At 37.6% G+C, this 1076225-nt stretch overlaps 10 protein-coding genes, 8 long non-coding RNA genes and 1 other non-coding gene across 51 annotated transcripts; 10 read left to right on the top strand and 9 right to left on the bottom strand.

Moving 5' to 3' along the window:
* Window positions 1–22243: 22243 nt before the first annotated feature.
* On the bottom strand, window positions 22244–27561 carry LOC119716891 (uncharacterized). The gene is made up of 3 exons (XR_005265695.2): window positions 26919–27561; window positions 25012–25086; window positions 22244–23410 (listed from the first exon to the last, which is right to left on the bottom strand). It is a non-coding gene; the product is annotated as an uncharacterized lncRNA (long non-coding RNA).
* Window positions 27562–43206: 15645 nt separating this feature from the next.
* On the bottom strand, window positions 43207–46732 carry LOC101803223 (uncharacterized). 2 transcript variants are annotated; one of them, XR_011808704.1, is made up of 4 exons: window positions 46336–46732; window positions 45846–45962; window positions 44754–44806; window positions 43207–43407 (listed from the first exon to the last, which is right to left on the bottom strand). It is a non-coding gene; the product is annotated as an uncharacterized lncRNA (long non-coding RNA). The 2 variants fall into 2 exon arrangements; XR_011808703.1 differs by having other exon boundaries at window positions 46565–46732.
* A 74840-nt stretch (window positions 46733–121572) lies between these two features.
* On the bottom strand, window positions 121573–140201 carry NAF1 (nuclear assembly factor 1 ribonucleoprotein). Its single transcript, XM_027456505.3, has 9 exons — window positions 139883–140201; window positions 138109–138247; window positions 136911–137004; window positions 133241–133323; window positions 132097–132257; window positions 128888–128939; window positions 125088–125193; window positions 123830–123907; window positions 121573–122240 (listed from the first exon to the last, which is right to left on the bottom strand). The coding sequence occupies exons 1-9, from the start codon at window positions 140071–140073 to the stop codon at window positions 121855–121857; spliced, it is 1290 nt and encodes a 429-aa protein (XP_027312306.3). The 5' UTR covers window positions 140074–140201; the 3' UTR covers window positions 121573–121854.
* Window positions 140202–143119: 2918 nt separating this feature from the next.
* LOC106016052 (uncharacterized) lies at window positions 143120–157657 on the bottom strand. Its single transcript, XR_001188473.5, has 3 exons — window positions 157351–157657; window positions 145249–145324; window positions 143120–144140 (listed from the first exon to the last, which is right to left on the bottom strand). It is a non-coding gene; the product is annotated as an uncharacterized lncRNA (long non-coding RNA).
* Window positions 157658–172962: 15305 nt separating this feature from the next.
* Window positions 172963–225035, bottom strand: NPY1R (neuropeptide Y receptor Y1). 7 transcript variants are annotated; one of them, XM_027456496.3, is made up of 11 exons: window positions 224908–225035; window positions 208729–208833; window positions 207696–207886; window positions 206401–206550; window positions 205877–206036; window positions 196222–196288; window positions 195168–195287; window positions 189542–189770; window positions 182889–186035; window positions 179566–180389; window positions 172963–179444 (listed from the first exon to the last, which is right to left on the bottom strand). In XM_027456496.3, the coding sequence occupies exons 10-11, from the start codon at window positions 180310–180312 to the stop codon at window positions 178986–178988; spliced, it is 1206 nt and encodes a 401-aa protein (XP_027312297.1). In that variant the 5' UTR covers window positions 180313–180389; window positions 182889–186035; window positions 189542–189770; window positions 195168–195287; window positions 196222–196288; window positions 205877–206036; window positions 206401–206550; window positions 207696–207886; window positions 208729–208833; window positions 224908–225035; the 3' UTR covers window positions 172963–178985. The 7 variants fall into 7 exon arrangements, with proteins under 7 accessions (XP_027312297.1, XP_038033991.1, XP_038033989.1 ...); XM_038178063.2 differs by having other exon boundaries at window positions 206401–206500; XM_038178061.2 differs by having other exon boundaries at window positions 207696–207883.
* Window positions 189824–198198, top strand: NPY5R (neuropeptide Y receptor Y5). 2 transcript variants are annotated; one of them, XM_027456494.3, is made up of 2 exons: window positions 189824–190172; window positions 196485–198198. In XM_027456494.3, exon 2 carries the CDS (start codon window positions 196497–196499, stop codon window positions 197829–197831), a length of 1335 nt encoding a protein of 444 aa, XP_027312295.1. In that variant the 5' UTR covers window positions 189824–190172; window positions 196485–196496; the 3' UTR covers window positions 197832–198198. The 2 variants fall into 2 exon arrangements, with proteins under 2 accessions (XP_027312295.1, XP_027312294.1); XM_027456493.3 differs by having other exon boundaries at window positions 189825–190172; window positions 196488–198198.
* TMA16 (translation machinery associated 16 homolog) lies at window positions 222088–239550 on the top strand. Of its 2 annotated transcripts, none has more exons than XM_021270262.4 (7): window positions 222088–222314; window positions 223308–223420; window positions 229939–229976; window positions 230763–230847; window positions 231783–231931; window positions 237537–237579; window positions 239317–239550. In XM_021270262.4, the coding sequence occupies exons 1-7, from the start codon at window positions 222312–222314 to the stop codon at window positions 239456–239458; spliced, it is 573 nt and encodes a 190-aa protein (XP_021125937.3). In that variant the 5' UTR covers window positions 222088–222311; the 3' UTR covers window positions 239459–239550. The 2 variants fall into 2 exon arrangements, with proteins under 2 accessions (XP_021125937.3, XP_012952128.3); XM_013096674.5 differs by lacking the exon at window positions 222088–222314 and adding an exon at window positions 226661–226737.
* Window positions 239551–241990: 2440 nt separating this feature from the next.
* On the top strand, window positions 241991–251174 carry LOC140002444 (uncharacterized). The gene is made up of 2 exons (XR_011809037.1): window positions 241991–246693; window positions 247943–251174. It is a non-coding gene; the product is annotated as an uncharacterized lncRNA (long non-coding RNA).
* On the bottom strand, window positions 244103–539791 carry MARCHF1 (membrane associated ring-CH-type finger 1). 14 transcript variants are annotated; one of them, XM_072037339.1, is made up of 12 exons: window positions 539722–539791; window positions 503542–503637; window positions 484811–484865; window positions 448048–448141; window positions 403146–403224; window positions 338811–338950; window positions 294481–294531; window positions 281985–282064; window positions 280966–281700; window positions 267273–267453; window positions 251494–251641; window positions 244103–248304 (listed from the first exon to the last, which is right to left on the bottom strand). In XM_072037339.1, exons 6-12 carry the CDS (start codon window positions 338910–338912, stop codon window positions 248003–248005), a joined length of 1599 nt encoding a protein of 532 aa, XP_071893440.1. In that variant the 5' UTR covers window positions 338913–338950; window positions 403146–403224; window positions 448048–448141; window positions 484811–484865; window positions 503542–503637; window positions 539722–539791; the 3' UTR covers window positions 244103–248002. The 14 variants fall into 14 exon arrangements, with proteins under 14 accessions (XP_071893440.1, XP_071893445.1, XP_071893441.1 ...); XM_072037344.1 differs by lacking the exon at window positions 448048–448141 and adding an exon at window positions 379091–379299; XM_072037340.1 differs by lacking the exon at window positions 448048–448141.
* A 7502-nt stretch (window positions 539792–547293) lies between these two features.
* Window positions 547294–615593, bottom strand: LOC106016071 (uncharacterized). Its single transcript, XR_003496968.3, has 4 exons — window positions 615458–615593; window positions 586835–586962; window positions 584890–585033; window positions 547294–549414 (listed from the first exon to the last, which is right to left on the bottom strand). It is a non-coding gene; the product is annotated as an uncharacterized lncRNA (long non-coding RNA).
* On the top strand, window positions 561860–580616 carry LOC113843546 (uncharacterized). The gene is made up of 4 exons (XR_003496964.3): window positions 561860–562288; window positions 565603–565723; window positions 566955–567084; window positions 580459–580616. It is a non-coding gene; the product is annotated as an uncharacterized protein (transcript).
* Window positions 615594–627811: 12218 nt separating the features above from the next.
* Window positions 627812–645067, bottom strand: TMEM192 (transmembrane protein 192). 3 transcript variants are annotated; one of them, XM_027456461.3, is made up of 6 exons: window positions 644940–645066; window positions 641507–641653; window positions 637422–637686; window positions 635435–635569; window positions 631150–631252; window positions 627812–629418 (listed from the first exon to the last, which is right to left on the bottom strand). In XM_027456461.3, the coding sequence occupies exons 1-6, from the start codon at window positions 644970–644972 to the stop codon at window positions 629295–629297; spliced, it is 807 nt and encodes a 268-aa protein (XP_027312262.1). In that variant the 5' UTR covers window positions 644973–645066; the 3' UTR covers window positions 627812–629294. The 3 variants fall into 3 exon arrangements, with proteins under 3 accessions (XP_027312262.1, XP_027312263.1, XP_027312264.1); XM_027456462.3 differs by lacking the exon at window positions 644940–645066 and adding an exon at window positions 639984–640107; XM_027456463.3 differs by lacking the exon at window positions 635435–635569 and having other exon boundaries at window positions 644940–645067.
* Window positions 645068–654924: 9857 nt separating this feature from the next.
* On the top strand, window positions 654925–711605 carry KLHL2 (kelch like family member 2). 3 transcript variants are annotated; one of them, XM_027456457.3, is made up of 15 exons: window positions 654926–655160; window positions 657357–657482; window positions 661938–662044; window positions 666508–666629; window positions 689071–689233; window positions 699065–699174; window positions 700609–700725; window positions 701683–701832; window positions 702575–702692; window positions 703304–703501; window positions 704283–704384; window positions 705303–705431; window positions 709352–709492; window positions 709663–709806; window positions 710479–711605. In XM_027456457.3, exons 1-15 carry the CDS (start codon window positions 655138–655140, stop codon window positions 710505–710507), a joined length of 1779 nt encoding a protein of 592 aa, XP_027312258.1. In that variant the 5' UTR covers window positions 654926–655137; the 3' UTR covers window positions 710508–711605. The 3 variants fall into 3 exon arrangements, with proteins under 3 accessions (XP_027312259.1, XP_027312258.1, XP_005016632.1); XM_027456458.3 differs by lacking the exon at window positions 700609–700725 and having other exon boundaries at window positions 654925–655160; XM_005016575.6 differs by lacking the exons at window positions 654926–655160; window positions 661938–662044.
* Window positions 689242–696532, top strand: LOC140002443 (uncharacterized). The gene is made up of 2 exons (XR_011809036.1): window positions 689242–690374; window positions 691241–696532. It is a non-coding gene; the product is annotated as an uncharacterized lncRNA (long non-coding RNA).
* Window positions 711606–712162: 557 nt separating the features above from the next.
* MSMO1 (methylsterol monooxygenase 1) lies at window positions 712163–719390 on the top strand. Of its 2 annotated transcripts, none has more exons than XM_027456460.3 (6): window positions 712163–712318; window positions 712538–712845; window positions 713893–714041; window positions 714872–714998; window positions 716766–716920; window positions 718434–719390. In XM_027456460.3, the coding sequence occupies exons 2-6, from the start codon at window positions 712591–712593 to the stop codon at window positions 718636–718638; spliced, it is 891 nt and encodes a 296-aa protein (XP_027312261.1). In that variant the 5' UTR covers window positions 712163–712318; window positions 712538–712590; the 3' UTR covers window positions 718639–719390. The 2 variants fall into 2 exon arrangements, with proteins under 2 accessions (XP_027312261.1, XP_027312260.1); XM_027456459.3 differs by having other exon boundaries at window positions 712216–712372.
* A 7482-nt stretch (window positions 719391–726872) lies between these two features.
* On the top strand, window positions 726873–783518 carry CPE (carboxypeptidase E). The gene is made up of 9 exons (XM_027456456.3): window positions 726873–727221; window positions 765986–766182; window positions 768038–768205; window positions 769083–769200; window positions 770127–770309; window positions 775793–775932; window positions 778669–778768; window positions 781047–781165; window positions 782317–783518. The coding sequence occupies exons 1-9, from the start codon at window positions 726945–726947 to the stop codon at window positions 782413–782415; spliced, it is 1401 nt and encodes a 466-aa protein (XP_027312257.1). The 5' UTR covers window positions 726873–726944; the 3' UTR covers window positions 782416–783518.
* Window positions 783519–796947: 13429 nt separating this feature from the next.
* Window positions 796948–802180, top strand: LOC106020080 (uncharacterized). Of its 2 annotated transcripts, XR_003497280.3 has the most exons (4): window positions 796948–797201; window positions 797654–798072; window positions 800772–800920; window positions 801634–802180. It is a non-coding gene; the product is annotated as an uncharacterized lncRNA (long non-coding RNA). The 2 variants fall into 2 exon arrangements; XR_003497281.3 differs by lacking the exon at window positions 800772–800920.
* A 133092-nt stretch (window positions 802181–935272) lies between these two features.
* On the bottom strand, window positions 935273–948251 carry LOC101795168 (uncharacterized). 2 transcript variants are annotated; one of them, XR_011809035.1, is made up of 5 exons: window positions 948113–948251; window positions 946345–947232; window positions 944546–944818; window positions 942450–942619; window positions 935273–939592 (listed from the first exon to the last, which is right to left on the bottom strand). It is a non-coding gene; the product is annotated as an uncharacterized lncRNA (long non-coding RNA). The 2 variants fall into 2 exon arrangements; XR_005265428.2 differs by having other exon boundaries at window positions 942450–944818.
* Window positions 948198–1075831, top strand: TLL1 (tolloid like 1). Of its 4 annotated transcripts, none has more exons than XM_013108632.5 (21): window positions 948198–948354; window positions 1004087–1004197; window positions 1008214–1008294; window positions 1010459–1010611; window positions 1012245–1012362; window positions 1021265–1021443; window positions 1023313–1023418; window positions 1026516–1026640; window positions 1032555–1032670; window positions 1039403–1039505; window positions 1040803–1040919; window positions 1041956–1042101; window positions 1047742–1047937; window positions 1048851–1048976; window positions 1051500–1051660; window positions 1054527–1054707; window positions 1061495–1061620; window positions 1063043–1063170; window positions 1068062–1068275; window positions 1071339–1071589; window positions 1073802–1075831. In XM_013108632.5, the coding sequence occupies exons 1-21, from the start codon at window positions 948198–948200 to the stop codon at window positions 1073934–1073936; spliced, it is 3030 nt and encodes a 1009-aa protein (XP_012964086.3). In that variant the 3' UTR covers window positions 1073937–1075831. The 4 variants fall into 4 exon arrangements, with proteins under 4 accessions (XP_012964086.3, XP_038034387.1, XP_071893436.1 ...); XM_072037335.1 differs by having other exon boundaries at window positions 948215–948354; window positions 1004148–1004197; XM_072037334.1 differs by lacking the exon at window positions 948198–948354 and adding an exon at window positions 990761–990902.
* Window positions 1075832–1076225: the final 394 nt, after the last annotated feature.

The following is a 1076225-nucleotide window of genomic DNA, read 5'->3' as shown; positions in this document are numbered from 1 at the left end:
TAAATTAAAAAAAAAAAAAAATATATAGGATTTGCTATCACTTTAAGACTTTCAGATGAAAATTTAATTTCATTACAATAAAATTCAATTTTTCAGATTAGAAGGCTAATAAACTTTAATGAGTGTTCTTTTAACTATTTGTGCCTGAATGTGTATGTAACATGTATTAAAAAATAATAATAATAAAAAATAAAAAAATAAAGCCATACTATTCAAAATGACCTTTTTTTTTCAGTTATCTACCTGTAAGATAAATAATAATAATAATAATTACTTAATATAGATTGTTATTCTTCAAGTACAGTGAAATTACTCATTCTCCCAAATAAAATGGCCTGTCTGGAGAGAATCGCAACCTGTAGCTACAGCTGTGCGAGTATCTCTTGATCATCTTTCTTGATATATCACTGATGTATTGAATACCAAATGAAGTGAGATTCTATAATGAGAACAAAGTTTATGTTCACATCCACCTTAAATCTTTTATTCCATAATAGGCACAACATTTTAGAATATCCCTTAGCATAAGTGCTCTGCACAGGCAGTATCTTCTTCAGACTTTTCCAAATAAAACAGTTATTTGTTTAAAGCAACTAAATATTTAAGGTTTGCAAGAATTTCTATTAACATTAACCTTCTGTTAGGAAAACAACAACAACACATCTAATTAACTTTATAATCTAATTTACTTTACTTTTAGCCTTTGTTTTTTCTACTTTTGGACTGTGTTTTCAGTACATAAAAGTTGGAAGTATTAAGGAAGGCTATATCATTACGCAGTAACTGTTAGTTTATCCTTTTCCTTTTAATTGAACAATTCTCAAATAATTCTTTAGAATCACAGAATATGCTGATTTGGAAGGGATCCACAAAGATACTTGTGTCCAAGCATATAGTGCTAACCAAAATAAAAGTTTTTAAATGGTTTGAGTATTTCTATTCTCTAATCTCCTGTGCTCTTAGTATGACTCAAAATGTGGATATTATTAAGTCATTTGACTTCACCCAAATCATTCACTAGATGACACTCTCGTATCATATTAGGTTCTCTTGGCATGCAAGACATCTGATTGGCTCCCTAAAATGAGAACACATTTTAGTGAAAATAATTAAAGACAGTGTTTTATTTTGTTATGAAGTGCCATGTAAAAAACAGTTCTTATGTTTATGCTAATAGCAAACTAAAGTTAAATTTATTCAGTACAGCAATTAATGGTAGAAAGCTGCCTTATGTCTGTCATAAGGGTCAGTAGCCGTATATTCTCCTTAATTTCAGCTATCATGTTCAACACAAGAAAAAAGAACAAGAGTTTTACTCATTTTTTTCCTAATAAGTTATTGCAAGTCTTGTCCATTGCAGATATTCCAGATACAGTAATAGATTCTGTAAGAGAGAGTTATTATTTTTGTATATGTCCTGAAGTAAAAAGCAAAGAACAAATTACAAAATGCAAGTAACTGCTTTCAATTAAAGATAATTCTCGCACCTAATTTAATTGGGAAACTGAAATAATGCTTCTCTTTTTCAGGGCTTACCTGCGAGGTTATGATTCAAAGAATGTGTCCAGTTATTTATGACAGCTTCTTCTGTACTAATGGAGATAATCTTGAGTTAAGAACCGTCCAGATTTATTTCTGTTGTTAGAACATTTCCAGGTTTATTTCCCCAGCCACTTTGCCAGTCCCCCTCCAGGTTAGGAGACTTGACTCCACCTGATGTGATGGCTGCAGGACAAATTCAGCATGTTTTGTTTCCTCGGATGAAGGTCTATGAAAACAGGAACACAACTGTTCATTGCACCACACTAGAAGTAAAAGTTGTGATAATACACAGAGTGGGCCTCTAAATCTGGCACGTATATAACCAGGAAAAAAAAAAAAAAAAAAAAAAAAAAAAACGCTTCATTTAAGTAATCTACTGTCCCAGAGTTGACCCAAGAGCACTGTGAAGATGAGATCACTCTTTCTCAGCAAAGGACGCTAGCAGTTATGGATGACTGTAGCAACATCACATCTGTATAGTCCCCTTAACCTTGGAATTTAGGAGCTAAGTATATTTTACTCTTTTTGAGAAATCTGTTGCAGAATTCCACTTCTGCAGAAGCAGAACAGTTTATACCCTTGTTTCCTTTGTATAATGTTTGGATTTGTAAGAATTACATGGGCATATCTTTTTGGAAAGTATTTTGTATATTATGAATACTTGTAAGTATTCATTCTTTGTAAGAATTATGTGCAATACCTGCAATACCATTTTATTCTCAGAATGAAATAATTATTTCAAAAAAAAGTAATTTAAGTTTATGCTTCATGAAGATTTAAGTTTTGTTTTGCACTGGGAAAGGTTTTTAAGCCAGTTTGCCAAAACAGTCATATTTTAGAGATAAAATGTGTTTTAGAGTATACATCCAGGTTTCAAACAGAAAAAGATATACTTGGAGTATACTTGAAAGTTGCATCTACACTGTGGCTTTTGTTATCACAGTTTTGTCAGTCAAAAGAAAAATTTATACATATATTTTTAGTTACCTAGTAGCAGTTATTATGACTAGCACACTCTAGTGTTTCATATATTTAGAAGAAGTAAATTAAAAATCCTCATTGCTTATGTAATACTACTGTAAATCTACATTATGGATTATGGTTTGTGCTTTTTTTGAGAATTATATAGATGACATACATGTACATGGTTGCAAAGGACATGTGGGTCTGTTGTCCAAATTCAAAGAGGTGCATGGGTATTTGAGTGCTTAGGAAGTGGCAGCTGCTAGAAGGAACCTGACGGGCATTCATGCCTGAAGAGCTGAAAAGGTCATGACAGATTAGAAGTTTTTTAGCAGCTGAGTTTACACCAGAAGATGCCACTGAATGCTATGAACTTCATTATGTACAGTGACAGATTTTAAGAGTTTAAATTTAAAGTCCTGGTGGGCCTTCCTTAGAGGCAGTGAATCACAATTTTTTAAATAATTTTCAATCAATTTTAGACCAAAGCCAAATTTTTAAAATAGTTTCCTGTGGACTGTAAATAACGTGTTTTGTTTTTTTACTTATTTTGATGTCATCTTTGTACTATTAAATGTGATTCACAAAGATGGAAAGCACAGTTTACACATAATATTTTCAATACTTTCTACTGAATCTATTTCTATTGAATACACAGTTTCAAAGAGGCCACTTTTTAACTTTAAGACCAGATCTGCAAAGGGATTTTATGGCATAAATTTATCTATGTCCAGGATAATAACCCTCCAAAACCTTGCTCATAATTTTTCATCTTTTGACAAATACCAAAGAGTTTCAGACCTAATCTGGTACCTAGTTTTAATTGGGTTCGTCAGAAGTGGCAGCTACTATTGCCCAGTACTAATATGCTCAGTGCACGCCCAGGTCACTAACAATAATGAGACACAGAACACAGAAAGATATTTATGAAAGTCATTTTATGAATTCTAATAAAGGAGTACATTTTGAATTTAAGATGGCATTGACCAAAAACAAATGAAAAAATGTATTCACTGTTAGACATTTCAAATACTTATGTTTTCTATAGCATTCTTGACTTGTTTTTTACTTTCATCATCATACTGATCTCTTAGTTAAAACTTTCATAAGAAATAACATGAAGATAAATACCCCATCTTATTCTTTGTAAGTTTTTATATTTTTATATAAAAATATTACTTTTTATAATATATTTTATAAGTAAAGGCAGGCATGAAAAGAACCAAAATGTGTCTTATTAAGATCATAAATAAATGTCCAAGTTGTTTGCTTAAGTAGCTAGAAAATAATGGCAGTTTTTGGAAAGTGTGATGAATCATGATATTTTCAGCTGTTGAAACCCTTCAACCCATTTTCCACCTCATGAAAGTTGTTCCTCTTGGCTTTCATTGCTGGTGGACAATTATATACCACAAGTTATAAGCAGAGGTCATCTGTGGTCATCTTCTACAGAAAGGTATCCAATGCCTCGTGTGGGAAAACTGAACACATTAAACAGCAGAAGGCAAGACACTGAAGGATAAATGATTCAAAGCATCATTAATTCCTCCAGGTCAATTAGGCCATATGAATGTGCCAAGCAATGGGCTTTTTTTTTTTTCCTGACCCTGTACAGCTGTCAGTCAACTGTCTTACTCTGAGCTAGTTAATTATATATGTCAGTGATGTGTTATTTTAAAGACAGCTCTCAGGTTGACAGTGCAAGCAGATGTCTCTAATAATGATTCAGAAACCAGTAAAAATGTTGCTGATAACTAGGCATTAGAAATAACCTGCTCTAAATCTGCTATTAAAATAAAAGTCTATAGTAGCAAACTGTGAGGAAGAAATGCTGATATATATCTGCATTTGTTCAAAATAGGAGGGGAAAAATAGGAATAGCTTAAACTATTAAAAACAAGCAGAGAATATGCATTAGAACAGTCTTTAGACTCCATTGTCGGCAGCAAGTGTCAATTGTGTGAGACAACATCTCCACTGACAGTTATCCCCTTGAATTTTAGTTTTCTGTGTTAAATTACTCTGCTCTATAAAGTATTGATTGCTTAAGAAATATAGTGAATTTGTAATTCCCTAATTACACTGATCCCACCCTGGCGAACACTTAAACAGCAGGAGAGCGAGCAGCCAAACACACACAAATAATCATAAACGTTTTCATGATGAAAACATACATCAGTAATTTGTTACATCTACAAATGTGAAATATCATCTATTTTAATGATGCCTGTAGTCAAGGCTTTGAAATTTAGATGCTACGTGGTGATAAATATCAGAAAATACTTAGCATTAAATTCACTACTGGGTCATTCCTGGGAATGCAGACACAACGTATATAAATGGCTCTTCTCTCCTTAGATACGTTACATCTTGCTTCTTTGGGTCTGTTTTCTTGGAGTAATTTACTTCTACTAGGTCTGAGTTTTGCCTGATCTTTTTCAGCATGCAAGATTTGGCATGTTGAGATGCTTCTTTTCTTTGAAATCAAGTATTGGTTGAGAATAAATTAGATAGTTCTATTGTAACACCTGCTGGCCCCCCAAATATCAGTTAGTATGTGTTTTAGAAACTCACAGATACCCAAATGATTTGAAAGTACCCTTCTGTCTCAAGCATTAGTATTGCTAAATCTGGGTTGGTTAGTGTTTTCTTTGCCAGACTTACTTTTCACTGGGGGGATTGACCACTGAAATAATGTGATTTCATCTGAAACCATGTACTGCAAGATGCTGAGATGGGGTTTGGAATGAATATTTCCTAACGCATGTAGGCCAAGCAGTTTTCTGTTCAGTCTTGCCTTTGGAATGGAGGAGCTAAGTAGAAGTTTATTATCTTATTTTAAGATAACCTCACTTGATTTCCGGTGTGACAAACATAAAAGATGAAGCAATCAGATTTAGAAAGCTAATTACACCGGGTTGTAATGGACAGAGTGGGAAGAATTAGTATGTAGGAGCAAGACGGTCATCTCATGTTCTTTCATACTGCTTAGTACAACAGGGACCTGATATGCATAGAGACCTGGCAACCCTTCTTTTTAAAACTGAAGTTTCATATTTATACAGATACTTCAGAAGACGGGAGCCATATAGCCATGTGGCATCACAATTCAGAATTCCCTTGATCCAGAGAGTCATATCTAACCAGAACACTACCAGGCGAAGCAAGCATTATTCCTACCATACCTCCTTCAGGCAAACCTCGTTTGATTTATTGACAATAACTTTTATAAAAAATGATGTCTTGGTATTAAAATACCAAATCAAGTCTTTCTTTATTTGCTGACAACATGTTTTTAAGTACCAACATCTACAGCAGGCTGAATTAGCTGAAATGCTATGTAGCCACAGTTTTAGAAAAATAATTTAGAATCTGCAGAATGCCTCAGTCTGAATAGCTTTTGCTATCTTTCATCAATTGCACTATTAATTACTATTTCAATGTCTGAGAATGATCAACAGGGAAATAATCCAGGCAGTGGATGTTACTTTTCATTGTTGTTTAGTGTCTTTATGTTACAACATTAAGTTTCAGTTTAACGCATTCTTTTCCTTTTTTTTTTTCCCCTGTTGTACCAAGGAAGGTATACAGCATAATCTGCAAATATTTCTAGACTTTGCAATTTAAAGAAGCTAGGAATAGGGGAAATAGGAAATGAATATTTTATTAACATACTTAGACCTGTTACCTCTTCTAAAGAGGGTGAAATGGTGTGGGGAGAAAGACAAGAAAACTAAAAACTTTCACGTAAGTGACTCTTCAGGCAGTCAAGTATCAAAATAATAATAAAATAATAATAATAATAATAATATGCAATTATTGTGCAAAACAAGCTTGTGTACATCCAAAAAAAAAAAGTTGAATGATAACCAAGTAGAACAGAATCCATAATGTTCTAATTCTACAAGAGCGTTGCATGGATAGCTCTGTATGCATTCAGAACCACATTTATTTCACTTTTCTCTGCATAGTCAGCTGGGGAACACCCATATAGTGCATTTCTAGAGTGGTTTATTCTGAGCAATTCTGCCAACCTTGAAGTTAGCCACACCTTATGATTAGCATTAAAAAAAAAAAAAAAAAAAAAAAAAAAAAAAAAAAAATCACACTGTGAATTCTTAGAGATACTAAAAAGTTGACAAAGCTGTTGATTACCTTATGTGCAAGTTCTGCTCTTTTCCCCTCATGTTTTATCTTGAATATATGTACTTTTCTCCTGAATACATGTACTTTTCTCCCACTGCCTTCACCCAGCTCAAGAGGAGAGAAGCAGCAGGACACTACGTACCAAGATACAGCTTACTGACCTTGCAGACAGGAGATCACAGCACTAGGGAGCTGCAGTCCTCTCCCACTTGCATTTCTCTTCACAGCTTCCCAGAGGAGTTTTGCAGAATCCAGACCCAGGGGTACGAAGTGTTGCAGAGTTTGGACTTCATCACAATGTGCACCCAGTGGCTGGGTTTGAATCACTACTACTTGAACAAATAAACAAAACCCAAAACACATCACAAGAACAACAAAACAAGTAGGAAAGCATTTTCTACCTAAAATTCTTAATGGAAACTGCACAGTAATCAGTGATCAGAAGTATTTTTCTTTACTGTGTTTGTGTAAGGTTTAATGAAAAAGAGCAAAAGTAAACTTTGTACTATGAGAAACTGCAAATATCAAGCACCAGCGCTCTAGAGAGCTAAGATTAATTAAGCTGCTTTATGATTTTTTTATTTTATTTTTTTCCTGGAAGGGGGAGAGCTGTCTAGAGGACAACTACCTGCTGGAATATGTTTTTATTTTCTCTAACATTATGTCTCACCAAGTAAAGTTCTGTGATATTTTTCTTGCCGAAAGATTAGGAAAGGAATGACCTGGAAAAACAATTAAACAGTTATAGTTTTTTTCCTTTTTTGTGTTGTTTTTGAAATGTCAGTTGAGACTTCTCCATTTTTGTCTGAGATGCCAGCAGGTGTCTGATGAAACCACGGTCACTCCCAAGATGCTGTGAAACAATCACACCAACTGGTGACTGGGGCACATGTTGTTAAATTTATGTAGTTATAGGGTCACTTTAACACTGAATTGAAGGTGAAACTTTTCAAAATCACAATCCTATCAATTGCTGAAAGGTTAGCATTTCATCACCAATGTTGTCAAAAAGCTCCCAGTAGTTTTTTGCAGTCTGAGCATTATTTAAATTATAAACCCAAAAGAAAAAAAATCACAAAACGTAAGTCAAATCACATCAGTACCTAGGAAATATTAACAATTCACCTCACATCCTAGCACTACCTCTTAGTTCATGCCTTGATGACTTTAATTGTGAAAACTCAGTGAAACAGATGGAGCCTGCAGCATGCCTTGAATGCCAAGAGGAACAGGTCAGATTTCTTACAGACAGGGAAGGTGCACCTGGTGAGCAGCATCCTGGGCTGAAGCTCCAAACAAAAGTTTGTCCCTCCTGTGCAAATGAGATCAGTGGAACACCTTACTCCAGCCCCATCTTTCAGCAGACAATACTTGAGGAGTTGTCTCATTGGATTAAAAATGTATGAATTACAGAAATGTCTAACATACTTTTTTTTCAGCCACTTTAATGACAGGTATGTTCCTTTTGCTGGTGACTAAAAAAAAGGTATTATATTATTTTTGCATACTTTGATTAATTTATTTTTTTAAGAAGAGTTTTCATACACAAAGTAAGAATCAAAAAACGAATTATAGAATGAGGAAAAATATAAAATGAGACACCCAATATTGTTGAACGCCTGGGCATATTAGTTCTGAAATCATACTATCTTACAATTAACAAATTCTTAGCTTGCTCGTTCTTTGTCATAGTACCTGTAAAATGCCTACAGTAAAGGATATGCATTAGCTTTCAGTTTAGCAGAATATTTACTGTTATTTGTGGAAGGTCATAGAAGTGAGAGTAACAAAACATAAAGCATTTTGTAGAACTGACTCTTCCAAGGGTAATTTAGTCTTCAGACTATTTATATAGAAATATTAATAAAATCTTAAAGATCATAATTTAATCAGTTTTCCAAATCGTCACTTTTCTTTGCATCTCTTTTGCAACAAATGAGTTCTCTAGGATTGTCCTTTACCTTTTCCTCCTTTTATTTATGAGCTAAAAACTATAGAGATTATTTGTCAGCAAACCATGGAGAACAACTCAAAAGGCATTATTATCTTTAATTTTCCAAAAGACATTTAAATGATATGTAACCCATACCAAAATCACCAGCTGATCAATATGAGTGATCTCTCATCACTCATGAAAAATAGCATCTCTTTCTACTATTTTCATTCTCAGATAATCAGTAAGATAAAGAAAGCCATTTGAAGTTCTGTTTGACTGAAATACAGACATTCTAGCAAGTGACATAGATTACCACAACAACAAGGAAAATCTTTTCTGAAAGTGAAGTTCAATAGAGTAATGCTGATCCAAGAAATCATAGAATCATGTCAACAGGCTCTGCTGCTATTTTTAACTTTTCAGAAATACAAAGAGAGAAGTTTCAGGATGAAGAATTTTGATTGACACAAGCCTGTTGATTACAGAATACTATTTTTACTCAGAAGAAACCGTAGTTAATTGGTAAATACAGAATGTGATGCTTGTTTGGCTGGAATATCTAGACTCAGTCCCAGCACTGATTTAGTGCCCAATATTTCAATAAGTCATTTGCAAGGTTAAATTGTAATTATGTAACCATGGTAACATTGTTGATGTAGGATTTATGTAAATATAAAAGATCGGTCTGTAAAGCCAATAAGAATTGGGCACCTAATGTACTAATTATTGTGATTAGGAAACATTTGAAAAATTTACATGCAAATTAAGATAAAAGGTTTATTTAAGGGAATGAACTTTTGGATCTTTTTTTGGCCAGGAAATGGTTCATCAGACCTTCTCTTTCTGCAGTGTGAACTTGTGAGTTCTAAACAGATGAAAACACAACTAGTTAAATCACAAGTGCTTAATTAACCCAATTTAAATCTAAAACTTATCTGGCCTATTGGGTGTTTTGTAACCTGTTTGGGGGGAGGGGGGGGGAGTAGGAATAAATATGGGAAAGAGAAAAACGGCAATTATTTTTTTCCCTGAAACATCTTACAGATAGATGGGCCTCTGTGCCTTACGTGAAGAACAACGCTTGGCCCTGCAGAGAATGCACTTAGCCAATATTGCATTGTTTTGGTTTGGAGTTCCAGGGGGAACTAAGCAGGTAAACAGGAAAACCAACCAAAAAAAAAAAAAAAACACCAAAAATTGTGATATTTATTTATTTATTTATTTACCCCCTATTTTGGGGGTACACAGAAGCAGCAAACTTAGCTGTTCCTAATGAAAAGATTCCAGATTTAACATACTAGTGTAAGACATTTACTTACTTACTAGTTTGTAGTCTGACTAAAAATATCAGTTAAGAGTTCATTGGAATGAGGTTTATATTTTCATATTGAAAAAAGGTTTGCTGTAATTAGAACAAACATGTACATTTGTGATATGGAACAGTTTTAATAATTTCTAGTACTCTCAATCCAGGATAGATTTAACCTAAGGTGGAGAGAAAGAAATAAACAAACAGAAAAACAAAAACAAACTAACAAAAACAGCTTGTATCAAAGCAGTTCCATTACTTGCCTGGTATGATATGTATAGAACTACTTTATTGAAATCAAAAATATTGAATACAATCATACGATACAACATTTAATTGCTTCACAAAGAAAAGCAACTAAACATTATAAGTTTAGGTATAAGATTTAGTTATAAGATTTTTGGGTGGCCCTGTGTGGAGACAGGAGCTGGACTCGATGATCCTTATGGTTCCCTTCCAACTCAGGATTTTCTATGATTCTAAGAAATAGAAAAGCTTCATTATGAATTACTGCAGTAATAACTCTAGCGTTGTTACTACTACCATAAGAACTACTGATTAGTGAAAAATATCTTGGCAACTAAAAGTGAGTATTTTAGACTGTTTTGGTAGCTATCTTAAACATACAAAACCAGTATGTTTAACAGACATAAAGATATCTTGGAAAAGCCATAAAAATATGGAACATAACATGGTTTTTCAGAAGCGCACAAAACTATGCTTTCTGAAGCTACACAGATCATGTCTGAATATCTGCTCCACTTCAGAGAATGTGGGCAAACAAGACTTTTTAGGCCCTGTTCCTGTCACCACTTAAGAGTCAGAAAAAAATATATAACAGATTCTGTCTTTTAAATAGAAAGACCACGGTTAAGCAACAAGAAAGCCTGAAAATGACAAAAGGAATAATTCACCCAAATACATCATCAGAATTTGAGTCATGTGTCTTCAACAGCTGTATGTCTGCTGTTTTGAAATAGGCCTTCACAACTTAGACCTGACTGGATATAATGCAGATGAGGTATAAATAGTTATAAACTAGGCAAAGGACTTTGCAAAACACTTAGTAAATGGCCTAGTAAATCTCTTATGTGTAATGGTGTGGAACAGCCAGCCTGAATGGAAGCATACAGTTGCCAACCACTTCCAAAATAAGTATGCTAAAATCTCTTTAGGTTCTTCTGTATTCTCTCACTCCATCATTGTATGCACTTGCCAATCAATTCTCAAAGATATTTAATGTATTAAGCATTAAACCTTTTATTTTTTTTTAAATATACTACAGAAACATTACAAATTTAAGAAGCTGCAAAACAACTCAAGATGAAAGATTCTGATATAACTAAATGAACTGAATATAATTTCATATTTTTTTTTTTTAATTTCTGTGTGGATTTGGAAGCCATTCCTTCCACAGTTTCCAAATTTTGGTCTTCTTTCACTATGGTCAGTTTTACAGTTTCTCTGTTCATACAAAACACAGAACAGAGTAAAATATGTCACTCTAAACAACATCCTAAATTATTTTATTTGGTGTGTGATACATATAAAAAGTTCAATCTTCAAGTATACATAGAGCAGATGTAATATATAGAATAGAAACAAAATGGAGAAAATATTGACTGATTTTGGACTGAAACATGTGTTGACTGAACCACCCAGGGAGTACAGTCTTGTAAAACTAGGCCCACGATTAATATAAAAAAAAAAATGTTCTTTATAAAAAATATATTTGGCTACAGCCAAATGTCTGGCATGGATTTTCAATGCTGAAAGGACTACAAAGGAAGAAGTTTGTCTCTTAAAACCCACTTGTTAATTCACAGAGAATAAAAAGGTAGAACTACATTCTGCAGTGCTCCAAGCAACCACTTGAGAAACATTCCAAGAGCTTTTAACACTTCACTCCTTAAATGGTAAAAAGTTCTTTCTGCTTTGTGGAAAAGAAATTTCAGAAAACTACAATGCACATGAACTAACAAACATGAAAACAGGTGGCTCAGTGTTTATGGATGTCCTAAAATCTGCTTTTCAAATCTGGTGTAGAATACATGATTTAGTATAAAATAAGGTCTGATACTCTGTAAGAGTGTTGAAAATATAAATGATGGATGGTTCTGAGTAACTCTTCTTTGGCTATGATCACAGGGTTTCCAAGTATCATAAGGTTCAACTTACCATTAAATCCTACCTGGATTTAATGTTACCTGTATGTTTGTTCTTTTTCTAGTGTTAACTTTAAGCTGGATTGTTTCCCTGACTCATTTCAACACACAACTGCACTAAAGCTTGTGCTAACAAAGGAAAGCACTGGTACAGAAGTGGGACTAAGCTAGTAACCACTTCTTTTAGCTGTGGTACAAACTTAGGCTGCCTTAGATGTTTCCTCGAAGCCCAGCCAAACTAACTCCCTCCTTTCTGAAGGCAGAACAAACAAACAAACCACAACAACAACAACAACAAAAAATCTGTTTTCTTGAGCAACAGTTCCATTATATCCAGAATTAAGACAGAACAGAAGCTTCACCTGGACACTCTTTCATAGTTTGCTGTACAGATTTCTGGTCAACACAGCAAGCAAGAGGACAGACAGCAGGCAGTATGGAAGCAGTAGACATCACCACCCTCATGGGAAACAGCAAGGGTCCTCCAAGAACACACTGCTGAGTATGTAAATGCATTGGAAGTGCTGAGACAAATTTGGAGTAACCTGTTTGAAATGTAAATTAGCTTCAGCTTTTTGATCAGGCTCTGCTGTGGTCTGAAAGTAAGGGTAGCTGTGTGGTTATTTTAAAAGGAAAGGAAAAATATCTTGCTGTGCTTTATTACAGTTAAACACGAATATGTGCTTGATGTGTCTATTGCTTTCAAGAATATTCTTTAGTTGAGACAGCAAGTGAAGTGTTGAAGTTAGATCATAGGTGTTTGGAATTTAGTAAACATTATTTGGGATAGGGTGACAACAGATCTTCAAAGTTAGTAATTTCTAATAAATAAGATCTTTTGATTTAGAAAAAAAAAAAAAAATGAATGGAGTGTACCATAACTAATATCAAACCATAGATCATAGTTTAAGAGTACTAGCCAGCAACCAGTATCGTCAACTCTAAAAAAATGCAGCATAAACTCTCTGAGATAGGAAAAGATAAACATACCACCAGAATGACATTATTTATAAGTCCTGTCATGGAAGTGTTGACTAAACAGAAATCTTGCAAATATTACTTGCAAGCTACTGTATAAATCCTCGAAATTTTTTCCAACCTTATCATATGGATTACAATGCAAATTCCACACATAACATGATTTAGGATATTCCTCGTATGTGAAAACACTGGAGAATCCTAAGGGATTCAGTCTCCAATATCGTTTGGCTATTAAACAAAAAAAGTATTTCAGAGTAGCAACTATAACACATCAAAGAAAGTCAGTAATTTTATAGTTCTATTTTAGTATTAGGCTATCTGAAAAATTGAATGTTCAGAGTGACATTTCTGCTAGAAGAGAAAGCTTGTGGTAAAATAAAATAAAATAAAAAGAAAAAAAACACCACTGAGTATCAGTATAACAAAATGCAAACACCAGTGACACAGAAATACTACTGAATTGTGATGACACAAAGCAGGAAGAACTCTATCTTTTCTGTGCCATGCTGTCTTACCATGTAGCAGGTGGAGAATGAGCTACTTTGTCCAAAAAAAGCCAGCCAAATGGTGATTTGCATGATTACACAGAATTTGTCTCATTAAAGCTTCAGTGCCCAGATTATCAAGTCTCCTTTCCCTCCTTTGCATATTTGGCAGAGAATACATATGTGACTTGCATCATTAAAAGTCTAAAGAATCCAATTGTGAGCAGTTGATGGAGAATAATTTGAGACAAGCACAGTGTGAAAATATACCTTATCTCCTGGTTTTAAAACAGTAAAGCTCTCAAGTTCAGAAGGCAGAGGTAGAGACTGACAAAAGGACGTCCCAAAAGGTTTCAGGTTGACAGAACTGATGAAGGAAGGTTACTCAGTAAAAGCCAATACCAGACTTGTTCTGTTGTGTAACTGTCTTGCATACTCTGAATAATACAATTTTACCTATATTAACTGATATACTACATTGGCATACATTGAGTTTTTAGTAAAAGTTGTATGTTGACCTATTCTCTTTAGATTGGCTATTTATATCATTAACAATTTATAACAAACTGATCTAGGGAAAAAAAATAAATAAATAAAAAGACAAGACATAGAGGACTAAGACCTATATACATCTTCCAAAATAAAGAAAAATAAATATAGCACAAGTTGTTAAAGCAAAACAGTATAAAATGTGTATCTAAACACAATAGCATAAAATATGTAAAATTGTATTTTCTCCCTTTACCCTAGCAAGTTTGCTTGTGTTTTTTATTATTATTGTTTTTTGTTTGTTTGACAAATAGTCCAAATACTTGTTAATAAAATATACCTGATCAAAGCTACCTGCATGTACTATTACATTTTCTAGACATGACAGTATGAAAATAACTGTAGGCTTCTTAAAGTTGATCATGGACACTGTGCAAATGCAAAAAAAAAAAAAAAAAAATCTTAAGCAGTAAGATTATCAATACTAAGTATTATTACCTGAGTAAAGAATTATCCTCCATGTTTATCTGCTTTTCATCTAAAATTAATACTTCTATTTTTTAAAAACTATGAAGGACATCTTTCTAGTATAACATACAATTAAAAGTTGGTCAAGCATTTAAGACACTTACTTTTGCATATGTATTGAAATTTTGTCTGTTATCATTTTCCCAGCTACTTTATGAAACTTTTTTATACCTTACAGATCTGACCTTTTGTACTTCTTGCATCAGTCCTCCTCTGACATCACATGAAAATCCCTTTTCATAGTAAGTCAGCCACAGGAGAAATGCAATTGGGAACTGTGTCCTTTCCATCTCCATTTAAATAGATATAATTCTGCTAAGGGATTTCATAATGAAGATCTGAAACCAGGACATAATTAAAGAGAAGAAAGGAAGAGCACCTCTCTCATTATCAGCAAGCTAGTGATATAACAATAATATCATTGTATTTTAAAGACTTCCTAAATTTCCACAGAGGGGAGCTTTGAAAATTCAGTTTCTTTAACTCCCTACCTTTTGTTCTGAAAATATACTGACTTCATGTCTATCTGCTCTGTAAATCCTTGACAAGTGTCTCATCCTTTGCCTATACACAACTGCCTTTCTTCCCATTACCCAGCTCTCCTCACGTCTTCTGCCTTTTCCTTCCCATATTCCTAACATAAGCTCACAGCCAAAGGTAGGATGGGTTGTTAGATTATAAAATATACATAACAGAAATAAATATAGATATATAATGAAGCCATAGGGTACTGCAGGGTATACCCTCTTAGAAACAATTATGTCAAACTTCACTCTCTCTGTTCCTGGTGTGAAACACATTTTGCTTGTACTTCTCTCCTTAAAATTAACAGAAATGGCTCCAAGCATTGTGTGTGTGTAAGTAACAACAAAGAATGATAATCTGTTGTGCACATTTCTCTGCAGGGGAGAAGACACAAGAACACAGAACTTGAGACATATTTCACTCACTTCATTGAGTGAACACCATAGATGGTGCTCAGATAATGAAGCGCTAAACTGTAATTTATAAAAATTTTAAGTAGAAAGCATTAAAAGGTCTCTTCTTCTTTTGATTACTACCTGGGATGAAGCTTCCCCCAGTCCTAATTATTTTATCTACAAATGCATTTTTGTGAATAATATTCATTATTTTGTGATTAACAGTTATTTTATGAATAACAGGTGAGAAAATTTAAATTAAGTCACTTTGCACAATGTAATAGGAATCTTGAAAAGACATGTCATAATGGCTGCTTATGAATAAATCTAAAATACAGAACTACCATGACCTACTTCTGCTTTTTCATGATTTCTACTTACTTTTTATCCAAGCTGTCAAATATCAGAATCATTCTCAACTGTAGATCACTACACTGATTTCAAATATTGTACTTCAGATGAATACACAGTTAGTTACTGGTTGAAACTGGCAGCTTGACAGTTTAAGAAACTAAGGGCAGAAGAGTCATATTTTCTTGCATTAATCAACTGTTGAATATACAGCTGTTAACAATGTCTAAATATCTCAGGATTCTCTGTTTTGCAGGTTGACTTACTAACAGACTTTCTTGCAGACAAACTTTCTAACAGTTAACTTGGCTGTGGTCAGTAACACGAGTTTAAGCTTTTATAAACTATAACACTGTTTTCAAGAGTGCAGCCAAGAATAATAATTCAGTGCTTTGGCTCCGAGATGATTCCACATACATAAACGCAACTTTAAATCAAGAACTACATGCCATGCTTTTGCCAGCACTAATCTTGGGCCTCACCTTTCTTTCTGGATTTGAGGATGCTAAATACTAACTTTAATTAAAATAATAATAATTCAAATACAATAGTTTCCTAGGTAGAAGAAAGCTATCTCTGAGAAGATCAAACAGCAAATGAGATGCAAATAAAAAAATAAATTTATAACATATGCATTCCATTTTACTACACTTTCAGTATCATATTGATAGATTTAGCTTCAGAAATTTTGCATATGACTTAAATAGTAAAGTTATTGTTTAGCTCCATTAAAGAATGTTTAATGTGGCATTATTGTTCATTGCTTGTAAAAAGGAGATATTCCTTCAGTAATTAAAACTTTTAAAGCAATAATTCAATAGAAACCATCAAATTATGCTAAGCTACTGCAATAATAGGTCATTCAAAACCCAGTAAGTTGTGAAATATTTACAAGTATTAAAAATAAAAGATGCATGAATCAAAATTAAGGAAGAGTGCATTTATTTAATAAAAAAAACAGTTTCTTCACATAATCTGTGAAGGTCTATCAACCTTCATAATGAAAACAAGAGCCTTATTCCAAGTACTCACCACCATGTATTGTTACATTCTGAAATTTCTCTTTTGTTTGAATCTGGGTTTGGAATATGGAATATGAAGTAAGACATGAAACATTTTGAATCACATTAGACACAATGGTAATTAAAATAGCAAGACTGGTTTCCCTGTTAGTGATCTCCATGTCTAGTTTTCATAATCTATAAGAACAATCAATTGCTTTACACAGGAAATAAGAAATAAAGTGCTTACCAAGAGTTTTATTCACAGTCAAGTTAACCTAATATCCCTACCAAAAGTATGTCCCACTATCAAATTCTCATTCTAACCTCTTTCTAATTCTCTTCTGATACCTTCACTCCCTTGAGTGCTGATCTGGGAGCATATATCGTAAATATATTTGAGACTGGGTTACTGCAGATCTCCCAGAGTGCCAGTACAAGGGAGCTAACTCTGAGATAAGTTCAAATTTAACCAAATTGGCACTTCATTGTTTTCTAGAATCAGTCCAGGTGTTTTGTACAAAGAATATATTCCTGTTATAAACCTTTTCAGTATAACACTAACAAATATTGCTTAAGAAAAAGGGAGAACAAGACTGGAACACAGCACAATAGACCATGCAAGACTCCTCACACTTAACAGATTTCTCCATATACAGTAGTCCTTAAACAGTCCTCTCTTTCTAAACTATTGAGTGAATTGCTTCCAGCTTCTCATAACAGAGTTGAAATATCTTCTTTCTCTTATCATCTATAGAGAATAGAAAATGATTGAGTATTTTCTTAATTAAGAACAGTATTTCCTAAAAAAGCTTTCTAATCACAGATGGAAGGACACCTGTTTGGTAAGGACATGTTCCAGAAACTGATAAAACCCCTATTTTTGGAACTCTTTTAGCGAATGGATAAGATGTGAAAACTTTTGAACAAATGATTACTTCCTCGAAGCACAAATCACCCTATTAATTACTGCATGAGCTGTATGTAAGAATTTTCCATTTTTTATTTTAAATATTAATTTATTGATGGATCCCCAAATGTAAGTTTTCTTATTAGACTCAAATAATTATGCATTATCAAAGCTAAAACATTTGACTGGAGGATTTTTTCATATATTCCTAGTGCACTGTGCGTGCATTGCTTGAAAATTAATCAAACAATGCATTTTTCCATTTTGACTCAACAAAAAGAACTATTAGAAACACTTGGACAGTTTCATGATCTGAGGTTATGTAGGCATAGAGGAAAACAGACTTTTTTTTTTCCCTCTGAAAGAGAGCCTATTATATACTTGGCAATACACAAGTCTGTCCTGCAACAATAGACAGACTTACAGCTAAAATGGTGCAACTTTCTGCTGTAAAGGAAATGAAGATGTTTTATTTCCTTAGAAGTTATGTGAAGGTTGTTTTTCTGAGGCACTCTTATTGAATGCTGCTTCACTTTTGGTACTTGAAGAATAGAAAGCTTCTTCATGAGGTACAGTCTGGAATATTAGTATCTTTCCTTATCTGTACAAAATCTTCACTCATTACAGAAAATGCAAAATCACTTCTTTTCAGGTATGGTGATTTTACCTGGACCAGCAGCTAAGCACCCCTATAGCCGTTCACTCACCCACTCACTTCACACCCCAGTAGGACAGAAGAAAAGGAAGAACAGAAGTGAGAAAACTCATGAGTTAAAGTTAAAGATATATTAATAGGTGAAGGAAACAACAACAACAAAGCACTACCAAAACACACAAACAAGCAAAACAATGGGAATTAATCACTCCTTACCTCCTGCACGTATACCTGCAGACCAGCCAGTCTCTGCACACTCATCTTGGAAGTAAAATTTATTGCCACATTCTTCCTCTACACCATTTTTCTTTGCTGAACATAATATTATATGGTATGCAATATCCCTTTAGCCAATTCTGGACAGCTGTCAAAACTGTGTCCTGTCCCAAGACGTGATCAGCAAGATTCATTCACCATTTTATAGTCCCCAGACCTCTAATCATTCACTTTACTGACACAAAAACAAGGGGATGAAGGGGCAGAACACCCTCATCCCCAGGCTACTTGCTGGGGGTGGAGGGGGCTGAGAGGCATAGTAGGTTTAAAAAAAAAAAAAAAAAAAAAAAATGATTGCTGTGGAAGCAATTGCTGTGGAAGCACTGTTCAGCAATAGCTAAAACTTGGTGTGTTAGCACTGCTTTAGCCACAAACCACTGCATTAGCACAGCACCATAGAGGTTGCATTTAAAATATATATATATACCCCAGGCAGACCCATTATATCAGCAGTTTAAGTGGACTTCTATTATCTTATTCACCAGCATATTATTAAACGCTCCTGTTCTATAGAGAAGATGTAAGACAAATGACTGAAAAAAAAAAATGTTAATAAAACAAAATGCTTCAGCTCAAGCATTGTTCATCATCATTATGTAGGGTGGTGGTGACAACATCATCATCACAACATAATCTATTAATTTTGTGTTTGTTATTTCATTCCAGGTTCTTCAGTTTTCAAGCTGTGGTCGTGATGTACCATGTAAGTATGCAATCCTTACCTTAGGCAAAAAGAGAATCCATTTTTTTTTAATCAGTTCCATCATAAGTGTATAAAACCTTCCTTCTATATTTCCTTCTGCAATACCACAACTTATCAACTGCATACTGTGGGTAAGTCCCATAAGCACTTGAGTCTTCCTGAATCCCGCTGAACCTGCACCAAAATTTCTACAGACCTTGGAAAAGGCCTTTCTCCACATGCCACCAAAACAAGTGGACTTACCACTATATGCTTCTGCTCATACTGAACTTCTGTTAAACGATTCTGTTTATGCTCTATGTTGTGCCTGACTGATTCATCCTTCTTCTGGTTTATTTCAAAAAGAAAATGAAGTAAGAGATGTCCTTTAAAATAAAGAAGGGATCATCATGCTATCAAACTAAACAAATAACTGCTCTTTTAAATATTATGTGGGTGGTTATGATTCTCTGAAAATCCACCCAACTATGTGAATTTCTAACTTAACTTCCTTGAAAATTAGTCAATTTTCTGTGAAGTAAACATTTCCACTAAGGATGTCTTAACCATGGACATCTCTGATAACACTAACATGTATAAAAATAAATGAAAAAATACTTTTAAGAAAGCCTTTGTGAAAAATCTCTATAAGGAAATTAACTTCCTGCATATTTTCTTCCAGGTTTGTGTAACAATAGTGTATATCAATCAGTATGCAGAGCAGATTTATTTTCTCTTTAAAGAAATGGATGATAGGGTAAAGTCATTTGTCTTCTAATCTCAAGACTTCTATCTCAGAAACTTCTACGTGAATGATTTTCTTTTGGAAGATTAAATAAATTAGATAATATCAAAGGTATTTGTCATGATAATTTTCAGAGTTCAGCAAAGTGAATTCTATTTATTCTGTAAATATTATGCACACCAGATTCCAGACTTAGCCCGTACCCCGAAGCATGTGTGGTGAAAACATGAGTTAAGCCTATTGCATGCACACTAAGACACAAAAAAAAAAAGACCAACATGTGTCCTGGAAAAAATATCTTGTCTGAGATAGCCAAACGATTACTTTATTTCCTAAGAGCATCTGCTGGAAGTCATTTCACAATGTTCTTTCCTCACCCACCAACAAAAAAAGTGGGAGACATCAGTGACTGAAAACTGTAAGAGCAAATAGTAAACAATGAACTAGCAGACAAGCATTGCAAAACGAGGCAAAACTTTGACCCAGCCCAGTAACAAAAGATGTCTTAAAACCATAAATGATAGTAAACTAAGGTAATAGTGTATAAATAGTGTTAAATATAAAAGATGCACACAAAGTGGTCAATATGGCACACAAAGTGGTCAATATGGACTTCTAGATGTGTAAGTAAATGAAAGCTTTTGTTAATTACTGGAAAGAAACCAAACTATGGAAGGAGAGTATGACTGCAGGCTGATTACACTTTATAGCACCCACAGTTTTACTGTCAGGAACATATTTCCTCTGCTTTTAATGCACTACTTAAATTTCATATATTCATATATTTCAGGTATTTTCACAGTAACATATTACATCGTATACCAAATAAATAGTATTACTACTTCATTTCCCACCACTTTTCACCAGTTTACGGTAGAGTGTTGCTCTTGTCCATTAAAATAAAATATGTCTGGATACCTCCTTGACATTAATAAGGTTGAATATTTCTCAAGCTTCAGATGATATACCTTATTTTCTCATCTCTGAGGTGTTATTCCACACACTGGCCTAATGTGAATAAAAACACCACAATCTAAGACCTCCTACATACTCCAAAACATTTTTAGGTACTATCTACTAGTCACTTTCTGTCTACATCCACAAATATTGTCTTCTGTGCCCACAGAATGTGACATAATTTTTAAAGTAAGTCATCAGTAGCACAAACTGGCCACACATTCTACCTCTACAGAAAGAATTATTTGGTGAATCACAGGACTGCAGTCGTTTTACCCTGCTGGGAAGCTGAACTCCACCACAACCACTCTCTCTATCCTCCTCCTCAAAGGAAAAGAGGAAGAAAAAAAAAAAAAAAAAAGCTGCCCAAAACCACACCCATGTGATGATGCATTTGATGCATTAAAAAATAACCATTACAAAGTCCTATCAGATGCCTTAAGAACCCACCTTTTAAAAAGAACTCTGAGGTGTACAAAGTCTATACTCCCTCTAGAGACATAAAACCTTGAATTCTCTGGAGAAATTCAGATAAACAACATCTTAAATATTCACCAGAATAGGAAATTGAAAAACTTCAAGCCCCCTTGCCCACATGAGTATCCTAATAGGTACGTTCTTGTTCTTGATAATTCTTGGACTGACTTATTCTGTGCAGAAGGAAATAGGTTTTCATGAAGGACAGAAAAATTCCCACCCCTACCCCATAATGTTATGTAACTTCACATTAGAGGTCTTTCGTGTAAATGGGAGCTAGGGGGGTTCAAAATACAGATGAAGAAGAAAAGTAAGCCTGCATGTCTCAAGAGTGGCATAAGTAATAACAGAACATTGCAGGGAACTATTATACATATATATATTCTGGCAACAGGTCCATCATGTATCATTTTCTTGTCTATTTTCCTTTTCTAACCTATTATAAGACTTTACATTTTAGATATATTTCCTGTTACAAGGCTTCAGATTTATGCTGTATTTTATGAAAATAACAGCATCAAAACACTCTTGAATTTAAAAGTTACAGAGGCCTAGATGAAACAAATTCTTGGAGGACCAGAATTCTTTTGCCCTTCCATCTTTCATACAGTCCAAATAAAACACATTTTCCCCTGATTTAGTCTTTACCTCTTTGTAAAACATATTCACATATTCTCAGTAGTATTATAATTTCTATAATGTAACCCAAGACATTTTAATCTGCATTTTAACAGCAAAAAATAAAAAATAAAAAAAAAAACAATTTAAACAATTTAACAAAAAAAGCAATTAACAAACTCTCTTCGCTTTAGTACTTCAGGCCTACCTTGCAAAAAAGTATGCAGCCATGCAATTTGTTCTATTTACCAATTTCTATTCAGAACAGCACCATCACCTGTGAAAGCCTTGAGACTGTCAAATACATATAAATTAGATTGAATCTTTTTTTCTTTTTTTTTTTTTTGTTTTTCTCCCAAAGTGAATACACTCTGTGTGTCACTAACAGCTGTGTATCATCAACCACATCAGAAATTTGTAACTATTCCCTCATATAAAGTAAAAAGCACAGAGGTACTTTACATCATCTGTGTATCTGTAATTGTCAGCTATGTCATCTCAGGTTTTGAATAAAGACTCAGCTATAATTAAATGACTTTCTAGGCTGAATTCAGAATTTTAGTCAATATTGCTTAAGTTTAAACAATAGCTCTTAAATTCAATGTAACATTTGCTACTGTTCCTTCACTGAAACACTTAACAAAGGTGCTCAGTCTCTTTCAACATCTATTACCATGAAAAGCCAATGTAGGTGGTAGCCTATATTATCACATTGCAGTTAATTGCCTTTCTGCATGTAGTTTTCCTCTTAGCTGTTTAGCATGCAATTATTATTATTAAAACATTGCATTCTGGTAACACCAGATGCTCAAACTGAAATCATGGTCCCTTTTGTTAGGAGACTCTGCTGTCTCTTAAACTATTCTTAAATAATTCTTAAACTAATTTCTGTCCTCAAGAAGTTGGACTCTAAACACACAAAACAGACAAACAAGCTCATATGAATGGAAAACTATTCTCCCATGGAAGAGAAGGATATTACAAATGTGTTTATTAATAAGCACAATGCTGACCTTAATTCTGATCTTACTAATGAGAATATTTTAACATCAGCTAATGAGAATTTTGTAACTGACTTCAAAGAGGTTTTTAACTTCTGAATCCAGATCTTGTAGAAATCTCATGTGTTCAAATGATTGTATTTCAAATGCAGGCTGCAATTGACCTGAAGCATCATTTCATGGATTTTGTAGAATAAATTCCCCATAGGTGGCTATAGTCCCATATTGATATCTTGTTTTCTTCTTCCACTCTTATTTTATTCTGTAGTATGGCTTGAGAAGAAATATAACACTGAATGAAATACAATACTTTAAAAGTCATCCCTACAAGTAAAACTGTTTTCTGATTCTGTCATCATTGACACACAAAACACGATACACAATGATCATTATATACACACACACACACACACACACATTAGTGATACTCTGATATATTCAGTATCTGTAAGTAAAGAACTTTACGAGACTGATATCAGTTGATGGCTCATCCTTGCACAGAAGCTAAGTAAGAAAAAAAACAGGATCTTAAAAGCTACTTAAAAAAAATCGCTTTAGGTAACTCACAGTTATCACTATTCCTTTCCCATAAACCTGGCTAAAGCAACTGAAAATTGACACACTCCTATATTCTAATAATTATTGTCATCTAAATTACATTTTATCCAGTATTAAGAAAATTAACTTTTTTTTTTCAGTCCACTCACTTAAAGATGTAGGTCAACCCCAGTTAGCATCTAGAAAAATCAACTGTTAAAGAGTATGTGCTTTTAAACAAAGTGAGTCTTCTACATGACAGGTCTTGGAAAAAAAAAGAAAAAGTTCTTAATAGTAGATATGTTTTATATCCAAAACAAAGAAAGAAAGAAAAAATATGCTCCATTGTGCATCATCATTGTGTAGAGATAATGAATTGCCCTTTGTCAGATCCACTCAGTTATGTTCATTTGTAGCAGTAAGAATTAATCCAAAGACAGTTTGCCAAATAGAATTCAATGACTGATACGAGAAATAAAGCAACTATCAAATGAGACATTATTATTTGGTGAACTGCAGAAGGCATCTTTTTTAAAAAGGTGCTTTTTGTAAATCAGAACTATTGTTTATTTGTCAGTCTACTGACTAAAGCTAAAAACACTTTAGGTGATTAATCATGCTGAAAGTACAATTCCTTGAAAAAATGTTCCTGTCAGACTTTCTCTTCTAATTCATCAGGCATTTCTTTGCTTTCAGTTTTGGTGTGTACTTATGCTCATGCTAGTCTTACTGAAGTGCTAAGTGCCTTACTGAACAGAGCCATGTTTATCATGATTTATTGATATGGCATCTTTAATAGAAGGGACAAGGAATTTATACAACAGAAATGCATGCAAAGGCAATTAAACATGCTTTGAAGTGTGTCATCATCATATTTTATACCCTAAAGGGCTATTGGAAAAAGATGGAAATCAACTTCACAAAACAATATAAAATAGCTTTTATTTGTCATTAGCAAGCTGCCAGAACTGTTTTCTGAAGGACCATTTTAATCTTCTTTGTCTTTTAGTGTCAAACATGTGATGACACCTAGATTTTATGTAAATTGATGTCAACAGTATTTCTTTGTATTTATGATAAACCAATTGAAAAAGAATAGTTTAGCTTTCTCAGATGTTACTACAGAAGACCATCAACACATATTATGTTAACAAGTTAAAATGCTTTATTTTGTTGATTTCATCTTGCTTCATGCACTCCTTTAGTCTCTGTTAAAATGTCAAACTGCTTCACTCTTCATCTGCAATACAGAATCATTTACTTCCTGCTCATGAGGACAGTTTATCCTTGATAGTGATTAAATTAACCGATAACCCCCCATCAGCGAAGCATCATACCTGTTAGAGTCATGAACAGCAAATAGTGAACAGCTCTCCAAGGGATTTTCCTTGTGCCAGATTTTCATTGTGGAGCTATTTCAAAACAAATTTAATGTTATGGCCTGATGTTCAGTGGTAAAGCTGTTACCAGTACCCTCATTTACATGCTTTGCACAACTATACTAAATTAATGTGACGATGGTGGCATGAAATGTATTAACCTCTAAACCACTTTTTACCATTCTGTTGGAATCTTTAATTTAGCCCCCTTGCAAAGAGCAAGCTGTGCCAAAAAGTTACAGAAGCAGAACAATGTAGTAGTAAAACTATCCAGAAAACCTGTTCCTTATTCATTAGTTCTCAAATATTCTCAAATGTTTCAGTCCCACATATTTACAAGCTTCAAGACCTATTAGTTATCTATTATTTTAAGTATGAAAACTTAGTAATGGATAAAATCTTGTACGTGCAATAGTAGGTAGGTTTACTTTCTAACACTGTCAATATACACAGGCTTAGCAATATTAGAAAACCACAGCTACAGAAAAACATTTCAAGAGTTCCTTATCATACACCAAAAAACTGCCCAAAAATGCAAAATGAGGGAGCAAAGTTGAACCTCAAACACAGAAACACGTTAAGAACAACAGCAATTCTAAAACTGTTTTAGAATAGTAGACAGCTTTAAAAGGATGAGAAAAACAAGTTCACCCTCAGTACACTTACATTGCCGTACCAGATTTCAGTACTCTGCCTGAAGTTTGTGGATTTGCAAATCCAAAGACAAAAACAAAACAAAACACACATTGGTCTAGCTTGTCACACTCCATATCACAGGCCATTATAACTCCATCATGTATTCCTATGTTCAACTGCAGTAATTGCTGTTTAATTAAGTGTAAATTTTGAGAAAACAATTTGATTTGGCTTTGGTAAAACATTTACTGCAAGAAGGGAGACAGTAAACCCACCACTACCTCTACCTGCAGCCTGAAAGAGTGCTGAGCATCCTACCTTGCGATACACAAGTACTTTAAAGGTGGTGAATTTAGCACTCTGATAGTAATTTATTCTGGCACTTAATTATCATCATTGTTAAAAAGCTGTCCCAAATTCCAAATGTGAATTACTGTGGTTCAGTTGCTAGACATTAATTATATCTCTCTCTGCTGGATTTAAGTGCTTTTTATCAACCACTATAAACTATATGTTGTAATCAAGTGACATCTCAATTTTATTTTAGATAAAGTAAACTGATTGAGCACAGCTTCTCACAGCAAGGCACTTTCTAATCTTAGGAATATATCAATGGTTCTCTTCATCTGCTCCAGTTTTTCAGCACTTTTAAAAATATGGATTTTGTAGAGCAATATCTCAATGTCATATACAAAGATCTACAACTTCAATTTCTTCTGTTTTGTTTCAAAAAATAAAAAGTCCATTAGTCCTTTTGAATTGAATCACACTGAACTGTAGGGAAGAATTTGCAACAAGCTCTTTTCTGAAAACAAAATATTCAGAGTGAGGATACGTGGAAAAAAACCTTTATCAATTCAGCAAGGTGATAACTAATTAGATATCTCAAGAGGCAGGCAATCAGCAGAATAAGCCAATAAACTGTCATTAAACGTCATGCAGCATCCATTCTTGATTGAAAACCATATGTTTACAGAGTATATTTTTCACCAACAATTCAAAAATGTGTTGCAAAAGAAATGCTTTAAGTAATTTCCAATGTTAGAGCACAGTTCGCATTAGCATCACATAATTTTTGGCATCCAATTTAGATTGGGAAGCACACCCGTCCTTTTTAGCTACTCATAGAATTTATGTTAGACTATCAGAACAACACCTGTTATGTGTAGGGCTCATACCCAAGAGCCACACAGAGAGATGCAGAAATGTAACTGATTTGGAGAAATTACCTTAAATGGTGCCTTGACTGATTCCATTTGGAATCTCTATGGTTGAGATCTGCAGAAGAGCAAGGATTAAGACATAAATTCCCAATGAGACATATATAGAGATCATGATATTCATAAACATTGTCTTATTTGACAGAAAGTAAAATACATGGATGTCCAGGCATACATAAGGCATACATAAATATATATACATAATATACATAAACATGTATGCCTTATAGGGTTCCTTTAAAAGAGTTGTTGGTAAAACAGGCTTTCTGGGGATCCCCATAATCTGGAAGATTACCCAATTACAATTATCAGGAAGCAATTTATCAGTCAAGCCCACTTATTCTCCTTTACTGCTAACAGCTCCCACCTGACTCACCTTTAGGCACAGCTGCGTAAACCTTACTGTTTAACCTTACTGTTTAAGTTTCAGAGTGGACCTTCTCCTCCGGTCAGCTTGTTTGTCCATCCATGGGCACATGCTGGGAACTCCATGTTACACACCTGAAATTTGTATTAGTATTAAACAGTATTGTAATATGTTTCCTTCCTGAATAACTAAAATAAAATATACAAAAATAAATGAATGGCTGCAACATAACAACATCAAGTAACAAGTTCTGGATGGTCAGTTTAAAGGTCAAGCTCCACCAGACACTCACAAAAGTTCCCCTGAGGTGTGAACATGTTTAGAGGTTTTAAAAACTCCTGCAGGGTGTGACAATGACCACTAGCTAATAGTTATTTGTGCATTAAGTAAAAAAACTTAGGGTTTTTTTAGACTAGCAATAGTCTATTGGGATTCGTTAAACCAAAAATGCCAGATATGCATTCCTCAGGCAGTATCATTCAATAGCACAAAATAAACTGAGCTGTATTATTAAAAATGTAAAAAACAGTTTTAAAGCAGCTAATATTTAAAATGTATTACCTGATTTCTAATTCATCTGTTTCCAGACAAATATAAAAGTTCCCAAACTTTTGATTTTGTTTTCAGATATTACTACACCAAAGAATTTTATTTATTTATTTATTTATTTATTTATTTATTTATTTATTTATTTTTACTAACATCTACCTTTTATATTAATGATTTCTCCTTGGTATAGCATTAAATGCATTCTCCAAATGAATCTTTAAAGCTTTTGACAACTTAAGGAACTTTAAAAATAAGCGTTAGAAAATATTAATATTTCCCATTCCCTTTCATATGTTTGCAATAAATAAACTCTCATGCTCACAGAAAATAAGTTTACCATACAAAAAATTCTACATAAGTGATCTAACATTATTCAAACTCCAAAACACCTCTAACCCCCTAAAGCAGTTCTCTGCTCCCTCTCCTATTTATACTCATCACATTCCCTCTTACCTTTTGTTCATGAAGGAAAACAGTTCAAGTTTATCCAATTTCATTTTATAAGATAAATTATCTTTTGCCATGATTATCTCAGTAGCCTTATCTGCACCTCTTCCAGTTTTAATTCCTCTTCACTGACAAATTATAAGAATTATGACTGAAAGAATTTAATATCTTTTAATATCTCTAAAATACTTCTGTACTTTACTTAAATAAGTGTGTGGATGTTGTACTGAGTACTTCTGATTTCCTATCCAAGATATAGTATATAAAAGCTTTTGCTTAGGTTCCTCTTTTTATATTTTTATATCTATTTATTTATTTATTTATTTAAACTGAATATTGTGAAGTTTCAAGTGTCAGGATGTTGTTACTGTACCTTATCAATCACAAAATCATGGATCTGGAAAGGACATCAACTAACTGCCCACCATAGCAACCCCTGAAAAGCACAGGCAATATTTTTATTTAACCGATTTTTTTCACAAATGACAAGGATTGAACAAATTTGCTGGAAAATCTTACCTTTTTGGGTTTTGTTGTTCATATTTATTTTGGCAATTCATTACTGACTTTAGCACCATATATTAAGCCTACTGAGAACTAATTCTCCCTTTCATCATCTCAGTAGCTTTCTATACATCTGTTGTAATGCCCCTATCTCTCCCTGCATTTATTTTGCCTGTCAATACCCAAAATGAAAATGCCAGGAGCTCAACTATTGCAAATGCATGGTTAGAGCTGGCTAGAGTCACTTCAGCATCCATGTGAACCCAGCACAGATGAGTGTTACAAAGCATTCAGCAACATCAAAATATCTGTCCATGCATATTACACCTACAACAACCTTTCCTTGACTTTTCCCTGAAATAGACTGACAGAGATTTCTTTTCAGAAACAGATATATTGTACCATTTGCCTGCACCTCATAAAATCAGGTTATAACTTAAAGCTGTTCTCTGAAACCTGTGTAAACAGGAATATCCCAACCAAGAAAAAAAGAAAGAAAAACAAACAAATAAAAACCCTTCAGAGACAGCTTGAAGACAAGCTAGTTCTGGTGATTTTGTTTGATTGTTTTGAAAATTTCCATTGTTGGATCAAACTTCAGAGATGATTCAGAAGCTATACAGCATATGAGACCAATTTTGACTAGTCCTTTCCTATTGATCCTTCCCTTCTCAAGACAGACTACTGATACTGTCAGTATTAGTTTTGAGGTGTTAATCTTTGTTCAAGAATAATGTTTTCCTTCAGCTCTGATTTGGCTAGCACTTAGGAGGGCAAATCTAGCACATATTTAGGATTTGTAACTGAACAATCAGAGATCTTACAAGGTTTTCTACATTTGCAATTTGAAGAAATTCATATTTACATAGCTTACATATTAGCTGTGGCATTTTTGCATGTTCTTTTTAAAATTTAACTTGAGATATTTCACTGCATTAATCTAAAAAATGTGAAATAATGATCTTTTCCAGAGCATATAACAATGTTTGTTAGAGTTATGAAATATCTTGCAAATACATACCAAGCTGTCTTCTCAAGTGGCCTGGCTCAAATAAGCCTCATGAATCAAAACTGCATTTAATCTCAAATTAAACTTGCTAGAAGATGAACAATAATACTTTGAATACAAGGTCTTACATAAAATGTTTCATTTTTCATTTGCTACTCATTATGACATTTTAAAACAACTTTCAAGCATTCCAAAAGTACTGTAGGACCAATGTTTTCACTTGATTAATTTTTGTCATCACACTTACATTAATACAGCTGTAGCAGAAGGCATCTGCATAATGTTCCTGTAAGAACTAAGGATGTGAGATAGAAGGTTTGCAAGCATAGAATCAACATTGATATTAATAGTTCTTGCAAACTGAATTATTACATAATTGAACATAATGTGTTAGGTCACATTTCAAAATACTTTGATTTTGTAAATAATTGGTAAATAAGTTTTAGTTCTGCATAAATATGAATGCACTAGTTCAGGAATCTCTGAATTTACACGTAACTGTTTAAAACAAAACTAATGTGTATATATATATATATATATATGTGTGTGTGTACATCTAGCCTAAGTCTTATTTGTAATATAAACATTAAGTAAAAAAGAAGCAATATAGCGACACTATACTTTTGTATCTTCCAAGGCATTTTCTTTGGCTTAGACACATGTAAGTGTGAAAGTTGTACCATATTCAGAAGGAATAATTTACCGTCACTCAACAAGGTGTGTGCTTAGCTACAGACAAAGTCAGAATGTTAATTTCTGCATGGTGAAAAGTTGTCTGGATTTGCTGATCTGAAAAGCTGAGTGACACTGCTTTACTTGTGTGGGGTGAGAACAATGTTATGAAGCCAAAAAAAATAAAAACAATCTATGATAGGTTATATAATATTATTAATATTTCTCACAGATATTATTCTCCTACTCCTTGCATGCAGCAGAGTGTACACACTTGCACAGGGCACATAGAAAAGGGGTGAACAGAGACATAATGATGAATAATACAGAATCCTTTAGCCTCACAAGCAAAGTTGAGGTTAGACAAAAACGTGTTAGAGATAAAAATTAGGTTAAGCAAGGAGTCAATCACCAAAACAAGATTTCTTGAAAGCAGATTCCTTGCCATAAGTCTTGAAACTGGGACTGGATAGCTTACTAAAAGATAATTTTCAGTTTCATTACCTTTATGGTATGAACATTTTACTGGAAATCAAGATTTTGATATCAGAAATCAGAAATGATTATAGTGATAACTTGTGACCTAAAATTCGACAGGCCTGTGGTATGCCTCTAAAAGAGCAGAAACGGTAGCAGTAAGTCTAGCTACAAAAGTTTATTTTCCAAGAGGAAAGGGTTGTGCAAAAAAAAAAAAAAGCACAGAATATATATGAAAGCATATATTCATGTACAAACAGGCACATATATATGTATATCCACATGCAAAGAAAATTATACAATAGAGGATTCATGGATATGTTTTCTTCCAGAATTATTGTTACAGCCTGAAAGAGAAAAAAAATATTTTAGAAGTCACCCTCATAAAGTAAGGAAGAAGACAAGGAGCCTATGGAAAATATTGAAGATCAATATAAAGTTCATGAATTAAAAGGGTAAATGTGTGTTACTTTGCTTTCAAATTTCTTTACTTCAAAAGCACACTTACATTTTTATGGGGCTTTGATCCTGAATATCTCACAGCCCATCATGAATTCTGAATTTAAACATATTTTGTAAAGACATTTCAGATAGAATTTGTCAATGGGTAAAACTTGCTTCCGACACATTCTTTGTAATACTTATTTGCTGACTTTTGATAAGTACTAGTTTAACAGAGAACTTTTTGTTTCTGAAATATATACAAATGAAGATATATGCGACCTTATTCTAGAACAGCTAAATGCTCTTCTGTATGTTTTTCTCCTTTTACCCTTTTTAAATGCAAATAACCGCTCAGCTACACCAGTGCCATTAAGCACATATTTTTGGTTTGGGTACAAAAGCTATTGACTTACTGATTTATTATCAGTAGCTGAGTGTTGTATATGTTATATATAGTCTATATACATCAACACAGAAATAGGAATAAATGATTAATGATTGGAATTCCTCTTTGCATGGCAGATAGGACCATCTTTTTTCAAGCACATTTGTTTTTTTATCAAAACTGAGGTTTGGGTGTTGAGTTGGGCCCAATAATCCCAAGTGACACAGAGACAGAAACAAGGGTGGATTTTCACGATGTGGATAATTGAGGACAACCAAGCTCCTGAGCACTTATGATGCAATTGCCATCTGTCAAACAGTCCTGAAATCAAGGAAATTCTGATAGCCACTGATGTAATCAAGAGTCAGAGACCAGAAATGGAAAACAATGAGAAAAAACTATTGCTAGTCACACAAGAGCAACAGCAACAAACCCAGATAAACTCTGAAATCATTAAGGATAACTATATGTTTCTGTAATGATCCAAAATGAGATAGCACACAACAGGGAGGCTCACTTTCACCTTGATCTCCATAAGAGCTTTTCTATAATAAACGAGTACAACAAACTGTAGTAAGTCATCCCCCAAGCAGCTTTGCTCCAGGCACACACTCAGCAAGGAAATAAAAGATCTTTCAACTAATTTCATTTTTAAAACCTGACTGCTGTTCAGTTAAGTTTTGGTTATTGGCATTTTAATTCATGCAAGTTCTTTGAAGGTTTTATTTCTCTTTTTGATACACGCTTCAGCTATTTCTCAAAAAAAGCTCTCTGGGAGCTCATGTCATGTTAACTGCAAATTAAAAGAAGTGAATTGGCAGTGCCAAAGCAGACCAATTTTATTACATTATTTTTTAAACACTGGGGAAACTTTAAAACAAGGGAAACAGACTAAAAACTAAGTAAAATCTTAATCCTTAAAGTGGCTGTTATTAAAATTGCCACAATAAATTTCCAGTGTTCCTTGATTCATTAAGTATGTGCATTCCTTTTTCCTGTGTGGTCTATAACATTTATGGGACCAAGCATCCTTTGAAACTGTACCTGTTACTCTAAATATGTTAATGGTATTTTCTTTATTTTCTACTTTAGGATTTGTTAGTGTTCATCACTGTTGTATTACAGTGATGGATACTTACAATCAAGACAGTAAAACCTTATGACGTGATTCATCTTACCTAAGTCACTCATCTTACCTAGCACGTATTTTGTGTCTAAGCTTACTAACCTGAACATATCCAGGACATCCCAGTCAATTAAGATGCCTAATCTGCATGAAAGTCCTGTGATGATTCACATTCATAACTTAGTCATCTAAATTCTGCATATCTTATCCATAACGCCTTGCTTCATTCTGCTTAGCTCATCAGTTGAGCAAGCAGCTAGTCAGTAAAGCCATTTCAAAACCAACACCATTAAAAAGCAATGAGACCTGCTGACCTCTATAAAAGCCAGAAATCCTTGCACATTTCTCTGCCTCTTGAAGTTATCAAAGCAGTAATGGTGTATGAGAGATTTGCACTGCTGGAGAAGTCACATCATTGTATTCTGCTGGTTTGAGCTGCACAAGCAGACCTGGGGGGAAGAAAAAAAAAAAAAGAGGCACAGGAAAACGTAAGATTTTCTCACCCTACTTCCAGCTTCCCCAGCCCACAGACAAGAGAAACAGAACAAAACAGTTTCACATGCTTTCTCTGTGTCTGTCTTTAAATTAAGTCATCACTGGGGAATGTTACCATTCTCCATACTGCATTTCTGTGAGCACTCACCTCAGACTCCTGACTCTGTGATAGGTCTTCACTGGTAGTCACTGCTGCAAAGCTTCAGAGACACTAAGAAAATCCTTGGATGTTCTCAATGCGGGGAGTTTGACTAAACTCTCCAAACCCTATTTCCCACCTGGGCCTACTATAAGATGCAACCCATCAGGCCACTCTACAATCTTTGGTCAATCATGGCAACTGGGAGAAGTGTGCAAACACTGAAGGAAAGCAAATGTCATTCATATCTTCAAGAAGGGCGAGAAGAAGGATCCAGGAAACTACATGCTAGTCAGACTCACCTTGATCTCTGGGAAGGAGGGACTGACCAGAGGTTCATGCTGCCATACAGAGGGGGCCTCAACAGGCTGGAGAAGTGCATTGACGACATGGATCTCATGAAGTTCAACATGCAGAATTATAAAGTCATGCACCTGTGGAGGAACAACCCCAGGTACCAGCACAAGGTGGGTGCCACACAGCTAGAAAGCAGCTCTGCAGAAAAGGACCTAGGAATTGTGGTGTACACCTAGTTGAACACGAGTCAGCAATGTGCCTTCAACGCTAAGAAGGCTAACAGTATTCTTGGCTGCATTAAGCAAGTTATCACCAGCACGCCAGTCAGGAGAGCTGATCATTCCCCTCTACTCAGCATTGGTGAGGCCATGCCTGGAGTTCTGTGTCCAGTTCTGGGCCCCCCCACTAACAGAGAGTCGTGGACATACTGAAAGGCATCCAACACAGGGCCATCAAAATGATCTTCTGTGAGGAGGGGCTGAGAGGATTGGGACAGTTCAGACTAGAGAAGGGGATTCTCAGAAGGGATATTATCAGTATCTATAAATACCTGAAGAGAGAGTGCAAAGAAAGTATAGCCAGACCCTTTTCAGTGGTGCCCAGTGACAGAACAAGAGACAACAGGCACAAACTTAAACACAAGATGTTCCACCTAAACGTCAGGCAGCATTTCTGTACTGTGCAGGTAGGTGACAGAACACTGGCACAGGCTGCCCATAGAGGCTGTGGCATCTCCCTCCTTGGAGATATTCAAAAGCCTTCTGGATGTAGTCCTGGGCAACCCCTGCTTGAGCTGGGGTTGGACCAGATGGACCCAGAGGTCCCAGCTAACCGTTCTGTGATTCTGTGAAGAAAAGCGATCCTTTCACAGAAAGTTACATTTCATGAAGTACAAGGGAGACTTAAAGGAGACTCCTTAAGCTTCAGGCACCAATAGGTATATAAAAAAGGTGTCAGAAGTTTTCAACCTCTCTGGCAGAGTTTACCAGCACACTGTAGAGTTTATCAGCATGCACTTCCTGCTAATTGAGTTTTGTTAACCTTTTCTCCTGCAACAACCATTTCTTCCAGGAGTCAAGACAGCCCCTCAGGAATTGTGCCTGCCCTCATCTTCTTTTTCTAACTCCATGCATCCCTGTTTGCCCCAGTGTCTCAACCCCATTCAATTTCTTGTACACCATACAAAGGTATGCCACAAACACACATATTGTCATCCCAGCAGTGAAAACAAGCTGTAATCCATGCATTTAGGTCAGCAGGAAAAAGACAGAGGAATGGAGACAGCATACATTCACATAAAACACTGCAAGAAATGTTTTTGAGGAAAAAACAATGATCCCTTACTGCTCCCAAAGTGGTGATCATGTCTGAAACTCCTGAGATCTCAAATCTCCTTTACAGCAAAACACAGCTTTCATCCACTGCTGCGTGAAGGGCATCCATTACTGCTACTGAGTTTGGGACCATGATGTGTATAAATGTGGAGCCTGACTGCAAAGTACCTGATGAAGTACAATACCTGGCACTGTTAAGATGCAAAACGTGGGGAGTTTTCATTCAAAGGGCTCAGATCCAATAAAAGGATTGCAACCCTGCCCTTCTGACGTATGTGTGATTCCCATTAAGATAAATGTGATGTTGTTATTGTTTTGTTTTAAATTTGAGGAAAGTTATAAGCGTGGTTACGAGAAGAATGTTTGTACTATGCAAGTTCTGTTTCCAATAATAATTTTGAATTTAGTGGCCAATTTTCTTCAAATTTTAAAAGCTATTTAACACTTTGCAAATTTTGCTGCTATTAAGAGACCTCTTCCCTTAAAGAAATAATAGCAATCTTGGCACTCGCTTTCCTTTCATTTACTTTGGAACAAATTTATAGTAAATCAAATTACACTATTATCAAATTATAATAATTAAGTTACACTGTATAAGCCCGCAAGCTGATTATTTATAAAAGTTTTACATGTTTCTTTCTGGGACAGATATTTTTTCCCTGATTTACATTCCTGCAGCTTTCATCTAGAGAAGAACTTATATTCTACAAACATATCAAAGTTCCAAGTATCAAATTTTTTCTTTGTTCCTCTTTTCATTGTAAGAACACTTTGGCATGGCCTTTTTTGTCTTTGCTTTCAAACTTAACAACTGTAACTGTTTTATAAATGAACCCATTTGACTGTTGGAGATTAGTATTTTTTTAACATATTAACATCCTTAGTTCATGCCAGCAGCTAGTGGCTGGTAATGAGGAAATAAAGTAAAGCTGTTAAAAGGGAGAGAAGTGGCATCTTTCCTCATCAGACAGACAAAGAATCCTGCAAATACAATGACATATACCTAAAATGGTCACATTTAAAATGCTGCTCCACTTGCAACATGAATTTTGAAGTAATTCAAAGTACTATTTTCAGTGCTACAAAATCTTCTGGTCTAATTGATCCAACCAGTGATAATCACTACCCAGCTGATTCCTTCAGACTCCCTTTTAAGGGTACCAGCACATCAGCACACTGCACTACGCTGCAGTTACTAAGGCAACCAGTGTGTGAAGCAAGCAGAAACTGTGTTTGTTCACCTTATACATTCTGCTTCCAAAGCAACCCTATAAAATGATGCATCTAAAAACCTAAATTTTTACACATGAGCAACATATAAAAGACCTTTCTTTATCTTTTTCTTTTTTCCTCTCTTTTTTTTAATTATTTGTGGAATAAGGGAATGTAGGTTCATAACAACCATGAGAGAAGCATGATGCAAGGTAAAGAGTAAGCATTCCTGGCAAGTTATCAGCATGCCCAAGCCTACAGTAGACAAAGTTAGTCCTTCAACATACCAGCTATTCACAGGGGGTTGAAACAACACAGATCTTCGTTCTGTATATGAAGTTTCTGCCATACTCACCAGCTGATGCCTGCCTGAACTCCCACGTAACTGTAAGGTTACTCCACAGTGCATGACCTAGGAGGATTTACCCAAACCACAGGCTTCAATGTGCCCTGTCCTACATGATTTTAAGTTTGGAAGAAACCAAACCCCATCCCCTTCCTCATGCTTACTTTTCTTCAAGAAAGCAGGTCAAGTAATTTTTATTAAAATATTTCAGTTTAGCATATGCTATACTGTTCAAAAGATAAACGCTTCTGATATAACAAAAAAAAATATGAAGGTTTTGCAAGGCTTGAGGGGGTTACAGGATGGAATTAGAAGAGATCTGCCTGGCACAAAACCTATCTATGTCATCCAGCAACATTTGCAAAGTGTTCTGCCCTGATCTCTAATTCACTTTGACATTAGAAACGTAAAATCTCCTCCTCTCTTACTGCTTTCACCAAGTGCAAAACCAATTAGACCTCAGTGGAGGAATCCAGCCTCCGAGGTTAGCGCAGGTGAATGTTCTGATGAATTAGCTGAAATATTAATGTAGCAGAAATAATCACGTTACACACTGAGGGCTGAGACACTAATTGTATCTTGCACCTTTATGTGCATCAAATGGTATTTAAAAGGATGCAGAGCAGCATCCCCTTTGGAGAAAATAGGCTATCCGTCCCAGTTTGAGTCGAACTGCCAAGAGAGCTCTTCTTTGGAAGGATTCCTTCTGCAGTAGATGTTAGTAGCTTTGTTTAGAGCTACTCAGAAATTTTCTCATGAAATAAATTCCATCAAAAGTGCTAGTTTGTTGAGCTTCAAATTATTTGTTTGATCAGCTGTATTTGTTCTTCTGTGTCCAACTCAGAAGACTTAAAGATCTATTTTAAACACCAAGGAGAGGATTTGCACGTCTACTTCCAAACTGTTCATCCAAACCTCCTTTTATGGTCATCAGAGACACTGGACTTTATAGAAAATGATTTACTCGCACAGTTTTAGCCCTGCAGGAAGAGTGGAGTTACGTACTATGCTCCCCTGATTTTCTCCTCTGATGGTAATGGAAACATGGACAACTGGTTCATGTGCAGGCATCTAAGTTTCATCAGACTATTTGTGCCCTTAAAGACTGATCAACTGTCTCTTCTCAGTATATTTCTGTCCTCAGAATCCTCAGACAAGGATTAGTGTGTGAAATTCCTGTATGAGTTATAGGAAACTTCTGTAACTGAGCACTAGACTTGAGAGAAACCCTGCAGGAAAAGACAAACATACAGTGTTTCTGTCAGCCTATCAATGTAGCAGAGAGACTGCAAAAGTGGCTGTCAGAGAGCTATATTTACTATCTGAAACCTTAGCTGGCAGCAAGCTGCAATTCTGAGTTGCATGGCAAGATGGAAGAACCTCATGATCCTGTTAACTCACTAACTGTACACATCCAGCTGTGTTTCACCTCACTTTTTCCCTTGCAAAGTCAACCTGATCCAGCCTTGAGAACAAGGATCCAAGTAATTCAGGCTATCCAGAATCAGAAATTAATTTAACATAAAAGAAAGAGGAGAATCACATATTTCCAGACAGATCTTAGGGAACCTGTGCACATACAATGTCAAGGGAGAAACAGTTTGATTAGATTTTAACAGCTTTCTAATTTTATCATTCATTTTATACATGTATGCTACCGTTGATACAAGCAATACAAATTCCTTTAAAAAACAGACGTTGATATAACATTTGATAATTTAAACAGTTTACATGCATGGGTTGTTTTTGACCCTGTCTTCCTCAAATAAGAATAATACTAACCTACAACTACTCTGATGTTCATCTATTTGAATTAATTGAAGGTTGAAAAGAACAGGTAACTGCAACAAAACCTAAACTGATGTCTTATAAAAGGTAACTTACAGAAAAAAATATTTAAAGCTTTAAAGACATGATCTTGTGATATGCTCTTTCTACGATTATACTTTTTGTAATAAGTTCTGCATTTTCTCAATGGTCACAATTTTTCCAAGTCTTAACCTGGTAAAAAGAAACGCAGTTAATTTGATGACAGCTTTGTTAGGAAACTGTTGGGACTATAGTTCAGGCAGGTCAAAAGAAAAAAGATGGAACCCAATATTTCCCATCTGAGTAAAAAGATGAGGGAGTGACTGGATGCAGATAATTCTCTAAGCCTTTACATGTATGTTGATTTCATATGCCTGCAAATAATAAAATAAAACATCTTTATCACTGCAACACTGTTGGGAAACATGTCTGAGACTCCTGGGATTTCTACAACTTCTCCAGCACACTTCAGTTCATACACAGTCTACTGGTCATGATTTTGCCCAACAGCAGAATCGTCTGTACATATACATTCTTTTCATGGTTGTGGTTCTTAAGGAGCAATTCTTTTGTGTATACATAGACTTTTCTTTTGTGTATACATAGACTTGAATAATTCTCCCAGAGTAGTTCTTATTCAAGGTGATACAGGGAACAACAGATTTCATTTTTCCCATCAACCCATCTCTGGTAGGCTATATGTGAGATACATTTTGAGATCTTTGTTTTTGATGAAACTTTCTAATCTGAGGTTCTTCTGTCTTGCTGACAGTCAATCAAACAATCCACTTACTAGTGAAGTCCTGTTATATTATAGTGAAAAATTGATTTTGCTATTTAATCCTATCTTTTGAAAATGTGACTCGACAAAGTATGGTAATATGTACATTGTGCCCATTCTTTTCTTGGCAGCAAATCATCTCAAAATGACATATATTATTAATTAGCATGTGTTTTAATATTTCCTAAGCTTGGAGATGTAACTCAGTGTAGAAACAACTGAAGTCTAACACCTAGCAACACTCTCTTACCATCTGTACCTTGCTGACTTGTAAGACATTCACTGAGAACAGGTTTTTATTCTCTGCCACATAAGAGGTTTGCATGCCCCGTCCTTTCAGGGCCTCTTCTCACATAAATTCTGGCCTGATCAATCAGATACCACTGGAAAAAGTATGCACAGATTGCACCTTACCATTCCAGGCTTTTTGAAAGTGAGTTAGGATGAGAGTAGGTGAACCTGTACATATTTCAAGACACAAAGTTTTATAAATGCATTTTTCTTATCATTAGATTGTAGACTGACCTACAGTCTTGATGAACACAGCCACAAGAAATCAAGAGAGTTGTATATTAGCACTTAGGACACTGATAAATTATGGCCTTACCTAATTGAACTCTGCTGGATCATCAGATTTCTGTCACAGACTAATGAAAACAAAGAAGATTAATGAGATCACCACTGAACTAATGGTATTTGATTCTACATGGCTAGCTGTGGAACAGCTGTCCCAGCACTACAGAAGGTTAATAAAGAGCAGAATAGTCCCAAGCACGGTTACATTAACAGTGACAAGCTCAGAAGGGCAGAAAGATATCAGAAATCCTTCTCTTTCTTTGTCTCAAGTTTAATTCTGATTTGGAAAGGTTTCTAGTCCACAATAATTTCTATACATCTGAATTTTCACATATGGAGGTTCAAGCATCCAAAACCAAAGAGTATTTTATAGCTTTATAGAACATTTTTTCCTGTATGAATTAGGATGAAAACATTCAGAGCTCCAAAATTTCTGCTGGTGTTGCACTATAGCATTACCTTACAACTGCAAATGACAAAACCAAAAATGTGTATACTGCAACTGCACTTCAGTTTTACTGGTGTGTCTAATTTGTTGCTAGTAATAGTAAAGTATATATACTAGGATGACAGTGCTTCTTCCTGTGCCAGTGGTTCCATCTGAGGCCCATAGCTCAGATGACCCTGAGTTACTTTCCAGATCCTTAGCTTGCATAAACTGGAGAAAATACCACATCTGATCTAGCATGAGAGTACAACAATGGTAGCCATAACAAGGCAAAAGAAACCAGTGAAAACAGTGCAAGCAGTGATACCTTGGGAGATTATTATCCTTCCAAGTAGTTTGCAAACATAGAAGAGAATTATTTTCCATGGGATACATATGTTGGAGTTTAATTTGTATTTTTGTGCCAGTATTATAATTGTTATTACAGAGTACACACAAACTTGGAGGATATTGAATGATTATCTCCTTAAAATGTAAACAAATATCTGCCTAATCTGCATGTGCAACCCTTTCAGTTGTTATAAATACCCTACTGAGAGCAGAAGTTCATTTAAGCAAATATAGCTGGCTATCTGCAGTTACTGTTATTCCAAAGCTTTCATTGTGGAAACCCAGTTCTAAAATTTACACCCATTTGTGCCAAAAACGCAGCCGTTATATACAATAAGAATAGATTTGATTTTGAATGTTCTCAGGGAATCTTGAGTAAACAAAACATTGAATATTACTTAATAAAGCCAAACTCAGCCAGCGCTTTAAGCTTTATGTCAGACTGACTACTTGCTACACTTAGACACAAAGCTCCAAGAAATGCCTTTGATTCAGAGAGTCATTCTTCACAGCCCCTTTCTTGTTTCTAGGGTGATATACTTCCACAGGTACAAAATAATTTCCCTTTTACCGTTTAATTCTCTACTGAAGTGCATTGTTTATGTGGATCTATCCTCTTCTCCTGTTTTCTCTAAAACATTTTACGTGATGTCTGAGGACTCCAAGATTAAGAAGTTATTGCAGGAGTGCTTTAGGAAGGATTGTTCCTTTGTGCAGTGGTTCACATTACAGGGTAATCATCAGTCAGATCCTGGCACTGGAAGAACCATATTTACTTTACAGCTTGGTCCAACCAGTTACTGAGTAACACTGCTGCATTGTGCAGGGAGCAGTAGCATGGCTGAATGAGATGCATACCTGAAAATAAATTTAAGGAAATGGCAATCCTTTGATAGCTTAGAAAAACGAACAAGTGGCTCCATATCACCTCACGTAGGTATCCAGTGGCAGTAGTTGAAGAACTACATAGTGGTTTTGATTGTGAATTCTGTGCACACCATATGGTTTGCTGCTAATCTTTCTGCATCTTTTCAAATTGAAGTTCTACCTACTCATCTTGGAAAAAATGCTCAGCACATGTACATACAATCTTGTGCACCTCTATATAATAAAAGAAAAATATAGTAAAGTCATCAGTATTCACACATTATTTTCCCTCAGATTTTCTTTGCCTGCATCCATGAAAATAACCATACTTATTTGCTCTTTAATTCGTAGCTTTGCAGAGTGAGTCTGATGACTCACTGCTCCTACACAGTAAATTCAATGTTATTTGTCTGATCTACCACACTTGCACACATCAGCTGTCTAATATAGACAGTGTAGATTAGAAATGCATCAGTCTAACTCTTTGCCTGCATCAAAAACTGCTCAGCACACATCAAGTAGCCATTTGTCCAGCAGCTCAATCTTCTCTCGTTCAAGAGCTCAAGGAAATCCTAGGTAAATAGCTGAAGTTTTCCTAGACAGAATTTCTGACTGAAACAGAAAGGAAGCATAAATGACGTTCATGGGTTGAGACAGAAGCCACACAAAATTCAGGAGTCTCATTTTACTATATAGTTCTCTTTAAAGGTGACTCACAGTAGTGATTCTAGAAAAAAAAAAAAAAAAAAAAAAAAAAAGTCCAGTATAGAGCCTATACAAAGAGATGCTTGTGACAAAACCAGGTTAAAAATTAAGTCTTCCCTCTTCAATAACGCAGGAAACACTAATTGCTAGTAAATTTGAAAGAAAAGAAAAAAAAATATCTGGAAGTACGTATTCTTAGAAATTTATCTTTGTCACATATCCAAGAAAAACACAATAATGAAACACAATAATGAAACAATAATGAAACAAGATCCTTTAGCTCTTCCAAACTATAGAAAATTTTTAACATATATTGTCTCTCCATAAGCATAGCATCTCATCAAACATCAGCTTTTTCATGAAGGATCTCATCTGACCAGTGTTAGACAAAAAAGGTCTAATATTTCCTTTAGCTAACTGGACAATTGTAAATTTAACTCTTAAATATATCTTGTAGTAACTTAAATAAATAAATAAATAAATAAATAAATAAAATGAAACCTTAAAAACAGTCTTTCATACACAAGATTATCAGCTGAATTAAAGGCATTTTGGGTAAGAATATACCTACACAGTGTGCAGAAATTACTTAGTCCAGACCTAATACGTAGGTTTCCAGAGAAAAGACTGTTGTAAAATGGACAAAAAAAGAGACTAAAGATAAACCCAATGAAAAGGACACAATAAAGAAGCCTCATCATTCAAAACCAAAACTGGACAAACAATATGGTTTTGGGGTTTGGCAGTGTTCTGAAGGAAAAAAATAAAAGGAAAAAACAGAACTAATATGGATGGTTTGGCCTTTTAGAAGCATATTAAAAAAAAATCAAGATAACTAAGCTGACATTTAGTCTCAAAACAATATTTTAATGGTGATATGAATTCACTAAATGTTTTGCTGGACACAAAACTTTCATTTGACACAATTTGTGCTTTTGAATAAAAAAATGCTTGACCTCCATGAAACAGTCTGTAACGTGTTGAAGACAATGTAAGATTTATTGTCAGTAATGTATTGAGACATCATCCTCCTTGAATTCATGGGAACTGTAGGTCACAGACATAACTGACTTATTGACTTCATCATTGTCATTTTGCTATAAAACAAAAACAAAGTGATGAGCCTAGAGTATGTCCCAGAAGACACTTCAGGGCTGGCAGTCAAGCCTCCTCATTAATCTGGAAACAAAAAATAGTTTTGAGATTTTGAATCAAACAAGAAAAAAAAAAAAAGTACTGATAAAATACATTCTAACTTGAAGAAGAGGTTCAGTTTGGCAGCATATCATTGTAGAATAACTAAAATATTCACAAATAATGGAGAATGCTTTCAGAAGAAAACATTGCCAAGAAGCAATCTGTACTTCACATGCACAATTATCTGGGAAATAAATTGCAAGAAAAAAAAAATAAAGATAAGAATAATTACAAATATTTTTGTAATATAAAATTTTTGTAATACAAAATTTTTCTCCCTAGGAGAAAAAAATGATAGATAGATGATAGCAAAGAGAAAATAACTCAGAAAACAAAAAAATATGAAAACTGTGAATATCCTGGTCTTAGCCAGCAAGTGCTCTTTTGGTTCAGTTTCTTACAGTCGTGACTATACTTTCATTTCAAAGGTTAGAAAAAACTGTTCTTTACAACAGATATCACTGAATATTTTGCTGTCACTACCGCACACCTTAACAACATGTTTGTGAGCTTTTGCTCCCTTGTCACAGTTAGGATCTGAAATGCCATGAAATACGTTTTCTCCCTTGGTGCTACACCATACACTATTACAACTTTTCAAGTATAGATTGGTAAAACACATATAACAATGAACAAGAGGTTTGCAATTTGGGTTTGGAAGGGACCTTAAAGATCATCTAATTTCAATCCCCTTGCCTTGGGTAGGGACACCTCCCACTAGACCAGGTTGCCAGGGTCCCATTCAACTAGACCTTGAACACCTCCAGAGATGTGGCATCCACAGCTTCTTTGGGCAACTTGTTTCAGTGCCTTGCCACCCTCTGAGTGAAGAATTTCCTCCTAACATCTAATCTAAATCTCTCTTTTTGTTTCAAGTCACTAGTCCTTGTCCTATCACTGCAATCCCTGACAAAGAGTCCCTCCACAGCTTTTTTATAAACCCCTTTTAAGTAATGGAAAACCACTATAAGGTCTTCCCAAAGCCTTCCCTTCTCTAGGCTGAACAACCCCAAATCCTTCAGCCTGCCTTTGTAGGAGAGGCACTCCAGCCCTCAGATTGTTGTGTGTCTTTTTCCTTCATGCCAACGTTCCCTCACTACTGCTGAAACATGAGGCAGTGCCTCTACAGCAATTTATTCTAAGAACCACACCTTTCAAAAGAAACTGAATCAACACTAAATTCCATACGCATGTGCCATACAGCTCATCAAAAGTACATCACTCTCTAGCTCTTCTCTGAACAATTACTTTATTTTACAGTGTCTATATGGAGTTTTAAAATTTACATGATCAACTTTTCAAAATAAAATTGAAAAAATCCAACTAACCTGAGAGGAATTAAAGCAATGTCTTCTCAGATTTGTCTCTAAGTCCATGGGATCTACAAGTAGAAAAAATAAGAAACACCTTTAACAATAAAGTAAGCACAATCAACTTTTTTTTTTTTTTTTTTCTGATTTGGTTCTTTCAGCACAATCAGTTGACTTTCATGAAAAAATACAAAACAAAAAGCAGATCAAAACAAACAGCTTTGTATAAACTATTTCAGCTATTTCTTTTGCAAGATTAGAGGGGATAGAGATTCTTATGTTATATCTATTTTAAGTACATATGAGTTGCATAGAAACCAAATGTCCCTATATCCATATCTTTATACGTTCCATATATGTGAGCAACTCCTGCTCACATTCTGCACAGTTTTCATCTGGCTGTCAAATGGTTAACTGTTTTGCTTAATTGTAACACATGTTCACAAGCCAGTTTGATTAAGATCAGCTGATACACATTTGCTTTCCTATGTGCTTTTTAAATACTTTTTGGAATATTCAAGCAGGCAAGTGAAAGTGAAGGAAATGGGGAAGAAAAAAAAAGTGCTGGTAAACCTTGTGCAATTCTCACAGCTAATCAGAGTAAATTAGCAAAATTGCCAACACGCTCTTGTCACACTATATGTGAAGAGACAGGAGTATTAATGACAAACAGCAGCAGCTTCTCCAGAAAAATTGCACATAAACACTATTGCTAATCCCATCTCTAAGAAAAATAAGCCACGATGTCATTTGTGCTGTAAACAACAGTGGGCTTGTTTAACAGCAGTATGTTTGCAGTGCTATTCAGAGTCTCTGCAATGACTTTTTGTATGGCACCTTACACAATATTGACTGTCATTGTTGATCCTTAAGCATGTCGGGAATCAATATGGTTAGTAATAGTAATTATAATAAATGAGCATTATGAGTAATATTTTACTGCCAACAGAATCAACAATCACGATTTTTGTCTGTGCTAATTATATTTCCACTCTGGCTGGTAGATAACCAGGACTGCAACCTATGTTTAATGAACCAAACCAATTTATAGTCTTTTATTCTGTACAGAACACAAAGGAGAGATTATGGTGGGAGCATCCTTTGACACACATTTTCGTGCTAGATTCCAGCAAGAGGAAAGATGCCAGTGTTTTGAATGAGCCTGAGGATGCTTGGAAGTGCTTCAGGCAAGAATGCTCAAAGGAAAGCAGCTCTGTCAGGAACGTCCTGCAAATACAGTTTTGAAAAAGACTGTCAAAAACAGCACACATACAACCACAAAGAAATACATTCCTAAGGCTTCACTTGCCCTGTGTGCATCTGTGGTGGTTTCACCCAGCTGGGCAGCTGAACTCCACCACAATCACTCTCTCATTCCCCCTCCTCAAAGGGAAAGGGGGAGAAAATATGATGGAAAGGGTTCAAGGGCTGAGATAAGGACAGGGAGATCACACAACAATTATCATCATGGGCAAAACAGACTCAGTGTATGGAGATTAATGTAATTTATTAACTATTACTAACAAGCTAGAGCAGTGACAAACGAAAAACAAACTAAAAACAAACTAAAAACACCTTCCCCCCATCCACCCTCTTTCACCTCCTTCTCCCAAGCAGCGCAGGGGAATAGGGCTTTGGTCAGTCCCTGAGGCTTCGTCTCTGCCCTGCTCCAGCTGGGGCTCCTCCACGGGCTGCTGCATGGAGATCTGCTCCCTGTGGGACCCATGGGCCGCAGTGGGACAACCTGCTCCACCAGGGACCCCTCTACGGACCGCAGGGGAACTACTGCTGCCTGCCTGAAGCACCTCCTGCCCTCCTGCTGCACTGACCTGGGGGCCTGCAGGGCTGGTTCTCAGCCCTCTCTCCCAGCTGCTGTTGTACAGCAGTTGTTTTCACTTCCTTAACTGTGCTCTCCCAGAGGCCCAACCAGTGTTGCTCACTGTCTCAGGCCAGCTGGAGCTAGCTCTGATCTGATAGGGGCAGCTGCCTCACGGAGTCCACCCCTGCAGCCCCCCTGCTACCAAAACCATGTAAATCCAATATATCATCAACTTGATGGCAGTTAATCACCCAAAAGAGCTACTGGAAAACATACAGGAGTAGAAACTAGGGATATGAAATTGAAAAAAAAAAATCAATGTTTAGTTTCCAATTTTTAGGGACAGTTGTGTGCCATGTGCATATCTGTATCAAGCTATGTATTTGGTCTCATCTTTCTATCTACAAATTACGAAAATAACCTTGTATGTTTGCCTGTGTTCAAATGTGATACATATGCATATTCCTTGGGAGTTAATAATGCACACAGACAAAAGGTTCAGGTATAAATGAAATTCCTTGGAAAAGTAGTTAGGTTCACCTGCTCTCCTATGCTTCAGTCAGAACAAGTTCTTTTAACTTAAACATTAGTTCAGCTCAACAGCAAGTTGAACAGGAAGTTCAGTTCAATAGCTAAGCACAATAATCTTGCCTACTGAATAATACTTGGGCAACGCAAAGATGCTAGAACACGTCAGTGATGACTTCCTAATGCCTCCACCCTTCCCATCTCACTGCTGCACAACCAGAGCCCAATGGCAGGGAGCATAGTTCAGTAAGAAACAAACCTTGCAAGTCAGTGAAGCAAATGTGTTGAACAAAGCTGCTGCTCAAGATGAACATGTCTGGATAGTGATCTGGTCAAGGACTACTTATATGAAGCCTATCATCCTTTTCTTATCAGGTTTATTAAGGTTTATTTTCCCTAAGGAGTCATAAGGAGTGATAATATATAAAAATATATATAATATATAAAAAAGAGCAGAAAGCACAGGACGCCTACCTGGGCAACCTGCTCAAAGGAACCTGCTTTGGCAGGGGGTTGGACCTGATGATCTCTTGAGGTCCCTTCCAACCCCTACAACTCTGTGATTGTGTGTGTGTGTGAGCAAATCACAAAAGAATTCTATGAGGATGTCTCAGCAATATTTCCAAAATGCAAAAGAAGACTAGAATTATAGAATGAGTTTTTTCAACCTTTTTTTTTTTTTTTTGCATAAATAACAAGACACAACTGTAAAAAAGCACAACATTTTTTTTTTGTCTGCTTCTATGTTAACAGAATGCTTTGTTTCTCTTTTTAGTGATAGGCTTCTTGAAAAGTAAATTCCACCTCCTATTAAACCCCTTATAAGAAAGTATATATCATAAAGTGGGAAACAAAAACAAGAAAAAAAACTTCATTTCATTTTAAGGATCCTGAAAAAAAAATAGCAGCAAGGGAACAACAACAACAACAAAAAGGCAGACAATACTTTGCATATTCCTTAAGAGAATGCATGTTCGTAAACTAAACATATGTAAACATATGTATACCAACTCACAAAGGAATAAGCCACTGAGAAAGTGGCAGCAACTAATTTATTTTTCATTCAGCAAACCCTGACAGATATGTACTTTCTTTCTTACGAAGAAATGATGAAAATAAAGGAGTAGAAACACTGAAGTGAGAATCCAGCAGTGCTTTCTGGTTCCATTTTTCAATTTTGAGACTTTTTCACAGAACATCCATGTAATAGCTACCTAACACCTCTCAGCGGAGAAGAAAAAAGAACAAAAAGGATAAATCTTTAAGGCTAGATGTTGTCACTGGCAACTCAATCTGGACTTGATGCAGTGATGGAAAATGCCATAAGTCATGTAATTAGCTTGTCCTTAGTAAACACTTTGCTTCATTGTCTTTCAGTTTCTCAAGGTTAACAATACCTTGAAATAATATATTTACCCACTCTGAAAGTAGGATTAAAAATGCATCTGTGGAAGAGTGCTTGGGAGAAAACAGTGACAAGCTCTGTGTGCCATTTCACATCTTCTTCCTCCTTTCAGTTCACCTTGAAACTCATCCGCTGAAAAATACAGTTCTCTTAACTCTCCTTTTAGAAATGATAAAAAGGCAGTACCCATCTTGAAAGGATACTAAAAAACATCGGAACACAAAAACTTTGTTGTGTTCCCTTTGATGCAGCAGTTTCTCTTTGCAATCTCTGTGCTTGTTCAATCCCTAACATATGCATTATGCAGTATTCTGTGATATACATCCCAGTATAATAGGTCTCTGCAAATGCACTGTGTATCTGCATCTGTTATATGTAAAGCCAGATATAGGCAAATATTTCAATTTAACCTTTTTGTTTTTCCATTAGCATAAGAACAAATAAATTGATTAATTATTCAAATTCTCCCATAACACCTAAAAGTAAAGTTTTAATCTATTCACATTAGGTTCTGGAATGTTTTCCTCCTTTACAGCTACAGAGAGTATTTGTTTTATAATGAATTCTCTTAGGTACATACAAACATAAGAAAAACGTGGTTCAACAAAGATAAAATCAACCTCCTACCACCTATACATTGAGATAATTATTGAAAGAATGTAAAGCATCACTGAGCTACTCATAGGGATCCAAGTAACAATAACAATAATGTGCTTTTCTAAGTCCCTCTATTGTTCCTCAGCCCACACTACCTTTGCCAAGAGAAGTCATCTGTATAACTTTGCATGTACACCACACGTTGTCTTTCAATTGATTCAAATATAATAGCAGATGGTCATAAATTGCATTCTCTAAATCACTCCCTTTAAATGACTGGCTTCTGATTTCTGTAGCTTTTGAACAGTGTCCCTTCAACAGCCTAGTAACCAAAGTAGAAGCCATGTGAAATTTTAAAAGCTGAAGGTCCATACCCCATAGAAGCCTTGGCCACCAGTGCAAGTACTGTGAGATACAAGAAACTGGTAACATTTTCATGAAGCAGCTACTATGAACATGAGGAGCACATCTGATTTAAAATGGTATGAAAGAAAATAGAAAAAGTGAATGAAAGAATTCAGAAATATTTGTTCTGAGCATGGAAAACATGCTTTAAAATAACTTTAAATAGTAGTGTCTCCCCTAAAGCTGAATATCCGAAAATTGGTCAAATTGTATTCAGCAGCTGCATATGAGAGCTGATAAGAAACAGCAGAGACAGAAAAGCACCTGCAAGCTGCTTCCCTCTCCTGTTCAGGGATGGAACTGGTTCAAACAGAGTTTATTGAAACTTGGTGGGACAGATTACAACATGAGCTGAAGGAAATACAAGGAAAATCACTTACTGCTTTAAGCCAGGTATCCTGCTCTATAATTCTTCAATTTTTTACTCCATCCCCAAAATAGAGAACATCATTGCTTTGATAAATCATTGTTAAGCAGAAGTATAAATAGGGGTATTTATTTATTCTTTTTTTTTTTAAATTGCATCTGTGAGAGACATATGTTTGGCTTATGAAGTTTATTTGTGGGTCAATACTGCATGTTATAACATGAAAAACTGCTTTCACACAAAGGTTAAGGAAAAAAGCTAGGATGTTATTAATTTCCTCCAGAAAGAGAAATAGAAATTGGGGATGCAGACAGCAGGAAAACTGTAGTTTCACTGCAGTTTCACTGTAGTTTTCTCGAACAGGATGGGACAACTGCTCTTCTGTGCTGGAGACTACTTCTTGCCCCCAGCTCTGTGAAAATCAGTCAGTTTTCGGCAGCTGCAGAGCACCAGCTTGATCACCACGTCTGTTTCATAGAGCCCCAAGGAGCTGAGCCCAGCTGCCAGGGCTGCTCAGCAGCAGAGGTTCTGCTGCTTCCAGTGCCCTCAGCACCCCCTCTAAGACACAAGCATATCCAGAAAGCAGAATTCCCAAATTTCTAAGCTTCTAGCTCTGCAAGAGAAAACCACAGGCAACACACCACAGATAGCTTGGCCTGAACCAGCTGAGCTGCCTGGTGAAAACTGCCACCAAGAAATTCTATTTTGTTATTTATGCTGTAGGGGATGGGGATGCATCGCTTATTTACTGCTCAGCAGACACCTCCTTTCCCCTTTCCAACCCCCTTCTCTGCCTTGCATGCAGAAGGCACATTCCCAGTCTTTCTTGAAACTTTCTCAGACTCATTCCCCAAACAGCTTATCAAGTACATGCTATAATGTAGGAACATAAGGAAGTCTACAGAGAAATTTGCATATGCAGATTGTTCCAGGAATCACAACTCAGAGCAACAGAAGAAATAAACTTCTATACAGTAGGAAAAAGTATCATTTTTGTACATAATTAAGTAATTCTCTAAAATAAAGCTATTTCCCATAGTTAAAAAATAATAACAAGGAAAACTTATTGGCTAATTGTCTTCTATCAGGGAACAGGTAAGGGTACAGACAAGATGAAAATACAGAGGATGTCCAGGTATGCACAACTGCAATTTTCCCTGTATTTGCGTGTATCGTTTTGCTGTCAAGTAGTTCACAAGAAACATACTTTTTTTTCCTCTCTTTTCTTTTTTTCCCCATCTCTAGTTGTACAATACTATGTTGTTCAAAAATAATGACTGTGGAAGATGATCATGGTCAAAGACCCTCAAGCAGCCCTAAAAAAAATGAAAATGGTGATGAGCAAAAAAAAAATAATAAAAAAAATCAGTTCCTTTTTGATGAAAATATCAGACCTATAAAAAAAGTTAACAGACTTTGTACAGTTATAGCACAGTAATAATGAAATCATTATTAACTTGATTGACTCTAGACACTGGGAGAAGGTATAAATGTACCTCAGAGGAACCATACAGTAAAAAAGATATGTAATGATACTGTCTGTATAAGGAAATGTATAAACCAATGTACAGAAATATGTCCCAGGGACATGGAATAGTAACCTTAGAAAAGAAATAGAAGGAATAATGAAACATTACTATCTGCACTGAGGGAAGGGAAGGGAAGGGAAGGGAAGGGAAGGGAAGGGAAGGGAAGGGAAGGGAAGGGAAGGGAAGGGAAGGGAAGGGAAGGGAAGGGAAGGGAAGGGAAGGGAAGGGAAGGGAAGGGAAGGGAAGGGAAGGGAAGGGAAGGGAAGGGAAGGGAAGGGAAGGGAAGGGAAGGGAAGGGAAGGGAAGGGAAGGGAAGGGAAGGGAAGGGCACATTTTGGGTAGCAGCTGGCCACTGTAACAGTGGTTATATCAGCAGAAGCGCTCGCCCTGGAGCTGCGATCTCAGTCCCTCAGAGGTGCCTAGGAACAGGCAGCAGCAGGATAGTTTTAAAGCAGAGACTTTACAGAGGTGCCTGGAAAGATCTGTCTGAACAGCTACAGCAGCCTAAAGCAACTGAGACTGGGGACATAACGTTCCCAGAACAAAAAGATATAGTGACAACAGTCATCCTAGTATTTCAGGAGACATGCTCAGCCCATGCAGCAAAGCTACCCACTTGAAGGACTCTTGTGCAGTTCTCCGAGAGAAGAAGAAAAAAAGAAAAAAAAGTGAAAGGGTGAAAGCACTAAACAAGAAAAACAAAAATCCTCAAAAGACAGCAGACAGATTGTCCTCAGAATTGAATACCTTTATAAACAAAACAAAACAAAACTATTTTGTCAAACCAAAAATACTTCTGTAAACCATGTCAGCCTTAGTGAACCAGCATTTACACATTTGTTCGTATCCACTACTAAAGTTTTGACTTGCAGAAAAAAAAAAAAAAAGAAGAAACAAACAAACAAACACTTATGCTTATGTGCTTAACCTTACCCTGTAAGGAAAAGCAGCTGTTGAAGGGTATTTTTACAGCTTCAAACAAAACAAAACAAAACAAAAAAGACAAAAGTTCACACAATACCTACCACTTGTAAACAGTGCAAGAGAGGATAAGGCAGGTGACCTTAAAAATTTCTGCCCCAGTAATAATGCAGGCACACTTCTTCACATGTACAATCTGTGCTTGCCCCCAGAGCCCCAGTGCCACAGCCATCCTGGCTCAGAGCCATAGATACGTAGGTACATAGAGCAAGTGCATCTCCAAATTCTTTGGCCTTTAAGTAAGTTTAGCTTTAGTTGAAGTGCTGCCAGAAGGAACTGGGTCAGCAGCGTGGGAGCACGCTGTCATATTGCAAACATACGTCTAATTCCTGTCCTCTGTGTCTCTCAAGACTCCAGCCACATCACAGAGCACCACGCAGAATTTAATCGCTTTCTGCTCTAGTAATTTTGGCTGTTTGGAAATAGAGATTGATTTTGCTCATTTTGGACTGCAAAGATCCAGCATGAGCCTGCTGTCAGACAGTATGAGGTGGCATCAAGTGCAAAGGAATTTGATGTATTGTAGCAGCTGCTGAGAGCCACAGCGCTGGCAGCATTGGGAGCAATAGCATGAGCACAGTGCTCAGGTACATGAGCCGCCTTCTCCTCTGCATAACCAAAATATTCTTGATAGGTCCCTCTGCCTGTTGCAATGAGCATTTTAGCTTTTAGTGCCTTATGTTGGAACTGCTGATGGCTTGATTAGAATGGTTTTAGTGTCTGCACCTACCATATCTTTGGTACTTGCAGAGACAGACAAAAAGAGAAATACTTGGTCTGGCAGTTCCAGCTTGTTTGTAAGACAGATGGGATGGAAGGACAACAAATGCACCATTGCATCAAGAAGACATCGGTAGAACAGTTTACATTTTTCTCCTATGACAATAAGAGGGGAAAAAAAAGTCATAATCCAATTGTTGTGAATTTCAGTTAAGTACCAGTGAAAATTCTAGATGGGGTACAGTAAACATTATAATTTTACCTTCCTTTTGTTAAGGTTCATCTTCGCACCATCTGCTATAAAGCATTTGGTTAATGTTTTATATTAGTGACCTCTTGGGAAACCACAGTTCTGAGATTTTGGGAGATAGCCACTAAACAAGACCATCATTCTCACCTTCTCAATGGTGGTAAATTTGACAAATTAAGAAGTTGTTTCCCCTTCACAATTAAGAGAGAATAGGCTAATTCTTACTTCATATCCTTGTAAATCTGGAGGAATTCAGTTAACTCCATTTCTGAGAGCTCTGCTTGGGCCTGAAATTTTTCTATATAAAACAGTTAGAAAAAAGGAACAATTATGTATACTGAGAGAGATGTAAAAAAAAATATTAAATAAATAACTGTGAACTCTGTTTGAAGAGCCTCTATAAAATGCTTAGTATAGTATACTTTATCTGAATATTGATGAGCTAAATTAAATAAACATGAAATTATCACTAGTTTGCTTTTAAAATCTGCTCATCAAATTATATTGTTTATTTAAGAAATCCAAAGCTACTGTATTAAATTTAGCAGCTTGTCAACTCCAGGAAAGAATCATCCATCTTATGCTTTACTGTTACTATATAATCACTGTTAAGCCAAGGATATTTTATAAAAAGTAAGAAAAAGCTTGCTTAGCTAGCTAGTTCTTTTATAGTATTGATTATTGGTATATATTTTAAATTTACTGTTTACATGGAAATGTTGCTATTTATATTTTGAAATTCTCCAGATACTATTTCAATGGCTATGTTTGGATGACACGTACATATGATTGTTCTAAGATATGAGATCAAACTGAATTATAAAGAGAAATGGAGACAATATCCTTGTAACTGGGAAATAAAAGAATCTACCAGAAGTATAAAAATACAGTTTTAAAGCACATCAATAATCATACACGAGTGGCTTAGATAATTTAGAATTCCATGGTTGTGTTCTTGAAGAAATAATTGTATAGATTTTTCATTGACATTAAATGAGAACTCTTCATCCTTATCCAATACGTACATCAGCCAGGTCTTTCAGAAGATTTTGGTACCAAAAAATCACAGAGCATTTCTCACAAAGCATGAATGTTTTGAACTCTGGAGAGAAAACTTCAGCCCATTCATTCATTTAAGGTGATAGTTAAGCAGAAGTACTCTTGTACATAAAATGAGTATTAAAAATATATTAGAGAAATTCATGCTGGTATTGGTGATTTTCAAAGGAAATTATCATATGTGGCTATTTTACTAATAATTAGAATATGAATATTTAAACTTCAAAATGTTTAAATTATGACTGCAAAAGTCTGATATCTCCCACTGATAACTTCTATCAACAGGATTTACCAGGAATTACAGGTTGGTCCTATGTGCAGCATTTGAGGAAAACCTCTTTTTAGTACTGTTCCCATTTTGAAATATTTCACATCTGTCTGGTGTTAGCAAGACTGGAATGATGCTTAAAATACATCTTATTTTTATTTGCAGAATGAATATATAAGCTTGGTACCAGAGAGATGCATAAACTTCTCTGATATTATTTCAGAACAAGGAGCTTAATAAACAAGGTTTCACACAAAATAATCAACACCAGAAAGAGAAGAAAACTTTGAAAAGATTATTTCAAACTGTGAACTTGCTGGCCACACTCCTGCATAAAGCAAGAATGACTTAGACAGATATCAGGGTTAGCAGAATTCTCCAAATTCTCAAATTTCCCAAAAGCAATATGCTGCTGCATGCCCTCTGTAAATGACAGTGGTTGTTCTGAAAGTTGAACCATGGCAGCCAACAACCACCAGGACAAAGCTAAGCAGGCAGGACAAGGATGCGGATAAAGTCTAAACTTTTGCTTTCAACTTAGCAGGGTCCTTTTTTTAGTACTGAAGAGACAAAATATTTATGTCAGATTCTCTTCTTATACTACATTTGGAAGGTTTCAAATCTGCTAACTTCAGCCGCTCTGATTTACGTCAGGATAAGGGGCAGGAGAATTCTCCTTTATTATCACAACACACATCTGCTGCTTCTACCTCCATCTTGTCTTCAAGGCTAGTTAGGTAGGTGCATTAGCTTTCCTTCTGACATGGCTGATTTTCATTATGCCAAGGATGTAGCACATCCCCCATCCACCTGGACCCATACCCATCCCGTTCTCTTAAACTGACCTGTGCTCCCATGTTCTCCAGTTGCAGAAACATGCCTTGCTTTCTTTGTACTTTTCTTATTAGAAGGCTTAATGGTTTTTATATATCATCCCTGAGACAAGCCTTTCTTTAATTATTTGTTCCCAGATGGTAGCTTAGTGTAAGGAACTATGTTGATTCCCTATAAAAATTGCATTAGCAAAATAAATCAGGGAGAATTTATTTAGATAAGAGTCAATGGGTATAACCTCACATTGGATTAGCAGATAATGCTACATCTGTGTGCCATTAAATGTGTGCCAAAAATGTTCTGATTTGAGTATTATACAAATATTGCATTAATATCTCATGCAACTATTTCCAAACAATACCAGTTGGGGGGCAATGTGATAAACAAAGTCTAAATACTATTCTTTTTGGCAATTACATATAGTATGTCCTCAGAGTACGCAGAGGCAGTTTGAGAATGTGGAAATTTAATTCAGAAAGTTGTATTGTATTTAGAATGCAGATTATCATATCGATTAGTAAACGGAAGACATCTAATCTGGATGGAACCATTAATTGAGAAAGCAAAAGCCAGAACTTAGATTCAGACTAAGCTGTCTCTTCCTTACTATGTCCTCTATAAATAAAAACTCTAATTATTAGCATTTAGGAATCGGTGATGTCTGATACACAGCATCCCATGTGTTATAAACCTAATTAAAAATGAATGGTCCCTTAACACATTAACACTTAGCCTTTAAATGCTTTCAAGAGGCATTTTTTCCTCTTAGTGCTTTGAGAGGCAATCAAGAGCTTATTTTTCCCTTTAATTACAATCTTTTCATCCTTTCCAGGAACATGTAATTGGCAAAATGTTTACATCCTGTTGCAGCAATGAGACAGATTATTTTCCATATGCTTAGGTGTTTTGACCTTAAATATGATGACAAGGTCTCCAAGGAAACACTGAGTTCAAATCTATACTGCAAGTAAAATTATACTTGAACGTATTTTTTGATAGCCACAAAATCTAATTTGCTTTATCACCAATCATTGCTCTTTCAAGACTTTAGAGTTACTGTGACCAGTGACCTCAGTCAAAACCTAGTTGGGTAATTGCCTGGCTTTGTAGCCCTTGTTGGATGGATAGGCTTCATTTCTTGTTATATATTGTGTTTAGTTTCTCTGCTGTAGCTTATGCTGTCAGAGGGCACTTCACCCCTAAAGTAAGCATATTTCAACATACTTCTGATTGCAAACTAAGGTCCTTTGGGAATCCCATGCACAGGGAAGCTTTACATGAATGTCACACTATTTTCATTATTTTCTGCAGTATAAGAAAAGGAAATATTTATTTTAACATGGAATACTAAATACTAGTCTTTTATACTCAATAGGACACATGTTATCCTTTAATATTTTTCTATGATTAATAAAAGGTACAGAATAAAAACAAGCAGTACTTCCTAGGATATCTAGTATTTGATGTTCAGACCTACCAAGTGGTAATGCTTACACCTGGTAACAGAAGTAACTACATTTACAAAGCAGACTCATACATTAGTCTGGACTGATGGAAGCGGTCATTTATATTTCATAATTAAGTAACTGATGATGAAGCTACCAGCTTGTCAAGTAATAATGATTACTTATGACTCAACAATCAAAAAAGATTTGCAATGTGTGCTTTATTTACTCCAGTCATCAGCTTAAAGTTTAAGTTATGGCGCCTTTTAGCCTTTATGTCTCCTAAGAAATCTGTGCTGCTGAACAAATTATATCTACAAGACAAGCCATTAGCTATTCCAACACCATTGTTACAACACATTTGTTAAGGAGCATCTGACCCAAGGAGCAATGACTGGATTTGAGGGCAAGTGGATAAAAAGCCTAGGTGACCTCTGAGCTGCATGTGATGCTACTTTGGCCCTAAGAGGCAGCTGTTCGTGTGATGGGATATGTGATAGGAAGTCTCATGAAGCGAGCCACATTGCAACTCTTAATGGTCTTTATATGGCAAGGAAGTTGTAGTATTTATGAGCTGTATGCCCAGGAATTTGACATAAAAGTAGATAGAAGAGGTTTAAGAGAACAATGCATGAATGGACAAGAGAGAGGGACTGTAGAAGACAAAACAGGAATCTGGTGGAGTCTTATTTTTGAGGTGCTAGCAGGAATACCCCAAAGCTGAGCAGGGCCAAAACAATCACTTTGTTTTGCACTCAGGATCCGGTGCTTGTGTTCTCTCTCAAACAGAATTATTGGGAGTTTAATAGGATGCTGAAAATATTAGAGTACATGCTGTATTCTGAAGTAGAAAAGCACTCTCAGATGAGATTGAGATAGATATTAATACTTTCCAATTTTCCAAGTTTTTACTGAGTCATTACCATGTCCTTGTTCCTTCTCTTTCTCATCATCATCTGCCTAGGGTTTCCAAACACCAAACTGTTCTTAAACATACACTATTCAATGAATGCTGTAGTCTTCCTGCTATTGCTCATTAATAAATGACTTCTCAGAAATAACCCCTTAGGCTAGTCAACAGAGTAAAAGTTCTTCCATGAACAACCTTTCTGATAGCCAAGTATTAGGTAGGAATGTAGGGAGATGCAGTAATTTTAGAGAGCCACTGGGGAGGAAAAAAAAAAAATAATAATATTAAAAAAGACCATAAAAGCCCCTTACAGAAAAAAAAAGTTTACAAAACATAAGAATATCACTGGAAAGCAATGTTGTTAATATGGGAATATCCCTCTAGTGATATAGCTAGGTTGTTTATTTGAACAGTTTGTCCCCTATGAATTTACTGTGAAGCTCCCTTTCCTTTATGGCTATATTACATCACTACCAATACTGGTGGAGGTGCTACATTCTAGAGAAATGTTCAAGCTGAGATGCCATATGAGAACTATATTATCAAATAAGAGAAAACATTGACTAAGAAATCCAGTTGTACAGCTAGCTGCATTTGCTGAGCTTAACTAGAGAGAAATCTTGAGCCTGATTTGCTTGTAGAGTATGTTGCCCTGTTGGCAACTGCTGGCTAGGGAATAGACAGATCTGCTGCACTTTGTAAGTACTATTTTCCAGCTGGAAACAAAAAAAGCTTTTTTCCTTCAGGGAGTTCTCATAGGAAGCATTCCTCTGAGACTCTTTTCAAAAGTAAAGTGATTTATGCATGATTTATTACTCTGAAGACTTTTAAACGAAATATTATCTTTTTATAGTTTGGGCATTTTTATATTTTATATTTTTTTTAGCTTGAAAGTATTTCTTTAGCAGAGAAAGAGCTTCATGCCTCTTTTTTCATGGCTTCAATACTGCTGACAACACCATAACAAACATCTGTAGCTACTACAAGCCACTTTTCAAACAGGAGTAGAGGCAACACAGAGTGATATGACACCTCTTAGACGTCATATGCATAGAGTGACACATGCAGAACAGGTTCATAGATAGAAGCTGATTTCTACCTCAGTCACTAAAAATATTCCAGATAATAAAGCAAAGATTTTTAAGTACTTTCCCTAAACGGTCGCTATGCTCCATTAGGTAGTTAGATTATATCAACCCTGAGAAGGCTGCCTCTTGGTTGTCTGCAAAATAATTTGCACGCAACATTAGTATATTTTGTTAACCAAATGCTAACTACTATAAATCATTGTCTACATTAGAAATATCACAGGAAAAAATGTCTACAATATCTTGTTAAATATCTCAAAGAAAAGTCTTGCATTTCTTCAAATTTAACATCAGCTAAATTCACCTGTTTGGTTAAACAAAAATGATTGCCTCTCCAATATCTCAATCCAGCAAATTAAAAAAAAAAAAATCTTGGCAAAAAAATGCAATTGGAAAAGAAATAAAAATAATTACATTAGAACAGCTTCACCCTAACAATGTGATATTTAGTCATCTTCAGTCCACTAGAGCTATACCTAATATATACATATATTATAAATATGTACATATATATTTAATACTTATATAATATATATATTTATATATTATAAAATTATATGTAATTATATATCATATTATTTGTATATATAAATATATACATGTAAATATATTTTATCTATTATCAATTACCTCACTCTCGTACATAGCTACTTAAAGTAACTGTCTTTAACCACTGTCCAGACTTAGTCCATCAAGCCATTTTGACATATTAAAATAAAGGATAGTATTAGCATAGCTGCATTTCTTCAACAGAAAAAAAAAAAAAAAAAGACAAAGACATTTAGTTTTTAAGTTACAGTAAGAAAAACAGCATGTTCTTTGTAATATTATAAGCTAATAAATTATCATCAATAACAAAGAGGATTTTCCAGATTACAACCACAAAGTTCTCTAATTCTGTCAAGGACTGAAAAATTTCAATGTTTTTTTGTTTGTTTGTTTGTTTTGTTTTGTTTTTCCCTAAAAACCACATGTGCAAATCACATGTCCAGTTCCCATCCTTTTTAGTTGATGGGGTGTCTTTAAGTAATTAGTGATATTAGTCCCAAGCAGAAATGTTTTCAGGTGTGTATGATTTCTGCTGTGACAAGTTTTGCTTTAAATTGTTTGTGTTTGTAGTACAAAGTATCACCAGCAAAACCAAAAGGCTAAAAAACAGAAAACAACTTCATAAGAAAATAAATACATCTCTCTCATATAGTCTTCACAAACACGAGCAGTTAGATTACTCTCTCATTCGCTATTGCTGTAAAGAACCACCAGAAAAATACACATACATGGATTTCACACAAGACAGCCTGCCTTGCAGTCACCCTCTACTCCCATCTCGCCTTCCCTTGCAAAGCAGGCTGTGCCTGCAGCTCCCTGACACATGAAGAAGTGGCTACTCAAGGCTACAAACAGCTGGAGGAATTATTTTAGAAACTGCTTATTAAAATGCAGGATCCCTCCCTCCCCAGCACATGCTTCTCTCTCTATTCTTTGCTCTGTGCTCTAGTTCCAGCTGGACTATGAAGCTGTTATTGACTCAAACGTACCTTAAAAAGCCAAATACAGAGAGTAATGCTTGTCTTTCATGATGGCGCAGTATAGCACAAGAACTTCAAGTACAGCTGTTATGCAGCCACAGTGACCTTCTGTTACACAATGAAATACAAGCTTTGAAAAAAAAAGGGGGGGAAAAAAAAAAAAAAAAAGCTTTTACAGTGACCTCTTAGCTGGAAATCACAAAATATTAAGAAAAAAATTGCTAAGAGATTAAGTGATGGGAATATAAATCAAACCCTTCTTGAGATACTGCCCATGCTCCAGAATAGTATTCTGCAACAAGGAGAGGTTATTCTGTAATTTATGTAAGATCCAGCAAATACATTTGGTTGTGTGGAGATAAAAAAAAAAAAAATACTGTGACCAGTTTACAGAATATACACACATATATGAGTGTGTCAGACAACAAAATCTTGCATACAAAAAGTGACACTTCAAAGAAAGTTTCAAATCTACCTGTGAAAGCTATAATGCTATTTTCTACTATAGTCATTTAATAATGTTTTAATAATTTAACACCTAAAGTTTTCAAGCAGCAATCAAACACCATCATATCTTAGCAAATAAAGGTGGCTCACTAAGGAAAAATAACAAAATAAGTAAAATGTCAGGAAAAAGCAAAGGAAAGCCAAAATTATGAAGGAAACAGCTGTAATGATGGACATGAGACTAGAACATGGACTGATTTTTTCTTGTCACCACATAGCCTGCATTATTATGTAATGCAATCCATTGACCCTACTGAGCTGGGTTCCAGGAAACTGCTCCGGTGTAAGTACTGCAGATTAATTCTGCGTATGTTTCACCCATAAACTTCTAACTGGAAAAGTGGTCTCTAAAATCACTTTAAACATGTTAAATGCATAAACAAAAGATCCTTCCATACTTCATACCCTTTAGCAGATATTGCTTTTAATAACTACTTTTGGTTTTAAATCAGACAGCAAATGTTGGACTGCCTTGGAAAGCATTAGCAATCCTTAACATATAATCCTTTATTTCTATACATCACTGCTTACATGGGTGGCTGAGAAGTGTACCCCTCCTTTTGAACTGGAGGAAAGATTCTCATTCATCAGTTTTATGAAGACCAGAGGCACCTTCCGGCAGCTCGAGTTGGGAACCCTGAGCCAGGCTCCACCTGGAATTCTTGGGGAATCAAGCAGAAGACCAAGCTTCAATATGGTTCTTTTCTAACATCAGCCATAGGACCAGAATCAGATGCCATTAAATCTTTGTTCACCCAGATGTTTTTTCCTCACATGGGAACACATATCTGCTATGGTAAATTCAACTTACATAACCACTGTCATTATTCATAGTAGAGTATGTACAAGAAGGTATGCATATTTACAGGTATGCATATGTACTATTCCTAGCTTTTATTATGAAGAATGAATGGCTGGTAACTACTGTATTATTTACCAGTTAACTTTTTTTTTTAAATCTTAACAATACCTTTTAGTTTTCCAGCAGTACATGAGATGGTCATTTCACTGAAACCTACAGAGTATCAAGCTGTGACATACAGGTATTCTCAACATACAAGACATGTTTACCTTTGGATATGCCTCAAGTATTTGGCATTGTTGAAATAATTGGTGAATGTTTTTGCCAGTGTCAATATGTGGCTATTACTTTTGGAAGGCATTTGTATTTGCTTGAGCTCCTTCTGCTGGCCCAGAGGATAAAATAGGGCTTGGGTTCAACTTACAGGTTCAGCATGGCAAAGACAGGGAAGAAGAAAGAACAAGCATATACAGACTTCTTTCATTTACCTCTTACATGTATTTGTTGTCTATGCACTATATACAAAACCCTCTCAGCACCATTCCTGTGCAAACAAACGAGATATAATTTTATCACTACTCCCTGGTATATGTATGTGCTGATTAAAGTCCATATATACAGATATTCTGTTTTTAATCACAGCAAAGTGCTAATAGATCAGTTGACTGTAAAAATCCTGTTTGATTAGTTGAGCTATGTAGACTTTCCCCTGCATGTAGCTATATGGAAGCCCTCAGACATCTTAGAACAGCCTGCCTGCCAAACAAGAGGCTGGGATGCTGCACAAGCTGGGAATGCCCTTTGGTCCTTCAGCAGAGACGCAAGTTCCCAGCTCTCGTGAAATAAGCCCAGGCTGCAGCTTGTCTTCTCACTCTGAAGAGCCACTTTTGCATTTTAATACCTCTCTCCTCCTCTGCTCTGCAACAAACAGGCCATATTTAGTAACTAACTTCCTCCGTAAACAGGATGACTGCAGTATCAGCCCCACAGCACAACGTGATGAGCCTGCATAGTCTTCTTTCTAGAAAATCTAAATGAAGAAGTATAATGAAGAAACATTGGTGGGAAAAGGCTTTTAATTAGCTGAATCTTTAACATAAGTAATTTGTGCAATGACAGTATATTCTCTGATTGCACCTGGTAAGCTCTGCTGAGAAAAGCACCTGCATAGCCATATCCCCAGCCTGGCACAAGGTCTTGAGGAAATCTGCTAATCACTGCTACCATCCTTGTTATAGCTCCAGCACACACTTTTGCTCTCATGAACTTAAGCTTCCTGGTGTCAGCATCTTGAATATAAGCAAAAACTGCCATAGTGTCTCAGAGCTTAGAAGGAGATACTGAGTGCCTGGAAAGCACAGCTGGAAAGCTGATGTACTCAGGAGCCCCGGACACTAAGGTGACTGCTTCCCTGGATCAGCTGCTCCACTTCTTTTTTTAACTGAGAGTGCAGAGATGGCAAAATCCTACACAATTCAGTTCAAAAATGCTTCTGCGATAATATATTGCATTAGGAATTAATTATAATCATAAAAGAACTTAATGACCTGGGAAATTTTAATTTATTTTTGAGACCTATATGAGAACAAATGTACAAAAAATTGAGATTGAAATTTACTGTTTTATAATTTGTTCATGCACTTACTTAGAAGTTTAATAGCCTAAATAATTACCAGTCACAGAATCTCATTCTCATTAATGGCATAACATTATAAGTTATGATTGTTATAGATATATATATATATATGCATACACATACATAATTTATGGAAATTTAAATTATATACTCATGGGTTACCATTAATTTTTTGAAGTAACTAATATTCTTTGATTCTAGTTCAAAAGACTTTCATGCTAAAAAAAAAAAAAAAAAACGCTCACTTAGATTAAACTGTTTGGTTATTCTTTTTTTTAACTACAGTTGTAGAAATATATAAGAACTTTTACATCAAAACATTAAAAATGAAATTGCAAGTGCTAGGTATTTTAATTAAGAGTAGTTACATATTTTTGTTCAGATACATTGTGTTTTTTTAGAATGCTGAACTATCCCATTTGTGGCATAAATCATACAATGAGATACTGCCAAGAGTTCAGCTTGTAAAAACGACCCTTTCACAGTCAGAAAAACATAGTGTACCTCTGATTCTACTGTCTCAAGCAAACAAAGTCTTTCTGAACTCAAAGCAGGTGATAAACTTTGGTCGAGTTGCAGAGATTTAAAACAAAAGCCTCAAATGCTTTTCCTTCATTTAAGGTGTGTTAATGTAGAGCACTCACGGCTCTGCCTGGAAGGGAGTCGATATGGGTATTGCACATGGTTTAGCTTCAAAGGTTTTTTCTTATTCAGCTATAAATATGAAAAAAAATGAGTGTAAATGATTGCTGTTGTGTCTTTTTTCCAGAAAAAAAAAAAAAAGTTTTTGTTTTTGTAAATCTTTTTGCTACATATTTTCTTGTTCAATGCTATTATGGTAATCTAGCAACCGTGAAAACATAGCAATCAAATATTTGCTTAGTTAACTTCTGTCAGGCTATTTATGATGGCAGACATAAGATAAATTGGTGTGCTATTATGATGATCTATCTTTTCATGTGATTAATGAACTTTGGTATCAATATCTAATTGAGCAGCTATTACTTCTCGCCTGTAAGTAGCTGAAATAAGTAATATCTGTTTGATATTTAAAGTTATAAAATTCCTTTTTTTTTTGCATCACAAGAGTGATAAATTGCAGTTAGAAAATAGAAAGCCTGTTAGAAAATAGACATGCCTGTGTTTCAGGAGACCTTGCATGATAAAGATATAGTAAATCATAAATTTGTTATTTTAAGAAAAATATTTGTGCTTCATGCCTCCTTAAAGAGAAAGTTACGATTCCCTAACCAATAAAAAAGTCTTCTGCTCAATAGTGATAAATAGCCACAGATATGAATGGTTGTTTTTGCATTTAGCGCACTCATCTGGAAAAGAACTACTCATTGCAAAATACAGTCCACTTTCTAAAATGAATAAAGGACAAAGAATGAATAAAGGACAAAAAATCCCCAAACCAACCAGCAGCCAGCTCCTCCAGAGAGCTGGAGAAAAGAGCTCTTTCCAGCTGGAGAAAAGCAGACCTGAGGAAAAATTCAAAGTGAAATTTTAAAATCTGGCCCTAGATATTCACAGGTCTGACCTCATCAGACTAATAATGCTCTGAAATATCCAGTCTAGTTCTAAGTTCTTTTTTTTTCCCTTTTAATTTCCTAATAATGGCTACTGCCAAGTAGTCATTATTAGGAAAATAATAATAACTGCCAAGTGCTGATTTAGTTTCAGGAGTGGCTATTTAAAAGATATATTATAATAAAAAGGAAAGGAGAAATCTACAAACCAGGACTTTTAATCTCTTATTGAAATTGTTATGAAAACTAGGCAGGGAGAAAAAAAAAAAAAAAAAGAGTATTGACAAAACCTATAAAACAGGAACATTTCTGACTATGAAAGTTTATAGTTCCTATATCACAATGCTATCAACCAATAATAGTTTTGTTAGACTACACCTGCTAAAATGTCTGAAAATTGTTACAGCAGTAGAGCATTTAATTTTGAACTGAATGATTCGACTAAAAGTAGAATTTAATGATGCAGAGACCTCATTTGTTTCCTCATACTTTAAATGTGAAGCTACTCAACTGTGCCAACACTTCTAATTCCTTTAAGTAACATTTATTCTTCTCTGAGCATTGAAAGGACTAGGAATAAAATTGTGGAATACTAAATAATGATGATATTAAAGAATGCATTTCTGATATTAAATCTGTACAAACATTAGTTCTGCATATGATATTTGAACTCAATAATGGAAGGTCAAATAGAATGTTTTTCTACAGTCCAACACTTGGAATAAATAGGATTCTGTATAGTCTGTAGGTCACTGTATCTCTCTTTTTAAATTCAAACACAAGTATTCCAACTGGGTAGCAAGCATTGAAGTAAGACAGCAGTAGAACATTAAATAAATAAATAAATTGGGGGCATAGAGACTGGATCTGATTTAAGAAGGGGCTTAAAATGAACAACAGCAAAAGTCACCAGTGCATTTGTTCTAAGAACTAGAGTTAAAAGAAGCAGCACCAGGCTTGCTAATACAGCATAGTTCTGCAACCTTGAGCCTGTCACACAGTATTTAATGCATTCTGTTCCTTGTCTCAAAAATGAGTGGTTGTTCACATTTATACTAACAGCATGTATAAAAATCTAATTATGCACAACTGAGACAGCTGCCCCATCCATGTTTTCTTCTTAATCTACAACTGTAATCATTATATTTATGAAGATGTTAAAATACTGCGTAAGAGCAATCTATCTGGTTATAAATGGCTTGCATGTTCTGAAAGAACACAAGCAGCAACATTACTGACATAAATGAGAAAAGGGACACAGCTGGGTCCCACTGTTTCTGACGTTTTCCACTTATGGATCAAACAGTAGAAATAACGTTAGCTTAGATTGAAACTGACATTTTCAATCAAGAAGTGAGTGGACTTGCATTCAACCACATCTTTATATAACATTGCAAGTAACTTTGCAACCCTGAGTATGGAAGAGGACAAATCTCGAGTCCCGTCCCACAACTTTAGCATGTGCTTGAACTGTCATGTAACCTAGATGTACTGGGAATGGCCAGAGATATCCTATGTTGAACATCTGAAGAACAGAAATGGAAAGAACGACAAATTTTGAAAGTACAACAAATAACAGACAGAAAACAAAACAAAACAAAACTCAAATACCATGAGAGAGTAGACATCTTAGATGTAAAATAAAGGTAATGGAATTCTATAACTCAGATCTCTGGTCAAGCTTTGCAGATGGCCTCAGCGCTAGCAATACCAGGTAAGCTTCATAACTTACATTATGATAATATTCAATTGTGACAACTGCAATCAAGAAAGAAGTTACAGGACAGTAAGAGGGGGGGGGGGAAAGAGAGTTAATTATAAGCTCTTCTTTTGGCTTGTTTTCTCAGCAAGTCTGTCTGATCAGCGTTAAATTTGATAATGCAAAAGTCCCTCTTTCTAGACAAACCAGAGTTCTTGCAAATAAAATACTTGGTTTTCAAGATATTTTTTTTCTCCAAAAATTTTTAAAAATTCTTGTTGGTCTGGATGGCCAAATAGGAGCAAAAAGGCATAAAGAAAACAACTAGTCCCAGCCCATGTTCTCTTAGTCTACAACTGCAACCACTACACTTATAAAAATGCCAAAATACGCATTTGTTGTGGTCTGTAGAAAGCTTGCCCAGAAGGGCCATTATGAACCACAACAAAAAGAGACCATGGTAGTCAGAGATATATATATACGTATTAAATATGTATATATCAATGTATACATGTATAAACATACACAGGAGAGAGAGAGGGATGTCTGTTCTTAGGTGAGGGATTGTTTTATTTTGTTTTACTGCATGTTGGTTTCTGTGAACTTGGTATTCTACTGCATGGTAAAATAATGTAAAAACAACAGTAAAAAAAAAATGATGGGGAAAAAAAAAAAAAGAATGTGAAGACTCATGGATAATTTAGAAGTAGAGAAAAATGATTGCTCTAGACAATGGTTAACAGAAAAGGTCAATAACTGCTGGAAGTTGACAGGCTGGATTTTTCCATACCTAAACAGAAGCTTCTAAGTTCCCTTATTGTTTTTTTAAAATCATTGCAAACTACAGCACCAGCCTTTGGATCCCCAGATTTGTTCTGTAAATATAGCTGGCTTTCATGCATGCTATCATTTGTTCTTTTATCACCAAGAAAGGACAAATATCAAGAGGGACATAAAGCCAAAGCATATCTGTCTTGACCGCAGCAAGCCAACAGGCAATGCTTGGGGATTAGTTTTAGACACCTAAGCCATAAATATTTCACTTTGGTGCATTTATTATTTTAAAATAAAAGACCGTAAGAGACTATGCTGTTAGAGAGACTGGTTTTGTTTTTCTTTGCTTTACAGAGCTTGATTTTATTACATAGTCTATTGATTTATTTTACATCTGAATGTTTTTTCAATAAAACATCTGGAAAATGTTATTTTACTTCATTAAAATGTATATACGTATTGTTTCAACAGTCCTTGTAAATCAAATCTCAAGAAATCTATCATGCTTTTCTGTTGAGCATGCACTCCAGGTTCTTCTATATTAGTCTAACAGATTCTGTTAGAACGTGGTAATAAACAGAGGTAATAAAAAGATAACATGATAATAAATAATCAAAGAACATTAAGGCTTTTTTGGACTTCTCTGTCTCTTGTTAACTTCTGAGTTCTTTTAATTTTAATCTAGTTTATAAACATGTAAATTACTGATATGTACATTTTTTAATCTAAATTTAATTCAATTTGGTATTTAGCATGCACTTCGTATTCTTAATTTTATTTAGTCATCAGTTTTTGTTCTACTATCTTTAGCTCTTGTTTCCTGTTTCCTCACAGGAGACACTGCTCAGGTACAGTGCAATGCAGCACAAACTTCTGAGGCATGGCAGCAACAAGTCCTCATGATTGTCAGCAGCTATGACATTTCTTTTTCTTCTGGGGCTTTATTGTAGCACACTGCATGCAATAATGCACCACTGTACCCTAGGCTTCTCAGAAACCATAGAAAGAGGATGTCAGAGCTAGAAAAAGGCAACAATGATCTTTGAACTTAGGATTTCAGGAGAAATGAAATAAAATATTTTTTCAGTCTTCAGTCTGAAAGTCTTTCAGTCTTTTCAGTCTTCTATTTGAGTCTTCATTATATAGCAGAACCAAAATAAAATAAAATAAAATAAAATAAAATAAATAAAATAAAATAAAATAAAATAAAATACACTTTAAAGTACTGAATACCTTCAATAACTATAGAAGGATAAAATTTCAAGTGCTACTGATACCTAAAATAGTTCAAGTGTATTCCAGTATAGCTTTAGCCTATCTAATGGACTTCTAAGTCCTATAAAAACAGCTGCTATATTGCTACCCAAGGAACATTTAACCCATAAAATATCTTAAGTTAAACACCAGCTTCCAGAGGCTCTATACAAACAACTGTGATGCAAACTGAAACTAAGTCTTGCTTACAAACATATGCAGTAACATCACTTCTGTCCCTCTACTGAACAAACACATGACAATAACAATCACATCAGCCTCCCGTCAACACTGCCTTCTAAAAGAGAAGGGACTTTGTCTCCTCTAGAAACGCTGCAAGAAATGCCCATGCACGACTTAAATAGATATCATTAATTATCAGAAAATTTAACATACCTTATGCAGAAAACTCTCAGTCACTGCTAGTCAATTACCAGATGTACAACTGCAGCATACAAGCTTATTTTCTGATAAATGGTCTTTCCATTGGACACTGTTAAACAGAATTTAAAATGTAAAACAGATAGTTGACAAATATGCCCTTAAAATGGGCTTGAGACTTTTTCAAATCCAAAATTCTAGTTCTTGTGGAGGTTTGTACTAACTAGAGTTTGCATCAGTTTTTAGTAGCGACCTGCAACTTTGCTATCCCATTTTTCCCTCCTCAGTTTATTCCAGTAATAAACTGGATTTCTCTTTAAAATTAGTGAACTGATTCCTTTTATACTACAGCAGCACAGCTGTTTTCTCAGAACCAATACACTCTTATCATCTTTCTCAACCCTTTTAGTACTACAAATGACAATAGGAAAACATTATTTTGAAGTATTTTTCATTCGTAACAATCTCCTTATGAAGAAGAGGAGCAGGTATCTTCTACTATTAAAAATTAAAAAAATCCTTTATTACTGTCTCTACATGCATAACATGCATTCCTGGATGTGTCTCAGAATTTCTAAGGACTGTTTGTGTCCACGTATATGCACGTATATATGTACGCGTATACACTATGTACATGTGTATACACGCACATTTACAGCACCTTCGCGTCCAAAAAAACTGATTTGGCCAACAACCCAACTTATGTAAAAGGAATCAACAACATATACCCCATGTCCCAGAGTAGAATTTTATGGAGACATCATTCTTTGAAAGACATGTAATTGTTCTACTGTTTGTACATTTCATTATGTACAGAAGGAAAAAAAGAAAAGAAAGGAAGAGAGAAAGGAAGAGAGAAAGAGAAAAGCAACTACAGTTCTGCAGTTTTTTCCTTCTTTTTACCATCTTTCCTTTCAAAATATAAAACAAAATTAGTTCAGTGCAATATCTGTGAGTTTTCTGATCCTTAGAATTGCTGACAGGAAAACAAACCTCTAATATCAGTAGAAACCATGACCTAAAATATGACTAGAGATTGTGGCAAAATAGAAACTAAAATATGACTAGAGATTGTGGCAAAATAGAAACCTTTTTCTCTACACTCTTATAATGTATAGGAAAACAACTAAAGCCATTGGCATGTGTCTAAACAAACAAGATGCAAGTCAAGCTGTCCTGCTTCTGAAAATTTGTGATGGCTCAAAGCAACACCTAAAAATCAGCTCTGCTTCAGCAGTGCACATTTAGTACTTGGTACATCAGAGAAGAACTGGCATGCTTTCAAATACTTACTTGTCCCTGCACGGCCTCCTTGTTTCTCATGTTTTCAAAGGCTGTGGCCGCTCATCTGCATGCAGCTGCTATTGTCTGATTTGTTCCAGCTTTAAGCTTCCATTTTTGTACTTCTGCTCACAGTCCGTACTCTTGGTGGAAGGCACTTCTCTCAAAACGGTGAAGATTACTCATGAGCGCATAAGTAGAGCTGGTGGAAGAACTGTGAGCTGGGAAAAAAAATTAAAAAAAAAAAAAGGAAAAAAAAACTAAATTGCACGAAGGAGAAAACATCATCTTTTAAAATGTTCCTGTGGCTTCAAAAATATGTCAGCTGTAAACACATTGGAATAAAATTAACTTTGAAGCTTCAGCACAAATAAATATGAACCATGCTCACCACTGACCTCAGCAAGCCCAGACACACAAACTGTGGGTTCAGCTTACCTAGGAGAATAGAGAATTGTTTTAGAAGATACAGTGATATTCTTTAAGGAACCGAGCATTATTCAGTCACTGACTCAGAAATAACAACACAGTTTAAGGCAAAAAGCTGCCAAGATTACATAAAATTATCACTGCCCATTTTAACTGTCCATCATGACTGTGTCTTAAATTAAAGGTCTAGTATATCAAGAGCTGCTGTGCTACAAAAACTCATTCCTGTTAAAAAGGGTCTTTAAGGGAGTCCTCAGTTTCTGTTTTTCTAAAGCAGTATGTGCACACAATCTGGTCACTGTTGGTGCAAACATCTCTTCCTCCGCAGCTTCTGCCATGTGAATCTGTATGTCTGTATCTCATCCAAGCCAGGCATTTATGCATAATTTTAAAATTTAATTCCTTTGTTTTTTTCTTTCTTCTAAACACTTTATCAGTTACCTTGGTAGTCTATTTTAATTGACTTATTTACAGTTTAAAATATTAACTTCAAATAAAGTAGTGCAGGACAGGTTGTGTTTTTTTTTTTTTTTGCTAATGAAGTTTACCAGAGATTACCAAAATCAGTAGATGATAATCTTGACTTAAATTAATTCTGCATTAAGTTTTCTGCCCTGTAAAAGCCATAATTCATTTAGGATCCTCTTGAAGCCCTTATACAGCTTCTAAGTGATCTGGTCTTTTACGTATGTAAACAGAGGGCACTCATCAGTTTTCAGCTACCATGACTGGGAGTAAAACCCATCAATCAGCTATTTCATTTTTGGTACCCTTGAGAGCACAGTTGTGAAAAATCATAGAACGTTTTCAGGCTTTTCATAAAGCGAGTTAGTAAGAGACATGAAATCATCAAACGTACTTCCATCAGTGGATGGATTCCATCAGTGACTCCTGCTGACATCAAACCAGATTCTAAGTATGAAAACTCTTGGTTGACAGCTTTCAAGAACAACATTTAAAGGTGCCAAGTGTCAAACTAAAGATATATTAGCTCCTGCTTAAATCTTTTACACAATCACACTCTTTTTCCTTACTAGCAGAATGCAGGGCAAAAATAGCCTTGGCTGAAACACGAAGCTGCTAATCTCTGAGAAAAGCCAGCACCTCCTCTTCAGGACTAAGACTGTTGCTGGGATGATAAAGGAAGCTTCCCCTACCCACACACTGCAGATAGAGCACAGGCTTCCCTTATCACAGTGACGCAACCCTTTCTGCAGCAATATATCCACTCATTTTTTGAAGTTAATTTCCATATAATCAAAAATAGATTTGGTATCACAAAATTAACTTTTTTAATAATACATATAAAAGATCAAGAAAAATAGATCAAAACTTGGTAGGCATGATTTTTTTTTTTTTAAATGGATTCAAGTTACAAAGATTTTGTTGGAAGAAATGTATGCTTGCAGACTGAAAACTTAATAGCAACAAATCAGCATACTGGTTGGTATTAAAGAGAAACCCCGTAACATAATTCCAGACAAACATGCAGTGTGTTTTCTCTAGATTTTTCCCAAAATACTCAAACTGGAATTTAAAGAGTTCCGAAGAATGATGAGAAAGTAATAATAATATTTTGTACTAGAGGTGGAGAATTAGCTAGTATGGTTCAAGTTTTTTCAGACAGATATAAGAGAGTCTAAATTTAAAGATGCACATTGTTAGTTGAATAGGTAGGGAAAACAACACCCTGCATTGTTAAACATTAAAAAAAAGAAAAAAAAAATGTATTTGACAACATGAAAATGGGTGACACAATGATAAATTGAATTTAATTTAGAAAAGAAATATCTATAATATGTCAAAGATTATTTTTTTCCAGTGAAACTAGATGAAGCACCACAGACTGTCAAATAGACAATTCAAAGATATGTTGGAACTAGAGCAATATTTTTTATACTGGAGCATCAAAGTTGCTTTAGTATCAAGGGCACCAAAAATATCATCTTTCATTATGCCATTTGTTAAGAAAATTTCTTCAGAAGCAGCACATGAATGAGAAGGAGTCTTTAAAATCCACCATATTAACAAAGCTGAGAGTTCAAATTTAAAATTCTTGTTAGTCCATGTAAATTCTCTCTCTTTTTGTCAGGGTGGTAGTCTCAGGTCTCAGATTTATTCTATGTTAACTATGTTATGTATGTACACAACCTTGGAAAACTATTTTGAAAGACTGTGGTGGTTTTACTCAGGTGGGCAGCCGAGCTCCACCACAACCACTCTCTCACTCCCCCTCTCCTCAGAAGGAAGGGGGAGAAAATACAACACAGAGAACTCGAGGTTTGAGATGAGAAAGGTTTAATTAAAAGGAAAGGGAATGGGAAGGAAAAACAGATACAAAAGAAACAATCAGTCCACGCGGAAGCACAGAGAGAGAAAAATTATTCTCTATTTCCCATCAGTGAGCGGTGTTCGGCCACGTCCTGGGAAGCACGGCCTCAAAACGCGTAGTGGTTGTTCAGGAGGAACAGCCCCCTCCCCCACGAGAGCCCCCCCTTTTATTGCTGAGTGTGACATCGGCTGTTATGGAATATCCCTTTGGTTGGTTTAGGTCAGCTGCCCCAGCAATGTCCCCTCCCCATCACTTGCCCACCCCCAGCCTGCTGGCTCTTGGGGGCTTGGAAGGAGTCCTGATGCTGTGCCAGCACTATGCAGCAATAGACACAACACTGGAGTGATATCAGTGCTGTTCTAGCTACGAGTGCAGAGTACAGCACCATGTGGGCTGCTGCAGGGAAAAGGTGACTCCAGCTCAGACAGACCCAACACAAAGACGAATGGTACAGATTAAAATAAGAAATAGGATAACCCACTGTGTATCCAAACACTTGTGGATTTGTGTCTTCACCCATTTTTTCTTCTCATCTTCACCATCCCCTAAAACAAAGAAGGAAACAAAAACTATGTGAAAACAGGGTGAGGCTACATAATGACAGCTGGAAACAACAGTTCCTACAGGATTGTAATTCAAAGTCCTCTGTCCAGGCCTGCTTCCCTCTTAATGTCCCTTGACTACAATGGGTTTAAGGAGAAAATAAGAAACTCAGCTAATGGATTTCTTGGCACACCACATTTGTTTTTCCAGAGTAGCATAATTTTACATTTACATTTCATTAATAAGTTTTACCCTCAGGGTTCAATTCTAATTAATTAAATGTGAAAAAAGGCCAGGTGACTTTCACCCCTACAACTGCAGCTTGAATTTAATCCTTTAAAAGCAAGCATAAACACCAGGCCTAGAATATAATTTTCCTATCAGAAAAAGCTAAACTCAACACAATAGCCCACAGCTGAAATAACCCTGGAAGTACAGAGTGACATTTGAATCTTAGTTCAACTACATGTATGTGTAAGCAGTCTTAAATTTTTCTGCTTTTTAATTTATGTATATTTAAAAAAAAAAATCTTTGCCTTTAGAAGCACAGCAAGTCTCCAGGACAACAAGCTTTGAACATTTGGTTTTCTGTGAAGATTTTCATCCATGACAAAAGCATTCATAAAGTACAATGATAATTCATAGTTAAACAGTTGCAGTTCTCTCCAGTCTTCAACTATAAAATAGTAATATGAAAGTTTTCCACTACATACTCCTAGGCATGTATACAACCTTTTCAAAAGGATGCATTTGTGCAATTGCAAAATTACAATTGTTTCTTCTCATGAGACTGTGCTATGGCAGCAACCTTAGCAGGTACTCAAACTTACTGTAGGAGCTACTGACAGCAATTATTGATATGTGAAACAATAACTGCAAAATAGAGCTTGCCAAGAAACTCCACTCTACAGAAGGCTTTGATGTTTGCAATGCTTGTGTTCGCAAATTAGGTTGCACAGCAGCTGCAGAGATCTTTCAAAAAATAGTAAATTGTGGCCTTCTGTGGGAATCTTTGGCAAATGACAGATTGTGAAGAACAACATAATCATTAAACAAACCTCTGGATCTGTGAACAGCTATATATGAACTATTTCAACTCCTGGATTTAAGAACTGTGGGAGAATGGTGGGGAAACAGTTGTAACCAATCAGCTACAACTGATTTATTAACCTCTAACCGTATGGACATGAAGGTCTCACTTTCCTCTGTTTTTGATGGAAAAGCTGTGAATTACCTCGACATGCTCACTTTCCCATCAGGACCCATCTACCGAAATATAGGAAATATATTTCAGGAAATATACAAAAGGAGATCTCTAATCTCGTAGCCTGAGGCCCTGACTGGAACCAGTACCTGGTCAAAGTGAAACCAGGGGCAGACAGGCAGCTGCTTCAGAATCGAAATGCAGCAGTGAGTGAAGAAGAAGAAATTTTAGTATCACTGTATAAAACGATCTCAAATAATGTTTGCTTAGGAGTTGTTGCCCTTGCCTCTGTAAGCACGTCTGTGTATCTACCTTAATTTATGTCTGTTATGTTCCACTGAACAGGGGTCAGCTGAGCAGTTTGGTTTCCTGCTTGCTAGGTGACTAATCTTTCTTCAGTGGCTTTGGGAAAAAAGACTGGCAAACATTTTAAATTTAAAAACAGATTGTAGCAGATTAGGAGAGACTCGAACCTGGTGGATAACAGACAGAAAGACAGCTGAGGAAGGTGAATGGACAACCATCAGAAGCAACAATCATCAGAAAGGCAATGGAATTAGCAAAAGACCTCAGTCTGGAGTACACAAGGAACTTGATGTGGTTCCACAAGAAGCAAACAAGTATTTCCATTTCTAGGAAGACTCACATGGAAGTGGAACATGTTCAGCTGTTGCACACTATGTAATGAGATCCTACAGGAATCATAAGAACATAACATAGTAATAGAGAGCATAGGAACTGATTGTTCTGTAAAGGTAGGCATTAACATAAACATAATAAAACAGTAACATGTTAGTGAGATTTTATATTTTTTTATCACTCCCTTCTGGTCTCTTAAACACAGGTCTCTAAAGCACTAGCAAGTTACTTCATTCCATAAACTGCTGAACTTAACTGCAGCTGTGAGCTCTGCTAGCAAGACCATCTGGTCATAAAAATACCCACAGCATTTCAATTCAGTACATCTTTACACAGAGACCAACATTTTGTCACCAGCTGTGGTGGTTTTACCCAGCTGGGCATCTGAACTCCACCACAACCACTCTCTCACTCCCCCTCCTCAAAGGAAAAGGGGGAGAAAATAGAATGGATATGGAGATCACTCGCCAATGGCCATGGGCAAAACAAACTCAGCACAGGAAGATTAATATAATTCATTGACTATTAACAAGCTAGAGCAGTGACAAACTAAAAACAAACTAAAGACACCTTCCCTCCATCCATCCCCTTCTACCTCCTCACCCTGAGCAGCGCAGGGGAACGGGAAATGGGGGCTGCGGTCAGTCCCTGAGGCTTCATCTCCACCACTCCTTCACAATCACTCTGCTCCTGCTCCATGTGGGGTCCCTGTCCCTTATCTAACATGGGGTAGGCGATGAGCTCTTCTCACAGAGGCCACCCCTGCAGCCTCCCTGCTACCAAAACCTTGCCATGTAAACCAAATACACCAGCATATATTAGAGAAGCTCAGCTGCAAATTCAGAAACTTACATTTCAGTTATCAGAGAGGAAAAAAAAAAAGCGTGTTTTTTACAGTATTTTTATACAGCTTGCCTTTCATGCTTACATGTTCCATACACTTCTGTTTCATCTGGCAGAATCTGGTCCCCTTCATGCTGTTTCTGGGGCATCAAAGCATATTTAATTCTCCAAAGAAGCATGCAATCTCTCATGTGCTCGGGGGAAGGAGGAGATGTTGTACTGTACAAGTATACTCATCTGCTTCCAGGGTATTTTTGCTAGAGCATGCCACCTTTGAAATGTCACTAAGCTGTTTACCTTTAAAGAGAGAAAGATGTGCTATGACTCAAAATTGGGGGTCTTAAAAATACAGCTAACTAGTTTATAACATAATTGTGTGCAGCAGAGAAAGGAACAGGATTCTGTGACCTACGAGGGCCTATCCAGTCATGTATTTCTCATTTCTGTTGTTCAAAGAAGTCAATAATGCAGCAAACATTTTATTCCTGATACAACTCTAAACATTTATCAGCAGGAAACGTTTCTTTTGGTGTCACATACCTTCAGCATTTATGCATAATGGACCTGAGAAAGATTTCTACTTACCTTCAGTTTACTTTTGCTCTTGCTGAAGGTCACAAATGCAGAAGATGTACTTTCATTCACATTTTCAGATCTGTGAATCTGACAGGAGCAGTCTAGGTACCTAACCCTGCTTAAATGCAAAACCATTTTTCAATAAATAGTGCTTTATATCTCCTTTAAACTAGATGTTGCTTTTTATTGATAGAGCCCATAAGAGAAGATAATCCCCAGTTGATGAGATTATCCAGAAATAGCAAAATGGAAAAATGTTGGGTGGAAAGGACCTTCTGGCTTTCATAAAGTATATTTATAAATTCATTGTGAAAATGGTATTTTTCCATGTTTTCTTAACTGTAAAACTCTGAAATTTCTAAGAAACAAATATAACCCCTATTACTTGAAATGTAATTTAACCACACGTGTGAAGTTTCCATTATACAATACTTAGAGAGAAAAAAAAATACCAGGACATGATGCATGCATAACACATGCAATTTCACAACTAATTCATCTGTCATATACACAGACAGAAATGCAAATAGAGAACTAGGAAATACATATCTGTGGGGACAACGCCATTTGACCTTAGGAATACTCTCCAAGTAAATTTACACCAACTTTTTTGAATGTGTTCCAAAATACTCCACACAACTATTAGTTCAACTTATTTCTCAAGTTAAGATGATTCACTGGAAAAAAAAGTTCAATTCACATTTTTCCATTCTCCATTTCAAAATGCAGATTACATATAAACCAAAAACTACTACTGAAGGTTTACTTTGTCATAATCCTTAACAGAATGAGAAAAAATAAATATGCTAAAAAATCGCATGAGCCTATGACTAACAACTCCACACTTCAGACACAATTGTTATTTCAATCAGAAAACTGTTTTCAGCATGGAAAATGCATCAGTTTCCTAAGACTAGGACCAAGGCAACAGAAGGAATTCCTTTCTTACAGATGAGATAGTACAAACCATATTCCAACTGCAAGGCTCATTCCCTTGAATTGCCACCACCTACGCATTACAGACCACAGACACATAAATCACAATGTCTGCCAGAAAAAGCCAGCAAATCAAAAAGTGCTAACAAAACAAGCCTCTTCACTCTAATTTCCCCTTCCAATAAAGGCAAAAAAAGTAACGATAAAAAGCAATGTCAGATATTACCCCTATTACTGAATGGCTACTCAAATACTCCATTTTGTTATAGCATATGGATGTTTACAGAATGCAACAAGAAATGAAATAGGAATAGGAAAAATAAAAACAGAAGATGGATGAATGCTGTCTCTATGATTCCCACACAGTTTCTAGACCTCAGAGAAACAATTAAAAAACATCACTGTTTTCACCGTTTGCCTTCAAGCCATTTAGGAGTAATAGAAAAAAAAAATCAGTTCAGAGGCTAAGGCTTTCAATGTAATTAACATTTCATACATAACTGGAGTGCTCTTCATTACCACTGAGCTTCTCTCGAAGTCAGAGGAATCACACAGCATGTGCTAAATACCCTATCAAATACTTCTATAATTGTGAGCCCAAAATACATTCCTGTAATCTGTGTGCATTTTCTACTGTGTCAGACCCAAGTTGCAAAACTTTTGTCAGGGTCCTTTTGTTAGTATTTAACACATAGGCTAAAATAGCTGAGTCAAAAAACAATGTGAACAAATAATATTAATTTTTCAAATACTTCAGTACATTAAATATGCGGTTTTGCCATGAAAAAAATAAAGATCAGAGAGACTCATTTGGGCAAAACTGGTGTAAAACCAAACCACACTCAAGAATGAAAACACTCGACAGAATAGGTAACTCTTAGGCAAAAGATTTCTCATTTCAGTTCAGGTTTGTAAGGGAAAAGTTTTATTTGAAATGTGTCTATTTTAAAGTAACTTATGTAACTGCAACATACTGAGGACTAACCTTTCTTTCTTTGTTAATGTTTATCAATTTCAAAAGCGGAATATCCTGAAGGCTTTTTAAGAGATGAAATATTGCCCTTTTTGTTAACAATTTGAGTTTAAATTTATTTAGCATTCTGTGGATTTTGGTTTTGAAGTGTAATAAAATGAAACTGAAAATAAGTTTGGGGCATAACAACTCTGACTTGTTCCTAAAATTAATTATAATCCTCTTCCCCACATAGGAGCTACAACTTCTCAAAAAATTAATTAGCCAAAGGTCTCCCCAATAGATCAATGGCAGATGATGGTAGAAATGGCAAGCAATACATTTTGCTTATGCCGTAAGTCCTATTTTATTTCTGTCACTCAAGAACACAACCTCACAGCAAGCCTACTTCTAAAATCACCAAACTTCATTTGGACTAGTCCACATGGAGAGCTGATTGCTAATCACAGCATGCATTCTCTGAAGCAGGTGGCCAAAGTCATAGTGCCCGCTTTTCTTGACGCTGCCCTTCAGAAAGTTCACAGACTTGTACCAATGACTACCCCATAAATCAATTATTCATCTGTCACTTCTGAGTTCACAGTGTACTTCATCCTTAAAACCTCATCATTTTCAAAGACCTCCAAGGGATTACTATATTTATAGCATAATGAAAAAAGAGTTTTTTGTTTTGTTTTCTTTTTGTTTTGTTTGTTTGTTTGTTTTTGCTGCTGCTGTTGTTTTTTGTTTGTTTGCTTTGCATATAAAAACAGAAAGATGTTTTTAAAAAGACAGCTTGGCAATTAGGCACTCACCTCTCTGGAATTAGACTGAAAGGTTACTCGGGAGTTTTTGGACCAAATTGCCTGTCTCTTGAGCAAGGAGTAACAAAAAATAAATAGTAGTGTATAAATCACATTGTGCAAATATGAAAGACAAAATTTTTCATCTGCCTACAACCACCACTATATACTTCATACGTGCAAAAACATCACAATGTCTACTTGGTTAAGGAAAAGCTACTCTGTCATCTACCTAAGCATCCGTTCAAAGGTAACTTGTGTGAAACAGTGGCCCAGGAATTGCCTGAAGAACTAGGGCAAGAGATTCAGATAAAACAGATAACAGGGGAAATTAGTACAAATTACATACATACATACAAATTATATCTATATACTTATATATGTGTAGTTAATTTCTATCTATAACATATACATTGATAGAGAGAAATAGACAAATGATAAATAGAAATCACATGTACCTTACAAAGAAACCATACAGAGAAATCATAAAAATATATGACTGAAATTACAAAATAATGCAGAACTAAAATCTGACAGAGACATCATCAGATCATGGGGTAGAATATAAAAAAAAAATAAAAACAAACAAAAAAACACAAAGCACTGCTTGAGTATCTCAGATGAAAGTTAGTTATCTGTAAAGCTGGAGAGGTTCCAGGAAGGAACAAGGTGCCTTTGACTTGGTTTGTTATTTCTATCATTTATCATCAATCCGGTTTTATGATTCTCTTCCTTTCCTTTTTCATTTCTGCTGCAGCAAATAATATCATTTTCTTTACTTTATTTTTTCATATTTTTAAAATATAATAGACTTTAATACAATCTTCACACTTCATTTTTTTTAAAGCCTTGTACCTAGCCCTTTGGGTAAAAAAAAGTTATCATTTTTACGTTTTGAGAGAAGTCTGAAGCTGAACAGATATAATAGTTTGCCTCTCATTAAGCAGCCAAACGTCAGCCTTAACCAATTTAATGTCCCTCAGAGCACTTCTGGGTCATAAAAAACCTATCAGGTTCATTGACAGTTACCTGACCTCTGACTCTCTTTTCTGTTTTGTACAGCACAGCTATTTTTGTAATAAATATGAATGGTCAAGTTCCTCTTTTCTTGATCTGTATTTTCTTTTTCTTATGTATTCTTTTTCCAGAATCTATAACCTCTGTGCAGAAATGAACTAAAAATTTCTATAATCTTTATCTCCACAAGCGGTATGTTGTTACTTCTTATCATTGTTGCCCTACTTCAGTGGAGTTTGTAGGTATTTTAGTAGCCTGACAGCACTGTTCAGTCATATCTTTTTCTTTTAAGAGCATCATACAATATAAGAACATCATATAACGCTGTTGTTTTTTGCATGGATTTTTTTTTCTTTTTAATTACAGTAAATCATCAAGATGCTACTGCTTCAAAGAGATGGTGCCTGAAATACTCCAGTGCTTTGTAATCATAAGCACCTGGCACCATTTGTGCTTCAGAATCAAAATATTGAAGCATTTATTATAAGTAGTTAATAGAGGCTGCTGGTATTTTGTAGATACAACTGTTTTACCCTGACTTTGAATGATTTTTTTTTTCTTTTAGCTTAGCTGGAAAATCAAGGGAATATAAAGAAAAAAACCTGACTCACTCAACTTTATGGAAATCTGTGCTTTTTCTCAGTATTCTCTTTCTTCCAATAGCTCACTGCTCAGAAGAGTCAGATAAACTCTTTCACTCCTTCCCCAGCCTGTTTTTCCATGATGTCTGCTGCAGAAATGCCATTGGTAACAGACCGTAAGCTTCTGAAAAAAATAAGTGAAACTGGGCAGGGAACGTTACTCTTGGCAAGGTGGAGGCAGGAGGGCAAAGGGTGACCATTTGAAAGGGAAGAGAAGTGGAGAAGGCAGTGGGACTACCATGCCATGCACAGATGTATGCTGTGAGGCTGGAAAGTGAGGGAGGTGAAAGCAGGATGCTGGAGGAAGGAAAGGTTGAAACCTTTGAAAAGAAAAGGTTGAAAGAAAGCTTGAAACTATGCTACCAAAAAAAAAGAGAAAGAGAAGAAAGGCACATGTGATGGAGCAGAACCAACTCCTTATCATTGATATTGTCAATTCTGAGCAAAGACATCTGAAAAAAAAATCACAGAACAATGAAACTTGACATCATCTGAATTAAAGATTACTATGGTTCAATTTTCCTCATTTTCCTCACCACGTCAACATTTTCTCCTAGTCACGAAATATACTTAAGGATGTAAAAACGTACAGCATCAGACACCTGTGAGCTTAGGGTGCTCCAGCACATTTATAGCACAAACAGGTCTTGTTCAGAACATTAAGGGAAAAAAAAAAAAAAAAAAAGAAAACAAAACAAAATAAAAATAAACAAACAACACACTAACACACACACACACACACAAAAAAAAAAAAAAAAAAAAAAACTTTTTTGCATCAAAATAAAAAAAAAAATCAGGCTCTAAGACAAACTCTCATTTTTGGTCAGCACTGCTAGCCACCAGTTTTATACACAGTTGTTGTACAGGCCATCTAGGCAAGACTTAGAGTGCTTGTGAAGCCAGAGCACAGTTATATGGCTTCAATGGAATTGCAGTGGACCTGTATTTAACTCTTATTTAAAGTATAATTAAAGTCTAAGTCTCAGTAATTACTTGTTTAAAGTGGGAAGGCATAGGAAAAAGTATAAGTTTTGCTTTCATTTAGGCTGTAAAAATAATACTTACACCCAGTCCCTTGAGAATCATTCAATCCCTTTAAATGCCAAGAGCATAAAAACTAGATATCTTTCTTCTATGATGGCGTAACTTTGAAATTCAGTGTTGTTAGTTGTTGTTTTTTAATGCAGAAATATTACACCCCTGATTGTAGTAAATTTGTCATTGACAGACTGCTCTTAGTCTCATTTAATGGTAGCTATGGAAACAGAGTTCTGCAATTATCGGTTGTGGGTGCATGTTCTAACTAAATAAATAGAGATACCATCTGAGTTATGTCTTTAATTACATCTGCATAATTAAGAGCTAATCACAACAATTTTAAAAGGATCTCTGCATTATTGAAATTTTAATCTGCTATTGATATTTAGGTATGTGTTTAACTGCAGTCTGAAAATGTGTTGCTAGCAGATAATTTTGTTGCCTTGGTTTGAATAAGCACTGTAGACGCTTCACTGGGAGGAAGATGATCCTTTGACAACAACTTTTGGTTGGGAGTCCATTCAGTTGCACTGCATAAAAGTTACTTTGGGGTTAGAGTCCGTTCCTGCTTAAGGGAGGCAAAGATAGCCACTTACTGTGGTGGGAGAACCCTTCTGTATTTATAAGTTTTTGTTTGTTTGTTTGTTTTTAATAATAGACATAGAAATGAACGAGCCTTGGGTTGCATCCAACATGTTTCTTTAGACATTTTAATGGTAAGTCTCATCTGGTTCTTTTCAGATAAATTGCAATAAATTTGTTCATGCATTTTTTCCCTTTGGCATCACACAGGCCAGATTTATTCCAACATGCAGACAAAAGAGAATAGTTATGAATAAGCTTCTTGTTGATATTTTTGCAGAGATTACACTGGTCAGGGAGTAATGCACTAACTAAAGATTATAAATAGCACAAAAGATGTTTAAATTATTATCAGATTATTTAATTTACCCTTCTGATATGCCCAGTTATTGGAGTAAGTCTGTGTAATGAATCCAGGAAGAAAAATAATACGGGTTACTTTATTATGCAAAATCAAAGACTTATGAAATAACTGTAATAGATGTAGCATTCATTAATAAGCTATTGTTGATGCGACCATGACATTTTCCTCATAAAATACTTTACTATGTAAGTTATGTTATTACTAATAAGGTAATAAAGTAAGGTAATATTATCAAGTACTGGTGTTGCATGTCATTTTCTATTACCTTGCAAAATATAGCCCCTGTGTCCAAACTCACTCTGACATTTTCTTACAGCTTCTGTTTGTCACTGCATGACCATGCTCATTTAAAGCATGGTAGCCTATAACAAGCTCCATAGGGTGAAAAACCCAATCTTCTTTTTAAGCTTCCAAAGATATCTTTCTACATGTGATATGCAGAAGTAAGTTTCTTCAATCTTTGTATTTTTTCAATTCATCACTTCTAGCCATCTAATCATTTTTAATACCTAGCAGGATAAATGTCAGCACTGAAAAATATTAAAGCCTTGTTCCTGAAGTGGAAAAAACATTACTGCAGATAAACTTTAGATCAGCTCTTAATCGAATTTTTAAAAATACAAAATAGCAAAATATTAAATATAGTATATAAAATAGAGCATTTTATTTGAATATTTTAAATTCTTCATTATATCTTGCCTAGAGAAAAAAAACAAAATTTCTATGTTGTCTCCCTTTCTCTCTGATAATTAAAATGTTATACACTGAAAATGGCTTAACAATACTCAAAGTTAATATCTGTGGTGTGTTTCAAAGATGCCATTACAGGTTGCATACAACCTCAAACCATCCTAGCTTGGACACAAAAAGCATGTACCACCAAGGAGTTCAAAGCATCCTCCACAAACATGTCAGGTAAAGTGCTCAGCATCTATACTAATCCTGAAATTAAGCTATAATTTTAACACTGATTCACTTTTAGACCAGAGATTTCTGTTTTAAGTATGCTGCATTCCTATCTGCCTGTTGCAACAGAATACTGCATATTAAGAGAGAAAACTACATTAAGGGAGAACGGTGCTATTAAATCATCCTTGAACATTTTAGCTTCAAGTAAAAAACATTGATTTGTTTTCTTGCTGTGTGACATATTGTGAAAGTTGGGATAGCACAGAGAGGATAAGCACAGTTATTAGCAGTACTTTTTATCTATACATGCTGTTACAGAAATAACAGGGCTTTTGATTGATTTAGATACATTTGGTTGCAGATAAACACTTGGCTTAGGTTGCTGCTAGGAAGCAATGACTGTGGCACCAATGGAGAACACAGTTGAGCTCAAGACAACTAATACCTACTGGCTTTTGCCACAGCTTTTGCTTTCAGAAAGATGCACAGTTGTAAGAAAATAGTCTTGTGTTACATGGTAAATTCACTCTGCAATTTTATTGTTGTTATTACCCTTTTCTAGTTGCAATTCAACCTTACAAGTGACTATGAGTGATAGCTAAGGAAGCAATGAGCTTTGTTTTCTGTCAGTTAAGCTTAGTCAAACACAGAAAACATGAAATCTTGACACAAGGATGAAAAGAAACCTTGCCAGAATGAAAATACTAGAATGTCTTTGATAAAATAATGATCTAAAGAAAACCTGTCCAGGTGACCCAACAGCACCTATTCATTCAATTCAGCACCTCAATTCATTCAATCAGTTTCTATCTCACCAATACAGCTGATACTGAACCATCACTGTCATACTGAACATAATGGCTGCTGTGCCACTAACATTTTAGTTGGCATCTTTCAATGTAAATACTTAATCACAATTAAAACACAAGAGTATCAAACCAATTCGCCCACATAAATATTGCTTTAAAACTAACTGGTGGCCATAATGCCCTTCACATCCGCAGATTCTTGCTATAGTGCCCCAGTAGTAGTTGAAAACCTTTCTACTAGTTTTGATTACTAGCTTAATTCTCCATGAATGAAAACACAGAAGCATGTAGCAGTTATGATTTTTTCATTATTTTCCACCAATTTCCAGTTCCTTGAAGTTCTAGTTGATATCAAAATTATGCATTCAGCACATCTCAAGAGAAGAGAAAGACAAGAAAGAAAAGAAGAGAAAAAAAGAAAACCAGAATCACCTGGGCTTTTTCTTGCACATGTATTTATTCTTTTCTTGGGTTTTGCTATACCTGTTTTAGAATAAATTGACCTACATGTACATCTCATGTGCATGTGGTTCAGCTTCAGTAAAATATTGCAGCTAGAAGAGTGATGATCCCATGGTCTATCTAGTCTGCTACCCTGACAAACTAAATTAACTTTCAATTTTATACATTTTTACTCGTATTTACTCGTATATATGAACACTCAAAACATTCATGTCTTCTGTGATCAGTGCTGCAGATCCCTGGGAATCCCAAACATGGAACAAGAGTAGAATATGTAATAGAAATCTGCAATGCAGATAAGACGTACGCAGTGCACGTCACAGAAGTTTGCCTCAGGGAAATAATGGAAGCCAAGTGATAACATCTATATTCATTTCTACTAGCTTCATTATTCATTCTAATAAAAGTACTAATTATTTCTTCTGCTAAACTAATGTAATTGTCTTATAGGTAAATCTTTATTTTTTAATATTTTCAAATTAATATATAATTGTATTCTAACTTTATAAATCTGTCTTTTCAGTATTGCATGGAAGTCTCAGAACATCTTTCACTGAAATTAGATTGCCTATTTCTGTGATGCAAATTAACTTATGAAAAGGAAAAAAAAAATCAATTTAAACATTGTGTTGCACACATAAGCAGGAGAATAGAGGTAGCATTCAGACAGTCAAATTTGAAAGTTATGGAATGAGAACATTAATCCTTACTGTGATTTCACTACTTTAAAATTCTACTCCAACAAAGCTTTTATAAGTTGAAATCTAGTATCTTCTTCAGATTTTGTTATTCATCGGAAGTTCATATCATTTTGGGATCATCCATTCACAATATTATCCTTTTCAGCCACATGGTTCATGGTATTAAAATCTTTTTCTCTTCTCCCCTCCTGCTCATCACATTGACATATTGAATGTCATCTTAAAAAAGCTCTAATACTGCCATAAATGTTACTAAAACAGACTTTTTACATGTATATTGAAATAGTTTTTTTCTGTGCAGATGGGTGTACACACACAGGAAAAAAATACTGGATAATCACAGCCTTTTTAACTAAGACAGAGGCAGCATGAACATTTGTACAGTTTACATACTGGATTTGTAAAAACTAAAAATATGACACTACTGAAAAGGAAATGTCAAATACCTTTTAAATCATAATAATACTGTGCAACATTTCTAGTTGAGGCAAATAGAGCAGAACTCCTTCTTGGTGTCACCAATACTTTGTTGAGCTTTATATTTTGAGCCAGAAAATAAGAATCTTATCATAAAAATAAACATCACGGCTTTACTTCAAATGCAAAATTCACTTCCAATCATTTTATCCAAGAGATATAGCATATCTTATAAAAGGTTTCAGAATTAAGCTATATTGGGAATTAAAAAAGCAGCAGCACAAACAAAAGTAGAAAAAAATGGATAGTACATGAGTCAATAAAAGGGGAAAAATAATCAGATACAAAATTACTGGTATCCAGAAGTTGATTCTGACACTTTTTCTTTTCCTATACGAAAGAATAAGAGGACTTCTAATGAGAACAAATTCTTGGGCCTTTCCAATTATTCCTTTCATTTCTTACATTTTACAGAAAGACTTGTCAACAAGCTCAATGAAACCTGATTAACCTGCAATGATAAGACAGTTTTTGGTCCAAATCTAAGATAAACCACAGGCTTATCCTGTGACTTTCAAACATTATGTGCACTGTTCATGTGCATATTCAAGTAAATGGTTTGAACTCTGTTTTGTTTTTTTATTATTCGTTTGTTTGGGGAGAGGGAGGGAAGAAATTTCTTGAATTATATCATGTTTATACTAAAATAGTTGACCGAGTCTTTAGTTATGGAAGATAACCAGGTAAGTCTGAGCATGTCAAAGACAAATTTAAGAAATGCTGCACCATCTGCAAGCCATACCACAAGAACACTCTACATGCTCTTTTGATCTAGCTTCTGAGCTCTTCCTTCACAACTTCCCAGACATCATGATAATTGGTGCACATTTCTGTCAGGATTTTGGCAAGCTAATTTACTGCTAGTGGTGCGTAGGAGGATGAGCACATATACAGCCAATGTGAGTAGGTCAAACACCACCCAAGGGAAGAAATCAAAGATCAGTGGTGAGAGCTTGCATAATAGTTCCACAGGGGCTAAATACCCCATGAAGTGGGCCAATATTTCCAGCTCAAGATTTCCACAGTGGAAAAAGAACTTCCAGAGAATGCCAGAAAAAGCACTTAATTCCCAAGATAAGTCCTGCTCCTCAGGGAAGGCAGCAAAAGCACCATTGCTAGCCTTGTGGTGCTACATGGGTGCCCTTAAATTGTCAGCATCTGAAGTTCACTCCTACTGGAATTTAAGTGGTGGAAGGGAAACTTGGGAATTGTGTTTCCCTATGCCAGAATGCTGTTAAAAATCCGCCTACCCAACCCTTTAAAAAAAAAAAAAAGTTTTTGTATAACTCTTGCAAAGCTGCAGGATGAGGCATCCAAGTGGTGGGAGATTTATAGAGTTTGTTATCTGTTTATAAGTCACATATATATGGTGTGTTAACAATAAAAAAAGGATAATTGCAGCTCTTCAGTACTGAAAGAAAATGTTTGCCCAAGTAGTAAAAACCCAATTAGGAGCTCTGATTTTCCCTCCGACATTGCCTGTAGTGGATAAATTCAGAACGTTTGGCTGTAGCATTATCTCAGTCCTCTGAGGAAGCATTAATAATTTTCTCCTATTAATTAACCATCATTTAATTAAGCACCAATTAATTAAACAGCATACATTTTCATGGAGAATTTGCATCCTTAGAATTCTCCAAGGGTTGTCTAAACCTTACAAACTTATTGAACCAAACAGCCTGGCAAGTGAGGTAAACAAGCTTCGCATTTAAAGTAGACAATTAAGTTTTAAACTCATTTAAATTTTAGTCATTCAGAAAGTTCAAGTTTTCCTGAACAGTGCTGCTAGGTGAAGAATTAAAGACTATGCTGCATTAATAAAACAAGATAAAACTGAGAAAGTTGTACAGACCTTCTACAGATGGTGGCAAGGACATGCATCCTGAAATATTATCTGACTAAAATACAAAAACAGCATTCATATGACATTTTGTATAATCACACTTTGATATTTCATCAGAGTGAGAATTCAGGTAATTGTCTACGTTTCCACAGATCCACATCTGTGTTTACATTTGCATTAGTAATTTACAAAAGGTACTTCTAAGTAATTTACATAAACACCAAAGTCAAATACAAACTCCTACTGAATACAGACCATCTAAAGGGACCTGCAATAGTAAATAAGTTGTATTAACAGACAAAAAAAAAAATCCCATCACATCCTTAAAATCCCTTTCTTTGAATGTTCAGAATATCATTTTGTCATCTCAGCTGGAAGGTAACATTTATTTTTAAATAAATACAACTCAGTCACATTTTGTAATTGTTCCTCTTATCTGGAATGTTTGCAAATAATTCAAAAACTACTTTTAAAAAGAATTGTTCTGTGTGCTTCCAAGAAATTGTTTACCTCAAAGTGACATTTTCACATCATTTTTTACACAGAGGATTCTCATCCTTCCCATAAAATAAATTTACATCTATTAATTACATTACTAAGTAAATTGATGACTACTGTGTATTAAATGCCTTACCAAAGCAAATTTCCCCACAGATCTGTCAATGGTTATTTTTAAATTCAGGAAATTATGTTCTAATGTTAGGAAATACATGACACCTGAATATGCCAGATATTTTGTAGTCCTGTGGCTCTTCAGGAACCAAGTTATTAAGGTAAATATCACAGTGAATAAACTATAATAAATATCCTGTAATATATTATAATAAATATCAAAGTGAATATACTATACAACACCTTAAATCTCCATCCCTTGACTTACTTTCTTTAGCCTTATTTTATGACATTGTTTTTATGACTGATGCTGAAATTAGAACACAGCCTTCAGTGGACTTTCCCATCAATAGAAATTATTGCATGTTAACTGGGAGACCATTACAGTAGTCTAAATATTAAATCATTAGTATGATTAAATAATACTAATTACACTAAAACTATCTATTACCAGCAAAAATATTAGAACAGGATGAAAAAAATGATTTCAGTGAAACATGAAGATATGAGTCACCTCCAATTGTTTCTTAATTTGTAAAAAATGTATTACCTTCAGGAAAAAAAAAAAAAAAAGTGGGAATGTACAAGAAGAATGCAAAGATCAAACTCCTAAGGCTTTCTTTTACTGTTTTTGTTGTTTGTTTTGTTTTTTACTTTTGATTTTTTTAATCTTCTTCAGGGTGAAAACTGGTTTTAACAAGATATACTAACAAATGCTAGATTCCATTTTTGTTGCAATCTGTTTGGTTGTGATGCATGAATTGTGCATTAATGATGATATGCAGAGAAGGTTAGTAAAAATAAATGTTGCTTTGTTTACTTTGGTATCTGAAATTAACTGCTGTATTTGAGGAAATATCACCTGCTAAATAGGGTTATGTGCATGCTTAGAAATTTAAGCCTTGTTCTCTACTCTTGTTTTGCTTCGGTTCATGTCTATGCACAACACCTGCGTTACTCTTATTCCAGGATTCAGTTGAATTGCTGTCTGTTGGGTTTCTTACAGTGTTGAACAAAATAGTGATGCCCTGCTGAGAAGCAGCATGACATTACAGTTCCATATCAACTTTCACCCATTCTGCAGAAACTATGGCAAACCCATAGAACAAAACAAGATATGACTGACAGTACTTAAGAGCTGTACAAGATCAATTGCTTTTGCCCCAAAGCAGGGTGTTTTCAGTCAAAGATGAATTGATCACATGTACTTCAATTGTATAGCTGTAGTCAGATTTTAAAAAGCTTGGTACGGAAAACACATTTTTGTTTCATGATTCTTGCTTTCAAATCAACAGTCCAAAAACTTAACATACCCATTTCTTTGCATCATATAGCAGTAATTCTGCTTAGCAATTGAAGACCCCGACTAAGAAATTCAGTCAGTGTAACAGAAACAAAAATCTCACAGATGTAATTGATATTACACCAAAAAAAAAAAAAAAAAAAAAAAAAAAAAAAAAAATTATTTACACAGGCATATTTTTTCCATTAAAAAAGAAACTTCCAAGGAAAACCAGCATTTCATTCCAAAAACACTTCTCTACCGTTGTTTCAAAATACTCCGTGTAATTCGTCCTTGTGGGGTAAGATTTACTCCATAACTTCATATTTATTCTATAAATAATGCACAAAATTCCCCTCTCCCTACTCCTTAAAATTTACAAGCAGTCACAATGCCATCTCAATTTATCTTCTAGCCTTTCCTCTATGAGAAATACAGGTACTTTAAATGCATTTGCACCACATTTAATGCCTGCAGTATTCAACAGGTAATTTCAAATTCCAAGTCCTCATGTATATTAGACAGCTTTAGACAATTCAAATGCCCCCTTTTGTGTTATTTTTATTCATTTTATCACTCATTGCAAAGCATTAGGAGAAATAACAGCAGTTTCCAAATGTCAGGGACTGTACCTAAGGGGTACTGCCATAACTGCTTTGATGTGATAAATAATGATAAAATAAATGTTGGGCCTAGTTTAAGTGTTTACTATACCTAAACGCTACAGAGAAACACATTCATAGAATTTAGGGCCGGGAACTAATTTCTTGTGCATGATACAATTAGGAGTCAAGCCAAGTGAACAAACATATTCTAGGCAGAACAAACTTACAGAAGTCTTCCTAAAGATGCATAGGAATAGGTAACTAAGTCTATGAACTAAGCAAAATGTTCATTAAATTTCATGCATAAAGAATTCTGGGTAGGAACAGTGATTATGGATGTGAGAGAAAGAGGTATTAACAGACTAAAGATGCTGATGAGAATTCAGAAGGTTCTCTTACATGCCTCAGTATCTCACAGCAGTCAAAATCATCAGAAAGTTCATGTGACTGATTTCCAGTTTTCTGCTTTTCTACTGGCTATAAAATGGAAAGGAAACTTTTACAAATGCAGAGGCTGGTAAAGAATTTTTGATATTTTTTTTGACATCTTCCAATTTCTATGTTATGTATTTTAATGTGAGGAGTAACTAAAGATTACACCTGTTAATGTCATTTATTTTCACAGATGGAAGTTCAGTGGCCCAGTACTTTCAGCTTCAATTATCCTAAGATTTCTTACATTTTTCTTTCATTCCTACATGCATTTCATTCTGCTATGAAACCTATCAGTCCAAATACAGTTTACATTATGCAAATCAAAAATACAAACCTAAAATACAGAACCCTTTATTTTTCTATTCAGCTTCAGCAGATTGCTTTCAGGTGATAATCCAGAGTAAATTTACCTCATAGTTTTGCTCTTTGCTTAGGCAAGGTGTGAACATACAGAAACAGAAGAACATAGTGGAAATCAGTAAGAGTACTTCTCACAGTTAGCCAAATGTGCACTAGAGACTATCTTGTTTTGTTCAAGAGAATAGTAAGATGGAATTAGTGACATTTGTTGCAATTTGTTCATTATGGGTAGACCATTTAAGTACAAAAAAATGTGCTGCTTCTTTCACCTAATAGAATTGTTAAAACTGTTTGCCTGTTAGAAGGCAAAGATGAACTTTCCTCTCTGTAAGCCATCTCCTTGTTACACTGAAAAAAAAACACTCTATGGCAACTTGAAAGTTGGTTATTACAGATGGCTTTCTGACCTGTTTATTATAGGCTTTCACTAGCTGTTACTCTGTTATTTTTCTGTTCTCAGAGATTCCCAAAAGAACAGAAGTTCACAACAAAACAGTATGTTAAGTCAGCAGTGAATAGGTTTCAGCATCACCTATTTCCAGACGACCAAGATGAATTTAACTAGTTTTATGTATTTTTTTTAAATTATTGTTCTTTTGAGAAAATACATGACTGCAATTTTATTCTCATGTTAAAAATACAATAGATGATGAAGTGAATTGAACACTAAAATGAAATTCAATCTTTTATATTTATACACCTGTACCAGCTGCTGTCATCCTCCCATAAAAATATTAAATGTGTGTGAATATCGCTCTGTAGCTGAAAAAAACTGTGCCAAGGAGTTAGAGTTTTCTGGATGAAAGAGGAAGCTGGGACAAAATTTGTTTACTTCTGAATTGTTTATTCAGAAGCATATTAAAGCATAAGAAAATATTAGTCTTCTGGGTCCTAAAGACTGTGTACAATTAAAAGAAAGGATACCTTCCAAAGAAGGTTCTAGGAAAAAAGAACAAGGAAAAAGAAGGGTAATTGAATTGAAGATTGTCCATATTCTCTTGGTTATTTTATATTGGTGTCTAACACAAAATTTTAGCAAAAACTAGATATATAAAGTTTGTAACTCTGTGAAATGGGGCTTAAGTGCCTTTTTTTTTTTTTTTTTTTTTTAATTGCCTCTCCTTTTAGAAAATTTAGTTGACTGGGTTGAGGTTGGGGATACATGTCACTTTCAGGATGAGCTATGCTATACACCATGAGAGAGCATCAGTAGTGTCCACTGCCTTAAGAAAGGATTGTACAGATCTTCTGCTTCTTGTAACCACTCATTCCACAGAAGATGAAATTTAGTCTTCCTTTTTTTAACTAACAAGTACTCTTATTACGTGCTTAACAACTGCATTTTTATAAAGGTATTCTCTCCTAATATGCCCTTTCCCCTAGAGCTGTTCACTCCACACTTTGGATAAATTCTAGTATTACAGGTTACTGAAAAGCCATAATTTTAAGATTCAGTGATTCACCTGTTGTGCTCTTTATTATTCCTAGACCAGTGGATCTGATGTATAAAAAACTAAAACAGTTCATTACTTAAATATTTTGAAAACCTTATTTGAAGTAGCCTATTAAGGAATTTGTAGCTTTCTAAGGAAGCAATGTTTTTGTTTTTTTTTTATGCAAAGCCAATTGTAAAGTTTTTGCTCTAAGTAAAGCCTTGCCTCTTTGAGTCTCATTGATTTCATGGCTCCTTGCAATTTCACATGCACTTCACTCAGTTATAGAAAATAAGCAAACTAGAATGTGCTTGGCTGAATGTATCTATCTGAAGGAAACACATGGGACATCATCAACACAAATACATTACCTGCTTCCCCTAGTAACATGTGCGAAAAAATACAAACAGCAGGAAGACATCTTTTTCTTAGTAAAGAACAGCATGTGCTCCAAACAGCCATTGCACACAATCCAATTTAACAGCCTTGTAGTAAAAAGAATCAGCGCTGAAGGGAAAATTAAAAACAAACAAATAAAAAGAAACCTGACCATTTTTGCTTCCTGACTAGAAGTCAAAGCCCAAACTATTTGAACTCATGTCACTGCTTACAATTCACAGAGCAAAATTACTTGGAAGTCACAGGAAGAGGAGTACAGGATTCAGTTTTCTCAGTGCTCAGGCTTGAACAAGCCATATGAGTTAACAGAAGGGTCTGTTGTGATCAACAGAAAAATGGAAGTTTGTCAAATCATAGCAAAACATTTGAGCAGCAGGTTCTAGTCAAGGTTAATTTTAAAACTGCCTGTACTGCTCTCAGTGTAGCTTCATTTTTGTTACATTCAAGATTTCAATCTTGGCTCAGATTTTGCTAGTTCTTGAAGTACGTGGATTTTATAAATAGCTGTTCTTTCTCTGGTAATGAGCTCCCTATGTTTAATCATCTGCACTGTACCAGAACTTATGTATGAAAACTGACAAATTACGCCTGGTCAATTTGCTGAGTTCTTCCCTCAGCTGTTGCCATCCTGGTACACAATATTTCTGTAAATACATTGAAATATGATAGATATTGAAACAAAATTACTCAGTGATCATAAAAATACAGTTTGTGAAAATGTGGCATTTTAATTATGTACTTATGATACTTCTGTCCTAGCTAAGCCTGGCACGAAAAATATTTTATTGAACCATATATCAACACTGGGCAAGTGAATTTTTATTCCAGTTTCAAATTCTTTGGGGCCACATTTTATTTTTATAATATATTAAACAACAACAATTTATCATGCCTATTTCATACGTAAGCCCAGACCCAACCTGCAGGATGCTTAAACTGTTTACTAGTACCTCAACCTAGAGGATTCACTTCCAGAATGAATCTACAGAGTGAAGCTACTACACTTCCAAAATTGTAGTAGCTTGTTCGTACCAACACAACCTCAAATAAGGAAAAAAGAGACATGCAGTTTTCATATCCTCTCCTAATTATTGACACCTACTTGCTTTTTGTGGAAGCTGAAACTAATATAATTAAACTTATTTAAATTAATTTTAAAGTTACTTGATTAATCAAGAATCTCATAGGTGATACCTTATTTCAAAGAAGAGATCTAACACCCTTCTAGATGTTCTAGAAAAAGTATAAGACATCCATGTACTTCTTGAATTTAAGTATGGATTCTTCTTCGAAATGAAGCATGGCTGGAGCTGCTCCTTTGACTAAGAATAAACTGAAAAATTTCTGGCCCACTAACATTTCTTCTCATAGCAAGAGTTTAATTCCTTGCTTCTGTCTTGAGATTGCCTAACATGGATTACCTAACATGGATTCAGATGCACTATTACCTCTTCTGAGCCCTACAAATTTGTAGAGAATTGCATGTATCCAACTTTGCCAAACAGCCATCTCTTGGAAAAAGTGTTAAGGTTTTTGTAATTATTCTTTTCTTTCCAGATTTTCCCTTGAGAAGACAGGTATACTACAACAGTGGCAAATATGGGAAGCTTTTCTTTTGCATCACTTTTCTTTAGAGAAAGTCCACTAAATCTTGCTAACAAATCCCATCAAAATTCCATCAACAACTACATTACACCTTAAGGACAAGCAATCCTTCCTATGCTCCTTATTCAGGAACCTGATCCATTATCCCAGCCTCTCTATTACATCATAAACTCAATTCAGCTAATGCAATGACTTCTTCCAGTAAAGAAAGAGTTGTTCTCAAGGCCACTTGAAAACAGAGATTTTTATTTTTTTTTTAAAGCTACCTTTCTCTATTTTAAGTCCACTGGGAAAGTTAGGAGCACTTGCATTACCATGAAATTTCAATCCTGTAAAGAAAAACTTCACTGCTTCTCTATTAATCCCTTTAATTTTTCACACCTGACCAGCTCTAAGCCTGGATTTATAAATAGCACAACATTCTATGATTCTATTACATAAAAAATACACCTTTTTCCTTATATGTTTTAAGATGAAATTGTAATCATGGTTTTGCATTTTCTAGGTAATTTTTGTGCGTGTTTCTTTTTTTTTTTTTTTTTTTTTTTTTTTTTGTACATTTGTCAAATGCCAAACTGGCACAATTCAGAAGAATTAGACCAGCAGAAGAACATATCTGGAACCTCCTCCTTCATTAGCATCATCACTTCACACCGTGTTTTATTTATATACTTGTAAACTACAACATTTGGATCTGCATGGTCACAGATTTCCACAGTTTGCTCCCATTACTACCCTCTGTAGACCCTTCAAGCACATTATTTTATTTTGTTCTGCCCCCAAAACACTTTAAGCCGTGGTTCCTATCTATTCATAGTCACTGGCTACAGCTACCATCCTGCCCACATCGGAGCAGGAGCCTGCTCTGGGATGTGCTGGAGTAAGCAAGGACTAAATTGAGACAGGTTTGGAGAGCGGACACTCTGGATTTTTCAGAGGAATTCTGTACTACATAAGCTAGGGAAGGTTGCATTTAAAAATATCCTAGAAGACAGTGTTCCTGGAAAGACTATTCTGTTATATTAAATAAATTTGGAAAAAAATACTTTCCTTCACCTCTTGAGATAGAAGTGAGACCTTGATGTGAAATTGCATGAATTTATATACCTACTTACATTCAAGCCTTCCTTTAAATAATTGCTCTTTTCAATGGTACAATTCTTGCTTCCATCATTTAACTTACCAAGAAAGATCTCATCAAAACCAATGCTAAACTTCTTCATCAAAATTGCAATGAAGAAGTTCATCATGTTCCAGGGACACACTTTGCACTACCACTTATCCTCATTTACTTTCTGCTTCTGCTATTGGTGAAAGAACAGGGTCAAAATTTATGATCCTGAATACAGAGCAGCAATGAAAGTATCCCACTACGGAAAATAGATCACTGGTGGTTATCCCTGAAAAGAAACAAAATGTAATAAAATCTGCATTTCAACTAGTATAGACAAATTAAATGCTACAACTACATAAAAGACTATTTCAAATGAAGGTAGGACACTTGGCACAGCCTTAACTCATAGCTCTTTTTCAGAAAATTTAATTCACTGAGCTGAGATTGTGAATACACATCCCTTTTAGGATAAGCTATGGTACACACCATGAGAGAGCATCAATAGTCTCCACTGCTTTAAGAAGGGGGTTGTACAGATCTGCCTCTCATAGGCAGGCTATCGGCCTGCCCACATGGGAGTAGGAGCCGACTCCAGGATGTGCTGGAATGAGCAAGGACCGTCCTTGCTTTGCAGTTTGAAAGAGATTGAAGAAAAACCTGCAGAATTATCTAGAATTCTCCACATGACTTTCCTATCCTTCTTATCCCTCCCCTCTAATAAACATAGCCCTGTGGTGTAATTTGGATGTTCTAAAACATTCTACATCAGGCTTTCCTTCTCTTTCTTTAAAATCAGGTTCTATAATGTTTTCCTCAGTATTTTTGACGAAACTATGACTATAGAGTTCAAAAAGAGACATTAAGAAACTCAAGCAAATAAACAGATACATTATCCCTGAAATGCATAGTTCATGCAGTACTTTTGACTGTGACATGTTTTTCAGTTTCACAGACCTTGATTATACCTATAGTCACCATCAGTTAAATAAGAAACTCTAAGACTACTGCTGCTAAAACTGAGCTATATGGACATTCCAACTAGAAAACATTCTGTAGGAAGGCAAGATAAAAAGATAAAAAGATTCTGTACATACCAGTATCAGATAAACTGAACAGAGATTTATTAAGCTAAGTCTTGCAAGTTTTCCACAAGATTTCTGAACTTATCAGACCATTCCACTTATTCTGCAAGTGTACAGTTTTATGAAAATGTTGCTCCAAAAAGCAAAATTCATATTACACTGCTACCACTCCATCTTCACCCCCCACACAAACACACACACACACACAAAAAAAAAATCTATAGCATTACTATTCATTTAAAGCCTTAGGGTTTAAACAGTCTAACCAAGAGGGTTGTCTTGCCATGGGAAGCAAGCATTGTCACATTGTGTTGTGTTGCCAAACAAAAATAATCTGTGTGCCTCTAACTCATCAATAATTTTACCTTACTACTCTATGCAGTATAGTATAGTATAAAGTATTTAGTACGGACGATAAACTTCAGATATGCTTGTGCCACTACACTCACTCCAATATCCAATTCCTTGTCCAAACTCTTGAAAAATATATCATCTGCCCAATAAAACAAGGCTATTTGAAGGACTAACATACAACCCCAGTTGCCAGTCACTAGTAAAAGAGCTCTGGGCATTAACGCGTGCCTCCTGTTCCAGTAGCTAAAACACATCCATGTGAAGAGCAGTGTGAGAACATTGCTGAATAACACTGTGTGGAATCATGCAATTTCCTTCATGTATTTGTGGTAAACTTTATAATAATAATAATAATACATTCATGGAAATAAGCAAAGTGTTGTTTTAAGCTGAAAATAATAAGGTGCTAAACTATATAAAATATTATATAGATGCATATTCACAGTTAACTGCAATAAAAAATACATTTTCTGTTTTTTCATCCAAGACTTCAATAAACAGGCATTTTCGGTACTGAAAATGTACATTACACACAATCTTCCAAGGCTACAAGTTCTACAATGAAATTTCTGACAAAATAGGTCATGGTACATTATAAAAGTAGGATCATAAAGGCTTTAGCAGACAATAATTATCAGAGCTATCAGGTGTTGCCATTCTACAATATTTCAATTTTCCCAGACTGATATTTTAACAGTAGCTTGAAAGATGAAAAGAAGAAATTACTAAGATGACAGCTCAATTGTGCAGCGAAACTAAGTCATATGAAATACAGACATCCAATGAAGAACCTCTTCTTATTGCCGAGTTTTTGCCTTTGTAATCTTAACATATGGTCTTCCCTGGTGCCAAGAAACTGTCAATAAAAAGCTTTCATTCTTGAAACGCACCGTTGCTCTTCCCAAACCTTAGCAACTGTCCATCCGTTCATGGATGAAGTGAAGATGAGGAAAGACTGAGTATGGAAGAACTCATTATTGCCTGAGTCCAGGCAATAACAAAAAAGTCTGATGCTAACTTGTAACATGTAGATAGGGGAGTACATTGGAAGTAAGTCTGCATTATCAACCTGCGGTTAAAAATCAACTACAATTTCAGGAAACTCTGTTAATATTAGTTCAAAACTGCTGAACTCTATCCCTAATGACAAAACCACCAGAAATTGTAAAAAAACATCTCCCCTTTTCTACTGTTTATTTCAGATCATATCCCTTGAATTAAGTACCAGCTGATGCAGCAGTTTTCTGCAACAGTAAAAGATAGAAATTTTTTAAAATTGGATTTATTGGGATGAGCAAGTTCTATTAAGTAGCTAGATTACATACAGGATATAAAATTTTCTTGCCAGATTTTGCTGAGAAATTCAGAATCAGACCAGAGAGCTGTACTAGTACTGCCACATGCAAAGCTGAAGAAGAGCCACACAACATTTCTCAGTTCTCCATAATTAAATTAAAGAAGGTAAGCCATATATTTGATTAAAAAAAAGACCCATAACAATCTTTTATCATCTGCATAGGAAGAGAATAGTGAGAATAGTCTAATCAGGATATCCATGGCAAGATCACAATTTTAACTTCTGTTCTCTCCGATTAAAAAATCAACTTGAGAAGACCCAGATCACAACTAATATATAAAATACCTTTTAAGCAAGCTTTTATTACTTACATATACAGTACCCTTGCCTGGATTCAGCTGACACACGGAGTTCTGAGTTTACCCATTCTTCTGGTTTCAACCAGCCCATAGAGTTTACCAGATCTCTGGAGAGTCCTTTTTGTGCTTCTTTTCTGCACACACATTTTTGTCTCTTCAACCTTCTGCTTCATGTTAATTATTTCTTCCTTCATACATATAGATAATTGTGACAGCAGGCCTGTTTATGTGGAGATGATAATCTGCAGGCCAAAAAAAAATGGGAAAAAAATATTGGACTACAAAGAGGAGATACAAGTTCAAGGTAATTTGACACAGATAAGCGTTGACAGTACTGAGTTCTTTATTACTTGACATTTTTGTAACAAAATCAGATATTTTTAATAGCTGAATCATAGCTCAGTCAAAAGTGTGAAAATTCTTTGAAAAATTGTTCTTTTTGTGATAGCATAAATCATAGCAGAAGATAAGAATAAGCATTCTAAGTTTTAAAGCACCTTAATTTAATCATGCAACCTGCAACCTTAATTCTCTCTTCAAAAAATGGATGATTTACACAATTCTAAAAACAAACAAACAAACAAAAACCCACAGACTTTATAGCTACAGATGCGTATTTATATTATTTTAAAATGTAACTGTCAGGACTCCAATGGAGTGGTCTCAAGAAACTGCTCTGTTTGCTTCCCATAGACTAATTATTTCTGCATCCCTTTCTTACTGGTGAGGTTATAGTGATTTTCTTCTGTGGGTACAAGGTAAGCACCCCCAGTAATGGATGTGTTTTAATTATGACTAGGAACATTAAGTTCAAATTTAAGACAATCCACTTAGCTTGCTATAATAAATTCCTTGATTACTACAAATACTGAGGGTGCCTGATACTTTCTTTTATTATTATTTAAAACAGCTAGATAACGCTAAAATAAATACTGTTTTGTTATCTAAAATCTCAGGTGACATGGCTATAGCCACACTAATGTTTTTCTGTACATAATAGAAGTTAGTATTTAAATCAACCTGTTTCTTCGGTTTGGGAATTTCTATATGATGATAGCCCAGCTGTGAGATGGTAAATGCCTGAAAGCTTCAGACTTAGTTTTGATGATTCCAATAGTTATTTCAATTTACACCAAAGAAATTAAGAAGCCAATTGAAAATCTTCAAAGAGAAAAAACTACATATATTAATCTTAAATGGCTTTATACCAGGCCTGTAATTTAGCTATGTGCTGAGGCTCTCAGGAGCGCGCCCTTTTAAAGAAGCTTCTCATTTTAGTTTCATACGGATCAGAGTCCTCACAAATGCATGACACTGTGAATCACTTCAGCTTTGGTTAACCACTTTAAATAACCACAGTTTTTCTTTCATGAGAATTCAGGCTAAAGATATGGTCATCTCTATTGCTGATCATAACTGCAAGTTCCTAAAAGACAAAATCTCCAGCAGCTGAAATTATTTCACTATGAATTTAGCTTTAGCTATTTTTTGTGTGGATGCATGTATGTATGCAGTTAAGATTCTTCCTGAAAACACTTTGTATTTGTAAGTAACTAATTTATGTTCAGACTACAGTTCAGAAAGGGCTTACAAAGAACAAGGCGTTCTCTGGTGAGCACCATGGATAATCTTCAAGGGAACACCTCTGGGGATGGACTCACTCTCTCACAAACCTTTATTTTACTATCAAAATATCTTTCAAGAGCACATGATAACCCTGCACCATTCCTGGTCACACTGCCAATGTAGCTGCTGATATGCACTGATTTTGAAAACCTGGATCAGGACAGGAGAGAATGCCCTTCCATGGAAAACAACCATATGTGCAATCATCCTGCAGAGGATCATTTCTCTTCTGCTTCAAGGCTCTGGACAATGAAAAAAGAAATAGCTAGAGTTGTAATCCAAAACAAACTCAGTATGCATACAAACAAGGTTTTATGTTGGATGCACTAGCCAGAGAAATAAATATAAATAAATATAAATATAAATATAAATATAAATATAAATATAAATATAAATATAAATATAATACAGCCTGTCAGTAAGATGTTCTCATCTGTCAGGGATGACAGAGACATGCAGAATCCCATAGGTCATTGTAACTAGATTCTAACACCTCACATGCTATGACTTTCCCGACAGCCTTGAAGAAGAACTACTGAGGCTTTAGGTTGCATATTATCAGAAGAGGAAAGCCTGAAAACCAGAGAAATCACTCAATGTAAATCCAACACATGATCAGATCTGCCCTTCGTACCCATACTACAGAACTTTGCTCTAGCAGCCAACCTAGCGAGGATAGCAAGATACCATCACTGTGTTCTCTATCACAACTAAGCCAATAAAAAAGAAACATGATGCAGACCAGATCTGCTGAGGAGTCAAGGGCTGGGTGGTTCATCTTCATCCTTGCTTTTTCCCAACCAAGCAAATCTCACAGTCTGTCAAGTTTGGGGAGATCTACTTTAGGAAGAAGGGCTGCAGTAATTGTGAGCCTTTCTAGCAATTTTAGGTGGATCACCCATGTAGCGTATACGATGTTGTGGTGGTTTTACCCAGCTGAGCAGCTGAACTTCACCACAAACTCTCTCTCATGGGCTGCAGCTCCAGCCCAGGGTTTGCTCCTGTGGGGGCTCACCATGGGCTGCAGCCTCCTCCAAGCCACATCCACCTGCTCCACCGGGGGCTCCTCCAGGGGCTGCAGTGTGGAGATCTGCTCCATGTGGGATCCATGGGCTGCAGGGGGACAGCCTGCTCCACCAGGGGCCTCTCCACAGGCTGCAGCAGAACTGCTGCTGCCTGCGTGGAGCACCTCCTGCCCTCCTGCTGCACTGACCTCGTTCAGGGGGGGCTGCAGGGCTGCTTCTAACTCCTCTCTCCCAGCTGCTGTGGTGCAGCAGGGCTTTTTGTTTGTTTGTTGTTGTTTGCTTTTTTGTTTGTTTGTTTGTTTTACCCTTTCTTAAATCTTTTCTCCGAGACGTCTAAACAACTTTACTCATTGGTTTGGCTCTGGGCAGTGGCAGGTCCTTTTTGAAGCTGGCTGAAACTAGCACTTAACATGGGGCAGTTTCTGGACTCTTCTCACAGAGGCCACCCCTGCAGCCTCCGGCCACCACAACCTTGTGATGTAAACCCAACAGAAATGAATAAATTGTCACTGATCACAAATCTTCACCATTCTTGTTTGTGCACATTGTGCACAATGTGAAATGAATAGCACCTAAACAGCATGTGTAAACATTTTACATATACATATATTACAGAATTCGTCCTCACTATTGTCACCATTATTAGCTGTTTCACCACAATAATCAAGGATTTAAATTTAAATGCAGAGATAAGGAGAAGCTAAAGTCTCTTATTGGCATTACCAAAGTAATTTGGTTCACACAGGTTACCATCAAGGGACAGTAAGTCTATAGGTAAATACATGTATTTTGTAAGACATTTATTGTTTTAAAATATCTTTACCCCTCAAAAAATGTTGACTTTTTTCTGCTAAAATAAAATGATTATTTTTTTCAGTTTCTTTCTCTACCCAGTCTGAATATCCAATGAGAGAAATACAGCTATGCAAACCCAGCTGTACGTTCACAGTTATGAATTGTCCAGCTTAAATCCATTTCTAGTCTCAGGCTGGAGACAGTACAAAATTCTTATCCTCTCCAGTAAAGAACAAGGCTTCATAGCACGTAGTAAAATCAGAATGCGCAGCTCATTCAGTTTCTAGGACATAATTCTCAGGTGAGTGATCAACAGTGAAATAACTAAGATGTTTCTTTTATATCATGTTGAGGGCATGCAGACCTACTCATTTGAGAAAACAGAGGAAGTTTTGCTGGTATTTTTAAGTCTCTCATAGTGATTGTCTTCAATCTTGCTGCTTCTCTGTGTTCTTGTCCTTGCCTCAGAATGCAAAACGGATCCTTAGGAAAGGCAATCTATGGAATAGCCTATAAAATTTACATTTCTTACATATTTTCTCTGTGGAAAGTATTTTAGCTTCTACAGTATTGCTCCAATTGCTCTGAAATTATAGACAGTTTACCTTTTAATTCTTCTTCTTCTTTTTTTTTTTTTTTTTAATAGTCTTGAACTACCCTCTGTAGCTGAATCAGAGATAAAAGCCTATTTCTAACTGCTCATGAAATCATTTTCACTCGTGTTAGATCTCAAAATGTCCAAAATAACCCTGTGGGAGTTTTATGGGCAGCAGGGTTTGAATATTGAACAATGTTTATAGAGGGGTTAAAATCTTTTTGCAGAACTCGCAATGGCTTTGCCATTTCAGAAATAAAAAGGAAATTGTCTGGGGACCAAATTTTTTTTTTTCATTATTTACTTTCTGGTCCTGTGAGATCACTGTGCCATGAAAAGAATAAGAACAACCCGTACAAACATGTTTGCCTACAAATATAAGGACAATAATTGAAGTCCAGCTTACACCTTCAAAGAGTAATCCTGAGATTCAGGACCTGAGAGCCTGAATCCACATGGTGTTTAAGTTTATGGTGTAAATAAATGAAAAAAATGTCTCCAGTTGAAGTATCTTTCTTTTTCTTATGGTTCAGCGTAAAATAGTACATTAGAATTATTGTTCCTACTCACTTGGATTTAGTGGCATTCGGGACGTCACATAAGTTATGATCCATTGTTCTGTATGTTGAATAGATATCAAATGACAGTTCCTGTGAAGAAAAATATACAATTTACACAGGTAGTAAAAGCTGATACAGGATTAAGCAGTTGGGCACAATGAATAAATTGCTCTAAGACAATCACATCTGCTTTGATCAGTATAAATGACTAGTTAAGAAATCAAACACGCTCCTTCATGAAAAAGGGCAAATTTTAATAACGTACACTTCAAACAAAACACTGCCATATTTGCCAAAGATGAACAAGCAGTAATCAATGATGCATCCGCCCTTAAGAAAGTATATGTAAAAATCTATGTGAACTTTTCAGTTCCCAGTCTTGTCTTGAATTTATGCTTCAGTGCTATATCTTTCAAACACTAATCTCTAACTGTGCTGAATCAACACCTCCACAAGAACAGCAGGAAAGGGAAATACTAGTACTTGAGGCTCCAGTCAGCAAATGCAGAAGAGCTAGGTAGCTTGGCAACAGGGGCACAAGTAATCTTTAAAATTTCATCCATTTAATTCCTCGGGGAGAAAACTCTTAGTGAGCTGAGGTTGCTACTAAAGTGATTGTACAGCACCTACAGTAACTGATCAATTTAAAAATGCAATAAAAAAATAGAATGATTGAAAGAAGTACAGGGCAACTGATTATTTTTTTTTTCCTCTTAGGATTACTTAGATTTGCAGGTTAGCAATGAATAGCTGTTACCTAGAGGACACCTGGAGAGATTAATTCTTACAGTATTGTATAGTCTTAATTCAGGTAGGCTTCAATTCCTTATTATTTCCTTGAAACACTGCCATCTCAGTAGAACTATAAAAATAAAAAATAAAACCAGAAGAAAGAAAAAAAAAAACACGTACGCTCAAAGAACCTGTGAGGTAAACAGCTTGTTTTTAAAAGCCAGTTTCCAATCCTGTTTACGTTTATTGTCCCTAATATTCAAAAGAATTCAGAAGGCTGAACAAAAACACTTACAAATTTGAAACAAATAAGATGGTTTATAGAGAATTAGCTATAATGTATAATGTATCATTCTTTATAAATATAGCCAACTATATCAACAGTTCTCTGGTTCTCTGGTGTTATTCGTGAGCTCTTCTAAGTGGTCAGGAAAATGTTGATAGCCTAGAGGCCACATTTACCTTAAAAAAAATAAAAAAATATACAAGGAATTTTATCACAGAATGTTCAGTGACACTAATACTACCTTGCAACATGCAACAAGGTAGAATTATGCACTTCCATGCACAGAGAGGCTATGTTCAGAAGTCCTTACATTTAACATGACTACCACTACCATTTGTACTTGCTTACATTACACCTATTTTAACAATATTTTTTCAGTCTAGATTCCTAACAATACCATTTTGGACATTTATGCTGAGAGCTTTTTACCTGAGCAACAGATATGAGAAGATATCCAAATTATACCACTGTTGTTGCTGTTCACAGCCCAGAAGATCTACTCCTCAGTCCCCAGACAAGGAATTAACCCCTAAAGATGACCGTTTTGTACAATTTATAGGCTGGGTCTTGTGATTCTTGAATTCTGTAAAGGCTTGTGCATAAGGCTTTCTATCCGAAAGGTGTTAATTAGAATTTTTGTTTGTTTAAAGCAGAGCTCCTTTTCCAGATCGGCAGGGAAACAGAAGAGAGAATAGTGGAAGGGACCCTTCCAACCTTTCTGTGCTCTCTTCATCAACTCCTCCTATTCATAAGCAAAACCCTTCACTTTTTCTCCACAGCTACCCTCTCGCCGCTCCCTTCCAGAGGATGAAGAAGGGAGGGGAGGGGGGAAGGGCAGATCTTCTGTTTCGGAAGTGCTGAGACCCTTGATAGAACTGGAACTTCTGGTGCCATTGAGAAAAAGCTTCCAGCACTTGCTGGAGTAACTGAACTCTCAAGTACTTTGAAAGTTGGCAGCTGCAACTCTTGTCAGTACCACTTAAAGAAGTGTCCTTGGTAAATTTAGAGCTTGTGAACAAATAGAATATGATTAATTTTGTTGCCACTCCTAACAAAGACCAAATCCCAGTGAATCAACTATGTGGGAACCAAAATACCACAGTAACAGGCACTTCAGAAATACATCATAAAGCCTGTTCTGTAAACATGATGGGTTAAATCTTAGCCCTACTGAAGCGAAAGCTCACTCGAAATCAAAGAATACTACTTAGTGTTCCTCTAGGGAAATTGTTCAAAGGCTTATCCTGCCAACAGCACCAGGCTGCTTCTCATACCTTGCTCTAGTACTAGCTCTGCCTGCCGGCAGGTTGCATCTACTGTGCAATCTTGAATAATTCACTCACCTCTCACCTCTGTGCCCTGAACCTGTCTCTGACACTAAAGCTTTGCTTTAACAGGAGATGGGAGGCTTCCTGCAACATAATGCAAGCAGCTGCTACTCGGTACCCAAATGCTGCTATTATATTACCTCTGGCAACAACTGCAAGCGTACTATATCTAGTCTATCTTCAGAGAACTGGGGATTTTGTTTTGTTGCTGCCATCCTATAAACACCATCTTCTTTCCACTCATGAATCTGGGCAATATAAAAGAGAAATTGCCTAACAGAAAAAGAAGCCATGAAAGGACTCACAAATCTATCACAGACAGGCCCCTATGTGGTAAGCAGGATGACGGCATGTTCCAAAATGAGATAATGCATTCTGAATTGTGAAAGAGAAAAGATAATTTAAGGAAAAAGTCATTGAGGTTTGCTGCTAAAAGCTGTTCAGAATCATGTTAACCTCCAAATAGGTAACAAATTAATCTCTATAAAATCAGGCAAGGTCATCCAAAGCTAACAGTTTCAGCTCAGCACTGAACACACAGTCTGGATGCTCTTTGAACAATGCTGAGTTCATATAAACAACCAAGCAATAAGCACCCTAACACACAGGCTGTTCAACAAGTACTGAAAAATGCAATTTGAGCAATGTGATAAAAAAACATGGCTATAGCACCATGTGGAATAGAGCAGACATACTCAAAAAGCATCTAGGTAATTGACCCTCCACTACTACAGCTATACCTTGAGGCCATTCAAACCTGTGGAAGAATTTCACCTGAAATACCCAGACACAGTACCAAGTTTTATTTCTGCATTGGCATCCTCATGAAGTCAAAGTGGGCTCCTGATGAGAAAATACACAGTATTTACCTTCTTTTGCTGCCTATGCAGCAGTCGTTATGGAGTATTTGTCATGCCTACATTTATTATCTTCTGTATGGTAAAGACACTCAGAATGGAAATGGAACTACTTATTTTGGAAAATAACCAGAACAATACAGTCTGAAGGGGCACAAAAGCAGCTGCATATTTGGCCAAAGTTAGATGACTAGTGATTCTCTTGGCATGGGCCATAGGAAGAATTAGGTTCTGGAATAATGCACATCTATGGATGTCTGCAGCTTGCTCTTCACAAGTGCTTCATTGCCTCTCTCTTGCTTTTTCACAGCAGTGATGTAGTCATCCTGTGTCCTGTCTATAATTCAGTGCTTATAATTTCTTAGTGACCACAAAAAGTCTTTCTGCTTTCTGTTACCCTCTTTTCAGGCATAATAGTTTCCTGGAATAAAAGAGAGGTATATTTCACTCAGTTCTAAATGAAGCTAGTACCTAGTGCATATTTTTAAAGTTTAAACCTAGCACTAAAAAGCAAACAAGGCTTCACATCTTCCTTAAAATTATGTCAAAATACAAGGACAGAGGGAAATTATTTTCAGACAGGGCATCAGTCTAAAAACTGTTGACCTCTCTGTGATGTTACATTCAAATATATAGCAATAGTCTTGATCACTTTAATGAGAGCCATTTTACGGGTATCATAAACCATAAATATCTATAGTATTAAAAATGATTTCTCTAATTTAAATTTATTTAAAATGATTTCTCTAATAATGCCTCTAAGTATCATCATCCTCTGGAAAGTAGATGAGACTATTATGAACAGGAATATATGCAGCTGTTAGCCATACAGCTTCATAGAATATTTACATGTTAGGCAGCTCCTCTTCTGCAGATGCCCTGAAGCAGCTTATTTAGTGTTTGCAAGCTTCTCTTTAACTATTTTTATTATTCTAATATCTGTTTGTACCAGCCAGGTGTTAAATTTATATTCCTTACTTTTTGCTCTTCCTCTGTTGACTACAGCACATTACAATACTTCTCTGTTTTTCAGATATATTCTTATCTTCCCAGGTAAGGCCTCAATAAATTTCAATAAATTTATTGAAGCTAACTAAAATTGGTAGTTTATCCTTTCCTTTTATTCCTTTAGATGTCAATATCCACCTCCCAGTCTGATGGTTAGGTTCTCCTTCAAAGATGCTTGCTTTTGTACTTAATCACTGAATACAACTGAAACATTAGATAAAAATACATTTTTAAAGACCTATTTTTCCTTTATTCTATTTTGGTTTTTCTTCCTATCACTTAGAAGTACATAACTCCCAGACTTTTCTGTAGGGAGCAGTAGAGTTACCATGTTTTACACTATGCCTAGTACATTTTCTTCTATATTGCTCCCTGTGGTTCAAGCAGAGACCTAATACGCAAACCCAGTTCCTTTGTGGTAAAAAGCAAAATTACGTATTGAGTCAGGCTTATTACTTAGTATAATATTATATCTAAACAAGATAATAATAAAAATAACAACATAATATTTCTTTCACACTGAGGAATAATAGTAATAACAAAGCATGCTAACTGATTTCCCAAAAGGCCATAAAAATGAACAAAGATCTAGTTTCTGTGTTTAGAAATTTCCAAAGCTGTCACCCCAGAGAACCATATGTCAAGACAACAAATTTGGTCTTTTTTTTTTTTTTTAACTTCTTAAATCATGACGGTCATGATTCTTTGTGGTTTCTCCACCTCAAACGCTACATGCATTAATGCCTTCCTGCTTTACTCCTTCCTCTGCGTTAGGCCAGCATGAGCAATCAGGGAAGCTGGAAAAAAAAATCATCTAGCAAAATAGACAGTTAGGCTGCCCAAGTTGTTATTGCTCCTAAGAAGCTATTGACCATATTTCATCTTTGAAAAGTGCTCAGATTTTGTACTAGGTCCATATTTTTCTGTAGTCCAAAGACTTGTCTACAGGCATTTTTCAAGTGCAGCTACATTTGCATAGAGGCTGCTTCAGCTGCTGGCACTGTAACCCTCTTCCTCTTGGGTCACTTTGCTCAGCAACTTCTCCCAGGTGCAAAGAGACTCCACAAAGCAAGATACACAAAGTTGAAGAATACATAGCAATTATTTACTTGTGAATGCAGATCAGAGCTGCCTAGGACTACAGAGCAGGATGACACATAGACATTAACATGCTTACTACTTGTGGCAAGCAATGACTTGTCAGTGATCTCTGTTGCTCCTCAGAATGGGCTAATCCTCAGCCTTGCTGAGTTGTCAACTTCTAATTCACTTTTTTTTTTTTTTTCTCTTATGATTTAATACCTTTTCATGTCTGCATTCTTCCTTTTGAATCCTTCAGAATTAAACATAATTGGCATCTTCATTTTCAGAGTAAAGCTAAGCTGTCACACTGCTGTGCATCACCAAATTAGACTTCAATCACAAACTGCTGGAACCCCAGCTGGGAGTTAGGGTACCCTTGTAGCATAGCACTATTTATTAACCTATAGAAATAAGAACAGCATTTGAAACAACCCTAACTACAGCAGCATTTTTATAAATGCTCAGATCTTCAATATACTTATCTCCCTATGTAACAAGATTGTTCTTTGAGTTCACACACCTACCTGCACAAAACTATTTCTCTAACTAAATTTCTCTAATTCTTCTAACCAAAATGTTTACAAATAAATATAGGAGCAATGTTTGGAAGTCATTTTCTGCTCTCATTAGCCATACAAAGCCATATAGATTACAGGTCATTGAGGAATACATTATGGGATTTATTTCTCCAGAAAATAAAACTGTTTATCAGACAAATGAAGCACTGAAGTAAAACAAAACCTTGTTATTTTTGTAAATACCTAGATGAAAACATGCAATCAGAAAGGTTTAGGACTTTTAGTTTGAAACCTAGGTTAAGATAAAGAGTCCTTCACCAGGTGAGCGTTTACATGCTTGTTCCCATAAAAATTTGCAGTCATCCCACATTTTTGTCATACCTACTGTTTTTTTTTATCACTTTCATCATAGCTCTTGTAAGTGTAGACATTCTTATTCTTTCATAACATTAAGCACAGACAAAGCCCCGTGCATTCAACAGATTCTGTTGATAAGAATCTAAGGGGAAAAAAAGGAAAAAGACACTAAGAAGCCTCTGCTGTGAAAACTCACACTAGAAATGTAACGAACATAATACCAGTTAAGAGACCCGTCCACTCATTTTTTATTTTTTTTTTGTAATGGACTAAACAAATAAAGCTTTCCATAATTGTCACTACTGGTGAACTGCAAAAACATGTTTTAACTGGTTTCAGTGAGCAGCTCTTGTGAAAGCCATGTCATGTTATGCACTTCTGACATTCTTGTTGCTAGCACCTCTATTTTCACACTGCTGAAATTTGCCTGCTTCCTCCCTTTACAATTATTTTTCATTTTGAAAGGAGAAGAAAACAGAATCATTGGATCTTTGCCAAGAGGCATGTATTCCTAACAGAGCACACACAGTTGTTTTTACCAAAGCAAATAAGGTGAATGAAGGACGGAAGAAAAATAGTTTTTCATCAAACGCAACCATAGTAACATATAGTCACGTAAAAGCTTTTTAAGAAGCTTCTGTATCAAAGACAGAACCACTAGAGACTCAAGTTATTTGAAGCACAGCAAGTTCCAATATCCTAACCAACATAAGTATTTAATTGAAAAAAAAATAATCAATTTAGAGCCAGAGACTCATAATTTTCTTTTGACAAAAATTTGAAAGACAGATAAGAGCTTGAAACATAGTGTGAGAAAAAGAAGTGAATTGGGTTTACATGGGAAGGGTTAGATAGCAGGGGGGGCTCTTGTTATGAAGACATCTGTCCTCCCAACCAACCACTACATGAGGCCCTGCTTTCCAGGACATGGCTAAGCACTGCTCGTGGATGGGATGTAGAAAACATATTTTTTCATCCTCCTCTTTGCTTCTGCAGAGCCTTTGCATGTTTATTTTTTTTTTCTCTTTTTTTTTTTTTCTCCTTTTTTCCCTTTAATTAAATTACTCTCATGTCAACACATGAGCCTTTTTCTTTCCATCATATTTTCTTCTCCCTCTTTCTTTTGAAGTGGGGGAGCTAAAGAGTGATTGTGGTGGAGTTCAGCTGCCTAGCAAGGGAAAAGCACTAAAACAAGAAAAAGAGCTTAGAGTTTGATACAAAGTCTATTAAGTTAAATAAATTTTAATGTAGATGGACACTGAGTGCTGAATACTAATGTGAATGCATACTGAATCTTCCTTCATTCAGACTGTAATGAATTTCTAACTTTTTCTGTGTATGTAATCACTTGTAATAAAATAATATCCAGAAAATAAAAGAATTCAGGAGGTACTACCAAATGAATATTACTACAGATGTGTTTTGTGGGTTGCATTTGTTCTGATGGCTTCAAAACGTTATAAATGAAGTCTCAACTCAATCTGAATTTAGTAATATTTATACTTATAAAAGGTATAAAAGGCAAGTAAACAGCGCTGGGTGTGTGGGAAGTCTACGCTCCACCAACACGCACACACGATCATCAAGCATTCTAAATATACAGAACATTGCTTTACATACTAAACCCGAGTATGCCTATACACACGTACAATCAGGACAGGTAACCAACAATCCTTTAAGTTCCATGACTTAACAGTCTCCATTTTCCATTCCTTTTGAACAATATGTCTCGCTTTAAGTTGTCAAGCAACTCGGTCTTCAGGCCTTATGTATCCCATTCTTCCCGGATCGAAGAAAAGCATATCCATCTCCTTTTCAAGGCCAGTAAGGCCTGGGTCAAAAGGCACGTCCAGGTCAGCAGGGGGCGGAACAGCAAAAGCCTTCGACGGCTGAGGCAGCAGAGGGGCCCATGGCATAGCAGTCGGATCAGTAAAGGAGCCCGCAGCTCCCTCACTGTCTGGCAAACCACACGTTTCTGACTGTGGTCCCACATGGCTCTTTAAGGCCTCAGAGACTGCTCGCCAGGTGCCAAGCAATCCCACTGCAACCTTGTCATTTTTAGTTGCAGAGTCCCACACCTTGACATCAATTTGGTCCCATGTCTCAGGCTCATAAACTGTCCGATTGTTAATAAGGAGAATAAGCTGTAAGGTTACCAGGACAGTCTTTGTTCCAAGGACGTATGATTCCCCATAATGCGCAACTGCTTATCAGTGAGAGGCAGTTGTGTGCGCGGGTCCGCCTCTCTCAGCTTCAGCTTCTTCCCAGCTCCGGTGCGCCCATTTCCAGTGACTTTCTGTACGAGCTTCTCTGAGCAATTTGCTTAGTGTGGCCGCACCTATCTTCATGAGGCAATCAAAGTGCCTGTTCCCGTCCTGGTCTCCATTCTGCCAGCCTGTTCCTCTTCACTTCTTTTTCCTGCTTCTTTATTGATGTAACTTCATCGTGTTGCCTATCTTTTTTTTTTTTTTTTTTTTTTTTTTTTTTTTTTTTCTTGAGGGCAGGCTCCCCTCTTACACCCTTCGTCCCACAGCAGTTCTTTTCAAGACAACTTTTAATTGGTCAAACAACGTTGAATATTAACAACAACAGCAAACACCCAGAAACTTCCATGCCTTAATGTCTGAAGAACAAGCAACCTGAAAGTTAATGAAGTCTCCTGAATCACCCTTCTTTGTTCCCTCTAAACTCTTTCACATTCCTGATGGCCTCATCGTTAAGAGTCTGATGTTATTAACCACGGGGCTTTCCGACCCCCATGGCCACACTCTCAAATCTCCCCCTTCTTTATTAATATCAACCATTTTCTCGACACGAATTACCACTCCATATATAACATTTCCATGTTAAATTTTTTAAGTGTACCTATTTATATACTATAACGTATACCTGATTTATTTGCTGTCTCTGGCTTCTGCATGATGCTGTAAGTAAAAATGTGAAAATAATAAAATTCTTGTCAAGTGGTGTTTTTGATCATCAAGATTTCTTGATCTTCAAGAGGTACCATAATTACATCTGGAACATATCAAATTGCTTCTTGAGTTCAGAAACCTACTCTATTATAATCACAACTTTAATGGAATTTGAAATGCAATAATACATGCCAGCAGAGTTGCGTATAGGAAACAAACTAAGTTAATAATTTTAAAACAGTAGCATTAAAGCTGAAGCTCAAGGTTGTTTTATGTTTAATTGTTTACACTGACAGTGCTGATAAACTGAAGATAGATATATACACACATGCACTCTACAATGAAATTGCAGTTTCAAAGACTTACAGATGTTAAGAACTGTGTTGTTCCCAAAAAATACAGATGAGCATCCATTTTCAAGACAGTATGTTTAGCTTCACTGTGATTCAGCTCTTCTTGAGATCTTCTTTCTTAATAGTAGGTTTGCTCTTTATCTGAATCAGAAAGCTGATCACACTAGAAAAAAATAAATGAACACTTATCATCAGAAAAAAACAGGCAGGAACATATAGAGGCAATGGCCCCCTTTTCACAGCATTTTTACACCCACTTAACTTGTGAAACCACACCCTGAATACTGGAAAAAACTACAACAAACAGGCAGCAGACACAGATCCCATACATTCTAGAGCAAGGCCCTGATGTGCAGGCACATCACATCATATAGCAGATGGAAGCACCCTAGGAAGTGACTCAGATGAGAGGAGCATGGATCCTTCCATTCAGTCACTTGCACAGGGAAAACATACGGCACAGCTGTCCCAGCAGACAAGGAGAAAGCAGGGAATGCTAGCTGATTCTCCCAAAAGCAGAATTTTCCCTGTATCATGGGGAATAATTTAAGATTGTACTCTACACAGCACAAAGAAATAAGGGCAAGTACACGCTCAGTGAGCTGACTCGGCAGCCTTGCAGTACCTGGTTAAGCAGTGCTAATTCAGTGATTCACAATTTTCTGTCTGCTGCTGAATAATAGCCTAAAACAGGCTAATTTATATTAGTTCACAAAAACTAACAAATCTTGGTACGTGTACACGTACCGTTTATAATAGTATATTTATCTTTTAAAGTGGATATATTATAGATGTGAGAAACACTCCGTAGCCAATAACTTAGGCTCAGGCGAGGATCTCAGTGAAGTAGTAATTTATTCGCGATTGCAATGGCGGGCGCCCCACAAGCAGGAGAGAGCGCATCTACTAGTTCCAAAACACAGTTTATATACCTGTTGATGGCAGGACCCTCCCCTGTTTCCCCACTGAGTGGGTAATCCAGGTTCACAATCTATCTGATGTTTCACAAACAATGCAAGGCCTTCAGTTGCCGGCCTGTTAAATTTCAAATTTCTTTTGACATTTTTACTGCTTGAAGTGGTAATGTTTCTTCACTTATCTGACTTGACTTGACACCGTGATTTTCACCTAATTGTCCTAAGGAGTCTGGTTGTCTGCATTTTACTAGGTCGCCTGCTAAACTTTCTTATCACTGTAAGCATATCTCAGTACCACATTCCCTCCTTCTAAACAATGTAACTCTGCAAAAACAACATTTCTATTCCCACATAGATAATTGTTATATATACCTATCCACATTTCTTCAAATTGATACTAAAATTGTTTACCAGAAACAAAACATGAAATGATACTTAAGACCAAGCCTATCAAAAAAAAAAAAAAATCTTCATTGATAAAAAGGCAATGTGCTTCCCAAGGTTACTTCTAAGGATTAGAAGCTACGCAAGACATAAAGCATAGCTTCAACGATTTTCTTTGTCTCCTCTTTTATTACATTATAGCTGGCTCAGAGTCAGTCATTAGTCTTTGTTTACTCACTCACATTCTCTACGCAGTGACTGAAGCAGAACATCACAAATTAACTGGATTAGTGATTAGCCACCTGTAGGAACTCAGCCCCTTTGCAGGTTTTTGTCTTTAAAGATTAAAATAAAAAAAAAAAAAATGTGAATAGACCTAAAAATCTGACAGATAATTGAAGCATGTTTTCCAGCTATGGCTGCTAAATTGAACAGTCTGAAACTAAGGCACCAGCATCTCTATAAGTAAGCATTTAACACTGAAGTTTCCAAAACTACCATGTTCCAAAGTTCAGTAACCCACATCAGTGCTACAAAATTTCACTCAAAACTCCTTAGATGTCTGATGAAAGAGAATTTTCTTAAGCTCCAGGAACAGGTTAGAGTTCTTACTGACAAGTCTCTCTGTGCCTCAGGAGATGTAATAGATTTACTTTTAGGTTTACTTGGTTTTAAGCACAATTTATGAAAAAAAAAAAAATCTACCTTTAAGAATATCATCACTGGACATTGAAACATCCAAAATTCAGGAATGCCAAGATTAAGCATATATTTATAGACAGACGATTGTACATATATAGAATGAAAAAGAAAGAAACTGGTGTTTAAATAGCTTTTCAGTTAAAGACCCAGAAGTCTTCCACATGTCATTAAAAGCAAGACTTTTTAAAGCAAGACTATGCACTGGCAATATAGAATCTATACGTAAACTACATCATGCAAAGATCTGAGTTATCACCAGTACATCTGGCACCTGAATGATGAAAGAAGGCAAGATAGATTAGTCTGTAATTTTCAAAATGGAATTCCCTGAAAAGTCAAATCAATATTCTGTATGTCAAAAAAATCCTATATTTTCAAGTCTCACTTGCACCAGGATTCAAAGCAAATAATATTTTATCCATATGATAAAAATAAATAGAAAAACATTTGATTCTTCTAGTATTTAAAATTATTATGACAATCTTTTCTCTCAAAGGAATTTTAGGTTAACATTTCCATAGAGGACTATGGAAAAATAAAAAAAAAACAGGGGATTTTGAACACATATCCCATTAACCTTTAAAGAAGATATCTATCTAAATCCCTTATACTTTAAAAACGCTGAGTTATTTTGCTTTTTCTCAGGTCTGAGATAAAGTGAGTGTCAATGAGGTATCTACACTAACCCAGTTTCTACTCTAGTCTTTTGCCTCACACACCTTTCATGTTCAACAGCTTTCTTAACACAATAGGATAAATGACAAGTAAATGTCAAGGAATGCCCTGTTAGAACAGTGAATTAGCCTCATCAAAATAATGCACTCTTAAAAAAGGTATTAAAAATACTTAAATCTCTGAAGAGAGTTTTTTTCTTATTGAATCCACAAGGATGTTATTTGTACCCAATACACGACAAAACATATTTTTTGCAGCAGTTAAACGTTATTTTCTCATTGACATTGCACAGTTCTAATTTACGTGTATTCTCCTGTAAGTTGAAGTCAAAGTATACCTTTAAGATTACATTTTACTAACCACGCTATCTGCAGAAATAATAGAAAATATATATATTAAGTAGAACAGATGCACAAAGATGAGTCTGTAAAAGTTTCTACTTGGTTTATATTCATCAGCATGGGAAAAGAACCTAGTATCTCATCCAGAGTTCTGCCTGAAATAACAAATTTAATTCCTCTCAAGATCCAATATTTAATGTCTTCCAGACATCTATTCTGTCTGAAATCACAGTTTGAACAGAATCTCAAAACCAGTAACAGGGCACAAGAGACACGGACCTAGTTTGTGACAAATAAAATAACCTTCTCTGTAAAAGCACAGTTTTTATGTTAGCTCACCTTCCACCAAAGCAAAGCCTGGAAACCTCGAATTTGACAAAATACCATAGCTTTCCACTGTTTTTTTTTTGTTTGTTTGTTTTTTTTTCCCTTCTGATTGTTTATTGGAATGAATGATTGATTTGCCTAAGAGATGAGGGTGATAAATCAATGATTTGAATGTTCTACTCTGTCACGCCCACCTCAATTTTGGGGACTATGCTAATCCCTTTCTTGCTAAGGTCAATAAACTCTCCTCTTGCCAGACTGGAGTAGTAAGTAGTTTGACCTACATAACTTACCCAATGCTGCATTTTTCTCTACAGTACAGAAGTTATTTCCATATCAAACTAATATCACCACTTTATCACCTTATGCTGGATAGATGAAAATCTTTCACTGCCAGAGCAATTCCAGGTCCAGAATAGTAAGGATAGCAAAAAAGTAGCATACTGTGAAGAGAAAACAACCTAGGTATAGTGGAATTGAATGTGTGACCATCCAATGGATAGTTAAACAAGTCTTTAAGGCACATAGCCTACCTATATTTTTCATTTGGAAACTGAATACTGTAGAAAGTCTATTTTTAGTCAAACATTCAATCACTGTCTTCATCAGGAACTCCAAAATGTACTCTTTTCTTTGGTTCTGTCTTGAAGAAAATATTAGTTATTTCAGACCTGAAGTCCATTGAATCCTTACAAAACAGTCCTAAGGTTACCTATTTTGCATATAAAAATGAGTAAAGATGATTAAATGAATATGGGAAGTGACATTTTTTCTTTAAAGGAAATCTTATCTGCATCACTTCTTCCAAAAGACTAGACCTCAGAAATTTCTAAATTTTCACAGCACCTACCAGATGAAGTCTTCCAGTTCAAAACAATGCAAGTAATATACTTGGAGACTAACTATATGCAAATTTAGATCCTTAATAACCATCCTCACTGCCGCATTAGTTTCAGTGCTTGGTAGAGCCATGTTATTTTATATCTGTGAAAGGTGTACTTGGATTACTCCTCAGGTGGGCAGAGAAGAGCCAAAGAGAGGAAATTCTATTTCCAAGGTGAAAGGTAAAGTATGTGACAGCTCCCTGCCGCTGGCTCTGTGCTAATAAAAGGCAGGCATTACACATGATTAACATGCATTTCAGACCCCACAAATCATAGAGAAAAATCTAATAAAGCCTTTTGGCAAATCATTACCTACAAAAATTTCGTCAGATTCACAGGAAAACAGCAATAATACTTTTTCATACTTAAAGACTTCATTTACCAGCAAATGAACGTTACTCTGTGTTGTCATTCAATAATGTCAAATAAACTTTTAAGTGACTAGGAGAGAGCATTATTAAGTCTTTCCAAAATTATACATCCTCCCTGAATATTAAGCCGTACTATAAGTGCCTGGTGCTATGCCTATAGTAATGCTTTCATTTGCTATGTCATCCCTGCCAGTCTGCTATATTTTACTCGACTCTATAGCAGATTCTGTTACTAAGTGTTCTGTGCAGATTCAGGAACTCTTCATTACTTTTAAGTCTGACTGTGTATGTCACTAAATTTACTAGACAAAAATAACTGACGATACCTTTAAACTGCAAAGAAATAGAAACCAACCTGGAAATTGCTAAATACAGCATATAAAAAAAAAAAGCTTATTTCTAGTTTTCATCTGCGTGGCACCAATGTTTGTGATGCCATGAGTGCCCAGCATGATTCAAAAGGTCTCCCCTCTGGCAAATATCCATCTGTTAGAGGACATGAAACATAATTGTCGTTTTTTATTTGTTTGTTTGTTTAAAGTAAATAAAGCAGTTTCTAGGTACTGTTATTTGTTATACCATTCTCAAAATAAGTTGCACGACACAAAATGCCTTACCCCTTCAGAGAAAATGACAGGAACTAAGACTTTCATCAGCATTAGTTCCCAAACACCTAATAAAGGAACAATTCTTTAAATCAGCTTACATCCAAGTGAAATGGTAAGTTATTACCTTCCACAGCAAGTCCAACTTCTAGCACAGCATGGATGCTTTAGATACAAATATCTGTATGATAATGAAACGGCATAAGGGCACAAATAAAAAGCCAGGCTTCCTAAACACTGCTAACTGGCTGGATTGTCCATGCTTTTTGGTGTTGATAGGCAAAGGCTGTAGTGGGAGTAGAGAACTCCAAAAGAATGACAGCATCAAGAAGATTAATTTAGGTTGGTCTGTCTCAAGATCCTCTGGTCCAACTCTCTGCTCAGTGTGAGGCTACCACAGACTCTTGACCAATGTCAACTTCTGAATCCATCCAAGAGCGTTGACTCCACCACTTCCCTGAGCAGCCTGCAGCAGTGTGAACTTCCCCCCTACCCCACAGTATTTGTCAGCGTTTTTCTTCAAGGAACTTACCTTTTTCCCTTGGCTGTTCGCCTCCAGGAAAACTCCGATCCCTTTCCACTGACTCTTGTTCAAACTGGACTTAAAAGCCATCAAAATACCAATGATGATTATTTATGAGTTTAAGAGAAATGGTGTCAGGTATGTAATTCCAATTTCCATTTTCCCATGTTACCATAGTTACAGTCATTTATATAATACAGTAGTTTATCACCTCCATACTTGTATCTAATAAACGTCAACCTTTGAGTAACTGCAGTCAATCTCCTCCCTTAACCTCTGCTTCTCCTCTAGTTTCTCTCTCCTCCCCATCTCTTCATTCCTCCCACGCCCTAAGCCTTCACTGTAAGGTGAAGCCCACAAAGAAATGTCAAATCATATGGAGGAATAACCAAAAATGTTTTAAAGATGTAGCAGGACTCTTGCAGCTCTCCGGGCTGAATCTGAAAACAGACATGAGTCACAGAGAATATAAACACTGGTCTAGTAGAAACCATTCCTTAAGACTTGCCTCTGACCTGTCACAGCCCCAAAACCTAACAATCACTGAGCTACTCACTACTTTTGGCACCTGTGAAAACTGTGTTCTGGACTTTAAACTTTCCTGATGTTAACATTGCTTTAATCCCCTCTGCAAGTAAAGAATAGCTACAAAACAAAAAATGTTCTCTTCTGCAGGGATTAAGCTTCTCAACTATCTTATTGAATGAATGCTATTATAAGGTTCTAACCTAACAATTTAATAAAACCTAAACCCTCCTAAATCCTAATACTCAGATGAAAAAGTGAGAAAACATTGAATATTATATAAACATATTTGGCATTCACAGAACAAATACCCTTATTTGAAAAAAATCAGTATTCCACCCTAAATAGTGGATTACATTGGCTAGTTGAACGAACGTAAATGAATTTGCAGGTTAAGTTATTCCACATGGAAGATAAGGCACAGTTGCATTTTTCTTCCACTCCTATTCATATTGAACCCCTGAACAGCCTAGGTCACAACGCATTCACTATGAATTATGAAATACATTTTCTGTATTCAAAACATGGTGACTACCCAGACTTGCAAAGCCCCAGTGCAGGGGCTCTCCATAGGCTGCAGCCTCCTCCAGGCCACATCCACCTGCTCCACCGGCAGCTCCCCCAGGGGCTGCAGTGTGGAGATCTGCTCCATGTGGGACCCATGGGCTGCAGGGGGACAGCCTGCTCCACCAGGGGCCTCTCCACAGGCCGCAGGGGAACTGCTGCTGCCTGCCTGCAGCACCTCCTGCCCTCCTGCTATGCTTACCTCGGGGACTGCAGGGCTGCTTCTCGCTTTCTCCCAGCTGCTGTTGTGCAGCAGGTTCCCCCCTCCCCCCCCCCTTTCTTAAATCTGCTCTCACAGAGGCAAACACAACATCACTTACTAAGTCAGCTCTGTGGCCAGTGGCTGGTCCTTTTGGAAGCATCTGACCACCTCCCCCCCCCACCACAGGGCAGCTTCTGGACTCTCCTCACAGAGGCCCTCCCTGAAGTCCCCCACTACCAAAACCTTGCCATGTAAACCCAATACAAATTAATCTTAATACTAAGCAACACCTGGCAAGCTTAATTAGTCTTTCAATAGATATCCAAAGAAACTAATGAGGCCAGTGAGTTTGAGAATAGCAATACTGAGCACACAACTCTGTAAATTAGATCAATGGTGTGACTATACTTTAATGTCTGTCCTGCTTCTACTGTAGCCAACCAGCCAGAGAGACTCCATTGGAGGCTACGAAAGTGTAATTGTTGGATGGACCCTTCGGCCAGGAAGTTGTTCCAGGCTGTCTTCAGTTGACTGATCTGCTCCCTCCCAGAAGCGAGCTGGCAAAGTTGATGAACCTCATTGTTTTAGAGGAGACAGTTTTGACTGTAAAGACAGTCAAACAGCATCCAGTGCTACCTGCATTTTGTACCAAAAAAAACAGGCTAGAGAGATTGACTGCTTTTCTTTTCCCCAGTCCATGCAATTACATCCTAAAACTAATTTCAAAACATCTGTTCAATAGGTTTCGCTGTTGTCCTTCTATAGCTACTGTAGGATACTAAATCCAGAGTAATTTAGCTGTTGGTCCAGTCTGATCTAGCTAGTGCAGCAATTATTCTAACCGACAATCCAGCTCTAGTCTGCCAATTAACATGAAATTAATGAAATGTTAGAAGTTGGATCACAGTTTATACCTTACATAAACAGGGGTAAGCTTGGATTAAAAATTAGGTATCAAATTTTATTTTCCATGTAAGGAGATTTCAAAACTTGCACAAATCCAAACAAGTGACAGTTCAGCATAGCAGTATCCAATTCATCTAAGAACTACTGAAAAACATCTATGCCGAATATCCCCTATCACCATGAAAGAGTAGTTATTAAGCTTCAATTTAGTACAAAACACTTCAAACACTATACACTGATCTCTGAAAAGTTTTTATTATCACCCCAAGCTGGTAGTTATTACAAAAATAAACCATTATATAATAATGTAATTTTAATCATACATTTTTTGAAACAGAAAAGAAATAGAAAAAGTTTTCTGTGGATATCCCACAAAGCATTGAACTCTGCATTGCATTGAACTCTGCATTTGTTCTATTCTTGCAGAAAAAAAATAAAGCATCTCCAAAATAAGGGAATGCAGTCTTGGCAGCCACACGTTTATGGAAACTTAGCAAGGCTTGAAGTGAGATCGATGGCTATCTTGGAGGAGGTGGAGGTGGCGGTAGCATATATAGGTACGATGAGTTGTACACATTTGGGCCCATCCAAGCCATGTTTAGATTTGAAGGTGGATGGTGACATTGATGCATCTGATTACCGGAACCAAAAACTGGAGGAGGAAAGGGATACTGCTGCATCATTGGATTTTCACTTCTGTAAGGCTGCCGGAACACTGGAGACTCATAACGTATTCTGTTGTCTGAATAGCATGCCTGTGGTGGTCTCATTTGAGGTCTTGAAAATCCTCGAGGTCCTGATGGTGGAGGAAATGGAGCACCAGAGAACTGTCTGTCATGGTACCCGCCCCTTGAGTAACTTTGAGCAGGCTGTTGCACTGGCTGATGAGCTCCTTTGTACTCATCTTTAAAACAAAAAAAAAGTTTTAGTATTTTGGAAAGTTTAAGTTTAGTCCTCACAAACCTTTCAAGAATCACTTCTGTCTTCAAATACAAACAAATACCTAGCCTGTATTGAGAGAGCTTACTACAGTATACAGTCAAGTCTGTTTTAAGATCGTACATCAGAAGTTGAAGTCAATGAAATTGGAAGTGTAACCTTTTCTACAATACTGGCAAGTAGAACGAAGTAGTACTGGCAAATCTACTGTTTAGCAACTAACCTTGACTTATTGGAGTAATATAGAAAATGATCCCGAGTGCTGCAAATTCAATCATTAAGAAGGAAACTTCACGTTCTTCCCCTCTAGGCATTTTCACTCGCATTAACAAACCATGCAAACACTCAAACTAAGTATTTTAGAAGTTTCAACGTAAGACCAGATTTAGGAACACACTACAAAGATCAGCACTCCTTATTCCATCTTTAGTTTTTCACATTTTCATTATGCTGCAAACTACTACTGGAATTACTCAACATTAAGCATGTAAGGGTATTTCCTCACGTCTTCCAAAGTTTGTGGTGTTAAAATTCATTTGCTTATAGGTATGACAGAACACAAGTTATTTTACTTAGCTAATTGCTACTCAAATAACTACTGCAAATGTGGTGTCAACAGTTATCTTAGTAACAACTTACTATTCAAGACATATCTAGGCAGATATATGACAGATATTTATCATGTTTTAAGCCAATGTACTAGACACTGCATTGATTGCACTAAAGTGATACACATCTTTCAGACACATCTTTGGTATTATAGCAGATACAGGACAAATTGTTTCAACTTCAATTTAATGAAGTTAATCAACTCTATCGGGGGAAAAGGCAGACCTAAACTTTTAACCAATTAACTTCCAGCATTCATCTTTCAAAGATTTTTTTCCTGTACAGGTCACAGTGTAAGCATACGTTTAAGGTTCATGATAAATGTGCAGCCAGTTTATATGAATACTGTAAGGGTATTCATGACATCCATTCTGTAGAATTGCATAAGGACTACATGAAGAACATTACAACATTACAAAAATTTCCAGGAAGTTGCTAAGATATTCAAAAGGCTACAGAATTTACACAGAAACATGATCTCTTAAAGATTGTAGTGTTAAAAACACAAGTAGTAAGTACATAACACCACAACAAAGTCATTGAATTTGAGTTATATGGACCTAATCCTTGGTGCTAGATTGCAAAACAATTTCATCTGTAAAAAGCCCGATCTGTGAAAACAGTTAATACTAAGATTCCTAACTGTTTTCATGGGGGATTAGGACCTTTGATTCCTTTGCTGCATCCAGCCCTTTGGGAAGCACTAGTGAAATTACTTCATGTTCTTTTAGTTCTTATTAAAGACTATAACAAGGAGCAATTTTTAATGTACCTGGAGTTTTATGAAAATGCAACCATATAAAACTCCAGCTGAGACTGAGTTTGTGCTCCAACTTAACAGCCATCCTTGCTGCTGAATTCCATAGCCAAAAGTAAACTGCAAGTAACATCAACTTTAAAACATGTTATTTATGAATAACAAGCTCAGTAAATCATAACTCATACTTCCTTGAAACACTGAGAAAGCTCGTCCTGTTCTGTCCTCAGTTATGTACAGTAGTTCAGTAACAGCCTCAGCAAGCCCTAGGAAAGACACGTCCGCAGTAAGCTGGCAGAATAAGGACATGCTGGAAAATATGCCTTATGCAGTGCAGATAAGCAGAAACCAGGAGAGAAAATAACAATCAGCTATGAAAGAAGGGATCAACTTTACATAGAGGAAAACAGTTAAAAGGACAGCTGCTGACTTACAAGCTAAAGAAAAAAGAGGTTCAGTGGGTGGGGGTGCCATGCCTAGCAACTGTACTAAAAGGCAGCAAACTCATGGCAGGAGTCAGTCCAAGAAAGATTTGTCCAATGGTATGACTAATAATGATTTTTTCAATGCAAAAGCAACAGCAAAAATGGAGCAGACAGAAGCAGCAAACTGATATGCAAGCAGTAGCAGAAAAAGAGCAGAGGTGAGGTGGGTCAACAGTATTTAAAAGAAGTACAAAAAGCATGTAACAGAAGCATATCAGTAATATCAAAGTAAGACTGAATTTAAAATTTTCAGCCAAAATGTCAATAAAAACGTTTTTATCACTAGAGACACAAGTGAAGACATAGGAAAATTCAGTTACTGCAAACAGCACAGCTGCAAACATACACATGCGAATGATCTGTCAACAGCAGGAAAAAGAAGCGAAGAACAGTGCGTATGTTATGAAAAACTACACAGTTCACTAATCTACTCCAAGTTTATCTAATGACTATGACAGGTGAGCAGGGGTTCTCAGAGAGCTAAGACAGGTAGTTAATTAAGGAGAGGTATTAATATGCCTTAGGTGAAAAAGAGCTTCCGCATTGAAGACTCAGTCTCAAAAAAACGGTTTTCCAGAAATCATACATGGCTTTATCTTCTCCCTACATTCAATGGCATAGGTTGAACTTAGGCCACAATGACCTCTGCAATAAGCAAGCTCCAAATTCTGAAAGGTGGCATGTGCTCTCTATCCTTGCTGTGTATTAGCTCACATCATCTACCTTAGAGGCTTTGAGTCTCCTCTGACAACTATCCTGCTCTATACTATTTCTTTCTCAGCTTAATGGAAAGAAATACGCTGATTTTCCTTAGAAGTAAGGAACAGTCACAGATTCAAACACTCAGCTTTGGAAAGTACACAAACATTTATCAACTGTATGAAAACAATTTTTAAGATCTGCTGTATGAAAAGCACAATGATATCTGACAGATGAAAGCATTATCCCAGTGCTCACTCACCTGATGTATTTGTTTCTGATCTGAATTTCTTCCTTCCTTGATTTTGAGCCTTCTTTTTCCTTTGTTTTGCTTCTCTCTCCTTTTCATCATCACTGTAGTCCAAGGCCTGGTTAAAAAAAGAGGACAAAAAAGCCATTAAAATATTAAAAAAAATGTACAAAGAACTTCAGTTCTAGCAATAAATAAAAGTATTTAGAAAACATTGCATCCTGCAGTCAGCTTTGAAAAATACTGAAGCTGCACTTTCCTGTTTTGATTTTCTAAGAGCCATCATATGTTCAGCTGGCTTCTCAACAATCAGAACCTTAACACTCCACAAATTTCTCAGAAAACAATTGGACAATTCTCAGTTATTCTTTCCAATTTTCCTAAAAACAGCAACATTCAAGCACTGAACATATTTTTGCCTTGAAGTTAGTAAGAAAAAAAAACTACTGTATGACACGCAACAGATTTAAGCACACATCCTTTTTCATGAATACCTTTCACAGCTTACTGCTAAAAACTGCAGTGAAGATTTTCAGAACTTGCATGCAATTCAACACAAGTCTACCAAGGATTCTATCTCACTCTTCCCAATCCAACCCAATACAGACAATTCACCTAGTTCTCACCAAAATTAAGAGGAAAAGAGTAATATAGCAGTAGCTGAGTGAAACTGAGGAAGCTGGCTAGTAATTACCAACAAAAATCTTGCAAGGGGTTACATGTTATTTAAAGTACAGACTAGGTAAATTAATATATGGGTTATTTTAATAATCTAAGATTTTCATGACCAACACTGAACCGAGCAGTTAAATTTAACTACATTAAACATACTACAGAAAATTAAAATGTACTGACAATTTTAGACTAGTGAGATTCTAATAATATTGTTCTTATCTGTTAAGCTTTCAATAGCAATGTTATTTCAAAGGAATTTTCAGTTTTGAAGAATGTTGCAATTTACAATGGACTCGATGCCACTGCAACATTTTGTTCCTATTAGGCAAGGTTTTGCTACCTTTAGAACCCTAGCTTACACGCAGAACAAGGACGGGTTATTAACAGCAACAAAGAAATCTGTTAGCATAACTAGTTCCTCAAAAGACCGCTCCCTTGTGTGACTAAGGGGGTAGGTAGGGGTTGTGCCCCTCACCCCCAGTTCCAAAAGGAAGGTTTTTGCTGTTCCCTGATGTATTGCTTCAGAGCACACATCTAAAAAACCCAGCACTGATACACTGCTAGGAAAAAAAGCAACCTAAATGTTAATTCTGAATACAATTACTTCTTCTGCATAACTGGATTATATTCTTACACTCCAAAAAGCCACAAGGAATACAACAGTACTACATACTATGAAGTAAAATCTCTTGCTAGCTTCTGCATTTTTCTGAGGACTAAATACATCATCCTCAAGCAGAACAGAAGTAACAAACAACAGGTACCTTCTGCTGCCACCTCATTTTCATGTGACACTCCACAAAAGCTACCTCAGAGAAGTCGCAGTTATCTCCTCCTGCTGGCCTTGCACCAAAACACCATGCATTGTCATCCTATGACCCCAAAGACAAGGCCTAGAGAAATTGTACTGCTGAGTCTACAGCTAAAGTAGGCTAATTACAAGCCTGTGGCAAAAGTAACACTTATCCCATACCTTAAAAAAGGTAAGAAGCATGAAAGACCTAGCCAGGATCAAGTTAAGGTTCATGGAAAAATAGAACTTCATAGCATCAGAAGAACTGACTCCAAAACTCCACGCAGTTCACTGGGGGAGCTTGCCAGACAAGCTATGGAATCAACTGCCAGCTGAGGGCTCTGAAGGAGCCTGGCTCTATGAGACAATTTCAAGCATAAGTAGCATAAAATTAAATCTGCACCCCTGTCAACAGTTATTGCCTTCAAAGTAGAAGATACTTTCTACCAGCTCATCAGCTGTCACAGCCTGGTTATCCCAGGGTAACATGTAACTACAGAACTATCCAAAGATGAGCCTAATTAAGGATTACAAGCTGTTGTGTATTGTTTTCTACAAAACAGTAAGCATGCACATCGCTAAGTCAGAAAGGTGTCACAAAACCCAACTAGGTTGCCCATCCTTGCCAGCAATGATTTCTTTCAAATCTCCTTCCTTTCTTCCTATCATGAAGTACAGCAAAGTTCCCTCGGTACTTTCAGGTTCTAATACTCCAAAACACCAGATCATCTTTGAAAAAAATCTTTTCGTAAATAATCATCAACTTTGGAAAAAGCAGTGAACCTGTATCTGCTAAAGACTTGACTGCTTCACTATACACAGCCAGACTTTAAAGTTACTTAGTCACAAATTCAAATTAAGCATTTACATGCTTAACTCCTGAATAGCTTTAAAATACAGCTATGAAATTAAGAACTTACCATTAACCTATGAGCACATTTTATATCACCACCAAAAAGCTAGGCTTAGCCAAAAGCATACAGTCTTTCAATGCTCTGTCAGTCACATATCTACAGTCTTAATCTGTGCAACACTTCTAATTCTCAAATGATAATTCTTGGTGAGATGTCTTCCCAAGAAAGGAAGGAAACCTACATTCAGAAGTGTTAAATGAGCATTCTTTGAGAGAAGTTCACACTACTCAACTTAATTCAGTTTGTGGGAAGAGAAAGTATTTTGAAATCCACCATACCCCATACTAAATAAAGCAACATTCTGGATTGACAAAATGATACATCATTACAGGACCTATCTTCAAACCTTACAAAAGCTCACATTACATTTCTCCTTCAAGCCAGAACAATGAACCAGGATAAGACATGTTAATGCAGTATTGCTTAGAACAACAAAACACAGAAACCCACTCAAACAACTAAAAGCCCTTTCCTACCTGCAGTTTATATTTGGAATCATGTTCTGTGAAACTACGCTAGCCTGTCAAACTTTCATAAAATTCAGAAAAAGCAGTTAATTTTAGATCATTTTAGGACACTATTCGAGGCTTCTAAGACTTTGAGCTATTTTGTGTAAGTTACGCTTAAAGTAGAAATTGCATGGAAAAGTGGGAGCTTTAAGCCAGAAAAATCAGTCTCATGATGTCACATCAATAAAACCACCATTTGTGGCTGTTAATAAAGAGGCAAATAGTCATGAAAAATAACAAAAAGTCAGTTAAATTGGTGTTAAAGAGCACTAGAAAGAAAGGCTGGTCACTGAAGAAGTCATTAGAGATCCTACAATACAACTGATGGTTGTGAAGAGCTCTTGTTTCTGTATCATCATATATGACTGCTTCTGTATGGAAAAAGCTCATCTCCCCTTGTTACACTGGCATTTTAATAGGAAACAGTAGGGAAACCTTAACAAGGAGCCATTCAAAGAATGCAACAGAACAGGTGTCATTAACAGACTAACATCCAATCTTGTAGAATACTAGGAGACCTTTAAATACAAAGGATTGGTTATGGTATGGTAAAAGGCAAAGCTACTGTGAAAGCACACCAAAGACAAGAACACCCTAGCAGAAGCAAAACTATCTGGCAAGGTAATAGTTTTTGCTACTGAAAGTTGATCATTCAGGTTTCCAAACATGTTCTTGAAGAGCTGGAAAAACTGAAAATAAAGTTACATACATTCCGAACTGCAAAAAGCAAGTAAAAAAAGTAACTTAATCTCTCTCCTACTGACTGGTAGGCCTCTCCAAGAAAAGCAGATGCTCTTTACAACAAAAGTTGTATCAAACTCTTGTCTGCATAAAAACAAATAAATTGCTAATTAATCACACTGCACAGAATGTTTTCTATGTACATTTTCAAAAACAATAGAACAAACTATATATACTTACTTCAGGTGGTGGTTCTTGGTCATTCTTCCAAGATGCATCTGATCCCTTCTCCCTAAAAGGAAAAAACATAGAAAGTTAAACAATCAAGAAGTAAGAAGTTATAAGGAGGCTATGAAACATCTCATGTTTCAGTCATGGTGTAGTAACATATTTCAGGTTAAAAAATAATTTGTATGAGAACTGTAGTGTAGCAACTAGGGTAATACTTTCTTCCAGACTTATCTTGTATACCAGGAGTAGCCTGTTTTTAAAGAAGCATTTGTTTTTTCCACGTTATTTCTAAACAAACAGTAATGTATGTGTCAACTTAGGGCTTGACCAGACAGGACACTTGAAAACACTTTCCTCCTTTGAGTAGACAAAACACTTCAGACAGCTAATATTAAGCTGTGACCAGTATCCTCCCAACACATCCTTTTAAACCTAAATTGCTTGAAATAATTGGGATAGGTCACCAGAAATTTCTTATGATAACTACAGTCATAGAATTTCTTATTCTTCCCTTATACCCTTCTTCTGTTTTCAGAACACATCTCCAGTTGAAAAGAGCAAAGAATTTGTCTAGGAGGACATGGGCTTCAAGTCCATCTATCGCAAAGCAACTTCAGAATCGAAACCCTAGGCTTGGCTTACAATTCTATTAAGATAGCATTAACTAGATAATCAGTTAATAGATGGTTGTAAATATAAAATTAAAATTTAAGAGAAAAGACATGTGAAAACAACTCACAAAAAATGTTCTTGCCCCAAAAGAATTCTGAATTGGTGCCATTTATTTCTCTCACCACTTCAAGAACTCCATTAAAAAAATCAAGCAATTTCATTGATCAGTAGCAACTCTGGAACAAGTTTAAATTAGAAGTCTGTCAAATATGCTTCTTGAAAATTTAATATGTTTTGGTCTGTAATTTCAAGACAATCTTTACTTATGCAAACTAAACAAAATGTTAACATGCATACTTGTAAAATGGAGCCATATAAGTTTAGAAAAGTGTTCTATATGAAATATCTACAAACAATGCTCTAATAACTGAGTGTTATGTAGTCAGCAAGTCAACAAAAATCAAGCTACAACAGCAACATTGATGTACATGACCAACTCCATGCTGCCTGGACTTAAACAGACCTGAAAGACATCCCAAGAGAATACAGGCAACTCATCTCGAAGTGCTTTGTGCCTCAATCCCTACCCATAAAACTGAAGATCAATCTTTATGTATGGTTAGAAAACCTTAAAGACAACACCACCGTGATTATCAGGAAAACACTTCAGAATGCAACCCATTAATTTCTAGGCTACAGAAAACACTCCAACAAGGCAATGAAGAAAGGAAGAATATTTATTATGAACAAAGTTCATTGTTTCTTCCTCTCACCTTCTTGTTTCAGGGTAATAAACTCCCTCCAGAAATACCAGAGCATAAACAAACCTGTGGTCACTAGGCAATACGTAGTACTACTAACTGCAAAATTCATCTTAAGTTTTCCTAATCTTAAAGCAGTTTATCTCACTCTGCCAAGGCAACCTTCACCATTCCAGCACAACAGAACATTTTCCATGCTTTGAGATACTTAATCTTCTGCAAAGAGCAAGACACTAATTCTTAGATTTCTGAATTCAGGTACTGTAAAACATAGAAGTCTAACAAAAAGGTGACTCATAGGAACAATGAAGATACATGAGCTTCTTTAGAATTATTGTGTTTCAGTCAATGCAGGCAAAAATCCACACATTACTTTTATTAAGTCATTTTGCATTCAAGAAACTTGGCATTATCTACTAAATACTGATACTTCCATTATCTTCTCCTTTAACGCATAAGGCCTGTTCACACCACTGCAATTTTGCACAATGCAAGCAGATTTTTAAAAAGCTTCAAACTTAAGTTTTTTTAGATCTTAATTCTGATTGCTTTCCATTTCAAAGCACCACTACAGTTCTGAGTAGCTTTTTTTTTTTTTTTACAACTTTTAAGCTGACAACACTTCACAGACCAATCTGCAGAGCGAAGTAATCTAATCAAGAGCAGGGAACAAAATCACTCGTCATCAAATCTGTAATCCACAGTCCAAAAGCCCTACCATAAACCACAGAATGAAGATGAATTCTTCTATTGTCCATGCCATCTTGGTTTCTTTATACAGATGTTACAGCAGAGATAAGACATGGAAGTTGTTCATCCGTTTCCACTGGCAGGACCTATCTATCCTACCTGCTTTGTGAGAAGGTAGCTTCAACAGACAGTACCAACGGTGTCACAAAAACTTATGAACCTTCACTGACAAAGTACCTCAAAAATAAAAGTTCCAGTGAAATAAAACTGAAACAGGACCACCATTCTCAAATTCTGGTTACTTTGGACTAGACTTGTTCACATGCATCATTTTAATGCAAGGCAAGGAGCAAGGTCTGACATGCTGCTCAACTGCGGTGATAAGACGTGGAAGTGTTGAACATCTTACCTAGCGTTCAATTTCATACCACAGTAGTTAAGTATTACTGAAATAAAACAAGTAGCTCCCAAAACTACTTGCATAGCATGCAACAAATTATAAAACATTTCACATCTCAGATGCTGAGTTTGGCCTACAGTTATTGGTGCAGTAAGCAGATTATTAAGTCTGTGCAATTACTGCGCTAAGCAACGAAGTTCACTTGCAAATTATCGAAGACCAGCTGGATGCAGAAAAACAGCTTTCTCACCCTACTGCTTCTTCCATCTATTTTAAAGGTCTCTGCTGAAAGTGGTGTATATATTTTTTTAAAAATACCTGCTGCTTTCAAAGAAAAAAACTTGCAGGCCTTGCTATATCGTTGGTCAATAAAAAAAAAAATCAGTAAGAATACTGACTGAAGTTGTAATTTATACAGACACCAAACGTTACCATTTTTCTCTGTGATAGTGAGTCAAATGAGAACTAATCCTAACAAATAGGGACTTAGTCACATGTGACGGAACTTCTTTAAACCTACAGTTATCTCAGACATTATTAGAAAATTAATGTTTAGCCAACAGTTACCATGCCCTGTTTCTTAGTCCTTAGCTTTGAGCACTCATCTTTGAGATGGCAACAAACCCTATTCATACATCATACTTTCCTCAGGCAGGCTGATACTGTGAAGAAGTACTCAAGGCTAAATTTCGATTCAGCATTTTCAGCTACATTAAAAAAAGTTATAACCAGACTACAGAAGATGTGCTACTTACTGTCTCAGTTTCTCTGCAAATATATACTGGGTGAAGTCTTGCACCGATGGAGCAAAATACATGTTATCTTGCACATTAATACTTTTCTCTTTGATATGCTCTGGGCTGTTAAATCGTAACACATAGAAGGGATGCATAACAGGACCAAATATCTCAAATATCTGAAACAGACAATCATTTTAAAATACACCATCAAGATTAGTTAACTAATTTAATCACAAACAGCTGTGAAGCTTTAACATAACCTGCATTATGTTAATCAACTTGAATTGATGTGTTTTCAAATTGCAGCATCAAATCAAGTGATTCTCATGTTTTACCTTTATTACTACATTCATTTGACAATGTATTTTCACATGCTAATACTGCCTTCACCCACCCAACTGCACTGCTTTCACTGTTTCCTTCACTTCAGTAATCTTTCCTTTTGTCAGACTTCTGTTCCTCTCTTGATTATGCTTTCAAATCTGAGTAAATCAACACCTGAACAATCTCCTGACTGCTTACTCCTGAAGTCCATCTCTACGAGATGCCTTTATGTTAGTTTCCATGTCTTTTCAATGGAGAACAGAGAATTCTGAGATGTATGGTACACCTGCAATTTGATGTTTTCCAGTGTTCCACTCACATCTAGTACAGATAAATATTCTGGTAGTGACACCTCTAGGTGATGGCTTTCTTTCTCCATAGCATATACAGAATTCAATGTAATACCCCTATCAGGAAACATTCTTCTTAAAGCACACACTAGCCTAAACCTGTACCACCGGAGTACACATACTATTCCTGTATTTTCCTGGAAAGCCAATTTTAATTTCTCTAATTTTTGCCACAAATCCTGGCAATAAAAGAGCAAATATTATTATTAAAGTAACCTCTATTTCCATAAGTGGTCATATCAAATGACAGAACCAGGTAACAGACCACACATTGTCATTCTATGTGGATGCAATGAGTTCCAGGCTTGAAATTTTTAAGACTAAAAAAATCAGATCACTAAAAAAAATAATAAATCAAAAGTTCAAAGAAAAACTATGCATAAAGCAAATGCTGTCTTTCAGTTGACTCAAATACTATTTGATGCAAAATAAAATACTTTGAATTTAATATTAGAATAACAGGTTTTTACGCTTTACACACACACCTTTCCTGCAGCTTCCCGATCTTCTTTAAAAATTACACTTTCCTCATTTATTGGAGGTAGGCCTCTCACAGATTCAATTATTACTACAATGGAAAAAAAAAAAGCAATTAGAATTTTACATTTCAGGAGCAGTATGTACTTAATTGCAGGGAAATACAAGAAAAATATCTCAATTATTAATAAACTAAACATCAGCTTCACCCCAAAATTATTGTGCACATACAAAATTTCTTACAATGATTTAAAACCTTCTCCAGTGATCTGAGTGAGAAGATTTACACTGGTTTATAGAACTAGTTTTCTCCAGAGCTAGAGAAAGAAAGACGATCACATTAGATGCAAAACAGAAGTCTCAGATACATATATGTGAATTACCTATTGCATTTCCTCAGGCTGTTTCTTAACAGCAACAATAATTTGTGGGGGAGGTTGCAATTTTTTGGCATGTGAGTATAGATGCATGTGCATGTTCTGCCTTAGTATTCCAAAAAAATAATCCACCAGAAAAAAAAAAAGAATAGAAATAGCTATTAATTTCCCCTAGTAAGTTAAAAATGATGCCAAGCAGTGCAATCACAGCAGTAACCAGGAGCGTCATTTATCAGTTCTGTATACAGATACGCAATTTGAAATATTTTTGCACTTCAGTGTCATACAGTAGTCTCATCCTACATTTGGGCCTAATTCATGATTAACGATGGTATGAGTGGTCAAACTGATCAAGTCATTCTAGCACCTTAAAAGATGAAATGCTTAGGAGACTTACGTACTTAGAAAGGGACAGAGAAGTATGCTTTTCCTGTGTTAAATACACAATTTGATGATATACAGCCTATGAATCAACTTTATTTTTAGGTTTTCCAGATTCAAGGAAAAATAGCTTACTCTTTACTGGAGTCTTTAGAATGCTTCACTCTCATTTTTTTTCTTTTTTGCTTAAGAAAACAGAAATATTGTCTTCCTTTACATTCAGTAGTAACTACACTTAAAGCTATCAGCGGTCTAGGAGCATCATACTCAAAACTTCTGATTCTGAAGGTGATCTTCTCCACCTTTAAAAAATAATGCTAAATTAACTATTTTCAATTCCTCAATCATCTAATATTCAAGCACTTAACATCACTTTCAGACTCCTCCAAAAACTAACAAAAATCTTCTAAACTTATGTAACAGAACTTAAAGCAAACACCTCCTCAAGCAAAACCTCCTAAGGCTCTGCTGCTATTTCGATCTGCAAGCGTGATATGCCAAACAAGCCTGTGACAATGCTACAGACTTAACAGTTTACTGAATTTTGTGACATAAGGAAATCACTGTTTTGTGTCTACCTATATGATAAAATGTAGGGTGAAAGAAGCCCAGTATGTTGTTTAATCCTCATGAGAAATATATCCTATATAAAAAAAAAAAAAGGCCAACACACACTCACAAAGTTCTCAACTCAAATTGACCACTTACAGATCCCAGTCTTCAAGTATGCCAAGGAAGGCATTCTAGCAACCATAAGCTCCAAAAAAAGCAGGGAGAAACATTATGAGATTTCAACCTACAACTGATTTGACCTGTAGCCCCCCCCTACCCTAGCCCACCAAAATCCTTAAGCTTCAACTCTTCCAGGACCACAGAATGCAATCCTAAGGCAGGTTTGCTATATATACACACCAAAACTGTTTAACTCTCCAGGCTATAACCCAGAGATGAATTTTTCTGTTAAGCACCTTGAAGCAAAACACAGCTGAAGTTCTGTTAAACGTTGACACACTTAACAGAAGTTTACGTTCACTACAATAACTACCATTCCCCTTACTACTGTGAAGCATGCATTAATCTATGTTTTTCTACCCCTAACTTGACCTCACAGCATGCCTACTTACAGACATCTGCATACAGACATTGCAGATTTTATCAGAAATCTCTACCGTTTTCTGTAGAAATTTTTCAAGTATAATGAAAGGGGCAGAAGAAGTTCAGGATACTGATTACTGTGTTAATAGTTTTGCAATTTCCAAGTCTTCAACACATGTGTACCTGATACAAATTTGGTATACACGGGTTTCTATTTAGCTCAAAAATCAAAAACAATCCGAAGTTAATTGACAAAACCCCTGATACAGCCATAAATCAATTGAAATTGAGGCCTCTCAGACACCTGTTTCCAGAAGAACTGAAAAGAAAACATGCAGATGGAGGAAGCCACAAAGCAAGGCAGAAAAAGCAGGAATTAACATATATTGGGGTTTTACTACACACTTTGATCTTTACTTCATACTTGTTTACTGTTGTGTTTTCTAATTTTCACCAACCAGCGTAAAATCAGCAGCACACGTTTCAGTTACACAAAGCAGAATGCAGATTCAAGTTGTCACCTGTCAGTATACAGACAGGATGTCTAGAGGTTCTATTCACCAGTAACAATTGAAAAACGAGGACAATTTTCAAAACCGAAGTCTTTAAAAGTAACTTCATTTAAGCATTCACACTCTAAACCTAAGGTAGGAATAGCTGTAATCTCTCTCTTGAATATTTAACTTTCAACTTCTTTTCAAACTATTGTTTCAGCTGATAACAGCCCTCATCATTATAAGTACGTGAGAAAAGATGAGTAAAATAGGCCAGACAACTACCTTCAATGGCCAGACAACTACCTTCAATTCTTTCAAGACAGCTTCTGGTCAAAGATTGAGATGAACTCTAAAGCAACAGCAACAACAAAATTGTGGATGAATAGCTTGTATCCCCTGGAGGTTTTTTTGTTTGTTTTTACAATATAAAAATTTTAATAGCAAAAGCTATATGCTTCATTCTTTTTTTTTTCCCCATTCAACATAAATATACTAATTTCAAATCTCCAATTCTCCTAGGAAAATTGCTTTAAAAGCAGTTCAAGCAGCATGGAGCACTTCAAATATGCTTAAATACAAATGCACTATGGAAGTTTCATTAATACCAGCTTCTGCAAAACTTATTTCACATACCAAAAACTGACGTGCCAGGTAGAGCTGAAAAGATCCCTAAACGCATACTGCCTACAGCCAAGCCTACATCTATTATGAGTCTCAATCTTATTAAGCTTACCCTCCAGCATCTATAAATCACATTAGTCATGCTGTCCTATGACTGCTGACGATGGCAGCCTGCATTTGGTCAAGGTGCCAGAAATGGGATGAACTGTGGGGGGCCAAAATGATGAACTTACTCAAAATACCAATTATCCAACAGATGCTGCGTTGCAAACAAGCACTTGGAACTGCATTGTACAGCGTGCTTTCACTTACACACCTCCTGTATCTTCAGATGTAATTCATATGTAGCATTTAAAATCTTTGGATATCAAAAAACTGCACATGCTCAATCTTATTGTTGCCAGGATTAATGCAAAGGCCATAACACAAGGTGAGAAAAGGCTTCTTACAAAAGTTAGAACATTGAAGTCCCACGAAAGCATATGCAAACAATACTCATTTAGTAGTAGTTTGTCTATTAGATCAGTTCTCACGTGGTAACCTACTGCCCCCTTCTCTGAACAAGTGCAATGGAATCAACAGAAATGTTTAACAGCACTATGGAACAGAATGCTGCAGTACTGAAACTTTGGAGGAACAATTAAATACACAACTAATGTGAAGATCAACACATAATTTTAAGTAAAAAGTAAATGCATCTTGCCTACCTAGCTGCTCAATGATACTGGAAACTGTCCCAAAGAGCTTCAGTTCAATATTATCAGGTAGAATTAAAGATAAGTCTTCAACTGGAGGCAGTTCCTGAAAACACAAAATCAACGTTCAGAATATAATCGTCATACATTCACCAATTTGTTGCTACATAAACTTGACAGTCAGAAAAACCTCCTAGCATTTTGAAGATTTCATTAGAAATCTAGTTTGATTCATCTTTCAGAATAATTCTAAATGAACTCATCCTGGGGGAATGTCACTTTTTAAGACATCTTTTCAATTAAGACAGTACTCTGTGTATTTCCATTGCAACTGAAGTAGACACTAATTTTATTCAAGTGAATAAAGCCAGCAACTGATAGATGTTTTCATTTCTTCATATTTGTCTCCCTAACTAAATAATAAATCACTTTCAACATACAATTAGATAATCAGTAACCACAAAACAGACCATTTATTGCCTTGACTTCAGACCAATATGAAGGATGTCAAGGTATTATCTTTAAATGAAAGTTCTATTTGGTGGAGGATAATCAGAGAGGAGCTTTGACAGAAGCGCAAAATTTCAGCTACATAAATGAGTACCACACAGAGAATACACAGAATTTTAAACTTTGCCTTTGATAGCAGATTTTATCGCTTGTATTTGAACTTGAACAAACTCATTAGTCACGTCCAATGTACTCCAACTAGTATTTCTCCATAAGTTACAGTGCTGTTATTTTGACTATATGGAATGAAACCTATGTGCAACTAGTGTAAGTTACCTTCAACATCATCTGAATTCGGAAAAAGTGTCCAAACTTCAGCAGTTAAATGTATTTCTACAAATTCATCTCCAGAAACAGAACAGCTACCAGCAGAAGACTCACTCCAACATAAGAATCTTATTCTGTCTCTCATCAAAACTTCACCTTCCCTTCATTTCTCAACAGAGGCCAAATCTTTTCCAGATTACATAACATAGGATCAGAGCCAATATACACAAATTTAGAAACACTGCAAGCTCGTGTAAAGCTCGTGTAAAGCTCGTGTAAAGCTCGTGTAAAGCTCGTGTAAAGCTCGTGTAAAGCTCGTGTAAAGGTCACTTGGTTGGGTTTATTTTTTTTTGCAACTTGAAAGCATATCAAATTCAATTATTTAAAGACAGGCTACTTGAAGAGATTTTGAAAGATACCACTTTTTACTTACATCCAGTGGCAACTCGTCTTTTGTTTTAACACAATGTCTTCTGTTATCCTTCTCATTTGGATGATCATCTTCATCAGACACTGTTGATGAAGAACACGAAGAGGAAGAGGATGTAGTTGAACTGTCTGAATCTGTGTCACTAAATGAAACAAGTATGGGAGTTAAAATATGGACTCATACATGAAAGTTAAAAAAAGACACCGAAATCATGCATTACTCAACTACCTTTGGACAGAAGGCATTTTTCTGAGATGTTTAATAATAACGTCAATCCTTCCTGATCCAACAACTCACTGGACAAGATCACTAAAACCTGAGAAAAGCAATGCTTCAGCATTTCAGAACAAATGCTAACTGTAACAGCTCACCTGGGTGCCCGCAAGATGTTTTGAAAGGTAACATATTAAGCTGCCTACTATAGTTCTGTCACTCTTGATACACAATCCCAACATTAGCACAATGCTAAGTAGAAAATATATGTACTTATTCCAACTGATATATCTTGCACTATTAAAAAAACATATATAAAGTTTTTGCAAATAAAAGGCTTTTTTTTTTTTTTTTTTTTTTTTTTTTTTAAGTTTTCACTGGCGTAAGTATTTATTGCCCAGGACACTTAATGTTTTAAGTAAAAGGTAAAGTAAAAAAGCAGTCATTACTCATGTTCACGTTTCACTTAGAAAAAAGTTTCCTTCCTCGAGAGTCGGAGAAGAGAAACAAATATACAGAACACTCTATTCTGTTGACTGAAAACGCTACTTATAAACCTTTAACAAACACACACTGAAACAGTTGTAGGATTGAATGTATGTTTTAGTACCCCATCTGACAGTTAATAGTGCAGGATTTAGAAGCAGGAATAAATAAAACAAAAAACGCTCCCTTCTACCTATTTTAATATTAAATCACCTTCTTAAGAAGCACATTGATGGCTTTCACTTATCTGTCGTTGTAGTTTTTCTAATAATTGCTAATAAAGACAACTAAAAGTAACACTTTCCTGAACAGATCCTTTGAAAAAGGACTTCTTGGAACAAAATCAACATAGTAAAAAGACTACTGAAAATGAAGTAGTGAGAGGAAAAATAAAAGAATGAAGTGTAAGAGGAACAGTGAGCTATGTGGTGTAGTTTAAAGCTTTCAGATAAACGTTTATAGTGACAATCACTGCAACAGATTTTGGAAGCAATAAAGAAGTCCCTACAGACATAAAGATCAAGTCAGGAAACTCGCTGCTGTACTTTATGATGTTCTAGGACTACTTGAACTGAGCAAACCAACTACTTCCACAATCTAGCTTTACACTATTAAACCATTAGTGAAGCTCAAGGGGAGAACCTCAGACTTCTTATGCATCAACTTCTGACGGTCAGAAGAGGCACGTGGCAATCTCGTATGAGGGAACTGCAACAAAAAGTAGCCACGAAACTCACTGAAGCTGATTAAAAGCGTGCAGGCTTCAGAAGCTGAAAGGTAGCTTATACCTAAGCAGAGTTATCCTTCATTATGAAGAATCCCACGTTCAGACTTTTTCAGGTGCCTCGTCACAGAAAGGAGCTCAGAGGCACCCTGGGGGCACCAGGTCCAGCACCACACTCAACACGATGGCGGCCCAACGCACCACGATGCTCTACAAGCCCAAACTCCCGTGTTCCCGTTAATTTCTGCGCCCCGCAGACGCTGTTTTGGAGCTGTACTAACGGCCTGGGGCCGGCTCCCGCCCCTCGAAGCGCCACAGGTCAGCGCCGCGCGGCTCCCCCGCTCCCCAACCCACCTCTCCGAGTCCGCCGCCGCGGCCGGCCGGGAGCTGCACGCCGCCTCGCCCAGCGGCAGCACGGCCTCATCTCCCCCCTCGCTCTCCCGGGGGCCAGGAGGGCCCGGGGCCGCCGCTCCGGGGCCGAAGGTGAGCGCCTCCAGCTGCGCCGCCACCTCCTGCTGCGCCGCCATCTCGCCCGGCGCCGCCATCTCGCCCCGCCGGCCGCGCGCCCGCCGCCCCCCCTGCCCGCGTGGTCGCCGCCGCCGCCTCGGCCTGGCTGGGCGAGCCCGAGGAGGAGCAGCGCGCGTGCGCGAGGGGCGGGCGGCCGTGGGCGCCATTTGGGGAGGAGCGGCGGCGGGCTCGGGTAGTCAAGGCCCTGGGCGGGGGGACCTGGGGCGCACCGCGGTTGGACGCCGCTTTTTGGGAGGGGAAGGGGCTGCTCTTATAAAGTGGGGGCAGCTGCCACGTGTTGTGTCGTGATGTGTGAAGTCCTCTCCGGCCGAATAAATCTTATGATTAAATCGATATTTACCACGTGTATTTTGTTTGTATTAGGCTTGCCCACGAAGGAAAGTTGGAGTTTGGGGGTTTCTCTTGCATGGGTGTGCTTTGGGGACCTAGGGGTATGTGAGTCTTGGTAATTTGAATATGCTGACAACACACAGCAGATTTATTTAATTTAAACTTAAAAAAGTTAAAAAGCTCTCCATTATCAACTTTTTATAATAATATCTGAAGTTAAAACAGTAACCCTATAGTAATACCTAGCTCTACAACACTGAACCACATCCTCCAGATCACCAAACTATTCACCACATCATAAATGAGCATTTCTGTAGGTGGTTTGCCATAAATACGTGCTGTTCTGGAGCCAGAGGGTTTTTTCAGTGCATATCCAGTGCCTTGCACAACTCCGCAAGGTAGCCTGCTGGTGTACTAGGAGTCATTCCTCTCAGTGCCCAGGGATCTGACGCACAGTGGTGTCCACCCATGTAGGAGAGGAAAGAGGAATTCCTTCTGCTCTTCCCCATGTTCATACTTAAAGTTCTGCCGTATGACAGTGACTTGAGAGGCAAAATGCATGCCTTTTATTGAACGCAATCCATCCATGGCAAAACCCAAACGGTGTGGAAAAGACAAGCAACATCTAGAGGTCGCTTGGACTGTGAACCTGCAGAAAAGCCCCTTAAACCAGACTCCAGACCAGAATTTGACAACGTTTTGCCAACACTATTTGTTCCCAACCATGACAGAGCCTCATAATGCTGTCCTGTGGACTGGCTTCCAAATCAAGAGCAAAACCTGTTTTCACTCTCAGGCAACAGGTGAGCGGCAGAGTGCAATATAATTCTGAAGAGGAACACCATGAATAAAAATGTAAGAGAATTACGTGTGAGGAAGGCAGAGTGCAAAGAAGACTGGGATTTGAAAGTATGATGAGAGCAGAGGAGAGTGAGACTCATTTCCCCGTGCATATTTTCCATGTGATAGACGTCCCCTCCAGCTCTGAGAGAACTCTGTGTTCAGGGCTCAAAGGGTGATCAAAACAATTCCTTGTCCTCCAGACTGCCTGGGCAATGCTGATTAAAATGCCATAAGAGAGCTACACAAATATCCCAAACAGGCTCAAGTGAGCATCTGCCAGGAAGTAGATGTCTTCCTCTGGTAGTTCTGCTAGTTAATCACAACACGACACAGCATACACAACCTGAATTTAGTAGGAAAATTAAGCATATACAAATATGTGCATAAAGTAATAACGGTTTGTTGTTGCTGTTGTTTACATTTATCTAGAATAAGCCAAGCAGAATAGACACTTTAATGTATGTTTCCACAAAAGGCTTAACGTCATTGGCAACTGGTATTTTTTGTACTGTCCTAAGTGAGGAGTCTTATATAAACAATACACAGAAGTAAACTCTCTCATTGCACACTCACACCACCTTGCTCCCATGCTGACATCTCACATCTCATCCCACGCCAAAGGAAAAAAAAAAAAAAAGGAATCTGCTTTTCTCCAGGGACTACATTGAGTTTCTGAGGTTAGGGTATGTAAGGCACATGGTCTAAATATTACTGCCTTATGCTGTAAGCCCTTTAACAAACAGGAATTTGGGGAATTTGTACAATTCATAAAACATTTAGATGTGAGTTGCACAGGGATTAAATATTGAAAATTCATAAAATTGGTTTATATTGAATCTCAGTGACAAATACGTTTTCATCCCTAATAAAGCAACTAAAATTATGTATATATATGCAATTGAAGTATATCTGGTAAATATTTAATTTTAAACTTAAGCAAGGAGGGGTTATTATTAAAGTGGTCTTTGTTGTTACTTTATTAGCTTTTCAGATTTGGGACTTGAGATTTACCTGAAATAGATCATAATACAAGGTTTGTGAGTTTCTGTGAAGAAGTTGATCCGTGTGGTCAAATCACTTCCTAGCAAAAGGTAAAATAATTGATGTCAATATCAGATTGAACTAGTTGAATAACAAGGAAATGAAAATTAATTTTATTTGCTAAATATAAACCTCTTATCAATGCAAAAGTACATTCAAGTCTATCTTGCACTTATGTAAGTAGAATCATTTGACTGTCTCACAAATCACATCTTTCCTGCTTTCTAAAGTATTTTAGTTAAGTGTTTTGTAGTTGTACTCTGGCAAGTAGATTGTGTTTTGACAGTTCCCTTCATATTTGTGCAGAACTCCCAGCATCTTCCAAACAAGAAGAGACTTTATTTCATCTGAACACTGCAACTTAGCCTCCAGCATATAAGATAGCACTTCTCTTAGAATGAGGGTAGTGAAAAGCATGATGCATAATAAACATCATCATCCATTCAACCAAGGCATTTCAAATAATTTGAAAAGCAGAAACACCAACATGAAGATGTTCTACGAAAAGAATCATTTCATAGATGAACACTCTAATTGCAGTAGCTGTAACTGTGAAAGCACTTGTTTTCAAGACTTAAACACTTAAGAAACATTACTGCTAGGATTGGAACCCAATGTCATCTGTTGAAAGAGGGCTGCAAGTGATTGCTGGCCTGTTTTCTGCCTGCAGTTTCTTTGATGAAGCTCTCTGGAGGTGTTGTGTTCTGCATTTATTTTATCTATTCCTGCTACTAAGACACATGTGTAATTGTTTCATCATACTTTTAAAGCTAAAATGACACCATTGAAATTATTATTAAAATGTTTTATTAAATTTCCTTGAGGAATCTGTTACAAAATGTTGCTTAATCCTGTTATCTCTCCTGAACTTGAAGATTGAAAGTTGCTTGGAGATTTCTTACAGTGCTTATTGTATCTTAAGTGGAGAAAAAAAAAAAAAAGAATAAGAAAGGAAGACAAGTTTCCTAGTATATTTGAAATATGAAACCCAATACTGTTGTGACATTTAGCATTTATATTTTTTATGCTTTTTTATTCTAGTTGACAATACACAGTGATATGATAGATTATATGTAGAATAAGAAGAGTATTTTAATTAACAGAAAGAGCACAATAAATTTGAAAATATACTTCTGAAGACATTTCTTAACTTTTAGGTTAGTCTATTTAGGTAGTTTGGCAGCATTTTGTGTGTAACCAATTTCAGCGCTTCATCGCCATAATCAGCTACTTAGATCTTCCTTGAGATTTTTGTGTAACTTAAGAATTTTTGACAACATACAAAGCAAGAAAAAAGAATGCCCTGGAAATACTGTTTTTGAAGGTGTATGAAAACAGAATGGTAAAGTGACTGGTTTCAGCTGCCATATACTCTTCCATTTCTTCTCACTGCCCAATTTACCTCTCAGCAACTGTAGCATTGTTATCTGAAACTGCAGTCAGTTCACAGTGACAAATTGCTCCTCACAGCTCTAAATAAGGTCTCCAAGAAGCATGAAATGATACCAGTTCTAGGAAACCTGTTTACACATTCAGAGGTATCGTATGAATAGATTAATAAAAAAGCTTTTGTCTTCTAATATCCTGTGGTGGATCAGAGAAACCCTTCAGAAGATCTGAAGATGTCTCTTCTCTGATTTGGGTCAAGTGATGTCTAGAATTCTGCTAGTGTTGATTCAGGACAAAAACTTACACTGAAGAACCAAATCACATCACAGAAAATGCTTTGGTTCACAAGTAATTAACTGAAGAACTAAAACGACTTGAGCCTTTCATTAGAACTGTTCAGAACAGCATTTACTGCTCTTTCACATGATGTGGGTATAGTTATGAAGCTTGTCAAGTCCTCAGGTCAGCACCAGTCCTTCTCCTATAAATAAAAGGAGAAAAGATAGAGTGAGCATTTATGAATTTGATGAGTACTGGAACGATACTGGAAAAAGCACTTGAAACACACAAAGCTGAAGTTACAGTAGGGCTTTTTGCCAGCACAGTGACATCAAAAACCCACATCCCTATGTGTCTTTGCCATGCTTCTAGTTTCTACTTAGACTTTCCCCAAGTGGTCCAGAGTAAAAGGATGGCACTTCACACCACTCCTCATAATACTTCAGTTTTTAAATTGATAAAGGAAAGACTTTTTTTTTCCTTGTAGTCCCTCAAATTGCTTTCATTTAGACCTACAAAAATAGATAAGTACATGAGCTGAATGTCTTGTAAAATGACCAGCACTTTAGAGTGCTAACATCTGAATTGTCACTCTGACATCTGAGAATAATTACTCAAGGGAAGTGAAAAAGTCATTTTAAAACTTTGAGTTCTGTTTGCAGACTCTTAGAAAAAAAAAAAAAAAAAAAAAAAAAGTGAAGAAAGAAAACTCAGAAAACTAATCTTTGCTGTTACAAAAGGTACCCTTAAGCAGCACATGAACTCCACCTATTTCAGAGCGAACAATAGGAAGACTGACTTACTAAATCTCTTACTAGAGAAGGTCAGAAAGATGTAACAGTTGCTGGCACTTCCCTTGTATTAGACGATCTTGGTAATACATCTATATTAGTACGCTTGTACACCAATTTGCAGGGAGGATTTTGTCCAAGGCTGCTTGAAGGCTCATACGTTAAGTGGGATATTCATTGTCTCTGGTGGCAAAGACTGATGCCTCCATAGCATTAAGAATTCATGTTGTTCCTTATATAGTCCAGTTTTAAGGGGAAAATACAGGCTTATAATTTCAACAATTTTGAAAATATTGTTGCTATTTCAGAGCCTTTTTTCCACTTATCAGCTAAACTGCAAGGGAGATGAAAGTATTCCTGATCAGGAGCAGAAATCAGATCATCAACAGAACTTTCTGTATCATTGTTGCTAGTCACATTTCATTGCAACCAGATGAATCAATATTGTAGCTTACACAGGTGAGATATCTTGTTCTGAAACAAGATTAAAATAGTTACAGTACAGAATGTTTTACTCACTTCAAAGCTTCAAATTATGTACAGTTGGTACACACTCCTTTTTCATTCTGTGTATAAAGAGTTGGGCAGGCTATAACTAGATGAAAAGAAACAATATGTAAGTATATATATAAGTATATGCTTAGTATAGAAGACTTTCCCCCCAAAAATATATTTTAAATATGGAAAAATACACAACTTCATCTTACAGTCCCATTTTCCTCTTAATTTCTCCTTCCAAATGTAGCCAGTATTTCTCTGATAATTGAGCTGCCCAGTCAATTTCATCAATAACAATTCAAAACCGTTCACTGATGGGCTGACTAGTTCACCTCCAGTTACTCTAAGAGTTTGTGCAATTCATTTATCAACTTTTATTAGAACATATTAGATTGTTTTTCTAGTTACGATTTCAGCCCAATATTTGAAATTATATCAACATAAGCATAGTTTCATTAGTTGCCAACCAACTGCATCCAAGCTACATCTATAAATGTGATTTATTCTGTTATGTATAAATAGCTCAGATATTTAAAACATCTGCATAGCTGAAATCTTCATAGGGAGTCATATTTGGAGAGAGTAGTATGCTTTGTAAAATTGAACATGGCTCACCTCAGAGAATCACCTCAGAGAAAGAAAATGTTTCAGTAACCTGCTTGTTTATCTGACTATTGTAGTTTCCTGTGGTTCCGGCATGTCTCCCACAGTCTTCTGTGAAGACTCTGTGGTTATCAGAGCATTTTACTGACTGTCTCTGGAACCTGGAAGACCTTTTTTTTCTGTCCTGATGCATGTTCTCAATCAATCCATCACATTTTGGCTGCACAGCCTAGTATTCTTTCAGTGCTTGCAACAGTGTTTTGGGTAGACAGGCACTCATTAAAGTGTCAATATATGACAGACATTAGGCATGAAATCCGTGAAGAAATTAAAGAATGTAATTTTTAATCCACTTATGTAATCACTGAATCTAAAAGATGTTTCTCTCTGTGTTCAGATGATTTGAGGTAGATTTCTGCACACTTGACATCTCAGGTAGTGTTTCTTACATTGCAGTTTCATAATTTTAATTCAGCATAAACTGGCACTGCCAACAAAATAGATGGTTTTGCTCTTCCCCCAGTTTTCATTTTCTGTCCTATTCCTTGTGCCAGCACTGATGTTCACACAGACATGAGTGAGTGGGGGTAGGGAAGTGATCCAGTAAAAATTAAAACAGGCACCCCCAGGTTAGTTTCAGCCACTACAGTCCCAGATGCCACATTTCACTGTAGCTCTACAAATGCTAGGGCCAGTGTAAAGGGGCCGCAGGATGCGCAGTGAGCAGGTAAGAAGGAGCCAAAGGCAAGATTGTGACATTAGTTGCCAGTACCACTCTGTGCTGGATTTAGTTTGTTCTGAAATTGTGGGTCGCCACCTGAGTGACAGAGGCTTTAGTAACCAGTCCTCCTACTTGGCTTCTTCCAGTAAGGAAAAATCACGGTCAGCCTTTTCCTCAGAGTATATTGATGCAGGATGTGGATTTAGTAGATAGTTTTTTTCTCCTGTCAAAGTTATATGTAAATAAACACAATCAAATAAGCATTTAAATGTGTTTGCTCATACCTCAATACTGACTTCTGTGGAGGCATAGTACAATAGTAATCATAATGATGGTCATTGTAGAAGTACCAACACTCCGATAATCCTGCTATAATATTGTATCTTAGATTTATTCCAGCTTTGGCAAAGCAATCTCAGCATGTTTTTCTCATGTTTCTGTAAATTGCCATGTCACAAAGGAAACTAGAAGAAAAGCACACATCCCTACAAGATACTTGCTTGTTCATTGACCGGTGACTGAAATGTATTTCCTGCTTTAATTAATCTGAAAGACATGCTATTATGGGGATATATTATGGGGATGTTATATATCTGTTTACAGATTTTGATTACTGTTATGGTGCTTGGCTGCCTGCTGGGTTACACCATACAGCTTTGTGCTCGTTCCCCCTGACCCAGATGGATAGGGAAAAGAGTTAGAAAAAGGTAAAAGTGCAAGAACTTTTGGGTTGAAATAAGGACAGTTTAGTAAGAAAGGGAAAAGGAATAATAAAAGAATAAAAGAAACAAGTGGTACACAATGCAATTGCTCACCACCAGCCAACTGATGACCAGCCAGTCCCCAAACATCGGCAGCCACCCTGGCCAAATGCCCCATTTTTATTGCTGAGTGTGAGGCCAGGCAGTGTGGGATATCCCTTTGGGCAGCCTGGGCCAGCTGTCCAGGCTGGGTCCCCTCCAGCTCCTGGGGCACCCCCAACCCCTCGCTGGCAGGGCAGGGCAGCACAAGGAGCTAGGAAGGCCTCGCTTCTGGGCCAGCACTGCTCTGCAACAGCTCAAACATCAGTGTGCTATCAATATTATTTTCATCCTAAATCCAAAACAGCACCATACCAGCCACTATTAAGAACATTAACTCTATCCCAGCTAAAACCAAGACAATTACATAGCTAATAATCTTCTGTCAAGACCCAGGGTATTTAAGAGTTAAGGAACCATATCCAAGTTCCTAGCACTGAAATTTGTACTTCCTCCTATTTATGAAGGACTAGCCTGTTTCTTTCCTTTTTTTTTTTTTTTTTTTTTCCTCTCCAATGGACCACTGTTAAAAAACAGAAGAACAAAAGGACTATAACAAATTCTAAAAATTCCCTTTGAGACAAAACCTGTTTTGTAAGGAAAAGCATAAAAGACACATCTTTGAAATATCTGAAGAAAGCAGTATAATGTAAGATAACAAGAAAGTCCAGGAAACCTGCAGGTGAGAAAGTTGCCAATTTAGACTTACTGTTGAATGCTTTTTGAGAAAGCATTACATCCTTATAAATTATATTTCCATTTGTTCTTCACATTTCTTTTGGTACTTAGGTACTCCTTCCACAAAATATACTGATTTCTCTATCTGTTTGGCTGGAACATGATTGTGTTTCCATTGCATTCAGAATTAACTACAGAGAACCAGTGTACTTTTGACCTTCGGCCCTCCTATTGTAATTCTCTGTAGCTACAAAACAAACAAAACTTTAGAGGAAAAAAAAAATCTCAGAAAACAAAAATCCTTCTGCCTAGCAAAAAATAAAAAAAAAGCTGAAAGCACATTGCCTTAATGCTCAAATCTCATCACTGACTTCTCAGTGATAGGTAAGATCTGCATAATGCTCTTCCAAATAAAAGAGCTACAAGTGAAGTCAGCCTCCCCAATAGGCCTTGTGTCTGCTAAAAGCAGTCTGTTTGGAAAGCCACCTGAAGAAATATGGAATTCATTCATTCATATTTGATGCCTCTGAGCTCAATGTTTTCAGATAAAACTGAAAATCTTGTAGACAGAGTTGCCTTCCGATAACACCACCAGTAAAACATACTGGAAACAATCACAATTCAGAGCACTTACTCAATGACTTTTCAGACATAATAGAGTCAGAGAGCAAGCAAGCACATTTCACATTAGATACACAAGTTGTACTCAATGTACCACAGCAATCTAAAGAAAGCAGAAAGAAAAATTAGATGAGCATATTACACAGGTTATTCATTCTACTGGATGAAATAATATTCCATATCAGTCATTTAAAAGTAGCTAGAGGGAAGTCTGTGTACACATTGTGATTTTGAATGTTTGTGTCACTTTTAATTAAGGGTCCATATAGTTTGTTTCCCCATGAAATTTGCAACAGTGAGTTACACATCTCCATTTCTTTCCAGAAACACATCTAAATAATTTAGCTACCTTCATGACATACTTGCACCTTCATTAGCCTCTAGGGATGTCATAAAATTTCTCCCTCTGCTTTGCCTCCTTATTCTTGGTTACCTATCTAGGGAATTTGTTTTTCATTCTGTCCCCCTGTCTGCAGTGCCAGGAATTTTATATACCCTCTGCTCTCCTGTCATACTATGTTCCTGTCTTTTCTTGTTCATTTGATCTAATCCCATCTCCTTTTGATAGTAGTAATTTGTTGTTGTAGATACAAAGCTCTTTGGGAACCAAGGAGCACAGACCCAGAAGAGACCTGGCTCATCAATTCCAGGTCTCCTGCAATCTCAGACAATCATGTGACTCGTGTTTGGTCCAGATGGACTGAAAAAACATCCACTTTGTGCATCACAAAAGAGAAAATTTATTTTTGTTTTATGAACTGTGCAGTAAGATAAAAAGTAATACCACTGCACTGCCTCCAGAAGAAAGTAAAACAGACTATGTGAAAGGATAAAAGTCATTCATGTAGCACTAAGCGGCCATTGTTTACATAAATTACCTCAGTTTTGACCAGGTGAAGGGAGAGGTACAGTGCAAATAGGATCAACAGTGTCAATATCCAGTCTCCCTTTGGAGGGGAGGGGATGAAACAGGGAACAAAACAGAAGGAATATTGTGCCACAGAAAAAATCCACTCTGCCTGTACATCTGGAATACTCAATGCAATCCCTCATCTCAGAGAGGATCAAGTAGAGCTGGAACAAATGTGGAAAAGGTTCTGTACAAAAAAGACAGCTTTCTCCAGCCTGCAAAAAAGACAACCAAAATGTACTGTCAGGGAAGCTTATGAGTGATATGAATAAGAAACAACACTTTACAATGACAAGACGCATTAAAATAATGACATTAAAATATTAAAACCTGCTTGAGGCAAGTCAAAATGGAAAAAAAGACAGATATATTTTATTTTTTTTTTACACAACACACATAAGTGCGCTTTGGAGCTCCTTTCCACATTTTTTTTCCCTGGATACCAGATTTTATTAATTGGAAAAATAATATCATTGCTTCAGAAATTTCCTGAGCTACAGATTGCTGCAAGCTAAAAACACCTATGCTAGCTTTGTTAATTATGTTTTTCCTTTAGACAGTCACCATCATCCATTCCTGCAGACAGGATATTCATCTATATGAGTCTTAGGTCTAAACAAATACAGATGTTTTTGTGTTCTTTCTCAGAGTGGCAGTTCTGAGTGCCCAGTTCCACTGAGACTTCCTAACAACCAGAAGTCCTGAAGCAATGGCTACTTCACAGGAAGTCTCTGCCCGATATGCTTATATATACATGGTAAGTCAGATATGGTAGCAATGCTCTGACTCTCAGAGCAATTTATTAACATAGACATGATTGGCTTGGCATTGCCTAAGAGTCAGATATACTAGATGTGTGCTGCATAGTGTGTTTAGCTTTATTTCTGTGCATAATTTCCCTGAGAGACATATATGCATCTTAGCCAACAATAAAAATCAATTCAATTTCAGAAATGGCTTTCTATTCCTACTCAGAAGGTTAATTTCCATCACAATCTGGCTCTCTAAAGCACAAAGCATTTTTCTTGAAATAAATAAAAAAAAAAAGTACTATATCTTCATGTTGTATTTTAGTGATAATTAGTGGATGCCTCTCACAAAAAAAAAATCATTCAGTTTAATTCAGGAAAAGTTGTGTCTTAATAAACTTATTTCTCTTATTGTTTAGATTAATTAAACCAAAGAAGTCAAAAATTCAATTTGTTAGTATTTAATATCTGTTTTTTTTGCATTTTTGAGGTATGCAATAGACTTATTTTGCTTTTGCTGTTCAAGATCAATTCAGAAAAAAATAGAAAAGTATTGATTGATTTATGGATAAAGCAAAAAAGAAAAAAAAAGAGGAAAGTCATATGCTAGCAAAAGTTACAATTGAATGGATTTATCCTCATGTAGCAAGTCTCTACAGTCAGGATGTTGTTTGTGCTTTTGGGCCTTCTCTTTTATCTTCAGATTCTGTTTGCTATAATCTGGTGTACTTCGTGTACTTCCATCAGAAACAATTGAGACAGTATGGGAAAAGTACCATAACTTCACTAGAAGCTTCCACTCAGAAGCAACGTGTACTTTGCTGTCCAATGTGTGCTGCCCCTATTCAAGATCATAGTTTGTTAGATATTAGAAACTAGTCTGCTTTTTTTTCAAGAAAGCTTTTTTTCTTTTTTCTTCAAGAAAGTGAGGAAGAAGGAAGAGCAGAGTTTTATAGTTAAAAAAAAAATGAGTAGAGAAACACAGTTCAACAAGATTATTAGAAGACTTGTCATCTGATTTCACACCTGTGATGAGCTCCTTGATAAGTAATTATTGCTTAATCCCATCAGTGAGAAAGATATCCTTCATCTTGTGGCCAGAGAGTGGCACTTGAACTTTAAAAAATCATGGCTGTCTTTTGTAAAAGTAAGAGATGCCTATAATTTCTTTAACTGAATTTTCTTTCTCAAGTAACTCAATATATTCAAAGGAAATACAATCCAGAGATGCTCGTTCGTTTTTCTGTTCATCTGGGAATTCTGCCTATTGGAAATGATTTCCTTATTTCCACAAAGCTGAAATCACGCATACACAAAACGGCTACGTGCATACACATACAAAAGTAAGACAGCTTTGTGTCCCTGCTCTTTAGGCTTCTTAGGTAACTTTTTTGTGTGCGTGCGCCAAAATAGAGGACAGTTTCAGCTGCAGATGAATTGATGAGGAAAATAAAGAGAAATTTTGGACAGCATATTCTGCAAGTTTGTAAGTTTCGTCAGACTTGCTTCCTTGTTCTTCAACCTATGTCTTCCTCACTGAGACAGCTGGGGCTTCTGATCAAATTTCTCATCTATCCATTCTCTAGAAATCAAAAGAGTACCTTAACTTAGCAATACTGATGTTTATATCTTTTCTCTCCAGCAATGAGATAGAAATGTCATTGTGCTTGGATGAGCTCACTACAAGAGTGAAAACTGGGTCTGGCTGGGATGGAGTTACCTTTCCCAGCAGCAGCCCATACAGTGCACTGTAGCTAGAAGGGCCCTGATATCACACCAATGTTATGGCTATTGCTGCACAGAGCTGGCACAGCACCAAGACTCCCTCCAAACTCCCCAAAGCCAGCAGGCTGGGGGTGGGCAAGAGGTGTGGAGAGGACATCCCCAGGGCAGCTGACCCAAACCCACCAAAAGGATGTCCCATCAACAAAGCTGGAAAATTGTTGTCCGCAGCAACAAAAGCTGGAAAATGGGAAGGAGAGGACTTCTTACTATGAATACATCTGTCCTCCTAAATAACTGCTACATATACTGATACCCTGCTGCCCAGGGTGCACACAAACATGGCTTGTTGACGGGAAGTAGAGAATAACTGTGTTCCCCCCCCCCTTCAGTTTGTCACAGCCCCTGCTTGCTTCCCCCCCCAGGGAAAGCAGATATTTTTGCAACTATATTGAATGTTTCTCTCTTATTTTTTTTTAAAAACCCAGTGCTATTGTACTTACTCTTAGTAACTTACCAAGGTTACAGCAAGATAACCTACAATAGTTAAAGAAACAGGAAAATATAAAGGTCCTTGAAAGACAATTACTCACGCAAATAAACAGCATGTTCTTCATTTTAATTACTTCTTTGTCACATGCATGTAATCTTTTCTGCACTCAATTTCTTCTTTGTCATCTGTTATTATGCCATATAGTAAAATCACTCTGTGATTTGTATTTAAGATCAATGAAACTTGTTTTAGGGGGCTGGTGTCCTTCATGAAGCTAACCAGTATTGGATGAAGGAATAGTATTAACAGAACTTTTATCATATTGCAATGGGTTTGTTTAGATAATGCAGTGATTACTCAGCTAGGTATTCTTAGATGCCTCCTAATTATAAATTGTGATAAAAAAATAGGAATAGCTAGGTGCTTTTGTCAGGCAAAATTTTATTTTTGTTCCATAAAAAGTAGATTGTGATGTTAGTCATGAATTCAAAATAAATAACAGAACAGATTCCAGTAATATCAGTGAATTCAAAACTAAAAATTTGGCATTTAATCAAATTGTTAATAATTCCAGATGGTACAACCCTGTCTGAAGCATGTTCAGAACACAAGTTCACCAATTACAGTTCTTGTTCTGATTTAAATTTTTTTCACAGACAGAACATTTCATTTTCTGATCTCCATTTAGTGAACATGTCTAAATTTTGCACCAGCTGATACCCTCCTGAAGAAAGGCAGTATTTATATATTGATGTATTCTCCATATTGTTCTAATACGGTGTTTCATGGACATTTCAGTTTGAGAGATATAAAAGCTAGCTGACATGCAATTGTATTGATGTGGAAAGTTAATGAGGAACAAGTTACTGAAAGTTAATAAGAAGCTCAACACCTTGCTGGCTTCTCCAGTCCCTTTTCCCTCCACCTAACTGGGCTGAGAAGGTCCATGTGTAGCTGAGGTGCTTGCAGGCACCATGGTGGACCTTACCAAGCTTGAATTTCTACAAATTCATAAAGGGGCAATGACTGTAGAAAAATCCAGTCATGGGCTGTAACATCTGTTGAAGAGACTGTAAAATTTCCTTTGACCACAGCACACTGGGATAAAAATGCTACTTGTTTATTTCACAAATCAATCTCAAAGTTAATTTTACTAGCAGTTATTCTGAACTAGCAAATAAAAAGACTTAATTCCTGTCACATAAAAGTAATCCAAATTCAGAGAAAATATGGAGCTTCTCTTAGGTTTATGAGAGAAAATGTAAACATCTGTAAACCTTACAATGAAAATGAAATGAAAATTATCTTGTATTTTTTCTTATGCTGTTTCTCACTGTATCAGTGAACCTTCCTATCACTGCTGCAGGAATCTTTAACACAAAGTTTCAACACACAGATTGAAAAAGAAAGTTTGATCCTTAGACTTTGATTAGAAGTGATCATAACCATAATGCTCTGCTAGAAAACATAAGGAAGCACTTTATTGCACAAAAGTAAGTGTTCTTTCTCATGAGCATCAATTCAAAGTTTGCAGCATTAAAAAAAAAAAAAACATACACAAACAGTCCACACTGAGGTATGTCTTTATTAATTCAAGCATTAAATGCCAATCATTCAGTTTCCAGGTTCAAACCAGGGCTTTTGTTCCTGCAAGTGTCTTTTTTTTTTTTTTTTTTTTTAAGTGAAAGATAAGCACACATACACACAAGTGTGACTTCCAAACAGATTCATTCATAATATTGGCATATTATTTGCTCCACTGTATCTTGTTCCTTTTCAGAGAAAACAGTGCTTAGCAGAAGCTGTTCTTGCTCAAAACTCTGGTTTTTAGAGTCTTACATAGATCTAATCTCATCATTTTCTCCTATACTGTCCACAGAAGGCTATTTGAAGAGTGAGCACAGAGCAGTCAACAGCACATTAAAAACAGCAGCAACCTGTATATCTCACTGTCCATGGATGATCAGTGGCATCCCATAGAGATCTTTATGCAAGATTGAAGTGGTAGTGCTTCAAAAGCATTTTGAAGGATTAATGCAGAGAAATGTTCCCCTTCCCAGAAATACTTAAGCTGCATAGCTTTACTATTTTCTATTATACAGATGACGTATCTCATTTAAAGTAATATCAGTACTAATTAAGCAGAATTTGAACATTGATGACTATCTTTGAAGAAAACATAATAAGGATTATTCATTTCTAAGTTTGAGGAACCCCAAAAGATAAATGCAAAAATATTTTTTAATTGTTAAAGATGAATACTGCATTGCAGATGCTTTAGGGACTGGTATGACATACTGTCCACAATTTGAAATGGTACAGTTCACAGCAGACTTCTTTGACAATGCAATATTGCTCAGATGTAAGATCTTGAAGCTTGTAACAATTTCCCCAGAGAGGCTTTTGGAGAAGCTACATGATATGCAACACTTGCTTTTTGTTAGAAAAACACATCCCATTGCTTGACACTTGAGATTTATATGACCAAAACTCTCTGGATATATTTTAGAGACACCATCACTGTAAAATAATGAGCTGTAAAAACAAACAAAACAACAACAACAACAAAAAACAAACAAACAAAAAAAAACACAGGGGTCTATTGGTCATACTTAGCAATACAGAGAGACTAATGCATTCAAATGTTACATCAATATCCATGTAATTTGGGGAAAATCTACAGGTTGCATAAAGGCAGGAAGTAGAAAGAGGAACTTTTCTAAACAGGCAATCATGTTATGTTGCTTCCTTAAAGCTGTGTATATAGGATTCTTTGCAACCCTCAGTGCCATGTTTTTGATGTATTTTCTATTGATAATGCTATGATTTGTTGTTCTGTTGTATACATTGTGTTTTTGACTCTATGCTTTGTACTGTGAGCATAAGAAAGAGGAAAGGAATTTCTAGGTAAACATTGTGACAGATTTACTGTTTTTTTATTACATTTACTGTTTTTTTATACAATTACTCCCATTTGTGAAATTTCTGCTTTGGCAGAAATACAATTGAGGATACCCTAATCTCAGTGCTAGCACTAAGGAAATGATCAGATAAGGGCAAGAAATTGAATAAGCACAGCTTGGAAAGTTCTTCTCAATATGGATATTACTATTATCATGCCAAAACCTGATACTTTGACCATATGCACTGTCCTAGTCTGTTGTAGCATGAAATTCAGCACATTTTTGTAGGCTGACTCTAAGAGGCATATTCCCTTTGACTATGCTACTGCATGGTTGGTGTAAGAGATTCCATAGTCTCAAAAATTCTTATTTGCTGTATTCATAAATCAGGACACCAAAACAATTTAGACAATGCCAGACACTTAAAATCGCGTAAGTAAAATGAAATGGGTCATCAGTCAAATTACTGGTTTCATGGAGACATACGTTGTACATAATATTTCAAAATCTTCAACTTCTTACCAGTTAGAAGTTCCCATCGCATCACATTAAAGACATTTTGGAAAGTTTTCTAAGGGGATACACTTTTCCACATTTAACAGGAACCTCATACTTCCAGAAACTCTGTGAGGCTTAACTATATGTTAAAAACAATACCTGGTTCACAGAGACAAAAGAAAAAAAAAGTCCCCTTACAGTCTCCCTCGTTTCTGTTGGAAAAGGGGTATAGAACAGCAAAACAGAAGAAAGTTTTTTTTTTCTTTTGTACAAAGGAAAACTGTATTATTCTAATTTATTGTAATTATTCAAGAAGGTGAAAGTAGATAAAAATGGATATACATTCAATGCAGTAAATACTCAATAAATAAGAATCTCTATTTGTATTAGTTTTACCAGTATCCTGGCAAAAAAGACTCTCCAAAGATATTCCCTAATCATTCCTGACCTCAGAGAACAAGCTGTGATAGTACTTATTTCGTATGGAAAAATGTTTTTGCAGTAGTGGATCATCATCATTTGAGGCATTAGATATACTTGCTTCTGTGGTAAACTGTAACAACTATCTCAGTCAAACTCCAAGGTTAAAAATCTACAGTAGTTTGGCAATATTAAAACCAGATTGATTCAGGGAATTTATTGAAGATACAGGCAGTAACTTCTATTAAATGTTATGTTAAATAATCACATTAAACAATAATTAATTACTTTAAACAATAATGAGTGACAATGATTGCATAAATGAAAATATTCCCAATAAAATACTTTTTGATTAAATCTAAAATTCTCAATATGTATTATTTAAAATTATGAAGCTTTAAATAATTAGAATTCCACAAAGAACTTACATGCTAGCAATTTAATTCTAGCATATTTTTTCCCAATACACTAGAAAACCTTTCCTTCTGCCAACAATCCTGTCTCAGTTTTGTCACTGTAGGAATCACCACCTATCACATACTTTGCTTTATTATACTGCATTTTTATTTTACTCAACGCTGGTAAAATTGACCATGGCTCATCACATCTTCATTCATGTATGAATTACAAAATCTAGTTTACTTCATCCATGGTCTATTTCTCATTAGAAATAAATCCAATTTGCTTTTTCTGTTCTGCAAGTACAGCTGCAGAATTGGAGTACAACTCCAATTTCCAGTTTCCCCCACCACTGAAAATTGCTGAGGTCTATTTGCCTAATGTGACTTACCTCATTTTAGTTAATAGCATTGAAGCATCCTAAAGCTAAAAGGATGAGATGAAATTGAGATCCAAAGTGGTTTTTGTACAGGAAAATATTAATTACAGTATTTCAAACTACCCTCATTTATTAAACCTAGGAATAAAACAGTTTAAGTCCCTATTTATTATACATTATGTGTGGTCTAGAATAGTAATGTCAAAGTAAGACAGCATTTTTCTTACCTGTTTTGTTATTTGGCGTGTAGTATAGCTTCTTCAGTGAAAGAAATGCAGGTATTGATGCTGCCTCAATCCATGCTAGGCTTTACAATATATACAGTACAACAAATAACATAGCACATAGCACCTTGCTGCCTGAAAAATGCCATTTGAACAAGCACATGCCTCCTGTGTCTTCTGTACTGGTGACAAGCATTGGCAGTACACGTTGGTACAACATGGCTATTTACACCAGATTGGTAATTTTTCAGCAACCCAGGCTGAACTATCAATGCAGGCCACAAAGATCTTTGAACCCAGTTGCTGAAGATCTTGAAATCCTCCCCCCAAAAGAAAGTAATTACCCCAGGTGGGACTAATATAAGGTTAGCCCCATGTCCTGGCTAGTTAGCTTAACCATTAGCACTTGGTTAAAATTTCATTAAGGCTACACTGGGAGGGGGAGGAGATAAATCAAGACAAATCAATAACAATAAATGCAGCTGTTTCCCCTTATATCCATTGTGTGTTAAGTGATTCTGGCATCAAAACTAATTATTTTCAGAAAAAAAAAAATAAATGTCAGAGATGTAGCCAATGTTACACTGTAATCTGTGAGAGTATCATAACCTTGAGAATTTCTTGGACCTGGTTTATTTTGGTTCTGGGTTCTATACAGATATCTGGAAGGGCTTATCTCAACACACTGACTGTGCTAGCTTTTGGATGTATCTAATTATACACCTAAAAGTAAAATGAGGATCATTGCCAATGCATAGTTACCAACACAATCACTGATGAAATAGAGGAAAACTCATGCTGTGGATGGTTTGGCTTGAAGCCCTGGATGTCTTATAAAAATTTAGATGTCATTAAGAAAAATCCATTGTTTTCAGAGTTATTATTTCCCTGCTGAGAAAACATTCTCCAGTCTGCAAAACCAGCATATTAGCTTAGCATGAAAAAACAATCTTATGGCATTTATTTCCACTAGGATGCTAGAAACTCTAATGAGAAATTGAATGTGAAAATATGTTTATTGATGGGAAGAGAACAGGCTTAGAGAACATAAACTTTTCCATTTTTTTTCAGTTATCAGGGGTTTCATCTAGTTCCACAAACACATACTGTTTAATAAGCTACACTGGAGTAAGAGAGAACCTGTAGTGTCCCTTGCAGTCATCACTGGATTTATTTTATTTTATTTTATTTTATTTTATTTTATTTTATTTTATTTTATTTTATTTTATTTTATTTTATTTTATTTTATTTTATTTTATTTTATTTTTGTATTACACAAGGTTGAAATCTGAACTACATACATATGGAAGAAAATAAGAAAATATAACAACCTCATCTATCTGTGTCAAGTCTGCTTGCTCCTTTCCTGAGATACACTCGCTTACCCAGGCTAAACATCCATTGCTCCAATCCACTTTCCTTTGCAATTTTCCATACATGAAAACATGATAAAAAATTGACTCAGGGGCATGAATATCCTGCATTTAGCTCCATTTCTGGGCTGATGTGTGTTACACTTTAACCCTCCCTTGTGTTGGCCTTCAGACACAGCAGAGAAGGCTGCATGTACTGCATCTTTTAATTTTGCTCTGGTGGTATAACCATTTATTCTGAACAGCAAAGGAATCAGACTGTATTGTGCTGCTTACTTTATACGGCAAGTGGTTTGTTTTTAAGAAGGGGAGGAACAGTGGAAGTAGTTAAATGAACTAAATGCCTGAAAAATATTTTAGTCCAGCAGTGTTGAACCTGAACTCTTGTTTTCATTCACAGCACAGGAACACACAAAGGATAACCCTTCTCACATAGGCTGTACTGAGACTGCCTAAGGACGTGGTCTAATGCTCTCCTTAACTGCATTTACTTACAGTCCCAGCTAAGATGATAGGCAAAACCCGATCTCTGAGCACATAACACTCTTACCCTTTATTCTGAAGTATCTAGAACTTACTTTCAATCCTTAGTTTATCGTACAGGATCAAGAAGACATTTAAAAGTGTTCAGAGATTCCTTTTCTGTAGTCTACTGATCAGGTACCACATACTTACCTTGTACTGCGTACTAAAAAAATAGTCAAGATGTTTTCTTACATATGAAGCAATCTGGATGCAGAAAGCACACGTTTTTCAAGCAAAACCTTCCAGTATAAAAGGCAATTAGGCACCTCCATAAGATGCATGGCTGTCAGGCTGATTTGAAAATCTATACTTCAAACAGGAAATAATTTAGGATAATAATCATTTCAAATATGAAATGTAATCAAGGAGAGGGCAGCTAAGATGAATGCAATCTATTTATGGTGGAGGCAGGTGAGAGAGTTATATTATCTCCATAAATTCAGCTTTGCTCTTTTCTATGAGTTATTCAATCTTTCATAAAAGTTGCAACTGAATGTAGGAAGATATACCTATGGAAGTTCTGTTTTTGTGGGAGTTTTTTGATATTAAGTTATTGGGAGCATGTTTTCCTACCTGAATGCTAATACATTGATGAATTTAAAAATTTAAGATTTTGAACTTACCACTTGTGTAGTCTAACCAATGGGAATTTATGTCAAATTAAAATTAACTAGGGAAAGCAGAAAGGGTGTACATTTTTACAATAAAAATATTAACATCTCTTTAAATCCTGACAACATTTATTGCTATCATTCCTGTTATGATCAAGTACCAGTTTGCTGCTTTCCACATACTAGCCAAGAGTTACTACTCCCAAAACAATATCACAAAAGGATTCCTTGTTACTCAGTCTGTAATAAACCTATGCTTGCCTTCAATTCAAAGGTGTTTGTGGGTGGTTGTATATCTTTAAATAGCATCAGATTTGTGATTAAATTATGTAGATAATTATGCTACACAATAATAAACAGGAATTGTAACCTTGAAAGTAAAGCAATGGCTATTTTATTTAGACTTCACAAAACAGTGCATTATTTTGACAAAACCAATGCATAATATGGATTTAGAGTGTTTAACTTCAGGGAAGTTCCTGGTGTTCATAATTGGTTCAATCATTGCTTCTCTATAAAAAAAAAAAATAGAGAGTCTGAATATTGGTCATCTGAATTCTACACTGTTAAACAGAGATGGTAATAATTACCCCAATGGACTCATAATTATTTTCACCACACTTAGCAATCAACCTCCTTATTGCCTAATGGCATCTGTCAATATACTGAAAACTGCAGTTTGATGGAGAAAAGGAGAAGATGACTTGTGGGTCCACAAATAACAGAGATAAGGGGAAGAAAAGTAGTAGATTGGACATACAGATATTAGCTGTCCTTACTAACATACCACATGCACATGAGCCAGGGAAACAAAGGACACAAAGAACTAGTAAGTTACATTGATTTACTTTATTATCTGATAGCTCTGTCTATGTAAGCACTATTTTACATAGTGCTTAATCTAATACTTTTTTTTTTTTTTAGCTAACAAAGAGAAATTAAATTATTGGTATTACAAAAGCAATTTGTTCTCTTAGCTACTTTTGATTACTTCTAACGCTTTCATCTAATTTATAATAGAAAATGTACAGAAATGTATTTCTAAATCAAAAGGGAAGGTCTACATCTAGACCAAAGAACAACTCCGCCGTTGCAGTGGACCCAAGTCATCAATATCCCATGCCATCTCTTCTAGTATTGTATGCTCGAAAATGAGGGAGGAATTTCCTTTTCCCAGAGGAAAGCAAAAAGCTTTGGAAGCTGCATTTTTATAAATCTCATACTGCTTTTTTTTTGGTTGCGATTGTTGTTTTTCCCACTCTAATTAAACAAATCTAAATTATAGTAATGGATATGGTCAAAATTAAATGAGACACGGTACACTAACCCAGGGTCTGAAGATCCAAAACCAGTGAATCATTACAGATTGAAAATTGTTCTTCAGAAGTTTTTATGATGGCAACATGATCAATGAGCAGGTATTTTAAGTACTACCTCTGCTGCTGGTCTTTCATTACAAGGTTATGCAGACATAGATATTACACTGAAAGAGCCAAAAAAAAACCCTCTTCTGTAAGTTTTTTTTAACGTGTGTTTGTTTGTTGTTTTTTTTTTTTTTTTTTTATATATACATATAGATGTATGTTTAAGGATGTATAAAATCATATATTAATCTTTATTTTTCTGATTAAAGATTGAAAGTGTTGTTCCACCAACACTTCTTTACTGGTATGGCTCGCCTTTAAAGGCAGAACATACATTTTTCTACATCCTGTCAGCAGCTTGCTTATTACTAAATATTAAATAGTTGGAAGCTGACAAATAGTCCTGTGAATAGTCCCAGTAGGAATAGTAGCTATCAGCGAGGGAATTACAACATTCGATCACATCCCTGAAACTAAGCAGAGTAGAAAAACGTGTTTCATTTCTACATGCCAAACTTCTAAGCAAAGTTAGGTTTTAACTATCTGCTGAACAGAAGTAACAAAAGCTTATAAAGCTGAAGCTAACAAAACTATTTCCAAGAAAGACTGATGAAGTATTATGTAGGTATTCTATCTCATTTTGCCTCTTTTTTTATTTTTCTTGCCTTTTCTGTCTCAATTTTGATTCATTTTCCAGCACCACAGTATGTACAGACATGAAGTTTGGTATGGTTTGCAGAACTGGGCAGTAAACCAACACTTTTCCTTCCTTGTTTGTATGTTACATTTGTTACATTAAAAAAAAAAAAAAAAAAAAAAAAGGAAAATAAAATTTGAATTTTCAAAACCTTACAAATGTAAGTTCATTGCCATAGTGACTAGAGCTTGTTTCTCAAGCTTAGTCTTTCTACAATAACAAAGCTATCACCCACACATCTCTGAGCTTATTCTTCCTGGTATAAACATTTTAATACATAGTACCACAGAATAAGTACAGTACATATGGGTTTGTTTTTTTTTTTTCTTTTTCTTTTTCTTTTTTTTTTTTTAAATAACAGAAAAGAGTGTGAACTGCACATGTGTTCAGAATAATTGTGGAAACATATGAAGACAGGAGTTTGCAAGGGATTTGTGTGGCTCTAGTTTTCATCTTATATTTTTAAAGATCATCTAAGGACTCAACTGAAAAAGTGAAGATATATCTTTTTTTTTTTTTTTTTTTTTCTGAAGTCATATTCACCTTAGGCAATTTGCAAACTGATTTTCTAAAGCAACAAACATTGTTACAGATTCTAAGATGAATGTGATCTGAAGGTCATGCTCCCAAGCTTCTTTTCTATTTCTCCTTCAACGTTCCTTTGGTTATGCTGTTTTTTTTTTTTTGTTTTTTGTTGTTTTTTTTTTTTCCTTGAGTTAAAGCCCCCTTTAGGAAAAAGAGATGAAAAGTTATAGCACAGACATTCAGTATCCTTTTGCGAATCTCCCACCTGGTTCTCCACAGAATATTCCTGATGGGGCTTCATAGTCCCATGCCATTATTTCTGAGATAATGAATAGGATACCTGCCTTTTCATATTTCATGATCACTTTCTCTAACAATAAAATAATATTTCAGCACACACAAACATGGAATGCAACAATATTTCATGCAGAAGAATTAGGAAAGAAGATAAATGATTTTAATTTACATGAAAAAGGGTGGAATTTATTATGAGATTGCATTTAACATCAGTGATTCAGTAATATTATGATAGTGGGTAAGGACTATCAATGCATCTTTATAAAGTAAGAAAGCCACCAAAAATGTTTATTTTGAACAAAGCTGGGCTTTATGCCACCAATAATTTTTTGCTTGTTTGTTTCTTTGTCTGTTTGTTTGGGGGGAAGGGATTTTAAAAGCATTTTAGTGCTTAATTTCATGATGTTATGCAAATGTAACATTTTATTTGAAAAAAGATGAAAATTCATTTTGAAGATTTAAAAAATGCCGTTTTCTTGTTTCACAACAGCATTTTTCACTAAAGTGTTATCCAGATTAAGAGACAGGCATGTCTTAAAAGGTTAAATAACCCTGAAGAGTACAGATGTTTGTGTTTGTTTGTTTGTTTTCTGAATGAAACACAAACCTGGAACTCTCACATAATCCAAAACATATTTTTCCCTGATTTTTTCACTTTGATCATGAAACAGAATGATCTGTAATTATTTCAACTCCTATTTCACTGTCCAATGAAGCTACTGCATGTTCTCCTCATATATTCACCATGCTGGGTATTTGCCAAAGGATTTCCATGCTCTTTTTTCTCTATTGGCAACCTACTGCCTGTAGGGAGATAGCTGCAAATACTGTTTCTCTCTCTGATCCTAGTCATCATCTTCTCTCTGATTCTTAACTGTGATCCCTAGTCATAAAGGACATTGGCAGTAATTTTTGTTGGCAGTAATTTTTGTTACCAAAACTATTTCTGTTCTTATCTTCACCATTCTAGCAGTTCCTTATTGATGGCCACTTTCCTGACTTCTGATTTTCTTGCCTTGTTTTGCATAAAATCTGCATAACAGGACTTCATGGGTTCAGTACTCATTGTGACAGACTGCCCTCACCCATCTTACTTGGGTATGAAACTACTCCTTCCAGCTACAAAACTTCATGAGTTCCAGGATGAAGAAGAAAGCTTTTCTAAAAAAGCTATCTAAAGGCAACATAAATCACATACATATAAAGACAACTCCATTCTTGATACTTCCAATTGTCACCTGTTACCCCCACAACATTTTGAAGGCTTGCCTCTCAAATCGTGCCACAACTTCAAGAACTAGCAGACAGACTTGCCAGGTTTTAGAGCTATAATTCCATTAACTTGCTGAGCTGTAAGAAAACTGATTGTATTATCCAATACCCACTATAGTGGTTTCTTCAGTCTCCCCAGTATTAAAAATACTAGTTTATGCATTATGATATGGATTGTTTGGAATTGTGCACAGTAACATTAAGACATCTACTGTGGGTGTTGTTAGTCCTGCAACACAGAAACATACGTATAAATATCACAGTGCATTTGTGCAGACAAACCTGAACTGTTCCTAACCAAGTTGAGGTGATTAACTCAAGAATAGCATCATGCCAACTTGGCTCCTAGCAGTGCTTAAGGAATGTATTGTGTATTCAATTATAATGAAGGCCAAGCCTCTCATAAAACAAAACAAAACAAACAAACAAACAAACAAAAACACTTTGAGAAACAATAAAAAAGTGTCTCTTCAAGCAGTCTGTACAGAAGAAGGACTTACCTCTTATCATTCCTTGAAGATTTATCTTATCCTTTTCAGCTTTTGTCTAGAAGAGGGCAGCAAAAGGCAGCATCCAGCACCCAGTACCCTCCATGTCTGCTGAGCCATCCATTAGGCCGTGCTCCAATTGTCTTTGAGAGGAAGTCAAAAACATTTTGAGCATGTTTTCTATCTCAAATGTGGGAAATTAAAAATGTGGGATGCATCATGGAGCTCACCTCGTATGCAGTGAAGACGTTGTTCAACAAGGTAGTGAAGAATTCAATCTCATGTTGCAATGAAATCTACTTCCCTACAGACTTTAGTACACTCCACAGCAGGGCATTGGTATTTAATACCGAGTCAATCAAATGTAAGCTAGTACTACATTTAAAACTGCCAATATTGCAAATTACAAATTAAAATCAATTCTAAAATGTTGCTAGAGGGGATGAGCAGAGAATAAAAAATAAGACTTTTATATAAATGGTTAATGATAAGAATTGTGCTGATCCTACGCAAAGTTATATCTGAAATGTAAAGGAAGTTTTCTTTCTACTTGAAAAGTTTGTGGGAGAGAGCATATAGAAGACAGCATGGGGATAGAAATGGGTCAGATGTTGTGTGTATTGACACAGTTCATAGCCTGGTTATCTTAATCCTCCAGGTTGCAGGGGACAAATGTAGCAGCTGTCACCTAAATTATCTGAAACATTCACAGCACATGTGGCAATGTCCCAAAGACAGACAAGGTACATAGCAGGAGGTAACACCACCACATCTCTTTTTAGACAAGCTATACCATTTTGAGTTCTCAAAAAGTTCTGTGCTTCTACAGTCACAGATGGCACCTAAACAATGTTTTTAGGTATTAACAGTTAGGTGTAAATGTTGAAATGCTGACCATGGTATAGATCTTAAATTGACCCTGTAGATACTGTAAATACTGTAAAATGTGTTTAAAAGACAATGAAAATAAATAACCCAAAGGCTGCATACTGCAAAATGCTAAATTCCTTCTAGAAAATACTGATCCATTTCTTCTCTATTTAAGTGATGTGAATACTGTGCTGGTTTATGTCATACACTGTATAAATCAGGCAGTTATCTTCCATGACCATCATAAAATCTATTTTAAATTTTAGACAAATAGGCAGCAAATTCTTTGCATGTTGCAAGTGAGAGAGCAAGTAACATCATTTGAAGGACTGAGAAGAAAAAGGAAAGCATTTTAAAATGAAAAATGGAACAGAAGTAAAACAGTGGAAGAAACTCCACCAAAATTAATTAATTAATTAAAAAATAAAATATAGCACTTCAGAGTATGGTAGTGTTGGCACACAATAGACACAGGACATGAAGCAAAACCAGCAACTCCTGCTATTCTTTCCTTTGGCAAAATCCATACTGAAACCGGAGTGGAACTCCATCTTGATCATGCATATTTTATGAGCAAGAACAATTTACTGAGAAAAAGGACATAAGTCCAAATACCAGGCTATCCCCTGTTCTCGTTAGAGATGTGTTTTCAAATACTTGACAGGATACTCTGTGTCAAAATCAAGTTCTGTTTTTCTGTGAAACTTCTGAAAACTCAGAAAGTAACGTTTTTCTAAAAATCTCTTCATTTTGATTTCAGTGACTCTCCCATCCAAAATTATCTTTCCAACCCATCTAATTCTATTCTTAGTATGTATATATTACACACTTACATGCAAAAGTAGTAATGTGTAATCCAGATAAATGTCCCCTTATTGGATGCAGTCCTGCAGGAATCAGTTTCTTCCAGGTAGTTTCCAATGAAGGAAAAAAAAACAAAACAAACAAAAAAAAAAAACACACAAAAAATCATAGAAATACCAGTCTTTGCAATCCAACAATCAATACCATGAATCTCCGCACATGGCTGTGGAGTTCACTAGAAGATGCATACTTCCATGACTATTGTGTTTCTTGGAAATGAGTTTACAGCTTCTACTGCATAGCGTACGTGAAAGGTGATTTTATATGGAAAGGCCATAATGATTGTCATCACATAAGGCTTAAGTAAAAAGATGAGCACTTAAAACAGTAAGCACACCAGGTGCTAGACAAAGGCCAACGCAGACATTTGGTCCTTCACAAACAGCTGCTCACAAGATGGAGGCCACTCAAAACAACAGCAGGTCACGGCTAACCCTGATGGATTAGCATTTATTTTCTTTATTACAAGTTCAGGGCACAGTTTGACTGACATCTTTATGTGGCCATGCCAGCCTGAGCACAATGCATACCCATCCGTAGTGAGTTGCTCCATCCTCCCCTTAACCTCTGCACTTCACAGCAGAGTAAGCATTTGTGTATCCAGGTGGTAAATTGGACCAGTTCCCTCATTCGAATCTCTTCTTTGTTGTTAGGTTATTATCAATCTGGATCAATGTTGCAGCTTAGTGTACTGTTCAGTGTGACAAGTCATTGTGATGCGTAGGCGTGGGAAGAGAGGAAAGTGGAGAGAGGGATTGCTTAATCCTGAATCGTACCTAAAAGAGGTCTGTGTGACCATCGTTTCAGTGATTGCAATACCATCTACATGCAATGAGAATATAGATGGTCAGTGCAAAGGGCTGCAAAAACAACACAGAGACAGAGATTCTGACACCCAGGTTCACTGGGAACTTGTTGTCCAAGAAGTCTTCCATTGTTGCTTGTTTATACCATGTATAAACAGTACCTTGTGTAAGATGGTTCTGAATGTGTTGCAAAAGAATATATTCCTCACAGTTTCTGTCTAATGAAAACAGTCCTATCTGCTCTTGAATTCTGGCTACTAGGACAAAGTGGCAGAATAGTCTGAGGTCTAATTAAATACTCCTGCTAGCAGGTATCCACACTGAAAAAGCAGCATAGCTTTCTGATTGGGTATAAGATTTTCATGAGCTTGCTGAAAGTCATCAGAAATCTCTCTGCTACTCTGAACTAAAAACACAAGTTGGAAAGGTGTTTGATGAAAAGGGGAGAGGGTTTAAGAAATCATGTAAAAATATATCTTCTGAGCAGAGAGATTTTGTTTGGTGCTTTTTTTTTTTTCCTTTTTTTTTCTTTCTTTTTTTTTCCCTCCTAGTTGCAATCAGTCATTGTATAAACAGTACTGATTTTCTAAGAAACCATGTAAGAAATCAAATGGCAATACCCAGTGCGACAGGGCTAACACTAGTTTTTAATAACATTTGTTTTTTTATTATGCAGCTAGTAGTATTGTATATATATTCATCAGAAACACTGATTTGTCTGTAGCTTTTTTCAAAAAATACGTTATACCATGTAAGCAAAGTACATTAGAGCAATCAGAACTCTTTCAAATTCAGCTGGCTTTAGAGTTGCAAAAGAATAATTTGTACTGTCAGCACCTTCCCCGACAAGTTCCTCTCTAACATGGGAACCATGCTAAACTGGATTTTACTATGCAAATAATCGCAAGCTTTATTTTTTATTTTTAAATGGCCAAAACAAAACCTGTGACGTACTACAGCTTGGCCTAGAAACTGATGACTATCCTAGATTTCCTACCATAGGTTACTGTAAATAACAGAATTAAAATTTGGATTCCATGTCTCTGTGCCCTATAACTGCTCCTCAGTGCACCAGATCTGCCTCAGCTCTCCCCTTGTATACCCATGCAAACCATTTCTGCAATACCACTGCACTTCCATGTAAATTCCACCATTATACTCTTCCCGCGTTGCCCTGCCTGGGTCAGACATGCAATTGTACTCACTGCCCACATAATGCTGGCCAGCTGCTTGCTGTCCAATATAGCAGACAAGAGTGAGTTTTCTATTCTTTTCCTTGTTTAGAAATTGATAGAAATGCTTTTATCAGCATAGCTCCCAATCTTCCCCAAGCTTGTTAGAGTACAGCTACACCAAGTTACTCTGACAGTCAGTGCGTCTGTAATGGTGAGTATATAAATCAAATAAAGTGTTAACAGGTCCATCCAGAAGTTTATTATAGCAAATTTGTACATCAGGGTGAAGTAAGCGGCAATACTTCAATACAAAAGGGTTACTTGGATCTTACTTAATGGATTACTAAAAGCAATACATCACATCATGTGTTAGCATTGAAACGTCTACAAAGTAAGTAAAAATTCTTTTTCCAGTGTGTAGTGTCTTTTAAGAGATTAGCGAAATCAGATTGTATTTTTCAATATCCTTAAAGAATTGACATTTGAGAACATTTTCTCAGGTGTTGTATAACCAGAGTAAACTAAATGGAAAGCTAACACTAACTACAGCACAATAAATACAATTGCCAATAGATACAATTTAGAAACACACAGTAATTCATAGCTTGGAGATAAAAAACAGCTTCTCAGAGAGCTTTACTTAAAGAGAGAAGCAGCTCTATTCTGTGAAGAAATTTCTGAAATTGCTGTAAGTTCACAGACACAGAATGGCTGAGGTTGGAAAAGAGGCCCATCTGGTCCAAACCTCCTGCTCAGTCAGGGCCACCTAGAGCAGATTGCCCTGTGGCTTTTGAATATCTCCAAGGATGGAAACTCTGGTCAACCTGTGCTCACTCACCATCACAGAAAAAAGAATTTCTTATGTTGACAAAATCTCCTGTGTTTCAGGTTGTGCCCTTTGCTTCTTATCCTGACACTGAGCACCACTGGGAACAGCCTGGCTCCAACCTTTTCGCATGTTCCTTTCAGGTATTTGTACACTTTGATGAGATCCCCCCAAGCCTCCTCTTCTTCAGGCTGAACAGTCCCAATTCTCTCAGCATCTCCTCACAGGAAAGGTGCTCCAGTCCCTTCATCCCTTCAGTGACCCTTTGCTACACTTTCCACATTGTGGGGAGCATGGGCACTATTCTATTTGTGGCTTCACCAGTATTGAACAGAGTGGAAGGAACACCTTCATTCACCAGCTGGCAATACTTTGCCCTATGCAACCCTGGATACCATTAGCTTTCTTTGCAGCAAGGGCACATTGCTTGCTCATGTACAACTTGGAGTCCAACAGGACCCACAGGTTCTTTTCCACAAAACTGCTTTCAAGACAGTTAGCCCCAGTATGTATTGGTACATATTGTTGTTCCTGCCCAAGTGCAGGACTTCTCAGTTCCCTTTGCTGAAATTCAGGAGGTTCCTGTCAGCCCGTTTCTACATCCTGTCCAGGGACCTCTGGATGGCAGCACAGCCTCCTGGCATATAAACCACTCCTCCCAATTTTGTGTCATCTGCAAACTTCCTAAGGGTGTACTCTGCCACATCATGCAGATCATTAATGAAGGAGTTAAACACGGTTGGATCCAGTATTGAAACCTATGGTAAACCACTAGTTTATGACCTGCAACTAGGCTTTGTACCACTGATCTCTTTGTACCACTGACCTTCTGGGCCCAGCTGTTCAGCCAATTTTCAACCCAACTCACTGTCTGCTTATGCAGCCCATTCTCCATCAGCAGTGCTGCAAGTCTTGCTGAAGTCTAGGTAGCCAATATCCACTGCAGGCCTCCTGGCATCTTTGCTTGACTTCCTACTTCATGGGATGCACTGTTCTCGAGCCTGGAAGACATGATCCTTGAATATTAACTAGCATTCTTGGCTCACTCTTTGCTCTAAGGCCTCATCATCTGGGACTCTTTCAAGCAGATAAATGAGCAGGAAAAGGTCTGCTCTCCTCAAGTCTAGGCTTGTGATCTTTCTTTTTGCCCTTTTCCCCACTTTTAGGATTCTTCAAGGATGTCTTTGACCTCCCCATCCCCAACAAGCTCTTTCTTGTTTGTAAGTATGAGGTCCAGTAGAGAACCTCTCCTGCTTGGCTCCTCTATCACTTGTGACAGGAATTCACCATGAATGCTCTGCAGTAACCTCCTGGATTGCTTATGCCCTGTTGTGTTGTCCCTCCAGCAGATATTGAGGTGGTTAAAGTCCACCGCAAGGATCAGGGCCTGTGAACATGAGGCTGCTCCTAGCTGTCTGTAGAAGACCTCATGTACTGTTTACCTGATCAAGTAGCCTATAGCTGACACTCTGCTTTGCTCTTTAATCCTCACCCATACGCTCTCATTTGGCTCATCATCCATCCCCAGGCAGAGCTCCATGCACTCCAGCTGCTATCTTATATAAAAGATATATATATATATATATATATATATATATTTTTTTTTTTTCCCCCACCTCATCTTCCCAACCTGTTCTTCCTAAAGAGACCACATCCCTCCACTGCAGCTCTCTGGTCATAAAAACCAACTCACCATATCTAAATGACAGCAACAAGTGCATGCAGACCTCTGCTTACCCACATTTATTCCCCAAGCTGCACACATCAGTGTGTGGGCACAGTTTCTTGAGATTCTCTCCATCCCACATCATTCCTAACTGAAAGCCCTAATTACCAGGTAAGCCATCCTGATAGCAGAGAGACTTTTGCTCCACTTAATCCCATCTCTCCTGAGCAGATATTGGTGATCAGCCAGGGTCCCATGGCCATCGGAGACAAAATACTGCTGCTGACACCAGCTGTGCAACCAACACAACTTGGTTTCTTCTTTCCAAACCACAGAAATATGCCCTGAATATAAGAAATGCTAATGGCTTAGGACTTTTTAAAGAATATCTACAAATTGCCTAAAGTCAGCTTTTTAAAATTCTATTTTAAGTGATACTATATATACACATATTTTACTGTGTAGTATGTAATGCTTCCCACAATAACAGAAATAATATGCTTGTCCTGCTTAAAAGAACAAATTTCTTAAAAGAACAGGTACTCACCTTATGCAATACCATTTCAGACTCAGACAGTTTGTTACCTTTGACAAATTTGTCAGATCTGAGTCAAAGTTGCCAGGGAATTCACAAGCTATTGAAAGTAAGTGAGTACAGGCCCACAATGTATATTGTTCTATTAATAAAAAACAGGGTTAAATATTCATGATCCTATCCTTACCCTAGGTAATATAAAATTTATGGACCCAAAAATATCTGACAACCTTTACAGACTGATCTCATCTACACCATAATCTTAATCTTCTCAACACTGTCAGAGGTGGTACTGCACCACTGGACTAATATGTGTGAGACTAGGCTTGGGCTCTGTATTTTCATGAAGTCACTGAGCTATTTGAATGCATTATTTCCACTACAAAAACATTAGTACTTGAATTCAAGTTTCTCTATGATGTTTTAAAGGTGTCCTTACCTAAGTCTGAAGATAACCTCCTGTAAGTAACATTTTGCAGTGCTTTTGTTCATGATGTTTTTGCCGTGGGAACACCATGACCAGTTGCATCCTCAGCCCGTGCTGCAGGCTAAGATGCTTTACCACCTGGAGTGAATTTTAAGTGTCAGCTATGTTGTACAGGTGGTAGTGATATTTTTTGCCAAAGTGAAAAAAGCAGCTGTAATAATAATAATAATAATAATAATAATAATAATAAAACAATTGTAGCAGTGACAATCTATTAAGTATGCATGCTTGCTGAGAACCAAAACTACATTCAGAATTGCTAGTGCCCTCTTCAATTTTCGGAGAAGGAAATAGTTGTAAATTAGCAAGCCAGACAGCTTAACAGAGACATTCAACTTGTAACTATGTAAAGCAAATGCACCACAGCAAAACTCACAGAATCTAAGGGGATAACCTTACCATAAGTACCAGCTAAAGGTGACTTTTTGGTGTATCCCTTGGAATTATATGGAAGCCCATGGCATCGTGTCTCTGCTTAGTCCACTTTTTTATGGCCTGCTGCCCTCTCTAGGAAATAGATGTTCAGACATTTTCTGCTCCTCAGTGTCACTTGAAACAAGGACTTTACCTGAAGCTTGCTTGCTGAAGTCAACGGGAGGCTTTCCATTAACCTTGCAGTGCTACAAGGCAGGCTTTAAGGCTCTTATTTTAGCACCTGCCTAATTATAAGCACATGAACATTGTAACTGTGCCAACATGACCACCCCTGTGCCCAAAATCATAATAAATCAAGACCCAAGCGAAGAGCCTCAAACATTGCAGTCATAATAATAATGGGGCAAAAAAATCAGAAAAGATATTCCAGTCTAATCTATTAAATCTATTAAATGTACAGCATTTACTAGTCTTAAAGAAAAAGAAGTGAACACTCTTGCTTATATATCCAAATACATTACAGACAATGAGAAGCTTGCAGGCAATCGTGAAGGCCATAAGTAAGGAGACAAGTTACGTTACCCGGTGTTTCCTAGTAACTAGCTGTCTCTAGAGGCTGGTCACCAACAGGGAACACTAGATACATGGACTCAGCTGACATTTAAATTATGTGAATTAAAACTGCAGCCCCCTCCCCTCCCTTAAAAAAAAAAAGGGTGAATAACAGCATGCAACAAATTCATTTTCTACTTTTCCACCCCCTGAAACATCATCACATTGCCAGTCACATTCCTGCAAATCCTGCATAGCCTTTCACCCATATGCTCAAGCACACATAGAATAAGATCTTGCAAGAACATCTTTTCACAGAGGGCTTTTATTAAGAAACAATATAAATAGCATAATAAAAATGACATAGCTTGTGGGGAAAAGAGAAAAAAAAAAAAAAAAAAGATTGCAGAGTGAAAAACAGCAGCACAATATCAGTATGAACATAAACCAAGAAAGACAAGGAGAGCTTTGATCAGGTTACTTCTCCTGCCATAAACAAATGTTCTCCATTTTGTGCAGAAGTGAAGGAAAATGGACCCATGTGCTGTGGGTGGGTGCGATGAAAAGCTGTTCTTTTTTGATTGTGCCAAAAACATTTTGTTTCCTTCATTTAAAAAAAAAGATCTAGATTAATCTAAGATGAAGAAATTTAAAATACATTTTCAGAGTCATTTGTAAAGCTCCATATCCCTTTTTTTTTGTAGACAGAGGCGGAGAACCTAGTAATCTTACATGATCTTTTGACCACTATTTTGCCTTAAAAACATTTACATATCCATCTATTAACTCTGAATATAAATATATGTTTGAGTCTACCTTTGAATCTTTTTTGTATATATCTGAGAGAATGCATCAAGGCTTCATCTAGACCTGTTGATTTTTTACTCTTTTCTAAACTATTTCCTTGTATATCTGAAAGTTAGTGTAATTTTTTGCAACTGTGGGAGCCTCCTCAGTGCAGTTTTCTCAAAAACCTCTGCTTCTGGTGCAAGTTTCTCGTGACAAAGCCTAATCTATGTTGGGAAACCAGATCACCAACCCAGATCTTTGGGAACCATGAGACAGAACTCAGTGCCGTCAGCTTTGCTGTAATGAGCAGGATATCCTATATGGACATAATTCCAACCTACACAGGCTTTGCAAATTATGGAATTATATGGAGTACAAATTATGAGAAATTTGCCTACAAGAAACTTGCTAAAATAATTTTAGTGGAAGAAAATGTTTTAAACTTAGTTTATGCTTGAAGCAAGGTCCTTCACCGTTTGCTTGGCACTTCATGTATGCTTGGGCACTTTATGAAACCAGAGCACAAATTCCTGGGACTTCCTCAGAAAGCACCTTCTAAGGGTGTGAGGTATAAGCTGGCATGAGGAATACCATGGAGCGTGGAGGAAGGGAGGCAATATTCACTAGTCTCATGTTGGTCCTGGAAGCTGTCTGTCCCTCAGCTGTCTGTATGGGTAACAGAGAGAGACATTTTGGTAGCGGCATAGCACCGGTTAGAGCAGATGTGTCTGCCCTTGAGTTGCCACTGAAGGAGGTTAGGAAAACTACCATCCTCCAGCTAAAGCTAGTCTTTGTGAATGCTCTCCTTAATCTTAAAAATATCATCTTCAATGAGACCATTAGCACGGTTTAGCATGGGCAGAAATACTGTATAAGAGTTATTTTGCGCCACAGGCAAATTCAAGTATAAGAGACTAAAGCTGGTCATATGTTTTCACTCTCTTAGGTGTAATCCACAAACATTTGATATTCTCCAAAACATGAATAGAAGAAAATAATTTATTTTCACATCAACAGTAGTAACAACTCAGGGAGGCAAATACCACATTTTAAATAACATAGGAATTAAGACAACATGGTAGAGCCTGGATACGTATACATCCTTCAGCTGAAGTTTGTCAGCAAATCTTATTGTTTAGTTATAGTTATTATTTCTCCACTCTTTCTCCGCAACTGAACCAGTTAAACCTGTTGCAGACAGAAGCGTTATTTAAGTTCACTCTTACTACTGTAATTTATGCTTTAAAAATAAAAACAGAAAAATACAATTTCCTTAATGTCTTCCTTCTCTATGTATTGATTAAATCCCTTAATGAAGAATCTAGGAAGAGTTGAACCAAAGCCTTAAATTGAAGTATTGACAGGCACTGGACTACAGAAAGAAAAAAAAAAAGGAATAAAAAAAAAAGAGAGAGAGAAAAATTGCCAAGAAAAACCATATGCCACTAATTTATTTCTGTAATAATCTGAAATCCAAAAAAGAATGTGAATGCCAACAGTTCACTGTTATTCAGTAGAGTGCTTAGGCAAATGATTACCTTTAAGCGAATTCTCCAGTTTCACTGATCTCAGTACATTCACCTAAAGTCAGAATCAGAATTAGATGAACAGGGCTGGATTTAAACGTATGCTGATTTGCAGTCTGAGTATAAATCAGTATCAAATTTTGCCTTAAAGAGACATTAATAATAGCTGGTACAGTATTGCAAGACAGCAGAGTCAGGAAAAATGAACCCTTAGCCCTCCACACCTTCATCAGACATGAAATGCAGTCAGAATCAGCTCAAGTGACCTGAGGGTCCAGTCACATTAATTCCTTTTCTTGGTTTAGAACTGATTTTTAAAAGAGGTGGGAGGAAAAAAAAATAGGGACAGGGACTGATTTTTCACATCCATCTTTTTCCTAGCCCACCAAAAGCAGATATTAATGTCAATTACTCACCTCTTCCTATTGCTTTTTTTTTAATTAAAAAAAAAATGAACATATGAAAGCTGTGGATTACTGTACATAGTGACAATGACATGCACAAGAGATATATTGGAAAAAAGGGAATATGGGAATACAGCAGTGTTTATTAGGAATGACATACACAATGCTGGTGTGTTATGATTATGCAGAAGACTCAAATGTCTGTGGCAGACAAAAGGGAAGTGTAAGATGATAAAATAACAGGCAAATGAAGCAGATATTAATGTTTATTAAACAGTTACATTTGTCATTTAAGGCTGTAGATTTGCCATGAAATGTATTGCACAAAAATAGTGAGATACATTATAGATCCCTCACCATTATGTTTTTCTGTCAGTAAAATTTTTCTACCAGTCTGAAAGAAAAAGAGAGATCTTCAGGTTTTGGGGACAGGACTCAGTATGTGCTGAAGTGTGGAGAGCTGGACAAAACAGCACATGAAAGGAAAAAATACCAAACTGTAATGACTGAGAAACGTGAAGCCCAACAGCTCACCCTATAACGAAATTTAATAGAGGATGAGAAGCCATGCTGGAGATCTGAAAGTGAGAAAGAGGATTTGTGTTGTAGCCAGGTGTCAGTAGGAGAAAGTCTCCAGTGGCTTTTGAGGACTCTGGTGTCGTCATACAACCAAAGACAAAAATACTGCTCTCAGTAGATGTCATCTACACCCTGCAGATGTCAGGTCAGCACCTCAGAGAGACTACTTTTATCTTTGTCCTCATAAAAACTTCTTCTGAATAGTGATGACTTTGCTTCTGAAATTCTGCAAATGCCTTTTCCTGCTGAGACTGTCTGCACAGTGCCCACGGCCTGTGCTATTCGGGTGACCATGCATGGACTGCATCTTTCGCAACGCCTCAGGAAGGCAGAGTGCTTCTTGCAGGGCCGTGAGGAAGCACGGAAAAGAGGCCTGATCCTAGGACAGCAGTGCAGCTGAAAAATGGCTTCTGAGCTGAGCACGGACCAGCCAAAGGCATGCTTGAACTTGCACATGCTGACACAGCCTCAGCTTGTTTATCGGGCACGGGAAAGTTACAAAAAAATTAAAACTAAACACACTCTCAGGAGATATAAAATGAGATGGCATCAGATGGGCGCTATGATTTGAGACCATACCTCAAGCAGGAGGAAAGTTGACACAGGGGAAATTGTGCTGCTATCCCACTGCAGGCCTGTAAATCTCAGGACACACCACTTCTAGGTCTCTGTACACCAGCACTCTGAAGTCATGCCAATACCCACCCCGTGCAAACATCTTCTTCAGCCCAATCAAACGTTTCCAACCAACTAGCTGATAACTTTCTCAAATTATTCTGTTGTCTTCTCCCACTGGTTTGGAAGAAAGCGATACCCACCCCCCACCCCGATAGGTATAACAATAATAAAAAAAATGCACGGTGATTTTTTTTTTCCCCAATAAGGAAAACCTACTGTGACGTTCTTAATAGAAACACATAGCTGGTTTTCTGAATTGTATCTCTTTGTGAAAATACACACCCCTTTGCATAAGAAAATGACTATAAAATGACAGGGGAATAATTTCAGGAGCCTCTTGTCAAATTATCAGCAACACACTCCACAGAAAACCACATAGAAAAGGGAAATCTCATAAAATACAAAAGGGCAAAGCTCTGAAAGAAAGTTCTGTCTTATAATTCATTTTATACATTCCCTCTCTGTTTTCAACTACAGAAGCCTCCTTTTTTAATTAAATTATCTGTCAGTAAAGAAATACATGGAATTATAATACACAAGAACACATTGCTACTTCAATATTCTACACTATTTATAAGACTGCACAAGGCACAGTTTTTGACTTTTAAATACTGGCAAACCAAATAATTTTCATTTCTTAGGCATTTATCCATGTCAAATTTAGAACATATTAAATTCACCATCACATCCTGGGATCTTTTTGTTCAGAGACATATCAGATCTGAGTCCCATTTATGCTACATTTACATTTATATCCATTTTAAAGACCCTCTTCTCTGCCAGAATGGTTTAAAATGACCTTGCTAAATAAAAATAGGGACTAAATTGTATTTTAAAAAGCTGATTACTCAAAAAGGCATTGATTATATTGCAAAGTGCACTGTATGATGCAGAACCTCAGCTGACTGAAATTGTTATAGTTTCATGTACAGCAGTCAAGTTATGCAGGTTTCCCTCAGCTGGGGATCTAGTCACATATATTTTGTGTAATTAGAGGTTATATATTTTAAGCAATAACACACAGAGCTCTATTGTGTACATCTGGCAAATATTTCTGCACTTCAGTCAACTGTGGAAACTGAGTTCAGAAGCTAAACATACCGATTGCAACCATACTATGTCCTCCTTTTAAATTTTGCAGATTTTGATTAAGCCATCCATCATCTTGGAGAAAATCCAGGCTTATAACGTTGCATCTGAACACAGAACATTATGAGGCTATACATAATTTATATAGATCAGCACTAATTATTATGAAAAGATTCAGGTAGCTAGAGCCATATATATATATATATATATATATATATATATATTTAATCCTGGATTTTTAATATCACCTGCGAGGATGGAATTGCACCTTGTACAGAAAGCAAACATTCCCATCTCCCTTCAGATTTCTGACATATACAGGACAGAAGGAGACTTTCAGGGTTCATAAGCTTGGGACTGACAGGAAATTTCATCCCAGCCTTCTGGAGACAGCAGATGAAAATGCAGTTGGCTTTTTTGTTGTGTTGTTTTTTTTTATTTTTATTTTTATTTTTTACTTTTTTAATTAAAAAGCCCACATTATTAAAGTCAGCCATAATCATTTGGGATTAAAGACTCATTTGTGCTTTCATTTGCTGTGGTGAAAATCAGAATTATCCCATTGTGCTCTGTAGAGTTACTCTAGGTTTTTATTCTTGTAAATGAGAACAGAATTTCTCTCCTAATCCTGTCTTTGAACCTCGGTGATTACAGCCCAAATTGCCCCCGTGAATGAAACAAATGCATGTCCCCATTTACCATATTCTACAGGTTTCTCAGAATCATTTTCTGCATGCCTCTACTGATTTTATAGGATTTTAGCATTGATCAAAAGCCAGATTAAAAAAAAAATTAAATAAATGAACAACTCTTCAGATCAAAAAGTCCTAATTTCAAGCTGGGATGGGTGTCCTCTGTAGTGACAGTCTCCCTGTGGCCCATGTAATTTTATAATTTCTAATGATCTTAGATGGACACTCCCAAAAACTACTTCCTTAAATAAAAATCAATAAATATATCTTTGAGCTAAAGTGCGTAACTGTACAAAGAAAACAGAACAAAAGACAGCTGATGAAAACCACAGGTAGTAGCAGGTTCAACTACATCATATAATAAGATTCAGATATAACTGCTGTGAACATTAAAGCAGCAAAAGGGGCAAAAATGCACAGCGTATAATTTCAGAGCGACAACAATCCCAGTTCCTTGGAAAAAGAAGAAAAGCATTACCCATTTTGCACTTGTTACATAGTTGTGCTTGTCCTTGGACATATTTCACCTGTGATCACGCTTTCAGAGGTTTGGTGTAGAATTATGACTTTTTTTTATATTTTGTCATCATCATCACTATTTATTTTTTTAAATGCGACTGGGCTTGCCTGCTTTAGAGAGGTTTTTGAAACATCTGTGTGCATGGTGGACATGGCTATGGTCTCATAATCCTCCTCACGGGAGCGGAAGTGGCAGAAGTGGAATAAAAACTGCAGGTCCCTCTGGAAGTTCTTGTTGAGAAACCCATAGAAGATGGGGTTCACACAGGTGGAGATCATGGCGGTGAGGTGGCAGATGAGGAACAAGAGGTTGTGGCTGCAGGTAGCAACGGGCAGAATTTCATGGTTCCAATCAAACACGATATTGAAGATGGTCAGAGGCAGCCAGCAAACGGCAAAGGCAACCACTATTGAGATCAGCATAATGTTGATCCTTTTGGTTTCAGAGGATCTGTATTTATTGTCTCTCATCTTGTCCATCATGTTGTTCCTTTTTTTTAATCGTATGTATATCTGCAGGAAATTCAACAAAGAGAAACATATGGGATAATTTAACCTACAGCTGTAATCTTTGTAAGGATAAACAAACATCAGACAAAAAGAAGGACATATCACAGAGGGGGGTCTCTCTTACCTTTAAGTAGCAAATAAATATAAAACAAAGTGGTCCAAAGTACTGAATCACCAATAGAGTCGTGGTGTAAGAAAGCCGGGCAGTGTCCAAGGGGAAGAGGTCCAAACACACATATTTGTCCTTATATTCATCAAACGTTATGTTTCTGAAGGGTTCGTCTGTTAGCACATGGTAGATCAGGAAAGGCAAGGAGGAAGCCGTGGCTAAAATCCATATGGCAGCAATCCCCATATAGGCATGCCTGTTGTTCGGCCTCCAGCCTCGGGGGTTGATGATCAGCTGGTGGCGCTCAATGGCAATGAGGACTAGAGAAAAGACCGAGACGGTGATTGAGGCACATTGCACGAAGGGGTTCAATTTGCACATGGCCTCCCCAAAAATCCAGTGGTCCATTAAGGTATACACAAAGGTAAAGGGAAGACACATGATGGTCACTAGAAGATCAGAAAAGGACAGGTTGACAATGAGGATGTTAGTAACATTGCGCATTTCCTTTTGTTTTAAAATAATGACAATCAGGGCCAGATTCCCAGAGACTCCCAGAATTATCACAGTCCCATAAGCCAAGGCCAAGGTGAAGACCATGGCCAAAGGCACGTGGCAATCTTCATCCTCAAACTGTAAGATCTGCGAGTTCTTCTCCGAAAAATTCAGGTAGCTGGAACTATTTCCCAGGGAGCCGAGAACTGAAGCATTCATGTTGTTCCCAACTTGCTGTATAATATTCCCAGCTGCCACAGGTCTCATCCAAACCTCTCACGGTGTTTGAAAAGTGCCCATCAGCCTGCAAGGAGACCCTTGGTGCCACATCTCTCTCGCAGGACCTGGGGGGAAAAAGGAGGACCAGTCACCCCCCCGGCATATAGGCTGCCCCAGCATCCGAAAACCCCAGGGTGACCCCCACCCCCCAGCTGCCACCATCCTGAGCCCCATAGCACCGCTTCTCCGTGGGGCCATGGAGAGGAACAGGGAGGTCCCTGAGGTGGGCGGTAGTCACAGCCTCCTGTCCTAAGCAGGATCGGGGCAGAGGGCCAGGGAAAGAAAGGAGGCAAGTCAAAATGTGAGTCTGCCATCCGGGAACACAGCCCTTCCCAATACTGCCTCGCTAGCACAAGTTACATGAAATAAGAAGGTGAGAATCAACTTCAGTCTTACAGCAGCATAACCTGTGTTTGATGTTTTAGGTCTCCTTCTTACAAGTTTTATTTGTGAAGACCTGCTTCCTCAGGCTGCTTTAAGTGCAATTATACCCAGCCACAGCATAACAGGGGGGAAAACCACACCTGAGGGGTGGAAAAATCATGACACAAACTGCTGCATTCTTTTTCACCTAATGCATACAGTGGATGCTGAGTGGACAGGCGCCCACAGCAGCATTGGTGCTGAGTCAAAGGCAAATCAGGAGCTCTGAACACCTTAATCTCAGCTAGCAGGATTGCACAGTGAAGGAAGAACAATACAAAATGAAACAAAAAAAAAAGAAAAGCCAGCAAAAAATAAGCACTGCAGAGCACACATCCGTGCAATATAAATAGGCATGGATAAATAAGCACTGCTTTGCAAGGCCTCCAATATTAAAATCAGAGAAACTTGGGTGTATGTGTTCAGGAGGAAAAAAAAAAAAAAAAAAAAAAGAAATAACCTTACACACCTCTACTCCAACTCACTGTTAACAGCAACCACCCTGAATCTGGAAGTTTGCCTCTGCCCCCTTCCCCATAAGCTAAATTTGTTGCTCATGCAACCCTAGGTTATGGTAACGAAAAGAAAGTGATGCCACTTAAAATTCACGCAAGTGGGTTCTAAACCCAGCTCCATATGGCACTTGTCACAAAAGCTGCAAAAACATAACACACTGAACTGTACTTCATTAAAAGTTACCCAGAATGGGTGTGTTTGGGTCCTAAATAATATCTGGTATAAATCCTGGTGCCATCTAAGTCCCCTCTACCTGTTCCGAGTGGCAGACACCCTTTCAGCCAGCCCTGTGCTGGGCTTGCAGCTCTAGCTTCTCCTGAGGGTCAGCAAAAAGATGACCCTGCCATCATGATGTCTTGTCACCGGTGCCCCAGGCTTACTACCTCAGACGGCTTTGCAGGCTGTCTCTAATCACCACATGGCTTTGTGGAACCCTGACAGGCAACGCAGCCTGCCTCCGAGTGACATCTTACTGACAGAGTTAACATCAGTGGCTTCAGAGGAACGGCATCTCTGCCTGAGGTTTGGTTACTCTGATTTGCAAGCTACCTAGGCATGCACCTGAGCATTATTTCTCAGACCTGATGCCTCTGCTAACTAAATTTACCAGGTCTCCCCGTCCCACATAGTCTGCTTGAGGGCCCAATAAAGAAAAAGCCTCCCACAGGGCTTCCTGAAGCGTTGCTTCAGCCAGAGCCTGAGGTAGGTGCTCTAACCAAAGGACAAGCATGCAGGTGATGTGGAGTCAGAACTCCTTGATTTCCAACAGGTATGATTTTACCCCAGCCTGAAAATCAACATCTGGATTTAATTATTCCCCTGCCACCTGTACTGTGCAAGGTGGACGGTCCAGCCTGGGACACAATGGGACAAACGGCAGAAGCAGGACAGGTGAGGGAACAAGTAGAGAACTGGCCAGATTTTCTCACCAGCTCATTGCACTCAGCACAGGGGCAGGCCTTGGTTCCAGGCTCTTGTTTCTAATTCTTCTTAGCCAATCTTTGCTCTCACTTATTTATTAAATAACAAATTCAAACCCAGAAAATGCCACTGCTCCTCACCTTGCCGCTCCCCACAGCTGAGACCCAGCCTAGGACCACGGCTGGGAAACAGCTCACAAACACAGCCCTGGCAGCAAGGAGTCCTCCATCCCTCCCTGTCCACCTCTCCCAAAGGGACCAGACAGCAGGAAGGGTGAAGTTGCCTCTCCTGGCCCACTGTGCTGTCCCCTGTCTCCCACTCCGCTGGCTCCCCGACTAGCAGGGACTTTCCTCCCCATCCCAGCAGCTGACATGGGCCGGGGGCAGCCCACAGCTCTGCAGATCCCTCTGGGTGGCTGCACAGTCTCCCCCACTCCACACACCCCTCCAACTCTCCCGAAGGATTTTAGTCAAAAGTTTAGCACCAATGGATGGAAAGGGTGAAATAAGGTGGTGTGAGTTGACCAGCAGCAGGCTGCAAAAACTCCTGGAGCTCTTTGAAAGAAAGGACTAAATGCTGTCAGCCCAAGCCCATGGTCCACCCGGCCAGGTCCCACCTGGCACATGGGGCTTTGTCACCTGCACCTAGCAGAGCCAGCACCACCAGCCCAAGCAGCATCGGGAGCAACCCCAGGGGAAACTCACCTTGCAGCTCTCTGCCTGCCTTTGGTCTTCTCTAGGGCTGTCTGAGGAGCAGGGAGAGGGGAAGGATCCTGTGGTATTCCTCCAGCTGAGATCCCAAAGCTGGGTGAGGAAGACTGGAGACTCCCCCTTAAAGCCGAACTCCACCTTATCCCAGCATCACATGATGGATGGTGCTCTGCTGAGCGGATCCTGGAAATCTCACTGCAAGCACATCACCTTTAAATTACACATCTGGGGGTGGGTTGCCTAGTAATTCCGAAATAAATGCAATTAAATATTGAAACAAAAGAGGAGGGGAAAGAGCTCAGCGAAAAGCTCAGGGAGGGAGACAGTTTCCAGTCGCTGCCTGGCAGTTTCAGCGTTTTGTTTGCAAGTTATTGCCACCTCGTGGCCAAAGCTAGGACGGAACGGGAAGCTTTTTGGGGAAAGGGAGCTAGGAGCCGGCTTCAGGTACGAAGAGCAACTTCACAAAGTTTGTAAACCAGCACAGCCAGCTCCTGGTCTTCATTTTGCACGAAGGGAGATGGATGGATTGAGAAGAACTGTCAAGTTGCCACCGTTGCTATTTTTTTTTTCCAGTTAGATGCAATATAAAACTCTTCTAAAACCCAAATGTCAACGTTTCAAACCGCATGAAAATTCAGCTGTTGCTCTGGCCCTCTTGCAGGGCCATTCATCCCAGCCATGGGGTTCATATGCAGCAGGGGGATATCCAAAGGGGCTGGAAGGAAAATGGGACCCAGGCAGCAGAGAGCAAAGCTCCTTGGTGGATGCAGGGCTGGAAAGTCAGAGGCTACAGCTTTGGCCAGCTCTGCTGCTGCTTTTACAAACTGCAGTTTCCATCAACCAGACTTTTATACGCAGCTGGCTTGAATAGCTCTGCAAACTATCAGCAGCTGTAGGAGTCTAGTTTACTGCTTATGGGGCAACTTCATAAAAAGAAAATAATGATTTTATTCGCCATTCACTCTTTTGATGATCGTGAAATACATGGCTCTCACGCACAAGAGGCACTTCTGCAGAAGATCTATTTTAATATGCATTAAAAAATAAAAAGCAAAAAAGTCAACCAACCACCATCAACAACAAACAAGAACAACAGGGTGTTTGGAAGCTAGTACAGAAGTTGGAGAAAAGGTACCCAGATCGACTCAGGTTTATTGAACAGCACCTGAAAAATGTCTCCCTGCAGGCTGTATTAGGATTTTGCAACTCATGTAAAACAGAAGTGCCCTAACTCTTCCAAGGATCCAGATTAATTTTTCAAGTGCAAGGAGTTACAGTTACAATACCTCTGTTATAGGACAATGCTCTGTTATGTTGTGGATAGCTCTCAAGCAAGTATCTGTGTTAATTATTGCTAAGAAAAAATAGTTACATGCAATAAATGATTGTAACATGTTTTGCAGAATAAGCCTCATGGGAAGGTTTGTTCGTGTTCTTCCTGTATTTACAGGCATTCAGCTCAGCTGCATCTAACCTGCAGCCCTCAACGTGAGGAAGGAAAGTGCAGGCATACCTCAGGGCTGCTCTGAACGTAGCTGTAAATTAGCTTTGCTTCACTCTGCTGACATTTACCACCAGCACCCAGGAGATAAGTGCAGGCCTCTTGAGAACTTCGGTTATGTGTGGATCGTTAGCATGCACCAGAATCCGTCTGAGCAGAGCAAAGGTGGATGTGCTTAGGCAGAAAACCCAAAAAAAAACTAAGCTAGTGATGAGGATCCCATAAAAAACATATTTAATCCTAAACTGGTAACAGTTTAGGACATGTACAAACGAGGACACTCATTGTTATGGGTGTGGAACAATCCAAGGTATTACTGATTGCCCTGCAGTCTCCTGCTTGGGGAGGAGCAGGTAGAAGAGTTGAGTGAATGAATGAAATTAAGTCTGGGAGGAAGGGAGAATGGGGAAGGTTTCTGTAGTTTTGGCTTTATTTCCCAGTATATTACTCTACTTCTAATTGGTAATAAATTAAATTAATCTTCACCAAGCCAAGTCTGTCCAAGTCTGTTTTGCCCATGATGGTAATTGATAAGTGATGTCCCCATCTTTATCTCAGCCCATGACCTTTTCCATCTTGCTTTTTCTCCTTCTGTCCTATGGAGAAAAAGGAGTAAGAGAATGGTGTGGTGGGGCCTGGTAAGGTAAACCCACCACACAGGCATTACATTTGGTGTCCTAGCAAAACCCAAACAGAGAAATGACATTGTGCCCACCAGAGAAAAGTTTCTGGCAGGTACGATCTTTTTTCCTCCATTTCGTCATTAATCATGAGAATCTCCATTTCGTCAGTAAATGAAGTGATTCATAATGTTTTGTCATAGTGGTCAGTCTACACAAGAATTTCATACATCATATAAACATAGGAAGCAAGCCTTACAATACTTTTTTATACCATATAAAAATAATTATTACCTAAAAGACACAGAAGATAGACCTTACACGTCACAAACTCAGTGACCTGAACTCACAGTTATAGCAACAATCATTCATGGAGTTATTCATGCTGCAGGTGGGTGCTTGAAACAGAGCAGGGAAGCAATAGAAAGGGCTATGTGAGTCTTCCAAACGTATATAGTATATGTGTATATATCTATCTATATATATACGTACATGCTATAACAGTCTTACAACAGACCTCCTGCTCTGCCATACTTGCTTTCTGTGCTGTGTGCTCACCTCAGAAGACTGAATCTGTAGGAACTATGCCAATCTTCTCCAAAGAATTTCACATATATGGGAACAATAAAACACACTAATACATAATCACTCTAAAACACAGAAACATGCTCTTTTTCATTAGATAGATATATAAAATGCATGTTGTGCACTAAAAGCTGCATAGCATCAGGTAAGTTCTGAAGGAAACTCTGGTTTTAGCAGTTCTCAGCCATTCTGTGCATCTTGTCTCAGCATGCAGCTGACTGTCTCCAACTGGAGCACCAAATTCACAAAGATGTCAAATAATTCCTCAGTAACTCTTATTCTATTGCCAATTGTTGTCAGGATGTGAGAACACTGGAGTAGCAAGATAGGCACCATGTAGGAGATTATCCTCTTCCTTGGAGCACATTATTTCAGTGCATCACAGGCACCCCAGGCTGGAGGACTGATGGTGCGTGTTTGTGTGAAGACGTGACACTGCAAAAAGAGAAGTACAATGAAAAGAAGACAATCATCTTAACTAAGGAAATAGAACAGCATGAGTAAAAGAACACAGAATTTCTTTGAAGTAATAGGACAAAGAAAGGAACAAGACGTTTTGCAGAAACACATGGAAAAAACATGCCAAGAGATCAACCCATTAAAATGCTTTCTCACTGTAACTCTCAAATCCATAAAAAACATCATAAAACGAGGCTGTCACTTTCACTACAATGCATTGTCATGCGTTAAGCTAACACAATCCCTCTCTAAAACTTAATATCCGCAGAGTAAAAGAACACCTTGAGAGTTGTTTGTGTTTTTTACTGTATATAAAACAAACTGAAGTTGTTACTATTTTGAGTGGAAAAACTGATGGTTGGTGGTTGTTGCTTTTTGTATTATTTATTTATTTTTATTGCTTCCATTTCCTAGTAAGGAACTGCAGTACCACTGAAAAGCTTTCATTTCATGTTACACGATTCACAGATAAGGGACTTGTGGTCCTTGGGGCAAAAGCCTGTCATCAGTAGACTAAATAGACATTTTACTGTTGAATACAATAAGAACAGCAACAAATTCTCTGGCTAAGAGCATGTTTATTCTGCAATGACTGCAACTGACACCAAACATAACAACACTTCACTTGAAGGCTGGTGTCACAAATGCAAAGAAGCTGTGTGAATAATTATGTGGTTAATCTCAACTGAGTGTCTTGCTGCTGCAGCTCCACTTCCAATAATAAGCTCAAACTAACTAGTATAAAGCTACCCCAAAAATATGCAATGCTACTGAAAGACAGCTTGAGATGTTACCTGGCTAAAATTCTAAGTCATGTTTTTTGCTATGGCCATCCCACTTTCTCTGCATTCAGGGACTGAACTCACGTACACTCAAACACAAGCTCCCACCTGCCTTCAAATGAAGCGGAAATAGGCCCTTGCATGATGATCCAGAAGTGGCATCAATAGTCAATGCATACAACACCAGCCAACAAACGTGACAATGCCTGTTAGGCAACAAAAATGCTTGTCCTTAGAAGTATTTTACTAGCTAACCATCAGATGTCTTGTCTCATTACAAAGACATCTCAAGCATTTTCAGCAGTCCATGGCTCACTGCCTTCACACCCAGCTGCTTTACACAAGGTAATAACCTGTGAAAGGGACAGGCCAAACATGTATCCCCAGAAGCAAAACACAGCCAGTATTTTTAATTGCATTTTTTACATGTGTGGGATGATCAGCTGTGTGGACATGTGAGGAAAATATTAACCAACAAGAATGCATTATATGCATCTCACAAAATACCTCAAATTCTGCAGTAGTTACATCCTACTATTTTGGGTTGTCTTGTTGATGGATAGGGGCTCTATCAGTAGCAAACTTTAAAATAACATCAGACTGTGACTCATGGCGAGCTTCGATTGAGGGCGACAACTGCATGCTGTGGAATTTGGTTGTTCAGTGGCTTACAACTTGCTATTTCAGTGGCATTCATCGGTTCTCGCTGACTTCAGATAGAGCTTAGATTCTTCATTCTTTCACAGTTAGCCTTTAGAAGCTAAATTCTCAAATATATTGGGATAATACTCCCAAAAGAAAGATATCTTTGGGAATGAGGTTAGAAACATGCCACAGTTCATTTGTATTTCTATAACAGCAGAGTTCTGTCCTGCATTTTCTTTTGTGTCCTTCTGAATCAGAAATCTCATTTTTCTTCCCCAGCTCCTCCAGAGCAGCTATCTTTCATCGTCACTATCTCTCACTTCCTCAAGGACTCCTCCATGGTTTCAACAACCCCATGAAGGCTGGTTTCTAGGGAACTTGTGCTATTATCTGTTGCCAGTCCTCTAATGTCAGTACGTTTCCTATCTGTAGATCACCTATTTTATTATTCAGTAGTATTACTGGCAATTCAGAGGTTCACAACCACTGAAAAGGAAAAATATGCAAATGGTCTGAATAGTAATTGTCTCTCATGGACACAAATATTAGCAGTGAATTGTCCAAATACAGCTGAGAGGAAGAATCTGGTGTTATTTACAGGTCCAGGGCTAAAGGAGAAAAAATAAAATAAAAAAATAATAATAAAAAAAAAAAACACCTGCCAGTACATTATTGGTTGATGAACTCTCCTGAAATAAGATGGGTAGGATGCTTCGTTCTTATAGAAAATTGCTTTGAGGAACAAACCCTTTTCTTACTGACTGCTTTTACTAAGGAGCATGTAATTTCTAGAGGCTGCTTGGGAAACTATAAGAGGTGAATGCCCACCTTATGGTCAGCACGAAGGTAGGCTGTACCTTCACAAAGGTACAATAGCATCCCACATAAATCATAGCTGGGGGATGCAAGATCCCATCACTTCCCATTTGTGGGCTTTTCCAGCAAATTCAGGTTGTTTTTTTTTGTTTGTTTGTTTTTGTTTTTTTGTTTTTTTTTTTTTGTTTTTTAAAGGCTACCTCAGCTTGCTGTAGTCAGAAAGACACGGTGTCTCTAAAGACTCCCTCTTTCTAGGAGGGAACTCCTACTTCAAGCAGAAGGGTCAGCAATGTGGGAAACTCCCCTGGAACAAGGGGCACCCAGTTAAATCTGTGCCCTGGGAGATGGTCTTAAATCCCTGCATAGGAGGTGAGAACTAGGGTGGGTTTCTATCTTCAGGTCAAATATGTGCATGAAAAGCTTCCAAGGCACCAGTGTTAGGTGGGAAGATGGTCAAAATCATTAAGAACTGCTGCTCAGCCCTAACAAGGATTAATTTAGGTCTCCTTTGTGACTAACAGGAGAGCTGTCTTAAAATGATGAGATGGATTGGCACGTCACTTCCACCTGGCAGCTCCCTGTGCTCCGCTTGCACATGCAGTGATTCACCAGCAGTGGGTGGTGAATAATGCAGGAGCGGATGAAAGAATATGGGACGCAATCTTCCCTGCCATACTGAGCTCAGCCGATGAAGACTGAGGTTAATTGTTCCTTTAGCACATACCCTAAAATGAATGGTTTTTTCCACATAAATTAAATAAGGAACCTAACTGGACTTTCAGAGCTATTTCACAAGATGGTTGATCCAGCTGGTTTGTCTTTGTGCGGTACAGTTTGTCACTGGCTAATTATACTGACAGCTTTTCTGCAGTACCGTGTTAATATCAACTGTCTAAGGAGTGCCTTGGCAAATGGAAAAGTCATTACATCCTCGTGTCACATTCTGCCACCTGTGCTCCCAGAGACCTGCACATCACTCAGGTCTCCGCTAGTCCTGTAATTGGGCTATGATCAATGGCACTGCTCGTGCTAGAAGGCAGCGGCTGGTGCGAACGGCAGAATTTGTCTTTTCATGTTTTGTGCTATGAAATGCCCCACAATTTTTAAAATATTGCTTGCTTAAAAAAGAAAAAAAAAAAAAGAAAAAAAAAAGAAAAGGCTTGACTTCCTGCTGATGGCCCAGAAAAAAAGTAAAACCACCCTTCAGATATTTGCTGCTGTAAGAACTGAGTTACTCACCTCAGAAAGGAGAACTGTCTGGGGGAATCCATCACCTCCCACCTGTTCTAAAATAACGGCAAAACCTAAAGGCTGTTCGAGCAGTATGGATGGATGCCTCCAAGGCTCCGCTCCAGCCAAAGTGGGGGGAACCGGAGAGTGCTTGGGGCAGCCCCCTGTGAGTGCCGGGCTCTGTTCAGACTTCCCGATGTCCCACAACATGTAGAGAATTTCACCCTTGCAAAACGTCCTGAAATCAGACAGGGAAGAAAGAAAAAATAAATAAATAAATAAGAGAAAGCATCCCTTAAATACAGGCGAGCGCGGGATTTGTTTACAGTCTCACTGCATTTCCATGGAAACTCTAATTGTCAGAGCATGCAGCAGGGAAATAATAGGCTCCAGACCCCGCACGGAGCGCTCTCCCGAAATGCACCCGCGCGGCGGCCGGCTGAGCACCCAGCACCGAGCACCCAGCACCGCAGCAGCAGCAGCTGCCGGGTGCCTGGCCCTGGCGCCTCCGCAGCACCCGCATAAGATGCGCTGCCGGGCATCCTCGCCCTGCTCCCGCAGAGCCGTGCCGGGGCTATGAGCGGTGCCTGGGGGCTGCGCACTCGCGGCCCCTTCTGCAGCGGGCTCCCCGTGGCTGCAGGTGAGCAGGGGGCAGCGGGGTGGGCAGGGGGCAGAGGTGTAAATTTGCATGTAAGTGCCGAGGCCGCGCAGCGGGTGCAGAAAGCCCAGGTTTCACTTCAGTGCGGGTGGCCGAGAGGGCTGTGGAAGGGCAAAAGGATGCCAGGGTGGGTGGGTGACTGTCCCACCTGGTTTTGTGACTCCATCCTTTGCTGACCCCGCGCCACAGGATGCAGGAGCGCATCCCAAGTTTGCTGCTTCTGGCCAGCAAAGGCCCCGCTAAGTTGCCTCGCACTTCCTTGGAGCTGGGGAAATAATCTCATTAGATGGCTTTTGGTTGTTTTGGGAAGCCATGTTCTTTTGTTCCGGGATAATGTTGCAATTCTTCTTTGAGTTAGGCATGTCAAGAGACCTATCACTAGCTCGCACGAAAATCAATATTTCTGGGCTTGTGAAGTGAGCTGAATCTTTTGAACTCTCCCGGCTCCATGGACAAGCTTTTGCTGTTGCACGTAAAGAGCAGCTGCGTTTGCAGCAGCAGCATTTGATCTTCAGACCGTGCTGTGAACACAGCTCATCGGTGGTTTTGGTGTGGGGCTCGGACCCTGTCTGTCTGCTGAGATGGGGCACAGTTGCTCAGGTAGTAACGACACAGCTCAGTGCTTCCCTTAAGCTTAGGTGGTCAGGCAGCGCAGCCCAGCTCATTAGCAGAATTTTACAACACAGAAGTTATAAAAGACTCTGACATTTTTTTTCCTATACACTCCAGTAATACAGGGTTGGGGGGCTGTGTTTCAAAGGGATTTTTTGTGTTTTGCTTTCTCCCTGTATATCCTCTCCTGCTGTTAAGGTAGAGGAAGGACTTCCAAGACTAAGATGCTCTCAGCAGTGAAGATAAATTGTCCTGGACAGGCTCTCTGACATAGACTGAACAGACTGTACAGGCACCAGCTAGTTAGTTATTTTAATAGGTATTAATATCGTAGGATACATGATCTTATCCACGATTAAGCCTTAATATGAGCATCTCATCTAGCAGAAGGAAGATCTCCTGACAGAGCAAATGCCTTCAGTGGAGGATGGCTGCCTGCCTAACTTGCGTATTCCTGACAATTTCCATTTAAATATGTAAAGAAACAGAAATAGCTGGTGTATTCACTCTACTAAATTCTGTTTTATAGATATTGTATTTTAAGCAACAGCTTTAAGTGGAATAAGGAGATGAATTTCAAGATGTTAAGTATTAAACTAGCATATTCTATGTTATCTGATATCTTTAATCCAGCTAAACCTGAAAAATATTCTAAGTTCCATCTGTTACTCAGACCTTACATCAACTACAATTGAAAACATCTCTGAAGCACGATTCTGGTGAAAACAAGAGCAACATCATTCTAAGGGTAACATTAAGATGCATCACAGATGAATGTGACTTAAGGAGGTATAGCCTAAGATCTTTTGAGATTGTAGTATATCAGCCATCATAAAATACACTATACTGTAAAAGCTAACTGCAAATAGTCCTTGCATTTAATGTTTACTGAGTTAATCTGATTCTTGCAGTAAATGTTTATATCCAGCCTTGGTCAGTAGTCCCTCCTGTCTCGTGTGGCTGAGCCTTCTGCCTCCCGCATTCTATTGAAATGAAAGGAGACCGGAGCAAATCTGGCTGATGCTCCCACTGTGGGAGCTACAGGTGTAGCTGAGCTCAGTCCCAGGGGATGTATGCAGACCAGCAATGCAGAAGGGGGATCTCAGATGCCCTCAGGAAATGCTACTGACTGATTGATGTAGGAGATGAAAATAATCCAAATTTTGGAACTACCAGCTAAAAACAAATCAGGTACCTTCAGACTGATCAAATTTGAACTTGAATATAGGTACAAGAACACCTTGGCACCGTGGTGCATTGAGTTTAGAAATACACTTCAATTTTGAGGACAATGTTTTCAAAAGCAGCTATATCATTTAATTCTATTCCCCACAGTGGAACTTTCAGGAATCCTCATTTCTCTGAAAGCTACATTACACGTGCTACCTTGGAGCTGCCCAACTTCAATGATCAAGGGAGAGTAAGTGAGTCCTTAAAAATAAATAAATAAAGAAAGAAAAGCAACTGTTAAACAAAATAAGCAGAAATAAAAATGCCAGTAAGTGCATAGATCCCTGTGTAGTCATTGGTATGCTAAGACGAGCTTGGGGACAGCGGATCACTGATATGGGAGGCACACATTGTTCCTTTTGCATCGTTACTGCCAGTGGCACTCAGGCTGAGTGAGCAAGTGTTTCCTCTGAGCAGGAGAGGAAGCTTGGAGAGCAACAGATCCACTTTGCAATTTTTGGAGAAAAGCCTGCTTTCATTTCACACAACCAAAAATGAAAATAAAACCTGTTTGGGCATTTTGCAAAGGAAACTTCTGTCAGCACAACAGTTTTCCGTGGAAATCAGAAGACTGTGGTTTTATGCCTGTCCTTCCCTTTCTTTCTGTCAGTCTGAAACAAACTGTGTCTACAGGTCAAGGGTGCAGGCAGTGGCTGCAGTGCTCTGGTGTACAGTGTCCAATCAGTACCTGACCAGTGCACGTGGTGCCTTCTTCCCATGCTCCTTCCTCATGAAAAGCAGGACATTATATGGGAGATGGTGCCTTCCCAGCTCTCTCCCAGGACAGAGGGCAGCCCCAGCACTGGTAGGACGCAGCTGCTGAGCCCTGGTTGGACTTCAGAGGCACTCCTGCTAAGCATTTTCAGTATTGATGTGTCTTGGCAAAATATTTCTTCTTCAACAAAAACAACATGTTCACTTTCTGTTTTTCAAGAATTACATTAAAAACATGATGAACAACTTTGCTAAAGCCATACTGCAGTCTTTAAGTGAAGGCAGGAATCCACAGAACCTGCCAACAATCATCTAATTAAGCCTTTAAGAAGCCAGTAAACATTCATTTAATAAACATGTTCCAGTGTAGCAACACACACAAAACATTGCTCCTTGACCCTAGTCTTAGGATTACATCTATTGAATATAAATTCTTGGGAGAGAAAATAATTGTGGTGTGTCTTGAGAGACTCTTCCTTTTTATTTTAAGTCACCCAAAAGTGAAAATGGCAGTAGGAAATAACAGCAATGCCACCAGATTGTTTAAATTTTCTTCAGAGTTCCTTAATAAGAATTAAACACAGCTAAACACAAGTGAATGAAATTATACAGATTTCTCTTTAGACACATAGCTAGAATGAAATGAACTAATTAGAGAGTCTTTTCTACTAACTAGGATGCTTGCCCTTTCTCCTTGCACCGATGAACCCTGTCAATGACAGCCGAAACCACCAAAAAGTCTAGTGAGAAAACTTCAGTTTGGGTACAGGGATCAACAAAACTCTCACAGTACATACATAACTGTCCTCAGAGGCCTACTATTTAACTTAGCTCACTACTTTAACTTAAGCGTCACTGTCACCACCTGGCATGACCGCTGGGCAGATTCAACTACATGAGAGTTTAACCATTACTGAAAATACCTGTAGGTACTTTAAAAGCAATCTTAATCTTCCTAAGAGAGGGAAATATCTGCAGTTTGTTTCTGCTTTACGGAGTAGTCCTTCAGTCTAGTATCAGTTAAAATAGAAGAAAATGCATAATGATTTTTTTTTTGGCAAAGGTTAACATATGCAGGCAAACAAAAGAAGTGAAGAGCTCCTTCCTTCAGAGTCTTCATCACTTCAAGAGCAGTTTAAGAATTTGAGAATTATTTTATTTATTTTTTTTTAGTATCGAGATGTTACTGGATTTACTTCTCTCTTTCTTATTAGTCTTCCTATTCTCAGGCAATGACTGGTTTGTTAGTAACCAAGGCTTGAACAGATCTAGCTCTTGAGTAGAGTTTCATTTCCATTTCTTAAATAACTCCTGCTTAGTTTCAAACTGACAAGTTGGCAATGGGATGCTCAACTCATAATGCCCTCTTGGTCTGTGCAAAATATAAACTGGAAAAAGAAGGCAAAAGGAAGGCAAACAAAAAGAAAATTGTCTAGAATTACACCAATGGCTTTTTCATTATTAACTCCTCAGTTATATGCAAGGGTTTTTCCTACACACTTCTTAGCCAAGGTGAATGGTTTTATGCAAAGATAATGGATTGTTCACCCTGAAAATGTCAGGCAGGCAGTATTTCATGTGGAAATGCAATGTACAGTTGAAATGACTTTCATGAATCAAAAAAAGTCTGCAGGTTACAGCTGCACGCACACTCCGAAATCTGCAAAAGCATCAGTCATTAGTCAACCTCGTGCTTCCTCCATGCTGAATAAAGGAAAAAAATAAAAATAAAAATAAAAAAAAGATAGACATATGACATGTGAGGGATGTAATTCCATGCGACTGAGGTAGGGGTATGTATTTCATCCAAGGCAGAAACCTGCTCTGGTCTTCTCAGACAGAAATTATGTTGACTCACATTTAGAGAACAGAAAGAAATTTCAGCTGATGGTGGAAGTCACTGTGGTCTGCAGATAATACTGTTTTCAGATGATTGCTAGCAACTCAGATACATTGACCCAGGAAAATTAAGTAAAAAAAAAAAAATTTACTTTTTAAGCTAATAGTTGTATAAGGAGAATCCAACCAAAATGTACATTTCCGGTATTATCAGTATCGAATAAAGAGAGACTGGGTGATTTACAGAATCTCTAGTCTGCTCCTTTAAAGTTAGTCTCAAGATGAGCATAGTCTCAGATGATGTTTTTTTGTCTCTTACATGGATTTTCCCTATTTCATGAAAGACTGGGAAAAATTAAATAGCAGTGATTTGCATTAGTGCCACCCAGCTCATACAAGAAAAACTGTAATATTTAGATTACCTACATTCACATATCCAATCCTTATCTCTATTTTATACGTTCTTAAAAAACACTTTAGCTCAATATTGTGAGAAGTTGTCAAGGCTAAGTTCCCCCCGACACATTAGTGAAGACCTAAAAACTTGAAATGTATTTAAAAAATAAGTAATTCTAATCTTACCTGAGATTACCTCACAACACATTGCCAGTGAATCTTCTGAGGGTGTTATATGGTTCAAGATCCCCTATGGCACCTCTCTGGTAGGAATGTACATGTGGTGATGTGAAGGAAGGAGCACATCTGCAAGCGTAGAGGAAATCAATAATATTATCATTCTATGAAGAAGTCTGCATGACACAGGCCTCTAAGAATAGCTGCATTCCTGAGGAGATCTGCCAGTTTTGGTTGCCAAATTTAGTCTTCTGCTCAACTTATGTATGTTTTGGTTTTGTTTAGATCTTATTGCTTTGTCTTGCCTAAGATTTCTAAATGCAAAGCAATTTGGGGAATTTTGACTTTGAAACTTTAATACATGTGGGTTTTAAAGTTAAACCGGAATTTTAAATAGATTTTTTTTGTCTTTATCTTTCCTCTAAAATGAGGATGAATCACATGGAGATTCTGTACACAGAAAAACTTCGTGTAGAGCTAGATTTCAATGGTAGATGTTTCTGTGATGAATACTTTGAAAATTTCTTGAATTTTCAAATGATTGGTGGGGTTTGCATACAGTTAACACTGCCCTCTTTGTATTATGTAAAATTGCTTTGTTCAGCTGTTTTGGAGGCAGTTTTCCCTTCTGCCTGAGCAACAGTTAAAACATGTTCAACACTTATTAGAAGATGGTTGGTATACACATGACGTTAGGAGCTCCATCTTGGAGCACTGACAGTAGATCTCTGTAGAAACTGATTATTTCTGAAATCTTTTACCTATTTTGTGTCACTTTTCTAGTAGCAAGGTAAGAAATACTATAGCAGTTGTTAACATATGTCAAAACTTCATATGTTTTCAGGTGCGCTCATTATAGTTTGCTGTCATGTAATGACTAGGCACATGCCCAAATGGTGGTTGTAATTTCCTTACTCATATGAATGAGCTGTTATTCACATGAGTAATCTCCCTGGCTCTAAATGGATTGCTTTTGTAGCTAACTGCTCCCTCATGGGAAGGCTGACAATACAATCTATAGCAAAGCACAGCTAAAAGCCAGCTTCATAATGTGTATCCTTACATTGTTATTGTCCAGTCTCAGCAGCCAGCTACCTGGCCCAGGTGTGCTGAACGCCACATGACAAAACCTACAAAATGAATTTGTGTTAACGTGAAGTTATGCAGGATTTGCTTCACTACTATTAATTCATTTGCATTAAGGTAATACAAGGTAAAATTATGTTTTTGTTGTTGTTGTTGATTTATTTTTTTTTTTTTTACAGTCTGTTTAACGCCAGTATCATCTTTACTTCAGTTGGTAATTAATGCCTTTCTTGTTCTAAGCAGGACTGTAAAATGGATTTAGGATTCAAAGACCATAACAACAGGACACCCACCAAGAACACTTCTGCTGCTACAAATAATTTTTCTGCCTGGAAAGACTACAGGAGCAGTGTCGATGACATACAGTACTTTCTCATTGGGCTATACACACTTATAAGCTTAGCTGGCTTTGTGGGAAACCTGCTTGTACTAATGGCTCTAACAAAACGCAAGCAGAAGACAATAATAAACATCCTCATTGGCAACTTGGCCTTCTCTGACATCTTAGTTGTGCTGTTTTGTTCTCCTTTCACGCTGACATCTGTCCTGCTTGACCAGTGGATGTTTGGCACTGTCATGTGCCACATAATGCCCTTCCTCCAATGTGCATCCGTTCTAGTTTCAACTTTAATGCTAATATCCATCGCCGCAGTCAGATACCGTATGATAAAATATCCCCTCGCCAGCAATCTAACAGCAAAACAAGGCTATTTCTTAATAGTAATCATTTGGGCCTTCGGTTGTGCCATTTGCTCCCCTCTGCCAGTTTTCCACAAAATTGTGGACCTCAGCAAAACTCTGAATTTAGAGGCACTGGAAAACAGGCTCTTGTGTATTGAGTCATGGCCTTCTGACTCATACAGAATTGCCTTTACCATATCCTTACTGTTCATGCAGTATATACTCCCCCTCGTGTGTTTAACTGCAAGTCACACCAGCGTCTGCAGGAGTGTAGGTGCCAGGCTGTCCAACAAGGAAGACAAGTTCCAAGAAAACGAGATGATAAACCTCACACTTCACCCATCTAAGAGTACGGGCACTCAGACACAGCCCTCCAGCCACACCCGGTGGAGCTGCGCCTTGGTCAGAAAGCACCACAGGAGATACAGCAAAAAGACTTCCAGTGTGATGCCTGCTATTTTAAGGCACCATCAGGATAATACTAATTTCAGAGACCTCCCAGAAACCTCTGGCACAGAAAAAAGCCAGCTCTCTTCCTCCAGTAAATTCATCCCAGGGGTACCTATCTGTTTTGAGATGAAACCAGAAGAAAACACAGAGATCCAGGACATGATTACAGTATCCCAATCCATCGTCAGAATTAAAACTAGATCTAGGAGAGTTTTTTGCAGACTGACAGTGCTAATCCTTGTTTTTGGTTTCAGTTGGATGCCGCTTCACCTTTTCCATGTTGTGACGGATTTTAATGCCACTCTCATTTCTAACAGACATTTTAAATTAGTATATTGCATATGTCATTTGCTGGGCATGATGTCCTGCTGCTTGAATCCCATCCTCTACGGGTTCCTTAACAATAGCATAAAAGCTGATTTAATGTCCCTTATTCCATGCTGCCAAATACCATGATTTTATGAGCCTCAAGATAAAATAAAATGAAATAGAACAAAGAAGTTTGTCTTTCAAGCATACTAATGTGAATAGCTGTACAAACTAAATTAGCGAAGTTTAATTAGTCTGACTTGGTTGTGATTAGTAGCATCTCATGTGAACAGGTAGTTCTAAGGCTGCATGTATTTCTTACATTGGCCAGAAATATGTAACTGTATTATAATATTCTGTTACTCACAGGAAATCATACTCAGTGTACAGAAACAGAACACAGTTTTCATTACCTGAAATATTGTCAATCTGTACTTTTGAAATATACAGAATGAGTCATAAATGTAAGACTAATTAGACTTATCAGTATTAACTATCATCTATCAAACTACAATAAAATACATATCTTTTACTAAATTACTTGTTGAGACTACTTCAGTGCCAACTTTGACTGTTCTCTCAATTAATAGAAAGTCAATTTCTGGATGGGATCAGAAAAGTATTTTTCCTTCACTCTTTAACTCATATTTTGCAATACCTTTGCATAATCTTCTGCTTCTGGTTCCCATGTTGTCTTGTTCCCAGGAATGGGTTTGTGAGTAGTTGTTATTGTCAAGATTCTTTCCATCTGTACTGTTTACCCAGTACAACCTACTTCTCATTTCCTTAACCGATTTTTACTCTGGCTTCTCATTTTATGGAATTTTCAGCCAGGCCTGAATTTATCTATAGCTTTGCCTCTGTTCTTGCACTGATGGCTCTCCTGAACATACAGCACATTTCCAATCAGGATAAGCCTGCATTATCTAAGAAACAAATAGCAGAAAGAAAAAGAAAACAGAAAGACAGCTGGATGTTTTTCTTTTGCCACAAAACAAAAACCGTACTTCACCATAGATGAACCACTTAATTTGGGTCAACAGCTTTAAGATACTCCTGCCCATGTGCACATACCTACGTATGCTTTCAGCCCTTCCCTCACTTTATTTATTTTTTAACCAGACAGGTACTTTTTCTTCCACATTTAAATCACATGTATCTTCCCTATGAAAGTCACATTCCATTTCATAGCACAAATAGATGTAGATATAGATTAGATAGCTATACATATATCTACAGCTACAGATAGGTAAAGATATTTTTTCCCCCTGGGTTACTCTAATTTAATAACCCACCTCTACCCTCAGGGTTCAGTGAATGTACAAAACCTCTACTCTGAATTTTATGCTGTAGAACTTCTCCCCAAGTGATTCTTTCTTTTTCTCCATTAAGATTCCCAGTCTGATAGGCTCTTTACATAGCCTTTCCAGTCTGAGAAATAAAGTTATTATTTTTATAAATGGGTGGATGGGAATGCTCATTGTGCATTTTTTGCCTTGGGATACTTCCCTTCCAGTTAGTCTTTAAAAGTGGAAGCAGTTTTTTTATTTGAAGGAACTGTCAAATTAGTTTTATTATAATGTTACAATTCTGAGACCTTTTCTCCCCAAGCTACTATCTGGTAAGGAGTTTATTACATACTAGTTGGTAATATCATGGTTTCTATCATTAAGGTATTTCCCTGATGTCTAGTTCCCAGTAACCCATTGTTCTTTGTTTTCACTTGTGATATACTTTAATAGTTTCTTCCTGGACACTGACTATTTCATTTTGCAGATTATTATCTCCTAAAAACCTACAGCATGGCATTTTATAGAGTACAAACAGTACAGAGTAGAGGATATTGGAACAATATATTTTAAAATAGCTTTTAAAAAGTTTTAATTAGTTTAATTTGAAGATATTTATGGCTAGTCTTGGTGGATAAGCTTAGGAAAAAAAGAAACTAAATCCTCACCCAAAAAAACACAAGAATGTTTAAGGAGTTACAGCAATTTATGGCCACTTTACATCTACACATTTTCATGTCATTGCAATATATTGTTTAACATTATTTTTACCATGTGATGTAACCAAACATTGTAAAAGAATAGGAAACCAGTCACATTATTTTAGCTTCCAATATTTCTTCCAGCTTTATTTTATTTACTGTTAACCTTCCTTCCTACATGCTGTTTATATTCTATTTCTTCCTTTCTTTATCTACTTCTACAATTTCAGCAATTTCTACCTCCTACACTTCGGACTGTTACTAAAATACAAAATAGTGGTTTATTCAGTAATGAATCTTTTCAGATCAAATTCAACTTCTACTGTGTATGACACATAGAAACATGCTAGCACATGAATAAGTCCTTTGTCTAGTTTCTGAGGCTCACAAAGATTAGGCTGCACACTTGTGATTTTATTGAGAGCATTGTCCATTTTTTTCCTGTATGGAATTAATAACTATGCTCCCTACTATTTATACTGATCAAAGGACAACAAATTGTAGTTTGGTGATAGTGAGTTAAATCAAGACAGCCAATGAACTTCTTCAGTCCTGTGCTATTTAAAAATCCATCTTCTCATTCTTAAGATGATCAGGGGTGGGAGAATGTGTTTTCTTTTTATTTACAGAACAATCATCATCATTATATTTTTACATCTCCAAAATGTCACCATCTTTCCTCTGAAAAGTTATTTTTAACTATCTTCTCCATCTTTCTTCAGCAGCCAGAATACCTCAGTCCCAGTATCAGCAAGGAATACTTAGGAACCATAGGAAGCAGAGAGTAGCAGGAGCAAGTGAAATCATGCAGAAGGTAGTACCTGAAAGAGTAACTTCCACGAGTGGGAGTGAAACAACCAAAACCATCAATTTAATGCTTTTCCAGTCTGGAATCTAAAGACAAAGAAAAAATTCAGAACACAAGGATACCCCAGCCCCACATTTGTTGAGTGGCCCTGATCAAGTTGAGCTGTAGCTCCTACATGCTTCATGTTCAACAGTGACTAGCAGTGTGATGTCTCCCTCACATACATCAAAATACTTTGGAAAGTTGTATCTCATCATAAATGCCATCTAATGGCATTGTATCATTCTGATACATAGGCAGGTACACATACAGATATGTACAACTGCTAGAAAACAAAGCACATTAAAATGGTTCTTCAGATAGCATGTGTAATCCTCAGGCTTTAAGCCAGTTAAACTACAACAGAGTTACTACTAAGTTTAACTACTGTTACTTCTGTAACCAAAAATCTAAATAATGGTGATGGTAGGAGTTTATATGTTAGCATCTGCTATATGCAGTCAGGAAATGCCAGTTGCAGAACCATCTATCTATTGGACTTAGAATAACAAAGGAATGTAACAATACAGGGATCCTTCCCTGCTAATAAAAAAAGAGGGGTAGGAACCCTCAGAGACAGCTGATGATTACATATGATGGATGCTAAAACTCTTATGGCTTGACACACATGGGGAATTTTTTTTCAGTTCTACAAAATAATATCATTGACACAGCTGACATTTTGCAAATGTCAAAGAGTAAATGTTGTTAACCATTGGCCTTTGCCCCTGTGTCAGTGATGAGGAAACAGGAGCCCATTAGGATGTGCCCCTTGGCCAGGTCACTCCCAAGCCAGCAGTGCTAAGCACGCCAGGAGTGTATTTATTTAGGTTATGGGGAAGAGGCTGGAGCCTCTGTGGTCCTCCACAGTGCCATGGCAACAGTGGCAGAGACAAATGTACGCCTTCCATACATCTGCATGAGCTGTAATCACAGCAGGCAGTGCCGAATTCCTGCTCTCAGTCTGGCAGTTAGGAGCACCAGCCCTGGGCAGGGTGGTGACCACTGGGGAAGCAGCAGGAGAGCAAAAACACATTGCTGCTGTATTCCCTGGGGGCTACAGCCTTTGCAGGCGCACAGCCCTGCTCCTGGGGCCTGGAAGCTCTCATCACAAGATGTTTTTTTCTCAGCACTATGAACGCTTGAGGAATTAAAAATAAATATATCACTCGCATGAAGGTGTGGGAGAACCAAGAAGAGGAGTACAGTCTGGAAGAAAAGTCTCTGCTACCAGTCATGCTGAGGCATGCACCAGATCTCCTTCTGAGAAATACAGGAGAGGTGGCATGGAACACTTTCCTCAGCCCTACTGTTTGTTATAATTAATGCTACCTAAAGATTACTAATGGATTGCAAATCCCTTCTGTAGTCCATAGGGGTAAATCATCTATCCTTGCACTTTGGAAAAAGCAAAAACAAAAACCAAAACAACAACAAACGTTGTTTTCCTCACTGTAGTCCCAATATCTGTCTGTGCAGCATACAAATTAAGTATCTGTTAACATCACAGACTCCAGAAAGACATCCATCATCAATGCTGCTGGGTCCAGGAATTTTCCCCTTGATTTTGCTGAAAGCCAAATTATGCCTATACAATTAATAATAAAAACTCCTAGTCAGAAGATATATCAATTGGTCTGGAAGCCAAGAACTTTTAAGCTTGAAAACTGCTGTGACAGGATTCTGGTCTGAAACAAACCTCCACTTTCTCCACCCACATGATTGAAATAGTTGTTTAAAATCATGATTCGCATGGATAAGCTTCATAAGGAGTAATAGACAGATTTTGGAATAATTACTTGTGATATATGGTTCACATCTGATCTGAGATCAGATTTCTTGTTCTTCCATTTAATCTTTTTACATACTTCTAAATCAAAAGTAAGAGCTGAATAATGAGTATGTGTACACGTCCTTACTCCTCTCAGAACATTTCTTTAAAGCAGAAGCATTTTTTTCCAACCATTTGATAAGGATATTTTTGCCTGTGATCACTCATGAAGCACCATTCTGTGCTATTAAGACACAATTTGTGTCATCATACTGTGGTTCGATGTTATCCACATGAGTAAATCTTACCACATCACCTGATTTTAAAACTCTGAAAGCTCAGAGAAAATAGCAACATCTGCTGCAGTCCAGAGGTTACCACGATCTGGCCTCGTCACCAAGCTTTGTTGCATGACATATACTAAGAATAGCCTAATACAGTATGTTCTTGGAAGAAACAGGCATTGATTTTGACACAAACTTGGTAAAAAAATATTACCTCCCCCAGAAAGAATATTACTACAGAAAGGAAGATGTGGTCACAGTGCTTTCTGAACAGTTGAGATGAGCATCAGTGGTACAACTAGCATCACTGATGTAAATATTGTATAACTGAACAAGAATCTTATTAATCTTCTTTGCTTTTGAAGAGAAAATATTCCAAACTATTTGAAAGTTAGGATTTTTTTTTCATTACATACTAATATAAGGAAATAGGGGGGAAAAAAGAGATAACATTGTCACAATTCAAATTCAGTTCTTTTGAACAAATATGAACACTTCATTTTGCCCTTGTAGTCACATTCTTAAAATGATCCGTTTAATAATGGGACTTAAAAATACTCCTCTGGGAAATTAGCAGAATGGTGATTTGACATTCAAGACTGAAGTCAGCTGGCTCTGCTCATACATGCAGTTAAACAAATGTTTGCTTTGTCTTAGCAGGAGAATGATCATGTCTATATTATTTGAAAGCCACAATAGCTGGACACTTTTAAGCAGAAAAAAGTTATTCCTATCCCTGCGAACAAAGCAACGTACAAAAGGATTTTTAAGGCCACTTCTGGTGCAAAATTTCAGAGGAGTAACTTGGTGATGGACTAACAATTTTATAGTTGTTTCTCTCTTCAGACTCCCTATGAGCCAAAAAGACACAAACCTTATTTGATGGCAGACCAAAACAGACCATAATTATAATTTTAGTTTTACCTACATATCTGCATTTCTTTTGGTATGGAGAGAAAAAATAGCTAAGCAAGGAGATGATAAAAACATCCCTGCAACAAGTAACCTTGGTAGTTTATATCCAGATTTACCTGTAAGTGAGATGATAGCATTACTGTTTTAACTGCTAGTAATTCCCCTGGCTTTATGATGACCTCCACCAAATAAGGGTTCATTTAGTATTCATAAGGATTTTGGCCTCTTGGCCTGAGGATTAAAAAAGCTGCATAACAGATCAGCACACAATCTAAATCTTTACTTTCTGCTGATTTTGTTTTTTTGTGGTGTTAGCACAACTGTGAAAAGTGCAAGCTGTTCGCTGCAGGAAAATTAAACTCATTTTTATGTAACTACTGGGACCCAATACAGGAGAAACAATTATGTATTTTTTTTAAGACTCCGTTAGTTCCAACACACATCCCATACAGGTAATTGTTTCAAGCTTTGATGATACATTCTCTCAATTAATATCCTTAGGTGTTAAAGTATATTTCAGGTAGCACAGCCTCATCTTGTCCTCACTGCAAATCGTGGCAGGTGAAGTTATGAGATCTATTCCTACTGCAGAACTGAAGTGCAATATGCTCTACTTGAGACCACTTTGTAAGCCTATTTGGTGAGTGAAGACCATTCAGGATGCAGTTGATCTCTACTGGTTTTGTGGGAGTCCATTATGCAGTAAACCTGCTCTGAGGCCATTTGTCACACAAATTATTATTAGTTCCCACGGGCTCTCTGGGCACAGAACTCACACCTTCCCCTTGCACATCATCACACCTGCAGTCTGCAGGGGCCCTTAAGTGCTACTCTTTGCACAGAAGAGAGGAGATGGCTGGAAAAGCAGTGAAAACTGTGAACCCTCCGGTACTTGTTTTCCCTCTTCAGCTGGGAAACGGAGATGTACTAAGATGTTGTAGAAGACGTCTGTGTGAGACTTTTTGGAAGGGAAATGGGAATCATATCCCATAGAAGAAATCTACTAGTGCAGGACTAGATGATTAATCCAATACATCCAGGACCCTATGGCCTTCCTAATACTAAGTCCAAAAAATGTAGAAAGTTGGGTATGCAGTTTTGCTGATTTTCTTTTATTACGGTAAATCCATTTCAACTATTAAAGGTAGAGTTTGCTATGCCCTCTGACCCAAGTAACTTCACATTGCAATACAGCTCCAACACCAAACTACTCTTTGATATAAAAATATTCCCTCCATTTTTGTTGGCTTAGTACATAATACTATGATAACACAATAGGCCTGGTCCCGATTAAAGAGTTTGTTGAATTACTAATACAGAATAAGTGAGAGTCAAACTAGAAGAAAAAGCAGCACATCTGTCAAAATGAAAGGAATTAAATCAAGCTACACCTTACAAGCTATGATACTGTAGCATATTTAAAAGACACTTGATCAACTGCATGAAAAGTAAACGTGTTTTTCCATAGCTTTGCAACTGTTTTTGCTGAACTAGAACTTCTGACTTGTCCCTTTAATTATGAATGTCTATGAAAGACATGACTATATTAATAATTTTATTATCAACAGCAACAACAACAACAACAAAAAAAAAAAAACAGGGTAGAAAAAGCTTTTGTTTAAAGATCAAACCATAAATTAATTATGGCTTACTTCCTTTGCTTATATTACTGACTGCATGCACTACAATAAACTGATTTATACTTTCCATATGTGAAGTTCACAGGATAACGCTCACAGTAGACAGCAAGCAGAACTAAACCTGTAATTTACAATGATAAACAAGAACTAAAAGGCAAAGTTATTTTAATTATCATTAGAAACACAAATAACCTTGCTCTCTTTTGTTAAAAGCAGAAATGAACGCAGCATCTGTTACACAATTTATGCAATAACATTCATAAGAAATATTTTACTGTATTTATTTTAAAGAAATTAGAGGCGTAATAAGAAATGGTATAGCCTAGCTGATTCTGTTTGTATCCTAACATAAATTTATCTTTGGGATACATGAGGGAGAGCAAAAAGGGATAAACAGTATGCAAAAAAATCGCTTTCTTATCTGAACTGTGAATTTCTGTTCATGTTCCTATACTCCCTTAACAGTGATTAAAGCATAATAAGCACCCCGAAATGAAGTACATCATAAGTCTTAGGAATTTCCTTGGCAAAATCAAGCACTGTAGCGTTATTCTGCATGTTGGTGATCACGCTGTTTACAGAGATGATTTCTGTAATACTATTCAAATGTTGTTCAGCAATATTTAACAGGAAAAAAATCGAGCCAAGTTGCAACAGCGTTCTTAATGTTTCCTTTTTTTTTTTTTTTAAAAAAAAAAAAAAAAAAAAAAAAAAGCTTCCATTTGTGCTAAGGATAGAACGTTACCTGATTTCCAGATATTGTATAGATTTTTCCCTCGCTATGTCTTCAGAGCGCCAAGCTGCCAGCTTCAGTAACAGCAGCAGGCTGTGGGAGACCTCTGCTGGTGAATGCAATTTATCGCCCTGCAGCTGCTGCTTATGGACCAGATCTGGATGGTTCCCAGCTGTGAGAAAAGATAGTGTTTGGAGCTTTTAATATTATTTCCCCTACGAATGTACTCGTGGTTTTTATTTATTAATACTTTTTTAAGTTAAGGAAGAAAAAAAAAAAAAAAAAGAAGAAAGTTCAATTTTTCACATATCACCTTACAAAGTAAAACAGAAAGTCAAGAAAACTATCTCTTGAAAAATTACCAGTAAATACAACCTTCAAAATACAGTCATGCCTGTGTAAATTTTGCACAGCTAAAATCAGAAAATATTTCTCCTGGAAATATTGCAGTATTTTAGATGAAACTGCTTTACAGATTTGTTTGTTTGAGATAGGTACTGACAACGCAGTACCCACGCAGATATTCACCTACTCACCAGGCAGGGGATGAGTGGCCTGGAAATCTTGCCATATCCAAGTAGTGCCCTGGGACAGCCTACGCATAGAAGCAGAGTGGAAGGGCTTCCCCAGGAGCATCTGGTAAAAGATTTATTCTTTGGAGCAGATCAGTGGAAGCACCAGCTTGTCTAAATTGCAGGTTAAAATAAATAAATAAATGAATAAAATCTGACTCCAATCCTTAGCTACTCTACTTCAATAAGCTGGTGACTGCTGAGGAGTGTCATTTTGATTATTCTTAATCAGTTAAGGTGTGGCAAATACAGTCAAGAAAGTGCCATGCAGTCCTTTAAATTAAGGGTATGCTTTCATCTACAGCTGCATGAATCATTCTGATCGTCTGTACTTAAATAGAGTGGAACAGAATATATTAAAAGAATCAGATGATCTCCAGCTGATAAATACATTACTTGCAAAAAGATAAGTTGGTAAACTTCATAAAAAGATGGCTTTAATGAAAAAGTAATAGAAATCCCTATCAATCTTTTTGAATGGCTACTGAAGAAATGGGCTCTCAAATGAACTAAAACAGCAGATTGTAAAAGGACATTATTAACACAAGACATAACTAATCCATAAATTTGTTGTCAAAGGTATTGCAAAGGCTGAAGTTTACATGATTAACAACAGCATAATCAGCAATGATACAACAACACCTTCCTACACCTGCTAAGTGATAAAAGAAACATCATGAGACCATGAGTAAATTAGTTTAAAAAACAGATTTTGGAATGAAATAGTCTCAGATTGCCACTGGCAAGGCTGTGAACCACACCAGTTGGCGGTCAGATCCATCTAGAAATGCCTACAAATTTCCATATCAAAAGTTGACCTTTTAAACCAATGAATCTTTAAACAAAATAACATTGCTGGTTCTTTTTAATATAATGCTTACAGAAGGCTAACAACAAATAATTAAAAGAAAAACTTTTATATAAGAAAATCACCATTTAAAATCTTTAATTGTAATTCGGTTAGTATAAATGAATTCCCCATGCTTTTAGCAGTTCAGATTCTCCAAACAATTATGACGACACTGCCATAAACAAACAGCTATGCTGCTCATGATACCTGCTTAGCAAGTTTAGCTAGTGATTTAAAACTGAACACACTAGAACTAAAATACTTGCAGTTCTAGAGTAACATGGGGTACATGTGTTTGCAAGGAAGGGTAGGTACATCATTAACAGTTCCTTTATCTTGTACAAACAGTATAATTTGATATCAATACAATTGTCTAAAAGAACTTTTAGTAAAAGATTTTTGTGCTTACCATATAGGCAGTTCTGAATTAAACTGAGATTATTGTCAATAGGTAAACATCAAGCATTTGAAGTCTGCTGTCCACTAATCCTGTTCTAGTAGTAGTTAGGCACTGTGATCCACTGACTTTCAAACAGCAGTAATATGAAGAGGTCCCTTGGATAGTTTTAGATCTGTCTAGTTCTAGATCCGTCACTACTGCTAAAAAAAAATATAAATACATTGCTGCTACATAACAGTAGAAAGGGAAAAAAAACAACAAACACCTTATCAAAGATCCAGGTAAAAACCTATTTGTGAAAGTTCACACAGCAGCAATCAAGTGTGAATGAGAAAAGACAGCTCAATCTTCCTATAAAAATTGTGTCATTACAGAAGAACAATAGCACAAACAAAACGAAACAGTTTCCCGAAGAGCGAGCCTCATGCAGCAGGTAACATTTTTCTTCATATCAATATTTCCATTTCTTAGAGGACAAGTGTTTCACATCAGCTCTTCCAATTATAGTACCCCAGTGAGAATCGTCAAGTAATTTCAGAGTGCCTTCCCACTCCCCTGACTAAAATGCACCCACCCAGCTGGCAAAGCTTCTGTGGAGCTCACTAAATTGCTCAGCGGAGTGTGAGGACCAAGCTGAGGCAAGTCATATTGGGCGTGAAAAAGCCTTTTACTTTAAAAAGTTATCATGGTGGTTTTTCCTTAGGGATGCAAAGAAACAATACAGTTCTCCTAGCTCCTTGTGCTTATTAGCATGTTGTAGTGCTAATTGTAACCCAGCCCACTCTCTCTTTCTTTTACTTCCATGAGTATTCAGATTGCATACAGCCCTGCTACCCCCCTCTCACCTTGCTACTTACACTAGCATTCATTTTAAAACTCTGTTTTATTTTGGAGTTGTAGTTTTCCACTATACCCACTGTGAGAAGAATTTTTGCCAAATTCTGAAGTTCCTCAAAGCCTGTAGTTATTAGTTCCTGAAAATTTCATCCTGAAAGGTAATTCTCTGCTCATAGCATTCATTAAAGCATTGCTTTTAAAATACCTTCTCTTGCTGGGTTCTTAGGAAGCACTTCTTTAGTTCTGCTGTTGCAATAGTGGATAGCATTATCTCTTGATAAATGGGTTACTATTTGAAGTGGCAGATGAACTGAAAAAAAGAAACAATGTTAACAGTGAAAGTGGCAAATACCCATCAAGTATAAAACCACTCTTCAAGACATTAGACTTTTATAAAAAGGAAACCAATTCCTCTGATAGAAATTGTCACATTTAAGAGTAGATTTTTTCTGAAAAGTCTGAAAAGGAACACTTATCTGTCAAAGATGGTAAAGCCAAACCTTTCCCAAATAATATTTTTGTACTATAAGATTTAAACAGTTAGTAAAAACTGCAAAACCAATAAATTACTAGGGAATTATGAAGCCTGCATGAAATTATGTGAAACATTATGGAAAATACCATATAAGAAGATAATTGTACATCTTCTCTCTGTTTGAACCAAAACACCTGCAATGGCTTTATGCAGATTTTACTACCAGCAGGAATTACTGATTACAAATTACTGATTACAAATCAACCGATACGTTGTCCCCACAGGACTTCAACAGACAAAACAAAAGCCGAACAACTTCCCCCTCTTGCTCCCCACACCAAAAATTAAAAAATAAGTAAAATAAAATGAGGCAACCTCCTTTTCTTTCAAGTCAAGCATTAGCCTGGTGTTTATAAAGGGTACTCTTCAAAAAAAAAATAAAAAATAATCCTGTCTGCACTGGTCTCCTTCCAACAGCCTGCCTGCAAAATGAGATGGCATCATTGTTTCCTAAGAAGTCTCCATGTCCATTACCTATAAAATACTCCCCTCAGTGTATGCACAGTTCCTCCTGTAATATAGGTGAAATCCAGCTATCACTATGAGCCTGTGAACAAACCACAGAGAAGGCCTCTCTGCAGGCTTTTTTGCTGGGATGTTGTCACACTTCAAAAAGAGCAGCCACAGAAAAATCACCAAATCAAGAAGTCATTCTGCTTACATGTGTACAGCGTGCAGTAACAACCTCCACACTTAATCGTGTGTCTTCTGTATTAATTAGTCATGGGATAAACACAAATTTATATTTAACAGGTGGTAAGTTAGGAGCAGCAGACTACAGGTAAAAATAAGATTGAGTGGAACATCTGAAAAAGAAAACTATTTGTAAAGAATCTGTGGCTAATAGTTCTGCAGTATTGTCCACAATTTCCTGATAGCAGTAAAATAAACTCTGATACCTCTTCTCTGCACTCCGTTCACTTAAGAAGCATCTCCAGCCCAATGCTAATAAGTATTTGCTCTGACTCTTTCCAGTAGTGAGCCATCAGTGGATGGACCACATAACACATGTACCCACAATGTAATGCCAGGAAAAGTTCTGCATTCCACCACTGTGCTGGTCCTGAGCAGGAGATTGCTGTAGTGAAGTCTACTGTAGTAAAGACTAGACAAACAGAGGTAGTCCATCCAGCAGCTTCACCAGGCAAAGGCCAGCATAGCCTTCAGGTTGTGGTGTGCTGCAAGAAACCCTCAGCCACAGGATGAACTCAGCTAACTCCTTGTAACAGAGGAGCCTGCAGGAGCTCCCACTGGCTACTGGTGATTAGGCCACCTGCCTGGCCTTGCCTTGTGGAGCCCCACTCCTGGCTCCACACAGGACCACACAAAAATCAGACCCTTTGTCTGAGAGCATTGTCCAAATGTTTTCTGAACTCCAGCAGGCTCTCTGTGCAGAACCTTTCCCTAACACCCAGCCTGACCCTCCCCATTCAGCCTCTGGGCTGAACAAAGGTACCCCAGCCACACCTCATACATCTTCTTCTCTAGACCCTCCTCCATCTTTATAGTCTTCCTTTGGACACTCTCTAATAGTTTTATGTCCTTCTTGTACTGTGGTGCCCAAACCTGCACACAGTGCTCAAGGTGAGGCTGGACCAACTCAGAGCAGAGCAGGACAATCCTTTTTCTCAACCAGCTAGCAGTGCTGAGCTTGATGCACCCCAGGGTACACTTGGCCCTTTTGGCTGCCAGGGCACACTGCTGGCTCATATTCAGCATGCCATTGACCAAAATCCCCAGACCACTTTACAATAGGCTGCTCTCCAGACTCTCATCCCCCAACCTGTACATTAGATTGCTCCATCCCAGGTGCAGAATTTTAAATTGTTTAATTTCATGCATTTGGTAATTGCCCAGCCCCCTGATTTGTCAAGATCTCTCTGGAAGGCCTCTCTACCCTTGAGGGAGTCGACAGCTCCTCCTAAATTAGTGTCATCTGCAAATTTACTTAGTATGCATTTGAGTTCTGTATCCAGATCATTTATAAAAACATTGAAGAGAACTGGCCCTAAACTGGCCCCAAAAGTTTATCTGAAAGTGCAGCAAGACACTACCATGTGAACACAGTTCACATGGAATACAGTTATTGTCCTGTGGGAAAATTTTACGTTAGCTCAAATGACCAAAAGGGAGAGCTTCTCACCATAGACAGGATCTACTCTGCACAGCATGCCATGAGAAAATCTATTCAGGTCCTATCCCATGCTGGACAAATGCAGAGTGTCCAGCATCTGAAGGGATGTGAAATTTATTCACTATCTGAATTTCTCTTCTTATTCTGCCAAAAACCAGCAGTTACCTTATGAAGCCATTTGTTGCAATTACCCAGCAGAAAGTAGATATAAAGAAAAAAAACCTGCTGAGATGAACTGGTGGCCAGCAGCTGAAAAAGAAAGGAGATTAACTTCTAAATGCATGCAGCAGGGCATAACATTGAAGCATAAGAAAGCAAAGGAATGTTCTTCTGAACACACTCAAATTCTATTGTGCTGTAATTTTTTATTATTATTATTTTTTAAGAGCATTAGAGGTTAATTTAGCTCCTTAATTCCACGTGATGCCATGCAGTAAAGCTGTATCTCCCTGCTCTGGCACTGTTTCACTATAAACTAATTGAGACTGCAGTATGGCACATGTCTTTTTGATATCCTTCCAATTTCCTCTGGGAAATTAAAGAAAAATACATTTAAAAGAAAATCAGGAGGAGATGAACTGCCTTTTCTTCTCATTTTTGCGGCACCAAACTTCCAGTCTGACTAATTGATCTGTTTTGCTTCTTCACTTATAAAAGTGAAATTGTTTCCAGAAGGTTGCTCCAGAGGAATAGCTGCCTGTAAACCAAAGGAGGGAAGTCAGCCAAAGTGACAGTCTTTACCTATCAGGAAAAAGATAACTGAGAAATTCAAATTCATCTATTTGCATCTACATTTTCCCACACATTTCATAATAACACCAAGTAATTCATGTCAGTCGAATAGTTTATACACTTATACCTAAGTAGACAAAGAACAGTGTGTTGTCAAACTGCTAGTTGTGGTTGTTTTTATGAAATATATATGATATATATATGTTTATATGAAATACCAAGAGCAGTACAGTTAATGTGTTTCATGACAAACTTCATGTTTGGAAGACCTTTTGACACACAGGTTCCTTTCAATCAGATTTCACAATAAATGATTCTCATTTTCAGGAGCTCTGAATTTTATTCTGAATATATAACTGACTGTGTGAATACTTGATCTAAGACCCCTGTGTCTGATTCATTCTCAGTAAAGCCAAGAAAACAATGCCCAACATCATGACGTACTTCAAGGACAACAGGAGAATGAGGTGGTTAAACAGCTCAGTTGTTGAACAGTGGACAGAACACCATGAACAGAGACAACACCATGCTGAATTTTAAGGCCAACAAAGTTTCCAGACAGACTTGTGCTCCAGCTTGAACCTAGGCAATTTTGATGCATAATACTTCAGTTAGATTTATGGGAGTCAGGGATACATTTGTTTGCAATGTAGGGAAAATACACTACCATTTGGTTTATCATTTAATAAAGCTGATACAAAAGTTTGGAGTTCTGTGTTTTTCAGTGCTCTTGGTGCATTAGGAACCAGATAGACAATGTGCTTTCAAATAAGTGTTTACTGTAAACAAGTAACACATTTCAGTTACCTACATAATCCACTCTTCAGATTTAAAATAGACTACAGTACATCATCTTCTGGGGAAGTAAGATTTCCTAATGGGATGAACTTAACCCTTTCAGTTTTCCCCAGGACTCTTGCTATAAGGCAGCTCTTCATTAGCCATACTAAACAATTCTCTGTGATCTGAATACCAAGAAGCTGCTGTGCTTGAGCAGGTCTTAAATGATAGGAGATAAATATGGAAGGGAGTGGGATGTTTGCATGGAAAGGTATATGAATTATGCCCAAGATTCAGTGCTACCTAACAGCTTGTAGCCTCCAGTTGTATCACACCTCAATATAATGCAGCAATTGTTAGTAACATTTTACATAGCCCCAAAGGATACCATTAAATTCTACGCTTTTACATTTACAGCTGGAAACAACGACTTGCAAAAGTTGTTTTGTATTTCTAGACACATATGCACCTGTTGTATTGTTTCAGTTAATGCCACTGTGGTTTTAGTTGTTTCTTCCCCTTGATTATCTTTCTCTCTCCTACCATCCAAGAACAAAAGACAAGGTAGAGAAACTAGTAAAATGAAATTTGAATTATATTCCCCATGGGAAATACTGTTGCTAGTAGCTGTCTTTTAGGTTTAAGTTCCCAAGACATTCTGACTACTACAAAACACAAATATTTGGTTATTTCTGTACAGCTTTATGTAGCAATACTTAATTTTTAAAATAATGGGGCTTTTCCCTTTGCTCTAGCCAAAGCAGTAGAATTATGTTTTTTATGCATGTCATATTACAAGATAAGTAACAAAGACCTGAATCCTCAGGAGTTATAACTTGACATACTGGCTTCAATGACTGTTTTCCCTAAAGAAAGAAATGTACTATTAAATCATATTCCAGCTTCACAGCGGTGCCAGTTTTTAGAAGCTCAGGATCTGGCTGGGAAGTTTTTAGGAACAGAGACTTTCTGTTGCAATGTTTTACCTTTTTGACACCAATGTCAAACCAAGAACTTTCAGGTTCCTGGCTTAGTCATGCAGATGACAATCAGGATAATGAAAAAGTCAATACTGATGTAAAAGTTTGTGCCTCAGCTTTCAACCTTGTGGGCCATTTAGCCAGAAAATGTACATTATGCAACCATTTGCTTGGCATGGAAGGAAATGAATTCTAGAAGCAAGACTACTCATAGACACTATAAGAAATACTCTAGGGCAGGGGCCACAGTTTTGCCAGAGGCCCTGGAAAATAGTTTCCAAGAGTCTGCAGCAGTGAGCAAGGGGACTCAGAGTCCTGATCTGAGCAATAAGCATCAGAGCCTGATTTTCTAGAATTGATTATTATGGCAGTTAAAGTTATTTTAAGAACCGGTTTGCAAGTGATGTACTTTATTTGGGCAAGAGGTTTGTTTCCAGTTTTTATTGCAGAAAGTTTTTTAGTTTGAAATTCAGAGTTTCACAGGGAAGAGAACTATTGAAGTGATAAATAGCAACATCATGGATCAGAGTTATAACACATCAGGCATATCAGTTTATACTGCTATCTTGTAATATTGTGGAAATGTTTTTACTTAAATTTTCCTGATTTAAAAACCATTGGTTACACAACAGATTTAACTTCAGTGAGCTTTCTTCTTCAAAGTCCTTCTTGCCATATGAAAAGTATAGTAGCAATGGCACAGAGGATGTCAGCAAATTTGCTCTAAGTGTCAGGTCATAGCTGAGGAGGAAATTGCCTTTGGTTGATGGGTGCAGTTATACCACTGCAGAGCTGCTTTGGAACAGCTCTGAACATGGAGGCAGAGTTTTCCCAGAATTTCATTAACTTCACTTGGTGTTGTTAACCTACCCAGAGCTCAGTGAAGAACTTGCCTTTGGGCAGTTTTAGTTTCATATAACAGAAGTGCATTACACGGCAGTCATTATGTTACACAATGATCCCTCTTAAACTAATTGCATCCAGTAATGATTTAGATCACAGTAACTGTTAAGTTTGTGCTCCCAGTGTTTCTACAATTGGTGGGAAAGTGCATTTAATTGACAGACTGATATACACCTATATGTTTATTTATCCAGGGTAAAATTAGCAAGTTTTTCATGATGACTAATACAGTCACTATACGCTTAAAAGAAGCATAACTTGCCTCCTCTAATATCGATGCCACAATTTCCTAATTTATCTTGTGTAGTTCAGAACATAGCATCCTACCCTTTGGAACTCCCATCTATATTTTCTTCCACACAGGGTAATGTGCATTGCATGTTCCTCATGCTGAGCATATACACAAAAATGAGCCCAACAAAATTATGTTTGCTGAACCATGTCACTTTTTTGGGGGGGTGGGGAGAGGTTATCTTATTAATAAGGGTTGATAAAACTAGTCACCCATTTTCCTGAGTGAAGATCTGCCATCAAGACAAGTATTGCCATTAAGTAGGGTAAGGCTTTATTAAAGAATAAACATGCTGATGGATATGGTACCCATGGGTCTTGCTACATCTCAATCTAAGTGATTTTAGAGAATAGGTTTTGACAATTTGCAGAGGGTGAAATGATTCGGTCTCTGGAAATTTGAGATTCCAAAGTCTTAAAACAATTCAAGCTCTTCATTACCTTCCTCTTCTCTTCTTTTACAAGGTTAATTCCTTTAAACAGACACTAATGAAATCACAGAAAAAATAGAGCACATAAAAGGACTAGAGATAATCAGAGGAATTATTAGAAAGGTGGAAGGTTTACAAGGAAAACTGATGTCTAATAAGGTAAGCAAGGAACTCAGCTAAATCAGTCAAACTATTTTAAAGGATCTAGCTTGCAATATATGCATATAGCAATGAGCCTGAACATGGTTATCTAGACTATTCCAAGATCACTCCTGCAGTTTGAAACTCAAAAGTAAGCTGAATATCTAATGAAAAAGGAACACTGTAGGACAGGTGCACACTTACTGTAATATGGCATAATGATGTAGAAGTCATTGGAATTATGTGACTTTAAACTGGAAATATTAGAGATTTCCATGTATGTACATTTTAGCTATGCAAAATGCTGTGCCAACCTTTGACTGCAGCAATGAGAGTCTATTCTAAGCTTAAAAAAAAATGGAAAAATATATTAGCATGAACAACAAAATCAGAAATTTCTTATAGCTTCACAGTTACCTGGCACCCCAAGAAGCACACTCAAGGAGCTGGTGAGAGCCTCCTAGAACCTGAGAAATTGCACTTGTTTCCATGAATCTCAGACAAAATAGAATTGCCAGAGTCACCTCATCTAAAATATTATACAGTATGTTCATATAATAGCCTCAATTGCTGCAGCTATAGTACCTGAAGTGAAGGGGATTGAAAGGGACAGGAAGGAAAGAGACCACTCAAAACCAACAACAGATATGACTAAGTAATTACTGCCACTCAAACTTTAATGGCACACAGAACATTGAGATCTCAAACATTTCAGGGTTTTTCTGTCTCCCACAGAAATACAAAATTACTAGGCTAACTTGGTAACCATTGCCAAAGATTTTTTTCTTATGTTTCCATCCCTATTGCATGTACAGTGAAAATATCCTAATATATCCAGAAAAGGCCTGACAAGTTAATTGGACTGTAGATTCAATTCACTATGGAAGAAGAAAAAATTACAGTATCTTAAATGTGTCTTCATTATCTTAATAAGATTAAGTCATTACATTGTGATTTTGGGTTGCAACCTCACAAAAAGGTACATTTTAATAGTGGTAAGGAGCAATTCATCAGATCAGTGCCCAGACAGGCTGGAGAGTAGCTAGAGGGAGTGAGAAGTTGTCCATGCTTTAAACTACAGGCAAGTTGCCCAGATATATCTGCCCAAATATTTACCTACCATTTGAATTGAGCACTAAGTCATTGGGCATACCAAGGGGCCACTGGGAACTGAGTTTCGATAATTGAATATTTATGAATATGGATATTTAAATATGCAGTTGCAGTGTGACGGGAACTTGGTCCTGAAGGGAGTCTGCAAAACTACGTATCCAAAGGATCTACTATATGTGATTTGATTTTCTTTGCTGAAGATGCCCTGTTATATGGTGGCAGCATGTTATACAAATACTCTATAGTCTTATTTCAGATTTTTTCCGCTAGAAAAGTTTTAAACTTCAGTGCCTCTATGCCCAACATCTTGAAATTTTAAACCTTCAGATTATGCTACATGGCAGCCGCATTACTAGAGACTTTCCCAATACATGGAAGAACTTGTCAATTTGAAACATTTGTTTTACCGTGTGTGATTTTTTTTTTTTTTTGGTTGTGGTGGAAGTATGGAGGAAGGGAAAGGAAAAGAGGAAATAGATGAGATAGAAGAGGATGGTTTTACAAGACACTGTAGGTTACTTGCTAAAAAAAATCGTATGATTTTTGCTTTTTTCTTATTATTTTTAATATCCTAAATCCTATTTAGAATTTTAAAATATCTTTAAGCATATAGCGCACCAGACAGCCTCTTTGTTTGTTAAGCAAACAAAGTTGCAAGAGCCCTAATTTTAAAGGTTAAAGGGACTGATAAAATGATTGACTATGCCAGGTAATTACATTAGCCTAGGAGGCTCTGTCTAAATGAATAAGCAGTCTTCTGCTTCTCTGATTAGTGACAGGAATCCGTTAGGAAGAGCTTGAGTATAATTAGGATGGAGAGAGGGGAAAAAAAAAAAAAAAAAAAAAAAAAAGTAACAGCATTTAGGTAAAGCAGGAAATGCAGAAATAGCTATCATGAAACATAATTAAAGGAGCATATTAGGTGTTCTTAATAGTTTCTTGTGCAGTATAGTTTAGAAATAGTTGTAAGCCAGGAAGGAAAGAGTAAGTCATATGAATTGGTACTCCTTTGTTACCTTTTCTCAATTTATCAGCATAGAAATTAAGATATCAGTGGAAAATCCATCAGAATCAATAGCAGAAGTAAAATTAAATCTGCTAAATATAAACACACAATTTAAAGAAATGAAGAAACCAAGTTTCAAAACGCAGCCCTCTTGCCTTCATCTAAAGCTCTGTTGAGCCTTAAAGTCAAATTTCTAGAAATACTGCTTCAGCTATGACGACAAACATTCACAGTCAGTGAAATGCAGACTTAAAAATGACATGGGATTAATAAATATTTAATTTAGAAGCATTAACCTGGCTAAATTAAAAGAAAATAGCATTATATTTATGAAATCAGGATACAGCAAATATTAGGGTATGTCTTTCAACCAGAGAATGCATCCTCAGATTTGCTTCAGCTCAGTCATTGAACTGTGACAATGGTGAGTTCAGTGATAGCTAATTTATTCTCTAAAGAGCAGATTTAAGGATAAACTAGGTTATGTGTCATTTTCAGTGTCTTCCTCATTGTTACTTGATTAATTTAAATGATTTACTTAAACAATACCATACCAGTTTCATTCATACCTGCACTGCTGCAAACAGAGCTGAGCTCTCCATATGTAGAAGGAAACTGGCATTTCTAAGAGCATATCATTTGGCAGGGACTTTCCAGTAAATAAGTGTTAAATGAAACAACAGAAGCAGCAACAACAAAAACCCAAAGTCTAAAGTTAGTGGCGTATTGACTATTATGTTTACCATTATGAGACCATGCCTTTCATTCATTGAGGGGTAACAGCATATATGAAAATCAAAAATGTAAGACAGATTAGCAAAACAAACAAACAAACAAACAAAAAAGCAACCTACAAAATAACTGTAATCATAATTTTGTAATTGTTTTATTGCTTAGTCTTACAATTATATACTTACACTACATTATATACTATACTTATACTAATATACTATATTACATTATATAACATGGCATATAATCAAGAAACTCTACATGTGCCTTGTCACCAAAAATCTACTACAGATACATTTCAGATGAAGAGGGATGCTGTCGATCTATTTCTGACTGCTAGGTCTTCCCTCACAATGTAGTTCCCCCTGCACATTACTTTTTCCTCTCTTCCAAACCCAGCTGTTAATTACTTTAACCTTTAGTTGATTCCCTTGAACTCATGAAGTTTGCATTTTATTAACACTAAGCTAAGTGCAGCTTTAACTTTCCTCCATTCTAATTAATGTAGTTGTAACACTCAATTTTCTTGAAAAACTCATTTACAGAAATTGGTTTAACTTGTATATGTCAATTGGCCCATTTCTTGCGTGACAGCATTTCTGAAAATGTTATGCATTGTATTATCATTATAACAGGGTCTCCTTCTCAGAACCATAAGGATAATTTCTTGCAAGTACCGTATTTTAGTTACTGTTTTATAATATTTAACATCATATTGCATGGTAAGCTAAATTTTACAGCAAACCTGTTCTTGAATATAAGAATATTTAACCTGTACTTAACTAAACCAATTTTATTTTGCCTCACTGACACAGAACACTGTAGTAAAAATTGCCCCAGCCAGGTATTTCTCTATTTTAATGTATGCACTTACAATGTTATCAGTAAAATTAATGCAAAAAAATGCAAATTAATAACTGGATACCAACATGACACATTGGAATTCTAGTGTTACCCCCTCACTGCCACCAACAAACACAGTAGAAATATGACTTAGGAGAAATTACACAGCAATTCTACACAGCGTCAAGACATTTTTACAAAAAAATCCTTTGTGGATAGGGTGAATGAAGTATTAAAGGGGAACATTTTTTTCCCCAGATTACAAACTATTTAAAGAACAAGATTGGACTAGAAATTGGTGCACATTTACATGGAATAGTTTTAGGTCTGTAAGTAGGTCATCAAATTAGAAGCATCATCACCCAAGGGTCTCATTATAGTCAGTGGCAAAAGACCAGCTGAATAACCCCTTGGAGCTGCCCATTAAGTATAATAAGTATCTACAGAGCCTATGTTTTTTTCTTAATGCCCCAATTAACAATTCAAGTTTAGGTACGATGAGTCTCAGTAATCTTGCACCGTGGAAACCTTTCAGCTCCCAACCTCATCCTCCAGGTCAGAAGCAATGCTGGTTACACACCTCCCTCTGCTTCCCAAATGGCACATCACTGTGAAACAGAATATAGATAGAGACCACATTAGTCTCTACGTGCTACTCTGCCAAGAACAGCAAAGCTGTTGACATTTCCAGATGTGCCCACTCTAAAGTCTCCAAGGTAAGGACATTAATGTGTGTGAGTGAGGCTGTGACACCTGTGTGGAGCCAACAGGAAAGTAGCTGCCAGCATTCACATTTGAGAGCCTGATGGAAATAAGGGCTGCAATTACAGCGTGGCCATGGTGCAAGTTTGGGAACTGCTCATCTAAAAAGAAAAGGCTCAGCTCAATGCTGTTTCTTTATAAGCATTTTTAGTGAATTTCTGAGCACACAGACAAAAAAAAAAAAAAAAAAAAAAAAAAAAAAAAAAAAAAAAGCCCATATTGTTGTTCATTCAAATGAATAAAGAATTTAAAACTTACTTTCTTCAACTTTAATTTGTATTCATGAGGTGGGACCCCACAGTATAACTGTTTTCACTGTCAGTTTACCATATTGTCTCACTTATATTTGATTTCACTATTAACTCCTTTTCAAAACATACTTCCTTCTGCATTTCCAAGTTAAATATAATTTGCTGGCCCCATCTGGATTTGAACAGTATTAAAACTGAGCTACTATGATTCCTGTGCTACTTGACAGCATGTCTGAATTTATTTACTTGGATGAATGATTTAAAATCCAGTGCTCAGTTTCCTGTCTATGACTGGTATATAATAAATTATATATATGAGACTGCCACTGGATGGGCACTTGAGCTTCAGACAGAATGTGAAACAAAGGTGTAGTATGAGAATACTCCTTAATACCTCAGTATTAAGTATTATTATGCAAAAATAATGGCATATGCAGGTGTCATTGAATTTAAATTTAAATAATCATTTAGCAGAAGTAGCTCTTCTGTTCTGTAGGTAGAGGTTTGGTAGGTCAGCACAGTAAAGGAAAACATTCTGTCTTGAGCCTGGAAAATCATTTTTATTGTATTTAAACCCATGTAACAAGGATACACACAGAACCAGGGCTCGAACAAAACCATGCAGTATGCATTCTGCTCATCGATGTCAGGACATCACCTGAAGCTAACTAGTGAACAAATAAGTCTGTCTGTACATTCCTACTCATTAGTGTCATTCTGTGAAATGAGTAAATATTAAATGAGAACTAAGAGAGATCAATCTTTTCATTGGGGTTTTTGATGCTTCTTGTCAGGTATAACACAGGACTTCATGCCCATAATCTCTCCTGTCTTTCTCAAGCTTCATCGGGTAAACTAACAGACTTTACTTCTCTGTGTAATGCTTAAGCAAGACGCAGTAAGCCCTATGACAGTGTCTCTATTTAGTCTACTATCAACGACTGTCTGTCGAACCATCATAATTTCTTTTCTATAAGCACATGGCTACTAGGCCTCGATGGTAACTTCTTGACTTGCTTGGAAAAAGAAATCTGAAAGTTGTCTTAGGTTCTTAGGAAGGGCAGTGCTGTATAAGATACACGTGCAGTTGGCGCACAGTGCCTCTGGAGGCTCCCCTGGGTTTCCAGGGCCGTTCATCTCACCCTCCGCGATCCCAAACACCCAGTAAGCAATGCACTGAGATCTCCGTTCACTCCTTGCTGCTGCTTGCATTGCATTCGCCCTTCATGCTTACGGGTTTGGTTTTAAATCCGTAGCATTAAGTTTGGATGTGTTGGCAGGTATGTTAGTTAACAAAGTAGCCAAGCTAATTTGATTATTTGTTCCCAAGGGATAAAGCTGATGGATTTCAACCCTTCCAGCTTCCTCTGCGTGCCACTTGGAGGGCCATCTTTCCTCCACTACTCACCTTGATACCTCTGCTTCAGAAGTGACTATATCTGGGTTTACTGCCCAAAAAGAATGAGTGGCAGTGTAAAAATTGACAGGCAAAAGTGTTCTCATTTGGGTCCAAAAAATCACCCCAAAAAACTGTTTCTGTAGCTGAGAAGGGTTCATTGTGCTGCCCAGTTAATGAAGGGTTTGAGAAGCGCTTCCTCAGTAGTTTTCTACCTGGATCATGGTGTTTTCCTGATTTCTTGCCTGCTTTTTCACTTACTCTCATTTCTCCTTTTGTAATTGCTGATGTAGGTTGTAAAATAACAACTTTTACAGTAAACCACAGAATGGCTCAGGTTGGAAGGGACCTTAGAGATCATTCAACTCCAACCCCCCTGCCATAAGTAGGGATGAAAGCACAGCTGTGTCACGAAGCACAACAGAGGTTGGTTCCTGACATATTTTACTTGGACTCTTTGAAAAAGATAGAAGCCTGTTCTGATGGCGTAGTTTTATTTTTTATTCTATTTTTACGGTCAGCGGAGCTAGAGACAACCAGGCCCTTCCCCTGCTCCCACCCCGCAGCGCCTACAGCGAGGCCGCCACCCTCAGACCCCTCAGCTCCGAGACGTGCCGGGGACGAGGAGGAAGAGGAGGAGGAGAAGGAGGAAGAGGAGGAGGAAGAGGCGGCCCAGCCCGGAACCCTGTGCTCGCTGCCGGCGCCGCACCCGGAGCTGTGCGGCTGGTGCACGGCGGCGGCTGAGGGCAGCGATCGCCATGGTGCGTGCGGGCGGGGCGGCTCTCCTTGCCTTGCCTTTCATTTCTTTGCCTTTCCTTCCCTTCCCTTCCCGTCGGGGGAAGCCCGGGAGAAGCCGTAAGAGGCCGGGCTCCCTATGTACTCATGCGGGCCTCTCCCGAGGGGCTGGCAGTGTGCCCCCGGCTGCTGCTTTCAGCCCCGACTGCAGGAGGCGAGGAGCAAAACGCGTGCAGCTGGCGCACGGTGCCTATGGAGGCTCCCCTGCGTGTCCAGGGCGATTCATCTCCCCCCCGCGATCCCAAACACCCATAAAGCGATGCACTGAGGTCTCCGTTCACTCCTCGGTGCTTCCTGCATTGCATTTGCCCTGCGTGCTTACGGGTCTGCTTTTAAACGCACGGCTTAAGGCTTCTCATTAAAGTTGCATGTTAATCGATAAAGCCTTTCAGTTTCGTTCAAATATGCTTTTCCACCGAAAAGCAAGATAGCTTAAAACCGTGGCCCAGGACTCTTAAATTTGTGGGCAGGATTCCCTTCTTGCGCAGAGTGCCTCGTACCAGGCAGCAGCCAGAGGCACTCCCAAGGTCTGCTGGAAAAGACAAAGAAAACCCTTCTGTTTTGTTGCATAAGGTATATCTGGCCTTTTCCAGAAATCAAAGCAATCAGAAACTTGAATCAGAAACTTGCTGAGGAGCACAGCAGTAATCTTAGTTTTCTAGCCATAGTTTTACAAAGTATGCATTTTGAGGGAAGGCCTTATGCAAAACGTGTTGCAGCATTCCCTACATTCCTGTAGTTACATTACAGCGGAGTGTTCAAATAATTTTGTTATTGTGTACGTTATTGAGAGGGGTAAGATCCACCTGTTGGAACTGGTAAAGCTCTACTATGCATTAAGGGCTTTGTGGGATAAGGATTCATGAGCTTTCAAGTCCCTAGCATGACACATGCCCCTATCTTCCCTTTAACGTTTTATTTAACTTTAGTAGCATACACTATCTTTGATTTCTTTTCAGCCAAAGTTACCGAAAAGCAAAGGAGCGAAGCAAGAGAAAAAAGTTATCCATCCTTACAGCAGAAAAGCTGCACAACTTGCAAGGGAAGCACACAAACAAGATAAGAAAGAAAAGTAAGTTTACTGTACAACCTTGTGTACAGACTCAAGGATATTACAGTAGATATTTTTGTTTGTGAGCCCTGGTGAAGGGGGACCTTTATGCTGATACAACCTTAACATCTATTTTAATAAATTAGCTTATATAGCATGGTACTGGCAGGCCATGTGAACTGACATGATTATATTCACACACACAGAATAAATCAGCCTAATTGTAGATCAACTACTTCTAAGATTTCTTGGAGGTCTTTTCCTGCCTTAATGATTCAGATTCTTCTTATCACAGCAGTTTGCTTTTTAATAATCTGAATGGCATCATGCTAGTGACTTCTCATGAAACTTAGGCACCTTGTTTAACTTGACTCCAAGATTTAGTAAGAAACCCGCTTAGGGTCTAGCATCTTTTACTGAAGTACTGAGTTCGTAGTGAAGAGACGTAAACCTCCTTTGGTATCCTTCCTACGAGAGAGACTTCTGAATAAGACTAAATAGTTAACTCCTTTTGGTGATTTCCTGCTGTCCTATCTTTTGGTTTTCTTTCCCCTATTGCGGAGGGGAAAGATGCTGGAGAGGACAGGCCTTTGATTTCCATTCTGTCTCAGCTTGCTTTCTCTAAAACATATACCAACCAACTCCTTGAATGCTGATATAGCATGACTGTTCTTTAGAAATCTATTAAACTGTATTGCAAGCGTTCTCTGTCAAAGTATACTGATACTTTGATAGAGTCACACAAACTGAACCAAAGTATTCACATACCTGAAGGTGTTGCGTTGGGAACTAGTGGTGCAGTTAAAGGGTTCCTCAGAGGTTGTGCAGATTTTATGGTTGCGCAACCCTATCCAGGGCAAACTTGTAAGGTGTCTCTGCCTAGGAAGGCAGAGACACCTTACAAGTTTCTCTTCACTAGGGAGAATAGGACACAGCTGTGTCCTGTAGCTTCAGGAGAGCTGCTGTAAGAAGTTACAAACAGCATGTGTTGAGGATCGTGCAGATTCCTAGCATGCAAGAAGGTTTCCCTGCTGCTTTGTGTTGTCTGTGCTTTTCTGTTTGTAAATTATTTTTTGGTGATTGTTTTCCTAGTACTAAATTGTCATCCCTTAATTATCTCATTTTGCCTCGTAACTGCCACTCAGGGAGCTTAATCACAAAAGGTAACTGATTCATACTTGATTCTTTGTGCTTACATCTGTAATTTTCCAATAAAGAAAAACATGCACAAGAAGACTTAGCGTGTAAAGGAGTAAGGTAGTGGTTATTCATTGTGACAGGGCACACTTAATCTCCAGTCTTTCAGTGATTGGTCAGCTTCTTGGAGTGCAATTTTTGTTTCCTCTTACAATAGCAAAGAATGAAAGTAAGAAACTCCTGCTGTGGAATAGTCTTCTTCCACATGACTTGCCATTTAATTACTTTTTTTCCTCACAAAAAAGTAACTTCATAAAATTAATAGCTTTTTAAAAAGGAAGCTTACGTAAAAGAAATGAAGAGTTTCCTACCTGTGTAGGAGACAACAGGCTGTATAGCAGCGTGGTTAGTCTTTGTGTTATTTCCTTCTGAAGCATAGCAAACAGAGCTAGCTATAACAGTAAAACTCTTCTAACAAAGGAAGCGGGCCACATTTTGGTGTGAGTTCCACCTTATAGGAGGAGAAAGCACCATTTTATAGGAAGCTATTAAGTGTTAGCTGCCCAGCAGGCTAATTAAAGGTGTGCTTCAAGCAACCCAATGAAGGAGCAGTTGCATGATGTTTTGTTTTGTTTTGTTTTGATCCCTAATTCTTGTGGGGATCAAATGAAGCCTAATGTCTTAACAGAGAAACTCAGATTACGATTAGAAGATGTAGATTACTATCATTTTCTTTAGGTTCTGTTACTTTATATTTAACTTTTCTTTCTCAAGCTCTCTTACTCTTTCAGGTATGAGTCTTTTAGGCTGATGGTTACTGGTGTAACCCTTTGTTTCTCACAGGGAAACTGTTCTGCCAAAAGTGTTGTGTCAACCTGGACCATCCAAAGTTTATTGTGAGAGAAAAATATTCTACCCATACATAAGATCTCTACATCTTGCAGTCCTATCTGATTAATTATCATTGTTCACTTTGTAGGTCTGTTTTGTTGTGATGTTCTCTAAATACAATTTGCATTAGAATATAGATAATTGGAGGAAATCATTTAACTCAAAAGACATGGCTAATGTTTCTTTATGTTCTTCCCTTTTTTTCTTTAAAAGTCTTATTCTAGTGTCTTATGGATTTGTATTATCTGTATTAATCAGCTTGTTAAATCTTAACTTTTAAATGTTTTTATTTTTTAATAATGGGAGTTATGCAGATGTTAAAAACAGTTAGTTTAGCCACTAGTCAGTCTTACCAGTGCAATTACTTAGCTGTGAGTTTCTTTAGTATGCGATAGGGGTGGGGTTTGGGTTCAGTTTGCAGAGCTCCGAAAATGACTAAATACATTTCGGATGCTGTAGGCTGAGGAAGACTTTCTGTTCTGTTGAGGGAAAAGCAGTAGCCCACACCAGTCACGTGAACACATGTACACCTTATCTATTGATAAATGTTCAATACAAACGTATCATTTGGGTGTAGGTAGCCCTTGAACAACATGTTACTGGAAGCTCAATGTCTTTTGTGGAAGTATTGGTAAATTTTTTCCTTGATTTTTGTGTTGTTTTTCTTTGGTACTTGGCTTGAGACAGGATTCAGGACTAGAGACAATTCAGGCTTCTATTTACTTCTTTACTTTTCTATACGAAGAAGTTACAGAAATAGCTATTAACATGCCTGCTCATGTTAAATAGGAAAGGAATTTGCATTTAGCTATAAAATGCAGATTCAAGTATCTTTTCTCCAAACAAGCTAAATAAAAAAAGGAAAGACATTACCCACCAGGAATTTCAGTAAGACCGTGCAACCCCAGGAAAAAGGCAGGAGAGATTCTATAAGCTGCAGAAATCTGTCATCCAAGTAATCTTCCATGCAAGCATTCTCAATGAAATATGACAGTAATAACAAGCTTGTTGTCCAGAAACTGCCTGTATTACAAAGGACCAATCTTGACCGTAATAAGGGGAGACAGGCCAATTGGCTTTAGAAAATTGACTACAATCTTCTGTCACTCTTCACTTGAAACACACCTTTCTGGGTCCATCTTCACAGCTCTCCTCAAGGTCTAATCAGCACCAAATTCCACTATATTTCTGCCAATTTATTCTTAATCTACATGTGAATCCTTATTCCTATAGGCAAGTTGTTTGGTCTGTTAAATCATTACAAAGATGTCGTTAAGAGCCAGCAGAACATTGCTTTTTCTACACTTCAGGTAAGTAGAACACACTGAAATAGCCCTGGAACTCCTGTTAGTAATGATGCACCAGCACCACCCATATTTTGTTTGTAATTAGTGAAATCTCTGTCATAGTTTTTGGTAGCCAAGGCTGATTTATTGCAGGTTTTTTTCCTTCATTCCTGATGCAGGACATATGCTTTCTGTTTTAAATTATTCAGGAGTCTGTGCGTTTTTCTTACAGAGATACCAGTCTAAACACTACCATGCTCTGAAAGCTAAGAAATTTTTACAGTATTTCTTGATCTGGCATGAAGTACTGTTTCCCCTTAGGAATAAGCAGGAGTCTTATATCTGCTTGTGGAACTCTATTGTTTGTTTCTCCTTAGCTTTTCTGTTGCCTAACCTCTTAATCTCTCTTGAGCTCGTATGATCCCAGTTGTGCTGTTCACAGCAGTGATACTTTGAGGTGTATTCTTGCACATTCTTTACGTAAAACTGAGAAACGTTAGCTCTTAAAACTACTTCATTTTTGGCTACAGAAATAAAAAATGAACTGCAAATATTTCAATTTTTAGTTTTTATAAAGGTAGTTTCATATGGAAGTGTCCTAGATTGCCTAGCCAAGCTACTAATTGGTGGGTCAGCTAATAAAAATTGGCATGCGTAGGGAGAACTACAAAAGGTATTTAGCAACCCAAAACAAGAAACAAAAGGAGATTTGTTCTGTCAGCCATGACATTTCTTAATGACGGAGTCTGTCTTCATTCTCAGAGCTGTAAGTGGCATTGTATAGGTGGGTATGACAGGGAAAAAAATACCAAATTAATAAACTAATTTAGCAAAATAGTATTTATTCAATTTTAATATTTAGAGCAGTTGAATACAGTATCTGCGATAAGAAGTGCTAATGGAGCATGAAAGTTTGAACTTTTAAAGTACCTAGTAAATCTCAAGAAAGCTGCTTATCACCCTTATCAATAATCAATGGCTAAGCATGATTTGATTATTTTTTTTTCCTTTTGGTAGAAAATTATTAAGAAGTAACAGCCTCCCTACCACACGATTATATCCCTGACATTATCCTCTTTCCCTTGAGTAAAAGATGTTACTCACTGTGTGGAAGGAGATGAGAGGAACTGTCTTTGCCTTAGCTCATTTGATTAGCTCCCTGCTAATATTATTGTCTTCTAGCAGTCATTGAGGTCAGGCTTTTATGAGAAGTACAGTGAGGCAATATCTGATCCTATCATCCAGTATTTCTCATACTGAAATAAGTTGTGCACACCTAAAGACTAAAGGAGGTTTTTCCTCCAGAAGATAAGCCTGGTTATGTGCATCATTGCTTAGATAAATAAATGAGCCAGCGACCATCACAGGCCCAAATGGCAGCTCTTAGTGTTTTAAAGCATAGATAGATGACAATTTATGATCCTAATCAGGAAGCTTTTATCAGACGGCATTGTAGTTTTCTCTATGGCAATACTTTGCAGATGTGCTTGGCTTGCTTTGTTGCCATGCAAGGTTCGTAGCAGGGACTGTGGCTGTGAGGCCCCACTGCATGGTAAGAGGAATCCTTGCTGTGGATGCTCTCACCTGTCACAAGTCCACAATCTGTGCTGTGAGGGCTACCTACCACAATTTTTATTGACAGTGTCTTCTATAGCAGAGTCTTAAAGCTGACTTCTACTCTAAATACTTTTTTTTTAAAAAAAAAAAAAACAAAACAACAACAAAAAAAACTTGTTCTCATCCAGATCTGTCCTTTCATCCACACAAACTGGTATGGTTTTCATTTAAACACTAGAGTCTTTTAATTAATCAACCAGCTTTATTTGTGGTTGCTTTGGTAAAACTCATCACCCTCACATGACTTCTATGGATTTTTACATTAAAAATCTTCATTTTAAAAACAATTACTTTTTTTTCATATTAAACATGTAAAGAACCCAGATGCTGCTGAGGTACCTATAAAAAGTAAAAAGCCTTTTCGTTACCGTGTGTTCTTAGTACCTTAGACACGCAGTTGTTTTTATACGTACTTCAGGACAGTCTTCAGAGTGTGAAATACTACATGAAAAAGCTAATCATTATTTAATAATGTAGGTTTATGGCCAAGTGACCCAAGTATGTTTGTCTCTAGAAAGTAGAGCTTTCTCTTTTTATGTGAACTTTTGTGACAGGTGATACCTTCTGTCCTCGAGTTAATTCAGTTAAAACTGTGAAATGCTCATTAAATCCTATAGAGTGCAAGGAATCAATTTAAGTAGCTTTGAACTGAGTTGATTTATTGACAGCATTTTCTCTTTTAAATGATATCCTTTATCATTTTCTTTATCAGTTTTCTTATTAAATAAGAGAACCTCCTCTTAATTATATCCCAAGTCTTTGGATATATCCAGCGAACATGCATGGCTAAGATATTTTTCCAGTGACAAACATTATACTCATCTCAATCTATTCCTTTCTGCAAAGGAAATGACATTAAAAAACATCCATTGCTGCAGACTGAATCTGAGAGCTCCAGAGCATGAGGCAACAGGAAAACTTGTGTTCTCTAAGAATTTTTTGATATGACTGGAATAATTAATCCCAAACTGAATCGTGTACACACATCTCACAGAATACAGAAGGCTTCAGTATCCCAGCAGAAATTGAGGTGGAGTGGAAAACACACTGAGATTAATTTTCTTAATATTTTTAATTTTAAAAGTTTAATTTCAGTTTCTTAACACATTAAGTTTTACTGTTGACTAAGCACTCACTTTAATAATTAGTTTATTAAATACTAATCATATTTTTCCTATTGATTTGTGAGGATGCACTACAGTGAAGCCTTCTGTTTTGGATTTTCAAGCTCATGAAATATACCAGCAGAATATTACAAATACTTAATGATACTAATGCAATGCAGATCTTTCATGAATTCCCTTTACTGTGCTCTAAGAAATGTGTTATGTCCTGTTTTCATGCTGTTTTTCTATTTCTTTTCTTCCAAGACACTATTTTAACTTAATAGGTAGAGTGGATGAAAGAGCAAAAAGCAGAGATTTTCAGTGAAGCAGAATATGTTGTATGTTGTTCTGAATTTGGCAGATAACTTCCATTTGAAATATTACCTTGACTTTCATCTTGACTCCAAAATTATTTCTGGAGAAGAAAAGTGAAGATAATTGTTCCATGGTATAATTGACATGGTATTCATTCTTTGCTAACATGTGTGTTTTACTTTGTTAGGTTGAAGATTGAAAAAGCTTTGCGTTTGAATATTATTGGTGAGCAGAAATGTCTATTACTGAATACACTAGTCAACTTTTTATCATAAAATTTCAGTTTTACCAACTTTATAGGTTCTCTATTTGAAATTGCTTTATGTATAATCTGACTCTGTAATTTTAAAATAGACTTTGAAGAAGTGCTGAAATACCTGAGGTTCACTTAAGTATTACTTACTGGGTTGAATTCAGGGATTAGAGCCTAATCCTTAGTCAGTGTACATGACAACAGGTCAATATAGAACAAATATCTCTTTTTATACATCTGTACCTGCATTTATTTTACTCGTCTCCATACTTTCCTGAAAGATTTCTAAAATAAGATGATATATGTAGATTAACAAACACTGTAATAATGTCTGCCAAGTAGATACAAGACTTCAAGACACAACATCAAATATTTTTCTTTCAAATGATTGACATTCACCTTTCCAATTAAATTATTGGAAAATTGTGATAACTGGAAGTCTTGTTCAGCCACTCTATTGTCGTTATTTTCTTTGGGCATTCATAACTTGGCATCTTAGGCAATCAGTCTATTGATATTTTAGATACTAGTTTCCAGTAATTCACAGTGAGGTATTAAAACTTCCTTTCTGTAAGGAAGATAATGTTTCTATTATAGCTACCTGGTACAAACAAAATCAGTGAGCCAAATTTCTGCGATGCCATTCTGAATCTTGAATAATGGGGGTTTATTTAAGAAACGTTGAAGATACCTAATCTGTGCTGGTGCTACCATGATAATAAAATCATTAATGTTCCTTTTTTTTTTTTTTTTTTAAGGAGAAAAGTTGCAATGGTTTCAAAGTCACCTTGACCCCAATAAAACTAGCTACACAAAGAAGGAAGCTTGTGAACTACTTGAAGAGTAAGTCTGCAATTAAGACAGGACTGAAAACCTTGATTTGTCTTTTAAAATAGTGTTCTTAAATGTAAATATATATATATATATATTTACAATAGAATTATTAAAGTAACACTTGCATTTTTATTTAAGTGTCTCTTCTATTGTGTGGAGGATTAAATAAATGTAATTGCCTGAATTTTTGTTCAGGCAATTTTGGGCTGTTCAGTGAAACAATGCACAAAGTTTGTTCTATTCCTTACACCTTTTTCTTTAATTTTCTTTGGTAAGAAGATTAAATGATATTCAGGTGGACAGATTTTTAGGGCACGAAATATCAAAAGTGGATTTGGGTAAGAAAGAACTTAGTTCTGTGCTGCTGGATATATGTACCTGTGGCCTGTCCTGAGTTTTTACCTTCAAGCATAAGGATGTAATATTTACGTATTCTTAAAAATTTGCATTATGTCCATTTTCTTTCAGAAGCTCTGAAATACTTTTCACAGTTTATGAAATCTGTAAGCTGCTAGCCAACACTAGTGATACTGCAAAGGCAGTAACAACTTACTCTGTGGATCCAGTTTGGATGATTACACAATGATTATACAACATGGATGATGTCACAGTTATGTATAAGAAAAGAACTACAAAACTCATTAATGAGATAGTGAAATTCAGCTCTTAAAGTTTAGCAAAACTTAAATCTAACACTGAGAACTCATGATAGCATCGAAGTTTTATCTAAAGTAGTTTGAACAAAAAACCAAAAATGTTTTGTAAGAAGCAGATGATTCAAATTATATTTCCAAATGGGGCTTTTACTTTGACAATGGAAGTGATGTTTCTTAGATTTGAACTGTATCTCTGACTAATTTAGAAAATATAATTTTTAAAATAATTCTGTTGTACAAGTATTTTGCACGAATACCTGTAGCTTAAGTTCATCTTCTTTCTTTCAGATACATGTGTCGATTCAGTGATGAACTGGAGCAGATTGAATTACGAAACAGTATTAGAGGTAGACAGGGAAGACAGCATGGGTCACGGGAAGCTGTCATCAAGCAGACCATGGAACGAGAAAGACAGCTCTATGAAGGCTATGGGATAGGTATGTAAAAAGCATTAGAATTAACCATGCGGTCATACCCTCTCCTTCTGCTCACGAGGCTGGAACTTAAGTGAAATTTTTAGGCATGATGTTTATTATTAATTTCTCAAAGGAATTCACAACAGCTAGTTTTTGTTTTTTGTTTTTTTTTTTAATTGAATTTGTTGCAGATAAAAATATTCAAACTTTAGAAGTACTTAAGTCTTTCTATTAAAATTGAGGGAATCCAGGAAGAAATGCTGGACTATTATGACACATCTGCTCTACAGGCACAAATGATAATCCACAAGGAGGAAAAACACATTTTTCCTTTTGCTCTCAGGCAGAGGAGTTTTGCTTCCTTTGACTCATGGGAGGTGTCGGAGGGCATATATGTGAAGGCCCTAAGACTTAGCCCCTCTTAATAATCAAACTCACAAAAACTCTGAAGATTTCAAACTAAGTGTTAAAGGTGAGAGCTCAGCTGAAAGCACTTTGAGTTTTTCAAATATTTACCTTGGCCATCATCACAAGTTTGAATAAAATCATTATGCCAGTTATTCTCATTGGCTTTTTTATTACCATTTATCTTTCTGTGGCAGTGGAGTGTCTAGTGAAATCTTCCAAGATTAACTGAGAAGCAGTCATGAAAATCATAACAAGTATTAGAGCTGAAGATTTCCTCTTAAAGTGCATAGAGTCTCCCATAAGAAGAAAAACTCTTTATGAAAGTATTTTGTTTTCTGGGAGGTAGCACACAGAAGCAAGCTACTTGTGAGAGAGACATAAGTGTGAGAGTGAGATAGCTGGAAGGGAAGCATCAGTAAGCTGGTGAAATAAGAAAAGGAGGACAATAATTGTACAAAAAACGAAGACTTGAAAAAAGTTAAGTACAAAATAGTACTGAAATTTATGATTTACATTTTTCTTTCACAAATAAGCATGTTGGAGTCAAATGATGGACTTGTCTTTAATGCTAAAGTATTATTCAAAGGCAGTCAGTCTGGCTAATAGTCAAAGCAAGTCATGGAAGAAGTGAAAAATCAATATTGATCAACAAGGGAGAGCAAGGTTTGGGCTGCATATCATATTCCCCTTGATTGTATTTTACCAGTTCAAAAGAAGTTGTAAAAATTTTGCAGCTGCTACTTGTTACTTTCACATCTTGCAATCGCAGAGGAATTCAGAAGTGTCTGTATGACTTCACATGTAACAGTAATGCACTTTTGTTCACTTAGAACGGAGGAAAAAAGTCATAGGAAGGTAGATACTTTGAATGTCATCAAATGGCACAATTGTAGAAAATTTCCTTTCTGGTATTGCTTTAAGTTTGTTTTTTTTTTTTTTTTTCCTGTATTGCTTTGTGGAAAGCTGACAAAAAAATCAGTAGGACTAGATAGAAAGATGTCAAATGCACAAGCACAACATAAAAATAAAGAAGAATCCAGAAATATTGTAAGCAAAATTGGAGGTTATTATAGCATTAGTAAGTAAAGCATTCAGAGATCATGGTGCAACTTCACATATTAAATACACTCTCAAATCATTCATTATTTGTTATCACAGCTGCTGCAGGTTTTGCTCTCTGCCTAGGACAGTATTCATTCACAGAAAATAGTTGCTGCTAAATACTGTAATTAGAGATTGGAGATAAATGGAAATCAGCTGGAAACTGCTTTTATGCTCTACATCATTATCACTGGAAGCTGTAGTGAAGCTTTTGTAACTGACATAGTAACTGTTCCTCCTTCCCCCCCATTCCTGAATTCAGTTATTTCTCGTAGGCATATGCATTTGCTGTGAACAAACTACATGATATGTATTGCTTAGAATTAAGAAATTAGAAGAAATTCTCTTATAATTCAATGCTGTATATATCAGGTATATGCAAATGAAAAAAATATTTTTAGTGTGTTGACAGAAGTGGTAGATATCCAAAAGCACAAATTTTAGTCTTAAAATAGTACCTATACAGGGAACATTCAGTCAGACTGTTGAGTTCTGTTAGCAGTTACTCGTCACCCCCTTACCCCTTAAATATATCTCAGTTAATTTTACTGTTCTTTTATACCTGACATATCGTTATTTGTGTGAGTGTATTTTAATCTGGTCTTTTGTGTTTATAGGAAGGCTATTGAAAGATAATCCTAGATTTTGACAGGATATTTTGACAGAATTTGGAGTTAGTGTGCTTTTAGTTGAAAAACAATTATTTTATCTGAACATCATACATTTTTGATAATTTGCCTTTATTTGCTTAGCACGTTCTTACAGAAGTAGAAGGTAAATTTTGGGGAAGAAGAGCCTTTAAAGCTAAATGCACCACTTACTAGTTAGTTTTTGAAATTTCAGATAAAGTTGATTTTAATTTAAAGTTTTATCACTTGCATGTATTTGCTGGCATAACTATGGCACTGATAGGTGTTGCCTTCTGTAATAGTCATGACTGTGTACCTGAATGGTTATTAATTTAAAGAACATGTGCATCTACAAAACATCTACATGTACAGTTTCTGACATCCTTTTCCCTTTGTAACTTCAGACTGCAGTAGCACCTTTTCACCCAACTTGGGTGTTATCTCCTTATGATAGTTCTAATGAATATAACATGAATGCTGCTTAAGTTGTGCCAAGAGCAATGCAATTTCAGTTCTTGGGAGATTTAGATAAATTTCTTCTGCAAGTCTTTGCTTTGGGAGAGAGAAATGGTTACTGCTGTGAAGAATGATGATGTTTTTAAGATGTTTTTAAGAAATACATACTTCTGAAAAGAAACAATGTCAAAAACCATGACCCTGGTGCATGCTATGGAGATGCATCAGTAAAACAAGTGTTGTTAATCTGACAATACGGTGCTACTGCAGCTTTCCACCATAATGAATAAAGTCAGGTACTGTGCAGTAACTCATTATTTCTACACACAAAACAGTGGGACAAGAGTTCCTAGTTCAGTTCCTAACCTGGCAGTTCTGTGGTTTGCCTTGTATAACATACTGCAAACACGTGTAAGCACAACCTAAAAGTTGCTGCTGCCAGAGCAGTAAAGATGAATTCAGTGCAGCAAGTATTTCCCTTGGGAATACTTGCTTTGTCCTGACACTGCAGTGAGCCCTGGATGATAGGCAAGATAAAACTCGCAGAGTATTATGTTCGGAAAAAGTCTTACATAACTTCACAGAAGCTATTAGCTTTCCAAAATGGTTTTTCAACAACAACAAGCAATTGAAAGGGCTTTGAGAGTCCTGTCATGTAGCCTTGGTTTGTCTGAGAATAGCACAGACCAGCATGTCAGTGCTCTGACAGAGGGAACAAATACAAGCCTCAGCACATCTCCGAGGCACTTGGCCCAAACTGGCTCAGTGCTGCTCCTGCCACACTCAGTGCTCACATCACCAAGATCCTAGGAGAAAGCTGAGTAGGCACAGCTCCACATGAAACAGCTGAAAGAAGGGGTAATTTTCTCTCAGGTGGAGGCCTGGGCATTTCAGCATTTGGCATTTTGCTGCTGAAAGTGCAATTCAAGGGACTGCAGGGGAAGCATGAGGAACTGTGGGTTTGTTTCAGTGCTTGGTTAGGACAGAAGGACCTCAGGCAGCATTAGTGCCTATCAGAACCAAGGAATCGGCAGACTAAAAAAAGGATTAGGTAAATGTTCCTTGCCTTGTTCAGCTATGAGCAGTTGTACAGCACTTGTTTACCAAAAAGCAGGCTGCAAAAGTCCAATTGGTATCAAGATCAAGTGCATTTATTGTCAGTCCTCAACTGGTACCTTCGTAATCCAATGTAAAGGGAAGAAATATTTTTCTGCATTGTAAAGACTATCTGGCCACTAAGAGAAGTGATAGGTGTTATCAACCTACTTTCTACAATAGCAAAATTATCTATAATCCTGCATTGTTAGCATCATCTGATTTATTACTGAAAGACTCAAGAAAATTGATAGATGAACAAAGGCAGAACTGTGTGTTCCAGGCTTGCTCAAGGACAGCATAAGAAGTACCTGAAATGTTATAGTTCTAAGAGCTGAAATAATAAAGCGGATTTAATGTTAAAGAGGGAGCAAGCAGCCTTTCTTCTTGACATACCGGCTGGCTGTGAAGTCTGTACAGAATAAAATACTGTCAATGAACAGTATTTTATGCTCTGTGATGTATTTTATAACATGGAAGAACTTCAAGGCTCCAAAGGCAGGGGTCTCTATAAATTAGTGACAATGTTAAGCACAGGTCACATGCAGTATTTTGGGATTGACCAAGAAAAGAATGGCACTGAATCCAGTCAAAGCAGCTTAACTATCATAGGTAAGATTCTGCATGAGGTTAGGAACTACAACTCTAGTAAGAACACTTTGGTTACTCCAGCAAAGAAAAATGTCTGTCCCATATGCCACTGTACAAGCTGTTTGCCTTCCTTTTTCACTACCAGAGATAAAGATCTGTAGTGAGCATATGTCAGTTATTTCTGTCAAGCTAGGTCTGGGGAAGACATTATGTCATTATGAAGTCTTTCAGTCTTGAAGAGAAATTAATAGTTCTAGAGGAACATCAGTGCATGAGAGGAGACAGGTACCAATGTTCTCTATAAATACTACATTGCATTTACTGCAGTGTTTATCGATCATTTCAGCAACCACAGCAAGTGTCCCAGTAGCAAGAGTGGCTTTTGGAACAGTTATTTAACAATGCAAACAATAATTGCATTGCAGTGAGGTTAATTGCCATAAAATAGTCATTCTTTGCTTTCAGACTCTTATTCCAGGTGGAAGTAGTAGTATATCCCAAAATCCAAAAACATGTTCTCTTCAAACACCCGAGAACTTGACTGTACTCTTCGCAGTGTTTGTATTTTATGTACACATACGTATTCTTGTACATGGTAAATTTTCAAAAGTGTGTCGAAGTGTTTCTTAGATTCTCCATGCTCAAGTTTACTTTCCTAACTCTGCTACTGATCCATCTTGCGTGCAGTGGTGACTTAAGTGCTTTGAAATTGTTTTTCTTAAACATTTCACTTACTAAGCACTTAATACTCACTAATTAATAGTGTTCTTTGTATATTTGGGTCAGTTATGAAGGTAAGCTTTTCTATTGTGTCTTTTATCTGTGGTGCATCTTCACAGTAAGTTAACGCAAAGTAGAATTTTTATTATACTGATGAGGGAACACCTCTTAAAAAAAAAAAAACTGTCATAAGCAGACCTTGATATACTGGTTGAGGAGGCTAGTTATGCTTGTAAAATATATTAATTGTTTTGATTTCTTCACTGGACTGTTTTTTTTAAAGGGAATCTTTTAAGTACTTACTTTTCTTGCTATTTTTCAGATGTATCAATTTAGAGAAGGTAAAGCACCTTTTTATTATTTGTCAGGACTGGGTTCTCAATAGCTGTTGTGTGAATTCTGGAACAGTTCATAAGTATAATTTTACTTCTTTTACTTCAGCAGTGAGAGGTCTTAGTTTTTAATGTATTGTTCTAGTAACTTTCTGGCATGAGTCCTTATTATCATTTTCTTGGTTTTACTATCTGAAATATGTTCAGCCCTTTAGTTCACATTTCTTTTCTTTGAAATGAGACTCACTTGAATAATGTAACACATCTAATAGTATTTAATTTAATTCCTATTAGAAATCCCAGACATTGTGAACGGCAAGCACCTTAAATTTTTCAGGTAAGATCCTTTTATTCTTACTACTAATTAATCTGTTTATCCAAAACACTGTTTCTGAATTTGACATTATGTTGTCTTTTCTTAAAAAAGAATTTATGCCAAATTGCTAAAGATTTGTCTTGTTTGAAAAAGACTAGGTATGGCATTACTAACTCAGCACTCGTAGCTGCTACAAGTGATGGTTAATCAGTAAGACACTGGGAGTGTTACAAACTTTCAACAGAGTTCTATTTCTGCATCTTAAGTGTTTTTTGTTGATATTCTTAGAGAATGTTTTTTTCATTGCCTGAGCTGTTCATCAATTTACACTAAAAGAATTAACATTCACTGTTAGTTTCTGAGGATCAAGACACAGATTTATAGATAAATGGAAATAGAGTGAAATAGTTTTCTTACCTGAACTGAGATTTCAGATGGTAATTGCAGTCATGTAGTGTCATGACCTAAATTATTTGTAGTCAGAGCTTAACCATTAAGTAACTAAAACAGCACAAAGCTCTTAGTCTTGTTTTCTAAGATACAAGATGCACATGTAGGTGAACTAAGGTCTGCAGTAGTGTTTGTGTGTATGTACTAGTTGAAAGTCACGAGAGAATTGATGATATCCACTTAAGGCTCTGGGAGCTGTAGAGCTTGCTGCTAGCTCATCTGGGCTAGCAAACCAATATGCCTTGGAAAGAGGTTGAAGAAACACTTCGGTGTTTCTTGCTCTTGCTGATGGCTCTACCAAACAAGATACTTGGGGGGAAACCCCCCAAAACTTAGGAATGCTAAATGTTGCAAGGAATGATACAGCACCATCTCCTAGGGGTGGTATGCAGCCAGAAGTCATAGTCCCAGGATGGTGGAATATTGCTGGAGATTTCAAAGGGACCTCTGGTTGCCATGTTTTTATATGCACAATTGATTTCATGCACTGGGATGTTTGATGAAGGTGTTACTGTTCTATTGCCTTGGTAGAACCCAAAGTAGCATGTGCTAATTGTAAGCTAGACATACTATCTTTGCAGTTGAGAAGTTATCCGTGAAGTACGCTATCATCAAGCAGCCATTTTATCAGTTGGATACAGGATTCAACATGGGATATTTAAATGAATCCTTCCTTCTTTATGCAGCCTTTTGAAGTAATGTGCTTATCATGTGAATTATTGTTTAATAACATTTTGTGTCTCCTTGAAGCCAGTTACAGCATCACAGAATGGTTTGGGTTGGAAGAGACCTTAAAGATGATGTAGGTCCAACCCCCCTGCCATGGGCAGGGACACCTCCCACTAGACCAAATTGCCCAAAGTCATACAAGATGTTAATAGTTACCATAAATTGTATGGAAGTACTTGATGAACATGTGATATTAGCTCACATTAGCCAGATGAAAGAAAGTCTTCTGAACTGCTTTTGCAGAGAAGCTCGCGAGTTTAGCGTGCCTAACCTAGAAGCAGTTAGCCTAAAGTAACTGAGAATACAAGTAGTCTGTGGGGATAAAGTAAAACAGGTTTGTTGGTTGTTTTCAGACTATTAAACGTGAAAGTACTTAATTCTTCACAGACAAATTGCAGCCACTGTAGTGTCCAAGATCAGGTGAAAACATGGATACTTATTCACACTGTAGTTGGACTGATAGCATACATTAATAAAACAGCATCACTTGAGTTAGCATCTCCTGAGAAAAGGTGAACTAAGTCTGCTACTCTTTCCTGATATTCTTATCTATAAGTGATTTTTGTCACTTTCTTTTAGGGAATGGAATGGTGATCTGAAGAAGCTGCCAAACATTAAAATGAGAAAGCTGTCAGTAAGGGATGCTATCTGTAGTCACACTGAGGTGGCAGATGTGGAAAACAAAGAAGAATCAAGTAAAGCAGAAGATGTGGCCTCATGACCTCCAGCTGACTCAAGCAGCTGAAGGGAACTGTAAGAAGCCTATTTTGATGAGCACTGGAAACAAGAATAAAACTAGTGTTTCTTATTATATTTTCATAGTCTTTGCTAATTGCATTTTTGATAAGCTCACTGTGTACTTAAGCTAGAAAGCAAACATTTAGCAGCAAATTACTATTTAGTTACAATTTTCTTAGCTAAATAAAACTTAGTATTTTGTGTCCTTACCTCTCATACTGTACCTGCTCTTTAGGACACAGGCTTCTAAGTTGACAAATTGCCCATCCTGACTAGTGCAGCACATCTTCATTGGTCATAGAGCAGACAAGACTCAGGCACCTATTAGAAATACTTTGTGGGGGGGGAACCCTTACCTTTTGCTGGTAGCAGCAAGCATAGATGCAAAAAAAACAGGAGGTTTCCAGTTAAACAGCAGACCCCCAGTTACAGCTTTTATATACCCCTTGTGGTGGTGGGTGGGGTCCTTAGGAGCACACAGGTTTGTGGAAAGTCGTGATAGGCAGCAAATGGGGGTGTTGCACGGCACAAATCATTCAGCTCAGGTGTAAGGAATACACCTGCTTGGTGAAAATGTATACACAGATAATGAGATAATCAGTTAAGTGTGAAGAACTTTCACCCTATACCCTCTGAGAATCTGTCAGGAACAGAGACAGCTGGTAAGACGTCAACAAAGCAGTGAGTATTTTATGTTTTGTCAAGAGAATGAGAGAATTACACTGTTCTCTCCACCCTGTATTGAAGAAGTCAGGCCAGAAGCCAATTAAAATTCATATAGTCTGTTTTTAAATGACTCTTTAGTTTAGTTTTTTTTTTTCTGTCCCCTCTTTTGAGAAAAAAAGGCAAAGGTAATGACAGGGTGAATTTCACACCAGGACATTTCTGATTGATAGGCCAGGTTAGTTTGCCTTGTAGTCACAGTTCAGATGTACAGTCTGTAGAAATTGTAGCACTCATAGCTCAGTAATCACGAGGAAATATATATTCTTGATGGATGAGCTTTCTAGTGCTCAATCCCTAATGCAGTTCTGTGTGTTAAACAGGGCTCTCTGTCTTGGTAAATAGTTAACAGTTCTCTGAAATTTGACAGATACTTCAGGGTGTATATTTTTTTACTGTGTAGCTGTGCAGCAAGTTTTACTGCTAAGTTTTATTCTGTTAACAGCTGTATTAAATTTTTCCCTTTTTACAAAATAGGTCTGTGCTATCATTTCAAGTTTTAGGAAACCAAATTCCATAGTAATAGGAAATTAATCACAGTCCTTCTTACATGAATATATAGAGAAAGCTGAGTAAATGTAACAGGCCTGAAGCAGGAACAAGTGATCCAGTGCATCGTCATGTGGACTGCAAGTCTTGAGCCTGGCTGGAGGCCTTAATGCTCTGACACCAGCTATAGCTGTAGGCCATCACATCACGGTTTTGTGTTTTAGAAATGAGTGTGCTGAAGTTCAGAGCATGTCTTTGACATTTTTCTCTTTTTTTCTCTTGTTAAAAAACTGTAGTGGAATTTATTGATTGATTCCGCTTGTTTTGATTTATAAATCCTGCAGTGCTAAACTCCAGTAGAAGCTGAACCACAGTAGGCAGTAAGTCTGAACTAAAGCTGTGTACATGTTTGTTCAGTGGTCTGACAGATTTTGCCTTTCAGAAAGCTATACCTTCAAGTTTGTCTTTTAGACACCACCAGATGTACTTTGAAGTTGGAAAAATTGCTGTCCTACCACACTTGGTAAAATACTGAAGTAAAATGAGCACTAAGATAACTACAAGTTTTAACATGTCACTGTGATAACAGTCTGTTAGGCTGGCATTCGGGTGAATGCTTTAAAAAAAGATTATCACACAAAGTTATGGAGTACGAGACATTTTATATTCCTTGAAACAATTCACTAATAAGGTATTATAAAAAAAAATAGTTGTTACTTTTGTGGTTGATGTAGTCAAAGATTTTATTTTTTTTAATATTGCTCACACTTGAAGAACATTTGCGATTTGGACTTCATTGAGCTTTGTGGGTTTTCTCTCTTGAAGTCCACGTGTTCACTGCTTGTTTAGCTGTCTTTTAAACTATCTTGTTGACCTGCTGCATAAATAATGAAAAAGAACTGTGTTCATCTTTAACTTTTTATATTGAATTATCAGAAGAAAAAAAATGCATTTTTAATTTCTGCACTCGGAATGTTTGTGCCTTAGGTGAGGGGGTTAGAGGGAGTATTTTGCCTTATGCTACAGAGACAAGATAGTGGAATTTCATACATCAGTTTCATAATCCTATCAGTCCTGCACTTTAGGGTTTTGCATAGTGATGAGTTTGTTCTTTGTGCTAGAAAAAAAAAGGATGAATGCTCTCAGGAGTTCTGAATTTTGTTCTCTGCTTCTTAGAAATCCAGAAGGCAGTTGGCTGTAATGGCTGGAATAGCAAATATGGCTGTGATGGTCCCTGTTCTTACAAATTTGCTGTGGGGGATACCTTGAAATCCTGCTTACTTGTAAGGGTTATAAACTTTAACGTTAAAATCCTCTATTATAATTCTCTGTAAATGACTGTGGTGTGGTTTTTTGTTTGTTTGTTTGTTTTGTTTTTCTGGTATACTTTATTCTAGCTAGCCTTGGAGAGCTGAGACCTCTCTGAGGAGCTGGCTGAATTATATTCAGACTTTCTCAGCAGCAGCTGAGCTGTGCTCTGATTCTAGAGCTTAACATACTGACGGTCTCAGCTGGAATGAAGCAGCTGTCTTTGATTCCAGCAGTAATCTGATGTTGTTTCATGTACACTAAGCAAATAGCTGTCAGTTGTTGATTTAAGAAACAAAACAAAAACCTGTCCTTCTCAGGGATGGCTTTATGCACTGGATTAATTAATTTACCATCCTTTAGTGTCAGAAACAAACGTGGCTGAATTAAAGGAATGGTTCACTGTGGCTTTCTGGTCTGCTTCACAAAGCCGTTTCTAAAGGGATGCGACTACAGCCATTCCTGATGAGGAAAGGCTATCATGCAGTTAGGCATTTACCCTGGCTCATTATTGTACTTTTTTCCACTACCAAAGCACATGCTGATCCTTTATGGAATGTTGCTGTGTGCAACAGGATGCAACAAAGCAAAAAGGCAACATATACGAACCATTTTATGGGCCATTCCTGAGTAGTTCAAGAAATAGAGAGTACAGTACGTGGGTTTTCGGTCTTTATTGGAGTAGCACTCATATGCATCTCTGTAATGACTGTGTATGAAGACAGAGTCTAGAATCCAAAAATGTTGGATTCCAACTGGAAAAAAAAGCCATTGCTAATTTAGCTAACAGACTTACTTAAAAATTACTTTGATCTTCCATCATCTTTGCTTTTTGTTTGTAATAGTGCTGATTGTTGTATTTTTGTGAGTGTGGTTTTGGCTTTTAGGTCAAGATCTATTTGAGGTTCAGAACGACCTCAGTATTTTATTTGGAGTTGGTGGGGGAGCATGTGCGTAAGTGCTGTGTAGTGTGGTTCTTTGTGTGAATGTGGAAAACAAACTGAACAGAAATGTGTTCTGCGATCTAATGGTACCCTCTGATCAAGGGATTGTAACTACCTCGTGTGCAAAGCAGAAAAGCATAGTGGACAGAAAAGCATAGTGGACAGAAAAGCATAGTGGACCAATGTTCCCTGAATTCTAAAAATTAATGTGGCTTTATTTTTGTATATGGTAACAAAAATGCATTTTTTTATTACTAGAATTTCTTTAGTTGTGCTGTTTCTTCTGTGTTGAATCTTGTAGAGATTCATGAATCTGTATTTGATTTAAATGGTAAGCTAGTTAGGGCAGATTTAACAAAATGAACAGTCTGTTGGATGTAGGGAATATAATCTGTTGGAACACTCTTCCTGTGGTTTGACCATATTCTTAGCAGGCTCCAGTCATTTGATGATCTATTACAGCTAGAACAGTGAAGACTTGAAACTCAGCCCACTTTCTCCCCAGCTGAGAATCTAGGACAGCTTTAGGGGTAGGTGGATACAGTCCTCTTCAGAAAACTAATTACGTAGTTTGGCTGGAAGTTGTATTTACCAAGACAGATAGGATACTTTCTTTGGTTTTATTCTGTAGGATTTTTATGAGAAAATCTCACAAAGTAGAATTGTAAAATAATAAAAAGGACGCCTGATCCATTCTGACAATCTGAAGTAGGATCCTTTAAATCATTTAGCTCTGTGATGTTTGTCTAGCCCATCTTTAAGGATTTCTAGTGTAGGACGTTACAGTCACATTTAACTGTTCAGTCCAAGGCACTCTGCTCCTTAGACGTTTCTTCCTCCTGGCCTTGCTGCAGCTGAAACCTCGTTGTCTGTTCTGCTATGGATGGAAAAAGTTGTTTTTGGCATTAACGCCTGTTCCTACATATCCCTTCCCTTCTGCAATTTAAACAACCATAGCTCTTCTCAAGTGTTTTTGTACTCTGAGGTGTTTTCTGCCAAGGCGCGGTACCCAGAGCTCGGCCTGCCAATCCAGCAGGTTTGTCAATATTGAGTGTGCCGCTGAGTGCATTGTTCACATTGTGTGCAAGAGCATGGTGTCGCCAATTCATGTTCAGCATGCGATACTCTATAAACAGACTGACAAATGTAGAATACTACAGAAATTTGGGTCATTTGTTTAATACAAATACATTTTTTTCACAACAATAAGCAGATATATTACTCTTGTTTCCCTTACCTTCTGTCTTTCAGTACACATTCAGCCACAAAAACATACAGTTTTTCTTTTGCAAAAGAGAGGGAATTAAACAAGTAACACAAACTTGTAGTTCCAAATATTATACACAGTAAAATATTTTCATCATAGAGTAAGTGTCATTGCTTTATTAGAAATTATAAATAGTTTGTTCTGGTGATGGGGAACTTACTATTTTTTTCTACACAAAAAAAAAAAAAAAAGCACTGCTTTCAGATAAAGCAGTGTGTGAATGGCACAATTGGACTAGTTGAGAATCTTCATAATGCTAATGATAGTCAGAAGTGGTATATTTACGCCAGTTTGAAGTTAATTTTGTAATGCTTATATCTTAAATCAGGAGAAGAAACGTGCATACCCACAGATTAGATAGAAGTATCTTGCTTAAAATTCAAGATCTGATCTCACACCAACTTACTTCCACCTACCTTTATTAAAACTTTGCTTAAACAGGAATGCAGATTAAATTCTTCTCAGTAATGGCAGCTTGGAGCAAGGCTCTGCCGTTGTTGGGTTTAGCCAAGCTAAACTCCACTGTCAGTGTGTTTGCCTGAGATGCACTGTGGCTACACAGGTAGCTTGATACTGATCTTTATTCAATATCTTGTACCTAATTTCATTTAAAAAATCTTAGGATGTATCTTAAAACTTTCAGTAAGCTAGTTTTGCAGCACAGAATCCTGTTAATACAGAAAATTACCCTTTTTGTGGGAACAAAGAATCATTGTTTTATAAGCAGCTGCCCAGGGTCTGTGTTCACGCATCATCATTACTCGTGCAGACCTGCATCTAAGGCATGTTGGTGTGAATAGATCCTTGCTGTCCTGAAGAGGTCCCGCCCTGCTACAGAAACAAATTCCAACCCAGCATGAAATCCCTGAAAGCTTTAGCATATCCACTGCACCTAAAATGAGAAAGGGTGCATTGGCTAATACTGTAATCCTTAAAGAGTTTAAAGACTGCTTCCAACCTGCTGTAATCTCTTTTGCTGCCGACTTTAGCAGACAGTGTCTCATTTTGCTTCTTTTTCTGCTGTCTGAATAAATATTTCCAAGGGAGAGGACGAATTTCAGCTGAAGTCTTTTTCCGATTCTTACATTTAACTTTAAGCTCAGTTGCACATGAACTTGAGTGCCACAACAGTGTTTGGAAGTTGAAACTTTCAGTATAAAATGACTGCAAGTTGTTCTGCTGCTTTCTCTTCAGTGTGTTTTAAAAATGTGCAGTAATCTTGCTGGATGCCATACATCTGTTTTCAGAAGCCTCAAGTACTTTTTTTCCTTTATTTGAATTCTATGCTTGTTCAAGAAAAGAACAGCGTGAATTAGTCTCCAGTAAACTGTCAAAATAGGGGATAAAGTACTTTCAATGGGGTCATGATATTACAGCAGGCTAAAGAACAAGCTGGCTAAAGAAGCAGGGTTACTGTCACTTAGATGACAGCAAGAAACTTTCTGATCATTTCAGAAAGACCTTAGTTGTCTTCCACAATTTTTTTTTGTCAGTCAACTATGCTGTGATTCATCAGGTTTTATTGTAAACAAAATTCCGAAGAGAATGGAGATGCAGCTAGTAATTTTAAGTGTCTAACTTGCTTCCACTATAATGAGATTTACTTGTTAATGAACAGGATTACACTTTTAGAAATGATGTCTTTGCAGATTATTTTAAACACATGCAGTTATGAGGCATTCCTTAGTACTGGCATGGTTTTCTGAAGACCTTGTAAAGTCTCCTCCACAATTATAAACAGAGAAATGATTTGGTTACTCACATACCTGTTTTCAAATAAGAAGCTGTTACATTTCCAATTCTGCAAATGGATAACTGGAAAATTATTTTATATGAAGAGCAAGTGGCATCATTTGAAATGGCTTGAACATCAATCCAACTCACCTGGAGTAACTTACAATATTAATACGTATTTCAGGTGTATTCAAGCACCAAGATTTTGTGTCTGGTCTGGCCAGATGACAGTCACTCACCACCAAATTACACGAGCAATTTCAAAACAGGAATAAAATGCTCTGAAAAAGACACTTTTTTTTTCCTTCTAATACTGCTACTTCCAGTAGTCCCTGAGCCTTTAAACCATTAAACACATTCACAAAGAAATATCTAATAGATAAAATCCACTACATCTTAGGCCCAGCACCCTTCATATTTGGAAGGATGTGATGACTCACTTAACTGGAGATGTTTGAATATGTGAGGAGGAGATTCACCATTAGAAATTGCAAGACTGTAGAAGGCTAGTCTGCTGGCGATTATGGCAGATTCCCCCTCTGAATGAACCTGTGCTCTCTACTCTCTTTACTCTGGTTCTTTACTTGCTTGTTTGCTTTTCCTTGTTTACCTAAATACAAGACCAAAAAAGAACTTTAAACTTTTTTTTGTTTCTTTTTTAATATATATTATGTTCAGGCCCTGGACTTGTCCAAGCCAGCATGTAACTCCAAGTCAATACCTGCTGTCGTGCCCTGATGGTAAACATCACAGGTATGAGTAGCTAATCACAAAATGTGTTCTTCATGTAATTCAGCCTGTTGGACACAGTATTATATCTACATTCATTCATCTATTGCACCCTTTAATGCTATTCACACCTCATTTTTATATGAGAATGCTCAAAACATGAAATTAACAACTCAACTGTTGAATCTCTAATACCTCAAGTTTACCTGTACAGAGGGAATCCACTGATGTACTTTTCTTAGTCAGGAAGATAAAAACTAACTTTTCAGAGCAGGGAGACAAAAACTACCATCCTTTCAAGATATCTAAGTATATTCTCTTCTCTCTACCTGTCTACATCATGAATTGTAAAAAATAAAACCCAAAATACCTTTCATTGTCCCTGTGTCATCTTTTCAGAATTTGATAATATGCAATTTACTTTTGTGTGATTTTGCAGTAAACAGCATTTTTTCATTTATAGTTTTGCCTCAAAACTTTATATATCCAATTTATGAAAAAAAAACTAATTCACTCTTACAGAATAAAATAAACAGCTGAGCTGCTGTTCTAAATGCATTATCTACAATTTTTCTCCTCCCCATACTTGTTTTGCTGACAGCTATAGTTAAAAGTATCTACATCCTATGGAGATGTGAGTTTATACTGGTTGGAATTGCTTATTTAAAAAAAATAAAAATCAGGCATATTCAAAAACAGTGCTACCCTTCAAATGTTTCAAATATTCTTAGTTGACACAGCTGCCCAAACATTCAGGCTCCCCTGGAGTCACACGGACATACATCTGTCACTTCACGAGGCTCAGAGTGGGTGCTGTGACACAGCTCTTTATACCTTGGTTCAGTTAATGCGCGTCACTTGAACAGTTCTTTCAAGTGTGTCTTTAAGAGCATAAATAGGAAATACAACTTTTAGTAGTAAATAGATGAACGGTTTGGTTTTGTTTGTTTCCTGTAAACAAAATGGTTCTAGCAGGTCTGTGTCTACTTGCCCAGCCATCCTTTTTTTTTTTTTTTTTTTTTGTATAATAATAATTTTAAAAGTAATGCTGTCGTGTTGGTTTGGCATTGTCTGTTAAACCTGTCCTCTATTGCACTTTCTACACTTCCACTTTCACAACACTTGCTGACTAGCTGAGAAACTACTTCACAAATGGTCACATTCCATACAGTAACGAGTTGCCTTGCTGGATCCGTTTTCCTTCTAGGGTTTTGGTTTGTGTTCTTTTGTTTTTTAACTGAAAAAATGCACAGTCATTTCTACTCTCTTTCAGCATTAGTAGTGTAGAAAACACTACGCCTTATTCTGCAAGGAAGAAACAACGCTGTCTCTGTCAAACTGGCATCACCTCAGATGTCATTTCTTCAGCTGCCAGCTGAGAGTTTGTACCTGTCTGTGCTACTGGCACCACCACGGCATCTTTGACGTCTGAGCTGTGCGTGCATGAAGAGTTCTTCTCCTCCAATTTTTTGGCGGTGTCTGGGCAGTTCTGAACAAAGATCACTCTGTTGTAGGCTTTCAACCTGCGCCACAGCTGAACGTAAACCTTGCACTGCACGTACATGAAGACGAGGCCCCCTGTGAATCCAATGGCCACCACCACGAGTTTTGTCCAAAATGGCCATTCAAGGACACCTTTGAAATAAAACATTTGTATTTATTACTGTTGTTACAATGGGTATCGAGTGCTTAATATCAGTAAAATGTTTTGAAAAGCAGCCAGGTGCTAAGAATTCCCAGATATGTACATGCTAGTGGGGTGGCTGTGGCTCTAGTGGAAAACAACAGCTGTTTCCTATCCCACAGGCAGAGGGCCAGACAAGAAACTACATCCGACTCCCACTCTTAACTGACTTCCCCACAATTTGGTCAAATAACAAATTCAAGACACGCTCATAACAGAAGCCTAATGCTTGATATGATTTTAAAAAAAAAAAAAAAAATTTTCATCCTCACATTCAATAGTTTACTTAAGCAAAAATACAAGTACCAGAACAGAGATAAATGAATGCCTAGAAACATTATGCACATCTTTACCAAATTTTTTTTTTTTTTTTTTTTTTTTTTTTTTTTTATCATGCTAGAAGCATGACAGTGTTTATGGTTCCTGGAAGACCAACATTTATGATACTACCTGGTTCTAGCTTCCTTCTGAGGACAGGGCACAGTAAAAAATAAATAAATAATGGAAAGAGCTCCAACTCTTCCATCATCCATCTTCCTTGCGCTGTCTTTTTCCTGCTCTTCTGTCTGTGCACCCTCCCTCCCCTCCCCCAAATCCATGTATATCAAAAAGGAGAAGTTTTATCTCTGTGCTAAAAGGGTATCTTTACATATCATTGATCTTTATCACTTGCACTGAATAAACAGCAATCATATTGATATTTACAGAAAAAAAAATAAGGATGCTGACACTGAAAAACTAGAGACGAAAGTATTTGAACGTGGTTGTAATATGACTAATGTTAAGATGATTTGCATTGGCCTACATGTGGTCTTACCAATTTGAAGGAACAAACAGTTGTATTAAGAACAGCCTTCCTCTCATTAATTCATGTCACCGTTAGCTGCTTTTTTCAGTGATTCAGTAGCATAATATAAAGGAACAGCTACCATCCTTCCCATTACTTGCTGCCTCATTACATTTAAGGATTATACACAAGAGTCAAACCTCTGTGTTTAGCTGTCAGTCTTTGAACAACCTAAATAGTTTTACTGGTCATACATGGAAGGTTTCTGACTAATCTTTTGCTCACAGAGTGCAGTATTCAAGGTGCCTTTCAGGTGCTGTATTCAACCCTAGACCTGGTAACCCAGAATCCTCAACAGCAAGTTTTTACTTGTAGCCAGCTGTGAGGCTCGTATGGATCTGGCTACCTCCATTACTGTTAAACAAGGTAGGAGCTGGGCTTTTAATTAAATAAGCAACTAGAGACCACAAGAATACTAATTATTGCAAAAGCTCTAAGTAGCTCTCAGTCATCTTTGTTGATTTTTTAGGGTGAAGAATCATCCAGAACATTTGGCGAACACTGAATTGCATACAAGTCATAAATACATTTTGAACCTACCAGGATTAATTAACATGATCCTTATACGTTTTATGTAATGGCAAATATTAATGCTAGCTGTTTTGTTGTATAAATCCAGCTAATCCACAGCCTGTACCTTTCTCCTTTTTAATGAATAGGGTGGTTTATGTTGTACTCATAAGTAGAACTTCAAAGCCATTCCTAGTCCTGTCCTCAGGGTGTTGGGGGATTTTCTGTTTTGTTTTGGAGATGCAAAGCAGGGCTACCCATTTAGAGAAAAGGCAAAACAAGACTTTGTATTATACGTTCATCTGTGACTTAGTGAGGCTTGTTACTTATTTTCCTCACATAGGCACGAAAGGCAAGCATCAGGAGTATCATCAAATATTTATCTAACTAGCACGGCACAAAGCTCTGCCTGTTTTGTTTTCTGTGTTAACTAGAGAATACAGCACAAAGCTGGAGTCCCTCTACTAATTCCTAAAGTCAATCCAGATCAAAAAGAAAATCTTATCAATCTCCTTATGATAATCATATCTAAGACATGAATTTAAGACCAAATAGACTGAGACTTAACTCAAACTAAATGCAGAAATGCAGACTTGAAATGTAAAACAGTAGATCAGCTTGCAATATAGTTTCCACACACAGTAAGTATACTCCAAAATGGAGCCTACTTAATTCTAGTATTAAGTGTAAATTATCTATCCATCCTTTCCAAATACATGATAAATCTTGATTTTAAATTCTCTGGTTTTGCATGCAATAAATTAGAACATGACTTCCATGTGATCAGACTTTAGGTCAAGGAATAATACACCTGAACGTGACAGGCAGAACAGTTTTTGATTAGCACTAGCAGGGGAAGCACTGGATGAGAATCTTCCCTGAAAGGTCACTGGGAATGTGTCTTCACAAGTGTGAGTTGTTGCTCTAAGGTGAGAGGCTGTGCTCTCTACCTCAGCTGGCACATTTCATCTAACTAGAGAAAGAAAAGTACAGGCTAGCATCATCACTCCAGTTAGACTCTGCCAGGCCCTGAAGTAAATGCTTCTGAGAAATTAAATCAGGTAGCTTCTTTCTCTCTTTCTTTCTTTCTCTTTTTCCCTCTCTCTCTCTCTCTCCCTCTCCCTTTTTTTTTTTTTTTTTCCCTCTTGAAATCACAGAAATGCAGGGGTTGTAAGGGACCTCGAAAGATCATGTTCAATTTTATCCATGTAACTGAATATTTTGGGACAATGTTTGCGGCAGTGTTCTGAGTTCTGAATTTCAGGATTGAAGATAAAAACTGTCTATAAACTAAGGCTAATAAAAGAAGCACTTTGTTTCTGCTTTGTTAATATAGATACAACTGGAACATGGTCTCTTGGAATTTCTTAATAGGAAGCTTGTCAATAAAAGGGTTCTATCCTGTTTTACAGGATACAGAGGTTCAAGTGGATAATATAAATAAATTGATATTTTGTGAACTGAGCTTGCACTGGCTTTGATTTTGGCTCATCTTTTTTTCTAAGCCTTAGAAATACCTCGATAATGGGAGATTAACCAAAGAAGAACAGCAGGCTAGTTAAGCTGTCGTAATGGTTACACTTAGCTGAGATCTCTCTGCAGGGGCATAAAGCAACCTTTTAACACAGATGTGTTCGTTACTTCTCTATTAAAGTATTTGATGGAGCCATATATCAATGAGGTGTTAACTTGAGAACTGAATGTGACTGGTTATGTGGCTGCACTTCAAATCCACCCACTGCGTTCATTATCAACAAGACTGAAGAAGATAAAAAACACTTACCATTATCATTGCCTTGTTTAATTTCCTCAGCGGTTCTATCAATTAAAACGTACAATGACCAAACAACACAGGTAATTGCAATTACATGGAATGTGACTGAACAAACTATTTTCCTCCTCTCACTTGTCGTCATCTGCAGTTTCTCCCACTAAATTAAAAAAAAAATAAAAAATAAAAATGAGAAACAAAATCAGATTAGTGAAATTTTACATTAAACTGATTAGGCCATTCTAGCTCTTTCTGCCAAAAAAAAAAAAAATAAAGCAAGCCTTAATAGACTTAACAAACCCTTTTTTCCAATGATTCTATGATTCTATGATTTTATTTCAATAATATACAGAACAGTAGTATGTGCATTGTCATGGTAAAATTCATAATGATCTCATTTTCACAGATTCACAGGAATGAAGAATTAGGAAGGAGAGCTCCATTCTTTCTGTTTGCTTGTGAATGACATCTGAAGTAATTTCACTGCAGTACAGCCATAACACAGTAATAGACAAGTAAAAAGATGAATATTTATTTTTAACTTTTCCTGTTGCACACTTCTGGAGAGAAGAGAAGAAAAAAAAACACATTGCCTTGCAATATTTAAACTATTCTTAAGCATTCTCAGTTTCTTAAAATTAAAGGAGTTGTGGAACAGCCTTCCCATAAAATAATAGCATGAAAAATATTCTTTTTCCCATAAAGAACAGCTGCATTTGAGGATTAAATTCAATAAACTTGAGAAGATGATTACATGGAAATGATCATACATGATAACAGTCTCAGTAACTCCAGAAGTATCTTCCAGGCATATGTTTGCAAATTATGGCACTAAATCCAGGCATGTGTTTGTGAATTATGGCACTAAATCCTAGTTTAAGTTAGGGCTATTTTAGAATGAAACAGGCGATTCTCTGCATTTGAACAATGCAACTCTTGAGGCGATTTTTTAATCTTGCTTGTGAATACATATATATATATATATATTTTAGCAATTCTCTAAAATAAAACCGTTCTATACCAAAACATTTGCCTTTGAAAACAGATGAAAGAATATGACATTTAAAAGCAAAATGCCTCAATCTGATGAATAATCTCACAGAGTCCATAGCTGGCATCTGATGAACAAAGCAAATGCAGACGACGATACAACAGTGCCACCTCTCTCACAGTCACGCTAATGCACGACTCGGCTGGTTCACAATCCAGGCCAGGGCACTGACCAGCGCAGGAACACCCTGCTGTGCCAGCACGTACCTTTGGTGCTCCCAGGACAGGGTTCCTGCTAGCTTCCAGCCACCCTGGCCACTTCAGAGCGCTGAGGTGGCAGAAACTTACTTTGAAAGGTTTGCTTTTGTTGTAGGCTGGTTGGGGTCTTCTGTTTTGTTTAGTTTTCTTTTGGGAAAATAACGAATTTCCCCAAATTGCTCATGGCCAGAGTTGGAGATGGCATCCTATACAGGGCAGGTCTCTAACCGGAACTGAAACGGCCACTCCTGGAGTCTGAACACTACTTGCTGTCCAGCCAGATTCCCACCAGGTACAACTGCCAGGAAAGCCGAGGAGTGTCCATGCAATGAGACCAAGAGGGCGAACTTCCAGCAGTGCTGCTGTCAGCAGCTAGCTTTAGAGCAGCACGTACTGGTCCAAACAAACACCATTCCTTAATGGCAGCTTACACATTTCAGTCCTGTTGTCTCAAAACGAAATCTCAGTGGACTGTTTGCCAGAAATTTATGAGCACAAGGCTTAAATAACTAGAACCGAAAGATTTCCTGAGTAATACAAGAAGAGACAGAGCTAGCAGTTGATACATCATCACAGCTTCTGACATGTACTTAAAAGTGAAAAGTAAGCTTGTGGGATTTTGAATAGCAGTCTGGAGAAATGGCATGCATTAAAAAAAAGAGGAAATAAAACCCAGAACGTCAGGTTCATGTATTTCATGTAGGCAGTGTTCAGTGGTAAGAATGGAGACTGTGGCATTAACATTACAGCCTTATCATTACAATTACCAGGTTACACAGCATTTGACCTGGAGACTTTGATCCTTTTTTTGCAAGGAGAATTCAATTCAAGCCTTGCAACAGGCTTTCTTGCCAAAGAAAAAGTTGTCTTTGTCCACATGGAAGAAAGGATCCTGCCCTAACCCTTCGCGTAGCTTTGGATGCTTTGTGGAAGATCAATGGCTAATATAAAGAAGAAGGAATCGTGTTCTCAAACAGAAAATTTTCTGTCGTCTCTTATACTACATTTTTGTTCTACTGGTGGGGAAATTCTGTGCTAAATTTTTCATTGTCATGCATATCTGCAGCTCATTATAGCTATTTTGCTCTCTGTCATGCACTGAAAAGCCTTAGATGGTTGACCTGAATGCCAAGTCAAAGAAGTCTTTTCCTTGTGGTATTTTAAAGTTTGGAAAGAAGAATATGCCATTAATCTAAATGTAAACATATTGTAGGTGGAAAACAATGACAAAAACAAATGACCATCTGGCAGGATAGGTAAATAAAGGCACAGCCTCTCAAACTTATGCTGATATTTGCAGGAAATGTGCATCACAAGATGTAGACAGTGGGAAGAGGCTAAAGCCAGGCTTTTTTGCTAACATTCCATGATCAGATGATCAGACCAGCTACACTGCAAGCCAAGACCTACTGGCCTCTGCTTCCTCTCTCTGCCCCCTTTTCTTCTCCCACGGGAGAGCAGGGCTGTATGTCTACTGCATCCACGCATGTGTTACCACACCAGAAACCAGCAGGCTGGCAGGAGAATGGCAAAGGTCACTACACCATGGAGCTGGGACACCGTGTGGAGCACCCCTTAATCCCAGCTGCAATAAAAAAATAAAATAAAAAGGGAGAGAAAGGAGCACAGGGGAGATCTCTGCTCAGGGACAGATGCAGGGGGGATGAGAGTACTTGGAAGTTTTTACAGCTGCTTGGTGTCTCACAAAGCCGTGCGGCTGTTCTGCCCAGCTCTAGCTGCAGGCCCAGTTCTCCTCTGCCCCAGTCACAATGGTCTGAGCTCAGAAGGGGAAATTTAATTAAACTTAGTGCTCTAGTCCTGGGTGAACCCTATGGTGGCTGAGGTAATTTTCTTGTCCTAATCACATATTTTAGCTTGGCTGAACAGAGAGTACTATGTGACTACTGTCATTCCCTCCTAGACGACTGATCTGCTAGCAATTTAAACCTGCAATTTAAGTTGCCCTGGAGCAGAAAAATGCAATTCACTCTTAGGATTTTTGCAATAGGCTTAAATCTAACATTTAACTGTCAGTGTTAGCACAGACTTGCGTGGATAAAAGCAAAATTACGTGAAGTAAAAACTACTTGAAAGTCCGTAGCAAAGGCTTTGAGACAACAGTATATTGAGCAGAAAAAGCATCAGCCCCTTTTTCTTGTGCTGTGTTGTCCAGGGCTCAATATATGCTAAACCTGGTTGGGGATATTTGGCAGCTGCTACCATGTCACACAGCACAGGAATGCCTCCTTAATCCCCAGTAAAGTCATCTCTGCTGTATTTTGCAGCTTCTGCAATTCTCATGGCTCTCTACATTTAGTCCATGATGGTAGGATAAAAATAAGCCGCATCACATTTTATTAGCTTCAACCTTGAGCTGGAAAAACCTACATCCATCAGGATGACACCTTGTGACATGCCATGGATAGGGTATCAGATGCCACCAAGAACACAAAATAACAGAAGTGTTCAGATGCAACTTTCCTTGGAAACTTCCGTGTTAACGCTCCTAAAGTGCTCTAGAGCCTAGAAGGAGTGAAAGAGACTGTAAGCGACAGAGAAGACATTTATAATGACTTGCAAATTAGGGAGTCAATGAACTGCTAGACAAACATTGTAGTTTTTGTTCAGCCCACTCTGAAGCATCCCTTCTCGGTGGTACACCCTGTTGTGACCACCCCCACAGCCCTTACTGGTGGCAGCTGTACAAACGCAGGCTGGGAATCACCAGAGGCACAGACTGTTTAATACCCTGCAAACGCAGAAGCAACCACACGAACGACATTAGGCTCCACGGAACAGGTGTGCTAGCATCTACCAGCCTTTTTTCCACAAACAACGTGTGCGTATCCCGGGAAGAAAGCTTGCACCGTGCTCTGCAGACCACAGGAGGGCGGTGGATGACCGCGTACCTGCTGCAGAAGTTCCCAGCCAGGAGCCAGAGGGAGCCAAGCTCCTGCGCTGCGCCGCCCGGAGGTCTGTAGGCACACCTTGGAGGTGGCAGCTGGAAAACTGCAGCCTGGTTTAGATGTCTACCTTGTGCTTTCTTTTTGTTTCTTACAGACTGCTTTGCTCGGAAAGGGGAACGGTTTCTGATTTCATAATCTGCCCTCGCAATTACAAAACGCAGTCATGAGTCTTCTGGGGGAGAGAGGGGAGACTTGAATAGGCTGCTCATAAGCGAGGAGCATCTAAATCATATGCTGCCAACCACTTCCCTTTCCTCTAACATGGTCTGAGAAAAGAGCTGATACTTATTTTAAAGGACCAAACTTGCCTCCCCACATGGGCCATCTAGTAAAAGCTTGGTTAATCAATATGCAACAAATACATCCGGATATTTTTAGTACCCTCTGAAAATGGATCGTCAGAGGGTCTGAAAATGCTGCTTTGTATCCTCAAACTACCAGCACAGCCTTTCTTCTTACAGACTGAAGTATGTCCACGGTTTTATCTCTGCCCTACACATTAAGTTTTCTACAAACTGGTTTCAGGGTGCCCTGGTACAGAAGCAGAAGCTTGGTGCTGTTCACACATCACAGGATTGCACCCCACAAACTCTGCCGCTTGCCCCCCTTTCCCCCATCTTCAGACTGCAGATTTACTTTTTGTGTCCCCATGTGGACTCCTGCTAGGGGGAACACCTCACGTTGGACACGAAGTTTTGTCTGCACAGACTTCCTGAAGCAACTCCTTACCTACAGCAGATTTGCAGATGCACATGTTTACCACATCAGGTCTGTCTCCTGCAGAGGCTCGTGACTGAAGATGCCAAATCGAAGGTGAAGTTAATGGGCTGCTTTGCTACAGAGTGAACGCTTGCGCCTTTAGCTCCCAGGTATTCTCAGGAACTTTTTTTTTTTTTTTAATGCCATGTAAGGAGGCTTGACAGGGCAATCTGGAGTGGGCATTACACTGCTCATACTAAATATTTCTCCTGTTCTGACTTTTTTCTCCGTCTCCATTACTTAAGTGAAGAAATGAGAACAAACATAATGTAAACAGCACCGACAGCTGGAAGGATTTCCTCCTGTTCTCACTTAGAGCTAAAGTCATGCAACACTTTCTGAATTCTGTCTATATACAAGGAAAGACTTTGAGCCAACTTCTATCTTGAAATCATCACGCAAAACGAAGGCTAAAATTATTTACTAGGGGCTGTTGTAGAAACTGCATTCTGCACACAGCCTCAAAATGCACAGAAAAGCATCTTTCTTATCTCAAAACAGGCCTGAAGGATCTAGCCAGAGCTTTTGAAAAAAGCTCCTAAGGAGCTGGAGCAGCAGATGATGAAGTGAGCTGAGCAGAGAAGATATGTCAGTAGTCTGAACATGTAGCTCAGAGTTATTTATTGTCTGTGGTGTGGGGAGGGTTTTTTGGTCACTTGTTGCAGCACTAATTGGCTCAGGCTCCACAGCAAACTGCTCGCTGCTATCAACCTACCAGCTGGAGGAAAGCAGCTGCAACAGTAGTTTGCAGGAATGGGATCTGTGCAGTGGGTGGAGGAGGAAGAAATAGCTGTAATGAAAGACAACGGGGTTCCCCTCGTCAGGAGACAGAAATAGCCTCATGCAGGCCTGAAGCATTGATCAGAGATGAGACTTAAATCCTTACAATTTAAGGAAAAGCATTTTGGGCCATGCTGCGCCATCTAAACAACACGTGGCTACAGTCTGTTCCCGAGGGACTGCCTCCTACAGAAGGAGAAAGCATGCCTCACTGCATCCTGTTCCAAGAGAAGAGGTGTCCATCATACAGTCAAAGGGCACGTACCAGGTTTGCTGGCTAAAAGAGTCTGGACCACAAAACCTCCTTGTTCTTTTCCCCATGCACACCCAGAGCACATGCAAAGAGGAAGAACAGAGCAGGTTCAATATAACAGAAACATTTGTGATGGCCTTTTGCCAAGGTACATCCCAGAAAAGAAACTCTTCTAAGGAACAGATTTAGACCCTTGTCACTGACAACAAAAATAAAGTAAATAAATATATAATTTCAGAAAACCAACAACAACCTGGTTAACTCATCAGATGAACTACTACAGATCTTTCTCTGCCTGAAGTTTACATAAAATCTGTTTCTGTACCTACATGACACTAAGTAAACATGGATGCAATTCAAATTACTGTCATATCTGAAACATCTACTAAGAAAAGTTTAAGCCTGAACAGTGTGAAATGCATGTCTAGACTATTAAAAGAACTACGTAACAAAAGATGTCACTTTGATAAACACTTTGAGATTGTCATCTGCAGAGAACTAGTAATTTGGTGTTATCAAAATCAAGGCAGCACTACATTTATTTTCAAAGTGACAGCTAAAAGCTGGACTTGAGTGATGTAATCAGTATGCGCATTTCACAAACTCATGGAAACTTTAACTGTGTATGTCATCAATTATCAGACCCTTAAAGACTGCAAAATAGAAGTATTAAGCAATTTGAGAAGATCATTTCTAAAATGAAGTAGCTGTTTTTGCAATCTGGAAGTACTACTGAGACTACTTGTCATTTACCAGCTAGAAGAACTTCAGTACCTGCATCCTAATCATTCCAACGCAAACTAAATGAAGAAATGCTACTCTGTGCAAACACAGGAGTTGCCAGACCTCCTGTCCCTCTCATACAATGTTCTGCCTCATACAGAGGCCAGCACCAGGTGCTTCAGAGAAATCTGCAAGAAACCCCACGGCAAGTAATTAGAGGATAAACTCTCAATATTGGGAGCTTCTTCCCAGCTCCCATCTGCTAGGAATTAGTTTCCATCACTATACAGAACGCACACGGAAAGTAAACACTTTGGAGAATACAAGATTCCTCTTTGAATACTTGAACAACAGTAAGAAACTCTTTGTTCAGTAGAGGTCTACATGAGCAGCCTCTGCTACTATCATAAGCTTCTCTTTTACGATTCTTTTCCTCCACAGTCACTATGCAGCGTGTATATTAAAATCACAGCCCAGGCCTCAAAATACTAAAGAAAAAAAGAAGAAAAAAAGCACAACCTAACTCCTGTGGTACAAAGCACGGATCATAATTTTGTTTCAAGGTCAGTTAGGCTCAGTTTTCATTTTCCAACTAAAGCAGGCAGGGTTACTGCATTTTGTGGTATGCACTCTGTGGGCAGTCGAAGAACAGCTGTGACACTGCTAGACTGGAGATGGAGTGTGCCAGGGTGAAAGCGACCACAGGTCCATCCTCCACTACAGCTGCCATCACAAACCACCTCTCAGCAGTTGGTGGCAGAGTCTCTGTCTCTGAACACCAAACAGAATGGGCTCTCTGCACATCTGAGCATATTTTGGCAATGGATGGGGACAGAAAGCTAGGGTAACAAGGCAGAAATAGGAAAAGGAGAAAAATTAGAGAAGAGGGAAGAGGATAGCAACAACACATTACATATTATTGTATGCCTCTACATCTCCCTCAGTTTTGTCCAATTACAAGAAAATTCCCTGAAGAATTTTCATTTTCTCATCTTCATTATGTTCCTTTAGGCACACAGTTAAAATATACGATCATAGCTTTGTTAAGAGTCTTTACCTGAACCACCTTCTCTTCAGCATTCATTATACTGCTTAATTTCCTCAGTATCTAATTGTCTAGCCTGCTGAGAAGTATCATGAAACATGCATTTCAAAATTAGAGCTGATGAAATAAAACTGGTGACACGTGAAAAGCTAAGACAACAAATATGCTTTTTCTTTAGCTGTAGCTGTAAATGATATACAGTCTTCTCCAGAAGTTACAATAGAATATTAGTTATTCCACCTTCCTCTTAGAAAATATGTTCCTAAATATTTTCCTAAATTTGCCTTCTCTTAGTGCAAGCATGAAAATTTGCTTTACTGCCTTGTACTAAATGTGCTTGGCCTTTTTTGGTTGCAGACCATGTCCTTGATTCTTACACTTGATACATTAGTAATTTAACACTCTTTCCACTATATGAAATTCCTTAGAGTTCTAATTTGTATCTTACAGAATAAAAACCTAAAATCATTTACCTGCAGAATCTACTGTGTGACTTGATCTACAGAAGCATGCACTAAATCTCTACAGTCTGAGGCCCTCCAGCATCATGTGTGGAATGGAGAGTACAGCCGAAAGCAGAGGAAGGAGGGGTACAAAGGTGATTTCAGATGTGAAGGAGTCTTGTGAGAAAAGGATTACAGCTGACTGGAATCAGAAAGTAGCCATATTCAAAAGCCACTGAACCAAGTGCAGCCATTTAGTTGTGTTGGGTGAATCTCAAGAACATCTTGCCTGTCTTTGTCATCTCAATTTTTGTCCTTCACTTAAATGGATCAAATATACTTTTACCAATTCTTTCTTTGCTCCTCTACCACCCACTAAATTGATAGTACCAGTGGACCTGAACAACAAGGTGGTTTTTTTTGCATGTTATGTCATTATTTTATTCCTCAAGTTGTAAGAGCAACTGACCTACTCTGCAAGAAAAATGTAACTCAACTTCTGAGCTTCCTTTAACCACATCAGTCTGAATCACTGCAATCACGTGGCTTGGTTTAAATGCCCTTTTACACCAAAAGCCAAGTATTGTTAAATATATTTTCATTTAACCACATCTAGACATATCTTATTTTTGCAACTACATATACCCTATATATGTTGTGTGCCTGATTTGCCATATCACCATATCCCCAAGAATAAAAAAAAGAACCTGACATGCTTAGTTATCTATAAACAAGACTTTGGCAAGAATACCACTGATTTCCAAATGAATAGCTGCAGTTACCTTCTCTGTCTTTTAGTTTTCCCACATGATACGCACTTTTGATCCAATCAAATAAAAATGAAATAGAAGAAATTTGTGCTGAGGAAAAGCTACAGTAATTAACACAAAACTATAGCCTAGTGCTCTGGCACTGAGCTGAGGGAAGCTATTCATTCTGAAAGACCTCCACCAAATGCCATACATCCCAATTTTGTCGCATACAAATTGGAGCAGATGAATAAAGATCTAAATTCCTAGAGGAAAAGGCTCTTCTTTCAAGTAATTTTAATAAAATGCCACAGGAATAAAATTAAATTAACAGTAAAAATCATAAGTTTAGGGAATAAACTACAACAATTATCCCATTTGATCATAATTTTGATCAAGTACCCTATGTAGCATTGCTACATTCAAGAGAATTCATTTCTGCATGCATTCCAGCAGTAGGCAAGCATCAGCTTGTGAACTAAAACTCATAGCAGATCTTTCTCACACAAAATAAATTTGATGCAAATAACCACTGTAGGATTTGTACGTATTAGTTATCTGAGAGATTAATAGACACATTAATCAGATCATGAAGAGCAGCCTGATCCCATTAGAGCTGGTAAAATCTCTAGCTTCAAAATTAAATAGTAGAAACAGCTTTTTTTACAAAAGCCCATGAATAGCAATGGATAGTTTAGGTCAGCCCTTGAGTTGATTATGTTCTTTAAATTTATATTACTAACTATACATTTTGTGTCAGAACACTGTTCTGTCTGTGTTTTCTTTAGTTGCAAAGCCAGTATCAAGGGATTCTCTTCACTATTTCCAGTGCCTGAGCTAACCCAACTGTTATGAACTGTTCATGAAGCTAAGCTATAAAAATGAAACACTGAAATGGCTGGAAATAAAAAAGGAAAAGCAGACCCCAATTATTTAAAAAAATAACTGAGAAGCTGACAAACCACAGGATGGAGTAGTATCCTTTAAGCAAAATGGATACAAAATCTTTTGATTCCAGTTGCATCTCTAAAAAAAAACTCAGACCAAAACTGTTTATTTCAGCTTCAGAAAGCATGGAAGAGTTTGTACCTCAAAGAGCTCACATTCGTGGTTGTGTCCTATAGTTGGTAACACCACTAATGCCCACAGCTGGACAACTAATACTTACAGCTGAACTCCTGAATTCCCTTTGCTTTTGTAAATGCTACTGAGCAGCAGAAGCAGCAAATCTGGTTACTAGCAGCTAATTAGAAGAGGAAACAGTATTTGTTTCATTTTCTGGTGTAGGATTGTTTGTTTGCTTCTTAAAAGGATGCTGCATATGAGGGGTCCCAGCAAAGTCTAGTAGAATGATGGCTTTTTGCAAGCGTAAGGGTACAGTGTGATGGTTTCAAGGTACAAGGCACCAGAGGTCAGCATCTCCAGTCAGAAATTCATGGGATCAGGAGCAGCTGTGTGAGTAAAAGCTGTGCTAAATGGAAAAGAAAGGAGATGCAAAGCTAGCCCAAATTCTACTACCATGAGAAAGCTCTTCTTTATCGATGCCTCTTACAGCACAAAATGCAAGAAAACTTCACTCTACGAACTACAGCATGCTACCTATATACAGATTAATTAGCGATAAGGCTCTATTACTTCCTTTCACATTACACATACAATCGTCAAAACAAAGTAGTTCCTCACATCCTCAAGGCATCACAATGGGATATAAATGCTATAGAATTATTTTAACCTTAAAAGCTTTAATATACACGTGCTCCCCTAAGCACAGAGTTACTCACTACGATGACATGATAGCCAATACCAAAGCAACAGCTTTGTGCCTTTGTGCATACTGGTGAAGTATCTGACCTCACGTATTACAAGGACTGATGTGAGGCTGGCGATGTGTTGAGACAGTTTACTCTAAGAAAGAAAACACTGGAGCAGGTTGCCTTGACGACACTGTGCAGCTACACCAGAAATCAAAAGGAAATGTAGGATCTTCTGCTATGTTAAGGACTGCAAAGTATTCACCAAATTGGGTTGAAAGAGAGCTAATCCCTCAGCAAGTCAATGTTACCTGACCTATGCAATATTAGCTATCACTTCTTATCATAAGCCTTATTAGAAAACTGATGTAAAAGCCAGACGGTTCCTACTTTGCAGCACAGGGCAATCAGAAGCAAACAGCCAGCTATACAGTAATGACTGCTCAAAGTTTCATTGTTTTCCTCAGAGGCTGCAGGTCACTTCTGGTTCTGACAGTCTGCTCTGGGGGCAGGAGTGGTTTCTAATGGTGATCGGTTTTGATTTCACAAAGATGTCTCTGCAGGCTGCATCACTTTGAGCAGTCACCACCACATTCCTAAACGAGGAGCATAAATACCAGTTCTCCAAGTGCAGCTAGCATTTAACCGAAAATAAATCAACAACACATATCTTGCCCTCACTGAAGTTATCACACGTACTGCCAGATTTTATCAAATAAGGATTTATCCACAAAGCATCCAGTTCTGAATGAGTTCCTTCAGGCAGACATATTTCCTAAGATTTACTGCTTTTATAGGATTGCACTGAGCATGTGGAAGGGAGCTGAATTTGGCTCTTACACTGTAGCAAAGAGCTCTAACAACTGGATTTAGAGTAATGCCAGTAACAACTGTTTTGTAAAAAAAAAAAAAAAAAGGCACCCTACACAGTTTTAACTTGAATAGAGAGAGCAGAAGCAGATGTGTCCTTCTCCTGACCTGATGGTCTCATTGCAAACAGAACATCTCCAACCTACCGCATTAAAACAAAATACTTGCTATAGTGAACTACATACCTACAGCAGGGACATAACCCTCGAATCCTGTATGGGAGTCAGAGCTGGCAAGCTGGTAATTTATAAAATAAATGGTACCAAACAGGGAAGGAGCATTCCTTTCTTCTTGCCTAATGACAGCAGTTGGGGACATGAGAAGTTACAGAGTACAGGGGTGTAAAACCCAAAGAGACACACCTTGTAGTAGATTCAGAAGTGCTATTTATCAGCATGCAAACAAATACAAAATGCAAGAGGAGTAAACATTGAGAAGACATATATACACTTTCAAATTTAACACGAAGATAAGGTTTCTTTCATTATCAGTATTAGTACACTTGCTTTTCTTCTGTTTAATTTAAAAGAAACATAACACTCCATCCTAAAAGAACACTCCTTATTCTCTTTTTAAAAGGGGTAGATTCAGATACCCTCTCAATCAGAAACACAATGATTATTAGCTGTTAGATAGTGCTTCCCTAAACAAATAAACAAACAAAAAATGACTTGTTCTTTCTTAATGATGAAGAGTAACCATTGCATGGTAACAATGCAGTATTACTTTGCCTCACATAAATGCAACACTATTTGTAAATCATTTCAAAGGTAAAACAAAATCAGGAGAGGAAAGAGACATATCTGACACTGAGGAATAATCTGTCGGGATAAGACATCAAAGGAAAACATCTAATCAGATACCAGAAATCTTAAATGGACAGCAAACTTCAAATTCAAAAAGTATTTACAAGTACAGCAAGACACAGGAGAAATTTGCATTTGAAGATATTTCTGCATTTTTAATGCCTTAATCCATTTCATACTCAAAGCATTTTAATGCAGTTTCTGTCTCTACTATGCTTCAAATACCAAATTCAAGAGATATGAAATGCAGGTACCACTTTATCAGGATTACATCCTTTTTAATGAAGAAGTGATTTGCCCAGGATGAAGCTATTACCTGAGAGAGCTCAATAAGAAACTGACACAAGCTTATTGTCACTTTGTAATTCTCTGCTTGATAAATAAGGTTACTTTACAAAGAAAAAATTCTGCACTACACACTGCAAATGCTGAAAAGTAAAGCTACAAACAAAACCGTATTATTTATAGCGACGGATAGTCATAATGGAGACCAGGAGAAATAAAACAGATACACTAAGCAATGCTTAATATTTAATCTCTAAATTTGTATTTAGCCAAGTAATTATTCCTCCTGAAATACACGAAACTCTTGCATTGCCTGTTGATCATTACTTAAAAAGATTACTTCAATGCAAAGACTCACTAACATGATTAATCTAAGTTTTATTTGATGTCTGATGCTTTCAGGGATTCCGTAATTAAATTACTGGTGCATATTTGCACAAAGCTATTGATTTTAATAGAGGTATCTTGAATTATGTTAACCTAGTATGCTGCACATTGTCACTTTTGGGTGCTAGCAGCTATATGACATGATATTCAAAAATGATTATGCTATGAATCCCTAGACTTTGATTAAAAAATGGTTAGGAAACAATGAGGGTGCATGAAACACTGAGGCATGCATAAAGATGGTAATTCGTCAGTTGAATCAAAATAGTTTTGTTTTATTGTGAAATCCTGCTTTTGTGATACTTCACAAACAAAATTACAGTTATCTGTAATTAAATTCTGTGGTGTATAATTTTTCCCTTCAGCAGACCAGCAGTTGAAGTGTTACAAAGATATTATGATGAATTTCATCATAATGAAGCAATGTATAATCAAGAACCAAACTCTATAATCTCACATCATAAGTAAGTTAAGATTTAAAACTCAAAACTGGCTGGGAGTTGTGACCCTTTCACTTGTAGAATGTCATTTCAAATCCAGATCTGATGGCCATTGAAAATGCTTCCTCTGGAGCTAGTGAGAAACTTTCACTTTAGGGGAAATTAAAATTAAATCCTTCCCTACACATACCTGGCAACTGTGCTTACACGGCAAGTCTCTTCATGATCACTTTCCTCCCTTACCTTGTCTTTGCTACAGCTCTCAAAATGCTTGGTTATAAAAGAGCTCCTCATAAACTGGATAGTGTTTCATAAATCTGAGAAAGACCGTGATGGTAGTATATACACTTACTGAGGATGATACTTTCAGTTTAATATAACATAAGAAAAGTGTCACATTTGAAAGCCATAAATGTATATACCATAAACAATTTTAACTTTGAAAACTTTGAAAAACGTTTCCTAATCTTGGTTTCTGAAATGGGTTCAAATCATGATCTGTAATTATACGCTGGTTCCATACTATATTGAAAAATATTTTTGGCACTGCATTGAAGAGGGAGAATGTGGCCAGATTTTTATTATCAATGAGATAAGCTACAGTGCTGTCTTGAGCAGAAACAAATACATCCTCTCTTAAAGAAAAGGCTCATCTTTGCTATGTTGGAAATCAAAAACATACCTGAGAAGCAATGATAAGCGATGTGGCTAAAGAAATGAATGTTGTTAATCATTCAATTAAAAAAAGACAGATTTGCAGGAATGACATTACCACTCTAAATCCATCAGTATTCCATTAAATTCTTTCCAAGAAAAAATAAAAAGAGTGGCTACTTCTGATATCAACAGTTATGCACATTATTCACTCCTTTTCACCTTGGATGCTATAAATTTTATTTCCAGACTTTTAAAGACACACTAATGTCTAACACAATCAGGAAAAGACTTATACTTGAAATAGTGGTATCTGCATGTTCTCTTGGGGAAAGTAGCAAGTGTGTTTGTTAGGTGGAAGGTTAAAGCAAATTCTGTTGAAACAGAAAAAACAGAAAGAAAACACGCTACAGGCAGGGAATTTTATACAATTACCTCCTTCCTGTCACATTATCTAAAGTTTATCTGTTATTACTAAAAATTGAGACAATATAATTAAGTTTTTAGTCATCAGTGTTTTATTTACATCTGTTTCAATTGCTAGTCTACCTGGCAAGATCTACCAGGCACTTGAGAACTGTCCTTTGTTATCACAGGCTTTGCTTGTCAAATCAGACCCAACTTTCTCCAACCGTTGTTTATCACCGGAGACCTACTAGATAATTTCTCCGGATGAGAAATGAACAGGAATTCTATTTGCTCTCCTTTTCAGAACTGCTCCCAGTGGAAGGCTGACAAAACCAAAATGTCTTTTGCCATCAAAACACCTTTATATATGCATGTACTAGCTATAAGCTAATAGTGTCTACATGTTTTTCAAAGCATCTTGGATTGACATTTATTTTAAATCAAAACTCACCATGCACTAGATTGACTCAAACTTCAAAGATGCAACAAAATCCAAAGTGGATGAGAGCATTTTTAGAGAAAATCTACAGGAGAAATTATTCACTGCAAACAAAACCAAACCCACATATGCTTAATAAACTCTTTACTTTCTCTATACTGGCAACCCTTGTACCATTAAATTGATTTATCCTGGAAAACAGATGATGAGTACAGATAACATACATTTGACTTTCAGGATGCAAGGTCGCCCTGTAGTTTAGATTCCATTAACTAATCTTAATGTGTAAGTGATTAATTTGCCCACGAGTGTAACAGTTAGAACAGATGCAGCTAAAATGATTGACTGTGTTATTTCATAATTGCCATTTCCACAGTAGTATAAGCATCCTTCTCAACTGGAAGTTACAGGCTCAACTAAGAGTCACTGGGTGAGCTGGCCTGTGTTATTCAGGAACAAAATGTGAGGAGCACGATTTCCTTCTGGCTTAAAAATAGGCACATCAGCCAATAATAAAAAAGCAGAAGATAAAAATTCTAAATGAAAATAACTATTTTTTGTGCATTTACACTGCATGCATGCCAAAAGGGAGTCTATTCAAAACACCCTCCTCCTGTAAATTAACTAACCTAAATATAGAAAAAAGATTTCTGGGACTGATTTAATAACAGCAAGTACAAAGCCATTTTGGACAGGTAGATGTTTCTTTAAATGTGCTAGTACCATTTGTGCAGCCATTCCAGCCATTTGACATTTCAGTGTAATTAAATTCAAAAGCACCATACCTTCCGAAGAGGTTTGAGCTTGGTCTCCATTATAAAGTCGTACTTGCAGAGTTCACAACAGCGTGTGTCTGAGCTCTTAATCCACTGGTGTAGGCAGGCCTGATGAACAAAGCGTAGGGTCCCTGTGCAGCGACACGGTGTGATGAGGGGACTTTCATCATCTCCCTCACAGTGACAGATCCTGACAGGAAGGACAGCAACAGTGCGTGAGGGAACTTTCCAGACTCTGCTTTTTTATTTTCAGACTTGACATTTGTGAAACACAAGGTACACAGCCTTTCAGATTAAGGCCCAGGAACATACTCCTTGTTCCCTTCTGCCCCTCAGTAATTTCTCTTCATTTAGCTATTTCCCTTTGAACTTGCTATGTGGGCTGAAGGTGAATCAATACGAATAATACTGTTTTATGCATGGCAAAACCTCTAAGACAAATATCTGTGGTCTTATAGTTAGGGCTAAGTAGTTCTTGGTCTGGAAGTAATGACAAGAAAATAATCAAAGTCAGCAGAATCTAATGACAAACTGAAAATATCCAGCATGGAAAGTACAAAAAGTTTCTAAGATACCTCTTGGTAGTTTCACAGCTAAAAGGATTAGAGAACAGTTTTGAGTACTCTGGAGCAATGCATACAGCACACGTACACACACACACACACTTTCGCGGAGGCAGGTATCAAAAAGACATGGCCCTTTCTCATACTTCATTGTCCCTTTGAGGTAGATATCTGCCTTATCTGTGAAAACAAAAACTACAGCTGTAAGCAGACCCTAAGACAGATGCTGGTTCCGGAACTGTCATTACCTTGTAGTGGGATACAAAGCTTTTCACATTGCAGTTTTGCATAAAATAATCAGTGTCCTGACACCACAATCTGATGGCTTTCTTCTGTGACTTATGTCCAAATGTCTTAGTGATCTTCATCAATTCCAGACTCCTGATCACATCAGGGAAACATTTGCTCATTGAAACCTAGGCCAGCTTTATCTGCAAGTATCTCTGTGAGGACAGAGAAAGCTCAGCAGTAAGCAGAAGTAACCAAACAACTTTAGTTAAGGAGGGTTCACCTCTACAAAGAGTAACTCCCTTCCATCAACACCTCACAGAAAACATAACAAAACACCCAAGCCCTCATGAATGTCCAGAGACAGACTGGCATGTAAGGGAAGGACAGAAAAAGCTGACGCTTGTAAAATGTTACTTCAAAATAGAGAAGTAATAAAAACAGCACAGATCTGTGTGTCATGCAAACAAAACGTTCAGCTTAGGAACTGCACACTTAGGAAAGGCAGCCCCAGATACGTGCATGCAGAAGTGTCTGAGCATGTCTGGTCTGAGGCACAGCTCTTCCCTTTACACAGAAAACTGCAGCCACATCGCTCCTGGGGTAGAAAAAGGGCCCTGTGGTGAGCCAGTCTTCCTAACAGCCTGGCAAGGGAAGGAGGACGATGTTCTGCACCCCACAGGGGCAGCTGGCACTTAGGGCAGCCCAGCGAAAGACTGGTTACAGCACACACAGGCTGCCACATCTACAAGCAGGAGGGGAAGGCCATCTCAGTGTTTAAATGAAAGATCTGTGGATCAAAAACAGCTGCTGCTCCTTCACAGCACAGCCTAGAGCCGTGAGAAAATGAATCTACAATCACAGGAAAGCAGAACAAAGCTGCTTCACCAGATACGTAGTGAGGGAAAAAAAAAAAAAAAAAAAAAAAAAAACAAGAAAATGAATCTCTGGAAATCTGGTACACAAAAGCCAGGTTTTCAGGGTCTGCAGTGGTGCTCATATGCTCTTCAGCATCTTCTACCCCTGTGGGAGCAGGGGGAGAAGAAAATACCCACAATTTCTATCTTGGACACACTCTGTATTTGAGACACACATTTTACAAGGAGTCCATTTGCAGACTTCTCTTTACTAACCCAGCCAAGCTAGACACATCAGTGGCTTAGTTCTTATGTAGAAACTTGCTGCATGCTGTTTTCTTCTTGAACCTACAGCTTAAGTAAAATGAAATGTTCAAAACACTGAATAGTTATTTCTCTAACAAATGCATTCCCAGCTGAGAGTTAACACAAAAAAACATTTTCTTTTTAAATTAAATCTATTTCCCAAAGGAAAGCTAGTATTCTCTGTTCAGTTAAATTCAAGCTATACATAATTTATTTTACAGGCTTAGCATTTACACTATTTAGAAATTAGACAACTAAACTAGGTGCCCAAGAGTCTTTTTTCTACTTTTACCAGAATTGTTTTAAATTATTTTAAGAGCTAAAATACAAGCCTAAAACTCCACTGGGATCTTCAAATAAAGTGACATTGCGTATTTGAAATGAATAGAAGTATTCTTCAGTAGAAATAGTTTTATAAAAAAACAGTGCATGAATTATACTTTCTATTTGTGCTTTCGTGGTACAGAAGATACAAGCTAAATGCATAAATAACACCTTGACATTAAGTACGTACATTATACAGAAGCTCCAACTAAATAATCTAATGACCTCTTCTAGTTTTCTAACCATGAAATATGTAATGAGGAGAAAAACTTCTAATGGAATTAAAGTCCAGATAAAATAACCAAAGGCACGGTTTTCATTAGCTTGAATGCTCTTTGGTGCAATTCAGCTCTTCATTATTTGTTTATCCAGAAGAAATTAGCTTAGAAGGAATTTGTGCTACCTAAACTCAGAAATACAGTTTTTAAAGATACCTGGGTGCCCAACGGCTATTGAAGCAGATTGTTGGTTAGCTGTTTAATTTAATTTTATTTTTTTTTAAGACTTGGACCAGATAGACTTAGACCACTACTGAAACAGAATTTCAAGTGTTTTTGCCCTTGTTGTATTTACTTACTATGTATATCAAAATCATCACAAATCACAGAAAATAAACTGTAAATAAATGGTTGTGAAAAATATGCTGTGCAAACAGAGCTGAGGTAGGGACACAAAACACAGGCTTATCTGAAGCATATCTAAACCAGGTGGGAGGCAGAGAACTTCCATTCTAGTTGCCTATTTCTGCATAATCACAGCTGTTCACAATTTTCACCCATGACGCAGACACTTCACAGGCCTGACCTCATCCTGAAAGTAACATTTGCTTATATACTTCAGAAGTGCATTGAATGAAAAAAACCTCTCCACTACAAATCAAAAAATAAATAAATAATAATAAAAAGCTAAATCTATAATGATTTATTTACAAGTTGTAGCACTGCACTGATCATGGTTAATAGCTGCAGTTTCACCTGCTCAGAAAGACCTGCAGAACTTGCACACTCAGCTTTTCTCAACTTTCTAGTCCTTCCCTAGAAAAATGGCCTTCATTATAGAGCAATACCTTTGACTATCTGGAAACGGAGGAGAGGGAAGGAAGTCAGCTATCTGACTGAATCCCTTTAGTTAGAATCCCTTTGTAGTCATGCACTGAGCCTGCATATTTTTTGTAGGTTTGGCAGCTTAGTGTTTTAAGGATGCCTGCCTTGCTTGTCGAGGGGAAAAGATGAGTACCATGGCATCCAAAAATCATGTGCACACCAGACAACAGAGTATATTTAGAGAGCTGTTAGATGATCTTCTGAGCCAGACATAAGTATTTTATTTTATACACACCTACAGACACACCCCTACTCAATGAGATCAAAGTACTTTTCTTTTAAGAAAGCTCACTATGAAATTTTAGTTAAACTATACATGTACTCTAACAATGCAGTCTTTCTTACCCTTAAGTTTTTGTTCTATATGACAGTACTTTAATTTCCCTGTAAACATTTCTTTAGCATAGAATTGCTTCTACAACTGCTGCACACAAATGTACCAAAATGAGAAATTTATACCAACATTGTGCGTACAGATTATTAAAAAATATTTAAAGGGTTTTCTTGCTTAGGAGGTTCATATAATGCAATAAACTAGAAAAAAGAAAAACACATTTTCAGCAAAAATCAAAAATGTTAAATTGAAAACAAAATCATTCTTTGTGAAGAATTTTGCATAATTCATATAAACTGTTGTGGATTTATTGTATGTTGCCCACAGAAAACCTAATTCCTGAACTATGTTTCTGTTCAATTCATAAAATTTGTATAGGGAGATGTAAATAAATATGTTTCATCCTTATGGATACTTAAATTCACCACAACCACTCCCTCAATCTCCTTCCCCAAAGGAACTGTCACAGGCAAAACAATAGGGAGATTAATGTAATTTATTGCCTATCACTAGCAGACTAGAACAGTGTCAAACTAAAAGCAAACTAAAAACACCTTTCCCCCATCCAAACTTTTCCAGCTCCTCCCCCCAAGGGAGTATTTTGTTCAAAATATTAATTATATTTAAGGTATATCCAAATGATGCTGAAAGCATTACTGATAATGCTTGACTGAGAAATTGTATGTGACATACTAAACTTTGTACCATAATGACTACGTAAAAGGAGTAAGTGAAGTTTCTAGTAGTTTAAGTTATACCTTCTCCTTTGCTGAAGGGCATATTGACATCATATATATACATGATATATATATATATAGTGAGAAACTTCTTGAAATCATAACATGCTGCTTGTCATGGTTTTGGCTGGGACAGAGTTGTATTTTCTTTGTAGAGGCTCACGCAATGCTGTGTTTTGGACTTCTGAAGAAAACAGTGGTGACAGCACATGGATGTTCAGCTGTGGCAGAGCAGTGCTTGCCCAGAGGTGAGGCCTTCCCAGCTCCTCACACTGCACTGCCAGAGAGGGGCCAGGGGTGCCCCAGGAGCTGGAGGGGACCAAGCCAGGACAGCTGGCCCAGGCTGCCCAAAGGGATGTCCCACACCACCTGGTGTCACGCTCAGCGGTAACAGCTGGGGCTGAGGAGGAGGAAGGGGGGCATTGGGAGCAACACCGTTTGTCTCCCTGAGAAGCCGCTCTGCGTGAGGAGCCCTGCTGGCCTGCAGCGGCTGGCACCTGCCTGCTGGGGGGAAGCAGCCAGTGGGACCCGGTCGGGCTTTGCTTTGCACAGCTTCTGCCTTCCCCACTGAGCTGTCCTTGCCCCAGCCCCTGAGCTCTTGCACTTCTACCTCTCCCTTTCTCTCCCCATCCCACCTGGGCAGGGTGGGCGAGCGGCTGGGGGGTGCTGAGCTGCCTGATGGGGTTGCACCACACCAATGCTAAACAAAGAACTCAAAAGTTGGACATCTTCAGAATTTTGTATTGTCTCACTCTCTTTAATTCCATGAAAATGAAATATTTTCCCTTGTTAACCCTGGTCATGTTCATTGCAAAAATTACACGACAAGAAGGGAAGTACAAAGTGAGATGGGCAGAGTTGGTAGACATTCACATGCTAATCAGACTTAAGTTCTTTTTCAGAAAAAAGGCTAGATATAGTGGATAACTGTCCTTCATTTCTCATGGAATTAAGTTTGTTTGTTTGTTTTTTCCATGCAAATACTTTTTATATAACCTCATTTTAAAAAGACAACTACAATCTGTGTTAAGCAAAAATTTCACATGGAAAATTTAAGATTTCCCTCACAGTTGTATAGTCTGGCAAAATCACAGCAACCAAAATTACAATCTAGAAACACTAGGTACTCTAAAGTGGTTACTCACCACCTGAGCTGCTTATTTCAAGAGATACAAATAGATTCCAACAGGTTTGAAGCTTTTTCTTCACATGCAAAGTAACAATCTTGCTCTCATTAAAGAGAATAGCTGCTCATCTCTGCCGTCATTGGAAAAACAGCAGTTATCCTAACCTGTCTTTCACTAATCCACTTTACTCTTCGGTAATTAAGAAAATAGGCCAATTTCTGTGCTGCTGTAGCAAAGTAGAAAATGCAGGAGTCTTGTTTGCGTTGTGAAAATCAGTTGGAAGCACTCCTCTATGACATTACCTATACAGCTGATTTCCGTAGATGACAATTGTCAAAGCAGGCTGATTAAGGACAAGAATGAATCAGCATGGCCATCCTTGTGCTTCAAGCTATATAAGAATCTCATTGTTATGCACAGCACTGGTTGGAAAAAGTTTGCAGCAATCCTGCATCACCAGAACTCCTTCAGTGTATTAGAGACCAACCCGTATGAAGCCATTCAAACAGCCAATACAATTTTTAAGGACTTTTGGCCACTGCCTATAGGCAAAGGGTTTAGCTACAGCAAGGTAGTGGAGACAGCTTTCATAGACTTTCTCAAAAATATACCATAGTGTATTTTACCCTCATTTAGCTTATGGGTAAGGATTAAAGAGCAGGCCATACCCTTGTGGGTGTTTGCTACAGTCCACCTCATCAGGAAGAGGAAGTAGATGAAGCCTTCTACAGACAGCTGGAGGTAGCCTCACAATCACAAGCACATGGAGGAAAAGATGATCCAGAGTAGTCAGCATGGATTCACCAATGGGAAATCATGCTTAACCAACCTGATAGCCTTCTGTGATGGGATGACTGGCTGGCTAGATGATGGGAGAGCAGTGGATGTTGTCTACCTTGACTTCAGCAAGGCTTTCAACACTATCTCCAATAAAATTCTCATAGTGAAGCTCAGAAGTGTGGGACGGATGAATGGACAGTGAGGTGGATTGATAATTGGCTGGATGGCAGAGCTCTGAGGGTTGTGTTCAGCAGAGCGGAGGCCTGTAGCTAGTGGTGTCAGTACTGGGTCCAGTCTTGTTCTGAGTACTTATCAATAACCTGGATGACAGAACAGTGTGCACCCTCAGCAAGTTTGCTCATGACACTAAGCTGGGAGGAATGGCTGATACCCCAGAGGGCTGTGGTGCCATTCAGAGGGACCTGGACAGGCTGGAGAGTTGGGCAGTGAGGAACCTCATCAAGTTCAACAAGTGCAAGTGCATAGTCCTGCACCTAGGGAGGAATAACCCCAAGCGCTACCACTGGATGGGTGTTGGCCTGCTGGAAAGCACCTCTGTGGAGAACGGCCTGAGAGTCCTGGTGGACAGCAGGGTGACCATGGGCCAGCATTGTGCCCTTGTGGCCAAGAAGGCCAACAGGATCCTTGGTGGCATTCAGAGGAGGGCTGCCAGCAGGCTGAGGGAGGTGATCCTGCCCCTCTACCCTGCCCTGGTGAGGCCTCATCAGAAGTACCGTGTCCAGTTCTGTACAAGAGGAGCAAGGACCTCCTGGAGCGAGTCCAGCGGAAGGCTACAAATGTGTTTGGGGGGCAGGAGTATCTGTCATAGGAGGAGAGGCTGAGAGAGCTGGGCCTATTTAGCTTGGAGAAGAGAAGTCTAAGAGATTATCTGATCAATGTGTACAAATATCTGAAGGGAGGCTGCAAAAGGATGGGGACAGACTCTTTTCAGTGGTGCCTAGTGACAGGACAAGAGGCAATAGGCACAAAATGAAACACAGGAAGTTCTGGATGAGTATGAGAAGAAACTTCCTTACTGTGAGAGTGACAGAGCACTAGAACAGGCTGCCAGAGAGTTTGTGGGGTCTCCTTCTCTGGAGATATTTGGAAGCTGCCTGGATCCCATCCTGTGCAACCTGCTCTAGGCTGACCCTGCTCAGCGGGGGGATTGAACCAGATGACCTCCAGAGGTCCCTGTCAACCTCAGCCTTTTCCTGATTCTTGAACAAATTTGCTTTAAAAGCAGGCTCCTTATCTGAACTTACGGAGATCCCTTCAGTGACAAAATTAGCAGGAGCTTTGTGATTGGCACATGTTTACTGCCACTTTCTACACACTGTGACCAAGAGCATAATAATAAATTAATGCCAGTGCCCAATACCCAGACTCTCATTTTCTTCTTTCTTTCAGGAAGTATACATGTAGAATACAAATGCCTTCAAATTTCAAATAGATCTCCCTAGTAAAATGTGAAAATAGCTTCTCCATATAAACATGCTTAAGGAGGATAATGTCTATTCCAAAAATAATATTATTTTAGATGAGAAAGGACTGAAAACACAGTCAAAATCCTGCCCATCACGGGAAAGTATATCTGGACTCATAATGATTATGCAAAGATAGATTGTTACCCAGTTTGATGGTACATATCATAGCTAGATCTAACTGTTACTGAAGGGAGCTTATTTCAGGGAGAAACAGCATAGCTGAAAAATGTTGGATGAAGCGCATCCCTGGCTTTGGTTTTGGTTGTGCAGATTAATAGCTGCCAGCATGAATTACCATGTGCTCCTAGGCTATCTTAATTAGACCAAAAGGAAATAATTCCACAGGTTTGCAGAAGATTTCCCCAAATTGCTTGTTACTGTCTAGTAGTCTAAAAAAAAAAACCACACCAAACTGTTCATCTGTCCCCAAAAGGGTATTTTCTCTTTCTGCCAGCTAACATGGTACTTACAGAACACCGTAGCTAGAACCTAAAACTGTAAAGCAAACACTTTATGAACTCACAGAAAATAAGTAACTCATTTGTAAAAAATAAACTGAAAAAATATCTAACTCTGTTCCTGCATAATTTATCACTAAACAGCAACAACAAATCAATAAATATGTTCACCTAGCAATTGACTACATTGACTAGCATGCCATGTTTCTCTTGCTTTTATTTTGCAAGCTTTTTTTTTTTTTTATTTTTCTGATCTCATTTCCATTTTATTCCACTGTTAAATCATAAAGTTATCTAAATGCCAAATTGGTCTTCCTCTCCATTTAAATGTAGTGTGAATGAAGCACATTAATTCTGCATACCGAATGTAATCAATTTGTATACCTCTTCCCTGTCAAACCTGCCCTTCCATTATACCATACAGTCTGTTGCCTTTTTCTGACTAGAGAAAAGCACATTTTCAAAACGTTGCACCACACCAGTATAATTTCATAACAGTTTAGGCAAAGCTTTCTCTTGATTTCTCTAAACGTGATCCAAATTTTAAGAGACCCAAGAGCGAACTACATTAACAAAAGCACACTATATCATTTATTTTGTCAACATTTCTTGTCCTCTATTAATATTCCATTATAGGTGATAAACAGGATATCTAACTAACTAAAGAGTTACAGGTAATTTCTGCCTCAGCTGCACTGTCACTGCATCTCAGCATACATGTCAGACAAGATTTACTACACTGAACATGAGCCTAAGAAACTAAGGACTGTGATTTAAAAAAGGATTTAGATTTCTTTCTGCCTGCCCAGTGAAAGTCAAATCTTTAAATAACTAAACTCCATTCAGAATGTATACTATCTTTTGGTATTTAATAGTGGGACCCTTCAAACCTCCTGTCCTCCAAACTTACTGGCAGGAAGCAGTGCTATTAAAACTATTTGCATTAACTAGACCGTAGTTCAAACAAACAAACAAACAAAAAACACCACACGTTTTGAGAGAAAGAAACAGAAACCAGGAGTCACTTCTTCCTGTGTATGTGACCCTAACCACAACAAAGACATGCTTGCTTGCTTTCAGCTATTCTTGCATTGTTCCAAATCATGGAGAGCTTCCAAAAGAGATTGCATAACCAGATGGCTAAAGAGGTGACAGATGGGGCTTTGAACCATCAGGCAAAGAAAAGAATTAACCAGGATTTCATACTGCTTCAAAGGCTGATGAACCACTAGACCATCATCTAGACGAGGAGATTCCTATTAAAAAGTCACCTTGTAAAAAGAAGGCTTTAAGCGGGAAAGTAAGCAGTAACAATAATTCTTTTGAGCCACCAACATGCAGGACAAGGATCAGAGATCTGTCTCCTAATGAGGTAATGTATCATCTTGGGACCCTGAGGAAGATGCTAACATCCCAGAGAGGAGCAGGTTAAACATCCTCTTCAGTCAAACACTACAGGCTAGCAATTCAGCATCCTTCACTTGGTGATTTTTGAGGAATCTGGATGGTATTTCAAGTCTGTGTATTCTGCGTTACAGTTACAATTATTTATTTGATCCAGTTCCACTGTTTCAGCATAAATACTTCAAATGAATATTCACTTTCAATGGTAGTATTTGTGCCTACATCTATCCTCTGTTTATTTTTCTCTTCTTTCCTCAAGTCCAATCTCTGAAGACTTGTTCCCTCCCAAGAGGCTTTCTGCCTGTCGATTCTCGAGCACTCTACTACATGAATAATGGAGGACCTAAGGTTTTTCATGCAAGACCTGCACATTTGCAGGTTCTGCAAAGTACTATTATGGGAAAAAATGTTAAAACACTCGATTTCACAGAGATAAACTACTTAATCTTACTGTCTCTTGTCAGGGGCAACGTACACCATTTCTTCCTATCTATTATTGTGTTAACACATAGAAATACCAATATTAATCATCTTCTAAGTTTATAACTGCCTTTCAAATGATTCTCTAGCTTTTTAAAGATGATTTTTAAAAGTGATACTTAGATTCTGCAGATTTCTTTAACCAACCTCATTAATTCCCTTACTACTTCTAGCCATTCTTAACAGTCTTCATGTATGTGCTGCTCTATTTAAAAGTAATTTCTAATTATCATCATCTAATGATGTCATTCCTTTACCTGACAACATAGAGAGTCATCATGGAGTTAAAAAATCAGCATCATACTTCTGATATGTATATTTTCATAGTGAGGAATTCCATCTTGTTTGTGTGTGTGGCTTTATGTGAAAAACCATAGGACAAAATCCTCCCAATCCATTCACTTTATTGTGTCCCAAACACAGCTTTTATCTTCATGGAGATTACCTTTGATGATACTTCTAAGGTTGCTCCTCAAGCCACATGGCAAATTGCAGAGTAAAATATACATGAGGAAAATCTCAGAAACAGGGCAGATTTGGAAAAGGGGAACTGTATGATTTTGAAAGCCTGCTTTGTGAAACTCAAAAATACACACATAAATAATTCAAAAGTAGGTGCTATAACAACTCACACTGCCACAACTTATGTAGTTGTCCATAATCACAAAAGCAGAAAACTTGCCTTCTAATGAACTCAAGAAGAAATGAATTAGTTCAGGGAAAGGGTTGGAAAAATCATCATTAATGTCATGTCATTGTTTCATCATTTTGGAAACCGAGAAACAGTGACACTAGAAGGGGAAATGTCTCACTTGAAGTGACCAAGAGGTCTGCATTAGACTAGCTGATTTGTGCCGCAGTACTACATTTTTATCTTCGTCACTAATGTGCTTATGTTAGAACAGGATGTGTCCTGTCACATTCCCACTCATACAGCTATGTGCTTGTAGGAGAAACTGCTTACAGCCTTACGTGTTCCACTGCCAGTAGTTCCCAAGGAAGTAAAGAAAATAAATAAAAATTACCTACCCAAACACTTAGAGACAAAATAGCTGGCACCAGGAGAGGTTTAAGATTCCTCTATTTCCACACACTCACCCAATCTGGTAAGTGTGTGGACATTCCTCTCAGATGGGGACATTTCCTCTCAGAAAGTGGTTACTGTATACATGCAAATCACCGTTGAAATGCAAATTATTTTTTTTTTCACAAGAAGGAAGCTTGTGAATATGAAGAGAAAAATATCACAGATTGTGAGTTAACAAAGTGCATAGGCCTGTCCTGAAAACCAGAAACTACAGTAGTAACAATATGTTTTCCTTTTTCTTCATCTGTCTGGAAACTGTAAGATAACTTACCGCATATGAGAAATTAACACGCTACTGATTTTGTAACATTCTTCCTCAATGCATTATCATCATTACAATACACTTAAGTAATGGCAGCAAACAATAAAGCATTACCCTGACAATGGAGAAAAGATCACAATTCTTGACAAATTCGGCACAACAGAACAAGTTTAACTCTAGGCATTCAAAGAGCATCTCCATGGATAGCAAGCACTGGAACAACCCCTATCAAAAGCTGTCAACCTTCCTCTACTAAACAAGAGCCAAGGAAATGCACATCCAAAAATTCCATCCTTGAACAAGCTTCAAGTCTTGCAAAAAGTGCCTGGGTTATTATAATAAAATTGAATGGGTTAAGAAGACACAGACAAAAGACTGGAGCCCACATTTTGTCTGAAAGCAATGTCTAAGTTTATGGACTCAGGCAGCAGTGAGGATTAATCTACACAAGACAGTTGCAAAGCTTTGACTTTAATTTAACTTGTAGATTTTTTAATATGGTGTAGTCAAGCCTGCAGAAATACTCATACTGAAATAATTTATTTCTGTTTTTGAGTATTTATATTCAGTTAATAATGACTAAGTGTCCCTAACATACAGGTACTGTCCCTACTACACTGGATATTCAATGCATGCTGGCTTAGTCGTTCAGAAACTTAAGACAACTCTATAGCTGTTGAAGTAGTTATCTGTGCACCTCCCTCCATCGTACCATGCAGACATACTTCAAGTGCTTCAAAAACATATAACACAGTTACAGAAATACAAAGAAACAGCAGTAGTGTTAAGGTAAAGAGGTCCCAAGCCTGTGGCGTGGTCCCATTGTGCAAGCTGATGTACAGACACAGTTGGACTTTACTCAGAAGACTCTTAAACTATCACGTCAGACAATGGTCAGACAGTTGAAACACCCATTCTTGCTTGGTAAGTGTAACAAAGAGTGCATGGCACTAGCTGTTTAAGTAATGGCTTCTCTCTCCTGCTATGAAAAAGCACAATGTCTGCATGTTATCCTTTATCTTTTTAATACTAGGATCTTTGCAGTGTGTTACTAGGTTGAAGTATACTGTGAAACTACATGACACAGTATACCCAACTTCCTCATTCTGACTGTTTACATTTCCATGCAAATTTCTTCCCAGCAAAGAAAAGTGAGAAGTTTTTGGTTACCATATCAAGAAACTAAGTCTGATCCTCATTTACACTTCGTAGATGAGAGTCAATGCTAGCACACAAGTTTTTTTTTTTTAAAAAGTACTTGTTTCAGTTCTGTTAAACTTACGGGACAGCACATTTTCATTTACCACCAAATTAAGCAACTCACTTCCCCTCAGTTTGCTACTCTAAATCCAGGTATTACTTCAGAAGCAGCCAGCTTGCCCTCATTTCCAGGGAAAAATGCACACCTTTTGATAGCATGCTTCACCACAATGATATCAAACTGTCAGACGCCAATTCTTCTCCAAACTAGAGAGAACTGTTGGAGTTACTTTTTCTTTCTCAAAGCTTATTTTAACACTTATTCTGCCCAAGCTTCCTTTGTATTGTTCCAATCTTTGTGATAGCTACCGAACAGCCTCTACATGTTCACAGCGTAGCGGTGTTCAGCAGTGCACAGTACCATACAGCTTATGCCTAACAGGACAGCCTGCTTTGCAGGCACCATCCATCAGATTGCCGTGGTAATGGAAGCTCTATAGAGGACACTGAATCAAGACCATAAACTTACTCATGTAAGTCAATGAAAAGTGACAAAGAGGGACCAAAGCTAGATTCGAACTGATCACCTCAGAATGAAAAACTCTGTATCCCATTGTATTGAGCTACCTGGCACTCTGCCTCATTCTCTGGCTCTGGCTGCAGATTTAAAACACAGCCATAATCCGCTGGAGCACACGCTGTGTCCACCTTTATAAGGTAAAATTTAGCAGAGAAAAACATATGGTTTCCTTGCAGAACTACGGTTTTTAAGTAAGAGGAATGTACCTTCAAACTGATACATGCTAACTTCTCCATAGCAGAGGTTTCTGTGTTATTTCTTACAGCCTGTCTAGAAATTTATGACTGAGAAACAGTGACAGAAAGCGGTCAAGAGAAGGGCACTTAGCTCATGGTGGTGAGAAATTCCTTGTAAGAACATTAAATCTTTCTTAGTGAGGACTAACCTGCATACTTCTAAATCATCAGACCAGTCATCATACAACACTGGAGGCTTCTGAACACCATCAGTCACAGTGGGCCCTGCCCCAACAGGTGCTCCATTATCTGGGACTGCCAGAGCATCACTGCCAGAGCCTGCCTCTGCAAAGGAGTCCTTCATGTCTTTATTGCATCTAAGGTAAGAAGACGCAGGGTGCTGATCTCTGCAGTAGCTTTTCCCCTTGCTTTTTCCACATTTTCTTGAGGAGATCCTTGCTTCCTGAGATGATGCTGAAGACTGTGATTCCTTTAGCCTTGGAACCCTTCTTCTGCGATGATTTAAAGTAGGATTTTCCGGGTCAGAAACCTCTTGCTTCTTTTTCCCCATTGTCCCCAGGGTGACAAGTTCAACAGCATTATTATTTGAGGACCCATCCTGGTTACTGCATGATCCCTTATTCCTTCTCCCTCTCCTGGACATTCTGGCTTTTTCTCTTGCTCTCCTCCTAGCCTGAGCCCACTGACTCTCATCTGAGGATGATGATGAATCGGATGCATTCCAGCTGGATTTTGCAGCCTCGGGATGTAATTTATGGTCTTTCCCCTTTTCTGTATGCTCACCATTGTCTCCAGTCTCTCTTTTCCGCCTAAACCTTCGTTTTACTTGTTTCTTACCAGACTCCCTATTAGAAGGGGTCAGCACCATGACAGGGGTTGCATGTTCAAGCTCATCTTCTGACAAATCATGCAAGGTAGTAGATCTAGATGAAGCGGTAAGCAAAGGAAAGGGATGGAAATGATAAGGGTATGTGGAAAGAAACAGAGAGAGAGAAATCACAAAAAAAGGATGAAAATGAGAACATGAATTGTAATTGGAAAAACATGAGACTGAAAAGCAAAACCATAAACAAAGGAGATCAAACAAAAACTAAAGTCTATGAAATTATGAACAGTGCTAAGCACAAGCAAGAGCTACATACTATTTAATACAGACATCAACTAACGCGTATCAGGCGGATTAAAGTATACTTTTCTCAGCACATACCTACAAATGTCCTGAGTGGAAGGGCAGACAGACAATCGTGACTGACTCCTGGGAGCTGTTCCTGTTGTAGGGCTGCTTGCCTGTTGAAATAAGTTAGACAATTTGGAATCTTTGTCCATGAAATACATTGCAGATATTTTACTGCTTTGCCACATGATTACAAAATTAAAGTAACTGCTGCTGTTGTTCATAGCGTATTCTTGAACACATGCAAGATCACAAAATACAGGAAGCCTGACCAAAAGCAAAACCTATTTGTGGAACTAAAATATGACTGAAGTGTTTCAGCTCTCGTTTGCTCATGACTACTTTTTGCGACTGTTTGAGGAAGCAGCTTTCAACATTTGAGACTTCAGTTTGGTTTTCATCTACCGTAAATGTCAGATGGAAAAGATGTTTTTATTTTCATGCAATCGAACAACCATGATGATCCCTTTCAAAATGGAATGAAGGGCATTTACATTATGCTGAGCGATGATAAGCATGAAGTAAACCTACAATGAGTGGACTAACAGAACACTGAGAAAATTAAAGTATGTTTTAAAAGGTTTTCAAGGCAACCAGGTCTTCTAGAAGAACTGAAAAATATGAAACCGATGAGACTGAGACGACCAAAGTGCAGGCTGCAACTCTACAGAGCTGATCACATTCTCAAACAGCAGGAGAGAGATAAAACATGTTTAGTATATAGCATTTTGCTCATAAGGTTGTTGCTACAAATTGCAAACTCAGTTGCTCAATACTTCCACTGAAAACATATTTTGATGGCGTTAATAGCAAACCATTTCAATCTGCCTCACATTCTTCTGGCAGCATAACTGTATAGAATCCAAATTTAAATCCCAGGCTTTGTGATTCTTCACTCACGTGGTACGGTATTGTGGGAAAAGGATTTAATATATAGCATTCTTAAGGCCATGATGTTCCTTTAGCTGTTGAGGATATTATCTTTCAGTATGGAACTGTCTCGTGAATGCCACTGCCAAATGGAGACAAAATAGTATAAGCCTACAAGTATCACATCATGGACCATATACAGGGGAAGAATGACTATTAAGCAATATCACAAAGATACAAAGAACAAATAACACAAAGATGTAAAGGCTGTTATTCCAAGATTTTGTACCAGTAAATCAAATTCAGGTATATGCAGGGTCCATAATTGCAATTATTCCTAGCTCACCTTTCATAAACATTTTTGTGGTGTCAATTTGAAAATTAGGCGTACAAGCAACAATAAGTAAATACAACAAGTATCTTCTGACACTTCACTTTTATCCAATATCCTTTATATTGCTTTGGAACCATCAGTCTCCACCACGTGCACTTTTGCTCTTAACAGACTAGCAGGAGAGACTTAACAATGTTTTTGAATCAAAATAATCTAGCTTTAGGAATTTAAGCACCCCTTTTTACCTCTTGATGTGCTGATATATCAACACCAAAAGTGTTACTAGTTCTTTACTATTAGTTCCACAAAATGAAACTTAGAGGTATGAAAATGAAGCTAACATGAGAAATTAAATTGATAAAGCGTTTAGACACAATCCTTGGTGTTTCAATGCCTTGGTCCACAAGGCAGCGGAGGAACATTAGAGTGTCTGCAGTCTAATGCTGGAAAAAAAGGACAAGTATCAATGAAATAACATGTTTATATTTCAAATCTTTTTCTACAAAAGCAACATTTGACTTACGTGTTCTGTGAAGGAATATTAAATGTTCTTACACACGTTAGAAATAGATGGCATATGGATGGCTGGGTATACAATCTTGTTCTACCTCAGTCTCTGTGATTAGTTTTAAGTGCTTAGGCATATCTTAAGTCATTTGCACAGTTACTTAATAAAGAAAAATGCAGACATGAGCAGCAGAGCCATGTTTTTGGGCTACATGCTGCTACTGTGTGAGAAAATATCCCTCCAGATATACACCAGGTGAAGAACCCAGCCCCAGAGTCAAGGGTGTACTACTGAATTCATCCCTTGTGACTGGTTTCCCATCCCCACCCCCCCTCTTGGAGCTGCGGGACTGTACCAGTGCTGCTTTCAAGTTCAGTGCAATGTAAGGGGGTCAGGCTTGCTCTTCAACGGTGGATAGGTTATTCCCACGTCATAAAGGCAAGATTTACACCACCTAGCCACAAGCCTTATGCTTTGAAGGGGCAAGGAGAATGGCAAAACTGCACTGTAACGGTGCAGTAGTTCTGCACAAGTTCAAGAAACTTCCAGCAGCTATTAAAGCAGGAAGCCAGCTAGGCAAGTCTTAAGAGGGTTGGAATCAAGACAAGAATTAAAACAAATTATTTGAAAAGCTTTTACACTTATTATTTGGGGCTGGAGACAGTTGGAAATCTAATTATTTTAAGATAAAAATTACATTACTAGTTTGATTGCTTAAATCTTACATTTCACTCAGCTGCAAAGAGGTCTGGACTATTTCAGACCTGCTCTGGCACATTTACTTTCTAGTTCCCCAGCACCGGCATAATGACGTTATGTTCAGTTGCACAGTACTCAGAGCAAGGTTTTTCTTCTAAACACATTTTCATCAAATTCCTGAAAAATGAATGCTTTTTGCTTGTTTGTCTAATCCCTATTGGAGCAAACCTGACATCTGAGCACTCAAAAAGCTTTTGCACTGATTCAATCCTCAGAAACAAAGCAAGAAAAATTCAGCATGCCAAGTTATGGACCAGCTAATTCAGGTTCTGATCTCACAGCAAGTTCCATTCAGTAGGTTTCTACACCTTTTAAATAAATATGTTGGTTTTATCTGCTTTAAAATAGCCTTTAATACTAACATGAACTGATGGAGTGATTTCTAAAACTGAAAAAAAAAAAAAGTGTTTCTGGTACTAATTTTCTGATGCTTACTTGCAGTAAAAATAGACTCTTTCTGCCTCACAGGCACCGGAGGACCTTATTTTACATACAACTCTAGCCTTATCTCTGGATAGAGAGTGGAAGTGGAAGGCCCTCTTAATGTCTAGTGTGTCCCTGCCACCGCATATCATGCCAACAGAATCACTCATGGGGAGTTAAGCTGGTTTTAAAAACTTGTAAATTCCAACTCAGCTGAAGACCATCCCAGACCTTTACCACAAAACGCCTTTGTACTTCCACCCTAAATTCTGTCAGCATAACCTGTACTTGTCTGCTCTCTGGTCCCAACACTGCCACCAGACTTGCCTCATTTCTTTCCCTTAGCCTTCTTCCCTGCAAACTAAAAATCCCAAACTTATTTTTAATGAACACACACATGCTGTTCAGCCCAGCAGCACAAAGATTCCTAAAGGAGCATTTAGTTGGTATAATCAGAGGGCACAGCATGCAGCCACATGCAAGTACTAGGTCAGATCCTAGAATAGGTATCCTTGTATCAGCTGAGCATTTTGCTTCACGTGAGCAGCAGAAGGGCCGGGTAACACAAGCACAGCACTGCACACAGTCGTTTGGTTGGTGCTACCTTGGACTGCTTGCTATACAAAACACATCACTGAACAAGTCCATCAGCCCTGCTCATAACATAAGCTGTTATTTTCAGTCATCCTTTACTGACAGTTTTAGTAGCAAAACACAAAATCCTCTGGGTGGCACCATTTATTCTACAGGCATATCTGACAAATCAAAACCACGATCATTTGAATAAATCCTACTCATATCGTATCCACCTGGATAACAAGCTCAAATGGGAATGTATATACAACAGATGTTGGAAACAGTCTCAAGCACACAGGGCTTATTGTTATAATTGCTATTGCACTGCTACGTGGCTATTTAGCACACTGAATTTTGAGATAATGCACTTATTGAATAGAGGAATCAGGTTGGTGCTGTGGACTCCAGTCCCACTTGGCAGGAAGAATAATGAATTCCTTTAAAAATAGTATCCCTTGAGCAGATGTCTATTTCTGACGGTACAGATACTGTACAACTCATCAGAATGGGAAAACTGAACTAGCACCTTACTAATTTTATCATAGCAAACTATATCAGCAGCTTAATTAAATGTGGTAACTCAAAATAAAGTTGTCTAACAATCCATTTATAAGCAAGGCAGCTTATTTCTTTATGACATCAACACCAGGACGGTGCTGGAGGGATAATGCCAACTCCATCTGATTAGGTTTGGCACTTCAAAAGCAGTGTTAGTAGAGGTTCCCCAGTCACCACCTTCTGCTGTCTTGGCCACCTTCTTGTTGTCTTTAGATGAACTCTCTCATCAAGGCTACGCAATTCAATTAACACACATGACAGGGTGCTTACTCAATTATTTTTCATATGTTCAACTGGAGTTGGTCATATGTTTTCCACACAGAATACTGGTAAATATGGCATTTTCAGGACAAGCAAGATAATCATTTCTCTCACACCAGGGGGCTCTAATATCACACATCTCCATGTTAAAAGAGTTCAAAGACAGAAATGGGGGGCAGAATGACATGCAAATGATGAAATCAATAGGAATTTCCAGTCCACAGAATGGATGTTCGAGATCTGACAGAATTTCCCAGTTAACAACAGAAGACGAGACTCCTCACTGACCAACTACTGCTTACACTGCATGATGGAACTAGCACAGGAACACAGCTTGTGTTCTTTTTAAGGGGAAAAGGCTCTATTTTCACCTCACAGGAGAGCTCGGTAACAACATGTTCCACAAATGCAAAGCATTCATACCTGAATAGACATAAGCTTTAAAATAAAACACCAGATGTAATGGACAGCTGACATAAAATGTCCTTGGAGATAACCCAGAAAGGCAAATGAATCCTCTAATCTAATGCCACTGTTCTGAATAAAGATGGCCAAAGGCATTTCAAAAAGCCCCTCATCCTACAACACTGCCTAAGCAGAAAGTCTGAAAATTGCAGGAAGGTAGGGCAGGCTGGGAATATGACTAATGCTTTTATGCTCACACTAAATATGCTTTACAGCAGCAATGCATCACAGAATCCTCCAGATCCCACCAGCCAATACAGTTAAAAAGCTGAAACTCTACCCTAATCAAATAATGGCACACTAAGGAACAGATACCTTAGAAGATTATAGCAGTTTGCACAGCAATAAACTCAGCAGGAGATCCAGTCTGCATATTTTCATCTGATAATCCTGCTTTGTAAACAACGCAACATTTTAAGGGAACCATCAGTCTTTATTAACTTTTATTTGGATAATATCTCAGGTCTAGAAAGATCAAAAACACGGCTGAAATGACCCAAGCTCAAGTCCTCACCTATAGACAGGTGTATCTTAGAACATCTGTCTTGAGATGGCATTCCAACTTGAAACTGAAACTCATGCTCCTCTTTTTTTTTCTTCCCCCTTTAGTCAATCATGATGGAGTTCCTGCTTTCAGATCTAGACATTATTATTGTCTGACTGATGGCTTTCCAGCAACCATTAAATGAATCAGAAGCTCACTTCTGTTTTCTTTCACAGCAAGGTTTTTTTTTTTGTTGTTGTTGTTGTTGTTGTTGTTGTGTTTTTGGTTTTGTTTTTTTTTTTTTTGGAAATAATTTCCTGCACAATTCTTCCCCAAGCCTTTTCTTTCTCTCCTGTTTTTCTTTCTTTCTACCTGCCTCTGAAGAGACAGAGTAAAGGGAGAAGTAACACAGAAAGGAGAAGAAATATACTTATGATTCTGCTGAATGAAACTGTTCTGCTCCTTTGAAACTCAGTATGATCACACTAAAGAATGGTTTTAAATCTAAGTAACTAAAGAATGTTTACTTTCCACTAAAGAAAAATCAAAATCACGAGTGGCAAATCTATTGTGCTATTTAAAAATTAAACTAACAAAGACAATGGCAAATTTGAGCTGTAGATTTAATAAGCTTCTAATTTCTTTTGTCTTACTGAGCTATGTTAACCTTTCATTTATAGGTAGAAGTTCTATGCAAAATTCCACTCTTCCTCTACACACTTAGCATTGGTAGCTAAGCTTTGAATTGCCAGATGGATTATAGTTTGCAGAAGTCTTTGTATTGCAGTCCTGCAACATTTTTGATTCATGACTCTCTTCAAATGCTTCAGGATGCATCTTTTTAGGCATTATCACTTTGTTAATAAAAATGTTATTTAGCTCCTAGAAAAACATAACGGATTCATTGATTCACTGACTTAGGCAACTGAAACCCAGGGGGAGCTGGTCTTTTTCCAGAAGCTGCAGAGCCCTGAAGCCAGCAGTTCCTGACTGTCCGGAAGGAGCTAAATGCAAATGTAGCCTGAGGAAAGGTGAAACACAAACCATGCATCACCTTTGCTACTGTATTTTGCAGTATTTTACTTACAAACTAGTCAGTACCAGTATTCATGGTTTAGAGTTTCTCTTCTGAAGAGGGGTATATATTCCTACTTATCTGCAGGACTTAAAGCCTCAGTATATATACTCACCAGCTTTCACTCATATGACATTCCCTCAGTTCTCCCACAAGTGCCCATGTATGTGAGTGCACACGCTTGCCCCACTGTTTGCTTGGTCTGATGGACTATTAAGGAGGACTGAATAAATTCCCATCTGTGAGGACATCATCATTATATTTGAACAACCGACTCTGGTGTCTATTTAATATTTAATTATTCTGTCCCTAAGGGAGAAATCTAAATGTCCCAGAGTGAGAGAGCTGCACAAAGAATATTGATATGACTAAGCCAAAAGATAGTGAAACCCCTACAACACATCATTATGAAAAACAGGTGACACTGTGTTTTTGGAAGTGCAGAGAACTTCAGACAGCAGCAAAATAATAATTTTGTACCAGTGTGGAAATAAAGTTTGCTTGACTGGATTCTTTTTAGGACAAAGACCTGAAATGTTCTTCCAAGTGCCATATATGTGAAAAATGGCTGTATAAAAATTTCCAGCAGTATGTATGGAGTAGGTCTGTTATGGATAATAATTTTTGTTGAAAACTGAACAGTGTATGTCATCACTTGAATACTGTGCTTACTGGAAACAAATCACCTATATGGTATTATATATCATAGGACAGAGCTGAAATCAGTGATGAAATACTGCTGCCTCCTTATCCACAGAAGTGGAAATTACATATAAGCATTATGCACAAAGTACACTTGTATAAACACATAAAATTAATATATTTCAAATATCCAATTTTGTCAGGACGTGCTGGTGTGGCACATTTAGGAATACTCAGTATAAACTGTTGGCAAGAATTACAATTTAAAAACAAACACAATCTGTATGAAATATTACACCATATTTTTGTATGTATTCCCTTACATTAGAACACTAGTTTAAAATATGTCAAGTGTATCCAAGAATAAATTGAAAATACTTCTTCTACTGGTCGTCCCCTGAAACTGCAATACATTTAATGCAATTTTATTTACAAGTTCAAATTTCTGGAAGATTTAAGTAATTCTGCAGGTTGTTAAGCTTACTGTAAATGAAGATTAAATTCTATGTGCAAGCCACAAAGCATTCTGTAGACAAAGAAACCACACATTTACATCATCTAAGAGGAAAAAAAAAAAAAGCAGCAATAATTTTTATGCCATTGCATCTAGTTCTAGTTTTTGTTTTTCTCTGCTCTATGTTTTGATGAACAAAATACTTTTCACTAACTTGTTTACTTTGTGATGGTGTTTTTTACAGTAACAGAATCATAATGAGAGTTAAGAGCTAAGCTAGTCTTCACCTTTGATATTAATGATTCTGTTTATGAGCAAGAAGAATCATTTGGATGACTAAGATACCATTAACACTCAAATTTTAATGCCAGTTTTGTATACATGGTATTATTCATTGTAACAGTGCTTTTGAAGGCTGACATTTTACACTTTACAAGAGCAGGGACTTGTTTTTTCAGGGTTTATTTTTTGAAACTCTAAGATTTCTCTCAGTTCTGATGAGATACATCATTACGTTTATTTTTATATTGACTTCTTAAAGTTATTTTAAAACAAAGTTCATTACAGAAAACTAGGAGCTACACATTGAAAAGACTAAAAAAAACCACCATGGCAATCTGAAGAGAACTGTCATTTATGACAGGTGTGAGATTGGGACCAAATAGGAAGAATAGCACAGATGGATCCACTTTTAGCAGTACAGTCCCCTGTAGCAAAATGCTAGGGGTCACACAATTACTCTTTAGGATTCAATCACACAACAGCTATTCCAGAGATGCTGCAATCCTCTCTCACAAACTGACTACTTCAAAACAATCAATAAATTGGCAACAATTTCATCTAAAACTTTAGCGAGCACTGCTTTGACATACTGGTGTCTTTTGGTTTTCATTTGCATTTACTGAGAGGAGCCAGACGTGACATAGGCAATCAGTACAGAAATCGCCTAGGGTGGAGATAAAAAAGATAAACACAGAGTGGAACCAGTTTTTACATCCTTTACCTTCTCTGCTGGTTTTCATCTTCTAAAATAGACCAATGAATATCATCACAATGAATATTCTGAAATGATCACCTCACTTCTTCCTGATGTAAATCAACCGCGTTTTATTAGAAAGATGCTTCAGAGACTTGTAAATAAAAAGTATTCTAACACCTGCTCCAGGCTTTTAAGAAGCAATTGAGCCAAAACAAAAATCAGGCAATTTGCTCCAAGTCTGAGGTTCACTGAAAAATAAGCCCAAAGTTCCCATCAGAGAATTTGAAATCTTACTGCAGAGAAAGCATCCTCCTCTAAGGAGCTCTTGATTCATACTTAACATGCAGAAAGATAATTACAATGTGCTAGCAACATTTCTTCCAGAAAGCATTTTAACACAACCAGGAAGCCTCACAAACACATACAAGCATAACCTCTATGGGCTGTAATTCAAACACAAGACTTTTTCCACTGGTTAACCACAACAGAAAGAAATGAATCCACCAGATTCTTCTCAGATTAAATTTCCTCTTAAATTATTCACATATTTAGGAAGACATAAACGATTTACCAAGAAAAGCTACAGTGCCAAGAACTAACTGATGGCAAATATCTAATGAACAAAGTCATTTTTTTTTCATTTACTTAGAGTTTAAATACACCTGGAGAAAATAATTCTAATTCTGAAATCCAGAACAGTGCTTAAGACTACGTCTGGGAGATGGGTGGGAGAGAAAGGCTAAGGGTTACAAAGACAAAAGGAACACAATAGTGAGGCTGGTTCTTGACTCACATTTCCAGTATTTCTATGTTTTTATTAATACAGGCTTTGAAACCCATACTCAGAAATCACTCCACTTTGTCACTCTGAAGTAATAGGCACTGCAGGTTAGTCCCAGAGAGGACCCATCGCTCGCAGTGCTAGCAGGGCAGAAGGCAACACCTGTTTATCCATTCATTGATTCTGTGGGAAAAAATCTACATTATTACCATAAGTGTGGCACAAATTGGACACCAATACATTTTCCTAATCACCTCTGCTTGGAAAACCAACCGAAGTAGTTGCTCTTGGAACCCCAGGGTAGTTTTAATGACTCATAGGCTGAAGGTAATGAGTGAACGTCCCAGATGGATACCCACTGAAGAGAGCTATAGCTGCCTGTCAGTCAGCAGCACGAGGACAGAGGCAGAGTAAGGGAGATGGAGAGTACAAAATGATGTGAGACTACTTTAAAACCCTGCAATTAACTCGGTGGTTACCACACAGGTGGGATACTTAAGGTCACAGTAATGAGCTGGAACACACACAGAGATGGCTGAGTGAATTAGTTCAGAGAAATGCTCTCTCTCCCTCCTGCCTGCCGAGCAAAATGCTGCTGGCAAGGCGCAGGAGTGCCGAGTGCAGGAGGGGTGAAGCACCGTGATGTATGGGGACAAGGGACAGTGTGAGCTGCAGCCCTGCCACGCTCAGTGTTCACCTGCTCTTGCTCTTAAACATGGTGCGTGGTTCGGTACTAAGCCAGGTAAACAAAATCAAAGTGTAGGATTTTGCTCTTCTCCCACCGTATTGATAAAACACTCCATTTCTCATGTTAAAAAAATCTCTCACCGGTGGAGCTATGCAATTTCATAGTTATAAGAAAATAATCTGTAAACGAATGGCCTAATTTTATGTTAGTACATGTACAGAAACATATTATCCAGCTATTATTTTACTTACTTAGTAACATGTATCACAGTGGACTTTCCAAACAACTGTGTTCAAATCACACCTAAACACATTAGGTTTTGTCTTCACATTTGGCCAGATTATTACTGAAATTCTTATCAGAAATGTACATGCAAGATAAAAACAGTCTTCCCAACATCCTACATTTTGGCACTCCCAGTGGACAGCAGAAGTGAACTGTAAGACTCAAGTATGGATTTCTTCCCCCCCCTCTAGGGAATGGTGGATTTTAAAATCTATGGATTAAATAGGTACATAATAACTCGTAGCTGGTAAATGGCAAATCAGAGCTATTCCTTTTCATTATGTCCAGATAAGACATATCAAGTGTTCAACAATTCAGTTTAATCTGTATTACCATGCAATTCCGAGTTAATGTACCTAGTATGTAAAATTGCCTGAGCGTGTTCTGCAAACCTCAAGTGTCCTCTTTAAGGCTAAAACACAAGTTGAATGAATAAACAGCTTAAAATTGTTATGAAATATGAATCTGTGTTTGCAGAATCTTTGCTGTGTGCCATTTCACAAATAGGGTAGTGCAAAATCCAGTGATACCAGGCAATGGCTAATCTACTCCAGACCAAGATTTCCATACGCAACCAACCTTAGCATACACAAAAACACAAAACTATTGAAATGCAACTCTCAATTTAACCCTTTTTAGTTTACACAAACAGGCAAATGCAAATAGTAAAAGCCTCAAAATCAAAACAATGTATTTTGATTAAATTATATTTCTGAATGAAGGCTGATTTTTATGTAAATTGAGATGTTTATTGTGTATAGGATCTGACACTGCACAGAACGCAGCTCTTGCCTTTGATATTTTGTTTATGTCATCCAGAAGCCTCCAGTTTTGTTTTGGGGTGCAGTATATGTTACTATTACTTTGTGCCATGTGATAGTAACCTGAAAAGTCTGGTATTTGTTTTTCTGTTTTCTTTTACATACATATTCTCCTATTGTATGAAAAAAGGCATTTTGAATCAAACAATAGACTGCAAACTAGAATTCCAGGCAAACATCTTTTAGCATTAGCAAAGTTTCACTAGCAGGTAGTTTCACATAAACAGAAAAAAGTGTTTCTGAAAATCCTGCTTATAAATATAATACTTAAAAAGGTGCAAGCACCCTTTCTAATAAGCATCTATATTGATTTCTGGAGAAACTATTTTAAACTAAATGTCACTGAATGTCTCATACCACTGAATATATTTATGATTTGCCATTTTGTAATGCATATTACATAAAAAAGTAGAAAAAGCAATATTAAATCCACATAATTTTACAATGATTGTAAATATAGACATGCTTTTAAAATGTTACTGAAAATAATATATGTATAATTGACTGAGATCAAGCTTGTAAGTATATAATTAGGTGTTTTTTAAAAATAGCCAACAAGTCAAGAAGAGATTCTGCTACATCCTAGAACAGACTAGATATAATGTCTGTGTTTTTCCCTGCCTTTTTTTTTTTTTGTTGTTCTTCTTAATATAAAAATATAGTGTATATACAGCATATAGATGGTTTCTTTAACTGAGAAATCACTTTTTGTTTTGTTTGTTTGTTTGTTTTTGTTTAAAGAGCTCTCAGAAAAAAACATTTTTACAATGTGTACCCCAGAGACAAGAATACAGTGGGGAAGGATATACCTCCAGAGACAATAGCACAATGGATGCTGTTCGTACTCTGGATGCAAAAAAATAAATAAACAAAACAAAACAAAACAAAACCAAAACATCTTTATATACAAACATAAAGCATGGCTGTTGTTTTGGACTGGGATTCCATAATACTGAATTTTTAGCTTTAACTTCCTGTAAATTCTGGCTTTTTGGCAGAGATTTCAGCCACATCTGAACCAAAAATTTACAGAAAGAGTGTTAAAAACAAAGGACTGCAGTCCAAAGGACCGCAGTCTCATTCTGCCTCTCCCTACAGCTTCCCTTCTCTGTTTCCTAGAAACTAAAAACCATCTAGATATACAACCCTGGCTTCAGTGAATCATAAATTCCTGTAAAAAGAATTCAGTGTTCACACATTACAGCAACTATTATTTGGGTGGGGCAGGGGGCAAAAAATTATGCAGCAATTCTACCTTAAGCTAAAGCATTAATGTAGCATTATATTAATGTTAATTAATGTTAGCAGTTGCGGAAAGCAAGTGTAAGAAATCCACGTTACTTACTTATTATTATTACTACACATATTAAAGTCATGACTAATTGTATACCTATACTTTAAAACGAATTTTATTTGGTAGCCATAATGATAGGCAGCAAAAACTCAAAATGGGATGTTTGTAAAGAAAACATCAGAAATGCATATGTAATTAAATGAAGCACTATATTGTATTTGATAAATTTAGTTTTCGTTAAATTCCTCATAAAGGAAATAGATTTTACATACCTTTGAAATATTACTCGATCGACTTGTGGAACGCCCTGGAGATTTGTCATTCTGGAAAACAAAATTAGAAGATGCAAAAAACTTATAGCAACTTATAAATAAGAAAAAGTTGTACTTTTGTGATTATGAATGCACAGAGTTTCTCTTCTGCTATTTCTCCTTCAGGTTGGAAAGGGAATACACAGTGGAAGAATGCTCAACAACTAAGCCATTACAACATTCATGTGACTTACATGCAGGCAAAAGCTGACAGAAGGCCTGCAAGAAAACAATGTTAGCACCTAATTGTGTGTTGTTGTTTGTTTTTTGTTTTTTTTTTTCCTTTGTTGGTGGTGGTGGGTTTATAACAGCATTTAGACTGAAAAGCCAATGTACTGCCATGGCTTCTCATGCAACCTGCTACTCTTGTACGAAAAAAAATATTGTGTAACAAATAATAAAACCCACCTAGTTACACTAGGGTAACTTTTTGAGCATATCCCTGTCCAAAAAAGTTGAGTTCATCATTCAGGAAGATTAAAGAGCTCTATATGACTTCATGGCTAAACACACCCTGAGAACAACAAATTGTAACTAGTCATAGATACAACAATTTAACACCCACCATCCCTCCTCTCTCACCTGCACAAACACACCTGTAGGCAACACCAGGAGACTGAAACCCGTTAACAAAGAATCCATTGATAAGCTACATTTCTAGAGCACAATACTGTTTTTTTTGTTTTGTTTTTTTTTAATTGTTTGCTTTCTGGTAATTCAAATGAGGAAGTGAAGCAATCGTTCAATTATTTCTTCAGTATTTATGCTTATTTTGGAAAGAACACTCGTCCCCATGGTAAATTCATGTTATGGCAATCACAGAAATGCTGTTCTCAGCAGTGAGAATATAGGCTCAAACACTAAGGTGGAGTATTTATAAAAATCAGACTGATTTTTACCTAGAAAGGGTTGAACTAGACACTATTCATGCAAGAGTGTTAGATTATTTACTGAGGGTTGAGGGAAAGGCCCAAAAACCAAAGCAGAGCTTTCACCTGTGCAGCTTAATTCAGAACAGAAGTACCACTATGCCAGGCTTACAAATAAATTAATAGTTTCCTACAAACATGTCAATAAAAGTCTTTTAACTTCATTATAACCCATCTCTCCTCATCTTTCATTTCAAGAATGACAGAAAAACACTGCCTGTTAAAAAGTCTAAATTTGCTATACCATGAATACTCATCTCTAGTCTAGAGAAAAAAAATACTTAGGAAAAAAAACAAAACAAAACTTTGCCATTTTCCTATTAAAACAGCTGCTTCAATTTCAACTCCAGTAGGCACACCAAAATGACGAACAGGCACAGATACATATTCATTTCTTAGACTGTACAGAAAGCTCCAAACCGACTTGCATTTTCACATATACCTCCTACAGCTCTCTTCCTTTAGACGAGGAATAGCTCATGTTTTTGTTCCATCCCTCAGCGCCATCCATCTTCTGCACTGCAACTATTAACATACTGCACTCTTTTTACTTTACCTTCACCAGCAGTAGGTAGCACAACATATTCCTGCCCTCAAAAAAACAGTGCCACTGAACTCCCCAACCATACATCATTCCCCATTTAATTCTACCACTCAGGCTAATTCTCAGGACTTAAATACCTGCAGGTTTGTCTGTCAGAGTTTCTTAATTTCCAGAAAGAATTTTAAAAAAAGTTCAAATTATCATTCATTTATTATACCTTGTCCTTGAGGTAGGCCCTGCTCTGAGCAGGAAACTGAACCAGATGACTCCTCCTTACCTCAAGTATTCTACAATTCGATTATTTCTGTGATACATTATCCACTATAGCTTGGGCAAATATGCTTAATAAATTACTATTTTCTTATACTTTCTAGACAGCACTCGATATATACAATTTTGAATGTCTTCATTTATATCCACAGAAAATATACTTTGTATTTTCTGGGTCAATGTTCAGAGATGCTCAGCTCTGACCTCAAAATAATCGAAGTTATGGATCCATGAAATTAATTCCCCTTTCACAGTTGGGAATTACAAATGGGGTTCATAGTTGAGAAACTCCCTGCTAAAAGCATGCGACCTTTATCCTCTACCACTTGGCCTAAAGAAATATTTTGTATTTTCTGACAGTGAAGTGAACTCTGGAACTGCAACTTCCTTTCTTTTAATCGTCTGTCATCAGTGATCCATTTTTAAAATCTGTGCCCGGACTACAGCTCTCTAGGATTTTTACGTGATCCATTCTTCACTACAGCATGTTATCTCCTTTACTTCAGTTACGAGGTCCAGACCCACTGACGACTCTTAGCATCCAAACTGCAGAGTACTAGTTCATCCACTGAATGGTCTAGGTTAAGAGAAAGAATGCTGGCTCTCTGCAGCTTTGGGAAATCAAGAGAAAAAATAGTTGTTTTTGTTTGTTTGTTTGTTTTTTAATCATAATCTCCCCGTTGAGGCATTCCACGGTGATTTATCCCAAGGAGGGCACAAATAAAACACAAAATGTTGCACTAAATAACCATACATAAATCGAAGATAGAATTCACATTGAACTTGCATGACTGTTTGCGCAAAGAAAGAACAGAATAGATAAGTTATGGAAATATCTCTTTTGATATGCTGTCCTTAAAGACTGCTTGTGTTCTATAATTCCATTATAATGGTTTATCTTTATGGAATACTCACATTGTTAAGAATAATTGATTCCTTTTCTTACCGTAAGTGAAGAGGAACTTACTGTATTGAAGAATATTTTTCTTACAAGCTTGCTGTACACTGATAATAAAGATTGTTTCCCCGTGCATTCAGTATTATTTTACATTTGAAAGGTTATATCCAAAGAAATACGTGTTCAAACATCTATGCATATTCTTGTGCATCACACAAATGTCGTATCATGTACTTCCAATCTAATTATTTTTGGGGAAAAAAAAAACAGTAGCCTTCACCTTTTCGATTAACACGTCAAATGAGGAATTGTTTAATGCCTGCAGCTAGGGTTTCTGATCTCCTTGACTGAGTTGTCTAATTGTACACATGCAGAGTGCTGGCCCTTGAGCAAAGTAAAACCAAAACATGCAGAACTATGTCTTGCTAAAATTCTGAAACTGCCTTTTTCTCCACTCAACAAAACACCTCCTTCCAAGAGTCCACAATAGACACAAGGCTTTCAGTTTTCTTTTTCAGCTCCTTGTTAAACACACAGGGTGTTCTCTGAAGTCTGCACTTTGCTTTTTTTCTGTATTTAAACATTGTTCAAAAGCTCCTTGTTAACTTTGTACGAAAGGAGTCTTTATTACCCTATTATTTGAAGGAATGGAACAATTACATCCATCAACTTTGAAGTATTGTTCAGCACTTAGAATGATAATAAAAAAACTTTTGCACTTTTGGCTGATATATTATTCAATGATGGTGTCAATCAAGTAAAGCATGACAACCAGCATACACAGAGAGCATAGGATCTGGAGGGTAACTGGGACTTGGAAATTGTTCTGATTATAATCTGGATGGAGGAGAAAAAATCAGCATTTTGTTTTTTTGATTCATTCGAGTATCTTTTTGATATAAGTAGAAGGGTTTTATACAGGGAAAAAAAAAAAAAAAAAAAAAAAACTAAACATACCAAACATTTCTCTGAAACAGACAATGCTCTGTTTCAAAAATATCTCCAAATAATTGTCCTTAAGAAAAATTTCACCAAAACAGCTTCCTGTTGAAATTCTGAATTTAGATTAATTAGCATTTTTCATCAGAACACCTTGTTCCCCCAGAAGAAAGTAGCCAAGCAGCTTTATTCACTGTATGTTGCATTATGCAGTCCAAAAAAACACCCCGGGATGCCTCTCCTTACTTCCAGACATACTGTTCCAGCAATATCTCATCGTTTCTTTCCTGTGTTACATCTGCAGACTTGAGACTGCTTATCCCTCCTGCTCCCTCCTCATAACGAGCAATTTCAAAAATAAAACACTAATCAGGTATCTCTGAACATGTGATAGCATAGAAACAAGTTCCTATAACTATTTTACAGAAATATAGAATAAAAGTAGTCTGTGTCTGTAAATTTCCCAATTTTTGTTGTACCAAGGACATTTACAAGGATGCTATTGAAAATGCAATTCAATCTTCAATACAAATTCTGGGACAAGAAGAAAGAGAAATAATACCATGAAGTCTGAGACTATGACATGTTCATGGAACTGCTCTGGGAGGAGTTATATGTGTGCCTGTCCCCTGCCTCGTGCAAAGAAACCAACTCCAGTTTTAATAAGAAGTTAAAAGAATTAAAAATAAAATCATAGAATCATAGAATCATAGAATATCCTGAGTTGGAAGGGACCCTTAAGGATCATCAAGTCCAACTCTTGACACCGCACAGGTCTACCCAAGTTCAGACCATGTGACTAAGTGCACAGTCCAATCTCTTCTTAAATTCAGTCAGGCTCGGTGCAGTGACCACTTCCCTGGGGAGCCTGTTCCAGTGTGCAACCACTCTCTCTGTGAAGAACTTCCTCCTGATGTCAAGCCTAAACTTCCCCTGCCTCAGCTTTTTCTGTCATTAAATCACCTACTAAAATTTCAATTCAGTACTAGATGGGGTTCTTGAACTGGTGTTTTTTTCACTGACCAGCTTAAATTCAAGCGTATTAAACCTTCTGATGCTCAAAGATACATTTATTCCCCCATCTTGTAACTGTGGCTTACACTGCTAACAAACTGCATTTTTATTACAGCAAGAGAATAAAACTCTGACTGGGTAGAGGAGAAGGGCAGTAGTAACAAATCCCTAAAATATTGCTGTAACAGTTCAGGCTCTCATCACAGGGAGGAAAGTTGTGGATTAGCTGGTTGCTTTCTGACTCTTGCACTGAATTTTCTTACACACAGTTAGTGATTTTAAATTTTGCTGGGCAGCAAAGCCTATTCAAGTCCACCAATCTGTTTGTCTGGCTTGCTTCCTTCAGCTGCTCTTGCAGCTCTGGCTCTGAGCCCCGCTGGGGCTGACCCCAGCAGCTTGCTAACATTGCACCGCATCTCTCTGCAGAGAGCACAGCAGCATCGGGAACTAATCACAGAATCTCCCCACAGGAGCCTCCTTTTTCAGCACCTTTTCACTTCTGGAATTTCAAATAGGGACAGACAAGTCTTCCACGTTAGGTCCTTAGCTACCACATGCGTAGATGATCTCAAATCGCAATGTCAGTAGTTGGAAATCTATAGATCTTGAAAAATTAAGATGAATTAACAAACTTACATGTATGTTACTTATACAATACATTATTTCAGTATCTCAACATGAAAACAGAAAGACAAAAACATAAAACAGGCAGCATTCACTTTAACTGAGAAAGAAAAACTGCAATGCCCATAATTAATTAACACATAAATTCATGGTGTATTTACTGCACATCATGCATAATTTTACTGTGGAACCCAGAATGTTTTCAATACCAAAAACCAGCTGGATTCAAAGTGTCAACTCGCAGAAGAGAAGTCCTCTGGGAATATTATTGTGATGCAGATGTAACCTTTAACTAAAATAATAATAACAAAAGACAAATAAGAGCTACTAAAAAAAATAAAATAACACATACATATTATTTATACTTTTATGCTATATCACATCTCTCTACATAAAACATCTAAGAGTATATAACATATCTACCTATATATAAATGTATTTACATGTATAGATATGCAAATTTATGCACTTTTTTCCTTGTTATCTACTACTGAGCATGGCCATCCAGGAAAACAGCATCTCCTACATTTTGTTTATTGGTACATTATTCAAAAACTATTTCACAGTTTCTCATTTTTGGTCTAAATTATTAAAATGAATACACATCTATACATATTTATTTACAGCTACTTATGCTGAGAAGGTAATGAGAGAGTTCCTACTGCCTGAGCATACCACATGCCTCTTGGCCAGTTTGGACTTGGACAACCTCTTCTCTACTGGAAGGATCCTGACAACCATCAGGGTAACTGGAAATTTCTAAAAAGCTTTGATGTGGAGAATTTGAGTCCCGGAAGAAATTCAAAGCAGACTGCAGTCACAAAATAACACTGGGAAGGAAGCTAAGCTGGAATTGACAGTTATCTTTCATTATTGATGGAATTATTTTCTGTGCTGTTACATATTTTATATAACTTTTTCCAACTTTAAAATATTCAACAATTAGCCATATGACTGCTCTTAGAAATACCACTAAATCACCAAACATTAAATTTCTGATATTAAAAAAAAAAAAAAAAACTCTTCAAAAAAAAAAGATAAAAAAGATATATATTTTTTAATCTCCCTTCTTTGTAAGCAAATAAATAACTATTTTGTTAAATGTTAAGGGTAAGAAGGTCAGTAAGTTCAGTAAATAGGTCAAAATTTATGTCAAATCATCTACAAAGTCACTAGCAAAAAGCTCATGAAGAAGGTTAACTTAAACAGACCGAAGGTCTACATTGTACAGCAGGGCCATACAAAACCAGCTAATTGTCACAAATAAAGCTTCTTAGGATGCTGAAGCCCTTCTAACATGCCATTCTGGCTATCATCTGTAGAAACAATTTAAATCAGCATGACATAAAGAAGTTAATTTTATTAGCCTAGAAGTTGCTTATTTTCCACATACGTATGTATATGCCTATCTGTATGTGGGTGTAAGCAAGGATACAGCAACCTCCCCACTAGTGGGCTGCTGGGAAGCCTTTCAGAAGAATCACGTACACGTGCTTTATTGGTCAAATGTCCCCTGACTGCTTTTTCATTGTAGTCAGACTTATGGCACCCAAGGCCATACACATCTCATGTTCGTACTCTGGCTGCAGTAAGGTTTAGAGATAAACATTTAATGAAATTAATGAAATTATTTTCTTGTTCAAAGTTTTTCCCATTTTTCCCTCTGAAGAGAAACCCGTAATGCCACTAAGTGCACGCCACAGACATATCAGTGTGTTACTTCAGCTGCTTCTTGTACTGGTATGTCTAACGGGCTTCAGTCCTTTTCTCTCCTATCTTACCTCACAGCAGTTTCACTGAACACAATATAACAGCTTATCTGTAGCATAAGCTGTTAATAAGCATGAGAAACATATCAGAATCTGATCCAGCATCCTTTTGATTTGAAAATGCTAATTACACTTTAATGAGGCTTGGAGCAATTTTCCTCACAGGCCAAGATGAGTCAATAGCGGGCTTGCTGTTACAATACAAGGGTTTCACAGTGACACTTCTACCTGCAATTACACGGACAATTTCCATGTAACAGAATTCAGCTTCTTTCTCTCTATTTCACAGACCTACAAAGTTAAAACCTGTTTAAAAACTGGTATAAATACATTACTACATTAAAAAACAAAAACAAAAACAAAACACAGTGAATGAACCTTGAAACAGTGCAGGCGTTGATAGACTACAGTCAGAAAGCAGCTTGTACTAACCACTGGAAACTCTTCTGAGGTAGAAAGACATCTTCACCTGCCATAACTGCAGTTCCTGTAACAGCTCACATCTTACTTTGTTGCACCATACCTAGGAGAAGTGAAAAGTTCCAAGAAGCCCTTGCCAAAACTAGGAATGAAATAATCATGAAGTTGGAAGTAAGTTCAACACATCTCAGTAAACTTACAATGTGTGTCACATCATGGTCCTTAACTGATTCTGAGAGAAGCAGCTAGTTAGAAACTTCCTTTGGAAAATGCTTTCTGGCAACGCTTTATACTAATGAGAATAAGGTTAAAGGAACAAAACTGAAAATACAAAAAGCCGGGATTTCAGAAGATCAACATACAAGGGTGAACACGAAGCTTTACAACACAGAAACCATACACAGGAGTCAAAGGCTGCTGCTCATTAGCACCTCCTGCTTTGTGAGAGCAAAGTGCACTTGCTCCTGCTGCAATTAAGACAGCTAGGGGCTGGGGGCTGCAGGTGACTTTAAGTCCCCCCTTCACATGCAGACCAAAGAGGAGTCATTTGATTCAGTTCAGAGGCTGAAGGAGATCTCGTCCTTTCCCTCACTGAGCAAATGAACTTGAACAAATCTTAAACTGACCTAAGAACAGCCTTTCATGTTCTCCAGACTAGCTGCTGAAGATTAGTTACTTCTTTATACAAGTCAATAAGATGTAGTGCAAAAATCCAGCCCCATCCTCAAATGACTCAGGTTTGAGCTGAACAAGTTACCACAGGGGAAGTTTCCAATATATGCAGTTTTATGAAGTTCCAACATGTCAAAAATATCACAAATTGCGTACATATCCCTCAGCAACAGAACATCCTTCAGAAAGAATATCTGAAGCAGATAAGATGTTAAAACATCCAGGCTTAAAGTATGACACATTTCCGTGTCCAAAGCATCCAATTATTAAAATAATAAAGAAAGTTGAGGGGATTTGTACCAAGAGAAATGTGTGAATAAGAAGTACCAGCATTTTGTATTGTTCAATACAATGCACTAATTTTTTTTTTTTTTTAAATCTCTCCACTCACCTCTTTCCTAGGAAGCAAAACTGTACGCTGCCCAGCACAGACCCAGGCAGTAAGCAACACACCACCTGGTAGCAATAGATCTTTCTGCCTCCTCTGATGTAGGGTAACACAGGGGACTGCAGCTACTGGCAAAGAGATTTGTGCTGTGGAGCAACCCCATCAGGCAGCTCAGCAGCCCCAGCCGCTCACCCACCCTGCCCAGGTGGCATGGGGAGAGAAAGGGAGGTAACAGTGTGAGAGCTCAGGGGCTGGGGCAAGGACAGCTCGGTGGGGAAGGCAGAAGCTGTGCAAAGCAAAGCCCGACCGGGCCCCACTGGCTGCTTCCCCCTGGCAGGCAGGTGCCAGCCACTGCAGGCCAGCAGGGCTCCTCACATGGGGCGGCTTCTCAGGGAGACAAACGGTGTTGCTCCCAACGTCCCCCTTCCTCCTCCTCGGCTCTGGCTGTCATCGCTAAGCGTGCTACCAGGTGGTGTGGGACATCCCTTTGGGCAGCCTGGGCCAGCTGTCCTGGCTGGGACCCCACCAGCTCCTGGGGCACCCCTGGCCCCTTGCTGGCAGGGCAGCAGGAGGAGCTGGGAAGGCCTTGCCTCTGGGCAACCACTGCTCTGCCACAGCTGAACATCCATGTGCTGTCACCACTGTTTTCTTCAGAAGTCCAAAACAGCATTGTGTGAGCCTCTGTGAAGAAAGTTAACTCTGTCACAGACAAAACCATGACATGGTGCCGTTCTACTCAAAAAGAAAGCAGTGTTTTATCTATCCATCAGAGCTGATGAACAGCAACAGCCTCACCAGTCGGTACATTAACCTAACAAAGCATTTTCTGAGAGCTCCTGTGACGATGTCTGAGCCCCATCAAGCACAATATGATTTGCAGTGGGAGCTTCAGAAGGCACACACAAACACTGGGCTTTAGCCCAGTGGGTGCTCATCGATTACAGAACGGTTTTCTAGGAAGGCTCCCCAGTCTTTCTATCCTCTTTGTAAACAGCAAGAGAGAAAGAGAACCATGCTACAATGTAACAGCACATACACTCTTACTGTACATTTGTTGTAAACTGTTATGTTTATTATATCATTTTTCTGTAAAGATGCAATAATGAAGTAAGCCCTGATTACCTTGAATCCAGCCTTTTGCTACTTAGGTTGCTTTTTATGATCCCAAAGCGTTGAACTTGCAAGATCAGCATGTTATATTTTTCACACTAACCAGATTTCATTTACTTACATTAACCTTAGGAAAAATCACCAGCATTTAATCCGAGGTTGTTCTCTATGATTGGGTGTTCTGAGTCACTCTCAGTATGCAAAAAATGCACGTCTAAAATAGTCTATCTCCTTGTTGGCTCACTGACTGCTTGGTGAAGACCAAGCATCAAGCATTACACTGCACGAAAAGCCTACGCTAATTAGCTGCCTTTGCTCTTCTGCTTTTAACTTTGCTGGAGATGGGGGAAAGCTGCCAAAATGTTCATTCCTAGTAGCATTTTTCTTCCTAGCAACGTAGAAGTGATTCCTGTCTTTCTACAAAGCTGATCACTGAGTTGAAAATTAGAAGGTGCAAAGATGGACGGTGGACAAGTGAAACCTGCCATTACCTTCTTGTTAAAAAGACATGGGGAAAAAGCAGAGGAAGACTTTAACTTAAAAATAACAAGCTGCTAGTCTATACCTGAGTGACATACCTTGGTATGATAAAGTTGAAGGAATGCTGTTTACAAATAGAATTAGATGAAAAATGCAGTGAGGGATAATATAACTAACTAAATGTGAAGAAGGTATTAGGAAAACAATAATGAAATAAAAAAATAATAAAGAATTCGCTCTTTAGAGTCAAAAGAGTAAGCTATAGGGAGGGAAAGTAATTGCATCAATTTGTTATTGTCTGGTTTTAGCCAGAAAATTGCATGCATATTGACAGTTAAATACACTGCTCTAACTTCTCTGACATGGTGTCTATAGAAGATTTACTTGTCACATTGACAAATGATTTTTGGCCTACAAACACCTTCCTAACATTTTTGTGTTCCACTGCTATTTCCCAACATACTCCTCTTCAGCAAAAACTCTGAGTTTTATTATTCTTATATCAATGTCTAACTACAGCCTATTTAATTTCCATCGTCTTACTACATTAATCAGAGCACTTCAGTTGGAACAGGTAGTAATACACTTTGTGATAGATTTACACACATCAAAACCACTGTCTGCTACTTGGTTGTTACTGTCTAAGTCACCTGGCAATTATGCACAGCCCACACGATCGCACTAACGCTTGATTCACATTCTTTTGTTCCTGGAGACATGCTATGGGAGGTGCTGTGTTTGGGTGTCATTGATAAAGATACCTTACCATGGAAAGCTGCAAATGTTATTTTTATACTCTTTTTTTCTTGGCATTACTCAGCTATAGAAAATGAAGACAAGCACCATTTTTTTCTCTATATATACAAATATAACAGTTATTCACAATGTTACCCTTCTTAAATAGGTTTGACCTGTGGAACATGGAAGTGGAAAAGAACCCTCTTCCCTATGACATCAAATTCTCATTTTGTCTGTCTTGTATGATGAACAGACAGGCAACATGATTAACTTCACTGCAGAATCCTTAAATCAAGTAGCACTGTCACTTACACATATTATCTCTTACAGATAACTCATTTAAGCATTTTTCATCCCTGATCAATAAGGATCTCTTGTGTTTACTTTTTCATTCAAGTACTGATTTCAGCTTCAAATGGTCCACTACTCGCTATACATGTATCTGTTTTCAAAAGCTCCCAGTACATCATGAAATTTTGCTTTTCCATAAGATTCAGAGTGAGTCCACTCAGACTCACTGGACTTTTTTTTTTTCTTTGTTTTTTAGGTAAGACATTTGTTTCTCATCTGTTGGGATGTTTCCCTGAACACATTGTCTGGGCAAAGATCCTCTCCTGTTTGAACACTCTTGATCATCAGTATAAAATTTGCAGCAAGTAATTGTAAGGAATAGTAAATCCAATTTTTCATTTTTATTTTTTAAAGAAAGTAGATAGAGATAATTGTCTGCGGACCATGTCACCCAAATTTTAATTCATAGTATGATAGGTATTCAATCTTCTCTTTGTTGACTATCAATATATTCAAATTCTTTAATTGAAAAGACAAACTACCCTGTTTCAGAAGCCAGAATTCAGAGGTCACTTTGTTGTCTGCCAATTACTGTGACCTGCTGGATTCCAGTCCATTAATACCCAAGATGAAAGATTCTGGCCAGCTAAGTACTTGTCTAACAGCCAAATGTTTATCAAAAGACAAAAGACTAATTAAATACACAAAGTCAAAGTGCTTCAATTACAACACAGCTATAACCACATTCCTTGATATGTGCTGTATGTTCACCTGTCACCGTTTTTAGTTTTTTTTTTATCTGATTACAAGCTTTATGTCATCTTTGTGAACTCAAACTCTTCCAAGCAAAAGGAAAAATGATGGAAACAGCATTTTCTCCAGTCCTCTAAAGGATATCCAGGCATTTGATTGTACAGGTGCCCAGGATATGAAGCAGAATAAAAAAGAATGAAAATGAGGTAAACAACATGGAAATCAATTCCAGAGCAAAATATATTGATATATGAGCCTTATATACCACAATAAGAAAGCACATATGACAGGCCACAGTCTTATCAGTGTAAATCAGAGTACTTCACTCTGATTTTTCACCTAAAATGCCATTCTAAAAACTGGTATCTTGTGTAATTGCTTTTATAACAGAAAAATATGTACCTAAAGAGAATACCCTGTCACAGTGGTCCTTAAAATATATTCAGTAATTTTGACACATTGCACTAAAAATACTTCCGCAAAAAATCAAACTACATTTCGTATTTCAAATCACCCATTCCTTCTCCCTCACATTATTTTCTCTCTTATAACCTTGTTATTATAATCATTGGCCAATTTGATTCATCATTCAGTCTAAACCTTCTGACTTACAGTAGCAACAAGAATAGGAAAAAAACTATAGATAAAATTAAGTTCTTGACCAAAGATAGAGATGCACACTTTAGTATAAAGCTGCTGCTGCTGCAATTAGTTGTCCTTAATCATGAAATTTCAAGTTATAATTCCTAAATTATTCTCCAGCCACTTTGTGTATAATACTTTAAATTATATATACATACATTGCTACCTCCAAGCTAACTCAAACTCAATCATAGAATGGCTTGGGTTTGAAGGGACCTTAAAGATCATCCAACTCCAACCTCCCTGCCATGGGCAGGGACACCTCCCACCAGACCAGGTTGCTCAAAGCTCCATCCAGCCTGGCCTTGAGCACCTCCAGGGATGGGGCCTCCACAGCTTCTCTGGAAACCCTATGCCAGTGCCTCACCACCCTCTGAGTGAAGAATTTCCTCCTAAACTCTAATCTAAATCTCCCCTCTTTTAGTTTAAAACCATTTCCCCTTGTCCTGTCATTAAATTATTAATTATTAATAACTATTGCTAACATGCAACATCTTGACCAAGTTATTCTTTCAGTCACACCAATGAGAAAAGCACTTAAGTCCAAGCCCAAATTCTGTAAACTGCAAGAACAATGTGGTTACACATGTATCTGTGATAGAGATAGTTATAATGGCAAGCTATATGTTATTGGTTTGCAGGAATAGACTGTTAGATGACTGAATGAAATAGATTTAACAAAAAAAAACAACAAAAAAAACCAGGAATACACTCTTAAGAAGAGCTCACATAAATTACTGACATTGGATAAGAGTGGGATTAAGAGAACTTTGGTGGAACCCTGGTGACTGCTACTGCCAGAAGCAGCCAAAAAATCAGAAATGTTACCAGCTGAATAACTTAATTCTGTACCAGTAGGCCTAGATTCAAAGATCCAGTACTCTTACCATACAGTGTTGGTATGTCTGAAACCCCTGAATCACAAACTTGAAATAATAAACATAAGGACATGAAGGAATGTCATGGCAGCTGAAACTGAGATGCGTATAGATTCCACAGATTCATTCATCGGCATCCTTCCCACCTCTTCAGCAAATCCCAAAGTACATCTTAATGGTAGATTAACTGAGGTTAATAGTTAAATAATCAGACTGATAGTTTGGGGCTCATTGTTTAATTTTATTTCATTATATATTTTATTTTATTATTTTATTGTATCATATATTTATATCTTAATATTATATGTTAAGACATATTTCTTATATATTTATTATATAATATTTATTTTATATATTATGTAATGTATATTTTATTATATACATTTGAACATTGCAACTCTTCCTTCTAAATCTCGAAGGAAAATATCAACTTTAGTGCTTGAATGACAAAGTTTAAAACTCTTCAGCAAAGCTCCTTATGATAGTTCATGAAGTGATACGTTTATTCACACTGAAATGTGTAGAAAGGTTGGAGGAAATGGATAGCCTCAGGTTAAAAACATGTATCTACAGCAATTTCTCTCTGCTTCAGAACTAATACTGAAGTTCATTCAAGCTTTATTTCTACAAATCCTTCAAAATGATGGATCAACCATCAAAGCAGTACAAACTTTCAGACCAGGAGGTTTTCATATATGCTGCCACAGAACTGTATTGCAGAAATAACTATTTTTGTTTACAGGCAAGCTTTGTCTGATTTGTACCTGTAAAGCTACTCAGACATCTTACAAAGAAGTTAGCAGCAGAAAGTAATACTAGGTTTTTGCTGAAAAAAAAATATTGTCATTTACTCCAGTCCTTTGAAGAGCTGCCACAACAAAGGCTAGATCCGTATTTCAGTTATGTCTGAAATATTTTAGGTCTTCAAAGTTCAGGATCTAGGCCACAGTTGTTTGTGGTTTTGTTTTGTTTTGCGTTTTAATCTTCCTGAAATATTCAGTAGAGAAAAGATGCTGGAGAAATTACAACTAAATTGGGCTTATTCTTAGTACTCACATGCCTGCCTCCCTATTCATATATATTCATATATTTAGCCAAGGGGTGGAGGGAAACTATTAAACAAAAGTGGTTTTTTTTTGTTGTTGTTTTTCTTTATAGCTATATTAATGTTTAATTAAAGAATGAATCTTAATCTTCTTTTCCACTTACAATAACGCAAGTAAAAAGAAGTGTGGAAGCAGAGTCTCTTGGACACCTATTTTGGAGCAGACTTGACCAGCAAGTCAGAAATACTCACAGCAGGGGCCTTCTACATGACTTCTGCTCCCAGACAAGCACAACCTGCACATTCATCTCAAAGCTGTGCTGAGAGAAGGATGAGTACACCTCACCACTGTTACGGCTCCACCCTGACAGATTTTGTGCTGTAACAGAGATCTCTTCTGGAAAGGGGAACACCAAAGGGGAAAAAGAGTCTGGAGAAAAGAGAGAATGGGCACACTGGCTTAGGGAGAGAAAAGGCTACCCTCACTTAGGCAAAGGAAGACTTTATTGCCAAGAACACAACTTAGTAATCACATTTAGATTCAGAAATGAAAGAAAAGAAAAAATAACACCAAAATATAAGAGGAGGCTCTGCCAAATTATCTGATTAGCTCTAATGTAAAGACATTGTAAGCAGTTGTTAATTCCTCCCAGTCAGACCTTCATGCCTAATAAAAAAGTCCTTGGCATAATTAGGACAGACAATAATTCAAACTTTCCCAGAGTGCCTATAAATAGCTACTTACCAGAATATAGAGTAGACTATATTTATTTTATTCATATCTGTTAATTACTGCATAGAATTTAAACTAATGAGTTGGGAGTATCGTCCTGACACTGTAATTGACTCAAGTATTTGCACACAATATTCCATGCATTTATGTCTGTCTGTCTGCATAGGCTCTAGCTGTTAAAAACATCACTGAAATTATTTACTTTCTTATTCATGAAACATTTTAATTACCATCCTAGATATCAGTTAATACCTTATGCTTTGCTTTTTTTCAATTACTGCTGGCAACAGTGAAGCCTGTTTGATTCCATTTTATTCTTTCCTGTGTTTTCTCACCAAGGAATCCTGCTTCTCTTAGTCATGACACACAATGTGAAATAAAATTACACATGAATGACTATTGTTATTTTCTAATGAAATACTATACTTTCTCTCTTTTCACTACAGCGGGTCTTCAACATGATAAATCCTCTAGATTCCCAGTCTGCAGTGCGCTTTTAGACTTCCAGCAGTCCATGTTGGAGAGGACTTCCAGGAATGGTTTTACTGCTGGAGGAAAACAAACAACAATCTGCCACTTGCATCTGAAGTAAATCTGGTGACTTATGCAGCATCACCCTGAACCAGTGCCACTGAAGATTTGGCTCACTCATCCCAGGCAGTGATCCACAGCTTGCAGTATGATGCTCACAGAGCATCCTCAGCAGCACTCATCTCCACATAGTTGGGAACCAGGCCTCCCAGCTCTGGCAAACATTGATTTATGCAGCTATTAAAATGCAGATGGTATTCAAGTGACTCTTTTAGGTCTAAAAAAACATCTTTAGTTCCAACTTTTTTTTTTCACCTCATACAAAAACACATTCTTGCAAATTACTGCTATGAAAAAGCAAAATGACACCTTCACAGCCTGAGATACTAGGGAATAACTTAATAGAGGGAAGAGCCTCAGAAAGAAAAACATCAGTCAAATGATCACTAAATTCTCAGGCCTGATTTTCAAAAAATTAACATTTAACTGATAACAAATGTTGAGTGGTCAAGCAAAGACCAATATAAAATATTTTTTTTCCTTTACTTGCTTCCAGAGTTTAGTTTCTTTTAAAAGTTAGATGCATACAACTGAATTCCATAGAACTGGTTTAGTTTTAACACTATCATACAGAGCCAGGAAAAAGGAAAGACTTTGGAAAATACCATTAGAGAAGCAGACAAATTCAGTATCTGCTTTATTGCTCCCATTTCACAATACAGACAAAATATGAAGGCATAATTTCAATATTCCGATTTCAGCTTACCTTCATTCTTTCCAAGCTCAACTTGATGGTTCATCATTTCAGTAATATACATTTTCTTTCATCTAATCTTGATAGTTCTACTGTTTTGGGGTGTCAGTGATCCGCTATTCATACATCTCTCCCAGTAGTTAAAGCATATGGTTTCTTGAAGATGTTTCAGATACGTATCCTGGTTGGGAGGCTCATTAAACTATGATTCTATCCCTTCTCACAGTTGTAAAGGTCAGTATCCAGATTTAATCTCCACTGAAACCAAATTAACCTTTTGTATTCAAAGAGAATAGATGCGCTACAACCACTGAACTGTAATACTGCCAGCACGACAGCACGTAACTCTGCTTATGCTAGAGATGGAATGAGGACAGAAGACAAGGACAAACTGACAGAACTTCTGCATATGACACCAGTTAGCAGGATGAGGAATATGACCTCATCCTGTGATTAGCTGGACAAATTTTACTGATAACAAAAGAGGAATATCTAATACCCAATAGCAACAGCTATTTCATGATTTCTCTTTTAAAACCATTGGATGCTTATTGACTTGAAATTACACCAGTTGGTTGTTATTGTTTTTATCTTCTAGTAAAATTGTGTTACTGTTTTCTGCCTTTTTATTATTAGTTTTGTGGGATTGCAACAAGTGGGAAGTACAAAAACGTGGCTACGATTCACATATAGTCTAACTGGAATGGATAAGGGAAGTCTTCTTCCCTCCCTAGTGCACACAGAAGACACTGTAATTGCAGTCCTGGTGCACATGAACTCCTCAGCCATTCAAATTCTCACAGCCTGCTCTACTCGCAGTTAGCACAAAGTGAGATCATTTCCTTCCCTAGGTTATGCTTCCTAGGGAAACTGTATTATAATATGCTCAGAAGGTCTAGATAAAAGACAGACGATTAAGAATTACACTGATAAAATACGTAAAGTCTCTGTGATGTAAAGTATCTGTAAGGCAAAGTCCCTTTTACACAAGGCAATGCTTGTGGGAGAAGTCACGCAGGTGTCCCAGCTCTCCCTCTGTACAAGAGACAAGACTACACCCTGGAGCCAAGCTCTCGCCATGGAGTTTCCTCGTGTGCCAGTAATCGGTTGTCTGCAATGAGCTGGAAGGAAGAAGTGGCACAGCTGGATTTTCTTCTCTTCTCACGTCTGTGTATGAGTGGCTCAGTAAGAAACTGCACTGTGTAAGAAGAGAAAGGTAATGCACAGACAGTGAGATGAGCTCCTAATTGCAGAAACACTAGGGGATATTTCCAATTAATAGCCTTAAAAGAGCTCTGCAGTCAGTCCCTCAACTCTCTCACTGCAAAAATCAGCACTATGAGCACTGAACACGCTACAGGATCTAAAAGGTGCTTGGAGGATCTCCTCATCCTACATCTGAGATGCTCTGCCAGCAGCAAGGATCTACTCTTCAACTTTAAGAGTAAAAAGAGGTAATACTCCCCTAGCACTCAAATCACTCCTGTGTTGTACTCCAAAGTAAATTCATGCTCTAAGTGCCACAGCACAAGGAGCTTTGAGTTCCTATTTACACTAGCTTCCCAGTTCAGTTTTACAGTGCATTCCTGCAGGGGCTGTAACCGGTGCGCGTCCTTTTGTAACACTAAAAAAGCACGACACAGAGCAGGAGCATGGGATGAAAAGTTGCATGTCTTTTACAAATCCTTACTGGAACCCGAGAGCAGATACTGGGATATCAGTAACTTCCTTTGCAGCCTCAAATAAACATGCCCTGATCCCCACGGCTTCCTTAGCTATTTAATACAGCCAAGCACTCACCTGATAATCCGTTGAGGTGCTCCCTTCACAGGGGCTGCACCAGCAGAGAGCCAGGCGTGCACACTACGTGCTGATCTCCATGGAAACAAGGCTGTATATTTGGCAACGAAACCTGGTAAATTAAGGGTAATTTCCTTTCCTCTTTTACTCTCATGCACTTTAAATGGCATAAAAAGGAAATAAGGAGAAATATAATAAACAGCTCAAGATATTTTTAGGATGGAATTATATGTGGTAAACAATTCCCACTAAAAGGCAGTGGTTTTCAGAATTATTTATTTCGATGAATTAATTCTGACAGGAACCACACCTGTCACATAAACACTCACTGGTGTATCACTAGTTTATTAAGTATTTGCAATGCATTGTGAACAGCCACCTCTGCTGTAACAACCCCCCTCTAGAAAATTCACTGTACACCATACTGTTTGCTTAGGGTAGCCAAAAAGAAAAGAAAATCCCTTTCCTCTCAAAGGTTCTTTGCCACACCTCTGCAAATTCATCTGTGGCCACCTCACAAGATTATGTTCTTATCAGACCATCTGGCGTCTTTTCCTCTTATTATGACTCTAAGCTATGTGTGAGACAGTTTGTCAATTAAGCTCGCAAAGGCAAGCAAAAATGCCTTTTTGATGCCTTTCTCTGTATTTTGCATTTAGGATTGTTGAGCAGTAGGTGACCTGACTGTGTCTCTGCAGCTTTTTATATTCTGATTGGCACACACAACTCAAATTCAGACATAACAACAAAGTACTATCAATCTAGACTGTTCATAAACCTGTTCAAAACTGCAGAGAAATTAATATTAATAACAATGAAGATGACTGAGAGTCATCTGTGTCTCTTTGGAGCTCAAATTTATCATGATGAAATTCTGCATCTGGGCTCAGGATGCAGTTGGACACAATGGTTTTTCTTGCCTTAAGATCTATGTATTTGTTCCAGACTTCAAACATTGAGAAACTCAAACCTTTCTGATGAATTTTTCACATCACATCCATTTCCCCTCCATGCACTGCATGAACAACTGTGAAGGAATGCTACAAAAAGCTGGAGTTGTATCCATGGGACGACAGCACAAATATACCCTCTGGATGATTATATGGAAAGAGACAGAGGCCAAAGAAAGACTAAGAGCAGCAATTTGCAAAATGAATAAACATAAAAAGGAGTTATACCATGCGTGCTTTCTGTTCCGTAACTCCTGAGAATAATTAATCTCAAAACCCTGATGGGTAGATCAGTGCTATGTCTTTAGACACTAAACTGAGTATTGTACTGGGAACTTGAAGGAACTAAACGAACAAGCAAGAAATGAGAGCAAGACAAAATAAATAAAAAAAATAGCTCTTTTGTATTAGTTGTACATTCTTAACAGTCTTAGGCTTAATTCATAGCCCAACAAGCTGCTAAAATGAAAAGAGATTTCAAACAAAACAGTTTTAAAAGATAAGCAGGCTCAATGGCTTTGGAGAAAGGGAGGGAGCAATCCAAACACAAACAAATATTAAATACTTCTTATCAGCCTCCTGCTCCCACGTTTGGTTTTGCCTGGGGGAAATAAAAGGGACACTTAGACACTCTTTCAAGCTTCTTCCTCCTGGGAGCACTGAACAGAGGATTTGGGAAGGGATGGTGCCAGCAGGAGCTGCTCCTGAGAGCTGGGTGGCAGAGCCAGTTAGTAACAAAAGCCAGAGACAGGCACCTGCCCAGCTGGCTAAACCCCTCGCTGCCAGCCTGCTAGCAGCAAACATCTCTGGCCACCTGAAGGCTGTTAGCGCTCCTTCTCTCCTGCAGAAGGCACAGACCCAAACAAACTGTTTCATCTTTCCCGGGGGAATATCACCTCTACACCGTCCCTCAGTCATAATGGCAAATCCTGCATTATAAGAAAGCTGTAACACTCCCACAGCAGTCTGCTATGCAATCGGTATTTGTATATTTTTCCCCTGCCTCTGAAGTAACATCCACTGATGTTACTATCCTTGAGCCAAGCTGTTATTTCCTATCTTGCTACTATTGCATTTTTTTTTTTCTTCAAGCCTCACTTGTTTTTTAGTGGTTTTCAGATAAATCTTTTTGATTCATAATTTTTGAGCTGTGATCGAAATACACAAACAGCTTAGATGTTTTGTCTAGGGTTTGCTACTGACTTAAATGGTGTCATCACAGCATCTAGTGTTATTTACTCTCACATTCATTGTCTATGTTCTCACACGCCTAGTTGCACTGAAGACAGTTTTGAATCCTGAGGAAGATTCCCGTGAGTTCACACTGACCATTTTTTGGAAAGAGATAATTTTGCATGCTGCACACCCAAATCCAAATTACCCCATTTAACTTCCAGTATTTTCAGTGGCAAAGAAAAAACGAACTGGCTTTGGATTAGCCTTTTTACTTTTTATGTCGCATAAAGTGGAGCTCCTTGCTGAACACTTTCAGCTTCAATCTCTACTGTATGCAAAACAGCTAGCTGAAAACTTCACTGCTTTACTTCCCTGCATCCTTCCTTCTGTTCAAGATTAACTCTGCAATTGCTCTTCTTACTAACTGATACATTCATTTTTGCACAGTGTTTTGTGTAAGGCAACTTTTCACCCACAGCCTTCAGGAGCAGTTTGCCTTGTATTCTTTTTCTTCCATGATAACAAAAGAAAGAGGAGTGCTTTCTGAAAAGCATCAGCAGCGCGCTATCAGTGTTGTGCTCAGCACTGATGAGATCACACTGAGAGTGGCACAGACAAGGACAGGCACGTAGGAAAGATTAATTGAAACTGCACTGGGGGCAGAAAGGCCAGCTGAATCATTAGAGAAATGGAAAGCCTGCTTTCCAAGAGAGGCCTAAAGAGTTTGGCTGGTTTAGATTAGCAAGAATGAAGGCTGAGATGGACTGTCTGCTACATACAGATACTTCCGTAGTAGATTACTATGGATGGGAAACTTAAAGATAAACCAAAGTTTGCACAAAATATATGGGTATAAAATATATACAGAGTGTACTTAGGCAAGACATAAGAGATTCTCAGTCATCAGAAAAAAAAACTTCCTACTAAAAGGAGAGAAAACACATCTGTTTGGCAAGAAGTTAAGGAATAATGTGAAAATGATAGCAGCGGGTGACTGGACTGTGGTGGAAAGAAAGCTTTTTAGTTTCCATTTTCACAAAAAATGTTACTTGGGTAAATATTTTTTCCTATGACAGCCTTCCTTCTACTGAAAATATGACTCTGTGAAATTTTAAAGTGTTAATTCCAACAAAATGAAAAATATTGTTTTAAACATGGCTGAAGCCTAGAATAACAAACTGCCTGAGCAATTCCAATAAGCGCAGCCCAGGCTTCAGTTTGGGGATTTCTAAGACATGTACAATGGCAGAAGCACTTTGCTTCCATATTGTCCCAAACAACCCTATGAAGCATGCAATCTCACACTTCAGAGCACATGTATTAAGGCAGCTTAGTGAAGATTTTCGAAGGTGTAACATGGAAAAGGCAGTGTAAGTAAGGCATTCATAACAGCTAACATGAATATGAAAATCTGGCTTGAGATCTCCCTAAAACATTACAGTGTCTGTTTCAAATACAGAAGTCAATTTTCAAAAGAAAGCTTTACGTGCTTTTTTTGTTAACTTGGACAAAAGACCTCAGATTTCAGCAAGATGACAATGGTGGGTGTTGTTTTTTTTTTGTTTTTTTCTTTTTCCTCTAATGAGTGATATTTTGGTAAGAACATTCCTCAGGAACATGACACAAAACCACATGCTGAATCTGAGATGTAAATCTGATACTAAATTAAACCTGAGATGAAAAATTCAATTTCTATGATTTACCACTTCCTGAATTATCCCTTAGTACCAGCAGAATTCATTCTCTTCCTTAATTAGTCAGCTTCATTTTCCTCTTTTATCTTGTCAGAAACAAAATAATTAACACATTATTTGCATTTGGGTTTTTCTAATCTGTCATTTCTCTTTGCTCATCTAAAGGCTGTTTGTATTCATCATTACTTTTTCTTTCCCAAATACATCTTGGAGTTTTCCACCTTGTCTTACTTTTCAGTAGTTTTATTTACACTAAACCCTACACCAAACTGAGCTTCAAAACCATGCTTCTGAATATTCATTCCCATGCAAAATTTTGACTTCAGCTGAGATTACACCCAGGAGTGACCATCCTTCCTCAGCATCTTAGCAAATAATTTTTAAAATTTGAATACAGCTAATTTATGCAGAGGCTTTGGAATTTTTCCTAAAATACAAGTCACTATTTGCATCAAGGCATCTTGTATACCTGAACCAAAACCTGAATCTTTCAAAACAAGATCATAGAATCATAGAATATCCCGAGTTGGAAGGGACCCATAAGGATCATCAAGTCCAACTCCTAGATCTTTTAAACTGAACTTTTACCAATACAGTTTCAGATAGGAGTTTTGCTAGACATGCACATTTGAGAAGCAGTGCAGAACTGCAGTACATCACTTTAGGATCACAACCACCTCATCAGGAGAACCGACAGAACTACAGTAAATAGACAAGGGGAGTGAGACCCCAGCAGAAACCACTTTTCATATCAGAATAGTACATAGGCCACAGCTACCTGAGGTAAGGATTGCTCACTGGCTTCTAGTATTATTTTGAGTCCAACACAGCTGCTTAAGTTTCTTTCAACATACTTGAGCTTGCTTGCACACACTGTTCTACAAGGAAATTAAATGTGTCTGCACTTTTTACCTGTTGCTTCTGCAGGTCTCTAGAACAGGATACATCACTAGAAAGGATTCAGGGGCACACTGAGCAGGTTCTCAATTGTGATTTAATTTCCTTATACTGTTAGCATGTATCAAGTAAATCAATTGGATATTAATTGCCACGAAAAGTGATTTTCTGTTAAATTCTAAACCCAATCATTAGCATTTGTAAAAATAAAAAATAAAATTCAGCTTTCCTTTAAAATAGCTATCAATAAAATGGTTTTAATACAACTAAATGAAATATTAATTCCATTCAAAATATTTCCAATGACAGCAAACCATTATTCCCAGCTATGACATAACACAAGTACCTCACAAGATTTCCTTTAAAACTTGATAATGCCCTGAATCTTTGACTTTCCTCTCACTTTCAGGGAGGCAGGCATGCCCTCTTCTCTTGAAAGTGACAACCCTTCACTGCTCAGCTTGTTCTGTTATTCAAATCTTACTCTAATATGTTAATATTAAAAGGAACAAGAATACAGTCAGTTCTGGCCTAGCTGTTTTTAAGTGGCACCGTTTGAGTAAATATGACAACCTGGACTGCGTCTCCATTGTCTGGAGTGAATTTGATGTAGTAGGATTGCTATAAGACTTTGAAGGAGCACTACTGCATCTCCGCCTATGGGAGAAACAGGGCAGTAAAAAGCTTGTACAGGAGGCTTCACCAGACAATGTTCAGCCATTAATCAAAGATGTTTTATTCATGGGAAAGGTTTTTTCTCCCCCTCCACCTGCCCCCAGCACTTCTATACTGCACATCTGATTCGGCAACTGTCACTTCAGTTGACATGAAATTATAGACAACAAAATTATACTGAAATCTGTGCAACTTTCACAATTTTATTGCCTAGGATTCATTTATATTCAAATTTTCAAAATTCTGCACACACCAATATACATCTGCTTTCATTTTGTAACTCCGTGCATTCTGCTAGCATGTTATTATAATACACACCTAAGTCACCAGCTATACCGTAAGACCTAGGAGACTAGCAAATACCTAAAGAGCTATTCTCATTTTATTCTACTCAACTTTGGCATTAAGATAGAGCATTAGATTTAATCATTTCATTTGGGTGCAATAATGAGTATCCAATTCAAAACTAAAGATAATTCAGCCATGTTGTTAGATTCACACAACCTAAACCAGAAATGCAGTGTAAAATGCTCCTAACCTGTGGCAACAGGGCAGCTTTATAACCAGAGAAGTACATTTTACCTTCTAAATCACACCATGCTCAGTGGCCTATGCATTGTGTCACTCTTTTAATCTAGCAGAACACCGAAATTACAGTCTGACAATTAGTCAAGTTCAGCTAATTTCATCATTTCAACTACCCACAACTGACGTGAGACTGTCACGAGTTCACAGCACATGGTAAAAAGAACTGAAGAAAACCATACTTTAGTCTTCCCTAACTGGAGATACCCCAAGATGGCTGTATGATTACAGCAGCAGCACCTGAAAGGAACATGTTCTGTTTTTATCATGTCTTCCTTCAGTTATAAATGAACAGGCAGTGAGAAAATACATTTTCATCTTGTCTAGGAGAACCCTGTTTACACAAGTGCATGACTGGGACTGGCTGCACTGGTACGTACTGACTGTTTTGGTCCAGATTGCAATGAAGGACATGTGCAGATTGGTACATTCATGTGCTACCTCTAACCTGTGCTCAGTGTTCTGCTTGCTGTTATCAACCAACTGCAATGGTGCCCCTGGTGTTTCATTTGGACTTCATTTACGATAGAGAGAACAATGTGTAAAATTCCCATTTGATTTGGTAAGAACATAAAAAGCTTTAGTGCAAACCTACACGCTCAGTGTAAAGCCTCAGCTTGAATGATCGGGACTGCTGATCATTTTGCTTTCATTTATTCTACTTGTAAATTGAAACCTGCTATGTGGGCATGGCTACACAGCCACATAATTGTCATGAAGTCCTTGTAATAGTGGAAATACAAAGTAATTGTAATACTATAAACATAAGAATTAACAGAAATTGCCCAATGATATGCTCATGCTCCCAGTGAAAGCTGCCACCAGCATTCCTTGCAAGTCCTGTGTCACCCTGTGTCAGAAACCTGGATCATCACTGTGTCCTGAAAACCATTAGATTTATTTTGAAGTATGTTTAAAAAAAAAAACAGCAGCAACCTTGCACATCCCCTAGCCCCTAGTTAAACTGCTTGGGCATGCTTATAGCTACTAAAATTAGAATAAAAAAATACAAAAAAACCCTGATCTTAACATTAGTTTACCTTCACCGACAAAAGCTCACTTTTCTTCTTCAAAAATATCACAGATTTGAATCACTCTGCAAATTCCTGTGCTTAAAGAAAGTAGGGTATAATGCAGCAAAATCATTCACTGTTTTCATAGATAAATTTGGGAGCACAGATGCTCTTGCTGGTGCCATGAGATACTTGTAAATTTCCCATTATTTATAAGTAGTGTAAAATTTGCATCCCAAATACTCGAGTATTAGAAAACGAAATTAAGAAGACAAGCAATATAAACTGAAACAGTGTAGTCATGTGTGGTGCTATTTCTATGCTACTAAAATACTATGTGACCTTAAATAGAAGATACTTAATCATACAACTGGAAGCAGCTTTACTCAGACTTAAGTGTTGGCATTTTCATCTACACCAACTACTCCATATATGTTGATATTTAGCAATTTAGCAGGAACCCAATGTCTCTTTTCAACTCTCTACATTACTAGATATTTTTTTTTAAATAAATTAATCTTATTGTATAGTGATAAAATTAGTATTAGGACTAACAAGATCCTTGACAATTTTAACTCAGAACTGTTTAAATAAGATACACTTCAGCATATCATACATACAATGAGAAATTACAGAACTACTGAAATCATAACAGTTTATAATTCTAAACTATAAGACAGTTTGCTGCCAGCTATAAAATACTAACTATGTAGCTGGTTAAAAATGCTGCATTTACACATCCCAATGTCTTTGTGACACAGAATGACAAAAAGTACATTTAACATTCCTCCCAACATATAAAGCCCTGAGCTGTTTCTAAAACAGGCTGAGCGCTTCAAGGATGCTTGAAGACTCTCCTACAAAAGCCAAGTACCTCATTTCTAAAGATGTACGATCCCACTTAGAAATCTTAATTTAAAAACCTCTTAGGCTACCAGTACAGGATACCAAAAGGATAAAATTAGGAATTCACTCAGCTAACAGAAGGCATAAAATAAAAAATACATGCTTCTAACTGTAGGTATAAAAGGACTGCACAATCAAGAATAGGCACAAATAATAATATATTATAGAGGACTGCACAAAAACTCTGCCTTGTGACATTAAGTTCACTGCCTATGCACTTTTAGCCCAAAAAGCAAACTTCATTACTTCTCCCAGGTGAGGGGTAACAAACATAGTGTGTAAACTCAACAGGTCATCAGCTGTACCAGCTTCATGACTGTCTAACAGCCTTTGCTGCCTTCACCTGTGGCCTGCGCAGCCCTTTCCCCCTCTGGAGCTGCATGTCTTGATCTCTTCCCTTCCAGCTTTTCATCACATTAAAAATCACATCAAAAATTTTAATTATTATTTTCCAGGGAGAGTGATAGCATGTGACTCCAGCAAAGCCTTTGAACATAAAGCCTTTCCCACCTTTGTATGATAACTTGGCTGTCTGCATAATTCATGAAGACAGATGAAAGTCGTCTTCCCCTGTAAAAACGTCAGGCAGAAAAACAACTTTGAAATCAAACTGAGGGTAAGATTTAGATCAGACTTTAGGAGCTAATGCAGAAAGCCAACTTCCAGCAAGTGTTACAGCACCTAGGTTTCACAGAGGGTCTTGCACAAGTCACAGGCAGAGTTCAGCCCCACACCAAAACCAAAATTTGAGTTTTAACCAAGTGAAGGGAACCTAAAGTTAGAAGTAGCTTAGTTGATATGCTTTCGAAGGTATTTCACATTCTTGAGATTTCTGACAGGAAAAAAAAAGCGCCTAGTTTAATTTTTTTTTAATTGTGACTCAATCAAAGGTTGACAACCTTGGAGATCGTATAAATTGGCAGTAATGATTAGAGAACTTAAAAGATTCTTTCTTTTGCAAAATTCACACAACAGTCTCAAGATTGGTCAGAAAAAGAAAATGCATGACGCATCCCTGGGTAATCTTTCATTTTTTTTTCTTAATCTGGGTTAAGAAGGAGACATACAGAAAGGTCTTTCTAAAGAACCCATATCAGATTTGATCACTTACTTCAACACACCTAAGTAGGAGCCTAAGGATATCATTAATCATAATAAAAGGCAGTAGTTGTTCACACAATCAGTAATTAAACATTGGAACTCTGCCAGGGAAACTGAGAGACGTTAAAATGTAATGTTCAATGGATATTAAAAGGCATGCAATTGGAGAAATTAATGAAAGGAAAACCATTTATCAAAGGCTGTTCAATGCCCCACGGAAAGGTTGGACATGGTCCTTAGGGACATGGTTTAGTAGGTGACATGGTTGGGATTTAGTAGGGATATGGTTGGATCAGATGATCTTGGAGGTCTCTTCCAACCTTAATGATTCCATGGTTCTATGACATCCCACATAGATAAGGAGGACATGTGAGTGCAGGTCTCTCCAGAGGTGAGGAGAGTCCCACCTGAAGTGACACCTGATGCTCTTCTACAGTCTGCTGTTATAAGGTGACATGACAATGGGCTAGATCAATCTATTAATAACCACCCAAATCATTCAATTTTGGATTAACCTGGCTTTGGTAACCATTTGAATGTCCATCTTTTCTACACAGGTAGGGGATGTAGAGCTCTCAAGTTCTGAACTTCTTTACAGCTTTCTCATTGTTTAACAGAATAGAAGAATAACTGCAAGAGTAGCACATTATTTCAACATTAGAAGTACAACACTGACCTCAGCCATACTGCAGCATCCTTTAAAACCAAAAATGTAGTGTATGGCTTGCTTTATTTAATACTCAACCTCATATAAAGACACTGCATCTGTAGCTATAGCAAGAAGTAAACTTATTTTGAATTACAATCACTGTTGCATGCTAAGTAATGCTTACATGTGCTAAGTGCTTTTGTAAAAGCTGAATCCACTATACAGCAAGAAAACAAGAAAATTGATGTTGTAATTACTGTGTGTCCAAGAATGCACTGATGGGTGGTATTTTCTTGATTTTTACTTTCAAAACAATGCCCCCTCAAAAGATAAATTTAAGAAACATACCAAAACAGCATCTGCTGGGAAAATAAATAAATAAATAAATAAATGAATGAAAGCTTAAGAAAAGAGCCAATTTTCAGATTTACTTCTTTTTTGTTGTTTCATCTTGTTGATCTCTAACTACAGACCAGTCCCAAGGTTGCTTATCTTGCAAGATCTGACAAGATCACAGGTCATGACACTATAGTTATAAAGGATTAATGTTCTTTGCGACCATACTCACAGTTACTTCAGGAAGTGAGATAAAAGGAATAGAAAAAAGGAACAATAAGAAAAATAAAATAAAATAAAATAAAATAAAATAAAATAAAATAAAATAAAATAAAATAAAATAAAATAAAATAAAATAAAATAAAATAAAATAAAATAAAATAAAATAAAATAAAATAAAATAAAATAAAATAAAATAAAATAAAAAATGGTAAAAGTACATCGGGTAGGCACAAGTATATTTAGTCCTTGTCATCCCTCAGCATGTATGTGTGCACGTGTTTCAGGGACATGTTGACTACAAACCATGGCTAAGGGATGCACTTCTGAAAGCATTTAGTTTTCCTGCCTATTGAAACAGGAGGTCCTTGACAGGAGTGTTCAGCTAGATTGCTCATCTGAGCTCAGCAAGGACTGCTGCTGTTACTGCACAGGGAACCTTCTCCCAACCAAGAGTGCTCAGATAAGAAAGAAGAGTTGGGTGCACCATTACAGTAAGCCATGAATATTTCATACTATTTGCTAAACCTTTCTCAGCTGATTCTTCTTCTGTGCACCGGCTTGCCCAAATCTATTCTAATCTGGAAGTTACATAAGACTTTGCAAATCAAACCAAATATTTTACTAAGGTGAAGATTTAACCTTTGATCACAAATGAAGCTCATTTCAAAAAATGTATTCCTCTCAAGAACAGTATACTTGCACTATTAGATGAGTTGAAGTATATTTAAAATTTATAGAAAGCTGAAAGGTAAAATAATATAAAATTGTTTTGAAAATCCTCTCTAAAAAGTAAAAGGTGACTCTCCATAAGACAACTATGTTAACATAATATTAATTTGAAACCAAATTCTACGATACTTCTCTCCTAATTGCGAAGCCCTTTACAACTGGGGATGACAGATCTGCAAATGTATTACTCTAGGGGAAGTGGAAGGAAACAGTAGGAATACTACAGCATATATAAAAATATATATTCTCAGTGTGATTTGTAAGTTTGAGAAATATAGAAAGTTTTGGCTTTTATCATTTAAAACAAGAACCTAGAATCATGAATAAAATAAACTTGAACTTTTAAAATCACATTTGAAAAAATCTTTACTAAGCAAAGAAACTCAACCATCACTGGATTTTTATTTATTGAAAAATAAAGGAATTTCTTACAAGACAAAGCAAAATCCATTTTGTCCATTTTTGGAAGGTGAGACTTACAATAAAAAATAAAACACAGTTACATGAACATTAGAAACAGCTTAATGATTGTGAAACTTTCATCACAGCAAGCTCTTGGCAGCGTAGGCTTTACTGAGAATTGTAAAACAGTTGCAGCTATACTATTTTCATAACTATAACAATCTCAGGCTATCCAAAGCCAGAGGCAGCAACTGGAGGACCATTAGAGAATAATAATAAATTTTCTAGAACAGGCAAGTTATCCACAGACACACTGGTGAATCTTTTTTTATATTCAGTGTTAAAGATAACCTACAGGTCAAATGCATTGAAATACATTCAGTCTTCACTCTCAGCTTTCTAAATAATGTATTTTAAAAGCTGGCATTTCTTAGTTCTTCATTTAGTATTGAGGTCGAAGGAGAGAGAAGTGAATACATAAACATCTTATTTTTCATTTTCACATAGCTGATTCTCCCCACGCCTCCGGATTTAAAAAAAGTAAAGTTTTTTTTTCTCCTCATTCTTTGTCATGGCACAGGAAACAGTGGCTTAACTCTCACATCTGAAACACATTTATTAGTGCTTTTAAAAGGTACATTTAAATGAAATATTACTGAAGTAATAATGGAAATGGTCTGTTGTTTTTTTTTTAATATAAAGAATAACAGTAACAATGTAGCCCTTGGTACAGCTTCAGATAGTCTATGGACCAGCTGATTAACACAAAGACTCAGCTAATAAATCTAGAAGTAATTAAAGTTGAGGGGGAGCTGCAATCAGTCCAAGGCAACTGAATTGTTTCTGAAAAGTTTCTGGATAACTTTTCAAAATCTGTTTTGAAAATCTATTTTGAACAAGCTACCAATCCTTGGTTTTCTTATCTTGTTTTTCTCTCTTTTTTTTTAAATATATCTTCTACGTAGAACGTGTAGTCAGTCAAGACAAAAAATGTATATGTATCAGGAAATGTGATATCAGAGATTTCATACTTCCAGACCTCATTACGAAGTCTGGCACAGAAGTATAAGAACTAAACCTGAGAACACCAAAGTGTGCCAAAAGCCCAGGAGAAGAGGTCAGCTTGCTGGAAGAAGAATGCTTGCACCAGCATCTACATTGCACTGTAGCATCACAAGAGTTATTTGTTAGGTAAGCTGGTCTTGTTATTTGGAACAAAACATAAATAAATGAATTCTGTTCAGCACATTCAACACTATATTATCTGCAGGGAAAGGCAAACTACTAAGCTGTTTTAGAGAATTGTCTTCCTACCTTCTTACTAATATGGAATAAAATCAAAGACATTTTGCATACCATTTTAAATAAAGATACAATAGGAGGTTATTCAGAGCAGTCTCTTCTACTTCTCTTCAGTTTTAAATTGCATCTAATATAAAAATGTATAGAAATGTTCAAAAGTGTACTACTTTATTGGTAATGGTGGAAAATAGTGGCTATATTCACTTCTCAGAGAAGTTCTAGCAGAACTTCAGAAATTGTATTTACTTTTCTGGAGAGAGTCACTCTGCAATTCCGCAAGCTGGCTGGGATGCTTTTTAGTTCACTTCTCTGAAGGCAATCTGTATTAAAGCTGAACACAAGCTCCTAATCAGGTAAACACAAATAATGAGCTTCCAGTATCTCACTTTAACACACAAGGTGCCGTTCATCCCAATACACTGAATGTAAAAAACAAAGGAAAAAAATAAAATAGAGAACTTGATCTGATCCCCTGTCAACTAACAGAAAGCAACATTCTCAAATATTCTTACATCATTATACATACTTTGGTTAAAAACAAACAAACAAACAAAAAAGTTTGCCTACACTGTGCAGTAAGAAAATGAAAAAATAAAAAAAGAAAACGAGAAAATAGCCCCTACAAACCAAAGTCACAATAATATGAGTAGATTTCTAAATGACCAAAATGTTTAAAAAAAGAAAGAGGTTTTTTTTTTTTTTCCTTTTTTTTTTTTTTCTTTTTAGGATTTTATGCTTTGAGTTTGGGCTTTGTTTCTTATATATAATGATAGCACATTCTGGACCTAAGTATACTTCTTTATGCAGACAATTTGATAGTCACTTCTGAATGCACTGATACACAGATAAGCAGAAACAGATCCCATTCTGACTGGCCTTTATGCAGTTAATTACAACCCAAAAATAAACAAAATACACAGATAACTAAAGCATATTGAATTTTCCCATGTATGAAAATAAATTGCTTTCAATTTTATTTTTTATCTGCAAGAAACCAATTGCTTTACTGAATGCTTTGAATTGAGAATAAATATACAAAATTGCTAAGCTAATTGCACATCTCTTGCATCTGAGAAGCTGATAAGCAACACATTTTCAGCAACAGGCACTGACTGACCAAAGCACTAACTCATGTTATTGCCATCCACATTATTTTAAAAATATCTCTGCAAATGGTTCTATAAATGCTAAACATCAAGTTGAAAAAAGAAGCCACCTACACCTAACCTCTGTTGTACTAAGTAATGCTGAAGAAATTGCAGATGGGAGACAGGATCTTTGTGCCAGTTTAAATTCAGGGCAGTGCACTAATGACAGGACACAGTAAGAGCTACACAACAATATTTCCCACTGCAGCTCTACACAATTTGAAGTCACGGTGCTTTCAGTGACAGAAAGGACACCGTGACGCAGTGAAGTGATGCTGTTATGGGGTAAGGATGTAGTGCTCCATCTTCTTTCCTCCCTCCTAAGTTCAGTTATAGATGTCACAATAGCAGATTCTTTAACTATTGATGAAATTCTCTCATATCCAAACTAGGTAAGAAAGCTCCTCTAGTTTTATTTTTTCCAATGAAAAACAGACCATACTTTCAAGATTGGTACTAGAGGTAGTATTTCCTGTGTGTAGACACATACCCCATGAATGCTTTTTCTTGTTGTTAAACAGAAAGCTCCTGGGTCACCTGCATCACTGAAGCAAAGTTTTACTGTCACACTTTGCAGAATTCTTTGCTTTTTAAACACTGCTTCAGAGCCATGGGAAAAAGTTTTTTTGACAAACAGCTTTACATTAATGATGTTATACTTTATGCTAGGGTAGAAAGAAAATATGATCACCATTCAAATCAAACAGGAAAAGGGAATCACCTTTTGATTATAAGGTGATTCTAGGTTCCTTAGAACAGATCTTCAGAAGCAGTAAATTACCAATGGTAGTCTTTATTTTTACTGGGGGTACACCAGTAACTATTTAAAGTTACTAGGAGATTAACATTTCTTTAAAAATGACATCATTATCTTGAACTGGCCATCCACAAATGGAGGTCTTCACAATTTTATCATCTCGGTTTTAAGTATAATGGTTTCAACCATGGCAGCAAAGAAACTTAAGGGAAATTGAATTTATTCTGTATATTCAAACTATTCCATACTACTGGAGTTCCACAGGAATCATTACTGATGTTTTGACAATCTAATAATTATTTAAGCAGTTATAAAATCAGTTTAAATTGATTAATTGAATTGCTCATTTTTTCTGTTTTGTTTTTATCAGCTGTTATTAACATTTCATGAGCATTAATATTTATAAATTACAAAGATTACAAGAAGCAATTAGCACCTTCCAAAATAATATTACCCAGAGAAAACAAACATCAAACATGATTAAGTAAACTCAGGTTTTCATAATAAAAAAATAAATTCAATTATTTCAGCATCAGGAAATACTGTAGTCTAAATTAGTGTCATTTACTGAGAAGAATACATGCCTGAATCCAAAGAAGTACAATTCTATTTCCCCACCATACATGCAGCCCAAGCAAACAACTCTGCTGTACTACATGCCCAGACTACCAACAGAACAGTTTGAGAGTGCTCAGAAGCATCTGCAATGACTCTGTGGCCTGCATCTACAGCAGGTCTGAGGTCCGTTGTACCTACCTGCCTCCTGGTTCAACATTCACACCGTAAGTTACACTACACATCACTATAAATTTATGCAACCTGCCCTCACGCTTACACTAGGCAGAGTTTGTACTCAACAGCTTCTCTGTGAAATGCAAGTGGCAGTGACTCTGCAGCTACTTCACGTGTGGAAATTTTTCTTTAACAATTCTTCCTATTAAATACTTTTTCCATTGGTTACAATGAAAATGCTAATTATGGACTGTCTGACAGCAAAGACAGCCTCACAACAGAGTGCTGATTCTTGCTTGGATCTCAGGACACTATGAAATTATACTCAAGACAGGTGAAATGGGATTGTATTGAAACAATACAATCTCCTATGTTCTTCAGATGAAAAATAAAAAACAACTGTGTAAGATGAAAACTCTTTCTTCCCTCTCACAGCAGCAAAAACAGTGGAGAATTCTAACTCAGGAACAAAAGCAAAATGCAGCTGGGATCACCTTTACTATATGCTAGAACGAAGGCAGCTAAAGCCTGGAAAAGCAATAACGTGCACGACACATATAAGCACACCTCAGAGCAACTTTAAACATAATTCTGGAACATGAAACAACCATCACATCAACTCTAAGAATAACAAACACCTCTCAAAACTTAAGTGCATCATTTTTACAAAAATAATTTTGTAAAACATGACCTTCTCTTTGTAGTATCCAAATATTTCCAAACTCAATTTTATTCATGCTTTTCCTCTTTTTCTTAGATCATGGCTACATTGTACTTCACAAAATTCTGTTTCTGCAACACAAGAAAATCAGGCAAAAAAAAGATACTATTCTCCCTCACCGGGAGGCAACCAGTGTTTAACTTTCATGTATAAAAATTCTAAAAGCATGGCTACATCTGATGCCTCTCTTCTTAATGTAAGGTGGGTTAAATACAAGACACAATTTTACCATATGTTATGAAAAGTTCTAAACAAGTCATATAAATTGCAACCTACATGGATATAAAGTGAATGTTGTTGGGGTCAGTGAAGTCTAATGATAGAGGAAAATATTAAGCATGAAGCACAGAAGAAAAGAGACTTTACTGCACAATAGATCTTCACAAAAGATGAAATCAAAACATTTTTATTCAAACAGTAGTTAAATGATCAGTTAACTCATAATTAAATCTACTGATAATCTCAGAAGGTATACCTTTCATAACACCAATTTTATAAAATGATTAACAGTGCAAGAAAAGCTAGGATGTATTCAGAGGAAAAAAAAAAAAGAAAAAAAAAAAAAAAGAAAACATACGGACAGAAAATCAGGGATAGTAAAAAACTATCCCAAATATCACATGCAAATGTTTCCATTCCAAATTTCAAGGATCACAGATAGGGGCTTCCTGTAACTCTCAATATAAAACCATATTGCATTTCATTGTCAAGAGTATGTTCTTTGGCCTGAATTTTCCCTTCTTAACCTCATTCTATTACACCTCCCATCTCATACTTTATGAAAGGGCAAGGGAGAGGAATAAAAGATTAGCCCCAGATGTAATTAGCCTAATGAGGTCACAAGCAGCTTTCTTTCACAGTCAACAGAGTCAAGAGAAATAATATGGTCAGCATTCACAAACGTCCAGCTGTGACCAGGTACCAATTTCTAATTTAATTGATAGCATTGGCATTTCCTATGAATCCAGATCAAGATTTGAACAAATACTGCAAAACTATAGCAGGGTACCTGATTCATGTTGTTAATTCCTTGGCCTATCTGTAGATTTGTCTCTAGAAAGCCACTACATTTACTATGATATTTTCTCCTCCATCTCTGTAGTAATTGTCCAAACTTATTTAATCTTTTCACTAGCAACCAAGATATGTCTAATGCCTCTGTGTCTGCAGGATTTAAGCACCTTACAATTGTAAGTGAAATTTTATCCTTAATGTTATCATTAGTTCACATTACAGAGGCTGAAGTAATAAAGAAGTGACTTTCGCAAAGTTACATGGACGTTACCTACAGTGCAAGTCAGCACTTTAACCTACATCATAATCCTTCTGCTTCAGCTCATCACTCCAGCATTTTTTGTTGCTGTTTTTGTAGTATTGGGAGACCATAACTGCAGCTGCAACCCAGCTAAATAAAACGAGATATTGGCTACACCTCTAGAAAACAGTATCTTTTTATACGCATTCAATGTTATCATTCTCCTCTAGCAACTACAGCTACTCTATTTACTAAAATAAAAATGTCTTCCAATTGTACATACAGAAATGAGTCAGATTGTCAGTGTATGGAATACAGAAGCTCTTGAATTTGTAAAGTATTCAACGATACTACCAACTGAAAAACAGGTAACACCAAATATCTCCCCCACAGAGTATTTTTGGAAGAATCCGCTTATAAAGGTTAACTTCAGTTTGAAGATCCAATTTCCTTCCCAGACCACATCCTAGCTCAGGGCTCTATCAAAATCTTATAAAAAGAGTAACACAAACATGAGCCAGATTTCAAGAGTCTTAATCTTCTGTGCTACAGCATGTCTTTGTTATATAAAAGGAAGAACCACGGAGAACTGTAATGAATACTCAAACTGTCTATATACAAGTTGTGCCACTGTTTACGACAGCCCTGTTAGTTGCAAATTTATCATGCTGCAGGAAAACTCACCAACAGGTTGTGTGGAATATGAGACCATGAGATTTTAGAAGATAAAGCTGAGGAATCACCTCCACTACTTTCTTTCAACATAAGTACAATTCATAGCATTCCTTGCTTATAGTACTCCGGCAATAAAAGAATAAGCAGAGACATTTCTTCAATGCTTCCTGTCATCTTGGCTTCTCCATTACAATGTAGGTGCTCAATTAATGATGGGACTGAAGGCTTCACAGAGCTAAAATGAGAATAAACCATTTCACCTTAACAAAGCTTAGGTTAATTACTTGGCCCTGCCTAATTTTCTCATTTTCTAGAGCTCATTTTCCAGATAGAAGCTGAATGGTGATCTGGTAATTCCTTCTTTGTTTCAATATCTATAACCCTACATAATATAACTCGGAGCTTTTTGCTCTTCCAACTAAACCTAAGATTTTTAAGGGGCCTATTAAAAAAAAAAAAAACAAAAAAAAAAAAAACAAAAAAAAAACACAAAAAACAAGAAAAAGCATTTTAGAGCTTTCATCCAAAAGTTATGTGAACAAGTTTAGTTTACTAAGCAATAAGTCTTCCATCTAGAACTACAAAAAGCCAACGCTCTTAAAAAGATGACCTTTTTTCTTAAGTGGAACAGACTAACTTTACAGTTCTAACTGTATATTAAAAAAAAAAAAGAAAAAGAAAAAAAAAGAAATTATGAATAATTGATAAGAAAGACATTTGAGCCAACCTTGTGAGCACAAGTTGCTATGAGAAACAAAGTGCATTAAATATTGCAGACAATCTGTAAAAGGCCTGAATACAATCTATTCAAACAGCTATACAAACATTTAACAAACATCCATTGCAAATGTCTTCCTCTAGTAATTTGATCTACTGAAAATAATTTCTTGCAAATTCCACCAACAAAAATATTCGTAAAAGTGAATACTTAACGCATAGAAAACATAAATGTTTAGATATAAAGCTAAATAACACCTTATTTTTTAAAACTTGAATAATAATAATAGTATGTTATGATATTGAAGCCAGCGCTCAGGAAAGCTTTCATTTTTAATCCAGTATTTAAGGTGTTTTCACTTCTATAAATGCAATCGTATTTTTCTGCCTAGTCACCATTTTTGGTGGGCAAGCACGTCATCTTTCTCACAAGTGAAATAAACATTTTGGAAGTAAAAATTGTCGTTTTAAGCCTGTTACAGAAGTCTAACTGAAATCACTGGTCAGAAAAGTAAAAATCTGACTACTTACTTCTGTCCTGCTATGAAACTATTAATCAACTCTGGTGTGTACTGAGGAAGAAACCAAGACTGGGGAATGGTTATAGGGAAGACTTACCCAAAAGATCTGGTCTACATCTGCCCTGCTGTACTGGTTTACATGAGCACAAAAAAGGACAAATGAATGCTTAGCTTTACATCCTCATAACACATTTGTCATGAGTGCCAGAAGGCTGTGGTAACCCAGTGTCTTTATATACAAGAAAATCTAAGAGACTGGCTCTCAGTAGCATGACTCCTGAGGCCACTTAGAGTTTATAGCACCCATCTAAACAAGAAAGCAATAAATAATTAACACAATACCCTCACAGGGGAGCACACTGCACTGTGCAGAAAGGTGATGCAGAGCCCAGTGAGGAACATCTACCTGTAAAAGCCTGGCAGCAACACAAGACTGGGACATGGTGCCAGCTGGAGCGATGCCTTGCTCCTACAAGCCCATGGCACCAGTCCCAGCAGAGCTGAAGGCCTTCACCGGTGACTCTTCTGCTCAGACCATGAGCGTGTTAGAAAGGAACCTCAGAACAGAAATTACTATCGGCATCCCAGTTAGTAAAAAATGTAGATTTTGTGTCACTGAGCCATACGGTTCTGCTCTTGTAGTTCACTTGCCCTAAATTTCCCCATCAGAAGGTCCACATACTTTTTAGGCAGTTAGGCCCAAAAGTTGTGGAGGTAACTTTTCTAATTTTTTTTCTAAAAAGAAGCTAAAATTCTTTTTAAAAGGTGTTAGACCATATGAAGAAATAAAATAAAATGTGGGGTGAATCAAAAAGTACAAAGAAAAATGGCAATATGAATTTTAGCCTAAGAATACCAGAACAAATGCTGACTTTAACTGCAAAGCTGCGTAAGTTTAATAATACCTCTGAGAAGTAAACCAAACTGTCTGATCACTTAAAATATAGCTTCTCAGCACCAGAAGAATAGAAGGAATAAGCCCAGCTGAGATACAAATCTATAGCACCAGATAACAGGAGATATTCAGGATTCTCCACATCCCCAAATAATTTATTCAGACCTCGTAGCTGGTTCCATCAGCTTACCTAATACAGAAGCCAGCAGCAATACATCTGAGCCACAAAAAATTGCATTTTTAACAGTTCCTTTTTTTTTTTTCAATGCGTAATTAAATGTGCTATATACTGCACCCAGCAGTGGTTTTGTTTTTCTGGAAGCTTAAGCGAAGGTTTAAACTGCATATAATTTATTATACTGCACAAATAATACTGCCTCTTTTGAAATCACATTTCTCTGCAAAATCTATTTCCTTCGTAGTCTGATCTGCATATACACACTGTTTGGCTACTATATAAAAGGTAATAGTAGATTTCAAAAAGCAGTGTCTATAAAGAATATTGTAGGTATAGTATTTGTAGAATTACACGTCAGCTGTTCAGCCTAATTAATGCAAGTGTACTTAATAGTTATGCAAATAAGAAAGTAATTCAGATGAAACCAACCCCATCTCCTCAGGTAATTATTTTCATCACTTACATCTAGTTTTAGGGTATTAAACTACACAATTTTCTAATAGTAATTTAAAATGCTGATTTTAAACATCCCCTCAACCCATCAGATGAAAAATAACAGGCTTGCACTGTTACGAGAAACTTTAAGGGATCCTATTTCACCGGATTTTCAGCAAGTAATTACACTACCATCAGAAATCAGGCAGTCAGACAGTTCAAGCTCAGATCAAGAGACCTTTATTGTTCTGAAATTAAATAGATAAACTATTCTTACTGTTATTCAGAGCTTACATAAAGTTTTACCAAAAATCAGCATCCCTGTTTATCATCACTGGATGAAAACCACATTCCATTGTTTCTTTAATTGTATTTTAGAACAATCACTAACTTTATATTAACCCTGCTCGGTCAACATCAGTAGATCAAATCTGGCAACTTGGGACCTGTGTGCCTATTTCAAACTGATAATTCAAAGGCATATTTTACTTTCTCTTGGAGAAGCAGATGATAGCATCTGATTACATATTAAAAAAAATCCTTAAACTATATTCCTGATCATTTGCCCTGAGTTCCAAATATTATTTGCATATAATACCATAAATTACCTACTTACTCATGTAACTAGCCATCCACATATATTCACCCATAATTCTAGCAGGGAATACAGTAGGGAAAAGTAGTATGTATTAATGACCGCAGTTCAGCATTAGGTATGTGTCCATGTCCCACTAGTCTCATGTGTTTAATAATGAACTGAATTAAGGACCAGCTCATACCCAGTGCAGAAAAGGATGTACATAACTATTAAGAACATACATGGTGATAATGCCCAAGTTCTGAATTAGGACCCCAAGACACACTAGGGCAAAGATATGTAAAGACTCAGGACTGCTTCTTGTCAAAGTGCTTAATCAATGTTAATAAATATTTCTGAAAATTTATCTATCACCATAAAAAGCATCTGAACTAACCATACATACATATGCTTACAGAATCACAGTATAAATAGATAATGTCATCATGGAGACAAGTGACTCATGAAGAAAGAATTTAAAATTGTATGTTTTCAATTATATCTGCTGCCCTTTCAGAAGACAAAAAGCTGCAAATGTTATTGCACAGAATTATGAGCTTTGAAGATCTGGATTATTTTCAATTAAGGATGAAAACATTATTAGTCTTTTCTCAACTCTAGCAGAAGTCAAAGAGAAAGACGAGAAAGATATGAATTTGCATTTATGAAAAGGAAAGAACTGTAGGGAATAATCTGAAAAACTAGATTTTTCTGGATGAACATATATTTCAAAAGAGATAAATATGGTACATGAAATACATGTAATTGAAAAGCAATTCAGTACTGGATGGTACTGAATAAAGTAATAATTACCAAGGGAAGAAAAAAACAACTCAACAAAAGAAAAAAAAAAAAGAAAACAAACTTTTAAAACAAAGTCAAATAGGAAAAGCTCTTTTTGCTAAATAAATATAAAAACTAGTGAATGGAAAAGAATAGAGGAGCAATAACAATTGAAATTGATATAGTCTTACTGTATTGATTAAGACTTAATATAGTATAGGTTTTGTCTCAAAACTAATTTAATATTTAGATACATAAATCGATAAAGTGATTCTAAACCTACACTGTACGACAGGTATGTTACTGTTATATAGGGAATAATTAGTATCACAATGGTTAGGAATGGAAAACTTGATTTAGAATAATGTGTACAACCAACCACTCATGTTCAAACTTAAGCAAGAACACACAAGAGTTTTTAAGATACCCATGGGAACATGGAAACTATTAATAATCAAAGGAGAAAGTAAAGCTGAAAAGTTACATTACAGTTCTATAATAGTAAATATTATGATGAGCATAAGGAAGGATGAAACTTTAAAATTTAGAAATGACACAGACAAAGACAAACAAGCCCAAACTAGTAGTAAACTTAGTTTGAAAAATGCTGATTTCTATTCTATTAGAGAAGCAAAGTTTTGGACCAACTTTTCAGTAGTTTGCGGACAATATTATGCTTAGGTTGCAAATAATAATGGAAAATGTTTCCAATAATATTTGAGTTTTGCTGAAATACTTCAGAATTTAATTTGAATGAAGCTAGAACATTTTAACATCAGATAAAGTGACACACTATAGCTGATTTTATTAAACTACTTAGTTCAATGATTTAATGGATTTTTTTACATTTTTTTCCCCTTCTGCACTGCCTTTCAGCATTCCAGACACTTGCTTAATGAAAAAAAAAAGCCATTTTTAGTGAGCAATCTGTCAGTGATCATAATCTGCTTCCTACTCCATAAGGCTCCTTTCTTTCACTATGGAAGAAAATATTTCTTTTCATAAACATTAATAAAACACATTTTCAATTTTCAGATCATTCCCCTTTGGGACAGTGCCATTGTGAAATACCCACTTGGAGTTTTAGTTTTAAAGGGAAATAAAAGTTTCCTTTCAAAAGCCTTAGCTGAAGTTCTGAGAAGGGGCGTTAAAGACAACTTCTGTATTTCAAATGCAACATGCAAATTTTATTTTTTTTTGGTGTCCTCCCACCCCGCCCTCCCCCCAAACAATGAATGTATGGGAAGTTATATCCAGTTTTACTATGAAATTGCTACTAAAACTCATACTTCAGAACCATGCTTTCAGAGCTATGCACACATGGGTACATTTCTGCTTAACTTGGCAAGTAATTACTATCGCTATCAACAATAGGATACATGTAATCTCTAGCACTTTCACAGTATGTGCAACTACATTGTCTCCTACAGGATTCAAGAAAGTAAACAATCCTCAGAGCAGCAGGACAGCAGAGAGATTAACAGATTTACAGGATTTGATACACTGCAAAAAAATGCAAGAATCGCAAAGGTTCCATTCCCAAGACAACCTTTAGCCACGTAACAATGGAAGTGAGGTTAAAGGAATGCATTTTGGCAAAGATGCAACAGTCCTAAACAAGATATTCCTACTCCATAGTGATTCCCTGAAAAAGGTGCTGAACTGGAAAGTTAGACCAGAAGCCCTTTATTCTGCTTCCAAAGAAGCTGCTGTGATATTCTGGTGGGAAGAAAATACACATTTTTAGATGTGCCATACAGAAGGCATTCTCATCAATGAGAAGTGTACACAAAAGGAAAACAGCAGAAGTGGAAAAAAAAAAAAAAAAAAAAGATGTGATGTACATCCCAGTTTGCTTCCCAGCAAAAGCAGACTTGGCACCTATAGTCAAAGGAAGCAAGGAGCTTTTCTTCTTACCATAAATGTGCTCTCCACAGACCAAATAACTCTCCCCTTACAGGAAGCAAGTTCACAGAGGAGCTGCAGTGCACTGAAAAGTGAGTATTAAATCAGAAAGAAGGGGCTAGTATAGGACAGATGAAGTTACAAGTAATTTGTGTTTTCTGCCTTTTCACTACATTTTCTTTTCAAGTACTAAGCTAAGCAAAATACTTCAGACTTAAAAGCAAAGCTAAGACTAAGCAAAACTGAAACTGATTTGAAACAAGATTTTAGTTTTAAAATGTTCATAATGAAAACAGCCTACAGTCCACAAGCGGGAAATACACTGCCAGCAAAAGCTAATGCTGGAAGTCAGTTATTTCACAAAATGTTGTACAGAAAGAATAATGGTTGAGAGAGCAGAAAGTGAAGAAAATGAAGAGGAAAGCTTGACAGGCCTCTAGAAATATTACTGCTTTATTTCCTTTTGTGGAGATTATTATTCTATAATGGATCAGCACGTTACAGGTCACATAGTATCTTCCCCAGTTGTTTGTATCCCTGGCTTTCTTCGGCACTTCATGAACTAAGCAGCAACCTAGAGTTTCAACAGGCTTGTTTTTGAATTTTAATGTTAATAAGGTTAAAACTTGCTAACTCTACTGATTCAACTGTTATGAACTGTATTCCCAGTTCATCATTTCTAAATCCCACCTGAATGGTTTGAATGCTTACCTCTGAAATATCAAACTGAATTAAATGACTAGCAGTCAAGCAGAAATCAAACTATGCAAATTTTCATATATCTAATCTCCTTGATAGCTGTCTCCTATTACTAGTACTAAGTAAACATTAATAGTAATTAAAGTTTAGGGGAAAAAAGTAAAATAAATAAATAAGGGAATAATAAACTTGAAATTTCTTGTTTCCTGACTCCTTATTTTTTAATTAATTTTTATTTTTCTTAAAGTAAATAATTCCAGACAAAAATGAGCTATAATAATAATCTAGGATATTAACTGAACTATAAAATCTGCAATTTTTACTGCTGGCTTTTTTTCTTTTCCTTAGCAGAAACTTACATTCTGTATAATCTACCATTGAACTAGAAAATTTTGTATGATCCTTTTTTAATGAGATTGTCTACAAATTTCAAACAGACCAATGCCTCCTCATGTATAGATCTCTTCAGAATACCACGTTCATCAGCAGTTACAAATAATAATTCATTTTTCTGTTTAGATGTCATCTTGTCCATTTTTCAGCAACTGGAAGGCAGGACCTCCTGATACCTTGTGCTTCTTAGGACAGAAAAATGTTGTTCCTATTTTAAACTTAATTAAATTGGATGAGGCATATTTAATTGAATATATTTCAAATATATTGGAAAGTTCTGGTAGAGACTGAACATTTCAATACAGTTGGAGAAAAACAAATACACATGCAATTTTTGCTCCTACATACGGGTCACTCTGATGCCTTTACAAAATAATATCCGTTCTTACTCACCTAGAAAGGTCTATTGATGTAAATGGATTTATTTGAGAGAGTAAAAACTGCAGGATTAAAATTATTATCAATGAGTCACTTTATTCAACTTGGTACAATTAATGACAACTCCAATGTGTAATTTGTCAAAGTTATATGGTCTGAACATCTTCTATCAATAAATTTGCATGCAGAAATTCAACCATCTATTTCAGGATCACATGAAATATATAAAGACCAATTACAAATTTCTTGCTCTAACACAAGTGCAGATGTATTATACCTTGTTCCTGTAAGAGGCAAAGAAAAGAGCAAGCAAGGTACCTGAAGATAATGTCCAGCTGTATTCATCGGGGACCAAATGCTATTGCATCGATTAAGATCACAAAGAATATAAGTAATCAAAATCAGGACATTTCCTACTTAAACACTGTACCATTCACAAAATATTAATACTGATTTATTGACAGAGCATGCAAGTCAGAATGGACCATGCATAACATAAAATATGAAGAAATAGCACATGGGGAGAATAAATAGCTATGTCAACAGGTTTCAAACACTGATGCAATGCAATAAAATGAAAATACTAAATTTTTAAAAAGTAATTTAACATCTCTGAAGTTCATCTGTGCATGCCACCATCATAAAATGTAACTTTTCACTCACCAAAGTAGAGTTATGTGAAGCATCACCTGAGACCTCGGGTGTTCTTGTGCTGTTTGGAAGTCTGTGAGGGTTACGAGCTATCGCTTGGCACCAGCCCAACATTTTCTCCTTCCACTTATCCCTTCTCAATTTCTGAAATTCTGAAAATAATTTAGAGTCCCTGAAACATTGACGCTTTGAATTTATTGCTTGCATGTCTCTGGATGCATGCCTTTAAAAACAGCTTTTTAAGTTGTATCCAAACAAGCTTATAAGTGTATTTTTAGAACATGTTTATTTAATGTACTCTGATGGGTTATGCCATGCAGGTTAGAAGAGAGCTACACACTTTCATCACGCTACATGCATTAATACTATTTTAGGGTCAGAAAATTCAGTGCCTTCTCCCTTTAAATCTTTCTTAAGCTGACACTTTTCTATTAAAGTGTTATTTTAAAGGAATTCTATTACAAAAATAACTGTGAGACTAGTATCTCTCCTAAAACTATATAACATTTGGATACAATACCCCACATTCTCAGAAACCACTAGGAAACAGCACTAAAGCAGTGGAAGGTATTAAAAAACTAACAGTGGGAAAACATACATGTACATACTCATGCCTGCATCCACCAGAATACCTGGCTTCAGTTGAAACTAAATACAGTGGATATACTGAAAATAGCAAAAAGTAAAAAGTAGCAAAAGTCCTGCATGCCAACTGTAAGTTGCATGTGAAGTTTTTAGTTCATGATAGTAACAGAAAATTTATTTTAAGTAACACTAACATTCTGGAAATAGAGGACTAAGTCTGGGGGGGTTGTTTGTTTGTTTTTTAAGTGTACAAAATTTTCATACGTAACAATCTACTTTTCACAGCTTTAATACATAATGCAGGTCTCCACCGCCAAACTTTGCTAATTAATTACAAAATGTAACTTGGAGCAATTTACTTTCCTCCACAACATCTAAAGCAATTTATAATCTGGTTCTTTATAACATTTTGAATTCATAGTGTGTTTTTCTGTAACATTATGAAATACGGTAAACAAAAAGATGAACCTACCAGGTTGACTGAGTACTACTTCAATGCTAGACTGAATAGATCTGCAACATATATAAAATAATGCTAAAGACCTTACAGGGCAAAGTAGCACCTATTTAAAGCGATTAGCATTACGCACTTGGAAATTAAGTTTATTTTTTCCTACAATACTCCATGCAGTACACAAGGACATGTTTTTGTTTACAGCAGGCTTTAATCTTTCCAGGTTATGATTCTGATAAACTATAGCCCCTTCTTGAATAGTTACAGTTCTATTCAATTCACTTCTACACTTACCATTAATATTTAATTTTCAAAGCATTAAATGCACTTCTCCAAACAACTTCATGCAACTGACAGGAAGGAGCAAGTGGGAACTAGCCTTAGCTTTTTCACACTTGAAATTATTATAAGTGACTCTACAGGTGAAATCTTAACAGGAAGTGTAATGATAGGCCAGTAATATTAGTTACATGAAGGCTGCCACATAGGCTCTTGATGACCTGTTGAATCAAATCCATTTTTGTATTATAAAGTATTTCAGGGCATAAGTACAATCCTGCAAAGGCTTCACAAGACGTCTAAATGAAGTGCTGACTAAACTCATTGCCACTAACTTAGCAGCAGTTACCATTTCCACTGAATTCACTGTCTTGCAAACCCTAAGAGGCTGTATGTTTTCCTTGATTTCATGAGGGCAACTAGCATATCAAAATGGTTGTTTGTAAGAGTAAAACAAGTACCAGTGAAAAGTTGTGGACATAACTTACATACAGATACAAAAAACAAATCCATGCTTTAAATTACTTCCATTGTATATCCAACATATCATAAAGTAGTTAAAAGGAAATCCAGAGAATTAGAACAAGCAACATAAGAGTAAGCATCTGCACATCCTGCTATGCAACTTAGAAAAGTAAGCAGTAAATATGATTCTTTTTTTTTTTTTCTCCTCAAGCTTCTCCTTCATATCCTAGCTAATTTCTACAACGTTTATGCTGAAATACTATTTACCAGCTAAGCAGGGATGAAATAACAGTGGAATCTGATTTCTGCTCCTGCTGGTCTCTTTGTTTGTTTTCCTTTTTTAAACTGGAGCACATGAAGTCTTCTGAGAAAATAAAATGTCTGCAGAAGTATTCAGATATCTCTGGAATTTCCTGTTTTTCATTCAAAATTTCAAATAGAAAGTATTTCAGTATTGTTCAGATTTTTCAAAATGAGACAAACCTTTTGTTTCTGCTGCTCTGGAACCTGTCATGGTGTTTCCTTGCATATTGTCACGTAAGCGGAGTTTATAGGCAGAGGGGGGATTTATAATACCGTATGAGGTATGACACTGGTCAGTTGAACCTGGATGAAAAGGGATGAGCTGCTGCTGCTCTGTTGAAGACTGCACTTGAGGCTAGGCAAAGAGGTAGAACTTAATTTATAATTGGCAAGTGAAGTTTGGAGAAGAGATGTTGAGCCAAACTTCCATGCCACTTGAACCTTCACAGAAAAACAGCTTTGGGGAAGTGGTTCTCCATTTTGGTAATATCAATCAGTAACTCCTTAACAGAACTTTTCACTACACACAGGACTTACAGACAGATTTCATTTACCTCATTTGTAAAGATTGCTGAACTGCATTCTACCATGAGTAGTATCTTTCTTTTTTTCTTTTTGTGCAGGTGCCTGGAAACACATATTTGAAATAAATGTATAATTTTTTTCAAGTATGCTTCAGAAGAATACAATAGAAAGATTACAGCCCATAAGAATGTATGTACAACTTCTTTCAGCTTGCTATACCTAAAGAGATATCAGGAAAAGAAACTCCCCTTGTTCTCTAAATGCACACCATGAACAAGACGACTACATGTTCAGCTGGTGCAGCTCACTGCCTGGGAGCCCTTTACTGCTTAGCTTCAACCCCAAAGAAAGAATGTTAAGTTGGAAAAAAACAAACAAACAAACAAAAAAACGAAACAAAACAAAACAAAAAAACAAGCATAACTCATTAAGTCTTCGTTTTGATTTTAAAAGAATATTTTTTCAATCTTTAGTTAAAAGATATTTATCTCCAGATCACTGTTAAGACAGAAAACTTCCTGACCATTCTCCCAAAGAAATATCCAGTCTTTCCAGTACTGAAAAAAAGTCTCTCTGAAGTCACAGAATCAAAGAATGGTTGGAAGGGACCTTCAAGGTCGTCCATTTCTAACCCCCTCCTGCCATAGGCAGGGATGCCACCCACTAGACCAGGTTGCCCAGGGCCCCATCCAACCCGGTCATGAACACCTCCATGGTATCAATCTAGCATATTTAAGTCAACCTAGTATATTTAACATATGCAGCTAAAAAGACACTCAAGGAATAAAACATGGTTCACAAGTTCCTAGAAGCCTAAGGCCAGCTTGAAAATCTGTTGCACTTACTGATGAGCAGCTCCTGACATGAACAGTTGGTTGAAGCTTCCTTTGGAACCTTCACACTCTCAATCACTTATTAAGACAGAAAGGTTTGGGTCTTCAGTGAAGAACCTTTCTAATATTCCTTTACTACTTATGAATCTTACTGTTATTTGAGGCTTGTATTTTAATAGAGCTTTATGTGTCAGCCTACTTTCTTTGTTTCCAAACCTTATTTGTCTACCAAATTTCAAGTAAACTTTTAGCAGAAGTGAACCTATATTGCTGCATGTTTCAGTGTACAGTGAATTCTTTCAGAGATGGGTTAGTGTAGAGAATTAGTGCAAAAATCCACCATCTCTAGAGCCATGTACTCCTCATACTTAGGGTAGATATGAGCCAGTTCAGCCCAAGAATACAATTCCACATATCACACATACACCTGCAGTGTTTTATACTACACAGTTTGGGTTTGATCACAGATGAAGTAGAAAAATAACATATTCTGGGGAACATTCTACAAAATGACTCTCTGCACAGCTGGATACTCATGGTACTTAAAATTGACAAAGCAGCATAAACCCTAGGCAACAGCTGTGGTTCAGTATGACAAAGGTAACTACCTGAAGTCATTATGAGTTTCTACACAGTTGAGACAAGTCTACAGCATTTTAACAACTCCTCTCCAACGTCAGCTGGCAAGTCTAGGTTCTCAAAGGTTTATGACCTATTAAGAGCAGATGTTAGTTTAGAGCTCCAGCGAAGACTGGATGCCTGGCAGCAGTGTGTGCCTGTGGCAACAGCCCTCCAAGGACTTGTAAGGAAACCATTCCTAAGAGCAACACTAACATCAGCCCTCAGTAGGGGAGCATCCAGCCCCTTTCACGCTGCCTGTACTCGTGAAGATTGGGAGCCTTCCGATTATAGGCACAGTCCTATTCTGTTCCTCTAGGGACACAGAACTACTCAGAACAGTTGCAAATCTTGTTTCTTTTTGCCTGGATGAGTCACAATGATGTCTATGACTATAGAGTTCATAATTGAAAGAAGGACTTTGCATTTGCACATACAACAGAAGGTTTACCACCTCAAATAAATTGCTGAGGAAAATCATAATTCTGTTCCCATAAATTATTTCACTCATATTTTTTTCAGGGAAACAGTTTTTACCTAGAATTTAGGCAAGCAAAGGGAAATAGAAAATTAGAGATTCAAGTTCTTGCACAAAGTTAACACCAAATAAATTGGGGTTTAGTTAAGGATGATGTATTAAGAAGTAGCCAGTTACACAAAATAAAAGCATAACATCTCAAAAAGAAAAAGTTCATTAATCTGGCAAGAGAAAAGAATCAGTAGAATTAATTCAGGAAAGTAATTAGATTCAGGTAACAAAGGCCTCAATAAAGGCTGAATTAAAATGACATATTATTAAAGGTTATGCTTTTTGCAGTACTTACCAGAATCTAGTAACTACCATAAATCAGCAGGAAATTAAACACAAAACATACTGTTCTTTATCTAAGCTAATAGTTTTGTTCTCTGTGTTCGAAGACTCCCAAGAGCAATCAAAGTGATGGTATTTGTCCAGCACCTAAACACACTACATGACTCGACAGATCAACAAAATACTCCAGGAGCAGAGCTGCAGGAATATTTAAATGCAAATAGCCTTCAATTGCTGAGCTCTGGTAAGAGAAATATAGTCCCTGTTGTTCTTTGTGTATCTCTTGTTTTAGTCTTATCAAGCTGTGACTTCCAATCAATTATTCCAATTTGAATATAAACATAAATTCATGGGCTGGAAGCACTGGAAAGCTCCAGTAGCTTGTGCTGTTTGTGTGTCGCAAGGGAGCCATAGGCTTTACTTAACTAGCTAGTCAATACTGCTGTGTATTTCAAGAACAATTCCGTGTTACCATGGCGTAAGAGCATAATGATTCCAACTCTGTGTTTTTACAAATAAGAAGCTCAATTCCAAGTTTGAAAATCACCTCTGCATTTCTAGATATGTGATCATGTTAATGGCTATAAAAGTCCAGTACAATTTAGCATGGGGGGGAGAAAAGACAAACGCAACTGTTTATTTCACAGTAAGTACTAAGTACCACCTTCCCCTCCAAACTGAGCAGTAGTTTTGTAAAAAAAAAATAATAATAATAATAATTATAATTAAAAAAATAAATTGAAACCATCATTTTATCTACATAACTTACAATGTTTTAAAGGCTATTAGTAGCCTCAAAGGCCATCAACCTAATAAAAAAATTATCTTCCTAGCTAATACTTGCTAAAATACCCACCTAACATGGTAGCCACATTAAAAAAAATGCAGAGACCAAGAAAAAACAAGCACACATGTCCAGAGCCCAGAAATAACTCATGACACTAGAATGATGGTGCCTATGAAGAGTCTACTGCTAACGGTTTTCTTGTACACTTACTGCACGCACACAATCTAAATCCTCTGCATTAAGTGGACACAAGAATCTGAATTCAAACATGGTCTCACATTTGTTGATGATGGATTCCAGAAGGGCACGACATGAAGAGTATGGACCCAATCACACCCAAGCAAATACATTTCCCTAGCTGTAAAGATAAAACAAAGCTGTCGTGTAGTTTAGTTACTTCCAGGACGCATCAATCCAGCATTTCTTTAAAAATATAACCACAGATCAGCACACAGCCTTAGAGTACACCCTGTATTCAAAGATTTATTACCAAGTTTTCTAGAACTAACTTAAATTAATTGTTGATTTAAGCCAGCATTCAATGAATCAACTAGCATAGAAGATTCAGTGAATCTTCTCATATTACTAAATGTTATCCAATAAATTTTCAGACTATAAAAGTTAGTATTCTGATTCCTCTATATCATAATTAACAATATCATTATTTCCAATTAATAGCAAGCCAATGCTTTATTATTTTTCTTACATAATGCTAAAATATATTTTGAGTTACCCTTAGCCCTCCAAGAATCTGTATCTGTCATAATTAAGGACCCAAATTTCATTCATTACTCAAAACAGTTTAATTGCTGACAATAAAACCAATTTCATATGACTGGTGCAAAATTATTGCAGGTAACATTGCTCTGACTAACCACTATATAACCACTACATCCAACAAGTGACAAGAAATCTTTAAAAGCTTTCAAAGAAAATAGTCTTTTGGGTTTCTAAAGACATAAAAATGTAGGAATGTTTGTCTTTATAGTCCACACATTCTTTTTTGCAGAATGAAAAACATCTCTTGTGTGAAGCAGAAAGTAATTTTAAATCATTCAAGGCTTTTTAGAGAAACTGTAACAGTTTTTTTCCCTGTAGTAAGTTTTTAGTATTGTAATTCCACCTCTTTGCATTTGTGAAGTCTGCAAGAAAATGCTGACAAATTAGAAGAAGAGACCTGTATGTTACGGATATGTATAAAATCTTGACATATGTAGATGCTGCCAAGTCTGTATTTTCCTATGCAAAGTTGTTAGAAACTATTTATTAGCAACCTCTGTACCACAATCAAATACAACTTTGTTTTCTAAAAGGTTCTTGCTCACAACTAATTTTCTTGGAAACATTTCATTCATCAAAGGTTAGATGCCTCCAACGTCTTCAGAGATTTCAAAAGCAAAGCAACAGTATGTGCTTCTTGCATGTTTCTGCCTGCAGGTGAGTGACAAAAGGCTACCTAATCCTTCCTCAGGATCCCCGCATGTAAATTCCAGACACATCAGACTCCCAAGCAGAAAGAACAGTCTTGAAAAAAAAACACGTTTGTTTGTTCTTGTTTTGAGAACAAGCACAAATTATGTGGTTTTGCTTTGTGAGATTGCATATATTTAACCACGCATGATTGCCAAGCCGCTTTAACCGAATATGTGTTAAAAACCACACTGAACACTTAGCAGATGGACGTTCTTCAAGGAAGCCACAGGAAGAGCAGAAAAATCCATGGGATGGTAAAGCAATAACTAAATCATAACAAAGTTATGCGTGCAGTCACCCAAACACACAGGACATAAGAAGCTAAGCTAGGTCTTTAATGAACTTTGTTCTGTATATGTAAAAGGAAAAGTCTATCTTGCAAAGCTTTTCCTCATTCTTACATGGTTCATGGAGGAAAAAAAAAGAAGTGTATATTTAAGATGTAAGAAAACAACAAACCTTGAAGTAGGCAGAGCTCATTTTTGAAGCAAAATATAAAGACAGACAATTTATTTTACTTAATTAATAAAGGTTAGATGTCTGAAAGGCAGACATTAACCACTAAACACCCATTTCAAAGGATGGATAATTGATACTGAACTTAAATTGTTTTTTAGGAAAATCACATTTCACTGAAGAGCCAGAAGTACACATACTGAAGTGTGCCAGACCACAGGTGGCATCTCCCCTTTGTCAGAGAAGTACTTTTAATGGAAGTTCTATCAAATACATTATTTGGGGCATATGTGTGTATATATATATATATATATATATATATATATATATATATATATATATATATATATATGTCTTTTAAAGTCCTTTAAAGTCCTAAGTATGGAAATCTCATGTGTGTGAGCAGTTTGGTTACTGTACCTGTGACAGGTCTGCCATATAGCACTTATACTAGATGAAGGCCACTAGTGCTGGAACTGAAGGCCTATCCTGCTGTTTACTCTTGCTCTTATAATGGACTCCGTAACAACTAGTGCAAGACTGGCTATATCAGAAGGCCACTGCTACCTTATGCCAGGTCTAATAGTTTTCAGAACCTCTTTCAGGCTGAGTGATGCCAGAATGACAGAAATGCAATCACCGCACCCCAGCTAAGCCAGGAGAAACACTTCTGTGAAATTCTAAGCTGCTCCTATAGCTTCACTCTCTATTCAGAAACAAGATGAAACAAAACATTTTTAAATAAAAACTTGAGAATAATAATTAAGCCCATTACACCCAGCATATTCCCTGCACTCTGCCAACTCTTTAAGGAGAGAAAATGTGGCTACATACTATTGTGTTGTTTGTTGTTTTTTTTTTTTAATTAAAGCACTTACATAAGTGTTTCATTTAAAATTTCATCTTTGTTTTTGACTCTTTGTGCATTATTTATTCCCCAAACAACACAATGCAAAAACATTACCATTAAATAAGTGCTCATCAAATGTTTAATAGTAGGAAAACACTTTAAAATTATATTTCTGTCCTATGCATTAGGACAGTTTTTTGTTTTGTTTTGTTTTTATAAAGTCCTATAATAAATAAAGGTCAGGCTTAATTTGAAAATATATGAGGATACCCTTAAGAATCCCAGTAATTCTAATTTAGAGAACCATGCTGACGTTTATCCAGCCTTCTGGCCCCTCTCTGGATTTATCTATCTGTTCAGTAAAATGTTTCTATTCATAACACTAAGTTAACTACAAACATCAAAACTAAAAGGGCTACACAATATTTCAACTATTCTTTCATTAATACTTAATTTATCCAAGCATTTTCTGATTTTCTTTTTGACAACAGCCAGTGTAACAAGACTAATTGCTTCCAATAATTATTACAGTCTAATTAGAACCCCATTAAACTATTATTTCAGCTTTTTGAGTTCTAGTTTTGAACTTAGGCATTCAGTCTAAGGTCTGCCTTTTTATTTGTTTTCTGGGATTGCAGTTGAAAATTATCACAGTAACATTATTCAAAGAATTGTTCCCATAATTTTTAACTGCTCGGCTAACATATACTTTGTTTATGTAACAGAACAGTTATTTAAGCTGTTACCAGTAGCCGCAGCATTAGGCCAGTAGGCCCATCATTATTTATAACTTAAATAACTGGAATCCGTTTATCCTGAAGTACTCCGAACAGGCCATCTGTCACAATTTTGTGCTAGCCGAGATCGGACCCACAGTGATGATCTTTGCAACACAAACCAGACGGGGTGCAGGTTGAAGTCCAATCCTAACGGTATGAAAAAGCATTACTTGCAACAGGGCATTTTAGTCAGTTTAGTGGTAATGACTGCTTAATGGAATTACTTCACCTTGCTAAAAAAGAATCTAAATATTCTGTCCTCAGCAGTTCTGCTACAAGTTTTCATCAAATGGAATTTGGCTCAAATTGATTTATTAGGTAACATAACCAATTAATCATTGATAACAACAGCCTTCCTCAAAATATTTAGCAGGATTTTCTGTATTATAAACCACACAACTTAACTTGTTCCAATACATGGAAGTATTAGAATGAGTCCAAAAGAGGGCCATGAGGATAAGCAGAGGCTGGAGCACCTCTCCTGTGAGGATAGGCTGAGGGAGCCGGGGTTGTTCAGCCTAGAGAAGAGAAGGCTCCCTGGAGAGACTGTACAGTGGCCTTCCAGTACCTAAAGGGGGCCTACAGGAAAGCTAGGGAGGGATTCTTTGCCAGGGAGTGTAGTGATAGGACAAGGGGTAATCGTTTTAAACTAAAAGAGGGTAGGTTTAAATTAGATATAAGGAAGAGATTTTTTACTGTGAGGGTGGTGAGGCACTGGCACAGATTGCCCAGAGAAGCTGTGGATGCCCCATCCCTGGAGGTGATCAAGGCCAGGTTGGATGGGGCTGTGGGCAGCCTGCTCTGGTGGGAAGTGTCCCTGCCCATGCCAGGGAGATTGGAACTGGGTGGGCTTTAAGGTTTCTTCCAATACAAGCCATTCTGTGATTCTATGAACTTTCAGTGTTTTAACATGTAACTTCCAAAAGAATACTAAATTTCACCCAATTTCAAGTCTGTTCTTTTCAAACAGAAAATATCTGTACCTCAGTTTCCAGAGGTGACTGAATTTTCTGTCAACTAACACTCAGAGAAAATATTTCATGACTATTAATCGGTCACAGAACAGCTAAAACTTTGTACCGGTGGATAATCAGGAGCAAATTTCTTACAAGCACTACTTATTAAAAATAATAAGAAGCTAAATGCAGCCAGAAACCAATACAGCAATAATGCTTTATAGAATTATCTAAAGGAATATGAAGGCAAATGAATAAAGGTATTGAAAGCAGAACAAACCAAAAACATTGTAATACCGGACCGTAATGAATTACTAATTGTTTTCCATACAAAATACTGATTTTGCTTCCTTATAAAACACGAACAATGCAGGACATGCAGTTACTGTGACAGCAATACTCCTGGCTGTCAGTGAGCTAAGGTTCACACAGCCTATTTGCATGACACATCTGTAGTATGCCACTCTTCTTCACAAGCCACTAAAAATTCAGATGTAGTACTTGCTGTGTCTGGTAATTAAAGCGTAAAAGTAAAGCAAAGCATCAGCTTCTCCTGTTTCAGACTAAGCACAAAGTAGGCATCCAGCCCCTTGTTAGTTTTTCCAAAGAACCACAAAGAAAGCAGACATCAGCGAGGATATCGATGAAAGTTACAAGACTGAGATCATGATTGCACAGGAGACAAAGACAAAGGTAATGCTTCATGGTGCAGCAATGTCTCCCTTCTCCTGCCTTTTTTCAGTGACTGGGCAAGCATAAAAAGATTTCCACCTCTGCCATGGCTGTGGTATGGAGCAGCAGCTCAGGCAGCGAAGTCCCATCCCATGGCACCCAGAAGGTTTGCGGTTACAACCTCCTCTGCTTTTGCCACCTCTCATTCTTCCATCTTTCACGCTGTATAGAGCAGCGGTGCTGAGGCCCACACAGCACAGCACATCATAGAGATGCCCGTGGCAGTTCTGGGACATGGCACAGTGCAGTCCAATTTTGGAGACCACTCCAACAGCTGTGTAACTCTACAAGCAGCTCCATGTCTAAGCCATAAGCCTTGCCCTCATGCAAACTACTTCACAGCATACTTCACAGCAGCCTTTGGCAGTCATGCGGCCTCTCAAGTAAGCTCCGTGCTAACCTGAGTAGCTCTGCAGCATCATTTAAAGAGTTATCTTCATATACTCAATGTGCCACCACCCGGTAACACCTGAGCACCCCATAATTTTGAACAATTTGTTTTCCCATGATTCCTTTGAGATGAGAGTGCTATTCTCTGCCTTCTACAGACAAGGTGCAAGCTGTAGCTTTTCAGAGTTACCTTTATCACCTACATTAAAGGGTAGCCACCTTTCTGATTCAACACAATCTTGAACCAAAGCCTTCCACAGCCCAGATAGGCAAAGACATTCACCAACGCAGAGTCTCTCCTGTGCTTAAACATTTGTACTGACTGGCTAATTTTACAGCTTCCCTATTTACTATTTTTATCTTTTTCTGAAAAATTCTCCCTTTTCACCAACTCTGGCTTCTTCTGCAATCTGTAACCATCTATGTACTCTTTTGTCCCAACCAGTAAAACACTTCTCCTATACTAAACAGCCCTTTGAGCTGGCTCATAGGCTGTCTCTCCATTATTAAGCTGTACAGTTCTTGGAAGCTCAGATTTTATTATTTGGACATTTTACACCAAACGCAGACATTTTTATTGCTTTAATGTTTAACTAAGGTTTGTAGTACTTTGACATTTCTAGATCTTTTAAACAATTTATTTTCAAGATGAGCAATACATCTCTAATCATGTTTACGCGAAGGCCCTCTCTCATTGAGGTAAGCAAGCATCCTTCCTTGCTGGCACTAATGATTTTATTCTCTTCAGAAACATACATTAGGAATATATAATTCGAACAAACCACTTTTTACTGCATTATCAGGAGACTTAATGACAATTTTGAAATATATGCCATGCCATAACTCTCAGCTAACTGATGGGAACAAATACGCTTTCCCAATGCCATTCCATTCTCCCTTTCTCAAATGCAGGAGCGGACTCAGAACACACTTGCCAAGCAAGAGCTCCACAGATATGATTTGATTAAGGACCTTTTCTCTGTATAGAGTTGCACAGAAATCAGGTTTGCCTCAGGAGACAAGAAATAATGGAATAGAGATGAATGCAAAAGCACATGTAGGTAGGTGGCCTATATTCAGCTTTAACAGTTAGAAAGCTAAACAGAGGGAAACTCATTCTGAAGGTAAGAGCTGTATTTAACTGTAGGCCAGCAAAAGTAAGGAGTATTTTGAGAAGTCTTGAGGGGAAAAAAGAAGTGTGTAGGTAAAAATAATTACACACAGCATGGCTTGTTATTGCTACCGAAGTGCGCATGTTAAAAGATTCCAAGAGTAAAATGAAGATACCTCCCTGCTCAGCTTTTGCAGCAGCTGGGGTATAGCAAATCCAGGTCAGGGCCCTGATAATCATGTGGAAGCAGACAGGAGTAAGTGAAAGACAAACAGAACCATACAGACAGGATACTCAGACAGTGGGATCAAACATGCTCAACTGCCACGTGAAGAACAGGGAAATGAAACGTGCACAGGGAATATAAAACAGCAAAGCAGCAGGTACAGGACTCATGGTCTATTCTGACAGTGGCCTTTGGGCATTTTGTTTTTTTTTTTTAATAGCTGAACTCCATGGTGTTGTTTAAGTACTCGTTAACCCACTTTGCAAATCGTTATGGGTTGGTTGAGTTAAGAAGCCAAGGACAGACTGCTAATCTTGTGTCTGCGCTGAAGCTGTATCACGTTTGGAAGGCTCAGGATCCCCTGGGCTGACAGAGATATTCCAGTATGTCTGAAACCATGACCTGTTTACCTGTGCCAGCACAGCACTACGACATGGTGTCCTTAGGAAAGGAGAGACTATTCTCACACGTATCATATATATTGATTTCCTGAGCATGTGTTTGCTTAAATTTTTATTGACAACCTACAGGACTGCAGCTTGCTTAATTAGTGTTAACATTTGTTGTTAATACAGAGTAATATTGCATATTTATATGTATTACACTTCCTGCAATGAAAGAAAAAGGAAAAATTGAAAACAGAAAATACACTTGCGCTAAGAATATACTTCTACCTGTTACCTAAGATCAAGCAGAACAGGTTTAGTTTTGACTCCTTTTGCTTTTTTTTTAATGACATTTAAATTCAAGTTCCACCATAAGACAAAAAGAAATACATCTGAGCTGTTAGCATATATGCAAAATTTTATTCCAAAAAGTTATTTTTCCACCAAGTAAAAAGCCCACAAGAGTATCAGTGAAGAATTAATATGCCAGCTCAGATTTGCTTTTTAGTGGTACTGTAGCTCTACTACAGAAGGAATATTTTTTACAGTTTTACAGAAGGCACCATATAGTCCTTTAAGTTACAAGAAGTTACCAAAAAAAAAATCCTGAAATAGAAACAACACTGGGAATTAAAATATGTTTTTCTTCTTGTAAGCTCAGTACAAGTATGAAGTGGCATGGTATCAGAAGTGTGAAAATTACACATTTTCTTTGCTACTGCCACTAACTGCTGCCACATGAAAAAGAAAAATGAAAAAGTCCTGCAATATCAGTAAAGGATGGAATCTTCTCAGCATACTGGAACGTACATTTTTCACATTCAGAAACTGGCAAAATAAGTAAATTGTATAGACAAGATGAATGTCAAGCACACCCTTTAAAGACTATGAGAATTTACTAATTAGGGCCTTCTACATTACAGTTACCACAATAATGTCAGTGGTTGCTGATTATATACATTTAATTAAATGTTAAGACAACAATATATAGTCACACTTAATTGACAACCACTAATCAGGCCAGGCAATTTATCAGGTCAGCAGAAAGCTATCACAGGCCTACAGTATAAAACAAATGGCAGTATAATTAAACACGCTAGCCAGAAAACAAAATATTTCATGCTCACTAGGTTTCTGTCCTTCCCCTTTAGAAAAACAATATATATATATATATATATATATATTTGAAATACCATTTCTATCACAAAGCAAATTGTAAATAGTAGTGGGAAATGTGTGCTCTGAAATTTAAATCTTTTTCTCTCTGGGTAAGAGATACCAGTAATCAGTTGCATTCTCAGCATGGCATCAATTTAAACTCCCTGCTAATAGTTTAGATTCATCATTCAGTCTTTGCTTGCACAGAATAATTCATTGCTCTCTCATTCATCAAGCAGCAGGTAAATATGCTAAATATTCTTCTGAAAATGAAGCAGCTGTTCAGTCTGCCAATTTGCGTTAAGTAGCCAAAATCAAACCAAGACTGCTTGGTAGGTAACAGGCGAGATAGGAAGATCCTTATTCCCCATGACAGTGCCCCAAGGGTCTTGGCTGTTGCTGTATCTGTCTGGTTTATGATGTGACATTAAGAACAGTAGCTCTTGAAGGGAAATCTATTAGGATCTTCTAAACATTTTTAAGCAACTTACAGAAACACCTCTCTAGTATATTTTGAACTGATGACATATTCAGAACTGATGAACTACACACTGCTAAGGGAATAATTATGCTAAAAGCATTTTACAATAAGCCATCACAGAGCTATTGTCACAAACCTCAATTTCAGACATATGTTTAACCTAATTATGAAGATCCACTGTATCTAAATATTTATATTGCAAGGTCTGGTTTTCAACAAGCACAAGTTAAGATTTCTGTAAAGTATGATTTGAGTTTGTTTTACCAGGCAGAACCTCAGATTAACAGAAAATTGGTTTAATTGGCTTTGAATGTTTATCATAGTTTCACTTGACAGTAGTGTTTGCTAATAGTGAAGTGCAACTGTATTTTGCAAAGAACAAAAGCTGCAAGTAATTTTTAAGTGATGCTGGACTATTGCACGATATGGTTTTGATTAGTAAGAACTCACACAGAGATGGAAGCTGGCCTCGACTCTTTGGCTTCACGTAAGAGCTGGACGTTGCCTAAGCAACTAGTGCTGCGACTGCCTTTAGAAAAAACACTAGTAATGGGCTTTGGAGCTATTAAGCCAGGCACCTTCAGAATGAGCTCCATCTAAACTGAAACAGTTAACTATGAGGTAATACGGATGAACAGGTAGAAAAATACAAAAGCAAATCCAACTTCTCTAGCCCCTTACAGTTCTTGGAGGAAAGTCAGCAGTAAGCATAATGAACAAAGAAGGGAATTTACTATTTACCTGGCCTCTCAAAAAGCTTTACATCATATCTTCTTGAAAAAGATTTTTAAGTAAATGCTCATGAACAGTAGGGAAAGTTATGTGTTGGACAGAAGTGAGTTGAACAACAGGAATAAATGACGCAATAGACAGGAATAAATGAGATATTTCTGTTGTAGAAAGAGGACAGCTTCAAGCATTTACACTAGGATCTTCCAATTCTGAGAATTACTAAGTATTGCTTGAAGGCAGTCACCGAACTTGACAAATCAAACAATACATTGAAAAAAAAAAAACAAAAACAAAAAAACAGCAAAACAAGAGCAGCTTGGGATACATGTGCTAAAACTCTATTAGTTCTATAGTCACATGCTGCTCTTCCTTGCATTACCTCATACACATGGACAATGATCACTTAACAAAGAGAAGGGGGAAAAAAGAACATGAAACCACGTTTACTGTACTGTCTAGGTCCTTCTTCAAAACACGACTTTTAATTTCCTACTAGGTTTTACTACAGCATAGATAAATGCACAAAAACCTCTCCATCACCCATATGTCATCAGCCACAGAGGCCACAAATCAGCAGCACGTCGGATACAATCCCAGGACCACCTCTGTGCAGAGACAGCCTGGTTCTCAGCACCTCCTTTAGCTGGCATACGGCATGTCTGCAGCCGCATGGGTTACAGGGCTGGGAGCAGGTCAGGTGTGAAATGGATATTAAACCAGCCCACATCTGAGCTGGCTGCTGAAAAGCCACATGAGCACTGCCCTGCCCAGGATCCACAGCCTGCAAAGGTTTGCTAACAAAGCCACAGCATGAACAAATGAAGCCAGCTGGGGCCACACTGCACCTGAGCAAAACCAATCCCACACTTGAAGCCCTAGAAAATTTTATAAAAAAAAAAAAAAAAAAAAAAGTCCAAGCACTCCTGTATGAATCAGTTCAAGTGAACGTGAGATTACAAGTTCTCTGCAGGCCAGATTGCTTTATGCTCTGTAGACATACCATCTCAGAATCAAGCTTTTTTTTTCTTTTTTTTTTTCTCCCCTGTGATTTTTGTGAAATACAAGCTCTGTACCTCTTCACGTTCCTGTGCCCCTTTTAAGAGAAGACACTTCTAATACGTATCCCTGCAGGATGTATGTAATAAGCAGCCTTCTCTGGGACTGCATGGAGCTAGAATTAGGAAATAATATTTTTTTCCCTTTGATTATTCTCTTTACCTGATTCTTTTACTAGAAAAAAACAAAACAACAACAAAAAAGTAAATTTTATATTTGAATATCATTTTTGTGAGTATTAGAGCATGCATTTTAAACCTGTGACATCCACAAAGCTTATTTGTGAAGTCTGTCATGGATATGTGCTGTCATTTTATTTTTCACCTCTGCAACACACATTATTCTATACTACAACGGAGGAGAAAAAAAACCTGCCTCACAACAACATGAGTATCTTTCTGCTCCCAGCACACTCAGGAGGCTAAAACAGTCTTGCACAAAATTTGCAGAGCCTTGAAGGGCCTAGTAGACTTGCTGTAGCCAGCCATTACTGCATGCAGGGTTCATCCTGCCACATCCCCATGGTGTCTTCACAGCAGCTCTGCCTCCCTGGGTTGCAACGTGTCACTGCGAGGCCCCACCTGAGCTGCCAGGAGTGCTCCAGCAGCCAACAGAAGTAAGAAGTCTTGTGGGCTTGAATCCCCACTAAGCCTTCATTGTCGGCTGAAATCCTTGGTGCAAACCCATAATGCCACGCGTCTTCCTCAGCTACCTAGTTCCACTAGATGTCTGAGTTTTTAATTGGCTTTGTTCCCTCTGAATAGTTTTGCACAGCATGAGGAACATATGGGCTTAGGCATTTAAGGGTTTCTAAGAGCTTCAAAAAACTGGAAATCTCATATTTCAAGATTATGTTTCACCTAATTAAGCAAATCTGTATTATCTGGTTTGAGAACTGACTTGATAAAATCTGTCATTCCCCAAATTTCAGGGATCATGTACATGTAAGCAGGGCATTTTAGTGACAAACCCATGGGAACACAGCTGGTGATATTTTACAACAACTTTTGAAGGCTATGAAAAAGTGTAAACTTCATCACCTCTACCACATCCTGCAATTTATGTCTCACATGGAAGACAAACATCTGCTCCAGAAATTAAAAAACAATCAATAAAGTTTGTCAAGAAATTTCTCAGCTTAGAAGGAAAAATTAAATCAGTAACCAAGCTGATTAGTCTCTAACTTCAATACCTTTTATAAAAAAAGTCTTTATATATATATATATATATATATATATGTATATATATATATATATATATATAAAAGCAAGTTTAGGGTTCTATACTGAAACAAACAAAAACAAAACATCCCTAATTTCTGAAGGAATTCATCCACAGTATAATTTTTTTTTTTTGGTAGTCATCACTGAGTACCACATATCATGATCTTCTGAGGATAGGATCATTCCTCTCAGACTAATATGTCCATATAAATGTACCTTCCTTTCCTGTGACGCTTGATTTCAGTTCATGTTAAAAATAGTCTTTTCTATGGTAAAACAACTATATTAATTTTCTGTGAATAAGCATTTCTATTCATATAGTTTAGAAATGAATAGGTCACACTGATGGCCTCTCACTTGACACACCTTCCTTATCTCAGTTTTTTGCCAGAGATTTATGGGATCAGATATTGACAACAGATAAGTGATTTTTTTAAAAAAAAAAAAAAAAAACTTGTCCTGCATGTAATATAATGTAAATCACTTGCTCATTGCCTCATTTGAATGACATTTGAAGAATCAAGGATTTCTAACAAAGTACAGAATTGTGTTTGCGTAATTCAGATTAAAGAATTCAAAGGAATTTGTATTACAACAGGACAACACTAAATTTCCATGGCCACATTTCTGAGTAAAGATTTCCATATTCTCTCTGCTATAACCACAGCACTAGGCAAGCCTAGTTTGTCTAATGCATGCTAAACCTCTCTTTATAAAAGTAGGGGAACCAAAGCCATGGTAGATGGCACAGTATTCTATGTTTCAGATGAATCAGCCTTAGGTATTATAATATTCTTCAGCGCTCTCTGAAAAATGAAAGATCAGAAATCAATAATCTATCCACATACTCTAATTTAAATACCAATGTGTGACACCTCTTGTGTTGATTTGGACAGTATTATAATAAGATTATTAGCTAAAGCTGTAATTTAGAAAATATTTGACTGTAAATGTCTTACTCAACGCAGTCTCAATTATTTGAAATGTTTATTTTTTAAGCTGATACATTTCTGTCATCATTCTTTCTCTTGAAACCCTTTAGGTTTTAAAAACAGAAAATAATGAAGTACAGCTTTTTGTGTCTTATTTTTGAAAAAAAAAAATGAAGCCAACAGAGGGAGGGTGAGATTGAGCAGGAAAGCACTTCTTCAGTGAGGAGAAACCTAGACTTGAAATGAAGAGCAAGCTGAAATCTGGCCTGACAAGTACTTGGCCAAGAAACCCAGCTTTAAAGGAATCAGGAACAGTGTATTTGATCAGCCTCTCTTCCCCCTTGTTGCATATGCTGTGTTTTTTCTTACATTCATGACTCACCACATAAGCACTGGGAGGAAAGAAATACAAACTACTGGGGTGGACACAGCACAAAAGTTAACATAAAATATGTTAACATAAAAAGTTAACATAAGATATACATAAAACATTTCTGTTAATGCACAGTGTGATAAGGGTTTGGAAAAGGAAAAACAACCAGAGCTCGTGGAAAACGTGTTTTCCAAAAAGTTTTAAAAAAGGTATATCCACTATTGCAAGGCAAATTTTTACAAAAGCTAGGACTGTAAGTCTGCTTTAGTATTTAACAGATTGGTAGAATTTACAAAAAGTTCTTTGTGAATGCTACTGACATTTTGTAAGCAATGAAGCAGATACAAACCTGAGGAAGGGGGACAGAAAAAAAAAAAATAAATAATAATCTTAAAATGAAAAGGTGCGTGTTTTTTCAGGTAGTGATCTCATTTAGAGATCACCTTCCATGGTGTCCCTCTACCACTCTCCATACAGGATTTATTCAATACTTTCACAGCAGCAGACTAACATTGCTGAAAATAGGATCTGTACCACACTCTACCACTTGCAATCTGGATTTGAATTTGGCATGCTGACAGCAGCAAGCCAATTCTACTTTCAAAGTAACATTTTTTAAAAACTTACTTCCTCCTCTTGTGATATTCCACTACTGAAAACATTCAGATGGCGGTGAAAGTTGCTCAGTTAAGTATCATAAAGTAAATAGTTAAGTAGTACAAAGTTGAGTCGTACTGCAATTTGTTTCTGATTAGCAACAATAAAAATAGTGGTGGTCTCAGAGTTTCTGTCAATGTTTGCCACGAAACGTTGAACACAAGGTATATTTATCAAGTGTAAATGCTGCCATATCAGCCAAGGCTCTGAAGAGAAGCTCCTGTCTTCTCATGTGTCATCCAAAACAAGCTACACAATGTTCTCTCTTCGTAGCTTTGCAATTCTAGTGTTTCTCACACAGATGAAAGTGCCTGGAATTTAGTAAAGCAACATTAATTGCACACAAAGTATAGAACCAAGACTAGTGCTTTGTGTCATCTTCTGTTTTAACATTAAAAGTAATGAACAAGAATAAAAAATAAGGAACTCTGTTCCAAGTTCAAAAGTTGGTGGCACTCCACAAGAGCTTACAGTCAAATAAAACACAAAACTTGGGGTTGAAATAAGAGATTTGTGAAACAACAAGGAAGTGTTGTGTGATAGATGTGCATAAGATGTCACAGCTAAGGGTTTGGGCAGGTACAGGCTGCATAACACTAAGGAAAACATAGAAATGCCTGTATCATCCCTACACATGCAGGAACAACTGCAGGTAAGCTCTGAGTTTGGACTTCTGCTCATCTGCTCACATATGCTAAAGTGCCCTACTCACAGCCCGTACTGACCTCAGAGCAAAAGATAAGCAATTGACTGAGAGGGTATAGCACTTTTAACTGTTTTTAACCATTCAGAATAGTATTTTCAGATATTTCTGTACTTTGTCCCTTAAGAAAGAGAGGAACTACTAACCAAGATAGAATTTCTCTTTTTGAAAAATTTAATACAAACATGTTGAAATCAAAGAAGGGAGAGAGTGTTGAAATAAATGCCGTGTAGTGGTGTTCCAAAAGGTTTATTTGTAACATCTTTTGAGAGCTTCCAACACACACAAAAAGTATTGTATTCTGAAGCAATAAATGCAGTAGCTCCAAATACTGCAAACATTGATCCACTGTAATATCTGAGACTTTCTTTTTGGGGGGGGAAATATTGTTTTTCTTAGAAATCACAGCCTAGAACTAAATACAAATTCCAGTGTTTTGCCAGACAAGAAGTCCCACTGCCCTTACACTAAAATTAGACAAGCTGAAGAAATTCCCAATCCTGTCTGAGCAACCAGCTTCGTTGCTCTTCTCTGCCCATGCCTGAGCACCTCGCTGTCCTCCTGGTAGCGAGGGGCCCAAAACTGAGCACAGGGCTCAAGGTGCAGCCTCACCAGAGCTGACTACAGGGGGACAATCACTTCCCTCATCCTGCTAGCCGTGCTACTTCTGATACAGGCTGGGATGCTGCTGGCCCTCTTGGCCAGCTGGTTTTAAAGGTTTGGTCCTGTTCCAGAAGGATCCAACCGCTTCTTAAACAAGCACACCTATTTTGTACACAATGTGTACAAAAGTCAAGATAATTATGTCACAGTAAAGATTCTGGATTTCAGCACTTCTCCTTATGAAACTAAGCACGCCAAAGTTGTAAAGGTGAAAGCTGTAAAAGCATTAAATGTTAATGGTTGATCCTCTGCCAGTGCAGACTTCTCAAAATAACTTTAGCTTGCACAGAGTTTAGTGGGAGTGGAAACCACCTTTCTGTTTGTGAATAAAAATGGGAAGAACCCATCACAGAAGACTGCATGCCCATGAACTGCTTTTCAAATAGGCACTCAAAGGTGTCGTGGGATTACTGAAAAGTGCTAAGAAACAATGAAATGCAGCAAATTTGAGTCTTTAAGTTTTGACTGTGGGGACCTTTTGTGTGTGTGGTCACAGGTTGTGTTGTTGTGTTTTGTTTTTTATATCAGAAAAGGCTTCAATTAGTCCTTCATTATCAGGAACTATTCATCTTAATAGCATCTTTTTCAGTACATTGGCCATTAGCCATTTCAGAAAGCATCAAGCAGAAAGTCAAGAAAATACATAGTCTGAAGTGTACAACCCAAACAAAAACATTTCTATGCCTGAATGCCAGGTAGTGGTTCTTGTAACCTTATTTTATACCCAAAGCCTTTTTCCAGAAGCCTATCCCTCTAAATTATTCGGACTTGAAAACAAAACAAAACAAAACCAAAAAAAAAAAAAAAAACAAACAAAAAAACAAGAGTTTCTGAACAGGTTAAATACTAGCAAGAAATCTGAAACAAAAGGAAACAGTACTTGCAATTGTCTTTGTAAGATCATTAAAACTGACATTGAAACTCACACAAATAAGGATAGGGGAAAAACAAAATCTTCCACTGAGCCACTGAAAGACACATCAGAAATTTCACACATGTCTAACCATACTGCATGGAGACAATGCTCTCCTTTTTCATGCACTACTAGTAAGGGCTGTGCTCACATACATGATTAACTGAGGGGGTTGCTGAATGCAGGATTCTAATCTGCTCTTTCATGAATAATACTGTAAAATTCACCTTGTAAAAGTTAACATCAAACGGAAAATCCACAATTAGTATGGGACTTTCAACATGCAATACCCCTCCCTTTCATATCAGTTTTTGTCCAGAAGTTCACTTTTCTTCAACTACAGAAAAAAAATGAAATCGTGCTACTTCTCTTTGTACTGCTGATTTCTACCAGCAGATTGACCAGGTATCATCAGCTGTGCAATCCTCTTTCTAAGGGAAGTAAAAAATCAGCTACTCACAGCACCTTATTTTAGAATAACCAAATACCTGAGGCTAAGCCAAGGGAAAATTACAACTGTTCATAACAAGCTACGTCAAAAAGAAGGCAAGGAAGAAAACCGTATTTCCAGGAACGGTGATATCTCTTCTGAGACTTTTAGAAAGAAAAGGCAGCACCAGGTATCTGCCTATCTCATATGGTTTACCAGTAGCCTTACTGTGAGATGGTATTAAAATATGTATTATGTAAGTACACTAATGGGGATAAGAGGGTTGCCTAACCTCCCAAGATAATTACATCTAATCTCATTTCTTGGAAATATGCTACCACAGACCAATTAGAATAGGTTCTTACTGTTTTTCCTGCTTATAAAATCCTTTCAATATGCCCCTTCAATATACAATATACATTCTGAACTACTTCTTCAACAAAGAAGCAAATATGTATCAGAGTAACCTTGAAATGAAGAACTTAGCATCCTAACAAGCGTTACTTTCCTCCATTATTTCGCCCTATTCCTGCTCTCTGGTTGCAAAATTCTAGCAAACACCAAGAGTATTGTCAAGCTTGGAGAACATCTCTACTGAATGTACTTCATCACCTTATAAAAAGGAAAAGAAAACACAAAATCTGTCCCTTTAACTACACAGTGATATGAAGCATCTCTAAATCCCTATGGCTATGCTACAGACTCAAGGTTTTTAAAGAGATTCAGTACCTAAACCTAAAGGTATTTGGGCACCAAAATATTTGGCCCAGCAGAGCCTAATTCACATCAGTTCCTGAAAACAGGGTACAGTTACTTAACTATATGAAGTCAGTTATACCAAGTCAGTACAGTTACTTAATTTAGCTATACCAAGTCAAATGATGCCCTTCTATCTTCACTACCCCAGGCCCAGCTTATTCTTTTGATTTGTTATTCTGTTATCTTAGTTCAGGTATAGATTTCAGGGCTGTAGTCCAGAACACACCTATCAAACAACTTCAGTAGACTTTGGTGCTCTTGGAGAGGCTGCAGAAACAGAGTTCTGCATTAGCTGGACACACACTTTTCTGCTCTGTAACTTTGTACCATACTGACTGTATATTCATGCAAGCATAATGAGCCAGGGCTCCACTTACCTTTTTTGGAGAAGAAAATTGAGCTGCTTTCACTGCTACTTTATGAGCAACAATGAGATAAGGAGTGCAGCCCTATGCAGAATGGAATTAGGACAGTAACTGTATGGTTTAGTCATAGCATGACATGGTTTACATCTTGATGCTTGAGAACATTTTAATTTTAAATGGAAAAATAGAAGACCTTACAAAATAGTGGAATAAGCAACAAATTCACTAAGACCAAGCCTATGCTTAATATAAGTGCTTCGGATCTTCATATAAATACACATTCACATGTAAGGGAAAAGATGTATATTTTTAAAACTAAGATATATAAAATTATGTGGACTGCCATAATGGATCCACTTTCCATAAACTGCTTGTTTTGTTGCATCATCCTTTTCATCATTCTTCATCAATTTCCACTACGTTTCTCAGCAAGAACTGCTTGTATTTCTTTATGTTGTTCTAGTTATGTACAGTGATTATGAATAAAAGAATATGGTGAAAATGTTTGCAGTATCAACATTATATTGTCATCAGATATGCTGAAAAAGGACCGAGGGGATTTACGAAACTACTTTTTGTGTAAAGGTCTAATACGATCACAAACTTTCATCTTACCTAGTTTAATGATTTAAAGCCTTCTATTAGTTTCTCATCCAAAATATTTGGTTTCTTTCTCTAGTATCTCGTTTTTAGAATCCATAAAGGATTTTTTTTTAATGACACATGAATGTACCTTTATGTATCTGTTGTCTATCTAGACCAGTATAAATTTCATGTATAAACATTAGTATTAAAAGGCACACAAAACTACCAAAACTGTATTCTCTCTTTGTTTATTGTGATTCTGATTCATAATAAGGAACTGCTGCATGGATTACAATATTACATTCCTACTGCAATATAATAAAACTTGTATCAGACTGCCAAATGTGTTCTCAGTTTATTAGGGCTGTAAATTTTGCTGGTGTACCTATCCAAAAACATTTTTATTGTTCACTCTTAAATGGCATCATAGTCTTTTGCATTTTGGAAGCAGAACATGTTTAAAGTTTTTGAATAACAAACTGTGGAGAGCAAGATGAAAATTTTGAGTGTATTCTCAAGGCATTCTGAAAGTTTTTTTTTTCTTTTAAATAAATACTGTCAGAGGAAAAAGTTAATTTTATTTTTATTTTTTTTTCTGCTGTACTGTTATGTATTTGTTGTTGTTGTTGTTATAGCAGACTGAATTGGGAAATACTACTGACAAAAGGCATGCAAGACTCAAAATTCCAAGCCTCTTTTTATTTTATATCTTTAACGCTAACAAGACAAACAATTTCCCTACTTTGTTCAGAGCTATATCTGTATCAGCATATTTGAATTTTTGCAGTTAAAAGAGAGCACAGAGCACTTAGGCCAAATATTTCAAGTTCAGCAAAATCATTAGCAACTAAAAACATCTTCAAAATGGGAGCTGGTGAGCAGCATTAACTGTAGATATTGTTACCTGCTGATTTATTCATGTTAGTGAGCTCCTTTAAAAGAAATAAACAATATTCACATACTTGCATATACGTATGCCATGGGGTAAAACATACCTGAAGGCACCTCTCAGACAACACAGGGTCTGAACTATACTTGCCCCCCAAGTATTTGCCCAAAGATACTTGCCCAAAAGATGCTTGTCATGCCCAAAACATGCCCAAAGATACTTGTCACAGGTAACAGGTAACTGCTGGGAGAGAAGTGTACAAAAATCACTGCTAAATTAGAAAATCTGTCCTGTTCTATGGCTCAGATATGCATGGATAAGAACAAAAACAACAAGCAGTCATACAGCTATACAGCCTTGTAACATATTTGTGGTGGGAGGTCAGAAAGTCACAGTGACCCAGGTAACAACCATTAATTGGCTTTAGATATACAGGACAAAGTCCAAAGAGATTAGCTGTGGAATATGCAGCCAATGAGGCAATTGGCAGCTTACACTGACCACTTAAGTCAGAAATCAGTTACAAGTGAAGAAAAGAGCCCCTCAGTAGGTGCCAGGAACCATGTGGAGGGCTGAGACTGAGGTGGCACAGCTGGCTACTCTGGGAAGCCACCTGCAAGCCATACCTCAGGCACAAGAGCCATTTGGAGCAAGTGCCCCCCCTCCAAGGGACTGCTCTCAACTGGGCCAGAGGGGCAGGAGCCTTGGCTGCTGTGAGTGTGTCCTTACAGAATGCATGCGTCTCCTAGATCTTACAACCGAAATTGCTGCTAACCCACTATAGCCATCCTCTTAGCATTTTTTTTAACTAAGTGGTTTTATGCCAATTAATAGTTTGGTTTTTTTTCTCTTTTTGTTTTTTTTCCATCTCCCCCAACTTAAATTCTCTTACAGCAATGCATAATTTTACTCACTAGAGAATTCCTGTATTATGTGCAGAACCTTCCCATCTTGAATTCACATTAATCATCCTTAATGCATAGCAATAACAGTTTGCACTCTTGGGGACCTCACAAGGCAATAAAATATTTCTTTGAAAATCATTCAAGTTAACTATGTTTTGCCATCATCACATTTTAAACTATCCTCCTGAGAAGAAGGAGCCACTAGACCATCAAATGCTATGATCAAGGAGAGGGCATTCTCTCCCTATTTCCAAGTCCATAGGCTTCTCATTTCAAGTTGTGCAGTCAAAAGACATCTGATACTGACAAAGTGGTAAGTAGTATTAACTGAAAATTATGCAAACATAACACTGCATGCTGTATTGCATCTCTGCATTTAACAGTTATACATTATTTCATGTATAATGTACACACTTTTTCCTCTGAATCTCTTACTTCAGATCTAAAAAACAGGAGTACATTAGGTATTGTGAAGTTTCATTTCTAAAAGCCAAATAGGAAAGAAGGCACAGGCTTTACACAGTCATGAAGAACACAAGCAGAATTAGCCAAATGTAATTTGACAGAAATATTTGAAAATAATATCCTACACATCAATTCCATGTAGCCTAGGTAAAAATGATACAGATATTCTAAATACTTGATCATGAACTTCAACATATTTTTAAAGTTTGAAATGGAATTTACGATCCATTCTTAATTAGTTGATGAGTTATTCCTTCATTGTTATGCATCAGTTCAGACTTTCTTCAAGCTACAGTTTTAAATTAAAAGCAGGCTAAATGCAATTGCAGAAATATATTCAGATGCCCACAACAATGGGAAAAAGTAATTATGTTAGATAATTACCAAATTCTCTGACACATGGCAGACTTCTGTGTACAGAAGTCAGACTGCGGAGACTTGCAGGCATACAGAAACACACACTTTGCCCATCTAGCACCTTCAAGCCACAGACTCTCACTCCCAGTGGTTATAAAAGTTGTACAAACTCACAGTCATACATGATCATTATGGCCACTGATGTCAAGGGGCACCTTCTACCAGCTACTCAGCTCTCCAGAGGGGGAATTTTTGGAAAGCTTTTTACTTTAATCCTTTTGTTCTTATGCAGAAAAACAAAACAAAACGCAAATTTACAATTAAAGGCACTTCTGCTGCAGACTTCTTTACAGCCTATGCATTTATTTCCTTTTGCATAAAATGAATTTTATGGCAAATTTATCGAGTGCCCAAAGTGTTTAGAATTGATTTCCATTGTGACACGCTCTGGTGTTTTTATATCCATGATTTTACATGCATGACAAATAATAGCTACGCAGACATACCATTTTCAGGTGCAGAAGTGAAGGCCAATATTTCATAATGTGATTTTTGGTGGCCTTAACATTATATGAAATGCAACTGACTTTATGAGGACACCTGGTAAAAGTTCCCTATTGTTTTGTGCATAAAGTGAAATGTGTCCTTTACCCTAAAACTGTCAGCCTTTCCCAGTTTTTTCCAAAACAGTTCTTTTTATATCAACTGTACTATTAAAGTTGGGCAGGACTTCTTAAGAGGTTCAAATTTTTCAAAATGTCTCTGGTTCTCTGTCACTCACAAATAACAAAATTCATACAGACCAACGGTTTCCTTGGAGGTGCTTTTACTCAATCTCTGACAACCCCAATTTGTTACAATTTTAGGCAAGTTTGATAACTAGTTAGCTGCATGAAGACATTAAAAAACCTTCTGGGATTATCAAGGCCGTACAAGTAGTTCAAATAAATAGAAAAGCAATCCATATGACATACCAAAAATATTCTTAGGATAGAATAGACTTAACATTTCTTACAGAACTCATTTTACTGCCAAAGCACCTCCTCTACCCATTACTCAATAACCTTAAATGATCTGTAGAGTTAGATGAAAAAAAAGATACCAATGACGTAAAACAGCCACAGCTCATCAGGGGAAAAAGGCTGGGCGGGGACACGACACCCTAACTTTAGATAGAACAAGAAGCCAAAAGATTATCCTAGGGCAGGTAGGAGACTCAGTCCCTACAGACCAGGAGTTAAGCAGCACACAGAGTTGCCTCTCATGTCCAAACACAACTCAGCCTTCTTGGTCAGATGACCTCAGGCTATGTTCAGCTAAAATCTAGTTGAAATACCAACTGGGAATTGAATCTAGCAAGGTAAGAGATGTTTGACACCTCACAAATTTCTTAAATTAACTCATCTAGAATTATCTGGTATCCCACTGTAGAATTGAGTGCATGGTGTGATCAGTTGTCATAGAAAACTAGCAAAACAAGTGTTACAGTTCAAGATTAGGCATATTCATGTATATTTTAAATATATTTTCAATATTTATATTCATATATTTATATTCATATATTCATCATTTATATTCACATAACTTTTACTTAAAAATGTCAATTGAATGCTCATGGTTCTTTCTTCTATGTTGCACTGAGATCAGCTTAGTCAAAATAAGGGTCCCAAATCCATTCCATGGCACATTATTCCCTTTCCAGATCAACTTCTCAGGTCCTCAGGAGAGATAGTGAACAGAGCAGTGTCAGAAGGGACTCTTTTTGCAGCTTGAGAATTCACTGAAATCTGCCAGAGTAGGCAGAGCCACAGAGCCTCAAGAAAACTGTATTTGCTTTTGTGATATTTCCTTCATCAAGTTCTTCTAGCTTTCAATATTCTTAACCAGAAATTTGGAGGGAGGAAAAACGAGTAGGATCACAGCAAAAACAGGAAAAGCTTTACACTGTAAACTTCCCTGCATGCCAGCAGAAAATGTATTTTTCCCCCATTGTAAGCTCCTTTGAAGTGAAATCAAGTTTTCCAGAGGTTAGTCTGCTACAGATACTAAGTTACACTTGCTTTTTTGTTGTTGTTTGCATGGTTTGTGTTTTCTGTTTTCTTTTTCTTTTTTTTTTTAATCACATAAACAACCATTTTAAGGTTTCAAAAATGCCTTATACCCAATGTAATACTCAGGCGTTATACTGAAAGTAGCTGCAATCAATCAGTCTAGATCATGGAAGTCAGCAAAATCTATGGACCTGGTAAGAAGTCCCCAGTACATAGACTAAAATGCAAAGGAAATAACAAAAGAAGAAAGACAGCCAAATCCCCGTGAGAGTTTGTTTCTTCCTTCATCATGGGAAGCACAGTAAGTGAATCTACTTCTGTAAATGACACCTGAACCAGTACTCAGCACTAAGCATCACTGCAACTCAGGCAGAATAATACTGAAGAAATATTATTTGGGTTTTCTCTCATAGACTACAATAGCAGAAACTTGGGAACAGGTATTTGCACTAAACTTGAGAACTTGGTCATCCTGCTCTGTCACATAATACCACTTGTACTTCCATGAGATAATATTACATTATCAGTTTTCAGTATCACCAAAATGCTCATTATCTGTAATGTAAAGATACATAAAATCGATTTTGCAGTCACAGTATTTGATTTCGAAAGTAAGTATACATAGACTAATTACTTCATACAACAGTTAGAACATCAGCAAGGATTTTGTTTCTTTGTCGTGTTTAAAGAGTAACACATGACTAATTGTAGAAGTAGAGCATTTCTTTCTTAAATGTACCACTCTTCCAATGCTACCCAGTGGCAAATGCTGTTCTGCCAGAAAGAATGGCAAGTGAAATATGCTTGTGCACACCAGAAAGTACCAATTGTTAATATACAGCTGCCCAGGGAAAAACAAAATACACAAAAGACGAAAAAAGATGTCACACTCAAGATAAAAGGTTTAGTTAAACCTTAGTCAGACCCACTGAGCCTGCTCTTGATTTATCTGCGCATACACTACCCATGTACAGACACATACATTACCAGGTGGGTAATCAGTTTGGCAAATCACCCTGCATGAGTCAAAAATACTCAGAATTTTGAATTTCCTTTTTAATTTGGGGAAAAAAAATAGTTTAGCAAGATGCTGTGGGTTAACCATGTTTTTCACAACAAGCACGACAGTGATACCTCCAAGTTTTATCAAAACAGGTGTGTTGCTTGTCTATGGCAGCAGCGTGACCCATACTGCGAATACAAATACTACTTCCACTCATGCCATAATTTATTTATTTGCATTTAGCTATTTGACAGTAAAGGTTACATTAGCTTCAGAGAGAAAACTGATTCTGTCATATTTCTGCTATAACACCTGGACAGCAGCCACTCAGGAGAACAGAGAATTCTTCATTAATATCTCGAATGAACTCCAAATTTTCCATCCAGGCTTGCTGGTGACAGATGCTTAGATTATTAGATGTCTGAGAGTAAACAGTGTAAAGCTCATTCTTAGAGTTATTTCATTAGGCAAGAATGCCAAATTTCTCTTAAAATCCACCGTCTTAGAATTATGATTGTAGAGAACAAGCTTGATAATGCCATCTGTGAAAACTTTTTAAATTTTGCATTGGCAGCAGACCCTTTAACGAGGACCAGCAGAGAGCCAGGAATGACTCAATCAATTCACTGCAGCTCAGGAGGGCCAACAACACTACCTGCAGCCAGGGGCTTACAGTGGGGACTCCTCACTAATGAGACTCAAAACACGTTTCAGGCAAGGCTGAGCTCACAGCAGCACCAACCCTATGTGTGTCGTGACCTCCTTTCCTCACTGTAGGAGAGAGCAGCAGCATTAGAGGATTTTAACAGGCCTCCCTGGCTCTGCCCATCTCTAACAGCGACAGCCCTGACACGGGGCTTGGGAAGGCCTACTCACATCCCCACCTGTTGCTGCTCTCTTGTGCTCTCAGTGAAAGGATGGAAGTGGTTAGAAAACGGGGAGAGAGAAGCAAAGCTTTCAGAGCTCTCAGGCAATCACTACCCCATGCGATCCCAGCACCTTTCACTCAGTGTTACAGACACAGACACATCGAGTCTTCAGCAGTTATCAAACCAGTGCCTCCTCAGTTCTCTCTAGCTACATCCATCACATGGCGTACCATACTCAGCCGCTTTGCTCCCTTCTCACCAGCACACAGTTCACTGCAAAAAGGCAAACACTCATGCCAACAGAATGCATTTCACCACCAAAATGCTGTTGTCACAAGTCTTGGCCAATTAATTGTTTACACTGTGCTGGCCTTGCCTACAAATGGAGAAGTCAGATGGCTGGGAATGCTACCAAGCATTTTATTTTTCTCTCAAAGAAAGCAAGCATCTGAAATAAATATAAGTAGCATAAGTAGTTAAAACTCTGAAATATTAACGCAGTACTGCTGCCTAACCTGCTGCTAACCCTTTCTCCCACTTAATTTTGGTCCTGTACCAGTTACTTGAAATTTATACTGAAATGAAGGTTTCTTGCTCAGAGCTATAAGAGGTACTAAGATGGTGAAATGTTTTCTACACCCTCGCTCTCCAACCAACCAATAAAAGGCAGTGCAACAGGCTACTGCAGTAATGGGAGAGTACAGAATGGAAAAGTCTCCTTTTAAGGCTCTCTAAGAATTTCTGCAAGAAATGACAGTAAACAGCATGTGTGGGTTTTTTATCTAGGCTGCCGCTAAAGAAGAAATCTCTCTAATAGGAAAAACACTTCTTTAAAATCAATGAGGTACTGCCATAATTGCTTTAAAATATTTCAGCATGACAGTGCTGTAAAGTATGGACTCAGATAATTCATCTACTTCCTTGTTCTAAAAGACAATTTTCTTATGGCTGTTGTTAAAACAGTCCCATCTTTCTATACTCACATAAACCCAAGACTACAGGGATGGACAAATTTAGCAATAAGTGACCTTGATAAAAGGTATAGGTAATTACCGAAAAGTTTTATTCAGCAATACAGATACAGCCAACAACTATATTCTGGGCAAGGAAATGCTTCCAGTGGCTGCAAACTGGTACTGCTGCCATAACTTAGGATGACGACAAATGAGTCATGACTCTTGTTTATGTAAAGCTTAGAGAAAGATCAGAGAGATCTACAAAATACTTCAAAGTAGCCTAAGAACCATCTTCTATTACAGTTAAATCGTCCCACCCTTGAGCATGAAGCTGCACTTCCTTTAGAAGGTCACACTGTCGAATGCCATTTCCCAATACATTGTCTTGCCTTATCTCTTTTTATTGAAAATAACACCAAATTCAAGGAAGAAGCACCCCAAATAAGCTTCCAAGCATGCACATTGAACACGAGCTGGGACACATGAAACAGCATTTTGCAGGAGGGTTCCTCAGGAAGGTGTCCCTGCAGGATGGGGCTGGCCAGGGGCCACACACTGAGATGAACATAGGGCTTCAGGAGGCATGCAGCTCAGTGGACCCAAACCACTGCCCCACAACAACCACAGGGAGATCAAGTTTCACATCACAGGAGCAGTTTTGGAAGTGTGCATAGGTGTAAACCAGAATTGTTTGTATTTCTAATGTCCTTATAGCCATTTGCTCATGCCAGACATACTTAACACTCTCCCAGAGCTGATGATATGAGCTGAAAGGTTTTGACTGTGCTGTATAGGAAAAGATTTTTCACTTTCACTAGAATAACCTCCATTCAAAGTGCCTTTGAGAAAGTCTGCTTTGCCTCAAAAATAGAATCCAGGTCAAATTCAGTATTATTTTCATCATTATGAACAATAAAGATTATTGTAAATTATATTTTTATATAATTCTATGTACAGACTGATTGTGTACTTAATGGAGCCAGAATAAATATACTTTTTCCTTAAAAATTGTTCCTTGTTCAGATAGCTAGGCTCAGATAAACTAGATACACCTGTAGCACTGGCATCGCAAGTTTTGCAGGGGTGAGAGAATTTCAGCTTCTCTGATGTTTCTGAACTGAGTAGTTGAGATCAACTGGATTTAGTGTCAATGAGTCACTTTTAATGAGAACAAGATTTGGTGAGTATACAAGACCATGAAAGCTGCTTGTTAAAATGCTGTTTAGATTTGAGAGTACTCCTCAAAATGAGTCTTAGAGCACTGGCTTTGCTGATGACTAAGTTCTGTCCTGGATGATTTTTGTTTGAACAGTATTTGCAACATGCCATCCCCCTGAAGAAAAGCATCTGCAACAGAGAGAGAGAGGTTCAGAGAGCACAGCTCATAATGGAAGTCAGCATGATAGGCACCTGGAGCAAATGATCAGTGTTTTGGCTTCCTGACTTGTTTCCAGTTCCAAATCAGTCCTGCTCAGCTACCAGGTTTAGGCACTAGAACAGATTTGGGAAACTGTCTCAATTACAGCCACTATTTCAACACAATTCAGGGCCTAATTCAGTCATGAAACATGAGTGAATAGGAGGTTATAGCTGAAAATTGGATGAACAATCACTAATGGAAAATTACGTTTGTTTTTTTTATTATTATTATTATTTGGTTGGTTTGGGGATTTGATTTGTTGGCACTTTGTGTTTGTTTCTTAAAAACAAAACAAAACAAAAGAACAATTTAGCAAGAAAAAATTACAGTAACTTCTTAATACAGCCAATGTTTCTTCTATAACATCTCAGACTAGCATTAGAAGGAAATCCAAATGAAACAAAAACTGAAGCTTTTTTATGAAAAAAAAAAAAAAAAAAACTTCTACATGAGACTTGCAGTCAAACTTCATCAGCACCAAAAGACACATTTCAGCAGATTGTAAGCACTGGCTGTAAACACAGAGGAAGCAGGCTACAGAGATAGGGAATCTTAAGCTTCAAATCCTTTATCAGTGAAAAGACCAATTTTCAAATCGATACTCCAGTTTGATGCACAGTCAATACACAGCAACTTAAGTTGGTGAAATACGCTTTTACTGTCTTCTTTTCATAAAAAGCCTGACAATCATACTATGCAGCCAGTAGCATTTACGTAATCTTATCAGGAAGAGCAGCCTGTAAAGAATTGGCATTATCCTACAGTAAGCTATTAAAAGCACAGCAAGCAACCTCTTATTTTCTTACTGATAACAGAAGAAATGGGTTTTATTCACAAGAACTAAAAAAAAAAAAAAAAAAAAAAAAAAAAAAAGGAAGAAGAAACAAGGACCCAAAATCAGTAAATCAGTAGAACAAATCTAGCTTGTAATAGGTTACACTTCCCCTTTCTCTCACTGTCATTAAATAGCCATATCAAAATAATAACAGTCCCAAACAGGAGTCAGAAGGCTTACTGGTAAGAATTTCCTTTTAAAAGCATCTTAAAGACAACTACACAGACTTCCTCACAGCTATACTTCTGGGAGCATTTCCACCATTAAATAAAAATTACCACTACAGAATTACAGAAAAACCTCATCAGAAAGCATTAAGTGTCTTATAACTGCAGGTACAGGTGGATTTCCGTGCAAACACTGCAGTTGTCCAAAACACGGTCATGGCAAGAAAAGAAGAATAACCTCCTGCATCTTTTGAGAAATACCATACAATATTGGCAATAAATAGGGTTAGAGATTTTGTCATATATTGTGTGCAACATCATGTCCAACAGGAGCATTACATTCAAACTAGGAAGAAAAAGCAACATGTGTCAAAGTATGTCAGTAAGCAGATTTATATGCTGGAGCTTGACCCATGCCTCCCCAACCTTCCTCCCATCTCTTGTTGAATGAAAATTAAATCTCGTAAGGACAGGAATTACATGGAGCTTTACAGGCAGCTATACTTGAAAATAAATATCCTTACATTTCCTGCAACAAAATTTCTGTATGTTAGTTAATAGATGACTGTATCTATTTATTTGTTAAATTACACTTACGAAACTTCAAGATCAGAAAGCAAGATAATTATCAACAAAAATACAAACATCTACTATCTGGCTTAAGAATTATTTCATTAATTTCCTGGAAATCTAAAACTTCTATTCCTTGCATCACATGCCTCAAGCCATCCAGAAAAGAAAATGCATGAGGATATTTGTTATTTTAGTAGCACTGATATCAGTGATATTTTCACAAGTCACCCTGATTTCACCTTTGCATAAAGTTGTCAAAGACATTAAGAAATTTAAATACACTAAATATTGTGCCTCCCTATTTAGAGGATTGAATGCATTGCTTGAGTATAAGACTACATGCTTGACTAAAGGCTATAAGACAATAAAGCAACAGACATGTAAAACCTTTAGTGAAAAAAAGCTAATTACCAACAGGCTTCACATATGAAATATCTCTGTATGTATGTACTTCACAATTGCCACAAAAGTCATTTAATATAAATTTAGAAGCACTTTATTGGTAGCATGCAAGAAAATATGCCTTTAAAAGCGTTACCTATCATTACATCAATTTAAAGTTAGGAAAATTGAGTTACCACCTCTCCCTCAAAAAGCATGTCCATGTCTCAAACTACTTACAAGCTTTAAGGTAAATGTTAGCAGTAACTCTAGTCTGCTAGAAAGTCTCTGTAACTTTTAAAGTAAATGTTATCAGCTACTCTAACACAGCATTTGAAATCACCATTAGGTTTGAGTCTCCGTCTTCTGATTTGAAGAGAAGATTTGTTTACAAAAAAATACGTGCTCTTCACAATGAATTCACATACATCATGCTGAGCAACACATTCAAATTAACTTCTTTTTTTTTTAAGGTACAATCAGTACAGCAAATATGACAGGTTCAAGTTTAATGCACCCTAAATGACGAAGTATTTCCCTGATAACATTTACAACCTCAAAAGTTGCAGATCTCTTGTTGTCCTGCTGCCTTTGAGATGGCAGAACATGAAAACCTTGCTGAAAAACAGAGATCCCATGTTTCTTCCACAGCACAAAGCTGTGCAGCATGCAGAATTTAATTTCATGTCATTCAAAGTATGATACACATTGGGGTGGTGATCTGAGAGGGAAAGGGAAAGATGTTTAAGCAGGCACATTGAATAACTAATGTAGCTGCACTTATTTCTAATATGTGTTGAAGATAAAGAAAATTCCCCCTTGCATTTTATTACACATTATGAATTTCTGTAAAGGAAACTAACCATCATCACCTCTGTCAGAACTACAATACATTAAGACTATAGAAAGGTAGTAGACATGAAGAGAAAAAAAACATTTACCAGCAAGTTAACATCATTTTTACTCTACAAAGAATCAAAACTAAAAATAAAGCAACAATAATATGGCAAATTCACTGTTTGTTAATACTAACTACAGAGTATCAAGCACTGTAAAGTCTTGAGGATACTGGGTTTGGTTTTGGGTCAGCAGAGATAAGAATCATCACCATAACAAGTCAGTCATGCTGCCAGGTGAATAAGTTCTAATAGCATATTACAGTTCCAATGGCTTTTTTTTTTCTTTTAAGGAAAATCCTTGCAAAAGGTAATCATACCAAGTACTGACTTGTTTCTGTCACTGCCTTGTACTCTGAGATGATTACTGTCAAATAAGCAGACTTAATTTTTGCTTCTCATGGACAATGGTTCATTATATTAATACTTTCAAAGCCAGCACATAAATTTTCCACTACCACATTTTGAAAAATAATGGTTAAGCTGAACAGGTATAATGTCTACAACATCGGGAAAAAAAATTAGTTTGGCAGCAAGTAGTATCTTCTCTACCATATCATGTCATGTATGGTTGGCTTTTGTAAGCATACTCCTATCACAGTGAGCATACAACGTTCAAGTTTATTTTAGCACAGTAGTTATGACAGTTTATTCTTTGACCCTTTCAAATGCCCAGTTAGCATTACTTAGTAAGTTTTCTAAAATTTCACTCAGTTGCCCTGTCCCATGTTCTCTGCTGTATGGAAACTTCTTCATGCACCTCAAAGTAACAACCCATCTGTATACAAGACAATGGAAACAGAGACTGTTTTATGAACCTCACAGCCTACATCCACAAATAAATCAGTAAAATTATTAGGCAGAGCAGGCAGTTCATCAACCCTATTCTGCAGAAAACATATACATTTCTTTAGCCTTTGTTACACAGCAAAGAAAATCAACCAGAGGTTCAGCATAACTATTTAGGCACCCATACGAAAGGGGGATGTTATTCATATAGTCACAAGGCACTGAAGTCAGCACTTTCAGAAACTTCACAGATTTGGAGGCCTGATGACTTCATTTGATTTTTAGGTCACTGACTTAATTTACTTTGAGTTATACTTCTATTAAAAATCTATTCTGAAAACAGAAAACAAAGTGTTTTTCTCCATCACAAAAACACAACTACACATTTCAATGTATGCTTATGACTTCTTTCGAATACTGAAAAAAGATAAATTAACGACTGAACACCAAAGAAGTCCACACCATATTGTGAATGTACTCCATACACTTTGGCCTTCATTTCTGCAACAATCTTTTCCAACAGCATTTGTTAGAGAATAAGATGGACAAGTTGTTCAGTCCAATGCTTTGGCCAAACCAGGTAGCACTAATGAATGTCAAACCTTCCTAAAATCAGTGAAACAAACTAATTAGAGTTATACCTGTATATGGAAACGTAGTACAGAGCTGCTGTAACGTGGTATAAAACACTTCAGGATTTTCAGTGTTTTATTATGGAAAGAAAAAAAAAAACACCTAAATCTTTAGACAACACTCAAAGAAGCACCCTACTTAAATTTGATACCAAAGCACTTGTTAACTACAACTTCCATTAATTCTTGAGGAAAATAACCTAAAAATTACAGGAATAGAGTACACAAAAGTTGTTGCTCCCAAAAAGGATATTGCATAGAAACATTACTTTAAAAAGTTTCCTCTGGCCACTGTTGTCATGTTGATATTCCTAATATTTGTTGCTTTTCCTAATATTTGTCATATATCCATTATGGACACTTGTTACACATCATTAATAGTGCAGTGGCCCATAATTAATACGGCACTTATTCTTAAGAATCTGGCCATCATCCAGAAGTGTGCACAGAGCCTTATTAAAACCTTCAGACAAAGCATGTCTAGGAGTGACTATAAGCACAGAACAGCGTTATGGAATCAGCTGCAGCATGAATTGTACACAACTAAGGTTCTTATGTCAGCCAAACTTACGTAATTCACTGTGAACCTAGTAAACCCTACACTGCGGTGAGCTCTGCCACGCCACTAGACAGAAGATGAGCACTTCTTGATAAATTTTAATGCTGTTGCAAGGAAATCCCATTAAATTCTCAAGCAACGACCAAGCTTTGGCATACAATCCTAACAACTGTTATCATAGCAATTAGAAGATACTTCTTTTTTCCACATCTTCCCAAACTATCTGGATGCTCTCACTCCTCCAGGAAGCCCATTTAACTCCATCATCTAGCTCTTTCACCTCAAATTGCCTGCTAGTGGAAAGGCAGAGGATCCAGGTACTTGTACAAGCAGTATCAGTGAATAACATGAACCCAAACCAACTGAAAAGCAGTAACCTCACCAACACACAGAAACACTGAGTACAAGCAAGAAAGTTTCCCCCGTGTAAGAACCATTCTGTGTAGGAAACACAGGGATAGAAAGCTATCTAAATAAGCCTGAGAAATCTTTTTTGGGGCAGTAAAAAGCCTGGTTCACCATTCCTAAAGCACTTCCATAAACCAAACTGAAGTACCTTCATAATTTACATATGCTTAGGTGAAAAATGCAGTCTTTATACCACTTGATCTACAACATCCATCAGTAGTATTGGGGAGTTTTTACTCTGCATAAATTATATCCATAAGCCTTAAGGGACAAGCAAGTCTTGGAGCAGGATGATTCGTCTCTGTCCAGCAGAGGGCAGCTTTGCAACTGCATTTCAATGGAGTACTGGAAGTCTGGGTTTTTGTTTTTCAGTATTCCTTTTAGAAGAAAGAAAACTTCCATGAACTTATCTAACCTGACCATTTTGTTATTTTCTACTATATAAACCCCAAAACTTTCAAGAAAATACCTTGTTTTCTGAGATACTGGAGTCTCAAGGAAATGATGCAATCCAGCCCCAAGGGGAAAGGAATGTATAAAAGCATATTAAATTCTTCCATCAGAAGCCCCACACTTCTCCCCACATGCTAAATTAACTATCACACCCATCTGACCTCTGTGCAAATGTTGCATGTATTCTTCAGTTAACTCTGATCCCCAAATTAAAACCAGAATGCCAGAGAGCAATTTTATGCTGTGGTAACATTTTACACGTCTGTATGCACTTAAGGTGATGTTTCATAGTTCTGCTTTTCACATGTTGAGTCTTAACATGAACAACAGTTTCCACCTGAACCTTCATCCTTAACCAACCACTGAAAGAATAAAAACAAAGTAAAGCAAAAGTTTTCTGTTGCAGAACACAGATCTCCAAATGTTATCAACTGTGACGTCAGTACTACCAGTAAGCAACTGCGGACTGCTTTCAGGGAAGGACACTGTTTATGTGTGTCCTTTATATACAAGAAATGGAATAACCAAAATCAATGAACTTGTAGAAGCCAAATTCTGAGCAAAGAAGGCATCTCAAAAGAAAAGTCGGCAAGCTTACCAATACTTCTCTGCATGTAAGGGGTATTAATCATCTGTTGAACTCAACAATTTCTTGAAAACTAAGTCAGATATATGGCACCAAAAAAAGTTAAAACACTGCTTCTTTCAGGGATGCAGTTTATCCCCTCATCTCTCAGATAACGTTTAAAAGACATCATATTTGGTTCCCCAACTGTTCCTTATTTTCCATACTGCAACAGGGAACAACAACAACAACAAAAAGAGAAACAAGAAACATGCTTGCAAAAAGCACGTATCTGTCAGGTACATTTACTACTATATCTAGAAATAAGCTACTTGTTTTTTGGGTTGGGGAGGGATGTCTGGTTTTGTCGGTGGGTTTTTTGTCTCACACAATGCATGCTCGACCTATACAGAGTAGAAGAGATTCCAACCTTAAACATATTATTAGAAAATTGCACAGATTTTCTGCATATTTTGTTCTATTCATTAATATAATATGAACCTACAGTATCTTCTTAACTGGAACAACGGGATATGTGATACTTACTGATGGCACACCCTGGTATGTTTATGAATCAAAGAATGTTCGTGCCTTTCAAATGATAATAAAGAGTAAGTTACAGAGCTCATGCCTTCATCTGCTATGAATAACACATGCATACTAGAAAGGCAGGCTTTATCAAGGTATTTCGTTGTTTTTAAGCAGGGATAGGAATCTTATTAAAGCTACTTTTCATCGAACCTATTATAAAGAAACTGCTACTTGACAGCTTATAAGGAGCAACACCTGTCAGCCCTAGTGGACTGCATGCATATAAATCAAAATGTTAAAACTGCCCCCCCCCCCCCCCCCCCCAATGCAGTTTGTAGCTTCCTCTATTTTTTTCCATTATGCTCCTCTTTCCTATAATGCTGAGATGTTCTCCCAGGAGATTGCTTCAGTGTGCTAAGGCACACTGCAAGCATGTGTACCATGTAAAGCTACAGCACACTGCATCCTGCTGAGCAGCCAAAAACTGGCCACAAAAGGCATACTTGTCCTACCGTATCAAACCGAAACCTTCCTCTTACCTCGACTTCCTTGCTCTTCTCTTTGTTTCTGCCCATTGAACTTCTCCCATTGCTGGCAGTCTCCCGCGCTGGAACTACAGAAATCTGTTGGAGGGGCATTTCTACAGTGCTGCAGGTTGCCAATACCTGATTGGATGCCTTATATCTTCACTCCCCCTGAGAAGCCCACCTGTATAATTGTTCATATCCTTGCTTTGCCAAGCTCAGCTCTAAATAAAAAGGGGAAAATATTATTTGAGAAACTGTGCAGCATACACCAGGGTCTTCCATCAAAAAAAAAAAAAGTAAAGCAAAGCAAACTGAAAACACAAATGAGAAACAGCGAGCAAAGAAGTAAGGCATCATAATCCAGAGTTTCACATTCTCAGAGTGATGAGTTGCTGCAAGTCGTAACTCCTCTGCTGTGTCCCTGGAGCACCCCTTTCCCCCCTAGCCCTCGAGAGCATTGTGGGAGACAATTCAATTTCTGTGTTACCTAATAACTGTCATGGAAACCAAGGAAACCTGGGTCTCGCAGGCCCTTATTAGCGATCGCTTCCCTTTAATGGCACAGACTCCCACATTTGCAGCGGCTGCCACTTCTGCTTTTGTTTCCCATCCGATTCCAAGGGAGTCCACTAAGCACCCAGAGACACCGCATCATGCTGACTAGGTAAAGCAGCATAAGGCTGAAAAGCTTAGTGTCCTATTTTGGAGCCCAAATCTCCTCCTTTAAAAGCACGGATAGCTTGCTGTGTCCTTCATGCGTCTACAATAATCTGCTTAGGTCAAAGGATCTGCCTGGAAGTGAAGAGCAGCGGTGAGCGAATGAGGTGTAAAAATGAAGACAAGACTGGGAGCGATTGCAAATGTGCCTTCCCGAGGCTGACAGTAAGAAGTTAACCCTTTGCTGTGCTCTCCTTCTCCTAAGACATCCCCAGTAGCAGCTCAGCAGGGGACGTCAAAGGCAGGCACACGTGTCTTTACAGTAGTCACACACCCTGCACAAGTTAGTTACGTGAGCTTTCCCTACCCAGCAGCTTCTGGTCTCTCACTTGTAAAAAGGAAAGTGCACAGAAAATCTCTCACCCCCTCCCCTGCTCCCAAATGCAAGACAATAGGAGAATATCCAAGGTGCTGCATTACCAAAATAGGTATGAAGAAAAAAAACTTTTATGCCATTACACCTCTTAAAAATATTTACTAGTCTTGATAAATATTAAGAATGCATGCAAAACAGATTTTGATTTAGAATAAGAAATATTTAGATCGGAAATCAAATAGTTAACACTGTATAAATAATACAGGAATGAAAACAGGGGGAAAAACAAACAAACAAACAAACAAAAACAGAGCAAACATCAACAATGTCCTAATATGTTGTCAATTTAAAAAGAATTTTAAAAAGTATTACCCTGGCCTTGGAATAAACCATCTTTATTTCTATTGCACTGTATGCATTATACAGTTGTATTTTGAGTTCTATCAAGAAATGATTGCATTGCCTATAGCCTGGATTTTTCTACAAAACAACATGGGGAGGATTTATCACACTGTTGATTCACCAGCCCACTATTTTAGTTACTATTTCTCAGTTCAAGTCAACAGAGCTTACAAAAGACAAAGCTGAGAGAAGTTGGGAGCTGATTTACTCTGCCATCCCAGTTCTACATCAGCAGTTTAAGTTAAGGTATGTTAACGCACTCTAGCACAGGGGTTTATCAAAGGCATTAACAAAGCACCGTAACCTGTAGGAGAGTTTACAGAGGCTGCAAGATGTGTGCATGTACTTCTGCACATCACACATACACCTGTACTAGTGAAATCGACTTACAAAGAACAAAATGAAGTCTATTGCCATTTACACTGTTCCTTTACAGATTTTTAGTTATATTTTACATGTTTGTTCCATCCTTACTCTCTGATATTCCCAAGTTAGTTTGAATGTATGTTTACACAGCTTTTAATGTACACAGGAAGATCTTTCTGAATTTTAAATATAAATGCAGGAAAAAAGGCAAGCTCCTGCTTATGAAAACAGGTGCAATATAATGACATATTTTGACAGTATTCAAAGACAAGAAATGTCATATACCAGACTGGTAAAGTTTAACTGTTAACCTTACAATATACTATAATGTAAAGGAAATTCCTTGTTAGCTTAACAGAAAGTTTTAAAGCTACAGATAAACTCTTTTCTTTCCTATGGGGAAAGAATCCCTAAATCTGGCCCTGCTTTACCATGCTAATCACCTACCTCTTTGATAAAAGCATTGGTAAATAACTAGTTGTTTTGAGTATTAAAATGACCTTTCTGGTAGTGTCTTTTCCATGTCCTTTTTTTTTTTTTTTTTTAAGTCAACCTCCCTTTTGATACTGTGGCAATAATTCTGTCAGAGATTTCTAGGTTAACCATTAATCTCTTTAATCCCATGTATGTCTTTCTGAATTAGCCAAAATAAAAACCTTATAGGGTGTGATGTGCTTAGTTCTTTTTAAAATGACTGAATCTTGTGGCCCCTTCCCCCGCCGTGAACTTATCAATCCCATTAACAACTACAAAACAAAAAATCTGATCGAGAGCAAGGGATAAACATTACCATTAAGCAAGTCCATGTTTGCATTCTGCTTAACCGATTTACTAGTTACATTTCTTTCCCATGCCAAGATTTCAGATTAGCATGACATTGCCCACACTGTACATACGCTGAATAATTTACTTCCCACCCAGAAGACTCCCAGCCAGAGTGCTAAACCAAGCCCAAAACAACCAAGCTGCCAAACACTGTGTGTAGAAACGTGGAGAGCACCGCTGCTTCAAAATTAAGCAGGCTGTTGGAGGCTACAGGACATACCCAAAAGCACAACCATAGAAGTCAGTGGCAGAGGTGGGGCTGGGATCATTTTTCTGTCCCCCACTCCTGTGTTCCCTCTCTTTTTTCAGTTACGATATATAGAATTAGAAAATGTAAAGCTTTTGCATCTAATGTTAATATACCTATCATCTCCTAACAGCAGTGCTGTATCAGAATGCATCAAGGAGAAAAAACAAACCAATTAATTTCAACTCACACTGTATTTTTAGAGTCCCAAAGTGCTTCCTAACAGTTAGAGGATGACTTGCAGCCTTCTGTGTTCCCCTCAGTCACTTCCTACCCCATCTCAGAGCATGGCCACCTAGAGCCGAGCACAGCCCTGCTACAAAAGAGCGAGCAAAGGATAAAAAGGTGCAAGCCTGAAGGCAGATGGAAAATGTAAACCGTGTGTCAGATCCCGGGTCTTGCCTCCCTTGCTCTACAGGACTGTACTGCACCTGAATTCTACTCCCTCAGATCCTTTAAAGTTATGAATTACCTATAAAGTAAGATCTTATGAAGTAATTTTATATCCATGCATTCTATAGATAGATTTTATATCTATAGATTTTAGTGGGATTTTTTGTTTGTTTGTTTGTTTTTTAATCCTATGAAGTGATTTTATCTCTGTATCTTCTATAAAGTGACATACATATTATATTGAAATGTTATATATATATATATGTTATATAGAGAGAAGTACATATTATGTCCACTTGGAAATCATGTTAACCTGCTCCCATTCCCCCCAGGGGTCAGTGTGGGTGCTCTGTCCAAGCAGTATTACTTTCAGCAGACACTCAGCCCAGCAGGCCAGAGCTGCAGTGCTGTGCCTCACCCGAGGCACCACATAATGGTGGCCTGGGCAAGGCCTGCTCCTGCAGCACCAAGCTGGTGCTTCAGCCTTGAAGGGTGCCAGTAACAGAGTGATCTGGTGATCTCAGTAACTGGTGATCTGGAGCAGGTAAAGGTGATGTGTCAGAGAAGACAGCTAGGTTTTGGGCGAGCTGTTAGTAACTGATCTAAATTACACAAAAAGCAATCCACGCTCAAGAGCTCCCAAAGTAAGTAACCTCCCCAGAGAAGTACCCCCCTTCTCACCTACAGTTTAAAACACTACTAATCGCAATTCGGAGTAGACCACACACAGCTTTCAGTCACCCATATTCATTCACACAAGCCCACTGCAGTGAAGTGAATCTGACCAGCTATAGTTTATGGTACAGCCCCCTGCATAAAATCACTATCAGCAACAGGTAATTCATTTTTACTCAGCATAAAATCATCTTTAGATGTACTGTAGCCATCAATCCTCTATATGGTCTTTAAGCCAAAAGCTATGATGAATTTTGAAAAAATAAGTATTTGTAGACATTAAGTGCTTAGATGTTGGTAGGGTTGACTCTGCATTTGTCAAAAAGAAACATCGGCTATGATGTACAATATAAGAAAAGGTACAAACTTACAGCCTATTGATCTGGCATCTAGGAATGTGTTTCACTGTCTTCAGAAATAGTGCAGAAAAGTTATACACCTTGCATATACTGCACTCCCTCTGCTCCTCATACACGCTATTGAACTGGTGAGATCATACACCCTCATAAATATTTCCACACCTATTACCATGTTTCCTATACACTCCAAGCATCTCAGCTGACCTAATCTATCCCTCCAGTGTCCTCAAGGGTAACTTTAATATACATTGGCTTCGCAGCTATACTACCATCACTTTATTACTGAGAAACTTAAAAAGAATAAGTGTAACTCAACCACCTCACCTGATCTCAACTTTATTTAAGAAGACAACAAAATAGAGTGGTTTTATCAAAAGAGGCTGGACTAGATGATGTTCCATTACTGTACTTCGATGCACAGTGCTCCTAGATGTACTGCTGTATGAAGTACAAAGCCATCTGTAAACCAAAATTTCTGAAAAGGAACCACTCCATTTCCCTCCGATATTAACAAGTGCATCAAAGCAACTGAGTATCTCACCTCTGACCTGCAGAGATGACAAAATTACAAAAGGGTCAAGCACATAACTACAGACAATTAATAATAAAAAAGGGTATCATGAGGAGGCACATTTAGGAAGAATTTATAGATACGTCCTAAAGAAAAGAATCCTGCCTGCAGTTTTAAATGAAATTTGATGTCAGCCTATCAAAAGTATATCAGCACACAGCTATAAATTAAGGTTACATACCAAGTATGTATTCATGCACCTGTATTTATTAACACACACATACACAAATATATATAAATATCCCCAATAACACCCTTTAAACACAATTTGTTCTTTTCTTCAGAAATTTCATAGTAAAGTAATCTCCACATATACAATCAGTATAAAATTTACAATGTTATACTAGGAAGGAAGAATCAGAAAATGAGACCACTCACTCACAAATAATTAGGATGGTTTTCTTTCCCTTAAAATAGGGGTTACTCTCTTATATTAAGTTTTGAGACAAACACAAAGCTCACCTACATTAGCAAATTTTATGCAGGCTACATTTTGTTCCTTTCAGCCACATTTACATCGTAGGTACAGAGAAGCAAGTGTGATCATCACAGCAGCTGTGGAAGTGGATACCTATACTAGATAATGATCAACTGGGATGAAGTTCTGTCACTAACTAACAAAAGTTTCTGTCACCTAAATTAAAAATGCAGGTAGCAGTTATCTAAAGCAGACCAAACAAGACTGATGAAAACCAATCCCTTCGGCTTCACAGCATCCTCAAGTTATGTGACACCAGAACCAAATGAAATTTTTAGATAAATGAAAAATTCCCTTAGATCTTCTCCCATCCCTCACAGTTCAAAAGAAAGAAAGTAAAAGTTAAAACCTACTGCACTGCAAAGTTAATTCTAGAATTAGGACAAATAGGAAAGATATCTTTAGACAAATACAATTGAGGAGTGTAATTATTTTAAAATGTCCAAATATTTCAAAGCAATATGCACTGGATTACAGAAATCTTTTCCTCTGAATGGGAAAACCTGTTCTCTGCTATCTGGACCAGTATATCTTAAATGTTCTTCACCATGTGCTGGCATCCAACAGAGGAACCTCAGGAGTAGAAACACTTTAAGCAGAATTCTGGTGCAAGCAAAGTCTCTTAAAAAGCAAAATTTAAAAAGTTTTTTAAATGAGGTGAATAGAATTCATTTTCTTTGCCAGTTAGAACATCAAATGGCTGTGAGATGTCATATCAGAAGTCACTGTGTAGAATTGACATATATAGATTTGAATATAGCCATCATGTTATCAGATCCTTAGGATTTTTTTGGTCGCCTTTCCCTTTGCCCACCTTTAGGTTCATTACTGAATGAAATGCTGAGAAGTAACATTTGACATATTATGAATAAAAGTGCATTACAAGTATTAAAGAAGTAATCAATTAAAATTTAAATAAATAAATGGCTTGGGACATTTTTTCTATCTTGCTACTCATAGGAGATTGCACATTCCTTCACATCATTTCACTAGCAGCATTACTAAGCACAGGTCTTTTTCCTCTGTAAAGAAACTGAAAAAGAAGTCAGTGCAAACAATGGAAGCAAAATTTTAAATGCAAATTAAAAAATAAAACCTAATAGCTGAAAAGAGAGTGCATTATTAAAATGTGCCTGTTGCATCAAATAAACCTGCAGACTGCCATGGAGAAATATATCTGATGTTAGATTTCTAGCAATGAAACAAGAGCCACTGTAACAACACAGTTTTCTGTAGATTAGTTTAAGAACAGGAATACAAATGCATTCACAAAATTTGTGTAAGAAATTGGTTGAGTGCTGGTAACAAAGAGACAGCAACTGCCCCATGGCTTTCATAAAGATTTAAGTTATTGCACGATTTTGGTCCTGCAGTATTTTCTTTGTCTGTTTTTGTTTTTAAGAGGTGAAAAAATTCATTATTTCTATTTTATTTTGGTAATTGAGACCAGGAATGGTTTGGATTATATTCGAAACTAGTCTACAGGAAATAAGTCTATATGATAGTAAGCAGTAACTGCAGAGAGAGGCAGTAAACAAACAGTGAAATTAAGGACTAAAGCTGCACTGAGAGTCACTACTGCTTTTGTCACCTACCATTGCTATGCTATAGGCAGACGCCTTCAAATGACATTCACTTCAAATAACAGATCTTCAGCACATCAGCCTCCCTCAAGTCACAGACTACTACAGGTACTGCCTGCCAAATGTTCTCGCTCCTAAGTGCAGCAAATACACAGTTCCAAACATGGGTGTCAAGAGGAGACTGTCCCATCTCCTCTGCTTTGCTAAGTAGTGAACAACTCATTATGGATGCTTGCCTTTAATTTCTATTAGTCGAGGCTCCCATCTGCAAATACACACATCTTTTACATTTTTTTTCTGTAAATATTCTGAGTGTTTTGGAAAACAATGTAAAACTTCAGACAACACAGTACAGAAACACCATTCAACAAATCTCCAGGCCCCAACCCAGAAAGGTTTGCAGCTAATATCAGTCCATCATGAATAAGTAATAAATGAAATATGCATATAAATAGTAAGATTTCTTGAAAGATTGTACAAAAACACAGCAGCCATAAGTTTTTGGGATGCTCCTTTTTCCAAAATGCTCTCTAAAAATACTGTAACAAAACAAAATGTCAAAAATTTAAACACTGCTGTCCACATACTACTTCAGGTCACACATGAGTCTAGGTGTCCAGCAAATGCCTACCAAGTTATTGGGTTATGCTTACAACAGAAAAAAAAATAAATAAATAAAAATAAAAGTACTAAAGATAGAGGATAAACATACACGTTGCCACCTACAAAAATATTTTCCATTCTTTATTGGGTCATTTATTAATGACATACATGTAAAAAGGTGTTTTAACTCAGCTCTCTACAGAAAGTGGTTAATGATCGTTATGACAAGCATCAAAACTCAGCAAGCAGTGGAATCCATCTACTAAGTCTTAGGTTAAATGCTGCAAACCTGAATCCAGCAATCTTAGAGTAATGGTGTTACTCAACAAGATTGGACTTAAGTTCTTGGCCAAGATTCAAAGCTGTCTGCCGACACAGAGGCACTATACATAAGACCTTGAAAGTCTTCTAGACATGAGCATCAGGAACAAAATGAAGTTCAGTAGTGCAGGGAACTAGGTCATGGCTCACACAGAACCACAAAAGGAAGGCTGGTAGCAGCCATTAGTACAGATGGATAAGAAGGACCCGTGTATTTCTTAGTCAAAGGATGACTACAAAATGCTAATTACCATCAGCTGCAAAAGCATACATGTGGTGCCAGCATGCACCAAGCGGGCTATTTCCAATTCTTAGTTTGGAACAAGTTACACCGATAATTACCTCAAACATTAGTCTTTTCACTTCTCCCAGAGCTGACCACCAGCATAAAGGATATGCTGAATTCAGACAGCAGGAAACTTCTCTAAAAAAAACCTGCACAACAGGAAGTTATTTGCTAGCCCACCCGCTGCTGGTACTGGCTATATATAATTAAACAGTATGACCAAGGGTGGCTTTTTGGTGGTGGTGTTTTTGTCTGTTTGCTTTATGCACATTCAGGTGCACAGTATATTTGAGAATACAACATGAATCGTGCACTCCATCATCATCTGAAAAAGAATAAAGACACATGCACAATTTGTGATTGAAAATTAAACCTCACAACCAGGTCCATCTGTGTGAATATCAGAAGTTTACTTTCAGATAACATCTTTCATGTTTGCTGAGCATTAGCTGCTTTGTGAACCTCAGGTGCTGGAATGCTCAAGGGACTCGAAAAAATACAAGATGCTGATTAAAAATTCACATGAATATTCATTCAAAACACTTTTTATAATGTATTTTATCAACTTCCTACAGGTGCCTATTGCTTATTATACTGCATTTTTTCCTTTATTTTATACCTCTGCCTTGAAAACTTAAAACACCACCATCTCCCTCCTATTTGCATTTACAGTGACCTCTTCCTCCTCCCCTCCTTCAAAAATGCTTGGCTACAGTTTTATCTCTGGCTAAATACTCGCATTCCAAGAACTACCATTTCTCTGTTGTTTACATATATAAATATACATTCTATTCCATAACCAGCTTTTACTGAAAATAGTTCAATAACAGAAACCTTCTATACTGAGGAAGTTTTTAGACTTATGTCCAGTCTGCATGTTTGGCTTTGAACTTTCTCCTACTGCTTCAAGAGGGAGGATGTTTCATTGCCAAGATGATAAAGATGCTGTTAAATTAGAACAGCAAGGAGTCTGAAAAGATCTGCAGAGATTTACATTACAGAGGTGGCAAATTCCCTTTCAACCCAGTGGCTTTGACCCACAAAATTTCATAGCCTCATAATTTTAAGACCATATGCAAGTGAGATGTATTATGCTTCCCTTAATGCTATGAAACAGATTAAATGAATTTTAATATTGAGATTCATTTTACCTTAAATTGTGATTCAGGCACAGGATTAAATCATTTTGAAAACACAGACTTCACATTCTTGAAAAACTGTGTTTAATAATGAAATATTTCACAAATTTAAGACTAAAATCTGAGCCATTGTAAGTGGGTACCAATCCTAAATTATTGCCACCTACTGTGCAATTTCTACTTAGAAGGAAGTAAATTCAGTTTTATTTGCTTACTTTGTTACCCAGTATCTCTTTACTTCTTTTGCTAACAAATGGAAACTGCTGTGAATTTAAATGCTGGTGTTTCATTATGTAAGAAAATTATTGATGTTTTTCAATTAAAAAGTAAGCCCACAAGGAACTGATGCCTGACTGATACACGGGGTCAGCAGCCTTGTTTGCCTGAGTAAACAGATATGTAAGTAAAGCAAAGAGAAGAACTTTAATGTAAATGAGCCACCAGAGGGAGCTCATCCAGCCTTCTGAGTATAATAGACTATATTGACTTTGGCAAAAAGTTAATTAAACATTTTTTCTAAGGGTTGCTGACTGAGTTCAAAACAAAGCACATTCCCTGGCTGAAACTCTACATGCCTGAGAAGTCTAATGTAATCAGAAAACGTTGCTTCTTTAACAAACATGGAATACATTTCTGATTGAATAAAGATAATTAAGTTTAGAAACACATGCTACAGTGTTCTCCTACACATGCAAACATACACTAGCCTTTTCTTCCCTGTCCCTCTTTGGAATTTTCTTTATCTGGAAAAGATAAAGTATTTTAAAAGACAACTCAAAAAACATGACATTTAGTTTCACCTAACAGACGTATACCAAAAACTGAGCCACATAACCAATTGAAGGGTATTTATTTCTGATCAAATTTAATTTATTATTATGATGCTTACAAAATTCTGTAATTAGTTGTCACCCTTGGATGGACGTTGCCAGATTACATTTGAGTTGTCTACCACAATAAGAGTTGTTTCGTTTCAAATTTTAGAGGACTCAGATTCAGAAAATGCATTCCTCAAGCTTCTGTTCCACGGGTCTGATGGTCACTAAGAAACCTACTAACATTATTCAAAGAGATGTACTAAAGTAAGAGCCAGTCAGTTTTTTACACTGTGCTCATTGATCAAGTAACCAAGAGTTTCACCTGTTACTATCCCATGAAATCAGGGGTATAGTAGCGGTAATTTGGGTGTGCGCAGGAAGACAGAGGACAACAAAATCACTTCCTCAAGAAAAAGCACCTTTCAACATACACAGTCGGACAAATCCCTGCAACTCTCTCTAGATATTTCTGCATATTATATACATTAACTATACATAATTATCTCCAATTAGTATAACTCTATCACAGACTTAAATCACATATTTGTTTGCATACCCATTATCAGCTTCCTAAAAGAATAATTAAATTTCTCTTGCAATGTTTATCTGATGTCTATCTGGATGCTTTGCTTTCAAAGATGAGATTAAAATTAATGTGCTATTACATTTATTTGTTCCTTCAAGATTCAACGAAAAACTGAACACTCCTCAATACCACATGAAAGTAACTTTTTATTGTGAACTCCTGTGCAATGTGAGGATACTACAAAAACCACCAATACTTAAGCACTGTGATAAAAGCCAACCTGAGAAGACCTGTTCTTTAAGTTTCAGTAGGCACTTCAGAGCGGCAAGCTTCCCTGCCCAGCTGTTTTACCTTTGGCGAGCATAATTTTTCATCATTTGCCCATATAATCAACAACAAGCAGGACAAAAGTTACAGCTGCTGTCCAATACATGTTATGAAGTCATCCTTCCCAAGAATATTTTTGGACTAAACAAGCATAGCATCTCACTGAAAAACTGCATTTTTAAGACAGTCAGAAGAGATCAATACAAACTTTAATTTTTAAAAAATGGTCAGATTTTTTCTCCTGCTTAAAAACAGCCACTGAAATTCATTCTAAGGATTGTACTGAAGTAAGATTTACCAGCCTGCCCCCTCTCCCTTATGCTATAAGATAGCCACTTTCTTCACATCACACTCATCTTGGTATTTTGTACTGTACTCACCATATTAGTAATTACCACATAGATTTTTATGGCAGAACAATTCTAAGACTCACTTGGAATTTAGGGTGTAAAATAAAGTTTTATAAAAGCCTGTAAAGCCTCTGGTCAGGAAATAATCAGTAAATAGAAAAAGATAGCAGAAGATGAAATTCTTACAACTGTTTTCTGTTCATGGACATTTTGTGCTCACTACAACATAAATCTGTCCCTGCTCAGAAGCCCGTGTAAGAAGACAGGTTCCCTTACAGAAGCTTGAATTTCACAGCTCCTCAAAATGCAGCAGCAGAGTGACCTCCACACACCAGCAGCGACTCTTGCACTATTTATAATCTGCAAAAGAATAGCCCTCCCCCCCCCCCCCTTCACAGCTCAGCTTCATGAAAGTAAGATTGTTTTCCAATAGCTCACCATCATCGTACCAGGGCTAAGCAGCCACCTGGAAACCTGACAAAAATGAGGCACACTGCATCACCACACTGCAGAGAGCATTAGCTTATTTTGTTGTAGGACTGTCAAGTACCTTACTAAATTGTGCATGCTCAAAACTAGGGAAATCCAACATCACTGAAATGAATAAAGGCCATGGAAAATATTACTATTAGACTATACTGTGTCAGTTTAATAGGCATCAAATGAGAAACATGCTAATAACTGTGGTGTAAAAGATAAGCACTTGCAAACAATAAAACAGAGAGTATTTCTGAATTCTGCATGTAAAAGCTCTTCCTCTTTGAGTAAAACTTATTTAGTGCATAAAAATGGGATTAGCCTTACGGTTTCCTCAAGATTCAAAATAAGTTAAAAGCCTTGCACCCACTGTATTTTGAAGACATTTTGGCCCCAGATTCCTTGGAAAACCCACTGTGATGGCATTTGAAAACTGTAGCCTTTTTACTTAGTAATGGATTGAATCAGTCCTTGAAAGGTTTCCTCCTTGACTGAGTTTTCTTCAAATAGAATTAAGTTAAATGTTGGTCTTGCCATAAAAAAGGCACATTAGATATCAAACATGATTCATGATAGCAATGAACCAGTTCAGTCAAAAAAAAACAGAAATCTAAGGAAGTGATTTTGAAATGGAAACCAAACATTTCTTAAGGTCATCGAAATCTCCATTTTTCAACCAAACATTGGGGGTGGGGGCACTGTTATTAAATTCCTTCAGGAAAGGCTGCATGTGTAACATTTCCATGTGCCCCAGAAGGATGAGTCTCAAAGCACCTTGAACTAATCCTGTACTTTAAAATAGTCACAAGTACTTATGCACATCCTGTTCTGATTATCGCTTTTTCTAGTATCATTCATTGATAAACTTCATAGATTATTAAAATAGCCTAAGGAATCATCCCCTTCACCCCCCACCCCCTCCCCCCCCCCCCAAAAAAAAAAAAAAAAAAAGAGGGGAAAAAAATCAATTTCTTTAATAGCTTTTAGAATTTTGTCCTAGTTAGTTCACCTCCTCCAATAACCCTCAGCTGTCTATCAAGGTATTTTATAGTCTAAATCTCATCCAACTGGCTTTTTCCAGCATAACCAGTAACCTTGAACCAAGTTAAATGAAAAAGCATAGCTCTCTTATCCCACAGAAATTCTCATCTCAGACAGAAAGCACAGTTAAAAAAGGTACTAAGGAAACCTGAAGTGACACAACAGACAATAAGACCTATAATAACAACACAGTTACATGCATTTACCAAAAATACTAGAAACCTGATGTCTACGAGACACAAAGAAATGAATGAAGCCTCTCTGTTCTCCACTATTACCCAGCTAGGAACGAAATCCTTTTCACAGCCTGGAGACGTTGCTATCCTAACTACTTAAAAAAGAGCCACAAGATTGTGGAACCTCAGGCACAGCTATTAGTGGCACCTAAAGCACAGCTATTAGTGGCACTGGGTCAAGACTTTCATTACATTCATGACGCGAAGATAAATTTCACCCTTTCTGCTGCAGGCTGTGAAGTCCACCCCTGGATGCAACTAATTGCAGGTACAAATCTGTTTTTAGATCAAGTTCCACAGGCGCCTTACAGCTGCAATTCTGGTAACCATTTGCTTCAGAGAAGTGCTGAAATCCCCTGCTGTCCCCTAAGCATGAGTTCCTGGGGGTAAATGAGCAACAAAAAGCTGAGAAGGTTTCTTCTTTGAATTACACAGCCCAGTTTACTCAACAAACTTGCTAACTGGAGATGACACACATCTAAATGTCTGGTTCCATAAGCTGCCTGTTCAATTATGGTTGTGATTTCTTCATTTAACCAACATTCACTATATTTTTGCAGTGAACTACCGCTCCATTACAAGTTTCCTTGCAAGCTGCTTTTTAAGAAACATTCTTTCAACTGGGACACAAGGGATAAATGGAGGGAGGAAATAAGCTAGTATGTTCCAAAAAAAAAAAAAAACACCACAACTGTACAACCTATTTTCAACCCATGTGTGTTTTGTACATTTAGACAGGACACACTCCCCCAGGAAAAGACTATTTCTTTATATGCATGTCATACTTAGCAAATTAGAAACCTGTTCTTATTAAAATTATACCTTTTAGGCAAAATCAACATAAACAGACTTTTTTTTTTTTTTTTTTTTTTTTTTGTAATGACAAAGGGAGAATAAATTCACTGACTTGAAAGGACTTTTATAGCCCCTTCCACCTCCCACTTCTTGCATTAATAACAATGCTCAACTTCTGTCTGCAAATACCAGTTATTTCTACCATTCAGAGACCACAATTAATTGTGGGTGTTGGGGTATTTTTATTGCCACAACCAAGGCAGCCCATAGCTATGAATCACATTAAAGTAAACAAACTAAGAATATTATAGATACAACCTAATAGGATCAAATCAAAGCTTTGCATAATCAACAGAAGGGAGACTATGGAGGGTGAATGGGCAAAAATTATGCTAAAAACCCAAGTGAAACAGAAAGCCTGTCATGTATTTCTCTCTCCATTTTTTGAGGAAACTGTCACTGTTTTACAGAGACAGCTGTCACAAGGTCATAAATATTCACTGGGAACACTCCCAACCCATTAGGCTCACTTACACAGTCAGAATCTACAAAACTTCCAGCTGTAGAAATAGAGATGAGAAGGACAGGCCATTTAATTGGGGGAGATGAATGAAGAGCAAAGAAGGAGTCAAGTAATGAATGATACAGAGGAAAAGTAGATGAACTCTGTCAGGATGGAAACCAGGAAAGGAAGGGCCTATTAAATGAAACTTTAAGGACAAAAAATCATAAACTGTAAAAGGATGGAATTCTCTTAAAGCACAACATCACAGCCAAGAATTCAGTGGCAGGTTGTAGGTCAGGCCACTGTGACATTATGAATCAGCAGACAACTAGATATTTTGTTGGGAAAAGCGTTTCTAGGATACGTTGGCAAAATCTAAATTTAGATCTTAGATAAGACTAGGGAGAGCTTATAAAATAATCATTTTTAATTATTACTGGTTGTGAATACATTTCTCTGGTTGGTTTCACATTTGCCTGCTTCAAAGTTTTTACATGGCATTGTTCCAATTTATAATAATAATACATTACTACAGCTGTACTGAAATGTATATCTCAAGTATGACAAAACTATTACTCGTGGTGACATTATTAAAGCACATCTCTGAAAGCTGCTTTATGTGGACTATTAAAAAAAAAAAAAAAAAAAAAAAAAAAACGAAAATTAGAGAAATTTTCCAGAGGAAAAAAAAGAAAAGAATGACTTAATTCCTTTTAATCAGTTTCTCCCATTATAATTCTGTTTCTGCGTAAGTCTTCTCTGTTTTGGATATTCAGCTCCTTTTCAACAGAGACTGTTTCTAGCTGGTTTGCAGGACTAACTCTACAGATCCCCCCATAACCTGCTTGACCAAGACTACCTGATTTTTGCTCAAGGCATTTCTCATCTGCCCCCTCCCTTCATCCCCCAAGATGTCACTTTTTTTTTTTTTTTTCATTTTCATTCTGCAATTCTGTCTTCTGTTTTAAAAAGCACAACAAACTTTAATAATATTAAGGAACTGTGACTCTAGGAAACTTCTATCCTAATTTAATCCTCTACCACAAATACCAACAGTGGTAGAACCATAATTTCTCCTCTTTATTTTATTAATCCTTTCAAAAGCTGTCATGCAGCAATGCAACCATGACTTCACATTTGGCATTGATACAAGAAATCAGGAAGGGTATAGGGATTTTTCTTCCCTTTAGCTCACCAAAAATAAAGAGTATGAGTCCAGGGCTCCTCTGCCTGGGAGTCGTGGTAGGGTCTGTTTGTAGCAGATGACAATAAGTCATCAGTCTAGTCCCTAACTAACCACAAAGCCCACTGGTGCTAGAACACAGACTGGCATCTCTTGGCAGCTTTCCCCTCCAAGTTCAGCTCCTTGGTTGCATTTGTACATTTGCAGGACCTGGCAAGGCCTGGGACTGCAGCACCAACATCTGTGCTACGCTAGGAATGGGAGGTGGTGATCTTGCACAAAACCTTGTTTTAAAGGTCTTCTACACACCTCTGCATAATATGTATATATGTGTGTACATATATATATATATATACACACACATATTATGTACACTGCTGGGCTAGTCATAAAAACAAAAAAAAAAAAACAAAAAAAAAAACCAAGCTGTTTTAATAGTTAATGTTCGTAGTGAACAGAAAGCTGCGGACAGCAGTGCAGACCAGATTACATACTTTTAGACTTCTTACAGTGATTGATCACAAAATAAAAAGGAAACATTGTTATTGACACTGTCATCTCATCAGTTTGACAGGCATTTCAGATTTATTTTTTAGTTAGTTTGCTGCTTAAATAACCCTTCTGGTTATAGTCATGGTCACTTTGAAACTATTACAAAGCAAGACCTGTATAAAAAAGTCTATATTAGAGTACGAGGAGCACAAAAGTCACGCAGAATCTAAAAGTTCAGGCAACCTATCAGGGATTACTGCATAGTTGAAAAGCAGTGCCCTTACAATGCGTGCACACACAGACACAAGATTAAAAAAGGCTTCCAGCCACATAGACCTGACATGCATCGAGAACTAGTTATTTGTGAAGCAAAAGCACCTCTTAACATTACAACTCTGTTTTCTATCTAGTAAATTCTTATGACTCACGCAGTGTAGCTTTATTCTGAACAGACTACAACAACAAACTGCAATCAAAACAGTTACAGAATTATGAATTTGCCTCTCCCATTGATGTTTAAGCCAAGAAATCATACTTTTTTTTTTTTTTTTTTCAGGAAACTACAGAAGTGGCAGCAGAAATGGAGACTCTTTAGACCATTCTCGCATGAATCAGCCCATAACAACTGTGGTGGCTTTGGTCCATTACATTGACAAAATGCTTGCAATTATCCTCAGAGGCTTTGTGGAAGGCACGGGAAGCCACAGGCATTACAGCTCCCCAGACTGTATCAGTAAACTCTGGCAAGAGTGAACCTGCAGAAAGCCATTTCCCATGACTGTCGCCCTTAAAACTGCCTTCAGAGGAGGAAGATGCAATGCTTCATGCCACATCAACACAAAGAAAGAAACCCTAAGTCACTTCTCGACCCACACGAGGTTTCTCGGGAGTGCTCTGCTGCCACTTGGCCAAAACAAGCTGCTCCCAGCTCTACAGGTGAACGTCCCAGGGCAGGGGTTCAGGAGGGGCTGCTGAGCCTCCTCTTTCTCCCCAACAGTGCAACCCTTCCACATTGCCCAAACTACTGATACAGGAGCTGAATCTTTTGTCTGTTGTGAGGCCAAAACGCAAGCTTTTTGTCTGAAGCCAGCTACTATGAGATGCAGATGTACAGCACAGCCATACCCTATCTCAGGTACTAGCAAAAGCGTTGTTTAGATAAGAGCAGAAAAATAAATAAGGAGCAACACATCGATGCTGAACAACTAACAAAAGATGGCTCACAGAGCTATTACAGATTAACACTTCTCAGGTAAACAGGAGCTATTCCAAGAAAAGACAGTTTAGTGGGGAAATTGGTTCAAAGATGATTTAATGTGTAAATGCTACCATTTCGGGTGGAACAAACATAAAACTGAGGATGCTAATGGGTAACCTGAGCAGTCTGGGGGAATTATACTGATTCTGTAGGTACAATATGCCTTTTTATACAGTGTAAGGACAATTTTAACCAGTTAGCAGGAATATAAGTAACAGGTGGCATATTGATCATGAATGAGTATGTGCTAACAGAACTGCACAAAACCTGACTTGTTAGGTTGAAGCACCTGCACAGCACACCATGAAGCTGGCTGACCAGCACAACCCGTACTTCAACCACTGGCTGCTGCCGTGCTGCAGAAATCAGGGAGCCTCTCAGATGCAAACCTCAGCTGGAAGCTACAGGGACTAATGTAATTTCCATCTCTGCATTTGTGGCTCAGAAACTTAACAAAACTCCTTTCAGCTTTGTATTATTAACACCTGAGGGATGCTGCCTTTTCCTCCCCCTCACCCCCACTTCCCCATATCCAGCATCCCCAATGATATGCCCCAGGAGCGAGTGTATGGATATACATTTGCCAGTTGCCAGATCTATTTAGCATCAGGAACAGCAACTCCTGCCTCAAGAAGCTTGACTGATGCGTGGGAATGAACACACTATGGTTTATTACTATTCTAGCACATGTCTGAGTGCAGATACAACGGAAGCTCAACTTCGGTCCCCTTCACAACTCACATGGCAGAACATCAAAGCAGGAGAAAGCCACAAGTATGGCGATCATCAATTTGCAAGGCAGCTTGCAAAATTCTCCAGCTTTCCTTATCTCCAGAAACTAAAGCAGGCCTGGCTACTGGCTCATGAATGCTGTGTCCAAATCACTGGCACTGTTTCAGTAACTACGCATGCATGCTGACACTGCCTGAGATGTAGGAAGTTTATTCCTCGAGCAAAACATTGACTGCTTACTGACCCAAGTTATAAAATATTCTGGGTTAGTTGCATTCACACTTTTTTCCTGTGTCATCAAATTTAATTTGTAAGACATTTTTTCTTGACCATTGCTTTCATTACTCCTGGTACAAATTTGGTATCAAGTATTATAAAAGACACAAAAGTTTCTCGAAGCCTGTCCCGTTATTTCACCCTCAGCAAACCATAGCTGCGTCTGTCTGATTTTAACAAGGCATGAAATTATACCTCAGCAGAGTAAATTAACAAGCAACACCATGAACAGGTGTTGTATTTCTTAGTGTCATCAGTTCAGATAGATCAATTTATATTCCTCAGTACATACTTTATTTAAAAAAAACACTCTACGTAATGAAGTAAAGGATGAAAGACCTTTGCAATAATTTTATTCTTCTTATTCTGGCAAGATAGCTTTGTACAAGCTTATGATCAGGAAGATGCTTACAGTATGCAGAAATGCTAAAATTAAAACTTGTATTCCCCTGAATACATTCACAGAAGCTGACACAAAAGTGTAAGCCAGGTAGCATATGAGATTAAAGTTCAAGTCTAAGTTTAGTTCAGAAAGACAAAAGAAAGACACAGGGAGAGCAGTGGAAGACTCATCTCCAGTGACCACTGAAACCTTAATTAGAGCTGTGCAAGACACTCCTTGGAAATTAATTTGCTCTTAGGGTCTCACAGTCTTCGACAATAATAAAATCAACTCTGCTCTTCACCACTGCCATATGAAGTTTAAATTCTTACTGTTGATTTTGATAGTGTACTTTTGGCTTTTCATCTGGGTTAGTTTCATCTTCTGTAGGAAGATCTCTCATCAGGATCTCCAAAAAAGTGACTCTATCCTGTATTCTCAGTGGAAAAACAAGAAAAGGCATTTCAAACTTTTTTCCCAGGGTATAAGAAGAATAGAGGGAAAAGCCAAGAGCTCCAGAGATCCAGAATGGGATGTATTTAGAGAAAACGAGGAACTCTAATCATCGTGCATCAGCAAAGGTGCCTTTCACAGAGAGGAACAATTTACAATGTTGTCTATGTAAACAGAACTTTTCTGCTCTTACTTGTGTCAGAATGCATGGCTTCTATAAACATACAGAAGTATACTTTGTGCTACTGTTTATTTTACATGGAGTTTATTAAGATAGCAAAGGATTTGGTATTTTACAGGCACAGGACAGAAGTGTCAATGGTCACTAGCTAAATATAGAACCCAGCCACAGGGTGAAAAAGGGTAGAAAAAGATTTCTGTTTTCTTATTTGTTCACCAGCTAATATTAATAGAAATTAAATATGCCAATTCCCTTTGGAAGAAAAATGTAATAACTACTAAGCTGATAATAATGAAATAATTGCCACCGTTACCTACATATCTCAGTAAGTTATTTAGTTACTTGTGTGTGAAAGGCAGTTATACAACACTTACCAATGTATTTGTAACACTACCAGATGCAAAAAATGTGTAGCAAATACTTTGGTCAATATCCGAATTAGCAGTGTGAATTATTCTAGCAGAAAGACTTGAGACAAAGAACTTGGAGCTCTCTCATGTTTTAAAATGTTCCATTACTCACTTTCAGCAACCTGCACTCAGAATATATAACCATACCCCTATTCTTCCCTGCATGCTGTCTGTTCTCTGTTTATACCAATATGACAGTCAAATACATGAATTATAAAATCAGCTGCAGCCTTGAATACAAAGCTACATATATGTTGCTTTGAGACATGCCTGTGTGATATTGTCCCTGGTTTCTTTAACAGGTAGAGAACAGATTTAGCACTGAATACAGAGATGTATAGGATGTAAAATTAGCCAGTACAGCCATCTGTGAAAATAGAGTGCTGCCATAGCTTCATTAATATATTGACAACCAATTAAAAAAATAATTCAAAGAAAACAGAACCAGGATTGCTTATCTACAGTAAGATCTAATTGATTAAATAAGGTATGTTATTCCTTCTGGCCTGCCTATAGTACCAGTCAGAAGTTATTCCAAACAGAAAATACCCTATAACTTCTTCTGTTAGGCCCTTATTAGATCAACAATTAATCTCTAGAACCTTTTCTCCTCTTATTCTCAGTCTTTCTCTTTGAGGTGTACTGTCAGAGTGAGCAGACGAGGAAAACAGTATGTACAACACTTAAAAAAAAATCTGTATTGACTGATGTCAATCTTACAGAACTGCTAGTATGTTTATCTAATCATCTTGCAAGCTTCTTCCTGCTCAGATTATCCAGTAAGAATTATTTGCAGAAATTCTCAACAATATCCTTAGCATTTTCAAATGCCTACAGTTAAAATTGCACAAAGACAATTAAGAAATTAAGTTCTTGACAGCACTTCAATACAAATAGACCAGAGGAAAAGTACATCCTCCCCTCTGTAATACCACCACATACAATCCAGATGCACAAAACAGTACTTCAGTGTCCTGGCAAAGTGATGGAGTGGTGCCTTTGCTCATTCTTGCCAGAACACCTGACAGCACAAGCACTACAAGCGCAGATTACAGATGGATAAATGTCCACTAGTGGTAAGGACGAGTGACAATTATATTTCTGGAGCAGCAGGTTTCAGAGAAACAAGCTGTAACAGCACTTCCTCTGAAACACAGTTCTTTAGCCCATGTGAATAAGAAGCAGATGTTTTTTGGCATCCTTAGTTGCACTGCAACCCATCTTAATTCTCAAATCCCTGGTCTCCAGCACAACCTGCTATGCCATACAAGAATGATACCACATGAAGGATTTTTACATCATGTGTACAAGCCATCTTCAGCACTCCTGCAAGTGAATTTATACCTAGAGGAGAATGCTCTATACAGTCGCAAAAATTATAGCAATGAAGGTTAGGACTACGGTACCTTTGTTGTAATTTATTAGTGCCCAGACTCCATTAGTATCTAGTGTGTGAGAACATTCGCTCTTAATACACACCAGAAAGGTTCATTGGCATTTAGGGGGAGTAAATATGGGATCACTTCTTAGGCAAGGGAAGAAAATATGACTTCATGCTTGCATATTGCCAGGTCTCTATCCAGACTTCAGAACCATCTACAACTATATTGTAATTGACAACTAGTATTTGAAATCAAAATAATAATAATAATAATAATAATTGTTGCAATTCTGATTACTCATCAGGCAGATTCAGTTTTGATTTCTGTGACAGGTGTCTGAAATCATAAAAGCTGGTATTCATGTCTCGTAACTTTAACCAGCTGTAATTTCAGCATGCAACTCAAGGCAAGCTACTCTAAAAGTGGGGCTGCAGGCAAGTTACCCTCAGTACAAAACCTAAAGCATGAATAAGATAGCTGATACCCACACATGCAACGCAAAACTGAGAAAAGCAGAAAGAGGAGGACTTTGCTCAGCTAATAAAACAGCATACAAGCTGTATTATTCAAGCAGTGGTTGAGACCTAGCATCTCTTTTCATGGCACTGACTAGAAAACAGTAGAACAGACTCACATTTAATATACTGTAATGAACAATAATGCACTACTAGAGGAAAAGCTCATTTCTACATCTAATAGCTTCCAACAGCTAGCTTGTAAAATAAAAAAGAATCCATATAATATAAAAAATCCATATAATAAAACATAAGTTGTTTTTGTTTTTTTTTAGTATCTATATAGATCTTATATATGGTCTATACCTCATATTTTTGCATCCAAAACATAGAAGATTTCAACAGTATTGTATGTTTCATGTTCTATCATATGCTTGTACAAGCATTTTATACCAGGGAAAAATAAAAAATAATAAAAAAAAAAAAGATATTTTTTCTGCTATTTTCACACAGTCAGATCTGTTTAAATTCAGTGGGAGTTTGGGCATTTCCAAGAGTCAAAAACATGCACTTTTTGTCTGGAGGGCTACACATGTACATTATAGTGCTCAACATGTAATACAGCTCTCAGCTTTAGCATCCTATCAATGAAATGACTACTCTCCATGTTCTCTTAAGACTTCTCCAAACCCATTTCTGTATTTTGTCCCATTGCCTAACCTTCAATGAATACATACCTAAGTGTACCTCATATACACACACACACACATTTGAAATACGTGCATTTCTCAGGTAGATGCAAAGGAATGAAGAGAGAAATTAAAAAGAGAAGATAAGAGTTAAAATCGGTTAGCCAATTCTAACTCCATCTCACATCTGTTCAGTTTATTTCTAATGCTACTGTTAAGATGCTGGAAATCCACTTGCCCAAAGCGTACTAGGTAATTAAATCTAGCAAAAAATAACAAAAATGTGACAAATTCAGATATTAAAGCAGTGTTATCAGAGCAGCAGTTTCCCTTCTCTTTTCCTTAACTAATCATTGAAGTCTTGAAATGTATGGAATACCCTCTCCAGAGTCTTTGATAAAACCAAAGGAAATGCTTCAATGTTAATACACTTAGGATAACAGAGAACTAATACAATGAAGACGATGTCCAATTTTTACTTTACAACACAAAAAGCAGAACTCAGATTCGAATTTCTAACAGATATTCTTGTATCTGCACTTAATCTGTGGTTGTTTCAGCAGTTAGAATAGTGAAGAAACCCTAAGACAATGAATTACTTTTTCAAGAAAACTAGAAATAAATCAAAACACTTTCTGATGCCTCATAAAGAGCTTGAATTATGGAAGATTAGCATTTGCACATTTTAATTTAGTTGCAGGTTGCTGCAAATTCCCTACACAATGCCCAGAAGTAGGCATTGCTACTTCTTTCAGTGTTAGATACAAAAAAGGAACAGTTATTTTTGAAGTATTAACAGGTATTACCAACTTTGAAACACTAATAGGTAATACTGTCCCTTCTAGAGTTTTCAAGAACTTGCTAATTAGATCATGCTTATTTAAATTATAATAATTATACAACGATGAAAATTAATATACTGGTTGAACTCCAGCTTGCAAACTTTTCCTGTAAACTCCCTATTTCTTTCAATATATATATTTTAGATGTATTTATATATAATGCCTATGTATGAACCATTACAATTCCCCACCACATAGTTTATTTTCAAATAATAAATCTTGACTGGGACAAACAACTTTTGAATTCTGTTCTCAGCTCTGCCAGATACACGAAGCTGCACAAATCAATAGTCACTCTGATGCTTTTGTTTCTTTGTGCAAAATGGAGCTTCTAACATTTCCCTTGTAGTAGTGACCTGAGGGCAAGTTCATCTCTCTCTCTCACTTAAATATTTTGACGTAGACACCCAGACTCAAGATGAAAACAGAAGTTTAAATTCTTAAGTGGAGCTTGTTAAGCCATGTATAGAAAATTAAATGTCTTCTCTATAGCTTAAAGAAAAGTCTTTGCTATAAATAGCAAGACTGTAAATGGTACTATCATAGCATTTAATAACTGTGGGAAAAGATAAGCATTCTGTAACATGTCTGAGTCACAGCAGGCATCTGCATGTGCAATCTTGGCTAAATAATTTTTGAATGGAAAAGTTTCATACTCTCATACAAATTTGGTCATTTTCTAGCTTTGTTCAGAGTTTCTGAAAAGTAAGTTATTGCAGTTTAGCATGCACCAAACTGCATGTGTAACCTGCAATGATACAATATAAAAAAAATTAATCATTAGATTCAAATAATTAAGATAAAAATGTCTGCTCTTCACTGAAATACAGTAAATTAATAATGGCAGGAGTTCAACATAAGGCCCTTGGCAAGGCTTTTTTCACATTCAAGTTGCAAGTCAAAATGCTAAAATCAATCTTTTTCTCCAGTAATGTGAATATAACTTAGTATTTAACAACAGAAAATAAAAACTTACAGGCAAAGAAATCTTTTAGCAAATTTCTGCTATGACAGAGCTTCACATGGCTCTTCACATTACTTCCTGGTTTCATTTCCTGGAACAAACAGAAACAAGACACATGTGAAACTAGCTATATCATACTGAAATGTCATATACGTATACACAATAGCCTTAAATCATGCTATGAAATAAACTTTGAAAAATATTTTAATACTGGTGTCTTTCAGGCAGTACAAATCTAACATAACACTTCTGGATTTGAAAGGTAGTTTTAATTAATGTTTGCCAACTCCTATGCCCAATACTGACTTCCATCCATCTTTCTGTAGACTCTCAAATTGATTTGAGATTAATTTTTCATCTCCCTAAGCACAAGAAAACCATACATGATTTTCCATTTGCTAGCCGTACTAGTGGAAAAGACCTTTTTGCAGCCTCTTACATACAGGTGCAAGCAATTTCAAAACAGTAATCGAAGTTTAATAAAACAGAAAGACCAAAATATATAATTTGTTCACTAGTAATGTTTTTACAGATGTTTTTTTGCTAAATAAAAAGTAAAATATATAGTAAAGATCTGTCAACTCCAAAGGACCTATTGAGCTTGTCCAACACCCTGACAGCTAGCTGACCGTGACCCAGCAATGTGCCCTTACAGCAATGCCCCACAGCAACCTGGGCTCCATTAGGATGAGTGTCACCAATGTGTTGAAGGAAGTGACCATTCCTTTCTGCTCAGCACTGGTGAGGCAAAATACCAGTCCCAATCCCAGGCTCCACAGTACAAGAGAGATGTCCACACAGGAGCAAAAGGGCATGAACTGACTTGGGCATCATCTGTATGAGGAGAGGCTGATAGAAATGAGGGCCTTGACCTTTGAGAAAAGAAGGCTCAGAGTGACCTTATCAATGAGTATAAACATCTGAAAAGGTGCAGAGTAAGGAAGGCAGAACTAGACTACTCCCTGTGGTATCCAGTAAAACGACAAGAGAACACAGGACCAGAGTGAAATACAGGAAGTCCTGTTTAAATATATGTTTGTTTGTTTTTCCACTGTGAGTGTGGTCAAACACTTGAAAAGGTTGTCCAGACTGGTTAGAGAATCTCCATCCTTGAAGCTATTAAAACCCAACTGGACAGAGTCCTAGACAATGTGTTCAAGATGACCCTGCTCTGAGCAGGCTGTTGGACTAACTCACTAGGTCTTTTCCAGCCTCAACAATTCTGTGATTCTGTAAAGTGCTTTATTTAACTCATCCCTGGTTAAAATAAATTGAAAATAGGTTATAATTAATCACCCATGAAATGTCTTTCCTGAGGTGCATGAAAAAAACCAGCCAATCTCACTGTTCTTTACCTAGTGTAAAAGGCTTGCAAAGGTTATAGTGGAAAGCTAACACCACACAGTAATCCTGACATTCTGATCCATTTAACTGTAGAACAGAGGCCATAAAACTTTCCCCGGTAATTCCTGCCTCAAACTTTCCTTGTTTTCTTTAACTACCTTAAACCAGAAGAAAATACACAAATATATAAATTCTGGAAGATACTCATGTGATATTTAAAGTGGATTACCAACAAACACATCAAATGTATTTTGTTTCATAATGAAAGGATATACCTAAAAACAAACACACATTACTCTCTAAAGAATTCTTTAACAGTGCTCTAGAAATGTCAATCAACCAAATGATGTTTGGTGGTATGATATTTCCTGGTATTTCATATTAAATCAAAAAGATCGAGAGTTACAGGTGCAGTCATGGGTTTAGGATTGCATGAACCAAGGAACTGGTTCAATATATGTGCAAAAAAACACCCATGGAGTAAGCTTTGTAAATTAACAAGATTAGAATACACCGCAGGTTAAAAGTCCAAAGATTTGTTTTTGTTTTACTGACAGTGTATTACTTATGGAAAAAATCCTTTAGCAGTATCAGTCATACATCTTCATGAGATCAGATTTTCTTTTTTTTTTTTCAAGAAAAATATACACGTTTGTTTTTCAGTTTTTGAAAAAATATGACTACGAAGTATATTTCAAATTCTCTGTTTTCCTGGATAAAAATTAAACAGCATATGCCTATTTTATTCATTGCCAGAGAGAACAAAGGATATGCGTTAAAGAAGCATACAGTACATTTCTATACATACCCGCTCTTACAAAGACAGGTTGCGTGTATCCCACCACATGGGTGGGTATCTTTTGTGTTCGTGTTGCTAAGGAAACCAACACTGTGCCAAACCACTACAAACGTATTCAAGTTCTTAAACAGGGTAGGTATTATTTTATTTTTTTAAACACAAAAATAAAGCTAGCATATAAGGCTACAGAAGAGCTCTCAATTGCCAAGAGCATGTTAAGCCAACACAATTATAATGTCTGAAATACAAAGATTTTCTACTCTGTGGTGTTTGTGTACTTAGACATAACTTCAGAGGCTCGTCCAGAAGGCAGTAGGTTACAAGAAAGCTAGGACATGACTGGTTTTGCATATGACAGAAGATGGGGCAGATAAACTCTGAAATTTTCTTTGGCTTGTTAAGAAGTCAAAAACTTTAAAAAACCTTCACTACTGATCTATTCACAGTGGACAGCTGTTTAAATTGAATTGCATAAAGTAAAATACCATGAAGATATACTATCCCATTTAATAAAAACAGAACAAGTTTGCTGTGAAGAGCTGTGTTTTGCAAGTTGTTAGCAGTGTACCCGTTAGAGAAGGACAACTCAAGGAATTATGTTACATAGACTTGAGTTCATGTTTTCCTGCTGTTTCACAGAACATTACACAAGCTCTATTCAATACCTGTATCTGTTTTATCTATCCTGGTCCATCTGCTCTGCAAATGTTCTTGCAAAGCAGTTTCCCATAGCAACATCAAATATCACATAGACCCAGTCTTCTCTTGAAGCACTTTAACTGATCCACTTCTGAATTTCAAGCAGCATCTTTTTTTCTTGCAGTACTTAAGTAAACAATAAATAAATGGAGTATTTCATCAAATGGAAAACAGACATGAATGGAAGTCATACCCATGAGTATAACCCTGGAAAAGCCCACAGTGACTGCCTACTTTGAGGCAACTTCAGTTAGATCACCTACAAACCATTAATAGCCCAATTTTTCATTCTCTTGTGTACAATGATCAAAGAAACCAAAATAAGAGGAAAAATTCTCAATACATTTTCACACAAGATAAAAAAAAAAATAATAGTAACAGCAACTTCCTAAAAATACCGTACATTTCACCTAAGAATCTATCTTGAGAATCCCTGCTCCACTTTTAAGAAGTAGTAAGCATACATAAGATTGATTTTTAAGTGAAGATGTTCTGAAAAAATCTCTTAAAATAAGCACTCGAGAAGTCAGTAAATATCATAAATTAATTTTGAGCACACTAGTTCTGTGTGTTTATGGAGAATCTGTAACAAAGTTGTTGTGCAAGCTATAAATTAAGGAGTTAAGCAGACCAGTTTTCCTAATTGCTAATATCTGCATTTTAGATTTGTCTAAAACCACCAGAAGCAGGTAGGAAAAGGCCCTACAGTAAGTGAAAAGGCAATCAAACTTTCTGGGTCACTTCTGTACCACTGCACCGTATTTTATAACTTTGAGCTACTTTAACAACATACTACCTAATTATGTAATCTCAGAACCAAAATAAACAACTAGATGCAATTCTCGATATTTTTCTACCAGCATCACCTCCTTTCACCTATACATTTTCTTGGGTTACTCTTGGTCTTCCCCACCCATTCTCTTTTGCCCATTGTGGAATTTGGCCCTAAAACAGACTGGCTAGATCTCTGGTCTGCACAATGAAGTTCTTATGTACAGCAGCTCTGATGCTCTTACACGGAAAGGCTTCCGTGCATGCCTTCAACATGAGTAATACTAATGGCTACATAGCAAATCTGGCATTTTAAGAGAGCACAGAAGAGATCCACAACAGGAGGATCACGCAGCTCTCTGCTGCACATGCATGAAGTCCAGCTCACTTCACTGCAAGCATTGCTTGGCAGAAAAGCTCAACATACAAATACAAAAGCCCACTGGTTGCAGATAAGGGCACCACATGAAATCTCTCTCTCTATTTAAAGCTACAATATTACAGTGAGGTGAAGTTACCTGCAACCTTCCTGATGATTTTGTAATACCAAATTGGCCAAAATACCCTGCCTGCAATTACCAGCAGACACAACTTCCAACAGATGCATTTTATTACTACAGTCATGAAAAACAAAACAAAATATATGCTCAAGTTGATGAGCACTATGTTCATGATTTCTAACACATCGTTTCTTTCTCAAACAGGAACAAGTAGCAGCACTTCTACCATCACACACTAAGGCAAGGCTAAAACCCAGTAACTCATTCTTTCGTTGTATGAACTTAGCAGTGCACGTGTTTTATTATCCTTTATTGTATATAACTTATTTTTAGGTTTGGTTTTCTTATAAACTGATCTGCACATTTAAGACAAGAATTTCAGCCAAATCTACAGTGGAAGTTGTGAGTATATTAATACCAGTTTTCAAACCACAATTGCTCGGTATTTACATCTCCACAGTTCTCTGCCTATTTTAATATACCATAGTATAAAACATCAGACATAAAATTATCAATAATAGTCAGCTTCATTACATGCAACAGATGTATGTGAACTATAACTAAAAGCTAAAAGCAGACGATGTTTTGAAAAATATTTTTTCAAATATGCTACTTCAAAAGTAATGATCTAAACCAAGAATAAAATATGAAGTCTTTAAGGACTAACATCTTGCTTTTTCTGATGGTGTCTGAAAGACTATAAAGCCTTTAAATTATTAGAATCTATTCTAGAAATGGCTAAGCAGCCAGTACCGTATTCATTTATCCTTTGTCCTTTTAAGCTTTCAGGGTGCTGTGTAGCCATAGTAACTATCCCTTTCCTCTGTGAAATCCATTAGCTGGTTTCAATCTGGATTTCAATACTACCATAAAATCAAAGCCAAAGATTAAAAAAAAAAAAAAAAAAAAAAAAAAAGATTAAAAAGATTCCCGAGACAAGTGTTTATTTTAAAAGCAGTTTCTGCATCTTTATGCTTTATACATAACAGCAAAAGAAGCCAAAAGGTTAAAAGGACATCAAAAGATAAATTCAGAATGAATTTTGAAGCTTGGTCACCATCAGGGATGACACAATACCATCTCCAACTAGACGTGACAGAAAAAGCTAGCTGTCATTCACATTAAGCCAGTCACTGCAACTGGCCGGCTGGCCATCAACCCCTTCCAACAGCAGCCTGAAGGTGCAAGTATTAGGAAACTGCAAGTATTAGGAGACAGACTCAGATTTGCACTGCAATTCAAATGACAAGAAGTGGAAAATCTTGGACTCTTCTTCCACACAGACAATTTTGAAGGAGGGCAGGTGCTGCAGAAGGATAAGCTTTATCCTAGGTCCTATTTGGATGAGTTTTGTCACGACATCCCTGAATGACTTCAACACCAGTTCGGTCCCAATACCAGTTACAGGCAAACTGGCCTAATAAGCATTGCCTCTGTTTGCTTGAATCCTCATTACCCCCAGTGACTCCTGGGGACTAGGAGGAGCTACACTTTTCAGCAAGGAAGAGGCAAAGGGTTGGAATATATTCCAAAGGCCACTAATTGAAAAATAAACGATTCCTTGAGTCTTGAAAGTATTGGGTATTAAATTCCTTCACTAAAAATTTTCACTGCCTCCTCAGCTGTTGAACTGTTAGTTCCAACTCTGTTGATTTGATTTCATACTTCCACCCACTGCTGCATAAATAGAACCAAACATGACTCAGACAAAGGTGAAGTATCTGCCAAGGTAAGAAAGCTTTATTAGCAATTTTATCTAGCATCGAATGTGTTCCACTTATGATGGGATTCTAGAATACTAAAAATGTTTCTAAATTCAGACAGTGTTACACAAAGCAGTATTTGAAAAAAATTACTTCAGTGTACAAAACATGAAGATACACTCCTGTCCAGTGACTTGGCATAAATAATGGGTGTTGGCATTAAGAATATTACCAAAGAAAAACACAGGCATAAAATAGGAGCAAGTTCTTTTGTCGCATGTCACAGAAGGAAGAAAAAAAAAAAAAAAAAAGTGAAATTTCTTCTGCTTGTTTTGAAACTAAGGCATGCTGGAACCAGGATGGGCAGAGCCCCTGTGCACTGCCCCCAACAGAAGCTGAAGTGTGCCTGATCAGGCAGAGGAAAGGGAGGATTCCCTCTAACAAGAAAAAATGAAGAAATACTGGCATTTTATTTCCACTTTCTAGCTCCTTATTCTGCTATTGCTGTTTTATAACAAGCAACAACACTCAAGAGCAAGGCCATGTTCACGTAGTGTTCACGTAGGATAAAGAAGGTTCACATGGTTATTTTTGAGAGGCACTCAAAATTGCAGATAGGTGATCACGCTTGCATTCAACTGAAGAAAAACAAGATTTCATGAGAGTTACCTGAATCCAAAAATTCTACTTTTTTCCCTCTATTGTAAAACTCCTGGCTTTTTAAAAGTTAATAGCAAAATTCCCACACACTTCAGTGGGGGCAAAGCTTTCGTTCTATACATTTTTGTGACATATGAGGGAATTAAAGGTGATGTTTCCTGTCACTACGGTGGAGGACAAAGTCATGTCAGAATAGCTCATGTGCCTGACTTGGCCAATTCTGTCCTCTTCAGCTTGTCCCCGTTCTAAAGCAGAAGGGCAGCACATTCACAGGTCACTCTGTGAAGCCCAGGAGCAGCCCCAGCCTTTCCTGGGAGTTCAACACAACAAAAGATGCAGAAAATGCCTCTTTGCAAATATTCTTTGTGCTGTCTTTTAAACAAAACCAGAGGGAGACTGGTTTTTACTTTAGAAGGCAGTAAGCATGTTGTGGAAGGCAGGGACATTCATAACGGTTAAAACATTTTGATATGACACAAGAGATCCACTTTCAATTTTATCCTAAGCATTGAGATATTCAAAGCCACAAACCTGACTACTTTAAAAAAAAAAAAAATCACCAAACTTCATCAGTGATAAGCGTGCTATTTCATCCAGTCAGGCTATAGAGAAATGTACTTTCTATGCACATTGGCAGTGCCATCTGTGGACAAAAATCTTTGGGGAGGAGAGCAGGACACACTGGTACTTTCCTTTTTCCACCCAGTATTATTGCTGCAAAAGGCTTATGAAGGAAGTGGCACTGATGGGACAACTCACAAAAAAATAAATCCAGTACTGGGAACAGAAATTACCTGAAGGTGGAAAGCTGAAATAAAAATTCAGAAAAGCTGGAGATTTGATACAATCTGAATAGGTGTACGTGCTCTCAGACAACTTGCAAGTATTGCTACAAAACCCACTGAGAGGTTCTGCAAGCAGTCCAACTTAGAACACCTTGAAAAACAGAGGTAATTTTCTACTCCCACAGGCTTTGTACCAAAATACTGAACATCATTCTCTTTGAACCTGCTGTTTTTGTAATTTCACTATTTACCTAAACTTCTTCCATAAAAAATTTTCAAAATTCAAAAGCTATTGTTCCATCCTTTTCTAACTGATTTTCTAGTTTATCTAATAAAACTAAAGAAACCCCAAAACTTAAAAGCCACATATTTTCATAGCTTCAATTTTCACTGTATTAAATTCTAGGGGTTTAATGCCTCTAAAGCCCTTAGAATATTCCGCAAGCCTTATATGATGAGGTAGACATATCTAAAACCTATGGCCCCCATTAAACTTGGAAGAAAACTAGTCATGGGAAGTTTAATTTTCCTTGACATTAGGAAATAACAGATGTCCTCACAAATAACACATCCGTATAATATCTTTATCTGAGGAGGCTCTGAGAGGTCATATTTTTGTGTCCAAGGATATTACTTCTTTCACAGAAGCCTCCCTCCTCACCCTCCAGTCCAACGCTGCAGTTGTCATAGTTACCATTTTACATGGCCATAGGCTGAGTAATGTTCTCACATTCAATAAAACCCCAAAGGCTATGAGCTTGTAGAATATTTCAAGATTTGTGCAGAAGTTTTGCCATGAAATTTCACTGAAAGACGGGCAGGTGCCAAGGCACATGCAGACAAACATCTCTTTTTGAAGAGCAGACATTTCATCTGCAGTTCCACCACAATGAAGGTGGAGGAACTGGAACCATGGCAGGACTCGCTGGTTATCTTCTGATAATTTAGACATGTAATTTTAATGATAATCCAAGTGGATTTAAACAATGAATTGGATCCAAACATAATCAGGTTTCTCTTTCCAAATTGAAAAAAAAAATCCTAAATCATTCCTAACTCTCAATGCAATAATCAGAACCTGACCCTCCACATAGCTCTTACAGGTTCATGTTTCCCTCCACACAGTTTCAACACATTCTAATGAATGAGAGCTTAAATCAGGAGCACAAAATACACCAACAGCAACCATTCTCCTCAGCCATTGGGATGACAAAAACAAATCACAGTGATGACAATCTAGAAAGTCAAGTGTTATGTCCATAATAGATAAGTCACTGAATTCTTACTTCCCATCCCACAATGAGTAAAAGTAGATATACTGGATTCCCATCTGCAATCCCACGGCTATGCTTTATAGGATATGGAATTGGATATAGGATATTGGAGTAATTCTGAATGGTCTGAAATCTTTTATGAAACAGATTACAATCTATTAACTGATATATAAAATTCAGGTTCCCATTACATATATCAAAGGGGCAGAACTTCCTACAAGCAGAAATGAAACTGATCTTTGAATGAAGTGCTGGATCCTCAGGCCCGTGCTTTATGTTTTCAAACATGTAAATGAAAACTTGAAAGTATACACACAATTACAAAAACAGTCCTAATTTCTAAATATGTGATGGTCATGAGAAAAAAAAAAAAAAAAAGGAAAAAAACCTGCATCCCATTCAGTTTATTTTTCTTTTGATCATCTTTCCTAATCTCTAAATCAAAACAAAGCATGACAAGATCCCATCTGGATTACACCAATATGATGCTAACAGTCAAAAGTATCTAACAAGTTATGAGAACATCACATCCATCCACTTATTAGCACGTATACAATTTGTAGGTCAGAGTCACAGAGTATCACTAGCTCAGCTGTTAGCACTAAGGAGCACAGTGTGGAGGTTATTTTCATATTCATGTTGTGAGATTCTGTGATCTTTCGTATGCAGAGCAACACCATCCTGCCCTCTTTCTCTTAAAACTGTGTTCTTAAGTGCATATACTTGAAGACTCTGTGTCACTTCTAACCCTTGAATAACAATGGCAAAAAGCCATCTGTGAGACCCAGCACTTTGCAATATAAGCATTTATTTCCTTACTTCGACTGTTTGGGATTGCTGGAGGCCCCTTCTAACCTCAACTCTTCTGTGATTCTGCAAAGAACTAACATCTCTGGCTTAAAACAGAGCCTGCTTGAGGTTTCCCTCCCACACCGAGAAGTCATGTGCCCACATGATATTTTGCTACAAGCCACTTTGTTGTTGCACAGCATCAGACTCCATAAGCAACTGGACATCATTAGCTATTTGAAAGAAACAATTCCCATATATCAGTACCACTAGTGCCCAACTAATTTTCAAACAAAATCTCAGTCCCTACTTGGCAGCCCTGAACAAGAGTGATATGAGATACAATACATCCCTTAAAGAAAATCCAGGGAAGACAGTATATAAGTATCCTGTGATTTATTTCTCAATTGCCTTTCAAAAATGATTTCATAATCTGATCACTTGGATTTCGGTGTATAGATTTTTTCAAAGTACCAGCTGTTTTCCCAGTCCTGGTAAATTCTGCCTTTGATATCTGTGATAATTAAATCCCAACCACCCTCATTTACTACGCAAAATAGACCTTGCATTTCACTCAAAACCTGAAAAGAAAACCTCAGCATTTGTAATCCTCTATGAAGTGAGCTGTACCTCTCCGTTCGTATTTCATGCTTATGAGAAGACTGCTTTACAATTTAAATGGTATGTTACTCATGCGTAGCCTTCTTTTATGTTAAGTTTTTATGCTTTGTGAATAGAATATTCATCTATCATTTAAATTAATATTTAATTGAAGAAAATTCAGTCCTGCATAGCTCATGAATATGGGAACTCACAATAGCTAGTTGTCAAGGGATAACCAGCAAACTGTCGCATTGAGGTACTACATGAGAAATTACTACACATACCTACCTGCACCAAAAAAAAGTCTCCCATGACAAAACCGCATTCCTCATAGAGCTGCAGGAAGACATTTCACCTCTTCCTGAAACATTTCCTCCCAGCTCTGAATCCAGTTACATTTCTTTCCTCAATTAAAATCATGACTGATTTTAATCAGTGTGCCTCTTTAAAGCTTCTCCTGGTGCTGACTTCTGCAGACCAAGAAGGCTTCAGCAGAACTGAAAGAGGGTGTTAGAAGTGCAAAAAGAAAAAAGGCAAGCTCTGCCACTTATTTCTGTGCTTCTTGCAGAAGTGTGCCATCGCATACTATAACAGCATACCAAATTCATCAGTTTCAAGTGGATTTACCTGCACTAACACTTCAAATTGAAACGATCAAGTACATTAAAGTACATTTAAATTAACATAGCATGTTTTACATGAAAATAAGCTAGAACAACAAAATCCTGAAATAAATTTGTTTCTAAAGGGTAAACAGTAGAAAACTACCAAGTTTTGCACACAGACATCTCTTCCCACTCTCACTGCTGCACATTAAGTCCCTTTTTCAACTGGTCCCAGACCAAGCCTGAACTTCCAGCAACCCTCAGGGGTGTAACAAACTCCATGTATTTACTTTTCCATCTTGCAGACAAAGACTTCCCTAACCACCTTTAAAATCTGACCCTGCAGACACACATCCCACTTGCCATTCAAAAGCCCATCTTACCTCCTGTTTTAAGCCTTCCTAGCAGCGAGTCTCCTACCTCTCCCACCCAGCACCATCAAAGCCTCTCCCCAGGTGAATCTGGTGAGCCACATGCTAGGCAGCAGCACTGCCCCTTTCCTCCCTGTGATTTCTACCCAGCCCATGTTTTAGCATCTGGAGGCAAGCAGCTCTCTCCTGCACTACTCCAGCTTCTCCCCTTCCAGCAGGGCAAAGCACAGAACACACAGCAACCTGCAAACAGCACAGACCATCCTTGCATGTACTGACTCTGAGTTGATAGAGAAAATGGGCAATTTTGGAACGGCTTGAGGTTAAAATCTCATGAGAAACATTCAGTTTATGTAGATCCCTTCTGCTATCTAAAATAGCACTTGCTCTCTGCTGTTTTTCAAATAGCCTCTGCCTCTTTGAGGTATTACATGCTGGCTGTATACTCTTAAGGATCCCATAGTAGAAGCTGGCAGGCTTTTGTTATTAATTACTTCAGACATCAAGTTCTGCATCTCGAAGCTCAGCATCTAAAAGCTCAACCACCATGTAGCACTTAAATAAATATCCCCAAGACACATCATCAAGCATATTCTCCACATCACCTGTAGAGGCTGAAAATTGTTTTCCTATTGTACTTCATTTGAAATGGAACTGAATTCAGAAACAAAACAATCGTCTTATTCCAGATCTCACCTGAAAACTGGAAACTTATGTGGGGTTCAAAAAACCAACAAACCTACTAAGAGTTATCGCTAAGGCAAACGTACCTGGAATGTTGCTAGGCCTACAAAGGATGCAAAAATATGCAAAAATTTGCTTCTGGCCTCTAAGACAGTCCACTGAAGGGGTTGGAGAGGCACAGAGTAAGAGTAACAGCAAGCAGGTGCATATGCATACATATGCATGCAGCTTTCATGATCATGTGGCTGCATCCTGTCCTAGCATCATACATTGATAGATCTCATCAAGTTAAGAAAAAACCTAATTCTGACAGCTGTCATCAGGTAATTTTATTTGAAAGGAACTCATTGTTCACAGTAAACTGTTTCCCAAGTCTCCTTTTATATCAGATTTCTTGTTTTCAACTCTGAAAGTCTCTCTCTAGCTATTAGTAGAATTGCCCTTGGTTTATTCAGATTCTTTCTGTATAGTCAAAAAAAGAAATGTATCACTGCTGCTCCCACTACTGCCAACAATGCCTCTACTAAACAGCAGTGATTTATGGATGATTCTGTAAGTATGGAAAAGGAAACCAGAAAATGTAAACAAGGAAAAAGTAATAAAGACCTTTCCCTCTGAACATCTCAGGTAGGCTTTTGACAACAATGCCTCCCCCTATACCTATAACTACTTTTTACTGATTCCAAAATAAAAATACTAAAATTGAAAACCACTCATAGGGAAGAATCATAGCCAGAGTTCTGACTATTTACAGTCAAGTCGACGATCTCTCCGAGAACGTCATTCAGTCTTCTGCTCTGTATCTGGCATAGCATCAGCTGCCAGATTTTAGTCCACAACTGTAAGTAGCCACTGGTTGAGTTTAAGTATAGCTATGAGACTGCAAAAGTACTCTGGAATACATGAACAGGACAAACAACTCCCCTCCAAAAGCAAAGTACAATGGCCTCCCACTGGAGAAAAGCCTATCTGTGCAAAACCAGACTTTTCTAGTTGTAAAGGACTCCCAACCTACCACAGAAATTAGCAGAACTCTCTTACAGGCATTTATGAACTCAACCTTTCATCACAAGTGCAGCGCAAAACCAAAAACTGTCTTCTGTATCAATGACAAGGAGAAGGCCAGTGCATAAGCATCCTCCCTAAAGAAACAAAATGTGAGAATAAACCATAGACAGTGTTAGTAACTTAGCAGCCTAACATCCTCAACTACTATGGCGATATGCTTGCATAACAAACAGAACACAAAACACAGTTTAACTGCCTGCAGTTTGGAGCATAGTTTTAGTACCAAATACAGAACTTGAATTATTCAAGTTCTAAGTAGATGCTGAATGACCAACCTAACCTACCAAAAAACGAAGTAAATGGAAGATCTTTAGTCCAAGAAACAAGTCAGGCTCCAGAAACTGTTTGATTTAACTGCTATTGGAATCATTCCTGTGACTTGATAAATCCCCAGTGAAAAAAAAAATGAAAATCAATGCACACCACTCCAGCAGGTAGCTAGTATTTGATCTTAGGCACAGTCCAAAAGTTTATTTCTTCTTTCTCTCATTTGTGTTGGTTACTTAAGGATCTCATTTTGTATCATTTAGATTTTTTCCATGTGCTCCCTTCCTCCTCTTCCCCCACTCATTCAGACCCATGTTTTAATTATTCCAAAAGCAAGAGCTCCAGTATTTCAGTTCTCGCTCCTTTGTGAGTTGAAAAGTAAAGATAGTATCTATAATTGTTTTTCTTTTTTTTTTTGCTGTCTGGTTGATTAGATTCATAAACATACTGTATGGGAACCAAATCCTTAAGGGACTAGTCTAATTAAGAAGTCAAATTGCTGTGCTGATTACAGACACTCTTCACGAACTTTAAAATCAATACTTCTCCAAATAATTTAAAATCTTGTATATGGTTTCAGGAAACAATTATGCTTTTCTGTTTCATCAGAGTATTATACTTTTCACATCAGAGACAGACTTAAATGAAGGACTCCTTTACTGTATGTTTGCTTTCTAAAAGCATCTACCGTCCCTTTACTTACATATTTGCAGTCACATTTATCAACTAGAAATATATATACATATACATTATACAATTATACAGTATATATATATGCAATATATATGTATAGATTTAATTTCAACGATGTGAAGTATTCTCATAGTTTGTGATGTGGATTCAAACTTCATATTTCAGAATAAAAAACCAGAGATTATATTTAGGGAAATACTTCTACAAATCAAGTCAAATAGGTAGGGGAGCAACCTGTTGATGGATATGAAATCTCCTTAGCCTTAACATTTAGGCTTGTAGAAAGCAAGCAGAAAGGAAGACCTCAGCTGTTTGCAAAGTAGTGGAAAATCCCACACAAGAGAGAGAATTATGAAAAAGAGCGAGTTTTACCATTTAAAAATTTTAGCTCCTCTACAAACACTATTGCGGCAATGATCAAAATCCTTGCAGGTTATCACAATGATTCACAAATTACCACTATTGTCACCCCACAATTGTAATTTGAGAACAATGTACTCACCAAAAAACAAGCAAACAAACCAACCAAACACCTGTCCTCACATATGATACAACTTCATAAAGCTTTATATTTCACCATCACAGCACTAAATGTAAGCAGGGCAAGTCCAGCACAAAACAACGCTCAAGACTTTCATTAGCCTGGCTCCTCATAGTCTTCAGTTAGTAACCACAGTATTTCACTGCTGGACAGATAAATGCAACACTTGCCCTTATAGTCTAGGAGATTGAGGGTTTACCTCTGTTAGCTCAGAAATTTTAAATTCCCACCATAAAAATTATATGTTCACAACTCAATTCCCTTCTCCAGTCAGGAGGTAACTAGGCCACAAACTTCCCTGCCTCTGGAGCCATCTCTTCCGCTTCTTCAGGGAAAGGGAAGAAAACATGTAAAATCTAAGACCTACGCTTTACCATGAGCTCCAGCCCAGGGATGAAAATTTACCAAACACATGCCAATCCCTTTCTGCGCCTTTTAAGTCTGTCATACCTGCTTCTGCTTGCAGCCTCTCACCACCAGCCTCGCAGGCCCAGCAGCAGCTGTTCCGCCGTGCACTGCTCTGAATTCTTTGTGATTCTCCTCGAGTCTGTATTGATTTGCATTGTTTTATTAATATGTGGACTGCACCTACACCACACTGTGTTTCGATCTTTAGAGTACACGGTGTCAGGCAAGTCATTACTTGGAAGGAAGATGCTCTTCACAGTGATTAGTAAACAGACTTAATAAACACTACTACTGTCACAATCCTGGGAAGACTGATAGGTATTACATCTTGATATAAGATGTAGAAATGTATGAACTCAAACTTCTGTCTCCCGCAGGGTCCTTGGTTTATTCAGTGCTGATATGTTTACAAAACATACCAAGTTTTGACTAAACTCTCCATTTTGTTTACTTGATGCATTTAAATCTACACTGTAGTCCCAACTAGACATATTATTCATCTCTTTCATGTCTCAGAAGGTCTTTGTGGTACCACTTAAACATTAAAAAAAATCTGCTGTGGTCTGTTTAAGGACACATAGAAATTGAATATATGCATTTCACTCTATTCCATACATGTTCAAAAGATGAATTTTTAATTAAACGCTTGTCAAAAATATTTTATGAGTATTAGACAAAAGCTCCTACAGAGGTCCAAAATATGTTATAGAAAATGATTAAGAAGGCTTCCTATTTGACAAGTGTTGCAAAACACTGTGCATTGATGCAACAGGCTTTGACTGGAAGATAGTAACTGGATGTGGTCAGGAATGAGCCAGCCCTGCTGGAACTATCAGCAGAAAGCAGGCTGCTCACTCAATCCGGTCAACCTTCACAGGAACAGCATGTCACTCCTGACAACCCCCAAGCAGCTCACAACTGTGTATACAACTTGTGTTACTTGTAAGGGACTACCACTTATTAATCACACTAACTATGTGTGTGTTGGTGGCATTTAAAATTCACTGATGTAAAGCAGCAACTCATTAAGCATAATTTGTCTGCCTGACTGGTACCTTGTTTATTAGTAGCTTTCTATTATAAAGGGAGAAATAAAACAAAGTGACTGTGCCGCATATTAATTTCATATAAATTGATATCTAGTATCAGGATGCTGAAGTGAAATCTAGCTGATCATTTATACTTGTTAGACTAATTGTCAAGTGACACAACAAGACAACGTTTACAGCAATTAAACCTGACGTGTATGTCTTCTGAATACAAAAAACTACAGCAAAATAAAATTAAAAAAAAAATAAAGATCTCTCCTGCTGAAGTTGCACTCTTTTTTCACAATATGATTCTTTTTTTTTTTATTATTATTTTTTTCTAGGAAATCTTAAGATTTCAGTTTTCAATTCAGAAATTTCTCTCTCTGAGATTGTAGAAGGGACAATTGAACAGTTCTGGGTTAGTGCAAAATTTAATATCAGAAGCCAATAGCAATTTCCTTTTTTTTTTTTTCCTTTCTCATTTGACAGTGATTTTCTCTATTGGCTTTTAATCCTCTCCATTCCCTCTTCTTCCATGTCTTCCTCTCAGCCTTATTAGTGCCTTTCACAACTCCCTGGCTCAGTCATTGTTAAGATCAGCTGTTTATTCTGTCTGAAAAAGCAGAAATAAAGCAAAAAACTAAGGCACTGCTTGGAGTAGCTAAATACGCATTAAGAAAAGTGACAAAGTCTTTTGATCTGCACCTCTGGAAGTTAGTTTTTTAAGTCATGCTTGAAAGTTTCAGAGCAGTGACCGAAGTTTGCTCTTTTTATAGTACAGACTCCAGAAATAAGTCAGCAAAGTTGAGATCTACTAACTCAACTTGGTAGTTGATATAGGTGACCTAATATACTCAAGGTGAATAGAAAGCCATCTTTTCATCAGGCATCTCAAGCTGCTGACTCAGACTCTCAATGACTTTCTGTCCAGTCACATTTTGCTCTAAAAACTGAGCTGAGGATGTCTCCCTCAGATTCAGTATTTATTCCCCTCTTTTGTCTGTCTGCAAACAAGAAAGCACAAGATACTCCTTCACATACTACTTGCATTACCAAATCTTAAATTCCAAGATCACTTGCTTTCCTGTAAATATCTTCTGTTTATCCTGCATGTCTGACCCTGGTGATAAAAGCAATGCCTGACACTACCTAGCTGTCTAAAACCTAAAATGCTCTGCCTACCTGTAGCAAAAAGACTGTTGTTATTGATTCTTACGTCTTGTTTCCATCTTCGATTTAGTATTATATGTTTTTAATCAAAAAACATCTTCCTCACCTCTTCAGGATCCTGAAAAGCTGAAAAAGTTTAGGCATTATTTTCCAGCAGTAAATGTAAATATAATCTGGGAGAGCAGCAAATGATTACTGAGACACATTTAAAGGGGCTGACTTTTTTGAGCATCTTCTCTCTGAAAGTCAAACACCTCCAGCTTGTTTATAGTAGCTCCTCTTCCACCAGATTATGCAAACAAAAAGAGAGGTAATCAGAATTCCTCATCATTACGAAAACAAAGACAAATAAACAAACCAAAATCCATGGTCATTATCACTTTGTGAACACACAGGACTTTGTTTGTTTGTTTGTTTGTTATCTAAGAGAAGAAATAGATCTTTCAGCCACCTTCCTACCCCTCAAAGTGCTATTGTCCGTCCTTCATGCTTTTTCTACACAAACACCCTTACTTCTCACCGAAAAAAAAGAGGGGGAGCGGGGGGACACAGACTCTCAGACTACTAGAATTTCTGCAAGACTATCAATCAAGTATAAAGTTCAGTTCAAAGCTCTGCGTTTTCCATTGTATAATCCGGTCATCCAAACACAGACCTAACTGTTATTACATGGCCTTCAAGGAAAAACAGTATTTTCTCCAGGCATCAAACTTTGACAAATATCCTGAAAGACATAAAAACACAGGCACCAATGGTACAAAATCCAAACATAACACATAATGAAGATATATCTTTTGCTTTCAAGAGCATCATCTATAAAGTAATGAATGAAGCTAGAACTTAGTTGTTTAGTCATTGGAACAACAGAAAAGGATCAGGAAGTAATCTGGGAGAGCAATCTATCTTGGAGAATAAAAAGAAGTATGATTATAGGATAAAAAGATAATTATCCTATATGCTCAAATGGTATCAAGAAGCATGGTCTGTTATTTAGGACATTACAACGAATAGAAATAATATTCTGAAATTAGGGAAAAATGAGATCCATGTAAAACTTCCATATATTAATATCTATTAGACTATAAAAGTGTTTAAAATATATGCAGCTGAAACAGCTGAGACATTTAAAATGTAACGAAGCAAATAAATGTATGACATACATTTATGCCATACTCAGGAAAGTGGAAATTATAGTTTAATAGGTTTGTTTTCCACTTTCTGATGTTGATTATTCATTTCAGCATTTTCTGCTAAAGTAAACATTTGAAAAGGAGGAAAAAAAAACAAAAGGTAATTTCCTTATTCCACAAAACAACAAATATGTGAATACTTAGGCATAAAACAGATTTATTAATTTAAATTATACACATGCACTGAGAAAATACACTTAAATGTTTACTGTTCAGGCAGGAATTTAGTATTTGAAGCAGTATGTGATAACCTTTTTCAAAAGACGACGGCAGTTTAAATTAATGAAAAAGTTACTGGAAGTTGTAACTTTCCTTTCAAAACCTAAAGGTTTGTGAGCTCAGTTTTTGTTGAGCCATAAGAGAAAAATTATGAAGGTGGGATGCAATTTACACCACTTTATAACATGGCATTGCACAAACTTCAGTGCATGTTGTACAAGACAGTATTAGAGCACTGGATATATCTAAGCAGGGAAATTAGCATATAAGATAGGAGATGGCAATTCACAAAAAACTACAGACCTTCAAAAATCTAATTTTTGGTTCATCAAAAAGATAAATATAGATCAATTTGCTCAATTAGAACAAAAATAAAACATTTCTGGTTAACCAATAGAATACAAAAAAAAAAAAAAAAAAAGTTTTATCAAAATATTTCTTGAATATTTTTCTTATTTCTACATTTCTGTTTGGCATGGTATCAGCAGGGACCTGCGGTTTTTGTTTGGTTGGTTGGTTGGTTAGAAGTAAACATAAAAACTTAATGCCATTTTTAATGGAGAAACCTAGGCACTTCCCTTGTGCATTTTCAATAGTAATGAGAGCTGAAGGAGGAATGGCAGGCACCTCAACCAACTCACTAAATCAAGACCCATCAAGAATAGTCGTCTACTTAAAGGAGCTGAAGTCAGAGTACCAAAACTCAGGGGCAGAAAGTTTAAAATGCACACAGCTAAACAAACACCATAAATTTACCCACAACAGCATTTTGGAAGCCAGAGGACTGAATGTAAATGCATTTATGCCATTTCTTACCAACTGCACTCCCCAGGCATTAAGATGAACTCGGACACAGAGCAGACAGTCTTCCTGCAGTGTCAGAATGAGGGTAGTATGGCTCACCTTTCTCCCCTCATCCCACTTGGTTCTCTAACCAGGGTATTTACAGTCTGTGTTTGAGCCTGTGCTTTGATCATATCATTCTAACTACATAATAGATGTCATTCTTACCCAAGTTCAAGGACCATATAAAAGGCACTGTTTTTTAAATTTATTATATTAACTTATTATACAGAAAATTATACTCATAGATCTTACTTGCACAGTCTTTAAAATTAGCATCAATGTTTCCCTGTCTATAAATGTTAAGGTTATTTTTTCCTGTCTAAGACAGCAAGGAAATCCTACATTTAATGCAACAATTATCAGTGCAATGAGTGGAATTAGCTGTCTAATTTCAAGGAAAATTAATTCAGCAGACCTCTTTCTGAATTATTAAATAAGTGACATTTCCATAAAAGTCATCTGCAAAGCTAGATGGGAAAAACATTTTCATGACTAAGCCCTATGAATTTCACCAGTCTTAAAGAAAAAACAATTGCTGTCACAGAGTTTTAGTTCAATTTTAGTTGAGCTAATACTGCTTTTAGGGATAAAGTTCTACTTACATATAAAAGATTCATGTTTCTCAACATAAAAACTAATTTGAATGTTTTCACCATTACCACCAATATTATCACTTTAAACTGAGGCTAAAAAAATGCCACCTATCGAAGTGTAACACACTTATGCTTCAAAAAAAGTGTTCTGTTAAATCACAAAAAAAAATATACAGTGAAAGTAAGCAGCCAACAGCACAATAATAGCATCCTATTCTTGGAATCAAGCAATTTTTAAAAATTTTAAATACTTACAATGCAGTACATATAATCTTCGGAGAGGCTGAAAAAAGCCACCATTGATTCCCTATTCCCCCAACAGTAAGTAAATTGGGCCCCAGAGCTGAATAGTGCAGATTAGCATTAAAATACCAGTCAATTATTACTAGCTGTGACATGACATTCTGCACAGACAATACTTTGAACAAATACGTGCAGAGCTACCTAGTGCATGGAAGCCAGCAGATACCTGAATGAAAAGAGCCAGGGACTCCTGTTAATCTCACTTAGTGCCATAATTCAATCTCATTTGTGCATTCTTCAGGTATCTGTACTATTCCAGTAATACAGCAACAATCTATACATATTTGTGATTACAGACGTGAAGTATCTGTTAATTACTGCCCTTTTCCTGTCAAATGCCACACCTGGTAGACCATGTGGGACATGATAAATTGCTATTTCAATTGGATGACAACAGGATATTAAGGTGAGCGAAGTTTCCTAAGCAGTCACAGCTGTCAGGTTCCAGGGGAGTATTTGGGCTGACTGAATTTTGGTGAGAAGGAAGATTTCAGTACATCAGCATTCCTGGGCCCAAACGTACAGGCACAAAGTAGGTTGGTTTATGGTATCAAATGCCTTAATGTAATGATGGCACTGACTAACTACGACATGGTAAGAGAGTTCAGAGAGGCAATGAGTGAAGGAAATACAATTGTAATGACAGATACCCATGAATAGCAGACAAGTATCGCACTGGGACACAAAGCAAAGAATAAACTTTTAGCACCACAATAATCATTTCATGGAGAAATGGTATGGAAACCATTAGAAATACACTCCCTGACTTAGTATTGAAAAGCATGCAGGATCTTGTTCAAAAATTGTCTACTGAAAAGGCACTCTAATAATGTATTAGGATACAATAACCCTACAGGAGTTACAAAAGCCAGAAAATCCACCACAGTTATGCAGAACTTCCAAAAGGAAAATGACACAGGAATGAGAGAGCCTATTAAAATGAAGATAAAAAGAACTGCTAAAAGAATTAAATCCCTGCAGACATCATGGACATCACTGAAAGATACCATATCGAAAACATGGTGCCAGTACACATCGCTTATCAAGAAAGGCTTGATTAAAAGCTAAAAAGCAACTGACGCGGACAAACAGGCCAAGAGAAGCTTTCAGGAACAAGAAAACACAAAATCCATTCATCAAAAAGCTTAGATTATGTTCAGATGGCAATAAAAAGAGTCATGAACCCCAATGAACAGAAAAAAGGAAGACAAAAGGGCCAAAAAATAAGAATTTTGAGGAGTAACTCATAAAACAAAGTCACAAACCGCAGTGAACAGCAACATTTCAGTGACATCAGAACACATACTTGTGGGTATTCACTATGGAAAGCAAAAAGGAAAGCCCTGGAAGCAGCCATACTTTCAGCAGGAGGATTACTCCCCATGGCTGATGAGCTGTAAAACCCCTGTCCAGTTCTGAGGCTCTGCCACTAGTTTCAGCTGCTGCTTAGGGAAACAGAGCCAGGTTCCAGAAGATACTGAATTTGACTGCAAAATAACACTTATGTTAACCAAGTCAATATTCTGTTCTATTATTCATTTGGACTTTCTACTTAGCAGGGCTAATTACTGCTTTACGATTATCATAACCTTAATGGAAGAACAACTAAGGGCTGCCACTCCGATTCTAAAATACAACGCAGCACCCAGAGAGCCTAAAACATGTTCCTTGTGGTGTGCTGCACTACTGACATCATTGAATCGTGCAGATCAGGTGACTCAATGACAACTTAGCATACCTTGCCAGAAAAGTAAGCCAACAGTAAGGTAAAGAGATGCAATTTCAACTACTCTGATGACTACTGCCTTCCCATAATTGCTCCTGGTTCACTCCTTAATAGTCAATTCATTTCATACTCTACTAAAAGAAATGCATACAAAGATCTTTTAAAAATACTGTTTGCCATTAGCAAACTTGTTTTATCAAGACATACATTAGCATCTGGTGATTCTACTCTTTCTCAGCTAACATTTGTGAGCTAAAACTAAAATTAAGACAGTACCTACTTTACAGAAAGATGTGATGTGAAAACTAAGAACAGCTGGCAAAGAGCTAAGTTGTAAAACAATATGAAATATGGCCAGTTCTAAAAGATTGTTGTTGTTTTGTTTTTCAGAAGTTAAAAACAGTGAAAGACTGCATAGATGGTGGGGGGTAGAATTTTTGTTTGTTTTAGTAAAAAAAAATCTAATGCAAAATTGCTTACAATAGTGTTTTTTCTTCAAAGACAACTCCTTCTGACAAATCATACTGCAGTGAGAACATTCATGTCAGCCTCCTTTGGTTGCCAGCTTTCTAGCAATCTTGTCATGTCTTTACACTCCCATTGCAAAAAAAAAAAAAAACCAACAAATAATTTAACATCTAAAGGCAAAACCTAAATCAGACATCTACCTTGCCTTTACATGCATGTGGGTATCTGCTGTCAGATAATAATGTGTGTCTTGTCAACCTACTCAGTTATGGTTTAATTTTTATATAGTTACATTTCTCTTATTTGCATTTTTTAATAAAAATAATATTGCTAACTAACTAAAATAATATTGCTAACTAGAAAACTAACAGTTTTCTGAATAATGGTGTAGATATATCCTGATTACAATGACAATGCTAAGCTGTCATCAACAGCTCTCCATTTTTTAATGGCTATATTTGAGTTCTGTCTTCCTTGCCAGTTCTATGTGGTATGTCAGCAAGTAGAGTAGCTAAAGAAACTGACATAGCTGCAATCCCAGCTTTCGTAACATAGGTTATACAAACAAGCTGCTGATTTCTGAGTGTGCAATCAAGCAAGTCTGCTGTGAACTTCTTGAGTTCACTCTAGTTGTTTCAGGTTTTCCCCTACAAGTTAGCGACAAATTCAAGAACACTGAAAAATGATGAAGAACCAAATGTAAAGCTACTACTACGTGTACCCAAAGGTACTCAGTTTCACTGTTTTTGTGTCTCGGTATGAGTAACTCAGAAGGGTGGGGGGAAAGAAAGGGGGAGGGGTGGAAATCTAAAAAACACCTCTTCAGTATTAAGAGAAGATCAAGCACCCAAATCAGTGTAAGAGGATATTAAAAAGTGTCAGAGGTAGGACCCAGCCTTCACACCAGAGTAAGGAATCACTTTTCTTAATAAAAAGCTAGGATTATTTTTTCCATCTCAAGATGTGTTTCCTGAATAGCTGTTTCTTTACCAGCACTGTTCTTTACCAGTCCTTACACTCAGCTCCCACAGTAACTCCAAGCAAACACTCTGGGTTCCAGCTACCTATGGTCTCGAGTAGTAGAAAGGCTCTTCAACATCTCACACATTAAATTCACTGCATGCTTACTGCCATGACTTCTGATCAACAAACTTAAAAACATATAAAATAGAATACAATCAGTATATGTGAAAGACCTCATTAAAAGATCTGGATCAAAGCAATAAAGTAAGCAGACTAAATGAAGAGCTTGTTGTGCAAGATCCAGGTCCTCGTGATCCCTTGACCTCCCATGCTCTGCACTGAACCAGAGAGATTAAAATGGACGGGGCCTGGTCACAGCTCAGAGGCAGGTTGGCACGTAGCTCCTTACCTACCTTTTAGTGTATTAGTCACTAAAGTTCAGTTACCTGTAGTGCTCACAACAGCGTATGGACAAGCGTAATCACACAGATGAGCTTAGTAATGTTCACAAGTCAAGCACAGAGAAATTGATATAGGAAGAAAACATGTAATGAATGTGCCCAGGGTTAAAAGCGTCGCTGCTTACATTGTACTTCTCTCCTGCATCCATGAACGTAGGAATGTATTGCTCAGTGTAACATGTTACCAAAGAAAAAGAAAAAAAAACACATTCCCAAAAGCTAACTTGAGAGGGGAAGTTAACAGTGAGATAAATACCTTCATACTCTGGGAGACAGCATGGGCGGATATGTGCTGTATGATAACAATCTTACTACTCAATTCCTTCAGAGTAAAAATAACCTTCACACCTATTTAATTTTCATGTCAGGGCTTAAGAAAAAACATGTAAAAGGGACAAGTCCTACACAATGAGGTTTTTTTGTTTTTTTTTTTTTTTTTGTTTGTTTTTTTTTGGTTGTTGTTTTTTTGTTGTTTTTTTTTTTGAATGAGGCACATCAGTGCTTTAGAGAGAAACAACTTTGTAATTAGTGTAACTGAATAGCTAAAGGTTTTCATACCAAGTATTTGGGAAAGAACAAATTGGTTGGCAACAACAACCCAAGGTAGTTGATCTGTTGTACAGAATGACAACCCCATCATACCGAGAAGATACACCACAGTACTACACTTCACTGAAAGCTTTCATTATAACTGAAGATATAGTAAAACAGGTACTGTATCTCTTTACATAATTCAACATAAATTTGTAGTGCTGTCAACAGAAATCATAATAGAGCAGGATGATTAGCTGCACGTGCAATCCGAGTTTATTTTCTTTGCTTACATTGACTCTTAAAACAAGGTACTGTGCAGACATGTGGCACCCTGAGCCTGGAGATTTTTTCAGAAAAACACATTGCAAGCTCTACACATGAAACCCATGATGCCATGATGTACAATCCTTAATGAAATTCAGTAATGAAAACTCCTCACAGCTAATGAAAAGCTTCTCAGCAAAGAACTGAAATAAAACAAAATGAAAAATAAATAAATAAATAAATAAAATTCTAATTACAAGGTGTCTGTCAAAATACGTTCCATCTAATTAACTGCACACACCCAAAGCATGCATCTTTTCATTGTCTGCTGCTGTGGTGAATTCCACAACAGTGCCACTGAATCACCACCCTACCAAAACAAATATGTTTCTATAAATAAAGTTTTCAGGGGAAAAAAATAACATTGGGATTAAACCAGCAGCAAGCAGAGTATCTTTTAGCACACAAGCCCTTCATCAGGTCAGAAAAATAGCACAAGCATCAGCATATCATTGAAAAAAAAACTGTAAACAAGGCGATATATAAAAAAAAAAAAAAAATATTATTTATGTTTCTGAGAAACTAAATACATCTTTGAAGTAGTTTGCAGTAGAATTTCAGTCTTTTGAGAATAGAAATACTCCTATGAGCACCTACAGTGAAGATATCCCCTGGTACAGAAGAACTGGTAAACACAGGCCCATAACACAGCTAGTAACTAAATACTCCATTCCAATAAAGGGAGAAAAAAATATTACTAACATAGCATTAATGAATCAAAAAAGCTTATTGAGACATCTTTAGCAGCACAATTTCACTTAAAATTACACTGCCACCGTAAGCCAGGTTGGGAACCTGCACGCTGTGTAGTGCCATGTATGAAAAACATCTATGTGTTCGTATTCGTACATTTCATTAAAAACATCTCTAATGATGTAGCTAATTATGAATATGCTGGCAAGTAATTTAAAATTCAAACTGCTGTCCTTGACATGTTCTGTCACAGACATGATATCCCAAATAAATGGAAGCAGTTGCCTGCAGATGTAAGTGAGGACCATCAGCAGTGATGTCTTACAGATGTCATTCAGTTTTTCTCCACTGTCATCAGCTGGGTAATCCCTGCTCAAAACTAAGAAGATTGTAGATTGCCTTTCTAAGGAAGGCAGAACCTCTCACAGAAAACCACAACCCCCAAGCAGGGTTTTAGGAGAAACGTGGCAAACCCATATGATAGACTTAGATGGTCAAGCTGAATCTAGTTACTCATTTCCAACCTCTAGGACAAAGGTTTATCAAGCAGTCTGGAAAGGCTGGAATAGTGGAATAGTGAGGTATTTTCAGCACAGGCAGAAGAAGAAATCAGTGTTTTCATGGCATAAGAAACAACACAAGAAACGTTATGCGCAGTTCTGAGCAACTATTTCCAGAAAACAAGAACCTCACTGGAACATGGAATACTATAAGGCTTATATAAAACATTGCCAACAGAGGAACCATTTTCTTGAGGGAACAACAAAAGCTATCGTTTTCCATCAGGAGGTTATTTCTTCCTCTACGTACCAAGTCTCCTCGGTTTCCCTGTGTAAATGAACGAAGTTAATCACGTGCCACGTGCTTTGCAAACAAACGTATGAAACCACAATAAAAAAGATACCAGAATGTAAGAGCCGCAGTCAAATCAATAAACCAATTTTTTTTGCCTTTTTCTTTTAATCATTACAATCACCTTTTCTTTGTTCTTTCTTATCTAATCTAATTAATTTAATTAATCTAATTTCTTATCTGATTAATTTTTCCCTTGTTTAGATTGCAAGCTTTCCAGGCTGAGGTTTTTTGTTTTGTTTTGTTTTTGGTTGATTGGTCAGATTTTTGTTGTTGTTTTGTATTGTTTTAAGGCAACTAGGGTAACTTTGTATTGTGTTTTGTTTTGGTCTTGATTTCATAGCTTAAAGCTTCTTCAGTTCTTTGGTCTTGGCCCAATACAAAAGCTTGTAAGCCTCAGAATAAACCACATTAAAAAGCCCAGAATGGAATGGTTGGGAGAAAATCACGCATCTCAGTTAAACAGGCAGAACTTAGAGACAGAAAAATACTCAGTAAATTGCCTTGGCAGTTATGCAGTTTTAGCCCTTTCTTCTAGACCAAAAGCTGTTCTCTAATATTGAGAACTTATCAAGAAATATGCCTGAAGTTGTAAAGCAGTCACATCATACAGCTATAGAGAGACATAAAAGCTTGTCTATGCTGTAGAAGAAGCTGTCATTAGATAAGCAAAGAAAAATAGCACAAAGAATTATAACTTTGCTTGTACCAATTTCCTCAGAATCTTTTTTTTTAATCCATTACACTGAAAGACACTATTAAAGCTGTAGTTACATCTCCTGATTTCCGAAGGCATGCCTATAGCAGAAAAAACTGGCAAAGTAATGAACTGATAAATAATTTGCCTTACAAAAAAGACAAAGGATGTGAACAAAACAATCTGTATAAATTTAATTAATTGGAAGCTAAGACACAAAAAAAAAAAAAAAAAAAAAAAAAAAAAAAAGATTGGCAAAGAAAATTTTGGCTTCTTTTTGTTATTTAGAGCACAGACTCTGGGATTAGGTTAATTACTGATCAAGAAAGTGGCTCCAACATGTATTAGCCAAATGCGTCACTACGGTACAAAAGCATGCACTGCACCTTATTATGTAGCTCACCTCTCTTACTGGAGAATTAATTCTAGCTATCTGAGGAAGGATCTTACTCCTGATGTCCATTTGCTCTTCAGCCTGTCAGGGACAGCATTTAGTACAAGAAAGCAAAAGAATGAACCTTTTTTTCAGAAAATAAACATTCTTAAAAGCATAGAAAGACCAGTACTGCTAATTGAGCAATAAGCTGGAAAACGCTGGACACATTTGTCAATTTTAAGTGGGAAGAAAATAACAATACTGAATCCCTAGCAAAAGTATTTTATGTGACTCTGTTCTGAAGTGCATGCGTTAAAAAGAAAGATTCAAAAATAATCAGAAAGAGATTAAACCTGAATTCAAAGTTTATTCTTTTGAATGAAGAAAATAATAACCCGAGATACAATTTAGCCTCCCTTTTTCCCTTATCAAATGTTTCTTAATATGTCAGTGTACAAAGAAGACTTGACAACAATTCTCCTCCACTGTGTTATCCCTACCTGCAGCATTGGCATCAAGGTGCAAACTTCTCAAGCAATACCCTGCAGCCTGGTCTCCCTTCACACGTGATGGCCAGGCAGGGTTACTCCCCGATCAGCACAGCTCACCCGCAAATGCCTTGCTTGCGCTGTTCCACCTGATGAACACAACTTCTCCAAACAAACTAATAATCTTTGTCACCATCGCTACAGGTTTCACTGTATGAGGAATACAGAACACCACTTTCCATATAATTTATTTGCTCCTAAACCAACTTCAGGACACTGCAAAGAAATGCATGAGTATCAGCAACAATTTCTGAGGGTGCCAGAGGACTGTGGGCACCTGAAAATAATTAACATATCTTTTTAAGAATTAATTTCCATAAATTGGATTTAAACTTTGTTCATACAGAACTCCTGGGATTCCCCTTCATTTACACATACAGGAAAAATCAAGCTGTCAATGGTTGAAATGACTCGTTTCAACCTCTCTTTCAGACATTTAAGTGATACATAACTCTATATTACCTGATTATCTTCTAGTAGTGCTTTTTAGAACAAATCACTTAAAATAACACCAAAAAACAAGTTTTTAGATTTGAAAGACACCCAGACTGCAATGCAATAAAACAAAAACAAATGAAAACCTGAGGTAACTCTGAATGCATGTGTATAGGAACTACCACACACACATGAGCATATGCGCTTACTGAGTGTTTCTACTTAGAATACGGCAGTGCAAAATAGTCACTGTTTTAAGAAACATTATCTCCTGACAGTAAGATAATACAAATACATATTGTTCCTGGCCCTTTAAAAAAAAATAAATCTAATCTACATGCAATTTTGACTATGTAAATATCTCAATGTATTCTAGTAAGAGAATAAGGCAGGAATATAGAAGAAAACCAATGATCACAAAGAGCAGAGAAATCTCGTAAGACTGCCATCCTTTGCAAATCACATTTCTAAAATGCTGCATATTTTGCAGAAAGGTTTTCGGTGAACCAAAAGCCACCAGGCATTCACTTCTTACACTTCCAGAGTAGAGGAACTTGCTCACCCCATGTTTCAAGGGGGAACTGCAAATCTAAACCAACAGAACTCATCAGTCTTTTAGGGACTACACAAACTGGGATTGCAGCTGATAAAAACTTAACTGGACATCCTGGATCCAGAATACAGCCTCTCAGAGATTACATGAACTACAAGACCAGTTCATAATTTTCATTTTTTAAAGGCCATTACTGTTTTTGAAACAGTAATTATTTCAACAACTGACATTATTTTTTCTTATAAAATGTGATCCCAGTTCTGGTAACCCCTGAGGGACCGCATACCAGCAGGCCCAGAAAAGTCCAGTTTGAAGTTTTTATCAGCTCAGAATTGCTATTACAGTTCTGTATTTGCAAAACTGTTAGGCACTTCCTCCTGAGAAAGGAAGTTTGTTTGGTTTTACATCTCCTGTGAATTCATAACTTTACCATTTAATCTGTTCAAACACAAGATATCTCCAAAGACCATGCTGCAAAGAACCGTATTGTGTTGAATAAAAATAGTTGGAATTCAATAACTTAATTCAAAGATCTTAATGTCATTCCTGAATAAACATCCCTTTAACTTTTTGTTCTAACACTGTACCCCTGTTTATCTGTCTTCATAGTAACAAAAACATTTTGAAAATTCCTTATGCCATCTAGGAAATTCAGGCTACTGTATCTCTCTTTAAAATTTTGGAGAAAAAAAGAGAGAAAAAGCACAAAAGTGTAATATTATCATTTTAATGTTCCAAAGCAATTTTAAAAGAGTAAGTCAAAACATTACTCTACAATCTGTTGCATAATAATAAAAGTGATAAATTACATACATTACCATAAAACCATAATCCTATTGCAATTGTATTTTATAATGGAGTCCAATTTTCTCTAAATTGAGATGCTGTGCTGACTAAATTGAAGTTTAAATCAGATGACAGATGATTTCTGAAACACATGCACAATAAAAGAAGTATTCCACCCACAAACAATTTTCATGTTTGAAACATAACAAACAGCTTGTGAATATGAATCAGGATACATTCTTCAAAAATTTTTTAGAAATGTGATTAAAGAGAGATGAGAATGCACTGGTACTGCCAGCCAAGAATTGCCACCTTCTTAAAACTGTAGGCAGGGATAATTATATGACGCAGAAAATATTAGAAACATTAGTAGCAGCGAGACTTCTGTGAACTCAACATTTTAGAGACTGAAATACAATTTGAACAACCTACTGATTGCAGAACTTTTTTTTTTTTAATGGGAAAAAATATTCCTTCTACGCTTTCTTCCTCTTTCCAAACCACATTACTCTATCACAAAACTCTGTGCAAGTCACCAACTTAGTAAGCCTTGAACAATTTGAAAGTATAACCATTTTAATTAAAGATGATCCACAGGATGCAGTAATGACTACAAGCTGATTTCCTTGCATTTAGAATTACCTTTTAAATGTGATGTATTTTACAACTCGTTTGCTTCACTGATTACAGAACAGCAGTTCAGCTATCTGGGTGATGCCAGCAAAGAAAGCCATTAACTCAACAGTGAAATCGCCCCCTTGCCCAAGTTTTTCCCTGAAAGGGACTGCTCTGCAGTCAAATGAAGGCAATCAAAGCACCTTTTTCCACGTGGAGAAATATGCAGTCTCAAGCCACCCCTTTTCAGCCTGTGGATGGCACAGCAGCTCTCTCAGATTCCAATGAGTAACCATACAACATCCAGTCTTTAAAAATGGTAATCCCATTTACTTGGACAATTTCCCTTTTGGCTCATGCTTTTAAGTTCTAAGGGCTTCCTTTTTTCTCCTCTTCCCCGTATTCTTACCAGAAGCATGTTTTCTTCCCCATGTTATATGCAGAGTTATCAATTCCTTCACTCCTTTAGTACTGCAGCCTCCAGTACTAGCTAGAGAAGGAGTTGAGAATAGTTTCTCCCTATACAATTCACAAGGTTCCTGGTCCATTATATCAAACTGATGTTCCATTACATAACTTCTCCCAGACAAAAGCTGTTCCCTAGGTCCATCTTTGTCCTGCTGTGGCTGCTCCTGGTCTCTGTCACATTAGCAGGACCCAGAGCACACTCCCAAGCTCCCGATGCCTTGACAAGCCTCTAGCCATCCTTCTCACTAATTCTGTTATGCACCTCCCCTTCACCCCCACTGGGATGCCCTTGTTCAGGGCCGGCTTTGCTATGAGACAGCTGTGAGACCTTGGGTTGGTAAGCTCTGAAGCTGTGGAAGAGCTGTGATAAGGTTTTGAAGCAGCATCTCTGCTTGGCTCAGGATCTTTGCTTAAACTCAGCTGCCCCTTTGGTCCATAACCAAACCACCTTTCACAGCGTAAGAGCCAGTGAACTTCTGGTGGAATAACCGCACAGCAGGGTAAGAACTAAAACAATTCTTTCATTTCATAGATGACAATCACCCCATGTGACTTATCACCATAGAAGAACAGAACAAATATCTGAAAGAATTCAAGAGTAGATGAATCAAACACATGAAGGATAAGTTAGTTATCATTACTAGATACAGTGACTTGGATGTAAGCCTCTCAATGAGGTCTGTATACTAAAAAGATGCTAAAAACTTACTGACAAACTATACGAGGAAGGGTTGCATTTCACTTGCTCCTCACATTCTCCCCGCTAAGCATCCATACTAGTCACTGGTTGAAGCCGGATAAGATGGATTGTTTGTCTAAGAGCAGTTCTTGAATTAAAATTTAATCAGAATTTTGTATTTTAAAAAGTACTGACTTGCTCAAATCCAAACGCTCTTTAGGATTCTATTTTGAGATAATACAAAAAAAAAAAAAAAAAATCAAGCGTATGGGAAAAAGATCTTTTCCTGCTTTAAAATTTACATTTATGGGTCGGTCATACATGTGTGCACTCCATACCAATTCTAATCATCCAATCATCCATCTTAATTATAATTTAAATTCCCAGACAGTCAAGTGAGAATTCCCCCTGCAATTATATCTTACTGGAAAATACCAGCTTGTCCCGCTGCTTTTAGCTGGGACAGAATTAATTTCCTTAATCATAACTGGTATGGTTCTGTGTTTTGGGCTTACAGTGAAAGTACTGATCACACCCCAATGTTTTCAGCTATTGCAGAGCTGTGCTGGCCCAGAGGCAAGGCCTCCCCAGCTCCTCCTGCTGCCCTGCCAGCGAGGGGCCAGGGGTGCCCCAGGAGCTGGAGGGGACAACAGCCAGGACAGCTGGCCCAGGCTGCCCAAAGGGATGTCCCACACCACCCGGCTTCACACTCAGCGATAGCAGCTGGGGCGAAGGAGGAGGAATGGGGACATTGGGAACGATGCCATTTGTCTCCCCGAGAAGCCACCCCATGTGAGGAGCCCTGCTGGCCTGCAGCGGCTGGCACCTGCCTGCCGGGGGGAAGCAGCCAGTGGGGCCCGGTCGGGCTTTGCTTCGCACAGCTTCTGCCTTCCCCACCGAGCTGTCCTTGCCTCAGCCCCTGACCTCTTGCACTGTTACCTCTCCCTTTCTCTCCCCATCCCACCTGGGGAGGGTGGGCAAGTGACTTGGGCCTGCTGAGCTGTCTGCCAGAGCTGCACCACAGCACAGCCATTCTAAGCCAACAAACCAACTGTGATAAGGCTTTAATCAGGAAATTTTTCATAGCCAAGACAGAATTTTGTTCAAAACCACAGCTTGACATACTAGACAAAATTCTACAGATCAGGCACTCGTTTAGGATATTGGAGACCCAGAAAAAAATGCCTGTTATGATTTCTAAATGAAACTGGAACACTTGACACCCAAAGTGAATGACCTCATTTTATAAATACTATCTAACATGAAACACCTGAAGCTTCACACACATACATTTCCACAGATCTGTTACCCAGTTCCTGATATACCAGAATGAATGCATTTATAACATAATGGAGCTGCTCTTAAGGATAGAACAATGGTTCTCTACACTAGAAGCAGAGATCACACAAAAAAAAAAAATATATAGCACAAAAATCCTGATGTTCTAACCCTAGAATATATCCATTCATTTATTAATAACATATAATATTAGAAAGATGTTTTGAATCAATTTGCTGGAAAATAAGTTTATATAAACTCATTTTATAACTGATTTATATAAACTTATTTATTTTTAATATTAGTTTCCTTTGGAAAGCAAATTTCACATTTTAGCAAACCTTTATATGTAGGTTAGTCATGGCAGAATTTCCATCATTTTTAAATGTATTACTTATTGGATACACAATGTCATATATGCGTACAAATACAGTTGGAATGCTTGAATTAAAGTGAATAATTAAACTTTGTGAGGCTTTCTAGCTTTTAACACATTCCATAAATTGTTACAGTTAAGAAGGTCTTCGGAAAGACTCTGTAGCCAAAAAGCTTATCTTTCTTCTTGGCTGGAGTCCTGCTTCAGCACACAGCCTGGGAACCGTTCAGACATAAGAACTGTGGAGAGCGGGTGGTCAGAACCTTTCATTCATCATCTTCCTGCGAACACTGTACTGCAGGTCTCCTGGGACCAAGTGACAAATGAAGTCAGTCACCAGCAACAGAAATGTTCTGCCATTTGCTGCCTTTTGGGATTCTTCGGGAATAGCAACTCTAAACCTATGTGTTAGAAGAGGAAGAAATCTGTTTTATGCATAGAAACATTAGAATGAAAAACTCCCATTATGTAATTAGAGTCAACAGTTTTACCTTCAGCCATTTAAAATAAAAATAGCTTGCTAATCCTTACAGCACCTCTTTAAAATTACTACTCATTCCTACAACAGGATCCTGAACCTCTATCACTCATTTCTATTAAGTCAAGCAAATTGAATCAGGTTAGTACTGCAAATGTAAATCAATTCCAGATGTGCTAATTAACCTAACCTCTAATCTTCAGGGAACAGGTATTTTACAAGTTAGAAGGTACTTCTGTAATGAATAATCTTTATATTATTATACAAATTAAGCCACCACACAGACTTCATACACAATGTATTTCATTCAGAACTGCTCTACGGGATCAGTAAAATATGATTTTGTAGTAAAAGATTAAAAACAGAGGATCTATCTATCAATAATATGCAAGTGTTTGTGATGCCTCCTCCTTTCATCTCCTTGGTAAGGATTTTAAACCCATTCACACTGAACTAGTTGAGCAAAAGAAGCTATGCACATATGGGGGAAGTGCCAACAATTCTACCATGGAACACCTACTTTTACAAATCTTAAAGTACCCATCAAACCCATTAGTGGAGGCTTAGCTATTTCATATGCCCATAACGATTTGGGGGAATGGAGGTAAGCAGCATCTTAAAGTAGACTACTGGTGATGCTAACACAGATAATTTCTTGAACATAGTAAGTTTCTGATTCATCCTTTTTGTCTTCTTCTCAATCCCCAATCTAACAACTTGTCAAAACTCAATATTGACTCTACACTGAAGAAAATCTTTCTGACAGCTAGATGAAATACTTGACATTTAAAGTTACACTGCAAGAATTAGCCTTCTGCTACCTGCCTTCTCTCCTATTTTCCTCCTCCAAGTCATCCCGCTTCTCAAATATAGGAAGTTATGGATTTTTACATATCTTCAACACACTTAAAGCAATTAATCAGCTACACGATGAGTGTTGAAACAAAATTTGTCATAGAATTATGTGCGTACAGAAGTCTATTCAAAATACACATACATGCATGTATTTGAAAAGAATCACCATACTCTAGTTTGACATGATGGTTTCTCATCAGAGGCCAGAATTTCTTCCCTTCTGGTATACTAGGTGGTTACACACCTGACACTCATTTCTCTAAGTACTACCTAAAACAGCTACAGAGTAGTCATCCTTCATCAATTGCCCAGAAGAATTGAGTTCAATGAGTAAGTAGAGTCATTTTCAAGCCCTTCAAGAACTCATTCAAAGAATCCTAACTACCCTGAAATCGTACTACAGATCTGCATTCTTATTAAGTGATTTTTCTTTAAAGCTTTTTTATTGTAAGAAGACAAATTGTAAGGCAGTAATCATTCCTACCATGGGAATCACGGTCAAAAGTATGCTGGACCAATAGCCTTTGATGAACTTTACTGAGGTGTGAATTGGGCCAGCAATGTTGCTAGCACACCCAGTACTGCTGAGGTACATCCCCCTGTGGTGTATCCTTATTTCTTAATAACAAAGATATTGACAACAACCTTTGAATTTAACAAATAAATGACCCTATGTACTCTAATTCTGTAAGGTTGTATGTGAGAATACATATGGTACGCATACATATAAAAAGTTATAAATATACAAAAAGTTCAGATATATGTAATGCATATAAAAGGAGGCATGACAGCAAGAGAAAACACTACGATTTTTTTCTGCTAAGCTTTCAGCATCTTGCTCAGGCTGCCTTTAATTCCAGCACAAATAAGGGCTATTTCCTCTGGATGATATTCAGCCCTTGAAAAGGAACACCAAACAGCCCTATACAATGTAGGTTATCTTCAAGATTATCATAAAGATGTTTATCTCACTCGTAAATGCACAGGTTTTAAGTTACTCTAAGAAGTATTACTGTACAAAATCTGTACCATCAAAAAATTGTTTACATCCTAAGGTATTTCTTTTCATATAACATGTTTGCTCCTCCAGAGGCTGCAAGTAACCAATGGTTTTAGTAGTTACTAAAATCAAAATATTTAGTACCGTATGCTAAGATATGTTCTTGTTTCTTTTCACTTATACATTACATATAACTTAAATAGAACAGTTACAGATCAGAACTTGAAACAGGTCAAAATTGCTAACTCGAAAACTAAAATTCAAAGTGATAGTGCAGCTGTAAAAATCTACAGTAATGTAACATTAGCATAATGTTTCCTTCTGTGCATATGGCTTGTCATTATATTAATATGAATGAGACTGTCAACTAACTTCATTACCTTCAAAACACCTGGATAATCCAGCTCTAGTTTTCAGTGTAAATTTCGGGTCTTACATGTACCAAAGCTAATCGTGATTAGTTTTCATTACTGCATTCTTGAGACAATTGGTCAAACAAATAACAGAACAATCAAATTCAGTATTGAAAAAACAGCCAAACATTTATTTTGATTAATTTACAAGTACACTAGCATTTAGACTCCCATCAACTTAAGGAGAAGTACAATTTATTCCCAAAGAAGCCATAAATAGCATCCATATCAGGCCATTTATATCACTGAGATTTTAGAGATTTATGTGCGCACGTGCAGACACACACACCAGGAAGATGTAGCAGCAATTCAGTCATTACTCATTACTAACTACAGCAAATTTGAGGTGTTCCTAAGAAACCAAACAATCAACAGAGCGCATGCTCACTGAACACTTCAAAAAATGGACTTTTGCTGGAAAAGTAGAAGTTGTTACTTTTTTGTGTGAAGCTTTACTTGGAAATTGAATGGTTTTAAATGTACTTCTTCAAATACATTTATAGCATGTAAGCAATGTTCAACTCATGCTTTAAAAGACAGATTCAGTGTTTTTTGGAATGAGCATCTCTGCACTAGATCTGTTGCCGCAATTCTGCCAAGTGAAAATTTCCATTTAACTAATGGCTTCATATATAGATGAAAACAAGAACTGTAACCATCTGTGGAAATGATCATCTGTTTGACCTTTACCCCAAAGGCCAACTGGATTTGTGTGCATGACTTATTTTAGAATGGCAATTTCAGAAAAGAGTTTAATGTATTATGCAGAATACATCCAACATTATGCAGAATTCATAGCTTACGTATTCAATGTCCTTATAAGAAAACAAAACAAAACATTTTTTTTCTGTATAAAGGTTCCTCTGTATGCAATTTAGAAAAAAAAAAAATCAAGCATTTTCCAAGCCCACCATTGCACAGTATACACATTTAACGTTTTAGCTAAAAAAAAAGACATGACAAATAATATCCTTCCAGGTTGCACTGTAATGCTTTGCCCCCAAAATCTTTAAGATCTTTATGATATGCAGAAGAATATTATTTTTGCTACATGAAATAAACTTCATCCTTCTGTTTGCATCAATACTATATTAGTCACATGGTCTGAACTTTTGGGTAGACCTGTGCGGTGTCAAGAGTTGGACTTGATGATCCTTAAGGGTCCCTTCCAACTCAGGATATTCTATGATTCTATGATTTTATCACCACTACTGTTGATCATCTTTCTCCACTTGAGCAATTTAAATAAAGCCAGGTAGATACCCAGGTTTTCTTCTAATAGAACGCAATGTACACTTTCAAGATTCACTGCAAAAACCTTTTCTTTTTTTTTTTTTTTTAAAGAAGCAATTATAAAAAATGCCATAAAGTAGAAAAAATAAGATTATAAATTGCATAATTGGAAAAGAAACAACAATCAAATTGGAGAATTACTGTTTTCAGGATGGGTTTTGCGAATGGGTTTACACATATGTTTTTTAAGTAATGAGCTATGATTTTCAACGTGTATTTAAAGTTCAGTCCATGAACCAGACAGTAGGTAAATAAAGGCCTACACCTCTGATTTGTAGCTTCAGTAATTTCCTAGGCATTCTTATGTAATGCGACATTCATTAAACAATTTGAATTAGACTGATATTAAATCGATCTGAGTTACATGCATTATAGAGTTAAAAATCAGTATTATATGCAAGTTTACTTTCTTAATCTTTAATATAACCTCCAAATACTAATTTTATGAAATTTTAAACTGATACAGTCTTTACTAGGTGAGTATATCCTCACCTAATAGAAAATATACACACACCAAAAAAAAATTATCAGGTGCCAGACATTCAAATACCACATTTTGACACAAATTGAAAATAGCAGGATCTTCAGAAAACAGCAAAATCCAGGATTGAGATGCAGGTCCTGGCCCCTATTTTTATTAATGGCATTAACTAATTAACTTGCAGTATGTATGCTCTGATTCAATTATTATTTCTAACTAGTCTATTGCCTGTCTGTTATTAATTAGTCATTTTCTCAAGGGCCTTTATCAACAATGTTCGGGATGACAGTGTAGAAATTTTCATTAGCTTAGCACACCAAAAACAGTATGTAGAATATGTGACACCTAAACAAAATTGTAAAAATTTGGAAGTTACCCCTATGAAAATAAATATCATTCATCATAAAGATGATGTATCACAACGTTATTCACATCCATTTCACGTGTTCTTTTACTGCAAGCCTATCATCCTTAAATTTAGAAGGATGTAGTTTTCTTTGAAAACTAGCATTTTTCCTTTTCATAACATCCATAAAACATTTTACCTGATTGAATTTTGTTGTAGCTTTATTTGGTTGCCATTTTCCTGATACGTAGACCTCTCCAGTTTCTGTATCTGTTTTTAAATAGGTGGCAGTTTAGTCTCGGATTTTTAAAAGCACTATCAACTACTTCATTTAGAAATACTCATAACACTTAGAAACACTAACTGGGTTTCATATCTGATTTTAATAAAAAGAGGGGGAACAAAACTGACTGCAAGGTGATTAATGCATTCTCTGCTTTCAAACTAAGTTTCCATTTAACTCCACAAAGAGCAACACAGAGCTGAAATATTAATGTAAGACAGCCAAGTGAAACAAGGTACAAAGAAAAGCCATTTACAAGGACTGGAAGTATTATTGTATATAGGGAACTTCATCTGGCAAGCAGACCAGAACCAGATAGCTCTGCAGCTTCACGTCACTCCACTGCTTTTTGTTCTGTACTCAAACCATACTTACCTTGGACTGCAGTCCAACATCATTATTATTTGGATATTAGCTACTGAACTAGCAATCTTTTTAGCACATGCAGTTAAATGGTAGTAAAACCAATTCCCCCCCTGACTGAGTGCTCTGAATAAAAGTTCAGAATAACATCTATGCTCAACTATATTCCAGGGAATCAGAAGCTACAGCAACTTTTACGAGCTTGAGAATGCGCAACATGAACTTTTCAGCAGTTTTCCCCACAGGTAATAATGCCAAAAATAAAAAGCAGGGATTTCTCTCAGCTGTCTAACCATGTAGTATTTGAGCTCTTAAATATCTCCATCCATGCATTTTCAGTAGACAACCCCGGCATCTTCCCTGACAGCACTCCCCGGATTCTCAGGTTTTGTCTCAGCTTTTATCACCTTTCTTCCTTCCTCTGCATTTAGTCTTTCACTAAACCCTACCACTTCTTTCTTTTAAGTCTAACCTCTGCCACTCTTGCTACTAAAACACTCATCCCTTTGTCAGCTTGTCTCGAAAACTACATTTTCCTCCTGCTTTTCTTTATCTAGTTAGACCAGAACTGTGAAACCTCTTCCCTTTAGCTGCTGCAGCATCTATACGCCAGAATTTATTTGCCTTGCCATATCCACTTGCCATAGCCAGCCCAAGGAACTAACACTCACATTTTTGTAGTATAATTAATTGTACTACAAATTCTCTCTCCACAGCAGGCTGGCCTCATTTACACACCTCACAACCTGCCTCTCTAACAGCCACACTCCCCAGAATCTGCTTCTCCTGTGCTTTCACAGCAAGTACTGTCATTTGGATTAAAGCACTATCAATTTATTGGAATGTTTTGAGTGAAAAAAGTCATTCCCATTTTTAATTAATTTTAAATCGTGAGGGGATTCTCCACATTTGTAACATTCCTAATTTAATGGCAAACTGGATTACGATGTACTTTTTGTAAAGAGCTGTGCATTACTGTAACTTTCATGTGTTTCATTGGGCAATTAATACAAATCACAAAAGTCAAAATTCCCCAACACCGAAGGTTTTGTGTTTGATTAACATCAGAGCACAAAAAATGAGCACTCACAATTCCAAGGAATATCACCAAACCCTGACTGTAAGAACACAAGAACATCTGAAGCCTCTGAGAAGCCCCTGGAATTTGCCATAAAACCTCTCTTTCCCCCACTGACTACTACAGAGGATTTGTGACATTTTGTGGTGATAACAATGCCTGTGAAGAACAGAGGGGGAGACAGGGCAGGAAAGAGTTTTGGCAGCTGAATATGGAAGAGGCGACAGAATCCATCTCACCTAGGAAATGTTTCAGAGATAAATAACAGGGACGACAGAGTAGTCAAGACTACAAGCACCTATTTGACAGAACCTTTGTTGGCTGAGAATGAACAAATCCTTTGAAGAAACTTGATCAATGGAGAAGAAAGGAAATTGAAACCTAAGACAAATAAGATGCTACTGAAAAGACAGACCTCTAGTATTTGTCTTTCCATGAGACATGAAACCTTTCCATTGCTAAAAAGCAACACAAAATTGGAAGATGGAGTGATGGATGCTTTTATTTTATTTTTTAACAGTATTTTACATACAGCCATCCAGGAACTAAAACATAAAGGACTCTTAATCCTTCCGTACAGTAGTTTTTATTCTTATTTTAAAAGAAATGTTACTTACATAGAGATAGCTAATGGGTACCCAGAGAGCTGTAACTTTGAGTACGATCCCCTCCTTAATTTATTTTTTTTTTAACAGGAAAGCCAAACACAAAGTAAATGAAAACAGCTCAACCAATTCCTGAGAACACTTCAGCTAGTTTGTCTAGCACAGACCAGCTGATTACAGTGCCCCAACAAACCAGTTTATTAAAAGAAAGCATCTCACAATTAGACTGTGAGAATCCCATTGAGAGCTGATTAACTCTCACATATCTGAAACTGTCTACAACAGATGCCAGGAAATCAGACAAAAACTGCAGTAAGAGACATAGATCAACAATTCCAAGAGTTCTCCATGCACAATAAAACAAAACTTTTTGCCTCTGTTACCATTACACAGCATCTTGAAACACTTGTGATTTGCTGTCCTAGAGAATTTATTACCCTTCAGATAAACAGAAGCAGACACTAATATCTCTCCAATGAACAGAAACACTACATAAGTCAGTTTAAAAGATCTGAACTGAATTAAGCGTCACCCCGGTCTCATGTCCCCATCCCATTTAGAGCTGTCGGGCCTCTGAAGCGCTCCACAGCTGGCTGGCACGTTGCATGAAGTTTTCTCTCTCCACAGCTGTGCTTTAGGTGCTCTCTGCAAAGACATGATGATGACTTCTGCTCCTTCACTGCTGAATGCCACAAGAACAGTGGCTTGCCATGTGCACAGCGCAGCTCTGTGCTCAGTACCTTTCTTTATCAGAGCATTTTCAGACCCGTTGCATAACAGAGGCTGCCTGACAGCAAGTCCTAATCTATTTTATTTATCATGCCAAGCAGTTGGGAGTAATCAACGCACTAACCATGACTGAGCTTAATACCTGAGCGCATGTGAATCGATTAAGGCAGAATAAGGCAACTGTACGGAGACAGGAATCTTTCCAGTCAGTAGTTTAACTACTGAAAATAATTGGGAATTGGACAAGCAATGTCAGTCCGGGCTACAAATGCTGACCAGAAAGAGGAGCAGAAAACACACAAAAAAAAAGAAAGCAACAAAGCATTACAGGTAGTTCATTGTTCACAGAAACCTCAGTGATAATGTTACTGTTCCATGTAATTGCTAGGTCTTGCTCCAGAAAACTTGTATGATAGCTCACCAGAATGGAAATAAAACAACTTTAATTTGAGCAGACTTTCAAGGCTGAAAACAACAAAGCAAATCACTCCGTCGTTACTTGCAGAGCTGACTATTACCAGCCAGACCACAGAGTCCCATGGAGAAGCTGCCCAGGGAAGGCAGCTGCCTCTGGAGGCCCCCCCCAGCTTTATGCTAGCCAGGGAATTCATCTGCAGTGCTCTATACCACCCCTCTCACCACCGATATACCAGGTGTTTGCAGGGCTTTGGCCTCTCTTCCCTCTGCTCGAGGGGAAGCAGATACAAGACTTGGCTCAAACTGATGCAGAACCAAGCCAGAAATACCTTGCCCACGTAGTACAAGGGGCGAAGGACAGGCTCTCCAACAAATGCTTTAGGCTTAATTTCCTGTCCCAAATCAGTTTTTGAATTAAACTGCCCAGTAACACGAAAAGCCTGAAGAAAGACACCTCCTGAATTACATGCCTAAGGTATGTATTCAGAGATCTGAATGTTCTCCTAACCCACCAACACTTTTAAAAACAAGTTCTGCTTTACCCATTATCTTGAAAAATAATCATACTACAATTTAACTTACAAATACTCCTAAAGGCCCTAACCTTCATTTTTTCAAATATTTTTAGAAATCAATCATTAATCTCTCTGACTTACAACACCATTTCAGAAATACAAGTCACGGACACCACTGGGGGAGGGGGTGGTAGAATTCAAACTCTCTCAGCCACTTCCACAGTGGATAAACTCCTAGGCTACAGTTTTTGACTTCTGCTCTTAACACCTCTTCAGCAGCTTCTAGAGCTTCAAAAATTGTCTCTATATATCCACTCCTTCAACATGGTAACTAGAAGTTTCTTTGCAGAAAACAATACAACTAAAACAAACAAAAAAATTGGAACAGTAACAATACAATAAACATGGGTTATTGACAAATGGTAATTAGTCAGCACAATGAAAGCCTTAAAAAACAATGTTTTTCCTGGTCTCATACTTCACCAACCTTTGAAAGTTTCAGAGCTTGAAGTAACTAATAGTTAACAAGAAGTCAATATGCCATGAGAATATTTTTCTGTTCTCAGCTAGCACGTATTGACAACGAGCACTGCAGCTTTCTAGTAGTGAAGCACACAGTGAATTAACAGAACAGGCTCTTTGTGTTCGCCATCTGTAGCATTAGGTAATCAGACATCAATTTATTCTTCCACAACTCTATGCATCGATTTTTGTATGAAATATATTGCCAGCAGAGACTTTCTTTTTAGATTATATCAAAGGGTAAGAATGCTTTATTTCATCTCCTAAGTTTGCTCTATCCACAGAACAGTCTTAAAGAGCCTGTCTAAACTCTAGGGGAATCACTGGCTATAAGAGCAAACATAAAATTACTCGTTGGCAGAAAGCATTGCCTACTTCATCTTCTTCAGCTGTAAGCCTCCTTTCAATAACAAAGTAATCAAAAAGATTAGCAGTGTTTTTTAGTTAAACATGACTAAGATTCAGGCAATGTGTCTCCAAGTACACAACCTACAGGACTATTTCCACGTAAATTTGAGACTCAGTAACTTAGAAGTACAGTTTTCAAGCTGGCAGAAATAGACAAATACACCTCACGTTCAATACTTAGGAAACTTTAGAAAAGGACGTATAACGTGCTGTTACTGGCGCATCCTTGTAATGAGCTGATGACTCTTCTTCCCCACTGCCCATTACCAAACATCGCCATCTTCATCTTTGTGGACTGAAAAGTTGATAGTGAAGCTGGGAGAGGCAATGAAAAGAGGGAGGAAAAATGAAAAAGGTAACAAAACAAAAAAAGACGTGTTTTTTAATGAACTTAAGTCAACTTCCAGCAGCATCAAAAAGAAGATGCTTAAAGAGGTTTAGACGTTTTCCTCAGACAGTACACAAAGTATCAACCATAACTGAAATATTTTACAACAGGTTGTACTTCACAAATTCCAGAAGAGTTGATCAGATGGTGCACAACTGAAGCATTCTACAGCTGTTTGTGCAGAGACATTTTGTCCCCATAAGGAAAAGACACCATCATATTTACAAAAACACTTTACAGGAACAGGGCTTAAAGGGTTACAATCATATAGCATGGTAGAGTCAAATGTGAACTCTCCTTTTCTCCAGAATGCAGCTTTCTAACTTTTTTTCTGCTTCATGTTACTAAGCGAAGGAAGGCAGAAGACTATCATTTAACTCTCACCATAATACCACTATCACCTGATTCTGAACAGCTTAGAGTTGCATTAAAGACCACTTTCCCAACATTATTTTGAAATCACATGAGCAAGTTAAAGTTGACTGTGACTAAAAAGAAATGTTAAAAGGGAAGAACGCATTCAGCGAAGACAGGGGAAGACACGTACACCAGATTAGTTGGCTGTTACATGCCTTACAAGTATATAGCCCAGACTGGTACACCTTTTAACCAAAGCCAGAAGGCAGTCTGTTACCTAATTGGAAACTACACTGAAAAACACAATTGACTCCTAGAACCCAATAAAAACATAGGCACAGAGAAAAACAATGAAATCACAGAATTGTCTGGGCTGGGAGAGCTTCAAGATCATCGAGTCCAACCATGTGCATGGATTCCAAATGAACTCACATTTTAATCTGAGGCACAGCTCAATTTTCATTCTTCCTCCCCAGAAGTAAATACACTAGTTCCAGAAATGCCAGATCAAAAATTTTCCACTTCACCCAACTTCAATTGTGCGCTAACAATAAGTGTAATTCGTTTTTTCGGTTTCGAGCACATGTACTGAAGATCTCTCTGCTTAAAGGTCAATGCACACAGGGGCAAAGCATTTCCTCTGAAGGCCTGCCTAAGCTTCCAAGGTAAACCTTCACATCCTCCCATCAGACAACTGTTATGAGTTGTAGAATCAAAAAATCCCCACTATCCTCCCAAACTAGGCTGCTGTAAATTAGCAATGCTGTGGACTTAATTGTATCCCATTACACGGAGATGAAAAAGTCTATCTGAATGCCAAAACATAACAGAAATGTTGCAGGGGAAGGAAGATTAGTCATATGTTTGACAACTCTGTATATTCAAATTGTAATATTCACAGAAAATTACAGCAGGCATTGGCACAAGTGCTTGGAGAGCTGGGAAGTGCAAAGGGAGTCACTACAATGTTGCTCAACAGACAAAGAAAAAATGAGAAAAATTGTTTGTGGAAAATTCCTCCAAATATTAATCACAGAAAAACAATCTCCACACAAGAAAAACATTTTGGTAGATCTACAGGGCAGAAGATTTGTGATACCAACTAACTCTTAAATGAAGAAGACCACTCAAAATTAATTCTGAGGAACAAACACAGGGAAAAGTAAAAATGTCTAAAACCATTTGTGGAAATGCAGTAAATTGTCCAGGCAAGGAGTTAACACTGCAGGGAAACAGGCTTGGGCTGTGTCACTCTACAGACTGCAAGGAAGACAGTGCAGATGCAACGGAAAAAAAAGCATCAAGTACAGTTTTCACTGCTGAAAACATGGCATAAAAGAAACAAGAAGAGTAGAAGAGGGTAGAGAAAAAACAAATTGGACCTGACAAGCTTCTTTTGGAGGTTTTGGTTCTATGTTTTTGTTTGCGTGGGGTTTGGGGCTCCCCCCCGCCAATTCTGTGTAAAGGAAGAGCAAACGCAATTCAGAGCAGCAGCTGAAGACATACATGGCAAGCTTCTAGAAATCAAGATTTTCTTCACTCTCCAAAAGATTTTGGAAAAACTGCAAGTGTTTTGAGCCAGTCACATAGAAACCTGTACATACATAAACAAATTATGTTATCCTTCTTTGTTACCTGGGTTTCCAGTAAATTCTAGATTCACAGATTCAGCAGTGTCTCAGCAATCAGACGGACCAAGAAGAGATTTACTCTGCAACTGAGTAAGCATCTGCAAGAGAAGTGTGAACGTTTCACACCACTTGGTTGCTTCCAAAACAAGGTTACATTTACTGCCCAACAAGATATCATATAACTTAAACGAACTGTCTGCATGTATGGCATTTTAATATGATTGCTGTGACTCGACAAGAAACATTATCTTCATTATCTATAGTTTAGAAATAAGGTGAGGAAAAAAGGTTTTTAGACTTTCAGCAGCGTCATAGTAATTGGCAGCCATAGCTGCAGTGTTTCCGAAGCCTGTGCACAAGTGGGGTGATGTCGAAGCTGGTATATGCTCTTCTCACCCATCTGGGCCACGAGAGACATGAAACAACTCATTAGGCCAATTATGACCATGTTCAGAGATGAAACCATTAGGAAGGAAAACAAAGTATACCAGGGGACAGACAATCTTATGTATCACAGCTGTGTAACTCCAAACTGAAATAAACATTGTGCTTCACAGTGCAAACACGCAAGTTAATTGAAAATCACATTGCTGTATTTCTCAGATTCCTAATAAAGTACACATAAAAGCAAATAGTGAAACACTGAGATATTGACAGACCAAACTGTCAACAAACAACCTTTCCAATGCTTTATGATTAGTACAGCCTTTCCTGCATAAATACTTGTGAAATTTGTTAAATATTCTACCAGTTAAATATTCTGCTCATGAATTCCACTCATTATGTAGTAGCTATACTAACCAAGTCATTGCAGAATTTCAGCTTTATCTTAGGCATACAATTCAAATGTCTAAATTATTTTGCTTTAGGAAAATCACGCCTGTCAATTTTCAGCTGGCTGCATGCTTTTAAGTGACTTTGGAACTTCAGAAAAATTCTCTCAGTGCCTTTATTTAGATGCTGCAAGCAGCTGAGAGCATAGCAAAAACACTGAAAAACTCTTTTTGAACTACTGAAAGATTTCTCTACTTTCTGAACTGTAATTACAAAAGAAATATATAAATGATGAAGTGCTGAAAGATACAAATAAAATCCTCTGCATAAAGAAATGGCACCTCTCTGCCCATTCAATCATTTGTTAAACTTGTTTTTTCAAAGACCATCAAAGTCAACAAACTCATCCAAAACTACTGCAAAGCCTTTGATAAACCACATAGTGCTTATGGAAGAGAAAGTGTTAATACACACAGGGCTTATTAAGAATGCCAAAAAAATAAGAACATTGCAAAAATTTTTCTTTGTTCTAGATACAAAGATAAGCAAAAAAATAAAAAGCATATAAGACAAACAAAAACAACACTGCTTAAAAGGGCATAATCAAAGCTTAGCTGATTTTGCCAGCAATTAAATTAAATTTGATGCAATACTGAGGAAATTAAATTTTGCAGATGTTTTATTTTAACTGTTTTATCCTACTCTACTGTCACATTCTACTGGGAATAGGGAAAACTTCACTACTTTCAATACACAGATCCTTTGATTCAATAAAGACTTTTTATAAATAAAGCCCTTAAAAAGTTAGGAAGTGTGGTAGGGTATCAAAACAATTGGACAAGGAAAATGAATAACTACGTAGACCTGTCAGTGTAATTGTCATAAATTAATTCACTGAAGGACTACTTCTGCTGATCTTTCTTACCCTGGAGATAAAACTACACTCTTGTACTGTAAATACAGCATAAACAGTACTTATGAAAACACACCAACACAGATGTAACCAAGCAGTCTTTAGAGCATGACTAAGTTTACTTCTTACCAAACTTTCTCATTCAGCCTTACAGCAACTCTGCAGTTACCTCACTGGGAGAAAAGTAGCCTCCTACCACGCTCATCTCTTTGAAAAGATCACATCTTAGTTACTGTGCACACTTGAATAACTTTTTTCAAAATTCTAAGTGTTAAATAACTTTTTTTTTTCCTGTTATTTTGTTAGTTTCATCCTGATCCATCTCTTGCTGATCTTAATAAATTAAGGAATTAGTTCCCAGTATTTTTCTCTGTATTAAATGCTTCCAGTAATCAGAATAGTTACACCTCCGATTTCATATCTAACAATAGCTTCGAACCCTAAACAAACTGCCTTAGCCACAAGCTAAACCGTGCCAAGTACAGGTGGAAAACAGCACCTATTTTTATGTTCCATGTGTTTAAAAAAAGTAATCTCTGACATCAGTAAGTTCATATTTGAAAGATGATCTGCGACTTATAATGTATTTTTCACAGTCGGTAGATAATTTTGAGTACCCCAATCTGAAATCCTCTAAGAGCTATCCGATTTTCAGGAAGACAATTCTGAGCACAGCCAGGACATAAATTACTTTAAGAATATTAAGCTTTTCAACTCACTATTTATTAAGCTCCGTCTTTCTTTAGGTTATCCAGCACTTTGTAATATGAACAAGTAACTATCTCAGGCTATTAAACAAGGTGACTATAGAGAAATTGGACATAGGAAACACAAACCTATGAAGAAACATAATTTTAACCCTCTCCCTAATTCATTCCACCTTCAGTCATTATTCAATCTTCTGTTATCTCTGGCTAACCAATCTAGCTCTAAACTGAATTTGTTCAGGTGGAGCATTTTTATCTCTGTTGAAGTTGAGCAAAATAAGTGAAACAAAGGCATCAGAAATATTATAATCATAGAAATTTGCTGCAGCTCAGGTAACAAGTGAGGAGCACATCCTCCGGCAGAACACTCGCTTGTCCCAGGGCAATGTTCCATCACTGCCAGGTTTTCTCAGGCTCCTTCCAGCTCTCAATAGTACCTATACCACAATTACATTGCCCTTTCCCCAGGCATTGAATACCTCCCAAAAGAATGAGTACTGCAGATTTATTTTAACCATTTGATTACAAATGAAACCCAAATGACATCTAAACCTTTAAGTCGCCATTTGTTTTGTAACAGATTGCATCCAAGCAGCAATACAAATTACAGGCTGCAAACTTCTGTCATCTTCCCCACCTCCCCTTCAACTCGTTGTCCATAAGAGCACAGGCCAAGTAGTATCATTAAAACACTTGTATTTAATATTTTTATTAATGATGATGGGATGAATGTACCAAGCCAGTTTGCTGGTGATTGATGGGAGGGACTCACAACCTAGAGGATATGTCTCAGCTTCTGAGGGATCTCAACTGGCAGGGGAAATGAGCTGACATATCTCATGGAAATCAGCAAAAGATGCATGCAAGATACTGTAAATGGAAAAGAACAGCCTCATGCAACAGTCCAGTGTGTGGGCTAACTGAGCACAAATCAGGTCTGCAAGAAAGAACACGCAGGGTCCAAAGGACAATTTGAACTTGAGTTAAAAAACGCACCCCTGCAGAACTAAATGCAAGGGCATACTAGGCCACACCAGAGCATATTACATTTTTTGTCCCCCCTTTCTTCATAGCAGGCCTCATGTTGCTGTGGCCTAAAAACCACTGACAGCACTACTATGTTTTGGAGGTGAGCAAAGGAGGGGGGAGCACAACCAGGACAGCTGGGCCCTACAGACCACACCAAGTCATGCTCAGCAATGAAAGCTGAGTGGAAGGAGGAGGAAGGGGGGGGAGGCATTCAGGGTTGTGGCATTCCTCCTCCCAGGCAGCCACCTCACACCCTGAGACCCTGCTTTCCAGGAACAGTTGGACTTTCCAGGAACAGTTGGACATTCATCTGCCTTTGGGAAGTAGTGCACGAGTATCTCTTTTTGCTTTGCTTGAGCACGAGGCTTTTGTTTTCCCTTTTAAGCTGTCCTGGTCTCAATCCACAAGTGTTCTCTCATTCCTTCTTTTTTTCTCTTCATCCCACAGGAGAGGGGAGTGAGCAAGATGCTGCGTTCTGACTCTGCTGTTGGCTGAGGTCAGCCTGCCACAGGTGCCCTTCCACTGGAATTATTCAAGGATATTTCTTAGTGCATTTCTCACATCCTCCATAGGCTTCAAAAAGCACGTCATAATGCTGTAAGGAAGAAGGCAGCAGTTACAAAAATTTTGACTGTCCCAAACTTTCTCAAGAATTGATGTGAAAAATATGACAAATTCTGCATTGGCCACTATCCCAGGAGGGCCAGAAATCAACTACTATCACAAGCCAAGAATCTACACGTTTATCTTATTATCCCTGCCATCAATTTTCAATGAAAAGTCAAAGAGAGGGGAACAATCTCAAGGAAGCTGGAGCAAAACTGATTAGATGACACACCATACCCTAAGTTTTTGCGTGGGCCTGTGTGAATTCTGACATATTTAAAATTTTTAAATTGTTGTGGGTGTTCACAGAAGATAGCTGAGCAACTGTTATAATATGACAGCCAAACAAAAAAAAAAAGCTGCCAGATACACTGGATTTGCCCTCTTCCCAAAGAGGGAAAAAAAATGAAGTCAAATAATTAAATACTAAGACACTAAGACAAATCAGAAGGTTTGATTATTCAGGTTTGGGGATTTGAGGTGGTGTTTTTTTGTGGTTTCGGTGTGCATTTTTTTGTTATTGTTTTTGCTTGTTCTTATTAAGAGAATACATTTTCTTATAAGTGATAACCTATTTTATCTGATGCAGGGAAGAAAACGAGGCTGGCAGGAAGGGGTTTTGCACTGGTTCTGAAAACTCTAATGAGCTGCTGCAAATGCCTCAGACAATTTTCTCAAACCTAGAATGGGATGTGTGAAGACTATGAGAAACTTTAAAAAAATCATCTCCATTTTATGAAGCCTCACAGGCATGTTGCATTTACATTTGTGAGATACAGTAGGTTTGAAAGTATAGGTAAACAACGGACAGCACAGAGACACATACTTCTCTAGACATGCTTTTTGGGGATTTTGGATTATAAAAGTACTTTCCAACAGACCACCTGCTTGCACATTTATGTTGCCACATCTAACTTTATAGACAAACTGCAAGTACTCTCATTTTCCTGGAAATTTGTTTTGTATTACCTACATAACCATGCAAGACCATAAGGCACAAGCCATGCAAAGAATTCATGATTTGCTAAATTTGAAATCAAAAAGAAAATCCTAAATGTTTATAAGAGAAAAGGCTAAATTAACTTATTTCTCTACCATTTTCACATAATGTAGCTACGTAAGAACGAAAATAAATCTGGAGGCAGATTTATGACCAAATTGTGAAGTAACTGATATAACAGTTTGGTAAAACAACATTTACATATACTGACTTCAAATATTCTGGAACACACCCAAATATGTCTCCAACATGAATTCACCAAAAATACACATGAATCAATTAAATACATCTTTTTTTCATTATTGTTGTTAATCCCTAGTATTATATTACTATATATATTTCCCTTCCTGGACAAAATGTTCACCAAGACAAGTCTTGACGCAGACAGATGAACCACGAACTAAGAAACCTAAATTCCATTGCAATGATATCTACTGAGAACCAATTAACAGATGCCAAGGTTTGTTAGTAAAAGAATGTGATAGATGAGTTACATTACAGTGAATTACATACAGCATTCAGCTTTTCAAATTAAGAAGCAAACTGTGACGCCATCAGGCTATTTTTATAGAGGACAGTGGGAGTAGGTTATATTCCTAATTAAGAAATCTAAAATAAGCAAAAAAAGGGCCACCTAACAAATTAAAATTAAGAGCTATATAATGCACAAGAAAACAAGTGTACTCTAGACACTACAGTGTTGTCAACCCACGCTCTCCCTTTATCATTTTGATAATGGTAGTTTGAGATTATATGTTGGTCTAGATTAAACTGTCAAACCAATGCACCCAATAACTCTTTATGTCGATTTTATCACAATACTCCAGAACAAAACTTAAAATAAGCTTTTTTTTTTGGTCTTATTTTTGTTTTTACTCATCCAGACCAGAAAGAGTAGGAACAGAAAGGAAAAGAGGAACTGAAGTTTAGTGAGCCAGTAGATGAAAACACATACATCACTCGGCATGGTGAAAGGAGGACCCTGTGCCTTCTGAAGAGACACATGATTACTACCTGACACAACTGCAAGTACTGGTCTGTTGAGAATGGTTAAGTGATCAGGGTTTGTTCTATACACTCTACAGCTTAAGTACCCTCTCAGCACTCGCACCTTTTGCAAAGTGTATTGTTTTTCAAAAATAGTTCAAACTTGTGGCCTTACTCTAAAAGGCGCCACTTGGCCCAGCAATGTCAGATTTTGAAAAATATCATTATAGACTTGATTTCAATATTAGTAAATTCTAACAATGCTCACAAAGATCATAGTAAATTCTCACCTAATATGGGTGCTGAACCACTCCGAATGCTGAACTCCTTCAACAACTACAGTCCAGTTAAACAATGCTGACATATATCAGTGAATGGCAACGTAACAGAGTAGCAGACATGCTCTGCCATTTGTGCTATCCAGACCTCCTGAGTACCACATATTAAATCATTCATGAGACCTGTAACTCAACACAAATGTTAGTCCTTTCTTCTACCTAAGCCCTTCTAGCCCCTTCAAGTTCACAGAAGTGCTTTGTGATGGTACTCCTTTAATACTGAAGAGTTTTTCCTTCTTAGACTGCTCTTCCCAGTCATACCAAAAAAAAAATAGTTAATGAAAGTTTATAACTTCTGTATTAAAGAACCATATTTAATAACATAATCTGGAGATTCACTACCTTTTCTTTCATTACTCAGCCATCTCCCAGAATGACAAAAATGCAGAAAAGCATGATTATGTACTAATCAATTTATGTATTCAGGCAACTACATATGGTCCCTTCCCATCAAGCATTTCAAGGGCCAAAACTTATGTTCCCTTTTTAACATTAGATTAAGCACCTATTAAAAGTCATGCTCTTCTGTCTTGTCCTGTCATTTCTCTTTAAAGCTAACAGGAAAGGTGACAGAAAGAAGAAAATGAAAACGAAATGTTTCCTACTTTCACCTTTTCTCATCTTCTTTCCTGCTTCTCTCAGGAGAAGTTCCGTAGTCACCTTAACAGTTTCTCAGAATATATCTCCTTTTTCTCTGGATCAGACACTCCATCCCTTATAGCAGACTCAATGCTTGGAAAGATTCACTGGGAGACATATGACATTTCTATGCCTAATCTGAGACTTCACTCAGCCGCACAAATTAATTAGAACTCAATAAAGAAAGGCACAACAAAATGGAAGAGCATCCTCTCTGCAGGTGAAAAAAAGTTCCACCGCTCAGTTTCATTTGAAAATACATCATGTAAAAACCTGACAAGTCAGAAGGATTTTATTTCAATGGATCTAAACAAAGATGACATCTTTTCTAGCACCGAATTAAAGTTACAAGGATTTCTATGCCAGCTCCTAAAGTAAGGCTGCAAACAACACACAAATACAACAATAGGGACAAAAGCTGGTAAGGAGGCTTCATGGTGGGACACAGCTTCATATCATGGTATACAGCTAGAAGAGCTCTAGCAAAGGCTACTGAGAACATTTCACTTTGGATAAACAATGGAACTTGAAAAGCAGGCCAGGCAACAGGGCTCTTAGGGTATCAAAACCAATCTCCTTCAGTTCTTCAAACTTGGGTAATCACTGATTACCCAAACAAAGCATGATATAGGCCCATACACAGAAAAAATATATATATATCAAATGACTCGCTGAAAAGACCTGTGCAGTATTGTTGGACATCACTTGTTTATACATACACACCTACCTTACGTCAGGGTTTTTCACCAAATTGATGTCATGTCTCCACCTGCTAATCAGGCCTTACATGGAAAGAACCCTCTCCACCATAAATCAGCTATCACAGAAAATTACTTCCTTGCCAGGTATTTATGAGAATCATTACAGGATAACTCTTAAGACTGCAATGAAGTGACAGCATGGAGGTAACTTTTTCGTACGAAAAACTTAGATTAGTTCTTCATTAGGCCCGTAATAAAAATAGTCACAACATGGTGTTTCAGAGCTCCACATTTCAGTATCCTTAATAACTTAACTATTCCATGAACACCAAAACATATAAAAATAACCTTTCAAAATGATTATTGTTGCTGAAACATGAAGAACCTTTGGAATCCATAATAAAGGAGAAAGAAAACCACTTCACATGACTAAGAATAAGAGATGCCAAATAAACACTCACTGATATTACATTGTAGATAATGCTTTCTTCATTTACTCAGATACAGCTCAACATTTACAGAATACAATTACACGTATTCTCGCACTTTGTATAAGGAATGCAATTACAACAACTGTAAGAGCACACATATAACCATTTTCTTGCATTATAACAGAAAAAAAATAAACTTGCAGCATCTGAAGAGTGCTATTTTTATTCTCTGTTCCTAGCAGAAGTTCTTAGCTACCATCAACAAGATACTGTATAATGGTAAGCGCAGGACAATAGGGTATAAAATCAGGGGGAAAAAAACCCTATAGATATTCCCTGTTTCTGCTGCTACAAACAAGATTTCCTTAGACCATCTGTTCCCCTTTAGGTATAAAAGCTTCTAAAACAGATCAGGATATTAAATAGTCATCATGCAGAAAACTTTCCTGTTGCTAAGAAACAGGAAGGAAAATAATGGTTCCAAGGTCACCTAGTGCTGAATTGATTCAGGATGACAACATTTTTGACCCAATTTGACCTATTTCATAAGGGATCAAACCCACATTTTGCTTAGCTTTCATTGTTTCCATAAGCCACATTCTACTTAGGAGACTTATATTTATGTGGCAACAATGACTGGAAGTAAAACTGTTCAGAGCCTGGTGACAGAAACGTTGCTGTGATTACGCAAATCAACAGGGAATTAGAATACTTTGAGAAATCCTTCTTGAATCGAAAAGGTTCACTGCATTCTGCATGACCTTTCAGTTCTGACAGCTTTTTCATTAGCCAGCTTTTAGTTCTAGGTTGAAGTCAAAGGTCAATGTTTCTAACAGCACTCAGCTCAACAGGCAAGTCAAAGACGACCGTTTCATTGAGGCACTGCTCTTGCCAGTGTGAAATAAGGCATTACTTTCTTGTTACGGCCAGCACACTGATTTGGTTGCACTCTTTCTCAGTAATTAAGAACTTCAGAGCATCACTATACCCTGTACAAAAGAAAATCCAAATAAAGTACTAACACAGATACATCACCGCACTGTCATCCAGACATGTAACTTCAGAAAGAGCATGCAGCAGGACAAAACATAGGTTTGCTACTTAAACGAATAGGAAAAGATGTCAGAAGAAATTCAGTGTCTGAAACCCAGTATCATTATTCAGTAAGTTTAATTAAATACTTCTTTTTAAGCTAAAACAAATTAGGAAAAAAAAAAAAAAAAAAAAAAAAAAAAAAAAAGCTGAGTTACTTCATGTGCTTCCAATAAAAAGTACCAAAAAAAAAAAAAAGAGACAGATCTTGCTTTTGTTGTAAAAGTGCTACAAAATTCAACCATTCATGCTCTTCCTGCAGTTCTGCACAGCTCTTTAAAGAAGCTCAGCCCCGTAATGTCCCCCCTCCACTCTGCTGTTAACTATGGCCCTAGAAACAACAGCTTCCAGGCTCAAGAATTACCACATTATGTTCCACTAAACATTAAAGGAGCATATAGAACAAACACTACAAGAACAAACTGCTTTAACTACTATAAAAAACCTGAAATTCCTCCTAGACAGTAAATCTATTTGCCTCTTATGCATTTTCTCAGTTGTTTGTTGCATTCATTTGAACATGTATCAAACATAACGCATGTTCAAGTGCAGTAGTATAAATGTTTACCTTGATGCTTGTTTTCAGTCTGAACAGACCACTCACAAAACACAGGGTGTTACCACATGGCTATTCTTCTGGCTTACAAAATGCTTCCTGCTCACCAGGCTTCCTCTTGCCATTACTGTCTCAACTCCACAGAGACAATTTCTTCTTGCTGTTCACTATTTGTTCTCTGTATTTCCTGATTGCTACCTAGGCTGAAGTTAACATCAGTGATAACACACCTCTTGAGAGCACACAGAGCCTGATGGTGATAAGGCCAAATTTTGGCACAGAAATGGGCAAGGACAAAGGCAAAACGGCCTCGAGCATTCATAACGTTTCTTCATCGCATCTAAGGATGCTGTTGCCTTTAGGGATCCTGTACAGCCATTTAAAAACACCTATATTAAAAACAAATAATAAAATGTAATAAACAATGCTTATATTTTATTAATCTATTAATGTCATTATCAAATTTGAAAAATATTATGTTGGTAATTTAAAAAAATAAAAGATGCCTAATTAATACAAGATACTCAGTAATTTCTGGCATTTAAACAGAATTTTCTATTCCAACATAATTCATTTCTACACTGTTAAAAAGCTCTACACAGGGTTTAGTAAAGGCTAGGTCTGGCCATCACAAATAGCAAAGACTGGTATTTCCTGCAAGTCTTGTTAAAGAAGCCAAAATCTGTTGACCACCAAAAATTAATCTCAACCCACGCAGCTCAAATCCAAAAGAACTGATGTGCTAGATGGACCCTGAAGGAGCTTGTAGCTGCATTGCTATGTTCTGCAGGTAATTAAAGAGCCTGGTTTCTAGCTCTGACTATCTGGTCCCTTCCACGAGGATTGAAATTAGTTTTTAAAATTAAGCGTGGGTTGAATCAACTGACAACAGAAATTGTCATACTTTGCATAAACTGTAAAAATGCAATATCCGATGGAAATTGGCAAGAGGACTTAAAAATCCCATAAAGCACTTTTCTCTGTACAGAAATGTGTTATCAATAAATACTATTTGAAGACGCGTTTCAGAATTTCACTGTAGCAAAGCTACTGAATCAAAGCATTTTACTTTAAATGTAGAAGTAGCACAACAAAGCCTACCCAACATTTGGCTTTAAAAAAAAGGAACGGAACTTTACAGCCAAACTTGCTAAAAAACACTGGTTGCCAGCTGAAATGTGTGAAGAATGAGAAGAGGCCTGCTGTAGAGGCAATTTCACACGCTCGCCCCAACTTTCCATGTCCTGGCGCCTGGGCCCTTTCTGCCTCCAAGGTCCCATGCAGCCGCGCACACAGCTCTGTTTTGGCAGTGCTGCCTTTTATCCCTAACTTGAAAGCCTGATCTAGAGCTGACCTGGTGGACCGACAGTTGGACATCACCTAGGTTTATTTTAATTCCGCTTCCTTGATGTTAATCTGCTAATATAGTTCTCTGTTGTTCCATTAACCTTATGTCTTAAGTCTCTCTTTACTATGATGTACCATAAAGGCATATTTCCAAGGGATAATTAAATACCAACACACACTATCTTTATGGATAACAGTGATAACAGTTGACAGTTTTCCCCACAAAGAGCACTTTTACATCCTGCCTTTGAAACATTTTCCTCCTCCATCTTCATTTGGGCTGTGAACCAGAAAGAGAGGTATGTGCCTGGGACTTTCCACAACACAAATACTCATGTTTTGGAGGTAATCCTTGCGTCTGTTCATCAAGTGTTTCTCAGCTACATATAATTCCAACAGCTTAACAAACCTCACATTTAATACTCTTCTCTGGAAACAAGTTCTCAAAAAAAAAAAAAATACAGTGATAATATTGTATATAAGCTAAGAAAATTAGGAAAATTAGAAAAGATTACTTATGATGGAAGGAAGAGGATGTCTTCTGAGCCAAAATTACTAATTCTTTTTCTTACTAATCACAAAAATTCTCAAAATAGAGAACTGAGGTAACAGCAGAGGCAAGACCAAATCCATTCTCAAATCCCCCACTAAATAAGCAAGTATGGATGTCCAAAGAGGTGTCTAGACCAGCAGTTCCAATTACACTTCCTGAAAAAGCTCTAAATTAACCATTAGTTATTTCTACAAGGTATGGTGTCAATGAAGTGATTTCCAACCCTGATACGAAACTATTCATGGCACTCTTGTTACAGAAAATTCCTTAATTGGATGCCAGCGATGCTTCCTGGCAGGAAATCATGCAATTGTTAAATGTCTGACTAGCTGAAAAGGCCTCGATTTGTAATTCCAGAGTACTTGCAGTACCTGCCAACTCTATGATCCCTGCAACATTTGTTACAGGGAAAACACCAAGTCTAAGCTTAAAATGCTGACTGAAATCTGGAGAAAATGGTTTGACTTATAACATCTAAAATGCTATCCTAAAAATGAGCAGTAAGTTAGTTCAACTTGAAATCTTACTTGACATTGGAGTAACGAGACCTGTGGAAAAATATTCACTTTTTCAGTATCAAGAAGTTCATGGCAGTGAATACTCAATTCATGTCCCACAAGGTGTGTGGAGCTTGTGCCTGCTTCTCCAGCCTCAAAGCTGAGTAAAACTTGGTGTGTCCGTCTAGTGAGGATGCTGCAATTGTCCATGATGAGTAGCAATTTATAACGTTGACCAAGATTTGCACACTCATGCAGAGTATGACAGTGTCTTTCCCCAGTGGGAATTACTACCATGCCGTTACTATTGTATGTGGCACTAATGCAACAGCTACACGACAGCACATTATATAGTAGCAATGATCAGTATATTCAAAAAGGGTAAGTCATGTCCTTTGTTGCTTCAGCCTACAAAATATTCATCTATAAGGTTTGTGACTTTATATTCAGTATCTGTGAAAAAGATCAGCATTCAAAGACCCATTTGAGAAGAACAATTCCTTTCACTTTACAGGAAAAAATGTTTGTTTTTTTTTTCCATGTTCACAACAGAAGTGGCAAGTAGTAAGAATAAGAATTTGCAAGCTCCTGATCTTACATGTACCACTTTTGATTTACACAATTGATTTATCAAGAGTATATTTGGAAATTTAATTCTTTGGACTCTTTCCAGCTCACGTTGACTATTCAGATTTTGAAGCTCCTCTAAAGTCATTGCCTGTCTGAGCAGATTAACCTATGAAGAAAGAGGTATGCACTGTGTCAAAGTGCCACTGGAACAGCACTAGGTGATAACTTGGGGGATCTCATCTGATTCGAAACACAGTAAGGGAGGACAGGTCATGCCACAATGCCACAAAATGAAAACACTTAAAATGCAAAAATGGAAAAGCAACAACTGTGTCTAACAAAAAACTCAAACCTCTGCAAAACACAATGTTGCATTTAATCGCCATCTGATGCTATATTTGAAAGATATATCTATTACTTTCAGACCGAGCCAGTACTGGCAACAGATAAAGTAAAAATTATTTGGATATGCCTGTCTGCTCCTGGATTTCTACAGTCGGAAGAAAAATCCCAGCAGTTAAGCCAGTGATATTTCTCGTCATAACAACAGCTGACGTTTATTTCACATACTCCTAATGGACTGCAAGAAGAGTCCTGCCAGCTCCAACAGCCTGGAAGTGAAGAACAGCTGCCCAGTGCATTTAGCAATGCCCTCAGCTATGAGACCTAACAGTATCTATAACCACGACCACAAATACAAGATTTCAAGGAATGCTATGCCACAAAAAATGAAGCAATTGGAATATTCTAACAGGTTTGCAAAGCAGCAGGGCTAAAACACTCCTGCAATTCATAGGCATTTTAAGGCAATGGAAGAAAAAGGAAACTTTCAGTATATACCAGTAAGAGTCAGCCATGTTTTCTTTGTCTGTGGACACAAAGTGTGAGAAAATACATCAGAGGCAGGGTGGCTAACTATAAATCTTTTTGAAAAGAACCACTTTTCCTAAAATTTGTTTCCCTACAGAATATTGACTGCCTACTATAAGGAACAAAAACAACCTCAAAAATCATCTCCAGAATCTGCTGTGCAGATTTTTTTTTTTTTTTTTTGCTACCACAGAGAGATGGAAAACCTGAAATTACATCAGGTATAAATGAAAGCTACCTGTCACAGAAAGCATCTTAAGAAGCCTAAAAAAAAAAAAAAAAAAAAAAAATTGGGACAATTAAAAATAAACAAAACAAATAAAAAAACACTACTGACAGCGTGCCACTTAAGCTTCCCTGACTGCCTACCCCTCTTCGCCACGTAATGTCACTCTCCAGTGGAAAGGTTCCAATTATATACACAAATGTACACCTGCGCAGGCACTGACAGATGTCAATAAATTATATTTCTACAAATCTTTTAAGTTATTTCCTACAGCATGTGGGCAAGAAGCCAATCTTAGTGGAAAAAAGAAGGGCTTACCTTTTCTGCAAAAACTTTGCTGAAGGTTCTGGAGAGAATTGGAAAAAGCAGTTCTCTGTTTTAACTCTAACCACTCCTCAATAAATGCAGAGTAGCACGGGCTAAAGAGTTCCAGGATGAATTAAGTACATGTAATTTAAACCTCAGTAGCATGCCCTGACTTCTATAAACCAAGTGTATGATCCTGGTACCCAGCAATACAATACCCACAACGTCTGAACAATAGGTACATATTTTTGATTATGGAAGGTGGAAGGCTAAGACAAAGGAGCCTCTATGTTTTAAGTGTCTGCACATCCCCCTAACAGCAAGGGACCTCATCCTGGCCATCTCCACAGATGGAATTACGTGGGCTGGTGAAGCAGGACTGCTACTTTTCCCTGTTTCCCTCCTTCAGTTTAGCACATAACCACTCCAGTGCTCAAAAGGCATCTATGGAGAGGGGTACAAGCAAGCCGCTCCAGGCCCAGCACATGCTGGTTCTTACTAACAAGGCTTGTGAACTTGGGCCAGTAAGCTGGCATGTCACACCAACTGGGCACCACGCTGCTTTTGAACAACAGGCAGAGCAGAGACAGCTCTGAAAACAGGGAGAGAAATCTTATGCTAGACTGGCCGGTGATTAGAATAAGGTGGAGATGTCAGAGATTTGACCTTGAGTCGCCTATGTTAGGAGTGAACATTATGGGATGCCAAGCTGAGATGCTTCTTGTTAACACTTCCTAACGAGAGGAATTAATGGGATGAGAAAACAGTTTTATGGGAGCTCTACACAGGACCTTTCCTTGTCCATGAATAACAACGCTGGTTTTTAAAAACAGAATTGTTCTATTTCAGTTGCTGAGCAGGTGGTCTGTTAAATCTTACAAGTTATGTCTGGTGGTTAAGTATTGGTGTAAATATTTTATTAAGCTTCCCAGCTTATAATAAGCATTGCTTAGCACTATTTTATGCAACACCGGCTACAGAAATTATTCTACCAAGGAAAAACAAAAGGATGAATGCGAAGCGGATAACCACTGTTATTTATTTGTTTATTTTAATATGAAAGGGAAAAAAGATTGTGAATTCCAAGTTCAATGTGCCTGTTTGGAGAAGAAGCATCTTCTTTAATCTTATCAGTTTACAGCCTACGCAAATAGGCATGCATTATCTTTTTGTTCTTGTTCTTTTAATCTCATGCATTTATTTATTTATTTGATTAAAGACCTACATTATAAACAGTTTAATCACTCAATCTATATTCCTATAAAGCTGAGGGACCATTCTGGTTGATAGTTGCTCTTCCAGTCAATTAAACACTACCTAGTTTCTCTGTCAAAGTTGCAAGCCATTTTCTGTTTCATTTCTTGGCATTTTCCCCCTTTTGCAAGCAACTTAAATGGTTCTGTGGTGTAAGTAACATACAGGATATTCATTATACTTTAAACAGCATTTTTATTACTATTTTTTCTTTTTGTTTGTAACACTGAAGAAAAGATATCTCTCCCTCTGAGAATTTTAATTATCATGTTCTGGGATGTCTGCTATATTGTTCAGTGAAATGAAGAAACTCCTATTATTAGAACAAAAAGCAAAATTGCCTGTTGCAATTCTCACCAGTTTGTTCACATACAAGAGCACGATTTATTGGCCTTGCAGTAACAAAGTTTTTGACAGTTCAGGAGGATTGTTGTAGAGACTGTGAGGCATAAAGTCATAAATTTGGAGATCCAAAAATAAGCTTCAATTCTTATTCAACTCAAGGTGGAATGGAAAAATAATGTATTTCAAAGAGATAAGATTACTCTGCTGCATACATCCAGTCAGGCATCTGAATTCTCCATCTGCACTGTTAAGTAACGCGCAGGACCTGCAATGGTTGTACAAGAAATTAGACAACATCATGTTTGAAGTATCATTATTGGAACTTCATATCCAATATAGCATTAAAGTATGGAGCTGCAAAGAACCTACAAAGGCCACAGCAATACAGAGCAAAGCAGAAGGGGAACTGGAGTAAGAGTCACACTTCCACATTAGTTTAAGTAGAAGCTAGGTCTGAAGCCAAATCATCAAAAGTGAGAGCAGAATTCTTCTTCATGTTACCTTTACTGAACTGAAAGGCATCCATCATAACGTAATTTTATCTTCTGAATAATACTGAGGGTCACTTAATATATAGACACAATACCTGGCTCAGAAAGATCCCTAGAGCTGGTACTCTCTACAGCAAACAAGCACTAGAATTCCCTCACCTTCACATGCAGGCATCTGATTTTTCATCTTCTGCTGATTAGAGCCTGACTTTCACATTGGGCATCCAGAAAAGGAGAGAAATATACAGTGAAAAAACAGCTGCAAACACTCCGACCAGCATCAGACAGGACCTACATGGGTAGAAGGGGATATGAGCTGTATCTCCAGAGTAACATTCAGCCGCCCGTGAACTACATTTCTCCCCTAGTAATCCCTGCCTCATTCAGCATGCACAATAAACTAAGGCTAGAGCTCTACAGATAAAAATGTCATTCGCTCCACAACTCTGATTTATCCCCAGCACGTCCAAATTTTGTGTAACAGTTCTGGGGAGAGGGGAGAAAAAAAGCATGGTGCAGTTCTAAGACATACTCAAATGCACACAGGAGACCTGCAGAGCAACTGGAGTCTGCTGTACCACTCAAAGCAAATAATGGTGCTGAGGCTCCACCTGGGCACACCTGCAACCTGTCCTCCTTCAGCCTCTCATAGGGTACAGGCAGTGTCAAGCTGATGCTCTGCCTATCTTCTTGGCCCAGACAGATCAATTCCTTTTTTCTTTTTGTGCAAAGGCCCAGGCTCACTCTTTGTCCCTACCATTTTTAACTCCTCTTGTCAGGTTTGCAGACCCTTCCTCCCAAGCAGCCTCCCTTTTCAGAGCTCCTGGGCACAAGACTGCATATGTCAGCAAGGCTACATGCACCCTGATCTCCTACAGCCCAAAGTGACTCGTGTTCATGATTTCAGAGGAGTCCCGCTTTGTCTCAGCCATTCAATTTTAGGGAGGTGTTAGCTATTAAAGTCTAAGACTTCACAGCACAAGACCAGGTGTTTTCAAGGTCTGCTATATCCCACAAGTGGATAAATCTTCTAAATGGAAGGGGAGAAGCACATTCCTTGCACAAGAACCAATTCATTTTGTTTCAAGGCCCCGTTCTTACAGCATCAGCATGTGTAACTTTCCAACAACATTCAATGTTTATCCTTTTCCCTCAGCTCAGGTCTCTAAATTTACTGAAACTGTTGAAAATTTCTTCTCAAACGACACATCACAGCAGAAGTTTCAAGCCTAGCAAAAGGCATAGGTAACAATGACCAGTGTCCTATGTCAAGGAAACCTAACCACTAATAGATTATTAGGGTAAAAGAAGAGTATTCACCAGTGATCAGATTCAAGGAATTCCAACTATTTCAGAACTTTTACCAATACAACTTCGTTGTAGCTTCTTCTTTTATATATATATATGCACGTATGTTTTGTATTTCCCCATGTTGAATCTCCATTGCCTTTCTGTGGAAAATTCTGTTATCTCCAAATTGTTTTCACTCTGTGATGATTGTTTGAACTGGTAACTGTTTACAAAACCTCTCTCTGTATCATTTCAGCAAGAAAGGGCCACATGTGATGTCAAATACTTAACTTTGGGTCATAGTCTTCTATTTTGATTTCTTTATATTGATATATTCACCTCATGTGAATTTTATTTTAGAAAAATAACACAAAAGCATTAGCTCCTTGCTCTGGCAGACATTTCATCATCTTTATGAAGGATTATTCACAAATTTCTTGGATGCAGTAAGGTACTTAAATGCAGTAAGATACGGTTTGATATCCACTACCTTCAACTAGAAGGCTGTTCTATTGGTTAGAAACCCAATACTAATTTCTAGAGTAAATTTATTTACAGCCAGAACTGTTGTTTGTTCTCACATCAGTGTTGTCCTATTCTAAGTAATTCTTTCCTTGTGTTTATCTCCGCACATTTATAGAGTGCTTGTACTCCCTCTCACATTTCCTTTCAATCCAAAGAAGCCAAGCTAATGACATGATGTACTCTCAACCTTTTTGACACTTATTTTGATGGTTTTTTAAATCACCATTGATCTTATTTACAGTTGAGCTATACAGCTATATAATCACAGCTGAAGCAGAAGAGACTTTGATCTGTCACACCTTAGCACAACACAGCTTCTCTTTGGTAAATTCATAGTACCTTTTTCTAATTTCCCTCTACCATTATGTACAGATCTACCCTTTTCCCCTGAAAGCAGTTTAAGAATTTCAGTAACATTGAGGTCAAACACATACTCCTGCAGTTGCTTGGATTCATTTTCCCCTTTCTTAAAAATGTACACTCCTCTGTTAATTGCTAATTAACTATCCCCTCTACTTTTCAGCAGATCTACACTCAGATTCCACCTTGACTCCATTTCCATACCTTTGGGCCTTTTCCTGTTGGAACTATAATCACCTGGTGAAAAATATGGCATGCAAGTTTTAAGACAAACCTACATTTCCAGTGCTTCAGTCCTAAGGCACTGAAAATTCCAATTGTGATGAAGAACATGTTCATTATTTCATGAGTTCAAGTGTATCTTAATAACAGCTTTGCAGGGCATGTGCATGTTTAAACACTGTTTAGAAAGAAATAATTCTAACAGTTACAGCCCTTAAAAGTAGTCTAACTTCTTAAGGATCCATAAAGAAATGTTGATAACAATTCTGGTGGAAAAAAATTAATGTCATTCCATTAGCTCCAACTATGTCTCAGGCAACCACAAGCACCCCCTCAACTTTTGCTTCCTCTCTATTATCATTACCTGGACTCCTAACAGATGTTTAAGCATCGTAACATGCATTATAGCCTATTGCTACTGACTAGGCTTTTAGCTAAAGAATGACCCCTTTTCAAGTTTTAAAACGTAGATCTAATTTGATTAGACTCAACACGTGACACAATATTAATCGTATGCCACAGCATTAAGCCACAAGAGGCAGCAGACACCTGCTCTGCAACACTTGAAAATTTCACTCCTTCATATTTAACAAAGTATTCTCATCACAAGCTTGTCGTTTAGAATACCCACAGAAAATGAAGATGAAAATGGATGTATATCATTATGTGATGCTCATAAAAGCCCATCTGCAGCCTGACAAAGGACCAGAGAGAGGTGCTGGGAGGCTGGACAACGCAAATACAACCATACCCAGCTCCTCCCTTCAGCCCACCAAAGGCCCATCACCATATGGCTGGAGAAGCATGGGGGCATGCTGAGGGGCAGGAACCCCAAGGAAGGGCTCAGAGGGGACATCCTGCCTGGTCCCTCACAAGACAGCCCCAGCATGTGCCTGCAGCACAGCACCCAGAGCGGGTATAGCTAAGTGTGCAAGCACTAGCCAAGACCAAGGCAGGTGAGCCAGCCAAGTGGACTGCATTGTCTCTGCATTTCCCACTGGCAGGCCGCTCAGCCAGGGAGAGGAGCAGGAGGAGACCCCAGTGCCATCTGTTCACACAGGCACTCTGCATGTCTGCCCGTGTTATCCCTGGGACCAGCCATGTATGTGTGTGTGACATGGGTGCACTCTGTGTCCATGTGCCAGCTGGGAATCCATTTGGCTACTCGCTGAACCCAGGGCATGGAGCTGTGGCAGCCTCACCCCATCAGGATCCTGGACCAGACTCGGTATTTTCGCCTGGCACCAGGGAAAAAAAGGCTTTTGAAAAGTTAAACGTAGCATATAGTTCAAATGAGATTTTCTTCTCCCATCCACATACAGTGATCATCATCTTTCATTCTGTATCTCGATTCGGTTCTTTTTCCACTATTTTCCACTCAGATCATTTCACCCACTTCATATCAATCTTCCCCTATCATAGATATTTCCTCCCCTCCTTTTCACTTCCACCCACCCTACCCCTAACTCAGTTTTCACCAGATTGTTTTCCTTTAGCTTACTTAGGTCTTTCTCCATTTTCTATAATCTTACATTCATCTTCATGAAATTCTTTTTATATCATTTCCTCAAAATTCTTCAACCACCCTTTCAGTAAGGATAAAGACTGCCCCTTATACAGTCTGTCATTTCTCTTCAGCTTTCTTCCTGCTTGCCAAAACTCATTCTTTGTAACATCGCCTTTCGCTCTTCTTCAAAGAGAAACACATGCAATTGAGGCACTCTTCTTCCTACTGAAATAAAACATGGCTATTTTCAAACACTTACTGAGTGAACAGGGTTTGTATTCATTTTTTTTCATAGGAGGACAGAATAAAATCCACAGACTATTACTACAAATGTAATTCAAAAGAACCAGAAAATTCAGAAAACCAAGTTTCTCACAAAGTGCTAGAGCCTCATCGCGTAACAAACCCACCAAGGAAATACTTGAGGTTTAACTATTTCTTTTCCCCTCCTTCCCTGTGTGTGGCTGCAGAAAGGAGACCGCATTCACACACGTTTCTTCCTACCCTGTTACTCCTTACCAACTTCAGCAATACTCCATGTGATTGCAAAACTGAATTAAGTTCTTTGCTCTAGCAAGAGCTTATCAAAGAGCCTTCGTCTTTTTGAAGCATTTTGCCTCAATTGGACAGAGAGCCCTTTTCTTTCAGCTCCATCGAGTACTGCACCCAGCTGGATGGGAAGACCAGCATTTGAGAGGTATTTGGAGTTAGTTTGGGTTTACAGATATGCTATCCTCCATCCAGTAACACATTTTATTAGGACTTTCACTAGCCTAAGATACTTATTTTACTGGTAGATTTTAAAATGGTATTATACAAACAAGGAAGATATATTTTAAAAATAAATACTTTCAATCCTGTAGAGTTATCAGCCTTATAGTAAAGCACCTGTTTTCATGAAAGCTCATATCCCTGACTCTTTAATGACTGTTTAGCCACACACAGAGCTACATGGAAGGACAGAGAGGGACAATTTGATACTATGGTTACGTAGAGGAACTTTCTGTACTTCATAGAAATTATTACCACTCCTCAGAGAAACAACGTAGCCACATTACCTGACCTGTGTTTGGCTGCATCTGACAGAAGGGCTTTAAAGAAAAAGAGACCACAACACTGTGAGGGTGACAGTATACATCTTTGATTTGGCACCCAAGAATTATGGTTTGGGTTTCTCTCCCAAATAAATGGGCAGCAAGACTCTCTGATCCTGCCAGAACAGGGCTCTGCCTGTGTTTGTAGATTACATGGCAAGGACAGACATCCAGCCATGCAGACTGATGCGAGTTCCACATGTTGAAATTGCAGAAGCATGACATGTCTTCCTTTGGGAACCACAATCGTTCCTCTCCCAAGGAGGCCCAAAATCAGGAAAACACAATTAGAGCCAGTTCTGCTATACACTACTTTCTGCTAGCATGTGGGGCTCTCACTCCACAGCCTACCTCTGAGCACGATTTTTTCTTACTCTGGTTGATAGCATCAAGGTCCTTACACAGCAGAGCTCACTGCAAGTGCCTCTGCACTCAGCTGACGCCGATAACCAGAGAGCTGGAGTTCACCTCACATTCATCTGCTATGCAAAGGGTTGTAGCTGCCCATTTCCAGCAACACACCAGGATTAATGCCGCCCTCCATGACCAAGACTGTTTTCCAAGCCTCACAGAATCACAGAATTTCTAGGTTGGAAGAGACCTCAAGATCATCGAGTCCAACCTCTAACCTAACACTAACAGTCCCCACTAAACCATATCCCTAAGTTCTACATCTAAACGTCTTTTGAAGACCTCCAGGGATGGTGACTCCACCACCTCCCTGGGCAGCCCGTTCCAGTGCCTAACAACCCTTTCAGTAAAGAAATTCTTCCTAACACCTAACCTAAAACTCCCCTGGCGTAACTTTAGCCCATTCCCCCTCGTCCTGTCACCAGGCACATGGGAGAACAGGCCAACCCCCACCTCTCTACAGCCTCCTTTAATGTACTTATACAGAGCAATAAGGTCACCCCTGAGCCTCCTCTTCTCTAGGCTGAACAAGCCCAGCTCCTTCAGCCGCTCCTCATAGGACTTGCTCTCCAGGCCCCTCACCAGCTTCGTCGCCCTTCTTTGGACCCGCTCAAGCACCTCCTTTTATTGTAGTTATCAAGTCCTGCCGTGCCTTACCCTGGGCTTCACTCTGCCCTAAACTCTGACCGTGCAACGTATGTACACCCTTATCTTGTCAGAAGACAGCCCCAAAAGCACACTTCTCTGTTGGCTAGAAATATGCCCTAGCCCTTACTTTACTGCTACTTGATCTCATGCCAGTATTTTCTCCCTTAGGTTAGGCAACTACCTAGCTCAGCTCTTACTACATCAATTTTATAGTTGATTCCATGTATTAATCATTATTTCCTCTTTGAACTTCTTTTGAACTTATTTCCTGAACTTCTACTTTCCTCTTTCCTCCTTTCATGCTCAAGAAGTCCCTCACTTCTGTAACATCATCTCATACAACTGACTTCTGTAGAAAGCCAACCTATATGCATATTATGTACGAAGAAACCCCCTGTATTCAACTAATCCTTTGGCTGCGCTCAGGCCATACCAATGCCACGTAGGAGAGCCGCTTCCCTTCCTCAGCTTCTCCACTCCATATCTGCCTGAAGTGGCCAGAAGTAAAAATACGGACAGTAACAACGCAAGCAAGCAGTTTGTAATGCTTTTACAGACATCCAAAAGAGAAAACGTTCATCTGAGGGATAGCTGTCAGTCAGAAACCCCTCTCTTATTTAAAGAGCTTAACTTTGGAGCACAGGTAAGTAGACGAAGAACAGTGTTATCCCAAATCAGAAATGAAACAAGCTTCTGGTCCACAGACTCTCAAAGTGAGCTGCTGAACAAAGCTCTTATACTGTTTAATGATCTGAAGTAACTCATACCTTGTATTTCCCACTGTCCCACATTGTCCAGCACGTTAATACAATCAAATATTACGTACCCCTTCTACAGAAATCGTGTTAGACGTCTGGGTGCCGACCTAAAAGTCTGTTTGCAGGTAGGCAATGTCTCTACTTGGATTCCAGTTGCTGGGAGGCAATCAATGAAACATTCCAAGTATATCCAACCCTCTTCCATCTGCTCGACTTAAGTTTTATATTATTTTATTCTACCAAGGTCTGAGTAATTAAACTGAATTTTTTTTTCTGCATGAAGAACACTGACATTGCTACATAGTCAGCTTAATATCATAAGGCTTGGCTTTGCAAAAAAGCACGCACTTTGCTTAAAATGAAGTTTAATAATTATTTCTGATTTTACAAAAATACTAAGCTATTCCTTACTTTTTTAAAGGAATACGCAGAATGGATTTAAGTTTTACAAACCAAAAACTGCCTAAGTTAGAGAATTTTCAAGTTGCAATTGATTGCACGCAGCTAGCCAGCAATAACATGCCACTCTTCCTCCCACTCCATGCACTGTACTTCAAGAGAAGTTTACATATTACAAAAGCATCCTTTCTGCTTTGCTTTAATTTCCAGTAACAGCTGCAACTGCAAGGGGACACCTCAGGTCCAGTTGCTTTGCTCCTTTTTTCTTTTGTTGCGTGTAGGGGGCAGACAGGTGCTCACTGACAGAATGCTTTTCCCCGTTTGCACGTTCAGAAAGAGCTGCCTCCTTCCACATGCTGCACACAGTGAGGCAAGGCTGCACACTGTGCCCTGTGACCACACCAGGGCTGGCCTGCTCACAGGTCCCTGGGACAAGCAGACATCCGTGGATCTTCTCTGGGGCACGTTCCTTTGAAGGACCCCTCAGCAGATAAGCAAAGCTCATGGGACAACATTCAGGCAGGAACAGCCCAACTCTCCCCACACACAAGATACCAGAGACAATTTCAACACCTTGAACATCCTTGTGCAAAAAAAAAAAAAAAAAAAAAAAAAAAAAAAAAAAAAAAAACATTCATCTTGTAAAGGAGCTATAAATATAGTAACATCTTCACTGTGGAAAGAGAATCGTTGTTTTTCAATAGTCTGAAGTTAACTTTATAGCCTTCCAGCACCGCCAAAACTGTCAGCCTCATGCTGACAGCCCAGGATCTAACCCATACACCTCTATGAGGACCAGCGTGGTATCAGTGGTGCAGTGTGACTGCCAAAGTACTTTTGTGCAAGTACGACTTGTCCAAGCACACCCCTGAACCCTAAGAACCGTTGGGTAGAACAACCTATATGAGGTTATGAGTAGAGGGAAGGACTCTGGGGACGTACAAAACTACACCGAACACGCACTCCTAACCAACTCCCTCCTACATCAAACAACAGCACTCCAATTAATGAGATTCACCATTTGGTGCATGCCTGGTTGCCAATGGATTTGGAAGAAAAGGCAATGAACTACTGGAATGGCCACACCAAACACATCCAACCGATACGACTTATCACATGAAATGGTAAAATAAGTTCAATTGTTTGCATCATGCAGCCTACTTTTTAACAGGTGCTTATGCCTCCTTCCCAAGGAGTCTCCTAAAAGCTACTGTAACAACACACAGCTGCCTGGAAGAAAATCCACATTTCAATTACCAACCATTTGGAAAAATAATATTCAGTTCAAGAGATTTTTCTTTCTTTTTTTGGCCTCTGATCACTCTGCTCACTTCAAAGGAACACACCTCATTAACCCTGATAATTAACAAGGTTATTCTCATCACATAAAAGGCTTAAGTTTCTCTATTAAGTCATTATTTGAATTTGCACTGCTATTAGATGATGAGGTTATTCTGGATTTAATTTCACATAATAAGATGTTTCTCTTTAAAGATTTTTTTTAATAAGGCACGTAATTCTCATTGACATATATGTTACATGACAGTGAACCTACTGGATAAGGAACAGATAACGTACATACAGAAACCAAACAAAATTTAACTCAAATCTAGAAAGTATGAGGCAGCAATACAAAAGGCAGCACAAATGGAAAACAGGCATCTGATGGCAACATGGCTGTGGCAGCAGAAGCCAGCAACAACTGTAAAAGGAAAGAAGGACCAAGATCAGAAGGGGATATGCACGGCTTGGGAAAAGAAAAACCTGTGTACCAACTCCAAGTTTGACCAACCCAGTAAGACTTCGCATGCTGTAGGCAAACTTCCAGCTCCCTTGCTCTTCACAGTGCAAGTGCGGTATAGCACATCGGGAGAATGTACATAAGGTTTCTCAGAACTGACCAGCTTAAAAAGTGTTCTAAAATCTAATAAGCACTTTAATTTTCAAGCATGGGTGTTCCTTGTACGTGAACTTGCTCCTTCCACAATAGGAAGGACAATTGTCTAAAGCAAGACAGTTACTCTGAGGAAAGCAGGTAATCGCAGCAGTCACGTACACAAACCACACATCAAATACAGAAACCAGTTTGTCTCATTATACACAGTGACATAATATTAGGTGATGTGTATTGTAGTTAACACAAGGAATAATCATAGCAGTGAAAAATTAGCCATGTTTACTTTGAAACGTAATCACACAGGTTTCATAGGCAGCATGCCTTACACCAGAGCATTTGAGTGCCTCAAATGTAAATACCTAGCTATGTCAAATTAACACACAAGGTTTTGCACGGGATTTAGTCACTAATAAATAATCCTAATAGTAATTCACTTAACTGCCGGAACAGATGAAACTCCTGTTAGAACAACAGCAAAGGGGAACCAGCTCACAGTTACGCTCAGCCCAGTCCCACATGGGCAAGCACCACCAGCCTGACCCATCCGCACACCTGAGAAGAGTATCGCTCATTTCAGTCATTTTCCAGAACTCCCCACCCACCCCTTTTTCCCCCATGTTTTAAAGCATCCATCACCAAGTGCTGCCACAACAAATAGCAGCAAGAAAATAAAAGGAAAAAAAAAAATTAAACTCTTCCTATAAGGAGTATCAGGAGTGCTGTGAAATATTCAGAATAAATCAACTATGCAAGTCTAATCAGAATGCTAACTCCCTAAGGAATTATCAATTTGCAAGTCTCTCGAACACCTAAAAAGGGCAAGAAAGTTGTTAAAAATATAGGAGAGTATTTGTGAATGAGCCATGCACTGAATTTTCTTTTTAAAGTCTAGAGCAAGTAACAGTTTGTCAGCTGAACAAAGGCAGAAGCATGCAAATGAGATGAACAGGGGAGGTAATGGAGGACAACTCTAAGCAGCTTGACATTTGGGCGAGCCTTTTGGCCAGGAATCAGATGGTCACACAGTTTGTAGTATTACCAGAAGCATCTGCACCGTACCTCCAGGAACACTCTGCACAAGGCTTGGACCCTGGGAAACACACCTGAAGGATCCCAGAGCATCCAGAGCTCCCTTTGTTAGCTACTCCATCCCCGTTCCCCTTCCCAAATGAGTGTTTTCCAGCAGACCCCGAGCCCTGGGAGCCGTACACCTCCACACCCGCTTTCCTTCCCTGCCCCAGCCGGGGGCTCGGCTCGCAGCGGGCGCAGCCAGGCGCTCAGCGCGGCTCCCTGATTTTCCGTCCCTTTTTGAACAAACACCCGGAGCAACCAGAGCGGCTCTGGCTCGGCTTTAATCAGTTTAAACCCAAAGACGGGAACTCTAATTAAAACCTGGACCTCCAGCTGTACGCAACGGCTAATTAGCTCCCAACTTTTTAATGAGGCGCCGCGGCAGCATCCTCTCCGGCTGCTGGGGATTAAAGGGGAGACGGGCGAGCTCTGCCGGGCAGCGCAGCAGCTGCCTGCCCCAATCGCCCCCGAATTTCCCCCAAAACCGTCCCGGGCCTTCAGGCAACCCCCCTGGGGCCGCGGGTCTCCCACCCCAAAACCATCCCCAACCCCGACCCCGCAGCATCTCGAAGGGGGCGATTCCCCGCCCCTTCAGCGGGCAGCCGACACCCCCAAACCACCAGACACCGGCTTGCAACCTCCCCCCCGAAAAAAAAAAGAAAAAAAAATCAATTACAAAATTAACAATAATTAGCGCTCCGCCGGCTCCTGCCTGCGCCGCCCGCCCACTCACCAGCGGCGGCCCGAGGAGCCTCAAGGAGCCCGGCGGCGGGGCGGCCGCTGCCTCCCGGCCGCTGCCTCCCAGCCGCCGCCCGCCCCATCCCGCCCCATGCCGCCGCACAGCCCCGCCGGCCCGCTGCCGCGACACGCCGCGACACGCCCCCGACATGACGTCACCCCGCCCCCCCCGATAAACGGCCGCCAGGGGTGGGAGGTGGGGGGGGGGAGGCAGCGCCCGCCCCGCGCCGTGAGGGGAGGGCAGGGGAGGGGAGGGAGGCGCCGCCATCACGGCCTCGTGGCGGGGCTGGGCCCAGCAGGTGGCCCCGCTGCCTCCCGGCACGCCCGTCCTGCGGTGACAGCGGCTCTGTTACCATCCTAAAGAGTGAAAAGGCGATAAAAGTGTTCGCATTTCTCCTCTCGCCGCCTCCCAGCACTAGTTGCAGCCCTCAGTTGTAGTCAGACTTTCAGAGATACAATGATAAATAAGATGCGAAGTCTGAGTATCTTCATTTGTGATTTCACCTAATCGGGTTTGTAACAGCGGTTATTATATCATGGCAAATAAAACTGAAAACAGCCTTAATTAGTGCTGCTCTGCCTTACTATCGTAACATACAGCATCAAAATACATTATCTCCTCTCTTGGAAAGGCAGCACTGGGGCAGAGCTTCCTGTTATCCACAGGATGCTTTTTCAAATGCTGAATCGGTAATAAAATAAAATAAACCTTTGTCCCCTTGGGGATCCTGATCCTCTCCCTCCAGGCAGGGGCAGCCACGTGAAGCTTCTGTCTGCTGCATGAGGTGAGTGGACTTGGCGCCGAGGTCTAGTAGAGGCGACCAGTCTCATGAATCCAGCGCTATGTCATTTCAGCGAGACACTTCAATGATTTCATTAAATGGAACACAAAATTTTAAAGGAAAAAATACCCTCTGAATCCGCAAAGACAACTGCTATTAGGAGAATAACGAAGCAACTATTAGCACAAGACAAGGGAGCGGGTGACATTTGGACAGTAACGGTTAGCTGAGAAAAGATGTGTACTCGACAGAAGATGTGAGCCAGACAATTCATTGAAATAAGTTCGTATAAAAAGACAAGCTCAGTTTAACATCACAGAATGATTTCCTCATACTGAATTTCTCAGCAGAGCAGTCTGTCAGTGGAAAAGGCTCATTTTAATCTCTACCACTGCACCAGTTAGCACTGAGGGTAATACTAGTTTAAAGAGACTGCAAACTTTTTTACATTCCTGTGAATTAGATCAAGTGAGCTGGGAGCCGTACCTTTGCTTCCTTCCAAAAAAAAAAAAAAAAAAAAAAAAAAAAAAAGGCTGAGAACTACACAACAGAGCAACTTACTATGACAAAAAAAAGGTATCTGAGTTTGCCACTTACCATACCTGAACTTTTTTCTTTCATCCAGATTCCATGTTCCTGCAAACCAGTACAGCTGGGCTTTTAAAGGGACATGAAACTTACGCAAGAGTTTGTGATGAGCAAGATCCTGAACAGTACCTCAAGAGGTTCAGGAACGTATCATTTAAACAAACAGCTATAATTTCATGAGTTGATCCTTCCAACTATCAAAAATGAATATTGCATTTACAAAGCTTTCATAAATCCATGAATGACAGGCCATTTGTACAGCTACATATCACAAAATCTATGTGAAAACGTATGCCAAATTCTAGGTTTAAAGACAAAACACAACACATTTAACATGGAGAACATGGCCAAGAAAAAGGGAGGGAACAAAGAATCAAGCTATATTTAAGGCAGAATAACAAAGGGAATGAAGGGAGGAAGTGTTACAACGGGTACTTTGTTTTAATGTTTGTAATGAGATTCAAATTGACTTACAAGTGCAACATCAGTTTGCAAAGCAATTACCAATTTTAAGTCAGGATCTGCAGGCTTGATCCATGAAATGAAAGACAGCAACAGCACCACTCTCCTGTTCAATTATAAGTAACTTAATGATTTGAGCCTTTGCCAAGCCCTTAGGATGTGGTTACGCTGCCAGTTCAAGCCTATGTAAGAGGCTGCCACCAAAAGAGGGGACTCTTCCTTTCCTTCAGCTACTTTCAAGCCTTCGGGCGTCAGCATTAATAAATAGACAGACGATGCGGTAAGCAAGACCAGCTTATCCACCAGGCTGTCCAGAGATCTGCATATCTGAGAAAATCCAATCCCTCTCCGCTCCCCTTCCAGCTGTCACCAGTCCTTGGCGCTCAGACCATAGCAGGACGAGCTCACCCGCAAGCAGTAGCTCAGCACATGGGTTGGGAGAAGAGAAAACAGAAGGAAAGTCTTCAGCAGAAATGTGGTCACACTAGCTCAAGCCAGCTGTGAAACACACAAGTGGAAGCCATTAAGCCATGGCCAAAGACTGATATTATTGAGTGCAGTGCTTTCCTTTCCTTCTGCTGACAGATCTTCATTCACTAAGTCAAAACCAGCTGTCTTGGTGTACTGTACCTGTACTTTGCAGTGGAACAGCTCAAAACAAGGAGGATCAAGTCAGTTCTTCCTTGGAGCTGATCACTGCTTGGCTGTGATGTGTTAATTGTGTTATAGCAATTGTTAAAATGTGATAATTACATTTCCATTGTAATTACTTTTGCACTGATGATTTCTTCCTTTCAGGATAAAATAGATGTTTCATTTGTTCATGTTAAAATCAACATTAGAATCTGAGTAAAAAGTAACCACGGTGCAACAATGCTAGAAATGAGTATCTCCAAGACTGCATAAAAGGTTTTCATTAGAATAATAAATAAATAATACACAGAAGCCAGCCACTTATTTCTGCTTTACTGAACTGCTTCCATAGTCTGTTTGCCCTGCTGCAAGATCTTTAAAACACGATTTCATGCGTATTCAGAATAAGAAGCAAGTAGTAGAAGGCAGAAAAGTAGAGCTTTTCAGATCACAAAGGTGAGTGTCCAGATACAACATGAAAATGACAGAAATTGCTTGCCTTGTTCTTCTCCCTCCTCTGTGTAAAAAAAAAAAAAAAATCAACTGAATTAAGAGACGTCCTGTCATGCTATACATTTGTGCTATATATTCAACAACAGCAATTCATACTTCCCATTGCCTGAACTAAACAAGCTAAAAAGCAGCATCATAACTCGTTTCTCACTTTGACCTTGATACTCGTCATTAATGAGACGGTTTTACTTTGACAAATTATGCAAGTGACCTCCTCACGTACATGACCACCATAGCACCATGCACCTGAATGATTTGTGTCTCTTCGCCATGTTCCTTGAAATAGTGATCTCTGCACAAAGTATTTTTAAGGTGAAGTATTAATTTATCATCCTTCTCTTAAATTAACCCTCTGTATTTTATATCCAATTACACACCCTTTTGCCATTTCATCCTAACATCAACTCCTTCCTTCATCTTAGAACAGCAGGATGTTGATGCATGCAAAACTGATACACTGGGTTGTTAATAGCACCTGGTTTTATTAACTTTTTATAACCCAGACATTCAGTTTTCCTCATTCTGCAATCGTCTGCTGAGAGCCAAAATGCAAAAACTTTGTTTTGCTGTAAATTAAAGCACTTCAAACTGAGGACTAGGGGATATCTGGCTTTAAGGAAATACTTGCCACATGCTGCAGTGCAAGTTCTATTCTAAAGAGAAGCGGGTCACTTTTTTACACTACTACCAAATCTGTGTCATATTTGGCTTGCTGAAGTATCCTTAATAATTAGAAGAGCATTTCAATAAAAAGATACACAGATACAGTATGAGGATTGATGTACCATCAAGAGACAGCACACAAATCTGAACACGTGAGGATATGTAGCAGCAAAACTCAGTGCCGGTAATTTAGAACCACAAGCAGGAAATATTACGTCTTCTGCCAACCCTCCTCCTCTTTCATCCTTATAATATCATGCCTACAAGTGCTGTGCTTCAAGTTACCTCTCATACAATTTTAATTCAGACCTACATATCTTCATGTTCTACACATGATGATGAGACAATGTTACACTGGCTCCCAGTAGCAAGTGTTTTATATAGTTATTACTCCCATTTAAGAGAGCATGTGAATAGTTATTACTCACATTTAAGAGAGCATGGTACCTCCTCACCCTTCAGGCTTTTCCAGGTCTCTGCTCATAACAGAACTAGCATTACAAATGTTTCACTAAGCGTTTTCTATTCTGAAATTTTACTATGGGATTGCATATGTAATAGTGTTTTGGTAGTCAGTATGCCTATTCAAGGTAACCATGAACAAAGCAGTGTTTTAACAAAATAAAAACAGTGAACATCAGGGCAGAAAGACAATAAAAGCTGTCTGCCTACCAAAAGCACCAAAACAAAGCAACAGAGTAAAAATAAGAGATTGGGCAAAACACCACTATGAGATAAAAACATTTTCATTTAGAGGCCATTTTGGTACCTCCATTATTTTTTATCTTGTGATCTTTTACTCCAAGTTACCTACAGCTCCTGTGCTGTATTTCCTTCTCAAAGACATTCCTAATTCAAACACGGAAAGAAAATTAACAGATTTTGCAAAACTGAAAGAAATAGTTACAATAATCCAGAATTAATATCCTGTTCCTGAGTACCATAGAGTGTCAAAGGTGTGGTCTGTTGTACATATTCTCTAGCTGCTTAACAGTAGCCTACTACAGCAGCTGTATTAGATCAATACGCATTATTGAAGTAGAACAAGCATTTTTGGTCACAATAAAATAATGCATTTTTACAACCATATTCTATTAAAAATCTCATCGACAATTGGGTTTTTTGTTTGGTTGTTTTTTGTGTGCACGTGTGCTTTTTCTCTTAAAACAATAAATTAATGGCTCTACGGGACCCTTCATAGCTCTTTATAGGCTGGCATTATGCTAGAGATGCTGAATGCTTGCATACCCAAATTACATCTGCAATTGCTAAAGCTACATTGTTCTCTCAAGCACTCACATTGTCAGGATTAATTCTGTTGGGGTACTCCAGCTTCCCATTCATTCAGGCACGGAACTGCAACATCTAAGTCTGGCCCACTGAACTTTATTTGATTTGGAATTACTGCCCTGTGCACAGACCAGCAAACCATTTCTGGTACAGTTCACTTAGCTGGTTTCTAGTTTTCACATTTGCACTTAAGTTGAAGTGCATATCCCCTGAAGTGGACATTTTAACTACACTGGCAGCAGGCCGTTCTTGTTTAAACTGTTAAGTGCTGCTATTGCATTTCCAGTTTCTGGCATCTTCTTGCATTTTCTCTCCTGGTTTGCATACTTGAAGAGCCACATGAACTGGCTGGTCTCTTGTCCTGCTTTTCATTATGATAAATTGGAATTGCTGGGTTCTCGTTAGATTTGTTTCCTTAACTAACAGGGGTCTTTCCAGCAACAGAAACCCCTCCAGTCTTTCTTGTATATACATCTGTTGTTGATGAGATGACTTCTTTAATACGTCCCCTTATGCCTTGTTCTTTCTAAGAAAGTAATAATTGAAACTTAAAAACTATAATCCAGAATTCATATATCTGGTTTGCTAATATCTCCAAAATTGAGAGAGAGAACAGGAATCACTTCTTGTTCCACACTACTGCAGCCATTTAAATAAAATTATTAAAATATTGCATTAATCAGTGATGGCTCTGAATACACAACTGTTAACAGAAATCAAGTTTGAGGTAGCTTGTAATTCCAGGAGTATGTGTGTGAGCATGAGTGCGCACGTATGTGCACACGTGTACAAAGTGCACAGGCTCTTTTCCAAGCACAACAAAATTATTAAAAATAACTGAGATTCAATGCTTAATTAAAAATGTACAGCATCCATCTTTACCTTCTGATGAAAATTTAGTCAAGCCTGACAACACAAAGCTACATAAAGTGGAAAGCCCTGCTGAAGCTTGCAGGATACGAAGAGAAAGGAAAGGTCAGTCAATAACTCATTTAGATATGCTACAATGTGTATCTTCCTTTCCATTAACGTCTAAAGATCAGTTTTCCTCCCACATCTGACTCAACAAAACTCATCCACTGTTTAGGAAGTGGGAGACAATCATTTTCAAAATACAACAAGTCTATACTAACAATTTACCTGAAGAGTCAGCCCGACACACATGTATTGCTTGATGGCAGCAGCATCGCTCACAAGTAACTCTAGGAGACTGCATGTGCACGTGCTAAAGAACAAACACAATGATCTTGCCTCATACATCAAAGCAAAAGCCCTAAGTGAGTCAAACTAGTTATTAAAACATAAGAAATGTGTTTGTCTTTTTCACAGAATGAACCAATAGCTATTTCACAAAGCCCAAAGAAGACATCTGTGGCTTTGGGTATCACACTTTCCTCACAGGCATAATTATCTTCTAAAATACATTACCTAGTTAAATACAGAGCAGCTTTTACTGCTCAATTTTACTGGAGTACAGATTAAAAATTGCTTATTTAGGGGTTGCTTCTAACTCTCCTAATGTCTCCATACTTGTTACTGTCCTGTATTGTAAATTTTCAGGACTGAGTTAGTAATTAATCAGTGTCATTTGAATTAGTTAACACACTTTCCTGATCCCTTGTAGCCTTCCTTCTCCCCATTGTCCCGAGAACAAAGCAAGACCTTGGAATGGTTGTGTACCCAGGAGAATCCTTTGCTTTTGATGTCCCCCAAATACTTAGTGAATTATTAAGGTTTAGTTAAGTGATCAGACAAAAAAGCCCATCCCTGGTTTCAGATTTAATTATATGCATACACACAGCTCTTCTAAGTAAACATCACCTAATGAGATTCCAGGTTTTAAAAAAAAGCAGTGAGTGTTCTGCCTCACCCCCAGTTGGCCACTACAAATTCATATTATTTCAATACCATAATAACAGTCCAACCAAAGAAGTCAAAACACTTAGAAGAAAATAGTACTCAGTAGCTAGCTTTGCAAACTTATACAGCCCATAACCACCACATTTATTTTTTTATTATTATTATTTTGAAATAGAACCAATCCTCACACCATTTTCTCTTTACAACTCCCCATGCAAAACAGGCAGCCTCATTAGCAGACAGAAGTTATCCCGTGGCACATGGTATTCTGGCAGTGGTGAACATATTTAGTGCTTGACAGGTAGGCAAAAGTTTGTAGCTGGAAAGGATGAACAGAGCCATTTTCTAGTATGGGTACTGTGTTTTACTCTTTCAGAGGTGTTTCTAGTATTTATAGATCAAAGACTGTGAGACTGTCATGGTTAAGGACAACAGCAGGCAGTGTTCAATGAAATGAAGAGAATGTGGGCACGGTCTCCCATTCTTCACTTCTTTGGTCTACGATGTCTGAATTTTATTGAGGGCCACTGAGAGGATGTTGAGTTTGTCAGATACTTGAATCAGGTTACATTCAGGTTTTTGAAAGCTATAGAAAATATCCTCAGCCAGATGTTTCAGTATCTGATTCTGTAGCTTGTTCACTAAGGCATTTTTACTGTGATTGTTGTAATGTTATCAGTATTCTTGGGAATACCATTTCAGTTTAGTAATTTGTGCAAAGAACACCAGAAATAACTCATTGAATATAATTTATTCCAATAACCCGAAGTGACTAAAGGATGTTGTTATTGCTTTTGGTTAAACATTCTCTTCTACTTTTCCCTTCCTTCTCCAAATAAACAAATTATTGGAATAAACTGAGATCTTTTAATTTATTTACTTGCCATGGGACAGATGACTTCCTATGGAATCCACATCCCAAAGAGCTGTTGAGATAAATGACATGGCAAGTATCATTCACAGCAGGTGGCAGAAAGGGTGATGTAACAGCAAAGCTGTTTCCTATTATGCAATCTTGCAGGAAAGAGCCCTAACTTTCACATTTTCTAGGAATTAGGGCCCAGACAGAAAGACGTGGTTTTTAATGGGATCCAAAGTTGTACTCAATTTTAAGTTTTACAGTTTTTCTTAATGCACTAATGATACTTCAGAAAGTCATTAAAAGACACATTTTAGGAAGTAACAGCAATCAAAGTCAGAACTCAAAAGACACAGATACATAATTTATGCTAGCTTCTTGGAAATAGAAATTCTTGTTTTTCAAGTTGATTCAAAGGAACTAGCAACTAGCACACATTGTTTGTTTTTTTCTTAATGTTGCAGTATGTGGAGATCCAGTTCAAATGACATTGCTGCCCAGTATGAAGCTAAAACTTGACAAAAAAAACTTCTTCCTAAAGAGTTTACAGTGACTAAAATTATACATTTGTAACTTCAGTAGGGATTGTTTACATGTACTCTTGAACATGCTAAACTAAACCTGTGCTTAACATAACATTAAACTTCAGAGCTGCCAAGCCACCACCCATGTGTGTAGGGTGATTTCCTATCTTACTTCATGCAAATGTACAGGGGAACAGAAATTTAATTGTTCTCTGCCATCAAGTTACTTCCACGTAGGTAATGCTGTCCATCCGGTCAAGCAGATTTAATTATCTTAATGGGAAATCAAATTTAATTATAGTTGCTGAGGTGTATACCCCAATGATTTCTTTTGATTCAAAATACAGTAGAAATTGCTTATGCCCATTGCTCCATCTACTTTCCATAAGAACTACTAATGTGCCATGTTAGTTCTATCTGTAAAATATATATACACACACACAACTCCCATCCAGTATCATGTACAAGCATTACTCAGCCTTTCCCATTTCTCTCACATCAAGATATATTTGCCTCACAAAGAAGTAACAACAGTGTTCACTGCCTCAGTTTTAGAGAAAAGACACAGCTACCAGCTTTATCCACTGTGCAAGTCTGTAGAACCGTCACTTGAAAGAAAGGCTAATATTTTTGTTCTCAGGATCTTTGATAACATTTACTGGAAGCATTACATGACTCAACCTGATCCAATTAGAAAATCTTTTTCCAAGTATGTTAATGGCATTTAACAGCATTCATAGGCCAAACTGCACAATGCAAGTCAATGCAAGATCTTCAGGAGTTGCTTCATAGATTGAATTTCATTAAGCAGAACCCTTTTATTTTCCTCAGAGCTAAGCAGTAGGGTTCCAGATCTACCACCCCACTGCCTGAGAGGCAATAATTTAAGTTTTCTTTGAAGGAGAAACTTCTTGACAATACTGCACTTTGTTTGATACATAAAGCAAAGCTCCATCTTGAAATATCAAAAAGAAGCTACTGAAACTACGTGGAGAAAATAACATCACCGATACCATCATGGCACAACAGATAGACAGCTAATGGCTGAAGTAAATTTTTCTGTAGAAAAAGGCCACATAGATCCAACCCTGAAAATGTTATAATAATGTAATGAATTAAAGCATTCTTCTTCCACTGGGCTAGCAGATCTTTCAAGGTTTGTTTTGTATGTCATAGCACATGCTGTTTTAAGTATTTGCAGCCACTTTTCTGCCTATCCACGTGCTTAATGCATCTTGAGAAACAAACATTAATTACTTAAATGCTTGTTGATTTTGTGAAAGTACAATTGTATTAGTTTGTGTGGCAACTGATATGCACAGATACAGATTTTGAAAAACTGTCTCATGTTGCCAGCTGCATTTATTTTGTTTTGATTGCCAGCATGTTTGACAATATGGTTAGCACTTGAAAGAGGCACTTCACATGCTAATAGACATACCATACAGTTCTCATCTCCTGGAAGTCTTATATTTCTTTTCCAACAATGGAAGTACCTGAAAGGTGGAAAGACAACAGATGTAAATCTATAAAGCAACAAAGCTCAATTTTATTGTAAATAACTAACAGCCCCTGTTTCCAGCTGGAGATTTTAGTGTGCTTTTCACATCGTACCACTCCCATGCTCACTGAACCCATCACCTCCTACCAGCTTTTATGGAGGAAATTAGTCTTCTAACAGACCCCTTATTAATATTACAATTTAAAAGAGTGGGAGGCTCCTACATTAATTAAAAACTGTTGTAAACTGTGCAGGAACTTTTCAGTTGAATGAAATTCCAATATTAAAACATTTTCTTGTATATATTTACCTTGTGTAGCATCTTATACCACAGTAGTCCTTTTGTAGAAAACTCAACAACTATCCAGAACAATGCACACAGACATTAAGAAAAAAAAAATGCCAAGAATTATGTACATATTATTTTTAGTCACCCCATTTGCCTTGTCTCAGATTTCATTACAACTAAAGACAAACATAAAACTATGCGACATGTGTCCAGCAAAGGCTGATAAGAATACATTTCCAAGCACAACAACACAGCACATAATAGCTCTAGAAAGTGACAGTTTCTTGTCCAGATACTATGCAGAGAAAGAACTTAAGCTGCAGAGATCAAACTTTTTTTTTTTTTTTTTTTTTTCTCTCTCCATTTACTGAATGCAAATGTAGAAAAAAGTAAGTACCTGGTAAGTACTCTCTAAATAAGTACATGAGGTCTTGAAATTTTCAGTTCTGTATCAATAGACTACACTTTGAAAGGATGAGCCTTCTGGGAGTACTATATCTAGGAACTGTATTTGAAGAGAAGAAAGTAGATGGAACCCTTTTGCACCATGCAAGGTCTTCTCTTGCAGGATAACCCCTCTGCTTGCCCAGTTTTTAAAGTGCCTTTGACCTTACTTGTTGATTCTTTTTGGCTTCCTTTTACAGGGATATGACAAGTAGATGACAGCAATCAAGGCCAGAATAAGAGAAAGCTCTAGTGGACTCCTGGTCCGGCAAAGAACGTAAACAGGACTCCTGTCTTTGTCGGACAAACACTGCTCATTATTTACACTGTTGTGGGGTAAGAACAAAGAACCCAGCAATGGCTGCCATATATTTTCATAATGATAGAAATTTGCAAACATTTGCAAGTAGCATTCTTGTGTCTTTCCTCCTTCCTGTATGGACATAATAGAAGACAAAAGCTTAAGACTAATTTTTCCTTGCCATTACAGGGGAAAAAAAACATTCCACATCAGAAAAAAAAAGACAAAAGATGGTTAAAAAAGGAAGAAAAGAGAAAACCAGAATGCCAATAATGAAATGCTTCCTGATTTCACAGGCCTATCAAAAATGGAACAGAGTTTTAGCGTTTGATCCAGAACCAACAAAACAATCAGGCTCTATCACTTGTTCCAAGGTCTTACACTTTGATTCTGCAGCACTGAGCCCTTCTGGGCTTCAGATGCTGTCTCTTTAAAACTAGTACATTAAGTCCTTCACTAGAAAAGGTTACAGTTTACTTAGAATATAGGGCAGACAAGTGATTCATACTCTTAATTCAAACTCATTCCATTTTGAGATTGCATAAATCAAGCCAAAATTTTAGGCATTCTTTCAGAGTATGGAAAGCTCAGGTGTCAAAGCCAGGACTTGCATTTGAAAATTTGCCATTATAACTTTGAACTTACGAAAGTAAAATTTTGAAATTATACAAAATCTTAATAGATGTCTCAGTGGAAAAGTCTAAGTGGAAAAGTCTGTAGCAAAAGAAAATATAGGTCCTGCTTTCTCCTTATCTGACTGGAAGCCTGAAGATAAACTGTTAAAGATTCTAAACTGTTAAAAGCTTAAGCTTATTTTTCCCTATGTCAGCATCAATCAAAACCAAAGTCAAGTGAAACAGCATTTACCTATTTCTAAATTAGTACAGCATTCATCTACTTTTCATGCAACAACAGATTTTATCCATTTTAAAATTTACTACAATATATAAAATATACGTTATATGTTATTATATATATACACACACAATATAGAATTGCTGTGATCAGGGGCAAGGCACAAACCCCAGGCAATCTTTTGCATTTAGGTTATTTCCCCACTCATTATTTCTGTTTAAAGAGGTGACCAGTATCAGCACTCAGGCATGAGAGTCACTTGCTGTCTAGATGGTAGGGGCAGGACAAAGTATTTTGAGTAGGGAGATTTCTTGATACCTTAAGACCTTAGAACTTAAAAAGTCAAGCATTTATGGAGACGGACACATCAGGGTTTAAGCGGCATCAGAACAAGAGAAGAGTAGTTCCAGAGTTCAATCTATATTTTACTGTGTCCTTTTTACCAAACTTTGCTATTAATTCATTTACATTCCTCTATGCTTCAAGTTGCCTTCAAGCTGCACAATAAAGAAAAAAGATTAATGTCAGCAGTGGCAGTTAATTTCATGTTTCATTTGAAAAATATACGGCTGATTTCTTAGCATATAAGCATTACACAACAGTCTATATCCAGTCCTCAATTAGTATATTGCTTTGTGGGCATGGTAGAAACTGTGCCTTGCCCCATTATGGAATAAAGTATCAAAATAAATGATTTATCACTAGTTTACACCTAAATTTAAGAGATGTTCATTCACTTATAACACTTTTTAAGTTTTAAAAAGTTCATGATGTACTGTAATGCAGCAGCTACAGTAACACTTTGGAACATGGTCCTTTTAAGCTCAGCGAGTGATCTTCAACTAAATTCTTGTTAGGAAGTTATAGAAAAACTTCTCTAAATGACTACAGAATAATCTGTCTTTAAAGATTTACTCCCCACCCCCGTGATTATCATGAATTAGCAATTGGTCTTATTACAGACTACCAAAGTACACATATTCTTGTTACATATGTAAAGCCTACTTCTGCTATACAATCATATGCTGTTGCTATTTATATCTGACCAAGGGTTGACTTTTGATCTTCAACTAACACATAACATGCCCAGGACTGGGGCCTCCACTATTTAAATCAACTAGTGCTAATAGTCTGCAGCTATTTCAAAGGCTAGTGACACATTTCAAGTACCTTCTTATTCTGAAAATCAGTGTTTGGTTGTGCACTTGATCAGACTGGGATGGAGCTAACTTCCTTCATCGCAGCCCACGCAGTGCAGTGATTGATGGCTAAAACAGTGTTGGTAACACACCTAACTCTTGGCTACTGCTAACCAGAGCAGTGCACAGCAAGAAGACTTTTTCCCACCCTGCTCCCAAGCAAGCAAGTAGGCTGAGGTTGGAAGGGGACACAGCTGGGATGGCTGACTTGAATTGACAACATCGTGCTCTACAATAAAAACTGGGGTGGAGGGAGAAGGGGGCACAGGGTTGGGCTTCCAAGGGGGCTGTTGCTCAGAGCCTGTCTGGGAAGCAGTGTGCTTGTGGGAGGCAGTGAGTGATTGCCTTTGCATCACTTATGTTGTTTTTCCCCCTCTTTCCTTCACTTATTAAACTGTCTTTATTTCAACCCACAGGATTTCTTGGGTTTGCTCTTCCAATTCTCTCCTCCCATTCTGCTGGGGTGGGGGGATTGAGTGAGCAGCTGTGTGGGTGGGTTAACTGCTGGTCGGGGTCAACCCACAACAGTTTTAAATGCATTTTTGCCAGAAATTAGGAATTTTAATGTCAAAATCATGGCCAATTCCCAAGTCTGCTCAGAAAGAAAGAAAACTCAGAAAGAAAGAAGACGAATTCCTATGTTTGTTATGTATATTTGCTTATGGATCAGGGGGAAAACTTATCTTCTTCCAACCAATTTATATTTAAATAAAACTACCTTAAGAAATATGAGCTAGAGCAGCCCCCTGAGATGACTAATTGCTAAGATAAATTAATTCTTTCATGAGCGAAGTGATAAAGCGATAAGTTTTCTCTGTTTATTACCATCCATTTCTAGCATCAGTTTGAACACTGGCTTCAAAGCAAATGGATGATTTTCATTAGAATGTCTTCCCTTTAACATACTATAAATTCTGTTAATAGTATGGGAGATTTTCTGTTTCATCACAAAACATCTTTTTTCTTTTGTACAAAACCAGTGAATGGAAAACAGTTGTTTTTAAAAATATAAGAACTGGTCAAAATCAGATTCCAATCCCAGACTAAACTGTTTGTCGTTTCTTATTCTGCATTTTAATTTTGAACTACTAATGTTAACTATCTTATTGTTGCTAATTTCTTCCTCTACTTTCTAACTGAATTGTTAATAACCTACAATATTAAAAATTTGCTGTGCCTACATTTTGTCAAAAACAAAATTGTGATACAGTAATAAGCAGTAATATTAAAAAGAAACAGTAGACATTCATTAAGTACTTCATTACAAAATTATCAAGGGTATTTCAGGCTATGGAGTGTCTGAGCTGGTGAATCTGTTTCATGAATCTTGAACTCTTTTAATTTCTGGTTGCACTACCCATTGTTTTTCGACCAGATTTCTTCATTTACAAGAAAGGATCCTTTTTGAAATTAGCCAAATTTATTTATCATTATTATTATTATTTAACATTGAAGCCATTCACCTTGAAAACATGAGGTTTGGGTGATGGGATATGCAGCAGTCCCATTGTGAACAGCGGAGCACAGCAGCTCAAATAGCCCAGCACAGCCTCAGTCACAGACCTACTAAAGTTCAGCTGGAGAAGCTCTAGAAAACAGAGCTGTACTCACTGACACACCTTATGTGCTGCAGACACTGTTCACTTTTCCAAATGCTACCTAGTAGCTGGGCCTGACTAAACCAGAGCTTTACACACCATGGTTACAAAAAGCTAGGCAGCAAGTCTAAAACAAGAAGTCAACTTGGATGCCAAAAAGTCATGCCATGCATTGAGTAAAAAGACCAGTGTTTTAAATACTCCACATGAATTTCCTATTTTGAAAATAAGTAGGTCAATCATTCATTAACCATGGATATTATGCTGTTTTTCTTCCATTGAAGAAAAACAAGAAAGAAATCTGCTAATCTACTCTAAATAGGCATCTTTCTATATTTTTCAAGTGGAGCATACACCATCCATTAAATAGGCTCAAAAATAATCAACAATTAAATTTACCGTCACATTAAAGCCAGTTTTTCAAAATGCAGTACAATGTAATTGCTTCTGAACAATAATCTTCCAAAAAATATTTGCTCTTTTGTTAGTTTGAAGCTTTTTTGTCACATCCTTTGTTGCGAGTATAAAAAATAAAACCTACAGGAGCCAACTCCTTGTTGCTTTGAGTGTATTTGCACAAATAGACGAGAGCAAAGGGAAGAACTTAAGATACTCGATCTGTAAATTAAAATATACATAACTCAAGGCCACATCTTGAAAAAGGTGATCCTCTCTTGGACTTTTAAAAACAAGACAGATAAGAAGCATGGAAATTGATAAAGATTATATTAACTCAATTACAGAGATAGCTACTGCCTTTTCACTCATCCATGCAATTACCATACTATGATTGTTTTCTGGGAAATGACTTAAAATATCCCATGTTACATTAAAGAAAAACTCCCAGTACTTAAATATCTGAATTAAATCTTATCAATACAGAAAGCTTTGTTGCTGGTCAAAGGATCACAATGCTTTTCCTATGAAGGAAGCTTCCCGTCCCCATTACAGTCCAATCTTCTACTGCATCTTGATATAGTGTGGAACACAGGAGGGACAAGAAATCATTTCATTCGCACCACAAGATTTTGCAGGTTCTCTATTCTAAGTAACTCTTGCTTAGTGTGGTTTCAATCCATTATCTGTAATGCAAATGACTTGCAACTTAAGAGTAGAGGGAAACTGTACAAAACCTCCCAACATGTGAGAAATTAGCAAGTGTTACTTTGCTGTTCTATATGCAGCACAGAGTCAAATTTACATTCCTAATTTTTTACTTCAATATAAAAAGCTTTCTCACGCTATTTGCAAGGAAGAAAGAGAAAAACAGAGACACCTTGTATTCACTTTGAACTATATATTACTTTAAATCATTTTCTGAAGAAACAAGCTGGGGAAAACCTGCATGATCTATTCAACATATTAGTTCACTATATTAGTGAACAAGTATGTGAGCAAAAGTATCTTGGGAGGAGCATAACCTTCACAGATTTTGAACATTTGTTACAAAATTGCCAATTCTTGTTTATAAGGCTATGTAACAATATATCTGTATCTATGTAACTATGTATCTGTACAATACTTTAAATGTAATTCACCAGAAAGGACTGTGCGTTTACAGAAAAAATGATAATCTACCAACATCTGGAAAAAATGCTCACAGAATGAGATAGTAATCAGGAATGTCCAGCACAGTCTCAAAAAGTAGGGTGTTAGTCAACACAATCCAAATTTGATTTTTCGTCTATGTACAGAAAATGACCTGGCTCTTCTACTCTACAAAAAACTACTTTTCCAGTTTCTAAAAGTCATTGCTATAATGAAGTTACACTTATACATGTATATTCCATTCCAGCACTTTTCATTCATCAAGAACTTACTCTGCCACTGTATATAAAATGCAATTGAACAAAGCCACTGAAAAAGTGGGCGTGACAACCATGCAAACTAGTTCACAAGAAAAACCAACACATGAACAGACAAAATGAGCTGTATTGTATCCTGACTATAAAACCTATGAGATGTATGAAAATATAATCAGCCACTGCATATAGCTATTTCATTTTGTGATGTACACCTGACTGCACACTATTTTTAGCCATCAACAGACAGCTACAGGACATGACATTGAAGGTGTCGGCCTACAAAGGAAGAGCCATTAGTTTTCTCAAATGAAAATGTTTTCCTCAATAAATTGCAATATTATTATTATTTGTGTTTCAAGAATAGTAAATTTTATGTTTCTTCTAGAGCCACCAGTGTTTCTGGATATAAGTTTGTCTTGGACAGTTCCATAATAACTTGTCAATCAGATAAATAAATAAATAAATGCCCGTTACGTTTAAGGACACAACCTAGACCTCACAGAATCACAGAACTGTCTAGGTTGGAAGAGACCTCAAGATCATCAAGTCCAACCTCTGACCTAACACTAACAAATCCTCCATTAAACCATATCCCTAAGTTCAACATCTAAACATCTTTTAAAGACCTCCAGGGATGGTGACTCCACCACTTCCCTGGGCAGCCCATTCCAATGCCTAACAACCCTTTCGGTGAAGAAGTTCTTCCTAATATCCAACCTAAAACACCCCTGGCACAACTTTAGGACATTCCCCCTTGTCCTGTCACCAGGCATGTGGGAGAACAGACCAACCCCCACCTCACTACAGCCTCCTTTAATGTTCTTATAAAGAGCGATAAGGTTGCCCCTGAGCCTCCTTTTCTCCAGGCTGAACAAACCCAGCTCCCTCAGCCACTGCGATGTCAAGCAGGGACCTGTCTCCATTCCTCCTCAACTCCTAGGTCCCCTGCCTCTGCCCGACAGCAACAGGGCAGGGGGTCCACCCCCATTTGGGGTGTCTCACCCTGGGGCCTGTCCTTCAGGCTGTGCAGGGAGTTGCTGCGCAAGTCTATCTCGCGCTCACACTCCCTGATATCCCTCAACCTCTCGACTTCCTCCTTGAGTCCTGCCATGAGGCGGACCAGGTCATCCATCTGCTGGCACCTCACGCACACAGTCTCTTTGCCCCCCACAGGTGGTAGCAACAGGCTCAGGCACTCCCTGCACCCGGAGACCTGAACTGCCGCAGTTTTGAGCAGGCAGTCGGTCTGGGTGTGTACAGGCTTCCTGGAGAGCACACTGTGCCTGGTGTACACCATTGCAGCTGAGCTAGCGGTAGACCGCCGTTAAGGAGGTGTTTGTATGGGCGGGGGGGAGCGCTCTGCCCTTCCTGCTCACACTGCCTGCGCGAGCTGCCGCGCCACGCCCTGTTTGCCCGTCCTGGTCGCCGCGCTCCCAGGGGCAGCTTATGAACGGCCGGGCAGGGGGCGCTGCTGGCTCCGCCTACGCCTCGTTCACTCGAGGGCCTGCCGGGTCCTGGCGGCTCCATCGAGTGGGCTCGGTGCCGGAAAAATTAGCCCTGCCTGTCTGATCCCCCGCTCCGCTGCAGAACGCGTCTGCCCCGGAGCCGATCGCCTCAGCAAGTGGCTGTGGGATTCCAGGCAGCCACCGTTTTCTGTGCCTTCCAGACAAGAAAAGAACATGCTATTAGATGGAAAGACAAACATGTAAAGATGATAGGAGTTTTCTTTCATTACTCCAGACTTTGTTTGTTTTTACAAAAATAAACAGGAGGCAGAAAGATACCCTTAAAACTAATGAAGAACCAGAATAACTAGTGGAAGAGTTCCCCATGCTTCCCAATTGGCTGCTACAAAATACAAAAATCTAACAAACCAAAAAAAAATAAAAGAGGAATCCAATCTTAGTCTAGCTTCTGGACTCTGGAATATTGTAAGAGCTGATAACAGTCATGGAGAACAGTAGCTGGAAAGTGGAAAACAGCATCCTTGTGAGGTCAATATAGTCCAGTTTCCTTGGATATTTCTAAATTCCACAAAAGCTTTTTTTCCCCCATTTCCAGATTTTTTTTTCCTGTATTATATATTAATATAAGGATAGGTTTTATACTAAAATATAATTATTGATATTAATGCTATTTCACTATTATGTATTAATGACATCATATTACTCTAATAATCTAATGTTTCTAAATATATTTTATTTGTATTAATGTTTTATTAATAGAGTTAATTATAATATTCATTTCTGGGTTTTCTCTTACACAAGGTCTGTGTTACTGATACTGCAGACAGATAATTTTTGCTTACTATGTATGATCTGATATCATCAGGTCAGCTTGTCCTTAAGAATTCAATATTATAGATTTTATTTTTTATTTTCTTTTTGGTATTACATACATTGTGCAACCTGCCAAATATGTATCCTTGTGCAAAGAATTCTTTATTTCAGTACAGGTCAGAATGTTGGACTGCAAGTTTTCTAAATTCAAAGGTTTGTAACCTTAGCTGCTGTAAAGATTATTATTTCCAACATTTTGGCTTTCTACCCAACATTTTGAAGGTGTGGCATGGGAGATATGAATGTTAAAATAGTCTTTCAAGTTTTCTACTTAGCTGCTTCTACTTAGTTGGCCAATATTTCCATATTGTGGGTCAATATGGTAACTCAATCCCAAACACCAGTGCAAGTCTGGATTGGCACTTTCTGTTTTATCAAGGAGCTCTGTGTGTAATACTCAATTTATGTAATCCCATGGAGAAGTCCTGCAGACTGAAATTGTGCAACAGCGAACAAGGATAGCGATGCCAAAGCCTGCGCCTGCTGATCTGAGTGCAGCCAGTAGTCACAGGACCTGTGCCAACTACGCCTATAGTGAATGGGAAATAACTAGAGAACAGCAACTGGGAGTGAGAGAAAAGTTGAAGTATAAACTGATAATAAGGGTAAAAATACTAGGGAGGAAGCAGGTGCTTCACTTCTCTGCATCAGTATTTTTGCATGGTGCCGCTGCCCAACACTGTCCAGCAGTTTATCCACAAACACCAGTTCTTCATCACGAGCATCTGAAATGTTTATTTCAGCTCTCCGAAGAAAACGTCAAATTTACAGTTGAGTGGTATGAACAAGTGAAGCATCAAGCCTGCTGAAAAGAATGATTATCAGTGATTAATGCCAAAAGCCCTGAAGCATGAAAGTCTTCATGAAAACAGAGGCAGAGAGATAGAACTGACCATCAGGGTCCAATTCTATCATTGGCAAGGATACATTTACTGATGTATTCTGATTCAGCTGGATCAGAAAGTGGGTATTTTAAGCACTGAGTGCAACACATAATACTGAAAAAGTGCTGTGCTTGCAGTGTCTGTGCAATACAGATTTACTATTACACATTTACAATCAAAGATGATCTATTTTGTAAAGAGTTATGGCATCTTTGCCTGTCTTCCATGCTGTGCTTCAGGTGCATGGTGCATGGTGACTTGTTACTGTAACAGTACAGTCAGTTTGGTACTGCTTTAAAGTATGTAGCTTTAAAGAGCAGATGAGACTGCAACAGAATGGTCTTGCTTTATGATTAAATGCAAGATCTAGCCCTTAATGGATGCAAGGTACCTTATGATTATTACAATTTTTCCTAAAACAAAAATGCAAACATACAAGAACCTACTGCTGAAAGTTCACACCATAGATTACATTAGATATTCTCCTAGATCTCAGCAGAGGGCTTAGCATCCTCTTGTTCACTTTCGCAAGTCAGAATTAAATGAGTTAAATACGTAGACTCTAAGACCAAATTCCTACAAAAACATTTACCACTGCAGTGAATTTACTATTCTATTCAACAACTGAATTTCCATCAGAATATTTTTCCCTTCCTCTACCTGGAAAGATGAAGTGGTTCTTTTTACCATTTTAATCTACACAAGTGAGATACATTGTCACAACGTGGAGGGCTCAAAACAAAGTACTAGATGAGATGGTTAACTCAGATTTCTGTAACTTGAAACAGCCTGAATCTGAGATGTTGCAGATGGTATGGAGGAGGAGAAGTATCGTTTTGGCCATGGAATCACATTTAAGATTTTTTGTTTTGTGACATAATCAAATGATGGGACAAGACTCTCCAATCTACTACTCTGTCCCCATTCTTTCCTGTTGCTTTTGCTCCAGGAGACATGAGTGGCAGGGTTTTCCTTGTACAAATAAATCTAGCAAAGAATATGAATAACAGGTTGTCATTCAGATAAAAGACAGAAGATCCTGGAATGACTGACAGACACTATCTGTCTCCACAGACAGACTGTCAAAGATGGATTTCTCATTAGAGCATAGCAAGCTCTATCCCCAAATCACAAATGTAGGAGCTTAGGGTGCCATGCTTTGAACACGTGCAGAAGCGTAAGCTCAGGCAGCAACCAAGGAATAAAGAGACCCCATGGCTACCCAAGTAAGTAGAAAATCCTAAGTCAACAAGTAAGATTCATGAACTACATGCCAGCTTTTCAGCTATTATTTCATGTCAACCACAACTCCACCACTCCTTGTCAATAGACAGCTCTGTTCCTCCTGCCATGGTGCTGCCACTGCTTTGAAAAATTAATGTGCCATGGCAAAATAACTTTGTACTAGCTTCGTTTCCATCAAAACTGCTGTGTATCTGTTTTTATTTAATGGCTTTCAGTCAAATAAAAGTAACAAATACCTAACACGGAATTATTAATCATTTGGTTGTTAGACCACAGATCCATCTGAAACCACACGAAGTGGCATCAGCCCCTACCACAGTAGCCAACACAAAGTAGTCAGAACAGTGCATTTCTATCAGCTCTATTTATCACACTAATTATCCACAAGCTGCATTGCCAAGGAGACAACCCTCCCAAAATCACCTGAATTAATGAGGCTGGTAATTAACTTTATTTAGCTCATTTCAAACTGATCCAGGTTTTGACATTTACTGATTGGAATCTGCAACTTTTGTATCAATTATTTTGGCATAACTTGTGACCAATTTTAGGTAATTTTCTGACAATTTCACTGAGTAACCACAGATGACAAAATCTTTTTCTCATGAGGCATTCTTGAGAAATAGGTGTGTCTATATAGATAACCAAATTAGTCAGCATACACATCATTCTGATGACATTTTTCAGGTGATTTTTTTGAATAAAGATGGATAGCAGTAGTTGGGATCCTGTGATCTGACGATACAGACCACCGTGGCCAACAGAAACCATTACTAATACGTGGCAGCAAACAAATGGAAAACCCAGTTGTTGAAACTCAGTTGTCATGGTATTTGATTTCTTATGTCCTGAGTATCTGTTAAAGGCCATGGTCTTCCTGCAGTAACAAAGTTACTAAGTTTTTATAGCCACTGTCATTTATTTTTAATGAGAAGAGAAATTCTGAACCCAACTCGCATTGCAGCTGGGGAAATAGGGAATTTTATGAACTTTTCCACGGGGTTCTCTTATGCCTGTTGACAGAAAATTTGTAGGCTAGGATCCTGATGGTAGTTGCATTAGATGCCAAATTACTCTTATATACTCAAAAGGAAGAAGAGCACTTTACGACCTGAGGATATAGATTATTCCCTTCCTCCAACACTTCAAACCTTCCCCAGATGACAAATTGCTAGGTTCCCAAAAGATAAACTTTTGGCCTTTGTACTTTATTTCATGTCTCATGAACCACTATGGGCTAAACTGTAAATCAACACTTGAGCTTAATTCTTAAATCAAGTGAGATATCCTCAAGCTGTTTTGACATTAGAGCTGTTTACAACTAGCTCAGCGATCACTTTGATTTTCAACCACTTGTAACTGCTTTCTATTAGTGTAGAACACAAAAACAAATTAAACTGTCCTGAGGCAGCTACTCTGTCTGATCTCAGAAGAATTGGGGATTTTATATACTCACAAACACACTTTTTAATTCCATGCTGCAGTTTCACAGCATCTCCCCCCCTCCCTCCATGAATGCAGCAGCAAAAGTGATGTAATAGGTAATGATTAAGTTCAGGTCATTCCTGTATAAATCTTATTTCATTTTAAAGTAGTAATGAATTTATACCAATAACTTTGCTGTTTCTACATTTCAGATCTTTGGGGACATTTCAGTGACCTGAGTTTTGCATTCCCTTATGGGAAGTAGCAAAGGACTTTTTCCTTCAGCTGTATGAAAGCTTCCAGAAGTAGGGGATGTTGGGAGTTACAGCTTTTCTGCCATGGTAGCTCTTAGAAAAGTAATAGAAAGTATATTTGCATAAATGACTTCATGTGAATCTGAATAACTCAATAATTTTTATTTTTGCTTAGCAACTTGAGGCTTAAGCTTAAGTGACAGTAGTATTAAAATACAGCAGTAGCACCCATGGCTGATGTAAAACCATGAGCATATATTTGCTTATAAATGTTACACTTTCTAGTAATATATGTATTTAAAAAAAAAAAAAAAAATCCCCATTACCAAAATCATCGGAGTTTTTTGATCTAGGATCTCTTGATTTTCTCTACACTGTTTTTGGCCAATGTTTGTTCCTTGATGAAATTCCCATAATAAGGATCTGCTGCAGAGTTGCAAATGCTTCAGCTTCTATCTGCCAAAGTTGAACATGTATCCAGGTAGGTGAAGCCCAGAGGATAATGCAGATCTATACACTAGAATTTGGTAGTAGGTAACACTACTGTTGAGCTCCCTTCCCTTACTTCTGCACAAGCCATGCAGATGGTAATCAAGCACCAGATCCAGCCTAGAATTTTCTGAGTTCTAGCTAGGATCAAAGCTGTACAGAATTGCCTTAGCTATCACAGATGTCAGAGCAAAAAGGCTGTCTAATGAGATCGTTGCAAGTAGGCTCATTGCAGCAAAAATAATTTCACATGGTAATGAAGTTCACAGTATTACTAGACATTTGTACACAAGGAAGGTCCCCTGTTTTGCTCCCACTAGCTCACCAACTTCAGAAGTTCCTATATATGCTGGAGAGCATGTACTTAATATGAACTACTTGTAAGTACTTTGCCAGAGGGGACTGCAAGATGGAATTGTACATAATATTAAAAAAGTTTTAGCCCAGGAGCATTGAACAATCTGGAAATTAATTTGATAACATCACATTCCGAAAACATTTTTTTTTCTTGGCATACTCACAGAGCAATGTTTATCTCCTCTTTGAGTTGTAAAGTTTGTCCCATCCTAAATTAAAAACAACTAGAAAAATCTAGTAAATCCATTCTACTGTGAAATCTCTGATGATCCCATTTAAACCAGGATGAAAATTGATAATGAAAATTCACTACTACCATTGGGGTCTACAATAGGTTTATCAAAAAGAAACCCGTTTGTGTCTTACACTGTTACTCCGGGTATTAGCTTTCTGTTGGGCTCCTGTGCCCTGCATGTAAAAAAAATGGACATGTTGTATCTCTACCCAGTAGAGAGCTCTAAACTCTCTGGCAAGCTCAGTTACCACCTTCTCTGACACATCTGCCAGTTCTGACATAATCGGCATCAACTGCACTGGGCCAAGACAGTAAATCAAAATAATTCACTTGCAGGTTTCTGGAACATCCTGTAGGACAGCTGCCACCCAGTAAATGCTGAAATAAGGAATCATTGGTATCAAAGCACTAGCAAGCCTTTTATTACTGCCAAAAGTGATGATGGTAGGTTGATAGCTGATAAGCTCTGCCTGCCAAAAAGTAACTAAAATGAAAGCAGGAGCATTTGGCAAGTAAAAAAAAATAAGCAATAGATGAAAATTGTTCATCTATGCTACATGGGATTGTATGGCAAAGATGCCAGCAGTCTGACTCCCGTTGTTCTAAACAACGCTAACCTACAAGGGTGCTGAAAAATCAAAAATGCTAAAGATAATAGGTACTTCTGAAAAGAAACAAAAGAAAATGCTTCAAAAATACTAGCTATGCAGTGCATCTTTTATATATTTCCCTAACTGTAAGTTTACACACCAAAGGAATGACTCTCATCTGTAATCTATATATACTTTAAGAGTCCAAGAGAGAAGACGGACCTGATTTCGTGCCTTAGGACCATTAAAGTCCCAATAAATAAACTATGTTTCTTCTGAATGGCATTCAGACTATGATGTTAGTTTTCAGCATACTAAAGGGCCAAGTTCTTAACTGAGGTTTTACTGTGAATTTCCAGAAGATTTTGGTGTCGTACACCTCTGATTTTAACCACTGAATTGTTTTCTGGTTTTGTTACTAAATGATAGTTCATTGCTCTGGGTTCTTTCTATGATTTTCTGACCAAAGAAAGGTTGAGGAAGAAACGATTATCAGAAGAAATCAAACTCATTCCTCACAATCACACCCATGGGTGTTGAGATAATAGAATCAGCACAAGACAAGATCATCCTCTAAAAATGAACTAGTAAAAACAGAAAATGAGAATTGAAGTCTTACATCTGCATAGCAAAAAAAAAAAAAAAAAAAAAAAAAAAAAAAATATGCTCTGGATGCTATTATCCAGATATTGATGTCAAACAACAAATACAAACAAAATCAGAACAGCTGCAATTAGCTCTAAAAGACTTTGTTAACAAACCACCTACAATAACGACCACAGACTGACTCAGATTTCTTTAAAAATTTGGTTCAATTCTTCTTGTGATTTCAGTGCATGTGGATATCTACTTATCATACATACATTCAGATCACATCTCCCACGTAGGAAATATACAGGAGACAAATCCATACACACACATGAAAAGCTTCTTATCTAGGAGAACAGAGGAAATGCTACCCTCTGAATTCCCAAGTCACACTGATCACCAGAGCCTTCAGGGCAAAAGCCCTCTGCTTGACTGATGGCTCCAGACACCCCAACTCCAGCCAAGAAGAAATGTTTCCAAGCTTGTTAGCCTGTCCCCACTCCTTCATTTCTATCTCATTCGTTACACCAGAGAAAATCTCATTCCTTTTTAGGATCCAACTGTTATCTTGATCAGTTCAATAAGACCTAGGGAAAAACGGCACATACAAAACCACAAAAGGTTGGTAGATTTAATACCCTTTGTCTATGAACCCTTAGGACACGAAACAAGAAAGGATACTATGCTGAACATCTTATTTTTATTATGTATTCATATCACAGTTAAGACCCAGGAACTAAAGCCTGTATAATTTATGTATTTTTTAAAACTAAGGAGAATTACATCAAAACATTCATATTGTAGAAACTTTTTCTTTGGCACAGTCTCAGAGCAAGTTAGGATAGATCTGCAAGCTATGCTGATCCACAAACTGCAGCAGAAACACTGCATATTTTAGAATAAGAGCAGTCATGTAAGCAATCCAAGTTACAATCCTTCAGATTGTAATGTCTGCACTAGGACTTTTCAAATATTTTTAATGGGTCATTCAGTATTTCCCCTGCAAGTCTGTATGTACAAACTGCATTGCCTTGTTTCCTCATTTGTTTCTTCAGCAAGAGAGGGAGAGACTTGGAGAATCATAAGATCCTACATACTTCCTTCAAGATTATGAGACTGAAATCAGATTTCACTGAAGAAAACATCTACTTCCCCAACAAGAACATCACTTCAGTGCTCTAAATAAAGAACTTGGATACTTCAGAAGTGGTAACAAATTTGCCTTACTTCACCCAGTGTCAGACCACGTTCAGGCACTTTCAAACAACTTGGAGAAGTTGCAGACAACTTCTATAGAAAAAGGTACATTAATTAGCATACCTAGATTGCAATTGTTACACTAACATCTATTCAGAATATACCTATGCAAGATGGGGAAAGAAATTACAGACCTCCTGGACTCCACTGAATGGCATGGTAGGCTTGACATGAACTGCAGTTTCTTCAGAAGCCATAAGCAAGAGACAAAGATTAAAACATAATGGAACCACTCAATGTATGATTTTTTTTTTTTTTTTTTTTTTTTGCACAGTTTCAATAGAAGGTGGGAGCTTGCACAGTATTAAAAGATGACATTCAATTACCAGGAATTATTTTCTTACTACATCACAGGATGAAGATGTTGCCAAAAAAAGGCAGCTCACAAGAAGTTAAAATTATTAGAATAGATTTTGAAGTGGAAGAAGTACAAATGTAGCTCTTGTTTCCTAAGAGCATGCTCCTTTTGTAAACAAGCGTTCAGAATCCTTTATACAAGTTTAAGATTTGCTTACCACGGTTTTTAAGCCCTCCTGTTGCCATATTCTTGAAAGGAAAGATTTTTAGAGTATTTGTCTTAAAATGACAAAGTGTCTTGACTATATCTAGAAGTTATGAAGTAAACCTAACTCTGATATATTTTGCATATTTCAAATGAGGATCCAGGAAACAAAAATGCCTGCTTTGTCAACCTTACAAAGCCTTTGGAGATGAAAGTTCATTGATACTTTCTCTGGAGAGGCTTCCCATGTTTTGGTATAAAGATCTTATTATATATCACCAGAGTCACAGCAAAAACTTACTGATGATTAATAGGAATTGTTATAGAAATGAGAGGTTTTTCACACCTTAGTTGATTACTTAATGAAATGATTCATGTAATTTCAATTGCAGTATTGTGCAATAAATTTGCCAATTCAGAAAACAGCGGTATCTCAACCTTATAAAATTAACTTCAGCATTATGTCTTTGTTTACAATCCTTCTGTGAAATAATTCTCTTCACTAAATAATTGTCAGAAAATAGCTCATGTGATATATCACAAAAACAGTGAGTGCCTGCTCCAGGGGAAAGTAATGTTTGATGTTAGACTTCTTAAAAAGTTTGCTTCTTAACATCACATTAACACTAGTTCAAGAAGTTTTTTTTCCAGCAGTAGCTTTTATACGCTTCCCTCACTTCATTTTGTATGCACTTCAGGTGACCCAAACCTCGTTTTTCTACCTGGAAAATACCCCACTGAATCATTTTTGAGAACATAGTTCTTGCTCAGCTAACAATAACTACTGGCAAAACTGCCCTGATAAATCTAGAAAGTCAGAAAAATGCAATTAATTTTATCACCAGCTACTGATTAATTGTACTACCATCATAATTAGAACTCTGAGTTAATTAACAATAACACTGTCACTCTATAAAGTAACCTAAATACCAAGAATACTAGCCTTAAAAAAAAAAAAAAAAAACATACAGGAAAACATGATTGTGATTTGAATCTTCTGCTGTTTTATGATCTAGAAAAAAGATCATGTTTTATTTTCCTCACAAAATAGACCTATATTTTCTTTTCTGGATCAATTTCATCTTCTGGAATAGTTCCAGTAAAAAAGAGCTAGAAAAACAAGCTAGGGTGTACTGTTTCTTTGTATAAAGTTTTTAGAGATCAAATTTGTGTTCAAAATTAAAACAGTTATCAGACTGGGCAGCAGGAGAACTTTTCTCCCTGGACACACTGGTGGAAATTGTACCTGTAACAGGGCAAAGGGAGGGCTTGCTCCTTGCTGTAGTGTGGGACTCAGTCCCTTTCCTGTGATGAACTTCCCTCATCCACTAGGCAGGAGAAGCTTTTGATTCAAAGTTAGCAGCAATCAGAATATACAAACTGACTTTACATACACCAAATGTACTATATCAGTGAGTTTTGCATGACATTTGCTAAAGCTAAAACAATCCATTGTACCTTTGCATTTGCAGGAAAAATCAAGATGTATCATACACAGATATGTTTAATACATGAAAGTGAGTTGTTACTGAACAGTTTATTCCCCCCATCCCAGTTGTTACTCTTACACCCTGCAATCTGACCTTGTATGGATTGTCCCATGTCATAAACACAGTTTTGATCACAGCATATAATCCAATGAACATACAACACTTGATAACTGTAGAATCCTCTGCATTTAAATAAAAGGGTGATATAGGTGAATATTATCATTGTCCTTAGCAATTATTTTTTCCCATTTAAAAAAATTAAGTGTACATAATCAAAAAATGTCTTTGCAACTAAGAGCCTGAATTTTTCCATATACTTGTAATTCACAAATACACTACAGAGTTTGTGCTTACAATACCCACACAGCAAGCCAGTATTAAACATCTTCATTTTACAGATAAAAAGCTTAAGCACAAAGACCAGACAACATGAACATTTTCATTTATCTTAGTGGTGTTAAAATAAACTCTAGATTAAAAAGCAGTGTTTGGGCACATGGGTAATCTTTAAAATTAACAACTCACCTACATCTATCTCCTGAATCCCATGGCAGAAACTGAAGCACCAAGCTGCCTTTTTCTGTTCCCACTGTGCTCAGTACCACACGGTCATAACACCTACTAATGACAAACGTTACTTGCGTTACATGCTGATGTTGGTTTTCCATTTCACACATTCTGAGCAGGCACAGTGCAGAGAAGTGCTAGCTCTCTCGAAAGAATACATTCAGGAACACGAAATGTTTCGTAAGCCTTAGGAATGCCAGATGTGTTAGGACAAGCAGGTAATATCATTGCACAAAGACAGGTCACTTTGCTATTGCAAACAGCACAGCTCTGAGCTAAATGTCATATGGTAGCTATGGTTCAAAATACATTTAAACCACAATACAGGCAAACAAAAATTTTATACGGAAACAAACAGGACTGTACTCAGTGGTCACAGTTAAGAAAAATCTTGTTAAGAAAAAGCTTGGCCTTAGCCATTAAGTTTTCACACAGAAAATCACTCAGTCCCTGAGAAACCTTCTTTTTCCTGTGTTAATGATCTAGAAAATGTGTTCTTAGTTGATACTAGAAAAAACATTTTTATTTATAATAGATTATATCTGGTGAGTGATTTCAGTCATCATTAATCCCAAGCAAAACATAATTAACTATGACCCATACTCAAGTAGCATCTCCGAGCAGCAGAGCATAGAGAGGCTCTATCAAGGGTAGCTGTGTTTTCTTGTCAGACTCTGAGGTTCAGACACGTATCGATTTAGTACATAGAGACACGAGGTGTTCTCTGTGCTTCCACTAGAAATGCAAGGAGAAACAGGATGTAGAAATACTCAGGCCAAGGATATACTGCTCCTTGACCCAGGGATGGATGCAGTGCAGACTAATACACGGAGACATGTAACCACAACCTCTGACAGCCCGAGGGTCCCAGGAGCTGGACAGCACAGACAAGCCATGCAGCCGTTCACTGCAGTGGAATGGCACTAGGACCTGGCAACTTCAGGATGCCCGCGTTATACATAGTCATTTTTACTGCATGCCGAAATGTGTTTTTCAAATATTTGTCCTACTTAATAGCATATATTACAGAAGGTAATTCAGATCACTTTAGGTTTCCACAGATATTGCTATTGAAGGAAGGGTCATTTTCACCCTCTGCAGTCTAAGCATTATGTTAAACTTATCCTACTTCTACATTTCTGTATTTTAGTAATTATGAACTCTGATTCAGAGATTTTCCTTCCCTTACTTCTGACCCTACACATCTATCTCGTTTCCTGGAATGCCTATTCTACCCCCAATAGAATTGAAAATGCTGAAAAAATTGTACTGTAAAATATCCAGGCCTGACAAAGGTCAGGAATATGCTCAGCCACACAGCTAGTTAAGATTCAATCACGCTTCTCCATTTTTTCATAATTTACCTATTTTCATACCACCAGCAATGTTAAGAGCTCTGAGATGGCTGATAAAAGAGACAGATGCTCAGTCTTTCTCTAATGTTTCATAAGGAAATAAAGGTTGTGGATGAAGAGTGTAGAAGTGAAGTGATATGAAATGTGCTCATTGCACTGTTTGCAATTCAGAAGATGTTAGGCCCTTTTTCACTTCGCCTTTGATAACTTCTCTACACAAAAGGACTTAAAGAGCCAATAGACACAGCTCACTGCACAATTTTGGCAGTTCGCATTGTAGGTGCTGTATTTACACAATTATGAAAACAGGGAGAATCACTGAAAGAATTAATTGCCAGTCAATATTTTTTTTTTCTCCAAGAGGAAAGAAAAGGAAATATAGAAATCATAATTGTGTCATAGTAGGAGTATTTTGGATTAGGTACTGAATGTAAGTTACCATAGACATCTATTTGGTTTAAAATGTTATTGTTAATGTTTATGTCCTGGACCTGTCACTTATTTGCCTGTCCAGAGAAAGCCTTTATCACTAGCTAACAGACTAACCTTGCAAATTTACCTGCTATGTCATTGAGAGAAGACTACAGATAACAGCTCTGCACCATGTCTTCACTTGAGCCAGGACGAAGTTTGAATAATAGAAGATATTTAAGAATTCAGGTACTTATCCTCTCCCTGCAGAGTGACCAGAGAAAGCCCAGCAGCACAGATAGTGATGCTGATGGGAAATAGCATCTCAGCTTTGAAGTGGTGTGGCCTGCACTGCTATAGTGACAGCTGTCACAGCAGATTTGCTGCTTTTGTGCAAAGAATTTCTTTCTCCCTCTTGTCCCTCCATAGGAGGCATTCAAAGAGCAGGTGATTCTATCAGGGGATTTTCCTCCCACTGCTAAAAACTACACACTGCATCAGAAAAAAAAAAAAAAAAAAAAAAAAAAAAGAGCATTTGCTAATAACTAACCCTGAATTCCTTCTAATAAGTCAGAAATTATGTATAATATTAAGACGAAAATTCAGTGCATGCAGCGGGATATGAAAAAAAGACTATGAGAAGAACAAAATAAAGGAACCTGTTTCAGATGTTGATTTCCAATATTGATTTGAGTTCTTCAGCTGAACTAGAAAAAAGCCTCTGCCAGGAAAGCAGATGCTGGGCTCTTAAAATTTGCTCTAAGCTAACACTGGCATTAGAAACTGAGAACTGTACATGCACACACATGTACTTACAGAAGAAGTAAGGAACCTATCTGAACATATCTGCATGAGCAGTCAGGTTACGGATAGCCCTACAGTTTCCTGATATGCTTCTGATGATGCAAAGATGTTTTATATTATGGTATCTATCAGCATAGAAGGAAATTAAACAGCTTAATGTTACCATAATTGCAACTTCCAATACGGTTGGGAGAATAGTAAGTAAAAAAGAGTTGTCAGAGCTGCATGTAAGGGAGAGATAAGATCAGGATATGTAGCCTACTTGATGCTATGCTATAGGTAGAGTAAGCTTTCCTAAGATTGCATCTGTTAAGACTGATACCTTGTCTCCTTGCCATCCCTACTCCTTCAACTTAAACACATGCAGACCTCTGTGTTAAGGAAAAACTGCAAAAAACAAAGGAAGTTACAGGTATTTGTTATTATAAGAAATTCCTCAGTAGGTTAAGGGTTTGACAGGCACATGCATAAAGAAAAGGGACAAGTTTGAAATTGTTACCTGGCAAAGGGCAAGATAGTTGTCCCATTTCTGCAGCTGCCTTCTGCACTTTGTGCTTTTTACTAATGCATTTTCACAAGGAATGTATTGTTACATACACAGAAGTATCTTAGTATTTCTGGATGGATATCATAGTCATGATAAACTCTTCACAGCTACTACAATAAATGAAGAAAAGTTGTTACTACCATATAACTGTCAGTCTGCCCTTAAACTGATTTCATCTTTATTCATGTTTAGATTTAACTTTCTAAGATTCCAGGCAAACAGTGATCTAACGTCTGTTAAAATCCGTTCATAACTACAAAATCCGAAACAATAACCATGCAACATCATTTCAGATCTTTTACAAGACAAGCACACTGAAAAAAAAAATATTAATAATATAAGAGTTTCTTTAAAGAACAGTTCTTAACACCTACTTTAGCCCTCTTCCACAAATGCCCTCACCATTAAGTTGTTTTTGAAGCACACTTTTGAAGGTCAAGAGCTTATGAGGAAAATACCTAAACCACAAGTTTGGGTCTCAAGTCAATGACAGATGGAAACTCTCTAGGAGCTAATTTACTCTGCAGTGCTCATGCTCTGCAAGATACAGTAAATTAATTCATACAAACCACTGTGCTGTTGTGATTGAGAATATTTGCAGTAGCCAAGCTATGTGAGTGAGAACATAAGCCATGCTGATTCATGAATACATGCTTGTTTGAGAAGGAAATGCTCCAATAAAATCTGTGAGAGCTCACTGCCTAAATCAATGTGTTCAAGAGATCTCAAGCTCAGAACCCCTAAACATTTTTCCTAAACTGTGACCACAGACTACCCGGCCAGCTTCTGCTCCTCTTCACTGCCCATTAATCACACCACTGTGGGTTCCAGACCTAGCAAGATTTTGGGGGATCAAAGCTATTTCTTCTAGCTTTACTAGTTGCTTTGTAATGAGGGACTCAAGGAGTAATGAGCAAGAAGACTAGTGAGAAACCTCGCTAAATTAGCGACGGATTAAATATCTGATGGATTTAAGGCAACGTACATATGAAGCATAATAATTCCCTTTCTTTGGTGGAAAGTACAGTGCTGAGAAGACTGCATCAGCACAGCCTAAATGAAATTTAAAGAATTATAACTGAAAGGCAAAACAGCAGTGCAGCGCAAAGCTAATAAAGACATGAAAAAATATACACCTCCTCCCTTTGGTTTTACATTTCCCTGATTTTTTTTTCATGTCACCTTCCTTTTCCTCTTGGAGTTTGATATTCAAACTTGCAAGTAAATAAGGAAAACAGGAGTTTTAAAGACTGACACAATTTGTTTGATAAAGAGCAAGTTGTTGAAATTATGCATAGAAGCCCTAAGGCAGAAAGGAAGGAGCTTTCAATCACAGCAGTAAATAAAGTCCTTGACACAGGCTGAGTAAAGGGTCCAGCTAGCAAATTCAAGATCTAAATTCTTCGTTGAGATATTGAAATCAAGGAAGACATACATAGTTGTATTTTATTTTTTATCAAAACCAAACTAACAAAAGCTTTAACCCCGCTGGGATTTAACTCCATGTAAAGTACTTTGTTGGGCATAGTCTCAGCAGTGCATTACCATGCTTCATAGAAAATTGAAATGTTTCATTCACAACTGATCAAAAAATAGGTGAGGTTAGAAAAGAATCTGTAAACATTTTCAGTGCTAAGATGTGACTTATATTACCACAACACAGGCTAAAATGTATTGCAGCTTCCTGCAACAAAGACTCAAAATAAGGGAAAGTATAGTTGTACCTACCACAGTCACAGGAGTGATTACAGCCCCAGATTTGAAGGAAATGGTCAATGGACTACCTCCATGTCTGTATATCACACTGTCAGTCCCATGAGAAGTGCCTTCTGTTGTGCCCCAATATTCACATGTGACATACAAAAGATAGATTTGTGGTGTTTTTTGTTGTTGTTGTTTTGTTTGTTTTGTTTTTGTTTTGTTTGTTTTTTAATCACATTCAGAGCCTTGGACCCTGTCATTTCATCTGCACAGGCACTCTATTTTAATAGCACTAAGCTTTCCATGCTGAAGGTCTAATTCAGATGGTACAGTACTTTGTAAAGCTTTGGGGACAGGAATTCTGTTTTAATATATCTTAGTAGCTGCTATAAGGGAGTTTTCTCTATTACAATATAAATATTAACTAAAGAAGTCACTTGTCAACTTCTGCTGCATACCAAGCCCTGCCCAGAATAATCTGACTGGAATCTTACAGTGTCACCATTGTACAGAACTGGTAAGAAATAGTCAAAATAAGTGACCTAATATTACATCCACTCTAACAAACAAGAAAACAGAACCTAACAGTGACCAAAGCCATTTTTAGCCCTTGAAACCCTGCTTTCCAGAGTGAAGGATGACCTTTTATTTCTGCAGACAACTGAGATCTTACATTTTCAATACAGCTACTTCATGCAGCTACCGACTGAATACATAAGCAAGGCATCTACCTTCTGAAGACAAGCTTCTACTAAAGAAAAATTGAAACAGATATTTGGTAAGTGCAGAAAACAGTTCTGAAGATAATCATCTTTATTTTATATTTACCTCAGATGCAAGATGGACTTCTAGAAGTTCCACACTTGTGCTTGTTACTTGAGGGTTTTCACCAATAAGTTATTTTCTGTTTTCCATTTCATCATTACATTAGAAACACTTTGAAAAGTACTAGGAAAACAAAAATAAAACAGAAACTAGAGATTTCAAACAGTGGTTGTTCTTTGGCCCATAACAGGGAATAATTGCAAGCAAAATTTTCAGTCAGACAAGGCATAAAACTGCATTTCATTTGCTTTTTCAAGCAATGAAATGATTAAATATTCTTGTTAAATGTAAATTACTTTCAGATTATAAAGATAATTATGTGCTGAAGGCATGATGATTCTTTGACCCTAAGAGAATCAAAGATTTGAAAAATGTCTAAGAAATACAGTCCTCCCTCAAGGATTTAACTTACTATCTTTGCAGAGAAATGCAGATGCTGTTCAGTAAAATGCAATTTTGTTTTTATCAATGGGAATTGTCAGTGTTAAATGAAATACAGAAGGGCTTCTCCTGATTATCCCTGGCATATAACCGAAGACATTAGACAGATAACATAAAGGAAATGATCAGAACTACAGAACTCATGCAGCTTGAGCCCTTGTTCACACTACATAAGTTTACAATACCGAGGAGACATAAAACTACTTTGTGTCTTCACCTCTGAGCTCCTTTTTAATGACAGCTCCTGTAATCAGCAATGAGACAATCTTTTTATTCGCGTCAGTTGCATGTGCCAAGACTAAGGTCATATTCTGCTCATATCGTAGGACATTGTGCAAGGGCAAATAATTGCAGAAGGGTGACATCACCAAAGTTCTGGGCAATACTGAATGGTGGCTGCCTGTAAGTGACATCCTGGGACAGTGTCACAGCAAGACATACATGTTCAGAGAAGTGGGTCAAGGAGCTTGGAAGTTTGATTCATTTTTCCATTGCTTGACAGATCTAAATGCAGCTTCAATTAATAGCAGTGTGACTAGACAAATGTCAGTATATACATTACCAGGAAAATTCTTAAGTACAGTTAGAGCTACATTTACCAGATTAAAAATACATAGCTTCTCCTTATATTTGTCTTACATAGTGTTTAAATTACTAGAAACTTGATTTTGAAACACAAAATAAGATTTCCCTTTGTATCTTTAACAAATGTGTACAAATGTCTTGCATAAATTCATTCAGATCTCTGCTTTTAGAGCTACCGGTCCAGTGCACATGAGTTGCCATGACTACTGCTCCACAGAAGGTCTGTTGGATCATCTATTACAAGAAACTCTATTGCTTTTCAGATGCTTCAAGCCTACATGTTGGAAAATCCCCCCCTGCTATTTCCTCTTTCCTCCCATCTTTGATCGAGAATTCAGCACACACACGTGTTCAGAGAGCCATGCCTGCCCTTCCATCAGCGACCATGTCACCTTTATCGTTAACAAGAAGAGGAATTAGGATTAAGAACACAATCCTCCAACATTTCCCTCACATTGCCACCACCCAGGGAAGAGACCTAATGCCTAGATCTAATGCAGGGAGGGAAAAAAAGGGTAAGCAAAGACATCTGACTGGATTTGGGCTGTTACAGAACCATTTTGCATAAAAATCCAGGAACCTGCAAGAATCAACTGGCCAATTTCAATCAAGTTCTGTCAGAGGTTAGAAGTCTTACAGAGACCTTTTTCCCATAAATGTGACAGTATCTGGTAGCCAAATCGAACTCGCAGCAGTTCACCTGCAAGGGGCACAGCCTGGCACTGGGGCATGCTGCAGCCAGCTGGGCAGTCAGCACACATGCACAGAGTCAGCAGCTGCTGCCTGGGCCCATTTCCAGCAGCCAGAGTACAGGATTCATCAGCACACGTCTCCCATGTAACAGCAGAAAACATAGTAGGGGAACCCCCAGCATTTTGGGTATGGGCTGAATGAGAAAAGACAACAGCTGAAAACATTTGGGTAAAGACACTGAAAAGGTAACAGGGTGCACAAGGATAGCTTAAGCACTGGATGTCCTTTCAAAAACTCCTTCACTGAAGAAGAGATTATTAAATAGGATGAGTGCACTTCCTTGAAAAATTTGAAAGTCACTCTTAAGTTGTTTACTTGGAACCAAGCAGAAAAAGGACTTAACTCTGACAATACTTGTGTACTCATACCAGCAATTACTGGCTATTCTGAAGATCCCTTTTTGTTTTTACTTAAAGGTAAGTCTTGAAAATCCCTCCAATTAAATATCTACAATATTTAATTTTGAGTGTTAGCATAAGTTTTAGTGTTTTACTACTACATATTTCAGTTTTGAGTGTTTTCTATCAAAAAAAAAAAAAAATGGACAGATACTCATAATTCATTCTAGCAGTATATTTGCCACACATTTTCAGGTTTTTTTTGCAGCTAAATTGAGGCCAGAAACTCATTTCTTTCTATTATGTAAAGTAATCAAAAAGCAATATAACTTTTCAGTAAACTAAATTTTACAAGTCATAATGACTTAAGAGATCATAATTAAACCAGAAAGAAAAGCATTTCATCAACTTGAAGTTGGTATGGTGCTTTGGTGAAGGAGGGGCATAAGGAGAGGAAGAGATGAAACTCTTTTATTTTTAGTGCTCAAGGGTTACAGCAAATATTTCAAACACTGATCTCCTACAAATGTCCAAAATACACTTGTCCTTCCTGATGACCTCTTCACAGCTTTCAACTATATTGCCCAGGGATCTTTGACTGGAATCTCAATCTTTCAGAATAAATATAACATTTACTGAACAAACCCCATATCTAGACTTGAGAATATGCAGCAGTCTCCTCCCCAAATACTTCAAAAAAAAAAAAAAAAACTTATAAAAATGACCATAAGTTTTTAAGTTGTTTACAACTGTACAGCTCTGAATTAAGCTTTGTATGCATTCAGAAAGTTTTATGAGAAAAAAATAGGGACTTGGGAGAAATCTTTTCCCTTCCATTGTCATAACAGCATCTATGAAATGCTTTCATTTATTACTCATTTTATCTGAGATTCCATGAAAACATTTTTCCCATCTTGTTCTACGCTGGCTGTAATGGGAAAAATATCGGGAGGAGAGGAGTTGCCTTACATGAGAACAAGCATGATTCACAGTTTCATGAAGGATGCACTAGATTACCACAAGCCTTGTTGACACTTAAAGCTCACTAATGTGAATGCACTATCTAGAAAAATCTTTCATAATTATATATTCTCAAAAATCCAGTATTCATGAAGTTGCAAGCATCAAACACTTTCCTACTCAATGTTACCAGCAGCAGATCAACTTCAGTATTTGTCAGAATTAACATAGTGCCTGAAAAATATCATATTCCGGTAAGTACTGAAAGATAGAACAGGCATGGAAGCAAATATTCATTGCTTGTCCTGTGAGTTTTATTTTTTCATATCCCTGCAGCCTTGCACACTCTTCAGGTCCATGTTTCTCTGCACCAAAGTGGAAGACAACTGTAGGATAAGTGTTTCTGCCTTGGACTGCCTGAACAGGTTGGCCACTGACTAACAGCTAGTAAGGTTTTAAGCTTCCAAAGCACCACAGTGATCTGCTTACCAGCTGTCATGGAAACTGCCATTCCGCTGCTGCTTCTGTAAACGGCTGGGTTACTTCAGCTGAAAATCCAGAAATGTGGCCTTTTCTTTTCACCAGGCTCACTTGTCAACTCAAAACTGCATCACATTCTGATTTTCCAGCTGTTAATCAACATAGCATCGTTAAGTAGAAACACCATTTCTCCATAGGTGGAGCTATTCAGTAAATGAATCACTGGATGCCCTATCAGCATGCTATATTCCTGGTTTCAATTTGATCAAAACATACACTGGCCAGGGGGGATAGCTGTTTTCTTGGAATTCACATGGGGTGATGGGAGGGACACTTACAGAACAGAGGGAAAAGATATTGCGGGGGATCAAATCCCATTTTGTCTTATTTCTTTGAATACTCTGCTGCCATTGCACACAAAAATGTCATATCAAAATGCTAGACAGTAGCCCAAGGAGCTTCTAAATACTGGGTGCAGAGTCTTTTGCCAACACAATTTCAGATCATGACAATAAGTACTGGCAAAAGGAATCCCATATGCCATAGCAATGTGCATTCACATTTCGTCAGATACTCTGTTTCTGGTGTTCTCATGCAGGCACAGCATTAAGGAAATATTTTTAACCCATCACTTAAAATCCTGTAGGGGATAAAGAAAAAAGTTTAACCAATTCTGTAACAAACTTGTTCAATCGACTAAAATGTAAAACAAATGCCAGAGGATCCATTTGTCTTAACAATGTAGTGTCACTATCCACATATTTATATGAGAATGAAGAGTCTGCTAAATCAATAAGCATACATTGCTTCTCAACCACCCTGAAAAAAGTGAGTGTATGTCGAAACGAGGGAGAAACATGGAAGTAGAATCTATAGTCACCTGATATTTTATTAATGATCCAGTCAGCTAAATCATTCAAGACATAATAATAGCTGGTCTTCCTAGCACACCACAGTCTTGTAGGAAAGAAGTAAGCATTAGCATTCCTGGTGATTACACTAAGCAACTACTGAGTAATCATGTTTTGTATCAACACGGTATTGTCAAAGTGTGAGTGGGTGCTCTGAGATAGTCAAAGAATTGCTCGACATGGGTAGAACTGTAATAAATATAAAAAAACATACATTTCTCACACACACATCATTCCTACACAATGTATGGTATGCCATCCTTTTCCTTTGGTAAATGCTCCATCAAAATTTCTGAGCAACACACTATAAAACCAGTTATCATAGAAAGCTACATTGCTACAAACTCCCTTTTTGAACATCTAAAATCTCTATATTGGAGTCAGTAAGGAATGAATAGGGCAATTCTGAACACAAGTAGCTTTGAATTCTTCCAAGACTGTTCTTCCATCTTCTGGCTGTCCATGCAAGACTACCTGTGCACATTCTGATTTGTTTTAGCTAAAATTAAAGACAAAATTTCTTTCTGACATGCCTGGTTAATAATATGCCTATATAGGGGTCACTGTTTCTTGCAATCATCAAAACAGTTTATTGAAGCAACAGATAATTCTGACTACTGCATGCATACTCCTGTCTAGAAAATTCCAGTACTACATATATACATAGTGTGATATTAGAGTGTAACATGTCTGTACATCATCACACTAAGAAGCAAAACAGATTAGGGACATTCCGTATGATAATAACTCATGGAACTCATGCTATTTTGTATTACAGTTTAGAAATACGTATGATCTGCCTAACAGTATTTTGACTAGCCCTCTAGTCTTTCAAGTATGCACAGAAATTCAATTTCCATTCCAGAAAGGGGTCAGGCACAAAGGGTCTTTGCCTCTTTTACATGCCAAAGTTTGTCAGCCACTTAACATAAAGAAGGAGAGTGTGGGTATGCTGTGGGTAGTACAGCATGACTAGCCAGGTGGTATGCAAATATCAGCTGGCCAGCTTCTCATGCCGGAAGGCATCTGCACTCAAGTCTGTAGACCTGATGAAATCAGCCATAAATCAAGATTTCATGCCTTAGCATCATGGCTTCTCCGCACAGATAAAACAATGACACACAGGCTACACAACGTTGCTCAGGATTTTAGTTTCTCAAAACAAAGCAAATTTACATTTAATGTGGAACCTGAACTCTTGCTCTCTTGACATTGCTATTGAGTATATTAATAAAGTTATTCAATACTTCCCATTTATGATCACTTTCAGGAAGAGTACTGGGTCTCACCTGTACAACTTTTACAGCAAAGCAATGCTGATTCAGCTGGACCAACATTAAATGCAAAAATTTATTTCTGTGAAACCAATGAAGCTGGTTGTAATTTTTTTCCTCTAGAGGAGGCCAAGCATTAACCTTCTTAACACTTCACTCACAGGCTTCAAAGAAATCTTATACTTTGTGAGACATGTCTTTTTCCTGCCAGAACAAAACTTTCTAATAGAAATATTCTTAATAGCTTACAGAAATGTTGACAGAATGTCCCTGACAGCTAAACCAGGATTGAAAACCTGTTACATTGGGGGTGGTTGCAACATTAATTCTGCATCAAATACAAAGGCTTAGGTGGTTCTCACTTTATTACAGTAAATCTGTTTTATAGGACGTTAGGAGCTGTTTTAAACATGCTTCTTGCTTTTCAGAAAAACAGTCAGATTTCATACTTTTCATCAAATGTGTCACATTGTAAGGTGAATTGTAGCTACTGCACTGTTTTGCTTTAGTCATATCATGTTATGGATCATTGTGATATGACAACACATGACAAATGAAGCTAACAGAACTTGACATGCCAGATCACCTCTACCCTGCTGCAATCCAAAGATTTTATTTTAGTTTTTACTCCTACACAGTACATAGGAACATAATTTCATCCTATCATTCTGAGGTTGGAAGGGACCTCAGAAGCTTTCTAGTCTAACCTCCTACTCAAAAGAGGGTGAACTTCAGGGCCAGATGAGGCTGCTCAGGGCTTTTCACAGAGAGGTCTTGAAAGCTTCCCAGAACAGAGACTGCATAATTTCTGGGGGCAACCTATTCCCCAGTGCTTGACCCTCATCACGTAGAAAAAGTTTTCCCGTATATTCAGCCAGAACCTTGTGTTTTAGCTTACACTTGGCTCCCATCCTCCTACCACTGTGCTTCATTTTGCCAACCTCCTTGTAGAGGCAACAGCTATTAAGTGCTCCCCCTCTCCCCAGGGTCTCCTCCAGGCTGAACAAAATTGATTCCCTTCACCTCTCCTCCTTTCCCAGTGGTTTGCATCCCTCTCAACAAGCTCCAGCTCTCCTGGGGCAGCATCATGGGTGTGCAACATGGATAAGGAGCAGGGTTAACCACCTGAGAGTGGCACAAGGCCTGCAGAGGCCCTGACCAGCAACCAACCCCCAAAAATGGCCAGGTCAGGTCAGGTCAGCAGAGGTCTCTCCCCAACAATTCCCTGCTGCTTCTCCGCATTGCTAGAGCATGGTTCAGGCTGGAGCAGCCTTGATGCTTCTGTACACCTTCTCTCCCCTTGCTATTAACTGGACCTACAGGCCACTGGGCCTGCTCTGCAGCCTGAGGGGGGGACAAGCAGCTGCCTATATTGCCAGAAGTCCATGGGTCCCACTCTTCCCCATAATGGGACCCCTCCACACACACACACACAAACCCAAACTGACCACAGCCCCCTCCTCATCCTCCTTCCATGCCATCATTTAGCATGAGGTGCTCAAAGCCCCTTTCTGAAATTGGCTGGAGCCATTTATGGAGTAACTTCAGCACAGCTGCATAAGCAGTCACCGCTACACCAACAGAAACAAAACAAAATACTGATGTCAGGAAGGCCTTATTGAAGGGGCACTGTGTTCTTGTCAGGAGGTTTTAAAAAAGGTTTTCATTATCTGAAAGTTTATAAAGTACAGAATGAAATTGCACATGCAGAAGTGATAAATGGTGGTCAGCAAGTAAGACCATCAATCCCTTGGAGGAGCAACAGAAATAGTAAATAATACATTAAGTGCTACACCTGAATAACTGAATATGCTGTAAATAATTACTCAAGCTTTTTAAAGGTTTTCTGTACGTTTTTTGCAACTGCCACTAGTAAACCTTAACTGTAATATTTACAAAACACATGAGAGAAGGAAAAGCATAACTCACAATTGAAGGAAGATACATTCTGAAGAATTAAAGACTTTGATCAATAAAATCGTTTTGAGCATGCAGTGCATTTCCTAGTAGTCCTACAGAAGGTCAGTAAAAATTAGATAGATTTTTTTCCAAAATATTACATTTTAAAGTGTTCAGAAAGCAATCTGTATCCAGCAAACATGATCTCCTTGTTTTTGATGACAAGTCTGATCTGTGGAGACATCTGTTGAATTGTTTTTTCTCTACCTCATGAGTTACCCAAATGTCACATATATGGGATAGCAACATGTATGAAATAGCAACATAGCCATGCTTGTAACAAGACTATGAAAGAACTTTTGCACTCTTAAGTTCTGATGATATGCAGTAGTTACTAGTCCTTCAGTAGAGAAAAAAAAAAAAAAAAAAAAAAAAAAAAAAAAAAAAAAGCTAATCTAAGACATCCTTTCTGCTCCATTTTTTTCTTTTCCTATTTGGTTGTACTTGTTTCAAATGTCAGCTCATACAAAGCTACAAATAACTGGATGTTCGTCAATGCTGAGGCTTCAAATATCTTGCAGAAAGACCATTTCTTTCTGCAAAAATAACTACTTTTACTTGTTCAAGGGATCAACCTGGAGGCAAGGGATGTGCACTCAGACTCCTTAGACAGATGTTTGTTTTTAAATATAGTAACTATTGTGGAAGTAATAATAAAACTGAAGCTTACTTGGAAAGTTCAGTTGCTTTTTCCTTCTGAAAATGGAAAGCACATGTTCTATACCTGTAGGACTCTGATATGAATTCAACTTTGAGCACTTATGAAGCTAGTGGTATTAATCATATGACTCTCCAGTGACTGGAGATTTTCATCAAGTAAAAGGGAGCACAAGGAAACTCGTTTTTGTATTTTAAGAAATGGTTTCACCAAGTAGGATAATGACACGATTTAATACGCATACAGTGAAAGCATAGTCATGCGATTAACTTATAGTATATTATAGAATATCATATAAAGTGTTCTCTTACTGAATTTTTAAAAATAACTAACATACTTATGAGTTACAAAGAAATCAGTAGTGGTACCTGCCTTAGCACATAATGTAGAACAAGATAATACCAGTGACGCTGAGGCCTGTACTCTACGTACCAGAGCTAAGGTTTGGGGGTTTTATTGGATTGTCTTTACATCACACACTGGACTGCATGTCCAGCTGTAGCTGGAATGCATTATACGGGCTCCCATATCACATCTTCCAGTCTAACTTTATCCTAAAGAGATCAAGTGCATGTGGTCCAAGATTGCTATGCAACATGAGGCCAAGGGTGATCGGCCGAGGTGATCGGCTCCAGGGCAGACGCGTTCTGCAGGGGAGCGGGGGGATCGGACAGGCAGGAGTACTTTTCCGGCACCAAGCCCACTCGAGGTTGCTGCCAGGACCCGGCAGCCCTCACGAGGGAGGTGAACAAGGCAAGAACGTGGTGTAGGTGGAGCCAGCAGCGCCCCGTCCCCGGCCATTCATAAGCTGCCCCTAGGGAGCGCGAGCGACCAGGACGGGCAAACAGGGCGTGGTGCATCACAAGGCAGAGGCAGGGCAGTTAACAGGACAGGCAGTTAGGGCGTGGCGCGTCAGTTCGCGCAGGCAGGGCGAGCAGGAAGGGCAGAGCGCTCCCCCCTGCCCATACAAACACCTCCTTAACGGTGTTCTACCGCTAGCTCAGCTGCAATGGTGTACACCAGGCACAGTGTGCTCTCCAGGAAGTCTGTACACACCCAGACCGACTGCCTGCTCAAAACTGCGGCAGTTCAGGTCTCCGGGTGCAGGGAGTGCCTGAGCCTGTTGCTACCGCCTGCGGGGGGCAGAGAGACTGTGTGCGTGAGGTACCAGCAGATGGATGACCTGGTCTGCCTCATGGCAGAACTCAAGGAGAAGGACTGCCTCCACCAGGACAGAAAGAAGGGTGATTGTTGTGGGATACTCTCTTCTCAGGGGACCAGAGGGCCCTATTTGTCGGCCTGACCCTACCCGGAGGGAAGTCTGCTGCCTCCCTGGGGCCAGGATCAGGGACATTGCCAGAAAGCTTCCCAACCTGGTTCACCCCTCTGACTATTATCCTCTTTTAATAGTCCAGGCTGGCAGTGATGACACTGAAGAGAGAAGCCTGAAGACCATCAAACAGGACTTTAGGGGACTGGGACGGTTAGTGGATGGAGTGGGAGTACAGGTGGTGTTTTCGTCCATCCCTACGGTGGCAGGGAGGGGTACAGAGAGGACACGGAAAGCCCACCTGATTAACATGTGGCTCAGAGGCTGGTGCCAACACAGAAATTTTGGGTTTTTTGACCATGGGGCGCTTTACTTAGCACCCAGCCTGATGGCTGCAGACGGGTCCCTATCTATGAAGGGAAAACGGATCCTGGGCCAGGAGCTGGCAGGGCTCATTGAGAGGGCTTTAGGTGAGAAGGGGGACAGGGCTGAAACAAGGCATGTTAGAGCTGTGCCAGGGGGAACAATGGCAAGGCTGGGAGAGAAGGCAATGGCCCAACTGAAGTGCATCTACACTAATGCACACAGCATGGGTAACAAACAGGAGGAGCTGGAAGCCATCGTGTGGCAGGCAGGCTACGACTTGGTTGCCATCATGGAAACATGGTGGGACCACTCATGACTGGAGTGCTGCAATGTCTGGCTATAGGCTCTTCAGAAGGGACAGGCAGCATGGAAGGGGTGGCGGTGTGGCTCTCTCTATCAGAGAGAGCTTTGATGTCGTGGAACTTGAGGCTGGGAATGATAAGGTTGAGTCCCTGTGGGTTAGGATCAGCAGGAAGGCCAGCAAGACAAGCAGCCTGGTGGGTGTCTGTTATAGACTGCCAAACCAGGATGAGGAGACTGATGAGGAGTTCTACAGGCAGCTGACAAAAGTTGCGAAATCATCAGTGCTAGTTCTTGTGGAGGACTTCAACTTCCCAGATATATCCTGGAAGCACAACACAGCCCAGAGAAAGCAGTCTAGTCAGGAAGATAGCTTCCTGATGCAGCTGGTTAGTGAGCCTACCAGGGGAGGTGCCCCGCTAGACCTTCTCTTCACAAACAGAGAAGGACTGGTGGGAGATGTGGTGGTTGGAAACTGTCTTGGGCAGAGTGACCATGAAATGGTAGAGTTCTCCATTCTCGGAGAAGCCAGGAAGGGGACCAGTAAAATCGCTGTCTTGGACTTCCGGAGGGCCAACTTTGAACTGTTCAGGACACTGATTGGTAGAGTCCCTTGGGAGGTGGCTCTGAAGGGCAGAGGAGTCCAGGAAGGCTGGGTGCTCTTCAAGAAGGAAATCTTAATAGCATAGGAGCGGTCTGTCCCCACGTGCCCAAAGACAACAAAGACGAGCCAGTGGGGAAGAAGACCGGCCTGGGCGAACAGAGAGTTGTGGCTTGAGCTTAGCAGGAAAAAAGAGGGTTTACAATCTTTGGAAAAGAGGGCGGACCGCTCAGGAGGACTATAAGGATGTTGTGAGGCAGTGCAGGGACAAAATTAGAAAGGTCAAAGTTCATCTGGAGCTCAATCTGACTACTGCCATCAAAGACAACAAAAAATGTTTTTACAAATACATTAAAGCAAAACGGAGGACTAAGGAGAATCTGCAGCCTTTACTGGATGTAGTGGGGAAGTTAGTTACGAAAGATGAGGAAAAGGCGGAGGTGCTTAGGTGCTTAATGCCTTCTTTGCCTCAGTCTTTAGTGGCAAAACCAGTTGCTCCCTGGATACCCAGTACCCTGAACTGGTAAAAGGGGATGGGGAGCAGAATATGGCCCTCACTATCCAAGAAGAAATGGTTGGCGACCTGCTATGGCACTTGGATGTATGCAAGTCAATGGTGCCAGATGGGATCCACCTGAGGATACTGGGAGAACTGGCATAGGAGCTGGCCAAGCCGCTTAACGTCATTCATGTTTGCTAGCCGCCAGTCGACTAACTGTGATTCTCCTTTACAAGAAGGGCCAGAGGGCAGACCCAGGAAACTATAGGCCTGTCAGTTTGACCTCAGTGGCAGGGAAGCTCATGGAGCAGATTATCTTGAGTGTCATCATGCGGCACTTAAAGGGCAACCAGGTGATCAGGCCCAGTCAGCATGGGTTTATGAAAGGCAGGTCCTGCTTGACAAACCTGATTTCCTTCTCTCAGAAAGTGACGCGCTTGGTGGATGAGGGAAAGGCTGTGGATGTGGTCTACCTTGATTTCAGCAAGGCTTTTGACACTGTTTCCCACAGCATTCTCCTCAAGAAACTGTCTGCACATGGCTTGGACAGGCATACACTTCGTTGGTTAAAAACTGGCTGGATAGCCAGGCCCAAAGAGTCGTGGTGAATGGAGTCAAATCCAGCTGGAGGCTGGTCACTCGTGGCGTTCCCCAGGGCTCAGTACTGAGGCCGGTCCTCTTTAATATCTTTATCGATGATCTGGATGAGGGGAATCGAGTGCACCCTCAGTAAGTTAGCAGATCACACCAAGTTAGGTGCATGTGTCAATCTGCTCGAGGGTAGGGTATGAAGTTCAACAAGGCCAAGTGCCAGGTCCTGCACCTAGGGCGCAACAACCTCAAGCAGAGCTACAGGCTGGGAGATGAGTGGTTGGAAAGCTGCCAGGTGTAGAAGGACCTGGGAGTATTGGTGAATAGTTGGCTGAAGGTGAGCCAGCAGTGTGCTCAGGTGGCCAAGAAGGCCAACGGCATCCTGGCTTGTATCAGAAGCAGTGTGGCCAGCAGGTCTAGGAAAGTGATTGTCCTCCTGTACTCAGCTCTGGTGAGGCCGCACCTCGAGTACTGTGTTCAGTTTTGGGCCCCTCGCTACAAGAAGGACATCGAGGTGCTCGAAAGAGTCCAGAGAAGGGCAACGAAACTGGTGAGGGGTCTGGAGAACAAGTCCTACCAGGAGCAGCTGAGGGAGCTGGGTTTGTTCAGCCTGGAGAAAAGGAGGCTCAGGGGCTACCTTATCGCTCTTTATAAGAACATTAAAGGAGGCTGTAGAGAGGTGGGGGTTGATCTATTCTCCCACGTGCCTGGTGACAGGACAAGGGGGAATGTCCTGAAGTGCCAGGGGTGTTTTAGGTTGGATATTAGGAAGAACTTCTTTACTGAGAGGGTTGTGAGGCATTGGAATGGGCTGCCCAGGGAAGTGGTGGAGTCACCATCCCTGGAGGTCTTTAAGAGACATGTAGATGTTGAACTTAGTGGTATGGTTTAATGGAGGACTTGTTAGTGTTAGGTCAGAGGTTGGACTTGATGATCTTGAGGTCTCTTCCAACCTAGACAATTCTGTGATTCTGTGATATGAACAAAGGCCTAGGAGCAGGGAATTAGCAAGAAAGTTGTTGCCAAATCACACTTCTGACCCAAGCCCAGGCACCACACTAATACATAAGTTCCCAAATGTGACTTCATCTTTATTTCATTGATGATTATCTAATCTCATTACACTGTATAATTAACTTCGACCTGGTGGTGGTAAAAGATTCCTACTACACTGTAGTATTTTTTGTTCAGGGTAGTTGCAGAATAGAGTGGATTTTATAGCATTTGAATTTTCTCTCCCATGATGGTATCATGTGTCATCAATACATGACTTATGGAAAAAAGCAGTTGCCAAAAAAAGGAGAAAATATGTTTTTTGTATCTGAAACTTTGGTCTTAGTTTGTCATTTACAGTTTTCATTTCCTATATTTTATTTCATATTGACAGTCTTTCTGCACCTGGAAAATGCACATTCTTCAGTTACGTTTTTGTTTTAAGTTCCTAACAAATGAATGTATAGTTTTATTACCCTTATACAGACATCTTCCTTTTCCATTTTTAAGATAACATACATACATGTGGGAAGAGACAGAATAAGTATCATCAATAAAGGTATTCAAAGAGTACTTTGCATTGTATTCAAAAGGTGTATATGATCATGAACACTATTAGCAAGTAAAAGAAAACTTACAAGTAAATTAGGTTTTAGGTTTAGCAAGAATGTATTTGAAAAATGAAAAACTGATTAAATGGAGAATTAAAAACTCAAGAAACTGATTGGGAAATATATTGGAATCGAAAAAAATGACTGATTACAAAAAAGGTGTGTACTAGAACTGGGAGGAAGAAAAAAGTAACTATAAAACAAGTTCGCTTAGACTGTGTAGAAGAAGTTAAAAGAAAATATTTAACCAATTTAGTAAAAAGAGAATAAGAAAAAAGAACCATGGTATTTTTTATCAGCAAAGACAGCCTGGAGCCTAAAGCTAATTGAGGTTTATGACTTGAATTTAAATGAAGACTGCCTCACTTTTTCTTAAGGATTATGGTGTCCAATGCAGTGTCAAAGGTGCGAGAGCAAATAAAAACTGAAATTGCATCAACAGTGAGATCAAAACTCAGAGGATGCTACATCTCCTGACTACATCACATAATCTCTATCCCAGGGCACTAAAAGAACTGAATATAATTTAAAGCCACATATTAAGGCAATTAATAAATCTATCAAATCAGGAGCAAGGCACAGAGCTAAGTCACAAGCATAATAGTAATAGCTAAAAAATATGATCCATGCAGCTGTGTCTTGTAATCTGAGCTTAGTAATAGACAAGCCCTATGTACATTTTGTGCAGAAGCCTTGATTAGAGGTATAGAAGTAAATGGAAAAAGATTAAATATTACCCTGCTTTTTTCATTGCTGTATCATGACAAACTTACTGGCATCTTTCTCTGATAAACTGATTTGCTAACCTAAGAGAGTACACATCTATTGTAACTGTTCTTGAATTAAGTACTTGGTGTGATATCATGTGGGAATCATTTCTGCCTATGGGAAGGTGGAACTGCTACAAGTGGATGGCATACAGATGACACTTATCACTGCTAGGCTGACACAAAATTAAGTTTCATGCAGACCAGTCTTGGTGTCAGGGCCGTGACAGCATCCCATCTCCAGGAGGTCCAGCTGCCTGCATTCAGGGCCAGCTTAGAAACAACACATCCAAGGGCTGTCCCCTTTCTTTGGGGACCTTGGGCTGCACAGCAATCATTGTGCTGTCTGACCACAGTCACAAAAGGTGGCCATTTACTCTGCTGGCTCCTGCTTCCTTGCAGCCAGGCCCCACTGCTCCCTGACATCTGGCAACATTCCTCTCACATTTCAGTATTTGCCAAAAAATATACAAACTAGTCAAGTTTTCTGATCATTAACACGGGATGGATACAAAGGTGGTGAACCTGAAGACTGTACTAAGAAAAAACAGAATAATAAAGCATAAAAATATACTGTTGCATATTCACATCAAGAGCCTTTTTCAAAACCTAGTGAGCTCCCTCAAGGTTTCTAAGGAGGTGGATGACTTTCATAGATTGGTTGGTCTCATGAAGACCAGGAGAGTATGTTATGCAGCTGCATTAAGTTTATCCATAAATTAATTTATCACTGCAGTTTATAGTGCAAGTAGGTGCCCTTTTTGGAACATTTCCATGAACTGATCATCAGTGGTCAGGAAAGGTTAACTCATATCTGAGACAGAACAGCAAATAGCTAGCAGGCTGATCAAAGAAGCACAAATCCTGTTATACTCCAGAACATGAAGAAATTGGGATTTTTTTTAGCTGAGATATAAGATTCAAGGAAAATATAGACTGATTTCTATTAATACCACTTGCATAAATGCAAGAGCCTTATAAGCCCAGTTATGTGAAAAAATGGGTTATGAATAAGTTACAGCTGTTAGCAGGCTGAGATGCCTTGCTGGAATTCTCTTTGCCTGGGTTTTGCCCCTGCTTTGATCTGCAGAATACATATTGCTGGCTTGCTGCTAAAGGGTGCTAGGAACTCCATAAGGATGTGTGTTCTCATACAAGGTGATGTCTGTAACTACAGTGGTGTAGCAGATTCAGAAACCTTACAGACAGGCATGTTGAACAGATTGTGTGATTATCTAGTCCAAACCCCTGTCAGAGCTGGGCTATGGTTAGCACTAGATCAAGTTCCTGGGGCCGCTGGTTGGTCTTGAAAACCTTCAAGGATGTCCATGGGTATTATGGAAACTCCACAACTTCACAAAACTTGGTCTGGGGCTACATTGCTATTACAGAAACATCTTTATCTTCAGCCCAAATCTCCCAAAAGCCTGCTTCTATTTACTTTGCCATCTCACACCACTGAAGAGCTTGACTTCCTTCTTCGTGACTTCCCTCCATGTCAGCTGCTATTAGCTCACCCCCACAGCCTGCTGCTCACCAGACTTCCCCTGCGTTTCCTTGTAGATCATAGGCTCTTCAGCCTCTGACCATTGTGAGAATCCTCTGCAGGAGCTCCACTTCATTCTTGAAGTTGGGGCTCAAGAACTGGCTCTGTATAGTATTTCAGCCTCACCCGTTCTAAGGAAGAGATGATAAAGTTCTCTCATCCTGCTGGCCCTCTTGTTTCTGGAAAGGAAAATCCTCCGTGATTCAAAAAAGTTCTTTCTGTTGTAGTCTCAGAGGACTCCAGCAAGAATTCCCTAATCAATCCAAAATCCATGTTCCAAAATTACAGAGGCCAAAATCCAATGCTTATCTCCCGCAGCCACTGTTTGGATCAGGAACTGTCTTATCTTGCATTACAACAGCCAAACCTGACATCAGGACTAAACTCAACATTGATTTTTTTTTTTCCCCTGCATATAAGCACCTGCTAGAATAACCCATTACCCATGCTAGTCCCTCTAGTATTTGCAATCGAAAATCATCACAAGCAGTCTTTAAAGTAATAGATTACACAGACTAGGTTGTTATACTGTATGACTATGCCAAATAAAAACACTACTTCAGAAGTTTGTGTTGGTTGGTTTTTTTTTTGCTTTGTTGGGCATTATTATTTTTTATTTTTTGGGGTAAAAAAAAAAAAGAGGTAAAACAGCTACATTATGAAAAATGTTAAGTTGCAGAATTCAGTGACCCAAAGATTGAACTTTTCATTGTAAAGATTTCCTTGGGAATTTAAATAAGGACTTGCTATTAAAAATTGAACAAAATAGAAATATACATAAATCATGCACACAGCTAGAGTTCTGCTTTAATCTCAGCATTCTTCTAACTTTATTTTTTCCTTGGTGCCCTTGCATATTTGACCTGTAGCTGGATAAAATAGCTAATTTTGCTTTCCAGGCCTCTGTTACTTGATGAATTATCAAATTGTGTTGCGTTCTAAATAAGTGTTCTATCAAACAGCATACTGTGACTGTAAGGAAACATTAAATTGCACAAGTGAATTTTAGTCATTACAAGTACAGATAAAAATTGACCCTGTTACTAAATCAAGAGACCACCCGAAAGATTAATGCAACATGAATCATGCTGATACTGCATGTTTTGAGATACTGATCTAAAACTGAAGTGTATAATGCTGTAATGTTTTTCATGTTCAGTAAAGTAAGGGGAAACAACACCCAGTCATAAGAAAACTAAGGTCCCCATAAAAGGTAATAAATTTGCATCCTCTGCTTCTTTTAGTCCTTGCTGTAACCACATTGAGATAGAGCCAGATTTAGAGAAATGGAAGAGGAACCATCCTCTGAAGTAGTGGGAGCTGAAGAGGTGATTACTGAAGCAGGCTGATCTGATCAACACTGAATTTGCAGAAGAGGCAACAGGCAGTAACATAGTAAGAGGAAAGGAATGAATGCAGATGAAAGCATGAGCAATCAAAAAGAATTAAATGTAAATAAAGATGCAAGACCAATTCTTCTGTGTTGTGCTGTAAATTAAGACAGAAATCAACAATACATCAGGTTCCCTTGAGCAAGACTGTATTAATTTTCAGTCATCCAGAACCTATTTTGTGCCCAGCAAAACATGCCATGTGAAATTCATCTTCAGACCCTCATGAAGTATAAGTTCTCATGTTATGAATATAACGTGTTAAAAAGGCCAGGTATGACTTGTTTCTAGGGAAAATTTCACACGGAAACATTTTTTCAAGCACACACTTCCATGTAAAGGCCTATCTTTGACTTTCTCTCACTATAACATATGTTGGAGAAGTATGGAGTGCAGCTTAGCAAATATGAAAAATGTAAGAGCTCACTAAGCTAAATTTGTATATGTTTTTTCTTGGAATGTGTCTAGAACATAGAGTTGCCTTTCTGATCAACTACATTTAGAAGGCAGAACTCTCCAGAATTCTTACATCTACCTACTCTAATTCTACTCCTAAAATCATTCAGCTGAAAACAAGCAAAGATTATTTCCTAGATTGCAGAATTTGGCAGGTAGCAGCTACCTCATAGAACTTGCATTTTGCTGATGTATTGTGGCAATCCCTCACTAGGGCAAAACCATTCAAACAATTCTGGAGACAACTATTCCATATCGCCTCTTTGTTGTTGCTGGTTAACATTCACAATTTTTCCACAGCAGAGGTAGATTGAAAAATACAGAAAGCACATTTGTCTAGTCACAGAAGTGTCATTCCCTCGAGACCTTTTTGGTATTTGATTTTTTTTTTTCAGTACAACTGTGCTTTGTATGACAAAATATGTATGGTAATAAGGAGACAAGCAGGCACTGAAGACAAAACCAAAAGTGGTACCCAACAAGAGTTATATTTGATGTGTGTGCATGCAGAGGGCAAACAATTTCAGGGATAAGAGGAGCAGAGTCTAACAGTAGTAGTTAGAATTAGTGTTAGAGATAAAAGTTGGATTTATTTTTTTTTTGGTAGTGACTTCTCTCAATTTCTTTAGTTCATGCTCAGGAACTGCTACACAACAGGATCAGCTCCTAAGCAAGAAAAAAGAATTTTCTTTGAAAAGATGATGGGTGTAGCTGTAAAACATGGGGAAATTTATTTATTTTTCATCTTCATGATGCTCTCCTTGTCAAATAAAGGACATTAAAAAAAATCAAGAAATCCTAACTTACTCAAGTCATTTAGCCTTATTAATCATCTCATTTTAACCCATGCAAACTGTACTAGTAATGTTTTACATGGCATTAAGTAACAGTCACAGGTATCCTTCCTTTTCAGAATTCATTATTTCAGAAGCCATTATCAAGACAGGAAAAGGGCAAGAACGGGTACAGCTGTGGCCAATAACCGTATTCACTACATATTGTAATGCAGAAGAGGAATAATCTTTTCTTTCCTAGAAACTAACCTTGTTGGTGCAGAATAACATCAAAACTGTGACTTAGGTGCTGCCCCAGTAACACCTTTTGAAAAAGGATTGTGCTCCTGCTGTGCTCTGTTTTCAGAGCCTCCAGTAAAATACCACATCCAACCCCTAAAACTTCAGGGAAAAAAAAAAAATCACACAAGATGGAGCAATGGATTAACTTGCCATTAGCAGTCAGTCTCAAAAAAATGCCTTCCTTATACCTGCTAAAAATGTGTACTGTTTATGGGATCCTGGAGCCATTATCAAAAAAATATTACAGCCCCATGGGGAAAATACATTTTCCATATCATTATTCCTGAGGGCTTCCAAAATTTATCACTCGAGTCAGGAAAAAAATACACCATATAAGCCTCCTGCACAAATATCAACTGCTATAGATTGGGCATATATATAGTAAGCATACTCTGCTGTTCTTTCGATAAAGATGCAGTGCTTTTCACCTTAATAAATCTTCTTGGGTGGCAGCAAGATATAACAGATAGAGTTACTCTGCCAGACATTAAAATGGTGCGAGGACTGAAAATCTATGCATTCCTTAATTTATGATCTGCTGCCTAGCAGCCGTCTGGATGCTCCAAGAAAACTGTCTGTAGGTACTTTGTAACTTTTGAAAGATTCCTTGAACCTCATAAAAAGTTCAAGTGGCTGCCTCTCAGAGAAGTGTTTTCTTTTGGGTATTTACACATTCTCATCCTTTGGATTTTCCTTCTCTTGCTTAACAGCTATTTAGCACGAGATTTACAGACAACTCCTCATAGACATTTTTTTTTTTCTGGGATTTCACAGCAAATGGAGTAGGAAAATAAGCCCTGGGTATGTTATTTCATTGGCTCTTTCCCCCCTTCCCTTCACCATGACTTTTCCAAGCTTGTGTGGGATCTTGTGAGATATGCAGAAACAACTGCAAAGCACCATAATGATTCATTATGGAGAGCAGAAGAGTCTATTCTGCAAAGATGAAGAAAACAGCAGGCTTTAGCTTTCAACAAGTACTTCACACACATTGTCTAATAAGCGTTTCTTAAACCAACTATCCCAGTTCTTCACCACTCTATATTTAGAGTAACAAAAACACTGCTCCCAGCATATCTATGTTTTAGTACTTGCTTAGTTCAAAGGGAACAAAGCAATGATTTTATTTATTTTTAACGTTTACTGAGGCGCCTATAACTGCAACTTCCCCTAAAAAAATCAACTGACCATAAGTCAGAAAATAAGAGAACAGTCTGTCTCCTATCTCTAGCAGAACAGGAGGGTAGGAGGAAGTCATTAAGTTCACAGGGATCACCTTTAAAGCTGTGTTATCTAGTACACAGCAGAAGGCACTTGGAAAAATACCAGAAGGGTATTTCAAAAGGAGGTAGAAGTGTGAAGCCATGCCCAAAAGGTACTGAGTTTTTAATGACAAGGAACTGACCAAAGTCATGACCTTGTTCCATAGGAATCACGGGAACTCTTACAAAGATGTTCTGCATAAAACAAGAAATCGTGCATTAGACTGCCCTTCTGTGCAGAGCAGATACTAATGCAGATATCCCCAGATTAAGGTTTTCTTAAGATTTGTTTCTCACAGGATGCACATACGTGCACACACAAGCCTTTTATGTTTATTCATACACAACCCTTTCTGAGCTTGCAAGTGTCCTTATAGATTTAAGCCCTCATTCCTATGAGAATGTCTGAAAACAACTTAAATCTCAGGATGCTTTGCATTTTTGTAATAGATGAAAGGAGGAAAGGATGTACTTCTCCACCTCAGAGCACAAAATATCAGAGGAGACAGAAGAACATTGTGTGACAGGTGTTTTTTTTTCCTTAAGTGTGAGAAAGAACTTAAGCAATTTTATTTTTTTCCAAAAGTCCTTTAGGGTTTTGGAATTGATCCATCTTGATCTCATTTACACTTCCCTGTAACACATGACTTTCTCAAGACTATGTCTACTGTATGACACTTGGATATTGCTACAGCTGCAATGGGCACTGGGGTAAGAGTCCCTCTCCATGTTCTGTCCCACTATTCCACTCAACATTTGTTACATTTAGCAGGAAAGTGAATAAGAGGCCCTCACATTGTCTCTTCCTGTCCTAATCAGCCTTTCTTGTTGGTGCTGTTAGGGCAAGAATACCCATAACAGGGCCTGATAGGGCACAAGGGAAATGTGAAGCAGGCTTCCCTGCTCACACAAGGAAATGGACACAGAACTTACCAAGGCACATTCCCCACAACACAGACCTTATCAGCGCATCCCACGTGCAAAGATATAACGTGCCCAAGTGCCCCATACTCTTTCCACAGGCAGATCTCTTCCCATGTATTCATTTGGCAGTAACCACAGTTGAGAAGTGAATATTATGATTTTCCACAGCATGTTTAACAGAGGTTTCCTGTCACTTCGTATGGATAAAAGGATGTGTAGAATAAGTGGACGTATGAAAAGGAAAACCGGGAGCAGATGATCAAAATTGTCTCAGCATATGTTCCTAGAATGCAGCAACCTTTTAGTCTCCACAAACAGATAAAAATGAGTCAGAATGCCTAGATTAGCATTGGTTTTCTTTTTTTTTTTATTTAATAGAAGGAAGGAAAATGTTGTTACAACAAATATTTAGCAAACTGCTGCAATACACTTAAGATTCTCTGAATGCTCAGTTTTAAAGCAGACAAAGAACGCCTGCAATCCATTGGGTACAAGCCTAATCAATTCCAAAACACCAAAAATATACATGTTTTTTCCTTTTCACTTTCAGCTACAAATTCCTCTGCATATGCTCTGTGAAAGAAGGCAGTGCATTTTCTCTTGTGCACAACATACTTCATACTCAGTGTTAATCAGACAAAGATTGGCATCAGTTGTGAGCCTTTGTTCCCAGCACTTTCAGCTCCATTAAAATGAAAAATGACGTGAGCATGTACAGTTCCTGACACTGATAATGTTTTACAGTTATCACACATCAAAATAGATGCCAGGTACAATTGTGTTTAAGAACTACTGAATTATTTTCTAGATAAGGTAGAGTGACAGCTAGTATAAATAACTCATTATTTACATATCTGTCTGACATTGTGATTTTGATTTAGCAAGTTAAAATTCCATTACAGATCAGCTTTTTCCCCCACAATGCATTACTCTAGTATTTTAGCAGAACAATAGATTTCACACTTCAAAGGAATCAGTAGTAAAAAGCTGCGCACATTGAAACAGAAATGACTATTTAAACAGAGTGGATCAGGTCTGCAACATCACTGTGCTGATAAAAACCGTCCCATATTTCAGTGACATTTCCTACTGAAGAACAGAGATGCAGTGAAGAGCAGAAGAACAAGCAGTTCTCGTGGCAGAGAACTGTAGAGCACAGGGAATAAAAACATACATAGGGCTGGTAAAGAAAGAAGGGAGGTAAGTGGAAGATACAAAAAGAAGCCTGGTGAAGAAATTGGACAAGCACTGAGATCCACTATAAAACAGAGAAAGGAAGAGTGAGGCAGAGGATGAAGAGAGTCTGGAGAAAGGAAAATGAAAAGAGGAAACAAATAAGCAACTGCAAAATGACAGAAGGAGTGGAGAAAAGGCACAGAATGAATAGGATGAAAAAGCAGTGAGAAGGAATGAGAAGAGTGAGGAGGGGAAGTGTGCTATCAGTATGAAGTGAAGAGGCACAAGAACTGAACTAGGTACAGAAGGCAGGCTAGATATACAAAGAAGGGTAGTAGATACTTAGCAAGAAGTCAAAGAAAATAAAGAGAGAAGAGGAGAAGTATGGAGAAGACTACTAAAAAGATAGTGGTGACAGCAGACTGAGTAGTCCTAAACTCGACCTCAGATTTTGGTTTAGACTTCTGCACTATTGCTCCCCCCCAAAGAAAAAAAAAGACACCCTTTTTCCAGTTTAGCAGTTGCAGATACAAGCACATTGGTCAGGCTATATCTGAATGGAAATAAGGTGCTTTACATGACAGCTAAAAGAAGGGCTACTAGCAAATGCACACCAATTCCTTTCTTTCTAATAGCGTTAAAAGATTTAGATATTTCAGCTCAAGCAAGAACAGGCTGTTCTCTACATTCAGAAGCAAAGAAAAGAGTCAAGACAGATTCTGCACTGGTCACCAAAGTCACACTTCCATTAAATAGCCTGCTAATGTCTACTGAGGTTATCCACCCAACATATTCAGCATTTAAATCAAACTCACTTTTTGTAACTTGCACACAACCAGAATTCACCACCAAAGCTGCATATTCAAAGCACTGTATGTGTTGAATTTTGAAGTTACTTGGGAAAAATGCAAACAAAATTTAGGAATAATACCCCTCCAAGAGAATGACCACGTCTTCATCTATTAAAATACAGAAGCATTAAAAAAAATATCTCCTGTAGAGGAATTATGAGATGTTAAAACAAGTGGCTACAATCAGACAGGTCAAACCATAAGTTTATTCATTTCTCAATATAGCTTATATGTTGCCTTCACTTTTAATTAAAACTTTGTCCCTGCAATTGATTTAGCATGGTTTTGCTGATAGGATTTCTAATAACTCATCTCTTTCGATTTGTGTTTCAAGATGTGCCTGGTGTGCTTATATTACTTAATTGCTCTGTCATTATAGTTCACATTTTCAGATGCAAAACCATGAGGCTTTCAGCATGGTACAATTGATTTAATACATCGTAATAGTTTATAAGTGGCCTCTTATTGTCCATTTACTAGGAAGTTTAATGTGAAAATGAGTTAGGTGCTGGCATAAGAACAGCGTGCTCAGGGTGCCCTTCAGAATACTCTTGTCTTCCCCCACACCACCCTTCCTTCTCTGCACCAATTCATAGGTACCATATTTGCCAGCCTAACATCTATTTATTGTCCTCAACTCCTCACTGGAGTGCTTGGGTTTGTTTAACCTTCATTGGTCATTCTTCAGGCTATGTGTTTCCAACCAAAATGCTGAAGTGTTCAACTTCACATGCTTAACTATTAGGTATTTGGGCTGGGCAGGCGTGTAGAAGAGCTTTGCTGAAGAGGAGTTAATCTGTGCACACACTTAGAATTAAGCACCTCATGGAATCAAATCTACTACATTGTAAAAGGATTTTTATGGAATTTGATAGCAATTTACTGAGATGTTAAATATGACAGGTAGGCCTTACGTTACATATGCCAAGAGTATTTCATCCTTATTCATGCTTAATATGGCAAAAGCATATCGCTGATTTAACTTTAGGGCTGAAGACTTCATTCAATACAATAATACAGTAAGACCACCAGACAGCCATTCCTCCACTTTGATTCAGTTTTAACGGATATCTATACAAGGAGGGCTATTAAATGCCACAAATATATGAGAGAATATTATCATCAAAAGAAACTCCACACTCAACAGGGTGGACAAGCCAGAAATAGATTTGCCAGTATAGCTCTGATTTGTTTTCAAGCATCAAAAATTTCTATAAAGGCCTCAGCTCAAAGAACTCGCTGGGGTATTTTTCCCCCTTTACTCCTGTTCCACTAAGCACCATTCTGAACATCCACAGAATCACTGAGGTTGGAAAAGACATCTAAGATCATCTGGTCCAACCTCTAACCTAAGGTCATAAGGTACGACATGCTTAAAAACACTCCTAGGTTAATGAAGCATGCTGTCTCATTTGTAGCAGCTGGTGAAGAGCTTTATTCTCCTAACCATCCTACTCGTACAGGATGAATCAATATGCCAAAGTCTAGGAAATAAAACTTAGGGATATTCAGGACATTTGTATTGCATCAGCAAACATGAATCTAGCTGAAATGTCACTCTGAAAGTCAGCATCAGATTCTTATATGATTACCTACCAATTAGAAGATGACTTTCTTCCTGAGTGACAACTATACACACTTAGCTTCATCTCTTGGGAGATGCTGCACTGAGCTCTATTCTGACTTCAGGTTTTAAACAGGCCAAAATATATGTCAAATTGCCATTTGTAGACAAGTATCAAGTCCTTCCTTTCTCTTATAACCTTTCCCAAGCTGTATGTCAATATAATACCTATTTTTATTTACAAGGTGAGTCCAGTATTCTTAACATGTATTGCAGTGACAAATTGCAATTAATTTATCCAAGGCTCACTCATGCTGCTCAGAAAAGTGACTTTTTCTACCATGTGAATTTTGGAGATAATTTGTTTTCCTACTCTTTCATTTTAAAAATGGGAATTCTGTCTCACATGTTAAACACTTTCATAAACACCCACTTCAGACTGAGGAAAAATTAGCCCAATTCATTCAGAAAGCTAGTTAAAAAGAAGTAATTACTTAGAATTCAACTCCTTGTCATGGTGTAGAGACCTGCAAAATTCCCAGCTGCATAAATCTGTGTATAAATCAATTTCAGAATAATTAAAAAGCTCTGCTATTTTAACCCAAGCCCCTCTGAGATAAGTTCGCGCCAAGAGCAATATCTGAGTTTGGGGTAAGCTTCTGGCAGCTTTTTGTAAGGAAAATATAACAGATGCTTTACTGCTTTGTTCATAGTTGTGGCTTCTGTGTAGTAGGGATTATCTCATGAGAAACAATGCATATGAAAACACACTGTTATTGTATCATGGACAATAACATTGTATCTTAAGGCAATTTATGGACAGAATGCTACTTAATTTGCCGATTAAGTATCTCTCTCCTTTTCAGGCTCTGAAATATGCTGATACAGTGGGATGTTGCCCCCATATTCCTAAGGAAAAGCAGCAGCTTGCAAAGCCAGACTGCTGTGCCATTAGACCGTCTGATGCCATGCTGGCTTATTTGAGGAGAGCCTGAAGCACCCACCAGCACATCTTCCCCAGATGCGTCTGTTGAAGGCCTCTCAACCTAAGAGCACAAAAGTTTTCTATATAAAAGAGATGAAAGCACCATTATTGGTAAGACCCCTTAAATTGGGCTACATGCTCAGAGAGCAGTTTACAGCAAGCACTTCCAGCACACCCAGAGCTAGCTATCTTCCTTCCCGCAGGCAATCTAGTAGAGGATAATGGCAAGCACTGCTTGCAATTTTCAAGAGTACCATGAGATGTATGAGATGTTCTGTGATATTACTCTGTCCCATATCTATCAAAGAGTGGCAAGGTTTGTTCCATCTTAGTGGTCATAGGCTGGAGCAGGGCTGGCACAGAGCACACAAGATGGCAGGATGGGAAGATGCAGAGGCAGAGTACAGGCCACATGTCTGTCATGGCCCAGCTCACATCTAGACCTTGGAACTAGAAAAGGATGTGGATTTATTTATTTTTTACAGGGCTGTGTCTCACTTAACCAACGAGGAACACCACAAGGTGTGAGTGAATAAATGTCATGATTTTTTTTTCCTATAATACAGCTCAAATTTAATCTAGTGTTATCAATTTCTCTGTTCAGTTAGGTCTGCAAGTCTAAAGGTTAAACTCCACAATTACAACCTAACAGATTATTCAGAAACCCAGCAATGACTGATTAAACTGTTCAGTATCCACATTGTCAAAAAGGAGATTCACTGTGGAAAGATTTTTACATCCCTTCTGGAACTATGCAAACCAGACTGACCAAGATTCCTTATCAGAATATCAAAAGACCTTCTGCCACAGGCCTCAAGATGAAGAAAAGAAGATCAGAGATGGACTTAAACTCTAGTCCAAACCAGGAACTCAGTCTTGAGGAGAATGAGCAGCAACATGAAAAAAAAATCCAGGTACCACTATTGACAACTTAAATATACTCATTTGATCAAAGAATTGCTGATCTTAAGACAGTGCATACTTTTTTAATAAAGAAATTCTTTCATACTTTATTTTTTACATAATCCTGTGTGGAGCCAGGAGATGGACTCAACAATATTTGTGGGTCCCTTCCAACTAGGGATATTGTATGACTCTATGCTTCTTATACTCCTAGATACAAGTATTCAATAACTGATGCTTTGGGTTGGAAACACTATCCAGAGTCCCTGCCATTTCACAGCAGCTATCAGCTCCTGAATAAAGCCAGTGGTGGCAGATAAAACAAGTTTTATCTGCTGAAATTATCCCACGTTCACTCTGACCCACAGATTGATCAGTCCAAGTGACCAGCACAGAGAATCATCCACATCTGTTTTCAAACACTAGATTTGGAAAGGATGCTACCGAACAGAAAAAAAGGACAAAGACACACTCATGCAGGGCTTCCAACCCAGCTGGAAGAATTTTACCCCTGAACACTGTTTGTGTGTGATAGAAGCAACTGAAGTTACCAAATGGACATCTGGCCCAGTTACCTTCCATTCTGTGCCTCAATTGATGCACACACACTGAACTTGATACTTGGTCTGTGAAATACACTGATGATCTATCAATGGGACTGATTGCAGTAGTAGGCATTGAGTAATCGTTAATTAACCTTCTGCCGGCAAATTACACTTATAAAGGGATTGGTTTTGCTTGCTGTATTTCGTGTGATGGATTCACATTAAAAAAAATGTAATGTCAAAATATTGGAAGGTTTAAGCAATTTACACCTCTCTTCTGCAACCCAAAAAAGTTCCAATTATACTGAAAAAATAATTAAACTTTGGGAAACTTATTCTCTAGGAGATTTTTCTGTTATTTTTTCAACAGTTAAGTTTTATTTTTACCTGAGCTATTAAACCTCTCTCTCAGTGCAAGTTCCCACACTGATATTCCTTGCAGAGCATTAGGCACTTTCATCCCTTTTGAAAATATTTCCCCAGCAGCTCCTAAGTCTTCAAATAAGCTCCAGTTCTTAAGGTGCTTTTGGAGATTGCAGACTGGTATAAGTACATAACACCGGCTGGGAGACGATGCCCGGTCCGCAGCACGATTAGCGAGGCACCCAGGGCTGCCTGTTTAATTCAGCGGTGGTCTCCCTGCATCACACAGAAGGACCGTGCTGCTCCACTTGGGCACTGTGTGCTCAGAAGAGGAGACCGTCATTTCCTTATTAGAGTAGCAGCAGCACAATCTCCTGCATGCTGCAAGCTGTGAGTGCTATTATGCTGGCATGACCGTGTGGAGCTTAATTCTTTCCAGCTCTGCAGGTTACGTATCATCGTGTTGCTCTGTTCGTGCTTTTTGAAAAGAACAGCTTTGTTCAGAAAAGCTCTGTGGGAATTGAGGAATGAAAGATGCCATATAAATGTAAGATAGTACTAATGTTTTTTTTTAAAGCACATGCCGGGCTTACTCTTGATCCCATTGAAGTCAATGGGCTTTTGCCATCCTTTGATAGGACTAGAATAGGGCTCATAGTGAGCAGGGAAGAAAATCATTTTAAATGTTTAACAGCTATTTTAAATTTAAATTCTGGTATCTCGTGGCAAAGAACCATTCTAACTATAAGGAAGCCCATGTACATCACACCCTGAAACACTGAACTCTGAGATCTCTCTGCCTTTATCAGAGAACATCTCAGGTTAGAACGGACCTTAAAGCCCACCCAGTTCCAGCCCCTGCCATGGGCAGGAACACCTTCCACCAGACCAGGCTGCCCAAGGCCACATCCAACCTGGCCTTGAACACCTCCAGGGATGGGGCATCCACAGCTTCTCTGGGCAACCTGTACCAGTGCCTCACCACCTTCAGAGAGAAGAATTTCTTCCTAACATCCAATCTAAATCTCCCCTCTCAGTTTAAAACCATTTCCCCCCCCCCCCCCCCCCATCCTATCATTATCTACATGAGTAAAGAGTCCCTCTGCACCCTTTTTATAAGAAGCTGTTAACTACTGTAGCCTGTCTTGCAGAAAGACAAGGTAAATAAGGAAGGGTGTTAATATGAACAACACAGGCATCAGGTTGACCCTCAAAGCACGCACTAGATTTCTGAATAATCATCTTGGTCTAAATCAAAGGCATCCAGACACCTTATTTTAAGATAGCTAGCTCAGGTTCATAGATATGGCCATCTCAAGATGTTACAGATCATCAATCCAATTCTATTACTAAGCAAAAATTGTTCAGACTCCATCCTAACTACATTAGAAACTTAAGCATTAACCTAGTACCATTGACTGTCCACTTCTGCAACAGTGTAGCAATCCAATGCACATTTGGTTTTCATAGAGGTAGTTATGAATTATAATTAGACCAAGACTCCCTACACAGCAAATAAGGGAAGCAGCCCTGGGGAAGAGGTGCGTGACTATAATTAAAGAGGAGGGGGAAAATATTAAATATGTATACTGAATGTTGGCATCTCACAGATATCTTGTGCTTGACTTTGCAGTATTGATGTGGTTTTAAATGAGGTTTGTCTACAATATTTTATAAAACAGTATGCTGAAACTTTTGTCAGGTACCCTAGTGGCAGCTATATGGTTTGTTACTAGATTTGCAACTTTTAAGAGAAATCTCTTCTATTTGACGAGACAAAACAAAAAAAATGTAAAGTTAAATGTTATTAAAGTAGTAAAATCGTTACTGTAAGCCAGGAGGTAAGAAATTAGTTTCCCATATAGCACAAATACTCTCAGAACAGAGGAATGGCAAGTCTGGAAATTCACGTTACAGTCAGGTGGTGGTCATGTACAACAATAAGCATTTTTGTTGCTTCTAACCCAAGCTTCAGCCTTTCCAAGTATTATTCCCTTCTGATTTCTTACTCCATCTCACTCCTGTTTCCATCTCTGAGCCATAGCATTCAGCCCTTCCTTTTTCTGCCATCTAACCTAAGCACTCATTCAGTATAACAGCTCTTCCCTTCTTAGCCCTACATGTTGACGGGTTTTGTTTTTACACTAACGCATTCAAGTACTTTGTCTGTTTGAGCCTTCCTTTTCCCCCCTGTTTTTGTCTTTTCCTCATTTAGCAGTACAACAAGAGGGCCTTTCCTCCAGTAAATCTTAAGGCGAAAACTACAAGCAGAAAAGACCCCTGCCTGTTCCCAGCCCTGGTGCCATGCAGCAGGGTATACTACAGCACTCAGGACTTCCTCGCAGACCCTGCTCAGCACCTGCATTCACAAACAAGAGCTTGTTCACTAGGGATGAAGATTCAGGTAACTTTAAATACATCTCTAGAGAATATGCTAAAAAGGGTTATTTTTAGACCAAGCATTATTTTTGAAAAACTGAACATTAGAAGAGAAGAAGTAAATTGCAAAATAATCTGTTAAATGTCAGGCTTATGAAGTATAACAGAACAGTAGTTTTACAAATTCAGGCAATGAAGTGACCTTTCACCACAAACATGGGCAGAGAGATGGAAATTAGACAAATTAAAATGCAAATTAGTTCTCAAAGCCATTCTTTACTTAAATCTTAGAAAGAAAGGAGCCGTAACTAAATAGAAACGAAGAGACTCCCTAAATGGAGTATGTTGGATTTCCAGTTCTTTCCAGCTTCTGTTTTTCAGATACACATTTCACTATTTACTAATAGAAATATTTCCTTTTGGTAACAGGGAGGATTTATCTAGTAACATTTTAAATCAAAAGAAACAGTTTAGAATTTCTCTGAAATTAGATCCTACATAAGTAAACAATCTACCTATTCTCATGACAAGAATTATCTTTTTTCATAATCATTTCTACAGAATACATGTACTTATTTGTACTGTAGCTCAAGTTTAGAGCACACCTTCTACAGCCTACACCTAAAGATCAGAAAAAGACCTGAAGAATGCAAAAATAAATAAATAAATAATAACCACAATGTACTATTAAGTGTCAAGAGTTTGCTCATTTCTTACCTGAGGAGCTCACTCAAAAAGCAAAATAGTCTTCTCTTACTCAACGTACTGTATATTGTCTTTGACTGCTAAAGAAAGAGAAGTAAATCCAAATGTGATTTTATAGTTTTTTCTAATTTTAGCTAATTACATGACAGGTGTATTGAATGAGTCCAAATTTCACAATTTAGCCATTTATATAATCTTTAGAATGTAAACAGGACTGCAGATCCAGATTAAACCTGGCTATATCAGGCTTTCAGCAAAAGGGTTATGCTATCACAGCTTTTATAGTGCTGTGAAAAAGGACAGGATTATCTGTCATAACCATAATTGTATGGTTATGACCAGAGAAAATGGTTGAATGCATTAATCAGAAAAAAAAAAAAATAAGAAAAAAAAAAAGCAGAAAGGATTTCACATGTAGTTCCTACTTGTTCTTGAAGCACTGTGGCCAAACACTCTTATTAAGAGCAGCTGAAAAGATTTAGCTAAAGATTTGTGTTTTCACTTGTGAAAGCACAAGAAATTCAGCTGTGATGCATAAGTGAGAGTGGTGAATGTTTTTTTTTTATGAAGAAATGACCAATATCAGGTCAAGTCCAGAGGAGCTCAATTTTATAGAAAAATATTTTAAAATGCTTAAAACAGGACTTTGTAGGTCATGGTCTGAGCCTGAAAAATCGTTAAAATCTGAAAAGAGAAAAAAAAGGAAATGCAAATTCTAGAAGGTGAATTCCTATAGATCAAGCATTTACAACTAAGATCCCCTAATGATAAACCCTTCAAAATTAAATTCCCTTATATAGATAGATTGATTCAGTAAAGAATAGGGAAAAAAGTGGGGACACCACAATGACAGTCTATAAAATGTTACACGGCAGATTCTAAGCATCTGCAGTAAAACCTGTGAATTAGTCAGGAGAGTCACTGGGACAGGTGAGTTTCTTGTTTTAGTGCAATAAGCACAGGTGGATAGAGACATTTATAAGTATTTTAATGAGCTTCCCACTCCCTGAAAAACAAAGCAAAACAAAACAAAACAACAATAATAAAAAAAACGCACTTCTGTAAGAAGGGATACAGCCCTATCCATCAAACTTGATTCTTTTTTTCTATTTTTCTCTTTCCTTCTGGATCCTCGAATAACTTCATATTCATATGGATGTATTAGGCATTATTTCCTCACTGTTCCAAACAAATCTGAGTAAAACAAAGAGCCTGTCAAATGCAGCTACAACATGGAATTTTTCTTCTGACTTCATCTGCCTTCCCAATAAACAGGCAGAAATAGTCATTTGTCACAGAAGAATAGGAGAATCCATCTTCATAGTACAAGAATGGAACAAATCTGACCACGGATTCTCTTGAGAAATCAGAAAGTTGCTTAACGTTCATGGGCTTATTTCCTTTCTGGTATTGGCTGGGCTAACAGTTGAAATATGGTAAAACTGTCCTGTCTGTTTTTGCGTTCTCATTCTTTCATCTTCTCTTGCATGTTGCAGCCAACCTTTGTATTAACGTGAATGCATCCAGCAAAATACATCTATTTCCTTAGAAGTACTTTCTGCATCCTTTTGCAGTATAAGCAACAGAATGAAAAAAAGTGTGATGTTTTGTTCTTGCACAGACTTCCCTTTTGAGATTATTTATATATGTATTTTTTAATGACTTTACTGTAAGCTGAAGAATTATGCATGCAATTTCAGGACTTGTATTGGAATTCCAACTTAATGAAAATAAGGTCTCATGTCTGCATTTTGATCACATGGTAGATGATCATCAAATCTTCAAAGGCAGACAGAATGGAGGAATGTATATAACAATATGTGATGTCATATTTTTGTGACTTCTTTGATTTGGAAGATCATTTAAATGAATAATATTAAATTAGTTATTCAGTATTACCAGTGAAAATCAGTAAAATGGCAAGGAGTTGAAATAAGTCCTGTAATTCATATGCACCAGATAAGAGAGCTGGTAAAACATAAGGTTTTTGTTTCATCAAGTTATTTTCTTCTGTTTTCCAAACCAGAGTAAACTATACAGTTATTCAAAACAAGTTTCTGAACAATAAATTCTAAGAATGTTGAAACTGGCTTTTGTTTAATACTGAAAATGTTTGACTTTATTTAAAAGAAATCAAAAAAATTCTACTGACGTGAAAATATTCTATCAAAAATCCATGTTTTAAATTTTAAAATCTAGAAAGTTGCAATAATTTCTTTGAGTTTGTTTTCTTGAAATATGCTGACTTACTTAAAGCAACATTTTACACTGGAAATTTAGTACACTGAGATATTTTTTCACACAATTTATTTTGTAAGATTGGAATGAGCTTACATTGAATAAGAACTGTATCTAGGAGAAAACCCTTCCAATAAAATGTTAAAATGTATATTTTGTATTAAATACATTTTCTGTGTACTGAAAAATGGCCTGCTTCTGCTTTCAATTAGTGCCAACTGAGAATGATTGCTTCAAATGCTGTAACTTAGTTTGACTTTTTGTAGTTCTACTATTCATTTACTCTCAGCAAGAAATAATGAATTCAGAATAACCTTCAGTAAAAAACTTGCTGTAATACGATGAAGAAAGTTTGATAGAAATACAGCTGTATCTTGTGTTTAGAACAGCATTCCTTGTCTGATAAAGGAAAGCCTTAACATTTTATATAGTAAAAATAATAGCACATTTTAAAATGATGAACATTCAAGTCTGTAAATTCAGTCACTTTAAGAAAACCTGTCACCTTAACAACAACAAAAAAAATCTGCCAGAGATATCACTAAATTTCTTGCTAGCTCTAACAGTTCATCACTTTTCTTACTTCTGTAAAACCTGTTCTCTCTTGCTTGGCAGTTCTGGTAAATACTTCTGCTCAAGTATTTGTTAAAAAAAAATCATATAGGATGACACAACGCTACTGTATATACGGAGCCAACCCACAGGGTAACCACAAGGATCAAGTCCAGCTCCTGGCTCCACACAGGACCACCCAAAAATCAGGCCCTGTGTCTGAGAGCACTTCTTATGATGATGCCACAGCTGAAAACCTGTCACAAGACTTTCTCTGTTACTTACAGAGAAATGTGGGATCCCTCTCCCTGCTGTACCACTCTCCGAGGGTTTTGTAGGCGTGGGAGCAAAAAACCCAGTACACATGTGTACCTGCGTTCCCCAGCCGCAGCCTTGAGCTAGGTCATGAGAAAATGGAGGGAAACTGATGGAATTCACCCCTCAAGGTGCACCCAAGCATAACATGTCTGTGATCAATATGTGCTGCCACTGGATGTCACTGATGCGCCACTTACACAGCATACGTAATGGCAGGTAAAAGTGATCTCAAAGAGGAGACCCTCTCCCACATACATTGATACACCATTAATAAAATTTAGCCTAAAGAGAAACAGAAGAGTTGAAGCATCAGCTACCTCGTTTAACAGCAACAGATTCGTATCTGTTACAGAATAATTTACAGGTTCATTCTACAGCTAGGGGAGAAATCTCATTTTATTCTGCTCCGTTATCATGTAGCCTGTCATGGTACGAGATACCAAGCTCTCCAAGCACTGAATTCCCATTTCCAAAAGCTGCCCATTGATAAAAGGTTGCTGCTTTTGTGAACACTACTATTTGATGTTATGTCAGGGATCATCCAAAAATAGCTATAGTGTTACTTGTGGAGTAAAAATTGGGCTGTCAGAGCCAAAATAAATATTTTAAATAAACAATTCCCCTCCATAAATGTGTCAGAAGGAGTTTAAAGTGGTGCTATATTATGGTCTCTCATCAGTTTCTGATTTTTCTTGGTGTTTTAAATCTTCAATGGGAAAAAATATATATATATATCTTTGGGCAAAAGTTCTCACATCTTCATTATCTTACTAACAAGAAAAATGACAAGCTGAGAGGGACAAAGTATGGGGTTCTTTCTTCATCTCAAACTCCTTCTCTCCTGTTTTGTTCAATTTCCTCTTCTCTTTGGTTTTTCCCATGGAGCTTTTTTTAAATATTTAAACTGATGTTTTTTGAGTTCACCACTTAAGACAGAAAGTAGTACTAATACCTATGTTATGGCACACCAATGACTTTCTGTCTCTGTCCTCACTTAACGACTTTTGCAGAAGACCAGGTGTGGCTTCCTTGATCCCTGCTGTGCTCCAAGCTTACGTGAGCTGGCGTTCCAGACAAAGCACTGACGAACCAAGTCAAAACAGCACAAAGTCCTGAAAACCATCACTAATCCTAACCAAATATCCTCACTTCTCAAGGCTAGGCAATGTGTTAACTGTGGTGTCTGCTTGCATTGTGTCATGTTTGTCTGTACATACATAAAATATACTCAAACTATTTTATTGCTATTCACAGGCACACACATATACACCTATCTTCACATATCTTACACTTGAAATCCTACACATCTGTTTTGTCTAGCACTTCAATCTTTACAAGGGTGCAGGCTGTGTTTTTTCTGTAGCCCACAAGACATAGTGGTGGTGTCTATATGAATCAATAGCAACAGATTCGATGTTCTTTTATTCTGACTTCAGATTATTTAAACCAGAACACCACTACAAACTTAGGTGTTACTGTCAAGGACAGAAGTGAATTTCTTCACAAGCAAATGTCCATCACATACAAGCTGTGACCTTACAAAAGATAATTTCATTTTGAAATGACTGCCTGAAATCTGTAACAGCAGCCATGACTGAGAGCAAATCAGATACCATTTACTGCAGAATTTTCTAGTACTGCTGTTCACTTGTATGATAACATATTGTTGTTGGGCTGGTAGATGCACTGGTAACTGTTGATATTCTCAGCCAGTGGTTTTATTTGCTTCCATGGTAACGGTAAGCATCCATGTGCATGAGAGTTAGAAATATACCCAAAGTTGACATGTTACATGCCAGAATCATTATCTCAACTCTTTAGAGGCAGATGGGAGAAGTAAATAAAAGAAAATTAGCATTGCAAGACAGTCTTTCAAATGGTTTTCCTTCTGAAAGATTTTGTATGTTTGTGTGTGTGTGTATTGAAACAGAAATAGCAAAGCAACCCCTCTTAAGAAGATGATCATACATACCCCAGGTATGAAAAAGACATACCCCAGGTATGAAAGAGAATATAATAGTGAAAGTTAAACAGACTCTTCTATTTTCCCTTTCTTAAATGGTTAGAAGAAATTAGGGCTGTGTTCTATATTTGTCTCTCTGGAGCTTTTTGTCAGCTAACTGAAAAGCATTTTTTCCTCCACAATTTGCCTGTTGAAGAGCTGTTCAACTCCCTTTCAATTGAGTAAAGAGTTATATTTGTCAGTCCTTCCTTGTACACCTAAGACAGCAGCTAAGAGATCATCTCAGATAAGAGATTTAATACATTCATCATTCATTTGAACATAACCTGCCCAGTTATTTTCCTTTCCAAGTAACTGCAGTACGAGGAATAATTCAAGTTAGAGTTTTCTAAATGCCCTGTCCAAATCTTACTTCAGGATCTCTAGAATAAACCCTGATATAAAATAATTAAACTTATTTCTGTGTTGTGCTTTATGCGTTAGAAAATTAACCAAAAAAAATCACACACAACTTGGAGACGCTTCCAGTATGCAGAGAAGAAAAGAACAGGTGGATTGTGGGATACTGCTGGAAGCAAAAAGGCCCTAACTGCAATTACATGGAAAAGACTCACCAACTGGTCTCAGAGAAAAAGAGATTTTTGTAGGACCCAAAGAGAGCTATGTATGGGCTGTGCAGCTCACAGAGACGCTGAAAACCTGCTAGACAAAGTAGACAGAGGAAGGTACCAAACAAGACTGAGGCAGGTACCAAACCACAAGGACTCGGTAGGCAGGGGGCGATTTATTCTGAACTATTTGTTTTTAATGCTTTAATCAGTAGGTCTTCATTCCCTTTTCTATTGCTTACTTTTAAAACAATGCTTGAGAAACTGGAAACATTTTGAGCATGCTTGCTGTGTGCTTGCCTGGCTTTTGCCACCAGTTGTGATTTTGGGAGAAGCCAAAGAAATAAATGATATGCTGTTATTTTCTTTTAACAACTTAGCCCTATTCTACAGTGTGTGTCTGGTAAATCCAGTAACACATTCACGCTGTACATGAACAGCAGCCATTCTCTTTACCATGATGAAAATTGCCCTCTTCACTGCATTTGGAAATTACAGTGAAAATACAACTCCACATGGTGGTGTGGGGAATTTTGTGTTCAGCTTCCCAGTCAGAAAGTTCAGAGACTCAGCTACAACCATTAAAATCCCCCTTTTGCCAGTTGTAATTACTCAGGTCAGTAGAGATATAGTAATATGTGATTGGTATGGTACTGCAGGGGTACGGACCATAAAAACAAATAGGACTGGACTTTTACACAGTTTAAGAAATTGACATCTTACCTTTCCTATACCTAATGCAATTGTACTCCCCCAATTAAATGCATTGTCACCAGAAGAGAACTCTCCTGCCTTTGTGTAATGGAGAGAGGAAGACAGTAAGACCAAGAACACATTTAAGAAAAGTAAAAGTAAAAACTTAATTCAACATCTCAGGTTACTATACTTGCAGTCATAAGCAAACCAAATGATAGAACTTAAAGGCATAGCCATCTGATTTATGTAGGAATACTGTGTTGTTTTCCAGGCTTTTTTATTGGGAGCTTATATACCAGGAATTTTATGTGTTCACAGAACTGGATACAGTTTTCAGAAAAATAAATAAAAAAAAAAAAGTAGCTTACATCATCCACCATATGCATATATTTTTAAGAATTACGAACAGCTTTCAGGGCAAATCCAATTTACCCCCTCACTTGGGGTAAATATACATAATGGAATTCCCAAAGCAAATCAAACAGAAGATCTGGTTGACATTCTAGATAATTTTTCCTTTTGCCTGACAAGTACTTTCTCAAACTTGATCAAGCCACCTCATTTAAAATTTTAAATAATTCATAATCTGACCAAAAAATAAATTTTCCAAGGGAGGCCTTTTCACAATGTGATATTTTCATTTTATTTTAGTCAGAGAAAAATACCCCTTGATTTTGAGCTAGCTTACAAAAAGCTGAATTGATCTCAGCTTGCAAAAAGCATCTCCTACTTGATCTCTCCAGAAGTCATTCTTTTGGAAAATAATTTTGTGCACTGTAGTGCTGTCATTTGAGAACACAAACAAGAAGTAAGTTTGCAAAGGATATATCAGCTGGATCTGAAGTTGATAAAAGGAACTTTTTATCCACTGTGGCAGTGGCTAGGGAATGACTTACCATCCCTGCTTTCAGAAAAGGAGAAACCTGAAAGAAAAATGTTTTATGTTTGACTATAATAACAATAGTTAGACCTTTCCATCTTTACACTACTATTAATCTTTGTATTATATTTCTGTGATCTTCCTTTCTTTTGTCATGGCCCTTCAGCTGAACATCTGTATTATGTTTGTCATCTCCCATACATTCAAAACCCCTCCACATAGGCACAGATATAAAATATTTCTAGTAGTAACCTGACCGTTTTTCCCTTTTTTTTTTTTTTGGGGGGGGGGGGGGGGAGGGGGTGGAGGGGGCATGGGGGGGATAACATACTATGGTTTCATTCTTCCAGAAAAAAATATTGATATTTTTCAAGAACACAATATAGACCTTTGTTCTGTTAAATAGTATCACACTATGTGGATCTAAGGAGTTAACTCACATGATAAGCAGATAATCATAGCTTAGGAAACTTAGAAGTTATCAGTTCAACCTATTCATTACCACTGCTCAAGTGTGCATTTCTCCAGTGGAGTTGAGTCAATGGAATAGATTGTGTGAGCACTCCTCATCTATTTCACTGCTAAATCAATACAAAAGACTTTCATTCAATAAGAAAGGCTAGGCAGGCCATAAAGAAATGCTAAACAGAGGTGAGTAAATATATGTATAATTCTTAGTTTAAAGCTTTTTTTTTTTTTTTTTTTTTTGCTTTTTTTTTTTTCCCTTTGTTATGGATTGTATTGGCATTGGCCATTTTAAGTACTGACGATAAACACTGCAATAGCAGCAGAAGCAGGCTCAGGTCTCCTGTACCTATTTCAAAGCACTTAAGCTCCCTACACTTTGAAAGAACAGCTGTCAGTGCACGATTAATTTACAAAGAAAAACTTAAGTGTAAACGACATGCTAACTCTGTGTTCTGGGAGGAATCCAGAAGATGTAGCCAACAGAGAGCCAACGCAAACTCCAGCAAACATCCCTGCTCTGGACCTTAGGGACCAATGCAGCAGGCCTCTTCTGTTTGGTTCAGATCAAAGTTCAGATCTGAGGCAAACAGCTCTCCCCTTGCACAAAATGGGCTGGGACACAGACCAGCCTCTGAGATAACAAGCTTATCTTGAGGCTGAAGAGACAGATTCCCTGGAATTCGTTCCTTCTGGTTCTGAATTCCTTAATCATAAACTTCCTGAGGCAAGAGGAGAAAGTTTTGTCCCAGTCTTGCTTCTAAGCAGGAACTAAACTTATTTAGGAAGGCTGAAAGCCATTCCATGGATGAGGACTCCAGCCACTACTTGGCTCTTCCTCTTCCAGAGGCACAGCACTGAGGAAAGGTGGACTTGTCACTGCATTCATTCAGTGTGGTCCATGCTACGAATGAAGCAAGTTTAATGGATATAGCACTCGGGTGAAGTTAGGTAGCTCCCTGTCCCTGCTCAAAAGAGGTGAAATACAGTTAAAAGCCATCCTATGCACTCCTGAATATAGACACATAGGAAATGTTTGGGTTCAAAACATGTAAATTCTCAGTGTAATAGTTATACACGTTTTAAGGTCCAACACCCAGGGAAAAGAAAAAGGAACAGGAGATTTAACAGTTGCATAGCTATCTATTCCATGTCCCTGCTCTAGATATTAGCAAAAGGTTTGCCACTGAGGATAACTCATAAAATTATGTGAGAGGATGTTGATGTTGTAATTCAACCTCAAACTACCACCTAAAAAGATCAGATTTTACACTGAAAGACTCCTAACTTATAAAAACTGGTAGGGAGATTGAATGTATTTTCTATGAAAATAAATAGAAAATATAAAATCATACCCAAGCTAAATTTACTATTAACTTGTTTTCAGCACCTCCTTGGGAATGTGAAAACGTTTTTTTCTCCAAAGGTTTTTATCTCTAAATGAAGGCATTTGTAATTATTTTTCTTTTAAATTCAACTAATTCTAGTCTTTAGCCTTTCTATACTATACCTGTTAATTTTGGAAATACAGAAGTAAATTCATTGTGACACCTGAACCACATCAGTTCCCATAAATAGTAACAGAAATTGTACCACTAAATCTCCTTGCCTCGGAATGAATATTTAACAATAAAGTCAATGCTCTCAGTTTGCTTATAAGGTGTGACAGTGTGAAAAGAAAAATGAACTTGCTTTGTAATTAATGTTTTAAAACTAAATTCTCAATTATATATAGAGAGTAAGAATTCCATAACTTACTGAAATTTATCTTGTCAGTTATACCCATATTAACATCCTAACATTTTCCTCACATGGAGATGAAATGCATCATAATGTCTCCTCGGGAACTGCAGTGATGGATCAGCATCAGGCTGTGTCAGCATGCTCTGTTATTGATGACTTTTGCACCAGCATTTCACTCAATTCAGAAGTGTCAGGGTAGTTTTTAAAGTTTGCCTCGGTGAGCAAATCATTTCCTCAGATACCTTAAGTGAGAGATAAGAAAACAGAAAAAATACATATTTTTGGAGTAAAACATTTTCTTTTTTCTTTCTTTGTGTTCAGTTTCATGTTGGCATTACAGTAAAATATTCAAACATAAAAAGCACCATTTTTACATAACATATATAAAAGGTAACTGAACTCATGAGAAGAGGGTGCTGAGGGTAGGCCTCATTGCTCTCCTCAGCTACCTGAAAGGAGGCTGCAGTGAGGAGGGCACTGGTCTCCTTTCTGAGGTGATAAGGCACAAGGAAATGGCCTCAAGTTGCTCCCAGGGAGGTTTAGATTGGACATGAGGAAGAATTTATTCATGGAGAGGGTGGCCAAGTGTCTGAGCAGGCTGCCCAGGGAAGTGGTGGAGTCACCATCGTGGCTGTGGCACTAAGGGACATGGTTTAGTGACGGGACCTGTAGGTCAGGGTGATGGTTGGACCTGGGGATCCTCACGGTCTTTCCTGACCTAGATGATTCTGTGATTTCATTATATTTCCCAGCACATGCTGCTTGGCACACTATACTTATAGATTTCTCATATAAAAGTGCATAGTAATTTTGACTGACATCGTTAAAACTCGTATTATACACCTAACTAGATACTCTTATTGACAGATCAGCTGAAGCCGATCGCAGATGGTATGTAACGCCAAGCTACCAACACAGGGAAGCTCTCTGCAATGACTAGAGCTACATCTGAACAGCTTTACAGGTCATTACTAATCCCTGACTGATTGAGTCCTCACACAGATATTTCAATAAAGAAATATATACAATTTTAAGTTGTATTGTGCAGTCCTGTGAACCATTAACTTCCTACATATTTCCATTCAAAACAGTTCCAATGCTTCTAAGTAACGTTTTAGAATAAAGTCTGTTCTTGTAAAAAACTAGAAATACTAAGTTTCAGACTGATACTGAGATTGCCATTGCAGACAGTCTCCTCCTAGGAGCAGACAGTTACTGAATCAACTTACAAAGTTGTAATGTCCTGAAGCTATATCTCTTTTTCTGTTAAGGGATACCTCTTGTTGGCAACCACCAGCTAAGTCATACTATTACCAAAAATATCATGGTCCAATTTGAAATATGAAAATATCTTTAAGGCCACCTCTGATGGGGAATACTCCACAGTAAATCTAAAAAAAATAATAAAAAAAATGGCCAAGGTGCACAAAGTAAAGTAGCTGGTAATTTTTGTGGCAATTTGAGTGATTTAGTTTTAATTAGGAACTGCATTAACTACTCTGGTACTATTAAGGAGAAATATACTTGCATTGAAAGGTTTCCTGAAAAGTGGAAATGCTAGACAACATAAGAGCCTCATGAGGTTTGGCAGATATCTGACTCCATGCAGAAACAAATAGTGACATGGTCTGATTCAACCATTCTTGACATAAGAGATTTCCGTCAGTAATGATGGCAGAATTGGCCTTGAAACAGACAGAATGCATGGGGGGTACACATACTTATCCAAACTTTTGTCACTTGGGGAAACAAACGCTTGCACAAAATACAGTCAGAAGATTTATGTATGACTGAACATGGGTGCAGTCTTTAAGTGCAAAGTTATTTTTCTATTTTTTCCTGCTCCAAAGTGGCTAATTTTCACTAGCAAATCACAGATAACTTTTGGTATGAACACTCCAAGAATATATATTTTTTAAATGCAGTAAAATATTCAAGCATCTCACGTCTTGATATCACCTTTTCTTCTTTGCTAGAAAACTAAATAATGAATTAAATTTCAAGAGAAGCAAAGGGGCTATTACAGCTATATTTTACTCTTTTATTTCCATAAATGATACAATGCAGAAACTGAATGATTCCTTTGGTGGCATTGATGAGAGTTTGTTCTCCAACACATTCTTCCATGCAGTCCTGTTTTTCTCCTTCTTTTAAGAGTCAGGAAACTTAACTGTCTTTATGTTGGATATGCATTATGTACTCACTTCAGTGAATTCATAGCAGATCAAAAAGGAAAATAGCAGCAGCAGAAGTCTTTTAAAAAAATAATAATAATTTGCTAGATAATGTCAGAAACCTACTCATTATTTTTCTTTCTCTTAAAAAATGCAGAATAATATATTTTCTTTATAGCTTCCACCCTTTTTTGTTATTTCTTATAGTAAGTTCTTTTAGCTTGTCATAACTGGGGAAAATCTGATGTTGCAGAACATTGTTAAACCACTAAAACTTCCCAATAACACTATTTCTTTCTCCTTACTTCAGACCTTTCCTGTCCCGTGTTTCCAGGAGCACTCTAGCTGAATTCTGTCTGCTTCCTCCTCTCCTTCTTTTCTTATACCTACAACGCTCTTCACCTTTCAGGACTGTTGTTAATTCTCCCAGGTAGTGAGCAGGTTAGGTCAGGGATGACCTAACTCTGACCTAACCTCCTTACTGCCAATGATGCACTGCCAAGTGATAAAGACTTCACAATGCTGCACTTCTCATCACTTTTTTCCCCCCACCACTTCAAGATTATGAGCCAACTCCATATAAAATTTCACAATGATAATTCATAAATCTCAATTTGTTGGGGCCAAGCACATTTTTTTTCCAGCACATAGAAAAGCAAAATGAGCACCTGAGAGGATAGTACTTTGAACTACAAAATACATACATTTACTGAGAATTAAAAGTAAAATTAAGAGAGATTGTGTTTCCATCCTGGCTTTATTAGCAGGACTGAGAAATAACAGAAAAAATTCTGTGGCTTTTATGATTTTAGGATACTACTTCAGATACAAACTCTATTCTTCAGTATATAATTCCTTTTTTGAAGTAATTTATAAAATACAGATGCTGATCAAAGCAAGATCAGGATAACATGTTTTGAACCTCAAATGTATCATCCCATAATGGGTTGATTGTCTGTGGTCACCTTTCACCAGCTTAGACCTCATTTGATTTACTAATCTATAAACAGCTCAAATGTCAGAGTTTTATTACATCCTAGTATACAATCTACAAAAACTGATTCCAAAGAATATTTATTGAACTAGGGTGAAATACACATTTAGAACAGGTTTAATATGTAAAACATCACTCTCCTCTTCTCTCTTTCCTGTAACACTCCTACAAATTAGTAAATTCCAGATGTAAGACGGACCCTTGTGGACAAACCACATTTGGGAAGCCAGAAGTGTCACAAATCATAATCCCAGCTCTCAGGCTGCTGCTCAAGACTGAAAGCTTCAAGTACGAATGAGAAACTTTCAAGGGTTTGAAGAAATTAATATATTTTGAGATATTATGGATGTCGCTTGCCGATGTAATTTTAGGGTTTTCTGGAGCTCATATTTCTCAGAAGTTGTGACAAAATGCAAGACGTGCATAACTCATTACAGTGTATGAATAGAGCAGTGTTTCTATGGCTCTTCCACAACTATACGCTCTTTCTCCACTTTGATTCCCAAATGGCATCCAGAAGTTCCTAAAATATATTTTGGTATGTTAAAAGAATAAAAGACACAAGCAGGATGAAGAAATATTAGTTCTTACAAGCCGATGAGATGATCTGCTTAGTATTATTTTTTTCATTTTCAACTTGCATCCATGTGGCACAAACCTCTGGTCTCACAGTTGTAAATAAATAAACAAACAAGTAAATAAATAAATACCAGTAACCAGTAACATACAGGTAATTACCATTCAATGAAAGCTCGTATGAATCTCTTATGAAGGCTTTTACTATGACTTCCCAGAACAAAGGCTTTGCCTGCATTCCTAGAAAATCTTACTACAGAAATATGACAGTAACTACTAGAAAAAGAAATAATTTAAGAATCTCAATTCAAACCTACTGAAACTCTCAATCATACTTTTTAGGCTTTTTCCTACATTGAAAGTCAGTTCACAATTAACCTCTCTCAGAGGGTACTCTTCTAGCATGCAAGTACCTTTTCTGGATTTGACTGATCACTTGAAAAAGAGTGATCAGAGAAAAAGACTGATTTAGCAAGCCTTGGAAAGACACCCAATCCTATACACACTCCAATAAGGTATGAAGAGCAGTAGGGCTTAAAGGTTCCTTTGAATAGTAGCCTATCTACAGATCTCACACACATTTTGGCTTCTTCCCATCCTCTTTAGCACCCCTTATGTTAAACTGGCTTGTTTTCCTGTTTCCTAACTCGGAAACACTTGAACATTTCAATGCACCAGCACATCATCCTCCAGGAAAATAAAGGCAAGCAGAAAAGTGTTGTATGGAAAAGGTGATAGAGAATGGTTTAATGCAAACATGCAGCAGTGAAAAATTCCTTACAACGTCACAAAAGCCAACATACTAGAAAGAAAAGTTTGTTTTCAACAAGACAGGTGGAGAATAAAGAAGAAAATTTGGTAGGGAGAAGCCAGATCTAAAAAAACACAGCTTTGAAGGGTAGTCAATAAAAGAGGAGATTTAAAAGCAGCAAAGCTAAGTTGAAGAGGATGGTAAGGAAGAGAAGATGGCAAGTAATAGCTTTGAAGTGGTCCCACCCTTTCACTGTAAAATAATATTTAAAGAAACAGCTCATTAAACCAAGTGATGAAATAGCATATTCCTTTCTTTGCTGGGGAGGGGGAGTGCTAAATGATGAGGATAGATACTGTTTAAGAATATAAAAATTGTACTGGTAATTGGTCTGTTGTAGCAGCACATGTGAAACAAACTACATGAGAAAAAGAAAACAGGTTATTATGGTTATGATTTTTTTCAGTTGTGATGGCTACCCAGAGAGTTACATTTAAACTGGAAAAGAATTAGCTAAGATTGAGATTATTATCCTGTACATTTCAACAAAAATGAAGTTTTCTCTGATGATTATCAGTAGCTTGAGCAACCCTTTAAGTACCGATCAATATTATTTTACATTAATAGTATTGTATATAAAAATATTGTAATTACAGTATAAAATCAATACAATAGTCTTATATGTGCATTCAGAGAAAGGAACATGCTTTAATTAATTTCCTGTTAGGACCACTTCCTTTTTGTCAGTAATTACCAACAACCAATATTCTGAAGAAGGATGCAAGTAGAATGAAAATATAGCTCTGAAAGACAGTAAAAAAGAATTTAAGTGATAACATCTTTTATCACTAAGCATCTTCCCTCTGCCCTACAGTTGCAGTTCTGATGATGCTGGGAAGCTTTGCAAGTTTTCTGAAAGTTTTATTCTTTCTTATTTTACAGTGTGAGTGTGACGTCCTGACCCCCATTACCTTTCCTCTAAGAAGACTTCCAGAAACCACCTCCCCGACAGCTTTCATTGTGGGTGCACAAAACTTAACATTTTTCTCGAGGAGTGATAAATGTAGCCCTGTAAAATCATAGACTGGATGTCAGATTATGGTATTGACAATGGCTCCCTCTTGTGATAATGTACTGAATTCAGATCCATTCTCAGATATTAGACTGGATGGCTAGTTTAAGAGTGCAAACGCTTCATCAGGAGGTTAGGGAAGATCAAGAGGATTGTGCCTTGGTTGTGTACTATCTAAGAAGCTGAGGATTTGTATGCTTGTCCTACATATTGGGAAAAAAAAAAAAAAACTGGAAGTTAGGATGGAAAATACAAGCAATGATATATGACTGATCATGTAAACATTTTAAATGTTTTTATTATTATTGTTATTTTAAACAAAAGTTATGAGAACAGTTGTAAACCTTCACAAAAGATTAGAAATCCAGGAGATCAGGATGTAAAAGTACCTGATGTCAATACTATGAATGTTCTAATAAATATACAATATTGAATTTATGAAGAATTATAAATGACAATATTTTTGTTTGAAGATATTTCAAAATGCTTAGGTATGGACAGAGCTCTTCAACAGCTGCTTCTTTTTTTGACTCAAATCTCTTTTCAATGCACTTATGAGAATACCTTCTATCAAATCTTCAATAAACACACACTCTCATTAAAGCCAAATCATCTCTTTCCCTTTTGAAAATAATTAAAATACCATTGTCTGATTTCAGCCAAATAGAAAGAAACACCATGTTTGTCTAAGTCAATTTCATTCCCTAAGTAAAGATCAGGGAAAACAAACACAACAGGGTCTGCAGGCATTCAGAAACTCGAGACTCCTGAATAAACATTTTTCTAGTATTCCTTACTTTCTCCTCTCAAAGGTCAAACCCAAGGAACAAAACTAGCTCTCTAATAGGCAGCTTCAAAACCAAACTTCATCCACTGCCTGAAATGTAAACTAATTGAAAATGGAAATTATATACTGCAGACAAAAGGTTACTTGAATGCAGGCTACCCTTTCAGCTGACTGCAGCACATCAGCAGGCTGGGAATACCAAGTTTTATTATCCCTACCCACTCTGCTCTGGCCATTTACAGTCACAGGTACTGCATCTGGTATAAAGTACTAGTGCAAATGTCAAACTGACAGAAGATGCATACAGATATCTTAGAGTAACTTAAATTAAACAGCCATTGTCATTGACCTTTGCTGTTGAATATTCCTAAAATTTCATCTAAAGCCAGACAGTTGGCTGCATGAAATCCAGGCATTCTTACATTGTGGTATCATCCATTTATCTACCCCAAATATGTTACTACTAGGATAATACAGTCTTCAAGGAGAAAGAGCAAACAAACATTTTTTCATTAGCTCCAGACAGTTGTTTCTTATAGTAGAAACAACTAAAGAACAACTATAGTAGAAACATCTAAAGATGTTTTTTCTCCAACTTTTTCTCCAACAAGGCTTTTATGCACCTTACTTCCATTTCGCATTTTGGCTTATTCAGTACCATTTTCCATAGTAATAACTCTAAAAATCCGACTGCACACAAAGTGATCTGTAAACTTGAATGAACTGATACAGATTTTTCTAACTTTACTGTAGTAATTTTATATCACACCACCATTATATGTTTAGTTTTGTATAAGGTATTTAGGATCTTCTCAGAGTGCAAGCAGGCATCTCTAAGCATGTTTGCCATCAGAGATTTAGCAGCACAGTGACAACTGGCACCAGTCTGCAGCCCCAGAGATTCCAGGCACATTTCTAATGGCTGCAGCGTTTCAGTGCTCTCAGACAAACGTTTGGGCCAAGACAGACCACATGCGACACAAGGAGGCAAGAGAGGGAAACGCTGAAAGACCAGAATAATTGGTGCTGTTTCTATTACAGCTTTGCTGACTTCTACATGCACATTAATCTCAGTTAGGCTTCATGCAGAGCAAGGAAGCCCAAACGGATAGGTTGTCCCAACCTGCATAAAGACAAATACTGTAGGTTTCCATTAAAATACCTAGCATACCACAGACTTATTTTTGAGTATGTGGGAAGAAACCTTCTAAACCTTCAGTTGAGGGAAATGGTAGGCTTACCTCATTTTGAGATAGCAGCCTATCAGAATAGAAGGTGGAGTTACAGCAGTAATTGCAGATTTCTCTGGGTTTCAGAAAAAGTTATAAAGCTTATGTTTATGCCAACTATTACTCCGCCTGGTGCTTCTGGGATAATGGTGGTTAAGGGAAAGTGTAGATAATACTGCATGTGAAAGCATTTTCCCACATTTATTTTGTAACATTTTTAAGCACCCAAAGAAGAGGGAAAATCATAATGCCCCCCTCACATTCATTGGCCAGCAGTATCTACTACTGAAATGTTCATATTGTATGAGTGATATCTAGAGACTGGATGATAGGAGGTATAAAATGAGTTCCCAATATATTCCCTTAAGCCTTCACAGAGCTGGAGTTAGCTGTACATAAGGTATTGATGTGCTGACGGATACAACAATGTATGTACAACGAGGGATTCAACAGAAGAAATGCATGTGCACTGTAAGATCAAACCACTAAGAATATCCCATTATTTGTTATCCAAGTCTAAATTATTCCCAGAAACTCCTACTAGACAAAAGAAATTCATATTAGACAAAACAATCTAAATCCAAAAAAAGAGCTTTCTTCACTGTTTTATGTTTAACTGGGTAGAAAACTAAAATTCAGTCCTCTTTCCATACCTCAGTGCTATTACCCCCATTGCCCCCACTACCCACTGCCTGCCTGCCTGTGCGTCTGTCAGAGGGATGTCGCTGGGGTTGTGAGCGGTGGCTGCAGGAAGCAGATAGTTTATCTCCACTGTCTTTTGCCAACACAAGAGGATTCACCCTGTGTAATTCCAGCTACTTTATGTCTTCTCCATAACACTGAGATAAGCAGATCAGTCAAAACAAACCTTAAAAAAAAAGGGGGGGTGGGGGGGACAACAACTGGCAAAACTCATTTACCACTAGTTCAAAATCAAATTAACCTTGTTGGTTTTTTTCCACCAGATCTTTTTTTGACTGATCATTTTAGTAATGCAGTAAGCATGAAAGACAACATAAATCTACTTACTGATTCCAATACCATTTTTTATATCCTAGCAACACATAATTTGTGCACATAAATACACACGTGACTATGAAAATGTACCTGTAAATTTGCATTCCAATTGTTTAAATACTTTTAGAGTTTGCTTTCCAGTGAAATGTTCTCAGTTTCAAAGCCTTTGTGAGAAAAATCAAGATCTTGACATCTGTGCAAAAAGAAAAGTGAAAAAAGGAACCCAAGTACAACTTGCTGTTCCCAAGCCCTAATTTCACTCTAGCTGTGGCTTTTAAACAGGAAACCTCTGTTCCAAGAAGATGTGCCAAACAGATAGTCTGGCCATGTGAAAATAAACAGCCTTCCCACTCATGCTAATAGGTGAGCAGTCAGCTGATTTGGAAAAGCAAAGATAACTTTTGAAAATACAGACCATAATTACATAGCCAGATGAGTTAGGCTGGGAAATAAAAATACTTTTTTTTTCTTTTCCCCCTAACAATTTATCACGTCAGAATTTTTGTATTTTCTAATTTCTCTTAAAAAAAAAAAAAAAAAAAAAAAAGTTTTGCTTGTCTTCCAGTATTATAAAGAGTTATTGCTGAAACCACCCACTGGAAAGCATTGTGCTCCTAATAACACAATGAACAGCATCTCTTATTGATATGATTTAAAAGCACCCACAAAGTCTATTGCAATACACCACAAAATAAATAAATAAATAAATAAATCAGGTTATAGCTTTATATTTGATCCTTTATAGTCAAAAGACAATTAGCACTGACTTGGAATGGAAAATGATGTAGTTCCTCCTTTATTGTCCTTTAATATCACACATTTTCTGACATGGCCACAGGTATAGCTATAGCTATGTTTAGAAACAAAAATAAATATAATAATAAAAAACAACAACAACAACAAAAGATGATACTACAATGTATTTTTATTTGTAACAGAGGACAAAGAAGCCCTTGTCTTCTTCCAGCATCAGGTATTTGCTGCCAAGAGCCTGGCAGGCTGATTCCTCCTGCCCTGAACCCAGACAAACACCCTCGGTTCCCCTGACCTGGTTCAGCACAGGGTGTCCCCTGTGTGGGGATGGGCTTTGGTTCCGAGGTGCACAGAGCTGATCCTTCATCTGCCACTCGCATGTGCCAGTACCAGTCTGTGCTCTGGGGACTGCCAGGAGCAGGGCTTCCTTCCAACTAAGGGGAAGAGCTTGGCATCAGACGATGGCATACTCTTAGGAATAACTTTGGGGTTGCTTGCTAATTCTGCTCTTGCTGTGCACAGAGTGCAGGCTTACACTGATAGGATTTACTTGCGGGTCTTCGATATGTTTTCTCAGCATGTTTCTCTTATCTGGTGCTAGCATGTGCTTTTGCAGATGAGTCTCCAACCATCGTAGTTTGGCAATAGCCCACCTGCCACAGGAGCCCGCTGATGCCCAGCACAGCCCACTCAGCCTTCTTCACGGAGGTGCTGCCAGCAGCCAGAGACCTCCGCTGGGCTCCACGCCAAGTCATAGAATCACAGAATTGTAGGGGTTGGAAGGGACCTTGAGAGATCATCGGGTCCAACCCCCCTGCCAAAACAGGTTCCCTATAGCAAGTTAAACAGGTAGGCATCTAGAGAGGCCTTGAATATCTCCAGAGAAGAAGACTCCATGGTACTCATCAGGGCTCATTTCCAACTGCCCAACACCAAGAAATAAACTGTACACCTCATGCTACTGTCCTGATGGAAGAGCTGTCCTTTTTAATGAGACTCACAGCACAGGCAACCCAGCTTCTGGTTTGTTTGTCATTGCTTTAGGGATGGTGGATCAACAGCTTCAGCTCCCAACTGCCACGGGAAGGCCAAGTGGCCCCAGCATTTGAAGCACTGGAGGCCAGTCTTGGTTGACAAACATTCCTCAGCATCAGCCTTTCATCTCAACAAAACAGCACAGTGGATCTTTTATGGCTCTTCTGTCCACAAGTCCATTCAAACTTTGATGCGACTGTCACTGGAATACAGGAAGCTCCATTTTGACAAGACTTTTCTTTCAGATGGCTTAAAACTTGACAATTTTGGAGTTGCACTTGTCTATACTGGTTAAAGGGAAGCCTTGCTCCCATTCAAAAATACTCATTCACATAGTGGACACGTCATTCCTTTGTAAGGGAACATATAGCAATTATTTATCATTATATTCTTGCACAAAAAAATGCCTTTAAGCATTCTGATAGAAATTATAACCATGTGTTCAGCATTTGTATAGCTGAATCTTGTATGATGCAGAACAAAAATAATCAAGTTTTGACATTTGATTCTTCTGCATTGTAACATGATGATCTCAAATTGATATAAAAAAATCAATATTTAGAATTTTTTCTGTAGATTTTTGTTAGAAACAGAATTTCACTCTACTGTTGAATTATAAAGTCATTAGTATCTTATAGAAATAATTACTGCTGGATTTTTGAATTTTAATCCATATTAATTGCTTAGGCAGGTAAAAACATGGAGCAATATGTAGACAGCAAAATTAAAGATAGATAGGTACAGTTAATGTTACAGATGTTGAATACAACATCCAGAACACGCACATAGAACAAATAATAAAAATAATAACAATAATAATAATAATAATTAATAATAATAATAAAACAAAAAAATGGATAGAAAAATTATGTGTCACTGACAATTTCTATGAACAGAAGGTGTCCTTTGAACTAGACAGTTTTAGGTGTAAACATAAGTAAAGCCAGCCTCGGAGCTCTTTCAACACGCTTATAACAATGCTAGAGCAGTACCTTTTGTTTGGCTTAGCAAAAACTATGTTATGTGCTTGGCTGACTCACTAGCATTGGTGGCTCATTTCTGTACTGAGATAACAAAGACGGATGTATGGTCTAAGCTGAGCACTCCTCAAACATTAACTGCAGGAGCAGCAAAGCCTACAGAGAAAGTCTGAGTTAATCTTTATAATATCCTCTTTTTCATATAATTGTTAATTAATCCTAGAAAGGGAGTGTCTTACCTTATATTGAACTCATTATTTTTCAGTGTATCATAATAAAATTATACCCTTTTTTTTTCATTTCTAATATGCCTGCTTTTAAGTCATATTTTGATAAGCACAGAATACAAATTAAAGAAGTAAAATAAATAGAATCAACAAACAAGAGTCTAGAAAGTACCTACTATGAACTGAGGATATACCGTGATAACAGGGAACCTACAGATAGGCAAGTCCAAAGGCTGTCCTCATCCTTGTTGATGTATACGCACTGTATAGTCACTTACTTATTCTTCTAATATTTTTTTTCTAATTGTTCTCCTTGTATTTCTTTGTTCCTTGTACAGCCTGTCTCTTACCTTTCCTTCTCTATCTATCTCAGTTTTTCTGTTTCAGTTCAATCTTGAGCCTATGAGTTCAAGCTCATGGATATACCTATGCTGCATAAACTGCCAGGCTGATTTAAATAAATGAACTCCTTATTTACGATGCCCAACCCATCACAGCACATGATTCAGCAGGTTATAATTCACAGAAGGAACTGATAGCTCAGATCCTCAGCATTCTGAAGTTAACAAACTAGGTTAATATACAGCAGATGATGTAAAGGAGTCAGCTTTTCATCATTCAGACAATTGAAAGACCTGCCAAAAAGCAGAATTTTGTAACAGTTAAAAGCAGCAAAGGGTATAAAACCAGAAACAACTGTCAAATTATTGAATCAATTTAGTGGTGCTTTAGAAACCATTTTAGTACAATCTTCCTCTGATCCATTCCCTCCAGTGTGTGAACTCTGTTTAAATACATAGCCTGACTCTTGTTTAATGTTTTTTAACCATAAAAACTGTGTATAGCAAGAAAAATACAGCATATTAATTAATAATATTATTTCCATTAATATAGTCTTTAAAACAAAGAAGGCAAAATTCACTTGTAAGTCTTTCTCAAGAAATGGTACCGTGGCTTAATTTTATTATGTGCTAGCTGTAAAAAGCTGAACACTAGGAATATAATTGAAACCAATGATATATGTTCCACTGCATTAACACAAAAACCTAAAGTTAATATCTTACAAAGATTGTATTTACTTAACTTGGCTGATGTAGTTACCTCACGTTATCAGTAATAGGAACAATAACTGGATTGAAACTGTAGATGTTATACTTCCATAAGTCATTTTTTGACCCTTGCACTTTATTTGGTTTAGTCAAACTTTTTTTTATGAGATCAAATCTTTTCCGCCACTTACAAAGCTGGAATTTAATTAAAGCAGATTTTTTATTTTTTTAAAGTTTGGATATTGCCGTTTCTAATTTTCCAAGGCTTTACTGAGTTGAGTATATTATCTACAGGGTCAAGTCCACAGTTCAGTTTCAGAAGTGTTCAACAACAGCTATGACAGCAGTGTCAACGTGTAAGGAGGTGCCTCAGCAAAAGCAATAAGAACGTACACTAAATGTGGAAATATCCTTCATGACAGTTCTCGCTTCATTGCCAGCATATTTCCCAACAAGAGGAACAGGCATGTTGGTATGTAGAATATATGTCTGTTTTGTATTTTTACGTGTCCTGTACTCTTTTCTTTCTCTACAATTTCATTTTCTCATTCCTATAGAAAACCTAGAAAGACATCAACTGTTTTTACTGCCAATAAACAACCTAGACTAGAGAAAATGCATATAGATTAAAAAAAGAAAAAAAGAAAAAAAGAAAAAAAGAAAAAAAAAAAAAGAGGAAAAAGTAAAACTTAAAATTACAGATTTCATTATTTCCAACTCCCACTTAGTTCTTATTCTAATCTCGGTTCTATCTTTGTCTGAGCTCTGAAGTTAAAAGCCCTGTTTGGAGAAATTAAGGATTTTTGGTTTATTTTCAGTCTCACATTTTTCTTCCATCCTGTCTAAGGCTGTGATTTACTCCTTATTATTTCCTTATTTTCTTAGTCTTCCCACACAAGTCAACAACCATTTTGTGGAGGAACCTGCTACAAGTTAGTGAAGTCCAAGCCACACCAGTTTAATGGATCCACTTTATAAAGATTCCTGTAGGGCCAGAATTTTGTTTAGAAAATAAAATTCTGTAGAATCCAGTCATTAAACTACTTTCTGTACACATTTTGTTGAAAAGGCTAGGCTAAGAAACATTACTCAACCACTGAATACCAGCTCTGGCACTGATTTGTTTTCCCTGCCTGGTGAACTGGTATATCATGAGGCACATTATTTAGGTTTAATCTGTTTTTAGAGTGTTTTAGAGTGTAAAACATATATATATATATTTAAATCCTTTCAAAAATTGTATCGATCTTCCCTATCTTTTCCAAGTTAATCATATTTCCAAAGCCATCAGAATTTGTTACAAAGATCTGGAGTTTCACTGGTCTCCAGTAAAATGTCAACATCTGTATCTCAAGTGGTATAATTTTATAGTATTTTAGTAGTGTCCCTGTAAACACATAGTAACAGTGAAGGCTGGTCCAAGTTCTCTACAAGGGTGTCAACCTTTGTCTTTATTTTGTCCCTACCAACATCTCTTCCTACACCTACACAATTTCTTTTACTCATTTCTATCCAGCTCACTACAGTCTGCTTTCAAAATGATATTATGAACTGAGTGAATAACCCATGTTTTTTTAGGTTAGTCATATTCAAAAGGCATTGTCCTAAAACAAGTCTCCCTCTATTAAAAATATATGATAGGCATGTCAGCCTCTGAGGAAAATTTCTCAAAAATCATAGCACTGAAGACTGAAGGTTTTGTGTAACCTTAATATGAAATAGTCCCTATAACAGAAGCAAAAGGTGCATCTTACAAATGTAGAGTGATCTTACAGTTCTCCAAAGAAATAGGGGCAGCATATTAGATCACATGGGAATGACAGGTCATTTAGAAACATCTTCCCAATATTACTGAACAAGAAGACCACACTCTTCCGCACACCAGCACCTATAGCTCTGTTCTGAAGATTCCTGTCATATGATGACACCAAACACAGTGATTGCTTTTGAGTTCATTCTTTCCTCATTTTTTTTTTCTTTTTAACTCTTGTTCCTCCCTGAGACATGTATTTCTGTTTCCCACGGTCAAACAAGGGAATAAACATGGTTAGGAAAACATGATGATTATGTTCCCTGTCTCTGTGGTATGACTTTAACGACCAAAAGAAACTTGAACTTTAAAGATAGCCTAAGCACTGGGAGACATAAAAAATAGCTTTGCATTGTATTTGTCACAAAACTAAAGAGTTATTAAGCTCTTCTTTTTATATAGGAAATTGTAAAGAGTAAAACAAGAATGTGTTGCTTTCTGAAATGTTACTTGGATCAAAATAAACTTAAACATATGGAATTTATTCACTCACAGCTTTTAGCACTTGATTCCAGTTTGTCTGGTAGTTTTACTTTTGTTTTAAGTATTCAAAAGAGGAGGTACCAGTTTTTCAGTCACAACAGAGAAACATGCGAGGGGTTAACCCTCTGTGTTCTTTGGCTTCATTACAGGTATCTGACCAGAATTTGTGTCTACTTGTAAAGCTTCCATAAAGTATTAATAAGACTTCAATTATGCATAGACCTTCTATTTTTCACAAATATTGCACATTTCTCTGTTCGTGACAAACATAGGACACAGACAGAATATTCTGGTCTTCCATTGACCATGTCTCCAATGACTAGTCTCCAAGAAGACAGATAAGGTATTTTCTCAGTGGACAACAGACAATGTATGTGTATAAATAGATTAACACTGCAGTATGATAATTTATCATAATGTTTTGTGATTTGTAATATTAAATCAAATGACACATTTATTCTGATAGCTGCATATATTTGTTAATAAAATTGTCCTAATCCAGAATTAAGAAATATGAAGCCACACACTTTTTAAACATTTTTAAACATTTCTTAGTGTTTATGACTTTTTTCTCATTTATCAGCTCACTCTTTTTAATGTTTGTTGTACCTTAGCACCAGTAGATGGCTCTGCTTGTATTCTGTCCTAAACGTATGACAACCACGTAAACACATACTGCCAATGATAGGAAAAAAAATGCATTGTGCTAGACAGTTAAAGAGCTTATATGCCAACAACTTTCAGTGAGACTTCACAACTTTCAAAAGCATTACCAACTATCAGTAAAATCTGTGCATTTTTCTTTTACTTTGCTCAGATCGATTTTTCTCTTTGTGCCTAATGTCTACAATTTTATGATTACATTTAACTAATCAATGATATATAAGTCAAAATATCATTTAAATAAATGAATATACTATACATATATACACAACTATACAAAATATATCCGTTTGGCTTCTAACTTTCCTGAAAGAACTTGTAGACAGTTATGTATCAAAAAATGCCATCAACTGTAGAGAACTTCCAGAAATTAGGATCCTTCTTTAATTGCATACTAATTTATTTCTTCCAGCTATGAAGTGCATGAAAGATAAATTAACCTTATTGACATATGGGATAATGGAAGAATTTGACTCCCTATATAGGAAAAGCTGTAAGCTTTGAATCCATATCTAGATTCAGGCAGATACATATACATGTATGTTAACTGTTGTATAGAAAAAAAAACATACATATAGTCTGTCAATAACATATTTTTCAAAAGCCACACAGGTGTAAGTTCATGTCTGATTGGAACAGATCATTCTTACGTTTATTGAATAAAATGGGATACGTACCTAATACGTCATACATACCTATATTTTAAAATAATTGAATAATTAGAATATTAAAAATTGATCATTTAGAAATCCCCTTTACTTAGCATGTAGCTAATATAATTAGAGGAGACTGACGCTTTAGTTTGTATAAATGCTATTTGTGTTTTTCAGACCAAAATTTTGCAGCAAACATACCTGTCCTTTAGAAATCAATAATATACAGAATAACTCCCAAAGTGATCAGAAAGATTCTTCAAAAGGACCATTTTTCATAGAAGCTGAATCAGTACAGGTATGGTTTTTACTGACATAGCCATCTCATTCTAATAATTATTGTTTGTATCAGTATGGATCTGAATTTTAAAATTCTTACAGATCCATTCACTGAGCTGGGTCTCTTATACTAGCTAATCTTGTTTACAATTACGTTAATATTTTACTAGGGCTTAAAATGCAACATGCTTTACAATGTACACACTCCAGTCCTGTCTGCCTAAATGGCATTGTTATAACTTCTATGTGTCAGCTTGCATGCATATTGCTTGCATCTTGTAGGCAGGTACAAGAAAAAAAACAACTTGTTGAGCTCTGTGCCTGCTCCTTGCACTTTCACCACTTGTCCCTGGGAGTTTCTAGCCTGGTGTGTACTGTACCTGCCATGAGGAAGGCAGCAACTGCAAAGCCTCAGGGAACCAAGATGCATTAGATCCTTCCAGCTTTAAGTGATTGACTTGTGCCTGAATCATTTTATGAAACTGTGATGATTACGAAGAAACCCCAATGGACTGTACACACAAATTCCTGGTAATCAGTAAGTGCTGGCTTCCCTTTATTTACTACAAGCTGCTTCAATGTCTTGATTTGCTTCTGATTCTTCACAACTTCTCTGTACAAATGTGCTCCTTGGTTTTCAGACTTCTGGGAGACTGCTTTTTAGACCTAAATCCTGTGAGTAACTGAACACTTTACATTTCCCTTGACTTCAGAACTTCCTCACTAACTGCTGACAGGGGCTTGACTGGTAATGTGATCGTTGCTTTGGTAATGCCGGGGCTTGCTCTCATACACGTTAAACCTTCCTCTACACAGAATGTAGCGTAGATGTGTACTACAAGTTTTACTGCTAAGAAAATCTACGCTATCCTACAGATACTTTTTGTTTTAATAAGGATTTTTTGCTATGCTGAAAGATTCACACATTGCTTAGAAATATATAAAATATATAGGATATAGACAGACATAGGTATCCAGCTGAGTGCAGCGTTACTTCAATAGCTGCTCTCATAACAGTAAAAGCAAGCTGTAAACGCCTCCTAGAGCAAACTCTACGTGCGTGCTACTTAGTAAGTAAAAGGGCTTAAATTTGCATTCCTGCATGAGCGACAGCATTGTTCCCTTACCTGCTGAAGTTACTTAACCAGTTAGACCAGGATCTGGCATCCTTCTGACTAAAGACCTGACTTCTCTGGGAGAGCAATCCCTCTCCACCACCAGCAGAGCCAACAGTTTGCACTTTTTCCTAGGTGGAGCAGTAACAGTTCATGGAGCTGCCTTTCACAAACCTTGAAGTAGCTTTCATCCTGCTGGCTTTTGTCATTTTCTCCTTGTTTACCCTGGCATCTATCTACAGTGATCCCCATGACAACAAAGAAGGTAAATGAAATAATCTAAAATAAATACAGTAGTGTATAGCTTTTACTAACTAATATTCTAATTATAGGTTTTGCGATCGATCTTGCTGATAGACTTGTAGTACACAACACTTCAGCTGCACAAGTACCACGCAGAGAGCAGAGAGTAATCAGTTACGTTATCAGTAAAAGTCACAAGCACAGAAATTGCGCTAAGGTATGAGACCGAGGGCTGTTGCAGCCCCATCTCCCCACACAGCCTGAGCTGTGCCAAACTGCTCAGAGCAGCACTGAAAGTAACCTCCCAATGAATAAGTGCTTGTTCTTTGCAAGGGAGCTTTTTTTTTTTTTAACTTTTTTTCCCTTTTTTTCCCTAGCAACAGTTCTGCTTCGTGTTCAGAGGCACTATAAAACAGTCAGGCTGGGGATGTTCTTGTAATCAAGGTAAATGTTTGTTTTTATTAGGCTGAGGCCAAGTCCTTGCTCCCTTTTGTAAGAGCAAAAAAATGCCATTCAAAGCACGGAGGGTGTCTGTCTCCCTTTTAAAAGGTTTTGAAATCTGTGGATGTGAGGGGGGAGAACAACTTAATCCCCTGCTAGATCTACAAAGGAGATTTAACATAACCTTACAACATCAGCAGGGAATTCTCTTGTTACCACAGTCATAGCCATGCCCCCTAATCCTCTGCTGGCAGGAGCCTTGCCGGGCACTGGAGCAGAGCTGGTCAGAGGAAGCTCTGGCAAGCCCCACCAACAAAGCACAGCCTCTCCTCTTCCCATGGGATCACCCTAGTCCTACCCAACTCCACACTGAAGGCAGGAGGGAGGAAAATTAAAGGTGACTGGAATAAGGCACAATACAGCTGCTGGTTTCTGCTCTATCTGATCGTAACTCAACCTACATTAATTTGGTTTCTGTCTAAATACCTCTCGTATGGATTTTTTGCTGAGCAACACCACCAGTGGAGTGTTCTTAATGTGTGTTGTCTCACAAAACTTCAGGCTGCTTGATCGCTTGTAAAACACCAGCAATCCGCATGAAGGTAAATAAGTGTCACTGCTTCTGCAGCCTGCATCCCAAGTAGTTTTCTTTCTTACCCTTCTGCTGCCTTGGATTTTACATAATTTCTACACAGAAGGGGAAAGCGTTAGAAAACAACGCACATTTCTGCGGGCAAAGTATGGTTGCCATGAGAACTGACCTCATTCAGACAGCATGGACACAAACAGGTTTTCCTGAGAGAGGTCCATTGCACAGCCATGGCAGGAACAGCGGCTCCTCGCACTCCAGCAGGGACCAGGGAAAGAAGCGGACAAGGTGTACGCTCCCTGTGGCAACAAGCAAACATCAGCAGGGCAATTTTGCACAGGCTTGCAGATGAAAACTAGATGCTGTTTCACCTGTTTGTAACTGAGATATGTCATTCAAGGTTAGAAAGGGAAGTGAAGTGAATCATATTGATTTTAAACTTCTGTGCCTGCAGGTGGACTATGCAAGGACAAGGTTAGGTCTCCTTCCTTGCCCTCAGCTTCCACAGTAATTTACTACAGAGATTGCATACGAGTAGCTCTGACAGTATTTTCTCAGTGTCAAAACTGCACAAGAACTTTCCACCTGTCCAGTTTTTACCCCCATGGCCATGCTTTTAGTTTGCAAAGAGAAAGCTAAAACTTCTGCTGAGCACTATATTAGAGCAGAGTCCTGACGTAAGAGCTCATGGGTGCCAAATGTCCTGCAGAGCTTGGTATGCTCAGCACAGCCAGGTCTGTCATTCCAGCTTAGGGCAGCTTGTGTCCGGGGACCTTGGTTGGAACTGCAATGAGAGCAAATTGCATTTATTCTGCCAACACAATAACCCCTGAATTCAGGCAACGTCTTCCTGCACTAATAGCATCTTGCAACCACGTTTTTAAACTCTACTTTTAGAGAAGTGATTGGCAGAGAGAAAATCTAAAACATAGCCAGCTTTCTAAAAGACGGTAGCAAGAGGAGAATGAAAACTATTACCCCCCTTGTGCTAACACTGATGAGTGTCATATCGGAAACACTGCCTCGATTCAAAGCTAAGTGAAAAACACTTAGATGCTTGCGTCAGGAGCTGGTCAGCAAAGGACTTGAGGCATGCTTACTGTTACACAGCAGTAGGACACTGTGTCAGTATCTTCTATAAACAGCCAAAAGGGGGCAGTTTCCCTTGACTTCCATACAGCATGTTATCTGAACAGAAAAGAAGAGCTACAGCAGGATTTTCATCTAAACTTCAGTTATTTCGATACAGTAATTTAGGTGGGGAAAATTGTACTTTTGTGAGAAGATGTGTTTGTTTGTTTTATTTTCTCTTGTGGCCAGGAAGTTTGCATGATGGTTTTCCCACAGTATAGACCATTGCAGGTATCTTCCAACTATCCAGGTAGATTAAGGAAACTGAGAAGTAGAAATGCTATAATGAATTTCTCAAGGTTCCCAAAAAATTTATAAGGGACATTTTCCTAAAAAACAATCTGGCCTTGTTTTACAGTATTCAATCATGGCATTGTATAGTAAGTAAGTAGATCACATTGCATCCTTGCCAGAGTTGGGAGTTCTGTAAAATTATCCTCATGCAGTAATCCATGTGACTGTAAACATAACAAATTCCTACAAGTTTCACTCAGAGGGTGATGAGGCACTGGAACAGGTTGCCCAGAGAAGCTGTGTACGCCCCATTCCTGGAAATGTTCAAGGCCAGGCTGGATGGGGCTTTGGGCAACCTGGTCTGGTGGGAGGTCTCCCTGCCCATGGCAGGGGGTGGAACTGGGTAGGCTTTAAGTTCCCTTCCTACCCAAGCCACTTTGATTCTATGATTGCTTAGAATAAGCAAGGTTTCCCTGCTCAGAAAGAAAAATGGTATCTGACAAATGAGTAAGACATGAGTGACAAGTGAGACCCTAGTAAGACAAATTCCCAATAACATGACAACTGAGATACTCGAAGGACATTGAAGAAGTGCAGGAATTACGTCTTCACAGTGAAGAATGGACACTGTTAAAAAATGCCCAAGTGCCTCACTAGAACTGCCATCAGGAAATTTCTATAGTCAAAACCTGTTCTCTGCCTGTTTTGTTGTCAAAAGATGTGTATCTCCAAATCATCACCCTCAGGAGCATGAAACAATTAAGAAAATTACGGTTAAAATAAGGCATGTGTCCTTATCTTTATAGTACGCATAATAGCACTCCTGGAAGAGCTTCAAAACCAAATCCTACAGAAATCCTATATGTAAGATCAAAAAAATATTCATTACATGACTACAGAACCATTTTTTGCTGACATTACTTATTGTTCTTTGTAAGTAGAGGTCTACAGGCTAACATCTGGTGCAGCCAGAGGTACGGTGCATAGACTAGAGCAAAGGCTGATGAGAATGTAAGCTGCTTGGAGACCTGTAGCAGGTCTGTCATTCCGAAGGAGCCTGAAGCACATATTTCCAGCTGCCCTTTTAGGAGAAGCTAAACCCACGGTCACAACCTATATGGAACACCAGTTTCATGCCCCAGTGCTGTCCTCTATAAGCAATAACTGTGAGGAAGCAGCCTGGCTTCTTCTGGTTCTTTCCTTTGTGTAGCAGGTAAGCCTGGACTTTAATTCCTTAACTATTTGGCCTGTAACCCAAATGAACCAAACCACAGTGCCTCAAAACAAAGCACAATGTGCTTTACAGGGTTTTGTTTGAAGAAATATAAAAGATTACAGATTTATTGTACAAAAGTAAAAGGGAGCAAGACACATTAATAACTTATAATGCATTTGCCACCAAAGAGACAGTCATTAGAAGAGCACAGTTTCAAACAGAGTTCATGCAATAAATCTCCCACTGGAGGGAGTTCTCTAGTCATCCTAAGCCACGAGCTGTGCTATTTAGAGAAGAATTATCTTGCAAAGACCAGAAGCAACACATGGTTTCCTGGAAACCTTGCTCTCAGCAGTGTCTGTTAGCATTGAAATCTCAAATCTGAAGATTAAAATGCCTGTCTCGCCATTCATACCTCCTTATGTGACAAGCTGTTCCAAATACAGGTGTGTGCACAGGAGTTCTACAGCCTAGTTGATTTTTGCCTCAGGTAAACTTCATTTCATATGCACAAATTGAATTTCAGTGGAATAAAGTTACCATTTTGCTCCATTTACACTACATAATCCAAATGGCAAGACAGTAAGGAAGCTACTGGCAAGAAATACCCCTTGCCCCCTAACATCTGTTTCTCCTCATCCATAAATATGGGTTATTTATTGCCAGAAAGAAAAGCAATTATACATATAAGACCAAAGAATGAAGGATGGCCTATACTAAGCTACTATTTTAAAAATTTGTTTAAATTAAAATGACTGAAATTCTTCAAGATGCCTTATTTCACACAGGCACCCCAATGCCTTCACCCTCCCCACTGGCACAAAGTCCATAACTCTGCCACTAATACAGAAATGTCAGGAAGGTTTCTGTCTGTATTTAAGAGCGTGTTGTGGGATCCACATAACTAAAAAGGTAGACGTAAAGCTCATGGTAAATTCCATCCTTCTGCAAAAGTACAGGAGACACACTGACTGTGTTAAAAACGTATTTCAGTTTTTCAATGACTTGTTCCAGCCTGGGGACTCAGAATACCCTGAACTTGATGTCTAGCTATCCATACAGGAGAGATGCTGGCTGGGAAGTTAGTAAGAAAGGTGAGTTGCAAGCACAGTCCTGAACTTCAGCATCTCTCTGGACTTGGCACGTCACTCTTGGGTAATGGTCTCTGGACTTGGCACATCTGCTTGGGTAATGAAGCACCAAGCCTTTGTAAGCAAGCAGATGGAAAAGTAGCAGCCCTTTTTCTGCCATAGTCACCAACGAATGAGGAAGTATGGGTCAGTTTAAGGACATTCACAAACCTGAGAGGATTTGAATGGCAGGATGTCCTTTCCAGGAGAGCTTGTGAGGTTAGATAGACTGCTGGACAGGCTTTGATGCCTGCTGCCAGGAGGCCATCACTGTGTAGAAGTGCAAGCTCCCTTGCATGAAGGAGAGAAGAAGCAAGAGGCAGCCTGCCTTCCTGATCAGCCGAGAAAAATACCTCAGACTAGGGAACTTTATCTGACCTGTGCTTTGGAGACCACTTAGATATCTTGAATAAAATTTATCTGTCATCAGATTAAATGTATAAACATATGAATAAAACATATAAACACTAAACTTTAAAGTACATTTGATGTCCATGCTCAAGGAAGTGAGTTACCATCTAATTTTCTGTTTTGGGATGGGAAATACTTAGGGAATAAAGCCCTTGCTGTAGACCCAGGTATCGCTGTCTCAGAAGTGTCAGCTAACAGCATAATTTCAGAGCATTTCTCTGCCAGAGGGATGATTCTACGCATGTGAGAAATACAACTTTAAAGCTGGGAAAGGATGGTCTTGAAATACCTAACGGTCAGTAAAACACTTCTTACAGGTCTTCATTAAGAGCATTTTCTGGGGGATAGCCTGAGCCATTGGCCTATACTTCTCTAGGAAGTTAGAGACAGGGGAACACTGTATCCCCTCAACACACACTGAACAGTGTGTCACGTAAAACTGTCCTACAGGGCAGAGCTTGAAATTGGAGTAAAGATCATCAGATCTAGATCTTGGGAACCTTTTATACAGCCAGAGGGTACTAGAGGATGCCAGCAGTACACACAGTTCCTTCACATGTAAGTGACTGAATCTCAGTTTGCTCACATGGAGTGCATGGGATCTATATCCATAAGAACTATAAAAATATATAATAACAAAACAACAAAGAATTACATGAAAATGAAACTGCATGTTTTTAATACATTTCCTATCCTTGATATTTAAAAATAGTGACCATAATGTTCATTTTTTCTGATCTGATCATTTTGAAAATTCCTCTGTAAATCTCTACAATGATTTGAGTACTGATGTCGTGGACAGTAAAAAAGGCAAATAGTAATTTAGACTTTAGAACTTGTTGTTCTCTGAAAGGTTTAGAATACTTTTAATATTTCCAATATGCTATATATTAGGAAATGTTAATATTTCCATGATTTCTCTAACAAGAATTTCTCTTGATTAAGAACTGCTGTTGAGCCTTGTAAAGTCATTAACCACAAGGAATACTGCAAGCACACAAGTCTGCAGACAAACCCCCTTCTACTTCTCTTTCTTATAAAAATAAAGGCTCAAGCAAGCTCGATGATCACACATTTACAAAGAACAGATTATTTCTAGAAAAATGACATCAGCTAAAACTGCCAAAGACCACCAAAGGAAACAATAAATGTTGTGCATCAGCTGCTACTTTAGAGAACCAAGAGGATAAGGGCCAGATCCTGAGCACTGTGAAGAAAAAAAAAAAAAAAAAAAAAAAGAGTAACATTGAGAGTATTGTTTTGTACTAGTAAGTAAAATAAGAAGTAAAATAAGTAAAATCTGATTACACAGGAGAACAAAATACCACGGAAAAAGAAAGACTTCATCATGTAATATGAATTCTCTTAAACAATTACTAGGAATTCCTAACTAATTCTTAAACAGGAAAACTCTGCATAACATAATAAAGTTTTCCACATATTTCCATGGAAACACCACAATTTCATCAATCCTTACCTGTAGGTTACCTACAAAACTTACAAAGTACAATTTCAGGAATAAAAAGATTTGGCTATGCACTTGTTCTTACTAGGGAAAATCAAAGTGCTTAACAACACTGTTAGATCTGCAGAAGGAAACCTGGGGAATTAATGTTTAACCTTTCCTTCATCACAAAGAAACCCTCTTCTCCATCTTGGGAACAACACTTGGTGACCTACATTCATTTGAAAGTCTAGTATCTATTTCTTTCCAGCAGCAGCAGTCACAACTCATATGCTTAATGTATTCTGATCTAGAGGTCAGTCTTTTCAAACTCTAAATCAGCAGAACAGTTAGTTTTAGGGAGTCTATTTTATTTTATTTTATTTTATTTTATTTTATTTTATTTTATTTTATTTTATTTTATTTATTTTATTTTTTGCTGGAATAATTAACTGTCAAAGACTACTCCTTTCACCATAATCAGTCATAAAAGTATATGTGATTCATTCTCAGAAGGACAACTTTCCATTCTAAATCAAAATTAGAAAATGTTTATTTAAAACTGATTATTACAGCTAATGGAAGATTAACTTTAAGAGGGCATTCTCAAAATTTAAGTACCCCAGGCATTCAACTGTTTGAAGATAATGACAGGTGGGAGACTATATTATAATTACGCTCCTAATTTTGTGATTTAAAACAAAACATGTTAAAATGGTAGGGAATTAGTCTTGTTAATGTGGATGATTTCTGATTATAACATCCTCTATACTAGAAATATGTGCACATACATATATTTATCTCAAGACTTACGGTGGTTTTTGGGAGTAGTATAGCTTGGAGCAGAACTTGCAGATGAACTGCTAAAAACAGACTGTCACTGCATAAGGGAAACAGGGCATTTTACACCCTGTTCAAAGGAAAACTGTATAGGACCACCCATGCTGAAGCTATTTAGTAACAGAAAAGCCTATGCGGGATTGAACTACAGTAAATGGTGAAATACGGCAACAGAGCAATAGAGCAATAAAGACGTGGCCTTAGAGCTGAAAATGTGAAGGTTATTGCTGAATAATGAAGTAAAAGAATGCATTTCATCTGAAATAATTGTAGAGGTTCCTCTGGTTGAATTTAATTTATCTGCAATTGGAGTAGCTAGGAGCATCAAAGTCTTTAAAGGTATAGAGGCCAGAAGGGGAAGAGAAGGATGAAGATGACAAAAAAGAAAAAGGGAAAAAAAAAAAAAAAAAAAAAAAAAAAGCCAGAAAAGTTCTGGAATCAAAGCTGAGGAAGGACTTGGTTCCCCTAACTTTTAGGCTCCTGATCCCAGAGATGAACATGTCAGCTGCTGTGAGCAGGCCTGGGCTTGCCAAACAAAAAAGTTTCTAAGCATCTGAGGACTTCCTAAACCTCATGAGAGAGGATGCCTTGGGGGAGGCTCACTGTGCCTATTTCTTTAATTCCTTTTCCCAGTATTTGCTAATGGTCAGTCAGAGAGGATACTAAGAGAGATGTACGTTTTGGGCAGATGCAGCACGTCCCATGCCCTGTGTGTTTAGCAGGAGTCTGTCTACATCTGGCCAGACGTGGTGCTGTGCACAGCATTGGGTACCAAGTCCCACCATGTGCTGGACCCACCAGGGCTGCCCTGGAGGCAGGACCTGCCTTCTTAACACAGGGCTCCATGACTGCACATGCACGCAGAGTTGCCAGAGCAATGTAAACAACCTGACCTTACTTTTCAGAAGATTCACCCCTCTTTTTAAAACATAACAGCAAGTAGTGGTGTTTGGTTTTGATACTTCTCCTTCTAAATAAAAGCTGGGGGGTGCCTGTTTGGAAAGCAGGAAATTTCAGTTCCTCAGCTTCTCCAGTCACCATGCTGTGAAAACGTGCCCTGCTGCTCCAGCTGAAGTGATTCACTGCACTACTCCCGGGCAGGCTTTGTGGAGCTAGAGATGGCTCTGTAGCCTGGTTCCCATCCCCAACATCAAGCAGAATCCACACTTTTCTGTCAGCTTTATTCATTCATATATTATTGAGTGAAGAACATTTCCAATAGGCTTTAAAACAGGAACAACATACATGTAGATCTTCATCCTTGTGCACTGTCCTCTGGGCAAGTGCACAAACTACAGCAGAAGCCTATTCAATTTTAATGATTTTCTGCACATTTTTAAGAGGATAGATTTTTCTTTCTGCTTAGATCATGATGTGGCAGTTAGCACTTTCTTTGATGTATTTAGGCTCCTGCAGGTAAGGCACTGAAAAGTTTTCCACTTCCTACAGCAATGGTCTTACCTGCTAAGTGATTATAATGTAAGTAGTGGCTGTGCTCCTGTTCCACTTAAGGAGTTATGCCAAAGAGCTCTGAGGTAAGGCAGAAAGCATTGAAGGAGGCACACTCCCAGGGAGAAGAAGATTTCTAGGGAAGCGGTGTAGAGAACCAGATCAGGTGCTTGGATGATTGCTCCATGTGGCTGGCAGGAGGAAAGCCCCGTAGCAGCAAGTGCTGTTCCTTCCTACCTCCAGTTCACTCAGCATAAACACCATTCAAAAGTGTCACCTGTCACTGCTCTGTCAAGTGCAGGCTGAATTCAGGATTTCAACTCCGAACTAGCACTGTAACAGGAGCAGGGAATGCCTTGTGCTGATCAGAATGAAATGTCTGTGTTCAAAGAAAGTGCATCATATTTAAACACAAAATCCAAGGGGTAAGGTCATTAGTGGCAAGACAGTTTTTTTTTGTCTTTTGTTTGTTTTTGTTTTTTTTTTTTCTGAGAAAAATTCTGGAGAAACCTAATAGGCCTACAGCAAGTCTTTCCCCCCTACACACACAAAAACATTACCAGGGTGCTTTCATGTTGCTCCTTGCCTCCCCACACATAGACTTTAAAATTTACCAACTCCCTTTTGTGGCAAAACTCAGGGAAAATAAGCCACCTTTGAAAAGCACTACAAGGGAGGATAGAAAGGAAAGAAAAAACAGCCTTATGTTTTCAAACTAATGATGTGGGAGTTAGAATGGAACATTAAGACTTTCCCAGGAATCCCTAAAGAACTGTTATATATTATTTTAGGACTAAACTCAATCCATATTGGAGTCACAGAATTGCTTTTGAATTGTTGGGTAATACTCGTGGATTGGATGACTTTCTTAAACTCAGATGTAAATAAGAGTTTTCATCTCTTTGGGAGGTATATTTTGCTGTTAAATACATAGCAGAGTAAGTGCAAGAGAGGTTAAGGAGTCCTTCCCAGATTACAAACCCAACATTCTGGGTTGCAAGCAGGCAATAAATAAGATAACTCCATCACACCCTGTTCTCTGTCTACCACTTCTACTTTTTCCTCTGAATTTTAGTAACGTGATATCTTGCACCCCATCTGTGTGAGTGGTGGTTAGAAAGGGTGGTTTTTTTTTGAGGACTGTGTTTGGCAAGTAGGATAGAGGCTTCCTGGTTCTCTATGAGTAGGAGAATTCATACCTGAAAGAATATGGGAAGAAAATAACTTTCGAATCTCAGGAATCTCTTCTGGCTTTGTGCCCTACTGCAGAATCACCTGTATGAGGACATACTGAGACTCATTTTGACATGTTTTTGTAGCTAGAAACACTTGAAATGTGAGTGTCCAAGGTAGTTGATGCTTCTGCTTGGCTCTGATGACCTTTTCTGTTCCCATGGGTTCTTGTTCAACCTCTGCCTCCACAGAACGCAGGCAACTCTCACCATGCTGGTACTTAGCAGTACCTGTGGAGAGTAGACAGCTGTAGAACTATTGATAAATGACCTTAAGCATGCTTTTGCATGACCTGCATGGAATTTTGGAGACAAATCTCAAAATAAAATAAGATTTCTTTTAGTTTCCTATATTTTTCACTACATAGCCTTGAATTCCATACATATTTTGTGGCTGGCAGAGTGGCAAGGAAAGGTGGGGTAGATTTTTGTGAAAAATGCCATACATCTGTGCTCAAACTGCTGTGTAATGGGACAGATAGATTTTTGGTAGCGTAGATCCTCTATGTATGAACTTACACTTGAGTATCTTAAACACAGGGGTTTTGAAAACTCCTTTCACTGAGATACAAACTAAAAGCACTTCCCTTGCACTGGGGGCAGGTTAAGAATGCTCATACAAAAAAGTACAAAGCCTTATCTGTAACTTGTCTTGCTAACAGGAATTGGCAATGTTTGATACGGGCTGCAGCCTAAAATAGCCAAATAAGAATCATGCACCCAAAGAAAGAGCAATTTAATAAAAAGGTATGTTGCTATGTTGCTAAGAGCACAGACCTGAGACCATTAACTGTTCAAATATAGGAGAAGAGAAGACAGGTTAGACAAATATTTTAAATATTGGATAACTGTATTTCTGAAGATTGCAAAAACAAAAGTACATATTTCAAAGGTAAGAGCACCATACTCCTAAGGACTTCAGGACCAGTCAAGTATGGAGAAAGTATGGAGGAGTAGATGGAGAGGGAATAAAAATAAAAAATAAAAATTAAACTAGACTTCACAACATCTAAAGGCACCAGCATTCTTCTCAGGAAATGTAATATTTTTCCTAGCTGAAAATTTATGCAACAGGTCAAATATATGTTGGCCTCGTTTTCTTTGATGGCAGGTTTTATAGATCAGATATCAGAGCCTTAGCATGGACAGCTCATGCAAAGACTCTAAGCCTGTTTAAAAATGGTGGCCCAAGAGAAATGAACTGGAAATGGAGTAACTCCCTAATGATGAATTTCAGGGGTTTTCTGTTTTATATAGCTAATAAAGGTCAAACATCTGAAAACATGGACTAGGCTACATATGAAACTGTAACAAGAAGGAAATTAGCTGAGTTTCTCAGAGGAAAACAAAAGTGGAGGCAGAAGTACATTAACGCTGGAGATTGAAGAAATGAGAGCTTTGCATAAAAATGGTTTATACGTTTATTTAAACACCTCTCACTTCCTTCTGTTATTAAAGAAAATTATGAAGGCACACAGCAGGTTGAAATGAAGATAGAGGAGTGTGAAAATAAGGCTAGTGAGCTCCTCACCTACAGATAGAAAGTGGGAAAATGTCTATTTGCAGATGATAAAAATAATAATAATAAAAAAGAAGTGTGATGAGGCTAAGGACCAGAGATATTGTTGAAGGATCCACCAGGTTTTACCTCAGTTTCATGGTCTCAGCTGGAGGGATACTATGGACAAAACTGCAGAATTACAGATGAATGATTTTAGCATGCCTTGGCTAAATATGGACCAGTTAGGTCCTGACTTAAAATAAACAAAAGGAAAAGAAGAGGCTATAGAAGTAATGAAATTAATGCTGACATAACACACCCCAAAATGAAATAGGAAGCTCATATGATAGAGTGCACCAGATTTTTTGAGAGAATAGAAAGATTTTCCTAATAATAACAAGATCGGATAAAATAGTAATACCAAAAACATTTTGAAACATTGGCTGATTTAAATTTCTTTTTGCATATTATATTTTCTAGGACTGTAACAAAAATAATTAAAAGACTGCTCACATAATAAACCTGAACAATTAGAATAATACCGTGCGTACATTCACAGGTCATATAGATAGCCGATGTTAACAGATGCCTTAGTTTTAGTCTGAATGCCAAGTGTATTTATCAATTAGTGAAGCTCTCTTTTTAACAAGCACACAGAAATGAGAAGTAGGACACTCAGATTACCTGCGTCATTTCTTCTCATTTACAATAAGGGAAATATTTTAAAAGAAACGTAAATGCTGATATGATTTTGAGAAATCAGTATCAGACAACTCTGGCAGGAATATCCCACACTGGTGGTATTTTGAAGGAAAGCAAATCAAATTCATTAACAAAAATGGAATACAGACCTTTTTATCAATAGCAAAAAGCATGACAACTTTAACGTGGAAATAACTGAGCCATTTAATGCTATAGATACTGTTTTAAGGATCTGAAAAAAATAAATACACTTACACATATTTAATGTTGGCACTACTGCTAGAAGAGTATGTCTGCTATTACCGGCAAAATAGAGTTGTAAGAATTTTCTTCAAAATTTTAGGGTCTACAGGTATAAATAGGTTCAATAGATTTAAAACCAGTAATAGAAGAAGTGTTATAACAGTTCTAATACTTTAAGTTATAGCTGAAAATCTAACAAAATGACATCTTTCATAGTAATGAAAGTTTTTATTTTCTTCTTTTATTATGACATGAGGTTTTATTTGTGCTTTGGAACTAGCCAAGTAAATTCCAAGGTCTGAAATTTTTTGGATTATTTTAATTCTGTTAGGGAAAACAGGTAATTCTATGCCCATATAAATATATTTACTGCTAAAAATAAAGGTGTTATTTGACATTGGTCAGAAAGCATTAATTCATTTTTTAAGACACCAAGCAATCATGACATAACTTACAGTCACAAACCTCATGAAATAAAGGGAGGAACATTCTTTACTTGTCCCATGTCTTTTCCACTGCCTGTAGAGTTAATGTTCTGCTTCTGGCACACAGTTAATTCTAATAAAGAAACAGGAACTTGGGAAGCACACAGATGGCCACATACTATAAATTATGTGGTTGTCTTATGTGGGTGGTATTTAAAACATTGCTTCTTCACTCCCTCATATCAAGCCTGAAATCTGAAGGAACTTGGTGCTTGATAAGGCTTTTACATTTTCTATTTTTAATGTATGTGTGCAAGTCTTGTCAAGTAGGAAAATCTTTAGGTAACAATCTAACTATCTCTCTAAATCTAAAATGCTTTTCATTAATGATGATCCTGTTCTCTCCAGAGGAATGCTCCACACAGGAAGGATACAAGAAAAAGATCAAATCCAACAAGAAAAAGGCGCGTACAAGTATGACTGAAGTGATTTAGAAAAAGAACTATTACCCAGGTCCACTGCTGGACATACCTCTGAAAGAGGTAGCTTTGGAAGCTGGTCACCTGAAGACAGTGAGAAAAAGGATGTGAGAAAGGAAGGACCTGATCACCCATCAGATGGAATCCAGACGTGACAATTAGAGTTAATGAACCATGACCCATGAAGCTGTTTCAGCACCTTTTTACAACCCCACTTCATGGCCTTAATAAAACTTCCAAGGCTTTTTTTTTTTTTACAAAGCACATCTGCTCTACATACTAAGGGGAGAAACTAGATTCAGAAGTTATGTATAAAGTATACTTAAGATCCGTGTGTTTACTCCTCTATCTGTTAAGTCAACTGAACATCAGAAGATACTATTTCTACAAGACTGTATAGCATTATTATAGTAGTTATTTAATTTACATTAACATTAATAAGCTGCTAAAGCTGACTGAAAAGTACCAGGCAAATATTTTTAAGTTAACCACTATAATGGCATCTATGTTCATATACTGGTTTTGACCCCAGATATTTAGAAAGCTAATAAGATGTCTTAAGAAAATTAGGTTGATTGATTTGCTGCTTTTGAAAGGTGCCTAACTCAACCTTGATACTAAGTCCTCCATTTCTTCACAGACACAAAACATTTCTGCAGTTTTGGGATCCCATCCATTTCCTGTAGGTCTCAAGCACAAGTATTACACCAGCACTGCTGCTTCTGTGCATAATTAAAATTAGCAAAGGGAAGCACAAAGTAGTTCATGAGGAGCTCTGGTTGGGCTCTAAGTTTTCATATACACAGGGAAGGAGAACTTGCTTAGTTTCCCACCACAGTGATGAGTAAAAATATCAAGAAATTGACCTTGTTGTACAGCAAATCTTAAGATGGCAGTTGTAGAGCAGCTTAATTATGATGCATCATTTTCAGACTGTCAGTGTTTTTTAGGGTAGTAAGGAGAATGCCTTATTCTGTCAGATAACTAACACTAACTCCAAATTCCTGTTTGATCCCATATCACACTTTTTTTTTCTTTTTTCTTTTTCCTAGAAAAGGGACTAAGTTCCTTTCAGAACCTCTCAACAGTTTCCCCAAATCACCAGAATCCATGTACTTGGTCTTCTGCTAGTACATGGAATGGAGGATTGAAATAGGGCCAAACAATTCTTGTTTTTTTCATACCAGGCATTCCTTTCCCTGGCCTCCTCCTAAGATATTTAGCAATTATGCAAGTCTGTATGCAAGTCAATATGCAACATTCTCCCTACCTATGGCAGAGAGCTCCAAATCTCACTGAATGCTGAGCTCCCTACCTTCTCCAGTGACACTGCCACACTTCATCCCTAGCTACTTTCCTGCTGTCTCCTGCCTCCCCTACTTGTCCTCTCCACCAACAGGGATCATGAAACAGTGGGAGTGACAGAAAGGTAAAATCTCAAGAATTACAATTTACTTAATCTTTCAAAATTAAATTCACTCTCTCCTTCTAGACCAATTGTATAGGTGAAACTGTTACACTTCCCCTCCCACCCCTCATTTGATATTAATCAGTAATTTAGAAAAAATAATCAGGTTGCATATTAATCCATGACCAAATCAATGCTAGATCCATTTCCTGGAAGGATAATGTAATGTTTTGTCACAACTTCATTTGTCATCCCAAGGTTTGATAAGTATTCAGCTTGTGCTAACACAAAAAAGGTTTCCCCCAAACAAATCAATTCACTATGAAAACCGATGCCTAAATTACAACTGCTTTTTGGTAGTGGTAGTCTATTCCAGGGATACTTTTCTAGTGGCCTTGGTCAGAAATACGCAAAGGCAAGATACTTGGTGCAGAGCAGGAAGCTCACAAAAGCTTGAAGGCAGTGTCTTGTGGCAAGCTGCATCCCAGTTCCATCTTCTCACTGTGTTAGAAAGTGATCGGTTATGTCTGGGAAAGAAAAAGGCATCTCAGCCACTGGTACCCCTTTCACTCTGAACGTAAAGAAAAACATAATTCAGAAGTTAGAGTCCAGTTTGATCTTGCAGTGGGAAATGTCTGTGGTATGTGCAGGACCTCATTGGGAGTGTCTGCCTCTCATGGGAAGTGGCTCATAGATCTTTCTTCTTAACTCAGGTTGTACTCACACATTCCACTTTTTTATTAGTAGTACTTCACACTCTTTACTGATACCCAGGCTTGCTCAAGCTGAATTACAAGAAATTGCTATTACTGTCACCAGTTACCTTCTTACAGTGAAATCACTTTCAGGAAAATAAAAAAAAAAAAGGAATGTTGCTGTCTTCTGTTCTCCTAGTATGGGCATGTGGATAAATTAAATGATACTTATGTCTTTCTGTAAGGAGATTCAAAATTTTTCTCTAAAAAAAAGATGATCGGAAGGACAGAGAAGGAAAAAGCATGGTAAAATGCCTGATATGAAGTTATTTGACTGAAGATGAATGGTAGAGGAATGTTATAAAATCTCTCCATATCTTAATCAACAGTTTAAATAATAAAACACTTCATTTTATTCTAGGAAGTCTTTTCAACACACACACAAAAAAATGTTGCATGGTATTTTAAATGGCCTGGGGACTATAAACTGTCTCCTCCAGTACACACATTATTGCTACAATAAGTTTATCTTTATCTTTTTTTTTTTTTTTTTCCCCACTTCATTAACGTCCCAAGGGCTCAGTAAATGTTACTGGTATTGAAAACACTGTCAAACAGGTGAAATAAAATAAAAGGGGAAATTAATTTTTAAAATATCAAAATATAGAGTGTTTGCTGAAAAGATATCCTGCCTTGCTTATACATTGAACTATTTTTTAAGTATGTGTTCAGAGAAGTTGTGTAACATATAATATAGTAAATAAAGCACCCACAAAACAGGTGAGTGACATTATAAAGGTCTACTCTTTTAATAACTTACTACAATAAAGAAAGAACATATATAAAGTAATCACTTTATTCTTTGTGTGTCTTTTTAAGAGAAAACAGACATTTGTGATTAGACATTTGTGATTTCATGAGTTGTGTACAAGTCATTCTGGAATGAATGAACCTGATGCGGATCCAGATTTCGGCACTTTTTATTTGAAAGTACCAGCAAATTGAGTTTCCTTGGTCTTTAATTAATTTGTTTATTCAAAACATTGGTTTGAAGCTATTTAACCTGCAAAGCACTTATTTTGATTAAAATGAAACTGCTGTTCCTCACCCAGTTTTCTCATTCAAAACAGCTCATGTGCTTAGTGATATATATCTGGGGAAAAATATTCAGCATTGACGCAAACATAAAAGAGCACTTAAGAACTCAGAATTGTGTCTTAGAAGATCCAAGTCAAACACACCCTTTCAGTTCTTGTTGTGAATTACAGTCCAGGTTTCTACATACGTTCTAAACTACAGTGAGTTTTCCAGTCCTTTGACTAATACAAGATATATGGGACCAACCTCCCAGCACAAAAAGTGTATTAAAAATGTCATACTTAGTAATTAAATTATGGAATAAAAAAATAAAAATAATAATAATTTAAAAAGTATATTCACAGCAAGTGAGAAATTCCTGTTTTCATTTTCAATTCCTGTGTTGTACCTTACATGCTCAGTGAGGAACAGCTTTATAAAGATTTATAATCTCACTTTCAAAGGGGAGAGTGCACCAGGATTGGATATTATCTAAGCTTGGTATAGAGAGTAAAATGTTGCCCTGAAATCTCTCCTCCCCCCTAAAAAGAAGTGTGATAAAGTACTCTGTTCTTCATACTCCTGAAGTTGCTACAGCAAGCAGAAGCTGCTATTACGTAAAGATTAATTTCGATTTTGCCTTGTGGGCTCTTTTAACACAAAAACCAACTACAAATAACAGCAAAGAAATTTCCACACAAACAGATCCTCTGAACTGATCATCATATACTTCAGATCTTTCTTAATTAAGAATTTGACTGCAAACATGTTTAAACTGAACTGTGGAGAAACTACTATGTACTAAGAATATCTGCATGGGAGTTGTATTACTTTGAAAATGTTTCATAGCGTATCAGTTTAACCTTCCTGTATGGGCAAAGACTGAGTCTTTCAGAGAAATGTTGGCAACTACTAAGGTACAGAGGTAAAATTGCTTCTTACATTATTGCCCAATTACAACAAAATGAATTTTAATGATCTGCAGTTGTAAAAACCACTGGAGCATTGAAGGTATCATACAATCATCACCTAATTACTCACCTAACCAGTAAGAGACAGGAAGCAACCATGCACACAGTAACGAGGAAGGCCTTTTACTAATGACATGTAGTTATACCAGATTAAAATTCTGTGCACTGTTCTAGTATTATCCACAATTCAGAGTTATTGTTCTACTCACATTTTAGGATGTTCTGTAAGAAGACAACACAGCATCTTTCACCCTGAATAGCTGTAAATCTCCTGCATGTAATTTCTGTTCTTCTTGGGTATTCTCCTTCGCTGCCAGTCCTGGTACCATTGCTTCTATGGTAAAGTTTTCCAGCTGTAGAGAGCACAAGTAAAGATCCTTGGATTGGATGAATCTTTTCTATAATGTAAATGTGGTTCTATCAAACTAAGGAAAAAAAATATTGTTGGTTAGAGGACAACTTAAACTTAATAGCCCATTCCTGCTCGCAGCACAAGTTAGGGAAGAGGAACTGTAATTTCAGGAGTAACTTGCTGAGTCTGTCTAATGGCTATATCCTCAGGACTGAAGTTAATTCATTTTTTATTAAAAATTCCCAGAAGGGTAACACCAAAGGGGAAGTAATCCTTTCCAGTAAAGACACTACTGTACAGGTAAAGTAATTATTTTCTTATTTTGAGACTTAGTGGCTATTGCTTCTTAGTTCTACCCGAAGAACATCCTGTATTTGCACTGATTGGTATTTGTAGTTCCTGCTGACCATTGTTCTCCTTGCAAAGCTTTAGCAGGTTATTAAGAGTAAGCAAAGCACCATTAGTTGAGAAATTTAATTTTAAAAAGTAATGGAAAGCACCTTACCAAAATTTTGAATCTGTGCTATGAACTTGAGTGAGATAATAAAAAATAGGAAGAAGAAAAATAATGTGTAAAAAATTATTTTACATAAAGCTGCATAAAGAACTAATCATGCCAGATTACCATTGCAGCAGTACAGGATTTGTATATAGTAAACTAGAGGTTCAAATCCATGTGAGATTATTATTTATTCTTACATGTGACTAGACTTCTATAGACTTCTGCTTCCTTTGGAATGGAAATATTTATATTTATCTTGCAACACATTCAGGTTTTGATTCTTAGTAGTGAGTTATTCAGTAATATCTCTGATTCTCAATAACATTATGCAAATTTTTACTAGCTTGTGATCAAGCCATCAGCTTCTAGACAAATTGAATACCTTTAACTTATTGTTCTTCTAAATATTATATCACACACACACATACATACATATATTTCAAATTATTTTACTGGAGGAGAGCAGCTCTTATCCGTCATAATAAGAGAAGCTGTAGCATGACTGCTTCACAGTACAGGTATTATTTGTTTTCTAATACTCCTGTAGACCTTTACAGCAATGAAATATTCAACCTCATTCAAAGCTTACAAAATGTAAAATACTAACATTGGCAGTAAAATAAGGTCTTTATTTAAAAAAAAAAAAAAAAAAAAAAAAAAAAAGAGTACAATGAATGAAGGACGAATGGGCGCAGGAGCTGACAGACACATACACATCCATTTCCTAGAAAAACATATTTAAAGCCATTTCAGAGTATTTCCATGTGAGCAAGCTCTTACAATCTAAGCTACAGCATCAATAACAGTACTGTAACTCTCCTACACTAATGTGGGCACTCGTATTAGAAAAGGACTCATTTTTACTTCTTAAGCTTAATTCACTTTCAAAGAAGGCTAAAGCCAGTGGTCCTGGTTCAGGTTAAGATTTAAAGGTAATATCTTTTGCAGAGTATTTTCTTGCACCCGCCAGTTCTTAGTCAGCCATCTCTACCCATTTCCAAAACAGATTACTAGTCTTCTCTTTCATTTGAAAGTGGTTCAGAAGCCTAGCCTGCAAGCAGACATGTTATATGAATCAATGTGTGACCAAGTCTTAAGATTCATCTTTGTATTTTATGATCAATTAGCAAACAAGAAAAACAAACAGGAAGATCCTGTTTAGAAAAGCCTCACTTTGAAGGATTGACAAAAGCTACCTTGCTACAACCACTGCAACCAAATGACACTTTCTAGGACTGGCAGAACAGAGCAGCACACAGTATTCATAGGGGATTCCTTTGATCCCAAGAGTATCATTTACCTGTGTTACGGGTCATTTAATTATTTGTCTTCTCAGTCAATATCCTTTGATGTAACAAATTCAAGATGTCAGTGCTCTGGTATATGGAGAAGCGATTAATTCCACCAACAGTATCTTCAAGGATGACACTGCAATACAACACAGAAGAAAGAAAAAGTCACAAAACAGAAAAAGGTTAGACATAAATAGTGTATTTTTCTAATTCAGCTAAGAAACAAACTCAGACACTAGTCTGAGTGTGTTATTGAGTATGGGAGGGATAGCTATACAGTGTTCTTTGGCTTATGGCTTACATCTAAACCTTGTACTTACTATGTAAGTACAAATGTAATTTGCAGACGAAAGTTCATGGAACTACATATTTATATATTCTAAAGAAAGGTAATATTAAAAACATCAAAATTCACCTACATTTAAAATGAAAGAATTAAGGATGTATTCTCATTCATTTGCTAATAATCCTCATGAAGTACAGTGATATTGAAGCCATTCAACACCAAATCCACACACACACTCACACACACCTATATTGACACTGTCATTGTCTCTAACCTTACACACTGCACTTTTTGAGGTTGTAAAAGCAGACCAATTATAAAGCAAATATTATAAAGTAAATATTCTGTATAAATACATCATCTAAGATGCAAAACTAGCAATGGAAAATCAGTAAGTTTTAAACTGGTGATAAAACATATCTTTTTTTAAAATGAAATACTTAATTAAGAGAAGTTTCCAAGGAACACCATGTATTCCTCATTTTTGAAGTATCAAAATCAGGAGTGAAAGTCCACTAAAACGTATGTTGTAGTTACTTAAAAGGGTCCATATTACAAGTCTCACCTACTTTTTACGGCACAATTGTGGAGAACATTTAAGGTATGTAAAGTCTTTCATAAGGGCAAAATTAGTTATTAACAAAGTTCTTAAAACATGTCAGTATCAGATTTTGTTAGCTGTTTCAAATAATCCCTTAAGACTATTTTTTGAAACCTCAAGCAATATTAGGATTTGATAGAAACATTAACTTCTGTACCATGATGTTTCCAGTTCTACTTCCAAACCTGTGCTTTAGATTCTGTTACAACATGCCTTCCCATTCCAGGATAACACACACACTACCATGCAACTATGCTAATGAAGAAGAAAAATTCATTCCTGTTGGGTTTTGCTTATCGCTTTCTATAATGTACCTAGACTCCTTGCTACTTTCCAAATTTCTCTGAGGGTCATTCTTGACATGCCCTGAACTAGAAAGAAAAATGTCATCCTGAAATGTTCTCCTGAAAGAGAACCAGGCTGAGAGTACAAAGACTAAGTTCTAACTCAAAAGACTAACTCAAGATGTAGGTTACATCTACAGTAGCAAGTACTGCAGCCCAACAGAATTCTTGTAGAGCAAAACAGTTGGTGTTGAGAACACAACATCCACACAACTGGAGTGTTTCAGGAGTGTTTACAAAGGCTGGCTCTTACCAGTTCCTGTGTGTTGAATGCCCATTGACTTCATCATCTGTATTCAGCTCATAATCAGTCCAAAAAGAATCCACTTTACAATTTCTGATGCTGCCTCATGACATGAAGTAAACCACAAGAAATGGGAATGATTGGAATGTTTGCTTCAGAAGTGCACTCCTGATACAAAACTCAAGTTCAACAGCTGGACACTGTGATTTCATGACCGTATACTTAGTGTTGCTATGCAAATGGTTGAAGTTTAATACGCTTGTATGCTTAATTAAATTTAAGCCAAACTACTTGGCCCAAAAATTTGATGTTCTACTCTGTCTTGCATACTCTGACGCTACAGAATCAAACTCAGATTAGGCCTGGAAGAAGTCACGCTGAAAGACTAAAACTTTACTTGCATATTCCTTTTGGGCAAATATTATGGATTTAGATTTTAAGATTACTCTCTGGTGCAAATTTCCTAATTTTTTCAACTATCCGTTGTCTTCTTCATGAGTTCTCTAATACAAAGTCATTTATTAGATTAAAAGGTATGATCACTTACTTCAACTGGGTGAAATGTTTTTTGTTTTTGTTTTTTATAAAAGCATGCAAAACTGACATTTTTTTTCTGGGTGAAAAGGTTTGTTGGTAAGAAATTGTCTTTATTTCTGTCTGTGTTTGCTCATTTTTATAATAGGATGATGACTTTAGTAAAGGTCATACTGTCATAATATTGCACACAAACAAAAAAAAGTACAGAAAGTTTTTAGCTTTGTGTCAAAGAAATGTCCTTACCATCTTAATAATTTATCTTTCTTTTATGAGATGTACCATTTAGCTATCCGTTACAATGGAAAATATGGAAATAGCATAGACTGTTAACAATTTACGTTTGCATAAAATAATAGCTGAAATTATAATTGATAAAAATGTAGTGCTTCAACCATTGGGTCTACACCTCTGTGCTTTTTCTCAAGCAAAACATTATTTGGAGTGAAATACTATGACTTGAGAACACTACAGAAGAGTAACTCTACTGCATACTGGCTGGTGATAGGGGTCTGAATAACTGCTCATGCAGACAGAACTACGCTGTGGAAGATTTTCATCTTGCCTGTCTCTAGATACCCTGGGAAAATGAGAAAATTAAGGACTTGTAGCACACAGTTCACCTGTGATCTCTGTTCATATCAGCACCAGTCAAGGCTTGATCTACAAGTTGATTTACCATATAGTCACCTAGAATGGTTGCTTTCATATGCACCTCCCTTATCTACCTGCTCTGGTCTGATAGATGGAGGAGGTCACGGCCCAGGGAGGAGATATTTGCATACTTTCCCTCACTCTTTTTCAATTCGTTCTTTTTTTTTTTTTTTTTTTTCAATTTTAAAGGGAAACAGAATGATGTTATTTATAGACCTGTTAAGAAAGATTAGCAGAATGGAATGGCAATAATACAGATACAAATTTTATGATGTTATTGCCTCAGGTCTAAAAATAAAAAAGTTCAATGCTAACAACACAGCATTCTGGTGTCTGATTTCAAGGACTGTGAAGGTAAGGAAAATATATTTACAAAATTATTTTTATATTTACAAAAGGGCTGTGATATGAATAGATGTTTTTGGGTACCCAATAATTTATTTTTTTTTAACTACTATTATTATTTTACTTTATCAATTTATTAAGCCATGTAAGAAATCATAATAAACCACAAAGCAGGAAGGCTACCTCCCTCCTGTCTGCACCCTACAAAGTTTAACCACCACAGCTATAGTACATAGAAAGTATGGATGCAAGCTTTTTAAAGTTTTGAGAATGACAATGAATGGTTTGACATGCAGTAAACCTATTTTGTGACAGAATCTAAGAGAAAACATTATGTCTAATGTAGTATTATCTTTTTATGACATTATATATGAACATAAGATTGATTTTCTCCTCTGCATTTATTCAGCTGGGCCTTTTACTGGGTTCCTGGGTCTTGTAGAAAAGGCTACATGTGAAGAGTAAATACCTAAGGTTTGCGTGCATGTGTTACAAGCAGCATAAAAGCTTTTATCACAAGTTTTGAACTCTCTTTTTTTCAGACACTATTTAACACCCTATTAATCAACAAGAATGGAACTAGCAGTTCAAATACCACATATAAAAAGCAGAATAGCAAAAAAAAACAGAAAGCTTTGTAATGCTCAGATGGCAACAGAATCTCAGGCTTCAGTTTGAAACACCACTGGTATATTCAGCATCAACTGACAGTTTAATTAAGCTTTTAGAAAACAGCCTAAAAGGTAGCACAAAAATGTAGTTCCACAGGGGATAGGACAGTGACTTTAGCAATTAACTTGTTCTGCAGTAGCTGGAAAGAGAAGAAAACAGGAAAGTAGATACTATGAAGTAGGACAAAGCAACCATTTTTGTCATATTTTCTGCCTTATTATTGAAGACTAGGAGCAAAGTAAAAAGGCAATTTTCAAACCCAACATTCTGTGTTTCGTATTAAGACTGCTACTGAAGAAATATCTCAGATTGAATGATCACGTTAATGTCAATGATAACACAAAAATCTGCAGAAACACCTTCTCAACTATGCCTAATTAATGTTTAAAACCTGAGCTAATAAATGTTCTGAATGGAAAGTCCATCTTCTACAATGTGCAATCACTGCACATGTGGTGGTGAACACTCCTATGAATTTATTGCACTTCTGAGGCTTCAGCAAGCATTTTATATTATTAGTCATAGTTCCTATGTCATTAGTTTTCCATTGTCTAAATGTAGATAATAAAAATACTATTCTTTTGGAGGAAAACATACTGACTCCCTACTCTGCATAGAGGAAGCAATCAACAAGGATGCATTTCATTTAACATTTAGTAATATTTCTAATATTTCTGGAGCTGATAGAGTGGGTTTTGCTGTTTTATGTATTTAGTAAAAATATCTATCCTACATTAGAATAACCCTTATGAATTTTTGGATAATTTTCTCAGCCTTTCATTACTACTCCATTTTTGTGATTGCATTTTATTAGAACACTGTAGTAAAAAGTATGGATTTTTTTGCCATTCTTCTAAGTACTGTAAGCAAGCTTTATCAGTTTAGCATTATTAGGTATAGCTTGAATGATAGCATCGGTTAATACTATGTCTTCTTTCTAAAAATCCAAATTGATAGTGCAAGTTAATGTAAAGTAATGTATTTTTGTGTATGAAAAAGTCATGAGCCATGCAGTTGTTATATCCTTCAATATTGTGTTTATTAAGATGTCTCAAACTGTTATAAATTACATCTGTTTTATTTATGGTTTTCAACAAAATTTGCTAATATTTAAGTAACTATCATTCAGTCAGCAGTTGTTTCATTTAAGCTTATTTTTGAGTTTGAGCACTTTTTGGTGAAGATTTAAAGGCAAAAAGTCAGAGACTGACCTAACTTCAAAACAAAACCATCAAAAGTTAGCTCCTCCTCAGCATTCTTCAAACTTCCCTCCTTCACAATAATTATAACACTGCTCATCATTGAATGATATAGCACATGACCTTGAAGAATGAACACTGAATTAAATTGAAATATCTGCATAGCTAGATGCCAATACTGGCACAAACTCTGAGATTTGTTTCTAATTCTCTTTTCAAGACCCTGAAGCTGAGCTACTGGAGATAGTAAAAGAGTAGTATATAGTAGATCGTATAAGCTACCATCAGCGTAGCCAATGGGGCCTCGGCATTTGTAAACTGAGTTATGGCAAACAGTAAGAAAACAAGTGTGTGATTAGAGAAATAGACTCTGGAAGGAGGATGAGAGCTAGAGACACAACATGAGGGAAAAAAAGAAGTATAACACAGAAATAAAAAAATAATTATGGATAGAGGGATTAGGAAAGGAAGAAAAGGATACAAAGTTTAGAAGATAATAAAGAGAAAGGAAATACAGCAAGGACACAGAATGATTTTTACTTGTCTATCCTTTTTATCAGTCATTAATCACAAACTTGTACTAAGGAACCTATCACAATGGAGTTCTTTTAATTGGTTAGGACAAGAAGTACCCCTCTTCATTGCATCACTTAAATGACACTTACATGCTTAAGCCTTCTTTTCCTTTCCAATTTGGCTCTTATGCTGTCTCCCCAGGTTCTTAGATTTTTTCTAAAGTAAGTCTTCAATGAGAGCTTTTGTACTGCCACTTTTAGCTAAACAGTTGTTCATAAACACATGCAACAGGAAAATGTTATGCCTCTTTGGTTTGCTTTTCACTAGTCTCAGCCAGGCATAACAGTTTCTTGACAGTGGTGCCATTATTACCAGCACCATCAGCACTGAAGAAAGCACAACTAGCAAACAGAATAGCTTCCCTTCTTGTCATATGAACAAAATCCAAGCTCAGCAAGTCCAAGAACACAAGTTCAACAACACTAAAAACATGGAAATTCTAGTGAGAAAAAAAAAAAAAAAAAAAAAAAAACTACAATAAAAAAGAGAAACTGAGATAGATATGACAGGGTTTTTTTTTTTATTAAAAAGCTAATGATGAATATATTCTGCATGCTTAGGAAAGTCCCACTGCACTCATTCATAGCACAGCAAGCTTGGTGCTTGAAGGAGGTATGACATCTCTTTGTTCTCTAGTGCTCATCAAATTCTCTGCTCTTTTTCACAGAATCACAGAATTTCTAGGTTGGAAGAGACCTCAAGATCATCGAGTCCAACCTCTGACCTAACGCTAACAGTCCCAACTAAACCATATCCCTAAGCTCTACATCTAAACGTCTTTTAAAGACTTCCAGGGATGGTGACTCCACCACTTCCCTGGGCAGCCTGTTCCAGTGCCTAACAACCCTTTCAGTAAAGAAATTCTTCCTAACATCTAACCTAAAACTCCCCTGGCGCAACTTAAGCCCATTCCCCCTCGTCCTGTCACCAGGCACGTGGGAGAACAGGCCAACCCCCACCTCGCTACAGCCTCCTTTAAGGTATCTGAAGAGAGCGATAAGGTCACCCCTGAGCCTTCTCTTCTCCAGGCTGAACAAGCCCAGCTCCTTCAGCCGCTCCTCGTAGGACTTGTTCTCCAGGCCCCTCACCAGCTTCGTCGCCCTTCTCTGGACCCGCTCAAGCACCTCGATGTCCTTCTTGTAGCGAGGGGCCCAAAACTGAACACAGTACTCGAGGTGCGGCCTCACCAGAGCCGAGTACAGGGGGATGATCACCTCCCTAGCCCTGCTGGTCACACTGTTTCTGATACAAGCCAGGATGCCATTGGCCTTCTTGGCCACCTGAGCACACTGCTGGCTCATATTCAGCCGACTGTCCACCATCACTCCCAGGTCCTTCTCTGCCTGGCAGCTCCCCAACCACTCATCTCCCAGCCTGTAGCTCTACTTGGGGTTATTGCACCCCAGGTAGAGGACCCGGCACTTGGCCTTGTTGAACTTCATGCAGTTGACCTCCTCCTGGTTTTGGCACAAATGTATCTGTAGGTGCTTTTAGTTATTTCATCAAAGGGTTAATTTTTTATGTCTTGCATTCACAGCCTCTCTTATCTTACTACGCTTTTCTTCTTCCTCCAAAATATCTCTCCTACATTTGGTAAGTGGGGGAGGACAGAAGAAGGGCAGTGGAAATTAAATGGCATTTCTCAACTAGTTCTCTGCAGATTCAGACCGAAAGTTCTCACACAGCAAAGCAGTTAAGCAAGTGCTTGAACTGATCTCTCTTCAGCAGCCAGTCCTACCATGATGGCAACTGCATTGAGGTCTGAGAGAAACGATAGCTCCACTTGAGCTGGGCAGCTCCCAAGCTGCGATAACAGTGCTGCATCCTCATGACTGAAATCATGGTGATTTCTACCAGTCTTCGATTTTGAGTGGTTAACTTTTGGTGAGAAAAAGTTTTCCCACTTCTTTTTGAAGAGTCCTTGTCTTTCATCTGCGACTGTCCTATTGCCTGAACTGGTGGCCATTAAAAAAAATCCCAAACTTCAGTGAGTTGTGAAACAGAAATAAAATGCAATTACATTAAAAAGCCATAATATAACAGCAGTTTCCAGAAACTGGTATCATGTGGATTGCCTACAGTGAAAAAAAGGTCAGAGCCTGAGCAATTCAGCACTCCTGGCATGCTGAGGTATTTCTGAAGATGTATTCATTTTACTTTCAGGCAAGTTCTGACCTTCTCCTGGCTAAGGACAAAAGGTTGTTCTGAACTACCTCCAGTTCCAGCCATTCAGCTCAAAAAGGCATTGATTTGTAATGTAATGAGATTTTAAGGGTTGCTTTTAAGACATCAAACCAACTTCTGAGTATGTTGAACTGTAACTCTTAATTTTGACAGACCAAGAATTTCAGGGCAAAATATTGTCTCCATATATATTCACAAAGCACTAAATACACTCCTAGCTTCTGTGAATTATTAACAATATGATACGGAGGAATCTAAGAGGTCTCAAAATTGCAATACTCCATAAAAAAATAAAAGAAAAAAAATAGTATGTAATGTTTTGCCTCAACTGTCTTTGCCGGCCCCAGTGATGAGAATGTAATAGCTCCCAACCAAGCAGTAACTGAAAAACAGGACAAAGAACAATGCTGCCCTTGATCCTGTAAGCTTATCCTGATGTGCATGGCCTTGAACTTGAACAGTTTCACAGATTAATGTGACTATGTTTATTTATAAATAACACTCCTCCACTGCTCACATTTGTTTTTAGCTGGCCGGGGACCTTGAAGCAACCGCCTGTGGTAAGCCAACCTTTACAACACCTTCTGTGGCCCGCTGTGCTCCTACTCCCCTCACCTGCCCTTCCCCAGAGCCAGTCGGTGGTTACCAGTTACCTCCAGCATAACCAGCTGCTGTGACAGCCTGCCACTACAGCTAAGCCCTACCAAATTCCTTCCCCTTCCCAAAGGATCCTAAACAGGATGTAACAAAGCAGAACTGAGCAAAAACCACCAGGCCCAGCTCAAAATGAAACCAAAAATATTTCTTAATTAATTCTTGTCAGAGCTTTCCACCTTAGATTTTCCTCGTTTCAAAGCTCTGGCTAGGCAGCAGTGACTTCCACCTCCCAAAGACAAGGTATCCAACGAATTCCAGTAGCAAGCCGACTTCAACCCTTTAGATTTATTTGACGGAGTTCTCTTGAAGTCACCCTTTCTTAATAAAGCAGCTCTATCTTTTAGCTCCTGGAACTGAGGCGCTTCAGTGAATTCCAGCGTTCATCCAGCTCAGGTTTGACTTCCCTGCCCTGCAGCTCCTGAGGGAGCACGCTGGTGGCCTGCCAGCACCACTGAATGAAGCAAAGGGGTCAGCCCTGCTGCCACTGCATCAGCAACATATGCTGCCTGACACTCTGGTTAGTATTATAACAAGTAGTAGTGAGGGAGAAAAAAAAAAAAAAAAAACAACCCACAGAAAGCTCCAGAGCAAAGATCCTCCTGAATATGCATTATTACAGGGTTCTGTGGTCCTCTCTGGCAAAAGAACTCAGCAGTGTAATGTGGGTGGTAAGACACACCTGGAAACTGAGCTTCGTTTAAACTTGCTGAAAGTTGCATTTTTCCACAAACTAAAAAAATAAATAAAATAAAACATAAAATAGAAAATAGAAAAAAAGAACAAATAGCATTTAACTTCAGTGGGAACAGTTTTTACAGCACTAAATAAGCTGATAATAAAGATGATTAATACATAATGCAAGGAGATAAGAGTGTTGAAGGCAGAGTAAAAATGTTATTTTCAGCAGAAATTGGACAGCTTGGGAAGGGCAAGAATGACAATAGGCTGAAGAGGAATGTTTGGCTTATTTATTATTTCACAACATTACTCAGGTCGGGACAGACTGAGTAGGTTGTACTGAAGCTTAGAGAGAAACTACACGGAGCTAGGAAAAGTTTAACAGGAACAAGAGAAGAGAGAGGGCACGTAGGAGAGCAAAGGTCTGAAGCAGTGCTGAATAGCACACTATCACATGGGCATACTTACACCTCACAGTGCTTATATATCAGAAACAGATAAGTTGTACCAATACTGATATTCACACATCAGTTTATTACCAAAACTTCTCACTTACTTGTTTAAAGCAAGTTCATGTCTGACTGCCCTTCTTGCTAAGGACACACTCGAATATTAACTCAGTAATTCTGACAGCTCCAAAACCAGGAAAATATTCTGGTCTTCACTGGTTACTGAAACACTTTCTGATTTAGATTCAAAATTACAGTATTGATATCTACAGTGTTTAACATGGATTTCCATTTTTGACAGTGCATTTGACGGAACAATACTTGTACCAGTTCTGTTTTGGGAGCTGTGCCAGGCAATGGTTGCCACTGTTTCAGACAACATAAACATGTAGAAAGTAGATATTTATAGGACTAATGGTACAGCTAGAAGAATTAGTTGAGTTTTTGGTAACTCAAGCTTTTCTACAGAAATAAAAGATTTCAAAGCTAAAGGCAAGTTGAGAAGAATCACTCAAGAGTCTAGATGTGTATCAGTACGTATCTGAATGGAAATAGAGCTGGTATCTTTAACAGGAAGAAGTAGTAGAGGGGAGGGAAAAGAAGGGAAGAGAAGGAGAGGGAGGGAAAGTTGATAAGAAAGGTATTTCCTAAGGAAGGGACTCAGAAACAGGTAATTTATATGAATATGGGGAGTAAAGAGAGATTAGAATATTTCACTAAGCCAGGATCCTCACTGGGGCTTTTTGATGATGAGGGTACAGGCTGCACAGACAGACTTGCAGGTTGTGGAGTCTTTCGCCTTAGGGATATTCAAAAGCTACATGTGTCCATGTAGTGAACTGACTCAAAAAAATATAAGATAGATACACACCGGCCCTGCCCTTCATTCCTTCACGTTTTTTCATGAAACATCCCTGAGCAAACAGGTAGGATGAGACCTGCAGATTACTGCAGACAAGTTCTCCATCTGGCCCAGGAAGTGAGGCTAGAAGTAACTTTTAGAATGTAAAGTGTTGTTGTACGGGTATGAAACTACAGAGCTTATTCCTCTACATCTGCGTGTTAGCATGGAACAGTGCCACATTGCCATTTACCTACATATTTCATCCAGCCTGGGCTGTTCATAGGAAAAGATGCTAAAAAGCATCTTTTCCCTTATTGAGGAAAAAAGCAAATGCACAGAAGCAAATGCAAATGAATTGCACTGTATTTGCACATCTATCTGTTGTTGTTGTTCTGTCTATTATCACCATCTCCAGATTCACCTCTTTCTACTGGCAGTAAATTTAGGATCCTGATATAATAAAACTTTCATATAATACTAACATAATTTAATGGAAAGCTGGTTTTTTTGTTGTTGTTGTTGTTTTTGTTTTTTTGATTAAGGTTTTGGCAAAAAGCATTGATGGTAATATAAATAGTTAAAACTTTTTTTGCCTTTTCTGAACCTCATTAACAAATAAAAAGAGTTGACAATACTGAGCACTCTTCAGCAACACGACTTTCTGTTTATGCTTTGTATTTATTACTGAATTGAAGAAACACCTAATAAGCTCCTGCTCAGTAATACCAGCCTACGTAATGGGATTGTTCAAGTCCACCAACAATTTGTTAGGTTTGTGTCCTTTGCATTAGCAGACTAATGGACTTCGTTGTCAACCTGTGTCCTATGAATACTTGTCTTCTGTATACTAGAAATCCAATGACATTGTATTTATTCATCATTGAAATCAAATGAAGTTGGATTTTATTCAGCAATTTCTCCCAATGCACTAATAAATTTCCTGCTTTACAGGACAGCTGTGTGGGGCATATGAAAAGCTGAAATTAAAAACAAACAAACAAAAACTTATATTTCATTACAAAATAGAATATTAATAAACATTAAAATATAGTAATAATAATAATAATGATAATGAATTTTGAGATTACAGTGATTTATTTATTTATCTTTCAGCCCCTGAATAGTGACCACAGGAGTGTGGAATTCATTCTGGGGATATGGCCAAATTGTCCTGTTAATATGATGTACGTAGGTATAAATTCTGCACTACATATTGTGTATGTTCATCTAATGTTTCTGTCCCTCATTTTTCAGCATTCCCAACATCTTTTCATTTGTTTACATGCTGCAAGGTGAAAAAAATGAGCTTCTTGTGTTACAGAAGACCACTACTAGACTCCAACTTCTTTTTATGTCCATGTATTCCAGAACACATGAACATGGCTTATACCAAAATGCCAGTTCTACTTACATTCTTCCTTTCAGGTAAATTACAAACCATACACTTAAACGAAGATGTTAAGAGGCATCTGAGCCACCATTTCAAGATGCCAATACACTCAAGAGGACATAACAGTATCATTCAACTCACAGCTCACTGAAGCTCTAAGGTGGCCCAAATTCCTTTTTTCTTTTCTGAGTTTGTCAAAAGCCACATTGCAGTTCACAGAGACTATCACTCCTCACTCAGAGCTACCAGAAATTGCCTTAGAACAAAAACAAAACAAACAAAAAAACTGAACATCTTGGAGAATATTATATTACATGCAGGCCAGACACATAGACTGAGAGGTCTACAAGACAAGCCAGCATATGCTGGTGACAACAGACCTAAAAACTTTAACTTTTAATGTTAAATGTGCCTGATTGATAGGAATTTTCTGGTGTGTTGTTGTCTATGGGCTTGGGTTCTTTTGTTTATTGTTGTTGTTGCTGCACTTCATTTGTTGCATTCAAAACATTAAAACCTAGGAACACTAGTGGTTGTTTTTGTTTTTTAATATTGGCCCTGCAGTCTCTATGGTCACAAAGTTCCCTAACAGGGGAACATAGAAGCTATTTAACAACAACAAGTGGGCTCCATCATAGAATCACACAATATCCTCAGCTGGAAGGGACCCCCAAGCATCATGAAGTCCGTCTCCTGGCTCCCCACAGGACCACCCAAATACCAGGCCACATGTCTGAGAGCACTGTCCAAACAAGGATAGTAGTAAATTGAACAGGAACTGCCCTATATCATTACCCTGTTAGCATGGACTCTGTCACACTTCTGGCCTGTGCTATTATTCCCCAACAATATCCAGGTGTTTTATGGAAAGTGGCAAGAGTCTGAGACTGCAGCCTCGGTGCAGCCATTCTGGTTTGGATGGTGAACTTGGCAGTGTGAGTGCAGGTTGTTCAGTGCCAAGTTGTTTCCGTGCCAGATAAACTATCCGTGGGACATACAGTTTAATACACGCCTAGCCATGGCAGACAATTTCTACTAACCTTATCACTCAGTTTGCACAGTAGGAGATGGAGTTAGGCACTATTCACTAAAAAGCATTCTCAAAGGAGAAGTTTTATCTAATCACATGTTGTGACGAGGTTATCCTCATCCAGTATGAAACCTGTTAGCTCTGGAAAACAATCTCTTTTATCATGCAGATAGCAGCAGCTATTGCATTGCATGGCTGAAAGGTTCTGCATATCAAGGTCTTTGCTTGGGGAGGGTCAGTGGAGGTTGGAATTTATCAATATGAATTAAACAGACAAGCTGACCACTCATGACCTTCTCATGAAATAAACTTTTAGGAGCTGGCAGGTGTGAAGGTGACTTGACAAAGCCTTTACTTATGTGAGAGAAAAGTTCAAGAGATATCTATCAGAAGACTCTTCAGCTTCCAAGGTGAAACTTAAGCCTTTCTAAGACAAAAATACTTAATTTCCCTTGTATATCTTTTATAAAAATACTGCTGTAGGGTAATACGGATCAGCTTTAGATTTTTCTGTTGTCATCTTACTCATTTCACATGAGTAAAACAACTGCTTCCCAGTCAAGACGAAAATTCTTCATGAACTGTCAAACAGACAATTGGTTTTTTACAAGAGCAGTAAGGCTCATCCAACAACTTGCCAGCACAATTTGTTGCTCCAACCTGTAACCATAGCATAACTGGCTGAATTTAATCCTGTTTCCATACATAAATAAAATACTTGAGAATTTTCAAGCAAATAAAGTACGTTCTTTAAAGTCCCTTGGTCAAATAACAAAAGTATTAGCAACCACAGAAAAAATCCCAGCATTAGTGATATGTTATTTGCAATAAGTTGTTCACTCACTTTTTTGCCACATGGATGCTTAGGATCTAAAGCCTCACTCACAAGAACCTGTTATACTAATATGACCATTTAAGACTCATTCTGAATCTACACAGCCTTTCAGGCAACACTGAAAGCTTTTACAATGCTTTTGATATCAAACACCTTGTCCATTGTATCTCCTCTCTGCACTGAGTGCCAACTTCATCATTTGTGGAAATTTTCAATTTCACACAAGAGTGACTTCTTCTCATGCTCTAAGTTATGGTTAGAAATCAGAGTGTTTTATAAGAATAGAATACAGAAATAAAAATGAATTATAGTATTTGACAGCTTGATACTAAGGATTTTGAAAAACATAAAAACATAGCTAACTCCCTTTGGTCCCCAGCATTACAAATACAAGAATTTGACAAGTAATTTGATCTGTGCAGCTGCTTTATTAAAACACATAATTTACCAGTAATGACTGTTGTGATAACTTTTTTACTCACAGGACCATTCAGGACACTCTTGCTACATGTTTAAAATCTGCCACCTACAGATACTCTAACATGGCAGCTAAGAGCTACACCTAACCATATTCCAAATAGCGTAATAGAAATGAAGTATGTATGAAATAATTGTTTGTATTTGTTTTCAGGTATTTTCTATATGAACATTTCTATCTAGGACAGCCTGTATCTGACAGCTTCCTTTTTAAATATACAATGTATGGTGCATTTAAAATACAATTACCAGGAAGGAAAAAAAAATAATAATAAAATGGAAAACAAAACTGTTTCATTTAACTCAGTTTTACTGCTGGTGCAGACCATAATTTTCAATAGTTGTTCCTAAAATCTACTTTTCAGACCACCTTTAAGGCAATGAGCTGGAAGTCCTCACTAAATACAATTAGAGAAAATTATAATATGAGGCTACCAACACATCTTTTAACTTAATGCAATTACTCCTATGTCAACACTTCTGGTGAATTTCACCTTTCATATTCACATGTAATAAGAAACAACAAATTATTGTGAAGTTTATATTCACTTGATACTTTGATTTGTTTGCATACTGATTAATCCACCAAGAAAAAACTGTCACCAGCATTCTAGGCCTTCTAATACACCATTACTAGATGATATTTTACTTTCCTTTGCTCATCTTGCAACAAAGTGAATGACAATTTTTTTGATATTTTTCATCTCCTTAAAGTATTTCAGTCATTTTAGTCCTGTATAATGGACTTCAGACAGACATTAGGGCTGTTCTTCTTTCATTGGGTCACTGATAAGGATTCCTTGGACTCCTCAACCTTATATGAAAAGATTTGAAACTATTTGACTGGAGAAATATGGATTTTATATCTATCCCTATGATGTCAAGCTTCCACTCCTCTTTTGTACTGACCAACAGACTGATGTGAGTTGTGTGGACTAGGAACAAAAGCATCCAGAACATTTTAGGCATCTCTCCAATCACATAAAATACAGAAGAGATGGAATTGTATGCATTCCAATCTGAGTAACCTGAAGTCCAGGCAATGGTAAAAATGCTCTCACAATTTTTGTCCTATCAGACAGCCATGATCAAGTAAGATTCTTATGCTTAAAGGGTATCAAAAACAGCTAAAACTTAAAATATACAACCAAACACACAGAACTGCTCAGGGAACAGCTACAAATTTACATCCTATTTGAAAAATAGTTTTGGAGAAAGCATTTTGTTAATTGGCATGGACAATGACTACAAGGCTGCTTTATAAAGTTGTTTTTGCCATAATTTTGATTATCTCAGATACTTAGACATCATTTTACAAGAGTTGCTTAGAAAGTTGTTCAGCAGATACTGCAAAAATTTACCAACATCTAGCCCAAACTTTACCACTACATTTCATTTTGATTGATCATGTCTCTTTTTATCAAAATAGCTACCTTACAGTATAGAGAAACAGCAAAGTCAGTAGAAAATATTTCTCTGCTGATAAAGCTGCAGCCACATTAGAAGGGTAACAGTGTTCTTTACGATGACATTCAGGGGGAATGAATCTAAGTGACAGCAGCTGAGAAAAGTCTGAAGGATAGAACATGATCTCTGCAGCTAAAAGTAAGTTTGCCCTGCACTGTGGAGCACCACACAGAAGTATCCAGCCCAGGTATGATCAAGCAAGCTCTTGAACTAAAAGCAGTGAGGTCACGTCCACATGGCTGAGTGGTAAGGTTTATTCACTTGAAAGCAGAGCCAGTATAACCCAAGCTATACTGCTTTCAGGATATGAGCCACAGAGTGATGCCCTATGCATCACAGGATGATGCAGGGTAAAAAGCTGAGCTGGCATTAGCTGTTAGGGAGTTGTTCAGAAAGAGCTAGCAAAACAGACAACTCCTGAGGAGAATGAAGGAGGCAGGGGAGCATGATGGGCGGGGGGGGGGGGGGGGGGGGGGGGCGGGGGTATCAAAACAAAACAGTAAAATGGAAGACATCAGACAGAGATAGTGATGGTAGATTAGGAAAAGCCCTTATCTGTTTAACTGAGGATTCCGTGGTCTGGAAGCCAGGGAAGCTTGAATTCCCCTACCTCTTTTCCTGAGGGCATTTCTAGCTCAAGGTGCTTAAGCAGCTCCTGAAGAAGGACCAGCATGAAGGACAAGATGTCTGGGCAGTCAGTCCTGTGTGCCATGGCTGCAGCCACCCATCCTGGTCCTTACAGCTGCCTCTGTGTGATCTCATTTACTTACAGATGAACAGTGCATCTTACGAGTAAACCTAGGAGCTGTACTGCAAGATTCAGCAGTAAAAGCCTATAAATAATATATAGTTTTTTTAATATAAATATACTATATTTATATAAAATATATAAATAAAGGGGCTGCTTAATAAAAACAGGAATTGTGACCTTGTCAAGAGCTCTTGATCCAAATTATTTTTATCATAGAATAAAAATCTCTTCATCTGTCTTTGATAGGGCTTACATAATTGCTATACCACAGCAAACGTGCCCTGATAGTCATGAATGCAGGTGCTCTAATTTGTAATGCACCATTTTAAGGCATTGTAGTTACTTAACAGGACTAATGATACAGAAATCACTGTCTTTGTTTACATTTGTTTTAGAAAATGCCAGACAAACTGTTGGTGCTTTGAGAGCTATAACTCATGCTATTTAAAACAAACTTTCACTGGCAAAACACAGAATCTAGTTTTGTTGCATTTTTCACCCAAAACACATTGAGAAGGTTGAAAATTGACAGGAAAAAAAAAAAAAAAAAAAAAAAAAACAAACAGATAAGTAGTCACTGTCCTTTAAACCTCCTGATATTGTTTTATCATCTGTCTGCAGTTTCTTACACTTCCCTTATAAAAAGATTAGGATTTAGGCAAGGATGATACCTTTTATTAGGCTGATACATATATATGGGAAAAACAGACAGCTTTATGGCATGTTTGAATCAGAAATCAGACTGAGAATAATTTCCTTTAAACTTATATTAATCATGTCAATGAATTAGACAATCAGAGAATAAAAAAGTTGGAATAGGTATAAAAAAAGGTTATTGGTAACAGGAGAGAATTGAAGATCATTAGTTCTTGTGGGACAGAGACTAAAATCCAAAACAATTAGATGATCATAAAATGTATGGGGAAATTTTAATGTGGTATAAAACCAATATTTCTACTGCATTCCTAATACTGAACATTTTGATTTCTATTGTAGACCTGAAGTAGGGCCGATGTGCCTGAAAACTCATCTGTTTTTCTCAAAGAATGGGTTAAAATAATATATATATATATTTATATATATATATACACACACATATAACATATATAAAAATAAAGAGAGAAACTCTCCCTCTACATGTTGCCTTAAGACCATACCCAGCCACAATAAGGCTGTACTTACACAGTGGGTTTTAGGGTGGCTCCAGCTTCGGTTCTGTGCAGTGCCTACAGCAAGAGGCCCTGACCCACAGGCATTGTGGTGCCTGTACAGCTAATATCAATCGATTGCTTCTTTCCTGCTTCTTCCTGAGCAAGGATTAACTTCTGATGACTGCGTGACTAGATGGACCACTGCTATGTTAGTAAGCAGGGTTGCTGTGACAACTGGTACCTCTCCTAAAGAGACAATTTCTGAGTTTGCATAGCCAAGGGCTAGCAACTGGGACAAAACCAAAGCCTAATGAAAAGCAAAGTACATTAAATTACATCAAGTAGTAGCCAATCAGCCTTAAGCTGCTATGAGAAAACATTAAATCATCTGTTATTGTTATATAAAGGAGTAGTGCCAATTTACAGCAGGATGTAGATGAATTGTCAGCACAACTCCTGTGTATAAATGAGGACCACAGCAAATTAACACATTCTCCAGGTGTGAGAGCAATCAAAACTGAAACAGTATTGTAGCAAGCTTATTTTTAAAATATGACTGAAAAAATGAAAACAAATATCTATTTTTAAATAAATATTCATGAAAGATTTATTGACAGATTGAACTTAAACACTTCCAACACTTCCTATTTTTTTATTGTTGTTGTTGATTTTTGTCTGTTTGTTTGATTCTAATAAAAGCCTTGCTTCTTTTACATGTTTTGTTAGAATACCCAGTTTAATGTTTTTATTTCTTCCTAACCTTCAATTTACACTGTAATAGCAGATACTTTTTTTTATTATTTTTTTTAATTTTGAGCTGGGGGTTGAGGGGATGTGCCAGGTAGCTCACCTCTGGCAGTTTGTGGATGATTCAATAAAGAATATTAGAAAGGTCTTTTACTATGTGTCTTGATGGTTAGGTGTTCAGAGGTCAATTTCTGCCAAACAATAAGGTTAAATCTTTTTTTTCTTTTCTTTTTTTTTTTTTTAAATAAGGTGACATGTATTGAATAGAGAAGAGTTGTCCTTGATTAACTGGGCTGCTATCTTCCATATGCGATGCTGGGATCCCCTGGTTTGTCAGACAAAGTTAATTGTAGATGAATAAAGTTTTTATATAGAGCTAAAGCAAGTGGATGCCCCAGTTCTTCTAGTTCTTCCCCAAAATAGAGAACAAGTATATTTTGATTTGGATAGACTTTTTCTCCAATGAGGATGACCTAAATTGATCCATCCAGGTAAAATCAAAATTTGAAAACTATATCCAATTTTGGGAAGAAAAAAAAATCAAAGTATTAGAAATTTAGGCTCCCCTTGATACAAAATCAAAAATAAACAAACAGAAATGTTTCTAAAAAGCTCTTAAATGTTTTTAGAAAATGTAATTGTCTATATATATATTTACCTTAAGGATAACTGTCTATAATTTCTCTGACATTTACAAACATAAACACTGCCAAGACCTTTCAAAGTTTACTGTTAAACACAATACAACTTTCTTTATAAGTTATGCTACCAAGCTTTTCCCCCTTATTTCTTTTCTCTGAAACACTGTCTTATTTTTAATTCAAGACAATACAGGTGTCAGCTTGCACTGACTTTGAAAGTGAAGATATTTGGTATGCATGTGATTAATCTATTAAATCTTTTTTACCAAAGGGTAGACAAGAGATTAGAGGAAGACAATATCATTGTTCTTCAGCATTAACAAACCCAATGCAAAAGGAACACTCTTCATCTAGTTTGTAAGACACATAGTCCCATAAAGCCAAGATTTATAAGGCTGTATAAATTCTGTGTCCATGCCAGGGACACAAAAGCATTCTGTCAGCATTGGGGTGTGCATTTGATCGCTTAACAAAAAAGAAAGGAGCAAGAAATTTTCAAAAGATCTCTTTTCATCGCCTAGAAACATGCACAGGATAAACTGAAAGCAGAAGCAAATTCATTCTGTAACCCACATATATCCACGGGGTTAAGGCTAGATAGGGCAAAAATCAAGAAGAAGAAAAAAAAAAAGAAGTCAAATGAGCAATTTTGCTGTGAGAATTTGTCATGAACTTGATCTTAGATGCCCAGTTAATGGGTAAACAGCTATGTCATCTTAGAGAAGTAAGATTCTTTTAAATTTAGAAGCATCAAATAAAACAGGTGTTTATTGTTAAAAATCACAATTCTCCAAATGTTTCCAAATCTTCCTTCAAAGATGGGGATAGCTGTACAACAATCAGTGAATAAAAGTTTATATGATCTAATTCATCATATGTATCATACAAATCAATATGATCATTTGATTAATTTCTGTTTCTACTGGCCTTTATATATGAATCATAGCTACAATCAACTAAAAAATATCAAAATACACCTAATAACCCCCCCACACCAAATTATTACGAGAATTTAGCTACATCTTGGTCCTTCAAAGCTGCAGTACATCACAGCTGTCAATATGGCATTACATGTGCATATTGAACCTGGGAGAAGTCAGTTATAAGAAATGGTAGCTGGGTGTTTTCTTTTAAATTATTTTGTTGGTAAGCAGTATTTTTAAGTCAAAGGAGATTTTAATTTTTTCTGCTCTTCTGTGTCTTCACTGAAAGATGATTTCTAACAAAATCTACAAAAAAGAACCCTTCACTGAAGACAATTCTTTTTTTCTTCACAAAAACAAACAAAACTCTCAAAAAATTAAAGACAAACAGCACATTTCCAAAGTCATTGCAGTTGAAGACGTTTAATTCTTGAACTGAGTTTTGTATGCCTACCATTCTGATAAAGCTGATAGCACTGCTAAACACTATTCTGACATAACTGAAGGCAAGGTCCCTTCTGTGCGGGGATTGTATTTTCTGTAAGTGGAATCCTGAGCAAACTGGAAACCAGGCCACTTTTTTATCAGCCGCTGTGAGTTGAGATTAATCTCTTCTGTCTTCACACACATAAAATATCCAACCATGTTTAAGAGTGCTAAACACAGGCTGGCTCCACCTGCTTCTTTCAGAGCTAATCGCTTTGTGAGATACTACAAGTGGAAGAACCTTAGGTGAGCCAAATGTAAAGAATGGCTGGTTGATAAGACTGCCTTTCAGGGGCAGCAAAGCAAAGTCAGGATTTCCTGTTTGATAACCAATGAGATAGTGAAACTCTGAATAAACCAACAGCATTTCAACTAAGACTCAAGAAAATACTTTTCCTTTTCCAGGTTTTATACCAGTATTACTTAGGGGCATCTATCACTCACAAGGAGAGGGACCTCATAGGAATGTCCAAATAACTCACATTTTCATTTTTTTTTACAATTTGTTCAACATTAAGTATTGGTCATCAATTTTTCAGAGTAAAATGCAAAGACTTTGAGATCTTCTTCCCTACTTACAATGAAATACATCACAAGATATTTTCCCTATCTCACTGAAGAAAGTAATTCTTTTCTTCTACACATTTCTGCTTACCGTACCACTTCAGTTAGTGGCTACTGCAATGCCATCAATCCATTGGTCCAAATTATACCCAAACTACTAGAGACAATGTGAGGTGAATATAAACTATCCCCCCTGAATTATCAGGCTGGGGCAGGGGAATAAGTGGCTTTTAATTAAACTTGTCATGGTAATAAATATGCCTATTGGCCTAACATCATCACTTTCCTGGTTCTGTATGCATTACCTCAACCATAAGGATGTGATGCATGCATTTATCTAGACAAGGATAAAACAAGAGTACATCAAATGTATTTATGAACTTCTCACGAGTGGCAATCAAACAGAAAACAACACTTTTCATAGAGGAAATCAGTTGCTGTTGCTGATCCCTTAAACTAAAGAGCAGCAGCTTAGCATACTGGATACAGATGTTTTCAACAGTCTTCCAGCTGGTCACACTAAAACTTTCTGAATACCCACTTAGTTATTCCATGACACTTTGGCCCAGCAAAGTGTTCATTGCTTTACCTAATTTTAAGCAAATGGAGCTGATTTTAAGTCTTAGTGGAGCTGACAGATCTGATTATTGGCTAAAGATAGGCATACATTCAATTGCACTGCTGCATCAGAGCCTACAAGCTGTGAAGAATGCTTAGTAGCTACAATATTCACTGAGACACACAGGAATTGTAAGCCCTCAAAACCTCTTGGTATGTTACGACCTCATTTTAAGTTCTTAATCAGTTGCCAAACATTTGCTTAGCTGTTAGCACACTGTTAGTTAATGTGTAACAAGTGTAACGAACACTGAAAATAATGTATTTCAACCAGCTAGCAGTAAGCTGCTAAATTCTGCTCAAAATCTGTACAACCTGTAGGAAAATTCTACATAAAAGTGTAGTCACATTTCTGCAAGTTTGACACTCTAAGTCACTGAAGCTTATTTTAGAATCTAATAAGCCTCAACCTTCTACTTGGGTTCCTCTTAGATCTTTTATGACAAGCCGAAGTGAAAGAAGTATTTCTGCAGTATAAACATGACTTTAACAAGTCAGTTATACCTGGTGCATACTGAGGAAATTATACAGTATTACCTTTGTTAATAAAGCCATAAAATGAGTTTCTGGCTGTTGAGATTAAAATAAGAAGTCCTAGTAAATGCACACTATTCTTTAAAAACTGTGACAAAGAATGGCATGTTTGGTTGATGCCTTTGAAATTTGATGATTTCTGTTTGCATTGTAAAACAGATTTGATACATCTAGTGTTGTGTTTAAAGTCATGAAAACCTGATGTTAGTCAGATAATTCATATAGAAACTCTATGAATTATCATATAGGAATGGATCATGGGCTAATTATTCTGCTACATGCTGGTGATGGTCAATAGACAATTCAGAAGAATAAAAGCCATGGTTGGTGATCTTCACGTACAATGTACTTACATTAACACATGTGTATAAAGCCCTCATATAATTTATTTAACTCTCTAAATACACAGCTTTTCATGTTGTTTAATCAGGATGAAGTTAGTGCCAATTCAATGATGGTCTTAAATCAGTGAGCTCAGGATGGGCTTCTCTGTCACCATGGCAGCACAGCCCTAAGCACAGGTCATAAACGCATCAGAGGACTTGAGCAAATACACAGGAGCATGGCTATTTCATCCTCACAGCTGCAAAGCTGCGGTTACTTGAGCTCACACACCTGAACCTGGTATAGGTAAAGCACTGCAGTGATCACACGGTCTTGTGAAGAGCACCACCGAAGCTCATTCTGTAAATCCATTCTGAACTGTGGTCTCCAGTTGAAAAAGAGCCTTCAGGTTGTCTGGGCTACAATCTGCAGGCTGTTTTCTGTCTGCCAGAACAGCCGGTGGAGCTCATAACCTGTTCTCAGCTGCTCCCAATCTTCAGGCCACAGTATTCTTCCCACATGGTGTGAAAAGCACACCTCCATGATGGGAAGTCAGTGGGCTCCTCCAGAAAGACCAAGATGCTGCTGGCATAAAACATTTAATCCAGCTGGCATTTCCCATCTTGACTGCTCCTGAGAGTGAAAACAACTAGAAAAAGGCTGCAAGAAAGGCCTGGCCAGTGATGGCCCACAACTCTTCCCACCTCCACTCAAACAGCTGGGACACCAAGAGGCCAGTGCAGCACAAGCAAATAAAGCCCAGCGCCTCCAAGGCTCCATCTATGAAGTGCAGACTGGCAGCTCCCAACTTCTGCAGTATCAGTGCTGAGAGCTCCCCGGGCTGTCAGCGCTGGAAATCACTGAAATCTTCTGAAGATAAGGAACAAGTCTGTGAATGCAATCTCCATCTAGAACATGAGACAGAAGTGCAAACACTTGAGGTTTCTTTCTTTCATTATAAAAACTATAAAAGGGAAACAAATACTGCAAGTGATTGCAGCCATATTGAACCCAGGGTCAAAATTCTTCAAAAGATGGCTTTGCAAGGATGATGTTGTGTAATAGTACGTTCAGTGGATCTTTGCCATGGCAGCCTTGTAGCAGTGCGACAACACAAGGGGGAACAGGGGAGAGGGAAAGTTACTAAGCCCCTGTGAGGCAGCTGGAGAGGCACACAGTGCAGAAATGGCCAAACTACTGATAGCTGCCTCTGCCACTTCCCTGCCCACTCCACTTCCTTGACAGAAACAAGCCTGGATTCCTGCATCCCATTAATCCTGTCTGTTGCAATGGCAGCTCCCTGGAGACTTCTGAAGACAGTTTAACCTAAAACTAAGTAAGGCAAGGGCAAGGGCCCCAGGCAGCTGTGGCAGCCAGAACATTGTGCAGCAACCTTCACGCCCGCTGAACACAGAAGGGCTCTGAGCTAGCCAGAGGAGTCTTACTGCTTTCCCTATTTAATTTGCTCACTGCAGAAAGTAAAACTGTGCTTTACTACCTATCAGCTGTAATATGTGCTTGAGCTATGACGGTCATGTTGGTATTTTTCCTCCCAGCACGTATCATGATGGAAAACTGTTAAGCCAATTTATTATCTTAACTACAAAGGTGCAAATCACATTATATCCTGTAAGTCCACTGCTACCTATCCACTCCTTACCTTAGTGGCTCACTGAAGAGAAAAAAAAAAAAAAAAGGCAAGAAGTACCTTAAATATGCATATATATGCAAAATAGCACCCAAATGTGAAGGCCAGCTTTCAGAGGTGCACTAAAAGTTAAACCTCAGTGGGACATACTTCTACAATTACTTTCCACTTTTTCAGCGTATAGCTCTTCTTAAAAGCACTTAAATAATACATAGTTATTTTCATGAGCATTTCCATCAAGTTTATTTTTTGTGAGAAACTAAGCGTATAAAAAAAAAAAACAACAAATACAACTGTCTTACACAACCTCTTACAATTGAGCAACACAACAGTATCAATCAGTCCACTAATCAAAGCTAAAAGAAATCAAAGATTCTTTAGACAAGCTTACATAGTTATGAAATTTGAGGAAGTTGTTAATTATTCCTTGGCCCTGTATACATACATATATTTGTATCAGCTTGAAGGAAAAAAGCTGAAATTGATCAACTAACATATTTGCTAGGATATATTCATCCTGCTACATACTCTTACGTCTCTCATCCAATCTGAAATGTAATGCCAATGCTACTACCTAAACTATCAATCAAGTACTGAATATGCATATTACCATCACTGGTCCCAAAATTAGGAAGAACTAGACACACAAGCGCACAGAAGCAATTACCTCCTAGATGAAGAATGATTCAAAAAGAAGCAGATTCTGCAGATCTGATGCATTAGTATCTTCACCCCTGTATCCATACTAACATCACCTTTGTGTTTTTAAAGGATTCAAAGGGCACAGCAAGGAACAAGTTAGAAAGGGAAAGGACATCATCTCCTTTTGTAAAATAGGCTTTAGAGAATAACAGACATTATAAGAAAGAGTTTCTCATGGTCTCTGTTAACAGAGATTTTGATGGCTATTTTGTAGAAAATTGCAGGCTGAAAGTATTTACTAGACTCAAAAGCAAACAAAAACATTGCCAAATTCAACTGAGTTTACTGAGTGCTGTGATGCAATGCACCTCATGAACTGCACTTCCTGACAGTAGCCTAAGTTATGCATATAACCTAACGTAACCTCTTTTCCACGAAGTACATGTTTTGTCTGAGGTTTGGCTTTGTTTGTGTTGTGTTTCTTTTTTTTTTTTTTTCCCCTGCCGTTTTGTTTCCTGGATTCATCTATTTCTGAGCGAACACAGTGTTGATTACAGAATTTTGGTGAGCCTGGAATCTCAAGATCTCCTTTGAGTGCTTAATGCAAGAATCCTTGTAGTGAACACTAAGATAAACTCAATTTACTTGCAGCTTTGTTCTGCACCTTTTATTCACAAAGTATTATTATTATTTAATACATACCAATATTGCAGAAGTAAAAACTGTACAAATCATCATCACTTTTGAAAACTTGCAAAATAACCTCCAAAAATATTGCCAGACATGTTGAAACATATCTGCTTCAACTTCTATGGGGTATTCTTACATTGTACCCTGAACCTAATGCCAAGCATTACAAACATTTCTACTACATCATCCCTGCTAATTCAGTCTTAGGTCTTTCCATTGGTAGAGATAATACTCATCCATTAAAAAACTGACTGGACCTTATTTGGTAGAGCTATTGGTGTTGTACAGCCAGTAATCACTTTATGGGATTAGAAGGGGGTGACAGGTTACAATACTCTGTCTTGTAGTAGGCTTTTTCCTTAAAATTTCCCACTTTCGTATCAGTGCAGGGGGAGAAATGGTAGGATTATTAGTGTGCAAGATCCATGGCAAGCACTGATCAAAGAGGTCATCTGGCTGGTGCAACAGTTTAAGTGCAACAGTTTAAGTACTGACAGCTTCTTTGGAGCTGTCTTTTCAGTTGGGCAGACTGTGTTACTACTGTACACTAAATGAATTATACAGTGTATGTAATTAAAAATAAATAAATGCTGGTATAGACAAGTCTCACAAGTAAGCATAAAACTTGCCCCTTGGAAAACCTGTTATTAGAAGTGTACAATGCCTATAACAGCTAAAAAAAAATACCTGAGGCTAATTACCACATAAGTGCTAGTATCCTAATTAAAACCAAGTACTGAAAAACACTGAAATAAACACAGCTTTATAATATGCAACTGGAAAATATTATCATTTCCTACAAAGCAGTCAAGGGACAAACAACATAGGAATTAAATATTTTCCTAAACAAAAGCTTTTGACTTTTTTGCCTTTGTTCTTTTCCATTTGTTGATATTTTTTATTTGGATATAAGCTTGGAATTCCTGCTTCTCAGCTTGCACGAAGGTTGGAAAAGCAGAAAATCATACATACCTTCTCTGCCTTTGCACTTCTTACCAGTTGTGTGAGCAAGAGGAAGGCTAACCTTTCTGACCACAGCAGATAAAGAAACAAATCAGACAGGAAAATTATAAAAAGACCACAGTCTAGCTGGTGATGGGCAAGACAGAGCTGCAATCTTTTTTCCAGGAGGCAAAGTTCAAAGGATTACACTAGAAAGGTCCAAACCCTCGTGGGAAAACTCATGCATAAAGGGCACATTTCCCCACGGCAGTGACTAGGGTTGCAGAGGGTTAATAGGAGATTAACAAAGACAACTATACAGAATAGTAAAACACCACAGCAGACCCCCTTATGGGAAGATGAGCTTTTTCTTCCTGGAGAGCTGCTTTATGTGACACCATATCCCTAATGATAAATTGCAGGCAACACGGAAAAATTCTACTGAAACTGCAAGGTAATTTACTATCCAAAGTCAGAAGTATAAATGTGCGAAGAGCTGGAGAGTCATTTGAAAATCTCTCTCAAGCAATTACTCCTCTAATAGTCATAAAAATTCACGTTAAAGTATCTGGCTACTGGCGGCCGATTCAAAACAGAAGATCAATTATGAAGAAAACTATCTCCAAGAAATTAAATCTTTCTCTCTGAGAAACTTACTGAAATCTGAAGTAAATGGATACATTTTGATAAAAATCATGATTTTCCAATCGCATGTGAACCTCTAAAACTTAAGAGTTCGGGAAAAGAATATATCTACATTTCTTTTCTGAATTTTTCATAGCAAACATAATCACTAACGTGTATTAAATACTGTAATAAGCGCCTCTCCTTCCTAAATGCATATGTTAGAAGCTGTAGCAGAAAGGTAACCTTGTTCTGCTTATTTACATGATCACTTATGAAAGTTTTCGTTATAACATGAAAAATAGCTTTTTAAAGACTTCCCCTGCTGAATCCTAGGGCATGAAGGGTCCAAATAAGTAAGGCAGTTACATATTTGAATGTAAAATGGCAAATAAAAATTAATTACAGAAACTTGTGCTGTACAAGCATTGCATTTTTTCTTGAATATCATTAATTTAAGGCAACATAAATGTCTCCTTAAGTTTAAAAAAAAAAAAAAAAAAAGATCTGAAATTATGACTCATGCCAGAAAAGAACCTGACTGATCAGTTGCTGCTCAGGGCTGAAACAGAACATGTGGTCACTCTAGGTTGGATCAGAGGCACTGCTTCCTGAAAGTTTGCCTGTTTGCTTTCCTGTTAAATGTAAGTATATATTTCTGAGATGAATCTTAGAATCAAATTTGTTTGCTAAGCCTGGAAAGCAACTGAAAAATAAATGTAACTTCAAGCTCATGTATATACATGTTTTTTAAAGAAAAAAAAAAAAAAAAAAAAGGAAACCCACCAATACATCTCCATATGTAATTGATAAAAACATCATTTGTCTGGGAGGGACTTCATGAGTATTCAGGTGCATGGCTGGTATTACTTTCATTGTATTAAATTAAATTGATCCTCGATACACAATAGAAGTGAGGAAGACTGAAATCTACCAGAGGATGTTCTTCTTTTGTATTATTATTCTTTTAATTCTATTCTTTTAATTGTACTGAAGGAAAACCCAGAAGGTCATGGACAAAACAAATTTTCTTTCCAGTTTAAAATTAAAGAAAAGGTACATTCTAAATTATGCATCTCTGCAATTTATGTGGAAAACCTCTCTCAAAAAAGAGAAATTGGTTTAACCTAATCTGAGCCATCCCCCATTTCCTTTCCTTGAGCACATCTGTCTCCAGTGTCGGGTTACGGCCCCAACTGGTAAGCATTCCTTCTGCTTGATGAACAGCTCACACACCATCTCCTTCCGGAGCACCGGCATCCTTCAAGCAGGAAATGCAGCTGAGCACAAAAAGTCAGGGAAACTGTTTTTGTTGTTGTTTTTTCCCCCCAAGAAAAAGCATAAAATGCAAAAGAGAATGAATGAGTTTTAATTTTTGAGTGGGATTTAGTTTCCAAGCACAGGTTAAAGTCATGACAGAAAGTGCATCATATTCTCATGAAATCATAATTCTCAAGCTGATGAGTTTTGTCTAGAAAAAGTAGTCTTCACAATTACAGTCAAGGAAGGAGGCAAACACTATATGTGGCTTCTGATTCTACACCCTGGTCTGAAAAAAAAACCATACCAACTATCCTCTATATTAGTGGCTAGCACACAGACCCAATAAAACCATGAGATAATAAACCCAATGACATTCGTGGTGGAAAAAAAAAAAAAAAAAAAAAAAAAAAAAAAAAAAAAGCATTAGAAATACTTCAACAATATCATTTCAAAATTTATCCCTTTTTTCCCCTCAAACAGCAACTCCTTTTTTTTTTTTTTTTCTTTTATTTGTTGCATAGCTCATATACTATCTCACAACATAATATAAAGGAACTAAGAAAACTCTAGAATTTAGCCTAATGACATTTGTCACTAGACTTAATAATTGGGATTACCAAGTAGTTTTGAAGTCGGTGTTCTATCCTGATCTTGTCTGGTTAGTGGAATAATTCCTCGGGATCAGCAGGATAGATGAATCTGGGGAATACAAAGGTAGAAAATTTGATTAGAAACTCTGACATTAAATCTTATCTGACAGTTCTAAGTCAAAATAAATAAGAGTTTTCATTTTTATCATCAATCTGCTGAGCATTCTTCATGTCTTTGCGCAGCACTGCAAGCACAATAGAGATTTGCAATGATTGTTGTATTTTTACTGCATCTTTATGATAGAAAGATATGTTATTCCAAGCAGAAAAACTGAGATAGTGAGACTGAAACCAGCATTATCGTATATAACAATTAATTCCTGATAAGCTTTATTTAACATTTTATCCTGATAATACTCAAAAGCTGTTCTCAAAGATTAGCAAGACACCTTATCTTTCACTGGAGTATGTAGTTTTGTGCCAGCCTTAAAAGGAAAGGTAGGATTCAGAAACGGAGTTCAACCAGTCCAATAGGGAATGCTCCCTTAGTCTTTACAAGGGAGTGCCCAATTATCTTTTTCTCCTGTTATCATACATCTTTGCCTATCAATTTTCCAGCTCCTGCCCACTATTTCATCTTTCAATGTAACTTTTGTCACATACACCATTTGTCTTCAGAAGAAGGCATCTTTCTGTAAAAAAGTATCTACACTCCATCTCTTTCCATTTCCACCACAAAAATTGACTTCAAAACATATCACTAGCTCTCGCTTCAGTTATCACCAAAAATATTTTTATATTTGACAAGATAACCTGATAATTAGATACTTTAACTTTTCCTTTATTTCTCCCAATCTTATTCTTAGAAATGGTGCATGATATGAAATGATTTTTTCCCCCAAATTAATAAATAGGCTGTAACTGTATGGCAAATGTCATGTAGAACAATGTATATACCCTGTGAAGTGATAAAGTACTGAATATGAGTTACTGAAATGTGTCATACTGTCTTAACTAAAAGACAATGCCCTATGTCCTGCTTCTCATTAACATTTGATGTCCAGGGAAGGAAAAAAATTGATGTCGGAAATCTTGTTGTAACTTTTGAAATAAATTCTGTTAAGTACTGCCCGTGTTTTTCACTTTCTGTAAGCAATCTGACAATTTGACTATTTTGATCCTACCAAAGTGCAGGGAGGGAATACAGTGCCAGCTGGAAAAATAGCAGCAATATAGGTTATCCTATAATATAGGTAATTCTATCCTGATTAAATCATCATCCTTTTCATGTGTTTCTTTCAGATTACAGAAGAGAAGGGCAGCTTTGGGCTCAAAGAACTACCTCTTCCAATTCATGAAGCACTATATACAGACCTCCAGATTTCCTGTGTATTTTACATTGCCTTTCCTCCTAAACCAATTAAACAAAGCAAAACAAAACAAACAAAACCCATCAACAACAACACAGATACAGAAAACAACAACAAAAACACAGGGCAAAAAAAAGCTGAAATAATACATTAGTACATATTGTCTGGTTGTCCTTTGCCTAATTTCAAGTTGTAGTATGCAATATTAAAGTAAGTACCTGAAGGAAACCAAAAGAACAACTAATTCTAAAGTGAGGCTATAATACATTTTAGAAATTGCTTCAGCGGGTAAGCATCCAAAAATCACTTCTAGCTTACATCAGAATTACAAGGAGCCTGTGATGCACATGCTATAGTGACTTGGACTTTATTATTCAAATAAATCTCTGTAAGCTTTTGCACAGAGTAGCTGCAGAATGAATACATCATACTAAACTAAGGTTAAAAATAAATAAATAAATATTGCACATAAGTATCATATTTTATTCAAATCCTTGTAAATGCTGTCTCCTCAGAATGTCTGTAAACTTCGACCAAATACAGGTGTAGAAGAGGCCTAGACAGCCTGAGGGACTGGCAATGGTCTATGCATTCTTTTTACCGTTTTAACTATTTACAGAGTCCCTATCACTTTGAAGTCTTTACTACCTTTCACTTTAAGGTTATGAGTCTGAATCAAATATAGCTCAATGTTGATTGAAAGTCATCATCATTTACAGGGCTGTATGAAAGAGGTGGTCAGCATGTCCTAATTTGTGGTGATGTGTCCCTAACAGCAGCCCAGTGGAGTGAGGTTTAGGATATTGAGGATGCAACTCCGACTGTCACAAACTCGCTGGGTGACCCAAACACACTGCTTCTCCACTGTCTCAGTTCCCTCTCCATCACCTTCATATTTGAGACACAAACATACTTTAGGACAAATCTGTCACTGGCACCACAGGACCCTGACTTCAGCAAAGAAATCAAGGCATAAATATTAATTAGAAGTTTGGTATAAAAGCCAGAGATTGGACAGACAACATACCAACTTGTATGGATGAACACTGGGCCACACGTGCTGTTTATGACAGACCAATGTGATCAATAAGAAAAGGGTCTCCCTTGGTACTCTTTTGTCAGATACACCTTCCTCAGCAATCATTTTAAATACAATTTTAAATGATTACAAAAGTTCAAAATAACATCTAGTAACTATTTGCTCTATGTATTAAAGTTGCAAGTTGTCTTTTAGTCCATACTCACATACTTTACCTAGACATACCAAGCAACCCTGTAATGACATAAAACTCTGGAAGAGGAGGGAGTAGAATTTGCTATCGAGTTAAACAGGCTTTTAAAGAAAATGGGAAAACCTGTAATGAGGACAAAATACTGGGGTACATGAATTAAAAAGGAGATATTTCATTCTTTAGAGCTTTAGACCACTTCAGATGATACTTTTCTACTAACAACAGCAGTTCATATGTGCAGAAGCTTACTCTATCCTGTCTATTTCAGACCACGATCCTGGTCCCCTAAGGCACAAATTCTCATTTGTAACATCACTGGGTGGTGTACGCTCCCAAGAAACCTTCAGGTTGAAAAAAAGAAACAAAATAAAAAAGAACGGGATCAGTCAATTTGTCACTGATGCCAGTAATTCACCAGACTTCAAACCCATCGCTTCTGTAATACTGTTTGTGAGGTTTTGTCCATCCCCTCAAGGTGCGAACCCGCACCGGCATCTTCTCACAGCCCCTCTTGTCAGCGCAGGTTGTGAAAGTTGAAGTTAGCTGTCCCTGGCATCTCCTAAAAACATACCGCAAGGTGCAGGTGGGGTTCTGTACACCTTAAGTCATACCTAAGCTTCCCCCAACGTCGCTTTGTTGTGCCTGTCACACAGCAGCACCACCACCCCCCTCTCCTTTTACCCCACTCTGTGGAAAACAAAAAAACCACCGACCCCCCCAAGCTCACAAATTAATTCCAGAATATTCTGAGCCTTTAGAAAGGCTTGCTGGCACAAAAGGCCCCCATTAGCCTTAACTGCGAGCAATTCCACCCCGAATAGGCGCCGCTTCGCAGCTACTTGAGGGCGGCGGGGCTCAGCCCGGCCCTGCCCAGGCCGGGGACGCCCGTCAGGGTCGGGGGGCCCCGGGGGCCGCTTCCTGCCCCCGCCGGGGCTTTCTGCATGTGGGGCCGGCATGGGCAATGCGAAGTTTAAACAGTTGCAAATGGGGGAGGGCAGAGCGGGTCTCGTTTTGCATATTTTTTTTTTTTTTCCGTGCCTGGGTTGAATTTAAAGGGGAGCGGGCGCATTGTTCGGGAGGCTCCTTGCCCCGAACGCATTGACGGGAGCTGCTGTTTACACGGGCTTTTCATCCCCGCATTGTTTGCTTATGGAAAATAAGGGGGAGTGACAGGGAAAAAAAAAAAAAAAAGAAGAGGAGGGAGGCAAGGCGGAGGGAGGCACCGGCCGTCCCGTGTGGCCATTAACCCGGCTGGGGAGCGGGCTGCCCTGCGCTATGTGAGACGGCCGGACCCGGGGCGCTGCTCTCCCTGCCCTCCGCTGCCCGGCACCCCTCGGTACCAGGGGCCGCGGGGATGAGGCTCCAGAAGCTGCTGTGCCTCGTCGTCCTGCTGCTGGCCAGCCTCCTGCCCGCCGCCGGCCAGAGGCCAGGTAAGCAGCCCCTCGGCGCGATTCTCGCTCCCCTTCCCCTCGGTCCCCCCCCGTCCTTCTGCCGGCCGGCCGGGGAGGCAGGTGCCGCTAACCCGCTCCCGGAGCCCGGCACCCCGAAAGCAGCCGGGGCGATGAGGGGGCTGTGAGGGAGCGGGTCCCCGCCGGGGGGACGGGACAGGGCGCGCCTTTTGCAACCGGGGACCCCCTGACTCTCTCTGCCTCCTTCTCCCGCAGCCAACCTGGCCCTGCGCAGGAAGCTCCACCGGCACGGCTGCTCCCACCGGCGCTGCATGCCGCTGCACTCCCGGGTGCCCTTCCCCTGAGCCCCCCGGCCGAGCCCGGGCAAGGTAAGGCGTGTGTGGTCGCTAGCACGGCCCCCCCGCGGCACTTCTGTGGAAAAGCCGTGTGGGCTGCGGCCGGCGCTCGGCAGAGTAAGCGCGTTTGCTAATTGCACCTACGTTTCCAGACGCTTCAGGGCGCGTTTATACTAACCAAACCACAGGCTTGGTTTCGTCTGGTCCCCGGGCTCGAGGGATTTGTGCCGAAAATAGGGCTTTGGCGAGGCGCGGGGTACGTGCGCTTCGCCCAGAGCCGCTGGCGGGAACCCAACCCTGCCAGGGATGTGGCCTCGCAAGCCCTGCGCCCAGCACCAAGCACGGGTCTGTGAGGTAAACTGAGGCGAAACAGCCCTCAGGGAGGCACAGGGCAAGCACTGGCGCCTGTGAGGTAAACTGAGGCGTAAGGGCCCCCAGGGAGGCGCAGAGCCCTGGCTGGAGCAGGAGGCGGCTGGGCTTTCTAGCCAGTGAGTGCTGTCAGTAACATGAAGGTAGTGGCACTTACCCACTTCAAAGGGGGCTGCAATTCTCGTCAGTGAAAGGCTTTGAGATCCTCGGTTGAAAGGCTATACAAGTGCAAAACATTAATGCTTTATAGCTGATGAGGGCATATACATTCAAATAGTAAGTGCCTGTAGAAGCACACAGGTAGCATATGCAAATAGGCAAGGCATCAAAAGGAAACCGAGGCGCTCTTGCAATTTAAGGATGAATAAAACATGCAGTCAATAGTTTTGCATCTTCTAAACTCCTTCTATATCAAAATAATGTAGCCCCAGGCTCGAGAGCATCATAAATGATGGCACAACCTGTGCTCTGTGGAGCCAAGATGTTTCGATTTACTAAGCAGTTAACAGTGAAAAGGAGACCAAAGTCAAACTTTTAACAATGCTACACCAAGAATCTCTGTCAATGCAGAAACTGCCTTAAAGAGGCTGTAGCCCTCCCCAAACAACCATTCATAAAGATACCATTGCACTGTATAGCGTTGTCCTATAAACACATGGAAAGTACATACGGGATGTTAAACTGACAAATTTCAGAGACCCAGGAAAGTTTACCTTATCTTAGGTTTAATCTCACTCAGTCTTGCTGCAGACTCAATGGCAGAACTACAAGTAGAGAGGGATGTGCAAGGAGGATGCTTTACTACTGAATGCCCTCTCTCATCACTGTGTTCGTTTCAACAAGAGGCAGATTAAATTAGATTCCCTCATCAGTTTAAATATAAATCTAAAAAGACGGATAATCAGATCAATTCACTTGGCATGCAGAAACTAAATGAGCTGAATGACAGGGAGAGTGGAATTTAGGTTCAGGGATTTCTTGAATGACTTCTGAATGGCTTGCTTCAGTTTCTAAAAAGAGTAATTTAACCTCCCTTCTTGCAGTTCAACTGTCAGTAGTTTGGGGATTGTGTGCCTGGACAACACTTACATTTTTTCTAATGTTCTCTGAAACGTTATATAATGCACTTGGTTTGAGACCGCGTTAGTTGCATGATACATATGCATTTACACTGGAATTGTTTTCCCAAAAGAATATCAATCTAAAAGCTATTTTCATAGTTGTCGTCTTTTATGTAGGGAGCTGTTTGCTTGTAACAAAAGTCAACAATGAAGCAGAACAGTGTAGTTATTAATACATAATATATTTTGTAGGCATTAAGTTAAAGAGAATTCTGTTTTATAAAATTGTTTAGAAATCCCTAAAGCTTGACTGGGGAATAGGGGGTGACAGGCACCTGAACTAACTCCGTTAACTCCAGTCAGCATTGTGGGTGCTCAGCTCCTTTATCTTAAGTAGGGTTTACCATCTACGTTTACATTCCCTTCCAGTTTTAGTCCTAATTCAGCAAATATTTACATGCCTGGGTAACTCGACTCACTCAAGTAATCTTATTGATCTCAATGGAGTTGTACATATGGATAAAGCTATTTGCAGATGCAAACAGGATGGACCCTTAATCCTGAATTTCAACAGGTAGTTGGAAACTGGGATGAATGTAGCAGCCTCTCTTTTTCACATCATTTGAAGTGATGAAGCCATTGAACTTGATTATTCATCATTTACATACAGAAAAGTTAGGACAAACAGATGGAAAAAAATAAAAGCTTTTGGCTTAAGTTTCCCAGTTAAGAGGAATTTCCTCAGATTTCAGCCATGTATTTCATAAATAATATATTGTATTTCGAATCAGATATTGGATTACTAAATCTCTCATTAATAGCTATTTCTTTCTCTTTCTTTTTTTTTCCCCAGTAATTTCATAATGGGCTTTTCAGTGTTTTGAAGGTGGAAGCTGCAACAACTAAACTGATTAGAGAAGTTAGTTGTAAGTACAACTCAACAACAGCTGACATGATACAGCCACAACAATCCTGTTTTGAGGCAGTCCATCTGAAATGAACATTTTCAACAGTCCTGTGTGTCACATTCTGCAAGACCTGGAACAAAGACCCATGACTCACATCATAGAAGTGGGGGGAGGGAGAAATGGTGATGGGAAGATGTACATGGAATCTACCTGGTTAAAACATTTCATACAAATTCTTTGAATCTCATAATGATCGGTGGAAGTTAAAGACCAAATCAAACATCTGATACCTGAAATGGATTTCCCATGATGTTAAGAAGGCTCTGTCCAAGGGGGGTTCTTCATGCTGTTAAGACTGAGAGAATTCGGACGTGCTGTTGACTATGTCCAACTCAGGCTGTGCATGCAAGGCAATATTTAGTGCGATGTCAAGACTTAAGCAAAGAACTGTGAAGGTCCATTTTCAGTTAATAATTTCATATATTAATGATAAATATATATATGTTTTAACACCTACGTCTTCATCTTTATGGATTTATCGTAATAGTAATGTAGTATGTGCTACTGTAATAGTATCAAAGTCAGCACCATGCTTCTGGTCCTACCAGCTTCATGTATAGCAAGCGATACCCCAGTGAAGAGTTAGAAAGTGAAGATATAAGAAAGTAAAGGGATTATTATCCCTCGTTCTGTAGGTAGAGAATTGAGGCACACTGAGATAAGAGATTAGCCAGGGGTCATGCAAAACCTACTGCAAAACTGATAACTCAAATCTCCCATGTCAGGCCTTAAGGTCAAGCCCATCCTTCTGTCTAATGAGCTGTTACTGCAAAGCCTATCATTTGTTTTCTTAAACTGGTCCGTCAGACCAGAGAGCTAAAACAGATTTGAAAATTCAGTTAATGTAGATCTATTTGCTTTGTAGTAGTTTTCCTAAAATACCCATGACAGTTTTATAAATAGAGCATAAAAATAGACCATTGAAAAGAAACCTTTGTCTGGTCAACCCCAGTGTTCTGTAGTACGTTATTCCTGTAATTAAAATGAATGGAACACTTGGAACATAACACTACAATGAATGAGAACTTAAAGCAGAAAAACAGGCTGTTCTTTTCAGCAAGGAAGGTCAAGAATACACTTAGCTTTTATTTTTCTTTTTGTTTTTAAAGATAAACTTGACAACTTTTTATATCATCAGAAATTGCAAACTACATATAAAGCAAAACAAAGTCATACCCAGATTTTTTTTGGTCTTTAAATGTCAAAAGCTTTGTAAATAGAGGCAATTGTTATAAAGATGAGTGAAAATGAGCAGTGTAATGGTTTAAATTCAGTATTAGAGTTCTGTCTCATAAAACAATTTCTAATAAGTGAAAGTCTCGGCAATCTTGAAAATCAGGTAGCTGAAACTTTACAATGAGAGTACACATGTAACTCTTCATCTCTAAGAATTTGAAACCATAATCAGATTCAAACATGCAAAACATGACAGAGTTTCAAATTTCTTGTATATTAAAAAAAAAGTTTATAATCATCCTCTTCTGGAGTTTTGGAAAATCAAAATTAGCTATTTAACTTAGCATTCATTTGTATCCACGGCTATCTCTATTTAGAAATAAAGACAAAGACTATGGAGAAGCAAGAAATCTCGAAAGTAACTAACAGTTATGTCTTAAAAATGAGTATATGGATATAGTGTGGCACTGGATTTTTTATATAAGTATAATTATTCAATTAACTTTGAAGTCATAAAAAAGTATCTATCAGAGGGTTATATATGCATGTTCCTTTACAAATATAAAAATAAATAAAACAAGTACCAAAGTGTCCTAAGAAGCTCGATGTCAGTCTCTACAAAATTATCTTAAATGCCTGTTCTTTTTAGACATGCTGATAACATTTTATTTGAAACAGACGTTGATGGTGATATTTGATAGATATGTTTATAAACCAGATAATTGATTGTATATTTTGTAAAAAATTATGCACTTCAAATAATGATGTCTCATTTTAAATAAACTACAAACATTCTTCAGACGTCAAAGGTGATGCTTCTAAAGAAAATTGAAAGTTTGTCTAGTTTCACTGTAAATTCATATGGGATCAGTGTGTAAAAACCTTTTCTTACTCAATTTCTGATAAATAGTACTTATTCATGTAAGCATTTTTCTCACATTTTCTATCTTTCTAGAAGTACTGAATTCTGATAAAAGCCATATAAAAACAACTTATTTTAAAATAACTACTGTTTAATGTAACACAATACCGTGAGATTACAGTAGAATCCAGACTGCATTGTCTCTATGTCTAAAATAAGCAAGATTTTTAATTAGTTCAAAGTGCTGGGTCTTGAAACCTCACTAATTAAAGTAAAGGACCTTATTTCAGGACAAAAAGAGAGTCCAGAATGAGTCTAAAGAGTAGCAGTGATTTCTTCCTTTACAGGTCAGAAACTATAAATAAATTTCCAAGTGCTACATGTCTTGCACAGTAGAATTAGTGGCAAGTGGTGCTGCCACAGCACATTATTGTGTTGTCGTTAACCTCAGTGGGAGCAGGGCTTCACAGGACCTCGTTTTCAGTTGAGTTGGACTTGCCCTTGACTTTGTTGAAATTTTTGCATTTGATTTGTGCAACAGAAGCTTAATCTGGTAAAAACAGCTTTGCATAACAGGGTGATTAGATGTATAAACATGCAGTATGTAGACACGGTGCTACAACAGCTGAACTGATTGGATTCTCTGCGTGCATGTGTGGGTGTATGTTTAAAGGAAATTTGAGTGCAAATCGCTGTTGAAAGTCAGAACTGAGGTTCACATGGATGTAATCTAATGATCAAAAGACCTGATCAGAAGTTATGTTTTGCCCTCAAACTCACAAAGCCAAAATGTGAGTTTCTGAAACTTGGAATTCCTTGTCTTGCAGTTACATGGGAAAAATTAGAATTTTATTTGAAACTCAATTACATTAAATCTTTACATCATATTGGCTATTTTACCATGAAAAGTAAAATGATGTAACAGCAGGTCAACAGGAAATGGAGGTAAATGTAAGCCTGTTGTGAGAAACAGCAGATTAGTGTGTTCCCAAAGGATAATAAACAATTCACCTCTTCCCTTTCCAGAAAGGAAAAAAGGAAATTATAGAAGAATAAAGACTGGAAATATTTTCCTTACGCCACATACATATGCTATAAATACCTCCATATCTGGACACACAAAGCCAGGGTCACGCAAGATTTGTATCAATGTCAATCGGGAGAAGCATTAGCATGGTAAATAAGTTCCAAGTGTCTGAATACCATCAGACAAGTGCAATTAGCATACTGATCTCTTACTGCTGTAGATGGCCTTTATCTTGCTAGCCATCAGCTTGCAAAATATTTGTGCAAAGTGGGAAACAACTCCAGCAGCACAAAGATGCAGCCTGTCTTTAGTTAGCAATGATGCCTAAAAGCCTAACAAATTCCAGTGCTGATGATGCTTTTTTATGTCTCAAGCCACCTCAAGGTCAGATCGTTGTCTACCCACATGCCTTTGTGCCTTGACACCACTTTCCTTTTTTTGATTAACAGCGACTTTCGATGGGGTAAGCCTGCTTGCTGTATATTTGAACAGAGCCTTAAAAGATGAAAATTCTGTTCAAGTTTTTTTGGAGTCAGTGATTTCCTTTGTGAGGTGAGATACAGGGAGGTGTTTGCCCATAGTAATTTCCACGATGAGCTACTGAGAAAACGCAAACGCTGAGAGCCTTTCCCTTGCATACGGCATGCATTCACAAGAGATCCTCGCCACGTCTCTTTGATGTATACAGAGCATTTCGTCCACACCAGCATCCCATTCAGAGATTTTTAAAACTCCCATGACGTGACCATTTTGGGGCAGCCCTGAACCTTGTGCTGGGCACTAGGAAATGCTTCTCAAGCCTCCCAAACCTACAGGTGGCTTTCCTGCAAAGTGATGGGGATATCCACCTGTGCCCCAGTGCAGCAGTGAGCTGGCATTTGCCACCTCAGTATCCAGCAGGCCCCTGGCCACCTGCATGCGCTGCATCCTAGCAGTGCCTATAACACCCAGTGTGCCCTGTGGCAGCCCTGGCACCAGGGCAGGAGGTGCCCCTTGGTCTCTGGCTGCAGACAGGGACTTGGCTGCCATGGGGTGGCAAAGGCTCCTCAAGGTCACCCAGCACCACCCTGACCTGCCAGGTCCCATCAATAAACCACATCCGCCAGTGCCACCTCCACACCCCTCCTGAGATCCCTCCTGAGATGGTGACTCCACCACATCCCTGCTGTCCTACTGACAAGTGACTGATGCCCTCCTCACTGCAGCCCCCATCCCCTCAGCTGCTGCACTAGAGCCAAGTACAGAGGAACAATCACTTCCCTCATCCTGCTGGCCATAATACTTTTGATACAGGCCAGGTTGCCATTGGGCCTTGGCCACACTGTGGGTTCACGTTCATCTGGCTGTTGACCAGTCCCTTTCTGCTGGTAGCTTTCCAGCCACCCATCCCAAAGCCCACAGCAAGTTGTTATACCCCAAGGGCAGGACCTGGCACTCACCTTACTGAATATCAAACAAGTGGATGCAGCCCATCAGCCCAGCCTACCCCAAGCCCTCCCCAATAGCCTTCCTACCCTCAGGCCAACCACCAGTCCCACCAACTTGAGTGCATCCTCAGGCTGCTAGCAGAGGACACCAATCCCCTTGTCCAGATCAACGATAAAGAAAAATGCTAAACAGAACTGGGCCCAATACCAAGCCCTGAGGAACACTAAGGGTGACCAGCCGTTAACTGGATTGAACTCCACTCACTAGGACTCTCACAGCCCACCCAACCATACCCTTGTCTAGCAGCCAGCTTCTCCAGGAGAATACCATGGGAGATAGTGTCAAGCAATGGTGTCAAACACTTAACCAAATTCCAAGTAGACAACATCTACAGCTTCTCCCTCATCCACTAAGTGGGTCATCTTGTCACAGCAGATGAAGCTAGTTGGGCAGGACCTGCCCTTCATGAGCCCATGGAGGTTTCTGATCACTTCATTGTCCTATATTCCTGTGTGTGCTGTGCGATGGCTCTCAAGATGATCTGCTCTACAGCATCTTAAAAGAATAGAAACAAACTGTCAGGATCTCAAAATCATTGCACAATTTAAAACAGTTGCTCACTTGTCATCCTAAATGTGTAGGAAAATTTAGAGAGCTGTCTGTATTTTCATCCATCATTTTATTAGTCACTAGTTTATTTCACTCTTTTCCTTCAAACATTGTTCTTGTCCTTACCTTCCCCCCAGTGTTTCTTTTAGAAATCCAAGCATATTGTCACTGCCACTCCCTGAGCTTAATTTACCTTATAGAAGGTAATGGCTTTTTGTAAGGCAGGATTTCCCTTTTCTGTAAGGTATGCTGACCTGTGTCCCCTAATTCTTTCTCAAGTTCTCATTCACTTCAGTGGCATGCAGACATCAGGCTTACTGGTTTCTCAGCTTTTCTTAGAACTCTTTATATCCTATTGATAGCCTCCCTGCCCTCAAGAAAGAGGGGAAGTAATATACAAATCAGGTTCAGACATCTCAGCCTTGATTCATTTAGAGCTCCACATTAAAGTGCTTTTGTCTCTGCAACTTACAGTTGTTCAGAATAGTATTCCAGGGTCTTGAAAATAGGATTTTAATAATGACAGATTTCACACTTTTCTGTTGTTGCATTTATTGTGCATGAACTTCACATTTCACTGCTTTTCATAGAAGTTATATAAATCATTACACACAAACACATCAAAACCTGAGTTCTAAAACCAAAGACATTTGTATCCCTCACATGTTTATTATAAAATCCTGGTTTTATTTTCAAAAACAAAGACCAACAACAATTAAGGGGAACAGTTTAGTGTTGGATAGCAGCAAAATCCCCAATATTTTTTTCATCAACCTCCATATTTGTTACACACTGAACAATTATTTCTGCAGTTGTGCCCCAATACCAAAATAGAAAGATTGTCTTCCCTCCCACTCCCATTCAACCACAAGACCACTTCCCATGAAAACATTCTTCTGAGTTTTCACCAGTGATTACCCTGTCTCCCCATAGATATTGGCTTCTAAAATAATGCTTAGTCTACATTGGTAGACAAAGTAGTACCTGGAAGAGAATGGTTCTTTTACCACCCTTCCCAATAAATCCATGCTAGTAGATCTGCAGATTCTTGTTTCTCCAACTTCCAGAAGAATTTTTTTTTTAAACCACCCATGTACACACTGCAGCATTTTCATTAAGATGCTGTCATTTTTGAAGAATCAGAATGTAGAACAAGTCTAAGTGCAATTGTGATAGCATCTTGTACAGAACCTAACTTAAAACTCCCTCAACACAAATTGCTTACCAGGTCACTGAGAGCTTGCTTCAAGTATTTGTGTTAGTTCGGTAGGCAGAGAAGACAGAACAAGAATCTGTTTAGTCTTTGCTGACACAGAATCTCAGTAAAAAGAATGTCAGCAGCCGTTAAGACACCTCTTGGGGGATTTAAAGCCAACATTCTGAACATCTGCTCAGATTGCTTATCATAACCTTGTTTTGTACCACATGTGAAATATACCATTTTAGGGCACTCAGTGCCTTTTTCTTAACAGGATGCCAAGTTTCACTGCTGGCACGAGCAACAATTCATGCCTTTTCTTGGCAGAGGAGAAAAGGGGGCAGATCCAGAAAGCAAATATCTATTTTGTACAGAATGAAGTATACCACTTCTAACACTGGAAGTAATGGAATTCGGCAAGAGAACATCTTGTCCCCAACTTCAGTACTGCAAACCATGTAGCCATCCTCTACAAAGTTACCTTTTCCTTGAGAACAAGTTTGTATTCTAGAAATATAGAGTACTTTAAGATTACAGCAGGGCAAAATAGCAACAACTGAAAGAAGTTAAACCATTACATCAAGTGCAACTGTAACCTATTAGGATTTAAAAATCCTTGAAGCTCCAGATCTTTTACAGAACTGATGTGAAAGCCAGAATGTCCCACTGTAACAGGCTTACAGCATATGCAGAGCTCATGCTTCCAGTTTAACTTCAAAATAGAAGTGTGAAAGATGACTGAAGACTCATCTGTACAAAAGTTTGGATATTGCATTGCCTCATATTCCCTCTTGTGCTCCAACAGCAGTTTTCCAAATGTTTAACTTTTTATTTGCTGAGATGTTAGCGCCAGTAGTCTCTTGCTGAGTAGTGCGTTGTGTCGCTGAAGATACTCTATTACATCTCCTTGCTTCTCAACTATCTCTTCTAAACTTGAATTTTCCCTTGAAAGAACAAAATAGTAAATACAGGTTTCACTAAGAGATAGTAGCTTTCTGATATGAAAGGTCACTGCTGGTTAACCAATACCATAACAAGCTGCTCTCTTCAGTTTTATTCCTGTTAATCTTGACTGCTCCTCAGGGAAGAAGCAATCTGTCTAACTTTGTTTTTGGATAAGTGAGAAAGAGAGAAAGATTTAGCTAAGTTTAATGACATGTTTGCAAAAGTAATATTAACATATTTCCTGCAAGGCAGTTAGGAGGAGAAATAAGGCTGCTTACTCATTTTAACCAACTTAAGTTAGTACAATTATAGCATGTAGTCTAGCTCACTAAGAAAGCCATGCCACCTCTTCTGTTTATGAAGTATGGAATTGTCAAACCTGACATTAGAAACTTTGAACAGAAAGAACAAGTGCTGAAATTTTGGCAAATACTCCTGCCTTCCCTCACTCACCATTTGCTGCTGACTGACTTGGAAGTCTGCTCTTAGCACACAGGTGAGCATCTCAGAACTTAGGAAGTTGCTCCCCAGCCTTGCAGCACTTTATGGAGTAACATTGCCCTTAATCATAGTTCTTATGAAGTACTCAGTAACAACTTAAGTGGAAAAAAGACTTAAGTTGAATTAAAAACCTACTGTGGTCAAGCTGGGAAAAAAAAAGTCTTTGACAAAATTTGCAATCCTAACTAGTAACCTGCATTACCAACTTAAAGCACCAGAACAGCTACTGACCAGGAGCTTAGGTGGTGGAGGTCATAGCATTAAAAAAGCATTCAAGGTCAACCGAAGGGCTGACAGGATTCACTTTTCAATAGACCTTAACTCTCCAGGGGAAGAGAGTCAGAGTTGTATAGACCTGAATTAAAATAACTATTTTGCAATCAGTTCTCACAGGAAGTTTGCACTCTTTAATCAGGAGATCAGAGTCTTTTCCTCAGCTGGTCATTGTTGCAAAGTTGTTTTCTGGGCACTTGAAGATTTCTCAGGGGAAAAGCTGAATGAAAAAGGAATGAGGTCCTCCATGCATTCACCATGATGTTGATATCAATATGCAAGTCAGACATTGTATCAAAATACCAAGACAACTCAAAATCCTTCCTGTATCCTGGATGTTTAATTCCAAGTTCCTTAAGAGCATGTACAGCCTGTGTTTGCGACACCTGGGAAGTGTTGAAATATCAGCATCCCTAGAATTCTGCACTTCTATTTTTCACTAAGGCATACAAAAGCCATGTTTTATTAGGAAGCTTCAAAATAAATTGATATATAGAAATCCAAGTTAACTTTGCTGACTTTCTGTTGTCATTATCAGTCTCATTTGGGCAACTGAAAGACATTCAAGAAGCGAGGAGGTACACAAAGGACAGTCTCAGTACTTGTGAGTGAGGCTAATGCTGGATAGCTTCTCTGTATCATTCACCATCTTTCTCCCAAGTGACTCACCCACAATAATAGTTACTTTGCAAACTAGAAATATATTCCAAATCCCTTGCTAGAATTTCATGTTTAACTGCTGACACAGGACAGAACTGCAAAGTTTCCCTCTTTATCTATTAACTGCCCACAATTTATTTTCTTGCCTCAAAGAAGTTTCTGAAGAAGCTTCACTTATCTGTTTTGGTTGACAAATTGAAAACTATACAAGTATTTCTACATGCAGTAATAAAATTACACTAGTCAGTGTTGACCGTAGTTGAACGCATGGCATGATTAATACAGAAACGTCTTACCTGAATCCAACTTCAGAAGTAATGTGACTAGGGTAAGCATACATCTTTTCTTCTTCAATTATGTCAGGTCTTGGCTTTGCACGATTGAAGTTGCTTATTTTCACTGAAAAAAAAAAAAAGTTTCATGAAGTATTAGAAAACTACCACCACCAAAAAATTGTATCACCAGGCTTCAAGTTAAAAACAAATCCGTAACAGATGAACATATGCTCACCTTAGAATAGGAGATGGAAAGCCAATTAGACAGTCATGGGATTAGGGAGAAGTGGAAGTAAAAGCAGAACCTAATCTCTCCTCATTCTCTGGTATAGCTGGGATTACAAATTAGTGATTTTTTTTTTTTTTGCTTCCACCCCCGCACACTCCTTTTTTTCAGTCCTGCCACTCAAAAGACTGGGTGAAGACCTGAATAGGGAAACCTGAACATGCTGCTTAACTTGTAAAGCACAGTCCATCGCCTAAGGGAAGGAAAAAAATCTAGCTTCCTCTGAGAGGGAACTTCAGATTTGATCTCCAAATTCAGGCCACAAATCAAGCAATGTGCAATAAAAATAGTAGAAAGTTTTTATACTGGTATCTGGGTCAGAACTTCTATTTTGAGCTCTCAAATATTATTTTAACTAGACTACCTGCAATGAAGCAGCAGCTTGTCTGCATGCTCTAAAACTAGGGCAGACTTGGTACAGAAATCTATTAAGTATTTGAAACAGAGTGGCTCTTTGATCAGCTTCATATTGTGAGCCTCACAATGTTGAGGTTATCACAACCAAGTCACTCCTCAGCATCTGTGAATAAAGTTTAAGACTAAATTTAACAGATGTACAATGGGGACAGGAGAAACTGCAGGAACCCTCTGCATTATTTGTGGAAGGAAGCTGGAAATATTTGAAGTTATTTAGTATCGGCTCCTGATTAAGGAAGGGAATGTACCACAGAGATCTAGATTACATATTTTCAACTATGTAGTTGGGGCACTTGTGAAGCTATACATTTAATGGCACTAAAAAAAACAACAGTCTGTCTCCATGAGAAATCCACACTACAGCAGAGAAAGGCTGTCCTTACATGTCAATAATATTACAGGGTTTACTATAGGCCACCCTCCTAAAACAATGCTAAGACCCTCCAGAGGTTAGCTACAAGTTGGGCTCAAAGGTTAGTTATTTCTTTGACTGTATTCCTCGACAAATAAAACCACAAAGGAATAGATAGGAATTTCCAACATACTTTCTTTGTGGGAATGTTAGTCTTTTATTAAAGTGATATTAGAAATATGCAGGGTAGTCATTAAATACATATTTAGTAAACCTTTGAACATTCAACTCCGCCCTATCAGGAACTTAAGATATTACATTGACATTTAGAGCTATCTATATCATACTTCATTCCAGGCACATTTACCTCACTTGAAGGACTTATGTCAAGTCTGTTATAGGATAATCCTAGCAATTCCATGTAGATTTGATCCCTCACCTCTGGATCCTGCATCTATGTGGGCACACACTGCTGACTGAAGACATTTTAAGAATGGCAGTTATATTTCACAGGCCATTGTAATTCTAGAGACTTCTCGTTTGTTGGAGCTCTTTTGTGATTTATACAATTCACAGTCAGGTATTCCACGCAACTTTCATTTGTTAGACATTGAATATAGTAATACTTTAACAACATGAAGTCATTATAAGAATCTACAGGTAACTGTTTACACCTCACTAGTAGTTAAGAAAAAAATGAATCCACAGAAGAGAAAAAACTCAGCAATATACCAACACAAAAGAGGGTTGATTATTATGAGTTCATAGTGGAGTCACCTTAATATCTCTAGGGTTGCTACTTGAGCTGCAGAGCTACGTTAGTGATACCATCTTAACAGTAAGTGGTATCTGGTAAGTGCTTGCCTTGGAGAGGCACTCCAACACAGCAGGGGACTGTCCTTAAAGTATCCTACAAAGGAGGCTTCACGTTTCCTGTCACAGGCTGCTCTGAGAAGTAGAAGTGCATCAGTCACAACAGTCTTCCAAAGACTGAATACTTTTGTGTACATCAGGAGAGTTTTAGCTTTATGCCTAAAAGGTTAAAGCCAAAACAAACAACCATTGCAGCCTGCAAGAGACATGCAGGCAGTCCATTAGCTTACCTCAATGTGTGTTGGGATGGAAAACAAGTCATACCACCCACTAAAACAGGCGATCTAGTTTGATTAGAGAAGTTTCCCCCATTTTGAGGCAAGTTACATAAATTTGTTTATATAACTTAACCTCTAGTTATATAAGATAACCCTTGCTTTGTGCAGCAATCAAGCTCTAGAGAATGATGTGTAGACTGTTCTTCTGGGGCTGCTAAGGAAGGAAGGTAGCTCTTGCCAGAAGGGACAGTTCGCTCCCTACTTGTGCTGCAGCTCTGTCCCTTCTTTGGCTCATCAGTCTGGAAAGCAACATCACACCCTGCATCTTCCTGGTATAAGTTGGTAATGGATTTTATGAGCACTGGTAGTACAAGCTAGGGGAGATAACCTGCCTCATGACAGGTCATTTGAGAGCTCTTAGAAACTCAGGTCTCAGACCTATTTACAAGGAATTTGACCTTGACATACTCTATTTTAATAACGTAAGAGACACATAATATACCTCTGAACTACAACAGGCCTCGGTAAGAAATACTGTTTCTCACTGGAGTTTCTGAAGCTCCATTGAAGTTTTGTAGCTTATCTCTACTTGGAGTTTCCCAGCAAAGGAAGTATGCTTATGCTAAGGCAGGACGATTTCCAGCATTCTTGGAATAGCTCTCTAGGATGGCCGTGCTCATGTTTTCTCATTGCTCTCTTCATTCTTCTTTTGCCCATCTAAATGGGCAAAGCCTGACAAGATTACATGCCTTCAGGCCTCCCCACTCTTATGGAAGAGACATGTAGTTTAGAGCTGCAACCGTACTTCTTGCTGAGTTTTGACTTTAATATTGTGCCAGGAAGAGTCAAGATTAGTTTTTATGTCCCAGGTGACTGAGCCACTTGGTAATATTTGGATCAACTGCATCAGTAAGAACACATCAAAACTTCTCTACAAGAAAAACTCTTCTAAATCTATACATGTATATAACAGAACCACAAAGAAGTCAGAAAAGTCAGATTATGTCAAATGCTGTTGACTGTAGGAATATTTTTCCTTTAAGCTGCATGCAGTTCTGAACACTGCGTTTCCATGTGTTTCTACCTTCCTACTATTTGATTAAAAGTCAGGAGCAAAGTTTTGCTCATCTTTTTTCCTTCCACTGGAGGAACCAGTGCTACTGAGGCTACTTAAACTAAGCTGTTATCCCCTTGGTTTGTAGCTGTAAGTAAAAAGCAGCACCTCAGAAGCAGGAAAACAAACCATTCAACTCAAGACCCAGAATGTCCTGTCAGACACACTGCAGTATGCACTTTGTTTTTTGAAGAAAAAAAAAGGGATAACTTCATTTTCAGTGTTATGTACCTTTTCCAGTGTTTTCAATGCAGCTACTTCTATTTAAGCTCACATGACCCATAAACCCATGTAGCTTTTAAAATGAGATTAGAAAATCATTTGTTTAAAACACTTATCAACCAGCATTTTACATAGTACTACTACTGTAGTTTGATAGAAGGAAGCTTATCAAGTCTTGCTAAGCTTTACACCAAACCTAAGAACAGACAGCCTTACAAGACAGGGACAGCACAAAGCAGTGCATCAATTTTATGCAGTGTTTTATTTTAGCATTAGCAAATATTTTAAGAGCCACTATATTTTAAAAACAGAGGGAATTCTTCACTTTTAATGACAAAGAAACTGCAGCTTCTGAGATAAGACCATATCAAGAGAAAAATAAGGTAATATAGAATTAGAAGTCTGTAGTTGAAGGCACACCATACTATCAATCCTGTGAGTTCCACCTGTAAATCCTAGATCTGATAAAGCCATCTCTCACTGCTTCACAGCTCACAACAGTTACATTTGAGGACACACTCCCAAACTAACAATCCTGCTCACAGATCTCTCTTGCAACAATTGTTTTTATTGCCACTTAACTGGATCAACAGCTTTAAACTAACAGAGCTTTTGTTTACAACACCACAAAACCACACCAAGCCTGACAACCTACACATTTGTTTTGAATTTGCCTTGGTTCCTCTACAGGTACAAAATCATGTTGTATTTATAGTTGCAGTTAAACATCCTGTAGTACCCCAGCTGCACTACTCTGAGGGCAAACAACAGAGCTCAGTAGCCATTATAGCACTCCTCACTCAATAAGGCAAAACTCATCTCACCTGTGTAAATTACCAAGCAGGTCAGTGAACTAATCAGCTCCACACCGAGGACTCCCAAGATAAGATACAGGTACACTTTACTGTGATCAGGAAAGGAATGCTGGGTTGACAGAATCAAAAGCAGGGCTGCATTACCTAGAAAACAAGTGTTACATTTGATACAAGATCACAGTTGCTGGCAGCAAAATGAAGTTTTCTTTCAGCATTTGACTGTAATGGTATGGAATGAGTTCTTACTGATTTTTTTCAAGTTAAAAGAGTGGTGAAGAAATGGACTAGGCACACCTAATAGACAATATGTGTTCACTTAAACCGTTTCTAACCTTGTAGCTACTATCCATCCTCAAAACTGCTTCAAGATTATATTTTTTCCCCCAATTCCTAGAAGGTAACACCAGTCATAATTCAAAAAGAGTAGTGTTTTCCTTCAGTGTATTTAAATATGAAGCTGAAAAAAAAGAAACTACAACTGCTAACCCCTTCCTTATACAAGGAGATATATCTGCACAGGCTTCCAGTTGTCTGGCTATTACTTTAACACTTGTAAGTTAAAGAAATTTAAACTGCATACAATTAGTCAAGAATAATAAGCATTTAGCTATAAACCTAACAATTGTTCTGAATTCTTTAAAGCCCCTCTTCTCATACAGTGCAGCATACATCCAATGCAGAATATAAAAAGGTTCCCCTTCCCTCCCCCATAGAAATGCTATAACCAGTCTGGATAAAGCATTACATTTATTAAGAGCATTGAAGTGTTTAGGGAACTCAAGTTCTTTTGTACTACATTAGGCAACTGAACTGTCAGGATGGAAGTGATAGCAGCAGCAGTTAGCACAGCAGGAAGTTCGCAGTAATAATGCTCACCAGCTTCTGATCTAGAAGTGATTTACATAAGAAGTTTAAAACATAGATCTGATCGCACCTGAACTTCTACACTTGCCCACAGCTGGTACAGAAAAGACACAGACTCAACCTAGGACAGGAAGCAGGGCATTTGAGTTTAACAATCCAGATTTCACAGGTAGAACAGTCCTTTTACTGTTTTGAAACATCCTTAAGCCTGCTGTAGCCTGATCTTTTCAGTGCTCCAAAAACATCTTTTATCTTCAGAGCTCTACCTAGTGGCCATAGCCTGAAGTTTTGCACTCAAGGGGACTAGATCTTTTAGTGACTGTGTGGAAAGCTAGAGCAGTAGTACCGCAGTTTATCAAGGCAGGTGAAAAGTTTACTCCAGTTATTCAGATTTACAGATAAGAGACAAACATACTGTGAAAGACCATTCTTTCCTTTTCCCCTACCACTTCCATGTGAAAAAGCCTCTCAAATTAGGCAGACACTTCAATTTATTGCAGTTTTTTTTTTTTTTCGAGAAGCAAAAACAGCTAATTGCTGAAATATCTTTCAGCTTCACTGGCCAGCAGTATAGCCTGGAATATATGGAGATAAAACACTACCATACATCACACACCATTCAAACAGCAAAAAAGCAGTAGGAAGTACAGTGAAATGTTAGAGCCTTGTTGAAGATTAGAATATTGTTTGACTAGTTTGAGACAGATGTTGAGCAACATGTGATCCACCCATTTCTACTTAAAACACAGCTTGAAAAGCAAAGTACACTCCTCAGAAGGATTAACAGATTAGCAGTCTAGCAGTCTTGCCACTTACCTAACTAGATAGATCAGTATGTGAATTGCCATTACTAGCAGCCAAAGACCTTGCTGGCTGAGTATTTTGTGGCTGAAAACTACAAATCACTAGATGGCTTACTCAGCCTCACACTTTTGGGCACTTATGTTCTTTACAACACGCATCTGGCAGGACAGAACAGTCCTTCAGAAAGCCCATCTGACTGAAATAGCATTTACAAATGCTCATAGACAGGTTTTTAACAAGTTCTTAAGATATATTAAATAACTATTCTGTTTTCCTCATATCAAAACTTAAGGCTTTGCAAAAGAACATTAAAACAAGTTGACTTTACCTGTAGAGTGTATCACAAGCGGAAGCCTTTTTAGATTTCTTGTTGATCGATATATTGAGAAGTAACCTCTGCTTCTGACTTTACTGTGGTGGTGGTGGATGTATCGCTCAAAAAACACATGCAGAATCCACAGAATTACTTTTGCAATGATTATGACAGTCTGCACTTTAAGTGGGTGAGTATAGTTTCCAGGGCACTTATCCTGGTTTGGATTGGGGTAAGAACAAAACATAGCTGCTAAAAACGCTAGAACAACAAAAGCAACCTGGAAGAGAAAGGAAGAAAAAACTCTAGTCAACATCTGACTTTAATAAAATCAATTCAGAAAGTCATGCACCATTACGTAAGTCTCTTTTTAAAGTTAGAAACATTAGATGCTCTTACCACAATGACTACATATCGCTCTAGTAACACTCATGATTGATTGTGAGCAGAGTTGAATAAAGTTGAAAACTGTTCTCAGCATTTCCTCCAAATTGATTATACTGTTATACAAGTACCCCTTTCAAAGTAAGATAATTTGATTCCTGGACACTTTTTAATGGGTCTTTTACTTTAAGGGGAAATTGATGTACTCAAGTTTTTCACCTCGCTCATTTGTAGTTGTTACTGCTCTCTAGGACTGTCTTATATCTTACTGGAAGTCTACACTTCTTTCTCCAAAAACAGAGGGAGTTAGACATTTTGTTAAGTCAAAATTAAGTTGCTTAAATCCATTTGAGAATCTCTAGGTTAACATTAAAGTGAAACAAACATTCTACCTTACAGTGCAAGTAATCAACACCAGGTAGATACCTCTGTGAGCTAGTAAATACACTGAACAATCCCTACTACCAGATTTTACCATTTTGCTCAATTTATATCAGAATGACCAGGCTGGTGACATTACAACTTTTCTTGTCTTCTAGACTTTTTAGCAAGCTTCCAGCTTCAGCACTTAAGAGCAGCATATGCAATCCTTTGGCCAACTAGAAGGCAATATTTAGTGCAGATTATCTGCAGGTATCTGTAAGCACACAGGGACAGTTTTATTGATTTTTTTTTTTAGATCCTTGCAGAATGTTTTGTCATAGAAAATGACACCCATCATTTTCTTTCACTGAACAATATGGCACTTTCCCATACTGTTTCATTGTCAAGAAGGAGTACATTAAAACTGAAAAAAAAAAATCAACACAAGAAAATCAAAAGCTTCTATATACAGCAAAGACCACTTTACTTACGCCTACAAAGCTTTGGTACCCCTAATAGCCTTAGCTTAAAACGAGCTTCCAAGGTTCTGTACACTATACCTCATCAAAAACAGGACTGAAGATGAAGGAACATCTTATTTTCAAAGCTTGTTTCATGAGTTTACCTGTATTCAACTCCATGGATATCCAAGAACCCACACTCCTTTCCTACTCCCTTGAACTCATTTTGCTATTTTGTCATTTCCCAAGCACCTTTAGAAGTTCACAGAAAGTAATCTTTTAGAACCATTACATCACTACTGATATGAATTGCCCTTAGCTTGCTTGAATGGTGAATGCAGTAAGCGATGGAAAGGCTAAGGAGGCAAGAAAGGGGAGGGAACAATTTGCACACAATCATTAGTTCATAAAAGCAACACCATATCATAGAGGATGGGTAGGGTAAAGGTGAAAGAAAAGGAGAGTAAAGAGCCTATATTATCCATAATGATATTACTTCAAACACATTAAATTCAGAAAGTTTTCTTGGAAATTGGATAAGTAACGCAACTGGGAAATGAAATAGGAGGATGGTTACCAACGTAAAATTTAAGGTATAATTTAACCATTCCCTTTTCTTACAAAGCTAAGAATAACTCAGCTAACTCACTTAAACCGTACCATTTACTGTTAGATTTGCTATTTTACAACAGCAACACATCCAGTTCAACTCCCTCCCAGCATCGGGGATGTATGTCAGTACAGCAAGTGGCTATATTAAGTTTAATAAAGCTGCTAACTGTATCACTAATCTACTATGGCAATGCACATATGAGGAAGTTGACAACTTGCTTTACAAGCGGCATTTATTGATGACAACCTGCTTACATTCCAGGGTAGTCCAACAACAGGTTTTTCACCACAGGTCAGAGAAATTATATACAGAAAAATATTCTTAGAAAGTAGTATTCAAGAAGCTCAGCTTTATGTATGTACATAAGCAGAAGAAAAACAGGGTGTTAATACAAAGGAATTGTTTCTAGCCTGTGTGTGTTACACTGTTCTGCAGAGTCTCTTGACAGGAACCAGAAGTCAAGAAAAGCAAGGCTTGGCAAAAGCCACTCAAACACCCAGCCCATCCACACACCAGCATAAGGATACTCCAGAATTTAATGTAACTAAGCAACTGCACTGAAGGAGCCATTTGCTGCATAAGTCAATTTCTTGGCACAGAAGGGAGAAGGAAAAAATGAATTAGAGATGCATTACAACTCTTCCTCATACATACTCATATCCTGGAGTTACCTTCTCCAGGATACCTGCTGCTTTAGTTGGCCATCTGTTGGAAGCTAACCTAACATTCTTCATATTCCACAGTTTATACACTTACACAGAAGCACAGGGGAAGGAAAAAAAATCCCATAAGCTTGTTTTCTCCATCCATCAATATGCTTCTTTTCAGCAAGAAACAGCACCATTTCAAGGGTGTAATTTCATACAGCAATTTCATATTCCTGTATTGCACCAACAGAAAAAGTTATTTTCATTTTGCTCCAAGGACCAACTTGCTACTTTGTCAGGTTCAGGAATAGCAGCAAGACTTCATCTAGAAGGTGACATGTTGACAGGACTCTTCACCCTGCCTTTACTTCTCTCTACTTGCAGAGAGAAAGTAGTGATGGGTACAGAAGAGGCAGCATTTTTCTAGGGTCAGAGTGACTGACGTTTGGCTACATCAGTTATGTCAGTATACATCAGCAGCCCCCAGGTTCAGTAGAAAGTTACTGCTCTACCACCAGTAGCAGTGTCTACCTTCATAATGAGAAGTGAAGAAGGATGGATACCAGAGTGATGCCCTGGTAGGCAAAGTAAATATGGCTGGATACTCAGTTTCCATTGGAAGGTTTTGCAGTCTGTTCAGCAGAACTGCAGTAGTAGCCTTTCCTAAGGCTGCTTGGCATACAGAAGGAGAGTTTTACATCTCAAGTTAAGAGGCCAGGGCATATTGTTTGAATGGCTTTACACAGCTGCCTAAAGAGTCCTCAGAGGCTGAGATGAACTTGAAGTTCTAGCAGAGAACATTTTGCAGAGTACTGAGCATAGCATACTTTCAATTATGAAAAAAACTAAAAATCACATCTTGAGTACCCTGGCTTTATGTATAGACCATCTTTATGTCTACATTAGTGGCATTATGCTATGCAAGTACCATTTCAGTTAGCTCTTATGGCTTGAGCTCTCTACCTGCTCTTCTTCACATTTAGTTTCTATATGCTCATAAGCAGTAATACACATCTCCAGCTTTTGAAGGATAAACTCACCACTGTGCAGGAGTCTCTATTTGTCTACCAGCCTCAGCATCACCTTCATGCTGTTAGGTATAAGATTTTGCTTTGTGCTTTTCCACTTTAGCCTCCAAAGGTCAGTCAGGGCAGGAAATAACATGGATTCCTTTATCCCTCCATTCATTACCACATAAAAACCCTGGAGCAACTCCTGCTTGACTTGCTTGGTTACCATGTAAAGAAATACCTTAAGTCTTCCCTGTGAAATTAAGTTCATCCTCCAAAAGGCAGTGGCATAAACCTGATCTTAGCTGTCTATATCTAGTCTTAAGCACTTATGAATCATTAGTGCTTTAAAAGTACATTTCCAACAGCATAGAACAGCCACTATTTAAAAGGCTTTTCTTTCTAAAAAGATATGCTGCAGTATGTTAGCGCTGACAAATAAATTGGAATTAAAATTCATCAAGTATCATGTAGCATACACATTATCAAAATTCACTGGGAGGTTTTGCTTAGTTGGGAAGAAAAGCATATTAAAGTCTTGGAAGAATTCTGTCCACATGAAGAGTAACAATTCAGAATAAAGAGTACGTCTTCATAAGAAAGTCATGGCTATTTAACTTACATGTATTAGCAACAGAAAATTGGCAAGGAAAACTGCTGGAATAGCATGAAATCTTGGCCTCAGTTGTGAATGCAGTGTGTGAGACAAAGTAAGAGGTGCGTCCAGAAGAGGATCATCTTCTAAACTCTGTGTTATTTCCAAAGACCCCTGGAACAGAGAGAGGGAAGAAGTAAAAACAGGTAAGCTCTAAAAGAATTATAAATTTACAGAAATTTCTTGTTAGCAACTCCATCTTTGAAAAACAAAGAAGATGAATATTTCAAGAGATATGCTCTTATGTTCTAAGCAAACTTTTCACATCTTTCTGTGGTAGGTATTCAATCCTTGAGGAATCTGACACCAGCATACCTCCCAGCATTGCCCTCGGTCTTGAGGGGGTTTAGTCTTTAAAACATTAAAAATATTTCAGCATCATTCTCAAGTGAGGCCACAAATATAGTACATTCACATGAGAAGGTCCAAGAAATGACAGTTAAAGCCCATTTCATTTATCTTATACAGGTACTTCACAAGTCTGTTATTCTTGTCTTTGTCCAGACAAGTTTGAGGGAACAAAAAGGACAAACACAGTGTACCAGCAACAGATGTAATCTCAATTTGAAGACAGCCAGACACTGACGCTCAATACATCTCACTGTGTACATCTCAGCAACAGTTCAAGTTGAATCCAGCCACTAGGGGCTGATCAAGATGCTGCTTTCAGTAGAGCACATGCAGCCTTTACTTGTCACATTGGTGCTGAGGCTTTCTTTTGCTCCACATTCAGCTCACATGTCTCAGCTACGTAGTTTTCCTGTAGTACCTTTTTTTTTTTTAAGCTAAAGTTAAGCTTGACCAGAGAGGAAGTCGTCTCTCGTGGACAAGAAACTTTCCCCAGTGCAATCTCTGTCCATTCCAGGCTAGAACTCAGTCACTCAGTACATCTGAAACTGGCTGTGCACAAGCATGCTGAACCAAGCTTGCCAGCAACTCAAACTGCTCAGGTTTCCCCTCTTAGCATTGTCGTCTCCCATGCTATAGCTTGTTTGATCTAACAGATAAAACCACTCAAGATTCCAGATCAAGTTTTGACTACTCTTCTCTGAAGTGATAGTAACTACAGCCCAGAATGAAGTACACAGAACAGAGTAACACCTGCTTGTGATGGCATTATAGCACAGACATTCAGAGACGATCAACAGCCAGAAACCAGTCATTGAGGACACTACAGAACCTTGCTTTCTGCTACAAGCCCCTTTACCCACCCCACTCCAAAGATCCCAGTATTCAGAAAGACATGTCAGAGTCCACTGGGATATCGGTTAAATTGAGGAGTCCTCATTGCCATGATAGACAGTATTTTATCAAGAAAAATGAGCATATTCTCCTAGATACTAGAATGAGAAGAGAGATGAGTTGTTAAAATAGATTAAAATAGAAAAAACAGAAAACAGAATAACTCAGGTTGGAAGACACTCGCAAAGATCAGGGTCCAACTTGATGGACTCAAATTCCCTAAAGGACTACTCAAAAAAATCAGATCATATGTCCGAGAACATTGTCCAAGCACTTCCTCAACTGGGCTGGGCAGACTTGGTACCATGACCACATCCTGACGAGCCTGTCCCCATACCTGACCACTCTCTCAGTGAAGAGCCTTTCCCAAACACCCAGCCTGACCCAGCTCCATGTCATTCCCTTGGGTCCTGTCGCTGTCCCCAGAGAGCAGAGCTCAGTGCCTGTCCCTCCGCTCCCCTCCTGAAGAAGCTGCAGGCCGCTATAAGGCTTCCCCTCAGCCTGCTCTGAAGACACCAAAGGACCTCAGCTGTTCCTCATATATCTTCCCCTCCAGACCTTTCACTATCCTCACAGCCCTCTTTTGAGCATTCTCCAGTACATTTATGTCCTTCTTATACTGTGGTGCCCAAACCTGCACACAGTACTCAAGGTGAGGCCACAGCAGCACAGAGTGGGACAATCCCTTCCCTCAAACCCTTTCTGTGGGGCTGCTCTCCAGCCTCTTGTCCCCCAGTCTGTACATGTAGCCAGGATTACCCCATACCAGGTGGGGAATCTGGCACTCACTCTTGTTGAATTTCACAGTGCTAGTGATTTCTCAGTACTCTAATTTGTAGATACTTCTCTGCAATGCCTCTCTACCATTGAGGGATTTAAGAGCTCCTCCCAGTTTAGTGTCATCTGCAAACTCAGTGTGCCTTTGGCTTCACTTACAAAAACATTGCTAAGAACTGGCCCTAAAACAGAGCCCTGGGGGATGCCACTAACAAGTGGCCACAAGCCTGATGTAACCCCATTTACTTTAACTCTGAGCCCAACCTACCAGTCAATTCCTGACTCACTGCATTATGTAGGTTCACACTTCACATTAACCACAACAGCCCAGACTGGCTCCCTGGTGTTGTTTCACCTATGGACAGCTGCCTGCAACAAAGGAGATAGCCACCCAGCATTATCTCAGCCAGCAGTCAGTTTTATTTTAGTACAGCGAGTGCCACACTCACACAACTGAAGGTGAGCAACCAGGCTTCTCCTCACCCATCTCAGCCTCTTGATTACCCAGCCTTCGACCATGAGCAACCCTTGCTGGAACACCCACCCGGTAAGATGGCCTTACGCTGCAGACCTAAGGATTTATAAACGCTATTGCTCTTTTCTTGTTACTAACATAAAATCGAGAAGTAGGAGTACAAGAAAGCTCTGTGCTGCATCCCCAGGTGTAATTTTAAAGCCTGAAAGCAAGCCACAGGGCAGGCACACTAGTGGCCAGGCCATGCAGCCTCATTCCTCCTGAGCACCCAGGGGAGCTAACAGCACACTCCCCCGGCAGGCAGGGAGCCTCCTTCGGTGGGAGGACATCCTCTGCCTGCCGGGGGCAGGTGAGCTCCTCGTTTCCAAAACACAGTGGCGGAGCTTCAGGAGCTCCATCAGAGCTCGTGTGAGCCGGTCCCAGCTCCCACCCACCGAAGCGGGGCCACCATCAGGAAGCACTCGGCGGCATGACCTCCGGGCAGCGCGGGGAGGACGGGAGCAGCGTGCGAGCATTTCCTCCCCTCCAGAAAACCCAGGAAGCGCCCTAATTAGAGCGAGCACCAGCCTCACCGGGCTGAGCCGAAGCCCCACCCGGCATACCCAGGCGGCGGGGACAGGCTGCAGGCGGCTGCCCGGGGCTGGGAGGAGCCGCCCCGCTCCCAGCAGCCGCCCGCAGCCCGCCGCGGCTCCGTGCCCCCGCTGCTCGGCGGGGGGCTCCTGCTTCCCAGCCGGCGCCTGCCGCCCCACGACCGAAGCGGGGAGGAAGAGGAGGCCCGAAGCGCTGGCTGAAGGCAAAAATAAACAAAGAGGGGGAGGGAGAAGAAGGGGAACCCGCGCAGCGCTCGCCCCCAGCGACAGCCGCCGCCGCGCACTGGCGGTGATCCCCCGGCCGCCCCGCACTCACGTTGTCCAGCTCCGGCTGCCGCCTGGCCGCCATCTCGGCGCCCCGCCCCGCCTCGCCCCGCCGCCTTTAAGCGGCGCCCCACGCCTGGGCGCAGGGCCCGGCCCCTGGCACGCCCCGGGGAGGAGCCGCAGTGTCCCGGGCCCGGCCCCCGTCGTCCCATCCCCGGCTAAAAGCCGGTGAAGGGACAGGGACACAAGCCACATGGGGAGCGGCTGAAGGAACTGGGGTTGTTTAGACTGGGGAAGAGGAGGCTCAGGGCGCACCTCATTGCTCTCTGCACTTACCTGAAAGGAAGGTGTGGGGAGCTGGGGATCGGCCTCTTCTCACATAGGACTAGAGGGGGTGACCTCAAGTTGTGCCAGGGGAGGTTTGAGTTGGAAATGAGGAGACATTTCTTCTCAGAAAGAGCAGTCAGGCATTGGGACGGGTTGCCCATGGAGGTGGTGGACACCGTCCCTGGGGGTGTTCAAGGAAAGGCTGGACGTGGTGCTTAGGGACATGGTTTAGTGGGTGACATTGGTGGTAGGGTGATGGTTGGACCAGATGATCTTGGAGGGCTTTTCCAACCTTAATGGTTCTGTGACTAATGAGAGCGGGGCCAGAGGTGGTGCCCCCCGTGCCCTGGTGGCACTGCAGGAAGGGAAAGGCTGGTGGCACTGCGAGTGCAGGACACGCTTTTCCCCTGTTGGAACAGTTCTTCTTCCCTCACGGTGGATGTGTCTGATGAGAAGGGAATTTGCAGCGAACAGAATCTGGGATGTTAGTGAGAGCGGTGCCACAGGGTCAGAGCCCAGCCCTGCAGTTTGTTCCTGTACCCTTCTTGTCCCTAAGGGTGAAAAACAGCAGGTGTCCAGAAGAAGGCATGGGAATAAATGCAGCACGGCTTGCTGTGCAGAATGCTTGTGTTACAGGGACTTCCCGAGGAGGGGATCCTCTTAATTGTTTCTAGTGGATTTCTCTTCAGTGGATTTGCCCAGTTGCCCCTACAGACTGTACTTTAGCATAAGGACTTGGTGAATGATGTTTCCAGCATGGTTGTGAATCTTGTGAAGAAAAATATTTTCTTTAAAACCTGCCCTCTGCTAATTTCATTTTATAATTCTTTGTTCTTCCACACGGAAAGGCAATGGCCACTCATGGTATCTGTATTAATCTCATGGATCTCTGTCTTACTACTCTGTGCCAGCCTTTTGTATGCTGAGTACTCCTGGACTGTTTAGTTATTATTCATACAGAGGTTATCCCAGCTTTTGATAATCTTTGTTAGCTTCTCTGATCTTTTTCAGTTATATCCTTTCTGAAACGAAGGATCAGAATTGGCTGCAGTATTCATGTGTGTGAGTGATAGGAGTTTACAAAGTGGTGTGTTTATTATCTCTTGTGCTCTGCTCATCTGCTCATGTTTCCTAACCTTCTCTTTGCTTTATTTGACCATCCCTGAGCCTTGAGCTTATTGGAGGCCATTGGGCAAAGACAGGCTGAGGGAGTTGGGGTTGTTCAGCCTGGAGAAGAAAAGGCCCCGGGGAGACTTTCCAGTGCATAAAGGGGGCCTACAGGAAAGCTGGGGAGAGACTCTTGGTCAGGCATTGTAGTGATAGGACAAGGGGGAATAGCTTTGAACTAAAAGAGGGTTGATTTAGATTACACATAAGGAAGAAATTCTTTACCCTGAGAGTGGTGAGGCACTAGAACAGGTTGCCCAGAGAAGCTGTGGATGCCCCATGTCCGTGGAGGTGCTCAAGGCCTGGCTGGCTGGGGCTTTTGGCAACCTGGTTTTGCGGAAGGTGTTCCTGCCCATAGCAGGGGTTTGGAACTGGATGAGCTGTAAGGTCCCTTCCAACCCAAGCCATTCTATGATTCTGTGATTCTGTGAAAGCTGTAACCTGGTTTCAGTAAGAAACCAGGTCCTGTGATATGAGTCTGCTCAGTGCCACCTGCTCTACCCGAATGTTCTTTATTTGTGTTCCTTATTGTGCTTCCTCTTTTTTCCTTCCTCTCAAGAAAACAAATCCTACTGATCAGCAGTCACAGGACCTTTTCTGTGAAACTGAAGTGAAGCCACAATTCACTGGTTGCTGTTCAAGTAACTGATGTTACTTTTATAAAGGTGTTCTGCCTTGAGAAGAAGTTAGCTTGGCCAGTGCGGTCTACATCTAAACAGATCTAAAGACCACCTACTTTAAGGATATTTTAGTAGATCAGTGTGAAACTTGATGGTGCAATTTTTACAAGTGTGACTGCCAGAGCCTCCCTATTCTTTGCATATAACTTCCTTGGATAATGCTGCTAAGCTTGTGCTCAGCTTGAAAAGCATGAAGTGTTTACCTTTTGGTTGATGCGCAAGGAACAACATTGTCAGTGCTCTGGTTAACGTATCTGTTCTGGAATAAACAGAAATGCTGGTGGGCATACTGTACCGAGTCACATAGCCAAGAAGGTAGCGAGTGCCGGTTAATGACAACAGCTAGAATATTTTCTGACTATAAATACATCTATATTAAAAAAATACTTCAGAGTAGAGTTTTTTTTTTTTTAATCAAAATATCATTAAACTTTTTTTGAAGAAATCAAAAAGTTTCATTTTAAATAAAAAGTAGTGATACATCATCTTGTGTTGCTTAGCTACCATTGCTTTCATTTACAATCAAATAAAGTATTCAACGGCACATTTATCTCCCCACATTTTGCTTGCTTGCTTACATGCACATGTTTTTGTTCTTTTTTCTTTGGGGGGGGAGAGAGGGGGAGAGAGGTGTTGGATTCTGACTTTGGCAAGGATGATATATGAGGTGAAAAAGTATGGGGGAAAGATATTAATCAAAAGCATGAAGTGATTTAGAACAGTTTTTTGAAGGCTAGAATCAGGGACTTGATTAATCACTCGGAAACACCATCTCAAGTAACTACATTTTGTATGTGTGTAGCAGACATGGTCATTTTCATGCACCTGACTTGAAAGTCCCCTCCTGAGGGCAGATCCATTGTTGGGGAGTCTAAACAGATTGAGATATGCCACATTCTTATATTATAGGTAAGGAAAAAGATGTGGTATGGCCCAATAATGCCATGCTATGATGATCTTATTTGCAGACAGCTTTTAAGGAAAGCTAGCATAGACTAGGCACCTAGGATTAAATCCTATACTTAGGCATAACCTTTTTCATATCAGTAATAATTACAATATTTGGGGATTAGCTTTTTCAATTGTATCCTCACAAAGAGGTCTAACATCTACTTTTCTTTCCGTTTTAGTTGAAATTTGGCATGAATGGAAACAGGAGTAAGCTCACAACCTTTTCACATGAAGCTATGAGGTGTAATTGTTATTACTGTTTCTTATTCATATTGCAGGTGCAATTAGTACTTAAACTGCATTCAGCTCAGTGTAAAAAAGTCTCTGCTCTGAGAATATGGGCTTGTGAAATGTTCTAGATTGAATAAAAATAGAAATGGGAAGTGAAATGGTAAAAATAACAGTACGGACAATTGTATTTGCATGAATTGGTTGTGACAGTTCTGACAGTCATACTCAGTAAGTGAGGTCTATATTCTAACCTCAAATTACAGACACTTCACAGGTACTTGTTTTATTTCTAGTGTCTGTAAGTTTTTAAAATCCCATGGAGATTAAAAAAAACAGTGGACCACTGAATACACGTAAAAGGCACCCTTCTCCCCAGTGTGTAGTTTCTGTTTTTCATACAATGCAAACTGCATTTCATTGAAGCTTTTTGTGGACTGTATACATGGTATAATCATCTAATCAAAAATTGACACTTGCTACGAAGCTTTGACTTCATAAATAAAAAACCTATTAAAATTTCTGTGACCTTTCAATACAAGCTATTGAACACTAGTTTTAATAAAAACTCTTTCAATCTTTCATAAATTAGTATACAAATTCAAATGCTGGAGGCTTACTGGGGCCACTGCATAATTCTGCTATTTTATTAGTACAAATTATTTAGCAAATTGTCCCGTGTGTCAGTGAAGGAGTTCAGAGAGAGGACTGATGAAAACAGGTAGAGAAAAGTTATTAAATCTATAGAAAGAGAATTTGGACTGCTTGATGCAGATGAGACAGAGGATATAGCATAGCAGTAAATAAAAGAATTGCGAAGAACAGAATGCACATACTTGCTTACCTTTTTTTTTTAAATTCTACCAAATTTCCAGCTGCATTCAAAAGGAAATAACTTGAGGTTAATGAAAGTATACAACTTTTGATTTCACATTTATTTTTAGAAATATATGCAAGAAGTATAAATGAAACTTCAAATCTGAGTAAAACAATGTATCTTATGAAATTAAGGTGAGTTGTTTTAAATGATTTAGGGCTTAAGCAAACACCTAATTTGCAGGGTGCAACAAGCGTTTACCTGAACTATATAGGGAAAGTGAAATGCAGAGCTATTTGTGAAAATATTTGGTTATATGGAGTCTAGGATGTTTTTCCTGGAAACAAGGATTATCTGAGATAATTTGACTCAAGAAAACTGCTGATAAAATTAAAATAAAGATAGGGGATGAAATTTCAAGGAAAAACAGATTTTGCTTTCCACATTTTTTTCCAACTTTCCAAATATTTTATCTGAAAATCATCTAATGAACTTGTCAGGAACTGGCTTGTATAAACTAAAGTTTTAGGCTGTATGGCTAAATATTAGCATTCTGATAAAGGTAGTCTTTTGAATATTTTAGATTCCGAGGATACCCATTTTTCCCTCCAGTACATTAGCCTGGATCACAATGTTCTTCTTTTGCACAGAAAAATTGGCAAGAGACTTTTCCTGATGCCGCTGAAAATTGTACTCCAGGAACACTACTCATTGGCTGAGCATCTGCTTGTACCAGAATTATTTAACTAAACCTTTTCATACTTTGACTTAAATTTCCCCTTCATTTTTTTTTTTAATGTAATACAAGTCCAATTTTACTAGACATGTTGCATAGTTAAGTGTACTGATCCTGAGCTCTTTCTTTAAGTCTTTGCAATGAATTTTCAGTCACTCTTTGTCTTTCTTACACCAAAAGTAAGGTTATTCGAAGCAATAGTTTGCTCAATTTCCTGCACAGCAGCATGATACGGTTTTCACTTTCTATGAACAACCTGTCTGTGCAAAATCCCTGAGCTCATCTTTTAACATTTCAATGCCTTTGATTTCATTTTTTCTTTGTACAACAAAAGAATTTGTACAATGTGTGAACTATATCCCACCTGCTCCTTCCCCATCTACACTATTTTTCACCTGCTGAATGCCCCTCCACAGGTACCGTTCCTCCAGTCTTATTCATATGCATATGAAACAATATATATTCAAATTTATTCTTTCAGTGTACTCTGTCACTTTTCACAGTTCAAATTGCTCCCAATTACTGTTCTCAGGTAAGCTCACTATATGCATGACTACATTCAAACTGGTGAGTTTAACTCTTCTTTTGCTATAGGCCAATCCTAGGTACCACGAACTATTGAAATTGAGGGGTGGTCGGGCACTGGAGCAGGCTCCCCAGGGCAGCGGTCACAGCACCGAGCCTGCAGGAGTTCAAGAAGCTCTCAGGAGGATAGCTCTCTCAGATTTAAGGTGTAATATGTAGGTAATCCTGTGTGGAGTCAGTTTGACTCAATGACCCTTGTGAGTCTCTTCCAACTTGGGATATTCTGTGCTTCTGTGAAATTAATAGCATTTCTCTGTATAGGCAACATTCAGAATGCACTAGATGGCAGTATAACAATTGATTTAATGTAATTTTAATTTATTTCATTCGCTGTTCCTGTTTTCTTCTCAGAAATTCTCTCTGTCTAACAGTTGGTTGAATTGGTTAGGACTACCTTATAACACTGCTGTTGCAGTGGGGAATAATTATGATGGAAAAGAAGTATGCTGACTTTGATGGACTTGCAGCTGGTAAGTGAAGTACAATACCTTACGGCTATTATCTATGTAGAAGAATACTTTTGCTTCATTCTGCAATAAAATAATGTTTTGACATGTGAAACAAGTGCGAATGAACATAACAATACTCTACACTTTTTTTTTTTTTTTTTAATAAAGTGATCATAAAAAAAAAAAAAACACCTGACTGGGATGAATTCTCAGAACAAAAAGGCAGGCTACTGTGACTGTTCTGCTTATCCATGTGATATACAATTTGCTGAGAACTGGATCTTGTAAATCCCTTTTGTGTGCGTGTGCTGTGTATGTGTGTGTAGTCTGTTCACAAAAACTGTATAGGATTTATTTCAGTAAGGTGTAACTCTGTGTTGAAGGGTGGAGCATCGGCTCTGCCTGACTCACGTATGGGCTGATGAAGATGGGAATGGTTCAGCTTTCCCTGTGAAATCCCTGCTGTAGTTTTCCATTGCTACCTTTGCATCATATCTAAGGGATCACATGGCTACAAGCTGAAATCTAGTAATTTTAGGTGTGTTTCAGTGTACCGAGCACACTGAACATAGATACAATTGCCTTATCCAACGCAGATGAAGCAACTCAAGTCTACAAGTATGAGAGTAAGAGCTGGATCACCTCTTTCATTGACATCTCAGGGATACATCGCAAGTGAAACACTTTGCAGCACTGGGCCTCAGACCTGCTCATCAAGATTTGGGCCTGAGTAATCTGCAGTACTAATACAAACCAAAGCAATGACCTACACTTAATTTCTTTTGTAATGCTTGCTTGAACTAGGACTTCCTTTTTCCCATGGCACTGAAATGGACATGTAATTTACCAAGAACACTGTACTGTTCAGCACTGACCACAAGTGCCTAACTTCTCCATTGTGTAGAACTCAGAAGCTTCTTACTGTTTGCTCTTTTCCAAAACTAGGGCTGGGGTACTTAAAGAGTGTTTCCTAGAACATGTGTTATATCAAGTCTTCTGGGGAATTACACCATGGCTGGTTTTAAAAATTCAAAAGCCAGTTTGTAGTTACTAATTTTCATCGTAGTTATAAGATCCATGAACTTTACAGAATAAATATTATTCTTCACCTGTTTTCATTCAGTATGCATCACTTTTGGTGCTCCTGCAATTGCTTACATGAAAGAATAATGTGAGAAAAGACTAAATATTTTTATCCACATTTAATCATATTTAACTGACTGGTCACAGTACAGTTTATTTTTGATAGCAGCTGCTTTGCTATTCCTTATTTCACATTTCCAGCTGACACATTTTACTTTTTCTCTCTCTGCCTACTCTCCGATACATATTCTTCTGCAATCTGGTGCCTTGCTCTGTCTGCTGCATGCACTTTCTTGCTTTTCATTTTCACATTACTTTCCAGCGTAAAACTTCTCAAGTGCATTCATGTCTTTATTTCAGTGTTCCTCTGAAATGTTAAATATTGCATTCTTCTGGAAAATCATCTCTTATACTAGAGTAAGAGTAAGATTATTTAATGGCAATGTTAGTGCTAGGATCTTAGACAAAAGAATGCGGTAATGGGTGATGTCTGTGTTGACCCCAAGTCCTGTCATGAATTGCACATAAATCCTGGTGGATCTATATAGATGCAGGGCTCTTGCTTATAGAGAATTCTGCTGCAGGATGGTAATCTTACTGCAGGTGAAAAGCACAGGGAAAAAAGAAAAAAAAGAAAAAAGATATGTACCCTGAAAGATTTTTGGATAAAAACAATTTATTTTAATTTTTATATAGAAATTACCTACAACTAAATTCAGTAAGATACAAATGTAGTGAACAACCCAGCAGATAAGGAAGTGAGGATGGGCCTGTGTTGTTTTTTTTTTTTTCTTTTTTTTTTTTTTTTCTGTTTGCAACAGAAGCAATTCAGACAGTTCTAGCCCTTTTCTTTTCTCTTCCTTTTTCACGAAATGAATCCCAGCCTTAGTAGCATCTTCCATCATGTATATTCTCACAAGTATTCTGCCAAAACTGTTAGGAGCTGTGACTTCTAATATCTTAAAAATGTTCTTACAGACGTATACATATACAGTCCCTTTTTGGAAAAGGTCTTCTTAACCTGGGTTTGTCAATTAAAAATACTACTAAGGGCTTATTTCAGTGTTCTCTGTGACTAAACCTAACAGAGATTTCTTCTAGCATGACCATGGCAGCATGGCATGTGATCCCTTAAAAATGCTGATAGGATGGCATATGTATGTGCAGATATTTTGACTTTTACCAAGACTGCTTGTCATTTGTAGGTGTCTGTAACTTGTGGAACTATCCTGCTAGAAAGCAGAGCTTTGTAAGCACAGCTTCATTTTCAGTGGATATACTTTGCTGATGTGTAGCATCTGTATTTCTTTATCAGTAAAGCACTTCCAGTGTCAATGTATTTGAAGAAGTGTGCAGTTGTTACTAAGCATTGGCAGCATTCCTTAGCATTGTACTGTAAAACAAGTGGGAAGGGTGCAACTGTTGTTGCAGGGGCAGACATAGCCACAGCAGTGAATTTTCTCAGTAAATGCAGTGATTTGAATTGCTGCTGCATAAACAAAAATGGCAGCTGTTTTTATCATAGTCAAGAAACTTAGACTATTTCCTTTCTAAACTACGCATACACTCCTGCTTATATTTAAATATATATATTTTTTAATTATTATTTTTTTTCTCTAAAAGTTCTTTTCAAAGCAGAAGAGGGATTGGATCAGGTATAATCCCATAAAAATCCAAATATTGTATTCAAATGTCTTTTCTTGTGGTTAGGTATCTCAGTTGTTTTGCCATAACCACATAATGTATTTTGGATACTATCATTTCTGTTACAGCTGTGTATGATTCCTTTCAAGATTACTGAAGTACAAAGACAAAGTTTAGGAAAAAATAGATCCCTGTCCTATTTTTGTTTCTTTTTGATGTTCTGCATCAAAGGTAACTTCAGCTCACATAAAACATTTGGCTCAAAAGCCAAAGAACTCTGCAAGAAGATGACAAAAATCAGTTTGGAAATGCTTTATGTTCGCTTAAGAATGAATACTACTGAATAGTTCTGCCGTGTTAACAAGTGGCAGAATCTGTAGTTGCCTATGTGCTTGTGCAAGTAATGTGCAGAAATGTGTCCTCGTTAGGTTCCAGAGAAGTTCACAATGACTTCATAGTCTAATGGGGATCCTTCACCACAGTGCAGTCTGTTACTGGTAAGATAGGTCACAGGACACTTGCCTCGTGAAATAACAGTGCACAAGTTTACCCTGCGATGCAGAATCCTGAAGAGATGACGTGACAGTGATCAGCACTACCCAACCCACCACGGCCAGACCTGCTAATGCACTCAGACCTCATCCATCTATACCATGCCCCGTGGAGCAGGCTGAGAGGGATACTTTTAAAGCTTCATTTGAGAATGCTTTATTGCAGGTCAGTCCCTGTGGGGCAGACTGACACGCAAGCAGGTTTTGGTGTTTCTTTGAAATCTTTAACCAGTAGCTCGTCTTCTCCAGGACAACCCAGAGTGAAACCTGATTGTTTATTGAGAACAGATTAATTCAGTGGATATGAAGCACAGACTTCATAAAAAAACATGCACTGTGATGATTTCATTTAGAAAAGCCTCCAGTGGAACCCCATTTAAAATTTTCTGAAGTGTTCCCAAATTGAACATCAGCTGAGAGAACTTGAGGAGGAAACTAAAGCTGCCTTTTCCTAGAGGGGCATATTACTGGAGATTTGCACACATTAAGCAAAAAATTAAAATGCGTTTAGTTTTAGTAGCGTGATTTCATTAGACACGTTGGCGAAGACTTCAGGTATTCACACGCACCATCCTTCGCCCAGAAAGCACCTGCCATTTTCTGCTTTGCTTGAAACGCACTGCCCTCAAGCTCCTCTCGCTGCCAGAAATGGAGCATTGGGGCAGCACGCAGCTTTCCCCTGAGGGCTGAGCAGCACCTCACAGAAACTGAAGCGCAGCGACCTCCTCCCCAGGGCTGAGGGCAAGTGGCCGGCACCGCCAGCCCCTCCTCCTGCCCTTCCTCCTCCTTCTCCTCCTCCTCCTCCCCCCGCAGCACGCAGGCGCCGTGTGGCGGCCCCGGAAGCGGCAGCGCCGGCGGCTCCCGGCGGGCCGCAGGCAGCGGGGCTCCGCCGGCCGCACCCGGAGCCGGGACAGGAGCAGGGACAGGGACAGGGACAGGGACAGGAGCAGCGACAGGGGCCGGGCCGGGCAGCGGCTGGCATGGTGCTGGCGGCCGCCCGCCGCAGCCGCAGCCAGCCCGGGACGAGCCGCCATGGAGATGCTGCTGCCGCCCGTGTGAGTGCGGGACGGGGCGGGGGGCGCGGGGAGGGGGCTGGAGGCTGCGGGCAGCGCGGCGCAACGGGAGCCTCACGGCGTGCAGCGGCGGGGTTTTATTTTTTCCCTTTTCCCCCTTTTTTCCCCCCTTTCCTCACCCCCCCCCCCCCTTTTCCCTTTTTATTTTTTTTCCTTTTTTTCTCCCCCCTCTTTTTCTTTTTTTTTTTTCTTTCATTTATTTATTTCTCTTTTTTTTTTTTTTTTAATTTTTGTTTTCCTTTTTCCCCCCTTTTTCCCCTTCGGAGGCAGCGGCGCACCGCATCCCGCCCCTGCCCGCTCCCCGCCGCATTGCCCCGGGCCAGGCGCCGGCCCCGGGTGCCGGTGTGGAGGCGCTGTCCCCGGCCCCGCCGCCCCTAAAGCCCCGTCCCCGGCCGGTCGCAGGGCTCCGGGGCTGTCGCAGGGCTCTGCGGGGACGGCCCCGGCCCTCCCGGCTCGCTCGGCGCCGCCGCGGGGGGCTTGGTGTCTGGCTGCGTTAATTAAAGCAGGTCGCGGGCAGCCGGCGGGGTGTGGATGCCCCCTGATGTCACCCGTCCTCCCTGTCGGTTTTGGGGTGAATTCCGTCAGTGCTCTGCCTGGAGAAGTGCGTTAGGTGGGATGGATGCTCCGCACAGCAACATGTGTGTGCGTGCTGTAGCGTCTCCCCTGATTTCTTCTTCCCGAGCGATGCAGAGCTGCTCCCTGCTGCTGGGCTCCTCGCAGTCCCGAGTCCTGTCGCGTCCATGAGCTTCAGACTTTTATTTCTTACCGGCCTCGTGGTGCAGTGCGGCCACTGCCAGCTGGAGCCCCGCAGATGGGCCTCACTTGGTAGCTGTCTGTTACTGCCTGATGCGCTTCCGTGCTCTTTTGCTCCAAAATTTGTAGCTAGGTTTGGGATGATGAGAAGTAGAGCCCGCGGCTTTGCTTTACAAGCCACTGCAGAGCACCGCATACAGGGGTGCAAGTGAAAATCTTAAATCGATTATCCTTGAAGTTTTCTTTAAAGCTTCCTTAGACGTGCCCAAGTAAAAAGTTTCAGGTATGGTGGAGGGGAGGTTGGGTTTCTGGGAGCCTAACTGTATGCTCAGTTTGTCTATTCTTACTCCAAGCAAGCGAACAAGTTGGGTTTTTATTTCACATCAGGTCTCTGATGTACCAGGGTCAGTTGCCCTACCAAGGGACTTTAGCGCCCAGTATATTTTGCTTATTTCTAGTTCGGAGGTTCAGGAATGGAGTTCTGTCAGTATAGGTGAACACAACACTGATGCTAAGGATTTTCCAAGTAGAGCAATGATCGAATTTATCTGGTAAAGGTAGCGTTGTGGTTGTAAATGCGGAACTCATTGTCTTGGCTTGAAGAATCCACTTGCCACTTAGACAGTGGTAGTGACTGAGAGGGATACGTAACCATTTTGCTACAGAATGAACCGCCTGTAAAACTGAGGCGCTTCTCATATAAAGAGTTCATTGTGGATGGAGCTAACGATTCTTCACACTGCTCAGTTTTTCTCTCGCTGTTTTGTGTGGGTTTTTGAGAGTGCGAAAATCTAAGATTGGTCACTTATGCTTTTCAGTAGATTGAGTGGATAAGCAAAACCAACCAATTTTTGTCACTTTCATTTATATTTCATGCTGCTGCTAGGGAAAGCCCAAAGAATTAAAGGAGTCATCATGTGGCCTTCCTGTCAGAGGAGATGACCTGGAAGCTGCATGAACCTGTAAGCGAGGTCCCGGTGGAAGGGCAGAGCTGTGCTCTGTTTTGGCAGGCGGTGAAGGTGTTGAGAGACCGAGGTGATGGGTGATGTGTTCTGCCATCCATCTGTACTGGCACTAGGCTAGTAGTTGCAGAGCTGCTACTGCTTCTCCCCTCATATCAGAGTGTATTTTATTCAAGGGCATTGTTTGTGTCTTCTGTAATGCAGCTTATTGTTAGCTCTGACTGCCTCTGTCAAACTCACTAGTGTTGGTCACCAACTCATTGCTTCTAGGGAATTCTACCTACTTCTCCTCCCACCATATGCTGCTGGTAAAAGGGAAACTAAAATTACCTGGAGTAAAAAATAAGCTGAGCTGCAAGTCCCATTCACTCCCTTCCAAAAATAAAGGTGGCAAAACCAGAGTGGTGATATGGGGGTGTAGAAAGAAGTATTAACCTTTTTACTTTTTATTTTTTTCTTTCAGATGCACCAAACTTTGCCATCAGAAGCCCTTGGATCTGAAAGATGATAACACTGAAATTCACTGTCCTGTTACAGTGAATCCGTGGCACATGAAGAAAGCTTTTAAAGTTATGAATGAATTAAGAAGGTATTACTTCACTGTATACACCTGCCTGGAGTCTATAATACAGCTTTAGTTTCAATTACATTTATTAAGTTCTAAAAATGGAATGAGCAATTTCAGAAGAGTAGCTGATGGGGAAGATTAGATATACAACGAAGTGACAGATGAATGATAGTCACATGATAATAGCTGTAATGGGTACAGTATGTTTCTGCTTTTCGTAGGTTACTCGAACTAGGTTTCTGAGGCTTGAAAAATGCATAGAGGATGTATTTAAGGAGTTACACCTACTGATCCTGTCTTTTAAGTAGTTGATCCCAGCTAGATTTGAAGTGACTTTATGAATTGAGGCCAAGGCTCTTCATGTCTGTTGTTGACTTTTGTAAAGGTCTGTGAGCTAGAAAAATGTTAAAATTTTCTAATCCAGAGACGTAGGTCACAGTCTAACCGATGTAAAACTAACTGACAGTAGGCTTTCTTTGCTTAAGTATCTTTCTTTTGCATGCTTCCATAGGAACAATTTATGAACTCCCAAGTCAAATGTTGGAAGTCACTTGATAAGTTTTGTAAGACCGTGAGTGATACCACCATCAATTTCAGCAAAACTGGAGGACTGGTGCTAATGCTGTTCTTAGCACCCATATTGATTTATTTTCTACATATGAGTAGGTGAGATGGTGTTGAAAACTGTGACAGCTGGTAATTAGAGCTCACAGCTGAGCTCTGGTAATTAGGACTCGCAACTATCACTGACAGTTCAGCTTTATAGCTAACAGCAACAATAGAGAAATTAAATAAATAAAATGTTTCTGCAGCATAGACAATAGCAAAGGGTGTTAAAATCCTGTAGCCGATTGTTATTTCCCATATGAGATTAACAGTTGGAGAGGCTTCACCTTAGACAACGACAGTAACTGATACCGTATTAAAGTGTGCCACTGCCTTTGATCTTCAGATCTTTTATCTGTATGGGTAAGTCTTTAGTACTGTGGTGGATACTGGGATCCGATCAATTTATTTATCTAGCTGTGACAGTTTGTACGGTACTGGAAGATTGGAGAAAATCACACATTGGCTATAAGTGATTTGAAGCCACCTCAAAGATTTCCACAGTTGAGGATAATGGGATAAAAGCAGAGGCTGTTTTTCTAGTATGTTACAGCCTAATTATGCTGGAAACACCGTTGTTTGTTGCTTCACCTTACTTAGGCATTCTTGGCTTTTCCAAGGATCCCAGAAACCACGTTTACTGTCCTGAGGAGCGCAGTAGAGCCTAGCTAGAGTCACTGGCCCCTGACTTCCTAACGATGAGTAACAGTTTAAACGAAGACCAATTTCTGAGAATGAATCTTAGCATACGGCACTTTGAGCAGGGAGAAATGTTACCTGCATTTTGTCGCCTTGCAAGTAAAATATGCATGGTCTTCCAGCAGAGTGCATTGTTGAAGGGCATGGATTATTTTCAGAATATACTTTCATTTCCATGGTTACTTCAATTGGGATTGCAGTAGAAGCAATTTGAGCAATTTTCCTACATATATAAATAGTTGAAGTTTGAACAGGAGCAGTGCCATGCAAACCTTAACTGTAGTTCTTATTAAATAAGGTAGTTGATGCAGAGATGTTTACTGTTTAAGCATACCATGGCTTTTAAAATGGTAAGTGCTAATTAGATGAGATTATAAACATTAATTTTTGCATGTATTTCAATTTGAAATAATCAGCTGAAATATTTTAGGTATGTTTCAGACTTCGTTGCTCTAAATGAAGACCTTGCATTAATCAAGTAAATGATATTTTTGATTTTGTTGACTACTTATAGTGGATTCTATCTCAGTTCTTTTCATTAGTGTAGCACAAGAAGGTATTTGCTGGAGGTGTACTCTCCAGAAAGTAGATAACTAGTGAACAAATCATCTGCTCAAGTGTCTGAAATGTGTTGTGTTTGGAATGTTAAAGTCGATGAGTTCGTATTATTTTTTTTTGGCTGCTGCCAAGTTACCAGTTCTATTTGCCCCTAAGAGAATTTTTCTGTACCTTCAAATTTTGACAAACTTGAATAATTTTGTCCTTGGTAATTTTTGTCATTTCATTACTCACCATCACCTCAGCACTGAGTCAGAGGGATCATTAGGATAGCTAATTAGTTCTTGACACACGAAGAAATTAACCTCTAATGTCTATCTTCGCTCTTCATTATAACTTGCTTTTATGACAATAGTATCTGACCTTGCCTATGTTTATTTAAATTCTCATTCTTACAAACAAGACTTGAACAGAATCTTTTGAAGATGTTTGTAACAACCTTCCTCCATATAAACCAAAATAACCAGCCAGTTAGTAAACAGTAGTTATTTTAAAATCTATTTTTATTTTTTTCCATTTCTCATTTTCTTTTTTCATCTATGAAGATGGTGTAGCACCATGGCTATGATTGTTTGGTCAGTCTATACAAGAAACTTGTTACAATATTGCTTCAAAAGGAAAGCTTTTCTGAAATAAGTTAGTGTGTCCTGGTGAAATGAATGTGCTGAGTTGGTGTTGGAGCCACAGGATGCTTGCACTGGAGCACATGAACTAGTTCATAGCTTGTTTCTTTGTTTAGTGGTTTATGTAGCTTGCCAGCTTGTAGTAGCGTTCACCTAACGTTCATGTTCACCTAATTGCATGTTCATTTAATGCAGTTCCAAGCTAGGGATGAATCTGGACTACCCCTAAGTTGCTTTGTCTATATTGTACAATGTTGTTAACTGGCTGCAGTTTTGCACTGATGTAATTCTGTTGCTTCTGGCTTCACAGATAGCTTTGGTATTTCTGTGCAGCTAAGGATAAAACCTTTTCTTGCTGTTGTCAGGATAAGTGCAAGAATCTCAAAAAATCGGTAATTTGGCTTTGGTAACTGATGACCTCTTATTTGTAGCTTTCAGTGTCAATTTTTGTATAATAAATGTAATGGTTTCTCTCAAGCTCCTCTGGTTCATCTGGATATGGCCATTACCTTACATTATATGACTTTTTTTTTTTTTTTATAATAACCATACTGCACACTAAACTTAGGAGGCTTAGATGATTGCTGTACGCATTGTGAGCTGAAAGAGGAAAAAAAATATATATATATTTAGCTGGTGCTTGGTTTGCTGTATGGCCCCAAAGGCTAGTTGTAGCTGCCAGAATTTTTGGTGTGTAACCTGCACTAGGCCTTCTTTCTTGAGGTTGTGCTTAAAGAAATTGGATGGTTGCAGTGGCTGGGCAGCTATGGTGTTTTGTTGGGACCAAGGTGAATATCTGAGCAGTTTGGCTGACAGCTCCAATTCTCTGAAAGAGGAAAAATGCAACTCCTCACCCCATCTGTGCTGCTGCTCTGTGTGGTAATTGCAGACCACGAGCAGGTCTGCCTTCTGGTTGGGATATATGTTCAGGAAAGGTGAAAAGTTATGTTTTCAAAAGTACTGAGAATAAGGACTGCTGGATTGACACACAGCTCTAACCCTGTCCCTAAGGAATATGAGCTGTTAAAGCGTACTTGTCTCCCCCATCCTTGATTACTTGTTGCTCTAGCTCTGAGTTTTGTCAGTTATATGCTACTTGTAGTGAGAGGCTGCTGGAATAGGAAGGGAAGAAAAGGTGTCTTTGGCTTAGACTGTTTAGATGCTGGGGAATTTCAGGCTTTTGGTGTTTTTTGTCTTTCCATCAAGAAAATCAGATAAAGAAGAGTACACTTGGTGGTAGATTTAACTGGAAGAGGTATATCCAATAGTTGTAAACTGTGTTGTAAATATCTGTGCTGGGAATGGCTCTCAATGAGATACTACTTTATTGCAACAGAAGAGAAAGGAGATGCAGATTGTGATTGTAAAGGACAAGAAAGCAAATGAAGGTAGAGTCAGGCAAGACAAGAAATTAAACACTATACATACTAAACTAGGTTGAGTAAAAAAAATAATTGCTATTGTATACAAGAGCTATGTATGAAAAATGCATGGAAAGCGGTAAATATAGAGATGATTGGGTACTGATTTTGAACAATTAAGTAGGCATGAGCTTCCAGTATAATGTGACATAGGCATCAAAACTAAAGTTTGGATTATGTGTTATCTGTAAAGTCTTATTTTTTACCTCAATTTTTTAGTTTTTGTATGTCAAATTGTTTACAGGTATCCAAAGAAGCCCAGACTTCCCGGGAGAAGGCTTATAAATCGGGCTGATATGAATTTCTGTTATTCAGTGCAGAAAACTTAATATCTGTGGAAGAAATCACAATTCAGTTGTTTGCTTTTGTAAAGTTCTGTGTACCCAAGCACCATCTGTAATCCTACTGAGTAATCGCCATGAGGTTTTATAGCACATCTAAAAACAATGCTTCATCAACATTGTCTGCCTGCCTCTTTTCGAGGGCATGGAGGGAGAAATCGTGTTATTTTGTGCTTTCCTACTATGGTTCGCATATGTGAAATTACTTTCTCTGATATTTCTAAATAGTCAAAACTTGCTGTGTGATGTGACGATAGTAGCTGAAGACATGGAAATTGCAGCGCATAGAGTTGTGCTAGCCGCCTGCAGTCCCTACTTCCATGCCATGTTTACAGGTACCAAATGTTTCAATATTTACTATGTTCTAATTCAATCCAATTGTATAATGCACAAAATTAAATAACTTTTGCCTTTTAGGATCTCATTTTATTTTTAGTTAAGAAAATAGGAACCTTCTATGAATTTATTTGCAATCTGAGGACATAGTGGCAATTAAACCTCTGGTAGCATGGCAAATAATTTTTAAAGCCTCCTTTATTTAAACTAATTTGAGTAATTTAAGTAAGCTGGAAATAGTAGAGTTGTTATACTCGTGAAGACTGTAATAATTTTACTTGTACAAAAGAAGATTAAAACAATTTTCATGTGAATTCTGAAGTAAATTATGTCCTTTAACAACTACCACTGCTGCGTTCTTCAGTTCACGAGTATTCTAGGCTGTTAGTAGATAAGAAAGCTTTTTGTGGCTTTGGCTGCCTGTAGCTGGAGTGCATGTTTCAGTCCACTTAGGATAATTCTCTGTGACAGATGTACTCTGCATCATTGCCACAACTTTTCTGTGCAGGCTTGATTCTGCCTCTGCTTGCTCCGTGCTGATCGAGTTGTTGCTACAATAGGAATGCCAGAAGGCTTGCTAAGCTAAAATAGAGTTGGATTCATAGTACCCTACAGCTGAATTCCTGTACTGTGGGTTTAATTCCGTGACGGTTATAAATCACATTGAGATCATGTAAAACTGGGAGTCAAAGACAGAATGCTACTAAATGCTTGTTAAAATTAATTTTGAAAGTTTTCCCTATTCCTTCTCAGATCTCGTGCTGGTTTGGTCCTTAATGTTGCCTGTTTGAAATTAAAAGAGTTCTCTGCAATGTATTACTTCAGAGCACCAGGTCAAACGGAGTAAAAAAAACGTGACTCTTGGCATGCCAGTATGCAAGCAAAATGGAGTTTTAATAACCCTAATTGTATGTAACTGGAAGACTGATATAATTTGAAATACTGTTGTGTCCTGGGGAAACAGCTGATTATTAGCAAGCACTTTACTGAAACTGAATAAGTATAGAGTTCAGGATAGTTTTGATTCTGTACACAAATGTTATGAAACAACCAAAGCTGGGAGAGAAGTCACTACGAGCAGAAAGAAACGCTTTCAAGTAGTGTATAAAACATCACAAAGCTTCCACTTAAGTAGCTATTCTTCTAATAGTTCTTCAAGTTTGTGTGTATAGTTGAGACAGATATTCCAGGTGACTAACACATTCCTTCTTAACGTCACTGATTTCTTTAAATTTAAAATGAAAACAGATGTTTATACAGTTCATCACCTAAGTAATGGAGAAACGCAAGCCTCTTCAATTAGTTCTGCATTAAAGATTAATTATTGTTGACTGTCACATTGAAAATATTCTTTACTCATAGTACAGGTTCATTTTCTGCTTTCTGTGGCATACAGCAGCCTGGTTAAGACATTTCTGCTTGTTTCTGAGTGCATTTCTGCTGCCAGCACAGCAGTGTCCATGGCCTCTCTCCAAGCGGAATCACTGAAATCATGGTTTTTCACTTACTTCGCTCCCTCTTGAAGTTTTGCTTGTTTTATATTTTCAGACATAGGTCTTCATTGACCCCCTGTGGAGTGGGAGGTAGGAATGCTCACTTGAGGAAAGGGTAGGGACCTTCTACCCCACACATCTGGGGCAGTGTTTGTATAGTTGGTGAACCACATCAGTGGGAGTTTAAATATAATTCATGTGTGGCTTCAGAACTTATCCACAGATTTTATCCTACTGTTACATGCTCTTCTCAGCAAGGACCAAGTGTCTTGTCAGTATATTTCAGCTATTCTTCACAAAAATAATCCCAATAATTATCTCTGTGAATTCTGCGATTAACACTTCTCAGGTGGAGTTGTATTCTGATCCAGTAACCTGGAAGTTCAAATAAGTACATTTGATCCCTTAACCAGCTACAGGGTTACTTGTTCTTGACTAGGAATTAGAAGTTTATATTTAGGCACATATTTGCAGGTTACTTCCATCTTTCTCTGAGTCAGTAGGTACTCATGGCTGTGCAGCGTAGGGTTTAGCATTAAGTGCGCTCAAAACCTCTGACTTCTTTTTTCCCTGTTCGCACTAATAGAAGTAACCCAATTAAATACCCAGAAGTAAAAGTTACTGCCTTTTAAAGTTAAAAAATTTAGTAAGCTAGTAACACTTATCTTGTAAGTAAGGGCAAGTGGGGAAGAAAAATTAACCATCCAGGTGTATGTCATCAAGAATAGTTATTTGTGAATTCTTCAGTGAAATTCTTCAGAAATATTTATCATGATCCTGAATCAAATATGCCTAAATGATTAGAGGAAAGAATTATGAAACATCAGTGAAGGGGCACTTCAATGGGTGACCTGAGTTTATTTTCCATTTTTGCCACAGCCTGTGTGTAGAGAGAATTATCTATTCTTAGGTGCTTATCTGCTCTCTTTGTTTCTGTTCTCCAAATGTACAACTGTTGTTTTTTTAACTAAAAGAAACAAACAAAACCAAAACAAAACCCCACACCTTCCTTACATTACTGTTGTGAGCTAACCATATTAGATTTTAGATAGCCTTTAGTAACTTGAGCTCCCCAATTGCTCTGCTGCTCCTGTTTGGGAGGTTGGAGCAGCCCAGCACTGTCCTTTCCATGTCACTAACAACTCGGTGAGGATATTATGAAGCAGCTGTCCGTGACACGAGTGCTTCAGAAGGCTGAATTCTAGACTGAGAATGCCTAGGCAGTGAGCTGATGGTTTTCTGCATATGGTCTGTCAAACCAAGTCTGGATCATGAGGACTCATTCAGCATTGTAGTAAGACTGCATCTCCTTTTAGCATGCAAAGTAGAAGCCTCCTTTTTTCCTGTAGGTACCGGGTAGTATTGTTAAACAGAGAAGATGCCTATCCATCACTTCAGAAGCCTTTACACAAAATCTGAAAACAAAACCAATGTGCTTGCAGAATATCCAACTCTGCTCTCCCACACACATGATTTTCCCAAGGGACCACCTCCACAGCAGCTTGCATAACAAATAACTTGCTGCATGCATGCTCTGAAGATCAATAGGTTTAATCTGTGTCAAAGAAGTTTAAATTTGGAACCTAGGGTCCTTCAAAGAACACGCTACTATCATCTTTCACAGGTGTAGGGAAATGTTTCAGAAGAGGGGGTGGAAGAAGTCTATAGGAACTGGATTTTGCTCTTTTTCTTGTGGTTCATTATCAGGGCTTTCCAGAATGCTAGAAACTGGTGCTGACATTAAATAGTAGTACATTGCTGTAGGTGGTCTTCTGCACTGCCTACCAACTTTAGTTGGTTTAAAATAAATTCCTTAGCCTTGAGCTCAAAAAACATCATGAATAACGGTAACAGATTTCTTAGTGATACTCTGGGTAAAGTGCACTGCCTGTCATCGATCCTAGAGGACATAGGGTAAGAAACAATGAAAACGTGTGTACTTCCTCAAGAAGTATCAGCAGTGATAAGCATCTTATGGTTCTTTTCCCCACTGTCTGCTCTGTGGTTGTGTAGGTTAAATCACTCATCAATTCCCTTTTATCTAGATGTTATGGGGAAAAAAATAACAACTTATCCAATGTAGAAGAACAAATGGATGTATCCAGAGTTAGGCATATACTTTTCCAAAGTGAGAGTTTATGTATATTGATCAAGGTCAAAAGCATAGTTCATATTTAACTTAGTGCAATTTGGTGCAATAAAGGGTTAAAGGTCTGAGATGCCCAGATGTGTGGTTGGTAGCCACAGAGAAGGTGTAGTCCTTTCTTCAAAATGTATCCTTAGGCAATTACTTTGGATGCAAACAAGATGTTGCATTTTGAGAAACATCATATTTTAGAAGGTGGAAGCTATTTGCAGGACTTTCTGTGAAGATCAGCAATGGCATACAGCCAGCATGTCAGCCTCCACAAAACAAGATCTAACAAGTTTTCCCTTGCTTTCCATTTTATCTTAGTTTGAGTTTTAATTCTTAAATCAGATCTGTAGCAGAAGGAATAATAAGTAGGCAACCCAAGTACGTATGTTAATTTTTCTGTGGGGATAGAATTTTTCTTTTTTAAGTAAAATGACCCCAGACTGCATTTGGTATGCTCCTTCAATTAAGAAGTTAATAAAGCAAGTGTATATAATGGATTGCTTTGCCAGCAAAATGTTTTTGTATGTGTTTGAATTGAAGGGTCTTACTTAGGTTTGAAAACAACATCTTACTGATAGTGTATACTGGTAAAAATAGGTTAGCAGTAGTAAAAGCCTTAACCCAGGTAGCATTCACGTGATGGTAACGGCAGGCTTCATTTCTCTTTGGAGAGAGGAAGGGAGGGAAAATTGAGTTCTTCTTAAAGTTGCTTTATTGTTACATCTGATGATATACAAGCATTTCTGTTGTAGGCAGGAGTAATTACTATTAAGCTATTAAATTTGACCTGTGTTTCTACCTAATTTATTTGACTACCAAACTGTATTTGTAGGTGAGATGAGTGAAAGCCGAGCAAAGAGAGTTCGAATAAAGGAAGTCGATGGTTGGACCCTCAGGATGCTTATTGATTATATTTACACTGCTGAAATCCAAGTTACAGAAGAAAACGTGCAGGTAAGAGTGAGTATATTTTCTACAACCACAGAAGTGTAATCCAGAGAATCATTTAGTTTGCCAGTGTGGTTCAACTCTGAGGGAAATCTCTTCTGCAAACCAGAAGTTTTTCAGACCCTGTGCCTATAAAGTCATACTGTTTAAATTCTGGTTCACGTTGAAAGACCGTTGAAATAAATGAAGTTTGTTGACTTTAATGGGCTTAACAACCAAACCTCATGTAATACAATAATATAGATGGTCTACTCAGCCTAAAAATTAATGCTGTCAGCCACCTCTGTACCAGCCTCTCTCTGATACTTTAGTGTGATTTACATAAACAGAGGTAGATTTGTTCTTAAATGTAAAACATGTAGTCCAATTAGTGTTCCGTTTGTCAGATTTTTTTTTTTGGCCAGCCTTCAGAATAAATTATTTTTCCTGCTCAATCCTGTACCTTGCCAATGGCCTGTCATGCAGGAATTTTTAGCTTGTTCTGATTATTTTTTTAAATCAACCAATATCTAGCATGAAGGCTTTTGCCCATCCCACACAAGTAGAGCTAATCAGTTTTTCTATTCAGCTGTGCCAAAAGCTAAAACTTCAATTAGAATTGAACAAACATAAGCTTAGAAAAACAGAACTTACGTTTTCTAACCACAGATCCTGAAGACAAGGTAGATTTTACTTCCACTACCTTCTGAGATTCAGCTTAGATTTTTTGGTAAGTTTAAAAGTAGTTACATAACAGGTGACATACTTAATTTTCGTGTTTTTCTTGTTGCTTCTATGCCCATGTTTCTGCTTTTGTTCAATGCTAGCAGTCATTTTGTTGCTCTTGCAGGGCATGAATAATGTTGCTATATTTGGCATTGAAAACTTCTGTTGTGATTGTGCATTCTGAAATTATTGGTTTTTAGTGGGCATTAGGCTGAAATAAATAGCTTCTTGGCTGCCGAATCAGGTGGAGTCACTGCTAGTTATACCTGTGCTTGACTGAAGACATAGAAATAGGATTTCATACTACTAACTCAAAATATCCTACTACTAAGCCTTCTAAGTATTCAATCGTACCATAAGGTTAACTTGTTACCTTCTTAAAGAACTGTTTACTTTTGATCTGATGATGTCTATATGTACTGAAAAATCTTTCTGAAATTATGCTGTCTTGCCCATCCAGTGTTTGTACAAACCTGTTTTACCCTGAGCGAGATCCAAAGGTGTCAGAGGTTGCCGAGTAGATCTCCTGGGCTTGATCTTGCTGACTTTTTATCCTTAAAGCAGAATATTCTGTCTTGCTGGCACATCTTAATGGCCGTAATCTGGTACTTCTGGTGTGTAACATCACACTGCATTTCAGAGGCAGCCTGCTGTGTTCTGGCTGTAGGTATTGCTTAGGAGGAGGCAGTTTAACCTGATACTGTCAATGATAGCTCTTCTTTGTTCATGGGGAGTAAAAGCCAGCATTCTCTTTCTTTCTCATACAAGACCCATTCAAGACCAGAAACCTCACGGTTTAAAACTCGTAAGTCTGATATGGCTTTTATTTTCATAGCTCCAGAATATCTGCTCCTTGAAGATAAATAATGATTTTGAGGTTGGTAAAATAAGTAATGTGGTGCGGTGACGGATATTACAAGTTTGTGGTTACTTAAGTACTGGGAAGACAGTCAAGCTTTTAAGTGAATTTGGATTTATGGCAATATAGTTGCGTTTTAATGTTGGTATCAAATATACTTGTAATATTGTAATGAATGTAAAACTTTCCTTCCTGTGTCACCTTCACCATCTTTGTTTTATTAGTGCTAGCATGTACTGTTTATTTGCATTATGGCAGGAACAAACACAGTGGCAAAACACCAATACACTGAAGCAAGTCTGTTTCCTCAAGTTTGAAAGTCAAGGTGGGAAAACTGTGAATTTCTGAAAACTTTGAATCCTAGCACAGGCTCGCAGGCTTCACTTGAGGTTGTATTCTCTCCATAAACATGTTACATGCTTTAGTGCTCAATTTTGTTTCTAAATGTATTGCTTGAAGGTATTGTGAAATAGTGTAATGGTTCAGAATTTATTTTGTTGAAAATATAGTTCCATGATAGCCTAAGATGCCATGCCTCACTTTGTATTTGTGCTAATGTGCTTGACTGGGGCTTCAGCTTGGAGGTAGCAGCTTATGATTCTCATTCTGATATCCTTCATGGGATTTCAAGTGTGTTACTCTGCCTTTTTGGGTTATGCATAGTAAGAATTAGTGTTGAATTCATTTCTAATAGGTGATGTTTGAAAAGGGTGTGAACGCTTCACATTTAAGTGATGCAGAATTGCTAAGCAGAATTTGGCACTAAAACAGTTACACTGTGTATTCATGAATGTGGAGTAGCCAATCTCACTGGTCTTTGTCAACAGCTGAGTTATGAGAAGCTTCTTTCATTAATACCTTACTTGATTTAGACATGAACAGGAGAGTTGTCCCTTAACGCTTCTTTGGAAGTTCCAAGTAAGAACCCTTCTTTTTGTTCCCCACTGTTGTGTTCTCACTTGTATATTTTTGAGCAAGAAGGACCTAGAAAAGTCAGGTGTAATCAGTGACTGAGGAGAAAAATGTATTCACTTAGTGCATCAAACTGGAGGAGGCCCTCAGCGCTGGTTATTATTTCCGACATAAGTTAAATGTAGAAGAAAACAGTTGTTCTTTTCTGCAGTTCTTAGTTCAGTGTCAATCAGTTTTCCCCACGCCCCCAACAGTTAGACAGCTGGTATATGAAAAAGATGTATGTTCTCCATTTTATTCTAGTATTTGTCCTTCATTTAAAGTTACTTATTTTATCGTTCCTCAGTAATGGCACTCACTTAGCATAATGCTATACCAGTGTTTCTGTCATTTTTACTTATTATGTCACATTTTCCTACATACTCAACTCTGTTCTCCTTTTTTCCCCAGAAATGGCATTAGCTGTCAGACCTGATGCTGTAGCACATACTCATGTTTTAAGAAGGGATCATAAAACTTAATGTTTTCAGAAGGCAAATCTACTTTCTTGCACATGAAATTTTTTCAATTCCCATATAGGTACTAACTACATGCAGTGCACAACGTGGGGGAGTTAGTTACTATAAGAAGCTCATGCATGAGTAACTCTCCCACACTATGCATTTCAGCATGTCTTTAGTCAGCCTTACACCTAGGGTAAGCTGAGCACAAATATATCAGGGCAGGAACATGAGAAGAAATTCCTGCATATTACATCTTCCTGAATAATATGTATTGCCAATACATGAACACACAGTATAGATGTATGTTTCCTTTATAACTCTCAACTGTTTGTGCACAGATTGCCATCTGAAGCATAAGGCACGCATCCATTCGTATTGTGTCCTAAGGCATGGTGATGAGAGTTTCCAGCATACTTCACTCGAGGTGCTCTAAGGACAGTACTACTTTTACCGTGCCTAATCTTTACTGGGTACTGACTGAAAGGCAAAAATAAAATTTTGTGCAGTGTGTTACATTCCTTGTTTGTTCTTTTCCTGAACATTATGATAACTCAGGGTCAAAATACTGAGAATAAATTTTTATATTTAGAAGTGGTCTGTTTGTGATGCATCACCTACAGTTTTATGTGGGTTGGACATGTAAAAATGATCTCTGTTTCAGGACTAACTATTTCTTCTGAAACTGCTGTTTTACCAGAATATCCAAATTGCTCACAAAATTGTGTTTTTCCTTAAGCCTGTTTTTTGTGATGGTTTTGGATTCCCTCCTTCAGTACCCTTTCCACTAAGGGACAGATACACCAGTTTATTGGATTTTAATTCAAAAGGGGGGTCAGGATCATAGAATGGCTTGGGTTGGAAGGGACCTTGAAGCCCATCCAGTTCCAATCCCCTGTTATGGGTAAGGACACCTCCCACCAGACCAGGCTGCCCAAAGCCCCATCCAGCCTGGCCTTGAGCACCTCCAGGGATGGGGCATCCACAGCTTCTCTGGGCAATGTAATCACAGTGAGATTACCAGTTCAACAAATCATGGCACATCAGTTACACAACAGCAGCTGTTTGTGGTTTTACCTTCAACAAAATATAAAATGATTTAATGTAAGAGAGTTTGTAAGACTCGCATTACTCTACTTTGTATTTGCTAGTCTTTGAGCGCTTACTGATCAAATTAGTATAGTTGAAATTCCAGTGAGCTTCAGAGCAGGACTGTGTCTGTATTTGAACTCAGAGTCAAAATACTTCTGGGTATATTTTGATGCTTACCAAGCTTTATCCTCAAATGAGATGTTGTGTATACAAACTGGTGATTAAACTAGCAGTCTCTTTGTAAGTTAGCAGCATTGTGATGTTAGAGCATAAAACACATGCTGCATGTTTCTTGAAATTAGAGTTGTTTTAGATACCCAACTTTGAATGTTTTTGAAGAGTTTCTAAAGCTTGCCATTAAATTATACCCCTTGAATACTGAGGAGCATCTCATTTCCCATATTGGATGAATGGATGCCCATTACCTTCCAAAGGGTTATATTCAGTTTTCTTTTGAACGTAGCAGACTTTCCAGTTTAGATGAGGTAAACTTTTCCTTTCTAGAACTGAAGGCTGCCTGTCCTTTACAAACTCATGACTGGGCATCGAAAGAGGAGAGAGTTCATTTAGGTGCTTGAACAGAGACATGCATTCTGTGTCCTGGAAGCGTGCCTGCTGCTGTGTAAGTGGGTGGGAGAGATAAAAGAAATATTTATTCTACCGAACTGAATGCTGTGAAGCTTTCATTCAATCTTATCATAAGGTAGGTTCTGTTTTAAATATATTGCCATACATACAGTTATATATATATAAATGCGTGTGATGGTAACTGCTTTGAGCCAAGGGAATGCTGAAACTGCCTCCACAGGAACTTGGCTGTTCTCCTTTAGAGAGCCTATGAAAGAGTTGCCTGGAAAAAAATGCTGCAGTTGGTTTAGGAGCCTAAGAAAGGCAAGGAGGGAATGATTGTGATCTTGATGATCATGCTGTAAGTGATGATCATAAGTAAATGCCTACTGGTCATGATTAACACTGAATATCACCAAGACCAAAAATTTATATAGGTCCAACACCTTCCCAGTCAGGCACACCACTGAAATGTGGTACTCCTGAAGATAAGCTTATCCTGAATTAACAGCAATCTCTGAATGGTTTTCAAATAGAGTGTTATACACTAGATAGCGCAGCTTGGTGATGACAGTGTGGGTAATGATAGCAAATTTCCTGGCTCGAAACAGTCAGTCTTCTAACAGACGCGTGTAACTTAATAAAACTGTGGTACCACAGGTTAAATTCGGTATCGCTTAAGTTTGCAGGCTGGCTGTTGATAAAGGCTTTCTGTTTACCTCAGTTTGCCTCTGTTTGGCGACCACAATTACTTGGTGACAGCATTTCGAAATTATTCTTCAGGCAATACTTGGACTTCCCCTCGAAGTCTTGGCTATATCATTTATCAATTGAATACAAGTAGATGTATCTTTTAAGACAGTGCCATCACGTCTCTCTCCACAGTACCAGGTCAACTTTTTCCAAAGCCTTTCTAGAAATGCCACTTGAATGTTTTGTGATGAGAACAGAGCATGGCCAAACCTGTGGCTGTGTATTCTTCCTGTTTAGCTGCTGCTGTTGGAAGCAACATCCTGGGCCATACAAGCATCTTTCTGAGCCAGCAGGGCTTTTCTGAAGAGGCTTGTTGCTAAGTTTGGCGTGCTTGTAAATGAGAATGAAGTTATTGGTCAGAAAATACTATTGCTATTGAATAAAACAGTGATTTTTTTTTTCCTGGTAAAGAACACATTTTGTGTAGTAAGAGCATTTACTGTAATCTGTTTCTTATGCCCTCCTGAAATAGCAACAGAAAAGGTGAAGCAGTATCACACTGATTTCTTTGTCAGTAGTTGCATTAGATTTTTTTTTTTATAGAAATATCTATGACTGTAATATAAAGTATCATTGGCAACAGCTTTTGAGCTGAAATCTGTCAATTGGTGTTTCCTGTGCTGGGGATTTAACTTGACAGTAACTCTCGGCACACAGTTTTTTAGACAGACTGTTAGGCCAAATGTTCATTAAGACGATACAGCCATTTTTCAAGCTGTTCATATAGGTTTATTTTTCTGAAGTGATATTGAATGTGCTGTAAACATAACATTTTGGACAGATTTGGCTGATGACAATTGATAGAGTTGCTCTAAAATGTTTTTTATATCCATGTATGGTTAAATAACATGAAATGTGAAATTGTCACACTGTGTGGCTTGTCATCACCACCCAAACAAAAGTGGTCTTTTGTACTGTGCTCTGGTGCCCCAAATTGGCACAAATGAAATATTGTTATAATATTTTAACCTGTTATAGATGTGATAATCATCCTGAATGCTGCAACCCACCCCTGCAGCAAGTACATGTCTGGAAAATTTTAGCTAACATGAAGGGCCAAGTGTTAAATTACATACCTGGGCCCTTCTTCTGTGAGTTCCTGTAGATGGGAGATATTTTTTCCAAGATACAGCTTTTATAAATGAGGTACAGGCACACCACGTCTCATCAAGCAGAAGTGTTAATGCTCTGACTAAATTGTGAGTTGCATTATTTTTCTTTTTAGATGAAATATCTCTCTGTCAGATACGTGTGATTAACACCGTTGTCTGTAACTACTGCTTCAGCTACTGAACCATCAACTTAGAATCAGGCCTAAACTTCAGAAATGCCAATACCGAACATTTCTCTTAATACCACCCAGGTATTTGAAGACTGTTGTGTCCTAGAGCGCAGTCACCCAGCTTTACTGCTTGTTCCTTTCATCAAGTTCTTGGGCTTTGCCCTTGGGAGAACATTTTGGGAAGAGAGAAAAAGGGAAGGCTGAAGGACAGCAGTACGTATTGAGATCTTAAGGACAGAGGGAGAAGGTATCTAGACTGATTCTTTCAACTTCTTGAATGATGAGACATCTTTAGTGTTCCTTTAACAATCTTTTAGGTGATAACTTGTGTAAAATGTTTGAAACCAGCCCTCCTCCCCCTGTATCCCACCAATGCAATATGAATGGCTAGGTGCTAACTACTGAACCTTGATGTGATGGGTTGCAGTCCTGCTTGGTTCTGAATGGATTGCAAAGCTGGTTGTGATCCTCAGCTCCCTCAGGTTCCGTAGCTTGCACCAGTGGGTGTTTGCTGGACTTGACTTGATCTTGAAACCTTTTTTATGCTGTACCTCATCATATTTCAGTTTACCATCATTTTTACACTCCCTCAATGGTGACCTAGAGCTTTCTGTCCATAAATAAGCTCTCTTTTTTTTTTCCTTTTTTTTTTTTTTCTTGTGGTTGCAGGCAACTCCACTAATTCTTGAAAGTATTTTTCTCTTAAATGGAGTTTTATGTAATAGAGCTATTGAGTATCAAAAGATATTACTTGTTTGTGAACTTGACACAGTAGTATTGAAGCTTTAAGAAGAGATAGAATTCTTTATAGGATCATTTTACAGAGCTTTAGAAATAAACAGGCTTTTGGTCTTTCTGACTATCATGGCTGTGATGGCATTGCTACTAAATTCTGGAAATCCTTGCAATTTAGAAAATGTTGTAACCAAAGTGGTTCAAGTTAAAATATTTTATAAAATTAATGACTTCATGATTAAAACTGAATTATAAAATCACTTAATCCTGATGTGGATTGAAACCTCTCTTTATATAACAATCTAGACTTTCATTTTTATTATTTTATGCCTGCAGAGTTCTAATAACATTAGGGGATAGCTTACACTGCACAGAGGCATTTAGACCCAAGCACATGTGATGAGTTTCATTACAAAATCTATTAATAGAAACCTTAAATTTTAGTGGGCAAGAATTTAATGTTGGACTTGACAGTATGCCTCTTTAAATGTCTTGGCCATCTCGGAAGTGTACCAGTGGAGCACCATTGTATTTTGCTTTTATACATATTTTAGATGTTATGCCTCAAGCAGCTATCTGGTTACCTCTTTTGACCCATTTTGTTTGTATATGTGACAAAAGCTTTGAGGATTTTAATAATATGGGGGCAAAACTAATATGTGGCTTAGCTGGAGGAGAGACAGGCACATTTCTGGAGTTTGTACGTATTGTAACACAAGTTAGGCAGCAGTAAAAGAACTAATTTTTGCAGTGAAAAAATCCTACCATGCATTCTTCACTTGCTCGTATGTGGCTATGTTTCAAGAAAGTGTGTGTAGGAGGGAAGGGAAAGGAGAATGGTGATCTTTCTACAGGTGTATCTTATTACCAATAAAAGCTTCATTAATTTGTGCTCTAAGTGAGTAAGCTCTGCATAAAAGAGCTGTGGTCTTGTGCTGAGTAAAATACTGAGCAAACAGCTTTGTGGGGAACCTTAATATTTTGTTCTATGTCAGTTTTTAAATGTGTACTGAATAGTATGTTTTGACTACATTTTTTTTTCCCATAGCATATCTTTTGTGGTTTTAGCTATTATGTGTGTGTAGAGTAGAAACTGCCTGGTTTCTGGTGCACAGTATTCATTTATTATATAAACCCTATCTATTCTGCATATTCTGCATGTTGTCACTCTCCTTTCTATGTTTTATTTTTTTAATTTTTTAAATTTTTATTTTCTAAGAGTGCAAAACTGGTGTGTTTGGTTTGGCCGAAGGTATGCCCCAGAGCCACACACCATGCTGATAAATGTTTGATGTCCCGCTAAAACATTTCCTTTTTTTTTCCCCTTGGTGACGTGATGGAAGGATGGATAGCACACTGTCTACTTCGCAATAGGAAGGTATTGGGGCCTGCTGAATCTGGTAGCAAGGCTGCTGCTCCTCCATGTCCCCAGGGTCCAGCCAGCAGGGAGGCTGAGCATGTCTTTTTGATACAGGCATACTTCTATACTGTGTGGCCAACTGCAGAAATGCATGCAGGCAGAAATATTTTGCACTCACACAAGCATGAGCAGCACCAAATGCTTCACCCACAGAGAACTTTGGCTGATGAAGGGTGAAGGTCTGTTAGTGGCACGTATGTACGTGTACACAAACACACCCTTACCCCTCAGTAGCTGGCTTACACACTCAGTGTAGCTGTCCCTGGTGGATCCTGGCTCTCTCCAAGTGCTGGCACCCGGGCACATGAGCCTCAAGGCCTGCAGCCCTAGCCTTGGACACAAGTTCACACGTGTGTGCATCCCTCCAGTAACTGTGCTAAGGTACTTGGTCTGTCTAGTACCTGGCCCAGGATCCTTGCTTTCCCTATGTGCCCCATACAAGTGGGGGTCTCATTTGTTCTTTCCAAAACCACCTTGATCCCTTCCTTTTCCTCACTTCTGTCTTCAGTTGGACCGTATTCCCTCAAAGTCTCCTGTACACGACTGTGCAACAAACACTTCCTGCACTGTGGTGCTAGACCTAAAGAAGACCTTCCCGTGTTCCAGTTTGTGCAACAAGTGCTCACCTCCTCCCCCAGCTCATAATTCCTGCTTCTTCGTTTATTGATAACATTCTTTGCTGTTCCTTCTCCTTGTTTCATTAGTTATGGATGACAGGCTGAAGTTCCAGGAGGGAGGGAGCAAAGGGAATTTGTAGAGAAGGCAACTGCTGTTTCTGTACAGATTTAACTTTGGTTAAGACAGAAATAAATGATGACAGGAGCATGAGAACCAGGAAAAGCAGGTGTTATACTGGTATGACATCTGCTGTTCCCTCAGATATTCACGTTTTTACATCTCTGACCTTTATTTCCTCTAGATACCTCTGCTATTTCTCTGTTCTCTAAGTGATGCTTTATTCACATCTTGCTGGCATTCTCCAGCCGATGAATCTTTTTATAACATTTTCTTTTTCCTATTATCTGGCTGAATGGGAGATCCCAGAACTTTGTTCATAAAGAAGATTGGGTGGGTAGAAGGGAATGAGCCTTAGAAGACTGAAGAGAAACCTGGATGGAAATCAGAGCTGTCTTATCACGGTTTGTAGCTGTGAAAAAGAAATGCATAAGGGACAAACAGAACTGAGATGTAGCACAAGAGATAAAGGTGAATCTTAAATCTTAATCTTATTTCAGTTTTACTGGCTGAATCACAGAGTTTCCCTATCTTGAAATCTTTGTTCCTTCAGAAGATGTTTTGAGGGTCAGGGAAAAAAAAAACAACACCTGTTTCTGCTTATTTGGAAAAGAGATTTTTGGGCAGAGAAGATGAGGAGGCTTGTAGCTTGGCTTTGTCAGAAAGGTCTAAGTAGGATTCAAGGAATGAATCAGAAACTCATGGAGGAGGTGATGAGGTGAGACAGAAGTGGGGTTGAGACAGGGAGTACATGATAGAGCAGATACTGATCTGTAATCCTGTTTTTGAGAAGCATGTGATTCTGATTCCTGTGGGAGGTGAACGGGAAGTCACTGAGGGATTTAAACAGGCATGTTTTATTTAAATTATAAAAATAATAAAACACTTTTACTCAGCACTGCAGCTCTAAATAGAACAGCTGTTCATTTCCTGCATATTGTTTCTTTAATGAGTGATTTAGAAAGTGTGTAGGCTGCCAGGGCCATGCATGAGCAAGGTGCCAAGAACTAATTAAGGTAGAAAGTCCCAGTTATGCCAGTGGGCTGTGCAAGGTGCATGCTCTTACAGATCAAGGATAGGTTGAGAGAATGGGTCTGAAGGTGAGGACTGAAGCAAATGAGTAAGAACATCAGGTCACTAGGACAAAAATAATTTTATAGACACCTAAAAAAATTCTTGCCGTACCCATAAGGAAAAGAAATCTCTAAAGTGAGGTAGCTGAGATCGCATAGAAATGTTTTATTTTCTAGCTGGCTATTCATTACAGTTTCAGTTCATGTCTTAGTAAATCAGTACAATGCCACTAGTGATCCCGAGTATTAGAGAGACTACAGGGTGTTTTTTTGCTTAATGTCAGGTAACATGAAGGAATTTCAAACTATGTGTGTTTTCAAATTCCGAGGTGTGCATAGCTCCTATAAACCTCCTATGAGGTTTGAGTTCTTTGACTGGTCCAGAAATAACTGCTTCAAAGGCATCTGAAAGTCAGGTTAGTTGTAGTCCCTCCTAAATTGTCATGTGATGAGCAATAAATAGATCGAAAATCCCTAGGGAGCACAGGAGGAAATAAGAATAAATACTAGGTTTTCACTGTATCAAAATGGTTGTATTGTGTCCACAGAAGGATAGATTTTTAATTGTTTTTTAAGAGAGGCAAAAGATGCAGATGATAAACTGGTTTAAAGATATTCCAAGACCAGACAAAAATAGATTTCACTTCTTTCTAGCTCAGCTAGATGTTGGGCTAGCATGATGGCAGACCAAATTAAATGTTGGAAGGTGTAAGGTAATGCATGGAAAGAGAAGTTTGAATTACTCCTACATGTTGCTGCGTTCTACATTGACAACTTTTCCTGGAATAGACCAGCATACTCTAGCCACTTCAGAAAAGCTTCTGCTCATTGTGAAATAGTGGCTTTAAAAAGAAGCTTACAAAGTGGTGTAGCAGCTTGTGTGCATCGTATAAATCAGTGTTTTCACCTGTAATGCTTTGCTGGATGGTCTGACATATGACAGAAATAACACATTAGGCTTAAAAAGCTGTTAAAGGCATGGAAAAGCTATCATTTAGGAGAGGAAGAGAATTCAGGCCTTTTTTAGTGTGACTGTGAGATGACTAAAGGACGACTCAGTATTTTTCCTCCAAAATCTGTTTAAAAGATTCCACTTCATCCTTTTTAATGGTAAAAGGATGAGTTATTTACTTATGCTGAAAGGCAACAAGTTTTTCTTTAGCATACCTAGCAAGGAATGCACAAAAACATTTGTGTGTATACATTTTGTTGTCATTTAACATGCTTAACGTGTTATTACTTGGCATGCTTAAACAACGGGTGGTTAATGGATGGAGCCTGTTGCTGCAAAATGCATATGAGAGGAGCTGCTTAAGATGCAGCATGTGAGAGGTGTGCTTTTCTGGCTCTACTGGTCGGTTTGGAAATAATGTACCTTACCTGTGGACCTTGGGTTACCATTTGATAGTGTTTCAAAGCTGGTGTTTTCATCGGTGAAGTTTCCCTCTGTAATTAGGTGAGAGCATAGAAGGTCTGCTTCTGCACTCGGTTCACCTGCTCTACGCTCCTTCCTCCTAGGTTTCCTCTTCCATTTTTCCTTGGAACGAAAAAGAGGAGAGGGAGGAAGGGATGGGGAGTGATGACGGAAAGCAGCATGGTGCTGTGAAGCTCCAGCCCCGTTAATATTGGGGTTAGCCACGTATCAGGGAAGGCAGGGAGTACATAACAGGTTCTGTCTTGAGGCAGCTGCCAAACTCGCTTCCTGTGCAGCTGAGACTGGGTGAGATCCCTGACTGCTTTGGCAGGGGTAGACAAAAATTGTTACAAGGACAAATTTTTGCGATTTGTTCCTTTTTATCTTCTCTTCCTCCCCTCATCTTAAAAGAAGCCTGTGTGCCTGACACACCACCAAGAACTCTAGTCACCACCACAATCTCTTACTGTGTTCTTACAAATTTGGAAAACCAGGCTCTTGTCCCATTGAAGCACTTACGTTTATTTTCCTGGAAGCACTGAATGCTGCCATTTTTTCTCAAGTGAAGTTTGGCTTTAACAAGAAATACTGGCTCTAAAATGTCCTAAAAGATGAGACGTATCCTTGTGCTTCAAGAACAAGCTATTCCTTATGTTTCAAGGAAATGTTCTTTGTTGTTGCTGATTTACTTCAGCCTGTGGGGTTTCTGGAACCTTGCTCTGATGGTGGATGAAGATGGATGTTCCTAGTTTACCTGAGATGAATGGATTATTGTTTCGTCTAATATATAGTTATCCCTGTATTTTCTGTGTTAACATGATGTAAGGTTGGGCTTGGAACTGAATGAAAGTGCTCAGCTTCTGCACCAGAAAGATGTTAGTGTTCTAAAAATGTCTTAAGAAGTAGGGTGGGAAGAACATGCAAATGGAAGAGCATGCAGAAGGAAACTTAGAGTTTATATATATATATATAATGTTTTCAAGCAGTAGACTTGGGAGGGATGCCTTGCTTTTTCTTTTTAAGACAGGAATTTTATCCATCATTTGAACATCCATTTAGCTGCAAAATTGTGAAGTTTTAGGTTAGCCTGAAAAACATTTTAGCTTTGTTTTATGGGCAGCTAGAATCGGGGTTCTGTTATAACAAGTATTATAGCAACAAGCTGTAAGTTTGCTGTGGCCCAAAAGAAGAAAGGTGAGGGGTGTTGCAGAGTGGAAGGGAAACAGATGCGATAACCAGGTATGTCAGAAGTAGTCAGGACCGAGATCACAAGTTTTCTGATTCTTGAACCTGGTGCCTTCATTCTGCCTCTCTAACGTGGTTGCCCTTTAACTAGGTATTAATGAATAAGAACTTCTGTATGTAAACTGTTTTCTTAGACAGAACAGCTTGTGCAACTTCTCTGCGTCTATGATCTTCAAAATCATCATGTTCCTAGGCTGTGTTAGGTTCTTCTATGCCGCATTGAATGAAAGCGGCTTCTTTCATCTCAGCTCTGACCTTTGCTATAGGCACCTGTGTATCTATTTCCAATGATGACAATAAAGCTACCTGCTGCAAAACTTGAAAGACAGCCCTGGACAACTTGAAGAGTAGAGGGCAATTGCTCATTCTTTAATGTGTTCTATGCAAATGAAAGCATGTGTTCCTATTTACCTCCCTGCAAAATGCAAGGTGCTTATTATGAGTAAATGAAACCAGTTACAGAAGAGAGTGCATGTTTGACCTCTCTCACTTGCACGTGTGTTCAACAGTGCCTTGCTACGTGTAAGATGAAATCTGTGGAGGCAGGAATAAAGACTTTCTTGAAAATGTTTGGGTTTTTGGAAATTAATTATGCTTTAAATCATGAAAATCATGCATTAAACCTTCATATTAAAAAAAAAAAAGTTTGCATGGGAGGCTAGAGATGTCATTTGCTTGGAGAATTCTGTCCCCTAAATACATGAATCTTAGAAGCACAACATCCAGATTAGTGATTATGAATTTTGTCACTGAAACACTCCTTTTTGAGAAGGTATTCCCCTGTGACATTTCTAGAAGATTATAAATACAGTCTGCTGTAAGAAACTAAATGATGAGTAAAAGATGTTCTCGAAATATAAAAATATAACTAATGCTTAAAGTTCGGTGCAATCAAATATCTTTTGAATCTACTGAAAGGGCCATTTATTGCACATTAGATGTTATTCTTGTCTCAGTTTTTGTACTAAAGATAAGCACCATGCATGCACGGTATTTTTACTTGGTGCTATTTCTGTTGGTCTTAGTTTCCTAGTTTTCTATTAATACAAAAATCAGTGGTATGGATACATCTTCTGTACCAGAAAATGAGAAGATAGAGAAAGCAAAGGCTCATAATCTACTATCCCAGTTACATTGCTGTTTATTTCCAGGCTTTTTAGCGTTTGGAAATGGTGTTTTGATTCCTCTTTCAAGGTTGCTGGCAAATATTCAGTTATGGTAGGAGAACAAGCCTTGTGTGTTACAAATCAGTCTGCCTGTAATGTAAAAAGAAAATGTATGTAATTAGGGAAATTTTTTTTAGTGTTTGTCATAGTGATCTTTTCTTTATAACCAAGCGCAGTGTATCTGTCAGTGGGGTCTGAGGCTGAGGGAAAGAAAAATCTGAAATTCTAACTAAAAATATTTCAGGTTCAAGAATTTTTCCCTTGAAGTGGAACAATATTGCTACCCTATTTTGAGAAATTTTTAACAGAAGATGATATGAAAGACTAAGCTCATCACTGTTAACAAAAATAACCATCATAACTATCTCTTGCATTGAGACTTAAGCCAAAATATGTTTTAATGTGGTGGTTTGGGCACAGTTCTGATAAAGGTGATGCAGGAAAATCCTCAAGGCAAACATGACAGCATGGTTCTCCCTTGTAGATCAGATAGGCACCATTAATTATAGTACATTACTTGATCAAAGTGACCCTTCCATCACTTTGTTTGCTTTGTGAATCGTGTCTGCACTTTGCAACCCAGAACATCCTCCCAGATCCATCCCCAAACTTCCACACCCCTCAAAAAAAAAACAAAACAAAATGCCTCCCCCACAAATGTTTTAAATAATAATTCGTATTTCATTCAGACTAATCTTCTGAAGTGGTTTCTCTTCTAAAGACAGTTTTGGAGCAAATCAGATACTTCCTGTAAACTGCATGTGGTTGTAACTGTCTTGGATGCTTAAGTACAGACAGTGATGCTAGTTAAATGGCAGGTATGTAAAGCAGTTACTTTTATTTTACATTCCATTTTAATCTCTAACACTACTTTCCAAGTCAGGAGCTGCTTAGTATTTTTAGAGATCATTTCATTCATTCAAAATACGCCATTATCTTGATTGTTTGCTTGTTTTCAACTGAAAGTACTCTGCCAATAATGTAGCTAGTACTAAGGGAATGAGAAGGAACAGGACTGTATCTCAATTAAGAGTCTGATTCCTTCCTCTGATGCTATAAAACTGCCACCCACACCTGTATTTTTAATTGGATTGGGCTCATTAAGATAAAGGATAAATTTGCACATCCAAGTCTTCACTGCACAATAGCCTATAAACTCAAAGACTCTAAAGATATATTTTATAAGATGCATGGCATTATGTTCTAAACTTGCAGCTCATGGACATTTTTAAATCCAGTATAGCATCTGATTTGTGTGTATTTTAACACTGGAACAGTACATTTAACTTGCACATCTTGTCCTTGTAAAAATGCTAGCATAGCTGAATTTCCTAAAATTGGAACCTCTACATTTTATCCTACGGATGCAAGTGTTAAAATATTTGTATCTTTTAGTGTTTTTATATACATACTCATAAGCAGCATAATTTCAATGCAGCACAGAGTTATTTCACTAGAAATTTAACTAATTTGTTACAAACCACAGTTTAAATTATATTACAGATGCATTGAGATAGGAATAATAATAATAAACAGCTAATTTTGATGATCTCTGACCAGTCTCTTAATTTCATTCTTCCTTGTGCCATGGCACAAACAGGAAGTTCAGGAATTTAGTTAGCTGAAATAGGTATTTAACCCCTAGAAATACATGTTACATTTTACTGTATCTCCTCAAGATTTGTTTTATGACTTGTATTAACATAACTGCTGCTCTTTGAAACTGATTTCATTTTAATGTCAGAACTGGAAATACGGAATATCTATAATTGGCAAGGATGTAACTCGCTGTCTTGAGTGTTTGTATGTTGCATTGTATTGTGATTGGATTCTCAGGCATTTCACACACAGAATCAAACAGAACTGTAGGGGTTGGAAGGGACCTCAAAAGATCATCGGGTCCAACCCCCCACAAAATTTGCTTTCCTAGGTTATTCTCTTTCCTAATGTTACTGATGTGTTTTTTCCTCTGCATGTTATAAAAATATTTTTTTTTCTTTTTTAAACAGCACACTGTTCATTTCTCTAGTCATAAGCTGGTTTGATTTTTTTTTTGGCTTATTTGTGTGCAAAACAGTGTTCTGAGAAATTTTTTGTTTATGCCGTGAAAAGAATACGATCTTGTTACCAAAACCTGCAATATATTCTTTAAATGCATAATTGTCAGGTATCAGTTTGAATTTAGGCAAGGATTCATGAAATACATCTCCAAGAAATTCCAGGAAATCTCAAAATAGTAAGATAAAAATCTTGTCTTAAGCATCTTCCTATTGCAGGTAGCACAGCACGCCAGGAGAATCTGTTACTGGAAAGATGAATGCAAAGATAAGAGCATGGGTTGGGTAAAAAAAAAAAAAAGCCCAATTACTAAATTATTGTATCAAATTGATTTAAACCAGCAGAGGAAAACCAACAACAACAAAAACTAATCAATTTAAATTTTACTTTGCATTGAACTTTGTTATTTATAAAGCAGGTCCAGCTGAAGCAGATTGCAGAGGGACCTGTCCACTGTATTTTGAGTATCTCTAAGGATGGAAATTCTGCAGCTTGTTGGGGTGACCTGTCCTGGAGCTTAATCACCCTTGTGGCTTAACAAACAAAAAGCCTAACTCCTTTTCTCTAATCAGACTTCCAAAACTTCTCACTTCTGTATTGCATCTTGTGCAATTGCTGTGCAACTTCAAGAACAGCCTGGTTCTGTTTTCTCTACCCTTCCATTAAACAGCTGTGGACACTAATAAGCTCTCCCCCTCCACCTTCTCTCCACCTTCTCTTTTATGGCTAAACAAATTCAGAGCCTCTCTTTGCAATACCACATGCTCCAGTCCCCTGATCGTCTTGGTGGCCCCTTCCTCTGGACTTGCTCCAGTAAGCTAGCGATCCTCCATTGTCACCTAGCAGGACAGATACTAAAGGCAGCTGTTGCGTAAAGCAGTGCCAACTTGTGCTTGTTACTTTGGGAGCTAGGGGCTGCCTGAAGTGGAACGTAGCACTGAATGTCGTGAAGTGGAAATGCTGTGAAGAGATGCCTGTAATAAGTCATCCAGCAGCTTTCTGGCAGGACAAACCCCCTTGTCTGGTGTGGAGGCACGCCAAGGCTGTGTGGAAGGCTGTCACAGCTCAGTACTCTGACCGGGTTCTTTAAGGTAGTCCATGTGAGAGGGGTTAATGAAAGGTCTTTAAGATACTTGGTGCTGCATCATGCTACTGATTTAGCAGACAGACAGCAGCATACTGAAATCAGAACAAAAGTACAATATAGCAACTGCAGTATACAGTTAGATCCCTGTACAAATGTGATTCCCATTACTGGTCTCCCTAACGTGCATACACAGCATGACAGGTTGCCCCAGTCACTAGGAAGGAATACAGGGGTTAAAGCCAGCTCGAGCCTATTACTTTCTTCAGAGGTCTTTTATTTTTCTTGGTTATGCAGATTTTATAATTACAGTTGGACTGAGTTACATGTATACTTCCCCTGCTTTGCCGGGCTGTTTAGCTGGGAAAGGGATTGCTCTCTACTAATTATCTCAAGGAAGGCTGTTTACATGACTTGATGACCTACTGGTACAGCTGTACTCTGAAAACAAAGGTTACCCCCACCTTGTGCTGAGATAAGTTCAGTTTGCTTAACAGCACTGGGTGGTCATTCCTTGCATTCTTTGCTGAACTCATTGCTCTTATCCATCTCCTCTGAGCCTTCTTCCATGGTAGAGGTTTGTTGGCTAGTCACACAAGCCCTGCTGTATCTCCCAGACTGTTGTAGATATGTTCCTTCTGAATCAATAGGTCACAAATAACTAGATGGATGCCTGCCTGTAAGAGCTGCTCCTCATCTCAGAACTCAATAGATTTGTATTTTGGTCACATGAGGTAAGTACATCCAGCCACATGAGGGTGAACTGGAAAAAAAGGAGGGACAATTGCTGCAGGCAACATCAGTGTACTCCAGCCCTCATCAGAATCCTGGCAGGTATCTGAAGGGCCACGAGAGAGGGCAGCAGCCTCAAAAACAGGTTGATAACATAAATGGGTTACTTTGAAGTACTTGAATACTCCAGTGAAAATAGGGACCAAAGTTTTGGGCCTTAAGTGGATCTCTCTTGAATACGCAGGATACCACACGCGACCTGATCAAAGTCCTTGTTATCTCAGTGGAATTGGAAAAGTGGTTGTAGTGCCACGTACACATAGCCTTGGGAACAGGAGTGTTTCTGCAGAAAGGAGAATCAGGAGATAATCAGGAAAGTCATCAGAAGCTTATAAGGGTTAAATGATATGCTCTAGGAAATCTAGCAGTCATTCCAAGATTCATCACTACTACTTTGATGCAAAGAAGAGAATACGTGATTTCTTATTTGCCATCTGTAATAATAATCTATTCAGTTTTTCTGATTATAAAAACAACCACTATGACAAGATTTTTTTTCATAGAACAAGCCATTGGAAAGGATTTTTTTCCCTTTGCATTTCTTGCAGTAGGAAGCAATATGCATATTGAAGTATGTTTTGACTTTTACAGGAAAGTTAGGGTACCCCCTACTGGCTATTTTTGGAAATAAAGCTGAGCTATAACCTACTACTTCAGAGTGAGCAACAGCTGAGTTTAATCCATGCTGCAATTTTAATATATTTTTAGTATGTTTTAGAGGAGTGATCCCCCCCCCCCCCCCGGTAGCTTGGTAGCCTTCAGTAGAGTGAATCTACCTGCAGTGCAGCTGTTTTAAATGCAGGTGGTTGTACAGGCTGAGGGGTTCAATAGTACCAAAGGAAATAGCTGGATGTTATCACAGCTCTTGTTGCCTAGTAACTAAAGCTCAATGTATAATTTCAATGGGGCTGAATTTGATGCACCTTGTCTGTCTTTTCCTTCTTACTAGTGGAATGCACATACATGTATTTATAGACTAACATATGTCATCATCTGATAGCTAAAATGTATTTAAATCTATAACTTTACAAACTCAATTACCATGATTTAAGGGCTGACTTAAGTTTCACATAATTAAGACAGACTTTCTTGTAGCATTTGTTTCCTGTTTTTATTAGTAAGCAAGCTTTTCAGTGTGACTATGCATAGAGATACTAAATTATTTTCTGCATAACATTCTCAAATTTCATCTTTCTATTTCTTTTACTGATTTGATTATTCTATGTATTTTTCTACTAAATCTACTTACACAGCCAGGAATTGATGTCAGAGTTATTTGCTCAACTATACTGATAACCCACTTAAAATTACCTAAGACTGTTTGGATTAGTGAATTTTTTGTAAGCAGGTGTGAAATGTTTGATTCATTGAGACAGTTTGCGGAAGTAAACACTTGTGTTGGATTTTCAGCCCTGATTTTTGATACATAATGTAATGATTGTATCTTATGCAATCAAATTATCTACACGCTGTTTTAACTAATCATACTGTAGTTCCAGTAATGTAATTTCTATTGCCAGAATTATCTTCACATTTTCATAAACATATATGCTAATATAAAATGAGTTTTCTGGACTATTTTAATCTTGTCATTAGTAGACTTCAAGCTTAACTGAATTTGTTTTTGAATTGCGTGACTTTTGCTGACACTTGTTCCTATTCCTTCATGCATATCTATCCCATTTAGTTTGTTAGACTTACTCGATATTTTCAAGTACTATCTATGACTTAAACTAATCTTCAGTTCTTTTGCTTGGTAGCATAGAATATCCTGAGTTGGAAGGGACCCACAAGAATCACTGAGCCCAACTCCTGGCTCCAACAACAGGACCAGCCAAAAATCAGACCATATGTCTGAGAACATTATCCAAATGCTTCTTGAACACCCAACCACTCTCTCAGTGAAGAACCTTTCCCTAACCCCCAGCCTGACCCTCCCCTGTCCCAGCTCCATGCCGTCCCCTCAGGTCCTGTCGCTGTCCCCAGAGAGCAGAGCTCAGCGCCTGCCCCTCTGCTCCCCTCGTGAGGGAGCTGCAGGCCGCCATGAGGCCTCCCCTCAGCCTGCTCTGCTCGGGGCTGAGCAAACAAAGGGACCTCAGTTGCTCCTCATACATCTTCCCCTCCAGACCTTTCACTATCTTTGTAGCCCTCCTTTTGTCACTCTCTAACAGTTTTATATGTGATGTTGTGTCACTCAAAAACGCACACAGTGCTTGAGGACATACCAGCGCAGAGCAGAGTGGGACAATTCCTTCCCTTGACCCACTAGCAGTGCCATGCCTGATGCACCCCAGGGTACAGCTGGCCCTCCTGGCTGCCAGGGCACACTGCTGGCTCGTATTCAACTTGCTATCAACCAAATCCCCCAGATCCCTCTCTGCAGGGCTGCTTTCCATCCTCTCATCCCCAGTCTGTACTTACAGCCAGGGCTGTCCCTTCCTGGGTACAGAATCCAGCACTTGCTCTTGCTGAACTTCATACTGTTGGTATTGCCCGAGCTCTCTTATTTGTCCAGATCTCTCTGCAGGGCCTCACCACCCTCTGGTGGTGTATCAGTGCAGTCACATTTTTTTGCCTTAATTTCTTTCGTTAATAGTTGATACCTGAAGCAAACTTTATTAAAGATATTCTTCCTTTTTGCAGTCTACATTGATCTCCGCTGTTTTACACAGTTGGCTATAGCAGGTTATTGCTTCAAGTTAGGGATTAATACTTTGTGGAACAGAAAGATGGTTTTCAAGCAAGCTTCATGTATGGCAGGCTGAAGGGAGAGGAACGACAAAAAATATTAAAACAGATTTCAGTTTTGCAAGATTATCATATAGTCCTTGATGATGGCAAATAGTTGATTCTGCAGACAGTTACTAAAATTAAAACTTGTTCCCAAGAGCAATAATTTATATGGATATTCTGCCACTTGCATTTGGTATTAGTTACACAGGTCTTTTTTACTTTACCCTGCTCTTCCAGCTCTCTTCCTGATCATCCAGTTTTGTTCTTGCCTGACTCTTTTTAATTCTATCCAGGTAATCGTTTAAAAAAAGTAATACTTAACAAGAGTAGTGCAGCCATTGTCTTTGGTGTATATTTTGCTGGCTTATTATTGATGCAACCGTATAGTATATGTTTTCTCTGTGTGTAAGTAAAAAATTGCAAGACTTGGGTTCAAATCTCTCCTGTTGTCATCCACTGAAGATGCAAACTAACATTAATTTCATATTTGAATGTTCTAAAATAGAAATCACGTTAAACTGAACTGTCAAAGGCACCAAAATAAAAGCATTATGAAGAAGAAATTGTAGTTAGCACTAGGGAATTTAACTTATATTTCGTCTAAACCTGATGTTTAAATTTTACTGGTCAAATAAAATGCATGTTGTACTGTTCTTGAAATTCTTCCTTCCTTTTTCACTTTCTTTGTGAAAGTTGGAAGGACAAATATTTACAGTAGTTATTTGCTGGTATGGACTTTCAGTGAGCGAACATATAAATGTTTTATATGTTCAGGCTTTTAAATCCCAGAATTGTCATTCTTCAGACTTCCTTGAAAACTGAATTGAGTCCCTGTTAGAATCAGTTGCATAAATATGCTTATTATTGATGCTAAATAAATAAATAAATAATGTGGACAATGTCCCGTGCTTGCATGCAAACAAGTATACTATCATGGTCTAGAAAACTTTGATTTTAAGAAAGTGAACCCTCCCAATGTTGAAGGGTTGAAGGTGAGGTGCAAATGTGGAGTGTTGGGAAGAGTAACTAGGGAACTTGTGAGTAAATACTGGAGAGGGTTTACATGATGTGTGAGAATTGTAATCTATGGAATGATTTTCCAGTGAACTTGGTGACAGAGATGTTTATGATTTTAAATCTTAAATGGCATTTGCAGAGACGTGAATAATTTTGATGTTGGATTTTAAGTTCTTGAGTCTTGTGATTCTGAAATTTTCCTCTCTTTGTTTTATTTATTTATTTTATTTTTATTAACGTTGACCAATACTCTTGTATCAAGTCAGAACTGAACTGAGATATTAAACACCTGTCGCTTCTTTCAGGTACTGCTCCCAGCAGCTGGTCTCTTGCAACTGCAAGATGTGAAAAGGACTTGCTGTGAATTTTTGGAATCCCAGCTTCATCCTGTCAACTGCTTGGGAATTCGTGCTTTTGCTGACATGCATGCATGCACAGATCTCTTGAACAAGGCCAACACATATGCAGGCAAGTTATCATTGTCATAGAAGTTAGATTGATATCTGTGTTGGGGGTTACACACACATGCGGATTCCATATCAATCCACCCACACTTGCCCAAAGGAAATTGAATTTCATCCAGGTATGCATCTTCTGAAGAGTGCATTTGATATGAATGTCTGTCATAGAAGGAAAGTCTGCTGGCTGAAACATGGTTATAGTAACTGCACATAGGGGCAGTATTTTCATGGCCTATCAGGACCATGCAATTTGTAACCCAGAAATAATCCAGCCTGTTTAAAATTTTGCACCATAGTTTAGGGGAGAAAGCAGGAAAGAACTAAAATTCTGGCACTAGAGAAACAATTGCCAAGAACCAAAGTTCCATCTATGATTTTCAGGACTGTTGGCAGAACATGGGGGAAGAAAGAAGATGAGGGCATGGGGGAAGGCTATCTGTAGCCCCTGTACTCTACTGGCTAAGTAGACACTGTCAAGAAACATCATATCAATATTATGTCTTGAGTAATTTGTCTTTTGAGAATCCTACTTACTTAGCCCAAAACTTCAAATTTCCTACTATAAAGGGTACCTGTAATCTTATTCTTCTGTCTTGACACAAAGTGGATAGAGGTATGTCTTTGAAGTAACAATATAGCTCAACCAACAAAATGTTTTATTAGTCTAATTTCTACTTGCTTTTGAAGAACACTTGTCATTGATTCTCATTCTTTGCTGAAAAATGTTCTTAGATTCTTAATTTTATTACTAAAAGTACATTGCCATTGTCATCTTAAAGGCTGTTTGTCATATCTGTGAGAAGACTAGCTCGTGTCAAGTCTGCACATTTTCAAAATTAAGTTCTCATTTTGCTTGCCGTTGTTAATAAAAAAGCTATTCTGATTCTTTGGTGAACTAACAGAAGTGTTGTTGCAGGGACAAGGGAGAATAATTATTCCCTTTTTCTTGATGCTGTTGAGGCCTCAGGTGGAAAAATGCTGAACCAACCTTTAAGACAGATGCAAACAAGCTGAAGTGAATCCAAAGAAGTCTAACAAGAACATATTAAGAAAACAGACTGACCTATGACAAAGACTGTGAGAGAAAAGGGTCCATTCAGTCAAGAAACTAAAAGGCTAGGAGTATGAGAAGGAACACAAATCTTCCAGTACGTAAAGAGATGAGAATGAGTAAGCTTCATTTGTGAGGTATTTTTAAAGTAGTTTCATACATTAAGAAAAATCTTATTGTAAAAGTAACATTGATCAGGCAAGCTGTCTATGGAAGTTATGAACTCTCTGCTGTTGGAAAGCTATAAGGAACTGGTTAGACCAATATCAGATTTAGTTTGATCTAGATCACACCTGTGTGCAAATCTAGATGATTTGAAGTGCTTTGTAGCTTGCATTTCTATGACTCTGTGAAGACTAAAATCCTTTTTTTTTTCCTTCTTTACTTTCCAAATACATTTTCTGCTGTTGGAAAGTGATAATACAGAGAAAGTATTACCAAATCAGTAATTGTTAACATAATCTAATCCACCTGGATTCCCTTGTTTAACTGCTTTTGACACCAGTAAAGGTTGCATAATGTAGATTACTAAAAAAAAAAAACAACCCACAAACAAATCCTTAAAGCCACTGTATAAGCTTTGCACAAAGCAGTGAATTTTTAGCATAACAATTTTAACAGTTTTTTAACAGTTTTTTTTTTTCTTTTACATTTAAGTAGCACTGTAGAATGCCTTGGGGTCTTGGTGTTTAAGTAAAGACTGAAGACATTACACAGAAGAATTAATTTTTAATAGAAGCTTTTTATGGTGAAAAAAACACACACCCTTTTATAGGGATAAAATTTAGTAGCTAGCAAAGCAGTAAATTTTCATTAGAGCAACAGGAGTGAATATTCAAAGAATAGGACAAATTTGTTTTAGAATATGCTGCGAACTCAGAAATCATGGATTGTCAGAGGTTGAGAGTTGTTCTCAGGTATGCCTCTATCTGTCCAGTCACAGATCTTTTCCTGTCTTTACAGTGTCTCTTGGATATTTCATTCCTACTTCAGGTTCAGCAAAATTGAATTGCTTTTCATCTAAATATCTTTCCCTTCCCCCTGTCTTCCACTCACTGGTGACTTCAGTGTTCTCCTAGTCATTCAGGTTTGTGAACTTAACAACTTTAACTCTCCCCTGCCATTTTCTCTCAACTACTTTGTTACTTATTCCCTTATTTTGTTTCTTCCCTCCCCACCAAATTTCTATGTCAAATTTCTCATTTATTGCAATGCAAATCTACCTCCGCCTCAACTTCCTCTCTGTCTGCTAAGATAATTGTATTACTTTTGCAGTATTCCTTCCCCCCCACCCCTCCGGATAAAATTCCAACCTCTTACCCTTGCCTTTTCCAATTCAGTAGCACTACCTCCACTTGTATCTCTTGTATTTCTCTCCTACTTCTTTTGTGGTTGGAGCTAACCTTTCTTTCTCTTTCCTCCATCTTCTATTTCTGTCGGATTCCTCCAGAAAGTACTTTCCTCATATATGTTTCCTTTTTTATAGTCATATTCCTGGAGTCCTGCTGGCCCATACCATGAGCTGCCAGCTCCACTCCTACTGTGTTTTTGCAGTATCTGTGTGGTGAATTTTAAAGTAATGCACTTTCTGTTCTTACTCTTAAGATAATATACTGTGCATAGTTAGGGTGTGAGATACCTCATTGCCTGGCACTTTCTGCCCTGCCTTCGTTAATCCCTAGCAGTCTGTCAGACTTAGTATGACAGCAGTACAGAAAGCAGAAGGAAAAAAAAAAAAACACAACAAATTATCCTGGTAATAATGCAGAGAAGAAAAAAAAAAAAAAGACTATATTTCTTTTCATAGCTTTTCTGAAATATACAATGACAAATTAACAAAATTAACAACTTAGTACAGAGTTAAAAATGACAATTTCCCTTGAATAGAGCACTAAGTGCTTAATTCAGATGTCCAGATCCAAATAATAGCCTTTTTATTGTCGTGACTAATTTTAGACCTCATAAAAAGAATGATTTTGATGAATGTTTACAATAGCCTTAATTTCAAGAAAATCTGTTTTCCAGTATAGATTTTTTTCCCCTCACTTTCAGAAGATTATAGTTTCTCTGTCAAGAATTGATATTTAAGGAAAAAATAAATGCAGTATGATTAGGTGTCCATTGAGAGAATTCTTGGTTGCTGTCTTAAATGTGAAACTGAGGAATGCAAATCAGCCATGCTCGGTAATATTTCATTATTTTAACTCAGTGAAATTGTATTCAAATTATTTATATATCAATTAAAAATACAAAAGAACCCTAAAACTCAATTCAAGAGCTATTCAGGTTGCTTTTGAAAGGACTAAATTTTGTGATGCATGTCTTTGGAGAGAAGTTCTAGTGTAGATGCAACTCAGTACTTTCTGTGATAACTGTGTTTTAGACTATTATGCAAAAGGTTTTAATTAAATCTTTTCTGCCTTTGAGTAACACCGTATCAACTGCAAAAGGCTGTCATATTTTTGATCTTTTATGCAATAGGAATCCAGGCTTATATTTATTAGCTAAAGTTTAGATAGCTAATGTTTTAAGGAATGCAGTTTCATATAACAGTGGCTTAATTTTAATTTTTTTTTTTGTTCCAACTTCTACTCTGACTATGCCTTAACAACTGCTAAACTGTTTCTCTTTTAAATTACCTTTGTTCAATTTAGTAGTTAAAGTTAATATTTACGTAGATCACTGTATAAAAATATAAAACCTAAGACATTGGCGAGACCATGAGTGCAATACTTGTTACACGTTTGAGAGTATGGGAATTACGTACAACTTGTAACCCTCAATTATCAACAAACAGTTGTATCCCTTTTTAGGTTAATGTTTTCCCTCTTGAATTCTCAAGCATCTAAATGCCATCATAGCCATCATAGCATCTTTTTTCTCCCTCTGTTCTTGAGCAACTTTGTGTACTTTGTCAAGGCTCTTTCTCACAACTTAAAGATTTTTCTTCTCAGAAGTCTAAGCCAAAGATAAGTGGCTGTGCCATTTCAGAATCAGACCTTGTGTCACAGACAGCTGAACTCCTGTAAGCCTACATTGTAGGATTACAGGTTACAGAAGCTAGAATAACAGTGAAAACAGAAAACGAAAAGCACCTGGCTCTTTGACTTCTTCCACTCTTTGTTTTACTTGCTATTTTATATTTAGGAAAAAGAGGCAGTTAAACTCTGCTAATAGACAATAATGGCATAAAAACAAATTGATGCAAATGTAGATAAGTTACAGAGACTCTGGAACTTCCTTCCAGTGGGAGTGAAACCCAAATTCCATTAAAATTGGAGCTTCATAGTCCTGTGGTGGGGTTGGTTCTCCTGTAGCAGACTACTGGATTTCCATAATTTAGGGGAGCCGTTTATATGTATCTGATGCCTGTTGAGAGAGCTGAAAATAGTATGCACTTCATGCCAATTTCTTCGAGTTGACTTCTGTTACAATTAAACTTTCTGAGATGCCAGCTCTTATGGTGACGTTTCCTAGTGCAGTCCTACTCTGGGTCTTGCACCTTTTCCACAGGTGGGCAATAGATCAAGCTGAGATCTCTTCTTTCTTTTGCGAAGATTTCGACTAAGAGAATGTGGCATGAATGCTGTTAATAAGCATCTGATCTCAGTTTTAGCCTGTGATATATCTTAGGTAGTCTTAGGGCGTGCTCACAAATTAAGAATTGTCTATGGTGTGTTTTACAGTTATCAAAATGTTAATTATAACCTCAAGATAGATTGGTAAAGCTTTTTAATCAGGGAAAGTGGTTTGATTCCAGGAATTTCTTAAGTGACATAAGCAGTGGGAATGCTAAGTAGAAAATCTTAAGGGAAGCACATGATTAATCCACAGTTAAAAAGGAAGAGAACTACAAGAGAATAGAGTTAAAAGGGCTATGCCATCTTGGACTGGAGTCAATCTCAATGTCTTTTCAAGTGATTTTTAACAAGAGAGAGAGGAAATGTAGCTCCACACCTCTCTAGGTCATGCCAGACTTAGGGATAAAACTGGAAAGGCTAATGGGACAGCCCCACAAGCCAGCTGGTACTCTGAAGCAGAAGAAATGCTTATTGTCATCTTATATGCTAAAAATATTTGTTCTATTAAATTTTTTGTAATGTTTCATTATTATGCTTTTAGCTAGAAGAGGTCTTCTGTAATCTTGTGAAAAGATAAAGTGGATTTCCAGTAATCCTATGAACATATTCCACTTAACTCTGTGAAGTTCTACAAATGTGGTCTGTAGCACCACAGCACTAGAGCTCTCATGCAGAACTTAGCTCTTGAAATGCATTTTCGTTGCAGGCGAAGTTGATAAATGTAATTTCATTAATATCATAAACGCACTGGGTTTGGAAAGGTTGGATTCTCTGTGGAAGGAGTGTCTCTAGAAGTGTCTGTTGGTGACCAGCACTGCTTGGCTTTTAGCATCATGCTGAGAGGTCACAGAAACCTTTGTTAGGGAACCTTAGCGCCAGCACGGATTGCTATATTGTACTTAACTGTGGGATGCTGCATCTGGTGTTCTGGTGCTCTGGCTAAAACTTTGAGCCCTGACTGCATTTGGGAAGTACGTGCGCCTTCTGCAGACTATTCTGGTGTACATTTGTACTCATGAGATTTAAAGGACATATTTAGCAGAATCTTTCTTATAATTCTATTCTGAGTAGCAACGTCTGTTGCTATGCTTCTGTTACCTTGGCTGCTATGAATTTCATGGCCTTCTAAAAGGCAGTTATTTAAGCATAAAATTGACAAGGAAATCAGATTTTTTAAAATTGGCTTCTGCAGCATTTAGCTTCTCCCAGTTAAGTTGGCAGAGCTTGTGTCTATCCCTCTGCTATAAGGCTGGTTATAAGGCACTCTTGACCACTGCCTTATGTTATGCCATTAGTAAAGACCTTTTGTCCCAAGCCAAAAATATGACATTGGAAATTGAAACAATAACTAAAAAAAAAAAAAAAAGTTTAAAAACTATTTGTTTCATTTCCTTGAGAAATTATCATTGTCCTTGTTAAGTGAGCATAAGGCTCAGTTCCGAGTTCCACGCTTTGCATCTCTGTTTTTAAAAAAAAGCTTCTTTTTGAACTGATAATTTTTTCTCTGTGTTTCTGGAACATTCCAGGTGTTTTTGTAGTGCTAACACATCTTCTTTGGGAAGAACTTTGGGAGAAGATTTCTGGAAGTGAACAAAACATTAAAAAGTTTTCTGGAGTGTCATCAACTGCTGGAACACACCAAAAAGATATTAGTAAATGGCTGAAGCCCAGTGCTGATGGAAAATAAATGGAGCAGTTTTCAACACAGAGAGACAAACATTGAGAAAGGCCATTGTCATAAAACAAAGTAGAAGATAGGTTACAGGCTTTTATTTTTTACCACCAAGATTCTCTGAAAGGTTTCTCATCTGAGGGAACCTAATAGAGACTTGTGCATCTCTGTTTATTCCATTTAGTAAAGGCAGTTAAGCCAGTTGAGGTTTGAGTGTAGGTATATAAATGAGAGAAGTAGTATTTGTGATTTAATCCACAAACGTTTGTAGCATGAAATGTCCTGTGCAAACTTCAGATACAGCATTCTTTCCTATGGGATTGAGAAATACAAAGGCAGCGACAATATCTGTAGTACTGTCAAGACCAGACCATGTACGTTTTGGACAGAAGAGGTAGGTCAAGCACGTACTGCTGATGTGTGTATGTAGAATACACATCTCCAGACCCCTGATGGAAAATAACAAAAAGTGGTATTTTTATAGCTCCTTTTATCTTCCTTTGCTCTGCAAGATACCTTCATTTATTGCATTTCCAAACATTTTGTTACTAGCTCCTTTCGTGTTTTTAAGAACTTCCTTTTTTGTCCTTTTAGTATGTCCCTGAAGCTAAAGTCCCATCCTACAGGTCAGATGAGGACAGATAGTCAGCTATCCAGATACAAACTGTTTCTACCAGTTGCGAAAATGTGAAAATCTGGTTTTCATATGCTATTGGAACAGATATTTTAGAAGCTTCCTAAAATGGAAGGGATTTTTTTTTTTAAGGCAGATTTAAGTTTTGAGGATAAAAAATTAGAATTGTACTTGCTCAGAAAGTGGGAATTTGGAAGCCAAGACCCTGCAGCTCCTAAGACAGCTTGTTACCAGGCTGCCTGATTCGCAAGCCAGCTGGCTTCAATATCTGGGTAAAGTGGCAAGAAGTCAGGCAGGATTCCAGCATGAATTTGTCAAAGCTGCACGCTGTGTGGAAAATTCTTGGGGGGCGGGGGGGGGGGGGGGGGGGGGGGGGGAAGATATTTTTCTCTTATGAAAAGTTCCAGCCAGATAGTTCTGTCTGCTTATCTAAGGGATGTTCATGAAGTAGTACATTGTTACAAATAAAAAGCATACATAGTTTGAGATTTTGCAGGGGTTAAATACATGAAATGTTCAGTCATGTCATAAGTTTCATTATGTTTGATGTTATTATCTCAGATATTGCTAAAATTCTGAAAGAATAGATAAAGATGAGATAAGACAAATCCTAATTCAGAAGGCAAGAAAATACCCCTAATACTGTTTTTCTCTCAGAATTAATAGGAAAAAAATATAAATAAAGTTTTTTTTTGACTTCTAGTACCAAATCATTTATTTCAAAATAAGATGCTGATATCCTTCTTGTTAAAGGGAAGTAGAAAGGTTTGAATTTCATAAGCATTATTTTTATGTATGTATAAATAAATAAAAAAATGCCTCTTGTCTTCAGTGCTTGAACGGTGTTAGATAAATTGCTGTTGGCAGATTTAATTGGTGTTTCTGAGTTTCCTTGTTCTTGTTTCATTTCTTATTATTTTGAATAATCCATTTAGCTGTAATTTCAATTGGCTTCTGCCAAAAGGTTATCTACCAGTCAGTTAAGATGGTCTCCTTGGCAACAAGAAATCTGGTTCTTAAGAGGCAAATGATTTCAATTTACACTCCCACTTCTTTTTTTTTTTTTGGATGGCTAAAATTTATATAGCAGTCTGCCCTCCTATTCTCCTATTCCTCCCCCCCCACCTTTTTTTTTTATTTCATTCAGCTGAGAATTTGTTTCCAGGTATTGCTTGAAAACCTGAGCTTATAGCTATTGACCGAGTAGTTTGTTTTAGCTTCTCTTTTTTCCACTCCTCTCATCTCTTAGCTCTTGGCCATATGCCTTATTTCATGCTTTAAGCACAGATGCTGGCATCCATTAAAACAGTCCCTTAGTTTTTGTTCAAGTACTTTATTTATTTATTTATTTTCTCCTACAGTTCTCTTCCTAGCATGAAGACAGAATTCAGCTTTTCAAAGTAATACCACAAATGTAGATTCTCAACTTTCCCTCTGTTTGTTAGGGAGTGGATCTCTTCCTGTTCGTTAGAGCATGTCATAAATCTAAATCCTCTTTTAAAATAGAAGGCTTTTGTATATATGAAGTTATCCACGCATTTCTAGTTTATGAACCATATCTTGTTGGATATGATGCAGTGTTCCCTTTCCCAAGGGAAGATGAATAAAGCTTCTGAGATTTGGATGTGTTTTGCTTCCCTTTTTTGCTTGCCTCTTAACTCAGCTTCCGAGTTCAGTCAGATATGCTGTTTTGTGGGAGCATCGTGTAAAATTTGGAGTTTATGATAAAGCTTAATTTATGCAAATTAGTTTTCAATTTCTATTTGCAATGTGCAAATAGTAAAATTCAGCAGATATTTATTTCAGTAAGTGTATCTCAGAAAATTCTACTTCAGCTCAATGAACTGCAAATTTGTCATCTAAAAAACAGAGGGTTGGACATAAAGATTGGTAAGGGGTAGAAAAGTAATGGTAGTGTTACAAAACTTGATAGTATTTCTCCTCATCCTTTCTCTCCCATTGCTTGAAATGCTGCAGAAAGCACTACCTGTCTCATGATAAGAGAATGTTGCAGAACTGGAGGGACTTGTGGGGATTATATCTTCATGAATAGAAAAGCTGATGGAAAAGAGAAAAGGCGAGGACTATCTAATTAAAATAGAGATGAAGGATAAAAGGAATAATGAATGATTTTGAGTAGACAGGTTGTGGCTTTTCCTATCATTGTGTTCAGCAGTAGAACACGGCGATATTCACTGAAGACTGATTAATGAATGGTAAACTGTGCGTTAAGTTTACATGTGGGTTTTTGTTGAAGGAAACTGAGATAATTGCTGCAGAAAGGTATTAAAGTCATGCATTTAACAAGGTTCAGGGGGGCTGGATTGCATCTCACTGAAACTCATTGTTTAGTGAAGCGCAGGTGAGGTAAAATACCATCATTCTGACTACCAGTCTCTTAACTTGTCATGATTATAGTGAGACTATTATGAGAGGAGGTCCTATCATATTTACTTCTCATATGTGTTCTTGGACTTTTGTCTGAAGCAATTTATGTTGCTTGTTTGAAGGAACAGGATGCTGAACTAGATAGAGGACAGGAGTTGGCATGCTGCATTAGATTTATCTTTTTATGCTCATGAGTCTTTACTAAAGTTCAAAAAACTTTGTTGTACCCTGAAAAATTCGACTTCTTGATCTGGAAGCACCCTGCATTCTTAAAGTACCTTCACAGAATCCAAGAATGGCTGAGGTTGGCAGGGGCTTCTGAGTTTATGTTTAAATAAAAATACTGTGTTCAAGACCAAGCTTTAACCTATATAAAATGTATTAAGGTATTGCATCTTAATGTGACAAGACAGCATGCATATTGAATTGTTTTCCTCTTTTTCCTCTACTGCTGTAATGTTCATTCTTGTATACACATATGTTAAGAGTACTTTTCTTTTTCCTCCAAACAGAACAGCACTTTTCTGATGTTGTACTCAGTGAAGAATACCTCAATCTCGGTGTGGAGCAGGTGTGCAGTTTGATATCTAGCGACAAGCTTACAATTGCCTCAGAAGAGAAGGTAAGAGCACCTGTTCCACAGTATTCTTTTTATCCTTTTGTATAAGAGAGTGAGCTTGTTCCTACTGGTTCTGTAGCCTGGATGCATTCTTTGTTTCCTTGGTGAAATTAAGCATGTATTGATTGTGCTTATTTAAAGGATTTATTTCCCCAAAGTGTTGTCAGTTTGATGCTGAAAACTAATCTCCACTCTTAAAAATCCTAAAACTGTATTAAATCACATAATCCTCTGTTCTGTGAAAAAAAATGATGCTCAGTTGAATTAAAGTTCTCTCTCAGCTTCAGCAGAACAGAGAACACATGATATAAGTCACAGGTTTAACCAACTTATCCCTTGGCAAACCAAGGGATAAATAACTTAGAAACAGTAGTATGAAGAACAAGTATATGCACTCTACTAACTTTCACGTAAGCAGTCCCACAAAGGAATTAAAAATGGGCACTTGCATATATGGGGCTGTTTAGATTAACAGAACAATATGTGTTGCGAAGGAGATGGCTAGGAAGCTTGGTATAGCCAAACTTAAGTTTGAATATGGCTTGGCTCGCCTTTAGCTAGATTTCATCATTTCATTTGTGAAACTGATCTTCAGTGAGACCAGCAGATACCCTTGAACCTCTAATGATTTTTCTGTGTGGATGCATTTGTTTTGAGCTTTTGAATCCAGATACTAAAATTAAAAATACACTGTCTTCCTTTGTCCAAGGAGTATGTAGCTGTACCAACTCTGCTCAAATGAGCCTAAACTGTATTCAAAAGCACGTTTGAATACTGATTTGATGGCTAGATGGTGTTTCATGCTGAACTCTTTTCTTTATACATTGGAGAAACTCTGAATCTAAGAATGATCTGCTTAACCTGTAATTAGCGAAGTCACACTGCCGTCCCCATAATACTCTGAAGGGCCTGACTGATACAAGCAATGCTACTTCTGTGGAGTATAATTAAAGTTTTAATGCTTAAGCATATGATAAGCTGTTGTGCAATATAGGAGAAACTAGGCTTGAAGAAGCTTCTTGAAGAAGAAGTACCTCTTCTTCTGGTAAGATTTGATGATCAGTCATCTGGGTGATGATGTGGCATGTCAATCCTCCAAGACAGGAAGAAAAATAAGAGAGTTACAATATCTCTGCTGCTTTATCGTTTATTTACATAGTTTTTATTGGATTTACAGTATTAATGTATTACTTGTTTTGTGCATTTTGTCAAGTACACTAGTAGAAACACTAGTAGAGATGTGGTGTAGAAAAAGACTGCCTAATGCATCTTAAGAACTTTTTATTGGATAAGTATGCAAATAACGGGAGTTGTAACTGCTGTTTTTATTACATCAGGAATTGTAGTAAAGTAAAAGCTATTTTTGGAGACATGGTGATACTTTCATAGTCATGAATCTGTAAGTCAAGGGACTTGCATTTGTTTGTTTTCTGGAAGGTATTTGAAGCGGTGATAGCATGGGTAAACCATGACAAAGATGTAAGGCAGGAGCTAATGGCACGCCTGATGGAGCATGTTCGGCTGCCTTTGCTTTCCCGGGAATATTTAGTTCAGGTAAGCAAAAAGGAATAGTGATTCTTGAGCATATGAACATTTCTGTTTATTTTTTTTAATGCCAGGTGAATATTTTTAAATTTAAACAGTGTAATGTATTGTGTTACTGATGGTAAAAATAAACAAGAAACCACCGCTACATGTGTGTGCACATGCACTCTTACAGTCAAACGGGGGATTGCCAAACAGGGGAGGCCATATGTATGTAATTTGTTCGGGTGACTCCTTGTCATGGCACACTAGTAATTTGGATGATCTAATTTGCTGAGGTCAAGTTACATTTCATTTGTAATATGATAATTGGATTGAATCATTAAGGTTGGAAAAGACGTTCAGGATCATCTGGTCCAACCATGATTGATACAACACTTAAATTTCAGAATTGTATCTATTAAGTTGGTTAGGACTTAAATGACAATGTAAACATTTCTTTACGTGGTTCAGATATAATGGTTGTTATTTATTTTTATTTTTAAAGTTCTGTGACATCATTTTGACTATTTTGGTGTTAGATCAAATATTTAAGATAAAAAAAATCAGCTCACCATTAACATCGAATGGTTGGTAGGTGTTCAGTTTTAGAAATCTATCTTTGTGATATGAATTTCTTCCACTTTGTTGTTGTGGAGTGGTTTGTTAAAATCTCCCCTCCACTCCTACCTGCAAGTGTTCCGTACAGTCTTGTATTTGAAAAGTCATGAAACATGTCTGATTGTGAGCAGTCTCACTGTTGTCTAACACTGTTTCTTCCGCATACTAATTGAGTCTACATCTCCTGATTTCTTGACTGCATATTGTCATCACATAAAATCATGTTTAAATGTGGTTAAACTACATTCTAAAAATTCAGTGATATGCATTTGTTCCTGTGATAAAGGCTTTATTACACTTCAGATTGTGATTTGTGTTTTACTTCTTAACATGCTCAGACCTTGTTAAACTTCTATTAACAAACAGAGAGTTGAAGAGGAAATATTGGTTAAGAACAGCAGCGCTTGTAAAGATTACCTCATTGAAGCTATGAAATATCACTTGCTGCCAACTGAGCAACGAGCATTGATGAAAAGCACTCGAACGAAATTGAGAACGCCTGCTAGCCTTCCAAAAGTAAGACACTTACTTTTTCCAATGTACTTATTTCTTTAAACTCTACTTCAACAGATTTGATGACAGCATTACCATCACTTATTCCAGTAAAAATTTCCATATCAGAATTATTTGTCACAAAAACATTAAAAAAAAAAAAAGGAAGGATGCTTCTGAGTTGTGGCATTTTATTTTATTTTATTTTTAGCTAAGTATGATCTTTTCTTCATTTTAGAAGAAAACAAATGTCTTCTTTCCAGTGATCAAGAAGTTTTGTTGTAATATTATGGCAACTATAATAATGGACTAAGAGACTTCATTCAGCAGATTTAACACATTTACCTCAACGGAACCAAAGAAACCATTTTGTGATGGATTTTCACATTCATACAATGGATTCACAAATCCACTGTGATAGATTTTCACATATTGTGATGTATATTCACATTGAATATCATAGATAGTGAATTCTCATATCTGCAGTCATACTAGGATGTGAAGATATAGCATAATCTGCGTCATTCATAGGAGGGCTGTCTAGCCTCTACTTGCTTCCTGCTTTCCTACCTCAAATATTTCCTCTAGACACAATAATTTCAAATTGCTTGTATTTAAAAAAAAAAAAAAATAAAAGATGAGTTGCCTATTTTGCAAGACTCAGCTTGCTTATTTAGAAGAACCATCCTTTACTTTTTAAAACTTTTGATCTTTCAGGTGCTCTCATACATATGGAAATAATTAACAAATATCATCTCCCTTTCAGTTGATGATGGTAGTTGGAGGACAGGCACCAAAGGCGATTCGCAGTGTCGAATGCTATGATTTTAAAGAAGAACGCTGGCATCAGGTGGCCGAGTTGCCTTCCAGAAGATGTAGAGCAGGTACATAATGCTTCAGAATTAAGGCGTCAATGTAAAGCATCCCATGTTCTTTAGAACATTAAGATATTTATTTGAGAAGGGCTAAGTTTTGACTTCAGTGATCATCCTTCAAATTAAAATTACAGATTTGCTAGTCTGGATCTATACAGGTTTGTTAACTTGATCTTAATTTGTGTTTCAGTCTGTAATCTATAGAATAAACTGCTTCTTTACCTGCCATAGATACAGGGGATAAAAGTACTAAAATATCAATGTGTTATAATAATGAGCAATTTTATTATTAAAATACCTTATTATTAAATTAGATGAAGAATGTGAAGAAGTGACCACCTGATACTAAAAATGTGAAAATCTTAAAATAGCTGAGATACCTAATCAAGAAGAAATTCTGCAAGCATGGTTTTCAGGAGTATGAGACATTAGTAACAAAAAAAACACCTGAACTTCTAGTACTTAATCTGAAGGGAGTGTGGCTTTATGACACTGTCAAAAGCCTGTGTAGTGAGTACTGTAAATTGTGTCAAGTACCTGCAAGTTTAAGATAGTACGGAATAAAATAATTGACAAAAAGAAAAAAATGCTCAACTTTCTTCACCATTTTCCTTCTCTAGGAATGGTGTACATGGGAGGCATGGTTTATGCTGTTGGTGGTTTCAATGGTTCTTTGAGAGTTCGCACAGTAGATTCCTATGATCCGGTGAAGGACCAGTGGACAAGTGTTGCTAATATGCAAGACAGGAGAAGCACACTGGGAGCAGCCGTATTAAATGGACTTCTTTATGCTGTGGGAGGATTTGATGGGAGTACAGGTATTTCGGCCTTTATACACTGCCTATTACTTTTCATTACTGTTAACGTAATTGTATCAAATTTGAATGACTCTTAGCAGTGAGAAAACCAAGCATGAGGGTAGCCTAGCACCTTGTGGTGTGGAACATGCTTTAGTTGTCATATCCTTCCACCCAGTACTGAACAGTGGGCAGTTCTCTCCAATCTAAGACTTTAGGCATCAGGCATCATGACTGGTGAATCTTCGGCAAGTTCCCTTTCAGTTGTCCAAGTTCCTACCTCAAGCAACATGTGAGCAGAAAAATTTTCTGGTCTTTTTTGTCCTGTTTGCATATGAAGTATGATTCTGTGTTTTCACGTAGTGTAAATAGGATTATGAACAGGGTTCTTTGAACTGTGGAAAGATGTACATACACGGTTCATTCTCGTCACAGATGCACTAAACCTTTGGGCAGAGATGACCCTTTTCCTTAATAACTATTATTGATGAGCATATGCATGTATGAGAGAGCATTGTGACTTAGTTAAAAAAAAAAAAAAAAAAAAAAAGGAAAAAAAAAAAAGAATATTTTCAGAGTACCATAAAAGCTTTTACTAATTTGCCCATTTTCAGACACCAGGAATGTGATGACTGTATGATTGTATTTGACTATCTAAAGGATAGATGTTATGCCTTCTGCATAGTAATTATCAGTTCTTAAAACTAAAAAATTTGAATTTACAGATATGATGAATTTTCTGGAAGGTAGACAGTACATTGCATCTAGATTTGTGGAGCAAGTAACGTTATTGTTTTCATAGGTTTATCGTCAGTCGAAGTTTACAACTTAAAGACTAATGAGTGGTTTCATGTAGCTCCAATGAACACAAGAAGAAGTAGTGTTGGAGTAGGTGTTGTTGGAGGTAAGTTGACAAATTACATTAAAAAGGAGGAAGAGAAATGCAATCCTTTTACCTTATTGTCTTTCCCCATTTTAGAAAATGTACTTCAGACTTAGGTTTCTACTCAACCTCGACATTCAAATGGTAGGAGAAATACATATCATTCTATTTTGTTTTGTCAAGCTTTTAGCATAGGTGCTTTATCTTTTTCCAGAGCTTGAACTGTGCGTCAGGTGTGTCAGAGGCCAACTGACAAAAAGTGTGCTAACCATGCATGCATGTCAGCAAAGCTAGAGAGCCTGATAGTGATGTAGCACTGCGCTGTTGTTATGTTATCTGTGGCTGACTTTGCTGGTTACATGCTAGAACAACGTCAAGGACAGTGCCAGGAAAACTGCTGACTTTCAAGGGCAACTTAGTAGTGAATAGCTTGGATATTGCTTGCACAATGCAGGCATGGGCTGGCTAATAGCTCCTGAAATATTTTTAGGTCTGTTATTTTTTTTAACTGCATAGGAACCACTGCTGTTTCTCATCTGAAAATGCAAACTGTACAGATAATTTTCATGGGAAATTTTTTGACGTTTCTAGGAAGCCTATCAGTGAACTTCCAATGTTGGACATACTTGAATTAGTTTGACTTTGGACAACTCCTAAATTATAAACAGAAAGAAGTACCTTTGTAGTTCAGCTAGGCAATTCAAAATCTTTTGACTCACTTGGCTTTTGCAAGGTACAGGCTGCCTCTTGCCTCCTAAAAATGACAAGAACCATAGAGTGCTATCCTAAACAACTGACAAAAATACAATCTCACTATAACTGATTGATGACAAATACCGAGTAGTAGCTAATTCAGAGAACAATGATTTCCCCTTTGCATGTGTGACTGTAGTCTGTGTGCGTTAGAAATTTGCAGATTTCTGTTGGTTCCCCTTCTAGGTAAACTGTATGCTGTTGGGGGTTACGATGGGGCATCACGTCAGTGCCTTAGTTCAGTCGAATGCTATGATGCCAATACAAATGAGTGGAGCTATGTTGCAGAAATGAGCACTAGACGGAGTGGAGCAGGTGGGTGAACAAGACTCAGTGATCATAGTAAAAGTGAAACAGATTTGTGGTTTTAAAATTTATCTAAAAATGTAAAAGGTAAGCTAAAGTCTGATGCTTAATGGAATGTGCTAGCCTTAAATGGCTGATAGGTTATAAATACAAAACTTCCTACAGAATAAGATTCATTTTGCTGATAGTAGATATCTTTTCTTGCTTTCCCATACTTTCAATATTCCTTTTTTTCCCATACCTTCTGATATTGTCAACTTATAAATGAACATGCATGGATTGTAACAACATAGTATCTGCTAAATACTGAACTATCAAAATATGTATGTTCAGGATGAGAAAATGTCATGTCTTCGAAGATGTCTCTTTGCCAGAGTAGGTCTGATTTTTCTAGTAGTGGACTTTACATGTGAATTGTGACTAGATTTACATCTCCTTGGAGGACTTGTTTTGCATTCTGATTCACTGCAGGAAATTTTGTCCTTGTTCATTCTTAAGTTTGTATTACTGGTTTCATCTTATTACTTCCACTTATGTACCCTTTGTTTCATCTTCAGTAATTCTTCTCATCACCTGATGTTTACATCCTTTGGATATGTATAGGCTACTACACGTTATCCTTCCTTATCGTTTAGCCAAGGTATATCCATTTTTTTTTATAATCTTAAAAATCCCTTCTTTATTTTTATATATTTTTCCCTCTTGGGATTCTGAGTATGCATATTTCTCTTCAGAGACATCAAAAGTGCCTGTGGTGTTCTGCTCTTGCTTAATGAAATGTTGTTTCCAGAGCTTCAAATCGACGTTAGCATCGTCATTATCTATTAGGGATTCAAGTCTCATTTACTGTTCACTGTCCTCTATTCGTCTTTTCGTATTTCAGGTTTTTTCAGCTTGCTGAATTTATTTCTCTAGATGCATTCACATGAACTTTTTCAAGTCATGTTGCATTGTATTATTTTTTTCACTTATTTTTTTCAATTGTTTAGATTGCTTTTTTTGCCAAGCACTCAGTGGTGCTTTTTAGCAACACCTTTCAAATATCACCGGATTGTGTTAATGTGCTTCAAAATTGAAAGAGGTGTTGCTACAAATAAAACTGGAGGAACTTCCAGTACACTCTGTACATGATTGATAGCTGTCCCAGTTTTACATTATAATAATGCCTCCCATTATTCTTTATTTATCAACTCTGAATAGTTTTTAATCTGTGCAATAATGTTTAAAGTCAGTCCAAATTATTTCAGTAGGTTTTATGTGACAGTATTAACATCATTACTAAAATGAAAATACTTAGGTGGTGATATTTCAGTTAACATCCTTGCAAAATCAGCAAGCTGATAGGTCTCATTGCTAAAAATTAACATTTTGATTGTTTTTAAATGCAAAACATCCCATTAATAAAGGAAGCACAATATAGTGCATCTTGATAAAACATGGTTGTCTTTTGAAACTTCTAGTTCAGTTTGTTTATCTTGTTAATAAGTGCTGGATTAAAAAATAGCCAAGGTTTCAGTAAGGCAGTTGTCTAATATTGGCAAGTTTTGAGGAAAATGTTTACATAAAACGGGCAAATTACTTGAATCATCGTAAAGACAAATAGTGTTGGTTGGTTCTGACAAAGGTTCATTTTGCAATTTGCCAGCAACCCTGTTTTCTCTCTCTTAAAAAAAAAAAAAAAAAAGAAAAAAAAGGTCCTATACTAGATATTTGACTTTGTTTTTTGATGTTAATTCTACAAGCCTAAAATGTAGTGCCTTAGATGCAATAACTACAGGGATCTTTCTGCCGCTCTCCCCCATTCACTTGCCCTACAGTTCAGGACCTTGGTTGTTTAATCAGCTCTGTTGCTGTTTAAAAAAGAAACGGAGAGGAAAAAGGTAAATCTAGTCAGTTACTTCAGATTCATATAATTGAGGAAAAGAATCAATGTTCCGAGTGCCACTCTGTTAAATACATGGAACATTTTATTTGTACTTGGGGGAGGAGAGGGTGGTAATGTGAAAATCATGACTGTTGATTGAGCTTGGCTGTAGCAGCCAGATATCTCAAAACACTAGGACTGTTTCACTTGGCAGCAGTCCTGCTGTTGGACCAGCTAAAGATAATTTTGTTTCCTGCATTAAATCTACGGATCTCTGGTCATGTCCAGGAACTTACACCCATCTCTTCTGTTCCTACTGCTTCATCTTCTTTCAAAAGCAACTTCAAAGGTTAACCCCAAGTTACTCTTCTTTAGTACCAATTGCATCTCAGTTGATCAGTGTGGGGACAGATCTGTTTATAGGAACACGCTGGGATGAGGAACCTCAGATCCAGATATAGGCCATTTGGGAGGGATTAGACAGCTAAGGCTAAAAAATGGACAGGAAAGAAAAGGAACAGAGCAGAACTCAGACAGCAACAAGAAGGTACAGACGGAAGGAGCAAGAAATAAGGTAGGACTTGGAACCTGGGTGAAGAATGTTACTAAAAATAAGGATCTGCTAAATAAAAAATGGCAATGTAGCAGAAGGAAAACTATATACACTAAATAGGAAGGCCAGTAATTATACATGGAAAAAAGAAAAAAAAACACAAAACACACATACAAAAACCCAAAAAACAGATGGGGAGGAAAAATAACAATGAAGCACATTCTTTTACTTAGCTACTTGATCTATATCACATCACACATTTAAACTAAAAATCGAAGCTATCTTTCTATCTATCTGTAATGTTTAATGCTACAAAAGATGAATGTTGTATTATCCTGTCGAATCAAGTGAGATCAGAGTGGGAGAAAGAAAAGCTGTCAAACTGTTCTGTGACATGATAGCTAGAAATAATAGCAATCACAGAGGAATTAAATTAACTGGGATGGATACAGGGAAATATCACTAGTGAATGTCACTTGATGAAGCTTTAGATAGCATGATTTATAAATCAGTGTCATATTAAGAAGCTATTTTTCAGATTTGTAGTACCAATTAATTCTTCCATGTTCACTTCCCCTTTTCTTCTAATTATTGAAACCATTCCTTTTAGTAAGCAAATATAATTTTCTTACTTCATCAGGAATCATTTCTCTTTCCATATAGGAATGGCCCATAAACACAATCTAAGTGTTACATTTTCAGAGATGTTTCACCTGGCCTTTAAGGTCTCAGAACATTTTTTTTTTTAAACCCAGTATTTTTTTTTTCTCAGAAAGTCTTAACTGATCTTTTTTTATTCATATTTTGCTGTTTCCTTTCCTTTTTAATAGACATCGTAACTTGTGCCCTTTCCATGGAGCCCTCTAAGAACTAATTAACAAATCTGTATCTCATGCTTTGAGATAATCTTAAATATGGACATGTACTTTTCAGTGTGCTTTCATAACAGCAATATTTAATTCTCTTTGTGATCCATTCCTCACAAGTTCTAATGCCAAAATATTCACATATGTTTCATATATAAGGTATTCCAGCAGTTCAGTGGAAACAATCCTATTGTTTAATGTCTATGCATTCAGTTTTTATCCTCCATAGTGCATAGCTCTTATTTTCTAAAAATTCACTTATGCTTTATCATATTGTCAAATTGCCATATGCTGCCCCAGCATACTGTGTCATTTACTGTCACTTCTAATTAGTCCTAAATTTCAACAGTCCTCATTTTCCCGCACATTTATTTATTTATTTATTTGTCCAAAGTTTTCTAAATGTTGTGTTGCAGAACAGCTCTGGTCATTGTATGCTACAACTGTATTGGGCATGCAGGACATTTTTATCAGTGTCTTGCTTTAGTTGCTGTCCTTTGCTTTAATGTTTCCTCTCTCAAATGTCTTCTGAAATAGTTCCTGATGTTGGATGAGGGATTTATGTTAGAGGATGTATTTGTTGTTTCTTCTTTGTATCAGTCAAACCATACTCCAGTTAATTTTGAGTCTTTTTGTTTATTTACAGGTGTTGGTGTGTTAAACAACTTATTGTATGCGGTAGGTGGTCATGATGGTCCTTTGGTAAGAAAAAGCGTGGAAGTGTTTGATCCTGTCACCAGTACATGGAAGCAGGTTGCAGATATGAACATGTGCAGAAGGAATGCAGGTATACACAACTACTTCAAATACCAGGGGTATAATTTGGTGTGAATGGCACGTTCCTTTTCCTTTAAATGGATTTCTGCTGCTTTGATGATGTCACAGCATAGAAATATGATTCAATGAAGGGAACAAACCAAATATTAATTTTCACAATTGGTTTCCTGTCTTCTTTAGGTGTTTGTGCTGTAAATGGTCTCTTGTATGTAGTTGGAGGAGATGATGGTTCCTGTAATTTATCAACAGTGGAATATTATAATCCAACAACTGATAAATGGACAGTTGTGTCATCTTGTATGAGCACAGGAAGGAGCTATGCAGGTAATGTACAATTTTTGTTCTTTAAATGGGCTTTTTACAATATGTTGAAGAGTAGATATGATATTTGGCAAAACCTTCAAACTACTGTCTAAAATACTACTGGCTAAAATAAAATCTAAGATACTAGAATGGGTATGAAGAATCTGCTGGTTCATTTTGAATTTTGACTTCAAACAACTATTCACTAAAATGAAAAAGGTATTAAGCTGTATTCAAGAGGGATTTAGCATGTAAGTGATGAGTCAGAAAGAAGAATGTAGTGTGACCAGTTTTTTTCTTAAAACAAGAGCTTTGCAATTGTGTCTTACTCTGCGGGGGTCCAATTCTGAAGTTCTATGTGGGGATTTGCTATTTAGAAAATGAGGGTTGTTTCAGGAATCTTTAATAACTGCAGTCTCTCACATGAGTTATTCATGTAAAAGATATATTAACTGTAAGGGTAAGTAGAGTTGAGCAGGGGCTGATTTTTTTTTTTTTTCCAAATCATAGAAACTTTCAAAAATGCTGCACTGATTCAGACAACTTGTTGTCAGATAAATTATGGAAAATATGACAACTTGATGCCAATGTGCTGTTTTTTAATGCTATGCTAGTTGCAGCATATTATTGACTTTCTTTTTTTTTCCAATGAAGACTACCTAAAAATTTATGTCTTTTTTTTCTTCACTCTAGGTGTTACAGTTATTGACAAACCATTATGATCAGTAAAGGGATTTTCAACTTGATTATGCACTAGAAGCAGTCTTCAACAAGTGTATTTGAAGTGACTGAGTATCTAAGCACTTCTCTACTTGTAGCTGCACCTTGAGTCACAGTGGAAGACGTGACTGTCTACAATTACAGATGACGGATGATGAAGATTACTCTAGGTAGAAGCAATGCGTAGGATTATTCTGCGGTTGAACAGGAGCTGATTGAATTTTCTGAAGTCTAGTGGACCATTTCTTTTTTTTTTTTTTATTGCAAGGTCTTCAAACACAAAAGCCACTTTCATAAGGACTGACTTGTGTCAGTCATGACTGAGAAACAGATCGTCGGTGAAGAATGGTGTGTATTCTGGTGAAAGTAAATTTTTGTCTTATTTTTTCCAGAGACTAATAAATGTATTTAAAGAAATGAACCGTCAGTCTTCATACTAGGTATCGAATCCCACCTCAGTAATTCAAGCTGGCATGGGGTAAACTTGTTTCCTTTTATAAACCTTTTGTTACATAATTATAATACGTGCATATGTATGTGTGAGCATAAGTTGCTTTCTATTGAAGTTCTTCAAAACCTGATTTTATTATTTAAAATTTGGCAGAGTACTTTGAATATGCCGGTACTATGTTGTAAAACAGAGTTGTATTTTTTGATATTTAACAATGCTTAACACTACTAATTCCCACTGAAGGAGATCAGAGATGGCTTATCGATTCTTGAACAGGTGTAATTTCGAGATCTTTTTAATAAAAATGTTGTCGTACTTACGATTTTTTTTTTCTGTTCAATTTTGGTCACACTTAAATGTAACTTTTCTTAACTTTTTATGCAAAAGGCAATTTGGCATGAAAATAACTGAAAATTTATAATGAATGTATGAAATTAAGTTGAAACTTGCATGGTACTAAGGTCTATTTATGCGTGTAACCTTAGCTTCTGTTACCTACTCTCTGCATATACTGTTATGTGGCCACGCTCTGAAGAGCAGCTGACTTTGATTCGTTCCTGGATGGCCTCCTTTTACCATGACCAAAGTTATTGTCATAGCCGAGATATTTTCTTCGAATAAAAATTTGTATTTTGTTTCCTAATGCCAACACTTTGCTTCAAGCTTTCTTTGTCCCCAGGAGCCTCGCAACCACTCTGCCCTCCCCCACGAGAGGCCGGGGGAGGCCACTGTGACCGGAGCGGATGGCGGGGCGTTAGCGTCTGGTGCCTTAAACTGTGTTTTGGCCACTTTTTGCCCCTTTTGGGACCGTGTCAGCCCCAGTGGAGGAGGCGCTACGTGCGCAGTGCCACCCGGCTAATGGCTGCGCCAGCTGAGGCACGAGCCCAGCGGCTGCTCGCCTACGCCCGGAGGCTGTGGCGCAGCCTCCGCCCCTGCCCTGCTCCTCCGAGCCCCGCCCGTGCCCGCGGCCTCCCCTCAGCTGGCCCCGGCGCTGCCTCCCCAGGCGCCATTGCACGGGGGGCGTGGCCTTGCCCAAAAGGGGGCGTGGCCTCCCCGCCCCGCCCCTCCCGCCTCAGCGCAGCAGCGGGCCCCGTCTCCTCCCCATCACGTCGTTGACGTCACCCGCCGCCCCCCCCGCCTCATTGGCCGCGCGGCGCGGTCTCACTATCCTCACTCCACGCCTCCAGCCAATCGCTGCCCGCGCTCGGCGGCCGCGTCCCGGCCCTCCTCACGCCTGACTCTCCGCCGCTGCCGCCGGCCAGCCAATGGGCGCCGCGCCGGCGCTCACCCCGCGGCCAATGGGCGGGCGCGCTTGAGGAGCCGGCGGGCGCGGCGCTTGTTATTGCTGCCGGCGGCGCGCAGGTGAGGGGCCGGGGGCTGCGGGGCCGGGGGACGCGGGTTCGAGTCCCGCTGCGGGTGAGCGGGGCCGCGGGCGGGCGGGCGGCGGGGGCCGGATGAGGGGACCCGGCCGGGGGGGTGGGTGGCAGGGAGCCCCCTGCCTGCAGCATGGAGCGCTCCTCGGCGCTGTGGTGCAGCGCTCGGTTAATCGCGGGTGATGACGACGCCCCTCCAAATTCCCAGGTTGCTGCCGAGAGCCGCGGGGAAGGGCGAGTGTGATGGTCTGCGCCTGAGCCATGGCAGCGAACGACAGCGTGAACGTCCTCAACTCGGCCTACCTGGCCGTGGAGTACATCGACTCCTTCCTGCCCGCCAACCCCCTGCAGCAGCCCTTCAGGAACGCGTGGAACTACATGCTGGACAACTACACCAAGTTCCAGATCGCCACATGGGGGTCGCTCATCGTCCACGAGGCCGCGTACTTCTTGCTCTGCGTGCCCGGATTTGTCTTCCAGTTCATACCCTACATGCAGAAGTATAAAATCCAGCAGGTGAGGCAGGGCCGTGCTTTGCGCGTCGCCTGGTTTCTCGTGGGATGTGTGAAGTAGGGCACAGGCTGCAGTTAGCTTCCAGTTTGTGTGAACGCGTTTCTCTCTATCACTAGGGGCAACCTGGAAGGAGAGACAAAAGTTACACTGTTTGTGAGGAGATGAACATAAGGAGATTCGGAGAAGCAAAGTTTTTTATTTTTTAGGGGGGGTGCCCTGTCCATTGTGGTGGTATAGAGAGAACAGGGTACGTCAGTCATTTTGGTAACCCAGTCAAATTTTCCCCAAGCAAATTCAACAGGGGAAGGTACAGTGGGATTGTAATACCTGCTGGTAGAGATGAGCCTTAGTATTTTGAAGGAGTTGTGTGTTGTGCGTATTTGCTAACGAGTGTGCCTTTTGAAATATGTCAGCGCACGTGTTTGTGATTTGGAAATGTTTTAGTGATGGAGAAAGTCTAGAACAGGCTGCACGCTCTTAATTGGGTTTTGCTTATTAATGAGAAGCGAAGGCGCATCTGGCATCTAAAGGTGATTGTCTTCCCCAGGTTCTTTTTAATATTAATTGGAAAGGAAATAATACCCGTTCCTGAAATTACTGTGATACTTGGTAAAAGGTCTCCCTGCAAAAACTCTTTATTCATGTCAGGGTATTTCTTCACAAGCTTTTATCTTCAACTCATCCTTGTATTCTTTAAGCTATGGAAATAAGTTGTGTGGCGTGAAGAAGAAAAGTTAACGTATATTTCTGTTAAATTTTTGAATCTGAAATGTTCTAGCTAATTACAAATATTGAACTAACAAAAAGAATTTGAGGTGACTGGCCAAGACAGCTTCTGGTAATAGACACTTTTTGTAAAAAGTTTGCTTAGAAAAATGAGAGCCTTCGATAAAAGTGAATGTAATCCCATGTAATTTGTATTATCTGTGTTATGAAGGATCTGCTACTCACCTGTTACGGTGAAATGGAACTGCCTCTGAAGTAATTTTTGCAGCAGTTCAGCTATACACAATAGAAGTGCCTAACACAACTGATTGTTTTCTCTTTTAGGATAAACCAGAAACATGGGAAAAACAGTGGAAGTGTTTCAAAACGCTCCTCTTCAATCACTTTTTCATTCAACTTCCTCTAATTTGTGGCACCTATTACTTCACAGAGTATTTTAACATTCCATATGAATGGGAACAAATGCCTAGATGGTAGGTGGATATTTCACTTATATTCATGCTGAGTGGGGAGTACAGTTATATATTTAACAAATACTGTGTGATAAAGTTCATGATGCTAACACAACTTTTTTGGCTAACAAACTGTGTTTGCTAATCACTCCACAGGCTTATCTGCTGTACAGTTTAGTAGATTTTTTTTTTTTTAAGTGGCCCCAAATTGTTCTGGTGTTTGGAGAGGAAAAGAAATTAGGGGGGAGTTCATGGAAGCAAAGAAAGGTTTATAATGGCTTGGTGTAAATGTTCGACTTCTTCTTAAGCTAGCCTTTTTTTTTTTTTTTTTTTTTTGATTCTCAGTGGTTCCTCCTAAGTGTTTCTTTCTCCCCATGCTGTTTTTTATTTCATAGCAGCAGTGTAATCTTCCAGGGAGAGGAACCTGTTCCACATTCCCCTTTTTTGCCCTATACTGTTGCGATACTTAAGAAAAGAAAAAAAAAAGTTAAACCCTCCTTCCCCCCAGTAGTAGTTCTTTATAATCATCTTAGAGTTATTTTCTATCTGGTGTAGATAGCTGATATGGTTTCTATATCTAGGTCTTACACACACCATGTTTTGTTACCGATCATGTATGTAATAGTGAAATGGCAGCTTGCTATGCTGCATGTTAGCTCCAGCATGCCAACAGATGAGCTGATAGGTGAGAGGACTAACGTGTATTTTTATATAAAAAGGTAGCATCAATGCACTGTTAGTCAGCAACGTGTGTAAACGTTTCTTACCCCTATTAGTGTTTAAACTGTTTCATGTTTCAAGACTGTGCATCTGCTAGTATGTATCAGCAAATACCTCTCTATTTTTTGAAGGTACGTTCTGCTTGCCCAGTGTTTCGGATGTGCAGTGATTGAGGACGCCTGGCACTACTTCCTGCACAGATTGTTGCATCACAAGAGAATATACAAGTACATCCATAAGGTTCATCATGAGTTTGTAGTACGTATTCCTTGATTTTTTTTTTGTTTTTAGTATATGCAGATTTATACAGTTTGTTTAAAGGGTTTATTTTGCAGACTTAAGGGTTTTACATCCTTCTGACAGGGAGATTGATGTCTTTTCCTGAGCTCTTTGTCAAAACAGTCATCCATTTTGTTTCTGAAATCACCTCCTGTGATTTTATTTCATTTATGGGAACGATAGGGTGCACTCAGTTCTTACTGAAGTTGAATCCTATCTGTTGAGCTGGGGGAAAGCAAGCTTTTAAAAACCTATTATAAGCCTGCTTGTTAGGGGAGGAGGAGATGGTAGGTTTCTGGCTTTGTTTGTCAGTTCTCCACCCCTTGGGCATCATCCAGGGCGCAGCAACCCTCAGAATGCTGTCCACACAGGCTGCTCCTGCACTGCCTGGGTGCCCGCATCACCTGGGCAGTGCACTTGATCTGGGGGAGGATCGTTGCTCTGGAAGCAGTATGGGTAGTCGTGTGATGATGCATTGAGAACGCAGTGCTCCCAGCACAGAGGTATTTGGGTGGTTCTGCATTTACCGGCGTTGAAGCTGACAGTGAGCACAAGGTAATGAGCCGTGCTTGACTGGAGGTGGCACTGTGCTGAGCTTACACGGTGTAGTTAATACCTCTCTGTTTCGGTGGCACTGTTTCTGGACCACTGGGCTCTGTGCTGCTGTTTGCCCAGAGCTGTGTTTCAGCATATCAGCTATACCGTGCCTGAGGTAAACTGCAGGCTGCTGTGTCTGGGGCGCTTTGTATGGGTTGCTCATAATAAAGAAGCTCAATATGGATTTGTGCAAGCAGACACATCCGTGTATGTATGTCTGCAGCAGCAGCTACTGTTCTCCTCTCTCTCGGCAGCCCCTCAGGTTTCTAGCAGGAGCAGCTTCTGGCTGGTGTTCTTGTGTGTCCAGCAGTTCCCACAGAAGTGATCTGTAGGCTAATGGCTGTTTCACTAAAAAACTGTCCCTGATAAATAGAAGCTGATTACTTCTGAACCATCCTTTAAGCCACATTGTGGACTTTATTTTTTCTTTCTTCCAGTAACCTAATGTTGAAGGTGTAAGTTTGACTATTTTTTGTTTTTTAATTATTATATTTCTATATCTGTTCCGCTGCTGAAAACTCTCTGTGGAATTTCTTTCCTGGTAAATCAAATATAGGAATGACTGGTGTATATATGAGAGGTTTTTTAGATTTCATAACATTTTCTATGATAAGAATTTATTTAAAAGAGATTTTATATAATATATATATTTATATATATTATTTTATATATAATAAAATAATTTTTATATTTTAAATACGTTTCCAAGCGAATCCTGATGCTGAGAGTATTTTGGCTTCCTTCTGCTTTGTTCTGCTTCCAAGACTGGATGCATAGCATAGCTGATGGGAGCTTGCCAAACACTTCAATATTCCTGAAATAACTCTTTCTTCGGCCTAAGGTCATGATAAGCCTAAACAAAAGCTTTTGACTGTAATAGTGAAGTGGTTGGAATTGCTACCATTGGAGTCACAGTCATTACATTGGAATACTGCTCTCCTGGTTTGCCAACAAGGAGCTGAACACTTGGGTTAAGGCCCATGCTCAATCAGACCATTTCCTTTTCCCACAGTATAATTCTGCTGTTCCTTCTGGAGTCCTGTGGGATGGGTAATGGGAAGGGGAGAGAACCACAGAGTGGTGATCCTGATTTGGGGGTGTAGAAAATGGAAGATGATGACGGTTTTCCTGTCTGTTATCGTTTTGTAGTCTCCTTTTGGAATGCAAGCAGAATATGCACATCCTCTGGAAACGCTTATCCTCGGAACTGGCTTTTTCATTGGAATTGTTGTCTTCTGCAACCATGTGATTCTTCTCTGGGCATGGGTAATATGCCGCTTGATGGAAACCATTGATGTACACAGGTGAAATCCTCATTGCTTTTTTAATAGTTTTACTTTTCCCTATGTCTCTTTTAAGCTTTACTGTTTGTTTTGTACTGAAATGCTTTTATGCATTGTACACAGAATAACAGTCTGAACAGTTATACGGTCTTCTATATTTGAGGTAGCATTGTCTGCAAATCTTGTTGATTAAAAGAGTACTATAGACCATTAGTTAGATCATCCTGAGGAGGGTTTCAGGAGGTAGGTGTCTCAGGCTGTCTAGTTCTAGATGTTTGGTGTATGGTTGATCTTAGGCATATTAGAATGTCAGAAATCAATTACAGAACATGATGCTCCAGCCAAGAGCTTTTTAGTGCTTTGTCTCTGGATGAGAGAAACTTTAGGCTATATAACTGACCATCTTACAAGTAAAAAAACAAACACAAAACAACAACAACAAAAACAAACAAAAACAACAAACAAAAAAAAACCTCCTTTTATTTATTTCTTTATGGTAGATGTGAAGGGTAAGACTGCTTATTTCTGTAGTAAAACTGACTTATTTCAAATTTGGCTCCAAAATGGTAATGCAAACACAAGAAGGCTTAGTTGGGTTAATCCGCAAATGAATGACCTTTTCTTTTTTGTGTCCAAGAGGAAAGAGATCACTTTTTGAAATGTTAGCATCACACTTGACCTTGTGCCTGTAAATACATTATGAAGCTTATAGCATCGTATTGTAAGCTGTGTCAAGTGTTTTTGTGGAACATGAGCTAATAACTGGCTCACTGTACGAATCATTGCCATTTTAGGATTTTCTTGGTCATAGAATGAGAAGTATATGTTGTGACATAACGAAGTAATTCGTGCGAAGTATGAGTCTTTGACAATTAGGTTTGTTGTCCATATGAGGTGTTTATAACAGATTGCCTCGTGCTCTCCCCACTAGGTGGTAGTAAGATGCTTTCCTTTACTCCTTAGCAAGACCTGAAATCCCTGTAAATTAAACTCTTCTGGTTTTAATATTATTTTAATTCTGTATTTTGAGTTTTTAAACACTTGAACAACTTGCAGTAAGCAGAAAATGATTAAGAGCAGGAATACTACAACTGTACATGATTTGAGCTGCTGTTGAGCAGATGAGCGGATTGGTGTTTATAGCTTGCTGTCACTAAGATTTTGATTCTTGTTCTGCCATCCTAACACCACTCTTGAGCCAGTTAAATTCACTAAGCCAGCAGGAATTCAGTCACTCTGATCTCCTAGGTGTCTTGGTTAAACTTTTTGTGTTGCTTAGAAAGATGAGCTAAAAAGGTCACTGAGTGCCAAAGCTGTTGTGGGATAGTTAACAGAAGCATTTGCCTAAGAGAAGAGGGGATTTTGTTTTCCCATTGAGCTAGAGTTCAAGTGATTGCTTTAGGACTTCATAAAATAAAAGTTCTTTGATATTAGAGAAAGGACAAGCTGGTGTCTGTATTATGTAGTTTAGATCTGGAAAAAATTCTTACAATAATTGCTTTTTTTTTTTTTTTTTTCCTTCTCCCCTCCATAGTGGCTATGATGTTCCACTGAACCCTCTTCATTTGGTGCCTTTCTATGCTGGCGCCCGTTTTCATGATTTCCATCACATGAACTTTATTGGCAATTATGCTTCAACCTTCACGTGGTGGGACAGACTCTTTGGCACAGACTCTCAATACATTGCCTATAAAGAAAAAGAGAAGAAGCAGCAGCTCATGAAGAAGAAGGCCAACTAAAAATCCAGTGTAAAAATCCTGATGCTAATACTGGTAGTCAACTTTTGCTTTTCTTTAAAGCAAAATAGTGATCGGGTATTAAGCAGAAATCATGTTCCTTGGCTACTAAGTGGTAGGGAAAAAGAGCTAATTAAACTGCAGTATCTTCCTAATGGGAATGCTTTCTATTTTATATGTAAGTACTGCATATATTTTAACTACAGATTTAAAGAAGATGCAAAAAAACCTGAAATGACTCGTGTCTGTCCGTTTTTTTCTGCAAAAATTATTCAGTTTTATCTTTAACGTTGCCCACTTTGGTTCCAGGTAGAACTGTACATGTACTCTAAAATTGAACTTAATTTTTTAAAATATAGATACTTAAATTTGTAATATCAAATAGAACATTTACTGGTATCAGCACTGTATTATTTAAATATTGGGTCCAATTTGCTTTAAACCAAAACATCTGTTAATAAGAAGCTTGGACAGGCCGTTTGCACACTGGATAATGCGAACTGTATATACGAGAATACCTATAAAAACATGAGTTAGTGGACATTCCTGATGTAGACTTACTGTTTTTTTTTTCAGATTACAAATAAAGAGAATAGAAGTTTTTATTTGAACAAACTGTTTTTGCTGCTCTCTGAAGTTGCTCTGTCAGTGTACTTAGCATTTACATTACATTCTTTTCAGTGTTGTAATTTGCTGAACTGACTTGTTGCTATATTTGCACTTGTGACTGATGAAATAAATGTGGTTTGGTTTGATATGTGTATTATACTTCTCATGTTAATACAAAACTGTGGCAAAGAACGTGTAGGATATAGTGTTTTACTTTGTTGATCTCTCTAATAAGGAAGCATTATTTCTATCTTAGTCTAAATAGTTTACAGGCAGGACTTGCACAGAGACAGCAATAAGAAATGGAAACAGAACATCTTGTAAGTTCTGCTGGTTTGTGTTTTGAGGGACTTGAATACTTGGACCTGTTCAGTGTAGCCACAACTTCTGGGACAAGTGCATTTTCAACTTAAGCCGTAGCTTTCACAAACCAGTATCTTAACATCTACTACTCAAGTTGTAATAGGAACGGTATTCTAATATTGTTGAATCTAATCTCTAAACATGTCTGTTGCACAGGAAACAACGGTGGAAGCATTTAAGAAGGGCTTAAAGCCTTATAAACGTCTTGTACTTTGTATTTTAATGTCAGATGCTTTTCAGACTTCAAATGTCATTTCATTTACTCTGTAATTTCTTCAGAGATGCTTACAGGCTTTTTTCCATGCTTGAGACCACCTGTATCTTGATGATGCTTCACATACTTTGTAATCCTGTAAAGTTTGTTAAAACCACAAAAGTGCAGATCAGATCAGGCTTCTAAAAAAAATAGAAAAGTTAATGACATTCAAACAGTGATTAAATAATACTTGAAATGTAGGAGTAGTTCAGATTATTCTTCTGGGTGTTGTTCTGTGGAACCTTTTACTAAAAAACACGCAACCTTTTACTTCTGTCTCTGTCCCTGCTGAGACACAGTGTTCTCCCTTTCTCCCCTTTCTTCTGAAAGGAAGCAAAAATACTTGGCCATGGCAGGTGAGTGAAAGTTGAAAACCCAGTATTGTTCAGTTTTTAGCACAGACCTAAGACTTCCTGAATCCATATGCACTACCAGCCTGAACTCTCCTTGGTGGAAGCAACCTCTTTAATCCGGTTTCAAAGACTGCCTTTATCCCCTTTGTCAACTCCCACTCTCATCATGCAGCTGCAGCTATGCTTAGCCTTACTGTATTGAACTCCTACCCTAAAAATATAAGGAGCTCTCAGTGCTTCAGATTTTCCTTGTGTATGTGAGTCTATTCATTGATTCTTAGCCCATTGGTCTGTGCATGTACATATGCTGTCAAATCATGTATGACTATTAGCCAATTGCTTAAATACTCTGGTAAAGTTGCTTGTAAAGAAGCTTGTCTCATCAGCTGTTGGACAGCTCAATCACAGCAGTAAAAATGTTGTGATGATAACTGAAGTTGCAAATTATATTCCTCAAAAAGTTCCAAGCGTAATGAAAGCATCAGTAACAATACTTACACAGTCTTGTTCGGTTTGGCCAGTGTTATGTTATGTCTTTTTTTTTTTTTTTTTTTTTTTTTGTGAGTGAGATCCCTATTTTTTCTCTGACACCCGTTGATAGGTTATGTTTTGGATTATTTTAAGCATATGATTACTTGGGTTCTCTTTAACAAATTCCTAGAGAACTATGCAACTTGTGTTTAAAAAAAAAAAAAATTGGAAAAAATGTGCTTACTGGACCTCTCTCAACACAGGAATTTGCACTCAAAAACCACTGGTGTGTTTTGCTGCAGGACTCAAATAGGCTTGCATTCTCCCTCTAGCACCACACCTTTTCATATGCAGAACCTTTCTTGTATTTAGTACTGAACATGATGCTTGCCAGTAAATGAACTCATTTATCTTTTGTGCATTATCAAGAACGGTGTTAGGTAATTAAATGTTTTGAGGGTGTAGGCCTTTATTTAATAAGAATTTGATTATTTTTTTTTTCCCCTGCATATGTAGTGTGGGAGACTAGTATGTGCAGTTCTGAAAACTAACAGTTTGTGCAGTAGGAAAAAAAAAATGAAGCAATATACAGGGAACAGTTTTTGGCTCTTCACAAGGCTTGACAAAGCCTTACACAATCTGTTGTCTCCTTTATCCTCTTTAGCAAGGAGACAGATTTAACTCTTAAAAGTGATAGCAAAGGAGAATAAGCAGGGTAGCAACATTTTTCAAAACCTGATCTTTTCCTGGAAGTCCAGCTTGGTTTAAGTAAGGTTCATCCGTGAGAAGTAACAGCTCATACTGTCCTCCGGGCTGTGATAAATAATTTAATTCTGTGAGAGTGATGAGAAGTAAATGCTTGGTTTTTGGATACTTGGAGAGAAGGATCTGTAAAGATTAGGACTGCACAACAATGAACTAACTGTTTGCTGCTGATGGGAGTAAGGTAGCTTGCATTATGCTACAGCACAACTTGCCATAAGGTATGATATTTGTAAATGTTAGACTTTATTTTCCTCACCTGGTTTATAATTAATGACCACTGACTGTTTCAAGATGATTTAAAAGAAAATAGTGATATATTTATAGATTTTCAACGTTAATTTATATTGAAAAATGGTATCAGTGAAATCTCCAGGTTGGCTACAGCTATTTATTGTTAAATATAGTTATTAGTTATTATTATAGTTATTAGTTACTATTACAGTTATTAGATATTAGATTATAGTTATTAGATATTATATAGTTATTAGTTACTATTATAGCTGTCTCCAAATCTGTGTCCCATTTGTGCTGCCTCTCTCCCTGTCAGTTTTAGCCTACTGGTAAACCTTAGCCACTGAAGCCTGTAACTGGCAGGTCCAGGAAAGAGGCAACTTCTTGCCATTGGCTCTTGATTTTCTGTCCTTGAGGGTGATGAACACAATTATCAAATTGCTTTTCAATTGTATTCTCATTAACTAATCAAGTTACATCATGTCCTCAGCAAGACATTTCCTTTATTGCTCACGTCTCTTCTGTGGCTTTGTCTCTGGGTTTTCAACACCTTGTTTCCAATTTGACTCTCAGTTCTGGTGGTGGTTCAATTCTCATTAATACCACCTTGATGGTATAATTGCATCCTTCCTCTCAACCACTGGGCTTCTGTCGAAACATTCAGAGATAAAATTAGTTATTCCACAGCGCTGTGCTAGAAAGTGCAGGTGAGTTACCCGTCTGTTGTGATCTCTGTGTGCTCCTACCGATACCATTTGCCAGGGTGCTCTAACTGTGTTTTGTATCTCTTGTTCTGAAGTGTAATTTGCTAATTGCTGTGCTGAAATATTGCTCATTTAAATAGGCTTGACTTACCAGGTAATTTAAATCACTTTCCAGCAATGCTGTATCCTTACTCACTGTTCTGCTGACCTTGGCCATCTGTAAATTTCACCATTTCTGATTCATATTTATGTAATCACTGAATAAATTAGACCCCAGACTTGAAATTCTGGTCCCTGTGGAAGAACACTCCATTAGATAATGACTCACCACTTTTTTTTTTAATATCAAAGCTGTCAGCCAGTTCTGAGTACCCTTGAAACAATGCTGCATGGCAGGTTCTCTGTATGAGTGTTTGGCAGCACAGCTGTGATCTATCAGAGACAGCTCGGGACTTCAGTGGTCAAAACCTAGCATCATTCCAGAAGCAGGCTGTTGCTGTGATCCGAAACGGGGCAGTAATAAGCCACTGCCAGTGGTGTAGGTATCCCCATGTATGTGTCAGATTCGTTTTATATGAAATTCAAGTCGTGGCCTATAAAAAGGCTCAGCCCAGAATTGTTACACGTATAGCACGTTCAACTCCATGCCCCAGCAAGCATGGTAAGCTCTTAAATAACTGATAGGGCTGAGTTTCAGTAGAACAGGTGAGTCATCTAACAGGTGGAGACACAGTAAATGAGTCAGTCATCAGTCTTGGAATACATAACTTGAAGGTGATTTTATTCCTTCTCTGTAGCTCCTACATTTGGATTTTTAAAAATTCTTTCTATGTGTGTTTACATCTGTGTTGACCTGCCTTGTATTAAGCCTGTTCTTAAAGTACTGCAGAAGCCATGATGTTCCATTTCTCAGCCCTGTTTTGCAGATAGAAGAGGTGAGTTGTAGAAGACATTTGGAGGTTGGTAATAAAAGCTCCTGCCTTGAAGGCATGCCTTCAAGTGACCAGTGCTGTCAGGTGTATGTATATATAGCCAGCTGCCAAACAGGTTTTATAAAAGCTTCTACATCTTCAGTTATTTCTACCTGTTTGCCTGGTAATCAAGACTGAAACCTTTGTTAAATTGATTGGAACTGTTCTATTCCTATCATTATTGTCTTAATCCATTGAAACTCTTGGCAGCTTTTTGTTATTTGTCTTGATCTTTTAGGACATACATGTCCTATAGGTGTTCTTTCTGAATAGCTGTTCAGTGTTAATACTCTAATGAGTCTTTCTTTTTCCAAGAATCCAGAATGTGATATAACTGAGTATTAGGTAACTCGTCTAAGAAAGAACTCATCAAAGACCAGCTAGTGATTCGGTCTCACTCCAAACATGCTTCTCCCTTACATGTTATGTGCATCCTACTCGCTTTGTTGTATGCTAGAAAAGTCTTCCTCACGCACCTTCTTACTTCTGTCCAAATATAAACCAGATACTATTTCCACAAAATCATTATTAACATCAATGTTATTAAGAATGTAAGCATCTGATCTCCATCTTAGGGTGTTTTTAGGATTTCTGCTATTCCTAGTGTATTTTAAAATCTGTACACAGCTTTCGGGTTCTATTTTGGGTTTAGAAAATAAAATCATTGCCTCAGACTTCGCACATTGCCACAGGAATAAAGCACAGTTGCTGAAGTCTTGTAAGTAGAACTCTGTGAGCATGAGGAGATTTTTAACACCATTTATTTATATACTTGCTGGTGAGTCATGATTTGCTGAAGAGCACTTATTCAGGCAAGTCAAAAATATCTGAAAATCTGAATCACATTCACCAATTTGTTTTAGCCAAAAGAAAGGATGGATATGTCTATATACAGATATATGTATATATGGCAATGAAGTTTTTTCACCATTACCAAATTATTTTAGCTGCATCTGTTAATGAAATATAATCTTCTATACAGACATAAAGGAGAAGTAAAACTGATTTGAAATCTGCTGATTTTCTGGACAGGGAGCCCTTGAGATCTGTTCCCTGCTCTAATGAGTATTAGTAACTTACCAAGGCCAGCCCCAAGAGCCTGGTTATGAGTACAGCCTGGGAATGCCTTTGTGGTTAGAGTATTCCTCTAAGACTAAAGCAAGTGCAAAACCTTTTTCCACACTACAAATAAATTTGGCTATTGGCTGTGAAGATGCTTATTGTCTCTGAACTGGAAAATATGTGTGTGTGTGGGGGGACACATTGGATAGAGTGGAAGACATCAATTTATTCCTCCTACTCAATTCTGCATGTGAACTCAAAATGACATTTCATAAAATATGATGCCCTGTTCTACAAAAGAAGTATATGTGCATGTGTTTTTATAAGTACTCATTCTCTGATTTGTTTGTTTGTTTTTTGAAGGGGAAATGTTACTAAACGTGGAAATTAATGTAAACCCGTTCAGGTCTAGTCATGATACTAATTTGATGTAGTAGAATTCACTGCTTGAATAGATTAGAAGAAAAAGCTGATTTCTGAGCCCACTCCTTTTACTGACATTACATTTTGGGGGAACAAATCCAAAGGGAAGCCAGTGAGAGTTGCTATGCTGCACTAAGTTCTGTTTGACTGATCAGAAAGTTCTCCAGGAAATGACACTGTAAGTCTAAAATCACAGCATCAGCAGATTTGTTTATGTATAAGGCATAAAGGAAAGTGGCAGAGAAAAGAATATTTAGCCTGCAGTGTACATAGCCCACAAAACAGATAAAGAATATAAATCTTTTGAAGGCTCTGTCAGCTACCTGTATTTGCAATTCATCTTGAAGCTCTGAGGGTGTTGCACATTTGCATGTAATTTTAAAGTGGCCTGAAGTCATAAACAAATTTGTAAGGCAATTCGTGCTGCTTGGGAGGAGAAAGTCAGAGGGATGGCTTTCAGTGATTCTAGATCTAGACAGAGATTGTGGAGTGAGGAAACAACATACTGGGTTGTCTCTACATCCAAATCCTGCAAAACGCTTAAAGCGAGCTTGAATTTGTGTTGTCGTAAACCCAACTCTAACACGATATGGTATGATGGGCATCTCGCGCAGTTTTCAAGCAGTAAGAAAGGAGAGCTGAAGGCTCCAAGGACTGCTCAGAAGGTGTTTTTGTGCACAGTTGTGCTCCTGGAATTAAACAGGGCAGGGAACTTGAACATGGTGGCTTTGAAAGATGGTAAGGACTGGGTGAGGTGATTTTTGGTTCTCGCTAGGAAGATACGCATCGAAAAACCCAGGGCTGACAGTCAGGGCAATGAAACATACTGAGTGCATATGAATATACGCATTTAGATATACAAGTATTTATATATTGTAATTGCATTTTCAGGTGTGAGTTTCAGATGCAGGATGAGTTTCCAAGCTGGTATCACCAAGTGGCCACGCAGATGTTCTCCTAGAAATATTATTTCCATTATCATCTTGGTTCGAACTAGGCAACCCGTAATTCAGGAAAATATCCACAGAGTCAAAAAGGATTATTACCAAAACTGCCTGAGAATGGATTCAGTGGAAAAGGATGTTACACGGGCTCACCCTTTTAAGTTAGAAGGTGGGGGGGTAAAAGAGGTGTCAAACTGGGGACGAGGTTCTCTTTTTAGAGACGGGCTGGATGTGTGATTTTCAAACTCTTCGGTATTTTGAACCTCTGAAAATTTTCAAGTGAGGCTTTGTGTCCTTTAAAAACAAATCTGCTATGGAAATTGCTCTTTAGCATTTTTCTTTTATGGGTTGCTGTTGGGGGAAGTTTTGATGTAGTCTAAACACCTACACTTGTATAAGCAGGTTGAAAAAATGGATGGTTTCCGCTGTCCTGCAGCATCGGAGCTCTGTGGCATGTGGTGGTGGTGGCTCTTTGTAAGTACCTGAAAGGAAAGTGCGGGGAACTGGGGGTCGGCCTGTTCTCACAGATAACTAGTGATAGGACCAGAGGGAATGGCCTCAAGTTGCACCAGGAGAAGTTCGGGTTGGAAATGAGGAGATATTTCTTCTCAGAAAGAGCAGTCAGGCACTGGGACGGGTTGCCCAGGGAGGTGGTGGAGTCACCGTCCCTGGGGGTATTCAAGGAAAAGTGGGATGTGGTGCTTAGGGACATGGTTTAGTGGGTGACATGGTAGGGGGAAGGTTGGACCAGATGATCCTTGAGGTCTTTTCCAACCTTAATGGTTCTGTGGTCCTGTCTATTGCGAGCGGCTCCCCCAGAGCCCCAAGGAGCAATCCGGGATGTCTTCTCCGTGTGAGCAGCCTCCAGCACCAGCTCGTGCCTTACCCGTGGCTTTCTGCGGTGCACCAGAGTCACCTCCATGACCTCAGTAACCCCCCTGAGCCTTCACTGCCCCCAGACATGCCCCGTGGTGCAGAAACACCCCCCCTTCGCCCCCGGGGCATCAGCAGCAGGTGCCGGCGGGGCTGGGCTGGGCGGCCCGCCCCCTCCTGCGGCTGCCGCGGCTCCTCCCGCCGCCCCTCCCTCCGTCTGTCCGCCCGTCCGTCCGTCCTTCCCTCCCTGCCGGGGCGGCGGGAGCCTGAACGCGTGTGTGGGGATGGCGGCTCGGCTGCTGCTGGCTCTGTGCGGGCTGCTCGTTGCCTGCCGGGCGGCCGAGCCGGCGGGGGCGGGCGGCGCCAGCCGGCGGCGGCGGCTGAGCTCCGAGGAGGGCATCTCCTTCGAGTACCACCGCTACGCCGAGCTGCGGGAGGCGCTGGTGGCCGTGTGGCTGCAGTGCCCGGCCGTCAGCAGGATCTACACGGTGGGGCGCAGCGCCGAGGGCCGGGAGCTGCTGGTCATCGAGCTGTCCGACCGGCCCGGCGAGCATGAGCCCGGTGAGGCGGCGGCGGGGGGGGCACGGGGACATTTTGTGCCGGGGGGGGCGCGGACCTCGGGCGCTGCCACCTCCGGGGGGCAGAGCCGGGACCCTGAGTGGGGCACCTGCGGTTGTCCCCTCGCCCTTCTGGGGGTTTCGGAGCAGGCCCCGAGTGCCGGGTTTGTAGCTGGAGACGGGCTGTCCCCGGAGCGGGTCCCTGCAGCCCTCTGAGCTGGACCCAACTTTCTGCATCCTTAGGGGGCTCACGTTTTGACTGACTGCTTAGGGCTGCTGCTGGCACTTCGAGGTCGTTTATTGCAAGACAGAGGAGGGAGGCAGGGTACCAAGCATCATCTTGCAATAAAAACGTGTAGGAATTGCAGTGGAAGCCGAACAATTTCGCCGTGGTATGATGCCATCTCAATGCAAAGGGCGATCCCGAAGCTAAGGCTTAACCTGTCACCACTATGTAATCTGCATGTTAAAATGATGCATGGCTCCTGTTGTAACCGAGTTACTGGGAAGGGACGGTCCGCTGCAGCTCTTTTTTTTTTATCTGCCGCTTCCGTCAAGCCAGCTGAAATGGGGAGAAAAAGAGCCCTGTGTGTGGTCAGAGATGGAGGCTGCTTCTCCTCCTGCTGCTGCTGCTGTCGGGGATGTGGGGAAGGGCTTGTCGCTGGGCCCAGGGAGAAGAGAATCTGGCTTTATGTCACTGAGCGATATCAAACTGCAGAAACAAACATTTCCTCCAGACTGCATCCACACACAAGCTGCGGGGAGCATGAAGGGTGTTCCGTGCTTCCTATACTGTGCTGGGTCCTTCACAAAAGGAGGCCCGTGGATGAAAAAGCCACATGTTTTAATGCCCAAATCACATGTTGGGGAATGTGATGAGCACTGACGATCTGTAGTGGTAGATGCTGAAGATACTGTGTGTGTGTGATTTTTTTTTTTCCCCTCCCCAGAGGATTAGCTGGGATTTGAACCAGAGCATGCTCGTTGTTTTATTTAAACCCTCTGCATCCTTCTGCGAGGTACGGGGCATTGCTCAGAAAAGCAGAGAGCTGCTGCAGCCTCCGTTATCTGCAGTGGCACATGAGAGACTCGGGATCCCTTCAGGAAGGACAGACTCGTGCTTACCTAGGGCTGTGCTCCTTTGAATTAATCGTAAAGGCATTGAAGCATCTGTGCTGCTCTGTTCCAGAGCCCAAGCACCTCACCATGATGCTCATGGTTGTTTGTATTAGAGGGGCTTTCTTCTTAATAACGTGCCCTTTCTTCTGCTGTGCAGTGAAAGGTAGCACTGTTTGTTTTCCTGTGTGCGCTTTTTTTAAGCTGTGCATTAAAAGAAGTGGAGCCTTGTACCAGCCTTGGCAGGAGCTGTGAGGCTGATTTTGCAGCGCTTACCTGAGCGGGGGGGATCCTTGCTCACTGTGAGGAGCCATGCTGGATTCCCAGGGCAGAATAGGAATATTTTGGGTGATTAAAGCTTCCAGGATCAGGACCCATCTAATTTATTATCATCTATTATTAAAAAATAATCAGCAGATTCATAGACACAGACATAAGTATAGATTTTTTTTTTTTTTCATGACAGGTCAAGGATTTGTTATTCCTGAGCATAACGTGTTCTTACAAGATAGGATATGTGTCACAGGGTTTATTTTTAAATATATATCTAAGTGGGATATGATTTACTTACTGGTTTATGATCTGTAGAGAGCTCGTGCATCTGGAAGCCTGGTGAGTATGCAGAGATGATACCAGAACTATCCAGTGAGCCACCATGAAAACACACAAAAAAATGTTTCTGCTCACTTAGTGAGCAAGTTGATGACAAAATAAATCCGCAAAGTGTCAGCAGAGCATCCGTAAAGATGCTTTATACTGAGTAAAGAGGCTTTGCACTGAATAAATCAAATCTGGCATATACACGCATGCATTACATAAGCACATGTATGTTATGCCCGTACAGCATTGTGTGAGTTCATTCGGTCACTCGTGGACATAAGAGTCAACTTCTGTTTTAGAATATCAGCTATTTTTCAAAATAAATTAGTAATACTTGTGCAATATTAAAAACAAATTCAGGAAAGAAACTGAAAGAAAAAACTTAGAAACATACTTTAGATTTCCAGAGCAACTGGAAGAAATCTTTAATAAGCAATCAGACTGAATCATTAAGGCCTCATCTTTTGGTGGAATAAATATACACTGTGAGGATTTTTTATTATTTATTTCTGAAGCCCTGATACTACATTAGAAACTGGAGCAACTCCATATGAGCAAGTCTGATTTCTTCCATAAGTATTTACAAGTATCTTGGCAAATCTTTGAAATACAGATCAGTTACTTGGAGGGTAAGAGTTGCTGAACTATTCCCATTTTTTGACATGCTAAATGTCAAAAGCATGAGAGTGCTGAAAGTTTCTGATCCCTACATTAAATGCTAGGAAAATGTGTCACCTTCTCTGCAGATGTGGGTATTTCACTATTCACGTTTCCGTTTTGGTTCATGCCACAGTTTGTTCTAGTATTTTGTGATTTTTTTTTTTTTGGCAGTAGTTTCTTTAGGCTAATGGAAAAGAAAGTATTGAATAAGGAGAAGTAAAACCTGGAAATGAAGATGTCTGAACTTTACCAAACAGTTCTACACTGAGGAAGCTGTGCCTTAACAGAAAGTTAAAGCAAAGCAAGATGTGAATGAGCCCGTATCAGTGGTTAGGTGTAAAAGGTGTTGTATGACCTGAGACTCAAAGTGATCAAAACATTTTAGAGTGGTTTTGATTAAGTGAGAAAATACAATTTGGTCCCCGTGCTTGCTAAAAATTGGCAAAGTTGACAGAAGACAGCAGAGGGCAAGGCGAGATGAAGTGAGGAGAAAGAGATGATGGGAAACTGATGATGCACCAAAGGAAAACAGAGAACAGTTGACAGTAAAGCACAGGTTATTTCTGGGACAAAGTAAATAATGTTTTGCCTTAATTGCTGTGCAGGTGCGACTACTTGCAAATATAGCAAATAGACTCTTGCTTCAGATATCTGATGTTCTGTTGAAAAAACACCAAGTAGATGCTGATCTCTCAAGGCCTTTTTATGCCCAAAATGAGCTTATTTATAGTCGTAAGTTTGTATTCTTTAATAGCAGTGAAATATATTTAGAATCGATTAATGCTGAAAGCAGTTCCTCCACCATTAATGTTCAGCCACTTGTTTAGGCGTGCTGCCACTTCTGACTCATTTGTACCATTGATTTTGGTGGCACAGGATCAGTCCTCTCCATTACCGCTTCCCTTCTACCTGCTGAAAATGAGACATCTGAGATTCTTAATTTTTTGTTCTTTACCTGAAAAAGTTGCAACTAAAAAATTATCTCAAATTCTACTTCGTTTAAAAATCAAGAAAACATTTATATATATATATTTTCAGTGTTGTAGTTTTATGAAATTCTGCAAGTAAAGGTTATTAAGTGACTGGTTGTGTGTGGTATAGATGCATGCCCCAAAAATTTCTTTTGCACCAAGTGGAGAGAAGAGAGGATGGACGAAAATACAGGCTTTGTGACAACAAAACGATCTGCAAGTTTGTGGCATCTTCATCAAATTACTCATGCTGGAGAAGAGCACACAAGGAATCCTGAGAATGTTGGCACTTCAAACGCAGTGTTTCGTAGTTCTCAAACCAGCCTGTAGTTCAGAGTAATTTTTCAGTTTAATAATTCTGCTGTTCATCCTTCACCTCACAAGTGTCTGTGAAAGTGGGATGAGGTGCGAACACACTGTGTGTGAGGCGGGTGAAGGATACCTTTGCCTGGCTGCAGGAGCCTGTGGGTGTGATGGCAGCAGGCTGTGAGCAGCCTCGCTGGGCCTAGTACGGCCGCCTTGACCTCCTCAACCTCTGCCACCACCAGTCTGTGCAAGACCCCTCTTGGCACAGCGGGGAGGTGGGCTGGGTGGGTCACTGGTGGCACAGAGCCAAAATAAGCTTCTTGGCTTTCAAAATGGCTTGGTGCTCCCCTGCTCCTGTGCTGGCCCCGCAGAGGAGTCCAATGTTGGGCTCTTACATGCCTCTGCCCCAGCCTTGCCCTGCAAGGTCAGCAAGCACTGGAGCCACTTCCTCCTGAAAAAATGTAATTCAAGTCTGCCTGAAAGAGAAGTGAAAACCATGCCTCTGCTGTGTATAAATGAGTGGGGAAATCCAAGATTTGTCTGATAATACAAAAAACGTACCTAGGTCTTATTTCTGTTATCGAAGCACTCCTGCACTCAGCTGTGGCATCAGCCATCTGGGGTAACACTTGCTGGGACAAGAAGTTGTGGTAAGTAAACCTGACAAATACATGGGACAGGCAGTGTTGTTCACAATGTTTGTATTTCAGTGTTGAACAGAAGCCCATATAATTTTTTAATTTTTTAAAATGATTTTGGCAGTTTAAGATTGCTGCAAGCAAAGTGTTGCTCTTTTTTGAAAAACAAAAAATACAAAACCAGCAGCAGCAAAGAGGAACAGCTGTGCAGGAGGCTGCCATGGTTTCAGCACAGCGTGGACAGGATCCTGCTGTGCTCCTGGAGCACTGTGGGGACACCACTCAGTGTCACCTTGGGACCTGACGGGCTGCTTCCCTTCAGCTGGGTGCATGCTGTGCTGGGGTGGGCAGCGAGATGTGGTCGCGGTGGTGATGTTAGGAAGCATGCTGCTCGTCTCTGGGTTACAGTGATGTCAGGTGATGCTGCTCTAATTTTGTCACTTACAATTTAATTGTTAAAATTGTTTAAAAAAGTTAATTGCACTTGGCTTTGTAAAGCTTCTTTTCCTTACTCTTGGAATTTGCACATAAAAATCTTGTGAGTTATTTGATAGCTCGCACTAATGGGGTTGCGTCCCACGCAAAGTCTACCTATTGCGTAGGTGGCCTTCGGCATTTTGGATTTTTTCTTTTGTGCATCAGGAAACAGTTTCTTTCTGTCACAGGGGATATGCTACTGACTCACCTTCTGGGAGTGCTGGTGGTCGAGGGCAAAGTGGAGGCTGGCTGCACCTTGGTCAGGCTGCGGGAGGCTGAGAGGCTGGAATTAACTTTCCCATGAAATTACAGAGAATTTTAAACCTACTTGTCAGCACACATTTTTTCAAAAATAAAAATATTTTCTTCCTTAAATAATGTGTTCTTGTTATTTCTAGATTCATCACGTCTTCCTATCTTGACTTTAATGCTCATTTAAATATAGAGAGGTACAGAATACCTGGAGAAAAATATTGTTGCTCACAAAACTGGTGCAAATAAAGGAGAGGTAGCTACATTTATAGATCACATTTGCAGTTAATTGGTAATGCCATTCACGTTGCTATTGAAGTGGATGGAAATTTACAGTAAGTGTGGTAAGGCAGCTGTGCTAGACAGTCTCTGCAGTGTTTCCTAGAGATTTAATACCCTTTCTCCAAATTGCTTCACTGGCTGAGGTATTTCATGTCTTCCAATTTTTGTCAGATTGTTTAAAAAGGGTGAAGAGAAGGCTGTGTGTTACCTGCAGATGCACTGTAGATCCCAGCTACTGCATCTAAAAAGTTTCCTTTTTATTTTCTGGAATAACAAAAAAGTGAAATGATCTGTAGTGAAAAAGGCTATAATCACAAGGAGCATAGCATGACTCCACAGAAGGCAGCTATTTTATTTTTCAGGTTTAAAATTAGTCTGGGAGTGCAGAAGCATTCTGAGTTGGTTGGTCTGACTCAGACTGGTTTTGACCATCCTACTCCTTTTGAAAGTGCTGATTATTTTGACTCAATTTCTTCTAGAGAGAACAGTTATCCTCCCCACCCACACCTGCAGAATGCCATAGCAGTTCCCAGTGAAAACAGGAGGTGAGCCTGTTCTCCTGTTACTTGCGTTAAATGGATGTTTTATTCTGGTGCAATTAATGTGAACTCCAGAGAACTAGTGAGGAGTATATACAGCACAGTGATTTCCAAAGATTTTGTGAGATGTTTTGTTAAATACGTAAGTTGTAATCATGGGATGTTTCAAAAAGGGACTTTGCTATTATATTGATTCTTAATTTACTCTATTCAGGGTAAACTATAAATTTTTCTGTAATTTAGAGATCAATATCTCAAACCTTTATATTACACTTAGGGCAAAAGGTGCAAAACAGGTCTTCCTATTTCATAAAAGCACATTTTTTTTTTCTGTAACAGAGAATCTGCCACTAGGTTCATGCAACAGGTTAGTATTAAATCTAATTTAGAGCTAGTTCTATGTTCATTTTACCTAAGTTTTGTCTTTCAAAGGGGGTACAAGCCTACATGCTGGACATTCATATTCATAATATATTATTTTTTTGCTGGTTAGTAGGTAGACTGTTAGTTGAGCTGCAATGCCCAAACTGACATGCCCTGAACATCTCTCTTCTCCAGTGACTGTGAGAGTTGCTGACATTGGGCAGGCTTTTCATTCAGCAATGTGTGCAAGAGCTTGTTGGAAAGACCTGATGAATACCAGCCTCCACATTTCATCATCTAAAAATTCCTGTTTTACTGTATATGCTTGCTTTGAAAAAAATGCTGTTTATGAACCCTACCTGACCTTTTCTCAGCATTTTCAATTCATATTGTTAAGTCTCCATAGCTATTTCATTTATATTCCTCCATGTCTCATATCACGTTTATATATATATATTTTAAAAAAAGTCTCGTATGTGTATTACCACAGACTTGTGGTTATTTTTTCTGTTCAGTTGGGAGGTAAATTGGAAAGTCTTGTAGCTGAGTACTCCTAAAATTTAGTGGAATCAAGGAAAAGTGAAAATTGGCATGTGTACTTCAAGACTCCTGGGTAGGTAATTAAAATGATGGGTAGAGTTTTGAGCAGGGGAGTTGCATTTGTTTTGAGGTAAGTTGCAAATCAAAAGATGGGATTCACTGAATTCAGTGGGATGAGGGTGGTTGGCAGCTTGCTTTCTGGTATGCTGAGGCTAAATGAAGACACCAAAGGCCTTTTCAGTTAAAAGGCTGAAAAAAAATCTTACCAGGGTAATGGTAGCAGGGATAGCTGTTCCTTATGTGGAGCCATTCTGTGCTGTGAACGTGAGCTGCCCGATGTACAACCAAAGAAAGGCGCTGCCCTGGCTGCAGCCTGCTTGCAGCGAGAATAGCCATCGTGTGCCATTTTAAATGCTTACACTTCCATGTGAATCTTCCTTGTGTGGCCAAGATTTAACAAACTGTTTTCTTGGCAAAGTCATCCATGCTGACATGCCAATTTAATGATCCAGGAGGTTTTTATGGCATCTGGAAAGCGTGACCCTGACCTTTGCCATATTGGCTCTCCAAACAAAAGAGAAATCATGCAGTGCTTTGCTATCAGAAAATCTGCTTAGAAACAGAGAAAGCAAAAAAGGCGAAGTATGTCAAAGATAACTTTTTGCATAGTTGTCGTCACGCTACTAGATAAATATGTTTTGTTACTGCATATTTTCCCCCTGAGATTTCTAGCAGCAAGACATATCATTTGAATGTCCTCCCACTTTTGCATCCCAAAAGACAGCAAAAGGGAGCTTTGTCATTGCCCTTCATTAGCACACTGCTGTCCTTCAGCATTATGAGCTGTATATTCCTTGCACATCTATCATTCCAAATTAACTTATTTTCTTGTGGTAAATGAAGGTTTTGGGATTTTGGCTAGTTCTGCATTTTGCACAAAGGAATAGGTTTTGCTTAATTTTTTGCAAAAATTGGGATGGGATGAGTCCAAGACCTAACTATATAATTCTTACACATGTAAAAATGTTACTTCAAAGGGAGCTGTTTGGTAAGCTTACTGTGTCAGATCTTCATCTGATACGAGCTGGATGGTGCTTTAATTTCTCCTCTCACCCAGCTGATGAGCATCTATAAGTCAAACTGAAGTCAGTGGGAGTTGTATCTCTGAATCTTCATGATAAGCAGGAGGCTTGTAAATCCTAAAGCTCAAGCCTGCTTGTGTGCGTACCCTTAAAAAAGAAAACTAATTGCGGCTGCCATTCCGAAATAGCCTGCAGTTAAGCAATGAGCAGTCCAAATTTATGCTTTTCAGAATAAAATTTCTTTTCTTTTTTGTGATGTCAGTATGTAGCAGAGTGGAGAGAAAAGGGAAGCTGTGGAAATGGGAGCTGAGCTACCCTGTGTATAATCTTTTCACACTGACATTGAAGGAAGTTGCTTTGCAGAGAAGAAGTGGTCTTGTGATAAAGGGTGCCTGACTTCTTTTCCGGCTTTACCACATTTCTCTTGTGTTTTTGGATAAGAACATCCTCTCCTTGTGCCTCAGCTTCTCACCTACGTGACAGGGAACATCATACTCCCTTGCTTTAGTTAGCATGTGCCGATGCCACGTGCCCAGTACACGTACCTGATAGATGGTGTGTGGCTCAGTGTTTGATCTACTTCCAAGACGCAGTTCCTACCTGCTTCCTCTCTCCTTTTCCCAGTAGCAAGCAGCCCCAGTATTAGTGCTGGCTCAGCTATGCTAACAGGCATACAATGAGGAGGAGTTGAAACCTTCTTCCCGTTTACCTGCTGTGGATGTACATTTTTGTTATTGTTTGTGAGCTGCCCTGATAGGGAGGTACCAATTCTCCCTTTTCTTCCAGGGCTGGCAGGGAGAGTCGCAATAGAGACGCCTATATTTGCAGTTTCTGTGTGTTACAGTTAGGGGGGCAAACCTGTAGTGGTAATAGTATGAATCTTTAGTGTAAATCAAATAGTACAAATTTCTAGTGGAGAAACCTATAAATAAACAGAAATAGGGTCCTGCTAAGAGCAGTCAATGCAGAAAGAAAAGTCTTTGACAACATAACCCCAGAACAGAGAAGTTTAAGAGCCAACAAGCTCATCTGACTTGAAAATTGAAGAATTGTCTGAAATAGATGTAGCCATGGTGACAGAGAGGATTAACAGCCTGAGACTGATTTCATTGGTCTGCTGCTAGCACAAGTCGCTTGTTTGAGCAGCATTAATATGTTGTCTCATGCTGCTTTATATGCTGAGACCATCTGGCATTAGTGGTATTTAAAGGTGCAGTCGTGTTATGGAAGGAGTTGGCCAACATGGTTTGATTTATGCTTGTAAGACAAATTACGAGAGTTAAGAGGTCTTTCAAAAACAGCCTTATGCCCTAAAAATATTCTAGAAAGTCATAGCGCACAGAAATGAAGTGAGGCTTTGGGAAGCCACGCAGGGAATTCCTGAAGTTTGTTTTATCTTCAGTCAACACAAATTTAAAGTATGTCCTGCACAAACATGCACTTTTGCATGTTTCTTCAGGTGTGTATGTGTGGGCAGCCACCATTTGCTTTGCAAAATGAAGCCTATACAGTGTGGAGCTGCTTGGGAGCCACAGCTCCAATACCTTGAACAAGCATGGGATCGTATTGCTCATCATGCTGTGTATTAAGGAAAAATATGTCATAAAGGAACAAAATAAAGCTGACCAAACAGATCCCCTCTAAGCTCCTTTGGAGTCTGTGCTTTCAAGAAATGGTCTATTTCAATTTTCTTTCAGTTTTGCTACATACTATTGAAAACATATTTCTGAGCAAAGTATTTGATAAGAAAAGGAATTTTGTAGAGACTAAGATAAGATAAACCTTATCTTTGATCTATTTATAGCTGTGAGTCTTCATCTCCTTTCCTTAATGCGACTGTAGAGTGGGTGTTATCTTCAAAAGGAGCTTATGCCACAGTGCAGGCATTGCACAGATGCTTGTGAATTTCACTTCTTTCCTTCCTTCTTTTCCTTTTCCTTTTCCTTTTCCTTTTCCTTTTCCTTTTCCTTTTCCTTTTCCTTTTCCTTTTCCTTTTCCTTTTCCTTTTCCTTTTCCTTTTCCTTTTCCTTTTCCTTTTCCTTTTCCTTTTCCTTTTCCTTCTTGTTATCATGATGCTTATTTATTCCCAAGAGTTTTCCCCAGACAGAGATGGATGGTTAAAGAGTGACCAAATACTAACTAGAAAGTGTTCCTGTCTGAGCTTCCGAGTTCCAGCGTGGAGGTCCATGTCTGTGCTAAGCATCATAGCAATGCTTAAATGTGTAAAAATGGAGGGAAAATTAGCCAGGGACTTTGTTCTCCTGTACAGACTTAAAACTAAGTTGAAATCAAAGTTAAATCTTGTTAATAAATGCTCTGAAAGTGTACGACTGGAAGCATTTTTACATTCTCAAATACTGACATTCTGTAGTTACTGATGAAAATGGTGCTAACAGCTACGTAACACCTGTCCGCAGATATTGATGTGATATCCATTGGATCATGGTGGTAGGTACACTGTGTTGCACAACAACAACAAAAAAAAAAAACAAAACAAAAGACTTGGGATCTATTTCATAAACCCTTAGGTTTTAAGGCTTTATTCTGGAGCTCTGATGCCAACATAAATTTATCTGATGAGTTCACTTCAAATGCAAGACCCAAGAAACACATAGCTGTGGATGTTCTAACTCCTTTAAATAGCTTTTCAATTATTATATTTCATGCCTAATGTTTTTACAGCTTAGTCCTATTTTCACTCTGTCAGAAAGAGTATAGGGCACATGACAAATGCTAAGTAACTTACCTCCCAAGCCCCAGTTCCTTGTTTGTAAGTCAGTTCAATCCCTGTTTTTTTTTTATTTCTAAGTCAGTCATTGAGTTATGTCTGAGCCAAAGCTTGGGTGCAGTTTTGGGGAGCTGTTCACCCCAAGACCCATCTTGCTGTGACATGGTCAGGACAGCTACAGGACTGTGTGTTGCTTTGATTCCTGCAAAGGCTTCCAGTGCCACCTCATCACGGCTGACAACTTCACGTGCCATCTGTGTATATCCACTGCACAAACAAGGTATGCCATGCATTTTTTCAGTGTTGTGACATTAAAATGAGCCTGAGAGTCTGTGACACAGCCCTCATGTGATTTCAGGCACTTTAAACTAAATAAACTTACAAATAATTGCTTCATAAAGACTCCTGGTGGGGCCACATAGCTTTGTCCAACCGTGGAGATGACTGGAAGGCCCCTGATCAGTGAGGGCATAAGGCACCCACACCACTCAATGTGAGGGCTCTGCTGGGTAGCATTAGCGATATAGGCATGGCCATCATTGCTAATTTCTAGTTTTAGAATCAGAAGTTACAGTTTCTTGAAAATCATTTGTACTTAAAAACTTAATTTCTGAAGCCATCTATTTTGGCCAGGTGCTACATCATTCCTTCTCAGTATTTGGTTTGTTTCAGTTCTCCAGATACTGAAGTTTAACATATTAATATTTATATTCTGGGAATGAACTCTTTTTTCTTTATTCCCCCCATTCCATTCATTTCAGAGAATGGAATGCCATTTCCATTCCTGCTACATTGCCACAACCCTTAAAGTAGCCTAATCAACTGCAATTGATTAAACTACTCACAGATTATTTCAATGTGAGGAAAGATGATACAATTGAGAAACAATACGATCTAAAATAGTGGTTGCATTGCTTAACAGTATATTGAGTTGCAAAGTGCAATGACTTGGGCTGTCTGAAATTGCAAGAGTTGCAAGTAGGCTTTCGGTCTCTGTTGTGGCCAATGCAATTCTTTAGATTGACTATTAACGTGAGGTGGGATCAACGTAGATGAATTTCTCATATGTTTTATGATCTATTTTATTGATAGCCCTCAAAACTAATGATAAGAAAATGTATTTTTGAAATAACCAGCCAGAAATGGCTAATGACAAGTTCTTACCACAATACATTTGTAATAGATCTATAGATCCATTTAAACAACATATTTTCTATATTTGGTGGATTACTTATTAATTAAGCTTTCCATATTATGGGGGCAATTTCAGAAACCTGTATTTAGAAGCTGCTGAATTATCAGAAGGTGAAATGTCTCCTGTACAAAGAATCGATCAAAGCCTCCAGCAATGTTCTTTTTAAATGTAAACAGAGTTGCTATTAGATTTATGCTTCCTATGCGTTGTCCTAGGGAAACTGCACCTTTGGAGAATATTCCAGTGCTATTCCAGTAAGTCCAGTGAAATCAGCATATAAGGTTACTTTGGAGTGCTTAAGTGTTAGTCTAAGACTTGACAAAGGTTTAGTGCCCATTTACACCCCTGACAACCTCTGTGACTTTGAGAAAGGTGCCTGGACCTCAGTTCGCCCTCTGGGGCACGGGAGCAGTGTTTCATGTCTGTGAGTTGTCCAAATATCACAGAAGCTGGAGGTACTGATGATCCAGTCTGTTACTCACTTTCTGCTTCCCAGGAACTGAAAGAAGGATTAGGATAATCTAAGCCAAAAACCCCAAGAGTTTGAGAAACCAGAGGAGGTGGAGTGTCCTGTTGCAGGTCCTACTCAAGTGTTCTTTAGTGTCCTCTCTAATGACCAGAATTACAAACAGAGCTGTACTTTGCAGAAGGACACGTGAGCATCCCAACATGAATAGCTTACTATTTGCCTATTGCTGGTGCCTGTCACCTGGGAGCACTTCCCAGACTATTTCTATTAAAATTAATTGCATGGACAGTGAGTTATATAGACCTTACCTTATTGCTGGTTTAAAAAAATGTAGGCTGAAAACTTTATAGCTCCCAGTTCTAGTTGAGACTCATTGCATCTTGGAAACCTGTGAATGGCATACAGTTTTTTGATACAAAGATTCATTTACAACATTTTTTTTTCCTTAGTTTCTTCTTCTTTCTTTCTTTTCATCCTCTTCTTCTCAATTTTTTTTTTAATTTTATTTTTATTTTTAAATCAATGAAATTGTCCTTCAAAAGCAACCTCTCAAAATTCAGTGGCATGAAACAAAGCAGAGGAAACAGAAGACTGAATAAAATGTGCTTTTGCTGCAGATTCTTTAGACTTCTGGTTTTCACCAGCTCTGTGGCTGCATTATAGGGTGTGTTGAGATTGTGCTGTGTCGAAGGAAGCTGTAGTTTACAACAACAAAATGGCATGTTAGTAAGCAGTCTGTTTTTAACATTGTGGTTTAGAGGAGGACTCGCCCTTTCTGCGGGAGGATCTCCAGCAGAATCTGAGGAAAATGAAAGCAGCTGCAGCTGTAGAAGGAAATGTACATTAAAAATGCCAGGGAGCAGTCACAGGCAAGGATCCTCCTACATCTATTGTAGCTGTCATCAAAGGTCCCTTTGAAAGCTTTCAACAAAGGTAGAAATCCCATTTACATGCGTAAGGGGGGTAGACAAGTAATGACATCAGTGTTTCAGCTGATGATCAGGAGATTGCTGCAGCCTGTAATCAGCTGGGATCTGTCATTCCCAGATAGGAGCCTCTCAGTATAAGGGGCAGTAAGTGCGCGGGGTCTCACCTCATTTGTACGAGTGGAAGCAAACCAAATGTCGTGCTAATTTCACAATTAATATTTTTATGGAAAAATGCTGACTTGGTTATTGAGATTTCATGGTCAGACTCAGCAGGAATATGGATCAAACTCCTGCTGCTTGTGTTCGAGGAGGGGTTGGATGATTTCACTGCAGTCATCATTCTCTTACATTGCCTTTAGTTGCCTTTGTGTTAGTCTCTATTATCAAAAACAAAACAAAACAAACCCAGCAGTATTAGAATTAATGCAGCATTAAATTCTCTTTGTGTTTACTTGACAAACTGGGTAGCACATATTTAATTTTTGAAACAGTTTTTCAGAAGCGCAGTAAGTGCATTTCAAGAAATACATGTCAAGAGTTATTTCTTCCAGCTTTCCCATTAACTGTTTTACAATGATGAATGTATCTTCCAGCAAAGCAGTCAAAATTAAACAGCACGAAAATCTATGGGGATTTCAGTTCTGCACACAGTGAAGTCCATTGAAGCTTTGGCAGTGACGTCAAGGGATCCAGAGATTAACATGCTATCTGTGCTGATAAGTACCGGGGGAGTGAGGCAAAAGGTCTAGCTGTACGGGTCTTCATCAGATATTATGAACAGATATCATTAATAACATGAAGTAACTCAGGTTGAAATCAAGCGTTATTGCTGTGCATGTTCAGATGTATCTGTACATCTTCTATCAAAAATCTTCCAAAAGGTTCTTGTAGAAAGGAAAAATGAAATCTCTCAGCTGTTGACTCTGTAGAAAATGTTTCTTGGGAGCTGTAGCAGAAGCTTACCAATGTGATGAGTGCTGTAGCTGGTGAGCTGATCTTTAAAGCTCCTTGAATACTCAAAAGGGGAAAGTAAAATAAAAAACAAACAAAAACACATGCACACAAAAAAAAACAAACAACAAAACAAAAAAAACATGACACTAGTCCTTATCTTAGGTACAATTTCACATTATAAAGTAGGTACTTGACAAACTTCCCAGCTTTCCATATTCAAGCTGCAATTACCTTTTCATGAAGTGATGACATGAAATAGTGCTGCTGGCTGTTGCCACATCAGTGCAGTGCCAAGGAAACTTCTGAGTTATTGTGGGCAGGGCAAGAACCAGTCAATAGTTGTGAGATTTTTCTAATTCTTTTCTATAAGCAAATGAACCCCAGACCCTGGAAGGATTTGTTTTAATACAAAATATGCAGATACAAATTAACAGGCAATTTTTAACAGGCAATTATGCTTGACCCAGTGTTTGCAAGCTATTTTATACTGTTAATTGGGTACAGTTAAAGGTTTAACAAGAGGTATAATATATGAAGTCCACGCTCTTTTGTTTTTATCAGTAACGTAGCTAATTAGTGATGTTCTGACTTTCTTGATCTTATTAGCAAAACTTCAGTGTCCTTCACTGTGTGCAAAATTGATATTCTGATCGATTTTTTTTTTTTTCTGTTTGCTTGGCTATCCCTAGAAGCAATTATAAGTTCAGACTCCCTCAGAAAGCAACCTTTCTTACAAAGCTCTTGGGGAAATAATAAAAAACAAAACAAACAACAGCAAAAAGTAACAAGCCCTTCCCAATGCTGCTTTTAATTATTAAATCCCTAAAAAAATGATTTTTTTTTAAATTCATTTGGATTTTGCTCTAGAAAAAGAAGAATAATACTATAAAGATAAAAATAATGATGACCTTGTGTGTGTACTTGTGTGTCTGTTTTTTAAATAATTTGAAATGTCAACAAGTCTTGTGTCTTTTATTTGATATCCTGGTGTGGTCAAGACTGTGTTGTGAGTGAGTGTAATTTCCCAGTGGCCAGGTTTCACCTCAAAGAGATTCTTTTTTTGAATAGCTTGGTTTAATAAAAATGAATATACATGCAAATTTTTCCAACTATTAATCAGAGTTGGAAACATGAAAGTATGCTTAAAATGCAAGTTTGGCATTCTTGGTGCATGTTGCCTAAAAATGTTTCTAGTAGTCTACAAGTCTTTTTGCGGATGATTTTCTGGTGTATCTTGACAAATCTTTCAAAGCTTCAAGCATTATCATATGTTACAGAAAAAGATTTTCTGAACTTTGTGGCAGTTCTCTAGAAGCTGCAGTGTGCTCACGGGAGGCTTGTCTCTCTGAGCCATGAAGGTGTGAGAGGAGCAGTGCCCCACAGCAAGCAGGCCTGGCCTTCAAGACCTAAAGAAAGCAGCAAAGGATCAGGTGACAGACAGCTGGGCACTGCTTGACTCCGGTGTCTCATCTCTGAGATGCTAGAGCGGGTTATTTGCCCTAGTGGAACTGCTTCCACAGTTTTCTGGACTACAGAGTTGCTGCTAATCACTCAATTATACCCAAACTGTCGCAGTTTCTGTGCTGTCATCCTGTGTCAAAGCAGGGGTTTGTCACACCAGCCTACCTATTTGCCTTGCAAGGCAGAGGCCATTGTCTGTAACACTGCAGACAGGGGTCACTAAGGAGAAGGAAAATGTGGAAGTAAGCATCTTGAACTCTTGACTTGCTTCTAATCCTGGAATAGTTTTGCTTTCCCAAATCTTTAGAGTGAGACCAAAGGTCTGACAGTGCTAAACAGAGTAGAATAAATTTAGAATTTCCCATCTCCTGTGGTTGAAATAACTGTTTTTCTCCCATTACGGCCAGTGCTATTGATTGTGGCATTTCTACCTGCTTCTGCGAGGTTCCCATGGCGCTGCTTTCCTCTCTGCAGCAGCGTTGACTTGGCTCTTAGCAGGATTCTGCAGGCAGAGTAGAGCTGCAGGTGGTGAAGACCAATGTCTTCCATTGAAGTAGCAAGCTGGAGTTTGCTTGGAGACTGTTTGGTTTGGTATCTGTAGGTCTGTAGAAAAATGTGAAAGAATGGTTATGGTTGGTGCATCTATGGTTAACTTCCTACCTGATCAATATTTTTCTTCAGCATTAAAAACATTTTTATTCAGATTATTTCTTCCAGAAGAAAATTTAAAACTTTTAGATCTTCATGATGAAATGCAACTAGCTGTGAAGTACCAGTATGAACATCATTTGTGAAGTGCCTGTTAAAGAGAATGAGGAAGCCATTGCAGGAGTATAATGAAAGAGTCACGCAGGGCCTGGAGGCACGCTTAGGGCACTGAGCAGATTTCCCAGATCTCATGTGAGCTGCTTAAGAAGCAAGGAGTCTGATGATCAAGGCAAACTGGAGCACCATGGGTAGGTGGCAGACTGAAAGGTACCCCTAGGAAATGCAATTTCAAACCATTCTCATGGGCTCAAAAGCCTTTAAGATATACTGAGCCTAAACCGTGCTGCAGTCAAGAGCTTGCTTCATTTGCAATTCAGTAATTTCAAAGGGGGAAAAAACAAACAAACAAACAAACAACATAAACAAGTTTAACAGAAAGTAGTTTTAGAGAATAGGAACAAAAATATCAAGGGTAGCTTTCTAAAACTTTCTCATGTATTGAAAGGATAAAAGCAGATAGGTTAGAGTCATATGACACATCTTGAATAACTGTTTTATTTCTTTCTCTACAGCTAGAGAAAAGAAATAAAGGAAACTACCTAATGCTCAAATCTGTGAAAGCTTTTTTAGATTAAAAGAAACAAAAAAAATTCTCCCAAGGGTGTTATTGTGTTGCTATGTGAACAATTATAACGCAGTAGCAGAATTTGTATACTGAGTACCCACTATTCCAAGAAGGATTTTTTGTAGGTGGTATCAAAAGAGAAAGCAGTGTTTTGACTCCAGTTAAAAAGATTTGTCCATGTTGTGAGATTTCGTCAATAATGTTTACTCTGAAGAACCATGGCAAGACTATTTAGCAAGATCTGACGTGACTCTAGAAATGCTGGAAGACATTAAAGTACAATTTCATTGTTATTGAATATTGAGCTATGGGTAATGTATGTGTGAGAGGGACAAATTTATTCAGAAAAGAGAAGTACAAACTTATCTCTTTGTAGGTGTCTACTACTTACATTTTGTTTAGGCAAGTGGCTGCATCCAATAGTGTTGATGAAAATATGTTAATAGAGGTTTTCCTATATGTTTTTAGTTTTTTCTGAGGTTCTTATGAGCTGACTGGGAACATTTGTTGCTATTTGTGTTGCTAGCCTATGCTTAAACCTGCAACTCCATCACTGTTGTCACCCACTTAGGTAAACCAAACTTGTTCGTAGGGCTTCCTAGAGTGCTTTGGTTGCTGAAGGTGAAATCTGGAGAGAGAACCAGGATAAGCAACCCATTTGTTAAAGATGTGCCATGAAATTTTTAATAGTGACAGATATGACTTTATTTTGTTTTTTAATAATCTGGAGGTTGGCACCCTCAGAAAGAGAATATCTTTAACAATGTGAGGCGTTCATTCCCAAGGGATTGGAGGTATTGTAATAGCCAGGTATTCTCTGAAGACAGGAAAGCAAATAAATCGTGTCTAAACATCTTGCTTTGCCAGTCTTGGTAATATTGTTTATTAGGTTTTCCTTGATAATTTGATGTGAAATAATATCCCTAGCTACAGCACAAAGATGATGTTGATATGGTCATTGTCTTATTGATGACACTACATTAGTAGACTTATTAAAATGTATTTTTTTCACATTTCCCTAATAATTAAATAAGTTAAATTTATTAAAGTAGACAAACTTAATAATAATTATTATCATTTATTTTTTTTTCTTTCTTCAAGGACATTTTTAGTAATTAATATAAACCTTAACTGTAATTTTAAAGTTTTTTTTCTCTATTCCATCCTTTCCTACATTATTATCCTGTTAATTCTTATTGTTTTGTCAGAACTCTGGAAGGAAATTCCTGAGCTTTTGGTTTTCCCATGTAAGTGCTGAACTACATTTGACATGTCAACTCATAATGTTGTCATATTGTCCTGGTCGTAGTTTTAAGCCTGTGCCTCTGTGGGATTTCCTCAGGAACCAGGGATCATAAGCAGTGTTTGTAGATATACTCTGCAGAATTGAGTTTCACTGATAAGTGGAATGTAAACAATGAATTAAGAAGTGTTTATAGTTAATAATTAAGTGTTATCATCTTTGGCATGATCAGAAGGAAAAGAACTAGGCAAAACTCTTCATAAAAGTTAAATCACAATATATGTGATGTTTTGATAAATTTGATTTATTTTACTTTTGAAAATAACCTGTAATTGAAGTCACTGTTAAGGATAACTTTTCCTTAATCAAGTTTGCTCTACTTAAAACAAGGACGGATGCATTGTTCCTGGGTAGTAAAGTCAACACAACAGTGGAAGAATGAGCTCGATTTTGTACAAACATTCATGCACTGTACAGCTACTCTAACTGGAAGTAGAAATTAGTTGCAGGATTTTTTTTTTCAGGGGAAAGATATAATACTGTGATTATGAATGTGATACAAAAATGTAAGGTTAAATATGGTTCATGTGGAGCGCTGCTTAATTTTAAAGCACTAGGGCTGTAGAGGTAGCAGCTAGAATAATTTCATGTTTTGACATATAAAACTGGTACAAAACAACACATAAATGCATGTGATATTCCATTGGTTCCTAGCACTTGAAAAAGAATCGATTGTGATCCTCTGGGAGGCTAAGTACTACTTACACTATACCACTTCCCAAGGCCATAAAAAGAATAGATGAAAATGGGTTAATTTGGCAGTGACTTAGGAGACTTAGCTGCTGCTGTCTTGGATGTCCACCAGGTCCCCAGTGAATAGATGCTAATTACTGTGCTAAATGATGTATTTTTTGGAGTGGATAGGCAGAAATCAAAGGCTAAGTATTAGGATTAAGCAGTGTTTAGTTCACACATGGGAACTACTTTATGAGAAAAAGGTGAAAACGTGAAATCAGATAATAGTCACTTATGGAAATGACAGGCAGAACATCACAGTAATATCCAATGAGTTTGAGTTCCTTGTCAGAAAACACTATATAGTAGATGATAGCTAGAATTTAAGAAATTAAATTAGGGAAACAAATATGAAGAAGTGTAACAAGTGTTCCCTCCCCATTTGTTCTTTGGCCAGTGGCTGTCACTCTTGTTAGGACTTTGCTGTGATAAGCCAATTAAGATTTTTAAAAAATCTGTTACCCTTATAACAATTCTTTGCAATTTTAGGCCATGTGCCAAGAGTGGGCTGGTGGGATGTCACAAGGGGATTGATGATGAAAGGCTGGTGGCACAGTTGCTGGGCTGTAACAAGGCTGTGGAAGCATTAACCTTGTGGGCCGTTGCTGTGTGCTGCTGAATCTGAGTGTGGTCCTGTCTCTAGAGCGTGCAGTGCTGGGTCACTGCTCCTGTACAGGCCATGTGAGCTGGCATCTCTTGTGCTCCAGAAGAGAACACTGTCTGAGCACAGGCTCCTGGGTGTGAGGATGGAGCAGAAGGAAGAGATTTGCACCTCTTACAAATATTTTTTTTTTTTTTTGCACCTCTTGTCCTTGTGCTTTTTTTGTCCCAAACAGTGCAACTTCCCTCTTCCTCCTCCTTTACTTCAAAGTACCTTGAATTTCTTCAAAGTACTCCTTTGCTGTTCTGGAAAAGATCGTCTTGAAGCATGGAATAGCCTTCTGGGTACATGACTGCATTTCAAAGTGCTGCTTTCCAGATGCCGTGATTCTCTGAGACTTCTCCCTTTGTGCACTGACAAGCCTTGCAGCAGAATTGAACTCATGCCTTTCAGAGCCTGACATGGTATCTTATTTCTCATTTCATCCTATTGTCTGCCTGCTGTAGCTTATCCTGTTCTTGTTTTATTCTCTGTAATTGTCTTTATTAATAAACCCTTTATGGCAACTTAGCTTAACTCTCCCTGAAATCCGCAATGATTTCTGAAATATTTTGACTTAGTGGAAAAAGTCCAGTGTGATTATCTTCTGCACTGTATTGTAACCTCAGGAAATCCTGGCCTCCCACTCCCCAAACAAAAGGACTTGTAAATGCTAAAGGAGCACACCGGCGTTTGTATTTCTATAGTGATTTCCACAGAAAAATCTTGGCATTTAATCTTATTAAATATTTTCTTCATTTTATTTTTTTAATTATTTTTTTATTTTTAGTTTTTGTTAAGGATGTTCCTTGCTTGTCCTCCAAGTTAATAGTTTGAACACATATGTCTTTCTCTTCCATTTCTGACATTCTGTAAAAGATAAGATAAATTCAAAACCCAGAAGTGTTTCTTGGAGAAAATGAGCACTTGGAAACTTGGAAGAAATATCCTTTGTCTTAATGAAACAGCATATATATATGAAATAGTTAATAAAGATAATTATAATCCCATAGACTTTTTTTTTTTTAAGAAGAAAAAACATACTTTTCTATATCTGCTTCAAGCCCTTTATGATCTGAAATGAAGTTTGTGTGCAATGCAATGTAAATTAGGATTTATAGGTACTACGTGAACCTCAGTAGGATGCTTTTGGCATGCTGAACTGTCCGGTACTTGCTTCATTGTTTTGTGGATGGTTTCTGTAATGTATTGATCCAATGGAGAGATCTGTGGGCAAATGAGGCAAAATACATTAGGCACAGTGATAACAAGTCCTAGTTCTCTTGCTACTGTCCAAATCTTTGCTTTACTGTTAGATAAGCAGATGTACTACAGGGCACATAAAGAAATTTTATTCTCTCTGCTGTACATCTGTGTTTGTTACTGTAAAAATGGAAGGCATAGTATAGTTCTTCTTGAAGGCAACTGAAGTGCACCATGTAATGTAGAGCAGAGTATATTCTCAAATCCATACCTAGGCTCCTCTGCACATCTGTGGGGCAAAATCCTTAAATGTCTCCCTCTAGTATGACAGGGTAACAACTGCACTGAATAGGCCCTCTTAAGAAGATGTGGAATTTATCTGGTCCTTTCCCAAGTGTCCTGCTTCCCAGGTAAATCAGTAGATGACTGATCTTTTTGAAACTGCCTACATCACAGTTTGTTTAAGAAAATATAGTATTACATATTTGTGCCAGCAAAGCATGGCAGGTTCAGTGGTGAGCATCCCCAGGCATAGATGACAAAGTAAAATCTGAATGTCCTATATTTGACAGAACAAATACGTCTAACAGAAAATGTGCTCTGAGGTGAATCTGTCTTGCCTCTTCAGTGCTCTGAAATTTCCAGTGTCACTGAAGATGCACTGTTTTCAGAGTGAATTATTTATGGAGGACACATCTGTGTTATATGGTTGCTCATTAGACAAGTGGTGTGCTTGTTCTGTGGTTTGCTGCCACCCAAACTCAGCTGTGACCATCATCTTTGTGTGTTATTCATTGATAGCTGATGTAGTCTAGGTATCTGCTCTCAGTCTACTGTGAGTATTTAGAGCAATCCCAATCCCAAAACTGAGAGTGAAAAAAAACAACAACATAGAAGTCTGGCAAGGCGTATCAAACTTGCAAAGAGCAAAATGCTCATTCTCTATGGAATTATACAGCTAGCACAAAATGTAATGGGAAAAAGTAAATAAATGTTACTTTACTAGATCTTATCCACACAATTCTTAAATATGTGCTTATGCATTTGAAGTATGGAGAGTTTTTGCACTTTTCTTTCCAATATCTGGTCCTTCCTTTTATTAAAAACTGGATACTAAACTTAAAAAAAAATAAATATTTGGAAGGAGTATGATGATTTCTGTGCAAACTCTAAGTTTAGTTCAGGCTGCTTTTCTGCTGTGCTAAGACATTTCAATTTTCTGTAAAAAAGTTAACATTTTTCCTGAATTAGTCTACAGGAGGGCGTCAGTCTACAAATTAGGTGTCAGGAAGGCTCAAACTTTGTCAATTAAAAATAAATGAGTATTCATTGTCTGGCAGAAGAAATATATGTGATATCCATGTAGACTTTGTCTGCTTCTCTCTCTTCTTCACTTTCCTAGTTAACAAAGTCTATTTGTTTTCACTCTTGCATGTTGACATTTGGATGGTTTGTGGGATTTAAATAAAAGGATGTGAAGAGCGTAAGGAAAACACAGTGTCTTCTCTAGTTTGGTCTGATTTACCTGGAGTAATGTTTTATTCACCAGGTGTGATGTTGCTTTCACACAACTCGTGTTTTCCTGTGTAGGTGGATCTGTGTGGGTGTAATTACAATTCAGCAATCCTAAAATAAACTTGTAAGATAGCCCGTTTCCTTCCTTCCTTTAAAGAGAAGCACATGGTTGTAAAGCCCAGTGACAGCAATTAGCAGCTGAACATCACCTCTTGTCCTGCTTTCTCTGTTGCGCACTGATGGGATATCAAAATGACATCTGTTAGGATCTTTCTGTGGTGAAGAAAGAGCTCTCTTCAGAAAAGAACTCAGGACCATTATAACACCTGTTAATTCTGTTAGTAAAAACATTAACAGGATATGCAGGAGCAATTGCAGTGTAAGAAGTGAGTGCTGCGTGTTTCTTCCTCTGCCAGTATTTGCCTGCTTTTATACTAATTGTACAGCTAACTGATTTTCATTTTGGATGGTCATACTTTTACTTATACAATCCTCTGCTTCTTCATTTTTTTATTAGATGGTGAAATTAACTGTTCCTTAAGAAGAAATATGTACAAATACATATTAAGTTGTCTATTTGAACAGATGTTGCTTGTTTTGCCGGTGTTTGGAGGTTTTTTTGTGTCCAAAGGCTTGGAGCCCTCGTTGAGATCTCTCTATAATATTTACATTTGTCACAGTACTGACAAAAGGAAAACTTACTGATGGCAAGGGAGGAAAAGAGGCTAGTGACATCTGTGACAAGATCACCAAGTGCCTGTACTCACCATATGCTTCTATTGTCTTTCCTTCCTTTCCCCAGATAGCAAATGCTCTGGGAGCAGGCACATTGTCTGCTTTGTTTGTTCAGTGACGGCACAGGGCTGTCTGTCCTCTTACAGGGGCTGTTAGGGATGTTTGATAATGATATTAATGCTTGTATGGAAAGTATTGCACTGCCAGAGTGGCAGCTTTGAGTAGCACATAATTAAGGTTGCTGTATGGCTTTCTCCATTGCGACCGTCCCTTGTATCCATCAGGCTTGTGTACACATAGAGAGAGGGCTGCTGGCTCAGAAAACAACAGCCTTTTCGTTTTGGGGAGGAGCATAGAAGCCAGACTACTTCTACCATGTCGAGAAGAGCTGTAAACCAAAGCATGAGCTGCTCATAATGGCTGTGTGTAACATCATTTGGAAAGCCTGGTAAATTCTGGTTTCCTGCATTATACCCTCTTATGTTTTAGCTTGCAGGAAGTTATGCAGCCTTGACAGAACGGCATCTTGATGGAGGTCTGGGGGTAGCTCTTAGTCATTCTGACTCATACTTATGAAGCTCATGCTGTTCGTGAAGTTCTCTCGATTTTTATTTTATTTTTTGCCATAAAACAAGTAAATTTTCCCTTGTATCCTGCTTCCTTTGACACTTTGAGTTGATATTTCATTTCCAACAGGGCCTTCTGAATAGTGTAAGATGTGAGAACAATGTTGTTTCCAGTGTGGAATATTTTATGAGCAAAGCTGAGGTTGAGCTAGTTGCTTCCAGAGGGTTATACTAGTAGACTAACATGTCCAGTGGGGGAATGAAGAGGACTCTGAGAGCCTAGTACATGTGTTCCCAGTACAGCTGTATCACTATGGGCTGCTTTCTCTTTCCCCTATAAAAATACTACTACTAATAAAAAAATGTTTTCTACCACTGGAGAGTTTGAAATAGTTGTCTTAGGATAGCAATAATATAATATAAATGTAATTTTACTTCCCGTTTCCCTTTTTAAGTAAAAGATATAGCTGCTGTAAGGTTTCCCTGGAGCCTTCTTTTCTCCAGGCTGAACAACCCCAACTCCCTCAGCCTCTTTTCATAGGAGAGGTGCTCCAGCCCTCTGATCATCTTTGTGGCCCTTCTCTGGACTCGTTCAAATACATCCACATCCTTCTTATGCTGGGGGACCCATTTCTGAACTCAGGGCTCCAGGTAGGGTCTCACAAGAGCACAGCAGAGGGGGAGAACCACCTCCCTCTCCCTGTTGGCTGCACTAGGATGCAGCCCAGGATATGGTTGGCTTTCTGGGCTACAAGTGCACATTGCTGGCTCATGTTGAGCTTCTCATCCACCAACACCCCCAGGTCCTTCTCCTGAGGGCTGCCCTTAAACCATTCTCCATCCAGCCTGTATTTGTGCTTGGCATTGCTCTGACTCTGGTGCAGGACCTTGCACTTGGCCTTGTTGAACCTCATAAGGTTTGCATGGGCCCACCTCTCCAGCGTGTCCAGGTCCCTCTGGATGGCATCCAGAGGAAAGCCTCCAGTGTGTTGACTGCACCACACAGCTTGGTGTCATCGGCAAACTTGCTGAGGGTGCACTCAATGTCACTATCCATGTCACTGACAAAGATGTTACATAGTGTTGGTCCCAATACCAACCCATGAGGCCCAATGGCCAAGACCATTCATCTCTGGTCTCCACCTGGACATTGAGCCATTCACCACAACTCTTTGAGTGCGACATGCAGCCACTTCCTTACCCACCAAGTGGTCATCTGTCAAATCCGTGTTTCTCCAGTTTAGAGAAATGGATGTCATGTGAGACAGTGTCAAATGCTTTGCACAAGTTCAGGTAGATAACATCAGTTGCTTTTCCACCAACGTTTTAACTTCATTGTAGAAACCCACCAAATTTGTCAGGAACAATATGCCCTTAGATGAAGCCATGTTGGATGTCACCAGTCACTTCTTTGTTCTCCATGTGCCTTAGCCTTCCCAATGTTGTTGTTTTTGTAAGAGACTGTAAGGCCTCATCTGGCAAACTCCTAGACGTGTGCTTGACTTGAAGTTCCTGGCTGACCCCTCTGAAGTCGCTGTGCTGAAGTTAAGCATATGTTTAATGTGCTTCAAGCCCTACATAAAGGGAAAAGATCATAAAACTGAAGCCTCAATGTAGTTTCAATGGTGGTTTTTGCTACTAGAGAAGTTAAAGAGGAGAATGCCTTTATTTTATATGTATATGGTTTCTATGTAACCATATGGAAGCCTTTAGGGTTAGAAAAAGAACCATGTCAGGCCAAATATCACTGGGACATTCTGGGGAGAAGAAAACAATGAAGAAGTATTCTTAATACCTGCTGGGTTAGTAGCATGTCTCAGGAAGTTTTATGTGTTTTATTTTCCAAATTTATTGCTTTTCATTAAATGCAATCTTTAATGGACAATATGGTAATTTTCAGTCCATCTGCCTTCGTATTTCTGTGTTCCTATAATCTGAACACTTTGTTTTGTAGAGTATTTTACATTTTGTAACTATTTTTTTCTTTATCACTTAGCAGACAGCTGGAAAAAATATACTGAAACATGCCTTTGGCAGTCATTACACTGTGATCATGGAAGTTAAAACCAGGATGAAAGAGAAAGTTAAGTAAAAATGCATATAAAAAGAAATAGAAAATATGGCAAAGACTGGATAGCTCATATTTTATGTAGAACAATCCAAACAGCTTTAAGCTTGTCTTTGAAAGCAAAAAATATATATTCATATGATAAAAAAGGCTTTTTCACATTGCTTGATTAAATAAGATTGAACCACTCAATCATAAGGGCGTCAATAAAGATAGGGAGTTGTGGGTTGCTTCCTTAAGGGTTTAGTTTCTTTCTGCTTTGGAGTCATGTGGTTTTGATTTTGTTTGTGAACAGTGCCAAATCTGTCTTTTCATATGATTTTGAATATCTGGAAATGCAATTTCTTTAGTTAAAATTAGAAGTGTACTTTAGATCTAAGATATCAGTGAACAGAAACATGAAAAATGTTGTCCTGACCTGGGAATGATCTCCCCGGAGCTGGAGTTTCTCAGTGGAGGACGTTTGTGTGTGTATCTGGGCATATACATCTCTCTCAGACACACAGACTAGCACAGAGTCAGTATATGGAGTCAGAGAAGGCTTTTCCATATACACTATGCTATACTGTTCCCCCCTTGTGTGACAAATTGCTGTCCTTGTCTAAAGAGATAGTCAAGTGCATATTGGATCGGGTACCACATCTTCCTCACATTTTGTTGGAATAATTATTTCCTAGACTTCCTTTTCCATTTATTAGGAAGTATGATTTTCTTGAAAGCCTTCCTCACAGATGTGGCACAGAATCATAGAGTAGCTGAGGTTGGAAGGGACTCTGGAGATCATCTCCTCCAGTGTCCTGCTCACCTACAGCTGGTTGCTCAGGGCTGTGGCCAGTCAGATGTGGAGGATCTCCAAGGATGGAGACTCCACAACTTCTCTGGGCAACCTGGTTCAGTACTTGACTGCCCAAAAATAAAGATTTTTATTTTAAGTGGAATTTCCTGTATTCCAGTTTGTGCCCACCATCTCCTGTCCTGTCACTGGGCACTACTGAGAAGCATCTGGCTCTGTTAAAAATAAATAAATGGGAGCAAATTGTTACATTCTTGTTTGGTTTACAGGGATTATGTAGCCACCTGCCAGACTATTTCATTGGAGCATGTGAAGGAAAGTGAGTTTAAAATTAGTAAATAATTATCTTCTGTCTTCTAGCATTTTCTGTCTGCTATTTTTCCAATCAGGTTTCTGAGATGTGCTGTTTTATCCTCTCTGCTCTTTATATGGAGGGCCAATGTTCTTTCCAGAAGGGTGGAAAAAAAAGACTGATATTTGTAAGAGGTGGCTCAAAATCTTAGGATTCATATTGCATTTCTTCCATGCATTCAGAGTATCTGACTGTTGTTTCACATTTTCTGTTTGCCTCCTATTGCTAAATCATAAAAATAGAATACAGATCAAATATCCTGTAAAATGGCATTTCAATGAAAGCTTCACTCCTTATTGAAATTACAGTGAAGGTGTCTTCTTTCCATGGGAATTTTTTCATCTCCTGAGAAGAACCCAAATGCTTGAAGCCTCAAAATGAAAGTATTATAGTAGAGCTTCTCAAGAGAAGTCTGTTGGCTGTGTTCTGCTCTCCTTTGTGGGATAGCTGGGTAGCTCTTTCATGGGGTCTCAAGCCATTAGGAATGGTACTATGTATGAGAGAGAAAATTTCCACCCTATCAGAATATTAAGTATATGTTGATAAGGGCACAAAATACATGAAGTCAGCCTTTAAAGAAGTGCCAGACCTTATTTTCTTTTTCACTGTATGCCTCTCTAGCCTGCATAAAATTGAAATAAAATGCTGTACATTTGGAAGATAGGGCACAATTTTCCTTTCACTGCTTCAATATTGGTCTGAAGTATGACAAAATATATCTCATCTCCTAGTGTTTTATTACACTTTTTAAAGCTACAAAGTACTGCACAGAAACCATGGTGAATATGCTCAAACTGAAGCCAGACACCAGTAACAAAAATCATTTGGACTGTTATTAGTGAAAGGATTTGCTGGTAGATAGCATAAATTTTTTGCTACCATGATGTTTGCTTCTCCAGAAAGAGCTTGTCGGTTGTACAGCAAGTAACATAAAACAGAAAGAAAGTTTCAAGTGGGATGAAAGAGACCACACGAGATGGATTTGCTGTAGCTTTTTGTGTTGCTTGGAGGAAAAAAAATAATTAGGCAATGCTAGGAAGAGCTACAAAGAGCTAGTCAGTTTCAGGTCCTGCTGGTCATTGCACTTTAATAAGCTTGGCATATTGAAGGCATAGCAGGTGTAATTGTGGGAAATTGCTATTGTTTGCCCTTTTGTAAGGAACATGCCTTGTTATTTTTAACTAACCTTTCTTCTTGCTTGCAGGTAGAATAAACCCTACGTAGGTTCAATTTTTATCAAACTGTACAAAGCTCTACTGAGGTATGTAGAGCTCATTATATGTATTGCTCAGCTGCCAGTTCACTTTCTACACTTACAGGTGTTGTTCAAGGACAAGATGGTGATTTCTGTAGTGACTGTGCTTCACTGTAGGCTATGTAGCCAACAGGTACCTGTCTCTACTTTCTCTTTACTCAGAACTGTTGTATGACTCCTTGGAGGTCAGATCCAGTGGAAGCTCTGAGAAGAACTAAAGAAGATACCAAGCTTGTTTGTTCCCTATAGGAGGAAAAAATCTGCCTGTTTTTAGGACATTAGGACATATGTCCTTGAGCAGATATAAAAGGTGTTACAGGATTTTTGTTAAGCATTTTTTTTCTCTCCTCGGCAGGCTATTTCTGTGTCTCACAGCAGTACAGCTGTGCTGTGGCTGGCAGTGCTGAGGTCAGTGTTTATGTGGCTTTTTTTGTCTGGAGCTCCTTTGTCTAAATGTAAAACATCTCTTGAAAGCCTTCTGGATCCAATTCCTTCTGCTATTGAGACAAAGGATTTGTCTGGATCAGTCATCGGAATCATTATTCTTGAGTCAACAAGCAGTTATATGATTCACTTCTTCCTCTTACGCACCAAGCTTGATTGTATTAGCCTTTGCACCAATTTAGCTTCCTCTCCTTGTGCTGTCATCAGGAATCATCACTTTTTTTCTTTTTCTCCCCTATTTCTTTTCAGTTTTTAGTGTTTAAGACGATACAGAGGACTTTTTTTTAGGGGCTATCTGCATTTCAGACATATGTGAGTGTGAAGAGAACGACCTCCTCCAAGCATCTAGGTCTGCATTTCTAATTAAACTGGATATGAACAAATCATTAAGGTGCAATACCAATTTCAAGTAAAATTTTACATATCCTTGAACAATCCTGAAGTGTTGCAATGCTTGGAGATGTAGTGTTGAATATCAATCTTGATCACTCTCCACCCACTTAACCTTTTTTTCTTCTGCTTCATACTGACCTGATTTAACAGCTGCTCTCTCAAGAACAAATGCAATGAAGATTTACTGCTGGTTATCACACAACATTCATACCTTAAATGCAGAAACTTGAGGGAATATCAGTTCCTAAAATCAGTCTGGAGATGAAGTGCAGCAATAAAAAAGATGCAGGAAGTATTTAAGAAGTGTTTGGACTGTGCACTTAGTCACATAGTCTAAAGTTCTGGGTAGACATGTGCGGTGCCAGGAGTTGGACTCGATCCTTATGGGTCCCTTCCAACTCGGGGTATTCTATGATTCTATGAAGCCACTTTTTAATCTCAGATTCACACAATTTGTAAGCCTATAGTGCAGCTGCAGTTTTTCTGGGAAAAAAACAAACAAACAACAAAACACACAACACACCACCAACAAAAACAAACAAACAAAAACCAAAATAACTCCAAGCAGTCACCAAAATAACTCCAAGCAGTCCTACCTTCTAAAATGCTGGAGTTCTTTTTTTAAAATTCTTTACATTCATCACACCAAAAGTGTGATGCTAAATTGATATTAGGACTAAAAGAAGCTGACTGGGTATGTTTTTGGTCTCTGAGGCATAAATAGGGTTACTTATGTTCTGACGTAAATGGTGTCCTCTGTTAGTCATCACAAGTCCATCTTTCATATTTTTTCCACGAAGAAGCAAGGTAACAGCAAAATTAGCTTTTGCAGTTTGCCTATTTCTTTCTCACTGTTATTTATTTTAAATGGGCACTTTATAACTCTTTCTGTACACTCCATGGCCAATAATTATGGAAGCAAGCATCACTAAATATTAGGGCTCAACTAAGCTTGGGAAGCTAAATAAATAAGCTAAAGCAAAAACTTGTATGTATTCTGTAACCTATTGCCTACAGCAGGGACTTGTGACAGATGTATATTTATGGGGAGGTTCTGTCCCTCTCCATCTGTTAGTGATGGCCAGTGCACTTCAGCATCGTCTATGTGACTATTTGTGAATCAGTCACAAATCTGCAGCCCACAGGCTTTTCCACACTTTGTTGCTTTGTGACAGAACAGTGGTGGAACAAAATGATGTTTGAATTACCAATAAGGAAGGGTTGTCCAGTGTGTGTAGCCTCAGTGAAGCAACACATGCCATTGTGAAAGCCCCCTGGAAATCAAGGAAGGAAGACCAAGGCACAAAGGGTGTTTGCTGCTAGGTGTGCACAGATCCAAAGCACAGACACCGCATTTCCCAAGGCTCCAGAACATCCTCTGGGGGGAACTGTAATCCTTTTCAGTCATAACTAGCTCTGCTCTAAGGAGAGGAAGCAGTAGATGAAGGTGATGAAGGTGAGACTTTCGGTAGATGGATTCTGTGAATGCGCTAGCCTTGCTTTCACTGATGGGGCTCTGGGTGCAAGGCAGCGCAGCTTTGCAAGCTGCCCCAGATTTTTTTCCTCCTGAAACACAGCCGTGCAGCGAGTGCTGGGGTGTGACAGCTTCTTCCTATGGAGGAGGAACTGTGGGGCTTGACACCTTCCTCCCTTTTCAGCCTTGCTTTGGCCACTGCTGTAGAAGCTGTACCCATGATTTCCAGCCTGAAAAGAGCCTAAGAGTGAAGTCATGCCTGTGCTTTTGGACTTTTTGGCACCGATTTGGCACAACAAATGTTCATGGTGATACTGAAGTGGGCTGGTGTAATGTAGTGGGGAGGAATCATTCATGTCTTTCCAGTGACTTTCTGTTTATTTGTTTCCAGTAAAAAGGGAGAGCTACTTTTCTTTCTTTTTCTTTCTTTCTTTATTTCTTTTTCTTTCTTTTTCTTTCTTTCTTTTTCTTTCTTTCTTTCTTTCTTTCTTTCTTTCTTTCTTTCTTTCTTTCTTTCTTTCTTTCTTTCTTTCTTTCTTTCTTTCTTTCTTTCTTTCTTTCTTTCTTTCTTTCTTTCTTTCTTTCTTTCTTTCTTTCTTTCTTTCTTTCTTTCTTTCTTTCTTTCTTTCTTTCTTTCTTTCTTTCTTTCTTTCTTTCTTTCTTTCTTTCTTTCTTTCTTTCTTTCTTTCTTTCTTTCTTTCTTTCTTTCTTTCTTTCTTTCTTTCTTTCTTTCTTTCTTTCTTTCTTTCTTTCTTTCTTTTTTTTTTTTTTCTTTTTCATTCTTTTTTTCTTTTATCCAGCATTTCTGCCTCCCTCTTTGACTTTAGAGCCTGAGGTCTGGATGTAAATGGGTTATTTCCAACTTTTTTTTTTTTTTCAGCTCTTCACAAAATGAGGATGTGGAAAAGTAGAGCTCCAAGTTCCAAATGCATCTCTGCTGGAACCAGCCATTTGAAATAGATCAGCTTTGAAATTTCCCACGTACTTATTGCCTGTGAAAGCAGTGGGAAAGATGGGTGAGCTCAGTCCTTTTGAAGTGCTGTGATGGTTGGCAGGGACTTTTGTAGCTGCAGTGAAAAAGACGAATCTGTAGTTTCCTGAAGAGGGAAAGCTTGTTAAGTGAGCTTGATGAGGAACCCTCATAAGTCCACACCTAAATTATGTATCAACTTTCTCTTCATCAAAAGATCTATGTCAGTGATGAGTTGATGGATTAAAAAAGTGTTGTTGCTGTATGTGCCAACCAAAATTGGAGGGTTACTGGAGTGAAAGCCTTTGATATGAAAATTTGCTCGGTTATACGTAGTTATAAATGGAGAAGTTATAAATGGAGAATGTGCTCCTTCTATGGAGCACAGCAGAAAGCTGGATTGGATCTGTTATATCCCACAGCCAGCATCACAGGGGACACGTAGAGGCTTACTTGTGTCATCTCTGTACTGCCAGCATCCCTCACAAATAGTCCCAGGGTATGTTTTATTCATTTTTTTTTTCTTTTTTCCCCCTAGCAGTGAGAACAAAAGCTAGGAGATGAAAGAACTGCACATGTCTCGTGCTCTGCCACTGACTGGTAGGGCTGGTTCAGGACAGTTCGTGTCACGTTTGGTGTTCTCAGGAACCTCACCTTCAGTGCTGAGCATACCATCCCGGCTACTGTAACGAAGTAATGAATTCTATAAATATAGAGTGCTGCTCATTTTTCCTAGAGCACAAAAAATGCAATGCAATGGCAAAACCAGTCTGGTTAATCCAGATGTATGTAGAGATTGGTATTTGTTATTGCTAAAATTCTGACGTTTTTCTAATTTGCTTTGAACTTCACAGAGTGCTTTTTAACACATTTACACAAAATCAGGGCTTTGTGCATATTATATTTCAGTGTTTCTTATTAAGTTAAGGGTTTTGATTAAATAACTAAATTTAGTTTGTTACGATTGAAAGAGTCATCATCGATTTCATGACACAGCCCCATCCTTTTATGCATTGTAACAGAAGAGTAGCAGGCAGAAAGCTGCCTTCTTCTCTGTGATAGAGCACGCGGGCTTTGCTGTAGAAATTCCTTGCTCAGCGCTACACTGTGTGACCCTGAAGGGTAAGGGCAGGGTGCTGTGAAAAGCCTGGCACTGGGATGTGCCAGCAATGTGGGCTGCAGGAGCAGAGCAGATGCTTGGCCCGCTGATGGTGGGAGGCTGTGCCACGTCCTGTAGCTGCAGGGGTGGGAGTGGGCTGTTAGAAACACGAAGGAAGGATTGGGTCACGCAGAACCTTTGTGGTGGAAAGAGCCATCTTCAGCATGAGGTAATCTGCCTGGAGATTTTTGTTGCCATACTGAAGATACAGAAGAAGATCCCCATACTGAAAGCCCAAGTGACAGACTTGATACCCATTATAATGGAGATTGCATCTTAATTTATATATGTCAAAGCTAGCAGAACTAGAGCTGTTGTTTGTGAGGTTTCACTCCTGTTTTAATGTGCTGTACAGACTCTGCTGTTAACTTTGACTTTAAGTAATAGTGCTCCAGTAGTTATGAAATTTTCCAGAAACAGCTTGAGGCCGGTATTGAAACATGGCTGTGAAAAAATGCGTGATTTTTTTTAAAGCAGGAGCTTGCCAAAAGTTCCTTGAATTTCTTTTCTTCTTGTTTCCCTCCCAGTACATTTTGTAGTAGTTAATGGCAAGAACATGAAAGATTTAAAGGCCGTCAGTATTGTCCCGTTTCTGCTTTCATGTAAACGAACTGTGAAACTTTCAGTAGTTTCTCTTTCAGCAATGCTATACCAATACTCCTTGTTAAATGTCACCCTAAAATTGTATTAGGCCTCTAGAAGGATTTAGAATACTGCCCTGTTGTTCTGTCTTTCAGTGCTGTCCATTTTCACACAAGTCACGGAGATCACCTTTTCTATTGAAGTGCTGTTAGAGCAGGTTGTAGGCATCTAGTTTATAGAGTGACAGAAATCAAAATTTTCTAGTTCTTTCACTCTTTTTCTTTTTCACCTCCTCCTTTATTTTCTCCTTTTCCTCTCTTAAAGCTTTCATGTTCAAAGGAGAAACCCATTTTATAATCCCATGTAGTTGATCTCCAGAGAATTTCCTTCCCTTTGAACTACTCACAAAAATGTGGAGCATAAGAAAGTTCTCAATCACATTTAGATAAATGAATGTCTTGCCAGCAGGAGTTCTGAGATGTTCTGAGTACTGTTTATCTACAAGAAAAGTCTACTGGTTGCCATATTAAAAATGACAAGCAACTGTAAGTAATCAAAAACACTAAGTCTATTATTTCAGGAACACCTCTTGCTTTTCCAGAAGGAATATAGGAAAACAGAAGGATTCTAGTGTTAAGGGTAATAGATGCTCATTTGCAAAATGGGTCATTAAGCACTTCAGCTTTCCAGTTGTTATTTTTTTCTTCCATATGGTTTGCACTTCCATGAGCAGACTACTATACATTTTAACATTACACTACTATACATTTTAACTGCTTGGCATTACAGCGTGACTTGTGGAGTGACATTATCTTGACTCGAAGTAAATATAATTAATAGGTGCTAAACTTTTTGTACCTACGTTTTAGAAAGTTACTGTCTTTACAAATACAGGCTGACCTAAAAAAAGGCAGTGGTTAGTCATCTTTAATTGGGTGATCTGTCTAATATTAATGATGTACCTTCTGTTCCTAGGAAACTGCAGAAGACCTTAGCTAACTGTAACTGCAGAACTGAAGTGACATTTCACAATGTTTGTCAGGCACCAGAAAGGCATGACATTTTAAAATACTTTTTCCTCAATCGTTGTAATCAGGTTGTAAGGTACCACACAGTCAATCTGGGAGGGATGTAAAAGCCTTCTAAAAGCCATAATGATGTGCTGGTTTAGGCCTCTCTGAGATACTAAGACATTTATAAACTTGATTGCTGCATCTAATTTCTTGTGACTTGCTCCAAAGGATATTAGTAGCCACCCATTCATCTGTTACCAGAAACCTCTGTATCAGGGCTGAAGTCGTATGTAAGCATTTATAAATGCCATCTTCACATGGTTACACAAGGCACTCTGTGGCTACTGGGGATGAGAGATTATCTTTTATAAAGATATTATCGGAAAGTTAGTAATGTTAAACAAGAATTGTAAATATTCAAGCAGCAGATATGTTCCTTTGTGTTTACCATATATTGGGCCAAGAAGATCCATTAATATTTTTTACTTTTTTTACATATGTGTGGGTGTCAAATCAGGAAAAAAGCTTTAATTTCCTTATGCCTCTTCTCCCTCAAAGCTACCTCCAGTTCTCTGCAGTGAAAGAGGAGCATTTCTGCTGGTTTGGAGAAACTTAAAGAAGTTCATCATCAAATTGAGATTTGCAGTCTTTTCATTTAAAAAAAGTAATCTGTGAGGCAATTACAGTTACGGAATCCCATGAAGGGTGATTAAGGTCTGTATTAAATGGCTCATGAGGGATTAGCAGGAAGAACAACTATTCCTCCAGCTAAGTAGCATGCTAGCAACAGGTGACAGTGGGGTGGGCTGTTTTCCAGGGAAGGCTGAAAGAAGCAGTGTGGTAGGAGCTGTTGAATTACCTGGGAACCCAGGTGAGGAGGTCTTTTAATCATCATGCTGCTGGCAAAAGCTGTACTGTGCAGCTTATATGACTGATGTCCTTGGTGTCTGAGGTATCTGTGTTAGCCCATGCAGAAGGAAAAGGTTCCTTCAGAAGTGGACCTGGGATGCTGACTGCCTTGTAGGGTCATTCCCTAAAGCTCTGGTCTTGCTCAGCTCAGGCAGAGGAGTGATGAGCATAATTTTGTTGCCCTAGAGGAACAGATGATTAGGAAAGGAGTTAAGTAAAAACAACTCAAAAAAAGGTTTCCAGAATGCATACCCTGAGTTGCAGTTTTTGCTTGACCATTAAGGACTGGAAGAGATGCAAATACAAATTAAGGGCTTCCCTAACCACAAAACCGTGTCATCAGGCTCTGGAAGCTTCCTCAGCTCCTTGGGCTGTGTGGTGCTAATGAATGACTATAGCAGCATTATTCTGTTTTCCAGAATGGACTCCCCGACTTTGCTGGTGATGGGCATGGACAGCTAATGAACAAACTGCTAATTTGCCCACAGTCAGCTTGTAGCATGCATTTGCTTTCAATGAAATGAATAGTAAAAAAAAAAATCAAGTTTGTTTCCCTTGGAACGGCTGCAAGGTTTAGATATGAGAAGGACTCATATTTTCCATTGTTCTTGTAGAAGTAAATTACACTGTTGAAATGAAGAAGAGTTTTCCTAAAACTGTCAGATACGGTCTGCTACATTTTGGGCAAAAACCCAGTATTTCTTTGGTTGCTGTACCTAGTGATATGGAAACAGGCGGCCGTGGGAGCTGGCAGGGAGCAGGTTCCCATGTGTGTGTGCCTCCTAGACTTGTTCTTGGCTGCCAGAGGATGGACGGGAGATGGATTTCTCTGCTGCAGACAAAGGTGTAAGAAAAAGCCCATGGGAGCTAGCATATACACACAATAATAACTTTTGGAGCAGGGTGTTACTCAGCTCTCTGTTATCTTTCCCTTTTCATTCTTTTGCCTCCATTTTTAGGTTAGTTTTCTTTTTTGAACTTTGGGTTTGTTAGCAAAACTTGGAGTTCTGCTGACACCTTGCTGCCAACACCGTTCTTTTGACAGCTAGTTTCACAGTTTGTGTTATAAGTAATTGTGTTTTTCTTTGTCAGTCTAAAAAATGACATTTTTCTTCCTTTCACTGAAGATCACCACCTCTTGTTTTGTGGTGTAGGGAAACGCTGCTTTCCAGACTGATTACTCCATGCCACGATGACTGGGATATATGGCTATTCCCTTTTCTTGCAGCTCTTCCTAAGGAAAACAGGGTTGATCTCTTCAATCACTTTGCATAGGGGAGGCTTTCTGTAATTCCAATGACTCTCTCTACCTCTTTCTGAACTCCTTTTATCTTTTCATGCCCGTGCAGGATGGTTCATTACCACTGAAGGAAGAAGCTGTGTGGTCAATGAGGCTGTACTCTGGGTTCACTGTAGGCTGTGCCTGTTTTCACAAACCTTTCTAAACACTGTTAACAACTCTTTGGTGGTAGTGGTTGTGGTGGGGGCAAGAAATACCCTATGGGAAGCATCTGTTTCTATTCCTTTATTTGAACCAGGTCTGTAAAATGCAAGTGGGAAGCAAAGGCAGGTGAACAGTGCACTGTCTGGAAATCAGGAGAAATGGTTTAACTTTCATGCATCCATAGTGGCATCCTAGGGAAAACCACAAATGAAAAATGTGACCGTGTTCGTATTTACTATGGTAACAGATCTGTCTTTTAGCTTGTGAAACACTTTCCCCATAAGTAGCATGCCAGTATGCATATGCATGAGTATTTTAATTATGAGCATATGTGATAATGCAGCACTGCACATGTTATCAAACAGCATTCATATATTCATATTCATGCTCTGAGTGCATGGTCTGATTACTCTTGATGATTAGATCTCTTGCATTCCCTGGTATTAACAAATAGGAGGAAACAGTAAATAGATGTGCAATGCCAAAACAGGAAATGGAGGGTTTTAGTCCCAGCAATGGAATTGGCTGTATCAGATATAAAAAAAAAAAAAAAAAAAAAAGCTATTATTCTGAAACTAGAGCACTTTTTAACCTATCTGACAAAAGATATGAGGGAATAATCTATATGTACAAAACCACCTTTGCTGGAAGGAAAGAAGGCATGGTGGTATTAATAGCACGCTGCCTGCTAGCACCTTATCACTGGATTAAGGTTAACAAGCACAGACTGAAGAGTCGTAAGCAGATGTGTGCTTGATTAGCAATTATTTAGGCCTTGTTTGTGTAATGCTTCCTGGCTTGAATTTGCCACTGTGAAAGTGCCAAAGGCTATCAAAAAGCGTATTCAAAGACAATTCAGAGCATATCACCAGCAGAAGGTTCAATTCAAGCTGCTCTAACGGATGAACTGTAGTTAAAAAGGAAAAGGATAAGAAAAAAGGGCTTTAACCCAGAAAACAACATGTGATTCTGGCTAGTTACAGGACAATCCTATGAATCTCCTGCAGATACCTACATTTCTTCTAAAACCTCTCTGTAATTAGGGCAAAAAATATGTTATTTTAAAGGTAAATCTTTCACAACTCTAAGACCTCTCTGATCTGATCATTATGTCTAGGATCATGACAGTGCAATTTGTGAGCAATTGGGAGTGCTGGAATGTTTATTTAAATATCAAATTTATGAATACATGTATACACATATGTAAGAAGATGTATGAATATATGAATACTTACAAATATACATTATATATTCAAACATGTATTAAATATATTATTAAACATCCTTATATACATTTGACATAAAAAATCGATTCATATGATTCATAATGTACTCCTTAAATACATTAAAGGAGGCTGTAGAGAGGTGGGGGTTGGTCTATTCTCCCACGTGACTGGTGACAGGACGAGGGGGAAGGGGCTAAAGTTGTGCCAGGGGTGTTTTAGGTTGGATATTAGGAAGAACTTCTTTACTGAGAGGGTTGTGCTGCCCAGGGAACTGGTGGAGTCGCCATCCCTGGAGGTCTTTAAAAGACCTTTAGATGTTGAACTTAGTGATATGGTTTAGTGGAGGACTTATTAGTGTTATGTCAGAGGTTGGACTTGATGATCTTGAGGTCTCTTCCAACCTAGACAATTCTGTGATTCTGTATGGATGTACAATTCATATGACCATATAGTTACATATATACATATGTTGTTTACTTACATATTTAATCTTTGAATGTTTATTACAATGTTCAGTGGGAATGATACACGTTACGAGTTAGGTTACTGCACCTGCTTCATAAAGTCTGTGCTGAGTATCCAAAGTGACTGCTGATTAAGATTTTTCAAGCCACTAGGATCAACAGCTAGGTGTTCATTGGCAGTGCTTTGGTAAAAGAATTGCCATTTAATGCATTTGCAGTATGATAAGCCTAACCTAATCTTGGAGAGAACATTAAAGATAAGAAGCACTGTTAGTGTCAGTTTATATGTTTAAAAATTGGGACACCCTTTTGTGGTACTGAGGCATCAATTGCATTAGATCTCAACAGTAATAATGTTAATGGCTGTGCTTAACATTTATTTTGATGTAGTTTATTGTCCTCTGGTATTCTTTCTCTGCCTTTGGCAAACTCATGAATGTAAATTACTGTTCGTTCAGCCAGAGTTTAGAAAAAAATCTCAGTCCACTTTTCTGAAAGAGAGTTGTAGCTTCCTGGGGATGCTGTGACCAGATGGACTCACAGGGATAGCCATGTCTATGGTATGCTGTGATCTAGTCCATGCCTGTTTTTGTGTGCTGTTCTAAGACGTTTTCTTCCTTTTTCTTGCAGGAGAGCCGGAATTTAAATATGTTGGGAATATGCATGGGAATGAGGCTGTTGGAAGGGAGCTGCTCATCTTCTTGGCTCAGTACCTGTGTAATGAATACCAGAAAGGGAACGAAACTATTATCAACTTGATCCATAGCACGCGTATCCATATCATGCCATCTCTGAATCCAGATGGCTTTGAGAAGGCAGCATCCCAGGTTTGTAAGGCTGTGAATATAAGAATAACTAACAATGTATATTAACCTGAGGGAGGATCAAAATGACACTTTAATTTAGCAGTTTTACAAACACATGAACTCTGTGGTGATTGTTGAATGGAGCTGTGTAACTGATATATTTTCTAACAGTACAGTAGGCTTGTTCTGTTTAACAAGGATTTTATACTTGAGCTGGTATCACAAATAGTTTTCCACAAATGGCCATCTTTGTTTTAAATGAACTACTGCATTTTAAAGTACAAAGATGTTTATGCTTCATGCATATTCTTTCATCCGAGTTCACTGACCAAACTACTTTCTGAACGAGTAACTTCTAGGAATACATCACATTTCTCAAGTGGCAGAAAGGGAAAAAGCTGATGTTTCCTTTAAGACCATTCTCATGCAATCACACTTACGTGAATTATTCACATCCATTAGTGCTTTATCTCAAAACAAGGAAACTTTGTGACCTATCTTTTTAATAATAGCTCTGATTCTGAATTTCAGGCATAAAGTGCTTTAGTTAATCTATGAGTCAAGACTATTTAGCATTTAATTTCGGATAAACACTCAGTCAAGAGATGTACTAATGCATAGTTAGCATATGGAGGTCAAATAGAACCCTGATATGCTGTGTTTATAGTGCGTATTATACTCTAAAGGAAAATGAGAATTTTCTTGTTCAAGAAGGTTTATTGATTTTTTTTTAAATATGAAAATGTTGATTCTTTTTATATGACTATTTATGGTTAAATGTCAAATCTGATTAAGCTCTTCATTAAACAGATTCTTACGAAGTCTTTAAAAATCCCACCCTCAGACCTCTTTAAACCATGTCCAAGATGATATCTCCCTCTAGTGGCAATAAAGCAGAAGCTGTCCTCAAATTGGTGCCATATTTCACTTGTTTGAAATCTCTCACTGTAGAGATACAGCAATAACTCGATTTGAAACTTTTTCTTTAGTCAAAGTACATTTGCTTTTACAAGATTTCTTTAAAAATTACATATTTTCTATAGTATAATTTCCATTAGTGCTGCTGTTCGAATTTTGCAGCATCTTGACCCTACAGTGTGTGACAGTACATTTTATATACCCCAAGACTAAAACCAAAAATCAAACTAAACCTATTTTACAGAGTATTGAAAGCTTAGTGAGACAAGATAGGGAAAACTATGCACCCTCAAGGCATTTTCTTAAAGCAAACAAAACCTATTGTAAAGAAGTAGCTTAAAGAAAAGATTGCGTAAAACATCTCACTTCATCTTTATTCAGTGCCACCCTTGCAGTGAATGAAGCTGATGGTCACTGCAAAAATAAAAAAATAGATTAAGGGAAAGAAAGATTAAGGTCCTTCTTTATCCTGAAGCCATTTAGAGGAACTTTGAAGCAAATGCAAATGTTCCTTGCAGCTGGCAGATACATCTGCAGCTGCCTTGGGGCTCACTGAAATGAAGTCTGTAAGTCAAAAGCGTGTGTGAAGCAAAGGGAAAAGCCAGGTCTCGGGGGAAGACTCAGTGGGCACAAACTGGGCAGGCTCTGGAAAATTTGATGCTGCTGGTCATTTTGCCCATCCTTAGTCCAGATCTGCCACAATGGGAATGATCATTTCCTCTGAGACAGTGAAATAGAGTTTTGTTTTGTTCCTGCAGAGCTCTAGGAAGACATACAGGTCACTCGGCTGTTGGTGCTCCAGGTTTTACTCCCACACAATCCATTCTTGTTCTTGAGAACAGGAGAAATAAAACCATGATGAGAATTTACATGGGTAGATATACTCACATAAGGGCTGGTGCTTCAGCTCATTAATCTGTCAATTTCCTTTCTCTTTCTGCTTCTTTTCCTCATTTAGCCAGGTGAACTTAAAGACTGGTTTGTTGGTCGAAGTAATGCCCAGGGAATAGATCTAAACCGAAATTTCCCTGATCTGGATAGAATAGTCTATGTTAATGAGAAAGAAGGTGGCCCAAATAACCACCTGTTGAAAAACATGAAAAAGGCTGTGGACCAGAATCCCAAGGTAAGTAAGGGCTGTAGAGCCAGTTTCTTGTGTGCCCATATCCTCCCTTTTATGCAACAGACATGTAGCAAACCCTAGGAGCTGTGTATGCAGTCTTTATGTGATTCATGTTCTTGAAACTATTTTGTTCATTTTTTTTGTCGCTTTACATTTATTTGTCTGATGGAATCTTGTAGTAAAACCTTTTGATCTGTATTGGTTAATCCTGAGACAATTCTTCATTCAAAACATGCTTTGTTTTTAAGGATGGGGATTGTGTAGCCTTCTCCCTTGGTCTGAATAGATTTTCTTCCAGATATTCAGCATTTTACCATTGTCAGAAGTTCACTGTTATATTGTGTGTAATTATTCTGTTGGCTAGATAACTATTCTCACATATAATGTGCATTTTTGTTAAGCCTAAGACTTAAATGTACAGGTATTTTCACATCTGGAGGTTTTTGTTTGTTTGTTTATTTTTTTTTAAATCTTCTTGCATTTACCCCCTAGGTTCAAATTATTAAACAAAGTAATTTTACTTTCAGTGCATAGAATTAGACTACATACTATCAACATATATTTTGAATTATTTTCCCTGTTTTTTAATTTGATAGGCTTATTTTCAGCCATAATAAAAGGAGAAAAATACTGAGATAGCTCTGTCTGGGGGCTTCACTCTGAACTAATTTACACCAGTTTCATGACTGATGGGTATCTACTTAGGTTCTGATGTAAAAGACTGATCCAGATCTCTATGAAGCCAAAATAAAAATGCTGCTCATTTAAATGCTTGCACAATATGTATGATCATAGTATAGTATACTATGTATATGTAAGTAAGTAAGTCTCTACACTGAATAATCAAATTGTAACTGTTGATAATGCTGTTTTGTTGTAGCTTGCTCCTGAAACGAAAGGTGTCATTCACTGGATTATGGATATTCCCTTTGTGCTCTCTGCCAATCTTCATGGAGGAGACCTTGTTGCCAATTACCCTTATGATGAGACTCGGAGTGGTGTGTAGTTATGAGTTGACATGAAAGTGCAAGAGATATAAATACTTACTTTATACTTAAAAAATTATTCCATGTTAATTATTATAAATATGATTATATATTTATTCTCTATTATATTATTCTATACATACATAAATATGTGGATCTATACTTACTCCACTGCTACCTGAGATTCACTTGTAAACATCATATCATGGCATTGTAATGACTTAGTTTAGTATTAATAGTCATTAATTAAAATGATGTATTTAAAGCTAGTCACTGTATGACCATGTTGTCTAGATTTTAAGACAGATAGCTTGTTTCAGTAGAGTTACATTACAAAAATGATGTAATACCTGAGGGAATCATGGTCCCTCATGTATTTAATGAAGTAACTTAGGTCTTAAATTAGCTGGGCTGCTTATACCCTGCTAAATGAAGCCAGAGAGATGCATCTAGGCTGTCTGTATGATCTAAGGTTTATCTTCTTGAACCTTTAAAAAGTGAATTTCTGGAAGTGATTGTATGCTGATAAAAACAACTATCATTGTTTCTACTTTTTCAGTATTGATCACATAAAAAGAAGGGTCTCTTTGTGGCCCAGATGCTATCCTTTAGCCTATAGTAGTATGGACACATGACTGAAGTGACTTGATGGTATTGTTAGTGATTGACTTTCTTCAATATACTCTCGTACAGTTTAATTGCAAATCCTCTTAAGATCAGACTTTAAAAATATCTAGGGAGAGACATTTTTCTATGTACTGTGTTCTTAAAAGAATCCAAAGCCTAGAATGTAGATTTTCTGATGCACTTTGAAATTAATAATTTCGTATAAATCACCTTAATAACGGGGCAACTTGATACAGGCAACTGATTAAGGATTGGGGAAATGTGACTGTATTTTTAATAATCCTTTTTCTTGGACCATTTTTCGTTTCTAGGCAGTGCTCATGAGTACAGCTCCTGTCCCGATGATGCTATTTTTCAAAGCCTGGCTCGCAGTTATTCTTCTTTTAATCCTGCAATGTCTGATCCAAACAGACCACCGTGTCGTAAAAATGATGATGACAGCAGCTTTGTGGATGGAACGACTAATGGCGGTGCATGGTACAGCGTCCCGGGAGGTGAGACCCATGACTGGGGGTTCAATGTCATGGGTGGTTATTTCAAGCTTGAGTTTTCACTCTGGGAACTTATTCCCACAGACTGGAATACCACAAGGTTATCCACAATTTTTGGTCTGGTTAAGGGTAGATCAAAGGCTGATCACTCACCACAGTGCGTCAACAAAATCTCACAAAGCGCATCATGATTCCTATTCAAATATTCCTCTTTTATTGCTTTGTCTAAAGTATTTCTTAATTCAAGGTTCAGGTCATTGCAAATGTAATAGCTCTGCAGTGGGCGAGCAATTGCTGTGTTATCATGATGAGGGTTTAAGTTAAAAAAATAAAAATAACCCCCCCCTAACAAACCCTAATGAGAGATAACAGGCTAATAACCATTCATTTTAACCTCAATAACAAAAGTATCCATCCTTGGAAGACATGGAACGGCTCTGTGGCCAGTGTTGAAGATAATGGAAGAAAGGAAGTTTGTCCTTCTATTTCCATGGGAACAAAATCCAGCAATGAAGATAACTTGCATCTTTATACTTCTTGGCTTAATTAGTACTTGATTCATGCTTAGGTGGTGCCTAGACTTTGGCAGAGCCTTTTGTGCTAAGAGGACCAGCAGAGCTACTGCGGTTCCTTGAAAACTGATTTTGTCTGTCTGGGAGTGTAGCTTGAAGTCATAGCTTTTGTTTCTTTTCAGTAAAGTTTTTGATATTTTATTTTCTTTGTAAATGGAATCAAAGCAGATTTGGGAATATGTAGATTCTCAATCAAGCAGAGTCTTCTGTGTTGCTAAACTCAGTTGAAACTTCAAGTGAAAATTCAGCTGGGGATTTTTGATCTGGAAACTCAGCGTGTAATGGTTTGTCTGCACAAGGGCTTTGTTGATCTGTAGCAGATAACTTTGAACACAAATATACCAGTATTACTGTTTGCTTTCATCTTAACACTCAAAGTAACAGTCTCTGAATGAATTATAAATTTTTATGTGGAATGAGTAGGAATCTCTCAAAGTGTTAGGTAGTCTCAGTGACAGTCTAACCAGGCTTCTCAGGGGCAGCATGTTTCCTCTGCTGTGGTACCAGTGTCAGAGACTAGCTATGACATAAAATGTTGGCCTTTCTGAATACTGTTGAAAAGCAAGAGTTTTCCTTTGTGTGAAGCTTTCCACAGACTTTGATTTGGAACCATTAAAGTATCCTTTACAAAATGGTTTTTGCATAATTGAAAAAAAGAGAGCTGAATGTGAACAAAATATTAAAAGGTTCAACTATTAAAATTTGTTTCAATTCAGTCCAAAAGTATTAAATACTAACTGTAAAAATGTGGACATGTTTAACTTTTAGCTTTTTTCCTTAGGAAAATGTTATCCATTGTTTTGATGAAATGCTTTTATTCTGACTAAACTACACATGCCAAAGGCATTTTTTTTCCAATGAAAAAAAGAAATGTTGGAAAGCTTGAATTATGTCTTCTTTTTGGATCTTACTTTAAGTTAGACTGGAAATTCCCCAAGGGAGTCCTTTCTTTTTCTCATGTATTTGTACAGAAATTAGTAGAGAGGAATCCTAGTTCTAATCTTGGTGGTGTAGGTAATAAAAAATGGAAAGGTGACAATAGACCGTGGACCATACAGCATGAATTGATTTTGTTGCTGTTGTTTTTTCCTTCAAGTGTAAAAACCAGCTGGCAAGCTGTAACTGTTGACCGAAACCTTCATGCCACAGGCCAACTTAAGAAATAATAATAATAATAATAATAAAAACAACAACAAAAAATAATACAAACAATTCTCTTGTTTCTATGTCTAGGGCTAACGAAGATAACTAAACATTGCTTAGTTCAAGTTAAGATTTTCTTGGAAGCTTTATTCTGGAAAGCTAGCTGACATTTTGCTATCCATATGATAACACACTCAAAGTTAGTGGAGTAAGCTGTTGAATAGCTATGTGTATTCCTGTAGGAAAAGAGTTCCATTATATATCCTTGCTAGAGGTTAGAATTTATCAAGAGGAAACTCTCTGGAGACCTTGTCTATTCAGTGTCTGCTCTGGTCCTGAGCTAAGGTGGCTCTTCCCTGCCTTTGCACCTTTGGGTTGCTGTGGGCTTGTTCTGGGGCCTGTGAGCATGTTTGGTGGCATCCCTGTGTGATCTCTGTGGACTGAATGGAGGCAAAATAAAATGTGACTTGACATAGCTCTGTAAAGAAAGAACTGAAGCAATGTGACAGAGAATAGAGGTAGAAATTAGGTGAGAGTGGTACTGGAGCTGTGTTTGGTGTCAAAAGGAAAGCATGGCTTTAGCAGAGCATTAGCAAGGACAGGGAAAAGAAGAAAGTGGGGAATGGAAGAGCTAAGTGAGAGAGTCTGTGGTCTCCCAGATACTTTCTTTGATAGTACCTCATCACACCAAGAACTCTGACCTATGAAGGGCTGATTTTTCTTTCTAACAGGTTACTAATGTCAATGTTGGCCTATAATGCTTGTTATGGTGGTCCCGGTTGTGCTGCATCCATTTCTTTGCCCCTGCCCTTCTCCCACAGGTGAAAGGCAGCACTGCTTGGTGGGCCTGGGTCTTCATATGTATGCAGAGATGATACATTGGTATGAGTATAGTTTTTTTTGCATGTATTTTTCCTGAGTATCTGGGTTCTTTCAGTAGGAAGACTGGATGTTCACTGGCAGAAGCATCTGGTAGCAGCCTTGCCTCAAACTGGAAGTAAGGATGTACTCTCCATTGCGTTTGTTTTGTCCTTACCCTCTTGAAAATCTCAGGACTTGTCAGCCACAGGCAAGGTGGCAATTCTCCTCTCAGGCTTTGAAGTTTTCGTGTGGAGAGAGCAGATGAAGTATAGGAATATTTGACACTTGTTTTGTCTCTTGATACACTTTGCTGTGAGGTTTTTCTAACTATTTGCTGCATAGTAATTACTTTCTTCTGTGGAGCAGGAGCACAGAGGCAGTCAGCCCCCACAATGGCATCTTAGTGCTAAATCTGAGACCATGATACCTGTTACACTTGTTTTGCATTAGTTGTCATCTGTAATTAGGTGATCACTGTAGGTTTTTCAGAGCACAGCAAGCAAAAGCAAAGAAGTGATTTTTTCTGTGTTTAGGAAAGGCCCTTTTAAGCCATTGGACCCCAGGCAAAAACAAGCCTATACATAAAATCTGTGCTATTTTTAACACTGGTCTTCTCCCTGTCAGCATGTAATTAATGATTTCACTTATGCACAAGAAAGCCAAATTAAATTTGCACAGGCAGCTTTAATTTTGGCATTTTCATAGTTGTTGAGTGCATAACTTTTCAACAACAATAATGTTTTTTTTTTAATGTACCTTTTGTGTGGAATATCTTCTTGGAAATATAAAAGAGAAGAGCTAGCGATGAAGTACTAGCTGGCCATATGTGTGTTCTGGTAGTCATACATGTGTTCTGCTTGTTCTGTCATAGAGTATCACCTGAGTCTAATCAGATCTTTATGTCGTTACAGAAATAAAATTTCAAAGCAGCTTCCACTGCAATGTTTGTAGACTATTGTTTAAATGTCTTTTTATCTTCAGATGCTCTTAAATCACTCTTGGCACTCCATTCATTCTTAACTTCAGTTACCCTTCATGTTACCAGATTTGGAAGCAATGTTAAAGAACATTTCTTTAGGATTTTACAGAAGCATGTAGGAGGCACATATTCTCCACATTCTGCACAAGGCTTCATCGTGTCCTGCTAGAAGTTACTGTCTTCTGATGTGTGGAAGTGGTCCTAGCTTAGTGTTGTAGTTTGTAATTCAAAGTCTAGGCAATTCTGATGTCTGGATGCAAGGGGCATACCCCTGCACTCCACTTTCTTTTCAAAGGTTGGAGTTCCTTTTGTAAAAGCTGAATAAATGTTTTTTTGTCCTGTATTCTGTGCTTATTTACATAAGTACTAATGTGGGAAACTGTAGTCCTTCAGAACAGTGCAAGAGAGAAGTGTTTGTGTTGCTCAGTTGCAAAGAAAAATAATACTTGTGGTCAGCAAAGAAGGGTGTGAATCTCAGTTATATCTGAGGTCTGTTAAGCCTTTCTGATCTTCAGGGTGGCTTCTGCTAAAGTGTAGGAAAATAAGTTTTGCTGTCCTTTGTTAAAATGAGAGGCTTTGGGAGTGTGGTGATGTGCGTGCATGTGACATATGCCATGTGTGTGACAAGGAGGAATAGGGCAGTAATAACAGATTCAGCTACTTTTCACAAAACTTGAAACTATATTTCTGCTGTCCTTGAGGAAGTAGGGTGTCCCTGGTATCACCTTGCTTTAGGAGAGAAGAGGGAGAAACTTCCTGAGAACTGGAGCAGCAATGGTCCGGAGCTGTTGGCATCACAGTAAATTACATCATGCCCTTTGGCTCCCAGTTCTTCTCTTCATGGTTTCTTGTAGAAGAAAGGCAAGAATCAAGAAAAACAACATTATCTGGTGTCTGGAACATATGCCTGGCAGTCAGCACTGCTGTCAGGATTTTGCTCATGACTCTCTTGCTCTCTTGCTGTGTGCTGGTGAATGGTCCATCTTGCATTGTGTGTGGTGGGACATCAGAGCCAGCCCTTCCTGGAGCACCATTTGTCCTAATATTTCAGCCATCTAAAAAAGCTTAGAAATAAAAAGCTTTAGGGGGTCTGAACAGTCCCTGCTCCTCTTGGTAGTTAGGAGTCTACGTGCCTGGTTGGCAGAAAACAGACTCTTCACCCATATGTGTTGGCAAATTCCCACCTGACTCAATCTGTTTGCTGCCTTCAGTGTTCTCTTTTGGGTATGACATCAGGTCTCTGGGCATTGCTGAGCACAGTGCCAGTACTTTGGTAAGGAGCCTACATTAGGTCTCATACTTAACTTGAATGGGGCAACACAGAGCTAAACAAAGTAGATGCTTTTAAATCCTTTGGTGACCTCCATGGGAATGCTCAAAATGCTTGGTAGTTTTTTTATTTTCAGCCTTCCATTTGTGAGCCCAGTGATTTTGCTAGATACCTAGACTGGGAGGGCAAGTGTCATCTGTAGCAGCTTCTGCAAGGAATGTATTTGTAACCCTCCTGGGGACAGCCACATTCCCACTCCAGCTGCTTGATCCACTTAGAAAATTGTCTTGGTTTTCTGTTGACTGATTCGCAATAGGCAATATTCCCATGTAGCCAGAGGAGTGCCTCAGAAGTGCAAAAGAGTGTGTCATTCCCGCCAAGGTTTTATGCCTAGACATATATATTTTTATATATACTGTATATATTTTTAAATTCATATGATTAAAGTTGCATTAATAATGGGGTTTCTCTTATTGCATCGAAAGCTACCTAGTATTTCTTTTGCAGAGGCTTTGAGTGGGTGGGAAATATTCCTATCTACAGAAAAAAATAGTGGGATGTTTGCCTTTTTTTTTCTTTGTGGGAAATCATAAATATTTTGTATTTATTTACTTTGGAACAAAGCAAAATCCACCACTAACTCTTTTTCCTGGCATTGCAGGAATGCAGGATTTCAATTACCTCAGCAGCAACTGCTTTGAAATCACAGTGGAGCTTAGCTGTGAAAAATTCCCACCTGAAGAAACTCTGAAGGGCTACTGGGAGGACAACAAGAACTCTCTCATTAATTACATCGAGCAGGTAACAAAAAAAAGGATGGGAAAACTCTAGTTATTGTATGTGAAACTTCTGAACTTTGTCCTGTGTGCATATCTAATTCTAAATTTTATATTATTCTGATTGGTACTCCATAGTTCTTACATGTCTCTGTAAATAAATCCTTTGTGATCTTTCTAAACATGTGGAAGAAGAGAGGAAAAAAAAAGATGTATAGTATGGGGTCATCCCACCTTACTTCATCTGTTACAGATATCTAACTTAAATGGTGCATGTTGGCCTTCTTAATGAAGAGAAATACACATCTCCAGAGTATAATTCATCCCACCAGCACTGATGTGTACACTGACAGAAGATGAATTGCCCTCTGCAGATAACTGTGTACAGAACATAAGCTAGGAATCAGTCTGGATATACAGGGAGTCTAGATGATGAGGCTGGGCTATAACTGCCTGGCAGTTCAGTGTAAGGCCAGGGGACATCTGTAATCCCAGTTTTGTAGATACTCATCTGCTCTGTGATTACATGAGCTGCTGACACTGAGTGAAGCGCTTTTCCTGTGATTAAAGTGAGTGATTCAATTAAAAATGATAGAGTCTGGTTAGAATTTTAAAGCACTGTTATGAGTTTAGATAACCTTGTGCTAAATGGGTTGTTACAAGTTAAGACTCCTGAAATAGATCTCTGTGTGAGTTTTTTGTCCTTTTTTTTTTTTTTTTTTTTTTTTTTTAAGGATTACATGCCAATGCAAACAGGCTGAACCGAAAAGAAGATTCCAAACCCTCTGGCAGTTTCAAATGTCTGTAATCCAGATATTATAGTTAGAGACTGCAAATATATCTGGCTTCATTAATGGCTACACACCTAGGACTGTGAAATCAGAAACACATTTTTTTACCAGAGCTGGTCAAGTAACACAGTAATTTCTTTATGAAATTTTATAAATTTGTGCATAAAATTGCCTAAAATATTTTTATGCATAAAATATGCATAAAATTTATTTATGCAGAAATGTTTTAGTTAGCCAGAAATTTGAAACATTTGACTATTTGAAATGTTTGAGTTGAAAAGTTCTGGAAGTTGTATTTAGGGTGAAGAACAAGCTTTATCTGCACTGGAATTTACATGTATTATGGGATCTGTATATCAGCTATCTAGACATTGTTGAGATCCTTAGTGTATGGGTTAATTTTTTTCTGAGTCATGGAAAACTATGGTGTCACTGCATTTTCAAAATTACTAACATGTAAGAGATTCATTTGCCAACTTCCTTTTCTCCTGTGGAGCTGCTGGCATTATCCGCAAAGCTCAGATGGTCTATCTGGCATTGTTTTTTAACTCATACATGGTAAGAGATCCAGCCCCATGCTCCAGCTCCCCAGTGACTGCTGAGGACATTGCAACTATGTACTTTATGCTTTTCTTAGCTGATATGTGTCAGGCTTCTGCCACAGTGTAAACTGGAGGAATCTGGTGAACTAAATTATAGCAGCTGAATACATCACAGAGCTTCTTAAAGGAGAACATCACAATCTCATACAACAAAAAAATAAAAATGTTTGAGACAGAAATCTTCTCAAATGCCACAGAATCAAAGCAAATCTTTGATTCTTCCCCGCACTTCCCTGCTTAATTTCCAGGCCCTCAATAAGATTCCTATCTGCACAAATTCAAAACTTCCCATTCTGCTCAGAATTGAAAGCTTCTCTGTGGAAAGGTGCTCACCTCTGAGGAGCTTGGTCTGCTTTCAGACTAAGCTACAGGAATACCAGCAGGATTGTCTCCCTACACACTGCAGTCAAATCAGTGCTTTAGTTGTATATATGCTGGGAACAGATGGGTTAGATAACTCTGATGTTTACTGGGCAGAGTAAGAAGTGAAACTTCTTGTAAACTTTGGTCCCTGCTCTCAGGTCGTCTTACCTTAAACATTAGGGCCACTGCTATTCCTCCTTTGATTTTAAAGAAAGCAGGGAACCTGGTTCAGTTTTTAAAAACTGAACAGAGAAGGTTTTAAGATGGAGATCCCAAAAGCTCAGCCCTGCTGCAGCCAGGAGAATGCTGCCCACAGGGCAAGAAGGAAGCAGGACGTGACCCACCATGGCCTCTCTCTTGCAGGCCACACGGGGAGTGATGTGGCTCCAAGTGATCCCAGCTCAAAGACCTGGGAGCTTTGGGTGCTCAATGCAGAGAGCTCAGGCATCTCACTGAAGGTCGGGGATTGCTCATGCAAGTCCAAGTGCCCGCTTTTAACTTTGTTAATGTGTGACTTTTACACTGTTGTGTCCATTATGGGCCCTAAATTCTTACAGCTGATGAAACCTTAAAAACAAAAAAGAAGTAATTTCAGACTGTTTTTCAAAACTTTTCAGAACATTTACTAATTTTCCATGACAAATACTTTCAAAATAGTATTTATGTGAATTATGATTTGCTCCGTGTTTCTGAGAAATGTTTGCATAATGCAGAGAAATTAGTATATGAACTGATTTTTTTACCTCATCACTGTTTGTGCCATTATGATGTTTAATAATTATTATATACAGAAAATTCTATAGTATATATTATCAATATTAATATTATATCTATACTTATTAATAGTTATCCTTGATAGTTGCCAACATGTAGACCATATAGACCAACTGGGATCCATAGCATGCATCCTTAGATATACATGTATCAGTATATTACACTGATGAAAATACCTTTTCTTAAGAATTGTTAAATAATTCCTCATGTGGTTTTATTTAATTATTTTAGATTCATCGAGGAGTGAAGGGGTTTGTTAAAGATCTTCAGGGCAATCCAATAGCAAATGCTACAATTTCTGTGGAGGGGATAAGCCATGACATTACATCAGGTGAGTACTGCTATATCCTCTGCTTCACAAACTAGGGCCATTTCAGATCTTATTTAGCTGATGCTTTAACGTACCAAAATTTTGAAGCTAGAAAAACATATTGTGCCTCAAGAAGCTTGTTATCTGCAGGATTTCATGAATATTCCTCCAGCTGCTTGCTCTCAAAGGAGCTGAAGACCGTTGTTGGGAGTTAATGGATCTCCAGCATGGATTGGTTCTGATGGCTCTTGGTTATTCATGCTTGGTTTTTCTATTGATTTGTGGTGCAAGCAGTGTTTCACAAATGTGCCAGAATTTAAAGTTCTGTTGGCAGTGCTGTTTTGAGTTGAAAGCCTAAATTGCAGTATAAAACTTATATTACGATGTGATCATACCTTTTCATATGTAAATTCTTGAAAGATTTTCAATTTACATAAATTTGTCCTGAGAAGGTAAATTCTGTCTGCTGTTATGTGATTTTTTCTTTCTAGAAGGGCAGTTCTAAGAGAGACAAATGTCATGTTGGTGTTTATAGAAAATTGTGTCACCTCTTGGGTGTTACTGTGCTTTATTCTATGAAAGAGTTGAAGGTAGTTTGCACAGTGCCAACTTGCAGACTTCCCTATGGACCATGCTTTCTTATACTAAATGGCATTTTGTTGTTGTTGTTTTTACAAGATACTAATTAGAAAAACAATAATAAGATCATGCATAAAGCATTGGCATTTTACAATATGATAATTTTGCCAATGATACGTCTCATTGTACTCTTACAGAGGTGAAAAACACAATGATACAGGACAGGTAGACCCTCAGTTGGCTTTGATTGTGTTCTCACATCACCTGCAAATTGGGCAGCATTTCTGCCAAACAGAACAGTCTCTTATAACATTAACTACCGTCTCACTACATATAGGAAAGCAAAAGGTATAAAGGCTGGAAATAAATTTTCAGGGAATAAGCTTTGCAGAGATACTTTGCAGTATAAGAGAGTGATACACAGAATACTCACACTTCTATGGTACAGAAAGGTATTGTAGTGTACATTTACATTATTGTGTCTGTATATGCCTGGAAGTTTACATTATTGTGTCTGTATATGCCTGGAAGTCACATACTGTCAAAACAGTGAGGAAAATAAGTATGTAAATTTTAGCACATTTGAAATGAAGGACAGATCATCATCTTTTTCTTCTTCTTCTTTTTTTTTTTTTTCCCCTCTTTCTCCTGCTCCTTTGTTCATGACTTAAAATTCATCTTTGTTTCATTGCCAGGAAGTAGAATAGATCATTATCGTTGATTTGCAGCAGTGTTTACTTTTCCTTTTGTTTCATAAAGAAAAAAGTCTGTGGACAACTGGCTTCACTACTAACATTTTTTGACCATGCAAATTGCAGACATTTAAATAATATTACCGCAAGCATGGACAAGTGCTTTGAATAGCACTGCTAACTGGACTTTGTAATAATTTGTCATGCTTTCTGAAGTTCTGTGTGGAGACATTTGCAATATTAGCCTGAGACAAATCAGATGATTGGCCACTCCTTGTGCAGAGAGGATCAAATTCTTTGTGGAAATGGTAGAGGGTCATTTCAGAGAACAAGATTATGCATTTTTATTCTGTGGCAGAGAAAGATTGTCTGAAGTAACAGTCAGTGCAGCAGGAGCCCTTCTTTGACCTCAGTGACTCAAGCTTTCATTTCTTTTTTCAGTTAAATGGAAGAAAAAAATCCCTAGACACAGCCTGGATACTGAAACCTGTACATACTGATACTTTCAGGGGTGACACGTGGGATAATCCAGGAAATGAGCATTTATACATGTAGCTATGTCTGCAATATAACTTGAGAAAAGTAGTCTTGTTTGTTTGAAATTGGGGAGAATAAAAATTATTTACATTTGGATTTCCAGAATATCGAGAGACATCAAAAAACCATGCTGCATTGCAGGCAAACTCAGATGCTTGAAATTGGCTGTGCATTGGTGGAGTCCTTCTAAGCAAGGCTCTTGTCCTTTTCTTCAGCGTGCTGGAGAGCCTTCCACTTCAGAAGGCAAAATCTTTTGTGGGGGCTACAGCACAATGTCAGAGTTAAAATGCTTGTTTTGACTACCTGAAAAGAAGAAAGTCTGTGGTGATATATTTGTACAGCCTTTACAGAAAAATTCTTTCAGACAGCCAAAAGAAGAGGGCTGACAGGAACACAAAAGATGCTGACAAGCTAGACAGTCCCTTTTACTTGGCTGCATAACTAGTTTTATACATATTTATATGGTTTTATTTTTTTCTTCTTCTCCACAGCCAAGGATGGTGATTATTGGAGACTGCTTGTGCCTGGAAATTACAAACTTACAGCCTCGGCGCCAGGTTATTTAGCTATAACTAAAAAAGTAGCTGTGCCCTTTAGCCCTGCTGTCATGGTAAGTGCTCATGTGTACATCAGTTTAACATCCGTTATGGCAAAAAAAGAAAAACTCTCTCTTTTTCCCCTTCATGGTATTTGTGTAACCAGGAGGTTATTTTTCAGAGTATTACTGATATATGCTATTTTAGAAGACAGTCTGGAAATCTGCTTTTCTAGTACATGCTGTGTAAGCCACTGAGAGTAGTCTCATTTTAAACTCAATTTGTTTCCTTACAGTCTTGTTTAAAACAAGCTGACACAGAGAAGGATAATACTGAAATATGTGTATGTTTCTTATTAGTGGATGCATGGCTAGCAGATCAGATAGAATCTGATCAGTATGGCTCTAAATTTTGTGGCATAAAGAGCAAGAGATGTTGAGGTTTTCAGTGAGACTTGGTGTTTGTAGTCCAGTTTGTAGTGACTACCTGCGTAGGTTAAAAATATGTTCAGCTCAATTAGTGAGCTAAAGAAAAGAACTTGGAAAGCAACTCAGAAAGATAATGATGGAGCTGTGCTTCATATAGATACCCAACATGTATGGCGAGTAAGACTTAGCTCTGTTTGAGAGTTCAGAAGCGTTTTTAATTCATCCTCTGTATAAGTGTAGATTCCTCTCATAAAAATTAAAATAGATGCTTATTTCTGTAGCATGTATCATACAGGAAGATGTATATCATATCTACACTAGTGAGCCATATGTCAGAAAAGCTCCCTGGATTTTCTTGATGGCATAAAATAGAATACATGTTTTGATATGCTGGGAGTCCGCACTGTTAGGTGTTAGACAGTAGAATGCTCATGAGACACAGTATTATATGCTAGAAGATTTATGTGCCTGACTACTATTCAATTTTTAGTTTCCTTGGCCCATATTTTTTTAGACAAGTTTTTAGACAAGTCAAGGACTGGTCAGATACCTGTTTTCTTTTGGAAATTTTGTTATACATCTATATGCAGTTTTAGATAAGTTTATTGTACTGATATGCAAGCGTTGCACATATTTAAATCAGCCTCAAGAGACTTTGTAATAGCCTGAAATAGGAAGTACCTCCGTAAGGCCCATGGCTATATTAAACAACAGTTTTCAATAAATAACTCTTCAAAACATCAACTTATTTCTCTCTCTGTCTCTTACTGAGGTTATTGTTTGTTTCTCTTACTCAGGTTGATTTTGAACTGGAGTCGTTATCTGAAAGAAAAGAAGAGGAGAAAGAAGAGTTGATGGAATGGTGGAAGATGATGTCAGAAACACTAAATTTTTAAATGAAGATTTTGGCTTTACAGCCTTGAATCTGTTATGTGTTGATTTAGTATATTGTACTGTGGAAAGTCCCTATATTTTAGATTTTGTGCACTTCACAATAATTAACTTTTTTTTTCCAGTCATCTTTTGATTAATATGAATAAAAATAACTACTAAACTCCTAGGTAGATACAGAAGTTATTAATTTTCTTTCATATTGTTATAGAAAATCTACTCTTATATACAAATCAGAACAAAATGAGTGAATGTGTCTGCAGCCTATATGGAAGTACAATCTGTTGTTTATTATGTACAAGTTCAGAATATGTAGATTTAATCTTGGTTTAAAAATAAATAAATAAAAATGCTGTAGTCAATTCCCAATACTGCCAGAAATATTTGACAGTGCATAGTAGTAGACAGTGCTCTTACTGAGTTCCATAATGAATGTTATTGAAAAGATTTATAATAAGTGTGGTAGTGTAATGATGTTTTACAAGGATTAAAATACATGATAATATTTTGTATGTTTCTGGTGTTGGGGCTATTTAAATACATAAGAAACATAAGCTTCTGACTTCATTTTAATACACAGAAAGAATCTGCATAAGCTCTTTTATTGAAGATGGCATGAAATGAATTCAGGAAATAAAAGAGCTTTATTCCTTAAGCTGTTAATGACATTTCAAGATCAGGTTTTAATTATTTCTCATTACTTATTAACCAAGTTAAAAATTTTGAATGGACGAAGAAGAAAAGTTTGTGTACTATGTTAATATGCTGCTTGTGTTTGGTTTACAGCAAGAAAAATAGAATTTCAGGCGAGGTCTATTTAAATTAGAAAACTGCTTTTTCAATAATCTTTATATGTATCAGTGGTGTCTAGATAATCAGCCAGAAGTTCATATGCTCACTGAAAGCTACCAAAGCTTTACACAAAGTTTAGACAATGTACCAGGAATTACGGAGGACATGCATTTAGTCTCACAAGCCAAGAACAGTTTTGTTTCCAACTTTGTCTCTTCTGTTGGTTAGTCTTATCTAAATCCAAAAGCAATGGAGAGAATTGAAAATTTTATCAGTGGTGAAATTTTACCAAATAAAGCAACTTTGATTAAAAAGATACCTCCCCACCCATTTTAATTTTTTAGTACACTTGAATTAGCTTGCTTTAGTATTTTGTCTGAGTGAAGATTGTGGAGTCAGAGAATACACATGAACTGTAGTGGGTGCACGTCTGGTATAATTCTTCTGAAGCTGCTGCAGGTATGCTACTTGATATCAGCTAAGCATCTCATCTGTTTGAAAGCTTAGACACTATTGCTGGCCTGTTTTAATTCCGGATCAGATGTTTGATACAGATTTCCTTCCTCTGTTTCTTTAGTATCACTGTGTGTTTTGATGAGCACATTATTTTCATTGATGTTGTAGAAGTGCAGTACTGTTCAGAACCACTGAAACAATTCAATATCATGCTTCCCGCCTTAAGTGAAAAATCACATGTCCAGGAGTGGGATCCAAATTTACCTCATTTGGGTATTTAAAAATCTACTAAAAATACTTTTTGAGAATTTGATATTCTTTAATAAAAAACATAGTTGCTCCTTTACAATAAGATTACATATTACAATGTTACAATACCACACATTGATAAATTGAACAGCAATAAAAACAAATATACTTTCTTATCAAGAATTTACCATGTAACCTGTAGATCATTTAGGTGTTAGTTGTTGAATTCCAGACTTCAGGAGAACTTCATGTGCTGTACGTCATCATCCAGTGATGACCTTAGAATCTCCAGTGTGAGGAGGAGCCTGTGTGGCAAACCAAGAATTTACCTGTGCATGTCTTGGTAACAGCCTGCAGTGACATGGGCACAAGGACGTGCATGGATAAAGGATGCCCAGTTACACCAACTCAGCCGTGTGGTCCCTGATCATCTGAAAGGTTAAGACACACAGCATGACCCGTGTTTGGAAGTGATGATACCGTTTTCAACAGAACCAGGCAAAACTCAAGCAAGCAGTATGAAAATTAACTAAAGAGACTGTGGGCATGGGGGCAACTGGCTACAGGAGTGTTTCTGACCTGTAAACTAACATAATATGGCAAGTGTATATTTGTACAGAACACCCTGCTCTGCCCCTTCCAAACCTTACAATTTCAATCCAAACAATATTACTATGTGGTGCAATGCCGGTCTTGCATCCAGTCTTCCTGTGGTGGGTTGTGTGGCATAGCTAGTGCAGATGTTACATCAAACTGAGGTCATGGTGCATCTCCAACCCTTACCTGTGTTATGTGTGGGATCCTCTACTGTGTTGTGCATTGGCGATTAAATGTAGTATCCCGTAAATGATCTCTATGTTTTGCTTTAGATAGCTGCTTGCCATTACTGTGCTGAGAACAGGTTAAAGTAATTAACTGTTACAACACCAGAACCACTGCCACTGTTCTTGCTGTAGGTATACATCCTTCAGAACAGCGTAGCCAGGACTTCAATGAGTTATGTAGCCTTCCTAGCTGAACTGAGCTGTGTTGTAGGACTGTGTATGTTTAAATGGAAGATTAAAGTGTTGTGTGATGCTGAGCTTTTGGTTAAAAAGACACATGCTGTACTATTGTACAATAAATCTACAGGTTTATTTAAAATGTAAAACGTGTGAGTAATTTACAGGTTCAAAACATGACCTTTTTGGCTGGCCATGTCTGTAAGGTATGTCATCAACATCCTCAGTGAGGTGCATCTGCCAATTAATTTGTTGTTTGAACAGAGGAACAAGACCAGGATTAGTGCCTGTATCCCAGTGAGAGCCAGCCATGGCCCCTTCACTCCATGCCAGAATAGCCTGATTTTGCACCTTTTCCCATGTAGGTTTTCAAGTAATGTGATGGAGAAGCATCATGGAGAAGAATATCATGAGATGCTCTGCATCTATGTGGGGTCACTGGGGACAGGGCATCCACTGTTGTAAGTCCTTTTCCCTTTCACAGTACTTACAATCCCATTGTTTTTCCATATTATTTCTTAGGATGAGTAAGCACAGTGTGCAAGGTGTTTGCAAAACTGTGGTACTATGGTGGTCAGGGTTATAATGAAGCCAGCCAAATAAAAACGCATCTGAATTACATCTCCCTCTTCATCAGTTGTGCACTTTATATCAATGTGCACATTGATATATCTGAGTTCACACAGTCCTGTCATATCCCTGAGCTGATAACGACAAAATCTGAAGTGTGAATTAAAACTAAGAAGGTATGTAAGAAAGCAGAATTACTACCAAGTTTCTCTGAGGTACTCTACAGGTGTGTTAGGAGCACTTGGTAAATATAAATAGCTCGTTACAGGAAGGAGGATTCAGAGCAGGATGACAAATAAGTTCAGAGGAGGCAGAACTTAAAGCAGGAATAGTTCCCATCAACCTGGTTGTCTCCGTATATGACCTTAGTTTACTCAGGCCACTGAAGGCCGTAGTCCAGCAGCAGTTTGATGTCAGTCTCTGAGGGTTTGAGCTGCCTCCAGACCTTCTCAGCAGACCTGCCCCAGTGGAGGAGCACCTTGCTTCCTGCTGCTTTTAATCAGCAGCTCTGGAAGCGGGAGACCCAGAGACATCGCTTCTGCCCTTGCCTTCTGGCTTCCTGAAGCTTGTAGTGAACCATCCCATTCTGATCATCTCCTTGTAGGTATTTTATTGCTCCCTACATTTCTGTTTATGCAGAGCAACATCTGTTGTGAATAATTCACTGCTTGTTAATTTGACTCAGAAGTTTGGTCATTGACACAGCCGCTGTTCCAGTATTTCTGACTTCTATAATTAAACCCAGAAAACAAAAACACCCAGGGGATTTTCTGAAAGTCATGGTATTAAGAAAAAAACAGTGGGTTTGTTTTTCTCCTGGCTTGTGAAGACTTTGAGTGAGCTTGTTTAAAGTTTCCATTTTTAAAGCCTGCTTTGAGGGGAGATGAAAATGACAACTGAGAAGTTGATGTAATCCTATGCCTTCAGGAGCAAGGGTTCTGAGCAGTATAGCAAGTACTGGAGTAGGCAGTGTACAAAATGAGACATTTAGAAACAACTGATGTTTACTTTTACTAACAGTGATAATGGGAACTATTAAATGAGTTAAATGGCATTGATTTGCTGATCCCTCTGCCCTTCATATTTTGCCTCTCTGTGCCAGAGGTGTTATATTTCATCAGTGACTTAAACACATCCATGATTAGGCACCATTTATCACAGCACTAGATTTTCCCTGAATTGATGGTTAATACTCGCCTGTTATTTTATCTTTGTCCTACTTTCATATTAAGTTAAGCCACCACAGATTTTTGTAATCATGGGTTGCTCTTCACACAGTGGAAATTGTCAAAGATAGAAGCTGAAGAGTTTGGCTTCTGCATTGGGAATGTTGAGGGAATTTGACATCTGGGAATGCACTGGAAGCAGCTTAGTATTGTGAAATAAGTAGATTTTGTAGACCTTTCTGCTAATCATTCCTCAGGAAAGGGCTGAAAAGGATTATGGACCTATGGGATTCTAGGAGTGTAACATGTCCATGCCTTTAGACTTCAGTTAAAGCTACTCTGGAAAGATTCCTATTAGCTTCACTGGGGTTTTTATCAGACCCTCAAGCCTGGAATCTGAGTAATCACGACTATGTGTTGCCAAGGCTGCTCATTTTGCATTAACAGTAATTGTTCTTCATCTTTTCCAGAAGAAAGATGCAAAACAATAAACAAGAAATGAAGTCCAATTTTCTCAAAGTGCAGATATGGTTGTGGAATTTGTTAAGGGTCATCGCATGACCTAAAGTAGAAATAAAGGCAATTAGCTGCACTAGTGGAAACCTATAGCTCACTAAGCCTCAGGAGAAGACAGGAGGATAAATCAGGAGGATGCTTTTGGAACAGTCACCTGCTGAGGATGTGGTCAGGGCTATAAAGAGACAAAATATCAAGCTAGGTGAACTTCTCACCTGCCTGCAGTGTGGCCACAATAGGATATAACTGAGTGTCAATTCCGCCCAGTAATGTGAGATTTCAGTTCAGAAACCCAGAGGAGCATCTGTGCTGCGGTGTGCGGCGATGCACGCGCTGGTGTCCGAATGTGCAGAACCAATATCCCTCTTCCACATTCCAGCACCTCCAGCACAAAAGGTAAATTAAACACATTTTCAGAGACTATGGACTAGATTCAAGACAGGACTTGGCTGCCAAGAGCAGAATTACAGTCTGACTTGCCTCCCTTCCGCTCACTAAATATCCGCTCATGTGGCTTTCCTTGGCTGCTTCCAGTTTTCTCTCTGGGTGTGTCAAAAACTAGCCCGGCCTGAGCAGCTCAAGGCTCGCTTGTGCCAAGACCCATCAGGACAGGATTACAGGGTTTTCTTGTGTCTAAAAATCCTAAATCTGCACTTGCACTTCCACTTGAGACAGATCTCTTATGGCATAGCCTGGCACCCTGAATTCTTAGTTCTTCAAAATGGGGACCCCCCAGCAGTTTGCTTTTAGCCTTTAAGTTTAGGATTCTTCCCATGGAGGTAGAAGACATCTGCTACACTTTCTTGGTGGTGTAGGAGGAAGTATCTGGCCTACTCCCTGGACTCCATTTCACAGCATAGCAGGCATATGAATACTCAGAGGATGGGAAGTGCTCCTGCGTCCCATAGGTCTCAGACATAGTCTGAGACATGGTTTTTGGGACAGTATCAGAAAATCAGTTTCAAAAGGTATAGCAGTAAATGTAATACTATCTTCTTTCCCCTTCAGATTCAGGTAATTTATTTAAAGGATTATCATGGTATTGATATTTGAACCTGTGTATGCATATAGCAGCAGATCCTATTCAAGGGGCTGAAGTGCTTCTAAAGGAGCTTTGTCTGAAATACAGGAGCAGCCTTTGGAGCAGGAACACATGGAAATGCAGCTCACTGGCTTGTGCTGCACAGCATTTGTTCTTGCTGTGCGGTAAACAAGGGGCACTCACTCCAGTCCTGGTGTTTAACTGCTGTGATGAAGACTGTTGGGAGGCAGTCTGAAAGAGCTTTTGCATTGCGCATGCATAGATTATAAAAGCTTAGAGCCCAGAAAAGTCTTACTGGCAAAGAAAAGACTCAGATGCTGCAAAGTTTACCTTTTGGGTGCACTGTGAGCATGTGTGTGAGGAGGAGCAGAGGAACAGCACTGGAATGTACAACATCTTCAGGCTATGACAGGCGCTGCTCAGAAATCCCTGAAGGTACCTATTTTGTTTGGCATAAAAGGAACACCACCTCCTGGTTTCATGATTCACATCTAAATGAAATGCCTGTGTAGGTCATGTGAATCCCAGGCAGACTCTGAAGCTTTGAGGGACCAGGTAGACACCTTGCCAGAGAGGCTGGGGAAGCTTTGGGCCCAATCACCACTCGAGGGAATGGTTTGAAGGATGTAACATATGCCTCTAATGTAGCTGGTGACTACATCAAAATGACACGGTGGTTGCTGGCTCTGCGTGCTGGCTGCCCTGCATCATGTCTGATGGCACCAGACTGCCTTAATGCCATCTGCTGAAGTCTGTAGCACTGAACCCTTTATGGCATTTTGACCTATAAAGCCTGTTCATTAGGTATTTTAATAGGGATTTTGTAGAAGAATTTTCTGAAGGCACTGCTTCCTTGTGCCTTCTTCAGAAAACTGAAAGGCTAAATGCAGAGAAACTCATTCTAAGCTTCATTACACCAAGGCATGAAACCTTCCTTTCTAAATAAACATAGCTCTCTATTTCTGCCTATGTCTGACAGGTGTCAGCATCAGATGCCTGTTAAAATAAGAAGTAATAGACAAGATGTAAATATTTGCAAAATCTTTTGATCATTTTTGTAATGTCTCAAAAGTTAGATGCAGTTTGCAGGGGATTTCCACTGAAAAGAAAATTTGGAGGAGATTCTAAGTTAAGTCAGTGGATATTTGTTTGCCAGCATACTGGATGGTATTACAAGATGCCAAGAAAAACTCAAAATAACATGAAAAATATTCAGTACTATTAGTTATGAGTTTACATAAGTTGCTGGCACATTATATTAAGAATCCTTAGATAAATAGATGCTAGAAATACAAAGCCCAAACAATAAAACAATAATAATTACATTTAATACATTTGAACAAGTGTCACAGGTGAATGAAATTTTTACCTAGTGGATTTTTTTTTTTTTCAGCAAGGAGGTTAAATATAGATATATGTTCATATACTGTTTGAAAATAAATTTACCTCAAGAATTAATTTTAAATTTGAGAAAATTGAAGCCAAGATAAAAATAGAAAACACTGTGAATTCCCAAATAAAAATACAATAAATACAAATTTAAAAGACGGTACTAAGTATTTGTGTACCAAAACAATTCACTTATAATAAAACTTTCTATATGCCTTTGGAAACTATAGGATGAAAAACAATAATAAAACAGCTATTGAAAGATAAGTTTGAGATTTTAGGGTATAATGCTTGTACTTAAAAGCATTTTTTACCAATTTCATAGTTTTTATTAATGTAACCACATAAATGAACCCACAGTCTAGCAAAGAAAGACTGAATAAGATCAAATAGTTGGCAGCTGAAACTAGACAAATTCAGAAGCAGAAATAATGTTCAGTATTTTCTTAATGGGACTAATTCACCTTAGCAATAGTTCACGTAGCAGTACAGATTTTTTTCATCAAACTAATGTTTTTAACTAAGACCATTGTCCTTTTAAAAAAAAGTTTGTTCCTTGGCTGAACCAATCCTTTATCCTTCACGGATACTCCCTTTCTGTTGATTGTCCCATCTGGTTTAATTGTTTCCCGAGGTATCAGACAATCATACCTCCCTTCAAGGGTCTGCTTCATCAATCTAAGGGCATTTTGGGATGCATTAATTACCGGATTCTGAGAATTCAGCCTTGGCTTCTGAGGGCAGGATCTGTATGCCATTAATTGTATCTGGATATTGATTTTCCATGTTTGATTGTGGGTTCCCTTACTATGTGCTCTATGAATGAAGCCAAGGGAGATTTTAGCTTTGGTTCTGAACTGAATTTTAAGCTATAACACAACCTGCTGAAATGCTTACAGGAATGTGTTTGATTTTTAGATCAAAGGAAATGCTTAGGAGGGCTTTCTATCATTGAGACTTACAACATTGTCATTTTCCTTGAATTACAGTATTCCTAGAATTTACTAATTAATGCCTGGCTTGTTGGTTGCCTGGCTTATTTATGTCAGCAGATTCAGGTCCCATAATATCCATGAAAACTGTTTGTATAGTAAGCTCCCACACCTCTCATATCCAGTTACTTCCAGGGGTAGAGGTGGGACATCAAAGCCATGCACTGTTTCTCCCCCTCATCAGGATTTTGTAGTTGTTCTTTCTCCACAATTTCATTTTTGCATTCCAGTGTCCCTGAGATGCATGTTGAAACCCTGATATGGCCTGTGCACTGGGTTCCAAGTCAGAAAATGTGAAATAGATCATGGTATGCTGGAATTTATTATCTAAAAGGTGAAGCTAAGCTGCTAATGCTGATACATCAGCATGAGGCCATACAGTTGCAGATGCACAGCTGCATCATTTCCTATGAATAACCTCGTTGTTCTGCGCCTTTGGACAGAAATTGCTGAAGGCAATGAGTAGTCTTCATCGGTAATGTCCTGTCAGATCTTCACTTGTCCATCCCCCATAAACATGGGGCTAGAAAGGTGTGATCATAATCTGCAATTTAGTTCCCTTTCTGCTTCCTTTTAGTCTCAGTTCCTCACACTGTTCAGCCTCTTGAATGAGAGCAAACTACTCCATGGCAACATTTTTTTTTTTTTTTTTTAGATAAATAGATATTTAGGTGTATATTATTGTCGTAGTTTAACCCGGCCGGCAGCTAAACACCACGCAGCCGTTCGCTCACCCTCCCCCCTCCCTCTCTGGGACGGGGGAGAGAAATGGAGAGTGAAGCCCGTGAGTTGAGATAAAGACAGTTTAATAAGACAGGAAAATAATAATAACAAAAATAATAATAACAATAATAATAATAATAATACAACGGTGATAATAGGTGAGTAATAGTAGTATGTACAAACAAGTGATGCACAATGCAATTGCTCACCACCCGCTGACCGATGCCTAGCCTAACCCCGAGCAGTCCGGCCCCCTCCCCCCGGCTAGCCACCCCTATATATTGTTTAGCATGACCCCATACGGTATGGAATACCCCTTTGGCTAGTTTGGGTCACCTGTCCTGGGTCTGTCCCCTCCCAGCTCTTACTGCACCCCCAGCCTGCCCGTTGGCAGGACAGAGCAAAAGGCTGAGATGTCCTTGGCTTGGTATAAGCACTGCTCTGCAACAATTAAAACATCCGGGTGTTATCAGCACTCTTCTCATCCTAAGCCATCTCCATACTTGGTGCCTTTTTGAGAAACAAAAAGTGAGGGTACACCTAATAATTCCTTTAACAATTTTTTGAAGATAAAAAATATGAAAGTGAATACACATCGAAGAACATTCCAAAGGGACGGTCTCTTTTAGATTTGCAAAGAAGCACAGAATTGGTGGTATGAATAGCAGTATTGGATTCCATGGTAATCTTTCAGTCATATTATTGCAAACTGCTGTCCTGCTCACATTAATGAATTATATTCCAGTTAAAATCATTCACTAGCTATATCTGTCTTGGGAGACATTTACCTCACTGCTCAGACATTACCACAATTTATTATATAGTATACATACCTGCTTTTACCTCATTCATTTAACAAAGCAGACTTTAAACAGGTTTTCAACCTGATAAAACCATCCATTCTAACACTCTACACTCTAATATTCAGGACTAGATGTGTACTGAGCTACTATTTTAAAGGCTGTGATGAGAGAGTAATAAGGTATCACCTCACAAAGTCCTCCATGGAATACGTATTTGAAGAAGTATTGCACAAATTTAAAGTAAATTGATCTTGAGCTAAGGGCCAAGCAGCAGGAATTCAATCCATCTGTAGGTGAAAGCAAGCATTAAATTTCCGTTTGATTCTGTAATTACACGGGGATCTTACATATACGTTAGACATTCAGAAAATCTGCACTCTTCGGAGAGACAAACACATCCATACACAGGCCCCTGTTTTCAAAAGAAAGACAACTTGGCCAAGTTTGTGATGATAGCACTACTTTATACCCAACCTTCACACAGGTTGTTTCGTGGATCACATTCCTTCTGCAGAAGAAAGTATTTAAGGGAGTTAGCACAGATCCTATCATCTCTTTTATGGTATCTGAGCAAAACTGATCTTCTGCTCCTGTATTTTCTGTTTACATATCATTTTTCCACTAACTTAATCGCTGCTTAAGGGAGTTATATGTAGGGAGTCTCACAGAGCACCAACCACTTGACAAGATCCACTGACGTGCCTCAGGCATGCAAGTATTTAACTAAAATAGTATAATAAACATTAGCTTTGCAGACCAAAAAGAAAGGGAGGCCATCCTTTTGAAAGCCTCTATACACTTACGTTTTTAGTATTTTTGCTTCCAAAACACTATGTTAAGAATAGATTTACCAGGGGGTGCATAAAGGAGCTACAGATCCTGCTTGAGCCCATTTGCTCTGTACAGATTGATGCACTCTCCATGTCGTACGACAGAGGATACTTTGTGCTGTTCAATGACACCCTTATTCACATCCTGCCAGCATCCAGCCCTGACGTATAGCGGTACTGTGTGAACAGATGGCTTTCATGATAGTTTTGAAACTAAGAAGGCACCAGTATGAATTGCAATTTTATTTTTAACCATTCTACAAGTGATGCCTACAATCTAAGACACAACTGTATCTAATGTGGTGCTAATCACAGGTGTGCAAAAGCGCCAATAGGAATAGGTGGACAGTTCTGAATGGTTACCTTAGACAGATCACATGCCTCTAAAGAGCAATCCATACCATAGAGAGGTTTAAAGTCCTACCATCAAGTTAGCAAACGATCTCGCCGTTGATTTTCAGTCCTCATCTTTTTCTTGTGGTAAATACATTAAAATGTGATGAATTTAACAAACTGCTCCAAAAACTACATCAAGGACACTTGTGCAGCCTGAATTCTGGATTCCTGGGTAACCAGAATACTATGACTCAGAGGACCCTATCAGCTTTCCAGTCATCTATTTTACAAAAATACTTGAAGTACTTCTTAAACATTTCCAACTATAATTGCGTGGTTATTTTAGCCCTTTGCACTTACACTGTGAAATACTCAAATTAAACAAGACTAATTGCACATTCTTTTTGTACAGGATGATATTTATCCCGAGTGGTGTAACTGTCACTTTGCTTATGTTACACTGTGTAACGCAGGGTAATACAGAGATACCCAAGTTAACTGGAAAGAACAAGGTCGTGACAATTACAGCAAAAGCATGGACAACATGGAAGGGAGGAGCAGATGAAGGAAAACTACATCCAGAACATAACATTCTTGAGCTTCCACAATTGGGCAAATCTAAGTAGCTTTACAATATTTTTACCAGTGAATAAATCTCTCTTCTCTGGAAATTTGCACTAGGAACCCTTGTTAGAATCAGAATCCTGTTCTAAGAGCATGATGAAAAATGTTGCACTCCAAGTTGGAAATTGGAGAGGAAAACGATCCTGTATGCGTAAGAATTGTACTCAAACCGCTGATTACACTTTTTCTTCCCCCTTAACAGATGCTTACACCTTTTACTTTTAACCTGAGAAGCAACGGGTAGTTTCCACGTTTCCCTTGGGGATAGTGTACTCTTCTGTCGTTTGCTTCTGTACAAACAGTTCAAAATTTTAAAGTCATGTTGTCAGACATACACCCAAACAACCTTGCACGGCATTACATGTTCCGCCCCCCCCCCCCGTCCCTCCCCCCAAGACAGGTCAAGCCCTGAAGGCAAGACCAGACAAGTAAATAATGTGAACATAGAAAAGTAACTTGTAAATACATTACGTTTTGGCAGTTTTTTGGCACTTTGTGGGGCTTAACTGCGCTTCAGTGAGAAGAACATCTACTGGTGTGAACTGAAATTATGCCTCTGTGCCACAATGTATTTTTTTGTTTGTTTGTTTTCTGGGGGGAGGGGGTGGGGCAAAATTTCTTGTGGACACCTGCAGGAGTTGCAAGATAATAATAAAGTGTAGGTGAAGGAAAAGTTCCTTCTGTGTTGTTGTTGGTTTTGTTTTCTTTTCCATGCAGTCTTAAAATGAAGGTCCCATTTTCGAGCCCTTGGCAGAGTGTAAGCATGCCGGAACACTTCACGCTACGTAGATCATATTTGTCTGAAATGATAATATCATCCTGTGAAATATGTTCATCTGATTCGTGTCAATACGGAACAATGCTAGGGCCTCATCATGAAATGTGACCTTCTGTCTTACATCCTCTTGTATAAATAACCACAAGTCCGAGAGAAACAGAGTGGTTAGTGTATCTAGTTCTTGTATCTTGCAAAAGAATGGTCTGGCAGTTCATGTCGATAGAGGGTTTGAAGGGTAAACCTTGAGACTCGGGTCTGGGAGATAAGAGCATAAGGGGGAGTTTTTTGAGCTAGCTGCTGACTATTGCATGAGACACAACTTTCTGACATGTGGCACAGAGACCACTAAATAAGGAGGGGGGTGGTGGTGTGGGGAAGCTGAGGAACAAAGGACGAAGGATGAAGCCTGGGAGGAAGACTATGAGCCTTCAGTACGAGCGACCCCCAGAGGGACTGCCAGAGACTGATACGTATGCACCCGTGGGATGGTTCGGGTGCCGGGAAACTAATTATAAGAACCCTGCCTTTTCCAAAAGTGGTGATGAATATGTATTAGCCTAGGAGCATAAAAACCAGCCGCCTGATGTAACTGGTGTGCGTCTTGGTGGAGCAGAGACTCCCGGCGCACCCAGCGCTGTTTGCTTACCTTTATTCCTTTAATAAATTGTAAACTTTGATTGTAACCCTATTTGGGACTCAGTCATTTATAACAATACCTATAGTCTGCTGCAGCCTGAAAAGTAGCCTGTGCCTCAGGTGCTGTTTTCTGCCTCTGCTTTTGTTACTACATCCTTGTAAGTCTTCAAAAGGGAAATGAAGTTATCCTATTCAGAAAAAACACCATCCAGAAGAAACTTTGGTTGATTTCAGGGCCTGAATTCTCACTGAAACCAAAGGTGGGTATAGAATCATAGATTATCCCGAGTTGGAATGGTCCCATAAGGATCATTGAGGCCAACTCCTGGCACCACACAGGTCTACCCAAAAATTCAGACCACGTGACTAAGTGCACAAGTCCAAATGCTTCTTAAACGCCGACAGGCTTGGTGCAGTGACTACTTGCCTGGGGAGGCTGTTCCAGTGTGCAACAACCCTATCAGTGAAGAACCTCTTCCTGATGTGTAGCCTAAGCCTCCCCTGCCTCAGGTTGACGCCATTCCCTTGGGTCCTATCACTGGGGACTGAAGAGAATAGATCGGTACCTGCCCGTCCACTCCCCCTCGCGAGGAAGCTGTAGACTGCGACGAGGTCTCCCCTCAGCCACCTCGTTTCCAGGCTGAACAGGCCCAGTGACCTCAGCCGCCCCTCATACGTCTTCCCCTCTAGGCCCTTCGCCATCTTTGTAGCCCAGTATCTTACTGACTTGAAGAAAGAGGCTTTAATCTGTCCTGGTTTGTTTACTAACAAAGGAGCACAAAAGAGACGCCTGTCCTTGCCTCTGAAGAGGAGGTGAAGGAAGAGCCAGTGCAAGGAACACAAAAATCAGTTGCGCCAGACTAACACGTGGTTGTATCTGAGCTTGGAGACCGCAACCCTCTTCAGACTTCCAGATCTAGAGGAACACTTTGGCTGCAGCCTAAAAGCCACGTGTACATAAGCTCCCTCAAGCCAGCCAATCTTCTTTCCATGACCTGCCAGGAAACAGCAATGTGGGCATGTAACCAAATCAAAGCCCAGACCTTCAGCCCAGTCCTTGACCTGAATAGTGAGTGAGGATCCGGATCCTGGCATTTATACGTGATAGCTTATAGGCAGCGGAAGTAAATAGTGTAGTCAGAGGTCACGGGGCTAGATTTTGAAAAGTTTTCCTGCATAAGGAAGACATCTCAGAAAAACAGATTTAAATAACATTAATGCCAAGAAAAGTCATTCTGATTGCTATTTTCTTTATCTGTCGTGACTAGACAGATGAAAATCTATGATAGCAATTTTGCCTTTAAGGTCATTTTCTTTGATTTCTTTGATTTCTTTATCTGTCCATCTATTTATTTATTTATTTATTTTAGCAGGCTCTGTACTAATTTTCCTGACAGAATGACCGACAGAAATACGACCCTTGTGCACCTTTCCTAGTTAATTCATTAGGTCAACTCTAACCACTAAGCCCCTTGTCAGGTTATTTCTATTAGTGATAAGGAGCAATTGATCTTCAAAGACTGAAGCCAGGTAGAGGAGCCTATTCCACAAGGTCTCTTGGCTCCACCCTTGTTAAGTGAAATCTGCCAGGTGTGGGTCATTTGACCTTTGCTATATAGGAAGCTTGAGGAGCTGTGGGGAATTGCCTTCCTGGGGGAGTCTGAGGCTCAGGTTGTCTAGGGTGCTTTTCTGCTGTTGTGGTGAAGTGGGCTCAGTGTTCCCCCGTGGGCTGTTTTTTCTTCGTGTTTTCTGCCATCTATGTGAAATAGTTTTAGTGACTCTATGAGCTAGCTATGTTGGCGGTGCCTTCTCAGTACAGCAGAACCCTGGTGGTGTGACTTCCCTGTGAAGCAGTGTGTGGAAGTGACTCAGGTTCAGAAGCTGGCAGGTAAGTGTTCCTAGGTTCTACAGTTCTTTAATGCTGAGGAGTTGGAGTACTTCCTTCACCTTGTCTGTTTTCAGTGAAAGTACTCACGTGGATTCTAAGCTCCCTTTCCAGCCCTTAAAAACACAATAATGATAATAATAATAGTAAATAAACATAAAACCCAACTAACTCAGAAGCTCCAGTGCTTACAGGTAAGCCTGCCTTCCAAGAATGTTCTTAACTATTAGTTAAGGTTGAACATCAGGCAGTGTGAAAAAGGTGCCTTAACGTGAACTCAAATTATGCCCTGTGGTAAGTAGACACAGTCTGGGAGAGATACTGGTGGCATTATGGTAACTTTCACTAAGTGGAAGTTGCGAGACTGGGCTGTTCATAAAAGAAATGGCGCTTTGACAGCATGTGAGTCAAAAGCAGTACGAAGAAACCCTCTCCCCTTCCCTTCTTCCCTACAGGCCTGCGTGTCTCTGCTGCGGAGAAAGTTCTGGAAGAGGTCCACCAACAGAGAGAATCGATTTTCCTCCCCACCTGTAGAAACCACTGTCTGAGCTATCGAGGAAAGCATCCTCCTGAGAAAGGAAGATGCCAGAGAGGGAGCACAGCCCGTGCCACCCTGTAATTTTGCCACCGTGATGGAGGTCTGGTCCCCAGGTTCATCTTTCTGAAGCAACGCGTCTTATGGGGACCAAGTTCTGTGGTGCGCTGCCAATCCTAAGCTGCAGTTGGAATCTCAAACTGTCATCTCAGCTTGACTGGCACCTGAAGTTGGAAGGATGCAGGAAAAATTCAACAATGTGCTCCACCGTTCTTACAGCCTTCAAGCTTGAGACTAACAGGTGACAGAGACTGTCTTGGGCAACATGGTCAGAAAATGGTGAGTATGTTTCCTTATGTGTTTTCCTATGGGTCACAGACAGGGATTTAAGCGTGTGATGTGGCTTGTCTGAGTCTGGTTTAGTGAGGCATGATTGTCTTATGCAAGCGGAGTACTGTAATCAAGGGGAACTTCTTCTAACATAAAAACATCTGAAATTTGACAGATCCAAAGACGGCCCTTTGAGCTGCCGACAGTATTAATACTAGGATAATTACATGTGTGCTGTACTAAGACTATCTAGATAATGAAAAACTATCTAGATGCTGAGTTGTTTCTGCAATCCCAGGTCCTTCTTGCCCAGATCCTCCTCCTGCTCAGCGTAGCGGGCTGTGTTCTCTTTAGCGCTGGGCAAGCTTGTGGATCTTGGTAGCTCCTCACTGCGTGGGGACTGCTGGTGCTTTCTCCTGTTCTTCCACTTGCTCTGCGCATTTGTTAGGCATGACCCTTTTTGGGCAGAGGGGCTTGTTCAGATCACGTGGGGCAGGTTTCTCTCCTGCCTTAACTGCAGCAATCCTTCCAATTTGCTGTTGGCCAGCAGTCCTGCTCCCACCAGCTCAGTATGGAGGGAAAGATCCATTTGCATATTGCTGCCTCAGGCATGACTGGGATATGCTGGGTGTTCCCTATCTGTTATCGCTGGGTGTAAGAAAGTCCAGAGCTGGGGCTCTGACTACATGCACTGACTCTAAAATGTCCCAGATATTATGTCATTTACCTGTTTTGTCCAAAAAGCGAGTGGATCATTCAACAGCTGTGCTGCATCCCATGAGAGGCAGTCATACAGGCAGAAAGGATTTCTGGGAAACACAAGGAGTTTCCAATTAGGTTCAAATTGCTTATTTAATGAATGAAGAATAAAATGATTACACTAATTAATATGATAAAAGACTGACTTAAGAATCACTGATAAGTACTTAACTATTATTAGTCAGAAATGCTGCCAGATCATACATTATTTCATTCACTTCAGAAAAGATGAAGCTTTAATGGTTAATGTGGTTTAAGGTTTATGTCTGTTCTGGTTCACAGAAATTTAACTGTTTGCTTCCTATTTCCACTAGCAGCCATGTGATTAAATCACCATGATTGCTTTTAAAGAAAACAAAATATTAGTAATTTCTATGATGTTTACAACTCCTAATTTCTCTCCAGACCAATCTCTCTGCTTTGTGGACATTTTCAGTTCTTGTCTCATACTACAAAATTCACTTGAGTATCACGATCATACTATATTTATAGTTGCTAATATGATGAGTGTGTAGTCAACTGCAGGCTAAAGACATCAACTATTTGTTGTTGTCCTTTATAATGATTTTCAAGTATGTACACACACCTTAGCAACAAGGCTCCTTCCTACTCCAAATCATGTTTTGGCTGGCTCAGTATACTCATTCTTAATTTTTTTTCCAAAAATTGCACCAATTCAAAAACTATTCTACATAGATTGATGACTGAAATGTTGTGAAGGCGTACATTTGGGGTCAGGTGGAGAGGAAGAGAAAGGTTTTAGTTACATCAGAAAGCAAAGCTAATGTATTAAAGGTGAATATGAAACAAGACTACTGAGAAGTTAAACAATGGCTTGTAACAACCTATAGATCAAATCTGATCAATTTTCTTATTCCTCCAGTGGATGCTCAGCTATCACCTAACTAATCGTGGAGCCTACTGATGACTCTAGGTGACTCTATTCTGAGACATACCAAGAAGAAATGTAATGTAAATGGCAAGATTTTTGATGAAGGAAAGCAAACACAAGAAATGTGAGATTGGTAAGAAACAGGCTAAATGGAGTGCAGTGATTTGCACTGACAGGGGAACTGCTCAGACAAAGGACAAGTCTTAAAGGAGTTCTTCAACGATGCATTTTAGAATGCATCCTGCCATAATATTTTCATTGACATGGACACAAAAAACACATTTACTAATGTTTGCTGACGTTAAAGCAGCACCAGTCTGTATGATGATTGGAATAGCATACACAAAGTTCTGTATGACCCTGAAGACTGAAGTAATAGAAATGGAATTAAATTTTAATATTACAAACTTTGTTTATGTACCATGGAAGTAAATCCCAAGCATTTTCTCATAACTGTTTTCTCATAACTGTCTTGGTATTACAATATAAAAGGAATGTCAACATTTTTTGTCAGAGTAAAAAGATGAAAAACGCAAAATACCAAAAAGTATCACTTCCCAAAGTGTACCAAGTATCTAGCTAGAACAGGTGGTTGTGTTGCAGATACTAATATTGTGAGAATCTAAGAAGAGCAACTGATCAGTAGAGACAACTACGCTGAAACCTGAGGCTCTGGTTAAGACTCCCAAGGATCTGTGTTATGCTGTTATCCAGTGTATCAAAGAGGAATGGTGATATGTTACCAACAGATCCAAAAAGACACAATTTCATAGGCTGCTTTCAGGTGAAAGGGAGTCAAAGGCACTCTAAGTAAGTAATTTATTTCATATGCTGATTGCCACAGAATCTGGTTTTCAGATGGAAGGGGACATAGACTATCACATAGAACTTGGCACTGTAAAGGTGATCACGTACAAAAGGGCCTGAAAGGAGAAGAGGAAGGTGAGAAGCTCTAGATCATACGAAGTTAATCAAAAAAGTGCAATTTTACCCATTATTATTGTAATAGGACATATTCTCATCACACTTTCAACCTTGCATGACATTCATTTCTCAGCTGGCGTGCATAAGGTGTGTTGCAACTGTCCATCAACTGCAAATGAGCTCTTCATCAAAAGAAGATTTGATGTAGGTAAAGTGTAAAAGATAAGCAAGATGATTTTCCTTGGGACAGGAGGCAACATTTATTTCTACAATTTGGAAGAGGTAAGAACTAGCACAGAATAGCACGGGCTGCAATAAAGTATCTATTTCCTTCCATTATTCTACCTTTGAGGAAGTATTTAGGTCAGTAATTCCTGAATATTCATCAATGACCTAGACTGTGACTGTATCTCAGCACATCTGTGCTTGATACCAAAATTTCAAAGTCTATAGGTACACAGTTAACAAATCCCAGTGACAACATCTAATTCAGGGGGCCATCCTTAAGAAAGAAATAAAACTAGTATTTTTTTTATGCATAGTGATATGGTTATTGATATGGATATATTCTGGAAATTGATAACGGCATAATCTTTCATCTGTTTGTTATAATTCACAGATGATCTAGTAGTATGAATGTTATTTAGTAAGAGCAAGTCCATATGAGACTATCTTTAAAATATGATAGAATTTCATATTTCAAAACTGAACAAGGTCGCAGCTTTCCCTAGTTATTTTCTCTATTGATAGGGAGTTTAACAAACATGAGGCAAACTGTTTTACTCCCTGAGATATGTTCCTCCCGCAGCAACAGGGGTTATCTGAGGCCTTTTGTTGTTGGCAGTAATACATTAACAGCCTTTTCTCTCACTAAACCAGTGGGGAGCACAAGCCTTGGCACTTTTCTTAGAGTATTACAGTCAGCTGTAGGTGACAGACTTCAGGATTGGGGATCTCATGGATGTATTCATCTTGTTTCTCATTTTGCCTTGCAGGGGATATTTTCTCTCCAGGAGAGGATGGACCATGAAAGGGCTTTGTTTGACCAACACTAATCTCTACTGCATCAGCTTCAATACTTGAAAAATATGTTCATCTAGACAGTTAGAGCTGCTGCTTTCTTGTTTTAGTGTCTTGGATTAAGACTTGTGTGGTCTTAGAATCAGAGCCATGATTAATGCTGAGAAGAAATATTAGGGTAAGCTTCATGCATTGTAGGCAAGCAGCTAAGAGTGTTACTGTCCAGGAGCACCCCCAGAGAAACCATTTCTTCACTACAGCAGAGGTCAAGTACAATCATACAACTCTCATCTGCATGGCAGTTCAATGAGTGTACCTCAATCACTTCCCACTTGTAGAGTTAGAATGGGATGTAAACAGAAAAGATACAGCTTGACTGAGGTTCCTGCATGACTGTGTACAGTAAATTCTGTACTTTAGCTATTCTTTAGCTATTTAGCTATTCAAATATTTTTTCTTTCTACCTAGGAGATAGGAACAAAGCAAAACTGAAATTTGGGACAATAAACCACAGGAAAACTACAGCATGGTTATTTTTCTGAAGAATCTATAGATACTTGAACATAAGCTCTTTCTCTCTCTCTTTTATTTTTATTTTTATTATTTTTATTTTTTTAAATTATTTTTTTTTGTTTCCATTTTAGGCTTCTGAGTGCACTCCAAAAAAATCAATTATACTTTTCCAATGAATGTTTTCCCTTTAGAAACTTGCAGATCAAAATAACTAAAAGATAAAAATCTACTTGTGCAAACCCTTCCTGTTACATCTTTTCTTCCCCTCGGTTGAAGCCTTTAATATTTGGAAAAATTGTTTTGAAAGGCTAAAAAAATACTACAAAACTTGGATTCCTAGTATTTGGAAAACCTAAGCATAAAAACATAAAACAGGTTCTAAACACCTATGCTATGCCTTGTTGCAAAGGCCACATTATTCCCATGTCTTCAGCTTTAAATTCTGTGCATTGTGAGTCAAAACAGCCCTGCTGCTGGGTAGCACCCTCTGGCAGAGAGATGGGACAAACAGATTTTGGCTGATGAGGTGACCATCTTCTGTAACATGCCTTAATCCAGCACTGTCTGTGAGTGAGCAAATCCAGGTAATTAGGTACCTGTTTGGTTCTGATCTGAGCTGTCCCTAGAGAGAATGAGAGTCTTAAAGTAAAGATGTGCTGAACTGACTCTCCACCTCCTGTTGTGATTAGAAAGGGACAACAGCCAGAGTCTATTTTCCACTCTATATTTGAAACCGTTGACTTCAGTGGAATTACTCTGGATTTAAATGTCATCTTTAGGAGTAGAAAATGGCCTTGTGTCCCATTTCTTTCCACCACAAAGATCCCCTTTCCCAGCTTTCACACACTGAGCAATGGCAGTTTGGCATGTGCTGCTACTGCGTATTTCCCTCCCAATTACCTGTTTCCTCTCCTGTGTGCATTTTTGGCATGATGTGTCATGTTCTCAAACCTCACATACCTGAAATATTTGGAAGCACCAAGTTCTGGACACATCTGGTTATTAGATTTGTTCTGAACAGATAGCTGCCCCTTTTGTGAATAAAAGCCTCATGTGGCCATAGGAAATTCCACTAAGATTTTCCTCTCTATATTATCATTTTACCTTCAATATTTTACTGCTCACTTTATTAAAAAGAAATGTTATAATAACCATGCAAAACACTGCAGAAGCTTGAATGGAAGATGTGGTTTTTAGGACAAGAACGTGATTTCTCTTCTTCCAGGTGAGGAGCCAGACATCTCCCTCACAGCTAAATTCAGTGGAAGCTTTGCCATCCATTATGCTCAGCAGCACACAATAGCTTTTGGGAAACAGTTCCAACAGTTGATGTCTTTCCACATAATTTTAATAAGAAAAATACTTCATGACCATATGATCTGCAAATACTTTCTGGTAAAGCTGTAATCTGAACAGTTTTAGAGTTCTCTTGCATGATTCCAGCAGTCTACTGATACTCAACTGTAAATGTTTTAGAATAGCACACAATGAGCTCTTGCTACAAGCTTTGTCTTCTGCTCTAGCTTAGGAATTAGCAGGACTGTGTCTTTAGAAGTTTCTTGACCCTCATCTACCTTCTTAGAATAAAATCTTTCTTGTGCTAGATGAGTTCAAATGAAAGACTGGTGTTAATTTGCTAGGTCTCACCAACAAATTGAGGCTGATTATTAGGATGCTGTTGAAATTTGTATGCTGTCAGGCATCTCAACAAAGTTCTTACTCAAAACTTTAATGTGAGCATTTTGCTATTTCCATTTTGGATTAAAACAAATCTCATTTAAATAATTAGAAAAGGATGCAGTTCATGTAATCTCTTTAGTTTGGAGCAGCTTTTTTTTTTTTTTTTTTTTTTTAAATTATTATTATTGTTTAACAAAACCTCATTTTTCTATTAGCAAAAACAAGACAGATAACCCCAGCTGATATAGATACAATCACCATCTTTTCTTGTCTTGATCTCTGAAGAAAACATCCATTTATTCTATTAGCTGATCAGGTGGTAAACTGATGATCAGGTAATCATTTTTAAGTTCTTTTATTTCAGTAAATGGGGGATGTACCTTGCTCTAGATACAGCAATGGCAGCTTTTTCTGACCACGTGCCAAGAGGCTACAAATACGCCTGACTAATAAAGATAGACAATGTGTCTGTCTGTCTATGAAAATCTGTCATTTTAACGGGGGTTGAAGTTTAAGCACAGTGACAGAATGAGGGAGGCAGTCCACAAGATGGGGTGGAAGAGGTATACTAAAATCTCTCACTAGTTCTGTACCTGTAGATTATTACATTAAAGGTTTAATTCAGCAAGCTACTTGCTTGCTTCACCTGAGATGTCCTATTAAAGAGAATGGAAGTATTTACTTGATTAGTGTTAAGTGAGGGTACCTGTATCTTGGTGAAGTAATGTTAAACACTTTTAGAACAAAGGAATTATAATCACCCTGGAACTCTATTTACACTTGCTACTTTTTCCCTTGGCATGATGCCCAACAGCTGTACCATCAAGAGGAGTTATCAGCTCTAACCGTCCTTCACCGCCTTCCCTGCTGGAAGGGACTGGTCCCTTTGATCTGCTGACAGAGCTATTGCAGTGATTCATTTAAAGTGACATCGGTTAGCTTAAACAGTTGTTTTTTTTTTTGCTAACTTGGCTTTTTTAGACAGAAAGGAATTAGGGAGCTTGCTAGCCTCCTTCCCTAGCTCAGCTGTTTATGGGCTGCACGTATGTTGGCACAGTGTAAGTAATATCTATAGGTCAATAACAAACCAAGACTGAATTCAATAAAGGGTGTATTTTGAATGTTGACTGTATTGCTAACAAATACACAAACGTAATGGCTGAAAAAAAGGCTACAAATCATTTTTTTGTATTTGCTACTTCATCCTATGCAATAGATCATATGATGAGTAAAGCAAGTAAATTTGTTATTGAGGAGAACTAGTAATTCAATTGCCCAACATCTAGCAAAAACAAGATAAAATTTGCTGATTATGTGTAACATCAGGCTCTTGATATCTTGTTAAAATGGTGATGCTCCAGAAAGAACAGCTGTAGCAAGTTCTCCTAAAATGTGGTATTTTAGTAACTGATGCTGGGATGTAAAGGAGCTTCTTTGGGTCCACAACTGGAAAGCCTGGTTTGAAAGCAGGAGCATGTTTTATGGATACCACTTCCCATTCTGATCATAGTAAGGATTGTTTCCTATTCTCCCTGCTTAGTGAAGAGGCTTTTCACTGGAAAAGAGTGTGAAGAGGCCTCTTTTTGTCTCAGGTGAACTGGCGGATGAGGTTAGTGTGAAACCATTTAATCTTTTTCACTCCAGTATTTACTGCAGCACCCAGAAGCAAAGAAGAGCCAGGCAGGCAGGTGGGGGGCTCAGTGCCAGGGCAGTCTCTCTGTGAACCTGGTAGTCAGGGTACACACTTGTTTTTCTGCCATATGGAGTATGTTATGAGTACTATGTGTTTGGGCCTGTTTGTGTTTCAAAAGGGCTTTTTTTTTTTTTAAAAAAAAAAAAATAATTTCACTGTAAAGGTTGGAGGAAAAACTTGTTCCAGAAGTCTGGGTTTAACAGCCCAAGACCTTAAACAGGAGTGAGGCCTATGCAGTCACAAGGGGGGACGGGGGGGAGGGGGCATTGCTCGGCACTCTGTGGTGCCAGCTAGAAAGATCAGTGTTCTTCATTCTTCAGCCCCGTGTTATTTGGCTGGTAGCTGGTAGGGGTTAGGGCTCATGCTCTCAGCAGGAGGCCTGCTGAAGCTAAAGCACACTTTGATGCATGAGAACAGTGGAAATAGCTAAAACTGTCAGTGAATGTACCCACTAAATACAACAGCATGGGATTCAGTAGAAAAACTGCTTCTGGAGTAGTGCTTTTTTATGGTGTCTTTTTTTTTTTTTTTTTCTTCAGTAATACAAGTCGTATGTTTCTTGGGACTGAGTAGCATGGAGGAAATCTGTCTTTCTGTAAGATGAAATGCTTAGAGGAAAACCAGCTAGGGGGAAATTCAGCTGCTCTGTGCAATGCATGTCTGTGTCTGTTTCCTGTGTTTTACAATATATGCCACATACACTAGATGGCAATGTAATACCTGCATAAAGGGCTTATCAGTGAATTCAACAAAAACTGCTCTCAGGTAGGTACCACAAGTTCTTTACAAGTAACAGCTTTACCTTAACTGTTTTACTCTTATTGTGAGCAAACATTCTAACACAAAGGAAAAATACAGGACAAGTTTATGTCAGGAGAGGTCCACAGAGTTTTTTTCTTGTTTGTTCCTCCCTCAGTATTTTTCATAACTGCTTATATATTTGTCATGTCATATTTCAAATGGTAAACTCTGTGAACATGTGGTTTAATCAGGTTTTGCATCTCCTACCTCTGTTTGACACTAGCTCAAATAGCTTTGAAACATCCTTCCCGTGTATTCCCTTCAGAATACTTTAGACATTGCAGATGTTCCCCTTTCATTTCCTCTTTTTCCGATGAGCAAAAGCCTGTGTAATAGCTCAGTAATGTTTCTGGGACACAAGGAAGCTTTGTTGCATGTGTATTCCAGGTCCACCTCTTTCTCAGGCTTTGCTGTGGCTTTCTGGATTTAGCCCAGGCATAGATAAGCCTGTGATAATAGTTGATTTAGCATACACTGTGCTCTACTTGTTCATATATTTATGTGATTGCCTCATTCAAGTATGGCCAGAATGAAAAAGTTTTAATATATCTGAATGTTTGGTAAAACTGTAACATACTGAGAAGTTTTTCTTCTTCAGTTTGTTTGTTTGTTTGTTTTTAATTTATTCCACATACTATTTAAATAAAACTTAAGGGATACCTGCTGTCCTAAACTCATAGCCGACTTTTTGTGTATTCCTTTTCTTGGTAATGCTGTAATCAAGAATAAACCAGATATTACTATGTTCTGTTTTTTTTTTTTTTTTTTTTTTTTTCTTTCTTTTTTTTTTTCTAACCCAGAAAATTAGTATTTCACTTATACCATGCTGAACTTTTAATCTAAATTTTAATTCAATTCATATCCTTTGCAGCTTTCTTAACTGTGCAATCAGTGAATTTCCACTTTTCTTTCAGTCACTGAAGGATTAGCAGGACGCTCCAGATGTTATTCTCTAGTATTTCTGGTGTCAAGGTATGAAGAGCTGCTGTAACCTGAGGCAGCAACCAGTAATCCCACAAGTCCCTCAAGAATTTGTCCTGTCAAGTATCTTTCTACATCCTGTATAGCTGCCCAAGTACCCCCCCCCCCCGTTTTTTTTTTCTTCTCAGGTCTTCATTTACTCTCCCCCAATTAATTCTTCCAGCATTTTTCCCCATTAGTGCAGTCTCTTGCAGGCCATTTATTATTTCCGTCCTGTCCACCCACCTGCTTTTTTTAGCTGCCTTTTCCTTCCTTCCTGCTCACTTCTGTATAGAAGATACTCACAAGGATTTAAAAATTGTATTTTGGCTTGCAGGGAGTTAACAGCAGTAGTTAGATTAATTTTCTCCCTTGAGGGTTCGGTATTACCGTTTCCTCATGCTCATGCTTTGACTCTATCATAAGATTAATTGATTATTTGTTTTCTCATCAGAGTATCTGAATGTAAGCAATACAAAAACTACAGAAAAGCTTGCTTAACACTGCTTTGCTTTCCCAGTGACTAATTGAAATCATGTATTTCTCCTGACTGCACCTTCTCTTTCTTGTCTTCTAAAGCTCCTTCCTTAGCCCCTTTCTAGCAATGACCTGCTCTTGCATTTGAGGCCAGCAGTGGAGTTTTCCTTGAATGCAGCCCTCTTACAAACCAGCACAGGTTTGCATTGTATTACAGTATTGCTAGCCTCAGGGTTTTCTTTTAAAGTGAAACAGAAAGCAAAAGTGAAAACTGAATCAGGTCATTAATTTATGGAAAATGCCTTCCCTAACTGGGTAGTATGGCCTTAGATAAAAGTCAGCTGAAAATTCCCCATGAAATCCTTTTGGTGCTTTTGATAGCTGGAGGGGTCCTAGGATAAATTTCTCCATTCCTAGCACCACATTTACCATGTGGCATCTTGCATTTGAGACATTTTATTAGGTGGTATTGTTAAAAATAAGTTAACAATACGTATTTTTAAAAGCTCAGTAAGTATATGTATATATGTACTTTAACCGCAGCTATTTAGAAAATGTTTTTGAACATCTGTTGTTTGATTTACATTTTGATTTGACACTTTAACACAGAGATGTTTGTCCTTTTGGTTTCTGAGATATTCCTTTGAGGTATGAAGTTAGCAGCCTTGGGTGAAAGATGTCTGTCTCAGACTAATGTATTGGCACCTGCATATAAAGCAAGGATTTAATATATTAGGGAGACTGATTTTTATGCAATAAACTTTTATTTGCAAGTGAGGAGTAGTTTTCATTTGAGTGAAGAAAAGCAAGTCAACCTGTGCAGACCTGTTTCACTCTATTGTTTTGGTGTTATAGATTTATGTTGTCAGAATATTATAGACTAGATAATTTCTGTGCTTTATAACATACCACACAGTTCCAGGTGCTGGAAAAATGCAGGAGTTCATTCCATATGTTATTTTAATATAAAAAGAATGTATTTTGAGTAAGGAGTGGAAGGTCAGTGTGCTTAGTTTAGCCTCAAGATGCAAATCTGTCATATAAGTAATTTTCACAGTTCTTACTAGCAAATGCTGCAGAGTGGCTTTCTAAGGCAAGGAGAAAATAAAAAATGAATTTTTCTTCACTGATGAACTGATTTTATTATAGAGTGATTGACTCTGTGAGATTGAAGCGAAGAAAAAAAACTTGCACGTCTCTGTCTTTGATCACACATTTCCCAACACAAATCAAAATTAAAAAGCATATAATAAGTCACAGTGACTTAAATGCTAACTTTTTTTTTTTTTTTCAATGGAGTATCAACTCTGGCAGCTACAGCATCTCAGCCCATCACAGCTTTGCAATTTCCAGCTGAAATTTTGTTCTCATCTTGTTGCTATTTACAGTTTGTGATGTGAAATATAACACAGCTGATGTGAATTTTCTTTGCTTTGTTGTAAATTAGAGATATAGTTGGGTTGTGGTGATGATTGCAGTAGCATGTATTTTTTTTTTTTTTTTTTTTTCTGTTTAGGTTGGATTTACACTGGCCCATCAAGTCTTTGGCTTGGTTGATGATGTTGTTTCTTTCCTTTAAGTTCAAAGCCTTCCCCTTAAGGACTTTTCTTTAATTATGGGATTCTATTTCAGAAAAGGAAACCAGTTTTAAAAATAATCCCACTGCAAATCTCTTGCGTCTGGCTAGTTAAAATGTTCAGACTGGACTTTCTCCCTTTCTGATTATCTGTTTTTCAGTGTAAAATGGATCAACTGTGGAGTTGAAGGAAATCTTGATCAATTTGGAAAAAATACCCATATTGCCTATGGTGATTTGCAATGGTCTTAAGTATAGAAGACATAACAGCTGACTGAAATTCCTAGGGGGAGAAGTGACGTACCTATTATCTTGCAAATGAGACCAATCCAAAAGAGAAGTAGTAATAATCTTTGCCCACACATTTCCACACATTCATAATTTGACCTGCATGTTTAGAAGAAAATCCTACAACCCTTTGTTGATCAATTCTTTTTTCAAGCTTTTATACTTTCCTTGACATCTTTGCTTACTCAGTGGGCCTGCCTTGTGAATGAGTTCATTAAGGACTGTGGTATCTTGACATCAGAGCACTGTTAAATGTACCTGAGGATATCATACGGGAGATGAAATGTTTTCTTGAAACTTTGTTCCAAAATGCCTTTTTTTTAATTACTGACCTGACAGTAATGGTTATGTTCTTGAACTGAGCTAGGTATTTGAGTTTATCTGAAAAGCAATCAATGAACCAAGAAAATAATCACTGAGAATCTTTAATATTCACACTCTAAACACTGAAGGAGGACAGGGGATCCAAACCAAAACCCATATTTTATTTGGTATACAGATGTGTGTCTCTCTTTCTTCAGTGTAAAGTTCCTTTAACATATTGGAATACTTAATATATTGATTATTTAAAATTACTGAAAAATGTGCTGTGCCTATGTTGAATGTTCAATTCCTTTACCCTTCCCTTAGGCAATGGCTGCATTTATGATACACTTAAAGCTAAGATGACCTCTTTCTGGAGGCACAGCCAGCATACTTTTTCTTTCAGTGAAAAGAAATTAAAATGCAAAAGTAAAGGAGATGATGAACATAAATGAAACATTAAATGCTGATAAATTTGTGATGTAGTATGTATGAATTAGGTGAAAAGAGCATACTCATAATTTGTCTCTAAAAAGCTGCCTTTTTTGACTTCTGGTGGCTGAAACATCTTTAGGGTTAAGAAAAGTTTTAGAACTAGAGGAGATCACTTGATAACTTGAGTATTTGCAGAGCTCTGGATAATTAAACTCCTCCTTTCTATTTGGTAGAGGAGGAACAGTGAGTACTTTGAACTTCGCTCTCATTGCATTTCAGCACTCTTTGGCATCTTTTACAGATTCATTACAATGATTGAATAGACAAGGAAGAGGCAGTTGCTGTAGCATCCAGCAGCTGTAGAAGAATGAAAAAAAAATATTATGGAGGATGAAACAGGGCCTGGGAGGGGAGCTCCGGTTTAGGGGAAGGTTTCTGGCCTTAATAAGGCAAACTTGAGATGCAGAGAAGAAGGCATGGGTTGAGTTGGCAATGGGGTATTAGGATGATAAGGGGAGAAAAGTGTTATCCTATGCTCTTTCACCTGCTGAACTCTTCTGGTAAATCTACTGTGGTGGCTTGTAGGAAAAAAAAAAAAAAAGCAAAGCATTGAAGGGTAGGGGATGAAGGGATGTCCTCTTGTGTCACCCTCATACCCCAAAGGTACACTCACAATTCTAGCTAATAATGCTTCCTGTGAAAGACAAGACAGCATGCAGCAGCAGGCTCAAGGGAAGCCAGGGTGGCTGAGCCCTCATGTTGCAGCATGCAGAGCTGCTGAACTTGAGCCGATGCATCATGAGGGTGGTCTTGTTTGCACTTTACCTGGTTTTTGGTGCTGCTGGAGGCTGTATCCTACTGAACTTGAATGGTCCAAGGCAGAAATATGCAGAAAATATCCAGTCTGGGGTGCTGCAAGAGCACTTACAGGATGTGGTTAATGGCAGTGCAAGGTCTGGTGATTAAAACACTTGCTGTAATCTTATGCCTGTGATCTTACCGTGGTGCTTATCCCATCGATCATTCCAATTTATTGCCCTAGCTATGCACATTTGCTCTTTGTGGAACTACTTACATGATCTATTCTCATTAGATTATCCAGGTGATTTACTCCCTGCCTACACAAAACCAGTTCATGGAGGATAATACCACTGATGTGCAAGTGGGTTTTGTACAGTTCAGTTGATGCTGAAGTAAATTTTGCTGCTGTAAACTCTCAGGTTTATAGTGCATGTGTGCACACACAAATGTGCATTAGGGGGAGTATCAATTACACTGGTGCAGATTGCTGTACAGAGCAAGCCCTCAAAATAGAAACTTACACGAGTAGTTCAAGAAGTACTATTTTACAATACGGTGAAACAAAATAAAACTTAACCTGAAGCTGGTCTTTCTTTCCATTGTTTAAAAAATACCAAGACAGCCAATGTTTGGAGTGCAACTTTATCTGGGGGAGGAAGGGAAACAAAGCCCTAATATTATAATGTTTAACTGTAAAGGATTAATTTGGATGAAATATTGCAGTCAAAAAAAATGTTTCCCACTCCTTGTGCCTGTAAAATAACTGCAATACTACTCAGCCTACTTTTAAGTTTCCCCAATGCTTAAACCAGTACTTAAAATTAAGTGTATTGATTACTGAAAAGAGTCAGGTGCCTAGCAGAGGGCTGAAAAGCAGAATTGTTAATAGAAGCTAGGATAAGGAAATAAAAACAACAGTCAGAAGAACATATGTAGCTAAATCTGCAGTGAATGCTGCTGGGATCTGAACAATGAGGAAGGAACAGCAGTTCTGAAAGCCTTGTGAATGGTAATGGGGTTGCTGTGAAAGCCCTAACATCCTGATTACATCCCTGGTCTGCTTGTGCTGCTCAGTAGAAAATTCCATTTTCTGCATTTGAAGGTAGTATTTTGGTGCTTTGCTCTTCATTCTATGTGGTGGAAATTCAAAAATCTACCTAAATGGCTTTCTGTTGGCTTGAATTTTGCTTTAAAAGCTTTACCACTAGCTAAAATGCTTCAGAACTACTTTGCTTTTCTTAGTCTTGAGTCTAATTTTCATTGGAAGAAGAAACAATGCTAAGATGTCTTTCATTAGCTGATTAAATATTAAGTATAGCTCATTGGACAAGACAGCAATGCAATTTCTTTGACACATCAGGTTACTTTACCAAGAGACCCCAGCAATCTGGTGAGATGTCAGATTGGATTAAATTGTTTAATTTTTTTTTGTTTGATTTTTATTTTATTTTTTTAGGTTTAGGGATTAGTAATAAGGAGACAGAACTCAGCTCTGCTGGTACTGTTATGAAATACTTGATGTCAGTAGCTCCCTAAGGCAGTGTCCTAACTTCTTATAAAAGCAGTGAGTGAGCAATGAGCATTTGGCTGTTATACTCTGAACTGTGTGTTTAGCTTTGTGTTTGAATGGACAAGCAATATTTTGCTATTTACTTAGTGCTATAGCTGCTCAGGCTTTATTTTTTTCTGAAGAAAGTGAGGGTAAAAAAAAAAAATATTTCATCTTAAACTACCATGAGCAGAAGTCTGGGTTTCACAGAACGATCTCCAGTAGCTGAAGATAAATTTTCTGGTAATGGCAGTATGCTTTGTGTGTATAGACAGCAAATTCAAAGAATGCTTTAGAGTAAATATCGAGCCATACAATATGTCTCTTGGGATAGACGTTAATTTGAATCCTGAATGATGTATCACTCTAATAAAGTCAAAGTCAGAAGGAGCTAAATAAAGGATGTCCTTCACCTGCTGCTGGGCCTGTCACGCATTTTGGAGATGAAGTAGTGGATTACATTCACACAACTAATGAAAGGTCTTAACAAATGAGAGGATATGCTAAAGAGATGGAGCAGTAGGTCTTGATTCAATAAGGAACCAACTGTTCCCCAAGTGCTCTTTTTTTTTTCCTTCCCTCCCATGATTAATCTGTATTTGAGACTGTTGACCCGAGTGATCGCTCCCAAATGATCGTCTTTTGCTTTCAGTCTGCCTAGTCACTATCAATCTAAAGCTGAAGCTCTATACTTTCCTAAGATAGTTTCACTTGTTCTGCTTGTCTCAATAGGTGTTTTTAGAAGACATGTCTTTAATTAAACTTGGGAGGACTGAAACTAAAAATCCCAGGGAGGGTTTTAGCACAAGGAATGAAGAACTGCTGGCGCTTGAATATTGAAATATTTTGGCAGAAATAATAAAGTATGTTCATTACATTTGCTAGGAAGGAGAAGGCTGGAATTCAACAAACTGAACAATGGCAGAGATTTAGCACTTGGGTATAAGAACATTTTAGAAATAAATGTATAGGGTGGTGATTTTCCAAGGGGGACTGGAAGTAAAATTAAAACCAGATCAAGATACATGAAAAGATATTGCGTACCATTTTGGACTTGTGTTCTGTGATGCTCTGACATTATTTTGGCAGTAGGAAAAGTAGCACTTTTATAAGTGAGTTCACACTCTCCCACTAATTCCAGCCATAGAGCCACAGCAACATAACTGGTGAAGAAAGGTGAATATGATGGATTGGATACAGTGCATGGATTAATAGGTGTCAGAGCAGAGAAAAAATGTGCAATGAAGAGAAATGGGGCATGGGAGAAGAAGGAAAACAGGTGTTGTGGCTTACTAGAAGGTTTATGGAATTTGGCACAGAGCATGATCGCATGTTCACTGAAGTTGATGGCAAAGCTCCCATTAACTTTAATCATGCAGAATACAGATATTTCCCAGGGTATCAAGAAGAAAGTAAGAAAGATTGCAGGGGAGCAAAATAATCATGAAAAGATGGGAACTTGGAGAACAGCAACACTGAAAAATACAAGCTTGTCAGGAGCTAACCATCAGAATATGGTGATTTATTAATAAATTTAAACTTTATCCTGTATTATTGACCAAGTGAATACAACTTCAAAGAAAGGCAGAACTGGTTTAAAGAATTCCTGTTGTCATCTGAATTTATATAAATAAATGTCCAAATGTCAACTCCTGTGAATTAGCATGGCTCAGAGCAGTATGTCTATTAGTTGATTGACTGTGATGGTCCAGAAAGACTGTATTATACTGAGTAGATGATTCTAGCAATGATGAACATCAGACAGTAGTCATTCTTTCTTCCTTAAGGAACAATTGCTAGACAGAAATAATCTTAACCTTATGTGTTCATCCTGTGTGTCTTTAAATATGGTTAGTTCTCTTCCCTACCAAAATGTTCTCAGAGGTGACTGAAGGACATCTGGAAAGGGCTGGTGGGATTCACTGCAATGCAGCTGGTTTGAATTCAATACTACCACTGCAGTAGGAAAATGGCTCCAGTCCTTCTGCTGAAACCACAATCCTCTCAGCCTGTTCAAATTCTGTCATTGGGCAGTGGGACTTGCTCAAACAGTTAGTTTTACTGTGTTGTTGTCTTCAAGATATTTTTATCCTCTGAGCCATGTTTGAAAGTACTTGGAAGTTATAGATTGCAAGTAATCTATACATGTTATGGAGCAGTGAGGAAATCTTAAAACCAGATGACAGAGAGGAGGGGGAAAAAAAGGTTAATCTGTACATAAACTACCTCTTTTTTTTTTTTTTTTTTTTTCTCTAAAGAAAACAATGGAACACAGAAATGTGGAAATAATAATAATAAAAAACTTGTTAAGACATTTTTGGTATAAGCAGAGCTAGGACTACTGAAAGGAAGGTTTTATGAGTAGTGGAGAAAGTGGTATCATCTTTGTTGTTGTTATTAGTCTTATCAAGCTTTCAATTGTATAACCACATTGAGTTGTAAATAACCTGTTCTTCATTAGGCTGCATAATTCTGGAAGCAATGATCTATGATCAGATGAAATCTTGAGTTCTCTTCTGGAGAATTTTACTTTTAAAATTCAGTTGTCTATAGTCATGGCATTACAAACTGTGTGTGTGTATATATATATATATATATTTTTTTTTTTTTTTTTCTGAGAAGTACTTGGGAATAGGAAACAAGACTTCTGTCTTCTACTAGCAGAATTTCTATTTCTGAGCACAACAGTTCCCAGAGTTATTTTCATGGATTGTACTTAATAGTTTGGACCTAGGCTAAGGGTCTTACTTAAAAACAAAACCAAGCCCACTGTGCCTTGATACCTTTACACTCAATATCAGTTGCAGGATGCACTTGGCACGTGCAAACTTGCAAGCAGGGAGAATTCAGCACCATTACTGAATGAATTATTGAGAAGGGCTAATGCAGCTGACTTTTCTAACAATTATTTAATGCAACAAAACTTTCTGTCTCTGGCACCTGGCTCTTGCCTTCACAAGAAGCAAGCTGTCCCAGCACAGCTCTGGTGGCTCCACAGACAAATTCTGCATTTTTTGACTGCCTATCCTTGGTTCTCTGGTAGTGATGATTGTCACCCGTTATAAATTGGCATTGCCTCTGTCTGGTAAAAAGTGTTCTCTTCATGCTCCCACTGTCAATTGTGTCATGCTCCTATTGACCCCAGTGTGCCTTCTCATTCCTAACACATCTGTGAGGGACTTGATTGCCATGATAATGACTGCAAGCAGCTGGTCCTGCTGAGGACTGCCACAACTAAAAAGGCCCAGTATCAACAACATAAAAAGGATTTGGAGATTGCAGTTTAGTTTTGTCAACCCTGGCTTTTGAGTGGTATCAGATTATTTAGCGTTAATTGCAATTTAATCCTTAGCAATGTTAGAACTTGCAGTGTTATAAAATAGCTTGAGGAACAAGGACACTGCAGAATTAACCATAGCAAAAATATATATGTATTTTGCATTCATATGTGCTCCAGATCAGTGATTATATTTATTTGTTTAATTATCGTAATGGCAATCTATTTCTTTCTTACCATCTGCAAAACTGGTACATCTTGGCTGATGTATTATATGAATCGCAGTGTTCAGTCATCATCATAACAAAGTATTAATTACAGATACCTCTGTCTCGTTCTGTGACTGGCTCTTACTTGCTCATCCACATGTCAAAAGTGCATAATATTAGATACAGAGTTTTGAAGACTATTTTCTTGGAGGGAGATGACAGTATTTTTCTAACCTAAGAATGATAAAAAGCAAAGGATGGAGGCTGTGCACACAACAGCCTGAATGTAGAGCTTGCCAAAGCCTTATTTGCTAAGGAGATGGAGAGTCTAGGGGACAGAAGGAGCTGCAGGTAGCCATGCACAGCACTGAGTTTGGGAGTGAGTGTCAGAGCAATATCTTGCAAGGCAAATCTCTTAACCCAGATAATTATTTTTACACTAACAATAATGGTAACTTTATTTGGTGTTTATGTACTTTGTTCCTTTCTCAGAATTTTCTTCTGTTTACAATTAAATATGAACTACATGGGATGATAAATCTCTTTTAAGTTACTTTTCTGTGAGTTAAGTTTGTTAAGCACTTGACCTGACATAGAGACCTCAGATAGCTGAGTCCATATCAGTGCTGATAAGGTGCTGATTCAAAGTTTTGAGCTTTGCTGGGATTTGAATGAGTATGCCTTTGACAGTCTGTGATTTAGGACTGGAGTTGTGTCTCTGGATATGTGTAATGCTGACTGTCCCCAGTGCTTTCAGTGGTCTAGTACTGGAATGCTCAGTGTGATGAATAAGACTATTGCAAAATTTTGCAATCAAATATGGCTTATGGGGTTAATTCCATGTTTCATTATGACAGTCTTCAATTTAATTCTTTAAGGCTGTAGAACTTTCCTTGTGAAAGTTGAAATATCAATAATCTGCAGCACCTGGAATACTTACTTGAGTACAAAATTTTTAATTTAGTGACTGGATGGGAAGTCTTTTGATTGTAGTAGAGCAGTGAGTTTCATATAATTCTGAGTGGAGTTTACAGAAGTATTTCATATCTTTCTGAGTAACTTATTGACAAAACTGACAAAAAACAAACAAACAAACAAAAAAAAACACAAACAAACAAAAAAAACTGCAGGAAGTTTTTCTTGTTTGAAAGTTCCAAAATGTCTTGGATATAGATCTCTACTTGCATGGAACAAAAGTAGTTAGCTCTTGTGGCAGTAAAGTTAAACACCAGTACGCCACTCATTTAAAAATTACTTAATCAGGTACTTCTGAAGTATCCCATATACATAACTTGTGACTACGTAATATCCTCCTTTGTTCAAGAACACTTTTGAAAATGTGCTGATGGCAGGTGTAACAGACCGCTACTTAGAAAGTGCTGTTCAAACACTTTATATTGTCTTTACTTCTCGGTTTTGAAGTAAAAGCACTGTTTCTTCTCTGCCTGCCTCAGACCTTATTTCGCTGATCATAGTTGAAAAATGGAGTCCAATAACATAAAATGACATTAAAGGGCAATGCCTGTTGCTCTAAAGTGCCAGTAACTGTACCTTGTGTTGGAGATTTATAGCTGGGCAAACTTGCTCATCAACTTTGATTTCAGGGGACCATTTAAATCTTCAGAAACTGTATAATTCAGGAACATCTTTGCTTCGTGTCTCCTACAGTGCCTCGTGCCTGCTGAGCACTTCCATCCTGCTGTGAAGTTAAATATGTTACATCTGCATTCAGTGATGTATTTAAAGATACCATAGATATTTGGGTATGGAAATAAGTGTTTGTGTAAGTGTCCCCATATATTGTTCTTTTGCTCACCTCTTTCTGAGTTATTTTTCTTCTGCTGCCAATTTCATCTACTAGCAAACAATGAACTTACACACACGCCTCCTGTCTGAACTGTGATTCCTGAAGTCCCCAAGTCAGATGTGTGAGTTACTATGTTAGGAGTTGGGGAGATGTGTATTGCTGGAAATACTGGCTTCAAGGGAGTGAAAGGCAAGATTTTGCAAGAGCAAAAGAGAGGAAATATTACTTTATTCTAAGTATTAATTAGATAAAGTACCAATCTGGAGAAACTTGTCCCAATGTCATCTAAATTTTTTTGTAGTAAAGCGAATGAGACAAATTTTATTTCCCTAGTGCTTAGCCCCACCCTTCCTTCACAATATCCTTTACTTTAAAACAATCCCTAAATCCTGTTCATATCAAGAGAGAGAAAAAAAATGTATTTTGACACAGAAATACTATTAATTTGGAAGTAGTACCCAGAGTGTCTATGGTATAAATCCAGCAGCACCAAATAAATTATTGATGCCTTCCTACTCACCAGGGTCTTCTGATATAGAGAAGATATCTTTTTCTTTATTTTAACTACATGTAGAATGATATCTATATGTCAAAATATTCAATCTGCTTGCTCGTTATTGGCGAGAGAAGGAAATTGTGAACCTTCTTCTGGCACATCTCCACCCCTAAATCTGCTGCACGTAGCTGTTCTAATATTTCTTTTTTTTTTTTTCTCTGGAGTAGGCACAATTGCTCTTTGTCCTCTGTCGAGCAGATCAGTGCACAGGGAAATCTCATCCCAGCCCCAGTACAACTTGACTCCTGTGGAGTTTCGGTACTGAATCCTGGCCATCTGTGTCTCACTGCTTCAGCAAGTTTCCTCGTAGTGTTGTCATTAAGCATTTTATGCACGCAGTCTTTGCACTTGGAAATGAGCAATGTTGTGCTAATCTAATTCTAGGGCAACAGCTACACTGTGTAAATTTGTTGGGACATGTTATTTGGACCAGAATACATATTGCCATTCTATATCCCCCTTCCTACCCCCCTAGTCCTCTAACCACATTATATTCAGATATCTGTCCTATTTTAGACTACTAGTTACTCATGCAAGAAACCTTGGCTTCCTCAGAAATATACTTCTCTATTATTATTGAAAAGTATTAATCAGAGCTTGCTCCTTATAAGACCCATTACAGAGACATTAATGCAAGAGGAAACGGTCACATAATGCTTTAACTTCTGGTGTTCTGCAGCTTGGAGTCTTGTCACCTGCTAAGTATTATCTATGTAATTTCCAGTGATGTGGTACTATAAAGATGCCTTTTGAAGGAGCTAAACATGCTTATTTCCAAATAACTTTTTCTGTTGCCATTTTGCAGAAGTGTATTACTTCTTTCATTAAAGTTTTTTTTTTGAGGGGAAAAAAATAAATCCAAAACAAACCAACCCCCCCAAAAAATAATAAAATTTTTATTTAAAATTAAAAGTAAGATTTCTTCTTTTTTATTAATAGTGAAGTAGCAACCAGATGTCTATGTCAGCAATGGAGTACCTATTTCATTAGCCATTCTTCACAGCAAACAGATGGTTCCTGCCACAAAACACTAAACAACTAAATATGTGATGAAAAACGAGCGGATATGGCAATCAGGAAATGCAAAGAAACTCTATACTAGAGGCACTGAGCACACAACGTAGGTGGCTTGTATGCACACACCAACCAATACATGCCTTGATTACTCCTTTCAGCTGCAGCAAAAGTGGAGGAAGTTGGAAGCAGACAGACCAGCAAAGCAAACTGGTAGATTTTATAAAGATCGGAGCATTACCTGGCTCAACTTGACATATGCAACTGACAGCAGAGGGTCTTTGGGAAAGGCTCTTTGCCTTCCCATAGCCAAGGAGTCCTGGAAACTGCTTCAAGTGCAAAATAATTCCTGCTTCTGGGATACCAGTAGTCTGTCTTCTCTGTAGTTTTTCCTTCTGTTTATTGAATTTGAATTCATCAGAGCATTCTTAAATATTCCAGAACCATAAACCCATCTCTCCATGAGTGTGTGAAGACGCGCAAGTGAATGTGTTCAGGGATCTTTGTTTTTCTTAGCTCCAGAGCACACTTTGAATTTGTGAGATGTCCCTTTCTCAGAAAGGAGCGTGAGGGGCTCCACTGCAGGCTCTAACTGATGTAAGGACAAGTGGTGTCATCCCAGTGACCATGAGGAGACCTGCTGTCATACAGCCCTGCTGTCACATGGATGTTCCCACCAGCTAGCTGGGCTGGCAGCTATAGATTTACAGCTTTCTGTCAGAAGTCCAGACCCAGAAGCTTATTTTTTAAGTTAAGAAAGAAGTTTTTATCAAATTGATTGCCTTTGTTTGTGTGTCAGTTTTCCACCACTCAGTTGCATGGTTGGGTTGGTAGGATGCATATTTTCTAGTCATTTGTGGGTATGAGTGAAGTCAAACATTCAAGAGAATTTTCTCACTGAATAAGATGAATAGATGCTGTTTATTTTACGTTGCTCTTTTCATGCTTGGTAGTGACAAAGAGCCCTGTAGTAAGGAGCAAGCAAATTTTAGCCTTATTTAATAGTTGTCTCATATCTCTTCATCATGTATTAAGCTACACAACCCTGCTGAGCAGAAATAACTTTCTTACCAAAAATAAAAGGAAACAAATTGTCTCAAGAGTAGGCAGTTCATAGTGATCTGAGTGAGATTTGCACAAAAGTGATTTAATCTGATCTAGACTGTCCCTATTACAAAAGTAAAAGGATAAAAAATCCTCTGAGATGAGGGGAAGAATTCCCACTGATCCTGTAGGGTGCTGGCTGAGGGGACTTGTGGCTGGATCCTTAAAACCTGATTAGCAAGTCTTAACTTGAGTCTCCTGAAAATATCCCATCACAGCGGTTGAATCATTTTCATTATATTTCACATCATATGGATTTGTGTATTTTTCTTTGAGACCAAACATAAGTGTCAGAAATTGGGCATAATGGGTGCTCCAAAGCAGCTGAAAGTCCTTGGGTGAAGGACTCCCAACTGCTGGCTTGTGCTGTGGTCTGGCACCTGTGAGCCAAGTGTGCTAAGAGCCTTGGATAATGAGAGAGGTTGATGAATGTAGAATAGCTAGAGAGAGTTTTTTTTTTTTTTTTTTTAATGACAGCACAGCAGTTCTGGAAGTATGCAAATGCATTTTTAAATACTCAGCTCAGGTTGTCAGGTTTATTACTCCTTTTAGGTTACTGCAGATGGTAAATCTTCTTAATCTTTCCATACATTTGTTTATAGATTCCTTAACTATAGGAACATCTGCATTTTGTTTCCCCCAGTAGTATTAAAGTTGTCACATGTATCAGATTTGTTTTCAGAATATCATTATGTGCAGCAGTGCCACCAGATTAAGGAGATGATTACTAACTACCCATACATTTACTTCTCAGTTTTATGCTGGTCTGTAAACTGGCTGAGTGGATCTGATTTGCAGCAAGGCTTTTTTTTTCCTGCAATATGCAGATGATTAAGACCTATAATTAGGTAATGATCTATACAGAATTCTACAAATTCTGTTGCTCTGATTGCCTGCTCCCCACAGAAGTCTTTCTGTAGCTTAACAGAAATTTCCATTCCTGGCTCCTCTAAACCTCAGCTATGAAACATCTCTTAATGCATAAAGAAACTTAACTTTCCTCTTTATAGCAGTGGAGGTGGCTATGCAAACCTTGAAGTTTGGCATGGAGAAACAGTCACCAACAGGAAAAAGGAGAGCTTTTTACAGTTACCCTTAAACTGCAGACAACAGTAGTGTCAGCCAGTCATCCTCTGCAAAATGTTGTGGTGAAGTTATAAACACCACTTCTGAGGGCAGAGCGACCTGGCTCCTCTGAAGTAACTGTAAGCCTAACATCTCCTTTAAGTGACAGCCTAAAACAATAATAGTGTTTAGGGAAACAATGGCCCATCAAGAGCAAGTGATGCTGGAACATGGGGAGTGTTGGCCGTCCTTGACTCTCCGACAGCCCAGGAGCCGGTGAGGAAGCACAGATGGAGCCAGTCTGCATAGGCCTCTTCATGCTCGCTTTTTTTTTTTTTAAACAGCAGGAAAATAATGAACAGTGCCAAAGTCCAAATGAGTCACTTCACATACAATAGGAAGAATCATAGAGTACTGAAGACCACCTTAGACATAAGTTCAAAAGAAAAATGTGTACACATTTTGCATGTATCACTAGTGTTCTTCCGTTAAATCCCCACTATGAATTTTCCAGGAAAACATGTGACAAACAACAAAGAGAAACTTCTCTGATTTATATTGCATGCTAGGATGGTAGAAGAAAATGTTGGAAAATAATCAGGTCAATGTTTTAAAGAAAAAAAAAAAGCTTGGGGGAGAGATTGGGGGGCATCCCAGTAAAGTTGATTTACAGCCCTATCAATCTCTTGTTTAAATCAGTGGCAAATATCCAAACGGCTTCAGAGAGAGAAGGATTCTGCATGGAGAAAAGAGACTACGAACATATTTTTTAACTTATTCTTTAACTTATTCTTTTCCCTTTTAAAATGACTGAAAAATTAAACCACATTTAATGCAACTAGTTCTCACAGGTAATATGAAAAGCTTGCAATAGTGTTGCAACTAAATATTTCTTCATTGATAATACCAGAAGCTATGATAGCCCCCAAAAGAAAAATATCTTTGTAAGAAGGATGGATTTCAGCCACTAGAAATAAACAAGAAAGCTTACGTCTCCAATTAGAGGAAAGGCTTGGAAGAAAATGTGACTATGGAAGAACAGTATGAAAAGCAAGTAAGAAAACTGAGAGGTTAAAGCCAAAGACCATCTGCAAGAATGGCAAAAAAAAGATCTGAAGATCAGATTTGAATGAAACCATTGATGTCAAAGGCAATGTGTTGATTGATTTCTGTAGCTTTGAATTAGAGCTTTTAATTGGATTGAAATTATTATGCCAGAACATATATATCAGCAAAGTTCTCAAACCAGGCTTTTGCAAGCTGGTGGCCTATTATGTGTGAGGAAGTCATGGTGGAAGCAACAAATCAGATGACGATTGCATTTATTCTTTGTGTTGAATCATATTTTATATTTTGGTCTCCAGACTGTTTTGTTATATCTTTGTACTCCCTCAGCATCGACTGAAATGATATCCATGGTTAATAACAGTTGGGCAAAAAATTGAATTCCATCTGTTTCTTCCATAATAAGTAACTGGAATGAAGGACTTAACAGAGAACTCCTTCTTGTTAAACACCACATCAATGCTATTTGTGGCTTATGTCTGAAACTCTTGTTCAATGCATTTGTGCAAAGAAAAACTGCTTTCCTATGCAGAAGTCCATATGATCAGACAGCAGTGCCAGCTGATCATCCAATCTGGCAAAAAAACATAACCACTTCTGATGTGTTCATGGATTTTTGATTGCTATATCAAGACAATTTCAGTAGGATAAATTTTTTTCTATGGAATAATCAAATGAATGTGAATACCAGGTCTCTCATACAAACATTTTAATTGATCCAAAAATATGTATAGGCTTATTAAAATGTTTCTTATTCTTTCATAGGTTAGACTCTTTAAGTTTTTCTATCCATCTCTTTATCTTCCTGTTTTATTTTAAATTGTGCTTATGGCTGATCTGAAAGTGAAGGAAAACTTGTTTTCCTCAAGGACCTAAATGTTAGCATTTGGATGTTGAAATCCATCTGTCATTAGAAACTTGATCTAGTAAAATAGTCGATTCTATTATTTGGACATGATATAAACAGGATGGTAATGAAGAAAAATACAGAGAAAATGTAGCCATAAGCATTGAATACCTGCTGCTATAGTGACCCTTCAGGCCACAGTGGAAGTGAATCTGGGGAGCTCCAGAGCAAAGACAAAAGAAATAGGTAGTGAATATTAAAATAGTTTTGTATGTTTGATATAACTGAGAAGAATGTGAAGTGAATCTTAAATATTTCTGTATTTTAGCAGCCTCACCTCACCTTATTCTCTTTAGCAGAATAAATTATAATGAAATTGGTACAAATTTACCAATAGCTTATTCTGAGTGAGACTAGAAATAGATAAACAGTCCATAGGTATCTGAAAGTAAGCATTGGCAGCCTCTCTTGACACTGAACCCAGTGGTGCTGTTATGTCCCAGTCCTTCCCTAATCATTGCCAGAGGGACTTAGCTATCTCTAGAGCAAATATTAACTCTGCTGCTAGATGAGATGTTTGTCATTACAACAGATAAAACAGAAATTTGAGCTGAATATAGTTGTTCCTGACTAAGGGAACTAAAAGGTGGAGTCCAAGAGCTGCAATATGCTGTTTTATTCTTTTCCTGATGAAATAATGGATTGGAAAATATCACGTATTAATCGTTTTTATTAGATTTCCTTTCTATGTCCCTCTTATGTCCTTTCTGTCTAGTTTATGATTTCACATACAATTATAATCTAAAGGTGCAGGTCACCATGTTCAAAATGTTACACCCGTTTCTGGCAACATCCTCATAAATAGCCTGGAGCATATGCTTCCTGTATGGTCCCCCTCTCTTAGGGAGAAAGGCTGTTATTGCTGATAACAAATTAACTCCTCTGTGATTCATGGGAATAAAGAGCCAATATAATCTTAAGCGTTTCTGTCTCACTGACAGCCGTACCACTTGATACTGTGTCCTTACTCAGGACTTCCTAGAACGGCGTGGTCATCACCTCCTGATACTCTGGCACCAGTGAAGTCTACAATGCCCTTGGGTGAAATGACTTTACTTTTTTGGAACAGAATTGTATTTCCTACGTCAGTAGTTTTCACAGATTCCATGGAAACTACTTTCAGGACCTCATCTCTTTTCTACGTGAACTTAACAGTTGATTTGCCTTCCAGTGTTTGAATTATTTTTTCAATCTACTGTTGTTTCTCAGTGAATGTGTATTTTTTTTTTTTTTAATAAACTCTTCTAACAAACTATGTTCCAATCCTTAGAGAAGTGAGAGAAAACAGGCTATTTGCAAAGCTAGCTTCTCTGCTACAGCTTTCTTTTCATGTCAAGTACTCTAGAGATCAAAAATAGTGAAGGAAAGTCCTGTACTTAAATCATTTGAAGCCTGTGGAATACGGGCTCATCAGCTGAATTAGTAACTGTTTTCTCAGAGGCATTTCTTCTATGCCAGTTCTTTATGGTATGTTTTGGATATCTTTCTCAGAAGGAACTGGGTATTGTAATGAAGACTATTATTATTGTTGTTGTTGTTGTTATTATTCTCACAACAGAGTATCCCAGATTTAGGGGAACCCTTTAAAACTGTGTATTGTTACAGTTATAACTGAATGACTCAAAACAAGTCATGTTTTAGCCTAGTATGCTCTGCAGGTCTGGGGTTTCACCTGCAAGTCATTGTTTAAATCTCTACACACACACATGCACATGTGCACGCACGCACACAACCTCAAATGACTGAGTATAATCACACACAAGTATGAGTATAATCAGTGATGACAGTGTTTCAGGGGTCTGTGACTGACTGCTGGAATCAGCTATAGCACATATAAGATCCTGAATTTTTTCTGGGTAAAATGGCTTATTCGCCATTTTGGACTCTTCTGCGGATAGAAGCATTTATCCATACAGGCTGGGAAGTGGTAGTTACAAGCTCCGTTTTAGATTCCATTTATTGTGTTCTTAATGCTTGCTTAATTAAAAGGCCTCACTACATCCAATGGCATAACTTAGCTCATTTAGGAATGACTTTCTGGGCAGGATATATTAATGTCAGTGTTATTTTCTACCTTTCTCTGATAGTGATACTACTTGCTGCATTATTTTTAGAAATTTGTCAGTTGATACCAGGCTTTGTAAGGATGACCTCTGAAGGAAGGAGCACAACAGCCTCTGCTTCCCACACCGCATCCCACCTCAAAGCAGACTCCCTCATTCCTTGGTAATAAAGGGTGCTGCTTCACAAATACAAGTGTTGTATTAGTGATTCTGGCTTGATTCTGTGATTCTTTGGTTTCCTAGGGATTACAGGAAACGTCACATTATTATGTTATGCATAGTATATTTTTCCTTTGTCTGCTTTGTGCCACAGATTTTTGATTCTTTTCTAATGGGAAATCTGATTTCCACACACCTGTGCTGCTGGGACAGGGAATAATAAAGCCTGGAGCTCCCTCCCTCTGCTTAATTTAAAAGTAAGTTTTAAGGAAACCAAACTAACCAGCAGGCTTTCTGCAGTGCATTCCTGAGTCAATTCTTTCACATGGAAGAATTATGTATATATATCCATGAGAATATAGTCTCTCCTTACCTCTAGCAGGAGGAATCTAGAGCCCAACCCCAGCAGATACTGAGGTATCTGGCAGAGCAGTGCAACCTTTTTCTTTGGTGGAGCAACTCCCTGCAGGGCCTCAAGGAGAAGTACCGGGGTGAGACACCCCAAATGGGGGTGGACCCCCTGCCCTGTCACTGTCGGGCAGAGGGAAGGGACCTGGGAGTTGAGGAGGAATGGAAACAGGTCCCTGCTTGACATCGCAGACGATGCCCTCCCCCACCGGCCCCACCTTCCCAGGTGTCCTTATGCAACAGGTTTGAGGCCCTGGAGCTTGAGAGACCGGTAGCTGAGGAAAAGGTAGAAAGTGTACCCAGGAGGATGCCTAGGGCAAGGAAGTTGACTCCATGCCTCAGGACTGCCTCCACCAGGACAGAAAGAAAGGTGATTGTTGTGGGATACTCTCTTCTCAGGGGAACAGAGGGACCTATTTGTCGGCCTGACCCTACCCATAAGGAAGTCTGCTGCCTCCCTGGGGCCAGGGTCAGAGACGTTGCCAGGAAGCTTCCCAACCTGGTTCACCCCTCTGACTATTATCCTCTTTTGATAGTTCAGGCGGGCAGTGATGACATTGAAGAGAGAAGCCTCAAGGCTATCAAACAGGACTTTAGGGGGCTGGGACGGTTAATGGATGGAGCGGGAGTACAGGTGGTGTTTTCGTCCATCCCTACGGTGGCAGGGAGGGGTACAGAGAGGACACGGAAAGCCCACCTGATAAACACATGGCTCAGAGGCTGGTGCCAGCACAGAAATCTTGTTTTTTTTGACCATGGGGCACTTTATTCAGCACCTGGCCTGATGGCCACAGACGGGTCCCTATCTCTAAGGGGAAAACAGATCCTGGGCCAGGAGCTGGCTGGGTTCATTGAGAGGGCTTTAAACTAGGTAAGATGGGGGATGGGGCTGAAACAAGGCTTGTTAGAGCTGTGCCAGGGGTAACAATGGCAAGGCTGGGGGATAAGGCAATGGCCCAACTGAAGTGCATCTACACTAATGCACACAGCATGGGTAACAAACAGGAGGAGCTGGAAGCCATCGTGCGGCAGGCAGGCTATGACTTGGTTGCCATCATGGAGACGTGGTGGGACCACTCTCATGACTGGAGTGCTGCAATGTCTGGCTATAGGCTCTTCAGAAGGGACAGGCAGCATGGAAGGGGTGGTGGTGTGGCTCTCTATATTAGAGAGTCTTTCGATGTTGTGGAACTCGAGGCTGGGAATGATAAGGTTGAGTCCCTTTGGGTTAGGATCGGCGGGAAGGCCAACAAGGCTAGCGACCTGGTCGGGGTCTGTTATAGACCACTGACCCAGAATGAGGAGACGGATGAGGAGTTTTACAGGCAGCTGACAGAAGTTGTGAAATTGTCAGCGCTTGTTCTCGTGGGGGACTTCAACTTCCCTGACATATCCTGGAAGCACAACACAGCCCAGAGAAAGCAGTCTAGGAGGTTTCTGGAGAGCGTGGAAGATGGCTTCCTGATGCAGCTGGTTAGTGAGCCTACCAGGGGAGGTGCCCCGCTAGACCTTCTCTTCACAAACAGAGAAGGGCTGGTGGGAGATGTGGTGGTCGGAAGCTGTCTTGGGCAGAGTGACCATGAAATTGTGGAGTTCTCTATTCTTGGCGAGGCCAGGAAGGGGACCAGCAAAACTGCTGTATTGGACTTCCAGAGGGCTGACTTTGAGCTGTTCAGGACACTGGTTGGTAGAGTCCCTTGGGAGGCAGTTCTGAAAGGCAGAGGAGTTCAGGAAGGCTGGGCGCTCTTCAAGAAGAAAATCTTAATGGCGCAGGAGTGGTCTGTCCCCATGTGCCCAAAGATGAGCCAGCATGGAAGAAGACCGGCCTGGCTCAACACAGAGTTGCAGCTTGAGCTTAGGAGAAAAAAGAAGGTTTACAGTCTTTGGAAAAGAGGGCGGTCCACTGAAGAGGACTATAAGGATGTTACAAGGCTGTGCAGGGACAAAATTAGAAAGGCAAAAGCTCATCTGGAACTCAATCTGGCTACTGCCATCAAAGACAACAAAAAATCTTTTTACAAATACATCAATGCAAAACGGAGGACTAAGGAAAATCTCCATCCTTTACTGGATGTGGGGGGGAACTTAGTTACAAGAGATGAGGAAAAGGTGGAGGTGCTTAATGCCTTCTTTGCCTCAGTCTTTAGCTGCAATACCGGTTGTTCTCTGGATACCCAGTACCCTGAGCTGGTGGAAGGGGATGGGGAGCAGGATGTGGCCCTCACTATCCATGAAGATATGGTTGGCAATCTGCTATGGCACTTGGATGTGTGCAAGTCGATGGGGCCGGATGGGATCCACCCGAGGGTACTGAGAGAACTGGCGGAGGAGCTGGCCAAGCCACTTTCCATCATTTATCAGCAGTCCTGGCTACTGGGGGAGGTCCCAGTTGACTGGTGGCTAGCAAACGTGACGCCCATCTACAAGAAGGGCCGGAGGGCAGACCCGGGGAACTATAGGCCTGTCAGTTTGACCTCAGTGCCAGGGAAGCTCATGGAGCAGATTATCTTGAGAGTTATCACGCGGCACTTGCAGGGCAAGCAGGCGATCAGGCCCAGTCAGCGTGGGTTTATGAAAGGCAGGTCCTGCTTGATGAACCTGATCTCCTTCTATGACAAAGTGACGCGCTGGGTGGACCAGGGAAAGGCTGTGGATGTGGTCTACCTTGACTTCAGCAAGGCTTTTGACACTGTTTCCCACAGCATTCTCCTCAAGAAACTGGCTGCTCTTGGCTTGGACTGGCGTATGCTTCATTGGGTTAGAAACTGGCTGGATAGCCGGGCCCAAAGAGTCATGGTAAATGGAGTCAAGTCCAGTTGGAGGCCAGTCACTAGTGGCGTTCCCCAGGGCTTGGTGCTGGGGTGGGTCCTCTTTAATATCTTCATTGATGATCAGGATGAGGGCATCGAGTGCACCCTCAGTAAGTTTGCAGATGACACCAAGCTAGGTGCGTGTGTCGATCTGCTTGAGGGTAGGAAGGCTCTGCAGGAGGATCTGGATAGGCTGCACCGATGGGCTGAGGTCAACTGCATGAAGTTCAACAAGGCCAAGTGCCGGGTCCTGCACCTGGGGTGCAATAACCCCAAGCAGAGCTACAGGCTGGGAGATGAGTGGTTGGAGAGCTGCCTGGAGGAGAAGGACCTGGGAGTGATGGTTGATAGTCGGCTGAATATGAGCCAGCAGTGTGCTCAGGTGGCCAAGAAAGCCAATGGCATCCTGGCTTGTATAAGAAGCAGTGTGACCAGCAGGTCTAGGAAAGTGATTGTCCCCCTGTACTCGGCTCTGGTGAGGCCGCGCCTCGAGTACTGTGTTCAGTTTTGGGCCCCTCGCTACAAGAAGGACATCGAGGTGCTTGAGCGGGTCCAGAGAAGGGCGACGAAGCTGGTGAGGGGCCTGGAGAACAAGTCCTACAAGGAGCGGCTGAAGGAGCTGGGTTTGTTCAGCCTGAAGTAAAGGAGGCTCAGGGGTGACCTTATTGCTCTCTACAGATACCTTAAAGGAGGCTGTAGTGAGGTGGGGGTTGGTCTGTTCTTTCATGTGCCTGGTGACAGGATGAGGGGGAATGAGCTAAAGTTGCACCAGGGGTGTTTTAGGTTGGATGTTAGGAAGAACTTCTTTACCAAAAAGGTTGTTAGACATTGGAACGGGCTGCCCAGGGAAGTGGTGGAGTCACCATGCCTGGAAGTCTTTAAAAGACGTTTAGATGTAGAGCTTAGGGATATGGTTTAGTGGAGGACTGTTAGTGTTAGGTCAGAGGTTGGACTCGATGATCTTGAGGTCTCTTCCAACCTAGAAATTCTGTGATTCTGTGATTTCCACTGTATAGAGTGGTAGGAGAGGACTCTAGATGCATGGATGTTGAGGTGGGTTGCCAGTTCCCCAGGCTTTCAGATTAGCAGAGAGCATGGGCTGTAGGCACATGCCTGTAAGTCATGGCAGGGGGAACCTGGTGGGCTGCTGCTAAGAGAAAATAAGCTCTGTGGAGCAGCATTGCAGCTTCACAGTAGCTTAGGAGAGTGGATAGGAGGATTACTTGGCAGTTACTATTCAGTCTGATCCTGGAAGGATCTAATTGTGAAAGTTTGTCCAAGCTTTTCACAATATGCCAGAGCGTTCAGCACCTCAAAGTGTCCAGGCCAGAAATTGGAAGAAAAGAGAGATGATTGCTCTTGATGACTGCCAGATCTCTGTATTTGTACAGATCTGGCACTTTATAAATAGCATTCTATGTCCTCATAACAGATTTATTAAATATAAACATTCATTAGAATGTTTTTATAATCTAAATGTGATGATTTGTTACTTTTTTAAAATTTAAATGGTACAGACATTTATTTGTTAAAGCTTGGTGGAAGTAGAGAACTCTTTTGCTGCTTATCTCCCTTAGGAAATTGGCCAATCAATTTTTAGCTTTTATAAAATGGGATGGAAGACAGTTCCCAAGGACTAGACTTGGAGAGCAGATTGTGGAGGTCCGTCTCATCCTGCTTAATGCAGTTCAGATGTAGGAGGCCCCACCTACTCTAAAAGATGGTTTGCTTCTAGTGATTTTCCATGACTATCTTAATTAGATCATTTTTAGTGCTGTGCAGTGTCTGTCTGCAGTGAAATAGCTCTGGTGGAGGAACCAACACAGATTGTATATCACAGCATGTGTGTGCAGGAGAAATTGGTCCCTATCTTCCTGTCCTGTCCTCCCTCTCCCAGAATTAAATTTTCAGACACACCCAAACTTAAACATAATTGCTTGTTTTTTAGGGATCAGTATGAAGGAACAGAAAATTAATTGAATTTTCATCCAGCTCTGACACAGACTGTGGGGGTAATAAGCTTTGAGGAACTGTGGTGTGAGTAATTCCAGTAAGAAGTCTTGTAAACATGGGCTGTGTATCCTGTTAGTTAATTCTGAGTACAGGAACAAAGTTTACAGCAGCAAAATGAGTTGTCTCCCTTAGGCACCCAACTGAATGCTCAAGAGAATCTGAAATTGGAGAATTAGAGTAGAAAGTGCATCCGACAGCCCTCGAGTGTTTGCCTCAGTATGCTTACTACACAAGTTCACCATGGTTTATTACCTTAAATTGATTGTGAAATGTTGCCATTGTTTTGAGATTGCTTCATAGTTTTTCCAATCTACCAGTAAAGGGGCTTTCACATGATTTTAGTGCAACTTCATTTTCAGCTCAACCAAATTTAGTGATGTGCTATATCTTTTTTGTTTGAGTCAAACACATCCTTTCAAAGTGCATCTTCTGGTGATCCTCTCATTGCATTTTGGTTCATATTCTGGGATGAATTGGGCTGTTTTGCTAGTCCAGCATAAGCACCCTGAAAGCAGTAGCATCAGTGGCAGGTCCTCTGTGTTACTTGCCAATGACTAGGTATCCTGGACACACACTGACTGAATTCATATAACTGAACTTGTATCCTGGAGGAGTTTCCTATTCCTTGAAATGAGTTGGGGTTATTCCTTGCAATGAGGCAGGCTGGGGCACATCTCCTAGTTGACTGAAAGCATCTTTGTTTGCGAAGAAGACAGCAAATGTGGAGCGATCCAGTACTGCATGGCACGTGAACCTCTTGGCGCTCTGCGTTCATGTGGCACAGCAAATGTCACTACAGAAGCTGCTGCTGTGATGGCCAGTTCCATAACTCCCCTGCTTTATCAGAAAGCAATTGCACCCCCAGAATACCAAATATATCAGTTTTAATGAGCGTGAAGATACAAGAAAGTTGTTAATTTGGCTTCTGTTGGTAAACAAAATTCATTCTTTCTCAGAGTATACATCAAAATAATATCACTGTTTCCTACTTAGCTTATCTCCATTCTGTTCAGTTTTGCAAGTAGTTTGCCGCGTATCAAGTATCTTAACATCCGCCCAAAATGCTGCTGGAGATAGGCCTGAAGCCTTCCCCACCCTGCCACCATTTGATTCCTCAATATTGAATCTGAACAGTGAAGCTGGTGCAGATGCAAATAGAGGAGGGGAAATGTGAATATGTAAGAACCTGGAAAATAATCATTACCATAGTCTTCTTCACAATGCTAAATGGAGAATCTTGGTAGTAATTAGTGGCCATCCCATCTCATGGAACTGAATGTCTGTTTAATTTTTTTCTCCTCAGTGATACTCCTGTTCACATCCCTGTGAAGTATTTTCAGGGATAATTGTGTAACTCAGGAGCCAGGAAACTAGCTGACTGACCAGTTACTTCACTGGTTTGCTGGGTCACCTTGTATTGGTTCATTTCTGTGTGATATTATTCCTCCATTACTAAAATTTATTTGAGAATAAATTCTTCTTCGAGGATTTCTGAAGTGTAATTAACATTTGCAAAGGATTTTGTTTCACATAAAAAAGCAGTGTAACAGCATCGTGATATGACACATTGGCTTTATACATTTATTATTTGTCTTCAAATAGTCTTTTGGCTCAGCCAAAGGAAGTGCTGGATGCAAAATTTCAATGTCAGCAACTTCATATTGTCCCTATTGCCTTATTTAATTCTTTCTTGAAAATCTCACTTGTGTTCTTAATTTTACTGGGTGCTTGCTGATCAGGCTGCTCATCATAGTAGATGAATTATGCTCTGCAAACAATACTTCCACATTTGTTGGTGGCAGGGATGGAACTGTGTTGTTTTATTACTTTGGCAAATGTGATCTAGGAGACTTTCAGTTTGTCTTATGCATAATCACTGTTTTCCAATTATTGTTTATTCTTTCTTTAACTGATTCTTTAAAGAGCTCCCTTTCCATACCCTTTGCATTATATATTTTATTACATCCTTTATATATTTATTTTTATTTATTTACTTATTTTTTATTCATCGAGAAAAGTAAAGCTGACATAAATGAATCTGGTGTAAGATGCTGCTCTGAGTGGTGCTGCTGTATCAGGGAGGGAGGATGGTACAGAGAAGTTATTCCCACTGCTCTGAGGGTTCCTGTATCCCATCGTTCAGACACTGCAGAAATCACTGGATGATCTTCAAATACCAGCAGCAATGTCATTAAAGATCTGCAAAGTACAATGGTTAGGGGGCAATACAAAACACTATTCAGGACTGATGGAAATTTCCATGAAATGGGGAGATGTGGAAAAAATACTGAGAAACATCACAGCTTGTAAGCTAAATGTTAATAATGTGTGGATCTATACGGAACACAGAAATCTGAGGAAGCTTTTGATAGAAAGACAATAAGATTATGCTACATCATCTGGTGCCTGGAATACATTAAAAACAAAAAACAAACAAAAACAGTCAGGGATTTTCCATGCATAATTATCTATACTTGCATTTATGTAACCTTCTACAGCATATAATGTGCTAAGTGTAAATTTGGCATCTTCCTTTATTCCAGATAAGAATTTTCTCTATTTTAAAGATGGTTGCAGCAAACTAAAAATTAAGAACACACACAGGGCTTGCTTCTCCAATAGGAAAGGGCTTTGTAAACCAATAGCAGTACTTTAGCTTAATGAGAAGCTAAGCAGCTTCTGTCAGCTATGCTGGTGTAAAGGATTCAGCAGCAGTTGTGTGGCCAAGGAACAAAAGGAAGAGTGACCTTGGTATCTTTAAATCTCATTCTTGGTTTTGATGATGCTATGCTAATTTGGGGAATTTATATTATTGTGACCTATATGAGAAATAATATACTAGCCTAAGCTACATAACAAAACTAAGTACTTTTTGAAGTGGTTCAAATTATTATAAATTCAGTTTTGAACATTTGTCTCAGTACTTGTACCCCTAAAGAAAAAATACTGCATATGGTTATATTTTAAAAGCCCCTTTAAACCCAGATTTGATACTTTCTTTGCTTTACTGGGACTCAACTTTCTTTTCTTTTTCCTTTTTCTTTTCTGTTATGCTGATTTTTGTTTGTTTGTTTGTTTCTGCTGTAATAATGTGAATGAAGCTGTTTCGGTTGGTTGTTACTTAGATGGCTTTTTATAGAACTTGCGCTCTTGGTCAAGCATTCTGTATAGTTTTTTGATTCTTTCTCCCTTCAGTTTTAGCTCTTCTCCTCACCTTCCCCCCCTAAGCCCCCCTCCCTTCTTCTTATTTTTCTATCTCACATATTTATGCCTCTTTTTCAACAATTACTTGTGTTACTTTTTTCTCTCTTACCTGCAGCTGTTCTGAGAACTCCCAAAATATAACTATTATTGTTCTACATTTTTAGCTATATTTTAAAATAAAGTATTAATGATACATATAAATATGCAGAATGTATAGAATCATACCCATGTATCTAATTCTAATTTAAAATACATAATATTTTTCTTTTAACTTACATAGCAGAGTTTGTCAGTTCTTAGAGCTTGACTAAAACAGAAACAGAATAGATTTTTATTTTTTTATTTTGACTTCAGGGACATTGTATATTATTCCAGAAGGACATAAAAAGATAAAGTTAGTGCCTATCTTTAAAGGGACTGAAAAGGAATTATTATCAATGAGTCAGCTTTGCTTCAATGCATGGAAAAATACTGGAACTGAAAATCAAGCCAACTATTTGTAAGAAGTTGAAAAAAGCAGAGCTTAAAACAAAACAAAACAAAAAAAAGAAAAGTTGTAGTCAACACAGGCCTGTCAAAAATATATTAAATCTATTTATCTTCCACACAGGACTGGCTAAATACCCTTCAGTGGTAGAGAAAAGGTATTGCATATTGTTACATTATTAGAGCTGTGGATATTTTCACAAGCAAAGTAAAAACAGTCTAGATGCAAGATGCATCATTAAGAAATGAAGTCCAACTCTAAGACTATACTCAGCAATTTTCAGTGGTCTGCTGTCAACTATTTAAATTAGCTAGTTGGACAATGGTTTAGAGAGTGTACTCACTAAAATATCTTTGTAGATGCTATCCTCCTGAGAAAGTCAGCTAGAATTTTCAAGCATGGGTTGGACTTAAAGATAAACATCAGAGCTGGACACTGTGGTATTGCTTCTCTTTCATCCCCACTGAAGTGGGAGAAATCTTCAGCATAGGAACACCATTGCTTGCAAAGGTTCAGTTAGGCTGATAGTGGTCACAAATGAGTCTTGTTCACAGATAAGGTCACATTAAAATAGGTCACTGTGGAATGCCGTAGGTGTGATAGGGCAAACAACAGTTTCTGCTGAAAGGTGCAATAGCCTTGGAGCTGGTTTATGGTGCTGGTTTATGGAACTGGTTTATGCCCCATGAAGCCTTGGGGCTTCATGTTCAGTATGGATGGGCTTTTTAAGATGGCCATTGGGTGAGCAGCCAAAATGGTCAGAACCTGTAAAGCTGAAAGGCTGGTCAAGTCTTTGTTTAGTCTAGAGGAGACGAGAAGGAAGCATGTTGTTTTCAAACGTGTAAGATGTTATATTTCTCCTAAAATGCTATGTCCTGGGCAAAGCAAGAAGCAATAGAGGAACTGCAGCATGATAGGCTTCTGTTAGATTTTAGCAAAATATGATGGCTAATTATGAGGTTAAATAAGCATTGGGATAGATTATTTCAAAAAGATCTCATTACTAAGGGCTTTAACAGTGAAGTTAGAGAAATCTGTCAGAAATAGCTGGCATGCAGTTTGATCCTGCTTGACGGAGGTAGATAGCTTAATGAATGACCTTTTTATTTCCATTTCAGCTTTATTCTTTAAGATTTTTTGATCAGAAGAAAAGATTCCAGAGCAAAAAAAGATAGGCTTATATTTCAGTCCTGCTGCTCACTCAGATTTGGATATGGAGAGTGCTCTGAAGAGCTGACAATGGTATTTTGAAAATAGGCACATGTGGGGTTTGTTTGACAAGATATAAGAAAATTTTAAAGATGGGCCTTTAGAGGACCTCTATCTCCTTTTCTGTAGTATGCTAGCAATTAGGGTGACTCTTCTTCTCTGTAATGCCACAATGTTGTTTGATTTATAGATTGGCTGATGTTTTTCTCTTTCAAAGATTTTTTTTTCTTCATCTATAAAAACTGCTCTCTTGGAGACTTTTGATTAACGTGGAACAAAGAAACATTATTTCACTTGTGAGAATATTTTTGTGGTACTAGAAATATTCTCAAGGGTGTGAATTTTATGAGGATTGTTTAGCAGCACAGATTCCACCTAGTTTCCCACATCTCCTTTGTAATTTGAAGTCTGAGATTAAAATTCAAGTATTACCAGTCAGTTTTCCCTAGTAAAACCCTATTAAAACCATATTTCTGAAACAAAAATTACAGTATGACCAAAACAGTTGGAATGTTCTCACTAAGGCGTATCTGCAATACTCGATAGCTATTGGCATTTTAGATTTATGAAGAGCCAGCTGTGAGACTTTCACAAAACAGAGCTTTTGATTTATTATTAATAACAAGCAGAAGCATGCATTGAAAAACAAATTGCACAATGTGATAAGCTCATGAAAAAAGTATTTTTTACTAATTTCCTGTATCAAAAGTCATTGTGAATGTACATAATAAATTAATTTGCCTATAAGTAGTCAGAAAAATGACCCCTCTAAGGGTACAATTTTTTTTTTTCTTGTAATTCATTTTTTTTTTTTTTAATGTTTACAGGATGGATAAAGATGAAACTGCCTTTGACTATATACCAGGAATTGGTTTTGTTGGATGCTAGTAATCCACACTGAGAAGGACACTAATTTATCCATGTGATCTTTAACCTTAAAAAAATAGATTTTTTTTCCCCCCTCACAGATATGGGTAGCTAATTACTGCTTAATTGCTTACAGAACTACCAGAAGAACTATTGAAATTAATTCAGTCATTCAAGACAGTTTACCAGCTCATGCATGAATACTGACATTCATCCAATTTCCTTCTCACAGGGATTTTCCTTTCTATTCTTCACTGGTATTTAGTTTTACTAAATATCAACCTGATTTCTCATTGAGATTTATCAAAAAAAAAAGCAATACTATTTTAATAAATAATTCTTTCACTTATTTTTTTAATATATCTTAGGTTAGAATGAAAAGGTGGAGCATGTAACAATGTTTTTGTAATAGTCTATTTCTGTACATGGCAATATATCATTATGGGACCGTAGGTGGGGGAGCAACAGTGTGATGAAGAAAATAATTTTTTAAATATGTCAGTCCACTTGTTTTAGGAAGAACAATTTTGAAGACCAAAGTACTCACAGGTTTCTAGCTTTGCAATGATACTAGCTCATGTTGACCTAGTTTCTATAACCAGATTTATGTAAGTGTTCATCTTTTCTTCTTCTTTTTTCTTTTCTTTTTGTCTTTTCCATTTTTTTTTGTTCTTCTGGGGGAGAAAGTATATGTGATCCAGTGCAATTCTGTCAATGTACCAGGAGCCCCAATCAAATTTAACTGTATGCATAAAACAGATTTAATTGATGAAAGGATGTAGTTGAAACTCCGAGCCTATATATACACACACACACATATATAATCCTCCACAGGTTTAAGTACTATAAGTTATATGAATAATAGAACTGGGTTATGTTTTCAAAATACCTTGTCTATTACAGCATGGTATTTAAGATTATGATACCAAAGTATAATATTATCAATGCATATTTTATCACATAAATATGAACCATCAGTTCAAAAAAACTGTTTTGAACAGTTTGAACCAGAAACAAAAATGAACAGTACAAAACTGTTCATTATGTAATTAATAAAAATTGCTGCAGATTTGAATTTAGTTTCACACCAGTATTGTTTTCTGCAGCAAGTGTTACTTGCTGTCTTTCTGGCAATTGTCCACCCTTTATCCTAAGGAATAGTCTTCTTTTCCCTTACCACTGGTCTGCAGTGGCATGTTCTTTTGTTATGTTTCTGGTTTAACTTTAGATTAATAGTGGGAACTATAGTGATTTTTTTTTTTTTTTTAATTGATGATGCAGTTCCCTTTGATGTCAGTAAATCCATATTCCATTATCCTTATATCTGTGTTTCAGGCATTATATGGATAGTCTCAAGTAGGTTTGTGCTCGCTAATTCTCGAATTGTAAGCTTAGTGTTGAAGAGGTGCTTATCAAAGACAAACTTGAAAAAAGTAGGACTAGATGGAAAAAATATATGAAAAAATTAGGTCTAAACATAAAATTATGATTATAGTCCTACAGGACTATCTTTTTTTAAACTGTCACTCTAATTTGGCTTTCTATGTTTGCACCTGCAAAATCGGTAAAAACTGCATAAGTGCTCTTTCTGACTCTAGTCCCAAACCATTTCAGTCATGTCATACAATGTCATGTATCTATTGAGGTCATTGGGCTCACACACTTTTTCAAGCCTATGAGGGTTAAGATATGTAAAACAGGTGAATACATAGGTTTAATGGGCAATTGGATTAGAAAAAAAAAGCCCTCTTCGGTTATTATCTAGCTATGTATTTCTTAGCTGGAGTGTCCATAAAATAGCAGTCTTTACATCTCTAAAATTGTCATGGAAGTTGCACGAAAGATTCAGAGCTATCCTTTCTGAGTGTTCCAGTAAAATGCTTAAATCAGGTAAAGCTGCACAATATTGTTGAACGGTTTCAAAGCCCATCTAAATACCCATGTGTGAATTTATTGATTTGCATGACAGCAGTCAAGGCTGTTTACCATTAAATGGACAGGAATGTTGCATTTGATTTTAAAAAGAAAACTGTCTCTTCAAGGAACCAGGTAGAGAAGTAAATTCAACTGCATAGGATATGTTTAGTAAGCACTCCTGAAAGTTAAATAAACAGAGCAATCATAAACATCTAGTTTTGACTAGTTTTCAAAATCTGATATCCCTGATGCTTGGGAAAAATGTACCAAGAATATTTTTGTCAAAATCTTGTATCTATGTCAGGCTTAAGTTTTAATATCTCTTTTTTGCATGTTAGGCTCTTAACATAAAGTATGGAGCTTGCTGCCCTTCATCTCTGAATCTTCGTGATCAAATAAATGCTTTTGATGACACTGATGTAAATTTTCAAAGATAAAACTGCAATAGAACTACAGATAGATATTTATTACAGCAGTTTGTCTTTCCAGACTTGATAACTGTAGACACATGAATCAGTTATTTCTCTACATGAGTGTCTGGTCTGTCCCAATCTCCACTGAGATTTTGTGAAGCTTTAGTCATGCCTCTTTTGCATTTCTCCATTTTCTATCTTGGAAAAAAATGGTATCAAGCAGGTCTATACTGTTGCTGTGCTGGTAGAAAAGGAATATTTTGGAGAATAGAGAACATCTCAAGGATTTTTAGAACCTACCTTTTAGACTCACTCCATCCTAGCTGAGAAATGTCTTGGTGTTAACTACTTGTGTGGAAACTGAAGTAATCCAGTATAAGATAAAATGCAAAGAAACATACATTATTCTTTCATACATACTAAACAATATATTTTTCAAATTTTATTCAGACAGATACAAAAGTGAAAGAAAACTTCACCATTGCAATCTACATAACGACAGAACAAACCTAAAGGTTGCCTCATCCCTCTTTCTATTACCCATGGCCGTGGGCTTGGTGCTAGTTGCTTTTGAGTCTTTGGGGCAGGTATTTTCTCCCTCTGTGGCTGCCTTCCATGGAACCATCCCACTCCCTGTGAAATGTAATTGCTTTTATAGTCATATTCTTTCTTGGAGTCCATGCAGATCCATATTTTCCCTCCTATTTATTTCGGAATTTTCAGTGGAAGGTTTTGATGTGCCTCACATTAAATTACAAAGAGTCTCTCCCTCGGGATGTACAAGTTTTGTCTGCAGACCAGTCTTCATCCTATGTACTTGACTAGCTTGCAGGCAACTTCCATGACTGGAAGAAAGGCCTTATCTTCCTGTTAGTGGCTGAGGATATCCTCTCCTTCAAGGAAAAACTGATGTGAGAGGCTTTGGTTGGTTACCAGAACCATTCAGATGTACCTGTTGATTTGCTGTCATCTCACTTGGGGTACAGTTGATTGTGCAGATATGTTATAAAATGGATCACCAAAATACTTCAGGTTAAGAGTAAACTTTCAGAAGTGTTATTATTCAACATTATTATTTCTTTCTAATGTGTTCCAGTGCAAAGTGTCTCAGTCTTCTGAGACTTGTAATTGATTGTCCATAGACTATAAAAAATGTTTTGTATATGCATCCAGATGAGATAATGTATGCGCACCACAACAGGCTCTTGACTGCTGTTGACTGAGCCTGGATACATTAGGAATTGAACACTTCTGGAGGATAAAGTGTGTGAAGTGACTATAGCCAAATGTTACATTGGCAAAAGATGAGACCAAGAGCAAGGCTTCAAGAACACAAGAACATTGCAAGTAATTGCAACACTGATTACATCTGTGATGTAAAACATAGTCCTTAATATATGGCACCACATACCAAAAAAAAAAAAAAGAATAAAATACAAATGTTATAGGTTCTCCTTTTTTTTTTTTGAGCATCAGTGGACTTTTCACTCAGATATATTAAAAAACAAAACACAACAAAACACAACACATAAGGCCTGAAATGAAAGTGCTGATAAGAAATCCCAGATCAAATTGTTTTCAGAGCCTGTATAAATTTTCTCTCTCTCTCTCTCTCTCTCTCTCTATTTTTTTTCACCCACACATATAATTCTCTCCAGCTTCCAAATCTTGTACAGTCTCAAAATAACATCAAATCAATACACATCCAATACTTGCTTTTGCCTCAACAGAAAAACGCTAATGGTGCTGACAGTCTTTGAAAAGCTTTCCAGTTGGCCCAATATGGAATAAATTATCCTGAAAAAGAAGTAGAACTCTTTTCCAGCTATGCTATTATTGTAGTACATTCCATCAGCAATACCTTTAAGTGTTTAATAATACATTATAGCACAGAAAAAATGCTAATGGAGAAATCTACCTTTATTATGGAAAAACTGCTGCCTACTTTGTTTCTTTTGCTTTTTTTTTTTTTTTTTTTTTTTTTTTTTTTTTTTTTTAAAGCACTTCTCAAAGCACAAATTGTGGTTTTTACATTGCAGCATCAAGTGTTGATTCTTTAAGAAGTAAAATCCTTATGTAACTTATTTACGGAATAATTTAGGAAGAAAAAGGGCTGTACCCATTATGTACAATTTCTAAACATAGGTGCTAACTATGACTTTATTTCAAGAGGGATCTGAAGCATGTGTCTCACTTTAATTCTGTAAATCTATTGATGCTATTATGACTTCTTATGTATTAGGATACCGTACACGTGTACTTAGGGATGTGCTCTTGCCACAAAGGGGAAAGGATTTAATCTATCTCATTTCTTTCTCCTTTCCTTTCCTATCTTTTCTTTGCAAATGTCCTTGCTTTTGTATCTTCAAAGATTTTACTTCATACCCTTCCAGTACTTTAATTCACTTATTTCTCCAGAAAGGCCACCCCACGCATTTTGTGGATCAGAAGTATTTGATGCAATACCAGCTTAGGTAGTATCTCTTACCTCATCACTGTCCCCAACCATCACTGTGTTTTTACTGCTTAGCTTTGCCAGCACAATTGTTTGTGGAGTTGTGCAGTGAAATTCCTCTGGGTGAAAAAAATATAAACAGAATTTCATAGACATTGATTAAAAAAAAAAAAGTTTCAGGTTATTTGTCTGTTATATAGTGCAGTCCCAGGCCTGGCTAGCTGGTACTACTGCATTGCAGTTACCTACAGCACAGCAGTGGAAATAAATGGAAGGGCCAGTGTAAATAAATTCATGGAAGGGCATGGGCTGGCATGGGGCAGTGCTTAGGATGATATTTCTGTCAGGGCTTCATGCCTCAGACCAAGGCCTGAGGACAACACTGTTTTAAGTCTACTGGAAACTAAGGTAGCCTATTTCCAGAAGAGAAGTCTGTGGGGTAACTGTAGGTGTTGTTGAGGACTACCTGACCTCTCCCATTAAGGAGGAAACTATTTATATAGCAGTAAAAAATCAAGATATAGTCTCTACACATGATCATAAATGGTTTAAAAAAAAGATTAAATTCATAAGACTGTAGGCTATGAAAAACTGGAGTTTGCTTGTTTATAACTTCTTTAAACTTGCACCTATAAACTTCTATAGACTTGCACCTAACTTGCATCTGTTGAGATTCATGTTGTTCTTATAAGGTCTTTCTGAGATCCCATGTGAAGTTAAACCTTGACAGATATTGTGATGCAAAGGCACAGAAATGCCTTGAAAATGTGGGGGTCTGTTAGAGATACTTTAGATCTCAACACGAGAGTGACACTATCACCTTATTCCCAAAATGAGTGTTGGGAACTCATTTGGAAACTGAGTTTGGAACTCCAAGCTCAGTATCCAGAAGTTAGAATCCTGTTGCAAAGAGATAGAGTAAGTAGATAGTCCATGAAAACAGCTGAAAAATGATTGTATTGATTAGTGATTTTGAGTGTGTACATGAATCTTTCAACATGTATTTTTCCTGTTTTTTAATTTATTTTTTTTTTCTAATTGTACAGTGATCTATCTAAATGTGCATAACAGTATTCACCTATAGCTTTTACTAATAACACTGTTTGCACCTAAGGATGGTGGAAATTCTGTATGTGTAACTTTTCAGAGCATCTTTCAAAGTGAAACCTGACAGATAGTTATGTAAAATAGTACTGTTCTTTCACCTTTACTGTTCATGACCTTTACAATGAAATTAGAATACAGCCAAAGAGGTGAAGATGTTGAAGGTGTTATTCCTTCCTTTTTCCATGGTTTAGGATGAGTATCACTTTTTTTTTTTTCCACTTCTTTTTTTCTTTTTTGTTTTCTTTTTCTTACCGTCTAAACTGAAATAGCAAATTCAACCATTTAACCACCATTGTGGGTATGTTATTAATGTCTGTGATACAATATGCCTATCATGGTGGTATTCACCAATTCCTGGATATATTGCCACATTTACCAATTCCTGAACATATTGCCAAACCAACAAGTTTCTTGAATGCTAATCATAAAAAAGCCCCATCAGATTTTCCAGTTGTAGCAAATCCTAGATGCAAGTTCTCCTCATGTTAGTAAATTCTGTTTTGTTGCACAAACCTCTGCAGAAATGCTGAATACTTTACATTAGTTGATTTTATTTCAAAGATGTTATGTTGTATACTGATACTTGAAATGTAGGAGGATGTCATATAACTGGAACACCCAAAAACCTCTGACCAAGAGACATAATAATAATTTTCTGACTATAGTCTTGAGAGCTTTTGATTTGGCACATATCTAGCTAAAAAGCAATATAAAAATCCCTTCTTGCTTATGAAACCCAACTCTGAAATTAATACTGAATGAAGAATGGGATATGACTGGGATAGGTGATATTAAGGACAGAAGAAGAGAGACATGGGAAACATTGACGTATTTTTCATTATATCATCATATTATATTCCATCATTATATCATATATTATTATCGCATAAATAGAATCAACATGTTGGTCCAGAGCTCTGTTTCTGAGTTGTGTTGCAGTCGTTGTGTCACTCTCTTGTGTCACTGTCTGTGACCCTAAAAATGGTGAGCACAGAGCAGGCTTCCCAAGATGCCTGACCCTTTTCCCTTACAGAAGCAGGGTGACTTCTCTAATAATCAAGCTGTAATTATCCAAGTGTTAGGGGGAGGAGACCGCTAGTTGTAGATATACAGAGGTCCAAAGAACAAAAAAGTCTAAGTCTGTAAAGTATCAAGTTTATCTGAATACATTTTCCTGATGAATATAAATTTACTTCAGTGACCTAGCTCCTTCTCAATACAAACTCAATCATGCCTCCTGCAGCACCTTTCACTCCTTTCAATATTTTAAGATTTACAAATCTTAGCATCTTGTTGTAGATGATAAAATTAAGGTCACAGAATATTTAGATAGTATTTTCTTTTTGCGCATCTATTCTGCAATTTCCACAGTTCAAGACAATGCTTTTTATTCTTCCTGGTGGTAATTCTGTACATTTATTATTTACTTGGGTTGATAGTTTCTTGCAAAGATGAATGAAAATTAAAGGACCAATATCTGAGGAGAACAGCTATGTCTGTATGGCTATCAGCCAGTATACAACGAGAGCTTTGTGTATTTTGTTGAAATAGTTGGAATAGATGCTCAACTTTTTTTCGTATTAATTTGCTTTTTTTTAAAATGAAGCACATATCAAATTAAGTATTTCAATAGCACCAAAAAAAAAAAGGACAAAAAAAAAAAAAAAGACAATGGATTACACGTAAGGAGAAGGAAAGAAAATATAATGAGACCTAGAAGAGAAGGACTGAAATGCAAGCCAATTCATATCTTTTTGAGTAAGAAAGATATGAGTAAGAAAGAATTTTCTTACTCATGTAAAATTCTGTTTCAGCTTTCCACCCAGGTACTTTGTAGGACTGAGATAGCAAGTATGCTTTAGCAAACACAATACTATCTTTTCTACTTTTTTTTTTTTTCCTTTTAAATGTAGATAGGACATATGACTGTCAACCCATCTCCCCTGTACTAAGTCAGCACCTGAAAGTGAAATTGCAGATGTAGCTGATAGTTTATTATTTATCTTAGTGCTGATGGCTACCTTCTATTTCAGCCAAGGGGAGTTATCACAGCTTTGATTAAGAATATTTGCCAATGGAACTTGTCCTTGTTTTTTCATCACTAATATCCAGCTGTTTGCAGAGGACTCAGAGAACATCTGACTGCCCAAGGTTAAAGCAAGAAGGCCATTTTGCTCTCATGGCAAAGCTCTCTCTGCTTATCCAAAATACTCTTATTAAAAGATATTTTCATTCCACTTGACATTCATGCATCTACTGGTGGTAGTTACATTGTTAGAATATGATTCTAAATCCAAGGAAACCATGAAAGCAGATTTATTTTAACCAATCAACTCTAGTGGAAACTCAAAAAATTTCTGATATTTTTTACATCACTTTAAGGTATGCACTGCCCTTTAGTAGCAGCTATTAGATACCATTTTATTTCAGAAAAGGTTTCTGTTTAAGATGACACTGGTGTCTTTTTAAGAAGAAAGACAAATTTGAGATTAATGTTCTTGAAACAAATCTGATGTTTGATTCTTGTCAGTGAGACTGTACTCAGCTTGAGGATCCTCTCATTAAAGGTCAAACTTGGATGAACCATAGCGTGGGTGTAAGCAGTGAACAGCAGGCTGTTAGTTATAGAAATCTGAAACTGCACTACTTCAAGATACTGATATATGTGTGTATATATGTGTGTGTATATATATATATATATATTTCAGCTGTATGAGATTCTTTAAAAATACTAGGTAAAAACCATTATCTATATAGGAAAGAAAATTACAGAGTGACAAACACTTTACAGATGCAACTTAAGCTGGTTAATTTCTAGGTAAGTACTAGCTAAAGGTTTAATGTACAAACCTTGTAAACTTGAAGAGTTTTGTCAAGAAAGTGTTAAGCAGCCTTTAATTATCGCAGCAGTCAAGGGTCTGAGGAAAGATTCCAGATGAATCCTCATAGAGCTACAAATATGAATAGCCTCTCTTTGCCCCACTGATGGCCAGCTTGATGTAAGTTTGACATTTGGTTATCTGTATCCAGACCCTTCTGCTCAGGAGAAAGAGAACCAAGAAAGGTTAACTTTCTAATGTCGCCATAAAGTTTCCCTGCATCAGACCTATGGAAGCAAGTCACTTTAAATTAGTTAGCTCCTTTGATGGCTTCACTATAAGGGTCTTTGGTCTAAGATCCTAAAACATTTGCCAGTCTAACCACAAATGTTCAGAACCCTATGTGACATTTTCCCCCTCTCTTAATAAAAATACTAAAATCAAAACAAACAAACAAATCTTTTGCTGAACTCTACTATTATGATATGCTGAAAGCAGATGTAAAGTTAATGCAAAAAGGGAAAGGTATAAATGTAAAGAAAAGATTTTGGCATGTGATTCAAGATCATGCTGGTTAGTGAAACAAGGTCTTAATATGGAAACAGTGCCAGCATGGTACTGATTTCTTGCAGTTAACTAATAGACTTTTTCCTGCTCTCTCTGTGGCTTTGCATGAGGTTGATTTTAAGATTAGCATCCACATCAAATTGAAATTTGACTCTAGACTTATGTTTGAATTGATGCATGTGATATTTGCTTGCCAGTGCTACACCTGAATTCAATGCCAAATGACATACTGGCTGTAAAGATACCCCTGAAAACGTTGTCTTTGGGAGATACCTAACAAATTTAAGAAGTAAATTCTGATGGCAGACCAGTATACACCTTGCAAAATTTGAAGGATGACAATGATGATGACAAAAGACTGGCTACTACCTTTATACGTAACTATAGATGTTGCTTTTACAGATTGAATTCTAGTCTTATGAGACTAAATTCTTGATAGTGTTAAACTCTAACCCATTTATATCACACACAATTCTAATTTAAACAGTATTAAATTACAATCAAAACCAATCAAAGCTGATTGTTTAAAAATCTCTTAACAAGGTTCTGTGGGTAATGATTGTATGTGCCATGAACAAGCTTCCTGCCAGTAAAGTATTCTTTTTTCTAATGCTCTTGATGTTATTTGGGGTGGTCTTTGCATGGGGGATATATTTCCCTAAATCTCAGTTCAATTTCCATTAAGAATTAAATAATAAGTAACTTTTTCCTCCAGTTTCAGTGACATATGGACTAAGCACTGAAATTTTTGCTTTTGCATTGATGCCCGTAGATCATACTCATGTTTTCACTGTACAACTCTGACAAATAAAAAAGGGGTTCCTTTTATATCTCATTATCATATTGCTTGGCTGAGGTTTTTTTTTTTTTTTTTTTTTTTTTTTTTTTTTTTTTATTAAGACTGATTAAGCTGGAGAGGATTAAAGACTGAACTCTTATGCTGGAAAAGCTGCATGCTATCCCTTGCAGTAGGATGCTCCACTTTGCCCTGTAGCTATATGTCTACACTTAAATTACCTGCTAGAGAATACATGCAGTTCAGATTTGTTACCATGAAAATTTGAATAAATCATAGGCATTGCTTCATTTCTATCATTTGCTTGAGGCTTAACAAGCATTGCCACATGATGATACTCCTAACCTGGTATCCTGGAGATCTTTGAGCATCTCAATATTTAAGTATGAATAATGCGTAGTGAGAACAAGTTGGCCATTGAAGAACCAAACATTTTTGAAAATAAAATTGTTGTGGAGAGTGAATCATCTTTATTTAGTAACACTGATATCGATTTTCTGTAAACTAACTTTTGCCAGTTGATATGATCCAAAGTTTCTGAGCAGTGATCACCTAATGGGGTTAAGCACACAGCAGAATGTCTAGGTATACTGCATCTTAGAAATGCAATTTTTAAAAAGAATGATTTCTTAGATCATGTCAGAGGCATAAAATACTAGTGAGTTTGGCTGCTGGTGGTGAATTGTGACCCATGAATATATCTGGCCTGAGATGTGGGTAACTAGCTTAAAACTTGAATTGCAATTTAAGACTTTAAGAACTCAGTAGAGAATTTCCATCTACCAGAGAAATAATAAGAAAGCCTCCAGCATTTTAAATGCAAGATCAATTACTGAGGACAAAGCTTACACAGTAAAGCTGCCATTTTCTACCTTTACTCAGCAAATAACTGCTTCCTCAGATGGTACCAATGCCAATGACCACTTTCTCGCTTAGTAAAGCCGGAGAGTTTTGCCAGCATTTCACTTGCATGTTGGTATCTAGAGCAGTAGTAGCTAAAAGCAGAAAGAAAGATTTATGCAGTGAAAAAGGAGCCCAGCAAGGACTTGGACTCAGTTCATCTGATGCACCCAAGACTTCTGCATTTTACACAAGTTCCCTTCCTTTGTCATTTCCCAAAGGTGTGGTTGTGCTGCTGTCAGGCTTTACTTGTGCACATATCACCATACTGATCTGATCAGGGCTGAGTTTGTGTGGAGCCAGCTCAGCCACCCCTGTACTTGTAGGATTGACATGTCAAGGGTAGCAAAGAGCTCCAAGCAGCAAACCTCTAAGGGAGAATCTTCATAGCAAGAATAAGCTAAAGTGATTTTAGTTTTAGTTATTTCTCCTTGCAGCCTTCTTAAAAATTTAAGCACTTGCTATGAAATAGTGTTGCTATATATTCCTCTAAACAGGATTAATTATTGATGGGAAGTGTACATTTTTTAAGTAGAAGTCTTAAAGATTATAAGTGAATGTAATTACAGTGCAGAAACAGTGAGTATATTTGAACAAGAATGAAACATTTTTTTTTCTCTATACATTGAATGCAAGTTTATATGCATTAAAATGTTACCCTAAATCAGTGTGATATGTTCTTCCTATTCAGTTTAGTATCATATTAGAAAGCAACACTTTTGGTACCTTCATGTAGATTTATAAATTCATATGAATTTAAAAACAGTTGCTTAAGTAACAAAACTCATAAAAGGACCAATTATTTAGTGATACTTTCTGCGTTTCTGATCTTTGTCCAGTACAGTACAAAACTAGTGTTTGGCAAATTTGTTCCTTATTTTTAAGTCTTGGAGATCATGTAAAAAGTTGAACAATTAAACACTTCGCTATTTAGTAAGAATTTTATCTTAAAATCAACTAATTTTTATTTGGAAAAAAAAAAAAAATAAGATGTACTTAGACTTGATCATGTATGATATTTTACCTAGACTACATAGAATTATTTTAGCTCAGTCAAGTAAAGAGATACAGTAAAAAAGTATTTTTCAAAGATGTTTTTATTGACAAAACCAGAAATGGTATTTATCAGACTTTTCAAAGAAAGCAGAAGTCATAAATGCTAAGCGACTTCATGCTTCTGATTCAAATAACTTCTCACAAAGCTTTTTGTGGTGTTCATGAAGCTTTACACTGGACCTTTAGACTGCTGCCCATGCCTTAGCTTTATTTAGCCTCTTGAAAAGAAGTGGGGGAGAGAAAGATTATACTTTTCCTGTGAACAGAGAGGGTCTTGTGGGTGAAGTGGCAATTAGTGGTCGTCTTGGCCATAGTAACCACGAAGTAGCCAAGTTTAAAATCTTTGGGAATAGGAGAAAACCTGCCATCAAAATGTAAGTCCTGGAAACGGGGAGAGCAACCTGAAGTCTGAAGTCAAGCAGGTGGGGCAGAAGATTCACTTGGCTGGGCAGGGATCTTCTTCTAGAGCTCAGGTGGAAAAAGAAAGTGCATGACCACTGGCAGCAAGGTTGGGTAGCGTGGGAGAACTAGAGAGATGCTATTTGCCTTTGCAGGTTGAAAAGTAGTATGGGCAAAGCTCAATTAGTTGAAACTGGCCAGCACTGTGGGGGACAACAACGTTTTTTTAGAAATATGTTAACAGACAAGGGAAAATGAGAGAAAATTAGTCCTTTACATTACTGGTTTACTCCGTTGAGGGTAGAGAGGCCTTGCAGAGAGATCTTGACAAATTAGAGGGCTGGGAAATCACCAACTATATAAAGTTGTAGAGTTTATATACAAGACCAAGTGCTGGATTCTGCACCTGGGAAAGGGCAACCCTGTACAGACCAAGTGATGAAAGTCTGGAGGCTCCACAGAAGGGGATCTAGGGTTTTTGGTCAGTGGCAAGCTGTGTAAATCAGCAGGGTGCCCTGGCGGCCAAAAGGGCCAGCTGTTTTCCGAAGTGTATCTGGCATGGCATTGCTAGCTGGTTGAGGGAAGGGATTGTCCTGCTCAGTTCTGTGCTGCTGTAGCCTCACCTTGAGTACTGTGTCCAATTTTGGGCCCCACAGCATAAAAAGGACACAAAACTATGAGAGAGGCCAAAGGAGGCCACAAAGATAGTGAAGGGTATAGAGGGGAAGACGTATGAGGAGTGGCTCACGTCACTCAGTTTGTTCAGCCCAGAGCAGAGCAGACTGAGGTGAGGCCTCATGGTGGCCCACAGCTCCCTCACGATGGAACAGAGGGGCAGGTGCTGAGCTCTGCTCTCTGGGGACAGTGACAGGACCCAAGGGAATGGCATGGAGCTGGGACAGGGGAGGGTCAGGCTGGGGGTTAGGGAAAGGTTCTTCAGTGAGGGGGTGTTTGGGCACTGGAACGGGCTCCACAGGGATGTGGTCAGGGCCCCAAGCCTGCTGTAATTCAAGAAGTGTTTGGGCAATGCTCTCATTATCTGATTTTTGGGTGGTCTTGGGGGGAGCCAGGAGTTGGATTATTGATCCTTGTGAGTCCCTTCCAGCTTGGGATATTCTGTGATTCTCTGATTTTCTTGTGAAGTTCATAGGTTTGAATCTTCTATTTTCATCTGACTGCCTGTTGCAGATATGGCAGAAAGAATCCAAGCCGGTGAGGGAAAACAGGTTTTTATGTTTCTAGGTAACATCTATCTCTGGTGTTATGTTGTTCCTTCATCTTTCATTTCCAAAATGAATAATAGTTGTACTAAGTAATTTTCTCAAGTTTCAGAGAGCATTATTTGCTCTGTTGAACCTCCTCACTGAACTTGATTCAAATATCAACTTTTCACGGAGGTGGGAAAACCTTTTAGTTCCCGAACTGGTGAAACAATTTTGGTGTTATAGCAAATACAGCCAGCTTTGCTTACAGAAAGGAATGCAATTATCCAGACTCTATGATGGAAAAAAAAAATAAATTACAAGTCATCTCTGCTGCTGTTCTTGTGGCTGTGGTTTCATTTTCATGGTTCTGTTTCAATTGCTGTGACCTTGCAGCTGCTGCAGCCATGTTGCTTGGTCTCAGAAATGTGGCTTTAGCATTTTTTCCTTTATGCTGTGAAGACCGTGACCCAATGACTTGTTATGATTTTTTAAAAGCTCTCCATAGAATTTAATCCAGTTGTTCACATCTGGAAAGTAGAAACAGAACTGTCTGACTTCTATTTATTTATTTATTTATTTTAGTGTGGGGAATGAGGAGAGGAGGAGATGTAAAGAAAAAATCTGGATTTGGATTTTAGTCACTTGCTGTGACTAAATACTAACCACTAGTATTAGTGGTTTGTAGAAATTTAACCTACATAGAAAGAGAGGCCCCATTTTATTCTTCAGGCAGCTAAAGTCTAAACTAAAGGATGAGAAAATAGTTTTTAGATGGTATTGCCTGCTCAGATATGGGAGTATCAATGTAGAATACAGGAGAAAAGGTAGGAGAAGATTCAGGGTCCAGACAAGAACCCTCAAGAACAATCAGTCCCACTGGGTCCCCCTGCATCCCAGACCCCAGGGCCACACAGTAGTGCCTCCTCAGTGAAGGAGGATCGCTCTCCATGATAGAGGTCTCATAGCATTTAGAAGCTGCCAGGCTTGTTGCGATTTTCAGGGGGGGGGGGGGGGGGGGGGGGGGGGGAAGCTAATAGTTCCTGCAGAATTTATTCAACTGGACTCAGGGGAGCACTTTTTGTCTTCCATCAGTGTACCTCAGCAGTGCAGTGCAGCTGATGAAGCAGGGGATGGTGCTCTGCTATCATTAGCTGCTATATAATCCAGGAGACAAGCTGCATGCCCACCAAAAACTACAACAGAAAAGTTGACATCTAGTTATCATACTGAAGCAGAGTGAAATTCAATGACTGTGGAAGATAGAGTAGATACATTTAAAAAATAAATCTTGAAGATTCTTAAGTGATTGAAATAACTTTACCGTACAAAAATCTCCATAGACAATTATATGGCTGCCAGCCAAAAAGAAAACACCCCAACATTAAAATATGCATTCATACAGATGAAGTGCATCTCTTTGAGGTTACTAGGGGTTTCTGCTTAAATAATGTGTCTCTCAAATTGGAACAAACATCTCCTTAGAAACCTTTGTTGGTGGGAATAGGCTTTACAGGGCCTCAGCCCCTCAATGGCTGTGCTCCATCCAGTCAGCTCCTTCAAGCTTACTCAAAATAAATTCAGACAGGTAGCAGCAAAACATATCTTTGTTTTTGTTTAAAATTACTTGTCCACTTAACACTGACTCTTCTAACCCTTCCCTCCCGCTCCATCCCCACACACTTGCCCCCATTTCTGGAGGGGAAAACCAGTTACAGTGTGAGCCAGTGAACAGGACAGTGAGACTACTTATTTCTCAGTCCAGATGTTTTCATTGTGCTCATTTATATGTAAGACTTGTAATTGCATTGCTGATTGTCAGTGTGTTAACAGCACAGGACACCATTGCATACTTCTCTAATTATTACAAAAAGCAGAAACAAGAGAGAATGATTTACAAACAAGAAATCTCATATGGTTGACGTTCATTGGCACTATCTAAAAGCTGACACAACTTATAAATCTACAATATTGTTGAAAGTTTATTTATTACTGTGCAGTCGGTGAAATTAGTAATGTTCTGGGCAGTAGTTTCCTTACTAAGGCAGTAAGAAAATTAGATGCTTTTACTGGCAAACAACCTGAAACATGAGGGAGTTGTACAATGAGATCTAGGAAATTTAACAATTTGTTAGCAGTATAGAAGTGATGGAATTAATCTGGGAAAATGTAAGTCAACAAAATTATTTTTAGTGAAATAAAAATTTATGGTACAGCACTGAGCTCAGCATTCATATAAGACCTGAACTTTCACTGTGGTAAGAAAAAAATAAGATTTATTTGGCTGCAACAGTGGGGTGGTATTTGATTCTGAACAGCAGAAAAGCAGAACTCTTCTTTTACCTTTAGAAGTGAAAGGAATAATCAAACACACGTATTTGAAGGCATAGATAGGTGGCAGATATGGGAAGTATGAGTACAGATGAGTACAGAATGATGAAGAATGCTCAGCAGAAGAGATACTCATATTCTATAATACTGTAGAACTGTTAATCATCAACTTGTCCTCATCCTCTGAAAATGAGTGAGTTGTGATATTTCTTAAAAATAAAGTGGAAAAACATAATGAAGTTATTTTTTTTCCCCTAAATTGAAGAGAGATGAAATATTTTCAAAAGTCATACTAAATGACTAAATGAAACAAAATACACAGTGACATCCCCAATGAAGCAGAGGAAACAACATGGTACTCAGTTTGAGGCTTTTGATAGGGAAAAAGAAAGCAGAATTGGTAAGTAATTAGTAATTATAGTTTCTAGTGATGCTGTATTTTGTTCTGAAGCATTGTTCCTCCCTGATCACTTGGAGTCTAGTACTAGAATCTTGAAGGAGAGCTTTTGCACACATCATCGGAACAACTATGTACATGAACTAATCTGATCTGTTTTTACTGTGCATATTTTAGCAATTTATTCATTGTGATCACTTCACAAGTCAATCTCTTCTGCTTTACACTTGTGGTAAGACTACTTAACATACTTTTGATTTGTCAATCTAATCTGTATGGGAGAGCGGTTGTGGTAGAGTTTAGCTGCCCAGCAGGGTAAAACCACCACACAAGTTCTAACCCCCAAATCTTCTACTGGTTTTATGCTGTATGTGTAAAAAAGTGAGGCATTATGAATTATAATAGTCAGAAATTGTTAGATTTCTAGTAATGCTAGTTTCTAGCCCTTTTTATGAAGCTGGTTCTATATGTAATTCATTAATTCCTGATATTTTATCATGATTCTTTCCAAGCCTTCTTGCATGTTCATTCATTCTAAAGATAAGAAAACTTATGGTTGACTTGGATTTATAGTAATGTACTATATACAAACCATTTGACAAGGCCTTACATCTAGATTATATGCTGGTTGCACCTGAGGTATTAATAAGGAAAAATGCAGGCACACTATTATTCCAGAACAATAAGTATGAGATTCAGATCTTGTATGTATAACGGGTGAATTCAAACAACTTTAGAAAGAATCACTTATAGTATAGTATGGGGAAAAAAAAATAAAAGCCAAAGATGTAAATATTTTTGTTAAGGTATTTTTATTCTCTCAATGGTGAAAAAAATAAGAAAATCTTATATCAGCAGTGTGTTCTACACATTAAAGTTGATAGATATTAATATTCAATCTATTTGGGCAAGAAAAGGTCAGAAGTGATATTTCTACTCTGTTTTTTCAAAACTATATGTATATATATATTTATATATTTTTTCTGACAGTGTTCACTTTTTCCAGTAAGTTGGACATCAAAAGTTCTGTAGATGCATAAACATGAGAAATATAAAGAAAATATTTGATTTTACTTTTAAATATATCGATAAGAAGTGTGTTATGTGATATGCTATATGTTACTGTGTATTACTGGGAGTATGGATTAATTTGGGAGCACACAATGTTTCAAGTGTGCCATCTGTTATTTTTAGGTTATACCGTTGTTAATGAGAAATTTTCTGGGAGATTTTGAACAGAGCCTATATAGCACAGTCAGATGGGACCCCAGTTCATTTAATGGTGGTATAAATAGCAAGATTATTTTTTTCACTGACTGAATCAGATTTGTTTGAAGTATGTGCGGTGACTCTATAAAAATACTTGTGTTGTCAGACATGTTTCTGAAACATCAGAAGATCTTCAGATCTGAATAAATGTTTAATATTAAAAATAGAAATATTTCCTCTAAAGCCAAGTTTGTGAATAGCCATTGTATCCTTAGCGGTCTGAATACTGTAACCTTTGAAGGCAATTAAAAACACTATCAGAGCTTGAGGTTTTGGCTTATCACTACTTATTCATAATAGCAAATTAAGATTTTTTTTTTTATTATTTTTTTTATTCTGTTTAACAGTAGCAAAGTAAATACTTTGTCACTTCTGAGAGAATAGGACAGGAGTGAGCTGTTCTGGTGGCTGCAAAGGCTGTGCATTTGCTTTGTGTGCATTTGGGGCACAAGCAACAAAGCATTAACATCATGTCTGTGATGTGATAAGAATAACAAGCAATTCTCCTTATTTCAGGTAGCTCTGGGTTATTACTGTGTATCAAATAGAAAAGGTCCTTGTGATTTTATTGGTATGGAATCAGTCAGTGAGGTTTGGGAAAGCATTTTGCTCTGTGTTTCATTTTGCTCAAAAATAATGGGGAACTTTTAATTCTAAATGGAAAGACCCCATGTTCTTTATTTCCAGGATTCTCTACAATTTTATTTTAGTAAAAGAGCAAGTTAATGAGTGTTTTATGCAACTGCAGATGTGAAATTTAAAGTGAAACTCTAATCTGAAGTCTGTAAAAGTAAGCATACACAGGAGATTCAGCCCTTCAGATGAAAATTTTTATCACTGGAATGAACAAAACTGAAATTATTGTTGCTAGCATTATGATAGATTTTTCTTCTTTGCAGAATTCCTAAAATGAATATGATAAGAAAAAATCTTATACAACATTTTTGTATAAAACTCTAAGAATACTTTAAAACGTATGCGAGACTTTAATGACCTGTTCATGTTGCACAGGTTTTATAAATATTACTTAGATGAAGAAACTCAGATATAGAAAGACAGTTTGAGGATTGTGTAATTGAACAGAAAGACAGAGTTTTGAACTGTCAATGCTACTTGTGTCTTCCCATCACTACAGGAGAAAGATGGATTTTGATTTTTCAGATTTTCTTACAGAAGGGCTAGCAAACAATGTTCTGCTTAACATTGTTAACATAAGCAGTTAAACCTGTGTGGCAGAGTCTTTCCAGAATGCCTAACAATCAGAAGAGCTTTGCTACAAATACATGTTAGTATGTGTATGTATGTATGTGTGTGTGTGTGTGTGTGTGTGTGTGTGTGTGTATATATACACATATGGTTAGGTTTCATGGCTTCTAGAATTTTCTTTTTAACAGTGAGGTCTAGGATTGGTGAGGAATGGGGGAGAGGCTATTTTTGCTTTGCTTTATTTTAAATAAAATCCCAGATTCTGCCATGATTGCGTGCTCTTTGAAGCTGTCTATTTGCAAAACAGCAGCCACTGTTTTGAGATGGCAACTTTGGCAGAAGTAGGAACTCCCACTGTGAAGACCAGGCAGGGAGGGTGCTGAGCACTCCCTAGAGCTCTTCAGCAGCTGGGAATGAACAGCACAGAAACAGGAGGGAATATCCTCCTGATTAAAGGAAGGAGTCTCAGGAAACAAAATGACGTCTGAATTATTTTGGCAATGCTGTTGCACACACAACTGCTGATAAGCCTCCAAAAAGTGAAGCAAAAGTTTCACAAGTCTCTGTGCACGTTATCTGCTCCACCATGGATAGAAGATGGATTAACTGAAGCAAATTCTTCCAGTCTGCTATTCTCCCATGACTAGATAAATAACAATAATAAAATTGAAAGCAGTGCTGCCCTGGGGACAGCAAGTCTCTTAAGATTACTAGTTTGTATTTTTACTGCGTCAGCAAGGATGTAGATTTGTAAATATCCCAGACTACCCAAAAGGGCAATAAGTTATTCATCTTTTGTTGTTTTCTTACGTAATATACTTCCTTATTTTCAGTAGAGAAGGAAATATAATGCTGAGAACCAGTGCTAGAAGTTGCCTACTCAGAGTCCTTCTCATAAATACAAATGAGTCAGAAGTTGCCAATTTGTTCAGGAAAAGCTATGTAACACCACCACACAGAGATGAAAGAAGTGCATTTTCTTAAGGACGCTTTGTGCTACTAGTGTTCTAGAGAAAGACTAATTATGAAGGTCACAAGTTAATGTTTGTTTTAAGGATAAAAACTCTGTGTTGGGAAAAACTTGAGTCATTTACTGTACAGTGAAGGCTTGGATTACAAATAATTTATATTTGTTTTCTGCCATACGTTGTTGTGAAATATGTTTCCAAAGTGATATTATGTTGAAATGATGGTGTCATAGGAAAGCATGTTTAATTGGGTCTGTGGACCCAATACTGGAATGTAGGAATCATTCTAGCCTCATTAAAGTCAAAGGAATTTTACTGTTGACCTCAATGAAGTTACGATTTCCACTCCACACCATCTCTAGTAGTCAGATGCCTGTCTTAAGCTGACAAATCAGGCATGGGTTTCCAGTAAAATCTTCCTCAATTTCTAGCTAAATTCCTTCTTCACGTTTCAACCATCATGTTAGCTATAGTATCCAGGAAGCTTTACAGCTGACTGGCTGATTAAAGGCTTATTTTATGTCTACAAGACTCCCTGAGCTCAGTTTAGTTGCCTAAATTTCACTGTATAGTGATGTTTGGACTGCTCTGATGTATCTGAAACATTTGGACAAAAGAGAGGAGTTGGAAGATTCAAGAATATATGTGAATTTAAGCCAGTGAGTCCTCAATTAAAGAGCATGGTTAATGTATAAGGATATTAAAACACTAACCTGCAAAAATGTGCAGTTTCAGTAAAACTTCTGTGTTTTGTTCTGCCTTTTTCTTTGGGTTAGAATCTTTCATGTATTTGCTTTGAAATGAGTTTTTTTTTTCATAAAATGAACACAAATTCCATCAAATAGTGTGATTTAAAGTCTGTACATAATACTGAATTCATGGAAGATAAATTCTGCTTTTTAATTTTTTTAAAAAATGAACTTTAAAAATATTGACTTGGTTTCTGCCTGACCACATTTACCACATGGTATTTTATAGTTCAGGGCTTGAATTAATATAAATCCACCATTTGCTTAGCCCTTGACTTACAGCAATTTCTACTTATGCATACAAATACTATTGCAAGGAGATTTGGATCCATTCTTGTCCATTTCTTTCTAATATTGAGGACAGGTAAGATTTAAAGCATGCTGTGTTCCCTTCCATTTTGCCCAGTTTGAGGATAGTGTTTTGAGCCACCACATTGCCCTGTGGCGTTGTCAGATGCCTGTCTCCTCCCCAGCATTGTGTTAGCAACCTGGGCTGCTGGTAAAGGGCTGTGGATTCCAGTGGCTTACTGTTACTTGAACATTAAGAAAATAAAAATAAAATCCTCAAGTGATATTGAAGCTCTCATCTTGAATTTCTTAAGTTTCTACTCGGCTCTAGGTGCTTAAGCTTTAACTAGGTGGAATGAGTCCTGTTGGAAAGTGAATGGCATAGGTCTGCTTGTGATAATAGTATTTCTTTTATGGCCTTGGTGTGAAGTTCTGATGCTGTTTAATAATAATTTTGCCTTTAACTGGAGGGATTTAAGATCTGCTCTTACCTTTTCTTTTGAAACTGGAGCTATGTTAGCTTATCTATATTGCTATTACAGAAAGTTTTGTCAACCTTTTGCCAAGACAAATAGTTTTCTTAGTAACATAATTAAAAAAAAAAAAAACCAAAAAACAAAAAAACACAACACATTTCATCTAAATGATCTACTGATCTGTTTACCTAATCAGCTCACTTTATTTCTAATCTGTCACATTGACATCTGATTGTGAGTCTATTACATGATACTTTAACAAACTGCCCTCTAATACTTTGTTATTCTCCTCAAACTCTGCTTCTTACCTACAAAAGATGTTTCAAAATCTTTTTAAATATTTGAGTTTTAAATTACAGGCTAGGATATATATATGCATTTGATTCGAGCCACATGTTTTCAGATTGTGTCACTCTTTAAGTAAATTCTCTCTTTAGTCAATATCTTTGTGAAAATCAAGTTACGTCTTGATCAGTGGTTTCAACTAGTGATACTGTTTTATACAAATGCCAGAATTATTAAATATTATATTCAGCTGTTTGTTTTAAATTATTCTTCTCATCTAATTGATTCTATTTACAAAATTCAGAAATACAGCACTCAATTCAATTTTTGATGGAAAGGCAAAGCTATAAAAGCACAACAAAAAGAAATTGAAAGAAATGCAGTTCACAGTGAGGAAAAAAATATTTTTCTCAGTGTAATGTACAATTCATTTACACTTTGTCAAACTTTTAGATAAAGTTTGCTAACTGAAGACCTAGAGTTATTTTAAAATAGAAACAATCTTATTGCCTGTTTCTCATTGTGTGTTTTATTTTGATGTCAGACATGTTAGGTTCCACCTTTCTGCCTGCCTTGCTGTTCTCCACCTTAGGGTAACTTTTCCTCTGTACAAGTTATTCACATATATATCCAGTTTAATTCTTCTAAATTTCTCAAATCTCCCTATATTCAGAAGGTTTTGAGTCTATGAGTTTTATTCTGATTGTATTTTTTTTTTTCTGAGGAAATAAAATATGAATAAAGAAGCGTACTCATACTAAGATAAGGTGTAAAAATCACCATAGTTGATTTAGTCTGCAGTATGTTCTTGCATCATCCTTAGCCAAATCTGCTTCTCTTTTGGAAAACCTAGAAGATTTTTGTTCTGCTTTGAAAAAGAAAAGTTTATGACTTTACATTTACTTTCCAAGTTTCTAGTGTTACCTCTGTAGGAGTCTGTATATCCTGGCTTCTAGTCCCCCAAAAATGGAGGGAACTACCCACTGAGGTAGCAGTCATAACTTCAAACAATGAATCCCTACCACATTTTAACTGAGAAAACAATATTTGTTTTTATTCCTGCTTAAAAAAGTGCAGTCACAGAGCCCGGATAGTTGTGGTTGTATTTACTGTTCTAGTGTGCCTGCATTTACTCTTGCCATATAAAAGAGACTGATAGTGTTCACATGTAGGATTAATGTCAGTAAAAAATCACGAGGTGAAAGATGCCATGGAACTGGAAAATATTCTGGATATATTTCTAAAGTCCTGATTTTTGTGTTTTTCCGTTTGGTTGTGACTGAATTTCCTGACTAGATTGTAAGTAGGTCAATGAGTAGATAATTTGTTCACGATTGCAAATATGTATACACATATATATATAAGTTGTTAGTTTCCTTGGTTTTTTTCTTCTTTATCATAACATGTTTTTAATGATACTGTGATATGTTTAGGTAGTTTCCATTGCCTACTGAGTATGGTATCATTAACTACTATTTGTAGCAAAGACCAAGTCTTGCACGGTGCTGTCTGGTATAAATTTTCCTTGCGCCTGGTGAAGTTCAGCACATTCATTGCCTCCCATAACTGCAATGGAAGATATGAAAATATTTGATTCCTTCATTATAATATTTATAGACTTGCCTTTCATGTGATGATATTTGATACCACATTATGGTGGTATAGGAAATAATGAAATGCAAAACTTGCAAGAGTTTGACTTTTGTATTGAAGGCAGCATAGCATTCATGTTCTGAAAAGTGGTATTCTGCTGCAGTTAGTAGCAGAGTTGCAGAGAAAAAGCAGTTATTCTTCTGAATACAGAATGGTCATAAAAAACATACAGCCCAAGGAGTTTTTATTGGTTGGTGGCCACAGAACTTCGTTTTGACTGGATCAGGGCTTTGTTGGCCTCCTGGTATTTTTTCTTAATGCTCTTCAACTGCTCAGTTTAATTTAATTTTGATGTTTAATATTCTTTTGTTTAAATAGTATCTAGTTTTAAGAAAAATATTTTAAAGGATATAATTGCACCCTCAGGTTTACATGAACATCCTGTGAAATAAGATACACATTAAATTAATACTGATCAGAAATTAACTACTACCACGAGGCCTCTGTGTTTCATCTTGCAGAGCTAACCTGCAAAAAGGATGAAATTCAGGAAAATGTCCAAATTCCAGCACAGCTCCTCTTACCAGCACAGAATGCTTAATACTTACAGCAAATCTGATGACATTTCAATACAAAAAAAAAAAAAAAAAAAAAAAAAGAGAGAGAGAGAGAGAAAAAAGGAATACTGTGTTTACTTTAATTAGCTGGAGAATCCATTTAAAAGCCACCTATGAAATCAGAAATCCTGCATCTTGAAAAGCTAGTACCCTCCTGTAGGATGTTTTCCTACAATCTCATGACACCCTATGACAAGAACCTGAAGACTAAGACATCATATGAAGAATCAGGCTCTAGTCTGGCACTTGCTCACGTCATTCCAAGACCACACAAATAAAAAATTAGCTTATTTGCTACTGGCTATATATTTATAGTTACAGCACATCCTATTCAGCAACAGAGCAAACCTCACTTGCCAAACCTTGCTTTTTCCCCTCCCTTTCCTCCCACCCCCTAATTTTGAATAATGTCCTTCCAGGATGTTAGAAAATATTTGGATTTTTGGAGGAGAGTTTTGGAGTACCATCAAAGAAAAATGGGAAATATAAATGGGAAATATTGAAACTACTTTGTTTTTGTCAAACAGATTTTTTTTTTTTTTTTTGTAGCACCTTGCACTTGGACTTGTTGAAGTTCATTATTTTTACCTGGACCCACTTCTCAAGCTTGTCCAGGTCCCTTTGGATGGCTTCTCTTCCTTCTGTTGTATCAATTGCACCTCTCAGTTTGTTGTCATATGAAAATTGGATGGGGGTGCACTCAATCCCACTGTCTATATCATTGATAAAGATATTAAACAGTACCGGTCCCAGCACAGACCCCTGAGGTACACCAATTGTTACTGGCCTCCACTTGGACATAGATCCATTGATCACCACTCTCTGGGTGTGATCTTCAAGCCAACTTCTTATCCACTAAATGGTCCACCTATCAAATCCGTCTTCTCCGATTTGGGGACCAGGATGTCATGTGCCTTGTCATGTGTCAGAGGCGTTGCAGAAGTGCAGGTAGATGACATCAGTTGGTCTTCCTTTGTCAACAGATGTAGTTACTCAGTCATAGAAAGCCACCAGATTGGTCAGGCACAATTTACCCTTAGTGAAGCCATGCTGGCTGTCTTGGATCACCTCTTTGTCTTCCATGTGCCTTGACATTGCTTCCAGGGCGATCTTTTCCATGATCTTGCCAGGCACAGAGGTTAGGCTCACTGGTCTGTAGTTCCCTGGGTCCTCCTTTATACCCTTTTTAGAAATGGGAGCAATGTTTCCCTTTTTCCAGTCACCAGGGACTTTGCCTGACTGCCAGGACTTTTCAAATAGGATGCAGAGAGGCTTGGAAAGTACATCAGCCAATTCCTTCAGGACCCTGGGATGCATGTCATCAGGCCCCATAGACTTGTATGTGTCTAATTTCATCAGGTGCTCTTGAACCTGCTCTTCACTTACAGTGGGTGGAACTTTGATCCCCCAGCCTCCATCTATGCATTTGGGGAAACAACAGACTTAGGAAGCCTGACTGTCAGTGAAGACGGAGGTAAAGAAGTTGTTGAGTACATTAGCCTTCTCCATGTCTGTCATTGCCAGTTCACTCTCCTCATTCATCAGAGGAGGCCTTTCTTTTATGAACAATGTACCTATGGAATCCTTTCCTGTTATTCTTTGCAACCCTTGCCAGGCTAAGTTCCTTTCATGCCTTGGCTTTCCTTATCCCATCTCTGCACACCTGGACTGCATCCCTGTACTTTTCCCAGGCCATGTGTCCCTGCTTCTGCTGCCTGTACATTTCCTTCTTGTGCCTCACTTTGACCAGCAGGGCCTTGCTCAGCCATCCTGGTTGCCTGCTCTCCCTGCCTGCTTTTTTATGCAAGGGGATGGAGAGTTCTTGCGCTCTAAGGAAAACATCTTTAAAGAGTTGCCAGCTCTGTTCAGCTCCTCTGTCCCTAAGGATGGTGTTCCAGGGGATATTGGATATATATGCTATATGTATATACTGGTTATAATTGTATGTATATATATATACTGTATATATACACTATGTTTGTATATAAAGAAGAGTAGTCCGAGAGTCCAATTTTACATTCTTACATGTGTGCAATTTCCATTGGAAACCATAGTAATACTGAAGTTAAAAAAAAAAAAAACAAAAACCAAAAAACAAAATGAAAGCCATTCCAAAGTAATTTCTATTCAAAAAGCTGTAGGTCCTCAACTTTTCCCACAATGTATAAGAAAGTTCTTTGTAATTTTGTATAAAATAACTTATTTCAAACAAAGCTGTATTCTTTTTGATCTCATGTAAATTACATTATAATATGTTTTTAATTGGAGAAAGAAAGGTAATGGCAGGCTTCCTGTGTTATGTAAACCAGACCTTTTAAACATGCAGAATAATTTACAGTAACTTGAACTTTTAGAAGTGTAAAAAGATCTCTTGCTTTTTATTTGAGCTTATTGAAGAGATCAACATTTGAAAAGCTTGTTGTAGTGAACTAAATGCTCTCTGTGCATAAGACTGTTTCCCTCATTTTTGCCCCCTTTTGTTCGTCAAGGGCAAAAAGTTGGGACAGGGGAGGTTCAGGTTGGGTATCAGGATAAGATTCACTGAGAGGGTGGTCGGGCACTGGAACAGGCTCCCCAGGACAGTGGTCTTGGCACTGAGCCTTCCCAAGTTCAAAAAGTGTTTGGACAAGGCTCTCAGACACAGGGTTTGATTTTTGGGTGGTCCTGTGCAGACCCAGGGTAGGACTTGATGATCCTTGTGGGTCCTTCCAACTCAGGATATTCTGTGATTCTATGATTAACTTACTTCAGTCCTTGAAACTTTCTAATAACACTTCCATACAGGAACTCAACACTCTTCACAAACAATAATTGATTTAGTTCAGCAATATTTTGTTGAGGTATGCAATTGATGGGTGGGAATTGTGTTTGAAGAGCTCTGCCATAATCACTAAATAACTGTGTAGGGTTCTTTGGCATAAGATGTAAGGCACTCCAACCCCAGACCTGTTCCTTAGCCACAAGATAAAGGAATGGATGAGATTAAGGAAGGTGGTAGGTCTTTAATGTATTTACAGAGATTTAGGATCCAGTATGGCTAATATTTATACTTAGCTCTGTGTTCTAATTTTTGATTTCATATCAATCTCTTTTTTGACAAAGGCACATTTCTGCTTGATTTCTTCATCTGAAAAACAAGCACATACTTAATTCTTTTACTGACAGAGAAATATGGAAGAGTATTAATACTAAATATTTCGTAGATAGAAATCACTGCAAGTGCATTCTGCCATCCCTAATTGATTTACTTGATGGAATATTCCACAGAGACTAAAATACTGATTTTCTATATTATTTGTATAAAGAAATTTCTTGCTGTTTTAAAATAACACTGTTCTTGGTATAAGTATTACTGACTCAAACAAACTGAGGAAAATGAATTTGTCGTGGATACTCTGTTGCTAAACAGGCTAAGCTCTTTGTGAGTTCAAAGGCTAAACTATTGCCAGAATGAAATTTAAACTTGTCTCTGTTAAACATCTGTGCTTTCAGCGTTACCAGTGATGTGTCCCTTTGACCTGTTTCATTTGAACTTTGCTGGAATTGAATTTTCAAACTACTAAATCTAACTTCAGGGTGTGATTCACTGCTGGGTGATGATAGGTAATTGGATAGTGAACTCACAAGGGGCATGAGAGTACCGGAGCTCCCCTGTTCTCAAAGGAAAGAAATCAAAAAACTGTAAATGCAAGTTGAGAATGGGTGTTTCTCTTTATTACCAAGAAAGCAAATTTTGTGGTGTGTTTGATAAATGACAGTTTTTATGTCAATAGGTCAACTGTTAGATTTGTGTAGTGGTACAAGTAGCACAGAATCGTACCGTGGTGGATGAAACATTCTTATTCTACTTTTGCAGGAGTCATAATATTCCAGAAGCATTATCACTTCTGAATGGCTAGACTCAGGAGAGGGTAATCCTTGTCCACAGACTACTTGGGCAGTTTTTTTTTTTTTTTTTTAAATACCTTTTAGCTAAAATAGGTATTAACTAGACTGAGAAAGCAATGGGATGTGATACACACAGCCTCATCTTGCAAAGATGGATTATACTAGTTCTACTAACTTTATCTGTAGGTGAAAGAGAACGATGAAAGAGACTTTGTGTGCCTATGAAATTTGCTTGTAAAATCATTTTTGCTTGAACTATCCAGTACTATTATTGAAATAAATGTTACCAATACTATTTGAAAAATACTTTTTGAAACTTGGGAAACCACATAAACCTTGGGTTTTCTAGCATTACAGTCCTTGTGTCAAATTCTCCTCTTGGTAACAGACCTACATCCCTACTGAAGTGATGGGTTTGTTGGTGTCTGGAAGCATATGTGCTTTCTGCTATACATGTCTGCAATCTTGTTTCAATCTCATGACTTGTGTTAAGTATTTTGTCCCTGATATGATATAATAGCCTTCTGCTGGGAATGTGTTATCAATGTGTTTCTCTGTAGATTAAAGTTCTTAAGTAAAGTGTCTATTGCTCCACAGGGAGAAAGATGGGTGAGAAGTGGGTGAGCTTTATTGTTACAGTGAACTATACTAATGGGGATTCAAAACATAGCGGAAAAGGACACTTTGGGATTCATTCAACAGCATTCATAACCTTGGCACTGATCCCAGTGTATTGGTGTTGAACTGAATAAAACAAATATTGGATTGCTGAACAGAGCTTTCTGAAGTGCCTTGCATGTGTTTCTGCTTTACATGGTAAATATTTGTGGATCTGTTTTTAGTTAATATTATTGACACAGATTAGGTGAGGAAAAGAGACCCAAACTCAAAAAACATTCAGAAGCTTGCTTAAACTATTACTTTATCCCTTCTAATGCTCTGTGGTACTACTTCAGTATGTATTTATTTCTGTGGAAATACCAGAATGTCTGATGTGTATTTCCTAACCCTAGTGCGTTTAATAGCACTTCTGAGAGAGAAGCTTACTGTATGACTGATATCATATTTTACTGAAGACACTATGAAAAAGAAAAGGAACAAAAAGTAAGAAATTCCTCAGTGCATCTTTGAATACTGTTTCTTTGATGATGTATTACATGCTTAGAAGAAGTAAATAGGAAGTTGTGCAGGTATCTTCCATCTTCTAAATAAAAAAATCTAAATAAAATATTGCATTGAACCTCTCCTCCTTAGAAGTTTTTTTTTTTTTTTTTTTTTTTTTTTTTTTTTTTTTCCCCTTTCTTTACTATTACTTATTACTATTATTATTTTTCTGAAGAAGTCCACTCTGGTCCCTGAATATTATGTTAGTGCAGGTTTTCCTATTATGGAAGCCCATCTGTACAGATTTTCAGCCAGTAACTCTGTGTTCTTATCTAACTGAAATAAAATGGCTTCAGCAGCACCTTCATTTCTGTTACCTTCTCCCACACACAGGCACACTGGTCTGTGACAGTATTTGGCATTTTTTTTTCAGTTGTTTCTCCATAATTATTTGTACCTGTTTTCTTTCTCATATTTCCCTCTTTGAGAATGGCTTACGGCTTGGTTTATAGAAATAATGCTCTTTAGCAAAGATCCAAAAATAAAGTAAATGTTATGTTACTAATTTATTAGCTGCTATTGTGAATTCAGAGATCGAGTTTTATTAGTAGCACTTGTGCAAGTAACAGCTTCAGAACATGAAGCCTGAAGTTTGGTGTCTTTAAAGCCCAGTGCTCCCAGATCTGTGACACAAATCAGCCTGTCATTGTGGAGCATCTTTTGTAGGTTGGAGAGCAAATGTTAAAAAGTCATTTGTGAAATTTTCTTGCTTGGACAGCAAGTGAACTAAAGAAGAGACTCGTCTCAGCCATGTTTTACACTATATTACCAGTACAGAAAAGCAAAGTCAGCAAAAAACTACCTCAAACACTAAGGCTGACATTCTGCCCTACTTTCCTCCCTAGTCTCTGCACAGCTGTGGAATTAGCACTGCTGGAGTGGTGGTCCCTCCTGGACACCGAAGTTGGTAAATAGTTCACAGGGAAATTTGCGAAAGTCAGAAGCAGATATCCCTTCTCCCTCTCTGGGCTTTCTCTGCAGCAGCTGTTGTTGGTAAGACTGCTTTGTTCACGGAGATCAAGCAAGCATTACAGGTGATGGTTAGACATATCTCTGGAGGGATATACACAAGAGTAGTGTTGAAACATGACCCCATCATTATTAGACCTTGTGCCTGACAGTCTAAAAATAATTTCTTTTCAATCTTCTACATTGTGAAACATGTGGGTAGTATGTGAGCTGGTCAGTGAGCTGCCAACCTACGTTTCACTGCATCACACTTCAATTATTCCCTAGTAACTAAAAAAGAAAATCACAAACCATCTAATTTTATGTTTTAAAGGGGAAAGACTGTTCCTTTTGTATTGCTTTCTCAATTGAAACTATGCAGCAAAATATATAATAATACATCAAGATCAAAAGTGCCTAAATACAGTTCTTTCTCTACCAAGAGTATGCTGGGGCAAATATGATAGAGAGAAGTCATGCTAGAAGGTGCTCATAGAAGAATAAATGGTGAATAGAAACCATATTTCCCTTCCCCTGCTTGCTAAAGCTGCTAATGAGAAATACGTGTTAAGCTTTCACGCTGTTACATTCAAAATTATTTTCTCTGTGTCTATATTTGATAAAATTATGATGTTCTGAGGTTTACAAGCTAGAAACCAAGTGTTTTTGGAGGCACATATTTTTCTGGAATGGAAAACAAGGAATAAATCACAGGAAAAGATTTATCTGGAATATGAAATATAAGCTCATGAGGATGAACAAATAAATGTGGTAGGCATGTGTGGCTTTCTATAGGCATTCACAAAACTTAACCTTTATCGCACTTTGGTCTCCTCAGTAGAAAACCTGCTGAAAAGAAAGCTCAATTTAAAGTTCAATTAGATGTGTATGATATTGCACTTTTAAAAGACGAATATTCACTGTTTCCTAACTTGATAAGTGTTATAATGGCATTTGTGTATTCAACATCAGATAGGGCTTACTAATAGTTTCTAGTCCTACTCAGCTATTATTATTAGCATATTCTTCCACCAGCACGTAGTCATTTCAGCAATCAGAGTATCGCCAACAGAGATTCTGGCCAATGGGTGTAGCTGCAAAAGAGTATGTAGAAAAAGTTCATTGGTTAATTAGAGGCCTTTCAGAATTTCCATTACATGTTGTTTTTCTGGTAGAGCTTTGAAGTATTGGTTTTTAATAGTTTCTTTTGGGCTGAAACAAGTCATGCATGAGTCTTCCATTGTTTGCAATTAAAACCAAGTAATCTGGGACATGGAATAGCACATTTCATGATACAAATTGTATTTCATAGAATCACAGAATGGCTAAGGTTGGAAGGGACCTTAAAGATCATATATTTCCAACCCCCCTGCCATGTATTTGCATCTATGTAATCTGAATTCCTTGTTTTCTAGATACAGATTTGGTTTTGATTTTAAATTTGTCTAGAAACCATTCCGACTGTCAGAGAGTAACAAAGATTTCCCAATGTGTTTATTTTACTTTTTTTTTTAGAATGACACCTAAATCAACATCAAGGAATCTGCCTAAACTAACTGTAAGATCAAATTAAGAACCTCAATAAATGCAGTTTCCAAAAGATTGATGTATGAAGAGGCCATTCACTGAACAGTATTAGTCAAATCATGGAAGAGTTATGTGAGGAAGTTCTCTTACTGAAATATCTTTCCTTGTAAGGGATGATAGTCATTAGGGAAATCTAGAATCCTCTGGTATTATAAATAAGGTGTATATCCTGTCCTTACTCTGATCATGCAGTCCCACAGCAGCACTTGAGGTTCTTTCATGCACCTCAGCTGAAACTGAAATGAGTGGTGCTCCCATTCAATAGGTTGACCAAGATGGCAAGAGCTCAAGGATATATCTGGGGAGCATATCTTCAGGGTCTGCTGAGTTCTGTAGTGATTGTCAAGACTGGAAGAGTGCCTGAAACCTGCACAGGAGGACAGGGCCTCACAGGTAAACACAGGGCATGCTTACAACATAGAGGACAAGCCTGGAAAGTTATCTGCGCCCATGAGCGCTAGTGATGGTATTCCTAGAAAATGTTGCCATCTTGATCTGCTGACCAAATTTAATGGTTTAAACTTCACTCCTGAAGCACCTCCCAAACCAGGACTAAGCCAGAAGCACACTAGTGTTGATTTATCTTCCAAATCTAGTCCTGGGTTTAATGGAGCAGAAGGCCTATCCCAATGGATAAGCAGTTTCCTTCTGAAGATACTGCCTATTTCTACCGGTTGCAATAATCTTCAGTTAGAAAAATCTGCTTTGCCTTGTCCCTGCATTTATTAAAAAAGCAACTGCTTCAATGGTAACTTCAATGGTAAAAAATCAAACATATTAAAAAGGCAGTCCTAAGATCAGGCCTGTGTAGCAGAATGGAAAAGAAAAATAAGTCTATGTGTCACCCCCTTACCAATTGTGCTGTTACTCAGACAATGTGGGGAGAAGGGTTATAATCACAGCATGTATTGCACTATTTTAAAATTGTTGCCATGGCATCTGGTCTGTCTTGGGAAGCCTACAGTTTGGGTACACTACTCCGTGCTTCAAACGTTTATCATGTGACTTGCTACTCACAGCCTGGCCTAGTGTTTGGTGTTACAGCTGTGTGCAGGACATAGACAAAAGGGGAATGAAACAGCTCCCTAAATGTTGAAATTTCCTTTCTCTGAAGTTGGGGTGATTTTGCAGTTTTATGTCCACCTTCTGACTTTACAGTCAGCATGTGTACTGGGTCTGGTTGGGATGTTAACTTTCCCTGCAGAGCACAGCACTGTGTGTAGCACATTTGTTTATGTGCTGATGTTTCCTTTGTCCCTCTTTCCTTTCCTTGTCCATACTCCTCCTCCATACACATATGCCACAGGATCTAGACTCATGGGGTTTGATGCTTTTGACTATCAGCTTTCCTGTGATTTGTTTGAGGAGTGGGTGACAGGAAGGTGGCTTTCTACCCATGATAAAACATATCTTATGTTTCAGTGCTGAAATACCCAGAGAGAAGGCTGGTTTCAGACTCTGACTTTAACATGTGCAGCTCTAGTCCCAGCACACAGGATCTTGCATTAGTAGAAGATGCATCCCTACCATAATACCTCTTGGAAATACTGAGCTGCACATCATTGTTGGCTTGTGTCACTGGCCCTCCATGTCTTTGAGTGCACCCTCAGTAAGTTTGCAGATGACACCAAGCTAGGTGCGTGTGTCGATCTGCTCGAGGGTAGGAAGGCTCTGCAGGAGGATCTGGATAGGCTGCACCGATGGGCTGAGGTCAACTGTATGAAGTTCAACAAGGCCAAGTGCTGGGTCCTGCACCTGGGGCGCAATAACCCCAAGCAGAACTACAGGCTGGGAGAGGAATGGTTGGAGAGCTGCCAGGCAGAGAAGGACCTGGGAGTGATGGTGGACAGTCGGCTGAATATGAGCCAACAGTGTGCTCAGGTGGCCAAGAAGGCCAACGGCATCCTGGCTTGTATCAGAAACACTGTGACCAGCAGGGCTAGGGAGGTGATCGTCCCCCTGTACTCGGCTCTGGTGAGGCCGCACCTCGAGTACTGTGTTCAGTTTTGGGCCCCTCGCTACAAGAAGGACATCGAGGTGCTTGAGCGGGTCCAGAGAAGGGCGACGAAGCTGGTGAGGGGCCTGGAGAGCAAGTCCTATGAGGAGCGGCTGAAGGAGCTGGGCTTGTTCAGCCTAGAGAAGAGGAGGCTCAGGGGTGACCTTATTGCTATGTATAAGTACATTAAAGGAGGCTGTAGAGAGGTGGGGGTTGGCCTGTTCTCCCATGTGCCTGGTGACAGGACGAGGGGGAATGGGCTAAAGTTACGCCAGGGGAGTTTTAGGTTAGATGTTAGGAAGAACTTCTTTACTGAAAGGGTTGTGAGGCACTGGAACGGGCTGCCCAGGGAGGTGGTGGAGTCACCATCCCTGGAAGTCTTCAAAAGACGTTTAGATGTAGAGCTTAGGGATATGGTTTAGTGGGGACTGTTAGTGTTAGGTCAGAGGTTGGACTCGATGATCTTGAGGTCTCTTCCAACCTAGAAATTCTGTGATTCTGTGATTCTGTGATTCTGTCTTGTATGTGGCTTTCAGTTTTAGACTTGTACCAGCATTGTTCGAGTAGCTTGCCTGTGCCAGCTCTGCTGAAATCTCATTTTGCTATTTGGAAATTCTCCAGAAAGCAAGCCTGGAGATGTATATGGTCACAGCCCTAGTACTGAGAGCCTGCTGGGCAGGATCATGATCTCTGGCAGTCATGGAATACAGTGAATGCAAGGGGAGGGAGTCTGGTGGATGTGGCTTTTGGTTGTGTGTTACCGCATTTGGGCATGAAGTCAGGTCATGAAAGGGAGTAGCACATTATAAGACTCACTGTCATACATGTATGAAATACGGAAAGGCTGAATAAAAGAAAAAAAAAAAAAACAACAACAAAAAACACGGGACCTGCAGCAGGATGTGTTGACAGCTTCTATGTATTTAAGACACCAGCGCATATTGTCCTCTGGTTAACATCTGCATTTCCTTAACATGATACCTCTACATTTCCCCATGAGAGTGGAGTCCAGATGAAAAGTCATAGTTCCATATTGGGTGGCTGTGGGAACAGGGCATGTGTTGCTCCACTACGATGGTTTATACGTAGCTGAAAGCTACTACAGAATTTCAATTACTGTATGTGCAAGCACTTAGTCCAGGGAAGGCATTTCAACTTCCAGTGTTTAGTAGACTAGTCCTTCTGTTTTGACTAAGTAAAGGAGTGCATTAAATAGTATGAGTCTTTTGGAGGTTTACTGAAATATTTAACCTTGTAAAGCATGGCATTGAACACAGGTATTTCTGTCATTACTAGAGGTGCAGACCTCATCACTATATCACCAACTGTTTCTCACAGCACTAGTAATTGGATGTATTGTCCTTACCTCTTTAAGCAGAGAGGCAATGGGATTCAAAAATCCTAATATTCACCCTAACGTCTAGACTTTTTGCTAGTGCAATTTTAAAGACATCACATAAAATCCCAAGTCTTTGTGATAATTTTCTATATTTGCATGACATTCCCAAGCTTAGCTCACACTTGGAGCTAACCTTGTACTTCAGCATCCAATCCATTTTAAATGTATTTCACAGTCTTATTTTCCTTGATCAGAAGCACCTAGCTGCAGCTCAAGGCATTTATACATTATTCATAAAAGCACATAAAAATTATATTGGATCAATATTCACAAACCAGCAAGGTTTCAAATAACATGTAGGCATTTAGCTCCAAGCTATTATAGTCAGTTCAAATTTTGAAAGACCTATTACTTTGAAATCCTTGTAAATCTGTGGGAAATGATAATATTGATCCTTTTATTTTTGTCTTGCTGCACATTCAATTTGTATCCCACAGAGTGCACTATGTAACTTTTCCTGAAGCAAAAGGGACAGGATCATCCATACGGAAAACAGCTATGATATATTGCATATATAAAATAACTTTATAGTTGGACAGTGATTAAAAATAAAATGTGCATTGAATTAATCTCATATTTCTGTGTTCCTACACATTGTCAAGAATCCCTGAGTAATGTGCTTATCAAGAATTGACAGAGTATTATGCAAACATCGACTTTTTTATTGCAGCTTTGATTTGGATTTATGCCAAAAAACCTCTGTTACTTTGTTATTTTGAGTAACAAGAGACATTTATAATGCATTGAAGCATGAACAAATTTTGGAGGCAACTTTTATATCTCTCTGAGGTCTTTATGCTGAGACCGTGCAGTTTAAGTCTTCCAGGCACAAGCTTTTCTACAATGGTGAGATTTCAGATTTTTTTTTTTACATGCATATTATTATTATTTATTTTTTTTTTTTCAGAATATGGAGATAGATTTTAGGCATTTCCAGTTTCCTGGAAAACTAAAAACTATGCATACGTGTGTGTGAAATCATTCCAAAACAGAACTGTGGAATGAGATTTTGAAATTTCAGGTGCAGTAGAAGGTCCAGAATTTTCTTTTGAAGAATTCAGAGCATGTTTTCCAGCTTCTTCCAAAGGCTCTCCTCAGTGTTGGAAAAACAACAGCATAGGAAGGGTTTGAATCCTGGGGATTCTGAGCATCTGTGCCACTACCGAGTCTGTTAGTTGAGCAGTTTTGGAGCCCCTAAGCTGGCAGCTGGTTTTCAGGCTTTTACTTCTCTAGCAGTTTGCCAGAAGAATTGGGAAGGAATTAATCTGGCAAGGCAGGAGGAAACCAGGTACCCCTCTGGTCAGTCCTGTCTTGTTTGCATAGGAGTTTTGCTGGAATTGATGCATTCCTGGGCAACAGTTCATTTTCAAGGAGTTGGCATTTTTGTTTAAAAAAAAAAAGCATTCTATCAGAAAATATAGAGCTATCTCTATCTCTGGGTTTTGTTGCCATCCTTAGAAATGGTCAGCAAAAATCTCAACATTTCTGTGTAGTGTGTTTTCCTATGTGTTAAACAGCACCATAGACAAAAACATCAGACTCCTTTACAGCAGTGTTTGGACAGCCTGGTCTCTTCTGTAGCTCACAATCATGCATTTGGAAATTACCATTTTCCACACATCTATTACAGGGAAGACAAGCGCAATGTTAGGCATTTATCTAATCATAAGCAACAGCAGCAACCTTTTTTTTTTTTCTTGAGAAGAAGAAGAGGTGGATAGCAGCTTATTCTCCTTCACTTTATTTGTAAATATATATATTAGCAGCTTATTCTCCTTCACTTTATTTGTAAATATATATATTTTTTAATTTTTTATTTTTATAAATAGTTCCAGAGATTCTGATGGCTCTAAGCCCTATAACAGTGACTGTTTTCCCCAAAGTTTGAATTAAATCTGCTGTACAGATGGGGGTAAGTACTCTCAGAATTCTGAACAGAAAGAAAATGTGCTTAGTGTTGCTTCAGCTTGGTCTTGTGCTGGCAAGATAGGAGGGCTGCTTTCTTTGCTTGATGATTCTGTTATCAGACATTGCTTCTCTTCTCAGCACAACTTTATCAATACATTGAGAAATTTGAAATGATTTAGACCAAAAGATATCTAAGTTTCAAAGTCATCGGAGTAGGACCTATATGAGTTTGTAAAGTGCTCTGTGTACTTGCAACGTTCATATAGAAAATAATGCCATCATAATGGTATGCAGGTGATTTATCGGTACCCAGCTTCTTAGCAGATAAAGGCATAAAATTCTGTGCTTTCTCTCTTGAACAAAACCTGGTGCAAATACTTCATTGCAGTACAGACTTATCATAAGTTCTATACTGAATGCCTGTAAATATAGCATAATGGTTTTAGGCATGCCTGTCAGATGTACCTTGTTCAGTTTACAAGCAGAATGATGAGTGTTTTATTCATTGCCAGTAGTGCAACTGAGGCTGGAGCTTGATATTCAGTAAGTTTATGTTGGGCCACATGCCTTCAGTTGTAAAGATACCACCATTAGAATTAGAAGAGCTGTTCTGATGTACAACTAGAACAAAACCATTTCATTTTGTTGCAATTAAGGAAGCATTAATTGGTTTTATTTTGTCTTATTTTTGGTTTAAGTAAGAGCTGAAATTCAAATGGTAAGGAGATCAAATGGTCACTTTGATCAACTGCCTGATTGACTAATGTCTTCTTCACATAGCCCCCCCTCCGCCCCCTTTTTTTGAAGAGCACTACCTTTTGACACTGCATAGTCGTCATTTCTAATTCTGCTCGTGGATGAGGTTAGTTTTCATATTATCTCAAGAGTTTTTCCTGATAGATAATAGATAAGAAATATTTCAGGCTAAATTAGATCTGGTTGAAAATGTAACAACATGTTTCCCATGGATAGTGCAGACTTTTTGGAAGTATCTTCTCCCTTGGTAAATACTGCTTTCAATTTATTTTTTATGGGAAACTACAGTAAAATGTACAGAAAGTTGTTAATTTTTTATTTTATTTTAATTTGGAAGCCCTAAATCTCTAGTTTTGAATTTTGCTTCCCTTTTCTTCCTCTTTTGGGTATGGAATAAAAAAAAATATATGTCATCTGGGACTTCTGTGTATGCATTGCCTTTTATTCTAACTTCTCAAAGCTTTGTCAAGGTTAAGAAAATAAAAATGGGAAAAAGAAAAAAATGTTTTGAAACTTTGCCTGCCACTCTGTACTTAAAGTATGGATACATTTTGAAAAGACAAAGGGAAGAAGGAAATTATAAACATTATTAATTTTACTGTAGCTAGCATCAAAGTTGTGATATTTAAAAAATGTGATATTTAAACATATGTGTTTGCAGTGTTTTGTAAATTTTTTTTGCACTCTTGTTTGAAAAACTATGTATAGCTTTGAAAAATTTGCATGTAGTTGCTAAATTATTTTGCAGTAAATTAACGAACAAGTTCTTCTAATTGAACAGGAGACATTTTAAGATCCTTAGGTATGAGCTTTACTTGGTCACCTTCTTGGTGCTGTCAGGTCCAGAAAGGACTTCAAGGACCAGAAAGTATTTAGCAGTGAATGTTAAGTGATGTAGCTTCATTAGGATCAATTAATCCAGCCTAGATGCCGATATGACCTGTGTTCAGTGCCAGTCACTGACAGCTATGAACAGGTTTTACTCTAGTTATCACTGAAAAACCCCACAGTTAAATTAAATTGGTTGTAGTATAGAACACACAAGAAATTAAATTACTTCCATGACTGAGAGCTTGGCCAAATAATGGCTTTTGAGCTATTCATTAAATTGTATTTGGCTTTATAGCAGGACCAAACAGAAAGATAAATAATTCAATTATATTTCTGCCAGGCAGTCTCAAAAGTTTTGAAGACACATTTTTATTTTTTTAATTTTTTCTTTGAGAGAAGACCACAAGAAACTGAGTAACTTGTCCATGTCCTTTTAAGCAGCCTATTAATGTGGTGTACTGACACTTGATACAGCTTTTGAAGCGGTGTTAGCTGCATAGCATACTTGGGAGGAGAAAAGCTTTTTCATTATCTTGCTTTGCTTTGCAGAATGCAAGTTATTTTCATGGAGGGGTCAGAGACTTTTGTGTTTTGTTTTTCATGGGGTTGTGTTCACTCATCTAACATGGCAAAATTATTATTATTATTATTATTATTATTATTATTATTATTATTATTATTATTATTATTATTATTATTATTTTATCTTGCATTAAAAATAATTATTTCCACAGTTAGGCATTGCAGTGTGGAATATTAGAGATGTGGCAGATTATTATGGACTTAAATGAATCTGCAGTGGTCAATAATGATCAGTTTTGTAGTGTTCGGTTTTGTATAACAAAGGTTTCCCTTAAGACATTCTGAAGTAACATTAAACAAAAATGTTATTGAAACTGTTTCCATCAACTTTTTAAGAGATATAGATCAAAAAGTAAAAGAAGCCATAAAACTCATGCAGGATGGTAACACATTTCCCAGAATGTCAATACTGAGTTCACCTGCAGAATCCACCATAGCCATATTTCCATGCAGGCCTAGCTCCGCTGTGATGCAGAGCTGATATTCTGTATATTTTAACTCCACCTCACACTGAAGTCCCTAAGTATGGTTTTCTTTGGCTGTCATTCACTAACCAGAAGCCAAGTCATCTGTGTTTGTGTAACTTGGTAAAAGAGAACTTTTAAAGTCTGTTCAGTTTAAAGAAGCTTCTGATTCTAGGTCAGACAGACAATAACTCTTCTCTTTGTTGTAAAGCCTTACATACTAGATCAGTAATTCTAGGCCATCTGAAGTATAATATCTGAACATTATTGTATCATTTATGTATTCCCAAGGAACTAAAATGATTGCCTGAAGTATATTTTTCAGTCAGTCTTCAGTGAGGTCAATTTTTTCTCCCTGAATAATCCTCCCTTGAAAATCTAAAGCAACATAAATGAATCACATATGTAAAGACTCAGATTCACATGTCAGTTTATCTCAGCAAACACTCAAATCTCTATTCACTATCCAGCTATGGATATACAAATGTAAGAATTCATTTGTGAATGCAGACAACTGAAGAAAGATGCCTACAATCTTCAAATTACATATAACTTTTTTTTTTTTCCACTAACCTTCTATACATAATAAGCATGTATATGATACTTTTGACAATTCCTTGGTAGCACTTCTAAATTAAATCCTCGTTTAATACAACTCAGGTGTTCTTTATATCTTGCATAAAATAGATGCTCATCTTTCCCAATCAGAAATGTCTAGAAATGTCCTACTCTGTGCAGTAAAGGAGATTTAATACCCTAATTTTTTTTTTTTTTAATGGTGTCTTGCTATGTCAGTCTGGCATGCAATCAGGTTATGAATTATAGAATCAAGATTCAAAAGATGATCACATAGTATCCATGTTATAGATAAAGATTTTCTATGGGTTACATTTTTATGTAGCCTTAGAATCTGCTCTGACTGAACAACAAGCAGAAAAGTTTCTGCATTTTGAGGCTAAAAGCCAATCTAAGAACTCAGTTTTGATTTGTAGGAAAACTGAGGTTCATCAGCTATTGGTATTTAAAGCACATTTCCAAGGCTTGCTACTTAACAATGGGCACCCAGAACATTACATGTCACTAGAAAATAGGAAAAACTGATTCTGAAATATCTACCATCAGTGTCTTGGGGAGAAAAAAACACAGAACAAAGTTCTCAAATCTTGCTGTCACATCTAAAGATGTAAAGCAGCTTTTCTAGTCTGTTAAAATTTTACTCAGATGTTTTTAGTCTGAACTGGATGGATGCCAGGAATTTTCTAATTTCTGTTAGAAATTAGCCAGAAGTTCCAAGAAAACTTTGTTTTGGAAACATCAGAGCATGCATGGTCTTTCCTAAAGGAAAGTTGTTATACACTCTGGCTATCCAGCTATGTGCTACAATTGCTCTATGAAACTTGCAGGCATGTCTGGTTTATCTCTGTGAATGTCATTTTCAATGGGCAGTAGGAGGAGGTCCTGAAATCTTTCACCTTTAGTCCTGAGTAACTTAATTCAAGGAGAATTTGTAGCATGTCCACTATCAAGCAAGAATTTTCATTCACCAGAGCTCCAGAGCTTTGGGCTGGTCCTGGATTTTCCAGACTCCGAATATTTGCTCTGCAACAGGCAGCTCCAAGTGTAATTTTCTGTAAAAAATAAAGGAAAGAAAGAAGGAGTTGTCTGTCCAAGAGCCAGGACCCAAGAACAGGCTGGGCAAAGGTTTACTTGAGCCTTCCTGGTCTGGTGTCCCTTAAGACCACAGATCAAAATGCTTAAGCCCAACTTTTTTTTTTTTTCTTTTTCTTTTTTTTTTTTCTTTTCCCTTCTCTTGGAGAATTTCCACTTAGCCCTTCTGTAGAGTGAATTCAGTCTGTGGGATGCATGCTGGTCCTGCTATTGGCTAGAAGCCAAGTTTCCTTCAATATTCCATAAATGCTTGGAAATAATTTCCCTGAACAGAAAATCAGTGCTCACCAGAGTGTTACCAAATGTTGGATCTCACTCAAGAGGATATAGAAGAGTTACTCATTGACTTAAAAGTAGCAGTTGACCAGGTACTAGTGACTGCATTTCATAAAAATCAGTCTATTTATCTGGAGCTTTAAAAGGACCAATTTCCCCAAATTTAATGCCATATTGCTCTAAGTGACAGAGACCATAAATTCAGAAAAGGAAATGTTAATGGAAACTGGCAGCTGATTAGAGAGCCCACTGGATGCTCAAAAAGCCATGATTTCATAGACATGGAGAAGTTAAACCGGGAAGAAAATAGCCTGGTTGTAAGAAAGTGTTAGAATGGTGCTACAAAATAGAATGCAAAATAATTTTTTTTTCTCTGATGAATTTAAGTAACTAATGAAAAAAATATAATCTGAAAGTTTAAAAATATTTCTGGCTACCAAGAAACTTAAAGCCTGACTAATACGAAGATGATCAGATGTCTAGAACACAGGGAAAAAAAAAGGCAATTCAGTTTCTGGAAGCAGATGGCAAAATCATGGACTATCAATGCAAAACAGATAGAAATAGTCAATAGATATTTCTATTCTGTATTCAGAAATAATGTGTAACTATCATAAATTTATAGAATAGAATCACATTATAAAATGATCAGAAAATCTGCCTCCTGCAGTAGAGGGGAGTAAGAAGCAGCATCTGTTTTTTCCCCTGGATCAATAGACCTAAATAACTCCCATAAACATTTAGAGAACTAACAGAGCCATATGACAAGCCAGCAGTGTTTATTTGTTTTTTTACAAACTTTACTAACACAGAAAACTTTCCCAGAGCCTGGTAAATCCCAGAGTGAGTCTAATGTCTAGAAAGAGAGAACAGAAAGAATAGGCTGGCTGCTCTGATGCAAGTCCTGGGCAAGATGGTGAAGTGGGGCTCTTGACTCTGTTAGCCAGAGGTTAGAAACTAAAATATCACTAATACAGTCTTAAAACACACAAACATTAAATTGTTCTGTGAGACTTTTTACTGAGATTATTAACAGGGAAAAGCTTCAGCATGTGGGGCAGTTCTTTTGGGGATTCTCCATTTCCATTTATGATATTAATTATAATGTATTCAGTCCATCAGTGAGGTCATTTATTTATTTATTTATTTATTTATTTATTTATATTAAAAGTTTCATAAATAAATAAATATAGCTGTTAAATATGTCTGTCCACATTGAGCATTTCTTCACTGGCACCTGAAACTGTTGGTCACACGCTGGATCATTAGTTTTGGGAACCAAATGGGTGGTCTCCTTCTAATCCAACTATAATTTATTTACGTGGCCTTAGTACTTTGGATGAAGTTTTTTGCAGGCCTGTCTTGGTATTTTGTGCAAATGCAGATGAATAGGTTTCTCTTTTTAATCACAACTCTAACTGTTATCACCTCTGTTTAAGGAAAGGAAGAATATATATTTATTCTAAATGCCTTTCAAAAATTGCAAGTTGAATGTGAACAGATTGCCAGAGAACTTGTTCAGGCTCAACAGCACACAGTGTCTGCACAGAGAAGCAGATAAGTTTTTCAACTTTTCCAACCTTAATGATTCTATGATAAGTGGTTATTACACATTTTACCTACACACATACATACATACACATACATACATTTTATCTTTTAGTCTAGTGCCTGATTTTACCTACTCATTCCTTTGTTAGGAAAGGTTACTCTAAAGAAATTTTATCCAGAGGTGCAAAACATACTTATTTTACAGATATAACTATCCCATCCACTGAGGGATATTCCCCAACGTGTGGTGAAGCTGGTGGGCTGGGCAGGTCAGTTATGTGAGCTTTCCTTTACTTTATCATATTTCTCTATTTCATATTACCATTCTGTTCCGGGAGTATTTTGTGGGGGTATAAGCTTACATTCAATTCTTTGGTCAAAAACTGCACCATTTCCTGCATCACTGCAGAGTGAAGACATTGAGTTCCATTGGCCTGGGGACTGTAACCAGTTAACATATGTCATATAACAAGCCTTGCCTATAAGAGTTGTGGAAGTGCTAAATTGGCAGAGAATAAGATGAAGTCGCTATATTTAACTGATGCTCTGCCGTAACACCCTTAAAATCCATGATCGAACACATCGCAATGCATTATGAAGCCACTCAAATATATTGCTGCATAGACAGTGGTATGTTTATATTGGATTCAAAGCATGCAAATACCCTTTATAGAGGTAACATTTTACACAAATTGAACTAATTTCTTCCATGAGCCATGAGGCTGGAAGTGAAGTCTCTTACAGGAGAAATAAATAGGATCTAAGATCATGTTTTTTATTTATTGCATTTCAGTCAGAAAAAAAAATAAATTATTGTATTACTGACTAAAATAAATGCCACAGGAATCTAATATCCATTTTCCAATTGTTTCAGCTAGAAATATCCCTGCTATGCTGTGCTTAGATCCTGACCTTCTTGTATTTTGGAATAAAAGAATGTTCTTGCCAGTGAAGTCGCTATTCAACATGAAGAACTACTGTTAAACCTTATTTCCACTGTAAAAGGTTTCTTTCCATGCCTGCCTGCCATGTCCTTTTGAGCCACTTCTATGAACTTGTTTCTCATGCTTTACCGCTAGAAATAAAACTGAAATAGCTCTTCACCTAATTTGTCTGATAAATTTGACTACATTTCTCTGAGGTAAAGAGATGGTAAGTTTTAGGTGAAGACTATAATGAAAAGCCTAAGCTGGTAAAGCCACTTACATTCAGTTGATTAAAAGATTAAGAACTCTTCACATGAAGAAGAATAAAAATGAAGTTGAATGGTAGCAGTGTCATGATCTGGTAGGCAGATCTCAAAGTGGCAGGCATGGAAAAGGAGTATCCTAAGGAGAATATGGTGCCTTTCTTGTAAATGCTCACTGTGGTTAGCAACCTAATGCAGGCAGCTGTGTGCCATCAGCTGCTTTGGCCATCTCCATGTGGAGCATGTAAGTGTGATCCACAGCCACCTGCCTTCTACCTATACTGGTGCTTGCCCAAATAGGATTTATGGTAGGTTAAAACTTCTGAATCCAAGGCACCTTTCAGCTGCACTCACATGTTTGCTATCCTTGCAGATAGTGTCATTATTGCAGTTATTTTTTGCATTGTTTCAGTGATATGTTTCCCTGTGTGGTGTTATGTGCAGTTGCTTCACCACAGATGTAAAGTAGAATGTAGGGCATGAAAAGGAAATGAGCATGTGAAAGTGCAGAATTAGACGGTGTAAGCTTGGGAAAAGCTTGTATTAGCTTTGTTGCCGGAGAAATATTGTGGACTCATACTCTGAACGTGGAATTAAATATAGTTGCAGAAGTCTTTCCTGAAACCTGACTCCTGTGAGAGGAGTTCACCTGTAACTAAAGTGCTACCATCATGGATATGAGTATGATCCGCATGTGGGGCTGGGTTGTTGGAAAACTGAGAGCAGTAATGTATTTTTCAACTGTGGAAGATACGTGCAGATAAGCTTCTGCAAAAGCTACTGTAAAATAGAGGGAAGTTTTGCTGCAGATACAAATCTTATCTAATGCTTAAATGCGGTGCAATATGTAGTTTGTACCCAGCAAAGTAAATTGTGCTCAAATGAGCAAACCTGCTCATTTGAAAGAAGACTGAAAGAACATTGGCACAAGAAAAAACTTGGCTGATTATTTAAAAATAAATTATTATCTTAGATACTCTTGGAGAATGTGGTAAGCATTGTGACTTAGCTGGTTTTATATTTCACTTTAAGACTTTTCCAACAGAGTCTCTTCCTGTCCAACACATTCAGCTAGTGCTCCCCTGGGTTTTTTGATTCATAGGTACAACAGCTTCTCTGACGTGTGTAATGTCCCTGGCCATAGGAAGCTTTGGCGTGAGCAGGTACAGTTCCCACTGAAGCCCATGAGGATATCCCCTGGAGTCAGAGCTCAGTTTTACTCCTGAAGCATAACAGGACTGAAAAGTACTCCATATACTGTTGCTGAGAACACATCTTTAATCTTTCTTTCTTTTTTTTTTTTTTCTTCCTTCTAACAAGGAATCATATTTGTGGCTTGCTGTGAATATGGTGGCATGGTACAGGGTTGAAATTGCAAAGGAAAATATGATGAATGATCCTGAGTACTACCTCCCCCACTGTTTAGCTTTGATGACTTTACATGTGTTACTATTTTCTCTCTAACAACTGAATCTTATATATTTGCCCTTGAATATGACACTTATACATTTTTTTTAACCTCGATGTAACAAAGATATTGTCCATAACTAAGAAGTTAGTTTCTTAAAAAAACAAAACAACAAAACAAAACAAAAACAACAAAAACCACCACTGCTGTCATTATTAGTAAGCCCAAGGGGCCCATAAAACTTTCAGTGGTTCCCAGATGAAAACGTTTGCTTTTGGCTCAAGCTGTTATTTTAGATCTGTCTAAAATTTAAATTTAAATAAGATGTGTCCTCAAAAAACTGTTGAACTGATATTTTATTTAGATATTCTTTGTCTTCTATTGAACAGAGATTCTCCCTGTAAATTATACTTATGGGAAATCCTTTGCTCTTGGCTCCAAGCTCTTTTGCATTTAGGACAGTGAATGAAATCAGTAAGAGGTCTTTTGCAATGTACCTGTAGTAACTGGACTGTATTTTACTTTCTACCTGTCCTACCAATCAGTACTTTCAGTATTTAAAAGTATGTTTCTAATTTTAAAAGGTGGTTAAGCCATTGCTAATAATTTGATAAAGCTATTAGCCTTTCCATTCAGCATTAGAAATTCAACATTGTGCTTCTGAGAATGTGGCCTCAATAAAAATTAGATCAGGAGGAACAAAACCCAGAAATTCTCTAGAAACAAAAGAGGAATTTCTTTCTTGTTAAGTCTGCTTTGTTCTGTTTTTGTTTGGCAACAACAACAAAACCAACTTAAAACAGGCTAATGAATTTCATTAGCTTTAAAAAACAAAATAAAATAAACTTACCATTAGTTTTAATATTCTCAGGATTAATCAGTTGCCTTCTTAATTGCAGAATCTCTCTCTCTCTCTTTTTTTTTTTTTTTTTTTTTAATTCCATTCTCTCTCTACAGCATTTTAAGTTTTGCCTCAGTCTCTAAACTTTGCAGGCTGCTGTTTTCAGAAAATTGGTTTTAAGAGCATCTTTGCTTCCCTGGACAGTTTCTCCTAGTTCTGCTCACCTGCCATTCTTCTGCTAACCTACAAGACTCTGCTTCCAGAAAATTTGTTCCTCAGTCTCGAGCCTTTCTTTCAGGCTGTTAGCATGTTAAGCTTACCTAGAAGGATGGACAGATAAGATATTTATATATTTATTTATTTTTCTGTGATACTACCAATCAAGCATCCTGTCTTGACTACTGAAGATAGTATTATTTTCCTTCTCCATTTTCCCCTTAAAATTTGTAGGGCTCTGCACTTGATTCTTAACATTGATCACATGTATTCAGTGGCTATTATGAGCATGACTGGCGCAATAATGTTGGGGCAGATGCCCACTGTGAAACTATTAGTGGGGAATTTATGTCTTTTAGTGCAGAAACTGAGTCTGCCTACTAAACCAGAACGCAGCTGGTTAGATGGAAGATTTTAACATTGGCTGCAGAGGAATTGTATCTCAATGGCTTCAATGTTTTAGACATTTACTTCTGGTTTAATACAGCATTAAATATGTAAGTAATTCCTGTAGGAGGCAACAGGTTTTAGTTACAGCAGAGCATATTCCTGAATGCAAACCCATACTTTTACGTGATTTTCCAAGTAAAAGTGTTTCCATGAATAAGGGTTTTAGAATGCAGGGCAGTAAACACTGTAATTTTCCCTGCTGATGTGCTGTTTGGGAGGGAACAGAAAGGTCTTTCCCCAGCCTCAGGAAGCACTCAGTTCTTGCCTGTTTGCCTTGGAGATGCATGCAGTTAGTGATGTCCTACTTTATGAGGACAAAAATAGGGTCCTTCTCTCAATTACAAAAGACAACGTGTTATGCAGACTAGTGCATAACTAGTTATGCATAACTAATGCATGTTTTTTCAAACTGATTACGATTTGAAATGAATGTTGATCATATAGCTCATATTGATCATATAGGAAAATAATTTCTTCATCATAGATATTTATTGTAGATGTTGATGTATTTTTTGAGATATTTCCATGTTGCATGGAAATTTTCCATAGGGCATTTTTGCAAGCACTAGGTCTACTAAATGGTAGAACTGCAGAATGCTATGTGGTGTTTCTGGGTTAAGTCCCTCTTTTTCTTGTTGGATTGCCTGTTACTTTTACATACATTTTAATAACAGTTTGTGAGGAAAAGTCGGCTTTGAAATTACCACTTAAAACTTAATAAAGCTTGAGTCAGCATTGTTAAATACTTCCTTTTATTTAGAAAACCTTTTATATCTAATATAATTTTCCAGAGGAAACTGAATACAAATATACAACATCCATGTTCTGCATGGTCATTTTTCATCATAGCCTTTGATGGCTACCAGGATTTTCTTTTGGTAACTAACAAAGCCAAAGCTTTAAATAAATCTTTTAAAATAAACAAGTATCTATTGTTATGTTCAAGTGCTTGAGTAGGCAAACCCTTCTACTGAATAAACTTTGCTTAAATTTTTGTCACTTATTTATGTGGAATTTAATTCTGTTTGAATATTTGAATCTGATGTTTCCTTCTGGTTTGTTGAGTTTCCACAAGTACCAAAATTATATTACCAAACACTTACAGCTATAACTTACGAATGCATCTGACGTGTGCAGAGACCAGGTAAATGCACACCAGCTCATGTTTCTCATCAGCATTTCTGATGTTAGATACTGAAGTAGAACAACAAAATGAACACTGGACCTATGTGGCAGTGACAACTCAAGGGCCTTGTTTTTCAGCATGGGTCCTCTTCATAGATAGATGGATCTCTTTTTCAGACAAATATGCATGAAGATTATATGATAGAACAGCTTCTCTGGCGAATGTGTATAAATTTTGAAAAACTACACTTTCATTTGGTAGAGTACATCTACCTTCTGTAAGTGAATGAAACTCTCCCAGTAAAAGCACAAACTTTGGTTAGTATACTAAGGATCAGAAGAAGGGTTTTTAAAAAGCAGCAGCTAAATTAACACCCATTTCTCTTCCTGTTCTTGAGCAATACATGTCTACTGGCAAAAATAGATAGCAGGAACGTTGCCTTGGTTCATACTACACTGTTTTGCTACTGTCAAAAATTAGCTGTTTTGTAATGTTTTAATCTTTTCCTCCTTTAGTCTAACCATGCCAGAAGGTCTATCAGCAATTTTCCAGATATAGATATTTTTTGCTTTATAACAATGTTGATTGCAGTGACTAAGTTTAGCAGTCTCAGTTCAAGAATTTTGTTGATTTATTTTGTTCTTATGTTATCCAATGATTTGTTAAAACATTAATAAGTGGTTTTTAAGGAGTTCCTAATAATTCTTAATATGGGCTTTTTTTTTTTTTTTTTTTTTTTTTTTTTTTTTTAAGGCTTGTAGATGTAAATTGATAGGGATTTAATAATTAGCACTTTCACACAAGCATCCTGATACTGCAAATCTTTTCAGAATTTATCCAGTTTACAAGAGTGGGTTTACAGGACAGCCAGCAGAAAAGCTAGAAGTGTTGTTTGATGTTGTATCAGAACATCTGGGTTTAGCACCAGCATAGTATGGTCTTATGGAAACAATATATTTCCTTAAAGTGATATTTGGCTCTATTTTATGGAATTCTTATTACAGAATTTATAGAAGATAGTAAACATAAAAGGTCTTTTACTTACAGCTTAGTATAATAACTCCTGTATGGTTTATTTCATTGTATAATTTTATTTTCTTGCTTGTTTTCATGTGATTTTAAAACAGCAAAGACACAAAACTCTTTATTAAAACATTAATTAGAGTTTTTTTATTTTTTATTTTTTTTAAATAATAACTGTTAATGAAACCTGTTTCATTCCACTTTCGATTAAAGAGGATCCCAAGAGTGTTATCAAAGCACAGGCAAAAATGAGTTTCCGTAGTGCACTAGAGATGCTGTCAGTAGGGGAAAATACCTTAGGTATATAGCCCATGTCCAAACTGAAAGCCAGGCTACAAGGAAAGAACAAGTGAACAAATAACCTACTTCACTGATTTTCTTAAATGAAGAAATCCTAATATATGGCTGGAAGATACCTTTGTCTGAATTGTCAGAACTGAAAAACACATTTTATATGTCTTCTCTTCATAGTCTCTCCTTCCCTCTGCTGTATGTACTTGTGCATAAAAAAAGGTTGTACTAACAGAGGTCTAGTACCACTTAGTGTCATGGTGATAGGGGTAGTCTCTGAAGGTAGGAACAGTTGCTTAAGCTCTATTCAAGTTTCTCTACCTCATAGAAAAGAATGAAATAAGAATTTTTCCTCTTCTTGTTGAACAGTATAATATATGGGCAATCCATATTTCACAGTAAATCAGTAATGGTTCTGTAATATTGCTTGTAGTCACAGAAAGCTGGAAACTTAAAAGCTGTCTCAGGCTGAAAATGAGAATGACGAGTGAAGGTAGCAGCAACTCACTTTTATGCACAGTAATGAGAGGTGGTCCCCTTCTTAATTTGCTTTACTGACATCTGTTTTCACCTTCAAATTTCTTGTACCTTTATTTTTAAAAACAGGTTTAAAATGCCCCCATTTGACGTGTGTGTAGGGGAAAGTTCTGGATGACTTTTTTTTTTTTTTTTTCTTCTTGTCTGGGATTTAAAAAAAATTGTCTCTTTCAGACTGGCCGTGGATGTTTTCAATTTTCAGTCCAAACATTGGGAAAAAAAGTTGTCTCCAAACCTGCCCCAGATTCTCATCCCTCTTTGTGTAACTGTACACCAGAACAGAGTTATGAGCCAGTGTGTTCTCTGACTAGGCCATACTCCTAAGGGCAGTCTCATCTTTTTCAAGTATCTTCACATCAAATGAAAACTCTAACAAAAGAAAAGCACTTTTCCCTCTTGTAATTTGAAATGAAGATAGAAAAGGGGAAAACCAAACCTGTTCATGCTGAAGAGCAAAAAAGGGGTAAATAAAATTGAAAGTTTGCATAGAGTAGAAACAAAGCATTCTAATAAAATTATAATTATAAAATTATATATTAAAATATTATTCCTTTAAACTTCTTGCTGATTAGGATTTCAGATTCAGTGAGGCACAAGATCTTGCTAAAGAAACATCTTTTGCTTGTTGTTTGTAATGGGAAGAAACAGTGCCATTAATGCTAAGGAACTATTAGGGAAATATCTTGGCATTTTTAATGTAAGAGAGGAAGCAAATCATGCTCATATGTATCTTTTGTCCGGCTTGGAATTATCTCTATCATGTTGGAAGTTTTTATTCGGAAGTCTGTGTTGACTCTCATGATTAGGGCCAGAAATCTTACAGCTGACAGGAAAGTGACCTATAAATAATGGTCTATGATGGACTTGTCATATAGTCATTAAACGAAATATTCTAGTACCTGTTTCCTTTGTCTTGTTTCTCAGTTTCCGTCTTCTTCAAAGTTATTCCTTTTGACATATCCCACTAGCTATCTGGTAAGCGTAGGTTTTCTTTGTCTTGTAAGTGAATTCTGTTTTTACTGCAAAAGCAACAATTTTGAACATATTATTGCAATAATTTTCATGAGGCATAACTCCACTCAAATATAATTGGCTCTAGCCAGCATACATTTCCAAGTCAAATATGTTTTAATGTAAGGGTTTATGCTTACATGTATATGCATATATAAACAAAAATAAAAAAGGACTAGAAGGAGTCCTTTGCAATGCAGTGTGGATTCTGGGGTTGTGAGCAAATGAAAAAGTGAGAATTTAGTAAGACTGTAAATTCACAACACATCAAATGCTCTGCAGTAATTACATACAAGCCTTCTATAGTTGCCACATCATATAAAGAAAAACAGGCAGTTCATGGTAACAGCCCATCTTCCCTCTTTTAGCTCATAATAAAAGTCTTTCAGCAAGAATTACTTCATTTCACTTAGTAATGGTAAAAAATGCCCATATGGAATGTTTATATGATGTAGTGGATTCTCTCTGAGTTTGCATCCCAACTTTTTGCACTGTAACTTACTGTTTGGTTGTATCTTTAATGGCCTATCCATAGAAAAGGGACATGCTTGTCATTGAGGTGGAGGAAGATGTTAGAGGAGAACGACGTTCTAGCTCCACCGTACTCTGTGTGAATTTCACTATTGAATTAACTGAATCCAGGATTTCACCCCAAACTTGCAATTCAGATCTCCCTTGTTTATTCTGAGTAATGAGGCAAACAGAAACACTCGTGCCAAATGTGCTTTGTTAACATGAAGCCTGCCAAAAGTGAACTCCCCTTGCAATGCACTTCAGTAAATGTTACATGTGTAGCCTTAGTAGTTGACTCTGTTTAAAAGGCATAATAGAACACTGTGTGAAAGAAGAGCCATAAAAACTGGGGTTTGTGCCATCTGTGTTTCTGTAAAACTTGCAGAAAATTTATGTTGTAAAAGAAATTAGGGTAGGCTTAATGACAAGTGATAACTCAGTTACTTTGACATCTTCTCTGGACCTTTGTTTTAATTAATAAGCTTACATCGTCTACATGAAGAGATGGTATGACTGCAAGATCCCCATTGTTGTATCTGCCAGTCCCATCTTCTCTCCTTTTTGAAGCAAAAGTGAGTTCCTACAGGAAAAAGAATTACACATTTGTCTAAGTGGCTTACTAGACCAGATTCTTCCCCTTGAGATTATGCTTGGTTGATGTAATGAATAAGAACAAACATTTTTTCTTTCTAGTTGACTCTCAAGGATAACTTTTAGCTCATGTAATTCATCTCACTATGCTTGAGTAACTCAATACCTACACTGTTCACTCATCACTTGAATCCTGATTTTTTTAACCAACATAATTTTTTGTTGACCTACAGTAGAAAATATGCTGTGATCTGTGCCATGGACATTACTTGTAATGTTTACAAAACAATTAGAATGATGAACACAGATCTTTGAAGACTACTTATGCATGCAAACTATGCCTATGATTTCATTTGCTTTAGCAAGGTTGCACATCTGCTTATAAAAATGTCACTTTTTGGCAGGGGTGTAAATAATGTTTTTCTATTGTAATGAAGCAGTTCATCTGCTCAGCTGGCTGGTCACACACTAACCGTAAGGAAGAGGAATCATAGTTCATAACCAGGGATGGAGCTGTTCTACCTCTTTTTTTTTTTTTTTTTTTTTTTTTTTAGCTAACTTCAACAAATAAGGAGATACAGCAAAGGTGAAAGACATGCTTGTAACAGTGCTAGTATTAAAAGTCTTACAGATATCAATGTGAACCAACTTTGTTTTCTTTCTTCTCTAATCAGTTTTACAAAGCTGTCCTGAAAAGATATAGTACATCTGAAATAAAGCAAATAGGAATATAGGATAGTTCATGTAAACAGGCCATACATGTGTACAGTGTAGGAACCAGAGATTTCATACTTTTGCAAGCATTTTCTTTAATGGCCACAATTGTGTTGGATTAAGTCAGCAATAATAATAATAGCAAGCAATTCATTTTAATTTTAATATACCTCTATAAACACAGGACCCAAAATTTTGGCAAGCAAATTTGTATAGGGGTTCTTGGCCTATTACGTGCATATTAGTAAAGAACACGTCTATATATTTTCAAATGATGGCTAGTCATTTACTCATTTAACCATCTGCTATTGTAATCTTTTATAAAAGGATTGGAAAAATTCCTGTTTTGTATGCTTAGCTAAGAAATTTGAAATTCTGAACCAGTTCTTAGTCTTTTAGATACATGACCTAAAAACAAACCTAGTAAACTATTAGGGGTTAGTAGCACACCAGAAATATGTAGATTTTCAATGATGCAGGAAATAGAATTTAAACTTATTGGTCTTACCATTTCAGACTGTTGCTCAGCAGAATATATTTGTTTGCAGTCTGGAGCTTTCTTCTCCAGATGTGGGTTTCAAGGTGTTGTCAATACAAAAGTCTTGAAATTCTTTGCCTTTTTAGAAAAACAATTTTAATGGATGATTTTCTAATTAACTTACAGCACTTGCCAAGGCTTTTGCATAATTTTCCAGTTCTAATATATTTGACTGAATGGTAGCCTGCAGAGTAATGTCAAATAAACACATGTTTCAAACAAGAACTGGGGGAAATGTAATTTTCCACCCACTAACAGGCTGACCATATATTCAGACGTGGTATTTGGCAGGAACTTGATTCAATAAGTCATGAATAGCTGCTGCCCACTGTTTTACTACACCCCCTACAAAGGGCTGCAGTGAGGACCTGCATAGTCTACAACTGCAAGGGGACCCAAAATTCCAGGGTTGCGGGAGTCCAATACTTCAGATCAGCAGGAGAACTACAAAGCTGGCAATGAACAAGGAAGCAGCAGAACCCTAATTGAGACTGAATTAATGCTGATGTGATGATTTGAAATCCAACTTGAAAAATAAAACAACAGATCTGGCTCTATATGGACTGATATTGCCACCCAGCCTGAATTACTGTTGACAGCTCGTAACTTTATTGCACCAGCATGCCTGATTGCTGTCATTGTGCCAAGGATTTGATACTTCTGAAATTCAAACTGGGAAGGAGAGCAGATCAGATCTGAAAATAAACAATCAAATTAAACTTTCTGTGGCAGATGCATGTTTACCACATCTTCATATAGGCAGCTGAAAGACCTTGGAGGTTGCTGAGTGTGAGCTCCATAAGAAAAGAGTTATACAGTACTATTAATACACAGCAATTTCCATCTGTAAATCTGTACAATGAAACTGAGTTTTTTTCTTCTACCTCATATGTTTAAAAGCCAACATGTACAACATTTAAGAAAAGATTTTTCAAAGAGGAAAGTAAAAGGAGTTTGAATCCTAACTCCCAACTGTGGCAGAAACCCAAGACCTTGTAGGTCTTGATCTGGAAATAAAAGCCCCAAACCACTGAAAAGTCTTCTACTGATTCCAACTGGATTTGAGATAGACCTGTAACAAGTCAGCTGTAGATCTCAGAGGCAGAGGGTCATAACGGAGCCCTTCCTACATCCTCTAGTTAATGGTCAAAGCAAAACAGTGCAGCGCTAACTGCTTTGGACAGGTATAACTTAAAACAAAGGAGTTAGTTTCTCCCTTAGACACTAAAACTTGTTCTAATACAGTGAGAAATATGAGCTGATTTTTTCGTATTAAAAAAGAAGTCCTTATACATGTGACCTTTCAACCTTAATTGAAATGGAAGCTATGAGGATGCTGTTGAAGAGAAAAGCACCTGCCACGGATTTGGGCACCACGAGTTAGTGTGGGTCTAGCTTTATGATGCTGTACCTCCTAGCTGCAAGAGCAGTCCCTCTGAAAGTTCTCTCAGTTGCTTTTGAAAGGTCTTAGTCTTGAGAACTGTTGTTAGTCTGTGTGTGTAGTGTTGGTTTGCCTGTGCAGCCTCCCATCATGGTGTTGCTCTTGTGCATGCAGTTCTACTTTCCTGTTAATGTTATATGTTTTTTGTGGTGCAGTTCTTCTCTTCTAAAGGTGCTTCTAAAATATTATAATGAGGGTTACAACATTTGTGGGTCTGGTGGGAGACTCCAGGCTTTGTTTAACTGTACTCTTTTATAATCCTTTGTTTAATGGCAGTCTCTTGTTTAACAGTACTTCATGAGTAAGGATGAGATGCTGTTTCCTTTAGCACAATTTTTTTGCTCAGTGTTTCACAGAAAATATCCTTAAGCCAGAAAAATCCACAAAAAGACCATTATTTCTTTTCATCTTGTGCAGAAGTGGAAAAACACACATTAGAAATGATGCTTTCCATATAGGACTCTGCACAAAGTGCAGTCCAAAAGCCACTGCGAGGTAAAAGACATTGCAGAGCATTGCAGAGAATAAGGTAATGGTACCTATAGGCTAATTATATTGAGACAAGCATCTCATTAAAATGTGTCAGATTTGTGTAACCAGTTATACACCTTGTATGTCTCAACTTTGCTATCTTACCCAATGAAACTGTCCTTCTGTCTGGCATCAGTTTGGCTTCTTGACTAGTGCAGCACAACCTCCAATTTTTAGGCATTGTCAGAAATTCTTTGCTTTAAAATGAGCTTTTATGAAACAGCTTCTGTGTCTACAGGTTTAGGAAAATCAGCATTACCCTGCTGATCTTTTAGGTGTTTGGCAATACAATGAAACAATTACAAATTAGGTGGGGTTTCCCTTTTGCTGTGGAGATCTTGAGCACACCTACTTCCATCCTGACAGCAGCTACTTGACGTTCAAACAACATTAGAGGCAGCTAATGTCATAAGAATAACTGCAAACCCACCCCAAAGTATTTTGGAAAAGCAAAGCACAGGATCTCATTGCTTTAGCTGTGTTGGTCAAAAAATCTACAAAATCTAGGTCTCACCCTGACCAGTTGCTTCCAAATGACTGGATCCAGCCCACCAGCACTAGGTACTTTGTTCATATTTTGATGGCAGTACATGGTTCAATTCACATGTCACTGTATTTATGGTGAGAATGTGCATTAGAATTCACACTGATGTGGCATGCAGACATTTTAAAAGTGGGTAAACTATATCAAAATTGGGAAGGCATATGAGGAGCAACATGTTATCCTGATAGGATAAGCAGAGAAAAGACAAATGTTATTTGAAGAAAAAGCTCTTAAAAATAGTTTTCTTTCACTTTACATTCCTGGTAGTGGCTTGGTTTGTTGTTTCACCTTCCATGTCTCATGCGAATGAGATCCAATCTTACTAATTCAAACTGCTCATCTACCAGCAGAATTTTGTATCAGGTTCCTTCTGTCTTTATCCTGGCCTGCTTGTTTATATAATTAAGGCATTATGGTTTGTTTGTTTTTGAATATATCAGTTCTTCAAAATGATTTCTATCTATAGTCTCTCTACACATTTATTTATATCTGTATGTGTGTCTGTAAATATAAAAAAAAAATAAGGAGCTTATACAAGCTGAGTTATAAGAAAATGTAAGTTAAACAACTTTAAGTTCAGTTTGCATACTTAAATAGGCTGACTTTATGGCTTAAAACCTATATACTATTGATATCTGTCTGTTCTTCATGTATAGCAGGTGGTTCAAAGAAAAATGCTGCTCTACTACATATTAGCTTTGGGTTTTCTATTTCTAGAGAGAGGCACAAACTTTGTAAAACAGATGGCTGTGTTGGCAGCTTGCCAGAAACTGAGGGACCGCACTTAGTCTCCATAAAAACATGAAGAAAAATTGCTATTTATTCATAGCACCTCTCTAGTAACTGCTGTTTAAACCCAGTAGTGACGGGCTTTATTTAAAAATAAAAAAAAAGGGGGGGGGGGGGGAATAAGTAGTAATGTCAGTTCTAGTTTAGACTTTACAGGTAGCACCTTAGATAACCCTTTCTTTCTGGGGAGAAAAAAAAGGAGGAGGGAGGAGACAGTAGTAGAAACCATTTAATCTAGTGTGCTGGCAATCCATGCTTCAATCCTCTGAAGTGAGGAAATGGGATTTCCTGACGTGGTGTGCCAATGCAAAATGCATTATGTGCTACTAAGGGAACCCCTGGCCCACCCAGTGCCAGGAGGCTCATTTAACAGTTTTGCTAACATGGTTTTCAGTGCAAGATGCACTGCTTCTCTAGCTTGTTCACCACTTCTGTGTTCTGAATATACTGGATACAAGGCAAAAATATACAGCAGGTATATAACAGGTATAAGTAAGACCAAGAGCTTCTTCATATTTATTTGTTTATTTTATTGAGAGAAAAGCAAGAACTAGGAGATGTAACAACTTTTCCTAACTGTGGGTTTCAGCTGACGTTCAAATATGGAAAAGTTTGTTTTGTCTTCAAGTATTTTAATTAGCCAGGTAACATTGAATGTCAACAGGAAGAAACACCACCAACATTTCAGAGGAATATACAGCAGACTATAGCATATTGTAGCTGTTGTTTTTAACTGGCTTTTTAACACTGAAAGTGAAGGAATTAAATATACATTAAGCAAATGCAGCAAGACAGACCCAAAAGTTTTGTCCTAGAGAGAGGCTGAATGTACTTTGTATTATAGTGTTTATTCCTTCTGCCTTTTCCTCTTGTTCAAACAGCAGGACTTCAGGCAATCAGCCAAGATGGACGCGGTCCTTCCCACGCCTGCTATGCTTCCACAATCAGGAGGCTATGCTTTTGCAGAAGAGAGCTTGACTGACACTTCAGTGTGATCAAGTGTAAACTCAATATTTGGATGTTGTATTTACTGATAGTGTGAAAAAAGAAAAATTCCTTACTAGTGACTTCTGAGCTGTGTGAAGTCTCATGTGCAACCTGACCTAGAGCTGACTTTGGGCAGGTAGTGTGGAGGTTTCTAGTGAGCTTGGTAGGCAGCGAAGGAATCTGTCTGCAGGGTGAAGCCCGGGGCTCCCGTGCAAAGTCCAGTCAGAGGAGGGATCTTTGCTGAACTCTTTCTTTATCTTTGAAATCAATGTGTGAGAGCCGTTGTTTAATGGCTGATGGCAATCTTGTTGCTGCCATCCTGGACATCTATGCGGTCCTGGCCTACTAAAGTACTTTTGGCTACAGGGATCAAATGGATGATAAGCATCTGATTTTGCAATGTACCACACATTTCAGAGAGTGTTTTTTACCTCAGTCTCAAAGCTATGATCAGTTCTCTACAAGATGAGATGAAGTATCCCTGGGCAGTCTTCATTGGTTTCTCAACCTGCAACAGAGGAGCATTATTACTGTTGATGAGAATTGATTGTGCTGGGAGTTATCTACCAGATTTTGCAATAACTATTGTTCCTGCCACGAGTGCTCTGACCCCTTAACTCCCATTGCCCTTTAAGCTCTATAAGTTTTATTGTTAAGGGATTTCCAGCCCATCCCTATTCATTACCTTGGAAACAAAAACAGAAGCATTACCGAAAATGTCTAATAATGAATTTAGCCTAAGCACCCTACTGGGAGGTAGAGAACCATTATTATCCCACTTTTACAGTTGAAGAATAAGTTCCAGAGTTCAAAGCTGTCCACCAGATCTCCTTCTGCCAAAGCTGTCTTGACTAAATGACTAGCCTATTAACTTGAATTCCTCTGCTGACCACTAATACAGCAGAATCAACTGTCAAGATAGGTGGTCTCTCAAGTAATCACATTTGAAACCTTTGAGGCTCGCTCTATATTAAAAACAACAGTTTAAGTCCTGCCCATAAACTTGCCAGCAGTTGCTACAGGTTTCTGCAGCATCAGTCTCTCTGTGTGATACAATACTTAATTAGAAGGTAGAAAGAAGCTGCTGGAGCTTAAGCTTGTTTATCATCTCAGTGTGCAACCCCTTTGCAAAGTCCAAAGTAACAGTTCAACCTGACTGTGACAATTGCACTGAGACCTGTGTCCTTCTTAGTCTTTGCAATGGAGATGGAAAAGTCACTGCTGTATCAGTTGTTATGTAGCTGTGGCTAGTACGACAGCCAGCAAGATGCAGTATACTTATACCAAGCATTGAGAAGCCAAGGCACTGGTTTAAAAACAATGAGATTTTAAACAGATACTGCAGTTTCACTCCTCTGAATTTGCCTTCATGTTTTATGTGAGAAGGTTTTATAACTTTAAGTTTTTTTCCACAAACAGAGAACTTAATTGGGTGCTGGTGGTGGGGGAAGGGTTTTTTGTTTTTGTTTTCTTTTTAATGAAAGTATCTGTATAATCTCCAAGATCCTATCACATTGACTTCAACAAAACACCACAATTCTGACAAACCTACAAGGTATGGAAAAAGTTCTCTTACAAACACCCCAAGATCTGAGGAGGCAGGCATGGAAAACTAGATGTTGCCAATAGTATAGAAATTCAGAAAATATCTCATGTGAGAGAATGGAGAAACTAAAAATCTCATTTTAGCTGAAACTCTTTGGTAAACTATGACAAGTAAGGCAAGTTCAAAGAATGTTTGAATCCATATGGTCAGGCAATCAATGCTCTGCAAAAGGAAAATATTTAATGTTATTTTGTACAATTTTCATCTACTTAATACTTTTCTGTTAACTCAGGCAGATAAAATGAAGTGTGAAAGTATAATTATGTACTTGGCAAGGAAGGAAAGTGAGATGTAAGAGACATTTTTGAATGGATTGAAAATAAGAATTCTATTCAGAGCCTGTGCTTTTTATGTGAGAAGTACAGGTAGCAAAGGGATTCACAACGTAAAGCTGAAGTAAGCTTACACTGACGATACGGGACCAGACTGTCTTCAGCATGGTAACCAACAGAAGTTATGCATGTCACACATCTGGGAAAAGAAATGCGCTAAATGCATTTAATAATAAGGATTCATCAAGAACAAAAAAGACAATAGCATCACCAACTCAGGTGAATGTTTGTAATTGCAAGCAGACACAGTGTCAGTGAAAGATTAGTTTACTACCTAGTTTACTAAGTTATACTTACTAACGAAAGTATAGCCTTTCTTTTAAAATATTAATTAATAAAAATAGACACTTATGTGAATAAGAAAAGGAAGAAGAGGGAGGATGAGGCAGATGACACATATTTGTGTCCCCTTGATAAATCAGTAGAATTCTGGCAGGTACTTCTTGAAAAATGAGACTCATGATTCTGCAAGCATCCCTGTTTAGATCTTTCATTTCCTTACCCTGTCACTTGAGCAACAGGGTGTTTAAACAGTTTCACAGGAAAAAAAAACCAGGGTGCTGGGAAACCAGTTCTCAGAGACAGGAAGAACCAGGTAAAGTGGTATAAAGAAGGACTATTTTGGAAAGAGATCAGGATGCTACATGAATAAAAAATCCATGAATAAAAAAAGGGTGGATTTATAAGTAAAATTAAAACTGCAAGTTATATAAGTAAAGCTGGTAAAAGCTGTGGACTCTGTGGCTATCTAAAAGGGTTCAGTAGTAAACTACACAAAAAAATATGCTTACTATACTTGCTCTATAGAATATAGAATGTGCTATTTGGAATGGATATCCAGGGTAAATGAGAAACACTCCTTATTAAAGAGTTTGAGAAATGAGATTTAATTAAGCTGCAGCCAGGAAGGATGTGGAATATGGCATAATTAACCTTACCCTATTACACTTGTGCTGGCAGTTAGGTCCAGGAAGAAGGCTTAAAGTGAGACGTACTGGACAGATTTAGGAAACAAGAAGCTTGTCTGGAACTACTGCTTGCCTGAACCAATAGGTCTGGGAGTTTGTATACAAGTGTCAAGATAGTCTATTGCAGCTGTGGGCTTGCCTGGGAAGAAAAGGATTGGTTAGGCCAAATATTTGTTTGAACTGTGTTCCTTTTAAAATCTATCTTGAAGACTTGGCTTGGGCAGCTTGAACTCCTTGTTAGGAGCCAAAGCGTAGCTGGAGTGGTTGGAGGCTGAAGATTGAAACTTTGGAACAGTGAGACAACAATTTTGCTTTTCTATACAGTATTTTACCAAGATCTTGTATATTATAAATGAGGCCGTTTTGGTGGTATAGCACACTCTCCTGCATGGACTTAGAACCAGTAGAGACAGATTTGTAGCCCTGATTCATGGACTAACTACCCTCTGGGGAAAAGGACTCCTGTTAGAAAGGCACATCCTACCTGAAGTACATGTATTTGATTCAGCTGTTTCTGCATTTGGGTGGCATAGTTTGCAGTACTGAAATCCTAAGAGAAATCCAACAGAAATAACAAGCTGAGCCAGAAATGAGCTTCTAGTCAGAAAAATCAAAGAACTGATTTGATTTCCTATGTTTATGAAATTTTTATTATTTTATGTCTATGTTCAGAGACATATACCTTATATAAAAATACTACATGAATAGCAGGAAATGTAAGATGAAAAAGCTGATGGAAATGACTCGGAGCCAGAAGTGCTGTTCTCACTCCTCTGTGAGGACATCTGCACCACTTTAGTGAATAAATGTTCACCTAAATAATAGAAATTCACCCTTGCCAGCTCAGTCTTCACCACTTTATGCCTTATTCAGAATCACAGTTTGTGTTATTGCTTCCACCTAACTACTATGCTGTCAGGCACTCTCTGTTCCTCCTGCATGAGCTTTTAAAATCTTTAAAGTTATAAATACTTGGATATACACGTGTCTGTGGTGCTCCCTACCTCCTGTGTAGGGTGCCTGTGTTTAAGTGCTTGACTAGATGGCTCATTACTTGTACAACTGAGAGTGCTGTAGAGACTGAGAACACGTGTAAGCCCTGCAACTGCTAGGACAGGTTGAAGGAAGACATCCCCCCACCAGTGGTGAACACTAAATCTTGGTTTTCATCCACAATCAGAGTGTTTACTTTAGCTTCTCTTACCCAATAGCTGGAGGGTTAATCTCTCGCACTTCTTAGAAACTAGAAAGTTCCAGCTTTCTAGAAATTATAAAAATAAAACCTCTATAACTGAAAATTTTAATTAGAACTGAACTGATTAGTCATCCAGGATGAGCAAAACTACATATTCATGGTAAAGGTGCTTGCCTGATTCTATGAGTGAGTCTTACTCATGTTTTCATCCACAAAGGCAATAGTCAAAACCTTCACAACCTTCTTGTGACATAAAGATCTTTGGTCATGTCGAGGCGTAATCACAATATGGCTTTTGATGCACTGTGTCCCTTGACAGTGGTGTCCAGCATATAAGTTACTTCGAACATTTGCAATCTAAAAGGGCAAATAAAAAACCAAAAGTTGAGAAGGCCAGTCTTTACTCCACGTCAATATTGCTGTTTCATAAAGCATTCAGCTACAAGTCTTCTGATAACAGGGAACGTGGTGCACTATAAAAGCTGTACTATGAGAAATGATGATGCATACTGGCAGATGATACAAAGTGAAAGGAATGGAAAGCTCATGGGAGGAAATGATGACATAGATTCAAGAGCAGAGCTGAGAATTTGGCACTTGAGGCAAAGCCTAAATGAATTGTGAAAGTCTCCTACAGTAAAGGATGCAGCTGTCTCATGTTATCCACCTAATCTTCCAACTTTAGGAGCAAAAGATCTTTAATGAATAGTGCCAAACTTGTTCTCCTTGTCTTGCATGTGTTGAACAACATTCATAATATGGAATCTGTCCAATATTTCTCTTTCTAAATACCTTAAGTCAGTCTTCCTCAGATTTCTTCTGGTGTTTCTCTGGAGGCTGTCCATTCACCAATACCTTCTTCACTGGGAAAGCTATATACAGGTTAGGTCCACCTGTATTCCTTACTGTTCTTACACTGTAATTAAAAAATTAAAAACATTGATAATATATATTCTGTTCTTCCTAAAGATCTTTTACAATACCAGTACCAGCTAAAACTGATTTTTGCATAACTAACTAACAAAACTAGGGTTGGTCCACATATAATATTAATGTCATTTTTTGATAGAGCAGTTACAGATGTGTAATACAAGATAGAGATTAAAAAGGTTTAATTTCTGTAGAGCTGAGCATACTCTTTACAATAGTGATCCAGCAATCTTATATGCTGGTAGCTGTGGGTATTCTTGCTGTTGTCAAGACAGAACGTTTGCAATAATGCATATGGTATTCTGATAGCTAACAGGTCATTAATCAGAGATAAAGGACTGTCTCAAGCAGTAAAAGAGAAATATACCATGTGTTTCCTTGTTCTTGTTAGTAAATAGTAGTCTGGATTTTGTCTAAACTCTTGGTCAGTACTTGGCTTAATGTTCTGCTCAAAATGGAGGGAGGATGATGTTGAATGAAAATGCAATGCCTATAGCAAGTGGCTCTTCCTGAGCTTTGAAAGCTTACCCCTTTCTTTTTCAAAAAACAAACAAAAATAAATGGAAAAAAGGGTTCTTGATTGGGTTGGGATTTATTTAATTCAGCGATGACTTAGCATATAATATTAATATGGCTTTTAATTTTATATGCCTAATTTATTGGTGAAGTCCTCTCTTAAGCATGAAAACACAAAGTCTAGATATATTGAGGGTGCAAAAATAAAAATGTTGCGTATCACAGGTGGTGATCTTAGTTTGACCAGCATATTAAAGCTTCTTGCCTGGATAGATAGGTAGCAAATTTGTGTGAGTAAATAGCACATTTATTTATCATCTTTTGTACTTGCAGAGCCCGATAGAACACAAATAGAATTGGTATAATTTTTGTGAAAACTCCTAGGGTCATGAAGGACTGTTTCAACTCCGAACACTCACAACAGAACCTTTAATTGACTAGCAGAAAGCTGGTCTATGTGCTTTCAGATTTTTTTACAAGTCTGCTTAAGAAATGAGTTTTGAGAGGAGGGTTGGCCAGAATTCTATTTGCACAATAATTTGAGGTTTAAAATATACAGCAATTCTGCAATAGAACATCCACATGACCTTTTAGAATTTCTTACAAGTATTGATTCATTCTGGCACAACTAATTACTGTTGGGTAGAGAGCTTTCCTTGGAATATGGGGGGATACACACTCAAAGTCTTTTTCCTCTTGTGTACAACATTTGTCTTTTCATTTTTAATATCGGTGTTGTCTATAAATGAAATGGAAAAAATAGAACTGCTCTTACAGAACAAAAACATTCAAGGCAGGCATTAGGTGGAATCTGAAGCCTGATTCACTCACAAACCCTTCAAGCAGCCAGAAGCTGTCTTGTATATGGTTCTCTGATTCTGATCAATAAGTCCATTCCAGAGTGAAGTGATCTAGCCAACAGTACTACATGGTGATTTTGTAAACCTAAAGAATTTTTAAAATTCTTGAGCAACCTGGAAGTGATTGTCTTCTGAAATCATAGTTAAGCTAGATTTAAGAAATTGCTAAGCTTTTAAGAATTTTAGAAAAATGTCAGTCTATTTTGCTTCTGGTTTAACATGCCTTGAAAAAATATGAAGGACGTAGGTCTTGTCCAAGCACAGGACTTGTAATTATTGCAGTCCAAGACCAGAAATTGATTAAACTAGGCTTATGAAATCTGTGTAGAAGTACACTATCGAAGACTTATTTTGTCCTTCCTTGCTATAATGAAGAAAGATTTCTTTCTGATTGTTGACTGGCATAAGTTTAATATGAAGAAGGAAAAGAACTACTTAGAAATTATAAACTACATTAGTTTTGTACTTTATTAATCCTTTTAAAACATATTCTCAGCATTCAGCATCCAAACTGCTGATGTTTCCTCTAAAAAACTGTCTCCTAAAAAATAAATAAATCTGTCCTTAATTGTGGGTGTGGAATACTTTGCTGTTTTGGCTCTGACCTGCATTATACCTAGTGATACTCAAGCACTGACATGTGAATACACCCTCACATCAGCATCCTATCTCTATTTGGCCCAGTTAAGTCTTAGAAAAACAAATATTCTTAAACTATCATAATTTTCCTTGATTCTGGCATGAAATAACTGAGCCACAGCATCTAATGGTGTGAAAGCACTCTGCTTTCCCTGCCTTGCCCATGTCAAGCGTCAGTCTTCCACATGTTTTCGTGACACAGTCTTGTAGGAGTCAGCAGAGTGCTGTATAGACTTTGGCCCAAACAGCTGGATGAATGACTGAATCTGCTCACTGACTTCAAATCACATGTTATCAGTGAAACCTTTGCTGCTGTGTTTCCTTTCATTGTGTCCTTAAGCTGACCATTTCCTGCTCATGTCCTTTAAGCAGAGAATATACAGAAGATCAGGGTCAGGCCCGACACTGCAAATGCTTCACTTATGGTTTGGGAAGATAAAGCTGTTGTTTTAATAAGGTTTGAACAAACATAAAAGTTGCCTACACTTCTTTTTTCTAATACAGTTGCAGGGAACTGATCATGAAAATTTCCTTCATCATCAATTTTTAGCCAATATTGAACTAATTTTTTTAAAATTAATTAATTAATTATTTTTTTAAAAATGTGGTGTGTGGTTCCAGCTGTGATTAATGCAAGCTATTGCAGTCTGGTGGAGGAACCAGAATGTTTTTTAATGACCCGACACTGTAATCTAAGCCAAGCAAATATAATGATTCACCCAGGGAAGATAAATTATTGCCTGGAAAAATGCCAAAGCTTTTTAATTTGTAACTCCAACATGTCTCTGTTGGAACCCACTGTAAACTGTCTGGGATACGAAGTATTTTCCAAACTGTTATATAACTTCATAACTCACAGTGTTTTTTTTCCCCTTCCTCATCCAGCACATGCATCCATATGCTTAATTTAGATGAAGAATTGCTTTAAATAGCTGCCTGAAAAGCTTTTTGCTATGACCACATGGGGAAAAAAACCCACCTTAGCTGCAATCGTCAATAACATTCAAGATTGTAAGTTGGAGCTGCAGCAGGTGTTGGGGGGCACTTGTCACCACAGCTTGGAGATGTGACAAATCATCAGAAGCATTTGGATTTCCTAGGCTGTCATTAGCCATCTGTTCGCAGATCTGGGCGGGTCAGCTGCATGGACTTGACCAAAGCCACCCGTTAATTAGAGAATTTACAATTCCAGCTAATTTAGAGCTGATTTTATTTATTGTTTATAATGGGAAGATGTGTCACACAGTGTGGGACAGGCTTGTTTCTGGGATTTTGTTCAAACTGTGGTATACCCCATAGGATTCAGCGGCTGGAATTTCCCCTCTGCACCAAATTTAATTTGTTTAGAAGAAGCTACTGTTTGCCTGTTTGTGTGCAATGCCACTATGGGTTATTCTTTCAGAGCCCTTTCTCAGCTCCAGCTGCTGCAAATGCTCATCTTTGTTCCCGTAACAGCTCCCAGAGAAGTATCTCAGTCCTAAGACATACACAAGGTCAGTAACTAAGAGTAGGATATGATTGTGTCCCATTCTTCTTGCAGACTATTAAAGTTTCATCATGTTCCTAACATTTCCAAGGCCAAACAAACACTTGAAAATAGGATAGAAAGGGCTGCATTTTGATAGCTCCAGCATGCTTTCCATGAAATACACTTGAAGACACTCTGTAGCTAATCGTAGTTAGTCTGCATGCCAAGAGAAGTTTTGATGAGGTAAGGATAAGGTTAAATGAAAATAATTTCTTTAGTTGTATTCTATACTTTGTTAGTTACCTAAAATATTTGCCGGTATTCATTAATACAGAAGAATATTTGTAATGCAACTTCTATTTTTAAAAGGTTTCTTATCATACTAATATGATTTTTAAGAAGTTAGTGGTGCACATAGACATCCTGAAAAGTCATGTAAATATTTTAGTACTAGAACACCAAAAAGTAAAGTTCAATTTGATCCTCACTTTTTGTGACATTGGTTTTCTTCTTAAGAAGAACTGTGGGCAATGTAAAAGATTCAATAACTGTAATAACTGTTACAGTCTTCTATTGCTTATAATATTCTTTATATGTGAAATAATAAAATGGAGAGGGACATGTACTGTGCCTTGGACTGGGCTTCAAGTTCACTCTCACACTTCTTTCCTGTAATTGGCCAGCACTATGGTTGAAAATAGCTACTATGAATTTAAATAACTCTTTATTATTACCTCCTCCTTCTGTGATTATAGTCTTTGGAATTCTGTTGTGGTATACTCATGCAATATGTATTGACATGTTCACCATTCACCTTTGGCTGGAAGATCAGGCAAGAGAAAGCTCTTCTAATCAAAAATGTTATACAGAACACATTTCTAGAATAAGCTTGAATTGCTCAGTTTAATTCTATTTTTTTCTATAACGTGTCCCTGGAGATACATATGTGTATAAATATACAAGTGTATATATATAAATACGTATGTATAAAATGTATATAAAAATATATCATGGGCAATTCTGATTTCAGAGTATATAATTGATGGAGAGAGTATGCTAATATCTCAATCTAAATTTTGAATGGGTTGCACAGTTTAAAGAATTTTTAAGTTTAATTAAAAGCCCTTAGCTAAGGTATCTAGGTTTGGATTTTGCAATGGATGGATCGGATCTATATTCAGTGTACATTTATGGCTCTGCGCTTCCTACCTACCTCTCAGTGCAACTCTTGGTTTTGTGAAACTCACATGCAAGATATAGCAGTCTTACTTTGAGGGTCAAACCTCACAGATACTTGGAAAAAAGATTGTGGAAAAAAGTGGTGCTTTTTCCCTCACTGAAGTTATTCTTCCTCACCTCTTCCTGTGCTATGCATTTTCAGCTTCTATAAAATTCACAGAAACAAGACTTTGGAGACTTTCATTTGCCTGCACTATGACTGCTGTGGAAGTAGTGTGTAACCACTATGCAATCACATATCAAGACAGCCAGGATTTCCCTGGAAGAAGGTGAATAATGGTTGGAGGAGCAAACATTGCCCCAGCAGTTGACTGCCTCCTCTCAGCCCAGCATCCAGACCCTATTGCTTTACACAGGGATGGAGAGAGCCAGAAGCTCCAAATGGGAGGTGAGATGGATCTGCAGTATCAGTGGTATGCCATCCAGGCAAGTGCAGGAAGTCAAATTTGGCAGCCAATGCAGGAGGGAGAAAGAGCGTCAAGCTGCAAGTACTGCCCTTGCAATTGCACTGTACTATGGACAGGCCTCACAGATCTGAACTAATCTATATCCTGTGTAACAGTGGCTGTCATGATGGTGGTTCTTGTTGGGTGATGGTGTCATACTCAGTTGTGTGCAATGCATAAAGAACAGTATTTTAACTCGTCCTAAATTATGGGTGTCATGATGACATGTTCAGCTCTGGGTTGTGTACATGCTCTCAATTTATGCTTTTCTTGTAGCTTTTCCTGTTTTCTGTTCCTATATGGAAAATTTCAGAAATATGTCCACATTTTTTTTTTTAAAGGAAAAGATGAAAAGTAGTCTATAAAAGTGCAAACTGAACTATAACCCACCACTGATATTTTTCATTATTTTAATATTTGTCTATATTGTTATGTAATTTATATTTATTCTGGGTTGCTCCATAAGGTAATAGATGAGCATGTTTAACAAACTCTTTAGGGAAAATTTGTTGCAAAAGAGGATTCTCAAAAAAAAAAAAAAAATTAATATATACCACATATATATATTTATTAATATATGCTATAGATATGTTCACATGAGGTGAATGAAAGCTCTTATCTCTAACCTTTTGAACTATTTAGGTACTCTCTGCCTGTTCTAAATAGGAATAGAGAAAAATGGAGATGTATACAAAACATCTAGTTTTCTGATGCCTATGGAACAATATTTGAACATCTTGGACCTTTCTTGGGCAACCAAGGATGGAAGAAGTCTATATTAAGTATAGATCAAATAAGAAATAATAAATGATTTCTTGCTTGTATTACATTAGCTAAAAAGCTGAAATTCAATCATTTAGTCTACATAACCTAGGTGACTCTTAAAAACTTTAACAAAATTTTCATACATTTTAGAAAAGCTAATGTAGATGGGAACCAGAGAAAAAGGATTGTCACATAAGAAGTAATTTTCTTCTTGCCACAGTGGGTATAGTAGTATATGTACAGGAGTACATGGAAGTGCACTTGCTTAAAGTCAGTATGACTGTTCAGAACTGTAATTTAATGTTATTCTTCTCGATTTCTAACTTAAAAATACCATTTTTCTTTGTGTGTGTGTGTTTCTGTCTATAAGTGCCATTCATATATGACTAATGAACATTTTCTGTGAATTGTCCCGTTGATTTGGAAAACAGTCTAGAGGAAAGAGAAAAACAGTATATATGGACATGTCTTTGTTTGTTTGTATGTATCCTAAAATCAGTGTCTGTTATTTAAAGATAAAATCTCAAAGTAGTTTATGTAGTAAGTGGAAGTTTGTCTAGTTTTAGTGATCTGTTTAGTAAAAGATTTTGACTTATTTGGAGCAAGGAGTGTCCAGAGTCGTCTTTTGTCTGTTGAAGGATAACTAATTTGTAATATACTGTCTCCTCAAAAGGAGGAGATTTATATTTCCTAGTAAAAAAGGAATGTCTGAACCACAGAATGAGTCTTACAAGCCCTATTTTGAAGAAATTTCTGCCATTATGGGATTGTCACAGTAATGTTTCCTTTTCTTCTGTTTTTCATGCATTATTTGGGAGGGAGGATCACACAGAGTAGAGAACAGCAGTGTACCGTAACCACTACTGAAATAACTATAGTCTGAGAAACTGAGCCCAAGAAAAATGGAAGGGATTCAGGTTTGAATTATGAAGGATTTACCCTCCAAGGGCTATGTCAATGTTCATGTTGGTTTTCATTTTAGTCATAATGGGTTTCCAGTTTCTGCTGTGATTTAGTATCACAATTAGGTGGATGATCATTGAATGCTGCTGGTCACTGGTTATGTTTGAATGTTATCCAAATGTATTCAGTTAAATACCCATTATTACTCTTTCTTTTTTGTATGCCAAAACCATAGCTTGATCTGTTAGGAGTCTACAAACATAAATATTACATTTTAATGTTTTTGCTTTGAAGTATAGAATTTTTAAAGATGAAAATACATTTTCTCTTGAATCTTAGTCATTCAGTTTCAAATCTCCCAAGCATAAGGCAGTTTTCTGGGGAAGAACTAATTTTTGTTATTAATGAAATAAAATTTCCTCTGTTAAATTAATTTATGAAAATCAATGAAAAAATCTATGAAAAACAGATGAGCAAAAAAGCTTCAAACTACAATACAGTGTTAATCTTTAATTGTTTTAATTTCCAAGTTATTACTTTTATTATAACTTGGCTATATCTGTCAGGTTGGGTTAAATGAATACAAAACTTGGCATGAGAATGAAATCTCTGCTGGAAACTTATGAAACTTATTTGTTTTTTATTATTTTTAACCGTTAAATTTAGAGTAGTGAAAAAGTAAAGAGTAGAAGTTCACATTTCATAATTGTGTTCTCTCTTCCAAATAAGATCCATATTGAAGGTTTCAAAGTTTGTTAACATCTGCCAATAATTTGGACTCTAAATATGGACTAACCATAGCTTAATAAAATAAATCAATGAACAAAGAAAGTAAAGTATTATAAATGTCTGCATGCGGTGACTGTACTTACAAAGTTATTTACATATGAATAGGTCTATCTATATGCAAAAACATACCTTGAGCTGCACAAAATATTCATGTATTTTATGACTGAACCTTATTACCCCAAATTATACTGATTCAAAGACAGCTTATACTGTATTTTGCTCTTATATCCTTTTACTTACAATGCTTAGAATGCATTTAACAACCATTGTCTGTAGCAATTAAGCGTGTGAGCATTGGTAGTGCCTCAGATTTGTATATGAATTTCAGAGCTAAGGATATGTTTTGTGCAGTCCTTACATGTTGGGGAAGGAGTTTCACCCCCAAAATATCTTTCGTGAATTTGAGCTGGAACATTCTCCATATTCAAACACAGAGTCTTTTATTCTTTTGTAGTTTAATTGCATATTTCAGTCTTCTCCCCAAATATCTAATTTCATTGAAATTGTTAGTAATTCTTTCTTGACATATTGAGGAAAATACACTGACTATCTGGACTTGTTAGTGAATCAGAAATTGATATCAAACATATCTTTTAAAAGTGTGAATTGTGTATATAAAGTGTAAAAAGGATTATTTAAGTTGTCTGGTTAATACAAGTTCCTTGAACCCATTCCAGTCATCTTGTCATTTTAAAAATCTTTGCTAAGATTAAAAGGTTTTCATGAAGAATTTGCACTGTGCAAATTTTCTCAAACTGACAATATTAGAAGCTGCTTTTCCTTTATGAATTATCTCTAAAACAAAATGTATTTGGAAGCTTTCAACATGGAAGAAAACCGATTACTTTCTATAGTGGCTAGTTTTCTGTTTCATTGTGTAGCACAATTTAAGGGTCATTCTGTTCCCTCCCAGAAATATATTTGCACAACAACTGTTTAAATGCAATATATGACAGGGACTTGTGTATTCCTACTTCGATTGTGATACAGCAGATACTGGTGTACTGGGTGACTAGCTGACTTTCTGTGGACACAAAAAGTAATTCCCTGACTGACCATGGCCACGAATCAATGAACAAAGGATGTGTTTGAGCTATTCTTTTCAGCTAAGACTTAATATTTCTATCAGACTCTCAGCTAACTGTTCACTGACTAATATTTGTGGTCGGCAACCAGATGACTGAAGAAGAGAAATCAGAGGTTTGAGAAAGCCCTAATGAACATTCCTAGGCGTGAGCCTTTGTACAAGTACTCATGAGACTTCTTGTTTTCCACAAGCATTTTGGCTGAAAAATACCCAAATGTTTTTTTGAAAATAAATACAAAAGGTCATAAATACCACTGAGGTGAATTCATGGTTTTCAGTGTAATACATATTTCTGAGTACTTAGTTTACAGTATTCACCCATGTCTGAAGAGTAACAAGGGAGCTCTTGGAATGCATATGTTCTTTACCAGTGAGAAGACTAGCAACAAAATATATCCATTATAGAAGGGTTCATGCCTTTACATCTGAATCTGCCACGTATGCAAAAACACAGAAAACAGCAAAACTGTTGAAGTAAAATTTCACTGTGTCTGGGAAAGACCGTAGTAAAACAACATTAAAAGTAAATCACATTCAAACTGTGCAAAAAGCTTACTATATAAACTGCTAAATGCTACTGAGGGACTGGATGTGTTACAGCTGCAGCTGTTGATTTGTGATACTAGGCCATGCAAGTATTCTTCTAGGGACAAATACACTGTAGAAGCAATCTTTAGAAAGTATGGCATGGTACAGCTGTCATTTGAATAAGATAGCCTTGACCCTGGGAGGAAAATCATTACAGAGGGATTGTTCACCTAACACTGAAGATGCATATGATTTCAGAAAATTATCTTCAGGAATGTTAATTTTAATAGGGTAGTTACTGTTGACAATTTCCTTTGTATATTTTAAGTGTTTTATCACATTGTTCCAAGCAGAGCAGGCAAATAGGAGCTCTGGGAACTTTCTGGACCTTCTTGACTGAACATTGAACACCCAGTTTCTCTTCAGTCTGCCAGGTGCATCGTTCAGATTGCTGAGCTGCTTCTAGAAATTACATGGGAAGTTCAGAAACTCTTTAGTGTCATAATCAACTTATATTTCATAAGAGACTGTTAATATGTTTATGTATAATCTTAAAATAATTTAGTCTATAAGACCTCTTTGTTTTCTCTCTTTTTTTCTCCTTCAACCCCCCCCCCCCACCCGACCCCCCTGAGAAAATAAAATTTAGCAATTATTCAAAAGGAATAACTAGATATTCACAGGGGTGACGAGTACCTGTAGCTATCGTGCACTTAATAAGTGAGAAGTACATTAGATTCATTTTAGACCCTTTTTATGAGAGCAGAGCAAGTGAAAATTTTTTGAAAATATTTTGAAATTTTCAATATTTTTAATATTTTGAAAATTATGTGTTGTACAAAACTGGGAATTCCATAACATTATGAAAGAGTAAGGATGTTACACACAGAAATTATTATTCTTAGAAAGTATCAGTTGTGGAAATTTTCAGAAGTTGGCAATATGACATTCTTTCAGCTACAGTCATAGCTGAAATGTGGGTGATAGGATGTGGGTGAATTTTTTGAATCTGTCCTTAAAGTTTGCATTGAGTTGGAAAAAAAAGTGAGAAGTAAAAGTATTGAGCTGAGAAGATAGCTTTCATCCCGTATCCACCCTGTATTAGTTGATCTAGTTGTTGTCTGGGACATTCTTTTTTTAACACCTTTTTAACACTGCTTGGTATGTCCTTCGATGTATGCACTAGTGATATTAAAAGTTCATTGTTTTAGAAGCATTTTATTAATATTCATGGCCTTTGAACTTTGTATTGTTATCTGCCAAAACAAAATGACAATCAAAAACTGCTCCCCCCCTTTTTTTTCTGTCCTTCCACTTTTTTAAACTTCCTTGCTTTTTCATTATTACTGTTGTTCTGAAATGACTTTATCACAGTGGAACATAAACAAGAGATTAGATATCTCATCTGGATTAGCTTCATAGCCTCTCTCCTTTTCACCCCCAAAAGCTCAATGACCTGCTAAAATATGGTATCAACTGAGTTTTCTTTGGCCAGCTTGGTTCTCTTGACTTGACACTAGCAAGATCAAGTTATAGCAGACTGTCAGCATAAGGGATATCCTTTGAAAAACAGTTTTTCGTCTTTAGAGTCAGACTATTTTCCTAAGTCTTTTCTCCTTTGTATTTTGTATTCCCCTTCCCATCTTTACAGAAAAAGCCTGTGTGTATCTACAGTTGCCCTCATAGTGTTGCTCTATAAAATCAACGATTATATATTATTGAACACTTCATCAGGAAGTACATATCTATTTCAAAGATAAAAATCAGGCAAACGGGTCTTTCTGTATTATAAAATTCAGACAACAAGCTTAAGAATATTAAGCTCTTCAGTTTGTAGCATGTTTACTTAGCTGCAAGATAGCTCCTGAAAATTATAACAGTTTCAAATTCTGATATTAACATTACTTTGTTTCTTAACTTTTTTTTTTAATAGAAAAAAGTAATTACTTACTTTTGAAATATTACCTCACTAAGATGACCAGAAAAAAATATGTGCATAGAAAAGTTCTTCTCAGAATTTTTTGGAAGACAAGACTGCTCTTTACTGGGTGAAAGCCTGCAGTTGCTATACATGTGTTTGTCTTTAAACATTATGACAACTATGTTTGCATGGTTAATGATTACATTTCCTGCGATAATGACAAGCACAGTAAAGTTCTGTCCCTGCATTGATGATACTGTATTTCACACATAAATATGTCTAAATATTCTATTTGGTCCTGAGGGCATCATGAATTTTGAACAGGATGTGGCTTTTAGGTTGATTCATTTGTTCTGCTGGTGCAACTGCACAGATAGCAAGGGATTTTAGGGAAGAGCTTAGTTTATGGAACCTGACTGTGATGACAGTTTGCAAACCTCTTCCATAAATGCTATTATAATCTAGTATTTTTTATTTTTTATTATTCTGGAAATGGAACTGTGTTGCTATAGGTCATACAGGTTGGGTTGTATAGTGGTAAGATATGTGACTAGTTGAAAAGGAGATAACGGTATGCCTAAGAAATTAAGGGTTAGAAGAACTAAAATTGGAAATGGAGGTTGAATGTTTTTTTCTGCTTTAGGCAATTCACATGGATTTCATGCAGCTACATAGATTGTGTGGGAATCCAACTGAATTACTAAAAATGGAATATTTTGATTTGATCTTTCCTGTATGAACACAGAAAAGTATTTCTATTTCATGCGATTTTCATTGTTAATCTGCATCATATATTAGCTTTTTCTCTATGCTGTGCAATTCTACTGGAAAATAAGTTGTATACAAAAGGAAGACCTATAAATAAACATGTAGCCTAACAAACTCAGCAGGGTGTCAAAAAAACATGTTGACCTTCTAATAAGCGAGAGGTATGAATTTTATAGCTGTGACGTCTATGAGATCTCTTCAGTGAACTGTGTATGACAGTATCATGTAATGGTTATAAAATATTCGAGTTCTGGCCTTTGGAAATATTATACTTTACTGAAAATTAGCTTAAAATAGCAGTTATGTTGTTTTAGTAGTTAGCAAGAAACCTGGAAAAAATAGTGCAATAACAGACATTTTAATCATAGAAATATCATATGAAGAGGTGAGATAGATAAGTATGGGAAAATACATGTATGTCTATACTAGCTGAAACTGTATGTTGTAAGTCTATGTAATTCAGAAGGCAATGTTAATACTTTCTCTTTTGCATTTTTTTTTTTTTGCTTCTAGGAGACTCTTTCTTTGTTTATAACGATATTTTCAGCAGATATTGTCAGCCCCTAAGTATGAGGCTTGGTGATCATGTGTACAAGCATTATATATTATGGCATATACAATTTCTGTGCTTCAGTCAGTGAACAAGCTTCTACTTGGGAATGTTTTCTGCAACACTCTTCTAACAATGTCACTTTGTGACAAGTCCATATGCAGGTGAGGAAGGAAAAAAAAAAGGCAAAAGCTAATAGTTAATGAGTTTGCCAACAAATCACTTAATGAAATCTCCTTCTTCAAGCCATAATGAAAATACATTGGGTTCATCTCCTTGTTCTAGCTCCTGATCTGTAGCCCTACATTTGAGAACTTTATTTCTACACCAGCTCCTGCTGTGGAACACCAAGGCCAACTTTCCTTCAAGCACACCTATGTATGCAATTCCTGCTGCTATGCTGATTTTATCACTTGCCTGCCTTTGGATTGTACTTTGACTTACTCTCCTGGGGAACATGGACATTCTTCAAAAGTCTTGGACAATAGCTTGGTTTTCCACCTTAGTTTTCTGTCAGCATAGTACCTAATTATTGAGTCACCTGGAACCCAGTCCATGCTTAGGCACCTTGGTCTACATGCTTATGTGCACTTGTAAAAAGCCCTGTCCCAACAGTAAATGCCAGAACCAGTCTTGAACTCACTCCTCAGTGGCTCCCTCTCACAACAGAGAGAAAATTTTCTTTTACACAGGAAATTAATGCACAATTGGAGCCACACAGACTAACTTCTCATTTATTTTTCTTAAATGAAACAAAAAATAAAATTGCTCTGTTCTTTTTTTTCATCAAAGTTGGTGCACAGCCTGACCACAGAAAGGAGTTGGAACCAGACGTTCCACTTTACTCAGCATAAAGGGTCCCCATGTTGCCCAGGCAGATGGAATATGTGCTTCTCTGCACAATATGTGTCTTTGTCAGCAGGAATTTCCATCATTTTAAAAGCAATTTAAAATGCATTTTCATATTAAGTTTGTTGCCAAAACTTGTATTAGAGATGTTTGTTTTCTTTCATGCAGACTTTCCAGACACATCTTTCTCTTTTTGAGATAACTAATACTGGGTGTGAACTGCTAATGTATAATGATGACTTGTGTTTTTCTAGTCATATCATTATACCTAATCCAATAAACACTGAAGTGACTTGATTTGATTACAGCATGCTGCACACACAGAAACAGCAATTTAAGCAAATAATATACTTTGAAGGGACTCTGCCTATTCATTCTATCCTCTGAGGAAGAAGCCTACCAAACCAATGGCTGTTCACATTTTACTTCTATAGAGTTATTACAGAGTACAGAGAAGCATGTGCACATGTGTGTACAACATCCACAGGTTTACAGACTGGTAATAGGAACAGAAACACTTCCTCTGCTTTTCCTCTGCTTCCAAGGCACTGCTTTTTAAACTATTCTTGGAAATGCAGCAGTTGCTTTCAGGCTGTTCAACTACCTTCAACAGGAGAGGTAAAGCTCTGCTGAGTGACCAGCTGTGGCACCGTAGTCACATATACCTTTCAGCTGGACAAGAGCAAAAGAAAACAATACATTATTTTAGTTACATGCTCTGTTTGACAATTTTGGTAGTAAGCCAAAAAGTGAATCTGTTGCCTGTACTGCAGAATGAAGCCCCTGGCATAAAACGGCCAGCAGTTGCTTCCTAGACCGACCCAATTAAAGTAATTTAAAGTCATTTTGGATTCTTTATAAAGAGAAATATAGAGTAGTTCATATATGTGGGATTTTTTTTCCACTGAATTGTACTTGGCTAGTCAAAGCTAAGGTTTACACGATAAATAATTACAAAAACATGAATAAATTTCTGTTATATTCTCGATAAACCCTTAGAGTTGGCGTAAGATCTGAGAGTTTCATGTTGTTGTTGATTATAGATAATGTGCAGAGAGGTGATCAGCTACTCTAGTCTCAACATGTTTTCCAAAGTGATAATGCAACCCATAAGCTGCATATGTTTTGAAGTGGCAGCATCTGTAGAAGACCGATTCTCTTTTGCAGAAATATAAAGAATAAAATCTTAGTTCTGGGAAGAAATGTAGATAGTGAGAAAAATAGACAGGGACATACAGTTGGTTGGGGAGGTGTGGGTGTTGGTGTAGGAGGAGTTCTCTAGTACCTAGAGCTGGATCTATTCATGAACAGAATTTTGCAAAATATGGTTTCTGTTATGAGTACACAATAACAAAAACTGTTCTGTTCTGTTCGAAGTTTCCATTAACTTGAATGAAACTAAGACTTCACTGGGCAGGAAAGGATACTAAGATGAGAGAAAAAAACAAACAAACAAAAAACACCACCAATAACAACAACAACAACAACAAAAACAAACAAACAAAAAACCACAATGCTTTAAAAACCCCAGGGATTCTCAGATACTCAGAGAATAATCACAGTGTTAGACATAAAAACAAAACAAGGAAGACAAAGGAAATAAAATATTTGGTTTCATTTTGATTTTTATCAAACTGAATCTTTAAAATAAGCTTCCTCACTGCCATTTTTAGAAGAGAAGAAGGAAGAGGAAGAGGAAAGAAAGACCGCGTCACGTGGTTACTAATGCCTTTCCACATTAAAAAAGAAAGACAGGTCTATGTGGCTATGTGTGCTCTATGTGTGTTTGTTGGCTAGGCTATCTACTGATTGTGCCTACAGGTGATCAGCTTGTATTGTTCTTCAGTTTTCAGCCAAGTCTGTTATGGTTACAGAAAACGATGCTGAAGACACAATTTCTAAAAATATGATTTGATCACAAAGGGAGACTCTTTCATTTGTTCCATCTAGCCACTGCTAGCTTAGTACATTTTATTTATTCCCTATGAAATGAATGGAACTAAACCAGAGATAAAAAAGTAGTAGCTTACTCAGTTTTCTGAGGTTCTGATGAAACTTCTAATTTCAAAACAAAATAAAACAAACAAACAAAAAACCCAACCCAAAACCCACACCCACAGATGAAAAGGCTGAGAATTTTTGATTATTAAGAAGAATCTAATATAGTCTGATTTTATCAAATTCATGACACAGTTGTTTAAATTGGCTTCAGATATCAGAATCTCTCCTGAGACAGTTAATCATCACTTATAGATTGAAGATAGCATTTAGAAAATTAATGACAAAGATTAAAAACTTTGGAAAGGAAGGAAATTCCTTCCTTGAAGTTGTAAGCCAGCTACCTGAAATGATTAGGAATATGGAATTCTGCATTTATTGTGTCCCTCTAATTTCCTCCTTAACGTTACTTTTACTTCTTGGTAACTAGGAGTGCAAGTAGAAAAACCTCAAAACAGGATCTGACAATGTCAGATCTCTCTCTCTCTCTTTCCTTTTCTGTTATAAGATGTTCTGGATAAAAGATAGATAAACCAACTGGAACCCAAAATATCGTTAGTTCAACCTAAATATTTTTAAATCCTTCCCATTTTAGTAAAGTCTTGCACAGGTAACTGATTGGAATAACCATTTCTGATGATGAAGAGAAGGATGGGAATGCAGCCGAAAGCAAAAGTACTTCTAATGAACACTGGAGTTGAGAGTCCAGAAATATTGTACTTATTGAGGTTAACATAGTCAAAATGATGTAGGGATGCTTTGTGTGTTACTGATTTAATGCAATTTTTTTCTTATTTTAAAATTCTCAAACTGAATATGAAAGTGGTGATATAACTAATATCTGTGGATGGAAAAAAAAGTGAAATATTTCTAATACAGAATTCCTTTTGAAATGACTGTTAACCTTTCACTTACACAGTCATTAAGATAGGATCACAACTTGTATAGCAACTTAACACTATTTGTTTTTAATATATATTTATATATATACATATATATATATTCCTTCTTTATACCATACCAGCAGGTCTAATCCTGAAGTAGTTCGTTTGCTTATTCTGTCTTTAAGAAACTGGTTGGGATAACAATGGATTGTAAAAAGCAAATTTCCTGTCCTTCATGCCGCGGACTGTCTGACTCTGATCTCTCATCTAGGCTGAGGGGGGCAGGCCCTAGTGCACCCCCTCGCTAGACAATGCATTGCAAATCTTTGCTATAGACCTGTAAGAATGCTTATAGTTTTATTTACTGAAAAGGTTTTCTGGTAAAATCTTTTCTGCATTTAAAAAGGAAGGCAAGAGTGAGCAAGTTTAATTTATCTGCAGTAAGCACATTTATCTGTGGGTGATTTCTTTTGATGGTTATTCTAGGGTCATAAGGAAAAAAACAATAAAGATCAATACTGGAGTTGTGAGAGCTGAGGATTTGTTCTTGTCTTCAATTCTGCACCACTTTCTAAAGTGAACTTTTTCTCTAAAGATTCCTACAGAATCTTTATAATGAGAGACAATTTCTTAATGTTTAAAAGAAGTGGGAAAATAATATTCAGAGGAAGAAGCAATTGTGTCTTAAAGCCCTATTCTGCTGGAAATTGGAAAAGACAGAATCAGGATTTGTACACATCAGACAAAATCTGGGCATGCATACAGGGCTAAAAATGAAGAAATATAGTAAAATATCAGTTTTGGATTTTAAAGAGCTGCCTGACTTTTCTCAGACTGAACATGTGTAGATATGCCTTGAAAGTAGGGATTTACAATTTTGAAATACTTTCTGGTTTTAGCTTAATATCACTCTGCCTAATAGGTCTACAAAATATACCTTTGTAAGTTGCTGTTTTGAAATTTCAGAAGGGGAAATAACCTTGCCAATATGTTTTCAGTCCATTAGCATTAGTGCCCTAACAGAAGAATGGCCGGTTTCATTGTGGTCAGCCTTGTGGCTAGCCTTCTTTCTCTTTCTTCCCCCATTTCCTTTCTATTGTGGGAGAACACAATAGAAGCTTCACAAAGAGGAAAGTGCTTGTAGTATTCAGGGTGGGCCAAATACTAATTCAAGACCAAAGAGGACATTCATACAAAAAGCAAGATATTAAAGTTATGTTCTTAACTAAAAATATCTTTGTTTGCCCTAGATATACCATGTAGCAATAGTCTATGCTAATCCTTTTGCATAAGTTACATAATTCATTACAAATTATCACAGATATTTTAAAAAACACCTATTTGCTAGACTGTTCTTCATGATCCCATCTTATCTTCTACCTTTCTTACTTACTCTTTTTTCTTACCCTAATCCCAAATTGTGCCTGGACACCACACAGTGGAAAACATTTGCCCAGAAGCAGCAATGGAAGATGTGGGCTGAAAGTTTCATTTTCTGAGCAGTTTTGTTAACCATATTGCAAATGCCTTTGCTCAGTCAGATTGAGGTGTTCAGATTATGCTGAAATTCTACAGTTGTCTAGATGTACATGATTACTATATGTATCTAAGACATTTTGCTAAACTAGTTTTTTTTTTTTTTTTTTTTTTCCAACCTATTTAACGCAGAATTATTTGGGGCATCTCTGTGCTGCACTGCAGAGAACACCAGGGACAAGCCAATATCAATCAAGTCTAGAATTATTTTGATGATTATAGGGCATGCATGAGCATTGAGCACTTTATTAGTGGGGTCTACCACAAACCTCTTCTATGACAAGCTTTGGATTTTGGTACTAAGATGGTTTGCTCAGACTTTTTTCCTTACATAAGTCTGTATGTTAGCCTCTAATGAAGTGTAAAATCTCGCTGATTGTACAAGAAAGTCATGAGGAATCCATCACATGTAATAAAGACAGGGCTCCTGGCTGCAAGAATAAATCAGCACAACAGCAATATAGGAGGAAGACGCAGATGTGATTTGGTATGGAGTCAGAGTGGCTGCAGGGGACTCTAAGATATTTAGGTCATGAACAGAAAAAGGATTTTGCAGTAGGTAAACAGGACCTTAATCTCTTCCCAGCTAATGACAGTCACTTTGATGCACAGACAATGTTTATATGGGGAAATTATACATTGCAATCCTTCTTACCTACTCGTGTACATCCCTACAAGTTTTGTTAGTTCCTTTGTAAACATCTGAATGGTCCCATTGTAGTTGCCTCTATGGGAAAGAACATGTGTGAGTTAATTAGAACAAGCTTTCTAAGCCTCCACTGCTGTTGTTGCTGTGATCCAAACAGCAAAAATATGGTTGCTAGAAGTATTAGTGAGGAAATATTTTAAGTGAATTTAATGAGACCCTCTTTTTCCTTATTCTTTAATTTACTTTTTCTTTCTTTTTCTCTTTTGTTTTCCCCTGTAGGAAGCATATGTGGTTCCCTAAGAGTTTTAACAAGAATTCTAGAAAAAAAAACAAACACAGGATTATGTTGAACAAATATCCTTCTAGTAGAGACTACAGGAAGCCCAGCAATACATATCACCTAGCACCCCAAGAACCATCAGATCACTACTACCACCAGCTAGCGATTCTCACTCCCTCACACTTCAAAACTTTGTCATCTGTTTCATCTGTTTTTCCTTGTATATTTAATATTATAAAATTGCCCTAAACCTAATTTTATTACCTTTAAAAACATCTAAAAATGAAAGAGGAATTTTAATAGAAACTTGAAACACACAATAATATCCTAACCAGTGTCAAATTTAAGACTATTGCACTAAAATGAAAGCTGAAACATTCAGAAACTGAAGTGTTAACTGGCTAAGATCACAGCTGAAAAGGCAAAGAACTGTACTTCAGGGTAACAGCTGCTTTTGCTCTGAAGTCTACATATTTTTCATAGTTTGGGCAAAAGATTTTATCACTTTTTCCTGTAAGAATTTTGTAGGTGGGCCGATGACAATTTAATAGAGCTAACGGAGCTGTTGGATTGGTGTAGTGTCAGAATTGAGCTGCGCTCATCTGCTAATTCACAGTGAGATCATTTTATAACACAGTACCAAAGATGTGGCATAATTTAAGCACAAATGTAGAAAGAGGATATGAAAGAGATACAAAATAAGCTATGAAATAATATAAAGTAAATGCTGAAAAATAAGTGTCTTTTAATTAAAGACAGAGAGAACAAAATTGTGCCTGAGATTTGACAAAACATATGACTAGAAGAGCGCTATACTGAGAACAATTTCTTTAGCATCTGTGGTTTACAGAATAACCTTTGCCATAGGTAATTCTGTAAATTACTTTTTAAAAGTCAAAGTTAAACTTGTAGATTACATTTAAAAAGCATTTGTTTGATGGATTTAGATATATTGATAGATATATAAAGGTCAAGAAACCTTTTCCTCAATTTGAGTACATTATCAGACAAACCTATATTGCCCCATGCTGTGATTGGAAAGCAGATAAGGCCTTTGCCATCTGTTCTGAAGGTCCTGAGTTTAATTCTCCATGGGAGTTAGTACATGGTGCTGGTAGGAGGGGAGGAATTCATTTGGGAAACTGTTTATCTTTTGTTTGGAGAAAAAACAACTTTTACATAATATTATTGTAATCAGAAGAGATTTCAGCCCAGTTCTAAACTTCCCTGAGGTTTCCCACTGAATTGTAAACTAATGATTCTGGTTAAAAAAAGAAGACTAGTGGACAGTGATATTTCTTGAAGCTGCACTTTTATATTATTCTTTGAGATGAAAAGCAAGGTATAAATATCCTGTATGCATTATGTTCATGTTCACAAATTTTAAATCTGTACTACTTTCTAGAACTTAATGATGTCATGAGGATTAAGTTTCAGTCATACAAAAGTAATAATATTCTGATGTCTGAAAGGGAAGGAGTAAGAAGATGATATATAGCAAGTGGCATATTCTTTAAAATCTCTTTTATTTTATTTTATTTTATTTTATTTTATTTTATTTTATTTTATTTTATTTTATTTTATTTTATTTTATTTTATTTTATTTTTTTTTTTAATTTGCTTGTTTTAGGGCATAGGGCAATACACTTTTCAAGTATTCTCTGTCGTATGTTTTCGTACTAAAGATATTTTAAACAGATGATCATAGATGTCGGTCATTTAGAGCTACCACCTGCTGAGTTTTTCAAGTGGGTCATGTGAGGATTCAGCTAAAGCCAAGCCTGTTTTCTTATTATATTTCTACTTTTATCATTGGATACATGAATATATCTTTATGAAGTACGTGTGTGTGTTAAAAGTTTTGCACATGGGTGCAACGGCTTGGCACTGTCTGGATGTCTTAGAGTTTTTTATTTTTTTAATCACAATATTCTTTTTCAGACAAAGTTAACATGGAACCTCATTAATGAGCTGAATTTGTAGCAACTGCTTCCCCCTACTCTCTAGTTTCAGTTTCTTGACTATTGCCTAGGGGACTGATTAAAGGGTGATGTGTTAATAGTATGAGCTAGTAAGTGATTATATCTTTTGTATTGATCTTGTCTAATAGGAAGCCTTTAGGAGAGAGGCAAGAAAGCAACATGGATGGACCCTTGGATGAGTGGGAGATGCAGTGGCAAAGCCTACAGAGCCCAGAGTTACACAGCTGTTTCATTTGAGCTGGAATAAGGAGATCAAAGGAGCGATGCACCGTTAAATGGGCTCTCTGGAGAGAGGGAAGAAGACAGTAAAGATAGAGGGATGCAAGCAGGAATTATGAGTCTGTTGCTCTTGCTGACAGGGACAGGTGTGAGATGTGGACAGAAATCCTGGGGATTGCAATGTGAAGCAATTGGAGTTTTTCTCCAGCTTCTGGGGAAATGTGAACCACAGGAAATCATAGACTGTGAAGGGTTGTGTACTGTTTTAAAGTTCTGTCTCTTGTTTTCTGCTTCTAAATGGGTAATGCTTTGGTCCACAGAGGCTGCTAGGCACCAGTGGCATAGCTCCTACAGGGACCAGGTACAAACCTTAAGCCACTGTCGCTAGTACCTGCAGTTTGCAGGTATAGCTTTGCTTTCAGGTGGGATGGCTGAGCAATTGCACTCCAAGAGAAGGTACAGCTCGGTATAGGTTATTGGGAAAGTGAAGTTATTTAGCTTTGTTTCTATGTGGCATTATAAAATTTTTCTTCCAGGAAACAGTGAGAAAACATCCCAGAAGAGACACCTAAAATGAGAGGCATAAAATCTCAGGTTGTATATATGTATAAAGTTATTCCATTTTCCCTATACTGCCTTTTTATTTTTATTATTATTCAGAAAACCTATCTTCTTGTGTTCATGTGTTCAACGTGGCTGAAAAATCATTAATGAGATATGAAAAAGCTGTTGGAATGACTTTTAAAGCTATGTTTTCAATTAAGTCCATTTAATATATTTCTGTTGATTTTGATCTTAAATAAATAATAATAGGTAATTATAATAGGATTCAGGTTTACAAATTTATTCAAAGGCTTTATTTACATAAAAAAAAAAAAAAGTCCAGATCCATAATGTTTAAAAACATAAATTGAAACAAAGGAACAATGAGCTTGTAGTCCAATACTAAGATCTGTTCTTGTAATCAGGAATGACTTTGGATAGAAAGTACTTCCAGAAGCCAAGAAAACTTAAGTGCTTGGGTTCCCATGTGGGCTTAAAGTCATGGGATTTATGATTCTAACTTATTTAAGTGCTTATAAAAATTTTGTCCATGTGTGTTCAAAAATGTGATCAAGGGCCAAATACTCCCAAAGTTTAGATAAGTCCCTGAGGTTTTGATTCTAATGCAAATTGAGGGCCTAGAGGTTTTTGAAAATTCATTTAAACACCTCGTGCAGCTCTGAAACTTTTGACAGAGTTGTGTATAAATAATTAATACAAACATTATGGACACTGACCTTTGGATAGTTTCACATCTATAACATTATGTACACGTCAGTACTGAATACAGTTTCTTTTGAGATGACACAGATATTTGTGCTACTAGGAAGGCTTTTTATTGTTTTCTAAAAATATGACTTCTACTTCATTTTGGGAAAATAAATTAGTGCCTTTAAGTTAGCAAGATAAATTATTTGTTGGACTTGAATGTTCGTTTTCAATAATCAGGTTTTCAGCCTGTATTATTTCTCTTATGTGTTCTGCCAATAGAGAACTTTATAAATTAAAGAAATAATAATTCAATTTGCAATGTATTTCAGTATAACATGAGGTGGATGAAATTTAAATGTATAACAAGAAGAAATCCCTGTGACTTAAATTAAAATGTAAAACACCTCTACTTACATTGCTTTGATTTGTATATCTAAGGAAAGCAAAGGATTAAGGTAGAAGAGAGACACGCTGGTGGTATGGGTAGTGTACCTGTGTGTGCACATTTGCAGTTACACCCTCATAGATGGATTTGTATATACTTTCCTTCATTGCCCATGTGTTGAAGCAGGTGAGCTGTTACTAAATACCGCAGCTGCCTGAAGATGAGATGGGCAAACTGTGTGTACTGTTCAGATGTGGAAGGACTTGAAATTTTTCTTATTAAAATTTTCTTACAGAAGAGAGCAAGAAGCGACTGCAGGAATCTGCTAGCACACTGCCCTGGGGTGTGTGAAGAGGGTCCATATTATCCTTTCCTGCTGGTAAGAAGTCCTCCTTCTGTCTTCCTGGCAAGTGCCTTAAGACTGTGGCTATCAGGCGTTTTATAATGGAGCTCTCCTGGGAAGATGTTCATCAGGCCAAGGGAAGGAATGATTCTATAGTTGTATTATGGTATGAATAATACCTTATAAAAATGAAACATCTTATCTGAGTTCTGTGTCTCTGGACTGACGTCAGAACATTTGTCCTTCTGTTCCCCAGCTCATCTTGCATGACCTTTTGAATAATGGCAAAAGAATATTGGTATGGCTCCAGTTTTCTGATGTTGATTCAAGTTATTAAAAAGTCTCAGTCAGAAAATAAAAGCGATTGGTTGAAATCATCTCAGAAACTCTTCTGGGACTCCTGTGTGGAATTTGAAAATATTTAGCTCTATTCAGCACGCACTTTTTTGACGTATGTAATTACTGGTCCATGCTAAAGAAGTTCATTCTCTGTATAAGACAGTGTATCTCATCTGTCTTCCCAGATATAAAACAGCAATGCACTGAACCAGCCTTTTCATCTTCCTGTACTATTAAGCATTTTCCCTTTTACTTTGGCCACTGCCATATGCCACACTTTCTTGATCTTAGTTTTCTTTATCAACTTTGCATAGGTTATTAATTTTAATTTCTATAGATCTGCTTGTTTCAGTTTCTTCTTTTGTAAATGTAAGACATGGTGGGGCAGCTTTGCCCAGAGGTACTGGAAATACTTGATAACCTAATGGTTTCATTGTCCTCCTTTGAGAGTGTGGCCCTTTCCCAGATCACACTGACTGTGCACGTGAGCTGCAAGTAACCTATCAGATGTAGCCACAGCAGTGTCTGGACATGTTGGTTAGCCACCCACAGCTGACCTCAGTGCAAGGCCTATCATGTACGGAATGCCAAAAAGGAGGGCTCTGGCCTGAAAACCGCTCAATCAGGTTGGGCCACAAATTGTGGTGTTGAGAAACTTGCTGAAATCAGGTGTCTTTTAAAATAAAATCACAAGTATGTGGGTGGCTGGAGAGTTAGTTTGTATGGGTTGTCAGCATTTTTCAGCTATGTTGTATCTGGTGTGCCTGTCTCTGTGGATCAGATTCTACTGCCTAGGCCCTCTGCTTGGAGATGTTCACAGAGAATGGAAACACAAAGCCATAACCCACATGCTCACCAGGTGACTAATGTAGGAGAGGGCCGTGCTGTACACTAGCCTGACACCAGGCAGTACACAGGGTTGAAAAGTATTTAACAGTATTTTATGTTAACCCTGGAAACCTGCTGAGAAGCTGAAGCAGTCCTTCCTGCTGACTGTGCTCTGAAGGCAGCACTTGCCTGACACCAATACTTGCCCCTCTCTTTTTGTAGATTTGGGCTTTTGCCTTTCTTGATTCTCTCTCAATATGCCATCTCAACCCTTGTGCTCCTTTCACTTCCAATGTATTTATAATTAACTTCCTTTGTGTTGTTCTATTTTGTGTGATGGGTCAATTAGGAGTTTTCAATTTACTGGAATCAGTGCATACATTTTAGAATGCCATTTGCAGGAAAGGACACTCAGCACATTATGGTCTATACTCATACTCAAACCAAGGAAAGGAAATGATCTGTGATCCACACTTTCCTTGTGAACTCTGGCTACTATTGATTACTGTGCGGGTGAAATACATCCTGGTGTCAGCCTCTGAATCCAAATCACTTTATTGTCCTCTGGTTTATGGCATCAAAATAAGAACAAGTCAAGAAGTACCCAAAATAATACTGATATGCACTGATTGCATATCATACCAGACAAAAGACGTCTATTGCACATGCAGAATCAACAGTGATTTTGATGATTTTCTACAAAAAGGCATTGACAGCAAATGATAAAGCTAGAGACAGTGTTTCATTTGGTGGGATAACGAAGTGCTTTGAAAATGAAAATATTTAGTGTGGAAGAGAAGAGACATTAAATGAATGTGTTTTTATTGTACAACTGGCTTTATAAAATGGCTTTGTAGTTTATTGGTTTGTGCCATGTGGCCCATTTCTGGCACTTTCTTTAGATGCTCCAGGGAGCTGTGTTCTCAAGTATCCTCACGTATTAATGAAAGTTTGTATTGTTTTAGGAGAAGCAGATTGAGGAAGGGACCACAAAGAGGGCTCTTGACAGCATGGGTTATAGAAGGAAAGATTCCAGAAAAAAATATTTGGACATGGAACAAAAGCCATCAGAAGAAACCTGATGTGGTAAGGTTTTACGTTTTCACAGCTAGAAACCTATCCGGACAAGAGCACAAAACACACTATCTTGCCCTTTCAATCACAAAGCTATATTCTGGAAGTTGTCTAAGCATATACTTCTGCCAGGAAAAAAAAAAAAAAAAAGAGCTCAAATCTACTATGTATTGTTGAGCAGTTGTATTTTCAGGCTTTATGTCAGGATTTGAATGCATGTTTGGAATTTTATTATTCTCTTTTTATTACATGAGACAGTGAAAAGGGTGAGGTGTGTGCATCGAAAACTTCTGATGTCTAGTTGCTAGGATATCATGTATGTTTTTGAAATCTTTTATCAAGGCAAATGGACATTAATACTGTTTATTTATTTATTTATTGCATGATGGGTTTTGTCAAAATACTTACCGTCATGACAAGTGGTGGACATTTCTTTAATTCCCACTGTTTTACTGACTGGCTGAAGCTCTCTGAGCAGTTCAAGCTCAGTACCTGAACCTAAAACAATGGCTATGTTTTAGCCAAAAGTATATTGCTGTTGCAATTTAAATTTGGCAGACTACATCTTAACACATAAAAAATAATTTCATCTATTCTGTTTGTACTTTCTAGGACTTTCTGTAATTCAAATGTGCATGGTGTAAATCCAAACTGTGGGTTTCAATACTTCATACAATCATTTTCTAAGTATCGAATTACTTTATGGGGATAGAATAACCTTATGATTTGTGCACATTTAGTAGATATGTATAATATTACAATAATAATATTTTTAAAGAAAATTCTGTTTCATAAATTTAAATGCTTGTGTTGAATTGAAATGATAAATTCAATATTTTGTATAATTGTCAAAAGATATGTATATGCATGTCCATATATAAATTCTGTTATGTTTTAGGGCAGGTCAACTAATAAGGAAAGAAACTTTGTTGTGGAAAAAACATCGCCACCACCAAAACAGAAATCAACAAAAAACCCTAAACAGACAATATTCTATTCTGAGCCATCCATCTTTACAATTTCATCTGTGCTTTATGCATGCATGACTAAATTTTTGAACTGTTTGAGCGTCAGTATTTTATTTCATTTGAGTTTCTGTACATGCTTTCTAATTAGAATTACAGTTCAATTACTTGAAAATTTTCTCCAAAGCAGCCTCTGCATCAGAAAGAGGACTAGGAAACACCTGTTCTTTAGAGATTTTGGTATTGTTCTGTAGTATCAGAAAAAATCTTTTAGCAAAACCAGAGATGTTGAAGCTGATGATTCTTCTTGCTCTAGGCCAAATCTTCTTTGCATGAAAAGATCTATTGCTCCCATTCTTGTACACCTCATTAATGAACTCACCTCACATTCTGCATATTTTGAAAACTCCATGTGAAGGGTTCTATATTCAGCACAGGCTGAATGAATTACCAAATACATGTTTATGAATTTTAGTCTTCTCATTTAGAAAGCCCAGAGTACTTCACTATGTATCTTTTAATTTTATATATGTATACATGTATATGTGTGTATTTGTATACATATGCATATATTACTATATTGGAAATACTCCCCTGGTGTATGGAAGAGATGCGTACCTACCCAATGAGCATAACTGATTTGATGTACGTAGTCAAATCTTGTATTACATTTGCAAATTTTTGTTTAAACAATTTAGTTAAGGTCAGGTTTTCCAGTACTTGGATGGATATCCAAGTACAGTCACATAAGACTGTCCACACAGTCACAATATCACTTTGTTCACTCTGTGATCTAAAAAGCATTTAGACCACATTAGCAATGGACCGTTTCTCAGCTTGTAAATCCTGCTTGGATGTACTTCATATAGAGGTTGAGAGGGTCAGCTTCTGAATCTCTGAACAGCTGTGGGACAGTAAAATCTTATGCAATGCTAGGTCGGAGTGTGAGTGGTTCATGACTGCCCACATCTGACTCTGTGCACCTGGGTGAGTTGGTAGGTAACACTGGGGATGCAGTCAGCAGAGTGAGTATCCCAGTGCTGTGTTACCATCACCCCAAAATAAAGTCTACCAACTCTCACGCTGGATGCAATTTCTTGTAACAGGGGAGCACAGATTTTTGTGTAACTGTATCTTATTCTCATGATATATCTGTATTGTTCTGAATGCTGATTGTATTCATTTCCAGTGCCATACAGCAACCATAAACCCAGTGATTTTCTTTTATACTGAGAATTTTCTGTCTGCTTCTTAAGTAGAAGAAAGGAGCCAAAACTCAGCTGTGAATATGATCTGCTACCTTTCATATCAGAAGTCACACTTTTTGATGTGAAAGCTTCTATGGCACTCTCTTTAAGAATAGCAAGTCCTGGCAAAACTCCTGAAACAGCACCCTACTATGGCCTAAAATTCAACTGATTGTGGCACCTTTTCCTGCCATCTGTGCCACATTGCTTTGTTGCTGTGCTAGTCACCACCTGTGTTTCAGCCTGGATATAACGGATAGCTGATGAAAGTAGCTGATAAAAGTCTTCCTACTTTGCTTCATGAGAGTGTGATCAATGTGAGAGTGTGTTCTGTCATTCTGGATAGAAAAAAAAAAAAAAAGAAATCCATTAGAAATTCAAAACAGTAACATGCATTTCTTCACTGAAACCTTCAGTTGCAAGCACCTTGAGTTGTATTAGCTACTCTCATTTATAGAATTTATGTGTGGACAAATAAATAAGGCATTATTGTCAGGACTGATGGACAATATTTCTGAATTAACACCAGAACTGCACCCAATTCTCCATCTGTCTAAGCCTCAGAAGCATTTAAAGGACAACAGGTGAAACCTCATGATGCATCTATAATGTGCAATATATAGCTCACCATCCAAGAAGAAGTCTGTGTGTGTGTGCGTTTGGTGTCTTAAAATCTCTCTAGGTCCTGCCAGTTCAGAGACTCTTGAAGGACTGAACATTGTAACTTAGAATGAATTATTGGAACTAGATCTCCAAGCATCTATGATAGAAAAACCTTCAGTAGTTAGGAAAAAGTTTTAACATCCTTTATGCTGTGTTGACTCTTGTTCCCAACATTAACAAGTTCAACCAGAGTTGAGGAACTTGTTCAACATTGCAGTGCCAAGAAGTTTACATTTCAACAAACATAAAATATGAACAAAGGAGACAAACAAAAAGAACAGAGAAAGGAAGGATATGGCTTCAAACAAATGATCCAGTATAAGTCAAAATACAGCTAAAGAAAGAGAGGAAGAATAAATCCTTTAAATGAGCAACATTAGCCACAAAGCCCCGAACGAACATGAAAAAATCCCCAAACACCAGGAATTATTCATAGAAGCTCACGCCCTCCCCTAGAAATTACAAACTACTGAGTATGCTGAGGCTCCATAGCCTGTGTTTTTCTTAACCATAACCCTAACATTAACTGTAACACTTGCCATGCTCTGAGTGCACTAATAGAAATTGATGGCTCTGAGCAGCCTCACCTGGGATGCTGCCCACACACCCTCTGCCCATGGAGGTGGACCCAGAATGCCATTTAAGCTCGGACGTTGGCTATCACTTCTTTCTTGAGTTATGCTGGCATTCTGTTTGTTCTTCTGTCTTTCTGTTCATCTGACTATCTGACTTTATTCCCTGGCTGGACCTTAGGCTTGTATTGCAGGTAGTTCTTTTTCTAGCATTTTTTTTTTTTTTCTTCCTTGGGTGGGCAATACTGGTTCATGTTGTAGCTTCATTTCTAGTTTTGCCTCCAGCTGCTCTCCACTGAAGTGTCTGGGTGGACCTTGTTTCCAAAACCTTGTTCTGCCTATTGCATTCATATGCTATGGGACTGTGCTGCAGTCAGTGTGGGCAAGGACTTTGCTGAGGTTACCCTTGGCTCCCAGTATGTCCTCTCTTGTGGAACAGCCCTGCTTGTGTTGCTCTCTGGAAGCACTAAGCATAGCACACCTGGCATGCTGAGAAAGAAAGCATAGGGTGTGATAGCCTCAAACCTGTTTCTCTAGAGGTTTGAAACAGTGTTTTCAGGATCTAGAATTTCAGGGTGGAGGGTTGTTTTTTAAAAACAAGAATTGTTCTTACTGTGATATGGCTGTCAGTACTTGCAGAAGATCCAGATCTTGAGAAAAGTCAAAGAAAAATGAATGCTGTTTGTACAATTCATACTTTGAGCTAGCAAATAAATAGTATGTGTACCAGAGACTTGGTGTGGGGTTCTGGATGGGGAATGGTGTCCATGTTATAAGAGATTTAGAAGCTTTGCATATTTAAATTGAAACTCTTATTAAAAAAAAAAATAAAAATGCTATTCTGTGTCCAACTTGACAAAGTACACAGCAAAGAAATTGCAAGGCTGGAAGCAGGGCTTCTGGGATCTGTTTTTGTCAGGTATGCTGTTGGCCTGGGCAGTGTGGTCAGGCTCTTCAGCATCCTGCCAGAGTGAACAAGTGTGTGAGCTGGTGAGAAGCATGAGGCAGGATTTGAAAACAGCTTAATCTGGCAGAATTTCATTAACATTGAAACAACTCTGGGAAACATTTAAACATTAATGGATAGGCAATTTGAGAATAGAAAAATGTTCAATAAAAATAGCAGTGTTGTTTTCTCCTCCAGTTGGCTCTACTGGTAATTCTCCTTGCATACCATGTAGTAGTTGGTATGATTCCATGTGATTGTTTTTTGGCTTGGGGGTTTTGGTTGCTTTTAGATTCCTTTGCTCAGAAATGTTGTTGGTTATATAGAGAAAACAACATCAAAATAGCTTGCAGTCTTAATCACTCAAGAGTTAAGAAACAGAATTAAGATTGTTGAGGCCATTATAGTTCAATCCCTGTGTACATTATGAGATAGTCTTTAATTACATGATCTCATTCTTTGTTTTCCCACAGGACCCTGCCTCATTCAGATTGCAGGATGAACAGTGCTTGGAATGAATCAGCACAACACAGTGAAAGAGTCTGTTGTTTGCAGGACTCATCTCAGTTGTTGAGGAAGTTGGAATATGTGTTTTGAATGAGTTGGGATGTCAAGAAAAGAAAGGATGATCTTGTAGCTGAGGCAACTGTATGTTTCCCTGGAGAATGGGTTTCTGTCGTTGCCTTTGCCAAAAAGATTCTATGAGGTACTGTTGTGGGGGAGAAAAGACATAACTTTTCTCAGGTATCCATTAACAGCAAACGCGTAATTTTCTTAGAAATCTGAGGATGCTTCACATGCTGTTGATCCAGCGTAAAAAAAATAATAATAATAAAAAAAAATTCAGTAAATACTGTTCTTCATTCTTGCACTTCAGTGAAATTGTAGTGTGCAATCATAAGAATTGCTTTACATGAGAGTTGTGTAAAAGTGTCTTGTGCTTTCAATACTTCATATTCTGAACTCTGAAACATAGCTATTTGATGTAAGTATGTTAACAAGGTTACCTGTATACAGAGCTAGCATTTAGTTAATTGTTTAATAGAAAACTAGAAAAAGTGACAAAGAATAATAAGTTTTATATAAGGGTATTGAATAGTAGCACAAACTATTTAATATTTAAATTAGTTGTTTCCTAATTTGTGATGATAGTCTATTTTTTTTTTTGACACTCAGTTGTATATCCTTCTACAGTAGTTGCAAACTATCTGTGAAGGACTTATTTTCTTTTGCAGTTTTTAAAAATCTACTAATTTATTTTCAGTAGCCAAAGGTTCTTTTTAATTCAGGGCATCAATGAAACTTTCTGTATCAGCTTTCACATATTCAACTTGCATGTAATGTCTTCTCCATACATCTTAGTGTGATTGTCCTTTTCTTTTGACGCTTATTTTTACACATCAATTCAGCCAATGCTAAAGTGACGTGGCTTAGATTAATCTTCCCTTATTCTAGAATAAAGCAGAAATAATCCAATTGGCCTCTGTTCCTGTGTAGTAAGGTTTTACTTCATAAGAGGCTAATCAGTAGAATAAGGTTCAAGCTGTACTCAGAAGTTGGGTTGCAAGTCAGCTTAGATGAAATATTGCTAAAATGTGAATATTTTCCTCTAAATCATAGTACTGTAAGACCAAAAAAAAAAAAAATAAAAAAAAAATGAAGATGTCAGAGATAAGAAAAAATGCTATCAACACCAGTAATGCAAACAGGGTCTCTACACTGTAGCTGGGGAAATTCTCAGCTCCTCAAGATATTACTGATTTTTAGTCCTCACACTTTAAAGTAATTGAACTGAAAATCATTGTGTTGTTTTACAGTGGGGAGAACAATGTGAGATTCCTAATATTTTAGTTTCTAAGTGGTTGATTGGGTAGCAAATACCCCCATGTTCTCTTCATCTCTGGCATGCTGAATATAATAGCAATACATTAGGAGTCTAAAATTCTTTCTTTGTATGTGAAAGCCTATACAATCTTTGTTCTGTATTTTAGGTATTCAGTTTAGTGGTACGAATGTTGAAATATTTTTCAGAGAGGTTTGGAATTTGGATTTGTTGTTTCTTATGGCAGAACAGTAAAGGGAGTGGTAACAAGAAGGGAGATCACTGACAGTTCTGCATGCCTTCTAATGTCTTTTTTTTTTTTAGTCATAAAATGTTATCTTGCTTTAAGTGATTATTCATTATAGAAGCCAGGTAAAATCATAAGCTCATATTGGATGTTTTTTACTTGAGTTTTAATTCACAGCAATCAACCCTAGTCCAGAATAATAATAAACTGAGCTTTATGAGAATATTCCAGAGTTGATGAGGGTCCGGATGTGGCTGTGACTGTGAGCATGGAAGCGTGCATACTCAGCACAGATGGAAAGGGGAATGTCACTGCCACCACAGTGCAAGTACCCTGAGCCACGGAGGAGTAAATCCAGCTGAGTCAGTGAGGCTTCCAGCCAGGGGTGCTTTCTCCAAAGCACAGACATGCTGTGTGGTGCGTTGCTCAATGTTAGTTAAAGCAGGATCTCTTCCAAAGCAAGGATATTGGGTCTAGAGAGTAGAGAATGACTTTAGGAAGGACAGTTAAGTCACATAGATTATTCTGGTTTATGCCTGACAGAACAAGCAACTTCTAGCCTTGCAATAATTCACTGAATCTTACGTTAGAGTCGAACTGTGTTCCAAAAAAATTTAAAAATAATAATAATAATAATAAAAAAGGATAATCTAGGACTTGCCTACCTTATATCAGCTTTGGTTATTTAGTAATATTTAGTAAGAGTAATAACTAAGAGTTATTTTAAGCTGTTAGATTTGCCTGTTTCCTTAAATTTTACTTTGGACAGACTCTGAAAAGCGCTACTTTGACTTTTCCTATTTCCTGTATCAACTATAACAATGTGATGTAATTCAGGTGGAGGACAGTATTTCTAAATCTGTCCTGACAATAGAATTGTGTTCAAATAAATGAATGTAAAAATAATACTTAACCTTTTTTGGTCTAACTGTTATACAGAGATGTACAAAAGCAGAGATTGTGACAGATGAGGTGACATAAGCTTTCCCTTAATAGTAATATTAGTAGCAAGCCTGGAGATATAGAAGGTACTGTGCAATTCACTGTTGCCTTTTTGAATGATCAAATCTCTTTGTATGAGAAGGGCTATAAATACTCTTTTTGTTTATTCTGCAGTCCAAGGGCAAATCTATGTCAGAAACAAGATTCTGCAGCCACAGAGTTATAGAAAACTCAGCATTCTGTGCCATTAATAGGAGCTTCTAAGTACTTCTGGGATGACCTAAAAATAAATCAGTGCAACTCTTATGTTTTATAGACAAATTTATTAGAGGCATGGTGGAGAGGGAGAGAAGAGAAAAATGTATATGTAAACAAATCTTCAGGAAACAACCTTTTTCTACAGAAAGTATATCATGCAAATATGTGGGGAAAACTTGCACTTAAGTAAATGCCCAATGTGAAATAAAAATTGATTAGCTTGAATATGTTCATTGTGAGCAAGCCAATGTTGAGGAGTCTCTGTAGTCAAGGTGCTTGTCATTTGTAGTAAAGAATTCTGGTCTAAACTCAATCTGAGGCTACTACTGCAAAAAACTCTCATTTTCTGTTTCATTTCATTTAAAAAATAAATCAGTGAAATCTTCCTGCAATCAACAGATCTAAATAGCATTAGATATTATCAATAAACAACAGTATAACACTAGGGGCAAACATCAGTTAAAATCTGTAATGTAAATGAAAGATGCAGCTACTTGGACCTCCATGGCACATGGACTCCAGCACACTTAGGCCAAGCAGATAAGTCACATGCTCTCTTTTTGAATTCCTTTTGAAAATTAGATGATATTTTACTTCATTATTTCTCCGGAATCATTACTCCTAACTTTAATTCCATTCTTGAGCAAATTACGGCTATTTTCATCTCATGCCAATGCTACTTTTGTTAAATAGTTAATTTGTTAGCCACTGCTTCTACAAGAAGCTAAAAAATCTTTTCACTTTATTTTGAAATGCTCCATAGCTTCTTTGAAGAGAGGCTCTCCATTCCTTTGATTGGAAGAATGGTGGGGATTATATGCACCCATTCAAATAATGTTCATACATACATGAGCTATAATGTCATCAGCATTGGTCTTTTACTGGAAATGTCTTGCACCATAGATGCTTGGATTGTTTCTTCCTTATAGGTATAGGAGGTTGATAATCATTTGGACTACTTAATCCATATCTCTCTTCAATCACATTTTATAACTGAGATCCCAGAAAGAATTCTTTCTATCCTTTATTTATGACCTTGTAGTCTGTAAAATTGATTTTCATCCAATTACTATTTCTTTGGCTCCCAAGGTCATTCACTACTCTAGTATGATATTATGGTTCCTTTCTGCATGAATAATTCATTTCCATAACATATCAATAGACCTCAGTGGCATACTTATTTTGTACAGTAAGTTTATGAATGAAAGTATTAAATTAGATTTGTCTGAGAACTCTGCCTAGAAATTTAAGAACTTCTGGTCCAGTGTTTCTTCCTCAGTGTGTGTAAAGATGGTAGGTTCACAGTGGCATCATTGAATTGTGTTTTCACTATAAAATTTCAAAAATATTTGCAAATGTTAAATGATCCTTATTTTTACTTCAATAGGGATGATTTTTATACGCAAAATAACTGGAACAAAACAAAACAGTTTAAAAACTGAAAACTGGTGATAGAAAACAATGTAGCCTTTTTCTTTACATTCACTGTAATTTCACCTATACAATGCATTGTTAAATCTCTCAGTCTGAGATGGGTAGTACAAGACAAATGGACAGCAAAAAATTATCTTTCATTTAGAAAAATACAAGTCTAGTTTTCTTCTTTCTTTGAGAAGAAAAAAATACAGTTCTCTACAACAATATAAAGCAATGCTGACACCTACAGAGAATGTATGTAAATATCAACTTAGAATTTGCATTTTGTGATATTTTCCAGAATTATTTGATAAAAGAACAAATGACTTAAAGGAAACTTTTAAAACTTAAGAGAAACAAATCTTTATCTTATGTCAGATAAGACTTTGAACATAAAGTATATTCCTTTTTTTTTTTAAATTCACTTTCAGCTATTCAGCTTTCTTCATGCACATATGCATATACAAATCTTCTAATGAGTCCCCTATGAAGTAACTGAAGGACAAAATGGGATTTTTTCAGGTACTTTGTCTAAAGCTGTGGGCAGTGGATGGAATGATCCACTTGATTCAATAGCAGAAATACCAACAGGGAGAAAACAATGTGCAATGTGTAGCTGGGGAGGTTGTAGTAACATACACTTCCAATTGCATATATATATTTCTTTATTTTTATAAATACTACTGTGGATCCAGTAGCCATGAACTAAGCCATCAATATAATGGACATTAGTATGCAGAACCAGGTTTGCTGCCTCAAGACTGTTTCTCCATTTTTCCAATTGCTGTGACTCAACAGGATTATATTAATTTTGCTGTGTTTTTAGCTTCTATGCTCAGCCAAATGGGCCTCTGAAAACTTATGACATCAAGCTGAGTGGTGCAGCTGATATAGCAGAAGGAAGGGATGCCATCCTAAGAAACCCAAACAAGCTAGAAAAGTGGACCAATGTGAACCTAATGAGGTTCAGCAAGTCCGAGTGCAAGGTGCTGTACCTGGGTTGGGGCAATCCCAGACAGCAGTACAGGCTGGGAGAAGAATGCATTGAGAGCAGTCCTGCAGAGAAGGACTTGGGACTTCTAGTAGACAAAAATCTTGACATGAGCCAGCAGTGTACACTTGCATCTCAGAAGTCCAGCTGCATCAAGGGAGCAGTGGCCAGCAGGTCAAGGGAGGGAAGTATCCCCCTCTGCTTTGCCCTGGTGAGGCCCAACCTTTATTCAGGTCTGGGACCTCCAGCACAAGAAAGGTGTGTTAAGGGCCTATTACAGCGAGTCCAGAGGAGGGCTATGAAGATTATCAGAGGGCTGGAGCCCCTCTTCTATGAAGAAAGAGAGAGCTGAAGATGTTCAGTCTGGAGAATAGAAGGCTCCAGGGTGACCTTAATGCATATGTTCCATATTTAAAGGGGGCTTGTACAAGGAGAGTGACTTTTTATGTGGGCAGGTAATGGTAGGACAAGGGGGAATGGTTTTAAACTGAAAGAGGGGAGATTTATGTTAGAGGTTAGGAAGACATTCTTTACAGTGAGAGTGGTGAGGCACTGGAACTGCCCAGAGAAATTGTGGATGTCTCATCTCTGGAATCGTTCAAGGCTGGTTTGGATGGAGCCCTGGACAACCCGATCTAGTGGGAGGTGTCCCTACCCATGGCAGGGGGGGATGAAAACAATTATCTTTAAGGTCCCTTCCAACCCAAGCCATTCTATGATTCTGTGTAATGATTGGTCACATGTGGAGCAAACCTAAAGAAAGATTAGCTTGGCATTGAGCAGAAATTACACAGAAGAGACATAGATCTCTTACTGAGTATTTGTTTACCAATATACTAGTGTGGGTTATGCAAGCTGTGATACCTCAGTGGTGCAGTAAGGTAGACTGTTCCTTTCCATCAAAGTATATGATAGATGATTTAAATACACAAGAAAAGTATAATTAACAATGAACACTGTACAAGGGAAAAATAATTATTTTTTTCAGAGGTAATTCATAGGCTTGACAGTGGGAAGTACCTATCTAGAACCAGTGATTTAGCAGTGACAGGAACGGGAGCCACTAAGCTATTTAAAATAAACATTTGAGAAATGGGAGATGGCTCATACAACAGTCATGTTATCCATGCTCCCATTTTGCCAACATCTAGGAGAATTTCAGCTCTCAATGAAAATTACTTGAGAAAATTCAGAGTAGGTTTCCAGATCTCGAACCGCTTATGATCACTGAATATTTAGTTTTGGTTGTCAGTATGACTTGGACACAACTCAATGTGTGAGTAAATGGGAACTAGGAAGACAGACTAAATGACTGGAAAGCTTGCCTCTGAACTTATTTAACTGCAAAGAGCTACAGATCAGAAGGCAATACTATTCAATAAAGACAAGTCATAATTATTTTGATGCAAAGTGATGAATAAAAAGCCTTCATCTTAGGTTTCTATTGCTTTGGAATCACAAGATTCCATACATTCCATGGAATATATCACAAGATATTCAAAGGTGTCTTTGAAAAGTGGGTACATTTAGAATCCTGGAATATTTTATCTGATAGATAACAGTGCCTCACTAGTCTCAGATTGTCAAGGTTTTCTACTGAAAAAAAAGTGATCTATTTGATCTAGCTGATGTGTATTTTCATTTCTGCTGGACAACATAATATTAAAACTCACTAAGTTTACCTTGTTTTTTAGCATTGCTTAGGTATTTTTAGCAAAATGCAAAAATGAAAGCATCAGGTTTACCCCTTTCATGTATTACTGACTCAAAGTGTGCATGCTACTGAAGTGTGTAGAAGTTTTATATATGTTTGTGTATATATGCAAATTTTCCTATATATATTTATGAATATATTTATGAAACTTTACTGGAAAAATTGCACCAAGTTTAGAAATACCCTTTCTTCTTCAATATTTGCATGTTTATGTTTTCAGGGAAAGCTTTTTATGCATGTACACATTGAGCAAAATCATTGTTCTAAACACTATTGTTCTGGTGGATATGAACACAACTGCTACAGCAAAAAGCTTAGCTTGCAGTTTTTGAATATGGTGAGATAAATTTCTTACTACCATCATGCAAACAAATATAAATTCTGTATTGAACATTTTTGCTTGCAAAGATGCCTTACCTGTCTGTAGCTACATAGGAAAGCTCCCTGAAGTGTAGCCTGCAATTTCAATTTTTCACTTTTTGTAGCATGTAGAAGATGAATGTTGTTTCTCACCTCTCTCCCTCTTGCCATCAGAGTTTAGACCAACAACAGCCACACAATCAGTGCATTGTTTCAAAGCAACTAAAGGCAATGCATTGTTATGCTTTTATAGCAACGTTTCGGGTAGTTAGTGAGGGAAAGGGAAGTCCCTAGAGGTATGTTTTGCCCGTGAGCTGGAAGCAGTCGATGCCTTGCCAAGAGCATGCCTGTGTGCTTGCGGCTCCTGGGACGGGTTGCCCAGACCCAGCGGGAGCAAAGGCCAGGGGGCGGCGGTGGCTGCTGCCCGGCCGCCTTTGGCTCTCACTAGGGGTCGCAGGGTGCCAAAAAATCAGCATCTGCTAGCAAGGGCAAGGATGCCAGGCCTCTGCAAATCGTGTTCAGTGCCATCACCTGCAGGCTGAGGGAAATCCTCAAGAAGACACGCAGGTTCCACAAGCTGGGAGCATCCATCTACTGCCTTCTGTCCTAGTGGCTCTGGTGGCTTGATAAAACGAGTGTTTTTTTTTTTTTTTTTTTTCCTTTTCAGGTAATCCATGAAAAAAGCCTAATGCTGCTACAGTTGAAATTATTTTTATTGCTGAACTAAATCTGGCTCTTAACTGGAGATTTGGCTAGGCACTGTTTGCTATATTATGCTCATTAAATGCTTGCTCACTGTTGAAAAATTAATAAATTTTATTTGTAAGTTACAGTCTTTTTTTTTCCACAGTGAGGTCCTTTAGTTGTTCCTGGTATTTCAACACTTCTCTAGCAAAGTACCTGATTAACATGATTACATCTGTACTATCTGGACAGCTATGTAAAAAATGTTGTCTACATCAATAATTTTTCTTTTGAAAGATCTAGTACTAAAATCAAATGACAGATTGGGGTTCAGAAATTTTTTCAGATTTTTTTTTTTTTATAAAGAATAGTTTTTATTTTAACAAATAAAATACACATTAACACATACTTATAAGATTTTTTTTTAATGTTGTGACAGTTCTGTGAGTTCTGTGTAATCATAAGCACGAGCATACACCTTGGTTCTTTTGCTCCATGCTTGGAGATTCTGAGAAGTGCAGATGTATGATGCTGTTTTAAGTCTGTACTTATACAGTAAAGGCTTCAGTTCCTATTCTGAAAAGGGCACCCCTGCCAGGACATAGGAAACCCAAACCTAGATGCCTGGAGCATGTATAGTAAATCTGACTCTTCAGATTGGTAGCACACACATAAAGCAAATCTGTAGTGTTTTTGCAGTGAGACTAGACACTGTATCATGTGCAACATAGAACTGTGGTGGTATAAAAGATGCCTGGGACCTCTCTCACTCTTAACCTTACTCTGTAGATACATGTTTTCAATTTGGCTTCTTGGAAGAATGAAAATTTATGTAAATGGTGGTTCCACGTTCTGTTTTAATTGTGGAAATATTTTGTTCTCAGACTTTGGGCTGGGTCCTTTATATTGCATGTATGCATGTATGTGTGCACACAATTGACAATAATTGTCAAGTCAGTCATTTGTGACATCTCTAGTATTGAAGCTTGTGTAGCTTGGGGAGGGGGGTGAAAATGAGTTGCATGGACTTAGTTCTGTAACTGTTCTGAAGGAAAATTCTACTAAAATGCTTGCAAGTTGAGTTAATGCATACTTATATTCTGTGTGTATGTGTAATTATTGTAAAATATGCATTATTTACAGCAAATGTTGATTGGGGGTTGCACAAAATTATCACCTTGGTGAGTGAAAGAGCATCAATTTTTAAAATACAATATGATCTCTGAATGCTTCAGACAATGGAAATTAATTAGTGCTGCATGGAGACATCAGTGTTGTCTTTTTTAAAAAGGTTGTACTGCATAGTCTAGGAAAATGGTCTATTGTAGCAACAGGCAATTGAAAATAAGCACAATACAAATAATTCTGGAGAGAGATGGAAAATACGAATGCAATGAAATTAGTTTTCTTCATGATCTCTTACTACTGAAGATTAAAAAAAAAGTATCTAAACTACCTAAGGTATATGCGTGTTTTTTCTGGATTGCTGCACTGTAAAATTCAATAACACCTTTGTTAATGAAATCCTGTTGAAAGGGGTAAAAGTTCTCTGCCATGTCGAGAAGTTTAATAAATGTTATTGCAAATAAAACAAAGCTAGTAACTATAGGACAATATTGTTGTCATTGATAATGTTTGTATTATAGTTTCTTGCTGTTTTTTGTAAGACAATTGCCATTCTTCCTTTTGGGAGTTGGTGGTATGTCTTATTTACTTTTGGTGATCCTAAATTAGAAGAATACGTTGTGTCTATGTAGAAAACCTAATTAACCCATGGTTTCTCTATTGACTTTTATCCCTCACCTTCTGTCTTATTGTTACGTGTTTTCTGCAGTAAATTTGAAGGACGTTATCGTACGTTATAACTTGCAATGTAAACTAAAACACAGATTTTCATCTGAGCAGTGCATTGCTCAAAACAATGAATCCTGTTCTGCAAGTGTTGAGCTTCATCTTCTAAGAATCAATGGAAGATCAAAATGCCCAGCAGTCACTCAAGATCAGGCTCATCAGAGGCTTTCTTCTGTCAAAAATCATCCAGTGACTCCCAGCTATGTGACAGTATGCTGAATACTGGAGGGTAAGATTAACCCGGTGCACCTAGTCAGTCTGGGAACAACAAAAGCCACTTCACAGTCTAGCAACAACAGTTGTTCATAACGCAGGGTGGACAGAATTTAAATCTTTTTGTTATGGTTATTCTAGAAAAAAAGTGAACATGGTGCTTTTTCATCCAATCGGTAGACCACAATTTGCCACCTGCTAGAATGTCACCTAAAGTTGTTTTTAAAAAATAATAATAATAAAAAAAATCTCAGTAATGTCAAAGTCATCACTTGTATTACTGCTACTTTTATGTGAGGGTTGCAGAGGTGTCTTTGATTGGAAAAGACTGGGAATCTGGACTATTTACCAAATACTAGCTTTTAGTTTCACTGGCACTGAATTAAATCCAAGAAAATATTTGTGTCTCTCTGCTTGATGGCAAATACAAGCTACATTAAGCATATTTAAAAAATAATTTATAGACATAAATTGGACCAAATCTGAAGCTGGCTTTCCTTGTTGTTGTTAAGATTTCAGTGACTACTTTATAATTTTTTTATACTCTGGTTTACTTATTTGAAGGTGACATAAAATGCATATGTAAAATAATTAAATGACAATAAAATGCTTGTTCAGTTCAACTTTAATCAAAAGGCTGTTTTGAAATTCATAAGTCTCAGTAATAATGTATTTTAAATTAAGGAACTGCTTACTAGTACCTGAAGTAGAATTATACCTTAAAACATTGTAACACTCAAAATGATAAAATGATAAAATTGAAAACTGCAAAATATTTAAAAAGAATCACAGTAAGGTTTATGACAGGAATAGTAATATTATTATTGTATTTTTTGTACTTGTATCATCATTCCCAAAGAAACTGTTCACCAGCAATCACTGTTTAGGAAGATCACTGAAAAGTAATCCTGTTCAGTTCATATGAAAGTAAAAGGTAAGTTTGCTGTAGACTTTGACAAGGAGCAACCTCTTACAAAACTGAGAATTGAACTGGGTGCTTTGCCAATTTGTAAAATTAAACTAAAATTTCAAAACAGTTCCTTAACTGTATTGCTTGCTAGATAATAAAGTAAACCAGACAAAATCAAGTTGGCAGACATTTAGATGTCAGTTCTTCATCTGGCAGTCTGTCTGCATTCTGAAGAACTGCAAGCTAAGCTCTGCTAAGCTCAGGGCTCATAGGCTGTGTTTTTTAATTAAGGGGAGGGCAGGATGCCTCCTCATACTTGGAATGCAGCTAGTTTCAGAGAAGTGAATATTTAGTATGACCTCCTATACTGAGCCTTCTAACTTTGAACATTGCTTTAACAATTAAGCTCTTCTGGCCCTATGTTTAAATAGCTGTCCACAGCTACTGCAAATTGATTTATTGCCTGATGGGGATCAGGGATGCTGAGCAAACACAGAACAGTTTCTAATTTAAGTATTGCACCACTGGTTTTGTTGTTGTTGCTTGATCACTTGTTTTAACATCAGCATGTGTTCTCAATGTAGTTTTATATGCTCTTCTTTTGCAGTTTTTAAAGCATTAAAAATGGAGATGGCATAACACACAGCTCTAAGCAGAATGTGGTAGGGTAATTATTATTCAAGTTCACTGATGCTGTCTGTAAATAGATACTGTTTAAGTTGTTTACATAACTTTGCTTAATTGTAAAGATTGGGTATAATATTTTCCATCTGAGTATCTGCTGCAGGCTGATTTGTAGTTTTGATTTCTTGTTCTTTAACATTTCTTTTAAATATTACCTTAAATTACCCAGATATTTGAAAATGGAGCTCCCAAATATATGGGTTTGCTCTTAATTAAAAGTTGTAGCAGTATTTTTGGAAGGTCTTCAGTACACTCAGCCTGTAGGAAATGTACTTAAATCTTGAGCAGAACAGAAAGGAGGAAAGTATCACCCCTGAGGTCAAAGGATGTATCTTTTTTGTTATTAAGACTATGGACTTCTATGCCACCACAATCAGCCTTGAATGCAGCTTCAGCAGCTATCTTACCTGGGTATCTCATCTGCAGTGACATTTTACATGATCATTTTGACCTATGCCTTACTTGGGTCTGGAACTGAGAAGATGAGATGCTTTCACACGCTCAATGCTCCATGATGTAGCTATGGGATGAAGAGGGGCAGGCTGTCTGATTTCAGTAGGGAAGAACTGATCTTGCAGCATGGTAAAGTTGACACAACACTTCTTTCTTTCTAGATGTTTTTTTACTGGAAAGTGATTAGGAGAAATCAGCAGTGGGAATGGTGGGTGTGTTTTGGGACAAGGAAATTGCTTGCATAAAGTACTGGGCCTGAGATATTAAGACTAAAAAGAAAGAGAAGGAGGGTTGCAGGCGATCAAAACTGCTTGAACAGAGATGTAAGGCTATACCCTTGGCCAAGCACAAGGGTAACTGTGTAATTGGGTTATAAAGTTGAAGAGCAAGACCTACTTTTTGGTACATACCCAGAGCACAGAACATACAAAGAAGGTGAATGTTGACATGGGTGGAAGTTAAATCATGTGAAAAAGCCTAAGAAAAGAAGCAACTAGACAATGGGAGTGAAAACAACAAAAAAATAATTATGCAGCTAAATGTGAATCTGAGAGTGAGGAGCTCCAGAATAAGATTAAAGAAGAGTACAGCTAGGACAGCTGGAACAGTGATGAGAATCAGACACTACCATTAACTAGATAAGAAAAACAAAACTAGGATGAAGAGCCAAGAGCGAGGAGAGAAAGGAGAGAATGAGTGCAGGTTAGAAATAACAAACGAAGATAAGGAAAAACAGGGACATGGGGAGCAAACAGGCGGGAGTGTTCTATTTAAAAAAAAAAAAAAAAAGAAAAGCCCTCTCCTGGAGCTTGGAAGAAAACTCAAAGGTTGCTGTCACCCTTCTGTCAGTAATACCTGTGAAATCCAGTGCTGGAGAGACTTGCTCTGCCTCAAATGCTAAGCCAAACACAGGACTGTGCTAGCGGGTACTTCATGGAGAAGCAGAAAATTCAAAGCGGTGGATGAATTATGTGGGTGCCATTACTGATGTGGCTGTTGCTGGCAGAAGACTGGTCACATTTGTCCTAGAAGAGAAACAGTGTTGAAAGTCTTTGGAGAGCTGAATGACCTGAAGACTTCTGTCTTAGCCCTTGCCTTTGCAACAGAGCTCCTTGATAAAGCTGTTTTAAGACTTTAATGTTACACTGTGTACTAATTATTTGCATCTTGTTTTTGGATGTGTGAAAACTCCAGGGTTTGATCAGAAGCAGCTCTGGATGCTTGGTGAGTAAGATTACTGCAGCTGAAGCCAGTGGAAACTGGGCCTTGAAGTAAGTGTTTTCTATTTGCCAAGTCCTGACAGGTCTACAAGGTATCAAGCCAGACGATCTATAACTGTCTCAAGTGTAATATTCATATCCCCTCATCTGAGGGGTGTATTGTGAAACTAAACTAATTAATATTTCCAAAGCAGGTGAATACCAAAAAGATCCGTTAAAGCCCACAAGGAAATTAATAGGTCTGTATGCAGAATAGGATCTGAATGTGTGTGTAGTGAATAAAGCATACACCACGCTTTCAAAAATAAACATAAAACATAATACTGATGGGCTTTTTGAAAATTAAACACAGAGACCTCTGGGGGGGGGGGGGGGGAAGTATGTGGACATACAACAAACAGCTGTTTCATAATACATGAATAGATGTGTGACAGAATGGAGAAACAAGGCCTCACAGGTGAGCTCATTGCTGTTAAGATAATGACTGCTTGATTTTTAACCTCAAAAGTTTCACTATAATTTATATTGTTTATTTGGTATGTATCTGTGTTATACATGCCTGATTATCTATTACTGTGGAGAGGCTATTTGCCACAATGCACTTCCAGCTTCAGTACTTCCCTATTGAGTAACAGTTTATAGAATTGGGAACTCCTAAACATAGCTTCAACTGTTTTGGAAGTGCCTGAGGTACCTAACGGACTAGGAATGGGGTTAACAGGAGATAAAAGTGGGTACCTAACCAACTCCCTCTGAATTTCACTGTGTTAGCCCCTTGAAAAATCCTGAGAGTCCTGAGGAGCTGACCAGTACTGGTCTTGAGTCTTCAAAGACTTCAGCATGTGCCGAGTTTGGTGCATGTGAATAAGCCCATTGTGTCCACCCACCTAAAACTGCGCACGAGACTGAGGCCTAAGCAGGAGACAGATAGCCAAAGAATGAGGAGGAGGTGCGAGCAACGGTTTCAGACATGTGGTGTGTTTTTTTTTTTTTTTAGTTCTGTGATTGTCTGTCTTTCTTGCAAACTTGTCCTTTTTTAAAAAGTTCTTCTTCTTGTGTGTGTGTGTGGGAGGAGCAGAAAAGCCTTTAGTTGACTGGATTTAAAAAAAAAAATAAAATACTACCGCCACTTATCATGTAATTGTGTTTACCATTACCTGTGTCACTGTAATATATGTCCAAACAAGGAAATTTAAAGAAAAAGGCAAAATGCTTGGAGTTCTTGTTGTCGCTGTTGTTGTGTTCCTTTGGTTGGTTTCCTTCCAGCTCAAGCATTCTGTCTTTCTGGCTATGTGTTCGTTTCTTTGGAAACGGCTGTAGGATGGATTTTTGATTGACTGTGTTGTCAGATGGATTATCAGAGTTGTGAGCTTTTTAGAATGGTAGACATGAACGTGTGATAAGAAAAAAATATTTTGTACTTTAAATGTTTCAAAATTTTGCGTCATAAAAACAAGCTAGATTGAATATTTAAGAGGTCACTTAGGGAAAAGTTTATTTTTTAAAGATGTCAGCCAGTTTAGTTACTAGGAAAATTTTATTTTAATGTGAGGAAAGGCTTTTACTAATGTGACTGATGGGAATATTAATACCTAAGCAATGTAGGATAGCTTCTGCAGAGCTGCAATGCTGATTTTAAAGAGCAATTTTAATGTGTAGCTGCTCTGGATTACAAGCAGAAAACAGCTTTTACCCTGACCTATACCCGCATCTATTTGTTACAGCACTTACGTGCACAGATTTCTGCGTGACTCCCATCTAGCGCTTCTGAGTTTGTTTCCTGCCTGAGTCAGGGCTCAGCAAGGCCAGCTGTCCTCTAGCCTGCTGGCGGTTGGTGCTGCTCTGCTGGTGCTGGTGCTGCCGAGGTCGGGGGCAGATTGCTGGGGGTGACGTCAGTGCGTACCTTACTGCAAGAGCTAATCCCCCGCTGGGGAGAGAGTCTAATAATCTCCTCGCTGGGGAGACTGGCGTGTTCAGGATCGCACGTTGTATATTCTTCCATGTCTGCAAAGCAATCAGCAAAGTCAGTGTTTCTGAAGCTCTATTGACTAACATGGATGCCTGCTCGACTGAGGTTGTTTCTATTTTTGTGTTGAGGTGCATAGGCACAGGAAAGAAAATTGACTTTTTACAGGTGTGCGTATCAAACAAGACTGACAGACCAGCAAAATTAGGTTGGGGAGGTCCAATAAGTGAAATGAGAAAGTAATCAAAGATGCTGTAAGACAAAATATCCCATTTGTGGACATCCAAAATAACACAAGCTACATTTCTGCTTGGATCAAGCTGACTTCTGTAGCAAAATACAGCCTCCCGAACCATGACACAATACAAGTGAAGGCAGACATCAGCCCAGCCAGTGCTCAGATGGGATGACACAAGGGTCTCCAATAGCTTCCTTGGACTTAGCACCAAGTGTTTGGCGTCACTGGTCAGGGAAATTACATTGAGGAAGAGGGGAAAGAAAAAGGCCACAAGTTTCCCAGGCTTCTCTGTGATGTGGTATGTGGTGGTTTATGCAGGCCTTGTGACATACAGCAAACTGAATGGCTGGGACAGAGACTGTTATTCATTACGGAGGGCTGCAACCACACTTTCAGTGGCAGCCACTCATTATTTGGCTTTCAACTCCAGAATCTGATGGAGCTGGGAATAACATGGACACGGATGGGATGCTGAAAATATAAGGTAGCATGGCGCGTGGATGCCTTATAGACGTTGACCTTACTTGATGCTAGACTCTTTAATATGCTCTGCTATTAAGCTGTTATTAGCTCTGTCTTAACTGACCTTTCCAGTTCTAATGGCACGAACTGCTGAGTACCCAACCAGAGCAGCACCAAGCATTCATCTGCAGGAGGACAGAGGCAGAGGAGGGGCTCGGGGAGGGAGGACGGTATGCTTTTTGTCTCGTTTTTCCCCTTTTCCTTTATTTTTTTTTCTTTTCCTTTTATTTTTTTTTTTCTCCTTAGCAGCCCTTGCTATAGCAGCGATAGCAAGCTGTGCCTGTCCGGAGTTTGCGTAACTGCCTTTCCCGGTGCCCTGGCCCCCCCGCCGCGGCACCTGGGGCTGCCCGAGGCCGCCGGGGGAAGGGGGGGGGGGGGGGGGGGAGCTCGGGGCGGCTGCGCCCTAAGGCGACGGTGAGGGGCGCGCAGCCCTGGCAAAACTGCCGGCGTTTTCCGCGGCCGCGGAGCCCCCGCTGGGGCTGGCAGCGCTCCTGGCACGGCCGGGGGAAGAAGTGACCGGCTCCGGATTTCCAGCCCTGCGACAGGAGGAAGGCGACCGGGAAGTGGTGCGGGGAGGGCCAGCCTGTGCGGGGCTCGGATGCGAGGGCGAGCCGCAGCCGCTTCTTCGCGGCAGCCCTTTCAAAAGTCCGTGTTAAATGTGACACCCCGGCGAAATGGGAGCAGCAGAAACTCCCCGCTACCCGCCCCTAGCCCCCTCCCCTTCTCCACCTCCCCCCCGCCCTTTTCCATGGAAACTCGTAAAAAGGAGGAGGAGGAGGAGAGTTTGCTACGGAAAAGTCTCACCTTGGTCTGAAACAGTTTCAGGCGTTTCTGCAGGATCGGAGCTGCCCGTCTCGGGGGAGGGGAGGAGGCAGGCAGGCAGGGAGGAAGATCTTTAGCTACCTATCTCTTTCTCTCTCTCTCTCTTTTTTTTTTTTTTTTTCTTTCTTTTTTTTTTTTTTTTCCGCTCGCTCTTATTTTTATTCCAGCAGCACTTCTCTCCACCCCTCCTCCCCGCCCCCCCTCCAGGTTGATCGGCTGAGAGGAGGCTTTGCGCGCTGATCCCTCCGGGGGCTTTAAAACAAAACCCGGCCCCGCGCAGCCCGTAGCGGCTCGGGGCGCCTCGGCGCTGGAGCGGAGCTGGGCACCGCGGAAACTTCGCTTGGAAAAGAAACCTCCACCGCTTTCCCGGGGATCCACGTGAGAGCAGGAGAGCCCGGCTGCAAGATCTCAGCGCTGCTGCTGCGATTTTACTTTTTGTTCTCCTTGATTTTTTTTTTTTTTTTTTTTTTTTTTTTTTCTTTTTGTTTGTTCTTACTTTCATTTTGGAACCGGTTCTCAGCTGCTTGGCTGAATTTCTGGAGAGCAGTGGACCTTTTATATTGCCTTCCTCTGTTTTAAACAAACTATGGACGCTTAAACTTTTCTCTTTCCCCCTCCCCCTCGCTCCTTAACCCCCACCCGTCAGCTCATGGGGCTAACACTGCAAAGCAGCCGCAGGAGAGCGAAATACACGGCCACTGGTTTATTTTCCCGTCTCCTAAATTGCAGTTAATTCTTCTCATCCTCCTCCTCATCACCCGTTCTCTCGAGCTTTTTGGCTGCCAGGAGTCGATCTGCGCGTTGTTTTTATCTGATCTCGATTCTTTTGTTGTTGTTTAAATGCCGTGCGCTGCTTATCTAGAGAGAGAGCTATATGGAGATAGAGGCATATAGTGAATGCGCGTGTGTTTCCATAAGACTATCAAGGGAGCAGATCAGAAGCAGCCCGGATCCTGACCCTGACTGTATGAATAAGTAAGCAGGATGCTGACGACTGTGTGTTAGTTGCCTGTAAGGTTTTCGTAAGTTAAAGGGGGACGGAGGAGAGGGGGCGGGGGGGGGGGGGGGGGTCAGACCACAGACAGAGCGTAGAGTAAGTGTTTGTGCGGAGGGGGGGAAGCTCTGACACTTTTCCCTGCTCCCTCCTGCCTAGCCGCCGCCTCCCATCACTCGGGCTGCGCGGTTTGCCGTAGCGGACCCCCCCCCCCCCCTTTTCTTTCCGTCCGTCCTTCTCTCTTTCTCCTCTCCCCTCTCCCGGTGGCGGTTCGCTGATGTGCAGCCCGGATCCATCTTCCGGCAGCAGCAGCGGGACCGGGGGCGGCGGCGCGGCGGGAGGCGGGCGCGCAGCGGGGAGCGGAGCGGGGCGCGGGCAGCGGCCGCCGCCGCCTCCTCCTCCTCCGCGGGAAGTTTGCCCGGCCTGTGGCAGAGGCGAGGGGACGCCCTGACGGTCGGGAGCTCCCCGAGCTCTCCTCGTCCACCCCCTTGCGCCCAGCTACGCACCCAGCCGCTTCTCCCCGCTGGGCTGGGGGCAGGAGGGGCAGCAGCGCTCATGCTGCGCGCTGCCTTGCGCCCGTCTGACCGGGGCTGCCTGGAGAGCACCGGCTCTCCGAGGAGCCTCTAGGTGGAGAAGGAAAAAACAAAAACAAAACACCCAAAAAAAAAAAACCAAACCCAAGCCAACAAAAATAACTGACCGAGCGAGCAAAATCCCAAATCAACCAAAAAAACCTGTGGTTCCTCCATCCCTTACCCTCCTTTTTCAAGCCGGCGTGGACAGCTGAACCGTCCGCCTAATTCATCTGCGTCCTGTCCACCACCTCTCTGCCCGAGGGAGGATGAAAATGCTTTGCTGGAGGATGGCACTGTGGCTGGCCGGGTGGACTGTCTGTGGGAAGCCTTCCTCCTGCTCTGGCCTCGATTATGACTACACTTACGATTTCACCGAAGAGGATAAAGCCGAGGCGATAGATTACAAGGATCCTTGTAAAGCCGGTAAGTGACTTCCACGTCCAGGGAAGCTCCCCCCACCCTTTTCCCGGCCGGTGGCCGTGTCTCGGCCGCAGTTACGCCGTGTGCTCGGGGGGCAGGTCGGGGGCTCACCTGCTCCTCCTCGGGGGCGCAACCGGAGCCCCGCGCCCCTCTCGCTCACCTAGGGAAGGCGCCCGGGACTCCCCCGGCTGCGACCCCTCCCCCCGCCCTCCGTGCTGCCGGAGGGGGGCAGGAGGGGCTCCGCGGGGGGCTGCGGGCTGGCCAGGGACGGGGCAGCGGCTGCGGGGGGCGTCTCGGCATGGCTCAGTGGTTTGCAGGCAGGATCGGGCCCCGCCGCACCGGCGGAGAGCGGCCGGGTCCCGCAGGCGGCGCCGGAGGGCGGCGGCGGCTCCTCCCGGGCTCCTGCCCGCCCCCGCGGCGGCAGCGGGCGCCGCCTCCCTGGGCTGCCTTCTCCGCAACCTGTCACCCCTCCTCGGCCCGGAACCCCGGCTCTCGGGGCCGCCCGCAGGGTTGCCGAGCCCGGCGGTGCCTCGGGGCGCCCCGTCGGAGCGGGTGGCTGCGCTGCGCCCTCCTGCTGCGCGCCCCACGCAGAGCCGGGACAGCCTCACTGCAAGGGAGCCTTGTCCTACAGCACGTCCTGATGTGGGGCTCCGGTGCCTTGCTCTATGTATACAGCCCGCGGGCCGCTGAAATTATCGGCAGCCTCGCTTATCTTACAAGCCTGGTTCACTGGTGTAGCAGTGGACAAGTGACTCTTGATGCGATCTTCAAAACGTACTGCGAGCCACGGTGGTGGTACGCTGCCGACAGCTTTATTGTCAAAGAAGTGCCTAAGTTTTCCAGCAGTCTCCTTTGCATTAATTAGTTATTTTATATTCTGAAAACTAGTTCAGCCAAAGGTTGTGTTCGCTATGTCTGTGTGGTTTTGTTTAATTTATTGAGGAGAATGTGGTGAACATATATGCCAAATATGCAGACACTATGTTTTCCTAATCACAAAAATATTTTGTTCCTAAGTGTGAATTGTTAGGTCCTACTTGTCTACAACTGAGGAATGCCCAAGTTCAAAAAGAGTAGAAGCAACTGAAAACAAAACATTATTACTTTTTTTCCAATTAGCACTCACAAATGTAAGCGACTGGTCATAATTAAGTTGAACTTTTTTTTTTTTTTCCCTGTTTTGTAATTCTTTAAAAAGATTCATACAAGTTATTTTATTTAATGAGGTATAAGTGTATACTCTGTCTGCTGTGGGATTTCTGTTATACTTCTTGGTTCGCAGTGGAAGTAATTAAAAATTACAATTCATGACAGTGTTTTAAGCTTATGCATGAAAGATGATGGTAAGACACTGTGAAATATGATTAGTGTTGACAGTTCCCTGCCATCACTTTGTTTTGTTTAGTTTAGAGGAAGAGACATACTTTTAGAAAGTTTGGCCCATTTAGTTACTTCATGGAAGTTCTTGCTGCTGCTGCTGCTTCTTGAGGTGCTTACAATCACAGAATACTACTGTGATAAGAGACAGGTAGATGCATGAAAGATTAGTTGTATGTTGTTCTCATTGATTTTAAAGCAATTGAACCTCTGAGCGAGGTTCTATATTCAGTAAATAGCCCATTCTTGTTATTTTAGCATACGGTCATTCTTCAGAACTGAAAATGCATGGTACTTACTGCTGCACACTGTACCATACACCAATTGTTTTTGATAAAAAGTTAGAAAGTTTGATGTACCAATGTAACTGATCTTCTAAGACTAATTCCCAAATACTCTTCCTTCTAAATCTTCCCTAGAGGCTGCATTAGTACTAGCTTGTGAAGTCCTGATGCGTGCAATCCCCATCAAAGATGATGATAATTGTGGATGCTCAGCCTCTTTTGGAGGATAATGTAAATACACATTCTTGCTAGGTCAGTTCTTACCATCTGGGGTGGATAGAGGACTCCCATGGGTAATTTTGCTGTTATCTGTCATTAGGATGCCTTCCACAGTGAGGCTGTAAAGCAGGACAAAGCCAGGCTTCACACCTGGAGGTGTGAGTTGTTCATCTTCAGGTCTGTGTGGCTCCTCTATATGTAAAATAGCTGGATAAAACCAGATAATCCTTGCCAGGATTGTGTTCACCATATGCAAAATTTGTATCTTAGATATAATTAACACCTGCTTTTCCTGCAGGGCCTACAGCTGAGGCTGTAGAAGTGCTGTTTTTCAACTGTTCAGGCTGGTAACAGTTAGGTTCCAGGTATAAGTGAATTTTGTCAATTTGGTACAAGGTGAGAAACACCCAAACTCAGTTAGGATTTTACATAGTAATGTACTTCAAAAAATGTTGGAGAGTCCTATGCAATTTTTACAGATCTGCCAGAATAATTTCATCTACCCTAATATGTAAGCTAATAAAATCCTTTGAAACCAGCCACAACTAAGATCCCAAAATATGCTGATGCAAGTTGAATTTAACTGTATTTTAAAAGTTGCTTGTATTCTGCTTTTCTTCAATCAGTAGTGTTTTCTGCTTAATTTTTATTCCACAGACCACGTAAAAAATGTTAATGGTTTCGTGACATCAAGCACAATACACAAAGCCTCTAGCCTATGGCTAGATATGGTTATAATTCTATACAGATAACTATCTGTAGATACAGCTCTAACTCTGTTGAATCAGAGACCTTTTGGTAGGCCCCCTTTTTCCTTGTTGTTCCCTTTTGTGGAAGAGCTGGGGAACTCTACCAGAAATGGAAAGAAGCAGTCTCTAAGATATTATTTATAGGTTTTTTTTTTTTTTTTTTGTGATTAGTTAGAAGTATTCTGAGTGTATTTTAACACTTAACGAGAAAGGTCTCATTTTGTCTAGTGTGCTTAGAACCATACTGTTCCTCAGACTTCGAATTCCCAGAAGGAATGTAAGGTGCATTTTAAAAAGTACATTATATTATAGTACAATATATTTAAAAAAAATATATATTTCCAGCTTGAAAATTGAAATCTACAGATAACAGGAGTTTGATAGATGCAGAGTAGGGTTAAGAGTTGTTTCTGGAACTGATGTTCTCCGTTGCATAAAAAACTGCAGCTGTTTATACAATAAACCCAAGCTTAGTCTCAGCAGTGAAGCCAGCACCTTGAGAGCTCTTGGGATAAGGGGTCTCTTGGAAGAGGAGCCTGGGGAAGTGCTGTTATGATGGTGCTTAGGAGAAGAGATATGGTAAGGAAGCTTTCAACACTGAGGAGACTAACTTGATGAGCTGTGTGGTTTCCTGTGTGTTTTTCTGCAGTCCTTTAACCTATGTATGAATTTTGGGTCATGCTACTTCTTCTAACAAGTATCCTGGCATGCTCCAACAGCGGGATGTGATGTAACATGGTTTCTGTGCTTCTGATGTCTCACATATTTCCTTGTGTCTCTCTGCAGGATATTGCCCTCAGTGTTTACCATTGTGAAGTTCAAGTGTAAGGCATTCTTAGTTTATCTTCTCAGATCTAATTTGCCGGAAGATGCAAAGCTGGGAATGCCATACTCATCACAATGATAGGCTTTAAAGAATCTAGGAGCATAGATCAACATTTGTATAAATCAGGTATTATACCAAAAATTAAAATGCCTAATTAGATTTAAATGGGCATTGTCAAGCTTTTCAGATTGCAGTTTGCACCTACATTAATCTCTGGATTCCTGAGGCTTTTCTTTTTTTTGTGTGTGTTCACAGCTTACAATGAATTGAGGATATTGGTTGAGAAACATTCAGAATGAGATGGGTAGGAAATTTCCCATCCTATAATACTCATTCGTAGTCTGCACTTAGTTGGAATTAAAGGTTTTTGAATTCTTCTGTTTCATTGAAAAAGACAAAAAAAACCCACAAAAACAGAGTAAGTGGTATTCTGGGGTGATCTTCCAGTTAAAATACTCATTGTCTTGTGAGAAGTGAGGAAACGAGGCTTAGCTTTGTTGCATATCTGCATCACTGAGATCTGTTGCAGCCACTGGGCAGCTGGCTATCCTGAGATAAATCTCTTTTATAATTTCTTCTTGGAGGTATTTCATTTCCTAAGAAATTATTAAAGGTTAGGGGAATAGGCTCCAAATTGAATTCCTTGATCTATTGTTTTTTCCTGGTTGTGGGCCTTGGTTGTATTTGCACCAGAAATTGGCTTGCACCAGAGACCCTTCCAGGAAAAACCCAGTAGTTAATTTGGATGATGTTTTTTATGTGATGAGAAACATTTCAGCTGTATGCATGCTAATATGCAGTTTGGTAATATGAAAAATTTTAAAACCTGTAATTATACACTTGAATCTTTTGCATAATTTATGACTTGAGATCTTTTGTCTTTGTTTGGGTTATGTGGAAAATTCAGGGAGATACCTTCTGTGGTTTATACTAATACAGAGTTCTGCTAATACCATTTGCCATATTGACAGGACTGTGGCTGTTCATGTAGCAAACTGACAGTGTAGGCAGCTGAAACAGGAACTGGCTCTTCTAAATGGTCTGTCCTAAATGGCCTCCAACCTTCTGTGAACTGACTTACAGGGTAAATCAGACTACTGAAAAAGTTAGGCTTTTAAGTCATGTTTCTTTTTCAAAGGTCTACACCATTACTTTCTTTGTGATGCCCTTTAATGTGGTATCTCAACACCTTTAAAAGAGATTTGTATGAACATAAAGTTCTTCTACACTTCACTGGAAAGATTATTTCAATAGTGAAACTTGGGGAGAACTGTAGTAAATGGATAAATTTGACATTCTAACTTTGTGAATATCCTTCCATACTAAAAGCTCAATTTCATGTCCAGACCACTCTCCATAGGGATCTGTCTCTGAATATATTTCCGGTGTGTCAAGCGAGTGACCTGAGAGGAGTGGTATTACATCACTGCAGAACAAGCCTAATTGACAAATCTAATTGAGCTTGGAATCAGGTCCCCCAGGCAAGCACAGGAACATTCACCACACCTGGATGTCTGCCTTATGTCATTCTTATTGCCCCTCTGGAAAACAGGGTTGATAGGCTCATGACATAATTCCATTCACTTCTTTTTGGAGAAAAACGGTCGCATCTGTGGTGCGTGATACTGACAGAAGGGCTGTAAAATGGAAGAGTCAACTTCTGGCTCTCACAGGCACAGGGGACCTTGTGGAGGAAAACAGACTTTTTTTTTTTCTTTTTTTCTTTTCCCCTAGATGCATTACAGTACTCTAAGTTTTATAACAGTGAATAAACTAAACAAGGGGAGAAAACTCTATTCTTTGTTTAGACAATGTGTGTTTATCTTTAAAATAAAATAGGTTTTTATGGTCCAGCTTTAGATTCATGAAAAGTCGGTTTATAGAATGCTGAAAAATGTTGTGGTTGTACAACATTCCTTTTATTTATTTATTTATTTTTATCAGAAGGGAAGATAATGCTTTATGTATTCCAGACAAAATCTGAGCTTTGGGCTTTAAACATTTTCAGTAGGGTGGACTGCATTTGATAGTGTTTGTCAAACTTGTCTCAGTCTCATAGGGGTTTATCTAACTTTGTTTTAGTCATCACTGGGTACAATCCATTCCTCCCATTCCTGATCACAAACAACCTGTCCTCCTCCCTGCTACCCTTCAGAGTTATAGCCACTGAAAGTGTGACTAGAAAAATCTTTGGGTATTTTTAGTTCTCTCTTTGTAGGACGTTTTTCTTTGCCAAGAAAGTGCCAGTGGTCGATCTGTTAATGTTTTAATGTATGTTCATTCTCCATGTCTTCTGCTCCTCTTTTACTTTTTTTCACGTATCTTCTCTTTCATTGTTCCTATGACAAGTTTTCCTTGTTTTTGGATTCTCCTTCTCCTCCGAATGTGCTTCCTACTTGCTTTTCAGCTTTTTTTTTTTTCTTTTTTCTTCTGTGCTGCCTGTCCACTGTCCAGTCACCTAATCTTCTTCTCTGTGTTCTCATAACTTATTCTCTTGCTTGCAAGTAACAATTATTTCCTCCAAATATAGCTTCCAGCTCCTCATTTGGTTTTCCGTAAGACAGTACTTTGGTAGTTCTGTAGCAAAGAACCATCTTTGCCCATGGCTGGACAAACAGAGGAGAAGGATGAGTGGGCTGTGCATGACGGTGTTGTTGGGGGCCTAACAGTGGAGTGCTTAGTGGGTTGCCAGTGATGTCTCAAACAGTGCATGTCAAATGCTGAAATATTCAACTATAAATGTTTATACAGAACACATACATGAACCTTTTGTCTCTGATGGACTCATGTACCTAAATTTCAAGATCTGATGTCCTTGCTGATAAGTAGAAGCAAAAGTGCTAGAAGTACTTGAAATCTAAAACTTGTATAAAAAGACACCAGAACAGGTATGCAACCCATATTATGAGTCTCTCACAGACTGCTTCAGAGGCAGTTTTTACTCATATGGATGCTCTCATGATTCTATTTGCTTGAGAAATGATCTGCAAGTGCAAATTTTGAGTGACTATAAACCTGTGAACATCAAGTGTTTGAAAATATTTGAGCAGATAGCTCTTACAGAGCAGGAATACTCCAAAGTGTATGTTTGTGGGTTTTCTCTTCAGTGCTTAAAACCAGATTGTGAATAAGACAAAAATACCCCCAAATCAATTTTTTTTTTTTCCTAAAATAGTTCCTGATAGTTCCTGTGCTTTTTTTTTTTTTTTTTATTATTTTGAGGTGTGTGGAATATGATGCATAATGGAGTGCATAGCATGAAAGTAGCCAGCTTCCTTGTTCTGTATTTTATTGACAAGAAGACCAATAATTGACTAGGAATTTTTTTTTAATTAATGTTCTTGGTTATAGACTATCTTGCAGAACAACATGCCTGCTCTGAGGTATACTTTTAGTCATTTAAAATGTATGAACATCCTTAGCAACAATTTCTATTATATGAAATCCTTCAAATTTTCATTTTGCTTAAATTTTGTGTAATTTTTAATTTTAAAGTAGCCATAAATCATACTTTAAAAGTTGATGCTACCCAGCAAAACAAAGTTCAGCTGTGTCAAGACCATCTGTCTTGCTGTCTTAATGAATTTCAGTCCTCTTCCTACAAAAATCGAATGGCAGAATGCAACATTTGAAGGGTGCAAATGCCTCTCCAGACACATTGTGTTCCTTGGGTATTGTAAGCTCTGTGGTGTAGTTTAAATATCTGGTCTTGGAAGAAGTGAGGCAGCATGGACAACAGCTGAGAGGAATATATCTAAAGAGCTGTGCGTATAGGTTACATTATTCTCATGCTGGTAGCGATAGTTAAACATATTCCTAGTAATAACTCTAATTGGTATTAAACAAAAATTAACACACTTTATTAGTGTCTGACATTTTAATAGATGTTTATTAGGTACATTCTTACTGTCATGGGCATTGTTTCACTGAAGATGTTCAACATTTTTCCACTTCCCCTGGTAAGCAGGATTTTGAATAGGGCATAGCAATTCTAGAAATGGTAGCCAAGATACAGAGCTCCTTTATGTTTCCAGATGATGTACCCAGATAAGTAAAGAAAATAATTTCAGATGGTTCTTATATAATATCAGGGTTTATTTAAATAGTTTACTTGCACAGCCAGTTATATTTGCTTTCAGGCAGAGTAGTTTTAGAACAACTCTGCGGGTGTGAGAACATGACGATGAACTGCCCAATTTCTCCATCTGGTAAAATGTCCTTATATTTATAACAAATTTGCATACATTTTCATTTTTTTTTCTTGTACTCAGTTTTCCCCCCTTTACTCAACATTGCTCTTACAATCATGCTCTTACCTTGGTTTTACTTGCAGGTAGGTTAAGCTTCACTGCTTGACAACTGTTTCCATACTTGTGTCTATTTCAGCCATTGTAAAGGTGTGTATGCATAGAGGTCAGTAGACAAATTAGGTATTTTTTGTTAAGGCAATCTGCTTAACCTCTTGTTGACTAAAAGCATAATGTGTTTCAATGCAAAGCTGTCAGCATCATTATGATGGCATATTAACATCTTTTACTGATCTTCATCTTAGTACCAGGATCTTTAATCTATCCATCTGCCAACCCCTTTGTCATCATAAAAACTGCTCAGTCTTTCTCTAACCACGCAGCTATACAAGATGATTTCAGAACTAAATTCTGGAATCTCTATTACGTTGTTATTGATATGCTATAATAGCATTATGTTATGAAAACCAATATAGATTAATCTTTCATGCGTGGAAAGGAATTATTAAATCAAAGCAAATTCAAAAAACAGACAACCAGCCCTCAGGCACAAGAATAACAATCAAACCTTTAAATAGTTAAGGAATCAAGTTCATTCTGGTGTTTTATTCAATGAAGTATAGGTTATTGGGAAAACTGTTTAATGAAAACAGATTAAAAAGATGTTCAATTTAGAAAACAAATTATAGAGAAGGACATGATAAACATGCAATGTAAGAAATAATACAAGAAGATTAAAGAAGAAAAATGATTTTTTTTTTTTCTACTGTTATTAGTCTGTTAAATTCCAGAATGGTACATTCAGAGCTGAGTCAAGGACATATGCACCTTTTATACAACTTTATTTTTAGACAGAAGTCTCCTACAGGTTGTTACTTAGGTAGTGCTCAGACATGGGATTTGGCGTTTACATACATGTAGGCAGCAGGAGCATCCAGTGCTCTGACAATTAATGGTGATAAGATTTTCAAGTGGATGTTATACCTCAGGCTTCAGAGTTTAAGCCAGTTTTAGTAGCTGAAAACAAGGATGAACCCTAGTGCATGGCAAGATTATCCTTGTCTACCTACTGCAGATTCTTGTTCCTCTCTGAAGCAGCTGGTAGTGACTGCTGTCAGAGACAGGACCTTGGATGTGATCCAGTGTTGCAGTTCCTTTGTTCCTCAGCCTTTCCTAAATGCTATTTCAGAAACTCAGCATTTGTAGCAAGCCTGAAAAATAAATGCAATTTGGCTGTTTTGGGAAGTGAATGAATTTCAAAGTTCAGTATGACTGCAAAGACATTGAACAGTATTTCATGTTTTATAGATTATTTTTGCATGCTTACCTTTAAACACATGTATTCACTTGCTCACCTGATTATCTAAGGAAGCATCATTAAAGCACAGTTACTTGTAGAAGTATCTATTATAAGATCATTAAAGTTGTGTATACAGGTTGTGTGGGTGCTTTTATATCTTTTATTTTATTTTGCGACACTGGGAAATATTGTGTTAATTTCTGTGTTAAGCATGATCTAAAGGCTATTGAACTCAGTGGGAATGTTTCCAGTTACTTTAGAGATGATATTTATAGGTAAATAAGTAATAAAGTGCAGAGCTGACTAATTTACTTGGCCTATGGCTCGCTTGTATTCATGTGCTCACATGCTTTTCACTTTAATGAAGGCAGTTGGATTTTTGCCCCAGTTTCTATAGATGTCATCACTAATACAAGAGTATCATGAAATCTTGCATTCAGTGACCTTGTGATTGCAGGTTCTTTCTTGCTGGACTGGGGTGTGAAAAAAATCCAGCAGCTTGCGACAGCATCTGATTTTTTTCAACACCCCCCACTCCAGAAGCCTCAGGATAAGAATGGATTTAGATTACTACAGTAATTTATCAGTCTTTAGAGATAGGTTTTTCTTGTCATAGCTGAATACTCTATTAAATGTTCTATCTGATGAATGGTTAAAGATACTGACAAGCATGATGGTTGCAGTTGAACATACAGTTCCTTATCTGTTTAATTTCAAGAAATGTAGTCAAAGATAATAAGCCATTTGTTAAAAAGTACTGCAGGCATATGAAACTGGTGTCAGTATAGTCTGTGATAGTATCAGCCAAATCAGGTACTCTTAGCTAATATTTGACGAGCACTGAAAGTCTCTTCAGTAGTTTACAAGACACCATTATTAAAACATTTCTTATCCCAGTCTATCACAGAGGCATTTTAGAATCTATAAGGATCTTGGAAAACTAGAAGGAACAAGTGGAAGGACAGGTGTGGAAAATATATCCTTTTTTTAAGAAGTAGAAGAATTAGTTAAATGGTAAAATATAAACAGCAGAAAAAGTGTATTTTTTTTTCCCAAAGCTATGCAACTCATTACTTTTGTATTTCCAAACATCTGTTTTCTTTCTGATACTGTTTCTTCACTGTTTTGAACTTCAATCATGTCCTGAGTGAGAAATGCAGGTGATGAATGACACTAGATTTGACTGAGGATTCTTGTTTGAAGGCATTCCTTTGCTTAGCTTTAGTTATGGAGTTTTCTGCACTTATTAAGCAGGAGAAAGAAGGAGAAAAATCTTTACCCATCATGAAAAGCTTCTCCTTTTAGAGTTCATGGACACCTTCATCTCTGAATGGTGGGAATGCTGGGGAGGAAAGAGTGTAGGAAAGGTGTTTCTATTTTTTAGTCCTTTTATTTTTATCTGCAGTAATGAGGATGAAACCTTTTCACACATGAAATACAAGTGAAAATACAGAAACGCAGGTGAGATCTTTTGGATGTGTTCATTCATATACCTTTCCATTGGAAGTAGCTGAATTAAGTGTGAGTTGTAACACTAACGGACTTCAACTTGGAAAAAAAAATATTTTTTCCTGGATAATTTTTCAAGAGTAAAATAAAGTATACATTGTTTATTTGTATTATGGTACAGAATTCTACAACATTCAATGTTTTATTCTGTTTCATTGATCTAGTCATTCTAGACCCAAGGAAATATAGGAAGTCAAAGGTTTCCTGAATTATTTAGAAAGACTTGGTTACAAACGTAAATCTTTTGTCTTACTTAAGTATGAATAAACTCAGAATAAAGGCCCTAAGAAAAAATAATCAAATTAACATAAATATTAATACTCACTTCTAACTTCGATATTTTATGGAATAATAAAATTTTATTGATCCTTGATTTCTGCTCATGTACTCTGTCTTGGCTTCATTGACCTAAAATGTGCTAGGTCATTTCAGTGGAGAATTTCTTCTTTCCTCTCCTTCCAACAAGCAGATGATGTGTCACAGAAATCAGCAAAGATCTTGATAAGATATTGAATCCACTTGCATGTGCTAAAGAAACAAATTAGCATTCTCATTCTTATGTGCTAATCAGTTCTGATTTATTTATTTTTTTTTATGACTGTTCTGGTACCAAGATAAATCCTGTCAACAGCTGGCACTCCACTCCAAAGGAGAACACATGGGCAGGATATCAGAGAGGTCCTGACTTACTCCTGCAGGGACAGAGACGAGTGCAGGACTCATGGCTCCCTCAAAGCCTTTCCTTCCTCCACTCTTTATAATCAATTTGGGATTTAATTTTCCTTCCTTTTCTTTTTTTTTTTTCTTTTTTTTTCCCTTTCCTCCCTGAAGCCTCGGGTGCCTGTGTTCCTGGCAAGGTGCTTAGAGAAATCAACTGGAATAGGCAGACACCACGGAATGCTGCATGCATTATCTACAGGGTAAAAAGGTAAAAACTGAGGTGCAAAAAAATGGATTATCCTGTGTTGAGCCCTCTGCAGCTGTGGATAAGCCATTTCCAATACAAAATTCTGTGAGTCCATTTTAACTGCTCTTGGTATTCAGCTGCTACTAAGGCAGTAACTTTTAATTAACACAATGACAGGCATATCAAAATTTCTAGAGGTATATTGTTCCAACATGTAATTTGGATAAATATGGAGGAATTGTTCTCACACAGGTCTTCTGTTTTTACTTTCTTACACTGCTCTAGATTTTCCAGGAGCTCTTCTACCTGGTAAAATGCCATAGCTTATAAAGGTGGTGTGTCTGAAAGTTTGTTAGGCTTCTTCTTTGTGTAAAGTTGGTCAAAGGAAAGTAACTAACTTTCCCTGAACTACCATACCTACAGCAGCACTGCCTTGTTTCTCCACTCCTGTGATGAGATACAGCAGGTCCTGGGGTGTGGAAGAGCCTGCCCTAGTGATGTGTTACTGGCCTGGACTGTGGGCCATGGTATGGACTGCATGATAGGGAGCTATGCCCTTGTCAGGTGTCAACAGCAGTCAAGGAAGGTATTGTTATTTTTTCTCTCTATGATAAATCAGCGTCTCTTTTAAAATCTGATTTGCTTCCTGGCAAATTTATGCAGGGATATTAAATGCATTACAGTGTGTTATGTTTATGTGCTGATATGTTTCAGGCTGAATTTTGCACTACTTTTCCTTTTAGGATCTCTTGTTACTTCTAATGAGATGAATGGCATGGTGACATATATCACAGGACAGAATTTGTACCTGAGAAAAAAATAAACTTAAGTATCTTTTTTTTTGCAGAGGTCCATTGCACCTCACTACCTGGTTACCCCTTTCCTGGTTTCTGAGTTTTGTGACGTTTTAAAATATGTCTATATGTTGGCATTGCAAAGGAATAATTTTTTTGAAGTGCTATTATGCTGGACTAATTTCCCAGCTGTTTTTAAACAGCTGTTTTTAAGAAACAATTAATTAGCTGTTGTTCATACACAATACAGAAGATATAGTATTCCCAGGCAGGGAATACTGGTCACCGTCCTTTGGGTGCAAAGGGAAACTCATTTAAAATGTTTTTGTTGTTGTTCCCCTGTACAGTGGTGAAATTATATAGAAAGATGATGTAGCACCAAGGGCAAGCATAGAGGAACTGTTGAGTTGCAAGCCAAAGTACATCATTAGGAACACTCCTATTATCTGGAAGTCTGACTTCCTGTCTCAGTTTCCTTGTGGGTCTCAATGAATGGCAGAAGAAATGGAACACTTTCCTGCTTGGCCAAAACCTTTGCTAAATTACTCCTTTGGCTGCAAGCCACACTGTGTATAATAAATGCTGCAGCTCCCCCCTGAGTCTGGAGGGTACTTGCTGCAGCTCCTAGGGGTCGATGGGTCGATGCAGCTCCTAGGGTCCAAACTTTAGGGAGTCTATGCTTGCAAGACAGACCCAACCTTTCTGTGGATGTGGTAATGTTTAGGTGTCATTTGTACATGTGCAATTATTATTATTATTAGTGATAAAGAGTAGTAGGCACGTTGCCATTTGTTAATGCAAAATTCTATGAGAATTAAGGGGTGTTAAAAAAATGAATTATGATAGGTCTTTCATAATGGGTCAGTTATTTTAATATAATGAAAATAATATGGTGTGCTTCACAAAAATTACCAAAGGTACATTTAAAATAAGTATACTTTAAAACAGGCATTCAGTTCAATGACTAATTTCCTGCTTTTTCTTCCAAAAGGTTTACCACATGAATTAGTATACACACTGAAGTTCTAAATATAGTTTTATTGAAGAGTATAAAAATAACATAATAAAGATTTTTTTTGTCTGCATCTTAAAAATGAATCATACATGATGAAACATAAGTTGCAGACATCCTATTAAGTGCTGTTTCCATATAAGATGTATCTTTCTCATTCTATATATAGAACAGGATTTTTTTGATCACTTTCATCTCTTTTATTTGTCATCTTCAGTACATTTCCTCTAACACATATCGAAAAGCAAAACATTCAGAATCCTATCTTCACTCTGCAGCACCAAACTTTCAGTTCAGTTGATGTTGTCAGATTTTATACTGTCTATTTTCACTATATTTGGCATGTAAGGCATCCACAGCTGACTCAAAGGAAACTTAATGAAATGTATACCATTTCCCAATAGCCTATAAGCATAATAGAAGAGATACTCGGGCAGTGTTTAATATTTTTTGGCTTGTTTTGCCAAATACATCCAGGAGGAAAAACGTTCTTAATTCACTGGAGACCAGAAATGCTCACTGTAGTTAGCACTCTATAAGTGTTGCCTTTCAAAGGTTTCATTCTTGAGCATCAGCCCAGTTGGAAATTTGGGGAGAACATGGAAAAGAGGACAGAAAAGGTTAAAAGCTATTGGTATATTTCAGCAAGATAGTATCTATCAGCTTGTGTGTTTTTTCTTCCACACTGCTCTTATTATTCTATCTCATAGTTCTTACAGTGTATCTATCATTCATAATTTGCAGAATTTTAAGTTAAACTAAATTGCTGTGACTTCCATGGAGAGCCATCAGAGTGGGTGATATGAAACTTTTTGTCCTGGGAGGGTTGTCTGCTTTTTTTTGCCTGCACAGGCCTGGTGTTGAGGCTGTTGCTTTCAATGAAGTAGGACAGCTAGGTCATGCCCATCTTGCCAGCAGGTCCTCTGGCAGCTGTCCATCATCTTTGGACAGCTTCTTTGGAAAGGCAACTAAGCATTTTCTGACAGGAGCTCCCCCAGGCTTACAAGCAGCACTCCCCCCATTGATACCTGTGTGCTTTGTGAATGGGCACTAGGGGAGGTAGAGTGGATGGCATTTACTGAGAGTTGTCTACTTAAAGGTGGAGACTGCCTTTTTTTTTTTTTTTTTTTTTTTTTAAGGAAATTATTTGATATTTAGGTCCCCATTTTGCAAACGGAAAGTTGATAGTTGTCACTTACTACTTTTTTTTCCCCCTATCAATGCCACTTTGCTCTTTCTGTTGCCCCTAAGGGTCAGTGCTCTGCCAGACATTCTTTCACATATTTCCTCCTGATTCAGAGGAAAAGGGAGAAGAGACTCCTGTGCTTCCGTCTGCTGTTCCCAGGGGGACACTGGTGAGATGCCAATGAATGTTCCTTATCCTTTTTCAAATGGCACAAAATGCAAGATTTTAATGAACATATGGGAGAAATGTTGATGTGTGTTGTTATGTGACAGTGTCTACAGTTAAGAATTTGTGGTTATTTAAAAAACCAAATAGTTCCACATAATAAATGAAAAATGCACCTCCTTTATTAGTCTTCTTTTTGAGCTCTAAGGAGATGGAATAGTAAATGGTGCAGAGGGCAGTGTGAATATGCATGCAAGTAGTACTAATGGATGTATATGTTTTTAGGATTGTGTAAGAGTGAGGCACATGGTAACTGAATTTTAGATACTTGTGTTACTGGACAGTAAAGTTGACGGGCAATTGAAAAAAACATTGAATATTTAAACTCAGTTCAGTTTTCGGATACAGACAAAATAAGATTACAAGCTAGAATGTATGACAGTTAAAACTGCTGCTCAGGGGAGGATAATGAAATTATGCTTTTGGTTATAGACAGGGAAATATAGTTTTGCTAAGTATAAGCTAATTGATTGGATAGTACACAAAACATTACCTTGACATATATACAATACAGTTGTGCAAAGTCAAAGTACCTGTGTTATTCATGCTTTGCTTCTTGCAGAGATTGGAATAACCTTTACGAAAAGGGTCAAATTCAGTTTTATTGTAAAGCCAAGTAATTTCTGTTGTATTCAGTTGAAATCTGCCCCTGGTTTTACTCAAGGATAAGTTTGGTTAACCAACATATTATGTTGTTAGTGGTTCTGTTAATTTGTTTGTGTGGTCATTTTTTATCTTACAAGGTAACTAATAGAGGATTGTAGTTTTGATAATACGTTTTCTTGTAGCAAGGGTTATGTTGCTTCCGCGTTCTTTGACTCTGTTTTTGTTTTGTGTGTTTTTATGTAAGAGATACTTTTCTCACCTCTTGTGATCTAAATGATTTCCTGCAGTTATACACTGATGTTCTTTGTGGAAGAAAATTACAAGCTAACAAATTCTGCTATTACACGCACAAATGGGGCAAAATTTGTCTTAGCTATTTATCTCTTTTCATCCTGTCTTCTGAAGCATGATTTTGCGTCCATTATTGAATGTTTAGCTTTCAGCCAGATTTGTAAGGGTGTTAAGTAATGTTTGGCTAATTATGTTTTACCAGCATTGCACATCATTGGATTAAATAGCTGTATAATGTCTGTATTCAATGTCATATTTATCTTATGATTTTGTAGACAAACACTGTACTGCAAGTGTGTGAAAGGTATTACTGCATCTGTGTGTAGATTGGCCTATGGATTGTTTGCTTTTGATATTTGGAATATAGTTAGTATTAAAGCATGATATTTATCGATGCACTTAATGACATATCTGTCAGGAAAGCTTGTCAGTGCATCATGGGCTGGTAGAAGTGTAATTGAGATAAAAATATTCCTTAGGAGGAATGCCTGAGGGAGGTGGTTGAAGGTTGGCCTGACTGGAGCTGTCAAGTTTCTTTTCAACAGAGAAGTTAAGGCTAGTAAGAAGCTGGGTAATTCTAATTATTCCTGTTGTATAACTTATGTTACATTTTACTTTTTATATGTATGGGTAAATGTGATTGTATTTTATTTTAGATCATCATCTTAAACTTAGGATACTTATTGTACTAAGACTTTTGCAAGTTTGGGTTGTAAAATGTTTGTTTTACTCATGCGATTGAAATGAACACACCTGGTTGCAAAGCGAGACTTTGATCTCTTTTGATGAGTTCCATTAAGAGCAATTGAAATTGAGGCTGTTGGAACATCTAAATGCTGTGTATGCTGAGAGAAAGTTTGATAAACTGTAACCTGAAGAAATGCATGAACTTGAGTTTTCATTGTGAAGATTTTATGGAATTTGGTAATATAAATGAAAAATGGGAAATTGCTGTAATTATTTGTTATAGATAAAATCTTGCAGAGGCGTTTGCCAGCCACTTCACTGGCTTATAAAACAGCCTACCATTATTAAAATAAGAGTAGTAAAATCTGCCTGGGGGATACTTTCCTGTTTGAAGATAACTTGCTTTAGAAGCTTACAGCTCTATGTATTATGCATATTTTTCCTGGAAACAAAGTAAGTCTTTATTTTGATCCAGTTACTGTACTTGCAAAAAGATGTTTGTGGTATAGAAACTCATTTTGTAACAAAACTAGTCATACAGCAGGGAACTGCAGGCACATAGTGAAAATGTTGATACAAGTAATAAGAACATTACATAAGTTGCTTGGTCTCCTAAATAGAATGCTTCATGCCTATTTCCCATAGGGAGAAAACAACTCTCTGTACTCAGTAGCTGTAGCAGTTAACATTTCTTCTGTTGCTCAAGGGCTGAGTTTTTCCTCTATTAAGTCAGTGGGAATTGACTTAACATCCACTGGCAAATCTGTCTTGGAACTCTGTTACATTAATAGTTTGGACGAGATCAAGTTGACTGCAAGGGAAAAATGAGCTGTCAGCCATATCTTATCCAAACATAAAACATGTTCATCTAGTAATACAAAAAATGCTTAGTATTGAGCTAAAGTATTGATGGGCTATTCTGTGGGAGAGTGAAAGCAAGTTGTCCAGTAAAGATGTAAAATACATCTGCCTTCAAAACCACATTTTTATTTATCAGTAGGAAAGTGTTTTTGCCAAACTGCCTGCCCAAAATTGTGATCACCAGTTCAGATTTTGCAGGCACTTGATGTGCATTCATTTTTGTTTTGATTTTCCAAAGCACACTGCTTATGTTCTCCACACATTACTAAGGAAAAACTCTCTAATTATGTATAGTATTCCCATCATATATATATGTATATTTGCTCCTGTTTTAAAGTGACAGACAACAACATTACCAATGTCACTTTCAGGAATCACTTCCGTGAACTCAAGTGTTGAATGTTCACATTGAGCTGCCCAGTAATCATCTTAACCAACTGGACTTTCTGTTTAAGGGTGAAAATCCCCAAATGTTTCCAGTTGCTTTGTATTGTGCAATGTGAATTAGTGAGACAGAAGGGTGTTTCTATGTTGTATCTGTCATCTAGGGTCTTTCTTTGAGATCTGGCTACATGGTTCTTAGCTTCCATTGGCAGCAAGTGAAATGCCTGTGATGCCTGTTGACAGTGCCCAATGCAAGTACTCTCCCGGCCTCTGATTCCTTGATAAACAGTGGTTAAGATGGATCAAGAAGCAAGTGCTGCAAAGCTGAGGCTGGGAGGGAAGGGGGGAAGGAATCCTTGTGTTTCATGCCGTGGGAAGGCAATTACTGTTCTTTCAGCCTCTCAACATTTGGGCATGGAAAGAGTGGGCAATACTGAGCAACATGTTGGGGCCAGTTGTAGGAGGGCGAGCGGTCAGATGCAAGGGGAAAAAAGAAAAGATGCCATTGCTGTGCAATTGTTGGGTAATTCATAGGGAAGCTAAAATAAATTGTAGTCAATTAAACTGTCTCTGATACAGCTGGTAATTCTTTGTGTATGTCAGGAATATGTTTTCGTAACATATTCTAAAACATAAAGATTCCTTCTGAGTTTGATTGCTTTTCCATATAGTTTCAGGTTCAAAACAGGCAGTGTAGCAGTTTCTCACTTTCAGAGATCCATATCTAATCATCTATGTTGGTCCTCTTTTTCACAGTCAGGACAATATGTAGGTATTAAAAACAAACAAACAAACAAACAAACAAACAAAAAACCCCACACAACACACAACAACTGACCATACAGAGCTCTTTTAGATCTGTTAAAATACTCAGCAGAGGTCTTCAACAAATCCCATTAGTTTTGTTCCCAAGCAATTTTGTTTGTTTTGTGGGGAAAAGGCCAGAACTCACTCTTTTTTTTTTTTTTTTTTTAATTTCATAAATGAAAATTTGGAGAGCTACTCATTCCTGAATAGCCATTTAAAGGTTTTTTTATACTGTCAGCCCATCCCAGACATCTTTACTATGAGTGCATGTTATGGAGTCAGACTTTCGTGCACCAGCAGTCTGCAACAGGACATCATCTCCAGCTCGCCTGAGAAGCAGGCCTGTTAACAGCAACCCCAGCAATAAAAACTTGAACCCTGACTTCTGAATAATCAGCTAAAGTTTCTTCAGTGTAGGTCTGACCTTTGCCTTCCATCAGTACAACAAACACTCCATAAAACAATAACAGATAACTAACTTTCATCTTACAAGCCACACTTATTTCTGTGAAAAAATATTGCTGTGTAGCATCTTCTCTTTATATCCAGTATTTTTTTTTTTTAAATGAACTCCCAATGCTTGTAAGTTGTAAGGTTGTCCCTGGTTTTGTTGGCTATATTTAGAACGTTCCTATTATGTTTTTCTTTTCCTTTCTTTTCCTGTTTGTTTATGCTGGCTGGAAGAACAAAATTTAAAATTTTCATCTCAGGTTGAAGCATAATTTGGTGTGATTGCTCAGCTTCTGATCTCACTACCAAGAATGTCTTGTTTTAGTAGTTGATAAAAAAAAAAAATTGGCTCTGTTTCACCTCAGTCACTCTTGGCAGTTCTTCATCTGCTCTTCTGGTGTTTCCATCTGCTCCTTTATTCTGCAGTTTCTTCTTTAGGGCCCAGTTCAGTACCAACAAATGCAAGTGAGTGAAAAACTCACTGATTTTCCAAAGATTTTCTGTATCAGATGCAGATGCTATTCTGCATCCCAGTCAGAATCTTCCAGGAGTTTCTCATTGCTAAGATAGAGAATATGGCAATTCCCTGCGGCTTGGAGTATTCCTTTGTTCTTCCTCCTTTACAGGTGTCCCATGATTGAACCTAGCACTGTATATTTTACTTAAGAAAACAGATATATAAAATTAAATGCAGTATATCACAAGAAATGATAAGTTTTTTTTCCTGAACTTTTTGAATGAAAGCTCTTTCAGTTACAGACCAAAGCTTAAAACATACGGTTTTCTGAAAAACTCTTTCTACTTTTTCTTCAGCAATTTAATACTTGCCCTGTTATTTAAGCATTTTTTTTTTCCAAATTTAGTAACTCCTTGAACAGTGGTTGTTGAGGCTGAATAATCATTCTGTTGGTTAACATAAATCACCTTACTGTGCTATACAGAAAAAAATCATGCGAGTCGGTCTGCTTACTTAGGTATTGTGCTTTCAAATCTACTTTTCGTTTCATATCTTTTTCACCTTGGATTTTATTTTATTTTACAAAACCACAATCGAATTAAAGCTTACTAAATCATCTAGCTGGTAAAAATGTAATAGCTGTTTGGCATTTGTGTATTGATAGGTACTTCTCATAGTGAAAACCATGCATTTGTTACTTTTAGGAGGCAGCTTGTCTAACTATGTGCAAAGCTCAGCTGTAAGGTTAAGAAGGAAGAAACTAGTAGTGAATAGATGCAGAATGCATTGATTGATTCACCATTTTTCTCCTATTTTTTTTCATCCACTCATATGATGTACATATGAAGTAATAGGCCAGTGTTTGCCTAAGACTGACATTATGACAGTCACCCACTGATTAAATTTTGTTTTGCTATATGGAATGCTGTCAACTTGTGTAAAAGCTTTTAAATAACTTTAGTAGATTAAGTGATTCTTTTGTTCAATATTTTTATGTACTGAAAAAAAAGTATTTAGGACATACCACCCAAAAAGGCTCTTGCTTTCCTTTCAAACAACCATTTTTTTCTTTCTACTAGTACGTTTTTTTTTCTCCCATTTATTGTTAAAGATGGTGAAAGTTAGAGCAGAATCATAAAGATTTATTTTATTTTTTTAATTCTATCTTCACTTCACTGGTCTGCTATCTGCTTTGCTGTGAAGAACCTCTCTCAGGTAGGGAAGCCAACAGGAGGAGAGCTTTCCCAAGCTGTTGGCAGGGAAGAAAGATTGAAATGAAAAGATTTAATTCCTCCCTTGTTTTTGAAGAAAGCATGGAAATGACAGTTTTTTGGAGTTCCTGGGGACAGGAACTATTGCTGAGTGAGGAAGAAATTTTTTTGGGAGGCACTTGTATAAAAGCTGACTGGTGTGCATTACAGTTTAGTGTGGTAAAGCTATGTAAATAGAGTGGGGAAGGTGAAGATTTGATCAGAGCTCCATTTACTTTTACTCTTTGCTTAAAAACTTGGAGAAAATTTGCCATTGGCTTCTCTACAGCCAGAATTTGTCCTTTGACTCTTTTGTTTTACTTATAACCAGTGAATCATTGTCCTAAATACTTTTGTTCTGACTCAGCATAAAAATTTATGGTGCTCAGCATCAGTATTTGTAATTTACTGGGTGTCACTGGATTGGAGTGTAAATCATTATAGGCATACATATATAGCACTGACTAGAGGACATCGTTTTTTAGGTGGTGAAGTATATCAGTGTAGCTGTTGATTTTAAATCTGATTTAAAATCTGTTGATTTTTAACTGACTTTTCAGTTGGACAGCAGATATTTATAAATCCACAATTACGTCTGCCTTGAGTCCAATATATGTGATAAAGCAAGTAAAAGAATAAAGTTGAGAAGGTGCCTGCATAAGGCTCAAAGGGAGAAAAATATCCTTCCTGTGGTTCTGTTTTTGCTGGGGAATGCTGTGTGTATAATCTTATTCTAGTCACATATTCTACCTTATTCACTCTGATAATGATAAAAATATGATCTCTTTAAAATGATCTTGTTTGTGGAGTACCTGAGAAGTTGAAATGAAATGTACTTTGCACTCTGTATGAAAAATGATCTCTTTCAAATTTTGCCCAGGCAAATGCTATATTTATATGGGTGGACATTTGGCCTGAGTACATCTGCAGTACTCAGCACGTGTTGGTATGTTGCTATTGACAAAAATGGAAATTATGGTGCACACAAAATATTTCTTTCAGGGACTGTGTGAGGAGCTGTTTCTGAAGAACTGGCCCTATAAGCACAGGGGTTTTTACAGTTCTTGTGGCAGTATTCCAGTGCTGGCTTTAGGTGGGAAACCGAGCTCCTATGAAAGATGCCACTGTTACTGCATACCTGATTCCAAAAATTTTCACTTCACTATTGTACAAAAATACAGGTTAAACTGTGGTGCTCACTCTGATACTCAAGTTTCTGATACAAAGTAGAGCTGTTATAGCAGTGATGTTGGTCTTGTGGGTGGGTGCAGTAGCTGAAAAAATAACCAAGAAGTTTGTCAATAAGTAAATACATTTATGGAAAACTCATGTTGATAACAGCTTTCAGTTAATTTCATGAAGTGAAAGGAGCTCACATACAAGCTCATTTTTTCTGCTTTTATATATTTGTCTCTTTAGAAAGACATACTACGTGAAATATAGGAGGGTTTAGCTTTCTTTGTTTCTTTTTTTTTTTGGCCTTTCAGTCCTGTGTGTCCAGTGGCCTTGAAACTACTCCCTGTGGGGCCCAGAGCTCCCTTACCTTCCTCCCAGTTTGTCCAGCCCCCTTCCCTGCAATCTCCAAACTCTGCCAGAGAATTGACTTTGCATGACAAAAAGCCTCCAAACTGCATGCAGGCACAAAATATTGTCATGAGAAAACAACATGCCACATGTGTGAAAGCAAGAAAATCTGTTTCTGGCTAGTCTCTTGGCCTGTTCAGGGCATGATGTGCTTATCTGTGAAGTGCCTTGCCCATGTATGGTGGCGGATCAGGTCAAATAAATAAATAACAGTCAAAATTCAAAGTTCTTTACTCTGGCAGTAAATTAAAGTACATGAGAGTTTGCTTGTGTAGAAAGCTAGACAAGTTTGTCGGACCAGAAATAAGGTGGTGGAAAATACATTATCCAAATACACTCGTGCTGAAGAGAGAAGGTTGATGCCAAACGCTTGATCAAACCAAAGGCCCACATCCGCGGTCGACACCAGGAGTGGGTGTGGAGTTCAGGGAGAGCCAAAAATGAATGGGGATTTTTCCCTCCAGCAAAAGGACGTTATTTTTCTTTTGTGCTTTGTAAATGAAATCACACAGGAGGTAATGAAACTTTCATCTTTTTGCAGTAGTGTTTTATTGCCTTGGCCATAAGGGAATGGCTGGAGATAGCACAGAGAAGGCTTCCCAGGTACAACAGGTTGGTATTGGTAGCATGATGTCCCCAAGCTCTCCTACGTGGCTGAACCTGCAGGGTTGGTTTGATGTGGAGTAGGATAGCAAAACATACAATCTTGGGAAAAATTGTATCCAGTCCTTTGGGATTTGCTCATTTGCTGTGTCTGCATTAGTGAATGATAATCCTTAGTCCCTGAATATTGAGGCTGTGGAGTGGCTGGTGTCTGTGCTAGTAAATTTTCTTTTCCTACAGCAATTGTGGCTTTAACTGAGCTGCTTATGGGGCATGAGCTATGGTTTTAACTGGCCCATCCTTCCAAGGAGTTGCTTAGGGACAGCACTTTTTTGAATGGGCCAATTTCACACCAGGAGGTTTTCCAGCAGTTTACTAATACACCCTCTATCACTTGGATTCCAAGTGATGGAACTTCCAGGCATTAATTTACAAATCTGCATGTAATTTACACATATTTGTAGGTGTTTTGAGTTTGCTTGATCTGTAGTTTAGATAGATATTGTTCAGATAGCTTCATTTTCTGCTAGTTGGTTGCATCATCCCTTCTGAAGCAGGTCAGTTTTAGAAAAAGTTGAACCTGGCAGACAAATGATGCATAGAAAAACACTCTATATGTTTCATTGCTGAATGCTTTAAAAGAAAAATGTGTTTGGGGTGTTTTTTTCCTGGTTATTTTTTCCTGTTTTCATTCAGAACACTGCATGAAAATGCATAGTAGAGGAAATAGTGAAAATCTCTGTTGGGAGGTGATAAAGAAGAGGCATACAAGGAAGTAATGTATTTTTTAATAATTGGAATACTTTGGTATAGCAAAAAGAATTGTGATTTCTGCCTGTGTCTAACTTGTGCAGGTGCTCAACTGTACTTTATGTGCCTCCTTACTTTTAAACCAGTGTCCTGTTTTCTGGATAAGAAAAGGAGTTTTCACACCCCTGTTAGGATATCTAGTGTTTTTTTATTGATTATAAAGCAAGGAAGGTGAGGTGAACGTTTAAAAAAAAAATTAAAAAAAAATCAAAGGCAATAGAGAAGAAATCTAGGAGAGAATAAGACACAGAGATGGAAGGTATATAAGACAGGAGAAAAGGAGAGAAGAATCTCTCTGTACTGATGTTTATTGATCAGGAGATTAAAATTAAAGTAAGGGAATAGAATAGTAAGGGAGAAACTCATAGATTAAATAATCCATCTTTTGTGTTTTACACAAATATAAAACATGAACAAACTATAGAAAGGATTGGAAAGGAGGGGATAGAGCATCCTGAAAGAAAACACTTGTGAGATTCAAAAGGCAAAGAAACTAGAGACCTCCTGAAAGCCAAATTCCATGAGCAGGAGGTGCATAGAGTTCACCAGACACAGGTTGTCCGGTGGCAGGAGAATTGTCAGGCACCTGCCAGGAAAGGGAGCAAGGTAGGACCCAGCCTCTCCAAATTATATTTTTCTCCTAAGGCAGTATGAAGGGAGTGTGTGCACTGTCATACACACATATGTTTATTGTCTGGATAAAGGGAGCGCTGCTGGAAGAAGAAAAAAAAGGCTTGTTATGCAGATTGGTGGTACATTAAAACTGCTTTCACAGAGGTGTTCTGTTCATTTCGCATAGGCAGAGTAAGGCAAGTGAAATCCTCTTTGCTAAGTGTAAATTTTGGGGCTGAGTAATTGCCTTTATTTTTTTCCTGTGCAAGTGAGTTCATGTGATGCATGCCCAGATTCTGGAAAAAGAAGAAAAAAAAAAAAAGGCAAATATTAGTTGATCCAGCCATGGCTTGCCTATGTTACAACATGTTAGTTCAGTGTGGTGGTTAAGAAGGTTTCCTGCTTCTTCTCATTCTACATGCAGAATGCTTAGAAATCCCTTCTTCCTTGTCATGCAAATACAACTGTCCTAACAGCTGTTAGGATAGGGAAAACTGGCTGGGGGCAGTAATCAAACAAAGCATTGTGTACCTAAACTACAGCTCAATTTGGGTGTGTGGTCCCTAAAGCTTCTTCTCTCAGGATCCCTGAAGCATACACCTCTTCAAGGGACTGCAGTAACACAAAGGCTTGGGTACACAAGGGAAGTGTCGTAATTAAATTAAGTAGGTTTAGAGATCAGTTTAGTTAAGCTGAGGCATTGCCTTCTTTAGACATTCTTGCTTCAGTTTAAGACCACCTTATGCTAATCTCTTAAAGTTAAATCACCATAAACAATTCTTACAGCAAAAAACTTGAGTAAACTTGGTGTGTAAACAGTATTAATTAGTCAAATCAGTTGCTAAAACAAGTCTCTTGGATAAAATGGATAAAATCGAAGGTTCTTATATGAAGTTTCCTCTCAGTGCTTTGTTGGAACTCAATAGAAACTTAAAAGTTAAGATCAGGTTGTTAGATTTACCTTGGTAGTACAACTAAGAACCAATTTGGCAAGAGAAGAAAGATTGCCATCCCCTTGCCTGCTACTTATGCAAAATGCTGAATCAGTCTTTGCACAGGTATGCTCTGAGGGGCTGTGATGAGGATGATGGAAAGACAAAGCATCTCCTAAGTTAATGGGAATGATGATAGTAAACTGACTACCACTTTGTAGCCACAGCTCAGAAATAAAGGATGTAATCAAATTCATTTTAGTTTGGAAATGTAGGAAATGTATTTCTCTTCACTCATGTGAAATACTAAGTGAAAGCACTATAGTGAAATCACAGTGACATCATACATACAATATTTTTCTGATAGGACTTTTTTTAAGAATTATTTGTGGGGAAATGCATTCATTTTTGTCTGCCCAGGTAAATTAAAAAGTAGCTCTTATGACATATGCATGAATAAGTGCATTTGGTTTTATGACTTTTTCAATTTAGGAATACATGAACAATAAAAGGTACTTTGAACATTCACTGTTAGGTGATGGTGTGATTTGTGAGTTCTTGAGTTCATTTTAAAATATTCAAGAAGACCTATCATTTAACATGCCTTTTTCGAGGATAAGCCAAGGGAAAGACAGAGTGAATGCTACCTTTGAGGTGACCTGATTTGGCAGAGTAGGGAACAGACTAACACAGATAGCAGTTCAACTGAAATTTAAATTAGTTCAGTATTAGGTAAAATTAAAGCCTGCTTTGTAAAGAGTGCTTCTCAGAATGGGAATATTTTAAAAGCTTGCTTACTTAAGCACTGATCTGAGCTTCTGCTTAGGTGTCTGATTTCTATCAGCTGTGTTTCTGTGTTTGAAATAAGAGGAAACCCAAATAAGGTAGTGTGTGAAATGTCAATGAGTCTGAATTGGTTATATCTGGTTAGAGCACGAAAAGCAGCTGAAATATTTGTTTTAATTATGAAAACATTATAAAAAAAAATGTAACCAGGTGCTTCAAGTTATATCTATTATTCCATAAACATTAGAAACAAGTGCAATTCTTTAAATTGCATGGGTGCTCTCAGTAAGCTACTTAATTTTTACAGTGAAGACTTGTGTTTGACACAACACTACTCCATCCAGTTTAACTGACAAAACAGAAATCTTTTCTGTGACTAAAGGGCTGGTGGGATGTTCTAAAAATTTATATTCCTGTATGTTATGGAGTTCAAAACCACTTTAAATGAAGTTTATTCTAATATCTTTGGAAAATAGAAAAATATAATGTTGAATTTGCAACTTGCGCTGTTCTTCCACTTGCTCTGCAGCTGCAGTCACAGCATCTGAGTAGCTAAGGTGGGCCTAGGGAGGGCTGCTGAGTAGAAGTGGTAGGCACAGTCCAGTTCCTCTGACTTTCTAAGCATGTTATCAAAGATAAGCAGATTTTTCTCTTGTGAGCACTTAGCATATATCAATAAATAGAGCCTGTGTTGACATTTTTGGCTGGTTCCATTGGATGTTCTTGTAACTAAATACTTGCAGGATCAGAATTTATCTCAGTACAGAATCTGCAGTATTAGATTCAAGTAGAAATTGCATGTCATGCTCTGCATTGCACTTCTGAGATCAAGCTTGAAGTTATCTTTGCTTCAGACTCTCTGACTAACAGCTTGAATTATAAACTTCTGGAGTTAATGGAACTGTAAAATAAATATTAATGTGACTAAAATTTTAGTTTATGCTTTGTAAATGTATACAGATCACCATTTCTGCATGTTTAGAGGTTGAAAGTACAGCAAATTTATTTTAATACACGTAAATTTCACCTTCGTAAACCTGTTCTGTTACCTGAGACTAATCGTTAATTTGCAATATCAGGTATTATATACTGCAAATAATTTATCTTTCAAATCTCACTGAGGGTCCATTTCAGAAGAATTTTTCCCTTTTTGTGTCTTCCTGTACAGTACTCTGATTATGTATTCACTGAAGGATAAACTTGAAAGGATTACTGGTGAACAAGCTAGTAGATGAATATTTTTCTCTTGGATGCACATGATGGATTTTGGCAGTGATAAGCCACACACATGATTTATAAGAATATTTTTGAAGTTTAGAAATTGCCATCAGCTGTGATTTTTTTTTTCTTTTTTTCTCCCCTTACACATCTAAGAGAATATTTTACCGTCTGGAGAGTAAATGTATTCTACCTTTCCGTGGTGAATTTGGATGAATGCATCTGTAAGTTGTTTTGTTTTTTCTTCACGTTAAAAAAAAAATAAAAAATGTCAAAGTATCTTAGTCTCTTGAATACCAGCTGGCAGAGGAGTTGCCAGTTGCCGTTTGGAAAACAGAACAGATGAATTTCCACAGCAGTTCCTTGATTCAATCCATAGCTATCATTTTTGGAAGAACAGATTACAGCAAACATTTTTTTGAAGTTAGAATTTTCCTCTTGACCCTTGAGTTTGAAATGATGGAAACTCATGCAGATTGTTGTCTGCTATGGGTTTCTGATTTCCAGTCCGTTGCTTTATTGCTTGTGATCCCTTATGTGTCAGAGCCCATCTTTTCTCCCTGTTACTTTCTGTTGCTGCTTTAAAATGCATGATTAGATCCCAAAGACATGGCAAGCTTTCCTTGTGTTTGAAACTGTGATTTCACTCTGATACATGTATTTCCACCCCCCCCCCCCCCCCCTCGCTCTTTTTCTCTCCAGCAGCTGCTGTCTCCATCACAATGTTGCACATTAATTGCTGGGCAGCTCCAGTGCCACAGGCAGTTGTCTTTCACGGAGTGCCTCCACCCCTTGCCATGCATGCCTTCCTCCCCTTGACGTTAATGGGACTTAATCACTCTTAGCAAAGGGGAAATAAACCACGGAGAGCTTCTGCCATCAATTTACCAATGTACCTGACTGGCCTGGGATCTTGTAGCTTGCTCCTGAATGCATGTCTTTTTGCACAGAAATATGACTTAGTGTCAGTTTTGCTAATACTGGGGCTTTGATCTGTTTTATGCTGAGCTTCATGGCTGTATCTTGTGCTTCCTCAGTGCTGATTGCTACAACTTAGATGCATCTTTTTATTGTGCGTGGTTGGCTTTTGTGTGTGGTTTAATTAATTAATTAATTAATCATCTGATGCTTGTAGCAGTAAGGATGCTTTGTTGCTTGAAGGTGCTAGAGATGACATGCAGTTTTCCTGATTCTGGCGTTACTGGTTCTTTAAACAGTAGCTCTTTTTGTCAATTATGCATTAGTCTATTTGCCTTTCATCTTGACTGTTCCTTTTCAGGGATTAACAATATTGTTGAGTTAAGGATTCTCAATGTAGATGGTAATAGAGAAATTCTGTTAAGTAAGTTTGTTTAAGAGTGGTGATTAAGTAAATGTTGCTAAGTCTATTACCTTAAGGCATAAGGTAAAGAGGCTATTATAAAAGCCCTATAAAAGGGCTTTATTTTCCTTCTTGTGGTAGAAAATGTAGTATTAATGAATTTGGTTTTTATTTGTCAAGTACTAGGTTTTTCCTACTCGATATCCTTTAGGAAAAACATGGTGAAACCCTCATTCTTCTTAATCAAATAGATGAATAAAATGTAAGAGGATTAAACATTTTAGCTTCTGGCCTCTACACTTAATTTCAGAATACTATTCTGGAGCCAGGAAAACTTACACACAATTTTTTTGTGTTCTTCTTTGAAGTACTCCAATTCTGGAGATAGTTCCCATGTAAGCTAAATTGTTCTCACTTACAAGAGTATGTCATTTGAAAATCTGTCTTTCATTAATGGGAGAGTGATTCTTCCTTGTGTTTAGGCAAATCAGTAACTTCATGTGTATGTTAAGTTATTCTCTCAGTTGAAGTCCTTGAAGTTTTGCCAGTTAAGAGTTTGTATGATATCTTAATTAACATGAGATATTGCTTTTCATCCAAGGACCTTAAAACATTTTCTAAACCTTAATTAGTCTTTGCAGTGCTTCTCTAAAACAATAAGACTATTTGCCCATTTTTCAGAATTATAAACTAGTACTCAGTTATTAAAAGATGCTTTTGAGGCCAAAAAGAAATACGCTTGATAATTAAGCCTTCCTTAAGCTTGGGAATAAGGTTTCTTTTCAGACCCTTTTTCATAACCTTTAACAACTGAAGCATATTCACAGACATTGTGAATTTCATCTTCTTCCAGCTTCATAGAGAGTCCCAACACTGGGTTTTTGTGTCTGTTCTTTTTGGTTCAGAGTATTCAGGTAGTGCAGGGGCTGTGCTGTGGACCCACTAAAGTGATGTTTGTATAGCACGAGGTGAAGGGTATACTTTGCATACCCTGCAGGATGTCAGGGGAGGACGGGTGAATGCCTTGGGAGTGGAACTGGTGGCATCTGAATGCTGTGCAGTTTTGTTGAAAAGTGGTTCCTGGAATAAACTACCGTTAGAGAACATGCTTAGAGTTTGTCTTGGAAACAGCAAGTTGGACCAAATCAATGAAGAGTCACAGAATGAAGTAATAGTCAGTGGGAACAGATTAACACATCTTCAGTGCTCAAATTTGTTTGACATAGTCCTCTTTTTATTTAGCAGTGTAAGATCAGGATGTCTGCAAGAGAGCCATTTTTAAAGTATCTCTGTACTTACTGGGTAACTAATAAAACTTTTGATAGGGCCTTTGGACAAAGTTATCTACCATACAGATCTTTATATATGGCTTAATTCAATTACTTTTTTTTTTTTTTTTTTTCTGTAATTATTTTAAAACAATTTTTAGTATAGTTTTTAGTTTAAGCCCACATCTTGATTCTCCATCTGGTTTAATTTTGAAATTAACTGTGCTTTTTTATTTTTATTTTTGGTCAAATACTCTTTCAATTTCTAATTGTTTTCTCTTTTACTCCTTAATTAATCTAAGAATCCAGAGGGAAGATTCTGTCCAATGTCCATGGGTAACTTTGTTGCCAAAATTACTAATTACTGGCAAAAGTTATTTCAGGGGATTATGCAATTTATGAAAAAAAAAAAAAGCAAATGCTTTTAGGTATTCACGTTGATGAGTAGTAACAGTAATTACTAAGTGATACTTATTGTGCCCAAACCAGCCAACCAAAAAAACAAACAACCCAAAACCAGACAGAAAAGAACATGAAGCTTTAGTGTTTCAAATTCTTGAATTCTGTTCTGTCTACTAAATAGAGAAAACAGGCAAATAGTGTATCTTAAAATGTGTACAATTCTTTAATAGTAACTTAATGCAGTGCTGTTTTCTAATTCCAAAATATTATTTGGGGGTATCTTTTTTTATCACCTGTTCATGTTGCACGTATAATCTTGCATTTTCTGATCACATGACATACCTGGCCTGTGCGTGGAAGTTCAGTTATATTGCTACTACTTCTTATGCCTTCACTGAAGAATGTAATTATGCTGAAACAAAGAAGGCACAGGGTTGCGTATCCACATTCTGTATTGAGTTTGAGAAATATTGGGAAGGAGATGTAAGGAAACATTAGAAACACAATAGCATTCATCTCCCTTAATGTTATCCTTCTGAAAGAGAGGTGTTTAGAATAAGCTGGTCATTTTTAATCCTGCTATAATTAGTGGAAAGAGAGAGGTGGCAGTCACTAGATCTGCTTATTTTAGATACTTGTGCTTGGCCTTGTCCTGAGGTGCCTGCCTGTTTATTCTTGTTGAAAGGTAAGTATAGATGGTTTTAGATGCCTAAGCCTAATTAAGCTGCACTTTGAGAACTGCTGAGTTCAGAAAAAAAATATTTAGCCTAACCATATAAGTAATCAGGTATTCTGTTCCATTAAAGCTGTTTATACCAATGACTATGCACTGTGAGTGCATATGGCTAGTATTTGATTTAATACTACACATATAGATAACATTTCTCTGTGTCTTCCCTGTGAAGGACAGCCTTTTGAAGAACAATTTCTGTGTGTTGCCTGTATCTTCACTTTTGCAAGCTTACTTTGTGAGCGTTTTTTTCTGTTTTTCAATTTTTCCTGCTTATGCATGTTTGGTAGGTCTTCTGTATTTTCTCATTGAAGAATAGGTTACAAGAAGAAAAAAAAATGATTTTGAGGCATTCTTTCCAAAGATTTTCTGGTATGTAAAATGTCTATTGTATGAGTCAAGTTCTTCACTGATGTCTGAGGGATCTAGTCCTTGGATCAACTGTCACATAACTGGACATGTGTTTTGAAGTTTGACCAATTACTTGTATAAGTGGATCACATAGAAACAGAGATCTTCAAATAAAGCTACTGAGGCATATCTGAAGGCATATCCTTTTCTACTTCCCTTTCAGTAATTCATCAGAGCTCTAGCTTTAGACCAAGAGACTTCTAAAGGATGTTCCTGACTTAGCGTAGGGAAGGCTTGACTCATTTGCTGTGGTTATATTCACTTATGAAGAAGTAGGTATATTCCTCTTCAGGTACAGGTGATGCTCTTAGAAGAAAAAGGATTTTTTTTTTCTCCTTTTCCTGGAAACTTGGCATTAACTTTATTCTCTTAGCAAAACTAAACATGCAATGGCAAGTTCTAAACTCTGCAATTATTCTTCCTTCCAAAGAAATATTGGCTGAAAAACAAGAACTTATTTTCATAAAAATAGCCAATGTTTCATGCTAAAGAAGAGCAAACTGAAGACTTTCTTAACAAGTGCTACCTCCTCATCCTGAAATGGGAAGGAGGGGGCTCTTTGAAACTGTTGATAACCTTCTGTAGCATGTAAAGTGTTTGTTGGTGATGTTGGTGAGTGGAATTGACAGATTATATGAAACACAGTTTTTAGTTCTAACAGTTTTTAGATCTAAAAACTGTTTAGTTCTAAAAACTGTTTTCATAGAAAACAAGTAAACAGGTAAAGCCATATATTGTTTTTTTTGTTTGGTGAGTGCTCAATTTTTTATGCATTGACAATAAGGCTAAGTTTTCAGAAACTTCCATAACGTATGCATGAAAACCTTAGATAAATTCTACATTTTTTTCTATGAACTTTGCCTTTCTGTATTGTCCTGGAGGTTAGTTTCTTACTCACACTTAATGTTTAAGTACGTGTATATACACTTAATGTTTAAGTATATATAATGTATAAAAACTTATGTTTTTATATAACAGGTAGTAACTACTGTTTTCCTTTATTTAAGATTGGTTTAGGATTAAAGAAAGATATGTATTTTGATAGCTAATCAAATATGTATTTGTATATTTTCAAATTGTTAAAAATGTTACTGTTCACTTTTGGAGGTCCAGAATAAAGAATGGATGGAAGCACAGAACTGAAGTAAAGAATTGTAAAAAATGAAAAATAAGGTCATGCAAAACAAGCTAGGACATAATGGAAGTTGAAGAAAGACTATACACTAATTGAAGTCCTAATTTGGTTTTGAATATTATTATTTTCACTTTCTCTGAGCATTTATAATCATATTTCTTTCTGTCTGTTGATTCATCCACCACTTTGAACACAAGAATCACTTTGGGTGTCAGAGACAAATCTGTAAACTCTATGTGAATCTACACATGCTGTGTAAGTTGTCAATTGTATTTTTAGGGTTAACATTTAGACGAGAATTAGCCAAGGACAGAAATAATATTTACACTGTAATTTGTAGTCTAAGTAAATGGCAAATATTTATTAATTTGTCTGCTTATGAAATTTTTCTTACTTCCAAGTACAAAGAATAAGTATGAATGAGCCCCACAGTGTTTCTTCAGCATTTACTACATTTCTCTTTGATAAAGTAAATTATGCTATTTTTTTTCCAGGGCACATACATAAAATACATGGATGCATTTTGTTTTTTCTTTTGAGGCTATCATTTTGCTTCTGTTTTTCAGTACACGACCTTACATGGCAATTCTATGCAGTTGTTGCCACTTTGTGATGAAGACTCTAATGAAACTGTCCATAAACCTGCAATTTATTGTGTGTTAGAACATGTTTAGCATTGGACAGTGGACTGTGCTGCACAAACACTTTTCATATAGGCTTCCTTATAGCTAAATAGTAATATCTGCTGATCGGAAAAAGTTCTAAGCTGTATTTCAGCTGTGGATTCGAGCACAAAGCTGGGTTTTGCTGCTGAAGCCATGTTCCTTACACTGCTCCTTACACAGGGTCCCAATCTCAGGTATGTTATCTGTCCATTTTGCCCTCTGACACTTATTTCAAACTTAAAGAGGATTGGAGTCCTGCCTTGCAAATGTAGGGTATATAGTTTTATAATTGTATCAGATTACTACACCTGTACTTAGACTGTTATGCTTGGTATTTTGGACTTTTAGGGGAAGGGTAGGATAGACAGAAGCTGTTGCAAATCTTTGACATTTGGAAGAGAAAAGGCCCTACAGCTAGAGAAACACTTAATCCCATCCAATTTTGCTCAGATTTATTTGAGTTTCAACAGCTCAGATGCACCCTTTCCATTTGCTTGCTGATTTTTCTCAGGAAAATGGTGTCAACCTGCCAAATTAATTCTTGAATGTAGCTGTTCCAGGGAGGGGATCCCAGGCTGCCACCAAAGCATTAGTTTGCATTGTGCTGGGAGCTGGCAGTGGAGCAATACTAGTTGGAGTTAGTGAGGTCCTACCTCCTATCCTTAACTGCATCCCCACGGCCTCTCAGAATACCATTTAGGAGAAAATGTTCTCACAATTCCTGGGAAACTTGGAGAGGCAGATGGCCTGGCCAGGCTTGCTCCATAAAACCATAGTCTCTGAAACCCCTCCCCCTCCTCTGGGGGCACAAATATGTGGCACAGATCCCACCTCCAGGGTGGGAGAAGAGAGAGAAATTGGGCCAGGGCTTCCCTGACCACTGCTGGAGTTAGCACTTCACTCCAGGGGCCATTTCCCACTCTGGGATGAAAGCTTTCTTCTGTTGCCAGATAATGTCCTGCATCTCATAGGCTACAAACTCTGATGATGGATGCATGGTCCTTGTTGCAGTCCATATTAGAAACTGACTGTCCTTTTCGCTGTCTACAGCAAAAGCTAGGAAATTACTTTAAAATAGCTTAGTTTGTAACAAGACATGGTAGAAACACATTATGCCACAATGCTTAATGAGGTAGTCATACTACTGTTTGATTTTTAAAATTTTTCTATGTAGTCCTATAATAGAAAAGATTTAAAGTGACTGTATATCTGTTATTTCTCAACTTAGTTTCTTTATACTCTAGTCTACTTTAGTCACATGTGAACAAGTCTCCCTGCCCCCCCCCCTCCCCCCCCTAAGTCATAGTACATCAAAATATAAGGCCCAAAATAAGTGGTACAGTGCAACATTTTGTTTTGTGGGAAAACTTAAGGTATCAACTTGTGTAAGAGATCATGGGACAGATTGAAGTGGAGAGCCTGCCTCATTGCATAGGGTTTGTTTAAAATGTACACTGAAAACTTCAAATGAAGTTTGTGTAAAAAGTAAAAATAAACATTATCATGAACATTGCTGCATTTGCAAAACAACCTTACTGTTCTGTTTCTTGAATTCATTAGTTAAGGTCTATTGGCAGACCTTTTTCAGAAAACTGTATGAGTGTTAGGAGTTGTTTTTGTTTTTTTTTTTTACTACTGGGATAGTCTTATATATTATAGTGATGAGATGTCTAACAATGGGTAGATACTTACCAGTTTTACAGAAAATCATCTTAATGAATTTAGCTTTTTTTTTTTTTCTTCACCCAGAAGGAGTAGTTTTAAAATTCAGTTTTATCTAAATGAAAGTTCACCTTAGTGTATAGTTCAAAGTAGCTATTCTTCCAAAAAAAATACCATGAAATTTTAGTACTGCCAGATATTCCTGTCCATGTTATTGTGCGGAAAGAAGCAATGTGAGTATTTGGCTGTTAACTTATCAGATATCATCTTTTCTATTAAAGAGCAGAGTGCACATTGCCAACCTTTTGTTATCTAGTTTCCCCGACTATAGTATAGAGGCAGGCTCTGCCAATCTTGCTTATATTTTGCAAGCACTTGCCATTGACTTAGTTATCTCTTCCGGCTAGTCTGCATCCTGCCACTTCGCTGTAAATGTCACACACTCTTCTTCATTCATGCTTCCTACTAATAGTTATATTTATTGCAATTGTATACCAAAACATGTAAGTATACAGAGGGAAAAAAATAATATTGTAAACTCAGGCACTGTTGTATAAACTTTCCTAAGAGAAAAAAGTACCCCCAAAAGTTGTGCTGCTTGATGCTTATACACTGCTTGGTGAGTGGAATAAATAGGAGAGGAGACATAAGAAATGTCACAATCAAAAATACATTAAAAATGATTCTAATAGGTAAAGTGTATTTCTGTGTGGACTAGGCTCTTTCTAGTTTTATTTGTATAATATGTACCTAAATTTAGCTTTCATATTTTACCTGCAGGCATTGATTTTTTCAGATGCAGTCTGCCTCTTTATATCTTAATTAAAAAGAGAGGACAGAAGTAATAGCAATGGATCAGAAGTCAACATATGAAATGCCAAAAATTTCTACCACTTTAACTGATTGCAGTATACAACTCTTTCAGTATCTGATAGCAAGTGTGATTTGCTGACAGATTAAAACTATAGTATGAAATGCACCATTAAACAACCTCCTTGATATTTTACTATACATCTCCAAGAGTTTTGCTTTTCAAGGCATTTTACTGCAAGTAAAATGTTGTTATATATCCTTGCAGAAGATATGTAGATTTATTAAAAAAATAATTAGTGATACTTAAAACAAACAAACAAAAAAAACTAACTGAAAGACATTTTTTAAACTTCTTACATAACAGGGAAGAAATTCAAAGCATTCAGGAGGAAAAAAAAATAAATCATTATGTAATTCTAAGGAATGCCAAAGCTACAGTATTTAATACCACAGGAGTGCAGTGTACAGTTGACTCCTATAGATGCAAGTGTTGGAACAGATGGGTACATAGCTGTACACTATATGCGTAGATTAGCATGCCCTAGCAAATACTTACTAGCAGGAAATAAATCATCTGTGATACTGATCACTAAATATTTGTTGTCTATTAAAATTTGATCAACATTCTTAATGTCTTTTATAGTCGCACAGTTTGTCTTAAGGACTTTTTTCCTCCTTTTTTTCCTTCCTTCCTTTTTTTTTTTTTTTTCTCCTCCCAAATCCAATGTACCTCGCCTTCCAGACAAATCAAACAACACAAACTAGTCATGTGCTTTTTCTTTTTCCTGCTGAGTGCTGACATGGGATTTTTGCTTTGATATAATAGTTCTCTGCTGAAGATGAGGGTGCTTCTGAGAGTTGCATTTTTGGCAGATGCCTTCTTCAGTGGTGCATTATTAATACCATTTGTACAGTGCTGTATGCTAAATCTCACCTCATTGATTATCGTAATACCGAATTACTTCTAAAGTTTAGTTCTGCCCTGGTGGGGCATAAAAATACCCAAGATGCCATTCCTGAAAAATTCTTTTGCTTCACTGGCAGGCAACCTGGCCAGATCAAATGGTCTGAGGGTGGGAACACAAGTGAGCAGATCAAAACTGTGAATTTATCTGCTGATCATGTATGTCCAAGAGATTTTTGCTTTTCAGATAACTTTACCACAAGTCATATCTTGTTATGTATGTCTCTTTTGTGATTACCCTAAACTCGGTGATCATGTGATTACTCTGAATCATTGATTACTGTCATTTCCTGTGCCAGTCAGAAAAATAATGCATGCTTGTGTCAAGGTATCTGAACCAACAAAAACCAGGTGCTAAGAATTTGCCCTGTCATTTCAATTCAGGATTGTACATTTCATCATTTTTTGTATACTTTTTTTTTTTTTTTGAGTGCTTCAAAGGTCTGAAGTAGAAAGTAGTGGGATCTGTGTTGATGTTAATGTGCAAAACTGATTCCAGCTGGTACCAAATCTGGTCTGAAGTGGAAAGGCTGCATCTTGTGATGACAGCTTTTGTTGTCAGCTGTAGTGTGCTCACTGAATAGCTGATTGCCACAAATGCCTCGAAGTTTTTGGAAGAAGCTAAGTTCTTCTGCTAAATGTCAGACATCAAGGACAGCCAACAGAAGCCAGATCTGTGCAACTCAGGCTGTCTCCTTGATGTGTTTATCCTGACCTCTTGCTAAGCAGTGAGTTTTGTGAGTTTGTGTGCAGATTAAATCATTCTCTGAAACTTTCTTGTGTGACTGCTGGGATTCAATTTTTATGTTTGTTAAGCATTGTAGGATGTTTTCCAAAAGGAGCATTCCTTAAATGCTCTAGGCAGCAAAAAGCTGGTTTTCTAAAAGCATTGGAAGGTGTATATTTGAGCCATGTATAACAAAAGGCCCCTTGATTTGGCCAAATCTATCCTCTGAGAGAAATGAGAGAGGTTCCATATTGCTTCCAGAGATGTAGAAGGTTAGAGTAGTCTGTTCTTCCAATTGCCCTTGCTATACACATGCTTATACATAATCCCTCCATTAAAACAGCTTACACTTTCTGGGCCATAATGTTGGACTGAAAATCGTGTTTACCTGGTTATTCACTATTCTGCTAATTCCACATCTGTAATTCCACATAGTAAGTAGGTTGTAAGCAGTTTTGGTTGTCTCTATCCAGCTGCATCCCCATTGTAGCCCAGCTCCTTCCCACATTGTTTTTCATGGCTTTCCAGCTGGATAAGAAACTGAAAAGGATCTGTCTGACCAATGTGTCTGATGCCTCACCTAACAAGGTAGCCAAGCACTGCCTCTCATTTGCCAGTTGAGTCAAACATCACGCACAGCTTCTTGGCAGCTGTCAGACCAAACCAGTATTTTTTGGGGTCACATGTGCTGCATGCCCAAAGTCCTCTTGTGGAGTCTGTTTCCCAGGATAGTGCTAGTGTCCCATTTCATGGGACACTAGATCTATGGTGTTCGTAGGTACTTGGATGTGTATGGGTGCACACAGACACGTGTTCTATACACTTGAACTCAGTAACATTCACCTGAGTTACATGTTAACTCTTGTTTTTGATTGACATGGATTGGGCAGAGCAAAACGTCCAGATCATTCTGCATTTATGACCCATCTTTCTCATTGCATAAATTTGCAGTAGCTCCCTGCCATTTGCATTTTTTTTTTTTTTTTGGTGAAAGTTTCTAAATATTCTTCTAGTTGAAAAAAGTGGTATAGCTTTAAGCTAAGATTTAGTTCTTGCAAGAAACAAGATGCAGCTGAATGATAATTCTTCATACTTAATTATGCCTCCTTTTGTCAAAAGGCCGTTTTTAATCCATTTAATATGACTGATTTTGCCTAATGCTAGTAATATGGAGATAATTGCTTTAATTGTGTTTGGAAGAAACATTTAGTTTCTCACACAAGTGTGATATTGCTACCAAATCAAAGACAAAGTCAGTTTATCAAAATCTTATATTAAACTAGAGATTTAAAAGTCTTAAAGTAATTGTTTTTATCTCTAAATGTACAGTTTGTCTGATAAGGTAACTCCTGCTGTCATTATGTCTGTCTTAAAGAATCCACTTATCTATATTATTTTGCTCGTAATTTTAAGCCATAGTTATCTGTCTTGCTGTGCAGTAGGACTTCACTTATTCTGATTTAACTTCATTGCTATTTGCTAAATTGAAGTATGTTATCAGTTAAATGTTACAGAATTTTACTGCACAGCAGGAATTCCAGTAATACTGTCAGAAAATTGTAGCCTATAACTTGATATATTTTAAACTCTTACAGTGGAAATGGCCTCTATATTTGCATTTGTGGTATTGGTTTATGAAAATTGAGTGGTAGTGTTAGCAATTGTTTTGAAAATTAAAAGTCCAAAGCCAAGCAAGCAAGGTCTGCTTTAAATTAGAAGTGTCACAGAAGAAGTTTTTCTTAGGAATAGTGAAGGGAACACATTATTTTAAAAATTATTCTCGGTAAATTAAGGGAAGTTGTGTATGATATAGTTGATTTTGCCAGCAGGGTTCAGCAATTCAACCAGTTAATGTATTTCTAGGCTAAGAAAACTACAGGGTGAAATCTTTTTGTTATATTTATTAAGTGCCGTGTTGTTACAACAATGAACTTCTGGCTATTTCTTGAAAAATTTGGTTTGATATACGATTGGAATTTTAAGTTGGATATTATTGGACAGAGAAACTGGAAAATAACATGGAAAAATAGTAGGTATTATTAGTCTCTAAGTTACATTATCATGTTTTATAATTTCTCTTGAACCAGCCCCCCCCCCCCCCCAAACACACATACTCAGTATTTATGTTTTGGGAGTTGAATAAAAGGAAAACCCAATAAGATTAACAAAAACAATGACTTTAATTTCAGTTCTACTTTTGAACCATGGCAGAGAGGAAAACATCCATTTGCCAAATGGAATACTATATAAGCATTAGGAAGAAGGATTATTTTCAACTCCTGTGCTGCAGTTAATAATTTTCAATTCCATACTTGAAGGAAGTATTTTTGTTGATCTAGCAACAATAGTCAATTCGCCAAAGCAAAGGGTTGAGGGTCCTCTTCATAGGACAACACTGCATGAACATTTCTCTCTTGTACCTCTCTGAGAGGTGGCATGTGAGATGCTGTGCAATGGACTCTATGCCCCAGGAGATGCTGAGCATGGGATAATCACCACACACAGTTAACTACCACTTATCCTTACTCTTTTTTTTTTTTTTTTTGGTACAATCTATGGAACAGAAGACTTTTTTTCTTTTTGGGATTTTTGTTAGTACTAAAAGTAGCCCTGCAGATTTAGCTGAGTACACTATTTCCCTGAGATGTTTGTCTCATTCTGTTAAGGTAATATATTAAGTGCAAATCCAGTAAATAACCTTTGAGGCATCACAAATTGCCACAGATAGATTGGATCAATCACACAAAGCACTGGGAATACAAGCATTTGTTACAGTGACTCAGAACCTTTTTGGTGTTTTCTTCCTAGTGGAAATGTTGCAGGTGGTATAACACTGCTGCCAGTTTAAATCCCTTATAAATTCACAGTCCACAAACCCTTACTATACCTTTTCAAGATATGTAGGAACCTTGCAGTCTTTTTCATTCAGTTTTGGACTCAAAAGTTCTAGCCTGCTTTCTGTAAGTCCCAGAAATGTGATGCTAAACTCCTTTGCTAAAGCCAAACAAGTAATTAAAAAAAAAACCAAACACAAACAACAACAGACCCCAAATCCTTGCTGCTAACTTCAGCTCTGATGCCTTAAAAAGCTCTAGAATCCTTTTCTGTCCTGCCAGATGTTCCTCCCATGTTTTATGAAAACAAATGATGTCATTTTAACATATGAAGATGTCGTCTGTTCTCAAACTTTGAGTTAGGTCATTTACTGCTCTCTGGAGTGTCCCATGTGCATTTGTGAATTTCGAAGACATTCATCAAAATTAATAGAGTTTTTTGGATGCCACTAGGACAGTTTTTGGTAGATTCACATTTTAGAGCTAGATTTCTTCCTTTTGTCTGCCATGCAATAAAAAGGAAAACCAACCAATCAAAAAAAATATCCTGCCACCACCTATTACGTCCTGCAGTGCAGGATTTTTTTTTCTTTCCCACAGCATCTTTTAGATTACATAGGAGTATTCTATATGTACCTCTGTTTTACCTTCTCTATAGATATTTTTTAGTTCTGATTAGTATTCTGTACTTGAATATGAATGTGAAATTTCTAAAAGATTTTGCTGATCTATTTCTACTAGATTATATTACACAGCTGAATATATTTTTTATTTTTTGTTTTGTTTTGTTTTGTTTTGTTTGTTTTCCCTCCCACCCCCCTTCAGGGATAGAAAGAAATGTACTTTCAGAGTACATTGAAACATTAGCTTTATAAACCACATATGTCAGTGATTTTCACAAGGATGAAGGTACTTTCCCTTGATACTTTTACAGATTAATTTTTATATGGCACTGGAGTTCTCCACTTAGAGGTATTTATACTAGTAATGCTAATGTTACGATAAAACTATTTTCTTTTTAGGAGTTGTATTCTTGGGGGATGCCTTGTAACTGAAGGGCACTCACTTTCACAAAAGGAGCTGTCTAATACCTGAAGCAGTATTTATGATAGCAATCTACAGATTGACATATTGTCATAAAATCCTTCCTAAAATAGCTTCAAACAGATAACTTTTCTATAAATTGACAGCCTGTGGCTATTTTAGTTGTAAACAGAAAATTTAAAATTTATTTAAATGCTGGCATTCTTTTCAAAACCTTGGAAGTGACTAAGGGTCATTCATTTGAAATCTTGTTCCAGCGTATACTGTGTTATTTGAGCATTCTTGTATCCAAAACCCAATGAAAACAGCATAACAGCAATAGCAGGTCCTTCCATTTTGTTCTTTATTTGGAGTTCTATTTTCAGTTACTCTTGTGTTAACTTGGAAATGCTTCTATAAGCATACTGCCACAAATTTTTAAATAAGAAGTGTGGGTGCTTAGGATTAAGATTTACAAACCATCATTAATATGACAAGAGGTAGGTAGAAGTGTATGTTTTAGTATTTTTTTTTTTTTGTCCTTCATGTAGAGCAGAAGTATCTCAAATGTTTTCAGGAGTATGCCTTTAAGTAATGAAGAACTTTTGGTTTAACATTTCGACACTCTGCTAGATTTTTTATAAACACAGTAGTAATACATATAATCTACTCAAGGAATAAGTGATACTTTTTTTTTTTTTTGAGTGCTCATGTTTTACTTGGTCAAGTGCTTTTCCTGTATTTTTCTCCATTTTTGTTGCTATTTATGAATAGTTTGCCTTGAGAGCATAACAGAATAAAGAAAAAATAAAGAGCATCTAGGAGTTGAGAAGCCTATTAAATGTTCTGTTTTCCAAAATCTCAATAGTCAAGTAATTTTGAAATACTAGACCATAAATGTTATCTCCTGGACTCTAAATATGTCTGAAAACAGTAATATTTGATTTGGCATATTTGTTCTCAATTAGATATTAGTATTTTCTCTGAGCTTGAAGGAAGCTTAAAATTTGCAAGTCTTGTGTAATTCCTATTTCCAGAGATATGTCGAGGTTATTTGAGGCCACCATTGTATTGCTGTCAAAAGGCACACCCCTCATGACCACACTAGCCCAGGGTAAGCTGGCTAGAACCATCATGTTTGGCTCACATCCTTTGTTCCAGCTGCTGAATTGTATTAAAAGACATCTAAAAATACTCTGAGACTAATTTAAGCAGTGCTTTCTCTATTAATTAAAACACAAAGATGCTAAAAGCTATTAAATACTTAGTATCCATCTTCTGTGTATTCATGGGAACAACAGCTGTAATTAAGAATGCTACAACTGCGATGGGAGAAGTGATATCTGTGATCATGAGTGGGATTGCAAACGGACTGTGGTATGCTATTCCTGCTAACATACAGCCCACTGTTATAAAGCAGTTTAAGACGTCTGGTGGTAAGTAGTATGTAAGGAGCTGCAGTGGCTTTACGAAGGCAAGAAAAGAAGAGTAGACTTGGAGGAAAAAGTCAGAATCTATTATTTGGATTGGCCTTTTAGCATTTGTGTCTGTCATATAAACTAACATGCCTTAAATGAGGATCAACATGAGACTGACTTTCTGGGAATGAGAAGCTTAACCAAGGTATAGTTATTTGCTTTCTTTTAAGATTTGTGAAATTCTTGAACTTTTACTTAGCTACCGTTTTGCACCACAAGATTGTCTGTAATAATAATCTGTAGGATTTGTAGGTGAATTTGCTTGTTGGATTGTTTTTTGCTTGATTTGCCGTTAGTGCTGTAGTCTGATAATCTGTTGAAAAAAATTATCACACTCTAGATCCTTGTGTAAAATACTACTGTAAATGTACACAATTTAACCTGATTAATTGTGTGTCAGTTTGGGGTGACAACAGTGTTTGCAGCCACACAAGTTTGAACTAAAGGCAGTCTTGCAAAGAAACTGTAGGGACAGGAAAAAGTTTGAACTGTGTTGTTGTTTTTCCCCTTAATTCTGTTGATGATACTTGAACTACCAGCAGTGCCAAAACCTAAGAAGTCTGGACTGTGTGCAACATGTATAACTCTTTTTAGAAGGGGGTGGAGGTTCTGCTGGCTTACAGCAGAGTGCTCACAAAAGGCTAATATGCTATGCTGTTTAGAAACAAGGATGTAAAAAAGCTTTCAGCAGCTATGCAACACTGGTTTTCTATAGCCAAATATTGAGGGAATCAATGCTATACTGAGATGAGGTCTCATTGTATCTGTCAAAAGACACAAAATACAAGAATGATCATGTAAATTCTGTCTTAAGTGCTATCATGGCTAAAAGTAGTCATAGTATTAACCTATGTAAGATTTAGATGTATGGAGCATTAAATTCTAATAACTTGATGTTAGTTATTAGATACTGTCAGTGATTTTCCACTGTTCATTTACTGCTGCCTTGCTAACTCTGAGGTTGTTTTTTCAGTTTCTGTTTTACTGTTCGTGTCCAAACAATAATCAGCAGCTGTGCAGAGTCTCCATGGGAAAAAAAAACCAAAACCCCGTAAATTACAATTGCTGAAAAAAAATACCAGCATTCAGTATCAAGCAAACAAAATAGTTGTGACGAATGGGACTCATCATTTCTATTTTAAACTGTAACTTGAATTGGATGATACAGGGTAAAACAACCATGTTTCAAGTTTTTAACCATGTGTATGAAAAGTTTATTCTCCAATAACAAAAATCCTGGTAGATGACATCTGTTAATATGTGGACAGGAATATAGAATTACATTGGTCCAACACCCTGAACTTGCTGTATTAAGCACAGGATCAGTGCCAAAAAAAGCAACGCTAAGAGCTGTTTAGTTCTTTTCCTTGTCTCTTCTGCAGAGCCAGGTCGTAGAATGATGTGCGAAAAATTGAGATGGAGTGACTTAAGTGAGGTTCATGTCAAAAATTACTGGAACAGGAAGCTGCAGCTGATAATGGAAATCACTTCTGCAGCTTAAAATAAGCTTTTATTTATACGTAGTTTAATAATTCTTTATTTAAGATGGTGCAAATGGAGGAACATTTTTTTCATGTCATATGGTGAGAACCTTCATCCTGAATGCCAGATAATACCTCAGATATGCACTTTCTTTTCAGAACCATTTGGTTTTCTGTATAAAACTTTAGTTGTATTTAATGATTTATCAAGGATTTTCTGCTTTAGAGGTACCACTTCAGCATACTTGGAATTTTATGTCTGTTAGCAAATGAAATAAAATGTTCATTTTCCAAAGACAAGGAAAAGGTATCAAAGGAGAGGATTTTGTGCTGCTGCACTACAACTTTGATGTGACGTGTTTATTATATTCTAATGCCAAGTTTTAATGAAAATGTTATTGTATAAATGTGTGGCCTATTATTGTCATAGCATAGGAAAAAAAAAACAAACAACTAAAATAGTTATCTCATTTAGTACTGCATTTCTTATTCACTTTTATTCCATAGTCACAATCTGAGTCCAACTTTGCAGCAGAGCAATGGTATTACAGTTGTGAAATTTCTTGTTTTCAACTTACTTGAGTCTGGTCCTCAGACTATTACCGGTAGGCTTTTTAGCTTAAAATTTTTCTCAACCGAATTTTTACTTCTTCATTTACATATTTCCTCTTCTTACTCACTTTTCTTGACCACTAGTTTTCCAATAAAGCTACCAAAATCTCTCTTCCATTTATTCAAAGGTTTCTTTTTTTTTTTTTTTTTTTTCTTTTTCTGTCTGAAATTGGCTTCTCTTACTAATATAAAATATCTAAATAAGAGGTATATAATTCCTAAGGAAAATACTATAAAGTATAAAAATTTGTTCCCTCAGTTTCTCAGAAACAAATATTTTTGCCCTGTAACTTACACTGTCACCAAAAGGCTGGGGTGTTAAATAGAATTTGTGACTAAAACTGAGTTGCCCTGCATGCTCAGTAGCCTATCTAAATGAATTTTGACACAAACGTTTAGGCAAAGTCCAAAAGAGTCTTAGTCTTTTCATCTTCTCCCTAACTAAAACTTTTATCTCCAAAAATAACCTATTCATTGTAGATGGCTTAAATGAAATACTCTGTAGGTTTTTTTTTGTCTGCTATCTTTTTTTTTTTTGTTGTTAGCTATCTTTCTCTTAGCCACATTCTTTAACCTACTTTTCTCCACTTTTTAACTCTCTCTTCCATTGTGCTTCATTTAAATCGATTTTTTTTCTTCTTTCTACTTTTCATTCAAACTCACATGCCTTTTCTTAAAGGTGACAGAGGAAGCACGCACTGGATTTGTCATCCCAATGTTTTTTGATCCAGAATGGGCTTCTCAAGGTTTCCACTTGATGTTGTTTTCTCGTCTGGTATCCTTTCTGCATCACTGTCACATGGGTTGAAGTGCCTGTGCCGGACAGTGTGAAGATGTTCCAACTTCTTGAAAGTTTTTAGTTTGCAGATACCTAGCCTGTTAAGTGCCTCTATCTCCACTGGGTCACAAGAATTCTTTGCTTAGGTGACCTTTACTAGTAATGTTCAAGCCCCACACTCTCTTCCCAAGTCACAAAAATATGCATTGGGCTGAAAAGCACAAGCGATTAAAAAACAAAAATAAAACCCTCTGTGAAACAAAATGAACTTTATTTCCAGTGCTTGATGATTTGTTTGATAACTGCAGCATTTTCCTATATTCAGTCAGTGCTGTTACCTTCCTCTTCTTAGGCTTCAAGACACAAGCATCAAAGTCCTCAAATTGGAAACTGATTTGTGTTTTGACTAGAACAGCACATTAACAGTTCCCCTGTCCCCAAATGCAAACGTGGTGAATCTATAGATGTTACATTTACAGGTTCTTTTTTGTCTTCTGAGTAGAAAGAAAGTAATATTTGAAAAGTGCCAAGTAAAACAAAGAAATGATTCCTTCTTCAATAACCGTGCTAAATTGATTGAATTCAGTTTCTGGGACAAAGAGCTACTGCTGTGCTAGAGGATGCACAGTTGTTTCATGATGATGAAAGTATTATTTTCATTTAAAAATACATCTGCTCTAGCAAAAAGATGTTAATCACATAGAAAAAGTCATGGAAGGTATACTTCACTTCATACTTCACTTATAAAATACAATTTATTTTGTGAACCTATTTATTTTGTGAAGCTATTTTGACCTGAAGTTTAGGCAATATAAAGCAAAAAATGTTGTAAGACATCAGCTGTGTTATACAACGTTCTGTACAAAGTAGATTAATATGGATGTACGGCAAAGAGTAAAACAGTTTTAGTCCTTCAGTGTCCACTGTGTGTTATTAGTTAGCTTGGTAATTTACTTGAATTTCTGGTGTTATTCTGTTCTCTTGGTATTCAAATGAAAATATCTAAGAATTGCATCTTTGAGGAGGCCTTGTAGCAGCTGCTGTAATCTGTCTCAGCCCTAACAGCTGTTTCATGTAGGTGAAATTCTCTGATCTCCATTCTTTAATTTACAGTTTATTTTTAATTTTACATTTTTCCATTCTTTAATGAATGGAATAATTTCAACTCTGTTCTTAACTTCTAGTCTTAATTTTAAAACAATTATTTTTATTCTTTCTGGCTTTATATATGTATGTGTTTTTAAAAAAAGTTTTCATTTTTATACGGGTAACTGCCCTGTGGAGTCTGTTCTTTCTACTGGAAGAAAGTTTAGTCATATCTTACACTTTGCAGATCTTGATCTTAAGCCCATAGAGAAATGGAGTTTACAAATAAAATAGAGATGAATGTCATAGCATCATTGTATATGCATAGCATGTATGCATAAAATTAAGCAGGACAATCATAGTGGTCATGTAAAGCTTACTGTTTTAGATATGACCAATGTGATGTAATAGACAAGAATTTCTGTCCCGGTGTATTTGTCCAGCCTTCTTAAGAAAGCCAGCTGTAGCAGAAGAAGTTTTTCAGGTGCACAGGGTCAGCAAAACCAAACAAAAACAAACCCTAAACAAACAAACAAACAAACAAACAAAAAAAAAAAACACAAAACAACTACCCCCAAAAAACATGACCTCATAGCTCTCTGCCATTTATGTGCCAAAACCCTGTGAAACCACAACCTAAGGGAAAGCTCAACAAATACCCAGGCAGTGTTTGTTCTGCTAGGGATGACATGCACCCTTACGAGGAAGAGAGTACATGTAGAGAAAATTTAGATAGAGAAAATTTACCTGTGATTGCCCTATATTTTTCAGCAATCATTGACCAAGAGTCACCAGGGTATATACGATTGATACCAGGGTATATATGAAGAAAAACTTGTTTCATTTTTTCACTTTTGAATCCTTCCATAGTCTAAAAACTAAAAATTGTAGAAAATAATAATAAAAAATAATAGCAGGATGGGTAAATGGATCTATTTCAGAGCATTTCTTTGAAGGTTTGTTTTGTTAATATCTGTCCTGTGGGAGTGACAAAGTTATTCTCTGATCTCTTATAGGGTGCAGGAACCTTTACTGTTTGGTCAGTAATGCCCTATGCATTCAGGTTGGTGGCTAACCCATTATATGAGGAACAGGTTTTTACAATGTACAACGTATGTGTGTTGTTGATTACAAAATTGCTGCTTATAAAATGTTTCTTACAAAAATACAGTTGCTGAAAGTTAGAAAGCTTGTCAGATTGAACTAAGAATCAAACCCTTGATAGAGGTACTGTTGCATTGTTAAAGAGCCTGTCCTAAAAATGTGAAAAATACCATTCAGGAGTGAAGTTTGTCCTTTTACCTAACATTGAGACTTTTGTCAAAATAGAAGTAGAATAGAAGTAGAAATGATGCATTTCTTAGGGAAAATAGTGGCCTTTTGGGTAGTAGTTTGAGGTAGGAGTCTTGAAAAGATAGAATGGTGTTAGTGTTAAAGGGATGAAACAATGCCAAGGAACCAAATAAAATAACATGCTCAGTCCAGAGGGTTTTGAGGGAGAGATAGCAAATGGAAGAGAGGAAAATATGTGGAAGTACAAGGGAAAATACATAAAGTTAAGTTAATACATAATGTTCAATTCCTCCCTGCTCCCCTTCCCCCCCTTTCTTTTTTTTGTTTTGTTTTGTTTTGTTTAGAAATCTCATGTTTTGGGGAAGACCTGCTTATGTTTTTGGTTATTTTGGATTGCTTTTAAGAAAAGTGTACCAGTGGCTATATATTTGTAGTATAAAAAAAGTGGAAGTACAACTTCAAGACATGAACAACTATTTTTTTTATGGAGGCTGTGTAGTTTTGTTTTGCAGAAAATAAGTGTTCAAATTGTTTTTAATATGAAATGTTATCTTGAGAGGAAAATCACGGATTTCATCTTGAGTCTTGTAATCTTAAGATCTAAAATACCTTTGACTCAAGCTTTAGATTTTTGAATAACTTCTCTGATATTTTTCCCTTAATATTGCAGCAGGAAAATTCATTTTATGAAAGGCCAAGCCACCCATTAATTTAATTTTCATAGTTATGGCACATAAATGACAAGTTGAAATGTTTGTGATTTGAATAGACATAAATCTTGACCAACACTGACATTGGTTTGATTTCTCCAGATTTTCAATTGTTTTTGTATTCTTCAGTACAAAAATTCCGCTTCTTTCATGAATCCAAGTGATATTCCTATGTTGATGACATTTTGTTGGTACCTCTTCCAGTATTTTTAGGGCTGAATATTTTGAAGCTTTGGGTAGGACTACGATAATATTCATAAGAAACTGTTCAAGTTCATGGAGAATCACTTCTAAACTTGCAAATAATTTATGTTGCAAAAGGAAGGTGTTTTCTCACCTAAGAAGATGCAGGGTGCGGTGTTGCAATCCAGTTCCTTTTCTCTACTGACTTTTTTTTTTTTTTTTTGTGTGTGTGTGTGTGGTTGACCAAAGCCAAATTCTTATTATGTTGGATTTTTTTTTTCTCTTCAGTGCATGGGGCAAACATTTCTATAATTATTTATTTTGGACTTTGTCAAAAGTGCTTGTCACTTAACATGTGACACGCCCCCATGCCCCACAACCCCTGCTCTGTAAATTCCTAAAACTTCAAGATCCCTGCATACTTGATTTCAGGAAAATAAAGGATTTATGTTTCTTCTTAAACTATAGCTTCTAGTATTCTTTCATTCATTGTCACACTCCTGCTAACATAGATATGCTGTTTCTCTCATGGTAGCCAAATTTTTAGTGTTATGTATCTGAATTGCTAGGAGTATCGCCTTAGTAATCCTGAGTATTTTAGTAGTTGAAATAAAAAGCATTGGGATTGTAGTATGCTACAATTAAACAAGCACCCTGTGTAATATTAGTGGTCACAAAAATAGGAATCTGGGGAGACATTTGTCGACAAGCGATCTAATCCAGCTGCCAAGGGGAAAGTATTTTGTTTTATAACATGCACTTATGATATGGTAACATATTTGGACTTTTAGATGGTGATTTTTACCTGCACATCAGAACAAAACAGATACAAAGCTTACTATTTTACATCATTTATTTTCATAGTAAATATGGAAGCAGCCTGGCAGAGGAGTTGTTTCCCTTTTCAGGTGTGACTGCCATTTTTTTTTCAAGTAAATCAATAAATTTCACCAAGTTGCTCATGGTTGTGCACAGATTTGAAAATGTAGTAACTAATCTCTAGTTTTGGTATATCTGAAAATAGGCTGCATTGTTCTTCTATCTAATATTGTTAAAGTTTCTATAAAGTTTTCTTTTCTGTCATGTACTCGCTTTTTTGTTCAATAAAAAACTGATTTTGATAATTATCAAACACTGAAATTAATTTTGGTTCATAAATTTCTTCTGAAAGTTCTTTGATCTCTGTATGGTAACACTGAAATTGTTTGACTGTTATGACTAAAGGCAGCATTCAAGAGGAACAGGGTTAGAAACAATCCAGAGTATGGTATGCAGTCTTATGTTTGCGGTTGCATTTGCAATCTTTTGCTGTTTAATTGTCCTGTCTTGTTGTCATTTTAATGATTTCTGAGAAAAGTGTATTGCACCTGAAAATTTTGGAACAAATGAACTGGTTTGAATACAAAAATAAGGTAATTATAGTAGCATATGTTGCTTTCCTCATAATGAGGTAAAATTGTTTTTACTTATTTAGCACACAAGTTCCCTTTTTCTGTTCAGAGTTTCAGAGGCAGTTATGTAAGCTGTGAAATGGATTGTATGGGATAAAATGACTCACCAAGATAGATTGTAATGCACATAGCTGTGTTGTTGCAGGGAAGTACTCAATGACTCAGCTATAGAAGAGGCTGCTAATTGGAACTGCTGCACATGGGCTTTTAGATGAACCCTGAACTTGGGCCAGCACGCTTTTTGGCACTTCTTGCTGCATGAATTGCTGGTCAGATTTTGAAAAGCACTGGGTGGCCCACCTGCCATCAAAAGAAATGAAAGAAGCTCAAAACTCTTCAGATTTATATTTTGCCTTCCAGTTAATTCTAATATTTTTGTTGTCAGTTCTTGGCAGCTCCTATGAAGCGGATAAATTTCCTCTGCTTTCCACTCCCAGTAGCATACCAAAATCTGAGGCTATGCTTTTAAAATGTCTTCTAAAATTGCCTTAATCCTTTCATTGGCATCTTTTCAATACAGCAGTAATCTCCCTGTCATGGTCTCCCTGTCTGCTCACAGAACAAGGGAATACCTGTGTGGCTGATCACAGTTTACTTCTCATTTTGCCTAGTTTGTTTAGCCTAAGAAAGAATTTCAGGTTATAGTACACTAATTCATTGCAATATTAGGTTTTCTAATCTTGTTTTCAAGAGTTGAAAAAATTGTCCGAATGTAAGAACTCCATGCTTGAGTTGAATGTTTCTCTAGCCTGCACTGTAATCAAAACAAAGCATATTATGGAAATTATTTTTGGATCTTAATGGTCTACTATAGTGTCAGTCTCTTAGAGCTGTCCTTGGTAGCTGTCTTAGCACACATCAGAGATCTTGATATATATATATTTTTTCTGCTATGCTCCTGTGCTTTAGGGGAAAACACTAGCAATCTTTCTTTAGTTGCATTTTCTGTCTTGTTACTAATATCAGTATTGATACTCTCAGCAATATATTTTACTCCAAAATGGCTGTTTATAGTTTTTGTTTTAAAAAATTGTAGGACAAATTATAAAACAATTTGCTATAGATGATTTTTGGTTTTGCAATCATAATGAATATATTCTTGTATATAATTTGCAGGTTTATATACTAATTGTTATTTTTAATCCCAGAAAGATCCATTCTACTGCTGACCATAGCCCCATGAATTTAACATGATTTTGTTCATGTTCTGTGACTTCTGACCATCTTCTGGTCATGGAAACCCTTTTTTGTCCTAATCATGTATGCTATTTCATACTATGGGTGTATTTACATATACTTAAAATAATTGTAATAGTTTTCCTTTTTTTTTTTTTTTTTTTTTTTGAAATTACTTTGTTTACTTAGTAGTATATTTTATTCATACAGAATGGTGGATATTTGATGTGGTGATGGTCTTATTGGAAGACAGTATGTTAGCAAAGAGAACTTCACAGATGAATATTCATTATTTGTGATAACAGTTCAAGTTGCCACAGGTAGTTTACGTGCTTGATCTATATATTAGAAGTCATCTTACTCTATATCAATCACATTTTTATGGTAATATTGATTCTTGGATGGGAAGTATCTGCTATCTTCTATAAGATACTTATTTTCCTGTTTGTTTTCATTCTGGCGAGGCAATTGTTTGCATGTTGCAAGCTTAACTGCTTTGCATGGCAGACTTTTGTCTTGTAATTTAGTCAGTCCTTTTTGAAGGTGTTTGGCTGAGTGCTTTGAGATGTGTGAAATCGGAATTGCATCTATAGGTGAAGTTGTATGTATTAGCAGGATGTATGTATGTGCATAATCTTTCTTTGATGTTACAGAAAAATGTACTTTTATGGGTAAACAGTCTGTGTCCTCTTTCTGAATGCAACGTGTGCATCCTGTTTGTCAGTTGAATTTGTCTAAACGCTCAATGTAGTGCCTATATACATGTAAAATACAAACAAAACATCTCCTCTCCTTCCCCCAACTCCTCCACCTTCCCCCCAAAAAAAACAAACAACAACAACAAACAAAAAAAAACAGAAAGTTGCATGCAATAACATTTAGTATAATTATCTATCTATCTTTATTACATACTTGCTTCAGATATTGTAGTTTCCAACAGACTTCTCCTAAATTTGCATATTGCAGACTTCTGTGTGTTCAATTCAAATGAAAAAGTTGCCTTTAGACATGAAATTTTCCTGGCCAGTATGTAGATGATAAGAGAGAATATAAAGAAATCTGAAACAGGTGGCAACTTCAAGTTCCGTTTGGATCATCTTGAATTTTCAATTTTTATTTTGTGTGTTAAGCAAAATTTGTTATTTGTTATATTTTTTTTGAAGCAAACCTAGGAACGAAATATCTTTGAAGAACGAGATAGGTGTGTCTATCTATCAATGTGTGGACTGAATGAATGGTATGGAATATGTCAATTCTGGCAGAAGTTTTTTAATTTCTAATTAAAGCTAATACAACTCTTAACCTTAACTTGCTCTTAGCATGGTCTTCAACATGCCTTGCATACCCAAACAATCCTCTGCTTGCTTTCCATAAGGTTTAGATTGATGTGCAGCAAAATGAAGTATACAAAGCAACTTCTTCAGATAGTTTCAGGCCATAAAAATTTCAAGACAGGAGATAGAAGTACAATTCTCTCTAGTTACAAAGTACAGTAACACACAGACAGTCTGAAAGGATAGTTTTAACAGTTATGGAAATGTGTTTTTTATTGTTTTTCCTCATTTTTTTTTTTAAAGTTCATATGGGTTTCTGCCTCAGGCTTTGTTGAAGGAAGAAATGCAGACTTTTCATTGGAAAAAAATGTGTATTTTTAAAAAGCAGTTATCAGCTTCTTTCATGTCTCTGTTTCTAATTTTTAATGGTGGATTGAAATTAAATTAAATAGAACCCAGTCAGCTGTTGTTTGTCTTGCTATAGATGTATTTTTTTCCCAGTTGCACTGAAATTAGTTCAGAAAATCACAGATTTATTTCAATAAAAGTAAAGAGGCAGTTATTAATTTCTTTCAGAAGTCAAATAAGTTCTCTCCAGATTTCTACCTCTTGTCCTGTTTGATCCTTACGTGACCTGATAAGCAGAATTATTTTGTTTCAAATAACACCTGCCTGAAGAAAACATCCTATTATTCTATTAAACAAACAGACAATTGCATATATTTCTTTCTTAAATGTTTACAAATATTTAGTTTGTACATCAGAGAACCTAGCTTTTATTGGTCACGAAGAATACTCATCTATGTTTGCATCAAACTTGCATCAGCACTCATTGTTATATTACCATGGTTATATTATTATTAAACTTTATCTTGTACTTGGTTGCTAATCAAGAACAACTCTAGCTAGCAGTCCAGATGTTTAACAAAAATAACACGGCTTTGTTTTCTGTTCTAACTCAGCAAACAGTTACTGTACCTTTCTTGAGCAGTAAGTTTTTTGCTGTTCTTTTTTTTTTTTTTTTTTCTGTGCAATGCATTTGTCAGACAAATTCATAGGGCTTGAGTTTTCTCTGGTTGTATTTTCACGGCAAGGTGAATGTTACTACAGTGAAGTGCTAAAGATGGATCATCAGAACTAGAGAGGATATATTTTCAACCACATCATTGTACACTTTTTAAATGCTCAATTTACCTTGAGTTTTTATTTCATGTTTATATAACAGTATTATGTACTGAAACCAAACTGATTTCTGCTAATACAGCTCTGTCAGTGAGTTATTTTTTTCAACTTTTGGTAATTCGGAACCTTCATTTTGTTAACTCTCACTGCAACCAGGAAAGAATAAATGGGGTTGCTATTAATTTTTAGCACTTCCTCAGGTTTGGTTTGGACAACCTGTGTGACCTCTGTTAAAGCATGTCATGTCTTTTTAAAGTGTAATGTTAATAGCTGCTTCCGTTTTTTTTTTTTTTTTAACCATTTTTTTTTGTACATTGTATCAAGATTTGTGCTCTTGGTGCTATACAGTGGCCTATATTGTGAATGACATCCAAGAGAAATATCTAGAAGATGGTTATAATAGAACTAATAAATAATATTTAATTCAAGAATCAGATGGAGACTTTCTCTCCTCACTGTTCAAAACTCAATCTGAGATTTATTTATTTATTTATTTATTTATTTTCCCTAGAAAGTTCAAGGAAAAAGACACTTAGAGCTGCCACTAGCTATGTCTTTTGACCTGATGGTAAAAACCATTACTGGTTGGTAGGCTAGGCAGAAGATGGATGTGCTCAATGTGTTCAAGGGAAATAGGGACCCTTGGAAAGAGAGTGTTCACAAATGTATGAGAAGTAACTGAACAGTTTCAGAAGTGGTCTGAAATACTTTCTGTTTCTAGGGAACATCATCTTTTTATGCAAATATTTAATATGTGAAAATGCTCTTATTTAGAAGATGGTTATATTTTTAATTGCGAAGATTCATTTTCACTTTTGAACTCTGTATAGTTGCTCTATTTTTTTTTTTTAAAGATACTTTACAAGGCATACCAAAGACATTTTCAAAATCATTTCTCCTAATTGTCTTGAATTCAAAAAAAAGTAACAGGAAAATCAAGAAGATGAGTTTTTAGATATGGATTTGATTAAATAATTATGAATATAAGCTTTAATCAATAGGAAAAAGATAAATTCTGCACTAAGAAGAATATGATGAACATATTATCTGATGAATGGTCTCTATAATTTGATAAAAGAAAAAATGACAGAAAAGGAAGACTATTTAGTGTTTGGGATGTTTGAATGGAACTAGACCTGAGAGAGTAATTTGGTAATAGATGGACTTTGGACAAACTCCTTAAGAAAACAATTTGCAGTGGAGCTGTTTAACAAACAACCAAACAGAGACAGTAATGTCTACCTGAACAGGAGAAATTTGCATTAAATGCAAACATGACACCAGTCTTGATCTCAGAAGCTTTGTGATTCTGAGGGGACCGGTAATAGACATCTACAGAAGCAGTGAAGAGAGGGAGAAGGAAGTATTTGGATAAAGTTAATAATCACTTCAATTCATGTTAATTGGTAATGCTTTGTTGAATTCCTTCACATAGTGGAGGATGGCCTGCTGAGTCCATCTTTAATGACAAGTTTGAGTTGGCAGGGACATTTGAGGTTAAAAACTCAGGAAAAAGAAAAGAAAGACTGAAGGTATAGATCCTGAACTCTTACCTATATCTCGACTCACTGAGTTGTGATGGCAGCTTAGCGAAGATGAATTGACTTTAAAAAAAATTAAAAAAAAAAAAAAGTCAGTCTTCTGAATCTTAAGCAGAACAGGAAAAGAAAGAAGAAATGCACCGAAAGACATAGGAAGGGATGAAATGAGAAAAGATTGTATTCTATCAGTACTGTATATTTTTGACTTCATACTTCAAATGTTAATGTCTTTCAGTGCTTTTTAGTTTCCTGTGTTGTATTTACATGTAGAAAACATCAGATATGCTGAAAATTTGTTAATTGATGTTAAATTTATGATTGCATTTATACAATGTCTAAAGAACTTAAGCCTATAAAATATAGGAGAATAGTGAAACAAAATATTTCTTTATTAGTTTTATTTCTTTGTATAAAAATGTAGATCAGTAAGCAAATGTATGTCATATAAACGTATATTTGTCATATATTTCCCAGAGGGCTGTAACATGGCATTATAGTCTTCAGATTGGTTTAAATGTAAAAATAAATTCTTTAATTAAATTGAGCTCTTTTTTATTTAAAGCTGTCTTTTGGGGAGATATTGCCTTAGATGATGAAGACTTAAAAATCTTTCAAATTGACAGGACAATTGACCTTACGCAGCACTCCAACGAAAGACTTGGCCATAACACAGGTATGATATTTCAGCCTTGCTTTTAACTTATTTTTCTCTTATTTACTTATAATAAGTTCATCTCTGTTTTTAAGTGCAGAAAGTCAGTGGATAATGTTAGTTTATGAATATAAACTTATATATAATGTTATTTTATGGGTAATATTAGTTTACAGTTAAAGAAATTATTCAACAAGTACTACAAACTTGTTTAAGTGAAGCAAAGGGAAAAGCTCAAATTTATTTTTTTCTGCATTTCTGATTGAAACAAACAGAAACAAAAACAAACAACAACAAAAAAATTGTAGAGCCGAAGAGCAGAAGCTGGGAGGAACCTCTCTGCCAGTCCTCTCTGCAGGTGGTCATGTGGGAAAGGAAGCTGTACAAAGCATTGCTTTCAGCTCTGCAAGTTCCTGATAGCAGAGCTGAGATGCCCTGTGGAGAAAATGTGGAATCCTGGAGGCGAGACTGGGATTCTTGAATTACAACACCTCCTTTTGCTCTTTTTTTTTTTTTTTTTTTTTATTCTGTTGTTTAATCCAGATCTACACATTGATCTAGAAGATGCACAAGAACATTTTTATCCTTTCTAGAATTTGAATTAGAATGTAAATTTGTCACATTAGTGCCTGACACTGAAACAAAGGCAGTGTTTTTTTTGAGATAGAGAGATAAAGAGATATCATTCCCGTGTAAATATATATGTATATATGCGTGTGAAAACATAGTCCATGTGTAAATAGATGTCTACTTAGTGTCTAAAAATATCCATAGTTTCAGGCTGTGATTTGTAAAATCATGACTGTGAATGTGTAAACTTTCAGGATATGGTACCAAAAAAATTATAGTGGGAAGGTGTGAAAAGGAATATTTATACGTAGTAGCAAATGCATAAATGCATTTCTGAAGTTTTTCTATTAAGCATGGTCTATTTGTTGCTGAACTCAGTTAATATTAACTTGATGATTCCTAGTATGTGAAAATAAGGATCATTTTGAGGAATGACCAGAAATGATTTTTCATTTTTGTAGCATTTTGTAGCTTAATCTTTCAGTATTGATAAATATATATACATGGCATATTTTCACTCTTTGAGTATGTGATTAAACTGTTATTATAATAACTTGAAAATTTATTTTATTTCCCTTTGAAACCGCTTGTTTCTTTAAGCTAGGATCATCTCTGATCTTGTCTAGATTAAGGCTGAATATTAAAAAGTCATTAGAGCCAGGGGTTTCCTTCTTCCACTTCACCTCAAACAAATGTTTTTAATTGACTTTGGAAGTATTTCAGGCCCCATTTTTGCAGGCAATGTAGACAGCAAGGTTCTTAAAATGGATGCAGCCATTTCTTTGATTTCTTTGATTTCTTTGGCCTGCTGACTTTCCTTTTTATTTTTCTATTCTTTCCTTTTAACTGATTTTTTTTTTTTTTTTTTTTTTTTGGAACAGTTGTATTTATTTATATGTTCTACTATTTAGCTTTCTTTCCTTACCTGTCTTGAGGTGCATTATCTTTGCATGTTACAGTATCCTATTCAGGATATTGACTCATCCTACTGAGGATTACCTCCATTTGGATCATATTTGTCTACCCTTATTGCACAAGGGGGAATCTGAGATAATCAATATAAATGGACTTTGGAGAACAAACTCTGCTGAAGTTAATGTTTTGGTACTGGTTCTCAATGAACACTCTACAGTTTTGATTTTTCTAAAACAGAGTTGGAGAAGTCTTGTTTTAAGCTTCACATATGTGTATTTTTCCCAAGTTTATCACATTTTGATATATAAGTTGGCCAGTTTTCGAAAACTGCACAGTATAGTGTGCTTTTTTCCCCCTTTAATTGTCAATGGAAGAAATTACCAACAACTAGCTAATTAATATTAGGTAACAACTGGAAAAGGAAGGTAAAATGGTGGTTCAATAGAGAACAAATTATTAGATTATTACCTTCCTTACAAATACAGTGAAAAATACATGATTGATTTCTGAGCACTTTATGCTCCTGCTTTGTTGTTCTGCTGTTGACCTTCAAGAATATAGGTTATGTCAGGTAGAAAGTTAAAGTACATGGATATAAACTATCCATATTGCATTTTTCACTGGAATGACTAATTAAAAGTAGTGAGCTAACAGGCTCTGATTCACATTTTTAACTGCTTGTTTTGGTGAGGATTATCAGCATGGATTTCCAGGACCAGATACTTTGTGAGCTTCTCACTGTGGCTCTGTCATTTTTTATTTTTTTTTATCCAACACTGCACAAAATAATTGTAAATAAACAAATAAATAAACAAAAACAAACAGCAAAAGTGATAAAATTGCTGTGTATGAATGCGAATTGCCAAGAGTATCCTCCTGCTCCTACTTGAAGCATGATGAAGAAGATACAGCAAAAGAGATTTATTTATTTTTAAACAAATTTTTCAGACTTTGGTTTGGCAAAGACGTAGATTATTCATATAGGCCAGATTAGTTAAGTGAGATACATTTTCTTCTTTAGTTTTTCATGAAATGGATTACACAGGTTGCTTCATTCAGTAAATAATGTTTTTGTTTGCTTGTTTGTTTTTCATTCCTGTTATGTCTATTAAAGTTGCTGGGTTTTAGGGATATTTATTTTAGATGTTTTTTGAATCTCCAGCTATCTGCCTTTCTATGATATGAATGTTAGCATCAGAGACATTTATGTTAATAATGATTGATACAAGCAATGGAATTGTTATAGTCTCTGTAGTATATAGTATAGTTAACCATATTACTTGTTGGGAAGGAATGTGTTGAACTATTACCTCATCTATCTAAAATGTTTTAAAAAATTTGGAAAATTTTTCTCAAGGGAGCAGGCAACTATGTGACAGTGTAATCCAAATAATTAGACACATTGTTACTCACTGAGCAGCCACATGAACTCATTTGCCTTATATGGAATGATTTCACGTTGCAATTTAGTAAATATATTTTCCACATATATATTGAAAATTTTTGTGGGAAATTAGGAAAGGTCTTTTCCTAATTGGCAGTTGGAGGTTTCAGTGTCCTTTCATTTCTATTTTACTTTTGCTGTTGTACAAGTAATTTGAAAATTCTGTTCTATGACAGATATTGGATCTTAAAATATAACTTACTACAAACTTCTAAAAACCACAAAACCTTCTTAACGATTCTGATGATTTACTGGTTAGTGTGGTGTTATCAATATTCTTATTTGAGGCTTACTGTTTTTTTCAAAGCCACTTGTAACCACAAAAGAATCAGATATGAAGGCGGTATATATCATGCATTAAATGTACACACTAAACCTGGAAATGTGGTACATTTCTGGAAAAAAACAAAACACGATACATGTTATGGTCGACAATTTGTTAGCTTAATTTTTCTTGTTCATTGATTGCTAAAATAACAGATATATATGCCTGTGAGGCCTTATTGAAATACGCACCAGTATGTGATGTTTCAAAGCCTTCAGAGTGTGTTGCAAATTCATTTGCATGTTGACAAACAAGCTAAAACTTTCATGCTAAAATCAGCCACAATAAATATTTATCATTGTTGTTTGTTTTGTTTTGTTTCTGTTTTGTGTTGTTTCTGGTGAAACTTTAAATGCTTCCTATCACGCTTTCCCTGAAATGCCTTGATTGTGGCATGCATTCAGAAAATTTTTGTGAGAGTAGGGCTTTTAGCTGTCAATCAATATAGCTCAGAGGATGTCAAGGTCACCAAGAAGAAAAAGGCTTCAAATAATAATTAAATGATGTAATTGTCATGACTTGTCTGAATAACAAAGACATGCCGGCTTACATTCTGGAATGCGTATTAGAAAAATTTTCAGCTAAAAATGTCTTTTTGTTTCATTGTCTAGAATACTTGAAGAATTTGTATGCAAGTCATTGAAGTATGTTAAACTTCCTTAAAGGCACATTGCAGTTCTTACAGGATATTTCCTAATCTCATCTGGTTATATAATTGCTGTAGGTGTAGGATTCCATGTTCTTATTTTTTTTTTGTAATATTTTTTTCTTTTATTTTTAAAGGTGGCTTTGGAGAGCATGGAATGTCAAAAAAACGAGGTGCCCTCTATCAGCTCATAGACAGGATACGAAGATTTGGCTCTGGTATTTTCACTGTTTAAATTAGCAGGTTACCTGATGTGATAATAATTTTTTAAATATATATATTTTTTAACATTTTAAAGCCTCTCGGTATGGGCATAAACAAACTTTAAATAGTTCAAGAATAGTAATGGAGAGATTACTATTACTATCTTCATTATGTTTCTTAGAGGTCCATTTCCAGTATCAGATCTGGAAGCTAAAATACGTATTTTTTCATCTCATATTAAAAATTCCTTAGCTGCTTAGTATATTTATCTTCACATTTATAAGTTTAAATGATATCAATACAATGTCTGCTCAGTACAGGTAGGCTATGCTGCATAGGTGCTAATTTCATTGTATTTTTTCTGGATTCAGGTGGGACATTGTGATGAGTCACACAGCATTTGAAGCACTTATGTTATGTTATGCTGAACAAACACATCATACTTTTGTCAGTATGAATGTAGTTGAATTCAGCATGCGAAGTCAGTGAAATCATTTATACTGGTCAAGTTCATTCATCATTTTTGGTGTGAGGAGATGTCAATTTAACATCTTGATACCTCAGCCTCAAAAAAAGGAAAATATGTAAAACTGTAACTGCCTTTGCAGTTGTGTTCTGATATATAAACTTAATTCTTTATACAATATTTTAGTAGTGCATAAATGCTTGTCATCTTTTACAAGAATTTGGAAGGAATTTCTTACTACTTGTAGTTCAAAAGAAATTTGATAGGAATTTTAAATCAGAAAACACCTATTTTAATCTGTCAGATGATTCAGTAATGATTTTTCTTCTGCTGAAGTTTCTATCTGTGTTGTACACTATTGTGAAATTCTCATTTACATACTTAATGCAAGGGTAAGTTATTTGCTTTACCTGTGTGCATATTTTTTTTTTTTTTTTTACCCTGCTACTTTCTATATAATTTCTGATATAAATTATAATTTGTGTTAATTGTTATAAAGTTAGACTTTTCTCATGCATGAAGAATTTTCTCCCTATGCTGCATATGCTGTAACTTCTTCCCTTTTGTCCTTTGGATGTTCCCAGCCTTGGAGCCAAGGCACTGTACCTCAATCCTGCCCTGGAGTCTTTCATGGTCCTTACAGTGTAGCCTGATGTACCCAGTAACACTTAAGTGGAATTGATATCACAGAGGGAAGGTGTACTGTTCCATGAGGAGCAACAATTTAATCCCACTGAGTAGGGCTTGTTGGCTGCCTTTCAAGTGATCCATTTTAATCAGCTTTCCTCATGTCCATACTGACTTCAAAATTGCTTCAGAAGAAGACATCTATCCTTATTAAGTGTTCAAGTCCTTGTATAGCTATTCTGATACTCTTCTGTTGTCACAGAAGTTTCAGCTGATTTGAGAGAGATTTACCTGTAATGGGAAGGATGGTGAATAATCTCAAAATAGTACTAATTTTTTTGGTCTTCCAAATTCCAACCATGAGTAATACTTGTATTATTAATAATTAACAAATAAGATTCCAAAAGCTCATTTGTGAAAAATGTGTATTGGCATCCTGCAGTGTTGTATGGTTTTTATGAAATTGGAAGTCACATTTTCATCTGAAAATGTGTCTACTGGTAACAGCCACAGGTAGTGGAGATCAGAGGTGGAAATGACTTCTGACTTTTTCCATGTGTTTGCAACCTGCTTTGCAAATAATTTATCTATTTTTCCTGATAATTCATGATAATAAAAGCCAATCTAATACTTCAAGGACCTCTTCCTGTCCATTGCTTTAAGGCTGGTTATGCTCTTTATTTTTCCAGATCCTGGAGTAAGAATGAAAGGGACAGTAAATGTTGTGATTACTTTGGATCTGTTCAAAGCCATTTCTTCTTTGCTGGAAAAAGAAAAAACACACATTTTTTTAAATGATTTTTCTTTTTTATTAAATGAGACAATGTGCATGTAATTATGCTGACAATGTGGCTAAATTGATAAGTTTATGTGCACATTGTTACTGTACAAAAAATGAAGATTTAGCCTCTCCATTTCAAGCATTTCCAAGAAATCAATAATGATAGACCATTGCATAACAGCAGCATCTTACTTTTAAAAGACGTAGAGAAATAATTTGACTTTGACTTTCTAGACAGTAAAGATTTGTGTTCTCCCTTTCGTGTTCTCCCTCTTCTCATTCAGTGTTTTAATTATCATTACAGGCTTTGAGCAAAATAGTACATCTAAAGGAAGGACTACTACAAAATTCTCAGGGAAAAATGAGAAGAACCGATTTCCCAGAGCTGCCACATCACGAACAGAAAGAATATGGCCAGGGGGTGTCATCCCATATGTAATAGGTGGAAATTTCACTGGTAAGCTTTGTTCTTTCTATAAAGAGAAAGAACACGATTTTTTAAAAATATATTTTATTTTAAAGAAAGTCATAGTATGGAAATCAATAGAAAGATTTCTGTTGGATCAAGCCTGCTGTATGTCTGTTTTGAAAACATTAGTCACACTTTAAAAAAAAAATAAAAAATTCCCAAAGGCAAGCTATGTAATAAAACTATTCAAGTATATTATAGAGAGGGAGGACTATTTGTCTCTCTGATTTTACATGTTTGTTTTGTAGGGCCTAAGTAACAATGTTATGGAAGCTGTTTTATATATAAAAGTAGGATATTTATATATAAAAGTAGGATATTAAGTTTAAGAATAAAACAGATTTAACCGGTGTAACGTGTTCTACTAAACTGATTTGAGTCATCAAACTGATTCAAATGTGTTTTGTAATTCCTCAATTTGGTTTTCAGATGGGTACACAAACATATATAACAAAAGACTGACATCAATACATATAATTCTTATTAGAAAAATGTAGAAAAAAAAAAAAAATATTTGCTTTCCCTGAAAAATGTAAATGTGTCAGAATCAGTGTGGAGGTAAGAAGTAATATAAAATGAAAAGAGAGAGAAAAGGAAAACGAGCAAGAAAAGATATGCGGTAACATCTTATTATGTACAATAATACAGGAAGCCAAACGAAACATGCAAGTCCTCATACACTGTATGCATATGTCTACAGAGAAACCAGAGACCTTCTTTCCAAATCAACTGCTACAGTAAAATTTTAAGTGTGGGTATTTTATTTGCACAGTATGTGACCTTTGCTTTAGGATTACCAATTTTTGTAATAATGGTAGTAAACTAAATAAAAAATGTACCTGTAAAACATTTTACCTTTTTCATAATAAAGGATAAATCCTAAAGGTTGTCAAGCATTTCTTAAAGGTAAAAGAAAAGGGCAAGGGCAATATAGGATGAAATAGCCTTTAATTCTTAGGATCCTGACATGATTTGAACTCAATATTTTTATAAAATTCTAGATTTTTTTTTTTTCTTTAAATTTAAAACTTTTTCTTAATTTCAATTTCAGAAAGGCTTGAATGTAAAGAAATGGGTATTGGTCACTGCTCATTATAAAATCCAGATGCCTTGGTTAATGTGCCTGTTGACATGGCTTCGGATAAATCGGTCTCCAGATTTGAAGTCTATAGGAATTTATCCATTCCTTTATCTTTCTGGCTAGATAAATAGGAACTAGGGATTTATTTATTTATTTATTTACTTTTAATTTGTTGTCCACTTGTTAATTTCATGTAGGAAAATTCTTAGTAAATATTATGCTAATGCAGGCATGTAAGCAACACTAGATTTCTTCTGTTGTCTTCCTCTAGTGTAACATAGCTGTGCTTTTTATTGCAGATTTTATGTTTGCTGGAGTGTTTCAGGCAGTAGCGTTCCCCTTGCAGGCAGATATGTTACGGCAAACTGATTGTCTGAATATCCCTTTATTTGGAGGTTGGCAGTATATGGGACTGCTGGGACACACAACTTATGATCTAGTAACTCCCTCCAGGCTTATATTCTTAATATTAAAATCTGGTTTTAAGGAACAAGAAGCAGTTAGAAAAGTATCCCATTTCATGTCATGCCATTCTTTCAGGTACCCAGCGTGCCATGTTCAAACAGGCTATGAGGCACTGGGAGAAGTACACGTGCGTTACATTTATTGAACGAAGTGATGAAGAAAGTTATATTGTATTTACATATAGGCCATGTGGGTAAGTGCATATGCATGTTAACCAATACACAATTTCAGTGTTTGGCCATGTTTCTCAGCTTTGCATTTATAAGTGAATACATATACTTCACAGGAAAGTGAATAGACAAGTTACTGCATTTAAATAATATGTGTTCTGTGTAACTGTAGATTAACTGAAAGCACTTACTGTAGCTTTTTGAAGTTATGCCTTTCAGATATTTTTAGATAAAACTATCTTGCTAGCTATGTGTAGAAGATATTTTTATGTTTGACTTTCCATCATACTTTATTATTGTTCTAAAGTTGTTTATGGCTTATTGTTTATTTCTTTATTTGTAGCTTTTCTGCATATCACATGTTCACTGATGAATTAACTATGAACATTTATTACTTTTTCTTTTTCCAGCTTAATTGTACTTACTTGTAATTTTAACTCTTCTGTTGTATTGACTGTCCTTGACCAGATTTGTTCAATCCATACATTCATGACCGTTTTGCACATTCCTTCTTCTATGTCACTGTTGTGTAAAAATGAACAAACCAGGTTATATCATTCATTAGTGTAGCTTTCCAGCAATCAGTGCTTTCCATCTTCAAATGTTGCTGCTCACAAATGCCTAAGTCAACTATGTTTGTTTATTGCATTCAGAAATCTTAAATTAACACAGCGGTCAGTGAGCTGCCTGAAGGCACCATTTTTGTTCTTCAAGTTTCCCAAACTCACTACCTGGAGAAATACTATATTTCTGATAGTCAGCTTCTGTTTGGGATGTAGGCTCCAAACTGAACAGCTGTCTACCTTGCTGACTTTGTGATCAATGAGCACTTTGCCTGCCTACTTTTTCATTTTTATGGTATAAGGTCATTAAAAAAAAGTTTTTGGGTCTCCTTACATTGTAGGTATGATCCTGAATGTGCTTTATTATAGCCCATAAGATTACATGTTGACTTGTCTGCTTAAAACACCCTTGATATTTTTCTTCAGGTGCAGAACAACATAATAAAATCCATCCCTAGGCTTTTCTTTTTTTTTTTTTTGAGAAAGACATCACCTTTGCCTTGGCAGGTCTCTGAGCCACAGACCTTTTCAACCAGGGAGCGTACTCTGGGAGTGTGCTTGTGAACTTGCTTTTCATGTTCTTGTGCTCATATAGGGCTGCTGTAGACCCCTGTTACAAACAGTGCCAAATAAAATGGTCTTCTGTTCTCAACCAGCATGTCTATTCTTCCTTAGTTAACAATGCAACTTGTGAGATAATTTTGGGGGATACTGACATATCGCTGGAAGAGAAATGGGAAGCAAAGAATAATAATGAAGGTTGTCTACTCTTGGAGATGTAGAAAGCAATGTGAATTGAAACAGAAGAATGTGAGAGATAAATGGTCACAGGTACTTTAGGAAGTATGGGGATATCTACAGAGTGTCTCATTAAAAGAAAATTCCACAACTTCAGTGTCCAGAGCCAAACTGCAGAAAAGCTCCCCATCCAAAGCACTGACCCTTAGATTGGTTGATGCTTCATGAGATCAAGTCACTTCAGGGTGAAGGCTGGATTATAATCAATTTAAAACAGAAGGTTGGAATATACTCAGCATCTACTTTCAAAGTCACAATTATCCTTTACAGTTAATGTTGTTTTATTGGTGGATACTTCACAAATAACAAAAACCTGATGAAGGCTGTAAACATTTTAGTATTAAGAACAAGGGAAAGTGTGGCTGTGAGCAGTCTGCCAGTGATGAAAAAGCCGGGCTAAGCAGAATGGGCAGTTGAATGACTTTCTTGGGGCTCTGAATCCATAAGCCATTTTAGGAAGTGCCGGATAAATAAGAGCATGTCTTCTCTGGGTGAATGGGAACTACTATGCACTCACCACTTGTATACAATGCTGATGCAGGATTTTCCATGGAAAGAACACAGACAAAAGTGACACCAAACCATCTGCAAACACTTTCTGCCACATGGCTAGTCACACTGAAATTAATCTCGGTTCTTTCCCATAGCACCCTGCTGTGTTGGTTTGTTAGCACATTGTGTCATTATTGTTTGCAGTACCATGACAGTTAACATTCACAGATGAGAGAAACTTTATAGTACTTAGCACTGTCCAAAATAAAAACTAAATGATAAACCCTGCCACTAAGAGCACCTAGTCAAAACATAAGACATTTAATGAAACACAGAGTGGGTACAGCCATATATGTGGAAATTCAGGTGGCAGTATCAGCAGACGTCTCATATAACAGTATTAGCATACTAACAAGTGAAGTGTTATTAAGCTTGTGTAAACATTAAGGTTATTTTGAAGGAGCATAGTGATTCTTCTTGCAGCAGTTCATGGGAAGCTCTTCCTAGAGGGCAGTGATGAAAAAAGCATATTTGAAATATAGCAGCTGGTTATCAGAGACATCAACATGAGCTTACTACAGTTGAGAGTTTGCATATCAACAATGAACAAGAGACAAGTCTAGATTATCATAGACCCTTAGACTGCAAAGGCTCTCAGATGGATGCCCAAGTATCCTTAAGATGGAAGCAGCTATACCTATGACATTGCTGATAAATGATTGTCTATCTTGTTTCAAAAAAACCTGCAAAGTAAATACTTCACAGCCCATTCGGAAATATATTGCTTCAAGTATCCTTAATAAAAGAAATTTAGGAAGTTTGGGGTAGTATTTTTGTGCTGGGTCTGGCTAGGATGGAGTTGACTTTCCCTGCAGCAGCCCATACAGTGCTGTGCTCTGTACTTGTAGCCAGAACAGCAGTGTTTTGTCTATTGCTGAGCAATGCTGGCACAGCATTAGGACTCCCTCCAACCCCCTTAAGAGCCAGCAGGGTAGGAGTGGGCAAGAGATGGGGAGGGGACACCATTAGGGCAGCTGACCTAAACCGACCAAAGGGATATTCTATACTGTATGATGTCACACTCAGCAATAAAAGGTGGGAAAGGGGAAGGAGAGAAAGAGCTGTTGTTATGAAAACGTCCATCCTCCCAAACCACCACTATGCATATTGAGGCCCTGATTCCCAGGACGTGGCCGAACATCACTTGTTGCTGGGAATGAGAATGATTTCCTTTTTCTCTCTGTGCTTCTGCATGGCCTTTTTTTTTTTTCTTTTCTTTCTTTTCTTTTTTTTTTTTTCCCCTCTTCCTTTTCCCTTTAATTAAGGGAAATTAATAAATTAATTAAAGGGAACCTTTTTGTAATTACTGATAGTTTTATTCATTAGCTGCAGATATGAGAATAAGAATATTGTATTAAGATAAGTATTGGTGATTCTTCTACCAAGGCAGTGTACACTGGAATTAATACATCTTAAATCAACTTTTGTGCAAGTAGCTGGCTAGGGGCAAGTAAAACTCTATACAGTAGACAGGTTCAAAATACTCTTTGTTCACTACTTCTCAATGCTTACGTTTCCTCCTATCAGATAGAGTGCCTGAAGACACAGTCAGTATATTTCTCTGTATGCAAAGCTACAATAACGGGGTCAGCGAAGTGGAATGGCCTCTAGTCAGATGCTCTTCATAAATATTTCTAGGTAAAAGATCAAGCTTCTTTTTATATAGTGAGACAAAAAAGAACAATTAGCCATATTGCTCTGGTATTTCAGCATGCCTTTGATCTGACTTTGAGGTAATTTTTGTTCTCTACCAAAAGACTTAAGTACTTCTTATGACAAACTTTAGATGACTTATTACAATCACTGCTGTATCCTCCTTTTTGGGTATTTGCAAAGCTGTCTGAGATTCCAAAAAATCAAATCTCTTTCACGTGCTTCTACAGACATTGTGGGCTGAACAGCTTCTGAATGTTTAAATGTTTTTTGAAGCTGCAAGTACATTAAATAGACATTACAGGCAAGTTCTTAAAGCTGGTGAAATAGATATATTCATTGCTCAAGGTATACTTTTGCAGCATTCTTTAGCTTGAAGAAGGATTACCTGCTCTAGAAGGTGTACAATTACTTTTATGGAATGAGAAGAAAGTCAGAGTTCTACTAAATAATCTTTGGCATTAGGGCTGGTTCATACTCTCTAGTGGTTATTAACTCTAGCAGCTGGCCCTCTTCCTGCGCACAGCAGTCAACACAGCTGCTCTGCAGGTAGTGGCATGGCTTGCAGGTTGGCAGATAGTTATCAGTTCAGCTGCCATGGTCCATTAACATAAACTGAAATGAGGGGTTAATACATTGGGATGGGAAACTGTTAACTGAGGAATGAACTCAACTGGCTGTAATACTGGCACAGTTGTCTCCATTGAACAGATAAGAAGCAGTAGCCACCTCTGCTTTCATACAGATCTTCTCAGGACAGTGAATTAGAACATTTAGTAACATGCACTGTATTGATCCCTGACATCAAGCTGGGTCATAGCCAATATCTACTTTAGAATGTGTTTTGAATTTTATGATTGATACATTTTTTTTTTTTCCAAGAAAAATCATCTACTTCTTGAGTGAGATTTTGTTCCTAAATTTTGTGAACTACTTTTGTTTGCTTTGTGTAACGTGTAGGTGATGATACGCTGTCCTAGTATAATTATGAAGTCCTGCAGTTTTTAATCCACATCTTCATGCAGTGAGTGTCCTGGCAAGCTGATATTGTGGTCTGCAAGTAATTTTACATTGTTACATCCTGAAGATAGTAATAATGCAGCTTTTATTTAAAAAAAAAAGTGCAACATTTTGACCCCACCTGATTCTTTCTTCCTTTATATTGATTTAAGAGCATTTTGACAGTAGCTGTGAAATAGAATTACTTGTAAGAATGTATTGTTCCAGTCATTTAGCTTTCTCTCTGTCATTTGTTTCTCTTTGCTCACAATCATTGATCAGCTAGACTTATTAAATGGAATTAGAGATTCATAAATAGTTACTGTCTCCAACCTGCTGTCTGGTGCAATAAAGATTAAAGAGATTAGGAGCTTTAAAGTCTGCCAGTTGACTTAATTTAAGGAGCATGACAAGTGCTCATAAAGCACAGAAAAATCTTGGCCTTTTGCCAAACACACCTGGGGTCAAGCCCAAGATATTGCAAATTAATTTCTTTCATAGGTATATTTACTTTATATTTTCTTAGCCTTTATCTCAGTGCAGTGATTAGAATCTTACGGCTTAATTGGATGAATCTGATGTGCTTGACATGATACTCAGCCCAGCAAATCCTCATGAGTGTGTACTGATACTTTATTCTAAGCCTCAGTATTCTAATTTTTGTTGGAATGTTAAAAACAAAACCCCTGAACTTTTATATTTTCTGGGAATAACTTTAAATCTGTTAAGTAAACATTCTAAGGAAATTGCCCTATGCAACTGGCTTTTTAAAAAATATTATTTCTAAATGTAAATATCGTATAGTTTCCTCTCAAATGCAAATACATGGAAACATATGTATGTATTCTATATGTGGGCATGTATGTCTGAGTATTTAGGACAAGAAGGGGCAGGCCAGTATTAAAACAATTCTAAATGTGCTGGGCCTTAGGTGTTCAGTGTTCACTTTCTTCTAAATGTCCTGTATCCTAAAGGAATATTCAGTGAAAGGCTGCAGCCACACATGGGAGCTGATTGCTCAGAGAAGCTGTGCTGTTTCTATCCTTGGAAGTTTTCAAGAGTCAACTGGATAAAGATCTGACCAACTGTGGTCTGGCTTGTATTATCTGACCTGCTTTGAGCAGGAGCTTGAACTAAAGACCTGCAGAGGTCCCTTCCAACCGGAATTAAGCAAGAATCAGTAGTATTTTATTCAAATTGTATATTTTATCCCAATTTAGAATTTTCATAGATTGCAGGCATTTTATGCTTTTCTATATGTAAAGCAACCATCAAGCATTGTCAGTTCATTTTCTCTCTTTGCCCAAGACCAATATAGTATAATTACCATAATGATGTGCATGACCTTAACAAAAGTAGGGAGCCTTCACTCACTAATTTCAATTAAGGAAATGGTGGAATGCTCTCTCAGAATGTGGATTACTTCCTCTGATTGATTTTTGTTTTCTACTATGGCTTCCTGTAGACTGCCAAGGCAAATCCCATAGTGTAGTTCTTACTTTCAAGGCATTCAAAGCTAAGGATCAATGTTTTCTAAAAGATTTGAAGTCTGAGGCCTAAGACTGACAGATTAATTTGGTGTACATACAGTAACTGCCTATGGCAATGAATTGGGAATTTGGTACTGGGGACAGAAGTTCTTTAATGTCCTTTTAAATGAATGAAGTTTTCTGAGAATGAAGTTACTGCACATCCTGCTACCTTTGACTTGGAATGCAAACTGCCTCCAGCATTCCCTCTGTAATAGGATGGGACAGTAAATAACACTGTGTAAAAGATTTAAAAACAACAAATTTCTTTTAAGATCTAAAGCTTGTCCTGAGTGAATAAGAGAGAATGTGAACTTTGGTATTTCCTTATTCTGATAGAAAGCTATTCAAGTAAGTTGACTGACTAGTAAAAGATAAAACCCTAGGTAATAACAACATTGAAAATATTGTCGTGCTTTAATTATGTTTGCTTACTCACTCGTAGCCACATTATTTATTCTGCAAACATAGAGTCTGAAAAATATGTTAAGCAGAACCATGTCAGCATATAAGGTACAAAGGTGAAATCCACTGTGGAGTCATGAGATAAAATGGTATGATTGCTCTAGCTTTTAATTTTAATCTTATTTCTGCTCAATTTTATCACCTATGCTGTATCTTTAGTGCATATCTTAAGGTAGTATTTCCACTACCATTATTTATATCAGCACTAATAATAATATTTCTGTATTATTAATATAGAATTTAATATTTATATATCAAATATTGTATATACTCATTTTGGATGAATACAGTTTACATAGATTATGGAAATACAGGCACCGGTATTTTTTATTTAATTTTGCTTTGGTGTGGAGGGGTAGCGCATAAGCTGCAATATTGACAGTGGCACAGTGGCCTAAAGAAAATGGGTATTTACACCTGTCCTTGGAGTTACCTAAACCAGGAAAGAAAAGGTTGTTATATATTTTATACATATTATCTATTCTTTATATATTTTGAGGATAGTAACGTATGAAAACCAGTCAGTGTAATAAGGAATTATAATAATGTGAAAATCATTTTTCCCCAACAGTATTTTAAAGATTAGTTCAAAATTCTTGATACAACCCTCTGAGGCTGTTATAATAACATCTTTTGTATAAAATAAATGTTGTGGCCATTATAATTCTAAGATATTACTATCTTTTTTTTTTCTTCTTTGTTATATCTATTCTTCGTTTTAACAAAAACTGCAAAAACTGCTTACTAAGGACAGGTATTTTCAACTAAAATGTTCATGTCTGTATTCCTCTAATGTTCATATTAGGCTGTTTTAGAAATCTAGCTATATGAGGCAAAAAAGACCAATCAAGGCTGACTTACCAGCCAATTAACTGTAGTGAAAACTTTCTGCTACCACAAAACCTGAAAAAAAAAAAAAAAAGAAAAAAAAAAAAGAAGCACATGTTCAAGTCTGTAGAACTCGTTATTGGTATTGCTCCCATAGCTGCCTTTCCTTTATTGCCCACAGAGGTATAGGAAGGATAGAATCATGCTCCATGCTAGCATTGACCTCCTCAAGGACCAAATACTACATAAAAGTTGCATCAGATATATATATTTTTTTTTTTTAAGTGGGAGGAAATGGAGGTGAACTTTTGCTCAGCACAATTCTGTTCCACCTGACTGCAGAATTACAGAGATTACAGAATTACAGATGGGAAATCATACTCTTATTAAGGAATATAATGTTGGCTTGAAATTAAGATTTTCAGAGGTGGAAGAGAATCACAATTTCGGGTTGTTAAAATTTCAGATTGTCTTCCATTTCTTCAGTATTTTTTTACTCTAGATTCTCTGTTTTGCTGGCATAGTCAGCAGACTTCTTTTCTAATGAAAAAGGAAGCAGACTTCTCAGATAAAAGTTGACAGTATAAATGCTGAAAAGGGGATCTTTGTTCCTTAAGTTTGCACCGGAATTATGAAAATACAGCAGAAGAGGAATGAAACATTGGAGTGGTTGTGATGCATTTTTTTCCCCTTGTGAAAATTAATTTCCGTGACTAAGTTTCCTAAGGGTTTCTATTGCAAGAAAACAGGAGTAGGAGAAGAAATGGTTCACTAATATTCAGAGCATTCAACTTCCTGGTACAGAGTTACGGTTAATGTTGTACATCACCCATAGCCAGAGGAACAGAGAATGTGGAGCGATTGCTCAGTGGCACCGCAGGATTTAATATCTATTCCTACTGTATTTTCAACTGCATGCTAATGGATGTAAACTGAATCATTTAACATACTACTGTTTCACTTGTATCATTTTACAAACAGAATTAATAATGTAGGGTGACTTTTCAGATCAAAAAAAAAGCAAACTTATCAGACCTGAGTGACCAAGACTGGAGGGTGCTGCCCAGGTATACAACAGAAATGTAGTGCAGAAGAAACCTTTTGCTTTTTCCACTTCCCTGTGCATGCCTGTAAGAGTGCATGGGCAAGAAGGCAGTGAGTATATGGGTGAGAATGGTACTTCCAGTGAACTTTATTAATTCTTTGAGTGAAAATGCATTCCCGTGTCATTCTGAAATAAAAGAACATGTGACAATTCTGTTGATCACAACTAGCATCTTATGAAAGACCTTGAAAAAATAAATGAATAAAAATTATAAATCATGCATGTGTTTTTTATTGGGAATACTAAATAATAAGTTGTTCCTGCACTAGTTCTAGAGTTTGAGAGACTGCAGAAACTTCATGGTGTATTGTTCTGACGATTGTTTTTAAAATATATATATATTTTTTTTTTTTGCAGATTTTAACTGAATTTCATAAATGGTTTGTAGAAATATACATGAAAGCTTTCATCTGTGTTTGTGTTTTAATTACAGGTGCTGTTCTTATGTGGGTCGAAGGGGAAATGGTCCTCAAGCTATATCTATTGGCAAGAACTGTGATAAATTTGGTATAGTTGTTCATGAACTGGGTCATGTTATAGGTTTTTGGCATGAACATACACGGCCAGACCGAGATGACCACGTCACAATCATTAGAGAAAACATCCAGCCAGGTGAGATATTCTGATAAATATTTTTTGGGAAAAAAAAAAAAAATCTGCTTTTGCTTTATTTGCTTGAGTTTCTTAAATCTGAGTGCTCTGTTACAATAGCAAAAATAGGCATTTGTTTGCTATTTCTCTTAGCTAAACTGATCCCAAGCTGACTTAAAAATAAAATACTGCAACTAAAACAATATTTTCTAAAGGTCTGGCCAAGTTGCAAGTCATTAAATGTTATTGGCTAGGAGAGAAATAGTAATCAGACTCAAACTTTGAAGAAAAGTTACTATTAAAGCCCTTTTTAATTTTTCCGTGGTTGAGAAATGCCTTTGCCCTCATAGTCTTTACCGAATGATAACTAGAGACATGTAGATAGATACCTGTTTATCTGTCCAGAAAGTTGAGATTTGGAATGAAAGCTGAACACTGAATCTGTGACAGAAACACACTCTTCCCATAGTTTCCAAATCACAGGTTTCCTTCAGAGCTTGCTGCTTTAGCTGGTGGCCTTGGTGTCCTCAAGGCAAGGCATCTGAGGAACCCAAGAGCATGAAACTGACTGTTATCTGTTTGTCAGTCTAGATGTTATGCTTGCTCGAATCATGTGGCAAGTTGGAAGAAAGCTAGGCGTGCTTAATTTGCAGTGTTCATAATTACACAGTCTTTTTAAACACCGATTTTTACCTATGGTAATTCTCTGAAGGTTCAAGAAAGTGTGAAGCCGAAGCAAAAAAATGTCCAGTGATAGCGTGGAGTATTTTTCTGTTCCTATAGAAAATGTTTGAAAACAAAGTAGATATGAAGTGCAATAGACCTTTTGCCACCTCAGGTAGGACTTGGGAGAAATCTCGCAGCTGATGCAGACTTCTGTGTGTCTCTGAAGTCCTGAAAGGCTTCCCATATCCAAGCTTTCCATCTATTCTCTCTCACCAACTTGCATAGATTCTGTTAAGTGCTTATCCCTTAGGCTTTTTCTGTGATGGGGAAAATCCACTGCAGTGTCATCCTTAGCCTCCTGCTCTCTTCTTTCAGTTGTCTCTCCAGCTTCTGGCTGAAACCACTTGTGGTGTGGCGTCAGCTTGAGGATCACTAAATGAGAGAAGCAATTCATCACCACTAAGGCAGTTGTTTTTTGTCATGCTATGCAAATGAACTTTATTAATAATGTTAATGTTACTGTAGGGTTTTTCTTTATTATTTATTTAATGATAATTTCATATATAAAACAGCATTAATATAATATTTATTTAATTTATTGTTCATTGTTTATTTATTATTTACTTAGTTATGCAAGATACCAATATGAATTAGATTAAGGGGTGCTTTGTTTCTCTGTATACATGATTAAGGCAAAGAATTCCTGGTCTGAAATTATGAACTAAGTATTGTGCTTCTGTTCTACTTTTGTTAAGTTGTAAGAGCTAGACTCTTGAAAATGTCACTTTCTAGTATCTGAAGCACATGGCTGCTCTGACAGTAGCCTTTGTGGATGCAATTTACTTTAGTATCCAGTCTAGAGAATCTAAAATGAGAAGGGTTTTTCTGGAGTGTTTACTGTCAAAATGAAATTAAAATCCTCCTCTGAAATTAAGAACCAAGCTAGCAAATTTTGTGGATTCTTCATGAAGTGCAGCATATAATATATAGGCACTTCATTTTTCATTTGGGTTAGGTGAATGAAAATAGCCTTTCTAAGTGTCAATATTTCAGAAGATGTGTGTCTGTTCTCCTAGTTAATAAAAGCATACAGTTACTCCCAAAAGATTTATGCATGTCAGTGAGTGATCAGGTTAGGATCTTTGATGATTTTCTTTTCCTGTTTGTTTTTTGATCTTCACAAAAAGAGATATTACAAAGACTCTAATTATCAATCATCTGTAGGTCAAGAATACAACTTCTTGAAGATGGAGCCTGGAGAGGTGAATTCTCTTGGTGAACCGTATGATTTTGACAGCATCATGCACTATGCCAGGAACACCTTCTCAAGGTTGGAGTCTCAGGTTATACCTTTTGACTTTTAATTCTACTCCTCTCTATGAACACTAAGAAATGTATTTCTTTAAAAACAAAACAAAACAAAAAACTATTCTGGAATCAATTAAAATATCCCTTGCTATATAGTATCCTTATAGCAGTCAAAACACAGCTTGTTTATTTTAAGTCTGAATAATTTAATTTTATTTTTAAATGCATTTCATTTCTGCACAGTTTCAAAGAAGACTTTTAATCTTGCTTCAGTTCTTTACATTTTTTTAAGACAAGATAATCTAGAAACATCATTCTTTAGTACTTGCCTTTTTTTGGTAAGACTTTTCTATCCTGGAAAAGGTTACATTTAGAAAAAACAAATGAATGAAATGCTTAGGCATTTTAAGTATAACATGATCTGTTGAAGAGAAAGTGTCCTTTGCATAACATCTGAGTAACTATAGTTTATGTGGGTAGAACATGTTATAATATTAGGAAATCTACCATGCAAACTGCAGCCTTTTCAAGGGCTGTAGCCAACAATTTATACCAGAGGCTGCAGCCTCTTCTGTATTGTTTGTGCAGATTGTCACTGTCATCAGAACCAGATAATGATGAGTTCTGCTGCTTTTCCTCCAGCGTGTTGCAGGCTGGTCTGTTCTCAGCTCACACGGGAGTGTGAAACTCTGAAACTCTGAATGGGTGTGAAGAGCTGTATAATGAGCTGTTCACCTCGGATAGCTTTGGTCTGGAGAAAAAGTGAAGCAGAAGTCTTTCACCTGGTCTCCTACTATATTTAACACAAAGCTGCAGTCCAGCTAATTACTCTTTACAACTTCCAGAGTAATATAGATTAAAAAAATTCTGGGAGAAGAAAAAAAAAAAAAAAAAAGACCACAACAGCTTGTTTGAAAAATCATTTTTACACAATTTCATGAATTTTAATTCAAAAACACTACATTAACAAATAATATATATTGTAAAGCAGCTATAATTCCGGATAATCACTAGGCAATCTGAAATTTAGAAGTAAACTGAAAACCACCAGAAATCTCACCAGCCTTTCTTGCAAGCATAAAACACATTTCTTAAGCTTATTGTCTCCAAAAATAGATGGATTATTAAAAGATATCCTACCAAAGAAAGTGTTCAGCATATTCATAGCTCACCCCGGAAGAGCATGGGAATGCTCTACATGAGGTAGATATTAGTCATATTGCTTAATCCAGATACAGATGAATTACCTTAAGGAAGAGATTATAGGAACCTATATAAAATGGAGCAGTTGAACAAGTTGGAACTCTCCAAAGTCCTAGGGCAATGACAACATCAAGATAACTTGAATTTTGGGCCCTGATCTCACCACTTTACAAGCTGGCAAAAACTGATAGTGCCATGAATAGGCATGCCCTGCCCCAAGGTGCAAGAGGTTGTTACTTCATGTTATTTAGAAAACAACCATCAAAATCCTGAGGTCATGTAGATTTGCAGTAAATTATCTTGAAAGCATGAGTTGTACTCAGCGTGGAATATTGCCAGTTGTTTGTTGTTAGACTTTACTCACCTGAATAAGAAGGATAAATCACCATAAAGTTTTAGTCACAAACTATAATATAGTTCATGCTTTATTAAAACTGTTACTAGCTGTTACTGTATTAAAGTACATAGCAGAATAGTGCTAAGCCACCCAAGGGGAATGTTTGAACATTTTTCAAAACAGGAATAGCATCAGTTTCAGATTGTTCCAAAACTTGGTGGAAAATAGGATTATAATTTATAGAAAGAAACACTTCAAAAAAATATTAATGCACCTTATTTCTAGAAACCGAGTAATATGAGTAATTTATTTCAGTGTTTAGATTAGAGTAATGTCCTAAGTTATTTTTTTGTTTGTTTTTTCCTTTTTTTTCTCACTCCCCCCCCCCAAAAAAAAAAAATCTGTAGTGATGTCACAAGAAATCTGCCTGGGTAAAGAGAGTAGTATGTACCCTTAGTGCTTAAGGTTGTTCATTTATTGTCATTTGAAAAGTAATCTATATTGATAAACAGTATTCCTGACTACAAAGATCCTTGAGGTTTGTTCAGTTTTTTGGACCTACCATACATAAAAATAACAAATTGACTTTTCAGTACAAGCCCTACAAGGACACAAGAAAGTATCAAAAAGTTAAAGAACAAGAGAAACAGAAACAGGTTAATCTGTTAACTTCCATTTTATTGGATTTTAAGTGTTTTCAAATTCTGTAACATGATAATGGAACATTTTTGTATGTTCTTCTTCTAAAATTAATTTGAGACTATTTTGACTATTTATTCTCAATTTGAGAATATTTTGAATCATATTTAAAATCAAGGAAATTTTGAATAAAACTACAGATTTGGATCAAATTTGCTTCTCTATTACTCCTAGTCACTTAGGGTAAATGTTATTGAAATCACATATGGTAAGTTGACATATATTGTTGTAAAGCAAGAAGAAGATGCCAGGCAACCAATTTATATCTCAGAAAGAGCAGCAGCTGAAGTAGAGTTCTGTTATAACATCTGACAGAACCATGTTTTCACATTAATAATAAAAATATATATATTCACTAAAACATGGGAATGTTTCATGGAAACATTGGATTTGCAGGCATGACTTATTTTATTTGCTCTTACCCATGTAAGTCAGACTTTAAGACTTTTCCTATTTCTAACAGAGTTTTAAAAACTTTGTGATTAAGAATTTTGTTACAGGGTCTTATTTATGTATTTCTATATTACTTCATAATTAATTTTTTCAATCTAATGATCTGAGCAGCATTGCCTTTTCCCTGTGTAATCTTATAGTAGTAAGAATTTTCCCTCCTGTTGTCTGATAGAAATCTAGAAGGTCATATGTTAATTGATGTACTGAAAGAATAATTCTTTTTTTGTAACATTGCATAAGTTTTGCCAGCTTGAGGAATTTTTCTAATTTGTTTTCTCTATTTAATGTTCTGCGTTTTACCCTTTTATGCCAAATGTAAATTCTAGATTTACAAAATAGCATTATACATCCATCAAACTCAGAGAGTTTTATGATAGAAACTTGATAGTTTTTTTGGGGGTCTATTTTTTATTTTTATTTTTTTTAGGGGCATGTTTCTGGATACCATTCTCCCTTCCCGTGATGATAATGGTATACGACCTGCCATTGGCCAGCGTACCCGTCTAAGTAAAGGAGATATTGCACAGGCAAGAAAGCTGTATAGATGTCCAGGTATTGCACCATAAACAAACAAAAAACACATACTAGCAATTGTTTGACTTCGTTATTCAAGTTGAAAGATGATTTTTTTTGTGTGTGTGTCAGCTGCTTAGTAGTCTGTTTCCATGTTGGCAACTGACGTATTCAGTTCAAGAACTGAATCATAAAAAATCTTGTAGGTAAGGTCTCTGGAACACAAAGCACTTAAGGATAGATAAACTGCATGGAACAATATTTAGTTTGATGATGTTTCAGTCTGTTTTGCTTAGTTGTTCAATGACTAGAAAAGAAATTATGTTTAATGTCACTTTTGGTTTACATATTTGCTGTCTAAAATGAGCTGTGAAATTAGGCAGAAGAGTTGCTTCTAATGTACATCAGGACTGGAGTCCTGTTTGTTCTGAATTTTAGTGGAGTGTGAAATGATTAAATATAAATTAGTTCAATCAGCTCTGAACAAACTTCCCCCCTCCCCCCCACCCCCCCCCCAAAAAAAAAAAAGATGTCAGGAATTGGTACAGGCCATGACATCTAAGGTATAAACTGTCTTTTATGGATGAACAGGCTAGGTCTTATTACAAATGTTATACAGTTGTAAAAGGTATGTTTAGTATTTGGATATTTTCTGCCTCATCCTAGCATCTTATAATTTCAATACAAGTTAATATTTTATCTCAGACTGTCTGTCTGTCTCAGAGACATGAGAGGCAACTCCAGAGTAACCAAAATTCAATACTGTGGGAGCTAATTCTTCTCCAAGTGCTAGCAGAATGGTGGAAATTTCAAAGTAAAAAGGTTCTACTTTTCTTGCTCTGGCTATAGCTGAAATCTGTTTTAAGCTTTGGTTTTAACTGAAACATTTCAGAACAATATCTCTCAGCCAGGTCATTGTGGGATGATAGGCAAAACAACTCTGTGTCAAGTTTTACAGCCTCCTGCTCCTCTTGGGACTTAACGAAGGCACAGTAACTGTTTCAAGTCAGTTATATGGCTGCTTTTTACCATCTCATCAATACAGAAGGACTGAAGTGATGGAGACTTGTATCAGCATCAGTGGGTTATACTGAAGAAGTAGATCTGATTTGATGTGCGTTATATTGCTGAAATATACTTTTGGTTTGTACTGTAACTACATCAAATCATAATGTTCTGTATATGGAGAACATGCACAGTGCTCATGGTTTTACCAGAGGAGAAACCACTTTAACATGTTTTCTTTAATAACTGTTCCAGTTAGAATAATGATTTTCTGTTCTTTTGGTATGGAAAGAACTTGAATAATATAATTCTTCTTGGCAGCATTATATCTAATAAGAGTATATAGACAGTAACTGTTTCATAAATGCAGAGAATAAATGTATACATGTATATTGATAACAGAAAATTTTTGAAGACAAAAATATTCTATAGAATCAAAATAGCTGTGAACATAGCCAGTGTTTTTTATCACATTGATTAAAGTGTAAAACAAACAAACAAACAAACAACAAAAACCACCACCACCAACAAAAAACAACCCACCAGCCTTGGTTGTTGAGTGCTGAGAAAGAGAAAGTGGGCTTTTAGAGACAACGTTCAAATAGCTATTCAGAGAAAATGTCCTTTTCATATAATTCATGAAAATGTATAATAATGAGTTATCATTTTTTTCATTACATTCAAAATATTGCTTAAAGATAGTGTTCATTTTCATATGCTCAGTTGTTTTGCCTTAAATGCAATACAATTAAAGGACAGGAAATAGGAATTCAAATCAGTATTTCCCAGAGGTTCGTGCTTCTTTGATAAATGTTGCAGTATTGTATATGTTTCTCTTGGAGTTCCAGTTAGTGCCACAAGCAGTTTCTGGTTGGAGAAGCCTGTTGCATTTTCTGGGGCCCATGAGCATGAAGCTGAGCTCAGGGCTCCTGAAGAAATCAGGAGCAGTAGTGAGGCAGCTGAGCCTCCTGAATTGTTCTAGCTAGGCAGGATATTCAGTAACATTATTCAGGAAAGATCTTAGTGACTGAGAAGCAGATTTGAAATTGGTGAAGCTGTCTTTCATCAGCTGAGCAAGTGCCAGGACTCAGTGGCCTTTGAACAGCAATTTTGATTTAGTTTTATTTTTTTCTTAGGATTTTTGTCAGAAGAAAACATAGATGCTGATAGGGATCTTGTTGCATTTTAATCAAGGTCTCATTATTCTGCCGTGTAACAACGTAAAGCAAGCATGTGAGTTGAGAGTCCCTCCTTTGCCAGCCTTATTTTTAACTTTGTCTTGCCATCTGAGAACAGTTTTTGATATTTAAGGCTGGATGTATTACAGTTTTGTCTGCTCGATAAGATAACAGAACATTATTTCTTTTGGTGCAACTGCTAAAGCTAAGTAGGTTTGCTATTGTAGTCCTACATGTATGTAGAAATTGCAGTTGATTTAAAATGCATATGTAACTTCATAGGAATGAGAGAATAAGGAATAGAAAATGATAGAGAAGTATGCTGCTAGGCAGAAAGAGAGGACAAGAAAAGTGGGCAAGTGGGACTGAATAATGGATGGCAGTAGAAGGTTGCTCAGGTGAAGAGAAGGGAGATGTAGGAAGTTCAGCAAATTTCCAGATTGCCAGGATCTGTGACAGTATGTGTGGAAAAAGAACAGATGAAGATTACCCAGTTTGGTTCTTTCTGATGTTCTTGCTATTCCTCAGGCTTAATTTACTGCCTTGCCTACTAGATTTTAGATTAGAAAAGAACATCCACCTTCAAAAGCCAGTCTTTATTGACTACATAAGAAAAGTTAAAATTTTTATGTTAAGACCTTTTCTCTGTAATTCATATATTTCTTTTCTCTAGGATTCCTATAAAGGGGAATCAACAGTAACCCACTGATTTAAATTTTTGGTTTCATGAGTTTATCATATAAGGCATGACATCTAGGAAGAAAAAAAAAAGTGGAGAAAGCATTGGCCATGATAATGATTAACTACAGAATAAAAAAAATATACAAGTGCTTTGTAAAACAGAGGTTTATGAGATAAAAGTTGCATTTAATTTATTTTGATATGAAATACACGAAAACTAGTTCTGAGGAAATTTAAGTATGTGTTTGTTATCATGTTTTTACTTTTACCTTTCTTTTTCAAAGTGAAGTCTGTTACTCATGGACTGTAACACACTAAAATGTGTAAAATATACCATTTTACAAGCCTATTCACAAATAATGCAGCTGCACAGACTAGTTACAGAGAAAAACCTTAAATTCTTTAGTGACAGAGTTTTAACAGTTTCAGTAACCACTGACCAATTGTAGAGGAATGTGCTTTAAATAAGAAGAGCCCAAATATTAACCCTTTAACAGCAGCTCTGGAAACCAGCCTGGAACTCAGATTCCACAGATAGTTAATTCAGCTATTGATTAACTGAAACTACATTCCCCTTCAGTAACCAGAAATTAAAAAATAAATTGTAAATATTGTGAAACACATAAAACCCAAACATATTTTATAAATTCTAGTTATGTTAATAGAAGTTATCCAATTATTATTTTTTTTCTTATGCTTGCCCTATGTTCAGAAGTATTTATGAAAATTTTGATTCATTGGAGAGCTCACAGGCATTTAATATTTACATAAGTTAAATTGTTGGATGAGCTAGCTTTGTGCTATATAGCTTTATTCTTTAACTTTTATAAAAAAAAAAAAAAAAAAACAATGACAGCTTTTCTTCTGCTGAAGTATGTAGTTTTATGTCTATATGTAAATTCTGTATATGGAGCATGGAGAAAATAATCCTGTACATTTTAGAATTTCTCTTGGTCATAAAGAGTGTTCAAAAGCTATTATACTCTGTTAGTTTACTTTTATAAATGGTTACTTAAGGACTCTAAAGAGTAAGGGGTAATTATGCCAGTGTTTTTCCTCTTGCCCTTTTACTAACTGCAAGGCTGCATTTCAACTGACTTCTAGTATGTCTCAAATACTTGGATAGCATTTTGCTTGCTTACATACTTCACATTATGTATAAATGTCCATGGCATGACTTCATAATGTCAATATTTGTGAGTTGAAGTTAAATTTAAATGAAAAAATGCAACGTGAACAGAGAAGATTGGACGAAGAGCATTCTCCATCAGATGCATGTGTCATCTGCTGAAGGCTTGCTTAGTAACTAACATGGGCAAAATAGTTATTTAACTAAAGCAAAAAGATGATGTACTAAAATTTGAAATTATATTTGTACTCCTTCTGAGGGTATGCTGATGCAGTGTAGTCTTACTGAAGCCATGCATAAAGGTAGGAATAAGGGAGGGCTCTAAGGGCTCTTCTGATCTAAGAGTGACACTTGGATTTTCCTGAACTGTCAGCATGTCTCCTGCTCCACCTATCTCTGCTTTGGGTTCTGCTTTCCTCTGCTCCTGTACAACACTATGAATTTACCCTTGGTCTTCTTTTAGATGCTTTACATATGTATTGTAACCTATGATACAGCTCAATAGCACTTGAGGAACGGGAGTACAATACTCTGCAATTTATTCAAGTTTTCATTCATTGCCATGTTAAAAATAAACTGTGGTTAATTATGGATATAGCATTTTCACTGAAAAGGCTTTGTACAGAAATAATTATTTAGTACTGAATACCTTTTGTATATGTGTCATTTTCTGTGAATGTCTGCGGTTTTTTTAGACGTAAAACCCACTTTTTTTAATGACAGGAGGAAAAGATTTTTTTTTTTTTTTTCATTCCTAAAGGACATGGTGACAGTAACTTCAGCTATTAAATTTTTGGGGGGCTGCACCAATCTTTTTCTCTCCTCATCATAATAACCATTTCAGTGTCAGAGAGCATGTTTAATGCCTTGAATGTAGCTTAAGCCTGGTATTACAGTGTAGTTGTCAGATTACATCTTAGATGCATTTTAACAAGACAGCCTTTACAGCTGCATTGTCTCTTTGTCATAAACAATCTTTTGTCCCCTTTTATTTAAAGATTTTCCAGATCATTTATAATTCATTGAGATTTTGATGGATACAGTGGTTCACCTGCTGGCAGTGCTATAATTTGAAAGCACTGCAGATCTGATTACACTGTCAGTCATGGGATAATACTCTCAAATTCACATCTTTCATATCACACCTGCAAAATCAGTGGGTGAAACAACTTGATTGAAGGTCAAAAAGATGACTGACTGAGGTGTGACAGCCTACCAGAATCAGTTTTAATGGGGAAGGATGGCAGGAGCTTGCAATGCTGTATTTTAGTGTGCAGGGGAATTATTAATCAGTCAGCCAGCAGCTAGTAGCATGATTGATGGGTGAGATATAGGTTCTAAAAGCTTCAATAATAAAGAATATAATATCCTTCAGTACTTAAGGATTTTACATTGGCTTTGCTTTATTACTCTCTCTACAAATCATTGTTGCAAGAGATTGAGTTGAAAATAGGACTTAAGTTTTCTATACCAATATATATGAGTGACTTTAGGTCAGCCCAGTCTCTCATGTGGGCAAAGTACTAAATAAAATGAAACTGCTGACAAAATTCCAGTATGGTGGCAATCACACCATGTCAGTTTTTGTTTTAGGTTTGTTTTAGTTCATAAAGGATGTGACTAAGGGTGTGGCTAACTTTTTTTTCCCTGCAAAATAGTTATATATATAATTTTGCAGTTGATGGACAGCAATGACATTTTTAAGACTGCTGTAATTTTGGTTAAGTCAGCAGACAGCACACAAGTGAAACAGTTCATGGAATAAAAACATCCTGTGTAAAATGGAATGAATGTCAGATTGGCTTAAAATCACTGTTTTGAATAAATCATAAAATAACTAGTCTGTTTTCCATTCTGCATCTGCAGTGAGTTAAATGCATTCTAAATAGATATTGGAAAGACATTTTTCTCTGGTAGGCACATTCAATTTTATATTTTTACTGTATTTTGTTTCTTTCAGCCTGTGGAGAAACACTGCAGGAATCTACAGGCAACTTTTCTTCTCCAGGATTTCCAAATGGTTATCCTTCCTACACGCACTGCATATGGCGAATCTCTGTGACCCCAGGAGAAAAGGTATTCTTAACATTCTCTCAGCTAAACACAGATACTATTTTTAAAGTAAAATGTTGCATTTATGTTTAAAGCTTGCAGAATAGTTGAAAATCATGGTAGGCCATAGGCCATATCTCTTGAATGGGACCATGAATGCTGTGCCATTGATTTGACTGTGGTCTGTGGCAGTAGACCACAGTAGCATCCATTCAGTGGCTTTCCACATGAAATGAAGTCATGATTTCAGTCTGCTATTTGTCTACGTCATGAAACCCCTTCAAACTGGCTTTCAATGCAGTTGGTGTCTTGGCGAAGAGGTAGTGCAGACTCCTGGATGGTCTATTCTCCAGTACAGGCTCAGACAAGCTGAGCTGCCTGGGACTGGTAGCTGGGCTCAGCCTGAGGGAGATCCTTGTTATGCTGAAAGAGATTTTGTGAAACAGTAATAAAAGAAATAAAGTGGTATTTTGGGTGTCCCTGGTATTATTTTAATGCATAGGCTTTTAATTTCTGGGTGTCAGTTTAGGGAAAACGTGGATAAAGAGATTGGTTTGGTGAGAGCAGTTTGGGCAGAAAAGTTTGCCATCCCACTGAAAGCAAAACCTGTTTTTCTTGTGTACACTTTCAAAACATACTAGCTGAATCTTGCTTTAAAGTATTGGCTCAAATATTAGCCTACCTCAAAATAAATAAGGATAGAGGGAGAAATGAGAAGTTTCATGTTCAGACAAAATATGCAGGGAAAAAAATATTGTAAGTTTCTTTACAGGAAGCAGTAGCCAATATTAAGCAAATACTGTCTGAAGGCTGAGAATTGAGACCCACCACCAGTCTCAAAAATGGGAAGTCCAAAGAGGAAAACAGAGCATTTGCCCCCAGATATTTCAGTTTTGTCAGTTTTCTCCCACTCAATATCAGACATAGTTTCTCCAAGTTGGATTACTTTTTCTGTGTTTCTTTCAGGTTAGGGTCCTGGTAGACACCAAGAATATATGTCCCTGATGTGCATCCTGAGGAGCTGTAAAAGCATTTGCTAGTGTGAGGAATGAAAGCGAAGTCATTTGGACTGTGTTCACCCTCCTCTGGGCAGGAGCCAGTGACAGGAGGAAAAATAAACATGCTTGGAAGGTGTGGGTGGCTCTGTAGGTTTGCAGGGAAAAACAAATGAAAACAGTGGAATAAGAGAAGGGTTGCACAAAAGATGCAAATTAATCTAGATAAGTAACTTTATATTCCCATTATTTGTGTTGCTTCTTACACACAGCTTCTTAACAACAAAAATGGCTTAGGTTTCTTTCCTGTTTCTCAGTTATAAAAGTCAAATGTTCATCTACAGTTATTGTTGGCTTCTGAAAATAATATTAATATATGAGATGGAAAATCATGGTGCTTAAAATTTATAGCATACTCACAAGTTTGCACAACTGTATCTGCGGATGTTGGTAACTGTAATACGTTTGTACTACTATTATAAAGTCTTGAGATTGTTACCACTATTGAGCTGTAGAAAAGCTTAAGCCCTGTCCTGAAATCAGCAATATAAGGAGACCAGCTCCCTTCCAATCCTAGTCCCCTCTCCAAGGTAGAAAATGATTAAACCCTGTTTTCTAGTTGTAATCTGACGTGTTACGTACTGTCTGTAGGGCACTCTTCTGACCTCCATCTCTCATAGTCTCCATAGAATTCAGCGAGAAAAACATAAATGATATTTGTGCTAATGCCAAAAAATCTGTTTTGTCAGTGCTGTTCCCACAGGATAGTGCCTTACTTTATTTGCAGCAAGTACTTGATGCAGACAGTGGAGTGGCAGAAAAGAGGTCTAAATGTTAACTAATGCATATTGCATGTTGCCTTGGACGCACTTATTATGCGTGATCCCAAGTTCTTTTAGCCATTTATGATAACATATTCACATTATGAAGAGAAATAAATATATATTTAAATCTATGTCTTTCCTTTTTTGCTGTTTTGACCCTGATAGATCTCAGAAATGTCAGATGGTGGTTAGAGTACATATAAGTACATCACATCATGTTCTGAAACATCAGTGAGCACTTTAGTCACCTAAAAATAAACTGAAAAAGCATCAGTCCAGATTGTTTAGCTCTTGTCTCTTATTTACTGAGATTTAATATTGTGCTGTTTGAGCATAGTTTAGAGAACTCTATTCTATCCATGCTGCTTTCTACATGTACAGACACCTCTGATCTTTGGCAGGAAAATCAGTGAAGGACAGGACTGCAGTGGTACACTCTGGCTGTAGTAATTGTTTTATTGGTAAAGATTATAAATTGGCAGCCCAGTGTAAAATAAATATGTGCATCCCTATGTCTAAAACAAGGCAGTTCATTCACCTTTTACTTTCTCCCGAGATTTAAGACTACATGGTAAATAGCTGTACACAGTATACCTATACATAGAAAAATCTCTGGGGGAGGATGGTGTTAGTAACACTGTATGCCCTCTTGCAGGGTGAATCCCTCCTTCTGGTGTGTAGAGATGTTGTTGGCATGGGGAGTTTCAACTCTGCCAGTGTTTTTTTTTTTTTTTTTAACCTTTCTTTCTGAATAAGTTACATTACTTCCTATTTTTCCTTAAATTTTTAAGTGAATGATGAAATAGGACAGGTAAGTCCTAAGGTGAGATGAGGAAAATGCCACTTGCAGAAAATTTAGTTAGTACTGTCTGGTGTTTGCTAAATATCCCAGGTGCTGGGCAGTATAATATATTCTAAAGCTGCAGTAACACAATTGAAACTGCTGTGTAATCAATAATTCTTGAATTGCACTGACAAACATCCATTGATTGTTTTTTCCTATGAAGAGTTTCAGCCATGTTGTCCCCTTGAACAAGCTCTGCCCTGTCTCTATCTGTCCTTACTACTTTGCAGAATTGCAGGAAAGAATCTTATATATTTTTATTCTTGCCAACCAAAAATCATGCTGTGACAGACTGGGGGTTCTGCTTATGGGGTTATGCTCTTGAATACTAGTCAATGTTAAGGAATTGCTGTATCATCAAATACCTTGGCAAGTCAGAGTCAGAGAAGGCTGTGAAGGTTATTTCATATAGTTTCAAAGACAGGGACCATTAAGGAGGCTCATTACATTTTAATGGTTTCTATTTAGATCGCAGCCCTTTGGGAAAGTGACATGATCACACCTAAGTAACACCATCCTTTTCCCTTTTCTGTCCTGGTGACTAAGGTTTGGAGAAAGGCAAATTTGCAAACAGAAAACAAAGAAATCTGATGTTTCAGCTGTGTCCTGCAAAATGGAAAACTTGCGGCTAGACTCATGAGAGACTTCAAGGCTGTAAACATCTGAACCATGGAGAGGACATAGGATGTGGCTTCCATAACCTGCTTCCAACAGAGCCAGCTGAGTTAGCTTAAGCAGACATGGAAGGTAGCCTGACCTTCACCCAGCTGTCTGCATCTCATTTGAGTAGAGAAAAATCCTCCCTTTTGAGAACCCCTCTGCCTGCATGGCTGAGATGAGGTTGACATGGATGGAAAAGGATGAGTAGACTGCGAAGGGCAGTAGAGGACAAGTAGTCTGCTAAGGGCAGCCTAGTAAATGCCAGCTGAGAGTGTCAACTAATGCTTTGACACATGCCATTTTTGGGCCTACAGCACAATAATCTAGAAACTGAATATTACAACATTGAATGATTTATGTCAAATTTCTCAGTAATACTAGAAAGGAAACAGTATTTTGCAAAATAAAAATAAAAAAATAAAAAAAATATATAATTCCCCAGCAAGGGCCTAGTGAAAACCTAGTACGGGGAAAGAAAGTGAGAACCATACAAAGGGAGATATTGCATAATAGATTGAAGATAGAGGCTGTTAGGTAGAAACCCAGGTTTCTACCAACACTAGCTTGTTCTGTTGAGAGTGCATCCAGAGTGTGTGTTGTGCTTACTCGAATCATATGAATTGTCCCTCTGCTGTTGAAATTTGTTCTATTTAACCTGAATTGCTACATCTGAAATGGGAAAGCAGTCATAAAGTCTAGCCCACAGAACTTGCGAAGATGCAGGAGGCTGAGAATCAAATCTTGGATGTCCCAAAGGTTAGTTACTTCAAATCCTTGGAGTTAAACAGTGGACCGTCTGGATTTCTGGACTGGCTTTCATTAAAAACATGAACAAACAACTAAAAAACCCCACAACACTCCCTCCTTGCTCCACCGCAGTTCCCTACATGCTCCAGCTCTTAATGGCACTGATTTGTTTGATGTATTTTCTATAAGAAAACTGTAATTCTTCTCATTCACTGAATGATTAAATGAGAGCATTTCATTCTCCTTTAATTCCAAACTTAGCACATCCACTGTCTACATAATATTTTTATTTGATTTTTTTTTTTTTTTTTAGGACTTTATTAGCTGTTTTTCAAAGTTCAGGGAAATGGAATCTATACTCAAGGCCAGGTAAAATATGGATATGGAAAAATAGCTCAAAATATTTGAATATGTATTCCTGCAAACTTGTCAGTGTAAGGAATGCATATGCTTTCATCAAAATATGTTCATTTCTATTGTAATTATAATTGCAACAAAGAGTAGGAGTTACATAGATATTATCTGATTTCATATCAGTATGTTTTTGTCTTGCAGCTCAGGACATAGGCCTGATATATAATTTGATCATCAATATAATTTGATGATTTTCACTGTTATGGGTCATTATGATCCACAGTGCTAATAGCAGTTGTGGATATGGGTTAATATTATTTAAATATTGAGGAGTTTCCAAAGTGTCAAACATCAAAGTGTACATTCTCTGCATACATATCTGAGACTAAATTGCTACCTTCCTCTGTGGCCCTAAAGTGATATAAGGGAGGGGCCCAAAGACAGAGAGAACAGGCAATTTTTTGCATCTGCTTCACTGAAAATGTTCCAAAGCTGCTTGCAGGATGTTCCCATGAAGAACACAGTGCTAGAGACAGACTGTGATTTCAGCAACACTTATGGAAGTTTTGTGGATATGGTAGCAGCTTGTGGGTGTAAATGTTTGTCCTTACTTAAACATCAGAACAGGTATCCATTTATTCAGTGCTGTCCTGATGGTCCTTGGCATGCTTCGTAGCTCATACTTTCATCCCACAAACCTGTGGCTGCCAGCATTAATATACCTTGCTGTACAGGACGTCTGGCTATTGGGTTTTATTTGCAGCTTCACAGATGTTTTCTGTTTCCAATGACATCAAATTAGTAAAGGTGAAAGCTACATCACTTTTCATACCCATGAGTTTCATTTTTCACCCATCAGTAGGTTGCCAGCACTAGGTGGTGGGGTAAGATACAATACAGCCTTCAAGATAGAAATTTTCCAATTTTTTTTCCAATTTCCATTTTTCTCCAATGAACACAACAGAGGGTTTTGAGAATATAATCGTGTGTGTGTACTTTTTTTTTTTTTTTTGGTGAAAAGTAAGTGAAATCAAAATTTCTGGTAGCCTAATGTTAAGAGCTTTATGGGAGCTTTAAATTAGCTTCTTCCAATAGCTGTTTTTCTTTTGAAAATGTAACATTCTGAAAAAGTTCTGCCTTTCTGGTTTACTATTGTAACACATTATTGTCTTTGGAGAGACTTGTGGTGCCTTCAGAAAAGGTGGAAGTCATCCCGCATGACCGTCTGGCCCATTTTTCCAGTTAGTAGTGTTACTAAGTAGTAGTAGTAGTTAGTAGTGTTACTCCTTGCAGTGGGACTTAGGGGTAAATTCCTCTCCTTTCAACTGACACAAAAAGCTCCATGGAGTTATATTTTTGCACTACGAGGTATTTGCTACTATGCAGCAATTTCTGTTTGCTTTGTAATAGCAGGTTTTAGTTGTGAGTTCCTAGGATCAGAGCTAAAAATATAACCACTTAATGCATATAACACTATATAACACTAAGACTGTCCCAGTCAGTCAGGGTCCAGCCTGTAGCTACTGTGAACCTACAATCAGTATAATCTATTTCTCTGTTAAAAGTGTAAGTTTATGGCAGGTTAAGATTAGTATTTCTAAACCAAAGTGGGATAATGTGGTGGTCTACAGTACCCGTGATATTATGTATTGAAAATATGCCTATTTACAGATGTGCCCAGTGAAATCGGGAGTCTAAGTTCCAGCAATGCAGAAAACTGAGATTTCTGTATAAAAGGCTTTATCAAAAAGCTTTTTTATTAAAAAGCTTTATTTAAAAAAATATACATATAAAGCTTTTCATTACATCTGTGTGAAAAAGGAACTTGTGCCATTTCTTTTAATGATATTGTTTTCAGTATAATGGTCCACCATTGTCAATACATAACTTCTTTGAAAGTAAATTATCTTGTCAAAACAGTAGTTGAATGGAAACACAAACAAAAACAATTATTTTTTACAGCTGTCAGTGCTGCTTATAGTCACAGAATGGAATGGAAGAAGAATTGGCAGGAGAATTATCAAATAACATGCTTAAAATGAGATCAGCACATTATTTTACCATATGAGCATTCTTGAATTTATATTTCTCAGTGAAAATCTCCTTGTAAGCAACTAAATATGTGTCTTGGATCTTCTTGATTATGTAAGAACAAATTAAAAACAACCTTTTAACAGTCCCATGCAATGTTTTGCTTACTATAAAAAATTAATTGAAGTTAATTGTCTAAGCAGTTGGGATCCTTTTATGGGTGACCACTGGCTTCTGTTCTGCAGAATGTTGTTGAGATCATTTTCTGGTACGAATCATATGTGATTTCTTCTGATTGCAGATTGTTTTAAACTTCACTACAATGGACCTGTACAAGAGCAGTCTCTGTTGGTATGACTATATTGAAGTAAGAGATGGCTACTGGAGAAAATCACCTCTGCTTGGTATGCAATTGTCAAATGTTGCTCTGTCAATAGTTACAAGGCTCAATCAGTTCAGTGGACTTCTAGCTTGCTGTTGTACACACAATACTCTTACTTTTTTTTAGGTGTCTAGAATGTATCTAAACTAAGTTTCCCACCTTCGTTTAGATACAACAACAACAAAAAACTGAAATGGTCTCAAATAAGTTGTTCATTTGACTTCAAACCTGAGCCCTCCCTTTCATTGCAACTAGCTGTTGTTCAGTTTCATGTGGGGAAAGAAACTATAAAACGTGCAACTTTTTGCTTTGCTTATGGGTGTTAAAATATGAAGTTTCCACAGGTGATTTCTGTATATGCAACTTGTACAGGTAATAGTACAGGTGCATGTTTTGTACTAGTCCTTTTGCCTTGGCAATATGACTTAAAATAGCATAGCCTTTATTTTTAAGGCTTTATTTTTAAAGTGTCAAGGAAGGGTAAGTTTTCTGCTATTCTGAACTCAACCTTTCCTTGTTAGTTCCATAGTCTTAAAATAAGTAACACCAGTTGAATAACACCAGGTTAAGTTTGACAACTCGTGGTCTTCTACAGTTTTAACTGGGAATTTCAGACCATTGGAAACAGGAAAGTCTCCAACCTCTTAGGCCAGTTTTGTGGTTGTTTTTAGAAGATAGACTAAAAATAATTAGCATTTTAATGGCCACAATTTAAAAACAATCAAAAAGAGATAAAAGGGAAATAGATACAGGGGACAGCTTTTTAACAGTAATGCCTGTTTTCTTGAAAAGAAAAGAGGAAACAATTAAGACCAAACAGTAAGTACTCTTGTCTTGTTCCCTTCTGTGTCTCCTAAACAAATGAAATTTTCACCTACCTAGGATGAATTTAAAAGGATAACATAGTACAGGGTCATTTGGATGTTAGTTTTTAAATCTCTTTGGTTCTTAGACATGATGAGCAGTATTACTGTGACATGGATTATGTTCATCTATTAAGATTAGTACTCATTTTACCCTTCCAAAATGCCTTGGTTTGTATGCATAGAAACATTCTATATCAATAATTTCTCAACTTAATTCCCCCAAGATGTTGTAGTTTGACTTGTTAGCCTGACAGCAATGAAAAGCTTTATAATAAAATCTTTATGTATTTAGGTCCCAATCTGCAGAAACACGTGCTCCACCATAAGCATGTGAATAGTTCCACTGAGCTGGTTATGCTACTTCTGTCTATAATGTTAAACACATGTGTAAATGTTTGCAGCGTTTGGCTTCAGAGGCGGCAGAAAATGCAGTCACTGGTTGCATGTTTTTAGGCAGGTTTTGTGGTGACAAACTGCCAGAAGTCCTTGCGTCCTCTGACAGCAGGATGTGGATCGAGTTCCGCAGCAGCAGCAACTGGGTTGGAAAAGGTTTTGCAGCAGTTTATGAAGGTTGGTCTCTTGCAGCACTAAAGATTAGTGCTGTTAGTTCTGGATGAAAAATCTTAATCAGATACCAATGGATATATTTCTGACTATATATAGCTGTGTATATATAAGAAAATGAAATTGCTATTTTATGACTAAAAGAGACTAGAAGATGACAGCTTCATAGATACATTTTGAAACTTCGTATGATCAGATTTCAGATGACCTCTTTTCTAGGGACACCACTGATATTACTCATAATGTTTTTGCCTATTCTTTCATTAACTAAAAGTGCATGTTGTGCTCCATGTGTGGAAATAATTCTTTGAATACTTTCTGTTCATTCTTCAGAAAATCTGATAAAGTTTTCCATATGCTCTGGGATTACTTAATAAAGAGATATTCCCCCACACTGAGTATATGAGGAAGTCTACGTTCACCTGTTCAAACTAAAATAGAGCTTGTTTTCTTAAATATTGAACTGGAGGTTTTAATTGCTACTTACAGTTCTTTACATAATTATTAGTAAGAATCCTGGAAAAAAAATGCATTTACTTTTACTGAAAATATTTCTTACTTATATTAGCTATTTTTTCATATTAAGTGTAAGCCTGAAGTGTTAAACTGTAGAACAAAATATATAGATCATTACAAAATATAAGGTTTTCCTCTTATTTTTCTCTTTCTGAAGGTTGGTAAATAATAATGAAGAAATATTTATATTAAATATTTTAAAAAGGTGAACTAAGAACTATTTTGACCATTTAGATATGTTCTGTAAAACATAAATTTAGGTCATCAGTGATTTCAGAGTCTTCTACAACATTATAAAATGCTTAGCACTATTAGAAATGCATTACATTGACTAACAGAAATATGTATAGTGGTCTAAATCAATCATGATTTCAATAATTTGTCCTTGCTAGACTTTCTAAGTATTTTCTAGAATAATCTTCTCATTAATTTTAAAAAGAAGAGGGGCATAAAGATGTCAGTTTGGGCATGGGGGACGGTAAATATCATTATTGTAAATATACTTAGACTTTTATGTTTTTGCCAGCTATCTGTGGAGGTGAAATCCACAAAAATGAAGGCCAGATCCAGTCTCCCAATTATCCTGATGACTACAGACCGATGAAGGAATGCGTGTGGAAAATAACAGTGTCTGAAAATTACAATGTAGGATTAACATTTCAAGCATTTGAGGTAAAGTTTTTGACTAAAATTTTTGACCAAATTCAGAAAAGTGTCTAGTGAATGATTAACAATGACATTTAAGGGAAATCCTCATTAAACCTGTGGAGGAATTTATTAATTCTCTAACAAAAATAATCTACAGAATCCAATTCTTCTCTCCATGAGACCTTGGTTTTTGCAGAAATTTTCAAGAAGATTAAAGGTTTATATATTATCTGTATTATTTGAGTTGGAATGTTTAAAGTTCTGGCAATTGTTGCAGTTTAACAAATACATAATCCAGTTCAGTAAGGCTGCTTTAATATTCTGTTAAATAACCAGGATTTTGTGCCTTAACTGAATCTTATCTTTAAAGAGGAATGTCTATCTGGAAACGAAACCCTGTGGTGTTTTTGAAAAAAAAAAAAAAAAAAAAAAAAAAGCATATATATATATATATATAAATACAGAAAAAAGCATATATATATATATATATATATATACAGAAGTAAAAGGCCTCACTAAACTCAGTTTACAAACATATATTTAGAAGGGGCAGAAAAAAAAATCTGTGGTGAGTCATATCTGTGTGTCATTATCATACATCTTTCTATGTAAACATTGCTAAACAGTGGTAAACTTTTCTATAAGAAAGAAAAAACAATGTTTCATACATTTTATATATACATACATTATAGACTGACTTGAAGTTTGTAGATAAATTTAGTAATATACTTGGAATCTGGTCTAGTGCAGACAAGATGAGCTCTCCCCGCCAAGAGCCATTCAGATGCTATTTAGACTGCTTGGCCTGGCTCAAGGTTACTTAACACAGTATGTTAGTCTCTCTCTTTAAGCAGTAACTTTATATAACTGACTGACTAGATACAGAGATTTTCTAGTCTGCCATAGTTGCTCAGTATTTTTTAGTGTGATCTCAAGAGAAATGGCTCTATGAACCTCCATAGGAGACTTGCCATAGTATTTGACTACCATGGAGATACTCAGAGATGGTCTGTGTGCATGGTACATTATTGCTTGCACTGACCCAGGTTCAGTTTCATCTATACAGAGAAAATGAGAGCACGATTTTAGTAGTGGTTAAGGCTATTGGAAGAAATGTTATCTTCCAGTTCTTTTGCAGGCTGTTTAGTGTAATGGCACGCTCTAGAGGTGAAACGTGGACTGACACCTCCTAAAAACGGCAGTATTGTTGGGTGGTGGTCTCAAGCAAAAAGGGTTTTATATGTGTTTTTAACGGAAAAAAAAGTCTCTAACAGCAGGAACTTGAAAGGCACACACTTTTCAAGGGAGAGTCTGAGCTGTGAATCCAGAGTGGCAAGATGCTATTGAGAATCAAATGAGGTACCCCAGAAAGATACAAGACTTCTCTTACATCTCTTTGCTGCATTTCTTATTGGCTGGTCCACAGAGGTCTCTGCTGAGAATGAGAGCTGTTTTGGAAGTTGCAATGAAGTGCCCTGCCTAGACATTCACCTTTGGGGCTGATTTCCATTTCAGGTCCAAGTGCTCAAACGTAGGTGTTCTGTGTTTTGGTACTAAGTCCCACTCTGGACTCAATCCTTGGTGTGCTGCCCAGTAAAACAAAATGTTGTTTGAAAATCACAGTTCTTCATGCCAGCTTAGATCAAAAAAAGTAAATGTCAGGCCAAAGAGTTATTGCAGTGTGTTTGTGAGAAAATTACTTCTCTGTCCTTTGAAAGGTACAGTTAAGTATGAGGAATTCTCATTATCCATACATAATGCTAGAAAAAATAACGGTATAAATAACCTCCATTCTGAAGTGAAAGCACAGAGGAAGCTGAGAATTCCAAACTGCATCAATGAGTCATCCTGTTTTGCCTGTGGTGGGCAATGCGTTTTCCACTGGGTGTGGGATTACCCTTACATACTTGGCTTCCTGGTGGAGAGCTATATTTTTCCAGTACCTAGATGTTAGCACAGATGCAGAGTCCATTGTAACTCCATTGTTTTTTGCTTCATCATTATAGTTACCATTATTAATACTCTTTATTAATACTCAAAGATACCTATATTATACTATAATACTATAGCTACCTTTATTAATCTTAAAGAACTAATGCTCTTTGAAAACCAGTGGTCCTTGAGTTGTGTGTTTTTTTTTTTTTTTTTTTTTTTTTTTTTTTTTTTTTTGTGGTCCTGTGTTGGCAGGCAGTTTCACCAGCGAGGGCAATCCAGACTTGTAGGTTTGTGCCATATTAATCTCCTGGTGTTAAGGGTTCCATTAGGGATATATCCCCACCTTTTCTGACTAAAGTCTACCACCTGAGTCAGATATGCATACCTGAACTGAAATGTAACTCTATCAACAGATAAATTAACAGTAACAAAAAGCAACTGAAAGATTTCTCCTGAAATGTGATTGCTCTTGGATTAGCTTCTCAAATCTTTGTATTTTGATAAAATCTTTTGCTGTTTTAATTTTTTCTTTTCTGTCCAAGGGACTATAAAAGAAATGTAGTCCAGAATTTTTATGAATTACATTTTAGTCTAAAGTCATAGTTCAAAACTGGAACTAAGTGCAAGAATTTTTCTTTTCTTGTACAAATTAAAGTTGAGAAAGTAGCTGGCTTTCCATTTAACCAGGAGATTTCTTAGTGTTTTCTTGTGCTTATGTACCTGTCTTAGGAATTCTGGTATTTTTTCAACTTAATTTACTCATGCCATTCAAATTCTGGGTTTCTTCCAAACTCTTCAGATCAAATGGTACCTTTCATTCTCCTTAAAGAACTGTATTTTTTTTTTTTCCCTGTAAATTCTGTTTGTTTATGTTTGTTTTTTTTGTTTGTTTGTTTCTGATCTTGCTTTTGCTAACATTTTAGTTTCTTCTCATCCATATGAAATTTCAAACTTGTGAAATGTTACTACTACAGTAAATAAGTTTTTACTATCCTTGTCTTGCAATCTATCCTTGTAATAGGATGAACAAGAAATTACTGCAAGTGTAATAGAACTTTGAGGCAATGTTCCCATGTTCCCAGATGACAGTACCACAATATCCTAAAACCTGAGGTTCACATAAGTAAAGCACATTTTAAAGTTGTTTTTTTTTTTTTTTTTTTTTTGGTTACCAAGGGCCTTAAAACCAGTTATTACTTCTCAGAAACACAATACTTACCTGTTTGTTTATGTATATGTGTAACTATTTTATCTTTTAATATATTAATATTGGTAATAATAATGGCATCACTTGTAATAGTAGTGCACTTAAAATAATGTTATAAAAAAAAAGAAAATAATGTTATGGTAGAGTGGCAACCATTTTGAATTGCTTTATTGGAAATCAATAGCACTTTGTAAGTTGGTTGATTTTTATGGTCTCAGGAAGTTTAGTAACTCACTGTTATACAAAATGGATTTTTAGCAGTTTTCTTCTGCCAAAAATAAGGAGTGAGAACCAACATTTCACCTCAGTGGGAATTTGGTACATGTAACTCAGAGCTGCACATAGCCTTTAAAAAATAATAATTTCCATACTGCCCCATAGAATATGGAAAATATAGAAAACATGGAAACATGGAAAAAAACAGATGTTAATTAAAACTCTTGAGTCATGAAAAGACCACAGATGCATGTGGGGGAAAGTACACAATTCGTCCTGTGATTTTCATGGGCTTTGGGCCAGGTCACTTCTTTCTACATCAGAGTGCAATATGATTTTTCTGAGATAACAAGGCACGTTGGAATATGATGTCATGCATTTATTAAGATTAATGAAAATTTTAAATCAGCGTTACTGTATAGATCACTTACCAGTGCTCAGGTAGACACATGCCTAACCACATTAGTTGCAAACGTGCAGTTGCCACTGAAGTTAGTAAGAGGTAGTTGCACCCCAGACCTTCATGACTTTCCTCTTATTTCCCTAACTCTGGTCCAAAGTAATTCCTGAGCAGACAGTTAAGCAATTACAGTAAACGGCAATATGGATTGTGCCAGAGAAATGAGTGGGAGAAAATTATGTATGTAAATACTCAAAGAATCAGAGTTGGAAAGAAGACAGAGAAATTTTGTGTGTAAGTGCCATATGTTGATAGGATTAAAATGAAATAAAATCAAACAGCCCCTCCCCCTAGATTTCCTTCTTATATAAAGGAAGCAGAATTCCTAATGTGCTAAATGAAAGCTCCTTAGTGTGTGGTGGTTACTGAGATTAGTGGTGATCATAATGTGCAACCAGAGCAGTGTCAGCAGCTGCTTGTACTAACTGTGTAGTTTCCATGCAAGTAAAGTTTTTTGTCAGAAGATGAGATGTGGATTTTTGTGGGTTTGGTATAGTTTTGATTTGATTGACATTTTAACAGAGTATGGATGGGCTGTATTGAATCTGAGTCTTCTCCAATTCCTTCTCCCTGACTGTTGTCCTCCTCCTCCCCAACCTATCCCACAATTCAGACATTTAGTTGAACAATTGTTTTCTTAGAGGATTTAGTTTTGAGTTCTTGGATTTAGATAATTCTTTCATAGCTAAGGTGCTATATTTCTTGAGTAGCATGAAGTAATCCTACAGAAAAATGACCCAGATCAATATTTTTTTAATATATTTTTATTATTCTGTTGAGAATAATGTTCAGTCATAAAGACAGGCATCATAATTATCTAGGCTCCAGATAGAATCCCATTCAGTCTGCCCTGATTTGGTGCAATTCCTGCTTTGACTGACTCTGCAAATACTATTATGTAAAGAGCATACCGCTTACTACCCCAAGTAGAAATGCACACGTGGCCACTCACATGCTAGTCTGTGCTTGGATGTCATCTGGAAGGTTGTTTAAATAAGAGGCACATTTTTAGTTGCCCTAGTTTCAGTATGTTTCTCTGACAATATGACATAGATTCACTCACTGACCCAGAAAGTCGGAAGACACCTGAAATCAGCAGTCATGCAAAGGAAACTAGACATATCATCTGCAGAATAATGATTTTTTTTTTCATATGTTCTATTGTCTGCTTAGTAGCTGATAATTTTAGAAGTGTGTTTGTGTCTAATTTTTTTGGGTTCCAGATGCCCCAAACTCTTCATGCTCTGCATGAAGACTTTTTTTTTTTTTTTTACAGTTACTCTGAAACATCTACGGATACTGGCAAATGCAAAATTTTTCATTGTGTTGAGAATAAAATAAAAAAAATATTGATCTACACCTGAAATAATACAGGTTGATTATGTCTAAGAATCTTACTCATATTGAGCTTTTCAATAGTTCAAAACCAAATAGAATTTCTGACCTGTTTAGTCATTCAACTATTAATTTTTTATATTTGAATATAAGTGTACATGAGAAAAGAGAAATTTACTTGAACTCAGAGCAGGAATTTGACAGAACATAGGGAAGTTTAGAGGCAATCTTCACTTTGCTAGTTACTTTTTCCCATTTAGAATGTTGTATCTTGTGTAAAGATCTCAAGTTAATCTACTTACATATATATGTATATATATATAAAAGTATATATAGAGAGGAAGTATAAATGATCTAGTGATGCTGCTTCTTTTCCTCACCTTCCTTATGCTTGAATGCTAAACAGAACCCCAACTTTAATTTTTTATTTTTTTTATTCTGTTTATTATCTGACTGTTATTTGATATTAATGGTCAAGTTCATATATGTCCTTTAAAATAATTTTTTACAGATTGAAAGACATGACAACTGTGCATATGACTACTTGGAAATTCGAGATGGAATGAATGAAAACAGTCCTTTAATTGGTCACTTTTGTGGCTATGACAAGCCAGAAGACATTAGATCTACCTCTAATACCCTGTGGATGAAGTTTGTTTCTGATGGAACAGTTAACAAAGCAGGATTTGCAGCTAACTTTTTTAAAGGTAAATGTTAAAGCATATTTTGGGACATATGAACTGTTTATCATTTGTTTTTGTGCTAGAAAAAAAATGATAGAATATGAAAATTTTTTAACCTATTTTTACTTAAAATAGTTCTTTATTATCTTCAACATACTTTTTACCTGGGCATATGATTTTGTCAAACAATGTTGGTAAAGGCATTTCAGTCTCCTTGTAAAAGATCTCCAAAGAATGAAGGACCATATTCAGTGCAACTACCTGCTCTCTTCAGGTTAAAAAAATCAGATTGGTTTTGAAGCACCTTTGAAACATATATAGTCTTGTAAAGTATGTTTGTTGGGCTAATTGTGTTATCAAATATAAAGTTCATCTGAGGAATAATTTAACAATGAATCACATAGGTACTTCACAGCTAGTAGAGATAATACAATATTCCTTTCCCTCCCCCACCCCTGATGCATCTTGTTCACTTTAATATCAGTAGAATGAAAACCTGGGATTTGAGGATTCTGTTAATCTGTTTTTGAGTATGAATTCAGGATAATGCACAAATTGATTCTGTGGGAGATAAAGTGCCCTTCAAGTGACCCTGCTGCAGATTTCAATCTTTCTTTCAATACTTTATGCAACCTTTAGATTAACTGCTGCTTAAATTATTGTATGTTGCCCACAAAATGTTTATAAACACAGCTGTCAGTAAGTATTGCTATGAAACAAAATACAAAGCAAAACAAATTTACAAAAAGACACATTTTTATTTTCTCCATTACAGGTCTCCTTAGACTATGAAAATGCTCTAGTCAGCATCCACAATGTTATGTAATACACCTTATAATGACATGCATACAGCTTTCTGGGTTAATATTGATTCAGCAATTACAGCTGAAGAAGGTAATTATTTAACACATTTTTGCATTCTTCCCTGTCTTGGCAGAGGAAGATGAATGTGCCAAACCTGACAATGGTGGCTGTGAGCAGCGTTGTGTAAATACTCTGGGCAGTTACCAGTGCGCCTGTGATCCTGGCTATGAACTTGGTCCTGACAAAAAGAGCTGTGAAGGTACAGTGTATTGCTATGTTATCAGGTCTCAACAGTTCCAGGCTATGGTGACTCAGATGAAACACCGCACCTTTTGTGCACTCTGCCCCTAGTAATGTGAGGTCTGTGGAGCAAGATTGGAAAAATGGGACTACGTTGGAAGCAGTGATACTGGGGCAATGTCTGTCCACAGCTGTCATCTCCATCTGAAGTCTGCTACCAATTTAACTTTCCAGGTTTTGCTGGTTGTTGACTGGAAATGATGTGAAGCAGAACTTTGTACTTTCTCAAACCACATGTTATATTACTCATCCTCATGAAAATAAAGTCTCCCTCTGTATGCAAGGAGAGATTTATCAGCAGAGCTGTGTGCTTCTGCTTCAGTGTCAGGAACTTTAACATTCTCACTGTCTACCTTTGCTTGTGGTAGATCTTTTATTCTAGCAGGATTCTTTATTCCAATTTGAAACTAGAGAACTCTTCCCTGCTCCCAGTCAGACCATTTTTTTTTTTTTTTTTTTAATGCTGGAAACAAATTCTGCATTTTAGGGGTGAGGGAAGCTTGCTCAAATAATCATCTGTAGACGTAAAAATCTGATAAATGGAAGTCTATATAAACATAGGATTGGGCTGAGATAAGCTTTTGCATTCTATACGTATTTCATATCAAAGGAAAGAAGCAAAAGCACTTGAATATTGCATAGCAATTATTGTTTGATAAACACCAACAAATTCAGTGATAGCACAAATGATTCTTATCTCAGTTCATCTGTTTGCGTTTCAGTGGTGAATGGAGTTTGAAAATCGAAGCAGTCTTTGTTATGGTTTTCTTCAGATATGACTCACTGGTCTCTCTTTTTTTTTTTTTTTTTTTTTTTTTTTTTCCAATTCCCTGGCTTTCACTCATGATTTGTCACAATTTGGGGGTAGTTTTGTCTTGTTTCTTTGCACTTTTTGTTCTTTTGGTTCTGTGGTTTTTGTTTGTTTGTTTGTTTTTTGTGTTTGAGGTAAAGAGAGTCCTTGACTGCAGACATGATACACTGCAGCTCTCATTAAGCTTGTTTTTTTTTTTTTTTTTATTATTTTTTTATCCTCAAATTCAACATTTATAATGAGCACATTAGAAAAACAAGATATTTCAGAATGTCTAATGTATTAAGATGTCTGCATACATATTAGGCAATGTGCGGAAAATAATGTTAATCTATTGGGGGCTGTGAAGACAGAGATAGAACCTCTGATCATCAATCCAGATTTATGTAAGGAATTTGGCTTTGGCTGTCTGATGATCAGAGTCCAAACATTAGGGAAGATTCCCAGTCTTTTAGAAAACTCTTCCTTCCTCCTCCCATAAAGAGAGAATGAATACCTTCTCAGCATGCAAACAGGAAAGCAATTCTGGTAAAAGCAGAAGTCATCCTAAATAGTGCAGTGCAGTATGGAGCAAAAGCCCTGAGCTTTCCCTAGAAGTCTATATATGTGTATGTTCCACATGATGTATTACTCACTGTATATAGACACTCACTAGAAGGTTGAATTAAAATCACTACATTGGTGCAGTAAGCATTACATCCTAGTTACAGTTTGGCCATTTGAGGGATTCCTTCAGCTCAGAAACTCTGCCCAGTGCTTTGCTTCAGTGTTGACATACACAGAATATTGCTTCATGCTGGTCTAATCCAAATCTCCGCTGCTGGAAGCATATTTGAGGGTTTTAAGAGTTTTCCAGTACTTCCATGTTTCCCAACATTGTCTCAAGGAACAATGGAGTGATGCTGAACACTGGGAAAGTGAAAACCGTCCGTTAGATGTACCCTTGCTCAAGTCTGGATCATTTTGGGGTACAATTTTTGGGATTTTTTTTTTTCTCAGATGGAAAATATTAATGTATTTATCCTGTGCTATCTGAAACTGCATTCATACACACAATACAGTATTGTCCTGTTGTATGGGGATGACTTATTTCCCAATATATGCCACATAAGTATTTTCTCTGTTATTTCAACATCCGTACTTCAGCAATAGTAATTGTATCTGAACACCATGTGACTGCTGTCCCAAAGAAGTGACCTTACCTATTAGGTTATTGGGAGCATGTATATGAGCAGAGACAGGTAAGGCAGATTCTGGATCAATAATCAAAAAAAGAAGCTGAGGCAATGTGAAGTGCATCTTAAGTAGTCTGTCTGTCAGAGAAGGGATGATCAAGGTCCTGGGGAGGGTGGTTAGGTCAGAGGACTTGCATGGGAAAGGCTCTGAGAAAATAACCAGAGTCTCTGGAGGGAATGGAAAAGAATGAATATGATAACACCATGTGTAGTCCTGAAACTTATCTCTGTCTACAAACCTGCAAGCTGTTTGAGATAGGGGCTGTCTCTTTCTCTTTGTTTGCACCAAGCATGATAAAACAAGATTCTGATTAGTATGTCTGGGCATTACAGTGGTGTAAGTATTGAGAGGACTGAATCTGCTCAATGTGCTTCTGTATATATTAAAAAACACAGTTTCAGTCCAGAAATGATGCTCTCCCTTTTTATTTTACAGCTGCTTGTGGAGGACTTCTGACAAAGCTAAATGGGACTATAACCACACCAGGGTGGCCCAAAGAATATCCTCCAAACAAAAACTGTGTGTGGCAGGTGGTTGCCCCGACGCAGTACCGAATTTCAATGAAATTTGAGTTTTTTGAGTTAGAAGGGAACGAAGTGAGTAACTGTGAACAAAGAGCTGCACAATCTGTTGCACACTAGACAGTTTCATGAGTGTTCAAAAATAGATATTGTCTTATAAAACCTTTGCTTAACTGTTCTTACGCTGACAGTAACCATATATATTCTTGTTTTCGTTCTGGGACTGTTTCTGGGTTCTTTCAAAACAAACATGGAGAGAATAGCTCTCTTTTTACATATCATCTGAATGTATATGTTGTACAAGAAATTTAAAAGAAATGTTCTCTGCTGAGTCTCAGCTGACTTCTTTTTATCAACAAAGTAAAACAGAACAAATGGCTCAGGCGTATTGGAAAGAATTCAAGACAAGAAAATCTGGAGAAACCAAATCATCTTTACAGACTGACTACAAAGCATACACATAAGGTTTGGTTAGTGATGGAGCCAGGGAACATTTAAATCACTTAGGAGCATTTCAAGGGTGAATATTTTAAAAGGATCAGTACCAGAAATAAGGCATAATAGAGTAACAGTGCTGTTTGAAAAATGACATTTTTCTCCAAGTGAGTCTGGATTGGGTCTTAGTAGATGTACTTTGAAAACATTACGTAGCACAGAACACCAAACAACCGTGATGCGTCTGCCAAAGGCTCTGTTAGGAGCAGGTTATGCCCCAGCTTCCAACACTGAGCTCGACTCTCTTTCCAAGCATCTTGTCAGTGGAGCCCAGGAGCATGCAATGCCTGCTGGAGGTGACCTCCACTGAACAGCACAGCCCAGGGAATACTTGCATCATGTCCTGTCCCAGGGGGTTTTGTTGTCCCCAAGTGGGTCAGAGGGGCAGGGCAGAACCCATCTTGTGGGAAGGTCTTCTCCCTCTAGCTCTAACACAGTGTGTGTGTGGGGGGGAGGGGGTGGTGGTGGTGGTGGTGGTGGAGCTTGCAGGTCTTAATGGATGCCTATAGGTAAACCACAAGTTTCAACATCAGCTTTTTAGCCTCTGTTCTACTTCATAGGCATGACTGTCATACCATTAAGTTCCTTTACTACACTCATAAAACATGTTTTCTGCACTTGGTACGTAAGACAGATATGCAAGTAAGGTACCTGAGGTATAAGGAAGTTATATCCGTTTTCTAAGGTCATGCAAGACATGCAACTTTTGCAGATTTGAAAAATATATACATAGATATTTTCCAATGTCTAGAGATTTGTTTTGACCCTCTCCAATGCTACAAAGCCTGTTTAGACTTTATAAGATTAAATACTAGTACTAAGAAAAGTACCTGTGGAAATCAGAAGAAACATATAACATCTGGGACATTCTAATGTATTTTCTGAGTGCAGACGTAATGTCTGTCTGTATACATTTAGCAAATGCTCTAATATTGTTGTTTTAGGAGCTCCATGTAGTGCCAAGTTTAAAATCTTTTCTAATACTGAAACTTTAATATTTCACATTTACATTACACAATTTTAGTTTTTCAATTAACTTTTAATTTTATTTGTATTTTGTAGTGTTGTAAGAAAGAAGTTAGACCTCTCTCAAATTGTTTAATTTTTAATCTAAACGTATAACAGTATCAAAACTCATCACTGATGTACTGTTGAAATTGTTGGGATTTATTAACATTGAGTTATATTTGAAAATTGCAGGCATTAAAAATGAATTTGTCTTACAATTCATATAAATCAGCATGTGACAGTAACTCAAGTTTTGTGTAACTTTCATCTTCATATTGTATAAATGTGGTTTCAACTGAATTAGTCACTTTCCAACTCTGAAACATATGAAACTAATTCCAGTAACAATAAAAATTGAGTTGTCATCTAGAATGTAGTATATTAAAAAACAAACAAACAAACACAAAAAACAAAACAAAACAAACAAACAAACAAACACAAAAACAAAACAAACAAACAAAAAAACACTGACAACTATTTAATATTTAATAGACAGAAATCACAGCAAAGGCCAAAATACTATTTTCTCTTCCAGCTCCCCTGACATTTCATTTACGACTATAAATTGCAATTTATGAAATACAACTTGGATTTAATGGACAATCTAAGCTCTGTATGAATCCTCCTGGCCACTGTTTTCTCTTAAGCTATTAATTACAGACAACTGGGACATTTTTGATTAAATGATTGATAGCTGAGCCTAAGAAGCTTAGAAGTTTTTGGGTGGAAGGCTTTATGTTGGCCAAGGGATTATGCATTGAAAGTATTATCATGAGGTGTAGGCCTTGCATAAGGCTTTTTGTGTTATTTTACTTTATTTTTAACCATTTAGTGAAAATCACATGTGTTAGCTCTCCAAATTATACCAATGCTACTGGTAAAGAAGAATTCACATTGCTAACAGTGCAGATTTGTATATTCATAAGTAGATGTTTATCATAAATAAATTATAGCAAAAACCTGTCTTGTAAGATTCTAAGCGAGCACTTTTTTTTTGTTTTTTTTTTTTTTTTTTTTAATTTCTGGGGTGCAAGTGGTAGAACTTTTGTTGGTTTTAGGTATGTGATTTACAGCACAAAGGCAGCTATAAATTGTAGGGTGAATATTTCTAGATTTTAGTCTCGTATTGAAATTCTTTTTAGATTTAATGGACATGTTAAGAATTTAAAAATTGAAATGCTATGTAGATTGGGGATAAAATATAATTTTTTATATGATGAATATAATCACCAACTCTTACTAACCTTAAAATATTCTTACATAAAATCAGTGAACATCTGTAAGCATTTACAAATGTTTGCAGAGTCAGGAAAAAACAGAACAAAATATTAATATATTGCTAAGAGGCATATTACATTTGAAGTTCTTGCACTTGTAAATAATTTCATACTTTTCTTTTGTTTAGCTTAAACAACAAAACAAAACTCTCTGTTCCCAGGTTTGCAAATACGATTATGTGGAGATTCGTAGTGGCCTTTCTTCTGATTCTAAACTACATGGCAAATTCTGTGGTACGGAAGTGCCTGAAGTTATCACCTCACAGTACAACAACATGAGAATTGAGTTCAGATCTGACAATACCGTGTCAAAAAAAGGCTTCAAGGCACACTTCTTTTCAGGTATAGAAAATCACTCTTGTGTACCTATGAGTGCCTCTGTTCACATGGCCTGGGTGAACACAGTGTTTTGATATGAAAATAAGCATCATTTCCCTTACAATTATCCTTGTAGATTTAACTTGGTTTCATTTATAGAAGTATGAACCATTCTTCTTAAAATACTGTTCTGAATTGCAATATCTGTATATAGTAGAAAATACGTGGAATTTATATATATATATATATATATATATATATATATATTTATTTATTTATTTATTTATTTATTTAAATAAGAGCAGAAGTCAGTTTTGTGGGATAAGGCCAAAAAGAGGAAACTTAATAAGTTCTCCTAAGTTTCTTTTAGATCCCAGGTTCTGCTGCTATTTTTTCAAATCCCAGATGTAACATGATATTAATTACATGCTATGTATGCTTGCGTTTTTTTATTCAGCTCTCTGAATATATTGTATTAATTATGAAATTACCACTTTGTGGTATAGCATTTGCTTAACATTACAGTTTCTTTCTTGCCAGATTTTGCACTTATTAATGTTATGCAAAAGAATAGAGTTAAGGACCTTGCCTTTGTAAAAAATTGTCTGTATTTAGCGGGGTGTAATTTCATTGGCTAGATCAGAGCTATGACAATTTATATCATTTGAGGACACAAATTGTTGAATAAGTTTAGACATGAGTGAAACTCAAGATGTGAAGAGAGATTTGCACAACAGCGGTCTTTGCAATTACCCACTGAGACTATGATAGTCTGATAATAATATTATCAGATAATAATCTGGCTGTGGCAGAATAACAACTGGTGTTAGAGGTGTCATTTTGCTTAGTGCTTTTCTTGTGCACACACATGCGTAGGTATGTAAAAAACAACAACAAAAAAATAATCACAAAACAACAACTAAACAGTTTCCGCTCCTAAAACTCTGGAAACCATCCAGAAGCATTTGGGTTTTGAATTTTGCCCCAGGTTTTTCCATAGCAGTTAAAAATTTGAATCTGGAGTATCCTGATTGTTTTTAGCATGTAGCAAAACTAATGTGTCTAACTAGTCTAGTGTATTACCAAGCATCATTATTAGGGTTTGTTCTCTAAAACTCTTTAGCAAAGCTGAAATGAAAATGGTATTTCAGTGATTAGCTTTAATAACATTGACTATGTCAAAGAAATATGAATTAATATATTGTGTGATAGACGATGTATAAAGGATAGACAGTGAGGTAAATAACTATCAAAACAAACAGATTAGAGATTCACAACTTCCAATATTTTCCCATTATAACTTCTTTGATGTTTTTCTTAAGGAATGATGGAAAAACAAACAAAAAAAAAACAAAAAAAAAAGAATTTATGACGCAATTACCTTTCCCCTACTTTTTTGTCTTCTAAAGTATATAATCTCTAACAATCATGTTTCTCTGGTCATAGTTATTCAAATCTGTCTTTACATATAGTAGTAACTTACAATTTTAAAATAATACTTTACATTAGTAAATGACTTTTCAAGGTTTACTCAGTATGTGTAGTTAATATGCACACGGCAGAGCTTCCTCCTAAAAACACACAACTAGTCATTTCATGTAAGCCTAGGAGTGTCAGCAGGAATTGTCACATATTACGACTTTTTACAAGACTATATATTGACATGTTCCACTTCTAAAAATAGGCAGTAAATGTTGGTTATGTACTTTCAGTATCTGTAAAGCTATGGCAGATAAGATTGGCAATAATTGTTCTGTAATTTGTAAGAATTGTAGTTCAGAAATTATGGCTTGTGGACTTGTTGAACACATTTAAGTTCAGTTAAATTTTGGTTCTACTTAAAGTGATATTTTCCTTTTCACCGATTTATATTATATATATAAATAAAAAAATATATAGTGATTGTTTAAATAATCTATTAATATTATGAATGTGGCTTAGGAAGAGCTCAGGTAAATGCTATATGTTTAGGAAAGGCTGGGCTGTAGTTCATGCAATTCAAAGCATCAGGTCATAATCCTTCGGTACCATTATTTCATTTATCTCTTACACTTCTGAATGAATTATTATTATTATGTGTAAAAAGATTTTTCCTGGTAAATTAAAAAATCTAAGTTATAAATGACTCCATTGATCAACAGAATAAATTCATTAGCTGAGACTGTCTGAATAAAGGTAGTTTTTAATAAATCAAAATGTGTTATATGTCCTGAGTATAGAACATATCTAATCCTCTTCAAAGAAACATAGTTTTATATAAGTAGTTTTTGAGTTTGTAATTATATACGTCTACTGAATGGTTCATAATGATTTTCTGCTATAATGTCTCTTATAAAAATATATATAAAATATAAATATATATAAAAATATATAAAAAGATATAAAAATCTCTCTTATTGCATGAGTTCAGACATTTTTTATATTTTTCTGTTTTCTGGTTGTTATTGTTTCTAGAAGATTCTATTATTCTATATTACTTGGCTTACCAAATTTGACAATATTTCCTGATCAAAACGGAACCTTTGTAATGCCTGAGACAAATCAAACTTTGAACTCAAACATGAGGCTTACATCTCAGAATAACTAATTGGACACAACTTTCATGACTGTCAGAAAGTGTTATAATTTTCTTATTCCTTAATTCCTTAATATCAACATAATGTGCAATTAAGCATGGACTTGAGACTTCACATCATGTGTTTTGACTTTTGTGGGTTGATAGATGATCTCTGCTCAGCTGAGGATGCTTTTTATTTGTTGCCTCTTTATAAACTTGTCTTCAGAACACAATTTTGGAATTATATCTGCCAAGAAACAGTTAATATTAGTTCTTGGTGTACAGGATACTTGCTGGAAGGCATTTAACAATTTTATCCATTAAATCACAATAGAAGGATATGTAAGTATTTAGTTATAAAGAAGCGTTGGGGAAAAAAAAAATCAATAATGAGTAGAGCAGTGCATTTTGCAGTCTATTCACCAGTAAAAGGCACCTGCAAAAATCAGCAGGAGGGAGGTAGGTAAGTCAAATAAATATGAAAATTAAGGACTGTACTGTGTTCCTGAAGTAGAGACAAGGAACTTTTGGAACTTTTTTTTTTTTTTTTTTTTTTTTTTTTCAAATCTTTTAGTGGAGAATCCTGCATCCCTGGCTACAATTGAGAAAGTATGGCCCAGCTCCAGCTCAGATGACAGAAAGCAGTTTTTGGGTGATTGAAAACCAATGCGATAAACTGTGAAAGCAAACATTGACACAGGGCAACACATGACCTGCACTAGGAAGCTATTTATGTTGATATAGGAAGACATGTAATCATGTTTTTGGCTGTTAAATTGTGTTAACAGCCAGTCAGGTGCTATTGGAAAGTGAGAAAAACTTTTTTTTAACATTCAGTGAAATTTACATTTGATGGGACAGTTCTGAAGAAAGCTCAGTTGAGAGCCATTATCTGTCTGACTGCCAGGAAGAATGTTACATGGTTATAATCCAGTTTCTTCGGTGTAGAGGAGAAACTAGGGAGTCATGCAATATTAATTTTTTAATGCTTTTGCTAAAAAATTTTGGAATTGGATATTAGGCTTCTAACTAAGAGCTTCCAGAAGTGAGGTGTGGTGTGGTGTCCCCCTTCCTCCCCACTTTTTTTTCTGTCCTTCTCTCTCTCTCTCTCTGCTGCTGTTGTTGGAAGTCAGTGATTAATTCCTATCTATTTGACCCATAAGAATAGGGGAGTGTACAATAACTTCATAAATTTACTACAGGAAGGAAAAAAAAGATATTAAAAAAACATTGTTCTGTGATGTTTCTGAGAAGCTAGCTTAATCATTTCTTTAAATCACTCTTTCTTTTTTGGTATATTTAATACCCTCTTATAATGTCATTGACTGCCTCCATTTATCATGAATTTTAGTTGTGTTTTAAATATGTGATTCTTTGCATGATCATTCCGAACAGGTGTGGTATTTGAAATGATATAAGAATGAAGTTTAGGGTATTTTTTCTTGGTTATCAATTCATTAAGAAGTTAAAAGAGAAACCTAGGATCTTTTTAGTCTTGAGAAGATTTGTTTTGGAGCACAAACTCATCTCTGGTGCCATCCTGGTACATTTTTTTCCACAGACAAGAAAGCTGCCTGCAAAGAGAAAATTTTTGTTTTTGAATCTTGCAAGGACTTGGTACAGGTCCCTTCAGGCCGAGTACGTATTATTCACAGACTGGTGGCCTCTGAGGGTCTCAGAGGTACGACCATTTGTCCTCTGAATGATTTAAATCTAACATTTTGTTGAGAATGGATCTTTCCATGTTCTGAGTACTGAAATGAAAAAAGAAAGAAAGTATCCATTCAAAACTGGGAGACTCATTTCCATCTGTCAGCATAACAAATGGCTTTGGTTTTACATGGCAAAACATTTGTTGCTATAACTAATACAGACTAATTGTTTTTTTGTGAATCTTTAAAACTGGGCAATCAATTTGACAGAAAGTCTGTTCCAAATTATGAAGTGTAAGGAAGGCTTGTTCAACAGTTGCATCCTTGATTAACCATCTACAAATAATTATTGTATTTCAGATATGTTTCAAAGCTTCTCTAGTCTACCTTCTGTCCATTGTTTTATAGTGATTTCATCTCTGAAGAAGTCCAACATAGGACTTAAGAGATTAAGAGATTATTTTACAGTATGCATACTTACTTAACGTTAAAATACTTTTCCCTATTTCGTGCTTTGGTGGAAGGTGAAAATTGAGAGTGTGTTTATTCAGAATTTGCATACATACTCCCTACTTGAAAGTTGAACTTGAATGCATTTTGAGCTTGCCTTCCATTTATTATGTTATTTTGGTAGAAGACTAAACTTATGCTTAGGGGGGGAAATACTGAAGCATTTTCTTACTATTACATCTAATTTTTCATTTGCTGTTTACTATTCTTCATTTGTAACATGGAATTAATTTATGATAGTGCTTGCTTTTGCAAAGATGAAAGATTAAATATTTTGTTTGAAATTGAATGAATTTACTACCTCAGTTTGAAACCTGCATTGCAAGATGCATAAACAGTGTACTTTTGTGCTTTTATGCTTCTTTCATCATCAAAATGACAACTAATATAAGCCTTTGGATATTTGATTCTGGGAGCTATGTATATTTTTCTGCTGTTACTTAACCTTCAAATCTGTTCACATTTTCAGAAAGCTTCCAAGACTTTTTGGTGCAAACAGATTTGAGATTTACAGGATTAAAATGCAGTAGAAACTTGGGTTTGACTTGCAGGATTGTTCTACATTATCATCATCTATTACAAGGAGAAACTGATTTTTCCTGAAACACCTGCAAGTCAATGAGTCAACAATGTATGTGTTGCATACATTTCAGCGGATAAAGCTGATGTGTATGCAATTATAATGCTGACTTTCTTTGTTGTGTTACTGAATATAAGCAACTATAAAGGGAGGGAGTAAAATACATTAGTAAGACAACAAAAAGAGACTTAAAGTATCTGTAGTGGTTTGTAATCTATAGAAATTCTTACTGTGCCTGCTGAAGTCTGAACATCGCATGTTACCTTGTTCAAAGATAACACTCACTGCTGCTTTCCAAGGCACATGAGGCTGAAGGGGCTGCATGCTCTACATTCCAGCTCTGCAACTGGTGGACCTCTGGGATGACCATAGTTCCTTTGCTCTTTTTCCTCTTCTCTTTTGCATGTAGAAATGGTGGAGTTTGTATGATAGTGTGTATACTTGGGTGTGTTTATGTGTATATATGTATATACACAAATGTAATAATATATGTATATATTTTTATACATCAGGTTTTGTGTGTGTATGTATATATACGTATACAAATATATATAACCACACACACACACATGTTGGTGTATGTATATGTATGTATGTGTATATGGACATCTCAGTAGCAGTATGCCTCTCTTAATGGACTGGCCTTGCCTAAAATGACAACAGCTGACATAGAAGGGTGACAGCTGAGGCCTCTCCCTTGACTGACAGCCTGTTAATCTAGTTTGGCTTTTTTCCATGCAATGAATTTGTAGCTGTTTAATGCAGGTCATATTTCCTCCCCTACTCTCTGTTTTTACTTCTAACACACTAAAAGCTCTTTTAGGGGATTATATGTTAATAAACATAACTGCATGCTATATTGTAGATCTCCTTGAAATAATTAATACCAGTTTCTTTTGTATGTTTTTCAATGAAATGTTTTCCTTTTCAAGATGTTCTCTAATGTCCAGATTTATTAAAAGTAAAGCACACTGCCAGTCTGCTGGAAAGAAAAATCATCTTATTCAGAAAGTTTATGTTTAGTCATTCTTATATCTTTAATGTGCAGAACTTGCAACCTTGCTTGGCCTCTGTGTGCCTTTCATGATACTGCAGTTAAGTTGTGGAATTTGCATAAAGCTAGAATACTTTGTGTTGTCCATAAATTACACTCCCATTGTTCACCAAAATAAATATCAGATGATATATTTGTGAAATCTTTACCAGCAAGACCACTTGAAAGAGTAAATGATGGTAACTGTCTTACCTCCTTTGATTTAGCTTGTTTGTTTTACTACTGTTCCCCTCCCCTGAGAGCTATCCCACACTTCTTAGAAAGATGAGATAGGATATTTGTGCCATGGTGCAGGCCGAGCAATGAGTGTATAGAAATTAGGTACCAAAAAAATGAGAAGGACTATGCCTTAATTTATCCTTTTCTGGTCTCAACCACTGTGCTAAACCTTTTTGTCTTTGGTAAAAAGCACTACTGGTGTATGTAATGCTCACCTATCCTTGCTGTGTATTTCTTAGACAAGGATGAGTGTTCAAAGGACAATGGTGGCTGCCAGCATGAGTGCATCAACACAGTAGGAAGCTATGTTTGCCAGTGCCGAAATGGATTTGTGCTACATGAAAACAAGCATGACTGCAAGGAGGGTAAGTAGTATGGTATTTGGACAGTAGATGATACAACTCTTTCAGAAAGATCTTTGCAGATATTTCTTTTCCAAAGAAAAGAAAGGAAAGAATGGGATCATGCAGTCATAGGCATTTGGACTTAATTGCTCCCTTGCCCCTCTTCCCTCATTCTCTCCATCTATAGCTCTTGTGTGTGGCTGAGTTTGAGGTTCCATGGAAACATGGTTTAAAAAACTTGGAGGTAATGGCCACTCAGCTTAAACGAGGAGTGCTACTTTTAGTAGTGCTGTGAAGTGTAGAGTATTTAGAGCTGTGACAGGATATTTGTCTAATGAAGTACATAACAGAGGGGCAAGAGTTTTTGGAGAGAAGCCTGGCAAAGTTATGATTTGCTCCCAATAGAGACTGAACCCCAAGGTACTGGTGAAACAGTAGCTATCTTCAAGAAATTCCTTTCAGGGTTTATTTTAGGGGACACATTCAGACGATCCAAATTTCAGTCAAGTTATACATCTTTCTTCCCATTTACTGTCTAAAGGTGTAGCAACCTCAGGAAACAGTAGGCCTGGGGACATAAGTAAAATTTAGATTATCTGCAAATGAACTGTACATGTGCAATATCATAGGAGCTACTGTAATTTCTCAAGGCTGTATTCTAGCATGGATCTAATTTGCTACTAAACGTGTCCCTTGTGAATAGCTTGCATTATGCCTGGTGTTGGGATGATACTTGCCTCCTCTAAAATATTCTTGCCAAATAGTTTTCTGATGTTTATAAAGCAAATTAAGGTTGTTAAAAAATGAAAGACGAAAGGAGATGAAGCAGGGTTTTTTTGCTTGCCTTCTCTAAGTTTTAGATTTTTCATTTATTGAGAGAGGCACTTCTGGAAACAGTTATGATTTGAATGACTAAGCTGTTCTTGGTACATACTTACAATTCAGTCTTTGCTGTTTTCTGGTTGTATATATTTCCCTAGAAACTGTGGTTTAGAAATCAAAATGATTGCTGTGCAGCAGCAGCATGAAAATTAGTGAGAAAAGAGAAAAATAAATTGTTCAAGAAATACCATTTGAAGTTGGATTGGCAAGATTTCTCATGTGGATTCTCGTACTTATTTGCAAGCAGAATGGGGGGGGGGGGGGGGTTAGCAGAATATTTAATTCTTTTTCAATACTTTGTTTATGTTTATTTATTTACTTATTTTTAAAAGTAATCCATTGTAAACAACAATATGTTTCACGAATCAAAGCATGCTGGGTTAATTGCCATAAAGTGTTCATCAAAGGGGAGAAAAATAATCCTGCATACCAAGAAGGTGCTTAGCTGCCTTCCTACTAATCCATTCCATTCAGTGGGTCCGCTAGCAAGCAAGAGTACTTCTCTGGCTACCTCTGAATATAGACCCCCCAGACTAACTGATGCTATTACTGTTGGCATAGCTGAGTGTGAACAGAAGATCCACAGCCCCAATGGCATCATCACGAGTCCCAACTGGCCCGACAAATATCCCAGCAGAAAAGAGTGTACCTGGGAAATCAGTGCCACCCCTGGGCAGAGGGTCAAATTGGTGAGTTTCTACCTACCCTTCTTTTTGCTCCTTTCTTCCACCAAACCTGCTTCTTAAATGACTGCACTCAATGATTTGAAACTGCTACTCATCTTTACTATCCAATTTGCAGCCAAAGGTAAGCTGTTTTAAAGAAACCCTGCTGATTCCTGTCCATTCCTGGCAAACTGGGGCTGCTCAGTGTCACAGAGCTGTGAGTTAAACTTTGTGATCACTGCACTCTGCAAAGCAAAGGGCAGGAGGAATCCTTTTCTCCTATGAGAATTTAGTATATCAATGTTGCAATTCATAAAATTTGCACAAAGTTTTGAAGAATATGGTAGAGTACATTTACACAAACTCTAATATATACAATATTGGAAGCAATATTAGAAGTTATGAACAGTCCCCTTCACACACCTTTTGCATTTCTATTCTTCACTTTTTGAAGAGGAAAAGAAGACCCAAAACCCAAGAATCTGAATTGAAATGAATTCTCATTTAAAGGTGGCTCCAAATCTTAACATAGGTAGAAGAGCAACTTTACAAGTAGAGTTATGTGATCTTTGTGTCTAGCTGGCTGAAGACAGTTCTGATGGCTGAAGACGGGCTAGCAGAGCTCAGGGAGCTCTGCAGACATGGTGAAGTTATGTAACATTTTTACAAAGCCAAAGACATGGACCTGTCCAGGAGGCTTGTCTGCTGTGAGCTCAGCCTCAGTGTTTCTTGGTACATGGGGGAAAGCCGCGTGACTGCCTCTGCAATACCTGTGGCAAATGGCTCCTTGGTTCAGTGGTGAATTCCTCCCATCTTTCTACATCTTTCACTGATCTGAGAAAAGGGGGATAGGTTTCTAAAGAAATGGTGTTTAGAATCCATGCACAGAACCTTCATTACAGGTGTTAAAACAATAAACAAATGTGCTACAATAATACCTGTAGAGAAAAACAAACAAACAAAAAAAAACCACCACTGATATTTGCACAGGCATGCAGAGTCTTTGTCCTGAAGAACTTACCAATGTGAACATGCTAGATTTGCAAATGAAAATAAGAATGGCAGTACACACAAAAATGCCACAGAAAGGAAATTGGGAGTCAACTCTCTTCATAAAAAAAGGTAATTTAAATGCTTTGGAGCAAATAAACTTGAGTCATGTCTCTACTTCAGAAAGGTAGAAGCAATAACCTAGTTCGATATGGGGATGAAAGGGATATTGCCATCTTATAACTCCTGACCTTAAACAGAGCCATAAACTGTTACTCATGCTGATGTGAGATCATTTGTTGATTCCAGTTCTCCAGAAGTAAAATGGTCAATGTATCCCTACAGAGGGGGGTGAGGGAATGAGTGGTATGTGTGATCTGCCCATTTAGGGGTGAAAAGCACGTTTTTAATTCAGAAGGCCTTCCGTACTGCCAATTAACAGTATGTCACCCTGGCTGCATAAAACAAAGCAAGCCAGGCATCTGCATAGGTGTGTTACTATAAAAGCTTTTTCGGTGCTTTTAACCTCAGCAGGCAGAATTTATATTTCTTTATTGATATGTCACAGGGATCTATTCTAAAAGATTTATTTATTTATTTTTTAATTGTATTTTGCCAATGAAATTGGAAAAAAATAGACTTTTCCTAGATAATTTTTTAAAGAATATCTCCATGATTTAGAGCCTGAAATACACCTTTCTGTGAAACCCAGTGGGGTCAGTCTACTAAATGCTGTATCTATTAATATCTTTAAAATCTGTCTACTGCAGCAAAATGCCATATTATTAATACCAAAGCAATACTTCCACTATAGATAAATATTTTTTCTTGGACTTCCACACTGTATTTAAGTTTACTCCCCATGGTTTACTTAGCCAAATTAAACAAGGAGAGAATTGGTTTCTTTACACTAACAAACTACATGAATTGTTAGGCTGTGCTTCATTTTCTGAGGGATGTGTGTGTACAGAAACTAATCTTTTCTTGTGATTGCTCTCACTCTGATAATCACTGAAGTCTCTTCCTGAGAGGGGTAAAGTTAAGCATTTGGTGTAATTAAGAAGCCTATCAAAAAAAAAAAAAAAAAGAATATGCACTTCAGAATTCAGAAATGTGAAGATAAAGACAGCTTTGAAAATGTATGTACCAGAGAGAGATTTTCATAAGTTAATCAGCAGGATGTTTATAAGAGACAGACTGAAGTATCCCATTCAGGCAGCTAACCATAAGAGCTACCAACATATCTAGTCAGTAAAGTGCTATAGATAGGTTGGCTGTTCAGAAGCTGTACATAACACTTCTGAATACCATTCCTCCTAATAAGACAATCAGGGTAGTAACTGTAGTGATGGAAGGGTAGGTATTCAAACATATTTGTCGCAGGAAAGGCCAATGTGATTTAATTATTACTACCAACTTCATTAAGTTATTTTTGAACACTGTTGACATTAAATAGTAGAGAGAAAGTTATCACCAACTCTTCAGTTATGTTCAACTTCAAGTTGTGTTAGTTCTTCCCTTACCAAGTCTGTTCACAGCCTGTTGCTAGGAGCTGACCACTTTAAAAAGAATAAGAAAAAAAAAGGAGATTGTCTCTGAATGTTTGAAACTATTAGTTATTTTGATCTTTTCAAAGACCTAATATTAAGATTTGCTTTTCCTTTAAAATAACGTTTCTTTGATTCTACTTATTTCTAGACTCAATTGCTAGACTACTTATTTCTAGACTCAATTGCTAGACTGTCAGTGGATTTAGGATTTTTTTCTGTTCTTCTTTGTGGGACTCAATATAATGTGCTGTCTACCTACAGGTTTAAGAATCTTGGTGATTATTCAAATGTTAAAAAGAATAGATGTGCCTTACAGTTAATAGTGAGAGGCACTTCCTAGAGAGCAAACTTTTGTGCTAATGAGAAATGGACAAAATTTGTAATTTTCCTTTTAAAGGAAAATTGGATGACATCTATCACTGCTGTTGACTCCAAATTGGCCTAACTCAGTTCTGTATTTGACTTACACTCTCAGCTTTCTCTCTTTCTCTCTCTCTCTTTTTTTTTTTTTTTAAATCCATGGGATTTTATTTAGATATAAATGACACTATATATTTAGCATCATAAAAGTAGAATGGCTGACAACAATTTGAGAACAACAGGAGGAACTGCTGTACAGTTGGTTTTACTGCCCCTGCATTTTTTTTCCCTTAATAGAGAACACTAACTTTCCTGTGAAATGAACCTATGCCACTGTATCATTCAACTCTCACTCCCAACTTTTCTGAATATTCTGAATATTTTGGTTCTCTGGGCAAAAGGCTTTATATTTTAGCTGTTGAGATTTCCTTTAGTTCAGCTGTGAATATAAATTACCATCACATTTTACATTTGCTGAATTCCACAAGAGACTCTGTAGGTCAGATTTCCTTTGTTGTACCACATAGAATGAATAATTATATGCATTCAATATATGCATAATATTTGTTCAGTAACTGACAGTTCAGTTGTATTCTTTTCAATATTGCTTCTTAATCCTTTAGTGTTTTGTGTTTATTCTACTTTTTATAAATAGCTATATAGCTACTTATGAGCGCATTTTTACTTGGTGTTTTTATGATATTTTGAATTCCACCTTGAATTGTATGTTATTTGTGAAAATTCACAAAGATGTGTATGTATAATGCATATGTATAATGCATTCTCAATGCTCACGGGAGAGGAAAGTACCAACTTTTTGATCTTTAGGGCTCAAGTTCAGATATGAACCTGGTCAAAAAGCCACATCTGAAATCTCTTAGTTGTTGTCTTGAAATAAATTTGTTGATAACAGTCCAGTCTTGGAAGACACTCTTCCATATTTGAAAAGCAAGTATTAGTCATATCTGCTTTAGCAATTTTTGTAGGGTGTGACATACGCCTTTGGAAAATGCGTATGGTTGGACACTGCAAATCTGACAAATCTAAATGCCAAAAGTTTTTAAAAGTAGGTTGGTCAGGCTCTGCTTCAAAGGACACTTAATATATATTTTTAATAGAACTGAATTTGTCCTTACAAGCTTCCGTAAGCACTGATAGAGACTGTGAGAATCCCCAGGTGCTCAGAAACTGAAATAAATGCTTTGAAATGTAGAAGAAACATCACAGATTTGAGATGAAGTAGTTTGTGATCATTGTGTTCAGACCATTAGAGCAATTTGAATCTTCTAGGGAGAGGTGAGGAGGATGAAAGTGTCCGCTAAAATGTTTTTGTTTTTTTTTAAATACAGTCAAAATAATTTTGCTATTTTTCATAGTAATTTCACTAGCAAAAATATGATGTTAGCATGAAGGATGCAGCATGAAATATTATTAGTGTTGTAACAATAAAAATAGTATCTCCAGATAATAGATTAGAAAATATAATTATCACATATAACAAGTCATGTGGAAAGGTCATTCTCAAAGGCTTCAGTTGTGGAGGGAGGTTAAAAAAAAAAAAAAAAGCATTATGATTCCCAGATGTTTCAAGGCCTCAACTATCTGAGGAACCAATAGATTTCCTGCTTTTTGCTTTGTTTCAAATGTTCTGTGAAATTTGGAATAATACTATAAATGGCACGTATTCAAAAGAAGGCCATAGTATTCTAGGTTTAGTATTCTGTTACAGATACTCATTGACTCTAAAGATTCCCTTTTATGTGAAGGGAAATTGACAGTTTTAATCATTATTCCACTCTCAAAAGTGATTCAAAAATGTGATTCAAACCTACAGAGTTGTAGGAGCAGTAATGCTAAATCTGTCATCTGAGCAGTAATGCTAAATCTGTCATCTTTACTTCTACGTTGTATTCTGAAACATGCTAACAGTACAAATGTACGTTATAAATACAAAACTACATTGCCTCTTTTTTTATTATTTGTTTTTCTTTTTTCTTTTTTTTTTTTTTTCCTAGACCTTCAATGAATTTGAGATAGAACAACATCAAGAATGTGCCTATGACCACTTGGAAGTTTTTGATGGTGAAAGTGAAAAATCACCAATTCTGGGACGCTTATGTGGCAATAAGATACCAGATCCTCTTATTGCTACTGGAAATAAAATGTTTCTTCGCTTTATTTCTGATGCATCAGTGCAAAGAAAGGGCTTTCAAGCAACGCACTCTACAGGTCAGAAAATCAGGACGTGGTTTACTATAATTTTCCCTTCATTCTTTAGTAGAAGATATTCATGCATTTACTTTTTACTAACAAACAGGATGAATTAATAGATAACACAATGTTACAACTAAATCTAATGAAACCTTAAGTTTCTTTAACCTTAAGTTGGAAAAGTCAGAGAATGCAAATAATATGCATTATATATGCATATTATGAATAATATGCAAATAATAACTCATATTGTAGTCATTTCTTTCTCTCTCTTTGCCTCTGAATTTCTCTTTTTCTCTTTCTCTTTTTTTTTTGCTTTCTCTTTTTTTTTTTTTTTAAATAATTTTATAGGAAAATTATTAAAATATTTTGAAACAAAAAATCTGATAAAAAGATGATGTTGGCATAGACAGTCTAAGAAATATTTCCTAGGTTTCATTAGTTTGTAAAAGTTTCAATAGCTTTTCATTGTATTTTAAATGGCAATACTTCACTGGGGCATGAGATGCGCCTCTATTACTTTCCTCTTCTAACTTAAACACAAGTTTGGGCTTTGTATAAACAGCTATTATTTCCTGTAGAGCTAAAAAGGAAAGACAAGCCAAGGAAGAGTAAGAAAAATAATACTGAAAACTTTCTTAAGACTGTAAGAATATAATCTCTTAGAAATTTGCCATTTAATTTTGTTGTTTTGCAGAAATCACTGAAATTGAGAATAGTATTTTGCAATTGCATTAATAGACGGGGACGTTTTGAAATGAGTGCTTTATTTCCCAGACGTTGTCTGGCTTACAGTGGCCCCTAGTGCTGAATCTCTGAACTTCCGTTGCTTGCTGTAAAACGAGGAAAACGTTTCTGTGTGATTTTTTTTTTGTTTTGTTTTTCTTCATTTTTTTTTCTTCCTCAATATCTGTCTTTACTTTCAACAGTTCATTTTCTTTCATCCAGTTTTTGGAAATGAATACTAATGCAGAAAATATTTATAAGTACCTGTTTTAGTACATAAGGTTTTCTGACAGGTAGAAGTCATTAATGGAAGATGAGAATCAAGGTGATTAGACGTTGTTCATACCATTTGATATTATTCATCAAGTCGATGTGTAATGCTCAGCTAATCATACATCAGTTTTAAAAATTCTTATTTTTTTCTTCTGCTTTGTTGAGAACAATTCTAAAACTGTGTTAATTTCCCCTTTTTAATTTCCCTTTTAATTTTCTTGGAAAAGCAGTAAACAACAGTATATGAACTATTTTGCCTCTTCATGATCTGGGCCTGGAAAGTGCAAAGCTTAACCACCTATCAGTCAATTTCTGTTTTTCTTGTTTAAGATTCTGTTTTACAAACATGTCATCATTTGTCTTTCCCACCTCAGTAAACACTTCCCTTAGGCAGAAAATTAGATAGAAATAGTAATACTTACTCATATTAAATTACCATGAGGTAAATAAAAAAAGGTCAAAAGTCTTGTTAAAAACAGGTGTTATGAAACTACAATTGAAAAGTGCTGCATTTTATATACCTTATTTGTAAAAACTTTTTGAGCAAGCTTTTTTCTGAGAAAGCCTAGAGAATAAAATCTGCCCTGTTTTTAAGAATGTTGTAAAAATAATTGTTTGCCTCCTTAAGCTAGAATATCTATTTCACTAGACTGTTTTTGCATGAAGTGCTCATTAAGTTGAACAGCACATCACCTGCATGTGAATTGAAGTACCATTGAATGACAGACAACCCAGAACTTGTAGCTTTGAGACCAAAACAGTTGTTCCATTTTACCTCCATGCTTTGGACTCATGCCCAATGAATAGATACCCAAAAAATGTTTAAACAGTGTATTTTATTTTATTATTATTTTTTCTAGCAAATAATGATAAACTTGATAACACTATAGCAAACAATAAAGATTCAAAAAACAGATTGGATAGAAAGACTTCCCAAACTTCCCCAGGTTGAACAAACAAATAAGGAAGAAATTCTTTATAAGGAAAAAATTCTTTACTCTGAGGGGGTGGTGAAGACCTGGCACAGGCTTCCCAGAGAAGCTGTGGATGTCACACCCCTGGAATTGTTTAAGGCTGGGTTGGATGGGGCTATGGGCAACCTGGTCTAGTGGGTGGCATCCCTGCCAATGGCAGGGGGGTTGGAACTGGATAGCCTTTAAGGTCCCTTCCAACTGAAACCATTCTGTGATTCTGTGAAAGGGAATTGCCATTTTCTGCAGCTGCTAGTATGGCTATGCATTTTCTTTAAGGACGTGTCACAGTTCACTATATATATATATATTTTTTTCTTCAGCATAAAAATAATGATAAAACACTCATAAAGTAAATAGAATTAAAAAAAATAAAAAAGGAAAAACAAATGTTAGAATAGCAATGAGAAATAAATGCTTGAAGGGTCTTGTTTGTCCAACAGCTCGATAGACAGTAAAGTTCTTTATTATCTAATTTATAAACTCTTTAAATAGTTATAAACAAGCTCTAATGCAACATACACATTTTATGCCTGTGTAGAAACAGAGATTTATAGCCTGTTTTTGGCATAGGGCAAGGTTCTTCAGTTTAGAACTTGCCACAAGAGACTTCCTCTGTCAGTGACAGCTTTCTCCCAGCCAGGACCTTTTGCAGAGAAAAACCTGTCCGTGTCCATGAACTACAAAACAAACAAACTGACAAGGTTAGCTGTAGTGTTTAGTACTGAACTGGCTCTCCAGGCACAGCATTAAGATTAAATTTGACACTCTTATGTAACATAGGACTCTTACATGTGCTCCTGTTGATTGCCGACTGCATGTGCTAGAGCTGATACTGCCCCTCACACCCACCACTTGTTAATGATGTCGTTAACCCATGTCAAAAAGCTGACACCACTTAGAGCACTTGCCTTGCTCTCAAATGACCACCTGAAGGAGGTTCTACCTCTTGAACCACTTTCCTTATACCTTTGGCATTCCCTTTTGTCTTTTGATTGACCTGTTTGTGGAGTAAAAATATACTCTGAATAATATGGGGCAGCTATGGAAAGAAAATTTTAATTTGCACTGAATAAACTTCTTAGTTCTCTTTTCCACCCCAACTTTTCAGAGTGTGGTGGTCGACTGAAAGCTGAAACCAAGCCCAAAGATCTGTACTCTCATGCTCAGTTTGGCGATAACAACTATCCGGTTCAGGCGGACTGTGACTGGCTCCTGGTGGCAGAACGAGGCTATCGAGTTGAGTTAATGTTTCAGACTTTTGAGGTTGAAGAAGAGGCAGACTGTGGTTATGATTACATGGAGCTATTTGATGGTCATGATAAGTCAGCAATGAGACTTGGTCGATTTTGTGGATCTGGGGTAAGTAACCAGGTGCTAAAGCTTTTCTTTCTTCCTTTACTTTATTTTTTATTTTATTTTATTTTATTTTATTTTATTTTTTATTTTTTTATTTTATTTTTTTTTTCTCACTGCAATTAAAAATAGAAAGAAAGAAGGGGCTGAGGAAAGAAAGGGACAAGAAGAGATGAGGTTATCTTACTACACCTTATGACAAAGCTACCAGATTATCTACCCCATTTTTTTTTACATAATTTTACAGGCTTGTACTAAAATGCACCAATGGTATTTGAAAACTTTCCCTTGAAATACTTTCAATAATAAATATTCTTGTCTAGTTATTGATCAAAGTATTGTAATGTTATGTTAAGTTTTAGGTAGCTGGCAATGGAGTGCTTTTCAGTGCCCCCTTCCCCCTCCTCCCCCCCCCCCCAAAAAAAAAAAAAAAAAAAAAAGAAAAAAAGGTTAGCAGTGTTTTCGGTGTTTTCCCATAGAGAGAAATGCATTGGTGTTGCAAATTATCACATTCAAATTCTGTCAATGCAAATGAAGAAGCCACATTTTATGGGAAAGGGGCACCTGGGAAATATTTATAATGCAGTCGTCTATTGCTTAAATCTGATTCTAGGAAAAAAATGCTCTTAACTATGTTATTAATATGGGCCTTAAGAAAGCTTTGTCATTCCAAATGCATCTCTGACATGGATTAATTGTGAGACATGGACGACATTGTCTAGGTGACATCCTGGAAAGGATGCATATTATTTCTACTTCCAGAGTTCCATTGTTCTGTTGGCTACCTGCCTTGTGAAAGATGGTGCCATGATCCCACAAGTCTTCATCAAGTCCTTATATATGTGCAAATGCAAGCACAATTTCATACATAGTTATTGCCTATGTATGAAAAGGTTTACAAAAGGCTCTACATGAGATGGTAGGAGCTCTTAATCAACCACATTTTACTTTTTGGATATAACTACAGTGCCTGATCAGTGCATCTGAGGTGATGGCATCTCAGTCATTCAGAGTAGTTGCCAGCTTATACCCTTTTTAAGGCATTTTTATGATACTTTAGATGAAGGAAAGGTGCTACCACTGAACTGCAGGCAACTGTAGTTCAGTGGTACTTAGTGGTACTAAGTGGTACTTCACTTCAGTGAACTGCTAAGGGAATTGCTACAACTGAGACCAGCATCTACTACGTTACACATAACAACACTTTTCAAGTTGCCCTGTGTTGCAAGTAGAAGAGCAGCAAGATGGAGAATAGCCCAGCCTCAGACTAAAAAAAAGTGCTTTTTTTTTTTTTTTTTTTAAACTGTCAATCACTGTTTTTGTTTTTCTGCTATGATATGGATGAATGGCTTAATAGACTGTTCCAAACCAAGTGCGTAAAAAACATGGAATTAAATAGAAAAGCTGTTGAAAGCAATTAAACCAGACTGAAAGTCGGGTGGGGAGGGGGGTGGAGGAAGCACTGTTAATACATATTACTACTTTTTCAAGTTTAGAAAAAGGATTTGGTATTTCAGTTAGTACTTCTGATCAATGTGCTTCAGTAATAAAGCAGGCCACCATGAGGGCTGTGAAGAATATGTTTGAGAATAGGCCAATGTTGGAGTCAATTGTTTGTCTAAATATAGAACATTATGAATGGTCCTGCCCTCTCACTTACATGACTGCAACAGAACTGTAGAAGACATCTAGGAAGGACAAAAAAAAACGAAAGAGCTTCAGTTTTCCTTGTCTCTTAAGAAAAGGTTGCAGAGATATTCAATACAAATTGGAGAAGGTAAATCAGATTTGGAAAATATTTAGTTTAGCATTGATTTAGATTGTATGAAAGGATGCTGTTCAGTCTCAGAGCTCAAGATTGAAAGAATGCTTGGATACACTCGGTACACTGAGTACAAAACCCCAAAAGATGTAATAGATAATTTCAAAATTTCTGTCAGCAAGTAAAAATTCAAATATCTTGATATAAGCTGACCTTCAGCTTTTAGGAATTTAGGATAGCATTTCCTCAGTCTGCCTTAAAAATTCATACCCTGTGACTTAGAGCTGAATGAGTAGAAGTAGTTAGTTGATATAAGATGACACCATGTGCAATTACACAACTACACAACATGGCGTAACAGCAAAAGAGAAGTATCCATAAGAAAAAATCTGAATGAAGGGGATAAATACACAAACTTGGCATATAATTTATTTATTGTTTGTTCATTTATTTTAGCCACCAGAAGAAATCTATTCAGCAGGGGAAGCTCTTTTACTCCACTTTCACACTGATGATACAATCAACAAGAAAGGATTTCATATACGATACAGAAGTATAAAATATCCAGATAGTGTGCACACCAAAAAATAACATGAACCTCTATGTAAGGAAAGGAGAATGCGGAAAAAAAAAAAAGAATGCACAGTGGAAAAGAAGGAAGGTGTCTTTTTTAAAAAAAAAAAAGAAAAACTGAAGTTATTAGCACAAAATGTTTTATATGAATTCAGTTGAAATGATGACTTATAAGACCAGAGACTAAAATACAATTAAAAAACAAAACAACAACAAAAATCTGTCCCAGTGGAATAGACAAGATGATGATATACAGGCTCCATACTCGACACTTCTCTGTGAAGCTGGTGAAAGGACTTTGCATGCTTCCAGGAGAATATGAAAGCTTTTCTTCATAGTTTGACATTTGTCATAGATGCGTGCAGATTCAATCGGTTGTGTTTAGGGGAAGTGACCCGTTCTTCCTTCTGACAACTTTTTGTTGTCCAGGAGAAAAAAATAAAGCTCTTTCAGTTCACACTCAAAATACTCTCCTTATATCTAATTGCTTTAACGTTGTATCTTGCATACAGTGTGTACAACGACTTGAAAGAAGATATGAAATGGGAAGGTCTTCCTGCATAGTTCTGTATTTTTTACCAATTCATCTATCATATCAGGTTATCAGTTTTGAAACTGGAAAGTCATACTTCTGAAACATAACTGATCTTCAGAGTACTTTGTTTTACTAACGACTGAAGTCTGAACTGTTACACTGGTCATCAGGTGCTTGACCAATCACTAGTTGACAGACTTTGAACAATGTAAGAATCTGAAAATATTAGGTTTACTGGTAAAGTAAGCTATCTCTGATGATGTGCTCTTATTTTGCACTGAACATAGAATATAGACTGAGATGAAAACCTGTCATGAATCAAAATATGTATCCATGAGAGGCAGAAATAGTATCATCTGAAACTCCTCCTATTGAATTTGTTTTTGGCAGTACATTTGGAACCACTACTAAGCTTTATTTCATCAGACCTCTTTATAAACGAGCTAACAGCCTGATTTAGCTAATCAGAAATGAAGCTGCAGTAGCATCCAAGTGGGAGGTTTCCTAAAGATTCTTTTTTGGGGGAAGAAGAGTATCTGTGATGGTGGAAAAAGCAAAACAAAACAACGGAGGATTTGTTTGTTATCAAGAGTGAATTCCTATGGTGCTATTCCATGAACATTTAAAACAAAAACAAACCAAGAAGTTTTAGACTTTTGAGCCAACAGCTTGCAGATCATGAATGTCTCCCTCTGAGTGGCTGCATCTGAAGAAGGAAGGCTTTACTGCTCTGAGGGAGGGCAGGTTGCAATGGCAGCACTAGTCCTGTGGAACAACTACTACTATTGCCTTAGAATCCTCGCACATGATCAGACAGATCTTCCTGTAGATACACCTCTAATTTGATAAATAATTCGACGACTCAGATGTTTTAGCATATGCTAACAGAAGGATCTTCAAGAGAAAACACCATCTGCAGAATGAGATCATCTGCCTGTAAATACAGTGACTTGCTTTTGATGTAGACATATGTTATGTTTAGAACTGAGATACTGTCTATGTGCTTTAGGCCATACATGGCTTTAGTCATAATGTATATGCATTATGTAAGTATTGTATGAATGAGTGCTCCAGGGGAGTGAGAGGTATTGTGTGGATGAACACTGAGTTGTTTCTTTATGTGCCAAGTTCTATCAGGACCCTGTTCGACTGTAGCAACTTTTCTTTAAAGGCTTCATAGACAGATAACGAGGATTTCTAGTTGGCAAGAATCAAGTTAAAAGTATTATGTTTCACTCTACAATAAATATTATTTTGATATCCTTTGATGTAAGTTGCTACTCAGATTAGCTTAGTTTCTGTTACATTACTACGAACATACATTGGCACTAATAAATCTGATCTTTTTTTTTATAAAAATAAAACCCAAATGTCTGTATAGTTGTCTTTCACTGCTTTAACACCTGTATTATTGTTTATATATTATCATTTTCATTTTCAAACAACTTACATGAATGAAGTTCAAAAACTGAACAATTACTGTATTTTTGTAATGCTGCTTCATTACCCTTTTTTTTTTTGGTTCTTTTTTTTTTTTTTTTTTTTTTTTTTTCAGGGTGTTTGTACAAGGATTACATTTTATCCAAGTTGTTTTACTACAAAAAGTCAGGAAACTTACTGTAGAAGTCAGAAAAGAGTTGCCATAAACTTTGATTACAAAGTTAAAATATGTTTCTCTAATTGCTTATCCATTTGTAGATCCCATATTGCTTAAGAGCAGTGACGGTGGTGTTCTTAATGATCTTGATGATGGATGGACAGTCTGGTTCATA

Source organism: Anas platyrhynchos, chromosome 4 (assembly GCF_047663525.1).
Source record: "Anas platyrhynchos isolate ZD024472 breed Pekin duck chromosome 4, IASCAAS_PekinDuck_T2T, whole genome shotgun sequence".
NCBI lineage: Eukaryota > Metazoa > Chordata > Aves > Anseriformes > Anatidae > Anas > Anas platyrhynchos.
This window is presented reverse-complemented; position numbering and strand designations above follow the sequence as displayed.

Coding starts and splice junctions, on each gene's coding strand:
- NAF1 (XM_027456505.3), bottom strand. CDS start 140,073: ATGGCGGCGCCGGGCGAGATGGCGGCGCAGCAGGAGGTGGCGGCGCAG. Junction 137,005..138,108: donor AAGACGAGTTGCCACTGGAT/GTAAGTAAAAAG, acceptor TTGTGTTTTCAG/GAACTGCCTCCAGTTGAAGA. Junction 133,324..136,910: donor CAGTATCATTGAGCAGCTAG/GTAGGCAAGATG, acceptor TTTCCATTGTAG/TAATAATTGAATCTGTGAGA.
- NPY1R (XM_027456496.3), bottom strand. CDS start 180,312: ATGAGACCTGTGGCAGCTGGGAATATTATACAGCAAGTTGGGAACAAC. Junction 179,445..179,565: donor TATTTATTTGCTACTTAAAG/GTAAGAGAGACC, acceptor AATTTCCTGCAG/ATATACATACGATTAAAAAA.
- NPY5R (XM_027456494.3), top strand. CDS start 196,497: ATGGATTTAGGATTCAAAGACCATAACAACAGGACACCCACCAAGAAC.
- TMA16 (XM_021270262.4), top strand. Junction 223,421..229,938: donor AAACAAGATAAGAAAGAAAA/GTAAGTTTACTG, acceptor TTACTTTGTTAG/GTTGAAGATTGAAAAAGCTT. Junction 230,848..231,782: donor GCTTGTGAACTACTTGAAGA/GTAAGTCTGCAA, acceptor TCTTTCTTTCAG/ATACATGTGTCGATTCAGTG.
- TMEM192 (XM_027456461.3), bottom strand. CDS start 644,972: ATGGCGGCCAGGCGGCAGCCGGAGCTGGACAAC. Junction 641,654..644,939: donor GGCAGCCGGAGCTGGACAAC/GTGAGTGCGGGG, acceptor TCTCTGTTCCAG/GGGTCTTTGGAAATAACACA. Junction 631,253..635,434: donor CTGCTTGGTAATTTACACAG/GTGAGATGAGTT, acceptor TTTTTTTTTCAG/TGAAAATAAGCAACTTCAAT.
- TLL1 (XM_013108632.5), top strand. CDS start 948,198: ATGAAAATGCTTTGCTGGAGGATGGCACTGTGGCTGGCCGGGTGGACT. Junction 1,010,612..1,012,244: donor AATAGGTGGAAATTTCACTG/GTAAGCTTTGTT, acceptor CCATTCTTTCAG/GTACCCAGCGTGCCATGTTC. Junction 1,023,419..1,026,515: donor GCCAGGAACACCTTCTCAAG/GTTGGAGTCTCA, acceptor TATTTTTTTTAG/GGGCATGTTTCTGGATACCA.
- MARCHF1 (XM_072037339.1), bottom strand. CDS start 338,912: ATGTTGGGCTGGTGCCAAGCGATAGCTCGTAACCCTCACAGACTTCCA. Junction 294,532..338,810: donor CTTCACATAACTCTACTTTG/GTGAGTGAAAAG, acceptor TTTGTTTTCCAG/AATGACAAATCTCCAGGGCG. Junction 251,642..267,272: donor AGCTCAAACCTCTTCGGAAG/GTATGGTGCTTT, acceptor TTTTTAATTTAG/TGGGAGAAACTGCAGATGAC.
- MSMO1 (XM_027456460.3), top strand. CDS start 712,591: ATGGCAGCGAACGACAGCGTGAACGTCCTCAACTCGGCCTACCTGGCC. Junction 712,846..713,892: donor AGAAGTATAAAATCCAGCAG/GTGAGGCAGGGC, acceptor TTTCTCTTTTAG/GATAAACCAGAAACATGGGA. Junction 714,042..714,871: donor TGGGAACAAATGCCTAGATG/GTAGGTGGATAT, acceptor TATTTTTTGAAG/GTACGTTCTGCTTGCCCAGT.
- CPE (XM_027456456.3), top strand. CDS start 726,945: ATGGCGGCTCGGCTGCTGCTGGCTCTGTGCGGGCTGCTCGTTGCCTGC. Junction 727,222..765,985: donor GCCCGGCGAGCATGAGCCCG/GTGAGGCGGCGG, acceptor TTTTTCTTGCAG/GAGAGCCGGAATTTAAATAT. Junction 769,201..770,126: donor TTATGATGAGACTCGGAGTG/GTGTGTAGTTAT, acceptor TTTCGTTTCTAG/GCAGTGCTCATGAGTACAGC.
- KLHL2 (XM_027456457.3), top strand. CDS start 655,138: ATGGAGATGCTGCTGCCGCCCGT. Junction 662,045..666,507: donor CTTCCATGCCATGTTTACAG/GTACCAAATGTT, acceptor CTGTATTTGTAG/GTGAGATGAGTGAAAGCCGA. Junction 700,726..701,682: donor CCCGGGAATATTTAGTTCAG/GTAAGCAAAAAG, acceptor ATTAACAAACAG/AGAGTTGAAGAGGAAATATT.